This window comes from Anser brachyrhynchus (genome assembly GCF_964034855.1).
Source record: "Anser brachyrhynchus genome assembly, chromosome: 6".
NCBI lineage: Eukaryota > Metazoa > Chordata > Aves > Anseriformes > Anatidae > Anser > Anser brachyrhynchus.
The window spans coordinates 36,446,210-37,508,770 of record NC_137700.1 but is presented as its reverse complement, the minus strand read 5'-3'; the positions used below and the strand labels follow the sequence as shown (position 1 = coordinate 37,508,770).

The following is a 1,062,561-nucleotide window of genomic DNA, read 5'->3' as shown; positions in this document are numbered from 1 at the left end:
ATAATATATTATATGTTTAATATAATTATAATATATATAATATAACATATATTATATATTATTTTATAATATTAATTTTATGGTTCCATCTATCACGCTCCTGTTTATAAATATGGCAGTTTCCTTACACATTTGGAAGACGTAGATACATACTCCTGGCCTGAGTCGGGTAGTATTAAGGGCCTGGTATGGACTATTCCAATTTCATGCAGGTGCCCAGACCATGGAAAAAAAATCCTATTTGAGGAAGGGGAATCTCAGTTTGACTAAAATATGCATTCTGAATCCGAAAACTTGCTCTTAGCACAACTACTGAAACTGCATGATCTCTTAAAACCTCTCAACAAAATTGGGCCATATGGTATTTTTCAGTGACAAACTGTTTTGTAGGAAGGGTCCCAATTCTAATTATTTATTCAGACAAAAGCTGTTGTCCTCACTCCTTCAAAACAATCTGAATGGTTTTCAGAATACTTCTTTCCTCCAAAATGTTGTGGAAAAGGTCTGTGCTACCTTTAGGTTTTAAAAGCTGCTTTGTAAAATTCAAGCTAAAAAAGAGATCTCTATAATACTGTACCCTCTATTTTCCATACTGCCCTTTGTGGACAGAAAAACACATTTAGTGAAGACTTAACAATAGTAAATAACTGCCTATTGATAGGGATGTTACGCTGTGATTTCATCTTTTTTTTTTTTTTAAAGATGACATATAAAAGAGCACCTATGGTTATGTTTCTATCCCTTCCACATTCCTTCCCACTGATGCTTCTGGGAGATTATCTGCCTTTAATACTGGAATTTTGAAATGCTTCAAGGCACACGTTTGCATATGTATGCCAGGACTCAGTGCACAGCCAGAATAATAAAAACATATATGTGAAATGCATGTCAATAATTCTTGTGGGTTTGTCTTTTCAAAGCTTATTGAAAGAAAATAACAGAAGGACAGTGAACTAGAATAAATAGAAAAAGATGTTGCTTCCTTGAAATAAGTATACTTTTTGCTATTTTGAGAATTAAATCACAATATTTAATGCCTTCAGCAGATCAGCTCTTTGAATACAAAAGTGGTACCTATAGTTGAGTCTGCAAAGGCTATAGAAGAGAGCAAATAACACACGGGGTTTTCATATGTTTTCACATATGTTTTGGCTTGTCCTTCTTCATTTGTACAAAAATCATAAATGTGCTTCTGTTGATGGCATTTTTAACCCTCGTCTCTCATTGCTAAAATAAGGAAACATAGCCTAAATATCAGTTCAGAAGCAATCATTGTTGTTTGTGAATACTTTTAGATCTTCCAGCATGGGGGGGGGGGAGAAAAAAAAGTTATTTAATCAAAGGACTTAATGATGAAGAGTCTGATGTGCATGCATTTGTATTTGTAATCTTTATTTTTCCAAAAAATTCAGTAAAGCCGTCCTGAGTAGGTGATGTAAGAGTTGGGCATGGAGGGCTGCAAAGCACAGCAGGCAGTCCAGGCCAGGGAACCATTGGCAGTACTTGTGGGAAGCCCTGTGAGATGGCTGTCCTGCCTGGCTTTCCCTGGCCTATTTTATTTATTTTTATTTTTTTAGACCAACTGCACCCGATTCCACCACCCTTTCTGCATCAGTTTGTTCTTGGTGTCTTGTTTCTTTTCTCATATTCTGCATTTCTGGTGTTGTTAGACCCCTTTCTGCTGGGCAGACGTTCCTTAATGCATGCGAGGGTTAGATCCATTGCCAATAAACGTATCATGTTGCTCTTGCCCGTAGTGAATATTCCGCACCACCCTTCCCATTTGTCACGGTATTCTGAATTTTCTTTCCTCCAAAACACTTTCTTCCCCTTCTCCATCCCCTCCTCAAGACTATACGCTGAGCTGCACACATTTCATTAGCACGCTTGCTATTCTACCTTCCAAGATGTTAATAAAAACACTGAATAGGATTGCACCTGGCTCATGTTCCCATGCGATCCCTTTTGTGAAGCCCTGGAGAGTCAGTCATTGGAAACTATTCACCGAGAGCAAGTTTTTTGATCAGCTGTGCACTGTAATAATAGCAAGTACTGTAGGCCACATGGAAGATCATGATCATAATTAGCTCAGATCGAAGGACAACCTAGCCTGTTTGCAACAGATGGAAGAAAATAGGTATGGGATGATTCTTTCCCCAGTATGCTCCTCTATTTTTGAACAATTCGGCTTTAGGAAATAGTTTACTTATGAGAATGTGATATAAGGAAGCATTAAAATCCAGTGTTGATGTCAAAATCCTTTATCAAAGTTCAGGTACGACACATTTACTGCAGCAGATTCATCCATCTGGCCAGCTGGTGTATCAGGGAAGGAAGTTACAATAACGTGACATGCTTTGTTTGTGACAAACCAAGGCTTACTGGTGTTTTGTATTTGCCTGTTTGTCTTCCAAGTATCTGCACTTTAATTGTTAAACAATCTGTCCTAGTACCTCTCTCAAACCTCAATCTGTACGGTGTAAAATTCTACCAAGCAGTAAAGGCAAACGCTAAGTCTAGCCTGTCGTATTTCTCTGGGAACTTCCCAGTTCCTCCATGAATTCTTTAAGACAGACTCCAGCAATTCAGAAATATCTTTGATGAGTGCCTGCAAATCTGTAAGCTGAAAATGATGAGCCCCTATTAGCATGAGCATACCTAAATATTTAGTCAGTTCTGTCTGTATTGTGGCCAATATTCCGTACTCATTGAAGTTAGTTAATTACGCATCAAGGCGCTTTCCTGGGGAGCACTGTGGGAAATAAGGGATAGCAAAGTGTCAGTGTGCTCAGTATCAGCCTCTGCCTCCTCTCCTAGTTCATAATGGATCTTCTGAAGAGTGATAGAGAATTATGAGCACGGCCAAGAACCTCACTGAGTTGGCTCGTGCAATTAAACCAAGTACAAAATGGTTCTTCAGACGCATTAGTAAAAGGGAGCACAAAAGTAAGAAGTAAGGAACCACAGAATCGCAGAAATGAAATGGAGATTACCAGCAATCTAGGAATGATTGAAATAGCAAATGAATGCATTGTCTCACTTTTCAGTGGGGATAATGTAGTGCCTAAGAATAATAAAAAGATACTTAAAGGGAATGAAGACAGAGTAATGGAAGTTCCCATACGTGAGCTAGCAGCTAAACGTAGCCTGCTTACTAGGATGAAATGGAGAGGGTTAAAGAATGACGATTTAAGGGCACGGAAAGTATCAGCAAATGCAAATGCTGATTTGCAGGGATCTAAATGTATCTGTTCAATTCAGGGCTAGTTCCATACAGATAAAGAATAATAAAGATATTCCTTGTATTCAGAAAAGGGAAAAAGGTGGTCAAATAAAAGGCAGACCTGGTAGTTTGACCTCAACACCGAGCAAGGTCTTAGAATAGATTTTGAAGGAAAAAATTATCAAGGACCTGGCAGTAAATGGGAAGTGGGAAAAGCTACAACATGGTTTTATCAAGGGCAGATCATGTCAAACTAACTTAATATCTTTCTTTGATAAGATAATTGTCCCAGAAAAGAGTAATGGAGTGAACCTAATCTACCTCGATCAAAACAAGGCATTATATTGTTCCTACTGGGCAGTTATTTAAGGTGGAGAAGATGGGCATTACTGCAAAAATTGTAAGGTGGATGAGGCACTGAGAGTTACATTAAAAGAGGATTACGTTAAAATGGAAATACGGAAATGAAATGAGGTTGGTAGTAGAATTCCTTTTGGACTGGTCTTAGGACTGATTTAAATAATATTTTTGAGCTTGGTCAAACTAGAATGGGTCTGGCATTAACAGATCTAATGAAGTTGGAATATGGCTAGCAGAAAAAAACAAATGACTTTAGGGACTGACAGAATGGAAACCCAGTAGCACAGAAAGCACTGTTAGGGGACTAATATGTTCTTTTGGTAAAAGCTGGTGACTTGATAACTGCTGGCAACCGTAGAGAGAAGGGGTTTGCTGCATGAGTCAGTTGTATGGTGACCAGTAGCCACGGTTATATCATGGTTGTGAAGCAGTTTTAGGTTACATTAAGCGAAGGATTTTTAGTGAAGACAATAAGGCGTTAACATTGCTTTACAAGGCACTGGTAAGACAACTCTCAGATTATTGTTTGCAGTTGTCATGACCCACATTAATTCACAGCAGGTGCAGAGTGGGATGGTTAGGGGAAAGGAGTACCTATTTTCTCAGCTGAGATGAAAATAGCTTATCTGGCAAAACAAAGCTTGAAAGGGCATATGGTTATATCTTTATGAGTACGTGTGGGGGTAGATGTGATGCGAGAAGACTTTTATGTTGAAGGATAGCACCATTTCAAGATCAGATACATACAACCAATTATGAATAAATGGGAAATTTAGAAGAAGGATCTTGGCAATCTGTGTGAAGCTCTGGAACTGTTTTCCAGACAAGGTCACAGAGGCAGGAACTGAACTACTTCAGGATGGAAATTTATAAATTAATGAAAGGATGTGTGTGACACAGTGAGCCGATGATGAGTCAGAATTCAAAGTTTGTGATATAAAGCTTTGGATACTTACTGGCATTGCCAGAGAGGTTTAAAGGGGAACTTGTTTGTGTACGTCTCTGACGCAGTCCATAAACAGAAATATTTTTAATTAGACCATGTGCTAGGGCTTCTGCTATTCTGCATACACCAGGACTTTGATGTTTTTTCTTGGTGCGTGGTATAGAAGAAGGGAACCGCCCTTTCTTAAATGGTAAGAGATTGGCAGCAGGTAAAAATGGGGCTATTGGTTAGGATGTCAGAGGTTAATTGGATTTAACTTGCTTACATGCTCAGGGTTAAGATGATCACCTGAGTGGGACCAGGAGGTAATTTTTATCTGAGTCATATTGGCTAGGGTTACTTTCCTCATCAACTGTCTGGAATGGGGTATAAAATTTTGATTTGCAGAATTCTGAATTGTGTCTGGTCCAGAAATCCTATGACTTTAGCAACTTCTACTGGCCTTTTCTGACTCACTTTTTTATTTTCCTCAGTGTTTTTCAGTCCCTTATTCTCCTGAAGTATGAAGGGATGTAATTATTATATGGGACATCATTTCAGGATGCTGCAAGACTTGATTTAATGCTTGCTTTTTCAGATTTTCCAAGAGATTCTTCCAAATAAGAAAATCTTACTTTTTTTTTTTTTTTTTTTTAAGTGGCATGGTGCTAAATGAGAGGCAGGCAGGGACACTTCATATGTATTGGTAAGGTTTGAAAAGAAACGGCTGATTGTTTTTGTGGTTCAGAATTTCCTGCAACTTTACATCAGAAGGCACCCTTTAATGGATGATTCTGGCTCAAGTAATTTTAAAAAAATATTTAGATGATACCATATTTTGTTAACCAGGATTCTCAGGGCTTTCAGGGCTTTCTAGCTTAGGTTTTCTACCAAATCATTTACAAACGCCTTATCCAACCGCTAAATGATTCAGGTTCTTCAGCCTTTATAAAATCCATTTTAAGGTAATTATACATGCGGTTTTTCCTCCTGTTCTGGTTTCTTGACTACTAGCTAAAAACAAATAATTAAGAAGTGGAAGTGATAGTGCTTTGTCTCATTAAATGTATGAAGAATCTGTGGCAACTAGGCTCCTAAGTCACCTGTTATTAAATGGATACAATTAGATGGGATGTAAATGTACTGCACTTAATGTATATTCCTAAAGATCATTTTTTACATAGATATGGATGCCTTGACTAGAGGCCACAAGGAACAACGTGTTAAAGATCCCGTAGGTAATTCACTGTGTGTTACTGGTATCTGTGCTTGTAGCAGCCATACTGACATTTTTCTTGCCACTAGTGAGAAAAAATACACGGTTTATCTCTGTACTGTTTCTTGAATTCCGAATAATTGTACTCTGAAATTGGGCAGTTTATTTCTCATAGCCTGTACAGTGGTATCGATGCATCAGTTCTGTGATGTGGCTTATCTTCTTCAATCCAGGAAGCTGGAGTTCAAAGGTCTTTCTTAATGCACGGATTACTAAGTGTCAGTGTAATCTACTGCTACTCAGTCTGTCCCTCTCCTTACATTTCTTGTCAGAGAAATAAAATAGCAGATTCATAAGTCAGGTCAGATCTACTCTGTATCTCTTTTCTTGAGTCCTATCTTGACACTCTCAGATAAATTATCTTTCAGTGAAGAGATGACCTGAATCATATATAGAAAATGAATGTCTCTAAACCTGCCAGCCCTCCACAAATCCTCAAGTTGCATTTCCTTTGAACTGCCTTCTCTGCTAGGGATGCTAGCTGCAAAAACACTGAATTAGTTTCTCTTTATTCTTCATATCATTGTCTCTGTGGAGTCCAGCGCTACAAGCCGTGGAAACTTTTAAGAAGTAGTTGGCAGTTGCATGACATATGTAACTTTCTAAATCCAAACCCCACGTAAGTGGAGAATGGTTACTCCCACGCTTCTCAGTCCCTTTTGGCTACCATCTGGAACAGCAATAAAATAAACCTAACTTTTTCTTATCGTCTTAGGTACATAAGTCCAGCTGAAAATAGCTTTTTTCTAATAAATTGTGTGATTAAATTTAAGCTGAAAAGTTTCTGCTGAGACATGTTAAGTTTACTTGTTTTAAGTCTTGGTTGGAACAACAGAAATATTAAGGCTGATCCTGTCAGATTTTTTTCACTTTAGCATTTTACATAGCGTAATACTCTTCTCCCTGCCTTTTATCGTTATCTAAGTTACTGTTATCTGACATTTATTTTACTTTTGTGCCACAATAAAACCTCAATCAGGATTTGGGAAGCTTTTAGGTTGCTGATGAGAGGGGGGAAAAAAAAATCCTTCTGCTAAACATACTCCAACGTCTGTTGGCAGAAAGTTAGTTACTTTCTTGCTTCTTGCCCTCTTATGTGCTCTACATGTGTTCCATATCGCCCAAGTAGCTAAATGTCTAGTCTTCTCCTTTCAAGGTCCCTCCTGGAAACCAGAACAGGGCTGAATTTACATAACCTCTGGTCTATTCAATCAGATTTGAGGATGTTAGGCATTTCTCCAGAATTTCTGGATATCTAGTGGTTTTGGCAGAGCCTCATCTAAGTTTCCAGGGATCTGGACAGCTAGAATAAATGGTCCCTGCACGGGAATAAATTGACATTGTGGTGTGTGCATGGTGAGCCCAGTGTCAGATTTATTCCATAAGAGCTATTTTTGCACAGCATAGGCATAGATACTCTTGTCTTGCAAGTCTTACACAGAAATGTGGTAACTCTGCCTTGGTAAAGTGGTTTGCAATACAATGCCTAGTTACTTCTCATCTTAAAATCCTAAAGATTTTTTTTTTTTTTCTGGGGAACCTGACTTTTCTCTAATCATTACAGAAATGAAAACATTCTTGAGTGGCTTTACAGTACAGTAAACTCAACCAAATGCTTTATTTTAGAAACAGTATTATGTTGTAGTGGAAGCTGTCTTCCAAGGTATTGATTGCATGGGACTCTTAATCCCAGGGTAGTGGGTTTGGACCCAGCTTTGGGCACATGAATTTGGAGGAGGCTGTCCAGGGAAGCAGCTGAGTCACCATCCCTGGAGGTATTTAAAGGACTTGTAATCGTGGTGTTTAGGGACATAGTTTAGTGGCAAGTTAGCACTTGGCAGTGCTAGGTTAACGGTTGGACTTGATGATCTTCTTTTACATACTTCAGTCAATATTCATCAGCTGTTACATTCTGCATAAAGTCGAAATTTAGCAGAAAGAGCATTTGCTCTTTCATGGAAATCTTGCAGGAAGAGCCCTTGTGGTTATCCCTCTGGGACGACAAAAAAAAAATAAAAAAAAGGCAATATTTTCCTATAAGGATTAATATTATTTTATGCCATGGGCTGAAAGATGATTGAGAAATTAAAAAAATATTTTATTTTTATTTTTTTGTAAGTCCTGAATCTCAAAGTAAAATGAATATCGACTGGGCAGTCAAAACATTTTCAACTTTCCTTCAATATAGTCTCCACGATGAAGTGAGCTATTTCAGATGGCTGAAAAAGTATTGCTTAATGCCTGTAAGCACTGTCAGAAATCAATAACTTTGAAATCTGCGCAATTTGTATACACTAAGTTTGGCACATCACTTTAATTCAGTCTGTTTACAATAGAATAAAAGTGGTTTGAGCAGTTGTCAAAAGGACAGAAATATGTCAAATAATATTCTTCTATATTGTAGAAATAGTTAATATCACAAATATCAAAATTATAACGATTTTTTATTGAAGTCTGCAAAAAGTGCAAATTCAAAGCATCATAGGGAATAGCATTATTTTGGTGGTTACACACAACCTGTGGATAGTGACTACAGTTGCACTAAAATAGTTTTTCCTATTTAAAATATTTTGAGATCATAAAACATACCATTAATGAAGAAGAAGAAAAAAACAGCAAGATTTTTCAAATATTTTAGGTGGGCAAACAATTGGCACAGAAGTCAATAACATGAGCTCTTAATATTAAGAGCAGCAATGTAGGAGAGTTCCATGCTGTGTTTTGAGAAGAAAAAAGTACGCTGAATTTAGTGTCGTATTTTCCAGCAGACAAAGGCAGGTCTGTTGAAATTCTTTTTTCAATCTACACAAGTGCCTGCATCTTGAAGACGAAATTTATTCTCTTTTGTTATGTATGTTCAACTCTAGGGTTTGATTATCTATGGAGTCTATTTCTTGATAATGGAATTCTTCTAAGCATTTTCAACAAGTAAAATTTGAAGAAGTGTCCAAAGGTGAGAATTAAATTAAAATATAACAGTATTCCACCTGAATGTGAATTACAATGCTTAACCAGTTAGGCTCAAGATTTTAACACATTCCACCAAAAAATGCAACGTATGCATTTTCAAATAAAACTGAGGTGATGCAGTGACATACATGCACTGGGATCAACACCTTTCTTCTTGGTACTCCTCACGGTGTTTTCCAGGTCTTCAAACACTACTGTGGTAGAGCTAACTTTTTGGCAAGCTAACAATTTAGTGTGCCATTGCTTGCCTTTTTTTTTCTTTTTTTTCCTCTGACACTTAGGATGAGGACTTTCTCTCTCAAAATGGTTTCACAAAACTATTGGATTTTAATGTTAGAGTAATTCCCACAGTTCTAACCAAAACTGTAGCTTCCTTTCTAATCCTCTGAACAGCATCAAAGGAGTGTGTGTTTCAAACCATTTACAACATATATAGATAGGCAAGACCAAAATGGATAACAAATGGTATTACCTAGTTTACAAAGGCATAATCTGAGCCTTAATGGTCCAAATACAAGGATATATCCTAGGGATATGCACAATTTTTTCTTCATGAAGATGGTATGGTTTAGGCCAGGGCAGACTGAATGTATACATGAATTGCCATGCAGTAAATTAAACGATGTGAGCTATTGTTCTGTGCATTAACAGGCACTCTGTCACAGAGACCAAAAACATCCAGTTTTAGGATCATGATTCTCTCTGCTTCCCCCTTCCTGGCTGACAGGAGCAGTGGCTGTCAGTAAGCTGGAGGAGCAGAGCGTTAAGCAAGGTGGTCATGAGCTCAGCACCTGGCATCCCTGAAGGTCCTCTGCAGTCAGGTTTTTCTGAAAGTCCAGTTGTGCTGCCACCCTGCCGTTTGAACTCGTGCTCCTGTTTATTTTTTTCTTGCCTCCTTTTTCTGATGAAGAAGGATAAAGAACTCAAACATGCCGCACAGGGCTTTCACAAAGTCCTACTGTGCATCCATCAGGTTGCTATGACTAGCTCCAGTTTGATCTTACACAGATTACAATGTAATCATGTTCAAAAATCATGGTATTAATCATAATTGCTTTGATTTTTTTTGTAATTCTGGGAACATCGTGATTACATTTCATTCTGGCAAGAAGCCATTACTGTACATATTTAAAAGTTTGCGTTGTTTTGTTATAAATAATGATCTACTGGATAATTAACAAAGTCACAGACTTGGATGGGTCACACTGCCTTCCTGCAAGTAATTTTTTACAGCTTCAAATTTATAGTAAATGTTTATATTTTATCTTAACATTTTGTCTGATTACCCTATGGTTCTTTCTTCTGCTTTCTTATACTAATAACTCAGAAATTCCTATGAAAAATGACCGCATCAGAAACTTCCTTCTCTTCCTTACTTAGAAATGCAGCTTTCTAGCCTTTCTGCCATTTATAAAATAAACCGTACAGCTCAGTTGTGTATATATATAGCCATTGCTGCGTTCAGAAGAATGCCCTTTAGAAAATGTTTTCAGGTATTGTTTGTAAGAAGCAAACAACCAGACATTAGACAGTCTTGTATGCTGGATGCTCTTCCCGTTTAGGATCAGGACATTGTCCTTACAAGTGCTTTACAGAAGAGAAGAACCAACGTAGTCTTGATCGCACTCTTCCCTTTAGTGGACCAATATTTATTCACCAGTGTACAGCAAAACCTGAGCTAACATAATTTAAATGAAAATCAAAGCAAGTTGTGCTTTGTATAAAGTATGTGTGTATTTGTGTATTTAACCTGTTTTTTTTTTTTTTAAAGAAACTTCTTATTACTGCTTTCTGTTGTTATCCCAAGTGTTCGAAGGGTGTTCCAGGTCAATCAAAAAGATGCCCACGTGCTTTCCTTGGCCTGGCTGCTGCATCCAGCCCATCTAGAGGGAGAAGCCTCTCCAGTGGAGGGCAAGGGAGGCATGATGGTGTAAGCAAGGACCAACAAGGGTTCCTAGGAGAGCTCAGCAAAGGCCAGCTGAGGGCTCCTATGAGAGCTGAGGCTCTTTCTGAGTGCCTGAATCTGTTCAGGCAAGCCTTGGAGGTGCCAGCGAAACAAAGACCTAAGGCACTCTAGGAGACTCTGAGTTAACTTCAGGTCAGGAAACCACCTGGAGAAGGACTCTTGTGGCAACCGTACAGTAGTGGGGGAAGGCTTTCTTTTCAAACCGTGTGTTTAGTCTGGTCCACCCAGCTGAAATGGGTTTTCTCTGCTAAAACAGAAGCCTCAGTCTGATCTGTTACTTTCTGGTCAAGTGAAATATATTCTTGAGATTAGAAGGCAGGGCAGTAGTGTGTCTGCTTAAAGCAAAGAGCAAACCAACCTTCGCATCCCCCCCAGTGAGGGGGTGGGATGGGGTGAGAAGCGGTATGGGGTGAGAAGTCATGTATCCTTTATATTTGGTTACTTTTATAGCCAAGTCAGGGTATGGTTTATTTAGGAATAAATATGCAGGATGCATCTACATGTAAACAATTAGAATAAGGATTGAGTTTAGACAGCATCCAGGAAGTTTGAATAGTGCACCTTCATAATTTAAAAGAAGATATTGTTGCTTTTCAACTCAATTATGTCTGTTAGTAAAGCTGCAGGATCGATGCATCATAAAAGCTTTTTTTTTTTTTTTTTAAATTATTTACTGGTGTTATCAGCAAGTGACTATATCCACCTAGAGACCGTACTGTAGATTTATCTGTGCATCACATGATTACATGATTAAACCAGCCAAATTTCTTTAACAGCTAGAGCTGGGGTTGATATAATGAATACTTGCAGAAAAAAATCAGTTATGACTCCAACTTTCAGACTGGCCTTTCAGATTAGCCTGATGTGTTTACTTCCTTGGTGTACAGTGCTCTGTGGGTATTCTGCTGTCATCAGAATTTCACAGAAGTAGTGGCAAAAGAGCCAAGAAACAGGATTATCTGGTATTTTAATAGAACAAACAGGTCTTGATTTTCAACAGTGTGTTTCCAGCTGATCATCAATTGGATTACAGGGGAATTATCTCATTTGCCAGTCATAAGGTTCTTCCCGAACTATAAAATTACAAATAAAAATACAAGGATCCATTGTCGCTGACTCAAGGAATATTTAGTCTTTTCATCCCATATTTATTAAATAATTTTTACGACTCAACATCTAAGTTCAAATTGTTCTGTCTGCAATTATTTTTACTGAAGCATTTGCAGAGCTGCTCAGGCAATTGTTATAAAACAAAAAGCAGCCAAGCTCCCCCCAGTATCACTGTACCTTTAGTAGAGACACTGCCATATGCAGTTGATGGCAAATATCTAAGAATAGTTAGCTTTGCTTTTTCTATAGGACAAATCCTCAAGGCATTTACAACACTAGTTTCTTCCACTTCCATTTTTTTTTTCTTAATCTCCTTTCACCTCAAATATAAATCTCTTGAGACTTTTTGTACCCTAAATTTCTCACCTCAGAGGAAGACAGAGAAAACAGAGATTGCAGGAATTAACACTGACAGAGTCGCTAACCTTTTCAGAAACTTCCAATAAATTTACAATTTCAGTGATATTCACCGTCAGGAGAACAGTTGATTTTACTCATCAGGGCTAGTCTAGCAAATGTACAAGAAATACAGTTTTGAAAATCTAAGATGATAATTTTGCCTTTGGTCACCGAAGTCTAAAATGACTTTAACCTCCGTGCATCATTTTTGACTTCCCTACACAGGGCATGAGTCAGGGCAGATTTCATCCTACCATTTAGAATAAGATATGTACAGTAAGCGAAAGCAAAATCTTCCTCTAGGATTTAATATTCTTTGCTCTGTAAATGTGTGCGTATCCAGTGTAGCATGAACAGTGAAAGCTGAATGCTCATCACTAGCTAGAGCTGTGCACATCTGAAAAGAGAACTTTACCACTTTTTGCACACTATTTTGTACGTGGACATTTTATTACTTTCAATTAAGTATAGGGTGTTGGAAATGAAACCTACACGTAAGTGAAGCAGTACGCAGATGGAAGATGCCAACATTCTCATTTTTACGGGGCTTTTCTCAGGTGCTGTTCATTTGATCTCAATGTTCTGAGATACAAATGCTTTCCACCAATATATTTTTGAATATGCCTGGAATGATATATTTGTACAGCAATGGACTTAATTAGAACGAATCGTTTTTCTAGAACTTTAGTTTTTCTCCAGAGACTATGAGGTTCACTAATGCAAATATATTTTACATAACATAAGGTAGGGTTTCCTGTCCCGTGGTTCGGAACTGCATGGTTTCCACAACACCACATGGCTGGTAATCGCAGAAGTTTAAGAAGACAAAAGGAAGGTTGCCACCAGTATATGCATGCTAACAAACTACATGTTGATGCTGTTTGAATCACAGTAGCTGCCAGTGCCCATGGGATGCTAAAGGCTGAAGCTGCTGGCATACGGGTTAGAAGCTGAAGTTTGAAGTGATGCTACACTAGCAGCTGAATTGCATTGCTTTAGACTTTATAGGCACATGAATTACTAACACTTAACATATAATATTTTGTGTTTTCATCTTTTATATTTCTGCCTCACTTCTTTACATCAAGTTCCTTTGCTGACTGCTGTATTCTTTCGTGCTATGGAATTTAGCACATTGCTGTAGAGGCATGAATCACCTTCCCCACTTCAGCATGAATTGCCTCTACGAACAGCTAGGGGGCTGTATTATTCCACTTTTACAGCAATAAGACATAAATCGAGGGCTACAACTATCATCAGTCCGCCCTAACAACTTTTTCCTATCAGTTCAAGCAAACATCAATGCCTATACCCATATATCAGTATTTAAAGTTTAATGAAATCAATTGTATGTGGTATGGAGCTCCACAAGTGCCTGGCAACAGTTTTGTTCATATTTTCAACTTTCAAGGGTAAATGAATTTGGCTAGGTGTACGTTTTGTTCTCTTTCTTAACTGCAAGCTCTCTGTAGTGTTTTAGTACTTATACATCTGTTCTACTGAAGTCAAAAACAAGTTACATATTAGATATGATTTTGCTCAGGATTTTTTTTTTCTGGGTGGTCTGACACTACACAAATACAACCTCTGATGAGGACAGGGAAGCAAGAGATTAGGAAAACTTTCTGGCCAAGAACAGCTGTGTGAATTCATTACCAGTTCAGATTAAAGATGTTTTTTTGTTGGCGGTGTTTTTTCTTTTTTTCTTTTTCTTTTTCTTTTTCTTTTTCTTTTTCTTTTCGTTGCAACTGGGAACTTTATTTTCTTATACTTTTGCATGAATTAGGTCACTCAGTAATTTGGATTGCGCTTCCACATGGTTTTTATTTGATTACTGTGTGAATGCTCATTGTTTACTTTGCTTTTGTTTTATGTTTTTCCTGATACTTGCTGAAAGCTGTAAACCCAAATAAATGACAAGTTCAGTAAAAACTCAATCTTGCTTTTGTGCTGCAAAAGCCCATTCAAGGCTTCATAAGCCCCTCAAAATTGATTTTTGGAGCACTGTTATTTAATCTGTCCTTTAGAAAACTTTAATGCCTTGAGCAAATCCTTTTTGCCTTATTCCCACCATTAGGTGCTTTGACTTTATGGTAAGCAGATATATGTAAGACAAAAAGAAGATGCAGTGCAGATTCTTCCCCCAGTCCCTAGTAATTCTCTAACTTTTCCATCCTCCCTTTCTCATTATGAAATAAAACCTCCTGTGTAAACACTACCTCTTGTGCTCTCATGGCACACAGCCTTATTCCCATCAGTCGCTTGCTCTCCCCCACCTGCTATATCTGACTCATTAATTCAGCTTCAGCTTTGCTTCACCTTTTCCTTCCCCAAAGAATTACATGTAAAGTTTATGGCACTGTTCTTATTTCAAAATACTGCGTCTCCACATACCTGCTGGGCCCACAGATAATACTGTGCAACTTTCCTCTGGCTCAATGGCTCCAACTTCAATATTTTCTTGCAGGGTTGTCTTTACAAGGAGGTCTATGGCAGAGGTGGCAGAGGGAATTAGCTGGCTAGCTGTGGTCCAGTCAATGTATTAATTCGACCTTTTTGTCAGCTTGCCATTACATTGTCATCTGAACTGCAGCCAGCCAGAACAACCTAACGTAGTGCTCCAGCGCCGCAGCTTTTGCACACAGGACTAGCTGCAAAACAACATCAACTAGCATTTGAGTCAGCTTTTCTTCCGTGTGACACCCTTCTGAGAGTTTGCTGTCAACCTTTAATTTACATGCAAATGAGGAGGCAGAAGGAAATCCAGTATGATTGAATACAGAAAAAACAGTATTCTGACTTCACACTTCTTGTATGACTGGCCTAAAGTACCATATGGCCCTGACTAGAGATGGGGTTTGATGCTGTTCCTGTATTCAGTGCATTTAGGTGCAGCCTGTAAGTGGCAAGAAGCTTCAATCTGCCCATAGTTCTTGACTTTGGAAATACAAACAAAAAATCAAAAAACAACAACTACAACCAAAAAAAAAAAACACAGGCTTTTTTTTTTCCCCACAGAATCTCTAACAGCAAATAACCCTTCCTTCCTCATTACTATGCCTTTTCTTTATTAAAAGTTTTCAATTAATGAACACCAGCTAATGTAGGTAACTACAGAGAACCAAGAGTCTAAAATTATGTAAGACCTGAAGAAATAGCAGTTATTGCCGGCAGTAAGTAGCTCAGGAAGTTAGTTCTGTCTTCCACATTATTTATATTGTAATGGCATTTAAACAATAATTCAGCAGTGATTATGTTGTCATCTGTCTTGTAATGAAATGTTTGTCCCTACCAGCTGTACCTTATATTTGTTATGTTATATTCATTGTTCTGGAACTTCTTAGTAAAAATCAACCAATAGAATAGAAAACTAGCTTAAATATCTTTACAATGTTCACATTACATTTTTTTTTTAATACTTTTACTGAAGAGCCTCATGGCTTGGGTGGTTGTCGCATACAAATGGTAAGGTGGACCACGGTTTGACCAAAATCAACAGCAAAGCACCCATGGACTTAATTTTACCCCAGAGGAGGTAAAAGGCAAGTGGAAAAGATCATGAAAAGAGCATAGGGATTATGACTCCTGCCACAGAGTGGGTTAGGCGGTTTCAATGAAAAAGTGGCAGATATGTCAGCTGATGATTTTTCTCAAGATGAGGAAAGGGATCTTTCTCATAAATAACTTACTTCATTGTTTGTTCTTCTTGCTATCTTAAATGTAGAAATAGTGGGTGGCCATACCGCAGGCTTCAGCTCCCTGGTGAGTCAGTTGTCTTGCTTGCCTGTAGGGGATAATTGTTTGAAGTAAAATAAATAAAAGCTCCAGATAAAACTAGTGCTATCAATTCACATTATTGTTGACATCCTCCACTGAGGATAAACAAAGTCTAGCTAGTTACTGAATTTACAGATTGGGCTGGGTACTACTGCCATAACCTGTCTGGAATTAGGTCAGTGAAGTCACCACCGAAGCAGGAGTGACTTCTGGCAGTGGGTGAGGTGGGCAGTGGAGCTCCAGCGTTCTGCAGCGGGAGGCACTCCAGCTTGGGGTATTTTCAGGCTGGGACCTTTGTAAATTCTTAAAAACCCTGAAAATGGTTTGTAGCTATGATTTGCAGGAGAGTATACATAAGATATATGTATACAATGGCACTTGGAATTTGCTGCGTACCTCAAGTGTTGATGGGACAGGAGTCCAACACACGAGTGATCAGTTCGGTTCAGCTACCCAAAACCACAGTGATCCTCTACGAAGAGAGCTAAGTACTTGTGTTGTCTCACTGCTGCCAGGGTCTCAGTATTAGTTTAGGCATAAACGGAAAGGATGGCATCTGGAGACTAATGAATACTGGACATAAGTTGACAAAAACTATAACAAATTCCATCTCCAAAAGAAAAATAAAATAGTAATTTATGCTGTGGTACAATTGTTCTCATGATATGCAATAAGCTTTCTCATGCCTCTAGTCCTGATTAAAAAAAAAAAAAAAGGCAGTGGTTGGACATTGAGCAACTGTATGTAGCATGGACTTTCTCCTTGGATTTTGTTTTTAGAACACAGTTGTGTTTTAAAACTTTTTTGGATTAAGAAATTTTAACCTTTTTTAACTTTGAATGCTAGTTTTTCAGAGATGAACCAAAGACTGGCAAGAGGAGTGTTTAGTGACAATCTTCAGCATTTTGGATGCATGCTTTTCCAGATGTCTTGTTATTTCTGAACTGCCAGTAACATTTTTATTTTTAACACTTTTAAAACATGATTTCAATTTCACTGTAATAGTAAACACCCCACAAAAGCTGTGTTTTATAACAGCAAAAGTCACTATTAATGCAGGGCTGTGCAGTGTGTTGGTTTTATATACCAAATAATACTGCGTGTATGTGTGTGCTTACATATGTATGTATTCAGAACATTAATGCATGAATGGTTTCACAAATAGTGGTCTGGATTTCAGTCTTACTTTTGCTTGCCTTGCTCTGGTATGAATGTTGTAGCTATTCCTGACTTACACCTCAAAATTATAGGTGAATTAACCTACCTGTTTATTAGACATACAAATAGCTTCTATAGCAAGCTGTACCAAATAATTTGTGTAACTTTGCGTGCCGTAAAGATGTTAAAATTGCCAGTGAAGAAGTAATCATCTCTGTACCTCACTTCAATTTATACAGAAGTGTTTGGAAGGCCAGCTTGTTGCATTGCTTGTATAGCAGCTACTTCAAAAGCTGAGACTGACTTCTATCAACAGTGCCATCACCAATTTAGCACTTTCTAGTTATCTTTGAACACTCCAAAATCTGGCCATTGTCTCTCTTTCTCTTTGACGATGATATCCTTGTACATGCAGCAGATAACAAGATTTTTTTTCACCACAGATAGCATATGTCCCCTCATACTAAACAACCAAAACACAGGGAGTTGTGACTTGGTCAGTTGCAACCTGAGATCAGGACTGTGACTTCTTGGGGAGAATCAGTACTCTGGACAGGTTCATCTGTCTGTTTTCAGGGAAATACAGCTCCGCCTGTTAAGAGAAAGTGGCAGGAGCGGAAAACCAGAAAAAAAGAGCTTCCACCCAGCAAGGTTCTGCGACTGGTGTATTTTCTGTATACCCCAGCATATGCTAGGCTTTTAAGTAAGTGTTTCTGAAGTACCTGACAACAGTCTAGCTCCATCTGCCACTCAGTTTTCTCTGTAAAAGTGGCCAGCCTGATCATCTCCCTTCTCAGAAGGAGCAGCAGATACCTTCGGGCAACATTTGTTGCGAGGAGAAGCGCATTCCCCAAGTCAAACGGGCCAAACAGCTTGTTCGCAAAATTGCCAAGTACAGCGCATACTGATCCTTTTCAAAGAGAAAACATTTGGCTGCAGCCAAAACCTAAGAACACCTGAATCGAATTTTCCGCGTCTGAAAACGAGGAGGTCTGGAAACCGGCGCTATTTTCGGCTAACTGCCTTCTGCTGGGTTTCGGGGCAGCCCTACACGGTAGCAGCTGTGGGGAAGCCACCACAGGCACAGCCTCGCCGCGAGGGCCACTTGCCGCGAGCGGGGGACGTGAGGGGGCGCTGCCGATGTCCTCCGCGGGGTGCCCCGGGGCCGGGCTGAGGGGACAAGGAGCGGCGGCCACCTCGGGGCCGGCAGGGGGAGGCCGCCGCCGCCGGGCCCCTGTGGAGGCGTGGGTAGGAGGGAAGCCGGGTCTGCCTCCTGAGGTGCGGGCACGGCACCCGCTGCCCTGCCCCTAACTCGCTCGGCTCCGCGGCGGCTTCCCCTCAGAAACCCTCCCGGGTCGCCCCCTGCCCGCCCGCCCGTCACGGCTTCCCCGGCCAAAGTTTCTCGGCGGCGGCGCCGCACCTGCCCCTGCCAAAGCCCCAGCCCCGGCGGCGGGGGCGAGGGGTGGCACCGCCGGCAGGCGAATAAATAAAGTTGCGGGTTTGGGGAGGGGACGAGCACCCTGGGGAGTCTTCGTCGGGGCTGTCAGCGGCTCGCCCCGGGTCTCGTTCTTCCCCCCCCCCCCGCCCCGTGCACGCCCGGTCCCTCCCCGGGAAGAGGCGCTGCCCACCCGAGGAGGCGCCCGGCGCCGGTGCCCCGCTGCCGCTGCTCACTCGCACACAGCCACAGCCGGGCGTGCACTTCTCGGCGCTCCCGCTAAGTCAGCCCTGGTGTTTTCAGGTTGCTCAGACCTGAAACCTAAGGGGGTGGAAAAAAAAAAAGGCAAAAAGCTCAGCCGCTCAGCCTTTGCGTCGCTGTTCCCGCCGCCGGGGGTGGGAGCGGTGAAGAGGAGAGAGGTGGTTTTCTATTTTTTATTATTATTTTTTTTTAACCTCCCTCGATTTCAATGGATGTGAACTTGGAGTCTTTGGACCTCGGAGGTTTTGGAATATCTACACGCTGATCCTTTTTGTTGTGGCACAGCAGCTCATTTGGGGAAACCATCCGAAGACGGCAAGATGTTTCTCGCTCTCCTGTACTTCGCTTTGCCCTTAGTGGGTAAGTTGCCGGGGTCTGATTTCTCTGTACATCGCTTCATAAAGCAAGGCATAGGGTTTATGGGATCGGATGCCTGATGATTGCCAGCTTATTGCTTAGGCAGAACAGTGAAGTTTCCAGTAGTTTTTTATGGCTGTGCCGCACATCACTTAGCCCAGTCTACGTTTCGAGCCTCAGAAGGTTATACGCTTAGGTACTTGCCTGCGTAGCCTCCTGTTAAATTGGGCTCTCGCAAGTTACGGGAAAACTTTTCATCTTAATAAGATAAGGCTGCTTAGGGGGTGAGGAGGGTGACCTGAGCCGGCTGAAGGATTACATTTTCACCTGGAGCTGGCAACCTGCCCGACTGCGAGGGGTATGCAGCCCCGGCTGGTTCCCTCTCCACAGGAGGTGTTTGCCTTTCCGCCCCTGTGTCTGAGGGAGTGTGACGGGGGCACAGCGGAGAGGAGAGAGTTAATGTAATTTGCTTTGTTCTCCCGCAGAAGCATCATACGTGGAGAGAAATGGAGGGGGGGATCATAAATCCCACTTTTAAGATACGCGTAGAATAAGCAGAACTGTGTACAGCCTTTAAAAAGTGACTGACGCAAAAAAAAAGGAGGCTAATATCAATCAGCGGGGATACTTATCTCTCCAAGCGGGTTGTTCGTGGATGTAATTGAAATTACAGCAAAGCTGTTGTGGAAAGTGAGGCTGAGTGTTTAACCCCTCAGTTAAGCACGGGAGCGGGAATGTTATTTGTTTCGCCAAAGTGGATCCAAGGAATAACGAACGCTTGTGCTGTCAGGCACGTTAACCCCTGTGGGTTTCCATTCCTTTCTGCGTTCTCTTGTAAACCAACCGGCAGGGTCAAAACCTCCACTTCCCCTGTGTTCCCACTAAAATGGATCTGCCTAAGACTGTGAAAGCCCCAGGTGGTTTCTGAAACCACCCTGAGGTTTGCAAGGTGCCGCCTGCGGCGAGGAGGTGCCTTGTGCTTCCCGGATGCCTGCTCGGGAGCCCTGGTTAGATCGGCCACATCCCTCAAAGAGAGTTTGTTGGTTTGTGTCTCCTCTTTCTAGATGTACTTCTGTCCGCAGAAGTGAGCGGGCTGCCTGGAGCGGACCGCCTGGACTGCGTGAAAGCCAGCGATCAATGTCTCAAGGAGCAGAGCTGTAGTACTAAATACAGGACACTGAGGCAGTGTGTAGCTGGCAAAGAGAGCAACTTCAGCCGGGCGACAGGCCTGGAGGCAAAGGACGAATGCAAAAGCGCCATGGAGGCTCTCAAGCAGAAATCTCTCTACAACTGCCGCTGTAAGAGGGGCATGAAGAAGGAGAAAAACTGCCTGCGCATTTACTGGAGCATGTACCAGAGCTTACAGGGTACGTTGCAAAACACAGAAACATTACACTCCCCCTAATGCAGTGTGATTTCGCAGCCCCTCACGTCAGCTAGCTGCTGCCACTGAGACTAAACTGAGGTTCTGACCTCGTAATTCATATTGTGCTCTTCAGCTGCAAACTGAGGACCTTTCATCCGACTCAAGAACAGCTGCTGCTCCGTCTCCTGTTGTTGGGAAATCCACAATGAGGGTTTCCTCCAGGGGACCCAGCTGACCTTTCTAAACCAGAGTCAAACGATAAGGGCATTAGCAAGTGCAAAAGCTACAAAAACAGTCATTTGGAGACATTTTTCTAATAATTCAAGTCCTTAATTAGGACTCACCTAACAAGATCACAGGACACTGAAACTGATTTCTTAGCTCTTTGCTGACAGTTAAATGTAATATGAAGAGGAGCATTGTTTTAAGGAAAAGTTTTTATTTCCATTATTCACTAGCAATATTCCCTGGGCAAGCAGAGGCAGAAAAAAGATCTGTGCTTCCTAGACCAGGTAGAAGTGCCACTTAAAAGGGATATGACAGTGATTGACTTGCAACTTCTGTTCTCATTGATGCCATTGGCAAACTTTCCATAGTCTGTTGAGAACAGTCAGGTCCTTGGGAGAGATCTGTCATTTTTTTTGGCCCTGCTTTTCCCTGGCCCTGGAGTTGAAGATGCAGTCTTCCATTTCCATGTGGTCCCCATTAAACTTTTTTTCTGTAGCTACTTTTGCATTCTTCCGTGGAAGTCATCCCTTTCTGTTCATTTATCCAGGCATCAACTGGAACATTTTAATGAGTCAATATCTATTTGTGTTCTGACTTTCATAATAAATTGCACTACTCTTGGGCATTTTCTGCATCGTAACTAAGTTTCCCTTCCAACAGCATCTTGTTAGGAATGTTTTATTCCAAAGATGTTAGTTTTTTGGCTGTCACCTGGGTTGCTCCTCTAAATAAGAGCTCTACTGCTAATGTGGGTGAAAACATCCCTGCTATAGCTTCTGTCCTGTTTTCCATGTTGAGATGGGACAGTCTGGGTGATGTCAGACTGTTACTGCAAATTATGACCTTATCCATGGAGGAAGTAGAGAAAAGAAGTAGTGACAGGGATAAACAACTTGCTTCTTCCAGGTGTTTACAGAGAAATAGCCACACAAGCGGATTAAAGCAGAGTACCTTTTCCAGTTATAGAGTAACTTTATTTTGAAAGTAGAAGTAAACACAAAATCTTAGCCTGAATTCTTGTATAAAAAAATTCAAAATATTTTTTGCCTTTAGGAAATGACTTGCTTGAAGATTCCCCCTATGAACCAGTTAACAGCAGACTATCAGACATATTCAGGCTAGCACCAATTGTATCAGGTAAGCAGACTTAAAATTCTTTAGCCGAAACATGCTTTTAATCTGCTGCTTTATAGTTGAATTATGGAACTTTAGTAGCTTGTGGAGCACAACCCTCTTAAGTGGAATGTTAATGACTTTTTGGGTTTAGAAGTTAATGATATAGTTGCACTGAGCAAGATACTAATTGTTTTTTAAATAATAAGTAAAACTGAAGGAGTTCTTGGCAGGATGGCAATTTGTATTCTTCTTGAGTCATTCTCGACAATAAATGCTAAATTTTCCTGTAGGTGGCAATCTGATTCCCCATGTTCCTAATTTCCTTTTTGGGAATGTGGTCAGTGCAAGTTACCTCTCATTGACATTCAAGAAGAATGGAAGATAATCTTTCAAATGTTTCTGTAAGGGAATGCTTCATAGTTTCACACAGGTTTTTTAATTATTAATTTCAAAATTAAGGCTTGTCATATTTTCTGGAACTGCTGTCTGTTTAAGGAGCCAGTTTATAACTTTTTTCTTTTTCCAGTTTGTCTCTTAATTTTTGCTGTTATTTTGTGCCTATCTTTCAGAACTTATTTGTAGTAATTAGAATATGTCGCTCAATAATTAAATTACACTGTTTTTATCAGATTAAGTTACACTCATTTTGGATCATATTGAAACAATGAATTTTTGGCATTGACAGGGTTTACAGGTCGGAATTCATATTCTTTTTCATAGTTTCAGGAAGTCTTATGAGGATGCAGTATATACTCAGGACTTCTGTTTGTTTAGTTTCATAAAACAAATAAAACAATGTGCAGAGCATAGTGTGTATCTGATCGTGTTAAAGCTGTAGTTAACTGACGTGCTACAGATAAGCATTAGTAGATTTCTCTTCAAAAGAAGGGAGAAAAAAAATGCCAGAGAGAGTGGCTTGACCAGTTTTGAGCAGTACTTACACTTGTTAGGACCTTAAGTCTCATTAAAAGCCAGGGGGATGTAGGTTGTTAAGCATTTAATGGTACAGATTTTCAAAGGCATATAGACACATAAAATGTAGATAACTGCCCATTGGGATTTTCAGAAGGGCTAAGTGATTTAAATAGGTGTTAGATGCCCAGACAATTTAAAAAATTCGAAGTGCTTAATGCATCTTTAGGTATCTTAATGCCTTTGAAAATCAGACCTTCAGTCACTTTTCAAAATGTGGCTTCAGATACAAATCACATGCATCCTTTGAAAGGATAATCTGAGTTTGGTGAGCAAGTCTGTTGCAGAAATAGAGAGCAAAGATTAATTTCTGAAGAATCTTAATTTATTTTTTTATTGCTTAAAAACAACAACAAACAACTGAATACAAAATCAATGTAGAGAAGTTCCAGGCTGTTTTCTTAAAGTTTATGGTCAGCCTGCCAAGGGTTAAATTCTAACCTACCTTTGCAGTGTTTCTCTGTGGAAATACCCTATGTACACTCTGACTTTCCATTATACTTCAGATTGCACATTTACTTACAAATTATCTTAGAAATGCAATAAGTTTTTCTACCTGTTTAGTGCGATGATAGAACATGATGTATTTGCCAACAAGTGATGTCCTTCCTACCACTGCCACTTGGAACGCTGGTGGACTAGTTAGGACACATTCACTGTTAGTGGTGCACCACAAATTCCTGTTCGCTTTGATGGAAGTTTCAGTCTTAAAAGGATTGGAGGCGTAGATTCACACGGAACAGCAAACAGATGTTTTAATAAAGAGGAAGAGCATCAGTATTTGGAAGTATTGCAATCTTAAAGAGAAATATTAGCAAAAGTTACTTTACTTATCATCGTGGTTACTACTGCATGTAACATTCGTTAAAGCTGCCACGTCTTCAAGTTTTTCAGGGCACTGCCCATACCCCAAACAGCAGAACTTTCTAAGATTTTTATGTCTTGATTTTTTAAAAAACAAACAAAACTAGAAAAAGTGTACAAGCAGTGTTGGCAGTAGTGTCATAACAGCTGATCTGCTAATACAATAATTTATCCTTACAGATGTTGCTGCTGTGTTCACTCTCATGGAAGTTACCTGTGTGCAATTAAAAGCAGCTATTAACCCATGCCTCTCATTTAGGTTACTTTATGGTACTGTATGACTTGGTATATATCAAGCCTACTGCTTGATACTACAGCACCTTCTGCTGTTTTTTTTTTTTTTTAATTATTATTACTTTTTTGAAACAGTGTAGGAAATCACAGTAATCGTCTTCCTGTGGTACGTGGGGCCAGGGGGAGACGTTTGGCTCACACGAGTATTTTGTGATTTATATAAGTCTTTTGGAGCATACCTAAGTCTAAGAAATGGAGGACAGTTTTAAAAAGAGGTTAAAGTTGGCCTAATTCTGTGCTGCAAGATGTTCAAAATTGCATCCTTTACTTAAACAGAACACCACATTCTTATTCATTCAAGCATCGGTATGTTGACTTAAAACAAAATTCATGAATATATTGCTAAACCTGATACTAATTTGTAGTTTCTCTCCATTTCCCATTAACATAATATGAACAAATGATGTGGTTGCACTATTAAAATGAAGCTTTGTGTTTTGTTTTTAATTGGCCTGCGTTGCACTGGCACTAGTGGTTTAATTAATCTAGAACTATAAAGACAAGGTAAGTGTTCCATATAAAATTTAAAGCAATGTCCAACAACATAGAAAATAAAAATCTAAACCCACAAAATTATTTATCATAGTGCTAGTTGTTAAGCACAGGGTATCGTATATCTAGATACTATAACAAGCATGAATTTTGTATTTGACTCTACTATATTTGCAGGACAAGTGTAATGTAAAAAAGATGACTAAAATAGGAATGTGATTTCAGTGTTTGATTTACTTGTGAAAATGTGTTCTGTGTATTCAGGAGCTTGACCTTTCTTCCTTTCTGTCTGCGCTTTAAGTTTAGAATTCAGCTCCTCCTAAGAAGTTAGTCCTGACATCTCACATTGCCAAATCCAGGGCTGTGACTCTTCCCAGTACAGAGCGGTCTTATTTTTTGGTTTGCTGTATATGTGTCTGATTTTTCTTTAGAAACACTATGTCTGATGTGGCGCTTCTGCTTCAAGGCTGTGAATGCCATGCTAGTAGGCAGCCCTTGGAATTACTGAAGACCTGTGTGTGTGTTTCAGAGAGTAGCAGATTTGGGTTACTTACTGTGATATAAAGCTTAAACAACCATTTTTGCTTAAACCTTAACAGCTTCTGAGAGGTGAAAACATTTTAAGGCTATTGACTTACATCACAACTACTGTGAATGCAAAATCTGTTGATTTGTTTTTAAGAGTTGAGTTTCACACCAAAGTAAGCATAGACGCTTGAATTAGTTTGTCACTTGTTAAAGCTATCTACAGCTTTTTACTACTTGGGGAACAGTTTGCCTCTTGAATTTGTATTTTATTTGACCATCATGACTGAAAGATATCTTACTATTTTGATATCAACTGATACAGTGTAGTGGTCATCTCTGTGGCATATAGTAAGGAAATACCTTGCATTAAAACTCTAGCTTCATGTTATCTGTAGAAATACTTACAAAACAAATGTTTCTGAAATGTCTCATTTATTTCAAAACTGAGAGTCACTAAAGCCAAATAAAAAGCCTTAAGCAATGGCTGTGAAGTGGTGTGAACCAAATACATAATCTTAAAAAGAACTGAATATTTAGATCAACATATTTAGGATGACGTATGTCTATGGATTCATTTTTAAGTTACCTAGTTAATCACAGGTTTATTATCCATTTTTTCAGCTTTGTGTATCATTTCTTCTTTATTTTACATTTGCTATATTAAAAATGATCTTAAATAACGTGCAACAACAATCTGAGTTTCTTAGACATGGAAGTTTTGCTGGTGATCTGTGGTTGGTTACATGCTTAGTGTAGTAAATTGTTTTTGCAAAGTGCGTGTTGTGTCAGCAACAAATGAGAGAGAAAGTGGCTCCTATGACTGTATTTCAAAAAGGATATTTTCCCGATTCTGCTTTTCTCATAAGAGGCTGTTTGCTCTTCAAAGACTTTGGGAATCTCTTCTTGCAGATAGTGTTTGGGAGCTTAAATTTAAAAAAAAAAGGGTATACTTTATACTTACTATGGTAAATTTGTTAATTAAAAGGAGAGTTCAGTAGACAGCACAGCACATAGGGCTTCTTACTGGTGTGTGTAATTCCTCATTGGAGCAATGTGAGGAGCATAGCAGATGAAGGTGGCAGGTTTGACTGCCGTACTGAGTAAGCTAGAAGTATGAATGCAAACAATAATTGTCAGTAAGGTGGCCTTTTATTGCATTTAAAATTTGAGACCATAAAAAAGTCAGCAGTGATGGAATTTTCAGAAGGATGTGTGTGCTGGTGGTGTTTAAATTAGACAGTTTCACGTACGCTCTTTCTGTGGGATATTTAAGGATTTTGTGGAGATGGAGATGGGTCTCCCTGTAGGATCTCTGTGTGGTTCAGAAGAAAGGAGTGGGTTAGTAGCTTTCCCCCTTCTTCTGAGCTATTGGAAGTCTTGTAGGCACCCTGTATCATTGGAGTTCACCAGTGAGAAAGCAGGTGCTGGGAAAGAATGAACTTCAGTATGCAAAACACTTCTTCAGGTCCTCCCCATTGCTTTATCCTTCCCAGGCTGGGGTGTAGGCATCACAGAGGGTGGGCTGCAAGCGTTTCCTTTGGAAAAGTTGCTATGAGCAAAGGCAGGGGAGGAAGACCAGGGTATTTCAAAATGGATTTGCAGGATCCAGAGAAACGGAGCTTCCTTGTCCATGTGCTTAAAGCTCTTCAGGATTCTTTGTGCCCATCCTTTCTCTTTCTGCTACTTCTGTAAAGCGCAGGGTACACAATGAGAAAACACCGTGTCATAGTGTGTTAATATTGTCCAGGCTTTCCTAATCCTGAAATTCTTTTAGTCAAGAGTGGACTATGTTTCCCCATCCATTTTCGCAATTCTTGTCCTAACATAAGAGCTGTGCTCTACTAAGTAAAAGTAACCTGCTACTACTTAGTAAATTACTTTTCTTTTATAGAATCCACATATAAATAATAATAATAATAATACATCTATGTTACAGTCTCTGTCCTAGTGAAAAGCTTTTTCTTTTTGGAGTTTGTGGCATGTGAATTAGTGGCTTCTGCAATGAATAAATACTGTATGACATCCCCAATTCCTGCAGCCTGAGGCTTCTAATCCCGAGTCTGTTCCTAAATCTATGCGTATTTCAAATACTATGTATTTTTCTAATTTAACGTGTTCTTTAGACGTTGTAAGAATATTTGCAGTGCCACGTTTCTACAAAGGCAATTTAATTTGCAAACTACTAAATATGTTGTTTCTCTTGATTGTTTGCAATACTCTTATTAGCTCTTCTGTTTTATATTTTTGCATTTTTTAATTTCAGGAAAAAAAAGGAGATATTTCATGTTACTTACCTTGCTCATTCACCCAATTTCATAAACAATAAACCAGATCCTATTAAGTTAATAGGAGTCTTGCAATCTGATTCTGTTCCCACTGAAGTAAGCATAACACATCAAAATCTTTTTATTTGATTACAATGTATTCTGTTTCCTGTTGTAATTTTTTGGCTTAGTTCTGGTTTTCTGACGTGCGGTTGAGGCTTTTGAAACAGAAAAGTAAAAATGTACTGTTAATTTTGCCTACACTAGACTCTCTGATGCATAGCTATATTCTCCTTTCTCAGATACTGTGTATTAATCAGAATAATAGTTTTTGGACCAAGATTTAATATTATTGTTACAATTGTAAATCTGGAGTAACGCTCCAGTGAGAATTTGTGTCCCTTTGCATGTTTCAAGAAAAAAACAAACAAACCCGGGCATCTATTTTAGCTGCATTTAACAAAATGAAAATAGTTTGACAAAAATAAATCTAATAGGAGCATGTACAATGTTTATGTTCTTTGACATTTCTGTCTGCAGATTTTCTTTGCAGAGACAACTAGGCAGGCTTCCAGTCAGATAACAAGTTATCAAGGCTGAATAGATACTAGTTGCTGATTTCCACTTCTGCCATTTCCATAATCAGATTGGACTTCACACAAAAGAGTGTCACTTTGGTGACTGTTGGCTTGCAGGAGCTCTTTGAATTTCCTGTTTTCTGCATTTCTTGAAGCTAGATCTGATTATGAGAGGGGAATTAAGTACCTTGCTGAAGTAACTGATTGACTATCTTATAAAGGCAGTGCATACACACTTTAACTTCAGCAGGAACATGAACAAGCCTCGAAACACCAAGTAAGAATATATAAATATTCACGGTTAGTCTGTATTTCTTGCCTTGGTGAGATAATAGGAACCTTTTTTCTAATATCTTTGAAGATTTGTTAGAAGAAAATTTCTATCCTCTTTAGCATGGCACCCTTCTGAGCAAATGCAGAGTTTCTGCTTTTCCCAGTAGTCTGGGCAGGGCTTGTCAACCCATTTCAACACGGGAATGGGATGAAATCCATTCCATGGAAGGAGGAAGCATCTGGTGATACAACACAGAGTATTTCTGCATGAATATTCAACGTCTCCTTGAATGCTAGGAGCAAGAAAGAATATGTAGGAGACTTGAAGGAAACTCCAAGGAGAGCGGTGTTCTCCTGAAGCCTCAAAGGAAAGTGATGCAAGATAGCTGGTTGAGTAAGCATGGTCTGGATTCTGCTTTTAGCATACAGTATGTACAGCAAAGCACAGCTTTGTCTCAAGTAGCCTCTTTGGAGAGCAGAATTGCCATCCCCTTTGTATGTTTGCAGGAAAGCCTCACTTATAGCGTGGTAAACCGGGTATCAAATGAACAAACGTGTATGTGCTTTTGAGCAGCAAATTGTATATCCTTCTGTTTAGGAAGACCATGGTTGTGTAAGTAAGGAAGACTTATGGTTTGTGTAAGTACCACACTACTTCTTAGGAAGTAGGAGCAAAGGTGGACAGGTATCTGCCGATATCCCAGAGATATTGGTGGAATTACTTGGAGAGATGGGGTGCTTATCGCTGAGGAGGGAAGCAGGGTCTGGTCACCCATGTGGAAGAGAGGCATCCATTTCAAGGAGCTGGCTAACAGGAGCAGTCGTGGGCTTCGGGGGGACAGAACAACTCACCACGAAGTTTACATTTTTGTCAGGTATCTGCAAATTGGTGTGTTGCAGGGATAAGCAGTTGGACGGAGCAGTCTCATTCACAGTTGAAGGCATGACATGGTGAGAGCAAGAGAAAAAGCCCGTGTTTCCTCTGATGTAGGTCTGTGGCAGCATAGGGATGCTGCAGTGGTGCAGGTACCAGGAGGACTGGTGCAGCAGGGACGGTGAGGCATCTGTCTATGGCAGTCTTCCTCAGGGGGCTTGTCGGTAAGCTGCATCCCCTCGTGAAATGCAGAGAACAGTGCCAAAAAGAGCAGCATCCTGCAGCTCGCCGTCTCTTGATGGCACAGCAAGGTGCAGCTCCTGGCAGGTGATTTGCAGTCTGGCTCTTAACATTTTAAAATATTTTAGAACTTTACTTTTATAGCCCTATTTGTGTTTGATTCTCAAGGATAACTTTGGCAGCAATGGAAAAGCCAGTGGTATCTGTCAGGAGTTGACAGTATGTTAAAAACGCTGAGAGTAAAATGCCTGTATATGATGAAAAGAAATAAGAATTTCTGAGTTGCAAGGCAGAACTTATTTGTGATAAGCATCATACATTTCTTATTTTAAGCTGTACATTGTATTATTTTAACCTTGGAAAGGAATGTGTTTACAGCTTTGATTTTAGAAGTGTGATGATGATTTTTGTTGATGAAACTAATTCTGTAATTATTTTATATTAATGTTTTGGTTTTATTTTGACATGATTGCATTTCTGTTGGGTGAAACTAATGCAACAGTGCTATCGATGTAGTTAGGGCATTAACACAATTAAGTTATTTTCTGGATAGTTCTTTAGTTACTGTGATGCTTTGACAACTATTTTTGTGTCAGGCTATTGTCCTGTGCAATCTGCACTCAGCTGAAAATTTAACATGAGAGATGCATGACACAGTGTAATGGCATAGAGATAGCTCTTCCTGCATAGAAATTCACAGAAATGATGGGTTGTAAAGAGAGTTGAAGATCTCAAACAATTTGAGTAGGAACCCATAAATAAAGATGAATTTCTGCATTCACTGGTTATATGATTTTATCACTGTCTGGTGTCCATAAAATACATGTTCCCATTAAAGTTTTGTCATGCAGCTGATGAGGTTCAAAAGTGTTAAAAGCTTCCACTTTCCACCTTTTAAATTCCGCACCCTAAATTCAGTATTAAAACTCACTTCAGCAAAACCGGTTCCTTCCTTTCCCTTTTTTTATGACAGGCTCCTCCACGCTCTCCTGCCTGATGGCTTCTCCTTGTGGCCCTTCTCTGCCCCTACCCCGCTCTCCCCTTCTCCGTGCTCCGGCGCCTGCCTGTCCTCCACTGTCCCGTGCCTCCGCTGATGCGTCGCCTCCTCTCCTCCTTGAGAGCTGCCCTATAACTCTGCTTTTTTCCAGCGTTCTCCAAACTGTTCTCACCCTCCATATAAAGAGTTTGAAATGTGGTCTAATAAAAGAAATTGTTCCTGAGTAATGGAGCTAATAAAGCCCCGTTTCCTATAAATTCGAGTCCTCAATCTCCTCTCTGCCCCCTGTTCTCTACACAGACAGAGCTCCTATTTTCTGTCTCTGTGCCGTGCTCTCTCCACAGCTACTCCCTCATCACTTGTCCTTAATTCTGCCCCACGTCACTGGTCTCTGTGGGGCAGCACATGTTGCAGCTGGCTGGATGTTAGGCACGTGCTGAAAGACTGTAAGCACGTGTGGGTTGGCACCTTCTTCTTCTCAGAGCCAGAGAGATACCTGCTTTTTCCTCAGCAGGCAGGTCCACTTGGGTCCATCTTCCCAACCCAAACCCGCAGTTTTTCATCAAATTTGTAAGAATTTCCTGTTCTCTGTCAAACGTGGCCAAGTATGTCCTGTGGGTTAAAAGGTTGCTGAGAGCTTCAGGGGTGTGGAGATGGGAGAGGAGACTGATACTTAACTTACCTACGTTTCCTTGAAAAACTAGGATTAAAAAAAAAAAGGTACAATTCCTGTCATATCACAGAGCATTAGACTGTGACATATCCCATCTTATTCTAGTCTCATAAAACATCTACTGTGTTGTGCAAGTGATATAAATAAACATGCAATGGACTTGGAACGCACAGGCAATTAAGTATAGTCAATGGCTGACAGTTGTACCGGATAATTGAGCATCTCAGGATTCTTAAAATGGAAAATAATTCATGCATTTAGGTTAGTTGGCATGAAGATTACTTACTCAGATTCAGAAATAAAACAAGAAAGTAAGATCGTGTCCAAAAGCTGTTATGTGTGAACACATACATCACATTTAATTATTTGAGTAATGCTATATCATATTTACAAATGACATTGCATTTCTTGGAGTCATCTTCTTTTCCAGATGGAATATGGTCATAAAGAAAATCAAGAAAGATGATATCTTTTGGTGGTAGTTTCAAGGAATTATGTCCAAATACCCAGACTTCCCCAGGCTTGCCACTTGCAAATAGAGTGGAATCTATTCTGCACAGCAGTGACTTTGCATTAATGAACGCTTAAGCAGCAGATTAAAATGTCTGTTTAAAAAATAGGTTAGGATTATATAATAGCACAAGTCTGGGATACTAATAGCAGCGAAGATAATTTTATTGAGCAGATTAAGCGCAATTAGTTCTCTACTGCAGAATGTCTAAATACAATACCGAATCAAAACCCAGCCCCTGCAGCTTTACTTGCTTTCCTTCACACCTACAGGATCTGTACCTGACGGCAAAGTAAATTATCATTTTTATTGTTGTTCATTTTGTATTGCCATGGGAATGTATTTCATGTTATCCATTAGGACCCAGGCAAACAAGTCTTTTCTCCACACGCACCATCATGAAACGAGACATGATTGAAGACAGCAAGGTGTCTGCACGACTTGAAATGCTTTTATAAATTGATAAATTTTCTTGTCAGATTTCTTTAAAGGATTGCATGGATAACACCTGCTATAGCCTTATATGAAAAGTTACGAGAATTACAGTTTTATCATAAACCCATAGTTATTTCCCTCATAAGCTATTTGCTTAATTTTAGTCTCCTAAATAGTGAGACAAAAACTTGCAGGGGTTGATAACACTTATGACCTGATGAAGTAAACTGCTTTGATCCTTTGAGAGGTCAAACTGTGTGTGTGCTTCTAAGCAAACATTCCCCAAGGCTACTGATGCGTGAGATGTCTCTTCCCATTGCCAAATGTCCCACCTTCACAACAGAAAATTAAAGGAGACTTGTAAAGAAATGTGGTGTGTTAGTGTATTTGATCTTGTGTATAAATTGGTGCGAGATTTGTTGAATGCAGGGTGTTGTTTTCTTTTTTGCACTGCATAGGGATATCTAGACGGCTCTTGTGGTTTGAGTAGAAAGTGAATGCATTAATATTACCGCATTAATGTTTAGGGAGAAAGGCATACAATGTTTTTTTTTTTTTTTTTTCCATTCAATACATAGAGAGTAATTTGACTTGAAGCTTCATTTAGCTCTTTGATACATTTCTGCTGTATAGCTAAATATATCTTATCTTCATGCCCTTGACCTTTCCCTAAGAGCTGTGGGAAGATTAAAGTGCGTACATGAGAATAAATTTAGAATTAACCTATTTTAAGAAAAATTCTACTGTATGCCTCATTTATTCATGAAATGGTATTGTTTTTGTCCCTACAACATGCCCAGTCTGGCAGAGCTGAGTAAAACAACCCTCTGCTGGAGCAGGGCTCTGGGACTCCTAGAAATGAGAAGGTAGGTAGGTCATTTTTCACTCCCCACTCAATCCTTGTCCTCCTTGCGGAAGCTGCCAACAAAGGTGCCAATTACAGTGATGATTTCTGTAGCTCAGGTATCTGGCCTGTAACATGCCCCCTTCCCCCAGTCTCGCTCCGTGTAGTTCACCATGTGAATGCAGTATAAATACTTTTGGTCATTACCCTCTTGCACTGCGTTTGAACTAGCGACTAAAAGGTGAGCTTGTCAATATATTAAGGACATCATTAATGGCATAACCACAGCCATAAACAGTGAATAATGGTGACAGCTTAGCTTTATTTATTTCGTATTACAAAATGTGTTGGTATCTCCGGGCATCTTTTAAGCTGTATGGATACTTCTGAAAACAGACTTAGTGACATCCACTGTGAGCAGCTGCTCTGTAGTGTTCTTAATTATCTACTTTAAATTATTCACTTTAGACAGAGAATGGTTGAACTTGTGAAGCTGTCATCTTTAGGGCTTAGGTATGGCATTACTGTGCAGTAATTATACAGTCTGAGGCTAGCTTTCACCTATGCTAATTGCAGGTAAGCTTACAAATTCCTCAGATTATTAAAATGAGAGTCAGCTCCTTCCTGCTGCATTCAGTCAAGTTTTTAAATGTTGCAAACTTTTGGTTCTGCTTTAAAGAGAAAAGGTCAACGTAAAAATCTTACAAATATCAATACTTTGCATAGCTAAGAAAATGAGCAGTGTTCTTCCTTTGTGCCTTACAAAATTGTATTTGTAGCACTGCAACTGTATGTAGAGCTTTTTCCTCATTATTTTAAATTACTGTTGTGATTTAAATATCTATGTAATCCTACACAGACATAGTAAAACCAAAACCGTGTCTAAAAGATAATCAGTAAGTGGCTATACCTATGATACTAACAGGAGGCAAAAGAAATCGATTTCATAAATAGCAGTGTTTTCTCTAAAGTTGCTGTCTGTAGGATGTTCAGAAAAAATCACAAATTCCTGTCATGCAGGCAGTATGCCATATCTGGTCTAGACTGCGAGGAGAAACGTAATGTACAAGCTACAGAAGGAACTATTTTGTCCCCCAAAGAATAAAATAGAGCAAACAGTTAGCTCCCCGTGAGCAGTAATATGCGCTAATTGAAGGGCTCAGGACTGCTCTGTAAAAATCAGTGTTCAAGCTTGTAGAATATGTAAAGTGACTAGTTTCTGGCTTTAGCCAGAATGAGAGGTATAATAAATGATTATGGACCTGGACTGGGTTGAAAAGAGCTACTTCCCGCTGCAGCTATCAGAACGGGAGACATGTAAAGTGCTTGTAACAGATAGCTGCTGTATCTCCATAGCAGGCTGTACTTCTGTGGCAAAGAGAGTCACTGATAGATTAGGGTGACAATTCATAATGTTCCTGAGAGTGAGTGCTACGTGTTGAACAAGATCAGAGGCTCAAGGAGCATGTCTTGGAGAATTAAGGTTTATTACTTAGCCGTCTGTGTAGTTTTCAGAATTTAAAAGGATTTACAATATTTGAAATACGTTTAAACTCAGAAAATACTGGTATTTAAGAGTAATGCTTTACAAATCATATTTTCCTCAGATCTTAGTTGTGTGCAGTGTCTGATTTGGGGTATTAACTTTTTGTTGTGTGACATGGTAGAGTAGCAGAGAAGTACTGTAAAATTCCAGAAATTCCTGTGCCTATTTGGAATGATTTCTTAGATTTCAGAACAGGAAAGCTAGAAAGATTTTTTTGAATGTCTTAACTTCTCAGATGTTTATTATTTTGGACTATTTATTTTTTAAAGAGTGGCAAAAGTCTTAAAACACATCTCTAAATCCACCTGCAGCTGTTCAGCAGCAGGGTTTTGGCCAGCTTCCAGGACTAGTGTATAACGGATATTAGGGAAGAGGAGAAGGTTTCTTTGAGGTATTTTTACCACTGGGGGACTCCTGCTGTTCACATTTCTTCCGTACCGTTTGGAGCAGCTCGCGTTTGGTTTCCACGATGGAGTTCAAGCGCAGGGCGGAGGGGCTGCCGGGGCTGCAAGAGGTGCAGCCAGCGTAGGAGTCCTAGAGGGTCGTGATAATTTTTGTTGGCAAATGTGGCATTTACCTAGTTCCCGTTATAACACGCAGATGTTAAACTAGGTTGGTTCTCTTCACATCTGGTGCTAGCATGAGAAACTGCACGGTTTGTAGATGTGCCTGAGTTCATTCTTTTGACAGTTTTATCCTTAGCATTTTTAAGACTTGAGCGAGGAGGTGCTGGCAGGACTTTAGCTTTTTTCATATTAAATGTAAAGGCTGAGCTAATGTGTATTTGGCAAACACAAGCACTTTGAGGTCAGGACACTTAGGATGTAGCTTTTTCTCTTTTATACAATTCATTTTTGTCACAGCCTTGAAATTATATTCAAACATTCCTTTTCCAGTATATGATATAAATTAATGTTTTACCAGTATCTAAAATCACCTTTGCTGATGCACTTAAAGTCTGACTAATACATATATTAAAGGAAGAGTTAAGGTACAAATGCATCTCTAATTACGGGCCTGTCTGACTGAAAAGTTTCTTTTCATAAATCATGCAAGAACAGGAAGGCTAGGAGCCTTGCTCGTTCTTGTAAACTTCCAGAACTTACCCCCAAAATAGCTCTTTTCCATTGGAAAAAAAATATGTTTATCCTAATTTCCTGACTGTATTTTAGATGGGTCATTCTGTGACAGTGTATTTTTCTTCCAGGTAGGAGTTTTCAAAACCTTTACAGGTGGTATTAGCAGACCACCGACTTTTGCCATAGTGCTTTTTAGGAAGGACCGAAGAGAAGAGATGTGTTTGTATCTGTAATACAGCTGAACAGCAGCTGGCAGCTTGTGAAGACCCAAACCTTCCTGCCTGTAATGTGGCGGTAATGGTAATGGTGTCCTTATACCACAGGATATTTAGGTCAGCGTGTTTTTAAAGACATATAGAAGAGGGAAGGCCAAATATTTTCGAGGCGGTATTTGTTGCGGTTGGATTGCAAGCTCCGTCACAGTTCATTTCGTTGCGCTATTTCTTCTGTCCGTAGTTGTAGCATCACAGCCAAGTGAGTTCAAAGGTGTTAGTTAGTTGGAAACAGAAGTCCCTACCCTCACATCTAGCTTTCAGAGCCTATTTAATTTATTAGAGCTAACAAAATGAATCACACTTTAGATTGTCAATCATGCCACTGTTTTATTTCATAAAACAAACAAAGAAGAACCAAGTTGCGTTTGCTTCATGAGGAAGTTTGTCTTTTGTTGTTTAGAGAATGTATCCTGTGATGACTGTCATACGGCATTAATTTTTATGCTGTACTTAGAATTTCAATACCTGAATTTCTGGCAGTTTCTTTTCTTCATTGGTGACAAGTAAATGTTGAGTATTCACTTGAATTTCTTTTTTTTTAAAGTAACACCTGAAGTGAGGCAGGCTAATACAAGGCAAGAAGGTAACAATGTGTACCTTAGTAAAACTAAAAAAATTCTCAAACCGCTAATTAGAGGGCTGCAGGTAGTGTAAGAGGTATATTTAAACAGAAAATCCTCTGGCCATTGTCGCTCTACTTTCACGTGTATTGAACAGCCATTCCTTCAAGTACCAAAACTGGGCAGTTGGCAGCATCCTCCTGGAGGAGGACATAAATTCCTGTATTTGATGCTGGAGAGAAAGAAATGACAGGTTTGCTTTTTAATGTGGTATAATTCCGTAAACTCTGGTGCTATGTTATATCCTAATATGATAAATGTTGATGTGTAATGAGGCATAAATGTTTTTCTAATTGTTACTCTTTTCGCTAGTTGTGAATTGGCCACTAATGGGAAACTTAGGGACCTTTTACAGAGGAGTTCAGGTAGATGGAGAGCAGTCACGCTGCAGCAGCCATTTGCCAAGCCCGATGGCAGTTCTTAGGGACATGTGACAGAGCAAGAGAAGTGATGTTTGCATATTTTAAATGTAGTATTTCATCATGTCACATAGTTCTGTGGAGAACATATGTTGCACTAACTATGATAGTATTCCAGTTACTTCTTTTAGTTTCAGATTTATTTATTTTTTTTAAAGGAGGGTTAGATCAAATTCTGTAAAAGTTTGCTGCTTATTTTTGCATTCTTATATGGTGGCAAAATGTGTCTTGTATTATTTTGTCTGTTCATCTGGCAATTTTAATTTTATTTTTTAATCTGGATAACCCATATTAATAACGTTAAATTATGAGAAATGTTTATTGTAGGCTATGTTTCATAATTAACCAAAAACTAGTGTTTTCTCTTGCTTTCAGTCATAGGACAGCCATTTATGTTCTATTATTAGGGTCTCTTTACTGTAGGCCTCAGTTACCATTAAGTCTCTAGTTGTTTTCCATCAGCGTTAGATCAAGATCAGCTTCACTGGACCTGATTTGTAGTCCTTCCTTAGGCAAAATTTTTGTTTAGTTCAAGCAATGCTTTCCCAGTTGAGCTACTGTCAACAATGCTTTGTCTTTGTGTATTGTAGATTGCAAGTGTACCTTTAATTGCATCTTTTGGAACTCCATATGTGTGTGTGCCTACTTTATTCACACAGCTATATTCACACTGATGTTACCTTCCCTCTAAGTTATTTCTAAGCTCTATGACATTTAAAGAATATTTTTCATGTTTTTAGTCTGATTCTAAATTTCATTTTTGATTGTAAGTTAAAAGCTTTTCAGTGTTATGCCGCAAAAAGCTCATGGGCTTCCATGCAGTAGTCTGATGCCTCTGATAGATGATCCTAGAGGTACCTATTCCAGAAAACAGTACATGTTCTTGATAGTTATTCTTGTATTACAACTTCTGCTTCTGTGCTTTGAGCAATCTGGTAGGGAACCTATATCAACCTGAGCCTGGGAAATGCCTTCCAAGCGGAAGAGAATTTCAATGTGGATGGCTCTTGATATTAAAGACCTGTAATTCTTTACAGTGCATAGGATGTTCCATACTCCCTCTTATATTGATAAAAGTTAATTTGATATTAATATGTGTGTTACTGTTCAGTAATTCCTGACCTTCTATCTCATTCTGCTGAAGGTTCTGAAAGGCTCTTTTAATGACAAGGTGGGCTTTCATGGAGCGCTTTGATGTCCTGTTTGTGATGCTCATTGTGCATCCTGTATGTATTCGAAGGGCTGCTCTGATCATCACCTGACTCTTAAAATCGGTATTCATTTCAGGAGAGCAAGCAAGCTTTAAACAGTTACGGTGTGAAAGCTGCATGCCCTGATATATCAGGAAAGATACTACTGAGACTCTGTATGAATTCATTCACAAAACTGATATCTGCATTGCGCAGAACAGAATCAGCAGCCTTATGTTTTTCTCCTAAACTTCATACTACAGATGGGGAGAATTATTTCTGTGGAACACTGAGTTTATAGCTCAGCAGTCAGATAGCAGCTGTATTTTCCTCCGTTACCAGATCCTCAGCAACATCTTGTCCTGTTTGTAAAGCCATCTAGTTTATGAAAGTTAAAAGGCTCCCAAACAGAGCAAGCCGCTCGAATTTGTGCATTACACAGCTGCTAGATCCAGAGCTGATGCACAGGGAGAGCAGTATACTCAACTTCATTTAATTGATGATGTTGGCACTTTTCATGCCATGGCTCTGAAAGGACTGAAGCTTAGCAGTCACCCTTGCCTGGCTTTGTGCTGGCATGCACCCAAAGAAAAATAAGTTAGCTCTCCTATGGCTGCTTCAGTTCTTCAAGATGCTTTAGTCAGTAGAAGTTAACTGCTAAGAAGAGATTTGAATCACGAGGAAAATGAGAGAGAGTGACTGCTGCATCTCTGTGTATGGAAGCACTGAATGTTAGAGGTCATACATGCAGCCATGGCACAGACCTGTGGGGTCCTGAGGTCAGACAGATGAGGTGCTTGCCTACTGCAAGGTATTGTACTGCAGCCCTATTCACCACAGTATTGCAAAAAGCCACAGATATTTATCAGACAATTGTTATTTTTGACATGATAAAGCAAATTTAAGTATATTTGTCACAAATATACTTCTTAAGTACCTGAGATTTTCAGTACACAAAATAAATACAATTTAAAATATACTTCTCTCTGATACTGGTCATGGTTGTCGTTATAAAACTTGCCTTCATTGTTTAAAAACAGTTGGATAAAACTTTGATCATTTTTCAACGTTTCATTTAAATTACGAAGTTCAATAAGCTTTCTTTGCCCAGCTTATCTGTAGCATATATATGCTTTATAAATACCCAGTGCACCAGCATTTAAAAGGCCGTGTGTTATCTGAGAAAACTCATGTAGAGAATCAACAGCTCTACCATAGGAATCAGTCAGCATAGTACTGCAAACAAGGGACCTTTTGTACCTCTACAAATGCAGAGCAGCATGAATTTTACAACTGCTGAGTGTACTCCAAAGTTAATTACCATTTAGATTCTAAATAAAATAATTCTCTTTAAAAAATTGTGTGGAAAAAAAATTTAGTGGCATATACCATCCTATTTATTATTTATTCAAGTATAACTGAAATTGTAATAAGAAGTCAGATTGGAATCAAGGCTGTGTGGAAAAGTACATCTTTTCAGTGGGGCTAATTAGCTTGAATAGAAGAAAGTGCTAATGCAGCTATCTGGAACCTGAGTTAGTTTTTACTTTGCTCTGTAAGACATTCTCTGATGCCAAAGTCTTAGTTTTAATAAAGGGGTTGAGATCAATAAGATTATGCCACTAAGAGATTTAATTGAAAAGAAGAAGCAGTGATGCTTAGGAGTTGTTTAAAGCACTGCTGTGTATGTTAAAGTGTATACTGTAGTGTATACCCTGTAAACAGCAGTGTGCAGTGCATATATACTGCAGGAATTACTCTCTAGTTTGGGGGATGTGATTCCAAATTCAAATTTTGCTCAAATTTTCATTGAGAAAGAAGCCATGCCACAGATGGGGGAAGTATTCTTCATGAAGCCCAGTGGACTGGTTGTGGTGAGGAGGTGCTGTGAGTGTTTTCCCCCATGGTTCACAGCCCATCCGGCGATGCTGCACCACCTGCTAACTCTCGTTCTGCAGTGCTCAGCACCTCCAGGGTCTTCAGTTATGTTCAGGTTTGGTTGAGGTCAAACTTTCCAAACATAAGAACAGAAGTGTACCTTCCGTGAGATTTCTGGCAATTGCATGTCCTTCTTTTGTTGACTTTTAATTGATACATTTTGGCCAATATGATCGTGCTTTCAAATATTTTGAATTGCTTCAAAGGCAGTTTGCTTTCCTGTTAAGTTAAATAAAGCTCGTCAATGCTGTGCTTGATTTTTATTACCCTGTATAATTGCTACTACAGACTGTATCAGATTTCTAGTACTCTCCCATTCTTCTTTCAAAGTACCAGATCTTCTCAGTTGGTCTCTGTTGACTCACTTCCTGAGCTGTGTCTTTGTTTTTAACCAAACAACTGTAGAAATACTTCTTACTCCTTTTTACTTTCTCATAGCTACTTTTGGAGAAGTCCCCTGTTTCTCAAACACTTGACAGGCTTGTTGTGTAGTTGAGTACATTGTATTACATCTTGCCATGTAAAGCTATCAAATGTGACTGACAGGGACAAACTGAGCACTTTATAGTCTCTAGGGCAGTGACACTGGAATGCAGATTGCTTTCAGGAATAAAGGATTGTTTTTAAAGGTTTATAAAATGGCAGTATTTAATACTTTTGAATAGATCTAACAAAAATTTTCCATGTTGTCAAGTTAGAGAAACCAGTGTCTGCATTATTTTAGAGAGCACTTTACCGTAAAAAGTCTTGCTTCGACATAGACTGGAAAACAGATGGGTCAATGAAAAAGCACATGGATAATTTGCTTTCCTTTTGTTTTGTTTCACTCTTTGTTTTCCTTCTGTTTTATTTCCAATGCCAACACATTTTGGTGTTTCTTTGTGTTTGGAGGTTTATGAGTATTCTTTTGCAATGCCCAAGGGTCTTGACTGAATATATTATGAATTTAATGTCATTATTACTGTGACCAATAATTCCTTCAGTGTCCAAAATTTTGGGAAGATAGTACAGTCTAGGATTAACACCTAAACACCTACAACATCTAAACACCTACAAACAGAAAACAAAGAGGTGAGGAAGCCCCAGGTATGGGCACCTTTGGGGATGAAAAGGTTTCTCGGTCTTCAGGTTTACTTGCTGCTGTGTTTGCTATTTTCTTGCTCAGGAAAAACTATGTTAGTGTACAGGAGAAAACAAAACTCGCCTCATTAAACATTTTTGGGTTATCTTCTTCCCACAATGTTACTGAAGCCAGCTGCATCTTGTGGTATCACTGGCCAGAGAATTAATTTATTGCCATTCCACAGAGAAAAGCTGAAATTTAAATTAGGTTCTGCTAACCTTCCTAAAATTCCCATGAATTTGTATTTCTGGAGGCTGTGGTGTCATGCCCAAACTAAGATACTTCCCTTCTGTCCTTTGAACTCCCTTACCTTCATTTTGTACAGAGGTCTTCATTTCCAGGCCTGTTGCTGTGTAGTTAGACTGTATCACCTGCATCCTGATAAAAATGCTTGGGAATTGGTGATGTGTAAATTGCTTCTTCCATTTAGTGCTTAATAAAGAAGCTTTTTCTGAGGGAAAGATGAGATATAAATGTAAAATCTTTACACCGGGAGAGTACCTTTTACACCAGTAAAACTTGCTGGATCATAACTAGGGCTGAAGCATGCCAGCAAGAATTTGATACTAGGAACTGAGTTGGCATCTAAACTTTTTTATTGCATTTCAGATCTAGAGAATCTGATTATACAATATTTCAGTGCCAGTTTACCATAGCAATGATTCTTGGCTTTCTTCCATCTTTGTTTTCAAAATAGTATGGAAGTTGAAATAAAAGCTAAATAGGAGCTAGACAGTATGTGCAATTAGTATGAATCAACATCCTATCTGAATTCAGACCTTATTTGCTGTAAATGTTATATAGGATCTCTGAACAACCTCACGAGTTCTCCATAGGGCATATATAGATGTGTGTTAATTATCAGCTGATTTGTAAATACAGCTGAGAGAGCATTTCTGAAAAAGTCAGAAAAAATCAGTTAAGTTTAGCAACATGAATCCATTGTTGACTTGGGACATATCAATTGTACTGGAGAAATATTTTCCTCTGGCCTCTAGATTTTGTAGAAAAAACAGAATATCCATTTCATAGAGCAGGGTGCTTAGAATAAGGTCCTCATATTACAAATGCATATTTATATCTGTTTGGGCTTTTGCATGTCTTTTTATTTCCATAGGGGATATCTCACTGTAGGTTGTATTATTTAATGAAACACTCATGGTTTCTTTTTCAGCAACATAAATTAGACGTAGGAGTGTTTGTTTTGGGGGAGATCTTATTCACAATGCACGTCTCTCTTTGTGGACAAGTTGCACAATACGCCATGCTGGTGAGCTGCATCTGTTCTACTAGTGAATTTTGTACTGGTTTGCAAGGAGTGTTTGACCACTCTGGATAGCTGCATTTACAGAAGCTCTTTTCATGACGGAAACGAAAAACTGCTGCCTTTCTGTCTGATGTGCAGCTGCCTCACATCTTTGTTGGGTATTTCTTTGATGTAATTTCAACAATGATCAAATTTGTTGGTGACACAAAACCAGATGGGCAGTGAATGCTCTTGTGGCCAGGCCAAAATGCGGTGACCTTGAGAGATTAGAGTGGCCGAGGCCATGGGGGAGCAACGGGAGATTAGCTGCTTAATAAATATAAAGTTCTGTAAGGCAGGGGCGAAGAAAGGCTGGATATGGGAGGACCTTACCACATTTGTCACATTAAAGGAAACTCATTTTCCTGATTGTTCTGTCCTAACATGTCTTTTTACGAAAGCAAACATTTCAGACTTCACAATCCTAAAATAGCACAGATGGAGCAAGAAAAAGCTCAGGGAACTAATCCACAAAATGAAAACTTTTGAGGATACAGCTGTAATATAAGTAATTTACATTTCAACTCTCAAAGAAGTGACCTTGCCAAAGTACTTTGAAGAAAAAAAAAAAAAAAGTAATCTATATGGATTTGCTAGACTCAGATAAGTCATCACTAACAGCTAGAGGGAGGGAGTTTAATATATTTTTATATCCCAGAGATTTTAATAATACAGCCTAAATATTTGTACTTGAATTCATTATGCCTGAATTAAATGTATCGTAATTAAAAAGTAATTGAATTTAAGAAATTCTAAATGGATATAAATTGTAGTATTTGCATACTTCTACTAATAACACATCCTGTTCTGAATTTAGCTTTTAGTTTATGAACAGAAAAAAGACCACTGCACTTCAGTGTATGCCTTTAAAAACCTTGCTACTAAATTTAATATGATCCATAATAATGAAAGCCTTCCATAAAATGTGTAAATGTATTACTAGTGCAAAGCTGTTTTTATTATTTTATTTATATCTATATAATGTCTTAACAAATCAAAGGTGTAAAGCATTGTAGTGAAAAGCAGTTCATTCAAATAAAAGCAAGTGTATGTGGGTTTTTCTGGGGTGATATCTTTTCTGCATGATTCTTTGAGAGCAGAGCTAGTATTTACAGCTCTTGTGGTAGATAATCATACTTAAAAGATTTGAAGAAAGAAAGGATAAAACTGTGGCATTCTGGCCTTCTACTTTGCAAAATATTGAAAATAGGAAGTGATCTTGGGCTGATACTCTGAAACTTGTGAATTGCAAGGGATGCTGGCAAAACATCTAGAAAATGAGCCCTGACAACACTGGCCTGAGATGGTGGAAAACACCTTCCATTGTACATACTACTTGGAAACAGAATAAATATCAAAACAAAGAAAATGGTAAGTAAAGGATTGTTCTTAATCTTAAAATAATGGAGGTGTTCAAAAATAGAAAGAACAGCAAATCTTTTTTGCAACCTGTATTAAAAAACATGATAATTCAGTGGAGCAAATACAGAACAATGCTGTCATAATTGGTTTCCATAAGGCAGAAAAAAAGAAGCCTCAAAGGCCTTGAGAAAGAAATTGCAGTTTTTTGTCCAGAACTTTCAGTGTTATCAGGAAACTCAGATGTCTTCCTCAGAGGAAGAATATTTAGGAAACATTGACAATCACAGATACTTATTTGCAAACTGGCAGCCAAATAAATACAAATTAGTCTGATTAGTCTGATTTTTGACTAGATGTATATAAAAAGGTCCCTAAGTCTTCTCTTTTTTTTTTTTTCTTCAGATATTCTACAGTAGCAAGAATCACTAGTTGACTTTAGAGTGAGACTTTTAACTTGTCCTAACTTTGCTATTCACTCATTGTGTCCTTCTTAAGAACTCATACAGTCCCAATATTCTCAGTAATAATGTGTGGATATAGCAGTCTTGCAGAGTTTACTATGAGGACATCACAATATAGGCAAAGTGTGTGGTCACTGCTTTTCTGTGGCAGTAGTTACGTCACAGGGTGAAGTGGAGCACTGATTTTTTTTCTTTTAAACAGATCCACATTGAGGCATCCTACTTCATCTTGTCTTCATTCATATCTATTTTGTATAAAGAGAATGGCATACTGGAATTTCTGTGTTTTCTCCCAAATAAAATATGAAAAGAAATATAAATAAGTAACATTTTGCTTGTGCACAAAGGCAGATCCTGAGTGGTATTGTGAAATGTATTTAGTCCTTCTCTGAAGGGTAGAGGAAAACACTCCAGGACGCAGTGGAAAGAAGAGATTTTTCTCCCATGATGCAAGCAGCAGTGAAGCTGGGATGCAGTTTGTAATGCCCTTTGTGTATAGGAACAGCTCTTTAACATGTTCTGTGCAGCATGCTGTATTAAATATACAGAGCTTCTCAATCCTTCCCATTCCCCCTCTGCACCTACAAGGAGATATTTGTATCACACATACCCCTTCCTGTCTATCTGTAAACAACCGCCACAAGCAACTGCGGGTTGCAAAGTGAGCAGGGTGCAGGCAGTGGTGTGTAACAGTGCAAGTCCCTTTGCTTCAGAGCGTATCTGTCTGAACTGGCCATCTCCACAGCTGAACTCCTTGTTTTGCTGCTTTTCAGACTAGCAGCAAAATTCCCCCTATTTTACTTATTAACAGGAGGAACAACAGTCAGGAATTGGATCAGAAGGTTGATAAAACATAATCTTCACTTTTTGTGAGTTAATGCTAAGTATTGTAAGCACCCATGGCCTTACATGAAAGAAATTATTTCTTCTTGTTCACAGTCCCTATCTCTCATCTAAATTACATCACTACCAATGAATTCCATTTAATGCAACTAATTTCTGGCAGGAACCCCATAAAGTCACAGTGTAAATGATGTGTAACAGGGTGATCTTTCATCTGTTGTATCTTGTTGCATTCTTTCCTTCTGTATCTTATTTTTGAAAAATAACTGGAAAAGTACTTGTCTTTTGGGGTTCATGATTTTATTTTATTTTGTTTATAAATGTGTGCTGTTCTGTAATCTTTCTTCAGAATGTTCTTGTGGGTGGAAAACGAGCTGAACATACTTATTAAGAAAAGATGAAGAAGCTTTATCAGTTGCCTAAAATGTTTATAATGTCTCGATATTCTATCCTGTCTTCTTAATTAGTTTTATGAACTACACCAATTTGCCCACTGAGGCTGTCTGGATATTAGAAAGTATTCAAGTGTAAAATAAGCATTAGGCTGATGCTCCTATGCTATTATTTTAGAAATACCTATGTTTACTCTAAGAAAATTGGTTTGTTTGAGCTTTTTTATCTTGAGTTACAGATTTTATATCCCTGCACTCTATTCTATGATTTACTGTCAGGTTAAGTGGATTAATTAAATTAGTAACCTAATGAGCGTAGTTTAGTTTGAAAAATAGATGCTTATGCTGTTTGTTACCTTTGTTGATGATTTTCCATATTGCAATCAAATTGCTACCAAGTTTTGGGAACCTTTTGAAATACATTTAACACGTGTAATGTTTAACTTTGTACATTCAAGCAATGTGTTCCTCTTTTTCCTCAGATCATGCAGAGAAGTAATACAAGCATTCATTGTGGTACAGCCTTTAAACATGAGAAAGGGTCCCATTCATGCAAAATCAGGTTTTGGCCTTTCTGCAGTGACAATCAATATAGCGATGGGATTCTCCTTTTGTTGCATGCTGTTAGCATTGGAAATTCACCCAGAGATAAAGCTTAGTGCTTGCTTACTTGGCAAATGTGATTAAACTCTGACAGATAAAAGGAGAATGGGAGTAATTGTATGACAGAGGAAACAAGGCAGGGTATGAGCTACACAGATCCCGCGGAAGAGCATGTGGAACTGGACTTTTGTGAAAGCTCAAAACAGGCTGCTTCTTGAGCTGATTGAGTTGCCAGAGGAAGGCTTAGTCTGGGTGTACGTCATCCTGGAGGAAGAGGAAGGTGTTCCTCTGTCCGACTTACATGCCCTTGTTTACAGGGTGGTAGGCTGATCTTTGCATAGTTGTGGAGGAAGGTAGTGTTTCAGAATGGATGATGGAGATGCTCTCTGCTCAAGGAAATCCCATCGTTCATCTGAACGGTTTACCAGATATAGAAATGAACTGGTTGTGCATTATGCTCCCATCCAGCATGACACTTTATCCATGCTGCTCCAGCTTCTTGTATCTAGTAGCTTAGGACAGAGAGCTTTGTATCCAAATGTGCATCTACCCAGCCTACTCGAATCTTGGTGATGAATCTTTCTCTTTGACCAGACTGTTTGAGGTCATGTGGATTTTCTTTTCTGTGTGGCACTGTGAGGATACATGTCTGGGACAAAGAACATCAGATGCAGGGTTTTTTAATATTACAGTGTAGCAGAGGAAGTGTAATTCATTCAGAGTTGCAGCTGGTCTCTAGATTGCAAGATAGCTTGTTCCCAAATGTAGATGACCTCTGAGATTTTTATGGTAAATCTCAGTTTTGTAAAATAAAGCAGTTCAAAATGTTTGGGTGTTTTCTAAGTTACCCTTTATGCTTATGTGTATGGGAATGAATAGAGATTGGGTGGGAGTGGAGATTAATTACAGAAATAGAGGATGGGAAGATGTGAGGGTGAAATTTCTCGCAGAAGAGGGAAATGGTTAGAATCTTATAATCCTTGAAAAGGGGAGAGAAGTAATATGAATAACCCATATAGATTTCAGCAGACGAAACGTATCTGGGATGGAAAAGGGAATTAAAAAACAACAACAAAAAAACACCAATAAAACCTGCACTAACAAAAAACCACAACTGTTTTGTTTTATTTTTACAAATCTTGTGGCTATGTTTTCTACAGCTGTCTGTGGTTCATTGGACATGTGTAAAGAAAGAATTACTGGAACAACCTCTGTGCCATTGTCAGTGACTTTGGGAAAGAGTCCAGGAATGGATATTCTGTCTTTAGAAGACCCATGTCCCTGAGCCTAGGATTCATTTTACATATAGAGTGACCTATGGTTACTTGCTGCCAAGACCATCAAATTTCACATTCTCAAAAGCATTATTCAACTTGCAAAAATGTTCTGCTCATGCTTTATACTGTCCTTTTTGTTTTGAGACCAGTAGCTTTATTGATATAGTGATGGATCTTTGGACAAATTAATCCTAACTGATTTATTGTTTCTATTGATATTAATATTGCATGAGAACAAAGGACAAAATTTTATGGATTGAAGTTATTTCAGTGCCCACTTCAAGGACTACAGGGAGAGAAAGATGTGTTCTGTATTGTTCTTGCATCGGCCTCCTTTTTCTTTTTTCTTTTTTTTTAATTTGATCACAATCAACCTTTTAAGAGGTTGTTGTAAGTAAGAGGATATTGTTGTAAAAGCAGAGATGTGCTTTTGTAGCATGGAGTGGTGATTGTTCTCACAGTCACCTTTTTAAAGGTGATTTTTTTGCTTTTTGAGGGATGCTCCCTGGCAGCTATGATGCCCAGCATACCTCCTGTCTCCCCTCTGACAGAGCGCTTGTTAAGCCAGCTGCCCAGGTTACCTATTTGCCTACCTCCCTGCTAGCTGCTTGTAAAATGTACAGCATAAAGTGCATTCTTCACCCTTGGAGGTTTCAAAACCTGTCTGGATAAGCCCTGGGCAACTCGGTCTGATGCCACAGCTGACCCTGCTTTTAGTAATACTTTGTATAGAGACCTCCTGAGAGCCCTTCCAACCTGAATTATTCTATGATTTTATGAACGAACAATCAACACCATTTGAGGATACGTGTATATTACGTTTGTTAAATAAGGCAAAACTGAGTTCTTTCCTAAATGATATCTGGATGTAATATACAATTCTCATTATGCAGTAATATGCCATTACTCTGTGTATGAATAGCAGATTGTAATAGAAGGCCAATTCTTTGGGGGTAAAAGTCGTTGAAAGTTTTGCCATCCACAAAGAGGAGGTTCAGAATCCTCATTCAGAATTCATGAGTCATATTCTCTATTGCCTTCTGCTTTATGGAGTCACTATCTCTGTGCACAAAGGGTAGAAAACATGTTATCAAATCAGATTTGGCCTGAATGTTTTTCACTGTGCTTTCCAAGGACATTGCGGATAAGAGGCGCAGAGAAGGATGATTCATGTTTCTCCTCTTCTCTCTGATTTGCTTTGTTTCGGAGACCCTTCAAAGAAGGGTATATGTTATGGTGGGAAGAGCCAATCCACCAAGCAAGTGGTGCAGACCTCAGCATCTGCCTGATGCTATTGCAGCTCCGTGGCATCCATTTCTGACATCCTTTTAAGATTCATAAATGAGATACCTAACTCAGGAATGGATAGCTATAGGCATGATGATGTTTTTCTAAAGATTTGAAAGCTGGTGTGTTAATTAAATTAATTAAATAGTGAATACACTTTTCATTTTTGTGGTCATCAAAACGCAGTCTCTAGTAGTCTTTATTTACACAGTTGTCTGTCTGTCTCTTGAACATCAGGAGGTATTAATGATTACCGGGGGCATATGGTATGGGAAAGAAGATGCTTACTGTCTGTAAGCTATCTATTATTTATTTCCAGAGGCTATATTATCTTTTTTTTTCCTTTTTTTTTTTTTTTTTTACTACAGAGACTTTCTGTGTGATACTTATAACCCAACATGCTGTAAGTTGCATTAGAGGTTATATTTAGTTGAGGTTGAACAAACAAAACTGAAAAGGGGATGCAGCCTTTTTTTTTTAACGAAGTATCTGTTGTGGGAATGCATATCTATTGGGAACCTTTCTAATTGGCTTGAGGCATCTAGACAGCTTTAGTTATAATATATTTTATAAATCAGAAATAACCACAACCAAGAGTAAAGACTGAATTTCTCATGTTACCACAGTATCTGTTTATAATGTGAAATAATCTTTCTGTGCGCAAAACACGAGACAGACTTAACCATTTAGGATGATAAAATCTAAGTGCTTTATTTGCAAACACCATTGAAGTGCAAAGAATAAATTTAGGTTTATTACTAAATAGCTTGCTATACGTTGTGAAATTTGCCATTCTATTGATAGGATTTGCCAGTCAGTAACAATGATATGCTGTTAAGCATAATATTATGAAATTTTCTCATAATCAGAAACTGAGTAACATTTTTAAAGACTGGAGCGGTTATTGTTATATGGTTATTTCCTCACATTATTATATGAGAAGAGTTTTCTTATTGGGAGGAGCTACTAACATTATGAACATTAAAGTACTAAAAATGTTTTGAAATTTTTACTCTCTGCAAGGCAATACTTTAAGAGTTTCTACATGAAGGCCTAGAAATTCTTTGTTCATATTATTGTTCTGTTTTTAGATATAAGGCCGTTAGAGTTGCTGGGCATGATGTATGGTTTGTTGCTCTAACTATTCTAATTCGGTCTTTGCATTAGAGTGTTGAAAAAAAGACCAAATAAAATTGGTGTTAGGTTCAGCAAGTGTAATTGAAAGCTTATCTGAATGACATGTTGCATAGTAGTATGCTGGATGTTTGGCAGCATCATACAAAATCCAAACTTCGTGTATGGCAGATTAATCCTGAGCTTCTGAGAGAAGAAGAATTCAAAAAGCAAAGGAAGAGTGGAGATGTAGCTTGCCACTGAATGAAAGGGTCGTAGCCAGTTTCCTGAATACTGCCATGTTTGTACATGCATCTTCACATTCATCAAACTATGTCAGAGAGAACAAATAGTATTTTAAGAAGTTTTTGATGCTGAGACACGGATAACTTTTTAGATGATTTGTGGTTGTTTGAAACTGGTTCATTTTTATCAAATACTTAGGAAATACTTTCCCCAAATACCTAGCAGTCTTTTTTTAAAATATTCAATAAATATACTTGCTACTTTCATTTCTATCCATCTTATTTCTCTGGTTGATAAGTATCTGGAAAGACTGGATGCAGAATGGATTTAGAATGGATTTAGAAAGGATTCCATTCAATTGAAATGTCCAGAGTTCTCAGAGAAAGTAAAATTCTTGTGAAATGACAGAAGAACTTTTAGATAGGATGAAACCTCCAAAGAAGTGACAGGTTGGGCAGGTCTGAACCACGAGAAACACCAGTGGCAGCACGCTGCACATGTGGGCAGCGGGGTCTGTGGGTGGCATTCTGGTGCTGAGTGTTGCAGGGTGCTGTACCTACAGCCTCGTCTCACTTCCAGAGGGGTAACAAGGGTGCTTTTCTTCATGTCAGCAGTATTTGACATCTCCCTCACATCATTTAGTGCAAATTGAACAGAAGGAAGTCCTGTTCAGAGTTTTACTTGGGCTCGTAAGATATTTGCCCAGGCTCTACTGCTCCACCTTCACCGGAGCGTTCCAGCGCCATTAGGCCTGCAGCATGGCGGTCGCAGTTTTCCTCGGCTGCAAGTGGAAGCAACAAAACTTTAACATGTAAAAGATGACTGTAGCCTACAGAACAACAACAGCAGTGCTCCTTTTGCCTGGAAGTGCTGAGCATATGCCACTTTCAACTGCAGTATCTGCCTCACTCTTACCTGAGAGACAAGGCAGTGACTAAGCCTCGGGTACCTCCGGCCGCTGAAGTCGGAGGCCTCTCTGGGCCGGTGCCTGGTTTTCTGCTTTAACGGTGGTGTGAGAAGGAGCCCAAGTACAGAGGGGAGCTCCTGGTGCCAGTAAGAAAGCTTCTGTTAGACAACATTGTCAGAAGGCTACAGAAGGCCACCTAAACATACGTGCAAACAAGTTTTTGTTAATGACCTTTTGTGCAATTGCCATCAGGCTGACAAGGCTGTCCGTACGGGATTGCGCTTTCCCAGAATCTGAGCGCTACATGAAACTTCTCTTATCCCTGACCCTCTGCTTGTCTGATCCTCTTTCCTCCAGACCTGTACAGAAGGGTTCAAAAGAGCCAACCCACTAGGGTGTCTATACTTACCTTAAAACCTGTCTTCAGAGTATCATGAGGATACCCTTTGCTTACACTACTTCAAGAGACTCTTGCTCGAAAAAACAGTTGTATTGTGAAGTACCAGCAGGAAATGTGCTTTTGTTGGATTTCTTTTTTTTTTTGCACACCTATGTAGCCCAACCAGTGCATGTTACAAAAATATAGTAAAAAAATATGTTGATATGCAGATATAGCAGATATATTTTTCAGCCTATGAGAAAGACTTAGCAGATACGGAACGTGAGATTCCAGGGAATCTCCTGATCTAACAGCAGATGTGAAATAGCACTGCTTCAGTTACCTGTGTTTTGTAGGTTAAGGAAGGATTAGTAATGCTGTTAGTGATTCTTGCAGTCAACACTTGTGCATCTTAGGCAAAGGAATGTTTTTTTGGGCAGGTTGCCTGTCTGTGGTGACTAAGGCAGTTAGTAGCCTTGTATTTAAACTATGGACAGATAAATGCTGGAACAGTATTGTGGTTTGGCAGTATAGTGGCTTAGAGTAGAAAGGATTGGGAGCAGGTAACCTTTGATAAAACATTCTAAAAAGTTTCCCCTGAGTAATCGATATGTATTTATTGCCTTAATTTTGTCTCAAGTTTTATTTGGCATGTCTCCAAAAGTTCAGCTCGTCTCATTTTTTAGATCTCCTTTATTTCCCAAATGTCTGTCTGATTTATATTGAACAGTTTTTGGGAAGAAAAAAAAAATCCCAAGTCCGCATGCCACAAATGAAAAATTTAAGACAAAAGATTTTAGTGAAGGAGGTAGGAAGGGAAGCAGGGTTTTATTAATATGGCAAGGGGAAAAAAAATTGAATTTATAAACCATTTCAAACTTAGCAGGGTAGGAATACGTTTATTAATTTACTGTCAAGTTGTTACTTGAAGTGTTATATCAGCGTTGGGACCAAGGAGGAATCGACATGCTGTTGGCATCGCCGTCGCACCGTGGAGAGAGAACTCGGGGCAGTACAAGGGAGCCGCAGAGGGGAGGAAGGAAGCTGCCCTGGTTGAGAGCTCGTGCATCGTGCTCCCCGCTGGAGGAAGGGACTGAAGCGTGACTCTCCCGAGGCAGCGTATCTTGCATGGCTGCCAAATCTACTGCTTTTGGCAGCAGTCTAACGCTTTTATGAGTCATCTATCATCCTACCATTTTTTTTCCAGTTTTTCTATCACCAGTGTGAAACAACAGATTTCCCCCTCCTCCCTTTCGATTCCTGCCCTTGCTGTCTGTTTCCAGACTGCCGTATGAGCAACATGCTTGTGCTCATCGGTTTCTGCCCAGTGACAGGGAGCGGGTCTCTTTGTCACCCTTCCGAAGTGCTGTACAGGCTCCATTCAGCTCAGCCTCTGCCCCGACCTCTCTCCGAGGAGAGCAGCTGGCAGGCTCAGGTGCTGGAGCACGTGATGGATGTAGGATGACCTGTGCTCGTGTAAAACGCAGTCCACTCCGTAGGCATGTATTACCCATTCATCAAGGAAGGGGCCATGCCAAAGGCAGACCGGCGCCTGGACCTCACATTGGCTGTGGTTCGGATTTTGAATATTAGGTTGGAGCACAGCTACTCTATGTCCTTTACTCAGGTCGCAGGCTAAAGCCACCATCTAGCCTTTAATCATTACGGGGAGTTGCCAGCATTCCTCTGATTGTATGGGAAACTTTTGTTTTGACACACATACTGTATTCTTGTAAAACATCAAGATACAAGTGCAGTATTCATTTCAGCAAACAGGAGAATTGAATTCTCTCTTCATTAGCAGTGCGTGAAACAGTGTCTGCTGGTTGGTTCAGGGCTTTGATTTTTATTCTAAACCCAGATGGAAATATTTGCATAAGTCCTACAGTAGTCCTTTGTGGGGGCTTTTTAGTTCTCCTCACCCCAGTTAATATTGCAAACTTAAGAAATCCTCTAAAATTAATCTTTTTCATTACGCCCGTTACTGGGTATTACAAATATGACAGAAAGATCTAGAAGCCACAGCTAGTGCAGCTTTCCAAGGGGCTGTGAAGCTGCAGTGATTATTTGTGTGTTGTGCGCGTGTGCTTATCTCTTTTGGCTGGTAAGACCTTCCATGTTTCCCCATTTTTATTTCCCCTCTACACACACTCCTTCCCAGCTGCTGTAACCAGCGCAGCGTTCGCCCTCTGGCCAGTCTGGAATAAGCTGTTTGTGAGGCTGCTGGTAATGCCTCTCCGGCCGCCACTAGGCAGGACGCACGCAGAGACACTTGGCATCTGTGCTGCGGCTCGCTATCAGGCAGCCTGGTGCCACCTGGTACCCTCTGGTCCAGAGCTCGCTGCTGTACTTGAGCCTGAGTGCCCTGCAAAGAAACCCTTGGTGGTCCAAATCCGTCCCCAGAGCAGCTTCTGCTGCCTTGTCCTATAAAGGGTACGTGTGGCTGTTTTATGCTTTGCACTGCTGGAGGAGCAGGATGTTGAATAATATTTGTTGTCTCATTGAAATTCTGCTTACAGCTGTAGCTACAGCTCTTAGCCTGCGCCGAGAAAATCTATGATTTCTTGGGTTCTCTTTCTGCATCCTGGCAGATCCCTGAGTTCCTCCATCAGGGCCACCGTTCTTGCATTTGTCTGGTCTCCTAGGGCTCAGCACGCTGGAGAGGTCTGCACGAGCTTAGTGCCCCATGCAAGGGGTAGGAGCACTTACTGAGACAAGGCCTGTTGGATCAGCAGGAGCTTTTCTACTCAATATGCTTTATTTTATTGGTGTTTATTTTACTTGCAAAACAAAAGTGAATTCCCTTTTCTCTGTTGTCTGTTTTTACCCTACCAATGCTTTTCTTTCCATTTTTATGTTAAGTGGTATGGTGCCTGTGCAGTATTTATTTTTAATTGTGTGTTAGCATGTGTTTTACTGTTGAAAACAAATAATAGCCCAGTGTCTTACCAGCTTAGAAATTCTACCATCCACGCTGTCACAGAGATCCTTTCATGAACCATATCCTTCTCCAACTCCCTGTGACTGGTTTTTAAATGTTGCAGCCAGCAGACCGTAAGTTTTAGAGTTACATTTGTTAGAGATGCCATTTTGCATTCACTGAGAAAGTACGGTTGCGTTTTGACACCATTTCCTGTTGCCCTGTCTCCTGCTTTGGACCAGCGTGGAATAAATGCAGAGATGCATTTTGTGAAGGGTAATCATTGGTATATAATAATCTAAATTACGAGGCTGCTTGTCTCTGTACATGCGTGTACGTGTGTTTTATAAGCAAAGCCGGTGTTCATCTGGAGGTGCTCTGTACGTTACGACAGCCCAGCAATCAGCATAAAATCAGGCAAGGACGAGATGAGCACTGTCTATGCAGTAGTCAGAGGATTTGAGTTCATTTCCAGTTGCCACACATGTAGCTGTTTTTAATATCTTTCAGTGACAGCTTTTATAACGTTAGAGGTCAGAGTGAAATTGTTATCTGTTTTATCCTTCTAAAAGCATATAGATATAACATCCCTTGGACCAAATCCAATCTCTGTTTCCCTTGGAGTGCAAGTGTTGAAAGCATGAAAAACATCCCAACTGCAGTGATTAGATGTATGGGATAGGTGGAAGCAGCAGAGAGCTGTTAACTTCTGTGGTAGCTGTTTTCACAGGGGTGTGTTGTGGATTTTGAGAAGGGTGGCAGTAGCAGTTAGGGAGCCTCCAAGCATACAAATTACTGGCCAGTGCCCCAGCACAACATCTACATAGCAGGCATAGATATGTCATAACTCCACAGCTGTTCCACCTCCTGTGACATTACATATGGTGAGGGAAGCCTATCCAGCCTCTGCATTGAGTTTCCTTCCTCAGGGGAGTGTCATTGGGTTCTCTCACCCAGCAGTTTTTTTTTTTTTTTAATATATATATATATATATATATATAAATTGCCCATAATAACAATGTCCTGATGTCACATTTGCTAATTCTCCAACCTGGGACCAGAGGCTGAATGACAGTCATTGTTGTCCTTTCTTTTTGTACCTCCCTGACCTCACAATCCTTCTTTTGCCCATTACAGACCTTTCCTTCATATATTTCCTTCTTTCTCAGTCTGCCTTTTAAACTAAAAAAATAGCTACCCAAACTAACTCAGAAGTTGTATATGATAACATTTTTTCTTTTTCTTTTTTTTTTTTTTTTGGTATTATTAGAATTATTTGAATCAGTTACGCAGCTGAGAAAGCACACCTCTGTGTGGAAGGAGGTGATGATATCCATGCCAAGTAGTTAACAGGCACGCAGACTGATAGAAACAATTCTTTTGAAGGCCCAAGAGGATATTCTCACTTGAATTTGTTTGATGCTCAATTGAAAAAGGGAGATTTCTCCACTTCTCTTTAAATAAGCTTTTTACCTGCAATGTCATGGCTGCATGTCACCCACTACAGCTAGATTTGTCTAACTTCATGTCAAGTCAGGATTTCTTTGTATAAACCTAATTTTAGAGTTTTCTTTTCTACGTAAAATGTATGGGTTGTTTTTTTCCCTTTGATTTAATTTGTCAGTATCATGTAGCATTTATGCCTCCATCCCTCTATCCATCTTAAGTCAGTTTGTGGATAGTGGCAGAGATTTGATGTTCTTTTTTTTCTTTTTTTTTTTTTCTTCTTTTCTTGGCTTTTTCATGGAACTAAAAAAGGGTGACAGTCACTGGAATGATAGGAGAGGCCAAATTTAGGACCAACATCACTTTGCGTAAGAGTAAACAAAATGCCACTGAAGAAACAGCTAGTTCTGGTATGCTGCTTTGGAATTTGATTACAAACTAGCTATAGATGGAAATACTTGACATAAATATGAATATGTATTTTCATATTTATGCTTGCAAAAAGTTTATGTGTAAGGTCCTAGTAACAGCATAAATACTAAACTTCCTGGGAAAAAGGCATTATTTTCAAACTGCAGTACTTCTACCAAGCTTCCAAGTGCTGTCCTCTGTTTTCTGTAAGTTTGAAAACTCAAGATTTTAATCACTAACCAGTGGTGCAAAACCAATATCAGCTGCTCCTGTTTCGTACAGGGAAAGTTATAGAATGTGGTACTGCACAGCCAGAAACTCCCTTGTGAGCAGATCCGGATTAATCAGAAGGCACGAAGAAGTATTGCTGAAGGCCTTAGGCTAAGATTAAGGTCTCTTTAATCCTGTGAGAAGTCATGGGTGGAGGAAGAATTGCAGGGTCAGGGCTAAACTAGTTACGTGTTTGGTCAGAGGAGATTCCCCTACTGGTGTCCACCAATCTGAAACCACAAAAAAGCTTTTATCAAAACAAAAACAACAAACAAACAATATACAAACACACACACACACACAGAGAGTACCGCGTCCAGTCCTGGGCCCTGCGGTACCAGAGAGACCCGGACATGCTGGAGAGGGTTGGAGGGCGACCAGTGTGGTCGAGCAACTCTCTGAGAGTTGGGGCTGCTCAGCCTGGAGAAGAGGAGGCTCAGGGGGCATCTTACCAATGGAAAGGAGGGTGCAAAAAAGACAGAGTCTGCTCCTTTCAATGACAAAAAGACAGAGTCTGCTCCTTTCAGTGGTGCCCAGTGCCAGGACAAGGGGCAATGTGCACAAACTGGAACACAGCCAGTCTGATTCTGTGATCTGAACCCGAGTCCAGCATCTGACAGTCATTTTTGTCCTCTCCCTTTGTGTATGTTTATGATATATACAAGTATAATTTAGTTTAAGGATTAGAAACTAATTTATGTTTAAAGTAGCAGCGTAAATAATTTTCCTGTTGACTTTATATGAGTGGCACTCGACCCTTATCCAGTTGTGACAAGGATAAATCAAGCTAATATAAAGTAATCCTTTATTTATACCAAATGACACTTCTTACTTTTTTACTGTTTACCGTAGATGAGTCTCTGACAGAAAGTTTCCGAGCAATCCTTTAAAACGGGGAGCTAGTGGCAGAGCTATGGATTCTCTGTGGATTTAGACATTCACAGTTGGATTGGCTTCTTTTTTTTTCCTCCCTGAAAAGTAATAACTTCTGGAGAAAAAGGCAAGTAGTTTATTTAAAAAAAAAAAAAAAAAAGGCAAAACCACATGCTTTGAGTCCCCAGTAGGTGATGACGGTCTAATGTGAAAGTGTTGTATATGTTGTGGATAAGTAAACAAATGGGTTATTAAAATGTTTCAAAAAGACATGCTTTTACTTTAGGATTGGTCCAGAAAGATAAAAAAAAAAAAAAAAAAAGGTGTAAAATGTACATGTTTTGAAGGGATGTGTGCAAAAACTCTTACCCATTGATTGCAGGGTAGAATCACTTAAAATCCAGTTTCACCTGAAGATACTTGCTAATCCTGAAAAAAAGAAACCACAAATGCTGATGTTTTCTTGAATCACTTAACAATTCCAAAACACAGATCAGAATTCTAATTTCTCGGTTTTAGTAACAGATAATGTAGAGATAAAAACTATGTAGAATATGAATATTAATTTGTTAACCATATTACAAAACCCTTCTGCCCATTTAGCCCTGCATTTTTGAAGCAATATTCTGGGAAGTAGCTGATTGAATCCCATTAATTTAAATGAGAGTCAAATGACAGTCTGTATGGACCTCTTTGAAAATGTGAAGTTTAGTTCTTTATTCCTGTTTCTTTCAATCCATTGTAGAAGACTTTCATGTATTTAGTGGACTTTCAAAGGCAGACATATATAGTGCAGTTAAAATACTACAATTTAGTACTTGCACCACCTAAGTTGTCATTTCCTGCAGAGCAAAAGAGTATAGTTAAAACATGTTGTTTTATTTGATGTTGCAAGATATAAGGCTTCTAGTCGCTCGCAGTGTAACTGGTGAAAACTTTATTGCCTGTTGTCAAAAAAATCATTTTAATTTAATTTTTGAAACTTGAATCGAAATCTTAGATCATACTTTCTTTATAATTACACACACTTATTGGAGCAGCATATGGTGAAAATATATAGGACTTTGCTGTGTAAAAGAATAGAATACAAATGCTAGGCTTTTACGTTGATTGCACCTGTATGGGGGCTTTATAAGCTTACAATTTGAATCAGTTATAGACACAGACTCAACATAGTTCTAACATAGCTAGTACTGCAAGCCTCTTTTTTTTTTTTTTTTTTTTGCTGACTAAATGATAGGCAAAGCAATTTTCAACAAATGTCTCCCAGGTCTCCCAGTAGGCTGTCATCATGGAAGCCTTGTAATGTTGCATTTTAACCTTAGCACTGGCAGCTATCCAGAAATTATTTCGTTTATGCCAAACCGTTCTGCACAAGGCACTTGCCCTTTTACTGTATGGGAAGAGAATAAACTTAACTTTCCCTTCATCTTTCCATTGTTTTATCAGATCATTTTCACCTGTGTTCTTAAATGCTTATGAGCAAAAATGAACTAGCGATAGATCAACTTGTTTGCGTGGTGATCGTGGTCTCATTATGGAAGGATAAAATTGAAAACTCCCAGGAACTCAGGTGCCTGATTGCCACTTGTGCCTTTCAGAATATTTAGCATCAGAATTCGATCTTAACAAGAATAATTTCTGCTTCATTACATTCAAGCTGTTTGCTCTTTATTAGTTTGGTTTGATTTAAAACACTTGTGTACCCCCTAGAGCAGGGACTCAGGTAGTAATGTCTCTGCCTTCTGTAAAACCTTTCCCATTTATTGTTTTATATATATCTATATATCCATTCATCTTTAGTGCAGGCTAAGAGATGCTAAGAGCTTTTTTTTTTTTTTTTAGCTGAAAGATAAACGATCCCTTAAATTAAGCATAAATCTAGATTATATTCAGGATCAAGTCATGAATAAGCTGGTGGTCAGGTTTGGTAGGTGTAAGGCCTCATAGATCTCTGTGCCCTAGTTCTAAAGACTTGCACTCGTAAAAAGCCAGCAAACAAAATGTGCAACTGAAGGTGTATGTTTTAGCTAATCTCTACTGTGACATACAATTGTTCCATGTAACTAGATGGAAGATAACTATTGGATTAACTTCATAAAATTTCCCCATGTGGTCTGCATTTCTTCATCGGTAGACACTGTGCAATAGCTCAGAGATGAACAGATATTTGCATAACACCCATACATATCAAATCTATGCTGATGGATTTGTTGACAGTACTTCACATGAATTTTCATATAATGAAAATGTACTTTTGAGTTATTCCACAACTCAGAGACTCATAGTTTCCAAACTCTTTGCAGCACTTCTTGCTCTGTCCTGTGCAAGGTAGTCTGAAGTGCAACACCTCACAAGTAAGGGCTTAAGGGAAGACTGTGCTGGTTTGTAGTTTTATCACTCCCTTTGTCACAAGGAGCTCGTGTCTTTCGATTCTTGCAGATCCTCTTTGAGACAGTATTCAGGGAAAAGATCTTACCTACAAATAATGCTTTATGTTAGAAATTGATCCACTCCTTGAAATTATTGAGTCATATCACATTGGCTCAGGCAGCCTGTGTTTTTGTCTCCTTCAGCTACTGAATTCTTATTCGTTTTCTTTCTTTCTTTCTTTCTTTCTGGCCATTCTCTCTCTCTATGAGAGGCACTTTCAGTCATGCATTAAATGGTTACTGGTTAGCCAGTGTTTTTCCACAATTTGACTATTAACCAACAGAAAAACCCACAATTTATTATTATATTCGTTTAAAGTATAGGTCAAAGATGTTCCAGAAGAACCAGCTACTATTTGCTTAAGTATATAAATATGGATGAGGAAACCTAATTTTAGGCATCCTGCTTTAGACGTCTTGACCCTTGTGGTTTCTTTGGTTTTATATCTCCTTCAGCTTCCAGTGCTCAGAGACTTAGCTACACATAATTTATCCTCTGTAAAGTCAAATATTTCCACTGAGTGTGTTTACTTAGTAAAGCTACTCGGGGCAATTGGTCCAGTGTTTTTTGTGGTTGTGGTAGTGGAAATATCAAATTGCCTCAGGAACGAGGGTATTCAATAAGAGTCAATACACTGCCCTCTATTACCCGAATCTTTAAAGCAATACAGGTAATGAAAATAAAAAAAAACACCACCAGAGCTTAAAAAACACACAACCCATGCACACCTGTGATATTTCAATGGCTGAGACTTGATGCTATCTAATAACTCACAGAAAAATTCCTTCATGTAGCTGAAGTGTGAGAACACAGAAATTGAGAACAGGATTCACAGGTACCCAAATTCTCTGAAGATGACCTTCTGAGATATGGTAAGCAGAAAAGTCAAACCATTTTTAGTAAAAACAAAAAGGAAACGAGACTTCTAGATTTAGACTTCTTTATTTACGAGACTTTTCAAACGTTTTGTCGTTAGAGAATTTGCCTTTCGGTCTATTTCTTTCACATCAGAGTGTGGTTGGTTCCTGTGGATGATTGCTACCGCCTGAAGAGTATAATTCACCAAATACGGTTGGGGAAGAAAGGCAAAGTTTTGCTAATAAGACTCTCAGATAGACTATTAACTTAAAACTTCCAGGAGATGTTATTAGTTGCAGGGAGAAGGGTCAGGTCTCTTTGTGGATATATCTTCTGTTGGCTTTCAGCCTAACAGCTTTAAGGGACATTAGCTTGGAACTGAGCAATATAAGCAGAAGCAAGTCTGTTGCTGCTGCCTGGTGGGAGCTCACAGATGCTTGTAATAAAAATTGTTAAAAATTGTTTCATTAGTTTGCAAAAAGCAGATTTCTTGGAATACTGTACCTTAATTTGCCAGGAATATTTAATTTCTTTTGTGTTCCGTATGTGACAAATGTAAGCAGAAGTTTGCTCCACAATTAATTATGAAGATGATCTATAGGACTTAAAATGAACACTCAGCATTTTTTCATTTGCATGCTGAAAACAAAAGATAATTGGGTAGAAAACAATATGGCATTTAATAAAGCTGTTCCTTTAAGTGGAACATTTTTCCAAAAGATAAAGAGATATCAACCTTCCAGAATTACATAATATCATAGACATATAAGTAAAACTAATCAGATATGCCACGTGCCCTCATTTTGTAAGTGCAATAGCTCATTTAGCTGTTAGCAAAACCTTGTTTAGTGATGCATCAATAATTAGAAACTGTCACTGTCTGTATATGAATAACACTTTCTTTCTCTCTTGCTATTTTCCTCTTTGGAAAAAAAAAATCACATATCACATTTCATCTGTCCCAGAGTACAAACATAGTTGGACACTTCAAGATGTCTATATACAATTTTTTAAATATCACAAATTTAAGTGTAGAATCTTTATGCTTATAATTACAAATGTGTTTTTATACAGTAGGCATATAGGAAGGGTTGCCGTTGAGGTAACATATCTGCAAAGCTGCCTGCTCTATGTAGGTTCAATTAATATACTCTGTATATTATGTACTCAATTAATATACTTAGCTGTCATGTAGTTAAAACTATGTATTTTAGAACTTAAAAATATGGGTCTTGTTTCCTAATTTTAAAGGAGCATTTGCACGTACACCTGCTTAGAAGGTCAGTGACAATCCATTTACCAGTGATTTTTAGCAGACGGGTTTCTCTGAGCTCATAGCTATTTATCTATTAGAGGGACTGGGCACCACGAAGGGCACAGTGAGCTAAACTGCTGGAAATCATTAAACCACTGTGAGCACGGGCTGCAAACAAGATGGACAATCTTGTTGTGTGATAGTGTTTCAGTATCCTTTTCTTTGCAGATCAAGGGTGTCTTTGCTAGCCTACCCCGTCACAGATAACTGTTTACGAGGACACAGTTCCTCTGTTCTCCAAGGCATGTATTTTATGTGCAGCATCACTTTGTGGATAGCCTTCCTCACTGCTTCTGTTGTTGCCTTTCAACTGACCAACAAAGAAGGGGCAATATTTCTGTATCTATAGATGTGTAATGTCCCCAAACCTAGTAGTGTAATTTGGGGTCAGGCATATTGCATGAAACTCCTTTTAATTCACTTCTGGAAGCTGATCCTGTTCCTTTTAAAAGTTGTCACATACAGAAAAGAATCTCAGCTACACTTTAAAGTGGACATCTTTAAATCTACGCTCCATTAAACTTTCTAGCAGCTCTGTGACAGCAAAACAGGTTTTAGTGACCTCCCCATGGACTCCAATTTGAGCAGGTGAGTTTCCTTTTTTGTTCAAAGACAGATGTAAGTGGATAGTTCTGAACAGTTGTTCATCCATTTTTAATGCTCAGCTGGGCTGTTATCATTCACTGGTGGGGTACTTACTCATCTGTATAAAAGCAGTGGGAGAAGAGTAAGATTTAGCCTCATTTACATTATGTGGGTGACTGTGAGCTGTCCTCTCCCACTAAAAAGGATGGTGGTGCAACGATCTGCTTACCCAAAGTCTAGACGAGATCAAAACCCGAGTGACAGTTAGATAACTCAGGTAAATGGAGATAAAACCTTTGCTCTTGGGAGGCACGTAAAAGCTAGAGGACCCTACGTGCTGGAGAGAGAGCAATCCAGAGCTGGTTTGGGAAGTGTACATCCATTCAGATTTACAAACAATAACCCTTAAAAGCATTTCCTGAGACTAGTTTTTCAGTCTGTCTTACCGGATCTACTCCTCTGTGAGCCAGGTTATTTATACCCATATAAAGGCCACGTTTTGTTACTGCAGTGTACCAAACTGTACTGGGATAACTCCGAAGGTTATTTGGAAGCTCACAGCTAGTACTCAGTGCAACTGTTCGTTCATGTTACTTGATGGTAGTACGTTCAGAAAGTGTATTGCACAATTTCTCCAGGGGAAGCATTGTTTGCCTGTTCTCTTGTGTGCTACTCAGGTTCCTCCTGCAAATTTAGAAAGCCCTCCATGAGAAACAGCTAGCTTCATACAGCGCTGCACAAGTGTAGTTCACCTAGGAAATGGTATTTTTCAGCTAGTGTTTAGCTGTAAATATCTGGGGACTGTAAAATCTTAGCTTGTGCTAAAGTAATGCTAAAAGTTTTGGTTTTAATATGTAAACTTTCCATTTCTTTTTAATGGAACTCTAAAATAATGAAATAACTGTGTAGGACTTGAGGAATTCCCTGTGCAATTTTCTCACCTGCTCCAAATTCCTACTTTCTCCATGCTGGTGGGATTTCAAAACTTGATTCAAAGACCAGCTGCCTGAATGTATAGGAAATGTATTAAAGGTGCATGATGTCATGAACTTACGTACATACATATATAGAGAAATATATGAATAATTGGATGACTGAGAAAATATGGACATAGCCTCTTTGTCTCTTGGTTCCACAGCACACTGGGCCAAGACATTCACTCCCACATGTGGGCTCTGGAGGGGAAATTTCCGTCTGCTGTATGTATAAATATGAGAATGGATTTTTTTTTTTTTTTTTTAAAGCAGTGCTATTCGTTATTCACGGTCTGTAAATATTTATGGGCTGTAAGAAAATACACCTGCTACTTATTGCTCCATGTGAAACAAAAGAACAAGAAAGAAAACACTGTCAAACAAAGGAGATGCTGAAACATATTTTATCAATTACTGATAAGCATTAGAAGTTAAAATTAATTTTTTTTCTGAGACAAGATTAAAACCAGCTAATGGTGAAGTTAAACCATGCTATTGAAGAACCTGGCTCAAAAATCTCTATTTAATAGAAGTCATAAAGGATGATTACAGCATTCTCATAAATGGATGACGGTTGAGTAGACTGGAAAAGTAAACTCAGTATGTTTTCAGAAATGACAGCTTTTAAGGGTAGTCTATATAGGCAAACCAGCTTGAGGAATCCCTTTTATTACGAGACTTAAGGGGATTTTATGATCAGGCTCATCTGAATTGGCATGTGACCATGCAGAGCTTCCCGTCTTAATCTGAGAGACCCCTGGGTTTAGATGGGCTGTGTCCACATTGCATTCAGTGTGCAGACGTTTTAATCAAGTTTGGATTTGGGTGCCAGGTGGCCTCAGTGCAGACTGCAAAAATACATCTGGGAACTTGGAAAAAAACTCTTTGAGTGCTAAACTTGAACTGTCTGGCTACATGGTTCTCAGTAACAAAAGTAGCTGTTTGAGGCATTCAGGAGGAAGTGTGCTTATTTTTATTAATCAGATGCCTACGCTAAGAATTCATAGTGTTTAGTAGGGTGAGGCTGGTTAGCTAGAATTAAACTATAATGTTACAGTAAGATATCTTCTCAGATAAAAGTCTTGTAAAAGAAACCTTTCTCCCCAGAAGTTAGCATGAGAGACCTATGAGAGAGAGCAGAGAAACAGCTGCTCGCTGTCTCTACGGGACACACATTCATGCTGCGGTGCCATTTTGTCGGAGTTGCCATCTCCAGTAAATGTGTACAGTCCTGCTTATATTTTATGAATAACAGAAGGCAATACCGCGTGTGTTTGTATCTCTTCTGATAGGAACATGAATGATTGCAGTGCTGCAAAATGTATGGTGTAGTAAAGGAGCAACGGTATGCTGTGATTATCGCTTTCCATTGCTAGAAGCACTTTATAATGGATTTTAAAACTTGCTTGAATTGTTCTTGTCTCAGTTTCTAGATGCTTTCAGTGGCATCTAATAGCTTTCTGGCAGTGCAGTGCTACTGATCTGGCAAGCTCCAGTCCAGATCCAGACCATATGCAAACTTTAACGGGCATTGCCTCTGTTACAACCATGTGACGATGCCCGTACAACTTCCCCGTGCAGAATCCTGTATTTCTGACCTGTGACATGGGGAGAAGCTCACGCACATAACTCAGAGCCTTGAAGACAGCTTCAAGTTTTTATTAGCAGGCCTGGTAAAGCTGGAGCTGGCTCATTGCTTCCTGCTGATTAGACTGTGGTAAGGTCTGATCAGACCTTGGTAAAAATTAGTGAATGCTGGTAAAATTAGCTTGTGGGCCTTGAAAAATATTAATTGAGTAGTCTTCTGATAGTACATTGTAATTCAGCTTAAAGAGCTTAATCAGAATCTATTACACGCTGCTAAAGTGGCTCAGTAATGGAGGGCTGATTCATAACCACCATAATCACTTCATTGCACTTTTAGTTTGGATCTGTTTTTCTTCTTGTTTTATTGCTCAATAGAGTCTCCATAACTAGAAAAACCTTTGAATTAAATGTTTATAACAATAAAATTTGGGGTTTTGACTATGAAATAATGAATCAAGGGGCAGTACGCTTCCTTAAGTTTTATCACTTATCTTACATTTGTGGTGGAAATAGGCTTTCTGACCAGTGTATTGACATTTATATTTAAATATTTTTATCATCATGGAAAATCCTGGGGTTGGATTTTTTGGGGGAAGTGTCTTTAATTTTGAGAATGTTTTGCTTACTGGACTGCTCTAAAAATATTGGCTTCCAGTATTGCCTGAGCTGATCAGAAGTTTGAAAACAGTGCTGGATTTGTAAAGTAGGTTATAATCATACTCATTGTGCTCCTTTCCAGAAAGTTTTTTTTTGCCCCAAATAAGGTGTGACAATAGTCAGAAGTATAGCTAGAGACCCCTCTGGTGTCCCCTGGGGAGCTGCTGGGCTCAGTTATTCTTCTCACTCCTTTGCTGGATGTCACTTTCCCCTCTGCTGAGCTTCTGTAAGAGGTCACGGGATTATTCTGAACCTTCTTCTGTGGATCTTGCTTTCAATTACTGCTGCAGGGTGATTTCATATAAAAGACACATAATCCATTATAATGTCTCTTCTGTAGGGGTCATGTCAAATGCCTTGTGGGTGGCAGACTGTGAAGTTGCTGTAGCTTTTTGCTGGAATTACTGTATATCCATGCTCAAATAGTTTACCTGAAAGGTGGTGGTGATATGATACTGGAGTTGGCCCGTTCCTGTAGCCTTTGTTCAGGTGTCGCATCCTCAACTGTGTGCTCAGCAGCGGTGTCCAAATGTGCAGACAAAAGACGCAATCTTCAGGGGGCTCAGCTGATGACCATCAGCCTTGTTCCTTAAGGAAGGCATTGCTGTGTCATCAGCAGACCTCCAGACACGACACTGACTTACCAGCTGGTACCTCTGTCTCAGTTTGTCCGTCTGCTCAATAGGAATAAAATCACTTCAGCTTTCCTTCAGGTCAAACTTTTGTGCAACCTTTTATAAATTACTTGGAATATATGTATATGAGTTACTGTGTTATTACATTAGGCTGGAATGGATTAGTTTAATTAATTAATCTTGATTTAAATCATGGCTTAAAAGTAGTCTCTATTTGCATAACTGATTTAAATCTTGCTTTGTATTTTACTGTCTCATGCATTCTCTAAAGATTGATTTTCAGTTGTTAGTAAGCATTGATTTACAATGAAATTCACAGTGACTTAGACTGATTATTTCTGTTTTCCATGTCCTACAAAACTTGTGTGAGGAAATTTCTTGCACTTCACACTATTCAAGGATTGATAAAAACAAAACAAGTTTTCTCGATCTTTCAGTTCCACGCCATCTCTTTGAGTGAACTAACAGAATAAAATGAAACAAAACCTGTACTCCCTGGGTGTGCTTATGCAATAAGTTGCCCTGAGTGAACTTTTTTTTTTTTAAATTCAAACAATAAGAATGTACTGCTTACACACATGTGATTCAACTTATTTCAACATAATAGTAATAAATGCACTTGCTTTTAAGGAATATTTAAGTGATATGCTTTCAGCATAGTTAATAATAAATTGAAATTTAGCTTTAGATAGGTGTATTTTAAGGGAAATTTTATTAAATTGCAACAACTTCCACCAGTTTTAATATTAGCCTATAATTTTCTTTTTTAAGTAATTGACTGTTCTCCTGCTATGGAGCTACTTTTTACTTTTTTAAAATTTATTTATTTATTTAATCGTTTTTATGTTTTTCCCTAGCAAAGGCTATTCATTCAGTCTACTTGGTACCATTACTTCAAAAATATGTTTATTATGGTAACTAAGGCACTATTATTTACGTATTGTGAAGGAAGTACAGAAGTTTGTGAGATACCACTGTCTTTCAGATATATGAGGAGTGCAAAACCATTTTACTTTTTTAATTTTTGAAGATATCACTCTTATAGAATCATTTGCTTGTATTAGTTTCAAAAAAAAAAAAAGGACTTGAGGCAGGAGCAGCAAAAGCATTTTGGACAGAAATGAGAAGTAGTTCAATTATGATGCTTACTTCCTTTTTAAAGATAAAGGCAAGGTTATGTTGCACTGGTAACTACAGGTGAAAGGGAGCAGAGAATTTTAAGAAGAGAGATACCTGAATAAGCATGAGAGGGAGTTGTGTTTTGGAAGGAAAGAAACAAAGACATACTGTACGTTCAGCATTGTGGTGGCATGCATGGCAGAAAAACAATGAACAAGCAGTAAGTCAATTTGTAGGAAGCAGAAAGGAGCAGAAGAGGAGAAGGGAGTTGTAGAAAAAAATAATTAAGTGTGGAGATGTACAAGACTTCGGAAGTAAGAATCAGGAACTTGTACTTGATACTGAAAGTAATGGGTAACTAGTGATACTGTACAGGCAAGAAAAATAATTATTTTAGTAGCTATATTTTACATTTATTAGAGCATAGGGAAGAAGACCTTAAACAGGACTTTGCTGTAACTGGTACAAGTAAAGCTCAAGTCTTGGACAAAGATTTTAGTGTAAGGATTGGAGGGGACATGGTGGATATTGGAGATATCATAGAAAAGTACTGATAGGATTTGATGACAATTTGAACAGGCAAAGTGATGGAGAAAAGAGTTGAATGGGCCATGAAATTTGAAATCTAGAGAATTGAGACAGATAGTGGTATTGTCAACAGTAATGGCAAGGAGGTGAGAATTGGAAGAAATGATAAGAAGTTCAATTTTCAAGAGGCTGACTTTGACATCAAAATTGTGTGTTTGAGAAGCAGGCAGAGAAGTGAGACAGCCTGCAACGTAGGGGAAATGAGAGACGCAAGTGAAGATCGGTGATCCATCAGTGTTGAAATGGTGCTGGCAGCTGAGGGCAGGTGAGAAAGTCGGGAGGAGGAGTGCCTGAGGTTTGCACTGGAGAGCAGTGACAGCAAAAGGAGGAAAAAGGAAACACTGACCTGTCAAGTCTTGGAGAGGACAACCATGTCAAGAAGCAGGAGCAAATACTGCTTGTTACATAGATGCACCACAAATCAAATACACAAATAAAAACTTTATCCAACTTGAAATTTGAAAGGGGGTTGTAAATGGAAAATTCAGAAGAGTATGCTTATGGAGCCCGAAGACCAACCAGCCAGCTAAACAAACAAGCAAAAAAAAGCTTATAGGCTGAAGAGGCAACATCAAGCAAGTATTTTATTAGTAGAAGACCTTCCCCGTTACACATGTAATAAAAATATTGGTTTCTAATGTTCAGAAGCCATTTGTATTAATTATGGGAAGCCCAGATCCTGTCATCCCATTCTTGCTACTTAGAAGTGCCCTTTGGTTACGGTATAGTTAAGTATCCTTACCAATGTGTAGGACTCATTTCTTGGGTCTAATTTGGCTCAGATTATCACAACTGGTCTAGCAGAAAAAGACATTGGTTTCAACATGTAGATAAAGAACTTCTGAATTTTCCTTTCATGATTCAACCACTTTGTAACTAGACTTCTTATGTTTAAATTTCAGACTATCTTTTTATTTTAAAAGTGATTTCACTTCTATAGATTCTTCATTAGGCTGCTTCAGCATTATCTATCACTTTTTCCATGGGTAAGGTCGCCTAAATTACTATATTTTAAAAAACTCTGGCTATGGTTTCAAAGTCTTAAAACCTTTTCTTTTTCTGATAGTTGTTTGTATGGGAGTGAGCAGTGCAGGTGCACTGTGACACTGGCCTGAGTTTCGGCACTGTGCTGGGCATCGCTAATGACACTTCCGTGCCTGTCCTGGGTGTAAAGTTCCTCCTTGAGATCCTTCCTCTGGCAGCACAGGCAAGAAATCCTGTGTTTTTTATAAATTGTAAACAGTCACCGGCTCTTTGTATGTATGGGAATAATTTGATTAGAGGCCTTTGAGAGAACCGTACATGTACTATCTTTAATTTATTGAGCAAGTACATCTGAAAGAGCATTTAGATGATAAGTTCCCCCTGTGTCTTAGATACCTTATGGCAGGACTCTTGAACACATCCAATAAATCCATAATTCCTTCTGAGACACTAAACATTATTTTTAGTTTAAATACTGGGAAAGAAATCATTTTAAAAGCTTATTAAAATGTTATATTAATATTTTTCAAATATAATTTATATTATCACTGGTGCATAACCTTTCAGATGAATAATTCACAGCAGCAAGTAGTCACTTTTGATAATCTATGGTGGTGTATTATGTTGGTTCTGCTGTGAGATTAACACTTATGGCCTAAGGAATAAAACCGGAGAATCTAATCCATTTGTTTGCCTATTCACAGTGACAGATATTTTCTTAAATTAAAACCTATTAGTCTGAATTCGGAATCTTAAAATTGAATCTGTTTTGGCTCATTTTATACTCCTATAAAACAGGATTATGATACATAACATATTACAGGCACAGAAGTAGGCAGACTATTGATTTTCAGCACAGTGTTCCTATTACAGACACTGAAGAATGTTTCTAACAAAAAATTATAGGATATTAAGCAGATAAATGGTTTCAAAAAGCTATTGGAAGATGCAGGAAATAGGATAGACCTTGTCTGTTAATAATTGCGCATTATAATTTTTCTGAAAAGCAGCTGAATTTGAAATGGGCTTTCATCACATTACGATGGCACATCTGAAATAAAGGTAAGAAAAAATGTAAATGCTATGTTAGTAAAGTGAATTAGGCCAGAGGCACATCCTATTACAATAGTACATATTTAACTCTAAGCAGTGATGTAGTAGAACTTAAGCTTTACCAGGGAAAACAGTGGAACATAAGCAAACAATACAGGTAATGTCTGTTTAACCACTTCTATTGCTGGTTAATTACATTTTAACTTACGTAACAGAAATGTTAGTGCTGTGCGTTATTGTCTTCGCTGGTTGCTTTTTGGCTGGAAGCAATGAGTGGCCCGCTGGTATTATCTCCTGGCAGCTATGTGCAGCCCTGCACAAACTGTCCAGTGTTTAAGGAACACGCACATGCTGCTGTGTGGTGGGGCAGGAAGGGAGTAGAGCACTGGACAGAAAGGTAATTTTAGGAAACACACCTCAGCTGTAAGGGAGAGGCTTAGGGAAAGCATTCTATCCACTTAGGTTTTAGGGAAGCTGCCTCATGAGTTAAACCCCTTGTTATAACACTTCCTCTGCATCCCAAGTTGTGGGCAAGGAACACAGCCCAAACATGAATGATGATCTGATTGATAAAGTAGCAAGGTGGTTGTAAAGAGAGGCCATACTTACCATACTGTGCGGTACGGTAAATAGCCATTAGAGCAATTGCTTTAAACACTTCTAGTGACAGCAGTTAAGACAATTGGCAAGTCAGAGAAAAATACCAGATGATGTAGTTAGTGGGGCTGCATCTGCCAAAATTGAGTGTGAATTTGGTCATAAATGAGCCTTTTCAGGCAGTCTGGGGGAAAAAAAAACAACAAACCTTTAGGATACGGTCCCAGTGTGCCAGTGACTTTTAAGCAAATTGTGAAAAATCACTTCTCTATTAAAACCCCTTACTTTGAAAGCCATAAAGTAGTTTGGGGTTCAGTCATGGCAAAAATGTTGTGGCATGCCTTTTGGGCATCTTAGTGTGGAAACTGCGGTACTTGATAGAAGGTGTGGTGCTTACATTCTGCAGCATAGAAATTGCATGTCAGTGTAGGTTTGACCGGAGCAGGTGGCCAAGTCTTACAAGACCTGTAGTTCAGCAAAAGATCTTACTGTTAATTTATCTCTTCCCGTGACAGAGATGGTTTGAACAGCTTTACAAACAGCCTGTTACAGTAGGCTCCCACTTTCACTGGATGATCAGGGAGCAATCTCTGAAAGTTGGTTTGAGTAGTAAGTAGTGCAGCTATTACGTGACCCTGGGTAAAATGCCAAGATTGTACTTAAGGATTAGAGTCTGCTAATATTAATAAATCATTCAAAATACAGGGGGTTGCTGTTGTTTTTTTCTGTATCAAGTAACTGCTGTGATTTAATTACAGTAAAGTTTTTCATAAAAGAGAAAAAATTATTCTATAAGTTATTACTTTAATAAACAATGAAAAAGTAATTAAATAACTTGAATCTGTTTTCTGAACCAGAATTGGCATTAAACATATACTTGAAAATTGCTAGCAGAAGAGATGAAGCAGATACCTTCGCAAGTTTTGCATTAAGAACAGAAGCTAAAGTATTTTTTAAACTGAATCAGAAGGTTAATTAGAATTACCATTGGGTCTTGTCATTGTCCTGCCTCTGCACACCTCCCTTCCCCCAGCCTGCTGATATGATTTCGGAGTATTGTCCCCGAATGAATGCTAAAAGACAAAGCCTCCCAAAGAAAAAAAAAAAAAGTAAAAAATAGGTATTATTTGTGAGTCTAGTCTAATATGCCTAAATCAGAAGTAAATGTATAATTAACCTTTTTTCATGATAAATTAACATTAATTTTCTTAGGATTAGTGGAAAATAGCACAATATAGGGCAGGTTTAGCATTCACAGTAACCGTCACATGGGACCTTTAACACTCTTACAGGATTAGTGCAGTCAGTGATTCATCCTGTTACCATGCACACAGAAATAGTGTGCAGCTTCTGACCATCAAAGAGGCTTTCCTAATTATCAGCTTTTACAAGTGAGCATAGAAAGATTAGAATATAAATATGAGGAAGATGGCTTCAGAGTTCTTGAGGGAGCAAGATAAAATGCACTCTTTCCCCAGCGAGTAGCTGGATTTTGAATGAAATTTCGCAGTATTGTTTGAGAACCCATCATTAGGAAGATAATTAATGAAAAGGCCTGTTGTTAGGCCTAAGCGAGTGTGGTGTCTGTATGTCTGTCCCTCCCTTTTTCTTTTACAAGGGCATTTCTTCCTTGTCTTATTAATCTGAGCATTCTTTATGCAAGGAAAAAGATGAATAATTTTTGAAGAGTGGGAAAGAACAGTTGAACTTGAAAAGCACTGGTTGGAAGTGGATGCTTTGATGGTGCTCAGAAACAGGGCAGCTCTGTTTAGGTACTGAAGTACAGACTCAGTGCTTAATTTCAGGAATCCAAGAACACAGCAGAATTCTTTTGCTGAAACACTTCTGAGCCAAAATAGGAACCGAAAATACAGATGTTTTACAAGCATTGTTCTGGTGACTCATGCTAGTCACTCCATACTGTGATTCGCCTTTCTCTGAAGCCTGGCACAGAAAACTGTGGTTCAGAAGTTATCCACACACCATCTGAGCTGTGGCTCTTGTCTGTGTGTCTCTGACTTGTGACACAGTGAGGTAATTCAGTGTAGTGTAGCCCACAGTGATGGGTGTAATTTGCCCTGCTCGGTGCTGTTAACCCCGACCATGCACGCAGCCAGAGGTAACGTGCTGAAACGTCACTTAACGCATGCAGCTCGATTGTGGATCTCCGTTCACAGACAAGAGAAATTTTTCAAGCAACTCATTCCATGTTCTTTTTATCTTTATGCTTTCATGTAGATGCAACGTATAGTACATATATACACTGACTGTATAGTACATAATACAGTGGCTCTGACCGGCTCAGCTGAGCCTCCTTTGTGCCTGCTGTGTTAAACGTGAGCCCATGGAGGAGGGAATGTGGAACTGCATCACCTGAGCAATACGCTGGGAAAGCAAAGCGTACTTTCGGCTACTGTGCCCTTAATATATGGAGTATATCCTTTTCTAACCTCGTGAGCTCTGATTCATAACTCAGAAAGAAAAACTAGTGGGGATGATGGCTTCTCTCTGAATGTCAGAGGCTGCATGTTGTTTGGGCCATTAAACCACATCGACCACCATTCATCTACATTCTCCTGAGCACATTCCCTTTTGCACCCAGAGATTTGCCTGTGTAGATATCAAGAATTTAACAGATTAGCCTGGGTATCCTGTATGTCCTAGAAGCTACTGTGTAGGCTGCCATATGTCCGTAGACCTCAGACATCTGGCACTCCATCTGGAGCTGGTGTGTCCATGAAACTTCGTATACTCACGCACAGCAAACAGTGGGAGGCGTTGGGTTCCCTCCCTCCACACGTGCTGCACACTTGACTTGGGCACGGAAACATCCTGAGCTGTTGAACTGGTTTGTTGCACGTGGACAGGAGTGTCTGCAGTCCGTTTTTCTTCGTGCTTTCTTCGTTCCCTAAACACTGTCCTTTTGTGCAGGATAGACTGGGTGAATTTATGCGAATTAAGTTTAAATGTTTATATCTATTTGTGAGCTTGGGCTTTTTGAGGCTGTGCATTTGAGTATGTAAGGCTGGATTCTCATCTTGCAAACAGAGTGTAAATTCAGAGCACCTTTTGGATCTCAGTGCAGTTTTTCCAGGTTTACATCTTAGCACCAGAGATCAGAATGGGAACTGCTCAGTGGGACTTCTTTGTTTTCTTTTCTTTTTTCTGTTCTTTTTTTTCCCCTATCCTGAATACTCATGTTTACCAGGGAAACTAAGAAGACCGAACTTCTGTAGTGTGTGTTGAAAACAAGCCTTTTTGTGCTTAATGTGTATTGGAGGAATTGTTCAAGAACAATTTATCCATAGACTGTCACTGCAGTGCTTTCAAGGACAGTTTCATCCTCAGTAATCCACTGTTGTAAGTGCCAGTTGCACAAAGGCATATTTAACTTGTGCACTCAGTTTGCTTTGTAGTCAGATTTTGCATTCATGAACTGAAAAAAAAATGCTTATTATTTGAAACAGTTCCCTTCCTTTTATGTAAATTCCTCATCTTCTCTTACAATCCCATACCTCTATTACATGTCAAACAAGAATCCGATCATAGGGCAAAGATGTCTGTATGTGAAATAGAAATTGAATGTAGGTTGGGGCAGCTGGGTTCAATTGTCTTTCAGATTGCAAATTACATGGAAACCAAAAAGTATTCAGCATGTATGTTCTGGTAGAGGAAAGCGATAGAATTGCATCTTTCTAGACAGAATTCTGAATTCTGTATAGGGTAAAACCTACATATAAACATGAATCCTAATAATTTGAAGCCGTTTCATATGAAACTTCAATGCTTGCATGAGGTTATATATGCAGTTACCTGGAAACCAAGAGGCACGTGTACACATAAAGTTCAATACTTTGTGTATGGATGCATAGGGCAAAGGTCCTCATTTTCATCTTGTAGTGTCAGGGAGATGGTAGCTTTGTGTTGTAATTAAATCTTGATCAAGAAGAAATGACTGTGCTCCCATCTGAAAACTCACTGTGCAGCTAAATGCTTCTCTTTGCATAGAAACTGTTTGTAATTAATAATCCCTTTGATAGATTATTAGTGCCAGACTGGATTGGCATCTGCACTTTGGACACGATGTACCTGATTGTACTAACAACTTATAACAACGTGTATCAACTACTGTAATTATCATATTGCCACTGTTTTCTGCAGATGTAAAGATACATAATTCAAGCTGACAAGCCCAAAGATTTTATTGGAATGACCTGTGATACCCTAACTTCTCATTAATATACAGCCAAATGCACAATATCAATTAACTATAAGATACAACCTCGGGGCTTCTTAACATTACTAGCAGTTAAAAATTAATAATGCAACAGAAGTTCTTACTATTTTATTTTCCTACCATGTTGAAATGAAGAACTTTGCAATGTAAAAGCTTTTTTAGAAATGTGTGTTTTAAAATAGTCAGTTCTTTTTTGTGTTTTCGATTTTTACATTAGTATGGAGTAGGAGTAAATAGCATTTAAAATGAAGCCATTGTTTATTCACAAATCAAATAAGCTACCGACAGCTGCCCTAGTGGCTTCCTCATTCACTTAAATTAATGCCTAAGGCCTTGGGGTGAATAGTCTTCTGGGGAGAATGTGGGCATTTATTTTCGATTTCCATTCAATGTTGGGTCTTTTAATGCCAAATCCTATTTAATGTGCACATGTTATGTTGAACTGTGTGCAAATTTATTCTATGGACCACTTGACAGAATTCGTACTATTAAAGTCAGATGCAATTTGTACTTAAAAATAAGGCCTTTACTTCAGTTTTGAACAACAGCATACGGTTCCGTCTTTATTTTAGTTTAAGATCTACCCAGCACTGAGAGTAAGTCCTGCACAATGGTAGGTACTTTTTAACTAAGCTTGAGGTTTTGATCTTTTGGATTTGGTCCAGGCCCTGTCCTTTTAATCAGGATTTTCCTGTGCCCTCAAGTGTTGAGGCAGGAGGCAGTGCTGTGATGGATACAGTTCAAGAACTGAGGGGGAGGGTGGTTCAAGTATCCTCCTTCCTTTTTTTTTTTTCCCCCTAGTTGGGAACTGCTTAAATGTATTTGGACACTTGCATTATGTCAGGTTTGATAATTTAATTAGGCCCTATGCCCATGAAAAGACTTAGACCCTGTGACAAAGGGGAGAGGAGAGGAAGTAAGAGTGATAATGAGCCTGTAACCTTGTGGTTAGCCTTCTGTTGGGAGGTGGAGTATGGAGCTCCAGTTCTGCTCCGAGGATTGCTTATGCATTTAACAAAAATAATTGAATTGGATTATTGTCACTATCTCATTTTCTGTCCTGGCCATATGTTAAAATGGCTGCAGTTTTTGCATCATCCAGTTTATTAAGCAAGTTCAAATAAATTCTGGTAGGCTTTAAGCTCCTTAGGTCTGAGAGGGAGGGAGGAACATTTCCAGTGAGGATCTTGAGGGACCTGGTTATCAGCTAAACAGAAAGCTGCTCTGCCCGTTTACAGTGAGGTTATGGACAAGTGCAGGGGTTGAATTCAGAATACAGCTGGGTAACGAGAGAGTGGCAGTAGGGGGCATGAGCAAAGGTCCAAGGTCTAACCTCAAATGTGGACACTTCAGGGTTTAGAATAAAGTGCTTACAGACATGTGTCTCTCGTGTAGCAGCTGAGCAGGGGCCTGGAGCTTCACAGTTTTGGATTAAGTGCTTAGCTTTCAGCTAAGAGCCAGCACAGATATGTTTGAAACATTTCTCTGAAGCTGGTTCTAGATGGCTACCAGCAGACAGCCGCATTCACAGCTGAGAAGGAAAATCAAAGGCCAAAGTCTGACTTTCTGGCAACTCCCCACAGACATGTAATTTTCCTTCTTTCCACTTGCAACTTTCACCAGCTTTCATTTCAGAACTCATTCTAAAGCCTAGGTTTCACAGAAGTTTGTAGCTGGTCAATATGTGATAAATTGCACTCTTACTGCTTCTCTTTTGCGTCTTTCTGCTTTCTTCTGTCTGTGCAAATTCTCAAAGTTGGGTAGCTACACCTGGAATGGAAGGCCAATAGTCCTTGTGCTGTTTCTCTCCCTCCCATTTCTACCTTTTATCCAGTCCTTCTGGTATGTGTTCAGGTCATATCTCCTCTTCTATTGAAGAGTCATTACTCCTTTTTTTTTTCTTTCTTTCTTTTTTTTTTTTTCCCCCTGGATTTGGAAAGGAGTGGTCTCAGCCACTGCAGCACTCTTCTGGCTCCAATTTTGCTTCCTTAAAAAAGTGAACTCAATGCTAACCCATGCTCCAGTTCCCACATTTCCCAGTTCACAGCAGCATGGAAATGACATGACTTTTGAAAGCTTTGCAGAAACCCTGCATAGTTCTTAATGGCATCCGCATTATGACAGGAGTGTTGTCAATTTTATTTTTTTGCCATGTTAGAAAAGCTGTAAACAGGAGCTGTGAGGTGGAGGCTGTGTCGTTGTGTCGGTTATTTTTTAGTTCGGGGTTTTGATTTGTGTCAAACACCTCCACCCCAGCAGCTTCAACAGGACAAATCTGCATTTGTTTTATGTGAAGTTCACTTTTGAGGGTTATCTTTGTAACCAGAAGGGCTGGGAAATAGCGGCCGAGTTTGTCAAGCTTGCATACGTGAAAGTAGGCATTTCGGTTCCTATCTAGGTACTCAGGTCAGAGTGGTTCAAGGAGTTGCCACATCTCCCCAGCTGCCAGCAACTCAGAATGAGCTAGGTTTGTTGAATGTCTCCAGAAATGTCATTGCTTTGATTGAGAAGCGTAACATGAGGTAACTCGGTATACCATTTTGCTCTTAATGTGCTTTTTATTTTAGTAAAAGCTTACATCCTGAAAGAATTAGTGATTGCAATTCCTCTCTTGCCAAAGAAAGCTTTCAGCTCAGCCTGTAGTTACACATTTGTCTTACTTGCTGGAATATCAGATATCTTTGTTTGTTTTTTTAATAATTTAACTGTGTCTGGAGAAATGCTAAAAAGTGTGCAATGTACAGTAAAATTCTGTACCTGTAAGAAAGGGGAGGTAAAATCAGTATGTTTGAAAAACTTTTTAAATTTTTGTTTTGGAAATCATATTTACATATTGAACATTCTGAATATCTGTAAAAAAAATCAGCTTTTAATCTTTTTAGATCCTTTGTCTTTTAAGCAGTGCTTCCCATATCGTATGAATACTTTTTTAAACAACTCAAATTATTTGTTCTCTTCATTGTCGTCTGTTTCTGTATTCAGTCAGCAAACATTTACATGTGCCATTTACTACTTTCTCTGTTACTGCATTCCGAAAAACTTCAAAAACTTTATTATTCTAAATTAACGTATGTCATACATGAATTTAACACACACATGTCCCCTCCTACCCCTGGTTTATTACTGAAAATTATTCTGTCAGGAATGCAGAATTCTGGAACATGGGATGTAGAAAGACACTGCTACTCCAACAGAATTAATTATTTATGATCTTACGTTTCCAGCAAGAACCTTTGTGGCCCTTGCTGAGGGTGTGTACCACTGGAGGTAAACCCTTGGTGTTTCGTAGTTGAGCTGCAAACCGGTAGGCATTTGTCTGTGCAGGGGCCCTTGCATCAAATTGTTCTGATCGAAACTGCAGTCCTCTGGCGGCTAAAGTTGATCTTTCTATGCTTCTCTGGAGGACAGAGCTGCTTCCCGCAAGTGCACCAGCTAGAAATATTTGCCAATTTAGATTAAATAATAGAAGTATTTTTCAACCTTTTATAGAACAGCAAGAAAACAGAAAATACAAGTTGATGACACATCAGTGCTTTTACCGATAAAATCTGTGGAATTCTTCTTCTTGACTTGTATGAAAATTGGCTTCAACTCCAGGGCCTCCATCAAACGAAGTATCTACACACTTGGTTACTGCTTCAGCCCATAAAGTTGCACTCTTGAGAGGCTGCATACGGTGGCTCAGGACATAAGCAAAGAAAATTGGTTGTAGCTATGAATTTCTAATAACAAGAATCTCTTATTGCATTGGAAAAGGTGTGTTCAAGACATGAGATGACTAGCTTCTGTTGGAGTTGTATGCCGTGTTGGGACAGTAGTATATCTGGCCAGTATAGTCCTCGTATGGCACTCACACCAGACTTGAGTATGCCTAAATCATTTCAGATAAATTCCCCAAGGGGAATTACCCAAATTCACTTGTCTTTGGAAGTGCATTGCTTGTTCTCTGGGTTAGAGAGGGAGAGAATCCGTCTGTAGTCTGCCTTTCTCTATCAAGGTGGCCTCTGTGGCCGTGGAGGGGATGCACTACTTCTCATGTGCTTCTTTGCCTGGGGCTTCTCATGATACAGCTCCTCATCGGTTCATTTTAGCATGCTGAAGTTTGAAGTCTCAGAATGGCCTAGACTACAAAAGCAATAAAAGAATTTCATAAGCTCTTATTCCAACTACCCTCTCATATGTATGCGCAAGTGATAATTTCCATAGTTGCTATTGCCTGGGATATTGATTTTCTTATTTTAAAATACCTTTTTTGGTGGGGATACATATCTGTTTTCCCTTCATTGGTCTTTTATGCACCTGCTTAAACCCAACACCAACAAGCCGTAGGCTTGATACACAAAACACAGATCCTTTGTGCATTCTTAATTAACCTGTCTATATGGTTTGAACCGAATAAACAAAAATTCTTGCATATATTTCCATTAACTGGCCTTTTGTATTCTCACAGATCTAAGTAAAATCTTTCAGGGAGAAGACTCAATTAGCATTTCGATCTCTGTTTCGCTTGAACAGTTCAGCCATGTTTTAAGAATGTAGTCTTTTGTCTGCAGATAAACACAGAATCAGAAATCCAACCTAATGCATCAACTGAATTAAAAAAAATGGACAGATTACCCATACCCATCACATGGGTATGGGTTTGTAGGTCCTCGGGTTCAGGGGAGAAATTCCAGGTTAGAATAACACACCAAAGCAAGATGGGAGCACATGTTAAACATCCCTTATATAGCACTGGGGGGAATAGTTCATTCCAGTGTGTGCACATTTATCTGACTATCCTCTTTCTGAGGATGCTTTTCTAAAAGAAGGAAGAAGTCTATAAGCAGATGAAAGCCCACAGGTGTTCTCCTTGGAAACACCTATGTGTCAGGTAAAAGTTGACTTGTATAGATCCACGCAGTGATAGATAGAAATGATAGTATGAGTTTTTATAAATACAAACTATTTTGCTACTGTTTGAATCAGTGCTCTCTGAGATACCGTGGTTATATTCTTCCAGTAGAGTGTAACACCTCATTTACCGAAGCATAAATGTTGTTTTATAACAGCAATCAGTGTCATTCATTCCAGTTTTCTGTGTACAGATGTAAACAGACCAATTCATTTTGGTTTTTAATTTGTCTTATGTTTTCTCTGCAGTGTTGTAATTTAAAAACAATAATTAAGCAAAGATGTTGCACGGTATTATTCTAACAGGCTGAAGGAAATAGCTTTAATTCCCAAGTTCCATATCCAAACAAATAGTGATTAATATGGTGGCAATAGAATGAACACCAGTTGTTTTTTTCCTACAAAAAAAGTGAATCCAGCAGCATTCCTTGACTGAAGTTAGCCTTTGTGTCTACAAATAAACATCCCACATCTACTTCAGATGTAGGCAAAATGCAGTTGACTAATCCTGCAGGCAGTTTATAAACATATTTTGATAGGTGTGTCCTTCTAAATCTTATATCAAGTCAAATGCGTGTCACACAGCATGACCTAACATAGCTCAAAGCAAACTAGCACATGCAGAATTCACATATGCATTTGCCGGCGAAATGCAGTGTCTTTGTTTGTACCTTGTCTGCCGCTCTCTATCTTTTCATCTTTACCATAATGCTAAAGATGTTTACACTAGCAGTCCAAAACACTTCACCGATGCTGTTCATAATCAAAGTGCTTTTGACCTTTCCAGAAACTACTGAGGTTCACTTTTTTTGTTGGTTTTAGGGGCTTCTAAATTCAACATGAGGTAAACGTATGCACGGATGAATATGGGATGAATCTTGAGCCCCTTTACTAATTCAAAGTTCTCACTAATCTTTGTTTGGAGTTATGCTTTTTCTTGAGTAAACTGAGTGCTGCATTTTGTTAGACCTCAGAAAACAAAGACTTTCTTGTCTATGTGAAGTATTTTTCAAAAACCACATCAGTAAATTTCCTACTGTTTTCCTTTGCTGCTCTTTCAGCAACCCGCTTGGCTGGAGTGTGGTTATCATGATGAGAATCTTTAAAAGAAATACTTTGACCTTTTTTTTTTTTTTTGGCCCAGGAGAGGCTATTGTTGTACTAATAGCTCTAGAGCTGTGCCTGAGACTTTCAGACTCTTTGGCTGGTGGCTTTGCTTTTGTGAGCATCCCTTTTTGGCATGGAGGACATCCATGTGTTCATCCCGTTGGGGTTACTGATTCTTGTGGCTATCAATATCCAACACGCAGCTGTAAAACCTGCAGCCACTCTGCCATGTAAACAGCATTGCACAGTGATTTCAGAACACTTCAATTTATAACCTTACTTTGAAAACCAAATCCCTTAATGATATTTAAATGCGGATTCCAGATGTGACAGTAAAATATACTCACCCCTTGGGAAATTAGCTGTGGCTTCTTTCTTTATTCAGTACTAAATGCCCTCTGCCATTTTTCACGCTCTCCCTTCCATTGTCTCTCAACCTCTCTGTGTACTGCTCCACATTACAGCAGAGACTGCCGTGTTTTGATACTTATATTCTCATGAGGTAATGGAAGAAGGGCATTATCAGCTTACTTACTGTTGCAGCTGAACAATGTAAAGTCTCACTGCAATTAATCCTAGTTACAAAATGTTACTATACAGCAGCAGGTTGAGTTTCACATTCCGGTGTACACGTAGTTTGTGTATATGTGTGTCTCTGTGTGTTCATGCATTTATGCACAATAAGAACACAACCTGGTAAATGTCCTTTTGGTAAAAATGTGCGTTTTTTTGACCAGCAAAGTTTCTTTTTCTCTTTTCATTCCAAGTTAAGGAATGAAAAGCTGAAAAGTCTTAAAAATAGATGGCAGCTGTGTAACCATGAGTTTTAATCACGGAAATGTCTTATGTCATGTCTCGGCTACAAAGTGCTTTACCTTAGTTTTCAGAGTAGGTTTGTTTGAAAGACTGTGCTGGTGAGTAGCACACTATGCCAAGCTGGAATATTGAATAACATGCTACAGGAGTTTTTAATAATATTTCCACAGAAGATTACTGACAAATAAGAATAGATTAACTTCTTATGAATTGCTGCAGGATGCAAATATACTGAAATAGTTTTCCTAGGTGCTAATAAATTTGAGTATCTTTATGCTTTTGAGAGGCTATTTCATCAGTACTCCTCTAGCAGACGTCCTTGCATTTGTAGAAAACATCACAAGGCTCAAGATTTCAGTACTCTTTCTTTCTGGTATTTGTAGGTATTGCTACACATCCCAGTACTGGTCTTCTTAGAAGGCATTCAATTCCCTATGTCTCTAGACAGCTGGGTGCTGGAGCTGATACTTAGAGGGCTGAAGAGCAAACTGTCAGGCCTGCTGTCAGGCCTTTAGTCAGCACATTGCCATCTAGAGGTGCTGCATTTTGGCTTCGTAAAACTTTGCCTATAGATATACTTGTCCTCACTCTTTCTTCGAGTTCCCTCACTGCAATGCACTATGAGAGGAAGTCATCTCCTTGGAAGCCTGTTCTATTCACACAGCTTTCCTCTGTTTCTTCAGAAGCAGCCTGGGATTACGTGCCACTGAGATGACTTCTGTGCAATGCAGCACAAAGCTGAAACTCATTGATCTCTGTGTTCTTCAGTGTCCTTTAATCTTTTTTAATCTATACTTCATGGAAACAAATTTTAATAATGAAATGCATCACTTTGTTTATCAAATTTAGGTAGACAGTGACCTAGTCCTCTACTAACATTTGTAGTATGCTTAGGATTCAATTTAGACAAATTTGTGTTACCTGCTTAGTCAATTAAGATCCTATACCAGAAGAATTAATCATTCATAGTGGCGTACTTGTTATTGACATATGCCTTTCTGCTTTCAGAGAGAACATATTAAAATATTACCTAATTAAAAATAGTATGCATGAGAATATCATAAATCTATGCGTGGCTAAATGCCTAGTGGTCCGTACTGCTTGGAAATATTCTAAATGCATGATGGGTTAAAGGCAGTATGTATTTTGTAAACTATACATTGGCCATTGATCCTTATCCCATTTAGAATTATAACTCTTAAAACAAATGAGTCTTAAAGTAGACTTTGTTCTGCAATATAATATTGTGTATTGGTTTATGGTTTATGGATCGTTGCTTTACTACTGACAAGTGAAGTGGTCAATGTTTTCAAGTTTGTTTCCTGAAAATCTGCCATGGCCATTTCAAGAAGAAAAGACTTATCTGGTGTAAGAACTCATTTCAACTGTTCACATTTGAACAAAATTAATGTTGGCTTCCTCTGTAAATGTTACTGGAAAGTCTGTCAGACTGGGGACGTTGCTTTGACTGATGAATCACTAACTGGATGAAAATATAAATTTCGAATTGACTTGGGACATCATTCAAGACTGCTTGGGATTTCTTCTCTAAAATGCATGAAAAAGATTCCTTAACAATGCATAAAGTTACTTTAAAAGCTTAATTAGAATTTGGATTTTGGGACCCATAAAAGAATCATTCTTTAACACTGCTTGGCACTGTGCCTAGGTCCATTTATTTTCAGTGCTAACTGAAACCTTAGGGTGTATCAAAATGTAGTATGGAAAGATGGTGTTATGATTAAGAAATTACTGGAGGACCTGAGATTCCTGCTCAAGATATCTCTAAAATCGTTTGTTAATATTACAAATTTCACATGTGGTCTGACCACGTCATAAATATTTTTTCTGTGCCTAGACTCCATAGCTATAAATTGGAGTTACAATGTTATTTCTCTGAAATATTAGGAGGGTAAATGATAAATCCATTAATATTTTTGTGGTGTTCTTCTGGTAGTAGACAGAAACATGTAATGATTAAAAAAAGAATAACTCAAACGTCAAATTTAAAAAGCTATGTTTAGATCTGTTGATTTGAACTATGTCTCGCCTGATTCGAGTCGAATAGAAACCAGATTTTGCTAAAACACAATCAAATCTCATTTTCAACTTTCTGGATTTCATCAGTTTTTTTTTTTTTTTTTTTTTTTTTTTAGTAACAGGAGAGTAAAGAGATTATTCAATTTTACTTTAAAACAACTGTAGATAGCAGGACAAAACAATGCCAGGGAAGATCTCAAAACCCCATGACCTCATGGTGAAACCTGAGTGCATTTGGGAGATGCCTGGAGTGGGTGTAGAAAAGGCGCGCAGCATGCAAAGCAACCACTCCCTGCAGCAGCCTTCCAAGTGTGGGATAGCACGCAGGTAGTTCGTATACCAACATGACCTGAAATGATGTTAACCAACACATTTCTTTCACACGTTGACTTGAGATGACTGGAGCTGGCCATGGATTTCCAAGTTCTGCTTTTTGTGCTCCTCTGTTTGCTAATGACAAAGTCTCCCCCCTCTCTCTCTCTCTCTCTCTCTCTCTCTCTCCCCGCCCCCCCCCCAAAGAGAACATTTGCCATAGGTGTATAAGAGCTGATGCCTTCTTTCTCCATCCATCATTGTCTTCTGGGGCATCTGCTATGCCCCTGGTGGATCCATGCTTCGCCTGTGTTTGTATTAATGCTCTCTGTCAACCTCAGTAGTAGGGAAAATCTCATTCCTTTGCATCCAGTTAATTTTTCTAAACTCTTTGAGTAGAAACATGAAATTACTAATTTTTGGCAGCCTAGTTATTTCTTTGTTTCTGTAAGCTTTGTGCATCCTTTAGATCTCCTCTGTATCTTTTACCACATCACATTCAAGCTCTCCGTCTCTACCTTTAAGCCTCAAGTGCTCTCACTTTCCCCTACGTACATATTCTGCCCAAAACGCCTCTCCTCATGTTATCACATCCTTCCGTTTTGCTTTTCATCTTGTTCTTTTATATTGTGCTTTTCCCAAGCTGCCTCTTCTGCCTCCAAAATCTTCATTTTCATCCTCTAAACTCTTGTGCCTTGTCTTGCTTGTCATCTTTTGTTTGTATCTTCAAGGCACAGAACTTACCCAACTGTGTGGTTAGTAAAAAATGTATGTTTAGAAGGAGGGACTTGTGTGTATAATTATATTAATAAAAAGAAGTTATTTTTTCTTAGTAGATTCACAAGTTTTTTTTCTTTTCTAATCAATCCAGATGTTGTATAATCGAACAAAGCTTTACCTCTCGTGCTTGTTAATTTCTGAGTTAAAATTGGTTGGAGACAAGAATAATGGTAAGAGATTTTAAAGAAAAACATAAGATATTCCAAGAAAAATATTTGATAAATTCTTAGCAAAATGAAGAAAATCATTCAAATCCATAACATAATTTTAACTCACCCTAACGACCTGTAATTTCCTTCTTCTGAAATGTGGCCCCATTACATTAATCAAATTGACATTGTCATGATATATTATCCTCATTAAAAGGGTGATTCTTTTATTCTAGTTAGTTTACAATTCAGTATCCGTGCAATATATCTAGTGACAGTGCTGTACAGAAAATTAGAATTTTTTTTAATTATTATTTTTTCCCCCTTTGGCTGAGCCAAAAAGCTTTTGTTAGGATTTGGCATTAATATCTTACCATATTGTTTCAATGGCTAAATGGAGGAATTTTTGAATGACATAGATAACAGTGCATACTACAATAAATTTAAAATCTTTTGAATAATACTAGATCATGCACCAATTAGCTTCATTGACTGCTGCTTGCTTTCAGCTATTGTGCTGGAAACTGATTTGAATAAACATTTCTCTCTTTCTTTATGTGGGCCAGATTCATAAACCAAAGTTGATCTTTATAGCCATTTGTTTTTACCGACTCAATAAAGCTTGATAGATCTGTCCCAGTCAGTAATTCAAGTATGCATCCAGCGTGATTACTGTGCCACGTGATACCTGTGCCATCTTACATTCAGGCAGCCAAGCTTAAAAATTTTCACAGGGCACTAGATGAATTGTTATTGAATCGGGAAATTTAACTCTTTCATCGCTTTAAAAGCAGCAAATTTGTCCATTTGTTACTGTATTTCTGTAACTGAAAACATGACTTAATATATTATTGAAAATTAGCAAAGATTAGGGCAGCTGTTTAGAATCAAAGTTTCTGGTGATGTTCTTGTCCAGGTTTATTTTCTATTAAAAGAAAAGAAAACACAACATAACATTTGGATATAGAAAATACCTGTGTTCAGCCTCTTGTGATTTATGCATTTGTTAGGAATTTAAGAATAGAAAAACTGCTGCAGTATATCAGAATTGATGTCCATCTATCCTTGTCTAACAGCAGCCAATAGCAGCTGCTTCTCAGGAGATTTTTGTACTTATTTCCTCTCCATTAAGCTTCACTGTAGCAAGATAGGTGTGTATGCAGGATGATATCAATTAATCTGCTGTTGGTGTGGGTGGGAGGCAAGACGGGAACCAGTAATTAAGAGCTAAATCTTGAATTCTGCTTAAAAACTCAATATGTGTGTTTGAATAGCGGCTCCTCCATGGGTGTGAGAATAGACTTCTTCCCAACTTTATTAGATTTCTATTATGTATTATTTATGGAGAGAAAGAATATATGCCATACTTATTTCTTCTTTGTGATGCTTAAAGAGCAATAGTTTAGATTTACTGTTCTGAGTTGGTCTGTCTTGAAGACAGGAGAAGGCTATGAAGAATGAGACAGAATTTGACATCTTTAAGTGAAGTAACAAAATTTAGTCTGTATTTTTATGACGCTAATTGCAAGCAAAGAATATAGTCTATTGTACACTGCAATTACATTGAGCATGTTACCCTCAATATTCATGGGAATTCAGGGGAAACTCCTGGAAGTGGGAGTTTCCAGTAAGTGTACACCATCAATCCATGCTGACACTCAAGTGTTGACAGTGATTCCTTCAAAAGATACCACCTTCTGTTGCTCTTTGTAAAAGTGATGGAGATAATCCATGTATGAATCATGTTTCTTGCATTAATGTTCAAGAGCCACTTAGGAATGAGGTACTATTCTGCTAGGCAGCACACAAACACAGAATACCGGATAAACCCTATCCCGATGAACTCACATAGTAAATCACCAGGCTAGACAGAGAGGCAAAGCATGCAAGTAGTGAAGAGTGTGATAACTGCAAACACTATTTTAGTTCTATGATTGATTTATTTCGTTTCATTAAACTGCATGTTAGTGAAGACTTGTTTTTCTCTCTTAAATGTCCACTATAAATATGTTTAATCAAGGAAAGGGAAGTAGAATGAGAAGACAAGTGTGCCTGACGTTGATAGAAATCCTGTTTGGAGAAATTGTTCAGGAACAGTTCATCCATGTAAAAATATGATCCTTGAAAGATTGCCAAGGTCATTGAGGCCTGTGGTGATCTGATGAATAAATGCTGGTCACGCCTGGAGGCAGCTTTAGCTTCTGAACCCAATTCTTAAAAAATGTAAAACAGTTCTAGAGAAAAGAATGTTTGTCATTAGCTTGTCAAGGCCATTTCCTCCTTGTTTTCTTGGTGCCCTTTTCAACAACCATATTCCCCTTAATGTACCTGTCAGCTGTCCTAAATACGTACAAACACCAGAAGCGCTGGTACTGATTTGCATTCTGCCGTTCGGGAGGTAGCACAGCTGCCTCGTGCGATGTGAAGATGCGCTTACATAGCTCCTTTTAATGGCAGGTCAGCAGCAGTCTTTTTCACCAGTCCACTGTGGTTGGTATGCCAGTACTAAGGGCTACTCCCAGTAGATTTCAGCGCTGTGGCCTCCTTAATGATCTATCACATCCTGATGTCTGAATGAAAATAGATGGTAGTTCAGGATATTCATATTCTCGTGTAGAAACAGACCAAAGTCTTTAATGAGAACAGCACGAGGTTATTAGAAAGATTAATCCTTTCATTGCTGGTCCTCCACCATCCCTGCTGATTTGCCATCAACCATTAGCATTATGCAAGTCCCTGAAATATTTGGTGCAACTTGGATGCATCTGCTTCTCTCCCAGACAGCAGCAAACAGTTCACAAGGAACAATTTGTTCACCACAACTTCTGGAAAACTGTGCTGCTCTTATTTGGAGCAAATGTGTCTTCATTCTGTACTATACCTTGATGTTTGAATTTGCACATGATTTAACATCCCTTCAGCATTCATATTTTCTTTGATCCCCTTGCTTATTAAAAAATGCAAATCTAAATTGTATCTTATTAATGTGCTTCTTTGTGTTAAAGCTGTGGGGGGTTAAAATCCCAGCTTTGTTAACGTATTTGGATTCTTAATGTGCAAAGTGCGAAGAGAGCTAGACTTTCTGCGGGCCATATTTTCTAATCAACTGTTATGAAAAAGATTTTTATGGTGCTTCTACTTCTCACTCTCATGGAATTTACAGAAATAAAAAGAGTAATGACTTCATTGTTATACAAAAATATTTTCAACCATGGATAGAGTTCCTTATTAGTTTGCTGCAATTTCTCAAAAATGACAACGAGGAATCTTGGATGAAAATTCAGAAAAAAATAAATTTTAAATATATGAAAGCCTCTTGGATCATTGATTTCTAGTAGATAGTAATTTTTTGTCATGGACCCAGGATCTGGATTTTGTCATAGTAAACAGCGGTCACTCATTTGTCCAGTTAAATATAGTAGCTTTTAGGTACTGAGTACCTCCTTTCGCTATGTATAAAAAAAAAAAGGGAGAGGGAGACAAAGAAAAAGAAAATGCTTTAAAATTACTGATACATTTAAAGCCATTAAACTGCTCCTTATATTTCCTTTTTTTGCACAACTTGACCTATCTCTTTGCCCTAGTAAAAGCTTTCTCTGCATGCTTAATGGCTTTTTTTTTTTTTTTTTAGTGTTACTGCTTGTTTTCTGAATTGCCTCTTACACATCTGCTTAGCTTGTTCGGGACTTGGGTGGGTCATTGTGACTTAGAATTATTCATTATATAAAAATATTATAGCAATTGTGATTATAGCAAAATATAAAGCACCTGTGAGATTGGCTAAAAGAAAGTAGGAAAATGTTAAACTTCTTTTGATATAGTGCCATGTTGCATCTTCACAACTTACATTGCAGCATTTCATCTGTAGCAACCTCTACATATGAGTCGAGCTTTTAGAGCAACAGTCTAATCAATAATGAGAATTACAGAATTATTTGGATGACAAAAACTAGCAAAGTTGATTATTTAATTAAAAAAAAAGGCAAAAATCACCTTAGAATTATACTTAGGAAACAAATAAAATAAGGAAATTTTATGAAAGTTATGTTTCTGTTGAAGCAGCCAATCCCTATCTCTTTTCTGCAGTAGCTGCAACTTTAGAACATGCAAACCCCCGGTAGATTGTGGATTGTAATGTATTTTGCTTACTTTACTTTACCCTTCTTCCTCTTACTGCTTCAGGAGCCTGTGAGATCAGGGTGGCATGGATGAAATCATGATGTGGAGTAGATACCCTGTTATTGAGCTTATTCCTAGCTTTTACAAACTCTGAGGAGGTGGGAACTCTGAAGAATCATTCTAATGTAGTAGCTCTATTCCAAGACTTTAATTTGCATTTGAAAGAATTACCTATTATTAAAGGACAAAATGCTTCATCCAGGACAATATCTCCATTGTGTATAGGAAGATTTTCCATAGACAGTTGAGATGCTGATTAGCTACTCTAGTTCAGTTGGTTTTGACACACTTTCCTGAACAAGTAGAAGAAGAGACATTATTTGTAAGGCTCAATAAATCAGTTGGTTTTGTTGAGAACTGGTGGTGTGAAAAAGTTTCTTGCTGGACTAATTGCAAAGCACACAAATCCTTGGCTTGCTGGATCCGCAGCCGCGTAGCACTGTAGGTCATGACCATCTTTGCTGTACTACCTGTAGATCAGATACTGTCATCACTGTGGGCAGTGAGTAATTTTACTTGGTCTGTCTTGTTTCCCGTTGCTAAGACTCCTTTTGGATTTGCTGTGTTTCTTCAGCAGTATCACGTTCCCTGTAGCTGTAGCTTGTGTCACTCTTGTCCCAGCTCAAGTAGGTTGGCTGTATGCTGACCAGAGGAGAGGTTAAGACAGATTCGAGCATCCTGCTCAGGAAAATACAAAGAGAGAGAGAATCAATTTCATGCATTTGAGATTCAAGAGGTCCTTATTTTATTCCTTCTGGAGGTTCAGTACAAGTTTAAGAGGGTGATGGGGTAGCTGATGGTGGGTAGGTAGTCCTAATCTGGTGACTTTGTGGTCTCTTCTGAATAAGGACAGTTTGATCACAGCTTGGGACTTCGAAGCTCTCTAGATGAGTGCATGTTGGAAGGTCCCATTTTTGCCATAGGTGGCTTTAGTTAATTTGCATGGAAAGGCTATCTACTTGTGTGTTCAATCACACCTGAAACAGGATGGTAATAAAATTTTGGCCAAATTTCCTCCATTTCAGAGTTTGTTTCCAGAAATTTATCAGAATGTGTCTACTTTTCTTCACCACTCTGGTTACACAAAGTCACCAGAAGTTTCTCTTAGCTTCTCAGTTGAGGTGGAAGTTTGTTTCGTTCTCCAGAGTAGCAGAAAACAACCAAAGACTGCCCATGCCTTAGGCCTCTCCTCCTGTGACTATTTATTCCTTGATGATCTGTATGCATTGGAGGTGAAAAGAGAGATTGCTAATTTTAATAAATACTATTCTCTACTGATTAAAGATTGTCTTAAAAGTATTCAACACAACTTGGCAAGCAATTTAGGGGCACAGTTTTAAGATGCTTGGCCTGTAACATACAATGTGTTACCACATGACATGTCACAGAAAAAATGTTAAAGACTTACGTTTCCTTTTTGTTTTCAAGTTCAACTGTTTCTTAATTAGAAAGAAAGAAAAACACACAAGAAATATTAGTGTTTTTCTTTCTTCTGATGGCCTGAAAATGCTCCAAATGCTTGATAAAATTCACTTTAGAGTACTTGAACAAGCTGAAGCTGTCACTAAACCATTAATAATTAAATTTGAGAACTCAGAGAAGAAAAAGAATGTCCCAGTGGACTGGGGAAAAACTAACATAGTACCTATCTTATTAAATAAACAAACAAATGGATAAATAAATATATATATATATACACACCGTCAATAAAATAAACCTAGTAAAAGGGATGGCTCAGGGAATTATAATCCAGTTCCCAAAGTCAGTGTGTGGAAAGATGATAGAACAGAGTATTAAAAAAAATTGATTTAAAAGCATCCAGGGGATGTAAGGTGATAAGGAGGGTCAGTGTGGATTCATTAAGAACAAATGTCAAAGCAGTCTAATATCCTCTGTGACAGGGTAATTGTCAATTGGTCTGAATTGTAGTATGTGATGTTTAGGTTAGATATTAAGGAAAAGAAGTCTAGCTTTAAGAATAACTAGGCACTGGACGTAATACCCTGGGGCTGTAGCATCCCTCCACTGGGATACAGAGACAAATATTTTGCAAAAGACGGGCTCTGTTTGGCTTGCCACAGGAGGATGAACTCGATAGCTGTTACAGTCTCTTCCAGCCATGAATTCCTCTGATCTTGTTAAGATTTCGTACCACAATACAGGTTTGAACTGCTTAGTAAAATATTTGACAAAGGGGTTTTCCTAAATTTGTTGCATTAGTATTAGCAGGAAGAGGGCACAACACTTTTTTCTGGCATTTCATCTGGAACTTAAAATGCTAATTTTTTGCTCATGCATTTACATACACAGTATGTATGTACAGTATACTTTATACTCTCAAATAGAGAACTTTCATCAGCAAACTGCTTTTCATGTTCAATTATATATTTTTGTAGTGACTCCCCACATGTAGGCCAGAGTGTTATTTTCAAATATCTCTTTAAATCAGCAGACTTCTGTGTCCTTATGGAGCCTGTTGGGTGACAGTGAGATGAGTACGAGTGTGAGAGCTCTGGCTATATGGATCAGATTACGAGATCATTTACTGGTTTAATCCATTTTAACCAGATTACAAAAAAAAATAAAAAATAAAAATAAAACACACCTCTGTCGTACATTACATACATTTCATTTTGTCTAGCATTGGCGCAGAGGGCCCCAAAATACAAAGCTACTGTGTCTCAGATTCCCACAGGTGGGAGTTTTGCTTTTGAATTTTTTATTTATGCAATAGCATAAAAGCACGAACTTTATCCATTGTATGCAGCTAAAATATAAAAACAAGTTTTGCTTTAATCTTGACTGTTACAGTTATCTCATTCCTTTTGCAAAAATACTGAGTAGATGCACCCCATTTGGCTTAAAACAACAGATCTATATCTAGTTAATTTGTGGATAAATATGGGTTTCTGCTATTGATGTTTCTTGATCCACACAAAGTGGTTATATTAATACTGAAACATTATTAATCAATAGGCAGCTCTTTAAAAATACATCACTAAGACTAGCCAATTACCTTTAAGTATATATCAAAGGCGACAGAGCAATCAGACTTACACTCAAGGACCATTAGAGAGTTCCAAACATTTTAATTATAAATATATTTTTTTTTCTGCAGTGAAACTTACAAAGCAAATTTGTATTTCTTATTCTGGCCTCAAAAAATTGAAAACAAAACTCATTCTTCAATTTTTCAATTTCTTTTTATTCAGGAAAGTACAAAAATATGCTTAATTTCATTTTAGGATCCTGAATTAAAACTAAATAAACTGTGTGTTGTCTAATACTATTTTTAAGATAGTCTGCTCTGTAAGATCACAAAAGTAAGTTGTAAGGACAGATCATGTCATTGGAGTGTATAGCTCTGTTTGGTTTTATAACACTAATTAACTCTATTGACTTTCAGTGAAATTCCATTATTTCCCTCTCTACCAGAGGAAAATCTGACCAAAGCCTATAATCTGCCTGTAAATTCTCAGAAATATGTTCTGTACTCAAAGAATACAGGCTGCAATTTTGGTATTTTTTATACTTTGTTTAAATATCTATTTGAAATATAAAACCTATTGTGACCATTTGTGGAGTTACTACTGATGCTTCTGCTTTAGAAGGAAATGTATTGGTTGAAGTAGAGTATTGCATTATATTTTGCAATCAGATGCGAAAATATATTTTCCTTTGAGAGTACCATACCATTCTTCATATAAATTTCTTTATTTAAGTAGACTATTTCCCCTCTGGCTCATGTCCCTCGACAATTATCCAGCATAAGCAATCTACAGAGAATAGTGTGAGGTGTAGCTGATTGTCATTCAATGCAAGTGAAATCTTAAGGTGAACATTAGTCACTCTTTTAGACATGTTAGCTTGAAGTGGAAGCAGTCAATTACAGAGTAGAGGTTTTATGGCTACATTATTACCATCATACTATTAGGTTTTCGGCAGTAGCATTCTGTTTGATCGATCTGTGCCAAGACATTGATGGATAGTTTTGTTCTTCTAATGTCAAATCTGTGGGACTTTTGTACCGTATTTATTTATTGGTGCACTGTGGTACTGTGGGTATTTCTCCTTTCTCTGTCATTTTAGCTTTAGCAGCTAATCATGATTCATTTTATTTGACATTTTGTTGTTGATTTCAATAACATTCTTAATTTTTTTTTCTTCATGTTCTTGAATTACAGAGGAAACTATAGCATCGTGTTAGATATACACTTACTTGGATGTGTGAAAGCATCAGAATTATATGAAGGCCTTAGAGTGCAAGAGTTGCAGCTGATGGAGAAATGCACATTCTGCACCTCATGTGCTTGCTCGTATCCGATATGTAGCGAATTTGGAGATTCTGGTCTCTTCAATAATTTTGCATTTTGTGCTTTTTCTGGGGGTTGGGGCATTTTCTTCTCAGACCACACAAAAATTTTAGAATATCACTTTGTTTCATGATGCAGCTTTAGCTAACATCACAGGCTTTAATTTGGGTACTATTTGTTTAATCAAATATATGCATTTTTAACTATATTCAAAAGCAAAAATACTGGTATTGACACTAATCTATAGGTATATGAGCAAACTATTTGTTGTGGTTGTTTTTCATGGGGATGAAGATGTGTGTAAATGCACTTGGAAACAAAGAACATACCTGCATAGGATGCTGTTATTCTCTCAACAGGACTGAGAAAAAAATCTTCCTCAGCCTGTTTATGAGAGAGACAGTTTCTCAGTACTTGAACCATCTGCCAGCATTTTCCTCAGTAGTATTGATTTCATTGGTCAAGGAAAAAAGAGTACAAAAAACGGGGAACTGAAATTCGCTGAAGTTTTCTGCTCAGTCTGGGTGAGCATCAATGTTTGCAGAGAGAAATTAACAATACCACGGCTCCGTAGACAGAGCTCACCCATCCTGCACCCCTGGCTTCAGTGACACTCAGAAGGTCAGAGCAACTGTCATAAACCAGAGCCGTGCTTATGTAAGGAGGTTCAGGGAGTTGTAGTCTCTGTTACCACGTTGTGTATTGACCAATGTGCTGTGGTATATACCATAAGAATGACTCTACTGCTGTACAAATATTGTACATTGTACAATTGCTGTCTCAGCAACGTTGTACTGGTTGCACCCACAGTGAAAGGAATGTAATTAATATTGTTAATACAGGTGAATTAGGATTTCGCAACCATCCATTTAAATCAATACAGCACAAGTATCCCAGCATTAGCGTGCACATGTCTATACGTGTGTGTATGAAATGACTCTGAATAAAATAGACTATTTAAATGTAAATGATGTTGTCATTTGACTTAGACTAAGTCCTGACCAGTTCAGAGGACATTCATTTTACTTTAGTGCTTGAACATTGAATTAATTTTTGTACAGCACTATTTTTCTCTTTCAGTTATTTTTTTACTCCTTTGTACATTAGCATTCACACGCTTGTAAACATGTACACTAAATAAAAGCCCATGCATTCACGTGTATTTTAGAGTTAAGAATGGAGCCAAGGAGAGTGTAAGCTGATGCCCAGTTCCTGATAGCACTTAATCAAATGCTTAAGTTGATTTAAATGGGTCTAAAGGACAGGCTAAATTGGGGGATAAAACCTGGATCCAGAGTTTATTGAATCTTCATCAAGAGTTTATTGAAGCAAATGGACATTGAAGCACTGTGTTCAGTGGGCTTTGGACCAGACACTAAGCAATAGACAACTGAGGCATGGGGGCAGTGCCTAAAGAAAGAGGCACGAGTGCTATGAAGTTAAAGTTAAAATAAGTTAATTTCCTGCTTTCCTTTTTTTTTTCTTTTTTTTTTTTTTCCGGGAAGAACTAAGTTTTTACATATGAAAAAAGGAAAAAAAAAAAGAAAAGAGAAATTATAAATTTGTAATAGATTATAAAGGCAAATCAGAGTAGCTTAGCTGGAGAATTCAGCAGAGAATGGGGGGAAAAGCGGAACAACTGAAGGCAAAACAGAAGGGAGCTGGGTGTCACACACCGTATGTGGCATAAATGGAAGGGCAAGGGATCTAGAGTAGACAGAAGGGAACGCTGTGGTCTAATTTATTAAATAACATAGTGATTTCCAGTTAATAAACCCCCGGTTGCATGTAGGTAAGTGACATACATCATGCACAGCTGCCTTACCTTCACTTCGTACTGGTTTATCTTCTGCACACACAGTAGGACAGTGACCATCATTAACATTATTAAATCTGTAAGGCAGTGTCATTTAAGTTACTTATTTCCAAAGTATCCTATTTCCTCTGTTCCATTAAGTGCACCTGCCTCAATGCACACTTCTCCTTGATCATTGGCTTTTGAAGTCCCAGCAATGAGTCTTAAGACAAAGTGAGCAGCAGCACAGTGACTGCAGCTTACGTAAGCTTCCTGAAGCTGATCCACAGCAAACCCATGAATTGGCAAGGGTTACCTGGGTTGCTCTCTTCCCATTGTGGTGCGTTTATTTGTATTCAAGAGGATTGCATCGGGACCAACCGAGAGAAAAGAAGAGCAGCTGGTGGTGGATTAACGGGATGAGGTTGTTATTGTTTGGTAGATCGGACAGATAACTGCCCCAAATGGTTTCCAGTAGCAGCAGGGAAAGGGGGGTGATTCAGTGCCCCCACAGCTGCTGTGACTCTTGCTTTTTGCTGACTCTATTGCTCTCTCTGCTGCCATGATGGCAACCTTTGTCCCACCCCTACTGCTGCTGTCACTAATTGAGCATCTGCCCTGTTTCTGTTACTGCTGCTTTCACTGTGATTTTAGTCTCGTATTTTACTTGTGCTAAGGTACTTTGGTCATGACCACAGAGACATATATGTCTACCTGACAGAAGTTGCGGGAGAGTTTTAGAGAAGGCAGAGCTTTTCTCTTGTTATGCATGCCAAAGAGAATGTCTTTTCCCCACTCTCTGCTTTCAAATGTTTTCTGATTTAGCCCATCAGCTGCTGTTGTCAGATTCGTTTCACAATCACTTCCCCTGTCCTCTGTCCTCTCTTGATTTTCCTTCTGAAAGAATAATACTGTAGAATAAGCAGGATAATTTTTCTACTAGGGTTTTATGTACTTTGAGTCTTTTTTTTTCAGGTAATAGCCACCAGGAGCAAGCTGCTGTTGTAGATAAGCTAATATATACTCCTGCAGTAGACAGTGAGTGCATGTAAACCATCCCTACCTATGCTGGTATTGCCTGAGGCTGGAGTAAGTTACGCTTCAGCAACTCTTGAATTAACAGGTTTTGTCTGTCTGTAGCTATCTCCTGAGTACAACTAGTATGGTAGCTCTTTGTGAATGGATTTGTTGGTAGTCTCCGTTTTATACCAAATCTAAGAATAAAACAGTAAGTTTAGTTACCTAGATAACATGATTTTTGAAGAAAGATTGAATAGATTGAGGAGGAATAGCTTAGGAGTGAAGTGATGGGAGAGTGACAGTCTTCAAGAAGTTAAAAAGCTAATGCTAAGAGGGTAGAAGTAAAATTAAGAAAGAAACTGGTATTGTGTTTCAGAAAGTGATAGCTAGATTAGATATCAGGAAAAAAAATAAAGGAAGGTACCAGATAGCTATCTAGAGTGGCTGTGGAGTTACTGAAAAACAGGTTGGATCACAGATTAGGCAAACGGTTGAGGTGGGAAAAGACCTTTTGAGGTCATCCCGACCCGGCTCAAAGGAGGGCCAATTTCCACCCACCATGTAGTTTTTGTATTCAAATTATATTTTTCCAATTTAGCTTTAAGGATAATATGGGAGATGGTATCGAAAGACGTGTCAATATAAATAGACATGTCACTCTCCCTCTGTCCACTGAACCAGTCATCTAAGTGTTGAAGGCACTCAGACCTGGTTTGACTTCGGTAAATCCGTGCTGACTGGTCTAAATCGCCTTCCCGTCCTTCATGCACATGGATACGGTTTCAAGGAGGGCTTGCTCCATAGTCATCCCTACAGCTGAAGTTAGGCTGACCCACCTATTATTCCATGTATCCACCTGTTTGCCTTTCTCAAAAGTATTCATGGCATTTGCTTTACTCCAGTCATCAGGGAGTTCTCGTGATTGCCAAGACCTTATGAGCAGGACGTCAGCCTCACAGTGACATTGACCAGATCCCTCAGCACTTGTGCATTATCACCTCAGGTCCTATGGACTTGGTTATATCTAAAACAGCATCAGTATTTGTACATTTTTTGTACATTTATAGTTCTAACTGAAGGTTTTCTCAGTCCTTTTCCTGTTGTGCCAGACAATATTCACATTCCCATCTCTGACCCCTTTCCCTTTGGATTACCTACTACTCTTTCTTTTGATGTTGAGATAGTGTGGTTTTGTATGTGATTTGTGTTCACTTCCCATATTTTAACAGCTTTATTGTTTAATGAAGAAAGCAGAAGTCGAATATACAGCTTTATTGACAAAGCAGTTCTTAGCATGTAGTTGGAACACTAAAAAATGTGTTGGAAAATTTAAAAATACTAAACCTCAAAATAGCCCCTATATTTACACTTTATAGCAAATTTTATGGGTGAAACTGAAATAGGACAAGTTACAGGAAAGTAATGATCAGGAACTTAGTATTTTATATGGTCAAAAAATATATAGTTATTTTATTGAAATGATATGTCTAAAATTTCCTGTTGCTAATCTGAAATCCAGTTTTAAAGTTTTTTTTTTCTTTTTTTCTGAAAAATGTTTGAAAGTTTGGCTTGGACCTTTGTGAAGGTTCATTTCCTTTTAGGATCTTTCCCCCTTCCATCAGACTTACTTTCCAATCACGTTGAGTTCAGGTATCTTAGAATCAGCCTTAAGCTAGACAAAAACATTTGGATTTTTTTCTTATACTTACTAATAAATGCGCATGTAGCTTTCTTCTGAAATGGAACACAAAGCCAAATAGTATTGAAATATTTTATGTACATATACACGAGTATATAAATGTGTCTGCATGCACATACATATGAAAGATCTAGGCTGTCTTTATGTAAGAATATACTGTGCTCGCAGTGTATATAATTGTAGAAGAACTCTGATTTGGTGCAGTGGTGTAAAGAAGGCAAAATCTGATGGTGACTTTATCTTCAACAACAGGAAGCAAGTGTGGTTGGAAAAAATATTATATTTGGGGCCAAAAACCTTTCCTCATCTGAAATGTGCGGTTATTTCAGGTTTTGATGTCATAGCTAAGAGCATATCTGGCCCCTTCTTTTCTGTAACTGGCATTACTTCAAGAATAAAGCAGTTGTTAGTGAGCAGAGAGAAGACTTTGGAATTTCCTGCGCTCCTGCTGTGTAGATTCAAATGCTAAGTTTAAATAATGGATGAACCTAAGATTATTATAATTGATCATTGTATGATTTATATGGAGTAATTATAACTAGGTTGAGAAAGAATTTTCAAAAGCTAGTTTCCTGGTAGCCAGAGCCATTAAATAACAGTGTGCTGCCAAAACAAAAATTAGGTGGGAACGTAGCCACAAAGTTCAGAATGTCTGTCCTCTGTCTGATTTATAGCTACCCTTATGATGACAGTATCATTGGTATTTTCTTATTAGGAACAGTAAGAGCTGTTTGAATTGTTTTTCTTATCTTTCTAACAGAATTTAGCATTGTTTTAAGCTTAGTCAAGCGTAATAACTGGAAAACTGCAAAAATCTAATGTATAACAAAACTAAAAGGTGCAAGAGGTTGAAAAGGTTAATTAAAAGTGTAATGATGGCATTTACTCAGACAGTCCAATTAATCACTTTATTCCAGTGGTCATGTGATACAGAAACCATTGCTACAGATAACTGATTTCTAGTCTGTGCATACATGGTCTGCGTTCATTAATGTCTGTATTTTTCTATAAAAGGATTTTTAACTTCTGATTTTAAGCTACTTTCTGAAGATATTTTAAAATAGCAGCTAATGTTTAACCCTGTATCCTGGTATAATACTCTCCATCTACTCTCGCAAATAACAGGAGGGGAGCATTGCCCCCTTGGTACTTGTAGTTTTACAGCCCCAGGGGAGGTTTGCTTACAGCTTAATGGGGTTTTAGGTATAGAAGAAATAAAGCACTAGAAATACATCATTATGTAATGTGATCTCTCTGAAACAGTGTATATGACCAACAAAGTGAATTCTCAAGTGTCAACAAGCACATTTAAATGTAATTTTTACCATGTCAACTGGAAAAAGGCAAAAAGAACCTTGAAGGATCAATTACAAGGGTCATAACCTTGTATTATCTGATTTGCTATAATATTCACACAAGCTTTATTGGAATGGAACATAAATTTGAAAAATAGTGAGATTAGAAAGGATTGCAGTGCTAGAGCAAAGAGCTAGAAGCTTTCTCCTGGCTTATTTTGCTGGGGCAGCACTTTAGAGGGAGCCCATTATAAGGAGGAGAATAGTAGTTATGTTAACACAGTAATTAATCAAGTCTGAGGAAAAGAGGAAACAAGTTGTGAATTCAATTCTGCAGTAATAAAAAGAAATGCTGAAAGTTACCCTGTAAATTGGCATGACTTTGGTAAACAGTCCCTCACTGTGTCTTGAGAACTTGCATGCAGTAAATCACTTCTCATGGCAACCGTGTAGGTTTGAATATTTTCACAGTTTTATTCTGTATTTCCATGTGTGCTAGTTCCTTCCCAATTCTGTTGACTTACTGTTTGGCTAATAATAAAATACTGCACAGTATAACATGAGAGCATATGCAGTAACAGTTCCATTGTGAATATTTCAAGGGGAAATTAATTAGAAGAACTCAGCTGAAACCGTGGTGATAGCCTTCCCCATCACAAAACCAGCCTCTGACTTAATACAGAGCATGAATTGTATATGGAATGACTGGAGATCTCTCCTCCAGAAAAGAAATATATTCTGTATATGGTTCCAGTCATGCATAATCCATCCCTAATGCTAGTGCAGTGTAGGTACATTAAAATGACCTTTACACCATACAACTCTTTAGGGTAGAACTGAAATCCTTGGTGCAGTAATGTGAGAATCAGTGAGTGGATCAGTTTACAACAGTAGGATTTTTCTTTGTTTAGCAGCCTCTGATTTTATTCATACATTTCTGCTTTCTGTGTGAGATACTTTGGACGCAAGTGAAAGTGTCATTAAAGTGCCAAACTCTTGCAACTTAGATTATTGAAAATTCAGAATAACTCCAGTGAATAAAATTGATTTAACTCTGCTGGCATGAATATAAAGCAAAGCTGACATCCTCAGTACCACATGGACAACTAGGAATCCTGGCTTAACCTTTCATTAAATTTGTAGTAGAAATGAAAGGTGATCAGGATATTTGTGTGAGTGAAGACAGAAAGAATTTAAGCAGCAGACCACAATATTATTGACAATGGGGAGTAGGGTTTCCTCTCCCTGCTCTCATGGAACAAAAATTTAAATCAGTTCATTACAGGTTTACAGGACTCTCCTCTTTCATAATCTGTAGGTTGGAGTAGATGTACCTCCACTTCATCCACCATGGAGTTACCTTTCCCCATTCCTTCCCAGAGAAGACTGAAAGTACCAAAGGAAATACTAAGACATTGTTTCTCCCCTGTTTCATCAGCATGTATCCAGCATAGTGGTTTTCTCTTGCAGTTTTATCCGCAATGTCTGCTAAATGCACCAGCAAATGGTCAACTAAAGGTAGCAGGACCTAACTCTAAATGGAGACAGGAATCTTGCCAAGCATGAGAGCCCAGATCCAGTGGCGAAGTGGGACAGTGCAAAACACAGCACACGGGGCGTGTGGCCCTCTTATAATTAAACATAGAGGAACAGACCAAGTGATGGATTTACACGCATAAAAGTCAGGAGCTCCTGCTTCTGAGCAGATCTAAAATCCAGGTGAGATGCGCAAAATCCTTAAAAAGTTCAGAGGAAATTCTGTATTAAAAAAAAACAACAACAACAAAAAAACAACACACCACCACCACAACAAAACTCCTGCACAATATATGTCTAGATCGACAATAGGAAATACAGGAACTGCCATTTGTTGGAAGTCCTTGGATTTGCAGCTTCAGGCACCAGGTGCATCTGTCTACACAGCAGTCAGTGTCTGCTCCTGCGAACAGAGAGCCTCTCTGGAAGAAGTGAGCAGGCCTGAGCCTTCTGTTAGAGGGCGCCTAGCAGAAGAAATTACGGTGCTTTATTCGTTGAGGTAATGATCAGAACAGTCTTTGAGGAATCAGGAGGTCTGTGCTCTTCTCTACAGGTTTTCACAAAGCCTTGGAGAGTACCCTATGGGCTAGGCAGCAGGTTGGTCTGGAAAGAAGAGGAGGAATTGTGCTATAGAAAGGATCACATTGTTTTATAAGGGATTACACAAAGAAAATACAAGTGGGGTCATGCCTCTGCAGACTTGCAATTAAGGCAGTCATCTTCAGGGAGGGAGTCCTGGTTTCCAGTCACTGCTTTTGTAAGAGAAATAACTCTGTTTCCTGGGCCTGGGCCAGAACCCAGCAATATGCCTCTCAGGGAGAGCTCTCATTCTTGGGCTGAAGCATCACACGCTCTCTGGTGTTTTGCAATATGCTCTGTTTCCTGTGCTCCTTCCTGAGAACACCCAACAGTGAGGTGGTTTGAGATCACTTCTGGGAAACAAGAAGAGTGGTTCTGAATAAGGAAGATGTCGAGGAAGGCGAAGTCTCCCAGATCCTGGCTGATGACCAATGGGCAATCTTAAAAACAAAGGCCAGGGTGTTTTGAAGAAAGACTTCAGGCACAGCTGAAGTTTATATGAAGTTTATTTGAATGCATTCAGATACAGATGACAGTATTGGCCATGTTTTCCACATTTTTTTAGTCTTCTGTTCTTAAAAAGCACAAGTACCCTGGTGAATCCCGTAGCAGCACTTTTGTTAGAGTTGGGTTGTGGTCCTCCTCCTTATCCCGCTCAGGTTTTTGTTCCTATATCGGCAACATTCTGCACCTGCTTTGGAGTAGGCCCATACCCATACAGTCACCTCTATTGCTTTGCAATTTTGCCTTCCATCAAGTTAACATTTACTTCTCTCTTTAGAGCACTCTGTGCATTAAATACCCCAAAAAGCCTACTAATACTGATTACTTGCAAATAGTAATTGTAATTTGTTGTGGTTTAACCCGGCCGGCAGCTAAACACCACACAGCCGTTCGCTCACCCTCCCCCCTCCCTCTCTGGGATGGGGGAGAGAAACAGGAAAGTGAAGCCTGTGAGTTGAGATAAAGACAGTTTATTAAGACAGGAAAATAATAATAACAATAATAATAATAATGATGATAATAGTATAGCTAATAGTAATGTGTACAAAACAAGTGATGCACAATGCAGTTGCTCACCACCCGCTGACCGATGCCCAGCCTATCCCCGAGCAGCCGGCCCCCCACCCCGGCCAGCCACCCCTATATATTGTTTAGCATGACGCCAGATGGTATGGAATACCCCTTTGGCCAGTTTGGGTCAGCTGTCCTGGGTCTGTCCCCTCCCAGCTCCTGCTGCACCCCCAGCCTGCTCGCTGGCAGGACAGAGCGAGAAGCCGAAAAGTCCTTGGCCTGGTGTAAACACTGCTCTGCAACAATTAAAACATCAGCATGTTATCAGCGCTCTTCTCATCCTAATCCAAAACATAGCACCCTACCAGCTACTAGGAGGAAAATTAACTCTGTCCTAACTGGAACCAGGACATAATTTTAATGGCAACCTCAGTAAATTGCTTTTTATGTACTGTAAGAAAATTGAAAACTGTGTCCATTTTGCTTTTTAATATGAAAGTTACAGAACAAGTAATAGTCCTTCCACTGCTTCCATGTAATGGGAGCAGGAATAAGCTCCCAGTATCCTCTGAGAATCCCTTCGTGTGCACCATGGAGTTAACAGGAGTTGAGGAGACAGCCAAAGGCTCAGTAGAAATGCAGAAATGAAATAGAAATGGAAATGCAAGAAAGATGAAAGATGAAGGTGAAGTGACTGTGAAAGCGAGTGAATCATAAGGAAGATCAGACAGGGCAGTGGAAGCCCTATTAAAACTTCAGAAATATCTCTGGTTAAAAGACTTTGGCTGGCTTCTTTCTGCTGTTTTATCCAAGCCTCAATGGGGGCTTGAGTCCAGAACTGCTGCAGCTGTACAAACGATGGGCATGGGTGGGGGGTTTCAGGAGATGAGAAATAATAAGGTCGTTGCAGCTTATACTGTAGTACAAGGCCCATCAGTAAGATGTATCAGGAAAACACCTCGCCTTGTAGGCAAGTGTTACAGTCCCAGCAGAAGAGCTGGGAGCTGGTGATCCTTATCGTGGTAAGTTAGTATCTCTCAGCCAGTTGTTGCTGCCCCAGAGTTTCTGGGCTGGTTGTGCAGCAAACTGCCAGGTAGGAGGAGGTTTTTAGGCATCGTCACTCTATCCTGTTGTGCCATGACTGCCTGGCACTGCAGCAGGCTGGTGCCCATAGCCACAAAGCAGCTCGCAGCAGCCGGTGACTTCCGAGAAGAGGCTGCACCCCAGCGCCTGCAGGCCTGCTCTGCTGGGCCCCCGGGGGCAGGGGGGCCCCCGTGCCTCGCACACAGGCACAAGGCATCGCTTACCGATGGACTGCAAGTGGCTTACCTGGGAGGCTGCAGTGATTTGGCAGGAGCTGAGAGCTGTGTGGTCTGGCACGGTTTCCGCCGTGGGCCCAAGGCAAAACAACTTGTGAGAGAGGGAGCTCTGGGTGGGGAAATGGTGGTGGGCAGGGATTGTCGCTTGTCCTAGGCTGCTGGTCTGACTGCCCCCCGTCCATACCCAAGTGCCCCAAGAGAGGGGGAACTGGGAAAAGATCTTACACAGACCTTTCCTGAGGGATGCTGTCAGGAAAAGTAGCTCTGGATTAGATCCATTTGCTCTTAACATAGTCAGTACCTAGTAAGAGCCAAACTTCTGCCTGTCTTAATAATTTAAGCTTTGCAGAACAGAAGCTGGGTGAAGTTCTGACCTTATGTATTACTGCTGCGTAAGTAATCCTCAGAAATATTTTCAGTGTTGTTAACTGTTTGTAGATACCACAGGACATAGGAATAATTACTTCGTACTTTTGCAATAAAAACAAAGCAGAAAGTGTGTTCTGGATTGTAAATTTTGCATTAAAACATGATTTAAAAGCTTGGGGGAAGCTGGCACTAATGAGAAGTTCAGACAGTCTCATTTAATTCAAGTGCAGTAGATGCAGATCTCCTATGTGCTCTATGTTAGTCTTGGTTACAAAAGGTAGAAATAATTTCTGTAATGTGATGATAAATAAGACAGAAACAATAGCTGGAGACTTACGGATCAAAATAGAAAAGGCAAGTGGCAAGTTACAGCCAGGGGTACTTAAAAACAAGCAAGCAAGCAAGCAACAACAACAAAACAAACAAACAAAAACAACAACAGAAAAATCAAACAACGACAACAGCAACAACAAAAAAACAAATAAATGGTCCATGTTCAGAGTTCACATGTGAAGGAACACAAGCATTCGTTAGATAAAAGTTGTGTGAAAGATATGATAACTTTCAGTGCTGTTTTTAATTGTGTCAACATTTACCATAACTGTGTATCCTTACTGGAAAACATATATGTGATTGTTAGCAAGGAGGTGCTTTATTACATCTTTTTTTTTTTTTTAAAGAATGCTTTATAATAAAGTAAGCTGATGTCTGTCTGCATTGTTATACCCCATTTAGAGCTCTTCCACAGAATCTGGTTTTAAAGAGTGGAATTCAGCAGTTGACTCGCAGGCACAAATAACCATGTAATTACTCTGCAATCACATAGTAATTAGCATGTACTATTCATATATTGCATAATTATATGCCCTACAGATTACATAGTAATTATATTTGTACCAAACATATAATTCTATATACTGTATCAGAGGAAAATAACTTGGAGAGTTCATAGTTAAGATTATAGATATATGTTAATATAATGCAGCATTTTATATAAAAGTGTTACAACCTTATGAGAGGTTTGTATTTTCGATATCATCTCTTCTGCATCTGGTTTAGCGTGAACTGACAAGCAATGGTTGGCTGTTAATTTACAGGCAAATGTTGCATGATTATAATTTTGTAGCATGTGGAGATAAGCAGAAATTTGCAGTTTGTTGTGCAGGAAGCTGGGCTGGGGAAGGATTCAGAGTGTGGGTATTAAATACATAAATGCTAAATATATTAATGTAGTTACAACGTATCACTAGAGTGAAAAACAAATGTAATGCATTTTACTTATCCACTGGATTGTTTCTGAACATCTGAGATGCATGGGGTAGTAGCAGGTAATACATTTGTGTAATGCTAAGTGTGTGCTAGCATGCAAGGCACAGGCAGTTCAAGCAAATGCTGTAAGTCAGTGTGCTATGGCAGCCAAACTGCATCAAATGTCCCTGCCGTGAAAAAAAATAGAGAAAGGGTTGGTTGGCATCCTGATCAGGGAACGAGGGACAAAGTGGTAGGAGAATGGAGAGGAATGGCACTGAGTTATACAAAGGTCTTGGACTGAGTTTCTGGGAAAAGGTGGAAAATCTAGAAAATAAGCTTTTTTAAGAGGTGCTTAGAGCTTTAGGTCTTGTTGGAGATGTGTTACCTTTGGCTGTCCCTCCTAAGTGGTTGCTGCAATGTTTTCAATATTTGCAGAGTATCTTTTGTTCAGCTTGCGAATTCTGTAGCAGTGGGAAATTAATGTATTGTCTTGGATCTGTGATGTTGGCATTCCCATTATCCAAAGCAACTTTATAATTGTTCTTAATTGAATTTTGTACTCTGATGCCAGTTGCCATCATTTTCAAGCAAAGCATATGTTGGATTTTAATATCTGGATAATGTATTGCAAAATTAAATGTGTAATTATAGTCTTAACTTTCATCTGAGCTTATTTTTTTTCCTATAGCTTCTCATAATGTGTGCATATGCATGCGTGTGTGTAAGGGAGTGAGATACTCCTGGTTTTTCTTTCATGGTGACTTGTTAATTCTATGTCATGCTTGTAAACTTCATAAAACTTTCAGGGTTCAGGTGGTATCTATAGGTCTTATGAAAGTACCTCAGTCTGATCCTGGAGCGCACAGACCTTGCGGGTGGCATCAGAGCCCTCTCAATCGTGCGGCTGCACCTGTTTGCCTTTCTGTCTCTGTGGGCTGTTTTAGACCTCAAAAACTATAGTAACAGGCACGTACGTGGCTTTTACATTCCGCAGAGTACACAAATTACATTTAAATGTTGTTTCTTGGTGTAGACACTGAATGTCATTCTTACTGTTGAAGGAAAATAAAAAAAATATGACGGAGCTTTCCAAAACCAGAGTTAGGAGCCCATGTTCTAACTGTGTTCTTGTGCAGTGGGCCAAATGTATCCCTTCCAATTTACCAGTGATTTTAATAGCATTTAAGTGTGGCCAAGTCTTTCCCAATTTTCATCCTGCATGTCAGCAGCAAAGAAGATGAAGTACAGCCTGCCTGGTGTAGTCGTCATTTATTTGCCAGCGCTTTGATCATAACGCATGCCTGTGCTCTTGTTCACTTGTTAAGTCATTACCGTAAGAAACATAAGGACTGGTTACGGTTTCTGGCACTGAAAGTTTTGTATGTAACAAGCATATTATCAGGATCTCATTAACAGAATGAAATAAACACAAACGTCAAAACACAATATAAATGTGACACGTTTCTTACTGCTGTTGTGTTGTTTTTTCTAGTGGAGCCAGTACTTTCAAAGGGGAACAATTGCTTGGATGCAGCAAAAGCTTGTAACCTAAATGATACCTGCAAGAGGTTCAGATCTGCTTACATAACCCCCTGCACCAGCAGCACGTCTAATGAAATCTGTAACAAGCGGAAGTGTCATAAGGCCCTCCGGCTATTTTTTGACAAAGTTCCCCCAAAGCACAGCTACGGGATGCTCTTCTGCTCCTGTCGAGACGTAGCCTGTACAGAGAGGAGACGGCAGACTATTGTTCCTGTGTGTTCATATGAGGACAGGGAGAAACCAAACTGCCTGAATTTACAAGAATCCTGCAAGAAGAATTACATCTGCAGGTAAGATAGCACACGGCAGGGGAATGATTAATGAGGTTCCAGAGAGAACTTTTTGGTACTGCTGGATTTGCCAAGACTGGGGTCAGAATATCCACCAGGGAATAGGATGAGTCAGGGAAAGCAGCAAAAGCCTCTGACATCCCTAACAGAATAACAAAAGCCTGCATCTGGTTACAGTGTGTGCCTTCTCCAGAACTGTTCACAGCTACTCCCTCGCATTAAGGAAGAATTTTTAAATCCCAGGCTTAATTTTTGCACATTTCTGTTGGAATAATTTTCATTAGATGTCTCTATGAAATGATGTCTCAAAGTGGTTTTATGTCCCACTAGTGACCAGGTGAAAACAGAATTATTCTTTATATTGGGGTTTGTTGTCGTTGCAATATAGCAAGTGAGCACTAACAACAGTGGATGCAAGCCACGTGGTGGACTTTATATATAGTCACAATAAACAGACTACTTGCAGACTTCAGCTTCACGGAAAGAAAAGGAGTCCACATTTGTGGACTGGATCCCACGGTCTTGTTAGAGCTGTTTTAGGTTGGGAATTGTTTTATCTCCCCTCCCCTGACAAAAGTGGTGGGCTGACACAACTGGAGGGTCATAGATTCAGTGACCTGATTCCCAGTCTCTTCCCTCTGTGTGTTCAGCACAGCCAGGCACTACGGGGCGCTGCTTCACGTGACAAACTGTGTCCTTCTGCTTTTATTAAGTTCTCTGCAGGTTGTCACACGATGCTTATTCGGTGCCATACAGGACTTCCTCTGCCCGTAGGAAATGCTTTATTCCTACTTAGCATCGTGTATGTTTATATAAGAATGCTGTTGTGCTAATGTCATCTTTATGAAGTTAAGCCCAAGAACTCATGCGCATTTTGAACATGTAAATTCCCTGTAGATTAACAAAATCTGTGAATTGCAAGTAAGGAAATAAACACTATTGTAAAATGTCAAGGATACTGAAGATATGTATATATATGTCTCGATAAGTAAGTACATATGCCTGGTAAAATACTTTGAAGTCCAGCTATGAGATCTCCACTGGTGATGTTGAATTTGTAGCCGTAGCACCTCACACATACCCGAGGTGTTGCCAGCTGAGGAGGCAGCAGTGCTTTGCCCTCCGTGGCTGGGGGAAGTCAGGAGCCACTTTCCTGCTGCCACAAACTAGAGCAGCTTTAAATAAGGGCAGAGTTTTCATTGCAGTTCAGTGAGTTACGTTCAGCACCTTCAAGGCTGCTGCAGTCTGTGAAAGCTGGATACTGGTTCTGGAGGCAGAACCACCTGTTTTCCATTTCCACGTTGTGGTGTTAGTCTTTTTGCTTGTATATACTGTCTTACCTAGATTGTCTTCCTTAGCACAGGCCCTGCTAAGTTGCAGCATCTTCAGTGTGCTTTCTGCCAAAATCCCAGTATGTTACAGTGCCAGGGAAGTGGGGGAGAGGATTTTATAGGTAAACTTCTTCCTTTTATCCAGGCTGTAGTGCTCAGGAATTGCTTAGTTAAATTAATGCCATTACTTCTCTTATGACTGTGTTTTCCTTTGGTCAGCTTTGATCTAATGTTGTCCCAGCAGCTAAGTTTTTAATGGCATTTTGTTTAATCTGACCTCATAGGCCTGGTGTTCTGCTTTCTCCGTTCCAGCACTGCAGAACAGAGCTTGGGAATATGGCTGCTCCTGTAGCCCAAGGTTGCAGCCAACACTAGGGTGAAAATGAATTTCTTTACAGGTTCTTCCCCTGACTTCTTTTCTTTAAAACTCCAAATTAAAACGTTTGGACCCTTTCATGTCTTGGTGAGTCCTGGCTGTCAGGAGCAGGGCAGTGCTGGTGAGAAGGAACGGGCAGGCAGATGTCTGTGGGGTCGAGGCATGGTCAGCAAAGTGCAGTGCTTGGTCCTGCACCTCGGGGCGCAGCAAATGTCACGGGTTGCTGATGGCTGTCCCATGTCAATGCTAATGCCTCCTGGGCTGTCTAAACCACTAGTGTGGTTAGTACCTTCCCCCTCTCCTGTCCCAGGGGGGAGAAAAGAGCAGCAGAGCTATTCCAGTCTATCCATAATGTGGTGAAAGGCATTTTGTCTCTGAATTGTTGTGCACTTAGAGGGAGATGGTGTGGCTTGTTCCCTGTGATCTGCAGGAAAACAGGGACTTGGGCAAGGGAAGAAAGAAGGGGAAGAAGAGATCACATCTCCTCCCTGCTATTAAAAATATTGGCATTGATAAATATCAGTCTATGTGGTAATTCCAGGCATGTTTAGAGTAATTAAAAGCAGTAGTCACGAGACATGTAGTTCTAACTCTGAAAACTTCTATTTCATTTTGAAATCAGAACAAGTATCTAAATGAGAGAAAAAATTGAGACTATGTTCTAACTTCTGTGAAACTGTCATTTAGAAACTATTATTTGCATGCCCGTTACATCCATTGGAGTTTCTTCGTAATGCCAGGCAAAACAAGGGGGACAAGTTCTAAGGGTTTCTTAGGGTTTTTAAAGGATTTCTGAAAGCAAATGTTTTCCAAATGCTGCTCGCTTAGAAATGCAAGATTTGAATCTGCCCCTACTCCATATAAAATATCACTTGGGCCTATGCCCAAGTAGGTATTTAAACATTCAGTTTTGGATGCTCTTTGAAAGCTTTGTTTTAGATGCACGTATCACTGAATCTGTTTTTCAAACAGAATTAAGAGCAGAGAAGCAATTCAGCCAAATGGCAGATGCCCCTAACTGAGATGGCAGGACACTTTGATTTTTTTTTCTTTTTTATTCATTCATCGATCAGTAATAAAGTCTTGATTGAGGGAAAAAGGGACCAGAAATGTCAGGAAATGCAAGTAAACTCTGACTTACATAAACAGTCCTGGTTTTTCAACTTCATCAGAATATTGAATGGTTCATGGTTCATTTTCATTTTCATTTTTCTGCTGCCTCTCCTTGTATCCCAGTCCATATGCCACTCTGAAACTGATTGGAGGCTCTCAGGCATGCCTGTCAATTCTAAGTAAAAAGAAAGAAAAGAAAAAAAAAAAAGAAAAAAAAGAAGCCATTAGAATTCTTTTTCATTATGAACATAAACAAAACTTCTAAGGCAGATCATTGTACTGTCAAAAACTTTCACCAGTTGTCCTGGAATATCTCAAACCTCTGAGGAAACTCCTCTTCTGATTACTTCAGCCACAAATTAAACCTCACAAAATTGACTGGCATGCTTTAGAAATATCATTCTGCTCTAAAAAGGCAGGACAGTGTGCTTCATTTTTGTCAGTATCATGTTTGACAGTATTTCAAAATACTGTTTTCACTGAGTAATGAAAGTGTGAGACATTAGTTTGGTCTTTTTAATAATTGGTGTTTTGAATTTGCATACTACTGTTTTCTGGATATGTTCATCAGGCACTGAGCAGAATGATAATGATGCAGACAGATTACTTATTAACGGAACAGAAAAATAGAACAGTATCAATACAGCCATGTGCTGTAAAGATCTGAAAAGAAAGATAGAATTTCTTTTTTTTTTTAAAGACTTTTTAGATTATTTTTTTCTTAAATAAGAATCTAGTAATTGAATGCAAGTTTCTTGTCCTCCACAATTGCTGTACTCAAAATGGCGAAATAGCAAGAAGGTAGTTCAAACACAAGATATATTTGGCACTCTATAGTCAGAGATCCAAATCTTTATAAATGTGCTTTCATTGGCATTCATTGGCATGTTCTTACCCCTCGTACAATCCTTTGGGGATACTGCTGTCAATCGTTTCTGGTCACTTGTTTAGTCTTAATTTTGGTGCAAGAACACATTCAACTCCGTGTGAAAGATATTCAGTTCTGTGTGAAAGCATGTACAGTTATAAGGACCTTGCACGAAGATATGCAAACATTTTTACCAGTGCGTAAAATAGCTCATTCACAGCAAGAGCTAGAACAAAAGCTCAGCTGCTTGCTGTGTTTCCTGCAAACACAAGAAACTTGCCAGGAAATTAATTTTCCTTCTCTATATTCTGTTGAAATTTCTTATGATGATTTCCTGTGAAAAGGGAGCCACTGTATCTGTGCATGTTTACCGTAAGCCGTGTGCAGGTCTGCGAGCGCTTCATGCCAGCACCTGTTTGTGCGAGTGGCTTCTCTGCACGGGACCTGTGGGCTGCTCCTGTAGCAGGCACGTTACGGGCTGCAGACTGCACGCCTTCGTGGGCAAGGTTTGTCAGAGGAGGGGGTGGCTAAAGACTGTAAGCAAGTTTGTGATGTTGTAAGTGTGCAGCCAGCCGTCTGTGTCCCACCACAGGAGAGGGGGAGCCCAGCCTCTTGTGCTAGGAGGGAGGCTTCAGCTGCAGCGTTAGCAAGTACCAGGGAGGAGGGCACTCAAGGGATGTGTGGGGGAGAGAGAAGAGATGGAGGAGAAACAGGGCTTTTTCCTCAATTCTTCTATTCCTTAGGCTTCTCTTTCATTTTTCCAGCTTTCTCCCTTGCTTTATCCTCACGCCTCTTCTTGCTTAGTCCCCTTTCATCTCCTCTTCCCAGATCTCCCAGTCATTACCCGACTCTCACTGCCTCTCTGCCACGTTTGAATCCTCTCCGTTACAGCCGCTTACAGCCCCTCCTCACCGCTCTCCTGCGCGTGGCTTTTTTCCTCCCTCAATATCTTGCCACAGTCCAGTGATCATCTGTAATTCAGAAAATGAGAGGGAAAACATAGATGCCTGCTCCCTCCCGGAGCCTGTAGCTTATACCAGTTACAGTTCAGTGGCCAGCTGCTGAGCTGCACTGCGTGGTCTCTGCCTGGCTCTAGGTGGCTGCCCACTGGGTGTTGTCACGAAGGACACAGTGGCAGGGTACAGTTCTGTGCAACAGAGCTGGATTTGCGTCCCTCCGGGGTATTTATATCAGTTGGGCGCTTGAAGCTGTCTGGCAGCTCCTTGAGATTGCTGTTGTGCTGTGGGTATGCAAAACCAGGACAGCGACGTAGTTTTCATAATGCTCTTAAGGACATTAGAACAGGGATGCTCTTGATTTCGAGAGACGTGCAGGCTGTGTCTATATTTTGTGTTTGGAGGCAGAGTCAGGGAGTGGGCGAGAAACTTCGTGTGCTGCCTGACTCACCCTGCACTGGATGCAGGATGTCTGCAGGGTAACCGGGGTAGCCTGGGCTCGGGCTACCTGCAGGGACTCTCTGCTCTCTGCTCCTGGCCTTGGGGCTTGGCTAGGGGAGGCCAAGCCCCCCTGCCTGGACCACAGGGCCAGCGAGGGAGGAAAAAGTGGAAAACCTGTCTTTTAATAAATGAATTGATAGTGAGGAATGATCACAGTTCAAAAAATTCAGATGGTGGGGTCTGGAGAGAGGTGGGACAAGCTGGTGTGCTTGGAGCATGATGGTGTAGTGAAGTTTGGGGTGTCAGGGGAATTGCTAGCCTGGAAAAGAAAAAAAAATGCAGACTCTGCAAAATAAGCAAAAACCTTTCAAGTCAAGGAAAAATAAAGTAGAAAATGCTGCAATATCAAATTACTTGCTTCCTTTTGAGTCCTTTATGTGATTCATTACATTGATGTCTTTTGTTAGCAGAGTAAAACATAGTATTACTCTCCCCTCCCCCAACACATTTAAAATTTCTCTCCTCTGAACAAAACTCAGAAGGAATCAAGCAGTTCCTCTTTAAAACATATCCATAAACCCCTAAGGAATCTAAAAATCAGAACAACCAGCAAACCAAGTGCTTTGTCCCTGTTAAAGTGTAGATCTCGTTCTGGAGTGCCAAGATCTGCTTGGCCAGTCCTCATTTATACTCTCTCTGTTCTGCTTAAGAGGGTCTTGAAGATTAAAAGCGTGCTGGATGATTGACATTTTGTTGAGCAGTGAAAGAAGCAAAGACGCGAAGCAAGGATATAGTAATTAGAAAAACGGCTCAGCTGTATTCCTGCACCAAACTTTCACATCACTTTGTGCTTTAACAGTGAGGAGATCCTCAAGCACAGGGGTTTTTATGCTCTAAGAAGCAGTAACCAGACAGTATCTTCACAATGAGGTCCTTTGGCAGGCAAGCTTGAAACTCTCCTAGCAGCATTTCTGCAGCCAGCTAGTGCCTCCACTCATTCTTGAAACCCAGGAATGTAACCATGAAAAGGTAGTGTAATTCTTTTATGCCCATTGTCTGTAAAACAGAAGCTAAGTGTTGTCAGAGCTCTTTGGTTCAGCTGTTTTAATGTTTTGCATGGTGTAGATTTGGCAGTATCCTCATATTGCTGAAGTCCTGCTATTCCTTCCCAAGTAATTTTTAAGGATAAGAGCTAACTGTGGTGTTGAATATCCATTATTACCTTTCTGCAGAGTTGCAAAAGTGAAAGAAGGAATAAAATATTTATGATTGTTAGAAAAATCATAAAATAAAATTGGATGCAAATTATTAGACTTTTATGGACCATATTTAGATACCTGATCTTCCATGTCAGTCCCTTGTTAGCCAAAACAATGCAGCGAGTTAAAGTACTCACAGCCACTAGTAAACTTCAGCTCTGAGAACGTGGGGGTATTATCATCGTCCAGACATGGTCCTTCCTCTCTGTGCATCATTGTATCTGAAAAAGCTTGTTCTCTAGGTGAGAAAGGAAAATTGCCTGTATAATACTATAAAAAAAAAAAAAAAAAAAAAAAGAATACAGATTAGAAACATGAGCCAGAAAGGGGGTTACAGCAGTGGGAATTCAACCCATTTTGTTTGTTCCTTTATCACACAGGACAGCTGAAATTACATTTGTTAATGAAACAGTTTCACACATGTTTAGTCAAAATTTTTGAAAGCTAGGAAAGTTAGATTTGACATTAATCTTTAATAGAATCTAAATTTGGAACTACTCATGTTCTTACGGTTAAGCAAGCTCTTAATTGCTTTGCTGGATGGGGTTCCAGTAAGACTACTGCTACCACTGATTTGTTGAATTGTTAATTGAGAGATTTTTTGTAGAGAGCAGAAGTTCAGCATCCACTGGTTTGCACAAGTAGTTTCCACTCACTAATCTGTTAAATCTGTTGAAGAGAACATTTTTGATCCCTTTTAATATACACTCAGTCACATTTGGGTAATCTGTTTTTTCTGAGGCAAAAGAGATATATATCACACAACAGCATTTTCTTGCATAAATCAAAATGTTTCCCCATCTACCTCAAACCGCATATATACTAAAGGCAAGAAACCACTATATGTTCTATGTGTATAACAGAGATATTGTATCGAGTCCATTCCCAGTGTACTTCCTCTGAGATCAGTGACTTCAGTGGATTTATTCCAGGGATGAATTTGGCTATTCCTGTTCTGTGTAGGTAAATCTTCAGGCAGTGCTAATTAAAAGAATGTCAACCAATTTTGCCATTCCATTATGCTGGACTTTGTAAAGGTTATTTATATCATTCTACATCAGGCCCTAGTGAGAGAATATTTCTGGTGGCAGTTCATCCATTAAAATAGCTGCAAGATAATGTAAGCACTAGAACTAAAAATAAAACTTTGTTTCTCAACAGAACAAGTGACAGCCACATGCATATTTTCAAATTTTAGCATTTTAATGTTTACTGAATAGAAATTGCATTGCTTTCATTGTGTTTTAAGCACTACCATGCTACTGATGGAGTAACTACTGTTAAGTGGAAAGCCACGTGTAAATGTACCAATATCTGAAAAGACTTCTCAGCACAGAAGGTAGTTGTTTCCTACGCTTTGATTATCTCCTGGCTTTAAAGCAAGTGGCACAGGGAAAGTTTTCTGATATGTGTTTACTGTTGAATATAGATTTTCTGTGTGAGATGAATGTGACCCTTGCCAAAGATTATTAATAGATGCCCTTACATTCACATATTTGTGCTTACAGTATGTTTGTTCAAGCACATGCTATAAACCATTAAAATAAGCTTTTATATTATAAAGTCTGTATGAGTTAGACATCTGTTAAATTAAATCTTGACTGTATTATTTGAATATTTAGTTAATTTTCTTTTGCTCCAATTCAAGCACAAACTACAGTGGTTGTCCTGTCAGTTACGATGCTCCCTTTTCTAATTAGGCCTTGTGAAATGCTGGAGATATGTCTCAGCAACTGGTCATCATGCAGCACTGCAAAGAATTCTTCAAAATGGACAGTGTCTTTCAGATGAACTTCTGTAATCAGCTGGATGTATCACAGGCTGTCAGCTCTCTTAGCTGCTGTGGCCATGTTCAGTTTTTTTGACATTGGAGATTAAAAAAAGAAACAACAAACCTCCTAGACCGTATATGTCATCCTTAACTGGTAAAAGTGATTTTTTTTTCCAATCCTATTCTGTAAATCAGTGCTTTTCTTACTAGCATGGGATATCCGTGTATCTTCTAAAACCAAGTAAAACATGTTGAATAAGATCAATGCTATCCTGGTTTGCTAGTGCCAGAACTTGGGGACTTTCTGTTTGATGGGGATGTTTTGTGCATGACACAAAAAGTTTCCCAACAAAAGAGACTCTAATCTGCTTTTATCTACTGTTGTTCTGACTTGAAATTTGTTGTCTCACTCCTGAAGTCAGAACAGCTTTTAGCATAGCTTAAGGATGAGTTTGAGCTACGTTGGCTGCAGGCCCTGAACAATCAAGTGCAAGGATGCACTGGGCACCCTTTCTTTCCTTTAGTCAGGAAAGACTGGGAGTGAATACAGAGCTATTCTGTTCAGGGATGCCACTGCAGGGACGTTGGAATGCAGAAAGAATCCCTACATAACCTTAGGAAACCTGATGATCCAGTGCATCATATTTTTGCCAACGGGAACTTTTCTAGTAAACAGAGAATCTAGATGCTTGTATAGATGCTTGCTTTAGATTATTTTCCATCTCCAGACTCCAATTTTGTTTCATGCTTGAGCCAGCAATATTTTGTTATAGTTTATTCAAGTGGTTACAGAGAATGTTATTGTCATAGATGTCTTTCTCAGGTACTCGGAACCACATCCTTTCAGCGTGCACTCATGATATGGTTGTTAATAAACACCTGAGCATCCAGTGGCACACTCAAGGACTTGCTGTGGCACTAATTTCTTTGGCTTGCTCTTTGAGCGTGACAATGATTTTCTTAGGTTTCCAGTCTGTAATTCAGATACTCCTGTCTGCCCAGCTAATGAAGTGAGAACAACTCTATCCCTAATGGACTAGTTCTTTCCTGAGTAACATGCTATCAAGAGACACTCTGGGGCTTGGACATCTTTAAACATGACAGTCATTTATATTTAGAAGCTTAAAATTAAACAGCGTAAAGGAAATGAAATAAAATGAAAATATACAATCTCTTGGTACTCTGAAAGTAGCTAGTGGATTTGTTCATGTTATTGGAGAGCTTTGTTACAGATAGACTAAATAGAAATCTTACCAGCATTCCCTGATAGAAATCATGGATTGACAGTTCAGCCTATCAGTTTGTAGAAGATGCGCAGAGAAGTGTTTTCTTTGCAGTTGAGAAGACAGAAACACATTATGCATGCTTAAAGTCAATGCAAGGAAACAGAGCCCCACAAAACATATTTAATATAGGTTTGATTTCCTGTGGAATGCTTTCCAGATGTTCTCTCAAACAGGCCTCTAAAATATGGTCTGAGGTAATTTTTTTTTTGCAAGCAGAAAGAGAAAATTCTGTTTTGTGTCACTGCATCAGAAAATCACTGTTCTAATTCTTTATTGCATTACCTTGTGCTCAGGATTTGCACCGTATTTTTCAAAATTGGTTTTACTACACAAAAGGTCAGTGGTATAAAAATATTTATACTCCCCAATTGCAAATAAATCATACTTATTTAGGACCACATTTGAGCTTAGCAGTTTTCCTGAAATCCAAAGGAGACCTAATACATTAGAATAAAATTACTCTAACACATGACCTTGAGTTACTTAGAGGCTTTAACTAACACTGGTAAACTATGAGATTAGTGTTTTGGTAAGGTCTTGTGATTTGCTGTAGCAGACGTTGTATAAAAAGATCTAACAGGTCCCTTGCAGATAACCTGAGCAATGGGAAAGGATAAGATTAAAGGCAAATGGTATGTGACTTACTTTATTATGCGTTGTGTAAGATACAGTAACAGAAACCAGGCGTAGAGTATGTTTATTTTAGGGCATTTTTTAATCAGAAAAAAATGAGTTAGTAGAAAAATAGAAAGAATACATTTCTATTGTTTATTTTAAAATATAAATATGCATAGGTGGAAGTGTTCTTAATTTTACGTGACTGACTTTCTAGTAGTTAGCTCTCCGCTAACTGGGATATTAAATGCCCTGTAAGCAGAAAGCCTGGGTAACGCAGGTGGCATCAGGCAAGGTGGGGAGCACGGCGCAGTCAGCCAGCAATGCAGAAGCCTGCTGGGGCGACGCACGGGTGCTCATCTGGAGCAGGAAGCCTTGGTGGGCTGCCGTGGTGCCCGGAGCCAGCACTCGTGAAGCCGAGAGGCCTCGGGATGAATCCTGTGTGGTCTCTGCTCTTTGTTTCTGTAGCCAGTTACTCCACAACCCGGATAGGCAGCCTGTATGTAATTGAGGAGTGTCTGTATTTTACTTCCAGATAAACAACACAATTTTTAAAGATAAATCAAATCTGGAATCAAATATTGGCGTGGGCTTAGGCTACAAGTCATTTAAAATAACGAAACAGAAGCAAAAACAGATAAAACCCAGCTTCTTCCAGCTAGTAGCTGATGTTTGGGATCAAAGATCCCACAATGGTTTCTGCAATGGTTTTACAAAAGATTTGGATCGGCTCACATGAGAGAAACAGCTTTTGGTATTCAGGTCTTGGGAGCCAAATAGTCTGCTGTTTAATCTTCACATTTTTTTACCCCTCAAAAAGAAGTAAAAATGCTCAAAAATGCCTTTTTTACTTCAGAAAGGGTGTGAATGCTGAGGTGTGTGTCAGGGCTCAGCGAGGGCCAGGGGCTCTGTGGGGGCCCCTGGGATGAGCAGGCCAGGAGCTCGCAGGCCGGGCTTGTTCCATAGCCACAGCCAGGGGCAGCCCCGGGCGTCGGGCACCATTTTGGGGACAGGGACTGGCCAAGGACCAGTGGCCCTGCTCAGTGTGGCCCTCAGGCAGGGCAGGGCTATAGGGGGTTGGAGGGCAGCACCCTACAGCATTACTGGGGCAGGGACTGAAGGCCCGGGAGGGCTGAAGGGGGCCATGGGCAGGTGGGGGAGCCCCGGGGGTGGGCAGGGGCGTTAGGGCCCTCAGGGCCCTGACACGGTCACTGTTTGAGGAGGATGACAGCCAAATTAAAACCAACATGTTTCTGTTGAGAGAAATTTAAGTTCCTGTTCAATAAATATATGTAAAAATGCCCATTTAAAGAAATAATCAAAAATGGCGAAAATTCATAGTTGCTCACAGGTTCTCAGTAGTGTGTGTCCATAACTAAGGAGATATGACATGTACTACTATTGCACATTTCTAGTGCCTTTAATGAAAAACAGTCTTCAAAGATGGGTTGACTCTAAATTACTAGGTGCAGGGAGGATCATTTCTCTAGTGATGGAGACGCTTTGAGTTTTTTTTCGGCTCACTGGTTGATAGAGTTTCTTATGTAGTCTTTGCCTTGTTTTCTCGCTGCCCACTCACTACGTGTTTATGAAATAAAGAGAAAATGAAAAGCTCCTCCACCAAAGAACCTGCTAGTTTGGACACATATCAAGCCCTCTTGCCCGTATTGCATCCCAGCAGACAAACATAGCACCACCCCAGCTATACAGGAGCTATTTGTAGCTATGGAGCAAGATGCTGCATTTGACCCCCACAAAAGAGGAACAAGTATTTTGGCTTTTTTTTTTTCCCCCTATAATGGTGTCATTTATCACACTGACACATATTCATTGACTTAGTCTGAAATTTCTCAGTGTCAGATTTATATTTCTTTTCTCTTTTGAATATTGATGCAACACTTCCCTTACGTGACTGCACTGCATCTGCCAAATGGTGTCTAGACGCTAGAGCAGCTTTAACTAATTAGTGTAGTCACTCCAGTCACTCAGCTTTGGCATTTACGAACCCTTTATGGTACTGTTGTTGAGCCATAAATAGATGCCTAAACACAAGCAGCAATGTAAAGAGAGGCGGTAGTGAGCATGTTCAGACTTCACCCAACATCATGGAGGTGAACAGAGGACAGCAGCCCTAGCTGCCCATGTTCATAACCAGGGTAAGAAGTTGTAACCACTCACTTGGGCATGGCAGTGTACATGAATGCAATCAGCAGAAAATTCAGATTTAGTGTTCTTCTCAGGCTGAAGATCACCACTGCAAAGGGAAACCTAAGAGAGATTTCTCTCTAGTGCCCCTGCCTACAAGCAGTTGAAGATTCATAGAGCCAGAAGAACAGAAGTAAGGGAAATCAACACCTGATAGCCCAGCAATAGGGGGTGACTTTTGGAAAGGTACATCTGGTTCATAAAGCTGATTTCCAGTAGGCCATGGTTTACAGTGCATCCAAACTGAAAATGCAGCTGTAGAAATTATCTGCAACTTCATTGTTTAGACTGTACTTTCAGATATTGCATCCTGCATTTCTGTGCAGCCAGTGCTGAAGTTGAGTTGGCCAACTTTAAAGAGGGAGAATGGGTAAATAACAAAGATAACTTCAGAGCATTAAACAACTTCTACAAAACCTTGAAAATAAATTTAGTGAAAACCTAATCAATGTTGCCTATGCAACAAGCTGTGCTAATATAAAATTAAATTGTCTCAAAAATTATGAGGAGATTAAACACAATACTGCTATTAACAAACCTTATTTGTAAGCAAAATTTGAGTTTTGATTTACCCTGCTGAGTATTTGAAGAACTAGTATCATAAGGTAAACAAATTTATCTTTGTTTTCTTTGTATTCTTAACTTTTACAAATTATTTTACTGGTGCTAACACAAAGCATTAGAGAGCAGTAGGTTCGACTATTTTTTTCTCGTATTCACAGAAAGACTGTTTGTTTTTTGATCAGGTTTTCTTTGAATTTGCCAGTAGGATTATTCTTATTTTTTCAGTTACTGCTATACGAAATATTTAAAGTAAGCTTTCCAGAAGATCTACAGTGTACTTTGAGAAGATTTTCATTTTAGCTAAGCTAAAACTCATTTAATTTTATTTTTGTGTTTGTTCGTTTGTTTCTCTACAAAGAGAAGATTTTTTTTCTTCCTAGGAAGAAGATTTCTGGGTCGTGCTCTTCAGTTGTATTTATTTATTTATTTATTTATTTATATTTTTATTTATTTTATTTATTTTTTAATGCAAGGGAAAGAATCATTAATGCTGTTGAACACAAAGGATTTGTGATTCTTACATGGAGAAAGAAATTAATAGTTCCTGCTATGTGTTATGCACAATATAAAAACTACTTGGTTTTGTATCCAGCCACCTAGTAAATAGGTACACGTATGTACATTGCACATGTAAAACCATGGGCACGCATGGTGCAAGCACTGTTTGTCCTCTAGATACCAGACTGCTCAGCTGGGGGTTAGACACTTACCCACAAGTTTCTAACCTCAAGTTGTTTCCTGCTGAAGAAGCACAAAGTTGGTACAATATGCATTTTCTTTAAATAGACTGCTATCATCTGATTACTTATCAAGCATGCCTTTTACCCAAACTCATCTTAATAATCATGTACAATAACTTAGTATAAATGATACTGTTTCTAATTAGGCTAATTTGTCTCTCTGTAGATAAGCAGCAGTACCACTGTTTTGGTATTGCTGATGAGGACACTTTTGTTGGTGTCACTCTACTGGAAACTCAGGGGCTAGATCATCAGTGAGCGGGTCTTCACTGAGCATGGTGGAGTTATTTTATGGCGGGTGGACACTTGTCTCTGTTTTTATTTGCTGGTCTTAACTTTATATCTGGTGGAAGTTTATCCACATGAATGACAGCTCAGGAGGGAGTAAGAACTTTGGTAGTATGAAGTTTGGATGCCTCAGAGAAGAGGTGTGTGACTATGTCCAGTAATGCTTGGACCAGAGCCATCTGAACTATATTTGGCTTATAAAAAATTAAACGTGCAACTTTGTCAGATTATTACCTTATACAACCACAAAAAAATCTTCAGAAATTAACACAGAAATCAGTGTGTACGCAAAGGGATCAGCAGAGCAATTTTAGCTTCCTTCAGTGTTTACTACAACAAATAAATTATTCAAGCAGACAGGGTAGTAACTGGTTGGTTTTATTCCATAGTTATCAGTACTTACATTCAGAGAAAAGGAGTATATATTTCTGGACCAATGCACATAATAATCTAAGGGAGAACTGTACAATTAAGAACGATGAAATGATTGCTATTAGTAGGATTTATAGAAACCTTAGAAACTGTAAATGATCTTTGTTCCCAGTTCCCCAGAAAGCTGGATCTTTGGATTATTGTCTTAATTATTGACAGAGAGGGAGTCACCACAGTGACATAGGGTTTCTTTGCCGAAATTCTCTTCGTGGTGCTATTTAACTCTTCCCATCCCTTGTAATCTGTCTTCTCAGCTTGTGCCCTGGTAGGTACACCAGTAAAATGGAGATTCTGTGGAAGTCTAGAACATATACACATAGAACATATAGGGCATCTTGAAGGATATGCAGAGAGCTTGACTCTCTCAAGCTGTTAAAGGTACAAATGTCCATCACAAGGTTAAATGGTTAAATAAGTGAAGGGAGGGAGTGAAAACCTGACAGTTGACTGTGGTTTGAAGGCAACCATGGATTTGCTGGTGATGGTATAGTTATGGATGGAATTAAAAAGAGGCCATGAGAATAGCTCAGATAAATTCAGGTGTGGTTTGCATACAATCTATTTATGGGATGCTTTTTCAAACTAAGCCTGTGAACCTTTTGAAGTTTGCCCATCACTATTTTCATGCCAATTAATGATGTTCCCATTCTGAGATAGGAAAAACAATAAAGCAAACAAAGATAATTAGTCTCTGGAGCATGCCAACAAATAAAATCTGTGCAAATCACTTGTTTCTGCTAACTTTTGTGGTTTTGCTGCAAAACTAAAAAAGAGCATTTCTGTTGCAAATCTACATAATGCTAGAGCAGAGATGGAAATACATATATGACAGCATCCTGATTTTGAAAGGGCTTTGCAAAGATTAAACATCTTATTCTGAAAAACCACTCTGAGTTGTTATAAGCAAGAGAACACTTCCATTCCTTTTTCACGGAGGAAAAGGGAAGCAGGGAGGTTAAACCATTTGCTCATGGAGTCAAAGGTCTAAATGACACTTCATAAATAAACAAAAGTCACTGCTCCAAGAGGCTTACAAGTCCAATTGAAAACACAATCACAGCCGAGGAGAGAAGGTTAAGATGGGCAGGAGATAGACTGCAGGATGTGGACCTTGACTCAGCTCAGTGAAGCCTCTCAAATTTTACAGACCTGGATGGGAGCATTACATGGCCTTTAAAGTGCAATTCAACAGAACAGCTTCTAGCTGCTAGGAACTCTCTTCTTGGTTTCCAAAGTCATAATAATCTGTTAATTGAGATAGAGCTTTAGCCCTAGTCTTGAAGCACTTTCCATAGGTGAGCAGTGCTCTCCCCCTCTTGGAAATGAGGTAACTGAGGTAAGCAGAGATAAAAAATCAGTAGCAGAAGTGGATGCAGAGCACACATTCACTACTTCTGAGCTCAATACTGTAAGCTTTGGATAAATGCACATTTTACAAGAACAGATAGATTCTCAGTACCATTGCTCCAGGGGAGTGTGTAGATCATGCCATCTGGATCTGCCCAGTTCAGCCAGTTGGCTCTGCAGGCAAGTGCAGAGCAGGGGTAAGCCCATTCCCTGGGAATTCAGGGCAGAACTAAAGCAGGTCCTGCCTCAAGTCATGGAGTAAGAGGGCTCAGGGAGCAAAAACATAGAGTTTTGTGTAATGAGTAAACTAGCAGAAACTGTGTTCTGTTCCTATAGAATAACAGATTCCAGAGTTCAGATCCAGGCAAAATGACCACTCATGATAAAATGTCTCTTTGTCTTTTTTTTTTTGGCATGAAAATGCAGAGCATTTCTTTTAGCAAAGGGCGTGCATGACCCTGTCATTTTCTCCCTTTTTGCTGTTTTCTTACACTTTTTTGTTCTGGTTTCAGAAATGGAATATGGAAAGAGACCCTCATCAATTGAAATGTGTCCAATGTATACTGAAGTTAAAAATACTAAGTGCTGTTGAAAAATAAAAAGACTGTAAAAGGTAAGAATGCCTGCAGGCTTGATTTTTAAAGATATGCCTTTTTTTCATGTTGCAGATCTCGCCTTGCAGATTTTTTCACAAACTGCCAGCCTGAGTCACGGTCTGTTAGTAGCTGTCTGAAGGAGAACTACGCTGACTGCCTCCTTGCTTACTCGGGGCTTATTGGTAAGAATGCAGGGAGGGGTTGGGGCTTGCTTGATCTAAAAAAAAAAACAACACCCAAACAATATTTTGAAGACCCTCATGAAATAAAAACAGTGGAATACTGTACTGTATGATCCTAGGCAAAATTCTCAGCTAAGCGTCTTGGCCTTCTTTTACTTTACAGAGATTCCTGAGGTAAATTTTTACATTGCAAGGAAATTAAGGACAGGATAAAGAGAGAAATGCGTTTGAATTTGAAATAAACGTATATAAATTAGGCTTACAAAGTAAAACTTATTAAGGTGGTTGACTTTTGGACAGGACCATGAAGTAAGAAGCTAAAAAGAACAGATAAAGCTGCAACTTGGTTGGTTTTGCAGCTGTCATCACAAGGTGGGGTAAAATATTTCTAGGTGTTTAGGGAAAGTTTGGACATTTGAGGAATGAGCTGATAGACCAACCCAGCCTTGTTTCACTTGCAGCTGCTGTTCTTGCCACGATCACCTTCTGTCCACTCTAAGTTTTCTTAGGTGCCTGTCAATGGATTGGAACCGAGACCAAATTTATCATCTGAACTCCTCTCCCTCCCCAACATAATTCATTTTGCTTGCTGTAACCTTCCTGACTGTCAACAGGCACAAGGGTGACTATATGCAAGTCAGATTCCATACACCCTCCACAGTATTTGATTCCTGAAAGAGAGAGGTTATCTCAGGAAGGTGAACTTGTAGAAATACCATGGCTGGGCAATAAACAATAAGTGAATGTCAGAACTCTGAAACAACAGGTTTTAAAAGTGCACCAGATAAGATGTTCTTAAGCTTACAGCCTGCACCTGCTGCAATGCAGTAATAGCCCCTTCTGTTGGGTGCGAAGGTCCCAGCTGAGTCCCTGAAGCAGATTCTGCTGTTAAATAAATGTCTTTTGAAATAATATCTGAAATAAAATATTTCCAACTTAGTCTTTATATATATATATATATAAAATGACTGAAAGACATATTTGCTGGCTTGTTGTTACCATTCTTAATACTGTAGCATCTAACAAGTGAGGTAAGTCCATGGAGTACCAACTGTTTAAAAAAGACATGATAATTTTGGAGGACATGGTTCTGTATCTTAAGTGATAACGACAGTATGCAAAGGCTATAACATATGAGCGGTTATGACAGAATGTCATTTGACTCTAAAAGAAAGAATTGAACAGCCTTGAAATCTGATCTAGTCAATGAGATTAAGAAGTCTAGCTGCTGGCAAAGAGTAACTTTACTAATAGATACTTCTGGGTGAGAGCTGCCAAGAAGTTCTTGCTGGACCTAGTGAATCTTGCTGACAGTTTTGTTGGATCCGTTTTTCAGTTTAAGCTCAAAGATGACGCAGTTCACATAGTAAGGTTTTTTTTTGTGTTACTGTGGATGACCATGCTGCAAAACACTGTCAGACATCGGAAATGTGGAATGAGTCCCTAAGCAGCTGAAATCAAAAGGAGATCTGATTTTCAAAGGGAAAAAATAAACATTTTTCTTCTTTCCTGTCAGCCTCTAGATACATGCAAAAAGATGGGAACTGATTAGTGTTACAGAAGTTTTTACTTCTTGGAAGTCATTCCAAGAAACAAAAATTACCAAAACAAAGCTTTCATCTGCTGAAGCAGTAAATTCCTGCTTCTGATATCAAGCTGATATAAAACTGGAGTAAATTATATGAAGACCATCACATTTGTAAGAGGCTATCTGAGATCAAAATCAGAAGTACAATGTTTCTACTGTCTACTTAATATATACAAAATGCAGGAAGAATAGATAGAGAGGCTCTGGGTAAGAAGCTGTTAGAGATTCATTCATTCATCAGAGCTCCAGGATGTCCAGGTGTTTTAATTAAGATAAGATATCATTCATTCATATGTAGATATATATTTAATTTAGACATTTCATTAAATGTAGCAAAAATTGTGCCTCCACATAGTTTGTTCAGGAAAGCGAGGATTCTTTGTGGAAGATACAGTGGATGTGATTCTGTTTGCAACAGGGTGTTATGTATATAATTATAAAGCTATGTATATCTTACAGAATGTGGAAGACCTTAGTGAATCACCTTAGGCTCCTTGTTATGGTGATAAATTAATACTTTTAAAGAATTACAGCATGTAAAGAAAAAAAAAAGATAAAAAATGATTAAATGTAAAATAAGACTAGTGATCACCATGCTTGAGATTCAGTGCTTTGCTTACAGCCTAGTTTAAGCCATCTGGACCTGTCTGTACTCCCACAGCAGTTTGGTATGGCTGCAACTGCTGACTTCAAGATCTGGTTAAGCATTCATTTTCTGACACATTTTCACCTGTTTTCAGTAAAATCCATCTAATTTCCCCAGAATTCCCCGGAATTCCATGGGAGTTTGTATGAATAAACTGCTTTTTGCAGAACTTGATGCTTGCTTCTGGATCCAGTACCCAGTCTTTAGACTTTGGTAATGCCAAATGGTTTGTACTGTAATCCTCATTTGCTAAGATACTTTCTGCCTCCAAAATGCAAACAGACTTCCTGTTCTTCTAACATTCTTGTTACTTAAATGTTGTTGCTTGCTGCATTTGATGGCCTTCACTGGGCTTGGGCAAATTCCTGTTGTTGGCTTTCATTTACTGTGTCACACATGGGTCAAAACAACTTCAGTCACACACCCTTCTCCTGGACCCACCGTAAATCTCCTGATTCTTAACTGACCCTAATTTGAGCAGCATCTTGGTTGTGCTCAGGTCAATTCTGCTTTTCCCTAGAATATGGAGACCTGACTGCCTACAACTGAGACTGACACACAACTGTTTGATACAGAGAACACGCAAAACTGAGCATGTCCTATTTTACTGCCAACCACCGTGGTTTCTCTGATCTGTTAGTGTCCTTGAGCAGAATTTCCAAGATGCAAGCTAGAGGAGGGAGGAGGAGGGGAAGGCACACACACTGCAGGGAGAAAAAGGAAATACACCCCAGGAAACGAAGCATATAATCCGCTTGGGTTCACATCTGCCCCCAGGTTTAAATGACAGACTGATTTTCTACTAGCTGCTCTTTCAGCCACTCTATTTTTGCTGGATGTACAGTTTGTGTGCTGCATATACACACTCCATGTCCTGGCGTTCCAGTATTCGTCAACCTTAATCATAGTTTGGTATCTCTTACACTTTTAGCCCCTGTCTTGACCCATTCTAATTACCTTATTACCTTTTTGTAGCCTTTCCTCAGTGACCTTTTAAACTTCCTCAGTACCGTTCTGTTTTCTCAACCCTTCACTAAGTGTTTGCTACTTATCCTTTTTTTAACGCTGTTTTTTTTCCATTTGTGAAGTGGTCTTGCTTTGTGTTCTCTCTCACTTCTTTTTAGATCATATCACAGGGTTGAAATAGCGCACTAAACCATCAAACAAATAATGGGTAGATATTTTCACTTGTTTTAGTTTAATTTAACATCATTCCTGTTCTTATTTATCTACTATCAAGTTTTCATTTTAATGGCACAAATGATATTTGCCTATTTTACTAAATTCTCCACCTCCATTTAAAAAGTTTTGAACTGTGCTACTATTTACTCATGTGCAAATCTCATGTAGAATTTGAGCGATTATTATCACAGCTATCTCTTAGAAGTTGGAAGTAGATGAAGACGTAGAATTTCATTCTAATTTAAAACCATCCCCAAACAAGACAACAGATGCTTTTTCTGACTTTGGCAGTTGCACTGCATTCATTTTCACATACATTACTGCCTTTCTCAGGCCAGCCCTTAATGTCTGTTTTCCTTGGTCTCCCACATCTCCCATATGAAGTATTTTGCATGTTGATTTGTTTAATTCCCAGTGCTGCCTGGTGACTGAAAGGCTATTTCATATCATTCTGTGATTTGTGTTATTTCTAATGTTACCTTTTTTTAGCCCTATTTATTTGATAGCCCTTTCCTGTATGGTATTACAGACTCTTGGCCCTGGACCTGTGGACCAAATTTTCTCTGCTAATGTACACTTTGGGTCTCTAATATTTATCCTTCATTTATTACGTCTTCTTAATGACTACTTTGATGTCATTTGAGGAGTTTTGAGGGGCTATGATCACATATCCTCATGATACAAAGCCTGTCCTAGACCTGTAGATTGCCAAGTGAGGGACTTGTTTCTTGAAACTGCTTTACTCAGTAAAAGTATCTAACAGCAGCCCCTCTTAATTAATTTTCTTCTGTTTGGTGAGACATACAATAAAGATTCAGACTTCTCAATCCTTAGGAGAATTTGAGATCTCTGGCCTACTGTGTTGATGCCTTCAGTGTGACTACTGATTTGAATAAGTGTTGATCTTACAACAGTTAACCTTATCCAGATGAGTGGTGAATAGTTCCTGTATAACTTCTAGGACACAGAACACATTCTTTGGTTTCATTCGATTATTGCTAGCCTTCAGCTGACATATAAATGTGAGAATATTTACCTAAGAATTGTAAGAGAGTTGGAATGAGCCTGTGGTTTAAGTTGTTGACAGTGTTCAGGAAACAATCACTGTACTAAAAGAGCAGTGATGCAGCAAAATTAATAGTAATTTATTACCTGCTAAGAATCAGTTGTGTCTTTTCCTGCATGCTGGTTGTGTTTTTGCTTTGTCCTTCACCATAACCCACTCTGTTGGCAGGGCCCTCAGGAGCACCGTAGGGATGGATAGCACTCCTCCAGGATGTACCAGCACTCTTTGCAGCATGACCAACATTCTCCTTGCTCATGCAGTTCAGAACTGTTTTTCCAGGCTGGCTGCAGACTTGGGGAGGAAGCTCCAGTTATTTGCAGAAAATGAAAGAAAATGCAAGTGAGGAAGAAAATAGGATTTTTAGAGTGCAACTCTAAGGACTCAGTTCCACACGTTTGATTTGGCAGCAGAGGCCTTTTAAGAGGTTTCCCACTTATCTCACCCCATCCCTCCCTGTGCTATAGTTTTTCACCTGTCAGTTCTGCTGATGGAGCTCTCTGTGGTCTTGCAGTGTAAACCTTTTGAAACAAGGGAATGGGTCTTTACTGTGGGAGCCATTTTACAATACCTGAAGTGGTTTCATTCAAACAACCACAGGTGTAAAATGTTGCACAGGACTGGTGGGCAAAGGGAGCCAGGAACTCTAGAAGTAGAAACTCTACCATGGGTCTGCACTCTGAATGTATAACTTACCAAGTGTTGTTTGTTTTCTTCTTCGTATGGGAATAATACTTCAGTGCAGAGGTTGCTCACAGTACAGTGCTTTACTGTTTTTTTAATAGGCACAGTGATGACACCAAACTATATAGACTCAAGTAGTCTCAGCGTTGCCCCATGGTGTGACTGCAGCAACAGCGGTAATGATAGAGATGAATGCCAGAAATTTCTGAATTTCTTCCAGGACAACACATGCCTTAGTGAGTATGGAATTAACAGATGTATAAAAGAGTTTTAGCATGTTTCATGGAATTTATTTATTGTTTAAGTGTGTTGTGATGCATCAAGTCAATCTCTTTGCACACTGTAAGCATGGTTCTGGTGTAGGTGTAAGAACTAGAATTGAACAAACTCAAGCAAATAAATATTCCTGATACTGTAGTTTATGGCCAAGGTTGCAAACACAGGATGTTGTTGGAAAAAAAATTCAAATTAAAGAAGTGTATCATACAGAAATATGTTTACATCACAGATCATGTTTGGACCCTAGCACTCAGGGAGCATCTGTACCAAAAAATTGCAACACCTGAGGGCCTTGTGTATAATTTAAGAACTTCATATTAAAAAAGACATGTATTTTATGAAGGATTTGTTGTAGGTAAGTATAAATTGGATTGTGTTTGCAGTTTATGGCCAAGCTTCAGGTTTCTTAGGCTACTTGATCTCAAATGCCTGGTTTTAACACAAGGCTGGATGGTACCCGTTTTCAAGATTTTGTTAAATTATTGATTTCTTTTCAGTTAAGCTTACTCCCAAATTAGGGACTATTATAAATTTCAGAATGGCTCAGTGGAGTCAATTTTGGCAGGTTCTCTTTTCAAATTTCCTGTCTGCCTGCAGCAGCATAATTGGATGATGTGGAGTGTGCACCAGAGTTTTAATTTCAGATAAATGAGGAGACCAAAAGAACTTGGCTTCCATAGCCTAGCAGAACAGAAGTTGAAAGCATACATGATTGTCCTCTGAAATTGCATTAGGGGGGCAAGTACAAGGAGGGAAAAGAATTAGTTAACATAAAGGGTAGTGTTGACACAGAATCAAAGAGAGGTATTTGCCATACATATTTAGGTTTGGAATTGAAAATTTTTTAACCATCAGGCTTAAGTTAAAAGAACAGCTTTTCAGCAGGAGGGGAAAAAGTTCTTCCTGGTTTTACAAGGCATTTTTCATCAGGTTATGAAAAGAAGCATGCATTGTTGCTTTTTGCAAAAAATAACAAATGAATATGATGATCCAGACAGTTCCATCCACTCCTATATTCTTGCATTACTGCTAGTGAGGGTCTGTATTTTAGAATAGGGTCTGAAAATCTCCACTTGTAGCTCCTCAACAGGCAGCACATTTGTGAAGACATGGGGAGCTTTGCATACAAAAAAGTGAGTTATTTGTGTTCCTATCTGTTAAACTATTTATTAAGCTTCGGAAGAATTAAAGTTACTCAAGACCACTTATGAAAAAAAATAATTCTGGCTGTGATTGTGTGAAAGTCAACAATACAGCCCGAGACCAACTTCAAACCTAATGGTGCTGCAATTTATATAAGTATACTGTAATACATCAGATGTTAATTTGTGAATATTAATCACTACAATGTTACAGGTTCTTTTTAAAATGCATAGGTACAGATATCCTATGTCCCTTTTTTGCTACCAGTACAAAAATGATAATGAAGACAAATCAAAGACATTAGAGTCTACTGTGAGACAAATTATAGTCATCCCAGCTGTTAGGGAGCTCTTTTTTTCATGAAGAAATTAAAGGTGTTTCTGGGTTAATAAAATGTTTTTTACCCTCATAGAAAAGTGGAAAAGTTCATATATTTTTTTTAATTTTTAATGTCATGATATATAAATAGCATTTCACTGCCTGGAACGATGGCATAGAATGCTGGAATTTCTGTGATCCTTCTTGCAATAGTGGAAACAAATTAACAGGAGTTACTGTTAATTTAGGAAATCATTCAGACACTTACGAATACTTTCTATGTGGAAAATATTGCTTTATATACTGCCTTACTCAGGTAAAGCCAGGAAAAATATAATTCCACTCTGCCTACTTTGTCTTTATCAACCAAACTGATTGTGATGCCCGCTATAAATTCTTCTCTGCGTGTGCTGGAGTTCTGAGAACTAATATTAGAATAAAATGCATCTTTCTCGGATGAGAATTAAATGTAAATTATTTTATAAAGGAAGGAATACCACTGAGAAGAAGTATTAATAGCTTCCATATATTAGTCCCCAGTGAAGTTGTTTGATTTCTTATACAAAGAATTTGAAATAAGAAATCCCTAAATCCATGTTGAATCCCCAAAGACCTGATTAAAAACTGTTTTTTTATTTGTTTACAAAAAAAAACCAACCAATTTACTCTTTCCATAAACACACTCTTTAATCCCATGAAACCGTGATAAGCTTTTTAACTTTTATATCCTGAAGTTTTAGTTTAAGCATGTTTCCCTCACCTAATTATGCAGATTTTGATTGAAAACTGTAAGGAAAACTGAAAGGAAAAGATTGTCTTAGTTAAACCATTTTGTCGTTATGGGCATATTAGTTTTAATACAACAAGCTGTAGAAATAAATCGGTATTTTGCCCGCTCTCTGTTCTTAGTTTGCTATGTAACATCACCTGCCTCAGAAAGGACACGACATTGAAACTGATTTTTAAATCTTGAAAGTAAGTTTTTGAGGCTTTTGGTTGGTAACAAATATGATTACAGTAAGACCTAGGGCTTCTGTCAAGAATGACCAGGAATGTTACAAAGAATAGGCTGCATCAGATAATTATGCGGCCCCAGCCTCTAAGTTCATGTTTCTGATATGTTCAAAATTAAGACACGTTTTTCAAAATAAAAATGGAGCTTCTATAAATACAGTTTTGATGGAATAATAAAAATAATAATAATAAAAAATAAATAATTTCTGCTTTCTGCCATTTGTTTAGAAGTAGAAAATTGCCTGTAATTTCTTTTTACAGAAAATGCAATTCAAGCCTTTGGCAATGGTACTGATGTGAATGTGTGGCAGCCAATCTTACCAGTACAGACCACCACAGCCACAACTACAACAGCTTCCAGACTTAAAAACACAGGTTCAGAGACCACCAACAATGAAATACCCGCCCACAATGATTCACCAGCATGTGCAAACCTGCAGGTAAGAAAGTCTTGTAATTTTTGCGGTACATAAAAGAAAGGTGTTCATGGATATGTATGCAGAGTAGTTTCCTGCTCCATGAATAAATACCTGCCTAATTTAGAGTATGTGTTTACTAGTTACAAGCCAGATACACTGTAAAATATCAGACACTTTTATTTTAAATAAGAAGCATGCATATTTCAGAATGGCCTTCATTGCCTCTCTCAGAGAAACAAAGCACAATATTTAATTTATCACAGGTTTGGATATGAACGTGGTACTGTCCAAACCCTGCCAGCATGTGTCAGATTAAATTAGTCTCCTGAGTAAACCAAATTTAAGGGGAACTTTGAATGTTAGCTAGCATGGGATGCTATGGGTTTTTTTTTGTTGTTTTTTTGGCTGAGTAGGTCTGGATAGTAGAGAATATGGGGTGCTACATGGTGAGGAAGCTGGATAAACATGCAAGCTATTTTGGATCAGGTGCCTTCCTGAACTGAGCTCAAAGCTGTGATATGATTTTGGCCAATGGCTGCAGCCATTTCCTGTAGTGCTTCAATCAGCCTGTTTGTGGTGTGTCATTGATTCTGGATTTTAAAGAGGTTCATCGCCTGCTGAAGGCAGTATATGCAGCCCTTAGAAAGCATTAAGAATTTTGGCAGGAGAGAACTGCAAAATCTAGACAGGAAAGATCATGAAGTAACAGGCAATGTTGATTAACATTCTTCCAAGGCATTACTGAGTCGCAAAGTATATGAGGTTAATTGTAGATGGTGTTGAGTTTAGGACCTTCTGTTTTAATTCGATTTTTCATATCTGTACATTCATTATTAGTTAAGCTTTATAAGTTACTGACGAGAGAAAGATAGTTGTAGGCACTCTATTTCCATATGCAGTAGTCATTTGACCAAATGAAATATGCTAAAAAGAAATGTAATCTTTTAAGCCTGGAACTTGGAGTATCTTGCATCTGAAGCAAGAACCTGATGGAATATTATTAATTCACTTCATGTTGTATTAAAAAGTTTTACGGCAGAGATCACATTTTCCTTCAGTATTTGTACAGTCATACACTTTACACATAGAATAAGGCCTCCAGATGCTCCTAAAGTACACAACTACTAAACCGAAGAAGTAGCAAGGGATCACAAATCCCATTGGTTTCAGTTTGATTTGCAAATGTTCCTCAAACCTGAATAGATGTTCTGTTGTTCTGAAAACAAATGAAGTTCTTCCCCCTGTCCTCCCTACCTTATGCCAGTTACTCTGGCATTTTGAGGTCATGTCGCACTCGGATTTATCAGCCCTGGTTTGAAGGTGTGCTGTGACTTCAAGTACACCCCAGATATACTTGACGCAAGAAGTAAAGCTCTCCAGGGAAAACAGCTTCATTTAAATAAATTATCTGCTGTTTTGTAAAACTACAGATATGCTGGCATTAAAAGGTCACTGAAGTTACATGAATCACACACTCTTTTTTTCTTGTGAAATACAACATTCTGGTGCTAGCTATTTTCTTGTGTCAGAATTGAACCATGAAGAACAAAGCTTTTACATTTCAGTGGATTTTTCAATAGTAACTTGCGAATAGAGCCAAAACAAGCCCACACTTTTTTAAAGAAACCTATGTTTATTGGACAGTGTGGTGCCACTTTGCATGTGAGACTTAAACCTCAGTTCAAATTTTACAAAAGAACTGGAGGCATTCATACTGCACTTGGAGAAGCATATTCATTCCAAGGCTCTCCTCCCATGAAAAATATGTCTTTGTAGTATTTTCAAAACATGAACTAGTGCTACCAAAAGCAATCTGAAAGGCTTTGTTATACACTTAGCATTTGAGCTGAAAATTTCAAAAAGGCAATCTAGCTTAAATATTGTGAAAAGTAGAATTAAAAAACATTAGCCTTAGTTCAAAAAGACAGTGACAGAGAGGGAATGGGGAGGTGATCATTGAGATGCTACAAGGATGCATATCCTAGTTAGTGGATTTAGAAATGCAGTAAAGGAAGAAAGAGCAGGAAGTGATTGATTAATACAGATTGCTATAGAAATAAATACAGTAAGGGAGGAAAGAGCAGGAAGTGATTGATTAGTATAAATTGCCATAGAAATGAACAAATACTAACCTCCTGAGGTTGTAAAATACAGGACATTAACCCAATCTGCCAAGAGTGTCACCAGCGGAGCAATTTTTGTTACATTTTTTTCTGACTTGTTCACAATAGTTGTATGAAAAGCAGGAATACAATAATGGTTTTGTCATTCTGCCATGTACTCCAGCACACAAGCCTACTTGGGAATTTGGAATTGTTATGAGTGCCTAAAGAAAATACGCGATTTGTTTATCTGAACTCAGTATTTATTTTGAATGCCTGTTGAAGGTTTGGATTTTAAAATAATTTTTGCTTTAGTGATGCTACTTAGAAATGGTTCTTCATTTCACATTAGCATTGCTACAGTTCTAATTGATGTAGAGAAATGTTGATTTTTGTTGTATGCTTATTTAATGTTTAAATATGAATGGATTTTTGTACTACACTATTTTTTCTGTCCCTAAATTAAATTGGCACTCCATCTGTGCCAAGAAGATGCTTACCTTCATCAGGAGTCCTATAAACTCTCCCATAAACCTGGCTCCTAAGTTTGCTAAACACAAAGAATAAATAGTGGTTAGCTCTATATAAATGTAAATTCAAATATTTTGAGGTGCTTGAAGTCTAGCAAAGAATCCTCAGCACCATGTTAAAAAATAGTGTGAACAAAAAGGGAAAAGGTGAATGCCAACAGTGTGGTCCTTATACATCCACATTTTATTAAGCAATTGTCATTCCTATCTTTTTTTTTCCGATAGCTGCACTCCAACTTTTTCTACTTAACTGTCACATTTGTTTGTCTTTCATTCTCGGTTGTAACTGGTGTTTAGAACGTCAGTCAAAAAACGGTTATGGCTTTCAGTCTCACACTCTACCATCACTGCTTGAGCCATCATCTTGGATTATGTGAAAAGGACAAAAGAATGACTTTGGAAGTGTAGTCACTCCATGTATTCCTCAAGAAAAATGCTGCTTCTGCATTTAAGGAAGATGCATGGAAAAGAAAAATAATAATAAACTTCAAATGATAGATTAGATTAGATTAGATTAGCATCATCAGAAATAAATAAAAAAGTAAGACTTTCATACTGGGCTTGCTATAATATTTTAGAAGACATTTTGCACATGACTAAAAAAGAAAGGAATCAAGATGGTTATGGATGTTTCATTCTATTTTTGTGCATTGACATCTGTCAACTCCTTAGCCAAAGCTATATACTTTGTTTCCTCATGTTTATTATAAATGTCTTGATCTAGGTAACCTTAGCTCAGCATTTAGAGGGAATGTAAGGTTTTCGTGCTTTTGATGACGTGCGAGCAGTACACACATATAACTGAGATATGTGGCCCTTCAGACTGAAGGCAAATATTTTTCTGTTGAGTGCAGTATGTGAATGTCTTTGTACTCTCAGCAGCAGAATTCCTACCTCAAATTTATGAGATAGTATTTTAAAAGCTCAAATATTCTGTGGGGAACAAGGAAGAAAAGAGAAATGCAGATACTTAAGTATGTAGATTCTTTGTATTTGCTGTATGATTTGGGAGTATTTAGAGCAGTGTGGATCATATCGCAGGCTGTTCTTCCACAATTTCCATAATTCCACATAAAGCTGTTACTTTAAGAAGAATGTGTTATGGCAAGCCTTAGGACAAAAACAGGAGACAGAGCTCACAGTTCTCTGAGACTAGAACTTTAGCATGACTGAGACTGGAAATTGTGCTTTTAGCTTGTAGGTCTAAGCATTGCACATCTTCACCCCTCTGTCTGCTAATCCAGTGTTTGAAATACTGTCTGTAATTATCTAATGTAGCTTCCTGTGTGTCAAATATAATTATTATTATAAAGCATTGTGTAGGTGTTAAGAGAGGGTTAAAAGCTTCATTGTAGTGCTCTGAGGATCAAGACACAGCAGGTGTGGAGCTTCAGGACTGGTAATTGGGTGGTGGGTGAGCATAAACAGGGAACACAGGCAGCATGTAGGTGTTTTGTTGATGAGGGAATAGTACCACTGCTGAGACTGTACTCTGGAATAAAGACAAAGTGAACTTTATTTATCCCCAGTGAACTACTATCATCTAGTCCATATGGCTGGCACCCTCTCTTCCCCAGTCCCTCCATACAATCTGTGATCTTTCTGTTCCTTTTTCATTTTGTGAAAAACAAGCACTGTCCTTTCAAATGCCCTGCCTACCTTTCCCTTGGGAGACATTGTACTTGGACCTCTTCCTCCAGACATCACAATTACACAGAAAGTTCCAGTCTGGAGCAAAAGATGGACAAGAATATAAAACTCCCATTGCTGTGCCAGAACAAATTGGAAAAAAAAATAGAATATTGACTAAATGTTTCATATGAAAAGATTTAAATTTGCCTCCTGTATTTCCAGGATTAGCTGACATAATGGGGTCAGCCTGCTTGTTTGAGTGATTTACAGAACACCTATTGGCAGGTTTTCCTCTGAAAAAGCAACATCTTTAATTTGCTTTGGTCATAATTCTGTTGTACCTAAAGGAGTCTTGTGTGCTTTACGTGTTCAGATTAAAATCTGGCAGCTACGGATAATTCAAAGTTTCATCTTTAATTTTATCCTTCTAATTTGGATATCACTAAACAAAATCCTGTTTTACCAAAACAGATACTGTTTTGTCCGTTGATATTGATTTCAGCAAAGTTAATCCTGATTTGCTTCAGCAGCGTGGTAGACGGGGGTCCTCAAAAATGTACTCTGAGAAGTATGCAGTTCCCTGAGACTGTTTTCACTTACTCCATGGTTGTTGCGCCTTTTGGACAGGACTGCGAAGGTCAGGTCACTGCAGGAGAGGGTCAGGTCTCATTTTTCAGGCGTGTGGTAGTCTGGGTGTTCATTGGTGTGGAAGCAGTCGGCAGTCCTCCTGCATTGCTGTACAAACAGCGTACCTCAATGGCAGAAGGCTGCTTTGCAATTAACATGTACATACGTACGTGCTAATGGTCTGATTGTGTAGACTGCTCCCACTTGGAGCAAGGCTGCACTTACGTTCTTCAATGTCTTTGCCAAATAATTTCAGGACCACACAAGATGGATCATTTTCAAGCGTGTTGAAATCCTGCTGAAGTTCAAGATCTGATTAATATAGCTGATTAGTTTCTAAGTACAGAGAATCTTTTGCCTCTCCTTTGAACATCAGAGGAGCAGTTTGAGGATGTAGCCAAGTATCATACCCTATAGGCTCAGATGTATCCTATTAGTGTCAGTGTTGCTCTCAGGCATCAGCCATCAGTCGTCAGTAGAAAATTGTTCTCATTTACCAGCCTCGGTTGAGCTTCGTAGTTGAACATAGGTCCCCCTTGCAGGATCTGTCACAATTTTTGGAGTAAAATGTAGGCTAAAACTCTCCAGTGATAGAGAGTAATCGGCACAGATCTGTTACCATCATGAGCACTACTCAGATGTACATCATCTGAAGCTAACATTCATTCTCTTTGGCATATAGAGCTCTTTTTAAGACTCTGCCTTATATTTAGTCATTAGTCCTCAATGAAACATTTGTAATGTTGGAAGTTGGGTGTAATAAATTTCTGTTACTGAAGGATAGCAATAGCAAATTTATTTCTTTTATATATTAGAATTACAGTTTAAATTATTTTTGATTAATATGCTTTTCATTATACTGAAATATCAGGCATGTATACTGCTGGAGAGCATAGTACTTTACAATTATTTCATCAATGCTAAAATATTTTACAGTTCATTTTAAAAAAGTTTTAATAGTCTGAGCATCTTTAGTGTATTATAATAATACAGCCCTTTATAGCAGACTGTAAAACTCCAGACTACAGTTTTAGGAGTCGTGCAATTTTGTTTTATAGTTTAATAATTGTTCAATTGAAAATGAATATGAGGTTACTAAAAAACAATTTAATGACTTGCAAAAATACAATTTTATCAAAATGTACTCTACACCTTTACAGAAATTGAAATTTCTATGGACAGATTATAGTTTTTATGCTCGGAAAGAATTTTGCAAATTGTTGCTACTAAAAGCAGATGTAGCATATGCAGTGTTCCCCTAAGCCACAGTTGTTCCTACATTTCACCTCAGTATCTTCTTATAGGAATACCCACAAAAATTCAAAGTGCTAGAATAAACCAGAACAAGAATATTGGTTCACGTCAGATAAGCCAAATCAAGTTATTCATAGCCCATGTTATTACTTTATATGGTTATTCATCATATTAAAGGTATTCCTAACATCAGCCAGTTTTAGTTCTCAATCAAATATCTAGTCCATCATACATTTCCCTTCTATAACAGATAGCTCACTGTAGCCTGCTAAAAAACAGCCATAAAATAGAGCACAGTATTGTAATTTAATTTTAAAGCATAACTACTACTAGTAAAAATTCTAGGGCATTGCATTGTGATGGTAGATGTTTAATCATATTGTCTTTGGAAGTATAGTTCATAATATATTGTGCATTTATGGAACTTGACAGAGTTTTGTTTAAGACATATTGTTTGCAGTTAGCAAGTATTAGGTTTTGTCCATGACTCTGCTTCCATTCGTACACGTGCAAGTGAAAGTAACTCTGGATATGCCAGCAGGCTAATCCTGTTGCAAAGCAATTGCAGGCAAAAATGATCATGCCACCATGTTTCTAATGGAGTGGAGAACAAGAAAATAATTCTTGAAGTCTTTAGAACTTTTTTATTTTTACAGCAGTAGTTTGTGGAAGTCCTGCTGACAGACCAGAATCCCATCAAACTATAGATATTCTGCAGGCTTGTAATGAAAAGATACTCCTGACCTTGAAGCCCTAATTGCAGTTGACTTCAGTTAAGCCAAGCTATCACCTCATAGACTTCATTTATTCTCCAGTGCTCCAGAAACAATAAATATTTTACTGCTATAAACTGTGTTAATGTACTATGTTATCCTCAAAAAGTATATACAGAGATAATGAGAAAAACCAAAGTAGAAGACTGGTTCTACCTCAGATAATCAATACAGTTGTGGACATAGAGATGTTTCTTTCTAAAGTATTCACACAGTTTGATAGTTGCCAGAATGAATCAAGTTTTAACAAGTAAAATCTTAATCAATTCTGCTATTTTTGAAAAAAAAAAAAAAGTTACTTGCTAGGCAAGCAGAGGGATTTGCTCAAGATGCTGCCAATTTCATGAGTCTTCTATAATTGAAATGTGTTTTTTAAACTCCTTATTGAAGGACGTATTGATGTTTTTGACTTATAGTGTGGTGGTTTAAGACTAGATGACAGCATGGAGGCTAAATAATTTGGGATGCCAAAGCACTTTAACCACAGATGCATGCAATATTATGAATCACATGCCTCCCCCATCTTGTGGGGGATATGGTGCAGTGGAGATGAGAAATCAGGGCAGAGGCCAGCATAGCAATCGTGTGCACAACCTCTTCCTCCCGTGGGGGAGAAGGCTTATGCCTGGAGAGGGACCATGACATGTTGTATGCAGTCCTGGTGCAGGGTTGTGAGGTTTTCTTACGCTCCTTCACTGCTCCCTGAGATCCCCAGAGGTTGGAGAGATGGTTCTAGATCCTGGAGCAGGGTTGTGGGTCTGCCCTCCATGGAGTCTTTCCCAAATTCTTTGCTCTCTGATATTTTTGAGAGTCCTTATGTATGTGACTGGGTAGAGAATACCTCATGAATAACTACTCCATTCACATTGAACTATTGTTCTTTATTTGCTGTCGCCAGCATTGGCTTCTTGCAATCTGCTTGTTGTGGACACTTCTGGATACTTTTGCACTTCTTAATGATCCACAGGTTGCTTGAATAGTTTAGCTATCTACCTCCTAGTGTACACAACAACTATTCTGTTGTTTGGGGTGAGTGGTCAATTGTATTTCATCTACTGCTATAGCAAAGTGTTAAGTAAATGTTTACAGGCTTTTGCTCATAGCTCTGTCTGTTTTATTTTCAGTCCAAAATAATTTTAAAGAACATAAGAATGGGGTAGTATGCAGAAGCCCCTGACCTATTATGGTGGGTCCTGAACAGTTACCAGGCAAATGGAGTTCTCCACAGGACAACACAGACCTCAAGAGCTTTATGCATGTGTTTAATTATCTATTACTTGGTAATTTGTGCTGTTCAAATTGTCTTGTTGCTGGTTTTAGCTGTGTCATTATTGAGAATATCATAGAGTTAAAACATTCTAGGAAGATGTATGAATTTGAGTATAGAAAAATGACCTGATGTTACCCAGTGGATGAAGGTGGGTTTGAAGACATTTAACATAATCTCTCCTTTTATGCCAGAATTAAATCATATAGTGTTGCTTTATGCTTAAATATTGCTTTAAGCATACTTCCAGCATCTTGCAGACCATGCCATTTGAGAAAGTGGATGCGGCAGCTTTGTTCATCTGCTTAGTCTCATGGCAACGTTACTTTCCCTGACACAGACCTGTAACCTTTCTTCTAGAGCTCTAAACGTCCTTGTAGTAGCATCAAAGAAAATCACACTGCTTTTAGAGAGAGAGATTCCCTTAAACTCATACAAGGAAAGCAGCTCTAAACATGAAGATCCTTTTTAAACACCTTCCTGTGCTTATGGAAACCCTCCTTATTTCAGAAAATAGAAAATCCCCTCTCAAGAAACAATAATCAAGACTAAGCCTGCCTATTTATGTGATTTTAGTTGCTAGCCCATTAGTCTCAATTTACAGGCATACCTACTCCATCTCAGAAACCTCGCTTCTAGTTAACCGTTAGTCTTTGTTAGTCTTTATACAATCCTTTTCCTATCTGTCCTTTCCTCTTCCTTTTTTTCCTTTTTTTTTTTTTTTTTTTTGTCCTTTCTTTATGCAGACCCACTTTGAATCTTTGGGTACTCAGCTGACTCATAGACTCATTCTGGTATGAAATTTATCACTATAAATTTTTCTTTATTCCCTGTGTCTGACATAATAAATAAATAAAGATTCAGGGAAAAACAAGAAAGGCTGCAGAAGACCAAGCAGAAGGGATGTTGAGGCCATACAGCGTAGGGGGAGTGCTGTTGCTGGCTTTGCTGCCTTGGAAGCTACTGTGGGGAAAGGGGAAGGGGCAAGTGTGTGAGGCCATGTGGGGATGCAAGAAGAGGTTGGAGGGGGTCTGTGTTTTGGTTTAGGAAAAAGTCAGAAGCAATCCTGGTTCCTTATCCGTGATCAAAGACAGTACTTTGCCTCCCTCTACCAGTAGCAAACCCAAGTATATGAAGAATGTTTATGCATATAAAGTTATTTAGTTTGAGTCTATAGAGGCAATCGCATAACCTAATAGAATTCTGGTTTTGTTTACACGTATAAAAGTGGAACAACTCCACAGTTGTGTACAATGCAATTATCCTTAAGGTTATGTTGTAATTATTAGTTACTTGTAGGTACATATGTCAATCTTTGATCTTTATATGTAAACCATAAACTACTGTTCTTAAAAAAAAAACCAAACACACAAATATACCAAGGCTCACAGTTATCATGCAGCAGATCTGAACAAAAACATATCAGCAATAATAAAGATTATTTTTTAGGAATACTTTCATCCTCGTAACCAACAACAAATGAAATATAGAATAGCCGAACTGAAACTAGAATGTAAGTAATCATTCTAAATATTACACTGGTGACAAAGCAGCATAGCTGTAAAAAGAGCATACTGTTGAAAAACTGTAGTTTGGAACCCTTTCCGTAGCGTACCTAAATCTTTCAAGTGGTCAGACCAAGTTTGTACGACAGGAAATGAAATACATCCTTTTAACCAAATTGGCTAACATATACTCTTAATAAAAATATTAATGATAACAGAACATCTGAACATAAATATATTTTTATTCTGCTTTTAACCTGTCTGCTCATTTTACTTATAGTCTTCACTGTAGATTTGTAATCAGATACGGGAAATAAATCACATCTTTTATCTCCTGCTTACTTTGTATCCCTGTGACTTCTAATCAGCTGTCTCACCTGAATAATAGATCTCTAAGTTACCCTTAAGCCATCTACTCTACAATGTTTTTCAACTTGCTATTGAGTTCCAGAACAGAAGATGCTGTCACCCATTTCAGTTCCTTGTCTTCAAAATCAATGGGAGTTCAAAATGTTTATTTCAGCCTTTACTTTGGAGAATGAGAGCCTAGCTGTTTCACACCAAATTGTAGTTCTAATCAGTGGAGTTGGCCTAATAATCCCACCTCAGGTTAAGTCCTCCGTTGTGCTTAGCTCTTTCTGTGAGCCAATTTCTGTGATCTTTTAAACAGACTAGATGTTGTGCATAATGCAGGATATTTTTTCACAGGTTTGCTCAGCATGTATCCTGACGAATTATAGGATTATCCTCCCTCATGTCTTTCTTAAAACAGAATTAGGTATTCAGGGCAGTAATTTACTAAATACTGTATTACACAGTACTACTTTTTTTTTCCAGATTGACATTTTCAGAAGCCTCAAGTTGCCTCTAATTCAAGGCCAGATATGCATTACCACATGCACATAGACATTTGAATGTACTGAATTCATGCTCAGATTTGAAATACGTGCAGTCAGATTTGTTATGTGCATGGCAGGCAAGATGTGTACCAGCTTGGACCTAAATAGCTACCTGCAGCTGTAGTAATCTGATTCATGCAGTGATTTGGGTAAGTGGGTGTATAAACTAAGCATGCACGGGTGAATACAAAGCAGTTACAAGTATGAAAACTTGTTCCTAAATCTATGTCTGCACAAATCCTATGTATGCATGTGTAGAAGTTGTTTAATCAGAACTTTTCTGATCAACAGTGTTCATTTAGTATTTTTTTTTTACAATGGCTTGCTCTCTTCTAGAAAAGGTAGTGAATCAAGAGTTGCAGGTCTCTTAAGTTAAATTCTTGAAGAGTATTGGAAATAAATGTTCAATGTCAGTGTGCCATTTTCCACCCTTCAGTTGCATATGCGCTGTACTTACCCACTTCTGAGGGCAAATTTAGGGATTTGTTCCTGCAGGGAACTTCCTGTATTCAATTTCAGAAGTCTAATGTGAATTCAGAAGTTGTTCGTTTATCGTATTTTGAACTCCATTAGTTAGGCATATTCTTGCAACTATGTGCAGAATCATGCTGTCATCAAGAGTCAGCCTAACCCCTATTACTTCTAATTAAGATTTCCTGATTATTCTTAAGCATTCAGTCATGGTTATTTGCAGATGAGAAATCCCGATTGTTATAAGCACAACTGAAAAGGTTTAGATAAAAACCACACACAGTTTATACCCAGTTTATGAGCTTAATGAGGATACTTATGAACCATTAATTAAGCAGAGGCTTTTCACCTTCAGGCTGATGACTGAGATACAGTGTTGTATTTAGAAGCAGTACGGACAACTCTGGTAAGTGCCCTTAGTGGGAGAGCCCTGTTCTTTGGAAGCTGAGCATCACATGGATAGCCCTTGAAATACAGGTTATGCTGACTCATGCCAGTGTAACAGGAGACTGGACTCTGGTGTTTCATGAACATTTAAAGAGAGCAACTGGCAAAGTTGCAACTCCAAATAATCTCTGAGCCAGTGAGACGCATCTGCTCGTATGCGCTGCAATCCACATTCATCGTCTGCTGCCCTTTGTTACTACAAAGCCTGTTTTACTGCAATTATGTTCATCCATGCACAGCATATCAGAAATGCTATGTCCTATTCTGTCAGTGAGTGTGAACAGCATAGTGATACCCCAGATCCCTTTTTGATGCTGTTCTCAAATACTAGAGAGGCTAATTCCATCCTGGCCACTAAACATGGCATCTTTTCAATATTTTAACTCAGTTGTCGCTGGGACAGCTCAATACACAGTATAAGTCCAGGTGTGCATATGTGGTCTTCATTATGCGTACATTAATGTACAGTGACAGAGTCTGCATTATACTCATCCCTCATCTCAGTAATGCTCTTGGTTCTGACCTTCCGCACACTGATATTTTATTACTCCTAGAGGCAGGAGTAATACAAGAAGCCATAGTGTTGCTGAAGTCAACACACATCCAGATGTATTTTTTTTAAATGTTATCTCTAGGGAAGCTTGATGACAGTTTATTGATACTGAATCTTGCTAGTAAGACAAAACTGATGCATGCAAGTATTAGGTGTATGAATAGGTAGATCACAAAAAACCACCAGTCACTTGGTGCTGTTTTCTCAGTCCAGAACTGTTAATAATACCATTGAAAATTCGTGGAAATACTCGCTGCCAAACATCATCTGTCAAGATTCTTTACAGATAGCACTCTCAAGATGTTTTTCTAGGTGAAACCTTCTAATGTCTCCCCTGAGTCCCACTAAAGCATGTTGAAATGTGGTAGCATAGGGCACCTTTATGATTTTCCTTTGTAGGGTTTTCAGTGGAAGTAGAAAAATCTGTGGATATGGGAGTACTGTCCCTTTTTAACGGAGCAGCTTATCTCACAGAAAGGGAAATGAGGGGCATGGGGGAACATCCTGAGTACTTCACAATGTTATAAACCAACATCCCATTAATTCTTTAGCCTCTTTGATGGAGTGTGCCGCATGAGGTGCAAATCAGTGGCACTTTTGTGCATTGGACCTGTCCTCTTAAGAGAAGTGCTCCAGAACCACCTTGTCATTTCAAAAATACTACATAATAGTTGTCAGTATTGACCGGAGCTAGATTAAACTAGCTTCCTGGAAATATAAGGCTATATATCCCATTAATAATCTCCTGAACTATCCAGCCTGCCACAACGTAATACTTCAAAAAGTAGGCAAGCTACTCAAAATAAATCTTCAAAAGCTTCTTCCTGTTTACTGTGGAAACCTTGCAAAATATACCCAAAATGATACCACTGATCTCCATTACGTGCATTATTAGTATTCCTCTATTTATATTTTCTGGCTTATTAAATGTAAATATAAATGCAAGCCTTCTGTTCCTCTGTGAATAATTTGTTGTGTTGAAACAAAACAGGATCATATCCTGTGAATACAGTTTTGCATAATCTGATAATTATTTACATAATCTGGTTATTATAGGCTCAGAATTGTTTTAATGTGGCTATAATTGTTAAACATCTGAAATTCTCTATACTTTTTGTGTCTATGAAATCATTTCATTTATGGAAAAATGTTTCTTAGTACTTCACTAAGCTCAGATTTGAGGCCGTACTTGCAGAAGATGTTAGGAAGTTTACTTTGTGCTTTCACTTGCTGCTGCCTGGCCGCTGGAAGATTTCCTGTTGGCACTGTGGGATCAGGCCAGTAAAGAATAAGGCATCTTTCTAATAAGGTCATGGTTCTGTTGGCTTAGAGAAGAGTTTCTCTGCTTATTTGAATAGCTTCATTAACTACAGTGCAACTGTTGTGTGTGAGAACATTGTGTAAATAATGGGTATGAGGAAGGCCACTATCATATAATCCATTAAAGTATTGCATGCTATGGTGTAGTCCATTAAGGGGAAATAAGGTTAGGATTTCATTCCAAATAGTTAGAGGGAAGGTTTGATTTTTCTCTCCTCCACTCAAATGGAGGAAGAACGAAGTGTATATAGAGAGGTAGAATGCTACATCACAGTCTCTTGCAAGTATTGAGTTTTAACATCCATACTGCAAGGGCCTTTTGATAAAGTTTAGGAAGTTGACAGGAAACACCAAGGTCTAGCTTAGCTAACGGATATCTGGTGTTAAGACCAACTGGATTTTTTTCTTCAGTCATCACATAAATCTGGTGAAACTTAATCTTATTACAGAAAATAAAATGCCAATGATGTTATGATGTTATACAATGATGTTATACAATGATGTTGTATGATGTTATTTCACTTTTAGAAATTAGAATGATACCAGAATTTCTTAATCAGGAATACTTACCAGAGAATTTGAATACCTTTGTTCAAAAGTAGAGAGAAAGGTATAATTTATAATGAAAATAAGAACAGATTGTTTTATACACAGCTAGCACCTATGCTTAAAGTTGTCTTACAGTTCACATTAAAAAAAAATCCTGTGTATAGGGACTTTGAACTTTGCCAAAACGTAAACTATTGGGGTGAAATTTTCCTTGCTATGTGTGTGTCTCTTGCTAAATTCTTGTGGAATAGGTGTCTATCAAAAACACAGTATGCTGCAGCCTGTTTTTGTGGTAGTCTCACATTGGTAAACCTGATTGCATTCCTTGAAAATCATCTTTCTGATATTTTTATTCTGAAAGGTATTTTCAGTGTTAAAAGCAATGTGGCTACCGAGGGAAGTACTGCAGCAAGTTCACTAGGATTTCAGCCCTGCGAGTTCTGAGGATTCATCTGTGCACCTGCAGAACTCAGCTACAGGATTAGAAGAAGAGGGAGAAAATGCTTTAAATTTTTATTTTAGTGGCACTTCTGAAGAGCAAATAGTGCCAAAAATGCAAAATTCACCAATTAATCCAAATCACAGCTGTTCAAGATTGAATTACTTTTTTTAAAGAAAAAAACAATCTCTAAATCATGTAATGATTAAATGGCACTCAGTAACAGGCATAACCATGTAGCTGCGGATGTAAGGGAACAAGTATAGTGGGACTGAAATGTGAAAATAAAACTGAGGAGGGGAAGGCATAGTTATGTCATGGGCACCTCAGCTAACTGGCTAATTTTTCTGTCTTTCTGTGCAAGGTTACTTCAGTACCTGCAGCCTTTGCTTTCCCTCCCTGTAATTGCAGCAAATAGCTTGTTATCTGAAGTGTTTTCTAAACCCTTTTAAAGCTGACCACTCCGTTTTCTTTGTGCTGTGTTTTCTCTGCACTCAAAACACACACACACATATGGTTAATGAAGACAAAAATCTTGAGCATTCTTAGTCACTTAACCAAAAGCAGATGTTCATGGTTATGCTCTTCTTCCCTTGCCTTTAAAATTCATGAGTGAACACAGTGCTCAAGAAACCAGCAATAATATCAGTTGCTTCAGGTTGGCATAGCACGAAAGGACGCTCCCTGCAATGCTCAGCGCTCAAGGCCTCGTGCCGGCTGGTGTTCAAGCAAGCTTGCCTGATCTTTCCTTCCAGCTGCAGATGGACGGCACCCCCGGTCCTGCTGCTGGAGCACGGTGGCAACGCGTGACCTTCTTCTCTTCGTCCCTTCCACCTCCTGACAGCCTGGGGCTGGATGTCTCACGAGGCTGGGCAGTGCGGCACTGCTAGCACTTCTCCACTGAGCCCTCTGTCCCTTTGGGCTTCCCAGGCTCCTGATCTTTCCTTAGCAGAGTCCTGGCTGGGCACCATCCCGTCACCTGCTCAAGTGGGAATATGCCTGTGAGCAGTGCTTGCTACCATCCTGCCCAGCGCAGAGGAGCCCGGTGCAGCCGCCCTCCTGCCTGCCGCAGCATACGCAGATATAGGAAAGGCAGCGCGGCGGCTGCATTAGCATGGTGCCTCTTTCAAGGCTCATTAGCACGGTGCAGGTCTGCGCTGTTCTGGCTGAGCTGCTTTCAGTCCCATCGTAGCCATGGCTGACAGCTGCTCAGGAGTGTTTACAGCACACTCCAGTGCACCACGTAGCCTGGTCTAATAGGGGAGGTAGGCACTTCACCTGCTGCCAAACAGAACAACTTTGTTTGCATATTTGGACACGCAAGGGCACACACTCCAGCCTGGGGAAGCGATGTGGGATCTGTACTTCTTCAGCGGCTTACCTTTGTTCAAAATTAAAAGCTGAGGATGTCTTTTAACTGGGATTGTAATGACTTTATGTTCATGTTTCTGTTCTTTAGATGCTGTTCGGTGCGCAACAGCCAGATGCTACCTCTAACAGCTACGTATGGCACTGGGTTGATAGTTGTGGTAAATCACTAGGGAAGTGGGTTTTAATAATGAAATCCCAAACAACTCATTTTTGGATTACATGGCTGTTCGGTTTTTTAAATAGAGGAAAAAACAAAGAAAACCTAGGCAGCCTAAGCCATTGAGATATTAACCTAACGGAACTTATTCCATCTATGCTTTTTAGTATTCTATTTTCTCCTCTGCCCTTCTTAATGCAAAAATATTTGCTTGAGGCAAATCCATAAAAATATCATATTAGGAGAATTGCATAATATCTCCTAAAAATAGGAAGCAGGAATCTAGGACTACAGAAATCCATTTTACTCAGAGAAATGAATGACTGAACACGAAAACAAGATTGTAACAAGTTACTGTACTGCCATGAAAGGTAAGTCAGGCAGTTCAGTTGACTTGGCTGGGTGTCATATTTTGTACTGTGCTCACTGGGAGACTAATTGCTTGAAATAAATATTTGAAGATCTCGGTGTCTGGTCCTTGTAAGCTGTTTGATCAGTTTGGTATTTCTGATAGGATCTGTTTTTTATAAAACCTTAAAAATTGCTGCTAGGCAGTTTTTATGCTATGTTGTCCTAGCCATAAATGTGCAGTGAGGTATGGGGTTTAGGTAGACCTCATCTGTATTAACATAACAGATCTGGGAATGGTCAAGCAGTAGTTCATACTATACAGGTCATCTTTCCTCCTTTCCCAACTTGTTTCTGCTCCTTTTGGGAGGCTTACTTCTACCCCTCTTGCCTCAGTCAAATTTTCTCAGCATTTTAAGATTGAAGAAGTTGTACAGAGGAGGTTTTCCTCTACTTGCACTGGACATTATCAGCTCTTAGGACTGTTTCTCAGATTCGTAAAGCACTCAAAATCAGCAAGAGCAGCTGAGGGATAAGTGGAGATTTTAAATGCAATGAGTGTTGCCTTAAGAAAACCAGAGATCTCTGAAGGTGAGCTGGGTAGCTCTGTCACTGTGCCATGTTGCCCATTAAGCAGCTGTCTGTGGGCTGGGGTCAGGCCTGGCCCCTGATGTCTGAATGCTCGAGCTGGCAGAGCAGTGGGTGGCTGATGGCATCGAGCAGTGCTCAGGGCTGCTGGCATCCCGCTGCCTGGACCAGCTGTGGCAGAGCTGCAGGGGGAAACCCTGAGAAAGCAAACCCTCGAAGGAGAACAGGGACAAGTTGTGTATTTGTAAGGACAGGTGCAAAACTGTGGGGATGGGAGATTAGTGTTGGAGATGGTGGGATCTGAACAGAGTGGCTGATAAACTGTTCATTGCACTGCTTTGCAGCCTATAAAGCTCTGTATGTGTGGTTCCCCCATGCATGTTTGTGCACGAGGGGAAAGTGGGTTTGTTTTATTTCATGTCTCCCAGCTGAAAAACTTGTGATTTTGTTCTTACAGTGCTGGGTATTAACGTACCTTTGGAGACTAGTGCCAGCAGTGTCTTGGTAATGCTTACTTTGAAAAGATTTTATTCACTGTACAAAGTGGGATGACAGAAATGTGGTGCTTTTATGCAGAATGACCGCGGATAATTTTATACCCCAAGCTTGCATCTTTAGGGCTGGTTCACAAAAGAAAAAGAAAGAATAACACGCAGAAAAAAGGATCTGACTTCTTTGTTGTAGGATTGTGCAAAGCTGATTGTTTCTAAAGCTTAAATATGTTTGCACCCTGGCTGTTTGGGATGGTCTTTAGAATTATTCTATGCTGAATTGGATCCTTATTTTAGTGGCCTACATCTCTGACCTGCACTTTGCTTACTCTTGTAAGTCTTCCTTGTTGAAAGTAATTTACACTGCAGTGTGGCATAGTACAGCTGTGCTAACAAGAAAATACTGTTGACAGTTGTGATAGATGCATCTACCACTTAGTAAGCACAGAAGAGTTAAACCGATTGCATTTTTACAGTCTGTATGTTTCTCTGCTTACTGTTTGTGTTCTGCTGCTTGAAAAACAGCTTAGTTGCATAGTAAATCTCTCTAATCAACACAAGAAGGGAACAAAAAGAACATGCACCCTCATTTGTTAGAGCTGCTTCAGAAGGGTGGACATTTGAAGGATGTATTCTGGGAAATTTGTCCCTCTTCTTCAGAAAGCCTCGTTAATATGAGCATAACTAACCAGGCATCTCAGGAGAGGACAGAGGCACATTCATTAAAATTATGTGAAAAAACAACCCATATAACAGATATCTATCATAATGATACTTCTGTTGTCTCTCACTGCAGTGTCTAGGCAATAAGTTCCATAAAGCACAGAAGGTCCAAAGTGTGTAGCTGACAGCAAGGGACTATGTTTTGAGCTCAGATGCTCACTCTGTGCCTCTTTGCATTCAGCTCTAATGCATTCAGTTCCCTTTACATGCTTCTCCTTCTCTCCCCTCCCTCCGAATTAAAGCTCACCTTCATTAGGAGAAGTCCCCAGTCAGACCTTCTGCTTGCTGTAACATAGACATGCATGCTATAGTGGATATATAAAAATACTGCTGGATGACAAGCCATAAATAATGTGCCTACTGACTCCTGATGAGATACTGCCACAATGTTTAACGCATTTATTAACCATATAGTGCTGTGATTTGTAGAAACTGGATTCATAATTGCAATATATCATTTAGGGGCATAAATCTAGGACTATAGTGTCTTCAAAGAATGGAGATAGAGGGATTTTTGGGGGTGGGAAGAAGAGAGTTACTAGGTTTGGGAGATCTTACAATGGTTTTAGGTGCAGGGCAAGAGAAGACTAGGTTAGGGTGTGGTGAGTCTGAGCAAGGAAATACAAATGAACTCATTTAGGAGGCATTGGGATTAGAGGGTTACATGTAGGCCCACAGATTCCGTTTTAAGTAAATCCGTAATGGAGGCTGGAGAAGAAATCTCTCTGTAAGTAGTATTTCTTTCTCCTTTGAGAAAACCAGTTACCCTCCCGGTCCCAATTCCCCCTTCTTTCTAGGAAAGAGAGAAGTAGAATTTTGCTTCTAGGCATGAGGGTGTTTTCTTTTCTGGACATGCAGCCAGTTTCTTTACCAACTTTTGACTAAGCCCAACACCTTACTTTGAATATTAAAAGCTAAAAGTTGTGAAGGCCAAAACAAGGCTTGTGTGACTAATGTACATTGTACTGCAGAGCTCATCACGAGGTGCGTGAATATGATTCTCTCTAAATATCATCTGTTGCTTGTGCTACCACAGAGATAAGATTCTCTGTAAAAGCAGATGTTCATTTCTGCTGAATATAAAAGCTTAAGTGAGTGCAAGATTGTTGGCAGTATGGGGGCAGATTTGTCGGAGTAGCCCACATTACTGAATTATAGTTCCCTGCAAAGCCAGGATGAGTGTCAGCCCATCCTGCATAACTTCATTTTACAGTTCGAGGTATGTCACAGCTGAATATGTCATTAGCAAGTGCTATTTTACCTTAGTGGAAGAGATCTCATACCACTTTCCATATGTTTAACCAGTTACTCTAAGCTGCTTTTCTTTCACAGTTTTTTTTTTTAAATATATATATTTTATTTTTACCAGCTCAACTCTGTCTTCTGTTTAATGATGAAATTCCCGTAGATTTTCTTGTCAGCAAATAAGAGCTTTATAAAAAAATAAAAATAAATGTAAGATTGAATACAGACTTATTTGTCACTTGTGTGTGCTGTTTTGCTCCTGTGGAATTAGGTGTTTCCAGCACATTTCAAGATACCCTCTTGCCTGCATGTTAGGCACACAGGGGGCCTGAGATGGGGGTTTGGCGGTGAATCTTTACAATCTTGCATAATGAACAGCTCTCATTTCCCAAATTTGTTGATGGCATAGATACTCCCTGTGAGAATAGTTTGCAGCTGTACACGATGGGCACACATTTCTATTGTTTAATTTTTTAGGATAATGGAAGATGTTGTAGAGTAAATATCCAGTGGCTGAGAATATCCTTCATAATTCAAATGCATGTCTACCCATTTGGGTGTATTTCCACCAAGGCAATCAGCATAACATCCAACTCCTGATTTTTTACCTCAGAACAGGCATTCTCTCACCATAGAACAAATACAGCAGCTCTGCTACATGTAGAGCCCTTTGTAGAGAGGCAGGAAGAATTTTCCCCTTAGGTTGTAATTACAGGACATATGCTTTCTATAGCACTCTTCAACACGTAGGGTTTTCTTTCCATTACTTGTGATTTAGTGATGCACTGTTATATTACAGTAGTGCAGCCTATGCCAGCATTTCCATTATAACCCGTTTTTACAGGTTTATAACTCAACAGTAAAAGTGTACTCTTCCAATTTGAAACTTGGCATATAATGTCTCATCTCATCCTCAAAGTGATATTTTTTCTTTTCCTCTGCCTTTCCCCCCCAAAAAAGGCTACATTTTTGCTGTATTTTTAAATGGAAGATATTGTTCTTTCTGTTTTGATAGGAGAAAAGCCTGCCTGACTATTAAAATTACTTCTCAATTCTAAGGGAGAACTTTGTAATAGAAATTGCTAGTGAATAAGTGTTGTTGATATTAGAATAACTATACTAAGTACATGCTTGGATACAGAGAAGTACAACCTTCCAAACTAAAGCTATGGAATATTGATCAAAGTGATTGAAAAGCTTTTTTTTCTTCTTCTTTTTTTATGTTGATTTTGCTTCTAGCTGCTGATTTTACCCTTAAAATGGTGTCCTCAATAGTAAATATGTTTTAGCTTCTGTACTTTATCAAGCAGAATGAAGCAAAGGAAGACTTTACTGCATATAGAGAAAATAAAGATGGATTATCTCCTTTGTTGTTTGAGGAACACAGTACTGAAGGAACAAAAACTCTTTAACTTTGGTGCTGGGACCAACTAGCAAGGGTACACTTGTAGTTAGCACAGTGTTGCAAATCCAGAACAGGCCTATATAGCAAAGAACAATGTTTCCAACAGAGATATGCTTTTGTGGAGAAGGAAATTTACCAGTAAAGGACCAAGTAGGAAATAGGCAGCTTTTATAGTCCTTATAGTTTATACAGTTAAGATCTGAACATCTACTCATGCCTCCTTTGAATTTGAATTGCATTTCAATGCAGTGTGTGTTTAGAATATAAGAAAATCAGGACGGAAGTCCAGTTTCTTCTTCTTTGCCCATCTTCTTGGGCCAGTCAGTTAAGAGCTGAAATCTACCCACTTGCCATTAAAGGAAGTTTCCTAATCCGTGTGGAAACCACCACCACTGCAAACACAGCAGGAAGGCTTCACTGTGTTGCTGCTTCTTGCAGTAAGTTTACTTCAAGGCATTTCTTTTTCCATTTAGATAGTTAAATTTATGCTTACCATAACCACTTTAATGGTAGTAATTAGAAGAAAGGGAATGTAAGAGAGAGATTTCATGGAGGGTTTTTATTAATTAATTGAGCTATTATTTTATCATATATTTTAAAACTGCCAACATATATACAATATGCGTTCTTTCTATAGCTAAGCTGTCTCATTTAAATCCCAGCTGTTTTCAATTGTCTCTAATATATCTATTTATAAACAAAAAAGTATCATGAAAATGTTCTTCTTAATGAGAAGTTCAGTTCCTCCATTTGGATTCTAAATTCAGTAATTAGGTTGAAGAATAGTTTGTTTCCAATAGGCAGCATCAATGGCTCTCAGATACAAAATAAAATGGCCATACGTGGAACTGAAGTTTTGTAAGGTATAAAATCGAATGCTTAGCACTTCCTTGCATCATCTTTAATTCAAACCAGCTCTGACAAAACCAGTAGGATGCTGAAGTGTAAAATGCATGCAACACAGTGAGATTCAGATCTTCATTTTGTGCAGGGAATAAATTGGTAATCCCATGAAAACTTCCAGGTGGAAGTGTCAGATGTGCCCAGTGCAGTCAGTAGTTTTGGTGTGTAAATCCAAATCTGTGTGTGTGTAAATCCTGTGTGTGTGTGTGTAAATCTTTGGTGTGTAAATCCTTCTGTTACAAGATTTGATTGTACGTTTAACACTGGAAGGTCCTGTAAAAGAGTGCTGTTTATGTTTCTAGAATACAAAGAAAAAAATGATATTGAGATTACTGGAGTACTTACATCAACCACAGCACCATTTAGTAACAACATCTTCGGCACCATGGGGATTAGTATTACTATTATAGAAAAGTAGAAAACTACCGGCCCAGTCGTGTTCACTCGAGCAATGGAAATATTAAGCACCTTGTGTTGCTAGACAGAGTGTACACTATTGCTTTCATTTTGTGTGATGCTGCCACCTCAGATGTTTCTTACTTCAGTCAGTGTGGAGAGCACACAGCGAATGGATGCTCATTGTAAGACGTGGATGAAGATAAATCAAATTCATTTGGGGGGCTTTGATCATCAACAATTTTCATGCATTTAATAATATTCCATGTATAATTGTGAGCATAATGTAAACAAACAGCTCAATTTAACTTACAGGTATATACATAAAAGACATTAAATGTTCTGTTTATAGCTTTCTCTGCAGCAGCCATACAATATATTAAAACTATGCTCATGTTTTGGCAATAGCATGTGGAGAAATTACATACGTTCTCAAGGATGAAATACTCCTGTGTTATGTATTTTCCTAAAACTTAGAAATATAGTAGATTTTTTGTTATTACACAGCGGTATTATGGTGCTTTTTAACTGTCATATTTAATTTCTTCTCCTGAACATCCAGCATCATTTTTAAGGGGCCACAGAACATAACATGTTCTTTGCAGCTGGTGGCACTCAGCATTGTAATTACTGAGTACCCTTAGCTGACTGTTTTAAAGTTTTGTTGTAAATTCAAATCAGAATGTGAATGTCATTGGAAAACATGAAGTTACATTTTTAAAATGTATTCGCTAATCATGTGCAAATCACTGTCAAAATCATAGGAGTATGACAACCCCTGTGAATTTATCGAATTGTTTTGTGCTGCTGTATGTGTAAACGTACAGGGAATAAATTCTGCATTTGTTCATAGGCACAGAAGAAGCGGAAATCCAATGAATCTGTAGATACAGAGCTCTGTCTTAATGAGGTAAGAGTGCAGATCATGTATGTTTCATAGCCACAGGTGTGTCCCCTAATATAAAATTCTCAACGACTTCCAAGATTATAATGGGCTTACCCCACACTAAATTCTTGTTAGCATAGTTATGTTTGGATACTGTAAAGTATTAAAGATTGATCTTGCTCAGAAATCCAGAACTGGGCTCAAAGTGGCTTCTACTGACTTTGTATTTTAATAGCTGTACACGTTTAGGCAAATCCCATGGTAATTAATATTGTACCTATCATGTATAATTAGTTAATAATCTGTAGGAAACAAGATGATAAGGCTTTTAACAAATACAGAGAAACACACTGGACATCATTCTATGGCTAACAAAAATGAACAATTTCGGGCCTGAACTGATGTTCTCATCAGAAGACATGATGCTCAGAAGACAGACTGGTAGCCCCAAGAGACAAATAACCTTCCAGTGCTGTTTGACTACTCTGAGCCTGACCTCCAAGGCTCCATTTCAGACCTGAACATTACTTCGGTTTCGATGTCTGTCGGTCCATATCCTTTGTACTGAGTCTCTCAGGAAGCTTAATAATTAGTGAAGTACATAAATTAATTTTTACAATGTGAAAGACCAACTGTACAGCAAGGCCAATTGTAGTAGTATAAGCCACCAAATGGATGTGACCATATCTTTTAGGTTCTCCTTTGCTGATCCAAGTTTTACAGTGTTTCGAGACAATGGCAGTTCTGTAGCCCAGTTCTAATTCTTTAGGTTCTGTTAAGAATTTCCTGTAGATACTAGAATAAAGTTTAATGACGTGTGAAGAACCAAGACTATGTTAACAACATGCAGGAAAGTTAATGGATGCGTTGGCATCTCATGCTGGCTAAAGACCTTTCACAAGAAGGCCCGTGTAACTGTAGCTTGCTATCAGACTTGCTGGTCCACCTTAACCCACATCCTGTGACAGTTTCCAAAACACAGATGCTAAGGGTTGAGTATAAGATGAGAGAAAGCATATTGTGATAATTCCCGCAGTGCCTCCTAGTACATCCAACAGTTTGTAGCTCAAGGACTTCCAGCCAGCGAGAATCCTATCAGATGATAGCAAAGGGAGGGGGAATGGCATGGAGATCTCTCCAGGAGTTGTTCCCTGGCTTTGTAATTACTAGTTTCTGTGGGAACTGATGCTCTATAATCATTCTTGGTATCTGCACTTCTGCATAGTTCTAGCTTGTACCTTGGCTGATTGGCTCTCCAGGATGGGGGAGGCTTGACCCCTCTGAGGAAGCTACATCCCTGAATGTTTTCAAACTCCGAGTAGGCAGGGTATGAGCAACTTTACTTTGAGTAGATTGGATTTAATGACCTTACTCAGAGGTGCCTTCCAGTCTAAATTGTTCCGATTCTGTGATTATACATGCATTTTATTTTTACTTTTTTAACTGACAATGATAAGCAATGAAAAATATTCTTTACACTTCCTACTTAAATAGTTCACTCTAATCTGGCAATCTATACTTGCCTATGCCTACTGCTTTATTATTGGTACCAAAGGATACAATAAATAATAAATAATAATCATAAAAATAAAAATAATAAATAATTAATAATAATAAATAAATAATGCCGCAAAGAGGGGAAGAGAGATTAAGAAAGAAAAAATTTAATAGGCTTGAAACCTCAATCTTTTCTGATCCCATGGATTAGATTTTATCTGTTGCCCTCCAGGAGTAACTTGTTATTGAAGTTGTTCTGTTGACTTTGCAGAACTTGCAGTTTCACTGGGGGTCCTGCGTTTGTGGGTATTTTTATTATTATTTTTTAAAATAAACTGGCATGATAAACACAGATGGCTAAAACAAATAGCCATGTTTAACAAGGGCAAGTTTTACACATGGAACCACTGTTAGAGATTTTTTTACTACGTTATTCCTTTTTTTTTTTTTTTTTTTTGAGTCATGCTATGCTGGTGCTATACATTAATGATATTTTTATCCTTTAACTTTAAAATGTTGTCATTTCACTTCTGTTTTTATGCTTTTTAAATATTTCAATTTGTGACTGTGATATATAGGTAACTGTGGAGGGTGGCACATGAACAAACATGATGAATTTCATGATATAGATTTGAATATTTTGCAATGAAAATGTGTAATGGTGACCAAGGAAAGTGTTGTGTCTTGCAGAATGCTATTGGGAAAGACAACACAGCAGGAGTCTCCACCAGTCACATATCTTCGGAGAATTCATTTGCTCTTCCTACAAGCTTCTACGCAAGCACACCTCTCATTCTGATGACAATTGCACTCTCACTCTGTTTGTTCCTAAGCTCATCAGTCGTCTTGTAGCTGCATTACAAAAGGACGTGTAAAAAAAAAAAAAATCTGTTTCCTGTCCTCTGTTGTTTATCTGGAATTCCAGGTCTGGGGGCTAAGCTGAGGCACTCCTGCTAGAACAGTTTCAGTCAGCTGGAATTTTTTTTTCTCTCTAAAAAAGCTTCTTGTGATATTTAGAGGCTTTGTGAAATACTTGGTGCAGTGCTACATTCCAAACCCAAAAGGCTTTTGGGCATGCAGTGTTTTAAAGAGACAGTGTGTAAATTTGCCTGTAAAGCGACCTGGTTGGATTATTTTAATAATTACATTAATTCTAGCCTTTACCCGAGAAGGATGGCAGTTTTCTTAAGATCCTATTTATCTCATTGAATAGTTTTGGTTTTCAAATTGATTAAACTTCAGACTATCAAGGATGCCAGGCTTTTGTCTAACGGTGAATGTTCTCTCAGAGAGTGGACTTTATGAAACTTCCTCATTTGATAAATTGCTACTGATGTTAAACTCTTTCAGTGTATTAGCATTTTCCTCTTTAAATGTTTATGTACTGTAAGTGATTCTGCGTTCCCTGCTGAGAAGCCATTATAATTCGCATACAGGTATAATGTATGTCTTTCAGTTAAATTCTCATAAAAATAGAGTGTGGCATAGAACTTTCTAACAGTACATTTATCTTTTAATTATAATCATCTAGCCTTAACAAGGGTGAAGATTCTTTAAATTAACAAGAAGCAGCCATTGTGAAAGCTTCATAAACATATATTTCTTTAAATTCATGGATGAGCAGTAGAAACAAGTTTTGCTACAGGAGTTCAGCTATACAGTTGCTGGTCTTCTCTGCTTCCGTTGTGATACTATAGTCCAGTTATTATATTTTTCTTAATAAAAAAGATACACAATTTATTTGCTCTACTAAAACAGCACTATCTGTTTATACATAGCTGATAGCGTCAGCTCAGAAAGTTACAGGAACTTCATGCCTTACTTCTCTTATCACAACATTGTAGAGGGAAAAGATGTAGTGGTACGATAACTGAGTTTTATTTCTGAGACGGCTAAAACCAACACGGAAGGATGGTTGATCCAATTACAAGGCAGCATCATGCACACTCACCCATGTGACAGGCTTTTCTCATCATAGTAGTTCTTACTGCAGCCCATGGGATTGCAGGCATGATGTACTGTTTGCAAGACCTGTTCCTTAAACATTGTAGTGGTTTGGATGCCAGTATTGCCAGTATGCAAGATTTGAGCACTTTGGTTTTCATTCAGTGACGCTGACAGCCTCTGCTGGCTCATGATGGTTTTTCTGTGGTGTCTAGAAGGGATTCGTTAAAGCTTTAAGTGTCATCAAATAGGCAACGTTTCTCCTTAGGGCTGTCCTTATACCTTACTGTGATGGCTTGGTGACTGTTACAAGCAGTTATGTCTAAATGATCAACAGTAATCAGTTTTTGTTTTTCCTGGAAGTAGGAGATAACGTGACCAAGCAAAGAGTTCATCATGTTGAATTTTCATATTTACATTGAGACTCACACAATTGTGCACAGGCCTGCTTTGAAATGTCTGGATCAGTTATTTGCAATACAACTATAAGGTACAAATTACTGTTTTATAAACTGCAATGAAGTTTGAGAGTGTGCAAAGTACACATCTTACTAAGAGATTATTAAACCTATTGACAAGTTCATTTTTTGAGCTTCTTCTTAGCTAATAATAAACACTCAAATTCTAAAATTCACTTATGTACTCTTGATTATGGTCACATAATATAGGTTTCAAAGCACTGTGTATGTGATAGAATTCTAGGATGCCATGTGCCACTGAACATAACAAATTAGACAATATTACTTTTTAATTCTGTGCTGATAAGAAACTGCAAATTACTTTCAAAGGCATCAGAGCTGCTTTTGAAGAATATATAGCATATCATTACCAGCAAAGCCCATGTGGTTCCTGTTGCTCTTCTTGTGGAAGCTAATCAAATTATTGAAAACTAGTGACAACAGAAAAAAGATTATGAGATTCATGATTTAAAAAAAATAAATCAAATTCTTTTATGTCAAAAGGAACTGATAGTATAACCTATTGAAATGGTAATGAGCATAGTGTTATAATTCAAAAGTCTGACATTATCCAATTAAAAATATTTTCAAAACAAATTCATAAACATTACAATTATTAAATCCGTCTTTGATCAACAAAGCTTTCTTTAAAATATCATTTGTATTCAGCACATTAAACATTTTAAGCAGTATCAGGAATTTTAATAACCTCCCAGTATAGTGCATACCTTTTTGAAGATTTTATACATTTGGTTTGATTACAATATCTCTGTTACATTTAATACAAATTATTAGAGCTTTGACACTGTGTGATCCAGAATAAAAGCTGTTGATCACTTATACTGTAAACAACAACCTAATTAGCTTCTGATTACAAAAGAAATTGCTAGTTATCTGATTCAACGAGGGTTACCTTTCTTTGGAAATGCAATTATGGATATAGTAGAGGAAGAAATGGCATTTTATACAGCTAGCCATGTTACCACAAACAACACGGAGCACTCAAGCTTTCTTTCCTGTATAAATTAAAAGCATACTGAATTCTTAATTAAAAAAATAAATTGCTTATTAAACAGGCAAGAGGGAAAAAACCCTAAGAGTCTGACACTTAATGAGGTTTTACAGGCATCACCATGCAAATATTGGAAGATTTTTAGAAATTAGATGTGGCGTGGGTGATGTCAATTTAGCATGGTGACCTTGTCAGTGCAGTCATTTGCTACAGAACTGACGCATGCAAATTGTTTCACTTTTTCCCTTTCTGACCACTAAAATGCCATGTGTTGAGTGTTCAGCCAACGAACTAAGACTGGCTATTATATAGTATTTTAACACATTAATTTTATCAATGTACCAATAACATAGGATCTGTCCAAATACAGGATGTACATACAGATGACCTACTGTTTAAATGGTAAATTTAACCAATTCAGTTATGTTTAAATTAAATCATGGACTACCATAAACATTTACAAATCATCTTTTTCATCGAACGTAATAGAACAGACGTTGTCATTAGTATTATTAGTAGTGTGTATACACTGCCATGTTAAATAACCTGATTATTGTGTCTTATGTTCCTCCTTAAAAGTAGCACACAGAAAGATTAAATTCATTCTGAACTGAAATACATGGCTAATGTTCCAAAGTATTTAACATAGGTATTAATTCCACAAACTAGTTCAATGAAAGAGGCAACGAAGATGGGCCTTTCGGTGAAAATTATAATAATTAAGGCTTTCCTGTGCCCCTCCAAGGGGACCAGTGCAGACAGTGACGTCCACCACTGTGCAGTGGTCCTGCACCCGTGTCTGTGCGGTGGTTTGGTCAGGAACAAGGAGCACAGACCTTGTTTCACTGACTTCTCGCTCAGATCCTGTCTGTCTGTAGGGGAATGGGGAGGGAGGTGTTGAGCGCTCTGCAGGGGCCATGCATCCATCTCCACTGGGGCACTGCCACTTCCCATTGAACTCTTTCATTCCTACTGTGTCATTAGGAAGAATTAGGAGGAACAGGAATTCTTAATCATTTCAAAGCATTTGTAGACTCTGTCTGGAGACCTATTTCCAGATCATTTTCTTTTAATGAAGTTATATCCCAGTAAGACCCAAACTTTTGAAAATGAGGCTGTTCTGAGGAATGCTGCAGTTTGTCGGTAGATTGAAAACATGAAAATATACAGTACTTGCTAAGCCTATGTAATTAGGCTGGAAATGAAAAAAACAGAGAAGGAATCACCTTGAAATCTCAATCTGATCTTAATTTGTGTTTGTTGGCTTAATCACGATGATATTTCCATGGAAGAGAGATGGTGAGAAACCAGTGAAGAAGACCAAAACTCAGAAGAGCTCCCTGAAGGGACATAAATTGTGTGTGTCAAGTGCCATGAGTATCTCATACTTAGCACTGGGATTTGTTGAAATAGAAGAGCTGGATTCTGTTAGGACAAGAAACTCCATCAGAGCAAGCAGTAAAAAATGGACGAATGAGCAGATATTTGTACAGCAATTATAACTTTCTTTCATAAAATGCAATTGTTTGTCTTCAACAACGATGTGGATCTACCTCATTGAAAAATACACATTCACTGACAGGACTTCTGCATTAAATCTGTTCTGGATAAGTTCATCTGAGCTAAAGGGGCTCCCAAGGTTGTTTTATACCCATAAGGTTATTCAGGTTCTACCTGATGTCCATGACATCAAATAGAAGTATAGTTGATTCTGATGAACTTGGCAGAGAAATTAATCCAGTGACTCGTTAAATATTTCTCATCTTTAAATATTTGCTTATTCTTACCAGCTCCATTCTTCCTATGACATTTCAATTAATGGCTATTTCAGCTTCTCCTTTCACTTTGGAAGGTCATTTTCTCCATATTCTACAGTTATCCACTTTCTCATAAAAGAAAAGATTTTTTCCCTCAGTGGTTTTGTTTGTTTGTTTTTTAATTACAGCCTCCTGTTCTGAGAAAAAAAACCAACTGTGGTCAGGAATATGTCTCTGCTGAACCACCAACACCTTTTCGGGGGGAGGGAATTGCAAGTTCCTATTTTATCTGTTTAGCACTAGTTTGACTAGTACAAGCTAAAACATGAAGTTTCTATTCCCCAGATGGAATTTGAAATTTAGTTTGATACTGAATAAGGATTAAAAAGTTTTAAACTTTCACAATCTCTCAGAAATATTTAAATATTTTTAATGTATTTTCCACTTGGAATTTCAGTCAAATAGTGTCACTAAATAGTATTTTTTTCAAAAGTAAGAAGTTTCCTTGTGAAATTTAGATGTGTCCATTTGAAGGTAAAAAAATCAGGGAGGGTGATGAATTCCCATTTTTTAATTCAATATTTTCTCCACTTTCATATACCTTTGTTTCATGTTTTCTTCATCTGGGTATGTTTGCCTTCAGGGGATGGTTATACTTAATAGGTATGTTAGATGCGGTCAGGTCAATAATCAGAAGCTAAATCCCGTAGCTCCTACTCAGAAGCTCAGTCTCTTTTAGCATTCATAAAAGACGGAGCAAGAAATTCAAGATGTAGCCTGCAGATTATCTGAAATTTAAAAGAGCACAGACTCAAACAATTTCTCCATAGCATTTCTTATCGATATACACTGTGGTGTTATAATTTGGTGCCATCTAGACTAATCACTGAAGTTCTCTGAACACATTTGACCAGAGCAGCTGCAGTTTCTGCTGTTATACCTTTGCCAATAGCTGAGCTTTGTCATGTAAAGAGGCAGTTGCTGCCTGGATTACAGCAGCCAAACCTGATCTCACTTCAGCAAGGGTTAGTTCCCCTAACCCCATTTTCCCCTGCTCTTAGCAATTCCAACACACTCTAATTCTTTTGCACTACTTTTTAATCTCTCAGAAGGATAATTTCCTAGAAGTTGTATATGTAAGAGCAATTTTCGTCAAAATTCTCCTGTTAAAATACTACAATTGACTTTGTTCCTTGTGGACTTCTATCCTACAAAGCATTAACTAGCCCTTTATCAGCACCTTCAGTCTTATGAAACTAAGCAGCAGTTTGGGGGAATTGCCTTCCAGTAAATGAAGACATGCTTGTTTTTGGGCTTCCTCAAGCCACTCATTCCAAGAATTGATGGTATGAGTAAACAAACATGCATCGTGTTACATGGTGTCGTGGCAGTATGCTGCTCCCCATACTGGCTGGCTCGTGTCAAGCAGTTCACCAGTGTTGGCACCAAGATGCAAAGTTCCTCATGGCTCCTTCTGCTGGACATTGCTTTGACAGTAGGAGAGGACATTCAGTGTCCTGCTGTTGTAAGTGCAAAAACATCATACCTTATATTGATGTATTACTGTGTGAAATACATCCCCGGCCCCATTCCCCCTCCTAAATCCATTCGCTCAGTCTGCTGGGAAGCACCAAAGAGCTGGAAATGGTTGGCTGATGCCCACAGCTCTCAGTATCAGTCTCAGTGACCTAAGGCCATCTCAGGTCAGTGGTTATCTCTGTCCATTTCCTACTGCCTGTTTTGTGGCCAGTCGCATAAACGCAGTGCCACAGTAGGCACTAACTGGCAGCAGCATTCTGGCTGGCTGCAGATGCTCTCGCAGTACAGGAGCAGGTATGGTGGCACTACCTGGTCTGTACTGCACCTGGTCTTTGTGGCTTCTTCATCTAGGCAGTGTGAAGTTCACTTAGACCCCGCCTAATAAATCTTAGAGCTACAAGCACGCCACACCAGGTTCACTAGCTCCAGCTCTTTAGCTAGCTGGTCCACATAGAGTAAGAAGTTGATTTTGACCACTGCATTTGTCTTTAGGTAGGAAGCTTAAAAGGTACAAAAGCTGAACCTCAAAGATTTACTGGACCACGGGGAGACATAAACTCCTTCCAGCACAGAAGCCAGCAAATCTGCTGAAACTATGGCATAATTTTCAAAATAAAATTAAACATCATGGTCCTCTCCTAAGAATGCTTATGGAAAAGGATATACATGAAATAAGGTAACATTTGTCAAAAACAGGAGAAAGTCTGAAGATGTAGAAATTACTGGAACCACTGTTCATTTTAGGAGATACTGCAGGGAACACACTGCTAAGAAATAGAAATATATGTCCTGGTGGGTAGAAGGCAGGTAGAGAAATCATAGTTTGTGGTTTTTTTTGACATTGTGATTTGGCCCATGGAAACTATTCCCCTTTTAAGAGGTGAAGTAATTCTCACGGGAGTATGCTACCCGAAACACAGCTGATGGGAGCACAGCATCGCCTTCCCACACCTCAAGCAGGGTCACTGGTAATGACTGTGTGCTTTGGGGTGGGACAGGCACGTTAACCCTTAGGTGAAGTTGATTTGAGAAGGCTGTTTGTAAAGATTGATAGAGGTTGAACAGAGCCCTGCGGTGGATTGCGTCTGGCAGTTGGGAGTGCACAACCCAGGCTGAGCTGAGTTTATCAAGAAAATAGGAGTAACAATTGAAGGAAAATATGGTCTTGAATTTTACATTGCATCCTCTCTGGGAAGGTCACAGCAGAAGTGAGGGATAAAACCAACCTCTTAACACTTACCGATACCTTTCACTGTTTCTGGGTAAGAAAACATAAATAAGTCCTAAAGGTAGGCAGTGGAAGAAATCACTTCAAAGCCCTGCAACACAGGAGATTTAACTGGTGGCAATTATTAATCTCCATCTTCTCCCCTCCCCCAGAGTTATTGCCACTGAGTTTGCTTAACAGGGTTTGTATGATGTTTTGTGTGGCATTACTTAGTGCTGAAATGGTTAGCTGTGATTAATGCTGTTCATGCTGGGAAGGTGTATGTTTCTTTCACTTGAGGATATGTCTAAGTTTGCATTTCTTTTGTGTAAAGTGCATGTTGACAAGAGCTGCAGCGAAGAGGAAATAGCACGGGAAGGTTCAGGTATAAGTAATTTAGGTTAATAAAGGGATTAATTGTGGGTAGGCAGAAAGGATGCAGGTAGGGGAGGTAGGGGAAACTGGTACCGTTTGGACCCAGGAAGACTGGCATTCACTGTGAACTGAGGATATCCAATGTTAGCATTTTTTGTTTATTTGTTTTTTCATTTTTTTTCCTTTCTTTTTCCCAAATTATCTGCCTAGAACATGCTTCCATTTTCCGGAGGAAATTCTTACACAAATAGTTACCTTCTTGTGTAAATTCTATGTTGTCTTACGGATTTCTGTACATCTCACTGCAGGTTATGATGTGTCAGGTCTTCAGTCATAATGGCTGGTAATTTGTTGTAAAAAAAATAAAAACACTGTTCACTTGTTCCTGTTGACTTAGACGTTGCTCTAAGGACATTGCTTTTTGGACTGTTCACACTTCAGAAGTCAAGTCATGATGTTTGGCATTTTCTGTTAGCATAATTCTCCTGCATTACTGTTGTACATATCCAGAAAACAATCCCTCTCAATAAACATTATTCTCTTTTTTATTAAAAAGCATGTTTTTGTGAGAAAAAATTCCTGGTTGTTTGTTCTGTTTTGAATTATACAAAAGAAAGGAAGCTTGACTGGCAAGAAAAAAAAGGAAAAAAAAAAAAAAAAGAAAACAAGCTTATTAAAGGTTGAGCTCATTGTTCCCTGTTGTTTTACAGTCCACTATGATCTAAGAAAATAAGAAATAAAGCTTTTCCCTTTAAGTATCTGTGCATTTGCTTGCTCCCTAGTCTTTTTGTGCTAGTGAATGTGGCCTGCAAAATGACAATGAGCAGGGAATATCAGATGGAAATGATGGGGAGACGGGCACGAGAGTGGCCAGCTGGCCCTATTCATACTTGCTCTCTCTCTGGCACGCAAGCACGCCTCCACGCCCACCCCAGCCCTTCTGCCCTGTCAGGCCAGAAGCAAAGGGCTGGTTCCTGTTGTCACACATGGGAGCAAAAGGGCTGCGAGGGCTTCGAAGACAAAAGAGTCTGGGAGGGGGGTGTTTTAGGGAATGCAGAGCGTGCTGAGGGGGGAGGCAAGGCTCAAAGGCTGAAAATGCTTTCCTAGCTCGCACAGCAGGTTGCTGTCCTGCATGTTCACCATCACGTTTGGGCAGCTCTGGACAAGAGCTGCGTGGGGTGATGCAAGCCGGGCAGATGTTAGCTGTCCTGGCACTGCTTGCAGCTCAGGTGGTCGTGGCATTAGGCTTTCCCTCTTTCTCTACGCTGTCACTCACTCTGTGAAGGAAGAGAACAAGGAGGGAGGGGCAGAAGTGAAGTTTCCCTCTGGGAGGTACAGCTCCGAGATGCGCTCGCTGAGCAGCAGCCTCCCCGGGGACAGCTGACCCCAGCTGGATTCGCCACCACCAAGCAGCATCTGGTGCATGACCAGATGGGTTCCTTTGTGTACGCGGTCTGTGGGTTTGATTTCTAGGTTTTGGTTGGCTGATTTATTTTTATTTTAAGTGTTACTACTCACAAACAGCCTCCCTTTGATAATTTCCCTGTGGGTTTAGGTAAGTTAATGCCACGGGCCTGCCTAGACGGTGTACAAACAGAAGGCAGTGTGCCACACTGCCCATCTTCCATGTGTATATATTACGCTGTCATTAAATAACGATGGCATCAGGCTGTTGGTGTGACAGAGGGGACCAGTGTCCTCAAATGAAATTGGCATTCCCTCCTCACTGGCGTGGATGATATGTGTTAAACAAGCAGTGCCCATCACACCCAGCAGTTTGGCTGACTTTTGGTAGGGATGTTTGTAACGTCACTCTGTCGTCTAGTGATGGCCAGGTAAGTAGCATTATATTATTTTACTGGCATTTATAGAATCAGTTCAGTTAAATCGGCTGAGTTACACAGAGCATTTTGAATGACCCCCCTGGTAAGCAGCTGAATAAAGCGGGTTGACATCATCAAAGCGAGTGTGTGATAGACACAAAGAGAGGGGAAAACAGCCAGCTTGCCATTAGCTTTCCTAGAGGTGCAGTTCCAGTGTACCATTAAACCAGTGGATGGTCTCAGCTGGCTAGGACGTATTTTAAAAGGTGGTCTTAACCATTTATCCTTGAGCCATCACTTTCCAAGGGTGCTCCTGCAGCTCTCCAAACCACTCTACCTAAGCAATCGGCCAGCCCTGACACTTGTGCAGCTTCTGTGTGTTGGCAACAAAACCTGTCTGGGTTATTGTCTGTCTCATGCTGGATTCTGTTTTACATTCAGAGGCAGGAGTATCATTTCCCGAAACAATTTTTGGTAACAATAAAACCCAATTATTTTGGTGATATGCATGTCTTTTTTGGACTTGAATACAGATTACACCCCCTGATTCTGCATCACCAAATTTTTTAACTGTATTAATTATAGAAAACTGCACAGCAACAGCCAGGAACAAGCCAAAATAGGAACCGGGAAACACTGCTTCAATGTAATTCTGCAGAAGGTTTTATTTTTTTTCTTGTTGTTTTCTTACTTGGTTTTTCAAAAGTGATGCTAGAGAATATGTTGCTCTGAGGTAGGAAGCATAGTTCACACAGTCTTTAATAAAAAAACCCACAACACACACACACAAAACCACGCAAAACAATGTTTTGTAGCATCAAAAAATAAAGACTGGTAGTCAATTGTTTTGGAAGGACCTGGCATTCAAGCTTCTGAATTACTATCGTGTATATGTTCAGAAACATAGGGCAACATCCCACAAACACTGTCAGTGGGGTTGGCTAAACAGACGGTATTTACCTCTGGGTTTGCAAGCATGCCTCATACCTCCTGATTTCAAAGGAGACATTAATGAAAACATCTTTAAGAGAGGCAGTTGGCTGTGTCACAAAGTACCCCCCCACACACAGAGATACACAAGCATAAAAATAAAGCTATGTTCACCAAATAACTGCTAGCTTCCTTCTGAACTGGAAAGGCCTTAAATGCAGTATTAACCCTGCTGACCAGTGATATTTGTCTGTTTGTCAGAGGTCAGAATCCAGTGGCTAAAAATACAGTTTAGCTTGTATTTGTCTGCAAAACAATATTTGTCAATACCGTAGTGCTGAGCTTTCAGCAGATCAATGGCTGTACATAGCTCACTACCCGAGGGCTTTATTATTAATACAAGTGTAGGTAGGCTAAGTATTGAGTGACATTATTAGAAAGGCATTGTCCTTCCCTAGGTGACTTTGATTTATGTTAAATGAACTTAAAGCCCTCTAACGCTTAGCCAGGCATCTGCTTGAACTTGAGAGAAACTTTATTTCCTGCTCTCCCCATCATGGGAATTGTACCTGCAATAATCTAAGGAAGATTATTAAAAAATAGTTTTGGAGTGCTAGCAATTTGGGTTAGCATTTAGAAAATGTTTATCTTCTTGACAAAAGGCTAAATTATCTCCCTTCAACCTCAGCAGTGGGATGGGATTAGACCAATTTGTGAGAGGCTCCAGAACCTTTTTCCTCCTTAAATTTAGTACATGGCACTGTAGAATAATTGACTTAGCATGGTGACTCTGGTTTAAAGAAGCATCTGATATCACAAAAAGAATGAAGTACATGTAAATAAATATTTGTTGCTGAAGCAGGAGGCTTCTCCACTTACAACCTGGCGCATGTGTTGCCTCGGACATTGTGCACAGATGTCGTACTGCCACGTGGGTTTGACCAGAGGTTGCTCGCAAGGCTCCTCAAATGCCACCGCTTGCTACAGCCCCCGTGGGCACCAGAAGCAGCCAGATGTTAGGCTGAGGAAGATGCTTTCCAGGCATGCAGCTGGCCACAGAAGCAGTTGTCCTATTGGGTTTGGTGGTGCCCAAGTATCTGACATCTGATTAGGGAGCTGGCTGTACTGTGTTGGGCTCTTGAATAATATTTTAGCCTGATCTCATAAAAGGAAACCTGTATTAAAAAAAAAAAAAAAAAAAAAAGAGATAACTAGCTGCATATAATGGCCCTTGTTGCTAGCACAGTAAGTATTGCTGTGAGATTTCCTTCTGAAGAGAGTGTATACATGCATATTTAGATTAAATATCTTTTACTAGTTTTGATAATAAATGAGACAATCTTGTGTTTACTTGAAATGTAGTAGTGAGAGTATTAAAAATGCCACTCAGTATAGAATATTTTTCTGCTGAGGAACATAAAATTTGCGTAGTCAGGGGGTTTCTTGTGTGATTACAGAACATGTACACTTGAAAACAACTTTCAACACCCAGTGACATTAATTTCACTTGACTTCATGTCTTAAGGTCAAAAACATTAATCAGCACTTCTATCATTAGCTCAGTTTCCTTTTCTATTAAGTGATTATGATCACTTACTATTAATGAGTCGTGAAGTTTTAATAAATTTTTGCTAGTGTGAAATTGCTAAACAGTAATTATGGCATATCCTGTATGGATGGTTTGTTCCACAATGTACATTTTGCTTAATGTTGGTCAAAAACATCTACAAAAAAAAACAACTGAAAATAATTAACTAGTTATGGCTGAGGATGTGGAATGGCCTTTTTCACCGCATTTATAGTCAATAAAAAGACAAAGCAGGTCTTTTTTTTTTTTTTTTTTGTCATTGCTGGAATTACTGTATTTCTGGACCTTGTGACTTTCGTCGTTCTTTATATGAAATGGCACTACCAAGGCTGCTTACAAAAGAGGAGATGAAAGAAAATATCACATCTTTTAAGAGCTATTGTTTTTACTTGTGTTATAAGTCTACCGCTCTGGCATTGAAACAACAAGGTTAAAAAGCAAAAGCCAGACCTTTTCAGCTAATACAGAAGAGAAATAACACAGCAAGTCCCATTGCCAAAAAGTAATGTCTGAATACTGGCTTGGCTTTCCTGTAGCTTGCCATTACTCAGAGGCACATCTAAACAACCAATGCCAGATGCTCATTTGGAGCTTGGATGAGGTTTTTATTGGTTAGCTGACTTTTTTAAACACTCGTCAACCAGGAGCTGGGCTATCAGTGGCTGACTGACTGGAAGGTAGGTCTGAACACTGAATATATCAGGAGGGTATACTAAAGAAAACAAACGAGGTTGCAGAGATAACAGTTTCTCAGCTAACTGCCCCCCATTCCCAATTTCCTGGTTTACTGACATCCGGGAAATTTGTTGAGAAGACAACTACGTCTGATAAAGCCACTACAGATGTACTGCCTTTTGCACCGATGCCTAATTTCCTGGACCACCCAAATGGAGGAATAAAGTCAACAGAGCAACACTAACTTCACTGAACACTATTTCAGTAATATTCCTCCCATCTCACAGTAATTGAGTCCTTAAAAAATGTAAGATAAATTCTTTTCAGAGTTAGTTGCTATACTGGTTCCCCCATGAGTGGAATGGAAGTTGTCTGCCCTTTTTTGAAACCTCTCCGGAGTAGTACTGCCCATTTTCAATAAATCTCATCAAAGTGGTGCTGAAAAATTGGGGATGGTTCTGAGAACAGCCGTAAGCGTGATTCTAAGTCTCCGTGAAAAGCATGACTAATAGGCAATGTCTAACAGTGCAATCTCACTCCCAAAATGTTGTGTATTGTCTTGAACTCTGGTTGTAAGTACTTAACAAGGAAGAGAAATTAAAAAAGAAATAGAAAGTTTTCTATCTGATAAACAAAGCTTTAACAAGGCTGGATGGATAGGCATTAAATCTAGACCAATTCAAAATAGAAAAGTGTCACAGTTTTAGCAGAGAAGGGAAGTAAACATAAGAAGAAGTAAAAAAAAGATTTGTACTGTGTTCTATGCCATTGAACACAATCTTTAAATCCAGACAAGGTGTTTTTCCCAGAGAAAACCTGTGTTCAAAGAAGAATGCAGGAAAGTCCTACAGCTTGCACAGTGCCAGAGGATGGCCTTTTGGTCTCTAACGGATAAACCCATTTCTCTAATATATCTTTCCGTAGCGTTCAGAGTTGCCAGTTAGAGATGTCAGCACAGTCTTTGCACTGACTTTGAAGATTCTTTGTATTCTCAAATGGAAGAATGAGACACTACTCTTGTTAGTTCAGCCATGGAGCAGTCACAGCTGATCTCAGCTAAGTGCACATGTGTATGTGGGAAGGTTAGCATTATGTGGCTGTGCAAAATGTCTCACACTGGCTGACTTGTGTGCTGGAGACGGATAATACCAGCATGGTGCACTCAGAGATACTGCTACAAGTATTCTGTCATACCACCCTAGAATCGAGTGGCATGATTCACAGCTGCATTTCAATTCAAATCTAAAGTTCGTCTATCAGAAACTGAACAATGCTATGGTCTTTGCTTTCCATTAACGAAATGGCAAACGCCCTGGCTCAGTAGAAAAGAATGTCTAGAATAGCACAGGGTTGAATAGACGTAAAAAATAAACTAACCAGCTTCTAATGTCTTCAGCAAAAGCTGTGGCACCATAAATAGCCATTCAGTCCAGAGTACTCTGTTGCACCACACTGCTGGGACAAGGTCATAACTTTATGGGTAGCTGAGTGACCATCTGTCCTTGCAGACGTTAGAGTACCATGTCCTTGGAGAGTTATAAAGCACTATCCTTCCTTACTGGAGGAGCTGTATCACTCACCGGCAGCGACTGGGATCCCTGCCTGTGTGACTTGTACTAATCTAAGGAAGATTATTAAAACATTAATTCACATCTCTTGTCTTCATCTTCCTGGCTTGATTCTCACAATGTTCATTACTAGGTAATGTGCAGTTATATCATCTAAGTTTTATAACTCTCTGAGGATACTTTGGGTCAAAAATGAGCTTGAGATTCCAGGGCACAAGAGAAATATAATTTTTATTTGAAGAAACAACAAAGTGTAGGGAGAATTATGACCAGCAAAAGTCATCATAGCCAAGTATCTACTGAAAGCAATTTTACTTTAATTGCACCTGAAATTGACAGTTTCTTAATATGTAGAAAGGCCAGTAATTGCTTTGTGGGGATTTGCAAGGAGAAACTGAACAGTGCCTTGGATACACGCACTGTATAGGATTACTAGGAAAGCCCAGCCACGCATAGAGGGACATCCAGTTAATTTAAACATGTGGTAATTCCTATAATCAAATTTGTTGTATAAAGATTAAACCATCTAAAGAATGAGGGGGTGATTGGATCATCAGCACCTTTCCTTTGTTTATTAAGGGCACCACCACTTCTCAGTAATCGTGACTGGTGCTATTACAACAGAGTGTGTTCCTTGCTCAGTGGGTGAAGCTCATGATAAAAGTCATGTTTGTATAGCCATGCTCTGAAAATGCCTACCCCCTACTATCTAGGGAAAATGCAGGCTCAATTCAGTTCTCAGGATTGGCAGAGGATGAGTAGGGGGTTCAAAACACTAAAATTGGGCTTGGAAACTTAAAGCATTAATGGTGAGGGAGGTCTAGGCACACATGCCTTTGAAAGAAGTAGCACAAACACCTCTCTGAGGCAGTGGACAGATGACAGGACTGCTTTTCATCCATATGTAAAAGGAGATCATAAATATGATAGTTCTTTAATGGAAAGAAGTCACTGGCCATATGGTCATGTCTAGCTAGGGGTTAGATTGCTTGACCAAGCAAGTGATGCTAAGGCAAAGTCAGAGCTTGTTTAAAAACTCATTCCTCACTTTTGACGAGGGTTTGTGTTGCCAAACCCACTGTTTCCTCTCTGTACGCCAGCTTCTGTCTATTCTTTTTGTGGGCTTGTACTCAACTACTGGATGGCAGACTATCTAAGTTTAAAATAACAGTATATATGCTGTAAATTCACTTTTTAAAATAGATTTCAAGTAGATGATATTCCCTATGCTTGTTCGGAGAAAAAGCTCTTTATTTTAATCTCCTTCAGTTTTGAAACACTTTCAGTCCATTAGAGCAACATAAATACAAGACAGAAAACAATAACAGGCTACAAATCAATATGTTTGCACAGCCAGACCTAAATAAATATGATCCAATTGCTGACTTGAAAAACAGAATAGTCCAAAGGTTCCAGAGCAAAATGCCAGTGATGAAATAACTTTCAGCTGTGTGCAAGAAACCCTGACCCTCTTAGCAGGTGGCATACTCAGTACAGTGTGTTAGGAAGGTGTTTGTCAACAAGGAAGGCTGATTTTCTGTTAATGGAAGAGTTAAAATTTACCCTGGTGTGAAGTGGGCATGGCTCGGTGTTTTTGTGGCGAGTAAGCTGATACAGTGGGCTGTTAAAAGGCATGAGACATGTTCACTTCAAATATTCACCAGTGATTTCTCATGAAGCAAGCATTAGGCTTAGCAGGAACTTTATAAATAATACACAATAAAACCATAGTCTTCAGCCTGGAAATTGGTACTAAGCATACAGTCATAAATATACACACTATAATCACGTGCGACCAGTATGGCTGCAAGGGAATCTCAGAAAGCCCATAGGAAGTGACAAACCAGAAAGAATGACAATCTCTATTCATTTTGCCTCGTACATCTTTCTTACATGTTTCTGCTCTGCAGCTGATTTTGTAATAGACAGCAGAGGATGCTTCAGAAGATTATGCTTCAAACACCTGGGAAAGAAAACCAAGAAAAAAAGAGTGTTTTGTTCTATTTCAAATTATAAGCAATAAAGTCCATTGGACTGAAGCCCCAAGTAGCGATTTAAAGTTCAAGTCATTTTATATCATGATTTTCCTTTCTTGCTTAGAGTTAACATTTCCTGCTCCTACCACAAATTAACATTTTATTGCATCAGTAATGGGCACAAGTGTAGGAAGGGATACGCACATGAAATAGGGGCAAAAGGCAAAGCAGGCATGAGAGGAATAGCTGCTCAGCGCTTCTGGGCAAGCAGGTACAGCCTGCTCTTATATATGCTGTTCAAATTCATGTTTGCGCCTTCTTCTGTACAATAACAATATTCTGCTCAAGAGCAGGTATTTCACAATAACAGTTTATAGAGCCCTTAGTCAAAGTATGTAAGTACTCATCATAATAATTGTTGTATTTGGAATAAGTGACTTATGTATGAAACAGAGAATTTTTTATTATCTCATTGGAGCCCTGTTTCTCTTAGAAAGGGAGGACTAAAAAGCCTGTTCCATCAGATTCAGGGTTCAGGGCCCAAAGACAGTGAGCTGGCGCATCATCTCTCTCCCTGGTGCAGTTGCCCCTACTCAATTTTTGCTGTGGATAAAAATAAAATACAGTAAAACAAATGGGTTCCCGAGGGCGAAAGTGCTGGACTGCCCCATGCATATTTATGCACATAACCTTTACATTTGATAGGTTCTAACACCACCATTTCCTCCACAAAATATAAAGATTTCTTCCAGGATACCCCCTCAAAAGTGAACTTAGTGATTCAGTTATTTTCAGCAAAATAATGAAAAGGACTTATAGCTTTTAAATCTAAATGGTACTTACAATATTCATAAGATCTCATTAGTGTTAAGGCACAACTCTACCTTTGTATGCTTATCCAGCTGTCTTGAGAGGCAGGAAAAATGCTGTTAAATCAATTTTATGGATGATGAAATAAATGCACAAACAGTCTAAATAGGGATTAGATTGAAGTTAGAGCCAGTCCATCAGAAAGTGATGAACATCTACTCTCTGCACTGCCTAATCCCAAAGATGACTGAATTCAGTCAATGCCTTCATTCTGAACCCCAGGGCTTGTCAGACACATTTGCATGCTCAGAGTCTCCGTGGATGGAGCAGAAAGGCTCCTGTCTCTCACACGAAGTGCTATCACACCTCAGGGTTACGCAGAAAACCACCTCAATTTACCCCAGGTTCTCACTGGGGCAGAAAGAATTACTACACCCCCTGACAGAGTCGCTGCCCAGCTTTCCTGCAGGCCCCTCAAGGTACTGGCAGGCCGCTGTAAGGCCTCCCCGAAGCCTTCTCTTCTCCAGGCTGAACAACCCCAACTCCCTCAGCCTGTCTGCATGGGAGAGGTGCTACAGCCCTCTGAGGCCTTGCGGCTCTCCTCTGGACTTGCTGCAATATGTCCATGTCTTTCTTGTGGTGGGGGCCCCAGAGCTGAACACAGAGCTCCAGATTCGGTCCCATGAGAGCAGAAGAGAAGGGGACAATCCCCTCCTTTGCCCTGCTGGCCACGCTGCTTTTGGTGCAGCCCAGGGTACGGCTGGCTTTCTGGGCTGCAAGCACACATTGCTGGCTCGTGTTGAGCTTCTCATCAACCAACACACCCAGGTCCTTCTCCTTAGCGCTGATCTCAATCCATTCTCTGCCCAGCCTGTGTTTGTGCTTGGGATTACCCCAGCCCATATGCAGGACCTTGCACTTGGCCTTGTTGAACTTCATTGTTTAACTCTCAGAGAAGTGTGCAGGCATTCTGGAGCATGATCCAGTGAATGCGGTGAATAGGTACTACACTTTCTTCCAAGCTTTTTACACCACAGACTTTCCTAGGGTAGTCTTGCCCTTTAAGTACAGTAGATGAATCATCATTTGAAAATCTTTGTACTCACATATATTTTGTCAAGACCTCATCTGATACCATTGCTGCTTCAAGAAGTCCTTCTGTGTTTAACAGTGCAGTTCAGATCTGTGTAGGGTAGCAATATGCCAGTTAGCTTGATGGGGACTGTACTGGATGCTCTGTAACTAACATGTATGGTAGCCCAAAACAGTCATAACTAATGCAAATGCTACACTTTGTTGTACAAATATTTTCTTAGTGACTACCAGACTCTTGAGATGCACCAAGGCTTTGGCTGTATGTCCATGATTTTTCCTTCATGGAGAAATTGCCCTCGTTCAAATGACCATTGTGACCACACTGGGGCAATCCCCACTGTAAGCAAGAGGGGATGCAGTCTTTCCTAGTGGAGCTCATCTTGATTTCAGTAAAGCAGAGGTGTGGCACCATGCCCAAACCATCCGCATCATTCACAGAAAACAACATATTACATTTCTGGGAAGTTCTCGATATAGTGGGAGGCTGCCCTTTTGTTCACAGGTCATGAATTTACTATCCCACTCTGCAACACAGAAGGTTATTAGAACAATTATTTCCCTTCTGTTCATTTAATGAAACCACTCATCAGGAATAGTTAATTAAAAATCCATCCTTTGAACTCTCAATTTGGAAAAAGAAAAGAATTCCAAGTAGTTTAGCTCTCTCAGGAAATGAGGCGAGATGAAAGGAGTACAGGCATGTTATGGAAATGCATTGATAAAGGACCTGTGGGACAAATGAAGTCATCAGTCCAAAGAGAGAAGAATCAGTGAGCAAATTCCAGAGAGCAGATGATTTTGGCTCAGGTTTGAGCCATCTTAAATGCTTCTAATCTTCAGAGAATAGACATTCAAAGCTAGCTGAAAGCCAGATCTTCTCCTAGGCTCCTGGTGTCATTAGCCACTTCTGAGAATCCAGGCTTGTTCTGCTTTCTTTGCCTTCTTACCTCTGCCTTTTCCTTTTCTTGGGCTTTGATTCTGTCATTTTAAGGCTGCAGCTTCCACCTGTGAGAATGCAACTGGGAGTTATGAACATCATTTCTCAGAAAGCTCACCAATTTTTCTCCACTAGAAAGACATGAATATACTCATTTTCAAATGGAATCTGGAAGTGATGCTATTCACGATAGTCAAATCAGGCCTAGAAACCCAACCTTAATGATATGACAACTGTCAGAAAATTCTTTCTACCCTCACTAATGGAAGTAAATAGACAAACAGTCATAAAACTATATAATTTGTAAGAGATGAAATGCTTTCTTAAACTTTGCAACTAAGAAAGAGAAAAATAATGCAAACAGAAGCAGAAACAGAAGGTTGCTAATGGGCTTATCTCTACAATTTCTGTTGGGAAGATTAAATTTAGCAATATTCTCCTTGTGAAATTGCTTCCTCTCTCTGCCAGTAATTTTCATAGCATGTATCCCCAGGTATGGCTTTTTTCTGATTAAAAAAGTGCTTGCTGACTTTGGCCAATCTGTTGATCAATAGATGCAGCCTCAATAGCTCTCAGTCGTCACCTTCTTGTCCTGAGTGGAAACTGAGGGTCCATCATTCAGCCATTCATTCAGAGTCAAGTCAGCCCCAAATTGCAACTGATTTACCTATGAATACAGAACAAACAGACCCAAAAAGATGTGACCTTCATCTATCAAAACATCTACCATCTGGAGACGATAAATGTGTGATCCTTCCTAGCACAAGCTTCAGCACAAGCATGCAAATTGAAGTCAATCTTGCTAACTTGGTCCTAACAAGGTTCAACAATGTTTATTAAGATCACTGTTAAAATTACTGGTTACAAGCCTTACAAGCTGGAAACTGAGCCATGATATCCATTCATTTGCCAAATATATATATATATAAATAAATAATGAGAGGAAAAAAAAACTTTTAAGAAAAGTTAGCTGATATGCTGATATAATAATCTGTTCCCTTTCTATTTGACTCCCCTATTTATGATTTCTCAGGTCTGTGTACAACTCCTCCCTTCGCTGTAGTGTGTTACATGTGCCCAGACGTCTTGTGTTTCCCAGCAGTGCCTCCAACTCCTGGACACCGTAATATGAACAGTTGAATTCGGTAACACAGATGTACTCCCCAGGAACACTGTGCCATGGATTGCCTTAGGAATTTGTTCTGCACTCAGCTTTGTAGTAAAACACATACGCTCATGCACATGCGGCTCAGAAGATGACACCAGGCTGCATGCGGCGAGACCTGGGTCATCGCGCTGCATCCCGGTTCAGCAGCACACCCAGCCTCACAAGTCCCCGCTCCCCAGCTGCTCGCCCTGCGCCTCCCCTCCTGACCCCGCCTGATGTGCCTCGCTTGTGTCATCACGGGTGTTTGTGGAGCTGAACCGTAACCTGGATTCCTGAAAGGAACGGCCTGAAAATAGCTGTTAATAATAAACAGTTGTATCAACACAGCTGAGGGGTGATGAACTGCATGGCAGTAGGGGGGAGCTGGCTGGGGGGAATGCATCTTAGACCAGCTCCTTTGTCGCTGAAACCCACATCTCCCCAGTTGCCCCTCTCAGTTGTAGCAGGGGTTCTAATGAAGTAACCTTGGCAGGATGTTAAGATATCAATATCCCGTCGATATTAAGAACCTGGTTTGGGGGCCAATGAAACCTTTTGTGGCTGTTGCTGCTGTGATTTTAAATAGCACACCACTTTCTGTCACACTTTCTCGTAGTACCTTTAAGGACAAGAGGGAATTCAATGCCAGATCAGCCTGTGATCTCTTCGGTCCAGTGCCTTGTTGTAAATACTGGCCAGCACGACATTTCTAAAGAGAGTGCCTACAGCTCACAGCTGCCATTATAAATGAACCTGTTGCCTAGGAAGTATCTTACTGGCCTCAGTGGCCTGAAGGTGGCTGAAGACTAGCACTAACACCTGTCTTTACAGAAGGGCTCATACCTGGTTTACTATTTAAGAGTATGGATTTTAAGTGATACACAGAATATAAATTGTCAACAATCAGTAAAGCTGAGGTCAGATAAACTGCGATGTTTCAGCTAATTTCAGATTTTGAAGCTAAGGCGCAGTTTTAAATATTTGCAATCCCATCATTATGCTTTGAGAGCTGCGACTGATATTAGCATCGACATCTAACACCGAGGCTTAAAGAGCTGACAGTCCAAACAGACTAGAAATACACTTATCCTTATTTTACAGATAGATAGAGATCTAAGACAGAGAGAAATGAGGGACCTACCACAGGTCATACAAAGAGTCAATAGCAGGAATTGAGCAAAGATTGTCTGAATCATGCCCAGTGTGCTAAAATTTTGACCTTTCTACCAAGGCATTTACACATCCATAGGAAAGAGTTATATAGCTGGCTGAGGGAAAGGAGTGTACAGACAATTAATTACGTTTTTACCTGCCCTTTCTTTCTTTGTCCCCAGCTACTTCCTGGCCCCACAGCCTGAAACATGAATTCTTGACGAATTTTCTTCATTCAGGGAATCTGTACATAGAAGATAAATAGAAGCTGGAGGAAAAATGCCGAGATGATAGAGTAGGTAGAGAAGCTTTTATATGCTACCAATGTATTTCAATAGACTCCTCATCTCAGCTCTGTGCAGCTACTCCAAAGAGAGAAGCTTGAATACTTGTATTTTTCCCTCTAGGTAACAACTGCAGACGGTAGGTGCTGAAGAGAGTACCCCAGCACTTTAAAGAAAGACTGATAAAGAAAGAGCTGTGTTAAAAGGAGAAGAAAACCTCTCTGTTTTGTTTCTTGCCCCGAGAACTCCCAGATATTCCTCAGTAGGTGCAGAAGAGCTCAGGAGGCATTAGCATCAGTAACTGTAATGGCAGAGGGGAGCAGTGAGGAGTTTCTAAAGTGCTTATGGGATTTAGGAGCATAACTCCCACTGACAGGCATTACATTCCTTAGGTATGTCTGAAATGCCACGCTGCAATTAACACCTGGAACAGCAGATTTTGTGCATTATCCTTCATAACTGCAGGTGATGTTGGATTAGATTGAACTTTTTATTACACTAAGATGTTTTACTTGTGCTGGGAACAAAGTTCTGCTCTCGGTTCTGCTGTGCACTTCAGCGTCACAGCCTCCCATTTCTAGGAACCCTCGGGCATGGCACGGCTGTGCCTCGACCTGCACCCTCTCCAGAAACTCCCCCTTCCTTCATATTCTCTTTCCCTGGTGACACCTTCTCTCCAGTGTGTCTGCAAAAGACAACAAACTACATAACAACATATTTAGCCCTCAGTGCCAGATGTGCTGAACTGTGCAGGATGCAGCTCTCTGGTTTACATTTTTGTGTGAAAAAAATCAGCACTAGTTTTAGCTTGTACAATCTCTTTGTGCTCTGCTGTGCACTCACTTGCATGGATGGGAAACAAAAGATATTTAAAGGCAATCACAAATGCTGCTAACTTGTATAGCTTGTTAAAATGTTTACATCTGACACAAAAACATACATGCATGTTCACACGATATTATATATGCTTCTCATATAAGGCACATTTGTGAAAAAAAAAAAAAAGAAAAGAAACTTACTGTAACAGAAGAGTGGCTGCTTCACCCATAGAGACATGGCTTTCTCCTGCCAGCAGTCATCTGCACACTTGGGAAAGCTCTGAACAGCTACAATTCAGATCCTGACCCTGCTAATACTGCTGATCCCATGCCCCGATGTGCTCCATTGGCCTGTGAAAGGCAGACATGGCTTTTCATGACTGTTGTCAACCTGTGCTTCAGAGAGGTGGCTCATACATTTCCCTAGACCCAGCCAGAAGGCAACAGAGAGGACGTAGCCAAAGGAGCTTCGCAGGGATTGTGCCACCCATGAGGACATCGGAAGCTGGTTGTGTTTGCAGCCATGCACCAGAAGCCACTGATGATCTGTGGACACTATTGGTTTACATGGAAGAAAGGTACTATTTCGTAACACTGTAAAGAGAGGAGTGAACCTGCACTGCCCCTCGAGCCCGTATCTGCTGAGGCACAAGAACTATCTCAGACCTTCACTATAGAGCTACGAGTTCCAGAAACAGATTTTGCATGGCAATATGGACAGTGGCTACAGCAGTGGAGTGAGAAAACCATTTTCATTTCTCTTTAGGACCTCAATTGGCACTGCTAAGCACAAGTATAAACGACCTAAGCCCATAAACACTGTGAGCTTTGAATTAAAGATGGCAACATCTGTGTGGGAACAGTAAGTAGAAGAATCATTTAATCCTGAGGAAACTTCTAGGTAGAAAAAAGAAGTGGAAAGATGCTGTGTGTGAATGTATGTGTGTATTTCTGAGAAACAGCATACTCTTCCTAGTGATAAACTTTAAAATATGATTTACTCTGTGTAGGCAGCAGTCTCAGACATCAAAGCTTCAGACTCAGTGCAGTGTCAAAAAACCATGAAGCTTTAAGACTCGACCAAGCATCAACACCAAGCTGAGGCAGAAGCTTTTACTCTTGAGACCGCTGACTGAACGGATTAGATTTACTGAAAAAAAAAAAAAAAAAAAAAAAAAGGAAAAAAGTCTCTAAAACTCTAAAACTGCTGGTAGAAAAATAAATGACTGAATGTGCGTTTGCTCAAGTACGTCTTTATTTATCCTGCTGCACTCCACACATCAGTATTTAAACTACATATTAAATGGAGACTAAAACCGGCTGTACATGCACTAGTCAATGAACTAATGATAACAAATGTAACCAGTGCAGGAGACAAAGGTTTGCTTTTAATCAGAGGTGAAACAAAGACCAAGGTACCAATGAATCGAAGCATTTTCTCATGCTGCAGAGTGAGTTGGCCTAAAGCCATACACCCAGGTACAACTATTTCTTTCGTGCGTGCATTTTTACAGAACTGCTGATGAGCCATGCACAGCCATTAAATCAGATGTGTGACCAGGACTGAGTCCAGCTGCCAGGCACAGAGAGAAGGGGTTCTGTGGTAGGCACTAGTAACTCAGAGCAGACTACAGACTGCTTTGTCTCCTCTGGCCGTGTAGTGGTGCCAGGCCTAAAACTACTGTGGTGCCAAAAAGGCAGGGCCTCCTTGTGCTGAGCTCTGAATGTGTTTGGAAAAAGCTCTTTCCACAAGAGGCATGCAGATCAAAACAGCAATACAGAAACAAAAACAAACAACAGACAAACAAAACCACCTAAGTGTTACAATTTCTCTTTTATATATGAATAAAAAAACATTGCACAGCTCCTCCAAAAGTGGTGTAAGGCCTCGCCATTCATCCAGAAGAGTTACATGCCTCAGTGCCTCTCTGAAACCATGCCAGTTACCCACCCAACTCATTTTGTACAGTCCGTGAAAGAGATGGGAAATGACTACAAAGCCCTCTTGTAGGTGTTGCAGTCATGGATGTTCCTCTCCTTAAAGCCTCACAGTTTCACCCCAGATTTTTCCACCGAGTGAACACTAGAGGAAAACATGCTTGGAGAACCTCTGTTCAAAGCTTTGAACTTGTAACACCCTCTCTTCCTATTGCTCCTGCTGAAAAAGGAAGGGCAATCAGTTTTATTTGGGTTGCACACACTTACCTATATGAGCAGGTGACTGAATTGCTGCTGGGGGGGACGTTGCCTCACTTTCAACAGGGTACACAGATTTACAGAGAGCCTGCAGAAGCTGGTGGGCTGCAGAAATGATGGTTGGCATTAGTGCTGCTTGCACTGCTTATCTACAGGCCTGTTTTGAGAGGGTTTCATTCTTTGAGTTAGAATTTGCCTCCCAGTACAGGAAAATACTGCCTCCTTTCCATCAGGATTTTGCAGACTGATTAAGGGACACTGGTTACTCTTTCCCACAGTTTCTTGTCCTCTCCATGTACACATTAGACAGCAGTCTCTCTCCATGTACCTTCATGGCAAACTTGTACATTTCAGAGCCTGTCACCTAGTGCAAATCAGTTAAAAAAAAAAAATCCACCACCAACAAAATAACATTGATTTCCTACCATACAAAAGAGAACTGAATCTTTTCCTGTTGGTATGTTAGTCCTGCTGCTGACACAGAACAAGATAGAAGGGAAAACAAAGAGTAAGATAAACGATTGAAATGAATATCCCAGATAGGAGTCTGGCAGCCTGCAAAACTCCATCTCTTCTGCCACTTATTAACACTAAGACCGTTTAAGAGGTGCTGCATTGTTATTTCTGTAGCACGGCAGCAAACCAAGCTTAGTGACATGGAACGAGTTGTCAATAGACCTACAGATCTGCAGGAGGACTTTAATTGGGTAAGAACATGTGTCAGGAGGGGGTGGAGGCTGAGATCTTTTTATTAGCAAAAGATGTTACTAGGCATGGTAGCTTTTGAGAAGGAAAAACTTTTATTCCTTTGTCTCTTCTATCACAAAAATCTACTAAACCACAAACCATTCAGCTTTGGAATGAAAGAGTGCCTTTTGTGTCATTTATATTACCCTACTGTGCTCTTATTATTAACAGTTTTATGCTTAAGAACAGCTCATGGAAAAACATGCTCTTAAGAGCTTGAAAACACTCCCTGCAAAGCTTTCATCCTTTGCTCACACGCCAGAACCCCAATCAACAAGTGAATTTTGTATTCATGCTCCCCCTGCCACCCACCCAGTCACTTTGGTGAAATATTGATTCTTCCTTGGATTCAAAAAAAAAAAAAGAAAAGGCTATTGAAAAAACAGCTTGAGACTTTGCCCTGGGAAAGGCCATCCAAGGCCCTTCAGGTGTCTGGAGAGCAGGAAGGCTGGGGGTGAGAGGCAGGAATCCTGTTGCCCTTATGAAGGAATGGTGAATCTGAGTGGCAGTCGGGAAAAACCTGTCGGGACATGCAGAGGGGCCTCACTGCACTGTCGTTGTGAAGGCAGGGGAAATAAGGGAATCCTAAGTCTCTGTCAGGAGAAAAAGGAACATGCTTGAACATGTGTGCTATTTGGGTTCACAGATCCTGTACAGCTGAAGGATTATAAGTTACACCGAGCTCTAGAAAAGAGACTAGAGCAAACATATTTTGGCCTTCAGGCCACCATCCTGCTACATTCTGTAACAGCTCTTTCTTCTTTGCCTTTCTTTCTTACTTCCTTTTTTTTTTTTTTTTTTTTTTTTTTTTTCCTGAGTCAAATTATTTTTGTCAGTAGAAAGGGCTGGCTTATCTGATCATCATGGGATAGAACAAATTTGGGAGATCTATCCTCCCCCTGCCAAAAGAGGGGGAGAAGTGCCAGGATTGGCAACTGACAATGCTCACTGCCTATTTAAGATTCAGTCAACAACAGTGTGAAGTTTTCAACTGCCATCCCACAAAGTACTCATGAGGACTTCTGTTTGGGTTCAATACAGTAGTGCAGCTAAGTGCCAACTCGGTTTGCAGGGCAGCTTTGGTGCATGCCAGCAAGGTAACTTCTAGAGGCAGCTAAGCCTAAAGCTCCTGTCCAGGCATTTACAACGTATGTGCCAACCACTGATGGGGATGTGATGGTCTGCACTAATGACTGGTCCTTTGCTGAGTGTTTAACGATGTGCCTGGTGGGAAAGTCCAATCTAGGGGGCCAGTCTACACCCAGAGTAAACCCTTCACTCACTGTATAGGTGTAGAGGCCTCCTCAGCCCACCCGGCTCTACCTGAGTCTGCTTGATAGATCCTTTCGCTCATCTGCCCTAAGGATGCTGAATTATTATTGTTCCTAGGGCCAGCAAGTCGTCTGTGGCAGAAGGGAAGGCTGAAAAAGGGCCAGAGGACTATCTAATTTCCATGTTTTTTTTTTGTTTGGTTTTGTTTTGTTTTGTTTTTGGACTACAGGCAGGGAAGCCAGGTGCTTCCACCTGAAATGCTGGGGAGCAGTGGATCCTGCTATGGCCTCCTTGGAGACGTTGTGGGGGTCTCTAGTCTGTCAGGAATTAATGCAAGAATCTTACAGCAAGATGAGCTAAGACAACTGCAAGAAAAACATGCAGTGGGCAAAGGATCGTTGTTTCGAGGATCTTTCTTTTGATACTGTCCATCTCTCACAGAGAGTTTCATAGTAAATGAGTCTTAATTTCCCAGATGTACAGTTATTTCCCCTGAGTGTGTCTTCTCAGAGACTCAGATAATACAAGCTCCCATGTATCTCTGGGTAACGTTTTGCCCTTTTTAGAAAGGACTTTGGACACGCAGCTCTGAAGTTAAAATTGCATGCAACTGATCAATGTTCATGTTTAAATATAATCAAATAAGACATTTCTCCTCTGATTAATTTCAAGTGCATGGTCAAAGGTGGTACAGATAATATCAAATTCACATTGCAAGGCAAAAAGAGGCAGCACAACGTCTCTGTACTCTTCAGCTGTTGGGTTTGATGAGAGGGTAAGGGTTGTTCCACTCTAGGCAGGGAGGAGCACAGCTCACGTACATAAAAAAACAGGGTGGTATTCTTCATGGTTCACCAATAGGGGACAGCCTTTCGCATATTTGTCAGATGAACATATTCTCGGATGGCATTTCCCAGAGGGAATAAAGTGTCTCAAGTTGTTTTTCAAGCTCCTGTGCACTGTCTGAACAGATAGTTATGAAATTGCATTGCTAATGCTTACAGAGGAGAGGCTTTCTATTATATGCTACAGTGAAAACATTCAAGTCATAGCTACACGTACTCACTGTCTCCGAAGGTACAGAACAGCTTGCTCTGTCCTAAGCAGAATGCCATGCTGTTAAATGATGGGGCAGCAACCAGAGAATATTTCGTGTGATGGAGGAGGTGAATTACACTGTGAAAGCACATGCCAGCTCACCTTAGCCGAACTGGTTATGGTGCACTCTACTTACAGCACATCAGTGATACATCTGCTTGCCTCTCCTAGAAATTTCCAGATCTCCACCTCAGTCTCTCTTTCAGCCCTTTCTTTCTGTATCCCTCTTTCTTACCCCCAGCCACCCCCTGGCCTTTTGCCAAGGATTGTAAATCTGTACCCAGAGAAACAGAGAAATGTTAGTCTTGCCAAAAACAGCCCCCCTCCTCTGCCCCTGCTGTACCCCCTCTTTCATCCTACTGGCATTTATGAAAGGAGAAAAAGGCCTTAAGGTGGTTCTGTTAAAACAAGTACTTGTATACATGAGTTTAACAGCTTTAATCTGTCCCAAACCAAGAAACTAATAGGGTCACAAATGCATACTATTTGTTAGATCAAGATACTCAGAGGACAACCTCTCCTTCTCTCTTCTTCCTCTACTCCTCTAGCCATGTAGATATGTCCAAAGTTAGTGTTTGTCATTCCTGAGTGATGTGACTCTTTCATTACAGCCATCAGTTTCCATGTCTAAGGTCACAATTAGTTCTGTCTGGGAGCCACTTACAGGCTCGAGGTGAATTTAAAAGGACAAGTTTTACTACTGTAGTTTAGTATGTATCTCTGTGACACCTATATGTCAGTGGCAGGTGTTGCTTTGACTGATTAGGCAGCCTCCAAGTACAATGATTAAATGTGAATATCGTGGGATATTTATCCAGCCTTAATCTCCCCCTCTCAATCCTCAAGACATTATCTGTAGAGAGTTGCTAATGCAGAAAATGTTGCTGCTACCATCCAGATAGCAGTCAGCTATCCCATGTAAAATGTGATGGATATACTTTCTAACAATGGGGTGGGAGGTGGGCAGAAGGCAGGGTTGCTGAAGAACAGGTTTAAAACTCCATGCATCAGAGTTGTCAGCTAACTGCGTATCAGATTTACTAACAAGCCTTTCTGGGGCAAAGATTTCTAATTTATCACTGTCTTACACTGGAGGGAATGCTTAAAATATACATGGACTGGGCTATTTTAGGTAAGACCTGCAAATTAATCTCCATCTTGTTGCATTCCCTGGACCTTTACAGTGAAAACACCTGTGATGACTGTAGTTTACAAAAGGCTGTCTATTTCAGGTCTGAAAATGGTAAATAGTATACCACCTATTGCAAGGGGAAAAAAAGCACGTCAGGTAATATACTGCTCCTGTATGTCAAATCCACCTTCATTTCATAATGAAAAATACCCTGTATTTTGAATAATATGTATCCATATCAAGCCAGGCAGTCTGCTTAGGTCTTGTTTGTTTGGTTGCTTTTTTCTAATATAGTTCAGCATCTGCTGATCCCTTTCTCATACAGGCCAAAATGTTTTCAGGTCTCTGTTTGCATAAAGACTTCTTAAAGCAGGGCCAAAATTATTACCCAGAAAATTCCCTCTGCCCAGAAGTTTTGCCCAGCCTATGGAGAGCTGGTCTCAGGGCTCTCCATCACTGATGGAGAGGCCAAGCCTAGGGCTGGCCGATGTGCACCCATGGTTTTGCCCACACTTGCTTCCTTGCAGCCCCCCAAACACATTCACCAGGAATATGTACCTATTCTGCACTGATGTAAGAGCAGAAAATTTGGCCCCAAAACTCCGTGAAGTTTTCCTTGGCCTCTTCCTCTGAGAGTATGAGATGAGAATCAGGCTTTAAGTACTGCAACAGTGTCAAGTCTCCTGTTCCTGCTCACTGCATTTCATCAGCAGGGCTCGGTGTTTGATCTGTTGTTGAGTGATTGAAGGCGGAAACACTGTGGTCACCCTCGTGTTATTTAATGCTGGTTTTCCTCAGTTTAGCAATTAGCACAGTCACTGAGCTGTTTTACAGGAGGTGTTACTATGCTGAGTTGTTCTACAGCTGCACAGGATCAAAGAGCCACAAAGGGAGCCCAGTGCATATATCTGCCACATGTTCCTTTAACTCGGCGTTGGTTGATGTTAATAGTTCTGAATGTGGCCATTAACTCTCTGTCTCTCTAAGATTTTTTATTTCTTGCAGCATGTCTGAGAGCTTTGTTCCAGACTAGCAAGCCATGACAGCAAGCCAGGGAAGATGAGACTGATGGAATATAGCCAGGGCAATGGCACTGTCCTGCCGAAGTATTTTACCCAAGAAATAAAAGGTCTCTGTCTCTTACTGTTTCAGGCACCCATTATCATTTGTGTACTAATGAGCACTTAAAGATGCGTTATTTGTTTTCAGAAATACAACTACATAGCTGGTGAGCCTTAAAACCTATAGTTTTATAGGTGCATCCTAGGGAATGGACCCAATAGGGAGAAAAAAAGTCAAAACTGAAACTGAGTCAGTTGAGAAAAGCAACACAACCCTCCCCCGTCCTCCCAAAAATATTATAGCTATACTTTTTCCCATATTTTCTCAAGTTCAAAGCTTCCTCCTGTAATAAAGGTTTTGCATCAATAGCTCTGTATCAAATTGCTGTAAACTTTCAAAGCCAACAATGATAAATATGACAACCCAATAGCTTTGGTGAAAGAGCTTTCCAGACCTTTATGAGCAGGTGCTGCTGCTTGTCTTGCTACTGTTAGCAGTTTTATCACACTCTCTTGCAACTAGGGCTTCAAAACATAGTGCCCTGGATAGCCTATGGAAAAAGGCAGGTGGGAAGCTGAATGCAGTGGTGAAGGTAGAGGAAGAGGAAAGGAAATCAGTGTCTACAGCTACAAAAAGGACAAGAAAAGTGGGAGAGGGATGGTTTGATAACACCAGCATATAGGGATGATAAAGAGGATCTGAGGATGGCACAAAATTCTCCCAGCAAAGAGGGAGAGTACAGTTTAGAAATTTTAGGGCTAATCCTGTTCTCTTTATTCTGATGAAACACCTTATTTTTTGTTTCAATAAAATGATCCTTTCTCCCATTCTTTGCTGTTGTTGCATACCACTGTTTCTCCTGCAGCTCATGTCAACAGTGAGACTCATCCCTTCCTTGAGGATAACTTGTCACAGGATACTGATCCTATCATTTTTCCTAACTGTAAGGACAGATGTCTGCTCTAACTGGCAGATCTAAAAATGAATGATTTTCTCTCTGCTGAGATAGGTATACTCCCTAGACAAATCTGAGCATGATCAACAGATATCTTCCTTGGAAGATTGACACAGAACCTGAAAAATGGTGCACAGGTCGCTTGGCAAGAACATCTCTGTGAAGCAGTGACATAAAACAGTAAACAAATGATCTATACAACTTGCCTTTTCCATCATTTTATCCTGTGCTCTATACCTTTATCAAGGCAATCATAAGATGAAGGCTTGAGACAAAGTAAAACCATGGTGTATTGCCAAATAGCTTCTAATAGTATTTTTGGCTTCTCAGTTGTTCATTATTCCTTAGGAGGAACTTTGCTCCTTGGCAAATGGAAGATGTTGAGCATTACTTCTGTGCTGTGTAAGGAATTAACACTTCTGTTCTTAATATATTCTTGCCTCCACAGTACCAAGCCAGCTTAGGGAAAGGCGCTTCGTATTAAGCAGAAACACCGGAGGAACACAAAAAGCAGGCCAAATCCTGCTGTGCTGCCTGTGAGCCAGGGGAGCCCACAGCCTGCCCTGCTCCTGCTCCTGGAGAGAAGTAATGAGCTGCGGTAGGAACCAGCCCTGGGGCTCCTCCATGGTCACCGTCTTCCACTGCAGAGAAGGTGGCCAGTGTGTTACAAGGGAAATGTTGCTGCAGGTGTTCAAGCTCTAACACCTCATTCTAGTCTGGAACAGAACTTCCCCCTCCCACTGCTAAACAAAGAAAGGAGAGGTAATTAATGAAATCTAAGAAATGAGATGTGCCAGAGACTCCACAGAGTCCATGCGAGACTATGACAATGGACAGAATTATAAACCCTAAAACCAAAGATGTAGGTAGAAAAGAAAATAATAATCAGTTAATGGAATAATGATCTACTATGACTAAAAAAATTCATACTGTCTAGTTATTCATTGCCCATTTTCCTTTATTTCCAGCCTTCTAATTACTTGTCAGATGGACTACCCACTGTACAAGCAGCTAGATTTACGCAGCTAGATTTCCTGTGAAAATGAATTTGAATCTGGTATAGTATTTGCTTAATTTCTTGTCTGTGTTATGCTAGCCCCACTTCCATTCTAAATAACTGTGCAGGAGGCCTAGCACTCAAGTCCTACTGAAATTGAGTTTAACACTGGATACCAAAGACTATTTAAATACTTCTGTTGTTCCTCTGCCACTTGAAGCAAGAGCTAACATGAGCCTTTTCTGGTTTTAAATCATTTTAAATTTGGCATGTTAATGAGACACTTAACAGATGAGGCATGGGATGTGGTACTTACTGACACTGTGTGAATATAGCTGTAAGTAAACACTGCTCTGCTTAGCACCGAGACTTCCTGAAAACCTCATCTAGCCGGTGAAGTCCTCTGTCATAAATTTGGATGGCCATGAATGATACACCAGAGGAGCCCTCAGCTCTGTCGAGGCGATCTCCTCCTCCTCAGGCTCTGGAGAGCTCTGGAGAGGGGCACAGCCACCGTGGTGGCTCCCAAGGGGCTGCGTGCCCACATCGCTCACCTGTCGGAGCACTGTCACAGCCGGCTCTGGTGCTCCTGCTGGGCATTCCCACCAGAAGACTTCAGATGGAGCACCCTCAGGAACCCACTTACCTACAGGCCTCTTACCTCAGTGGCCGATGAGAGGGAAGTCACACACTCAAGACACATGAAGCAAGGAAGAGTGTGTGACAGGAGAGGTATTTGGTGTGAAGCAACCCCACGACAGCTTTTGAAATGACGTGCTTTCTAACAGGCTGTGTATACCCTGACATGACCTAATGACTAAATTAGATCAGCTGATTCAAAGATTTGAGGGTGTGATACTGTTACAGTTTAGGTGACATTTCCTGAATTTCAGATCCTTGTAATTTTGTGAGCAGAAACCATGGGTACTATCTTTGGCAAAGCTGCATTATGGAGAAGCAATGGAGAGGAGTGATGCAGCAATCCCACAGCAACATGCACACTTAAAATAGTTTCATCAAAGTGTTGGAGCACTACCAAAACTCAGACTTAAAAACCTTTCTCTTGTATTTTGTTTGCTCATCATTTCCTCTCACCGTTCCCTATTTCAGTTCAGATTGTAAACACTTCCAAACATAAACTATGACTTTATTTGTTTCTAACACTCACTGGGTGCCTGGCACTAATGATCACCACAGCTATTAACAACTCAGATCCTGAGTTCTGGCTGTACTTAAAAGAACCTCATATATCTCAAAGTACAGAAATTCATAGCTGGGGTTTTCAAAATAATAATTAATATGTACCCCACTGCTAACCCCCAGCTCCCCATCCCTGTTCCATTCACGTTTTGTAAGGTGTGTTTATTTTTTCTGATCATTTACTTTTCTTTAGTAGTGTAGGAAGGCTGCAGCAATACACTAAGGACCTATTCCACATGGAAGAGCCGCTGTAGTTGTACCAATTACTTGCACACCACAGAGCTTTCCTTTTGTAATTGACTTTATACATTCATGTCTTCAATGCTAAGTGCGCAGCTTCATCACCGCACTAATCTTTGTTCTGTTCAGAAAGCAAGTGCAATAATTTCTTGATCTGGGCCTGGGAGGTTTATTTATGCAGGCATAACAAGCACTATATCTAATGACATTTATATAATTGGTGGTCCATGCAGGGAGTGCATCAGAGTCACTGGAACCCTGCTTGGTGGCTTAGGTCTCACTTGCATATGGACTGATTTGCAGGGCTCACTAACTTAGCCAGTTTCCTACAGCTATCCTGTCCTCTGTGGCTGGAAAGCCTCAGCAATTGCCCCATTACCTACCTCTAATTCTATTCTGTTGAACAAGGTCTGAACTGTGAAAGAAAGCTTGCTGAGCCTACTCTTTTCCCGACTGTGAATGCAGAGTACATGGCACCTACTTCTCTTTGGGCTACAAATTTTCTGGCCATAAAGAAAATTAGAGTGGGCAGAAGTCTACTACAAGATTTAAAGTAAGTCACTGATAAAACAAACCTGTTTGCAACGGAAATGTGAGATTTAAAGTACATCACTTACAGATAAAATAAGCCTGTTTGTAATAGAGATAAAAGCTATTTATATTGCTGCGGTGCTGGGTAGTCATATTTTTTCAGTCAATAATAAAGTCACCAAAAAATGCATTTTCTGTTGTCCAGAAACTATTTGTGAATTCAGGTCAAATTTCCTAATGGTTACAACTGAGGAAAAAAAAATCGAGCCAGGACTCTCAGAAGAGATAATAGATGGTTCTGCTACCTTCTACTCAACAGTTTAATGCAGACCCACTCAATTAGTTTTTACTGAGGTCCACTTCTTCCCAGCAGAAAGTCATATGCCATCTCCCGCCCTGCCAGGGTTTGCATGTTGTCTTTTCAGCCAAGATGGACCACTACAGCTGTTCCCATATTTCCCTGCCTTCCCACCTGCCAAACATTACAGAGTGGTGAACAGCAAGAAATCTGGGGCTTCTTGCTTGGATTGCATATCTGGAAATACAGTGCAGTGGAAGGGAAACATGCATAGGATCTGACTCAGATCTGTCCTAGCATTGTCTTGCTTCAAGGGTTCATACATTGCTCCTCGGATGTGAGGTAGTTTCTCCTCTGACATTGTCAAAGTATATGTTAATTGGAGGCAGACCTGCAAGGCAGTCCCACAACTGAAAATCCAAACCATCACACTGTGGTTCACATGCTCTCCCTTTCTTCCTTGCTCTTTCTAGGAGTGCTGAAGTGTTTCACACAAGTGGGACTGGTTGAGTGCATAGCATGCAGCAGATACTTCCCCTGGGAGGTGGGGAGGTAGTTTCTACATCCATCAGGCAGGGATAGAAGGTAAATCTGGATCTCCAGCTTGTGGTGAATATCTCTAACCAGTGACCTAGTCAATGAGAGGAGGAGGATGGTACCTCCATCCTTACCTTTGTTAATTAGCTACATCTGCTTTCTGTAATCAGTATTTTAAAATGACAGATTTTGGTTCATATTGTGTAGAACTAAATAATTACTGCACCTTATACATTTTAATGATTTCTCACATCAGAGTAGTACTTTACACTGATTCAGTATTTCTGTTTTGATTTCTCCAGCCTGAAACCACCCTGTTTTGCACTCATTTTGGTTTTTCACTGCACTTCTAGTTGTACAGGGCTGGATGCATTGCAGAGATGCTTTTAATAGAAATTTTCACACTTCAAGTGTCTAAATTTTGGAAGTTTTTCTTATACATTAGCCTTACCTCTGAATTTCCTGTCTCTACTGGTATCTGGAAGCTTTAAAAACACATATAAAAATTGAAGAATGGTTTTTAAAACAAATTTGACAGGAGGAACAACACAACCTAGAGGGAATACTAGTACTAGTTGCAGGGATAGCCAGGAGTTGTGAAAGTCTATATTACTTCAGCTTCTCAGTCTTCATGAGCTATCTGGGACTCCCCTCACCTGCCCTCCGGTTCTGTAACTAATGTGTCTGCTTGTAAATATTAGGATCTGCTGGAAAGGTAATATCTCAAGCAGAGTTTGAAATAACAATAAAAAAAATATCTAACTAAATCCACAGGCCTACATTGACCAAAATCGTGAGTAGTTTTGCTCTCTCCTTTTAGGTGCAATTTTCCAAAGAGTCTGTTTGCTTGACACATTTCACCCAGCTTTAATGAAATGCCTGAAAAAGGGAGAAACTGAGAATGGAGAAAAGCAAGATCTCAAGGATGCCTAACTTAGGCTTTGAAGGTTCAAATGTTATCATTGTCGGAATATTAACCCCTCAACATAAACGACATTTCCAGAGAGCCCAAGTGTCCATGGTGTGTCTGATGCTGGGCTGAATGCCAGCCACACAACTAACTCCTTTGTGTCCACTAGCCTGAAGGAAGCTGTGAATGAGGAATGCACTGGGCAAAACACTGACCTCAATGAAGTCAGAGGGAAAGGTCTCTTTTTTTTCCAAAGGGGAAAGGGCAGGTTGCGGGAGTTCACCTAGGATATTGTATTGCCCATGGTTGTGAGATGGGAGGCCCCTTCCTTCAAGACAAATGTGCAATGGTTGAAATTGAGCTGGCAGAACCTGCCTGAGGAACAAACTCACCTTTTATTAAAACAAAAGAAAACTTGCCAGAGCTGCTAGGCTCAACACATCTTGATTAAAGCCATTGGGGAATTTACAAATCAAGGAAAGGGCAGACCATGGAAAAAAATAAGAAGTGCTAGATCAGTTAAAAGTAGCTAGAGAAAATCCCGAGGCTCTGCAGCTGGTCATTACTGATGCAAGAGATAGGCTGCCTGGTGGCGAAGGCATATAATGGGAGAAGAGCAACACATTAATCTCCAGAGTTCAGCATAGGGCTGACTAATCACGTACAGCACTGGCAGCTGCAGACCACAGACCACCTTCCAGAGCAGGGGCACCGGTGTAGATCCCCACGTGTCACCAACACTAGAGGTGTAACCATGTCTGCATGCTGTAAGCAATGCAGCTTACTACTAAAGTTTCACGCCAAGGCGTTGTGAAAGGTAACTCAGGGCTGTGTCCACACCAGGTGCAGTATTGGTTGGACAGTACTTGCTGTGTAAGAGAGGAGGAACTGAGGCCACCAGGGCCACGTACGTCCGTGTCTTTCCTGAAGACAGAGTTACTCAGTCTCTGCAGATGCATTTCCAGGCCTGGGCCCCTCTCCCAGACAGGACATGAGCTGAACTCCACGTAACCTGCCTCCTAGTCACATCCAAGTGACTCTGTCCCTGCGCTAGAAAGTAATAGTTTGTATTTGCCAGCGTAGAAATACAAAAGAATGGCAACAAATCGTTTCTGCCCTGCTGTCTCAGAATTTCGCACAGCATTTTCTCCCTCATCCACCTTTCCTCTGTCTTCCATGAGAAGTGTCAGAAGACGTCAGATTCCAATGTCTAAATTAAATGTAGTAATCTGATCAGGATGAAATGCCAAATGAGTCACCTCCTTCCGCATCATTCTCTCTGCCACCTGCCCTTTGCTCTGCTTCTTGGCTTTCATAGTTTGCTGCTCAGCACAGCATCCAAGATAATACAAAATAGGCCTGACAAAAAGGGGGCTAATGGATTAAAACTTCGTGAGAGGTTTCAGGTGGATGTCTTCACAGTATAAGCAGATGTAAGTGATGACATTTGTAGGGCATCTGCCCTATAGTCTGCCTTTTTAATGAGAAGAGTAAAGTGAAGTTTATAGAATAATTCTGAATTTTTCCCCTTCTCTCTTCTAAATGGCATATCAGTGAGACACTGACAGCGCTCTCACCATTAAACCTGACAGAGAAATATATGTTCCCTGATTCCAGAAGGCTGCAATAATGTAAAAAGCAGTATGAATCTGAACTAGATGACCAGGTGGGGGCCTGAACACAGAACACTGTAGGATCAATAGCTTTTAATAAACTCGCAGAATTTGGCACCAGTTGTTGTCACTGAACATCAAAAAAGAAATTAGTTTAAAGAAGAGATCTGGATTAAAGGAAAAAAGAAAAAGAAAAAGAAAAAGAAAAAGAAAAAGAAAAAGAAAAAGAAAAAGAAAAAGAAAAAGAAAAAGAAAAAGAAAAAGAAAAAGAAAAAGAAAAAGAAAAAGAAAAAGAAAAAGAAAAAGAAAAAGAAAAAGAAAAAGAAAAAGAAAAAGAAAAAGAAAAAGAAAAAGAAACAAGATGAGAACAACATCACCATTTTTCTGCATCTTCCTTGACTGTCCAGAGGTATGTGAACCACCATCACATGAATCAAGATATTTTAGCTAATCTTTGCTTTTCCCCCCTCTCTAAGGCCAGGGCTAAGTTTCTCTACAGGCAAGAGAGCATTTCGTAACCACTCATCTGTGTTGTAAGCTAAAGCACAGGTCAGATCTCCTAAGAGTGCTGTGCCTTGAGCAGGAGCCACTCAGACCACACAGCTGCTGCTTTGGTGCTAACTGGAAACCAGAAGGGAAACCTCAGAAATCTGCAACCTATGGCTTCTTCTCATCAGTGAGCAAACACAAACAATTCTGCACTAAAATTTAAGAAAACTACACAAAAATACTTCCCCCACCCCCCCTTCTTTTTCTCTTTGTTTTTACACTGTATTAAGTTCAGTGTAACTCACTGCTTAGACTTGCTGAAGAACAACACCTTAGAAAGACACCACTCCAAAGCCCTCCTAGAAAGCGATGAGTTATTTTATGTTTTTAAAGGTTCCTCTTCTAAATCATGTTTCAAAAATAAAACAACATAGAAATAACCCCAAGTCTTCCCACCCTAAGTACTGGGCTTTATTGCTTCATACTCCTGTTCCCTCTGCAGCTGCTCATTCCCAGGTGCCATGGCCAGCACTTCCCAAGCTAATCAGATTTTATCAGTAATAACTATTTCTTGCTATCAAAGCTAAGAAAAAAGAAGCAGAACAAGAGAAAGACTAGACAGTAGAAAAGCTGGATAAAAGAAAAGACTGATCCAGTGGAAAAAAAAAAAAAAAAGGGCCTTACTAAGGAAGATGAGCTTTTCACAATGCACACAGTAATTTACCTTCCCTTTATTCTTTGTCCCAACCCTAAATCTGGCTGGCTTCCTAAGGGTTAAGCCATCTTTTGTAGCAGGAAGGTAAAACTGCCCTCAATGTCTTCAGAAATCTGCTTGCCTATTAGTAATTCCCTAGTGACAATGTAAAGAAAATCAAACACCAGACTTCACATCCTGAGCAAGCCTGGTTATGCATATTTAATAAAAGGAAACATACTATAAGATAAAAATGGGTGTCCATGGAAACTGCATATCTAGCTTTAAAATATATATGTATATTTTACATATGACTTTCTTCCACATACACTCTCCCTCTTCCAATTTTGGTGTTATGTATTGACTGTCAGAAATTTTTGCTGCCTGGCTGTTATTTTCGCATCCCCGAGATGATCTCAGCATTGTTCAGCTCTGAGATCTGTCATGTACTGTACACAGCTTAGGCACTGAACTCACTGCACACAGGCTTTTCTGCACTAGGCAAACATGGGCTGCAACAAAGCACTGAACAGAATGGCTTGCCCCTAGGATTTAGAACTCTTCGGTATTATTATATTATTTATTTATTTATTTTGGTTAGGGGTTAGATGAGGGGAAAACAAAACAAAACAAAAAGGCAGGGATAAGCCAGGAGCAGTTTGTGCTCTGCAAGGAGGGGGGGAGCTGTGCTACGAGCTCTCACTGCTCCTTGTCCTCGTGCTCTGCCTGCACAGGGGAGAGAAATATGGGCATACCTGTCCCCATGGGGAAGTGGGGATCCTCCATCAGCGATTTGTGGAGGCTGGCTTCAGCCCATGGTGCCATAACAGTTCAGAGCTACAACAAGCAGCTGTCCTAGGGCCTTTTATGGGGTAGGTCTGCAGTTCTGAAAGCTGGGGTTCAACCTTAGGACAGAGACGAGAGCAATGGGGGAGATGAACAAACACTGAATCATCTTGTGGCTCCCTCAGCTCCAGCCACCAGAGCAGTGCCCAGCATCAAGAAATGCTCAATAAGCCTCTTTGTTTGCAGCACCAGCTGCTAGGCGCTGTGAAACGAGTTGCAGTAAGCAGTGGTTTGCAACTCTAAGAGAAGCAAATGCAAAGACAGACAGCAAACCAGCCCTGTTACAATAAGCACATGATGCACAATGAATTTGTACAATGAATTTTTTATCAAAATGAAAGTAATAGTTGGCTTTCTCAAATTTTTACCCTTAGCAAACAGGCAAATGTGCCAACTCAACCAGCTGGCTCTAGTACAGCTCTGAGAAGATGGTGAGAAGTACAACTCTGGGCCATACCGAGAGACTGCAAGGCACCACCAGTGGCAATAGCATAGAGCAAGGGTCACCATGGAAAACCTTGACCTCCTCTGATCTGTATAACTCCTCCACTGTATAAATTGCCACTGTATAAATGTGCCAACTCTGAGGATCAGCACCTTACCAAAAGAAAGTCTGTGGCATGAACGTGAGCTATCTCCTTATTAGTATTGTTTCCAATAGAATCACCATTTTCTCCTCTTCAGCAACGGGGCAATGAAATTCAGTGCCCACTGCATTTTTTTTTTTATTATTATTATTTTTTTTAACAGCAGTGAAGAATTTTCACAGTGAAATCAGACATTTAAATGAAGAGCAGCAATTTCCCACCTCACCCCGCACAACACCGACATCCAACCTTTATCCGTTTCCTCCTCCTCCCCCTTGTCTCTGCACACATTCATTCTGTAACCACTGCCTTTCATTTAACTTGCTCTTTGGGAAAGACTTCCTGAAGGTTTTAGTTGCCCAATTACGAGACAAACATAACCACACACAGCTGAGCTAATGCAAATAGATTCTCTGCTCCTTCATCCAGCACGCTTGCTTCAGGCTTTGCTATGCATTCATAAGCAAATTCTGTTTCCTCCCTTCTTTCCTCCTGTGTTCATCTTAAAATAGAGTGAAGCTTTTATCCTGTTTTCTTGTTATCAGATCAGGCACGCACAAGTTCATTCCACTGTTTGAATCTCCTCACATTCCTAAAACCAGGCACCTGCAAAGTCTACACTGAAGGCCTACCCCGTGCACAGAGTCATGCCAGAACAGACCTACGAGCCCATGCCTCAAGATCAAGGCTACCTGGCATTGTCCACATTGTCCCGTTGTCGTGCTCCCATTTCTGCAGTTTGGATCTCTGCCTTCCCAAACTCTTGTTCAACAGCACTCTGAGAGTTTTGGACTCTGGCCTGTATGCCGCAGGCTTGTCCTATGGCCTTGCCCCAGATTTTGCACAGCCTGATGGTTACCAACAGCATACTAAGTAGTGAGAAAATCCACAGAGTACAGGAAAGCTGGTGATGTGGGCTGGCACAACAATAGGCAGGCCCTGGAGGTGCAGCAGGTTCAAACCAGCCAGATCTGTGTGCCAGGAAATATACAGCACCTTTATGGGAAGGCCTTCGGTAAGGACAGTGTTTCTGGCCACAGAGCTAATATGTGTCAGCAGAGGAAAGATCATGGCAGCATTTCTGACGAGAGTTAGCAGACTTCCTCTCCTGGCTCTTCTGTGTCAGCTGCAGGTGGTCCCATGCCTCTTCTAAACATTAGTAGCCATCGTGCTGACCTTTACCAGGCCCATGGACTTGATGAGTCCTGGCAACGTATGGGAAACAGGCCATCAAAGGCTTCTTAGATGCTTGTAAAACATATGCTCAAGCAAACATTGATAGGTAAGGAGGAGGGATGGCAGGAGGAAGAGAAGAGCAGTATTAGGTGGTCAGCAGCAAGACTACAATGAAACATGAAGCTGCTGGGAACACCAAATTTCAGACTGTGGGATGGTCAGGACACTTAATCCTGTTTATTATTCCATTTGCTCTTATCTATCTACCTATCTATCTGTCTATTTTAATTATTATTTTTGGTCAGTTTTGTTCCAGCAGCAAACTCTTTCTATGTGACTTGCCAAATATATACAAAACACATTTTTTCCTGTCAGGGTAAGAAATGGGTTAAGCAAGCTTAGAAGTGGGTTTGTTCTCCAACTAGCATCTGTATGCCCTAATAAAGTCAGATAACTGTATTACTGGGGTAGCTTGAAAACAGACAAAATCTGCTTTCTGTTTTTCTAAATCCACAGCTAAATGATTTTTGAGGGGGATGTTTTTATGGGAGATAAAAGACCAAAATCAATGATAGGACTGTCTGAAGACTGAAGTTTCATTTTATCTCCACAAAAAATCAGGACTCAGCTATTCCAGTCGCTTTCTATTAAGTTTTGGTTCAAAAATGTCACTTGTGCTCACAGCAGCACTGAAAATATTATTTATCTGAATCCAGCTGTAACACAGAGATTCTCTTGGATCCATTTGTTTATCAAATTAGATAAGCATACATCAGTAACACTGTTTATAACAAGAAAGTACTTGTAGGTGATACGAAACCCAAACTGTGACATGTGACAAAAATTAGTAACTGTAATAAATGGTTATGAGAACAGCAGGAGGTCTAAAGATAACACATATATGTGCTCAGATATAAATCTGTGGTTTAGAGAATTTAGGGGAAAAGTGCCTGTGACAGTTCAGAGAGGAAAATTACCATCTCTTCCAAACGCTTTACAAGAAATGCAACAGTTTAATCCTCTAAATTGTCTAACCGTGGTGATGGGTCTGCATCACATTCAGGTCTAAATAAGAGCTCTAGGAAGAGGCTAGAGAGAGCAACGCAAAATGGAAGTTAAAGATTTCACAGTGTAAAAGGATGCATGTGATATTGTTTTACTTTCCTGATTTTGCACTACCTGGGACATCTTTTCTGGGAATACCAGCTTTTACAAAATTCCAGTGAACACAGGTTCTTGGCCCAGGTAGCTGGGCAGGCAGTTGGCAATGGTTCCTCAGTTCCAGATCTATCGGGCCACTAGACTGAAAAAAGAGCTAACAAGGGTTAGGCAACATGGTTGTCTACAGTAATGGGGTGACTAGAACTGATGGCCCATGGTATGCTAATCCTCAGGTCCTAATTCTTCAATCAGTTTTTGCAGCTGGCTCTGTGTAGACTTCTGCGAGAGGAATTAGGATTAACTATTTCTTTCTAGACTCTATATTAGATCTTTAAACACAGATCTAGCTGCAAAATGCAACTAAGTAGAAATGAACCCCTGCTCATTTTCTCTTTGCAGACAACTTCTTTTATAAAAAGCTTAGTCTCCAATTCAGCTAAGCCTTTAATTGTGTGCTTAACTTTAAGTATGTGCTTAATGTCAATGGGACATATGGGTAAGTACAAAACTGTGCGTTTTGTTGGACAGAATAAGTTACCTCAAACATTGAAATGCTTTGCTGAACTGAGGCCCTGGCAAATAGAACAAGAAAAAACATGTAATGGTTTATTGAAAAGAAATAGTTTCCCAGTATCAGTTGGTAAAACTAGTATTATTTTTTTTTCTCCTCATAGGTATATCAATAACTAATTTCTGTTCATCCTAGAAGGAAAGATTTCTTTGAATCTTAATTGAAAAGTGGGAACTTAAACTAAATAACTGAACCCTTTGCTATTGGGTGTCTTTGATCAGAATGTCAAAGATATTTGAATTATTATTTCTATTACATCAGTACTCAAGACCTTGCCATTAATATATATATACATATCCTCTCATCTTCACTGCATTTCTACCTTACTGTAGGAATTCAGCCAGAAAAATGATGAGGTGAGTATTGTGTATAAATAACAATGCTATAAAATCAACATATGCACTCACTAGGATGTCAGGGCTGTTGAGATGGTACCCTGCTGAGATCCTTGCCCCTAGTTTATATATGTTCTTGTTACCTAGCAGTGTTAAGGATGGTTCTAAGGCGAGAGGAGAGGTATGAAACGACAAACGCTCTCATTGCTTCTCCCATTCTTGAATCCAGGAAAATTATTTTCCATGAATTTCTCTACTTTAACACTCCCCCCCCCCCCCCCCCCCCCCAGCCTACTTTAGTCATTGCACTTACCATTTGCTCTGAAAGAGACAGTGCCCTGAATCAACTGCGGTGAGCAGTTTTTGGAAAGCTGTACTTGGTGGACAAAAGCAGCCTGCCTTTTGGCAGCTCTCTTTCCTTTTCTGTACCTGAGCTCATCCTGTTGCAGAATGAGGTGTTACTCCGTAAAAAAGAATAAATGGTACAGGCAGGCAGAGTTTTTCTTTTTCTCTCTAGCCTTATCCAAATGTAACATTGTCCTGTATTGCATCATGTTCAGCCTCTACTTGTCCTCTAAATCTTGCCAGAATCTACATTTTTGCCTCTTCAGCTGCAATTAATGACCACACCTATTCATCCTTCTGACAAGTCTGTTCTCATTACTTCTTCATCCTTTGACCCTTCCTGGTGTCATTATCATGCTAATATCTTCTACCTTGCGTGTCTTCAGCAATGGGAGCAGTTCTTTCGCATGACTTACTACAGAGCATTACCAGAGAGAGTCAAACATTTTCTAATGTCTCACTAATGTTTTTGTTCATTTCTTTCACATGACAAACCACAGAAATATAGAGTGGCTAAACCAATGTTTCCAAAAATGTCACATCAAAATTCTTGTGTCTAATGCCTATGGTTTTATGCCACAATCTTTGCTGCATTTCAGTGTTAAAAAAAGGGGAAGGTTGTTGGCAACTTAAGAAGTGCAATAAACAAGAGGTATCATAAGCAATATGCCAATAATTATCCTATTACTGCATTCAATTCCTAGTTCCCTATCTTCCCAGTTTGTTTCTTTCCCTTGGCATTTTTGGACAGCTGAGACAGTTAACAGAAACTCATGTCACTGTTTTTGTGGTTTCCCTTTCAAATTGTGATGCATAATATTTGGGTTGCAGCTATCACTGGAGGTTTTTTATTTCTTTTAAACACTTCTCTTGGAGATTTAAAATGAATCAAACACATATTCCTATAGGTCTTTCATTTTGTAAACATTCTCATCTTCAAACAAAAATCTGCATTCTGGGTCATATTTGGAGATTTGTAATGTCTCTTTAATGGATTGTAAAACCAAAGGGATTGTTACGATAATCTATTTTAAATTAACTTCCATTTAAACAATAGTACATTTTTCAAAAAGATAATCGGTGTGGGAAAATGCATTCTGATCCTCAGTAAATTGTTCTGGTAATCAATTACCCTCAGTTTTAAAACATTACATGCCTTATTCTAAGTCCATATTTATTTAGCTCCAGCTTCTATGCACTGGATACTGTTACACTTCTTAGGGATGTATTCGCATTTCTTCAGAATCATAAAACAGCTATTTCATGTAGACACTGAAGACTGGTATCAATTCACCTATTAACCTACTCTTCGATTAACTAGGTAGATTACTTTTCTTAAATTGCATGTTATTGGACTTTTTTTCCATAGGCTCCAAATCATTCTTTTGTTCCTTTCTGAACCTTTGCTATTTTTCAGATATTTTCTTAATGGGTGAAAATACGATCTGGACAGAGAATGCTAGCAATTATCTCGGTCATATCATGAACTCATCTCCCTCCTGCTTGACATTCACTGCTTACCCATTCAAAGCTAATGTTTTTCTCTTAGCCATTATATTGAACTGGGAGCTCATATTCAGACACTACCTATCACAAACTCTAAATCTTCATCAGAATCATTGTATTTCATGGGTACTTTTTTGCTATTCTGTATGTGCGATTTGAACTCTTTGTTCCCAGGCAGATGACTTTGCATTTGGCTGTATTAAAGTGCATATTGTTCAGATGAGCTCACCTTATGGAATGATGCAAATCTAGAATATAGAAATGATCTGTCCTGTCATTATTTACCACTCCACTAATTTTTATGTCATCTGCAATATTTACCAGCAGAGATTTCATATTTTCTTCCAGATCATTGCTAAAGATGAACTAGCATTAGGCCAAGAACAGATTAGTTCAAATGCCTCCATAGGATTCAGATTTTGAAGCACAGTACTTTTTGAAATCAATTTAATACATCTTTCAGTCAAAGTATACAGGGGTTTGAAGTAAGCTCTCCATATACTATAAAACAGTAGGGAAAGGTTAAGCTATTTTAAAAGATAAAAAATCTAGCTGACCAGGCAAGAGATTGAAAGCTATTGTTACCATCTAATAACATTTGAGGCTATTGAGTCATAAAACTTAAACATTAGCATAGAAATAAATGCAAAACCACGTGCAACAGAAAAAACAACAACAACAACAACAAAAAAACAACAACTCATGCATTAGAAATAATGCAAGACAGCTTTCTCCTTCAAATGTATTAATCTGAGTAGCTGTTGTGGTTTTCAGCTAGACTAGAGTTAAATTTTATTTATTTTTTTTTTCATAGAGGCTCACATGATGCTGTGTTTGAGATTTTTGATGAAAATAGTGGTGGTAACACACCGATGTTTACTTGTTGCAGAGCAGTGCTTGCACCGAGGCAAGGGTTTTCCAGCTCCTCGTGCTGCCCTGCCAGTGAGGAGGCTGGGGGTGCCCAAGGAGCTGTGAGGGGACACAGCCAGGAGAAGCTGGCCCAGGCTGGCTGAAGGGATGTCCCATACCTTATGGCATTACACTCAGCAATAACAGTTGGGGTAAAGAAGGAGGAAGCAGGGGACATTTGGAGTGATGGTGTTTGTCTTCCCAAGAAACTATAACGTGTGATAAGCCCTGCTTTCCTGGAAGTGGCTGAACATTTGCCTACCAATGGGATACAGCAAATGAATTCCTCATTTTGCCTTGCTTGGGTCTGGGTGCACAGCTTACATTTTATGAAGTAAACTGTCTTTATCTCAACCCATGAGTTCTCGCACTTCTACCTTTCTGATTCTCTCCCCCATCCCACCAGAGGAGAGTGAGTGAGCAGCTGTGTGGTGCTGAGCTGCCTGCCAGGTTAAGCCACAGCAGTTGTTTTACAGTGAACGAGACATAATATTCAGAAAAACAACTTTTAGTATCCTAGGTGGATAGAGAGAGGCATCTGCTTACTTTGCCCCCAAAATACAACCAAGACTTGGAGGGCACGTGGATGCGCAGAGGCAGGGCTATATATGCATTTCTCATCCCAGGAATGGCCCAATATATATGGCAGCATTACAATAACCTAATTCTGTCCTTTCTTTTTCTTAGTCAGCACAGTACACTGTGGCGTACACAGTTATCTCACATGAGCCTGCATCTTGCAAGTTATGCAGGGTTTTGGCAGAGCTGTCACTTCCCTTATAATACAATGCACTTTGGGCTTGAATTCATTATTAAAGAAATAAAATTTGTCTAGGATTAGTCAGTCCAAATGCAACACTTTATGTTTAATTTTTAGTGATTTATCCGGGTCATATATCATTATTTGATATACAACAAAACTGCACATTTATCTAATCTTGTAGTAGGAAGGATCCAATTATTATAGCAATATGGGAGTAACTGTAATAAACTGGAAATTTTGTTTCCTCTGACTAGGATGTGACTATTTAGGAATATTATTCTTATCAGTTGGAAAGAAAAAAGGCAAAGATTTCAAAAGGATTTCAAAACTGCTTGCCAAGAAAGTCTTCTGTTTCCACTCCTCTAGCCTTCCAACTCCAGTCTCCCCTTATTATTTAGGAAGGTCAAATACTAAAGATTCCTGCTGCCTTCCATTCTCTGCAGTTTAAATGGACAAATATTTTTCTCACTTTTTGGCTGGGAAGTAGCTTAGATTAGTCAAAGAGGTGTGGTTAAATCTTGCTGGTTACTCTGATGTGTATGTCATAATCCAGACAAATAAATATGCTATCCTATTATTGTTAAATCAGAGTTAAATCCAAAACTTGTTTTTTGTCTTAGTCATCTGCATTGATGTAGGGCTCTGCAATAATGTATATTAAACAGAGGTTGAAGGTTTATGTCTTTGTACCTTACACCTGTGGGTTTTTTTTTTTTTTTTATCATGTATAACAACATTTGAAACGTGACTTCAGTCTCCTGGTGTTAAATATTACAAAATTTCTTATTGCCAACAGCACAATGTAGGTATTTAAGTATTCTTCAACTTTACAAGCTTTACTATATTAAATATTTTTACTTAAGGTATAATATATGTTTTAACACTCTAGTATGTGCAAACTATTTTATAGCCCTGAACTTCATGGAATTAATAGGGGTTTAAAGGTAATAAGGCCCATCTGTTTTATAAAGGGGATGAGCTACCTTGACATGATGATAGTTTGCGGGTACCAGGGTTTCCAGGTGCCAATAGAATTAGACAGATGGGGTGGAACTGGTAAGAAAGCTGAGTTAAATCACATGAATTAGGTTTTCTAAAAGTGGAAATATGAAATCACCCTTTCGTTATACTTGCATCTGACAAAATACATTATCATATGTTTTTGCTTGAACACTGTAAAGATCATTCAAAACAGATACAATTGCAAATCAGGAAAGATCGCACTTACGTGGAGCCCTGACAATGTGATCTCATCAAGCTAGAACTTGAAATTGCAAGCGTCACTTCAGATGAGATCAGAGAATGCTTCCTGTCCCAATGATGTGACATTATCAGGTTTGAGACTACAGCAAAGGCACATGCACAATTTTGTGAACTAACAAGGGAGATTGAGAACACACTGGTTGGCAGGATATTTTAGATCCTTAGATTGCCTTGAGCTGGGCATAATTACAGCTCCTTTTTTTTTTTTTTTTTTTCCCCCACATGGGAGAGCCATCTCTAAGACTAAAAGAGCAGGGTACTCACTGAAGAAAAAAATGTTGATCTTTTAATTAACAGGTTCAAGCATCAGTGTATGAACAGCTTTTGAGTGGGGAAAAAAGCCATATTCTATAAGAAACTCTTAAACAGCTGTGCTTCCATTTGTACAGAAATCATTTAACATATAGATTTCTGCTCTTTCAGTGGTGGCATATATATGCTTGCTTAGAGAAAACTATAGAAAATTGAGAATTTACTACCATTACATTGCATGAAACTCATCCTTACATTAGGTCATTAGGAATTTTTCAGCAGTTTTTTCCTGTCAATTTGGACTCCTGAACTACAAAGTAAACACAATGCTTCTCAGTCCTAAAGAAAGGGCAAGGGGCATAAAGCCAATTAGATTTTGAAGCGCACAGCACTTCTCAAGGAACCAGTTCAGAACTAGAAGTTAGGTACATGTCCAAAACAGAACTCATGCATTAAAAGCAGTACTTAGGAAGATGCTGGTGGTCACGTGAGAACTTGCAATATGAGAATGTTTTTCCTAACACTAAAAACCTTAAAGTCATGAAATACTTCTTCTGATCTGGAAATTCCTTAGCACCTACAATTTGCCTTTAATTGAACAGGTGCTTATACAAGAATACCTAATTTTTTTACTTAGATGTCCTTCATGGCTTTAGCTGTCTCAGTTGGCTGAGGACCTCTGGAAACCAAGGTTTGCGAGCACACCCTCGCTGTTGAAACCATGGGAGTAGAAAGTGCACATCGGTAGTTTTTGCACAATGAAAGACACAAAGGCTATTGCAGTAAAGCAGCTGGGGGAGGCAGAACTGTGAAATGCTTTTGCCTCAATGCTATAAATAAACGTACTTAGGAGTATAATATTATTTTATCAAACATACACATGCTCTACTCAGAAACCATGTTGTTTCATGTAGCATGGGGCTGCAGTATTTGAAATACTAATTCCATGCACAGAAGAATGCAGGTCGCTTTGCCCAACATATGCATGTAGCGTGATACCAAAATAATTAAAAAAAAAAATAACATTTAAACAGAGAGCACTCTATCCCCAAAGAATAGTATTCCACACCCCTCCCCAATGACTCCCCAGTGCCAAGAAAGAACACAAAAATTGCCAGCTTTCTACACAATGTTTGACAAAACATGAAATTATAGCAGTGCATAACTAAGAACCTGTGGTGAATGATTTGTAGGAGCATAGCTCTTCGAGTTCCTTGTTTTTGCACAAATGTTCGCATCAGCTAGAGGAAAAATATACCACATGTTCTTCATCTTAACAAACTTCCTTGCATTGATTAACGCACTGTTTTATGAGACCTGAAAGAACAAAGTTAAATGAACAAGAAGTGAAAACTTATGATGGATGTGTCCCTCACAGCATTTAGATCTTTTCCACTTGATTAAAAATTCCTAGTTCCTCTTCACTGAATTGTTTAGTTTTTTAGCAGTCTCTGTCCTGATTAAAACAAATTAGCATCAAAGATCCCCAGTTGAATGAGGAATCATTAATTGAGAAACATGCAATGCTCCTTAATTACCTTAGAACAGTCAGAGAACAAATAATCTTAGGTTTCAAAGGGGTTTGCATGCACTGTGTACCGTGGGCTTATTTTTCGTGTCTGTTGGAATAAAAGTAGACTTGCCTATACCGTTGAGGGATATCAGTACAAGCTTCAGTAAACACATTGTAGATTGTTTATCTACAGTGAAAAAAAATAAAAAAGCAATAGCTGACTAGAAGAGAGAGATGTTTCAGTTTATTATGTTGATCATAGCTTTCAATTTGCTTAGCATATGCCAACATTGACTGCGAAAGAATGAAAGCTGCTCTTTATTGATATGAATTTAAATATTTCTGAGTACAACACTTCAGCTTTAGAAGCACCTAACAAAATGTCAGCTACCTAGGAACAGAGAGTAACTGTGCAGCTTAAAATAGCAGACAAAAAGGCAGCAAACTTTTACAAAACCTGGCTCAAAAGGAAACCAAGGAGTATTTACTGTTCCTTGGTGGTATGCTCTTTGTTGCACAGTTCTTCCAACAGTTGGGTTTTTTAGGCTATGACTCAGATTCCACAGATCAGCACAGTTACTGCTAGCCTTCAGAGAAGAAGGAATAACTGACTTTTTTAATGGCACAATATGCTTAACTAATATGAATATCTTAACATTTGCTTTGCTTCACCAGCTCATAGAAGAAATCCTGCAGAAAAAAAAATGGCACTCAATAGCACCAAGTGTATTCCTGGAGTAGGTTTGTTGTATTTATATTGTTTTGTCACTAAGGCTAATCCAGCAAGTGTTGCTAACTTAGACACCAGACAGCAAAATTAAATGCTATTCAGAACTACCTGAGCTCCTTGGGAAAGAGCTGACTTGTACCAGTGCCAGTATCCTGTGCTCTCTCACTAGGCTAGTTAGCTCTCCAGAGAAGTAAGCTATTAGCAGCGATGCAGCACAGTGCTGATGCAGCTATGCCCTTCTGGTACCCAGATGTAACACACCTAGAGTTAGGCAGAGGGCTCTGCAACACACTACATTATCCTATGTAGGTGTATCCTTTCAATCTTTACATACAAAAACCCTGATGCAACGTTATAAAGCGCATGCAGTGCTCATAAGATGATCCCAATGATTATGAAGAACACCATTGTAATATTTATTTAAAGTCTTTCCACATCACAGGAAAATTTTGGGCTTGCTCCCAGTTCCTATAAACCTGTGCCATTCCTCTGTTGCCAATGAAGTTTTGCTGACATATCTCAAAAAGCTGATCCATTAAAGGATTTGACCTAAATCTTACGTTCTGGCCTTAGTACTCTGGCATCTGAAGGACAAGAGTGGCTTATCCAGCCCCTTATGCCAAATTTACTTTGTTTGATCCTTTTCCAGTTCATAGCCATGAATTTCTATCCCAAACTGGAAGCATGAAGATCTCATGAGGGCTCATTCTTCTCCTAGATAACTAAAGATGGCCTCACTGTGCAGGGAGGAATTACTAACTTGATGAACTACAAAACCTCAGCAGGGATGCTGGCTTTCTATCCCCATGGCTACCTCATTCCTCAGAGGCCGGGAGGGAATGGGAGAGGTGTGGCAGAAGTGGTCTGCCACCATATCACTCCATGAAACACCACAGCTGTGCCATGTTTCTTCTTAAAGCAGCAAACTGCCTGTTGTGAGCAGTGTCATTCTGTGTTTGGAGATAACTCGCCAGGTTGAACACCCACTGTTTGGACTGTTGTGAAACACTTTCTGAATCGGGGTTAGCTGCTGAACTGCCCAGCCCCAAAAAGCCTGGGGCAACTGTGCCACACAGAGAGCTGTCACACACGATACCTGACACAGCTGAGCATGGTTTTCAGGTTCGCGTATTGAACATAGATGTCTGAATTATGTCCAAGTCCCATATGGTTATTTATGTCAAAATCCAGAGATAGACTACTCAGCTAGAACAGCAACAAGGTGTATAAGAGAGAGCTTCTTTTCTTAGGCAGAAACAATTCTGTTAGGGACCCAGCTTGCAAAAGGTGTAAAACTAACTTAAGTTAGAGTCTGATATTCTTTAGGAAATAATCTACATTTCTGCATATTCACTGTAATGGCGCCAACAATAGCAACATCTCTCTTCCTTTACTTGATCCACTTGTAAAGAAAAATCCTCTTTAAGTTAGAGACTATATAGAAAAGCCAACAGAGCTCCAAAGTACTCCTTCTGGGCTGGTAATTTTTAAAACAAAGGCAGTTTGTTGTAACAGATCCTTGAGCAAAGACAGGGTAAATCACAAATTCTCAATGTTTCAATTTTGAGCTACCATTGAGACATACAATTTTAAAGGCACCTTTCAAAAAATGAATTTATAAAATCACTAAGCAATAGCATAAAGTCTACTATTACTAGCATCAGTGGCTTAGTGGTAAAGAGACCATAAAGCTGTATGATTTCCATTTGACGATACAGGGAGTGGCACAGTGGAAGGTAAACCATAAAGTGGAGTCTAGTTAAAAACAGATGAGAACATCTATACAGCTATCTGATTAATTTACTTAAAATATTTCGTTTTCTTAAAAGATGTACTTCCCCCTGCCTTCCCCCCAACTACAAATATTGCACAAAACAACCCCGCAGATCTACTGTACTATAGAAATGTAGCAATGGTTTAGCACACCTGCTCACGTTAAGGGGTTCCTGGATCTTGATCTGTGTCAGATTAAGTTATTGATGCTTGCATTTGAAGGCTTTTTCTTCTCAAAAGAGCTCAGAAGATTGGGAAACACTTGAATAAGCATTGGAAAAAGATAAAATGGCAGATGTCTAAGGAAAGGATGGAATCTGAGGACATGGAATGTTTTGAGGACATACAGTCCAAAATAATCCAAAATGCAATGTGGGGGAATGGGAACAATCAAAGAGTCAATTTGAACATATGCTACAAATAAAATTACAGTCTGAGAGGTTCAGGAATCAATGAGTAGCAGGAAAGGACAGGTTTGAAGCTTTTGAAGATATCTATATAAAGTGAACAGGTGATGCTGATACTAAGTGTAAGATGATGGAGATGCAGTAAGAGAACTGCTGAAGAAATTAAAAGCACTAATTCCAAGAACAGAGACAGAAGTAGTTGGAAAGGAATCAGGATCAGCATGTGGCAAGGACTGCATGTCTTCAGAACCTGGATTGGATTCACAATGAGATTGTATCAAAAGAAGATGCCAACAGAATAAGCCAAAGACAGATTTGAAAGGCATGGTGGAAAGGATGGAGCAGAGAAGGAATATTAATGGCTGGGATCACTGATAGGAAAATCTGAATTTAGAGGAAAGGGAATAAATTTCTTGAAAACCTGCTGAACAATGAAAATCTTTTATTTTCAACAAGTTAGAAGTTAGAGGGATGGATCTGAGTTTTTTGTGGAGGTCAGTTCTGAAGAGATTCAAGAATTGCTTTGGGAATTGCTCTATGCCATGTGTTTCCATGGTTGCCATTAAGGTATTAAAAACAGGAGGAGGTAAATATAGTCCAAGACTGTGCAGAGTAATTTTGTTGGTTTCATAGATCTGAAAACGTTTCAGAGCAGTGGAATGTGACTTTCATAAATAGAATGTAAAACCTGTTGTGGTGTCTTTCTTAAATTCTATAAAGCTCTCTCAGAAGACTTTTTTTTTTTTTTTAATTTAATAAAGAAGGAACAGTTCAGCAACACCAATGGGGATTCTGGAAGAGGGTTCTACCAGATGTTAAATATTTTCATGAGATATTTGATAAGACTGTAAGACTATGATCAGAATGAATACACATAGCTAAAAGATTTTTAAGAAATCTAATATATCATAGCCTTTCAGCTACACCGGAAGGATTTATAACATCATACAACATTTTTAGAAATGCACATTCACTATTTCCAATGAGGAAGATGGAGCATGAAGCGAGTGTAAAATCTCTGGCCCATTTATTATAAATGAGGGATTAAAGCATGGAAATGCATTATGACCAGTGTTCTTCAGCATGGTTAAAATGGTACAACAATCGCTAACCTTTTCACACTATAATGAACATCAAAATAGTGAAGCACCTTTGAGAGCTTATGTCCTGGGCAACTGTGAATGAATCAGGAGGTGTTGTACAAAGACTACATACTTAAAGGAGAAAAATGGAGAAGAGTAAGGTAAAAATCAGTCATCTGGGAAAGCTGAATAACCAAAGATATCAGTAAGCCGAGTAGTTTAGTAAATAATGTGAATTTACCAACAATTTACCAACAAAGGGAAAGTGACCTCAACAGTATGAACAGCCAGCAAATGTTTTTGTTTTTTTGTTTTCCTCCACATTAATTATGCTTCAAGTTTGGGTGTAGAAAATTGTAACATCTAGCACTATTAAATAAAGCTGATACTAAATAACTTAATAACAAAAATACACTCAGTGCTCATAGTGCCTGTTATTTTTAGAGCACTAAAGAGCACCGAGTACTCTCTAAACATTAATTAATTAATCTTCAATATTCCCATGTCATTATTAAGGTTAATTTTATCATTCCCAAGTATTTAGTTAGGAAACCTGAAGCAGGAAAAATGATTTTCTAAATTCCAACGTTCTATTTAGCAGCAGAAACAAAGTCATCTACATTAATATGTTTAAAAAGATTTTTATACCTGACCATTTGTCTTTTTGTACTCTGGGGAGGAGAGAAGAGAGGACTTACAGAAATAATAACAGATTTCCTTTCTGAGAGAAGGCATTATGATGCAGACAATTTGGGTAGAGCTCTGTCAAAAAAACATCCACAGTAATAATCCTAAGCATTATTTTTTGTAACTATGGTTATTTTTTTTCAAGTATATTTTATAACTGAATATATTTAAAGAGTTTTAAGTCATCACATGGGAAAAATAATTTGTTCTTCATGTTAACCACTAAAAATAGTGCAATAATAATGATTTTTGGCAAATACTGACCTGTAAAGTAACATTTAACAAGAGACTCAGATCTTCAGTAGAATAAGATGGTCAAGATACCTTCTAGAGGTATGCTTGAAGAGTTCCATGTTATTTTTTTCTTGCTTCTTGTCTAACGAAAACTCTGTTAGAAAAAAGCATTTGCTAAAACTGCACAACAGCTAAGCAATGTTTTGGTGATAAAGTCCCCAAAACAGAAAGGTAAACAGTTATTGTTAAATAAGTAACAATTTTCTCAAACTCTAAATTCGTATAAGCTTACTGTAATATTAACTCTGGCTTTAACTTATCATTGAAAAGCTGTTATAGAAAAATATACTGAAAAATAAAGACATAAAAGGATAGAAGGCATGTGCCACGCTCAGTCTTGGACTCCCTGAAAATACTGACAGCAAATTGATAACCCTGTGAAATAGCATTACCTATGGAGTACTTTAAACCGAATTCTGTATCATCTTTCATAAGGATAAACACATTTGAGGCTTCATTTCTGCAGAAATGACCACTAACATACACACAAACAGTCACTGATTCAGTTAAAGTCTTCAGACCATTTGATACAATATGTGAGAATATGAGGAAACCAAGAACAAGAAAATGTTCTGATTTAGATCAGCTGTGAAACCGATTGTGTAACTCCATACAGAAATGCTTCCTGTGTGTTTTAAAGACTTTTTTTCTCCATCTTTGTTCATCATTTCCAACCTTGCTTTCTTATTTTAGAATAAGAAAGTTTTGAATATTTCAGAAGTGGTGCAAAGAATTCTTTTTACCTAAACATGACTGAGCTTCAACTAGCATGACTGAAGAAATATTGGCAAATTAAAGCCTAGGGTAATAATAGTCCCCTTTTGACTTCACAGTGAATTTCAAGGGGCCACTAGAATTTCAAATAAATACACAAATGCTGATTTTCAACATCAGAAATATCTGTAGCTATGTGGCTACATATGTAATATAGAAATATAAGTATGGATTTTGAAAGTGAAATAACATTAAATACAGAGAACATGAAACAAGATATGTCTCCAATTTATTCAAGCCCAGGTTCTGCAAGGCTGCTTTTGAGAGCTTTGTTGTTCTTAGTGTTTAACAAGCAAGCACAGCTGAAGCCAATATGGGAAGTTGTGGGTACCTGCAAGACAATGGGAATTTTGCTATTGTTGTCAGAGGAACTATATTTATTAGAAGCATGTAAATTATCCCTAAGTAGTTCATACTTTACTTTAGAAACTACCTGACATGAGAATCAGTAAATTACAGCTTTTTATATAACTCTGCACTTTAAACACTGAAAAATTAATTTATTGATTTTTTTTCAGCAATGTCAAGAATTCCAGATAGGACAACATTGCATTAAAAAAGAGAGGGATTGTTAATTACCTTTAACAGACACTTTTCCTTTATTGTCAAGAAACCTTTTGAAAGATTTTTTTTTTTTAATGGTAATATAATTAGATACATAATGATTTTATAATTAAATTTATACTATGAAAGTTATTATGTATGAAGACTGAATGCCAGTTAAAGCGATCTCAAACTAAAATTCTTACCATCAGAATTCCATCTCTCTGCATTAGATTACTTAGAAAACAATTATTGCTGCAGATTTTACTCATAGCAAATGCAAAATCTCAATGTGAATTTGTCCAAAAGTGTCTAGCTTGGGAAGATGGGAGGGGACTTTATAGAGAGCAGTCAGCTATGAAAATTTTTAAATCAGATTAATCTCAATATTCCCAATTAATGGTATCTTCATGCATTAACATATCTAGAAGTTAGCTTTTTAGATATAACTTTAATAGGGGTACCATACAAATAACCGTTTATTTATTTATTTATTTTCTGTATAGGTACATTAACATTCCATTACATTTCAAAGGAATGTAATGAGAAGCAAGTATTCTAGTGTGTTATTTATATGTGCACAAATTTTATTTAAGTAGTTTCAGGACTTTTTATAAATATACATGTACATAGAAGAAATGAAAGACTTATGAGCCCATGCTACCATGGACAGTCTATTTTGAAGAGTAATTTTGAACAGTCATAGCTGCTGAATTTCCCTCAGCAGAATCAATGGGCTGAGGGGGTTGGGGTTGAATCCTGACAGTCAAAACTTCACTATGGGCTTACTTTCCAGAACAGCATTTAGTCATTTATTTTTTGTCCAACGTAAATCACACTAGGGTTAAAACAGGCCATTCAACATTTTCTGACTCTAAGAAAGAGTTCAAATGTTAATCTTGGAAAGCAGGGTTTAGCAAAATTGGCTTTCTCATGAAGCAGTCATAATATGACAGTTGATAAAACATCTCATCTGATGTACAGAGGTCATTCTTAAAAAGCTAGGACTTGCCAACAACTGACAGAAAGTTGCTACCAGACATATCATACTATTTTTATACCTTTAAAATAGAAAGTGGTAACAGTTACTCTGAAGCTTTGGTTTGAAGTCTGTTGGCAATCTTCTGGTATTTAGGTTTGGCCGTTATATAACTATTTCTCTCTATTTTATTATTGTATGCCTTTACTAATTTGCATGCAATTAGGGACCCTGGGAGAAGAAAGATACATTAAGAAAAAACATTCTCAGAGTGAATGAAAATGCTGAATGATCCCATAACAAACATGCTTTTCTTATACAATAAAATAACATTTTTTACTGTTAACATAATAATAAAATGTCTGATATTTGCCCATCTCCAATGCTGCAATAAAATATTTTAATCCCTTTTAAACTCTTATCTGCTTTTCAAGTAATTGTAAAACTCCAGTTGAGATACAGAAAAGTAATCCTTTGTGAGTACAGTCAGAACTGCTCTACAAGAATACATGGTCTTTCTGTGCACAGGGTTTCCAGTACACTCAAAAAACACACACTGTATATTTCTTATGTGAAATGTTTAGGTTGAGGATAATACAGAGCTTGGAAAATATTCCAGACAAGTGGTTCTTTCCTTTTCTTAAATGTATGTATCCTATAAACCAGTTCCACTGGCTTATATTCATTTGAACAGATCAACTTGAAAACCGACAGAAAGGGTTGTTTACAAAAGACCATTTTTTTCACTCTATCAAGTAGCACTGATTGAAAGTTCCCAATAGGAGCTTTAAGAAGGAGTTTTTGAAATTTTAAGATATAAGAGATTGAAGTCAGAATAGGCAATAAAAGTCACAAGATTGTGATGTCATTATTTTAGGATAATAATCTTATTTTAAGATATGAAAATACTGAAGCAATCATGCCAGCATAAGAAATAATTATATCATAATTCATAAGTGCATAATTTATCAAAACAATAGAGCAGTCATGGTTAGATGCAACCTAATATTTCTGTATAAGATATAACTACACACTGTACAATCGTTCCTTTTTATAGTTATTTTTACACTTAGTCCTCACCCAAATTAATTAAGCTGAGTACTTCAAGGTATGAATGGCATTACAAAATAAACACAACTCACAACAGGGCTTTATTACTGCTACTGCACCACCGTGGCATGCAAGTAACTATGTAGTCAACTATAAACAGTAAAATGTCATCATTTTCCTGAAATAAAAAGAACATGAAAAATACAGATATAGTAGTAAACATCAATTATCTTTTTATATCTTTCATATTTACCAAAAGTCTATCATTACATGAGGAATTTATACCTCTGTATCAGTCTCCTGTACTAGCATGGTGGCAAATTTGTAGCTGAGAAACTACACTTTCAACAAACTCATACAAAACTACTTTTTTCATATTATACTGCTGTCAACGTGTAATGCATAAATTAGAACATGACACGTCTGCTACCTACCCCTAGCATACTCTTACTTTTTTGTATATTTGTGAATTTTGAGCAAATAAAAAGCCTGAGGGCCATTAAAGCTGTTTGCTAGGTTATATGTGGTGGTGACAAAGCCCCCAAAAGGCTAATGTCCAGTGAAAAGGAAACTCTTTTGTCTGCTTGTTGTTGCTGAGTACTGATTGTGTGAGGATCCATACCGGATGTTGAATTTCAGAACCACCGTTGGAAGCAACTTGAATTTATAAATACATATTTAATTTTTGGTATGCAGGGTAATTGCTTTGAAAGCGAGGCTGAGATGAAATTCTGCAGCTGGGAGATCAACACCATCAGAAAACCATATTGTGCTGTTAAACAAGGGTCAAAGTGCTGACTGGGATTCATTTCTTTTGTTTGAAGGTCAGAATAATTTATAGATACTAGAAACTTTCAGTTTTGAAATGGGAGCAGGTATATTACTGTAGAGTAACAGCAAGTTAGACTTGCAATCTTGGAGACTCTCTTGGAAAAAATGCCAAACTTGATCACAAAAGAAACTTTCTCGTGCTCAATCAATTTTGCTAATGAATTGCCTGGCATGGAAGTCTCACATGAGCTGTTTGTAAAATATCTCAATCAGAATTCTGGAAAGGGTATTAGGAACAGAAAAATGAAAGCCCACCCATCACTCTGTAGCAACACAGATTACATTTCTGAACCTTTTGCAAGTTAAAAAAAAAAAAATCTGAAATATATATGTATATTTTAATATAATTTTCCTTTAAATATTACTTGTGGTATTCTCAGGTTCTACCTATGCTAAATTCAAAAGTTGCCTACCTATTTTGGGCAATGGTAAAAAAACACCGAAATCCAGATGATCCTCTGTAGTTCCTGCTTACTGGAAAGACATCTTAATTCTGATTACAAGGAAAGAACTGTACAATTCTCATTGTTACATTAAGCTATACAAAAATGTCCTTTAGTTTCCTGGAATTCGCTTAATTTTCAATTATACAATTTCCTTCTACATTACAAAACAATGTACAGTTTTTCCTAGTTCTGCTCAAGGATTTTCCCTGCTCTGATATGTTCAGGATTAAGAATGCTAGGTATTTATTTAATCTTTTGTTGATATCAGAATCCACTCTTTTCATTAAAGCTCATCAAATATACCTACCATAAGTTTGTTCTGCTTTGGGGTATAGTAGGCTGTGTGACTAACAGAGCACAGTACCTCATATGTTCATTCATAGATTTGCCTCCATAAAAACTGAGGCTGTAGTATAGCTTTCAATGGAAGCCATTTAAAAAGAAAACATTACAGAATATACAATTGAAGTTTTTGAATCTCAGACACAAGTTCCTTGACGTGTTGAAAGATGATGTTTTCGATTTCTGACTCCTGAACTCTTATCTTTACAGTCCGCAGGCTTCTGTTGTGAAATGTCTATCAGTGCACTTGCAATTGCAAGACCTGTAAGATAAATAAAGGGAAAATAGAATTTAATGCCCAGCTTTCCTGAGAAGACTTCCATAACAGTATGGTGGTACCTTTCATGCAGTTTTTATACTTTCACAGAAGAGATCAGCTTTAATTTAGAGGTAGATAACCAAGTTCTCTCTTTCTGAAATGCTACCTGCTAACAATGAAGAAAGAGAAAGAAAAAAGTGCAGTTAGGAGACCAGACTGGGAATCAGGAGAGTCATGTTCTGTGTAAGTCTCCTATGGATTTGTTGCGTGATCTTAGCTTCACCTCTCTCTTTATCACCATTTTCTTGGTTCTGTGGACCAGAAGCACTCTGACATGGATTTTCTCTTATTAAATGTTTATGCACTGCATTTAGAAATGGATGAAGCTAGCAAATCAGAAAGTAAGAGCAAAATGTAGACCACAGTTAGGACAAAACTGTACCCTTGAATATTACCCTTTTCAATATATGTGCCTTCCTGTCCCGATAGGTTATTATTTACCATGAATAAAAAGATATGAAAATATATTTCCAGAATGCATGGGCTTGTGAACAGACAGTGAAATATGATGATGTTGACCTGTATTAATTCTAAATGTGGTCAACTCACACAAACTCTTCCAAACTGTGGTTAAATTGTCGATATTTCACAACCTGTTATAAACTTAACACAACATTACAAAGGGCATAGACAGGCATGCCTAGGAAATGAGTAGTTTAAGAATTTACTATTCCATTTTATTGTTACTGAAATGTTTAATCAATGGTAGTTCTATTTTATTTTTTATTTTTTTAATTCACACAGGTGATATTTCAATGAAATGGATTAGGACTATTCACATCATTCATGTGTTATACTCCACCACGGCCACAATAAAACTGTAATAGTTATATTTGCAAAAGTACATTTAAATATACACATAATATAGGCCAATATTGTGCTGGTTCTCCATACTCCCCTGTATATCATAGTCTCTCAAGTATCCTGAAGAATTAATGCTACTGCAAATGGTAACACTATGTTCTTTACTTCACAAAAATGTTGCAACAATTAACTAATGTGCATACAGCTTTTTGAAAATTCATAGCACTATAGTGTAAAATGCTAAGTACAATTATCATTGCTGCATTTCAGGATATGTAAGAGCCAAGATTAATTAAGTCTTTTTTCTCACATACGCATACATTTCTTGGCATGAGCCAGTGATGCTTTAAATTGGACTTTGATAGACGAAATTTTTGAAATCTTCAAGGCACCTTAAAAATATCAGCTGTATCTGGTAATAGAAAATTCAAAGATAAAATCAAAACAATGCTTGCTTACACATGATCCTGGTTTTAACAACTAGGCTTAGAGAGTATGCTAAATGGAATGAATATTATTAGGAAAACAGACTTTCCATTTTTTTATAAGATAATTTAAAATATGCTTGGATGCATGATGCTAGCCTCACTCTACATAACAATTAACAAAAAGGAAGAACTATTTTCTTCAAATCTAATGCTGCATACTGGGATACGCTGGCATGCTGTTAGAGTTCCATTAAAATCAGGTCACTCTAGAAGATCATTTTTCAAAACGTCACACAAATCATCTGATGAAATTCATTTATTATGTTCTCTAAGCCCTGCATAGTTCCTTGTTATCAAAGCAATACAATTAACTGGGAGAACAATTCATTATTTCAGACTGGCGGTCTAAAGGAATTTCATTTACCAAGTCAAGCTGATGCACAGACACTGCAAGCAAGCAGAATTTGCATCAAAATATAACAGAAAAATTAATAAAAATGCTGTGGTTTAAATATTCATTAAAAGAAAAACAACACACTTTCCCTTTATTTTACAGGTTTTGTATCTAAACAACAAATGTGAATACTTTTATAGTCATTAAGTTGGAATTGTAAAACCTGTTATATGTGTTGCCCCTGTTCATAAATTATTCCATTTACCTTCCTTCCCTGACCACTGCTATATAAACATCCTACCTACCAAACTGGTATTTTCTGAACCAGTATATGGTTTCTGCTTGCTTCGGACTCTTAAGTAAGGTGGCAGAAAGGAACAGTGGAATAAGTAAACATGACACAAGCAGAATCAGTGGGTCACCTCAAATAGTCTAATTTCTCAAAATTCAATCCTACCTACAGAACCAGTCCTATTTTTGAGTTTAGTTTGTTTTTCTACTAAATGTTATAGAAATAACCTGACCTAGTTCTGCGAAGCTAAAACAATCTGTAGCTTGTTTTATGTATATATATGGAAAGATCATTAAGAAGTGAGCCCAGTCAAATACATAAGTGGAAAGTTTATTTTTGTAAGACATAATTGCATCCACAATGAGAAAAATACCAGAGAAAGCAATACGAACTTGGTTGTCTTTAGCAGAACTATTGTCTTTCCTAATGGAAGTTAAATGGTAATAGTTCATTCTCAGGAAGTAAGTGTCTAATCATAAAATTACTGGTGTGTGAATTTTTTATATTTTTTATACAATTATGCAAAACAATTAATAAGTACAGGAATAAAATACAGCACATCAAATGAGATTGCCTTCAAAAGCATGTTCCCGATTTATATACAAACAGCACTTTAATTCTGCATTTGAACAAAAGCGTCGGAAAAAGTCATTCATTTTGTGATGCTCTCCTCCCAGTCTCTGTAAAAACAGGCAGTACTATATATTTTAATTTTCCAGCAAAACAGCTTCATTAGGCGTGAAAGGTTAATTGCAGGTTTAAGTGCAGTTCAGGGAACAGTGCACGGGTCTGTAGTGAATAGCACAGTCTGCTACAGGAAGGCTGAGTGCTATAAACTGTTTGCCCCGCTGAAATGTTTTACTACCTCATTTACTAACTGTCTTCTTTTACTGCTTGTATTTGTAGTTCTTCTAAACCTTTAATAGCTACAGTTTTATTTCACTGTAATCAGATTTAAATGGAAATACCCATGCTGGGATGTTTAAACGCTTTTCCTCTGATTGTATACAGCTACATTGGTACTGATGTAAGGCTACGCTATCTCTCAAAGCAGAAAAAACCCTAACATTGAAAAAGTTAGTCTTACATGCTGGCTTGCATATTTAAAACCTTTTTCTCCTCCTCTATTGTTCATTTTAATGAGAAGTACATTGAGTTCTTCCTGTTACTTTGTTAAAAGTAAGGGAACAAAGAATGACCCCAGATTCATAGTTTGGCAGGTAATTGGAAATGTTTTTTTTTTTTTTTTTCCAATTTAAATATGTATTATTTGGAGATAACAATTGGATAGATGTCTTCACTTGATTAAATTCTACACATTTTCATTGCCACACACAATCAGAAAATTCAGAATGCTGAAGGCAGTAAAATAACTACAGCTCATGTAGATCAATTAGAATTGTTTGATATTTTAACCAATATTATTGTCATTTCTTAAGGTGACCTTAAGCAATGAAAATAAAATGACAGCTACCATACAGAGAGACTTAAAGCATAAAAAAAAAAAAAAAAAAACTGGGTAAACTGTATACCATTACTTTAATAGCTTTATTCTTCAGCACACAGCACTATTTGCATCACGTCTTTTTGTTGATTCTTTGGAGATCTGTTCCAGTACATGCTCAACTAATAGTGGACTTAGTATTTTTATTCCAAAGATATGTTATTTGAACACTTTTCATATTATAAGGTGCAATGTCTATGAATATCCATACAAATGGATCTAAACAGTTTGAAGACATATTGAGAAAGTCATGAGAATTACAGTCTCTAGTGTCTGAGGAAGATGACCATCACATACAGTGAAGACAAGTTCATGATTATATCAATAAAATTAGAATTTTTATGAGGTCTGTAATTTATCATTATTTCAAGTCTATAAAGACCTTTTTTATACATACCCAACACATATATTGAATGTTTATAAATGACACATTTATATACAAAAATACTTCATTAAAAATGCAGTCTTTTATTATCTACTTCTTAATTTGATCACCATAACATTTGTGGATGCAATCCAGGACAGCGTGCATTTATTCTTTATAGGAAACATATACAGTAGCTATATTGGTTATAATGGCAGAGGAATAGAACTTTCAAAAAGATCATTACTGGGCAAGTGTTTCTGAATATCCACTGAAACAATTCTCTCACATTCTATACAACATTGCACTAGGTGTATTCTTATTCAGTTTAGTTGTTAAAATTTTCAGGATTGTCTGGTACTTCCTATACTTTTCCTGTTTTCTCATTAACCAAACTTTTTTCAAATGGACCAACTTGTGATTAGTTTTCATGACTAAAAAGAACAGACTGTTCTTTGTGCTACATACTCATATGCCTGTGCTGTAGAGCAAGTCATGTGGGGAGATAGAAGGCACATCAGGTGGAACCAAGAGAAGAATTCTGGATTCAAAGGAGTGATACACAAAACCTTCTCCTAACCACATACAGATCTGATACTCAAATAACTACTTTCTATAAGAAAAATTGAACCATCTGAAATTCAACATTGTGCATGGCCGGAGGTACCATGGAGCTGTATCTCAAGATAGAGCTAAGTTCATTTTAATATCATAAAATGGTCCAATCCTGCATGTATATCTGAGGGTCCTGATCTAGCAGGTGTGCCTAGACAATATCCAGAAATCACAGGCTACAGGCTTAGTCATGGAGAACAGCCATCTTAAGCAACTGCGAAGAAGAGTAAGTATCTGCGTAACCTTTCATGTTAAATTTATTTATTTATTTATTTATTTATTTATTTATTTATTTTTAAAGGACAAGCTGACAGCACTGACAGCACCTCAAAATCACAATCTTGTTATGGGCCTCTCTTCCTGTTTGGTGCATGGATATGTATTTTAAGTTGACACTACTCTTACTATGAGAAAGATATATTTAAAAAAACTAAACTAACTAGGAAATTACTTTGGGCAAGTAACCTCATCATTTCTTTTTCAGTGACAGTTTTTGCTAGATGGGAAGACAGCCAGGAGACCAGGAGGTATGGTTTTCTTTTCTTATGCATATAACTTAATTAAATAAGTAAAATATGAGACAGAGCTTAAACCATAACAATAATAAACTAAATAATGATAGTGTGGAATTAAATAGCCACACACTAGAAGAGAGGAGATGTCATGCTCTTTTGCATTATACCCTTGGTATTTAGCAATAACAGCTATCTGTGAGGGGCTAGGAAACTCGTATTCCCAGAATAGACTTATAAATTGCTTGCTGTCAGTTTGTGGGAAATGCAGACTATACAATAAAGGATCTTTTATGAAATGTTCAGCCTTTCCCAATTTTTCTCATTTTGAAAAGGAAATGGCCCTACATATTTGTGTGAAATATTTGTGTTCTGAGGGGCTGCTAGTGATTTTTTGTGTACGGTCAGGCAGTTTTCCCTTCCCTTTCAGTGTGAGATATTTCTAGTTTAGTTTGTAATGCAGGTCTGTGCAATGTCTGGTGCCTTTAAACTATCCAGCCAGCGGCTGAGACAGCATGCGCTGTTTGGTCTCTGGCTACAGGCAGATGGGGATTGGCAATGTGACTAAGGTGCGTGCTACCTTCCCAAGGACAGCCGGAAGGTCAGAGTACATGTATGCTAGGCTAATCTGCACCAATTTTCATGGCTATCCAAGCTCTTTGGGGTAGGTCTTGTCTGTTCAGCACGACAAGCAAATACGGTAGTGACAAAGGGAATGTAGTGAGATGTTGGAGGCACCATGGAGGTAGGTTGGGACTGGTGCAATCTCATGTTGGTTAGCTTAAAGCTGTTTTTTCTCTCCTGCTTTTCTGAACTCAAGGAGCTTAATATTATAATTAATATAATAAAATTTAATATATTAATTAAATTAATATAATTAATTTAATGCAATAACACGAGATTATTGAAATTTGCTGGACTGCATCATCAGAACTGTGCACCTGTCTCAGGGAAAGCAGTGCAGAAGGAAGCAGAAATATGCTAAAAAAGTGGGAAAGAAAGATCGGGATCACGGCTGAACCGAGCTGGGAGGTGAACTCTCATTTGGAACTGCCTAAGAGATAGTAAGTCATGAAGGGTCTTGAAGATGAATAATGATATTTGAAGCAATAGGAAAAGGAAGTCCATGGAGCTACTAAAAATTATTTTTGTGATAAACCAACTAGTCAAGAAAATGATCTGAAATAAATGTGGTTAAGATAGCATTTGCTGAATGTGGCAGTAATTCAGAAGTAAGGTGCAGAGATCCTGAACAAGGGCTTTTGTTTTGCAGATGCAGAGGGAAGATAGTGTTTTAGAGAGGCTGCAGCAGCAGCAGAATTCAGCAAGGCTATCATACAGCCTGGTTGTGGGGAAGCAAAGGAACCATAGTTGGCAAGAACACTTGGGCAAGACCAGAGGGACAGCAAGGGTAATGGTGCCATTAACAGACTCAAGGGAAAATAGTGGAATAAGAACTGAATAAAAAAAAATAAAAAAATCTTGTGGCAAAGAAAAAAAAATTACATAAAATAGGTTTGTAAATGAAGCTTAGGGTAACATAACCTGTTGTTGATGCGTAATGCAAATTCAGTTGTATAGAACAGGGACTTTCACTGAAGTCAAATACATGCATTTTTTACAAAGGAAACAGGAAATGGAACACCAATACTTTTTTTTTCTTTTTTTTTTTTTTGACATTTCTGATACATTACTTTGCCACAAACTATCCTTAAATTTGAAAAGGAAAGCCCACCTTAAGCTGTGACAGTTAAAGCTTGTCACAGATTTATCAGTGATATTCAGAATACGACTGACTCCAAAGACTGGGGGAAAAAAAAAATGTAGTTGACTGCTGAGTCTGAAAATAAAATGTTTGTCTCAAAACCTCTTATTGACTCACTGTAGATATTAAAATATGCTTGGGGAATGGTTAAATTTAGACCAGTTGAGTAATAGCTCCTAAAGCTGAAATACTTATCAGTACTAAATTTCAATTAATAAAGCAGGCATCAAATATAGTCAGTAAGTATATTCTTCCCACAGAATAGCAGAGCTAAGCGAATTAAAGTTGCTTAACGTTTTTCTCTAAGGTGTTTTACCTTGGCACTAGTTACAGACAAATAATCTGTTGCTAGACCATTATTTTAATCCCTTTATAATTTTTGGACCTTTGACCACAAATGACGATTACAGAAATCTGTGAATGCTCTTAACTATTCCATTGCTTTTCTCAACACAGCTCATTTTATACAAAATGATGGAAAATTTTCTTTGTAAATAATCTTTTTACATTAAGAAATAAGGAACAATTGATGCATAAATAATTTTGCATGTAATCAGTCTTTTTCTGCTTTGCATTTCTAGAATATAAGTTGGAATCTCAAACAGGCATGTCAGTAGCAAAACATGATTAAATTTTAGGGGTAAAAAACAAATTTTATAGGATATGTAATATTTTCAGAAAGCTATCAATTAAATACATGAATGGAAAATCACCTGTTACAGAAATTGTTATTTTAAGTTACTAGGAAAATAAGGGGGGTTGTTTTTTAACTGATGATTAAAAACAGCTAAAAAGAATAATCTGCTTAGAACATGTGCAAACTTCCTGCCAATTAACTCCTTAATACACTGCCACTGCATGTTACACATCATGCATTAAAATGCACGTAATTACACCATTTTCCATAACAGACAGTAATATTTGAAACATTCAGGTTTTTTTTCACAAAAAACTATTAAATTTTCAGTTTGATAACATCTTTCCATTGAATCGTTTATCCATATGTTATGAAAAACATCTCTATTCTTGTGATGTTGTGCACCAGTTTAATTTGTTTTCAAGAAAATCACTATAAACTAATTTGCTACTCTGCAAGAATTTGGTGAGATGCATTAATCATGCCAGAATCTAATTTGGTCTTGTAAACCCATTGCTGTAGAAGAGAAAAAGATATACTTAAAGTACCAAAGAAGCAATATTTTCACTCACTTTTAGCTATACCTGGGTAAATACAAATGAAATTCTAATTGGTTTTGTTTAGAAGTTAGTATCACAGGTGGGGTTAGTTTATGAACCTCACTATAGCAATAAGACACATTCGGATTGCAAAAGCCTCCTCCAGACCAGTACACCCAAGTTTACTCATGCAGCATTATTTTACTTTGTCTCTACCTTCAGTCATCTCCTTTGAGTGGGATCCTGCATGGCAATCAGAGAAAGGTAAAGGTAAGAAAACTAAAAATTTGTGAGCTTCAGTTACATTTTTAAAGCTTTTTAAACCAAATCCATTCATGCAAGTTGGACAGTTTAACCACTGTGATGAAAGCTAAAGCCTTACTAAACATCCTGAATAGGATGAACACCTGTGAGACAAAGATTTACCATTTGTATCACAGGGTGCACTAGACAATACAGTGCTGAACTATCATTTCATGCAATTAAGTAATCAGAAAACCTGCATATATGTGAGTATCTGAGAAAAAGAGAGAAGTTTTAGGCATGACTGAACAATCAGGGAATAGTTAAATGGAGACAAGGCAGAGAGATTCAGTGGGGTTTGCTTCCCTCCAGAGACGCTTTACTTGCAGAAGGTGATTTAAAGCAGATCTCTTCATGTCTGTAGAGGAAATCTGGGGTGATTAACCTTGCCAGGTGTAATTCAGTTTTTGTGAATACCTCCCTAATGTTTGATCTGGGTGATAACAAATATTTTTAGATTTGCAGCTTTACTACTCTTACACTCTATTTCTCTCACTGCCATTCCTCAGCTATGCAGTTTATTGCTCTGATATCAGACCTCTCCTCTCCTCAAGACAAAACACACAACCGTAAAGACAATAGGTTCAAGGGCCCAACAGGGGCCAATTCTACTCCCACCGGAGATAACGCAATACTATTTACATTATCATTTACTTTTAAGGAAGAAGATCAGAGCTGTAAACCTCAAAGATGCTGTGTGTTGCTGTTTCTCATTCTGGCACCTTTATTTTGCAGATGCTGTTTTATTTTCCACTGTCAAAAAAATTATTTAAACCAGAAAGTGATGAATACGTTCATACAAACAAATGATTACAGTTCACCAGAAATTCAAAAGGACTCTCAAAAGATTAATCAGAAGTAGGTATGCTATCTGCAGTGCTTTTCCCATAATGAATTCTCACTTATAATTTTTGCTTTCCAAGGCTGACAAAGTACTGGACTTGTTTTCCATTGCCAACATCCTGCTGCAATATATCATTGCTCTAACCACTGTTTGGCTTGTAATTTGGTTTTGGCCAAATAACAATGCCAGTTTTTCAGTATTCTGCTGATTTCCACAACTAGACATTCAGTACATCCCCAGCTCCATAGCCAGCAGTCACTGTGACAAAACAAACGATCTTGGGAGCGTAACATAGAATTAAGTCAACAGGACTGAAAGTGTGCCCAGAATTTTGAAACATATTTTGAAATATTACTAACATGACAACATCCCCAGCATCTCTAACACAAGGTTGCTTGTAAGTTTGGTACCTATTAATGCCCAAGAATAAAGAAGCTTCAGAAGTAAGCAGAAAATCTTGGTAAAATCTGAAAAAAAGCTCGGCCAATAAAATGCAAATAAATAAATAAATAAATCATAGAAATGGCCCTATCAGATTCCTGCACAGTGCTGAAAGAGAATAATGAATAATTCTGAAGGGGGCTCTAGTATATGCAGGCAGGCTATATGGCTACTGATTTATTCTTCCTGAATCTTCTACAGTATACTGAATACACTATATTATAACTTTAGCAAGCAAAATGACACACTTAGACCTGGTTACTATCAAAATGTATGGAAAAAAATATTCCATTTCAAACAGTCTGTTTGTAATTTATTAAATACCATTGGCTCTAAACAGTCAATATAGATAAATATCAGTAAAATGATAGTAGCAGAGCACAGTTTCTGTTTGCATGACACATGCAGATAGAGTAAATGCCTGAAACTGTGAGATACTAATACTATGATTGTGCATCACTGAAAATACATTATGTTCCCTAGGCATCCTTCCTAGCTGGGAGAGGAAAAAAAAAACCAAAACCAAAAACAAAAAACAGAAAACTGGCAGGAAATAGTGACAGTTACCTAGCTCTATGTGTACTCACACTCCAACAGCTGACAAGTAGCACTCATTTTCTAATTTACCAATCCCATTTTAAAATTTGAAATACATATACCATATTATGGTACAAATATTACAAAATGATAAGTTTTGTCATTTGAAAAATTCCTGCACACCACCATTTTATCCAACAAACAAGGTAAAGTCTCTCACTCCTTTTTTATTGAACAAGACTTTTGCAAATAGATGGATTTGAAAATAAAAGCTAGAAATCGGGTGAAAGATAACAATCCAGAAGTTCTCATAAAGCCAATTTCCTAGCAAAGTCAGCTCCCAGAAGATGTCAGTATAAATAAAACAGGTACTGAAGAGTTTCTACAGCTGCCCTTCCTCATCACTAACCATGGGACTAAGAAGTGGCAGAAATGAAACCAGAGAGAAGATGATGCAGCAAGGGCGACTTTCTGGTTAGGCCTTTCCAATGCCAGAATCATTCTTTGTGACAACAGGCAAGATTTAGAGCAATTCTGTGCATTGTTCTTCATGTTATTTTCATCTAAAAGTGAAGCACTGTATGAAGTGCCATGCTAGCTTTATATTTCCAGGACGTGATTAAGAGATATTTTTCATTTGTGTATTTTCAAAAAGTTTTTAGTCTGTGATGAAGGAGAAATAAACCTTCAGCAGGACATTAGAATTCCCTCACTTCATTTTATCTAAATCTCCCATCTGTTTTTTAAAAGCAGAAATTATGTTGTCTTCTACTTTCTATTGAACTGCAGACCTTTTCCCCCTCTATTTTTTCCCATATGCTTTTTGATCACATGTGGAAAACTTGGCTTCATCTCTCATTTCCTGATCTTCTATATTTCAATTATACTTTAATGGCTGTATATACGGTGATGATGACACAAGAGTGTGTTGTGAATGAAATCTGTTTTGTACTATCCCAGCTTCTGAGAAGTGCTACAATTTGAGTTGCTTTCTTCTGTAGCCTCTAAAGTGCCTTCTATAATATAATAATGCAATAAACCCTGAATCTGCTCTTCCCTTTGCAATGCAATCCAGCATTCTGTTTCCCATAATACTGCTACATTACGATTTGCAACTATAAATAATTATCCTAAGTTATAAAGATAAAATATAAAACTTTAAAGCAATGCCATTAGACACCATACACTTGAGACTCTGAAGCAACTATAAGCAAACAATAATTTTCATAAAGAATAGAAAAGACGGTGATAATGAAAAGCTTGTTTCCTGCTTAGGGCTAGTTCCAAAAGCTTGCCACAAGCTTAGGTGCAAAGAATTGAAATGGTAGGTAGCACACCACACCTTGTTTCTATCTTTAAAGGTAAGGGGAAAAAGGGTTGTGAGAATAGGATTTGGCAATGTGTGAGATTTTATAATGCTAATTATCCTTCAAACAGGTCAGAGATGAGAGGGACTTCTTGAAATTTCTACAAGGTTGGTGTTCAGATGCATGAGCATTTGAGTTGGATTTGTCTGTTCTGTCTTGTCTGGACAAGCATTCAATATAAGAACAATGGAATATATAGGATTCCTGGCTTTTCTCTACACTATTTTTCATTGCCTTCCCTCCAAACAGCTCTTCATCTCTTCATTTTCTATTCCTTTGCTTCTTGTTTCATTAGTTGTGAGTCACCCCACTATTTTAACTGCCTTTACAAAGTACTTATTTTTCTCTACCTAGACTTTGAATAATCAGGAATTCTCTTTGTGAATCTGATAGTTACTCAGATTTTTCTAATTCCCTTCCACATACTTTCATCTCTCTGGATTGTAATAGCACAAGGAGGTAGTGGTATGGCAGGTTTTAAAAGCTGCTTGCATCTCAACAATCATTTATATTATTTGTCCTTCTGACTTCTCATTTTAGTGAGAAATTCTTTTCCAAGAGAAATCTACTATTTACAAAGAGAGATAAAAATAACTGTTCATATTTGAACTATGATCTAAATATTTCTTTAGGAGTGATGGAGAAGATTGTGAATAATCTAAATACAGCCAGCCTTATTTCATTATTTCAGCCCTATAGATGCTTTAAAAACAATATTTTCTTTCAAGAATTTAAAAACTGTGTGCTAACTAGTGCACATTTTTCTGCAACTTTTCATCTTTGATGTGTTCAACTACTTTCTCTGTTCATGCTGCAAAAGGGATGGAAATATTTAAATAAATATATATATATATATGTATTTTTCCCCACCGGAATGGCTTCAATTATACAGCTATCATTTGTGCCAGTGAGAGACATCCATGAAGCTGCTGAAGGTCTGCAGGTGCTGAGGAAGTGTGGTTTCAGACCTCACCATATACAACAAGATAGATTTCAAGGGGAGGCTAGGAGGCTCTTACAGGAAGACAGACTTTGGGTTGAGGCACATTGCTGCTATGCTCAGCTGAAGGTGCATACGCTCAGGAATTTAGACAACTGGGCACTCCATCTGGGATGAAGTCAGGATGCAGTCTTTGCATTTTCACCTGGCATACCAGCAGTTGCATCTGGTCCAGACATGAATTCTTTGGTGCAATAAATGTGTAACCATATATGAACCTATATAGAGACCTAAGGCTTGGTAGGAGAAATGTGGCCCCCAAAATTGAAGCCCTGACTTGAACAAAGTTGACTTTTCAGATTTCTTTGAAATAATAGCTCTTTCAAGTTCTATTTTAGAGTTTTCATTTAAAAAAACATTTTCTACTGTCTTTTCTTTAGTGGTTCAGAAATGAAGACAAGAGAAGTGTCCAGAAAAGAAAAATAGCATTAAAATACTGAGCTTATCATCTTCAAAGTGCTACACACAAATTAACTAATACATGCTAATAAACTGATATGCTTATTTGCCTAGGCTTAGTGCAATGACTGTGTTTCCTAATGCCATCATTCAATGAGAGGTGGTTTGGTATCACACCGAAGTCAGGATAGGTCTTTTAAAGATATAAAGTACTTTTATTTATTGCAAATTTGTGCAATCCCCCTGAAAATAATTCATTTACATTTAGAGTACTGAAACTACTTGCAAAAGGCAACAACGTTTGGAGAAACATTCTGAAATCAATATATGTTTTGAGTTACTGAAAGACTTTAAGAATAGGGAAAAACAGATTGTATTTGGCTATGTGAGATGAGGATGAAGCTTCAGATATTTCACCTGGGATGACTAATGTGTTCTGTGTAAATTTTATAGGAATTGACCTCACACAGCATCTACTCAGGCACAAATAGCACAGAAAGTCCATTGAAAAAAGGTTTGTCCCCTCTGTGGGGTTGTCCCTTCCCTTGTCCTTTGGGGAAAAAGGTAACACACTAAACACTGTGTCTGTGGGCTGCCCAGAGGACCACACTCATGGTCAGTTGTATGTCATGTGTAATTCTGTAGGTTAGATTAGGTAGGCGTTTGTACATCGCACCTTGTAATGAGGTCCCAAGCAACAGTGAGGCCTCTGAAAGCCTCAAGAATATTAATAATAATAATAGAAATAATAATAAATAGAAATGACACTGGTAGCATCAGAGGTATTTGTGAAGTTTTGGAATGACCACAAGAAAGCTGGCATAATATTACTGGTACAACGTTTACTGAAACAGCTTGGAAAAAACAATTTGGGAAAAAAACACGATATGAATATAATGAATGAGCCTTTATTCCAGATATGAAAGTATTTCTGATACTGACAAAAGAAGTTACAATATTTATCATTCTAGGATCGCAGGGGACAAAACAACAATATTAAATCATGAGAGGTTTTATTTCTGAATTGGCATTGTTTTCTTTCCCTTGTGATACCAGAATGATAAATGCTTTGCATTGTGTAGAAAAGAAAAAGTTTGATACTGGCTGTGAATTCTATATATTCATGCTACAATTTTTGAGAGGTTTGATGAAATCCTAATAAATACCAGTGTTTACATTAAAGGTGCTAGTAAGCATTTTTGTGTTGTTTTTTTCCCCCCTCATCTGCAGTTTATTTGAGAGTTCCCTTCCTGATATTATATTTTCTACAGCAGATGAAACAAGATTCAGTTATCAGAGTTCTTAGGATAACTGGTGGGAATATTGCAGAAGCACAATGTGATCAAAGTGGATGGAAAAGCAGTCCCCAAATGACTAAGGGCAAAACTGCATCAGTCCCAGAACTGCAGAAAGAACTGATGTGTATGAGACATATTAAACACTTGCATTTGAATTTTTAATTTTGAAAATAAATGTCACAGCATTTTCATGAAGAATCTGTTTGTCCTGAATGAGACTCATCTGCTGCTCCTTGCTACAGATTGTATCTTTTACTTTTTGTCTATCTTTAGCTCCTGCTGAACACTCTGGCGGTTCCAACCTCCGATAGGAAGTTATGTTTTTTTGTTTGTTTGTTTTTTAATATTTTTCTTACATATTATGTATTTAAAAGCTAACACAATGCATTCTGGTGATAGCACAAGAGTTAACGTGCTTTGTTGCTAATATTTTCAAATGCAAGTAATATCTTCTGTTTGCACAGTTCCAAATGAATATGGTGCATCACTGTGCCATCTAGTGTGACTCAGCTTTGAGAGCCTCAGGGCTTGGCTCTGCCTTTAGTGCCCCAAGTCCACTTGAGCTGAGTTTTTGAGCCAGTAAATACTGCATGTGTAAATAAATATATAAATAGTAATCTGATTTCCAAAGATACATGTGTATGACCACAAGAAAGGATTATTTTATACTGGTGCAATTCTATGCATGCTCTGGGTGCCAGGGAAAAATTCCTAGAACAGAGGCAATTTTATCACACAGATTTCAGTTACTAGGTAAGATACAGTTAAAAATAATATTCAAAATTATATAAGATTTATTTTTTGCATGTTACATATAACAGCATGCATGGATAGAATGGCTCTTTAACATAGCCAGATGTGTTTTGATTTTCTTTTTCTGTGCAATTACTATTACTGTTTCTGAGACATCTTCTTGCAACCTCTGTCAACCCCAGTAAGGGATAAGGTCCCACTGTTTTGGGTGTAATACATGAGCTGCACCAAAAAGTTTACAATCTAAACAACCTTCCACTGTGCTTAAATTTATATGCTCAAAGAAACGTGCTCAGACCTCCTTAACCCATGGGCTGACTATGAAAATTTAGCTAGGTTTTTCCCTTAGGCAATAACTTACTAGGCCATAAAAGTTCTGCAAATCACTATCAACTCTCAGTTACACCGTATAGTTTGGAGGCCTCAGATTATGTTTCTGACATCCTGTTACACAGCTGCTATTGAGCAGACCTTTGTGAAGAGCTATACTAATGAGATACAAGAAAGAACACAATCTACCTCACTCATGGCTATCTACATTAGCCTTGCATTTCTAACACGAGTAAAAAATATTATTTTACATTTAAAATTGTCGATATAAATACTGCATAGCTCTAAGGAGCAATCAGATCTCATTAATCAAAGGTTTGTTGTTGTTGTTGTTGTTTTTTCAGATAAATGGACTAAATTATTGTGAAAACTAATAAATGCATAAGTTGCAGAATCCAATGACTTGTATAGTCAATTTTAATATCAGCATGAGTTATTTTAAAAATAGTTTATGCTTAGAGTTGAGCATAGAATACCTACATAAAAACTATTTGTAGTTTTGACCAGTTACAACATTAGCACAAAAATTCTGAGAAACTGTCCGTAACCACACAAGCTTTGTGTAGAAAATCACACATACAGAAGTTACAATGAAAAGTCAAGAAGTTTCCAGATTTTGATAGATTTCTGGCTGGATGTGTCAAAAGATAAGCCTTGACACTGGCAGGCAGTCTCCCTTGAAAATTTAGTTTCCGTATACAGAGATCTTCAGGTAAACCAATTTCTACTTTCACCTCTGCCTCCAAACACTGGTCTCAAAGGACTTCATTTCAGCCAAGGCCTGTCAAAACCCCCAAATGCTTCTCATTACTGAATTCCTTCTCTATGTTCTCTGTCAGCTGTGTTAAAATAATAAATTCACAACTGATTGATTTTTGAAAAGGGATAGTGCCCCTTCTATTCACCCACTGATTTGATTATTTCAACATGTAAAATTGGGGGCATATTTAAAATTGTTGAAGTCCTTGCTTGCCATGCCATTTATGGGGCTTAAAGTAGCCGCAGGTTCAAAAGGTATAATCAAATCATTTTCAGTAGGGTGTCTGTGAGATTTTCAGGGTGTGCTCCATTCAGTGCATATCCTTTTCAATCATTAATATTACTGGTAATTCACTTGCAGGTATGCAGCACAGATGAGTTGTCCTGGTGTTTTTAATTAATGCTATAAAATAATAAAATTATATACTGTATTCTGATGTATCTGGGAGGAAATTGGAGCATCTCTAAAATTCTTAGAGAAGTGATTCTATACAGCTTTTGTCAGCATCGAGGGAGAAAAATCCCCTCCCCCCCCCCCCCCCAAAAAAAAATAAATCATACTGCTGGATTAATAAGGCAACAACGGTTATATTACAAGTAGAAAAGGCTCTTTTAAAATTGTATGTGTAGATGGAGCTTAGTTTAGATGAAACAGTTACAAGAACACCTTAATGGAGGACAAGAAAGCAATTAACAATGAAAAGTCACTGATGCAAAAGATAGTCATACAGATTAAAATCTTATTGAAACAAATGCTTCTTCATTTGATCATAATGAATTGAGCTGAAAGATCTGCAAAATCAGTTCACTGAACATGTAAGAAAAAACAATAATTTGTTACTCAATTATAGTACAAAGCTTTCTGACCAACACATTGCTCTACAGCACTCGGTAAATAGAAATAAGAATCTTGGGGAAACTGAATTGCACAATAAGAGAATTAGACACAGTATTATTTGAAATTGCAAAGAAGTAATTGTGAAAATATATACAGATATATCAATGTGTACAGTGCTTTAAAAACACTGGAAGAATATGCTTTATCCCAAATGGGCATAGCAGGAAGGATAAAGTATTAGGATAGATGAAGCTAATAGTTCAGGGAAGAAAGGCACAATGGTGTGAGCATAGGGCAAGCTGGGAATATTCTAAAACAAGAGAAATTGCAGAGATGGGAAGTGTGAAAGAGAGAGAGACCATTAAGAAATAAAGATTGCGAGAGGCACATTACGTATGTGGGAACAGACTGTTAAATTAGAGAGATCAGGTCAAGATAGATTGGGTCTTTGTAATGGGGACAAAGGTCTCAAACTCATCCCCTTGGCCTTTAGGCACCTAGCTGATATCTGAGCCTGGAAGGTACCACATCAAATTTGAAAAATAAGTGGAGGGAGGCATGTCCAAAGAGGAATCAAGATTGAAAGTGGGCTAAATTGTCCTTTGTCAAGAGCTTTACGAAAGAAACACGAGTGATTAAATTAGTAACATATCTAAAATAGTGTGCACAGATTATGTGAAACTGCTATATAAGAGGTTAAAGCAGGAAACATTAAAAGACATAAATATCTGCAAAAATAGCTGTCACCAGGAAATGCTATTAAACAAAGTATTTATGATGTATCCTTAGCAGTTCCCACGTTCTTCTGTATTGTCATTTATGATACAATTATGGTAAAATGTAGGGATGGCAGAAGTAGACACAACAGAACAGTCAACAGTGGTGAAGATGGCATTCACAGAAAAAAAAAACAACACTGTTTTTTAAATGAGGCATATTTAATTTTTAATTTTTATTTTTTCTTGTTGATGCTTTGCCCCTACAGCCAAATATCAAGTTACTTGTCTAGAAGCCATAATGTGGGACATTCTCTGAAAGAAAGCAGTGGCTTCAGAAAGGTTTTCCAAGCCAGTGGTCAGGTAAAGGGAAATCATTTGATTACATTTTGGAAGTTCTAAGGAAGGAAAGATCGTGTGATAAAAAGACTCCTTTACTCTTCCAGCAAAAAAGATTTATCATCCAGGTGTTGTGCCCAAATTCAGGAAAGCTAAATGAGGTGAAACTAACGAAACTTTGATAAACACATTATCAGAGTAGGTAAGCCAAATCATTCACATCTTAAACTCTGGAAATATGGAATCAAACAGAAACACTGAAAGGCCAAGAGACTTGGAAGAAGATCACCAGCAGAAGAACCATGGCAGTAAAGGACTGGGAAAAAATATACATAGATGGGAACAATTACAAGAAAGTCAAAGTGCCTGGCTAAAAGTCAATAATATATATAATTATTCCAAACATATTTCACTAATAATTTGCTAATGATTTTTTCTGTCAACATCACAAACTGAAGAAGTCTGAAAATATATTTCAATAATTTCAGGATGAAACAAATTATCTGAAAATATGGATTTCTACACTGCCTAGTAAATAAATTATCTCTAGCAAATGAAAGCAAAAACATGAAATAGGCCTCTAGAGGAGAAAAACAAAATTGAAATCATCAAGCTATCTATATGTTTGGGTTTGTCAGTCTATAAAATATCAACATAAATCCCATCTGAAATTAAGCTGTAAACATCTAATATTATCAGATCACGATCTACTTGCACTTCACTCACCAAAACTTTGAAGAAACTCAGTTGTGTGTTCATGCTGCATGTACATTTTCTAATATTCCTACTGATGTGCTACAAGCTTGATGTTATTAGGCCTGATGAACCTTGTTCCTTAATCGGAACAAACCCGAAGGGTAAAATTTAAGTATAAAGAACAGACAAGTCAAAAGGAAGCAGAAATATATTGCCTACAGAAAGGTCTTGCTACGTTTTGGGCACTATGTATAGAACCTTATGTGAATCAAACGATATAAAAAAATCAGTTGTAATTCCTATTTAAGAGGGAAAAAAACAGGAGGTAAGGGTGGGGGAGGTGGGGAGAAATTGAACTGCAGCCATTCAGAGATACCTTATCCAGTGATCTTCTGCCAAAAAAAAACCCTGTACTCAATGCCAGAAGTGTACAAACAGGAACCAGACAGTGAATATATAGTAATATATAGTAGAAATTTGGGATTCTTGCTGTCACAATTAAATTGGTTTAGACATTTTCTGCATTACAAATGTCCTTTAATTACATTTTGAAATTTTTCAGTCAATGGTTGCACAAGGTATTCTCTTTGTTATTCTCCTGTCCTCAGCATAAAAGGATCAGCAGACTTTGGTGCATGGTCCTCCACTGTCTAGACCGGTCTCTAATAGATTGTCCCTTGCCCTCCCTTGAAGGCACATGATAGAGTGAACCTCAATACTGCACTCAGAGCCATTAGCAGATGAACTCCATTTCCTCCTCTTAAAAAGGAATCTTTGAGGGGAATTGCTTTGCAAGAATAACAACTTCCTGTCAAATCAAAAAGGGGAAGGTAAGTGGGCAGAGACTATAGTGGAGTCTCTACTCTGCTCTCGTGAGACCCCTCCTGGAGTACTGCATTCAGCGCTGGGTCCACCAACATAACAAGGACATGGAACTGTTGGAGGCCACACTGGGTGGGGCTTTGGGCATCCTGATCTAGTGGGAGGTATCCCTGCCTATGGTGGGGGGTGGAACTAGAACACGATGGTCTTTAAGGTCCCTTCTGACCCAAACCATGCTATGATTCTATGATTCCAGCACTGAAAGATTTTCCTATGTTAGACTTTATTCCTCTCGATTTAAGAAATATTCCCAGTGGAAACATCCAACTTTTTCACAGGTGTCAGGACCTTACAGAGACCCATCCTGTCAACAGGGGAAGTGTCTGGCCTTTTGTGGAAGCATCTAACAACATTTCTAGTAGATCCATGACTTATACATTTTTTTAACCTTTCCTCCAGTTGTCTTCCACAAAGATATTTGTGGAAAGATGTGATTTGCACACAGCTTTCAGGACACTGAACGTTAGAATTGTAGAATGACCCTCAAGTATAGCAGGCGTTCACTTCAAACCAATTTTCCGTCAGCCTTGATGGGATTGTGCACACAAAAGCTTTCTTCTTTGCAAATCTCTTTCACAAACCAAGGCTAATACCTTGGCCAGTGTCTAGACCAGAGATACACAACAAGGAATAAAGGTTTTTATAAATTCTGACAGAAGGGAAACCAGTATTATAAACATACCCATAACAAGGAATTCACTACTACTGCAGCATATAAAATACTATTGTGTTAACCAGTAAGCAATTGTAAGGTATATATCAGGAGCTGGAAATTCTTTTTCCAACTCTCTGGGAATATACGGTTATACAATATCTTTGAAGCAGGAAAATATTGTGAGCATATCCATATGTTTTTAACCTTAAACAGAGTTATCTACCACAGTATATTCTCCTGTGCTTTGGTACCAGTATGGGAAGGTTTATTTTAGACTTTTAATCTGATCATGCATACCCCTAATTGTTTAAACTATAATTATAGAAGTTAAATTGTTTTGCCTGTTATGAAAAATGAGACAAAACCAGAAATTAAATGCATGTAAAATAATAGAACTATTTCAATGGCACTAATTGCAAAACAATTTTAAAAAGCAGCTTTTGATGAAATAATTGTTTTAATTACACAGTATACTTCCGTTTACCAACTATAAACACTTCAGCTTTTAGCACTAAGATAATTTCATGTGTAATGTTTCGCCCATTTTATTTCAAAATGTAAATAAACTAGAAGTATAAATCACTGCATAATGACTTTGGAACAAAAGAGGAGGAAAAGCGGTGATCTCTGTACGTGTAATAGTATACTACCACAGTATATTGCTAACAGAGATATCTAAATGCAAACAGAACTTCATCTGTTGCCTAGAAGAAACCTTAATACTGGGGCAGTGATAACAAGAGCAAACTTTTAGTTGTTCAGAAATGTCGTCTGCCTGCTGAGGGCTCTGAGGTCCCCCCTGTTGTAGAGCAACTGAACTGATGTGGTCTTCTAGCAGGGAATTATCTAAGCAGAAGTCCTCACAAAGGATAATGTTCCCATGACTGCCTGCCTTAAACTCACAGATTCATAGATGGCTCATTTCCAAACCAAAATGAGATGCTGCTTGTCTGCACACTGTGGCGGAGCATAAATTTGCCATGGTACATTGTCCACTGTCTCAAGAAAGAATAAGTGCAATAATTCTTATCTACACGGCAGCAACTTTTCAGTGGGACGGTCTGAAAGTTTCCTTTTGGGGTTAGACACTTAATAAAAGGTGTTAAAACTCAAATACTGTAGCAGGGAAAATTTCTTCAATAGAATGACTTTTAAAGGTAATTTTAATGATATCCCCAGCCAAATATCTCATACCTGGTATTGTGTTTACTGTTAAGTAGACACAGTCATAGCAAATGTCTGATGACATTTGGTAGGAAGAGGAGGGAAAAAGGAGATATTTTTGATAAGGCATGAATGTAAAAAGGAGACATTAGAGAGACATTGCACGTGTAGAAATGCTCTGGCAGAATTGCAAACATTTTTACAGTTATAAAGAACTCAAATCTCTTCTCCGTTTAAAAATATGCCTGTAAACAACTACTTCATATAATTCTGTGAAACAGCTGCAGTAACAACCTCTTGTATTCCCACTGCTTGCGAAGGCTCAACAAACACCAGTGAGTAGGTTCCTCCTTCACTAAAAATCACACTATTACATTTATGAAATTACAGAATGATCGTTCCTTCACAAGACAAAGAAAAATCTTTCTGTGCTCTGACTGCTGAATTGGTTACTGTAAATAGAGCAAAAATAGAGGAATTGCTTGGCAGGATTTTAAGTAGTCTCTTATCTCTAGACCACATTCTCACTTGTACTGCACCTTAGTACATGCACAATACTTTCTTGTTGGCCTTGTAATCCACCAATCAAACTATTTGAAGGACGCCAAGAACTGATGTATCTGTTTAAACTTTACCGGCTGGTAATTGCATTTCAATTTTTTTTTTTCTAGCTGAAAAAATTATCTCAATGAGCTTTTTTTTTTTTTTTTTTTTGTGAGGAATGTTATTTTAAACAGAACTAATGATTAATTCATATTTTCAGCTCACAGAATTTCCACACTGCCCTTGAAATTTGTTCCAGTATGAGGGGGGGGAAAAAAAGTGTCTACAACACATTTAATTACAAAAGCTAATGTTTAAGCCTTCAGAAAAGATATGGGTCATATCCTCAGCTAGTATTAATGGATGGTCTCTACTACAGGCAATGGGTTAATCCCAAGTTTGCTAGCTGGGGTTCTGGTTCTCTTGACCTATCTAGCAAACCACTGAGTCCTAATTAGTGTTACTTGTACTATCCAGGTATTTGATTTTTTTATATATATGAGCTTATTTCTGAAATTTTCAGAACAAACTATGATAAGAAGAGATACCACATGTCCAAGAAGAGGTGGAAGGGAGTTAGTCTTTTACCTGTTTTCTTTTAGGGTTATCATTTCACAGAATTCCTGCTCTTCAGCTGGAGAATTATTTTGTTTGTTTGTTTATTTCAGTTTTTAACTTTTTTTTTCTATCATTTGTCAAGTATCAGAAGTCAGCTGAAGGTTTTGTTTTGTTTTCTTTTCTTTAAGCATCAAGGGAAAGTGCTGACATTCTCATATTGTAATAGAAAACCAGTAGTAACAGTTACAGCATGATGTCATCTTAAAAAACAAAAACAAACAAACAAAAGAACCTCTCTACCAACACACTTCTAAACAAAGAGATTTCCTTCTATCTTGTGGCAGGCAAATAAATGAAAATAGATTCACAGTCCTTTTGGACAGCTGCATTTTTCACAGCTATGTCATTTACTGAGAGCTTGCGCTAAGGTCTGTTTCTTGAGCTGACCTGCACTCCTGTCTGCTCCTTTTCCTGCCTTTTTTTCACATTCACTCATTTCCCTTTCCACTGGATATTGAGTCTACAGGGGACTTAAAGTACAGGATTAGGAGTTAGGAGACTATTCATATTTCCAGATCTGCTATACATTCACTGTGTCTCAAGGAGAGACTGTGATTTAGATTTTAACCTGGATTCCTTGAGGTAAGTAATAAATCTCTGTTTTTGCATGGAAATACAGGCAACTTTTCTGTAACCAAGCAACTTCCATGGCTGCCTGAATGTGAAGTCACTGAAAGCAACAGGTGGCAAAATAAGCCTCACCTGAAGTCATTTATCTTCAGGCATCTTTGCAAGAGTACTATTCACTTTCCCAATTTCCAAAATAATGACATTACCTCTTTTATTTAATTTAAGGAATGCATTGTGTTTTAATTCATAGACTTAATATGGAGATGCTAGATAAAAGATGTTAAAGAAAGTGAACCAAGTTTTTTTTTGTTTTTGGTTTAATTAACAATTCACCTTTAAGTCTTGTTACCTCCCACTTCAATTGCAATTACTGCAGTGATTAGAAACATGAAATTGAATCTTTCTGAGGAGCTTCTACCTACTCTGTGTGCATGTCTCCGTCGATGATATGCATGCAAAATACCTTGCTATTTTATTTCTTGGAACTATAACTCTTTAGTTACTTAGTATACTCTATATTCCAAACAAGGTAAGATACCTCTTTCCCAGTTCCTTTTCTGCAATATATTATGGAACACTAGTCAAAACTGTACAACATAAACATTTGAAAAAAATAGTCATAAGGTTGACATAATCTCTTTGCATAGACAAAAGCTTCTGATCATTATGGGGCACATTTTCATCACTAACAAAAGTTTATTGGCTATATCTTTAAAACTGACAGTGTCTTTCAGGATCTATCAAATGTATCATAACACAAGCTATCAAACTGAATAAAATATAAAGTGCATACTTCTTAGAGACATCACTTCCAAGCAAGTAAACTTTTATCTTATTTTTGAAAAAAAATGTCAAACCACTTGGAGCAGCACTTTTAAAAATATGATTTATCAAAAAGGCTTATTTTACAGGCTATGAGAACTCCATAAAAGTCCTTGAAAACATCAGGGCTACCACAACATTTAACAGAGAAAGTCATAAAACAGGTGAAGGATGGGAGCAGGTAAGACAGAATCATGGCCCCTGTGCTCAGTCAAATGTGTCTGCAATTGGTAAACAGCTCTGAGAATTACGTATGCTACAGCTGATGAAACACTCTTGCAAGTTCCCAATTCACATTCAACAGATCAGATGTTTGTAGTGTAATAGATTCTGCCACAGTAAGGTGCCAGCAGTGATCCTGGGCACAGAAGAGTGCTCTCAGTGTGCAGACAGGTGAGGACCTCAGGGCTGGAATGAAGAGGCTGATAGGAGAACAGTCTGGCAATGCAAAAACATAGGGAGGGCTCTCTTAAGTAAAGTCTCTTCATTATATAGGAGTCATAGCATATGATATTGCTAATTATTTACATGGCTATCAATATATGACATCGTTCTTACACTATCTCAAACATTAGAGATTCTCAAGTTGATTTCCAATTAAAAGTAGTAGTTGCTACTAAGCCTGACCATCCTTTTGGCTTTATAATATTCAGGTTAACTAATATAAACTATTCTACCCTGGGCGCTGCGCAGGCTCTCCTTAAATTCTTCCCTTACTTTCTGGGCGAAGAGATGGCTGCTAACTGCATTTGACAGTCTGAAATGAAAGACAATCCAGCTCAGTTTCAAAGGTTGTTTTTATGCTCATGCAGCTTCAGCAGCCGGACTGAGGTGAGTAGACTGTGATCATCTAAACTGCTGCTAGACCTCAGAGGAGCAGGGCCACCTGAAGAGTGAGATTTAAAAGACTATTTTATTTTGAGCACATGTAATAGAATAGGACAAAATGTCCACTCCAAGTGCTTTGTTCTTTAGGTTGACTATCAAGGAAACTTAGATTAGATTAGATTAGATTAGATTAGATTAGAAACCTAACTTCTGGAAGAATGTATGTGAGAGCTCCTGGTTACTTTGATATAGAACTGGTTAAGAACAGCTGTGAGAGCAGCCTTCTACAGACAGCATTAAAGACAGTTCTTGCTTCAGGCAATTCACAAATTAAGCTAGACTAAAATCCCATTTCAGCTATAACACTATTTTAAAAGATACTTTTTGGGTTCATATTATACATCTTAATGGGAGAAGGGTGCCATATGGAGGGATTTCATTTTGTTAAGAGATATTCAGTGCTCTTATTTTCCCTATAAACCATGTACAACAATTGAAAGCAAACATAAAGATTATCATATATTTTTGCAAGCAATTGCCATTTTAAATACAGAGAACTCTATTAATATAGCAATGGGATATAGGAACATGAAAGTGAGAGATGTCAGAGTAAAGGCTCCTTTATCTCAGCTAATGCCATCTAGCTGTATGCAGTTATCTTGCACTTATTGGTTTGCATATATGGATCATGGCTCTTTAAAATGCCATGTATTATTTTCCAAAGCTCATTTGTAAACAGAAATTGTAATTTACCAAATACCTCTGGCATATAAAATAATAGCTAACACAACCATATGACAAAATTGCTGTCAAGTTGTTTACCAACTGTCCAGCATGATCAAACGTGCTCTTGTGATTATTTTCCCACTTTTTTTGGTGAGGAAAAAAAAAAAAAAAAGAATTCCAGTTTATTGTTCCAATAGTCTTTGAATTCTGGAGTACAGAAATATTTGTAACCTCCTTGGCCAAAGGGTTTCATAGTTTCAAAAGTGAATCTCATCAAACTGTCCAGGGCCAAGTGGTGTTATGATGATGGTGAAATCCTTCAATGAGAATGAGAAGAAGGACCATTCTTTGGAGGATGGCTCCACATTTAGGACAAAGTAGAGCAGAGGCATGCAGCTTTAGCTCACTCCTATCTAGCCAGAATGCTGCTGCTGGGGGAAAAAAAAAAAAAAAGTACTTATTTTTGAAATTTTAGTGATATTGCCACTGTCTGTGTGCCTTCTACTGGTTTCCTGGTTTTGTGCTCTAAAAAATGTGGTGTCTGGCTTTACTTCCAAAGCCCTTCTCCATCAAGCTGCCTCAAACTTAGAAGGAGTTCCCTCTAGTTATTTGCAGAGCTGACTTAATTATCTCTTTCAAATCCCATCTTTGATATGTTGCTTATAGAAAACTCATAGCTGGCCTGCTGCTCTCCTTTGAACACTGACTTTTTGGCTGACCAGTACTGTCACATTGCTTCCTTATGCTCCCCCGTCTGTCTAGCCCCATCTGTTGTCTCTTGTTTCATACTTAAATTATAAGCTCTATGGCAGAGGAAGTGCCTTTCTGTACTGAGTTCATTTAGTGCCTAAAACAGTGCAGGCTTAACCCATCGTTAGGGCTTCTCAGCACTAAAATAATACAAACAAACAAGCCTTCTCCCAAATAACCCAGCTGGAGTGACACTGCCTCACAGACACCACAACATGGAGGAATCAAATTCCACCAAAACTAAATTACACAGCAATACTGGGCCATTTGGTCATCGCTGATAAACGGCCTTCATGTTCCTCTTGCTTCTCCATCTAGCTCACAACTGTAGTTTTTAGCTAAATAGTGTAACCTAAGAGCAAGACTTGTCAAGTTATTGTTTTATGCTTTTTAGGTATTGGGATCAGCTTCCTGTGTTTTGGCTTTTCTGAAGTAAGCAACCTCAGATTCTCCACATTTCTACTTTATCAGAAAAATCAGGAGTTAGAAACCAAATCCTTTGAAGCTAACCTTGATGTAAGGAGATGTTCACTCAGTTTCAGTGACTCAAAACATTGCTGCTTTCTGGTGTGTGTTACCATGCCTTGGGCCATACCTCATCCACAGAAGAGATGGAAGAACAGCAGTGCTCTTCAGCTGCAAAGTGTGGAGCTTTTAACTCAAGCTAACTCCCGTGGCAGTTTTAAACTATACTCTTTTTCCCGTCCTTCTAGGTCTTGGCTGTAATTTTGTCCTCTCAGCTGCTTAACTCACTAGCTCATGCTTTGTTTTCTATCCACTCCTAGCCAGGCTGGACTCCAAGCCTAGCCCCTGAGGTCCTTCTGCCTAGCTCCTCACAACGGTACATGAAATATGCATTGTCATCAACTCAGATCTCTACAGAGCGTGGGGGGAACATTAAGAAGCCACTGTGAGCAGATCTCAGAAGAGCAGAGACACAAAACCCCACATGTGCGTCTCTGGATAATGCAAATGATGATTTCCATAACATCTCCCAAACTCCATGGATGCAGAATCCGGGTCCATTGGGACTTACTGACACGACTGGGGGAGTTCACAACACTTGCAGTTATCCTTACAAGTCGCCTAGAGGTTCTGGCAAGGGATGAGGCATGATTATAAACTTATTCCCATCTTCAAGGCTGCCTGTATACAAATGAGCAGAATTTGGGACAGGATTTCTCTTGTGATTCTTAAAGTGCTGATTAGTTTAATTAACTTTTTCATGAAAGTAAAATAGGGAATAAATTCTAGTTCTATTCCTGTGAGATCCGATTATTAATGGGTCTCACTAACCTAGATTTCTTCAAGCACCTCTGTTTCATATTGTCAGTATTCTGCCAATTTGATTACACAGAATAGGTGGCAGCATGACGACTGCTAATTAGATCTGAACTCTCAACTTATTACCAGTCTACTTTTTTTTTAGGTTTCATATTAGCAGATCAATACAAGTAAACAATGGGTGTACAGCTGGGTTTACCTCTAATATTGAAATCACTCTTGCTTGTACATGACTTCTTTAAAATCTTGTAGTTTGAAGAATTGATATGATAGAAGAGAATATAAGGATACCCAAAAGTTCTGCCCTAAAAGGTGGTTTTACTATGAATAAATTTTATCCCTCCAGTGATCAGAAATATCCTTGAGCTCAGAATATTTGATGATGTCATAACAAGCCATGGCATTACTTGCATGCAGGCATCAAAGCTAAATTATTCTTTAATCCTCAGGGATTTGGGACCTCACACAAGAGGGTCCAGAGATACTCAGCACCAACAGACTGTAATAGGAACTGAGGATGCTCAGGAGCCTGCACTACTTTGACCAAAAAGAAAACCACAACTGTGCAGTGCATGCTGAAATAACCATGGCATAAGTACTTGGGAATTTCTCTTTACTAACCAAAGTGCAGATTACATATTAATTGTATTTAAGCATTCTAAGCACAATTATCACGTAACCCACAGAAGTGTGTAATTTCTATGCAGGTTGTATTTGGCAAGAAAGCTACTATGAATCTACTATGTTATTCTGTGTTGCCACACGTATGTGGGCAATGCAAATCAAGCTACTGACAAAACAAACAAACCTGAAATAAAATTCAATATTTTAAGATTTACTGTTCCCACAGGTTCTCATTCCAAGAACGTCAAAATAGTTTAAAGCATGGGAAAGAGTAGATTATGAAGGTCATACAGGCACATTTTATATATGACATTCAGAACACTTAAGGAAGGTAAATCCGGTACTCTGGCTTCTTATCGGTTGTTTCTGAATCAAAAAAAAAAAAAAAAAAAAAAAGAAAAGAGCTATAATAATATGTCCAGGTGGCAAAAATTCTGTTTTAACAGCTGTAGCTACTGCTCAAAACTCAAAGGCAGCATCTTAACAGATTAACAGTTCTCCATAATACTGTTTTTGTAACATGCAATTTGTTCCCAATGATAATTAAGTATTTAGAGACACACATAATTAGAGAGAAATAACTGAAAGATTTTTCATTTGCTGAGAAATCTACTGTCAGGAAAGGAGATCCACTATGGGAGTAATGGGATTCTGGCACTAGAATTAGTGTCAGAAGGATATGACAAAACATGGTTTAAACAATCTAGATGGTAAAATAACACCATACCAACACAGACCTACACATAGTTCATTTATACATCATATTTTTTCTCCAAATGAAACAATTCTGTTCCTAACATCTATTTCATAAATGTGGATACTGAGAGGAATACACAAAATGTAGTAAAAGATGAACTAGATTTTTTTTTTCTTCTGTGAAATTGATTTTTCTAGTCTAATTGGGGTAATAGATAAAATATTCAAGGGACCATTGGTTCACAAAGACATTTGTTTCTTCTTATTTTCATGTATCTACTGCAGGGCTTTATTTTTGTTTGCCTTTGCTGCTGCATTGCCTGTCACTGAAGTACATCTTTAACTGTATATCATTTTTCCCCCGGATTTTATTTACCATGTCACTCACCAGCTAGCTTCATATAAGTACACCTCAAGCTACTGGAAAAGAGCATTCTCCACATTCACTACTAATATCATTCCATAGATTGAGTGCTTTACGAGAGATGCTGCTATCATCCAAAGACAAATCATCTCTATGACATATTCAGTCTGCTTTTACCCAGGGCTTAAAATCATACATCTACAACACTAAAATGTTTAAGCTGTCTCTACAGTATCCTTCTTCTGAGAAATTGATAGTTCTTTTTGTTCTACAATAAAAATACTCATTTCCTCAATTACAGGTGCATGTGCGCATGTACGCACTCTTCCTACTACCCCCAGTAAGTATGTGTGTGTCCTAGAGCATCCACGCTCACAGGAATACCCTACAACATATGTCAGCGGTATCAAGCACACAAACAGCACACAAACAGCTGTTTGTGCAAACATGATTTTGACCTTTCTTATGTCCACCCTACGCAATGGATGTTGCAGTTGTTCTGCAGAACCGTGGAACAATATTGTGTTATTGAAGGCTGTATCACAGCATACCACCGCAGGAAACAGAATCGTGATTGCACAGCCAAATCTGGGAAACCGTTACTTTCAGGAATTTGGCTTTCCATCCTCAATGATCCCCTTTAAAAAACAACTTTTAAATCATTTTTTTTTCTGGCTTTTGGTGTTTGTTTGTTTTAAAGGAAAAAGTTTAAAAGTTTGCTAGTTTAACTGCAATACTCTCCCCAAAGCTCCAGCACTCACTGCTGGACCTATCACCTGCCCCACACAACTCTTCAGCTTTACGTTCAGGACCAAAGGCATTCCTTGTCAACAGTAACCCCATGGGTGAAAATTATCTTTTCTGTGACCCTCCAGATGGGGCAAAATGACACAGCTCCGTGGCAGGTCTAGAGAGGGGAGAACCTTGACTGTGCCTGCTCCTTCCTCCCCCCTGCTCCAGCAGCTCCAATACTTCACAGCACAGCCTGTGCTGCTACAGCTGCTCTGGCAGCAGTGTGAACCTGAATCTTTAAAATTGTTTGAGTTCAGTTATTATTTCGGCCTGCTGCCAATTTTTCCTGTGAAATGCAGCTAACAGACAGAAAACTGTGGTGTTTTGCAGTTTATGATTCCACTAAACTGGACTGCATTAAGGGAACAAAGAAATGGCACTTTTTTAGTTCAGTTTTTGCTTTGTATTTCTTTTTTTTCGTAACCAAATTTAAAAGTCTGCTGGAAACAACAGAAGTGTTAGAATTGCCTTGAAAGTAATAATATTTTTCTGCAAAAGTCTTACATTCCAATGTGCTGGGAAACTTAGCAGCTAGCCCTAAGTTCCTCTCGATAAATATTTCATATATAACCACACAAGCACTTCGCAAACAAGTTTATAAACATGATAAAACGGGCATCCATGTGAACAACAGTTGCACATAAACGTTAGTTACTTCAAATAACTAGCTGCAGATAAATACAACCTTACGTATAGTTACTAATGCTCTATATTCACTGAAGTCCCTAACAGCATTAGAAAACAAACTCCTGCTTAGGATCTAAGGAATCAGAATTAAATGAATACAGGCATAAATAAATACAAGCAGTCAGTTAAGCCTGTTATTTGCACTATTTGAAGCAATTCAAACAGCTAGTTCAGAGCAGCAAAGTTCAAAGAACTACTGAGGTACCTCTTTCCACTTATTTGGAGTCAATATTTAATGATGCACCACAGTGATACATCATTGAATGACATTAAGGTAGGATTTCTGTGGAGAGATAATATTGACCAATTGATAAAGTCAGAAAACCACCCTGACTTTTTTAAACAAGAACTCTTCTTCAGATTTGAGCCTTCTGAAGAGAGGGTTCTCAAGTGTTATGATTCAGAATAATGAAATTTTATCATATTTTTTAATCTGTGAACATGTACATGCACACACTTAAAAAATACATTAAATCTTTTAAAGTCTCAACATTTCTAACATAGGGCAGGTTATCTGTCATTTTTAGCAAAATGCATAGAAGGAACAGCACTATGCTATGGAAATAATTTCTAAAGCATTTGCTTAACAAGACTTAAAACTTTGTAACTCGTATGTTATTCTTCTCATGTAAAAAGAAAAAAAAAAAAGTCCTTTAACTTACAGAGCCATACTTTCTATCCTCTCGTCCAGAAAATGCATACGCAGGTACATGTACAAGAAAATTGAATATGTGGAAAGAATAGCTAACTTACTAATACCAAATAATATTGTAAGATTCTTCTCTTTTCCATGAAAATGATAAAAATAACCAGTTCAACAAACAAAACCATAGTGAATTAATTTTCCTCTGTGTATGTGGATGCTTACTTGTAGCAACATTTACCTCCTCTGGAAGTAATCATTTTCCTGTCATTTCTGAGAAATATGTCATAACTTACTCAATCACTTGAATGTTACTTTCCATAATCATACCTTGAATTGCCCTAAAAGTCTGGGAGAAGTCAGAATATTTAGTGCTGTGATGTCAACACACCACTCTATATGCAGACAATGAATAATTAAAGTTGCTCATGAAAGAGCAGTATGTATTGTTAAGCTTGACTTCATATCCTATTTCTGCTTCTGGTTTTGTTCATAAGGAGAACACATTATCCTGAAAGATATTTTGTAAGTGCAGGACAGTATCAGAAGTCCCTTCCCAACTACTTTTTTTTTTTTTTCTCCCTCAATAAAATGATCACACTCAATTTGAAAAATAAATGTTACTACTTTTTATCTTATTACTACACCCATGTGCAACATCACAGTTAAAGAAGCCGTCTACTGTAACGAAGTTGAGTCCGCGTTGGCATTTCAGCTTACAAATGGGGTATTTAATTTTACAGCCTTGTCTAACAATGCCATCTCATTTAGTCAGGAAGAGATCCAGGAAATTGAACTGTAGTATATCTGTCTTTGTAGACTCAGTGTATATAAGATTGGATGCTTTTTTTCTTTTCAACTAATAGAAAATAAGATTGGTTTCAACTGTATCTAGAATGAAACCAACTAGAAGTAGACCTGCAACTTCAATCAGGTTCACTTTTTTCCATTTCAACCTTACCAGTCTGGGACAGGCAAAATGGTATTACAGCAACTCAGAGTTTACAAGAAAGACATATAACTATGGAGACAAAATCAGCCAACTCTGTAATTTGTGACTGTTCAGGTCATAAAATGTGCATATTTCATAGCCTTGCATTCAAAACAAAGAATATGTTAGTTTCCAGATGCAATAATGAGTAGTCTGCTGCTATTTCTTTAAACAGAGATCTATTCCTCTACATAATTTGTTTGGCCTGAAACGCTGAAAATGTTTTGAACAAAAAGAACATTTCCTTTTCAAGAACTGACAGAACAGCTTTCCAATTATAGAGTAGTAGATTTGTGGTACAAGTGGCATCCAAAAGCAAAGAAGATCAGAATGCATTTCAAGAAGCATTGCCAATGAGGCACCTTCCCCCACCTTTTTAAGGCTGTTTCACTCTCTAATGTATGATTTCTTGAGAAATCAATATTCCATTCTCTTCTCTTATGCTTTGGAGAATGCTTAGAGCTACTGATTTGAAGGTGGGGCTTTTAAAGAAAGCAGCACAGGTACTGTGCAAAATGGATGCAGATAAAGCATGGAACAAACACTAAGAATAAACATGCCAGTTAATTTGAACATTTACATAAACTGTCCTGTGAAGATCCTTAGGACATTTATTTATTGATCTATATATTTTTAATTCAAAAAGCTAAAAAACTTAATTGTTTCAGTAGAACTGGTATCACTACATACAACTCCTCATACAGAAAAAAGATCTGGAGAAGTATCTATAGATATAAAGGTGGGCAAAGCAGCATACCTTACTACTGAGAAAGATAATTATTTTTCTCATTGTATGACATTTTAGCACATACGTCTGTCCAGACAGGTTTCCCTGTTCAACCAGAAATAAATATTTTTATTAGAATTCATCTTTTAAAACATAAATATTTATTTTATTAACAGTGTGCATGCCAAGCTTTCATTTGTGCTATCTTTGTACTATTGGTGAATGTGCAAATAAATACATTTTTTCTCCAGTGATAATTGTGTTCCTTCCCTGAGTCAATTATAAGAGACATGGTTGAAGGGAGATCAACTTCTACCAGAACACTTGAAATAGGTGAAAAAAATATTAAATTATACCCATAAAACATCTTTAGAAGATAAGCTTAGGAACTAATTTCATAATATTCAGTAATATTCAGGTGGCTAAATGTTTTTCACTCAGTGGAAGCACTGATTTGATGAGAGCGCTTCTTTTTTTCCTTTAGAAAGGCTCACATTAGCATAATTCAGGACTGAAAACTCGAATGTTGTAAAATTGTTGTGTTTTAACCCTGGTATGCTGCACAAAATACATATTTTGTTCTACAAATATATTCTTTTACTTGTAGCTGGGAGTTTCTGTCTTTAACAGATTGCTAGTTCACTCTGTTGCACTGTGGTTCTTCAGTTGCACCTATATATATCTCTAGAAAAAGATGCATTTGGTACATTTGAGGATATAAAAACATAGAATCTGTAGAATACGATGATACAGAATTTTTTGCGTAGCATTTGTTGCCATCACAATATCTGAATCTGTGCAGGGCTTGCTGATTCATGAGAAATTTATTTCTGCTGCTAAGATCAGTAGATATGGGGGAGGCAGAAGTGTTGTTTGAAACCCAAGAAAGGGATTTCTGGGGAAATTGCTTTCAAGGTACAATCTAAAGTTTGTGATTGCATAATACGTTTTCATAATCTTGTAAATTCACAAGTGAGTATTCAAGCAGTTTAGTTTAAAGAGTGTCTCCTTTTACAAGTGCCCTGTTTACATTTTGCAAAGTAGGTGCCATAAGTGTTCTTCCTGGATTAATACAGATATCTGAAGACTGATAGGACAGATTACAACTTTTTAAGTGTTTGCAAGATTTATGGGTGTGAAGAGCTAGACAACTGCTTCCAGGAGTGTTCTGTACATGACAGTTTACGGGCTGAAATAGTTTATGTTGATTGATCCTTCTAGAAATTTGTTGTCTTTGCATAAGTTACCAGTTTGATGGATGAATGGCAGCTATAGGCTTTGCATAGAAATTAGACAGGGACTCCAGATTAAGTTTGTTAGCATTTCCCTGTTTATACATTTTGTAAAGGATCTAATAAGTGATCAGAGAATGGGGAATGGGTGTTCAGCATTCCTTGCATCTGTTGAGTAAGAATTTGACAGTGTAATTGCTCCAATAAGAATAAGGGTGCTGGGTCTTCCTTGAGCTTTGCACAGTATATAAAGTAGGTTTCAAGAGCTGTTGTCTGATGTAAACTTCTCTTTGATAGTTGGGCCATACTGTCCGAGTGGGATAGGTTGTGACTGCAGTCATATTTGTTGATTATTACATAGTTCATATACTGGTTCAGTGCAGGGATTTGTCTGCTTTGGGATATAAAATCCAGTATGCCTTGCATTTTTCACAGGGACAGGAAGAATTTTTCACAGCAGGAAAGAAGTGCAAAGTAGCTTCCCTAAGCATAGAAAAATTATTTGTGCTAAAGTTGGCAAAAACAAATTCTAAATCTAATGCAAAACTGAGTCTTAAATAAGTAAATATTTATACTTGACACGGTTTCTGATTGTTCATTTGACTATCTGGAATATTTCATGCATTTTCCATTGAATAAAAAAAATCAATTATTTTAAGATAAGAAGATGCAGGAGAATGGGGCTTTCTCAAAATCTCTTTTCATGTCAGTACTTTTGATCAATGGCAAAAAATCAGAGAAAGTCTCACTGAAGCATAACATCAGGAAAATATCATTTGAATAGAGCTCTAGTCTACTAATAACTGGTAAAAAACCATTACGGAATTTCTTAGCACTATATTGATGGAATAGATTATCAGATTACACAGCTATATCTAAGTGTTAGGAGACAATATTTGTTCCGCAGTTAAGAATTACCCCAAAAATTTACAAATTCTCTTGTGAATGAATTACACATCCTTGTAAGCAAAATACAGATCATAGATCCTAAATTGCCATGCAATTCTTTTGCTGGGAACTAAGTCATACTTGCTTCCTAAGACAAATTTCTCTCCATTCAATGCAGTTTTCATTGCACCTTGCTACAAAGTGCCATAACCCTGCAGGAATAAATAACTGAACCCTGCTGGCTGACTGCACCAGACATGAATCATTGACTCCACTGTGTATGGAAAGAGATGGGCATGTTTGTGGGTAGAAGGAATTAAAGCTTGGGGCCAAAATCTCTGCAGGAAATCCTAAAAATAGCCAAACCTAGGAAGAAGCGTGGAGTAAGCTTCTCTGTTTTTAACGTCAAGTCACTTAGTAAAATTGAGATTTGGGAAACAGACAATCTCAATCAACCAGAGCTTTAATTTTCCTATTACTCTATAGACCCTGCATATTGCCCAAGTTCAGAATTACAGCACCACACATCACGTACCTCTTTGTTCAGGTACACCTTTCATCAAGTCACTTCAGTTATATCAGCCATAAGTGTAAAGAATATGGATGTTGGGTATGTGAAAAGGGTGCACTGAAGAGGAGGCTGAAAGATAAGCTGCTGTCCTTGCAAAACAGCTATTCAATGCTGAGTATCATTTTATGAAGATTCCCTTTTAAAATACTCTATTCCCCCACCAGTCCTCTGTATTTTACACTCCTGTTTCATCTGTCTTTGCATAGGCACAGTACAGAAGACTAATACAAAGCAATCAGGTCTAGAAAACATGACCTTGACCAGCTTTGAGGAACTAGTATTATTTTGATACAGAGAAAGGTGATTGAGGGGAAACATAAAAATATAAAAGGCTGCAGAGAAGAGGAAGGAAGGAAATAATATTTTCTCCATGCTTATTTTGGGCATGATAAGAAGCAATGGACTTAAACTGTAGCAGAGGAAATTTAGGTTAACTGTTAGGAACAAATTTCTAACAGCACAGCAATGTACATGAAAAAAAATATACAGTCAAGAAGCAGAAATTCCATTTTTGTACGTTTTTATGTACAGGTTAGACAAACATCTGCCAAGAATTGTTTACATGCAGCTGATGCTGCCTTGAAGAGGGGAGATTGGACTAAATGATCTCTAAAAGTCCTTTCCAGCCTTATTTTTTTTATGATTCTGTAATCAACATTGAAAGGAGCTTGGCATCACTCCTACTGAAAATAATGGGAGTTTGCAGAGTGTTCTGTAATGGCATTCCAGATTTCCTCTGGTACAAAGCAAGGTGGAACTGTGTGTGTCTTTGTGGTGGGAAGTGGGACCTCAAGCTCCAGCAGCTGCAAGAAGAAAGGGTGGTCATTTGTAGAAAGCTGCATTTGTCACACTCATCTTGAATTATCTTGCATCATCAAGCTCTTTACAAAAGCAGAAAAAAATTGATGCCATTTTCACACCATTCTTCAGATTCTGCTCTGAATTGAAGTTGATGGGTAGCTGATAATGTTTCTTAGGTGAAAAACTGATTTTAATGTACTGTTTCCACAAAAATTAGAACTTTCTCTGTTCTAAATATTTTTCTGAGAAACTACTAATAAATCATCAGAAAAATGTAATTAAAGGATAAATTTTAATTTCAATCTACAAGAACCCATAGAGCTAAATATAACTCTTTACCTATGCTAGTCTAAAACAAGCTTCTGATGAAGCTCAGGATGTGGCTCACTCTATGCTGCCATCCATGGTTTGCAGTTTTCTAAACAAAAGAAAAAAATATCCTCTCCATATATAAATGCAAATAGAACTTATTCAAAGGATATTTTTTTCAATAGTTGGTATTCAGAATTTAATAATTTCAGTCTCCAGAAATTGTAAATAAAGTTCCATCTGACTTTCCCATTTATACTTGGATCATTTGCACTTTATGGCAGATCTTCCTTTGCTGCTTCCCCAGGAAAAGATGCAGACTCTTCTTGAATGTAATGTGTTATGCTCTAATAGTTTGTAGTGTAACTTTTTATGCTTTTTATGCATTGATACATTTTCAGGTAATCAAAATCTCTCTACAAAAACCTTCTTTGTGTACTCACAGCTGTAATATGCAATCTAAAATTCTTTATCTATTTTCCCTGATGATAACTAATCAGTATTTCTCTATTGTGGACAAAGATTCCTGCATGAGTATATTTGACAAGAGTCATTTATCTACAGGAAGAATAATGGATTCATATGCACTTCCCTGAAGAAAAACAAATAAACATACAAAAAAAACAGTAACAACAAAAAAAGAGTATCTTTTATACTGAGACACTGATCTGAAAATTCATCAAGAAATACTGAAGAAGCATTCTTAATTCCATCATTGACTCAGACTTTCCTGCTTAGGCAATGCAAGAATCTAAAAATTAATGGATGACATTAAGTGCTAAAACATACTATGAATGATTATTTATAAGTTTTTCTATTACACTTACAACAATAAATCTGAGAACTTCTCAGATATTAATTAATTTGCTCCCACCACAACATCTTCACAATTTAGCATTCCCATTTTACAAGCATAGAGAAGCATCATCCACCCACAAACACATAGGTAAACAGTAATACAGCAAGGACTAAAGCCTGCTTTGCATGCAAGCTCCAGTAGATGCAAGTCCCAACAAGTCTTTTCTCCCTTTTTTGAGGTTATTAACTACAATCAGCCATTTAAAACTTCCATGCTTATCTCTAGACAGTAACTGAAGAGCAAATTCTGTTGAACCCACTGTTGTATGAATTTGAACTTGAGCTGTAAGACACAGAGGCAGACAGCTGCAAATACATGGGAAGGGAAAGAAATAAAGGGAAAGACAGCCTGAAGAAGCTATGCATGTGGATAAGTGCACTGAATGATGCTAACAGGGACAAACTTGAAGCCTTGAACTGCAGTAATGGGTATCATGTTGGTATTTCACTCTCAGAGGGCGAGTATAAGGAGGTGACCATTTGATCACCAATTTTTCCAATTCAGAATCAAAGCACACTGCTCTACTGGATTTTCCCTTTATTGAGGTAACAGATATTTTAACTCCCACTTACAGTCAGATGCAAGAGAAGATACTCAAGACCGCGTATCACTGAATCGTAAATTACAATAAATATATGTAAAAATAGCAGAAATTAAGCACAGAATGGGTGAAAAGGGTAGATACATTGTCATCCTAAACTCTCCATAATTGTGTCACGTTGAGTCACTCTCAACCCTAAATATAGTTTGCCATTGTAATTTCCTTTGCAATCTTTCATTTACACCCTAACATGTTTTGAGTGCTTAAGACAACTTTATTGAAATGAAAGACTTAAAGTGACAAGACTGGTCTTTTTCTGCTACTGTTCAGATTCATGCTTCACATTTAGCAATTTGGAAATTTCACTTAATATTAGCATTTTTGAGATCTAAATTTCAGAAAGATTAGGTTTATAAAAAGGGATTCTTTTAAAAGTGGTTCATATACAGGTGCTAGTTGAAAAGTGTCTCCCTTTTGGATAAACTATTTCACCTGTAATTTTTCTACATTAATTATCTTTCAGTCACTTCCTAGATCATCTTCTCCAGTATGAACAATACATGCATTTTGGTGTGTGATTTATGTGTCAAGCACAATAATATTTACATAAACACTAAGTTCATTATTATTTTTCCTTATTTTTATTTTTCACATGTTTAACTGATCCTTGGATTTTTTATTTTTTTTTGGAAAATCAATTTATTAAACATTGTCTTTTTTTTTTTTTCATTGTATGTACCTACTAATTCTGTATTCCTAAACATATCCCTTTTGGTGTTACCAAAGACCTTTGTTTTTGCTCCATTTTGTAAGGAAGATCTGAAAAATCACCATACAACACATTATATATATATATATAAATATATAAATATATATATATATTTTAACCAGGGTAACTGCAGGCAGGAATAGCCCTGATATCAGAGAAGCCCATTTAGTGCAGGAGCTACAGGATACATAGTGGTGCACTCCACAGAAATATTTGAGCAGCTCTGTTGTCAGGTATGGTGCACCAGAATATATGAGTTCTGAGAGCACTGCTAGGCTCAGACTTATTCCAAAATTCAGCATTTTGTGGCGTTTACATTGTTGACATTGCTTCATGTTCTGCAAAGACCTAGCCATTTGAATGCACTGCTTAAATGCCTGTATATCTAGGCGCAGTGCTATACCTAGATAGTAAAAGGATAATGTAGAGAGATGCAGAAGTCAGCTCCAGTCTCGTACAGAAAATACTGGTCTGGATCTACTATGTTCAGCAGGATGTGAGCTGACACACAGACATCTCTGAACTATACCCCCTTTAGCCTTCAGTTCAAGAATTATGAAGCCGAACTATCCAGGGTACACAAATAAGAGAAGTTGAGATGTCACAGTAAGGGAAGATGTCCTAACAGGCAACTTCTCTTCCATAGCTACTGTGAGCTCCTTAACACCAACCTTCAGATCTCTGTGGTGGTTTGAGTTAACATCTTTGCTAGATCCAAACAAGCTCTTTCAGAAGGACATTTCTAGTGATTTCATAGTCAAGGAACTGTTAATTCACAACCAGAAAGGATGCCGTACAAACTCACTCTTAGTACAAGACAGAAAGTATCCTGTTAAGATGTATTTTCTCAAGTTTGCCATTCAATTTTCTTAACAGTAAGTTTTGAGCTTTAAACCCTATGCCTTTTCCTTTGTACTTACAATATAGTAATTGAATATATATAGAGTACAGAGCGTAGTTCTTCTTCCATCCTTCATCTTAAAAGTGTTTTACTTAATGATAGTTATATTAATTTATTTGTGTCCATAGGCTTCAAACCTAGCTTCCTACAATAGTTGCACAATATTGATTGAAGGAATCAAATGATTCTGGAAATTGAGCAGCTCCAAACTTTTAAGAGCTACTTTTAAGCGAGAACTGTCCCTATCATGCTTTTAAACTGCTAACAGCAGAAAGCCCTGACATCCTTCTGTCAACATTTTCCTGAACCACAAATTGCTCATGCATTAGAAATTCACTTGAAATGGCATAAAAAGGCTGTGAAGTAAATGTATTCCTGAAGTCTGGGTCTGCAAGCCAGTGTAATTTCAGAAAACACCATACAGGCTGAAAAGACAGCCGATGCAAGGACTGAATTTAACTATAGATGATAACTCAATTTATTTTCTCTGTAGTCTAGTAACTCAATAAGTCTTTAATGGTTTCATAAATAAACAGATGGATGCCATCAAATGCCACAGAATGATAAATCTGATTGGTCTCTATATAATTTTGGATGGCTTTATACCAGAAATAGACAGTAGAAGCATCTTAGCCTAAGAGAGTGATAAAATAAATGTGGGAAGATAGATTATAAGCAATTGCATTGTCCCAGTGATGAATGAAACTTTCCATGATGGTATGGACTAAGAATCAGGACAGGTCTCAATGTAACTATTTCTAGTGGTGGATTTGAACAGATTTGTCTTCTGTTGATAAAAAGGTGCTTCTTTTCAAGGAATTCAAAGTTAGAGGAAGGAGAAATAGGTGATGGGACCCCTGCTGAAAGATTTAAATCATATATTACTTTAGCCTTGAAAGGTTTATGGTTCTAATTTAACTGTAAGCCATCTGCTTCACCTACTATATGTTGACTGAACATAACATAATATAAAAGTAGGCCACCAATTTCCAGTAAGAAGGACACTTATCATCTAATCTGTCACTTAAACAGGGATTTCTTCACATTACCTAATTTTGCAACTCAACTAGACATCTGTTGGATCCTCAAAGTTTAACACTACAAAATTAAAATAAACTGCTTGTGTTTTTTTGGCAGGACCATGGCCAAATAAGATCCTCGGTTAAGGTGAAGCTGCACATTCATATGTGCTAAATGCAGACAAGACAGGTCCTATTACTGCATATTTCCTATGTCAGAAGCAGTGGGTCTTTATATCAAGAGTGTTCTAACACTAGTGTTAGAAAAAACACTGCTGAATAGCATCATCTGATTACTAAATCACAGAATCATAAACGTTTGTTTGTGTGAAATAAATCATACTAGCTAAAGTTTTGTGTTTGTTTGTTTGTTTTTAGGATTTCTATTAAGAATGACAAATACTATACAACCTACAATCTTTTTCAGCAGTGTAAAGCTTAGTTTTGCAGAGTACCTAGGAGTCTGCCTAGAGGACAGTCAAACTGAACATCTAACTTCTTCCTGTGTATGAATTACTTTTATTTTTTACATCCTACCAATTTCACTCTATGTAAATCCTGCTAATCCCATGGCCTTCCTCATCACTGAACATGCACGAATCTCACTGGAAAAATATGCTAAAATGTATACCTTTTATCTAAATAAAATGTGCAAGAACTTTGCACTTTGTACTTTGATGGCCAGACATCATAAAAATAATCAATCTGTCTGACTATTCAGTGTCTAAAGGCAGATTAGCATTTCTGTTTTTAATGAGTATGAATGATTAAGCTGTTTTCCATTTCTCTCCCTTTTGGACTTGGGATCAGACTCATTAGACACCACTGAGCCTATGCTAACACTATGTATAGCACTCACCTAGTCATAAGGCACGCTGCTCATTTTACAAATAGGTTTTAAAAGAGATACCATGCACCCAGAAGAAAAAACATCACATCCAATAATACAGGATCACATCCAATATAGGATTTCACAGCCTAAAAAAAGAAAATAGGACCAAGCTCTGTAAACTACCAGTTTGTTTAGAAGTGATCGTGGTAATGCAATTCAAGCAGCAAGAAAAAGAAGGGCCAAAATATTAAGGAACAGCAGTTCCCCACCTTTCCACATGGAGCCCATTGTAGAATCCTAAGGCTTCCCCTGCCATATGACAATGTAGGGAGTACAAGGGAATGGGCTATTTCCATAAATCTCACCCAGACTCTCCAAGGGAAAAAGCACTGCTAGAAATCTGTCCCTTTTTACATCAAGAGAAAAGCAGATAGTTCTGGTTGAACTGCAATACATTCATCAGGAAAAACCCTTGACTCTTCCATGACTTCCAATGAATACATTATCAATATGCTACATAGAAGCCAATGAACTTCTAAAGGAATGAGGCTAGGCACAGTTTCTGAATGCAGAAACCCTATGAAAACAGATAAAAAGGATCAAACTACTTTACTTTAGAGGTAAAGAAATGTAAAAGTGAAATAAGAATTGCCAAAAATCAAGCTGAGTTACACCTTACAAATGGTTTATTAAAATAAATACCTAAAGGTTTTCACTGTGTAAATAAAACAAAAGAGAGAGAGGAAAATAAAAGGAAGAATCACTACGTAGCAAGACTGAGATGGAGATCAAGTTTTTTCTAGATATTGTCCCAGAACTGAGTGCATTATTTGATGGTTTTCAAGGAGTAAGACAATGTTTATCAAAGAAGATACAATAAGAGTGATAATGGAATGAGGGTAGGGAAATTGAAACAACACAAGCTTTATGCACTGACATTAGAGTAATCAGAACATTAGTTCTGTACGAATGGAAGAAGATAAAGGCTGGTAACAGGGATTTTTAGTAATCTGTCATGACAAACGCAGGGTATTTAAACTGAGAAAAGTAAATGGTATTTATTTCATACTAAAAATTGTCTAGATTCAAAAAGGAAAAAAATATTCAGTTTGTTACTCATCAGATTCAGGTACATGATACTGGCAAAAAAGAATAATTAAAGTCAGGTAAATGAAAAAGGGAGGGATCAAAATGCAACAACATTTCATCAAAGATTGTGCCAGAACAATCTGATAGCTTTCTACAGTATGTTAACTGATTTTCTAGATAACAACATGCAGAAGATTATTCTATCTAGATTTTTGAAAGGTATTTTATGCTGTGGGATATTATCAATGGACACAAAAATGATAGATAGTACAGGGATTATGGAGAGCAGACAAGTGCACGAAGGAGAGAAAATAGAGTAGTTACAAAGAAGGAGGCTGGTGAAGGTATAGCATGGCAACAAGAATCAATCTTCTGACCAGTCTTGTTTAATATTTTCATTAAAAATCTTGGCATAAAAGTAGGAACATGCTGCTGAAATTCAATCATGACAAACATTGATATGTTATCATCAATACAGAGAAGGAATAGAATATAAAACAGAGAGAGATGCATGACCTCAAGAATTCAAGCAATATAAATGCATTCATATTCAACTGTGCTAAATTCAAACTTGTATTTTGGAACAAGCAGAAACTTATACAGTAGAAGCTTGTTGTTTGAAGAAGAGAAGGGCAGGGATGTAAGAAGTTGGCTACAGAATGACCAAGTTGGAAAAGGGTACAGTTGTTTAAAAAAAAAAAAAAAAAAGAAGTAAATGTTAAATGGGATACAGCCAGGAAATATAAGTGCCATTGGGCAAGGCCAGATGGGACTTCACATGGCACTCTGAGTACAACCTGGCCATGCAAAGTGAAAACAAAACAAAACAAAAAACAAAAAAAACTAAAGCTGAAACTGGAACAGTGCTACAAAGGTGTTCAGATGATTGAATAACATGTTTAAAGTAGAACTTATTTGCCTTAGCCAGGCAAAATGAAGGTGGAAAAGATATATGTTGTCTGTGTTAAAATACTGTGGGTGATAGATATCAGGTTGAAAACAGGAATTTGAGATAAAGGATCTCTTCCATCATCACCTCCGGATACATTTAAGTTGGAAATTAGAAGTACTGTAACACTACTGTTGTGATCAATAGACTGGTCTTCCAATATGAGTGGTGAGAAGAGAAAACAATAACCTTGTAGAACCGATAAAAGAGATTATGTGACATAGACCCGGCAACGGGCAAGGTCTGTATTACTGGGTACTTTCTGACTTTTAGCCCTATAGATGTTCAATGTCCTGAGTGTTTTAGCTGATGGTCAGCTGGCAGGTATGCTTGAAGGATGATGATTCTTTGACAGCTACAAGTTTAGGACCATGAGCATCCACTATTGTCTCTGTAGTCTTCATAATGAGCGAGGAGGGGAACCTGGCAAATTGCCATCTGGATGCAACCTGAAAATGGCTCATCCATCACCACGAACAATTGAGGAGATGTACATGACTGGACTTATATTTCAGTGTTCAGAACTTCATCAAACATTAAAAGTGCAAAAAACCCCAAGAGGGGAAAAAAATGCATTTCTAATACTCTGGAGGAACAGTGACCGTTTTGGTTTGAACAATGAATAGCTAGTTGTCAAAGTGTTCATGGTATTTAACAGTTTTTATTAATATGTCTCATTTTATTGAGTTCTTCTAGGCCAGGGAATCCAGTGATAAAGTTGTAAAACAATCATCTCAACCTCCTCTGTTCTCCCCGCTCCTGCTTCTCCCCCCCATTTCATAGCTGTATAGTATGCAGCTTTTATTGGCCAATCAATAAGTAACATTTGCCAAGATTTGTGGAAGACACATTGCTAACATTATGCAGCATGTTCTTCCTTTTAAATTGTTTACATCCTTTTTTTCAAGTAAATTTTACAGAAATAAAAAGGAATCAAGGTCCTATGGCTAGAATGATGTAAAAAGTAATTTATAACAGGTCCACCTAAAATTATTAACAATAAGACCAGACAAAATCAATACCTACTTCATTCTTCATCACTTACAAAGCTTACTATGCTAAGAACCTCAATGCTTTTTAGGTGAAGACTTTACCCTGCAGGTTGCAAAAATAACTGCTTTGGGTGGGAATTGCTTTGGGGCTGGGGTGGGAAGCTGGGTGGTTGGCCACTGGGTCTTATTATCTATTTTGTTTTTGCTATTGCCATAAATATTTTTTAAGTAATCATCAGCACCATCTGCCACTTACCACTGTGTTCTTTTCACAGTATCAATACTACAAACACAGTATGCTCCCTCATTTGATGCAGTGCAGAAGAACAGAATTAAGCAGAAAAGTAATGCCAAAATAGGCCTTACTATTTAAAAGAAAGCAACTCCATCAGTAAAATGGTCTTCAGAATAGATGATTTCAGTCTCCACTAAGTCTTAAAGAGCTGTTTTGCCAAGGATCTTCAGTTAACAAAAAGAATTCTAGAATTTACTTATTTTGAGATCATACCATTTGACAAACTGATTTGTCTATAAATTGAAGTTACTGCTTAGTATGTCAATTAGAGTTTTAGTTGTAGTCATTAATCTCTTACAAAGACTATTTTGATTTTCTCACGCATTTTAACTCTTTCTGTTTTTTGAGCATTTCACTGGCAGCATATTGTTAGCTGAGAGACTTCTTCAATGCAATTGAATTTCCAAAATTTATTTCTGTACTAAATGTTTTAGTCATGCCTTACATTAGATAGAGAGAGAGAGAGAAATTAAACTCAATCTCCAGTCTAGACAGTAAAGGTAATTTTTTTAACACAATCCTGTTCCATATCAAGACATTCAAATGCATGCACCTCTGCAAGCTGAGCTATGTAAACTGACACTGATTCACTCCTTGGAGGCATCATTCCTATAATGCAGATGTATAATATTTTCTGGAGACAGGTTTCTACTTTTGTTTTTTTCTTCCCAGGAGTGGTGAAGAAAAGAGAAAAAAACTTTTTATATAAGCTCTGCATTCCTTTTCTAGGTTAAACTCTTCTTCCCATAGCCCGGTTGAAGACTTCTCTTTTGTCTGTAGTTACTAGTCCATATCTGCCTTCAAAATGCTGTGTGCAGTATTTGTGGTGGTTTTACCTTGCTGCACAGCTGAACTCCACCACGACCGCTATCTCACTCCCCCTCCTTAGAAAAAGAGGGGAAGAAGAAAATATGCTGGAAAAAAAAAAATCAACTCACGGGTTGAGATAAGGATAATTTAATTAAAGGGAAAAGGAAGAGGGGAAACAAACAAACAAGCAAAGGCTGCATGGAAGCACAAAGGGAGAGAAAATAAATTACTCTCTATTTTCCATCAATGAGTGATGGTCAGCCATGTCCTAGGAAGCAGAGCCTCAACACATGTAGCAGTTTTTTGGGAGGATGGATGTTCTCATGATGAGAGCACACCCTCTCCTTCTCCTTCCCCACCCAGTACACTGCTCTCAGTAGTTATGTGCTGGGTCTGCCTGGGCTGGAGTTAGCTTTCCCTGCAGCAGCCTCTCCAGTGCTGTGCTCTGCACTTGTAGCTATCACACCAATGTTTTGTCTATTGCTAAGCAGTGCTGGCACAGCACCAAGACTCTCTCCACCTGTTCCCCCACCCCAAGCCAATAGGCTTGGGGGTGGACAAGAAGTGGGGAGAGGACATCACCAGGGCAGCTGACCTAAAGTGACCAAGGGATATTCCATATCATATGATGCCACACATAGGGAAAACAAACAAAAACAAACAAACAAAAAGCTGGGAAAGGGGAAGGAGAAAGAGGTCTCTCATGAAGACATCTGTCCTCCCAAACAACCGCTATGTGTATTGAGGCCCTGCTTTCCAAGACGTGGCCAAACACCACTCATTGATGGGAAGTAGAGAATAATTGTTTTTTCTCTCTTTGCTTCTGTGTGACCTTTCCCTTTAATTAAATTATTATATCTAAACCCATGAGCCTTTTTCTTTCCCATCATACTTTCTTCCTCCCCCTCTTTCTCTCTGAAGAGGGGGAGTGAAAGCGGTTGTGGTAGAGTTCAGCTGTCCATCAGGGTGAAACCTCCAGAAGTTAATGCCATGTTTTATATAGCATGAAATATATAACCAGCATAAGCACTGTTCTAAAAGAGACACCTTGCCAACACTACTTGCCCTGTCTACTAGCTACCTGACACCACAGCATACATACATCTGTTGAACACCAGTCTGAACAGAATCCACACAAAGGACAAAGATTAATGATCTGGTCTTCTGCTCTAAACAATAGCAAGCCTCAAGACTTTTATTTATTATTTTTTTAAATAAAATTTAACTTTTTCAGAGTATAAGAAAATGTCTGCAAAGAGGCGAAATACTGTATCAGAACATGCATGTCTCAGAAGACAAAGGATTAAAGCAAGCAAATGAAGCTCTGACATTCACCCTGCTCTCTTCAGCCTTATTGCTGCGGTGAGGCAGGAGGTTTTCAGTAGGCCCACAGATATACTTCATAATGCAGAATCAGATTCATACACCTTTTCTCTATTCCTTGTCTTTTCCCTCTGAGTATATAAAAAAAATCTAGACCCTCAACATGCACACACAAACCCTTAATATTTACTCCATAGATTACACTGTACAATTCCACTTATATATTAACTTTTTCATTATTTGTTCTTGTATTTTTTCCTTAAATATTCTTTGGATAGCCTTCAACATGAGAAAAAGCCATAACAGATTCAACGTATTGATACATAAGACATTCTGTTGTTTTCATCTTCTTCTGCATTGTCTTATTTACAGTATATTTCCACCAATGCCTTTAACATTTTTCTACAATAAATTTTTTATTCCTCCTTGTAACCCATGTGACTTTAAATTGGGTTATTTTGCAAATAAAAAGGGATTTAGCAGGGTATGTGTTTTAGCAAGTAGAAATTCATGGGACTTGCTCACCCTTGTCTACAACTGCCATTTCACTGCACACTGAGATAGGTACATATACATACACGTTCCACATATGGGAATGGGTATTCTTCTCCTTAGCATTTAGAAAACACTAGCCTATAGTTTTGTTTCAAAGGTTCAGAAAAATTGAGCAATGTCATTAAATATAATATTTATCTCATATTTTAAATAATGTGCCTCATATATTAAATTTTGTATTTTAATCAGAGAAAATTAGAAACAGTATTAAGAAAGCCTTGTTACTGAAACCCCCATCCAGAGCTAATTGTCTTGTAGAACACTTAATGAGTCGTTATTCATTAAGATGGTGAGTACAGGGAAGGCAGATGGCATGGTAATTTTATTGATTCTGTGATCCTACTGTAGCTTGCTGATTAAGTAGGATTGAATGCCAGTTAGTGTGGACAGAATTATATGAAGTTCTGTTTTGATTCACAGATATCAGAGAGTAACTTTCAGATAGCACTGTTGGAGAGGCCTATTGAACAGGAAAACTTGCTATCATCATTTATATTTGTAACGATAGAATATTGTATGCAGTCTTCTATGATGCACATTGTACAAGCAGTGAAAAAAATCTTTCCTCTGAAATTGCTCTATTAATGACTATAATTTACTTAGTTCTTGATTTAAATTTGCAGGTTTTATTTTTCATGTATTACGTTAGATTTATCTCATTTAGTCATACAAAAGTTAGATGTCCTCTGTGGTTTAATAGAAAGAGAGAAACATACATACACATACACCTTCAGAGACCATTCAACTCACTGTCTTAACAGAAAAATACCTTTACTGGGTGCTCTACCACTTCTACCTGCTAGGGACATTTTGCCGTGTGAAAGTAATGTATCAACATGTAAATAATTCACAAAGTGCATCCCTTGCTTCTGTATTATTTTGACGTGTTCTAGTTTTCTTTTTTCTCCTTGTGCTTTAGAATATTTACTGTCCTTCAAGAATGATGAAAACATTCATCATGGATTTTTATAAACTTTTTCTACAACACCTTGATACCTCAAAGTATGGGATTTAGCTGTCTTTAATAATAATGATGACATGACCACAGTTCTTTTAGCACAATTTATCACACTACCAGGCTATTCTTTCTCTATTGCCCAATGTATCACTAGAGTTGTATTAAGACCTTCAAGGAGTTATTCTTGGTCTTGCCACTGCTGCTAATCCATCAGCACATTTTTCTATTAAGTAATTTTCACATTAAGTAATTTATATATTATCTTCTTGTTCCTCCTATATTTTTGTCTAGCTTTTGTTCAATACTCTTTGAGATGTATAATTTAGTTCTTTCTAGAGATCTGGTTGCAGCTGCTGTCGTTATTAGATCTCTCTTGATATTAAGAAATGTTTAAGCTATTTAAAGCATGGGGTCAGACACTACAGCAAGAACAGATGATCTTTAGCTTCCAGTCTATCATAGAACCTGCAGGACATGTGCATTGTATATTGTAATCTTCCCACAAGTGGTTGATTTTTCTGCTATACACACACACAGATGCATGCATATTACTATACACATAGATTGTATAAAGAATCCATATTTTCATGAACCTCTGAATTTTGATCATATCTGATTGCTCAGGTGCAATGTCACTAATGAGACAACTGAAGAATGAGAAAATTATGTTCTGTTTGTCTAGCCATGACTGAGAAATTTAGTTTTATCACTGTTAACACTCCTTAATGTTTTTCATTGATTGTTCTAATTTATAATTTTATTCTAATTTCTGCTTTAATCCAAGCAAAATTTCATTTGAAACCACTTCTTACTCTGGATAAATATAATTAAATTACTAGTATCCTCTCCAAAACGTACACCTACCAGAATATATAAGGCCTTCTGTACCACACCTAACGTCATACAATGGAAACATTTATTGACTTTCCAGATTTTCAGGATGTTTAACTGTACAATTTGTTCCATCTTTGAAAAATGTGACTTAGAATGAATACTGTTTCTTTTTTGCAGTAAACTCATTTTTTATTAATATTTCACCTGAGTCTATATGACCAATCTCTATAAGACCTATCTTGAACCACATACTAATCTTAACTATTTTAATTGCGTCAACCTGGTACTGATTTGTATCCTCATAGCATTAACACTTAGAATTAAACAACACAGAAGTCTTCCTCTGTAAAGTTCTGAGCATTTTGTGCAGGATGTAGAGAACACTCATATCTCCACTGGGACATATGGTCTCTCCTAGAGAAGTTTTTGCCTTGCATAGCCTTTGGCCAAAGCCCACCATCTGTAGTTTCAAGTTTTCTTCCAGCTGCTGATAAAGGTGAAGTACAGAACATATGCTGCAGAAACAGTAACCTTTATATTGGATTTTTTTTTTTTTTTTTTTAACATTCAGTGAGACATTTTTCAGAAAAATATTTAATGTAAACCTTGGAAACAAACAAAATTCACTTTCGAGCAAACTAGGAAGTTAAAAATGTATGGGTACAACTTTAATAACTTCAGAAGAGTGTAGCCTAGTTATTTGTGGAAAACATTAACATTCCTGATTTTGAAGAAAATGTAATGCAGAACAATACAGGCATTCTCTCTTTATATTTCAGACACACGCATATAAGAAATGAAACACAGTCTCACACTGTGAACTGAGAATCAGTATCGTTGACATATCATTCAAATAAATATGTTTGACACACTGTCAGTTTTATCCTAGAATGATCCCAATAAGCTTGAAAATTATTATATGCAAGTAATAGAAGCATCTAAAATTACTTGGAAAGACATAATTACAGAACATGCTACTTCCACCCACCTAAGTATCATTGTTTTAACCTAGCTTAGGTCATAAGGGAAACAAACTGCATAGCAAACATATGTCTGCTGCACAAAACTTCCACATCATTTCAAATAACTTGGCACAGTTCACAGCATCTGCTCCCAGGAAGCCCAGGAAAGAAGCAGCAGGTAGTGCTGCAGGACAGGAATGAAGTGAATTAGTAGAGCTACAGGTATGCCAACAAACTTGCATAATAGCTTCTGCCTAGACTACGCATGGTTACATACAGTGAAAACAGTCCATCAGTACCAAAATTCATTACACTTAAGAAAAATGATTATAGCAATATAACCTAATGGTTGAATCGGCATGGTTGCATACCTCAAACATTCCTATTTGCTTTTGACCCTGAACGAAGCAGAAGTTGCAGAAGGGATTAGAAAACATTAGGTGTTTCTAAATATTAAATGTCTGACAAAGACCATAATAAGCAATGGAGGAATAGGATTGAAAATATATGCTGCAAAGCTGATAGAAGACCAAGTAATAAAATAGAGGACATAATGCACTTTAAGAAGAGGTATATTCTTTCACGTGTTGAGAAACTTTGAAAATGACACATCTGTTGCATTGCTGAACCCAACTAATGTTTGAAAAGCCTACTCCCTCCATGTCTCATGTGCAGCGAAGAACAGCAATTACTTTAAAAAAACTGTAAATAGTAAATAGAAACTGATTATGATATAACTAGTTAAGCACATTTTGCTACAGAAGAGCACATCATATGTCAGTTTGAAAACAACAGAAAAAGGCATATTAAGCTCCAGTTCAACAATTACTTTTAATTTCCTTTCATAATGTTTTTCCTTGTTGTAAGATTATAAACACCTTTGTTTCTTTTTCATTTCCTTAAAACATGAACAGGGAATATTTTAAACATCCTTCCTCCTTCATTGCTGCCTTCAGAGCACTTACATTTATATACTTCTACCAGGAAACGCATTTGTCAAAGTATCAGTAACACTTTCATTTTCATAGCACTTCCAGAAACGATATTCCGAGCCATAAATGACATTTTTAAGAACAAAATCCTCATCTCAGGACTCAGGGAAACACAAACAACAATTAACAAACAAACAAATAATGGATAGTCATCTGGCCCAAAGGAGAAGAGAGAACACTCAGCTGAGCTTACCTCCAACAAAAGTCACCAAAGTCTGCCCTCATCATCATTACTCAATACTTTTTATCTCTTTAATAGATTTTTGAAGGTTAAAACAATAACTAACTTTTTGGCTCTTAATAATAAAAGTTAGTCCTAAAGCATATTTTCTAGCTTATGAGTATTTTGGGCCCATATCATGCATCTTATTGTTCATTACAAAGGTGTTCATTTTGGCAAACAGTCCAGCGAACTCTGAAATAGTAAACTGCTCATCTGCGCAGTGCCAGATCATTGTCTAAATTTTCTTATCATGACCATTTTGTATCATATCATTATAGGCAGTATTTAAAGGATTTAAAAAAAAATGAATTTATGTGTCTGTTGTTTAGGAGTTATTTTATAAGAATGGCTGTAATGATTCTTTACAACAATCTAGCATAGATGAGATAAGGTAGGTTACCATGAGATGTATTTCCAGGTAATGCAAATGCTGCTTTAAAATGAGCTGGGATCATTTCCAATGTGAACACCTTCCTAATGAAGCAGGTATATTCAATCAAAAATCCCAGGTTTCATCCAACAGGCATTCTGGGAAATGTTAACATTTTAATTGATCCTGGTCAGCACAGCATTGGGAATAATTTCTCTTGGTGCAAAGGAACTTAACTAGAAGTTAGTGCACTAAACACTAACTTGAAGCAAGAATAAGCATTGGTATTCCCTTTATAGCACCATTTACAGCAGCTGAACTGAAATTGTAGAAGTGGCTGCACATGAAAGTGTTTTGTCCTGCGAAAAATTGGTACACAAACATGTTATTTCAGGAAGTGCTGAAGTATGTCATTGCACATCAGCCTTGTTCGATCATTGGGCTTTTTATGTGCTATACCACATCAAATTCCAGATGAAAATTCCTCATTAAACATTGACCTGCATTAAACGCCTTGACTGTGTAGCCCCTTGCATTCATAGACTGTGCCATTATTTTGCATCTGCTCAGTTGTCCAAGACTTCATTGCATGAGGACAGAGATAATGCTCACCATCACGAGCCTTACCTGACTGACCCGGGGGTGGGACTCCTGAAGATCCTCTTGGCAGACATAAAAATACCGTGAGGACAGCTGCTTTGTTTCCTGAACATGGCTCGATAGCAATTGGTTTAGGAGCACCCTGTAAAAGGAAGGCACTTTTGTAAAGGTTTATAGGGATTTTAGTTATATTTTTTACTTGTACTTCTTTTTTTTAAGGTTCATTGTAATAGCATGAAGATTTTTTTTCCCCAATTAGCTCTTTGCATTTAAGCAGATTGTCCTACTCATGTTCATTGACTTAAAAATGGGCTTTAACAGCCCACACTGCAGATCTAATCAAACAGAAAAAATAAAATGATCATAAAGACAACAAAATTATTATTCTAATTTTATAGCTCACTAAATCTAGCGATTTCAACTTCTTAGTCTTAGAAAATCACAACATATTTTCGGTATACACAATGGTATCTAAGAGTACTAGGATTTCCCATATTCTAAGAATCAGAAGTGCCAGCCTAAAGGAACCAGCTGTTACCTAGCCTTCCTGATGTCAAAACGGGGAAACGAGTAGATAGATGAGAGAGATTAAGATCCCTCTTAAGTTTCCCAGACCAGTAAGTCTGCCTTCTATGTGTCTGTCTCAGTAAGCAAGTGATTTCTGTGAGGCAGGTTCTTTCTGAATGTTCTGCACACACAGAAAACAGGTGCAATGTTACTTTATTTAAATAAACTTACAAACTCCCTTCAAATGTTGCCTGCATGATTATCATCTTACTTTGTCTCATATAAGACAGTATATAACAGTGCTTTTGCTGGTAGGAGGTATGTGCTGTTACGAAGCATCTCTCTCTTATTGGCTATATAGATCTTTTAATTTGCAGTTAGCTGTCAGCTGAATGGTTGCTGCCATGTTGGTCTCAAGTTACCAAGACTGAGGATACTAGGAGCTAGAAGGAAGCAGAGCAACCTACAAAGCAATAGAATAAGTTTCTAATATGACAATTTACAGTGTTTTCATATTTACACGTTTCCATATTTTGTGCTTGCTATGAGACAGGCATTTCACTTTTAAGAGCTTAAATGTTTAGTCAACCCCTAAAGATATTTCTGAAAACATTAGGTCAAAATCAGCATAAGCATTTCTCTCTTTTTCTTGTTTGTAAATTTTTAGAATGTCTGTCATGTTCCAAGGCAAAATACCAGTTTGATGTTTTCATTCAAAATTCAAAGCCATAAAACTTTCCATTTACATGCAAAATGCAAAGTATATATAAAATGTCAACTGATTCAAATATATGAAGAAGAATGATAGTTTAGCTAAGTAAAATACAGTGAAATACTAGATATAAAGAAAACAAAGGCGCTTCCATCATGTGAAGCAATTATCATTTTCTATTTTTCTACATCCAAGTAACCAACATTTATTACTGCTCAGTGGAGATAAGGAAATAGAGAACACTGCAATAAATTGAGCAATAGATAAATATACTTAATTTTACTACCTGGTCATATTTGAAAGTCATGATTGTAGATTCATTTAAGGCGATTGCATTAAAATAACTTGGGTGAGAAGTGTCATCTAATTTAAAATTGCCAAGACACAGTGATTGACAACCTATATTCACTAAAACCTTACCAAATGATGACACTATAAATGTAAAACCCCAGAAGTTTCAGCTAACAACAATCACTTTTAAAAAACAGCATAAGAAACGTTTATTAAACTGAATAAACTAAATCTGAGTCATTTAATTTAATTTTCTGTAACTCAGTGGCCTAATGTTGGCCAAAGCAACAGAAGAGGAGAATAGATTCTGTGTTTTTCTTAAGCTGGTGTGTATCCACCAATGACTTCCATCAATCTATGATCAGCAAAACACCTAGACAGGCACTGCTGTGTGATATGACTCTATACCAAAAGAAATGCAGAAAGGGGGGTGAAAAGAGCCATACTAAAATTAAAAGCATTGATTGCACACACATAAAAGCAGTATCAGTGGATTACGGGAAAATAAATGGTGTGGGAAATTTTTCTTATTAAGGTTTCTTTGACTTACATATGCTGAAGGGCAATGTAAAAAAAAAAAAATTCTTCTGATCACAGCATTTAATATAGAAAACGGTCTTGAGGGGATCATTCAGACTAGCAGCTAGTTTGTGCCCTGGGCAGTTTAAATCTAATCAGACAAGCATAGGCATAGGGTAATATAATACAACATACCAGTCCTGACAGCAGTCCGATCTGGTGTAAACCTCTCTGATAACTTCTACTATTCTGTGCTTTCATTCACTCCTATCTATTGCACTTTCAGTTGTCAAAATAGATGGCTTCCCAACTGCCCCAACAGGCAGCACCTGCACCTCCCCAAGACCTTAGGCCTTGTTTAACACGTGCCGCTAACTCCAGCGCTTCTTCCTAGTTCCCTCTTTCCAACCATCTAGACAGGGATGGAGCCCCAGGCCAGTTAAACTCAGCTCACTGTCACCCTGTGCTTCCTACTTCACCTTGTAGTGGCTCTGAATCCTGAAAGAGCATTTGCTATTAAAAGAATTAGTATTAGTAGTGCAAGTAATGGAGCATTTAAGTCATCTCCCCTGATTTGTCACCAAAGCAAATAGAATATAACATGATTCCTTTCTATTTATGCCTGTCAGTGTTCAGGAGGCATTTGGATAATGCCCTCAATGACATGCTTTAACTTCAGGTTTGCCCTGAAGTGGTCAGACAGTTGGACTATATACATCATCTTTGAAGGTCCCTTCCAACTGAACTATTCTGTTCATCCCATTTAAAAAGACAGACAAAATGAAATCTTCATTTTAAATTGTAATTTGAAATACAGTATACACCGACATAGCACTGAAAGGAACAAATTTATTGTTATGTCTTTTAATTTGATGAAAAAATGTTGAATTATACGTCAAATTGATATTTTATACTGCTGTGCAATATATAACTTTCATTAACACATCGTCATTTTCTGTTTGAAGTTTATACTAATACTTTTCTAAACCCAATTGGAGGAAACTTTCTGATAAATATTTTTACAGAGGACCTCATCCAAAAATCACATAGAGTAGGAATTTTCTATTTGTGCTTAAAAATTGGGATTCTTTATGGAACATTATGACTGAAAAAGGAGATGTATAATCTTACCTCACATCATTTAGATTTGCTAGCAAAACGCCAGAGAAGCATAGAGCAAATGATAATAATTTAGATTCTCCGAGGTTTGTCAGTTGTTTAAAGATAAATATATAACCATGAATCAAAGTTATTTCCTAGTGACATAACATGTTCTCTGAAATGTACCATTTATCATGCATTTTCCACATTTTTTTTTTTTGGAAGAGATAAGGCACATGTTTGTTTGCCCAAAGCACTTAGCTACTGTGATTTACTTACTAGAATTATCTTCTTTTTTTTCCCCTGCACAAAAAAAGTGCTTTTGCCAAAAAGCACAAATGACAATCACGGAGTTAATAAAACTTTATCAGTAGAATGCAGAATAAACAAATACTTGTCTTATTAAACAACACTTTGCTTTTATATCCCCTTTCTTACACACAACTGACAGGTGGGAAGGTGAAAAGGAAGGGGAAGTAAACAAGAAAAGGACAGAAGGATCAAAGAGTATATATTATTATAATTATTGCTAGTGACAAGAAAAGACTTAAGTTAGCGAATATAGACAATAAAAAAGGGGAGAAAATAAGGAATAAAACTGAGAGTAAATAATAATAAAATTTAAATTTCTACTTAGTTATTTAGTCAGAGAACTAAGTGTCAGAAGAATTCTGCCCAGGGTTCACCATTTTTATCAGAGAAAAAATTATCCACTCTTCAGATTTGTTTCAGAAAATCTAGCTAAAGTCCAGCAGCCTGGGTGAGGTTGTGAGGAATTAACAAATTAACAAGCCTTGGGAAGACTCTGCTTACTCCTGATCTGTTTCTAAAAGAAAGAAATTTTAGCCTCCCCCCCCCCCCGCCCAAAGCACAGATAACAGCGCTACTGTTACTGGCATAAAAACAGCCATACCTGTATTAAAATAGTCATTAAGTTATCACATCTGCTTTGTAATGACAAGAAAGTAATAAAACAGGTTTATTTTTAATTTAAGTATTGGAAACCCCATCAAACCTTGCATTGTGTTATCTGGCGGTTTTGTAATAACGTAAATGAACAGTTTTAAGCACACAGCCCAAGAAAAAAATGGGAAATGTATTCTGCCATTCTTAGCTGGCAGAATGGGCAACAGAAGGCAGCAGCATGAAGGGGTGAGAGGAGCAGGAGAAGGTAACAGTGACCAAGGAGATGTTCATGGATTAACTATAAGAGTTTAGAACGTCTTTGGATACAATGCAATAACACTTTAATTCTCATCTAGCTATCGAAGAAAATATTTTTTAAACTATGAATATGGGAAAGGGAAAAATGTAAAGGGTTGTAGATCTATCTGTACTCCAAGAAGTGGTTTCTTACAGAAGTGCTATAGAAATTCAGATTTTCAGTGTATATATATATATATATATATACACACACACACAGACTGAAAATCTGAATTTTTATATATATATAAATATATATATATTTCTGTTTAGCATTCTAAGTTAGGTGCATCCAATTTTTAAGAGTGTGTTATTATACCATAAGACAAATCACGTAAAACTAAATGGCTCCAATCTCATGCCAAAAAAGCAATTAGAAAATTGAATCAAGGAATTAAGGATTAATGTGAGCATGTTACACCTGTCAGCAGTAATAAGTATTTTGACAAGAGCAGAATAAAGTTTGACAATGTGCACAAATACAGATCCGATATATAAATCAAGTATTAAAATATAAACAACTATGCATTAATCACTCCAATGTTTCCTAACTAAAATGGTTTTAGAACTACTTGCAAGAATTCGCTATAAATGAAATTTCATCTCTTCTTTTTAAAAAAGAGATTGGCTTACTCTTTTTTAGTAATAAATGATGGTGATTTAAACTTAGTTTTTAATCATATTATTAATGCAGAATTAGTCAGGTGAGTTCCACATAAACTAAGCTTGATGGCTTGGCAAATAAGCAATCTTGTTATGACAGGATTAATACCAGACTTTGACTGTAAAAAAAAAACTTTTCTGGACCTCAATGTGCAAGACTTCAGAGGGGAGAAAAAACAGGAAACAAAAGACTATGTCTTCTGAAGAGGTTAGGAACATAGAAAAGGAGGAAAAGTGCACATTCAGTTACATTACAAGTATGCACATCTTCCTTTTCTCTTACCTTCAGGTTCTTTTCCTGAATTCTTTGGTTATTTTCTGGCTTTCTTGATTTATTTGTGATAAGAAAGTCTCAAATTCAGAAAAGAACTTTAATACTTAAGTTGGATTTTGACCAAATTTAGGTACCTACATGCAAAATCAAGAGCCTTAAAACCCTGTAAATATCTTAGTTTCACTATTAACATTTTCCCAATAGTGGAAACTCTCCTTCACCTGCCCAGGCACACCCTCATCTCTCTTACACCTACTCAGGATATACTGGCATTCCTGCAGCTCTCCTAGATGTGGAGCTTGAGCTGGGAAGCTGTTTGGTAAAACACATTTATCAAATGAGGCTTCACAATACTTTCATTTACAACATTTACAACAGTACAACCCTTTCATTTAAAACAGAGTTGAAGGCAGAGGTAGTCTGTTCTTCACAGAAGAACATGTTCTTCATGTTCTCCTGGTTTTCCTGTTCTGCATTTAGTAAATGTTTGTTTGAGGTAAATTACTCCAGGCTATAAAGATAGAGAGCAAAATTCTGTGATCGCTCTGACTGTTTTCAGTGGAGTAAAGGTAGACTTCTGAGCAGTGCAGAAGAGGAAAAGAAAATTGATCCTCTCAAGTTCATGGAATTGCATTGATGTAATTTGTCTGAGGCTTTTTTAGCCATTTTGTTGGAGAAACTCCGAATGTCGCTAGCACAGCTATCCTGCCAACAGGAGGTGACGGGCAACTCTCATCAGCAGCCAACCCCCATCCTGTCCCCACCTGACTTTCCCAATGTTTATTCGCCAAGAGAAGCAAAACCAATGGTACTGGAGAGTATCATTGATGACAAAGAAACGAGGAGATGGTATCTGCTCCTTCCAGCAGCACCTTACTGCTTTAACAGCTCCTGCTGCTGCCCTGAGGCACCTGGCACACCTGAAACAAGGCAATGCTTCAGATAGACTGTAATCTGTACTTCTGTTTTCTTTGACTATCAGTGTTACACTGCATTGCTATTCTAAATGTTGGATATGCATGAACTAACAGTCATTAAAATGAGTATGAGCTCAGCCACCCAAAAGTTTTGACAATTTTCCCCACAGATTTATGTAAGGAGTAATCATAGAATCACAGAATAGTTTGGGTTGAAAGGGACCTCTACAGACAGTCTAGTTCCCACCCCCTTGCTATGGGCAGGGACACCTCCCACCAGACCAGGTTTCTCAAAGCCCCATCCAGCCTGGCCTTGAACACGTACAGGGATGGGGCAGCCACAGCTTCTCTGGGCAGCTTGTTCCGGTGTCCTCATAGTGAAGAACTGTTTCCTAATATCTAATCTAAATCTACCCTCTTTTTGTTTAAAACCGTTACCTCTTGTCCTATCGCTACACTTAATAAGCCTTAATGACTACAACAGGAAAAAAAAGTGCTTTCACCAAGCCTTGTTTATGTTCCAGCAGATAGACCTTTCAGGAAATTCTGCAACAGAATCAATCAGCAAAGCCACAAAAAATGTTCCCAACTCTGGCCGACATAGGAAGTGCCAGTTCTTCATATGACCCTAGGGTTCTACTGAAAATATAAGCATTCACTAAAGATTTTCACTTCATCCATCCCACAGAGTTCCTTTCACAATTAGCGAGTGGAAAGCTTTAACTCAGCTTAACCTGCAAGAATGGCCCAGAGCCTAAGAGTTGTCAACCCTTTGTGGTTCTGCACTGCACTGTCTTTTGCTTGAGGATCTCTTAATGATTTATAACTCTAGTTAATGAGGTCTCACCAAGGTGAGGTGCATATCCACTTTACCTAGAGCAGTAAAAGCTGAAAAGCATGGATTTGACCATCTTAAAATTCTTCCACCTATACTGGAGAACACTTGAGGCAACCGCCTTGTTCCTGCAAGTCACTCAGCCAGCACTGATTTCCTGGGAGGAGTCTACCAGCTCTCCTTGACCTTCAGGAGGAGCTAGTTTCCTCTGAAAATTTCTATAGCAGCTGATGGAACTAAGACCAACAAGCTAATGTAAAGGAACGAGACCAATATTGTTACACTAACATTTCTTACAGATTTTTTTTTTTACAGTGAATTATCTTTTCAAACCAATTTTGCACCATTCTTTTAGCATATATAAATCTCAGTTAATTTCCTCATTTCAAAATAGCCATGGAAATCTTAAATATATTGGTATATTACTTTCCACAAGAAAAACAGTGGGAATTAGAAATAAAAAGAACCACAGTATGATTTACCAAGCTGTGATTATGGCAGCAGTGATCAAAACGCATTGTTATCCTTCAGCTTATTGTTTTACCTCTCTGTCGTAACTATACCAATATGTACTAATGGGCTGCATTCTTTTTGCAGTCTTCTGATTAGAATGGTTGTCAGTTATCAAAGGTTATGTACTGATGTTGAATTTATGTATCAATTTGAAAGTGTTTTTACCCAGAAGAGCTGTATTTCTATTATATGAACCATATTTATTTGCAAAAAAAATGTGTATATTTATTTGCAACAAAGTTATTCTGTCTCAGTTCACCTAATAAGAGACTTCATTTCAAAAGCTAATGCTGTTTAAGATAGCACTTCATTAGCAAGAGAATTATGAATTAAGACTAAGCTACAAGGATCACCTGCATTTCAATGGGGTTTCCAGAAAGAACTCCAAGCCAGGTTTCCTATTAAAGCTTGCATCCATTTACCTAGAGGTGTTTTTGTTTTTTTTTCCCTGAATTGTGACACTAATGTGAACCATCCAGCAATTTTCTTGACTTTCACAACTGGTTGAATGGAATGCAAAACACAAGTTAAAACAAAACATCAGATGGCTGTAAGGCATGTTGTGTTTCATTTCCTTTCTGTGTTCATGTATACAGTTTTCTATCTTTTCATACTGTTAAATAAACTTGGGTTTACTTTACTGTTATATCTTGCCCACTCATAAGAGCAATTTCAGGTTAATCTGCAAAATATTGGACGTAACTTCCAGCAGAAGGTGTGCGTAGCAATTGTACTGGATTACTGCCAGAGGAATCCCCAAGAGCCTCCAGAACATTCTCCTATTAAGCTGTCTGAGTCTGATTAAAGGTTGGCAATGCTAGTGTCCAGTTTGTGAAAAGAAATTTATCTTGGCAGCAGCTAGCTAGATCCTGTTCGGAAAATCATCTGAGACCCTATGTCTGTGGCATATACCAAGCATCATGTATCCTCAGATACTTTCCTGTAAACTCTTCTTCCTACTGCCATTTCAAATTCTGAAAGTCAAAGTGGTGCTGTGCAGTGAAGTGGTGCTAATGGGCATTTGTTTCCCAGATGGGTATATCTGTTGGATCTCCAAGGATTAGAAACAAGAAGTGGAAAATTTCATTATTCCTTCACAATTCAGCCTTAAAGGCTCGTGTCTATGAAAACTTACATTTTTACTGCTGACAAATCACTGACAGCCCATCACTGTTAGTACTTTGGCTGATCAATTAAAACCAGATTGTTGCTGCTGTGTATCCCGGTGAGTTGCTTTACCACTGATTGCCTGCGAGAAGACATGGTCCCTCCGTAACCACTACTGCCTTTTCAGGGTGAGGAAGATGAAGTATTAGGTGCAGTTTAAATTCTGCCTGACTTGCAGGCTAACAAGGGTGGCTGTGGTGGCTGGCATCAGGGGAATTCTGAGCTCAGGACAAGCACAGTGCAGGTTAGTTTCTTTGGGAGCAAAAGCAAACGGAGTCAGCTGCAGATTCCTAAAATGTACATTAGGCAGAAAAACTTGGGCTGTCCTTTACTTGGGGCAGATCATAAAATTTCAGTCTGTCGTTGCTACAATGATTCTAGGAGAGAACTGAAAAGTTCTGACTAGAAGGTGCCTGCGCAGCATCCTAGAATCATTAAAAATATGGTTTAATTATTAATTAGGAGATCTATACCAGACTTGAGAGGTTACAAAAGGCAAGTATCCTCAAATTATTGTGCTGTATTTTGCATTTCTTGCAAAGAAAATATAGTACACCATATGGCATCTGTAATATACCCTTAGTGAACTTTTTTTTCCACAATGTCTTTTAAGGTTCTTTTGTAACCTCCTGGCCACATGCAGGATGCTTAGTGAATGATAAATTAAAACATTTATACCTGGAATCATAATAATAATAAGAATAAGAACTAAATCAAGACACATTGTGAAAGCTAGCTGTCAGCAGAATGGATTAAAGTGCAAACTTGGCAATATTCTTAATGCAAGAAAAAAATGCTAATAGCACCAGAATAACAAATGACTTTCTATCATGACACCTTACACAGATCACAGCCTACAGAACATAGGGAAGACATGAACTGAATGCCTCAAAGCATGACACAGCATTTGTTTTGATTGTCCTATAAAATGTGCTCTTTTTAAATGCCAAAACATCATTCTGAAACAAATTACCCCACTGTTTAAGATTTGTAAGCACACAGAAGTTTTTGTGACACATAACCATGTGTTGGATGTTGTGGATCAGATCATAGCTGCTCCAGTAGCAGAAAAAACAATCAGACTTTTCTACCCCAAGGAAAAATTACATGATGGGAGCAAAAGGGAATGTAGTTTTGCTCTATCATATAGTAGTAGCAGCATGTGTTGAAATGCTGTTTCATTTAATGAACACATTTTAACATTCATCTCCAGAGGTGGAAAGGGAGAGGGCAGCTTGGCAGGATCATGATAGCACAGTCAGACCTGTGTAAAGGTGTTGCAAGATGTGTCTCTCACTTTCCTCTCTTGAGGACCTCCTACTCTGGCCCATTCACCAATCTGAAAGCATAACTGGGTACAGTTTTACACTTGAATCTTAAAAATCAATTAAAATTTCAAATATCTATGAGATAATTCTCAGCTGTCTAAATCAGTACAACACACAAATAGTAGCAGAACTATGTTGATTTATAGCAACTACAAATCTGACACTATTTTATTATTTTCTTAATAGTTTCTTTGAAAAATCCGGCAAATGAACTCAAACTCAGGTATTATCACTTAATGATATTTTCCAAGATGGCTTCCCATCAAGATTGTTAACACCTACACTGGTCACAAACATATTAGAAACTCCACTGAAAAGGAACAGGAAAGAAAACTTTTCCTTAAAGAATCTATTCTGACAAATAATTAGACACATGAGAATTGGTGTTTGGTGAAGCTGTTGCATTAAAACAAACAGGATTATTCGCATGAATGAAACTGCTTATGCACATTACTCATATTGGCTTAACATGATAACATGGAATAATTTTTTTTTTAAAAAGAGGTAGTTTTTAAAAATAATAAATAAATAAAAATATTCCTTTAAAATATTACAAGATCTACATCATTTTTACTAAGACAGCAAAGATTTACTGCATAAAGGATTTGCTGAAGTTGGATTTCCTGAATGTCACTTACTTGACTTATGTAGAAAGTGTCAATTTTATTTATTTATTTATTTGTAGAAAATACCATATTCCAAAGTATGCTTAGGCCCTTGAGCACTGCTAACTGAAAACGAGTAGCTTGATTATGTTTCCATAGTCCTGATCTGCTTGTACTTCTTCTCCATTTGTGTTTCCTATGACACAGCAGGGAACTTCTCATTACTTTATATTTTTATTATTTTCTTCAGTAGGTTTCTATAGAGTCACCACCACCAAAAACAGTTGAATTCTATAGACTCCATTCTTAATGCATGAAAGTACAGAAAAACTTGTTATTTTGTTTAAGGTAATGTTGTAGCCTGAAAGTTTACATTGTAAAGCCCACAAGTTCCCAGAAATGGTACGCAAATTTTTTTCAAAAGACATATCTTTTTCCCAGTAATTTGACCATCTTTTTTAAAGTTTCCTTGAAAATTCACAGATTTTTTTTTTTTTTTAACTTTTCACTGGAGTTTGATTCAAATCCTTGCATTCCATGAATATTTGTACTTCATCTCATATATATATATATTTATATTTAGTTCTAACCAAATGGTTTATTTTACCCTAGTTTTGTACATAGGTTTTAACCTCCTGCCAAGAGTAAAACAGAGGAATGCTCGTCCTGTACTTCTGTCAACAGAATGGAACAAATTTACTTTTTGCTATATGTAAGCTCTGATTTAGTTTAGCAGTGACTACTATTAGTCTAGTCATGCATTTCATCATTATTTCTAATTCCTCTTCCCTTTTCCCTCCCCTTCACAACACTTTCCCCAGTCTTATGGTGCTCTTTCCATGAAAATAAATGCCCCATATCAAATGTCACTGGCTAATACAATAAGCAGAAGGCGCAGGATCTTATTTACTTAAACAACAGCTGAGATTTGAGATCAGTCATCAAGCAGATGTTATTTCTGAAGTTGAAAGTGTTCACGATTATTGTTACTATAGAAACCAACCTTTGTAAAATATTCCAAACAAACACTTCTTTATTAGCTAGCAATGTGACTACAGTGCTCTGCATTACACTGCATCCCACGGTAAGTTATCAACTGCACGTATTTTCTTTCTGGTTATTTGCTTTCAGTAGTGACTACAAGACAGAATTTCTATAGGTCTTACAAGATACTGTATCACAATACCAGTCATCCATAAAATGACACACACTGTACTCATTCAATGCTAAACTCCAGCCTGTTTCATTTCCCCTTTCCTGTGGGCAGCCACTCAAATCAGTGCTTCCCTGTTTAGCAGCAGTGAAAAACAGGAACCCACTGCTAATTCCTGTGGTTAGATCAGCAGCACAAAACCAGCAGCGGTTGCTAAATGCCAGCCCCAGCCTCTTTAGCAATTAAACCCTTCTTCGTAGACTTTGTGAAGCCTGTGCGTCACTCAGAAAGCATCTTTCAGTGGCTAGTTATGGTATCATAACCAGCAGTTTTAGACTTGATGACTTATTTGTTAATCATACTAGAAGAGTGAAAATCTGAAAATCTGAAGATCTTGGATCCAGCATAGCCAGGGGGACTCCAGCAGTGCTGGATCCCTCACCCCATCCCCAAGGACAGGGATGGTCACAAGCATCACTGCCAGGTGACTTAGAAATGTCACAGCCTGTGCCCATGGCAAGGGGTAGGTAAAGTCCCATTAGACCAACCTGTATTGAAGCCACCTCTCTCCTGCTACAATTAAATACCTATGATCTACTACCCATAGGCAGATAACAAGGCAAACTTCCAATAGATGTTTATCAGGTCGAAGCTGGCTTGTTGTTATACCACGTGGAAAGGAAAACTGTAGTTAAGGCTACCCAAGCAAATTAGAAGAAATTCTATTACAGAATATATGCATCATATTGATATTAGGAAATAGTCCTCTGAGGTGTTGCTGTTTCACAGAAATCCTTAGAAAGGATAAAATACTATTAATATTAATGTTTCAAAGGACAGAGATATTCAACTGGTATCAACTTCTGTTTATTATATTTTTTAATATTCTGATTATTATAATTTAAATTCCAAAGCTGTTTTGATTTTGAACCTATTGTCATGTGCTCATAACTTTCTTCAACTTTCTACACTGTGTTTAGGTTCAAATAGGACAATTTTGCTCAGTCTTTCAGAAACTTCTCAGCTACCTTTGAGATGTGGGACAATTAACATTTTCTTCTAATACCAGTTCTATACAAGGCTTATAATTTAATTTAAAACTTGGCCCTGACTCAGGTAACATCAAGGATTCCTGCTTTTCATTACTGCAAAACAAAACTGTTTTAAAATGCAGTGATACAATCAGAAGACAATTAGATTTCCATAAAAATATACAGAAGTATGGAAATACGTGTGCCACTGGCAATCTATTTTAACACACAATACTGCTGCAGTGAGGGAAGTATTAAGCACAACTAAGAAGTCAGTTAAAAAAGTTTAATTGAGATGTGCTGTCTGCACCTGTATGATGAAGATAATAAAAAAAATCCATAACTCATTTTAGGTGTGAGGAAGGTGTGGCAAAGGATGTTTTGGAAACAGATCACAAAGAAGGAGTAGTGCAGGCATGTTTTATGAAGACAGAGTTACAATTTAGAAGTCATCGTGTGGGACTGAATGCAAAGAATGCAAGTAAGGGTTGGCAAGTGCCCCAATCAACATCCAATAAGGAAAGTGCTGTAGTTACAGGTAGGTTGAAGTTTCAGAGAACATACAAGCTATATTTTAAATACTATCTTTTAAGTTATCTTTAAATACACTGAGAACATCTTAACTGATTCTATATGTCTGTGATGTAGTTTATGCTTTCTCCATGGAGGAAAAGCTACCAGGCTTTTAGCTACATAGGATTACCATGGGCAAAGAAAGTCAGGCCCTCTAGACAGGGGTGCTCAAGAGATTACAGTAGCTAGCAACACATTTGACTGACTCTTTCTTCTCAGTTTAAATAAGCAAGTTGCCATTTACAGCCATAGTGATTTAGGGCAACCTTGTGTATGAGCCTAGAGCAAGCCAAACCCATCCCCTTCATGTGTACAAACTCAGGTTTTCTAATTTTTTTTTTTCTTTTTCCTATCTTTCTTTTTTTCCTCACTGTGTTCCATGTGGAGAGGACATACAATGTGAAAAAAAAAGTAAATAAAATAATTGCATTTACACATGTATGCAGACATACTACACACACAAATGCATGCCATTATTTCCAGATGTGCTATCAGAAATCTCTGGAATGCTATGTTGAAGCAAAAAAAAAAAAGCTCAATAAAATTTTATCAAAAACATTAAAAATGAAATCCTCTTGAAAATCTCTTCAGACAAAGCAATGTCTCATAATTCCCCAAATATCTACTGAAATGAGTTGCAATAAGAGGTTCTAGAGCCATCAATATCTTTAAGGATTTCATAGATGTCTTTTAGTTTCTCTTAGATAATAAATTGACAGAATGGTTTCTACTATTTCCAGTTCCCTTGTCTCTGATTGTTCTGCTGTGACATTTCTGGATGACTTCCAGTTCTGACTGTTGTAAAGTCCTTGTTTTTGCAGAATCACCTAGTGTTGAAATTTGCAATTCCAAACACTATCTTTTTTTGTCTGTTTATCAGCTAGCACTCTTTGCTCAAGTAATCTTTGCCCTTCACATTCCAATTGGTTTTGTCCTTGTTCAAACTTCTATGAATTTACCACAAGTAATGTAACTTGAAATGTAGATGAATAGTTTTCTTCATTTAAGAAAAAAATTACCTTTGTGTAACCTTCAGTTATGGGAAGTATCTGAACATATACTTAATGACAAACTTAATTTGGGTATTAACATTTCATCTATTTGATCTTTATATTACTGAATTTTAGCTTTACATTTTCATTATATATTTAAAACATTTTTTCATGTCCATATTAAATGCCTCTTTGTATGGCTGTAATTTTCCTCCAGTTTGTCTGGTTTTGGTCATTAGAGAGTTTCCTAATTTTCAGCGAACTGCTGAGCAAGCTGAAGATGTTAATTGGATATATGACTATTTTTTTCTTGTAGGAGTTTCTTATTAATGACTGCTCCTGTAGATGATATACATTTTAATCAATTTGCATCTGTCCTTTTAAAAGATTCAGTTAGGTCCCTAATTAACCATCTGTAAACAAACCGTTGTTCGGTGGTGGTTCAGCCATTTATTGTGAGCTAGCAAAGGCTAGCAAGGGCCTTCTGCTACCACTCTGCCCTGCTGTAAATATTTGACTTCTCTCAATATTCAGAAAGTAATTGGAAAAAGACAAGTGACTCACAATCCAGACTGTAGATCACTGGATTCTCTCTAATTGAGTCAATGACATTGCTATTATGAGAAAACATCAAAAATTGCAGGTGTCTGTTGCTCCCATGAAGTGTCTGGTTCTTCAGCAGTTCTAAGTCATGTATTCATTCCATAGCTATAAGTGACAATAATGAAGATCATACATTCCTATGATGAAAGTAACAGTAAAACAGTCTTTATAAATAAAATTACTTCCTTAGATGAACCTTTTTTTTTTTTTTCCTTTTACAAATAAAGGCACATAATATTGTTTCCAAAGCTGTTCTCTACCTAATTGTGTACTCTAGCACTTTCTATACCCTGCAGTGACCCCAGGAGTTTCTGAACAGCTTCAAGCAGGGTAACAAACTTCCTTAATATATCTTGTCTCTCAACACCTCCTGTAGAGCGCGTTCATTTGTGCATGCTCATTGGAGTGTGCCAATGCAATGAGGGTTATCTTTTTTTTTATTATAACACGTGCAGCACTGTATATTTAATGCACTGTATATTTACCTATATATCCCATTCCCAGTATGCTGTTATGGCCCAAATACACTCACAAAGACTTGATGCAAAATCTCTAACTCTTTTCTTATGGGCTACTCACACCCATGACAAAGATACAGAGACTAAGTTATTATCCGTACTTAAAAGCAATTTCTAGCACAAAAGGAAACCATCTTCTCTGTTCTTACAAGCGGATAACTTACTGATGTGTGTCAGTAGGCATTACTCATTTTTACCACACAGGAGCAGATCAAGGGTGCCCCTCAATCATGCAGGAGGGATTATGGCTACTCTGAGGCAACTCCACTTCTACCATCATACCTTTTTTTTTTTTTCCTTTACCTTTACGTATTTTGTTCAGAACCTTAATATAAGTATTGAAAGTTACAGGTGCTACCTCCATTCCTGTTAATTCAGAACAAAGATTTTTTGTGATGATCGTGAATACTGGACCATCTGCACAAAATATGTATGTGGAACAGACTGCTTTTACATAGCATGTCATGTGAGCAGAAAACATAACAGAATCCATGTAACTTGGCATACATTAGAGGATTCACATTTTTATTTAGTGATATTTTGGTGACAATATTTTATGCTTCCACCAAAATTTCAGCAAGGGATCATTGTGACTCTTATAGTTCAAGCACTTTATTTGGTCTTTAATTCTCTAATTGTTAGAACTGTTTTCTGGACAGCACTTGTATGTAATTAGATCCCTACTACATAGTCGTTAGGGGCTGAGAAGGATCATTAGGAGTTGAAAAGAAAATAAAGAAATGAAATGAACTTGTTAATCACCAAGGTTAAAAAAAGAAAAGCTACAAAAGGGGAAAGCAGAGCCATAAATCAGAAATCTACCCTGAGGACTTTCATCCTCCTTATTCTGCAGTTCTACTTTTCTCTGAGTCAGTGATCTCCCTCAAAATCCAGTTTTGTTATAGCACATCCATTTCACATCGATTGCAACAGATTGTATAACATTTTCTCTTTGCAATTTTCCAGATTCTTTTGAAAGAAATGCATCCAATCATTTAAATACTTGTTACCAGGATTCTTACATATGCCACATACCTCCTTCTTTCCTTTCAATTACCATGTACATCCAACAGATTTATGTTCTGCTATATAATGCCATTATACCATGTTATATCATATATAATCCATTGCACATTTCCATTCACCTGTTCCACACTTAAAAGAAAAAAAAATCAACACTCTTTGGAGACCTAGTCTGACTGCAAATATAGAAATGTGCCAAGACAGTTTCATGTTCTTAAGACCTGGAATTCATCTAAAAGCTATAATATATATGCTTGGTATTTTATTAGCATCAGTGCAAACTTTTGGGCCTGCTATCTCATGATTTTAGGAACTATAATATAAAGGTTTGGATAATCTAAACTTCAAGATTCATGGCGGCTTTTCACTGAGATACACAACATCTGCTTCAGAACATCAAGTTTAGACTGATACAAATGAAGGAATTTGGCTTCATAATATAAAAGTACAAGAACTTAACCCATAGCAGAGTTTTTAATATTTTTTCTTCTCCTGTGAAACATGTGGCATATGCATAATGTATGGCAACGTGATCCACAGAGCTTTTATCGATGGTTGTTTGGTGTGATCTATACAACTCACATATTGCTCATTTATGAGTAATGCAGTCCTCCCAAACTCTTGCTCACAGACATATAAAAGATGAAAACATTCAATGAATATCACTTCAGGAAGGCCACATTATTCTTGAATGTCAGGGCTTATGCAAGTGACGCTGAAGAAGGCATAATACTGACATTACCAATTACACACTAAATACATTATGCATTTTAGAAAAAGAAGTAATTTAGAAAACATGAAAATCTTCCTCTCATACCAGTTTTTGTATACTTCAGATCTAAAACCAATCCCTTAGCTTTCATCAATTTAATGGCAAGGTCCTGAAAAATAGAAAACTGGACTGTAAAATTTTCAGAGTTTATAATTCCATCTTTCAAGGACTGTTTTTACTACCTGATTTGCATTTAAGAAAAAAAAAGACTTTTATAGCATATATTTCTAGCCCCCTCCCTTCCCCCCCCCAAGCATCGGGTAAATCTCAGAGAAGCTGTGGATGCTCCATCCATGGAGGCCAGGCTGGATGGGGCTTTAAACAACCTGGGCTGGTGGGAGGTGTCCCTGCCTATGACAGGCAGGTTGGAACTGGATGGTCTATAAGGTCACTTCCAATCCAAACCATTCTATGACCCTATGAATCTCCATCACCATCAGTTACTGCTACATTTAACGATTAGGACATAAAATTGCAATGCTCATTTGTTTATTTATTTCAAGAATTAAGGCTAAAGGATGATATAAAAATATCATTAGAGTTGGTCACTGCACTTTTTTTCCTTAAAAAAAAAACACAACAAAAACTAAAAATTCCGAATATCCCAAATATTAAAAAGCTTTATAACGCTATCTCCAAAAGCAGTATTTTCTTGTTTTAATGGAATGTAATTGAAGTATAGGAATCTAATTATATATTCAACAGTTAAGTATTTTCTTTATTATTTTAAATTATTATCAGTAATAAATCAAATAAACAAGTGTTTTCAGTATATTAAATACCAAATAAAATTTTTAAATGTTGATTCATAAAGTCTATAAGGTATCTATAGATCTAAGTTTCTCATAGGATATGGTTTGTAAATCTTTAGGGTCTATATTTTAGTATTGATTATGAATAATTTAAAATCAAAGAGTTGGCAGCTATCTCTCTAAAAACTGCAGCCATGCAATTTGTATTTGGTCATAGTGGTCAGGTCTGAGACCGAGAAAACAGAATGAACTGATGCAGCTAATTACTGCATAATTCCAGTTTCCCAAATTGAAACAAATGATTGAACTTTATCTACCACACTGCACAGAAGACTACTCAACCACTTGATATTTTACCAGCATGGCAGCCTACAAGAAAACTGTGACTTGCCTTCATTTATCTGGTACAATCTTGCCTTCATTTATCACGTATGATTCACACATTATTTTCCTCAGAAATTCAGAAAGTAACTTTCTGTCCTGTATTATGAAAATGATATTCCTAGGTCTGAGACAACTCAAAATAAACAAATAAATGGCATTTCAAACACTTCCTCCACAGCCCCAACCAGGAAATATGATTTTCACAGGAGCGCAAAGGAAGACAAATGCCTGATTAATGTTAGTTTAATAGAAAAATAGCCACATGATAAAAACTAAATCAAACAGCATAATAGCAAAGTTGTTCACAAAAGGAATAAAAGTCAATAGCAAACACATAATGTGCTTTTAGATTGATTCAAAATATTTTCAGTTCTATAAACTTTAGACAACACCTCAGGGGTTCATTTTTCAATCTTCACCTAGTTTACTGATTAATGATATGAACAAGCCCTTGATGAAGCATTTTCCAGGTTTGAGACATGCCTATTACACTGTTTTGGGCAACTCTTCAGAAAGATTTGAAGGCATGAAAGTGCATGACGGTATTCTTTTAGGTAAGTCTGGTTTAATATTACAAAATGCTGAAAGCGATTTCTCATTGCATGTAGACTTTCTTCCTCTATATTCAGTCTCCCGTTGGTACCTATTGCAGTAAAAATCAGGCAGCTTGTCTTCCAATCAGTTAATTTTCATGTGCAAGGATACAACCACAAACGTACTGCAGCTAGTAAAATAGGAATTACAAAAAAATTTCCTAATAAAAAGTTCTTTGCCTTAAGAATGGATTAAGAGAGAAGATAGAGGCAAGGCCAAATGATTACATGACTGTGAGAATATGGGGAACAGTGCCTGCTTTGCTTGTTTAAAAGCAAGGAATTGAATTTGTCTCCCCCACAGCCTAGGTACCTGCCATACCACCTTATGACAGTCAGACATTAACTGTTGATGAATATTTAATTCATTCATTCCAAGTGGGATAGAGCATAGACAAGATACTAGTTTACAGCATGCTAACTGAAGCGCTTACATAGGGAATTGGAAGACTACTACTGCTAAAAGGATGAGATGATCTACCATGGTTCCCTGATGCCTCAGACCTCATCAGAATTTAGATGTGTAAGCTTGCCCATTTCTATGCTGCTTTACTTGGAAGGAACATCAACTCACTGAGTTTCTCCCATCTGGGCCACAAGCCATTCTGAAGCATCTCATCCCCATCTAAATCTCACCCAGGTATCTGATTTGTTAAAAATGTACTTTATGCTAAAAATGGATGCATTATGCCTTTTGCATAGCTATCTTTGAGCTAATGTATGAATCTAAGATGTGAAAATCCTGGATCTGATTTCCCATAAAGTGGGGGCACTCAAACACAACCTCACCAATTTTCAAGAGGTTGTTTTTCCACAGAGGTATAGGATAGTTAGAGAGGAAGCCTGGCTTTTTACTCTAGTGGCAGAACACATGGACAGACGCTATTATCAAGAACGCTTGCAAGATTTAGATTGGGCAGCAAAAGATGCGGGAACAGAACCCTTATCTGAATGCTTAAACACTAGGATACAAATTAGCGCCTTTTTCCTGTTTGTTTTGGATACTTACATTATTATAGTTATTTAACAGCACATCTTCAAGCTCTAATTTTTATAAGGAAGTCATGATTTTTAATGACTTCAAATTAACTTTTCTTGCCAACTGCCACAGGTAGTCAATTTTGGCCCCTCATTCAGCTGTACATACAGGTGCATATCAAATCCACAAGTGATTAGCCAATAGTAAATTTGGCCCAAAAATAATTGAGAGGGTTCTCTTCTACTAGTCTTGATTAGATGCAGAACAGGGGAAAAAATAAAAACACCACCACCACCAATAACAACAAAAAAACACCCTAAAGTTACCTTTTGATACTAAGCAAAACTGGATGCAAACTGACACCTTCATTATACTGCACCCATGACAAAGACTGAAAGGAAGAAATGCTGCTATTCATCCAATGCCTATCTTCAGCATGAATTTAAGATAATACTTTCATACCATTCACAAATATATGCTAGCTATTACAACATCATTTGTTTCAGTCACTAATTACTAATACTTAAATACAAAGTAATAGTTCAACAACTCCATTGACAGCGTGATAAATTACAAGAAACCAAATGAGTAAAGGGTACTATACTTGCCATCACACAATGAAGGCGATTGTGAAAATAACAGAAATCTTTAATTAACTCAGGAAATTAAAAGGTGACTTTAATAAAGGAGCTTAATAACAAGACATCCCAATGAACTCACTAGCACATGTTAAACAAGAACAAGAAATAATTTCAGGTACGCAAATGAGTAGATGCTTATACACAGGCTAAATTATACAAAAGACAAATGTTTTAAACTGGTACCCACATAAATGATAAATTTAAGACTAAACACAGGCACTGATCATAGATGTCTAACAAGTAATAACTGAAAAAGCAGGACTGATTCCTTTAGAAGCACACATTAAATAAGTTTAACTACACTGAGACTCATTCTGCAGCTTGTGCCATATCTGTGTTTGAGGTGTTCACACACACACCATAGTTACTACAGCAGTGTTCTTAATTGATAATAATTGAAAACAAGGTATTTAAATTTTAAAAAAGAGTCCCTATAATGGATTATGTGACTTAACTACAGAACCCCTTTATAAATAAATTATACCCTCCTGAAACTGGAGCATTTAAAATAGAGATTTAGAGTATAACTATACTGACTAAAATGGACAAAATGACAAGTAAGTGATTCATTAAATAAGATATTTTTTTTTTAATCCTTCTTTCTTCCTTGTCCCTGTGGAGTATGTTTAGAAAGGTTCAGTTTTATGTTTTATTGACTTTAAACAAGCTTATAAAGTAAAAAATTAAAATTAAAGGTAAGTAAATACACTTATTAGTCATTTTAAGAAACCCAAAGTTTTGTAGGGTAGTTTTAGATGTGTATATTAAAGACTCTCAGTTCTTCGGAGAATAATTCTTTAAGCAATGTTAACAAACTTAACAGTTAAAGAGTCAGGATTTCAGTGATTGAAATAACCACAGGTTGCAGCAATTTGTGCTTGCATGGCAGATTTTTTTTCAGTTGCAAACAAAAGTAACTTTTCAAAGTCTAGGCCATCCCTTAAGAACTTGTTCACAGGCAGAGCATTCCAGCTGCTGCTTTCAGTGACAAAATACAAATTCAGTGGAAGCAATGGAGATTACACTGGAAAAAATTGACTTATATTTGAAATGTCTCAATATCTTATTGAAATATGGACTTGATAGTAATAAACTGCCAAGTGGAATTTAGAATTAGAATGTTATTTTAATGAACTTTAAGAAATATGTTTGTTTTTCCTATAAAATGTGTTGGATGAGTTATGGAATTAAATTTACTCAGTTTATAGACCATGTTTGTTAACTCATTGAAATTAATTTGGCAATGTAGAGTGGTACCCCATCTATTCTCAGCAGCCATGCCTCCCCACCATCCCCCTCCCCAAGTTTATTCATTTCCTAAAGGAAATTGCAAGTTAATAGAAAAAGCAGCACTGTAACTGCCTCACATCCTATAGTTATTAATTAAGCAAAGTCTGGTTCAGTAACTCTGGATACTAAAAATACACAGTTAAACAAAGCCCAGTGCCTCTCAAAATGAAGTTTCAACTTCAACAGTCATTCTACAAAACTTATGCATTAAAATCCATAACCTTCTATCAAGGAGTTTCTCACAAAATCTATGAGTAAAAAAATAATAGCTCTTGACCATTTCTTTTGAAGGACTTCTGTATGAAACATAATACAGAAACATCAAAATAAGTTATGCTACTGTCATGTAGAAGCTGCTCGCTACATAATTCTCCTCTATTCCTATATGCAGATTATTACCCTACAATTAATAAAACAAGATGGTGCAGGTGAAGGTTTCATTGATAATGTATAATATTTAGTTGATAATATATAATAGTAAAGCTTACAATGCTCTAATGTAAGAAACTTTTAAACGTTCCTGATATGTGTAGATATTACAGGATAACTTATAGTTGCAGTTGGCATTGAATGTTAAGTGAGTAGGTAGCATGCTGTGAAAAATGCACATAAACTCAGGTTATAACAAGTCCATTCCTTTACAGTGAACTTTTTCCAAAAAAAATGAACAGGCTATCATTACAGTGATTTTTGGAATTGAAGACAATAAAAGGTTCAACAAATACATCAAATATCTTTTAAATTCTGAATGGAATTAAAGGCATTAAAAACTAACTGCAAGTTTAAAAGTTGGAAAGAACTGATTGTATAAATGCAAGATGAAGTAGGATATACTGACAAATTTCATCTGTGAACATGCATGTTGCAGAGAATACTTGAAAGATATCCTACATAGAAACTGAGTCCCTGCTTCCTTCAAACAGTGTAATCGATAGTAGCACGTAAGTGAAAAGCTATGGGAAGGAAAGAAATGCCCCCAGTAACCAAGATTTTATGACAGATTAAAGGAAACTGCTTATTATAGATGGATTGGCATTCACTTCTGATTAGATAGTAAATATTTAGTTTTACTGACATAGTTGTTTGGTTTTTTTAATACTCCAAACAAAATATTTGTCACGTGAGTTTGCCGTGTTTGTACAAAGTGAAGCAGATAGTGACATTTACTGTCTCCTGTCTTCAGAGGCTGAAGTGTGCCTTCTGCACTTACACCTCAAAAAGGGAAAAGGAGAGGTGCTTACAGAGAAAGGAGAAAATTCCTCACGGGGAAAAAAAAAAAACACAAAATCACCTGCAAGCAAGTTTAATGCAGATGCCAGACAAACCCCTACGTTTACCCCTGAAGTCATAGAAGCTGCCCAGGTGGCACAAACACTTCTGTTCCAAAAAAGCTGCCAGCTTGGGCTGCTGGTCTTCAGCTAGAGGTTGGTTGTTTTTTTGTTTGTTTGTTTGTTTTGTTTTTATTTAACCCTCAAGCAAACAGAACCCTGTCTCTAACCTTGTCTCTAGCTATTAGGACCTCTATCTGCCAATTTCTGTAATACCAAAGAGCCTGCGCTTCAGCAGGCTGACGCCTGTAGAAGCTGGGCCCACGCTGCCAACCTTATAAGCAGGAACATACACGGGACTGAACCGTGCTGCGCTTTTAAAGCAAGAAAAAAAGAGGAGTGAAAGATCACTTATAACAAAGCACAGAAGTCATATAATGGCTAGCATCACAATTTGCTTAACTATTAGCTTAAATAGAAAAAAAAAATCTGAGCCATTAAATATGAAAGTAAAGTAAAAAGTAGTAGAGTGTTATTAGCAAGTTTTCTCAGAGAGGTTTTTAAAACCTCTTCCATGAACTTGGTGACACCTGATTTGTGTTTAGGGAAAGCAATGAGGAATGAATGGCTGCTTTTCAGATTTGATGTTTTAAACCTTCTTGTAGTGGAAGGTTTATTTCACTTCTTTCCTTCCCCTCAGATGCAAACAAAACTCTTCCATATCAGCAAATCTTCACAAAAATTCTATGGTTGCATATGGAAGACCACACAGCAATTGTGAGGCCTTTTGGGTTGCTTTCTTTTATAGAGCATCACTTATAATGAGCAAAGAATATAAAAAATACCACAGACAGTATGGAAGTAAGGCCATTAGCCCAAATTAATTTCAATTTTTTTGTCCCTTACAGACGCATTTGCTTTACTGCACCTGAGCCCCAGTTCTCTTCTTCCCTGCCAAAGCTACTCAGGGCCTGAGATCCTTAGGATACTTTTGAAAATCTTTTTAATTAAAGTGCTGAAATTTTAGTACAAAGGCTAAAAGATAGCCCTGTCTTCAATTTGTGCTGTGACACATCGTGTGCGGATGGCACTGTCCTTTGCTGTAAAAATTACTGTAAATGATTTCATAAAAAAAAAAAAAAAGACACAGAATATTGGTTTTAGAGCACAGTACCCTCTACTCCAGTCCCTTTAGAATTCCAGGTGCAACAACTGCTCAGCTCCTGGGCTGGGAATTGGTGTTATCTTCTCATCTCTGCACCACAGCACACTGTCGTGCTGGGTTTCCCAGTGCAAGTGTTAGTGCAGCCATATCCAGAGAGCTGGGCTGCTGAAATCATGTGCCTTTTAAAGAGTAGGATACCCTGCCTGACCCATTTAATGGGTTGTTCAAGCAGTTCTAGGGGACACAAGCAAAGCGGTACAAGTAAAGGGTGCAGTTGATAGGGCCTCATCCAGAGGGATGAAAATATTATAAGCCATTACTATCGCCAAGCAACTGAAAACATCGAACTATGTATTCCTAGCTAGCATGTCTCCTTGCTTCCAAGGGTAATTTATCCCAAATTAACCGTTTATGTTAGTTATATTAGTCAAACAAACTAATTGCTTGAAGATTGCCATTTCTTTTTCACACTGAAAATGGGCTTTTTTGGGTGACAAAACGAGTTTTTTGTTTGTTTGTTTTCCAGAAATATCTCAGTTAAATAAAATACATGGCTTTTCTGGGAAAACTTTATTTTCCTAGAGAATATGAGATTAACAGGTTGGTGAGTGAAGTTTTATGTAAGCAGTATATATTTCTCCACCTCTCTTGACTCCGTTTTCTCTGGAAAACGATGCCTGGTTGCAGAAAAACTGACCATTATTTTTGTCCCAGTGATTTTTTATTTTTATTTCTTAGTTCTTCCCTTGATCCATAAATAAATAAATCAAGTTTATCAATGAAGAAAACCAGGACTCTGAAACAACTCTGCCTACCTACTCACAGAAAGGCATAAAGCAATCCATATCCATAGCTCCATAGTTCTGCTGTGTTCACTCCCCTTTATGCAGTTAGAAGCAGGTTCCTAGGTACTGCTGTTTTGGCAGAGATTGCACAATGCAGGCATTTAAGTTGGGGGGAAAAAAATTAAGCGGAGCCTGCCATACTAATCTTCAGTTATGAGTGAAATAATACCTGAACGTTTTTATTGACCTGGCAAATGCTAGAACAGAAGATGTAGAAACTGAAAGATACCACATTCCATGAGATTGTTAAAATCATAAATTTTTCCACAATGCCACTTCACTGAAGTTTGGTTATTATAAGATATTTTAAGAAACCAAGTTTCCCTGTTTTTAAGTTCTCTGAAACACTCTAAAAGTTTAATTTCTGTCCTTCCCATTAAATGTTCAGAATCTTTTTTACATGATTCATAGAAGAAATACATAGTTCTTCCTTCTCTGATAAGATGAAAAATCTTTAAATATTTTTCACATTTTTTTTTTTAAACATTTTGAAGGAGGGGAAAAATAAGGCAGACCAAACAGATAGACCAGATTGATAAGTATAAATTAATGACAATGATGAGAAGTTCTTGCTCTCAGACCATTCTATTTATACTATCTAAATACTATATGTACGTATATATTGCTATGGGGTATATTTCTGCTTGGACTTCCTAGATCATCAAAAAGGAAGTATAAAACTGATACTCAACGTCAAAAGCAGATTTTTTTTTCCTAAACTTTCTGAGACTTGCCCAGTTTCTCCAGTGCCCAGAGACTTTGACAACAAATATCCTAGCTGGGCTGCATAATACAACCATTTTTGCCAAGAGAATGTGGTGCAGCTTGGCAGTGGGAAATCTGTAATCATGAGTCAACAGAAACAAACAAATATCTTTTCAATCTGTGTCTAAATCTGTGGGTTTCTCTCTTTCACTAGAGCCAAACCTAAGAAAACAAGCAGATGTAGAAGGTAAAGCACATACCTGCGGACAGGTAAACCTGCCTCTGGAGGGACAGATGTTCATGAAGGATATTCAGTTACTATAGTAATTGCAACAAAGATCCAGCTAGTGAAGGTGCTCCGAAAGAATGAAGGAAAAAGGATTATCAGTCTCATAGGAAGAGCACAAGGCAAAATTACTCTGGGAGAGCTACAAGGTATGACAGGAAAAGTTCTTGGTAGGAGCTACTCTCACTGATAAGGACAGATTTATCACAGTAGTGGTTAACAAGGAAGAAGTTTGGACATTAAGCTACCATGTTTCCTGTAAGAAGCAATGTAGTCTGTAGAATAATGCAAACAATAGGTGCCAAGGAGATAAATCCAGCTGAGCAGTCTGCTTTTTCAACCAGTAGAAAAAGAGGGTAAAATCAAAAACACTGAGACCTTTAACTTGCTAATTACATCCACAATATGCAGATCCCTCTGAATAATACAGAGTGTACTAAGAGGTACGCTTCCTTTTAGTAATTCTGATAACAATCTACAGATAAAAATCAGTTTTAGAGTGAAAGTGTAACAAATAGCAAGTAGGACAGAGGGGAGGCTCGCATCAGGGTCAGGCTATGGATGAGGGCCATAGCTCTGAGCTGGCCATTCTTGGATACTTAAAGAATTCAATGCAAAAAGAGAAGAGAAAGACGGAGCAATAAATTCATTCATATAGAACTGAAAAAAAAAATACTTAAATAGTTGTTGATGCACTTGCATTACTGACTCTTGCCATATTAAAAGACTAACTAAACAGAGAAGGAGAAGATAGTTTTAAAATGTTGCATTCTTGCAAGGTCACTTCTAAAAAATATGACTATAGTTCAGGTAAGATTGCAGTCATTTTTTGGCTAGTATTTTCACGTTTTCTTATTTAATGACAATGCTCAGACCACTATCTTATAACTCTATCCTTCAGAGAAAATGATGCATCTAAAAATATTAACATAAATTTCACTGTAAGAGGATTAAAAGCAAAGTAGTTCTATCCAAATTAATTTAGCTAAGTACACTAGATAAATAAATCAGCACCCTTCAACTCTCAGAAAGCACTTCAAGCAATTTCAAGTCATTAAAAATACTTTTAGTTCCAACATTTTGGCTCCTAGAACAGTCTTAATGGTTATATGACAGTATGTTCTACTACTGCCTGTATGGCTTTTATTACATGCCCTGATCTATTTGATGATCATGGCAGCTTTTTAGAGAACTACAAAGAAAAGCTGAAATAATGAATTATTTTTCAGACAAGTATAATAAAAGTGTTAATCAAAAATACCATAAATGTCAGAAGCTCTCATAAATCCTACATTTTATATATTCCTCTCACTAAACATTCAGCCAATGGGAGAACAAATACTAAAAGAGCAAAGAGAGAGCAAGCCAAGAAAGAGAACAAAAGCACTCTACATGCATTTACACATTTTCACCAATTTATTTATCTGAACTCATTTACTGATTTATGAACTAACATTATTCTCCTATGACTTAATTTCTGACAGCTTATAAACATCTCATATAAAGGAATATGATTATGTTTGATTTCTGGTTAGATTATAATGTATGCCCATGTGACAAGATACAGTCAATTATTTCCCCCTTATGCTACTATTATGAAATATCAGTGAGTTTTAATACACTTCTGGAAGAAGAAGAATCACTTTGCTACCCATTTCCCTGTGACTTTAATGTGAATGATCCTGCGACAACAAATAGAAAATGCTTCAGAGTACAACTTGAAACACATACATCCCATTTATAATCATCCTTTTCTGTTTTTCTTTTTTCTGTGACATTTATCAAGACTAAATGTGATTTGACCCTCTTTCCATCAACTTTTAAATCCTTGAAAAAATCATCATTGATAAGGAGAGTAACATGTACATGTAACATTGTACATTTTTTAGCAGGAATTCATTTTGCATTTTTATGAGGTTCCAAGAATATTATGTTGGAAGGTGAAATTATAGAGCTGTCATTTATGTCTGTTGGATCCTGTTCTGATGTTAGTATGATGCTATAAAGTTTCAGGAAATCTTTGTGAGGTTTCCATAGAGCTGTGCAGATTCTTTGTTCCACCTAGAGTGCAAATACCTGCTAATTTGCCTCACTTTCTACCTGAAAGCACAGAGTTAAAAAATAAATAAATAATAATAAAAATCCTACGGCTTCTATATGCAAAAAGCACAGGCAAAAAAGATGGAGCTTTATAACAGAAAACAGAGAGAGACTTCCAGATCTCAGTAGCAGTGGTGGAGTCAGGTAGCCATTTTCAGTCATTATATATTTTGCTCTACCATCATCAATATGCACACACAAGTAGTTCTAGCAATATCCAGAAAAAAATAGTTACCAGTTGACATGAGCAAGCATTTGTTATTCTTTTACAGCATATGCACTTTTTCATTCCTCATGCAAGCACAGACTGCATATACCTATATACATACACCTGTTTATACAGATAAATATATATATTTCCTCTTTACAAAGATGCTGAAGAATTACTTAATAACCTTCATACCCAGGATAGGGTCCATTTAAAATGTACATTTCTTTGTGGGAAAAGGAAGATCTATACAAAAGGTTCCAGAAACTTCTGGAACCAATGGGACCCTTGTGAAAGCACTGGTTTAATATGAGAACATCAGTAAAGATGCATAGAAAGTCCCTGTAACAATGTATGACATTGTAACAATGAATGCTTCTCTATAGTTCTCTGTTTAATGGCAAAATTGTCACCATGTTTGATGTTTCATCAAAATCCAACCCTGCTTGTATTTACAAACGTGCAGATTTCTTAATTTCAACCAACAATTTATTCATTCCCATGCATGTTTCCCACTATTAGTGCAATCACCCAAATAAAGTTTACAGGTAAACTTTGCAAGAATACAGAAAAATAATATTAGAAATGTTTTCTTTTTTTTTTTTTTAATCAGTTTAGGTTTTATCTTTAAATACAGGTGACAATTTTTAGTTAGTCATTTAAAAGACAATAACATCTACTTTAGAAAAAAAAATAAAACATAACATCATCTTTACTTTTACTTTTTCCATATTTCATTGAAGCACAAGAGTATGAGAATTCAGCAAATACTGACATTTGAATATTGCCTTACTTTCTTAAGGAAGTCCATGTTCTTTACCTGAATAGTTGCATCCAGGCTTTATTAAGATTTGATTGATTTAGAGTGACAGGATATACATGTCATGAGAAATTCATACATGTAGGGGTAATTTCTAGCAAAAATTTGTGCAAATTCACTGCAATCTTGAGTATGATTTTTTTCTCAATATTTGTCCACCTGCATGCTTTTCTGAACAAATACGACTAAACAGAAAATCAGTTGGGCTTGATAGATCAAAACTTGGGCTCCTGTTAATTGAGAGATGAAATGTTGTGCTTTTGGTGGCCACAACCAGTGTTAACAGGAACTTCTCAATTCAAGCTTCACCTCCTGTATCTACTTTTATAACAGCTCCAATGAGATACAGACCTTTTAAAGCTTAGATTTATTTCACTTTATTCCAATTAATCTGATCACTATCCAGACATACACATCTGTTAACACAAAACAAAAAGAAGTTCCTATAGTCATCCGCAGAACAGGCCACAACTGTGTCTAAACATAGCATGCTGTCAGAGATTTAAAATGTCAGAGAAAGATGGTGAATCAGATTAAATGAGGGACATGAGTTAGGAAAAGGAGACTGATGAACGCTGAAGAGTTACTGAATTCTGCTCAGATTGCCATATACTGCCCATCATTTAAATTTGAATAATACAATACAAATAGAGAAGGGACAAGTTCACACATATTGATTGCAGCACTAGCCTGAAGAACAAAACACACACTTAAGCCCATAAATCATTAGCAAGATGCAATATTGACTGAATTACTAGCTATCAAAATTCAGTTTCCACTTTCAGTGAAATAAACAAATGAAGTGTTTTTTTTTGTCAGTGTCAAACTTGAAGGAAGAGCACACACAGAACTGTGTTACAATATTACTTGTAATTCTATACAAACTTTTCTGAAAGAGTGTAGAAAGTTCATACAAATTTCACTGATCTTAGAAGAAAAATAAAAAGAAAGCAATGTCACAGGGTTGTTACTATTTATTGTAAATCTCCTCTTCCTAAAGCAGAGAGACTCCACACTCTTAAATCTCAGCTGATTCAATCAACCTCAAGAAATTTTGGAAAAAAATCTCTGCTCTGCCTCTTAATTGTTCTGCAACCCTAGTCAAGTAACTTTACCTCGTTGTATTTCTGTTTCCTTGCTTACTTCTGTTCAACTATAAAGGAAACATCTCTGTGTAAGGACTCTTCCTACCAAATGATGGCACTGTGTGTAGCCCAGTGGGAATTTTAATTTCACTGGTGACTAATAGGTGTGTGGATAACCTAAATAAGACATGGAATTAGGCACAAAGATATGGAAAAACAACAAGAGGAAAAAGAGTGATAAATTAATCTGGTTTTAAAAATCAAATAACAGAATTTAGACAGGGCTGTCAGTATTGCTGATTAAAAATGCTTTGCCGAAAGCCTTAAATATTATTTGATTATTCTTATAAGCAGGCATGCCCGTTCTTAATGAGCACCTCCTTCCAAGATGACACAGCATAACTTTAATAGCAAGACATTAGCCACACCAGTGTAAGTCCCAGATGGAGGTCCAGTGGCAGATTTCTGCTGGTAGGTAGAGATCAGCAATCTCTGAAATCTGAGCTCAATATTAAAGACTTGGGGGTTGAATCTTTCTTTTTGAGTGAGAAAATAAGCTCTGTTTCAGAAACAGGAAAAAGCCTTTAATTTATAATAGCCCTAAACCTCATCAGAATTTACTCAAACTGACTGCCCTTGGACAATAAAAACTTCACTGTCATTTAGGAAAGTTTTATCTCAAATTCCTATTATTTTCATAAACCCAGATTCCCAGCAAAAATAGAGTTACAGTATTCTGTCTCAGACCTCTTGCAACTTAATAAATTTATAAGGTCTATTTTGCCAAGCAGCAATGTTTCTATCTCACCCCTTATTTTCACTCTGTCTTTAAATCTGGCAGAGAACAGGCTGCTGTGAAGAGACTGCCATGAGATCATGCAAAATGCACCAGTGAAGCTTAATGTGGGCAATGACAGAGGCACAGGAAATAACTAATTTCTCATTTTGTGCCTCTTCCTCTCTTTCCTGTCAAAATTCTAATTATAAAAAAAAAAATGCATTTTACTGACATTGTGTCAAGTAGTCATAACTGTTACCCAATATAAGTGTTTGACTCTGGCTCCCAAATAATAATGTTAACGAGATAACACAGAACAGAGGGAGTGTGGGCTGCCAAGCCTGTGAAGCAAGCTACAGCACAATTTCTAATGCAAAAGATTTCCTCCTGGACACAACCACATTTGATTTGAAGATTTCTTAGCAGCTTCATTTTCAGGCCATATTATCCAAGACGCTGCTTACATCATCAACGTTTTGCACAAACATGCTTTCTGCCAATGAAATCCTCTCTGTGCCTACGACCCTAAAACTCAGTCTCATGACAGAAATACGCAGAGAGACACAAATGGATAAAAAACGGAGGACCACTGAGGCCAGCGCCAAGCTGAATAGGACCTCTGAAAGTAATTTCACAGTGTGGAAAAAAAAAAAGTTTGGAAAATGGTGGAAATTATACCCATATGGGCAGGCCACTTGCTATGTTCTTTTAATACTGCGATTTGTTTCAGACTCCAAAATTTCAACCATAATTTTCAACCTACATTATTCACCCATCTCAAACAGCAGTGCTTATGTTATTTGTCTTGGGAAGTTATTCTACCAATTATTCTACCATATTGCACCATCATATCCACACATACCTTTCACCTTCAAGGAAGTGATTTACCCTTTTAACATCACTGGATCTACACCTACTTTCATCTTCTGTTCTTTCACTGAGGAAAGAAAGTAGAACTTACTGGACAAAACTAAGATCTCATCAGACCTCATTTTCTAAAAAAGAAAAAAACACCAAAAACTGTAGCAACTGCACACTCAGCTGGACTCAGTAATTCTGTCTCTAACAGCACGTGGAAGTCCCTTGACTCCTAGAATTTTGTACAGACATCAGGGAGTAGATTAAGGGACACAATCCTGGTGGTCAAGCACCAAAGAGAATAGAATCAGCTACTTGCCATCCCTTTGAGTTGGTCTATATGTGCAGGGTCAAAAGAACAAATTACAAGTTGCACAGTATTTGCATTTCTTAATGAACTGCTAGAGGCAACTGGGACATTGTAATGAAGACAACCTAAAGAAAACATAATTAAAAAACGTTTTTGTTTGTATTTTTTAAAACTGCAGTTAACCCCAGAGACACACAACGCATGCCTATTCAGAAAACACTTTTTCAATGACCTTTTCATCTTCAAAGAGATGTACTATATGTCAGTCAATTCTCCCTGCTGACTTTTTTTTTTTTCTTTCCAATTAGGTTGATATATTAATAAATACATCTTAAGATGTTCTAAATCTTCTTCTTCCTTTTGGTATCTGCTCCATTTCTATGTTCAGTAACCACAAGAAATTTGTGACTGCCCTCCCCAGGGATCCTTCTACCAAACTTTTCATTATGTAGGCAGGAGCCACACCTCTGCAGTTAAGGTAAAATTCAGCATTAAAAGCAGAAATTACATTTATTTTTTCCTTTTTTTTTTTTTCACATGAATAACAAATCAAATAATTACATGACTTATATTACAGTGGTGACATATCACAGTGCTTTTCCGTGTAGTATAGGTGAAATTTCACTGCATTGTTTAGGTAGAAATCTGAAGATTAGTTTATGAATTAAAATAAATTACAGTTGGGTCCTTTAAAACACACACACAAAAACAAAACAAAACAAAAAGAAAATCTAAGCTAAATAAAACAAATCCATCAAAAAATCCATCAAAAAATCTGTTTAATTTAAACTAATTTTGCACTTATTTCATTTTTGAATAGTTTTCTCTTTGAAAGTAACTGTGATTTCCACACACATGCTTTTACAGCTCATTTTTTTTCTTCTGTGTTGCCAATTAATAATGTTCTGTTTTAGAATTTCCATGAGGAACCACTCTGAACAAAGTACTTGTCATCTCTCACTGTTCTCCCTGGAAATGAAACAAGATGCTGCCTACAAGTGGCCACTTAGAGAAAGACTACCATCTCGTACAGTTCTCAGTGACATTTTTTGTCCATCTCCTTGAAGCACAGGAAACCACTGGCTAAGGGCAATGCAAGGAAAAATTGGAAGTGATGGCCTTTCTAAAGGAGGGCAATTTCTCATAAGCTTTTCAGACAAGCAAGATTTTTACATTTTAGCCTTTTCTGACATATTTCTGACTCCTCTGTTTAGGACCCACATGACTGCTGAGCACGGGAATCATTCGTGATTTGCCTATAAGGAACTTGACAATAGAAGGAATTAAATTGCAGGATCATGCAGGGCATCACTGGTGAACAAGGGGATAGCATATTGGAAAGATGCTGTAAGGCACTAAGGAAATAAATCACTATTTTACAGGTAGATATAATTTTTGTTTTCCAGTAAGAATGTAATACACAAAATAAAAAATAAAAAGCATTTTCCTTTGACTGAAGTTATTAACAATAATTCTCTATCAGCTTTTATTTTTAGCAAAGATGACCTCAGAGAACCTTAATCTTTTCTCTAAAGCTGTATACTGTAAGCCAAGACAATTGAACCCTTTTAGTAGGAACGCTGGGTGCTCTGAGAGGAACTCTCAAGTACTATTATCTCTGATACCATCAAACACACTATAATTTGTGCTGTGTATAGCAGTTTTGAAATGTGTCATGGAGATGGAGTGATTCATACTTTTTATTTTTCTTGACAATAGATGTTAATATTTTCTGGTATTTAGAGTGTCAGCTTTTTGACAACTTGCATTACATTTTAGGTTTGGCTTTTTGTTGTTGTTGTTGTTATCTGAAAACTAAATTGTATGACTTGGTACAAAATGAAGCCTATCACTTGACTACCACTTCTATCCCTTCTTTTCTTCCTATGGATACTTTTACAAAATAAATAACTTGTGAGGAGGCAATGAAGTCTGGGGGCTGGGTAGAGGAGGCGAAAATAAAATGGGGAAAAGTTAGGACCATAAAAACATCCAGATGCCAATGTGAACAAAGAACTTTGAAAATGATGTTCTCTGGAAAACATGAATTTGTGGTCATTAAAAACACCTCACTTCTTGTTTTCAGAGATTCACATCTATGAAAATTTAACCATGCAAGTACTACATACTTGTGAGTTAAAATATAAAAACATCTTCCTTTGACATCACACTTCAGAATATTCAAAAATTAATGCTGCAACCATAGAAAACAACTAGAAATGTATTTACTTAAAGTGTCCTTGTAGCTAGAAGACACGGGGGTGTCCATAAGTACAACAGCTTGATGACAGCCTTGTATCTGAGGATAGCGGGCTCTGTAGTACCTGAAGATTTTATTAATCACCTCCACTAACGAAAAATCTGAGGAATAATATGCTGCAGCTGAAAGGACTATAATGGTACAGAAGACGCCATTCATAACAAAACATAAGACAGCAAAATTAATTCTGTAGTTTGGCCAATTTACAAAAAAAAAAAAAAAATCCCCAGAATTGCCAAAGGGAGTTGTTCTGGCTAACATACGTAGGGTCTGATGTTACAGTGGGTTTGTAATCCAGCACTGAAGATGATGCTGTGAATATATCCTGTAACATGCTTCATTCATTGGGGAGTTCTACACAGGGAAAATCTTGTCAATAAACATGTTGTTGGGGCACAGATATGTGGTGAAGGCAGCTGGAGGGAGGGGAAAAGGAGAATGAAGAAGATAGTTGAGCATTTTAAAGGGTCTCAAAACCCTCTGAAATCAGTTGGGAAAATTAAGTACCTACAAAGGCTGCAGAGGATGGTCCACTGCACCTAATTTAGACATCTTTCTTTCTCTAGTGACTAAGGAGTAACAGCAGGAAACAAGCTTAATGTATATAACTGAAGTCTAGGAGACAGCCTTTTTTGAGCAGTGTTACCACTAGTGTAGGCTTGGCTCTCAGCTGTCATCTTACAAGAAGCATGTCCCACACACCAGACCTGGGAACATTCTCCACCCAACTGCCAGGCTACGGAATGGAAACAAATGGGGATGTCAACAAATGGGAATGTCAAGGGTCCAAAAGCAGTGCAGGCAAGATTCATCCCAATTCAGCTAAAGCTAGGAATTTGCACCATGGAAAGGTTGGACCTGGCGCTTAGGGACATGGTTTAGTGGGTGATATTGGTAGTAACGTGACGGCTGGACCAGATGATCTTGAAGGTCTCTTCCAACCTTAATGATTCTATGCTCCAGGGACCTTTTGGATAGGTTACACCACCACTGACAACTACAGTGGCCCAGTGAAGGGAATATACCATACCTGTACATAGGTTGTATCATAACATGATAATTATGTCCCTCTCCTAAAATTGATTTAGAATTTAACTCTGTGTAAACATTTTAACTATTAAAAAACCACATTCCTCCTGAAGCTGCCCATAGTTCTGACCTATGAAGCTAAAAGTTGTGCAATTTTTTGTTAGCCTCCTGCCTGCAGAAAAGTGCCCATCTGCCTCAACAGGCATCTCTGAGACTGTGCAGACGCAGGATTACCTATAAGAAACTGAACTGTAGCATGCGTCATACACATTCTCTGATGCTAGCAGCACAAGGTAGAGTTACTTTACACTCCATTAATATTTTTCTCTTAGCATCACTTCTGCGGCTAAAGTTTAATCTGTTTTCTACAACAACCACTACTATTTGTGATATTATGGTACCCATATCTGTCTCATTCTGCATAAAAAAGGACAAAAAGCCCTCATTCAATAATTCTTGCATCACGTTCAGCTGCTTGCTCTTGAGGCAGCTCTTCTTTTAGAAAGATCAGCAGTTTTGATCAAAGACTTCCACTAATGGAAAATCTATCATATTCCCTGAATGATGCATTCCAATAATAAAATACTTTGGCTTTTTAAAACGTGTATCATCTTTCCTGATCAAACTCTGACTTTCAGCCTCAGGATCTTGTTATGTTTTGTCTCCATGATAAATGAATCCCCAAAACCAAGCACCTAATCTGTGTGCAGTATATATGTCACCCTCTATGCTCTTCTTTGACAAAGAAAACAGAAGTTAAAAGAAAGCCCCCATGTGATTTGTCTCACTGATTCTAAACAAAAGTTTGTCTTGCCTCAAATAAAAAATTGAATTCTTTCACCTCCAAATCCATGGCAGAAGAGTTTTCAGTCAGGCACAGAGGTTCATATTCAAAGGCAAAGGAAGAGCCCTTACCCCACTCCACCCACGAAAAATAAATAAATAATAATAATAGAAGAGGACTACTGAAGTTGTTTCCCATGTCCTTTCTACATTAAGATATACTGTGAGATGATTGAAGTAAAGAACTTCTAAGCACATGAACAAGGTTTTACACAGTTTTAAAACTAGGAATTACCCCTCTAGTGTCTTTATAATTGAAATATATATATTCACAGTGCTTTTAATTAAGCAGTTAGCATATTAGGTATGGTGAATTTCTATCAAAGTTAGAGGAAGCCATACCAGTGACCAAGGAGATGAATATAAACAGCATTTTTCCAGCTGACAAACAATGAAAATTTACCAACACAGCAGTGCTACTGATGGTTAACATGAGGGGGAAAAAATTGGGTAAGAGGAATTCCTGGAAAACAACAAAAAGCAAACATATTGTGGCCTAATCTTGACTGTTATTTGCCTTTTAGAAGCAGCAACAGACTTTTGATAGGTCATGGCAGCTCTAGCACCAGAACCAAGCCCTAAGATGGATCAAAAACATACCCAACAAGTGGGTTGTTTTATACCTTATCGAGAACGGACACATGGAAACATGGCTCTGTAACAACAGATACTGCCCTGCTAACCCAAAAGAGATGTAGCCCCATCTTTACCGAGGGCTGCACAATCACACAGAAACATTATCCGACATGGGAGAAACATGTAAAATTAGCAATGATGATCAATTTTAATGGTGGCAAAGGGAGAGGGTGAAAATTAAGTCAAATTGTTATTCCAAGTTAACCCATGGCTGACTTGACCTGTTTTGGGGTGTGACTACTGTAGAAATATATTGCTTTTGTGAAGCCAACCCTGTCTCTTGGCTTTTTGTCTCCTTTTAGAACAATACCCTAAGCTTCTGCCATAAACACTATTCAATATCAAAGCATTGATAAAGGGTTCCTTTATTAGGGAAATAACAAAACAGCATCAGTACATCAAAGTTCAGTAGTAAACAATAGAGTTTAACTGTCCAGTGTCTAGTTATCTGGTTTTAGTCATACCTTTATGTATATACAGATTCCAATAGGCTCGATGCAAGCAATGTTAATAACTTGCACACAAACATGCATATGCATCTCAGTATGAACTATTTTATATTAATCAGCCCAGTACAGAAACCTTGCAGTAAACAAAACTTCCAATTGTCATGCACAATATTTATGACCTGTTAAGGTCAGAGAAGAGAGAAGATAGACAGGTAGGTGCCAGAAGAGAATACAAGCAAGCAAAATCACTGATTGAAGAAAGGTTAACGTCTCCCGGTTCTTCAGGACAAAAGCTAAGGTTTAAGAGACAGTATCTGTACTACTATTTAGAAAAGTCTACGTCTCGACTGAAAACACCTTCTAGAACTGCTTGTAAAGCTAGACATGGGTTGGCTGGGCATGAAGATGTAGCTGTTAAAGAAAAACTTTCTCAACAAGTTGCAGAGAACGTTTGGAAGAAGTAGACAATATGTCCACATCTGATAAGGACAGACTTACCTATGCTACCTTCCTGGAGGATACTTTTTTGTTTGTTTGTATTGAATAGTTGCTACTATTCACGTCTGTCCTTGAGCAGAGATACCACAGATGTCTAAATTCTACATACCTACTATGCAAGCCCAGTTGGCACAAAAGGTACTGTAGCATGTGAGCTGATGTGCAAGCAGAAGAATTATAGAATTTTTCCTACTTCTAAGCCAGTGAAAGTCATTAAGCCTCTTTTTGTGGGGACTGATGCAGGGAGAGACAGAGCCCTTTAAACTTTGGTATGGCAATTCTCTTACGTAGTCTCTGGGTTTTGGTTATTTTGTCTGTTCATTTGTTTTTGACACATTCTAAATTAAGGAAAAATCCCTCAGTTAACTAACATATCAGGTATCATGCCAGTATACAAACATGCTTTGATGGTCACCTTAGCAAATACTATTATATAAAATCTGTGGTTCAAATCATATTCTAAAAATCTAAACAAAAACTGTCCAGCAGACCTGCATTTAATAATAAAGTGAAAATAAGGACACTTCAAAAAGTGAAATAGTCAAATGTATAATCAAATTTCAAGTATATTGAATATTTAGTAAGGAAACTTACAAAGTCACTAGATGTCTCCATATCGACTTAACATAGTTCAATATGTTAGAGTAAGATATCCGTTCGAATGCCCAGGTAGTCAAGGCTGACCACATTGTGAATGTCAGTTCATTGACTCACTGAATTCTTGACATTTTAAACTTGGGTAAGTCACTAAAGAAAAACAAGAGTATTATCTAACTACCTGTTCAGCTGCAGATACAAGCACAGTATGATATTCTGGTGAACCAAGTGTAGTGTGAATTTTCTGCATATTAGCTACACGTGATGCACATCAATTGCAGAATGCCAGTTTTAATGCAGAACCTAGCAATTAAAATTTGTTAGTGTAGTTTGCAACTAGAAAGCAGAAAAAAATAAAAAATTGACCCTTTTGGGGAGTTATAGGAGAACAGGAAGGGGTGCAAGGATGTGACATTCCACAGTAATGAGGCAGGCTGGCTGCTTGCCAGTGTCAGCCACTGTAAGTGCACCCTGCAAGAATTCAGCTGCAAATCTTTGTTTCCTTTATCTTTCATATCTCTGCAAATATCAAGGCAAAGACTTTGTCTTTCAGCTGGAGTTCTTTCATCCAAGAATGTTCTTCATCCAAGGCCAAAGGTTCACCATATCCTAAAAGGCCTTTGGATCTGCATGTTCAGTCATCTTCATCCAAATGTATTTCTTTGGGAGCACTATTCGGTCCTTGTGGTCGATCCTAAAAGAACACCGATAAAAACTATCTTCATTCCTTCAAATACAATCTTCAATGGCTTTATCTTTAGGACCACTGTACAAGAGCATTATGTCAAAGGTGTAAAATGGTAAATGATTTAAGAGAGATTTCAATTAAAACCACAGCACATTTAACCACTTCTACAGTTTTGAGGCTTGGTCTTTTATTTTAGATAAGGCTTCCAAGAAAAAACAGGTTTTCTGGAAGGCCACACAAATTAATACAATCATTTCACTGCACTGACAGCACAGTTTAAAATAATAATAAATAAATAAAAAAGCTAGTGGTTTTTTAAAGTGCTAAAAATTATGTAAGACCCTATGCATATACTACAGTACTATAAAATATTTTGAATATAAAACTCAAGAATATGAGAAGATTCCTGTATCCAGTCAAATTGCCTTACTGGACAAGGTACAGCCAGAGTTTCCCCTGTGAGGAAGTAAGACATGTATAGTGCTCAGGAACGTTATAGAACAATTTATAACAAGAAGTAAAAACATGCAATTGCAGTTTGTGATTACCTAAAAAAGCGCAAGTTAATCTTGGTTTCAAAACCAATCCTACACTCCCTTCTGTCCATCAGTATTCTACATCTAGTTTGCTTAAATTTTCCTTCATCTGATATTTCTTTAAATAAAGTCTTGCAAACATTTCTCTGCTCATTTCACACACACCAATCTTCCCTGAGCTACGTATTCACCCATTCCTTTCTTCCATTTGCCCAAATATCTTATTTTCCCTTGCTCTTCAGATCCCACCTCGCTCTAATAGCATAACAAAGCAAAACTGTAGGGAAGCTGATCTTCAGCATTGCTTAAAAAGAAAAACACACACTGCAAAACCTTCTCTGCAAAGAGTGCTGCCAGTTATCCTTATTTCATTACAACACTTGAAATATTTTTATTACTACTAAAACTGCAGCTTCTGAAGGAAATATGTAAAAAAAAAAAAAACTCTCAAAGAAAGTTTCAAGGTCTGATGGCTACATGAAAAAGCATGAAACATAATCCTGTCTCAGTTTAGTGAATCACAGATGAGAAAGGGTATAATTCAACCCTAATATTTTAAAGTATCATGATTTTTAAGCTAAAAATGGAACTATTAGCATTCTGACTCAAAGCTTTTCAGGGACAGACAAACCTGATCTGAATGGAAGAGCAGGCTGCACAACAGCTGAACTATACTGAGTTAACAATATCAACTAGATGGTCAGAAGATTACAAAAAAAAAAAAAAAAAACCTCAAGCAGTCACGTGAATGCCACAAAAGTGTCACTCATTCTAAAGTTGTAAAGCCAGACAAAGCTTTCTTGGTAATTTCTATTCAATTTGGGGTAGAAATGACCAGAAGTGACAAGTGTTTAGTACTTTGCAGATTTCAGGTCAGTAGCAAATGGAGAAAAAGCTCAATTTTCCTCATCGGTTTGAGATATTTGTTCCTCTCAAAAGTAATTTCTTGATCTTAAATTAGAAGTTGTTTCCCCTGTAATGGGAAAAGGACAGGTCAGATAAAGGATACTAATGAGGATTACTTTCTCCTAAGACAGAATGTAATCAATACCTTCCTTAATTGGTCTGAAAGAGATATGATAGGGAAAGAAGAGGTTTTCACTTTAACTCTACTCAGCCTCCACAAAACGTTTAATTTCTGTTTCATATTTTCTAGAATTAATATAGTTAAATCATCTTCTTGATATTCCTATTATTGGCCTATTTAGTCTCACTTTAAGAGTAGAAAGGATTAAAGTGATTAGAAAGTGTCATTTGTTTTCCAGTATAAATGATGCCACCCTGTCCCTCCCCCCCCCAAGCTACATTTACATAACTGGGTTAATTACTTAGAGAAAATATTTTTCTATCATTTCTGTGTTGAGGTGAAGTTAAAGGCACTTAAGAGGGCAGAAATCAAATCCTCTGTAACATTAACTTTTTGTAATATGCTAACATATGTAGCTCTAACAAGCTTCTTATTGACTCTCTCTTCTGCCTTCGAGGCCTGACCAGAGCAGATCTGACTTTAAGTCTTATCAGATTTAGATGGGATTTGGTTTGTAAAAACCTCTACGCTTCAAAGTTTATTAATTCTTTGAAGTGTACTCCATTCTACAGCTTTTTTTTTTTTTGGGGGGGGGGGGGGGGGGGGGGGTTGAAAGCTAGATTTCCGTGCACTACAGTCAAACAATTTTAGCTGAAACAGGAGAGTGACATAAGGTGCCACGTACCTTCTTGTAAAAGCAAACAATTTTTATTTTACACTTGTCTTGATGTTAAAACAAGTTTAAGGTGGATTTCCTACAGGCTGCAGACAGAAAGCAAAATGAGAGTGCACTCTTAGGTCATTTTTTCCCCTCAAAAATTTCAGGCCTATCAGATTTTCGACCTAGCATATTATCCAATTAAGGATCATTTTCTGGATGCTCAGGCCTTCCCAAGTTTATGAATAAACAGATCTAAGCTATTGCATTCTGTCCTGGCATCTGACAGAAAGCAGACCTTAGCTTTCCCTTGCTGTCTCCTCCTGAAAAATTAAATACAAGAAAAAAGAAAAATAGAGTTGTACCAAGAGTGAGCCTGGTGCTGGTTCAATGTTTCCCCTGCAGTGGTGAAAACAAACTGAAATACCATGACGTGCTTGGAAGCATTCACAATTTTCTCAGTGTTCAGTTCTCAGCACTAAAGCTAGCTATGGGTCAAGTCAATGCTAAGACAAATCTAAGCTTTACAGCTGTTGAAATACTTAAGCCATAACAGATTTTAAAGTGATGTCATAGCAATGCAGTTATTGCTTGCCTGCCACAGGATCTGCTGATGACAGTTGAAGTTCTTATTCATCAAGGGGCCCAAATAATTGAAACAATCCATCTGCTCTGTGCACTCTTTCTGCCTCTACTGCGATTACTTACGGCCTTGTGATATTAGCCAGTGATGTCATACTTAATCAAGCAGTTGGTGGCGTTTGATCTCCAGAGAGCCACACTGCGCTCCTGTGATGGTGCACAGGTAACTAAAATAATCCACCTGCTCCAAGCTTTCCTCTTGCAAAACCCAATGGGACGTGATATTTAGCAGTGACTGTCACAACTGATCAAGCAATTGCCAGACTTGTGCATATTTCCTGAAAGCTGCTCCTGTTTTTCATCATGAATTCCAGATAATTGAAATAATTGTCCTGCTCTAGGGCCCTGCTTTGACTCCAGCATTTTCTGCAATGGGACATTTGCCTACTGTCATATTTATTTAAGAGCTGCAGTAGGAAGAGGCTTTGATTATTTTTTCACAAGATGTCATAATACCACAAAGGAAAGTGACATTATTCACATGGTTTGTATGACTGAACTTCCAGACACTGCTCTCTCTACTCACACCATGACTCACAAGCAGATGAGCTATGCTGCATCAGTCTCTCTGATGGAAAGATGCAGGGAGAGTAACAAGGGAAAACATGCAAGTTTTGCAGCCAGGATGATAGTGGGAATCCTATTACTGCTCCCACAAAACGAGTACCAAGTAATTTAAACACTACAGTGCTCTCTTGGTTAAAGGGACTTCCAGTACACTTTGTTTCCTTAGCTTAAGAGCCTAGAACTATTTTACAGCAGACCTGGTACCCTGTCTCAGACTTTTCACTGCTTACAGCTAAAGTACAGACTTGCCTGTTGATTGATAAAGATTTTAGAATAGTCCAATTAAGCATACCAGCCATAAAAAGCTTTTGTGTGTTAATCTGCTATTGTGGAAATAGGAGCATAGATCTCACCTGTTGTCAGGTTATATTGCTCAGTTTTATTTGAGAAGTACAAAATACCACACTCACCCACTAGATTACATCCCCCTCCTGAATTTACTGTCTTCATCTCAAAGATGGATGTTAAGTCGTGTTCATTACTTTGCTTAGCATCTGAGCAGGTCACAGACTGGCAGTGACTGTGAGTCTAGTTCTAGGGTATCAGCAATGAACTTGCAACTATCAGTCAGCACCTTCAAGCACTTTCATTAAGATCTAATTTTTCTGCAGTAGAGTTTTTTTGTTTGTTTGTTTGTTTTTGTTTTTTTTTAGGGCTTGGATGTTGAGCCCTGCACAAAGCCCAGGATATGGAATAACATTTTTATTTCATAAGATCTCTGCTAAGATAGCATCCACCTCTAATAATGTCCAGCTTTTCTGAAGTCCAAGCTTTTCTTCACACGCAGTTTTTTGTTTTGTTTTTTTCTTTTCAGCTCCTTATCTTCATGCAGGTAACACCAAAAGGACTTAGGAGAAGTGCTGATTTTAAAGGGGGAAGGCTGCCAAATCTTATACAGGTACACAGTTAAGGATGATATCAATGACATTAGAGTTACAGTTATCTACTCTTTATTGAAAAGATTTGGATGAAAATGAAACCAACTTATATTCAAGAAGATCCGTTAAGAACACGACAGTTTACAAGTAAACTGCATGATGAAAGGAATACATTTTCCTTATCCTACATCAAAAATGGTTTGAGAAAAGTTCTTCAGAATAATAAAAAAAAAACAAAACACAGCCTCTCTACTAATGTGTCTTGATTAGAAAGATTTGATGTGTATTAGTGTAAAGACATATGGAATTAAGCCTTGACACCCAGAAGAGATTTATGTTTGTAAAAAAAAAAAAAAGCTTCTACATACATACAGGGACAGCTGGGTACTGAAGGCCTCTCATCTTGCATAGGGAGCTCCTAGGATTTGATCTGCTTTCCTCCCCATGTCCTGACCTTCAGTGGTTATTTCTAACCTTCGGGTCCTAGTGGCACTGTATCATTGGCAGCCCAACAATCCCCCCACCCCATCTGTGAAGTATATTTTAATTATAAGAATGATCTAGCCTGGCAGTAAAGTTTATATCTCAGTTTTACATGGGAAAACTTACATAGGAAGATTTGTTTCACTTCTCATGACTGTTTGTTAGTGAAGGCCTACCTGAAGAAAAAAAAGATGACAGAGGACACTTGTTTGTATGTGTGCATACAATGGAGGGAAGGAGGGCCAAGGAGAAATATTTGCCTTTTGATGAAATAGATTAAAAAAACAAAAATGTACAAGTGATGACTGAATGTTGAAAAATTCAGACAAGTGACTTGATTTAAAGATAATTGCCCTTATTAATAAAGAAAAACATCACCGCAGCATTTTGTCAGCAGTGAGATGTAATTATGCATCATTAATTATATGGGCATGTCAACAAGAGGTCAGACAACACAACAGAAATGAGAAAGTAGTCCTATAGCCTGACAATGTTTTAGTTAAAGAATACTACATGTTTATACAGCAATCTTGGTGGGAGGAAATTAATCTTCATTTAAAACAGCTGAAAATCTGGGGTCCAATTCTGATTCCTGATTTAAAACCAAGAAAAAACGTTAAATAAAACAAAGTGATGGGAATAGGGGAGGTATTGCAGACTAAGTAGCCACACACATTGTCAACCTGTCCAGACAAGTCTGCTCATGAACACAACACCAGAGACAGTTTCACTTACTAGGGGGTCAATAACAGCTTGACAGGAGTGAGTGGTACAATTCAAAGCAGATCTAGATTTCCTTATCACGCACATGCTTAAAACAATCTACCATTTTTTTTTATTATTTTTTTTTTAAGTGACTAGGAGAAGCAATCAAATCTGTTTGGTCTCTGTGGTGGAGTTGTCACTTGCAATACTATGCCTTATTGCAAATAAAGCTGTGCATTATCTGTAGGTCATTATCTGAACCACAACTAAGAAGGACAAAAAAAGGAAACTTAACCTTTATTAGCAGTAGAATAGTATATTTCCTTAAGTCACTTTTAGCCAGATTATTCCCTGTACCCTGAATTGCTTGTGAACAATAAATGGAAGCAAGTTTTGCAGCTTTGCAGATGTTTTAAATACCCTAGTAAGGTCACAATAAGTTATGTGATATCAATTCTGCATGCAGTACATAGTGCTTTATCCAATCCTTTCAATTTTTGTTAATTGATTAGAAATATACATACAATATCAAAGGCCAAAAGCTTCTGAAATAAAAAGCACCCAGTGTTCTAATGCTTGTCCCTAATGGAGTTACCATGCATCTTTGCCAGCGTAAGAATCTTGAAAAGATTCTGGTAATGCTGCTTCCTTCCCCAAAGGAAGGGCAAGACTTGGAAATAAATAGAGATACAGAAAGTTGTGCCAAGAACATTTCAGGGATGCACCTTTTCATCGGAGAGCTGGAATTGTGTTAGGTGATCTACTGGAAGGGAATACCATGTTCTAAGTTGCCAACATTTGTTTCTTCAAAGTTAGGGCTACTCTTTCCAAAAGTGAGAGTTTGTTACTGATGTGTTATTTCCTTGGGAGGGGAGGGGGGGCAGCAGAGGGGGCAATGACTTCAAAAAAAAAAAATCATTCCCATCTCCTAATGTTCAGATACGTTTCTGTTCCCTGGCAAGAAAAAACAAGATTCAGTTCAAGATTGTAGTGATTAGCATGATGACAATGGAAGTGCACTGGGAAAATCATTTTCCTTTCCAGCTCACTAGAGAAATCTTGTTTTCAGCAGCTCCATTTCACACACAAACCTCCCTTGAGATACTAAATTCAAGGCCTGAAACTGTCTCCTTTCCTCATGTTATTTTATCTTTTCACATAATTACAGGGAAATTGCTAATGGTCACACTGAACACTTCGATTAGATTTATCAATAGGGCAAATCAAATATTCACAGTAAGTTACGTCATGCAAGACACATTTCAATACAGAACTATACTGCTAGAGTTGATAATTTAAAGACAAGCGTTTAATTGCATAAAAACTGGGAGGGAGAGTGCAGTGGGGTAAGTGAGACTGCCTTTGAAAAAAACAGTGGGATAAACAATGATAAGAATATCACTTTGAATGTTTTTCTGATTCTAAGCCAGGAGAAGTAAACTCCTAATTCCCAGATTTTAGCTTGGTGCAAAAGGTAAGCAGTAGTGACCTTTAAAACTAGGTTGGCCTCTACTCCAGTTTGCATTTTCTGTCTTTTTTTTAAACCACTGTTTTTGTCCAACTGTATGGCTCTTCTAATGGCCAATACATCATTCTTTTCAAGTCAAAGCTGCTAGAGAACTTAGATACTATTCACCTATTCACTGTATCCAGGCTTCTGCTTCGGCAGCAAATGCGACTTCTAGACAATGGTTACCTTGAGTAGCTATAGCATCATTAACTTGTCTCAAATGCCCCATTTTTGAAGATTGTTCTTGTTAGGAACAATTTTGGAGGAGTACAGAAGAGATGAAAAGGGCTGAGTGTTTTAGATTAGACTATTATAGTAAAATTGAGCACCCCAATCAAATTCTCTGGTACCTAAACTGATTTATTGTATCCTAGCTCTTCTGTGTTAAAAGAGGTCTGACAATAAGTATGCATACACATCAGCAGTTTTGTAGTGGTGTTAAGCCTCCCCCATCCCCTTAGGTGAGACTGCAATTTAGACTACAGTTTACTAGAAAAAAAAAAAAAAAAGTATCTCTATCTCAATATTACATAACTATATTGATGAAATGTCCAACATCTCTCATGCTGAATCTGGTCATTAGTAGAGGAGGTTTACTTTGAGATAATACTGGATTGTTTTTGAGGTAGGCTAGTAACAGAGAAAGAGATGCTTGTGAGATTTTCTCAGACAGTACAATTATCATACCAAGGTATACAGCCAGGTATATTGTAAGTGCACGTTCAGGTATATAGCCAGAACCACAGCCTTCTCTCCAGCTTTCTTCTTGTAGAAGTAGCAGAAGTAAAAGACATTTGGATGACTTCAGTGTACCTTACACCACCTTGAAACAATCACTCAAAATAAGAATCATCTTATTTGTTTAGTAAAATGCTTGTACTGTATTCACTTATTTAGTAACCAACTAAAGGCTGCCCACACTCCTAATAACTTATCTCTACCAGGATTTCAAAAATATTAATTTATTAACAACTATTAAAAGAAACAAAGGCAATCAGACTAGTAACGTAATATTATAAAGGGACCTAAAAGAACAAAATATTGTTTCCACCTGGAAGAGTGAGGAAGATAGCGATGGAGGAAAACATTTCATTCTTTTAGAAAATGTCTATTGCTGGTATGTACATAGCAGTACAGGTATCCTATCACAGCACGATCTGGGAGTAACCCCACAAATGGGTTGGCTTTGCTTATATCCTTCAAGATTTTGTCTCAAACTATTTGAAAAAAAGCTCAATTAACCCTTTTAGCATCTTTACAAAGCAATAACTACCATTTCTTGATAAACTAATATATTAATGGAATTCTAATTTATCCTCATTCTATTAAAACTGTCACTTGGCAAACAAGCTCCCAGACACAGAATAACTGGCAGCTTTTATTCTATCAAACTAAGCTAAAAAATAAAGACGTGCATGTTTTTCAAAGGAAAAAAAAATATATAATCTAAATTTGCATTTCAAGACATTTGCCTAAGCATATGAGTTGGTGAATACATTCATCAGTATTATCAGATTACTTTGCATTTTGTATATTCTACTATTTGTATAAATACTGGTAACGTGGGAACTAGAGGTGATCATGGCAATTCTCCTAATTTGTAAGAGGAATGGTGTACTTATACGAGGAAAATAGGGTACTGAGCCAGGACTTAAGTATTTATCAAGGCAAAAGTGCATTTAATAGAAATTATGATTTGAATATTTTGCAATTAAATTTATGTCAACATAAAAATCAAAACAGTGTAGGTTCTGTTACTGCAATGAGAAACAGACAAGAAGATCCTTGGACTCAATGGAAGTCCTCTTGACTACAAGGGTACTCAAAGCAACGAGTCTTGGCATCCTCTGCAGATTTGCTAGAGTAAGTAGAGTCTACGTACGTAAAGCATTTGTCCAGAATAAACTGGCAGGAGGGATATACCCATTTGCAACTTCAAAGTTAAAAATGTTTTTTTAATTTGAAGGAAGATTTTATCACATTTATTATTTTTATTAGATAGATTTATTATATTTATTAGATAGATTTGAAAGACAATGATTTGATAGTAATATTCATCACAGCATTTTTGATGACTAGTACCTCAAGTTTCCAGAAGGATCTAGATCTTTTCACATACACCTATGCAGTCTTCAAGAGGGAATGCAAGACAACCTTTTCTGAAATACTGCACAATGGAGTATAACGGAGTATAATGGAGTATAACAATAACGGAGTTAGGATTTGTTGTGTATTTTGCAAATTAGCATATGTAATTTTCAATTTTGCTAGTAATTCAAAAAGCTTTAACACTTATTTAATTAGTCTAAGCTTGGTAATTCAGCCAATGAAAACTAAAGTGGTTAAGTTGCATTAATCAAAAACAATGTTAACAGTTAATTTTCTGAATGATAGAGCAACATAAAAACAAACTCAAGTAAAACTATGATTAATTAATTGATTAGCTGGTTCTTGTTGAGAAATTATGTTCAATAAGAGTCTGCCAATACAAATTGCTATCAATTGCCACTTTATGAAGTACCAAAAATAATGGGTTCAGGTGCATATTAGAACTAGTTGTCATGAATGCCAATTTACGGGAGAAAAATAGATTGTTTATCACCTAATTTAATTTCAAACAGTTAACTTACTTGTAATAACTCATTTTAGCACTGAACATTCAATAACTTGACTGTTGTTAAAAGCACCAGCTAATAAGTTTGCAAATTTAAATTCTTCTGTAAATAATTTAAGCAGCCTGTAACTCAGTTTAGCTATTGACTAGTTAGAGAATACTTCGCAACTGTATTTAGCACCCAGACACCCCCATTCCTCCCACCAGCAGCATGTTTAATTGCAAACGGTTCCCTACTGCTCCAGCATTAGGCTTGACTCTGTAAGCTTTCAAGAACATGGAGAAAGATGCAATGTTGCTTCTGGCCAGCTCAGCCGGGGAAGGGGGGGCGTGTCTCCTAGGTCACACATGCTAGCAATTAGACCACACTTGGAGGCATTTAATATACTTTCAGCACATCTGGGCAGTGCTGGTGTCCAGATGCTGAATAAGAAAATGCTTGCTGGTTTGTAAGCAGAGTGAAAAGAGGCCAAGTTATGCTGTTTGGGGGCTGTGGGCCTTAGTTCATCCTTTACTATCCTTCATATTTTTAGTCTTTTTAGTTCATTTGATGGCAATTGTGAACCAGGAATATTCTCATCCAGGGAATTTACGGTGATCACGACTTCAGTTAGCAGTCCCTGCATATAGATACACAGTTACATTATAGCAATAAATTAAGATTGTGATTATTTAATAGTTTATTAATCTGCTTAAAGCTTTACATCTACAAACCACATATAACACTTGTAGACAGACTGGTAAGTCCTTGCAATACCCTGAAGTTCCTGAAAACTCAAAATACTGTTGGCTTGTTAAAAAAAAAAAAAAAAAAAACATTGCAAACAAGGCTTTGAATCCAATTGTGCTCCCGCATACTCACAATAGGTGCCCGTGAAACTTCACCAAGTTGGACTCTTATCTGTCAGATATGACAGTGCACGAAGCTTACTGACAGTTTCACTAAGTTACTGGAACTACCTTGTGCTAGCACACTGTACATTCATTAGCTGACACAGATCACTTCATATTTCAGAATAACTGTCGCATTAACATTCTCCCATAATCTTTGCCTTCAAGAAAGATCAGCCATGGTTGCAAACAAGCAACAATAAGCTAAAAAGTTTCAAAAAGGCTTTTCAACTTTCCTGTAATAACATGAATTGATTTAATAAAGAAAAAAGTTCAACAGCAAAGCCTTTGAAATGCCACCTCAAAAACAGGTCAGATTCCTACTTCCTAGGTTCTCTTTTACAGCATGAAAAGCTGTCTTTTGCCTCATGACTCCCCTCCTCATGGGAACTCCCATGGATCATTTCTGTTAGCAAAAAGAAATCCATTTACTAAGCCTATCCTCGAGCTAACAGACTGAGCTTCCATTGGGAAAATGCTGCAGGCTGAACACAGCTATTGACCAACCTAGTTTAAAAATATAACAGTACATAACCAGCACAACACTAGCCTTGCTATTTATCAGACAGTCTACAAAGATCTTGAATAAGTAAGGAAACATTTTAGCTTTAGCTTCAAGTGAGGCTAACAGAGCGCTTGAATTAAAAACAACAACAACAAAAACTTGTTTTCAAGTCTGGTACGTCTCTTCATGAATAAATGTAAATGCAGTTTGAGATTCATTTGCTCTTACTGTTCCAGGAGCAGTTTAGGATGACAAACCTCAGAAAGTCATTGTCATCATCCCCTCCCACCCCCCCAAGAAGATCTCCAGAGGAGGTAGAGTGAGGACAAATTACAGATTTCCATTTAGGAATCAGAGTAGGTATAACTTTGCACTTGAACATTGCGAAAGCATGACTTAAATATATAAAAATTCAACTAAAAATCCTTCCAAATAGACAGTTATTTTTACCATGTTCAAGGACCCTTCGGTAATAACAGAAATAACCCTCTGCCTGGAGGATTACTTTTGAAGCAGACTGTTATGGTGTTTTACTGTATTGATCCAAAGTTATACTGACAAATGAAAAGACAATCAGAGATGGGAACTTCTTAATCTAGAATCATAGATTTCATAGCTCTAGTTTCATTACCAAAACTAACAACACACATACCTATGCCAACAGGCTTTTCCCAACCCTGTCAGCACATATTTAATACCTGGAAAGCAGTGGGAAAATATGGCATTTTACTTTTTCCCCTTTTAGGGGGCATGGAAGGAAAGAATTCTCAGTCAAAAGTTTATATATTTACAGTAAATGTGCTAGAAGGTTCAAGAATTACATTCTCTGAATCAGAATAACAGTGAAGTGGACTTCAAAAAGCACTTTTTTCCCCTTGAGCATCTCATTGCAAATTTGGCCAAAAAAAAAAATGCTGCAGTTCTAAAGAGAAATTGCTTGAAAAAGCTTTTTCATAAAGAAATGTGGCCATAATTCATAGTTTGAAGTCTGTATCACATCTTAAACCCTTACTAAAATATACAAGAATCTGGAATTAAATTGGAACAGAAAAGGTAGTAGTCAAGCTAGCAAGGCATTACCACACACCTGAAAAAAGTGAGTTGATCTTTCCATTTAACACCAGGATTGACTGATCCATGTAACAGTCTACATTAAATTAAAATAGAGGCAGCTTATAATTAATTGAATTTGAAGTATCATCTAGTATTTCTATTGGCATCCTACAAGTGGTATTTGATTCCATATGATCCATTACTTCAATCATTACACGGTAATAAAGCCTTTTAATAAAGTTTTCAGATGATAAATAAAATTGATCTGTCAGAAATTGTTATTTACCATTGATAAACACTATGTAGTAAGACAGCTGTAAGGAAGACACACATATCATAAAACAGCTGAATGCAAGGTACTACCTAGACACAGGATGTTATTCATCCTAGGGGGAACTGGGAAACTAACTGAATCTCAGTAACAAGATTAGTACAAGGTCCCAGTATGATGTTATTCAGAAAAATAAATACTGAGTACAAACAGAAAAGTGAAAAAAGATTAATGCAGTATTGCTTTTGTATAACATTTGTAAGATTCCGTTCATTTTTGTGCAGATCCTCAACAAAAATGAGGCATTAACAAAATGATACTGGTTTAAGACCAACTTTCAGAGCTCATCCTTCAACTCCAGTCCTACTTTCCAAACAAGGAAGACAAAAAGTGCAGAATCATATCACATTCAGAAGAGAGCTACAGAACAATTTGTAGTCTAGGAAACATATTTTGCAGCGTGAAGAACTCAATTAGCTTTATCGAATACCTTTTAAAATGCTATTAAATCAAGATCTACAAGTACCAATAAAAAGTAAGACTTTGAGACCACTTTAATAGACAAAGGCAAAACAAATTTAAGTAGCTCTTAAATTTATCACAAGTTGTTGCATTATTTAAAATAGATCCATAAATTTTTTTTTTTTTTGAAAAGTATTAACCATTCAAAGAATGCAGATACAGACTGACAGGATCAACTGTGACCAAAATGAGGACATGTAGAATCTAGATGTCTATTCCGAAGATACTGGTCCACCAAAATCCTCTCTGCATTATTTTAATGGCACTTAAGTCCCTGTCTGTCTTACTGCAGGAACACCAGAGTAAACATGCCTCTGTTCACATTTTCTATAGAAAAAGTAAAAATTCAGGATTAAGTAGGCCAGAATGAATTTGTAACCTATCGTCAAGATATTACAAGAGAGATAAAGTTTGATTCTACCTCAAAAGGCAATACATGAACACCACACTACAACAGTTCTATTGTATTAAAGGCTTGGATATCACACAGTGCAGAGATTAGAAAAGCCATACCAATACCTTCTTTCTCCCAGAACAGCAGCCTAGATCCTGGGTCAGGTTTCCCCCTAGTCTGTGGAGCTCATGAACTCATTTCTCTACATTGTCACAACCATGGCAATAAGTGACATGACCAGTTCAATAGTCTTATGTCCAGTTCAGAGATTATTCTTTGACTGTGTTGGCTGATGGCATGTAACACCCATCTCTTATATTTACAGTGACTGTGAGGCATTGAGCTACTTTACAAAGAACAGAAGCAGCAGAACCCCCTGTTTTTGATAGCAGTAGCATGAGCATTTAGCTCCAGGAGATCATTTTTAATTGTGAATTTTTATTTGACACAAGCTTCCCCCAGCCTGTTTTGGGAACTTTTGAAGAGGTGTCCCTTCATAACATTCCCTGTTGGCTCTGCTCCACACATGGCTCTTGATTCAAAACAAAATCAGGCATCTAAAAGCCTGAGTACTACAGCAACAGATTATGACACCAAAATCTCTTGGGAGAAGTTTATCCCAACACTTCATTCAGTATTTTTAAATCGACATTGTATTTCTGGATGAGCACTAGTTAAGCCTTGCATTTGTAGGAATAGCTGTAGTAATAATTGGGTTATATTTTATGGCTTCTGTTATGCTGAAAGCCACATCTAGATTGAAGATAGAAAGGGCCAATATAAATACTATCATTTACAAGTAAGACACAGATAGGAAACAAGAAAACCTGGGCTTGCTTCCAATTTTTCCCTCCTTGGTTTTCCTGTGTGCAAAGTGGGATGAATATCTAGTGGTATATAGAAACATTTTTATACCTAAACATGAAAATAAACATTGTTTACTAGTAGACTGCTTCAAATAGCTACAAGGCTACTGAAATATTGAATTACTACAATATTTGCTTTCCCTGACAGGTTCCTCATCTACATTGTATAGAATTTACTACTTTAAATAATTTAAGACTGTAAGTCAGCAGAAGGACATTCACACCTCAGGAAGCCTGACTCTACACTCCACAAATACCACTTAGATTATGACAATGACTGTTAGATAATACTGAAGAACCTCACTTCATTAATTGTGACACTCTAAGATACATTGGAGTGTTGCCAGCATTTTAAAAACATTTTAAACCTCACCATTAGTACATTAATAACTCAACATCATGTTATAGGAAAGGAAATGAAGTACAACATCAGCAGTGTTGATTTTCTCTGCACATGCAAACAGCAACAGGACACTTCAGTGTTCATTCAGTAGGAATATTTGCTCCACTACAAAGAACAGATTTTATTCTTTTGACACCACTCCTTTTAAATTTGATCTGTGCTCACAAGTATGTTACATATAGATTTGCACTATTTTCTGAATCAGTCACATGTATAAACACCTAAAGACTCCATTACAAGTTTAAAGTATATATCTTGGAATATGGTACCTATTTAAATATGTTTATGAAGAAAACACTAAACTTTCACAAATCGATTTTTATAAAGGAATTTTTAATCTTAAGAGACGTTATAGATTATCCTTTGCAGACAGACTTGAAATGATAATTAAAAAAAAAAAAGTTATTTGGTTTTCTACTCAGAATCAGTAACAGCCTTATTAAGAATGCAGGTTATTTTCATCATTCTGAAATCCCTTATTGGCATTCTTGACCCTTTACTCTATGCAGGGCAGGTGGAGGGGTGAGCAGGGAATTCCTATCATATAAGTGGTAAATAGTCACATGTAAAAACAAAAAAAGAAAATGACAGGGATGACACTATCTATTTTCAGGAAGATGCTATTGAATATAGCCAGGTATGCATTAATTCTGTGTGTGTTTTTTTTTGTTTGTTTTAAAACTTGAGTTTCTATAAGAACAGAGTTCCATTTTCTCATCAGAATTCCAACAGGGTAGTAGTAAAGTTATCATAAGACAAAGCCTATAGTGCGTCTTAATAACACTGTGGAAAGCATCATGAGCAAGTTTGTGTCACTGTCTTAAGCTGGTGGCCCTTTGTAGCAGAAGCCTGCATTGTTACTACACCTAACTTGTGTGCATGTTTCCAGCCCTAACCACAGCTACTCAACAGCCTTGTTACCACCAGAACACCACCCCCCCCAGAATACACTGTGGTGTTGGCTCACCTGCATCACGTGCATTTTGAGATCATACAGGAATGCTCTACATAAAAGGGGGTATATTTGTATTCCCCTCTTCCGCTGCTTTGCAGTAATTTTATAAATGTTACTTACTGCAATGGACAGGGTTTGGCTTACTTAGGTCACAGCTTTTACATATTCTATTACTTTTTCCTCACACAACTTTCCCCTTTATTTACAGCTGGTAAATGGAATCAATTGTACTTACCAGCTACTCAACTGATTCAATGGTTTTACAGATTGGAACAAAAATATATTACGGTATTAATCAGTTATTTGCTATTGAACCTCAGATTACCATTATCTTGAAGTGGAAAAACCTGTATGTCCACCCAATGTAGGAAGCCTCATTCCTACCATAGTTTGTTTCCAAGGTCACCATATCATAGGGTCAGTAATATAAACTAGCACCAAAGAATTTTTAGATACTTGAAAACAATTATTATATTTATAGACTTAAAAAAAAAAAAAAAAAAAAAGCTGTTATTTGAATCACTGCAGAAGTGACCAGAGGTGAACTGAACATCTATTCTGTAATTAGGACAGGCAGAAGAAGATACAAGAAGAACGTACAGGTTTTCTTCAATTTCCATCAGAATCCCTCTACTCTTTATCAAAGTAAATACTAATGCTGACTGCTCACTAATGGCATCAATTTCTAAGGGTTTCTTCTGCCTTTATCAAACTTGCTTTATAAGCATCATTTTTAATACATATTCCATGATAAAACAGCTTATACAGGAGCATAACTGAGAGTTCATTTGACCCAACATCTCTGGTAATAGGCACTGTATATAAGACAAACTTCCTTATCTATTACACACTATCTTTTGCTTGAAATATGGCTAATTACTGTCATTTGTTAGAGATAAAACAGTTGAGTATCCTTCCTTGTGCCACATTGATTTCAAGTTGCTTATGACTGCACAAAATTGGTGACACTGAATTTCTGAATACAAGTTTGAGAAGATTCAGTCCGTACCTCAGATATTAACACATCGCCTTCACAGAAGCCTCCAGATCAGAAAAAGGGCACAAATGCTATAATTTAATACATTCACGATCTCATTCATTGAGAGTTAAAACATCTATAAAAGTAGATCAGTAGACTACATCAATAGCATCAGACCATATATAGCAAACAGGACAATTTCTTTATTTGTAGCTTAAATAATTACTTTCAGTTTCATGATTTGTATACACTGATAAAGATTCATTTTCAAATACAACCCATTCTCCACTTTCTCTCTCTCTCTCTCTGTATATATATATTTCACTATAGCAGCTCTATAGCCTATAATTCAAAGTAGTTCCCTAGATACATCTACAATAATCACAAGTAATTGTTTATAAGTTCAACCACAGCGCAACTGACTATAAAATTGGTCCTGCCAAATTTTATGAACACACTGAACTGTAGCTGCCTATTTATTTTTAGGTCAGATAGACTACTTTTGGAAAGACAGATAAGCGCATAAGTTTGTTTGGAAGATTAGGACCCACATTACATTATTCACAGCAACAGGCTAATACAGAGGACTGATTGTCATTAACTTATCTGTTAGAAAAGCTGAAAAAAGGAGAAGAGAGGCTAGTTACATGAAGACATGTAAAGCAATTGCTAAGACTTGTCAAAAGATGGATTAGAAGAATACTACTAAACCAAGGCTCATACTGTCACTTATGTAAAAGAAGTTAAGAGTAGTCTTTAAACACACTAACACTTTTGTTCATATAACAGTGTTGTAATTTACTTAAGAGAAAGCTATTTGGGATAACTCACTGACTGAGTACCTGAGAGTACTCAATGCTGTTATCGCTGGTTGACAATCAGAGCCAGTAATAAGATATAAACAGCTGAATAGGATAAACTGTAAGTATCAATTAAACATATTAACCTAAAAATGCATGGTCTAGACACTTAGCACTAAGATGTGTTACTAAATCACTGAAAGAAAGTTATGCCTTTATGATGTGGCAAGGATTTTTTAATTAGTCAGGTAAACACACTTATTTCAACAAAGAGGTACTATATATTTCAGTGAAATTGTAATATGATTAAGAGCAGCCAGCCTATTGCTAGATGAAGAAGAAGAAGAAAATAGTTGCTCAGTAGAAGAGTTACATCTGCCCAAACTACCTGGCAGGTTTAAAAGGCGAGACTAGCAAGAAAGTACTAACACAAACAAAAGAAGATTTTTAACAGTGGATTCTCTTAAAGGGCAGCTGATACACACAAATAAGAAACTCTGACGTGTTACCAAGAAAAAAACTAAACACCAAGCAAACAGAATCACACTAGAAGAGACAACCTTCTCTCTCAAGTAATGCATACTTGAAACCCATTTTTTCTTCTGTTTTTACTTCTTTAAGCAATTAAAATAGCATTTGCTATGTCAACTTGCATGACATGGATAATAACTTCACCTTTATTTTGCTGAAGCACCTTGCATTAAACAAGAAAGAAGAGAGACTTTTCTTCCCACAACTCACCAGCTTTCCTGGCTGCTTTTGGTGGCCAGCCATGGTTCTTCATACTTTCTTTGAATGACATCTCTCAGTATGATTACAGACTTTTCACACAAGGTGGCAAATTTGCTATTTATTTGGATTTTTTTTTTTTTTAATTTATTTTACAGGTGCTGTTTCTAATTGGTAACTGATCAAAGCTGAGCACATGTAAAGGCCTATAAGTAGTTTCTTCATCAACTCTTTCTGGTTTGTTACCCTGCAAACTGTGTGTAGTTTACCACAAAACCTCTAAAAAACAAAAACAAAAACCAAACAAACAACAACAAAAAAAAGAACTCATCTCACCATATATGAACCACAAACTCATAACTGTGTTTTATAACTGCATGTACACTGCCTGTATTTAAACACATTATTTAACACATTCTTCACTATGTATTGTATACAAAGGCACATGTTGCAACTACTAAAATGTAAGGGCCAGGAAAAAATTATGGACTTTACAGACTGGCATAATAAGAAAAAAAAAGGCAAAAAAACATGCCTCATCAAGAAGTATCAGCAGAAAAACAGACATCGACCACTGTTACATGCTGTTACTGAGGGAAGTGCCTTTACAGCAGTTTTTTGATTACATTAACCTCGAAGCTGCTCTAGTTTATTCAAGACTTTATATCCAATGTTTTTTCCATGAAAAAAAAAAAAAGTCTGAAAACCTGAGCAACATAGATTATTTTATATTTTTTTTTGCTAATGGTATCCATCTGGTTTAGTTAGTAGGAAGTATATATAGCTTCAGCATAACCTCAGCAATACGTACAAAGGCATATAGAGACATTGTTCCAGCAGTTAGGAAAGTGAAAGCTCAGCTGAAATTGAAAACTACAAAGGAGTCTGAATGGAAACAGGAAGGACTTCTGTAAGTGTGTCAGAAACAAGAGCAAAGGATGCATGAGGAAAAAGTAGGCCTGCTGCTTAGTGGGCCAGGAAACCTAGTAACTCAGGACACAGTAACAGCTGTAGTATTCCACACCTTCTTTGCATTGGTCTTTACTGATAAGGACTTCTCTCCGGTCTCCCAAATCCATAATCCTACAGCCAGAGTCTGAGGGGGTGTAGTATTACTCATAGTATGCACAGTAGACCGCTTAAACAAATTGGATGTAGTCAAGTGCACAGGATCAGACAGGATGCTGTGGGAGCTGGCCAATGTCACTGAGAAAATACAATCATCTTAGGTCATGGTAATCAGGGAGGTTCCTGTAAAAAGGCAAATTTTACACACATCTGGGGAAATTTGGGCTGGTCAGCTGAACTAGCTTCCCACCGTCCCTGGGAAGACTATAGCAGAAATCCTCTCTGAAACCATGTCCAAGCACATGAAAGACAAAAAGCTGATCAGGAACAGCCAGAATGGATTTTCAAAGGGCAAATTTGGCCACAGAAACCTGTTTGCTTTTGGTAATACGACTGGCTTAGTGGAAGACTGAAGTGGATGGTTCCAAACTTGACTTCAGCATGGCTTTCAAAGCAGTCTTCCACAATTTTCCTTTGTAAACAAACCTGTGAGATATAGGTGGCCTAGGAGTTAGAAGGAAAGGCTGACAGGATTTCTTCATTCTTAAGAGATGGCTAAGGCAGGATCTAATTGCTGATTCCAACCACGCCTTTTCTCCAAGGCACACAGGGATAAGGAAATAGGCAGCAGAAACAGGCCGCAAGAAGGGAGATTCTGATGAGAAATTAGGAAACGGTTTTGCACAAGGAGGTTAGCCAAGCATTTGAATGAGGGCTAGAGAGATTTTGGAATCATAATCCTTAGAGATACTCAACACACCATGGGCCAGGGCCCTGAACAAGCTGATTAAAGGTGGTTTGACCTTGTCTGGGGATTGACTGACCCACAGCCAGTTTGACTGGTAGTTGAGAGGTCTCTTACAACCTAAATTAGCCTATGATTTTCCAACCTGTATTAGTCTATGATACTATTGTGAATGATGAATGCTGTTTTCTACAGATTAGGTTTATTGTCTAATTAAAATTCAATAATGAAAAATAATGAATTTCAGCCTAACATGAACTTTTCTAACAGGGATCAGTTCTTTGGTCCTATTAACATAAATTCCCCAAACCAGCTGGATAGAAAATGAGGTTTCCAGTGCTGTGAATACTCAGGTAAAAAATAGTTGTACTCATCTGTCACAAGTGTTCACCGTGTTACTATCTTAGTGATCATAATGCTGAAACAGAACGGTACTTGGAGAAAATCTGCACAGCGATGAAGAAAAGCTGGTTGGAGTTAAAATCAGGAAAGGTATAGGTGAGTGTGGGAAAGCATTTTGAAGACCCTACAATTACACAGAAGGTGTACCAAACAATGATTAGCATTATACGCTGTTTGAAGAGCTTTTGGCTTTCTCATTCATTCCAGCTCTCATTAAGTATCATTTCCGTATAATGCTTTTTGCTTTTCCCAATTGATTTGAAGTCATTACCCCACATTTTGGAAGATAATGAGTTGTTTGTTTTCTTTCCACTTCTCAGGGAGACTTCAGCTCTTTGATATACATGGACATTTTAAGCCCTTTGAAAAACTACCTGAAACAGAGTAATAGAGTATACCTCAGTAACAAAGGCTATTGCAGAGATTGCTGTAAAAATGACAGCCCTAAGCCTTACTTTCTGTGTTGGCTTTCTAAAAAATGTAAGTTCAAAGTTTCAGACCTCATCCTCAAAATGCTCAGTGGCTAAGATGGCACATCTAAATCACTGCCTCAAGGTCTGTGATCAAGCCAATAGTTGGCCGTTTTGCTTGTCTTGCCCAATGGAACTTTTGGGAACAAAACTAATGCCAAGTATCACAGGAAATATACCTTCCTTAGGATTAGGTTAATAATGTGAGTGAAATTTTACTAAGTCTGCAGACTTTCAAAAATTTCCTTATCATATATCACAAATCCTAGACAGATTTCTCTGACTTTGCCTTTTCTAACATAAACATATGGCAAAATGTATACACTTAATAAGCATGATGTTACACACTCCTTTTCTTGGAGATAGGATGAGGGAGCAAATGTGACAGACATTAGCAACTAATGATGTTCCATTTACTGCCAGAAAGCAATCAGATAATATGGCAATAAGCATGTACAAGCACCTACATAGAACACCAATTTAGAATACAAATGAAAACTCCTACTTATAGTCTAACACAGTGAAGATCACATTTTATTGTCTTTATCATTAAAGGTCAAAATGGATCAATGTATTATAAACAGAATGAATGAATCTACATATACAGAGGACACAGACAGACTGGAACATAAATACAACACAAGTGCCAGCCAAGCCTTGGTGCTAAAAGCTTCAAAAACCTCTTGGTATTATATTTTAATAAATGAAATGCTAGTCTTTGGAATGAGAACTAGCAATAGTTTAGCCATTGGGAAGAAGATATAAACCCTATGATTTGTAGTTATTATTTAGTATTTTATATTTTTGCTCTTAAATTTTAATTATATTTGTTAACAGATAGGACTCATTTGATTCTTGTACTCTTGCAAACATCACAACTACATTTCATCTGCCATGTATAAGTGCCAAAAATCAATGAACATTTCCTACACTAAATGCACAGGTTTTATGCCATTTATTGTTGTGAATATCAATGGCTATATACAGTGCATATAAAAGTTGTACCACTTTGTCAAGGCTTTGAAAATTATGATTTGGGTTGCATGCAACACATTACTTAATGAAGAGGTCACATTAGGGGAGATCTAGAAGCAGTTTTGTGCAATTTTATGGATATATGTGTTGCTTCCAAGGCAGCCTGCATCTTCACGTATAGCTATACATTAACTATTGCTTTCCTTTAGGGTCCTATATTGTTCATATGCCTCTTCCAGTCCTTCTCTTAGTTCTTTCTCACCTTGAGCTGTTACACCTTCTTTCAATTAAAAGTAAAAGAAAGTCACAAATAGGACAGACACTTGGCTTAGAGAAGCTTATTTAAAATCTTCTTTAGCTATTTATTTTGCAAACGACTGGCAAACTGGTTATAAACTGTTGCTAGGTTGCAGTGACACTGGAGCTTTGCACTCCAAGGGATATTGTCCACAGCAATTTCCTACTAGGAGTGAAATAGATGCTGTAACTATTTTGGAGAAAAATAAAATTAAATATTCAGATTAATATTCAGGTAGAACTTTTTTTTTTTTTTTTTCCAGGTAGAACTTCTACCGGGAATACCAGGAATTTATAAAAATAGAAGTTTTTCAAACTTTACTATTTATACTTCTGCAAATATTCTGCATTTGACTATACACACAAATCCACTATTCCTCAATAAGTATATCAAAGTATACAATTTCACTAGTCTATTTTTTAAATATGCTGTATTGGATACACATTGTGCTGGATATGGATCTTATGCAACTCTACCATTCCCGAATTTAGTGAATGATGGGAGAATGTAGCTCGAATAATAATCCATGATTAAGCACTGAAGATACATAGGAGTTTGCAACAGTAGGTTTTGGATATTTTTTATGGATTTTCAATGTATTATGCTTGACTGGATCTGTTTAAAACAATATTCTAATATATTTTATTTCTTTTAATATGATTTTCTTTTTGCATGAAGAATATTCACAACAACAACAACAACAAACGAGAAAAAAAAAAAAAAAGGAATATGCACTTTATGGCATCCACAAGTCCAGAGGAAATTGAACTCACTGGTTATCATTGCCAAAGTCATGTCAGCTCCTCTTCCTATATGTAATGAGGATCACAAAGACTGTCTTACACTTATGTGTTTTGTGTTGCAAAACACAAATGTTTTTTGTGAGTCTCTGAATAATGCTTTTCTTTTTTTACAAATAAACTAATATTTAAGTGTGTTCAACATTTGATTCCTTCTGTTTCCTACAATCCAAAAAAATCTCAATATAAAATACATTGCTGGTCTACCTTTCCAGAAGCCCAGTGCCTTTTCTTTTAATAACCATTAAGGTGTCTGCAGAACAGAATAATTCTATTTATTAACTCCAATTGGTTCAATATTTATACAACTTTTTCAAAGGCCTAAACAGTGGAAAAAAGAAGCTGACAGCAATTGTCTATTTTAAACTTTCAGTTTCTTACCAAAAGCTGGATAATAAAGATAAGAAAAAGGTCATCTCACCAAGGATATAGGATGAGGAATAGCACTGGAAAAGTAAAAGTTCTAAGTTAAATAAAATTCCAATAACGTGAATATGTACCAAAGATGAAAATAAAAGGAAATTTTCATACATATCTGTTAAAAACTTTACTTCTTCACGCTAATGAACAATAATGTTTTACAATCTTTGTTATAGGAAGCTCTAATAGGTTTGTAAAATACGCTATTTTTATAACTGGAAGCAATAACATATCACAAATACTGCTTACTCTTTAAAGGAGCTCCTGTTATAGAGATAGCTCTGATTCAAATTTATTGATATTCCAAATTTCACTGCAGTCTAACTGCCTTTGAAACTTCTACATTACTACAGAATCTACTACACTTCAGTATACCATTCATAAACCTTTGATTTCCAACAGAAGTTTTACAAGGAAACAACTCCTTCAGAACCTTTAAAGAATCATACCATTGTGCCCTAAATCCTGATTGAGGTTATTCATTTTTCAAATTCTAAGAACATTATGATATTTTATGTAATAAGAAATGTTGAGATTATTACTAAAACTAACATTATAGGCAATGTTTCTACCTCTGCTTTGTTAAAGCCAATGAATGGAATTCATGTCTTGTGACATACATCCTCAGCCTCCTCATGGACTTTCTGAAATTGTGGGTTCCTCTCACCAAAGTGATCTAGTCTGCTTGTAACTACTACAATACTTTTCTAAACAATCAGTGTAAAAAAGGAAGATGCTTCTCAAAACATGCGGAGGGCAAAAATAATGTCTAAACTGCAGGCTTCTACTGAGAAGTTAGGGAACAAGAAGAAATGCTGTGCAGCATGCTACATTAAATTTCCCCCACTCTGATGATAGGCAGATTAGAGTAGGACTTGCATTTGCCTTTTTTCCAATAGCACAGATGAAGAGTGATCCAGACAATGAGAGAGCTGAACTTCAATCTCTACTAAATCCAGAAGGGTGTCATGGTCTACCTGTACAGGAACGTGCTCTGTCCTTTTTCTTGAAACTTCCCTGTGTAACTGGAAATTCAAGAGCCCAAAGCAAGCAGGCAAATGAAAGTTAGACACCACAGTTAGACACTTCTGTTGTTTCAGTATGCATTGTTGCTAGCTGGATGAACTGAAACTTGATTACAGAGCTAGGAAACAGCATTCAGGTAGACCCTACAAGGTAAAGCTAAGGACTACTAGCTGCCAAGTATCAGCCACCACATTACAGTGGCCAGTTACACCTGGAAGCATGGGAAATAGCTAATGAAAGACAATAGCTTCTGTATCTATTTATTCCTCTTCTCCTTTCCTTTTAAAGAAAGTTTAAAGAAAAGATGATAAATAACTTTTAATCTAAAACCAAAAGAAATACTCAGAAAACATGTATAACTAAAAAGAGCATCCTGTCAGAGAACGGTATGTACAAACCAGGTGAAAGGCCCAGTCAAAGAAACCAAGAAAAAATTCATTCTGTGTGCTCTTTAGTTATCCTGAGAGTATAGTTACTTCCATGCTTTGGTGTATTCTGTTTAAACATTTCTGGAAAAATTACATTGTCATGGACTTGCTATCCAAAGCCAAGATTCCCATAAGCAAACTTTGTTAAAAGATAATCCTAGAGCTACGAACATATATATTTTATTTTGCATTCACTGAATTTTGTATCTATCTACTTTATGAAACAAGATTTTATTTAATAATGTTAATGAACATACGACACGTACAGTGTCATTTTTCATAACATTTACAGATACATCTAAACACTTCTGCTTGAAAACAATCAGAATATGTATTTTGATACTTTCAATTTGCATCTATGCATAACATAATACACCAATTTAACAATTTCTATTCACAGCATGCCAATATCGCTGAAACACCTACATTTAGCTAGTCAGCCAAAAATCCAGCTAATTGTTCCAATTGAGCATAAAATTTGTTGGCAATTTTGTTCAACACAAATCATATATTTCTATCCAAGTAATTTCTATAGTCATTTGATTGTGCAGTACATGTGCAAAATAAATTTTGTGAAGTGGAAAGATACATTTTTATCAAAGAAAAATTAACAAAACCAGGTTTTCTGAACTTGATTGACAGGTCCTAGAGCACACAGGCTGCTAAGCAGACATTTTACTTTCTTGCTAGCATGAAATATTAGGAGACTAACTTGGAAGTATACAAATCTCCTATGCATCATTTTTAACGCATACTTACAATGTCTGTTCACCCATTTGGGTAAATTGATTCGACAGAAATAAGCAAACAAACAAGAGAATTCAGGAACTAAAAATGTGTTTTCTGTGAGTTTAGAGACTGCATGCATTCCAGAACCAATCTAGATTTTCCTTTTAAAAAATCATTTAAGGTAAGGATTCAAGACATCAACAAGTTTTGAGGTGTTGGTGTACATTTTAACAATTAACATAAAATAATTGTGGTCAGTATTAAAAAATGACTCAGCTTATTCCAGACAGCATTTCTCAGATTATTAGATTCCACATATGCCAAAGGAGGGAACTATTTCTTATAAATCTTAAAATTTGTTAACTTGACTCCAGGCAAGGAATTGGACATCCATATACTTAATATTGAATAGAGATAGTAGGCACAACACAAAAAAAATATAGCGGTGACCAGTATGCGCATGCAACTAGATTAGGTGTTTGTTCTGAATCACAGACTCAGAACGTTCACACATTGCTAGACACAAATTTAAGCAGAAGCAACCAAAGCTGTATGCAAATATAAAGATACTTGATCAGGCAGAGCTACACTGTTATATATGACCACTGAATTACACAATAAATAGCGTGAAATGTAAAATTTTATTTCATGAAAAACATCATTCTGGGAGGGAGGAATTATTGCAGGGACAAAACAATTCTGCTTTCAGGTAAGTGCTTTTCTCTAATGAAAGAACTACAGAATGTGATTTTTGCATTTGATATAGCATGCCTCATACATTCTATCACAGAAGGATACCCAATGAGAATCAATGCTTTGCAAAGGAGAAAAGAAAGATTTGAAAGTAGATTCAAAATAAAGTGACTCAGCAGTTTAGGAGGGAAAAAAATAAAAAGAGAAAAAAAGAGAGAAACAGGACTGAAGCAATGGGCATAGAAGAATGCAGTGAGCCATTAAGGTCAAAATGTAGCATAAGGTAATGGAGTTCTTGAGACACTGTACCGCAAATTTAGCCTAATCCTTGAGTAATACAAAAAAAAAAAATGGGAAATGTGATCCAATACAGATTCTTTTTTTCAGTGTCAGATGTATCATCTGACTACATTTCTCTGAGATCTAGTAGTTTAGGATGTATGGATCTTGAAAGGCTATAAAAATGTTAATGCACTGGTTAAGATAAGAAATAATTATATCATGAATATAAACTTCAAGGAGAAAAGTAAAGCTATTCCAGAACGAATTGGAGATTACATTAGGCAAACCGACAGTCATAGAGAGACTGGGGGTCAGAGATGACTTAACAGTTTCTGATCTTCCAAGAAAGCTGAGGTTGTGCATCAATGAAGATAAGAACAACAGTGAAAAGAAGGGTCAGAAACATTCAGTACCAGAAAACTAATAGTGCAATGAAGGTAATTAAGATTTTCAAACAACATAAATGGTGAATTTTCAGAGTATGCAGAAGGAAGAGCTAGTTGGCAATCAGAATCATAATGTAGGCAGAGCTGAAAGGAGAGAAGCTATTAGGTACATGGTTCCTGAGAAATGTTTGTCCAACCTGTTCTAAAAAACTTTCAGTAAAAGAAATTCCATCACCTCCCCAGGCAATTGCTTCCAGTGATTCAGTTTTATTATGAGAAGTTTTTCCTGATATCAGTCCTAAGACTTTTCTACTACAATTTAAGTCCATTACACCTTTGCTGCCTACAGTGCACACAAAGAAAAAATTATTGCCCTCCTGATTGCTACTAACCTTTTGCATATTTGAAGGTTATTATTTTGACTCCTTTCAATAGTCTGCTCCAATTTCCTTGACTCTTCCTTGTAGTCATATTTTCTAAATCTCTGATTGCTCACATTGTTCGCAACCAGATTCTCTCTCCTCTGGTCCTCTTTGAGTTACAGTGCTACAAACTGGACACAGTACTTAGCCAAGGTCTTTCCAATGCCAAGCAGAGCTTGGCTTACAGACATACCATGAAAATGAGAAATGGAAAAAAAAGAAAAGAATTAAAGAGAATGAGAGCTCTAAAATCATGCATATCCAAAGCCTTCTAAATTACAAAAGAAACAATACACCCTTAGTTTCTGAATGGCATTAATAAGTAACAGGATAGACGTCTCTAAACTGTTTCTGCTCCACTGAGTCCACCTATGGTTTTCCCAGGCCCTAGAAACATTCAGAACAATCTGCAATTTGTTCTACATGATTTCAGCTGAACTATTTCATGAGCTGCATCTATACCTGACACTGCACCTTCCTCAGCACTAATCATAAAGACAGAAAAAGACAGAGAGATTAGCCAGCAAAACCATCTTTCCCCATCCAGGAGAATGTCTACTCTTCCCACAAGATAGCGCGGGATAATGTCTAGTTATCCCACCATAACAACAAAGAATAACCAGATCTGGTCATATTTTAAACAAAATTAATAATATTTTATATAATTAATCTGTTCTTTAAAGTTCTTGGAGTTCAGCTCCCTAATCAGTTTGCATAAGCCACACTTACAACTTTGTAAATTATATAGCATGACTTTTTAAGTAAGCAAAAAGTGCAAGTATAGTTGATAGCACCTCTTGCTAAATATTTATTGCATTTATGGTCACTGAAAACAAGATGACCACTCTAGGGAAAATTTCATTGCCTTCAATAAATTATTACTCTCTTGCAATATCAGTTAATTTATCCTCTTTTACTGACACTAAAATTAGGAACTGAGAATACTAGGGGGCAATTCGATGACCTGTAACATAGAATTGGGAAGAGTCTGTTCCTTGATTTTAAGCATTATGTCATCAAAATAATGCAAGTGTAATGCTAAGAAAGCATACAACCTTTTTTTGTTTGTTTGTTTTGTACAAAATAGTGAAGTATGCTTAGGTTGCAGTTTCAGAAATTACTCATTGAATTTTCAAATTAAACAAGAAAATGAATGGAAATTAACTGGAATTATTTAAAAAGCAAGCTAAAAAGTCCTGAGACTATATTGGCAAGGGAAAAGAGCAACACAGCTTATTAGTATAAACTTCAGCTACCTAAACCCCCCACACCTCTGGTACAGGATTTTAGTGTGTTTTAATAAGTCATTCTGATTTCCAATAGCCATTCTTGGCATAAGGTTAGCTACTGCTGTTGGTGCATAAATTCCAATTCTTTTACTCAAATAAATGAGAAATAATTGAATATTGTTCCATTATACTTATCAGCAGTGTCTGAAATTCAAGACGTATTTAATGTACCATAAATATTTCTTGCTACTTACTAGAGAAACAAGGACAGATTTTATGTGAATTTTAAAATTCTTTAGATCATCTTACCTTGTCAGAAGTAGAGAACAATCTAACATCTGTGACAATTCTACAAGAGATGCAGTAACTCGATGGAAAAATGATTGTAAGGATTACTGCATGCTTTTCTGCGGAAATAATTATTAAAGAACATCAATTTGAAAAAAGAAATCCCAGTCAGACTCTATAGATATCAAATGCATGATCAGCATAAAGGCAAATCTGCATTTGGTTCTTAAGCAGACAATAATACATCTGTCTTTACTCCAGCAGATGTGGCACAGTAGATGCTGCTGTTCAGAGACTTAGCATGACCTTACATTAGAATTTACAATAGTGCCCACCTTATCTCACACACATAAAGAAAGAATCTGTCCCTATTTCAAAAAAATGCATGTGCTATGAACGAGCTGAAAAGCACCCAGAAGCTGGGCAAAACAGGACAGGAAAAAAAAATATCTTTCCTCTTAACATGCAGGTAAGTAAAATGACTGTCAGCAGAACAGTGGAAGTGAATCTTCAAAAGTGATTTGTATTTGGGGAAAAAATATTACCTTATAGGAGGCATAGTCTATGAAGAAAGAACCAAAACGCAGCATGTCCAGAAAAAAAGAAATGAAATAAATAATAATAAAACTTCATAATACTGAGGGCGTTGCATGACAAGAAGTATCACGTCTATTGATCTACAATGTTTTTTAAATTTTTATGAATCTTGTACTGAAAAAAATATGGTGGTCTCACAAAATACCACAGTATTATCAGACTCCGGACAGGGAGCTTTTGATGCTTTCTTTCTCTGCTCCTTAACAGCCTGCACTACATAAAACTGCGAGTAGTGGGACCTCAGGAATTCCTTCTTCTCTTTAACCTGACCCTGGATACCAGCTACTTCCCTGTACTCCCCCTTTGCCAGTTCTCCTATTGGGACCTGGAGGCTCACTGCCCACCTGACTTCCCTACCTCTCCTCTACTGGCATAACTGTAGGGAAATGGCATTATAATGGAAGCAAATTATGATGCAGACTGGGGTTGGCATAGGTATTTTTTTCTCCAAAATAGGGCACAAGATTAGTATCTTAATTATCAAGCTACAAGGACAGTAGATATTGCCTCATACATTTAGAATTAGGATAGTACTGTGCTGTCAATATTATTAGCAGGATGGCGGCTGACGTGTAGGGATGGCTGACCAATAGGGAAGGAGGGCAAGGGAAAAACAAAGTTTGACTTTTCCTGTATTAAGTTTAAGCTGACAATAATGTATTTAAGAGCTGATATATAGCCAACATGCCAGAACGGATGACAAGATGAGACTTGGTAATGTCATGTTGTGAAATCAGTTCCACAGAAGGGACGCCTGAAGAGGTAAAGATGGATGATTAATATGATTTAAATCGGGAAGAGCAAAGGCTATTGCCAGTGCCTGGAAACTACTCAGACAGCAGGAAACTGGAGGAATATGATGCAGATGATTTTTTTTTAATTATTTTTTATTTTCTTTTTTAGGATACTGTCATTTTGTTGGCGAAACATTAAGACAGACAGACTGGCTGGTAAAGACACCTCAAAATAACAAAATTTCAGCATTCTTCTGTAGTTCTCAAGATTTTAATTTGCTGTAAATTGTGGCTAATGTAAAACAGACCCAAATATTATCAGTTGTAGTGTAAGTATCTAAAGTAGGCAATCATTATAAATACAGTATCCATATTCTTACTTTTTAAAATACAGCTTCGAAACACTGGACAAAAAGTACCTCACTACTGCAAAATCAAATTTTATAGTAAAAAATTTCTTCCAGGTATTTAAAAATAAATGTAAATAATAAAAAAAAACTAATCAAAATGACCATGTAGATAGTCATATGAGCATTGATATGCATGAGACCATCCATATAAATTTAGAACACCAGCTGTACAAAACCACCACCACATAAGTCAGATGACATTAATGAACAGCAGTCCTACTATGCAGTTGAAAGGGAGATGCAGTAATGTATGCAACAGTTCGATGACATTGCACTGTGTTCAAAGGGCACATGGATCAATACAATGTGATTGGAAGCACAGTGTCAATAAAAAGCATATCAATAACATCTAAAGTATCAGTGAGTAGCACACAACAATGAAATTATGAGGTTAGGGGTCACAATGCCCCACCATCACAAACTGGAACCCCTAATATGCCAGAGAAAGATCTCCTCAATGCTGGTGGAACATTTGGAAGGGAGTTACTGCATCTTGCTCATTTTTTTACCAAAAGAACTCTAATTTTAAATGATCACAATGGGCATCAGATATCGCAGTATTATTAAAACAATTTTATGATTCTACTTTAATAAAACAAAGTTATAGCTACTTCACTTTATCCTTTGTTTAAGCACTGTATCCTAGAATTGTGTGATCCAAATTCCCTTCTGCCCAAAAAAAAAGAGTTATGACTGAACAGAATTGCAATTAAAACTTCTCGCGTCCTTCTTTTGCAAATTCAGGGAAGACCTGGAACAGAAGCTCAATATAGCACTTTCTTATAGAATATACATAAAAGGACAATCAATATCCTGAATCACATTCATTTAATCCTCAGCAAAATGTTTTGTTTTGATATAGAACAGTATATCTTAATTCAGAGGAAACTCTGAATGGTCTCCATTCTGTGCATAACTATATATTAATTAGTAAAAGAAAAAAAAAACACGCACGCACACACACAAAAACCCTATGGTTACTGAATACTAAGCAATTACTAGAAAATGCTTAGTCTAGGAAGAAAAAGCTAATAAAAACTGTAAAATATAATTAAAATATTTTAGCATCTACCTCTTTTAGTGCTAAATAAAAGACACTAGAGAAGAAAATGTGGCAATTAACTTGTGATGTTTACTTCTAAAGTTTAATTAAATAATCAGTATGTACAGAATTAGAGTTTGGACGCCTCAGCTCCCACTCATTGCCTCCCTCTGAAAAGACAACAGAGAAAATGTTCTCAGATGTCAGCACAGAAGCAATGAAAACACATTCCAAAAAGTTAACTTTTAACTACAGTGTACTTTGTCCTCAGTGTGGAAGGCTGGAGAGGTCTTGTGTTCCACAATAAAAGGAGACAGAAATATGGTGAAGGGGTGGGTGTCTGTGTGTGTCCTAGTAATTTGGTCTGAAAATAACAAAGCATCTCCAAAAAGATATGGCATTTTTATGCACCACCTATTCCATGTATTTAAACTATGTCAGCAAGAACAATTGTGATTGCTTCCTATACAGTAGCAGGACAGAGAGCCTCAATTTGATAAGTACTCAAGAGCTGATTCTTTTTCTTCCTGCTAGGAATCTGTTTTTCACATTGCTCACTTCTCCATAAACCTTAGAGATTTGATAGTGTATTTAATCTTCCATTGAAAGAGGCTATTGAGAAAAGTAAGAGAAGCTTTGAATTTAAGAGGAATTGGCAGCAATGAAAAGTACAATCTTGAAAGATTTCAGAGCTATCACACCTCATTCTCAGGTCCCATCATAAATAAGATAAAGTAATAATTGTAAACACAATATTATAAATAAAAGAAAAGGAATAGAGGATTACAATCTACCAAAACCCCAACCTAGATTAGATATTCATTATTATCCACGTATTGTAATTCTCCTATTTTCAGGTGAAACTTCCAGAATCTATTTCATGCATTATTACACTATTCCAGTATTACATTGTCTTGCATATTATTATTTCTTTTTCAATGGCCTGCAATTACAATAAAAGAATGCAGTAATGTAGCCATTATCTACAAACGAAAATATGCAGTATAGTCTGTATTCTTTAAACCTGTACATATAAAACAACATGGAAATGCTACTCACAGTTGCTTTATTTATTTATTTGTTTGTTTGCTGTAATATCTGCTAATTAAGATAGATGTTAACTAGGGGGCACTCTGTACTCGAAGGACTGAGCATGAGGTTTGCTTTCTCCTGTGTCTTGCATTCCTTCAGCTCATATCCATCAGGAAAGGAGTGCCAGGTGAGCTGACTGTCACTCCAGACGAGGCTAATAGATTCTCCAGTGGCTTTTGTTACAGCTCATGTCATGCTATTAAAAATATGCACCTTGAAAATGGCATAACATATGTAGCTGAGACTTGTCAGCTCCAGGTAATCAGACTGCTTGGTTTCAGAAGCAGATGCAGATGAGACTAACAATATAAATATGCAAATCACAATGGTCCCTTGTCAGCACCACTGTTCCTACCTCTAATGGCCCTCGTAGAAAGTCTGTTTGCTCAGCTCCTACTTCCAGTGCTACATCGACAGAAGCAAAGGGGCGGCTGGCCATCTGCTGTCGCTCCCGCATAAGTTGCTGATGGGGAAAAAATGATGTTTTAACAAAACATTAAAAAGTGCACCAGATATTAGGCTGCCCTACTAACCTCCCATTACAATGTTAGAATGCAAATAGCATGCAAATAGTCACATTTTTAATATTAAAGGGAGAAATTTACACTAAAAGATCATCTTCTATATTTACTTGAGGAGTGAGCCTGGAGAGCTTAGGTTGTCTACAAACAGTCTTTCAGCTTGAACTCTGATGAAGTCTCCAAATGAACACTCCCCTAACTGGCTATTCATTCAAAATAACTTTGCTATTTGTGCTAGTTGGAAACAGATATGGGAAATGTTTGGTAAAAATAGCTGATGTCTAATTCCACTGATAAAGCATGCAGCAGAACACCTGCCAAGAACAAGCCCACTTGGCCTTCAAATTTTCATACTTCACTACTAAGCCAGATGGAGTTAATAGTGTCAGGACTCATAATTTTATGGAGCATCTTTCCTGCAGTTACTTAAAAATGAAGAATAATGTGTCAGTACTGGGAAGCCTGCATCAGTATATTTGAATATGATCAGTTATGCTCACAGAGCTTGTACTATCCCTTCCAATCATACCAGTGTGCACAGAAGTCCCAAGCAAAACCACAAAGCTAACTCATATTTCTTCTTCAATCTGTAATTATAATGCTTATTAAACCATGATGAATAAAAATGATGACCAGCACTAGATATTACAGATCTTACTTCACTGGTTCAGTGCAACTAATAAAAGCATTATTAAATATTTAAAGTGAATGAGTCGTGCAATTAAAGTCGTGTGCTCCTTCAACTGAACAGGATGTCACGGCATCTTGAAAAGACAAAACACTTACAAAAATGTGTTATTAGAAAAGATCTAAGTTTCATTTTCTTCGTGGTTTTCTCCCTATTACTTCTCTGGAAAGCATAAAACATTAGAAACTAGCATTTGAATGTAAATGACGCTTGCACTGTGACGTACTGTTCATAAAAGCCTTTGAAATAATAAAAGGAATACAAACAAATACTTGCCGGCAGCTTACTAATAAACACTCTTGATTTAAGGCCTGTTACAAAGCAACAAGCTCAACTTTGTAATACCTTGTGCATTTTTTCCTTGACTTGCATTTTAAGATTGTCTTCAGAAATCTAAAGTAGTATTCGCACCATTAAAATCAAAACTGTATTCTCCTAACTCATACCTAGTACATTCTCAAGGCCTGTTTTTGTTTTTTCAAAAAACATGCATTGTATTTGTCAGTGAGCACTCACACAAATGGGCCCTCAGCATATCGTATCAAGGGGATAACTGGTGTCTGTGATATGTCTGTGGACTTTATAGTCAATAAATAAATAAAATAAAATAGTCAATAAATAAATAAAAGCTTAATTTGAATATATAGATAGTTAAAAATAGGTTTTCAACCCTTCATTTAAAAATGAAACTAGTGGTTTCTGATGTACATGAGTACTGATTTGCATCAATACAATATTCATAGATTTACAGCCAGAAATAACTGCTATGGCTCTCAACTCTTACCAACAACTTGATAAACACCACAAAAATTTAAAGTATAAAAACACTGAGTCCCTACATGCTAAAATGACTGTATCTAACTCATTTTCTTCCTAAAACAAACAAAAAAAAATAAAGAAAACAATGTTATTAGAGTAGTCCTGCCATATGGAACTCATTACAGTATTTTAATTGCATTGAGCTATTGGCAAATGCTTACATTTTAATAGGAAACCAAACATTGTTTTAAACAAATAGAATTGCTTGGGGAAAGTAGTTAAACGAGCAGAATAACCTATGCTCCAAATGCACAAATGATTATTTAAAAGATTTAGTCAATACAGATTACCAAGGAATGAGTATTTGATATGCTCACAGTTTTTTAAGGGTAGAAGTTTTCTTCACCTCTGCTTCTAGCCATGCATTCAGTAAAACTTTTTCATTCATAAGGCAGTTGCTGTAATTTTGATACTCTGTCATTTACGAATAGTACTACAAAGATTAGTACTATGAAGACTCTTAATTAGCTCTGTAAACAAGAATGAACATTTTAAAAGGTTCAGCAACCCATGAAGTGCTGCTGAGCTGGCAGCTGAGCATTTCACATCAAAAAAAAAAAAAAAAAATTGCTCTATTCAAAATACTACTTCTTTCTGTTCAGCATTTTAAAGCTTGCTGTAAGGTGCAGCAGAGGAAAAATAAGTGGGAATGAGGAAAAAAGCAGTAAGATATTATGATGCTTAAAATCAGTTTTGCAGACAGTGAAGGTCACTAACTCCCACCATTTGCAATTGTTCATGCATCAAGACTATGAAAAAGGCAAAATTCCAGTCATAGAAAATGTTGTGAGCTAGGTTATTGCCTCACAGGCGGCATTCAGGTGTGACACGCTGTGCTCCAGCCACATGCTGGTTGCACATAGTTCATTCAGGTATGTGGAAAACCCCATAATTCACCTAATAGGTCAGGAAACAGAGAAACTCTCCAAGAATTTATCCAAACATGGGTATTATAAGAAGAGGGAAGAGACTCTTCCTGAACTTTTTTGCAACAGTCAAAGAAATGAAAAAACACATAGATTGCATCACAGATCAGGTAGAATAAACATAGGAAAGCAGGAATGGAACTACACTGGTTTTGCCATATATACATATTTAAAAAAAAAAATAAAATTACTGCATTTTAAAACCATACCAAAAAATAAAAATCCCAACATACTTCTTCAGTAATAGGGGGATACTTCCCTTGGAGACAAAAAATAGATGGGGATTACTACAATATTTAAATATTGTATCACAAATTTAATTTATAATATTCAGAATTAAGCATATGCCTAAACATTCACTTAGACTTACGGGAACTTCAAAACCTAAATCTCTCAGCACAGGACTGAGAAACTCAATGGCCTCTATCTGGCTGACCAGACAACTAATTTCAAGCTGTACCATAACTTAAAATCTCTTTAAGCTCAAGAATATTGATGAGATTTGTTTTTTAGGTGTCTCTGTGTTTTGTTTTGTTTTTTCCCCCAATAATTTCAAAGTACTAAGTTTTTAATTAATTTTATTTTTATGTAATAGTGTTTTTCTGAAGTATAAAATTGTGTTTGTCATCAATGAAGAACAATAATATGCTACGGTAGTATAAATTATTTCACCCATTTCTCACTCAAAACCTATATAGTTCAAGAACACTTCTTATGAAACAACCATTTTTGGCATAATCATTTCCTTGTCATGGAAACATACATTTCACCAGACTTTCCACGGATATGTAGACATCTTTATCACTAGTTATTTTATTTTTTAGTTTTGCTTTGCTAGTCAAATAAGAAGAACAGAACAGAACAGAATGACCAGTTTCCCTATTTAGAAGTACATAACAGAGAAATATCTGGGTATTGCAATTAAATTTTACTGTTGATCAGAAAAAAAAAAATCTCTTGGGGGACACTTCTCCGATAAATGCAGTTTGGAGGGAATTAAAATGTTCCATAGGATCTTGTGCAATAAGAAAATGTATCTGTTGAAAAGTCTTTATTAAGTACAAATGTTATTTTTTTCTTTTTTTGTTGTTGTTTTGTTTGATAACATTCAGACTTACATTCAAAACATTTTGATGCCAATAATGTATTCATGTATAATAAAACACAATGCAAAGCACATATTGCAATGATTTAACATTATCAGAATACACTTCAGTAATCCCAGGCTTACATTTTTCAAGGCTTTTGTATTTTAGGTAGTGTTAACATTTTGCTTCTCTTTCCTATTTAGAAGATTGCTTCATTCTTTTCTCTCTCTCTCTCTCTCTCTCTCTTTCTTTCTAGGAATAGGATACTGTTCTTTTGACAAGCACTGCTTTTTTCTATGCTCCTCTAAAAACCCTAATTGAAAAAGCATGAGATGTGAGGAACTAGGACAGGTGTACTTTTCCTTTGTTGGACAGTAACAGACAATCTTGAGAGACTGATAGGTTAGGATAGCTAAAAAGGATGAAACCACTTTAGTGCCTTAGAAGGATGAATAGAGAAGTCTTCTCAAAGATCCTTCTGACGGGGGCTGGCACCTTAGTTTAGTCTATTAGTTAGCAAGGTCTATGTTAAAGAGTGCACCATAAAGCATGCACAGACCAGTGTGTATGTCAAAGTTCATGGGACAGCTTGACAGCTAGGGTGGCCAAGCACTTCTGAAATGTTAAGGAGACTTCTGACAGCCAGACCAAGAAAGCCTTCCTTTTGGCTGTTTAGAGGCAGGCAGTCTCAGTACCTGACTTCAGAAATAAGGAAGGATACGGCAGTTGAAAGGGTGACAATTATTTTAGCAACAACATAATTCTGCCTAGGTTTTCTTCCTTCACATCTTAGATTTTATTTATCCCCCCCAACAAGATTACTACCAACATTATATCTGACTCTGCCCCAAGATAAGTATTCAAAACCTTGAAGAGCAGTGATTCTGCGCTCTCTCTCGGCAACTTTTTAGTCACACAGTTTTTCCAAATGCCAAATCTGAAATTCCCATTCTGCTTATTCATCACCCATCTCTGACTTGTCTGCTGTTACAGCTTGGTCTCCTCCTCTCCTGTTTCTGTGCTGTCAAATGCTGATGTGAATAACACCAAAAGGCTAAAACAAAAGCATTAACAATGCCCTGTGTTAGATGACATTTCAAGAAAAAGTGTTTGGAATGAGGAAAAAAATGTCAAAACATCAATAACAGTTGCATTGACTAATTTATGACCACGCTGCATTTGACAAACTTCAGGGGTAAAAACAAATATATATGTAATTATATATAAGTGGACAGTCCTGCAAAAATTGACATTTTCTATAAGCCATATAATTTAGTCATTCATACATATTCTTGATTTTTATTTATTTTTTTTATTGCCATACCTAATCAATAGAAGTAACTTAAGTGGTTTTGAGTGGATACAGATCTGACTGGACCACACACATATTAGTTAGAAACAGAATTTATTTCCCTTTGAAAATCCTAAATTCTCATTTTCAAACTGAATTGTACATAATTCAATGTAGCTCTCATTATTTGCTTTAATTTGCACAAAGATTGTCTTCTCTGTAACTTTTCTCATTGTAACTATCGGTGTTACAAATCTCTTCAAATTAAATGAGCTATTTACATAGCTGGAAAGGAGAGGAATTTCTCATTTATGTGTTGAATAACCTACTTGGTTAATTTCCAAATCAGATGATTTCATGGGAATGGTGTATCTATGTTGTCACTTCTGAAGTGAACTAAGCTCACTGTTCCATTATTGCAGGAGATACGGTGACTTTGAGAAGCCGGACAAAAGGCACCACAGGGAAGTAAGCACCAGGAATTTTCATGCTTATGACAGTAGTCTTACAATCCAGATTCACTCATTCTCTCCATCATGAACTTCCTAAATAACCCTGGTAAATTGCCTTCCCTGTGCCTCATTTCCCAGTCTGTTAAGTGGGAAGGGCTCTGACATGAGTGCATTCAGGTAGGCAATGAGATATTACAATGATCGCTACAGGATAAAGTGCTATTTGCACTGCAAAACAGACTCTATAGAAAGTTCCTAAGATATCAGAAGCTATTCCATGCCACTTTCTTTTAAAATTGCCTGAAGAAAAAGCACTTTCAGGTGTGTGCAAATTCTGTCATGGGAAAAAAAATGAGAGGAGTTATACTTTTTGTCCTAGCTTTGCACTGAATAAAATGAAGGGTTATTTAAACTAGACATAGTCCAGCAAACAACAGCTAAGACATACTTAAAATACAGTGTACACATCCCAAAAAATAACAGTTCCAAAAGGTCAAGTTTTTATGTATCCCTTTTGGAAACCAAATACCAGTCGTCTGTAATTTCCCTTGAACAAATCAAAAATGAGAAAAAAAGATGAGCCCTGAAAAGGTCATTTTGTTGCTAGATCCAAGGAACAGACATTTTATGTATTTCACATTAGTAAGCAAAGAGCAAAATGTGAATCTGATGTGACTTCAGGTTTAGGAATAGAATAGAATAGAATAGTTCTGGAACAGAATTCCCATCTCCAAACGACTGAGTATAAAAAGCTGGGTATTACAGTGGAAATGACACACTGGTTTATGCTTATTTGCAGACAATTTATGACAGAAAGCTCGTGTTACAATGAAGTTCTGATCAATCCTTCAGATATTTTCCCTAAGGATTAATTTTGCATAGGAAGATTTTTTCTGCTGTGAAGAATCAATAATAAGCTCAAAATTCAATTCTATACCACAATTCGCTACTTTCAAATTTAAGAAGTGCTATACAAGACCTAATCCTATTATCTCATTTAGATCACTAGGAATTCATGTTGTGCATTTCCATAGCTCTGTAACAATAATCACTCTAAACGTTCCTCAAGACTTAAGTCTTTTTGTAGGCCTTGCTAACCCCAGAACCGCACTCTTTTTCTTAATCAAGTGGGTTTAGAAAATCCTTTCAGCAAACTGTTATTTTGCTGTTAGCTAGAAGATCCATTTTCAATTAACATAAAGTTTCTAAAAATACTTATTCTGCAAACTAATTCTGTGTACAAAGAAAAAAGAGAACCAGAGCCACTAATTATATATGTTAAAAAGTTTCCACATAAGACATTCCACTGTATTTGCCCAAGGACAGTTATTTATAAATGAATATATTAAAATATGTGTTAAAATTAATTATTTCAGAATATGAAAGTGAGATTTGAGTATCATATTATGCAAACTACTCTTTGGAACTCTTTCATTTACAATGTGTCACATAAATGTTTTTCAAAATGTCTTCTAAAGAATTATTAACTCCGATAGTGTAGTACTTATGTATAAAGTGCCATGTTTATAAGTGGAATAGACACAGTATTAAACTACTCTACATTAAAAAAAAAAAAAATCAGTGCATCCTATCCACATTATTAAGCTACTGTTTTTAAAACGAGATATCATGAATGTTACCCATTATTATCACAACAGTTAAAAACTGTTTTAGTTACTTACCTTAGATAACAGAAGTCAAACTCAGAATTCCCAGTTCTCAAAAAAAATTTTAGTCTGTCCTATAGCAGCAATTAAGATTGCTTTAAAGATAGTAAACACAGTCTAATAAAAGAAACTGGGTGTAAGTTGTACCACATAAGATCACTGTTCATCTCTGTGCATTAGTTCTACACAAAGGCAGGTTGCAGTGTGATTATGATCTTTCTGGCAGATACACAAGTTTCTAAGAAAGGCCCCAGTGATGGAGGTTCCCCCGTCACTCCAGAACTCTGGAGTGCCTGACAGCCCCCAGGTCAGAAAAGTCTTTTCTAAAATCTAAATTAAATCTCCATGCTGACATTTAAGCTAAGTGCTTCTTGTCCTGTCTATATCTGAGGAAAAAAAATTTACTTTTTTCTCCTCTACAGGAGCTCTTTATAAATTTGAAGTTTCCCTTCAGCCTTCTCAACTTCAAACAAACGTGGGTGTACAAGTATTATTTCACCATGCTTGCTCCCAGCTTCAGTGCTCCCCTCTGCACTCTCCAACTGCATGACACACTCATTAGATTGTGGAGCCCCAAACCTTACACAGCAGAATAGACGGGTCACTTCTCCAGCCTTACAGATCTTTTTGTTGATAGCATTATGCCAGTATCTTTGCAAAGAATTATATTTCACTTCTGATCCATAATTCTACCTCATTTTCTGAATATTCTTACCAAGCTTGTTGCCCATTTGCCCCTACCACTTTTTTCTGCAGATGCTTATATCTTCCTCAGAGCAGAATCTTGTATTTGCCAACTACAGAATTGTGGAATTGTAACTTTCCAGACAATTATTTCAGATTCTCTCATCTTCTTCTGTACAGATTGCAATTCTGTCCTGCAAGACAGAATGTTTTGCAGACTCTCTTACTTCAACTACATATGTAATATGTACAGCTACATACGCAATAGCCATGGTCCATTACTTAAACACCAGAATCTGATCACAGCACAACCCCCCTTGATACATCTTTCCCTTTTCACACTGGAAAACTTACAACTAACTAGCCTAAGAACACAGTTTACATCATAACCCAAATGTCAATAATTTTGGCCTGATCATGTTTCTTCAGGTTGTTTATGAGAGTTATGTGAAACATTGTCAAAAGCCTAGTAGAAGTAATGCTATATTGAGTCTCACTTGCCCTGTCTAAAGTATCAGAGAAAACCCTTACAGGCTCAGATCAGATCAGCACATCAGCCAATTCCCTAAATGTTCTAGAATAAATTTCACAAAATCATTAAGTTTGGAAAAGACCTCCAAGATCATCTGGTCCAACTGTCCCCCTACCACCGATATTACCCACTAAAGCATGTCCCTAAGTACCACGTTTAACCTTTCCTTAAACACCCCCAGGAACAGTGACTCCATCACCTCCCTGGGCAACCCATTCCAATGCATTCCAAGTCTGGAAAGGGACAGCCAAGAAGGCTAGAAAGGGACAACTATAATTTATATTTTACCGAGGACATTACCATTAAGAAATGTAAACTGGTGATGTACTGTGACTGACTGATGCCTTTAAATGCTTCCCAACTTCAGTTCTTAAAGTACTAAATAAAATAACCATTGATTTCAGTGCCTTACAAAGGAGACCAAAAAGAGGTGGATTTACCAGTAGCCCTGCCTGTGTCAGGATCAAAATGACCTGATGTAAATGGATCCACAGTGAAAGGAGCTGTACAGCCTTGCCATTGCAAGCTGAGTAGGCATGCCACACTAGCCTGTGCTACTCTGATAATTCTTACAAAATCTGGGCTTGCGTTACTTCCTATTGCAGTAGGCACCAGGTTAATGGCCTCCCTCTTAATTAAAAAAATGAGACTCATCCTGCCAATGATAGCCTTTTTATTGCAACTGTCCCATCCAAGAATAGCTCTAAATCCAAAATTTTTAACACCAACAAAATCACAATTCATTCGTAAAAGCATACTTTTAAGTTACGTACAGGACCAGGAAATCTGGTTGCTCTGATCATACAGAAAATCATCACAAGAAATCGCGTCCATCTGGCATTTTCAGAGAGAAGGCTTTTAGCTAAGCAATGTAAAACTAGGATACTGATCTGAAATTTAGGTACTTATCCAAAAAAATATTCCAAAGTTCACAGATTTGCTCACCATACCTAGTACTTTCAGGTCAGCAAGAATTTGGCACACGCTGCTAGTGGGAATGGCATGTGGCCATAGCCAACTCATTTTGTGCAGGGGAGTGAACGGCTTTGAAACAGATGCAGTTCTGCTATCTGATCAGAGTAATAATGTGAATTAAAGCAACTCTCCTTCATTCATGCTGTTTTTTTCATTTGAGTCAACAGATTTAGCAGATGTGAGATGTTGCACCTTTTAATGGTGGTTTCTCAAAAGTACTTGAGCAATTAGTTGATCATAAAGCTTTCCACTTTGGCTACAGAACTAAGAGAGCAAGACAACTAACCATCTCTTACATTTGAAAGAAACCAAGAAATCAAGACGGTTTACTCTGAGTTCAACTATCTGGAACAGGAAAGTATCAGTAACTGGAAATGGCTGAGATAAGGAAGCCTGAAGTTTGCAATACCTTAATGGAGAATTATTTTAAGAGGTGAACTGTGACCTAGTAAGCTACAGCTATTGAAGGGACTAGAACCTGTCTAACCTCCTAAAATATTTAAACATCAGAATTTCAGAAATTTGGGCTTTCAAGTACTAAATAACCTAATTCTACAGTCTAAAATCCAGTTCTGGAATAAGATGCGCAACACTAATTGCAAGAAACCATCCTGGCGTCATCTGTAGCACCAAACGTCAAGTTGTTATTCTCATTATTTTCATAGTTATGTTGTGCACACTGCAGGTGCAAAAACAGAAATCAGACTTTCTGGTAGCATTCCTAGAAGGGGTTCCACCAATCTGTGCGTGTACATACTCTATGGATTAGAAAAAATACTGTAAAGGAGTTCACCTCTCTGGTGCCACACAGACTTTCAATGTAAAAGTGACAGAGAATGTAAATCAAAGTGCTCTGGCATTTTGAGCTCCAGTCAGACTGTTTCAAGAGAGAGAAGTGAGACGATTTAGAGTTCATCAATTATATCACATCAAATTAGCCTCCATCACTAGCTTGGCTCGACAGCTTTCATCTATTCTAATTTACAACAGAGAGGACAGCCAAGTACAGGACTGTGGCAATGACACTGTCAAAGGGAAGCGCAGCAGTTCTTTGCAAGAATGATATGCATTTCCAGCAGCAGCTTCAGCTGGGTCAAAATCTCCAGCCCCGTTTAGTTTCCTTCATTTGGTTTGATCTGATAACCCTCATCCTGACTTAAAGAAGCAATGTGCTAAACATCTTTTTGGCAGTCCTGCAGTCACCACCTTTCCACAGGCACTGTTCTGTATCCCTCAACATTACAAACTGATTTACCTTTGTAGTTAAATCCTTAAAATTGATGAGGCACTACTGGATTGCCACTGTAACTGTATGTGGTAAGTACATAGGTTAGCTATTTTAAAGGAAAATCACTATCAGTAAATTGTTAGAATTTGCCTCCCAACTGACAGACTTTAAATTTGAATTTGCCATGGTTATTTGAAGACACTGACAGTGCAGTAACTTAAATCACAGCAAAACATAGAAAAGCATTGCAGAACCTTACACAGATATCACTTTCCAAAATATTTTAATATTAAGAATTCATTTCTATAGATGTCATAAGCACTGTGCATCATTTAAATTGCAGTCTAGAGGCTCAGATGGATTGACATAGAAAACAGGCCTTTTGCTGGCCCTCTGCATAGTGGAGAAGTCACATAAGAAGGATGAAATGCCATCTTTACTGTTTCTACCACAATAAATACTAAGAAAGAATCCAAAAGAACAAAAAGACTGTTTTCTGCGTAGCATCCAGTTTCCCTCATCTCCTAATTTATTTTTATTTTTTAACACAGACAGATGAAAATAGGCATTTAAAAATTCCCAAACTGCAATGATTGTATCAGAACAAGCAGACTTCCAAAACTGCATTTCCATCCTCTTCTATCACAGCTTCTGCATTATGTGCATCTCTCTTGTACCTGCTTTCTTCTAATACGATTTCTTTCCAAATGAAATATTGCAAGCTTTAGGCAAGTCAAGTTCATCTTTCCCTTTCCCATTCCTGTACTTTCTCCCCAAGCTTGACTTTACTGGGAAAGACTTCAAGCGGTGAACTAAAAATAAGATTTCAATGTAAGTCTTAAAGTTGTTTTAATAATTGTATCAGATTAAAATGCTTACGGAGAATTATCAGAGTTCCTGACTGCTAATTTTTAAAGACTCTTGAGTGATTTCAAGACTGGTAAATACTAAGTAAAAGCTTAGAAACAGTATTGTCTTTTACCTGGAATCTTAATTTGTTCCTTCTTTTAATATGCAATCTTATATAGCCTGTATAAAGAAAAAATGAATATAACAAAACGTACTCCTGACTTTACTCTTGCAAACCTGAAAACAGGACATTTTTATTCTTCCAGAAAATGTACCTTCTGTATGGGAATCTTTTACCTACATTAGAAAGCGTCATAAATTTTTCAAGAACGTCGACTTGTTTTCCATTATTTGTTCCAGCTGGAGACATATTGGTTTTAAATGCCAGGGAACCTGCTATGTGTTAATGGATTTTATACGGGCATCTGCTAAATGTTTTCAAGTTTACACCACCATAATGTATGAGACAGCTGGAATTTCATTAATTGAAATTTATTTACCAAGAAAAAAAAAACAACATCCTTAATTGGAAGACAAAAGAAAACAAAGATATGATCTATGAGTCAAAGGTGCCATACATCTCAGTGATTCTTTTCAATAGACCTGTATTTATCACAGTGCAGGCAAAGCAAGGACTCACCCCAGGGGCTTCTAAAACAAAGCATGACAACTATGATTTGGCTAATTAATTTTCCTAACTCATTTGGAGTTGAGGGAAGTATGCTAGAGTATAATGTTTAAATTTTCCAACATAAGGTGTTTTGGTTTTGTTTCTTACATGGAGCTGTAATAACTTAGTATCTGTTATGGTTGCTTGATTATGAACATGGAAAATGTTATTTTCACTCACATTAAATATTGTTATTTAAGTAGGAGTGTTTTACAAATACATATGAATTCAGGATGACATTCACCTCTGCAGAGATACATTTACATTCGCTCTTGGGTCTAAATGGAGACTAGCAAACTTTCTATCTTTGTATATGTGAAAGGATCACTCACATTAGATTTCATAATTTCAATCTGGCAAATGATAGGTAGCCCTGCAGAGGTCACTCCTACCTGTGAAGCAGAGATCAGACTTTTCTTTGTGAAAGTAAGCTGAGTGATCATGATTATGCATTGTATAAGATCACTGGAGGGGTGTAACCATCGGGAAGGATTCTCTGATCCTTCCCTGCCACACAGACGTAGAGGTGGAGTTACACAAGTCATTAAAGGTACTACAGGAAAATCTTCTGGATAATGTCAAAATTGCAGGCTCCCTGCATTGGTGAAGAACTCTTTCTCCAATGGTGTCCACCACTTGTTAGTGCTCAAAACAAACTATTCAGATTCAGCATTGGGTACATTGCTCATAGGTGAGACTGAATCACATAATACAGATTTTTAGCAGCTTCTCTACCATGAGGAAATCTTGCTTTGGTTGCACAGTAGAACTGTGAGAGAATTGGTTTGGTTGCACAGTAGAACTATTCCTTATGCCACAACTGTAGGAAGAGTGCAGTGTGGGATACTAATCCTGTAAAATCCTTTTTACAGGAAAAGGTAACAGGAAAAGCTTGGAGCAGAGACAGATTCCTTCATTATAGGCAGAGGAAGACTGAACAGCCATACTCAGTGGATTATTAAGATCAGCATTAGTAGATTAAGAATGTACATAGCCACAGGTTACTGTAGTTATATAATGTCCTTTATGTATGGCCCTTTTTGAGGGTCAGTCATAACAGCTGGGTAGGTAGTTCCAAAAAGGTCCTAAAAATAATATTGTTATATTTGGCAATTGACTACTTTTTTTTTTTTTTTTCAAACTTATACATTGTTCATAATGCAAAAAACGATATTATCCCCACAGTTTATTTCATTAACATGCTATGAATACATAGCTGAAATATGTATTATGAAGTATATAAGCACCCCAAAATGGCTGTTTAACTTACACACTTTTGGCAATGTTGTAACACAAAAGGTGGACAAACATAGCATTAGCAAATTTAGTTTCGTGTAGGCATACCCTTGTACCTATAAACCATTCGTGGTAAAACTACAACTTTCTTAGAAAAGATAACCTAATAATACTGGAAAAGTATTTGAATATTTGCCTTGCTTTGTAATTTTTCAGCATGCTGTTTCTCTTCCATTTCAATTTTAATGAATGAATCCTGTGATTTCAACAGTAAAGATTTGCTTGAAGTTATATTTCACTGGCCTTTACGCTAACATGCATACACTCCTGTCCTACAGGCAAACATCATTTTTGAATTTCTCAGTCTTTGATGGAGGGAAATTTTGACCTAAATTTCTGGAGCTTTAAAGACTAAAGATGCCAATGATTTTTAAACACGACTTTTTAAAAGCAAGTGCAGCAAAAGGTGCTCCATGCTCTAACAAAAATAAATAATAATGATGAATATAAATAAATATATTTAAATTATTGCAGATTAATTTATTTTCTTTGAAAGTGAAACCACTCACATCTCATAAATGTAATCTTCCATTTACCATACCAACACTTTGGATACATTCTGACTATACCAACTAAAACAACTTGAGATTATATCTATTTTTCTGTATTATATAAGATGGTACCAGAGTCCTCATGCTTTTTTCTGAGAAAGGCAAAAATGTCTAATAAATACCTTAAAATGTATTCTCAGCTGTAATCTCTCTTTCTATGCTGAAAATAAAATAGGTCTCACTGACCTGCAGAGTACCCAGTATTTCTGAAAATAAGTATATGTATGATCCAGCAGAGATTTAAAAAATACAGTTTGATTTTAAAAAGCTATGGCTTTTTTGATTCCAAAAGCACAGGGTGCATGATTTAATGCTCAACTTGGAAATGAATGATGTTTGTATCTGAATTAGTCTAGGGAAAAAAATAAAAATCATTGGAACTCACTGATGCAGGAGCAGAGCTTCAGATAATGCACTTCAGTTACTTAGTCCTCTCTTCATTTATACTCAATGAGTCAAGGTTTACTGCAGCTAAGAATGTCTTTATTTTTTGTTTGTTTGTTTGTTTTTTAATTCCCTGCATACTACCAGTCACAGATCAGACCCTTCTTAAATAATGTCCTCCCCAGTTTTCAGAAAATGAAACCTGACATATATAATGTGAAATACACTGGTAGTAAGAGTTTGTTTTACTCAGAATGACAAGGCCCAAGATATGCTAAATCAGGATCATATACAATAGAAATATGAAAAGCAGAAACAAGGAAGATGCTCTGTACAAGCTGTAAAAATATATTTATTTTTCTCAGATCTTTAATTCCTATGTCACCAATGTGATAAAAAATATGAGATGGCATTTTGCATTTTATCAATGAAATATAACCGTTCTTTTTAGTGCTCAATTAATGATAAATTATGTTTTTTTCTAATAATTTTTCAGCTGTTTTTTCAAATATTTTTGTTTTCTACCACTTGTTGACAAATGGAGACCTGTATATATTACTTTACAGTTTGATTCACCTTGTCTTGAGTATTAGCATATCAAGATGTTTAATTAGTTACAGGGATTTGCATGAAGGAACATCCTCCAGTATCAGAAGTAAAGAAAACACAGTTAAACCTCACAATAAAATTAAAATTTTGCCTTTACTTTTTCACCTGCTATTTATATTGCGCATCTAAATGTTTTTAGTTTAATTAGAAAATTTAAAACATTCTTCATATTCATTTTAATGTAAAACATACATTAAATATTAGCAATATGTAGGAACACATTCTTATGTTCCTATTATGTTGAGTGACTGATATAGCCACACCAGCACAAGTAGTAATTATACCACTATTTACTGCAACTACAAGTAGGAAAGAATGGAGTATTGGCATTATTTTTTTTTCCCAGAGTATAAAATGGGTTGCTTCAAACACTGATTTAGGTCTAACATGTTTAACGTGATTTTTTTCTCTAAGTCAAAGGCTTACATGGAACGAAGGCAAACATTTTACTACTAAATGCCAACACATATTAAGCTTTCACTGGTGAGTGAACAGGGCATTGTAATGCAGCTGGAAAGTCAACTGAAGAATCATGTTGGCAACAGCCTGCTAGACAAGGGAAGATACCTGTAAGACAGTTTCCTCTTCTGGAAAAAGTGTCTTGCCACTCAGCAATACACAATGAGAGTGGAGATGGAGGAAAGCTACAGCTAAACCGTATAACACGTTTCCATGTGGTGCATGACACTGGGTAGTAAAGTCCAATTTTCCAGACAACTAGTGTGTGATAGGTAGAAATGCGCTCTTTTGGATGGAGGTAATCAATCACGTTTGCTCTACACAGTACTGCACTGTGGTGTCTGAACCTCAGGAAGAGGCTGCGCCTGGATGGAACCCAGGCTTGAAGCTGGACACGGAGGATGAAGAACTAGACTTCATGCTAACAGGAATTACAACTCTCAGAAGGTATTGCACCATTGACCAGAGCCAATGCTCACCTGACCCAAAAAAAAGTAATTCAACATCCCATTTGCTCATTGAAAATTTTCCCTAAAATCTCTCTCTTCCCATACAAAGTTGACGTTTAGATTAGGAAAATTTTTTTTTGGAAAAGGAAAATATTATTCACTGTTTAGCCCCTGTAGCAAACAATAAGAAACATTTAGCACAGTGAACACTGCCATCACACCTAGGATTTTACATGCTCTGTTCATATGTCAAAGTCATTCAGATATGTTTCTAATCCTAACATATATCACAGCATGACATGTGCCATAAAATAAACAATACTGAACTATTTGGAGTGAGACATAGCTAAGAGGAGAGACTACTGAATTTTATCTACGATTTTTTGCTAGTCTTGTACTTCCAAACAATGTTTTGGCCCTTCTTCATACAAACTGCAGATCAGCAGCTGTGATTCAGCTGCACAAGCAGCTCTCATATTTTCGTCTCCTGGGGCACTGCTTCTCCAGAAGCAAACTCATTTCATGTCACCTCAGCTGCCACTGGCAAACTTGCCTCAGTGCAGAAGAATCATGCTGTGATGTGATGAGATCTAGCACTCCCTGAGCACGTCGTTTATTCTTCTGATGAAGCAACAATAGTGGCTGGACTCACAGTTAACTCTATGTGAAAAGGACATCTAATGCCACTTCACCTGGACATAAATTACATTTACCTTTCAAATAGGAAACCTTTATGCAAAATCTTAACGTGTGCCATGCATTCTGTTGCGTCAGCTGCATTTTTCAAAGTACATATATTTGTTTAAAAGAAAAGCCATCAGCAATGGTGCAGTATATATAAACAGCTTGATCCAAAACGTTGGTTTTTAATGCTTACCTACAGCTTCTAATAAAACATCCAATTTTTAGCTTTAACTAGCCAACTTGCATGCCAAGTTGACACAAACACCTCAAACAACTGGTCATTACTTGTGGGCATATCACTCTTTCTGTTAAAAATATACAAAGCTTTGATACAAAAGTTTGCAGGTACTTAAATAAAGGAGACTTAAATATCTGCCTGCTCTTCATACAGGTGTTTTTGGAGTTTTTTTTTTTTTTTACTTGATGCAAAAGACATCTGCGTGCTGTGACTCTGAAACTGCTAGTGCATAATACAGAGCCTGGCTGCTATGTTTCTTAATGCAAAATGACATGGAACATTATTTGTGACATCAGGAAAAGCTGAAAGTATGCCCTGAGGCAAAACATCGTGAATCATAATTATTCAATTATGATGTTTAAGATCACCCACTGTTGTCAGAGCACTGTAAAAACGAGGCGTAATGAAGAAGGTTAGGCCAGGTCTGACATTTCACCCTTGTCTCTGATCATGCTGACTTTGGGGATTTAACTCAGTTCTGTTGTATAGTTCCTTGTGGCTTGTTATTATTTCCATTTTAACATTAAAACAGAAAATATCTGAATATGTTATGGGATTATTTCATTCTACATAGAAAAATCACAACCTATCCAAAAGAAACAAATATATATTTAAAATACTTAGAAATATTTAAGATCAAGGGAGCTAGAGAAATAGAAGAATTAGGCATTTATTATTGCAGAAGCAGGAGAGATACAAGGAGCTGTGCGGGGTGGGGGAGTGGAAAGCTATTTGGGCAGTATTTGGTTGGTTCACCAGTTCTTCCTTCTCTTTAGGAATAGGGACAGAAAGAAGAGCATCCTATGGCTGAACCTACTTGGGAGCTACCTGTTGGACTATGCTAGCAGTGCACTCAGAAAGACAAACAAACCAAAAACCACATGAGATTTAGAAGGCAATATAAAAACAGTTGGACTAGCAAGAAGAGAAAAGCTAAAATTTACTGATCTTCTCCTCTCCTCTCCTACTGTGAGGAAAAAAAAAAAAAAAGGAAGAAGAAGAAACTCATAATAATCTTTTTCTCCTTGTGGACAGTGCTCATATAACAAATAAATACACTGCAAATATACAGACAAGTTCTAGAATGAGAAGCTTTTCCCAGGACCCACACGTGGGGCTTACCACAGCACTAAATATTGCTCAGTGCTTACAGACACACAGACACATGGAGGAAAAACTCTCCAAAGAAAATAACATTTTATATAATTTATTCTTCTTAGCTGTGGGGCAAAAATTATGTGGATTTTAATAGAATGCTGAGAGAAATTAAAACTACAATAAATATTGTAGTACAGGTAGAAATCTCTTATTAAAATAGCACATAAAAAGTGAAGCCAAAAAGGGTGTAAAGCAATCTAGCTGAAGAACAAAGATTTCAGGTATTAATTTATTACTACAGGTATGAGCCAGCAGCTAGCACAAGCACAGAACTCTTCCTATGCAAATACACAAGGCAAGCTAGTCCTTTTTTCCCTGGATGTGTTCAACAGAAGACAAACATAATATCACGGGACGAATAAAAAAATCTACTCACCAGTTTTTAAACTCTAGTGTTTTTTAAAAAAATACAATAATTTATAATCTAGCACTTACTTATGATGCAGAGAAGCCAACTGGAATGTGTTCTTAAACGTGGCATGATACTTGCCTCTGACATTATCCCGTGAAACATTTATTTGGGGTCTGTGGCTTTTGATAACAGCTCAGCATACTGCTGCTGTTCTCCAATTTATTCTTCAAGTTTTTGATCTGCCTGCTGATTATCTCAGAGCCAGTGGTTCAGAATCCTATTTTTTCCATTCTGCATCCTACCATCAGCAAACTCCTTATAGGAGATCATCCACTGGGATGATCCCACTTTCTAACAGTATCCTACAGATTTTTAGCAAGCCCAAAGCTACTGCAGTAACAAAACAAATGAAGGCTGTTATGTCAGAATTCTCTGCTTCCAGGGATGGAGAAGTGTCCTTGTTTTTTATATGCAAGCAAGAAATAAGAATCTTCTAATTTCCACCAATTCTCCTGCTCACAGAAGTAAAAACAGTGAATGTATGCTTATCAAAGACTGCTACATAAAGTAGTGCTAGGCAAAAGTGATACAATCAAATTGAATGCTTCTTTATTTTGGAATGTGTTACGCCAATTTTTTTCCTTTTCAAACCCTGACTTGGAGAAAAAAGATTATCTGCCTTCACTTTGGGAATGTGGATAAACTCTGCCATGAGGAAGGTGCAAGCAATGGCTCCCACATTAAGGAGGAGTAAGCTGAAGAGAAGGTGGAAATGCTAGCATTCGATTCACATCTTCCTGTTGTGTAAACAACTTAAATGGCAGTAACTTGGGCAGTGTGTCCCTGTACTGTACATTTTGTGAGGCAATCAGCGTTTATACAGAAAGATTTGCAGACTCTCTTGAGTAGTTTGTGTAAAACAGAGAAATTCGGAAGAAAACAGAACAATAAAGGACAAATAACAATCCACAAAGGCCTTCCTCATTCAAACCTTTGTAAATAAAAAAAACAGTCACGTAAATATGTGTAAAACTAGCATAAAAAAAAAAGCATCAGAGCCTCTTTATTTTGAAAAGCTAGAGTACCAATACTCTAGACACCAGAAAAAGAAGCAAGTGAGGACTCCAATAACAGGTCAATACTTTTTATTCTGTGGCCAGCCAAATGACTAAATTTTTTGTTGATCTTCACTGTATATTATCATTTGTTCTCTTTCATTAGCTTTGAACAGCTATAGCAGAATGGGAGACAATGTGTAAAGGCAAATTTCAAGAAAGAGAAATGCAATACTTCCAATAAAATGAAAATAACTATCATTTCACCTAGCTCTTCTGTTAATGAGGCAAAGCCCCTTGTCATGGATGTTGACTGCATATAATCTACTTACTTTAAAGTTGAATTTAATTGTATTATTATTTTTATATATAGTATATTGCTCAAAAGCCATGAGCCAGGGCTTCTCTGTATTAACTGCTGTGAAAACAAGGGAAAAAGGGGGTCTACAGGCCAAAGCATTTATATTATAATTTGTTAATTTTCAATGAAGAGTGAAATATAGTCTGAATGAGGCGTTCGGGCATTCAAAAACAGAATGCAGCTCCTATTACAATTCTGCATTCAGAGAACACAATTACCAGATACACTGAACATTGCTATAAACTGTCAGTAAAGAGGAGAAAATCCTCTTTAGGTATAAACGCATGAAACACTACTACCATCAATGCAACCATGTCTATTTACAAGAGAATTTCGATCCACTGTCAAAAAAAGAAAAGGTAGAAGCAGGAAAAAAATACACCCAAACAAACAAAACAGACACATACAAAGAACAGACTGTAAACTACCAATATCCATAAAAAGAATGCTTTTTCCTATAACTGCAAAACTATCCTTACTTCAAAATAAAATAGAAGTAGTAATGATAATTATGGCTCGATTGGTAACTTCTGGACCCACAGTCACACTGGAAGTTCTGGGTTAGTAAAACTGAAACCTAGTGGTGCTTACTGTACTTTTCCTTTTCTGCAGTGAACATCGAAAACATTAAGAAAAGCCTGTTCAGAATTAAGAAATTAAAAGATTTTTGTTCTATGTGAAACTAAGGAAACACAAGTGAAGGTACTTAATAGCATAAACTAATAAGATACATTCTCCACATAGAGCATATGCACATGTATGTAGAAAGATTTGGAACAACTGGAAATGCCTTAAGGTGCAAATCAGAACACTACTTAAGAGTAGAAATACTGACTCCTGCCCCCTCTCCCTCCCTAGATCTTTGTCCATAAAAGACATCTCTAAATTCAAAACACATTTATCTATATATCAGTAATATCCTCAGTTACTAAGCAAATATTCAGGTAAAATACTTTGCCACAGGCTGCCTGTCATGACATTCTACATGTATATTATTTCTTGAAAACACTGATAACATAAAGTAGATTCATTTTACATTAAAACTTAGCATTGGATAGTTCCCATAAAACAATTACAACTCTTGTAAGCTAAAGAAATACTCATCACTATTTAATTTGAATACTAGACTTGAAGTCTCTTAGAAGTCAATAATCAGATTCCTAAATGAGTAACTGTCTCAGGAAAGGAATCACAACCAGTACACAAACCTTGAAACTAGCGAGACTATAAACATTTTAAAATCTGATAAAATATTTTTGAAACAGACTCTGAGTTTAAAAAGTAACTCCATTGTTAAATGAAAATATTGTGGACATGTTTCTGCTTCCTCATGGTGAATGGCAATATTTATGTAAGCTTATATATTGCCCAGCTGAGCCGTAAGAGGTAATCAGTTTCTTATGTGGTCAATATTCCCATTAAGTAATTTGCACTGTGCAAAATAGGAATACACTGTATTATTTTCAATAATCAAAAAATTAATAGAAATTTTAAAAACTAGGAAAGACAGAATTCAATTTAGAACAAAAAATATGATTATTGTAATAATACAGAAACCATTCCTTCAGCATGTGCATAGAAGTTTTAAAATTCATCTTTAAAATTACTTTAAGATCTAATAATTATATGTAAGTGAAAAAGAACGTGTGCTATGATAATGCCACCATTGGGTGATATCATCTGAGTCTATTATTCAGCAGAGCAGAGAAATACTAAGAAATAATTGGTGCAAAACCTCTCATTTTAATTGCTCTGCACAGACCTGGAAAACAAGTTTGATGCCTCTAATATCAAGGAACATATCCAATTCTGAAAATGAAGCAAAATGGATCAGGCTGGTCATAAAGAAATTATAAGCACTGAGCCAGGATATGCCAAACCACCTTCAAAACAAAAGGGAACAATTTTACTTTACAAAATGGCAACAAAAGGAACAACTCACATAGGCTTGTTCAGTATCAAAAGGATTTTTTGACTCCAGGAACTGGATATAGGAGAATTGTTCAAAGCTGGAATAAGTCAGGACAGCCATGAGATCTGGGAGAAGCCACTGGTGGTGAGGAATACCACAAGAAATAGGAGAATTTTTATCTTAACAGAAAATGATAAGTATTCTGGCTTCTTCTAAACCATGGGAATGACTTTGGATAGCTAAATGCATTTCTATACATCTTTCCCAGTTCTTTGCCATATTTTCCTCCATTTCCAATCAAATGTCCACCTTATATAACTGGCTACAGCCAAAAGATGCAAAGTCTATATACATATATACAGACTTTTCTTAAAAACATCTTGCGAACTTTACAAGATACATTTTAAGTGTCTACTTAGTCCAGGCCATGGACAAATCTTTTCTCTTCAGCTGTACTTTCTGGAGATAACATTACTCCCCGCTTCTCCCAGGATCAGACTGATTTAAAAATACGCCACAACCTCACTTCAAAGTGCTCAGGTCTGAAGTTCTTTATATTAGTTCTATCAAACTTCTCATAAAAAGTCTAGTCTGGGAAAAAAAGTACTTGGCCAATTTTCAGAAGCTTAGTACCTCTGGGGTAATAAAAAGATATTTAAGTCAATCAGCTTTATAATGGAGAACTAGCATCAATGAGAACTTTCAAGAGTGACTCTTGTCTCTTCATTATAAATATCAGATCTGTCTAGAGACATAATTTTATTTCATTATATGCTGTTTGCCATGTCAGAATAAAAGTGCTAGCTGCAAAATAGTAAATCTGGGCCTGAGTGATTAATAAATGTTCTTCACTGTATGAAAAGTATTGCTGCAATTGTTTTTTAATCTCAGAGTGCATGTTGTGTGAAAGCTTGTTTTGTGTGTCTAGAACCACTTATACAAAATGCATTTCAACTACCAAAGTTGATCATAAAGCAAAAGAAGAAAAAATAAAAAGATACATTATGTAGACAACCTTGAGGTTTCTTTTTCTTAATACAAAAGGCACCGGTGTTTCTTTACTCATTCATTGGATTCTTCAGCATGGCAAAAAGTTGATTTAAGAAACTTCATTTTAAACTGGTAACCACTTTACATTTTAAATGAAAGAACAGGTATTTTTTAAGCCTACTGGATAAAAATATTACTTTTATTGCCTTGGAAAAATAAAGGGAAAAGTGGATCCTGCCAGGATGAATAAATTACACTGGCGTGGAAAAAAAAAAAAAAAAAAAAAAAAGGACAGAACAATACAACTGACAGCAGATTAACATCTGGGGTTAACTGCCAAAAACAATGCAATGCTTATTAGTACCCGACTGAAAAGCTCAATCTTTGTCCTGGGCCACATTATTCATTTGCTTAAGCCAAACAGGCTCTTCATCAGCTTCTGTCTTGCCTTATGTTCTCATTTCCCTGGAAATGTATGGTAATGAAGGTCCTTCTAACAGATGTTCCTTTAGACTCATTAACTTCTGAATCTTCTTGTTCATTTTATCCACCAAAAGTTAGTTTATTAGAACAAACAATTGCGGGAAGATAGACCATCACAAAGAGCTATAGATCATGATATTTAACTCCAGATATTGACACTGAGTGAATGCATGCAGATGCCAATAATTACGAAGTATGATACTTAGAGATTGTCTTAAGTGATCAGGGAGTTCCCCGTGTCTCAAGAGACAAAGATGCCCAGTGTTACTTCAGGCAAAACAGCATAAATGATTGCTTAGCACAGATTCACATAGCAACTGTCCTGGTTACTGACAATAACTAAAGACACAAAGCACTTTGATCCTACTTGCCTGAGGGAGAGTTATTTAGTGAGCTAAAATAACGCTATAGGACTATATAAATAGTACTATCACAACCAACTTCGAGGAAAAGATTAAAGTCTTGATGATTTCATGAAAAATGCATTAAATAACGCCCTAAGAAGAAAGAAATAACTGTGCACAGGATCTACATTATGATACACAGAACATGACAAATGGCAGACTTTATTTATTATAGATAAGATTAGTTTAATGTATCCCTTCACCTCTGTTGAAGAACAATTAATTTTGATTTCGCTGTTGAATTACGATATGAAAATCTGATCATGAGGGACGGCATGCTTCATTTTAAAAATAACATCCCTGTAAAGGTATGCCACTATTCTTCATTAGCATGTACAGACTCTAAACAGTTTGGGGTCAATAAAAATCCTGATAGTTTTTTTTATATTTTAATATAGTATATGAGTTTTAAGGAAATGTAAAATGTCTTCCCTCACATAAAGACTCTTAAAATGACATTTGTACTCCTATTAAATCTCAGATTAACGAAAATTTATATGATTTTATGTGAAGACTGACAGCAATATGAAGCCAGTATCCAACAAAAAAAAAAAAAAGGTAATTTTCTTATACAAAGCTATGTAGTATATTTCTAAAAGTCATTACTTATAAAGAGAGTACTGAATTTAAAAATGCAACATGCCAACAGGCAAAATGCAGCTGCAGATTCGTAACTTGCTTCAGCTCTTTTCTATTTAAAACCAACACTAGTCTCCATTTAAAGACACTAGTTTTAAAAGCATGTACTAACGACAATTCTTGGGACTGCTTAATCTGAGACACTGATTAGACAGAAAGAACCACTGTCAGGACATATAGACCAGAGATAATCTCCGGTGAAACTTTAGCATGGACTTCTGAATTGACTGTCACTGAGGTTTTACTTGGAAATAAGAAATGAAAGTAAAAAAAAAACAGCAGAACAAAAAAAAAAAACTTTTGACATATATTTCTACTAACCTCTCTTTCTACCATGTGCTTTGATTTTGTTTCCCATCTGGAATATCCTCCAGCTGCATGTACCTACTGACACACCAAGAAAACCCAGCCAGAAAACCCAGGTACAGTATGCACTCCCACACACCAGGGGGGCAGCAGACTATTATATTTCTTTCAGAAACAAATAGAAGTCTGTTGAAAGCAAAACCAATTTTATACATATTTGACAATCATGAGTAAAGGTGAAAAATATTATGTACGCAAATGCTTGTGATGTCATATAATTATTTCTGTATGCTTTTGTCTTACTAAACAATCAGTTTATGGTTCCACTCATACATTTACATGAGCTAAGCATTCTTAGCCTGAATAAGGCTGTATTATCTCCAGTTGCTAAGAATCACATGCAGTAGCATTTCTGACGTGAATGAAGTCAAAGGAGATTGTGGGCCAGTTTCTTTCTTTTGAAATATACACACTGATTGTACAAAAATCCAAAATATTTTACTGCCTCAGTTCATCATCTGATAACTGGTAAGATCATCTGGTAGAGTTAAGACAAGCAAAACAAATGAGTATTGTGTCCTGGGGCCAGCTCATATGCTCTCAAGAGATCAAGCTCATGGAAGTACAAAAATGTTATGCCTGCCAGTGACACAGTTCTATGCAAACAGTGCCAGGAAGAAAGACTGAAATAAACCATTCTATCGCCACTCCTGGAAGATATTTGACAATTGCATTCACTACGCAAATGTGTATTTTGTTTTCAAACATAAGAATGACTTATTCCTAAGTATTTTGTCCCACCTTCCTTTAACTTAAAATGTAAGAAGAATTCGCATTTCTTAGTCAAGAACAAAATCTTCACTTGTTAAAAAACACACAAAATCGAACAGACCTCACTTTAAGGCCATTCTCAAAATATTCAATTCATTTTTCTTAAGTTAACATATAGTAACTACTTATAGTTATTTTTCCTGGAATAACTGCAAACAATGCTTTGCCTTTCTTTAGAAGTTGAAGGGTGTGTGAACAAGAAGCCAGAAAATCAAATTCTCTATATTATGTAGAAGTATGAGAATTAGTTAAGCTTATACATAACAAAAGTATTCACCAGTGCTATGTATACACTTGCTATAACTATGCCCTGATTTTCAAAGATGTACTGCTGCTACGGTTACAGTCTGAAACTTCCATTCACTTCAACGTGCAGTTTGGACATTCTACATTTTGCAATACTGAACACTCATGTCCAGTATCCTACCCACATTTCACATCATGGTTGCAAAATAACTTGCAAAGACAAAGATCTTTTCTATTTTATTATTTCATTCTATTTTATTTTATTTTCCAGTTTCAAGAAACATAACTGGCTATCTTTACAGGTGAATACTCACACCCACACCGTATCTATAACCATACACAATACCATAAGCACACACAATACCTCATGGTACATGAGGAAAAAGCAGAAAAATGAAGTTGTATGAAGAAATGAAGTAAATGTGTTCAAACATAATCACACTGAAAGACTACTAATTTAATCAAAATAATTGGGTTTTATGATCCAATGACTACAGAAGATGTTTTTCTTTGCAGCGTTTATGGACAATTGTTACAAACTGAGGACTGATTAGCAACCTAAACTTTTGGGAATTATTTTTGTGAATAAAAGCAATGGAAACATACTAGGTGGACTGTGATTCTGAATATAAAAAGTCGACAAACTTAAACACCGCTAGTGAGGCACTGTGTTGTAAGTGATAGCACATTGCTAATGGTAGCACTTTCAAGACCTGGCTACAAGCCCCAACTTCACTTCCTAAACACTGGGCACTTTGCAGACACAGAACAAAAAAATAGTCCTGTCTTAAGGAGCTTGCAATAGATGCATAAATCAAAGATAACAGGGAATACTGCATGGTCAGAAGTAGGTCAGTCATGGTGGACCAATGTATGAATGGACAGTTTGGCTGTGTTACCTCAATTAAGAGTCAGTTAGGTAAAGTGGAGCTGAAAAAACACATTTAAAGCAAAACAACAATTTGACTGAGGAGTTGTTTAGAAGGAACTCCTATGTTTTCTCATGGTAGGGTAACTGTAGAGATTATAAAAATCTGTATTACATGTATATCCTGTTTTTTGCTAGAATATATGCCCCTGTCTTATTCAAGCACATAATAGAAATTTAAACCAGCCAGACGAACTATCATGCAGCATGGTACACAAGATGGAGAAGGAAAACGGCTCTCTGCATTTTTTCACTTTAGAATCATCTTTTTATGCTGTGTTTTTCATAGGGCCAATGTGTGTGTTAAATTTCATTTTCATGGATAAACGTGTAATACAAGCCATCAGGCTGTTAGCTTCACTGCCTTAAAAAAAAAAAAGAAAAAAAAACAGAACATACTTCACTGATGGGTGGAAAAAAATATAAGACTTCATTAAGAATCAGGCTGTGAAAAAATGACATAAATCTCCTTTTGTACAAATTGTGTTTTGTAGTGGTAGGTATTGTGTTTGGATAAATTCCATAACGTTTGCCCTTCTGCATACTTTCTTTTCCTAGTTACATAATGTTCAAATAAAATTACATATTCTAGCTTCTAAAACAAGATGCCAGAGATTTTGTCAACTAGTTCATTAAGCTGGAAACCTTGCAGAAAAGTTTCTCTAATGCATGATTTAAATGGGAGTCATTTTAATGACAAAAGCAACCTTACATATCAGATCAGATATTTTAATGATTGCTATGCCAAAGGAGAAATGATTTCAAGTTTAAGTCATTCTATTTATTAGATAAATGATTTGTATCGTATTGAAGGAAACAAACAAAAACAAAACAACAACAAAAAATACTTTTACAGCAATTCATGTTTCTTAATGTTTAAAAACTGGAAGATAATCAGTTGTGGTAGTAATAGGTTTACAATCTGCCTAGTACTTCTTTTTGGTTAGCTCTAATGACAGCTGAACTTTGATCCCCACATGTCATGGGGGCTTTACAGATAGCCTTTAAAAGACACAGCAACTCTCAGATTAGCTGTATAAGGATTCTAGGCACCTAACTTCAGCAAATTAGGATTGTATTGTTAGAAGTAGGTGAAGTCTGTGAAGTCATGTGCCTAATTTAGGCATAAGCCAAGGCAGTATGATGGTACTCTGAGATAACTGTGGTCAGTACTAAAGATTCTAAGAATAAAACAGACAAAAAGCAGTAATTAAAACAAATATAGACTAAACGTATTTCAGGAAGTATACTATCTCATAATATGCCATAACAGCAAGTAGCACATTATGTGATGTGCTATATATGCGGTGCTACCAAGACATTTTATCAAACAATATTGTTACATTTACAAGACAATTTACATGACTAAACATTAAAAGAAACGTTAAAAATCACACATACTTCAAAATCAAGTGTAATAATTATATGAAGTAAATCTTTTGTAAATTTTTAGTTGGCTGAAACTAATTGTTGACTAATTTAAAGGGAAATGTTAATGACATGGTTCAAGCAAGGTGGCTGAACAGAAAGAATAGTACAGAAAATTAGGTTACTTAAAATGAAAGATTTTAATATACAAGTATACACGAAGAAAATTCCATTAGCTCCCAAGACAGCATTTGTGATGTACTTTGCTGCCTGACCTGATAAATCTGTGCTGTGTCAGTTTTCACTCAACAGTTAATATTTGACTACACTAAATTAAATTTCATGGTGATAATGCGCTCACCAATCTTCTCACCATTATTTTGCATATCTTAAAGCTGAATCTTTTATCACAGTGAGAGCAAACAATTATTTTTCTATGCTTCCACCTCTATTTTGTTTACACTCTTTATAGTGCCTATCCTTTCCAACATACAGTGTGGACTGAAGCAAAAACAGATCTTCCCCTTCTCTGACAAATTCTATGAGCTGAAAACTCTATGACCCTACAACAAAATAAACGCACTGCTGAATATCTACTTCAAATATTTCTTCATATATATACATACTTTAAACCAAGAAGGTAGGAGTTAGGTGGTAGCTGTTAAAATAAACAGGTCGGCTACCACGTTGTCACTTTGCTATTTGCCACATATATGCATGATACATTGGTGTAAACTGAGGCTTAGAGGTACTGTGATTAAAGTGGTTATCTTTCATCAGTAAAGAACTTGAATTCCTCTATGCACGTTTAAGTTATATGCACTTCTAGCCTGAAACTTAATGTTCTGTGTTTAATATCTTCTTTGACCTGTCTTGAACTGGGATCTGCACATAAAAACAATAAAATAAAATAAAATAAAACAAAACAAAACTATGTCATTTTTTACTCATGGCAATCAGCTATCAGCAGCTGGCAGATCATGGAAACTAATAGTACTACAAGACACTAACTGGAGAAAATATATATATATCTCAAAATAATATATATATAAAATAAAATATATATAAAATAAAATATATATTTTATATATATATATATATCTCAACGTAATACCACCTGGTAATTTGCTCTCATTGCTGTCATGGTAAAATAACCTGAATCATTTGGCCATAACTGTATGAACACATTTGACCCTGGTGCTACTGAAGCATATATAGAGATATTCTGTTAATTCAAACAGAATAAGCTCTGAAGAAAAAAAGGGTGTGATTTCCAGCTGGGAAATATTTATTCTCTCTAACTTTAGAAAATACCTACAAGTGATAAAACACATTACCTGTACAGTTTTTGGATGCTCTATACTTTCTGAGCAGTGTTGACTAGAACTGCAGAATGTAAATCTGGATGCCTCCCAGCTATTCTGCTGCCAGGATAAAGCAAAAAATTACATAAATCTTATTTTTTAAAAGATTGTTGCAGTAAAATATGGGATAAATACAATGCTTCAGGAGAAAACAAAATTCAAAAAAAATCCACAACCATCACTTCAGTTACAAACTTTTTTCCTCAGGGGATACACACAAAATACTTAAGAAAGTACAGCCTTTTATTTTTATTTAAAAAGTGAGAGGAAAGAACTAACTTCATCTTCAAGAGAGGTGAGATAGATTATGATTAATGTCTTAAAATACCGTTGTTCTTCCACTGAGAACGTTCACTTGCCAAAACAAAGATGTTTATTGCCCAGATCCAGGCAGTTGGATCAGCAGTGTACACAGATCTGTGTAGGCAACAGAACATAAATCATGGAAGACTTGAGAAGCCACTGCAGCTCCTATGACTCTACAAAAAATCACTGGAAAGCCAAGGGGCTGCCCAAAGACTCCATGTCAGACAACATCCTTCACCTGCAGAAGAGGCAGAAGGGAGTGCTCTGCCCTTGCAGCCACATTTGAGTACGCTGTCCCTTAGTGAGAACAACAAATACATTCACCGCAATAATCTAAAATAGAACTTGGATCATTGTAGCAAATTACAAATCCCACTGTAGCCTGCCTAACCAGATGCACCTTAAAACATTCTTGTCCACCAAGCCTACTGGATGACAGTGAATAAACTGAACCTCTGGTCAAACTCCTTGAAATCAGCATGAATCTACAGTTCCAAGTAAGCAGTGTCTTCTTGTAGTCAGAGCATTAGCCAGCTCATTGTCATCCAAATCCAATTTCACAGATACTCTGTGAAGGCAGAGACAATGGAGACCTTCCACTGATAAAGCTTAATGAAATAAATCACAGAGCCCCAGGTCGTCATCATGCTGATGACAATGAACTCTACACTATGTGCTCCCTTTTCTGGTGACATCATATTTTGTGTATGATAGGTTCCATTTGAGCCTTGCAAAAAATCAATCTTCGGAATGGAAAAAATCCTTCAAAAGTTCTCTCTTAAGTCTCAAAGAGAAAATAAGGATGCCTATTTAAAGAAAATAATGTAACTCAGTATGGAGCATGGCCAGATAATCAGCAAGAATAAATATTACAGTTATGACTAGTGGATGGGTCACTGCTTCAGAACAGCAAGATCCAGATTCGTGACCCTCTTCTTCCAAGGACATTGGATATACAGTAATAGAGTATTAAAAAAATAAAATAAAAAAAATAAAAAACACATTGCACCTTGGATTGCAGGGCTTAGTTACTCAGGGCTCAGGCCTTAAGTTAACGCAAGTCACTAATGAAACAATGAACCAATCAGAGGGGAAAAATACTGCCCTTCTTTTGCAAATCACTTATTAGTCAATACAGAATTTGCTTTTTCTTTTGTCCCAGCATAACTTTTGCATCACGATCAGCTTGAAATTCACTATACCCAGGCATCAATATATATATATATATTTCTCCATTTTTTCAAGACTATAACCCTGTTTTGCAACATAGCTGCTGCCTCCTCCAGCCTTCTTTGACAGTTCCCTGAAGACAATATACTCCATAACTATTGCTTCTCCCATATCTCCAATATCTCTAGCTACAGGACATGAATGTTTTAATATAAACAAGAGCCCAACAGGAGAGGAAGTCAGTGCCTAAACGTCTTTGAGGACTTTAGTCTTTCCATATCTCAGTCTTCCATCTATAAGCTATGTATACCAATACTTTGCCAAAGGTTTTGGAGGTTCCATCCATTTAATATTACCAAGTTTTCACATAACACTGTAATGGAAATGCGTTCCAAAAGTACACAGACTTCATAGACAAGCAATATAAACAGGAATATATAAAATGGCTGGCAGATAAGTTGCTAAATCAGACCTTATACTCAAACAAATATGAACAATGTTATTTTCAAAACTGAATCAAAGAATCAACCAAATGTCAGAACATTAGACAATGCTTGGCCTTTATAATTTTACTATACTCCATAATCCCCCATATTTTTTCAAAAAGCAGACATTCACAGGTGAAATTAATTCCTGAAAAAAAAAAAAAAAAAAAGCACAGGCACCCATTTACTTCTTCCTCATGTTCTTGAGAAGAAGCCCTTGAAGAGAAACGTGCTTTCCCACTCTCTCATAAACTCACTGGGTGGGTAATAAAAGAGACAAAAGCAGCATGAATAAATGTGAAAGCAAACTAAACAGCCTGCACATTCAGAGGTGAGCAGGTAAAATTACGTTAAATCTTCAGAAAATGGATGATGAGGATAGCTCACAACCAAATGCCATGTATTTCACTGCCAGTGATGGGAGATGGAAAATTTTGCAGAAGACCTTATATTAATGATAAAATTCTGCTTTATAAAGAGAATGTCTGTGGGTGCAACTTCTAAAGCATAATGTAAAAGATTCATATAAGAATCATAAGGTCTAATTATCAATTTACTCATTCATGAATTAATCTATTTACGTGATATGTTAGAGTGAAAAGTATGTATCTTTAACTGTTTATTTACAATATTTAGAGAAAATTTATGAATATTTATCTAAAGTAATTATTCCTCAAAAGTGTTAACAAATATAAGTAGCATAGAAAGTCCACATAATTCATTTTCAAATCAAGTAACAAAACTCTCTTTTTTATTCATTGCAAATTGTAGTATTCCTCATCTTTGTTTAAATAGAAAACTTCTGTTATTCATTTTTAAAGGAATAATTTTCAGAAGTATCAATACTTAATGCATGCTGCCAAACCATTGAAAGAATAGAAGTACATAGTATATCCCTGATACTGAAAAGAAGGAAAGATTTGGAAAATTAATTTAGATTTGCTTTAATATTTCTTTATTTTGTCAGCCAGATCTCAGGTTAACTGTAGTAGTTAATGTCATACTCACACTCGTGGCCATCAGCTTGTACCTTAGCTACCACAGCCATCGTACCAGCCTTGAAAATGCAGTCCTGGACCACTTAACATCAATGCACAGTATTTCTGCAGAGATTGTTATCTTGTCATCATTTTGTTAGTATCATCCCTTGCTAAATATCCTTTCACTGGCTTTCCTGTTTGTTCATATCAAATACCTGTTACTTTAATTTCAAAATCCCTTGCAATTTATTCTCCCCTATCTAGCATTTCTCATATTCTGTCATTATGGTTCCTGAATCATTAATGCTGCCTTCTGAAATTAGAAGTCCGTTTGTACTTTCTTCTACACTGTCCTGTAGGCTACCCAAAAACTTAGGCCACTGTCAGCTTTCCAATCAGTTCTGACACTACGTCTCAGAAAACTGGGCAAAACTGAGCCACTGCTATACTGAGATAAATCAGCCACACGGGCTTCCACGTTCCACACTCTCATCTGATAGACCACCTTTCATTGCATTTTGACCTGCTCTTTTTTTGAATTAGCTTTCCAAATGAGGTGTAAAGCTCTGTCAGACAGAAATCAATTCAATGCTTCAGGTGCATATTTAAAGGAAACAAACCCTGTGAGTGTTGACCATAAGTGATCTCTCAGGAATCACAGATATTGAGATTTCAGTGACTCGGGAAAATATCAGACTTTAATTCATTTAGTATTTTATATTTGTTGGTGTAATTCAAGAACTGGCACAAAAAGTATGAGGGTCCAGTATGCCACAGTAAGTCAAAATGAAATCAGACTAGATTGTTTACTCAGAGATTGTTTAGACACCCCCCACCCCCTCCCCCAAATAGGACAACTTTATTTTAGTATGATTTCTGTACCTTAGCTCTGATAAATTTATAATGTGACACGAGGGATAATAAATGATTTTATACAGCAGTAGTAGAAGAGACTAAAAGCAAGCTGAAACACTTCTAAAATCAAGCATTATTTTGTAATACCTGCAGTTGTACTAGAGGGCAGGACTTCCAGACCACTAAGAGACTTTCATTAAAATGTCTTGCAGCCAGCAAGTTCCCACTTGACAGATCCTGCCCTTTAATAAAATCAAGTTATTCCTCTTTAAACATCATTGGCATTTTATAGGCTGTTAAAAGGAACAGATCGCAGTATGTTTATATTGCTCTGTGTCTCCCTGATTGTGTCTCATTCTGATAACCACCTGTCTGACTAAGCTTTGATTGGGTATGTATCTTCTGCAAATAATTCAATAGGAAACAAACATGTTACTGTTGTATTAAAACCAGAATGGGTATTGGGACTGAAGATTATTGGTCAGTGCAGGAATTTTGCAGGCATCTGGTCTGTAGTTCACATTGCATGCAGTGAATTATATCTCAGTAATTGAGAATGATGAATGATTTGACCCTCTTAAATATATAATGAGGGAAAAAACAGCACAGTGAGAGACAAGATTTAGGCAATTTTAGCCTCCAGGAAAAAAAGCAGTTGTAACCCAACACCACCTACAAATCTCAGTGGGTGTTTTCGTTGGATAGTGTGTCGTACCTTGGGCAATACATCTTGCATTATGGGCAAAAAGGAACACTAATATTTATCTTCTACACCATCAAAACCCATATGTAATCTAAAGAAGTTAGAGGTTTTTGCACAATAAGGTTAAAAAAAAATATAACCTTTGATTTGGGGATTTTGTTTTCTCTGCACAGGTATTTTATAAATCACTCTAACATGCAGGAGTATTAAAATAACTGTTACACAAGACAGCTAAATTACTCTTATACAATTTAATGTCACATTGGCAAGATAATACCTCTTTCTGTACATACCTCTGTAGTACTGTGGTGACATTACCAAACTATAAAGTTAACAGCAGATCCAGAACTCAAAAAGCATGATAATTAGTAATTTCATGCTGGCATTTCACACTGGGATGTCCTGCTGTGGTTAGAGACTGGCCAGGACCAGCTTTCCATTCATATAGATAAGGAAGACAGAGGTCGGTTCACTTCTGGCATTATTTGTCTCTTCTCCCAGCTGGCCATCCTCCTGCCCACTGCACTGTGTGGAAACATCAAAATGCAGCACCTCTTGTCAGACTTTGGAAAAGATGCTGTCCCCAGAGCAGCAGAATTAAATACACTGATGGCAAGGCAGCTATACAGCTTGGGGCTTTGGGTTTGATTTATTATTTTGCAGCACTAGATAGAAAGAGGAGCATATTTGTTCATATACTGTCCCTAAAATCTGTGTTAGGAAGTATTAGGCCACATTGCTGGGGGAATTTGGTTTGTGTTGTGGAGGAAAGTAGAAGGCAGAGAAATGATGAATAGATAAAAAGAAAAAAGCTAAACAGTGAAGAGTTTAAAAAATGACTAAGGAGATAAGGGAAAACCACTCTGCTATTCTTGCTTACTTTTCTTATTCAGACAACCAGTTGCTAAAAGCAGTTTCTGGTCACCAATAGAAAAGGTCATTAAATAAATTCATTGCTCTCTTTTGTCTGTGGTTCAGAAACATGCTTGCTTAATGTTGTAGAAGATGAGCACGTGAATAGTATGCATTTCTGTTCTGGCACAAGGACTGGATTTAAATATGAATGGGGAGATCTCCTGCAGCTGACAGAAGTGCTCACTCATTCCACCACTGCGGCAGAGATGTTACCTCCAACTCCAGGGTCCCATTTTCAGAGCAGCAATCCAGATAATGCATATTTATAATGTTTTTAAAGCCGAATGAGTTAACAAATCACAAAGACCTTGAATTACACAGGAAGTAGCAAAATCCAATTGGGTTGAGCCTTAATTTGATACATCTGTATTGTGTGATGGGCTCCATTGTATGGACTCCATCCTGCTCCATGGCAGATAGAGAGTATATTAAAAGCCCTATATTTGTGCTCTGAAAGACAGCAGCTGCTTCCCATCTTCCATAACATCTGAAGAGAGTTTTACATTCAGAGTACTCACAAGCCAAGAACACACGTGTCTAATACAGGCTGATGGAGAGAGTATTTCTCCTAGTACCCAGACTATGGGCTGCTCAGGAAAGCTACATGTGGCAAACAAAAGAGGAGTTGCCAAAGAAATAAGTAGAGCTGTTAAACATGTACTGCAATAAAATGAGAAAACCCTTTTTTTTTTTTTTTAACCAACATTTCAAAATGCTGTGATAGATCTGTAAAACTTTATACAGCACATCCACGTTTTCAACACTGGGAGCTGCTCTCCACAACAGATTTTTTTTTCCCCCCCCCTAGCGTTTTCTATAGTGCTAACAAAATCAAGATAGAAGAAAAACAGAGGAAAGTAATCTTATATAAGGCTAGTCTTATTATCCATTGTTATTGTAAGCTTTTTCTTATTATTTCTAATCTGTAGTTGATTTTTTTTGTAGTACTTTTTACCTGTCTCTTGCAGTACACAGCTATCAGACAAAAATACATCTCACTTTTCACTTTCTAGATGGGACTTTTTATTTATTCTTCTGTGTTTTAAGCTTCATATCAATAACTTTTTTGTTCATGCATTAACCAATTGCTTACACAAACATCTCAGTTCTTTCTTCCCAACTACTCCTGACACACTGTAAAATATATTCAACATCTCAGGGCTGAAAACTCATCTCCATTTCACAAAACCACCACTTTCAGGGATTTTTTAGAACATGCCTGCTTATGTGTTGCTATATACAACCTGGCACCAAGGAACTGTCAAAGACTAAGTGGCCTATTTATTTACTAGCATAATACAGATGATGATTAAAACAAAAAAGTCATTTTTTTGTATATGCTGTCTTTACATTCCTGTTACCAAATCTGGTATCTCCCATTGCTGAGCTTAGTCAGCTCTCAGAGACCAGCAATCCTGAGATACTACTTACCAAAGCTGGCCACAGAATATCCAAATAATGTGAATATTACAAAGTTTCTTATCATATTATTTTGCCTATTGGAAAGATACCATATTATAAACACAAAAGTAATATTGTTTAGACATGAGAAAAGTAAGTCAGATGTTAACAAACAAAACCCAAAACAAAACCAACCACCTGGTAATTTACCCATTTCTGCATTTTACCCAGAAGGTTTTGTAATTCATAAATGAATGAAAAGCTACCAGAGTTCTTTTTTCTAAAGGCTTTTATGTTAATTGAGTTTGCTCTAAACATTTTCATATATCACATCAAGTATTCGATGAAGTGCCAAAGCACTTTGTTAACAAACTTATTTCCCAGATGTGGCTAAAGCAGGGACAGAAGGCTTGAATGTTCTAACATACCTAACAATTCAATTACAGTTATCTTATGGTGCCATCACATATTTTTCTTCAACAATCAAACAACCTCAGCTGGAAACTCCAAGCAATAACATAAATAAAGGACCATCTGGCAAGAATAATTAAGGAAGGCTGGAAATAAAACATTAATTAGTGCAGTAGTTCAAACGACCTTCAAAGGCCTTATTATGAAATTATATCCAAAACAGATAATCATTTATTTCATGTTACTGTTATATTTAACTAAGCATGAATAAATAATAATATCATTTTAGGATGCTATTACATTGTTATTGACTCAAACTGCATTTGAAATTGTCTTATTTTTCTATAACAATAAAATTAGAATGGAAAACAACCTACATCAGTTTAGAATGGCAGCCATGTTTTTCCCCTGTTTCACATCAGTGAGCCAGATGAATCAAGCTTGCCTCAAAATTTACATACTAGAAAGGAATAGAATGGTTTGCCAGGACGATATGCATGCAACTAATTGCTTTTAAATCATTTACATTTGTTTTCTCCATTCTGGAAGAAAAAGAATGGAAATCTAGAATTACTTGCTTCTTGATCTATGAAATGAAATGCCAAATATTAATATTTATTAAAATCTCTTCTATATAGAAATATACATTGCCATCACAAACTCATGGAAGATATCTTCTTATATCTTTCAACATCTTTGCTACTTTACTGATGATCTTAAGTTAGTTGCAACTAAAAGAAATCAACAGATTTCAACATAACTTGAAGAGACAGGTAATGGTAATCTCAAATACCTTTATTATCCCAAAATCAACACAATGGGAAAAAGATTATTTGAAATGCAATATAACCAGGTTGTTTAAAGGAAAACAAACAAACAAACAAACAAACAAAAACCAAACCAACCAGCTCAGTACTTCTTGTATTTCTGTACCATTTCCAAATTGCATTTAAAATGTATGTATAAATTATTAACAACGTTACATATGTATATTTTCTGGGTTTGTTCTTTTAGTTGATCATTATTGGGAAAATATTCCACAGCAAAGGATTTTAAAAAGGAAGATAATTAAAATACATTAATTATTTTATTTTATTTTAATACAAAATTTGTCAACCAGCCAGTAAGAGTAGAGCTTTCCATTATTTGGTGGAGTCACCTTCTCCTTATCCCCAGTCTACAGGATGTCAAACAACTGAATGAATTATCTTGGACCATAGCCAATAGCATGTCCTTTAGTTACGAGCCAGACAATGACAAAGCTCCTGAAAGTCTCAGACATCATCTGGGTAAGCAGGCACAGGGGATGAAATCTTCCTTAGGGAATCTGTAGACCAGATCCACTTTATGAAGATCCTTTACTAACAAAAGGACTACAGGAGCCCTCAATGCCACCGAATGCCAAGGGGAGCCAGATGAAATGTTGCTGATATATTATTGTTTCCACTATTGACTTTTGCCTAACACAACATGTTCACTGCACCAAATGGGGCAAACAGCGCAAATGCAATTCTGATGGTGATACTGAAATAATGAATTTCAGTTTTGCTCTTTTATCTTTCTAAAAGTCAGTAACTTACCCCTGGAAACTTTACTAGGATCACAGATACATTGCTGATATAAGGTAATGTTGCTTTTTACACTGAGAAATTAACATGGGATAAGCTAGTATGTGAGTTCAGCACTGCACCCACTGTTAAGGATATAAATTACTACTAGAGCCTGCTGTTATTCTTTCATTAAAATGACAAAATTATTGCAACACACAGGCCCACAAAGTGAAAAAAAAATTACAGAGAAATAGCTGGCCCTTTGTTACCTGCCAAACTATGGGAGTGGGGCATAAGAGACACTGTGCAGCACTGGTGAGGCTGAACTTTGAATATTTTGCTCACTTTTGGGCCCCTTAGCACAAGAAGGACTTTGAGTTGCTCAAGGATGTGCAGAGAAAAGCAACGAAGCTGGTGAAGGGACTTGAAAACAAGGGTTATGAGGAGCAACTTAGGGAATTGGGGCTATTTAGCCTGGAGAAAAGGAGGCTGAGGGGAGACCTTACTGCTCTCTACAACAACAGGAAGAGTGGGTGTCAGTCTGTTTTCTTAGGTGACAGGTGGTAGGACATGAGGACAAGTCTCAAGTTGCTCCAGGGGAGGTTTACACTGGACATCAGGAAGAATTTATTCACAGAGAGTGTGGTCAAGCATTGGAACAGGCTGCCTGGGGAAGTGGTGGATTCGTGATTCCTGGAGGTATTTAAGAGACGTGTGGATGTGGCACTAAGGGACACAGTTTTGAGATGGGACTTGGTAGGTCAGGTTGATTGTTGGACTTAATCTTGAAGGTCTTTTCCAACCTAAACAATTCTATTATTCTATGAATCTAAACTAACAAAAGCTGATGAGTAACAGATGCTGAAAGGAAGTAGAATACAGACAATATCCATCCACAGCAAAAAGTGCTGAAAGGAAGGAAGAAAGCTCAGATATTTGGGAAAACAGGAGAAAGAAGGACCTAAAATATGTGAAGGTTATAGGAAGGAAGTTCTTACAATTACCTGAGGGAGGGAGGGAAGAAATTACTAAGGAACAAAAGGAAGGTGAAAAGACATAGGGCAGACTGTAATAACTCAAAGATATAAAGGAGGTGTGAACTCAACACCATCATGAACTACAAATCAACTGCAGACTTGTCAGCTGGGATCAAACTTGTGATGAGACAAGGCATACAGATCCAGAAAGTGGAGCAATGATTTCTCTGACAGAAACCCTACTTAGTTAACATAGAGATCTCCAAAGACTTCTGTGATCACCTTCCTGTGCTAGCCGCAGAAGTGCCTCTCTAGTTCTAGTTAGGATGCTAACACTGTGACTCTGCACACAGATAGGGGAAAGCAGATGGTGTGACAGTCTGTGCAATGAGCTGAATGAGTCTGACTTTCAAGATCAAGCAAAGGATAGTGAATGGGCAAGAGACTACTGCTCTGTTTTTCCTAGTTCCTGGCCCTACTTTTTTAGGTAGATGGTCGCACTGTTTTACTGTGGGAGAGTAGAAAGACAGTTAGGTGTATCATATTCAGGCTTATGAAAGAAAAGTATGGTGTGTTTTTTTTTCCATCAAAAAGCTGAAGTTATATTAAAAATTACACAGGATGGGCCAACATAACCATAAATATTTGGTCATTATTTTCATTGTCTTTAGTTCTCGTGTCTCCGAAGCACTGTTCTGCAATAGTCAACTTCTAAAGCACTGTGAGGGAGCCCAGGCAGTCATATCCTCTAATGCCATCAGCTGAGAGTACTATAACAATCCAAGCTTGTTCCCCCAGTTGTCCCCGAGAATTCTACAAATGATGTATGTACTCAAGTGCACTGGATACAAATATGCTGATAATGGAATGAACATAGCCATATCCCATCAGTATCACACCGCATCTGAGGGAGACTGGAAACCCATCAGATATTGTACGTGCTCCTAACTGTTACATCCTGCTTCCCAGGAAAGAAGAAAAAATCAAAAATTAACTGTAAGATGGTAGCAACAGACTATTATAAAGGCACCAGGGTGTGATTGTACCAGTGTTGACAATATGATTCTGATGAAGTGGTGATGACGCATTCATTGTAAATTTTACTAGGTTTTACAAAATATGTAGTAGTTTTTGTATGAAATATTTTTGTGAGAAGATGAAAAAGCCTTTTCTGATTTCCAGTCAGTCTTTTTGGAAGGTGTTTTGGTACTTCTCTGGCCCTTCTAGTGAAACAGGTACAGAGACCCCCCTTCTCAGAAGACAAAGGGTAAATTGTGAAAGGCAATGCAGATTCCTCTTGAAGCTTCTTACTTTCTCAGAGACATTTTTCAAGGGCAGAAAGAGAGTATATATTATTTTCTTAGAACCTATAGCTTAACAAACCAGTACAGATTACTCTAAGATAAGGACTTACAGAGTGAAAGGTTGCTTTTCAGATGTGTCTGGCCTAAACAAAATAAACAGCTTGAGTATCCATCATTAGCAGGCATAATAGCTCTGCAGGAGATGCAGATTGAACCTTGAAGAGCTATGCTCTTCAATTAAAGCTAAGAAAATGCAGGGAAATCAAATAGAGAAGAAAATATTCCCTTAGGGAAGTTCTGTATGAAAAACTATGAAAACAATTTTCACTAATAACAGTTTATATCGTCTGACTCATAGAAGAAAGGGTAATGTCAGAACAACACCTTTTGTCACTCTTACTAAGAAGACACTGAGAGAGAACCATAAGATTTCACTGAAAGAGAATTCTTAAGATTAATTCTAAAGAAGACATCATTTGGTTAAATCTTAAAAAGACAAGCAAAACATATACAAACAAAAGCACAACTCTCTGTGAGCAAAATCAAACAAAACTCTTTTGAAATATGATAATCATATGGGGCAGAATCAGATGGGGCATCATATGGGGCAGATAATCATCATGAGGGCAGAATTATGACCTAACTTGACAGCAAACAGGAAATATATTGGAGCAAGTAAGGTTCTATAGCAAAAGCTTTCAATCACTGGCTCATCATGAGTCTACACCATTCCTAGAAGGGTCACACTCCTCACGCTCTGGGAAAACTGCACATCTAGCTCTTCAATGAATGACAAAATATATCATCAATACTGGAAACCATTTTGCATCACACTATTGAAATTAAATAAACCCAACAGGAAACAATGGGCTTCTAAACCAGCCACACAGCAGCAAATACTGCACATAACTAGACAATTTAAAATATCTTGTCAATATAATTGTAGTGGTTATGCAATGTAAATCAAAAGGATTTCAGATAGACCATTTTTAATCTGGAAAATAAACATCAAGCAGAAATACAAAGCCAATTTTCATCTTTGGTTTGATCAAAAAGATGAAGTATAACTTCTTGGGAGTATATTAGAAATATGTCCATTTACGCTACAGTTTCTATCCCTGCAGTTGTCTCTGTATAAAGAATGCAGTATAGGCTACCAATGATGCCAATAAAATTAAAACATACGTTAATTCATTTTTCTTAAGCAAAAAGATGATAGTTTGTCAAAATGCTAACATAAGCATTCCACAGCATTCACTCCATTCTGTTAGAAGAATGTGAACTAGTAAAGCAAAGCTTGATGACTGGACCTAAAATATGATATGGCTACAGATTCATTAGTGTAGGGACAGTAACTCCATTAGGCTTAAGAGTAGTCAATTAAATAGATTTTCTACATACTATTTGCTTACTAACCATTGGTCAATTAAAGTCATTGTTCCAAGATGATTTTTAGGAGCTATAGAAGAATGATTTTAACTTCTAGGACAGTGGAAGTCAATCTAAATCCAAACACTTGTATCTCTAAGCCTTTGAACCATCCTATTAATAGGTCACTGCTTAATATGGTTGATCGAGTACAAGTACTATTATAGGAACTAATGAACTGCTTTTTGTGTTGCATGAAATGGAAAAATCTCTCTAGGTGAAATCATTCAGAGAACAGCAATGATCATTTGCCAAAGCTAATAAAAGTTGATGGCAATTATGGCATACCACGCATCAAAAATGTGAATTTGTTAAATATGTTTTAATAGATGAATTGTTTCAATAAAAAGTACAAAGTGGTTTTATGTATAACTTTTTCCTTACAAAACAACTATTATGCATTTTTCACACTTTCGTCTAACGTCTACATTTCAAATGTCATTACCAGTGACCTAGTGACAGGAATACTCTAAAGCTGGCATTTGTCAGAGCTGACAGTACATTGGAAATAAAAGAAGCAGTGTTCTTCTCCCATCTCTGCCCAGATTTAACCTGTGAAACACAGGGTGTTATTTAACAATCTCAGCCTTATTTTCTCCAGCTGTTAAATGGGAACAATACTGCTCAATTTTTGTGTAGTACTTTGAGTTATTTTGGATGAAAAGTGAGGCATATAAAATTCTTAGTTTTCTTAACAACCATAGCTGTATGATCTTATAGCTTGCTTGGAAAAAGAAAACAGCCTCTTTTGTATAACAGATATATAGGCATAGATACAGATATATGCACTATATTGTTGTTACAAATTATACATTTGTAATATGTTATATAATATATAATATTATATCATACAACATGAAATGTTTTATGTCTATTTTTGACCCAAATGTTGTTAAAGAGAACAGACAGAGCAATAAAGTAGTGGCATTCTAAATGTTAACCTTTACATCCAGAAAAAGCTGCACCATAGTTATACAGAAAGACATATAAAATTAAACCAAATGTCAGCACTTAGCTGTTTCTATTGTTAATGGGCTTTTTGTGAATACTGTAATAGAAAAAGTTTCAATTTGAGTCCTTAGACAAAAATAGTATTCGAATTTTGCCCCATCTCTATTATCTCTTTCCTACCACTGCTTCTGTCACAGTTCTTCAACACTCATCAATGTTATTTTTTAAAGCATTTTTCTCCTTTCCTTCTTAGCCCTGCAGAAAAAAAAGAGATCCAAAATGAAACTAAAAGGTACTGTGAATTTTCCCTCTATTTGTTAAATAATATTACAAATACTGATTTTTGAATTTCTGCAAGTAAAAAATAAAGACAAAAAATGTAAATATTTTCATGTTTCTTTGATTCTGAGAGACTGGTATCGTAACAAATCTCTTAAATGACAAATATTTCGATGCTCGTAAAAATTTTAATATTGTAAAGCAGGACCTCTGTATCTCTTCTCCAGTAATAAATCAAATGGAGGTATCAGTGAAGCAACTCTCAGGATAACCCCATGCTGATCCCAAAATATGTTTTCAAAATACTGTAACTGAAATGACTGTACTCCACAATAACAAAAGCTATATAATTGTCTACTACCCTACCCTAATACTTATTGCTTATGGTGTCACACAATTCCCAGTCCTTCTATGCTTCTTTACCCTGGAAAGTCAGTGAGATAAAAATGGAGATTCTTTCATTCATATCCCAAAGGTCTTAAAATATCATAAAATAAAAATGTAATTTTTGTGGAACCAAATAAATAAGGAAGAATTGTTCATATTGTAAAATAATACAGTTCTACATTCTAGTCGTACAAAAAATATCTTATTTATTGATTTATTTTAATTTGAAAGTGTAATTTATCCACGAATGCTAGAAAAATGTTCAAGAGAAATTAAATATGCAGAACACAGCCAGAACATACTGAGGAATTTAAAAAATTAACTCAAGGGCAGATGCGTAAACCAAATATCATCCAAAAACAAACAGCTTGGGCCAGGTCCCTGTTAACTGTAAGTGTTCTAATTACTGAGACAGCTGATGTTTCAAATGAATGTAAGCCACTTTGGCTAGGATACAATTCCTAAATGTTTTGTGATTTTGTTATGCCTTTTTACATTTACAACAAACAGTGAACAATGAGGAAAACTCTAAGAGAAGTAATGTAAAGCCTTCCTCTTGCAAAAAACATAGCATAAGCCTTGTCATAGTGTAGCTGGAGCATTATGTCCAGTTTTGGACCAAAGGCAAGGTTACCCTCACTTGCATCCCACCTATTTTTTTTTTTTTCCTCTGAAAGATTTGTATTTTCTGGCCAAATTTTCCATAATGAGGAACCATAACAGCTACACTACTTTCAACAGGTAGCAAACGTGGCCTAATTTAGAGGATCAGTTGAGATTTCATGTTGTCCTTCATAGAGACACACTGCAGCACCAACTGGTTTTGCTTGCAGCAGGCACACACCCACTTTGTGCCTGGTGTTTTTACAAAAGGTGCAGGATCCTTCTTCTGGTCAGAAACATTATTGTTCTCCATTTCCATATTCATCAGTAAAATGTTCCTCACCCACAGACACTGTATGAACAAATGCTGAGACAATCACCATGAACACAGTGAGAAGTAACTATTCACAGCAATTTCCACTCATATCTCATACTGTGGACACCGAAGAAATTCATTCTTCTGCCACATGCAGGCAGTCATTACATAATTCACTTATGAATTAATATGTAGTAATGTGAATATTGGTCACAAAAGGATATAGAGTCATGCAGTGAGCAGCTGGCATAACAACTACGCATACATAAGTCTTGTACATGGCCACTAGCTTTGCCTTTTGCCAGCAAGACCAGAGTGAAGGTAACCATAGATTTCAACAGCAGCAAGAGGGAAAGAGAGAGAAATCACTTTCAGGGCTAGCATGTCAAGATGCTGTGATCACACTGTAGAATGTGATTTGTCAGTTCACTAACTTGACTGGCATCCATTCTTGAAGAAGTTACAACTTTCTGAGATCTCAAAATATCTTGTTTTAAGCCCTCTTCTATTTATGAGTCCTAAAGGCAGGTTCATACTTAAACTTCTTAAAAATGCCTTTAAAAAGTACTTTTACGACACTAGATTACTCTATATGGGGCTGAAAAAAAAAGAAAGAAATGACTATTCAGCAAGAGAAAATAGTAGTAGGCACACTACCAGAAAGCCCATTGCAGGATTTGTAAATGTGCAATTTGGCATGGTTATTCCTTCTGGCTAAAAGATCTAATGGACTCCCTCACATTAAGAAAGGTACATGGACACCGTGGCACCTCTGAAATAATTCTGTAATAACAGAAATCCGTGAGCCCATAAACCCCCCTAAGATCTCAAATTCACTCTTCATTCTTCACATCACCCACTTTGCCAAACATTTTTAAGAGTGGAGTAGTAGCTATACGCTTGTCTACCTCCTCCTGCTGGTTTTAAACCACTTATTCTACACTAACACTTGGTGTTGATCACTTTCAAACATCAAACAAATGTGGATTTGGTATTCTTAAGTGACTATGAGTCTATATATATGAGAACAGAATTTTGATGCAGGTTTCTTACATTATCTGTCTGTATCAGAATTTGAGGCAGTCTTTTCTCATAACACATTATCCGTAAATGTTCCATAAGCCAGAAAGACACAAATTTTCATTTATTTTCTAGGAAGATTAACAAACCGTGAAGGCTAATATGTGTGGTTCATTAACATGATGGGAGTAATCACTGTATTCAAAGGTAATCTGTAAATCTGCAAATCAAAACTTTAGTCAGTTCCAGTACTTTTAGTAAGTTACTTTTACAAATAAAAGTAAAGATAAAACTAAATATAGTAAAATGTAAAAACTTTCAACCATTTTCATGTATTATATATAAAACCATGATCTTATATGTTCTGAGCTTTAGTTAACAGTCTCCAGCTATTTTTCCTGAACTTTGTCTCTCTCACATATGCTCGCTCAATTCTTCTCATCACAAAGAAGTAGTTTTATACTACTTAAAATTTCACCAAACTTTAACTGTTAAGGTTAAAATTTGCAACAATTAGCACTTTGGTCAAAGTGATTTTTTTCAAGATTTCATACAATTCAAATAAAAATGTACAATTTTTTCTAAGAATTGAAAATTTACATTTTCCCCCACGTTAAGAACAATTAGACTTTTTTTTTTTTTTGTCTTTCTGTATTCACAGAGGATCTTGTATTCTAATACATTGGATGGAAATAAACTTGGAATTTGGCAAGTGGGATATTAATATTATGACCTTTGCCTTTTTCGTGAGAAAAAAATCAAAATCTATGATCAGATAATAAAAGACTATTTTAACACAAATATAAGAAGGACATGAATTATGCAGGAACTTGAGCAACCTACATTCAGGACTTCCTGACTTTGAAATAGTGTTCTTTGAAATTGTCAAGGTCTTTTAACATATGGGTCTGCATTAAACTTCTGCTTTTCATCACCTGTGCTTAGTAAAACATTGGTAGAGAGTGTCATGATTCTTTCAGGTCATGAAATTCCTTTCTCTCAGACACAATTTCATAAAACAAACCAGTGGCTATTTCATTTGCCTGTTACAATTAGTAATTTCTATTCTCCTTCACCTCACTTTCTCCTTCTAGATACGTGTGCCAAGAGACTCTCAAATCTCTACACTGGGAATAATACATAATCTTAAAGAAATCTTAAGACATATCCCAGTTGACTTTACTGTAAAATTCTATTACTAACAGATTTTGATTTTCCTTGACTTATATTAACACTACATGTCACAGGCAGAGTGAAATTTACACTTCTGGAATGCACAATACTTGGAGAAAATCAAGACCTGGGTAGCATACAGTGTTTCCCTCTGATAAGATCAGTTGCAAGCACCTTCCAGAGCCCTGGCAGTATTTTAAAGCATCTCTAGTAATGGCTGCCAAGAAAAATACAAAGAGAGCACTCTTGCAGAGTAAATTCAATGCTCCATACAACTCACTATCCCAGCACATGAAGAATATTTTGCCCTCCCTCAGCCACAGACAGAATCAACACTAACAGGTAGGGTAACACAGAGAATGTGTGAAAACACTAAAAAGTTGAAAAGTGAAAAAAAAATCTGTCCATTAAATTATTTTTTTTTTTTAGTACTCAAGTGGTACTTCAGTTGAAGTTCATTATATATTTTATGCTTGCTTCCCTTCACCATCCAGTGAAGGACTAACTGCCACATAAATACTTCATGGTGAACTACTTTTCAGCTATTCTTTCTCACAACCATCTAACAGTTTGCTCCTAACGCGGTCTGAATTATATTGAGAGAAATTCACAGTCTTACATATATTTCATATGTGAAAATGTTTAGGAAAATGCTGTTTCATTTCCACTTACATGATCTAGCTTTATTATATTGCGTGGCTATTTGAAACAAACAAAAAAAAACTTTAAAAAACAATTTTGATTTTATTCCCATGGGGCGTTCAAGATTATTTTACGTTAAATGGAATGGTCAGGTATTCCACTGTCATAAATGAGGGAAAAGCAAATGACAAAATTTAGGATGAGGGATTTTAAGTCTCAGAATGTGTACTTTGAGACAATCTGCATGTATAATTCAGCTTTGTAGTTGGAAGTGATGAAGCAAATCATCAAATAATGTAATAGTTAATAAAAATTGCATAATAAATCTAAAGCTTAGGACTTTCACTCCCCAGTAAGCCATGCTCAACCTATAAGCTGTTTCACCAAGTCTTAGCATTTTCTAACCAGTCCTGAGGTGAAGCTAGTCTTAAAACCATACATAGCCCAAATCATGCCTAGAGCTTAAATGAAAAGCACTGCTCTGCCTTTCAAGTCTGTTTTTGTTTAAATTAGCTGCTATTTTTTCTATTAACAGTACCTCACATTAAAACCCAAAGCATATTAAGAAAAAACGTTAGTCTAGTATAAAATTATTTTCAGGTAGTGTAAAATGATCAAGTGATGCCAAGTGATGTTACATCACCCTGACTTCTGAAACCATAATAAAGAGTAACTGAAACTTGGCCTTTTAGGAAGGAAATCTTAATTCAGCTATTGTTAAAGACAATGGCTTCATGGAAGCATATAGCTTTGGAGAAACAGAAACCCACCTGCCAAGAGAAAACTGCTGTATGAGACACTTGGCCAATTACTTTAAATACTGTCCTGACTACAGAAAGCACAAAAGCTCATCTGAAAGTAAGATAAATGAAACATCTTCACTTCTACCTTCCTAAATTGTCTCATTTACATGTAAACAAATGAAAGCAAAGCAAGAATCATAGATTTTAGCTCAGTTACTTTATGATCTTCTCAGATGAAAGAAAACAAACCCCAGCATTTTCACAGACTGAATTTGCATAAATATGATATTTGTAGGATCTCCCTGGATCCCTCCACAGCTGCCAAAGTTCTCATTGTTGTAAGTGAGGTCAGTCAGGGTCATCATCATAATAGAATAGTTTCCCCTCTGTACAGCAACAAGCTGCTCTCAAGGATCATCTTGAGGAGTTACTGAGTTGGATGGAGTAACCAAATAATGAGAAATTGAAGGCTGCAGACACACACTCTTTTCCAGGATATGGCAGCAGCCAACACAGTCAATTGTCACCCTCTTTGTCAAAGATTATAATACCCAGGTCAGATTACAAGATTTAAACACTACATGTTTGCTAGCCCAGGCCATTTGAAATGGGTTAAGTGAGCTCTTGCAATTAATCAAGGACAGTTGAGAGCATGCTAACCTTCAGCAGATGGCAGTGATGAGCAGCTCAATGTTAAAAACAGGATTATAACCTTTTCCACTGCCACTGCTGGACTAGAGAAAACATGCATTTAAATATGAAGCAAAGACCATCATACTTGAATGAAAAATGAATATTGTATCCATTCTTGATCTGGACATCCAGTCACATCAGCTATTGTGTATTCATGAGCTACGGTCACAAATGCACCCTAAACGTTTCTCTGTTAACATTTTCCATGTGTATCTACACTGTCAACTGGCAATTCAAATAATCCATGAATTCTTGTATGTTTTATAAATCAAGCACATAATGTAAGTACCTGGGAGAACTTTGAAATGTTGGTATAAGTAAACAACATTTATTTTGCTTCCTTCAAGAAAGACATGAAATATAAGCTTTGAAGCATACAGCGTTGAGTGTAGAACACTGTAATTAAGAACTATGTATTAGAAACAAAATTATTTTTGTGATCTCTTATTAGTTCTTTCTTGTGTTACTCAGTTTATATTAGTCTTCTTATTTAACAACTCAATCTCATGGACAATTAAACAATACTCACAGAGGTATACAAATGTTCAACCCAATCAGTTCCACCTTATTAAACTCTTCTTTCACTGTTTTCGTGCATCCTGAATTACACAGTCAATGTAGTCTCATCAATATTGCTACACTTCTGAACAATTTGAAAAATAAAATCTCAAACTTGATAGATTTTGTTATAAGATTCACTCTTTTAGATTTGCTCTTTTAAATGCAAACAAAAGTTGTGGTTTGTTGCTTTTGTTGTTGTTGTTGCTTGTTTGTTTGTTTGTTTTAACAAGAGCTCTTCCCTTATTTCATTTCTTTTGTGATTTAAAAATTGCAGCACGAGAGACCTTGAAATCACTGCTGTCACTTCAGATGCTATCAGAGTTTATGGTAAGATGCTAACTCGCAGACTTCCCAGCATCAGTTGCAAAGACAAAGTTATCTGCTCTACTTTATGGAGACACTAATCTTGTTTTCCATATTCCTACTGAAGACTGGTGACATTCACTATCTTCCCAACCAGCATGGCATGACACATAAATTAGTTTGAAAACCATGTCATGACAGCTCAACAGTAGCATAAACACTGACGCTTTCCAAAGGTAACAGCAGACAGACTAGAAAAGACAACTTTTGCTTTCTTTCAGGGAAGCAGTAATATCTTTTTGTTAGTGTCAGTTGTAAGGCAGACATAGTCACTTTCTTATTATATATTTATTTACATATTATATATATATATTATATAATATATTATATATATTATTTATATATTTATATATTTTATACTACATTTCCTTTCTGAATTACGAATCTCAGAATAAACTACATATACATCTGAGAATGCTATTTTAAGTGAATCATACCTTTGGCCATCAAATAAATGCATTAACAAACAAAACAAAACAAAACAAAAAAACAACAACCAATAAGCTTCAAAGCTATTTTCTCTTTTTATTATGAATTAAGGATTTGTTTGTTTATATTAAAATAAAAACTATACCTGATTTTCTCATGTTCTTTATGTTAGGGACAATCACCTGAATTTCCAGAATAGGAACTACCCAGCGAAGTGTTGAATTAATTTCTTTATAAGTTATCCTACGCTCCTCCCATTTTGTACATGAAATGAGCGATCTGAAATTTGTCAGAGGAAAGGGATAACTCTCATATTTTGTGATAACTGCATACATCAGTGACAGGTCATGCCTCTTTGCAGTAGAGACCTTTAAGTGATACTAAATGAAACTATTATATACATACCATATTTCAAGTGACTGCCAACATTAATGCATTGTTTCAGTAATAACCATGAATCTACTGTGACATATTTGGGCTATTTCTCTGTGCAGTTATAATAAACTTTTGTCCAAGATCATTTAAGTACGTAGCACCCATTATCCTTGTTGTGTGACCTAGAAGGGTCCTTGACAATCAAAATTCTGACATAGAAGTTCACAGTTCAAATCTGCCTTTCAAACTGTCCCTTGAGACTACTTGTACTGATCCCAAGTCTTTTTTGACAGCTGTGTTGAGGTCTCCTGATTATAAATTCCTATCTTCTAATCTTTTCACTGGAAAGGGCAGCTGCAAGTAATGGCAAGTTAATTGCAGCATATGACACAGATTCTAATAAATACTTTAAAAGATTTGCAATGTATGCTTAAAAAAACAATTCGGTGGCAGTAATTTCAGTGTAAATCTCCAAATGCTCAAGAGGTCTAAGTTGCTTCTAAACACTACAGAAGGAGAAAAAATTAAAGTACATTTTATGGCATATAGGTCTCAATAACTGTCATTGCATGGCGGGGTTTTATGTTACACCAGTGAAAATGAAATTGTTACACATATAACCTGGCAGGAAACACATACTTCAGTCACTGAAAGATCAACTCAAACTAATGACAATCTTCTACTATTATTTTCTGATATTTTCCTTAGCCATATGACTGAAGAAGTTTGTCAATGTTTAAAAGAGACTGTGTTATAAGGTGGTACAATAAGGCAGAACAACAGAAAAATACTTCTCTGTATTGACTATAAACATAATGAAAGACTATTTTATTAGGCATGAAATGGGGATACAAACTAATTGTAGTTATTTGGCACCTGTAATTATCACAAGTAATCGCATGACAACTGTAATACAGGCCTGTCAGCAGTTGTCCTACCTTGTGATGAGACGCATCAGATCTCACAAACTAAGAAAATGCAATAATAGATTGGTGTGTGCATAAAAGCAGAATGATGTATGTTTCCAGAGAAGGTGACATTCTAATGCATACATAAGGATCAAACCAATGGCCCACCAAGGAGCTGTTATGATGATCCAAGCTGACTTGATCCGTAACATACTTTAAAGAATTGCCCCAGTAGTTTATGCATCGACCATACACATTTATATAGTGATAGAGAAGCCCTCAAACCTTCCAGGAGTTATATTTGTCTGTATCATTTACTGCTATATTAAAGAACTCTTGTTTAAAAGTGGTAGTTTTCTCCCTCATGTGGAAATAAACTCTGTTCAGATCACCTCTTAACCTTCATTCTGCTGACAACATTGAGATCGTCAATTTCTGTACAAGCATTTTATCAAATCTCAGACAAATTCTTGTCTCTCTTCTGTTTATCCCTTTACAATTATTTAACCAGAGATATTTCAGACAAACATTTAGGGAAAGGTGAAAACATGGTAAATATACTAACAGATTATAATGAAAGGAATTTCTAAGCTCATATATGCTATTGGCATATTCTGTAAATGATCAAGAGCTTTGCTGTAAGACATCAGCTTTCAGGTCTAACATTACACACCCTCACTTCATACCCGTATAGCTCTTTAGGGGTTTCTGGTTTAATGTCAAATAGCAAAATATGTAACAGACATCAGGTTGCTTTTCAGTAAGCAAGACAAATATTGAGGATAAGGACAAAGTTTTAAGGGCTCAAATCAATTTAGTTCTTCAGCAAAATATATGCCTTAAACTAATAAGAGTGCTCTGTAGCACTGTTCTAAATTATTCAGAAACTTCTGATGTCAACATCAGTTGATGCGTAGGCAGATTAACCTACATTACAACCAAGAGAAATAATACATCAGATCAGTAAATCTTACTACCTTCTCAGGCCTCAATAGACATCCATGCTTCCTTCTGTGACACACGCGAGAAATATATGCTATTTTTGTTCCCTCAGATCTGTGAAGGCATGTTGGAAGCCAAAGTCCTAATCTCCTACACATCACTGCACTGGAGGTTAGAGAGTGATATGAGGAGACAAAACCTGCAGCAAGTAAGAGCACATTTTCTAGTACTTGTCCCATGTAAGTGCCCAGAAAACAATGTGACCAAGCAAGCTACTGACTTTATGAGTCTTGGGTAGATTCTTTAAACTGACATATACACAAGATTATACATCAAGCTTCAGTCTGGCCCCAATTCTCCTCCACTTTTATACTCAGTACAGTTTAAAAATAATAATAATAAATAAACAAACAAACAAAAAGCAATAAAAGACATCTTCCTCTAAAATGTTGCAAGACAAAGGGCAGGTGATTTACAAAGACATTGGAAGAGTCACAACTCCCACTGCTCCCAAGTTCCACACTTGGAAGCAAGAAGGATGCACATTACTAGAAAATCCTCTCAGATGATCCCTTCCACCTGAGCCACAGCAGCACCATGGTGTCTGTACTGTACTAGTTCATTTAGTTTACTAGTTTACTAGTTCTGGATTTAGAGAAATGCTACCCAAGTGCTTGGAGAATACTGCTGCTGCTGTGTTATGATTCACATCCCACTGAGACGATTTTTTCATATCTTGTCAAAGAGGTATACTCAGAAAATACACTGCTTATTGTGAGTTAAAGATACTTTTTTTCATAACAATTTTCTCTTAGATTTTCAAAACTACTTTTTATCTGAAACTGTTTTGTATAAGGGATTTTTTCTGCTGTATGACTTGAACAGCATTTTTTCTCAAAATAAAAGTTTACTCAACTTTGCAGAGCAGTAGGTCTTTAATAGACACTTTATGTATTTGTATGTACCTATTTAGATTTAAAACAGCAACAACAACTAAAAAGAGACCTCTCTGAGGATCTAAACACCTCAATAAGCCATTAATAATGCAATTAGTCATACCTCCTTTATAGCCCTCTGATTTCAAGGGAACAGTGTAAGAGAAAAAGCGTTTCAGGACAACAGCACTGTAACAGAGCATCTGTAAATTAGCAGGTATTTTTATTAGATAATTAGCAACTGGAAAAGTAGTACGTGCAAATATTCTAATGGAATGACTTGCACTACCATGTGTTTAAATGGCATTCGCAAAATAAGCCAAGAGCACCTGAGCTATTAGAGCCCTAAAATTGCATATTTTTGCAAAACAGAAGAATAAGGCTAATAAGCTAGTTGTATATTATTCTTATATGCTTATATTAATCCCTTAGCTAGCAAGTTTTAATTTTTTTTAAAGGTGCTATAAAAATTACCAGAAAAAGTATTAGCCAGACGTACCCCTTCAGTTATATCTTCAAATACCAGCAGGACTAATCCTCAGGTAAAACAGCAAAAGCTTAATGCTATCGTATGTAATTTCAAAGGATTTGAACAAAGAAATAATTTCAGATGATTGCATCAGTTCATTTTGAAAGAGAAATTCTAGGGAAAAATTATACTTGTTATAAAAGTTTTTTGCATTTCTCATAAATACCCTGGAATATTTACATAAAATTATAGACATATTAAAGAAGATGGACTTGCATTCTGGAACCCAACAATTAATAAGTGAGTTGTTGAACACTACAGACGAGTTCCTTTGTACTGACCTTGAACAAGGAATCATTGTGAAGTATCATCACTGCATTTATACTGTTAGTAGTGTAGGAAGACTATGTCCCTCACACTTCATCATGCATCACTGAACTGTAACAAACTCTGACAGGTATAGAGCATCTCTCTAAATATTATGACACCCTGCTAGTGACAGCTGGAAAAGCAAAGCTGGACACGATCACAGTTCTCACATTTACTGGAAAAGATGAACTGCCATCCATAGCAACCATATTTCAGGAAATATTAACACATTTTAAATATTTTTAAATATCTTATTTCTTGACATTTTAAAATGCAGAAAAGCATCAGTTACAATTGCAGAGGCTTTTACTGTCAGCAATTAGTCTTTGCATTCTATGTATAATATTGTCATAGAAACCACTGCTAAAAGAAAAATGAAAAATCTATAATATTCAATAACCTTGCTCCATTATAAAACAACTCATGACAAAGGTCATTTACTGTAGCAATAATATTTGCATAATTATTGCATGGAAGGAATATATGCAAGCTTGGAATGTCACAAAAGCATTCAAAGAGTAAACTTTCTGCAAATTGAATTTTCTCTTTAGCCATAAGTATTTCTAAAGTAATGGGATTAAATATTCATTTGAAAAATCAAAAAATTACATTCTAGTGCTGCACCTGTTCGAGATGAGAAGTATACAGACTAGGACTGCATCTTCATACCAGCACTAACTTTATCTTACAGTTCCTCTTTAATTATTTTGATGAGTGTGCATTTAATTCAACAAATATAGTACTGTGAATCCAAGTACTTCATTCCAGTATATATGCTTTGAAGTATACAGCTACTTACTCTTCTATACCTTAACAGAAGGACATTTCTGCTTCGGTACACAAAGAAATACCTTAATGTATTGCCAAACTACCACAAAAATCTTACGCATTATAACTTTTCTTAGAGTCAGTCAGGTATGTGCCATACATGTGTATTGAAATCAGAATTCTCTAAAAGCTTCTTCTTTTCTTGCTTGACAGAATATAGATAATTTCCTTCATAAAGATGAATGTTTAATTCTAAGAAGGATTATAAAACTACAACTGTATTCAGGAAACAAGAGCTTAATGTAGCTATGCTATACCATATAAAATACTCCAGGAATAAACTAGCACTCTGGAACAAAACAAATTCTTGAGCACTACAAAATGAGAAATAAGTACCCAAAAGGCTGTTTTTGTGTGTGTGTATGTGTTTAAATTGTGCATGTATGTAGATACAAACATATTATTCAGAAGTAATGGTAATTATGGGTATGATGCTGCTTTAAGTGATCTTTGCACCACTTGGATCAGATTAGTTGTTTAGTGTTATCAATTAATTCAATTATATTATTAAATGTATTGCTTTTAAATATTCTGACAAAATAGATAAATCTGAAGGGGGCTGTGTTTGTCTAAAATCAGTTGTTAAATCTTGCCTACAATGTTTTCTTGTAATTTATAATTATATCATAGTACATATTTTGCCAAAATGTTATATTTGATGCTTCATTCAAGCTTATTTTACCCAGAACTTTCTCAACAACAAAAAAATATTTTGGGATATGTTTCTGTATATTTTGTGAAATGTTTTGAAAAAATTGAATTAAGCTGCTTCAGTTGTTCCTTTGATTATTATGCGTATAAAAGGAGATGCATTTCCACAATGTTCATTTCAATTTTTGGCTCACTCTTTATTCAGAAAAGTTGAAGCTAAATGCTTCAGACTTAAATCTGACTTATAGATCTTGCCAAGAATGGCAAAACAGCTCACCTTTGAAATAAATTGGCTCAGTTTTATTAACTTATATTTTCAGGCAACTCACCGGAATATATTGACAGTACATTTCATACTACTTGGGGTATGTGGTGCTTTCACTTATACCTATTTAAAATGTTGAGCTGGATGCAGGAGAAGAAAAAAAGTGGGACGGTTTATTTGAGATCTCTGTCCAAAAAGGACATCTTGTGGGATGTTTATTAGGAATATTTCCTCTCAGTTTTCTTGAACATCCATTTTATTTTATCTGTTTTTTCCTTCCTTTTCCCGTTTTACACTAAGACTTTTTCCTTTTTGGCAAATTAAATGGGAAAAAAAAATAGTAATCATAAAACAGAGAGACAAATAAATCAAATGTACAGGAGTGCGACAGATGACAAAATCAATACCGAATGAAGTTTTCCCAAGTCCTGTCCTTAAGTTGGTAATGCTAAACTTAAAATTCCTAACGCAGCTTTTAAAAGTGTTCAGGATCCATCAACTTGAACAAAGAGAGAGAGATTTAAGTGAAAAAGAAGCAGAGAGTAATACAGTAAAAGAGAGGAGATGAATAGGAGGAAGCACAAAAAGCGCAGTACAGAGACCACACAAGGCAAGAACAAGGTTCAGTAGATACTACTCAGATCTTTACCTAAACTTGCTCACCATATGTGCTTATTACTGTCACACCTCTGTGCCTTCATCTGTAAAATGATACAATACCTAACTACTGCTGTAAAGTGCTCTGAGCCTTATGGTTTAAAAATTCCTAAAGGAGCATTAATCGCTGAGTCACAAGAGACAATAAAGTGTATACCAGACAGTTAAAATAGCCTGATTTTCAATTGCTTATTTATCTTCTTTAGATGTATTAAACACTAAACGAGGAAGTTACAAACATGTTGACTGAATTCATAATAATACAAGAAACAGCAGTAGAATGTCAACAGACTCCACATGATAAATCTGTGTGCTTGGCTGCTTGGTCTGCGACAATGCTCTTAGTAATTAGAAGACCACATTCTCTTTAAGCAGATGGAACAGAGCTTAATGACACTTGAAACTGCCGTATTAGAGGCATTTTTATGGTGACCACCTCATTTCTTCACTTAGTGCAGTAGAAAATGGAGTTTGACAGAGATGACAGGTGATCTGAGGTTCATTTGAAAGCTGCAGTTAGTATTGTGCATTCTTGGCATTTACTTCTGAGTGCTCCTTCAGACAGCAGGTCTTCACATTTCTTTTGAGGCTTTTCAAAAACCCTACATCTTAATTTAAATTGTTCAGACCAAAAGTATTTAACAGTACTTTTCTGATAATTTCCTTCCTTATTTCAGTTTTCAGCTTTTACACCTGATAAAGATGCAATGCAAATTTTCAAAGTATATTTCCTGCACTTTGGGGTTGTATTTCATTCAAAGCAAGGGAAATAAAAAATAACAAGATTTTTCTTTTGTCTAATTCTCACTTATATCCGTGTTAGAAATATTTGACTCCCACACTTAAAATTCTCATTCCCCTGTATTGAAACTTTCTGAAAGGCAAGTTCTGTATGACATTAAAGCTATGCTTGATACTATCCCTATAGTTAATGGTCTGTTAGATACACTTTTATGTCCCTATTTTAGAGGGTTTATAACTTCAGGACAAAATCCTTTGCAATCTGAAACTAAGCATATAGAATAGCAGCCCTGGAAGAATTTTATGAGGCACATACTCAAACCTTCTATAAAACAAATTTTAAATAAAGACTTTTTGTGTTCATAGCTAAAAGCAAAGATTAAAAAGAATTTTACTGGCATCTATCTATAATAATTTTTTTCACAGTAAAATGATTTTTAAAATAAAAAGTTACACTGCAGAGTAAAAAAGAAACACCATTTTTGCTACAAAGAACTAAGTGTATATTGATCTTTAGTATTACCATTTCATTAAAAGTTACAGCAGTGGTGAAAACTACAAAAGAGAAATACAGTTTATGTCCCAAATAATTTCTAAATTAAAAGAGGCACAGATAGAAAGTTCAAGATTTTTTACTGTAGGTATAATTGTGAATAAATATCTTGGAAGGAAGTGTTGCAGAGCTTTCTACACGAGCTGAACAGAAACAAGTTGGCAAGACAGAGGGGAACATATAAAGAAAGCAGCATTAACAATTTGCTAAACTATAGTAATATGGTTTTGAAGCTGATACCCTGTCATTCCCATTTTCTGTCCTTGGTTAGGTTTGAAGTGAAGTTTTGGTGCACTACGCTCTTTGGAGGAAACCAAACAAGAAACTGCTTCAAGCGTGCACCAAGAATTCCACAATCCCGATGTGATTGTGAGTGTCCTGAGCTATAAATGGTCTTTTGGAAAACTGAACTGCAGACAGGGTGGGAATGTTCAGGAGGAGAAAGCAGACTGAATCTGGTCTGAAAGCTCTTGAACTCCATGCAAAGGATACATAGGAGCCTCAGCTGCTTCCTTGGTATACCCAAGGGTGCTGAATTACCTTCTGAAGTAGCCATAGCCCATAATGCCCAGCCTTATTAATAAAGGTTCATTCTTTAACAGACTATACATTTGCATGCTCCAACCTGTGCATAAAATTTGTATTCTTTGGGAGCACACTGGCTGTTGCACTAAGCTACCTGCCACACCAACCGTGGTGTAGAGGAGCCTTTTGTGCTTGGACTCTGAGCCTCTTCTGCTTTCTCCAAAGTCTGGCTGCCCCTACCCAAGGTAAAAGGCATGGGGCAGCCCTGTGAGCTAGAACCAGGCTGTGGTGAGAGCCACACTAGCCACCTCGCTTGGGGCCTCTGCTCAGCTTGGGCACATGAGTTCTGAAATGTGAAAGCAAATACCTAATGAGAGGTACTTGAAAACAATGGAATTGTTCTTGTTAGTAATGTTATATATATGTATATGTCTGCATGACTGAGACATAAGTACATAGGACAAACTGCAAAACTTTTTTACAATATAAACTGAATTTCTATTTATACAACTATTGTTACATTAACACAGTATTGCTAGTTCTTGCTAAATGAAAAAGTTCATCTTCCCACAGAAATAATAATAATAATAAAAAAACTTAATTTGATCACCACCATTGACTACCACTGAATAAAGCATTTCTCATTATGCTGATGTTACTACATGGATGTAAATGTCTCAAAAGTACTCTAACTTCCTCCAAAATGAAACTTAATGCATTGTTAGATAATAGGTCATTTGACTCAAATGCTTGTAAACTTCTATATCATGCTGGAAAGTATCATTTTTGTAATGTCTGAAATAAGAAATATTTATGAACCATACTGACAATTCGAGTTATGAATGCAAGTGTGCAATTAATAACATATAGTCCAAGCTAAATAATCAGCTAGCTGATGTAACCATAATTATCATCACCCATTCAAAGAGTGTATATTTTAACTGCATGGAATTTAGTGCTCACTAAGCTGATAGAGCAGACACAGTCTGGTATTTTGCACATAAGTTTCAATGGAACACAAGGAAGTTTTTTTTTTTTATGCTTTGTTGCAGTTTGAGGAGTCTAGATTATATTTATCCATATTTTGTTGAAGTCTGAGAATGCTCCAAACCTCTACTAAACTTTTTTTTTTTTCATCGTAGGCACGGAACTACGTCTCAGGAAACAGTAACAGCAGCTATTACTGCTGTTCCTTTGGCTTGGAAGGCGGCAGTCCTCCAATGGCAGGAGAGGAGTTCTCTCAACTCTGCCACTGCCTGTTATCGATTACTCTGTCCACTTACAGCCCTTTATATTGGAGACAACTCATTTCTATTACCTTACAAAACAGAACATTTTGGGTGAACAGTATTCACTTCTGGCAATGCTAGGATGTCAACCTCAATGTCCGGTATAGCAGGTCAAAGTTTTATTCACTTACCCACTAAGAACAAACATTCCTAATTTATGAAATTGTATTTAAGGCACTTGGGTCACAGCACAGCTAGTCCCATTTTGTACTAGTCAGAGTCTTCCTACATGATGCAAGAAAAAAAAATTATCAATGTGTATGCAAAAGGAAAAAAATCAGGTTGTTCAGTTAAATATGAGTTTAGGAATTCCCAGAGATGCTGATTTAGCAACTATTTTTTTGTGCACGTTGTTAATTTTCAGACAAGCAGCACTAAAACTTAGAGTGGCAAACATTTGGAAAGCAGGACTTCTTTGTGTAGCTATAATGGATATCAAAAGCTCTGCTTTGATATCTTTTGGAGACCTGAGCCCCACTTCAGGAAAATGAAATTAATCATGTATCCATTTAGACCTTGGCATAAGCTGTTAATGGTTTAATTATGCTACTGCATAATTAAAGAAGCTTCCCTTCTTTCCCTTTCACCTCATTCTACCCCTCTAGTTTGTTTTTCTTCATGCAACAAAAATTAATTAACCACATCTTTGTTCTTCTCTCACAAAGATTCTTAACATTCTTCCTTGTTCGAAACCATGTAGTTTCTTATGATCAACTGACCATTGCTTTCAAGTATTTTCAATGAAGTATGAAGCACATCTGGAAACTCTATCAAATTATCCACTGCTATACACACACCATAAATCTGAAGGTGTTGGGGCTTTTGGATTCAAATGCCTTTATTTCTTTACCACAAAGTTCCACCAAACAACTGTGTAAATTCCTAGACACAGACAGAAAAGCACCTCTTGCTGGCTGTCCCCAGACAAGTAAATGGAAGCAAGGGAGAAGAAAGACACTCTTAACAGATTTTTTTTTCCAGTACTCTTGTATCCCTTACACCTTCTTCATCACTCTCAAGCCTTCCTCAAGTCCACAGGCCTTCCAACAACCCTATGTGCCCACCCTACAAAGCCCCTCACATAACCCTCAGCTCCACTTTATACCCCTAATACCTCACGGGTTTCCTTCTTCTCCTACCTTTTCTGTGTTCCCTACCACTTTAGCTGGGCAAAAGGCATGTACTGAAGCCTCCTGGTGCCTGGCGTTGAAGTTAGGCTGATGGTTTGGCTAACATGTCCCCCGAACTGGGTGCCTCGTTAGGGTACAGAATAGCTCAATGCTCAGCCTTGGCTTTGTTCTCTTAAATCTGGGCCTCCTTCCTCCAGTTTCCCCAAGATTTGTTAGAAACTGAGCACTTTTGGACTTTCTAAGTAATCAGGTTGTGGTTGGAGACTGGGTTCAGAACTTACTACTGACAGTCAGCAGACAGTGTTTGCACAAGTGCATTTTGTAGGCCACTAAGCTAAAAGGTGATACTAAAAGCTGTTGAATTGCTTTCAAGGAAGGAAAGTGAGCATGGTTATGAATTGTGCTTTTCAATATTGTGGTAACGAAACTAAGTGCCAGATTTCTCTCTTTGTATCGCATTCAGACTGCTCAGCTGAGAAGTGAACTTAGCAGTGGATGGCAAGCTGCTGTAATAGGAGCCTCACACTGTGCAAACACTGTTGTTACTTTTTTGATGTTTTAGTTGTCTATCCAAATAAAATCATCCTGTGTGAATGTGCATGAGGAAGCATATGGTATGTAAATAAGTAGCAGGAGGCTTATGCTAGACAAACTTCTCTCTCCTAACCTTTCTTTCTTACTTTCCACGTTGACCTTAAACACACTTTGAAGCAAAAACTGTTCCTCAACTATGTGCTTAAAAGAAACAGTAAGGTATAGTCCAGTGAGGTCAAGATCTCAATTTTTTAAAGTGATAATTAACACAGATAATACTCCAGCCTCCTCAGCTCCATATATGTTTTCTTAGGATGCAGATGACAGGAATGTGTTTAATCAAATGATGATGAGAGATGAAAGAAGGCATAAGGAACCATGGGACTCTCAAAGGGGCCCTCCTTTTCTATGTCCTCCTGTTTGCTATCACAAAGAGAGAAATTTAGACTTGGGGAATTCTTTCTTGTCTACCCACCTGACTGGCAGCCAGGAAGCTGCACAGGACTGTGAGGTTCTCTCAAATCCTTTCAGTTGGCTGAAGAACAAAGAAAGAACTAAAACAGTTTCACCTCCTCTTTTGTAATTTCTCTTCCCTGTACAAAGATTATAAGTGATCCCAATTCAGCAAAGCACATTCATAACTTTAATTGCATGTTTAAGTTCTAATAAAGCCTGTGGATTGCAGTTACTGAGAAAGACTATTCCTTTCCCGTATATGGCACAAAATATTAGCGTTGAAGCAAACTCAGCTGTGATCTGGCTGAGAGCTCAATGATTCGGGCATAGCTGAGATCTGTCTCCTATACTGTACCTTTGAGGGAATTTATACTATTACCATTTATGTTAGGCAGTAGGGTGGTATTAATTTATGTCAGCTGGAGGTACCTTAAAAGTGATGTCTCACATTTAATATACGATACTGTTGTATGTTCAAAAGCTTTACAGATTTGAGTTTATTTAAATGAAACAATCTTCTACATTATCTCAATGACAAGTCTGAACAGGGTAAGAAGTACTACATTTTGTCACTCCAAGGATGAGGGGTCAACACCAAATCAGTCTCTCGTTGTCCTATTCTTTAAAAATAGATGAAGAATGAATAGAAAAAGATGAGTCAGCGTTGGGATGGAGAGCTGGAGGTATCCTCAGAGAGTCAAGCTTACTGCCACTGGAGCAGTGTCTGGCACCAAACCTACCAATGATTGCCTCACACACCCTAACCTCTCCTTTGGCAGCAGGTACCCTCCCAAGGCTCTGAACAGGCCCAGGAAGCAGCAAGAATTCTGCCATGTACCTAACAGTTAACTCAGATGTAGATCTATGCTAAAGATGTTTAAAGTATTATTTTTTTTTAATCTTTAGCTTTCTGAACCTTCCAAATGGTTATCTTTGGAGACTTTTATTTAAAATGAGGCTTTCTTACTAAAAACATATCATGCCTGTACCAAATGGTGCTACTCACTAGCCCACTAGATTATTATTTTTTTTAAGGAATCTGTTGTTCTTTTCTCAGTGTTCCTCCTTCCTTATAAGCCTAAGGGGACACATACAGAAAAAAGAAAAAAAAAAAAAAAGGAAAGAAGAAAAGAAACAAAAAGCACAAAAATATAGCCCAGTAATACATATAAGCATTTATGAGCACTTGTGATTACTTTAGACTTACTTTAGAAATGAAGACAGGTAAATCACCTATGCAATCCATACAGATTACTTCCAAAGAACAACTGAGGGTACAGCTCATCCAAGTAAAACAGACGTACCTCAGCTATCTTTGAATTAATAACTGTTTTTTTTTTCACAAGACTGCTGGTCAGCAATACGGAAATGATGTGAGCTGAAATAGCTAGCTGCTGTTTAGGTAAATGTTTTGGTAGCTCCCCTTAATGAGCATCACAAGGCAGTGCTCTGCTGTTTGAAAACTTGAATTACCACATCTAACAGCATACCAAAATCACCTTGCTTAGGTTTGAGAAGGAAAAAGGCAGAGATAAGGCTAAAACAACATCCGTCACGAAGGAAAAAATTCACTCCTTTTCTATCTTATTAATAACTTGGAGTGTCAAAACTACAAAAAAATGTTAGGTGATAGCAGATCATATAGCCTCAGAACGAGAATAATAAAAAGTACAACAGCTTAACAAGCTACTGACTAACTCACACTCTTTTTTACATGTAAGGATAACATGCAATGTGGTCTTAGGTAGCCACATGGAATAGTGCTTAATTACACTTTCTACTCCAAGCCACCTGAGAATGCACAAATACGCTTTCCAGCTTCCAAATCCAAGACAGCTCTTCATCCACTAACATGTCTCAATACAAACAATACACTTCAACATAACTGTGTTCTACATTAATTATGTGAATTAGAAGTCTATCACTCAATTGTTAAAATAATTTCATGTATGAGAAACAAGATGAACCAGCTCACAGAAAACTGAATCATAAACATCACCGCTGGAAAAACACCGACTAATCTAACGTTACTACTCAAGCTAGAAAAGATCCTGCTTAGGTTTACATCTTGGTGATTCATTTTGTAGAAGCAAAAATAATTGATTCTGCTCTTTCACAGAAATGCAGTATGTGCAGTGTCATCAGTACATCAACAATTTACATTTGTTTTACTGCACAAAGGAGCTTCGAATCAATTTCAAAGGCTGTACATTTGAAAAGCAGCCAGCTGGTTATTCAGAACTTTGAATGCAATTGCCTTTATGTTACCAAGCAAGCAGATAGACAACTAAACATAAAGGCAATGTTTACAGAAGTTAATTAGGAAATGCTATTGTCTTGCTAAACAAAAATTATTTCCACATAGTTGGACACCGCTCCCCTTAGCAGACCATCTTCACAATTAAATATTTCTTTCATAAAAGTGTCTACAAATTTCTGTACCCTTTTAACATATTTGTTTGTTGAAAATAATCTGGCTTTCAGATGACTATCTAAACATGTCACAACAGGCAACATAAGGCAACAAAATGCTTATTTTCTTCAAATGCTGTAATAAGACATTTGCTCAAGCCTGGCAAAAGATTCAGAGATATGTTTTATTCTGAAAAATATGCTTATGGTACAGTGCAGCTTCATGAAAAGAAAACAACTCGGTCTCAAATCAGTAGACCCATGTCAGCATGGGGCTACACCAAAACTAATAAGATGTGTCTCTTACCACAGCTGTCTCATCTCCAGCTTTCATGATAACTTGTTTACTCCCAGCTCTGAATAAAGTAGAGCATATTTTCAAATTATTTTTTTCCCTCTTGGAAAACCCTAAGTGGGTGAGTATGCTGCCAGGGAGCAAGCAGGTACACAATATGATGGAAAGAAAAACAATCCTGAAGTCTATAAGAGATGGTATCTCTGTTCTTGCTGTTCTTCATTCACTGTAACTGACTCAAGCTTTGACTATCAGGTGCATCAAGCAGCAGCAATGTGTCTGTGGGCTATTCCAGGCTAAGTCTGAATCCCTTAGAGGTTTCTTCATTCGCTTGTATGCACATACACTCTTCAACAAGGCAGTTTGGAGGATCTCAATCAAAACAATATAGAAAAATTTGAAGAAAAGGTATAGGTCTTTAAACCATGTCCTTGCACTTTTCATCTTGGACTTGGTTTGCAGCGTCTCCTATTCTCTGAATTACCCAATCTCCCTCCCATAGTCCAAGGACAAACCACCACCTTCATTCTAGTTAAGACAAAAACAGATTTCTCTGATCACTCTGATCACTTTGTCCCTGACACCACATTTGAAAACCCATTACCTTATCTGGATTTGGGGTTTGGTTGCTTCACTGATCGTTTAGAAGACTGTCATAAATGCAGACTGGATCAACTTCTTCCTAATAAATAACACCGGAGCAAAGTGATAGCAGTACTGCACCGCACTCTAGGATGCTGGTGCTGGCTATAACACGTTTGTCAGAATATGTATAGTCAATATATTTAGGCATTTGGCCTCTTCAGCCTGTCAGAGCAGCTGCAATGAGATGGGATGCTGCATTCACCAGTTTCTAGAGCTGTTTTCAGATGTGTTATCAGGCTGTTATCTAAAAAATCTGTATTTGCAATTTGCTTCTTTTCATGGTTCATGAGCAGTGGAAGATGACAGATAGCACAGAAGACCTCACCATGCAGCTAATAAACCAGTATACTTCTTGACTGTTGAAGATCAAATTGACAGAGAGAATTAAACTGCATATGTTATTAGCTGAGAACTACCTTCTAAGGTAGTTTTTTCTGAGGCATACTTAACATTGACTGTTAAATGTTATTGTGCTCATTTTTCCTTATTTTTTTAATGCTGTTTCCAGTACTCATGTATAACTTTTTAACCTTACTTATTTGCCTCAATACTTTCTCCTGTACAATCTGGCCAGCTTGTTTCTTCCTTTGTTTCTTTCAGGACACAAGATCTAAGTGTTAAAGTTTCAAAAGAGGAACTGTGTCAACAGTAATAAGAAAAGGAGAGCAATGGAACAGGTTTCCAATTGCATTCAAAGGAATAAAATTAAATGTAATCAGATGAAACTAATAAAACAAAATTATATCATATGGTATAAATATTATTAATAACATATCAAGTTATTGCTGTACTATGAACATACAATATAGAAACCATCGCACGTGAACTTTTATAGAAATTGGGGCTACAAAATTTCGTTATTCTTTTATTTTGTTTCTACAGTCCTTGAAATTTTAAATAATATAATGTAATGTATGTGTTATTTTTCTATGAAAAGGGGGGGGGGGGGTAAGGAAATGAGAAATCAGCATAGTTTAGCACACTGTTATATCAGTAGAAAACTGCCCATGTAGGCACTCATACATCCATGCACCCAGGTCTGTATAAGTGGTGTCAAAAAAGGTGTACTTTGTCTTAAAATATATATAAAGCAACTGTCTCAGTGAAGCCTTGCTTAGCTTCTAGATAATAACATTCATATTCCTAACTGTTATTGCTAATTATTCCAATTATAATACTGAGAAATAAGCATATGCAAGCTGGTAAGAACACAAAGAGAAAAAAGAGGGATTCTACTAAAATACTAGTTACCCATATACTTATTCATTTAGAATTATTTTAAATAATCAAGTTATTAAAAATAAATAAATGGAATTTTTCAAGATATGTTAAAAACACAAACTTTCCATCTCCTCTGAGATTATGTGAGATTGCATGTATTAGCCCTGAATTTAAAGGTGACATACAAACTGCAAAAATTGAAAATAAATGTTTTCAGTGGAAGCCATGATACATTGTTAGCTGCAGTAGCACTGATGTATCACTAAAATAAACTTTTTAGCAGCATATTTTAATAATTTAATGTAGTCTTAATCTTCAAAAAATGTTTTCAGGAAAAAAGAACACCAAATTCTGTTTGGATTCCTTAAAAATACATTGATATATATTATAGAATTTTTGATCCATCTAAAATGACAAAAGTATTAATGCTTTTAACAGGTTTTCAGCCAAAGTGCTTCATAAAACATAATGAAATACACTGAGTTTGATCTTAGAAGACAAAGAAATTTCAGAATTGATTTTTTCATACTCCCGGTAATCTAGATATTTTTAATTTTTCACCATCAATAGATTAGCCAACATATGAGTTCAATCTTTAATTCCTTGACAGGAAAAGAATTCTTTGTTGCTTGCATAACTGCTGTAGAAAGAGACTATCCTAATAGCACCACTGAAGTTGTAAGAATATAGCATATACTGAAACAAAGAAAATGCTGTTAAAAATGGATATTTGCCATTCTTTAGCCAGCAGAGTGTTACAAAACTATGACATCATTTTGCATTATACAGAGAGTTACTAGGAGAAAATCATACATTAAAATCAAAGAAACTAAGCACAGAAAACCAAGAATTCAAACTAAGGACAAATAGCAAAAGTCCTCATGAAAACAGGTGAAAACTTCAGAGACCTGGTGTTAGAATAGTGAGATGGGCGGGGGGAAACAGAGTGAAAGCACAGGCCTGATTGAGGCCATGATAAGCTCCGAGTGGCTCTGATGGTACAAGCTTGTTTAACACGAAGAACAGAAGTGCAATTCATACGCCTGAATAAGCCGGCTAATCTTGTTAGGATATGCATTCATGTAAAATTAGTCTCTGCATCTCTGTCTGAAAAAAGCACTTAGACCTTTTAATTTTTATAGCCTATGGCAGTAAACGATTGTAATCATTTAGCAATCAGAGCCTTTGCTATTCAAATCTGTTCTTAAGGCTGCTGCAGTCCCCACTTCCAACCAAACAATGGTCAAACTGAACTCATTCGGTTTGACTCCCTATGTGCTATAGGTCACATTACTGGAATACATTTCTGTGTTAAAGCTTCCTGACAGAGATCTAACACACACACAGTGTCAGCTGCAGTTCTGTCCATTGCATAAGAAAAGCCTGATAAACACTGGCAACGTGGAAAGCCTACTGCCTCGAGTTGCAACGTGATCACATAATTATTGGCCACGTTCTCTTGACCTTTCTATTGCTAGTTCAGGGCCTTTTCTTATGATTATTCAATGATTCTGTTATAAAAGACTTCAGTACAAATTACACATTTTAAATAAAAACATTTATTCAACAGCAGAGTGTGTCACAGCAACTTAAAATAAAATCTATCTGGGGAATCTAAGTGTTTATTACTGCAATAGCTATGCTGCTGGGCTTTTGCAGATTATCTGGCCCATGAGATTTCAGCAATGGGGTCAAAAAAAAGTAAGCAGCTGAGTAAGCAAAATCTTCCTTAAGGTTTTATAGCAACTTAAAAGTAGCCCTAGTGAAACAAACTAAAATCTTGAAAAATTTCATTAAACTGGGTTATTCTGCATACTTGCAGATATGAAATAAATTATACTACTCATTAGAACAGAGAATACTTCCTAACAGGAATCAAACAAATTGCAAACAGAAATCTGTAATACCCCAAGTGTTGTAACAGCTCTTCTGTATCCTCACTGTAGATGCTAAGATGCAGACAATTGGGATAGGCAGGTCAGTATCTCTACTATATTTAAATGAGCACATTAATACAATGTAAATTTCCACCAATGTTTCAGAGACAATTTTCTTAACATATATACAATTTCTGTGTTAAAAAGCAGAGAGTTTGATGGGTGTCTCTGACAGCACCGATCCCAGTGGAAAGACAGGACAATCTCTGTCCACAGATGTCAATGAAAAGATTCCTCAGTGAATCAGGGAAGCCAATATTCCAACACAGTTGAATGATACAATTTGTTTATTGAATAGCTACCGTTTCTTTGTCTGCCCCCCCTGCACTGAACCATGCTTCCTTATCCTTTACCCCACCTTTGTTAACCTGTGCCACTATCTCTCTGTTATCTTAAAGAGAACAGTAACACAAAGTCAGTCTCCCTTAAATCCAAATGAATCCATCCTCAAGAGTTACATTTGGTAGTTGTCTTCAGGCTGCCCTTGAACTTTTGACTCTTTTCTACTGTTTGTTGAGGAAAATTTTAACAAATGTAAAATTGCTGCACTGAGAGAGGAAGAGACAGTAATCTGAGGCTACAAACGTTTAGAAAAATCTGTCTGCATGGCAAATGAAAGTATGATCAATAACAGAGAGAAAGAGAGAGGGAAACACATTATACAAACATATTGAGAAATATTCCAGATGTCAGCAACACGGAGCATCAGACATCAGATAACAACAAATGCAAGAGTACGCGCACACTTTGATGTTCAGCTCTACTTTTGGACTGAAGGTTGTTACTATTCTCTTTTAGCAAATATTTGACAATACAAATTTGAATATTGTGCTTTTTCCGACAGTATTTTGCTTGTGACATAAAAAGCTAGCTAAGTTAGTATTGGACATTTCCTCACAAGAATTTATTCCCAAGGGTAAAGTTGAGCTGAATGTTCCTGAATCCATAGAATCATCACAATAATGTTTTATGGGAGAAAAAAAAATCTATAGACCATATACTGAAAAATAGTTTCATAGAAAATGTAAAGCTGTTAAATCAGATGACTATTTAAAAAGGACAGGTGAAAATCACACAGAAACACTGGACAGTATTTGGATAATAAAATCTGATGAATTTATGTTGCACCTTAAATGTATGCCAGTTTACTCAGCAATTTGATTTAATTCCAGATTCCTTCTGATCTTTCAGAAAGATAAGAGATGTCCCAGATGAATAAGCAGGAGGATGTCCTAGAACCTTGATATATGCAAGGAAATCACAGCAGCAAGTTCAACTATCTGTAGAGGCTTTGATGCTGACAATGCCTTTCAGCAAACAACTATGGAGACCACCAAGGAAATGCAGGCTAAGGCCAATTCACAGCATTTGAAGCTCCAAAGTAAACCAGATTATAATGCCTCCATTATGATGCGATGACATATGGCTTTTAGTATGTACTTCCATTAAAAACAGATTAAGAATCTTTGTTTATACTAATGGAAAGTACCCGAGTTAAAACAGAAATGATTCTATCCCATTCAGTGTCCCCTCTACTTACTCCAAGTGAAAACACTATAAATGCATAAAGTCATTGCAGTGTACGTTGTAAGACTGATTTTAACTCAAAATCTTCCCCCTGCCCACTCCCCCTTCAGGAATATTTATTCTACCGAGTCACAATATACTGTCTAGTTAAGATCCTGCTACTCAGACAGATGATAAAAAGTGTAACACAAAAATGACATTAAAGCAGAACTACTGAAGCCTTGTTTCCTTTAGATTTGTGTATTTTGTCTGCTGACTCCACTTTCTTTCAATCATAAGGATATCAAATTCCCTAGAGTTCTCTTTGTCAGTCTGGTCCTTCCCTCAAATGAGGGAAGCCTCAGATTTTTCTGTAGAACTTACTTATCTTTATGATTTCTCCTTTTTTGTCCAGTATGTGTGACATTGGCCAATGGATTACAAATTTTAGGAGGATACAGAGAGGAAAGATCACATCATCTCTACTTCCTTAGGCATAAAATTCATGAGAACATTCTCTGAAGTCATACATTAGATATTATTCCTTGAAGTAGTCATAGTTCCTCTCATCAGTGATATTCCAGAGTTGGTCATTTAAAGTGACAGGGAACTCCGTGAAGTTTAGACTGGCCCTGACAGCCTGAGCAATGATACCAGCTCACGTCTGCTGAACAGCAAAGGTCTGAACTGACAGACCCTGACCCCTACCGCTACTGTGCTGCAGGAAGCTACAAGACAGCTGGAACAGGCTACCAGCACATAAAAGACTCTCAGTATAAATCAGATGTTTTGTGCAAAAAGACCACTTTTTTGGCTCTGTGAATGGAAATCTCTCTACTAGTATATCTACTACATGCATATACTGCAAAAGATCTATGGAAATCATAGAGTGGAAACCTTTAATTAATTCTAAACACATATAATATTAAAATTTGATATTTAGCACATGAAACACATTCATTCAACAATGTGTGTCCTAATCTCATTGGCATTTGATGCTCAAAAGGAGTAGAATTTCCAGATTTTGTTTTAACCAGAAGAAACACCAGCATGCTCAACTTTCTGCCACCAGCACTCTTCTGCCTGTCTGGATTTATCAAACAATGCAAGCTGGTAGCAATATTCCACATATGTTCACTTTGTGTAATCCTCAAAAAACAAAGGAGCTCAGATTTGTTAACAAAGTGAATGTAATTCCTGCATAGACCATTTGCGGTATTTCTTCTGTCTGGGTAGTAACAGGAAATGCTGGCTTCGCTTCGAGAATTTTGTCTATCTTTAGTAAAATCATAATTAGAGTCTTATTCTTTTTGTATATTTAAAGCATGTTTTTGATCATAAAAACCATAGCAAATAGCAAAAGCAATATTCCCAGCACAAGAATATAGATTCACAGTGATATATTAATCCTCAGCTTTTCTCAGAGACTATAAAATTATATCCAAGGATAAACTGACATACTGTGGACTTAAATCTCTATACTGTGTATGTCTCTAACAACAAGAGGTACTACAAGTTGTTCTGTTTCAAAACACATGAAATGTGTTGTACAGAAAGAAGACAATTACTTCTGTTCATGACACTACTAATAAAAAATAAATTACAGACTTGTTCTGGTGAAATTAAAGTTGGCTAAGTATACACTACGGCCACTAAAAGAACAACAGCAACACAGAGACAGCCACAGCAGCATATGCCAGCTGGGGAGGGATGCAGATGTGAGAATGCACATGTGTGAGTGTGAAAGAATTGGCAAAGCATCTTGGCTGTGAGTGAATATAGCTCAGTTCCCCAAAAATATAACTGCATAGGTTTGCTTTACCTAGCACTGAGAAGAAAAAAGAAATGGTGGCTGCCTCTATAAGAATTCGAGTAACGTATAAAATGTAACTGTCACCATCCTTGAGCAAACAGTGAAAGTGTGTATTTAGCTACGAGCAAATAGAATTTATCAGCAAGTTTTCAACTACAATATATTGGAAAATATGCCCTTTTGTGTAATATATGAAAAGTGAATCACAAGTTTGGAAGGAAAAAATCAAAGCAACCTAATTGGAAATAGCAACCATCATATCCTAACAGATGGCCAGGTGGCAATATAACGCTTTGTTAACTTTGTAATGAGGGCACACAACATTTTTGCCTTTCTAATCACCTGAAAACCACAACCTTATCCCCACAAGCTCCAAACTTAAGAGTTATTTATATATCAGTGCTCATCTGTTGGATAGAACTGTTCTTATTCACACACACTGCTTGTTAAGATACATTTTGTGAAACTTAGATGATGACACTTTGTTCAGCTATAATAAAGGTACAGAGAGTACTGTAAGAGCTAGTGTCCTGCCTAACAATGAATAATGTGATCATTTTCAATGATGTCAATGTTCTGTTTTTATAGTGTTGTTATCACTGTATTGTATGTGAAAGTATGTCTGGTATTGATGAGGTGATGAGGACATTAAAGGTGATGGGGACATCAGTTCAGATAACGGGACAGAATCCAGCTCTCACTGAAGTCACCAGGCCATTATACATTTATTTTAATGAATTTTGGACCAGAAGTATGATACATAATTCTCTGTGTTATGAAAACGTCAAACAAACTTGGTTTCAGTTGTGGGCAATTGATAAGAGGAACTGAGTATACAGACATGGACACTGATTGCAAAGCAAATTCACTGGGAACAGTGGCTGAATATCTTTGCTGCCTTTGATATCTCATTTTAAAGATAAACAGGTCTTCAGTTTTCAGGGATATAAAGCTTTGAAGGTTTCAAGACTGTATTTAAAACTATTCATTTTTTAAAAGACACAACCTAAAATATTATCTGACACAGATTAAGTCTCTTTCCCTGTACTAAAAGAAAAATGTCAGTTAGTGATAAGCATAAAATATTAAGTACCTGAAAAGACAACAACCAAAAAACAAAGAAAACCCTGAAAGTTGTGAAATATGTAACAAATATCCATAGATTTCATTCTAATGGTTAAAATTAGAAGAAACACAGGCCAAAAGTAATACAGAACAGCATGAAATAGTGCTTCAGGTATTAAAATGTTGGCTGCACAAGTAACTTTCATTTGGACTCTTTGAAAGATGCCATGTTATTTAAAAAAATAAAGGGGGGGGGGGGGGGGAGAAGGAGGGCTCCATGGTGCATTGTAGAATCATTCTGAACCTCTGCATGACCAAATAAAAGTTCTCAATCAAAGATACACCCCCCAAAAAAAGTTAAAGCAAGGCCAGTGAGCATTACTGTCTCTTTTCTTTGAATAACCTACAACAAAATAAATTCACTTTATAAAGACTGGTAATCATGTCAAATACATAAAATGGATAGGATGTGTATGGCTATAGTTGTGGATAGACGTAATTTAAGAGGACATCCCAAATTTTATGTATTTTTTAAATTACATTGATAAGCATAATTGTTATTCTACAATGGCAGAATTTGCCACAGAACTTATGTCCTGATACAAAATTGTGTTTTGTATCTCTTCTCCCAAAATTCATTGAAAAATGGTAAAAACACCCACAAAAATAAAAAGAGTATTAATAAAGTTAAAGCAACAAATGGCAACGTTAAAATCTAATATGAACAGGGAGCTGACTCTTTCCTAAGTTATTGCACGTTTATTGGATATAACATGTGGTGGAATGGAATCAACCTTGACAGTAAATTCAGAATACAACCTGGTTTTAGATCTTAATACGCTTTTCAAAAAAAAAAAAAAAGCTTATGGAACAGAGAATGCTCTGAGGGTGAGCGTGTAAAACAATGAACATTGTAGTCCTCTATTTACAATGTCACCTAACGTAGGCAGGCAATATCCACAAGAACCAAACTCTTTCAGTAGTTCTTACCACTGAGGCAGAGGCTGAAACTTTTATGAGCGGTTATGGATATTTTTGCAGTCCCTCAGGACACTCATTTTGTGTTTGTTTTGTGTGTGTGTCTTTTTTTCTTTTTTTTCTTTTTCGGGGTGGGGGGGGGGTGCGAAAGGCTTATTTTGTACTTTTAACAATTGAGAACAATACCCACATCTGTATATACAGACAGACATACAGAGTAAAGCAGTTATGGTGAGAAACTTAAATCACATAACTTTTATGCCACTTTCTGTAATCCAGGGTAATTCCTGCGATCTAACTTCAGGAATATAAATCAAGTTTCAGGCACTTGGCGTCTTAGCAGAAAGAGGAATGCTACTGCAGAAAGCAATGCTAGCCTCCCGCCAGTCTCAGCTGTCCTCTTATATTTGCAAATGTAATCTTTCTATGTGTAGGATAGTCACTGAGACAAATTGGCAGATAAATTTATACATTCAAGTGGCTTAAATTGCAGAAGCAAATAACTAGGCAAAAATACACAGGTAACAAACTATAAATTTATCCCTAACATCAAACAAAATGATGGGAAGACAGCTTTCTGCATATTCTCCTTCACCTCCAAAAGGAGAGTGGATTACACCAAATATGCATTGACTTAAAAGAAATAACCTTAGCTTGCTAGCTGTGTCTAAAATTCATGTAAAGAGACTGCAACTGTTTTTTCTTATTTAAGCCATGTATTAGTTTGCTTTATTAATTCCTGCATTACTTCACATTCTGCTTTATATACCAATAAAGAGGAGACAACTTTTTAAATTAAAAGCATTAATAAAATGCTGCTTGTAGATATTTTTAATTTAAAAAAATGTCAAATGTAAATAACCATCTGGGGATCTGAATAGTTATTCCTTCTATTTCAGACAGCTTCCAGCAAGTGAAAGATTTCTGGAGAATTAAAGGTATAATCCTTTACAGATCCACTGGCCGATACTTTATGATGTTTGCGCTATATTGATATCTGATACCTTTTTAGATAGCTCATGCTTTTAAGTTGTTTGTATCCCTGTTACAAAATAACATAATGGATATTATTGTAAAGTCCCTTCCTACTGGAACCTGTTTGTATTCCCTTTCATGAACACACTTAGAGTAGATACCAATCCATGGCCTGCCAATCTGCACAGCATAAATTATACTTGGAAATACCATTTGTTGTGGCCATGCTCAACACTTAGGTTGATCCCTGTGGCTGAGGAGAGCCCTAAATGTTCATGTACAAATTTAGAGAGGTTAATAGACCTTAGTTTCCCACTTCCCTTCCTGCATTTGCCCTGGGAAGTGGAGCAAGTGCCCTCCTAGCGCAAGATATCAATACTACACTGCAGCATCCTCTCTCCTTTGCTACACCAAGTTGTGCTGTCCCTTCTGTCCTCTTAAGCCTTTTGTATGGTGATTTTCACACTCAAGAGGTAGTTTAATCTGTAATGATTATTATATACCAACAGTGTACTCAGGCAAAAGCAGCGTTTTCTCTAAAGAGCTGTCAATCTAGAAAAATCCTTTTGACAATTGAGTTCAAGTATAACAGCCAAAAGGCAGAGGCCTAACCTTTTAGAAGTGCCAATTTAAACAAAAAACACAACACAGCTGAGATGTGTTTCATAAGAGCATATTCAAGTATCGGCAAAATAGAACCAAAGAAAAATGACAATGAGTAACATAAAGGAGAAACTGGTGTATGTGATGTGAGAGGGAAAGAAAACGGGGGAAATCAAAGGTAACAAGTATATAATCAAAATCAGGAGGACAAAGGAAGAAAGATACGAGTTGAATTACATGCTTATTAAAACTTCTCCCCTTGTTTTCTGTCAGAATAATACTAGAAGAAAATGAATATAACTGGAAAAGTTTGTCACTTACTTGAAGAGGCTTCCCATGAAATAGCTTGCCCATAGCTATTTTTTTCTTCTGGAAACTCTCTGAATAAAGGGCAGACAAAGTGTGCATTTGTATATTTGCATAACAAAACACTAGGTGCAATTCAGTTACAGTTAAACATGAAAGAACTGTTGTTACAGCATGATGATACAAATAAAGCAAGATTTCTAGAGAAAGCTAGTGTTATTTTTGAAGAAAAAAATAAATATATATATATAGAGAGAAAGAGTTGAAAACTTACGCTCTTCCTTTGGTATAAAATCCTAGCAACAACTTGCAGGCTGTCAGCGCCCTGAGGGCACTCAGAGGCCCTACCTCGGCCTGCTGGATGGATTTGGACCATGTTTTAGCCTCGTTTCCATCCTAGTGCCTGTCTGGTCTCCCTGGGTGGCCCCTGGGCCTAGCTCATTGCTGGGGCCACTAACAGACCCCACTTCCAGCACCCAGCCCTGCCGCACCGGGCCCAGCCGCTGGGGGTTGCTGCCGGGTGGGTGAAGGGCCCTGCCCAGGCTGGGGTCACCCCTGGCTCCTGGCTGGCTTTCCTGAGGGGCGCCACCTGTGGCTCCTTGGCAGTCTGTCAGGAGTCAATTGCTCTTCATTTGGTTGTGCCAATGCATTTGTTTTTCAGGAACACTCTTTACCTCAGCCTTCAGAGGAGGCCCAGCCATGCTTAACTTGCCACCAAAGGCATCTCCCATGAAGTACTAAACACTGAGCTTGTATAAGGTACAGACGTAAACGTCACTGACGCAGCACCACAATCACCGCAATAAATGTCCCCAGATACCTCTAGCCTGTTCCATTGTCTAACTGAATAATCACACAAAACTCAGAACAACTGTCCTCAGCCTTTTTTACCTTCAAGGTTGGCGCTTCTCTTTCAGAAGAATGTGAATGTGCCAAGAGCTTGCCTCTGCTCTCCAGCCGTTGTGTATGCTCTGGCAAAGCACATCCCTTTCTTCACACAAAGGTAATAGAATTAAGGGCATACCTTTAAGCATGAACATTAAGGCAGCAACACAGCTTTTTCCTCCTGGGAGAATGACATTAGGTACCGGTATCACAGAAAGAAAATAAATGTGGAATTTGTTTTTCTTAATACTGCTTTTAGTATTTTTGTTCCTGTTAATTACAAAACTACATCAAAACTGAAAGCCACTCCTTAAACAATGACTTTCCACTTTGAATAAAAGTATGATTATAAACTCCCTACGATGCCAGGAACATGTATTTTTTCCTTATCTAACCACTGGGTCCAAATGTATATAGCTACACAGTCTCTTTAGAACCTCATACTAAGTATGCTGGCCTCACACACACATAACAATGACCTGCTGCCAGACACGATTGTACTTGAATTTGCACAAGTTACTTCGGTGTTATCACAACTGGCAGCCATTCAACATCAAAGGCACCTTCACTTAGGATTCAACAAACATTTATCTTGAAGAAGAAACTCTACAAGTACATTAATGAGATGTATTAAATATTCCTAACAGCTAGAATGTGAATGAAACTCTCTAGAAATTCAGAAAATTGTTCATTATTATCAAAAGCACCACTTGACAAACTTTTATGTGAATATGGGGGGCAGTGTCACAGAGTAATTGTTTTGACCCAAAACATTATTCTAATTTAGTTATCATTTGATTCACTGTCTTTCATAAACAATTTTACTGTCTTACCTTCTCCCTTTGTTCCTTTAATTACTAGATTGTTTTAAGAAAGTATGAAGATCAAAAGCTGATTTTATAGCACTTTGAGGTGTGAAAATCCAAGTCACTTGTAAATAAAAGATGATAAAAATACCTTTTTCCCCTGAAAAAAAAAAGTAGAATGTGTTTTTTTTTCCTTTTTAAAATAAGATTAGAGCTTGGGAAAAGGTGCACACTACAAACTGTATGGGATTCTTCAAAGCGATCACAACCACCTGATGGAAAGCACAGCAGAGGTAGGTACAGAACAGCTACAATTTGAAGCCACCACGCGCATTTCACCATATTGCAGCAGTTCGCTATCCTAATCTTCAAAGCCTAGAAGGTTTATACACAATATTGTGGTGGGGCATAACACTATCTAGATTATAGTAACCCACATAATTTTAAAGGGGAATTTTAACACCACTAAATCAATAGGAAATATGTTAACAGCTTATGTGGGATTTCCCTTTGAGCAATTTTATCTATTCAGAACTTTAGTCTATCTCCTCAGACAACTAGAAGAAGCATTAAAGAGCATATTCCTTATTTGTTCATTACTGATTTCTGATTTCACATATTTATATGGCAAACTAGGGAATGATGTACACTTTCTGCTCACCATAATATAGCCTACCTCATCCCATATAGCTAGTTCTTTATTTAGAAGCCTGATTACCTGTAGATTGAAAAATCTTTTTTTTATATCTGATTTTGTTATGACATTAATATGAGGGCACTGATCAATAGATAAAGCTAGCACTTAACATGAACTCTGGGGAAAAAAAACTGCCCTGAGTAAAATAGGGAAAAGTTTCCACATGGGCATCAATGTGTGAACCAAGACAATGTTTTTCATATGAAATGTATAAAATGTAACTGATTTATCACAAGTACCATTGACATATCTTTGATAGACTGCAGTTTCAACCAAGCTTTTCAACTGGTTGGTAGCAGTCCAGTAAATACTGCTTTTGAAATTAGTTGCATCCCAAACTGCTAACAAAGCACAAAGTCCCATTGAGAGACTAAGCCTAGAAGAAGCAGAACTTCTGGTCAGAGAAACATGTTGTAAACACTTACACTACCTTCTCACCTGGAGGATGCTGAGAAAATAGTATGAAAGTGCTGCAGGACAACTGGTAGCCTGAGGCTATCCATATGGTGAGAAAAACAAAGCCGGTATTTTGCTAGATACTGCAGCTCATGGAAAGAAACAAGAATAGGAAAAGAATTAAAATAAATCAGCAATACCTCCCTTGCTCTTGGAGCGAGAAATTCAATGAACTATGAATATCTGTATTAGATATCTGAATATCTGTATGAATACTGCAGGACTGAGCAGTAAATGGGCACTTACAGAGCTTAGCAATTGGGATGCAATGAAAAATTAAAGACTGCTCAAAATGGTAGCATTCTGTAACATCCTGTAAAGTACTTGGATTAGAGAAAGATCTTCCAAAGATGGTGGAAACTTTTGAAATTTATAGCATCAGCCTGACCTGTGTGAGATGCTAGCAAAATAGAGGGATAAAAACTCTTTGTAAGTCTTAGTGATGAATGAGAACTTTATACTGATTGAGAGTAAATTTTTGACTGTAACAACCACTAGAAAAAAACTATTTACTACTGAGATCATAGAATGGTTTGTATTTTGCTAGTAATATAACTAATTCACTTTATTTCTTTATACTATAAATCTATATTTGCATCTTCCATAAAAAGCTTAATCTAAATGAAGCTGCTTAATTCCACTAAAAGTGAGATTTTCAGCCTGTAGATAAGTACTTTTGTCAAAAAAGGTGTTTGGTAATAGCTTCTATGGTATAACATTATTTCTAATTAATAATGGCCTTGTAAGAAATACAAAAAAAATAAAAAATGTATTTTATTCATTTACTATTTGTGTGCATTTCAATTGTTAAAACAATTTAACACAACTTAATAAAGCAATAATTTAGTTTGCATCACACCACACTTGATCCAAATTTTCTACCTAACACATTAACCACTTTTCAGGCACAAACAACATGGAAAAACTAATCATGTATTCAAACACTGATGATGTCCCAAACACTATATTTTATTTCAACAGCATAAATGTCCTAAATTAATGCAATATTCATTTTAATTAGATTTTGTATTTCAAAGCATTTTTGCTCAACTCCTATAATTTTATGTAATTTGTATCAATGATTCATGATACAATTAAAGCCAAAGGTTATACGTAAATTAATAATTATATAAAGGAAGGACATATGCTTAAATTATGTTAGCTTCATGTTATCAAACAGGATGCCATTCTGAAAACAGTGGAAATATATTGTCCATCTGCAAGAGAGATAAATCATCTGCCATAGGATAAAGGAATGCAAGCATAATGGCTCACAAAGATGCTTATTCCTACCTTTGGTAGGAATTCTATACATGTGCTGAGCAGTGCTGTTGTAAAAAATGTGTACATGTATTGTAAAGACTGGTGAAACTGGTTCAGCTGGAGCAAAACCAGAATAATTACAAGATGTATGTGAAAACAAAACAAAAACAAAATCAACCAACCAAACAATAAACCTGCTCAATTTCTGCTCCGTACAGGGTTTTCAATTTTAATCCCAAATAAGCTACTTTGCTTTGCTTGCCACTCGTACACAGATACCAGTAAAATTACATGATGTAAGGGTTGTGAGGTCCAGCTCAATTAGTTCAGCTCAAATCAAAAAACCTAAACAAACAATAGTAAAAGTGATAAAAAAAATTAATACATCACAAGGTGGTTCAATCAGTCACTTGGATGGACATCGTGGATATGAACTTAAGTAGTGTAAAATGTAAGGGGCATGGCTAGTTTTGAGGCTAATTTTCCAGTATTTGAAATTTGGAAAGTATTAACCATGGTATGCAACATCAATAACATCAAAGATTGCATTTATGCATAAGAGATTTATTAGAAATAAAGCTGCCACTTGAAATGGAAAAACAAGTGAACTTGTGGGTAATTTGTCTTTATCATAATTTGAGACAGTTTTGCAATGAAAGTATAAACAACAAATTCATTTACATTTTAAAATAGTCTTTAATGAGGAAGTGCAGGTATTATTACAGCACTTGCCGTCACTTTCAATGTTTCATGGTTGTTCTCTTTCAAGGACCTGTGAGATGATTAGCCATGCTGAGTACCAAAACATAAAATCCAAAAATAGTCCATAAACTTGAGTTTACATGAATGCAACATAGATTGTTTATGAAATTAGATATATGCTTCTGTAATTTCATATCACTGAATAGTAAGCACACTAAGTAAAAATACCACTGCTATGTAAAAAATGCCTTTACCTGACTTCAATATGCAGTGTGATTTTTTTAATCATAAAATTATATTGTTGAAAAAGACCCCATGAGACATGAACCACTCTCCAAAGACATATCTGCCATATAATTCCTGTCCTACTTCCTGTCCTACCTTATTCTTAAAATTTATCAATTACGGAGTCTCCAGAATCTCCAAGACAATCAATTCCAGTGCTACACTACCTTTATCAATGCAACTTTTTCCTTTTTTTTTTTTTTTTTTTTTTTTTTCCATTGTGTCACCTGAATGCTCATTGCTGCAACACAGGCACTTCACTTCTTGTCCTCTCTATGACAGATATGGCAAATGCATCATTCCATTCCCTACCTTCAAGGTTGTTACCACTTCTCTCCATGTTGTTCTTTTACACTGTGCAATTACAGACAGACAGTTGTTATCCTTTGAACTTTTCCAAATACTTTCTAACATGTTTGAAGTGGAACGTCAAAACTGGACTTGGTGGTCAAGTTAAGGCCACAATACTACTCAGGAGATATACTTTTTTTTTTTTTTTTTTTTTTTTTTGCAACTGGGTTGCTGTTGCCTCACATTCAGCTTGTGAACCTTTCTAAGCCACTGATCAGTTCTGAAGAACTGTAGCAAAGTCAGCTTTTTCCTCACAAAGATGATTGCTTCTACCGGGTAAAAAAGCTTGCATCCACTGGTACAGATATTCTCGCTAATTCTTAGATTATTTTGAACTAATCCTGCCTACAGCACTCTTGTGACCTACCTTCTAGCATCTACAAATTTAACAGATATAATCTCTAATTGTTTAACTCAGGTCGTAAATAAAAACACTGACAAGTTCTAGAGCTAGGACAAATCTCTGAGATTAACCTGTAGTTAATGACTTGTTTTACTGACAATGGATATCTAAGTATGCTTTTCTGACCAGTTTTGCACCCACTCCACAGCTATCATGTGATAGCCTTGTAAAATTGTTTATGATGCCCGACTCTACAAACCTGAGATGCTTTCCCCTCCTCTCAAAAGGACCTAGCAAGGCCTACCTTAGATGAAAAACTTTTTTTTCCTTTTTTTTTTTTTAATGTGAGTTTGTTCCTGAAAAAAAAAATCCAGACTTTTAATCTTTTTTTTATTTTTTTTCTTTCCCTTCACCTTTATGGGTGCTTACAAACAGTTCAGGTTTTGTTCAAGGATGTTTCTGGAAATTTACTGTCCATAATTCTCTGGCTTCTATTTTCCTCCCTTTCTACAGAAATGATTTATGCTCATTGTTTTCCACGAACCTACAATATACAGGATGCTCTAACCAGAGGTGAAATTTGAACATTTCACACATGGTTGATTTAGTCATTAACAACATTAACAGTGCAGACTTCCTTTCCATCTGAATAGGAAAGAGGACAAGTTCAGGAATATTGCTAACAGATACCGTTAAGCCAAAATGTGGTGTGTCTGATACTTTTAGGTCACATACCTTGGCAGAGCATTTTTTGTAATGTGCTCCCACTGTATTCTGAAAATATTTTGACTTAACTTTGCAAGGGCATAAATGACTGTGGTAGGTAAAAAGTATAATCAGTATTGTACATCATTACCATACTCAGAAAGCATAAAGCCATAAGAAATGGGTGATTGGTTTTAGTTAAGCTGATTATGAAACATGAGATACTTCATATTTTCATAAAGTATTTTATCATACATTGCAATATGTGATAAATATAACACCTTAAACTAACAGACTGTACTTCACAACATGTTTGTATCTCTGATTAGTAGCAATGTACCCAAACAACAATTAAGAAGTCAGTTCAGTGTCCAGTTCACTTACTTTTCCTGCCTAAATGGACCAATGCCTAAATAAATTGCTTAGGCACAAATAGGATTATTGGAGAATAAAGCAAAACGGTCATGAGAATAGGCTCCCCAAATAATAGCAACAGTGTCTGTAAAGAAAAACATATGAAGAAGACCTGTACAGATGGGGAAACTGATGGCCTAGGCAGTGAAGCAATTTGCACAAGGGCATCTCTAAGACCAGTAAAAAAACCATGAGTCTTCCAAACCCAAAATTCTGAGTGGGATATGCCTCTCTGCCTGCCTCCTCCAAGAGTATTTCTGACTGTGGCTGTACAAATATAAACGACTAAAACTACAGCTATTTAGATATGATAAATCTAATTAACTGCGAGTCAAAATGTATTTGGAGCACAGAAAGCCAAAAAAGTTCAACCCACAGGGTTTATTGTAGTTTCATTTTTGTTAATTACATGTGGTTTAATTGATTGGTAAAGCAGTCTAGAGTAATTTACTGATGTTACAATTTAACTGCCTGTAATACTGCATTCAATCCAATAAATTCCAACCAAAAAATCAAATTGTATTCTGTTTTCCAGAAATAACTTGTGCATAAATTGAACAGCATGGATAAAAATAATGATCCGTTCAAATATTCATATTCCCTATAGAACTTTTGCTACTATACAACTGTCCTAAAATAACATTACATTAATTTTAATTAAATTTTGCATTTCAAAGCATTCTTTCCACACATAGTATGTTTTTGTGTGACTTCTGTCAATACTTGGAAGATGAAAGGAAAGCCAAAGGTTGTATGTTAATTATTATCTGTTGAAATTAAATATAATGAGCTTAGTTTATATGAGGTTACATTAACTCTCAACTATTGTTTGCAAACTGTTGGAGTAATAAAAACTATAGCTCCAGGAAGGATAGACATCATATTATTATAGCCTTGAGAAAGAATAACTACATTTTTGTAGATGGTATTGTACACTCATGGTTTGTCCTAAAGACATTTCTTTTCAGCCTAAGATTCCAGTGTCTGTATTAAGAGGTTGCTAAAGAAATATGGATATATATGTTGATTTTGTCACCACGTACCTACTTTTTTTTCCCCTTCTTCCCAGAGTAAGGAGAGAAGCCTAGAACGTGCCCAGATAGACTGTACAGCCACGGTTTGCTCAGAGCAACGACACCAAGGAATGTTGTATGTATAAATGTCTACAAAAAGCACAGAAGCTACCCATAGAGTTTGTGATAGCAACCATATTGACATTCACAGCCATGATGAGATTCTAATGAGAGATTAAAGCACAGGCACTGAAAAAGTAAGCTGGTGAATTTAACAACAAATTTCCAGTTCCATTGATCATTGCAATCCCTTTGCACTGAAATATATTAAAGCTCAGACCTTAACATGAAGCTATCAACATAGAAGAAACCTTAAAAAAATGTTTTGAAGACACTAAAGAGAGAAATAAGAATTGTGTATATTATCAGTAATAAGTGTAAGAAAGACAAAGGACAATACAGTTATTTTAGAAGGCATGTACTACCCATGCTGACTAAAGTGAAATGCAAATATTTTGGAATAGAGTGAGACATAATATTAATCCCTCTTTACTACTATTCAATTGCACACGTACAGAAATGTATATAAACTCAACTCTGAAAAAAATTACATATTTGATATATTTACAAAGATCAGTTGGAAGTTTGTTTAAGCAGATATACTTTGTGAAAGAACACCAGTAATACTGACATCAGCCGTCTACTACAGACCAGCTAACAAACATTTCAGACATTACGAGAAATCAGAAGTATTGTTACCATGAATTAACATATATATTTTTAGAAAGATTAATATTCAACTGTAAGTAAACAGAACTTTAGGTAAAAAGGAAGTGCAGTGGGAGAGAGATAGGAACTATACATCTCTCATTGGCTTGGACATTGAGTTGCCTCCCTGCTCTTGGAGGAAAAGCAATCCTGACTTCTGTTTCCTTCATGCATCCCATATCATTGGTGAGTCACCTGAGCCAAAGATGCCCAATCAGTGCCACCAAAATAGCTCCCGCTCTGACAAAAGTTGAAGAGGAACTAAAACTGCATTTGCACTTCCCTCGGATTGCCATTACAAACCTTTTCACTCTCCCTTCACAGCAGAGTTCTTCCAAGTTTTGTTTTTGTTGTTTCCTCCTAAATCCACCTATTTCTTACAGGGCTTTGTTTGTGTTTTAATAGGGAGAAAAAATAAGCACGATACTACAAACACAGAGGAAATATAAATGTAAAGAACGGTCTCCCAACTTTGGGCCAACATTCAACACCTGCTCTTTTGTTTTTGTTAGGAGACAATAATGAGTCATCTATTTGGTGCAATCCTCTTTATTTACAAAGAACATATGTACCATCCCATTTCCTTTAACACTGTGGAAACAACTCTAGATGACTTTTCTTCTCAAAAATTCAAACGAAGCTCTCTGGCTTCTTCCCAGGGCCTTACTGCAGACTGCCTTTCTCACTGCCCGCTTCTTTTTGCTGACAGGTAGTTTACTGAAAAGTCTCCTAATGCTCTTATGTTTACAACTAGTCCCATGGAAACCTCTCAGACCATACAGCTTAACAGCTCCTTAGGCTCTGCCAAGTGGCTGGTTGCCTCAGGCAGTCTTTTTCATTTTGTTCAGGTCCCTCTTTCTCTTCAATAATTTTAATTTTTACTTCCTGTTAACTTGAAAGCTTAACCTCATCACTGATAAGATTTAACCAGGTCTGTGACAGATAGCAGGAATTAATATAGTCCATTATAATATATATATAAATATATAGCTATATTTTTCAGATAATGTTATCTCCAGCAGCATTTTATTCTAATCCTTAGAAATTTGAATTTTGATAATAGGCTCTAGTGAATACCTCAACTATTCATTTTAAAGTACTGCTATCATCACTAATAACTATATCCAAACTTTCTTCTATACACGCACCCAGGAATTATACATAATGAAGTTAATTTATTTCGACTATTCCCTCTTGGGATCTTTCAGGCTAACTACACTATGCAAACGTGAAAAGGAACTTTGGTTATTATGTATTAAGAACAACAAGTTTCTTTTCCTGGTCATATCTAGATATAATCAAAACACCTGTATAGTTTATGCTTTGCAGCATTTAGAGTTGTTTCTGTTGTTGAGTCATGTAGCACTTGTGATATCTGGGTCGTTGGTTGTCCAGACTGCATGTGTATTGGAATATACTCGAGCTCTCTTTTGGAGCAAATCTGCTGATTCCCCAAGACCAAAGTGGTAATTTTGCTAGTATAGTTCATTTCCTCCAGTCTATATAACACTCTAACACTATTCCAACAGACCTGTGCCCTCATGTGCCATGCCTTCGAATACAAGGGAAACAGAACATCATAACCATGGAGGGTCCAAACAAAACCAGTCAATTCTCTGCAGTCAGGTCATGGTGAATTCACCCCGAAGACCACAATTCAAAAACAGAATCGACACAAGACACCCACAATTACTTCCTGGGATGGATGTCTTTGGCAGAAGATACATAAACTTCAACAACTGAGATGAGTCCTTCAATCTCAGCCCCTAGTCTTATATGATAGTTGTTCACAGACGCCTCCTAGAACTATATATTTTATTGAGATATCTATGTTAGATCAACTTTGTGTAGCTCACCCCCAAATAAGCCTTTCCAATAGATTAGTGAGTCTGCCACTTGTACCATTTCACATTTTTCTATCTAGCGAATAAACATGATTTGAGCAGAGCTATTATCGGAATTAATCAGGTAATAATCACTTATTTTTATTAAGTGACAGTATTATAATTACAACCTCAATTTTACAAAATTAAAGATTAACTCTCACTAAATAAAGGCAATTTGACTCACTGGATCCTTTATATAGTCAAGTCTCCCACAACTAAATCACAGTGTAAAGATGAACACTACAAAAAATGGGTGGGATGAGCTGTTTTTGTCTCTTTCAGAAGTGATTGCAGAGTGAGTCCTGAGGCAAGAGCTACTGCCAGCTAACTAGGCATATCACTTGAAAGGTTCATTCAGAGAGGAACCTAAATTTTAGGTTGGAAAGAATGCAGAAAAAGTCAACCTAAAATAAATGTCCCAGTTGTCCTCAATAAAACTACAACCTCAGTTGAAATAAGCAGTCATAGCTCTTGATTTCAGAAGAGCTTGAGCAATATAACAAATTGAGATTCTAGTCCTATGAATAGCTCCTTTGACTTCAGAAGGATTACTCACAGTCTATGACTAAGTACATATAGATGTGTAAGATATTTGCTAAGCAGCAGACAAGAAGCTACCAAAAAAGAAAAGTGATCTGTGAGGTTAACTTTGAAACACAAAGTATATAAAACCTGTAGACATCTACATGCATGAATAAAATTACACATCGGGATACTTTAATTATATATAAGAATATTTTCTCATTTTCTTTATAGGACCACCTGTCTTTGGTGGTCCCTTACCCACCTTAAAACATATAGATGAACCAAAGTATTCCTTTTGCTCCTTTGCTTCATGTTCAAGAATACACCGTGTTCTATGTGTATTAATATTCCTAATCTAAACATATTCCACTTCATAAGCAATATTAAATACACCAAAAGCCATTATTGCACTTAATAAAAGGAATACTTTAAAAATGCAAGTGACCTTACAATATAAAGTAAAACAGTTCTAGCTGGAATTCACATATTGTCTACATTCATTAGTACTACTGACATAACTGAACTTTCCTGTTCTTATTAGGGTTACCATAGAAATGAGCATAGAGCTGTTACATGAATTGTTACTGTTATTAAGAAGCAGTCTATTTCAGCTTCATTTGTGTGTTTTTAAGAATCTTTGAATATTCAGGAGAATAAAACTGCCTTGGTATTAAAATTAAGGCTAGAGAGGTCTTTTTTTTTTTTTTAAACAAACATAAGCTTATTCAATAAAATGAAGCAATAAGTTGTGTGGCACCCACACACTGTATAAAGCAAGTATTCTGTATAATTCCATGTTTTTATGCTTGTACATGCTATTCTTTCAGACAGGCAAATGGTGCACAGCTGACTGTATAATGAAATGCTATATATAAATATGAAAATTCTAATAAAGGAATGATATTAACCTTTAAAGTTAGGCAAGCATTTTACACATATAATACCATGCTTTCAAACATTTTTACATAAATGTGCAATCGTGCATTACTTCCTCATTTCTCAAGAGACTTACAGTGTATTACACAAGCAAATAAGATTCCAAGTCTTATTTTTAAGATATATAAGAATTTTCTGTTATGTAATTATAGTAATATGTAAAAAAAGTTTTTCATAAGAAAAAAAATAAGACTGCATTTTAAGTAATTGTCTGATCTAATATACACAAATAGCACACACTGGCCTACAAATGTATTTTGTCTTTGTTGGGGAGGAGGGAAGAGAAGAGGACATCTGTATGTTTATCAGTGATTGCATGCTTCTGGATTAATGACAACAAATCTTTAAAACATCTGGCTGAATGTACAGTTTATGGTCTATCTTAGCAGCAGCTGCTTTACCTTATGAAGGACAAATATTTGCTATAGTACCACAGCTAGAAGATGTGAGGCTTACAAACCCATCTGTATGAGCTCTTAGTGACCTCAGTGTAGTTTTTCTGCGAGCAAAAAGAAAACCTTGATGTGTTGTTAATGAGAAATTGCTTTGGATGCAAATTTCATCTGTAGTGTGGTGCCTTTCAGTCAAAAGTAGTTCAAGGGACAAAACCTTTGAGACATTATGAAAACTGGCAGGCACATGTCAAGCTTTTCTGTATAATGTTCTATAAACAGATTCTCCTGCAACGATTCTCAGTAGAAGACTGAACAAACACTTTAAATGTGAAAGATGCAGAGACAACAAATAACATTATATTCAGTTTTCTTATTTAGTAAATCTGGGCGATATATCTTTTGTGTGTCTGTGTGTGTGTGTTTAAAGAAGGAAAAGAGGGTCAGATTGAAACTTCACAGATGGGCTCCTGGGTATAGAATGCAAGAGGCCTAACAAATCTTTTGGGAAGAAAATGACAGGTCTCACTTTTTCATCCACTGAACTAACAAGGGCAATTTCACAGAGAAAAAAAAAAAAAAAGGTACTGCTAGAAAGATTTGTGAGTCTTTGGAAGAAAAAGAAGGATGAGCAATTAAAACCTAGAATATATATCTTATCTTTTTATGCAATTAGTTTAGACTGTTCTAAAAATACTTTGCTGCTCCTGAACTTGAAATACTTAGGGACTCCTTCAATTTATTTGACAAATATTTCTCACCTTCTGTCTACTTCTATGTGAATTTCCAGGCTTGCCCACAAATGTTATCCTGCTTTGTAAGTAGGAACTTGAGTTTGGTACCCATAAGATTGTTCCCATTTCCTCTGGTTTGTTTCTTAAGAAAGATAGTGCCATAACAAAAGTGCTTGGAAAATCAGTTTATAAAATTTTGTGCTGTTCCTTCCAAGGATCAAGGTCTCTCAGATGAGCAATATTTCACTATCCCACTTCTTAAAAACACTGTCCTTTCTTAAAAACATTTTTAAAATGTCATTGATCCATGGGAGGGATGGGTAGAGGAAGGTGTCAAGGGATGCCAGGCAGGAGGTTGTTCATGTTCTTCTGCAATGTTTCATTGATCTTTTTAGAACCATGAAATAAAAGAATGATACTTCCCATTTTCTTTCAATGCACAAGGTGAATAACTTTGATGGTAGAAGGTGAGATAGAGAGTCTGTCTGTTCTTTCTTACTCTTTCAGAAGGCAGGAACGAAGAACAGAAACTCAGCCAGGAGTTAAAGTATAAATTTAGATGTTCAAAAGATAAAGTACATCTTACGAGGTGGCAATTTAAGCAGGAAAAAGCTGAGAAGCAAAATTTTATTATGAATGAAAAAAACCACAAGTACATGGCTTATGGAAAAATGATCTCAACTAATTAAATGGAAAGAAAAATAGATGTGGGAAAAGGGAAGTTAAATTCAGTGTTAACAGACATCAATTAAAATTCTTTGGAAAACAATTTTAATTTTTTTCATATACATATAGTAATGTCATACATGTAACAGAGACTAAATTCAAATGAACTGCTCACTAAGATTTTGTCAGTACTCTGAGCAGCAGAATGTAAATCTTCACTCAATGGGCAACAAATTAGGAAAGAAATTAGAGATAAAAATTCTAAATTCATAGAAAATTGAGACATTCCCACTACACAATGGGAACAACTTGTTCTTGCTTTGTATTGGACTGATGCCATGCTACATTCAGTTTGGAATCAGTAATGACCAAGTTTACTCAAGCATTAAAGCCAGAGAGCAAAACACAACACGAATTTTCAACTAAACATAGAAGTCTAGCAAAACTTAAAAAGAATATGTATTTGTTTACATCAACTGCGTGATAAAATTCATCACTAAAAGAACTGGATAATAAGATTCTACTTCTCTAGGGGAAAGCAGACTGAGGTGAACAATAAATGGGGAGTTCTTGATGAATAGGTATTAACAGCTATTAACAGCTTTTTCCATATTTGTTTGTGTTTCTTCTATATTTAATGTCTTACTGTAGTTTGTGTCCATGTTGAAGGAAACATCTAAAGAATCAACATTCCTGTCTTTCAAGGACTAAAATAGAAGAAAACTTCATCAGCCTAGAACAGTGGGTTTTAAAAGTAGGTACTTCAGGATTCTTTTCAATAATAGGTAGCCTTCTCCTTGTGTGTTATTCAGACAATTTATTCTCACTTCATTCCACAGCCTTAGAAGAAATCCTACCTACATAAACTTCTGCTGATCTAGATTAAAGGAAAACACTACATGGAAAGTTATCAAAAAATTATTATCTGACATGAACTGCTGCTGATGTGCTATAGTGGATTGAAAATACAGACCGTTTGCTTAAACATTTATGAACATAATGCTACCGATCTGTAGGCACTTTTCCTTATCTCATTTAAAATATGAAGAAATACCTACTCAAATAATTTTAAAATCAAACAAGGAACATTTCTGAATTAGAGAGAACCAAGTTTCTCTGGCTATACTCGAGGAAAAATAAAGATCAGCACTCAAGCATGGGCGTCTGAGAGTTTTAATCCAATTCCAAAGTATTTCTTTCTATTTTGCTCTTCCAAAGAAACTGATTTACACGTATGATGTATTTATTAGTCAGCTTGTATGAATTTTCATAAAGTCTTAGAAATACTTTTTATAATATCAGGAAAATAAAACTTGGAATTTAAAAAAAAAATCCACAAGGATGTGTGTTCTTTACAGGATGATGGCTACAGAATAAATTAAAAATGCAAATTTCCAAACATCTAGAAGAGTAACCATGGAAATAAGAGTAGACTCCCTTAATCTATAAAATCGTATGTTCATATTTATTCTTAAACATGCCAATAACACAACCTGATTATAATGAGAAATTATATCAAAGAATTGCTGCATTCCATTGCAACACATTGTAGCACAGGACTATTAATGAGTTAAGTACTGAGACAAACTCAAATGAAATATTAATAAATTGAATTGAATACTGTAGTTTAAGGTAACTTTCATCTATACAACAACAAATATATGAGCATTTGCCCTTAGACGTAGAACATGCTTTATATTATTAATCTGGGAAAAAAAAATAATAATAATAACTACTATAACCTATGTCTTTCTTTGTAAAACCAGTTTAAAGCTAAGACAGGCATTAGTGCACTATAATTTCAGTGAAGGAAAATGGTAAGTGCTAGTTATCTGGTACTTTTAAACCATATATAAATTCACTGTAGATCTACAGTTTAAAAAAAAAAGTTATTTAAACATTCCTAGTGCCAGTATACTAAGAAACATTTATTCATTAGAGAAAGACTCAGCTTTTATTTATTTATTTATTCAGGTTATACTACTACTAAGCAAGTATTCTTTCCAAAAATTATCAAGATCAGAAGCTTCAAAGGAAAATATCTGTCTAAAAATATCAAATTTTTTTTATGAGAATAAAATTAATTACGACAAGTATATGTTAGCTCAGTCTTGCCATTTCCACGTAGCAATATACATAACTTAAATTTAATCTCATCTAAGTCTAATCATTTTTTAAACAGATAAGAACAAATATTTGGGCCAAATTTTCCAACCCATCTGTAACTATACACACTATAAAATAATATGGTTTATGTATGAATATTCATTGAAGAGGTTTAATTGTGCCATGGTTTTAATGACAAAACTATTGATGTCAATAGAACTAGAATTTTGCTTTCAATTTAAAAAAAAAAAGTATAAAGTCTTTGCAAAGAGAGTTTTCTCCTACTATACATTTCAATAACTTTTGATAATGACACAGCAAAGTAACAGCACCAAATAACCTCCTGGGAAAGTTTGAGATACTACACTACAATCCCGTGTTCAATCAACTTATCAATGCAGCATTTTGAGACTGAGAGTATATTCTGGTATATATAAAAAAAATAATAATAATAATAATAGCTTTCTACAATCTAGTTCTGCAATTTCTGTAATTTAAAGCAATGTTTTCTTCTTCTTCAACATAAAAAGTCCAGGGATGAGGGTGGGGGGAGTCAGTAGAATGTTGAGGGATATTTAAATTGTGTATACAGGGGAGAGTGGGGAAAGTGGAAGTGGGATTCTTCATCAAAGCTCTCAATAAATTCTGGAAGTTATGCTACCACAATAATCTTAAATTATTAATACCTCTCTCCGTCGAGAAGCCCAACAGGTTTGTTTGATTTTCCAAACGACGGCAGCTACCAGCAGTAAGGATAAGAAACAACTGCAATTACAAAAAAAAATATGTATTAAAAAAAAGTAGTTGTAACATAATTGTCTGAAAAAGCTTAAATTCTTAGGGTATCAATGGTAATGAAAATACATTTAAGCATGGAAAAAAAATACAAAAATAGAGGAAAACTGAACTATACCAGGATGAAAAACAACTGTCAACCATCCAGGTTCAAAGTTAAAAAAGGATGCGCGCATATGATACTGCAGTTAACTTCTTGAAGTGCTATTATTGTCTCCATTAGTGTGGGTTAAGCTCCATTACAACATTCAACAACAGTCCACATACACATAACAGTCTCTCGCTGCAAGTTTCAAGGTCACCAGATGGAAAAAGGGTGAAATATAGCAAAAATTGATTAAAAAAAAAATAATAAATTATACTTCTCTCTTGGTATGTAAATTCTGAATAATTTCCTGGGATAAAGGAATTGTAACTAGGCAATGAATATGATTGTTTTGAGGAACCAGGTCTGCAGATGACAATAGGTCTCTTTAATCAAATCGAGTATTTTTATAATTTCTATAGTGAGAACCTCAGGGAAAACATCCTAAGGAACACAACTGCTTTACAGCCCTGAAGATACAACAGACAAAAAAAAAAAAAAAGAAAGAAAATAATTTAAAGATAAAAAAGATTAAACTATTAAACTTCTGCAGTTCACAATGAGAGCATATGCTTTCTCTCTTGCTCCAATAATATTGTATTTGTAACATTTAATCCATAAAGGATTTTCACAGAAAGATCATTGGACTCTCAACCGTTAATGAATTTCTGGATACTGAAAAAAGGCTTCTAAATTTGACACCTAAGGTAAACAGCACATCTTTCAACTGATTTAGATCATCAAAATATGAAAATATCTGGATTTTCAAGCTGTGTGAAGAACTTTCAGTCATGTGAGCATATCTACTGTGTTTCCAATCAATACAAGCATGTAAATGTTTAAATATTCTAGTCATAAATATTTTTTCCAAAAAGCTTCAAAATGTATTTTTTTTTAACTAATATGGAAAATACCAAGAATTCTGTGAAGCAGTACACTTCAATGGAGTACTGTGCATGAGTGCAAAACACAACTATTATCCACGCAGGAACACCAATATTTCCCTACATCATGTTGTAAACAGAATTAAAATTATGACCTCAAAATGCATCTCCAGGAGGAACAGCTCGTGTCATTCAATATTTCTCCATGATATTAAGACTATTAGAAAACAGTTTATGGCAACTGTAGTATAATGTCTCCATTAAGGTAATGGAATGAAAGCACTCAATCATTCCTCGGTCTGCAAGCAACCAAGAATCAGCTGTACCGCTGAGTATTTCACAATAAAGAATACTTTTGCTCCAACTATGTTCAAAACTCAGTTTCCATAACACAAGCTCACCTTGACGGTTAAAGTAATGCAAATCAATACAGCTTTCTATCAACATATTATTCACTTAAAACTCTTTTCACTGCCAGCTTCTAAATTCTTTTTATCAATTTCTTTGAACACCCTTGAGAAAGGATGTCAGAGTAAGGCTAGGTTTGAAAGAGGAAAGTACCATACATATTAAGTGATTTAGACATAAAATGATCAATTATATAATTAAAATTAACAGAGTGTTTTTTTGTGTTTTTGTTTTTATGTAGAAGACTTAATTCTGTCTGTTTAGTTCCAAGAAGGCTGATAGTTCTGAACCTGAAAGGAAAAAATGGTTAAAGGATCTATTTCTAAATGTAAAGTTTGACTTTCCTCTTAAAAGCCAATGTCAACCACCAGCATTTCCTTTAGCAGTTTTTTAATGCACTTTGGGACCTAGGGATTTTTATGGAAAAGGAAGATATATTCTGCCTCTCTCCTTGTAGTACCATCTTAAATATGGTGGTGTGCTTTTATTGGTTCTTGGCACAGATTTTCTAAAAAACAAAGGTAGTTGGAATTTTGTTTGGTTTTGATCAATAGATCAGAACAGTTCAGCATATCTAAAAATCATCCTCTGAACAGGAAATTGTGGAAGAGTTAGCGATCTATAATAAAAAGACGTGAGAGGGCAAGTGCTGGTTCAAGAACCTTAGAGAATTCTGAAGAGAAATTTCAACCTTACTCTTTAATGAAACTCAGTGTAAATCATCTTTCTACATGGGTCTTCACTGGCAGGAACTAATGCAGTAAGAACATTTTAATTTATGCACCATCTTGGTAACACAGTATTTCTTACTAAAAGAGTTCCTCTTAAGAGATTTTACGACAAATTATCTGAGTAGCACACACTATGTTATGACAGAAAGTAACCATCAGAGAACATTCACCATTTTGTTTAATGTATTACTTCAGTTTGTGCACTCTGATTTCACTTCTTTCACTTTCTAAAATTTATCTTTGGCTGTCTGCCCTTCTCTAGTCTTCTTTGAAAGCAATCACAAGTTGACTATGAATTTTTACTTAGTGTCCAGGGAAAAGCAGAACAAAGAAACCCCACTGTCCTGCAGAATAAACTACCTTTGCAGCAACTCTTTTCCATTTTTTTTTTAGACAAATAACTGCTTAAAAATAATCTTTCCCAGGAAAGTTTTCCCTTCCATATACCACACAATCTATCTAGAAACTGCCACAGATGCTTAAAAGCAAGATAACACTGGAGTACTGACGTACTGATATAAATTAGCATGCTGTACAAGGGTAAGCCATCTTAACCATCTCCTCTATACCCCTTTCAAAAATAAATAAGGAAAACATCAGCAACTCTATTTAGGATGATGAACTCAAATCTTGTGGAATTCGAAAAAGATGATGAACTCAAGAGAGCTGGACACAAGAAACTAAGAGATCCTTGCACTTTGCGTCTTTTTCATTGTAGCCAGGAACTGAATCCCTTTCCCAAGAAAATCCTGTCTTTTGCTTTTACTATTTTTTGAACAATTCTCGTAATCTAGGGAAAAAAATAATTAAAAAATAAATAAATAATAATAATAAAAAAAAACTTGAGTGATCTCACTTAAAAGTTCATCCAAATTCCTTCTTTAATCTGTATGTCAATGGAGCTGGGTCACACATCTAAGTTTCCTGTCATCAGTCAAAACATCTTTTGTGTTATGCGCAAAATCAGAAACAAGTGTTTTAAAAACACACATAAAATAATAATAAATAATCTGGAAATTACAGTAGTGATAATGTCCAATGTTTTCACTTGTGTGCCATCTTTTCCTGGCAAGTAAACATGAAGTATTTGACTTTTTCTCTGTTTTCTATACAAATAATCATTTTTTTCTCACTATAAATCAGAAGAAAGACTCAAAATTCGTGTTAATAAGAGAAGACAGATATGGAAAATAAGTTTTGTCAAACTAATCTGTATTTAGGCAGTGGGGAGGTAACAGTCTTGTTTTATGTAGAGCAATAAATAAAAATTAAAGCTGACTACAAAGAATCTCAATATTGAATGACTTGGCAGTTAAATAAGAGAATGAAATTCAGTGACAATGAACTAAAGGCAATGTGCACAACATAAATAAATAAATAATAAAAATAAATAATAATAATTAAAAAAACTCTATCTACAGATACACAACGATAGGTCTAAATTAGCAATTACCATTCAAGAAAATAGTCTTTAAGTCATTGCAGATAGCTCTTTGAATATATCAATTGAATTTTTTGTAGCAGTTAAAACAGCAAATAGGATGCTAGGAGAGATTAGAAAAGGAATAAAGAACAAGGCAGAAAACACTGGGATGTCAGTACATAAATCCGTGGCATGAATTGCTGCTGGGATGCTGAAACTTATAGGGTTAAAACAACCAGGTGAACAGTAATAAGCAGCACTTAGGAGATAAATTTATCACTATTTTGGTGTTGCCAAAACAGATACTATGAGACTTGTTATTGAAATTCTGCCTACAGAACTTCTTCTGTCCATGTTTTTTGAAGGAGGTTGACAATGTGGAAAGAATAGAAACAGTAACCAATCAATCAATAAAATAAAATATTAAGAAAATCTTTTACTGACAGTGCTTTAACAAGCTCAATCATTTCAATTTTTAAAAAGATCAAGAGGTGACTAGTCTACAGCATGTATAAATTTCCATAGGGAGAAAATACTAAGGCTTTCATTCATCTAGCATGGAAATACTTAGTAAGAAACACAGGCTGGAAGAGAACAATTTGAATTAAACTCAGGCATTATTATGATTTATTTTCTGTATTATAATTGTACATAATGTCACATATACTGAAAAAGAATAAATACACGACTTTGCAATGCAGATGGGTTATGAAATGTTGATCCAGAGTACAGATGGAATGAATATGCACTTATGAATGTAAATCTACACAATAAGACAATTATTATGGTAAGACACACTCAAAACTATAGCGGCCCAAGTATTATCAGGATTTTGTAGTGTCTAGATCAAAGAAATGATCAGCAGGAAGGTAATGACATAGCTTCACTCATTCGCCTGTTCAAACCACATGCAACACTGAAAATGCAAGTTTGAAAATGAACAGTCCATCACCATGGCTTACAGGGTGATTGGGAGTTATCATCTGTGTTAAGTAGGAGAAAATAAACAATTAAAGAATGGACAAACTGAAGAGGAAGCCCTGAAGATAAGTAGTTCATGTCTGACACGTAGAGGAAAGGGGCCAAGGAAGGGCTGCAATAGAATAACAAGGTCTAGCAGCACAGTCTAGGCTACACAGCATCTTCCTGGAGAGACTTATTAGAACACAGAAAAGGAAAAAAGCAAGGAATAATTACTGCCTGCACAACCATTTTAGCAACATACATATTAAATGTACAAAGTAAAAGACATCATACTTAGACATATTTAGCCTAGAGGCCTAGCTGAGGACTGAGATGGCAGTGTTTTCTGTAACTGAGAAATATTTTTCTGTGTGATTAGGAGGTAGACCAAAAAAATAAGATTAATCACTAGTACAGACTGTAAAGGGTATTAGTGGATGTGTTGCTGCTTGGTATCTGCAAATTAAAATGAAACCTGTAGATCATTTTTAAACAAACTCAAATCACTGGGATAAATATAGGGGAAAATAATTTACTCACTTTTACAGTGATGTAAAAGGAACTATTTCATTAGTTATATATAAATATTTCAAGAACCAATGTTATAAATGGAAAGTAAACAGAACAAAAGAAAATGTTCTATCCTTCACTATTTCTTTTCTCATTCTCTTTTTATTTCACATGTAAAAGAGAAATAAAAATGTCCAAAAATGTATTAAATAATCCATGAAAAAAAAAGATCTTATTTAAGCCATAATTTGCATAACAGCTGCGTATAAATTTCCATATTGGATAAAAGCAAATATTAAACAAACAAAAAAAAAAAAAACACCACACACACTACCTTAAATCTAATATACTTTTAAATCCATTAAAATTAAAAATTTTGTGGGACTCTATTTTGAGCACCACAATGGTTTAGTGTGGATCTGGAGTGAGCTTTTTACTGACTGTCACCACATGCTATGAGGCATTATATTTTGACTGTGGAACAGTCCTGGAGCTCAAGATGCTTCCAGGCTATACTGGAAGATATAGTCTAGACACAAATGGACTTTACATCCACAGATCTAAACTCAAGCTAGTCCAACGTGAAAAAACAAGACATATATAGTGTCGATGTCGGTCCTCAGCACCAACTGTTTCACTCAACAGATAAGCTCCTATTTGTCCACACTGCTTATTAACAGATATATAAGCACACAACAATTATTTTCATTAGTCTTTTAGGTGTATAGAGGTCTCACTTAGTGCCTATATGTGTACACTTATACTTCTCCTAAGTGTAAGTCCTCCTAAGTATTCTTTTGAAAACAGGAGTTGGACTATCAAGACAGCTGTTGCTTAGTTACTTAGACCTTGCTGTGATGAAACAACAGTTAAATATCCTTACAGATCCACAAGCCTCATGTCCCTTCATCTCACTATCTGTGCCAAGAGCAAAAAAATGTACATTTCACAGTGCAACATTAATTTTAGCAGTGTCCCCCGCACTATGTTTCTCTTTCATATTTTGAAATATGAACCAAAATTAATAGCATTCAGGAAAAAAAAATGAAAATGAAAAAAAGCTTGTTAATGTAGTTTAATACAAGGAAAATGAGTCACCGAAGTCTGTTATTAAATTAATATTGTAGAATTTTCCTAAGAGATCGCATATGCTGTTTTTCTGAAATATTATTTACTGCCTTTTTATTGGCAAATAGAACACATTTTAATTGATATGTTATAAAGCAAGTACAATTCTAAAATAAAAATAATTGAACAATTATTTTTCTAAAACCACGAATTTGAATAGCAATTATTGTCACAGCAGTTGATTTCTCTCATTGTACTTGACAAGAACATTGTGTTTATGATTATGATGTGCCAGGTTCAGCCATCCTTACTTGTGTTAACTAATATACATGAAAAGCTGCTCCAAATTTTTCAACAGGATTATCTAAAGCACAAAGTAGTGTAAACATAGTATTAGGGGTCTGATATATATGAAAGCAGTATAAACTTTTTGATGTTTTTAATGACTAATTATATTCCTCTGAATCACAGAGTTTTACAAGCACTACTACAAGTAGTATTTCAACAAGTAACAATTCTAAATGATTCTGGGAATGAAGTGTTAGAGTTCCAAATTAAAATGTGCATACTGGGAGGGAAAGTAACCTTGGCTGGTGATGGAGGAGGATATTCAGCTTCCCGTCAACAGTAGGGCACAGTATGTGGGCTCATGAAAACAAATCTTGACTATGCGGAGCCAAGACACATCAGACAATAGACCTTCTTTCCTGGTCTAAGAAATATCAGGCTTCCACAGGCAATGAAACATGCTAACTACTAAGCCACCATTACCATTTGAGTGGATTTAGATTTCTCCTCTTATTTTTGCTAGTTGTGAGAGGTACTCTTGAGAAGTAACTAATACCAGCAGTACCATGCACATGCCATTTTCTGCAATTGCTCAGTTAACAGCTGGGCAATCATTCCCTCTTCACCTACGTTCATTTTATTGTTGTACATGCTTAAATATAGCAAGATTTTTTCCTGTTACAGCCTAGATCTATGTCCCATTCTGATTCCGATTTTTACTTCCCTGTTGTTTTAATAAAGCAATAGCTCCTGAGCACCAACCTTTTCTCTGCAGTTTCTCCATAAAATAGAAAAAAAAAAAAAACAAAAAAAAAAAACAAGGGAAATTTAATTCAATGGTGACCCTTCCAATCTTAAAGCCATACAAAGGGTTCAAGCCCTCAGTTTTTGCTTCCTGAACTGGGAAGTGAAAGAAGTGTCTGAATATGAAGCAAATGATCTAAGATAATATTTAAAACTTCAAAAATAACCAAAAATCATTTAAATGTAAATTTGTATTTATTTATTTTTCTCTCAGGTGGAATTCACACAAGTTAAGCAACACCTTTCAAGTTCACTTGAAACTAATTACATAGTTAATTCTTGTTATCCAGATGACAGTGCTTAAAATGCTATTTCTGGATGCAATCCTGAAAACCTATATATTTCCATAAATAAATCTTACCTGAAGCATCTTATGAAAGTCACATTAAGTTGCCCCTAAAATTCTCTTCTTACATGTTCACAACTACCAACCTTATAAAAACAGAATAACAGTTAAAAGGAAACACATACTGCCCTGTCTAATCTGGTCCTCCCAGGCAGAGCCGTATGTCTGCTAAGGATGCATGACAAAGGAGACACATATTATATTTGTTTTACTGTGTCATGGTTGATTACCAGGAACAGCATCTGCATGGTGATGCAGTTCATAAAATTACTGACCAAGGTTTTAAACGAAGGTTTACAAACAATACAAGGGCATAATGCAAATATCTTAGTTCCTCGTTTAAAAAAGACCTGCAAATACAGAGAGTCAGATGAAATCACTGTTCTCTAATGTATGCAAAACTTCTTAAATATGGTGATTGAAAATCTGTGTACCCCTTCTGCAGGTCACACAGCAAAGTAACTGACAGGAGCAGCTCTGCAGGTATAGAACACACTAATATGTAGCTATTTTAATGTGAGAAAAGGATGACAGATTATACAATAGGGATAAGAAGGTAGAGAAACTCAGCTGTTTACTGGTAGAAGCTTTTCTCTTTATTTGAGTGTTCAACATGTATTAAAAAATATATATTATATATATATATTTATTGTACATATATATATTTTTATATATATATATATATATATATATTTATATAAGTAAACCTAAAAGAATGCTTTAAAGATTTTGGATTCCTGCATTTCAATAGAGTGTTCCTTGCAGTCAGCCTACCACCTATCCAATATCATCAGCGCAGACTCCAGCTGTACACCAAGAAAACATCAAACCTCTGTGAGGATTCCCACCTAGTATCAGAGTAGTCCTTTTAATTGAGGAACATAACAGGAAATCATATCTAAAGAATTTCATACTCTTAGGGTAGGAAAATACCACACTTCTGATTCTCTTAGCTTTCTAGCTTTCTGAAGAAAGGTGCCTGGAAAACTCTGAAATACTATAACTTGTCTTGAAGACTACTATCATCTCAGACACAACCTAGTTTTAAAGATATCATGTAACCACATCACTACTTTGTCCTCTACAGGAAGTATGCTCAGACATGAGAAAAAAAAAATAAAAATAAAAAGTAAATAAATAAAATAATGGCAGATAGTGCTTAAATCTCCAAACTTGATGTGCCATTTTGGAATCAATAGTACTCAGATGGGCGTAGAATTTTAAATCCTTTAGCATTATCTCATCCAAGCATCATTTCTTTCAGCCTATGTCCTCTGTATCAGCTGTATTTTAACAAGGAATCAAAGTAAATCCCCTTCAAGAAACCAACTCTTTAACTAGCAGTTTCTGCCCATCAGATGGGATTTCCCAACCCTTTCTTGAGGGCAGTCATTAACCATATGGGTATACGTTTAATCTTCTGAGATCCTAAATTAACCAATTTATTCCAACCCCAACTAGCACTAGCTTTTAGGTGCTTCCTGAACACTGACCTGAGTGTGACCATGAGAAGATACTGGTCTGCTACAGCTGGATTCTGTGGCATGGTTTGTGTCTCTTTTTTTCTTTTTTTCTGGAAATTCTCAGTGACTAGCCAGCCCAGCCAAACAACAAAGAAGAAATAAGTGATCCAAGCTTATTATCACATAATTATGAACTTAACAATTGTTAGACAAGTATAAATGATCCCAATGACATCATTTTCTAAAATGTTCCAGAAGTTTGCACCACAGCCATCTAGACCACTCATGAGTACTGAGTCCACTCAAAAAAGAAAAAAAAAAAAAAAAAAAGGTATATCTGTATTATGGGAGAAGAATGGAATTATAGAACATGGTTGTTTTACGGCTTAGATAAACAGCAATATAAACAACAACAAAAATTAAAGAAATATCTGTGAACTGCCTCTGCTCAAATACTTCTACCCAGATGAATCACCTATATCGAGTGGGGCAGCACAGTATAAGTATTCATGGACTGGTTCACCCAAACACTGACACACAGGACCACAATGCATGCTTGTGCATAAAACAAATTACGAACAAAGGATTAGATGCACAGGCTGAGATGCTCCAGCTACTTTGCATGTGGAGCGTAACTTGTTTTGGAAGTAACAAGGATTTACTGTAGTAAAAGATGCTCACTGCCTTTAGGTGGCCCATTGGCCATAGTAAATATTTTTGATGGGAGCAGTCTTTCTGTTTTGAGACTGGCTTTGGAAGCAGAGATCTGTAGCATTACAGAGGAGCTAAAATAAAGGTGATAGACAAATTAAAGCCGTATCCCTACGCCACAGGGATCTCGGACCAGTCTCCTTAGAAGCACTGGGTGTTGTTGTGGCATAAAACATTTGGACTGCTCTACAGAAGTTAAAAGAAATACATGAAAGAAAGGGAAATGAGCTTTAGAAGCAGCATACTGTCAAGAGCATACTGTGAAAAAGCTGTAGAGAAGTGCATTTAAAAAGACTACTGAAAATGTAACCAAAATTATTTTGAGGAGGAGGAGGAAGAACATAATTAAATAATACACTAAAACTTCAATATTGCTATTAATAAAGCTTTGCAATTTAAGTACAGAATGCATAACTGACACCAGGGAGCTTAAATTATCAATATCTACTGCTTTTTATAGAACTTATATTTTAGTTAAAGTAAGCAGCATCAATGAAATAACACTATAATAAATATTAATTAATTAGTAAGAACAGCTACCACATTGTTCTTTCAATTGCTTATTAATTCGTACTGAATGCAGAAAAGCAACTTAATCCCTCATCTTCCAGACATAAACTCCTATAATGGTTTGAAATCATTCCCTGACAACTGCCCCAACAAAGAACAGTTTTATTGGTTTTTGCTTTATTGGTCTTTGCTGTGCAATGAAACATCAAAATCCTGGGATTTTGGAAGGAGGAAAGAAATGTGTCCATACAGGGAATACATTTACGAAAAATTAAGTTTGTTGTTGTTGTTTTGTGTGTGTGTGGTTTTGTTTTTTTTTCCCCCTCCAGTAGTGTATATATGCTTGAATGTTATAGAGAATGTAGGTTTTTATAACCTACAACCTGGAGTTGGACTCAATGATCCTTTGGGGTCCTTTCCAAATCAGGATATTCTATGATTATTAAATATAGTTAACGTTATATAATGTATAAATGCACACATGCATATATATTGTATATATAGTATATTTTACTACATACATAAATAATTTATATACACACAAACACACACACAAAGCTGTCTTTTCATATTAAATATACCAGGAGCCATAACAGAAGCTACTACTGTAAAGTATGAATGGATGCTCAGTTATGCAAATGGCCTGTATATACAACTTAAAAAGGAAAATTGCTATAGTATACATCAGGATACTGTCTGGAAGACTGACATCCAAATTTCATTCTGCCAATACAATATCAAACAGAATTGAACCATTCAAAAGGAATCTATAATATATTACACAATAAAACTCTGGATGTGAACTTTACCTCTCAGCAGTTCTTCCTTTCACCTCTTTGAAGGAGCAAATAAAGAAGATTTACAATCAAAGAGGTTTAATCTAACATAAGCTGAAATTAATCTCCATAGAATAAATAGAACATCACACCCATAAAGTGTGATTATGTTTCTTTTACTCATGGAAAAGACTTTCATATTTCAAATAATTTTATGGTTTTGCCCTTCATGGGTGAAATACTCTATATTTCTCCCAACAAGTGTTGTTGTATATATATACATATATATATATATATAAAAAGATAAAAAGGAAAAAAAAACGAAACACACTATTTCCATGAAATTTCCAGACACATTATGATATACAGAATTTAATATTTTCTGCAGTAACTTTCAAAAAGAATTAGAAATTAAATATATTGTTTCTATTTGAAAATAGATGTGCTTTCACTTCAGCTTTTTGCAATGATTCTGCTGATTTATAATAATTATTTAAAATTTTACGTTAAGCAAGGAAAACTCTCCTTCATTAAAATTATGGCATATTAGTGAATTTGGGGAAAAAGATCTGCCAACAAAAGCCTCATTTCAGCAGCCTGCCAAATCAAAAGATTCACATTATTGCAACAGCTTTTTTTTTTTTTTTTTTTTTTTTTTTTGATTTCCCCTCATTCTTTTTGCTCTCTGTGCTGTTTTTTCAGTTTGGTTTGGTTTTTATACTTTGACAACAAATTGCACAAATATAAAATACATTTAGAGAGCCACCAAGCCATATCTATTTGATGACAGCACTGTTTAGAGTACTAGACTCAAATATAATCAAAAAGTTTATTACTTTGTTTAAGGACTTTTCCCTTCATTATATACCATTTCCAATACCTTTTCCAAAGAGGAAAGGTATATATTCGAAGCTGTAAGTGTTAAGAAGTCATAACTCTCCCTATTAAAAGCCCCATTAAAAGAAGTTCTCCTGAAGACAGAGTAAGGATGCTTAGATTTCTAGACCAAAGAACCATCATTATTGTTCTGTAATTGTACTATATAAAAAAATACAAAAATGCTGATGCCCCTGAACATATTTACAATTTTGACTGAAATTATTCAAGACGTGTAAGAAAAGGGATATAATTTTGAAACTGTAGAATGTTTTCCTAAAATATCATAAAAAATATTAAAAGCACACAGGAAGACAATTATTATACAGAACATAATTAAGCCACACGTACAGACTAAAATCCAATGTTAGCATATAAATAGATAACTTAACTACTTCTTAATGTAAATCTAATGTTCTTCTAATGGTTTAGGGAAGCTTTTGGAGTCCACAGCACAATTTCCATAATCTTGTATCTTATTGACAAAATGTAACACAGCCCCATAAATAAATAAATAAGCCATATAGATAAAAAACAAAATTTTCCATACCAAATGCTTTGTTTGCTATGGGGAAATTTTACTGTAGTATTTTTTTTTATTACTCCATTTAAAAGCTGATTGCATAAATTCCTTTCGAATTCAGATGTCTCCTTTAAAAAATAATTATATTTAATATTTTAACATTTAATGGTTATTAAATGCACACTATGACATTCAGTCTACCACTCTCTTTCCTCTCTTTCTGGTTTATTAGATTTGAACACAAGGACCCTCAATATTTCTTTACTTCCATAAGCAGATAGCTCATTTCTTTGATGTCACTCATTTCACAGCGTGCCATACCAACTGCGTCTGCTAAGACAGACTGGCAGAGTGCTTGAGAAAGCACCTTATAATTTGCTGTAGTGGACAATAACATTATTGCCTAAACTCTACTCCCTTTTTCTTTAATTATTTTTCTTCATCAGCTTTCACCCCACTTCATTATGTACATCTGGAAACAAACTACTGAAGTTGACTTCACAACTGATTACATGTACTGTCATAAAAAGACAGAACTACTTCTCTTTTGAATTAAAATGACAAAAGCAAAATTTCAAGTCCATTTATCAGAGATTAAAACCTGTTCTAAATCCTTGTTTAAAGTGTAGTGGATGGAGTTTCATAAATGTGACTAGGATTAAGCACTCTAAAAGACAAATAGCTGGGAGTTCCAACATTGCTTTAGTCTGAGAAAACAATTGACTAACCAGATTTGACAAAATACAATATAAAACGTTACAGAACTGTCTCAGAGTAAGAGAGCCTGCATAGAACTGAATCTTCAAAAAATAAAATATTTAAAAAAACATTAATACTTTCTGCAGAAATATTAGGAAATACCTTATAGATGCCACCTTCAGAGACCTCTGGTGTGAACACTACTATGTAATGGCTGCTTTGATTCCGATGAGATTTTGCAAAAACTGAAGAAATGACAAAATGCTTTTTGGAGTACATTTTTTGGTTGTTGTTTTTCTTTTTCTTTTTTTTTTTTTAGAAAAAAAAATAAATCTTTCAAATCCTGTTACTGTCACCCAAAGATTATTTGCATGCTGATATGGTTTTGCAACTACATTCAAGCATCACACTGCTGGGGAAAAAAAATGAATATATCTTATGGGATATGGAGCTTTATATATGAAGCATCCCATCTAATAATTTTGTACGTCTATGTATAACTGCTCCATTGTACATAATGATTCTTTTATACCCTTCATCAAACTTAATTCAGCTGTGATCAGCACTTACTCTCTCATGCAGCCACAAGAAAAAATACAACCCACAAGAGGTAGAATTTCAAATCTATTCTTGATTATGCAACTTCCATCGGCGGCTAAGCAGCCACAGAACTTTTTTCAAGATAGTATGAACTGGGCTAAATGTAGGATTAAACACTTCACCAGGCACAATGAACAGCTCTCCCATACTACATTTGACACGTAGGTGAATTCAGATATGGAAAATTTTAAATGCACATATTTGAAGGAAGGAAAAAATCAAATCTGCTATATATCAAGCAAGTGCATAGACCACCTCCAGATTTCAAGCTGAGCAAATATTTTGTACTTTGAGGAACACGGTTTGTCGAAATCAAAATATTGCAGGCTCTAGTGCACTCAAATGCACTTCCAAATGACTCAAAAGGATGAACAAAGAAAGAAGAAAAACAAGAATAAAATAATGGAAAACAGTTCTATTCACCGGGGAATTAAATGACTCATTTGTTGTTTTGAAGAGCCACCAGTCCAGTGGTACTGGGGAATCTCCTTTGCCTGCAGGCTAATAACAAGTGGCCACCTTCTCAGGAAATATAAATATATCAAATAACCTTGTGATGGCAAAGCTTCCTGGTGATTTGTAGTACAGAAGACACAAAGCTACATTCCACAGTTCAAAAACAAATATTTTCAACAATAACAAAACCTGAAATTGTCCACTGCAGCATAGACATGCTTGTCCCAGTAGAAGTTAAACAACTCTTTACTTCAAAGTCAGGTGAAAATTGTTTAATGCATCACTAAGTAAAAATCAATTTTATTCTAGCCCCAAATCTAAAATCCATTTTTGCTATGATAACTTGATTTTCATGTTACCAGAAGATATTTCAATTTTGATTTAAAAGACTTCTGCATTTCTGCATTTCCTGAGAATCTAGCCATGGCAAACATGATCTGATCCTTACAGACTGTGTCCATTTTATGGCAATCTCACCAAACTAAGCATGCTAAAATCCAGCATTAATTTATCATCCTTGCTTTTAACAAAACCAAACCAAAACACAAAACCACACAGATTCACCAAAGGATGCTAGTAAAGAAAAGGAATTCACCTGTTGCAAATTTACACCAAGAATGGCCCGTTCGGGTACTGAAGCTCTCAGGAGACCTGACACAACCAGCTGAAGTGCAGCCATCCACTCTCATTGCATGAAACCTAACTGAAGCGACTGCTTTGAGTTCTTGGCACCCACAGTCATACAGATGGGGGAGATAAATCTGTTTCTTCAGTATCTCCTCTTGTAACTCATACTAGTCCTTGTCATAATCTAAATGCCCATTCCTTCCTCCTGCAATAAACACAGGCCATATTTTGAATATTGCTTTTTTTCCTCACTTGTAGCACACAGAAAGGTTTGTCAACAAGAGTGTACCCCGTGATCCTAAGTGGCCAGAGCTTTCATAGAATGTCTTAATAGCAAGCAAGAAAAATTTGCTTCCATATTTCCTAATATCACTCCACCCATTACAAATTGGAAATTCTGTAATCTACAGTAGTAAGGAGAAGTGTTATGAATGTAATGAAAGCATACCATTCCAGCCAGTGATAAAATCCACCAGTTGGCAGCTCCATCTGAAAAGCTGAACCACAGACAAAGGAAGGAATCATTCTGAGAGCACAGAGAAGATCTATGCTCAGAGAAAAGCCTGCTAAGTTAATGGCTGGTATTTTGTATTTGAAACACACCTTACAAAAATAGGTATGACTGTAGCAGTTGTGTATCATTGCCTAACACAACAATACATATAGCTAAATTTTGTTATCCGTTTCAAATTCTTGCTCACAGGATTATGAGAAAAAAAATGCATTTCTTACAGAAGTTCTGCTTCAGATTCTTGATACAAAGTTTCCAAGAAATGCGTGAGTACTGTTATAAATTCTTCACCATAATTGTATTCAGAAGCAGCTTTAGAACTCAGGAGTATGTTAGTTCTCAATTCAGGATTTACTGAGACAAATACTATAAAATAAAATTAATAAATATTGATCATTGAAAATGTTATACGCAATAAAATATGATCTAAAGAAAAAAATATGTTTTCAGAAATTAAAGACACTCAATATACTACAGGAAAATGACTAAAATGTTCCCTAACTAAAACAATACTTTCATGTAAGATTTGCTGACACTGAAAACTCCTTCTTAAATTATAGCTTATAAAAGGTCAGGCTTTAGCTTATTGCATGTTTACTGGTGAGGGCAACATCAGAATAAACTGTCTGTAATAGTGAGGACTGGATTTCTTTAGTATAAGCAGAAAGATCATTCACATTTGCTGCGTGTGAAATTTTTCTAATGAGATCTTTACTGCTTCAAAGCAGGTGGAAAAAAACTCACACACTTCTCAACTGGTATGACAGCTAGAAGTCTTCAAGGCATAAGCTAAAAAAAAAAAAAAAAGAAAGAGGAACACAAAACAGATGCCACAGTCTCAATAAGACTGTTGGGAATCTGTTGCTACCCTTAGATATCTGATTGCATTTCTGATTTCAAAGAAAAGGTCACTACACCAGTAGGTACAACAAAACAACGCAGTATAAAAAAGAAGACATTAAATAGTGTTCCTCCCCACCCATCCACCCAGCCAAACATCATGGCCTGGGGCACCACAGTTCCCATAATATATTCTGCTTATTTCTTCAAGAGAACTTGAATTTCTATCATTTTCCTGTTCTAGGCTGTAAAATAGTAGATCGTGCATTAGTTACGCATCTAACCATAGCTTTTTTGTTTTCTTATGTTTAGTCTAAAACAAATTCCTTACAGAATAATACTTTTCAAATTGTTGATACATCTTGAAAATTCTAAAGATGCTTTTTATTCTCATGTTTCTGGATGAAGCAGTAAAATGCATACTTCATCTTTTACTCTGGAACACGCACACCATAAAGGAACAGTTTTAAGCTTTACATATGAATGATTCTTAAAAAGAACAGTGATTGTCAAACAAACCTATTTCCTGGTTTGGCTGGGCAGCCAGGGTGAGAAGGGCTATAGCCTGTGCTCAGAAGGGTGGAAAACATAATACTAGATGGGAGAAGGTCCTAGACAAATGCACTTTTTTCAAGGCTGGTTGAAACATGTTTTGACATCAAGCACATTAAACCTGTGTTTATACACAATTGTTTGTTCTTTCAATAATCCTGGCAAACATGATGTAGGTATTACTATTACCAACGTAATTTGCCGGTGTTTTAACACACTGCATTCATATCCAGTTCATATATGTATATATGTTTAAAAAAAAAAAGGAAGAAAAAAGAAAAAATACTCAAATAGTTTTGCTGGGTTGCAAACTGTTGAAGCAAAATTTTCAGATGAAACCTTGACTACTATAAACCACTTTGGAGAGCTCATATTAATAGTTTCCTTGGGTATAACTAACTCTGTCCACTAGTGTGGGGGAAAAAAAAAAAAAGTTATTGCTACATTTTCCTATTAGAAATAATTCTGCAGCCCGTTAAGACTACTGATCCTGTGGAAATAACATCCAATTTAAAATCTACTGAAAGTTGTAATGGTGTCTACACTAGAAATTTTTCCTTCTAAATTTTTCAGGGTCTGGTTCTCTTTAAAGAACACAGGAAATATGTTCCATAAATCTACTACAATTGCAAATACACACTGCATTTATTAGTCCACTGACAAACAACCTGACAGTTTCCTCTTTGGATCATTTACAGTGACTGACCAGTTTCTACCTCAGATGTTGGTGAGGATGCTACATGTGCAGTAGTTACTACTTGGGAGTGCTGCTGTGACGTTATGTTATGTCTTAATTCCATGATAAGAATACAAATGGCGATCTAACACCTATAGCTCTGTGCTCAACACACACACACACAAAGAGACAAAGAAACAAAACACCAACAAAAACCCACAGATAGTACAAGCTTTTGTCTTGGAGACAGCCAGTTAGCCAAGCTGTAGGCCCAGACTAATTTTCTGAGCAGAGTTAATTGACTGGGACTGCAGTGCAATTAACTTATTTTATGCCAGTATGCCTTCAGTTCATTCAGACTAACTCAACCTCCTTCCCTTACCTTCCAAAACCTGCTTTGTGTATTGTGACTCTACTATGTGCTTTTCTTTTTGTTTCTACTTTTTTCTTATAAACACAGGATGAGATCTCCTAAGCTCCTAGATATCCTGCCTACATCTACAAGCACCAGAACACTCCTCTGCATCCCAGGCTTTGTGGCTGGATCTGAAGACACCTAAAGCCACACCTAATCACACAGAAATGAACCCAAAGAAAGCCTTTCCCCCAGTTACCTACTTTTTGATAACCCAGGAGCAACAGCACTGACATGGTGATAAAAATAAGGCAGAAGAGCACACAAATCAGTCTCCCGTCTCTTAGATGAACAATCATGAGGCTGCTGCCTGTCCAGACCAGTCAGCCTGATTTTTTTCATACATAAACACACACACAAATGATTTTGTTTATACCATAATACAGAATTTAGCCCAAAGTCATTCAAGAGAAGCTCTTAAAAGCACAGTACCATTCTTAAAGCACACTTTTTGTTACTAATCCAGTTTGCTTATACTTTTGAATGACACTCCTGGTTAAACAGGTTGCCAAGTGATATTCAGTTTTGGGAAAATCTAAATGCCACAAGAAAACCTAAACATGTTTCTAAATGATGTTTCAACATTTTTCATTCATTTTTTGAGGGGTATCATACAACCTTACATCAAGATGTTAAAATGTATTTTGATAAACATTCCATTTCTTATCATAACCATAAAGCCCAAGAATCAAACCTTAGCTTGACATATGTGGGTATTTGGAATGTGGCTTGCCATTATTAATTGCAAACTTTTTTGGTCCTTGCTGGGATTGCTGCAATGAACTACCCATATAGCATTTCCTGCTTCTTAAAAAAAAAAAAAAACTGTAAGAATTTCTGCAACTGGATATTAATGCTATGCTGCAGATGGCTGCAAGCCCATCTTCTTGAAATAAATGCCAGCTGAAAGCCTTTCTAATTACACTGGGGGCTGCGTCAAAGGCAGTGGTACCAGAGCTGCCAGCTAGGACACCCCTTCTTTCAGTAAGGGGTATTGGATGGGCCTTTGTTTCCTTAGCGTCCAGCATAGGCAAAGCAAGATCTTTCATCAGGAGCATGGTGAGTTTGCATTCGCTCAGAATAAACCATATCAGATAGACCATCATACCAGGAAAGCTACCGCAATATATCTATACAGAAGACATTACCATCATACAGCCTATAGTTTACCATTTCTAAGCCAGCATTATGACACAGAGAAGAAATAAACTGCTCTTAGTCATCTGCCTCTGCTATTTGTCACAGGCCTGTTCTATCACACTTGGACAGATTTTGCTTTCTTCAATAGGAGTTTGTCTTAAAGTTCACATGAGCACCATCATTTTCTGGATGTTGCTTTGGATTTTTGTTTCCCAGAAACAAAACAAAACACTTCTAGACTGACCGTTAGGCAACCAGCATGTTACTGGTCTGTTTTTGGTGAAAAAGGAGAAATGGGAGGTATTACATCAGTCACTTAAGTGCCCATTAGCCAACATACTGGATGCAGAATACTTCAGGGTCTGCTCATTTCTGCCCCTTTATAGGTGACAGCAATTCATAAAAGTTGGCCTGTTCACAGCATTGTGTGTCTGATTCCTCAAATAACATTCCTCAAAGCATGGTGATTAAAGCAGAGAGAAAAGCTATACTGTGAACTTGTGAAATAAATGCATGGCATTTCTCAAAATACACAAAGTCTGATGAACACAGTTGTCTGTCAGTGTTTGCATTTTACATACACTTCATGGCTATTGAGGGATATAGTCATAGCATGATTTCAAAGCACTGTAACTAATCCATGTATATTAAAGTCTGTGACATTTTATAAGACAGCTGAACTTTTAAGAAGTCTTTCAAGGGAGTTTTGTTGAGATCCTAGAATAGTTGTCCATTTGCAGAGGATACCAATTCCTGCGTTGCTGCCACGGTTAAATCTCCTCCATCATTTACTGCCTTTCACAATTCACCTCTAATCCATGAAAGTGAGTGATTTGGGGGCCTTTATTAAAAAATAACTTTAATAAGACATTGAACAGAGACCGCATTTCTAATAATTTGGTAAAACAGTTTAAAAAAATGCATGCACACAAAATACTTCAGTAAATCATAAAAATTACATCAGTAAAGCTGTCTTCTCTTAATCAGTGTAATAAGAAATACTGCATAAAGATCAGCCAGATGCATAAGTGTGAAGACTGTACCGCTGATATATGAACGATGCCAACAGCTGCCTTTACTTGCAGTGCAACAGCCTTGATCCTCCACAGTGCAAATTACCAAACACAGTTTAAAGACTTCCTTTCAGACATTTCTTAAGATTAAGGAGCTGGGCAACATACTTTTTTGATGATATAGAATCAGCATGATTTCAGTCAAAAAAGAGAAAAAGCAATTTACCTGAAGAAGGTGACAAAGAACTGCACCAGATCCATGATAGTATTGTGCTGTGAGAAGGCAATCTGCAAATAAAATAGAAGTAAATTACAACATTTTCAGAGCCAACTGTTCTTTTTAGGCTGGGGCTTTATGGTTTCACGGATGATCAGCTTCAAGTGTAATTTCAGTCTAGTGTGCACACACCTGCATTCACCATAAAGTGAGGAGCATAACTAACTCCCATGTCTTTGTATCAACATACAAACAATGAAATATAGTCTTTCTACTGAATTAAATTTAATAGAAATATCCATGTAAAACTTGCTTGGTATAAAAAGTGAAAGCAACGTGCTAAATATTAATAAGTCATATGGATATAAATCTTCTTTATAGTCAACTATGTTTTAACTATCACCATTTTCCATTTTAATTACAACACAAACATGGTTTTGGAAATGACAAAAACCATTTTGTGCTTAAAATTAATACATTTAAAATATTTTAATTGCATAATTTTAAAAGAATGTTAATTTTAAAAGAAAAACAGATAAATTCTGGTGCATAATAAACTATTTCAAAGCAAATTACTTTAAAGACAAAGTAATAAATGTTCCTTCAGGCTACATTTCTACAACCTCACTAGAACATGCATTAGTTCAACTCTTTACTGTAATTTTTCATGAAGATTTAATAATTATCTCTAAGACAGCATACACACAGACACACACTCACACTTACATGGAATAGAGCCCATAATTGTTATTATAATTACTTTTCACTAATGTTAAGGACTGCACTTAATACTCAAGTTATAACTGCAAATACGTCTAAGTCCCTGAGTTGTTCATTGTTTCATAAAGTGTAACTATTAAACTAATGCTATGCAGAATTTCCTACTTTGAATTGCACAAAGTGTTTATCTAACTCTATTTTAGAGATCTTCATGCAGTTAAGATCTGATCACGGCTAGCAATTATTCCAAATTAGTTTGACTCCCTTTCACAGTCAGTTTGTGAACTTTTGAAATTATAACTCATGATACTCAAGAAGTATTTTATTTTTTTTTTAGCACAAAGCTATAATAATGTAAACTTTAGTATTATAATGGCATTACTTGGTCTTGTGTCAGCCAAACAGCTAACCATAGGCAAGATAACTTAAACCCTAAGGAAGGAACAACATGCAAACTGGAATACCAGAAATAAGCATGGGGGCACCATCATGCAAACACATCTCTTAAACATAATTTCTGCTTTCTCTTTACTAGCAATGTACTGCTGCAAGTAATTCTGGCCTTGGAGCCAGTGCAAAGACAAGAAGCTGACAACCATGTGGGATCAAAGCAGGAGAGAAAAAAATGGTCGGACTTGCTATTCCAGTCTAATCTACAAGTGTTTTTACTCTTGTTCGATAGAAGTAGAAATTTAATGTTCTCAGAAACTTTAACTTAGGTTAGTGTCATGATGAATACTTGTCATGATGAATACTGCTTTAAAATGGAGAGATTAGGGAATTGACAAAGTTGAATAGAAATTACAAAATTGGGCAAAATTGGCAAAGTATTTGTTAATGCCAACATAACCTTTATTTTCCATAGAAAAGACAAAACCTGAGCAAGGACATGAAGATTCATTTGGCCCAATATAAAAGTGTATCCCAAGGAGAAACAATTATTTAAGAATATTTGGTAACAGCTTGCTATATCAAATCTGTACTTTAAGTGTACGCTAGAATCCCTTCAAATAATATTTAGCTTTCAAGTTAACTGCTGGCTTTTCCAGAACATTTTCTGTAAGTACCATATTTCAGGAAATGAACTAATACCAAGAGAAAAAAGCATGCCAGTTTCAACAGAGTTCATATTTTGTGACACTATTAAAAAGCTATTTTCTGAATGAGCAATTATATTTTGCATTACTGCAATTATTTTCATTTGAGGTGTCAGCATCCACTGAAAGACGCTGTTACACCAGAAACAACTACTGTCAAGGAAAAGTCCTGCAATGGAAAACTGCAATCCGATCGGTTTCATATCAGGACAGTTTTACATTTTTTTTTTTTCTAAGAGACTGTACTGCAATCATTTCTCTTTTTCAACACACAGCAAATATGAAACAAGCATACTTACAACATTTCAATGGTTTTATATGCATACTAATGATTAAATATGATTTGCATATCCCTAAACTCAAGGTGGGATATATATTTTTTTTTTTTTTTTTTTACAAAATACACACACAATAAGAATGATTTTACACATTCCACCTACTATTAGTCTAATAATCTACTTAAACTGTAGCAACTGTAATGTTTTTTTGCTCGAGTTCTTGTTTACAAACCCACATGAGAAATTCTATCTGTAAAACTTACTTGTTTGGTTGTACAGGACAGAGTTTAGAACAACAAACAAACAAAATCCAGTAAAATATAAAGTTCCATTCCAGAAGTAATTTCAAATTTTATCAAACATTATCTTTGAATGATGGTAAGCTCGTGTTTAAAAGATGAACTACAGCATTTTCTGAAGAAACAGTACCATGCATCTTAGACTAATTTCAACACATAATATTAACCAAAAAATTGATACATATTTTAATTACAAGTAGATCATGAAGGAGCAAAGAATGTCATGAATCTAAGCCTGACACAAAGAACCATAACATAATTACAAAGATTTATTTCCATAGAATTTTCAGCTATATACAAATGTTATTGTCTTTTTTTTCTTGTGCCTACATAGACAAAGGATGAGACAAGGAAAATTATTTCAATCCCAGTTTTTAACTGTGGAGTTAAAGATATTGGAGATGAATATCTCTTTTTTTCATTGGCAATTTGCAACACATCACAGTTAAATAGCCCTCAATTTCACCAAAATATCTAATAAGCCTATAGATGCCGTAAATATTGTCTCTATCTTCTAAATGAAGATCAAGAAGAGTATCAACTCCATAATTTCCTATGGAATACTATTACCAAGTGCCATGTAGTAAGTAATTACGTAAACCAAAGGACCTCTGTGAATTAACACACAAAATTTCCAGCATAAAACTAGTTTCCTTGAAGAAAGAAAAACAATAATACCTCTCCTTTACTGAGCCTAATACTGAAAAAAAAGGAAATATGACAACTTGGAGTACTATGATACATTATTTGCAATATAATTTCAAGTGTAGATGCTAATTCTTTCATTCACCAGCATTAGATTTCTAAAAGAAAATTACAAAATTATTTCTAAGCCCTTTAATGCTTTTATCTCAGCAAATTCATTATACATGATAACCTAATAGTCGGTTGCTAGTAGCTTTCTAAGCAGCAAATTACAAAACTTTAGGCCAGCTACAAATCAGATGGCTTTGGTTGTGTTCAGGAGTCATGTAAAGTCCAATTTCAACACCCAGTTCATGAAAAATGGAAGTTCCCTGAGCCTTCTGATTAAAAAAAATTAAAAAGTGACAGAGCTCCATCAAGAATTAAATGTCCAATAATTACCATGGACAATGTGCAATGGAGAAAAAATGAATTTTTGCTGGGTAGTTTGGAATATTCTAATAGCAGTGAAGCTCCAGCTATGAGGATCTATGTTAATAAGACAGAGCCATAGGCGTCAATATATTTTTCACAAGATAAAAATGAGTCAAGAGCATGCAAGCTCCTTTGGTTGCCCGGTACAGATGACCTGAAAGCAAAATAAAGTTTGGGAAGACTGCTCAGTTTAATTAAATATTAGAGCATATAAAACATAGTTTTCTTGGGTGGAGTAGAAGTGATAAGTAAGAGAGGATGATGAGTTTATAAGGTAGGAAAGTCATAAGGGAAAAAAATGAGATAGACAGTTTATAACCTGAGAAACATGAAAAGATAAACATATGCAAGGAAATTATAATATGCCTAAAACTGATACTTATAAAGCCAATGCTTTTTGTATCCTAGTCTCAAGGTTCGTCTTGTGAAGGAGTTGTGAGGTTCAGTACTGAGAGGTAAGAACTGCAGCAGCTGTTTTATGAAAAATGCTCTATAATTAAACTCTGAGCAATTGCTTTCAACTTGGATTTGGCTTTGAAGTCTGATGCTTCTGTATCAGACACGAAGGACTTGTGTGTCTGAAAGTTTGTCTAACTTTTCCAGTTATCCAGCTGGCTTAATAAAAGATGCAAACTTTTATCTCCAAACCTCATCTTGCCATTTTAACTTTAGAAATATTGTTATAAGATACACTTTTTCTATCAGTATTTCTCCCTGGATTTTTTACTGGATGAATATTCCAGAGAGCACTGCAAGGATGCATCACAAACAATATTATCTATGTTATTTCTTAATTTTTATAAAGTTTTGGTTACATGCAAAATGTAGGAAATACACTTTACGCTGAATAAATGACAGTTACTGATCAGTGAATACGCTGAATTTACACTTTTGGACACAGAGATTTTTCTGATCTTCAAAAGTTAATATCTGAAGGAATACATTTTTTCCCCCCTGCTCTAGGTAATTCATGTCAAATTCACCTTTTCCATTATTACCTGCCATACAGCAGTAGTACTCCTACAGAACAATAGGTCAAGATCTGTTCCACCAGAAAAAATCAGACAATTTTGAAACTCTAACTTGGGGACATCTTTCGTATGGAAACAGTAAGTCTTGCCTTGGAATTCTGTGTCTCAGTTTGAATAAGAAGCTAAAGAAATCAATTCTAAAGAAATCAATCAAGCAAAAGGACAAAGAAATGGAAAATCAAGCACAACAAGAGCACACTAAATAAAATGTAACATTTGCAGTAAACATGAACCTAATCCACGAAATGGTTCATATATTCAAATAATGTGCACAAAAAGCAATTTTAATCAATTCCCCATTTCATAAAATTATCCACTAATGTAAATTTTATCTGCTCAGGCTCTCAGACAATTACCAAATACTTCCACTAATACAATTATTTCATCTTACACTGTTAATAAATTAAGAATGAACAAATAAGAGATACTAAAATAAATACGGGGTAAAATTTGGTAGATGGTCAAATTATTAAACCTGGAACCATAATACAACAAGGTCAGACATAACCCAAACTAAACTGCCTGGACTGTGTTGATAATGCATACTTAAACCCCACAGAATTATTACTTCCTTCAGTATCATCAAAACTGTAATTGAATTTCTTCTTGGATAAAACTATTACACACTCCCACACTGATACTGTGTATGTTTTGAAGCAGAAGAAATGGATATTGATTGAACATGAAGATTAACTCATTTTGTTGTCCATCCCTTTTTACATTTTCTTGAGGAACTCTTTTTGACTGAGGCAACTCTAGACAATAAACATAAAAGTTGAGGAAAATATTTGTGTAGGTTAGCACATTTTTGTACATAACGTTTTATCAGGAAAGATGGAAAAGATCAAATACTGTCATAAATTGGGAACAGGTTGTGGAAAATTTTTGATATGTCATAGGCTTTTACATTTACTATTTGTTGTATGAGCTTTATGTATAAAATGTGCAGAAACATGACTACAGAGACCAAAAATAGACTATTTTTAAAGACATCCTCTACTACATAATAAGTGGATGAAAAAAACCTCTGTGGATATCTTGGATATCAGTAAATATATTACTGAAATGCGTGATTTCTGAATAATCAGTAATCACATAAGAAAAGATCAGTTACTGGGATCGTTTGCTAAATATAACTACAACTGGGAGGCTAGTAGGAAGCTAGAGAGAGAAAGGAAGGGTAATGGTTGCTCTTTCACATTGGGCTTTGAATATGAAGAGTGACCTGCACCAGTGAAAAGCAGATGGTAGGAAACACTGTCCTTTTTTTCCTGTCTTTTTCCCAAAAGGCCAAGCACAAAATGTTTTATCTTTTACTTCAGTAAAAATAAATAAATAAATAAATAAAAATAAAGAAAATCCAAGAAAAAGGACTGCTACCAATTTTTTTTGCTACCAATGAATCCAAGTTATTTCTAATTTAAAGAAACAAAACACTTTCACGTGGAGGAAAAAGATGCCACATTTTCATTCTACATACTGACTTTCCCAAAAATAGAAAATGAAATTTGAAAGAATATTTCTGTGAATTTTGACATGTGAAAATTAAAAGTCTAGTCAAAATTGATCAGCTAGTTTAAAAGAGTCAGCAGAGATTGGAAGGCATTTCATAGACAAGTGACTCTGAAGTAGATGTAGGACTAATACGTGGGATAAATTAACCTGTGGAGCTGCCCTTTCTCTCTGCTGACAACATAGGGAGTCTATGTTTAGTTTAGACATATACCCAGTGTCAAACTTTGAATTAAGTAATGTTAGGTGAGATAAATTTATCCTATATTTTCTAAATACTGATTAGCTATTTCTGCAAAATAACATAATGCTAAAATAGAAAAAAATAATATCCCTTCTTGCTGGAATGAAGTGACCAGAGAAGTAATACGGAGCTAAGTGCATTCTGTCAGAATCCTACTGCTTTCTGCTGTGCTGATGCCAGAGAAGAATTTAGACCAATTTTGACAGTCCTCCCAGTTGATGAGAATTAGTGATAGTAAAACTTTCATATTGATAACTTAGAGAATGAAAGATAACTTCAAGAAAATCAGACTCAGAATCACAGCCTTCGCATCAAAATTTGATAAACAGCTTCTAGAGATTAGTTCTGCATGCTGAAGTCCTGTCTCTTGTGACGGCATACATTAGATTATCCAGATACCCACCCCTTTCTTTCTCAAATAATGTAATAATTACAGGATATTATTTCCACTATTCAGAATGATGAGAGGCTGAAAGATAATCTACGTTTGTATTCAAGGGAGACAAACGACATCCTTAAAGTAGGTTTTTACAGCTGATTTTTTTCCTACATTGCACTTTGCCTATTAAAATCAATATGCAGCCACTGCTATTTTACTGCTATATTTAATTCCGTGCATATGTACACATGCATACCAAAAATGCATACCACACAGAGAAATCCTCAGTTAATAACTTTGAAGTAGTAAAGGAGAAAAACTGGGGTAGAGGGACCGTTACCTAATTTACAGTGTAATTTGGTATGTAAAATAACTTCACAATGATTAATACAGACATTATTAAGAAATTAAAATATTGAGTATTAAAGTCAATGAGAGATTGAAAGAGAATTAAGAGGCAAGGTAGAAACAACATGTTTAAAAATTAAATTAAAAAGTAATTGACGCCTATAGTACCTACAGTACCAGAAAGTTATTTTGGACATAAATCTTTGCAAGACTGAGTTTTTCACAAACTGACTGTGAAACAGCAAAGTTTCTAGACAACTTCTTCAGAAACCCTGTATTTTTAGAAGTCTGTACTAGATTAATTGGACAGGCAGGAAAATTAAATATACAAGTTGAAGGAATGGAGTCAGGGAATCTTTCAGGCAGAGTTGAATGAACCCAATAATAGTTTTGAAAATGCTACAAGCTAAATTCTAATGCAAAGAGAAGCACTGCATGATGATATGGTTTTAGTCATCAAATTAAAGGAAAATCCATTCCTGTTGCTTGCTAGAATCTGATTTCTCTCTCTTCAGCTTTCTTGTTACGACTTCTTGACATCTTGTTATGACTTAAATAAGTTAAAGAGTCTCCTTCTATGACAGTTTGGCCTGTTAGAGAATGTGCTTTCCAATGTTAGCATAACCACTATTGCAGGTAAAGAGAATGAGAAACTACCTAGGTGCAGTAATACCTTCATTCTCATCTGGTGTAGCATGACTGATGGATTTCCAAAACGTAAGGAACTCTTACCCATAATAGAGAATCACATTCAAACAACTAGCAGACTGCTATCACTCTAGAATAAGTCAAAACTGTAAATTATATTTATTCAAAAAACAAACATAGGAAATCTCCAAGTTTATATATGGTTGATGATTCTAGACAAACCAGTTGCCCATACAGATTAATTTCACTTTTCCAAGTGCTCCACATTTTTGAGAAAAAATGGTTCAATAAAAAATATTCCATTAATAAATAGTAACATGATTTTCATTTAACACAGCAAAAGTAAAGCATTATCTTTCCTCTTCTCAGAAGAGACTACAAAAGATAGCTCCTCAAATGCAAAAAACCCATATGATGTTTTTATCAATGTCAAAATTGAATTAGTGGTGCAAGCTTAAATCTGCTGGTGCCAGCACACTACTATCATGCTACTCTGTCAAATGGTGACTAGGAATAGAGTTGATGAAGCAATTTGGAATTCTTTCCGGGTTCTTATATGCAATAACATACCTACCAACCAACACTAAACAGATAATTTTTAAGTCATGGTTCTGTAATTACTGATGCTACAGAAAGGCTATTGGAAAGTTTATAGAATGCACATAAATGATTAAAGAAAAAAAAAAAAAGCTTCCTGAGTGCTGAAGTCAGAATCACAGAGTCAAAATTACTGTGGCAGGGTATATTTAGCTTTACAATTCTGTCTGATGAATCAGAGAACACCTCACTAAGGTGAATACGTCACTTCCCAGCAGTTATCGTATAGTGCAGAGAGAGGTTCAGAGCTCTTTCTCATATGAAGAGTTAAAAACATGTCTGAAATTCAAGAAATACAATGCTCTAGTATACACCAGTCAGCACTTCAAGATCTCAGCTCTTGAATTGCTGACTGGTCAGACAGGGTGCAGCAGGCACAGCTAGAAAAGCCATTAAACCATGGCATCTTAACTGGGCAAACTAGAGCAAAAGTTTCTGTTAGGGCAGCTAAAGCAAACATTTGTCAAGCCTGACTGGCACTTGGCCACTTCCCCTCCACGCCAGCCCAAAGCCACCTATTCACTGACCCTTAATGCAGAGAATCCTGCAACATCACGTGCACTTAGCACTGTTCCACCATAGAGCACATGCGGACGCAGAATGCCATAAGAAGAAAAGTCTGGCACTTTGCTTAGTTTGCACAATCCACAGAAGTTAACTCTGAACGAAAATTGGGTACCTTTTAAAAATGGAAATGCTTACAGACTGGGCAGAGGCAACCTGTGGAAAATGCATACAAATTAAAGGGGAAACATTCCGTGTAACATGGCATGCTTAGGTTTTCATTCCTCTGTCTATTACAATGTGCTTGAAATATGATTATGCTGACTCCCTGACTTCTTACAGCCTACAGGAGAAAATAAGCCGTTTGAAGATAAGGCTGCAGACATTTTAACCCTTATAAATCCATATGTCCTGCTCTTCTGATCTAAGCAAGGGGTATTGGATGTTGTGGAAGGATACACAAGTGCCAAAATGTTATAGTGAATTAAACTTGTGGACAGTTAATAACTTTGTATTTGCCTCTACTAAAATTGTATACTGTTCAAACAAGTTTAATTTACAAAGCTATCCAGAAGACTTAGCATAAATGACCTTTTATTATTTATCAATATGTAATTTGCTTACTGTTGTAGACTATTAAACAAAAATAAAATCCAAAAGGAATCAGATCAAATTAGAAAACAAGAGCTTTTCAGGGGCATGGAGCACTTAAGAGTGGTCATAGAGCAACTGATTCTGCCTTTTCATCTTCAATGACTGGATTTTATTTTTACTGTTACTCTCTATAAAAGTCTAAGCAGCGGTACTGCACCACAAGAAATGTAAAGAGTAAATGAGATTCAAGTTGAAATGGCTGAAGGAATTCATAGTGAACAGGTATTATTTTCTATTTTTAAAGAGGTTAATAGCAGTCTTATTTCTACAAAGTGTCACTTTAAACCTACAATAGAAATATATCTTATTTTATATAAACTAGTTGATAGTGCAAGTTCCAGCTCACCAAAAAGTGGACCCTGATTTCATACTAAAAAATAAAAATCTTATTCATATGCAACAAGATACATCTACATTATACCATTAATCTGACAAGCACAAAAGCAATATAATGGAAAACAGTGTATTGCTCAAATGACCAGTGTTTAGATTTCAGTCCTTCAGGCAACAAATACAAAAGTGTAGTTACTTATTACAGAAACTAGAAAAATAATTTTTGACAGGTATTTCGTATGAACTAAGAAATACGCGATTTCAGAACTGATTATTTATTCCTCCATTTTCTTAAGTAACTCAATTTTCATTAGACATGGATTAGAGGGCTTACTTAAAAAAAAAAAGTCAAGCAAATATTAGTATTGCAGTATCTGGGAACTGAAATATCAACTGAAGGAAACTGTTTATTTCTTGAAAAGACTGATTTTAAAAACAACTGTTTGTATATACAGCATTCCATGGGGATCTGTTAACACACAGAAAATGTATCCCTAAAGAAACGAAGAATTCTTATATTCTGAAGTTTATAAACATGAAAAATGTCCTATTTTCTTTTCTGCATGGAAGACATTTTTCACCTTTCCTAAAAATAAATAAATATATATATACATATCTACATGGAGCCATTTGAATAACTATAAAACTTAGTATGATTGCTATGCCATTTACAGTTCATGCCTATGTGTATTTGTAGAAATACATATAACAGGGAAAATGTGCTCCTAAAAATTATAACATATTTTTTAAAATCTATGCCCTTCTCTGCTTAGATACTGAGTACAGCTGGTTTTGGCAGACAATCTTCTAGTTAACACACTGGTTGGTTTCCGGCCTAACAAAAAATGATAATAAAAAATTACAGGGCTACATAAGCTGGCTTTTTACATTTATGCACTGTTTTGTTCATTTTAAAAATCAAATACTTAGTTAGAAAAGGCAAAACATGCACTGAAATTTTCATAAAGATCATGTCATTCAAAATAACATATGTAACACTCATTGGTGAGATGCCAAGAAAAGGGCAAAGCATTTTCTTAAACATGAAGGGAGTAATTTCCCAAAGTTTATTGTTATAAATGAAGAGCATGCTATAAAGCTGCTGGAACTATGGAGTACAAATTTTTTATTTGCAATAGCACTTTTCTTGATTACTCTGGATTAGCATATTTATGAGGTTACTCAGCCTTAGGTTTTAACCCACAAATCAAAGGTTTATATCAGCATGGGTAATGGATTACATAGAAGTCTACAGCCTACGATATCCCAAAGGTATCTCTCTTTCAGAAGATGTATGTATATAATACACCTTTGTAGAAATTATATTTTCTGATCTTTTGCATGGTGCTTGGTGATTCCTCCCTCTAAAATGTAAAACAACTGAAAAGAAGCATTCCCATTCAGCAGAGATGTTCATTGATGAATCTTCTTGTTCCCCTCTTCACATATTGATAAGGCCATGAAAGAGGCTTTCATTCCTTGAGTGCTACAACAAGAGTAGAAGTCATTGTGACATCTGATACAATTAAACTTCTGAAAAGAGAAGGGAAACTGTATTCCATTGATAATTTTGTTCATCTCATAAACGGCGCTAACATAGAATAAACCTGGAAGATTCCACCTGGAGGTGAAGGCTGACTACAGTAACACTGATGATGGTAAATACCTACTGACTTCCTTTTGACTTCAGAAGAGACAGAATTTCAGCACAGTATGATAAGAAAATGAAATGCTCTGCGTCTCATGAATGACTATAACTGGACAAAAGATGTCAGGAAGGTGGCTCACTCAGGTGAAATGAATTTTCATTGTGAAATGACGATAAATGAAGACAGAAAACCTCATCAAACTGTACAAGAAAAATGTCCATCAGCTTTATCACTGTTTCAGTTTCGTAGTGAAGATCTACATCTATAGTCAGAAAAACTGAGGTACACAAAGAAGGGTCTGAGAGTCAATTACATTTGTGCATATAAGAGCGAAGATAAAAGAGGACAGATACTAACCTATATAAGTTAGAATATCAAACCTACAAAGATATGATAAAAAAATAAAACTGATTAAGCTTTCTGGTTTGTATGTATATTCCAAGGAAACAGAAGTATTTCATTGTTGTTGTTCTTTCATGTGAGAGATACTGTCTACTTATTTATACAAGGACAAGACTATTCTAATAAACCTGCTGCTGAAATAACAACTGTTCTTACTAAAGGAAAAATTTGAATGGCTCCAAATAAAGTGGAAGTGGTTAACTGACCTAAAAAATCCTCACCCTACTAGGAAAGAAAATATGTAACACATAAGGAAGAAAATGAGTTTAATGTTCTCCCTTGAAGAGGTGATCAAAATCCAGAAAGTGACAACTGAGACTTTTACAAGATAAAATGAAAATTAAATGATGAGGATTAACAGAACACATTGAGATCCAATTTTGTTATGTTAATTTTACTCTCTTTCATTTAATTTTTATCCCTCATTTGAAACTCATATTATATTGCAAGCTGTAATAAATTTGAAAAAAAAAAAAAAAGCAGAGACAACTGACAGCGTAGATTTTACTCAACTTTCTAATATATTCTGTAGAGTCAGGCTGGTATACCACTGATGTATCATATATCATATCCTTGACTGATATGCTGTCAGATCCAGCACAGTGTTTGGAAAAGATGCAGAGAATTTTAGAATGCTAGTAAGCAGGAACCTTTAATGTCATGTTTTTTTAAAGAACTTGCAGTAATTAGCTGGAGAAAGGTAGATGAGTAACTAGCTTTCAAGCAGATTCAGAAAGATGTAAAGCACAAGAAGAACAGGACCTGCTAAACTGAAACAGTTTTTGCAAGAAGCCATGCTGTAAGATGAGCTGCCACCCATCTAACATTTTAGTAATGATAACAATAAACCATGCTGTTATGTACTGGCAATGGTCATTTCTGTGAAACCATGAGGTTTGCAACGAAAGCTCCATAACTGAAAAGTCAGAATGAGTGTGTAATGAATGAGACATATGTCAGCTAGAACTGTGATTTTGAAGGCTCCCTGCACAATTCAGAATGGACTGTTCCCGCCTCATGGACAAACTGCAAGGCACTTCATTCACACTCCCTTAAACTCATAAGGGCCTCAGTCATTTAGCAGAAGAAAAAAATAAGTCAAGGTTGGTAACACAGAGTACTTTTCATTCTCACTTTTAAAAATATTTTCAAGTATATTTTCCAGAAGTTGTAATCGTGTAATTAGGCATGTGCAAATGAACATCAACTACTCAGTTGTTGAACAGCTTTAACAAAAAAAAAAAAAGTGTTTTTCTGTTAGAGTACCTTATGCTTTTAGAGAGCAAAGGATAATACTTCTCAAGGGCCCTACATAATTACTATAATGTCCTGAACTCTGTTGAGACATAGATGGTGTCTTTTCCTTTCTTATATTGAATACTTATACCAACTTAAGGAAGAAACATTAAGATCTGCTTTTGAAGACACAGCTATCTAGATTCTTTTTATTTCTCTAGAAGAAATGGCAACTGTAGAGAAGAATTTGATCCCACAGTAATGAATAACATCTTCTGAACAAAACAAGTATATGAGTCAGGGCAAAGATCCTGCATGGAAAACATTCAGGGAGATAATGAATTCAGTTTCTGTTGCACAGATGCATACTTTGGAATTCTGAAACACCTCATTTGCTGCCCCAGATCTGTATGGCAGGGGAGTTAGGCAATGAGTAAGAAACCTACTTGGAAGAGTAAGTCAATTGAAGTTTGTGTATCTTGCAGCCTATATGCATGCTTCAGTAAAATCATTTCTATCTTTTAACTATGGAATTGTTTCAAAAATACAATACAGAAAATACAGCAATTTCTAAGACATCCTTTACTGATTTTTTTTTCCCTAAGGATCAAAGCTACAGGATGTAGCTTTGCCTGCCCTGCGTGAACAGCTTTGGACACACAGACTGATTTTAATCACACTGCTTAGGAGGCTAAGGGTCTTAAAAATTCAGTGCCTACAAGACTTATAACAAGAGTACAAGAGCGATGGCCTTAAATGTACAGAAGGTAAGACAACTACACAAGTGTGTGCATTATTAGACATCACAAAAGCAAACAGAAAAAATATTTATAAAGCACCAATTATTCACATTAATTTCAGACAGAGGATCAGGACAGAATATCAGGTTTAGGTACCAGGCTTCTGCAGAAAACTAGGAAATTTGAGGTTTCTGCTTGCTCTCATTAGTTTTGACAAGGTTATTATTGGCTGAGCTGGCCCCAAAATATATAAAACACTTTTGGTTACTACAGTTTTTATAGGGAAGGATTACTTTTCTAAAATGAGAAAACATGGGAAAAGTTCTTGCTTAAAAACAGAAAAATAACAACAAAAAAAAAAACTTGCTTTAACCCTGAAATATTTTATTGGAAAGCTTTAGAAATAGAAAAAGCAATTTTCATCAAAAATTTGCTATAAAATCACTATAGCTGATAAGCTCCAATTACTGAATAAGCTTGAGCAGGCTTATGTGAGAGCATAATGAGTAGGCTTATGTGAGAGCAGAGTATGGAGGAACAAATATTAACAATGCCATTCCCAAAGAGCCGAGTACTTTAAAACACAATCCTGACTATTTGGCTTCAAGCGGAGCAAGGTGCTGAAAAATCAAGTTGAGAAATTAAAATCATAATGTTTACTCCCTGCAGGACGAACTTTCTCAAGTACGGTTTTTACAGGTATCTTTCTTGCCAGCAGCCACACGTAATAGATATCCTCAGAGCATTCCAGGAAGGATTTTCAGTACCTTTTCTGGGACAAGAATACTGCAGAAGCAGTCTCTAAGATATCTTCAACTAAATGCATTGACTACACTCAAGACAAGGTATTGTGTTTTGTTTTTTATTTCTCCCAATGGTTACAGAAATTCCCAAAAACACTCCATTGTATCGCACACTTTTTCCAAATGAGAATTTACGTTTTTCAATGAGAAATGAGCACATTTATAGAAAATACTCTTTTAAAAATATATTTATTATTTCTGAGACGTAATATTTAATTGCTTTCTACATGCAAGTTTGTTTCAAAATTATTTTATGCATTTATAGAGGGTTTAATGCTGATTTATGTTGTTTACTGGAATCTTGATTTACCTTGTTGGGAAACAGTTTGATGAGAATAAATAATGTGACCATATTCAAATGTTAGAGGAGATTTTCACAGATGAGATGTTCTATACATTTTTTCATTAAAAAATGAAACAACATTTCTTTTTTCAGTAAAAATACATTCTTAATAATATAGTTTTCTAAATTGTAAGACAAAGTGTTTCATATTCCAAATGACTCTTTAAATAAGAACCTAAATCAGATCAAATTGAAATACTGGAAATATCATTTAAACACAAGAAAATTTTTACTGCAAGGGTGATAGTGGACTAGAACAGGTTGGGCTTGATTTTTCATCCTTGGAAATATTCAAAATCTGAGTGGACACAGCCCTGGGTAACCTGCTCTAGTGACTCTGGTTGGAGGGGTCAGACAATCTCCAGCTGGTCCCTTCCAACCTCAATCAGTCTGCAATTCTGTGATTACTCAAGATTACTTCCCTTCTCACATTGTTAATTGTTAGTTGTTAGTTGTAGGTTGTTAGTACGGACTATTAGGCTAGTGTGTCAGTAACAGGAGACAAGACAGAAAAAAGATTTCCAAGAGAATTAATCTTCTCTCCATTCTTCCAAAGCTGACAAGTGCAGAGACGACCACATTAAAAGTGTTAATTTAAAGCAACAAATACTATCTAATCCATACCAAATTTACTCATTTCCCATGTATTTTACCAAAGACAACTATGCTTTTTAGCGATTTCAAAGCAGTTTCATAAAATAAGAGAAGTCTCACGAATGTCTATTGATGTCTCAGACAAAGAAAAAAAAATCTCTTTGATAGAAACAGATTGACCACTCCATGTTTATTATATCAAGTTCCTGGAAAAAATGCTCTGATTCTGCTATGACAACAAACACTTAACACTATGTTGTAAAACTATGATGATTATATAAAATATATTTACTGCAACATGTTATTGCAGAAGCACCAATGTAATGCTTAGTTTATAAAAATCAATTCTATGCTTGTTCATTATTGGGCTGAAGTACTCCATTGTAAAACAACATCTGCTTAATGACTGTCTTTGTAAAATACTATTCATTTAATTTTAACCTACCTGAAGAGTTAAAACTGTTTTTTTGCTAGTAGACAGACGAGCTGAAAGGATTATCACATTTTATGACAATTAATTGAGCTCTTTTGGTCCTTTTTTCTTTTCCTTTATTAGGGACTTATTAGACTGCCAGTCATTTGCAACATCTGTAAAAACTGCATGCAGAAATTGAATGTTGATTATGTTCTTTACATGAATTTTGTGAACATAATGACAGGTCTAAAGGGTTACGAATCTGGTGAAGGGCCTGGAACATAAGTCCTATGAGGAGCAGCTGAGGGAACTGGGGTTGTTTAGTCTGGAGAAGAGGAGGCTCAGGGGAGACCTTATTGCTCTCTACAGCTACCTGAAAGGAAGGTGTGGGGAGCTGGGGGTCAGCCTCTTCTCATAGCTAACTACTGATAGGACCAGAGGGAATGGCCTCAAGCTGTGCCAGGGGAGGCTTAGGTTAGAAATTAGGAGATTTCTTCGCATAAAGGGTAGTCAGGCAGTGGAATGGGTTACCCAAGGAGATGATGATCACTGAGGATGTTCGGAAAAAGGTTGGACCTGGCGCTTAGGGACATGATTTAGTGGGATGATATTGGTAGTAGGGTGACGGTTGGACCAGATGATCTTGAAGATCTCTTCCAGCCTTAATGATTCTATGCATGGAAAAAAAAACAGAATATTTAAACTTACAGGACATAGAAAAATATGACTGTGGAGAACTAACAGGGTGATCAGGTCTCATGTCCCGTAGTGACTAAAATCATCCTATCATGATGGTTAGTTTACTAAGGTCTACGGAACACTCAAGACTCATGCTCAGACACAAGCTGTATTTGCCAGTATTCAAAATAAAATCTTATATAGAAATAAAAAATAAAATTAAATTAATAAAAAAACAGCAATTAAAAAAAAAAGATAAAAAGGAATCTTATATATATCCTTGGACACATTCAAAATTCATCTGGACTTCATCCTGGGTAACCTATTCTAGACGACACTTTGACACTTCTTGAGCATGGAGTTGCACAAGATGACCTCCAGGGGTCCCATATAACTTAAAACATCCTGTGATTCTGAGATACCAATAAAAATAAGAGGCAAGAAATTAAATTTCTGTGGTAGGTCTACTTTCTATCTCCTGATTCATAGTATGCAAAACAATGTAAGATGTTAAAATTCTTTGCACTTAATTTAGAAACTCAATAGCCGCAAAATTAAATACAAAATGCTAATGTAAAATAATATAGATTGATATATGTTATGTGCATATAAACATGGGTTGTTTGAAATGGCCCACATATCAATAACTACAACTGGATGTGCCAGAAAATCTATTAATAAGGCTATGGACAGCATAAACTTTCATAAAGGTACTACATTTGAATACAAAAAAAGGGTTGAAGTTAAAATGCTTTGCAGTTCCCAACCATGAAACTTTAAGCCATCTGACTGCACAGCTAATCCCTGGTGCTTTCGAGTTCTTAAATTCAATCAAACTTAAAATTTTAATACAGAAAAGGGGAAAAAAATCCCTTCACGTTTACATTTGTACTGTACCTGACTTAGCTAGAATGCATCTTTCCTAAAAGCAGGAGTCTTAGTTTCTTCATTACTGGTATTTGAAATTGTCTGGTGTCAGTTCAAAGATTGGATAAAAAATAGGACAGAGAATGGACCAAATAAAGTAATAAGAAAGGATGACTACAGAAAAAAGAAGAGAGAATCCCGCTTTCCATTGAGGGTCTTCAAATGTATATTCTACTTTCCATAAGGAATATTTATGATTAAATTAAAATCAAAGGGAAATCTGTATATGGTGTATCAGCATACTACAAATATAAGTATCTTCACACCAGACTTAGATTTTTTTTTTCTGAAAAACAAAAGTCTCTTTTTGTTTTCCTGAAAAGCTTTTATATTGAATTGTCTATAAGGCAAATCATCTAGAACCATGTTTTATTGCTAAGAATTAACACTAGAAATAAGAACCTCTAAGCAATGCAATTTACTTGTGGTGCAATGATCACCGTCCACCACATTGATCAATTTCTTCTACTGCGTTGTATTTCCACTTCTCTCTCTCTCCATCATATCATGATATGATATATATATGATATATATATCATAGACATATATATCTCATATATATATATACACGATATATATCATAGAATCATAGAATGGCTTGGGTTGGAAGGGACCTTAAAGACCACCCAGTTTTCTGGTATTCTGATTTTTAAAATATCCATTGACCTCCAATTTCCAAAAAAAAAAAATAATCTAATATACAATAATAAGCCTTAGGCAGTAAAGTTTTAAAACTTTAATTTTTAAGTGATACATGTATGTATTAAGATTAAAGTATTAGCACTGAATCTTTCCATATCTTTTCATTCAAAATTATATAAAATAAAAATGGTTGCTCTGATTTAAACTTTTGTTCTTTGCTCATTTATTTTGCAATAATTTATTAACTTTTTCTTTATAGTATTACAAAAACACAATGCCAATGATGAACATATCTCAATAGTGAATCATCTATATCATAAAATTCCTGATGCCTTCTCCTTACAAAAGAAAGAATTTATGCTTATTTTTCCTTTGCTTCTTATCTACTAAAATTCTATCTATCAATTTTAGTCACTTGTCAAGGTCTCCAAATATTTATTGTGCTATACTTTAAGAGCCTGACAAGAATCAAAGACACCAGAACTCAAGTGCAATTTCAGGTCAACTCCTCCTTTATTGAACATTGATATGTTTTGATCTGTTTCCTTGACTAAGTCATTATACCAATATTCCATTTGACACATCTGTTAAAGATGTTGTTTTTGGAATGTAAAAAAATTCTGACTAATCTGAAAAGAAAGCTACAGCTCTCAAATCAAACCAAAATCTTAATCATTTTCTGTAATGCTTGCAACACAATTTATCGTAACTGTGATTATTTGAAACTCCAAACTCCACCCCCCCCCCACCCCCACCCCCCCGGAAATTTCAAAAACAAATATTTAAGCAACAATTGATCTGTTTCTTGGGGAAAGCTAATTTCAAATGGATAACCAAATGATCTTAAATATTATTCAAAAGGTTTGTAATAAAGTGGCACAATGTACTGCTAAAATACACCAACAAAAAGAAGCCTAAACAAAAAAACCCTAATGTGTAATCTAATGAAATAAGTGATATTACCAATTTCTTAATATTTTACCACCCTATTAACATAAGCATTCATGAACATTTCATTATATGTCGTATTATAAATTGTATCTTGAATTTGTAAAACCTAATAATCTGTTGGGGATGGTAACCAATTACTGTTAATCTGTGTGTCTTTATATAAATCTCCAAATTCCATTTTATTCAGTACAGTAGAAGGAACAAACTCTATTCTTAGTAGGGATCAAGGATAAAATGTGAAAAACTGAACTGAAATGGTTCAAAGCAACTGAAAATAAGGACTAGTACACTTACTCTACACTTTCAAGTGGAGAAAAAATAAGTTCTGAATCCCCTGATAAGAGAAAGAAAAACAAACAAAGATGTAGGGAGTGGTGGTGACTTGAAGATGATGAGAGTGAAATGCTATGGAAAGTATATCAGCTGGCAGCTGCAGAAGATGAGAGTCATCAGACCTGATTCTGTACAAAGGAAGGAGAAGCTATGATGCTAAAAGAGCTTATTAAAAATTTTCTAGCACTGAGTAAGCCAGGTGTTTAGGGTCAGTGATACGAGTGTTTATTCACCTACAGACCTCAATACTTGTAGTTCATCCATAGTCAAGACTGGTGTACCAAAGAAGAGAAACTCTCTCAGAGACATTTACTTCTGGGGATTTACTTGCCATTAAAAAGCTTATTGTCTGGGGGAGTAGGTCTTCCACAACATTGGAATTGCAATTCCAGATGTACTATCAGAGGCAAAGCCTGAGTCAAAAAATGAGGATGCAGTTGGTAAGCAGAACACTTAGAAACTTAGGCTAGAGTTAAAAACATGAGTTCCAGAACAGTCAGAAACTGACTCTTTGAAGCTGAGGTATGCATAATCTCCAGAGCATCCACAGCTTTAACAGATTGGCAGAATCTGAAACTGCATCAGACTGGCCAAGATAAGACCTTTCATCCTCTGCTTGAGAGTAAAAGCCATACTGGGTGGGTCAAGAAACATCTCACACCTCAGTACAATGTTTTTGGGTAATATATATATATTTCAATTAAATGTCTAAAGGAGAAGTCCACCGTTTTATACAGAATAAATATAACAGCTACAGAAGTGTTACAATATTTAACTTGTTGCAAGAGAAATTACACTTTTATTTTTTGAAGTCTGTTTAAATGCTGCACTTACATGTCATATAATAGAGCTTGGTTTGAAATATAAGTATCCATAAAAAGGTGATATGATAATACCTTGTGCTAATGGTGTCATTATCAAGCTATAAAATGATGCCATTATTTTGCCCAACTGTGTGGCTTCATGCCCAAGGCCGTTGTTCCAGCTGGAAAAAACAACTCACAGTAATATGACACATTATGAAATTTCCCTAAATACGTAAGAGATTTCATAAATGGAGTGCATTTATGTAAGCCATGCTTATACGTAATAAAAGTCTCCTGGTGTATATCTGAGTGAGAAATCATATCTAACCACCCCTTCCTAAGCGTCCAAAAACTTGAAATATTTCATTGATATGATATAGACTGCATCCTCAAATCCTGATTATTAAAATAATTTCTAACACCTTCTGCAAGTAAGCCAACTGTCAGAAATTAGGGAATTAGGGTGATAAAATGTAAATAGGTGAAGCTAAAAAAAAAAACCTTAAAACTCAAAAGCCTGTCTTTAATGCATATAAAACCAGCAGTTATAAATACAGCTAAATACGACATCCGCAACATTTCTCCTACAATTTGAATCTTGTCTGTTTCACGTAAACAAGCTACAACACATCTCTTACTCTGATCATTCCTGAGAGTCAATGAGTCCCAACTTTGTCTTGTAATTTCTAGAAAAGACCAGCTGAAATACCTTAACATATTCATTATTAACATCTGGTCAGTTATTAGCTTTGCACTTCAAGCAGGATCATTAGCAAAAGCACATTCCTCATCATGCCCACAAACTGAAACTGCAAAGGCAAGAATAATTCTTGGCATCATTCTCACATAAGAAGCAAATCTAAATTATGACATCAGTTGCAGATTGACTTAATAGTAAATTACCAAATCCAATTTACTGAAGACCTAGTAATTTAGTTTCAATCTAATTTAATTCAATTTTAGCTCTGATATATAAATGTTGATTAGCAGTCTATTGCATAAGAACATAAAGTATTTAAGTTTCTTAAGTTACTGCTGCTTAAGCTACGGTAGATCTGTTCATTTTCTGATCTTTCAAAGACTGAATTGAAAGGTATCAGAAACCATACAAACGTGACTAAAATTAAACCTGAAATCCATGCCAATTAATTCAGCATCATATTTTTCTACCATGCTGAAAAAGATTTGCAAGGAAACTGAGCTACAAATGTCCTCCATTCCTTGATATAATAGGCTACACTAACATAGGTTTATACCTGTGAAAGTTAAAGCTACAACTACAGCTCTTTAAAAATGCATTCTACTAGTGTTTGAAATCTAGATTGATTGAATCTAGTTGATTGAAATCAACTAGAAATCTAGTTGAAATCTAGATTTTAATAATGTGGCCATGAAATACACTTTCAAACTTAACCAAAATACATAACTTAATATAATTTATTTTACTTCTTCATCAAAAGAAAATTTTAAAGGAACAAAAGAATTATTCAAATGATGAGAAAATAGGGGAAATTTTTGGAAAAAAAATAGATCAGTGGTCCAAAGTTGCAAGCCAATTCTTGTAACCTACCTTCTTGAAAGATTAGCTTGCAAAAGCTTTTTCAAAACATTTTTCTAAATTTATCTTATCATCAGCACTATTCAGAATCAGCTAACATGGAAAAATTTTCAGAAGCCCACCTTTAGCTAGAAAATGGCTAAAGAGTTAACTGAACATTTAGTAATGATCAATTGTAGTCATAAAAGAATGAAATGGAGAGGGAAAAACTATTCTTCTGTTGATGAATATCATAGCTCCATGAAATCAACAGCAAAAATTTTCCCTTGTTCCCCTGGCAGTAACATCCACTAGTACTCTATTCGTGCATGGCTATTACAATGATGTTTTCTACCTTTATAGTCTGAAGGCCTTATCATATAAGGCCCAAACAACTTACATTCCTTTCTGCTTCTTAGAATGCAAAGAAATAATGAAAGAAAAAAAAAAAAAAAAGAATCTCACAACTGTTACCTTCAGCAGCAAATAAAATGGAAAACTAAGATTTTAGAGACCTTTAATCATGTTAGGAAATCAAAATGACCTTCTGGATCACAGTCCTTTGCCAAATCTCATCACAAATTTTGCATACACAGGGTTGCAATATATACTAAAAACACTTTCACTGTCTACTTCTTAGTTTACTCCCCACTGACTTCTGAATGAGAAAATTTTTATAAGATTATTTTACAATCATTAAGATGCACAACCCAGAGTTTTCATATTTAATCTGCTCGAATACACCAACACAACACGATGTGCGTCTTAGATGCCAGCCACAGCAACTGTAATCTCACTGAATATACATAATTTTAACATCATGGTGTATAACCATTTTGCTAATTTTTATTAATGACAGCTTTCTATTGGTTATTTACAAGATGCAACTTCTAGTTTATTCAGAATTTAAGTTTTTATTTGTGACTGATTTTTGTTGCTGACTGGTCAACTTTCTCAAGATGGTTTGAAGAAAATGGACAGGAAACACTTAGCTGAGACTATTCAGAGTTAGACAACAAAGATTTTTAGGAGAGAACTTCTCAGATGCTTGTCACTAAAACAACCCCTTTGGGAGCCTCATGATCAGACAGGCTCCCCAGGCTTGCTGCTTGCCAGAGGGGCTTCCTGGTAATCCATGGACAGTGAAAGAGCCTGTTGTTCCTGCCAGATCTGTGATACAAACCCTCTCTCTGGACAGTGCTTGAACTTTGAGATCTTCAGGGAGTTATTTACAGTGACCTTAAAGAGTTCTGTGATCTTTTGCTTTTGAGATCTTCTAATACTACCACATGAAAGCACAATGAAAAGACACTTCGAAGAGCAATACTGATATGTGCCAAATCGTTAGTTTTTTTCTCCCCATATTACATTTAGTGGTCTTCAGGGCAGGTGAATGACAGTAAAAACTAAGCTATGAAAAGCTAAACCTAGCCCATTTTCACATAACGTAAAAGTTTGTTACAAATCAGAAAAAAATCCACTGGTTACTCTGAATTATTATTTACATAGCTCTGCTCACAATAAAGCAACAAAGGAAACTAAAATTTTCCTCAAATTATGTTTTTTACTAAGTGTACCATAATTAACAGCCTAAACAGATTTTAATTCAATCTCAGGATTAGTAGGATTGTATCAATATACAGTTCTGGCTTTGAAATTACTCTGACATGTTTACGGAAATGTTGGTTCAGAAAAAAAAAAAAAAAGAATTACGACAAGAAACACACATTTTATATATTTTACATACATATAAAGAAAAGCAAGTGGCATCAGGAAAATGTACCCACCAGGCCACATTCAGCCTTACATATCTGTATCTCCCTTTCAGTTTCTCTTCTCAATTTAGTTTCTTCTTATGTCAATCACCTATTTCCCTGCTGACATACATTACTTTGAGTACAACAGACCAGACAAGGGAAAGGTATTAAATAAAATTGAGTGAATACTGTTCAACAAGTTTATATGAATATTGATGCAGTACTTGTGAAAAATCAGTTTCAGGCTTGTAGTTAAAATCTATTTTGTGACTAAATAAAATCTGTTTCTGTGAAAGAAGGATCAGTAAATTCCTAATGTGGAAAACCAATGCTACTTTGCAGCAAATTGTTATGGCTGTGAGTGTAAAAATGAGGAAAAATAGCTTTAAACCTGAAAGTAAGTTTTAATGTCACATGAACCTAATTTTTCTGGCAGTGATGTCTTAGACAAGGTCAGAATAAAAGCATCTTCTGCAAGTGTCTCAAAATGTCCTAGAAAGTTCATAATTCATACAGCTTAGTTTTTCCTAACTGAACAAATACTTCCTATCTTTTTTTCCTGAGAGAATAAAAGGACCAATAATTCCTTATACCATTTTTTCTATTAACTACACTGACTCCTTCATAAAAGATAATATATCTTGCTTAGCTGATCACAAAGCAAAACTAAGGAGTTCATACATAAAGCAATTTGTGAACAATCCACATGCAATAATCAGGCTATTCAACACAGCCCCAACCACGAGAAGAATTTGTTTTCATTGACACATGAATACTGAGTTAATAATAGGGTGTTGAAAAGAAGGTACCTTAGAGACATGAAAAAACTACCCTACACTAACAAAAGACCACTGACTAATTCTAGAGCTAAATTTTCCAACAACAACAACAAAAGAGCTTAATACATACAAAAATGTTTCTAAAGCTGTATTAAAAGGTTTGTATTGCATGCTTCATAAATAAAAGTGCTTCTATACAAACTTAAAGATGATGATTAAAATACCTATTCAAAAGTTAAGGGGAAGAAACTGAAAAACCAAAGGAATCCAATGACATTTCAACAGAAGCCCAAAGAGAAGAGACTGCCAAGCAGCTATTGATAGTGATGTACTGCTACAACCATGAACAGTGACACTGCTGATGTGACACAGCCTCCACCCAGGACAGCAGCTGGTGAAAACCATTTTCGATTGCTGGCATGGAAGAAATCTGAGAATGAGGTAATGAGTAATTTCCTTTTGTTCTCTGTTTATGCAGCTCAGCAGAATGAGGTTTTGATTCAGGACTGGCACTACACTACAATTATTCTTATTAATCCTACAATACTACTAAAGGTCCATGTTTATTCCCCATAGCTTTTGTGAAAGGTGAATATTTTAAAGAAAATGGATAGAAAGCAGGTGAGACTATTGATACAGTGGGAACAGGAAAAGGCTTATCTGTCAGCATGAAAATGATAAAGACAGATGTGATGTTAGGGTTCAGACCACACGCACCGAAAAAAAGGAAAAAAAATGCTAGCGTGCACGCAAACACTACTTGATTTCTTCAGAAGAGTTTAACATGTAAGATTAGAAAAAGTGGATATGTAATAGATACATACAAGCAGTATAATGAAGCTAAAACCTGACCGATTATAAATATTGTGTTTGTAGAGACAACAGATGATTCAAAGGAAAACAAAATCTAAAAAGCGTATTTTTAAACTAAACATCTACCAACTTTTATTCTCCCACAAGATTAGAGACCTTCACTTTGGAGGACTAAATAATGATGAACAACAACAACAAAAAAAACCAACTCTTTTGTTCTTTCTGTTTCTGAATAATGGAATGTTTCACTGAGGGAAATAACGTGCACAGAAATCTGGGACCATATTATAACAGAAATCTGAATTTAACAAAGAATTAGAAGGGGTTAAACTTTTTTTTTTTTTTTGGCTACTATGAGGTACCAATAGATCAGTCTTTCCACTTTGCAGGATGGAACTCATTGGAAAAAGTGCCTTTACAGGTGAAATATATAAAACAAAAATAAAGGAACAGCTCTAACTAGACTTAAAATTCTAAATTACACTTAATTAAGCTGTTGCTACCCACCCATAATCATATCATAACATTATAATGTTCTTAACATTATATGTTCATAACATTATATGTTCTTGATCTCAAAGAGTTTTGAAAGTGTCCAGTGAAGGTACTTCATAGTGTATTTTATAGGAGTTTCAAATTATCTGTCTTAGGAGAAAGAAGGATGAAACACAGCAACCATTTGCACTGTCAGGCAGCAAAACTGCCACATACATGAAAAACAGAGACAAGGAAGCTTTGTTTGAAAGGCACATTTTGAAAGGCTCTTTATAGCTCATGATGCATTTTCTTTGAAGCTGCAGTTTTATTAACCTCAAACACATAATTCCATCTTTATACAGTTTAATAGTTTAAATGAGATTTATTTCTAATATATGTCAATAGTTTTTTGAAATCACAACACTCCTCATCGTACTTGGTGATTGAACTCCTTCAGGCTGAACTCTTAAAACCAGGGAGATAATTAAAAATGTATCATACACTGTTTGACTGAGTAATATTTGATAGATTGATTTAGTCTTCTCCTTTACTCACTTGAAAAATGAAATCAGGGTCGGTCTTTTTAAATAAGAGATGATCACCTTCATGAGAAAGACATAAGAAACACCTCTAGTGCATCTTCTGGAACAGAATAATTCGGCATACACACAAGCATGATGAAGATCTAAGGAATGCTTTGGCTCACGGGAAATAACTCATTAACTAGCAGCTCCTCAATCACAGCTAGAGCTCTTCTCTATTATTATTTACTATAATCTTACTATAATCCTCTGAATATTTTATACTGTTTAGCTCAAAGTGTGCCCTTAACTAATAAAACACACAGAACTGAAGTAAAACCATATAGAACATTTATCTGATTTTCCCACAGTGACCAAGAGCTAAGCTTCAGTATTACATGAACAAAAATGAGAAAAAAGAACTCCGAGGAACCAATGTAGCTTATAAAAATAAATGGCAAATTCACCTTTTACATGAGTAATGAAAACTACATTAACGTAATAGAGTCATGTCCTAATATCCTAGTAGCAATTCTGTAACTTTTCGAGTATGATTTATTTTATTTCATGGGTAGAAGGGTAAATAAAAGTTACGCTTATCTGATTACTAAGCACTTGCTGAGCATCTTCTCAGACTTCTGGAACCTTTACTGAAAAGAAACAGTTTAACTAAGTTTCCATATATCCTGATGGACACAGTTATCTGTGGTCAGGAGTTAATCAAAAATTATCTCTTGCCGCAGTGGGATATTTGGCAGCTGACTCTCCAGAATGTTTGGTGCCTTATAAAAGCACAAGGGCAGTACAACTGTTAAAAAATAAAATGGACATTGTTCCAGGAAATCTTCTAAAGGTCATGTGAATGTTCTACACAGTTTAGGATGGAAGGTATAAAAAGACATTTTTAGTGCAATTCCTAAATTAATTACAATCATGATTGATGTCAATTATGAACCAAATGACACATTTAAATTGTCTGACAATCATGCTCAGAAACTTCCCAGCTATGGCATAATGATGTGCTTTTCTTTATGTACTAGTGAGAACTGCAGACTTTCTTGAGAGGCAGTGGGGCTAGACTGGATAATCTTTAAAGATCCTTTCCAACCCAAACCACTCGATGATTCTATGATGTACTTGATTAAAGAATCACTTTAGAAACTTCAGTTAACCTGCTTAGTAAAAAAAAGGTGTTCACCTGTGTCTGTAGGTCAACTACCCCTTACAAAACAATATTAATAATTCACCTTATGAGGTCAAGAAAAAAAATCTCTAACAATTTTTTCAGGTTAAAAAAAACGTTGTTGAAAGCTCATAACACTCAGTTACAGTCTACCAGTAGTAGCACCTTGGATACGAAAATTTATTTTACCTACATGATGAAGCCAGAAACAGAAATAAGAGAAAACACTGATTAATTCTTAAAATATTTCACAGAACTAAGACTGTAATTATATCATTAATCAAAAAAAAAAGTCTTTAACCATTTCTGAATGCTATTTTTTGCATACTTTTTTTTTTCTATTCCTAAACCAAAACATATTCAAAAAATAAAAATAAAATTCAGAACAGAAGGCTATAGCAATATAGCAGTTTATCCATCCCCTGAGCAGCAGGGCAAAATAGTCAACTCAATTAAAGAGTATGCACTAGACCAATTGTATTATCACTCCTTGTGAGCGAAGGGCTCTAAGTGTCAATGAACTGGCAGTGAAAGAAGGTAATGGTCAATTGGTAACGGACCGATTTCATTACACATTCATAAAAACTTGCAAAGCTGAAAAATGGATGAAATCAATCCTTCTTTTTTAAAGCCCAGCAACTGTTTTCTAGTAATAACTGCTTAGATATGTCAAAGTTCTTTTTTTTTTTTTTTAAATTGTGAATTAGTGGTCCTTAACTTCAGAGACAATTATAAACACTTTTCCTCCACATCACTGCTTTCACTCCACAGTTCCTAAGAACAACTAGTAGGGTACCTCCTGATGGTTTCATTCTTTTATTTAGGTGACACCAATGGAGTCATTTCACTTTTGTTGTTATAATATTCACATCAAAAAGGAAAAATAAAAACAAAACAAACAAACAAAAAAACTACCTTGGAATACTAAAAAAAAGAAAAAAAAGAAACGAAAACGTTATCTCAGAAAACATCCTGAAAGCACAGAAAGTACAGCAGATGGTACATATCTGCTTCCTTAAAGAATCAAACCTATCTGGATAGATGGTTGTGAGAGTTCTTTTTTAAAACTAATTACAGAGATTTCAAAAAAACACTTGTGCCACCATGTCTTCTAGCATGTCTAGCAAACATCTCTTAGTGATATTTAGTCCTATTTCTTCTTCTAGCCTTCTTTCTCCATCTCCTTCACTCCTCTTCATTCAGACATCTCTAGCTGCCTAACTGCACTATCACCCCTTAAATCTTTCCTTCACAAGATTAACAAATGAAATCATTTCAGTTTTTCAAGTCATTTTTCTCAGAGCTCTTTGCAATTTTTACTATCTTCTAAACTCTACGGTTGAAATCAGAAAGAGCTGAGTACAGCAAAAGTACTGTTTATACGTATCCCTTAAAACATTAGGTTTATGTCTTTGTATGCATCTTCATTTTGTTCCATTTGTATCATGAGTAGTTTTTTGAACAATATTAGCTCAAGAAGTGTCAGTTTAGCAATAGAATTTTAGAAGTACAACATTATGTAACGATCATTTAAATAACAACTTGCTTTATGTATATTGTAAGTTTTAAAAGCCTTTAAAATTATTAATATTATATATCATTAATAAAAAAATAATTTATTTCTCTACAACTCCAGAAGGCTATTGCATTGATATACCATTTACCAACAAGTTTCTTCTGATGGAAAACACAGTTAAACTTAGCACACCTGCTATTATATTGTCAGTAAAGTTAATTATCATTACTGTATCTTGTATATTTGTCAATCTAAATCGAAAATACCAAAATAAAAATCCTTCCTCCATAATTTGCTTGATTTCACCGTACTTATTGAGGCTAAGCAAAGTTAACAATTAAATGTCATGAAAATCAGTATTCAAAATTACAAGAAAGAGCTCAAGCAGTAGGGTATTCCCCAAAAATAAAAATTCAGACATAAAGCAATTCATCAATATTGAGTACAGCCCCAGTAATGTAGTATTCATGCTAATGGAGAGAGTGTGTAAGCGGATGTGAACAAAAACCAATGGTTTAATATCATAGAATCATGTAGAATCACTGTGAATGACAAACTATCTGAAATCATCTCATAGATCAAACTGTATTTAATAATCGGATTAAGCATCTGTAAATTCAGGAGTAAATTCACATAGGTACTAGTATCATAGAAACTCTACATATTGCAGTTACACACACTGATTTTCAGTGATTGTCTAAACAGATTAAATTCTATCATACTAGAATATCAGTCAAAAGTGTCACTTCAAATAAGATCAGTTCCATGTCAAATTATTTATCTTTTTAAAAATTGAAAGTCCCTTTTTACATTTGGCTACTACAACAGCCATAATCACCAAAGAAACTTTCTCAAGTTCTTCCACCACCTAGCACAAAAATAATAATAATAAAAAAAAAACAACCACCAACAAAGAACTTGGCATCTTAATGGAGTAACAGAAATTGTAAAGATTGCACTGGTACTGTGCAGTGCAATTTAATCTTCTAACTGCAAAACAATGTCTTGACAGACTAATAACTATACCACACTGTCACTCTATTTAAAGATTGATTCAAACTCAAGGTGAAGAACCATTAGGTTGGCTGGGGGGGGAACAGAAAATGAATCTTATAAAAGGCAAAAAAATAAAGCTTGCTTAGCCAGGCAAATCAAAGGCTAGTAGGGAATATGACTGTTGTGTATAAATACTCTAAAGGTCATAAAAACCAGGAAGAATGAAGAACTACTGAAGTCATAGAAAATGGGTGCACAATAACAAATATGTATAAACTGAATGGGTACATTTGTGTTGGAAATAAAGGAGCTTTATGAAAATACACTAAGTTCAAATAGTAAAAAGAAAAAAAAAATGTTTAAAAACAAATGGATGAATTTATGAAAACTTGTTTGCCTGTATCAGGCAACGTGACCGTGATGATGGAAAAGATTCCTGCCAGCCCTAAGCCCATGTTACTAAGATGTCAGAAGACCACTAATAGTACCTTGATGTACCATGTATATTTGCAAGACTTGGAGCCCAGCACTTAAAACTTGTAGCCCTTCACTTTTTATAAATCACGATACACATCAGCAGTTAGCAAACAAATAAAGATATTAAAAAAAAAAAAAAGACTAATAATGGAATCAAACTTTGGATAGAATAATGATTCGTATGCATGAAAACCAAACGCTGAAAAGTAACTGCTTACAGCCTGTATACACTTACTTTAAATACATAATTTGCAAAATCAGGTCACAATAATTAACACAGAAGATGAACATAGAATCATAGAATATCCCGAATTGGAAGGGACCCATAAAGATCATCAAGTCCAACTCCTGGCACTGCACAGGTCTACCCAAAAGTTTAGACCATGTGACTAAGTGCACAGTCCAATCGCTTCTTAAATTCAGACAGGCTTGATGCAGTGACTACTTCACTGGAGAGCCTGTTCCCCCTCACCTAGCTCACCCATTTTATTCCTCATACTGTGTGCATTTGTGTAGAAGCACTTCAAATGCGCCTCCCTACACGCAGCACCTTGTGTAGCCGACCGAAGGGCCTCACTAGCACACAGCCCCTCTGATTCTAGCACATCTTCCCTTAGCTCATCACCAGCATGCCTGGTTTTATCCCCTTCCCCCATACCATATAAACATGTCCAGTTAATAAGAAGAGCCAAAATAGGACCAAATAAGAAAAAGAACTGTAAAAATAATCAAAAAAAAAAGATTATTTATATTCATGAGTTCAAGTAGCCCTTATTTATACGAACTCTAAATAAAATTTAAAGGAAGAGGATGAAAAGAGATGAGTATCTGTCTTTACAATGAAACAAAGACAAGACCAAAGCACATCAGATTAGTGTAATTTTTCCAGCTCTTCAGGATGTCTCTTCTAGTTAAATAGAAAAGTGAATTGATTACTTTGCAAATAATACAGCTGCAATTGATTTTTTACCACTGCCAGCCTTACCACAGATGAACACAGCTTTGAAAAGGATTTTCAAAACAAATCAAGTTCCATGCTTAATGCCCACAGAATACAAATTAAGTATTATTAGTTTAGTAAAAATCAGTGTAATCACTGTACAAGAAAAAGTATTATCAGCTTACAGTAGTTAATACAGGTATGATGCGAATTAAATAACTTTTCCCCCTTTCTAATGCCTAAAGAGAAAGCTAAGGAAAAATTTGTTCTTACTGATACAAATGTGACTTAAGCACGAGTGCTGTTACTCAGGGCAGAAAACACATCTTTTGTTATATTCCCACTGAAGAGGTGACATAAGCACTTTAAAGAATCCCACTGAATGCCTTCTCTTTGGCATGGATGCAGTGATACAGTTACTCACACTCATGCTAAGGAGTACTGCAAGAACACGCTCCCAATAAGAAAGTGGACTGAAAACTTCCTTTTAAACCATTTTAATACACTCTGCTTACACTTCCTCCCTGGACAACTCCTCACCAGCTCTGCCAAGTGCAACAGTAACAACAGACTCTATATTGTAATGTAAAATTTTTCCATCCTTTTATTTCAGTTTTCCTTTTATTTCAGTTTTCCTTTTATTTCAGTTTAAATGCTGCTTTACACTATTTCCAGTTTTTTATCCTTGCTGCCACAGAAGAAATGTACTTCATCTTTGCTCTTTTCAATCTGTACTGTGTACATACCAGCACTGTTAAATTTTCAATACAGGAACATATACTTAAATAATCATAATTAAGGAGAAGAAAAAAAAAAGTTTAATAGGGACAATGTTTATGCTACACATGCAAGATACCAGTTGAAAAGATTAAACTGAAAAGGCACTTCATATATTATGCTCCGTACACTGGATGTGGCTTGCAACTAGAAGTAATATCAAGTCCCCTCCATGGTAAAAGGTACATATTTCTGTGGCCTTCTTTGGAGAGAAACATCTGATCACATCACTTTCTAGCATTACATACTAATTCAACCCTGCAGGCATAATAAGCAACTTAGAGTCTTGAAAGCAGATACTTATTGGCACAACAACTCCAAAAGGGAAAGATTAAGATCTGATGGGATAAAATTTAACACTACATTTCTCTCAAAAACTACTGTTCACACATTTTGTTTTGACGGTGATAAGAATTAGTGTCTGCAAAAGCTACATCTCCTTCTGTCTTAGGAGAGGACTACCCAGATGCCACCTAAACATTTTTTTTCCCCCCACTTCAGGAACACAGCTGCAAATATGGAACTCAAATGACCAAACAGGTGGATAAATACCTGCTATAGCCTAAATATAGCCTATTTTGCCCTTATATTCTACAAAATTTATTTAAAATAATAATCTCAAGATTTTTAGCCATTTTCATTACTTTTAAATTCTTGGGGTTTAGAGGGGCTTTGAAGGAGAATGCACTGAATTCCTGAGATTGATCTTAATGTATTTTGTAAATTCATTGAACTCACGGTTTACCACATACTAATAAGTCATTAACTTTGAATGTCTTAAGCAGAGAGCAAAGAAGGGATCTTATTGCTGTCTGATGAGCGGGTTGTAGAGACAGGCTCTTCTCAGAGGTGCACAGAAAGAAGATTAGATGCAATGGACAAACTGCAACATAAGAAATGCTAAATTTTAAGGAAAAACATGTCAGTAGCCAAGGATATGAGCACTCTGATCTCATTTTGAAACTGGTCCTGCTTTGAGCAGGTAGTTGGACCAGAAGCCTTCAGAGGTTCTTCCAACATAAAGTGTTTTGTTTCTCAGGCTCAGAAATTTTGTACCCACAGCAAGTAAATTCTGTGCTATATCTCTATTAATCTGATGAAGAAGCCTAATGTGAAACACTTCAGTTAGAGGTAATTAATACAAAAATGTTATCAGTGAAATCAGACATTTCTGTAAAAGTATGTACACAGCAGAGAATTTTTCAGACACTACCACTGGGAATAAAAAAAAAGATAAAAATTACCTTAAATGAAAACAATTCAATGCTTGCAAAAAGATGGTATTAGAAGACAAAGGAGTAATCATGATTCTATATACATACAAACAGCTTTTATTTCACTCATTTGAGAATATCTGACAGCTTGAATGGTTTTTCACTACCTGGACTTCTAGTTAATATGGCAATTTTAACAAGACTGCAATCTGTAACAATGCCAGTCTTGTGTATTTTTCTTGTCACAGTAACGAATAATAAGAAAAGGAAAAGCTAAGAAAGTAAAATGAGAACATCATGAAATGAAAAAAAAAAAAAGGAAGGAAAGTCAGTCAGAAGAAATGTCAGAAGATTCACTTTCCCCCAGTTTTGTGTAAAGTATGGTCACCAACGGGTAACAGAATGAAACGCTTGAGGAACTATAAGGTGCAAGTAGGATAAGTAATAACGGTGTAGGAATAACGTAGTAAAATTTGTAGAACATACTGGTCTAAAAATTATTATTTTTTTTTTTAACTTAAAGAACATACGTGTTTAAAGCAAGTGTTCTGTAATGAGCAGTTCACCCATTTCCACAGGTTACCACAACTTTCCAAAACCTACACAGACCACTTCCTCACTCATTCCAAACAACATACATAGCAATACAAAAACAACTCCTGGATATTTTTCCTGTTTATACATCCAAAGTTTGTAGTAACCCTTCTGACAAAATCACCACTTTAAGAAATGAATAATACAACTTCAACATGACATGTATTCAACTAACTAATGTGAAATGTAATTGCAAATAGAGATTCACATATGTACCAATGTGTTTCTAATGCAAGGCACTGTGAAATTCTTACATCTTCTTTTCCTAGTGTTGCTTAAAGCTTTTGTCAGTAACTGGAATGAAAAGAACTTCATTATTAATAAATTTCTATATGGCGTGTTGAAGGAAGAGCAAAGACAATTGGAAAAGAGGATGAGTGGAAGGTAAAAGCAATAAAATCTGCCTTTGACCCTATAAATGTGGAATAAAAAATGAAGATCTCAATGACACTATTCTGGACTTGGTGACCCTGAAAAACATATGGGGTTATGGTAGACAATTAAATTCCTAAAGCTGTGACAAAAGGACTATGGCAATCCTGCCTGTATAAAAGAAAATGTCAGAAAAAGGCTGGGCTGGAATCACAAGAAGACAGAGCAGGAATGAAGTGCTAAGGTTGCTTTGCTTCCTCTAGAAGCATGGTGTGCCCCATGAGGGAGCTGTTAAAAAGCATCTTTTTTGAGCCCCCTCAAGTAGATCATTACTTCTGTATCTGAAACAGGCAATCATTCTTGAAAAAGCATATCCAGATCTGGCATCCATAATTCCCAAGGGATACTGGAGGGTTCAGAGAAAAACCGGAAGAATGACAGTAAGACTGGAGAAAGACTGAAGAAAAAGTGATGGAGCACGCTGTATTTACAACAGCACAAGCTCTTCTCTCTAGAATAAAACAATATGTCAAGACTAGCACATGGAAAGCTACACTTTCAGTGAAGAATATATTTTTAAACAGTGCAATAATTAAGTCAGAACTATTTAGTAGGAGTCTAGCGCACATCCGATTTCTAGAAATACTGAAGCCAAGACTGATTCATTTTTTGAAATATATGGTCTAATTCAAACAGCAATTAATTTGTGAAAGCCTATGCTTTGGTTTATGTCTCATTTCAGATTATAGGATCATAGCAGCCCCTTCTGGATTTATCATCTATGAGATACAACACCAAGGTAGCAATGAAATCAAATGCTTACATGGAAAAGTAATGACAAGTAACTAATGTACTTATAGCCAGATTTTAAAAAAACAGATGACCTGAAAGCTCTCCACCCTCTTGTTTAAAACAATTACCTGGCTAGCTGTGCCTAACAGTTGTTCATACTACCTCCTGACAGCACAGAATATGTTTGACTAATACAAATCAAGCATTTTTGTTTGTTTATTTCTTCAAAATATAGCTTCTTGACAACAAATAATTCAAGAGATATTATAAAAATGACACCATTAAAACAACTTAAAATCCTTAAAACATTTTAAAATGAAAACTAATCAACATTTCATACTGAAAGCAAACAGAATCCCAGACCTAACATTGTCTTGCTGAGTCTAAAGGAATAAGCATTCATACTATAACCTGAGAAAGAGCACAGCCCCTCCCCAATATCACAGACTGTCCAGAAGATAGATTCTGCTGAACTTTGTGGTAATCTTTGCTTGTTCTTTAGGAATGAGCATTAGTTGATCCACAAGGAAATGTAGAATGGTTCTCATCTGAAAATCCTGGAGTCTCACTAACTAATATTTTACTTTTGTTATTTCGTAATAGGAATTCATATATTGACCATATTGGTACAAAATAAATAAACAGATTTTAAAATGGCAGAGGTCAACATGAAGTACTTCAGCAACAACAACAACAAAATACCTAAGAGGTCCCACATATCAATATGAGAAAATTCCCAGATTTTCTTTTAGTAGCATATGCAAAGATTAACTCCTTGCATGTGTGGCTACAATAACTCCTACACATTAGAATTCCATCAAAAATGCTGATTTACCAAAAGAAATGTTCTTAAGCATAAATATCTGATTAACCTAAGGCAGAATCTTCCTCTTGCAAAGGATGCTGATGGTGCTTTAACTCACTCCTGAGAACGTTCCTCCAGAAAAAATGCCCTAACTTTTGAAGCTTCACACTGCTTGTGGAAAGCTGGGGATTAGTCAGCTCTGCAAACACATTTGTAAGCATGCCTACAATTTCTAGTTAGTTGGCCATAGCCAGCAGAGGAATTAAGCTCTTAAATCCTAAACAAAAGCCCAGAGCTCTTTCCAGTCATTGCTGTCAAGTTTAGCTACAGCTGGAAAGTACTGTTTCTCAAATCACTGGCTCAGAGACAGTTAGCCGTGAGAAACTTTGTTGGTTCAGCACTCAAGAGGTCAGATTTGGAGCCTTCAAGTCATGGGACAAGTGACCATGTGCTGCTTCTGAGGAACAGTCTTATGATGTAGATTTACATTGAATTTTTACGTTGACTTGGCTTGTGTTTTAGGACAGGGGATTCAGTAGGTTGAGGTATCTTGCAGCTGAGTTCAGAGTGGTCTGACCAGCAAAAATTCCTGCAACCTCAGGAAACCCAGAAGCTACTGTAACTAGAAAACCCAACATACCTGACAGTGTCAGGGACACAACCATATTGGTGAGACTCACAAGATTGTCGTCACTACTCAGCAGATGTGGGGTTCCAAAGAAGCCCACTTCACAAACTTCTTACACTGGAATTTCTAAGTTGATTATGGCCACTGAAATGTTATTAAGAAATATTGACAAAATGCAATTTGGTCCTGTTTGGCACAAATCCAAATTTAAACAGAAATATAAGATACAGAAATCCTGCATGTTGTTCACATTTATCTACGAAACCCTGGTTAGAGAGAGAAACTAAGGTTTCTAGAAATGACAGTCATGATAAGTAGGATGAAAATATCTATTCCCTACCATCTTCCTATTTCCATTCTGACTCCCTGTGAGCCAAACATTTACTTTAAAATTACTCTGACTGCATGGGAGCCATTGTGTATGACCTTTATAGGCTTCTGCAGTTCAAAAAAGTATGGATATTTTCTTCATGTGGAATCTTAATCTTTAAGGGTTTTTCTTTTCTGTATTACATATATTAAAAAAAAAAAAAAGTTTCTATACCCTGTGATATGTTTGATCCCTCCCAAAATCTCAAGAAGAACAAATGATTTCTTTTCCTGTAGCTAATCAAAAGTTTTGAACAAATAAAAGCTATCCTTCTTTAAGCAGTATTTTCTATTTCATTTTAAATGTTCTAACTATAATTTACTTAATTAAGCATGATAAGGGAAATGGAAATTACAAAAAAAAAATCTCAATATCTACTTGTTAAAAATCATAGGGAGACAATTTTTATTAGCAAATAGAATATCTATACATCTCTATTGTGTTAAACAGCTACCAGTAGAGGGTTCCTTGGTTTGTCTGGAAAAGAAAACCCTATACAATTGGCACATCAGTTAGAGGAGCTCTTATCTCAGAAATTTAAATTATACACCAATTAAAACTATGCATCATTGAGGACTAATTATCTCTTAATTAGGTGTTTTGCTTCCCCTAAATCATCAGCTAAACTATTAACAGTGCTTCTGCTTTCTGAGAAGTAACAGTTATATCAACTATGTTAAATATTTACAGTTATTCTGGTGAGTCATACTGAACCTGTTCTAAGGTGATTGGAAAAAGAAATGTATCAGGGAAAGTAAGGAAGTTAACATTTACGTTTATTGGAGTGGTCTAGAAGTTGGCACAATATGGTTAGCAAACTCGTTCTGTTGTATTTTAAGAAAATAGAATTAGCAGCTCTATCATTATTTATTAAAGAAATAAAGGTATAATCATCAGGAAACAACTCCTCATTTTAGTAATACGTCAAAACATTCTCAGGATTAGTGGAAAGCATTTTGGAAAAAGCCATATTGGAATTTGGGTACGTTACATTTTTGGAGAATGTTACACAGTCTTGTGATTTATTCTCCATGCACTTGGCCTTGCAACTACAGGGAAATAAATTATAGATATTATAGAGGCACAATTTTCAAAGGCAAGAACCAGTAGGTTTGTGGTACTGTTTCTGATTACCTCAGGAAAGGAAAAAAAAAAAAAAAAAAAGGTAATCATAATTACCATAACATTGCCCATTTGGTTAGTAATTTTTGTCTACTTTATTTAATGCAATAATTACACTTTTAAAATATACCTGTAATAATGCAACTATGACACAGAAATTTTAGTAATGGTCTCTAATGTGTTTAAAAACAAAATGAAGTTTAGTTTTAGAATCTAGTAGTGAAAGGAAATCGCAAGAGACATACCTCTCTCTCCACACCACTGCCCCACTTGACTACAATTTTAATATCATTTTTAATTTCTTCTCTTAATGGAGTCAGTTTTTTTAACCATAAGTCTAGAGTAAATACTCTATTTAATTTGAATTAAGAAAGAATGAAAATATCTTTTCGTATATTTTAATTAGATATAAGAAGCAATCCTACATGAGATAAAAATCTGAATTTCCAGACATTTTTTCTATAAAAAAAGTAAATGTTTCTAGTCTGTCATGCCCAGAAAGGTAATTAGATGACAGAATACTGAAGTGCAAATGTACCATGAGCAGCCATACGATCTGCCACCGAAAACTGTTTCTTTATATTCACATCCTTTTACCCTGTTTCTGCATCTTTTACGACACAACTAAAACAATAATAGCTCCTCATAGTGGAATCCATAATTATTTGTTCTCTTCTCCATTTTATTGGTCTGATAAGCACATATTCCAGGGAAATATTTTGGTGGGAGACAACAATAGAAAAACTTTTTTAAAAAATCTTTTAAATGGCTTTAAATAGGGGCCCTAAATGAGAGTTTCTACTGACATTGACAGCATCCTATAAATACTCTTTCTGCCTTATTGTCAATCCCAAATTTTGTTTGCCTATAAAGCATTAGTATCAGTTGCACTCAAACATGTCAGAAGCTTACATAAACCTACAAGGATCTAACACAAAAGCAGATTAGCTTTTTTCTCTGCTTTTTCCACTGTGAGACTGTCTAGGACTTTATAGACCGACAATATATAAAACCTGACAGAATATTACAAAAATTTACAATAACGTTATCTTCCTTCAAAATCTTCCAAAGCACTACATACTACTAAACCTGTTGTCACCCAAATAACTTCTTTCCTACATTCAGATAAAGAACTTTTATCTAGTCTTGTGGTTCTACACTCTTACTTCTGGCTCTGCAATTTTACATCGCTTCCTTCAGATTGTAAGATGAATATCATGTGGTCCCTAATCTGAGCACATTAAGCTTCTTGCCTTTTTACATCCAACTCTGTTGAGAATGTTCATAAAGATGTTTGTTGGTATTATTAATCCTGATGCTACACAGTGATCAATATCATCATCCTTATAGAAAAATGAAGCTACGTATACATATTTTAGACTATACCTCAGTCATCTAAACTCTTATCCACCCTTTTCTGCATAAAAGATGACTTCTTGTCCTGTTCTCCAATGGAATTTCATGCTCCTTGCAGAGCCATATCTAAATGGTCGTCTGGAGGATTTCCTAGGTGTTTGTTCTCGGTATACTACTTTAAAACCGCATTTTAAGAAGAATCTTATATTTACTGTAAGAAAACATCAAAGTCATTTTGAAAGCTAATGCATCCACTTCATCATGAATACCTGTTTAGTGTTTCAAGAATTATAGTGTCTTCACACACAGCTATAAGCAGCTACTCAGCAACCTCCATGAAAATCATTAATGAACTTAGAAATGGAATTGTTAACCATAAATCACAGAAATTAGATTTAGGTATGCAGACACTGATGGGAGGACGTAACATACATACACAGCCAAATGTAGATACATACACATTTTCCAAACAAAGATTACAGAATCACAAGTTCTGAAAAATTTGGTAACAACTTAAAATACAAAAAGCTCTCATCTTAATTTGTTGACTTTGTAATGAGGGTTGTGCCACTGTTGTAAATTCTGATGGCAGTTCTTGACAGGTTTTTACTTTCTGGAGCTTTTACAACAGTATACGTCACTCACGAATGCTAAAATATTCAAGTGAACTCCAAAACAAAGAAAGATGAAATAAAACCTACACAGTAAATTTTATTACAAGGGTAGACAGGCTTCTTGATTTACATTAAACCTCTTCTTCAGTTGCTACAAACAGGCTATTAACGGGGGAAAGAAAATCAATTCTGAAACAGAAGCCAGTAAACTGAAAAAATGGTGGTTTCCTCTTAAAATAAAAAAAATCCCTTGTAAATTTATATATGAAGTAATTTTGATGATTTGTTGTGCAACATACAAATAAATGTAAATCTTCACCATAATTCATTATTATATTCTTGCATAATACAAGGTACCAAAGATAGTTTTCCTCAGAAACAACAGTGCAGAAAAATAGAACCTAACGATATGCTACTAAACCTTGCAGCAGGCTTGTTTAATTAAGATACTTCTTTCCAACACATTTGGGCATTCTAAACATACATCATGTCTAACTTCATTGTAAAAATAATTATTCTATGCTATGGAAACATGTAAGGGATAAAGTACTCCATGATCAAAAAGGAAGAACAAGCTATTTTTTCCTCTATATGCAAACCTAAACCTGATTTTGCCAGGCAGTTCTTTGCTGTTGATGTTGAACCTTCTAATTTAAGCTCACCCCCTCTCAGCCCTTCCCAAATGAAAACTATGGCACTTATGAATCTTTCATTTACACATTAAAGGGGAAAGGAAATAATGACTAAAAAGACTTATTATCTTCTGCTTTTTATAGAGTTGTGTTTTTTATTTTTTCTTGAATCTTAGTAACTGTGTGAGTTATTCTTAGCCACAGTTGAGCTACTCAAGTTAATAACTGACAGCTGACACACACTGATGGCACAGGTAGGAAGGATATTAAGCAGCTGTAATAGCGATGGCATCCCCTGCACCAAGACAACAGAAACTGCTTTAGAACTGGCAGAAAACGTTGCTGCTCAGGCACAAGGTGAGATCGGTTATAAAGAAGTATAGGTGCATGAAAGCAGCTGATCCAGAAGCAGGAATGCTGTCTTTTGGGACCAAGTACGTCAAGCAGACAGCCAGGACAGCATTTTAAGGGTATTTGCATGTTTTGCACACACACTTGCTACTTTTCCAAATATGGGAGCTCCTGATGAAAAAGAGGAAAAACACGTTACCAGCTTCTTGCCATAAAATTAGTTTCCTGAGACTGAAGAACATACTGTTATTATTAATATTAGCATAGCTGTCAGAAGCCCAAGCTTTATGATTGCTGACTACTTCAGGGATCCGTGACCATTATTAGGGGTGCTGGCTAAGTCTAAGTTACCATTTTAAAATAAATGCTACCGTCTTCAAATTCCATTACCAGTAGAGTTTGAATTACATCTACTCTCAAAATAATATATATATATATATATAAATGAGCAGAAGCAAGTGATGTTTTGGTGGTGGTGTTTTTTTTGTTTGTTTGTTTGTTTTGTTTCTTGTTTGTTTGTTTGTTTTCCCATATACTCTGTTCACAAATCTAGCCAATTTAAGATGACTGCATTTTCTGATGGGGTCCTATTTAACAGAGAGACAAAACATCGGCACACCGTAAGGGTAGGGACTGTAAAAGATGTGTTACTCATAGAACTCAGACTGTCAAACACAGGGAGGATGAATCTGGATGAAAAATTATGTCCTATTACTTGGACTCTTGAACCCTCTTATAACAAAGATATTTTATACAGACATCTTCTGAAAGATGTATAAACTACTGTTGTCCATGAAAGCCTGTAACAGCTAAGCTTACGTGTCATCCATATTTTCCAATCCACTTCTGCATTACAAGAAATGGAGATGTGTGGCGTAGTCTTCCAATAATTCAACAGGAAAATATCCAAAATTTGTGTGCCAGTATAGAACGACTACTGACTTCTGAGAAAAAAATGGTGGCTGTCCATGTTGCACCTGATAACAGCTCTATTTGTGGAAACAGCTCTTAGCTGAAGATGTCCTATATCACCATTTTTCCAATGATCACTTATGCAGCTTTGCCATATTTCTGCTTCTCCTTTGATGTCAAGGACAAAAAGATCTTATAGCTAAATAAAATGCTTTTAGCATCAGGAAATTTAAATGCATTTTCCCAAGTGTTGCAGAGAAACAGTGTTATTGAGAAAGCACCCAGCTGTGTCCCTCCAGCCATTATGGATGGAAGAGAGGGGCACTGAGTAATGGGAACATAGAGCATAATTTTACAAAGAAAATACTTCTTTAAAGAGAGCAGAACTTCATGCATAGTTTCTACATAGTTTCAATGACTCATAAGTAATTCTCTGTCACCTAGTGCTGAAGAGCTTGGATTCTGAGGTCATTAGGCTTACCAGTGACAAAACTAAAATGGGTCACTGGGTAGTTGCTGATTGAGAGTTATCTCAGACCAACACATCTTCAGGAAGTTGCTGCATGGACACAACCTTCACATATCCTTTTTTTCAGAGTCAGAAAATCACATTTCAAAAGAGGATATTTTGTGTTAGGATCACCAGGGATTTATTAAAGTTTAGAAAAAGAGTCAAAAATTGCTGAATAGATAACACATAATAAAAGTACTTTAGGAAGTAACTGTAAGCCCCTGATCCAAACAAATAACTACATGCTGGGATGCACAGTTTTCTTTCTTGTACATGTAAAAATATTGAAGAGAACTGAATGCAAAAATGGACATAGTATAGGTGACTTGGACAGGAATACAGTTCCTTCTGCTATAGAAAATGCAATAGTAAGTGGAGTAATTTTAGCACCCAAAGCCAAACCTTCACAGTGAAAGACATAAAATAATCTTAACTCCAGTGCCAACATAGCAGTCATAAAAGAAGAGTGGTGAAATTCATATGAGCACAGTTTGAAATATCAATTACAAGGGAAGCAAGGTCATGATTTCTGCTTCCTTAAGAACTCATTCTTTACATAATCTATTCTTTACAAATCACAAGGAATAGTGTAGATACAGGGGACTGGTACTCAGATTGTATATGAATCATGTTAGATGTGCTGAAGAGAGTGTTTAGCCCTCTGCTAAAGTACTCTGTAAAGGCATATGTTATCTTACTTATTCATACGAACAAAATACCTCTCATGAAAGCTGCAATAATTTCCTTAACTCTTACAGGATTAAATGAAAACTTTAGTGGTGAATTGATATAAAATATCACTATGCTTTTAACCAACATGTTATGACCAAAGCAGCACAACTGCAGTCATCGAAAGAACTGCAGCACAAACAGTTCAGAGTCTAGACCAATTGTGCACAGGCCAGCATCCTGTGATATCCAAACCCCTTCACTGGAACACAGGACTAGCTGTCTAATCACCACAGAAACATAAAGGTGGCTAATTCAGGAACATTAATTTTCAAATGGTCTAGAAGTTCTTCAGAGACCACCTAGAATAGTTCCCTATTCCTAACCAGAACTCTAATCCATCATCATTATCTCGAACCTCCCAAAGAGCCCTGTCACATCATAAAAGTAACATCATTTATGTAAGGATTATCATCCTCTAAATGGATGTTCTCTGATATGGTAATAGACTGATTGCAACCACCTTTGCATATAGTGAATGTGAAATCTACTCACAGATGTAGATGTAAAAGGTCATTGGTATGAGAATTGTGAGGCGATGCAGTACTAGTCTTAGAAATTAGAACCTCTGGATAGGAACAACCCATTACTTCCTTCTCTTAATCTTAAATCCTAAGATCCTAAGGCCAATAGATTTTAAAAAAAAAAAATCTATTATATACAGAATCATAAACTTTACATAGAAAACTAAATTAGTGTTCTCTGAAAAGTTCCCTACTCCATTTATCTTTTGAAAACCTTATCTGTTTACAGTGCACCAAATAATAAATTAATGGGGGTAACATGAACTTCACTTATTTCCTTGTAGAAGAACAAATCACAGCATGAAAACGTTGAAGGATAAATAATAATCTTGTCAATTTAGGAAGGCAAATGCAGAGGATAATATTACAATCCTGAAACATTGTTTCTGTAGCTGAAGCTTAGCATTCTTTTTCCTCCGCATAAAATTGAAGTGAACTCATTTCTAGGTGGAAGAAGTTTTTAAAGAGAAATTAACAGGACAGAAGATGAATGTAATACTCAAGCACCATCACCTGAGACCAATGAATTTCCATATGCCTCAAAAATAAATATATATAAAAAAGAAAAAAACCTGAGGTTTTGAAGTTCTACAAATTTGAAGTTCTACAAATTTATCTTTGGACACCTTGTAACATATTTACAGCTAACTTTCACATCTGATTGTGAAAAGCCTAGCTATAGCCAAAACCTGGTCATCCACATTAAAAACACCTGATTGATGCAGGGGACTCAGTCTTTACGAATGCAGTGATAGTAATGGTAATTAAATGGTAATTAAAAATATTGCTAGAACTTCTGGCAAAAAATACATCACTGTATCGATTTTTTTTAGTCTGCCACACATTCCAGAAAATACTAAAAAAAAATGATTTCAATAAAGTCAAAGAATAAAAATTCCAACCACATACACCTAATATTAACTCTGAAGTTTGTAATGTTGCAGTGCAATGCAGACATTAAACCTTTTAAGATAGTCAGAGGCTAAGAAAGTTAATGATTACAAATAAATATCTAGGTACGTATATACATAGATACTTGTATGTCATCACATCACATGATGACATACAAGTTTCTGTGTACAAACATTTGTATTTTTTTATGTACACATTGAAAGGCATAAGACATATCACAAATTTACATGTATGTTCAATAATGTTAACTTCAGACTTAAAACTGACAGTCTAAAGTCTATCTCATTTGAGAAAGGAAGAAGAAAGCCTCTCAACCTCCAAAAGTACAAACATCATAATGTAACTCCTCTACAAAGAAAACACTATGTAATATTATGTAAATAATACTATTTGTACAATTTCTTTACAAGTGAAATTTGACTTCAATGCAGAGCTGTCTACATCTCCATAAGCACAAAACAATTGTACTAACCTGTATTTTGATTGGCCATGAAAAATTACTGACATAGACATAGAAAGTGATGTTTGGGTTGCTCCGAAAGTTAAATTTTTCGCAAGAAAAGCTGTCTCTGTATTCCTTAATATTAGCCTTAGAAACAACAGGAATCTCTTCTCCAGATATTGTTCCTGCTAAAAAAAAACAACAACAACATGCATATATATATATGTTATATATATATGTATGTGTATATATATATATACACACACACGACAAACATTAGTCATCATAAAAAGGGTGAAAGTAAACTGGCACAGGAAACATTCTTGAATTGCTTTTAGTGTCTGCATTATACAACTTTAATCACACTTTATTACAGTTTACATGGTACAACAGCTATGTTTCATATATGTAAAGAGAATTTATGAAAACTTACTCTGGTTTCAAATAATCATGAATGAAACATAAAATTGATAGAATTTACATGAACTTTAGAATAAAGTTATTATGGTCAGCTAAACAGCTAATATAGTGTATTCTAGTAATTTATATTCCATTTCAATAAAAACTCATAGGTTCCTGTTGACTAAATTAAAATAAAGGAATAAATAAAATTTGCAAACTGTGATATGTTAAGATATAGAATACAATACAGAAATAAAATACAGAATAAAATACAGAAATACATCTATGAAGAAATTTATGAGTTGATGCAAGACTCTGAACCTTCTTTAAATAGGTTTTTATTTTTTACTTTAGTACAATTTCATTGAAGCATCATGCTTCTCCTTGGATGTATTTTCAGAAAGTCAATAGAACCAATTCGAGAAACTGTCTAAATAAAGCTTTTCTTCCTTCCTATTAAAACAAAAAGGAGTAATGGGGCTGAAAGTTGGAGAAAAATAGATAAGCAGCTCCTTTTATCAGCATACACAGACGAACTTTATTGTTTGATATCAATGTTAAGGTTAATAATTAAATTTTTAGCTTGAACACTGAAACAAAGAAATTAAAATCTCAGTCTCTACAGTAGTTAAGGAAGCAATTTATCTTAATTAAAATCACAGCATTTCATAACACTGTCATTTAAAAAAATTAAATAGACTACAAGCTTTTCCTACCAAAGTCATTTTAATTGAATAGGAGAGAAAGTTAACATATTAATGAAGCTTTGTTCAAATTGCAAATTATCATCTGAGTTTTAAATAATATAATTAATAATGGCATAATGATAATGGAAAAAGAATATATTTTGTAAAGTTTTATTATCAAAATTAGCAACAGAGACAATTGGGTTAAAACAGCATAAGGGATCATGAAATCATACGGGAAAAAGACATCATACCAAAATTCACCCTTACCTGTAGAGCCAATAGACCATGTAATATTGAGGTTGAAGTTGTTTGATGCATTAATTGATATATCCAAATTTTTATTTGACTGGGTACAAAAAACAAGATACGTTGAAGTTAACAAAATATATCAGAATGTATTTGAATATAGATCCAGTGCACAGAAACAAATACAGGCTTCCAATCATCTACCATTTTTCAGTTAAAATAGACACACTAATATACAGTCTTCCAAGACAAAGGCAATTGTCTCTTTTGCTTTGATAAGGATAGGTCACAAGTAAGAATATTCACCAGTTATCTTTTCAGATTGCGAACCACATAGTGAAATAATTGTCTTTGCAAAATTAAAGAAAAAAATGCATGGCATAAAATACATTTTGATTACAATTCATAAACGATCTTTTTCATCTGCTAATAAACATTCCTTAACTGAAGGGTATGCTTCTTTAATTCATCTCAGAAAGATATTAGAACTTGTCATTCATGGCAACAATAATAAAATAAACCAGCTGATAAACTTTTGCAGTTGATCTGTGCTCGTCGATCTAGCATTTAGAAATTTTTCTCACCAAATGCACACGAATATTTTCAGTTTCCAAAAAGATTTGAAATATTTCTAATATCTTATAGGCACTTGACAGACTTTTCATTATGATAAAATATAATGGAAATCTCAGTCATGACTCTTCAAAGCTTGTCTAAAGTTAATCATATTTTCTTACCTGCTCTGGATTTGCTATGAAGTTTATGGCAGTGTGATGGCGATCATCCTCTTGTAATAAGCTGAAGGTAAACTGGTAATCAATCAAAAGGCTGTCTGTGGGCAAAACAGAATGCAGAAATAAAATAGATTCAAGTGTGCATATATTAATAAAACGTTATGCAAGCACTTAGAAATTCACTGTTCACTTTTATTTTAAAAAGCACAGGGTAATCTAAAAGTCAGAAGTATTCATATGACATTTGTACTACAAATTTTTCCTTCAAACTATTAAAGAAACAGAGGCAAGAAAACTGCCATGCTGTTTCTATCTGTTCCATTTCTGCACTCAACATCAACAGTACCCCTCAATGGCCACCTCAAGTTGGCTTAAGTACAGAAGGGAGAAAGGACCCAAGCCATGCTTAACCCTTCCTGAAATGACAATAAAATGATTGCAAACAGTTGGAAGACAGAGATTTTGAGCCAGCCCACGGTGTTCCTGAAGACGGAGGAATTAAATTACGTCTTAGCTGGGTTATAGCTCTAGAAACAACTGTAAAGGAACTTTCTGGAGATGTGGGCTGCATTTGTCAGGGTGAATCAGGTTTCCAGCACCTCCGTAATGCAAGAAAAAGACCCCAGCAACAGGGATTACTATCGCTGAAATTCATAGAGGGGTCATGGAGAGTCCCAGAATACATTGTTCAGGGCAATCAGACAGTCAAGAATCACCAGAGCTCTCAGAGAGTTATTATATAAATATATTATATTTATTATATAAATTGTACTGCAGTTTAATAATCCTTGTGCAACAGGAAGCAGAGGTGGGTAGGGTGGATCTTGAATGCTCTGTTAAAGGGCCAGATATCTTCAGATCTAAGAGAACTCTTTGACCAATATGGCCCTGCAAAGATCAAAAGATTCCAGCTTTTCCTCTATTACGGCAAATAAGGAGGTGCCTTATAAGTGTAAATTTACATGATTCAGATTAGTATTTTCTATGTGTGAAAATATGATTAGACCAAAATTATCTTAGACACTAAATCCTAGTGAATAATTCTGATGCCCTATTTTAACCCTCTCCTGATAAGATTGTACTAGCCACCAACACTACACTAGCAGAGCATTACAAATAATAATAAAAAAGTGATCATAAAAACAAAATCAGTAAATACAAAGAGTGACATTTTAAGTCAAAAGCAGAATAAAGCAGTGTCAGCCTTTTGTTGGACTCAATAGCGTGCTTACTGCTGACAATCACCTTTTCTGCTGCAACACATCATCTGAAAACATACACTCTTGTATCCCATGGGAAGTCTGACACAGAAGGAGGAAAAAAACTTACTGATCAATGAAGTGTGAATACAGTCCAATGTATTGTCCTAATAATTGAAGAAAATACTATTTTTTTCAGAGTATGGAAAGAAAATAAGAGAACTACATGAAAGGAATTACAGTCACCACATTTCAATTAATCAAATAAAAATAAATTAATTTTATTATCAAACAAATGCCTTAGACAATGAGTTTTGATTAGGTATTTGAAAGCTTTTGAAGGTGAAAGATGAATATATATTATTTTTTAAATAATCATTTATTGATACTACTCTACACTTCTATGAGTATGCAAATAAAATTAAGAAAGCTTCAGTGACTTTATTAGTGACAATGTAACATATCTCTGTAGTAAGATTATTATTATTATGCCTATTACACAGTAACAGGACAACAAAAGATAGGAAGTAGAGACTGATCCCTATTAAAGGGATTAATAAATCCTTTCATAATCACAACTAGTAAGGCCAAAGGCCTGCAATAATTTGTAAATATGTTAAAATCTGACTTGGTTAACCTGGGGATCCATGAAATACAAATAACTGCTTTAGCACAGATCTTTGCAAATTGTTGTAAATATATTGTGGACTAGTACCACAGCACGCACTTCCACAGAAATTCTGGCTACTACAAAGGCTACATGTAAGTAGGCCTTCAGGACATGGTACGGTTGATTTCTCACAATATAGAGCAAATTTTTAAATGCCATGGTTTTCCTCTAAGCCTAGGTTGTGCCCTCTCAGAGATGCAGAATGTCAGCCAAAAACCAACAGTGATATATGTTTAAGACATCATAAGACAAAACCAAGATTAGAAACATGACTCCTGTCACCCAACCATTAAAAAAAAAAGAAGCACTTAAGTTTAAAAACTTAAAAGTTATTTAATCTCAAAAAAAAAAAATCCTTTTTTTTTTTTTCCTGTTTTTAAACAAATTAACTAACTAAAAGCAACAACAACAAAACACGCCCCTCTGTTTCACATGCTAAAAGCCAAGGAGTTAGGAACACATTTTTCAAAAACTGCAGGGAAGGCTCTTCCAATGATAAAAGATGTTAAACTAGAGAGATCGCCATAACTTTACCATCTGTAACCTCCCCCCCCCCCCCCTTTTTTTTAGTCACTAAACAATTGAAATAATAAATCATGAAAAACAGAGTTGGTTATGCATAGCATCTTTTACACTCAAGATGTCCCAAAAAATTTTATGGAGCTATTGATTAGCAATCACTCCATTACTAGTATCAAAGACAGTTATATATCCCATGCAGTAGCCGTTATCTCCTTTGTACTACACAGACAACATCACCTGTGATTCTCAAAAAGAGTTCTAAGAGTAGATACACAGACCTTACTCTGTGATCCTTCAAAGGTGCCATAGCACCTTTCACTTACGGCAAGCCAGCCTTATAAAGTGGGAAGAGATTTCCACTATTCAGAAAGAGCACATTTCTGAGTACTAATGAATACAAATTATGAAGTTTTTATTTCACAGAGACCTGCAACAAAGAGGGCAACAAATCATCAGACCTATCTTGGCCACAAAGTGGATGCTTGCGAAGTAGAACTATGTATCTCTTCACAGATGATTCAAATTCAGGGAAGACACCTGGAATGTACAAGACTTGACCATGACAAAGAGCACTGCCTAATGCAGTTGCATGACTCAAGAGTGAAAATGAAAGAGATGATACTACGAAAACACTCCTTTATATCTTTCTGAGGGCTGCAAAAGTATGTTGAAGAAGTTTCTTTTTCCTCACAGCTTGGAGAAAGGTTTATTTTCATAGTGAGGATTCTTCTGGTTAGCCAAAACTTTGAGCAAGATTTGCCCGGATCTATTCCTTCAATCAAACATCCCACATACCTGTATGGCTCTAAAGCTAGATTTTATTAGAGTAGAAATTGGAAGAACTAATTTAAGAGGAAATTCAAAGTGAGAGTAGAAATTAAAAGGGACTGTAAAGAAGTCACTCCTCTACCTATTGCATCTGCATCTTATTCTAATTCCTCCCTCTCCTCTAGGTTTCACCTTCTCCAGACAACGGGCAGAACAAACAACTTTCCTTTGCACTGCCAAGCCCCATCCTGAACATAAAACCTAATAAATAATCTATGTTAATGCTGTGTAAATGCACATAAACTAAGCAGTTACTCAGTACATCACACCACATTTCCCAATTCATAGTGCCATTCAGTCTAGACAGCTTATCTTGTAAATATATACAAAATTTAAAGTGAAATTTAATTGTATAAGTATGACTTGTTCTGAATAGTTAAATGTACAAACAACTAAATGGATAATAGCCGTTTATAACACACTTAAATAGTTATGTAAAGTACATTCAGTACATACTGTTGACATATAGTTCCATGTATTTAATGTCAGGAATTTAGAGAAGCCTGAGATTTTACTCCATATATTTTTCTTTCTCCTGTAAACTTTGATCAAGCCGACCATGAGTATTTTTACCCTTTAGACAAACACGAGACATTTCATAAGTGTTTCTGTTTATAAAGACACACTCACATATAACAGATTGCTTCAATCAGGAAATAAATCTATCACAGCTATACAGAAATTAAGAAATCTCACTGCATTTACATTGCAGCACAGGATGAAAACAAAAGCACAATACAAATAGTAAACACAATCACCTGCTATATAAGCAACACCTGATAAAAGCAATATTATAATTTTCATCTGGCTGATCTATATAAACAACAAGGTTCCAAGTCTTTTCAAAATCTGATGAGCACTGAAACTAAAATAAACAAATGCAACCAACATTTCTGTAAGAGATAGAATTCAAAATATTATCAATGAGCATTAAATTTCAGAACTTAAACATACAAGTTAATAGAATGATTTCAGTGAATTATAAAAGAAAATGCTTGACTCTCCAGAAGTACAACTGATACACTAATTTGTTTTGATGGTGGTTTCATTTTTCCGTAAGAAAAAATGGAGTTACATTTATTAGTTTTTCTTAAGATATCTTTATTTTCACATATCTTTTTACATATGGATTTACACTTGATGATTTAAACAGAAATTAATTTTTAAAAATCTAGACAATGAATCCCACCTTTGTTCAAAACACATTTCCTCAATCTAGATTTAATTCTCAGCATGTTTTTAATTCACAAAGTGTTAATTAGCTATAATGATTTTCTAAAGACAGCAGGTAGTTAACTATGTTGACCACTGCATAGATTCTCCTCAGAACTATGGAAAAATGTTAACAACATTACAGAATGACTGTTGCATTCTTTTATTTTTAAAAAGGGAACAAAAAGAATTTACCTGAAATATATCAACTTTCTAACAGTTATCTGTTTTTCTAAACAGCTCCAGTCTTTTGGAAATACTATACAGTAGACTGTTTCATTTTAGTTTTAGATTGTTTCAGTACAATGTTAATATCCAACTTCTCTTTTTCTTTTTTTTTGCCATCAATATCCTTCATGCTTACATCTTCACACACAATATTTTTGAAGTAAAAATAAATAAAAATAATTGGTTTTTTTTGAATGTATGTTCAGAGTTTCCCCACACCAATGGGTGAGAGAAAGTCACTGAGACATTATCACATAAAAGAAGTAATCCCACCACTTCGAGCTGTGAAATGATTGTAAAATGCCTAGCATGTTTGGTCTGCAGTCCAGACCTTCACCTCAAATCTGATACAAGATACAGGTGACTCAAGTGCCAGGCAGAAAGAATTTAAACAGCCACATACTAGGGTATCACCCGTAACTCCCCCTGAACTTCAGTGTCTAAATGTTTAGGAAATATTCCTGACAGAAAAGTTCTTGAGGACCTAGAAATCTCCTACACAAACACATCGAGCCCACATCCCACCACCACATGCTGTATTTTGAATCTAAAATCTTGAGTCAAAGCTTCTCAAGCAGCCAGCCCAGTACTCAGCTATGAAGCTCAGCTTCTGCAGAGTTCAGCCACTACGGTGCTGCAGCACAACCTCCTCTTCAGAGATCTCACCATGTTGCACACTCCCTTCTTGTTGGTAGTATTAAAACCAGCTCTTCCCATTTTTGCTTAGCAAGTTGTGTGTCACTGTCATCTTAGTGTAGGCAAGGGAGGAGCAGCAGCAGGACTCAAATCTCTAGGGAAAAAGGATTCAGTTTGCACACCCATGGAAAGAGGCAAGAGGAAGTCAAATGACGCAGGCACTCAGCAGGCAGAGGGGAGTCTTACAGTCTAATTTCTGTTCCCAAGCCCACTCCTTCATTCTGTATTAAAAAATCCTTGAATAGATGAAGATTGAATTATAAAATAGAAAAAGAATGTTGGGAGATAAGACCACAATACAATCCTGACATCAACGGTCAAATATAACAAGGACTTATGGTTATTGAGCCTTTTCCTACCTCTATTTTGAAGTTTCCAAAGCCATTTACTGCTTTCACAGTCAAAAGAAATTATTAAAATCACGTCAAAATGTCAGTAATGAGCACATGTGAGAAGACAACAATAATTAGGCAAAGTCACTCAATTAAATGAGAAAATAAAATTTTAAAGCAATAGTATAATCCTAATATTGCTGTTAATTTTCAAGACAATGTTCTCTTTCCAAAAGCCATAACTTCCAACATGGCTAATATGGCTTAATATGGGAGTTTTATGCTCACATCCAACAGGGAATGGGCCTATTCTGATACTCGAGCTTTTATGTTAAAAGAAAACTGTGTTTTCTAAAATGCCAGATTGTTTCCAAAAGAACAAAGGCTGGACAGAAACATTTAGATATTTTAGTGAAGTTTTACTTCACTGTTTCTGAGTGCCGCTAAAACCCTCTAAGAATATATAATTATGATATTATTTGAGAAAATGGATATGTGTAATGTAACTTAGTGATAAAGTTATGTACCAAAAGGTATGCTAAAGAGGAATATCAAGACTGTAAAATGAACCACTACAATCAAGGTTGCCTGTAAATTATTTTTGGGTGAGCGCTCACTTAATGGGCAGCTATTCAGCACTTTGTTCTATGCTCAGTACTCAGTGCTGGGCCCATGCCTCATTTACTACACACTACACAAACCCTCTTCTAAAGACCGAATTAATTTTTAATGTGGCTTTCTATAGTATTCATCACTATCATTTTCTGAGTTCTTCAGAAAAGTTAATGAATTTGTTATAACATTACTGTGAGATGAGCAGGCACTATTAGTCCCATTTTATAGGGCAGGAAATGAAACAAAAGAGACCAAGGACAAAAATATCTATTAATTGTGAGTTGCCAATCCAAAACACTTAGAAGTTTAATTTTTCATAATATTTCAAATTATATAACACTACATATGATCATTCTTATTTTGCAGCTCCTTCCATCACTCACTGTGATTCTTTCAACTTTTGCAACATAATAGGAAAGGAACATACACATTCATCTACATGATCACTGATTTCTACCTCACAAACAGTTCCACTCTGTGTATTGTGGAGGGGAAGAGTATATAGCCATGATATTAAAAATTGTATAATACTGCCCTACTAAAAAAGCAAATCAAAAATAATCATGCTAATGACCTTTATTCTTCTACTTTACTGGCATCCACTGCCTATGTAGCACATTTCAGTACGGGAATTTTATTAAGTAACTTTAAGAATCAGGCTGGAGTAAATTCTAGGAAATTGCTTTTCTTTTTGAGTTGCTTCTCCCTTTCCCCAGGTCCTTCCAATAAAGCACCCCAGTTCACTTCTGCCAGCAGGGAGGAAAGAATGAACCTGAGTTCCCAGCAAGGGAGCAAAATATATACAACTCAACACAATCATGGGTCTTGTAACTTTTTATTTTCAGTATTTTGACCCCCAAAATTAAAGTTTTGGGAAAGTTCTAAGTCAAAAGTACTGCAGTGCATAACATACAGCCATAGAGTGTGCTACCAGACCCACACATAACAAAGCCTAATGCCTTTCAATGCAACTGTCTGATTCATTCCATTGTCCTTATCTGTCACTCTCTGCCTCATTTTCACTGTTATATTAAAATGTTGATGTCCAACATTGCTTCTCCATTGTGACAAAAAGTCATGTTCTATAAATGTTGAAGATCATTTGATTTTCACCTGATCAATGACTGATTTTCCATACTTTTTCCTGATAACTTATAATCACAATTAAAGCGTGCTGAAAAGCATGCTAAGGGACACCAAAAGCTGCCAGAGCAACCTTACTTCAGAGGGAATCCCTATAGCCAACTTGAAATTATGGTGGATAGATAGTCACTGAATTTGTAGTAAGAGATGATACACCTGTAAGAGTGGTAGCCACGAAACATAAAATCAAAATGTTTACTAGCAAAGGATGGGTAACAAAAATATGTGAAACCTCTTAATTCACTAAATAAATGTCTGGCCTACTCACAACTATGTACATATTAATAAAAACTTTTAAGATCACACTTAAGAAACTATATTTCAACCATTCATTCCCGCCAGTAACATTATTTCAATATCTTCTTTAAAGTAAAAGGCAAACAGGCAATTACATGCCTGAGTTGGTACATTTTCATGATAATTTTGCATGACCAAATTACACTAATATTATGAAAAGAAACCCCATAAAATACTACTGTTCTATTTTTTATTTCTTGAAATCACCTTTAATGTTAGAGTTTGAACACTCCCCCAACCCACCATGACTGCAACATCACAGTCATTCTACCCACATTTTTCTATTTAGGGAACTCTCTATTCATGGTGATTCTAGAAGTTATACTCTAACCTCTTCATTGTACAAACTGTTTGCCTCTCTCCTGCTCTTCCAAAGTGACTGCTCTCTATTTTCACTGAGAGTTTGTTGAGAACGGTTCTATTTATATTCATCTTTGTCAGCAAAAATGTTGCTTTGGAAACCAAGTTCCATTATCAAATGCTATAAATCAAGTTCATTTGTGACCAAAATAAGTTCCACTTGTATTACATCAAAGTTAGGGGGTTACCACCAGACCTATTTTCAGTCAGGATAATTGTTTTGAACTTTCAGAGCAGCTGTCTGATTCATTCCATCATCTGCATTGAACAGTCATCCACTGCCTCATTTTCATTGTTATATTAAAATATGTTGGTGTCCAACATTGCTTGTCCATTGTGACAAAACAAAAAGTCATTTACTGTGAAGTCTTTACTATGAAATAGCAAAATTTGCATTTTTTGCTATACATAATGAGAGTGGAATGAGTTTTATAAACCTCTAGCAATTACTATTTATATGCCTCTTTCCATGTAGAGAGGTTGTGTGACAATGAATTTCACAGAAGTTCAAAGTTTTAAAAAACATACAGCAACAACAAATCTGTGTTTCTTTTTAAAAAGATGAACTAGGCTAAAAAGCCCACAAAAAGACATAGGAACTACTGTCATAACCAGCAAATTGGGTAACTAAATATTATTTTAAACACAAATTGTTTCTCCTACAATATTTTTTTTTTTGGAAAGGCATAGTAAGCTGTCAATTTTGATCCTAACAGAGGGCCAGATACAGAAAAATCTGATCTGTGTTAAAATTTTACTCAATTAAATGTTGTTAATAGTCTAGGCTCACTCTACCTTAACTAAAACTTTCTGAAGACAATGGATGTTTTTCTAAGACAGATATTCTCAACAAGGAGGATGAGTAATCCTTGATTCTCTACTGACTATAGAAAGACCTAGAAGGCTAATTAAGTCTGGACATAGGTTTTAAAATGTAATTGTTGTAGGAGTAATTACATAGGTATGTAAATGTTATGGTAAGCAAGGAAAGACTTGTTATTGAAATCTAAAAGCTGAGGAACGGTTATAATTACCTTGGTTTCTTTAAGCATAGAGTTTAAAATGATCCATTTTTTTTTAAACCCCAGACCACAGCTAAATCTCAATTTTTTCACACATCTTTCACCGAAGTCTTAACTGAAAAGATTACAACAATTGATAGACGTTCTAGAGACAGCTGCAGACCCTTTAAAAGTTCTACACAGCACCATGGTCAACAAACAGAGTTTGGAAAGCAATGAACTAGAGAACTATGAACAAAGTATTAGAAAAATAAGTAACAACAAAGAAGAGTAAGTGTATCAATTGACAGTTCTTTACAAAACAGTTTTAGAGAAAAGTTCTAGATTTCTCTAATTATGGCGTATTTTAAAGCCCATGCCACAGGTATTATGTCTAGTCAAAAATGTAAGTATTATTACTTGATAGTAAGGACTGCTCTGTAAATGATCTTCTGTTTTGTCACAATGGGCAATCTTTTTTATATCTTAATTCTTGCAATATTCTTGAAGTGTTATAAAAATAGGAGAGAGCAAAGTACAAAAAGAACACCAAGAAAATATATCTCACATAAAAAGGGAAGACATTCCAACTTATTTCTATCTTAAATTTTCTTTGTGATCTAGATGCTTTGGATGCTTTAAAACATTTCCATTAATGTTCTAATTAACATGAAAAATTACTTTGCAAAATATTAGCATCAATGATCTCTAACTTGAGTCTAATTTTTCTTTAGATACATAGTTCACACATATTGAAAAGGTCTCTGATTTGCTCTTCTGACAACTGAAATGGAACATCTATGAAAATACAAAATTAAATTATTTTTTAAGTTTATTTTTTATTGCCAAAGAAGGATGTTTCTTGTCAAGGTTATTTTAAGCCTTGCTCTTATTATGTTCAGTGTATTATATAATCCCTATAAACAAGGTACTTTGTTTCCTTTTAGAAATAAAGGTATTTTTATTTTTAAAATGAATCAATGCCCATAAAACTACTTCAGGCATGTCAAATATGCAAAAAAATACTTAAAGAACTGCGCATGCTTTTGTAAATCTACATGCCCAAGTTTTCATACAACTTCAGTACATATTTTCATACAATCACTTTTACTTGGATTATTAGCATAGTTTCTATCCTGGCTCTTCAATAATTCAATGCAGACCTCAGCAATTAAAAAGTAACCTCTGGTTGATCAGGCATTACAAGGAGACAGAACATGTACTTTGCAAAATGGCTATAAATATACACAGATAAGTAGGTACTCCTTTAATATCTCAACATTTTCAAATTTTTTTCTCCATTTTTCTCATTATCTAGCTGAACTTTGCTTAAGAAGCCTTAAATCTACAGTCTCAAATGTCAGAACGTACTCCACATTGCTCAACTCTACATGATTTGTACAAAACACACAATGTAAATTGAAAGTTGAGATGTTTCAACTTTGCTGATATTCTTTGCTGTTTCTCAAACAATTTTAACGTGTTAGTTCCGAAGACTAAAATCCCTTACAGTAAATGAATCCAGACCACTTTCTGCAAAATTGTAGTTTATACTGAACAGAAATGCATGTTGTATACCTCAATGTCCAGTCTCCTGTATTTTAATGTCATGAATTGCAGGAAGTATTTGTATTGTAAAAAATGCTATGCTAAAGCACCATATTTGCACAACGGACAGCAGAATACTTTTGCATTAGAACTTTGAAAAGAAGATGCAAGATAACACCTTTTCATTTAAAATAAGATCAGGTATACTTAAAGTAAAATCTGCTGATTTAAATAATAAAATTCTTACTGTTTTTGGCTCATGCAAGGAATTGAGTGCCGATTCAGCAAAAAACATTGATGGAATATTAAAATTTCAATCGTTTATAAATGAGATTACATAGCTGCAATCATCTAGTCTGCACAGCTTTTAAATAGGAAGAAATACCTCAACTCTTGTTAGAGAGTACAGGCTAACAAGAAGAAATAAATCCAGATTCTTTTCCTCGCTCCCCATGAGTTTAGCTTGTAGGGTTGACAATTAAGTACAAAAAATAATAAAATGTTTGCTTAAGCTAACTAAATGGAAATGATAGAAGGAGGGAAAATGGACCCTGAAATGCTGTTTTTTCTGAACCCCAAAGCAGTGACCTAGTCTTCAGAGGAGATTTATTCTTTGCCTCAGAGAGGGAACCTTGGCCACTGTGGCAGGACTCACCAACTCCTTTCTGAAATAACTTCCAATACTTAATTTCCACCTCAAACAACTGTCTGACATTAAAAGTAATACTGTATTTTCTTAGCGCTATTTTTTTCTGTAAAACAGAAACTGGCTACAGCTGTGTTTTCATTAATTTAGGACACTTTTGGCCACGGAACAAAAGTATTGCTAATCAAAATGAACCAATGGAATAAAACTCTTCTCATTTATTGTTTTGTCAGATGAGTAGCTCCTACAGAACAATTTCCTTTTTTTTTTTTTTTCTTCAAAGATATCAGATACTGACTTTTTAACACAGGTCTTCTAGGAACTGGATTACCATGCAAAAATGAACATCAAACTACAATGAATACTATGACAGACTGTTTGCTCTTGCTATTTGAAAACCACTGATCATGCATATCACTTACATGATCCTATCATGCGGAGCAATCCATTACAACGAACATGAGCGAAGTAACAGTTGCATGATGAAATTTTACAACATCTTCCTCATCGGAATTTATTTTTTTCTTTCCATTATTTAGTCTACTGTTCATTTTAATAATGACCTCTCTTCATCTTATCTTTCATTAGCCGTTCCTAAAGCCTAATTCCTAAAGTTCTAACACTTCAAAATCTGTCTAGCCTTATTTTCATAAAACTATATATAAGTGGTATTCATTTCTACTCAAGACTAGCATTCTGAAATCGTCACTTCATTGACAAAGAATAAAAAAGTGTGATTTTTGCCCTTTTAAGATTTTTCTGCTCACATTTTTCACAGCTTGTTGTTTCTCCAAAATTATTCTAATGGCCGTGACACTCCCTTAAGGGGGTAACACAGTAGAGCATATTCATTTACTCATAAAAGTAAATATAAAAGGACAAATCAAATATATATACATATTACTTTTCTACCAGTGTATCTTCATACTCCCTGACAGAGACATTTTTCAAATTTCCCTTAACGTCTTGTTTGCTATTGTTTCTATTTTGCTAATGTGTATTGCTGCACTTTGACCTCATGCAGTTTGCTCTTCCATTTTATATCAGCATTACCATTTATATCAAGTGACTAGTAAATTACACTTTATTGTCAATGGGTTATATTTCCAGGATGTATTTTGAAACAATATTTACAATTCAAGCTGAGAAAAAGTGACAAACTAATAATAAGGTCTCACAGATTACTTTACAATATTCTGAAATTGAGCTGAGTTAGCCAAAGTCAAACTTGACGATATCCATATTTTAACATAATATAAATTTTCTTAAAGTTGATAAAATCCAAGGTTTTACTGTTTTCTTGAAGCAGAAGTGACCCTCTATTTACATGATCAGAGCTTTTCACCCATATACCCTTTAAGGACTTCACACTACTAATTCCAAAGCAGAAAATATTACTAAATATTCTCTTGATTTTTACAAACGTGTGCTAAGATTAGGTGGTTCAAGACTCAAGATATCTGAATAACATACCTAGTGATAAGAAGACAGTTGCATTAGGTGCTCAGCCTGTTATAATGAAAGACACTAAGCTATCCTTAACAGTTCATATCTGCCAGTGGTGAAAAATACTCAGCTGGCGTAGACAAGTTACCACATCTTTCAAAGAACTCCCAAAGGAACTAACAGAAATTCTGCTACAAACCATAAACCCCTTTCCCGTTGAAGTTAGGTTTTGTTTTTGTTTTTCTTCCTATTTCGATTGCTTCAAGATTTTACTACAGATCTTACCTCAAAGTCCCTCTGATCAAGAATTCTCTTTTCCCTGGGAAGTCAGCACTGGAAGCAATTCAACTGCAAACCCATCACAAAGGTAAAAGAGCTGGTTTTCCCTTCACTGACAGAAGGTAAACTAAAGGAACACTGATGGATCCTTTCCTATTCCATTTGCTTCCTACAACTTCAGGCTTGGGTACCTGAGGGGCTTCCCAGGTGTTTGAGCAGTGGCAGTCCCCATCTTTGTGGACATCTTAGGAAAAACAAATACAAACACAGCACACTGTAAGGATTCAAAAATAGCCATCCCTGTGAATCCCAGGTCAATACAGAGACTATGTAGAACATTGTGTATATGCAGATCTTTGCATCAGTTTCCTTCTGATTCAAAAAACCGTTTCATTCGTGGGCTAGAGTCTCCTACAATGAAAAGTATTTCTTCTGAATGAGTTCTCCAAGCCAGTCTCCCTCACAGATGTCCTGCCAAGTTTTTCAAAATTTAGATTTTTATAAATAATAATGTTTCACATTATTACATATTAATTAATTGCAATAGTACTTATTATATTTAAAATATAATAATATTAAAATATTATAGTACCCATGGAACAGACAATTAGGTGATAAAGTCTAATTTGGAATTTTATTTGCATACCTTTCTGTTTATCTATTATTCTCTTCTGCTTAGGACTTAGAAAGATAGCTCGTCCAGGGTAGTGGCCATCTTTATTTGACTAAAGGTAGTCTAAACAAACAGTGTTTCAAAACAAATAGTCACTACAGTAAAATGATCTACTTTATCAAACGTCACATAAATAGTACATGCAAGGAGATGCCAGCTAGTAAATGCACTGATGCATTAAAGCTATCAAAGAAAGAAAATAATCCTTATTTTAAAAATATAGTGTGATTTCTGAAACAGATAAACAAAGAAAATCCCCCATATATATATATTTATATATTTAACATATATATATATAAATGAAGGATTCATCTATTCACAGTAAAGTCTGCAGATGACTGGCAACAAAACTGTTTCTTTAGCCTGACCAAAAAAACTACAAGCCAACCTAGAATTTGGCAAATGAGTATGCAGAGCCTGGGGTGAGATCATGATACTTTATTAGGAGCTTAAGAATCTTGGTGTGGTTATTGTTTTAATTCCCTGGAAGGAAACAATTTGTGTGGTTATTCTAGCTCAGGGCAAAGACTATCTGTTGTGTTGCTCTTTATATGTTCTCAGTCAGTAGGTTTGTTGAGAGTAATCTTTTCTCAAATTACCTAGAAACATCTGAGTTGAAGTAAAACGTTCCACAAGAATCTTGAAACACTAAGATTTCTTTTTAAATAGAACTTATTAAAGACAATGATAGGCATTATTGGTACTGTATTTATAAATAATAAAAATTGGCTCATTCTGTATCAAAGTCAATCAGTGCTAGGTATAATCAGTGGAACTAGTTATTTTAAGTCAAGCATGACAGCTTTACAATTGCAATATGTAGCTAGTTTAAATTAATGCTGTCCTAAAAGGAAACGTGAATTCTACAAATCAGTAGTGAAGAATCTAACTGCTGGTAGATATCAATTCAACTAAAACATACACATTTTCAGTAGCTAAAATTTATTGTTTCTGCCCTTCAAGTTTCAACATAATTTTTAAATACCTGGAAAATCTCTGTTAACAGTTTTAATAAAAGTGCTACTTGCTATTTATCTTCTAAAATACTCTCCTTGGAATGTTCTTGAGTTTAATCATTTTCTGTGTATAGCAAGTCTGCCATCTAGTGCTTTATGGCCACCTCTAGAAGATATTTTATTTCAGGCTTTTTTTTTTAATTATTTTTTAATAAAGGATATCATGCTCTAAGTTCGTGAATGCATATACATGCATGTGCATATACACACACACTGCTTAAAAATCACATTTTGTCTTGCTGACAGGTTGCATTACATGTTTCAACAGCTACTCAGGTCTATTTGTATCTGTAGTGTACAGCCATCTTATAATTGTGCTCACTGACTGTGAGAGCTACTCACAGACTAAGAGCAACCAGAGCTAAGTGTCATTCCAGATCTACCACCCACCTACCCCTAGAACAATTCTCTTCAGATGCTGCTTATGTCTGTGCTGTCAATCAACTCTTCTATGAAGATGACGACCTAGTTTTCGACCCCTTCATTGTGCCAGATTATGGCAAAGCAGGTTGATCACATAGAAAATTTGGTATAGCATTTAAAAAGGTTTCTTTCAACAGTTTTGTTCCCTCACCTCCTTTTTTTTAAATTACATTACAAATACCATAATTTTGTAACTGCTACTGAAAATTGTCCTATATTAGAACTTTGACTATAAAGTCAGAAAAAAAAATAAAGAAAAATAAGCAGATTCAAATAGTAATGACTGGGTCTGAAATGTATTTTGACAACATAAACAAGGATGTGTTATATTACCCTTTTGGCTTGAGACATTATCGAACTGAAGTTTCTAAAAAGTAATTAGAGGTAAAATGCTGCAATAAATTACTTACTTTTAAAATCTATTCTCTATATCAAAGCATCTTTCTAGTTAGCACTATCACAAAAAAAAAAGTCAGGAAAAATATAAACACCTCTAAAGGAATACCAGCGCTTTTACTCCAAAGTCCAGATATCAAAAAGTAATTAAGGCTTGTCTTCATTTTTTATCAAGTGACATGAATTTTAAATGAATGGACGTTTTGGATATGAGAAGACATATAAGGGATATAAGAAACAAGAGTTTGTTTTTGTTTTAGGTACCCCTCACTTTGTGTAACAATGTCACTTAAAAGATTCAAAATTAAAATTCTATTTCATAAAAGAGTAGGAATAATGGTAAGGACCAGCACCTTTCTTTATTTTGCCCTTTTTGAAGCCCTGAGGTATCAGCAGTAATGGGGCTACTGCAGCTCCAGGACTGCAACAGAATCCTTACAAGGTTCTACAGCCAGAAGCAAAATTCCCTTCTTCCTCCTCAGCTCCCTACACAGATACCAGATTTTATCTTAAGAGCTTTCTCTGAATACACACTTCATGCTTCCTCACCAATTTCAGATATGAAAGTATCATTCCTCATCTTGGTAAGTTGCTGGTATACTGAGAGAATTGCATATTGCTATCCTTTCTGTATGTACCTCAAGGAAGCAAGCAATAGTGTTATAAACTATAATTATTTTATTGCTGAGAGCATGGAATTGCACAGTAAAGCCTTAAACCTATTATTTAGATTGCTCCCCCAAAAATTGTTACAAAATATTTAGTAGCTCACATACAATCATATTTTTCCTGCAGTGTACTTTAAGTAAAATAACATTAAAATAAAATAGTAATAATTAAATTTAAAATATCCAAAGATTTTTTAAAAATATATAAGTATTGTTTTCTCGCTAGTTATTATGTTGGATTTTTTAGTGATGACCATGTGAGAACTCTGCAATGTTTTCTCTGGCTTTCTATTTACTCCCTTCACTTCCACTAGGCTGACAAGGAAAGCTCGGTGGTGCCAAGGCTCTGCAGTAGAACTGAGCCTTAAGGCTCCTGCAGATGGGCCTACCACCTTCCTTTTTTATATGCTGCAACCCAGAACATTTGCAATGGTGGCTGCTGATTTACTGTGTGAAGGCTTCCACAAATGGCATTTCATAAAACACAGAGCTGAGAGGAAGATTAGAAAGAGTTGTGGAGGAAAACACAAAGAAGCTAGGTAAACAGTTGAAATTTGTACATTCTTTCAGACTCTTTTATGGATAGATATTAATGCTTGCTCTTTTTCCAAAGGCTTTAAATCCAACAAATCTCCAAAGACAAATATTCTGGTGAAGATGGGGGGGGGGGGGAGGGGGGGGGGATCAATAAATAGGTTTTAATTTTACATAAATCCGTGAATTATTTGGCCCACTGCTTTTTTAAATTTTCTTCATAAGTGACCCATCCCCTCCTGACCTATATTCATTACTGGATTCTCTTTCTCAAAGGTCATGTTCTAATCTCTAACGAAGCTAAAAACTGCTCTGTAGTGCAGTAAACACTATGATATTACTCTGGATACATAATGCACCTCTGAATGCAAAATGCAAGTTGCTTTTTCTTTGAGTTTACAGTCATAGAATCACAAAATATCTGCCTAGCCCAAGGATGAAACAACAGATTCATCAAAATTGTTAAGTTACTGTTATTTTACTGAAAGGCAACGACACTGTTGGATATTGCTGAATGTATGAGTTTCATGCTCTATGAAGTGTCCTGCCCTGTAACTCACCACTGCTGCCTGTTTCAAAAGAGCAATCCATCTGCAGAAGTGGAGGAGCTACTAGTTCCCACTTTTCATTGCTGATGGTAGTAGCCAGAAGTTATTAAATGAACTAAACATGTTTTAAAGGGTAAAAGGGAAAAATAACAAAGATAGCTGTGTACGTTTTTCAACTACTTTTTCTTGGCTGGCTACTCAAATGGTCTTAGCTAGGAATTGTCAATGGCATACGCAACTCTTGGGAGCTCAGCTCAGCACTGCCTGAACCACAGAAAATGCTTCTGCTCACATTCTTCCTGGGGAGAACTTTATGGACAAATGGACAAAAGGAAGAGAGGAATTGCTTCTGCACACCTAGTGGTAAGTGACTCATCTGGAAATTCTGACAACCAAGCCGGTGAATAATGCAATTTACACTCTCAGTACTGATTTGTTGTAAGCTTTAATGCCTGCGCACAGAGTAGTATCAGAAACAGTTGTAGTTTTTTACTTCAAATGTAGCATTGGAACTGTGACACTCCAACTAATGTACATATAACAGAAATTTTGGAAAGTTTTCAGCCATAGCAATGTGGTTTTCTAAAAGAGGTTTATGCAGGAGAGTATAATATCCTTTCAAAACTAGTGATTGTTAGCAAGCCTATAATCCACCGTCTACATAACATATCATGAATTATGTAGTTAAACTCTCATTTTCTCTGGAGCACTGGTTTAATTATTTATCCATTTATGATTTAACGCATTGTGCCTGAATACAACCCAGGTCAAAATCACAAAAGTGGCATTCATCCCAGGAATTCTTCACAATCGGTCTAAAACCATCTGGTTCTGCTGCATGTTTCTTTGCACCCAGGAGCACTGGTTCTGACAGCAGCATATTTCTAATGCTGACATGCGAAGAACTAATCCACCAATTTGGATGCACACTTTGCTATCTAGGTGTCACTGTTATACATCACAATGGCTCAGATACCAAAGAACAACAACAACAAATACATATCCATCATGACAAAATCTTATATTTATGGTTTGTGTACATGCATAAGTCAGCTGAACAACCATCTCTGGCCTCCACTCAAAATTCATTTATATGGATTGAATCAGCTTGTGATCATGCACAGAAAGATTGGCTTCTAATAAAAAGGCCTGGAGATACAGAGCCTCCCTCCTAGAAACACAGAGGCACAATCCAGAAGCATACCTGTTCTCAACCTACAAGAATATTCACAAAGGAAAACAGAACTGTGATTTTTAAATTCATGAAACTCTTTCTTTTGTACTTATATTCTCCTTTTTATTATTTATAAGGAATCTTTGATCAGGTTTTCTCGGATATTTCTAAACAACGGCATACCAAACATTCCTGGCCCAGGAAATCCTTCCTCTTATGAGCTTCCTGAGCGGCAAATTGCAGGATGTAAAGAGGGAGGGATACATCACTGTATGGTTGCCCGTTTGCTATACTCTTCCCGAGACATTTGTATTCAGCCATTACTGACAACGTGGTAATAGAATAGATAGTCCATCATATAGCTGCTCATACATTCTCTTATACATTCAGTACTTTTCTAATTCTTGTATCTATGGGTGAGGTTTGTTCTCATCCTCATACTCTGAGAAATTTGTTTTCTCTGTTGTGCTTTTTCAGTCATGCAAAGAAGTCATGAAGAATGAAATTAATTTTATTAGAAGCAATGGACTGCAATTTTCTCACAATCTGGATAATATAGCATTGAAGGCTCTGCCTATTATGAATGTGCTACTCTACTTTTATTAAGTTTTGATAATTCAAACGAAGTAGGAAAACTACTTATGGCCAGTGTTGCCAAGTTTCAAAATGCCATATTAGAATGAAATCTGATGTTTAATAAGCTGATCCTGTCACCCATAGGATTTGGTGACATTGCTGCTCTGTTTAGCTTTTTGTTATAGTATTTGTATTTAGACTAAGCCTCTACAGTGCTTCAACACGCTATCTAAATCTCATTTCTTTCATAACTCTTGTTCTTTTTGATAATGCTGGGTCTGTCTGTAAATTTTCCTGTTCTCATTAGTGCTCAGATAACTTCTACAATCTCAGCATTATCTGTGCACAGCAGTAATATTTTGCTTGCTCTCCTACATCATTATTAGAAGGAACAAATAAGAAAGGAATTAAAACAATCTGTGCTATCCCACTGGCTAACTATTAAGTTCAGACTTTACTAAGTTAAACAACCTACTGGTGTTAATACTAGATCAATACCAGTTGCATTCCCCTTCCTAGGCTTGAAAACAGTGATGACAGGCAAGAGGGAAGACAGGACTAGGCAAGAGACAGGCAAAGTAGGCAGAGAGCAAAAGATGGAGACAGCTCAATTACCTACAGGGCAGAAGGTATTCACAATATCACAAGTTGCAGAAAGTTTCTCTAAGGGAACAAGTGTTCTCAATCCTGCTGTTAAGAGAAATTGAGGTCATCCCATAACATACAAAAGTTAGCCATACACTCAGGACTGAATTCTAAGGTTTGAACTTGGAAAAACATTCCAATTCAGGATAGCATTTGCACAAGTCAGTAAAGTAAAATTTAAGCACATAAAACATAGCCACTTTGAAGACTGCTAAACTCAAGCATGTGACTAAAAACTTTCCTGAAGATCCCAACCACTACAGCAAATTCTTAGCTGTATTCCTATTTCAGTACCATTCACTGATCTTGACACTAAATGGTAGAAACAAATTTGCCTACAAGTTTTGTTTCTCATAAACTTATGCTGCTGATACACTATTTTCTGTTCATTTGTTTTTCTTCAGTATTTTCCTTCCTCCTGAGCAACAAGTATTCCTATAATGTAGAAAATAAGAATATTCTTCACTTCAAGGAGAAGAAAAAGGGCAGTGGAGGTATTTAAATAGAAAGTTCCTACAGAGTAGTGAAATAAGCTTAGAAAAATATTATCCAAATGTGTATCTTCTACAAAAGCAAAACATTTCCTTACACAAATTACAGTCCATGGTAAAGTCATACCTTAAAATACTTCTACATATAAGAAATCAAAGCATCACTTTATGACACATATATATTTAACACATAATTTAGCAGGTAATGTATGGTGCCAATAAGCAATTGTCACTGAAATCTTAGGTCAGTCAGTTATCCATAAATTAAAAAATTATTTCCCATTATGATGCATTAACCACTACATGTAAGAAACAGAATTCTATTATTTTAAATTCGTTCAGGCTCCTTCTTACCTCCAGATAAAATAACCCTGAAAATAGTTTATACATTAAATTTTAAATAACTGAAAGTATTAGAAGATTTATCATTCCAGAACAACAGGATCTTAAAAATATTTTGAAATCTGACAGAAGAAAAATAATGGTAGTAAGCTAAAGGTGAAAGGCTATCTTGAATATAGTACAATTTGTCTCCAATATGATTTATAGACCCAACCTGCAACATGATAGCAAAAATAAGGTTTTTCTTGGAGGTGCCTGAGGTCTACAAATCTCATTACTGTCATTTCTTTTCCATCTCTTAAATTTAATAGCATTTATTTTTAAAAGACTAAACAAATGTTGATGCACATATCTAAAATAGTCTCTATAGCACTCTCTTCATTCTACAAACTTCTCATGTACTTATTACCCATCTTTGAATTTATACCATTTATAAAACAAATATCTAATCCCATAAATACTGAAGTTTCTGTTTTGAAGTAATAAAAATGTATTATGGAGACAAACAACAAGTGGACTTACTTTATTATTATTATTACTATTAACAGCATCTTCAGAACAGTTTTAGGAGTATTTTCAATCACGTCTACTTTACGTAAACTGTCAATAATGAAGGCACTACGTTGGAAATAAAATATTTAAAAATGAACTTCCATTTGGAAGTGTTACACTTTAACTTGTCTGTGATTAAAATAGCAAAAATTTTAAATAACTGACAAGAGGAACACTTAAGGCCTAGGGATATGCCAACATCTGTAATGATGTATACTTCAATTTTGTTCTGTAAAACATATCTGGTAGATGCAAACCATTTAAGGTAGATAGAAGTAGTAGTAAAGAAAAAAAATCAATTATTAGGCAAATGATGCCTTAGAAAGATTCTAAAACAAAACTTTCTAAAGGGATGCTACACATATATTCAGAGATACATCTTTATGCAAATTTAGGTTGGAGGTAGAGATGGTGTTAAGAAATAATAGATAAATTGATCCAGTCATCTAACATTCAGCAGGTATGTGCAAAAGTCACAGGAGATAAAAACAGTGTTCTCCAGCAACACACATTTTTTTAATGATGATTAAAATTCTTATTTAACATTGATATTGGCACAGCAAAATTGGCACAGCTCTCGAAGGGATTTCTGCACATGGGTAATAAGCATTCCCATCCCTTCAGGTCTTTCATTAAGACTATCAGAAATGTAATGCTTCAGAAGTTAATTTGCCTGAGGCATCTCTTCTACAACTAAAAGAACATGGAGACAACACACATGCTCTACCGTTTTATGATACTCTGGAGAGCAGCTGTGCGTCATGTCCCTAGGAGGCATACCAGCTAAGCCATTCACATTGTCCCCAGGAAATGCTCTGCTTTGCCTATTTGCATTCCCCCATCACAAATTCTGTCTTTTAAACAATGACACAATTATATGTTCATTTTGTTCACATACAGAAATATAATGCTTGTTCACTGCCTCTAACCTAGGAGTAAGGATTCAACTTTCTGTAGACTTTAATTTGCTTTCTCTTGGACAAAGTAATAACCAGAAAAGCCCAGTGGGACGTTTTACTTTTCAAACTATCAACATGCCCTAACTTCAAAAAATCCCAAGTAAAATATTTAGTTTTTCAGAGGTAATGAAATTGTCACACAATGTGTAAACAGCATTTAAGCACTAAACATTAAAAATATAAGTACTCACAGTAACATGTTCCCCTAAGCGGATTTCCAAGATACCTATTTTCAGAGTCACAGCTGCAGGGGGGAAAAGACAAAACCAAACATTCCCATTAAACACAGCATAGTTTTAACACAAATGCAGCTAAAATATTTATTCCAAATATCTTGACTTTGATTACTAGCAGTGCAAGCACAGGGAAATAAAGGTATTTGATATAGTTCTTAATCAGGGTGTGCTACTATCTGGAAGCACCTCTCTCTCCTTTCAAAAGAAACCCGGAGTGACGGCTCTTGAATAAAGCACTGCAGTCATGCTTAAAATGGATGCCTACTGCAGGACTCACCTCAGGTGGTATGTCTCCACTAATGAATAAAGGGGAGCCAGGCAGGGAGGCTGAGCACGGGATCTCTAATTATCTGTGCTGCCTCAGGGATTGCTCACCCCCTGGCTGGTTTTGATCCCTCCACTGGCTTTCTCCAAGATAGCTGAGTCAGGGGGATCATTCACTTCAGAAACCGTTCCCAAATACATCTCCCTCTAACATACACAGTCCTGAAACTCCACCAGAGCAGGCTTTGCACCTGACACCTTCCACACATGCTCATGCTATTCCTTCAAAATACCCATAAGCATTAAATAATGACTACATTTTCACAGAATTACAGAGAACCTAGACATGCTCCAAAGCTATGCAGACAGCTCTAGATAGGCTAGTCCTAAGCTACTTGGCTGTAACTAGTCCATGACAACTGTTTCTGAGGCCAGAAATTGAAGCTGGGTATTTAGCACCATAAGCACAGAGGTGTCTCAGCTACTCAGCTTCTCTGAATTTCAGAGGCAGTTACTTCTTGTCATTGACCAGGACAGGGCATCAGGTGAAATTTAGGCTGAATACAGCGTACTGTATTCAGATTGGTGCTGCTGCAAAACATATACATAAAAAAAAATGGAAAAATATCTTTCTTATAAATAAAGATACATGGTTGTATTCAGAGACACAGAATATCCTACAGAATATCATAGTGATCAAATTAAGTTACATAACATTTCACTAAAAACACCACATATGTTAATACAAAATGATTACCCTGCTCTTGGCTTTCTTGGTTATTTCACAGAAGTCTCCAGCAAGATTATAATTTTCTATTAAATATACAGGATGGTTCATAAAACAAAGAGAAAACTTATCACTGCCTATTAAATTCCATAGAAATATTTTCCCACAGGAAATCTGGCTCAGTTAATACCTTGGAGTACTTTTTCATTACTTTGCTCTCTTAGAGAAACTGAAATTGCAAGGATATTTTTGTTGGTTTTTTTGTTATATTATTTGTGAGTAATATTAAAAAACTTTCTCACTTAGATGTCATATCAGCTAACCAGTTGCAAACTGTAGAATAATATTTTCCTTCCTGTTGCTCTCTTCAATAGTTTTCTAACTGGTGTTTGTTACCGTATTCACTGTTATTTAAAAACAGGTCGAGAACCTCCCTGAATTTTTGTTACAATATCATAATGAAAATAATCAACAGATCAACAGTAGTACTAAAACAAAACCAAAACAGAACACACACACACAAAAAAAAAAAATTTACCTATATTCTGGACTCTGCCCTTGCCCATTCCTATTCTCATGTTGGTGAGAGAGAGAGACCTCTTTGCAGAGTAAGCTACACCGAAATTCACCACCATTACTTTGGCATAGAAAAAAAACCTTTTCCCTAAACTCCAAGAAACCAAAAAGGCATATGCTTTAATTTTAGGACAAAACTTATGGTCTTGTCCACAAGAAACCTACAGTCCTTTCCAGAGTATTTGGAAAGTGGGACTGATGCAGAAATCTCTCTTGCATGTACTTACAAAGGAGATGATAGAACTATCTCAAGTAATAGCATGGGGTCTGCCTGATGAACTTTTTCCAAAGATTACAAAATACTAAATTCTTTAAACAGACTAGACTCATATATATTTGTCTGAAAGTGCCATTAGGTTGGCAATTTCGAAAGAAATAATTAAGGGAAAAAGATCTTTTTTAATGAAGATTTTAAAAGAATATATTTTTCTTTCATTGTATGCATGATTTTTTCCATTTTACCTATTACACAAAAAAGACAGTATATCATGTAACAAATTATAGAGATTATTGTAACAGGAAGTTTTTATTTATTTTTTTTACCCCTCCAAATTGCTTCAAAGGCAGAAGTAGAATATTATAAGACAAGCAGTATTCAGAATATATATTGCTGTTGGTTTTTTTTTTTTTTAAACACCAGAATACCAAAAAAAATCACATAAACAACTGTGTATTCAGAGTCTGAAAAAAAGGGAAAAAAGATCTTAGCTTGCTACTTGCTGATCATATCACTACGTAATGTATTACATGGAAGAACAGTGTCCGACCACCTGTAGCAATATACCATCGAGGGACATTAACAACTTTCCATCATGGGCCAGAAAACAAACTCTGCTATGAACGCTTGCTGGCCACAACACTCACTTGTGCTAACTTGTCCCAGGATCTGAAAGAAGCTTAATTTGTTCCCAGAATGGGACTTTTCTTTCCTTTTTTCCTTCTTTTTCTTGAAAATGTCTATAGAAAAGAAAGCTATTTCCATACAGCTTCCCTTCACCACTCAGCTACCTTTCTAATCAGACGACAAGCCCAAGGATTTCCAGCATCACGCACATATCTTTCTATTTACATTACAGAAAAAAAAAAAAAAAACCAACCACCAGAGAATACATAAAATCCATGAAAATCAACCACAGGTTTCACTACTCAAACAAACACACAAAAGAATGCTTAATACGAGAATTGTTAGGTATGTAACATTTTTGCAATATAAGCATATTCATAAATATTCAAACACCAATAATTATTACTTTCCTGTCAATTTTGGTAGCGACCTTCAAGAATCTTGAGGGCAATATTGAAAATAATTTTACATCTAGCCATGATGATATGATAAAATAGGCATAATAAAAAAATGAATTACACCACAGTGAAGTATTTTGATATATTTTCATATACATTGTACTTTCTGTATTGGGTATGTTGCAAAATTCGCTGTACTTAAGGAGTTAGTGATCTTAGGCAAGCCATGCCTGGTCAACTGTCTTGTGGAGCCTGCACATAAGCATGAGCAAGTGCACACAGTATGGGAGGGAGAAGGAACCTCTCTGTGGGCAGGACCTGTTCAGCATGCCAAGGAAAATGCATCCAGAGATCATCCAGTGCTGCCTGAACCTGGAGTTCTCAGTATCTGAAGGGATTTAAATTTACTATTTGTATTCCCCCTCTTTTTCTATCTTATTAAAACATCTACTTTGTTATGCTATTTGTTGTCTCTCCTTTCTTATTGAAATACAGAGGAAAAAAAAAAAAAACTTGCATCACCTCTCTTACACTCTCCCTCTGTCCCCTGGTGCAAAACACTTTCATAATGTATATTAGCAGTAGCATGAGGCAGAGTTCTTACTAATTAAGGACGTCAACTTTAATACAAAATAGAACTATTCAAAAGATACTACGAAAACATTTAGTTTTCACTACAGTAAAAAGATGAAACTAATAGGTTTAGGAATACATCTAAAACCATACATGTGAGTATATGTAGTAGGTTCTGACTAAATTTAGCTTTGTCTTTAAATCCTACCCTGCTTCATTAAGCACATGCATTGCTCTGCATTAGTCACTAATTAAGGTTCCAATTACAACATTTTCTATTTGCTGATTTTTTTCTTTATAAGCTTCCCTCATTGTAGAAATTTTTGTACATTTTCCAAAAGACAGTTACAGATTTGACCATATCTGAAGCGTAATATATGCCTCATATCTGTGCATTGGGAGTTATGCTGGCTGTTTTATGTGCCATAGGGCTATGGTCATTTGCTTTAAGTGGTAATAATGAATGAGCAGTTCCACTCCGGCACACCTCCAGAGACACAGCTCCCATTTACAAGGACAAATGGAGGAATGCTCCTACCAGGTTAGATACAAGTTCTATGGTTTATTCCAGTATGAAGGTATTCATCGAGCTCACTGACCTTCTCATGGCCTGCTATAAACAGTTATCCTCCAACCTCTCCCTCAATTATCCTTTCAAAACTAAACCACTTTCTTCTCCACTCCCAGTACTTCCTGGGAGTTCGAAACAGAAATCAGCATTAAATTGGTAATGTATAGGCAAAGTTAACTGTTTATGCATTTGTCCAGAACTTTTTGACATTCTTTTCAAATACCATAAATGTCTCCAAGAGCACGTGTACATTAAGACTCACATATTTTAATTTATGTTAACGGATGAAAGGCCTTTTTTGTAAGAGTACATTTACAAATGATCCTGTGTTCGAGCTTCATAATGTATATGATTTTGCACACTATCTCAACATCTTTTTAATTTAAGAAAGCTAAAGAAATGGCAAATATATAAGGTCTACTTTTATTGTGCTTACTGGTATCTCCCTTATTCAAGTACTTTCCATTACTTTATGTAAATAAACGTAACACCAACCTAGATGTGATCTAGACTAAAGATGTGATCATCTGGAGACCTTCTTATAACAATTCACCTAACCTTTGATCATGGAAGGCAGGATTTTCTGCAGTTCTGCTGCCTCAACTAATTGCTAAGCCTTTTCTTTCAATTAAAAGTGAAGCAAAAAAGAAAAGGGGAACGGAAGGAGTAACATGAGTACTGCAGACTCTAACCGCATTTGTTTGTAATGCCAAACTGTCAGGGAAGACAAAAACGTGTCAGATGGGTGTACTAGATTTGCTGGATCCTGTTTTGGCCTAGATATAGGCAACTCTACTATGACAACCCATAACTCATATTGTGTCCCTCTGACTGAGATTTGTGATAGGCAAAAATTGACACAGTATTCTACAGAATCCAGGGAAGAACCATCATATTTCTGACCTTCAGATAGTCATAGACAGGTCTCGGACTGATTTTTCCTGGGTTCTCAGCACTACAACTGGAACAAGTTGCTGAAAAATAAAGACCAAAGGTCCTAGCAAGCTCTTCCAGGGCCCTGACTAGTGGCCCCATATTTTAGAGGAGTTATAATGTCCTCTAGGACTAGTGTTCGTCATCTGCTGTAGTGTTCTGCCATGTTCTAGCTTTTATTTCTCATTCTGCCTCCTGTCTAGCCAGTCGTCTTGTTCCTGCTGTCGTCCTCCATGCAGAATTCCTGCTTCTGATGTACCTGTCCCAGCTCCTGATGGTGAGAACAATCTGTTTTCATTCTACATTCCCAACACCACAGTGGTATGACACCATGATTTTTTTTTTTTAATATTGAAATACTATTCAACATAATTTGGTTACTCGACACACCTTGCAACCAAAAGTTCAGCACTGTTTGTAAAACTAAACTTAGATTACTCTAACCACACACTTTGACATACGGCATCATAGCCAGACTATGAAGCATTACGACATACTACTACATATTACTGCACTTAAATCACATACTTAAAGCCACTAGCTGTAATTGACTGTACTTCATAGCACTTTGGGAGAAATGCCATAGAAACTAGCTATTTTCAGTTCAGGATTGGTGAGCCCTGAATTAAAGCACCAACAATGGCCTTGGGATATTAATGGTCTTGGGATATTAAGCAGTCCAGAACAGTGAGCGAGTGATACCTGCAGTCCTGACTCACATTTTTACAAGAGAACAAAATTCCCAGGTCTTGAGCTAGGCCTGCTTGGTTTCAATAGCTTTTATACAAAACTACCAAGGAATTGCCACATCTTCCAACAATGAAACTTCCTAGGTCTGCAATGGTTAGACACTTGATCAGTGAATGTGAGTGATCCAACAGCCAGCAGAACTTTGCTACACCAGAAAACCACCTGTTTCATGTATTGGAAGTTCAAATACATTTAAAAGATTCAGAAGCAGCATTATTCTTCCACTAAAGTGCTAAGATTCAAATATAATAATTGAATTTTGATGATATATTTACTGAAAAATGTATTGTATGTCAAATTAATGTGCTTTGTCATTTGCAAGTGCGTATAATGATGTCTTGAAACAATGTTTTTTCTATAGATTAATTTGTCTCTTCTTCATATAATTCATGAAAAAAGGCCTAGGCCAGTAATATATATATTTAATCTAGGCTGATCTCACCAGGAGAAAAAAAAATATATATATATATAAAAATATATATATATATAAATATATAAAATATATATAAATATATATAAATATATAAAAATATATATATATTCTAGCTTCATAAGCAGATTTTCCACTTCCAAATTTCCCTCATTGTATTCAAATCCATTTTCTCCAGAAGATCAAAAATAAATAGTGTTACAAGGTTTTTGTATATTCCTTGAAGTAATGATATTTCAATCATAAAAGGCATTGCGCTACAGGAGAAAACCAACTTTAAAACAGGTGAAAAACTTATCACATAATTAACTAATTATATGTAATTAACATAATTAAATGATTTTTTTATGAGATCAAATATGATTTTCTAACAAACTTAAGATTATATTTACATCTCTTCCCCTGTACAGGAATTATGTGAACTACAGTCATCATTTGGAACTACCTGGACACAAAAATAAAATAAAATAAAAGTATATATTTTAGTGAACCTTTATGAATTAGAAACAAAATGGATTTCATGAGGCCAGTGATTTGTTACTACTTACTCTGAACCAGAAAACCTTGTGTCCACGGCCTTATCCTATGCTACTGGCACTCTTTGCAAATGTCCATGTTTCTGGCAGCGATGCACACAAACTTTTATGGATGTAAAAGGGTGAATTTGGAAGAGCAGACCTCCCTCCTATCAGAAACTGTTCTTTCAAAGTAGAGAACAAGAAATTTGGACATTTCTTCTTTTGCATTTTAAAAGAGTTAAGAGAAAATTCTCATCCTAAAGATAAAGTTGAATAACTAAAATCTAATCCAATATCTACACTTTTAGGTGAACATGATTGGAAAACTTTAACTGAATAAAGTATACTATAAGTATACTATATATGTATACTTTATATATTTATATACTTTAATATACTTTATACTAAAGTATATAACAAAGATTTTCTTAAAAAAAATCTATTTTTTCAAGAATAAGCCTTTACAATGGTCTTGATTCACTTGTATATGAGGAACTATGCATAGGAACCAGTTGTTTGATTACATAAAAATGGTGACACACAACATGGAGAAGACTGAGGTACTGAACACCTTCCTCATTCAGCAAATTGCTTTCAAGATTTTGGGGAAGTATCTAGAGTAGAACTTGGTAAGTATCTGCAGTCATGAACTGTAGATCTAATACTTCTTTTGGGGTGGTATGGGCGTGTATGTGTGTTGGGAAGCAGAATGGGGAGAGGCTGAAATGCCTGTCATAGAAAATTTCCTTCTGGCAGGCCCTTCAATCACATTGTCTCTGGAGCCCAGAGAGAAGCACAGCTCAGCTTCTCTGATTGTCAGTCACATTCCAGGTTGCAAGCATCCCGAAAATTTGCTAGCACATGACTTTATAGGGAAACATTGTCCCTAAAGTAAACAGGGGTGTCTCAGCTTTAAGTATTGGCTAGAATTTGTAAGATGCACTAAAATATATACTCCTTGAACTAGACATGCTTGAAAAATGATACAGCAAAGAAAAAGACTGTAATTAATTACAAAACTAAGAAATCTAAGATACAGAAATGTCAGAGACTAGACCTGTTCTCAGCATACTTTTTCTAGTTTAAAATGGTCTTCTGGTATATGACAATATTTTACACATTTCAGTATTTTTATATTACATCACAACAATAACGATTTATTACAGAAAAACCTTATTACATTTACTATCTAAAGATAGTCTACCTTTCTTCATAGCTGCAAAAAGTCAAATATTAATAATAGCAATGACAAATTCAGAATTTAAATAGTTTTTTTCTAAAACACCTCTCACCAATGTACATTTGAATAATTACAAAAGGGACACAAAGCTAAGAAAAAAGAAAAAAACACAATAAAAACAAGAGATTTTTGAAACAAGACGTGAGAAAAGACTCTTGCAAGGTTTTGCATCTTCAGATGTCAGCAAACTTGAACTATTAAAACTATGCAATTCTATAGAATTACCTATTAAAACTACTCTCCCCTGCAATGACTAATCTCAGAGAATATGCTTGCAACTACTCAATGGGTGAAAGTCTTTTGACTTCCCATAGCTTTTTGATACCATGGCTTTCAGTCTGTCCCAAACCCACTTTGCACTACAGGAATCTAAATTCCCTTTTATTTGAAGAAACATACATAGGAAAAGACTGTTTGATTACATAGAAATGGTCACACAGGACAAAGAAAATGCTGAGGTACTGAATGCCTTCTTCATTCAGAAGATTGCTTTAAAGATTTTTGGTTTATTTTGGGGAATGAAAACACTATTTATGTACGTGATGATGCTGCACGTACACTATAATTTCTAGAAGACATCTAGAGATGCAAGTTACTTTCTCTCTTCCCACTTCAAATTTTATAAGGTAATTTTGAACATTTTCTTGTCGTGTAAGTCTATGATTTATCTCAATATGGCAATTAATACTTTTCAAAAACTGCCTAAGACAATAATGATGATTCAGAAGCAAAGAGCACTGCCAATTTCAAGTAGAGAGTGGCTGCTCATGCATGCCCAAATGTTTTTTATATAAGGAGTTATTTCAATGGTCCTTGTGTGCCCCATCCAACTTGGAATATTCTATGATTCTATACTATATCAAATTTTAGAAAATGGTTATGTTATCCAAGTTATTTCTCTACCTGTAACAACAATTTACACAATGTTAATGGCTTCTTATAGTATGAATGTGAAGAATAAATGTTACAGAAATTTACGTGTATTACACAGCGCAGCTAGGAAGCTATCATTCTTCCTGTTAGGAGGCCAAAACTCAGTTTGTTACATGATGTTTCCAAATCATACTTTCAATGTTCTAGGTGGCTATGGAGTTTCTGACTTGTTATTCCGTAAGTATGTTCATAATTAATCATACTTATCATATTTGTTTCCTCCTTGTACCTTCTCCTTGAACAAAATCAAATGATGAGACATCAGAAACACTGTGAGTGATCCGCAGCAGGATGATCATTTAAAACTAAGTATGGAGATATGGCAGTTTCCAAACTCCTAGCTCCTTCCTGTTCTTCTGGCCTTTAAAACCACATATTGTTGTCCTTTGGACTATTTCAATATCTATAAGTCTACCCCATATGTTGTTCTGACAATTTCTTTTCCTGCCTAGTGTTAATCTTCCTGTCACTTTTTCTTTACTCTCCCACTCAATACGTGGGAAAGTCCATGAAATTCATGTCTTATGCCTACTATTGTTCTGCCATAACCACATCTCTTTTCCTTTCAAGTCCTTTGTAATATCTAAGATATCAACCCCATCTACCCTGCACCATCTTTTATTTGACTTTATTAAAAAAAAGATACCAATCCAAAAGATACAGAAATATCTATTAAGAATAGAACACACAGAAGTGTATGGGTGGTTGGAGAAAGTATGAAGATCAATACACATGTTCGCTTTCCTCTGGTCCCCTTCCTATGAATAGCCCTGATCTCCATTAGCCCATTATAGTCCAGAATCTTGTAAATTTCCTGGAGCAGAGATGACACTGATGCTCCTTTATGAAGTGCCAAATAAGCGGAAATAAATGTTATTGTCTATGTTGCAACAAAAACAGTATGTCTTCCAATACTTCCAGTCTTGTCTGGCTCTACTAAAAATGCTATCTTCCCTTTAAGAAGAGAAGTTAAAATAAATAGCTGTAAAAATGAAAGAAAAGTTGACTAAAAATCATATTATAGCTTCATGGCAGGTTACTGCAAAGTATTTTATAACAGGAATCCTTGTCTGTCAGTCTTGAACATAGTTCAAACTCTGTTTATGTTGCTTTTGATGGGCAGGCTGCAGAGAACTACCATGAACAACAATGCTTTCTCCTGTACAAGTACAGTGAAGAACAACGTCTTTGAATCTGTAAGTAATCCAAATGACTTTCCAAATGGCAATTCACGTAATAAAGCACTTTTCAAAACAATTGGGCACAAAATCTCACCCTAAACAATGACAGAATGAGAAGGAAAGAAAAGTGTTAGCTACAACAAGAGATCTGGTGACTAACTTGCAATGGATGAGAAAATTCTTGCACCCCAGCTGGGAGTAAGTGAGAAGATAAAAAGACTTCTCAAAGAGCAATTTTATCATCCTAGACTGCATCTCAAAGATTCGGTCCCTCTACAAAGAGGCTATAGGACAGCAGCTGTGGTTGGATTTACAACTAATAAGTCATCTCCCATGTTTTGCAAACATCACACTAGATGCTTAAGAAAAATGATTATTCTATGGCTAGAATTACCTGAGATGTGTATATTTCAGTAGGAACAATCAGGTACTTTATAGAAAATAAGGTGCTTTCTTTACTTCCTGTTTGTCACAAATTTCCTGTCCAAATATTTTTATAATTAATATGCTTCAAAGTATTCCAAAACTTTGTACCTTTCTAACAGCTGATGAAAAATAAAGTCTGCCTACCTAAACTGCCATAATACAGTCCTAAGCAAATAACCTGGACAGCTGAAACATGTTACTTCCATAGGGCCATGCTAAACAAAACACTTTCACAGCTGAAAAATTTGATAGCTGTTTATGATTTATTATGTTCTAACTAAATACCTTAGTAAAATTACCACTCTTACGATCTAAGATTAACTAGTTATAAAACCAACCACTTGTCTCTGTGTGATATGAAATTAAAAAAAAAAGGGGGGGGGGCGGGGAAGGAAAACTGCTGTAACAAAATGCTTTAGTGCATCCCTGGAACTGATGAATGTGGTAGATTAAAGGGGGGAAAAAAATCAGGATTACAGAGTACTGAAATTTACTGAAACGGGGACCTTTTTTTGACGTCAGAGGCAAATAAAGACAACCCAGGAGGCATCCAAAAATCCTGTTTGGTAATCCAAACATACAGTAGAGCTGGGATATTACTGATGCAGAGATTGTGTGGGAACAGTTAAGGCCTAATCCCTTCACAAATCTCTATTTCACCAGCCTTGAGCATTTCTATTTTCTATCCATCATTTTCTGACTGTCTGTTGGGTTTGCTTCTTAACTCAAGCCTGCATAGGATAATAGGCTACAATTACATTAACCGCCTTTCATCTCAGTTTGAATTAAATTTGTTCTGCATGCCAGCACGAAAATTCGTCCCAAGTCATTTTGCTAAAGTCAAAGAATAATAAACTGCCTCAGTCCAATAATATGGCCAATGGTTTTAATATTATAAAATATTTAGATTTTTTTTCCCTGAGAGATAAGATCAAAATCAGTACCTAGGAGAAAAAGTTTCAGTTACAATATTTGCCAGAAATATATAAACATATAGGTATATATATTCTCCTGTTTTCAGATCATGTTTCCAGTTTATGCAAAAGTAATCATAGAATCATTAAGGTTGGAAAAGACCTCTCAGATTATCTAGTCTAACCTTTAATGTTATAATTTGCAATATTACACACAAGTCAGAAATGCAAAATATTTGAACATCACTTGAAACAATTCTGATGACTGAAATGGTCTATCATGTCAGAGAAACAAAGTACTTATCACATTTTCCATAAATAGAAGAGATAAATAATCTGATAGAGCAGTGGAGAAATGTAACTCTGAGGAGGATGCTGTTTTGGTAAGATCAGACTGGAAAAATTCCAGAGAATACACTCTATGATTATTTAATGTTTGCAGAGCATTCTAATGTATTATAGAAAACACTTCAATGTTGGATCAAATTTTAAAATTCTCAAGTCACCATCATAAGACAAGCTTAAAAAGGCATCTTCTGTACTACAATTTTAATCCTTCCATCTTCTTTCTCTCACTCTCCCCCCATCCCCTCCTGGATATTTTTGAAGGAAATGTAAACGAAAACACTGTTATTACAGAATTTTACTTCAAAAGCGGCCTTGGAGAAGAGTCCTAAAGAACAAATCATTTTGAAAATAGCAGAATATTTTATAAGCCATCTTGGATTCACTGATTGAAATAATCTTCTGATGAAGAGTATACTATCAAGAAGAACAAACACACACAGAAGACAAAATGTCAAATTCACATAAAATATTCATAAGAAATATACAGAAAAAATGTAATGAAATATTTTATTTTAAAAACAGAAAGTGCTGTTGTACCCAATCTCCATGGTTTCTGTGACATTTTGAAAAAGTATTTTCCTCCAAACAGGAAACTTTTGTCCACTCAAGTTGATAAATAAGTGGTATGGTCCATTAAAAAAAAAATGTTCTACAGACATAGTAGAAGGAAATTTAGATAATAAGGCTTGGATTCTGGAAAGAAGAAGTGTAATTTTGTATTACATTATGGAATTTTCGTGACTTCTAGCTACGACCGGGATTTACAGAAAAGACTCGTGTAATATGTTGCTTGGTAGGTTTTATGACCGCACGTTAATAGAACGTATTAGACTAATAGTTGGGTGGTACCATTCAATGCTTTTTTTTAATCTGTTTCTAGGCCTGCATTCATTTGGAATAATTTAATTTGAACCTCTAACACCTTTTTTTTTTTTTTTAGCATATAAACCAACATTAGTCACTCTTTCTTTCAGTCATTTTTCCCCAGTAAAAGACCTACTCCTTGCCAAATTCTCACTGTAATTTAAGGTCAGTTTTTAAATGATATCTGTGTTGCAGAAGATTTCAGATGATACAAAAATAGTAATGACAAGAGAGATCCCTAGGTTACAGAAATTAAGTGTCAAAGGTAAAAGCTGAGGACAGGTGTAGATTATATACTGAATCAGACCTTTCAATTAAGAGAATCAACACCCTGTTGCACAATAGCTAAGAAAGTCTCAGAATGACCCACAATGTTAGCATAAATTTAACTGCAAAGAAATACTTGGAGTAGATGATGAAAAACAGGCAGATAGAGCTGAGAGAGAAAATTTTAATCAAAGCTACCAAAGGGTAAATGTTAAACCATTTCTTACTTCATTTAGTTAACTGTTGTACAAAAAAGGAACTATTTTTCAAAAAAGCAAGAACAAAAAGCAACAAGCTGATGGTACAGCAGAGGTTACATGGAAGTCAAAAACAAAAAGACAGCAGCACTAAGAAAAAATTTAATGAAATGTTATCATTTTTCTACCCTAAAAGAAGGGTTGGAAAATGCACTTGATTTTATAAATGTCATGGTGATTTAAATACAACAGAAAAAATTGAAAAAAATCCTTAAGTTAATAATAAATGCATTTTCTAAAAATAAAATAAGAAACAATGATTATCTCCCCAAAGAATGGATTCATACAATTCCCACTTCTGTATCTCAGAATTATTTGATTTTTGCACTGATGTCACTGATCAGTCATCATTTGTCACCTTCAGCTTTACCTTACCTCAGGAAAATTTGTTTACCTATTCCAGAAAACAACAAATAATGATAAAAAGAAGGGAAATGAATGAATAAGCAAATACCAAGAGAGGCTGGGAGGAACTTTGTGAACCACTTGTGTGAAAATGTTGCTGCCATTCTGCATGTGACGATTTCCAGTCAGTGTCCCAAGACCAGGAGACAGCACACGGAAACCACGTGGTCTCTGATGCACACCAAATCAGGGAAACACTCCCTCTTAAACTTAAGTAAAAAGGCCTTATTCTGTTAAATATTTATCTGAATCATAACTCGAATCTGTGATTAAACTAAAACTATACATAAGAAAGGATAAAATGACCTAAACAAGAACAGGATTAGAAAGTCATTTTGAAGCATCTGTTAAGAAGTAATTGCTGCCATCATCTCCTTCTGGATCTCATAAGAAATCACTCCCAAGCCAAATTTTTTTTTAGGATAAACCTTCTTTATGAAATCTGATTTATTAAATCTCTTTCAGCATCTCTAACTGTTCGTTTACCCTGTAATTCTTGTCATTTTGTGAGCAGCCCAACTTTTCTTCTGGGACAGTGAGCCTCTTCAGACATGTCTGGTAATCCCACTGCTCTCTATTTGGCCTCCTGCTTTAATTTAGTATTACCCAATTTATCCTAACTCTGTTTAACAGTGAATGTGGAAGGTCAGATTTTCATGTGATTATAAATTTGCTTTGATTTTAAAACAGACTCGTGTTACTATCTAAAATGGCTTTTCCAGGTGAAGTATTTACTTCCAGGTGAAGTATTTACTTCGACTTTCAGTACTTTGTTCTTTTTTTAAATTGCTGAAAAAATTCCTTTTCTCTTAATATAAAAATAATAGATGGAGCTGGAGAGCTAAAGCTGTAAGTCAATCCTTCTGAAGTGATAATCTAATAAACCACTCAGGCTTCACTGTTGAAGTTTAGGATATCATCAGGGCTCTTGGATTGCTTTATGCCTTTTTAATCAAGCTCCCCAGCCCCATTATCTAGTAAGCTTGATAAAGAACACCACTTCCCCCCCGCCCCCCAACTCAGCCACCAAATAGTACTGAGCTCAAAGCATGCAAAGGTTATGCAGCTTAATTTAAATTTTACACTTTCTAAAGTTGACTCTTCAGTACAAAAGATGAAAAGAGTAAGTGAACATGTCTATTATTAAGATATTATTATCTTTCAGCTGCTGAAAGATAGGATTGGTCCTATGGTATTGGTTGTTGCTCTGTCATTTATTGTTTCCAAAAAAATACTTGGAGAACTTGATTTTGGTGTCAAACTTTGATAGTTATATTATAAAAGATAAAATATTACAGATACTTTTTGGTATTACTATTTATTTTAAGGCAAAGATAAAAGCATGTGTGCTTACAACATGGTCGACTTGAATTCAATATCTCAGCTAGTCTATCTACAGACTTTTAAACAGGACTGAAACAAATATTCTTCTTAAACAGACAAATCTGCAGCAATAAAGAACAACATAGCTAACTGCATCAGATTTCACTAATCAGCTACAGAAGAGGACTTCAATCCCTTTCAATTCTGAAACAACATGGTTTTAACAGTCCCTCATTTTTTCCTTATGTTAATTTTCCAGTGAGTTAAATTACAATTCAAATATCTACTGTTTTCTAAGCTACTCTTTAAAATGTTGCATGCTGTACTCATCTTCATAACAGAAAAAAAAGATCACGTTATTTCAGTTAGCCCATCGTTAATGCATTAAAGCTTTTCAAGCCCTGCCTGCAACTTGGGCCACAGGGAAGCATGAGAATACAGGCTCTTCTGCAGCAACTGCATATGTACAATTGAGGTGGAAAACAGATGTAATACGTAAGAAAGCCTGCAGAGACTTATAGGTGTCTGCACATGCAACTATAAACAAATCTAAGTTTGTTGCAACTGGAAGGCTACCCAAATTGAGGACTCTTTAGCACGATTTAGCACTGTGCAATTGATGTGCTTAGTCTATACAAATATCAGTAGATTCATGGGGAAAAAAAAAAAAAGAAATGAAAATAAAAAGTAATACATTTCTCACACCTGTGTCTTAATACCAAAATATATTTCTTAGTTCTATCTATGCATAATTTTAATCCCTTACGTGAAAATTTGTTTTTAACACACTCAACAACTACTGAAGCAATTTAAAACTAATAACTGGCAACAAATTGAAGAAAAATGTTCTAACTTCACCACCAGAAAATAACTATTGCAGCTAAATTTTCATCTATATGTAAAGATATACAATTGAGTAAAAGGGAGAACAGAAAACAAAAACAGCAGTAGGAAGATAAGTATTATTTCTTTTAGAGACCAATAGAGAAGAAAAGCAATCTTTCCATCACCAGGAGATGTGTCACCATCACCCATCTGATCTAGCCTTTCTTTATTGCTGTATGAAAACCAGTTTTGCTTCCTCTTTCTTGGTAAATAAAACCAATAAATATCAGAAGCCAAAGCTGATAGATATACTTATCAATAAAGTTTTCATGACAATATAGCTTCATATCTTTTACTTATTTGTAAGATTTTGAGAATAGATTCAAAAATAAAAATAGGACATTGTATTTTGGGCAAGTTAAGTGCTAAACAATCCATATCAACCATCATTAAGAAGCACTATCTTAATTTCAAACTTAGCTATATGCTGCTGATAGCTTATAGAGAGCTGAGCTATCACACTGGTATTTTCTTTTCCCAGTGCTACTTATATACTTTTACTAGCTTAATGATGAATTGATTAGAGTTTATTTCAACTCTAACAACTCTGGTATCAACTACTAATTACCATATTAATGGCTTATCAGATGTAAATTATAAGCCCAGAACTATAATGCAGAATGGATAATTTATTCAAGGGTTAATATTTGAGAGTACTGAAAAAGTTTTCAAGAGCTGCAAAAAGTCACAAGGACTGTAGATCTATTAAGAAGAAAGTAAGATTCACAGAACCAAGTTTGTTTAATTCACATACAGTTCATTAAAAAAATAAAACGTTTTGATTATTATATAGATTAAACTTGGACACTGAAAATAAGGGAAACATGGGTGGGTGTGTTCAGGACATGTCTGCCTTAGAATACTCTTTTCTCTTGAAATATTAGCTTTTATGCAGATCACTTTTTGTTACAAAAAAATAAACTACTTGCTTGTGCTCACTGTTCAGCAACGATATATTCTCCTTCCTACTTTAAACATTTCTATATTCTACAAATTAATCCAATGCAAATTATGCTTGAACTATGTATAGAAATAAATCCACTGTGATATATTGACTTGGATACTACAAGCCCTGAAAACAGACACACAAAGGTAGTTCCTTTACTCAGTCCTGATCAAAGTTATGTAATCAATTTTCAGGATTACCTTCAGCATTGGTAACGCAACAGTTTTAAAGCTACCAAATGCATACTCTGGCGTTTAAAAAAAAAAAAAAAGTTTTCAACAGAAAACACCACAACAGCAAATAATAAAATCAGTTTCAAATCATCCAACCCAAAATTCTTTTAAAACAGAAAGATATTCACATTCTGTTAAAAAATACTATTTTCATTGTAAATGTTCATTGAATATATTCTCTGCACAGCATAAAAACAAAAATCAGGAACATGCATAAGGCACATTCTCTTAGTACAGAAATACTTGTTGTGATGGTTAAATTCCAACTCACTTCCCACTGGGTATGTATTTTAAATTATCCATATACTGAAGTAGTAAGGGAAATAATTATTTTGACAGGCAATATTCTAACTTTATTTTATTTTTAAAATGTGATGATAGTTCAACAGACAACTTTACTGAAGTAATTTCTACATATACTTCCTAATGGATTTATTTACAAAGCTATTCCATAGTTAAAACTAAGAACATTTTAATAAAGTTCAAACTCAGACGAAAGTATTTAATCTCAGACAGACAATTAACAATATACAGATGTACTAAGCGCTAACCAGTCAAAAAATTGCTTACTTATGTTATTTAAAAGTATTTTTCTTTAAAGTCAAAAAGAAAAAGCATTTCCAGTCATTTTAAAAGCAGAAATGCTATCCATGTCATCAAACCACATCATCAGAACCAACACTCAACATATCTGAGGCCTACGACCGTTTTTATTTTGCTCTTTACTGCAACTTCAGTTACAGAGTATTTAAATTCTAATGCTATATAATGAAATACTTCTTACAATTTAATACTGTACCCTCTTTAACCTTCAGCTATCAAAATCTTATTTTTGTTGTTAATCATCTAATGAAAATGGATCACTTCTCCTTTCTCTTTAAAAAATTACTGTAAAGTCTTCCTAGCTCCCCAGTACAGCACTATCATGAATGATTCAGCGCAGGGAATTTCATGAAGTTTTTTTTACCAGAACATTTGTAAGCACTGCCACCACAAAACGTTAAGTATTCATTTTATCCTTGGTAGAAACTACGGGAGAAAAGTGAAGCTGTACAAAAATCACAGGCAGTTAACGCATTTCCAGATGTAGCAAAGTCACCTATTAGCATCTGCCACTTAACATCTCACGTTGGTGTGGTTTGCAAGTAAGCAGCTGCACTGTGCTGGGGCAAGGAGCTGCTGGGCCATCCAAATCCCTGTGGCAGACAGCAAGGCAACTTCAGCAAGACATCTTGGGACCGAGCTGCATGTCAAGCATGTCTCGCAATGGAGAAGTGGGATTCTTGGGAAATCCAGGGAGGGGGAAGGTTTCTTGGAAGTGCACATCTTTCACTCCCTTTAGGTGAGCTGTATGTGTTTATTACTCTCTGCTATGTTAATATTTTGGTATATGGCTTGTAGAGGCTGAAGGACGCTCTGCCTTGTCTCCTGATTATCTTGTTGGCATAACTGTCACCGTCCATTATCATTATGATCTTTTTTTCAGTCATAGTTCTGACAATTTTGATTGATTAATCTTGCCCTAAATAGCAAGCTAATTAATAAAAGAGCCTCCCTTGTTTACTAAACACTTGAAAGATGATGGCTTTACACAGCCAAATCTGTATTATTTTAAAATACAGATTTGATTAAAGCAATAACAATATTGCTACAAGCCACTCTTTTGTCTTATCCTCTTCTTGCCTCTCCCTAAAACTCAACAAATGCCTTTCTCTCAGATGCTGGTAAGGACCAACGGCAAGGATGGGAGCATGTGAGGAAACACACTGATTCTCTGTCTCTTCTCCGTCACAAAGGGCTGATAATGATGCAAAAAAATTTTGACCAACCATTTTTAAGGCTGATCTGTATCTCACAGACAAGATTTCCTTAGCAAGAACACGATATTAAAATCATTCTGGTATCACCGATTTTTCAAATACATATGTGTATCAAATCTGACTTAAGTGCTTCATGGAGTCAAAAATAATCAGATACATCAAATTCTTTGTTCTAGATAAGCAGCCCATAAAAAACGCTACTAGTAACATTTATTTTCCACCTTGAAAAAGCTTTGCCCTCCATAAAGTTTACTAGGAGTGTTTACTCTTAAATCTTTGGAAAAAAACTCTTCTTAATTCTTAATTCTTATTCAGTAATATCTCTTTGCTCCATTCTGCTCCATAGTTAATTGTCCAAAGTTGACTTTGGTAGCAGTATTCAGCAATAATAACAATGTGGATAATATAAAATAACATACATTGAATTTAATCAGTTACTATTTACCAGTATATATAAAAAATTTCAAAGACAGATCCCCTCAAATATCTGTTTTTGTCAGCGTCAATTCAGTAGAAGGATTTTTCCTGATGACAGCAGGATGAGTAGCCAGAAAAGTCATCAATTACTTCATTTTCCATCTATAAAGTGATCCCTAAGTTTATAACCAAAGCAGTAGAAAGGCACAAACAACTCTATGGCAAATCTGTATCACTGTTTCTCTCCTGTCTTTCCTGCACCAAATACGTTTAAAATCTGAGGTTAAAAGTGTGGTTTTGTGTTAAGAAGAGGATGAAACATTGCCATCTGAGATTTAGGATTTTTAACTCTTAAAATCTACAGTAGTTAACTTACAGTAGTTAACTTAAAGGGTGTAAAGAAAGATTTAACAGACTTCAGAAAGAGACAACTACATAGGTAGAACACTGCAACTTCACTGTCTTCTTAAGAAGGACACAATGGAACAAAAAGAGCATCAAAACTGGATAGATCAGAGCCCAAATCCACAGAGACATGTGCAGTAAAGCTTTTTATCTCACCACCTAATTGTTAGATTCCCAGGGTATAGAGTGGAAATCCCAAAAACAGAATGAGTGCCACAGCTACCCATAGAACAAACAGGTAGCAGTCAGGTGCCCACGGACAACAAGGCTGTAGAGTTTCTTAGTGGTCTGTAAAATTGCCGAGGTGTGTTTCTGACAACTGGGAGTTACAGATTCAGAATATTTACTGGACTTCAGCCAGCACACAGTTTCTCTGGACAGAAATGGCTGGGTCGGAATACTCACCAAGCAGGTGTGAAACATTCAAAACATCAGGTAGAGCAGCTGTTATTGTCTGAAAAACAGCTAGAATCTGACAGCAGGTATAGTGAATACTGAAGATGTAAAATGGTTAGGTACCCGGTGTTTGACTACACTGAGGCACTGATGTTCATTAATACAGAGCAGCAAAATGTAGTTTGCTAAAGTATTTCACATATTATCCTATACAAGACAATTTATGATCTGCAAGATTTGTTAAGGCTGCTGTGAACAACAGAGTTATAGTCCAACCACAGCACCATGAAAAGAATGGAATAATTTCATTAGTGGCTGGCAGAGTTAGTGGCCATGATAATCAAATGGGATCTATTCATTTATGACTTATGGGAATCCCAAAATTGTATTTGGGCAGAAATAATAGACTAAAGGGACGTTTGGTTCATTCAGATTAGGAAAGAGAACTGATTGGGAGAAATGCATGTTGGAAAAAAAGCTGGTCTGCACTACCAGCAACCTCCCACAAGTTTCTTCTGGAATTCTAACAGAGATTTATGTCAGCCATTTTACAAGAAACGTTCGTCTCCTTTTACATCCTCTCATAGAAGCAGTGCCAAGAGATGGCATAACTGCATGCATCTTTCCCACTGGGTTAGGTGCTTCGTAATAATTGTATATATTGATTTTGGTTTAAATTACTTTTCATAAGCCTTAGCCTTGCTAGCTCTTAACTGAAGTTCTAGTCGTGGACCCAGAGAAGCACAACTGCTTTCATTGCACAACCTAAAGGATTCAGTGCAGCACAGCCCCAGCATCACTTTCAACGGTTGGGGGGGTGGGGGTGGGGGGTGGAGTTAGCAACTCCTTTTGGCTCTTTCTTAGACCAAGACAAAGTGTTGTGCTGTGCAGATATGTGCCAGTCTGCTTTAACATTTGCCCCATGCAGCATGTAAAGGCAACTCAAGCCATGCAGCCATTCCCCCCTCTTTTAGGCATCATGGCAATATCCTCAGCATCTACCAATCACTTTCTAAAAACAAAAACAGAAGCTAGGCCACAAATTCACTGTATACCAGGTATCATAGATACCGTCTTAGGTATCTATCTTTCTAACAGTTAGGGAACTGTTTCTTTCTCCAGTATAACAGTAAACATTATCATCCTACCCACTCCTAAATTCATCCCAAACCAGACCCAAATGATACATAACTAATTAAAGGCAGAATAATTGTCCTTAATTTGTGTTTAGCTTTAAATCCTTACAGTTCTATTTCAGACCTAAAGAGCTTGTAAGCTTGTCTATTCTTGTCAGCTGTGCTACTCTAACAAAAATAATAGGTAGAAGCTTTGCCTTGCCTACATCCTTAGACAATCAGAACTGTAGCAATGCTTGACACTAAAAATTACTAGTACTACTTATAAAGAAGGTTTGTTTTATACCAGATGCATCCTGAACAACAGAACTGAATCTAGGTCTCTCACTGGCATGTCGTCTCTGAAAGACTTGGGCAGCCTCCCCTCTTCCCCATTTCACTGATACATTCTGCACAAAGCAAATCAGACTCTTTAAATGACAGTCACTGAGTGGTATGGTCATGGCACAGGACGAACAATTATTTATTATTTATCTTAGAAAACAAAGTGTTTTGATTGACTTACATTGAAAGAAAATCCATCAGCAGATATTTTTCAAATGGGAAACCAAAAAAGATATTAGTTAACGCTATATCCGGCATGCAGACTAACATAAACTGGTTGGGCACAAGAAACATGCACTGCCTGCATTCCTTTTTTACAGCCAAGAATGCCTAGAAAGTTGTAAAGAAAGTCTGTTTTGTTCTTCAGTTTGTATTTTTCAGAGGTAGACTTAAGAGGAAATAATTAATATTTTAAAAAATATATATATCTTTGAGAACAACCAAAACCTAGCAGTGAGTAGATTCTGCTGTGGCAAGCTTGCTAAAACAAAAGCCATACATATATATGTAGGTTTTATACAGAATGTATGTATATATGTGTAACACTCAGTTACTTCTTAAAGAGCCAGCTTAAAAGCCAAGAGCAAAATGACTTTATCCCCATGAATGAAGAATTCTCTCTCCCCCAAACCATTCCCATTTTTCCAGACAATTAATACTGAAGTCAGAAAGATAAAAAGCATATTTCACCAGAATGGAACACCTAAGCAAATCACACGTACCATTTTTAATTCAGCAAGATGTCTTGTGCCAAAAGCTAACATAACTAGTTTTATATTGCATATCGATATTGCAGTGTTCTCTGGATTTAACACATTCACAACTGACCCACAATAAAGAACCAACCTACAAAGCTCTTGGCTAAGTGTCCGCAGCTGCTCCCTTAACCACCAGCTCCTCTTTGTTTCTTCACTAAGATTATTGCTTACTAGGAATAATACAGGACATTCAAATTCCAGTTCTTCTCCAGTTTTACAGCTAGACAAATTTCCAGATATATTGTAATGTTTGCAATGTAACAATTCTTAACGAAAAGTGTTGTTTCATATCTACAGGGCCCACAACTCAAAGGTCCCAGAGAGCTTCCTGAACTTTACACATCGTGCACTGACTCTGCTGAAGAACAGGATGTGAACCTACTGCAGTGAGAAAGATCAATAAAAAAGCTGATAGTGACATACAGTACTGCCAAAACCCATTAAAAATACTGCACAAAGCCCCTTCCAAAGCACAAGCTTTATTTTCCTTCAAATTTTAGATTAAATACTATCTCAAATATTTCTAGTTCCTGGTATTTGCCTTGTGAGTTTTTAAGACATTAGAGTACATCTGGGTCGTGTTCTGAAGCTTTGATACTAGAAATATTGTTTAAATGAAAGCTACGATTTAAATAAAAATGATTTGATGCCAGAAACATAATTAAAAAAAAAAAAAAAAACGAAAAGAGCATCTCAAGTCCTTAATAGATCTGGCAGTAGTTACTACATGTAGAGCAGAAAATTAGTATGTTTTAAACATATTTAATGTTGAAGTGGGAGTTTTATTTTATTGTTCTCCTTAGAAGCCTAATAATCTAGCTGTTCAAGAACTAGCTGAGGGCTTCTCCTCACAGAAGCAAGATAAAATTTTCAGTGTTAGATAAGAACAGAGGCTGTCACTAAACTCACCAGGATCTACATGCCAGATTTTGCTGGAATTCTTCTTGAAACATAATAGCTAATGGAGTAATACACATAAGTATGGAAAGGACAGTAAGTTTTCCATTATGTGGAAAACTCAAAGCCTGGACTCAGCAGGAACAAGGAGAAAACAACCTCATGCCAAACACCATCCTATATGTAAAAGTAACAGAGCAATATGATCAAATGGCAAAAGATCCAACATCCTAAGAACTGCCAGAGTGGAAAGTACTTAACAAAAGAGTTTGATTCCTTCCCCAGAATTATGGCAATGGCTGTAATTGTGAAACACAATGCAATAAATGTTACAGTAAAGACTGAAGAATTTGAAAAATTCACTAAGCTTCAAAAAAAAATTCACTGAAATTTCACTACGGTGAAAAATTTCCACCAAGCATTTGTAACATTAGATTTTCATAAGCTCATAATTTGACTATATTTACACAGGTTTACAAGGGATAACAAAAGCTACAGATATCTACAGCTGAAAGCTGTCTCTGAGGGAGAGCCCAGACATACTGAAACTTCTCAAAAGAGTGATGCAACTACTCTATTCACTCTGCAATTTTTCTATTTTTCTTACAGTAGAAGTCCTCTCATGTAATGGCAAAATTTTAACTTTGAAATTTTCCTATAGCATATTCCTTCCATAGGCCCACTCCTGAAAACTTCTCTCTGTATATAAACCTGCATAGGAATACACTCAAACTTCTGGAAACTTTGAAGCCTCTGTAGACCAAGTTCAATGAGAGTGTGAACAGACCAAATCAAATATTACTGACAATTAAGTAAATATAATATTTACATACTTACTCTAAAGTAATAGTTTGCACTTTAAAATATGTTTAAAGACAATATTATTTTCCGCTTGTTATTAATGTGCATTCATTATTAAAATTAAGAAAAATTTTCCTTCATATCTTTTTATGTTGGTTTATAATCTAGTTACATTAAATAATCAAAGCATTCAAGTTAGGTTATCTTGACTGGTAGAACACTACAGTTTTTCATCAACTGAAATTACCTACTTAAAGGAAATATAAATATTTATATTTTGAAAAAAAATTGTATCACATGTCATTAAAGAGACATTGTAAAACAGAATTTAAGTGTATCCTATGAAATGCTTTAGACCAATAATTTTGATTTAAAATGCACTGTGCTTTGTGGTATGCAACAGCACAATTCAGAGATTAAGACAACTTTGAAATGGGTAAAATATATACATATATATGTGTGTATATATATATATGTATATATATATATATGAGAGCCTTCAAGAAGACAAGCAACATTAAGACTGTTTTTAAGTTGAGAGTTGAGGGGAAAAATACTAATAAATAATAATAAAAAAAAAAAAAGCAGTCAGTGAGAGCAGACAGTTTGCCAGTCCCAAGACAAGAAACTACTTGTTTTCTCTACAGATTACTGCAGCTCTCACTTGGAGAAAAGCACGTGTTGGGGGTCTCCTTGATTTCCTAAAACCTCTGCCCCTAAGGCATGGTGTGTACTGCACATGGGTGCAGCTATAAAAGCACAAGAGGGAGGGAGGAAGAGACAAAGGGAGGGAAAGAGGGAGATAACATACAGCCCTGCAGCTAAGACTTTCTAATCAATAGGGTTCTTGACAGGAATATAAATCTAACTTTCACACCGAACAGCTAGAGTTTCAAATTTTCACAGAAATCCTTATTTTAGAAATCACAAGGTTATAGGTTTGCTGCTGAGATTGCACAACAGCCTATCTAATGAGTGGCAAAAAAGCATTTTATACAGAGCTATGGAGAACAGTATTCACACTTCACTTGAATCAATTTCTAGATTATTTATGCAGAATATAATAAAGTAATAAATATGAGTAAAGCACTGAGCAGACTTAAAATCATCCTTACCTTCCAGATAAAACCAGTGTATGTACTCTGACAATATAATATGGGACTTTCAAAACAGGTGTTGAATGTAAGGATAATTTTCACAGAGAAAATAGTTTTGTATTTTTTAGATATAATATGAATTTGATTACGTTCACATTCTTCATATGATGTTTACAAATTATACAGCAGTATAGGACCAGATCAGGAGTGACCTATTTATGTTCCTCATCTTTTGATATTCTAAGGGCAATAATTCAAAAATAACATTTGACTGAAACTTTCAGATATGAATAGTTTCCCACTTTCTCAAACCAAGTATAAGAGTAAAATAACAAATCCTTAGCGTATTGTTTGATGATATGTACTAAAAATCTAAATTTTTGGTTACCAGCTTTCCTCGGGGAAATCCAGTGGTCTTAACAGTTAGTCTATAGTACTGAAACATTATCCTAGGTAGTGTTGTAATATATTCATAGTGACTATAACAAAAGCTGGTCTCTTTCTACATGTGCTGTCATAAAGTATACAGTCTTCACAGTCTTTTTAGTTTGTTTTTGTATTTTTTCTGACTTTTTTAAAGAATAGCAGTAGGAAAGGACTTAAGCCAAGAAATTCAATTTTTATGCTAATATTTGTCTATGAACCGAACAGATGTGAAGCTCACCAACTGAAATTTGATCACAGCCAATACCAATTTGAAAATAGCTTCATTACAGAGTTTATTTGTCCAAAAGAAAATATTTGGAGTTCCAAAGCTTCAGTACCACAGCTTGCCCTGGATAAGCATTTGATCTATGTAAGAAACTAGGAAGAAGAATGTATTACGTGAGACAAAATTGGAGAATCTCAGTCTGAAATTGCAGTTTAAAGTTTACTCTGGAAAAGTCAAAATTCAAAACTCTTCTCCATGTTGTGGAATTGCTGTAACTCTTGACCAAGACAGGAAAATCCACCACCAGAACCACCTCCTCTCTTGTTTAATAAATGTAATATAAGAATATTTTATGACAAACTCAGGACAGTACACCAATACATCTGAGCAATGCAACCAAGTGTATGCAACTTTTTTCTAAAAGTTTCCAGTCAGACCAGAGAAGCTGATGATGAGACAGAAGACAGACACAAGACAAAGAGACCTACAATAAGTGCTTTAGGCTTAATGGTAATAACGATTATTATGAGCAAAGAAACTCCTTCCTGTTGTTTGAGTTTTATGATGAATACAGGAGTAGATTTTTATTTTTTTTTCCATTCCTTGTATACAGGCAAAATGGCAAAAACATTCCCATGCTGCACACTGGTAATCATTAACATCTAGAACTGATTGAGTGTTTGGACACAAAAAGAGAAAAAAATGTAACTTATCAGTGAAGATTTAACTCAGAGTTTCAAGAAAATGCAACTCTTCAGCTTTTGTCTTCGTTTCCTTTCTCATCCTGAGTCTCCAATTAGCTAGACACAAAGTCCCAGAAGTATGACCTAAAGAGTATACCTGTCAGCACAGCTCGTTCTTGTGAATAAACACATAGCCTCTGCATCGGGTATTTTTGTTCCTTGACTCTACTCTACTATCAAGCAAGGTGTTAAGGCTAGAATGCAAGCCAGTTAATTAAGTGTATCAAGGATGAATCTGCAAATCCAGTGAAAGTGTCTCATATGCCTCATGTCAGTTAGAATACACCCTTCTCCCTGCTGGAGAGGAATTAGCTTTATTAGCCTTTTTCCCTAGTTCCAACCAAAATTGCTAGGACAATTTGGGGGACAGATACTGTTTAAAATAACTGTAATCCTAAAAGGTTTATAACTTTAAGGTACAAAAATCATAGTTATTGGATGTACAGGACAGAATGAACTGAAAGAAACAAAAATACAAGGCTATTCATAGTTAACATTAGGGAGTTGTTAACAAGTTACTTCACTTCAGTTATTCCTTGTTCTTATTCCTCCTATTTTTTATGCTTAAAGTTATTCTTCAGCTTGCAAACTCCTCGTCTAAACAAAGACAATATGCTATCTCAGTATTAAAAAAAAATAATAAATTGTACTTTCTATGACAAGTCTATACAATCCCATGTTCTGTATTTAATGATGTGGAAAATTTTCTAAAATACTGTCTACCTAAACATGTTTCCGAAATGCTAAAAATCTAATTATTGTAGATCCTGATGAAGATATGTGACAAACATATTGAATATAATTACCTATTTTGCAGACATTTTTAACTTAGAATCCACCAAGTGTATTAAAAAAAAAAAAAGACAACAGGTAGTCCTGCAGCTACTTCTTTTTACAATATTTTTTTTTAATCTGTAGCATATGCAAAATGTTTCTGATATTTCTGATGTCACTCTTTAAGAAAACACTAAATAATATTGAACTTCCCTAAGAAATGCAGGAAACACTAGATTAATCACTAAAACATTGTCAGATAAATCACAAAATCCAGAACCAAAAACAAAAGGAAAAAAAAAAGAAAAAAACACTATACACTAGGAATGATTTACAATAATTTCAGGCTACATTCAATTGTACTCACAGTTGACACTGGTCTCCTTTGATTCCTTTAGTTGTGCAGAAACATTTTCCTGTTTGCATGTGACAAATATTTGCATGTCCACTGCACGTGCAAGCTACAAAAACAAATGAGAAAAGTAAGATTTATCCACGTATATTACACTTTATAACCAAAGGATTTTTCATGGATATTAATGCTGTATCCTAAGACATTTCCTACAAGCAGTATTTTTAAAAAATATTATTACTTCAATTGCAATCTTCTTTGAAGAACACTGTACTAGCACATCAATTTGTTTATTTTCTGTAAAGAACTCTGCATGTGTCAATAGGTGCTCTCCACCTCAGATTATTGACAATATAAACCACAGCAGTTTAAGAAGAGCCATTACAGTCTACAATTTCAACATGCCTTAGTATGCAGCATAGAAAATTATTAATACATCTTGTCTATATGGGATGAAATCCTGACCAATGGCAAAAGCAATGTCAAGACTGCATTAGTTTCAAATGTCTAACTACAGAAAGTATCATTACAGATGCTTTCTAAAATGTCTAATGTATCTGGAACTCTTAATTTTGGCAAGAGAGAAGAAAAAGAATGCTTTGAAACCATTTGAACAAAGGCTGAGTTAATACTATACCAATACACATCGTATGTTAACTATAGTTAATACGATAACTATGGGTCCACAATAAGAATATTCTAGAATTTAAAGAAATAAAATAAAATCCTGAAACTTGGAAGGGAACTGGAGGGGATCGACATCATTACTCCACTCTACTGTCATTCTTTCTAAACTCAGTGGCTAAAGTAAATCTCTCCACCGTGGTCTCTCCACTGCCACTCTTGTTGCCTGATGGATTCCCATCTCAAGTCTTTTTTTTCTCTCTCTCTTTTTTTTCTTTTCTTTCCCATGTTTATAGGAATGACTACTTTGTTTAGGCAGTCGTCCCTCTTTTCTACCCATGCATACAAAACTTAATAATCTCCCTCTGGTAAATATGTCATTAAATCCCCACCTCATACTGGAATAATGATCTGCTGTTAATCACACTATAGTTAAAGTCTTTCTTTAATACAAAGCAATTCTGAACCTACATTGATGATCATATTACGCTTTCATTGAAGTTTTCGTTACAACTAAGATAAAAGATTTAATACATGGGCTCCTGCTTGGGAGTAGATATAATACTAAGTAGTGACCTGTATATATAACAGAAGTTTATTTTCCACTTATTAATCTTAATATTGAAATCTAGTTTTTAATTTCTATCATAGGAATTGAGTTTTACTGTTCCTTTTCTACTTATAAAGGATAATACACAATGAATACTTCTGTGGCAGTGTCCCATACTACACACATTATCATCTCTCTACCCCAACCTAAAAATAAAAAGGAAAAAAAAGGCAAGTCAGACTAGAACCACAATAATGCATAAAGTATCACTGACAAAATTCTTCAATGCCAGGAATTGTATGATTTGTTCAGCCTTCCAAACTCGTTAAATAGCCAGCTGTAGCTAAAGGACGAGTTCTTATTAAAGAGGTACTAGAGATTTAAACTGTCTAGGGCTTCCCTTTTGAGAAGCATTCTGGAGCTGCTTTTCCGCCTCAGTCATAATTGTGGTCACCAAGTAAAACAGGACCCAGACGAATATAGGAAGAACTCAGAGTCCTGGGTGAAGGTGATATTTGCAGAGTCCTTGGTGAAGGTGATATTTGCAGTTACTACTATTCACGGTATGGATGCATGACATGCAGTAAGCCATCCATCCACAAAAATTACATGAGTTTTAAAACACTTCTTACAGCCTGCATATGAGACGTATAAAATTATCTGAACCCATCTCACTTCTTCTTCACAGGTAAGTATACTCAAAGTATAATCTCGACCCTTCAAAACAGATGTTCATTGAAGTTTTACTCCTCTTTAATTAGTTATGTTTTCCTAAATCCATTCATGTCTTCCTCTCTACATTTTCATGGAATGACTATTTAGACACTTTCAGCCTGTTCTCAAAAGTTAATTTTAATTGCGTAAAATCTTTGCTACACTATCAATGAAAAGCAAATATATTCCTAACAGATCATTCTACTTATGGTTATTTGCTATTAATAGTGAAGCACCATTACAAGACAGCATAAAAACTAAGGTAGCTAAAAGGCTGCATTTCAGAAAATATTCCAAAAGCTGTCAATATGTTGACAAATACAGAAGCTATTGCCAACCAACGTTAATTATTACTCTTACAGCTACTTCTAACTTTATATGAAGTACATCACAAATGTGGAAGTGGAACTTCCTTTACTAGAGTAGCTTTTATTTAGCAACAGTATTTAAACACTCAATTATAAAATCATTTGGATACTATGCATCTTTATTATCATGAAAAAAATCATAAAAGGAAGTATACATTGCAAAAGTACTAGACGTAGCCATATGAGACTTTCTGAAAGAACGAAATAATTCCCTTCTACATGACGTCCTGCCCAGTGCACAAAATTACTGATAAAGCAAACTTTTCAGTACCACTTATCCCCACGGACATCTAAATCAAACCAGCATCTATATAGTGCACTTTAGTGTACTATGTGCCTGCTCACACAGGAGTCCAACAGATACACTGCTCTCCAATCAGCGAGATTTCCCTTTCCATTTTAAAGTGCATCATGCTTTGGTCACTGCATTCTGTCCCTACCTCTAGAGTATCCTGGATTTATACTTGAGAACCATTAAAGATAAATAACTGATAGAACCTATTTTCCCACGGAGTCGTGTCTAAATTTTGATTTCTGTGTATTAATAATATATACAAATAAAGGGTATGTTCATAAAGGATACTTTCATAGCTCAGTCTCTCTCCCCAAGAACACTGACACAGCTGCTCCACATAACCTACATTCTCATGACACATATATGAAGCATATATGGTGCTAATATTAGCATGAATAGAAAAGGAGAAGAAAGGAGGAGTAAGAAGACTCAGAACCTTGTGTTCTGGATTCCTTGTCAATGAAAAGCTTAGTTCTGATTAGCTCAGCAGCTAATTTTCTTCTATTACAAGATGAACAGCAATTACTCTTATTGATAGAGTTCCTAGTAATTTAACTGTTCCCTGGACAATACCTTGAAAAAGGCCATCATGAGCTAATCACTTTTACATTATTTTTAAAATGTCATCTGGACAACTTCTGTTTAATGCATAATTTAATTTATCTCAGGCTTGGAAGTCTTATTGAAAAGTGGATTCCTACTGATCTGTGGACCTCCATGTGAGAAATAATTTAGAGAACAAAATGCATATAAGCTTTACCTGCTGTTACTGAAGTAAATGTGAATACATGCTATCAAGCAAATGCAACAGTACAAGCAGCACAATATTACACAATATTCAGTGGAAAAAAAAATTTAGATGTCGTTATCTTTGTGCAACACTGCAGGTTTTTTCCACTGGCCGACTTTCAAATAATACAAAAGAAATTATGAACTCGGAATATGAACCATGCCTACTAATTAGTAAACTGCAACCTAAAGCAACATTTGATTTCAAAGTAAAGCAATCCTGAAGTCAAAAGCTATAGAATCTAAAATGATAGTGCTGGTACACATAAACATGTTGGGTCATTAAGTAAATCCTTGCCCGTAATTCCACGTTTATACTGAAAACATCCAGGCAAGAATGCGTTCCTGTTATTGTTTTATCAAGAAAGGATGTTTGAAATTTAGCTCAACCAGGCACCTCCTACCTCAAGAAGATTTTTCATCGCGTACTGTATAGATACCTGTGTATAGGTTAGGTGAGACAAAAGTTTACAATATACACATATATGCATGCTTTTTTTAAGAAAAGTCCAGACCACAAAGCCAAGCAATGCAGCTCATAGCTGTACCGAGTCTGAGATCAGTGAAAATACATGTGGAACTCAAAGCCTGCTGCTTCTTTTTTTTTTTTAACCCCTCTGTTTAACCATTCTTAGTGAACACATTTCTCTTCTGATAGGACTGTAACTCTATAGTCAAAACTGTAGCTACAGCAATATCTTTCACAGCCTAATGCTAGGAGAAAAATGCCAAACCCTGGAATCAGTTTTAAAGCACATGAAGCAAGCATTCTCAGCTAGTAGAAGTCAGCACAAGAAATGAAATTTACATGGTCTGTTTTTATGTGGTCCCACCTCCCTCAATGCCCATGCATTTGTTTTCAAGGAATGAGGCTTAAATTCCAGCAGCAGCAGCTGCAGCTGAAGCTTGCATCAAGTCGCTTTTTTTCTGCTAAAAAGGACAGTTACCTTTAATATTGATTTAAAGAAATACTTAACAGGATTCTTCTTTGTAAGAACTCCCTAAAGCTAAAGAAAAAGGAAATACGAGTTAAAATGAAAGCTTTACTTAAAACTTTACACTACAAATATTTCCCTCTTTTTTTTCATTTATATTTAATAAAAGGTTTAAGAGTCTGAGTAGAATTGCACAGTGGGGTAAGCAGAGATTTCTGACTGAAAATCCTAGGCTCCCACTACTTAATGTTAAGTGGTGGGAGGATCACATTATTGCTTTTGATTTTCTGGGTCTGTCTGCCACATCAATTAACATATCTGAGACACTGTCAAGGAAAATTTCCGATTTTTGTGCCTTAGAGTTCTACAACAATTGTATTTCTTACAGATGCTCAGCTAGGCACAGTGTGAATCTGCCTTGCCACATCTCTCAAGTGACATTCAGTTGGTACATTCTCTATCATGATTATGCTTTAAATAATATCCAATTCTTAACAAGAAATATTTCATTTGGGACACTGACTTAAAATTAGAGCACAAAGCACACCTAGACAAACAGATCTGCTGGGTTAGTAGAAATTATGTAGAAACAGAAATGATCTTTATGCTTCTAGACAGGGATCCAAAAGGAAGAAGAAAACCTCCCAAAACCTTTTCCACTGCAAATCGTGGCTAATGGATCATACAAAGGGAAACTCCTAGACTACTCTCATCTTAAAAGCAATTGAGTCCAAGTGACTTGTTCTGAGAATGATTTTTTTTTTTGCTTCCTAACCAAGACAAACAGAAAAAGGTTTTTCAAACCATCAGCTGTGCTCTGAGTCTAGTCTTGCTGAAGCCAATGGAAACATGTCTACTGGGAGTCAAAGTGAGGCACATGCTGAAGCATTTGAAAACTCATACTGCAATCTCTAAAACATGTTTGGGGGAGTGGAAACAAATAGAAAGATAACATCACTTATTCCAGAGCAGGGAAAGGCATTCTAAGCCTGAAATTTTTTTCTTTATTAAAAGAAAATAAAATATAGGGAGGCAATTTTTGGTCCTAGCCTCAAAAAATAGGAAATAAAAAAAAGAAGAAAAGCAAACCATCAACACAGAAAACTGTTCGTTGTGTCATTGCCATTATAACTTTTGATGTGTTCCACTAGGCAAACCATGGAACAAGATGCTACAGAAGATACAGATCTATCTGCAGGGTACACCAGACTCTACTGCTGTATGTACATATTCCAGCATTCACAGCAGCACCATACTCGAACACTTTCAGGAAGTCATAATGATCTTAATTCTCTCTCAAATCTCTCCTGAGAGTAATCAGTGCAGAGAATAGCTTGAAATCCTGCTTCAACTTTACAGCAAGTTTAATATAAGGTAATATTCTAATGGTGTTAACTGTTGTTCAAATTCCCTATTTCTTTCCCTATTCAAGTGGTCATATTCAGTATTCAGAATCCAGAAATGAGTATCTGAGAAGCAAATGGTTAAAATGGAAATATACAGAATTTTCTTCTCATTTAAAATAAAAGTAAAAATCTATATACCAATACACCAATATTATTTTAAATAATAACAGCGAGTTAAGACTGGGTAATATATTTTAAGTAAAATAATTAATCACACCTCTAGCATACAACAGGGATTGATAGCATATCATGTCTTTCTTCTCTCATGGGAGAGAAGTACATCTGTCATTCTCTATTTCATTATTCACACAGTGCTAAGAGGTTTTAATTATAAGGTTAAGCTTGAGACTCAAAATAAATGTCAGCTTCTGCTGGATTTTAGAACGATCTATTAGGCAAGATTAGCATTAACCTTAAACCTTCCAAAATAAATTATAATCCACAAAACTCAGAAAAACTTGTTACTGGTGCTTATGTTCCCCCCAAAAAAGCATCAAAATTAGAATGGTCACTATTCTAATACTTCATATATGAAAAAAAAATTGAGGAACAGAATATGGACACATCATTAATTCAAAATATAATGTTCTATTCTGATGGAGATTTCATTTATGTTGCAAATTCCTCCCCAAATGTGTGTACATTCTTTAAATCAACTTTGAAAATTTACATGAATTATATCATATGGTATTTTTTGTTGTTGTTGTTTTGTTTGTGTTTTTTTTTAATTTATTTATATAAGCTAAGGAATTCTTCTTGAAAGTATGACTCTAAATTTTAGATGCAGTATTTTGGAGCCACTGAGTTATTCACCTCTATCACAACTAAGAAACATGAATACAGGAAATAGAAACATGATTCAAAGCACTCAAAATTATATAAACTGCCTCCGGGGTGAGTTTTAAGAACGAGTTCTCATCAACTTTATGTTCAAGGTATTGATATACCTTAGAAATTCAGTCCTCTGTAGGTGCTGGAAATGATCCCCGACACTGGCAAGATTTAACATCCCATTAACACCACCCTTGTCAACTATTTTACTGTAGCTATAGGGTGGACTTTTGTAACAAATCTCCCAATCATCCCCCTGCTATAATGGTTTGGTCTGTTTCATAGAGTGGCTCTGGAGTCCATGAATATAATTTCATAGGAATGAAACAAAACCAGAAGATGGCAACAGGGCCACAAAGGCAATGAAGGGGCTGAGGCATCTTTCTTATTAGGAGAGCTGAGAGAGCTGGGATTCAGCCTGGAGAAGACAAGGCTCAGGGGGAGCCTAGAGAAGGCTCCAGTTGACCCTCCTTGAGCAGAGGTGTTAGATGCTTTTCCACAAATGTTACACTCTACAGATGAGTACAAGTGTTGTAAGGCTGTTGCAACAGCGCAACTGTGCACTACTGTACATGCATGTTGCTCCTTAGGACAGAAACAGTGAAATGGGCTCAACTTCAGGACTTTTTCCACATTACTGCTAGCATCTGATGGATCTTTATTTACTCCACCATTAAACACCTTGGTGTAGAACTTCTATAACTCAAAAAATATGAAATTTTCTTTAAAATAAGTACGTATCAAATGATGCAGCTATTATTATGAATCAAGGTCTGAGTAAAAAAAAAAACCTGCAACTCCTTTCCAACTGAGATTTATATTACACATATATGATTTTCTTTAAGCAATTATTTTAAATACTTAGCTGCCATTGCTAACATTTGAAGAAATCATTAAATATTAAAAAGATACAAAACCTATGAATATGCTTAAAATATACAAATTTAACCTATTTTTGTCATCTTATTTTTAAATATTAACACAAGTCACATTAGAGCTTTAAAACCAGCAACAACAACTAAAAACCACCCCAGCAATTTCCATTCCAGTTTTAGGCAAACAGCAGTTCACACTGCTGTTCTGTACAATACGGTGATTCTAATTAAACAGAAAGACTCTATGATAACAATATAATCCAGTAGAGTAAATCCATGCTGTAAAATCACAACCCTATAGAATTTATTAAATAATAAATCCACGGCAAAATTGATTCTGAGTTGCTAGGTCAGCATATAAATGTTCTTGCTGATGCTGACAACTAAAGAATACCCATCACCATTTCCATGAAGTACGCATTTTAGACAATTGAATTTAAAAACATTTTTATTGCTTAGCCCCCATCTCTAACATAAAGCTGCAAGAGTGAGTTCTCTCTGAAACAGAGCTCACTACTAATGGCACTTTAACTTAATATGTTTGTTTACTTCAAAGATTATTAAACCAGTAGATACACATGGATAAATTCCTCTAAGACACCTTGCTGATTTTGTTGTTGTTGTTGTTGTTATTATTTTTTAAAGGAAAGCTATGATAATACTATTAAATATTCAGGTGTACTATTTTGTTAATTTTGCTAATGTGCAAGGCATAAGATGTATCAAAAAAGGATGTCCGGGCTTTCTCATGCAGCAAGACTAAGTATGAAATTGCAAGTTTAAACATATTAGATACAACATTGTCATGCTCAGTTTCACTGTAAATGTTCACTTATGTAATCCATTAGTCTACTCATATGAGAACTGCCCTTCTGAGCCAGTTTGTGTTTGTTTTTACATTACTAGCATAACAAAACTGCCCAGTCATCTATTTTTTTCTAGAAGTGTTTATTCAACTAGAAGCCCCTGATACCCTGTTAGCATTCAATAATTACTTTATAAGAAATACATCCATCCAATCTTTAAGACAAACACTATAAAAGCAAACAGATGTGCTCAGCAATGCTTATGCAATCTTACTAATTGAGTAGCATTAAAATAAAGCTAAAGAACTTCAGTGAAGTACTGAGCAATAAAAGTGTTGAAAGAAAGCTGGTATTAGAAAGTAATGGTAAACACTCCAAAAGGTACACACAGGTCAAATGCAACTATCATTTCATAGTGGCATGATTAACCTTCAAGATAAGCCAGTCATATTAGACTAATTAGCTCATATAATTAATTTTAGTCTAATTTTTTATGGCTTATCTCGAGTTTTCTCTCTCATTGGTCTTACAGTATTTTATTTTTTATAGTCCAGTAACGGCACACAAGAAACAAAAACCTTATCTATGTATATTCATGCAATACTATGCTATAATTGTTATATACTTGCCAGAAGGAAAAGATAGAAGAAATAGACGTAGCTTTAAGAATTATATAGTTAGGATATGCACAAATTCTGCAACCACGAACGTCACATATATAGCACACACGCATCACCACCTAAAGCCAGATATTCCCAATATTCATAAAAAATTGATCATTGTTTTTCGATATCAATACTGCATAAAAAATTGTTCTGGAAAAGGCAAATATTCTCAATCACCCACGCAGCCATTTTAGTAACATTAGCTGCTCCTCACAATATGGTAATTTTTTCAATATGCACCAAATCTGTTTTCTCAGTTGCAGTGCATCCTATCCTATGCTCTTCTTTGATGGGCACATACCAATGGGATATCTTTGAAAGGAGAACCCATCAGATACAGGAATGCTCATGTTCCCATTCAAAATGAGCAATTCACCCAAACCCAAATGTGATTTTAACTTCTTTTCTGCTATTTTACAGTCACTGCAAAACACAGCCAGTTTCACCTGAGCATGACCACCTGACCATGACCTAAGCCTACCAAGATCATCTGATTACTAGTAAGATGATTATTCTTTTTGCTGAAAAAAAAAAATGCAGTGTCATGCAGTTAAACAATTAAAAAGCACAAGGGAAATTTCCTTAGCTTTTTGAACTGATACATACATTCTAGAAGCAGCATATTTATAAATAAAATAAAAATTAAAATAAAGGATACTGTGCTAAACACTATCTGAGAAACAAGAAACAGGATGATTTTCTGTTCCAGAAACATATATGGTTATAACATATTATGGTTACACCAACACAGTCTTATAGAAAGCTTCTCCATGTAAAGGTTTGCATTTATTCTTAATCCATTTTTACATTTGAGCAACATAGCTCTGCAATATCTGTATTTCTTCCATTTAAAGCATGTATCCTGAAAATTGAACTGTTTTTTTTTTTTTATTTTTAATTTTTGTAATAAATACCTCTCAAGCAATCGTACTAAATCTGTCTTTAGTCATCAGCAACTAATATTATAAAGACAGGTTGGAAAACCATAACTTGTTTTATTCAAGTAGGTAATGAAAACAGAACCCAGAAGATTAATATTGAAAGACGAGAACTTTTTTTCCCATTATAAACTGAACAGAATCTTAAGAAATTAATAAGAATTTTGCTGTACCTGACTCTTTCATGCCAATACCAAATAAATATATTATTGGGATGAGAGTACAGATTTTTTATAGCGTGTTCTTGGGATCATCCAGGAATAATATCCATGGACAGTATTTCCTACTGAAGTCCATACTATAATCTTTCCATGAGAACTCAAAGTACAGTATCAGCAATTTTATTTTCTCCATGTTGATCTGTGAAGAATATGAACTTTTACACTTTGAATAAGTAAACTCAAAAATTCTACATGAAAACATTATTAAACATACTTTATTTGGAGAAGCTTAACATGTCCTATATATCACTTTCCTTTTCATTCTTGCCACTTACTCATTTCATTTTTAAATAAAATATATGTTGTTATAAATAGTTTTCACATTGAATTTTACAGTGGATTCAGCTGTGAGTTTTGTTAGTTCAGGCCAAAAATTAAACTCTGTATCTCATGTGTAATACCAGTTCTTCAAGCAGGCAAACATTTAGAGAGATGTTTCTTTCAAACACCTGTAAGATTAAAAATGTTATTCCTTAAATTACTTTTGTTTTCTTGTTTGTGAAGAGTCTTTTCACAAGAAAACAAAAGATAAAGCCAGAATTGCTGAAAAATAAGAAATTTCAGATGTGGCAGACAAATTTTATTTAGCAAAAGCTAAAACACCAGAGCTTTATTTGATTTTGATGTTGTTGTTGTTGTTTTGTTAAGGAAAAACACAAACTTTTTTAAAGGAAAAACACAAACTGATCAGTTTGGATGCCTTCATTGTTGCATGTCCTCTCTGAGATGTGTTTAAGCAGACTTTTTCAGACATGAAAGGCAAAGTATATTTTATTTTCAAATTTTCTTGAAAAAGACAGCTGCCTCTCTCTTGCCAATTTTGAAAATTTGATGAAAGGAAGTTTTTGGCTAAAAGACTGCTATTTGTTCCCTCTATCTAAAGAGAGTACATAACTTCCCAAATTATAACAGAAAAAAAAAATCAAAGATTATTGTAAGGCAGTATGAAAAGCAAAACAATTTAAACCACTCAGTAACTATTCATAGTGGCTTTAAATGTCAAAAAATTATTCCAATCCAAAGAGAAAAACAACTAAAATCAACAACTGGTGATTGCAACTATTTGTGTGTATTTGGTCATTCAGGATAAAAGCCCAAGGAAGAGAAATGTCTTGCACAATTTATCAGACAAAAACGGCACAAAATGTAAAGAAGTCAGCAAATCATTTCTCTGTATTAGCCATTAGGAGGTACAAAACACTACTGATTTTTAATGCATTCAACTGTGGGTGAAGTTTTTTCCTCACTTAAATAACTAATGTGGTCTTCCATTGTAATGTATTGCATTTACCACTCAGAAAATGAAGGCAGAATCAACTGCAATCAAACAGAAATGCCATTTCAAAAGTTTTTTTGTTTTGTTTTTTTTAAGAGAATCCTCATTCTAACAGTTGGAAAATTATTTGTGTGATGCCTGAAAAACTATTTTCTCAACAGCCTGTAGGAGGTTTCCAAGAGTCTTACGGATAGGGATGACCATTTCAGAGCAAAATGACAATTTCTTTACTCTTCTTTCATGTTGCTGGTGGCGTGTTCACACGTAAGGATTCAAATCAGTAACTCTGTGGCTTTCTGTTACACCAGGAGTGTCTGTCATACCTCTGACTGATGTACAATCTCTGATCTAATTTTAACTGATAGGCATATAACCAGATAAATAAATAAATAAATAAGAAAATAAATTATTTTATGCTGTAAAATTGCAGGATGGAAAATACCATGCTGCATGTCACCTGTCAGGCTCACCAACTGTCAAGGGACATATTTGAAGGATTTTCCTGCAGAAGGATTACAAAGAGATGCTGGAAATTCCAACTGACTGCAAATCAGTTAGATCTGCAGTCTCTGCATTTAGAACTATGAGAATAAAACAGAAGCTGTGAGTGGTTACGGTAACAAGAGAGAGCATAACCTTCTCAGCACCTAGAAAAATCTAGAATGGTAGACTGAGAAGTGACAAACAAAATGCCTGCTTTTTCTTATTTCTTTATTTCTATTACATTTGGGACAAGACTCTGGGTGTAGTCAAATGTTTATTTGAGTATAAAGTAAAGGCAATTCAGAAAATGTCATCTTAAACTTAGAACTGTCAACGCTTAATCAGACGCTAGCATCTTTTTAGCCTACACATAGTACCTATGTGAACTGTTGAAATTTCTTTCAACACAAGGTAAACATGTCTTCTTAAATGACACACATTTATTTTATCCTGAAATACACAAAAGAAGCAGGACCTAACAAACAAAATCATTACATTTCTGGACAGCTGAAAATTGCCTAGCTCCACTGTGAACATCTTCTGGAAGCCAATGACTTTACACTTTTCACATACTGAAACACAGCTAAGAGAGCACATACAGTATACAACTCATGAATACTCCTTATCCCTGAAAAAAAATTTATACCATGTAAAACTGAAAAATACAAAAATAAGAATGCACAGCAACTCATTCATCAATCCTAGAAAAGAGGCTACCCAATAGCACACAGGACTTTATCACCAATGAAAGTAATACGATTTCATCAATGAAAGCAATAGAATTACTGCCAATATTGAGATATTAAGATATGGGTGATGCTTAGCTGCTGGCCAGGGTCAACCCACTACACTGTCAGCTAGCAGTTCTGTGCAAGCACACACTTTTCCAACAGCAATCATAAGCTGTTCCTAAAACCGCAACACTCCATTGAACACACATATCCTGATCTAGTAAGAAAAATCAAATTTAAAGAGTTGTGCATTAGCTAAAAACAAACAAACAAAAAGTGGGATTTTAGTGTTTGATAGAAGGTTTAGAGAGAGAAGGCATTTTCCTTGAAGCGTAACTCCAAGCCCTTAAACCTAGGATTATTTTGAGCATAAGTAGGTTATAGAATACAAATGTATTCTATAAAAAGCTTCCTATTTTTAGCTGAAATTTTGCTTTTAATTTACCATTATGCTAGAAATCATACTTTATAATACAGTTCTAAACTACAACAAAGCAAAAAGAAAATGATAAGTATATGCAATGACTAACAGCATTTTGAAAAGTTTGCCTAGCACATTTGCTGCACAGCCAAAGAAAACTGGAAAATAAATTTGTTAAAGGGGTTTATTTCTCTATTTCTCAACTAACTTTTTGTTACGGCAATCTGATTTTCTTCTGCTTTAGTAGTGCAGGACTTATTTGGGATATTTTTTGATTGGAGTTAATTCAATTTAAATTCATAGATAAAACAAAGTACGGGCATCTTATTCACTCAGCATTCAGACTGTCTTGAATAATACTGATCAATAAACAGTATTCACTACAGGAACAAAACACATTTTCAAATCACCTTTTGGGGAAAATGCCTTTAAAAAAATAAAAAGTACTTATTCTAACTCTCTCTCTACAAAAAGCAAAATATTGAGCTTCTTTTGAATGCTTTATTATGCTATGATCTATTTTTATTATCTTTCATAGGTATTAAGCCTTTTACCTACTACTAAAAGCAAATTACAGCGGTTAAGTTAATACTGTGTTTATTCCATAATAGGATATTGTGTAAAATAGGTAATTGGCATCGTGTTATCTCCACTCAAAACTTCTAAAAAAAATAGAATTAAAACCACCACTACAGTAAAATGGTATTTCTTGACAGCCCTCTTTTTTGTCCAAACCTTCATTTATTTTGCCTAAATCAGACAAACAAGAACATGATTTCTGTTGGAATTTAGCAGCATGTGTGAGCTTTTCTTTTTCTGAATAATTTTAATTTCCAGCTTATCACAGGTTTTTTTTTTTTCTGTGAACTTGTGACCCACTGCTTCTTAGAAATCAAGGTACAAAACAAACAGTGGAACTGGGTTTTTTTTAAAACTTGGTCCATATTCCAGGGCTGAACTCAGTCTGGCTCACTACATTATAAATCATACTATACTCTTTTATCACTGATTCCCAATATTTGTACATTTTTTATATAAAGTGACTTAATTTACATAGGCATCTGAATCATAAGCCTCCAATCAACTGAATATTTGTTATTTATATGAATAACCACAAAGAGCCTACACTCAAAGATGTTATTAATTTTTGATTACACAGACCCAGTCACTATGAAAAGAAGACTTCAAGAGCATATTTTACCCAATACAAAGTTTCTTCTACAATTTGAACCATCTAATGCCAAAAGCCATGATCTTTAAAGCATCATTGAATTCCATAAATGTAGTTGTCTATACACTAGACATTAAAATGGTAAAATAGAAAAGAAAAAAAATGGTATAAAAATTCTGTATTCCAGGTTGCCATGCCACTAGTTCCAAACACATCAAAATCTCCCAGCAAAATATGTTCCCTTCTAATTTTACTTCAGGAAGATTCAGAGGAAAATGCTGTTTTTGTGGCTAGTCAATGATATTGTGTTCATTTATGCTTTCTATATTTGTTTTTACTATACATAAAAGTTAAGAGCATTTTGTCCTCATTCTTAGTCCTGTCTTACATATGACTCAAGTTCCCTGAATGTAAGAGTTTGGACCAGAAGTTTTTTGAAAACAGGATTCCACGGTAGAAGATAAAAGACCACTTTTACAGCTTTCTTCAAGAGTAGTAGAATTCACAAGCTTGTCTCTTTTTTGATATTAAGTTAAACAATGAATATCCCTTCCACGGTTCTAATAAAAACTAATAGACCAAACTCTACATACTCATGGATTTTTCTTCCCTGCCCCCCAGTAGTTTTACAACGGTGCAGGTGCTGACCTTTATGGACAACACTGGACAAAAGTATCTAAACTCTAGGCATTGTGGCACAGGCAGAGTCACTACAGAACAGGAACAAACATTTTGAAGAGAAGATAACAACGAATCGTATGCTACTTCTGTATGGTATTTATTTTCCTCTCGGGCCTGTGCTATATTCTAGATATGTTCGTGAACTCAAACACCTACTGCTAAAATTTGCTACCAATATCACAACCAGCTGAAAAGCATCGTTGACATCAGTGATAGAAGACAGCTTAAACTCTATCACAAACTACAAGGCCCCTACTCATACTGACTGGACTTGTGCAGCCGAACACATCACACCTTCCTCATTTTGAAAATTTAGATACAAGAGAGAAACCACTGTAAAAATTGACGTGTTTTTTTTTTTTGTTTGGTTGGTTTGGTTTGTTTTTTTTAGGTCCCTTAGCAATAATCTACAAGCCATCTATAACAAAACTCCAGCTTGATTTTAATTTACCTGACTACGATAAGCACTTTTATGTGATTGCCAGGCTCAGTGGGAGGAAACATTGATGATTGTTTGAGAGCCAGAACTGAGATGTTCTATTCAAAATTCATACCTTCTTCATATAGTCATTTTGTATAGAAATTCATTTTCTTATATTAATTTGAACTAGAAACATCTGTCTTTTGTTTCTAAATAATACCTGATATATGAGCAAAACAGTAGGTCATTGCTCTTTGAATTAACAGCTAAGAACAGCAGCTTTTGTGTTATTAAAACCAGCTACAAGTTAAATGAAAAAAACATGCTTCCAGACGTTGCCATTTTGTGGTCACAGCAGAAGTAAAGGTTAACACAAATAAAAATAAAAAAGGATATGTGCATACTAGTTAAACTAGCTCTATTTTAATAATTTTATTCCAACTACAGGCATCTAATTTTGTAGAGATTGTATGAAATGATCGATTGATTCTCTTTCTTTAAAATGTACTTTCATTGAGTTTGTGTATCTTTGGTTATCTCAGTTTATAATAATTCCTACATATTTTCATCAAAATGCCAGTCTATATAACGGTTTTGTTGAGAACCACTGTTAACAGATGTGGGGAGCGATACCAGTGACGGATACCAGAGGCTGAGAAAGTTTCAAGGGCATATTACAGAATGAGATTTGTTGTAAGGCATCAGGCTTGCAGCTTTGGGAGTGGAATTCACTCCTGAGTTTGACCCCTAAATCCCCCAAAGGGCACACAGTTTAGCCTGCTCTGACTACTGAAGGTTCAGTCTGTGCTGACTAAGGATGTATAGTTCTGAATCCCCTGATTCTCAGGACAGAAATGACCCTGCGCCTTTCATTTGCAGTTCTTGCATGGACTGTCATGAAGACAATGCAAGTGTTACAAAGGCTGCTATTGCTGAACGGGGTGCTATTGCTGTTAGACAGTGCCAAAGGAAAAGCAATCTGCAAATCTGGCCATCTTTCACAGTTAGGTAGAACCTAAAAACCAAGGGGATCATTTTCAATTAGGTGCCATGAGTTTAACATCTTTCTCATGTCTCCCTTTCATAGACACGGGAAGTCATGATATCTGCCATTCCTTGGACTCTTCCCTCAAAATAAATAAACAAATAAAACTCAGATGTCAGTTACTCAGCAGAATAATCATATTCATTGAGCAGCAGGATTTGAACACCATGGATTTCCCTTCTGTTACTGAAGATAAAACTTAGGTATCAACAAGTAATGGATAAGATTTATTTTTACTTCTTTTAACCAACAGAAATAAAAGTAAGCAGAAATTATATCTAGACAACAATTTTACTGCCTAGGTCAAGTTCATTTACCTCCAGGTGCCTTAAAGCTAGGAACTGAGTCTAAAATCTTAGTCTGTTAATGATGCCTTTGTCTTTTTTTTTTTTTTTTAACCTCCTGAGATATATGAAAGTGATATGCCTAACGCATAGATGCCTAAGTTTATGTGGAAGAAATCCAGGGAGCGGTATCCATAGGTTTATATGCATACACACATATATATAATCATAGCTAAACATGAGCATAAATATACGTGGAAAGCACTGACTTGCACAATGTGCAAGAGAAGCAGACAACATACAAGGAGCTCTCTCAGATACATGCTTCAGAACAGCAGAAAAGCTCAGGTTTCTTCTGCCTTTCACACTCCAGGTACTGGAGGAACACAAAAGGCACCCAGACCTCTCACCTGCCTCCAGCAGATACTACTGACTTGATGCACACCCAGTGCACGTTCACCAGAAGCGTGTTTACTTTTACTAATAATCTGAAGATCTGGTTAAATAAATATATAAATAAATGTTTCCTGGAAATAATTAAGTTCAAATTTTTCAAACAATGATTACAAATCAAATGCGGGTGGAAGCTGTTTCCTTTGATGTTAAAAATGTCACACTGTATGACAGAAGAGAAGGAGTCAATCCTGCAATGCTACAGACTTGCTTTAAAAACTTCACTCATACAGAGTATCTGACAGGGGGCTTTTACAAAACTTTTTTTTAACATTTTAAACTCCATGATTTTTAAGGCTGATCAGAGAGAGCAGTGGGAGTTAAAACACAATGTTCCCAATGTGCTGGTACTCACAGCTTTACTCCTAATTCAAAAGCAACAGCAACAGTAGTGCAATTATGGGAAAACTGAACATTGTTTGGGATGTTATCACTTTATGAAAAAATGGCAATACAGCAAAGAGCTTAAGTTATCTTATTATTAAATGTATTATATATTCACAGTGTGTGTCATATGTTACTATAAAGAATTCTCTCCTGGCATCTCATACATTTAAAGAATAATTTGAAAAATACCTTGCATAAAGAGAATGACAAGATGATAAGCAGCTAGAGTATTTTTTTTTTAACATTGTCAACTAAGTAGATGATTAATAAGTTTGAAAATAATGCTAAAAATTTTTGCCAAGACAACACAAATTTGTTCCAAGCAATCTCCCATACCATTGTCTCCTGTTACTTTATGCTGCAGTTGGTAGTACGCATCTTGCTCTATTTTTTTCTAAAATTTATATAAAACTGTTATATTCTATATCTCGGAAATGTGCAACAGAACCAGAGCCTGAAGAAAATACATCACTGAGACAAATCACTAAAAGCAAGACAGCATCTGTTCCCATCTACATTTAGAGATGTTTTATTTTCAAAATCCATCAATATTTAACAATTAATTTTGTATTGCTGAATTTTAATATTCATGCTTCCAAAATTGTACCTCAAATGGGACATGAGGAGAATTTTTAAAAAAATGTTCTAGACTTCCTAGAAATATAAACAAAAAGGGTTTAAGAGAGAACTGGAATAATTGAGGGGAAAAATGTTTTTCAAGGACTTAAAGATTTCTTATGCATCTCCTCCTCACTCCTTTAAGACCATCAGAAATGCAAGGAGTAACAAAGACTATTCCACCCTATAAAATAATAGCAAGCTTTTCTTGAAAACCTTCTAAATCTATAGTTTAGATAGTCAAAGTAGGGAAGGCCAATTTTACCTGTAAGTACAACAGCAGAATTTACTGAATACATAAGTATTTTTTGTCAGACCACCAGGAAGAAAAATATTTTGACACATACAACAAGTATGTTGTGAAAGTTTCTTAGTTTTTCTCCCAGCATACACCACTTCATCTTTGAACTACAGACAAGGAGTACAACCTCCTCTCAGCCTCAACTGCTCCCCAATTCATAACCAAGTCACACCCTTGTAACTGTAGCAGCTTATTATATGAAGAATATTATAATATCACAATGTTCTTTAAGAGTTATAGTCATTATCTTGTCATTCCTTTTAAAAGTTTTCAATCTGGATCCTCAAAGAAATATCTCAGTAGCTCTGAGGGAAAAATGCACCACATGCTCAGGAAGTCTGTCTCAACCCTTCTTTGTGGAAGGATGAGGCTTAGAAAAGAAATGTTGGAAAGGTCCAACCAGAAACTTAGCAGGCAGCAGCAGTGAAAAGTGGCAGAATAAGAGAGTGTGAAGAGACGATTGGTTCCAAAATCCTCAAATTCAAGTAAAACTGATTTGACCGCTCCCTATGGATCATTGATATTTTTCTGCAGAAAACCCAGGCTTGCAATTTAGGCACCACTATCACAGAGACAAAAGTCATGGTACTGAAGAACATCTAAGTTCATAATGACAGCATTCATCAAAATGGTTTAAAGATTTAAACAGTTTTATGGGCTCTATACTTCAAAATATAATGCTCATAAATAATACCAATGACTCAAAATACCAAAGACTCAAAATAATTATCATCTTTATTTTTAAAGCTTTCTTTAGTCTAAGTAGCTCCTGTTAAAATCTTGTCTACCAATAAAAATATGAACTCTTACCTAGGGCTGAAAAAACAAGTTGTAAAATTTATGATTTTACTGGTCTTATAAATTGATTTTAGCCATTATTGCACTACACATAATTCAGTAAAGGTGATGGAATGCTTATTTGGTTAGATAGCTAATGTATCCCTGAAGAATAAAAACTATAGTAATAAGTCATTTTACCATAAAGGTACTATAGACAGCAAAAGAACATTTTGTCAACTTCAGGAAATAAGAGAACTATTAAGAATTATTTAAAGCTTCATAAAGCACCAGCAAAATGTGCAACTGCCAATAGGGATAGACATTAATCTTTCCATACCCTTGAACACACTTTTAACATACTGTGCTCGAGTTTACCAGATGTGCAGCTTCATGCATTGACTACTGCATGTTAAAGTGCTGAGGAACAAGCGAACCCTTTAAATGAATATATATTCCTTAAGAAGTAAAGGTCCAGTTAAATAAACGTCAGTATCAGAGAAGAAAAAGTCACAGGAGAAAATTGTCTAGCTACCTACTAGATTAAATCTCAACTACCTTATTAGGTTTTCATATTAAAAATATTCCCACACCCCCATTTAGCTATTAGTGAAGGAGTTACTGTCAACTTTAAAATCAACCATGCAAGTAAAAAAGCAGCCCGACAGCAATATACAAAAATCATCTCAATTATTGGATTTCTTTCTTTCACTTCAAGGAGAATCCTCCAATGTTGTGATTTTAAAACCAAATAGATTTAAAAGGTTAGAGTAACATACAATCCCCAGTATAACAGGCTGTTTAAACTGTGCATGAATAAGACTTGCTGGTCTCTTGAATTCATTACTTTCCCACTAACGTCACACATTGATTCAAATGAATGCTATCAGGCGTTACTGTAGATAACGATTTTCACTTATACATTCCTATTTTTATGAGGGCTGTTTACATGCAAAGAAATGATACCCCTCTGAAGTACCATAATTTAAGGTGTTGCCCACATGACAGTTTCTTGTTCCTCTTTTGCCTAACTAGGAGAGCATCTTTAAATTACTGTCGTGTTTGTAGAGCATGCAAATCGAACAACAACTGCAAAATGATGACCCTGAATGCAAAGTTTCTCTTAAAAATATAAAACTGGATTTAAAATTATTAATTTATCTGATCAACATATCTGGTATCAAACCAACATTTAGCCTTTAAAGAAAAGTGAATTCCACATTACATAAATCATTTTTTCAATATTTTTTTTTTCTGCTGCCAGCAGAACAACTTACCTGTACATTGTCCTCCATTAGTGGGATCCCCATAATATCCTGGCATGCATGTTTCACATTGTTTTCCTGTTGTTAAGTTTTTACATTGATCACAAACATTACTGTTGATGCAGGTGCTGTGGCCATTACACTGGCAAGCTAGAATATAACATTTAAAAAATCATTACTAAATTGCTCTTTGGAATAAAATCATTCTTATATTATTACAAAATTGCAGAAGAATGTAATTCTGAGGAGTTTAAACCTGACTGATCACTAGCATATACATATTTGTAGTTTAACACAGAATGTCTTCAAAACAGCATTGTGACAAGACAAATTCACAGAAGACCGCAGAAGTTGATAATGTGGTGACGTGTGAGCTTAAGGGTTGTGAGAAAGTCCATTGTGGGTGACTGAATCCACCCAACGTGCCTTTAAAATGCTGCCTAACCACTTAAGAAATCTGTTAAGAGGCAGTAAGCCACTAACTGAGACCAAATGAAAACCCCCATATGTACACACAATCTTTTGTGAAGCACCTGAAATATTAATGCAAAGAAGAAAATTAGAAAATCACAACTTGCACATGAACGTATCGACTGAGGAGAGGGGACAAAAAAAATCAACCAAGGATCATTCTATTTGTAACAGTTCTGATCCCCTCATTAGCTTTGGCACAATAAGAGGCTTTTAAGACATCAGAAGTACATCAAACATTTGCAGTCTCTAGACAGTCTAGACAGTAGATTGACTTTGGTGAAAGTAGAAGAAACTGGACTCCCATTGACATAGTTTATGTTTGACCCTAAAAACATAATTAAGCTTTCTGTCAAAAGTGATTTTCTGGAAATCACTGATCTTGTAACATCACATCTCTCTTGCTCCAGTGGTCCACAAACTCTCAGAAAGCACTGATCACACCGATCACTACTGCAGCAAACCCCGATGTGACCTCTGTCAGAACCATTGATCCCGCTGCCAGGCCTTGGCTGAAGGACCAGGAGTTTTTCCAAGACAATCTCTCTATATTGCAGGACCTCAGAGCTCACAGTGCTCAGCAGATTAGCAATCTGTCAATTACAGCAGTTTGTCAAGTGTCAGATTATGTCAAACCTGTCAATCCCTACTGGTGAAGGGTGTGTAAGACTCCACAGGGGGCAGGTATCTCAGTATGATCATTCTGTTGACTCTTTTTTGTAATTTGGATTTTTAATCTGAAAGTCACAACGACTGGCGCCTTGGCTAGAAATAAAAGTGGTTCTCACTGCATGACTTAAGTTTTTGGAGTTGGTTTAGAATTTAGCAACTTAATATATTTACATTCCCTGTCAGGCTTGGCTCAGAAACTGTTAAAACTAAGTTTATAATCTCTTCTTATGTATCTATGGCTATAAGACCGTGTAGTCTAAAATCCAACATTTCTGGTCTACTGGAAAATAAGTTAGGTTTTGCTGCTTTTGAGGGGGTGGGTGTTTGTTTTGTTGTTGTTGTTTGCTTTTTTTTTATTCTTTTGGCTAAGTCTCTTTAAAAATTACAATTTTTCTTGTTCTTTCTTGTTCCTAAGAATGCTTGCTTTTTAGACAATTTTCTGGTGTTTTCCTCTAGGCACAGTTTATACACCCTTACTGCCTTTCTCAAAAAAAGCTATAAGAAAATGCCATGAACAGCTCCATTTTGCATGAGTTCTGTTTGTATGTCATGTACATTACGTGACTTTGATCACAATTTAAAATAAAATAAATAGAACATTTGTTTGTCATTACTGTTGTTTTGTGCTTGGTTTGGGGGGGATTTTTGTTTGTTTTTTGTTTGTTCATTTTGGTTGGTTGGTTTGTTTTCCAAATCAAATCTATACTATTTTGTGGAATCTGAACTTGATGAAAGTAATATCATTTAGATAAGAGGATCCCATTACTGGTGCAACTGCAGCAGGCTTAGAGTAACTTTGACTTGAACCCTTTAAACTATGAACTTGTTGACTTGAACCTTCTGCAATATATTTAAGAACATAAATTTTAAAAATGGGATATTAGCATACTTTTTCACGTGAGGATGAACACCAGGTTTTTTTGTTTGCTTGTTTTTCCCTCTTTTGCACAAAGTGATCTATTGCCTTCAAATGATATATGCATAATGACAGAGTCTATCAGATGTCTGGAGCAACCATTTACCTATTATCACATCAAAAGTGAGTGATGCGATCAGAAAGAAAATCCAGTGCATCATATCATTACACACTACCTAAATTCTGCAGTAAGTGGAACAACTCACTTATACGCAACAGGTCCTGAAGATGACCAGCAGGGCTGCACATAGAAGTGAAAGTTGACTGCAAAATCCCTATTTTACCTAGTGAACAGATATTCTTTATTTATTTATTCTGCATAAAATCAGTGTAATTAGAGTAAAGGAAGATTGCCTAATTAAGAAAGTATCGTAGCGTCAGGATAACGTTCAGTTCTGATGTTCTTTAAGTAGTGAGACATTGATTTGTAATTCTATTTTTTCTATTTTATTTCTATTCTTTCTAATGATTATCCTTGTATGTCTTCATTTTTGTGTTAAAGGATAAATAAAAGTATTAATCACATTTTTGATTGTGAATTCTATTTTACTGCAAGTCATAATATTAAGAGCTATCACATATGAGCAGGAAAGCCATACATTTTGTTAAGGCACAAGAAAATGAAGTAGATTTTAAATGAAACTGAAAATGTATACAGCATACATTATATATACCAGGACCAATGCAATTTATAATTTACATGATACACCATTTTAAAACAACACTATATTTCTGCTGTCTTTCCTGTATCTTATTATCAAGGAAAGCGAAAAGTCAGATGAATTGCACAACTTGACAACTTTCTGCGATGCAGACAAGATGGCAATCACACTGAGGGCACAGTATTGAAAACGTAAAATAATAAAATGAGATGCTGTAAAATGACTGTTTAAATAAAACTACAGGGTTAAATTTTAAACACACATTTTTCACTTAGGTGATTTTAACATACATCAATGACAGCAAGAGGGTAAATTTTTTCATGCATACAGATGTGACTTAGCTGAATCTTCAGTGCGGTTCCCTTAAGATAAGCAATTTCATGTCCAATTTGTTTATGATCTCTGTGTTGAAATGGTTGGTGATGCTGACAACCATTGATAATTATAGTTTAAAAATACTTACTAATAGGAAAATACATTTAAAAAAAAAATCTCTGCATCACAATCTGGAACTGGTGTAAAGATACTTCAACTAGCAAACTAACAAGAACCAGTTTACAATACTGAGACTGCTTTTCAGAGGAGAACCTTAGTCATTAAAGACAAACTTGGACAAGCTCACATCGTTCTTAAGCTTCTATTCTCATGAAAGAAGTCCCAATGCTATTCATTTTCCTTTACTTTTCTAAAAAAAAAGGTAATCATATCAAAAGAAATGCTATGACAGCTGCTTTGAGGACTATTGATTTCAAAATGACCAGTTAAAAAAAAAACAAACACTTCTGAATACCAGTTTTAAACACAAATACAGTTGCCCTGAGGCACTATGAAGAGCATGGAGATTAACTATTTATATAGGACATTTATATATGTCCTTACTTTCCCCTCACATATAAATATATATTATTTATATATAAACATGTATATACATCATTTATATAAAAACATGAATGGTTTAGCCAATTGCTCATCAATGTAGCAGAATTATTTTCAAAGCAAATGTTATAACCTATTTATTTTTATTTTCCAAACTACAAAATGTTCAGTAATTTTATACAGATTTAGTATCGATTCTATTATATTTCAGGTACATCAACTGAATGTTTCCAGATTGCTGGGCTAAGAAGAATAAATTATGTTAGTATGATCTATTACAGTTAATGTTGTAAAAAAATGGAAACAAACGCTTAGGAACAAAACCTACAGCCTATATCAAAATGAAATTTCACATCAGCTGGAAATTTTAATTCTATGCCTTTGGAAAGATTTGCCTCTTACAAACTCATACAAGTAATAGTTGGGTTTTTTTGTGTGTGTTTTAGTGTGTGTGTTTTGTTGTTGCGTTACTTTTGTTTTTTATACTGAAGTGGAACTTCTATGCATCCTTGGCTATGAATATGAATAGAGAATTTTGAATAGAGAATTTTATCCATGAAGAATAAATGTTAAACAAAGTGATTAAGTCTTCTAACTCAAACATTTTAGACATGCGATATTTATATCCATTACCATTTCACTAGTGGTAAACAGTATGCATTTCAGTGAAAGCCAAACAATACACTTACTATTGACATACCTATATTGTAACCAAGACAAATTACTTCAGTTTCCAGACAACATAATATCATTCTATTGTTTCCAGAAATTTACTACAGGCTTCTTTATTCCAGTAACAATATTAGATGGTTTAGTTTTCTTGTTTGTTTTAATTTAGACCTCAACAGTGCTACCTTGGCTTTAGACTTCATGTCATTTTAAAACTTTAAAAATTTCTACCCTCCACTATTTCAAACAAACAGGTTACAAAAACAAAACCTAAAGATTCTACTTCCTAAATAATATACAAATACACACACATATTTAAAACTATACACACATGCACATACATGTGTACAGAACATTCTAATGAAAAAGATAAAGTACCCAGAGGAGCAAACACAGCTGCATGTACCCATAAAAAGTTTTGATCCTAAAAAAGCTCCAGCTTCCATATTTACCAGCAGTAGGAATGCTTGCTGGAAAAATAACACTTCAGCAAAATTACATGATTTATTCTAAAAATAAAAACACAAAATTAAAATAAAAATAAATCAAGATGTCTTTAAAACTGTAATATTTATTGTAAATTACCACTGGAGGTCTGTCCAACTCCACAGTGTGCTGGACATTTGCTCCCACTTCTGCACTGATGCAGCTACCCTGCCTTCAGGATCTGGATGTTTCCATACAGGAGGCACAGCTTCCACCATCTTAAAGCACCTGATGTCTTGCTTACTTTTCCAATCAGCTCAAAAATTAAAATGTTATAACGTATGTCTGCTTTTGTAGTCTTAACATACTATTTACGTCTAAGGAGTAAACTAATCTGGAAGCACAGCTCAGACACTTGGCAGCCCCGCAATGCTCTCTCACAGCCATATGAGCCTTGGTGTGAGCAGCTGGGATGCAGGAAGCTCCTGCTCCTGGCCATCAGCAGTTGCCTATAGGTAATTTCTCTGCAACTGCACCCTTTGATGGATACAAAAGATAGAAGAACAAAAAACTGAAGGAAATATAGCTGGATTTCAAAATGTGTAAGGACAAAATGGGTGAGAACTTATTTACAAATAAATGGCAATTTTGATTAAACTATTTGTATTAAATTTCACACACGAATGTGCACAAAACTGAGCACATTTGTGTTCACTAGATAGAGACAGAAAAGAAACTTTAGGAAATATTTTGGAAAAACATCTATCCCATGCAAATATTATCTGTATTCCTCAAAATTAAGACATTACTTTGATGTGTCTAAACAGAGAAACTTTTATTTCATATCATAAGCTCAGGAATGCTACAACCAAAAAATAATTTTAAAAATGGAAGATAAAACATATCAGCAGACTTTACCTGGACACTGGATAAAAGACCACTCATAGTTTTTCTCTTTTGGGCAAAGACTAGCATCGAGTGCCATTTCATTAGAATGCATGCTAACAGGCTTCATCGGTCCTCTTGATGATCCTTCCAAACATTGCCCTTTTCCAGTGTTACTGGGATCATTGCACCATCCACAGCCAGGCTGTTCCAAGCACTGCCCACAGGTCCTCAGTCCAGAGCAGTTTTGAGCTTTATTAGATGGAATACAATATTAATGCAAGTTTTTTGTTTGTTCGTTTTATGTTTAGCTCTTAAAAAAAAAGGCTAGATTTATACAACAATTAGAAAGAAGAAATAACTTTGCATCACTATATCGTGCTACAAATTCAAAAGTTTTAGTAACATTTCTAAGACTATCTCCATGTTTCCTTTAAAAGATCACAAAATACACTACAGGTGATTACTACACCATGAACCACCAAAAAACATTTCAGGTAAACAAAGACAATGAAACAGAAGAGCAATATTACACATCTTCATCTAACTTCAAATCCCATGTTAAATATCTATTTTGTGTTTATATTATTTATACATATTTTATGGAATGCATATTACTAATTTTACTCATGTAAACTGTTCTTCCAACAGGAACACTCCAAAATTCAAGAAAAGGTCAACAATGCAAAAAAGAGAAAAAATGTGGTAATTCAAATTCAAACCAAAATTTGGGCACTAAGTTTTAGGATGATATCTGTTTATTCATCTACAAACATGACTTGGTCTTATCATCTTGAACTTTTGACATAAGCTTGCACAGTAAATGTTTTAAAAAAGGATTGAAATTACAAATCATAATTCAAGATATAGTTCAAACATAATGGTATTAAGAATCTTGTCTTTTACAGTAAATCAGTTGTTTGTTTTTGCATACTAAAATCAAATCTCTAATTATTTTATACTGTACCTTTTAATAAAATAATTACATTTCTCATAAAAATGGTCATCCTCATATTTGAGCAAATCTGTTTAGAACCAAATAAAATTCATATTTTGAAGTTACTGGCATTTCTTATTAATAACAAATTACCAATGTAGTATCTTCAAGAGCGTTGTTAGAGTTAAAAAGGTTAAGCTTTTTATACTACACTCATGTTTAAAAAAACTTCAGCAAGATCCAGAAATAATCTAAGATTATATATAAAGTATTTTAAAGTGTTTTTGTTGTTGTCGTTGGACACTCAAATGGATGCTACACTGTCATAAGTTAAACCTTTAAAATATCTGATGTAATGAACTAGGTAAAGCATGACGACTCAATTATTTGTAATTGTTTTCTTCCCATTAAAAACTCAATTCTTATGCTACTGTTAGGAAAAGGGTAAAGCTAGTTCGGGTCTTGGAGACATTTTTACTTTTTAAAACAGATTTCACTTGTCCTCCTGATGATCCTTCCTAATAATGCTGTGGAGGCATTTTAACTTTTTAAAATTCTTCAAACTAAAAACTCTTAACAATGAAAAAAATACCATATGCAATGACAATTGCCACAGAATCCATAGAAACTTTGAAAATCCATAGGAGAAAGTATAAGAAATATACTTAAGAAAAATAAGAGTGGGAAAGTTTCAGGTGAATTTCTCTGAAAAAAAAATAAATAAAAAGGAAAGAAATTCAGGACTAACAAATAAGTAAGCTGAGGTCTACAGAAGGCTAGCTCTCATCACCAGGAAAAAGTAAAACTGTCAAAATAATCTCTTAATACGACCTTGAGTCCACAAAATAATTACTTCTTATAAGAAATAAATCTGGTGAGTAATCTCTTATCAGCTGATTTTAAATCAAATTAAATGGATTTTCAGGATTTCCAAAATGACTGATGTTGAAATGATGGGGTTCTGCTAGTACATACACGATTGCATAGCTCCAGTTTAGAATTTAAATTGTAAAAATTATCAAGTAACTTTTACTCCAAATAATGATAGAACTATAAGAACAAGCACCAGACTTAACATTTTTTTTTAAAAAACTGTTCAAGGGTTGGTTCAAAGAAAGGTGCAATCTGAACGTGAAAACAATCACGAACAGAAGAGAAGAATAAAATCTTACAAAAGAAAAGACAATGAACAGAAGCACTTTCTGTGTCTGCATACATATATAGTTGAATTCCATTCTTCAAGTAGAAACACTGCCCCTTGACAAGGGAACCGCCTTCATTACCTCAGCAGCATTAAGGATAAAGCTACCTAATTTTCACATGATCTAGATTGAAACAGTGTCTGAATCATGTTTCATTTGTACAGTCATTTTCTTGTTTAATGCAAACTCTTCAAAGCTTTAAATTCGGGGGGGGGGGGGGGGGGGGGGGGGGACAGCCTATTGACACTGAATCTTGTTTTTCTTTAATTTGTGGAGTAGAAAACATACTCTGATACAAAACTCCCTTTCATAAAGATGAGCCGGCATACAACAAATCCCATTTGGCTTATTTAATATAAAATCTTACAGACTTGACAAAAAACAACAATTAAATTAAAAACATTTTTTTTTTGTATTCCCCAAACAAAGAGAATCTGCCTGATGTACAAATACCACACAAGCACAGAAACAGAATTACAAGTTCACACTGATGTAATATATGCCATTTTAAAAAGCTAAGCATCACTCACATGGCATTCTGTCAATTTTAACTCCAAATTTTCAATCATCTTATCTTCTGCCACAACTCACTATCAATTTTTTAAGTTGTAAAATTAAGTCCTTTTAGGACAGGAAAAAAGCTTAGTGGACTGTTTAAAGAGTGAAACCTTTATATAATTACGGTATTATTATTTCAAATATACATGGGACAAGAGAATAAGTTTCTGTTATTTATTTTTCAATCAAACAATTGCTGATGACTAGCTTTAGAGGACAAAACCCTATTTCTTGTCCACGCTGAACCGGGACACTAGAAGCTGGATTAATATCTGAATTTTACATTTTACATTTTAGCATGAAATTTTACCAGAACAGGTCAACATTGTACTGGCTATATTTTATGATTACTGCGAATGAAAGAGGAGTCTCAGTTAAGTTAGAAATACAGGCTCTGCAGGTTTCACTATCCTTGGATGATTTCAAATGAAAGAAAAAATTCCCTGTTTTATTTTCCTTTTAAACCAATCATCTATCCTAAGAGTAGAATGTATCAATGGATCCCAGACATGGATCCACGGATTACAGACATGGCAGGACCTTATTTTACTTAATTTCGCCTCTTGGACTTAGGCGAAATAAAAGACCTTTTGTCTTTGTATCCATAATATATTAGATGAAATCATAATCAAATTATGACCCTGAAGCACGTTGCTTCTTCTTGTCCAGCATCATCAACTCTGCCACAATATAACCAAATATAAAATGTTCCAGAGACTATGATATCAAAAGACTCTCATGGAAAGAGAAAGGATGTCAGAAACCACTAGTAAGACTCTCAAAAAAGAGCAATAATGAGACTTTGATGGTCAGCTTCAGGAATCCTATATCTTAAGTTGAAGTCCCACTGGATTAGAGTCCTTTACAGGTGGAAAATATTTTAACCAAGTCTTTAAGGATGGCAATTTGTGAAAATTGTAAGAACTGGTCTTCTGTAGGATGATGTCTGAGGAATTTTTCTAAATAGACCATGACTGAGACGAGAATCTAAAGCATCAGGTAGCTTGCTCAAGTATCTGTGAATTATGGCACTGATACATGCTGGAACTGCATGGAGCTGAATTTAACAAGGTCCAGCCAGTTCAGACTTCAGAAAAAAATTGCATTAGCTGAATAGTACACCGAAAGGCATGTTGAATAGGTTTCTTTTTCTCCTAGAGGCATTGGATAGATTTCTGATGAAATGTGTTTCCAAAAGGGACATTTGGGGAATACATTTGCTGCATAACAAAGAAAGGAAACATTTGTCTTTTATTTCCAAAGGATGAAATGAGCACATCTCAATCTTGTACATTAATACAATCTGACCCAGTCTGATCACATGCGACAAAAGTTTTCTGCGCCTCGTTTTATCTGCTGAATAGCCTACTATTCTTTCTACTTCCATGGAAAGGGCAAACAGTTTGCAAGAGTTTATAAACTAATTGCAAATTAGAAGAATTTACAGAGGACCTAGACCATTTGTTTTACCTATGTGTTACAGTATTCTCAAGACTATTACTATCGTTATTACATTGTTTTATCTTTGCATTGTAGGAAAATTGACTTCATTGACTCTGCTAACAAAACGTACAGCAGAATCTTAAAAACACTAAACTCAGTTCATCTCCCTAGATGTAATATCTAAGGTCTACACATTATGTCTCCAATTTTACCAGTATTTCGTTCTAACTCATGGCCATCATTTCATACACCAAAGCTAGTCATAGAAACAAATCACAGTATTTTTATCTAAAAATAATAAACACTTGTTAACTGTCTCATTTAAATATGTCACAGACCATATACCTATAGTCCCTATAATATAGGACTAAATACCTTTCATCATAAAATAATCACCAATATTTCACCTGTATCTAGAAAAATACTTGCACAGTGCTGACAGCTGATATTAGTAGCTCTATTCATCTGAAATTGTTTTTAATCTTTAGTGAATGTGCTAAATCATATAGGTGTTCTTCTGAGTGGACAAAAATTAAATCATTATATTTAATAGGTCAAATGTTCAGTAAGGTACTTACGGGAGCATGTGGCAGTTTGCCATTCTAGACATTGTCCATAGGGGAAGGAGATTATATAGGCGTTTGAATCAACGCATCGTTTAGTACTGCTGCACCACATACATTCCATACCATTACTCGTACAGTTGGAACATGTTGTTCTCAGGGAGCATGGCTTTTTGCATGGTCTTGCATTCTGGTTGGGACTAACTGAAAGACAATCACAAAAAAAAAAAATGTAATTTTGAACATAAATTCAATTTGTGTTTGGTGTTTTTTTGTTTTGTTTGTGGTTTTATTGTTATTATTATGTTTCATTAGAAATATCCTTTTTCAAATGAAAGATGACTTTGATTTTTAAATAGCCATAAAAAGTTTGGTCCAAACTTGTGGTGAATTATTTAAATACAATAAACATTTATAGAAATTAAGTAATCCTCAGTATAAATCATACACTGGCTCTAAAATAATTCATTTTAAAAGGATCACAGCAATCTTATCTATATACCAAGATCATAAATTTAATTTTTATTGCCTGCTAAGGTCAGTTTAGTTACTTGCACATATATGATGTAAAATACATATCAAACTTTTATAACAATTACAGTAATCTATAGATTTCTGGGTCTATTGTTCTTGTTAGTACTACTTACTTATGACTTATTTGTCTCCTAAAATTTTGCACTATAGTGTACATATGAAAGTCACTAGAATGCAAAGAGAAAGAAACAAAAGGAACATTATTCAATGCACATCTTTTGTTGTTTTTTTTTTTTTTTGGTGGTGGTGGTTTTTTGTTGTTGTTGTTGTTTGTTTTTTGTTGTTTTTGTTTTTTTTAGGCGGAGACCACATTTTCACTAGGTTAGTAGTGTATGTTAACTCAAGCAGTTGAAACCAAAAGAATTTGCATACTCTGCTCATTTTCTTTGATTTCAAGGTGAGTTCTCAACTCATTCACCGTCTTTTTTTTTAGCACTCCCAATCACTAAACCTGGTTTTGGCCTACTTATGCATGCATTCAAGCTGTGATTTGTTCTTAATTATAAATAAAATAATAATTTAAAATGGACAAGAAAAAATCTATCAAAAATCAGCCAAACTACAAAAGTATTCTCATAAGGTTGAAGTACTTAGACTTCTACTGTCTCTGAAATACCTCAAGAACAAAAACAATAATTAAAAAAAAACAGATACCATTCACAGATGCACATAATGTTCATGTAACTGGAAAACACCGCATCTTAAAAACATCACTTGTGTTCCACCTAGTGTATCTTTTATATTTTGAGGTCTCTTGAATTATGAATCTTTTATTATCCTGAGAAACATCTGGTAAATAATCATTAACTCAAAACTAACACTGTGAAAAAAAAATTAATTAATAGGAAATAGAGGTGGCATTAACAACATGTTTACTTTGCAATTACATTACTATTTGGAGTTATTCGTAAGAAAATAAAAGATTGTTAAGATCACTCTTTGGTTATGCAAGTAAAGCATAAGAACTCTGACTATTTCACAGCTAAAATATCAGATTGATAGATTGTGTTATCAACATACAATGGAGCTATTTTCCAGACAATGAAAAAAAACAAATGTTAATAGGAAACATAAAGTGCTTCATGTGCTTAACCACATAGCTATGAAGAGAAACATGGGACAATTAGAGCACGAAAATGTTAATTTGAAGTATAACATGGTTGTTCAGGGTCTAACAGCATGGGTTGATTAGATAGGAGTCATACTTCTTGTTAGCAAATGAAGAATAGCAGATATGAGAAGAATATATTTTAAGAAACCCTGAGAAAGCAAGGTTAAAAAATATCAATATCTATCTTTAAAAAAAAAAAGGTTGGATGCAATTTGTGTTGCTATCTGGACAGTAAGCAACTCCTATAACTCTAGCAGCACACTTTAGCATCCTAAAAGCTATAGAACCTAAAAGTACCCATAGCAAGCACATATGCAATATGCAATAGATATTGAAAGTGCCAGAATCCAGCTTCTAACCAAATAGAATATTTAGGCTCCTCTGCAGGACTGCTCATGTCCTTGAGTGACTGCAACTCTAGTTGCCTTTGTTGGTTACCTATTTCTACACTGGGGGATCCGAAGAAGGGGAACGTGCTGAGAAAGCTTCCCAGCTTTCCAAGCACTTTGGGTAGACACTAGCGGGCCATCTTACTGACGGACATCAGTCATCCCCTTTTCCAGTTTCTCAAAGTATCAAGAACTGACAAGTGAGTAGCTGCCGCTGTATCCTTTAGAAACAAAGAAACCTAAAAGATGGAACCTAGCATTTTGTGTTTGTTTTTTTTTTTTTTTTCAGTCTTTTAGATCATTGAAATGTTTAATGATGTTCAGGGAGATTCAGAAAGAAAAGTTGTTTTAGCAGCATCAGCTTTGTTGAACATCACCCCAGACTCTTCACGCTACAGTTACTGTTGTCACTAACTACTACTGATTTAATGCCACCTTATAAGACTTTTGGTGTCATGCAGGTGTCAAGCCATGTAAGCTAATCTGCAAATAAATATTTGCAAATTAGGAATATTAATCATTATTTAGAGGTGCACATTTTTTAAAAAATATAAACTAAAATCTTGTTTTGTAATTACTTAAATCCAAATTGCCCAATAATCCCTTTTAGCCAAGTGAAAATCCAGACAGCTTGCTAATCATGACAGTAACGGTAACTGAGTACAAGAGATTGCTTACCGACAGGTTTTTCACAGACAAGACCATCTGCCATTGCAGTGCATGGATTCGCTTTCAGACCTGCCACCTCTGCTCTTTCTAGATATGCACAGAAGCCAGAGTCATTTGGCTCTCCAGGAAGCCATTGCAGAGTTGTATTTGTAAAAGGAGACATGTCATCCCATCCCCAGTAGGAGATGTTGATCTTGCGTAAGCCTACCCAAGGTGAAATTTTCTATGAAGCAGAATGAAACAAATGTGAGATAATTAGTTAAACACTGATTAATACTGTTTGATAAAGAGTTAGAAACCTGGTTGAATGCTCATAATGAAACTGTATTCTTTTCCAGTGGCTACTATACTGATTACTAATTGCTAGGCCAATATGGATAATAAAACACACAGAAGTTAGGAGCACTTCACAGAAATCAAAGTTCACGGGAAAAAAATAATAAATATAAATATTCTATTCTTTAAAGTCTGTGCTGCTGATACTGGTCAGCATCCACCAGCAGTTCAGAGTCAGATGAAAGTGGTACATCCACAGTTTCAATGCCAGTAAATACACAATATACCTTTAGTATTGATTTCTCTGCTACCAACAACATTACTACAATAACATTGTAATTACTACAATGCTACAATAAGCATCAATTCTCAAAAAATAATTATGATGGATCAGTAACATCAGATCACGCTAATTCTACTCACTTTTATCATTTCATATGATTTATTCAATTACCTACAGAAAAACAGATTTTGAGGAGCAAAGGCTTTTATCTGCTCCAGGATAAATCTACATATATCTCTCGCTCCGATCCCTGAAAAATCTCAGGATACTGAAGGCACACTTTTCTTCACGTAATCTCTGTTCATAGGCAGCATTCATTAACCCCAGTTTAACCGTAGGGAAGAGAGTTATAGAGAGACCAGGGCTGTGACAGGTATGTGGTGGTAAGTGAATACCACCTGAATACCACAGAGACAAACAACACAAGCATCTATGCCAGACAAAGGACAGATGTTGTCAGCACCAAAGAAGATGTGTTGTGAATTACATTCCAGCTCATTTAATTTACAGGCCAAAGTAGGCAAAACACCACAATATACCTAAATGTAACCTGCCTTGGTTCAAGATCTGTGTGTCATTTCACAAGTGAATCAGGAGTCACTGCCATCATCTCTCAGATCCTTCAGCCTTGATCTCACATCCTTCTTTGGCCTCTCAATTTTAATCTTTCAGGGCTCTTAAATTTATACCCGATCAGAGCATTCTTCACCTCTTTCCTCTGCCTCATTAGCAGCAACTGAAAACACGAAGGGTCATTATTGTTTCTTCAGAAATACCACTGTAATTACTTTCAAAAAAAAAAATGTCAGTAGGAATATGATCAGTATTCCTCACCTTCCTAAAAATACATACTGTCCTCTCCCTCTTCTGTCATATTGGTTGGGAGCATGATCAAACAAACCACTGCAGCATCCAACAGACTTACACATGCAAGAACAGACTTAAATAAATGACTAAGAAATGTTCTAATCCATAAGGAGTGATGCACTCTTGGAGACTCTCAAAGAGCATTAAGAACATCCAGAAAAAGTTCCACCTCCTGCTCTCATGTCTCACTTCTCTATTGGCTTCACAACTTCATTGCTACCCCAGGTGACCAACTTTTAAGGTGTCTGAGAGAGCTCCTAGGTTCTAGGTACTAGAAAGAACACGATGCAGGCAGTGAAAGTAGTATTTGGGCATCCAGAAAGTGACAGAAGAGACATCTGTTTTATTTGTTATTGCCTACATTGCTGTAGATGTACATGGTCCACATGCACTAGAAAACCTTAAATATCTATGCATGTCTCTAGACATCCCACTGTAGAATGCACCCAGGCTTATACAGAATATGTCAAGGGCTTACTCAGTAGGCAGGATATACTGCTGTCAAATAGCCCTGAAACAACCCTGAATGCCCACTTTGGGGCTGAGAAATTCTAGCCAAGAGAATGTTCAACATATTGCTGACAATTTTGATTGCACTGCCAAATAATTTGGCCCCAGCACCAGTATAAAGGAAACAGAAATCATAGTCCAGTTATGGTGAAAAGCATGTCAAGCCAAGAATGAAAACTGACAGGGCAGCAGTGACATTTGGAGGGAAATTTTTCTATTTGAGTAGAAGTGTCTCAGAAACCCTTAAATGACGACCAAGTCACAGGGAGGATCAGGAAAGCCAGAACAGCCTTAGAAGATAAAAGCAGCACCCCTGAAATGAAATACTTCAAATAAAAGTAATGATCAGCTTGTCATCGTACAGCTGTCATCATCATTCTTAACACCAGCAGTATCTGGACAACATACAGCCATTGTGTCAGGTATCTCAAATTCCATATGTACCATCTTTGGCTCTTTGCTCGTATAACACATCTAAATACAGACCTGATCACTGATTAAGATGGTATCAAACATACACCGTTGAACCTTGCAGGCTCACTATGTGGCTTTGGGCATATAGTTAGGATGCCAAAAAACAGATTATCCAAAGCATTCTTTAATGTCTGATTAAAATATGGTAAATAGCTGAGAAGTAGGCCACCAAAATGCTCCAAGGACATGCTTAAAGGAAATATTGCATTATGTGACATTAATTCTGTGATGTGGTAGACTACAGTTGAAGACTGCTGGTGATAGCAGAGTTTACATACTGATAACACCAAGGCTTATCGGCAAAAAATGACTGCTGCTGTGCTGCACAAAAGCCAACAGGGAAAAGCAAAAAGTGAATAGAAAATTCAGGAATTTCCATGTGTCACCTGCAGCCATCATCAATGTGCTGTGACAGACTAATTTCTCCTTAAAGAAAGCATATATCTAGTCCTTATCTGTCAAAGGGATGAAAGGTTCAGTCACACTAGTTCAGAGTTCCTGAAGTACTTGAAACAACTGGGGGACTTCAAAAGGTACAGAATGCAAATGCCAATTCAGTTTCTTCTTCCAGACTTAAGAAATAATAAGAATTACACATCCTTAACTTGAACTCTGCGATTATTTCAAGTAATGAAAAATGGATGTAGGGAACCAAATCCTTTACTTTGAATATCTTGCCAAAGATCTTCTAAGAGGAACAGAAGGGAGGGAAATCAGACTAAATGTTCACTGTGATACAGCTTGCTGATACAAGGTTATACTTTCCAAGCCTCTCAAAATATACTGTTATAAAACCAGGTTGTTAGGGGGAAAAAAAAAAAAGCCACCAGTACAAATCCATTCTTCACTTCAGAAAATGAGTTGCTGACATGAAATCAATTCCAAATGTGTCTTGATTTTCCTCCTAAAGAATACTAGCTTCTTCAGTGGAAAAATCAGATGAGCTTCACTCCACATGTAAGTGGGAAGAAAATTACTCCTCAGAGTTCTGAAGACATTCTTTCTTCCTCAAGGCCTTGAAGCATGTATACTTTCAAGACGTCCAGAAAACACAACCAGGAAACCCACTGCTTGCTGTATTTGTGACTTGGTAAGCTGCTTTGATTCAGAATTGAAGCGGAGCCTGCAACTGAGCAGAATTCATTTCTTTTCTATTTGAAGAAGCAGGAAAAGCTCCAACACATATGTCAACATGTACACACGTGAACACATACACATGCAAGACCTCTTCAATCAACTATGACGTGACCTACTTTAGGAAATGGTTCTTATTCAAGACATTTTTGTCCCGCCACAAAAACGCCCCTGGGGTAATCCTTCTGCCCAGCTTCTTACTACAGATGCAGACAATGGGTGAGTGGAAAATACCTCACCTTTTTCTAAACGACTTGACTGTGTCTATCTCACTTTTCAATTACAAAATCTAATGCACGTCACAGTTGCCAATCCACTGTGGACAGAAGTGAATGGAAGCTCCAAAAGCATATCATTTCCCTTTAGAATTTCCCTTAAATACCAAATGTGTGGTCACGGTGTGTTGCACTGGTAAGAATGTCACAACATCATCTGGAGACCTCCACTGTCTGAGCTCAGCAAGACCCATTTCAGCTCTTGCCTCCTAGCAGAATTCATTTAATTTCAACAAAGCTGATATATTTTTCTAGAAGTTGTATTAGAGATTCCTCTTCCTTCATTCTTCAGAGACAGTGAAGGAAGGGAGTGCTTGCTTTCTCCAAATAAGGTGTAAGAATCCCTTAAAGCAAAGTACACTCTGCAGTGCTCTAGCTTTCAAGAAAAGAATGGACAATCTAGTCCAATTTAGAAGTGTATCTGCCTTCAGTCATTTAGAAGCCAAACAAATGGCACTGAAGCTCTGTTTTACTGCTAGTACTGAGACACTTGGTAAAAACCATGGTCATTCTGCCCTCTCTTCTTTTGATTAACAAAGCACTAATGGGCATGCAGGATGGAAGTATGTATTGCTGTTCATAAAGATTTCTGTCTCGCAGAGGTAGTGCAAAAGAGATGTCCTTTCAGATGTCATATACACATATGCACAAGCATTCAAAAAAAGACTACTGAATTTTCAGGGATATAGTGGCTACAAAAAGGTCAGGAGGAAATTTTATTGCTCATGTTCTATCGATATTCAGCTCTAGCACTCTTCTCAGAATATGGAACAATGAGACAGGCAATACCTACTACTTTTTTAGCATATAGAACCTAAAATGTTTTCAGTTGAAATTATTTTCTACCCAGTAGAAGTTAATTGTCATGTTTGCTTTAATAATGTATTTTAAAATCAACCAAAAGATAATACCTTAGTAATTCAAAAAAAAAAAAAAAAAAAGAAAGCATTTAAAATAAATGTTTTACATTTTCATACATTAGCTATCAAAATACTTATCTGAGGTCCTCAATTCCTTAATACTTGAGCCTTATTGCTTGCTACTACTGCTATTAATAAGTAATGGAAAAGCTGTTTTGCACAGGCAACAAACAGCCTAACCATTTGCTCTGACTCATAACCTTAATTTTGAGATTCACAGATGTATCCAAGGAATGATCTTCCATTTATGTCTCTAAAATTTTTAGTTTTAAAAGACCATTACTTCCTTAAGCAATGATTTGTCAGTACTTTGGACATCAGCATTATAGTTTTTTGTTCTCTTGTTGGAAAATCATAAAGAGCTAAAACTGCATTTGATCTACATCATGATACATCCACAAAAAAAATCACCAAAACAAATAGTTTTGTGACTATATAAAACAGATAGTTACTCTTTATAGGTTTTCAAAAATTATTCCAATTACATTGGAGATTTTTTATGTGAAATGAAGAAGTTCATTTAAAAAAGAATACTTAGCAATGCTTCATTGTAGAATTAATAAAATAAATAAATAAAAATCAGGTTCCAGAATATATCTATGAAAACCCTGGTTATACATTACAAACAATTCATATTAAAACCACCTCAGCAACAACCAAGCTTTCCCACATGGCATTACAGCATTCTATGTTAGTTCTCAGAGAAGATATAAAGGAAGAAAGGAGTGGATGAAAAATATCAAGAAATTATCGGTGTATAATTTAGTAAAAAAAATTACAGTGAAACAAAGGCAATGCAATATACGGAAGATGATCAACTCTGACTTGGAAAAGCTTGTAATAGGTCTTACTAACCTTGCACTGGGGTATGCAATCAAATATATCTCAAGTACTTGAAAGTTTTATTCCATAGCTTTATCCCACTACATAATCTAAAACTTCAAACCATTCTCTAGAAACTATTCTCCCTTCATCTATTTCTTTCTAGGGCAGCTTTTAAAACTTACAACCAGTCTTAACAAACCATACAATTAGGCTTGAAATACTAGTCAAGAATTATCTATTTTATAGAACTTTGTATGCTTTTATATCTTTTACATCATTGGTAAGAACCTTCCAAAACACCTTTTAAGTGAGAAATCAACCTTTGCTCTAAGTTGGAAAAGATTTAGGAATTACTAAACTCAGTGGAAAATTTTTTTTCACTTTATTTTCATCCAACAGGAGCAAAATTGCAATCATACAATACATACCTATAGGATGTCTCGCGTCACCTTGTACTAAAGTCCTATTTAGTTGAATATCAGGCAAGTTTTTAGCCATCATGGGAATTTATTAAGTACTGATCACCACTAACTTCAAAAATGTGCTTTTTTCTTTTTCTTACCCATTGCATTTTAATTTTCTTCTACAGTAGTAATTATGGAACTACATTAGAAAGGAAAATCATGTAACACTAACTACAGAGATGATGCTTCATGTTAATTCTACTGTTTACTCAAAATTAAAGTCAGACTAAGTTGGTTTGAGATCTACTGTGAATACGATCATTTATAATCACGACACATTTCAGGCATTACTGCTGCCTCAGCACAAACTGAATGAGGGTTGAATAATCTGTAAACGACTGAAGTTAGCAAATCTACCTTTACTGAATAGCCAACTACTACTGAGGCTTATAATTCTCCTCTGTTTCATAATCATGGAAATTGCTGAGGAACAATACATTTCTTACCATATATATATATATATATGTATCTCCAAGTTTATCCATACCTTTATTTAAGGTTCTTTCATTTTAGATATGAAGTTGTCCTATAAGTGCTCAGTACGCTTCTGACTTATTTTCCAATGTGTGTGTCATTAGACCTTATTACAAAACTTAAAGTTTTCAACACTTAAACTCCCTGATCCCTAGGAAAATCATTGCCCTGAAATAAAAACATGTAACTAAACCTTGAAAATACTGTTGCTCCTTAGTGCTCACATTCCCACACATTTTGAGAAGGGCTTGAAGTTCTTTTTCTTCTTTTCTGCATCATTCTCAATGAAAAACTGCTTATTGAGAATAAGAGCTATATGAAGAGAAACCATCCATTTCAGTTACTACCTCATTGACGTGTTTCTATTATTTGAGTATGTGTTGATTCTAACCATGCTAGATACCTGCACATATGTTTTTTTGTAAATATTTACCCGGTGAATGAGACATTAAAGAAGAGAAAGGTACAAATGATTAAATCTATTTATAATTAGTAGTAGAAGTCAGGTATTAGGCCATAAGAACATTTAATTCTCCCACTCTTATCATATTTTGTTGTTGAGAAGATGGTTAAAAAAAAATAAATCTGACAAACTGAAAAAAGCCTACAACTTTCTGAATTTCAATCTACAGAGATTAAAGCTAGTATTCAAAGAGAAATCCTTGATTTTTCCTCTTTATAGGGGTAATTTTTTTTTTTTTTTTTTGGAAATTCAAGTTCTATTTTCAGGCATCCAAAGCGAGTTGTGCTCCCCATTTCATGAAAGCAGCAAGCCAGCTCATCCAGAATGAGCTAATGGACAGTCAGTGTAACAACTCCAATACAGAAGTAAAGTGCTGGGAGAATTTATTACACCTCCACAAACCCAATAGTAAAGTGGAACTGCTAAGAACTGTAGTAAAGTCCTCCTATTTCAGAAGGAGGAAAAAAAAAAAAGTAGATGTCAGCTTCACTACAAGCAAACCTTCAATAAAACCATAAAAACATGCAGCCCTCTGAGAATACTTTGAGCTAACAAAGAATAAGGCTACCACGCAAAGCTCACTAATTAGCTCCAACCTACACTGAAGTCTGATTTATAAAGGACGCCTAGCCCTGTAAACAGCAAACTAAAGGAAAAGTTGCAAACAGCTTATATAATGTCATGCTTTGTTTAAACCTGTTCTCATTTTTGTTTATGCTTACTACAACAAAACCAAACGCTCTCAGAATTTATTGCACTATAGCAAGAACTGTTTTTATTTGGATTTATATTCCACAGTTGTAGGCAAACTCCCAAGGGAACTAATTGCACTTTTAAATGAGTAGACTCATTTAAAACATATATATTTGGATATTAGAAGGAACAATTAATTAATCTTAAACTGCTGTTCTTATCTACTTTACACAAAAACTCAAATCTTCCCTTTCATAAAATTTTGCTTAGTAGGTCAATAAAGTACCATAAAAGAAAAATATCAAGCATTATTTTGTTTTAGTACAGGAATCTTCAGTCTGTCTATTGTGTTTACTTTGATATTCTCTCAATGAATTCCATTTATTTCCAATGAAAACAATTCAGATTAGACATTCAATTGTTGGTCATTGTTTTAGAATATAATTCCAAACTCAACAGTGTTTTGACTTCACACTACAAAGGTCGTCATATTGTTGCTTTCTTTAGTATCGAATTAACTTTATCCTTATTCTTTAAAAGGAAGCAATTATTGATTCCCAATTTAGTACTAGAATTAAGAGAAAATATTGATACACAATAAGATCTTGACAGGAGGTAGAGCCAATGGCAACCTCCTCCCTCTGAATCTTTCTAAACATCAGTGTTTTTTATTATTCTAAATCTAAGGGAGAAATGTTACTAAATTTGTCCCACAACGCAAACTTTTTATTAGAAAACAGTCTACAAAGCCCCATGCTGTTTCTATGAAAAATAAAGAATTTTTAAGTCCTTCCAGGCTGTAGTATTTATTAATAATATTTTAACAGTTTTTAAAATACACAGAAGCTGCCAAAGTTTTTCTTCTTTTCTCGATACAAGAATATCAAATAAAGTAAAGATAAAAATAGGTCCATATTCTTACTTCCAAATGTCACTCTGACTCATTCACTAATCCTGAAAGCTTTTGTTCCACACAGGAGAAAGATTTTAAAGCCTCTGATATTAACCTTACTAGTCAAACTCCACCATAGATACTTCAGATTAAGGTATGGTGCTCACCTCACAGCTGCTCTGACTACATTTGTGAACTCCACACCACCATCTGTTACAGAAACAAGCCATCTAAAATGAAATCTTACACCTTAAATCATCATGATTGCAGTTTGAGAGGAAAAGGCAGACAAAAGAAAATCAAGCAAAATTTCAGAGAGCTCTGTCAAACCTGATAACACATTTAGGCTGTCTTGCACAGAATAAATCCAACTGGACAGATACAGCTGAAAGTATACATATTTTTCCTTTAAATGTAACTGAAAAACAGCATAAATCATGGTAGCATTTCATTAAAGATCCTGATAACTAAACGATTGCTTAACCCAAGACATACCTCTGAAGTGAATATATTTGTCTACAATTGCATAAACTCTATGTGAGGTATCTTGAAATTTATATCACCACATTGGCTCAGGACATACTTAAATAAAGATACACGCAGCAGGATGTCACCTTGCAGAAGTTCTAAGCTCTGAAACATTAAAAAAAAAAAACTAGCTTCCAAAAGCACTAAAAAAAAAACCTACATCTCAAGGCATTAGCTCAGTCAGGTAATATCAATCATATCAATAGTTTAGCACACTGTTAGATTTGAGGGCCTGCTATGCAGTATTTTAGTAGGAATCTTGGGGGGAGAGGGGGAGGAAGAATGACATGACAAGTAGCTAGACAAATCACTGCCATTTGTGATTTTGTCATTTTGATTTCAATTACATTTTTAACATTATGTAACATCCAAGAGTGGACAGAGAGAATGCGTTTCAAGGTTGCGGTATGTACAATGTCAGGAGAGATCTTCTGGCACAAAAGAATTACTTCTCTCTCTCCTTTATTAGCAAGTAACAAAAAATACCTGTGTTTCTAGGAAAAATAAAATGCTCTGTCCAGGTCCTACATTTATTGAAGGAAGCTTAAGTATATCTTTATATATCATAGTATATCATATGTATATATCATAGTATATCATCAGTTGTGTCTCCTTCTCAAAATGGAATACTGAAAAAGATAATATAGAATATTTTGATTCATAGCATGTCTAAACTCTTGCATTCAGATTTAATATAATACAGAGGCAATCTTTGACTGCCATTTCCTCTGTAGGTTTCTCAATTCATTTGCAATGTAACAGTTTTTCAAATCACAGACTAGCTTGATGTAAGTTGTATTATTATTCATAATTACCTTTAATATTCCCCTGATTGTAAAATACTAAGCTACTTTAAAAATAGTCTTGCTATGCAATCAAGGAAACGTTTTATGTTCTAGAAACCAAAACATATATTTTTAAAAACGTCCTTTGCTGATATGAACTGATTTGTTTGCATTGCATCTTATTCTAAGACATCCTGTCCATTTGATAACTTTAGGATATACATGGAGCTAGTTTAGATGCATGTATCAATGATGTAGGTGGGTTTAAATAACACAGCGATCAGCATCTGAACATTTAATTACTAAAAAAAAATTGCACCTGATCACCCATGGGCAGATAATTAATCTTCAACTTCCCCTCTGTTCAACAATTAAGAGATTGATATGGATCATATTCCTCACAAATATCCTGATAACAGATTCCTGTATTTGCCAAAGGCATGTACACATTTTTAACCACCTTCTTCCCCCACTGTTATCATAGAAAGATAATTAGCTCTTTATTCATTCCGTTGCTGCTGTGCAGGGCATTCCCACATGCTACATGTACTAGCACAGCTCATCAGTGCCCCTCTGATCCCATATACCAGACACATACGGAGCTAGAGGTTTCCAGAGCCGGGAGCTATATACCTTTAGTACCTTCCTGTCCTCAGCTGTTTGCAGCCCGTGTCAAATGAAAGGGCAAGGAAACATGCACCCTTCACGTGACATGACATTATCAGGGGCTTTGATGTTTTCACTGATACTGTGGCTGTGTCCATGATTGCACTCTTTTATACTGTCTGAACTGTATACTATGTCTAAACTATGAACTGTCTTTTCATAGGCTGCTCCTGACTGCATTTCCAGAACAACAGTGTGTGAACAGGTGCTGTAATCTGAACATCTGAAGGTGTCAAGCCTGAAAAGTCAAAATAAACCAGAATCTTGAATTATCAGAGCAATTGCCTAAACAGCTGATGTAGTTGATCACTGACACTGCAGACTCCCAGAACAACGAAACAGTTAATGAAAAAGCTGCCATATTCCAAGCTACCTGTAAGCAAACAGATGAGGACAGTCCCCCCAGCATTCCTCAACAGAGCACGTTACAGCATTGTAATTCCAAGGCAACTAAGGCCCAGACAGGGAAAACAGATGTATTTTGTCTTGTATTGATTTAAGCAGTTCGAATGGGGGAAAACGCCCCTATGAGGTACCATGAATTTCTACATAAGGGATAAGATCTATTAATTACAGAAGTTGATATCATTCAAAGCAATTTATTTGGTGTTCATCATCCACCAAAAGTATTTGCTTTATCCACAGGCTTTCAGCTAATGTACATCTACTTTTAACAGAAATGAAATGGAGCTACTTTATACATATATACTGACATAGACGCACACAAGATGTATGCACATATGTATGTGTACATATGCGCACATGCATACACACATATACTATGTATATGTACATACATGCCTGTAGATGTACATTCGGTAGAACAGTGAATAATGTTAAATAAACAAAGAAAGCCATACTGGAGCTGGGAGAACATTTAAATTAAAAAAAAAACTGTCTGGGACTCCCACAGGCTTTAAGAAGTTTTATTCAAACCCCATTCCACTCCTATCTTCTCATTAGACATCGCAGTCAGAAGTAGCATCCCACTGTCAGTCACTTCAGAGGTAGCAGACATAACACAATTCTGCCTTGAATATAGAATAGTCAGAGAATCACAGGGTAGTTTGGGTTGGAAAAGACCTTATAGATTGTCTAATTCCAATTCCCCTGCATGGAAGCTGCATGGAAGCAGCACCAAAAGCCTTAAGTTCTCTGTGGGGCCAAAGAAAATGCCCTTCACAGCATGCTGCATGCTCCCACAGAGCACTTCTTGACCATAGACTGCCATCATTGCAAACTGCCATCATTGCAATGTGATGAGATTTAAAAACACGAAACACATTTAGATTATTGGAAGAAACTTTGCTGTGCCTGCTGTGTTGTTTGTTTGTTTTTAATACCTTTCCTAGATGTGGTAGGGAGAAACATCTGTTTCAATGGCAATACAACATGAAGTTACAATTTCCTGAAGACAGGGCTCACCACTAGCTTCCAGAGATTTTTCATCTGCAACTTTAATAATGATCTTTTCAGGCAGGTGAGTTTATCCTACTTCTCTTTTTTAAAATTTAGTACTATAATAGTAACGTCCACATATGAATACAACTTAAAAGAAGGAAATGCATTTCATATACAGTAAGAATAACTGCAGGGGCAATTAAAAGCAATAGTTTCTTGTAGGGGCTGACGGAATCCTCACATAGCTACAACTTCAAAGAGTGTTCTGCATGAAAACAAAGTTTTACAGTTTTACTTATACTGATATGAAAGCCAGGATTTTTTTCTGTGTTACAGTGAAAATTATTTTGTCTTGTTTTGATTGCTGCTGTCACAATGTGTTGAAAAGGGCTAGGATTTCCCAAATCACTGCTCCAGCCATTCTCTCAAGTCATCTCTTGAAAGCCATTTTTACACAGCAACCTGAAACCGTTAAACCAAGTAAGGATAAACATTTGTGAACTGCTGTGCCATTAGGCTTAAACATGAGTTTACTTTAATATCCTACACATCACTGATATCAGTCTTCAGCAATCTTCAAGCCCTTATGATGGCACACACTTTCCTCTGTCTCCGTGGACAAATCCTTAAAACAGATTCCTCAGAGCAAATTTAATTCACACGAACATCAATTACAGTTACTCAAGTTACCTGAAGCGTATACTTCTGTATCTCATCCAGAACAAATTCCACTTCTTTTGAGGTTGTCAATGAGGCAAGATTCCCACTTAAATTGTAGCAATACAGTTTGGCATTGTCATAGCTTTCACGACTAGAATTTATGCGGAGGCAGGCATCTCCAATATGACTCCATCCTTCCCCACACAGATGAGCTGGTTTAAAAAGTATATGGTTAAAACTGATTTGAAAAAACTTTATGAAAATCTAAGAAAGTATGAATTCTATCTTGTTGAAATAGCAGTTCAAAATATAACCCAATACTCAGTTTCCATTTTCAGGTCACACAGAAAAAAAAGAAAATCTAAAACATCGAGTAATACAATATTTAATGTTTTAATTACAGCAATAGTGTAGTTTTATGAAAATAAACTTTTAAGAATGTATTGAAATATTTATAATGTATATACTAACTTTCAGCATAATATTATTATGCTATTCCTCTGTATTCAGATTTGAACACAACTACACATTAAAAACTACATTATGTTTATAATTAATAGCACTGCAACAATCAGTTTACTTTTTTTAATCTAAATTTGAAAAATCTGAAAACAATTATCCTAGAATTGAGCGATCAAAAATGTAACCTATCTTGCTTTATCCTAAACATAAACGCAGTCAGAATAATAGGAAATTCGGATAACAACTTAGGAAGTATTTCCTCTTCAACATATTTCAGAATTACTCAAATGCACAGAACTACCAAAATATGAGTAAATAATTCAGAACAACTTTTATAGTTAATCTTCATACAGAGCTCACAAATGCAGTTTAAAACTGCATATAATAAATTGATCAAAGTTAGTTAAAGAGTAATTTCTGAGAAAAAATGGTGTTCATTAACTTCAGCTGGACATAAAGATCAAATGGAAAGGTTTCGGTATCTATCTGCATATATGTAGTTATGAATATGAATTACCGAATAAATATTATTCAGAATGTTAACATTCACCTTGTGAGAATATCTTATATTACCGTTTTAATATTCACTGCTTCCAACATTACCAACATTAGACAATCAAGAAACTAGATCTTAGGCCATACCTGCACAGCAAAATTGAAGTATAATTGAAGTATAATTTATATGGTAGAGCTCCAGCCAGCAGAAACAACAGTGCCAGTGGATATGTAACAGTACAGGACTCAGTATGGCAATTCAGCTCTGCACTCAGCCATCCCCACAGGCTAGAGCTTGTCTCAAGCTTATGCAGAGGTACCTGCCATTATTCATTCACTAGCATTATTTCTCCTAACAAGATTAAAGGTAGCAGAGATATACCAATCAGTACGATGCAATTACACATGTTCACCTTGTACAGGTGCACTCAGGAGGGGAGAAACAGTATGAGTTAAACAAATCTAGCCCTACCCATTGACCAAATACCCTTTGGAAGTAACGGAGAAGATTTACCCAGTTTCGACCACTATGAAAAGCAGCATCCCTGCTCCCCAGCCCTTACCAGGTAAGGCCTGGCACTCCTGCTGCCGCTGATCCCACTGGCAGTTCAGGTGTAGCGAGCAGCTTTTGCAGCTAGTCAGTTTATTGCAGATCTGTTCATTTCTCACGTGACATTTGGTGTAGTTTTTAACTGACTACAAAAACGAAACAGACACAACAACATATTATATGTCAAACTGTCAACAAACCAAAAGTCAAAACTGAAATACACAGCAGGTGGATTCCTCCCAGAAAATCACAGCCATCTAAAGGCTAGGTCTAATTTCAGCCCTTTGCTGAGGTTCACTTGTCAGTTGGTGGAGAGCAAGAAAGACATCTCTAGAGCACAAATCACCCCAGCTGTCCTACATAACTGACTGCATGGGTCAAACAGCACTTTGAAAATGCCACTTCTCTGTATAGAGAACAAGAAGAGCTTAAATACCTCAAATAAAACTCAGTTTCTTAGATAGTTCAGGGATACTTTCTCACTAAATTATTTCATGCTCAAGTTATTTGCAGGTTAAGCAAGCAAAACAATCAGAGAGATTGTAAAAAATGGAGCAAGATGCACATGTAAAATAACTGCACCTCAGTGACTGAAGACAGAACATACTCTACATTATCTTATCAAGCAAAACAAATTAAAATAGGAGCTACAGGTGATCACAGGAAACAATTTCAGGATTTGTCAAAAACTTATTTTACAGTTTGAATTGCAAATCTGTATGTAGCATAGCTAGTAAATAAAATTTACAGGATGTACAGGAAACCATTTTGCCAAGCGGTGTAATTCATCAGAATTTGCGTATTTGCATAATTCATCAGAAACAAAGAACCATTATGTTGGAATAGCTTATTTTGGTAAAAGTCACAGCTAAACAACCCATCAAACAACCCAACTAAAGTAACATCAAAATGTATTCTAAAGACTTCAGAACAAGCTCAGGCTTTCAGGTACCCAGAGGTTTTACGTAAATTCACTCGTCTGTCAAATGCCAATTCACACTTATAAGAAGTTACATATATATCTTATGCAGTAGGAATACATTTTGACAATTTAATTACAATTTTTTTTTCAGATTTCAGTTAACTAGATGTGTCCCTCCCTTGTGATAAATCCAAACAACAGCAAAAGAATACTTTAAAAGTATTTTTTGTCCTTAACAGCAAGAGATTCATTCATGCTTATTATCAAAAATGTATTGTGCTTGGATGGCATATATATGGTTCACATTACAATTTTCTTTGCTTTCTTTTCTAATAGTCTGAAAAAAAAGATAAAGGGGCAATAAGAGAGTAAGTTACACACCTCCTGGTATTGGAATGATGACAATAGGACAACAACCTACCACAGCCAGGAGTAAAAATAAATAAAATAAAAACGTTAAAAGGTGGGCTTTTCTTGGCTTTGTTTTTAATTCCTAAAATAAAACAACTGGTAACACAAATTTTCAATCTTACAGAGGATCAGCTTCATTACTGAAGAACACTGCTGTGTAAGGACTTGTTTGGTGCCTTTATTGGATGAGACGCCCATCAGTGAACATTTTTCTGATCTGTAAGAAAGGCTACTGTGAAGCAAAGAGAAGAAATAGAGAAAATGTTCTAGGAGCAGGCATCTGCACCACATTAAGAAAACAAAGCCAAAGGTAATTCTGCAAAGTAACAGAGGGTCTATCTAGATCCATAAATGCATACAGACAGTAAGGCACACAAAACCTCTGGTACAAACCCACATGTAGTTTCACTCAGTCAGTGATGCATATTCACAAAACTGCCTGAGCGATGCTTTAAAATGAACTTCAAAGCACAAGTAAGCACCTTCTGCTCATTTACAATTCCTCAACTAACATTCACTTTTAATACATCATGGCGTTGTCAAAATCCTTGAGCATTCAGATTACTTTTGAAATATATATATTCTTTAGTAACATTATATATAAACAGATTACAATTTTCCAGCTAAACCAAGATATCTGTTCTATTACTTTCTAATCATGAAGCTTGTTGCGTGCTGGTTATTTAATGTTTAAAATAAAATTCAAAGTACTAGTGACTACTCTGTAATAATGTTCTCTGTTGTATTCCCTTATTCCCAGCACTTATTTCCCTTAAATCCAATTTAAACATTGCTTGTCTGAAAATCTCATTAGTTCAATGTAGATGTGAATCCAATAGGTAATTCATATTAACACAATATTAAGGCCATAACTTAAGCTACCAAAACCAATGAAATTCAGAAATATGACAGCCCATCTGTTACTGAAGTTCTATATTGCTGCAGGATATTTATAATGTTTACACTCCAAAGTATTGGGAAATTTTTATATGTAAGTTTCCCATTTACATCTGATTTACTTAGATTTTTCAGCACTGATCTTGATATGGTTGTATATAGACAGACTTTGAACTGCTCTGTTTTTGTGCATATCCACTTAGGTAGATACTTCTGCATATCTACTAAGGTAGTTTACCTTAGAATTTCAGAAATTACTATTAAATGATGTAGCTCTCTTTTCTCCTCCTGGATTTTTCAGGATAACAATATAATCTTGTGTAGTTTGCCTAGCCTAATTATAAATTACCAAATAGATTTGCTACTACTTCTCTGAATCTACTGCCATATTTTAGTACTGGGTGCTCCTGTCTTAAATTTACCTTTTTCCTCTATTCATAATTTCTTCTACCACTTCATACAATATTACCCCCTTGGCTGTTCTTTAAATTCCTCACATGTAGGTAGATCGCTGTGATTATTATTATTATTTTTGGTACTAGTGTAGCTTCTAAGAACTCCCACCTTGAAAGAGGATGTCATCCTTCTGGAAGCTGTGCAAACATTGCAAAAAGAAAATGATTCTTGCCTTGAAGTTTTTGTGTAAAAACAGTTAACAATGCAGGATTACACTTCTCTTTGAAGCATCCTATACTACCCTCCATCCCTCAACAAGATGCTCTCTATCACCTCTTCTATGGGTTCCAAAACATTTATTTTACATTGCCACACTCAGATACAAAATACTTTGAAATAACATAACAATTTGGTCTGTATTTAGGCTACTTACATCTACTGAGGTTTCATTATATTGAATATGTGGAGAATGACAAATGAGAAATTCAGAGACTGCTACTGGAGATACAGGTGCAAGTTGGCCACAGTTACAGAAGGAACACATCCCCCTGGTAGCCACAAGCAAAAATGCCATGCAGACTGGATGCAGGAGTACCTCAGCTATGCTTCTTCCTGTCACCTTCTCCCCAAACACGGAAAGCACAAGCACTTCACCTGAAAAGATACATCTCCGACTACTCTGACCAGAAGTGTTACATATATGTGCTTCTGCCTGGTGTTCTTCATCCCAATTATTTTCGTTTTCAAATTAGTCGGCCTCCCTTATGTATGCTGTTTGTTACAGTAAAACAGTAGGTATTTTAATAAGTTTAACTATGTAAGCTTGCAGAATAAGAGATGAAATTTTATACAGAAAGTCTTTCTTTTCAAATTTTTCCAGGGACTTGTATGGTTTTGAAAGGAAAGCATTTACTTTCAACCAACAGTGAAAACAATTTTTCACGTTAAGACTGGCATTAAATTACTGCTGCATTTCAATCCTTCAAAAATATTTTCTCTAAGTAATATGGGAATAAGTTACTTTAATTGCAAACTTTTAGTGTGGGCTGTTAAAATTCCTATAAACTGAAGGATTATAGACAACACAGTAGAAAAACAGTGCAGCATATTGCTACAGCTACTATCTGCAGTGACTGCTTCAATTTTCACTGTAGAGAAGTCTAACAAAAGCAAGGACAGAAGGAAGACATTTCTTGTTAATTCCTTAAGCCTACCTTTCAGGACTTCGTTTATATCTGAAATGAAGTTTGGTGTGGAGACAGGAAAGGGAAAGAGTTATGTTGAGGATATAAAGAAGCAAAACTAATTTGTTTTGATACGGAACTAGTGAAGCATTTCCCATTGTTTCCCAAAGAACGGGGTGAGAGAGGAGATGAAGTGGGTTGAAGAAAATGTTTTAAAAAAAAAAAAGGGGGAGACAGAGAAGGGAAAACCATGCCTACAAAATTCTTTGACAATTTAAAAATGAAAAATAAATCAACATATTGTCTGGTAATATCCTACATGTATACTTTAATTTTTTCAAGATTTTTAGCATATAAGCCTAGCAGCACTTGAGCTGATCTCAAGTGAAAGTGTCATGGTACTTACCTAAACCCAGCTCACCCTCCTCTTTCACAAGCACATAGCTTAAAGAAGACTGGCAAGCAGGAGGGATTCTAGCACTTTCAAGGCTTGAATGCATTCACTGTTTTTGAGTATGCCTACAGGTGTGTGAAAAGTACATCTGCAAAAATAAACCAGCTTTATGGCCACACTGACTTGTCATATTACTGCCCTTACAAATGATTACTCTCTTAATACGTTAAGGGTCTCCACCACTTTATCATCCATTATTTTGCTTCATTTCTGAAGAGTAAAAATAATTAAAAAAAAAATTACTCTAAAATTCAGGCCATCTCCTCTCCTTCTCAGTAAAGGAAGCTTTGTCTTTTGTTGCAGCTGGCCAACACTTTTCAGTCTCTGTCCATTTTATTTGTCACAAGTTACAAAAAGATTTTGTTTTCATGGGATAGCTCCTCCCTGAGGAGCAGAGCAATTGTTTGCTTACTCTTCCATGGTAGTACTTCAGGTAAAATGACACCATATGAAGATACAGCCACTCAAAAAGAAATAATCTTTCCACCAAAAACCTGGTTTTTGTTTTTAAAGATTTGAAAGTAAAATTGTAAAATTAACAGGATTTTTTTTTAGAATATTTCCATTATAGAATATGAATACAATCAGTTTTCTGAACATAATCAGTGAGTATCACTGCTACAGTATGCAAGATGAAGTTTTTCATATGCAGAGGTGTAAAGTGAATATAGCTTCATAAAAAATTAATCATATCTACATCATCATCTTCCTCTACCAAAAAACAGGCAAAACACATCAGAATCACTAAGGACCAGGAAGACACTTAGGATATCAGACAGTACAAGCGAAAATTGTCGAAATGCAAGATCAATGCAATGACCAGTGAACTACTGGTAAAAGTCAATCCAATCTACCCAAAAATCAGATAACCACAAAAAATCACAAGCAGGACACACATTGTTTGTTTGTTTGTTTTTGAAGGAAACAGAATGAAGATGTAAAACAGAGAAGATAAAGAAAAAAGCAATGACAGAAAGCTATTTCCTATAATTTTAGAAAAGGGTGGCATGCTGTGCTTCAAGGAAAAACAGGAATGCAATCCTATTAGGTTTCACAAGTAATATTCACATAATATTCCTGTTTAAAAATCCATTGTTGCACTAGATGCAAGTGTCCATGGAACAGCTTGCAAGAGGAGGTTATACAGAGATCAGTATGACATATTTCATGAAGTCTGTACTCTGAGTATGTAGTATTAATGAGATTGTAACTCACTTCAGCCCCTGTAGCAAACCAGTATCTGTACTTGCACATTTTTGAACCAAGGGAGAGTAAGTGATCTTGCCATTTTTAGCATTCATCAGTAACAAAGATAAAAATGAAATACTATTTTTTATTTTGCATACAAGCATTACGTATGACTACAGAATAAATTCAGAGCATTATGTAAAACCACTGTAATCAGTCTGGGAAATTTCAATGGCTCAATTTCTCAAGACAACCTTCAAATTTTTATTATAACAGAAACAATATCTAATAGACACATTTAGTGGTTAAAAAAAAAAGTGACAAGGCACTATAGTTAGCATTCTGTTCAATCTACTCACTAGCCAAAGACAAATTTCAGTACCATCTTGAACCTTTCCACATATTTTAAGTCAACTGTTTCCCACTTGGGTAAGACTGAATAAGCCTTCATCCCTCAACATTTTCATAAGGTACAATGGGTCAATTAAGATCATAGTATGCACAAGCATTCCTTGTAGCTGGGTGTTTAGTGGGGAATAAAAAAAAAGAATCCAGCTTGCTAGTGCTGAAACAAGCCAGGCCTCCAGAACAATGTGGCATTGAAAGCATCTGCTTACAATTTCACTAGATATGAGTATTATGCTATACTTTGATGATCCACACAGTAGTGCCTGCACAGTAGTGGAATAGAGCATCCTGTTAATGCGCTGACTCACATCAGATGGTGAGCATAGGCAGGTACATGTGTATCATCAGTGCATTAGTACTACTTATGAAGTCCATCTGCCCAAACAGCAGAGTTATTTCAGGGAAATTTCCCTATTTTATAGCCCTTCCCATCAGCAGAACAGTCACTGCTTTGCAAACATCCATGACCATCAGGCCAATGCCAAACTGATTGCCAACATATCTTCAGTATGCTGGCCAGTTTCAGTGGAGAGAAAACAATGGATTCTGAAACATTATTGTCTATCTCATACTGGATGTTCTAAGATCTAAGCAATAAATCAAGGACTCTGCACAGCTGCAAAAAGAGAGTTTCTCCTTGTGGTATTCCTGAGTCCTCAGCTTGTTACCCCACAGTACCATCACAGTACTGTCAAAACATTTTCATATTGTGGGCCTAGTCCAGAAGTTGCAGTCTATGAAAATGGTTAATCAGCCTGATCTGTGCCATTCCTCCACATGGTGCCATTCTGTTGATGCTATTTTGGTAGGTTTATGTGGATAGCTGCAAAATTCCGCCTCCATAGCCTCCCAGCCAATACACCAATTTTGAAATTTCTTCTCAGAAATCGTTTGGATGAATTTTCACTATCCCATTCTTTACTATCCCAACTCCACTCACAGCCTTTTCTATCCACTTTAAACCCTGGATAAAAGGTAAGAAATGATATAGAGAGGACTGGTGCATCAGTTGCTAATTAAGCTGACAACCTTGGTTATGAACAGTTATCAAAGAAGGATATTGAACTGAGAAACCTGTTCTAAAACAGCCAGTGCTCCACATTTCTCAGGGATGAAGACAGTCTGCTCCTTAGCAACTATTCCTTGCTTAAGAGTTGAAAGCCATGGCTTGAAAATTGGCACTTAACACATTATGCTGTGTTAGGAAAGGAAGAGCCCTTGTAGATTACAAAGGAAACTAACCATCAGAGCCTGGAATATGAAATCACGCTGGCAGACAGTTATAATATGGCTGCTGATGAATTTACTTCTGCATTGCTTTTATTAGCAGTGACTGTCTACAAACGCCAGTGACTGGAGCTGGCTCTACTCACTCTGAATGGGCAAGCTTTGTGTCAGAGTCAATCCAACTCACACCTTAATTTGTCTGTGTGGAGAAAAAGATTTATTTGCATCATATTCAAATTAGAGAGCAAGCCACTTTTCCTAATGGAAGCACATAAAGAAAGGATTTTGAACTCCAGTACAGGTGGTGTCTGGAACTAGCAGAAAAATATAGGAAACAGATTTTATCAAGCTAAAAAAAAATATTACAAGCTTCTCAAAAATCAAACGAACAAGCAGGAGATGCAGCAGATGGTGGAGAACAAAGTATAAAGCATGGTTGTAAGCAACTTTAAAAAAATATATATATAAAGTTCTTTAAATCTGTAGGTATATGTTCCTTATGTTTACACAGATCAGAACAATCTTACCAAATCATCACAAACTGCTTGGTCTCATGTTGACAAAGGCTCATACTCCTTTAATAAAATGATAAGCAACTTTATGACAAATAAAAACATTTGTGTGATGATCAGTGATCTGAACATCAGAACTAGAAAGACTGACCTGGTTTTGTTTGATAGGAAAAAAATAAAAAAAACTGCCACACTTCATCTGATTCCAGACTTTCTGCCTGCATACTGTATGCAGCTCATAATAACTCAGGAACATTCCAAATGTCATTAATTAGGAGATAATAGTATTTGTCTTGAGAGATATACAGAGGGCTAACACTACCATAATTTTTTTTTTTCCTGGAATGGATGTCTTTGCTGTAGTCCAACTCTGCCCTCTGCAAGATTTTCACTGCAAAAGCCAGGCAAATGTGATTATGTTCAAAATAAGGTACTATTAATCTACTATTCCACTTTCATTTGGTGTAACAGGCCTCTTGTTTAGCTAGGAAAAAACTACAACATTAATAACATGATCATAGACTTGCAGAGACTCACCATGCTACAGTTACTGTTTGCTGAAATGCACTTCTTGTCGTCACACCATTGGCACCCGTTTGTATTGGCAGTACAGCTTGCACAGTCTGCATATCGGTAACATCTGTCATCTGCAACAACTGTAATACAAATGAAAGTCACAAAGAAACATCACGCTGAAGGAGAATAGTACCACATTTTAAACACTCGCTTAGAGTATCTTCTGTTATATCCTTTATTTGAACTGTAGCTATTAATTATTACTCTTTTAAAAATTCCTCCAGTAACAACCACATTTGAAGGTTCATAAGTCTCAGATAAACTGGAGGAATAGTTACTGATTTGTAGCATGTAAGCACTTTTAGGACAGTGTATAAATTCAGTTTGTCAGAAAGTTTCTTAAACTATTGATTGTTCACTGCTTTAATACAGAAGGAAGTTTTTCTTCAGATGTGGATTTCCGATAAAAATATAGATCACTATGCAAGAAGGCAATGGTAAAAGTTGTAAATAAAATATCTAAGATGGCTATTAGGAACTCACAAATATTTAAGTCTTCCTAAATTAATTTATAAACCTAATAAAGGTTGGAAATTTAGAGAGTTCTACCCTTTCTGTAGAAAAAAAAATCTTGGAGGAAAAGGTTCATGGTAAATACTTAACACTTAAGACTTGGACTGAAATGTATGTTATTTACAAGAGTTTGAAACACAGAAATGCTTACTTCTGTTAAAAGGAAGTTAAAAATTGCGAAATCACTGCGACCCAGCCAGGAGAAGTCCTACCACCTCCTACACTGATTACTGTCTTTAACACTTCTACAGTTATGCAGAGGTCTTGGGATCATACAAGTTTAAAAGATTCCTTTGCCAGGGAAGGCTTGTTGTACAAGAATTGATCTTTTACAAACCAACTAACGTTTCTGCTTATCTTTTAATATCATCAATTTCTCACATGATGCTCTCAGGTAACACTTGAGCCAAGTGGTGTAAAAGAATATAAAGAAAAGTTGGCTTTTGGCAGAACATTACCACCTGAAACTGCAAGGATTCAAGGATTTGACAGCATCAAAGCAGCGATGTCCATTTAGCAAGGATTTTGACAGGTCCACATAGTTTCTTCAGAACTGCAATTCTCAATACCTTGTCTCTTGTATGTATCTTCCATTTTGGAAACTGGGCTAACCTTTTTTATTTTGTTCAGCCTGACTTCATTTTATTTCCTTAAATCAGCCTTTTTTTTTTTTTTTTTTTTAGGAAAATAACATCCGCTTTCATCTGTATTATTTCTGAATTAATAGTCTTAAGATTCATCTTTTCATAAGGAGCTGAAACTTTCCAGATTCAAGATCTCCTAATATTATGAAACAGTACAAAAGCAGTTCATCAGGAAACTACCCAGATAAACTTTTTGTTATATAACGCACCCTTTTTCAAAGTTTGCAAATTTATATCTTGTTCAGAAATAAATAAAAGCTAACAGAAAAAAAAAAGTCTTGAAGCACTAAAAGCAGAGCTAATAATTTGTTAACAAGCACTGAAAGTAGACTGGCAGTTGACTAATATGGCAGTTTGTACATTTAGGGCACAGCCAAAGTTTGGTTGGTTGATGATTTTGTACTATGCTGCAAGGAAAGATGTGAAGATAAATTTTATGTAGCACTGATACATATTCTGTTCATGTAAGCTAAGGATGACACTTTCACAAGGAAGTTATTTATGATGTGGCAAAACCTTAGGAATAAGGTGCTACAGTTATTCGTAATGCTCAATTACTGTTTCAAATAATATGGCTATCACAACCTCACAGCCAAACAGAAATTCACCAGGCAAACTTTGACATAGCATAGCAAAGGGCTTCTTTGTCTTAAGTTTGTTTCCAGCTGTATCCATGCTATTTTATGCTACAGAAATATTCCTACTGATATGTAATCTACTTGAAACAGCGATGTCTTCCCTCCTGTTACTGGTATATAGAGACAGAACTATGCAATATGCCTGTAATGCTAGGTATCACCTGCAGGGGCCAGCTATGCTCTGACCGCTGAATTCTTGGAATTAGAACAAAATGAGGACTTTTATTTATGTGTATATGTGTGTGTGTATGTATGTCCATTCCAGGAATATATCCATTCAAGGTAGAGAAAGAGGAAAACTGATTTGAGACATTACCTCAAAGCCCAAGCTTCAAGTGCTTCGAAAACAATAAGCCAAATTCAATCTAATGTAATTTTATGTAAATTCTTCTCTTTGAACCTTCTTATGTTTTGTATTCCTTATGACCTTATGCTTGTGCTTTTCTGCACCTACTTGAAGAATGTTTATTAAAAATCCCCAAATAACCAAGAGTGTAATGACTGTAGAACTTATTCCCCAGATCTCTTGCATTGGGTATTCTTGGAGAAGAAACATCTAAACAGTCTAGCCCCTATTTCCACCAATTTTTTTTTCCTGTTTTTATTTCGTCACACCACCCCAACCCCATCTCCTACACTGCATTGCAAATTTGACACTTTAAGACTAGAAATCACTTACCTGTTTTCTTAGGACATTTTGCTCGAAGTATGTTGTTGGCATTTCCAGATTCCCAGGATTCACAATGTTTCTTGTTCCACAGACACCTTATCCCTGGACGAGCATTCTTACACAGCTCTTCATCTCTGAATGCTTCACAGTTCGGAGGCTTGTATACGAGGATGTCATTCAAAAGAACACTTGAAAAGCCTCCAAATATGTACATTGACCTATTAGGAAAAAGCAAGTAAATATAACTTACAGCAGCTATAAATAAATTTTCTTGTTTTCTTTAGCTGTCCTGATAGGTAATAAAAAATAACACATTATCATAAAAAACATTCTTCAGTTCTCTCTAATCAAGACTCTGTCAATGGTTCCATTATGAAGATCGATAAGTTTTTCTTTGTAATTCTCCACAGAAGTTTAGATTAACAAAAAAATTGCTCAATGTTAGCTGTGCTGTATGTATTAGACAGTGACACATACCAAACGTCTGGAAAGAAGAAAGAATGGCTATAGAGGAAACAGTACTCATTTTTGGAGTTAGATAATAAGAGAACAGTGGGCAGAAATGGGCTGCAAGAAGTACGAACATTTTTTCTTCAACATTTCCAAGACTGCAAGTAATAATCAGGAGATGGATATTTGGTTTTCTTAGTGGATGTTTGGTATTTTCTTGACGGATATTTGGTATTCTTTGGTACCATTTCCAGCACAGTAACTGCTGACATCAAAGCCAGAATAAACTTGAGACCTTACTCCTTTCCTTCCCTTTAACATTAAGAAAGAACTTGCATATCTGTTGTATACTCTTAAAATAGAATAAATCATTTAGTTACCAATAACAGAAACCTTTGGAGAGTATCTCATATTGCATTATTTTCTATCTACATAAAACCCGTCTAGAAACATTAAGTTCTAGAAAAGAAACACAAGCATTTTCACTTGAATCTTATTCACTCAAAAACCAAATTTTTCAAAGTATCAGACATAGCTTAGATGTTTTAAAACACAGATCAAAATGTGAAAAACCACCAGATGCTAAAATCTCTCATTCCAAACATTTTCTCTTAATGGTGTAATCTGCTGATTAACTTCAAGTGCTATGCACAGAATTGCAACTTGGTATTATTTTTGTTAAAATCTGTTAAACTCTTATTTGAATTATTATTTATGACCATTATTTCTGACCTAGATATTATTCCTGCATAGAGGACCCATAAATTGCCTTAAATATATACTTAAATCCTAGACTTATACGGATGCTGAATAACTTAGAATGATCCATAGCACACATTATGGGACAGTCATCTGTAGTATTGCAACTGTCAGACATTAAGTCATTTAGCAACCAGAGAAAATTTAAAAAAAAAAAAGCAAACCTGACTAGTTTTCTACAACTTTGCCATCACAAAGGAGACATTTGTCCTACAATTTTATCTTTGTAGGTTGGAGCTGGGGAAGCTGAGAGGCACTAAATCCAGCAAACTCCAGATCCATCTCCTGTTTCTATGCAATGATTTATTGAGCAATTCTACTCATAGCAAATGACATGAAAGCATGGAATAAACTTTATATAGTCTGATGGTTGCAGGCTTCTCCTTTTCCTGGAAGTGGTTGATGATGATTACTATCAGCATCTTCAAAATCTGGCTTTTCCCCCAGTAAGTAAATTTCAGTTACATGTTTTTGACTTTATGATTATAGAAGAACAAGGACTCATAGTATGCTCAAAAGAGAAAAATATTTCTCCCATTACACCTAAGTGACAATCATAGTTGGTACTGAATTTCAAATTCACTGTACTTCATAATATTGGGAAACACCTCAGTACACTAAAAAGTTCATATAAAATGCCACTGAACAGGTTCCATAACATGCCGAATTGCTAATTAGCACTACTGATTACTTAAGACATGTAAAGCCACTGCTAAGCACTATTTTTCATGTTAATAAATTATACTAGTTATATGTCATTGAGCCATACTTCACATGGAGATAATTGCGGACAGTTTTTCATTCCCAATGATGGTCAGGAAAATTTAAAATATGCTTCATTTACCCATTACTGACAACAGCAGTATGACCAAATCTGTTGACATCTCGGTGCAGATTAGGTTTTGGTAAAATCTTCCATTCGTCACAAGCTGAAAGTTGAAATGAAAGCATATGGTATTACACAAAATAATCTCAACATTTTCAGAAAAAATACACAAAATTGATTTTTTCAGACACTTTACTGTATTTTAAGCATTAACTAACTTTATTCCCTATGTAGCTGAGTTTAACTGCTTTGATCTGGGAAAGGAGGCTATCTTCTTCCAAAGTTCTTACGTGCTTCTATTAGCTATCAGTCCCACCGACTCTGAAGTACAATTTCTGATTCTGATATGTTTAAAACCATTTCATAGTATTAGCTTCTGTTTTATTTTGTTGTTTATAACTAAGCTTTCTGCAAAATCAGCCAGACTTTTTTTTTTTTTTTTTTTCTCCTTAGGTAAACACTAAGCTGCTGTTTTCTACTCCAAGAAACATGCATGCCCTACAGGAATCAACAGGCAGACAAGCTCCCGGGCATACAGTAAGATTGTGTGGAGTACCTCAGGAAACCTCAGACTTTCCAGATTGTTAGTGCATTATCACACAGGTTGATTTTTACTTAGTATTTCTGAATTACTGTATATGATTCTAATGACAACCATATCTAAATAAGGTATACTGTACACTCATCAGCATTTATTTTTTGTTTGTTTAGAATGGAATAATTTACACAAGATATAAATCCAACTGAAAAGGTATATCAGAGACCACGTAGTTCAAGGAAGTCTGCTTACGGTTAAAATAATACTAATTAAAAAGAAATCTTATCACCTCTTCTCTATCACCCTCAGCTTGAAACAACAAGATATTAGGAAATCTAAGAGGGACAACTTGCAAGTAAGGTCAGTGTTATACAGAACCTAGGTCATAGGTCACTCTGGCTAGACTGATCCCATTCTCATAGCCACTGTCAGAACAGTTCACCTCTTGCTAGAGCTGCTGTTCTGGCACTTCTAAAGCAGAAAACCATTCTGCTCTTTGTCTGTTTAGCGTCCTGTTACAATACCATGCTGAAACAGGTTGGTGGATTTGGCACATGACAGAAGGCACGAGAGCATAGCTACAGGCAAAACTGCAGTATTAAGCAGCTCAATTGACTTCAGCTTCCACAGAATCACAGCCTGAGCCCATGAAAGTCAGAGCGAGACTGTGGCTGCAATAGATAAATCAATTACATCTTTTTATAAATTGGAAACAGAAACTAAAAGCACATCATTACCAGAGTAATACAGATGGTCCAAACAGCAATAATTTCAACAAGAGATGGTGGACTCTGAATTTAATAGTTTGAAGAAAAAAAGCATGGAAAGTTGTGTTCACTGTCTTATAGGACCGATAGCTGCCACAACTGCCAGAATCCCTCCCCTTTCTCAACTTCTACCTTCTGTCACTGCTGATATTATCATAATATGATGATATTGTAAATACACTTCAGCTCTCATAACTTCCTTTTGATTTGCTCTACTGAAATAAAACAGTGAAAGTACATATATGACAGAGAGATGGTTTTGAGCCGTTTGCACAGAAGAGATCACAGTACTAGGGGTATTAGAGCACCAATTAACTGTCTATAATAATAAGTTTCAGAAGAAGATGGGAAAATATATAAATATAAAAGTTAAATATAAATATAAAAGATATATATTATATAAATATAAAAGTTGTGTATTCATATCTCAGCCTAACACTGGCATTTGATGCCTCTATAGAGTTTCTTGCTGCTATAAGTCATTGTGTGTTAACAGAAGCAGCATGTTTGAGCTCATATGTCAACAATGGTAAAGGAAACATTAAAAAAATACTAAATTTTCATCTGATCTAGGAAAAGCACTGCACATCATTTTTGTATGTGTACAAACATACACAAATATAGAATGTTTCCCGCACTTAGAAAGTTATTTAAGAAAAAAGACGGATTTAACACTGAAAGAAAACCATAAAACCATAATAAAGGCTGGTTTTTCAGATAAGAAATCCTTGAGGGCTGGAAATATAATAACTCCTAGCTTACTGATGGTATTTGTCAAACTGGCAGGTCTTTTCAACAGAGCACAAGAGGAAAGGGGGTGGGAAGCATGTTACAAATAGCCTTCTCTCTTATCTCCTCCTAGCCTTCTCAGTGACTACTGAAGACTGAACAGAGCATTGTACAAGAAAAGTCCATTTGTTGAGCTTTAAATTCCTAATCAGAATTTCTCTGTGCAGGTTGGTTGATGTGAAATACAGATAGTTAACGAACTGGTGTTTCGTTGTTCTTTTTTTTGTTGTTGTTGTGGTTTTTTTTTTTATATAAAATCAAACAGGATTCATCCATGCCTGTTATCTTCAAGCTTCTGAAGATTTCAGAGTATCTAAATCTCCAGACTTAGTGTACAGTGCCAAGAAGAAAGTGACAAATAGCAAACACAGTGTTATTTCCAACATTATTTATCGATATTACAGCCTTCTCTGTGTAGTATTTGTTGCATTAAATCTAATAAGGATGGTAAGTTCTAAGGAATAAACAATAAAATAACCTTCCTCTGCAAAATATCATGTACTCTTACAGTACTATGCAGCTAGTGAGTGGGAGATAAATTCTGTTTACCATTTTGTCTGCGTGTAACGAAGTATAACATATGGCACATAGAAACTTATACTGCTTTTAACAGTAACAGATATTAAGTAGACAAAGGGATGATAGTTTTTATTCCATATTGGTGAGCAGCATGTGTAGTCAGTGAAAAGTACAAGGAGGAATACAAAGACTTTCCTTCCTGTTGGTAAGGCTTCAACTTCAAGAACACATTCTACACGTAAAGGAAAAAGATGTGTACTCCTCCTTCGCGTAGATTAAACAGTTGCAAGAGGATACAGAAATGGCACTGAGACTGGATTCACCATTCAACCAAATTGCGTATATGATAAAAGATAAAAACACCAGAGACTTGCACCACGTTTGAGGCAACCCAGATGATGGTAGCAGAGAGAAAACCTCAGATGAATTTTGCCCTGGAGAACACGCTGCAGGGTACACTCTCCAAAGTGAGAAGCCTCAACACCTACACTTCTTCCAATCACCTACATCTATTTCATGCCTGAATTAAGTTAATAAAGTGCTTTTGAATGTTGTACACGTTCAGCACCTAACTGTCCACAATTCAAATTCTGATTTACAAAAATCTGAAAACAGCACATCTATAAGCTATTTTTAGAGGTGACTACTCACCTTTTTCATCATCTGATTTCTTGTATGTACTATGGACACCTTTTACTAAATTATTGTTAATGAACAAAAAAGTCTATGAGAATGACCCTGAAAAACCTGACAACTCACTCCCAAAACTACAAAATTTTGTAAGCAATAGAGAAGAGCAAAGAACCAAAATATACCCTTTGCAGAAAACATTATAGAAACTCAGGAAAAAAAAAATAATATAGGCACTGAACACAAGAGAAGATGATTTGCATCTCATCTTCATGTTCCTCCCCTACCCAATGCTGCAATCAAGACTGAGCAGCAGCACCATGCCCACTCAGAGCTGGAATCTGACGAGATACTCACACTGTTTCTAATAAAGAACTGAAAGGGCTCATACTTCCAAAATATGATAAAAGAAAAAAAAAAGACTTATTTTATGTAATTTTATAGCAGTTAGAGTAATGACCCGAGATGCAGGAAAAACAGGTTCATTTCCTACCCAATGGGATTTAAACCTACAGCTTTTATCTCCAAAGAAACTGCTCTAACCCGTCAAGCTAGGTTACTCGTCACTACTCCAAGTTAATGCTGTTCCACTGAACAGGAGAGAAAAAAAAGAAAAAAATTGTCAGAAATAGGCATTGCTCTAGCCTAGCAGCTGGGACAGTCCCTGAAAAAGGGACAGACAGTGTTCTATACTTTATTTCCGGAATTATATCTGTATTTCTGAACTGGCAGGCAGGTTTAGTAATAACCTTACCTGTAGCTCCAAATGTAGTAAAAGGTTTATAAAACTGCACACTATACATTTACTTTACCAAATAGTTTCTCAATTTTTATGTATTTAAATAATTTGAAATGCTAGTCCATTGACTCTGCTCAATCCTATGTAACTCAGCAGTGCAGCCTTATGACATGTAGAATCCCATGTCAGATTGGGTGTTCTTTTTATGTATTGCTAAGAACCACTCAGTTTAGTAGATTTATATTGGGCCACCACTAAGCATTACAAGAAAACCTATTTTTAATATGGGAAACAATATATAATGCATCTTGACAACTTGATATCAAATTAAGTGAATAAAACATCTAAGATCCTTGCCAACAATTTTAATTTCAGTGTACAAGTATTTGTTAAATATTCCATACACTACCCACATTTTTAATTTTAATTCTTTTGCAACTATTTGAAAATACATCATTACATTATAAATGGGATGAAAATTCTGGGCTAAACTTTGACTCCCAAAATCTATCTAGTATTATTTTAACTATTTTCTATTTCCAAATTTAATGAAAAGGTTTTCTTTTTTCCTTTTTTTTTTTTTTTTTTTTACCATTGGGTATTTATTAACAATCTGCAAAATATTTTTTTCTTTCCACCAAAGCCAAAGAACTTACTAATTACAAAAATAGAATAATTTCATCAGATTAATCAAATTCATGCTGCTGTATTGTAGCCACTATTAGCCTCAGGGACATTACAACATTATACTCCAGAAAACACAGGACTTGTCTTCAAAGTAGAACGCATTGGCCATGCTTCTGTCTTTTCCTTCCTTTTTATTCCTAATAAAAACGGCAGCAAGAATTCCTTCCTCTTTTTGCAAGTGAACATCATTTTTAAATGACACAAGAGCTGAAATACAGCAATAGCCAGGAAATTGGTCTTATCAATGCTATAAAGTATTCAAACAACTTCATAAATGAGCACAAACTGTACAGAAGGTATATGTATGGGAGAAGGACATTTCTTCCTTGTGTTCAGATTTCAAGGGTCACATCAGGATAACATTTGGTAACCACCCATTTAACCTGCTGTTTAACTAACAAATCTATTTAGAAGAACAAAGGAACAGACAGAGAGGTAAGTGGTGCTTATCTGTTTAGAAACATTTAAGCATCCAGGTTTGGGGAATGAAGAAGCATAATGAAGCAAGATTATCACATGTGTTGGCAGTACATCTTTCTTCTGTCGTCAAATAATTCTTTCTTGCTGACAATTTTTTCTCTCATTACAGTTACATGAACTTTGGTAGGAAGGTCAGGAAAACTCTGGTAAAAGCAGAAGCATTAGTTTTAGCAAGTAAAGGCACAGTACTTCTGCCTGGTTCTTTTTTGGGGGGAAGGAAGGAAATCCAGACAACTAACCACAACTAAACAAACATCTAAATCACTATGAAAGTTAGGGAGAAGCAGAAAACTCATTTTCCAATTCACTCACACTGAACAATGTTTTTTTTATTATTATTATTCAGATAATAAACTCCTTACTCTCAGCAAACCAGACAGGCAAACACTTTTGAAACAGTGTGAACTGAATTTTAACTATAGATCTAACATGCACAACAGAGTCTACATGGTCTACATGTATAAGAGTGACTCCAAAGCAATATTAACAAAAAAAAAGGTTCCACTATTAAAAGCAGAAATTAGCGCATTATATTATTATGGCTTTGCTTTTCTAATTGTACAGTGATACAGAAGTAATTGCTGCTATGGACTGCACCAGAACTACATTTATGACTTCAGTACTCAGCAACACATAAAACAATCTATGACAGACACCGTTTTTACATTTTCTTTGTGGTAGCTTATTGATAATCCATTTGTAATTTTGGAAGAAGGGACAACAGTCCAAATATATATTTTTGCATGGAGGAGAAAAAAATCTTATTAGTCATTTAAGTTCACTAGTTTTGTGGATGACAAAGACAAGAGTTAAAAGCAATTTATTTTACAAGCATGTTATGAATAAACAATTCATTTTATTACAAAAATAAAAATGATATGTTTGATTTCAGGTGACACTAAAGTTAATCAATTCTGAATATTTTTTTCCAACAGGTAAAAGGAAGAAGCTTTATATTTTAGAAACAACATTGTTTTTCACAAACTATTGAATTCATGTTATTTACTCAATAATAAACTATTAGCAGAAAACCAGAATGTAATAAGGCCTAAAAAAGAAGCCTTGCAGAGTACATTGTCTTAAGTGTATTCACTCACTGCCCTCTCCCCTAGACACAAGCAATCGTGCAATACAGCTACCACTAGGAGAGGGCATGCGAGCAACTGCCACGTTCCAGTGATTTGGGATTGGGTTTGTTTTGGAATTTTTGTTGTTGGTTTGGTTTGGTTTTTAATTTTTTTTTTTTTTGAAATTCTCTGTCAGTCATTCTGCCCAAATTTCTAGAGAATCCAGATATGATACTAACTGGCATACATGAAACAAAACAAAAAAAAGACCAAATACTTCATACACAGAAACTACAAGAAGTGCCTTAGGCATATAGAAATATCTTTATTAACATTACGATTTGGCCAGGAACTAAAATGAATACCGTTACTTTTCAAAGCACTTTTTTTTTTTTTAATAATATTAATCTCAGTGGTTAGAATCAGTTTAAAATTTTGGTTCTATATGTACAATTAATCAGTTAAAAAAAATCTGCAAACTTTGCAACTAAAACCTCATAAAATACAGTCTAAATGACTTCCTAAACTCTGGTAAGAATAGAAACACAAAAGATTTAAGCTTGGGAGGATGAGATGGTGAGGATAGCTCCTAGATCCACAGTTTTACAGGGAGGGTGGAAGAGCAAATGCTCTTGTTAATCCCCAGCTAATCCCTCAAATATTTAACCTAAAAGTTTAGAGTACAGCTTGGGAATTTTTCGTCTGCAGTTGAGCTGAAAACAAGTTCTTCAATATACACATGTGCATATATATACACACGTTTTACACAAAGATTTTTTTTTTTATTTTAAAAAGTCTTTCAACAGCTTCCCCTGGTTGAAAATTGAGCACTCCTTCAGACTATTAAACCCACATGGACACATCTTTCCAAATACCCATCCCCACCACTTACATATTGCTTATAAGAGTAATTTTGGCCAACTGCCCCATGTTCCACATTTTTGAGGAAAAAAATGTTATTTCAACTGTTATATTAATTTTGAAAATAAAAATACATTTAGAGAGACAGTATCTTTCCAGTAATGCTAATATCATACAAAAATATCAGATTTATTGGATGCATTCATCAACACCGTAACATCAATTATGGTGCAGCACAAGGATGTCAAACACATGATGGGCACTTTAAATCTTCACACCAGATTCACTGACTCAGAATGAAAGTGAAGAAATAGAGCACCTCTCTCTTCAGGCCAAGCCCGTTACAGAGAACAGAGCAAAGTCATATTCTTGCTGCAAACCAGACACAATCTCGGCCCAAAACTGGTTGGTATAGCCTAGAAGATGGAACATCACTCAATATTCACAGTGTATCTTCAGGTATTTCTTGGGACAATACCAGAGAGTTCTGTTACTTTCTCTTGCAGGTACTTCTGTGATTACTAGAATAACAGAAGACTGCTAACAGCAAGAAGAATCCATAATCATTTTCAGCTCATTTAGATTACACTGAAACCCATTTAGTAGCTGATCCAAATATGCTATTTTTACTCAAATTCATGCAAATATATGCAAAAGCATGTCCCCAAATTTTCCTAACTTAAGTAGTAGTCCTTGGTCATGAAGAACAAGACACCTTCACAAAGTGGTTTCATCCCATGTATAAATGTTTAACAAATTAAGAACTGCATTGTATGAACTTCTTTTCATTTCAGTCCAGTTATCGAGATACGTAATTACTATACTAACTTCTGCCAAACAATTATAATCTGAAACAAGAGTTGGTCTAGAACATTACACAGTATACAGATCCCAATGGTTCTCTCTCTGACTGAAGTATATCTTATTCTTTACACTTTTTACATAATTAAATTAATAAACGATTCAGAAAACTTCAGGACACTAGCCAGGTAGGCAAACCACACAGGCAAAGTGGTGAATTTGAGGCCATCAGTAGTTGATTCATGTGATTTTGTTCTTGAACACACACACACAGACACATACACAAAGAGAGACTGAGCTAAATAATCGACAACCTTCATACTATGAAGAAAGCATAAGCAAGGCAACAGCAATATTGACATGTGTCACACTTCCTCTCTAGTTCTATTACGTGTTTAAATGAACTTATCTGTGTGGGGTTTAGGCATTGTGAAGAACTTTAAGTCAGCAGTAATTGCCTGCTTTCTATCTATCATGTCTCAGTCTCCTAAAAGATACACAATCCTTATGTTTGTATAGTGCTAAGGAATTGGGAGAACTGGGGATATAGTTCCTAACATAGTTTCTCAACTACATAGCAAAGATAGAAGAACAAGAAAACCAAATTACTTTGAAAGATAAACACCTATTAATAGCAAAGCAACAGTTCAGGCTGATTTTCAGACACGCATCTCAACTTAATTGTCATTTTATGTATGACAACACACAAACTCCTTCGTGTACGTAACTCCTTGATTTCAAAACAGTTGTCACAGAGCACAGATTTTCACAAGTACTACATAGATATTTTATGCCATATACAACTAATAAAGTTCCTTTTTTAACAAAGAAAATTGCTACAAGTATACGTCAAAATGCTGTAACGGAAGAATTGAATAAACATCCTAGTTTCAACACCAAAAGTTATATCCGTAATAAGCAGAATCTTGCAAGTTGATATCCTTCAACTTCCAGCTCTTTTTTATGTATTGAACAGTAGATACAGAAAAGCTGTAAGAAACATCAGCTAAAAAGAGCAGGCCAACAAAAGCCTCCAAGACAGCCCTGTCACCACTGGCATGGTTCCTCTTTCAGCATCATGCAGGCAATAACAACACAGTCAGGAGAAAAAGCTCACCAATATGAGGATAATTTCAGGATCTTTATGGAGCTGCCAAAGCAACTTGGTGGCAAAGCCCAGAGTTAAGACATCAAAAGAAAACAAAAGCATACCAAAGGCCACACTTCTAAAGCCCATTTTATGCTGCAGACTTCTCATCATACAGTTTTTTTGCTGTTATTTAAGTAAATACATGAAGCAATGTTACGAAAATAAGGGCAGCTTGATTTTTATAGCATCTCCAAATTTGTGTCCTTAGTTAACAAATATATTCAGATGCAGTAAGCGTTTAAAATCACCGAATTCAACTCTTTCTTGGCTCATGACATGTAAGTTTAGCTGTCTAAGCTTACGCATGTAAACTAAGTTCAGTACCTAGAGAACAATGGCTGGCTCCAGAGGAGATGGAAAAAATCATTCTGTCCCAAGCTAGGTGAAACGAATTGTTCTCTGGAGATGCTTATCTCCCTCCACTGACTTCAGCAGGAGTCTAGATTACCAATTGTTATTAGAAACCAGCCTTTTAGGCAGCTAAACTTAACTGAGATGAATGTCTCCAAATAGTTATTTCACATTAATATGAAAAACAGTAAGCATTTTCATGGATAATAAAAAGCTGAAGCAAACTATCCATAAAACTATGTCACATATAATAAGAGATATAATCAAAAGTATTCCATAGCCCAACTTGAACATAAATAGTATAGGCTATATCTCTAGGATTCAGCTGGTTCCCAGACGGCACCCATTTTTTACAAGATGCAGCACAACACTCCATCATTTGCAAGGTATCTAGGAAACGTGATACTGATAACATAGTATATTTTGTCTTCCAAGCTTTGTTCAAAAGCTCATGATACATGTAAAATTCTGAAATATACTCATTCTACATTTATCTAATTCTTAATAAAATAAATATTCACTATTTTCTGTAAATGTCTGTATCTAACGTGTACCATGAGTCTGTGTGTTTAATTTGGCCAAATGAATAATACAGAAGATTAAGCTTGTATCAAATCAATCTTCATGGATTTATAATATTTTTTTTTTAAGAGTAATTACTACATCTGTTTCTTTTGTACTTCACCAGCTTGATAATGCATGGAAAATGAGACTTGTAAGAAAACAAAAATACCATATTAAATATTGTAATCAACTAGAAAAACAGATATATCATTGAACCTTAAGAAGAGTGTACTACATTTTCATGATGTAGAATGAAAATGCCCTGCTGTGTGAAAGTCCAAAACACACACTTATTCAGATCCTTGGACTCATACTCTCAAGACCACTTTAAATACATAAACGTATAGCAATAAGTAATATTATCCTTTAAAATGAAGGGGGGAAGCTCTGTTTCCATTCAAAAATAAAACCAGATGTAAACTGAAATTGAGGCAAAAATCAATAGCTCACACCACCAGATACCTACAAGAAACTATGGAGTATGCAATACAGGGATACAGTCAAAAAAAATGAGCTGTACTGAAAAGGCTTTATGCGCTTGCTTAGTGAACCATCAGGAAGTAGCACATATGTTCCACGTGATAAATTTACCAATTATTTTCTTATGCACCATAAGAAATAACATTCTTATGAACACATGCAGAACGGTTGATAGATACACAAACCCATAAAGAGGCATCAACTACTCCTATAAAAAGGATCATGTCTCACCCTTTGTTACAACTATAGCCAGGCAATAAACAATTGCCAAAAGGAGATGCCATCGCTACCCACGTTATTCTCAACAGGACCATGCACAAGTATTTCCCAAGCTGCTCTAACATTTCCCAATTTTTAGTTCCCTGGGTGAAATTTACTTCAACTTTTGAAGCTTCAGTCAGTGGGAACGAAGCCTGTATTCTAACATTTGTACTGTATACTCGTAGCTTTGGTAGTTCAGAAAACCAAATGTCTTGCATCTCAAAACTAAGAAATCACAAGTAGCTTAGCCACTTTCATTGCACTGTTGTCCATGGAAACAAAGCTCATCCTTAACATAACAGTGCAAAAGCATCCTATAGTTCTATTATCACCCTGATTCACTTAATGTAGTTATCCCATTAGTCTGTACTGGGGAGTTGCCCCCATAACTCCACTCCCACTCAGCAAGACTGCTCATTCTAGATTGTGGGTGAGGTATTGTTCCAACTGAAACAGACATTTATCAAGCCACTCATCCTGATCAAATAATGCTTTTTCAGTCTCAAAGGTAGGAAGCTTAATTAATATTCTCATCTGAAATGTATGGGGATGGAAGCTGGTGAGAGCAACTTGTCAGAGGAAGATATCCAGAAAAATCCACGCATCTCCACTATCATCCCCAACGTGTCTCCCTATCTCTCATTTTCAATCATGGCACTCCAATATAAGCACTAAGCAACATGTTTTCCAAACTCCCCTCAATTCCAAACCTTTTAAGGAACTTCTCAAATGTTACTTGGGTGAAAACATGTTCTTAATGTTCCATCATTGTCCTTCATTAGTACTCCGTAGGTATTAGGTATGAAGAATAAACCAACACTTGATATTTATAAGCACTAGACTGTCCTTTCAACACATTTCAAAAACAGTGAAATGCATTAACTTCCACAACTTATTTAATAATATCTGTAATTCATAAGAGAACATGATTTTTTTTTTTAATGTGCTTAATTTTAGCTAGTACACTTTGTCCCACAAATCAAAACCTTAAGACTTTTATGAAACAAAATGGTCTGGCTTTAATTTTACAGTATAATTTTTAAATAACTTTGAGGTGTTTGTGATCAAGACATTAAAAGAGCATGCTAGCTGGACTTGAGAAAACAATGCTATGTTGTTTAAAATTCAAATGACCAAAAACAGAGTACAAATACATACCTACGTCATATGCAAGAAAGTCAGCAGAAAAGCACTTCGCACCATTACTCAGGGAAGTATCATTATGAGTATTCCCACCAAAAATGAGCATAGCTCCATTGATTAAGACAGCTGAATGAAGATACCTTGCAAAACCACTCTCTTTCAAAATAGTCCTGCAAAGTATAAGAAAAAAGTAATATATATTAACATGCAAAAAACTATATATTCACACATACACCAAGAAAGTTTATAGATGGAAACATTCATGGATGGAAAAAATATATAATACAATGGAAATTAAAGCTATATTCAGTAAATATGATAAAATACATTCATTGTTTTTAATATTATTAATTCATTTATAATATATTTAGTATTCCTTTGAAAAAGAATTGCATTTAAAATCAGTGACAACCTCACTATAGTTTTCTTCGCATGTCTTTTGCTTTACCCTGTTTCTATAGCTCCTACCTTCTAATTTACATTAATTGCTATATACTAGGCTCTGTATTGATTGTCCAGCCCTGCAACTGTTTACAAATACTTGTCTTAGTGACTAAAGGCCTAAAGAGTTTGTACACTGTCTTGGAGGAAGACAAGGATTCTGCTCTCCATAGGGGCTATATTAGCAATCCCCACAGTTATTTCAGCTACTCAGTTTTCTACTTTAATCGTGCTGTCCCAGTCCTGGTTCCCCCATACAGATCTTTTCTATAGATTCCTTTCCATTTTTGCATATTGTTTGCTCCTACTGATATCAGTCACATTTTCCCCAAGATTCAACAGAAGTGTAATATGGATCGAGTTCGTTAATTCGAACACAATTTTCACTATTTGTAATAAAAGCATCACTGATGAGAGCAACCTTCAGAACTCTCCAACACATAACAACCTTATGCAAATCATGCATCTCAGCACACTTTACACTGAATTCCTAATTTATGCACATATGCGTGTATTTGCAAACATTAGTTCTGGTTAACTATATTAATGCCAAGTGTTGCATTTAGCTGCATGATGTTATAATGGCAATAGAAATACCCAGAAGTAAGTAGGTGCTTCCACAGTTTCAAGCCATTATCTAAGCTCAACACAACACTGCTCCCCATTACCAACTGCAACATTATGCAAATAATGCAAAGCCATGCAGGTATTACAAGCACTGTAATTCTTCATGATGTATTAGAAACAATGTTCACACTAGGAAACAACACACTGCCCCCCCCCCCATCTTAAGAAAAAAAGCTTACGTTTAATTAATATGGAGAAATGAAAACCCATGCACCACTGAATAAAACAAGCAACCAGACTTGACTGCCAAGACCATAGAACAACCTATGAACCTCAGCCACATCAGACAGAGGAGAGAAATAGAGACAGTGAGCACAAACAAATGCATGCATGAAAACAACAAAAAAAAAAGGGCATATGTGCATTTGAAATCAGTTGCGATACTATCTCTGCCTTGTGCACTGCCCCACCAGTGATGCATTCAGGCTCAGCTGCCTCAGCGAACATTTTGAATACTGACTATAAGCTCACTGATACAGGAAGCAAAGATTTCGTTCCTATGTAATAGTGTCTTTGTCCCATCCCCTCAACCAGTTTTCAGTCCCATAGTAGGACTTTCAGTGAAGGAATATTCATGGAACAAATACAACTTAAACTCTTTACGAGCTGTGCAGAATGCCACATTAGTGTAAGTATAGAAGCATTCATCATAAGTTATTAAAGTAATAATGAATAATAATATTCAAATAACTTATTTTATTGTTGAATAGACTTTCAAAGGATACAATATCGCTTTGATCCATGAATATAGTAAGAGTGTTAAAATTCTAGCGATTTAAAAATATATAAAAGTAACCAAAAAAATTTAATGCTTCCAGCTACCATGAACTAGTGGCATTCAAAATAGCCTCAGTGAAATCAAACCCACATATTTCTAACAGGCTGATCTGGGAGCAAGTCTTGTGTGCTTTAAGTTAAGTCATTAGCGCTCAAGGCAAACACTCAATTGCAAGACTACAATGTTCTAAGTAAGAGATCTTGATCTCAAGTCATCTTTAAGGTAAGAAATAAAAAAAAAAAAACTTAAGGTCAGCTTGCATATATAACACATATGGAGCATTCGCAAGTTAAAAGAAATTGATGGACAAGGAACTGAGAAAAATAAAAATGCCAGAAAATGAATCACTAGGTTCCCTATTCAGTCAAAGAATTTTTTCTCTTTTCCTTCAGATAATTTTGTGAAAAATAACTTTCCGTAGTTCTTGGAGTTCTCTACTTATTTACGTAACTTGTACATGAATGTGCATCAGCCGTACACTCATATCATGTGGTAGCAGCACATGTACTGTTTCTGCATAGTGGTTATGTCTGAATAGGACAATCTTTTCTTAATTTATATGCATATATTTAGAATATATGCAAAGCTTCCTCCCTACCGTTGCTTTGGTGTGTAGCTCCATTAATCCACTGGCTCAAAGCCTAATCCCTTGCTACAATTCTTTCATTTTGTTGCAGAGAACGTACTGTTCTGCAACATGCAAAGGACACGGAGGCTCCTACGTGACTTTTACTAGAAGCTTCCTTTATGCTTATGGGTTTTTATAGAGTGAGAAATAACTTAGTTTCCCCTATTACAAATCTGACTTACCATGTTCTAGTATTAACTTCATATTTGTAAAGATCATCGACCAATCCGTATTTATTACCAGGTAATGCTTTGTATCCACCATGGACATAAACAGATTTTGTCAGTTCATCATAGACGCTAGTATGGCCATATCCACCTTGTACAATTGCTCCTTTCGTTTCTGGTACAAGCCAAGAATTTGACCCTGGAAAAAATGTACAAAAGACATCGGTTTCAGGCTTACTATTACTAGAACACCACACTGGACATTCTAAGTATGCAGGATAATTTTCAGTCTAATTCTAAAACCAGCAATAACTAGTGACCCATTTTAAGTAATTTTACACCAACGTATCAAATATTTGCAATTGGATACTATTATTAGACTGCTATAAGCTATCCTTAATTAAATCACAAACACATGGTTGTTACAGGTACCAGGCAGCATCTCATACTCCCCCCAAATGCTCAGTTCAGCACACACACACACACACAAAAAAGAGATCAAATTTTTTGGAAAATATGAAACAAAAAGTTAAGATTCATTATCTTTTAACCATAATTTAGTCCCACCAGAGATGGCCCATGAGAATTAAGCACTCCAGCTGTATGAGGAACACCTGTACTCAGTTGTGAGGAAACCAGGTGGAGAAGCCTGGCAGTAATTGAACTGCTGTGATTTGTGAGCTCACAGAAACATTTAAAAGAAGTTAGCTGTAAGTGTACATGGATACAGACACTTTGCTGGGGAATTGTAAAACGACTAAGCCGAAATCAGTCTCTAACTACTGTTTATTAGTTATTTAACTGCAAATACTCACCTGCTGGAAACTCACAAAAGGATTTGATAGTAGCTTTTTAAACTGGCATTTAAGTCTACCTTTTACGTAACATCATTAATAATTGCAGAGACAACAAATAAAACCATTCACAAAAGCTGTTACAAGTGAAGACTAAAACACAATAGGAAAATATTTTGCTATAGCATTGAAAAAGGTAGAGAGATTGAATAACTTCTTGTTGCCTATGGCCCTGAAATCTTCTTCCCCCCACCACCTTGCCAGACGATGTTAGGAGCCACACAAAGAGCAAGCCAGGAGATAGGTATTCTTAAAGTAGCCAGCCTATTCAAAAGACCGTATGATAAAGAGGAAGCCAATTCTACACATGTAAAATGGAAAAAATAATTTGCTTACAGCCTCTTGAAGATTATGCCAGAAGAATACAAAATGTGGACAAGGACTTCCCAAATGGCATAGTCTTTTCCCAATTCTTAGCCTAAATTGGCTGCCTTTATAAAGTTACTTATCCAAGTGTAGCACACAACACCGTACATCCTGCTTCATTTAAATTCCTGTTTAAATTCCTTTTCAATTTTTATCTGATATTATGTAGGCAGTTTAAGATTACCTCTTTATCCTAAGTCTTCTGTTCAGTGAAAAGACTTGCAACTTTCCAGTTATTACAGTTGCTATACTACTTTCATTAAACAGTTTCCTGGCACTGCTTCTATAAGCAAGTTACATTTTTTCAGTAACAAAATAAAATTCTATGAAATGCAAGAGAGCACTTTTATTCCTAAATGCTTATATCAAATTATAAAGTATGGATTGAACTGGAAGATATGTGCTGATTTTTTCATGTATGTATAAATGAACATATTTGTGTAATACATTAGTTATACCTGATACCATACATTTACATTATTAATATGTACTGCAATGTAACTTCTATTTTATTCTAATCTCCATTTTGGATGTTATCAAGCTATTAAGAACTGCAATTCTGAACACAAATCAACAAATTTAAGCCAATAACACTGTATTTTACATACGTATTACCTTGTCAACAAGTAGGGTTACTTGAAACAATTTACATACGGAGGTTGGTGAGGAGTCAACCTGCTGATATACCTTCCTATCACCAATTCCATCCTTATTTTTTGATTTAAATACCAGTCCAAAAGATCAGCATATATGCTTTTCAGGGAAAAAAACTACTACTACACACTGTCAACATCATCATCAGTTTATTTACATAAAATAGTTTGCATTCACATCTGACTGGTTCACATAACACCTAGAACATTTTCACAGTAAAAATTGCATATTGAATACTCTCCGTGACTTGCACAGAAACATGAATAGCTGTTTCTTCCTGTATATTTAAAAAAAATGTTATGGATAACTAAGTTTGAGAAAGGTCCAGTGGCATCCTTCTGTCAAAAGGAGTATTACAGTTTCTGCTTCTTTCTAAAATTTAGTTGAACTGTCTGAACTTTCACTTTGAAAACTGCAAAGCAGATATGCAGGTTTGATCTCTTTTGTGCTTCTTCAGCATCTTGAATACTGAACCATTCAGTACAGAAAATAGTTTCTTAAACAATTCTGGCTGAATTTAAAGACATTGCTACGCAGCATACGATCTGATCTTTTTTTTTTTTTAAACTACTCATCAACATGGATCTTCACTTTTTTTTTTTAAACACAAACATCCAATCATCAAATGCATTTTCATAACCCTCCTCATACTCAAAACTCAAACACATCCCACTCTTTTGAACATTGGGTCAGTGGAAATGCTTGGTTGACCAAACTGATCATGCAAAATTCTGCAACCTCAACAGCCTGAAAATCCTCATTAGCCTAGAACTAGCAAGATTACTACTCCGATTCAATTTATACTTTAAATACAAAAGAAGCTGGTGTGTGTGTGTTAATTTCCCAGATATCAATTTTGTGCATCTAATGGACAGTGCAAAACTTATAATTTTTCAAAATCACATAAAAAGTAATTCCAGTAATAAGGGCTTCTAAATTTGATTTTTGATTTGAATCTTTATAATAAACATGACATTTCTCCATCAACATCTGGGGAATTTTCAAGAGATCTACCACACAGTTTCTCTTTCAATGCTCAGAGAAGTCATTACAATAACTTCAGATATTTAAATCTGTCAGACATTAAACAGATAGATATGGCTATGTGCTGAAAAAAGTGGCCAGAATATTGCAAAAAGAATTAAACTTTTATGTCGAGTTTTGTACAACCATTTCCAGGAATCTTATGAAGCAAAAGAATAAAGAATTTTCACGTACTATAGCTGGACATATGACTCCATTCCAAAATTTTGATGAACACAGTGAATGAAACTGGAGATCTAGAAGCAAGCACTTTAAACAAATCTGGCTACATATGAATAAAAACCAACAAAATTTAGTGCTGACAGTAGGAGGCGTAGTGCTGAAAGCAGAAGGAGGAGAGAGGAAGGAGAGAGGAAATGGGGGCCTTAACCTGGCCTCAGTAACATGCCAAGGTTTAGAACAAAGTTTTTGTTGTTGTTCTTTTTCCAAAAAAAAAAAAAAAGAAAAAATAAATGTTAAAAATAATGGCAAACTGGACAATCTAAATGTACCAAACCGGTTACATCATATTTAAAAAACAATTACCTACAAAAGAAAGCATAGGTGGTTTCAATAACTGGACTTCAGTAATGTCCTTATACAGCGCCACAACAATTAGTAACTAAGCCATTATAACAGAAGGTGACTTGGGCACCAGGGAAGAAGCAATGCACAACGTTCAGAGGTGCTGGAATTACTAACCAACCTTCTAAAGGATCAGAATTAGTGCATTTTACAGCACTCACAAATTTAAAATATGGTAATTGAAAAAAAAAATTAGACATCAATTCAAAAAAGCAGCAGAATGACATTCAGAATGAATTGATGATCTTGGCTATCAGAAAAGGAAAAAAAAAGATCAAAATTCAACAATACATTGAAGATATTGAGCACTGGAATTAATAACAGGAGCTTCTATGAAACTGAAGCTCATCAGTTGATGATGACAGAGAAGAATGGGTAGGTGCACTGCTTCATCAGAGAAAGTCTATGAGCCATTAATGGCTTTCTAAAGGTAGCAGTACAAATGTCACTTTACCACATACCAAGTGAGGTGTTCCCAATAAAGCAAGACTAAGGTTACTTAGCCAGGCATTGGTGAAATCGCACTTAGAATATCCCACAGGCTTTTCTAATCATCCACGTTCAAGAAAGGTGAACTCCTTGTGCAAAGGCTGCAGAGATGAACTATTAGAATGAGAGAGGAATAGATGATATTGCCTTAATTAGGCTAGCAAAAACGAGGATTGGTATCCATAAATATTATTCAAAGGGCATTCCAGGAAGAGAGATGAGCTGCTTACATTAAGCAATATATCATCCAGAAAACAAACGAACGTAAACCAGCCATTGATAAAAGCTTGGCTATGATTTAGATGATATGCAGTGTCTAAAATTTTAAGCCCTGAAATAATTTTCCAGTAATGTTGTGAACAAAACCCAAACTGTTTAAGATTAATCCTCATCTATTTTATAGGGAGTTATAAAAAGTGGTGTTTACATTAAAAAGCACTGGTTTTGATGGCCAAGGTGATACGTTCCAGCCTTTTACTCAGAGCAAATTAATCACACCCAAAGATGTAACACCATTCCATCAAAGAATGCAAATCCAGAGAACTTCAAAACAAAAACTAATTCTTTCTTAATGCTTTCCTTTTTTTTTCTAGTTATTTTTTCATATAAGACTAGTTAGAGTGTTCACATTCAAAAAAAAAAAGCAAATTTGAGCAATAATCATTTTATCATTTAAAAACAAATAACTGAAATAGTATTTGAGGATAACTAAAGGTGCTTCTAAACAGATGTTTAGAAGAAGTTATTTGCAGTAGTATATCTAGCAGAAGTCAAAGCAAAGGTAGATACATTGGCCTGACTCATCCTTAACACATTAAAACCGTTGAACAGATTAAGTAAAAAGCACAAGATTTCCAAGAAGCTATTCAGTGTCCCATCTTCATTTAATTACAGTGACAATAAACTATAAAATTTTTCCTTGCAATTAAGCAGTTCATGCTAACTTACTAAAAATAGGAAGTACACATTACATCATAGGGCCATTTCTTTTAACTTCAAAGAAATATTTTTAAATCAAAAGCAACCTAAAACCTACTTCTAAAGTCATAAAAAAAATAGCCTAAAAACTGGAGCGATATGTTGCTGATCCAAACAAATTTCTATCTTCTAAAGAATAAAATAAAAATCACAGTAGGTTATTCGGAGGTTTCATAATGTATAAGGAGCTTTTATAAACTGTAGTTAAAACAAAACACCATTGAGATTCACCTTGAGACTCACACTGTAATTCTCAGAAGGTTTATGAGGTATTGCTAACCTAAAGAGAAATAAATTTCCCTAGGGAGTAACCCAGAAAAGCTTTATGGTTCAAGTTCGTAAAATCAGTCACATAATTCCCATACTGAGATTTATGGTTTCCTCAAAAGTCCCAACTCCAGTCACAGCAAAAAAGGACAACAGGAAGCTCCTTTGTTACTGCAATAACCATCATACCCTTAGAGTAGTAATTAATTCCTGTGCATTCACATGGTTAAAGTCTAGCTGCAAACCATGTCTGATTTTTACAAGACTTAGTTGACTTGGATAGAAATTACTTTCTTTACTAACATGACACACATGAGAAAAATTTTGAGACTATGCATGCATACAATTTACATGCCTTGTTAATAGAACCGCATACCTATGGGAAAAGCTAAAAAAGTTCTGTGTGTTTCTTGACTCAAAGCCTGTGGAAATCAGGGTCACAGTAACTAAAGAAGGCTTTAGCAACACAATTCCATATATTAAGATTATGAAAGTTCATTAACAAGACTGGATCACTAGCAGTTTCATTTCCTATGAATCAAAGAGAAAATTTTGCACAATGCCTCCTTTCAGTAGGCAACTGGTAAAAGCTTTAAAAATACTCTTCATTAAAATTAAAAGCCATGGCTAATAGCATTTAGAAAGAATAAAACAGTACATTTTGAAATGTTAATGCAACGTATTTTTGAAAGGAAAACAAAAAGGGACTAATTTTTCTTTCTATAATATCAGAAGAGCTTTATTCTAAGAAGTTTTCTTTCCAATTCAGGTGGGTTCACAGCAGTACTTATATCATTTCCCATACCTTTTACATTTGGATTCTGAGCTGCTGAATTCCCTAGAAACTTGTCATTCGTAGTCCAAACCGCTATCTGGAATTTCACAGTTAAAAATGATCCTACAACTGCACAGTTGTGGATAAATGCTGCAGCTGACAGAATTCAGGAAAGTTTACCACAAAATTCATTTGTGGGTTTTAGGACAAGGGAGACAATGAGGTAAAATGAAACTGCAATAATTTGGCTTGGTTTTTTGTGTGTGTGTGTATTTTGTGTTGTTTTAAATATATGCGTTTTTGCAGTCTGTTTTACTAATCCTCCACCAACAGAGCTATTTTAAAACTTATTCAACAAGTTGTATATTTCAACCATAAGGACAGCAATAAAATATCCCAGACAGAGAAACTTTTACATTGCAAAGTGAATCACATATTCCTCAACCTTCTTATTTTCCTTCCATTATTAAACTATCTACAATAAGTAAGAACAATATTGGTATTTCTTCTACACACTAAATAATAAACATATGGAGAAGCAAATTATCCAAAGTTCAAGTATGCACTAAACTGAATGAGCATGCAGAAAACTAGAAATTGTTCTTTGTTGTTGTTCTTCCTTAACAAGTCTTCAAGAAAAGGCCTCCTCTCTGATAGTTTAAAAACAAACTACAACAACAAAACAACAACAACAAAATCCTTTCAAAACTTTTTTCAAAAAAGCTGGCCTTTGATACTTAATAAACCTTAAAATACTGTTGTGTAACATCATTGTTAAGATGAGAGATTTTTAGTAGGTTCATGGAGCTTAACCAAATTTTTCTACAGGGAAAAAACACATTATTGTGCTTTTCCTTTTATTCCCATTCTCTTTCTTCAATATCACTACAAACTTTCAACGCTACCATCAAAGTTAATTCTAGGAAACATAAGAACCCTCTAAGTTTTGAAGGTACTTCCCCATCCCATAAATCTGCTCGAACAGGGTCTGCACAGGTGTACACACACATACAAATGCAAGCAAGTAAATAGAAACTACTTGAAAGGCATTTTTTATGCCTTAATATAAAAATATTACTTTGAAATTTTGTATGTTTGCATGCCGTTATTGCTTAAATAACTGTAAGAGCCTCGGATCAATTCTACAGAAAACAAGGACTGAAAAAAGACATCATTATTTGATTTACTGAGTATATAAATATTCCTAAAGATGCATTAAGAAGGTTTATTTTCAAGATCATGCTATTAAAAGTATATCTTAGAAGTATCACGTATAAGATAAAATGTCTTGGTCTATTTAATTCTAACATTTTTAGATCACCCATAAGAAAAGCTTGCTATGGTGCAAGGGGAATTCCAGACAGACATGATGGTTATTTACAAATATTGGTCTTAATTTTCTTTTATTTCTTCTAGTCGCAACAAGTATACACTTCAGAGAAAAGCCTACACATAAGGATAAACTATGTTATTATGTTTTGAAAATACACGTGAATATATTACAGCAACATTAATCTAAGAATCTTCAAATTTAGTTAATTCTTTCAGTAACTACTCTTCATTGTATTCTGTTTTGCCCTTGGGTTTTCACTCCATTCACCCTTTTTTACTCAACTATGTAGTAAAAACATTAAGCATATTGGTAAATAGAGTAAGTTCCATCAGAACATTAACAACTATTTGGAATTTTTTGTTTCAGCCTTTACCCCCTTTAGAGTACCACAGCCATGTACAGAATAACAAATCGCCAAAGCTATTATACTCCAAAGACGTACGAATACTGCTGGCTAACAATAAATCTGATCTACATAGTTAGAAAAAATATGAGATTTTATTCATATTGCCAAATATATATTTTCCTTTGTGAAAAGGGGAAGCGTACTTAAGCTAAAAAATATTTGAAAGTGACTTACTGATGTAGTATTCTTGCACAATGCTTGTATAACCATATATGGCAGAATACCCAAAAATGATAATCATAACCACATCTCTGCTGTCCAGCTCTACTATGTGTGCTGAATGACCTTCCACAGCATACTGTTGGCCATGTACAAGTACTGCAGGAGTTCTGATACTCCACGTTTGACTGTGTATGTTGAAAATCCACAGCTCATCAGTGACGTTGCCATTATTTGTTTCAATTTTGCCTCCATACATGTAGATGTCCTCCTGTAAAAATTGGGAGAGAGCAGTTAATGGATTATAGTAAGGTAACATCTGAACTGCATACTTCTGTGCTGCCTAATACTTCATAACTGAACAATCTGATTTAAATCTTCACATTTAGCTGATACTACATTAAACAGCTCAATATCAGACACTAGTCCCAGACAACAATATTTAAGCTAAATCAACAGTGATAAGGAGAACGTTTCACTGAAGAATAAACCCAGCCATGAAAATGACACCAAAATGAATCTCAGCTGGATTACTTCAAGCAGAAAAGCTTTAATTACATGACTCTAATTCATACTGCAGCTATTAAAAAATAAAAAATAAACAAACAGAAGGGTTTATACTGTTTTCTTAAGGAATAGCTCACAGAACTAAAATGTGATTTACCATACACTCAATCTATGGGAATTTAATTTGGCATATACACAAGGGAGAACATTTTATCTTAATAACAACATAAATTAAGTCCTCAGAAACTTCACAATCATTCACAAATGAGCCCAAAGAAAAGGGACCATGTCTGTACAGCACCCCCTTGGGCACATTTGCTAAAAATCATATCCCAATGGGAGAGTTAGTTGAGTACTAAAGGGATGCAAAACAGCATGGTCTTCATGAACCACATATCAAAACAGATGGCATTGCTGTTTGAGATAAATGAGTGATTTACTTAAAAATTGACTTGAAACCGATTCTACTATATCTCTAATTTCATCTAGAGTAGCAAATCAAGGCATATAAGTCACAGAATGAATTTCAGTTTGTTGGCTTCACTGACTGGCTCACTGTTGAAGGACAGTTTATCCCAGGTAGAAAAATACTGCCTCTGGTTCTGAGAATGACGGTTAGTCTTTGCTAGGACATGGCAAGTCCACATGCCGTCTGCATCTAATCTATGTGGTGTTTGGGCAGTTGTCTCTTGCATACTGCAGTATAACAAATACTCAGGTTTAACTCAAATTCAATCTTACTTGCTTAAGAAAAACAAACAAAAAAAAAAATCAAAACTGCAGGCACAGTTAACTACTGGGCCACAGGAAAAAAAAAAAAAAAACACATAAGAAGCTTGAATGAACCATGGGGAAAATTCAGTCTTATTTTAAAAGGAGCTGAAGGGATCTAAGTAGAAATGTAAACTGAGCATTACCGTCTTCATACACTTCAAGAAAGATGAACTCAAACTGACAGAAAAGTAAAAAATAAATGATCAGTAGATTAACATTCTATTTAGACTGGTAAAACACAGGCTTGAGGTGGTTAGGATGTTGTCTGTATACCTAGTGGATAGTAAACAACATAGAATCAATCAACAGATGAAAAACTTCCCCACTCCTGAGAGAGATTAGTCAGTTAACAAACAATTAAACTGCCTGACCTGTCTTTAAGAGCACACTTAAAATTTCTGCAATTTTTAACTATTCTTTCATTTGCTGTAGGTAAACATTTCTTGATTTGGAAGTTAAAATTGCTCCTACACAACGATACTCTGCATTAGAGATTAGTCAGGACTTGGCTTTGAACAAAAGACATTTACATCCTCCAGTATGACTTTACCTTAGGATTAGGTATATATATCTGAAATCATTTTTTTCCCTATGAGATAAAACAATATTTCAAAGAACTTGGGTAAAGACCCAGGAAACCTGTGAGGAGGCACTGACTGCACACACATCCAAAAGAATTGTTTTTGTGGGATGTAAACACTGGAGGAATCTACAGATGTCAAAGAAGCAAGACAGACTAAGTTAAAAATTCAGAAAAAAATATTAAATAGAATTTCTGAGATACATGTTTATACGTATATGTATAATTTAACTTATTTCCAAAGCAAGAGAAGAAAATATTCCTCTTAGATTTTTCTGGGACTTCTTCCATTTCTTCCACTTACTGTTGCTCTTACAAGCTCCTCATGAAGAGATTCCCTAAAAAGCCTAGCGGAAAGGAAGATACAATATGAAAACCTGACAGCAAATTTCTCAAGAATCAAATCAGCTGACATGATCCTAGATTTAAGTTCCTTGAGAAATAAACTGGCAGGTGCTTACAAAAATAAAAGTGAAAAAAATTGAAAATTGTTGTCCAGATCCCAGTATTTCCATTTAATTTTCTTGAATGTGCCAGTCACAGGAAGAGCTGAGATCAGAGATTCACCTTTTCCCCTTTAAAATTTATTTCTGAGAATAATCAAAAAACTTTGTCCTGCTATCATTATTTTTACTGCTGACACACAAAATCATAATAAGAGATACTTTTAATAAGTGCGTTGTTACACCTATGCCACTATCAAAAATCTCGATGCTCTAAAAGAACAAATCCCAAAAAACCTGCCAAGACTTTTTTCACAATACCACAGTAACAATGTTTATACCATAATAGTTATTGCTATCATGGGTAAGGAATGAAGACTTGCTTTGAACGCTGTTCTGGCAATACCTGTCTGCTAGGCTATATTTTAGCTCATCCTACTATTTCTTAAGAAGTCTTCTTCTAGATCTTTGTCCTGTAACACAGAGCCTTACTTTGAAAGATGCTCTCAAATATCAGTTACTATTAATTAGAAAGATGGAGTAGAGTATGTCAAGAAAAATCTAACACTCAAATTTCATGAAGGAAGGCAACATCCACAGGAACTGCTCCCCATAAGTCTTATGAATGTTTTTGGACAACCACAGTAACCAAAATAGATGGCAAACAAAAGTATTTATATCATTTTAGACTCCTGACAGCCTCAGTTTTCTTGAATAGCAGGGTGTTTTCTAGAAGAAGTGTGCTACAGCACAACTATTGGTCCAAAAGTCTTCTACTGATGAGTTGACCCAATATTCCATGATACATGATGCAGAATCTTTTTTCTTCTTCTTCCCTGGGCCACACACCATTCACCATCCAACTCCCTTTTATTTTATTTTTTTCTTTAAACACAGATTAGCTGTAACTGGATAACCAATCCACCAACTTTTTCATCAGAACCAAATACAAATACACATTAAGAGCATTAAAAGTTGCTTTAAATAGATATCTTACTGAGGGTAAGTGATAAGAAGAATTCCTGGTAAAGATGAAAATAAACTCCAGTGGACGATTGTTCTGAAGTGGGAAGTGTAAGAAAAGGTAAGCAAAATCAGGATGCAATTTCTGTTTCAGTGAAGCTTAAGTTTTATCTGTAGACTTCTAAAACATCAACTTCTTGACGTGTTCTGACCCTACACGAATGAGTAACGTCAAGGCAGCTGCAAATTTCTAGAGCATGATAGAAACATTAACACACAGAACATAACCACCCCTTTCCTTTCTGAGGCAAAACACTTAGTGTCTCAACATTTGACTCATTTCCTGCTGGGATACTCATCATGAAATACATCAATGGTAAAGAGTGAACCTGCTTCCTAATTGGTTCTTCAGCTGGACAAACTGGACCAACACTAGGTAGAATTTACAGTTCATAACAAGTCACATAAGAAAAATGACTATTTATCAACCTCACTTTTTCTGTGCAAGATTAGGTATCCAGGTAGCAGGGTGCTACAACTGAATTATCCAGAAATAAGATTTCTCAAATCTTCAATTTTTGATTATCTCAAAAATACATCTGACATCAGCAATGACCAATGTCCATAATTACAGTATCAAGATACATTTTGTACAGTAGCTTTTACAGTACTTTCCTAATTCCATCGTGTTTATAGAGAAATAACATGTCAACGTTAACTGGGTTTTTGGTCTTTGACACAGGCTTCAAGCTTCAGGCCAACCTGCCCTGCCTTACGTACATGTTTTGAGGAGGTACATGCTCTATTACATTCAGGAATACTGCTTTCCTCCTGTATCTCTAAGGGACATCTAAAATCACTGTTGAGTGCTGAATAAAAAGCATCATGCATTTAGGTATGATGAAGGACCAAGAAAGCAACGTGGTAACAGAAGTAACAGATCTGATTGAGCTTGTTTCTTAGTTCTTAAAATTTACAGGCAGGAGGGTGGGGGGTATTATAGGGGATTTGTGGGCTAGTAAAACATGAATAGCATAAGCAAATATTATTCTTAAAATTAACCTAGATAGCTCAGAGCTCATTCATTATACTGCCAAATAGAACTAAGGTAAATCAGCATCTCTAGCATAATCAACTAATTTCTCTTTCTTTTCTTTTTTTTTAATACAGACAACAGATTACAGCAGAAAGAAGCAGCTAATTAGGTAGTTGCAAGTGAAATATAACAGTATTTAAAAAAAGATTTCTGAGATTGAGCAAAGACAACAAAAAAAAAAAAGGTGACCTGAAGAGCCACACGAACTTCAAAATGATTAGTCAGACAGCTGACAAAGTCCTCCTCACAGTTCTACTTAAATGATTCCAAGTTCAGATAAAAGAACACTCCTGTGAGGAGCAATCTTTATAAATGACACAGCAGATCCTGTACACGAGACTATTCACAGAGTTATAGAGAAAAAGACAAGAAGGTCATGACAACTGCTTTATCGACCGCAAAAACAGATTTAACTAAGCTTTGCTCAGGGCTATTTCTAGGATTACAGAGTTCCTGGAGCTTCTAATAATAATAAAAAAAAAAAAAAAAACCTAAAAAACACTTCACAAGTTAGCAATGATCAACTGAACATGAACCAAAAACTACAGAAGAACTACAGAATTAAACATGTTACATGCATATTTATAACGGACAAAAGCAATAGTCAGGTATTAAACTAGGCACGCAAGGGTGGACATATTCTGGAAAGTCTAGGAAGATATTACACAAAGGAAACGAAGTGCGAATGGTCCTCAACAGCCTAAAGACAGTAAAAGAAAATAAGGAGTTCCCTTATAAACCAAGTATAAACCTAGGTATGCACTAAAGGCGAAGCTTTCTGACAGGCACAGTACAGATACAGATTTTCAAGAGCGCTAGGACAAAAATGTTGCTCACCTTTGAGCACACCAATGAAGATCACTAAATGTTTGTTCATAATAAGATGGCATACTGAGGTGAACAAAAACAAGTAATGGTTTAAAAACAATGCATCCTCATGAAATTAGTGAGGAAAAGTGACAATCTGGACACGTGTTGCAAATGAAAGATGTTAAAAACTGCACTCCACAGCCTGGAGGAGCAAAAGGGCCAAGAGGCAGACTGTCCACGACAGAACACAAAACAGCAGGCAGTAAGCATCAGGAAGACGCAAGGTCTCCAACACATTTTTATTTTGGGGTTCTGTCTTAGCAATGTCTTAAATCGCAGAGTGAAGAGTGCAGGGAAGTATTTAGTCTAAATACTAACCTTGGTCATTTCAGATATATTACTTTACACTACTAAATTTACCAAACTTACAGAAACCTCTGTAAGAGGTAAGATGAGCAAGTAGGCAGCTCGCTCATTCATGACATAGGAAGAAACCTACCTACCACAACAGCTGGTTTCTTGGCAACTGTTCACATAAAAGCAAACGGAACAGCCAACACTATCGCTTGTTTGTTTCAAGGGAATAAAAAAAACTTTCCAATAGATTTCACCAGTTTTACAAATCAGATTTTTTTTTCCTGTATGACAAACAATACAAAAATAATCAATTAAATGATCACAAACAATATCCAAACTATTTTTTTTCATTTAAGAATTACAAAAACAAAACAAAACAAAACACACTTTGGAAAGTCAATTACTTTGTGTGACCTAAACAGATGGTATAGGAAAAAATTACAGACTTCTGGTAAACAAATAGCAATCAGCCTAGCAGTCTGAGCTATATAATTTAAAAGGCAAAATTCTTTTACAAGCCTGAAAAAGAATAAAAACTTTCAATGTGCGTTTATCCTTAGGATTATTCTAATGAAGGAAGACAGGTATTTACATGAAAGCACTAATTTCTGTAAATGAATAAAGGCCCCAAATCCAAATATAAATCCTCTGCTTTTAAGAGTATAAATAAATCAATAATAAATTAACTATAACCATGGATACTTGCACACTCAAAGTTTCATAAGAACAAAGAAATGTACAGAATTTCCATAAAATAGGCAAATGAATTATTGTTTTTGATAGAGTTAAAAGGATAAAAAATTGCAAAAATGACCAGCAATCTGGTATATTAACTAAAAATTCTTGCATGAGTCTCCTTGTCAAAACTAGAAGTCTATAGCACCTTAGACATTTGGCACTATTAATATGGAAGTTTTCATAGGCACTTGCATGACACAGTAATATAAATTTTATTTCAGAAAAAAATAATTTTTATTGAACAAAGTAAGCTGTATTTCTCAGGTTTATTAAAATACAGGAACTTAGCTCCTTGACAATAAATATTTACGAGGAGTAGTTCAAATAATACTACTAAAAGAAACAGATCCTTCTTAAGAAAAAGATGTTGTTGACATCCACGGGGTTCAAATATTGATTATATCTCCCTGTAGTCAACAAGCTTCAATAACTTTTGTCAGGACACATTATCAGGCAACCTGATATTTCACTTCAGTGTTTGCAATCTATTAGAAACTTTTCAGCTTTTTGCATATGAAATTGATTCTCATTTTTAAAATACTTCCACACTGCTGCTGGATCTAGTTAAAGGTATTAATTCAGAGAACGATTCAATTAAGTCCGTTAATTTAATGATAATATCAGTTAATTGAATTATATAAGTATTTATATATCCTATATACCTTAAACTAGTGACATTTTCCTGGACCACTGCTGTATTCAAAACACAAGACAGTGAAATAAAGCAGCATGTTTTTGGAAAAGGCAAAACTTGAAATATACTTGTTTGTCTGAACATTCCTACATGTACAGAAAACCAGGCCAAAAAAAAAAAAAAGCATGCAAATAAAACTACATGAACCAAGCTCTAAAACTAAGGTATAAGCCAAAATTTTAGTACAGAGAAGTCAGTCTGATCTTTTGCAGAATATTTAGATAAAATATATTGAAAACGATTAAGTAACAGACTGTATAGAAAAGCATTTATTAGACCTCTACTTTAAGATCTACTAAACATAAAAGGCAACCATGCTTAGACTTCAACTTTCAAACCACTTAGAATATAATGTTGAAAAAAGGAATGAAAAATATTGCAGTTTTACATAAAGAAAACAATCTCTTCATAAGTAAGGTCCACTTAATTTCAGAGGAACTCTGAATAGGCTCTTATCTAGACTACATACTAGAAGCATGCAATGGCACATCTTACCCAGTTCTCAAGGACTTCCGAGGTCCGCAAATTGGAATTAGAAAGCAAACTGTGCATAAGATGTAATTGAAAGTCATAAAATAATAAGAGTATGCAACTTGGTGGTACGACTGGCTAATAAGTATTAACAGAAGAGTTAGAAAAGACTCTTACATTCCTAGAGCTGCTGTTTCAAATTATACTACAATAGCCTACACAAGTAGGCATATAAAAGTACAACAATAAACTAATAGACAACAGAGTGTCTCACTCACGTTAAGGCAGAAAAAGTTTCACTCTTGTTTTGCTTAGGCTAATAAAAATACCAGAAAAGTATATATACACTCAACATCAATACCAATTAATTTAGAAAAGGAATCAAAACAATTACCCTTTTTTAATAAAGCTTTAAAATTAGAAGTAACATTCACAGACCTCAACTGAGTCAAATTAAGTTTGTCTACATATAAAATGGCTCATATACTGGGAAACATCTTTACAATTACTACTACATCAGCCTGCCTGTTTGCTTCATTCCTATTTCCAGTCTCAAAGGAATCTAATTTCAATGCCCAGTCATCCTTCCACTGCCACAGGACTACTAGCAACAGTTTAATTATGAGGTCAAATTCTGTGATGTGGCCAGAAGTTCACAGCACTGACCATATACCCACTCTTTATGCAACTCCCGTTGTACTTTATTCCAGGGATCTAGCATTTTTCAATTTACCACCTAACATCCTATCTAGTCGCAGTTTAGAAGAGCTGTATGTACTACTTAAAAACCTCACAAGCCGTTTCCTCCAGTCTCTCCATAATCATTTTTCTTTTATGATTTATTTCAAAGTACGTTGACATTTTTCAAGTATCAAGATGCCTGGAACTATATATGATCTTTGAGATATGGGAGAACCAATCGCTAACAGAGATAGGTAACGCCTTTCCAATAACCAGTCTGAAGGGGCACTGAAGGCAACACTAACAGTTTAGCTGGTCTAAAAGCAAGAACACTTTTATACTCTCTCCACTATAAATGCATAAAAAGTCTTAGTCACTTGTTATAACTATACATCAGTGGGAGTCTTCTGATCTCTTTTCTTCAGAGTAAAGAAGTACAGTACTTCAATTTTAACTAAAGAAGCTTTCTGAGGGAAATGGGCACAGTAACTTATTTCATTCTCCACAGAGTCAATTATATAGCTTCAATTTACCTTGCACCACAATCAGGCAATACTAGCTCTGTGCTCTCACTCTGGTCTAGCACAAGGCTTTGAAATCTCAGGAGCTCAAGTCAAAAACTTAATCTAATTTCTTTGTGGATATTTTTTTTTTCCCCTCTCATCTAAACAGAAAATGTTACACAATGACTAGTACACAGCTCAAAACACAGCTCAAAACTGCCATCTCTAGGTATTATATAATGTCCAACTGCTCTTCATGCTAAATTATTCTTCTGCTTTTCAAGAGACTGAATATGTGAGAGGAAAAATAAAAAAAATTACCTCAACAAGTTAATTTAAGAACTTACTGTAAAAAGGATGTGCATTTTCACTTCAAATTTCTTCAACTTATATGATCAGCTCCTTCGGCCCATGCAGCTTTTGATATTTGATATAAGTGCTAGCAGAACCAATGTATTAGTAGTTAATTATTTGACACTAGTGGTGTTTGTGTTCGTTATTAGTGGATTTTAATTACTAATGAACATGTGCCTTTGACAACAACAATGCTTCTTAACTATACACTTGTTTGGTACTTCATTACTATTAACGAGTAGCATTTCCTCACTGAAAGGAAGATCTCTGAATCACAAGGCTATTTACATGGACAGACAGCAATAGTAAAAGGGGTAACAGCTTTAAAATGAAACTGGGGAGACTTAGATTAGATGTTAGGCAGAAATTCTCTTCTCAGAGGGTGGCAAGGCACTGGAACAGGCTGTCCAGAAATACTGCAGATGCCCCATCCTTGGAAGTGTTCAAGGCCAGGCTAGATAGGGCTTTGAGCAACCTGGTCTGGTGGGAGGTGTCCCTGCCCATTGCAGGGAGACGGGAACTGGATGGTCTTTATGGTCTGTTCCAACCCAACTCATTCTATGATATTTGCCGGTTATCCTTCAGTCTGGAACATCTCAAGAAAATATTAGCATTGTCAAATAAGAAAAGGCTAAATGATATTTTAAGCCTTCATTCTGAACTGCTAAATGATACATTACTTGAACATTTCCCAACTAAAATGGAAGAATTCCACAAGAACAGTTATAACCAAAGATAGCAGTCAGAATTAACCTTTCAGAGAACAGATAATACATTAGTAATGAATCATAGAACTGCAGAGAAAAGTAATTTTTGAGTCAATGTTGGGGCACACATAGAAGAATCTAGTCATATTACTGCTGTAAAACAGCTTTACGATACTAACCATGGTATGTACAGATTCAACATCTCTGGAAGAGCAACACAAGTCAGCAGAGGGTGCAAAAAAAAAAACCCACACCTGCAATTCTCTTTAACTTCTAAAGGAACGCTATGTAAAAGGAAGACTGTTCATAAAAAGAAACTGAAAGGATAAAATATTTAATGACAATATGATGACATTTTAAGGGCAGCTGCACAGATCCCATGAATGCTTTTTATTTAATTTTAAAATAAAATTAAAAAATGTATATGCACAGTTTCCCACTAGAAACACCAAAATAAATCAAGCTTACAAGAGGATAAAGGAGAACTGTTAGAAGTCAGAAAAAGTACTTCAAAATCTGCTTCAAATCCAGGAGATTAAAATGTGGAGACATATAAGGCAAGCCAAGAAACAGCTTGATGAGTTGCCTGCAAAATTATATATAAAGTACTACCATACCGTTTTTCAAATGCATTAGAAGTACAGCCAACTAGATGATTTGTGGTGCCAACAGACAGTACAGAGTATTCTGAGAAGATACAGCCTTAGCAATAAAATTTTTGTATTTGAAGTCTTCACAGTAGACTTTACAGGTACTTCCATAGCAGAAATTGCAAAATAACAAAAATAACAAAAGCTCAAACTAAAGGATAAAAAAGACAAAACAATCAGCAACAGGTCATCAGGATTCAGGATTCTGAAGGAATTTAAGAATGAAACAGCTGACCACTGTCTCATGTGTGTAATTCCCTCCTTAAACATGTGTCAATACCAAGAGACTTAGGAACAGCAGACAGAAAGGACAGAATTAGTGAACACATGAAGAAGTAAGATAGATTGAAGAAATTTCAAACAGCTTTTGAAAACAGAAGTTACATCCTACAAATGACTGAATTTTCCTGAAGGGGAAAAAAAAAAAAAGTCTGGTCTGGTTGATACAGTTGGAATTTGTAAAAGATGCTTGATATTGTTCCTTATGCCTTAAAGAAACCAAGCTGCTCTTGGAAAGGAAAAACAGATAACTCAAGGGTAAATAACTCAATGAAGCTTGGGAAAAATGATCACTTTTTACAGTGAGGACAGGTCATCAGTGGTGTACCACAGAGAACAACTGTTTGTTCAGTCTGGCATAAGAACAAGAAAGCAAAGCGAAGGCAAAGAAATGCAGAAAAATCTCATAATACTGAACATGCAATACAAGGACAAATAGACGGACATACAAAAGTTCACGTAGATAATCATCAAGAGCTGCATAAAAAAACAATTTTAAGTCTGTACACATAGTGGTAAGGTTTTAGTTGACTGGAATGAGATCATGATATTGTAATTGATAGTTCTGTGAAAATACCAGTACAAATCCAATAGCTGATTTTCAAAATGCTAAAATATTGTTAAGAATTATGAAGGAAAAAAGTAAGACTGCTAAGTCTATGACATCATCAAAATCTGAGGTACCACAAAGACTGTGATTCCCCATATCTCAGAAAGGATGTAACAGAACTAGAAAAAAAGATAGATAGCAATGACGTCATTGTCTCTAACATATGGAATAGCTTCCCTCTAGATTGTTAAAGAGGCAAGAAACTTTCAGCATGAAAAAGAAAGGAGATGTATATGTCAGTATATGTCAGACTTACAGAAAATCATGAATGGTACCCAGAACACAAATATGAAACAGCATAAAGAACTTAAAAATATCAAAATTAAATGAGCAAGTAGCAGTATCCCAAAAGGTGGTATTTCTCCATTTCTCCACACAACACCCCAGAATTCTTACGCACAGAATGATATCAATGATAAAAAAAAAAAAAAAAAAGGAAAAAGGCCTGAAAGTGTGAAAAAAAATGACAAAGTTCTAGTCTTTTCATAGAAATGATACTCTTAGTATATGTAACACTAATCACAGAAAATCCTATTTGCAGACTAGGAAAACGTTCTGAAGAAGCTTCTATATGTTCTTGCCATTTTTCCTGACATTCTTCTCCAGGCATTCACTGCTATCCGTTATTTGAACATGTTACCAGGTCAGATGAACGTTCTGGTCTGGCTTAGTACACTATTTTTTTTGTTCTTCCCTACTGAAGTAGTCTGAGGCAAATAACTGAAAGTTTGGGATTAAAGAAATCTGTATTTCTCCACCACGTTTAACATGTTTGCCATTGTCTGTACAAGGCTAAATTATGCACTACTTTCACTGGTCCTTAATATTTTGCATCCTTGGTCCTTTTATTTTTGGTCCCTTATATTTTTGATATATTAATAACACTAGCCAAAAATGAATTGATTAACAAAACACCTGTTTTTTTTTTAATGTTCAGTCTTGTCTATATTCTATCAATAAAAATAATTTATTTACTAAGTGAAATAAGCCTTTAAAAGTTGTTTTAATAAAGCAGCATACAGACTGTAAGATATTAGTAGAAGCAAAACTACTGGCAGTCCACGTTTATTTGAATTTACAGTAAAATGATACTCTACAACTAAAGTTTATTTGTGGTTGGGTTTTGCTTGTTTGTTTGGTTTTGGTGGCTTTTGTTTGTTTTAAATACTGCTCTGGTTCTGTACTAAGTGTAATAAAACAAAAATGTATTTCTTGGTGTCACAGCCCTTATGGCACTAACAGGGCCACATGGCCCTGAATAGCATCACCTGGGGCTCAGCCAAGGACCCACTGTCCCTGACTGCTTGACTGGATGGACCTGAACCTGGTCTTGTCTCCTGCATGGTCCCCTCAGACACAGGTTTCCAGACCTGTCTCTGGCCATGACTCCTGTTGCTCTCAAGTAGACTCCCTGAATGGTCTCTGGACCTGGGTCATCACTTGCCATCCCAGAGGCTGTCAAAGGACCCTGCCACTAGCACCCAGCCCTGTGTGCTGGGTTCCTGTGGGATGGTGCCCACTCAGCCTTGGCTCCCAGCTTGCTCTCCCTTACACCACAACAAATGCAATTAAAAAAAAAAAAAAAGCTATAGATTTAAGTACTAAAGACGATGCTAATACGAAGTGTTTAAGGACTAAACATTGAATTATCCTCAAAAATCCACAAATCATTTTAAGATTGCTAACACCACACACAAAGAAATTAATTAAATTGAAGGCTAAAGAGTCCAAACCTGATACAAAGCAAGAGTGTGTCCATATCTCTGGAGGGGCCCTTTGGATACAGGTACTACGTTCCATATACTGCTTTCCAAATTGTAGCTAGAAGAGAAATAAAAAAGTAAATGTTTTCTACCTGCATATAGGGCCTTTTGTATGTTTGAACTAAATTTCTATTTGAACTAAACTTCTGTTTGGCAAAGTGTGCACACTTGATCTGTCACTGTTTATCTGATGTGGTAATCTGTTATAGCAGCAGTAACAAAGTCGTTTTTAATTATTATACCAATGTACTAACTCACAATAACATACTAAACGTTCGCTGAGGAAAATCATGAACATCTCTTTCAGAGACCTATCAACAGTTTCAGAAAATGGGACCATAATAAAAAATCACTTGACTTACAAGTTATGAAACTAGGTTACTAAGCTCAATTATCAGCAACACACACACACACTAAACTGCCTACGCCACAACCTTTTGCATTACTTCGAAGACTTGGTAGTGAGCAACCTCTCACATCTATGGTTGATTTTAATTTCCATTAACTTCTAATTAACTATTAAAGCACAATGCAATGGAGGAGAGGTTAAAAAAAAAGCAGGCAGAAAAGGAAAAAAGACCAAAAGATAATGGGATTTCTTTTGGATAATTACAAAAGTTGAAAAAGAAAACAGAAGATAGACAAAAACAGGAGAAATAGACATGTTAATAAACAAGTTATTTATAACATGTTAATTATAAGAAAGCTGTAAGCAGAAAATAAGAGTTAATAAATAATCTTTAAAAAAAAAAGCATAAACCTTTCAAATTAAGTAGCAGGATAGATGTAGCTGTGTTGATATTTGTTTTCCCTAAGCCATATCAGAGGGGATATCATAAAGGAGAAATCACTTACTTCAACACCATTTGGAATGAACTGTAGTTAAAAGTGTATCCACCAATCACCCACATAAATTTTCCATGTAGAACTGCCTTATGGGAAGCCCGGCCCACAGAAGGGCTGAATGGCTTTACATTTGGTAAAATCCAGTAAGACTCCGTGGAAGGGACATTCAAAGAACAATCTGGACCTGTTTTGTAAACAAATGTGCAATTTGTACAATCTGTTAGACAGAGATGTTAAAGCCAATAAAGCAGAAATGGGGAAGGCTTAATTACAGATGTCAGGATTGCTCATTCTGATAAAATACAGTATACACTTTTATGTTTAACAGATGCTCAATGAAAAATTGGCAACAAGAGACATCAGTCAAATTGGAAGTGCTAGATTAGCTTAAATAATGATACATTTCGGCATTCTTCTCAGAAAACATACTGTATGAGTCACAAATTGAAAGAAAGGCATAACATGTTTTTAGATGCAACGTAGGTCTAAAAGGTGTAGCACAGTATAAACAATATGCTACCTCCAGAGAAAAACTGTACTGCATTTTAACTAACCAAAATAAGTTTATATTAAAGCAAATAGCATTACAGTAGATTACATTACAATATCTGTTATACTATACAAAGTTTCAGGAATACAAATTTGGCCTTTGCCAATGCCATTTCGCATTGCCTTTCAAGAGGACAATACACACTAAATTGATTTATAGACAGACTGATTTGAGTATTTAAATTTTATAAAACCCTAATAATCAATCTATAAAGCTACAAAAGCCTATAACCATATATTATTTTGGAATATAATTTAGCCAATTATTTTTGCTAAATGAAGAAAAATCATCAAAATGTGTCATTTTTAAAGTTTAATTATTTTAAAAATCATATATACAGCAAATATTTTCCATTTGTTGTCTAATAAGCTGTGATCTCTTGGCCATTGGTTTATACTGTAGATACTTGTTATTTAAAACCTCAATATATTTACAACTCTGCTAAAAAAAAAAAAAAGAACAGCATGTGAACTATTTGCCTCGTCAGTGACTCTACAGCTTTACTGCCTGGCTTTATTTCTAGCTGGGAAAACACTGAATTTTTAGGACACCAATGTGTTCTACCTTGAGCATTATCAATCACGGAACTGAAATTTTTATCATCAGTGATGGCAGACATATTGTATGACAGCTAACTGACTTCAGTAATTTGACGCTGATACTGTAAGCAATGTTATGTCCCTCTCGGCCTGCCTAGCTGGAATAAATCCTTCACTTCACATTACTAAAAATCAAAGCAGTTGAAGTCACATTGGGCATAACCTTCTTAAAGAACTCTGTGGTAGCATGCTAAAAAATAAGCAAGCAAATAAACAACAACGAAGAAACAAATGAAAACCTAGTTTTGATCCTAAGAAACATAAATAGTCAAAACTGAAGGATGTATAGAGGTGTACAGAGTTAAAGCGACAATGTATGAACTGTTTCTTGAGAGAAAAAAACTACAGGAATAACAGAAGCCAAAAAAGTCACCAATGTTAAATGAAGGAGATGTAAAAACCAGGAACAAAAGAACTGCAAGGGAGAGAAATTAAGAAGCTAAAAGGAACAACAAAGAATTAGATTCTTACTGGGGACATACAGGTAGCAGAGGACACCACCTGCTCAGAAAAACCTGGATACACGTAAAAGGAAGCTGGCACAGCTAAACAGCAGTGTACGGCAGGTTACCAGGACAATATTCAAAAAGATTAAACCATGATCATATGTCCTGGTTTCAGTTAGGACAGAGTTAATTTTCCTCCTAGTAGCTGGTAGGGTGCTATGTTTTGGATTAGGATGAGGAGAGCGCTGATAACATGCTGATGTTTTAATTGTTGCAGAGCAGTGTTTACACCAAGCCAAGGACTTTTCGGCTTCTCGCTCTGTCCTGCCAGCGAGCAGGCTGGGGGTGCAGCAGGAGCTGGGAGGGGACAGACCCAGGACAGCTGACCCAAACTGGCCAAAGGGGTATTCCATACCATCTGACCTCACGCTAAACAATATATAGGGGTGGCTGGCCGGGGTGGGGGGCCGGCTGCTCGGGGATAGGCTGGGCATCGGTCAGCGGGTGGTGAGCAATTGCATTGTGCATCACTTGTTTCATACACATTATTATTAGCTATACTATTATCATTATCATTATTATTATTATTTTCCTGTCTTAATAAACTGTCTTTATCTCAACTCACAGGCTTTACTTTCCCATTTCTCTCTCCCATCCCAGAGAGGGAGGGGGGAGGGTGAGTGAACGGCTGTGTGGTGTTTAGCTGCCAGCCAGATTAAACCACAACACAAATGAACAAAAAGAAAGGATAACAAAATATAGCATATTGACTGTAAAAACTACAGTTAGGTAGGTTTAGTTTTATTCAGAGTTGTGTTTGCTTTGGTTTTTTTGTTCCTTTTAAGGACCTAGCTAAAATAACATCCCTGAAACATGAGAGAGCAGCACGTGACTTTTTTTTTTTTAAAGGTACCAGGGAGGATCTGGAAAATTACAGGCCTACTACGCTCATGTCCCTACCATACAAATCAACATAAGCTAAAAGAATGGTCAGAAGTAGTCAATAGACAGATAATTGTAAACTACACGTAAAAATCAGTACAGCTTTTGCAAAGAGAAGGCCTGTCTTTCTAACCTGTTAAAAGTTTTTTGAAGATACCAAGATGGAGTGATCCATTTGATACACTGACATGGATTTTCACAAGGCTTTTAACAAAATTCCTCAAATAATTCTAAGGAAATTTGACTGTTTGTAGAAAGAGAATGAAGGTCTTTGCATAGCTAAATAACTGGCTGTAAGCTAAAACTAGAATACCGGAGTAAAGGAACACATCTAAAGGGACAGAGGTCACCAGTGGAGTTCCACGAGGATTTCTGCTTGTACCTCTGCTACACAATGTACACATTAATGATCTCAAAAGTAAAGTAGTGAAGAAAGCTTGCTGATGATGATGATTTATGAAGGGTAGAAAACATACAAACAGCCTTTGATGAACCACAGAAGTAGTTCTTACGTGACTAAGCAAAACAATTAGACATGAAATTCAATATAGATTGGATATATTCGATATAGATAAAACTATGTAAGCTATGTTCTAGCTCAACTAAACAGATGAGACCCTCAGCTAACCATCACTATTCAGTAGCAAAGTTGCAGGTTAAGAAACTGCCACAATAATGAAAATACCACAATACTCAGCAATGGTCAATAAAACAAATCATAGGGTAGGAACAGAGGACACCGTTACCCCAATGTATAAATCAGTGGTTCACCCACACTTAGAAATCTGTGAGCCCTTCTCAACAATAAAAGATATATTAGAGCTGGAGACTGTTTTTACAGTAAAGAACTATGATATTTAAAGGAATCAAATTGCTTCTGTAATTGGAACAACCAAGTTGGCTGGTTCTTTCTGTCTGGAAAAAAAATATAATGGAAGCAAATGCTAAAGGTCTATAAAATAAGTGACAGAGGGTGGATGTGAATAATTTACAGTCCCTTCAAATGTAAGGAGAGAGGATCCATCAAATGCAGCATGAAGAAGCAACATTCAAAACAAACAGGAGGAGGTAGTTCTTCATGCAAAAATCATCAGACCTTCTTGCCAAGGAACTCTGACAAAGAATGCTCTGAATGCAAAGGTTTACACAGAGTCAAGGAAAAGCTGGACAAACGTTTAGAAGAGAACCAGTGAAGTTTACTAAAACTAAATAAGCACATGACATCAAGTCCATAATTTTAAAACATTATCCTTATTGAAAAAAAAGATCAAGTTTTTCCAGTGTATATTATCATTTTGGGGCAACTTGTTACAATTACTCCTTATACACAACAACCAGGTAGATCAGCTGTACCTAATCATTTGTCAACTTTTCCTGGTACTTTATAGAAAAACGATGTTGACTTGTATCCAGATTATCTTTTGTTGCTTAAATGATGGAGACCCTCGATTCCCATTGCTCATTATACCTTCTGCCCAGGAAAGATTAATGGTATTTGAATGAGGTCTAATGAAGGTAGGAATAATTCAGTATATTATTCCTTAAACATTAATATAGATACTGTAGTAAAATTGTAACCTCAGCAATATTCTGATTTGGTAAATCACACCAGGAAACACTTAATTTGAATCTAAAAGTGCTCAAAAATAAACAGCTGATTAATTATTCTTTGATCAGGGAACAGTTTATAATTATGAAATCTGTGCCGCCAGTAAAATGAAAAGATATTTATGTTTTCAACAAAAGATAACATTCTTGCACAAAAATGTAGTGGTCAACAGTGTCCCCTAGTGGCAAACCACAAATGAAACACAAACTACTTGCCTGCCAATTGATTTAAGATTTTCTTTTCTGGAGACAAAGCAGCACAGAAATTCACACAGGAAATCCAAAATATTATTCCTGCCTACACTACGCTGAGATAAAAACGACTGTATTAAAATGAGGACAAACAAAAACTTTTTATACAACACTAACAATGCAAAAATCTTAATACTGATAACCAGATCAGTGATTCAGAGAGTATCATAGATAACTTGCTTGCAACCTCAGTACTTCGTTGTTGGTAGGTCTACAACGAATGACAGGAAGAGTGAGATGGAGAGGAGAAACACCACATTCCCAGGTCTGGCATAGAAGAGGGACACATTCTGAGGACACGTACCTGAACTCAGGAGCTTGAAAACATTAAATCCTCCACTGTTTTCTTCAAAGAATATAATACCCTGTGCATGACGCACGTGATTATCAAAGTGACATAAGTTGGCATTGCCACCAGAAGAGCCACCCTTGGCCTCCTTACTCCCTATCTCACATCACCGCTGGCACCAATTTTCACGTGGCTGCACTGAATCAGGTGAGGGAACACATCCAGGTTGAAACTAGCTTTGCTTTTCGACCAGATGAACCTTTAATCTGGGTGCATTCCCTTACCTGTTTCACTTTGCACGCATACACGTGGTTGTACCAACACAAGTAAGACTGACCAGCCAGGACTGCCTCTTCAGTAGAGCTGTAAAACATTCATACATACTGAAATAACTCCATCAATCTGTATAAAAATGGAATATATAGTTGAGGAGGGGAGAAAAAAAAAAAAGCAATAGAATAATACTGACTTCTATTGAAATATCATTTAAAGAAAAAATGCTTTTGTGTGGCTAGTGCCTTATAAAGGCAAGGTAAACTGTAGGATTTTGGAATATAATTTACAGATCTTCATACTTAAATATATATACCATGAAACATCACCATTATTTCAGCACAAATACATTTTCACTTCAGGAACATCACATCCACTAAATATACGTCTTTTGTGGAACAGGCAGCACTACAGCTGCAGAATACAGATAAAAAACACTTTACTATTTTCTATGCAAATACTATTTTTCTCCATTTATTTAAAATTGGATTTCTTTCTTGACCACTCAATCCAAAGGAAAAAAAAAAAAGGTTTAAACAAGAAACAACTTTATAAAACTGAATTGGAAGTCAATTACGTTATCCTCAAAAGGTAGAAAAAAATTCAATAGGTTTAAAAAAAAGAGATTTACCCACACAACACAAGAGAAGGAATTTAATTTCTATTTATTGAGGAGTTTCATGAACTGCCAAAGTAACAATCTGTTCCAGTAGTTCAAGTCATAAGATCAATTTCCACCTAATGAGAAAACATCATCTATGGTCTTCAACGTTAATCTCCTCCTTCGCGATCACAGGAAAAAAAAAAAGTATTGATCTCTTGAATATAAATGTTATGGTCCTTCTTTCATACAATCTAATCAAAGCATTCAAATCGAGTATTTATTATTCTGTTATTTATTCTGTATTTGATGTATGAGCATTTGAGTTGAGAATTATTACTGTAAGGTAATTTTTCAACCATTACAAACATAAACCAAATATTGCTATTTGCAAGTATCCCATAAAAGCTTCATATTATAATGAATTTGAGATTATGAAAAATATGAGACTTGATAATCCTTGTGATTTCCTTCCAACTCAAAATACTCTGATTCAAAAGATTTTTTAGGTTTTTTTTTTTTTTTTTTTTAGAAAAGTGAACATATCTGAATATTACTTTCACTAACAACTCTTAATATTGGAAGTTTTTTCAAGCAGTAAATCATCTTTCTTACAGGAAAGCAATGAGGTGGTCACTACATAAACAAAAATAAAAATAAATATTTTAAATAATATAAATAAAAACCTGCTATACAGCATTGTTCAAAAAAACACAGAAGGACAGAAGAATTCGGGACTGGTCTTTGGTGACAAACTCCAACAATGCCAATCCACTATCAATGAATGGTGCAAGGAGTGGGGTTGCTGATCCAGGCAATGAACCAAGACAAGAAGCAGTCAGACTGCCAAATGAGCTGCCCTCGTTACCTGCTGGGATGTTCTCCCACAGAAACTAGTGCCAGAGAAGCAGAGGAGAAGCAATCTTTCAGCAAATTTTTGGGCTTTGCCCTATGGATCAGAAAAGCTGAAGAACAGTATTCACAGTGACCACAGGTCTGTGAACAGATGAGAGAAGGTAACTGGGCAAAAAAATAATCGCACATCCCACCAGAAATGCTGGGTTGTCTGTCCTAGACAGGCCTACAGTGGATGCCCTTTAATGCTGTGTCTGAAACCACGCAATCAGATCTGGCCACCTAGCTGGCCACAAGGCCAGGGGCATGCAGAGCCTCACAGCACTGTGCCTCTGACCTGTGCCCACCCAGCTCCCTGCAGCAGACAGCTGCGATTTGGGAGCCGCGACAGAGCCCAGCCCGCCAGGTACCCCCCCCCCCCCGTTAGGCTAAGGTATCTGTGCCCAAACTAGCAAGGAATAATAGATATACAGCAAAAACCCAACCAGCAGCTGAGCATTTCATTTCGGCAGGCAGTTGACAAAATCTGAAGTGCCAGAATCAAAACCCGACACAGCTGCACTGAGCAGGGGAAGGAGAATAACCGAGGAATGCTGTCTGTGGATACTGCAAGGAAAGCCTTCCTAGTCTGCCATAACTGAGCACAACAGCACTCCTCGGTAGACTGTGCATATGAGATTTTTTCAGCTGAATAATAAACAAAAAAGTTTTGCTGCTTAGCATCCAAAAGAAGAAGGGCCTATAACACAGCTGCCCCATTCGATCTGTAGTTTTTGAGGCTCCAGATGCTGCCAGAGGGCTACCAAGCTCTAATATTTCTGCTAACAACTTTTAGAAATCTTCACGGCTCTAGCAATTAAAAGCCTGCTGCTGATTTTCAAACTAAATGTATTGACAACCTGTTTACCCATTTTTTCCCCCTCTGTCAGTGATAGCATTTGACTGAAAAAGCTGGCTTCTCTTTTAATAATGTACAGCCCATTAATGTTTACAAACAGCAATCTTATTCCCTCCCAGACTTTTTACTAATTTAAACAAACTCTATCTTCCATTGCCCTGATCATCCTAATGGTTCTCCTCTGTGCAATTTGCATTCATAAAAGTGTAATAATAAAAATGAAGTATAGTACTAATATTTTCCTAGGATTAAATATAGATTATGGCTGAACATCCTACTAGTACACTTGACACTTTATAGAGTATATAAAATTAAGTATATGAATTCGTTCATATTCTAATTGATAGACAGGCAAGTTTTCTTCCATGTCACCTTCCCCACTTTAATCCCAGCTGCTAAAACACATTCTTAGTATTCCTAGTCCCTAAATGTATGAATTTAGGATTTATACTGAAGTGATTGCACCCCACACATTACTCCAACATCCCCCCACCCCACCTTATCTTTTTTTTTTAAGGGATATTCTGGTCCACCTTCATATTAAAAACTACTCCTGCCCTCATATTAAGGGATTCCATTAGCAGTCTTATAACCAGATTATAAAAATTATGTAACAAGATCAGTCTTTAAGTACTCACATCTTTCCCTCTTAAGTTTCTTGTTTAGCACTCCCACTGACGTTTCCCAGTTAACAAGCTCTGCTGCTGTTATTGTTCCCTCATGTATACCAGTTTCAGTGATTTCCTACCATCAAACGCTGAGGTTCAGGTAAAATTTACTGCTTTTTCTCACAAATTATTTTAGTATGAACTATATTGATAAATTCACATCTCAGCTATTTCACAATTCAGTCACATTATATGGTTAATCATTCATTTCCTCAAATTATGGTCTCGAAACTGACACACTGACATCAACCTAACAACTTTTGAGCTGCCTTTGAAATTCAGACAAGCTCCTTGAAGTTAAAGAATGCTTCCATAAACAAGGTCTGGGAGGACGTGACACCTTCAGACTAATTAATATTTTCAGCATTTCCACAGATAGCCCATTTAACAGTGCTAAAAAATATGGGACTGTCTGCATTCCTTCCAGTCATTCTGAATTGTCAATGACATTATAGAAATCAACTGTTCTGGCATCTCCTCTGCTCATTTACAGTCTGAGACAATCCAAGACAGTGTTACCAGTATCACAAATAAATTGCTGGCTATATACTCAGACTGAGTAACATCTTTCTGAAAATTATCTTTTCAACTTCTTAAAAATTTTGCCTCCATCAAGTATCCATTTCTTTCTTATCTGTGCCTAGCAAAGAGAATAGATCAATAGTTTTAAGATACCTCTTTGCCCAAGATACGCCCAAGGTCTGTACCAGCAGGCATCAGCACATTCTACTTCAATTTACCAAGCCAGATTAACCAGCAGTGTAATGACAGAGTGCTCATAAAAGGAAGCAGTATTCATGAAAAACTCCAGCCTCCTTCATGTTCCCAGGTTAATATTTTAAATTGACCAGATTTCAAGGAAGTATTAAATTATTTTTCTTCTATATATTTCTGAGACCAACTACAAATACTACAAAAACAAGCATACCTTTTGTTCAGAATAACAATGCTATTAATTATTTGCTTTCTAAGCCTAAAACCTTTTGTTGTCACGGCATCATTTAAATTTGTGTGACTAGTGCCTAACTGTGAATATTTACAACTACAACACCCAACTTCCACAAAATGCACTGCATATAATGAAGAAAAGACCTTGACTTCTACTCAAAACGATTACTCTGCTCCAAAGATGACCCTGTTCTCTTTTCTCAGTGTACTTAACTGTTCTTCACTGATGTTCCTCCCACAGTATCCACAAGATGTCACTATTGTAAAAAAGAACCCCCATATATGGTATAATAGGAAATACCTTTTCATTTTTTGAATGAGGATTTTATTTATTGTACGTATCACTCAATGCAGTTGAATGAAATATTTTTCCTATAAGAGGGCTAAACACACTCTAATCAACAACATATGAAACAAGAAGAAACAACATTCTCTTCAGGAACATAGAAATCAAGACACTGCTTTAGCTAATTAATTTGAACTACCAAAAATAAGAAAAACTTTGGCAGACTGCAAGAGCAGTAAGATAGGTAAAAACATTTACGGTTCCAATATTGCAAATAACCTGTGTAGAAGATACTGACACTTTAGAAACTAGCATTTAGGTGTAACGTATGCATGTGTATGTATAAATGCCTATATATTAATAGCATATGGAAGTGCTCTCCCAGAGGCCATCAAGAAAGTTTGGTAACTCTTTTTTATAATAAAGGAAAATCTATTATAAACTAGTTAACCTGGAATACAATTTAAAAAAATGAATTGAAAAATGTGGGTTTCATGAAAACATGAGGAAAAAAATCAATTTGTCTATATTTCTACTTGCTGTAGGAAAGACTAGGAAGCTAGTATGTACAGAAATTCTAGACGAAAAGAAGGTATTACACATGAAAGTCAGAATATTGCATGGAGTCAATGCACAAGTAAAAGGGTGCTATTCCTACTGCAAATTCTATACACAATTTCCTTTTACAGATATATCTTTCAGGATTGGTTTTTTTTTTATGCACTACAGTCATGAGAGATTCTGGAGGACTCAGTAGCACTTCTGTCACTGGGTTGGTTCTATTCAATGGCTGTATTGCTAACTCACTTCCTTCAGTGGATTTCTGTGGGTGCATTGGCTGTCTTTTAATGAACAACTCCATCAATTATTAACGATAGAAATTTATTCAATCTCATGCTGTCTTTTGGGTGTGGCAGCTAATAGGAGTAAAACAACACTTTCAACATGTAAAAAGAAACAGCGATGAAAAAAAAGCAGAGCATGTAAAGAATGGGAAGACGGCATACCAGCTAAGTAACCTGTAGGTACTTTAATACTTCTTTTAAGAGCAGAAGGGCAATTTCAGTACACAGCAGGTTAATGCAATTGAGACTTCTAATAGGAATAGTAAATGATACAAACATCTTGTATAACTATTATAAGTGAATTAAACATTTAAGAGCTTAAATACATGACCTTTAATAAGAAAGGATTATGTATGGTAGGGCTACGGGGAGTAAAACTACGGCATACGTTCTTACAGTGCATCCATCATTCAGTACTTATCCACAGTCACACTCGTAACAAGATAGCTTACCTTGTCTTCTTGAGAAACTATATAAATAAAATACAATTAAAAACCAGACACTGAATATGTATTTTATGAAGCATTAATGAAATACTGTGATCTGAAATTAAGAAAGGTGGGGAAGAGAATCAAATATATACAGAAATTGAAAAATTAAGCAAACAGAAAATTAGGCAATGAAGGATCTTAGTCTTCAGTATGCTCACAATTTTACTGCCATTATTTTTTCAAACTTATGATCCAAAAAGATCAATGTCCACTACAAGAAAGGTTTGATCCGATACTTCTGCACTACCTCCAAATAAAAAATACCAGGTAAAGCTGTCAGCCCTTTCTTTTGTTAAGAAGGACAGCTCTAGGTCAACATGACAATTTACCTCAGTATTTTTTCCATTCATGCTTATTCTTTAAAGATGTTAACTTGCATGCTAGATAGGATGCATTACACGCAATTCTTTTTTAAAGATGAACTTGTCTGTAAATAACAAAACCTTACCTTGCCAGCTATCATTGCATACACACAGCTTCTCTCCTGTCAAATCACAGTACCCATGATCTGGACTGCCACAGTTGGCTTTACAATACGGAATATCACAGGCTTCTCCTTTCCAATACTTGTCACACTCACAGTATACCCGGCTTGGAACGGACATACTGGTTGTACACTTTCCATGTTCTGAGCAGTTATTAGGACAAGAATTAATTCTGCAAAAAATATGTACAATAAGCGAAACAACAAGGCAAGAGTTGATGAGAATGATTCTTATCCGACACTGTTCCAATAGTATTTGTTAGATAAAACATGTTTTTTCTGAAAATTTTCTAAGTACTGATACAACACAACTTTAATAATTTTACAGGCAAGTGAACTGAAAAAGAGTTCATCCAAGCTTACATACAGAGTCCACAAGGCAGTTCATATCTCAAACATCTTGTACATTAACATGTATTAACACTAAGCAGGACAGACCCTGCCGGGACAGATCAGTATCTAACTTCCTCCAAGTTCCAGTATAAGCACTCCTCAGTCTGTCCCTTCAAAAACTCCTTTCCAGGAACATTCACACTGCAAGAGACTGCAAGCAGTAACCCTCACAAATATCACTTAGAGGAACATCTTGGAATCCCTATTGCATAAACAGCACTTTTCCATAAGCAGACTCTTAACGGGCTTACAAGTTAGCTTTGAAGGGTGAATAGGCACCCAACTGGCAACTGCTGAGAGCAAAACCCTTTATAGAAGTGGTCACAATGTTGCTTGCATTTTAGTACAGTTCAGCTCTGCTGCTGCAGGGAGTTAATGATGAGTCAGAGCAAGAGGATCTCTGTAGTAGAATTGAGTCTCAAACTCTCCATCATAGACATACACTTAGTGGGTTTTCCTGACTGGCTTTGGTCCATGCTATAAAGCAAGATAATGTGTCTAACATCCAAGGAAAAAAATAATAAAGGAAAAACTGATTGAGGAAAAAGTACAAGATGGTTAATATCCTGAAATTACGTAAAGGAAGCACCTCATCCTTAGTGACAGAACCACCTTAAGCTTGCCTTGTTAACTCCAGAGTCAAAGATGCAAGAATGGGAAAGATTAGGCTCGAAGAAATTGGTGACGGCTTGGGGATTTAGCATTTCTGTGATACACCCAACCAAACACTGAGATCACAGGCAATTGGACTCTGCTAAACTATGCTAGCTGGTTCCAGAAGTGTAGGCAACTCCTTGGAGACAAGAGGAATGAAGGACATTGATGTATGTGGGTCCAAGAGATTCCACAAACAGAGTATGCATCTCAGGCAGCAAGTGCCTCATGAAATCCAAAAAGGATCTGAAATCTCCTTTGATGACTCACAGGGAAGGGTTAGGTTGAAACTCAGAATAAACTGTTGCTACAAATCCCTGGCGATGTTAACACAGGCTCCTCCCTGTAAATGGGAGAGCTGGACACCATCTGCAACATTCCTTGCTCTTACTGAAGGAAGAAAGAACTGAGAAAGGTAGGAATTGTTCAAGGTGGGCCTTTAACCAAAAAGAAAATACCACTTCTGAATTGCAAGCATCCTGAGGGCATTTGCCTAGTTTACACATGGCATTAACACTCTAATGGCATTAAGAGCTGCATAACACAGCTGGGAGGAACCTCTCCTGTTGACTTCACAGGGACAGCATTCTGTGGGAAGGTGAATAGTTAAATATTTCCAGTAATGAAGATAGGGACAGTTTAAAAGTAAAAGCATCCCCTCCCCAACAGGCTCCTTTAAGGACACAAAGGGAAGGATAAAAACTGGATGGGCAGAGTTGGAAGTAGGTCACCTGACTCCAAGAACACAAAGTTCTGGAACACATTGTTCAGGAATAACTGTTTGCAGCTGGCATGGCATTTCAGTCACAGATGCTGCACTCCTGTCTTCCCCCAAATAAAAGAACACGAATAGCCTGCCAAGATGAAGTCAAAAAGCTGACTAGGGTACCAAACTAAGGAAGAAAGAGGGTAACAGAAGCAGAGTAAAACAGATCAGAATGACAAACAAAATTTAATGGTGCCATAACAAGCATTCACAGCTTGGTATTTCTTTCAGCACAAAGAGAGTTACTGTTGGCTCATTAAAAAAAAAAAAAAAAAAACTTGAAAAGTATTCATTGCAACAATAGAAACAAAAGAACAGCACATAAAATTTCATAAGTTATATATCCCCCTGTACAGGTAATGGAATTAAAAACTGGAAGATTTTTCACTTATTTTACGTCTTACAAAGTAATAATGCAATAACATAAGCATGCACCATATTACCAAGCCATAAAGAATGCCAAGCACATACACTCATTTCTTAAGAATGCCATGTCATACTGCCATTTACTCTCAAAACAAACACAAAAGTGCAATAAAAGCTTCAGGGATAACTGAAAAAAATATCTAATTACATTAGGAAGTCTGCCAGGTGACTTCATTTTACTGATGTCAACTGAAAAATATTGAAAATACCCAGTCTTCTAGACTGCCATTTCTAATACCACATGTCTACAGAGGTTTCCCAAACTTCTATTATCTGGTAAAAGGCTGCCAAATGGCTGCAAATTATAGAAACAATCTTCCCATAGAAAACTTAAAGACCCTTTACTTAAAGAAGAACAAAGCTATGGTCAGAAAAGTAAATAGGAATTTTAAATGAATAAAGAATCTGACACAAGAATTTATGTACTGCCACATTTGAAGTGCAGTGCTGACAATCATATCCCATAAGACAGTATTTCAGAATCTGAAGGGATTCAAAGGAACAGTATCTGCAATCACAGGAAAACTATCACAAAAGCAACAAGACCAAGCAATCCTCTCTTGAACCAAGCAGCCAGTGTAATGATGCACCACATCATGTGGCACAAGCGTGTTCTAAATAAGACAAATTAAACACAGCTGGTACATATAAGGAAGAGGCACAGGTCTGTTGGATGCATCTTTAGGGCTGCTGACAGTCAAAAGCAGACTGCAGGAAAGCAAGCTTAGTTGTACCAGATTAGACTTCATCAAGGAAAAATAAACAGTCCAGTTACGAATTATGATGGTACAAGGTAGAACAAAATAGATGATAGAAGGGGAAAGGAAGTACCCTAAAGGTAGAAAAGGAATGAAATAAAACCCTTGTAGGTTGGCACAGAAATAAAAGGAAGACTTTGGTGAAGGTGTCAAAATCCACAAAAGCACATTCTGCAAGAAAAAAAAAAGATCAAACAACAGATGACTCTAGTTAAAGAGAAGGGAATCAATGTGACAGCTGATATAATCTCCCTTCTATTCCATATGACAACTTTGTGTGTTGGATAAATACTGGAAGGGGAACACTTTCTAGTTCCATATGGCATGGGACAAATATACTCTTAGAGTGTCCATGTAGCTGCACTCAGAGAACAATATGATTCTCTGTGTTGGTTTTTGTTTTAACTAGTGTCTTAAGAGACTCATTACAACCTCTAGCACCTTAGTTTTAGAAACATATCACAAAGCACAACTCTTATGCAGTTAATAAAATCAGTAGATAAATACTTGCCATGGGTTTGTCATTTTCCTAAAAGGAATGCTAGGTTAATTATCAAAGTAAGTACTTTTTTAAGAAATACTTACGAATAGAAAATGTTAAATCCTGTTAGATTATAAGCAGCATCACTAAAAAAGTGTAGCAGTGCATAGCCAGATGTAGTAACAACTTCAGGAACAGTTTCGTTTCCACGCACTTCAGGGACTATTAAACCACTGGAAAATAAAAAAAAATAGAGTAATGTTTTTTAAATCAGTCTTTGGGATAAAAAAGTTAGGTATTCCAGTTGTTAATTATACAGACAACGTAACTCATAAATCCAGTAGGGTTTTGTTGGTGGTGGTTTTTTTTTTTGTTTGTTTTGTTTTTAAATCATGTACAAAACTTGTCCAGGCCTCTGAAATTTAGTGCAGGGTTTTCCAGGGAAACAAAACAAAGAGCTTCCCCCACACACACTAATGTAAAATTTCACATCAGATTATTCTGAGGGTGTATGTACAGTCAGTGTAATTTTTTAAAACATTAATTTTGAAAAAAGTCCTTCAGACAGATGCTTAAATCTTACTGACTTCCAGCATGAACTCTACTTCCAGATAGTATTTGCACCTTTAGAAGGTTATCTTATTGAAAACACTTCAAACCTGGAAAATACAACTAATTAATTTCCATGAAAAAGTTATTTAAAATAAAAAAAAAAAAAAAATACTTTTTAGAACTTCCGAAGAACGTTCTTTTTCAGTAAAGACTGGTAAAGACTGACACAGGAAAAAGAAGCAATACATTAACAAAGGAGGTCACCTGCATAAAACAGTGCCACGTTGTGAGTATAAATTACAAGTTAGAGAAATCCTATGGAAAACATTAACAATCAATAAACTGGGGAAAAAAAAAAAGAAAAAAAAAAGAAATTTGAAGAATATGGGAAGAGGAACTTTCCTTCCATTCACGCTACAAGTCGGGCTCCTGAACGACGCATTTAACAAACACAACTCTGCAATTTTGGGGAGGGGGGAGAGGAGGGCAGGGAAATGCAAGCAGTCACATAACACGCATTGAGAAGTGGGAGGGAAGATGTAGATTGCTATAGTTGGGCAGGGAAGAGAGATGAGATGAGCTTTGTTGCAGAAACCATTATCATCTATGCACTTAGTATCTCTTAAAGCTTGGCAGCGTAATCAATATTTCATAACATAAAATGAAATACAATTTCTGCCCCACTGGGGGGGAGTGTACAATAAGGGACAGAAATTGCATTTCATTGCTAAAAGAAATAGTATTTCAAAGGATAAAACTTTAACTGATTTCTAAGGATTAGGATCCTTTGCCTTCATTTCAACTGCCCAAGCATTGAATATGGAATATTAGTCTTCATTACCTTCCATCAAACTCTAATGAACTATAGCCCACTTGCCTAGAATATCCTTTCTGGAATGCTTCCCAAAATATTAGTGGAAGGGTAGGAACAAACCAACTGAAACATTCCACTGAAGTCCAAGAACGGAGGAAACAAGTTGACATTCATACAGTCTGCTTTTTGTCTCTTAGACACATAGGAAATGTTGTGCCTGGATCTAATACTTTACCTTAACTGTTTATCATCATTTGAAAGGCAAATAACTGGTTTATAACAAATAACAGTATCAGTTAAGTTCACTGTTTACTGTTGTTGGTTTTATGTTTATTTCTAAACTACAAACTACTTGCTACAAAGAATTACAAGGATTCTAGATAACATTAATTTGAATACAGGTTCAGTTGAGTTACAATTCTTAGCAGCTAACAAAAATATAACAAAAAGCAAAGAAATCCTATCCTTTCAGTTGACAGCAAATTCCAGGACTTTTAAGAAGTTGGTAATTTCACCTACAACTCAGGCGATGTTGCCCAATTTAGCAATCTAAAGAAGCACTAAAAAAAAAAAAAAAGAAAAAAAGTACTTAAAGTAGCCTTCATATCAAATTCCCTTCGCACATAAATTTAGAAGTCATTTAGTAGCTATTCTTTATAATTTACAAATAATGCAATACAGCCTAACAAATTACAATTCTCCTTTAAAGATACTGACACTAGTGGCCAGCGCCACATTTCATGCACATTAAAATGTCGGAGTCACTATTGGAAGTCTGCTGGTAAGTACATTTCTGATTGTATATCTATGAGTATTAACACTTAATGCTGACATTGCATGGATTACAAACCATGTAAGGAATTTATGCTATGATCCCCAAACCAAAGCATTTGGAAATTTATACAGCAGTTTTTGCAGGTATAACTTTTCATTCATGTCCCCGGGATATTAATAGGAAAAAAAAAAAGAAAAAAAAACTATCTAAGAAATTAAAGCCTCTGATATTACTTTTCCCCTGAAACTAACAATGTCTATATGATTATTTGGATCAAAAAGCTAATAAATACACTCACCTAAATACAGCTATTAAAGGTGCATATATTGAATCTCCATCATATACATACATATGGTCCCAACTACATTCTGTGGCAAAGTGATTAAACCTCAATCTCAGTATTGCATTAGGACTGGAAAAGAAAAAAAAAGAACAACAACATTGGCATAAACAATTATTTACAGAAGTACTGAACTCATAAAATACAGAACTTACAACAAAACTGATCATGCGAGCACGACTTTATTAAAACAGAGTACTAACAAAACACTTGAGTTAAAGAACAAAATTTAGGGCAAGCAAACATTTCATTTTTATCTTAGAATACTCTTATAATAACATCTGCAGACCAAGTCTAATAATCTCTGAAGTTAACAGGATACTTAAGTTCATGAGGCTTTTAACCAGTGTTCAGAACCTGTAATTTAAAGCCATTAAAATATCTCATTTTATTATATTACTTTTATTTTACAATGTCTGGACTATCAGGTTTAAAGAATCTTCAAGAGAAAATTCCCTATAAACCCTCATTTCAGTATTGTATCAGTGACTGAAAGTAAAAATTTTAATACACAAATTTAAAATTAATATTAATGATGAAAGGCAAGAGGGTAGATTTGGTGGTTTGTTTGTTTTTCACATTTTACCCAATTTCAAGGCTTATATTACTAGTTAAGTATGAAAATATTTCTAAATACATTTCAAAATGCGTATTCTCATGCTTGTTACTGTTTCAAGGCACAACTCTGTGGCACCCCTTTGGGGAGTTTGACATCACCCTGTCTTACAGGAACTTAAAATGAAAAGAAAAAATCAAAAATCAAAATCAAGAAGAACACTCTCTTCCAATAAAACTGTCTTTACAACTAAATCTTTAGTGTCAGCTGCAAGTGGATACTCCAGAAATTATAGGATACAGTGCAGCACCTCCTCTGTTTTCTAGAATTAGCAGTTTCCCATCACACCTGGGGGTCAGTTTTCACCAGGTTTTGGGAGATATCTAGATGGAGACTGTAAATGTTCTGCCTTCCTACTGACAGCCTCAAGTGCAGTTCACCACTGGAAAACTTTTTGAGAGAGAACAAGCAAGAGAGAGCGCTTTGAGAGAACGAAAGTGAGAGCTTTGGTTTTGTCCATTTTTTAAGAAAGATCATTTTATACATATGTGAGTTTCTCACGCACTGACATTTTGCACTACGTTACTGGGTTGCATTACTGTCCCACACACAGTGCAGCATATTGTTTCCTCCACCTAATCACTCTCCCATCTCCTGCAATGAGGAGGAACAGAGCTAAGATCAACTTCAAAGCAGTGTTTGTATACAGTCCTGAGGCACACTTCCACTTCAGTGTATTGCAGTTCAGAGCAGATATTCCCCTACTAGTTTGGGTAAAAAGAGAAGTCTAATGAGATGTGTAATGAGATAACGACAATATGGATATATAAAGAACAGGAGTAATTTTCTTTTGCAGCCTTAGTGGAACTCAGAGCTAGATGGATTCTTCAGCAAAATTCTGATCAATAGCCTGGGGGAAAAAAGTCCCATCGAAATTTAACAAAGTTGTGCACTTAGCAGTTAGTCATACCACTGCGTGTCTCCTTACATGCATGTCTGTGTTTCTATGCTGCATAAACTGGAAAATTTACAACATACACATGAAATATCTAAGCTGTATAAACTATGGACAAAATATGATTTTAAAACAAAGTACGTAAGGAAAACTGGAATACAAATGAAAATAGTTTATGGAAACTAACCTCCGAGCAAGATACAACCAAAAAATTAGTAGACTGGAAGCATTCTATACTTGAAGCCATTCCTGATTTATCACTGGAGAGTAAGATAATGAGTTAAATCACAGGATCCTGTAACCACTTCTGGGACTTGCATTACGGTACTCAAACAGGCAGCAAATTTATCATCGGATTTTGAGAGCCTGCAGCACTGGCCAAATTCCAATATCACTGTAACTTTTGCCAGCAATTAGAATGGCAATGTAATTTGGCCAGGTCTAAGCAACCCTGAAAATCCCTTTTTTTTTTTTTAATCTTTATAACATTAAGCTAAAAAAAAAAAAAAAAAAAAACCACTGTTTATATTGTATCCAGATGCAATTTAAACTCGAATTCTTTAGATCTTTAAAATACACAATACCAAACTGTCAGAAAATTTAATCTTTGAAAATGAATACTTACTATCCTTCAATTAACCATGTACATTTAGTTTTATATTTATAATTTATTGGTCCATCTGTTAAATATCCAGAAGGTTCTGTTAACCTAGAAGAGAAAAAAAAAAAAAACAATGCTGTAATATAGCAGAGACATTTCTTAAGCAAGTAAAACAGACATCATCAACATGCTAACAGATTCTTTCTGGATGGAAAGAAAATTGTGGGCAGAGGAAAGCATTAAATCTATTTTTATATTTGTCACTATTTTTTATTTTTGCTTATAGAAAGTAGAATTCTAATTATTCTGTATCATTGTTTTCTTCCCCTAATCATCAATCACGGGACTTTTTTTTTTTCTTGACCAGTAACACAGATATTACATATAATCTAGGTTATCCTACAGTTGAAGTGGATCCGTGCAAATGTAAAGGTATTTTTGTGATGTTTTGTTTAATTTTTCTTTTTAAAGCAGTACTTTGTGTCTGTGTGCTTTTTTGCACACTATGAGCAGCTGTACAATGTCAGACCAAAACATTAACGTAGCCCAGCATTCTGCCTCCAACAGTGGTCTACAGCAGACATGTAGGAGAGCTTCAATACCTCCGGGGACTGCCCACAGCATCACACCACCTGCGGTGTCTTGCAGCCCGGGGACATTCTCAAGCAGATACTGTGCCTTCATACTGGTTTGGCGTTAATGCTTCTCCTAGGAATGTGCCCATGTAAACTCTTGAAAACATCTGGAATGTAGAACTTCTAACATGTGGAACAGTCTAACATGTGGAATTAATTCTTGTGGGATCTCAATTGTTTTTACCCGAGCCTACCTTCTGACAATTTCATTTGATGTCCTTAGTCTGGTGTTCAGAGAGATGGTGAACCACAGTACGCTGTTGACATGCTCTATCCCACCCAAAACAGTGAATTGCATTGCCTCTCTCCCTTCTTTCTGCTGTCCTGAGAAGTCCTTGTTCAGTTAGCTGCTTCTTGTACGGAGTAACTAACTTTGACCATCCCTACTCCCTTTATTTAATAAATCTTTCTATTCTCCTATATGCTTTCTGAGGATCAACACAAAGATCAGCATATTGTGTTCAAGATGCAAGGGAACCATAAATCTGTACAGTGGCAAAATAATGATTTCTGCTTCTTTTCTATTCCAACCCTAACATTTTATTTGCTCTTTCAGCAACTACTGTGCTGACATTTTTAAACACAACTAGCTGTTGTAACTCTGAGTGATAACAGAGTTCAAGGTTCATTGCTATGTGTGTAGAACTTTGATCCCCCTCCCTACACACACCCTTTTCACATACATTACCTCACATTAATCTACACAGAGTGCTAAAATAGCAGATGAAATTCAATAATCTATTACCATAAAAGCCTTCTGAAATAGCTTAGTATTTTTGGCACACTGTAACTTCACTATTTGCCCCATTTTCTGCATTCGTCTTGATTATGTTCTAAAGTTCAGGCCTTAGCACACCTCTGGTAACCTTACATCTCTGGGAAAACTGACCATCCGACTCTTTAAAACATTACAACGATGACCAATGATGCAAACACATACTCGGAAACACTCACTTCTTTCACTGCAGTGTGGAAGGATAACGACGAAGAAGAGGTATCACTGAATAACAGCAAATAAACTGATCTATTTCTTTACAAAATGACAGGACTTAAGTTGCTTAGAGGCAATGTTAATCAAACTGACCAAGTGACAGCCAATTTTTCGAAACCAGGAATCCAGCTGAAAAGGAATTCAGTATCTGCTATCTTACTATCTTTGAAGCTCTATACATAAAGTTTAAAAATATTCCCTTTCACACCTAGAGAAAATTACTTATTTACATCTGAATTCACCCATATCAAACACTAACTGCATACTTATTAACAGAGGGCTATCATTCCAAGCACAAAACCCTAAATACATTGAAAGAAATAACAACAAGGGAGCAAGAAAGAGGAACTTACAAGACAGGACATGTGAACTTTCAGGTTTTTGAACGAGCTCCTTTACCTGTCCTGGAAAACCAAGCTCCACTTGGCTAGGCACGCTGTGAGCCATTCTGTTCTAGCCCCTGGTGGTTTTCAGTGAAAACCTTTTTTCCCCACTACACTTCCTTTTGATGGGATAAAAATCCCTTAAAATGGGATAAGGCTCTGTACTATGGGGAGCTGTCCAAATAAGTGTACTTTGAAACATTTTCAAGGCATAAAAGCGGTATCAGTAAGATATTTTATGTTTCTGAACAAAAAGAAGCAGACAAACAGCTAGCTGTTTGTGAACAGGCTGGGGGAAAAAAGAAAAAAAAACCAACTAAATATACTTCAGTCAATTGCCAGACAAGAGAAAGTTTCCCTAGTAAAACCTAATGCACTGAGCTCGTCTGAGTGCCACCGTTCAATGCTCCCAAAAAGCGATGGTTCCTGGCAAGTGCTGTACAAATGCTGGGCAGGGGATAAGCAAAGCAACGCATGAGGAGGCAGGGCTGGTAACCTGGACAATGGAGAACACAGACAACAAGTCATAGGTTGATACTAAGTCACGCGTCACATATTTTGAAATCAAGCTACTGTTGTTGATGCTTAGCCCTTAGTAGAACCTAATTACAGGATGAGATCCTATGCTTGAGTGTGTGCATGCATTTTTGTGGGAAAAAAGGCAGTACCGCATAAAGTGCCAATCAAAATAATTTTAGTGCTGTCATATGGTTTAGATACAGATGGTCTCTCCTTACACAGAGAGCCACAAAACATTTGCTTTACTGCAGTAAAGTAGTATAAAATAGTATGCTTTCACAGGCATGACTGTTGGCTTCCTGGTAGCTCTACAATGTAAGGGAGGTGACAAAGAATTGTTTTTATTAGATCAGTCCTTTGGCACTAGCAAAGCACAAACCATTTCCCTTTTCACCTGGGCTGATACTTTTTGATAAATAGTTTTTCAGAGGAGTAGATAACCTTTGAAGCAGCTATTGCACTGTGCAAAAAATAAAGAATAAATAAGAGCATGACATTGTTTTGTAGTAATGGCCGTGGAAATCAGTGAGCTAAAGATGCTGTTCTATTTACTATAAAGTAATTCTCCTCTGTCTTGCCCTTTCTTTAAGTTTCCTGAGATATACCAACAACTTTTCGGTATCATTTTTCTTTCCAAGTGTTACCAATTCCCAAATCCTGTAAACAGTACATGGGTAAGCAGAGTTACTTTCACACAACCTTTTACCAAATTGAGGACAATATTCCGTATCACCAAGCTCAGCAGCAGCAACCTGCACAAGACGCGTGGCACCACAGGTTGTTTCATCCAGTGGACAGAAGCATGCCAGCAACTCGAGGGCTAGAGGCTGAAGTCAACACAGGGCACTCAAAAGCAACGCAAAGGGAAATCTGTATTCCCCTGGAACATTAGCACTGCTACAATGCAATGGTAAATATAATTGCGTTACAATTCACATCGGTAACATTTATATTTACCACTGCAGTGATCTTAAATCAAGACCAATGCAGTTCAAGAAAAGGAAAAAGAAAAGTATGTTCTACTTCATTCAGAAATTATTAGAGTAAAATGAAGGAGAATGAGATGAAGGGGAAGGAGGAGATGAAATCTACGGCCTGCAATACATAAGATGTCAGAATAGATTATTAAAATGGCCCTTTCTGACTGTAATATTTATAGATGTGTGAAAAATGCAATCATGTCATCTCCTGTAATCTTATTGCAAAAGAATGATATTGTCAGCTTTTCCAGAAAGGAGCGCTGATTTAAACCTGGGAAGTCATCAGGTATTTCCTGCCAGCAGAGGAACGGTGCTTCAGAGAGAAAGAAGAAACAAAAAGCAATAAAAAGTCAAAGAGGGCAACACTAGAGATCCACTTACGGGCCTGCAGCAGCTCAATTTAGTGACAACGCCCTGCCCTGAAACACCGCGTTTCAAAGTGCCTGGCACTTGGAGACCTACAAAGCTGCTGGTAGGTGGACAGACAGAGGTCCGAGCTGTAACCCAGGCTTACCGGGGGAGAAGCCATAAGGCGTATTCATAATGCTACAAATACTCACTTAAATAAAAGGAGTTATAGAATGGTTCATTTATCTCTACATTAATCAGTCACATTTCTATTGATAGTTTCATGGAATGCTGGACTATTTTGTAACTCCTACTTTAGATATACCTGAATATCACAGACAGAGCATACAGATTTTGCGATACCAAGCATACAGATTCAGCTCAATATCAATATTGGTCTACCAGCCAAAGACTATTCTCTTTATTGCTGTTCCATTTCTTTTCTCCATCTTTTTATGAAAAATGGTTTTATTTAAAACAGAAAAACAATAACTGCACTTCAAAGTTGTAAGATCAGATCCTCCATAAACACAAGGGCAGCATTTTCAGCTTGGGATCTTGTGTCCAGCCTTTACACAGTTTAAAAAAAAAAAATCTTCAAGAGATCAACATTTAATTAAGAAAGAAGGGAAGTTTTGAACCACCATACAGGACAAGACAGAATCAGCGCTCACTATGTTACCAGAAGGAAATAAAGAGATCAAGAGGCCATTTCTCAGCCATGACAGGAAGCAGCAACTACTTTGTGGACAGTAAATGGAGGCACCACAAGGGACACACGTGTAACTTTGGAAAGCCTGAACTGAACCCTTAGCAGCTAAGGCATACAAACCACTGCTACATGGGAGACACAGCCCCAGGTGCCTGCAGGAGCCACTCACACTTAAGGCAATAAAAGGATTTTTCCCCCCCAGAAACTTGTAAAGTATACAAATTAAAAAAAAAAAAACAGCCTTACTTTCCAGGCAAAAAGTATTGATTAGTACCTGACGAAGATCCTAAGAACTTGCATTTGATTTTCCTGCATTTCTACGTCTCTTGTAGAACCTTGCTGACAGCTAATTTTTTCATAATGGATATTAAAACAGAAGACACTGAATATACCAGAGCTCTACTTTTCCTTCAGTGACTAATCAAGAAGAATAAATATTTAACACATTAAGATAGCATTTGTGTATGCCAGTCACACTCCTCTACTTGTTACACACTGCTCTGCATTAATAGAGAAATGTATATTTAGAAGCAGTAAGAACATTCACAACTTGTCACATACTAACTAATTAAAAAAATGTTCTTAAGTAGGTTCAACTTCACTCATTGACAAAAGTAACAGTTCTTTTTTCATAAAACATCCCTACTACTTAATTCAAGTTTTCAGTTCCCCCTTCTAATTTATTTTAAGGAAAAACAAGCTCCAAAACAATTTAAGAAACACAAAAGTAAAATGAAAGTGACACATCAGCCTTTTTTCCCCATACAGAATATTCAGTATTTCAAGGACAATTTTTTATTTTTTTATTAAAGATTGCAGTGATATATCACCTTCGAGCAGTGAAGAACATACACTTCAGCAGGTGTTTTCTTTCCTCATTTACTGTGGCTGAAAATGGCTGCTAGTCCATATTCCACTTTTGTAGCGATTCCAAGAACTACTGAAAGACTACTGCATTAAAAAGCAGACAGTGCTCTCAAATTACAAACATACCAGGCATCTTACTCAGGTAATGTATTTTCACTTACATAACGCAAATAAATAAAGTGAATCTCTTCCCTCTGCTGCATAATATCCTGTATATATATAATATATGCATATATATGTATATAATATATATTATATACATATATAATATTATATATAATATATAATTATATAATATAATATGAGCTGTAGGCAGCTCATTTACAACAGGGCATCACAGCGTGTGACCATAAGCCATTACAAGGGATCTATAAAGGGGCTAGAAATGGGCACAGTCCTGTGAAGATCTGGAAGACACATGAAGTGGGGAAAATGAAGACAACATAGGAATGTTAAATATAAATTAAAATGACTATAGAAATACCATCTGAGGCCACCTGAGACTTTTCTTCTACTCCCTTAGGTGGTCCGTGACTTTTTCCCCCCAAACCCTTGCACTGACATGTTTTAACATGCCCTATCCCAAGGCAGGACCAAGCACGCTGAAACCTTTCTCGCTAGTTATTTGTCTAATCTGTTCTTAATAATTCCAGTGACAGGAGTCTGCAATCTTCTTAGGTGATCTATTTTAGTACTGACTTATCCTTATTGTTAGAAAGTTTTTCTGAACGTTCAGCTTATTTTTCTCTTGATTCTACTTAAACAGACTACTTCCTGCCCTGCTCAGAGGGAAGAGAGCTAATCCCTTCCTTTCTGCTCACCTTTTACAAACATCTACCCCAAGCTTCTCTTCTCTGACTCAAGCAAGTTATTCCAGCATTCCTCACGTATCACATTTGCAAGACTTCCCTCCTCCAGAACTTCTCCAATATATCCGCATCACAAAATACCAGCTGCTGCTCCAGCCATATCCTGGCAAGCACAGCAACCAGAGAATTCTTTCTTTCCTGCACTTAATGCTGCAGCTTGTCCTCGGTGTAAATAGCCCAAGAACTGCCTTTCTGCATGCCAGTGTGTATGCAACCTGCAATTCCCTGTGACCGCTTACCTTCCTCCAGAGGAAGCTCTAGCTCATCTTTCTGGGGTTAATTATGCTTACCAAAGCGTAGAAATTTGATTCCAATTCAGTCAGCGCTATTTTTTTCAGACACTATTATGCGGGATCAATGCAGCTTGCATGATCAGGACCTCGTTGCGTGGAAAGTTTCATCCATAATCATTTTCTCAATGGGAAAAATCTATTTTTGACTCTCTTGTATAAGCATTCACTTGAAAGTTTGTCACTTTGGACACACAACACACTGCCACAAGCCATGAGAAATCCTACTTGAAAAAAAAATAATAAAAAAATAAATGGACTCCAGAAGATGAAAATCCATTTGCATATGTTTAACATGAAGTTCTTAAAAACGCCTCCGTTTTCCATCACAGCTATTTTTCTATTACTCAGCTTAGTCACAGGTTTTGAATTCTCATTCATAGTGACTTTGGAAGCAGTGGCACAAAGGCAGTGCCAACAAGATGAGAAGTCGAGGCCCCGCACAGGGAAGGTGCCCACAGCACGGCCAGCCTCTCAGCCACCTCGCATGGGGGATAAAACTGGGCAGCCCCCAAACACCAACGGTGTGAATCAGAGGAGCAAGCACACAAAGCCATGAGGTCGAGGAAAACCCTACTATTAAATCCGAGGAAAACACTGACACACGTACAGAAAAAGCTTTCTACTTTTTAAGCATGCAGAGCGATTTCCCTGTTAGCTTCCGGTGACAACATATGCCGAAGTGCTTTACTTCAAGTTGCTCTGACAAAACGAATTCCAGAGTTGTGGATGAACAGAGGCCAAGAGATGAGGTGAAAAATTGGCACAGCATCGCTCTGACTGCACAAGTGATTGGACTATTTTCATTTAACAACCTGATTTATAATTGGAGCAGATAAAAAATACTGAGACCTTAGTTTCACTGTACAGGTCTTGAGAAAGTCAGAATAACTTCTGTCTTCAGAGTACATAGATATATTCTCTAAAATACATGAGAATAAGCCACAGCTATCTAATAGACAAACCAAATGCTGATTGCCGTGTATTTAAGCAAAGAAACATCATTTTCTCCACTGATACCAAGTATTTGTTTATTTTTATAACTACATATATGAACCCAGATTTTGGAGCAATGGAACCTCTCCAAGAATAGCAGCAATTTCTTGAGAGGGCTCAAACCTAAAAAATAAATTGAGAAGGACAGCAAAGCCTAACAGAATCTGGTCTGCCAAGACACTAATACAGTATGAAGGAGAGTAGCAGAGTGCAGCCAGCATGATAAACAGTTTAGGAGGCTGACTGCTGGGAGAGACAGTAAGGAAAAATAGACCAGAGCTCAGAAATCTCTCGTTAAATGCATTATTGCCCTTCAGTGGATTGTTAGCCTTTTGTTTTGTTTTTTTAAATAGTGAAATTCATATTGTGCAATGAGAAGAAAATCCCATGCAGATTTCTAACAAATTACCTGGATTATCTTCAGGAAAAATTCCTCCCCACCTCTATCTCTTGTTGTGCTGCTGTTCCTCCTCTAATGAATATATAGATATCCATAGATATTTTTCTTATTTTAGTAAGACTTCAAAGGACCTGATTCTGTATCCACAAGATGAACAAGAATATTCTTAGAGATAACAGCCTGATTGCAGAACACAGGTACCCAAATACAGGTATTTTACTGAAATATGGCTCACCATTTTCTGGAGGTTTAACCCTAAATCAGATAGAAAATAAAAATCTCTCTGGGGAATTAAAACAACCTAACCACTACCTTCTAGAAAAAATCCAGACTACTAAATACTGTTTTATGCAGATGGATTTATATTAATGGAAAGATTCTATAAAACTGAATGTGGTTGAGTCAAACTACAGAGTTGAAGAGTGAACTGCATGCTTTTACAGCAGTGCTACACCAATTAACAGCTTGAATCTTGCCAATATTTTCCAGGTGGCCCTGGTCCTCTTCATCCCAATTCTGAAATCAAATTCTTTTAAATGACTTTTAAAATATACTGCAAATAGCACAATATCCTCCACTGACCTGGAAAAAAACTGGAAAAACTTCAAGAAATGTAGTTTCATCTCTCCTGTCTTGAATAATACACATATTCTGCATCTATTTTAATATCATAGTCGGACAAAATCACATGAGACAGACAACGTCTAACAGCAATGCCCAGACTAGTTCACAGATGTCATGCAAAACTCTGGCTATAAAAATACACCTGCCACTATGCTGAAAATTAAGAATTGATGGAACATCAAATTGGCATTCGATATAAAACTAAGGCATCATCTATTTCTCTGTATTGCAGCTTATTTAATTATAGCAAATGCTACAGAGTTCAAGAAATCAAAAAGCTGTAAAAATAAATAAATAAATAAAAATCCTGCTTGAGTAAGAGGCAGACAATCTACCCGATTCACAGAATGACTTGTAGTTTCACATCATTTTAACATATTTTCTCAGGGGGGAGGAAAAAAAAAAAAAAGGAGGTTTGAAGTATTTGAAATTGTGACTACTCAGCCTCAGTTCAGTGTAATATTAACAGCAGCCCCAAAGTATTCTCATGTGTACCCAAATCGCTACTGTTCTAAGCAAGTACTACCAAAGAATCTGCAGAAAGCAAGATGAACTCCTCATTGCTCTAATATTTTACATTGCCCATTCTAAGCAGGAGTTATTTTAATAGCAAAACATTACCAAGAGAAGAAAGAAATAAATTATCAGTGAAAAAAACAAGTTGCCAGACCAACATGGCAATTGCTTACTTTTATCCAACTACCGCAATATTTTTATCATTTCATTTAGTAAAGGTGTGTACCCAAGTAGCTCTTGAATATTCCAGTTTGTAAGATTACCCAGAAGTAACGTATTATCTTTCATTAACCCTAGTGTTTTAAAAATGTCAGTGTTACAGTAGTTTAGGTTTCTTTAATTAGTAGGGCCATTTCTTTCACCTTTATTTCCTACAAAGCAGACTTCCATTTCTAAAAGGGGCAAAGTTAAGTATATTAACAAAATAACAGAAATACCTTTGACAATGTCTTTAATTTCATCACTCCTACCTAAAAAATAGATATCAGTCCTAAGCAGTGTCCACATTAAAATAAGACTGTCTACAGGTTTTGATTTAATAGCAAGATTAGAAATATGAAAAGATAGTTACCTGTTATTTTTATTTACCATGGAATGCAGAGAAGCCCACAAACATTCCTATATATTTGTATGTACTTCATAAAGATATATACACACATGCATAAACTGAGCCATACAAAAGTGTTGTAAGAAATACTCAGCTTTCTCTGTCATTGAACTTCATAAAATACCTTAAGTTGTGTGACACAAAACAAAGCATACAGACAATGCATATTGACATACTTGGCAAAAAGGAAAGGCGCTGCTCCAGTTTTTCACTGTACATCACTATCAATCCCATTTTCCTTTGTGACCTAGTTCAGGGTTTTAACTTAAGCTTCCTGAGGTAACAACCAAATGCTCTAAATCCAGCATGTCACCTACTCCCAAATTTCTCATTTTCTCTATGAGACAAGTTTCTAATAAACACCTGTTCTCAACAGGAAGCAGCTGCCTTCTCCTTTCAGTCATTTAGGCCAATTAACGCCAACCCATCCAATCGTGTATTTGTCAAGAACAGGGTGCACCTGGCAGGAGAATACCTCTACTAGGCTGCAAGCCCCAGCTCCCACTAGCTGCATTACTGCACACTGCTTTTGGGATCATTTCACAATTAAACTTTGATTTCCCCCTCTCTGAGAGTGTAACGAATAAAAATCTAGAAGAAAAAAAGACAAATGAATAGAAGTTGGTTTTCAACTTTTTCTTTTTACACGAACACCAGCCATGCCTCCCCTCTTCCACCTCCCATCAGCACACAGTCTTCTTCACAAGAGGCTCCCAGTCCCCGAACAAAACCTCAGGCAGTGCAGCTGCTAAGACAACTCTTTTGTTGCTATCGTATTTTTGCCACATTCTACCTGATTGGTTCCCAAATTCCCACACAGCTGATACCCAGATCTTGAACCGTTAAGAGCCAAAAGCCTCTTTCAGAAAAAACAGCCCGTACTCGTTAAGAGGGAGGGACTGCTCCCCACAGGTTGGATGCAAGCTGGGCACTGAACGAGCACATCTCTGTGGCAAGGACATCTGTGTGCTGTGCAGTCCTACCCATAAAAAATGTATGTAAACACTAGAGAAGCTAATTTATCATAAGTATGGATTCTAACTCACGATGGTTTTCCTTCCGCTTTGTCCTTTAATGCACAAAGGTCCATCAAAAAATAAAGTCAGGTCAGACATAACTGTTCTCCTCACAGGTCTGGCTAAAAGGAGCTCCAGAGCTGGTGTCTGAAATAGCCTGCCAGCTTCCAACCTACACCTTCTGAAATTAAAGTCCTAGTCATTGTTGCATAGATTCAGAGTAACTTTGTTTGGGCTTTGGGAAAAGGGATTGTTTTCACTTTTACTGTCTGCAGAAACACAGAAGAATACAGAACAAAAAATAATTGTGCTATTTAAAAGAGAAATAGCATCATTTCACTTTTCCCTCTTCTTTTTTTTTTCTTCCCCTTCAATGAAGCACAAAACAGTGGAATATTGCTAATATACACCACAAAACTATCTGGAATCTCTGAAAGGTAGTCTCTGAACTTTCCAAATCTTACAGCAAGCGACACACCCAGGGAAATGAACAGGTTCTATCCTACAACCTGATCCATGTCTGTGTACCCCTGTCATTGTAATGGGGAAAAAAATCTACTGGGACCGCATGTTGTCCTACACAGAGTCTGATCCTGGTTTAGGGCTTAAACGAGGTACTATATTAGCACAATGACAAAAAAAAATCTCTAAAGTTCTTTAGTATAACACCCCATAGGTTTATTCACCACAGGATCATTGAATCAGAAAATTCTCTTTTAGAATTTCTTTCTGCCAAGCAGATAAACTACAACAGAAAATTTGGTCTCTTCAAATCCTGTCTTGAAAAGGAAATTGCCAATTCACTGAACAAAAATATTAGAAAAACATCCTGCTGGGATTTCCAAACCCTTTGTGCCCTAGCTTAGGACGGCAGCGATCAGTACAGCTCAGAAGACATACCTGGAGCTAGGCGAGAGGACGTAAGGGGATTTGTCATGCACCAACACAGCCGCGGCTGCCCAGCCTCCCACAAAAGCAGAACACAGGTAGGAGAATGCTGCCTGGAATGACCCGCTTGCCTTTCAGTAGAGTACAAGAGGCAGGACACCTCCCCTGTGGGACCAGAGCTCTGCTGAGCCTGTTCACATCACCCTTATGAAACGGAAAAGACACGGAGCAGGCACAGCACCTGGGGACACAGCCAGTCTGCCTTGTCTTACCAGTGAGAGGCGATGGCAAGTCTATCGCACACGAGCAGCAGTTCTTCCATTACGCCTGGATAACAGGCTGCACCCGCTCCCCTCTCTGAGGCTGACGATCTCACTTTGCTACGAGAAGCTCTCAGAGCTGCTGCTGATTTTTCCTCACGCAGTTCAAACACAAAGCAGAACAGATTACAAACAAGTGCCCACTCTTCATGGTGACAGGATAAATAGGAACTATGCCTTTCCACAGAGAGGTACGTCTGCTGTGCAGCATAGTGCCCAAAAAACACCAGGAACCAACAAAGCCATGCACTGAAGTCCAAAGCCAGCAAATTAGGCTGCTGAGAGCAAGCAGCGGAAAAGGAACAAGAAAGCAAGCGATCACTCTGAAATAGGGTCAGGAGAGGAAAAAAAAAGAAAAAAAAAAGGAAAAAAAAAAAAGCAGTGACCCTAAGGCTTAGAGAAGAAGCCATGGTTCAGGTAGTGAAATGCACTAGAGCTGAGAATGGCTTCAGTGCAGCTGAAATTAGGGTGAACGAGAGGCATGGGTTGGCTCTGCCCCATCCATGATTCCATGCATTGCACACCAAAGGAGAGGCACCAGCAGCAATCCCACCACAGCTCGTGCTGATGGAGAAGCTTCCCCAGCTCTCAGCAAGCTATGTCCTGGCCTCTGTAGAATGAAACAGAATCATTCAGAAGAGAGACTTCCGATATTTAATGCACCAACATACAAACATGCCATCAGCTCAGCCTGTCAGCATTTAACTATTTAAGCTGTCATTTAGTGGTTTTGTGTAATGCATCAGAACAAATCTAAACTGCCCTGGTCACCGCACACACAAGTCATCTCTAACAGTAAAGCACAGAGCAAGTTTCCTGGCACTGATGGAGTTTCAACAAAAGAGGCATTTGAAAGACGCATCAAACAGCAACAATTGCTTCAAATCAAACTGCAACATACAGCAAATTCAGACAGAAATGCGCTGGTTTGTGTAAAGAGACAGCTATCTGGAAGGGAAGTTCTTAGCTGAAAAAAGATTATTAGTGTAGCAAGGATGACAACTGAAACCAATCACGTTTAAATAGAATCAACTTCCCTGCCCATGCGACCTTAACCTGCTCCCCTGGATGTTTCTTGAGTAACTTTCCAGTCCTCCATTCCTCAGGCTTGTGCTGATGTACACAGCAACCTCTACATCATCCACAGTTGGATTCTAACAATTTATTTTTTATTAGGAGGTGAGTAAAATTATTTTTTAGATGTTGTTTTGATCTTTTTTTTTTCCCAGAAAGTTTAGCTACATGCAGAATTAAGTGAGCAGATATGGTAAGCTAACAAAAACAATTATCCTTCTAATTTTCAGGAAAAAATAAAAACAAAAAATAAAATGGTCTTATTTAACAAAAGAAAACTCAAATATTCTTTGAAAGGAAAGGTTCTGTGAAATCAACGTGATCTGAAAGCAATATTCATCCAGAATTTCAAAAATGATCTAGAATCCAGATCAAAAGAAACCTCTCACAATTAAAAATAATAATAATAAGAATGCTTTTATTTGCCCCTCAGTTTGGGGGCTAAAATTTGCTGTTTATGCTGGCATTTCAAATAACTCAAGACTCATAAGTTGCAATTGATCAGCTAATACAGATGCAAAATTGATTCCGTGTTTATCAATCCAAAAATAATTTCTCTTTTAGAGAAAATCATTCCAAGGATAAATTCACACAAACTTAGTACATTAATAACAACGAGTCAAATCACAGAAAATTCAACTTTCCTTAAGCTTTCAGCTGACCTTAAACTTTCCAAAACGTTCGCAATCTCTAACACAGCACAGTCTTCTTTCACCATATGACTCAGTTTCCAAGCCAAGTTCTTACCAAAACGTTGCTTTGGTAATCAAAGCAGGTGGAAGTGGAGCTACGGACATAACACCATTCAGTGCTGTTCCAGGATTAAATGCTGCATCCCCTCATAGCCCAGCTGAGCCTTGATTTCTGACACAAGGTTCTTGGTATTGGTACTCTTTGGTTAGTTCTTATCTAAGCATAAGGGTCTGTCCAGCAATGAGTAAAAATAACATAAGAGATGTGAGCTGTTCTTGAACAAAAAGGACAAAAAGAAAACAAAATAAATTGTCCTGTACAAAGTACATCAAATCTTTTTTCTGCATACATTTCTAAACATGCGCCTCAGTCACCATGAGCCTTTTTTCACTGATTACTCACCAGAAGGTGCACTTAAATCATTCAGCTGAGCTTCAGTCATTCGTGACCGCAACTCTCCAAGGCCAGCGCCGTGCACAGCGCTGCTAGGCCATGAAACTGGAACATGTTACTGCTAAAGCAAAACTCAACCTGGCTCTTCAGTAAGGAAGCTGAAGTGTTATCTGCTTAGAGAGAGCCAGAGGGCTTGTCGACTCATCCTCAAAACAAGCTTTTATTGTGTTTTGTTGTATTGGAGTTTTGAGTTCTATGGATGCATATTCTTAGTTAATACAAAAACAGGTAAATAAAGCCACAGAAAATTCCAAGGAGAGGAAAATCACTCCAAGACTACATATTTTAAGGCATTTCAAAATATACAATTAAGAAGCTGATGTTTTATTCATCGCTTTAAGAAACAAAAGTTTAACACTTGGGCTTTAAAAATATAGCTACTTTAATAAGCAACATTTCAAGGGAAGAAATCAAAGAAAAGTGTTCATCAAAATGTGGTAGTTCAGGAAGTTTCAGTGACTCCACAAATTAAGGCCAATAAAGTAGATTGAGTAAATAAATGATTGTTCGTGGGTTTGGTTTTGTTTAAAAACAAACAACAAAAAAAAAGCCACCTACATACTTGTGTAGAGTTTCCTTTTGCTCTGCATTTTCTCAACGTTGCCCACTGCTCCCAACACCCACACCTTCATTCTGCTCCCCTGGCCCAGGAGCCGGACAGGTCCCAGCCTGCACACAGCTCTCCCAGCAGCAGAGGCCGACGAAAGCACCACTTCAAGAGGTCACTTGGCTGCACCTCCCTACGCCTTCCAGCCCCAAACACAGCAGATGCCCCTTTCCCTCGCTCCTCCGTCAAAGAGGGAGGCCAGCCGCAGGCTGGGTGGGCTGCAGGTGGGCCCCCTTGATGCCAGGCTACGTTCTTGCCTTGTTTTCTACCCCCAGATAAGTAGCTTAATAAAACAGCTGCCTCTAAGCACCAAGTCTAAAAATGATCTCTATACACAAGACCGAGACGGCTTCTTCAGCCTGGATTGTGGGAATTGCCAGCCTAATGTCAGCTTTTGCATTTAGTTGGAAAATAAGTTAAATCTTTGCTTATAAAGTCACTGGGAATACAAGTTTTTAATCCCTTTACATTTTAAAATGCTTTTTCTTGAATCAGCCTGAGGATCCAAGTGTTCTGATTCACAGAAATTCTTAGGCTGCAAATCCATTTACTGAGGATAAGATTATACAGCACATGTATATCATTTTACATATGATACTTTCAGGAAATTTAAACTGACAAGGCTGCTTTAAAAAGCTTTCAGTTGGTGAGTGAGCCTTACGGAAGTATTTACTGGTTCTTCTTGAATTTAGATACATACCCCACATCATTGTGAAAACTGAAGAGACCTAGAAATTTGACTAACAATGGACCTAGTCCTTCTCTCAGTTATTTTGGTATAAAGCTACAGGAGTTCCTAGTTGTTACAAAGGAGATGCGAATATTGTATTTTTGTTTTGATCATATACTAGTGACACAAAAAAGAATTCATAGCAGAATGTACACAGCTTCACATAATAAAATCCCACGTTAGAATTGTATTTAGTCAAGTCACCATACTTAATTGCTTTTTAAAATAAGCATAAATAAAAAACTCAAACTTCTCTAAACAAAAATCTGTTCAGAGTTGGAAAGAGTGGAAACCAGTTAGCTGAGTTCAGGAATAGCAGTTTAATTCATGCGATTCATTCATCTACATCAGCGTTCAAATTCAAACCAAGAACACACTTTTGAGGTGAATCTTACCCTCCTTTTCTCACCACATACACCTTAGCTCCAGAGCAATCCTGCAACACAAACTGGGTTTCTTTTGGACAAACCTAAACCACAAAACACACTTCAACCACTGAAACAGCCATTCCTGAGCACGTTACATCTGGCGTGGGTTTGCAGGCATACAGCCTTGGCTTCTAAAGGCAAGGCTAGCAAAGCTCGTCTTCAGAAACTTGTTGAAAGGCTCTTAGTGCTTTTGAGCTACAGTTCCGATTACTCTTCTTATTACACATGAGAAACTCTGCACATGCCAAATGATGGAAGAGGGATTCTTTAGGTTTAGGCGGTAACTGAGAAAACCGAAGGATGTTAGGCCAATGTCTTGTAATTAAGTACGTGGCTAAATTGCAAATAAAGATATTTAAGACAAAACATACCGATCTTCAGAAGTAGATTTAAGCCACTGAGTAGCCAATATATAATGGAGGGAAAAACATGTTGATAAGTAAGAATTCATAGGATGTAAACATGTATTATTGATTGAATAGACCAGTATTTTCCCATATTCTTCAATTTATCCAGCTTTTTTTTTTTTTATATGCTACCCACAGCCATATGGATCTGTGCTATTTACCTGTAGGAGTCTGGATTTCCTCAGCACCAAACTGCAGCTTATTCCGCATAAAAGATACGTGCATTTCCTCTATATACTAGATAAGGCAACATCCCAAATGAGGTTAATAACATCTGCCTGCTTCAAAATCAGAAAGAGCCCCCTTTGGTAATGCATTTAATATGTTGGCACAAGTGACTGTTGGGATTTATGAATAAGTCATAAGGAAGCTCTGAATCACCACCTGCTATCCATTAGAACTTGGGGTGGCTACACACGTTAGGTCACAGGTTACCTTGCACAAATGCCTGCATAAAAAGAGCACAAGTTTTAAACAGCCCCTGGTGATGGATAAAAGCAGAACACAGAGCCACGTCTCTTATGAATAAACTTGAATTGGGTCCTCTTCCACGCAGTGATCTTAAAAGTTTTTACATGACTTCTAAGTCTGCTGCTTCTGTATCTTAGAGTTTTGGAAAGATTTTTAGATGCTCAGCACTGATATGAACATCCTAAAGCATTGCAACAACTCAGCTGTCAGACACGATTCAACAGAGAACAAAAAGAAAGGGAAAAAAAAAAGAAATCAATCATGATGGTGAATTCAGAGAAATCTTCAGAGATCATTCAGAACTGAAATAAGAACGGTGGACTACAACACTCACAATCCTGAAAAGTCAGACTAATAAAGGATGGATGGCATAATTTAGCTCATCATCAAGAAGTCCCAGCTGTAGATCTGCAAAAGTTCCAAGCACCATTTTTTTTTCTCATTTTGAAAAGAGAGAACTTTGCCAAAAAAAAAAAAAAAGTTATTTATGACCAGTCAGTGAGTGTCAATTTTAAGATTCCAGAAAACCAGATAACCTCGACTGGAGAAACTGATAAATCTGATTTGTTGGAGTCAGGTACTAACTCAAGTCTCCAGATCAAAAAGAAGAACGAGCAGCTCGCAACACAGAGCAGTCTGTATCCCTAAAATGCACACGAGTGTGAATACTTGATAGAAATGAAGGAAGAGCAGATTTTTCCTTCTCCTTTTTCTGTGAATTTGTCTGAACCAGTCAGTTCTCTGGTCTAAAAGATGTGAAATTACTTAATTTAAACACAAAATAGCCAGACAGAATAACTACCTCTGGAGTATGGTTAAAAGACAAATTTGGAAAAGATGTCAAATCAAGGATTTTACAAACAGTTGCCTAACAAAAGGTATGGCCCATTTGTAAAACTCCATGAAAAGAACAGACAATGCCTTAATATGCATTTGCTATAGTAACACCTATGTTTGAAGTATGCAACTGTCACAGATGAGTGAAACAGTAGAAAGATTGGAGAAAGCTTACCATAAATCTATGCTGATTTTAGCAAAGGCTCACTGGCCATCTGTTAACTCCGGAATCCCGACCCTTGGTCTTTTTCCAGTCCCCATGAGTTAATGCTTCTGAAGCCTCCCATTTGCATTACAGGTTTCCCCAGTAACAAACATTGATGACTAAAGTATAAGATGATGGTCCATTTCTTCATGGTAAAGTCAGCAAGATGCAAACATCTGTACTGTCCCAATGGCGGAAGTCATTTACAGCTATTCCCACTAAATCCTGTACTGAATGCACTGAAACAGCAGATCGGTTGAGTTGGCTGTGTTGTTTGGTTTTGTTTGTTTGTTCATTTGTTTTTAGGGCACAAAATTAAATTCCCATTAGACAAAACAGAGATGCCAACAAGGCGTCCTTTACCCACCACCACAACATGGCTGAAGTCATGTTTGGATCTGGCTTGCTATTAACAAAACTGCACTTGCATTTCCAACTACCACCACTTCCTTAGCAGATTTATTTTTCAGGAAAGCAACTCAAAGAATGTAACAGACATGGAACCACACAATCACATTAAGTAACATAAAACAGTTCTTATGCTGGGCCCTAGCACTCCATAGACTATCTCGTTGTACAAACAGATGCTTCTGAAATGATGTCTCAGGGCAATGCTTTCACAGAAGCTTGAAAAACATATTTCAGATGGAGATTTATACCATGAAAAAAGCCACTTAGGGAAAAAAAAAAAAAAAGTGGCTAGTTATAAAACAAGGCTACAAAGCTCTTCAGTTATGACCTGTTTGGGGCTGTTCTTACACTCAGAATATGTCACAGATCACAACTAGGCTGCAAGGTTTGCAGGAGCTGTTAATTCCAAGTTAAGGTGGCAATATTCAATAAGACTAGTGTACATTCTCTAAATGTCACTGGAATTGTAAGTGGGGATTAATGCAGGGGAAAATAACGTCATATAATCAGGCAAATAGGCCCCCCAAATATCCAGAAAGAGAAGTCCCTCTGCTTATTAAAGGAAGCAGGTCAGCCTAGCTCTCTCATCTCAGAACAGACATTCCTGCTAATATTTCATGAAACTGATCATAAAGGTTACTTTATCAAGTCAGAGATTTGAGGAGAATAAACTGAAGTTTTCAGATAGCCCTCTATTCAGAAAGATGTCAAGGCTCAGTTTCAGTTTCCCAGTGGACGCTCAGCATTGCACTGACTTCCCAGTTCTCCATATTGCTCAGGTATTTTCCACTTTAAAACACATCTTAGGACTCATCATGGCATTGCTAGTAAGCCAAACCCACAAAAGTCATCATCCACAAAGCTGCACTGCTCTCATTGCCACACAGTGTATTCCATCTCACAAATGAGTTTTAAAAAAAAAAATCTTTGTATCGGGCTTATCTGCTATTTCTGCCAATTTTTTCTTGTTAGATGTTTCCGTTCCCTTTAAAATTCCTTTAAGCCACTGATCTTAGTGTCACAGTTAATGAGCATGTAAAACTCATCAACAGCAAATTTCAAAAATGCTCCAAAGCTGATTTATTTTCTTCTTAGAATCTCTACCCATGCTTGTTTCTGTAGTAATAAGCTGTAAAATTTTGCTTTTGATATGAAATGGAGATTGAAATATAAACCAACAGAGACACATAAAGAAGTGATAAGTTAGTTTGTATTTCAGATATATACTGACATAAAATCTTCCATTTTCTTTGGATTACAGAGCAGACTGGCTTTTTTTATTACTATCATTATCTTAAATGATTTGTGAATAAACACGAAAGAACCTTACTTGAAAAACTGTATAATTTACTATCTAAGAGCAAAGTATGGGCAGATTAGTCAACTGTTTTTTCCACATATTTTGGGGAAGCTAATGTTAATGAAAATTGAGTTATTTGTAAACAGGATCGTTGGACTCAAATGCCTACACTTTAATACCTCTCCCTGTACAAACATTAGTGTTCCTCAGGCCAGGATTCAGAAAAAAATCATATAATTCATTATAAACCTCTCTTCCACAACAGAAATCCAGTAAAAATACTTATTTTGACAACATATCAACCAGATACACATCTATTACCTCTGATTTAGTGTAAGTACTTAACGATAGAGCCATTACTGGAGCATATAATGGCACCAAAGCTTTTCATATTGGGCAAATTGCATAATTACTTTTTAAGTACCAAGTGTAACTAATTAGCACTTTTTAAGCCAGCATGCATCATCCTTAATTCTTAGATATTTCCATTTAAATTTTCCATCAGTGACTACTTTTCATGTGTGTGGAAAAAGAATAGAGAAGATGAAAGAATGTTATATATGTGCATAATGTACCAGTAACAATTTGAGTATCCATATGGATATAATAGATTAAAAACAGAGCAGCTGTACATACTCACTAACACTCCAGCTGGTTAGTCAAATACACTGATTAAATTGTTACCTTTAATAACTAGATATGCACAAAAATCATTCAATTTCCCAAACTACTTTGCAAAATACAATCCTTGGGATCATAAATCTTTTATATATAGATATTATTTCTTTGCTAGTGACAGTTAGAACTTGCTCTCTCAGTGACAGCTAGTATTTGTTCACTTCATAGCATCCGATGAAGAATTTCATTTCATTGACCTAATTAATAATTAAGGTAACTGACTTAAACAGGGTAGCACCATGAATGTGTGTACTTCTGGTAGTATTCAGCATAAATAATTTTTCATTTTAATTAATTAAAATTCATGGAGCAATGGAACTGACTCTGATGCTACTTACCTTATCGCTAACAGGAAAAATTGCCTTGTGAGGCGGAAGTTCAAGCTAGAATTACAATACTGCCCGAATTCCAAGTGAGGCTAAAATCATCATATCTAAGGCAAGAACTCTAAGCAAGACTTTGAATTCCATCTTAAAAGGTAAACTGAGATGCTATGATTATAATCACAGAAATTAAAGATACCACAAAACAAAATGAATGTTTATCACGCAAAAGCTCAGGAAATAAGTATATGGAATTGGAGAATATCACAACTTAAGTAGTAACAAAATTCAAATAACTGATTGTCCTACCAGACCAGAGATAAGAATCTACACCAGAACACTGGGAAACAAAAGATCCAAGACATTAACTTGCAAGTTATGCAGTAGGCACTCTATTAAATATATTAAATATATTAAATTATACCATTTGTCATATTCTAGCAAGTATTGCACCTAAATTTAATGCAAAATGGGAAGGAATTTCCCAGAATTAATAGAAGCTATTACTCTAGCTTCTCATTATTCCATATTCATAGTTTAATCTAAAAATATGAATGTGAGGAGAAAGTAGAATAAAATGCAACATGAATTTATTAACATCACACACTTCATCTTCGATAAAACAACTTTAACAAAAATGACTACCATTATATCAAGACGCCAATAAGCTGTACAATTAGTTAAACCTGGAGACCAAATTAATACAAAAACCACAATGCAAGTAAGGAGATGGATAAAAATGGGATCAACAGATCAGCCATAAGCAAAAAACTCAGCCTGTATGGGGAATTACATAGGACCGTACAGGCAGTCAAAAACTGATCTTAAAAAGAGACTTACCAATAACAGCACAGGCATGCTAGTGAAATTTATTGATGACATGAACTTGTTCATACTGTTAGAAATAAATACATCCTATGCAAAGAACTAGGTGATACTGATTCTTGAATAACTGAGAGGAGATGAAATTTAGCAATAGTCAGTAAAATCACGTACTTGGAAGTGACGGGAATAGTTTCAACTAGCCCACTGGAGAAGAAAGAAGAGAATTAAAACAGCTGCAGAATGACTACATGCCACCAATGGTATACAGCCAGAAAAGAGAGAAATGATCCTACAACATGGGATTTCCAAAAGAGATCAGGCAGTTAATAATATTAAGGCACAGGAAACACAATGGGAAAGATTAAATTGGAACATGAGCAGAGAACACTATTTGAGTAACCAGAAGAAATAAGAGCCTGGTAAGAAGACACTTGTTTATCCTAGTGTAATGAAGTCCAAGGAAAAAATATGACATTCAGTGCATACGAAGAGGACAAAAGGAAAAGCAAATGGAGAGAGAGCAGCTCTTTTGGCTAAAAGACTATATGCACACAAAATGAGGCATGCATCAAGTAGATAGTAAGAACAAACTTAGACTAATGGTCTACATTCAGAAAGTCAAAGTGAGTTTCAAGAAGAACATCTGAACATGTTTATGGGTTATTTAGTTACCAAATGCTACCATTTCACTCCACAGAGTTTAAGTACGGCAGATGAAAAAGAGTTTACTGAAGTTTATTTTATTTAAATCATACATTCAAAGTCTATATCAAAGCAATATCTGCTCAAATCTCATTTTTTCTGCAGGGTTTGGTGGAGTTTTGTTTGTTCGTTTTTAAGTACATAACAACTAACAACGGGGAATTGTGTTTGCCACTTACAGGTATCAAAGTCTTCATTTTAGTTCAGTGACTAAAAAGCCAGAAATAAATATAATGCTCTCACACAGCTGTTAGGTCCCTGCAAACAACTGATGCCTTTGCCCCTAGAAGAGGGAACATGGAGCAGAGCAGAAATCCTGCCATGGGGGTGGGAGGAACGAAACAGAATGAACGCTCGGCAGAGATGCCAACAGCCAGAAATGTCAGCCACCAGCCAGTAACACCAGGCTGGAATCTGGGGGGACAGAAAGAAGGGAGCAGCTTGTAACCTGAAATGGAACATCAATGATATTCAAGCCCACACAGTAACTTCAAACTCCTCATCTTGCTGTCCAGTCCTGAGGACAACAATTCATAACAGCTACCTCTTCTGCCTCCCAGCAACTCTCCAATTGCTCTCCGAACAGGACACGCTCGGCTGCACGAAGCTGGCTGTCACATCTGTCCCGACAGGTGAATCTACCTGCCCAACTCTCCTGAAACCTTGGGCAACCTGGGAACACAGCTCAAACGCAGTGGCAGTGATGTTATTTTCGAGTAAGAGCACACAGGGAGATGAAGGTCATCCTCCTCCTCCCCGCTTACACTCCGCAGCACAGGGATTCCTGTGGTGGCCCTGCTAAGCAAAGGCACTCACGTAGCTGCTGCCAGCCAAAGGGCCAGCGGCACTGCAACCTGCCTGCCAGGCTCCAGAAAATCCTGTTCTCAAGTATATTTATATGTGCACACAAAGATATGCAAAATACACTCGCACATATATAGAAATCTAACAGTTGCAGAATTATTTTGCTTTTATATGCAAGCCTTCACCTTTAAAATCACACAAATCCCAGCTGCTCTACAGACAAGTCTTTTTAATTAATCCCAGTTTGCCCACCTTCTTAATTAATCCCAATTTACCAGAATGTTGAGAAGGCAGACAAGTCATTAGAAAGCTAAAGCACTTTAAAGGAAAAAAAAAAAAATAGATTCAAAGACTTCAGAAACTAGGCATCATGGTAAAGTTTCATATTGAAATAAAAACTCACAAGTTGAAGCAAAAGCATCTGGCAATTCTAAATGCTTACATTTAAATAACAGATGACAACTATCAATTAACATATGAACAGGACTGAATAATTTTCATTTATCCCACAAACAATAAAATATTAATTGCTAGTTTTGACTCCTAATGTCAGGCCCAATAGCATGCTAGGAAAGCTGTACCACAATAGAGGTAATAAAGAAACCTCAACATTTATGTTCACTCAAAGTTGACATTTCTAATATTTAATTTTCATTCTCAATGTCGATCACGTTTTTTGGTAACTTATAACTCCCTGCTGCCCTGCTCCCTCCCTCCTATGTCTAAGCTACCTACTTATTCCCTGCTTTGACATAATAACTTTTCAGCAGTTTCAGGCAACTGCAACACATTCATCTAGAAAAGAAAAAAAAAACAGAAATTGAACATAACAGAACCTTGATGATAACCAGAGAATTATCCATAAAAAAAAAAAAACACAGAAATCCTCCTTTTTTCTTCTACTAACAAATATTTTGCTGAATAATTTGTCATTAACTTTATCTCAAACTTACTATGATAGTTCAGTCATTACTTAAAACATAATATTTTGATGAAATTACCATGCACTGCTGATGAAAAACCCCAAAAAAGTCTGTTCTAGAAGACCTCTATAAACTGTGTGCACCTAAATAGCAGAAGGAAAAGAAAAAGCTTTAAAATGCTGCACATTTTGGCATGGAAGTTGGTTTATACAAATTCCAGTTCATGCAACAGTAGATGAATACCTTCTATGCAGAAGATATGAGAGTTCCACAGAAAGTTCTAAAATTCTGGGCAATGAAGACAACTGGCACCCAAGTTTTCCAGAAGAGTATATAAAAAGCTTATATTATTTATACATCTATTTATCTCTCTACCTATCTATCTATCTCACACATAGAAATATGCTATTTAGAGAGGCATAGCAACCAATAAATTTAGGAAAATGCTAAGATTGAATTTGATTATTTCTACAGCAATGTGTTGTTATCGAATGTAAGCGCCTCTGATTTATTTTTCAAGATGACCACCCGTCATATTTTCTTTAGTCTTAGTTGTTCCATAAAGCTTCACGAATATAATAGGCACTTGTAGCAAGAAAGACCAGAAAGTAACAAACTTTTGACAGCTTATGGAAAGTTGAAGGACATGGAACTTAAACTTATCCAAGAGAACTACAGCCCAGATAATATAATATTTTAACCTCAATGACATATTTCCTCTACCAACAGCAAAGGACATCAGAACCCACATGGAGGACAAATATGACAAGTTAAAGACCTAGAAATACCAACAGCTTCAGCAAGTTTTGCAGACTGTTTCCTTGCAAAATTACAATTGCATTAGAACTTGACCTGGAAATTTAATACACTTGATAGTACATTCAGTACATTCCCCATCGTTCTCCAGGAAAATCCGGCCTTCCTTGCCATGTTTCATACTTGTCAGTGTGCATCCAAAGGAGCATGCTCCAGCATCACTCACAGAGAGGCACAAGACTTGCAGCTTCAAAAAGAAAATGACATATATTTTATTGTAAAGCCAGTAAGAAAGTCGTTAAAGCACTCTTCATTAGAAATGAAATCATTATAAATGATGAGGGATGATCCCCAAGTACTTCTTTCAAAGATTTCCAAAATCAATTTGATTAACATTTTACTTTATTTCCTCCACAATTCCACACTACTCCAGGCCCCACCTTGAAAATTTCGATTATAATATATTACTAACCAGCAGTCTGTAGTAGTTTGTGTAGATCCCCAAACAAACAGGAAAAGCTATGTGGAAAGCTACTTGAAAATAAGAATTGTCTCAGGAGGAAAAAAAAAAAAAAAAAAAAAAGAAAAAAACAAGAAGATATTTAGCATATATTCACAAGAAGAATTAATAGAAGAGAAATTAAAAAAAAAATTGCCTCAGTTTGAGGAAGCAACATAAATGGATATAGAATCAAGTATTCATATTTCATACCAGCCATAAAATAATAATAAGAAGAAAGATTTCAAATCTCCCTGCCTCCCAGCATATAACCCTGCACCAAATGATAATATTCATCTTCAGTGTTTTTCCTTCTGTGCTTTTTAGCATAAATTCTAAAGAATCCAAGATAATGGTCAGGTGCTGTGGTCTGCTTGTTGTTTTGTTTTTCAAGGGTAGGATTCTAATTTCTCTTCTGCATCTACACAGAGTAATGCTCCCAGAGAGCTTATCATAGCAACTGTTCTTATTTTCCTAAAGAAGCTACTGACAAGCATAAACTAAAAATATTTTAAGAGAGGATAGAGAATGCTAGTTGAACAGAAGATAGAATTTCCCTTTCTTCACATACATAAATCACAGACAGTGTTCCTTTGGACATCTCACATTCAAGAAAAATATTTGGAACCACAAACCAAAAAGCAAAGATTTTAATTACTAACTTCCTTTCTGTGCGCAACATCAATGTGATTAAATCACATCTAAGAGGACTGTTTATAAAATAAACGTATTCTCAGCATGGGAAACACCTTAATAGCTTGGTTCTAAAACTACCAGGAAGATAAATACAGACCTCAACAGTCCTTTAGATGAAAGGAAGATTTCACTGCCTTGCCTCTTATTTATATTATTTTAAAATCCTTCTAGAAAGGATTGACTGTATCCAGCCATGCAAACTTGAAAAGCATATTGCACAGAGTATCACAGACAGACTGTCAACGTCAGCCTTCCCTACTATTATCCTGACATTCTTTTATTGTGAAATTCACCTTTTCTTCATTTTGCTGTAGTATACCTATTGTGCTTGCTGCCTTTTATTTAATAACTCAATATTCTATAATGTAACAAAGTGATGCATTAGTACAAGAGTACACATTTTATGTACACAAAATAATTGTAGGACAGCACACATTTCAACACCTGCAAATGAAAGATGCATTGTTGTCATATACAAAATAAAAAATAATAAATTTTAAGAGTCTGAACCTCAATTCCATTACACGAGCTTCCTTAAATTTACCTTCAAATTAAGTGACAAATAAACCCCAAAGAGATTAATTACACCATCATACGAGTATAGCAACTGAGAATCAGGCCAGCAATCTAACTGCAAGTGCAATATGAACAGTCATATTATTCCTTGTTATATCACAGTTATTAAGCCATAAGCTGTGTTTAAATTGTAGTCCTACAGCTACACCCAGGAATGCCTTCTGATGGCGTATACCTTCATGAAAGATGGTCAGACCCCAAAACCAAGAAACCTGTCCCATCCTGAATGATGCCCCAAATCCTATTTGTGGACACGTTCACATTTCACCTTTTTCCTACAACACTCCTATACTTCACATGGAGTGACCTCTTTAGAGAAAGTTTCTCTCACATTCACCCGTCTGAAGCAAATACTTCAGTAAGTAGATGGCACCTTGGAACTGGGTTCATTAAACATGAAATTTCTAGAAAGCTGCTTTCTGAAGAAGTCTCTCTTCCTCAGCACCCCCCCTCATCATGCTCATACTGACCAGAGCATGCAATCTTTTCTCATACACAAACTTACTAGCCGCAGTTCCATGATTCACGTCAGAGCCATGGTTTGCAGGCTCCCAGGCATCTCCACCCAAATTTTTACACAGAATTTTCCATTTCCATTTTCCACTTTCCTACGGAAGCAATGACAAGACCTTTAGGACAAGGAGGTTTTTGTAACTACAAGGCACATGTATCCTTCCAAGAGAAATGCAATAAGCAAAAAACAGACAACCAACAATGATGATCAGCTGTTCTTAAGAACAACCTCTCACAATCAGAAAATAAAGCCATCTGGTCATTGAAGCAACTGTACATCTCACTATTTATGTATACTTCATAAATACACAATATATTGAAGATGAACTTGCATAGCATGGTATCTTATAGATTGACAAACCCCCCAAATACTTCTGGTCCATTGAAAACAAGCAAACAAAAATAATCTGAGAAATTAAAAGATTCAAATACATACTGAGAAAGTCCAGTGCAATTAAGAACAGGGAGGTGGAAAAAAAAAGTTGCTTTTTCCTCATTAATTTGTACATTTTTTTAAACATAGGATAGTCAAGAATTTTCTTCATAAAATAGTGTTCTTTTATTTAAAGAAGTATGCCTTCAAGTAGCACCAACCAGACTAAGTGATATGATACACTGATGTCTAAGCCTGCAACAGCCTAACTGTGAGAACAACAGAGAATATTTCTTTCACTCAAGATGTTGCACCGCCATGCTCATACTTGCCAAGCTTCGCATATGTTAGATTTGTCATTCTCCCAGTCTTGAGCACAGTAATTTACCTCCATACCCAGTGAATTGCACAAAGACAAGAATGAAATGTGTAGATTGGAAAGTTACAACAGAAGTCAGAATATCACTCATTGCACCATGCTTCCTTCTTCATAGAAAAACAGACTAAATTTTAAATTGTATTTAAAGATAAGGAATATGATTAATTTGGCCCTGCATCTGCTTTGGTCTTCATTAGTAGATGGAAATTAAAACAGTTAAATTTATCAGGATGATAAAAAAAATAAGGTGACTGTGAACAACGAATGATGTATGAGAGAACTGCATTAGACTCTCTACAAGAAGGAACCATCCTTAGGAGGCAAGAGCTTTAACTACAATTAAAAATAAAGGTGTTTCTCTCCCCCACCCCCCCCCCCTTTTTTTTTTAATCCTTACTGTGTGTGACCTTAAAATTATCAAAAACAGGGAAAAAAAAAATCAGTAAAACACTGCAAGCCTCCATCATTCTGAAGCAATCTAATGTACACCGGTTCTGCTTTCAAAGCCCAACTGCTACTTTACAATGCAGCCAATCAACACCAGAAAGCCTCAGTCTAACTTCAAAGGAATATTCTGCTTCCTTTCAGCTGCCCATCACGGCAGAGATTTTATGTTCCTGAACAGACTTCTGAACATGTACAAACCCCAAAAGCAGTAAGTGCACCTTAATGATGCAGATAAAACTGAAAATAAACTCAGCAATTATCCTGGTAATGAACGGCTTTGTGAACTGTTACATTAACACATTAAACTGTGGCTTGCTTGTCCCTCCACACACACAGACACAAAAAAATAATTTAAAAGAAAAAAAATAGAGGACAGACCAACCAGAAATTCAGCCCAGATTTGATATCCTGGTTCATCTGACTGAAGAACACCTTTCAAGGTCAATTCTCTCACTTATTTTCACCAACCTCTAGGCCACACCAGCATTTATCCTGGCACCAACAGAGGCCCGGGCCCAGGCACTGAAAGGCATCGGGTATCCTTTTGGAACAGTCAGTCAAAAAATACTGTTAACAAAACTTCTCGGCTGTGGATCTATACCTGAATGAGAAGCTTCACATCATCTCCTACATCTGACAACGTTCAACAGTAAAGGCCTCCAAGAAAACAAAGCACTCCACGTTGCGTACCTGCAGCAAAGTACTGTGCTATTAGAAAACAATTCAGTTTTCCTAGAATGAGGACTGGGAAACGATTACAAAAAAAAAAACTTGTATAAACTCCCAAGCTTTCATTTCAGTTCTGTCACTTGTTCATCAGGTAACCTCATACAATTACACAACCTGAGGTTTCCCATGTGTCAAACAGCTGGAAAAAAAAATGCCTTCTCCTCAAGGCCCTTCTGGTGACCAGCTACTTAGTGCTTCATTCAAGATGCAAAGAAAGACAGAGATGTGTTGGGTCTAAGTACTTCATTGAATGCACGTAGGGCTTGAGTTCCCCACCCCACTCCCTGAGAAATACACTACTATAAGCAATTCGGAAATGAAGCTCTAGAAAAACTGTATCATACTAGCTCACAGATCATTCCTGCAGAGCGCTACACGATTGAAAATACCAATAAAAACAAAGTTCTAAATATAGATGTTCTAGATTTAATACTTGTATCAGCATAAGGTTTTAGAAAACATCTGCAAAAACATTTCTAACACAGCTGTCTTAATATTACATCTGCGCACACAAGTGCAAATTTGTTTTTTCAAAACCAGCAGTCTGTTCCTGTATTTTCATTTTTCAGGAGCACCTTCCAGCTCCTGTCCAGTGTCTTAAGTTATCCTCTGGATGAGCCTCAGTTGACTTTGGAAGCCAACACAACAGATTTACTGATACGAGAGAACTACAGATGCATGCAGCTTAATTCACTTAGAGCAACTCTGACTCCTCCTATGAAATCGAGTTCATTCCCCTCTTTCCCTACACTGCTTTGGTATATCTTGCATATTCCATATGTACATTTGATTATCAAGTATATTCTCCAAGTTGTGCTTGCAAATAAACATAAATCATTAATGGGAGTTACTCTTCATTTCCTTAGACTTTCTTCTTTTCTCCCTCTCTGAGAAGTACATTCTCTCACATACACTGTATAGACTCAGGAAAGAACAGTTAAACATGTAATTTACCCTACAGTTGAATTATTCAGCATTTCAGTTTTCGTAGTAAAGCTGGAATTATCAAATCTTCCTTCATATAAAAAGTCAGAGTGTATCGAAGTTCTCCCAGGTTTTGAAAGAAGAGATACGTAGCAAGAAAATGAAGCTGAATGAGTTTAACTCACCACTGCTATCCATTACAAGCAGGAGCATACTTTCAACTACCACATGGCTAGCAGGATATTTTTTCTAGTTAATTTCTCCCTCTCACCGAGTGAGTTAAAAACAACATCGATGATGCATGTTTGTCTTCTTGTTCCACAGTACCTTCGTTTTACTTACACCTTGAATAGAAAGTTTCCCTGAAGCTCGCTAGAGTAATCCAAAATTTTACAAGCCCCAGCTCTCCTGCCAGGCTTTTGACCAAGATCGCTGCTGCTCACATTTCACTGCAGCACCTGGTCCCTTTGTGATACTTCTGATTGTTCTTCAGTCCAGTCTCCTGCATCCCAGGAGTTCCATGACAACGTTATCCACTTCATCACTGAAGGCAAATTATTAGCCTTCAAAGTAAAAGGGAGCAAGCTGAAAATTCAACAACGCGAGAACAAACAAACGTCTATACATAAAAGTACGTCTGCAATAAAAATCTACATTTAATTAAAGACTGTGGATCCAGACTCGTGATCCTGGAATAGCGTAATGCAAACATCCTGCAAACTGGAAATGCATGGTTCTTTGATGCTGATACAGGAATTTAACGTCTAATAGATGTCATTTTATGCATACAAGCCGAGCAGTAACTTCAAAATAGCTGTTAAGTAGTACTGCATATGATTGTATTTCACAATATTTTGCTATTAGCTTTTAATTCGAGGTTGGGAGTTAAGGCTTTTGGGCTGTTACCAACTTCAGTAAAATAATTCCAGTGATTCAGACAAGGTACAAACTGTTTTTCCAAGGATTGTCTTGAATAAGAAAAGACTTTACTCTTTAAGTATTCTGCAACAACACATGCTGCTTCCAAGTTAGGTTTAGGTCCATCTGACCTAATGAGAATGCTATTTTACACATATTTCAGATACGCAGCACCACTTGGACAGCAGCACTCCATGCCATAGTACATATCACACTCTAGGAAGAAATGCATTCTCAATTCTCTCAAGTAGTACCTAGCTCATTAGGTGGCCCCATCATTGCAGTCATGGATCGCCTCATGTATTTAATCTTACAGGGAGCGTTATTTCCTTTTTATAGATGAGACAATGAAGCACAGAAATTACGGACTAAATCCCTAGGAAAATTTCAACACTGAGTGTCATTTTAGGTGTCTGCATCCAAGCCTTAAGTAATTCAGTACTTGTTCAGTTGCCAGGTAATCCTAGAATACCCTGGCTTCACAATTCCCTACCCAAATCATGATTTTCTGGCACATGCTGCTTAAAATTTGGAAATACTCTACAGTCAGCTTGCTTATAAACATTATTAAGGTCACCAAACTAGATATTTTGCCATCACACAAGGGTAGCAGCAGGTTACCATCCATAACTACACAAACTAAAACACCAGTTTGAACTGATCCTGGAATCCACTTCTTCCAGACGAGTGACACAAGCTCTACGTTCTGGGAGAGATTTTATAACACATTTACCTTCTGCAAAATGCTGTTGCTTTAACAAATAGATTAAGATGTTTACCCTAGAATATTCTAAAATGCTAGTGGCTAAATTACTTTCCAGAGGTTCTAAAAGCTTGAGGTTTTTCTGCCTGCAGGAATCTTGGGAGCCAAAGGTGGTTCTCACAACTGGTGAAGGGACGCGGAGCTACAGCCAGCGCTGGGCTCAGGTCTGATGCCTCTTGTGGCACCACAACCACCCAGGGCTCCGACATCAGCACAGCCCTGATGTTCCCTCAGCAGGCTTTTAATAATATATAGGGCAGCTGAAAGCGCTAGGTGGAAAATTCCCACAGCTCACCCTCCTCACATGAAAAGGTGCACTCAGGTAACAGCTCACTGCTGTCCCTTTACGACTGGTAGCTGCTACAGCTCACTGGAGTGCCCAGGCTTTCAGCTATCACCATGTTTCGCTCCTCCTTACGTAAACTTCACAGCATGCTTTCCAAGACCAGACTGTGCAGCTCCTTAGAATCTCCACGGACACTGGCAGAGAGATGTTCTTCAATACTGCATGAGTTTTCCAATGCATTTTTTTCTATTGTCTACAGAGCAGTGTTTTAAACAAAACTTTTTTCACCCGCACTTCAGTTCATGCATGGAAGAATATCCCAAGGTATTCCTGTAGCATCTCATTACCTCTTCTGCCCACATTTTGATACACAGAAATTAATTTCTAGTGCAGTGTGACAGACTGGCATCTCACAAACTACTCATACTCTTTTTAAAAAAGATGATATGAACTGCAGTAATGTGCCATCCAAAACTATATCCATTGTGTCTTTTTGGTCGGAGGAAGTAAGAGGTGCACAGCATGAGACTATGCATTTGCCAAATGAAATTAAAAATATTAAATGCTATAACTTGTACAGGTATTTACATAGTATTTGCAGACAACCTTTGTGTCCGTGCAATGCAGCTGAGCTTTTCACACATCCCTAGCAATGGCAAGCAGGCTCTGGGGCTGGTAGGATCATCAGCCCCTTTCCCACCATCACTGGGCCAAGCACTGAACTGCTCAGCCTGCAGACGAACCAGGCTCCAGCATCCACAAGCCCCTTGGTATCTTGGTAAATCCAAATCTGTGGACGGTCGCAGGCTTGCACACAGGGATGGACTTGGCACATCGGCAGTTTCCTATTGCTTAGGGGAGGAGCGGTGTTTTTAAGAGACTGTAGCTCCATCCCCAGCACAACACACACGTGCAGCCCCACAGTCAAGCATCACACAGAATAGGTAGGGTGGGTTTCCTGGATTTAGGGGGATTATGCATTTGGGTTTGCCGGTTATAGAAAATGGAGAGAAATATCAAGCAGTGGAAGAGTTTTGAGAGGTCTGTAATGGGCTTTCAATCACTGGAAGTGTTTTCAGACATAATCAGATGCTTTTCTAAAGCATATGTTCTGCTCAAACAGGAACTAAGTCAGAGTTACTCTATAGCCTACATAAAGCAAGCTGCCAGAGCAGGTAATCAGAGTGCTTGTTTCTGGTGTTGTCTGTGAAAACCCACAGAAAACATTAAAATATATGAAGTACTGAACAACAACAAAAAACACACCCTAATAGAAAACTTTTTTTTTCCTCCAGAAGGATATTTCCTTCAAAAAAAAACACCTCTCAGTGCAGATGGTTTAGCTTCTAAGAGAAGTTCAGTACACTTGTATGGCGTATGCTTCCACTTTCTAAAACATGATTTGAATAAAAATGCATTCCTTACAAATTCAAAATCTCCTTATCACATGAACTATCAATGTATTTAAAAATTTTAATACATGCAGAGAATAATTGACAGTGGAAGAAATATTTGGCAGAGCATCATGACTAAAATAAAAATTTAAACAAAACAGCGACCGTATTTTACAAAGATAAAATCATAATACTCCCAATAGTTTAATTACATAGACATTCACACGTTGGCTTATAAAAAGGCATTTCAAAGGTATTAATTCGTACACACAATTCACTGATTTCAGTAAGACTAATTATGCGCATGTCTCGAATTAGATACAGGTCATGCTAACGACCAAGGCAGTTTTGCAGCTGATAGGCTGACTCAGGATTTCACCACATATAATAGAAGTTGTGCCAGTTTAATGGGGACACTGTCCAATATAAAATTAAGGTAAAAGAAATCTGTACCATTTCTAAAAGGGACAGTTTCCTTTTCCCATCGTGCTGCCTCCCTTGGGCAGTGGGGAGAGGTGTTCCTGCTGGTACTTTTCAACTCTCAGCAGGAAGACTGATGCTTACAAAAGAAGCAGAAAGATTCAGCCAAGGAGAAGCGGGAAGGATGAAGGATGAAGCTGCAGCTAAATGTAAAATGGTAGCTTTTTAATACAGTTCATTTCTTAAACAACTTTATTATTTCTGCTTACAATCTGCAATTTAAGGACACTGCTTGTACAAGTTCTGCAGACAGCAGAATTCAGACTTTTAGATTAAAACAAGGGCTTCACCTGGAATAAGAAAATTTGACACCCTTTTCACATTCAAGTTGTGAAGGTTCTTGTACATGGAAATTGTTTTGTCTTTGAAGAAACTGGAATCTTGTATAGGAGCTCTAGAAATTAAGGAGAATATGCAGGAGGTAATTTAGAAGTGCAGTAAGAACCTTGCCTCCGGAGGTTCACTAATCGAATCAATCAATATGCTCGGTCTTCCTTCGTAACAACTAGATACCTAGGACTGGGCAAAGAAGATTAAAGGGGATGTTCTCAAAGGTGCTCACCTACCTGGCACAGTCTGCATCATTACATATGACAGCAGATACTTGTGCATTATCAAATGAACAAAGACAGTCTTGGCCTTCTGTTCCAGTGCCAATCACCATGAAAACTGTAACTGACCAACAAGTTCAAAGGTAGGGGCAGATGCACTGAATAGTATTAAAAGCTTCATTTCTTTTGTAAGTCAATATAAATAAATAAAACTATCAGAATAAACATTCTGTTGAGCAAAGAAGAAATGTACATAAGGTCACAGAATGCACTTACAGGTAAGCAGAATTGAATCTAATTAAATCAGATTTATGGAACAAAACACCTCTACATTAAGTTCACACTGTCAATAGGAACAGGACACAGGATGCTGGCCTTCAGCTGCACATCATCCCAGAGACCGCACACTTTATAGCAGTGAACATACACACTCTTTCGTACAGCCACCCAAACAGGAGAGACAAACTCAATGTCATACATATAAAGTTTAGTTAAGGCTGAAATTAGAAAATTACATCAACAAGTACAGTGGTTCTCCTATCTTCTAACAACCACCAGGATCAATACTGTACCTGGAACTTCAACAGCATGGCTTCAGTCATGATGAGCCTTACTCATACATCTGTCCACATCCTGTGGCAATAAGCTCTACAGTTTCATTATGGATTGTAGGAAGAAAGAAGAGCTTCCATTGTTAATTTAAGTTTACCACCTAGGTCTGGCATTGTGAAAAGTAAATAAATAAATAAATAAATAAATAAAAATAACAAACTGAAAATATTCCATTTTGCTTCCTCCTGTGATTTTACATACGTAATTGCAAAGTATCTCTAGTAAAGAGAAAAACCATTTTTTTTTCCCATGGCTTTAAAAGCTCCTGAAATACAATTGCAAATACAGACTGCCCAGAACAGCATTACCAAGGCAGAATACTGTTCTGTTTCCATCCTACATCTACTCCTGAAACAACTGTTTGCCTTTTAGTGATACTGTCTCACTCCAACACAAAAAAAAAAAAATAAAAAAATAAAAAAAGAGAGAGTATTAAAAATGTCAAACAAACAGAACAAAACACACACAAGAAACAGTTCAAAGAGCTTTTCTAATATTGCAGCATCAGAGAAAAGTGTTATGGTCTTATCCACAATGAACAGGCATCCCCAGTGAACAAACACAGCAAAAACAAACCCCTGACTACCTGGTTTTCCAACAAAAGAATTCCCATGAAACCTCACAGCCAGAACTGCACTCTCAGCCACTCCAGAGCCCACCGAGTAAGAGAAAAGCCTAGGAATACATTAGGAAGTGCAAAGTTGTATTATCCTTATTGCCCAATGCCCATAGATGCAATGCTGTGTTAACCCAGCTTCCTCCTTCCCAATTGCTGTCTCCTTTTGCAAAACATGCACTGAACTACAAGAAAGTCATTTTAAGGGATCAGTAGGAAAAGAGAGAAAGGAAGGAGCACTGCTCCTAACACAGACCCTGAAACATCTCAAGAAAGGGATTAACAGGAAGAACTTTCTACCTCTGCATGGAAGCACAAGGGACAAACTGGCCAATAACTGGCAAGGCAGTATGGTACAGAGTTAAAAAATGCATTTTCATTTCTTTGGGAAAATAACAAAAATATATATATATACAAAAGATCAGGGTTATTTTTCCCCAAAACTGATGATCTTCTATTCCTCCTGCTGTTAAGATGCAGTTTGGCACGACGTTGTTCTTTAACCAGCCATCTACTGTTCTCTGAGCAGAAGAAACTGTTGCATTACCCTGCTGCCAGACTTTTGCCTACGACAATGTCACCACATGCCCATGAGGCAGTGCAGAGGAAGCATGCAGGAACATCAAAGCCCTGCTAATTACAGGAGGCAACTAGGAACATGCTCAGATTTTTCACTAATTTATGACCAGGGCTCAACATGCAAAGGTCATCTTCCTACTTTTGTTAAGATAAATCACTTGAGCTCAGCCTAGTACTTACATACATTCCCGTACCTGTAGCAAAAGCCTATCCCTCAGCAAAAGATAATCAAGGCCAAGTTTTCAGCAAACGTTTCAGCTGCAGATACAGCTTACTAGAAGAGAGGGAGCTGTCTGTACAATAGAAGTATTTTCCTTACCATCCCTCCAAGTAGCAGCTGCAGTCATTTAGTTTCTCCCAATTTCACTGTAGCAAGGTCAGAAAGCCATGTGCTGCACATAAAATTATAACTTAATAAAACTTAATTAGATAGGCTAGAGCTTATTTGGTCTGAAATGGTATGGAACACTTGAACGTGTAGCTGCTAGACACCAATTCCTACCTCATCAGAGGGCTTCCTGACCTGGCTTCAGGCCCAAACTCTCCATTTTCTCTCAGCTGTTCTCCAGGTCACTCTGGCCATAACACACCTGGGCTGCCTGCTAATCAATAACACTTGAGACTCCTGGAACCGAGGCACAGCTGAGTTTCTGGGGTTTTGCCACATCTACGTGTGACGTTCAACAAGTCTGAGAAACAGTCTTCAAACAAAGCAGAGCGAGACTAAAGCCTTAGTACATCACCACTGCCCACTAGCAAAGCAGAATCTCTCACTCAGGCATCCAAAAAAATTGGACCTCGCTCAGGAAGGTGGTGGAGGGAAAACAGCAACACAAAGATCAGAAAGTGACTATGATCTGAAGTCTGGATTGACTGCAATATGGAAAGCCATTAGCATCTGCAACATCAGAGCTGCAGCTGCCAAGTATTACAGAGCATGGTAATTCTGTTCTGGTGGATCTGACAACTGCTGGCAATTTCATTTCAGAAGAAAGCAGCTACCAAACATTGGCTTGGGATTAACATACTTGGGTCTTTTGTTTGTTTGTTCGCTTTAGGGTTTGTTTATTTGTTTTAATTAAATGGGCACAATACTGGAAATATTTATACAGTGGAACTGTTAGCAACCTACCTGCAGGTTTGGGGTTTTGTTGTGGTTTTTTTTTGGTGGTGGTGGTGTTTTTTTCATGCATGAACCTAGCAGTCACTTCCAATATTCCTTAGAACATGATCAGATCCAAAGAGAGAAGTGTTTTCCAATCCAGGCCTTGAAGTGCCATTTATTTATTTATTTATACTTTATTTATATATTTATAATTCAAAGAATTATACCATATACCATACGTACACCATAAGTATATGTATATATATATATTACATATACTATATATTATACCATATACCATATGTATACTGTAAGTATACCATAGAAAGGATTTTTGCTTTCATAATGATGTAGGAAAAATTCAAGTAATATTATGACTACAGTATTTGGGGACAGCCATGTTTAGTCACAAGAACTTCTAAAGAATATTACTGCTTTTAAAAAAATGTAAATGCAGTACAGTGAAAATGACCAGGTGAAAACAAAACTCAACGTTGTGTTTTTATGCTTGTGTTTTTCTTAACATCTTGAAAACAGAGCTGTTTGAGGCTCCTTGCTATAAAAACAGACCCTGCTCCCCTTTGGCTTTCTTGTCTTTTGCCTGTCTCCAGTAAGCAAGCAAACAGAATTCCTTTCTCTTGCTTTTTATATTTAAATTTCCCTTTTAATTTTGGTGCAAAAGAAAAATAATGTCAGAACACAAAGAAAAAAGTGTTTTAAACAAAAGGAAATAAGGCAGCATTACATTCAGACAGCCCTTTTGACCAGAGAGTAACTGACCACCGAGCAGAGACGATGCCCAGCCCCTCCTGAGGTGTGAATGCGACACAGCGAGAACACCACCACTAGTCTGATTATATCTACAAGTTATCACAAACTTCACAATATAAGGAATAAATGCAAGAGTTGATACATAAAAGTAACAAAATAGTGCTGGAAAGTCTTTTCACTCATTTTTCCTCCATCCACCCTTCTTTCATCCATTTGCAAAGTATTCTACTTAGTAGCTCTACAGAGGAAATGCAAGGTTACTGTAGTATTGTCAATTACTTTTGACACCTGCTTACTAAGATTGATCAATTATTTCTGATGTCTCTCTACTATGCTGTTATTTCTCAGTCTAGAAAAGAAATAAAAGGAAAAGCAAAAATGCTACATATCTGTCACAAAAGAATTAATGGTCCCAAGCTGCCCCTAGGTAGAGTATTTCTCTTATGGTAATGTTCCTCATGTTTGCTAATGCAAGTCACTCATTCCCAGAAGAGGAAAAATAACCACATTTGATTTATATGAAGAAGAATAAAGACCCACTTATTTTGCTATGTTTAAGCTTGCCCTTAAAAATTTTTTTTCCTCAATTGATCTAGTGTCAGAAAACAGGCTTTACTCTGTCCAGTTTAGGTCACTAAAAATTCATCTTTAATTTTGCGTAATATAGGCACACCCAGGAACTTCAAACTGCTGAAAGTATGAAATAATATAAATATTTAGAATACACAATGTTCTATTAACATTGGTATGCATCATACCTACAATACATAATGCTTAACGTAGCTATAATAGCCAAACCTACTTTTCAATCTTTCTATTATTCTGAAGCACTCTTCATAATAATTCTTCCTGCAAGAAGCAACTGCTCCGAGGTGATGCACATCGTACATGATTGGTGAAGTAAGAGTCCTACAGCTGCAAAAATCCAGCCATGGCTACTTGAGCATAAAGCAGATACGCACCCTTCACAGACAAAGGGAAACAATATACGAAAGTTCCATGATAATAAGTTAGGCTACCAATAACTACAGTAGTCAGAAAGCTCTCCAATTGTCTGGCCATAAGGCAGACTAACATTCATTTTCCAACTCTTCCGTAAACACGGAGACTTGGCTCATCAACCATTCGACACCCTTCTGAATTTTCAAGATTCAAAACACAGCCACTCTGAGTTGCTGCTGGCATCGCGGCAAACATTAACATATTTCATACCATCCCCAGCTCACAGGGCTTGGAAAGCATTAGAACTCAGAATGCTTATTTTTCATGGCAGAGTATATTTTGCTTATAAGATTAAAGATGAGCTATCAAAGATACTGGTATTGAAAGTGTCCTCAGCAAAAAAACAGGCTTCCAATGTGACAGCAAAAGCTCTCTTCTCTGACAAAAATCTGAATGCAAGCATCACTGGCATTTCTAAAAATAATCATGAAAGAATACAGAAGAGTTGAAAAATCTATTCTGATTTCTCCAAAACTCCTAAAGGCACACCAATTAACCCTGCATTAGCTGAGCGCAGAAGAGGTGCCCCTTCAACACTCCGGCAGAACTTCCTCTAGGTGGGGATGGATTATTAACTTTCCACCAGAAGTGAGCTAAGAAAATGCAACCACCATGCCTCCTCCGCTCGTTAAGTTCACTCAAAAATACAAACAATGTAAAGAAACATAAACGTTTTAACAAGTAACCAAGGATATACCTTTAATGGCTTGCTAAAGGCTCCAGGAACCATTCGGAGCATACACTAACAAAAAGCTTTGAAATTTAAGAGATGAAAATTTGCTTCAGCCCTTGCAGTGTTAGGGTCTGTCGTGCTTGGTGTCGAGATAAAGGCTACCAGTAATCTCTTTACAGCACGGAAATGCTCTGCTAGCCTGCCTGCTGCTGCCCAGCACACACAAAGAAGAATCACCTGGGCCTCCCTCCCCACGCAATCCCCACGGCATTCGCCCGCTGTGCCAGGGCACAGGCCAGCCCGTGCCATCAATACTTGCAGGTAGCTGATGACCAACTTTAAAAGATTATCGCCAAGTTCATATGCAGATAGGATATATATAATTGTCTTCTATTTCCTTTATGACTCAGTTACAGTCTCCCTGACGGAGAAACCCACCAAATAGTATCAGTGAACTGCTTCTCTCTGCAGCATGTGCGTTGTTTCAGCTAACATGTCTGCATGCCAGCTACTCCTCAACTTCCCAAGCTAACATGATACTTGATTTACCTTGCCTTTATTTAGCAATGAGTGATTAAATACACAGATTAAACACTTAAAAGACACGGGAGTTATATAGCTTGATTTTAGTCCTCAGAAACACGTTTTAAAATAGGCAACTGTAACCTGTTAAAGTACTTTTCAAAGACAGAATTTGAATTCTGTAAGATACAGCCTCACCAATATACTGTTTTAGCTAAATATTAGGACAGTTTCCAGCTGTAGACATCAATATACTTAATAAACGGAGTTCCTGCTTTTCCTGCTTTTAAGTGGTGTTTTGCAAGGGAATGAAATGAGATGTCCTGTCCAAGGTTATATAGCGAAATAACAGCGAACTGTTAGCTGCAACAGCATTTTTCACTGCCAGTCTTTACCCTGATACCAAAGGGGGCGGGGGGAAGTGACAGCCCTATAAATTAAGTCTTCTCTTCAACTACATAGGGAAAAGCAAGTGTCAGTGTACGGTTTTGTCTCGCTGATCAATGACTCGGTATCACATCCACTTTTAAGAATGAGAGGGTAGCTCCAGCATCACTAACCACTCACTCCTTGGCAAAGATGTTTTACATTCATACCACCACCTCTCCTGCAAACCTCATCACTTGTGATGTACATTTCAGTAACAGTTACATTTATGTCACCCTGAATGTGCCCAAACTTAGGTAAAACACGTGCGAGAAAAGGGAACAAGACTAAAATGAGCAAACGACTGTCACTTTCCAGAAGGATAAAAGTCATTCACATCCACCAGTAATTTTTGCTCGCTGGGCAGCCTCATGAAGTACCCATGTCATTTCCATGACACTTCCAGAAGGGACAGCAGCGACACAGCTCCAGGCCGATTTCTCCTCGTGTCGGTTCCCCCGGCACAGAGCAGCCTATTTCCAGCCGCACACCGCCGGGTACAGTTTTCCACCCGAGGACTGCGTCCTGTATCCTTCGAGGGAGGGAGCGTGAGGTGGAGGGGCCTATTTCATCCCTAACTTCTGTCACACGCTTCCACCGGGCAGAAACAAAATCAGAGCAGACACACGGGGGGTGGGAATAACAACGGGAAAACACAGGCAGGTGAAATCAGCAAGAAAAGAGCTAGCGCTGGTCTTGAGGGGAGGGAAAGAGACCGGTAATACGCAGAGACTTACTTGAACCTGCCCTGGCAGTGTTGGCACTGGTCTCCCACCCAGCCCTGGTCGCAGACGCAGGTGGAGTTGACACAATGACCCGAGAAGCAGGAGATCTTGTCGCAGGACTTGGACTGGGACACCTGGGCGTAGAGGGCCAGGTACAAGAAGGCATAGAAGAGCAGCCAGCTGTTCACATCCAGGAGCGAGGTGAAGCAGCAGCAGCAGGCGGAGGGGAAAGGGCTCCCGGCTCCGGGGGGCGCGGGGGCAGCCCCCGCTCTCCTCAGGGCGCCGCCCGGCTCCATCCTCGCCGCGGGGGCCATGGACCGAGGCGCGGAGGACTGGCAGCAGGGGCAGCGCCGCGTCAGGAGCTTCCCCTGAGGAAGAAACGATCCGGGCAGGGAGATTCAAACCCCCCGCTTCCTCCTGGCCTTCCTCTCCTCCCTCCTCCCGACCCCGGCGCCGTCTCCTCCGGCCCCTTCTGCGCTGTCTCCTCACTCCCGCGGGGAAGCCCGGCAGCCCTCAGCCATCCGCCCCTTCTCCTCTTCGTCCTCCTCACGGCTCATCGCTGCCGTCTTCTTCCATGGAGGAGGAGAGCTGCCTCTTGACCTTGGGCTTTCTCCTCGCCAGACGCGTCTCCCCCCTCTCTCCCACAGACACACACACACACCACCCTCCACCATATAGCCCCGGCCTCCCCCTTCTCCTTTGTAGCCCCGCCGCCCGCGGCACACACGCAGGCAGCGGCGAGGAGGAGCGCGGGGAGGCGGGGGCCGCCGCCGTCCTCCCGCCACTCAGCGAGGGCGGCCGGGCCCCGGGGCCGCTCCGGCAGCCCCGCACCGGGGGGAGGCGGCTGGGGAAGGATCAGGGGGCTCTGAGACCCCCCCCCCCCCCCCCCGTTGTTACCCCCGCGGGGATGAAAGGCGGGAGGCTGTGAGGGGATGAGGAGAGTTAGCGGCCCCGCCGCGTCCCGGCTGACAGCTTCCAAGCAGCCATTTTTAAAGGCTAATAGTAATCTCCGCTCGGAGCCGCAAGCTCGGGCTAAACCCCCCGCTTCTCGGGCTGCTCGGAGCTGGACATCGCCGACGAGCCCTCAGAGGCGGCGGGAGGGGGCTCGGGGGGGTCTGGCGGTGGTGGTTTGAGGGGGACGGCGCCCACCGCCGGCTCAGCGCGGAGCCGGGGCAGCGGCACCCCGACAGCTCCAGCCACAGCCACCTGCGCCTGAAACCTCGGAACCCTCTCCCACACACGCTGGAAAAAAGACAAACCGGGGGGGTTGTGTGAAATGGCACAGCGACGGCTTGCCCCCCTCACTCCCCCCTTTTCATCTGCGCTCCCCCTCACAAAGGCGGCAGCCGCCGGGACCTCGGAGGCCCCCGGCCCCCTTCCAGCTTTGCTCCCGTTTGGGTTTTGTGGTGGGACCGTGGGTCCCTTAGGAAGGGGAGCCCCCAGATCGGGGCTTCTCCCCACTGCCACCTGACCCCCCCCGGCCGGCACAGAGCCCCGGGGGCACGCCCCGGCCCCTTGCCTCGGTACTGGCCCCCAGCCCTGCAAAGTTCACGGGCAGTTTTCTTCAAAATCGTCAGGGTCAGCGCTAGGAGAGATGTCACGGCTTGTTCAGGAGTCCTTGCCTTCCTACAAGTCACTCCATCTTCTCATTCCACAGTTCAAGAGGTTGCCTTCCACTTACAGCGCATGACCAGGAACAAAAGTTCCCACCTTTATAACCAGAGCAGCACAGAAGTAATAATCGCAATAAAGTTGCCCTTTTTTTCCAGCAAGATGTGCCTTACATAGCTCGTTTTTTTCAACTCTGCTATAACATGTTTCTATAATCAGAAAACAATAATGAGCCTCGCTGTCTAGCAATAAAGAAGACATTAGCAATCAAAACCTCTGAAACTTTCTCATAACACTGAAATTGAGAATTTATGACGTTATGTCTCTATTCCAAGAAGATAATGGAAAGGTATTTAATTTCATCTCCTGCTACTGTTTCAAAACTGGCAGGTCTGCAGTGACCTGTGTTGGACCTGTCTCCAGATCAACCCTTCCCCAGATTCTGCAGCTCTCACCCTTGGAGTGAGAGGAACTGTTTGGTTGGCTGTGGTTTAGCCCGACAGACTGGCCTGTTTTTCCAAGTATACCATTCAATCCTCACCGGAATTTCCAATAAAAATCAATGTACATCAGTACTACAGTAAGGAGCACAACAAAACCCATCAGTATCTATTTGTACTTAGTGTGACGTAAGAGTCCAACCAAAGTCTCTACAGAGAAACAATCTTTGCCTCATGCAGTTTACAATCTTAATTAAGGGAACACCTGAAAATGCTTGTGGGGAAAGCAGAGGTGAAAAGAGATTCATCCAGTTTCATTCTGAAGGCTGTCAGGAAGACCACAGCCGCTCCCAGTCCAGGAGTCTGTACATTGTCTTCCTAACAGAGCTGAGATAGATCATTTCATTGTTCTGGATCAGACACATTTCTTAGCTATTAAGCATCTCTTTGTGTGTGTTTTGTAATGAATTGTTGAGTTCATGCAATGAGAGGAAATGGAAATTGTGTTGCTGCTTTATATTTTATGAAAAAATGCTGAGACTGAAGCCTTTGCTGAACAGTCTGCTAATTGTGCAATATTACATGTGATTAAGGCTGCTGAACAACTGTCCTCTGTTAAATAACATTATGAGACCAGAAACACAGTTAATACAAGATTCTAGTCCAAGATACAATGTCAGTTCGAGACTACTCTTTAATGTCAGAAACACTTTCAACAATTTTTTCCTGCTTAACATGGCAGGAAGATACATTCCTCCTCCACTTTCTCAATTCCTTTATACCAACCAAAAAAGTTCTAAAGCATGCACCATCTTTTTCTCAGCCTGAATAAAGATTTTGCTTCAGATCTACAGAAGTCAGCCAAGTTTGTAAAAATCAACATTCAAAGCAAAGCTAGGCTCTCAACAATCCTTAACCACGCAAAAGGTCTATTCAAAAGCACAACGATCAGTGTGCATTTGTCCATTAAATGCCAAATTTCTTCTTTAGTTATAAACACAAAAAAACTAAAATGAAAATACAAAGGAAATGCAAACCTATATTGGGCATGGTTGTTCCATGAATTTAGAACAAAAGCACAAACAGGCCATCAGAAACGGACTAGGATGGTTATAAGAGGTGCAGAGAATAGTATGACAGTACTCTTACTGCTTGAACAATCCTATCTAAAAGCCTAAACACAATTATAAAGGTTTCTAGATTTAGAACAGCAAGGGGTAAACCTTGTATAGATATCTCCTGGCTAAAAAGTAACAAGCTATGAAAATGAAGAAATGCAAACCTTTTGGCTGTTGTACGTCATATCGATGCATTAGACATTTCATAACCTTGGGAAATGAATGATGTACAAACGCCAATATTGCTTCTCTTCTGTCCTCATTTGATAGGAATTTTTTTTTACATCAGATGAAGTTAACAGATCTGGCTGAGAGAAGTCAGATCTGTCAATCCTTTCATCGTTACATGCATATCTGTAAGTTCCGCTTTTCTTGGAAGTGTAACATTTTACACCCTTCATCCCTCCAGTTCTTGACATGGAAAACATTTACACTTCTGAAGGGCTAACGTACTAAAAATCTTTCACAGAATTAACAACTTAAAAGCATCTGAATAACTCTTCAAAAGTTTTAAGTCACTGGATAAAAACAGATAGTGAGAACACAGAATGGAGTAAGAATGCAGAAGGGATATCAAACAAAACCTTTCAAGAACATTTCCGTCATATTGTTAGCTATTACCATCAAAACCTAAGTACTAATATTCAAAAATACTGATACATCTGTGTTCATCAGCAAAACGGCTTTAAGTGTACTTAAAGATCTATATGGTTGCTGTTGTGAGGAATGGTGGCATGGATAAAGGGAAAAAGCCCTCAGAGACAGACGTCTTCATTTTTTTCAGTATTTCTACAGGACCCTGAAGACAAGAACACAGCAGAATCCATTCGCCTTCTCTACACACACACACACACACACACACCCTTCTCTGTTCAGCTTCCTCTGTCCTATAGGCTGATACCAATCAAGCCTTGCTGCAGATAATATCTTTCAAAAAGGATGCTTAGTCCTATTTAGGGTATATCGTGCAGATGTGTTTTTGCAGTGATGCTGAGAACTATACAACTGGCTGAATAGAAGAGGGAGAAAAAATACTACCTTTGTGGTTGACCTCTTTGCAGGGATATTAGGAGAAAAAAAAATGTTTTCCATGCCCTTTTCCTTGGGACAGACATTATCAGACTCAATAAGTAAAAGGGGCCAAGCTCTGCACTGCTTCCAGGGGTATTTAGATCTGAGCCAGCCTTGTGACATATTGGTAAAATTAGCATGTAGGTTGCTGTAGCAGAGGTAATAACGCCAGAATGAAGTTTCAAGAGCTGTTCTAGCTCAACATACTGGGGCACCATACAGGCTTTATGGTATGCAGCGTACAGGCTTCTTAATGAACCTTACAAGTAGAGCTGGGGTACAGACTTTCCCTTTTCTTTCCAAATACACACATAACACCTTGGGTGAAGGACAATATTAGACTTTTTTTTGCTGTTTTCCTAAATCCCATGCTAATTTTTCATTGAGTGATACTGAGGCACCTGAGCCACTTTAAGCCTTTCTGACACTATGAAAACCATCAGTCTATTCCTTGAAGTAAAAGAAATTTATCCCTACTCAGCAGATTCTAGTGCTAAGAGAATAATGCACATTACAATTTTCTGTTCTTACTTGTCTTAATCAATAAGCCAGATCTTGGGAGGCATATTTTTAAGCTTACAAAAGTGGTAAGTCTTCCCTTCTCTACTCTTTTTTAATTTAGAAAGAAATAAAATTCACAGAAGACTCATTGGAACCCTTCTAATATGAAACCTTCATAGAAAATCTCAACTTTCTTATCATCCATGATTGTATTTTGCTACAGCAGTGAGTCAGGTTTATTACCATCATTTTCAATAAGCATTGGCAAGCAAACTGCAAAACAACAAAACCAGCAAAAGCTGTAGAAAGCTTACCAGACTCAGAAAGAACTTACAAACAAATGAGGAAAATAATGTTTATGTTGTTTTATCAAAAATATCTGGAGAAAAGCAAATTAGGGTCAGTTCTATATTTTCATCCATGTGCATAAGTTAATGTGTAAAATCTATTTTACAAAAAAAAAGTCAGACTTTTACTGAAATAGTCGTTCCTTAGCATAATTTTATCATTGGGAAAAAATGGAATTACATTTTTTAAACAGTGATGTTAAAACTGCAGATTTGCATCAAGAGTAAAATCCACTTTGTCTTCTGCTTTGTGTAAAGATGAAAGAAACTTCAGAAAATAAAGAGAAGCCAGGCAAAACCTAAATTCTATCAGCAATGACAAAAAGTGAGCTTCTATACATTTTTAATTCAGAGGGGGAAGAAAAAAAAAGCATGGAATGAGTTTTGAAGTTTCAGACTTTAAGAAAATTAATGTAAATACATTGATTAGTTCAGCAGCTGAATCAGTCAGAGGGGAGCAATTACACCTGAAGCCATCAGTGTCCTGTGACAAGTATGTATGGGAAAGTCAAACGCTCATTTGACCTGTTCATGAGATATAATACTGGTTGATACTCTCCTGCCGATTTCATAAGTTCTCAAGGAGAACCAGCGAGTTACAGACAAGGCTTTAAGGTTATACAAAATCTCAAGCTAATGTGAAATAGAAACATCTATAAAAGGCAGTTGGTAGCCAGGTTCAGTCTTAGCGATCATTTCAAGCCGTGCTCTTTGTGACTGATAAGCATCTTTCATGCTTTCACATTTTTAGGATTAAGTCTCACAGAAACTAGATTTGAATACCTTTTTTTTTCCAGCAATGAAGCCATGAGAATACTTTTATTCTGAATATTTCTTCAATTATCTCTCAAGTGAATACCCATCCTTCAATCAGCTCAGCGAAACTGCTTTATAAGTTACACTTCATAAGCAAAATTAATTTGCTGGCTCACCCAAGGCAACTTTATTATTGTGTTCCAGACTTTATGCACAGTTTGGTCGCAAAGCTATGTGTACCTACCCAGTGTTAAGAGACTAGATCTAAAATGTGTTAATATAAAGGTTTTGAGAGTAGGAAGAATAAAATGTTAAGAAATTGGCATTTCATGACAGTATAATACAATTCTTCTCCATCGACATTGATCTTGACTCTTACTACAATTCTTTAATTTTTTTTTTTGGTTTGGTTTGGTTATTTTTTAAGAAAAAGATTTAAATGTCTGCTTTACACTTTCCACTGAGAGATGTGTATCTGCACTCCACACTGAAACCTTGATGCATCCTGCAATATATTCCAAATTATCTGGAATATATTACAAGTTATCTGGAAAACACTTGTATTTTCCATTGCAAGTGTCCTTTCTTCTGAGAATTTTTCTATATCTGTTCTGTTGCATTTCATTTTCACTGCTATTCCTTCTGGAGTTTCTCACAATCCTGCTTAATCTTGACTAAGCTAGAGCATTTTTCTTTGTCAGCAAAGCTGCATCTCACAATTCAACCTTTCTAACACATCATTAGTAGGTATACTGAATTTATCCAATACCCTTAATGATCCCAAAGGGACACCGCTATTAGAATTTTTCTAGCTGAGAAAGCATTTACTTTGAGTTATTTTCTCTCATTCCTTTCTAAATCAGGAAATTATCTTTAGGATTCGTGCCACTGCTACCTTTATTTCTTTATTTGTTCCCTTTATTCGTAAGTTTCAGCAAAATGCTGAAAAATGTGTTTGATCGTTAATGAAAATCCATTGCCTTTACTGGGATTTACACTCCTCCTTCAGAATTTAGCAGAGTTTTCCATGTTTTTCTGGATAAGGCTAGTTTGCTGAATGATGTTGGAAAAAGCCTTACTCAAACATTCTGAAAATCAAAACAAACCATATGATCCAATTTTCTCTTATCCACTATTTTTTATTTGCAAGACTTAGGAAGACTACATTTACTATTATTAATGGCTTTCCAGATTTTCTTCATCACATTATTCTTTACCCAAGAGCTTCATACTTACTACACTGATTTCTTCCAAGACTGCTAAAGCATGACTTCTCAGCCCATATTTTCAGGCTGACAAATTCCATCTCTCTGAAAAAAACTCACAAAATGTTGGGTAACTGTTAAATCAACCCTACAATAAGTATTCTGATTAATAAACTTTTCATCTTCATATTTATATCACAGTTCAGCTCCTCTGGATTGATATTGCCTAACCTTAGTGATTCCATTTCAATATTAATTCACATTGTTTCATTACTTTTTCTTATTTTTAAAAATATCTAAAACCAGCTACTGCAGTGACCACTAGAATGCTTAATTTTTCTTTTTTTTTTTGTTTCGTTTGTTTGAACACTGTAAAGAAATCATTTGTTTTTGCTAAAAGATTTATTTCCTTTTCAGGTACTACTTTTGGAGCCTAGTGAATTTTCCTGTTGGTTCTCTTTTAAGTAGCTAAAAATATGTACACTTCTCTGTGTACTCAGCTAACACTTGAGTATCTGGGTGATTAAACTTGGGAAAGCGATACTTCCAAAAAAAGGAAAAACAAGTGCATCAAGTAGGCTGCAACAAGGAAAATGAACCAGTGATTGTAGTAGGCATAATGGAATAAAATGGTGCTCATTTTTTGCCCTTTAATTTACATAAAATTGGGAAAAATGAAAGGCTATGCATGCATTGATCCTCGCCTTGTCTTCTACAGAGATGTCAGAAAAGAACTGAGTAGATTAAACTTTTCCCTAAGTATTAGTGTCGAAACAGGCATTATATGCCAGGAATCTAAATGGCATATTGCATTAATTCAGTGAAATTATTTTCAATAATTTGGAAGAATAATTCTCATGTATAAATATAATATTTTGACAAGCACAGAAGCAGTTATTTAATTAGCTTAATACATTAATTTTCCTGAAGATATGAGGTAATACCTTCTACGCCTGCAGCTTGAAATAATGGTAGACCATGCCCGGGGTGACATCTGGCTGCACAGTTTGAGGGTGGACACGCATCACAAGAGGAAAGGGAGAACACGAAGTGACCCATCAAACATCTGAAATACAGAACCACAGATACAGCAGTCTGAGGGGTAACTACCTAGACATTATGGTCTTGACACATTAGTGTAACCAAAGTGATGTTACAGCAATGGGGCTGGATAAACAGCAATGAACATCAACGCAGAAACCTAGAAGAACAGACAGGAAAAGTCAGGTGTTGTGGCTTCTAAAGGGTGTGTTTCCTTCTGAAGTCTAGGGAAAAGCGATAGGAAGGTTTGTTGAATACCAGTTAAAATATGCAAGAGAATAAGAATAAAATTGTCTTAATTATGGGTATAAACCAAAGATTTTCTGATCAGGAAGCATTTTTACTATAACAACTACTGGAGACGTCCAAAGGGCAGAAACTACAAATACCTAAAATGGCAGGACCCAATGGTTAGATGGGAGTATAGCCAACTGGGATCTGCTGGAAAAAGCAGTAAGGCAGGACATATACTCAATCCTTTGAACACACTAGCTACTGTATTTTCCTTTCACAAAGTGGAGGAAATTACACAGAAATTAGCTATTTTAGATTTAATTCAAATTCTTTCAGAGGAAATGGTTGAGAATCTTAAAGTGGAAGTTAATTGAAGTGAAAGAGATCATAAAAATGATAAGTCTTCCACTCTTCGTTTAAATTGCAAATAACAAAATAAGGGTAATGGACTTCAAATAGCTCAGGGAAATGCAAGTATCTGAGAAGAGATAAGGAAAAAAGAAATACACAAGATAAGGGCACAACAGCAAATTATCCTAACAGGGAGGAAAGATTAGAAGTACAGCAAAAATTAACATGATTGCATCAAGAACTCTTTAAACGATCTGAAAATCTAAAAGAAAATCATAAAAAGCAGAAATAAGGACACATATATGATGATGAGTATAATGAAATAGCACAAACAGGCCAGAATAAAATAAAAATAAAATGCTGAAGCACAGAACAAGTCACAAGTTCCATGATAATATTCACATTCATTTCAAATGGGACAGATCTGTGCTTGAAATACTAATAACTTCTATAGTGGTACACGTCAGAAAACTACTGTTTTCCACAAGGATTATGACACATCACAACAGCTTGTCCCTTGGTTTTGATCCTTTTTTGCTCTCCAATTTCTCCATCTCTTACTGATGATTTTCTTACTTAAGTCCCCAAAAAAATGATTTCACAAGCTCAAAGCAAAGACAGTGGAGTTTCGTTGTCATAGGTGCTCATCCCAGCCCCATTGACGTCAACTGTCCACTGTCATTACAAGGTAAGGCACGCATATGGCCTGCTGAAATTAATTCCATGTATCGGTTTACTTCTGTCAAAGCTGTACATGGCCACGCTAAATATTAAAAAGAAGTCCAAAACAAGATTACAAAATACAATTTTTAATTACATCTTATGGAGCACTTTTGTGGTTTCATCATTGCCAAGAAAAGTTGTTAATGTCCATCAGTATCACGATGGAGAACCACAAAGTTATAGGTAACAGACTGGATTGGTTATACCACTACTTACAAATAATTTTGTTGTGCCATGAAGATGAATATCTTCAGGCTAAAAGAAAGTCTGAGAATAGGAAGGATCAAAAAAAATATCATTGAAACACTGTGGAAGCACTCTTATTTCACAAGACTTTTTTACACAGCTGTATAATTAAATTTACTGTGTTTTGTGCTTCTGTATTTTCTCTCATTCCTTCATTTTTCCAGACTATGAGAAGACTGTTGTGTCATTTACCAGAAAATAAAGTGAGAAAAAACATAATTTGGACCAAAACATTTTCCATCTGTTCAAATAATTCAAATGTCTAATTACACTGCCAAAAATAATTTGTAATAAACTTTGTTTGAGCTACTATAACATAAGACAAGTTATGAAGTTTTAACTTAAGTTTCAGTCTGACTCACTTCCTTCACTGTTTTTGTCAGCTTAAATACTTTTTATCTATAATTCCCAAATTTGGCCTGTCTTCATTTATCTTCTTTGTTCTTTGGTGGTTTTTGTTTGTTTGGTTGGTTTTGATGTTGTTCTTGTGTTAAGGGCAGTTGGAAGTTACCCTAGACTAAAAGAAATTCTACAAATTACTCCTCACTTTTACATGAGGAGAATTTCAGTGTACCCACCCTAAAAGAAAATGTCACATAGTAAAACAGAGCTTATAAAACTCTTCTGATGATAATTAATGACACTTTTTATATTTGAAAGAGGAGTTTTTCTTGCATACTGTTAAGCTGTTGTTTAACAGTCCAGTCTACCTTTATTTTTAAATAAAAGTATAGATGGATTTTAAAATAAAATTTTCTCAGCATTTCACCTACTGCTTTCATTTTGCTGTATCTGGATTACTTTGAAACCAAACCAAACTGAAACAGAAAATAAGTTGCATTCTTTTTTTAATTATTTAATTCTGTTGTTAGTATTCATGGTTCTATCAACGCAGCATAGTACGGAGATCTCATGTAAAGAATATGACCAGCATTAACACCTTACAAAATTATACTGTGTTACCTACATCACCCATCATTCTGCAGTAGTCTGACGTGGTCCTAATACCTTATGGTTTGGTGGTTTGTCTCAACATGAACACACGTGCACACACACATGCTCAAACATTATTAGCACACTTCTTACGTTCTGTAACTGTAGCAGCCTTTAAAAAAAAAAAACTCACATCCCCTCACCTATGTAGACACCTCATTCTAGAAGCTGCCTATACAAAGATCCTGGTGATACTTCCCCAGCTGAGAGGGACAATCTCCAGTAAGGCACCATAAATGCCTTGAATAAAAAGTCCGTTTGATGTCCAAGGTTGCATATGAATACAAATACAAAACGAATGACAATTTTATAAATAGCAGACAATATGGATGTTTCCTGCGAGGGCAAAAACGGATGCCCACATCTCTCTGAAGAATGTCAGAAAATTATACAAGCAGAATGACAGCTTGTCATTTGCAGGGTAGGGTTAGACTGTGCTTTCAGCATATTTTTGTTGTCTACAATTAAAAAGAATAAACTTCTCAGGTACTGTAGTCTGGGACTTGAGGCAAAAAGGCCATAAGTGTCAACATGTATTTAAGAAACTACTATCTCTTATTTGTGTCTTTCTTGATAACCCATTTGGTGATCACCCTCCTCTTTCTTGATCACCCTCCTCAGTTTTCATATATTTGAGTCATAAAATGTAATTACATGTTGCTAGGTAGCAAGGGAATACGTCTGGGGAAAAAAAAAAAAAGTAAAATAAGTGTGTAAAAAAACAATTATGGAGGGGAGCAAATATGTGAACAGATTATATTACTTTGAGCGCTGGGCAAAAATAGAGCCCTCACTCCCCAAACCTCCCCAAATGTGCTGTTTGTGCAGATTGGATCCTTTTTTTGCTGGATGACTCTCTGGCCTTACTTTTGAACCTTCTGGCATGATGTCTGTGGAGAAGTACAACATTACGGCTTCATCCAAGGCCTGTCTTTCATGTGCCTGTGTCAGAGGACTTCTGAAATGTGAAGGAAGACCAGAATGGTGCTAAAATTAAGGGACAAAGAAAGAGGGACTGCAGAAGAGTCTGTCATGCTCTCTATTATGGTTGCTGACTTTCACGTATGCAGAGAAATACACACGTAATTCAGACGGCTTGTCAAGGGAAATATGATTGAATTATCTCTATAGCCCAGCTGAAAGGTGAAATGATGAGCAACCTGGAATTAAATTAAAAACCTAAACCCATTAAAGTATTCAGATTTCCCAGTCCAAGATAAAAGTGAAAACCTTTGAAATTAAGCAGTCTTCCTACCCTTATCTCAAGCTGAAGACGCTGCTGCTTTGGATAACACAAAGGAAGCCAGGCTGGATTATTGCTCATTTGAACACTGGTTTTCAAATGCACCACATTTTCCTCAAGAAATGAACGTTATTCATTTCAGCTTATGCTGGATATCAAAGTAGCTGTAGAAAAGGACACAAAATAAATTACCAGGCATCCTTTGATCCCAACACACTGCTCTGCTTCCCCACTCCAGAGAACAATCAGAAGGGACCAAATCTCTTCCTTATTCTCAGCACAGTGCTGCATATCCTGAGTCTTTCAAAGCTCATTCCTTTTCTGAAGAATGTCTTTATTCATAAGTCAATAAATTTGAAATTCTGCATAAGATTTCCTCAAATGCAGGTTTTCTCACATGATCTCTCCCTTGCCTTCAGCACCATTCCTCTTAAAATATAATTCCCAAGACCCACCTTGTCTGGCTGAAAGAGATGAACACATCTCTCTCTTTGAGCAATCAAACTCTGTTCATCCATCCCATCACAATGAAGTATGTTGCTGTACAGAAGTATTCCATTCTTATATGCAATATAAACAAGAAAATAAAAATGATTTTCTGTTTAAACTGGTTTTTATGTTGGGGCAGTTACACTTTTGCTGCATCTGAAATGAATCCTTGCCTGCTTTCATAAGGGCAACGTCACACTGAATCACAGCCTGATGACTTTAAAAGCTGGAAAACCATGTGATACACCATATTATCTCACAAAGTCATATTCCACATAGAGTTAAAAGGGATCAAAATTGAACTCCTTAAATACAACAATAAAAAGCCCTTCACGTATTACAAAGTGAGACCAGTTCTCCTCTATTTTTTTGTTCATGTAATGCACTCACATCACTTTCATTATGCCTGTTTGCTCTCCAAGTGTACAAACACTTCAGGGCAGGCATTCTTGCTTTGAAATTTGCATGGCACCAGAATAATGAAGCCCCAGTCCTAACAAGGGTCAGTGGAAACAACAGGAGCAGAAATATTTACTGCTGTTACTACTGTTATATTATTGGAAAAAAAAATGGCATTTTTCAGTTGCATTTTGAATACGTTGAAAATCAAATGCAAGCTGTTTCATAGCCCCTGGTCCCTTCTGTCCCCATAATGGAACCAACTCCATCCTGGAGTGACCAAGGAGCAATAGCAAACTTCTCTGACATGAGCTGTATCAAGGGACATAAAATCATCAGAAGGAAGCTAAGGGAAGAAATAATTAATATCAAGCTTTTACATTCAGACTTTTCCAATAATATTTGTAAATCACTTAGAAAATCTTCAGTGGAGGAAAGTTATTAAAGTGCCTTAGTTTTACTCCTCAAGCACTTGCCTATATGCCAGATAGCGATTTAGATATCAATGGAGATTCCCCCAATAAACAGTTTTTAAAATTAAACATAAAGCCTTTGTAATGGTATTACTCTTTCCATCATCAAAATATTATGCTGGTGTAGTTAAATTTTCCCATAGCCTTAGGTTTTGGTTCTCCAGAATTAAGTATTCCATTTCAAATCCACATATGGTATTTCAGTGATTTACACCTCATCTAATTTTGCTAGACGTCAGAAGCCCTTTTAATGAGTGCTTGGAGGGTTTCATTCCATTATAGTTCCAGAGAAGCTGATGCTGCATTTTCTTTCAAATTCAAAAATTTAGTTGGCTGACATCCAGCTTGCAATCAAATAATAATGAATTTTTAAAACTACTCCTTCCAAGCAGAATCTCAAGAATGAAATTTAAAAATACAAGAAATGTGCCAGATTTATACAAGTCTTCAGAGCAATTGTCCAAAAGACAAAGTGCATTGCTGTAATTTCTCTAAAATAGAACCAGTAACCTTTGGGATATTTCTTTCATCTAATCAACTGAAAATATTAACAATTTCACATGTTCAGTGTTCCTGCTATATTAAAAAAAAAAAAAAACAGCTAAATGTGAACATAGTCTGAAAAAGCATCTATTTAAAGCCTGCTGTACTGCTCACTCTCTACTGCATTGGACAGGATGGAAGTGCAGAGGCAGAGTAGCAAGCATAGTCAAGAAATAACTGAAGATAAGCAGGATTGGTTTCTCAGAAATGATGGCAGAGGTGAAACACTACACAAGGCATCAAGAGGCTGAAATTCTTGTCTTCATTCCATTGCTGATTTTCTATATGTCTAGTTACAGTATTTCCCTTACCTTTAATTTCCAAACCTTGAACAGCCTTTGTAATGCACCCTATCTTCCATCCATCTTCTCCCTCTGGTGCCTACCTATTCTCACAAAAGAAAAGGTGCATCTCTGTACAGCTGTAAACAAAGGGAAAAATAAAAACAACCCATGAATGTTTTCACAGACTATTTGGAGAACAGTGAACAGAGAATTTCTCAGTTAGGTTATGCCAGTTTTGAATGAGTTCACCTTTCCCCACCTTTTATTTGATTGCTCGCAAGAATTGCTTCAATTTTATAAAGATGACTTTCATAAGCTAAAATACCATTTATCATCCTCGTGAAAAGTATATGACCATATGGCATATATCTCATGTATACTATTGATTAAGTGTCTCACTAGCAAGTTATGTTGTCAAGACCTGCTGAGGTTGCCAGGTGCTTATCTTGTGAAGATTTTTGTAAACACATTTACCACCCACAGGTAAAAAAAAAAGTTATTTATTTACTTGCTTAATACCATATAGTTCCAAACATCATCTGATCTATTAGCTAAATATTTATAAATAAAATAATAAAACAGTAGACTCTAGCAACAGCAACAGTTTAACTAACACTCCACTCTCCTGCATATAACCAAAATACTGCCATCCTATGCAAGATGCTTTCCTGTCCATTCTGGGAGTAAAAGGACACTGATGTCCCCTTGATGTCCCCTTAGTTCTTTACATATGTCCTCAGGATATGTGACAGTTGAACATTTATACAGGAATTATTTTCATTTACGGAAGGGTAGGATTATGTCTTTGGATGCAGTGATCCTCTTTCAGTTCCTTTTATTACCATAGAAATATAAAGCTGGAAGGGAGGTCATCTAGCCCTTGCCTTCTCTTTTTTTTTAATCTAAAAGGATCCTAGTTCATAAAATCTTTCTTCAGAGTTCATGTTTTCTAGACCTCTGACTGGTCTCAACCGTTTCTTACATCTCTGCTCCAAAAGCCACATTCACAGTTGTTCCATTTTACTGGAAGAGAATTGCTTCTAAGGCAAAATAAAGTTTATAATTTAACTTTCCTTTTACATGTGTGTGTGTGTGTGTGTGTGTGTGTGTATTTGACCAACAGTGGTAAATCCAACTATAGTACAGATTTTTTCTAGTTCCAGTTTTAAGCATGTTCCCTTTTAACTTGTATGCATAATTCACTAGTACATAGTTGTGTAACACACTTTAGCATTCATAAACACTACTTCATTTTGCGAATCACGTTAAATTACATTTTTTCATGATTGTAATGTGCATTCCTTCACTGTGGACTGGAATTACCTTGACATAAAGCATTTTGCAAATGATTTTTCTGTGTTACCACTTGCACTAAAGATGAAGAAATAGAGTAATATAATTTTTACCACTGGATAACTGAGATAAATCTTTTCTTATGACTTGTTTAAGAGAGCAATGCACTAAATCAGTACATTTCTATTATTTTCATAAAATTAATATGGTAATCAGTCCTGGAATCATCATAACATCCTAAAACATAGGCACAAATTAGGACATCATGACTGACTGTGATCATTTCTATGCAAACGCTTTTCAGTTCTTCCTGTTGTTTGCATTATTTTCTTTATATAATGTTACCTTGAAATGTATTTGAAAGCACACCTCTTAAAAGGTACTCAATATCTAATGATTCTGTAGACTTCTTGGTTTAGTGAGCATTGAACTCTCCAGTCCTGCAAATGAAAGGTTGGTCTTGGTGTCAACTACATCACTACATAAGTACACAGGATATACTAAATGGTAGTAAAAATCTCAACAGAACTCCTTATTACTTACTGTTCTCTGCATCACCCCTCAGCTGAATGCATTGTTCCTTTATTGTAGGTCTCCTGGACAAATTCTGAAATACAAATTATACAACTACATGTTCTAGTGCCCATTTGGAACTGACTCAGGTGACCAGAGAATATCACAAAATACTCTAGAAAAGTTATTGCAAATCCAGATTAAGGCATTTTCTAACTCTCTTCCTTTGCCAGAGACCCAGTTCTCCTGAAGCATATATGACCTCTTCTAGAAAGGGATGCATTACATAGAGCAACAAAGCAACAAAGTACAAGCACAGACATTGAGAATCCCTCAAGCTGCATCACAGCAGGATAGGACTGTAGTAGCGGGCTTTTCCAAGTTTTTTTCAAAAGCTAAATGACATTCTGGAAGCATAAGTACTACAACTAGGGTTCTGTCTCCCAAAAGGACAGCGCAGCAACTCATTCTTCTAATTTTCATCCTGGGATCTCAGTGCCTTAGCACATCAGCCTGGTGACTGCACATGGAGCTAATGTCTGTCTCAGATTCAGCACTGATTTTAGCAGTTACTATCTAGTAGGCCACTGAATTTAGGATTCACTTTAGTTTTTCCTGGACATTAATCAAAAGAAAACAAAACAAAACATAACTGGAACAAGTAAGTGAAGCACCTAGGTTTAACAAGACTTTGGGGACAAATGCCACTTACTTCTAGAAACAGTTCTTCCACAGAGCAGCACATATTCAAGACAATGCAGAAGTTCACGCCGCTACCTGATGCTCTTCCCATTCTCTTGTTTGCTGCAGGAATTCTGGCTCTAAAGCTTTAAAAGATTTTCAGCTTCATTTTTAATCAAAATAGCAGAAAAAAGAATCCATCATCAGTGTGGAAAGTTTATCTTCTTCTTCAAAGTCACCTTTTAGCCTGGAAAAAAAAAAAAAAAAGTCATTGAGCTACTTCATCTCCCTAAATTAGATTACAATGAAAAATGTGTAGCAAGCCCAATGGTAGTGATTATTTTATTACACATTATAAAAATGCCAAAGGTTTTGTGTTGTATGGGGAGAAAATCACAATTTTTTCTAATGAAAAAAGCATCTCAGAAGAACCCCTGTAATGAAATTACTCTTGCAAGTCTGAATAATTCTGCTGTTTGTACAGCAGGTTTTCAACAATGGGAGGTCTGTTCATTTTCTTAGATTAAAAGGTGTGAACTTGTTATGAACTTCTTTCTAATAGAGAAGGAAAAAATACTAAGGTGGGATATTAAAAATCCAACCTACTGGTTTAACAATGAAAATTGAATCTTCTCAAGACAGCTTTTCCTCTTCTAGACTCATTTTCTTCTGTTTCTGCCAGTGATCTTCTGTCTTCTTGAATCAGGATTCTGGTATCTAACAAGCCAGTATATTAGGTAGGGGCATTGAACATGGGTACCTGCTTTCGTTGGGTTTGGAACCAGAAATCTGACACTGAGCTTTAATGAATAGCATAAAGTATCCACTTTCAGTGCAATTTACAGGAAATTCTTTTTAACAAAGTACCAGTTGAGTTGGGCTTGTCCTTTCTAACCACTGGAGAATAAATGTTCAGCACAAGGCCTTCTGCAACAACAAGCATCGAGCCCATTTATCCCTTCATGATTCTCTGAACCTGTATTCTCGCATCTGCTGTGTCAGCAGTTTTGGAAGCAGTAGCGTGGAACAAAGCCTGGCTTGATCATGCAGCTCAGAACTACGCTACAAGGAGAGGGGGGAAAAAGAAAAAGGAAAGAAAAAAGAAAGTGTAATTCAGAAGATGGTTGAACTATCTTCAGTAAAAGAAGTGCTACAACCCTTCAGAAACCTAAAGACTGCCTGTCGTGACACATCGCCTTTTTTTGTACAGATCCTATATTCTTGCTTTAGCACTGGACAAACTCCTTTCAGATACAAAAACAGTCACACATTTTCTAAGTTACTGGGAAATAACCCAAGAGAGATTATAAACAATGTAATCTGAGAAGTTGGCTTGATGCCTCTGAAAAGGCTTTGATAGTGGCTCTTGGCTCACGCCAACATTTTGAAAACAGTTACACATATTTTACTGGTAGCAATGTTTTTCCATGGTTCTGCAATCCCAGCATGGGAACATAAAAGTAACTGTCTCTTTCAAGGCATAAAACAGAAAGGAGCAACCAGAAACTGCACAGAAGAGGGGAGGAGGAAGAACTGCAGTCTCAACCTCTGAGCATGATCAGAGATAGAGACCTGCACTCAGAGGTTTCAGTATCTTCTCCGGCACTGCATTTTTCTTGAACAGGGTAGGGCAAGAAATCCCTGTTCTGAACAGCTGTGAAGTTACCTGTTTAAATTAACTGTAAATTAAAGAGCTCAGGAGGCTGGAGCTCTGTAAAGGAATGTGCACACAATATGGGAGTCTGATAAATGAAGACTGATCTGGGTCTGGGAGCAAAGTGGTGTTTCCTAGATTTTAGACCCAAGAATTCCCTTAACAATTCATGTGATTAAGGCTCAAATTTAGGGGAAAGAAGATGAAATCTGAATGAAATCTGAATCTGGCCCATAAGCAGATACTTGCTACTTAGTATGCAAAGAACTTAGCAATTTGTTTAACTTGTGTCCAATTAAGATGAAATAAAATTCATAATATGTTTAAATACTTTCTCTAAATTGGACCTTTACAACCTTTTCTGGAAACTGATAAGGAATATCTACAACAGTTGAGACTTACTGTAGCATTTTTCTGTATTTCAGTACAGTCACACAGTTACAAGGATCTCAAAACACACTCTTTGTCTACTTTTAAAAATTAATGCTCCCTCTGGGAGCTTTGCTAATAGTCAGAAGTTAATTGGTTTACAATGTTTTTTTCTCCAATCAAGACCATTTCTAGCAACTTACTGGACTTCAGTAGTAACAAACCATTCACCCCAGCAGTGAGAGCGATTGCCCAAAGCAGAGCTAGGGAAGGTTTCCCTCCAACAGAGTCCAAATCGTGGAGTTTGTTTGTGCTTCTACTGCACATCACCCTTATGTATAAGAAAAACTGAAGTAAATCAATATTTTCACTTACTTAGATTTCTGAATTCAACTACTGATTCACTTTCCTTGTTCTTGTCAGATGCAGTCTGTTCAGAGAAAAAATATAGTTGACTTAATTCTGGTCCACGTGAAGGAGACATTTTTAAGAAGCTGGATAAAAACAACAAACCAGGTCTTTTTTTTCCCTCTCCCCTTGCCCCGTAGATAAGCAGTTCTTTTTAGAATAGCCTGTCCTGGGTTTTACATAGCAAAATGCTTGAAAAATCTGACCTACAGCTCACCACGGTAACTACAAATTTTTTATTGACTTCTGTGGCCTTTGGATCAGAGTCTGCGTTAAACTGTGGCTTTGTGTTTTAAGACAAATAAGAAAACAGAATTTAAAGGGACACGTTGTTTCAGACAGACTTGTTCAATTCCTTAGCAACAATTTAAGAAGTCACAAGGGAAATGAGTTTTTATGGTCTCATCATTTCTTTGATGTAAAAGTGCACACTCCATCTTTCTGGCATTTTGTTCAACAGCCTAGCACAAGAAAAAAAGAGCCCCACTGTGCATAAAGAGAATAAAATATGTTCAAGAAGAAACAGGAAAAGAGATTCAGGTTAATGTGAAGGTCAACCTCTTTCTGTGTTTCAAATCTGCACTTTGCTGAGATCTTAAGGAGAAGTAAAAAAAAAAAAAAAAGAAGAAAAAAACAGCTTTAATCTTCTGTGCTGTCATCCTTCAGCTGGAGAACTAAAATCCAAACAGAAATGTTTTGGCTGATGTCAGAGTTGTGAATTGCTGGTAAATTTTTAAATTATCTGTCCCGGAAATACTGGACATGACATGACACGCACTGCACTTTATATTAATAAATTAAATAAAATTGCCTCATTAAGGGTATCAGCTATCTCCGCAGAAATCCACAATCCCCAGACCACCTTCCCTTTCTCCTTCCCTCGTCCTACACAGTGGGAGGCGTGGGGCAGGTTCGACCCCCATCGCCCCCACAGATCTGGGCTGGAGAAGCCAGCCCACCTCCCGGCCGCCTTCCACTGCCCCTCTGGACCAAATCCCAGGAACCAGACGTGGTCTGGTGTGGTCCCCCAGCCGACAGACTTCAGAGCCCTCCTCCCCCCCAGCGTGTGCTGGCTGCTTTCCTCTGGCCAGAGGCTGAAGGTAGGGGGACCTGCAAACCCCTGGGTTGACTTTTTTTTGGTTTGTTGGGTTTGTTTGTTTGTTTTCTTTTTTTTTGCTTGGTTTCTCTTTTTTCTTTTTTTCCACTTTTTAAAACAAGAAAACGAAACCGAGTATAAGAAGATACTATTGAGAGAGAGCATGACCTGACAGGACTGCTGTAGAAATACTTCATCAGCTACTTTGAGATTTAACTCAAAATGTTTTTTTAATGCCAATATTTTATTCATCCCCACAATTACCTCTTCTTTGCAGGAGAACTGCTAGACAATTACAGTGCCTGCTATTTATAACCTATCAAAGGTAAAAGTCACTTCTCTCAATCACGTAGAGCTGGTTTGTTTCACCACTAGTGGTAGAAAGAGCGAGAATTATCTCTTCTGCCTAGCTGTATTCTTTTCCACCTTAAAAAAGAATTAATATATAAAAAAAAAGGAGAGACTGATTAAATAAAAAAAAACCCACCCACATCTATCTTCCAAGTATCGTACTATGTGGGTTGTATTACATTAGACAAAAAAAAAAAAAGCAGGCAAAATTCTGTGTGTGCAGCTACACAAGGATGAGGAAAAAGGTTTTCACATAGACATAAGAATTACCCCTTTCCTGAAAACTCTGAACTTGGAAATGATAATTGCAAGTATAGGAAAAAAAAAAAAATGAGTAAATGTTACCTGCAATACTATTTAATAGCTAAATGCTAATAAATGTAATAAATCATAGGAAGCTGCTTGGCAGTTTCTCAGAGACATGACAATAAAAAATAGTATTCCATGATTTCTTTCTGCTCTGTGCCCACACAGAGTTATTTTTCCGTTTCTATTCTTGTATAATCATCTCGAAGAGAGCTATTTCAAAAATTCAGAGCCTCCAATTTTGATCTTGCATCTTTCTTTCCTGCAATATTACCTTCTGCTATACTTCCCCAAAAGAAAAAATTGTCTATTTTTTCATTTTTTACTGGGGTGGGGGAAGGATAGTCCACAATTAACAAATTTTCTGCAAGTAAAAGCACAACCTAAGGCATCCCCAGGAAGGAGACAGCCCGAGTTCATACGATGCTTCTGTTTTCCAACACATGGGAACAGCTGCACGATGGAGTAGAAACAACTTTAAATGGACCTGGGAAGGTGGTGAGAACAACTGTGGCTGCTTCAACTCCGTAACCGCCACCCCAAACATCCCATCGTAGTTCAGTGAAAAAGATGACAGTGAGAATCACTACCTGCATGCTGAATGCTAAATGAATGGGAATGACAAAATACAGCCATACTGTTTTATGAAATCCTTACTACAGGAACAGTGGCTGATAGATTCTTTTGCCTTGTGTTCAGGCAAAAGAACCTAGAGAATTTGTCTTAAACTGATCCAGATGTAAAACATCTTTCATTTTGCATGCCTAAAGCCAACTGTGTACTTTGTGTGAGTACACAGCTCAGTGCTGTGTTACATTGGTCTTGAGCACCTTTGGAGTTTCATTCTGTTCGCTTTGATTTTCTCTGTTCAAAATGGTGGTGGTTTAACTGGGACTTCACCAGTTCAGGTATTAGATGGGAAGATGCTCCCTGTTTGGCACCATCCTAGCAGAAAGATTAGGTAAATGCACCACCAGCTGCAGTGATTTTTAGAAGAAGGAATGAGTAAAGTCACAGGTTGAGATAAAGAGCAGCATGAGATTACAGCATCGGAAAGAAATCTGTTTGGAATAGAAAACAAGGAATAAATATTTTTCTCTCCACCGTGAATAAACTTTACATTTCAATCTTCTGGTTTAGTGCCTTTAGCTATCATTTGAGGCTTCTTGTTCTGCTGAATATTTTTGCATCAGAATTCTGCAGCCTAATGTCTTTTCAGTATCAATTTAAAGTTTTCCTTCAGCCTCTCATCCTTTAGTAACAAGCGTAGACACAAACATACCTGTTCAGCCTCTCCTTCCTCAGTAGCTGAACTGCAATTTATACTTTTGTTTATTCAATTACCTGCCCCTCCAGCATATTTAAATGATGTAGCTGACTGGATTCATTGTGAAGAATGTTGAAACTATTTCTAAGCGGAATGTTTACTCAGTGATTAGAGAAAAGCTTTCTAATATTTGTGTACAAAATGTTCTCATGTGAAGGTGGCACATTTAAGCTTTGAAGAGATTATAATCATGTATCATATCCCTCTAGTTAAAAAATTCATGGGTGCTCTACAAAAAGATCAGGAACTAGTATTTCTCTGTAGCTTTGTTACTTTAATTAAATGCATCGTGTGAGGGTGTGCAGGGGGTATGAAGAATACGGCCTTTATAACGCAGGCAGTACCCTGCAAATCGTAGACGCCTGAACTGATGTGAATAATGGACTTGTAAGTGGCTGCAGGATCTGCTGCCTCATCCCGGGAATTGCACCGCTATTGATTTCCTGCCCACGAACCCGTCTCCCATGCCCTTCAACCCACCTCCACAGCGCCTGCACTCATGAAGTATTTCCAATTGAGAGCACCTAAAGAGCAGACTGAAACTGCAAAGCTCCACTAATATGCAAACATCTGCTGACTGTTCTGTATATTTATTTTTTTTCCCCTAAAGAAAAATGCTTTTTAGGATAGCTGTTTTCCACGTTCTCACTCTCTTCTGCCTTTGGACATTGCAGGGAAGGTAGAGATTCATTAGGCATCCTGACAGGTTCTTGCTCTACCACAGACAGAATGTTTCATGGACCTTTTTTTGCATCGATTTCTGGCCAAGTTTTGTAGAAGGTCATTGCAAACTACCCCTTTGCTATTACATCACTACAAATTGTGCTGGTTTTGGCTTTGAGACCCACTTGAGAAAGGCAGTAGCATGCCAAATGTTGGGAAAAGTGTGTTTATACAGAGATTAGGCTTATCAACAGCACAGGGAGTGCCAGAATTCCTTCTTTATAAAAATAAAGAAGATATCCTGAAAGTGAATGACTACAGTCAACAATGCAAAAGCAGCAACCATTGAAAAGAATTCCTGAAATGTCCCGTTTATAGTACATGGAATAGTATAGGCATTGTTTCTGCCAAGCAGGTAATTAGTATCTTATCTAGGTATTTAGATACTTGGTAAGAAGAGAAATTGTCAGTAGCCTATATACATATACTGTAATTCCACAGTGCTTGAATAATGTTGATTAAAGCTAGAGATGCAACTGACAGAGGAGGAAGAAAACCCTCATCTTAAAAGTGAAAATGATACAAAACTAAAGAATGATATTATTCAAATAGTAATGCTGCTGCGTATCACCCTTTTTAGAATTCTGTACAAAACATCTACCAGATTATTTAGGAAGACATATCTTGTCTTAGGTATATTTATTATGGGAAAAACAAATTAAACAGCTGTCAATCCCCTGAATTACTGTCAAACAAACTGCACTATAAATGAGGACGATGTGATTGCCAAACCAGTTACAGTAAGATAGTCTTTAAAATATAGTATAAAAGAAAAAAAAAAAAAAAACATTTGCTATTATAAGAGCAATAGATCATGAGAAGTGAGGAAATATTGACTACCATAAACACTTACCTTTCTCCAGTCTTTTTGCTTTTTCTGTCACCCCCCTTTTCCCTAATAGCTGAAGAAAAAGGGAACTACCTTATCCTTACCATTTGCTCCTGTAGCAGGAATCTTGTCCACATTAAGCTCTGTGGTGAAGAGTTAGTTGCATCTATTACAACATTAAATAGTGTCGTTGATCTGCCTGCACACTGGTTATCCTTGACAGGTGGCTCTCAGCAATCTGCATGCCTTGTCTCCCTTTTAAGTTCTTCCCTTTCTGGTAGCATACTGGCCAAATTCTCTCTCATGAGTGTGCACGGGATGCCTGGAGAGATAAAGGACATGGAAGGGAGGGAAGAGATGAGAATCTCTGGCCTTGATAAAATCATAGAATCACGGAATGGTTTGGGTTGGAAGGGACCTTAAAGACCACCCAGTTCCCATCCCCCTGCCATGGGCAGGAACACCTTCCACCAGACCAGGTTGCTCAAAGCCCCATCCAGCCTGGCCTTGAACACTTCCAGAGATGAGGCATCCACAGCTTCTCTGGGAAGCCTGTGCCAGTGCCTCGTAGTAAAGATTTTCTTCCTAATATCTAATCTAAATCTACCCTTTTTTTAGTTTAAAACCTTTACTCCTTGTCCTATCACTGCACTCCCTGAAAAAAAGTCCCTCCCCGGCTTTTCTGTAGGCCCTCTTTAGGTACTGGCAGGCCACTGTAAGGTGTCCCCAGAGCCTTCTCTGCTCGAGGCTGAACAACCCCAGCTCCCTCAGCCTGTCTTCACAGGAGAGGTGCTCCAGCCCTTTGATCATCTGTCTTCATGGCCCTCCTCTGGACTTGCTGTAATACGGCCATGTCCTTCTTGTGCTGGGGTCCCCAGAGCTGAACGCAGGGCTCCAGGTGGGGTCTCAGTAGAACAGAGCAGAGAGGGACAATCACCTCCTCAACCTGCTGGCCATGCTGTTTTTGATGAAGCCCAGGACACAGTTGATTTTCTGGGCTGCAAGCACACATCGCTGGCTCATGTTGAGCTTCTCATCAAGCAACAACCCCAAGTCCTTCTCCTCAGGGCTGCTCTCTATCAATTCTCTGCCCACCCTGTATTTGTGCTTGGGATTGTCCTGGCCCAGATGCAGGACTTTGCATTTGTTGAATCTCATGAGGTTCGCACAGGCCCAGCTCTCAAGCTTTTCCAGGTTCCTCTGGATGGCATCCCTTCCCTCCAGCATGTCAACTGCACCACATAGCTTGGTGCCATTGGCAGACTTGCTGAGGGTGCACTCGATCCCACTGTCCATATCACCAACAAAGATGTTAAACAGTGCCAGTCCCAGTGGTGACCCCTGAGGAACACCACTAGTTACTGATCTCCACTTGGACATAAAGCTGTTGGCCACAATTCTTTGAGTGCAACCATCCAGCTAATTCCTTACCCACTGAGTGGTCCATGCATTAAATTCATGTCTCTCCAATTTCAGGACAAAGATATTATGGGTGACAGTGTCAAATTCTTTGCATAAGTCTAGGTAGATGATGTCTGTTGCTCTTCCCCTGTCCACCAATGCTGTAACCCCATCGCAGAAGGCCACCAGATTTGTCAGGCACGATCTGCTCTTTGTAAAGCCATGCTGGCTATCACCAATCTCCTTTTTATTTTCCATGTGCCTTAGCATAATTTCCAGGAGGATCTGCTCCATGATCTTGCCAGATACAGATCTGAGACTGACTGGCCTGTCATTCCCTTTTTCCCTTTTTAAAAAATGGGGGTTATGTTTTCTTACTTACAGTTAGTGGGAACTTCACCAGATTGCCATGACTTCTCAACTATGCTGGACAGTGGCTTAGCCACAGATGGACATCTGCCAGTTCCCCCAGGGCCTGTGGATGTATCTCATCAGGGCCCATGGACTTGTGCACCTTTAGGTTCCGTAGCTGGTCTCAAACCTGATCTTCTCCTAGTTCTGATCCTTGCAATGCTAAGCAGAAACTTGGAGAGCAAGAACAGGGGATGAGCACGGACACGGACTGATGTTCTGATTCAGGACCCAAAAAGAAAGCAGCACTGAAAGCAGGATCAGAACTAATCTGTCCATTCACAGCCTGGTCTATTCGACCTTTCTGTTGAATTGTCTTTATTCCTATACTCACACAGGGTCTGGGTTCTTGAGTGTCATTGTTTCCCCCTGCCTTGATCCTTGGTTTTTTTTTTTTTTTTTTAAGATACTATTCAGCTTGAATACTGTAACAGTAATGCTGTCTTTAAACCGGTAATGTAATTGGACAAAATGCTACACCCTTTCATTCGTGCTTAACCTTTAAAGGACACATTTATTTAAAAACATCCAGCAGTGCCCTCCCTTTTTCTATCTGGCTGAATGCACCTGTAAGACTCCCCATATTTATTATGAGCATAATTGTGCAGTAATTAAACATATAATAATGTTATTATTTTTAAATAGATATATATTTTTTTAATCTGCAAATGCAATGTTGATTTGTAGAAAATGTCATGATTTCTTTTAGGGTTTTTATGTCCAATGTGCATGTTACAGTTTTCTCAGTTTCCTCCTTACTATTTATACAAAAGAAGATGCAGTTTAACCCAGTTTTCTCCCAGAAGAAACGGGAGGGATCCAAGGTGGCCCGTGAAACAAGAGCCTTAGATTTGTTGAGCAAGGAGACTGAGATGCATTTCTGCACAGGCAGACTTAGAGTCATGCGGTTCTGGGAAGGGACATCTTGACAGAAAATCAAGTCAGGGAAAGAAATGAATTTTGAAGCTGACTAGACGAAAAGACTGGAAAATTCAACTTACATTGATGCCATGGCTGCAGAGGCTTCAGTATCGTATTATCGGCTGTAAAGTAATTCATGAGGTTCTGAAGCAAAATGACATTGCTGGGACTAAAGAAAAACCTGTTTTACTTGTGGTTATCTTAGGCCTTTATATCCTCTCTATCAAACATGATACCCTGAAATTTGGTCTGAAAGGCCAGCCATTCAGAGGCAGTGGGTACTTTCTTTCTCCTGCAACACAGAGACTGACTAGTGTTTCTAAACTCTTTGCAATTTGCTGGCGTCACTGCTGTACATCAGCACTTTAAATATTCAATATTTAAAGTAAATAGAGGACTGCAATGCTGCCAGCCTGATAAATATCAGAGGATTAAATTTGCTTAGAAAACTAAAGTAGTTGCAAATTAATTTAGTATATTTAATGTGCATTTGGGAGAAGGAAAACCCCTTCATTTTAATACTGAAGCGTAATTTTTGTGTGCATACTGTTCTACTCTGTTCCTAACTATATAACAGGCAAATAATGCTGTTTCTTTGGGCAGATGGGTACATTACTAAAAATGACAAGCCCATTAGATCAACAAGGACTATACAATTATCATGGGGAAATAAAGCCAATAAATCTATCTGGTATAAATTATAGGCCTATGAAGTCATACATAATGAAATAAATATTTCATTTTTCTAAAATCCAAAATCTTCCTTTAGAAACAGGAATATTAAAAATTAATTTCCATTTCTTATGTCGGGTGCAGTGTGTTTGAGTGGTTTCAGCATGGACATGCACTACCAGGCGCTTCTTGATCCTATTTCTGGTTCTGACATTGATTCACACCATGGTCTGAGCCAAACCATTGCACCTCTTTCTACTCCTCTGCCCATCTGTAAAGCTGAGATAATGCTCACCTGCTCCACAGAACCATTAGGAGAATTAAGAAACATCTGCTCTGTATCTTGAAGACATGAAATGCTCTAAAAATGCAAATGAGCATTTTTCAAGAGATGGATAAAACCTTCCAGGGTTTGGAGATTTTCACTTTGTCACCAAATTTCTTAGTACCTGGCAGGATTGATTTCTACTTCACTAATTCAGTCAGCTCCCTCGTTCTATAAGATTTATTATTTCACTCTCCTTAGCTAAGTCTGCCACCATTAACAGAGATCTGTTTACTGTAAGTCACCTCTTCCCTAAAAATAATTGGCAGCACATTCCTTGTGGAGACACAGCAGAGGGATCATCCTCTGCAAAAGACTCAACCTCTGCTAATGCAGGTCCTGCACTAAGAGCAAAGATTCAGACATTGTCTGCTTCATAATTATGGAGAAAAGGTGGAGGAAAAGGGGCTATCTAGGGATATAAGATTAAAAAATGGAAGCACAAGCAAAGAGAAGATGAAAGATTTAATAGTTAGAACTTTTGTTTTCATCAAGTATTTTGTAAACTGTGCGGAATAGTGCAGGCAACTCCATAAATAAAATTGCAATACTTGTATTTCACAACAAAAGTAAAACTGTTTTCCTTTTTTATCTGTCATATTGAATGCTATACTAGTACAGCCATATTGTATTTACCCATTCTATGCAACATATTTCCAAAATTATTATTATTCTTTGTCTTCCTGCCTACAAATTTTGTCATACATATGTCTCACTTCAGTATTTATTTAATTTTCTGAAGTAAAATATGAACTTGGTGATACTATTTATTTATTTATTTATTTCAGCTAAAAGAAGGGTATAGCTTCATTGATACATTCTCAAGTAAATTCTATTTGTACACTAAAAGTCCAGTGAAATATTTTTAGATGTGTAGGAATGGGCTTTGTATTTCTAAAGCAGACACTAATTTAAAAAAATAATAATTATAATCCACACAGCTTAACAAACAAGAAGTAACACTTTCTAATCGACAAGGGAGAAAGATGAGACTCACCATCCATTTATGTCAGAGGTGGTTTAGAGCTCATTTTATGTGTTCTGCTATGCCTGAGTGGTATTAATAATGATCTTTGCATGATTAATTCAAAAGCCTATTCTGAAAAGATAGCCAGCAAGATTTTAATTGCCTTTATTATGGAATTCACTTTGGCCCTGTAGTCTTTAGTAGACTGTAAAATGGGGACTGTTCCACATAACTGTTCTCTACCACCTATCTGTCTCCCTTATACACATTCACAGATTACAAGGGCAGAAAGAATCACTCTCATCGTACCTCCGCCTTCAGACTGATCTTTTGGATACCCTTGGTGGTGAATTCCATTTAACCCAGATCAAGCTTTGGTTGAGCTAAGTTCCTCCTCCTAGGAAGTCAATGGTCTTGGTTTAAAGATTTCAAGTATCCATCCTGCTTTTGGCCAGTTACCTCTCTATTTTTTGGCCAGTTGCCTATCTATTTTTTTTTGCCAGTTATCTGTCTGAGTAGAAAAATAGTTCTTATTTTTACACACAGAGTAGTCTGGCTGATGTTATTATGCTTTTGTGGGAGACAGAAAGAAGCTGCATGTCACCAGAAATGACAGAATAAGTATTTGTAGGCTGATCATATCACTTTTTTATTTTCTTTCTAAAAAGAGTGAACTAATTAAATCTCTAAATACCTGGTAGATTTTCCAAATCTCAAATCAGTTTTGCAGCCCTGCAGTGAACCTTCTCCATTATGTCAACTTACTTTCTAAAAAGCAAAAAAAAACTATTTTTAAATGCCTTGAATGATTTCACTGTGGTCTCGGGTAGAAGATGAACGCTTCTAGAAAATAATTTGTCACTGCTGTTTCTGTAGATACCTAAATCCGCGCTCACAGGAGAAAGATCAAATGACAATACCTGAAATAATCAGTTTACCACACAGACACCGAGCGACTTCCCTTCCACGTACGTCACAGCACGCAAGGCAAACCATTGAAAGCACCCAGGCTAAGCAGCTAACAGCCGTAACCACGACAACTGTCCTGAAGCTACACGGGCCAGAAAAAGATCTCCAAAACAGCCATGTGTGCTGCAGCACTATCTGTTCTTTCTGAGGCAATTCAAAGCATTTCACAAGCAATATTCACGTACCTGGACCGCTTTCAGCGGGCGTACCGACGTCGCGGTGTGGATTTGGATGGAGGGCCATGCTGCCGGAGCTCAGCATCAAACCCTGCTCGGCACTGTCTGCAGAACGAGGTCCCGGGGTGGCTGGAACTCAGCAGCATCTGCAAAGCATGGGGACAACCCACCTGAGCACCACAGTGGGGGCTGTAAAACTTAGGGGCAAGGACACCGAGCGCTACAACCGTGTTTTGATTCTATACATCAGACATCTTGTATGCTAGTGTACATAGCCACACCTCAATAGCTTTTGATATTTTACTCATCCACACTGCCAGTATAGTGCTCTAAATATGGCATCATTTCTAAAATACCTAAGTTCTGCAGTTAACCCTATGAACAGGTACACAATCATAAGGTATGGTGTGTTTTTTAAATCACACAGTGAACAATAATTTCTGAGTTCTTTGGGTTTTTTTTGTTTGTTTGTTTTTTCCATTTAAATTTAAACAAAGGAAACACAAAAACAAGAACAGGAATCTATTTCCTGTTAAGGAAAAAAAAAAGTACATTCATGCCCCAGAACAAATGTCTTTGGCTGTGTCAAAGCCCAGAGAAGCTGGAGTTCATGTGGCAGTCATTCCCAAATGCACCATGAATGCTACCCACAAAATATGCTTTAGATAAATTTTGCAATTTCCTTTTGCTACGTTCTTGGGGAGTTTTTTATTTCTGCCTTGGGCACAGATCTTAACACAAAGGACTGGATAATGCAGCTCCAATTCATGTCAGAGCACCTATGCCATGAAAAATCTCAGTGCCTTCAATGAGATATTGGTATATGTAAGGATTACTAATATGAGCAAGAGTTGATGACTAACATGAGCATCTGCTTCAAAAATACCACTGCTAGAGCTGAGATATTATTATAGACAGTCTATTGTACTTGCAAAAGACAAGTAAAGAGTTCTTGGTTGAGAATACATGTCAGAAAAAATGACATGTTTTCATCACTTCCAGCCGTAGTTAAAAAAACTCTGAATACATTAACCAGCTGAAGGAAAAATACTTTCAGCTTTTGTATCGCAGTGGGAATCTGTAAATGCAAGTTACAGTGTAACAGACAATTAGCATGAATTCAACCGTTCATCATATCTAAAAAGTTAATAATTTTTTTAAAAATGTACACAGAAAAATGTATTTTCCGTGAGTTCCCAATGCCTCACTTTTGGGGATCCAAGTGAGTGGAAAGCGTTTAGGGTGGGCAGGACTGGCTGAGTAATTGCAGCTGAGCAGTTATTTAATACAAAGCTTTAGGTGGTTATTTCAACCCAAGCACATGTTCCTATATCCCACTTCAAAATGATCCGCATCCTTTTGATGAAAATCTGGTCACTAATTTAGCATGCCACCTGCATGAGATCCTGGGCTTTGCTTTCAGTAACTCTCATCAGCAGTGGGCATCTCTTCTGTTTTTTTTCTTTGATCAGACTTGCTGTTTCCTTTATCCAGAAGACTTCAGCCATGCTCCAGGGACTGAATTCCAAGCATTTGTAGGGACGGCTGTGTTATCTCTAGGAAGGCATGGCACCACTTCTGAAACGGGCTGCTTATGTTGGCACCAGCAAGCATCTGAGCATACTTGTTTTGGCTGAAGTTTTCTTTTTGTAATCTGATACTGACTTGGAATCATCTTTTTATGAAAATGATTGTGCCCATGCAGATGGACAGCACTGGTCCTTCTCACTTTGTGATTCTGCATTTCTTAAGCTAGCCTGGACTTCCTTCCTGAATTCAGACCAACAGCACGAGACTGTCGTGCTCTTTGATAGGAATACACTACTGGTTCACGGATGAGAGGATGGGGTCCAGTCCTACAGTCTTTAGTCAAATTACTTGCAAAGGAAATTGTGCTACGTTTAAGAATAGAGTGCAAAAATAACACATTAGTTGCAAATAACTTTCAAAGAAAAAAAAAAAGAAAAGAAAGCAATAAAGGAAAATGACTTTTTGATTACATGCAGGACGCAAAGAAGCAGGAAAAAGGATAAAAGTTGCTAGGAGAGCTGTGACCACAGAGACAAAAGGTACGTGCACCACTCAGGCTTCTCTCAGTCACATCTACAGGCAGGAGCATTACTGAAATGGCTAAAAGGAAGCACCAAGGGGTTTCATACTACAAAAAGTCTGAAAACATAAGTATGCCTATCATCTTTACCATAAAAGAAAAAAATAAGTTTTCAAATATATATAGATTTCTCAAATACCTATTTAAAGAGAGAAAATAAATTAAAACTCTTACATACAGGAGTTTTGCCGGTTCCATTTAAAATCTGTCTTTTAAAATGGGGAACCAGATCCCTGAAAACATTTCTGTACTAATGCAGACTGTTACCTGGTCCATCCATGGTAGCACAATACTCTGCCGAGCTTTTCCTTCCTGTCACAAATCTAATTTTTCTCATGCATTTAGAGCAGCACCAATTTCACTACAGCAAGAAGAAAGAGAGTGTTAATGTAAATACGGGACTGTGAATTGTGAGACCTGGCTATTGTTCTCTGCTCCTCTGGTGTGCCAGCAGAACAGCACTTTCTACTCTGTATCAATAGATTGCACTCCTTAGTATCTCTGAAATTGTCAGAGAATTTCATACCAAAAGAAATGAAGTGTTAAGCAAAGAATCAGTATTAATTGTCATCAATTTTTTTAAGCACATTCTATCACTGTATTTGGTTAGATCTTTTTTTTTTCTCCTTGTTTAAATTGTTGTACGTAGACCCGTTATTATTTCCTCCATAAGCCAGCCTTTTCTCCCATCTATTACTTGATCCCTGCAAGTCCCTTAAAAAGAGACAAAATTTAGGATGAAATCTGTAATGGCCAAATTAATGGGCACTTCCTGGTTTCCTCAGATGTCAGTGTCTGAAGGCAGGAGCTCTTTTGCCAGCTCTAGTTTTGTGAAAAGATATACGTTCATATGCATAGATACATATATAGCCAAGAACGCTCTGGGGGCTGTTTCCAAAAAATAAATAATAAATTTGAAAGTCAACAGTGGCGTGAAAGTTATTATTATATATCATTTGAACAGTGTAATAAGTGTTCACGGCAGACAAAGGAATATGTGCTTTCCCAGAAAGTACATGTTATAAGGCTGTTTAATTAATCTGATGGCTTAGTAGGTGCCATTAAGCACCTCTTTAAGTTAATTTTAGTCTCAGCAGGCATGTGGATAAATAGGAAGTGATTTTACACCTTCTTCCAGACAAAGCAGCATTTTATTAGACGAGACGGGATTGGGCATTTTCAGTCCTTGCATTTATCTGACTGCACTATGAGGTGACAAATCCTCTCTCTGTTTCAAGCCTTACAAAAGCATTAAACCCCCTGGTAAAAAGCCCCAATAGATAACAATTTAAGCATACACTGCTCTTTTACTCACTCACTAGGAAATGTGAAAATTTGAGGTCAAACTTGAAGCTAAACAGCAATGTCAACTTCTGGAATGGAATTACCCTTGTGACCGTGCTGCTGTTCTTAGCCCCAACCAGATCAGCTCACCCTCATTTAAGCCCACTGCATGCACAAGAGGACAGAAGACAAACTAAGGGTTCATCCAAACATTGTGTTCCCAGTGAAGAGCACTATCACAGCTAGTTGTCTCCAGTGGCAACTGCCTACGTATGAAACATGCATCTATGATAATAAAAGATGCATCTATGGTAATACTTCTGCAGATATGCCCTCAGCATTTTCTAAGCAAGCTTGAGGTACTCCTGCTATCACAAAGTTAAAACCATATATTTTACTAAATGCTACAGGCTTTTCCTTTTTAAGCATTCTTCGAGTATTACGCAGAAACTAGAAGAGCACTTACCTTCCATACTGACCCCTTTCGAGTGAGGACACCTATTGTATACGACCTTGCACCAATAGCTGAGACAATTAAACAAACACATTAAAAGGCACAGAAATTGATTTTGACAGAAGTAATATACTGCATTGAAAGTGCAAAGGAAACGCTCTGGTATGACTGCATTACCTTACTTTATATGCGAACTGACAAACATATTTCCAGGGCTTCAAATTTATGCGCTAGAGTTCAGATACTTAAAAGTTTAAACATTTAAATCCGGATTTACTTGTTATCCTAAGCAGCCTCCTGCAGGTTTACAGCCCTAAGTTCTTCAGATTTGTCTAATTCAAGGCTGTCTTTGCATGACACGTTGGAGCAGCTGTTAACCAACATGCTTGTTCCCGAGTTGTCGCCAACAACCTCAGGCTGTTCTGAAATCAAGCGTCTATCTGGTAAAGTGTGGCCACAGACATGGACAGTGCTCAACCTGAGCAACCCTCCATAACCTGTAGTCCCCAAACCTCAGTTGCACTAAGGCTTCTTGGTTTGCAAGATAAAACATTCATTGACAAATAGGTTCTGTATCACCTCCAACTCAGCATTCATCTGAGTCATCATCTGCTCTCATCCCCAGCACCAGAAGGAACTGAAGAAGGAAAAAAAAATTAAGAGGAATTCATTTTTTATACAATCATAATCTCAGAATTGAAATACAGCAGTATTTCAAGCCACCTTATTACATCAGAGGCAATAAATTGAACCAGTTTAGCATGGAATTTACTATAGGACACAATGAAGTAGTAGGAATTTGTTGATAGCCATCAAAATAAAAAGATGGCAGAGATGAGAGAACAACCTAATATGCATTATTAACATTATCTACAGTCCATGACAGGCTTAGTTCCACTGAATAGTTTCTCTGCTTGCTTCTTATCAGGCATTTTTGTGGTATTTAAATGTTGAAACTACAAAGAATTTGTATTCCTTTCCCCACTGCAATGGGAGAGCTCAATACAGAAGATATCGGTGTTTGAAGTCCCAATACGCTCTCAGAAGGGTGTACCTGCTGTGACAGGATGCTGTTTCCTGATTCTGAGAGAAGGCTGGTTGTCAGTTCCATTTCCACAAATTCCTTACTCATTTTTATTATAAATAGTGCACACTGAAAAACAGAGCATAGTCCAAAGAGGCAGTTAGAGCAAAACAGGATTTTCTTGCTCAGGATCAGTCCCAAGGTGTGTGAATCTGAGGGGGGGCTACTTCATGCACTTGGCGGTGTACATGCTTGTATCCATACACTTCGTCACGTCTCATGACAACACACAGGGGAAGCAGGGAGGGTGTCTCGCTCCATCCTAAAAGAGCCTCTTTCTAAACACAACAAAATCTTATTTTTCATATCCTGAAGCTACGGTTGTCTGCAAGCCCATGCAATCAATACAGCAGCCAGAGATATTAAGGCGCCCCTTTCAATGTAGGTTCTTTCTTCAGACTCTTGAGCACTATTAAAAGAAACACTGAACTTACACCTGAACGTGTCACTCTTCTTAGATCTATTTTCATCCTGCATGAAGGTTGCGCTGGTTAACAGCAGGGTTTCTGGGGCTAGATCATTTGTACTGGAGCGAAATGGCAGCTGAGGAAACAAAAAAATAAATGCAGGAAGTTAGAAATAGTTTTAGCATCATTTTAAGCTTCTTGCATTGGCACTTCTAGGGAAAAAAAAAAAAAAGTCAAAGTTTTCCTTCTTTCTCCTTTTTCTGTAGGGCAGCTGACAGTTTGTGACAGGACCTTAACTCTGTAAATACCACAATACCAAAATTTGGCATCTGCCTCCTCCCACACATACCTTTGCTTTTGAAAATTGCTTGAAATCCAAAGGCTGAAAGCTAATGGAAACCTGGGACTGAAAGGGCTCTTTTGGACCCCTGAGCCTAAGATGGCTGCACTTGCAAGAGAAATGCCATAATCTTCCCATTGTAAATTCATCATTAGCCATTTCAACATCTGTTGGGTCATTTGCTCTCGCTACTCCCGTTACAAAACCACTTGCAAACCTGTTTTTTAATCATTAAGAAAAATCTAATCTCCAACCTAAACATTCTCAGGGCAAGGGGATATTTACCTGCTCTCAAGCCAACGTTATTATCTGTTCTACCTCAATTACTTTTTTCATATTCTGGCATTTACTCCTCTCCCGTACAATCTCTTTGTAATTATCGATATTAATTTTCTCTCAGACTTCAGTAAGATACACAATCCTGGCTCTTGGGGTTTTATTTTCTGGATCCATTTTTTTTTTCTGGATCCAAAGATAGATATCTATGTCAAGAATTTTTGTGGTGGAACCAGTTACATCTCTTCAACCTAAGATCTTCTTGGTCAGTTTGCTGAAGGGAAACATTATCTGGATGTTTCCTCGTGGTCCCCAAAATCAACAGAATTGGAGAAAAGCAATAATCCACTGCTCCACCCCCTGCATGTCCTGAGACAGTAATGTTAAGTAAATATTCCCACAATTTACGGAAAAAAAAAAAATGTCCACGAAAACTAGCTTTAACCCTAAAGGAAACCCAAACCTTTAGGGAGCTACTTTAAAAATACTAATGGAGAAAATAAGGAATTATAATGAATATATGTTAAACATCTCCTGACTTAGAGCACTTGTGGTGCTATCGAGCTCACCACAGCAGTGATAAGTTTGGGAGCAGTGAGCACAAAGACTCATCATCAGATAAAAAGCTGAAAACAGAGTCACATTCTTTGCTTGTCAGTGAAGCACTAATACTGAGAGGGTGTGGGAAGCCAATTTACATACAAAATTGGGAGTCACACAGCTAATGTACTCAGATTTGTCTCTCAGGCTACATTTCACTGATTGAGGGGTCTTTTCCTGTAGCCACACACTTAGAAAAAGTGGGTGATTGTGTTCCTCAGCCACTCGCTGTTTTTCCATACCACTCGAGCATTATTCTGAGTTCTGCTGAAACTTCTAATGTATTCTAATGAAAATTGGCCAGCCCATCTTCTCATCATTTCAAAACCTTTAGAAATACTATTTAGAAAGCACACAATTGGAAAGCTACGCTGAATAATATATAAAGAACACATTTCTTTGAATTTCACAGCCTTTTGATGGCAAAAATTTGACAGACTGAAGGATGTTATTCTGCCATGTAGCACGCTAGATGAAGAGCCCTGTAAAGTTTTCTTTCTTTCAAGCACATCCACCTCATGGAATTGGATATCTGGGAGTGCCATTATGTTATACTTATATATATATATATATATACACACATATATATGTACACACATAAATACAGTTGTTTGGTTTTATTTTTCCCCATAAATCCTACCCTACCCTGTAGCAATGGGATTTCCTAGGCACTGCCCAGAAGGCACGGGGCAGCCTTCCCTGCAGACAAGACACAGGACATGCTCATGGCCAAGGTTTTTGATCCTCCCTGCTTCTGAGAAGGACTCAAGCACCATGAGTGATTGCACAGGGACAGGGAGGGTTTGTCCCAGAGCAACACCTGCACTGGATTAATAACTTTGCTTTCTTGTCAGTCCCATCGGCCTTCCTCCCCTCCTCTCTCAGCAATGAGGCACAGAGACCAGTTTAGGATGAGCACATAGTACCATATATTTAATTCCACAATTTCAGGAAATTCCTCAACAGTGCTCTCTGTTAATAGGTGTATCATTACCTGTGTTTTATTCCCACTGTAAAAATTAGTCATAATATACCATCTGTTTTCCCCCTTATTCAGCAGTTAGTACATAGTACTATGTGTAAGAGCATCAGTGGGTCCTTTCAGGGTGCAGATATATTCATAGTGATCGTTTTGACTTATTCACTTGTAGAAAAATAGAATTCTCCCCTTTCAAGGATGATTGTTATAGTGTGCTTCTTCTGAGAAAGTAGAATTATTATGTTAACCCCTGCAGCAGTCTTAATGCACATTGCATACGAGGTATTTAATGTGCACAGCTGGTGTGACCATTTAAAAAAATTAGGGAGAAAATAGCTTCTTGGTTTTCAATTTCCTCCCCAAAAGGAAAAAAAAAAAGGCACATTTTGTTCTGCTCTAATTAGTATGTGTGCCAGTACATGACTTCCAAAGCAGGCAGATGCTCTGAATGAAGTGTAATGTAGATTTTCATTAATCTTCTTTGGCACAAGACTTTTCTTCTGTTATGTGTATGCAGGAAGTAATGACTAGAGAAGATGAGCAATCACAGGCAGTTCTAACCAACTTAAGCTTGCTTTTGTAAAGGGGAAGATAGGGTCACAGAAGAGTATGGTTACCTCAGTGTACAACATCTCTCTGTTTCTGTTTTTTCAGTATAATGAAGGTTTGGGGATAATTCCTTTCTAATAATAACGCAAAAAAGATACGGCACCTCTAAAGAAATTAAGTATCAATATACTGAATAATGCATGTATTTCAAACAGCTACATGGCTGATTCAAAAGAAAACCACAGACACGTTTTCCTTACAGTAGGCAGAGAATTAAAAATTGTACTTCCTGAAACTGTATTGATTTCTGGTACAAAGGTAATAGAGGGGTTTCCCATCTTGCTAAAACTATCAATTAAAGCCTATCAATAAGTGGTTTTAGAATAAATTTGGAATTACTTTCATGGTTTTCTCACCTCATTTTAGAGACATTCTTGATTGTTTTAAATATGGCTTTAAAAAAAAAAAAAAAAAGAGTCTGCTTGGGGCAAAGACTGTGGATATTTCTTCTTATTAAGTAGCCTAGCTAGGTTATTCTACCAGTGAGTCAGATCCCATCTTTGATGCAAGTCCATGTGCTACAGAAAGAACTGAAGATGCTGCAGGCTCATTTGCCAACAGCAGAAAGTGCTGCTCTCTTGTTAAGAAAGGATTGACACAGGGAGTGAAAGTCAAATATAAACTACTCTTCAGAGATACTCTCTTAATTATGAAGACATAATGGATGATGTGAGTTTTTCCAATGTTGTTTCCTTGCATTCAGTACAATTTAATACAAAAATAAAATAAAATAAAAATAAAAATAAAAATAAAATAAAAAATCTGGTCCTTTTAGGGATCATTGCTATTATTACCTTTTGCTTTACTGCGGTCCCTTTCATGTCTTTTCTTCTTCTCCCAAGAGACAATTGCTGATTCCCTCTGCACTCCTTCTGTTCATTTGTGAGCTATGCCTCTTACACTTTCCTATGCTTATAAAAAAAGAGGTAGCAGATTACTGGTCCATACATTACAACTGAGAATTAACTCCTGAATGAGAGTAATGGGACAGGGAAATTCATACTTCCTCAGAGAGGCTGGCTTGGGCAAACACTCCTGCTCAGCTACTTGATTTCCACTTTCAGAAGAATATTTCTTCTAAGTATGAGGCCTAAAATGCAGCTTCTTCCACAAAGTCTCAACTTTGCCCTCAGTAAGAGGCAGACTCGTAAACATATTTTGCGGGTTAGCTCCAGGCTAAAGATGGGATGTTTGATGTCTATGTATAAGAAAGTTAAATAAAATAAATATATCTTCCTGCAATAACAAAGTCATTAATTACAAAAAAAAAAAAAAAACAAAAAATAGATTTCTATTTACAGTATAAGTGAAATCATGAAATTAAGAAGATTACAGAGTAATATGCAGTACAGAACATTGCTTTCAGGAAGAGCACAAGCCAAGAAAACCAATTGAAAAAGGTGTGCCATCATATAAGATAATATATACAAGACACAAAAATAAGTTCTAACATTTGAACGGAAAGAGATATTACTTTCTGACCTCTTTAAGAACAGATAAGCCCGTTAAGCAACAGTGCAGAGGTTTTCATGTGCCCTAACCAAGCATTAAAAAAAGAAAAATTGGATTTAATCTACTCTGTGTATTACCTATTCCAAAAGCCATGCAGAATAAAACAAGATTATTATTTTTTTCATAAAACAGCATGCATCTTAAATGGGGAATATTCTAGGAAACAGAAATGAAAACTAGGTATTATGGGTATTATGGTGGTGGGACCAGACTAGATGTTAGGTTCCCTGGAAATTGCACAGTTCAGAGATTTTACAGTGTACCTTCCATTTTCACTTTGCAGAGTAGAATCATTGCAACTTAGTTTTCAGGCATTAGATAATAAGCACAAGTACCTTGCTAAAGTCAGAGGGTCCCATTCTGTTCTTAGGCTTCACGCTTCTGCACAGGAACAACCCACCTATGGCAAAAAAAAAAAAATTGTCAGAGCAGCTCATGAACACTTTTGTCTAAATGTGCATTTCTTAACTATAAAAAACAGTGGAGAGATTCAGTTTTTGTTGTTTTTGTTTGTTTGCTTCTACATGAAATTGTAGAGACTGGGGATTAACAAGCTGATATAGGGAAGAAAGCGGGCAAGCTGGCAGGCCTGGTATCTCATCTATTTCTATTTCCATTGCTCTAAAATCTTAAAAAGATGCTACCTCTCTCCATCAGTTTTGGTTGTACCCTTAAGAGAACAGAGCTCCACCAGCAGTGCGACTGCAGGAGGTGAAATATCACTTACTGCCCAGGCTGTGCAAACATGCTAGAACCTCTTGTGCTGAACATTTCGGTGTGCTGGACTCTTCCTCTAATTTACCATGACCTTTGTCATGATACCCGTCTACTTTAAGAATTTAAATCCTTGGTTTGATTTAAAAAAAAAAATAATAAAGTATTCACAAGTTAAAACAAAGCTATCATTTCTCTTGTTCATTCAAACAGTAAAAATTATCACATTGCACCTTGAGCTCTTTTGCAGCTGTGTTATTGTATTAATTACTGTAAATCTGGCCTTGTTTGCAACAGGACACCATGGCAGAGCAGATGACGGTTTTGATCTCTGCCCTTAAATGTTTTGTTAAGGGGCTCCTATGGCTTTCTTTATATTTTTTTCCCAGTATGCATCATTATGTTAATCTATCAGTGGTTCATTTTCAGGCATGTATCTACATCTATTCACCTATGCATATAAATCTGCCAGTTCCACGAACACAAAGTTAACATTACATTTAGACCCATAAATCAACAAGAACTCACCTGACTCTATCCAAATGAACTGACTACTCAAGCTCAGACAATTTATGTAATAGTTGAAGACAAAAAAAGAACCCTCCACAGAAAGAGCTCATGACTTTCCTGTAAGCCCTTTCACTGGCATCAGTAAATCTACTCAAAAAAACATGGTGAGACCCATTTCATAATTCAGGTATTGGAAAAACACTGGCTAACGGCAGTAGATCCATGAATGTGCACTTTAGCTTTAAAGCTATTTATAGAAACTATTGATTCAATAGATTATGCTGAAACAGAATACACTGAGGCTGGATTTCCTGTATATGTATCTTACCACACCAAGCATGATCTAAGAAATTAATGAAAGCAACAACAAATGATTTGGTTAAGTTAGACCTTTGAGCCTTCTATGCTGCTATATTTCATAAACAAATATGAAAGTGGATGGACACAAGCTACCATACATCGAAGAGGAAGAAGTTATAAAGGAATATTCTTGCTCTTAAGGCTGACACAGTGCAGAGTATTTCTCTAGCTCAGATAAACAACAATTCTTCAGCTGCAAAGAAAAAAAAATATATATATATATCTCCATCCTACAAATAACCTTTGTTTCATAAAAAGTAATTTATAAGAAACCTTACTGAGTCATGAGAGAGTTCTACATGAGTTAAAAGCTAAGGGAAGCTAAACCAAGAGAGAAGGAGGGAGGTGGGCAGGCAGGAAGCAAGAGATACTTGAAAGCAGACCAGCACTTGGACAGCCTCCCTCTTGCAGGAATATTTTGAATGATTCCAGTTGTCATTACCTTAAGGAAGTTTTCACTTTGATAACATAAATATTAAATGTTTTAAGGATGAAAGTGGCAAAGGATCTGGCTTGAGTTGTTTTTTTTTTCCTTCCACACAAAAGCAGCAGTCATTAAATAGACTGCTCACGGGCTACAAATAGATAAGTAAACCTGCCACGCCGTGACCTTAGAAATGACTAACTGCGGATTTCATTCATGTAACGCCAAACTGAGCTGTTACAACAGCAGCTTTGACCTTTTGTGACTTCAAATATTTTGGCTATGAAGCCTCTTTAGGGTGCTTCACATAAAAATGTTGTTAATGTACCAAGAAAAAGATCCACTAAGCAAACAATTACAATTAACCAACCAAACATACGAAAGCATGACCTAGACATGCCATATATGCATTTATCTGTATTTAAAATTCCATTAGGGAAAATTCTTTTAAAGGTTCGACACTAGCTTCAATTTTAATGTGGTATTTAGGCTATGCAACAACGCTCTGCAAATAGTGGAACAACATAATATGTTATAAGGGGAATAACATCAATAAGGGGAACAACATCAGAACAACGCACAGTTCAGTTCTAATAAATCTCCCCTGAAGAGCTCAGTATTTCAGTATCTCGGGCCTTTTTGGAGATGAGTGTGAGATTTAGCACTTGTATGTGATCTGAATATTATTTTCCACCAGAAAGCTGAGGAAAGAATTGAGGTATTTCAAAATGAAGCAGGGACAGAACCTAAAATAAACAGACGAAAGAGCTCTCTGGAGGAGGAGAATCCCATGCACCCCATTCACTGAGCTTCTCTCACCGCCTCATGCAACCTCAGCCCCTTTCTTCGGGGCTAAGCTGATATCACAGCTCTGCTGTGAGACGAGAGTTACTGAGGAGAGCTGTTCCCATAAAAAATAAAGCAGAGTGCAGAAAGCAGAGTGCAGCAAAACAAATGAAGCTCCCAGCATCACGATTCAGGGTAGGGCAAGTGGGTGGAAGAAGCTTGGAAGGGAATCCTGGTCCCATGGAGGGGAAGTGCAGACAGGACAGGGAAAGTGCCTTAAACAGAACTCGGGCAGGATCAGCTACCACAGGCTAAACCCACCTTCCCTGAAGAACAGCACCACCTCAAAAGCTGATTCTGTTGCCCTTAGTGGCTGAGGGGACTGCGGGGCAGAAGTTAGCCCAGCCAAGATGAGAGGTGTTCCCCAGAGCATCCCAGGCACCGGTGAGGTGGGAAGTGGGGACTGGAGCTGGGGTCGGAACAGTCCAAGAAGAGTTAAAAAGGATTCCCGGGGCTGCCCATCACCACCTGAGTTTCATTTCCCTTGAGACAAGCCAAGGCAAATTTGTGCCTGGCAGAAGAAGGGTCGTAACTCAAACACAGCAACAGCGGAGATAAGAAAGCTCTCCCACCAGAAATCTGAGCACAGGAGTTAAAGAAACAGAGGAGTACGAAATCATACACATCTCACAGATTTGCAGCCTTGCTCCTGGAGCCAGACCAACCGGTAGGAACCCACCAACTGCAACAGCATCATGATTTTGCAAACACTAAAAATGAACAGAAATTTGTGCTGTGAAGGTGTAAAGAAAATGCAAAATGACATTTTTTTATAACTCGGAGGTAATAAAGTTACCGTTCAAGCACACAGAATGATAATTTATCAAAGCCCTGGCCCCAGCTGGAGAATTCATGACTTCTGGAATACAAACAGTAAAACCCTTAATGAGACAAGCACCGCAGATAAAAATGCTGCTTCAAAAATACCCTAAGCATCCACAGTTACCCACTTAGTTATCTGGCAGGAATGTGAGCACATTTCCCCATTCAGCTCTACAGAGGAAAAATAAATATTTAACGTTATGTAAACTCAGTCACTGACTGATCATTAAACATTACCCGAAAGAAACAGGAATATCTTATAATAAACTCACCCATATTTTTTCTGTCCTTCTCCACATCTTTGTGAAGATTTAAGAGCAAAAGTCAGATTTAAATTAAGAGCTGCACGTTTTCACAAAATAGCTTTGTGTGTTTATTGGCTACACCAGAGTATTGCAAATAACTATGCCTAAAATATAGTTTATGTGTGAGGAAAATGCACGTGATGCTGAACATCCCTACATTTCCTGCAGGGTTTATTTGGGAGCTAGGGAAAAACATTCTTTGCTTCTCTCTGAAGTGCAGCTTTGCTTCTCAGAGGGAAAGGACCATTTCACTTTTACCACCCTTGCCCTACACCTAAGCAAGGAGACACCATGAAGCAGTGGTAGGTCATGAAATGTGGGGTCAGGTCACGCACTGCTGGGCAGCTCTGCCTTTGCCCATCCAACAACCACTGCATACAACTGGGTCACTAAAAATGGGTGGCTGCCCTGCCCCTTCCCCACCAGCTGTCAGCATGGCAGCCTTTGGTGAGTTCACAGCAATGACAAGCTGCTCTATTTCTCATTAAATGTCCCCACAGCTTTTCAAATTGTTGATCTGTGTCAGCTCTGCTCCTCAGGAAGGCAGTCGGTGTATCATTAGTGGCTGGCTGCTGCAGAAAAACAGGACTGGAACACCCCTTCAGCATGTACACCACTTAAAGTGCTGAAGTATTCAGGACACCAGCTTCTCACTTCAAGAATAAAAAACATTCCAGGTGAAACAACAGGAAGCACAAAGAAATGATACCAGAAGGTCACCACATACCCCCGGAATCGGCTCCTACAGCCACGGGCTGCACTCGCTGAGCCCCACCACTCACCTCCAGAGCCTTCCTCCCGCCAACTTTGCAGGACTAGGCTTGCATGCATGCTCTCTGCCAGCAGATCCTGTCATACTGAAATCAAAAGGAACAAAACTGTGTGGAGGTGAAATTAAAATAGAGGTTGTTCTAGTCCTACTTCAGTATGGTAAGTCAGAGCGACCATCCGCTTCTCTGAACCGGCCGTGCCACTGCTCCTCTCATTGCAACAGCTAGCGTAACCTCCTCACAACCCCAGAGGAATTTGCTACTTAAGGCGTTTTTTGTTTCATGCATAGCATCCAGAGCTTTTGATTAATCATATGGTGATTAATTAGCTGCACTCTTTATGGTCTGATTTCAGCAATCAGCTCCCCAGAGCAGCACGTTCCCAGGTTCTGACGGTGGCCAGTTACCTGTCAGTAGATGCAGGTGTGGCATCTTCCCGTGTACTTTCCTCAGAGGGTTGGATTATGGCCTTCCAGCGCTTCCACAAAAGCCGTAGAAGTTAGCCTGTTAACACATCAACACTCTGCAGTCAGCACCACGCAAAAAGACATGTTTTAAACATGTATTAAAATTTACATTTACTTTCCACAAATGTTATTGAATCAAGAGGTTGAACCAACAACGTTTGTTACCAGATAATAAATATGCGTGGCTTACCTGGCCAGGCAATGCATTTTGAAAGCAAAGCTGCCTTATATACAAACATTTATTTTAGTTAATAATTTAGAACATACACCTTTCTCCTATACAAAGCTCATATTTTATAGCAGGGACTTGTTTGAGCGAAGACAATAACAAATACGCATAACTAAGATGTACTAAGGCAGAGAAGGTGGTACCGTGTTGAGGTAGGGAGCCTATTCCAGCGCAATGGGAACTCTGTTTTACAGGTTTCTGAAATTTGTTCTAACCCTAAATATTCTTTCTTTCTGACCAGCATGCATTTAAATATGCACAAATACATTTCTATACTCTTACCTGGTTTGGAGGCTTAGGGGGTGGGAAAGCACAGCATCTCTTCACGCGTTAGTTCCTAGTCATGAGTTACAGTTTTTGTGAATTAGCTGTTGGAAGTAGCTCCAGAGGGAAGCAACTGTTCTTTCCTTAGTATTTAAAAACAAAACCATAGAACCTAAAATGGAGGTTAGCAAGGATATTCCTATTAAAGCTATTCCTATTAAAGCGAGGCAATTCCTATATATTGCCTAGCTGAAATTTTATAGAATCAATGCTTTTTATTACTTTCATGCTATTTTCCTGATTTAGGATTGCAGAACTAGAGACCCTGTATCTTCCGTAAGTTTTAGGGGGGGTTATTTTACTTGTATGTACAGCATCCAGGACTCTTACACAGAGACGCTTCCTCAATCTATGCCTGTTCACTTGGTGCCGTTTCCTGAAGATTTGATGTAGTATTTGAGAGGAGACATTGCCAGGGTAATTTTAGAAGTTTCCCTGGTAACCGCTGCTGACATCTCTAACTCAAAATTTAAGACTACAGCTCTCTGTATCACCCTTAAACGGCAAACTGCCTTCTATCAGTTGGGCTAAGGAACCTCACAAATGAGAATTCAGCTTCCTGGGCTGCTCAGAGAGTTAAGGTGCCTGCCCACAGAAATTTCTTTCTCTTAAAGAAAGCTCCCCCCACCATCCCCCATCTGCAAGAAGGGAACAGGTAGAGACAAAACTCTCGGGAAGCGGTTCAAAGAAAGAAAAGTGAGACTGGAAAGTGGTAGGTGCTGGAGAGACTGCAGCTAAGAGACACAAGGAAAGGAGAGAAGCTTTCAGAAGCTACAGCATTTAGAAGGCAACAGGAACCCCTGGAAAAAGTAAGTTGGCAAGAAAGAAACCAAGAAGAGGTCAGGGGACAACAGTATTTCTAGCTCTGTTTTAAATCTTTAATTGCTCTTTCAGTATGTTTTTGGGAGAATGCTCATCTCTCTCTCCATGTCTGGAAGGAAAAAAAAGTGAAGAGAGGGTCACCATGAGGTGGTATTAGTGGTCCCCTACGTCTCCCAACGCTTTATCTCTGGTCAATCCTGTCTGCAAAAAGCACGAATAGTTCAATCCTTCCTGTTGATGACTCAGGTCTAAACTAGACAGAAAAATCTATCTCCTTTATTCAAGCAACATCACAGCCCAGTAGTGCATCACAGACACCCAGCAATCCTTCTCAGCTAAAACAGAGTTCAGCATTTCCCACTCACAAACCCTTCCCACTGGTTCCTCCCGTCTTCCCTGTGCCCTCCACCATGTCCCTGCTAGCTGGTTGCCTTCTTGTTTGTTCTTACAGACAAGGCCACATCTGTCTGTTGCCCACGACTCTGTGAGTACTGTCCTCAAGAAACAGCCCTCCCATACCCATCTAAATCCTGCAGTCCCTTTCCATGACCTTCCTGCTGTGAGCTTTTCCCACTCCTATTTACCCCAAAGGCTCACCCTATTCTGATGCCCAACTACCGCCCAGTGGTGCTGGGACACCGTGAGCTCTGTGGAGCAGGGACCTCGCTCTTGGTCTGAGCTCACTCAGCACCAAGTGCTTTGGGATCCTGGTGCACAGCAGGCTCTCACCCACACAGCGATCACAGGTAATGTGAGACAGAAAGTGAAGAATGGATACTGAGACAGTAATAAAGAACCAGGGGAGAAAAAAAATCACTTTTGAAATGTTGCCTTGTCTTCATTTTCTTATTTTCCCACATATATGATTGCACCCTCCAAGACATCTCTGAGAATGGATTTTCCTCTCCAACATACATTATTACTACTTTTACTTTAACTCTTCAAGGACTGCAGTGCTGTGCATCAGCACACAGTGCTTAAGGCACGATCAGGTGTCGGGACATTTCCTAGGCACTGCGACCAGTGCAACTCCACCGCCTTCCTCCCATCTTTTGGCCCTTTGGGAGTCGAGTTCCAGCTTCCTCAACACAGATTCTCATTCTCTCTCTCTCTCCCTCCCCCTTTGTGCAATGCCTTTTGTGCAATGCCTATCATAACTGAAGCTCTGTTTTTCTTTTTGAAGGCTACCAGAAAGGGAAAAGAAAAAAAAGGCAATAAATATTAACAACAATATAGCTAAGGACAGCATAATTTAAGAAAAGGCTGGAGAATACCTGCCAATTACCTCTATTGAACAGCAAAATCCATGGATTGTGGTGCTCATTAAGGTGAAAAGACACAGGCAAAGGGAAATCCAGCTGTTACGGCCCTTACAGCAACAACAACAAAAAAAACATAGTGCCAAGGAATGCCAGAGGGGAAAAACAACTGTGCATGGAAACCACAGAGCAGGGAGAAGGGGAGAGCTAGAGAGCTGTGAGCCGTTATAAACAGAAAGTGCTGAGTTAGGGAAAAAATACTGCTACAAGAGAGGTCGTGAGGAAACGTGCTCCGGGCTGGGGCCCTCCTGCAGACTTCGCAGCAGCAAGGGTGAGTGAGAATCCCTCACAGCACAGGTGAGCTGTAACTATTGCAGGGGAACAGGTAGGAAAGGGATTGTGATGGTCAATGGTTGGGATTTTCAGAAGTACTCAGAAAGCTTTTACCCTCGATGACTTGAAGTCCTCCATTGTCTTTACATCCCGGGTTACTGACAGCTTCACCCACACAGGAGGAACACAGGGGTGATTAGGTTTTCTTGGTGTACCTGCGCTCACCAACTCTCCTGAGAAGCAGCCGATGTCTTCACAGACAAACATTCCCCCTCTAAAATTTCCAAGCCATGTACCATAGCATCAACCCTTCAGCACTCCTTCAGAATCTTTAACACATTTTTTCTTAGATGACTCGAAGGGAAAATGTGCTTTCCACTATTATTACATTACTGTGCCTTCCTTCCATCAGCTCCTTTATTTTCTAACTGCTTTAACATGTTTGAGAACAAGCAGTGCATAGGAGTGCAACTCACACTTTAACAGACATTCATAAATTTAGATCTGAATTGCACTGCTGGTGCCATGCTGTGCAGCTGCTGTGAGGAAACGAGGCCAGGATAAGGTAGAAAAGGCAGAAAAGAAGAGCCTTTCTCTAACAGCACTGTCAGGTGCAATTGACAGGTCAGCATCTCCGCTTTCTGAGCATCTACGACGGAACAAGAAAAAAACCCTCAGCCTAGATATGTTCCAATATCAGTGTAAAAAAAAAATAAAAACAAATGAATGTTCTCTACCAGAAAATCTCATCCCATCATGTGAGCAGCATGTGGTATAACTGGGATGGAGCACAGGAGACTTACCCCAGTGACTGGTGTCACTGCAGAGTTGTGCTGTGCAGCTCCAAGAGACCTTCCCTGTAAATAACACAACCTCTTACTCTTCCTCCTCGCCCATCGGCACAATTCACTGCCTGCTAATCACAAGCTTTTCCTTACACTACAGATAAACGTAGAGTCATGCAGCATAAGCAGGCCAGCTCTCAGTGCTTACGAGCCATGCAAGCAGCTCGGCACAACACGAGGATACGAGCAGCAGCTAGGATTGCAGGCACGGGGTTTGAGGGCCCCTGAAGGCTCTTCCCCTGTTTCTGCAGCTGCAGGTTTCAGCCCATGCACCTGACAGCAGCGTGCACAGAGGCAAGAAGGTTTTCTCCTCCCTGCCTGGCGTCCAGCTCACCTTCCAGTAGGGGCAGCAGGCTGGGTACACACACGAGCAGAGCATGGAGCATCCCCGCCGTGCCCCCCGCACAGCTCGGCATCGTCACGCCTCGCAGTCTGGCCTTGCTTCCAGCTTGCACGGTGAACACGATGCCTGAACTTTTCCATCCCGCAACCTACTCCTTATCCCACATCCACCAGCAGCTACACCACGGAATCCACAAGCAAAAACCCCTTAATGTCATGGTGTACTGAGAAACCCAAAATCAAAGTGGGGCTTTACTGTGCACATGAGGAAGGAGTTTTTGCCTTGAATCACTACAGACTAAAGGGGAGGGCACAGAAACAGGCTGCTGAGATGGGGTTACACAGGGCAGTACATCACTGCCGAGCCTTATTACTAGGACCCTCCACTGCCCATCTGCCAGCCACCTCCTAACGCATTTCTTCCCAGGGAAAATCTGCTGACGCCGTACCACCTCACTGGGTGACATCCTTACTTAGCATTTGCAAACTCTGTTCATATTCCCAAGGAAGAGGTGTGATACACGTCACATTACAGAAGAACAGCTATTATGTCTGTACTCCTTCAAGACGACAGGCAAGGAGGAATTGCTCATGGAATAATTTCTTCACAAGTTCCTTCTTTAAAGGAAATAATACAAGACAGACTTAAGTTTCATCTGCACTTGGACCACAGAAATATTAAAGGATATTTAGCCGAAACATTTTAAAGAATGCCAGAGCCCTTCCATTTAAGCTTTACCTCTAATGAAAACAAGACAGAGGGCAGGGTTCACTGCATCAGAAGAATTCTTGTTAAAGTGCAAAATCCTTCTCAGAAATGGAGCTTCAGAAAGCAATGTGCTTTGAAATAACATCCTCAATTATGCTTTACAGTTCTAAGTTAAACAGGATTGCAGATAACATGTACTTCCAACCAGCAAAGCCTAAGGATAGGCTGATTTAAAGTAACTCCAACCACTAACCTGCAGAGATCCGACTGCTGCTGGAAAGACTTCCCTGGGGGCACTGGACTTTCTTTTTGAACTCATTTTGAACTAACACCAACAGGATAAATTTCCTGCATTCCTTCCTTATAACTACATATAAACACATGGGAGACAATTATAAGTTAAATTCAGTTTTTTTTTTTTTTTAAGCACACAATGCTGAACTATAAACTAGTCAGAAATATCTTAAACTACTTGTAAACAAGCAAACAAAAGTCTCTTCTCCTGTCCTAAGAAAACAGCATACATTTCCAATTAGCATGTGTATGTGAATCCTAAATTACATTGCAAGTAACGTTTCAGCTTGGTGACAAGAGCCAGAAGCCAAGTGGCTTGCTGCAAATCTCGGCTCAACAAAGTGAGCTGTCAAGCTTAGTTTCTGTTGGACCTCACACCCTTAAACATCACCCTAGAATTTATTTCCTGTCCTTGTGATATACCTATTTTGTTGTTGTTTTGGTTGGTTGGCTTATTTTATTTAAACTTGGAAACATGCAGAAGTAAAACTTACTGACTGCTGTGGATACTGCCATTGTCTGTGAAGGAACACTACTGTTCCATGTCAATGCTGTTCCACACCCACATGCCCAAATCTATTCTAAGTGAACTAAATGCCTCAACAATTGCTTTAAAGCGAAGCTTGACACCCTTGTGACCAGGAGTCAACAGTCCTGAGGCTAGAGTTTGCTTCTTAAATTAAAGCATAATAATATCTTCATTTCCATGGCTCGCCCTTTATGACACGTACCTGGGCAAACAGACGAGAAAGAAGATGAGCTGCAGAGCATTAAGTAATACTCAGAAGAGCCCGTATATGATGCATGCTTATGACACTGACAGTTCTTCAATTAAACATCACAGTTTTGACCCGGAGAACTTGTGAGAGCTTGCAGTTTCTCATTTCATTCTGACTTCAGCCTGCAACAGATTGCACAGATGTGCAAGTTTGATCAACCAAAGCCAGATAACTTCTAATATGATAGATTTTTAAAGCAAAAAAATAAATCTTCCCCTCTCCTCACACATTTTTTTTTTGTGTGTACCCTTATGCCTAGCACATCTTGTGCCCTTTGATAAGATGCATCCTTCCCGCAGAGTTAATTTTGATCACCTACGCTCAGCCAGCTGCGTGGCAGCTTTCAAGCTTTGCTCCATCAGCCTGTAACCTTGACAGACCTGCCAACACACTGACCATCCCGGCGTGACAGAAACATGAAACTCGAATTAAGCACTTGTGACTCAACAGGACCCCGGTTGGGAACAACGCCTTCGCTGGTAGTAGAGCCACAGATCAGCAGTTCGCGGAGCCAAATGACCAGAGTATTCAGCAGCACGCCTACAAATCCTCCTCTCTCAACCCACATTAACCCACGCTTTGGAAAAGCTCCCTGCTAACCCTGGGAGGTTACCGACGGGTTTATTTCTCCAAGCAAAGGTTTCAAAAGACAAATATTTTTTTCCTCTTTCAAATCATTCTTTGATATTCACTTTCTTGTGAAGGCTTTCCATATTCATCAAAATAACGAAAACAGCTGCGCTTGGTTTGAGCTCCCTTATTTACCTTTCAGATCATCAGGTCTGATGCTTCTGCTGCAGTCGGTACAGAGCACACATTTTGGAGGCAAGAACCGAGTCTCTGCAGTCATGCACCACGACACACATTTTAGGTTCAGTAACTCCTCTCTCAGTTGATCAGAGGCCGATAGATTGACTCGCATAGAAATAGTATTATAATGTATTTAAAACAGATTCTAACACAGAGAAATCAGGCTAATTCGAAGAGGTACTCTCCCTGGGTCAAGTAAATCTCCAGCATGGAAGAGGAAGCACGCTGTTTGGCTTATGTATAATTAAAGAGTTACTGGCTTGACCTTATTTTAAAGTGAACACCGGAAAAACATTTTCCTCTCTGAAGAATGAAACACACTACCTTGAAAGCTGAAGATTTCATTCCCCCAGTCACCCTCTTCCTTAAAACAGCCACGGCATCCTCAGCAATTACTCCATGTGCCATCACAGGGAGCCCTGAGGGTACTCCCAGTCCCTCTTCTTGGTGCTGAGGTCTTGGTAAGCGCACTGCAAGAAGTGCAAGAGTAAACTTGAGTTTCAACTTTGCTGGTTACCTATCGCATTTTATCTACACATTTATAAATACTTAGCCAGAAACTAAGCAAATGATCATGTAAATAAATGTACCAATTGAGCTTCCTAAAACGTGCAACTGGACTTGACCTGGTACCAATAAAACCACTTTCCTGGCATTTCTGTAACATTTTTGAGAAAGAACACAGCTAAGTACTATAAAAACTCCTCAGAAAGCCAAAGCACTTTTTTTCCAGCCTTGTACCACACCAGTGTTTTCAGACACTAGCCATTTTTCTTGATTTACCAAGAACTCCCAGTTGTTTCTCCCACTCAACAATTAGCTGCTTGCTCCTGGCCAATTTTTTCCTTCCTCAGGACTGCAGTCAGCAGCATCCCTAGGCTGCGAGTTTGCTTCGTAGCCTTGGGCCAGTTATGAAAGCAGCAGATTGTTGCAGGGAGAGATAAATGATACCAAGGAGCAGAAGGGCTCGGGGAAGGCTTTCCAAATTCGAAGAAAAATAAGCATGCACACATGCTCCAGAAGCGACGAGAGAAGGGCTGTGCATTTCCTACACGGGGCGATGAGGAAGGCACGCCGGGAGACAGGCAGCCCTGGAATGCCCTCTCCCTGGGCCAGCTTCATCTTACGTGGGAACATCCACAAAGCAGAGAGTCTGTGCCTGTAACAAAACAGATGCTGTCATGCATTCCCTCTTATATTTTTCCAAAGCAAACAAGCTCAGAAAACCAGAAGGGAGAGCCAGAGGAGCTCTCTGAACCACATCTTGTGTGGATACCAGTCATGGAAAACTGCGGAAATTTCAAGAAGTGATGGAAGGGCTCAAAATACAGGCCTTGCAATCCGAGAGCAGAACTGATAGAGTGAGCTCCTTCAGCAAAGGAGAGGTTTTCTTTTGCCACAGAAAAATGGTGGGAGTTTTCCTCCTGTGATCCAATGGCAGGACACTCCTCCAAAAGGCGCACCTCCTCGGAAAGGCCGCCTGGGTTGGGGTCTCCTGGATCAGATGGCACATGCATGGGAAAGGCTGTTCTGCTGCCCTGCTGTCTTCCTCTGCGGTCATAAAACGTGCCCCGTCTCCAGGTGCATTTCACCTCCTCAAAACATATGAAAGTGCTGCCTCCCCTGTGCTGTGATGGTTTATTTTGGGTGATTTCTGTACAATTTTTGGATGACCAACCTGGACTCAATAATAGGAAGTGGGGGAGAGCGGGGACGAGTACTCTGTATTTCCCCTGATATAAAGGAATGGCTACAGACCAGCCAGGCTGTATGAACGTGCTCTTCTTTCCAGTAATGACCAACATCTGCAACATAGCAGAAAACTGACAAAATTGATGCAGGGACACTGTACAGTTCAACAGAAGTTGCATGTTCCTAGCTCTAAAAACAAATCCCCAACACTCAACGAATACGTTTACCCATTCTGCACAGATTTTAATAGCACTCTCTAGAGAAATAATACATTTCCTAGATAAACACAATTTTACAAGATAACACTAATTCTATTCTGACATTTTTTTGCGTTTTTAAGTAGAAAATAGAACTGCTACATATTCATTAGACACAGAACAACTCTAAGTGATGTGCAACACCATTTACTCTTTTTTTCCCCCTATAAAAACTATTTTCCAATCCATCAGTTTGCATTACTCAATAAAAAAAACAAAACAAACTGAATAGGTGAAAATGAAATACATAAGGCCTTAATTCAGTGAGTAATAATTTACATAATTTACTACAACAAGGCAGGAGTCCTCTTACCGAGGTCAAGAGAAATAAAGCCATGGTTTAAGTTAGCTATTTTCCTTATATACCTTGCTGCCATTTTCCACTGACTCTCGCCTGGGGGGAGTACTACTGGAACATCGCTGTCCCGTAGACCACTCCCTTTGCTGGTGGTTAGCTGAGCAACACCATGAGATGTTTGGTCTTCTGCTTGGGTAGCCTCTGGTAAAGGTGCAGAACGCTGTGCTAGGAACTCATGGCTAGTACACACAAAATTCAAGTCAGCAGTCACTCTGTGTATGAGCAGCAGCAGCAGCTTGGTGAAACGAATCACCAAGGAATGCCCTTTGTCAAATTAGAGTTTAAAACTAAGAAGAAACTGTACACGAAGCAACACAGCACAGCAGCAGCTAGGTTTAATGAATTCCGGATAGCATTCTACTGAAAGAGCAATCTGCATAGCAAAGATTACAGAGCATTAATCCTATTTTCTATGTAAATTTAGTGTTTGTACACAATGTTCCATTTACGCCGTGAATGCATATTACGTACCTGCAGAACACGAAATGATTTTGTTGACCCCTAGGAAAGCTAGCGGAAGCAAGTGACTTGATGTTGATATACCACTCACGGAAGAATCAGCTATGCTAAGGATTTATTGCAATTCAAAATAAACCAAACAAAAATAGTGAAATGTTACTGCCTTTTGAAGGGCGTCGTAGGAGACTATCTTTTCAACTACTGAAATGAAAATAAAGGTTTTTTTCTCACATCAGGATACAGTAACAGCCTCTATTATGCATTTCTACATAAAAGCTTCTTAAGCCTCAAAATGATTTATTTAAGCTAATTATTTTATGTGCTTAAAGAAACAGAAAAGCTAGTAAAAATTGCATCCTTTCTCTTTACCTTTCCTGCTTTACAATACTTAATGTATTTCCTTACATTATTACCTAAAATGAGCTCATTGGTTTCAAAATGTACCAACTGAAACGTGTATTTACCTCCTGCCATTCCTCTTCTAGACCCCCCCCCCCTTTTTGAACTACAAAACCATGTTCTGAAGCCACTAAAAGTAGTCTGACATCTGTGAAATGATGTATTTTGTTTTTAATGCATGCACTCAGCTGCAGATCCGACTTCGAAGTACTTAATTCTGAAATATCAGAAATAATCCTATGCCCACAGAAAAAGCACTGAAGTATGCAGGATTGTGTCTTACGAAAAGGGCAGTGCTAGGAATGGGTCAGATAAACCTCATTCTTTTCAGTTCTACTCTGTTACCAGTTTTCTTGTCCCCCCAGAAGCTACTTCTTGCTGCACATTTTCCCAATGCTCTCTTGTACCTGGAAAAGAATTCAAAAGAGTTTTATGGTGAACTGTCTCGAACAGCAGGCGAGTTAATGGCATGCAAAGCAGAAAGGCCAAGCACAGAGCTGTAGCCTAAAATGAATAAATCTGGTAAGAGGAAGGCTATTTTGTAGGCTGGAGAGACATTTGTGTGTTTATACTACAAATTCTATTGCCTCCTTTCTTCTCCCACTCACATTCAGTTACCAGCTTCTGGGACGAACCACGTATGCCCTTCTACAGCCCAGAGTGTGAGCACAGCATTGTTTCACTATCTACAACACACACGTGATATGGAAAAGTTAGGGAGAGGCAGCTCCTTTGACATGACCCCACTTCTTGGAGTGAGAGGTGAAGAGGGAGCAGGATTCAAGTCCAAGACATTCACACCCATAACAAAATCCTCAGGGGTTTCTCTTGCATCCACGTTAACAGTTGCTCTGAACTACTGCAGCATCTCTAACATTTCTTCAAAAAGAGAACTGGAAGAAAATAAGGCTTGCTTAGTGCAACACAGTCCTGTGTTTTCACTAAACATTTCTGATCTGAAAGCACCCGCCCCCACTTACCATCTTCTTGCTGTGCCCGCTGGACACCTGTATGAGCCTAGAAGCTCTCAGAGACAGCAAGCAAAGATGTGCGGTCTCATCACACAGCGTGGAGACATGAGCATTCAGATAACCCTGCTTGTCTGACATGCTCTTAAGTACTGGTGATTTACTTAATCAAGTCTCACAAAGAGGCGAATTAAACCCCTGGCTATTAGAAACAATGACTGGTTTTTAATAGGGGCAGCAACTTCGCCTACAGGCTGGCTGAACCCATTCACTGCCTACACGGCTTCCCTCTGGCTGCATGTTGTCACACACTCACACGTCCACGTGCACGCTCGCTGTGTTTCTCTAAGGGCTTTTTAATAAAATGAATGCTGTTGCCAAGCGATTCCTTGGCTCTGCCAAGCAAACCAAGAATGACCCCAGCCATTAAGTTCTTAGAGCCATTCATGCTCAGAATAGCAACTTGATCATTTATTACACTGAAAATATAAAATCATAAGGTATCCCAAAATTTTGGGAGTTATTCCAAGTTGTTTGACTTGATTTTCTTCTAATAAACATACAAATCAAAAGCAGAACTGCAGGGTAAGATGCTAAATGCTTAGTTATTGATCAAGGCACTCCTAGAATATTTTGCTAATGGCTCAAGCTTGATGAATATAAAAAAAAAAGAACCTATTGATTTTACTTTAAAACATTTCAAAAGTGCTAAACATGCTGGCAGCAGAAACACATTACGAGATGCACAGAAAAACTACCGTTTAAAGAAGGAAGAAGGAGACCCAGCCAGGCAGAGGCATTATAAAGCGATAAGTTAGGAAGCCCTTGTCAATCTCATTGACCTAGCCCCAGCACTGGCAGCAGCACCAGGGCCAGAGGAAGGCAGCCTGCTGCTATGGGCTAGAGATCACGAGTGCAAATTCAGGATGAACAATGTTCAAGTCAGAAAGCAGGACATGGTTTTCTAATAGGACTTCCCCCATGAACAATGCTCATTAAAATGACACAAATCTTTACGTCCGTGTCACTGACATATTTTAAGTGGTCACAGAGACACGTGCGTTTTATGGCCAGAAGAGCATACAATTCCTATTAACTACCCTTTGTATCTAAACCACTCTCAGCTGGGCACTCGGTACTAACTTTTCTACTGGCCTCAGAAAAATTGCATGTGCACGTTTCCTCTCACTCCAGATAGCCCCTAATTTTGAGATATGAACGTCAGTAATCAAGATCCATGATTTACTTCTGAAAAAAACTTAAGTATTTCTGTGAATAAATCACAATTCTGAAGTCTGTTATCTCAGACACATGCATATTAGGAAGAAAAAAGAAGTTAAACTGAGAGATTATTTCCCTAGGTTCCCATGGGAACACAACACTTACTTCCAGATCTGGAAAGTTTCAAGACACTGGGTTATACACTCATTAAAACACACCAAAGAAAAGGTGTACCTTTTCTTTGGTACTCTTGTGTTTTTCAGTGGCTTCCTGGTTACTACTTACTGGGACTAATGACTTAAAGGGAAGAGAGCCATTAAAGCACAGGGTTTCCTAGGAAAGAGTACATACATGAGGTAGAGCACGTAGCAAAGACACTAGGAAGAAGCTGGCTTCTGTCTGAATTTTTAAAAAGATAGCTCAACTGGTCAGGGCTCCCACTTACCTGTGGTCACAAACCAGGCTCTTATTGCATCATTTGTTCACGGCTTTATGCACTCGTTACCTTCTAAGAACAGCTCTCTGATGTCTGCCATCATTTTTTACGCTATCCAGCCATTTACAGCTGCAACCAAGCATACTTCATACTCAACTTCTAAGTGAAATAGCTTCTGAAGTGCTGTACAACTTATCTGGAGAGAAGGTGTTCATTAATTTGAGATGCAGTTCATTAAAGAAAAAAAAGGTTGAGGTACAGCTGGTGAAATTCTCTCGCTTTTCCTACAGAGGAATAAAAGCAGTGAGGGAAATTTTATTTGTAGACTGAAAGTACCATCAATTTTTAATAACACTGTTTACACACCTCATGCAGATTCCTGAACATGTACAACCATGTTCCTTTTCTCTCTATGCTTTCCATACATGTTAGGACTTGCAGCCTAAATCAGGAGGTCTTATACGGAACAGCAAGAAAGCCATGGTGAGCATTAAACAAACTGCTGAGATCTGAAATGTGCTGGACACTTACAGCACTGTATACAAATGTATCCTGTTAGTACAAAGATTTCTCAATTGCACTAATTTTTAAAGAAACAAATCCCTGTAGATGGAAGAAGTAGACTAATAGGATAATATCTACTGGCTATTTGTAAAAGTTCAGAAGGATAAATACAGAAAACGAGAAGTTATTCAATCTAGAAGACCACAGGGATATGGACAATAAGAGAAGGTGTGTTTCAATCAAAGACTTGGATCATCCAACATAATAAGTACATGGGAAAATAAAGTTTTCTGCTTTACTTCATTTCTTTAGAAAATAATCTTTCTTCTCTGTTCCTATCCAAAGTACCAAAAAGTACTCCTAAAAGAAACTAAAATCTCCCACTGTTCTCTTACAACACTTTTCTTCCATCTCCTAAATCACAATTTCTCAAAACAGTTACTTCATCCAGTCTGCATTTCCCTTAAGTTTTTGTAAGAATATATATAAAAGAAGAAAATCGTCTGTTTGCTGAACAATAAAATACAAACTCTATCCTCCCACAAAAAAAGAGGGGGAGGGCTTCATTAATCTTGCATATACTTCAGTTTCTTATTTTATAAAAAACAAATAAAAAATACAGCCGTCTGGAAAGGCATCCTGCAGTAAGAAACTTCGGGATATTTATTTCTTTTCTGAAGCTGAAAGCAAAGTTGGAACTTGATCATTTCACATAATATCAGCACACAGAGCAAGCTGCTTTATGTAAGGTGCAGATAAAGACACAAAATGCAGGGTGTGGAGATTCTAACTGGGAACAAAATGCAACTTCTTTCCAACAATAGATGTAATTAGCTAGCAAGATAACTTACCATGAAAAGGAGCAAGGCAATTAACACGGAGTCATTAAATCAAATTTTCATGTCTTTGTAAAAGATACACCCAACAAGATCTAACCACAGCCTGTTGGCTTCACAGCATTGAGTCACTCAGAGTAAGAGAATCGAGTCTCTGTACTCCAGAACTACAAACTGGAGGCGTAGGAGTGGTACAAAGCCACAGCAGCCCACCTGTCCAGCAGCAGCGTAGAACAGCAGCCAGTCCATTCCTCTTTGATGGCATTCCAGTGACACTTTCGAATGCAGGGCTTTCTCTCAGATATTACTCACATCTTTAAACTATTCCTCTTGTTCCACGTTATGACAAGAGGGAAGTAGACTGCTACTAACTTGTTGACTGGGGACACATATGGTAGTCCTCCTAGTCCATTACACAGAGGGAAACCACTAGGGTGCTTTTTAGCACTCTCAAACACCACTGTCTTTTACCCATTTTGGAAACCTCAAGGGAAGCAGTGGTGAGAAATAATCAGTGCAATCAGATTCTGTTGAACAAATGAACTGCGGAACAGGCCCTCACTGCCCCACAGAGCTAAAATGGTTTCAACAAAGATGGTTGGGGTGGTGGGTCCCACTGTTGCCCACCCAGCTTCTGGTCTGCAGCAAACCAGTCAGACCCCAGAAGCACTGCAGCACCTGATCCACAGGAGACAGCTCAAGCAATACAAGCAACACACAGTAGAAGTAAATTCCACAAGCCCGACGAGGACATAACAGGTAGCTACACTTTAAATGATAGACCGTCACCAATTAGGACATCATACCAGAACAGGATATACACACCTGTAATGAGGACCACATCTTTCATAGCACTAGTTACCAGTTACTTTTATGGACTCTTTAAACTTGTAAACTACTTACTCTGCTATATCAGACCTAACCTAAAACATCCGCATCTAGGTTTAATGCATGCTGGGTAACATTTGACTGAAAGAACAATCAGCATAGCAGAAACTGCAGGAAGTGGGCATTTCCTGAAATGGATTTCAAGAAAACAAATTGTCACTCCACATTCTTCTACCCTTTAAGCTATCAAAGTCTTATCACCATGGTATTTCAGCATTCGATTAGCAGCTGTAAAGGAGGAAAAAAGAAAAAGATTTTTCTTTGGACCACATTTAGCAAATCCTAAGGACATATATTTTTTTTATTGAGGAATTATTAACAACTGCTATATTACACCCCATAGGTTCTTTAAAAGTTTATGAAGACTTGACATCAGTGACAGACCAATTTACAGCATGTTACAAGGGAAATAAACAGATCAGAAAACAGCAAGCACTGGATATTTTCAGTGAACGTTCTAGCCCCAGGAAACAAAAGAACCATTTTTCTTGCACTGCAGTTTGTCCCAATACAGACCTGTAAATTTACACAAAAGGCAAGACAATCCCAATCCAATCTTAAAATGTCTCAATCATTCAGTCTTTTTCCTTGACCTAACTTATCACTTATCTTCACAGCTCACAGCAGTTTCTCCAGGATGCTCTGTCTTAAATTTTTTATGAGATGGTTCTCCTGGGAGAAGTGACATGCAATGCTCTAAAGATCGCGCAATTTCATCAATTGTCCATTTGTCTTCATGAAGTGCATGCTCCTCTAGCGTAAATGGCCCGTGTTTGGTTCGGGTCAGCTCTTGCATGCTGGCACAGGTAGAGAGTTCTATAGTACAGGAGAAAAGAGACTTTAGAAGAAGTGCATGGTCAAATTTAACTATTTGCAACTCGCTTAAAAAGTACTTTTATATGTAGCCTTCTACATTATTCTGCTTAGTTTGAAAAGGCAGTTCATGAAGATTCAACACTCATTTACATCTTCTTAAGTCTGAGACAAGGAATTCCTTTGATTTCAACAGATCTCCACTGCAGTAAGAGTTCAAAATCTGACAGAAAGTTGTCAGGAGGTTTTCCAGATTTAAATCAGAATGATGAGAGAGAAATAATGACATAAAATAAAAGCAGAACATTCTTTATTCAAGTGACTTAGAAGACCATGTGCTATTTTCCATGTTTTGGAAAAGCATTTGTCCGTGCTTTTCAACATTTTTATCCTGTGCCACTCATTAGGATAATACAAAATAAGGAAAAATTCAAAATATAAACAAATGCTATAATGGGTTAAATACAAGTAGGACAGAATTACATAATGAGCGGTTACAAAAGACAACCCCTTTTGTTTGTCAGCAACTGGAACTGACTTGAAAGTGCACAGGTGTACTAAAATATTCTTGCCCATACTTGCAGATGCAGGAGGATTTTTACTGCATTTCATACTCTGAAAAAGGGCCAGCTGGGTAGAGACTTTATCTCAGTTTGTCTTTAAAGGACTGAACACAACCCAGTATGCTCAGAAGACTGCAATAGGAGAATCTCTGACTTGCCTAAGTACAAATAACAACACTGAAATTCATAGAGCTCTCCCACATCACTTGGTTTCTTGATCTGCAAATGTATCACTTAAAAAAAATGAAATGGACTATCTGTTCTCCATCATGCAGTTTGATAGATATACGGCACAAGACAAATAACCCTGTGGGAAAGCAACACCATTCACAGTAAAAGGAAAAGAGAAAGAAAACACTAGAAAAATCATCACAAATGAAGAAGTCTTTCCAGGAGATAGGGTTTATTATGTGCATGGTAATGTTCTGTGCAATCTGTTTTCAAAATGTGATGAATAACGTTTAAAAAGACAGTATCCTTCTTCTTCTCACCCTTAATCTGACTTAGCTTTAGCATATGGAGGAGAGAAAAAAAAATTCCCACCTTGCCTTGCATTTTCTTGCTCAGTGCTATTCCTTGCTCCATTTTTAGCCCCCAGCCCCCAGGGTCCTCCAGCAATTATTTAGCCCTTATTCCCTCATGCTCCCAAGGAAAATACCCTAGTATATAAAAGCAAGTGATAGCAGTACCAATCTGCTAAATAGCACATAAGTCTGGTGGCCGGAGATATAAAAAATGGCAAGATTTTTCTATAAACAGACACTTTCATTCCTTACACCATCACTTTTTTTTTTCATGCCTACCTTTGCCAATGTCACTGACCAGGCTCCTGACATAAAAGCCACCGCCGCATTCAACATCTGGAATGTTAATAATGACATGGTAAACTGCCAGTACAATGTGAAATCTACTTTACATGGAGACCATGCTCCCAAACAAATGTAAAAATGCACTAAGCAAACAACCCAGTGATAAAATATTTATAGGATGCAACATCAATTATTCATCCTGTAACATATGTGCGGGTGAGATTGCTAAACCAAGACAGGAGGGAAGGCAAATACAATGGCAACCGAACTAACTCACTAGAAATTAAGTACTTGCTGTGGTACGTTAAAAAATGCTTCAGTTTTATTCATTTTAAAGGTTTCAGATGGTTGTTTTGTATTCCTAATGATGAAACCAAATTATTTCAAGAATAGCCTAAACTGACTATCAATGTTTTTTTTAAGATACTGCACATGAGCAGCTCCAATAAAAGCTGCTGACATTTTAAAATTCACCTTTAACTTTCCCTGCTCTCAACCCTTCCCTTCCCCCTCTGCCAGTGATCAGCTGCTTGTCACCCAGACATAAAGTAAGGCCCGAAGTACCAGAGCACCGAGTTCTGTGGTTCATACCTGCTCATCATATAACATCCGGCCCATCAGAGGGCTACAGGTCAACCAGGTAGTTCCTCAATGCAAAAGATTATCCAACCCTCACCTGCATCAAATATTTACAACAGTATCTTTGGTTCATTTATTAAGGTGCTTCTTAATGTACTACCTACACTTTTTTATGTATGACAGAAGGGTAAGATCCTGTCTCTGCAACCTAGAAAGAGGTCTGACAGTAACTGATGGTGGCCCTTGATGAACTGAGATGCCAGCAGTCTGGGCACTGGGGCAAAGGAATGAGTCAGGTGAAGTAAGGAGACCTGAGAAAGGAGTAGTGAGCTGGAGGCTGCGAAATCATGGACAGATGCAAGTAATCTCCTGGCCAGCCTCTCAGAATTTTCCCTCACAGAAAAGATTACATATAATCAGCTTAACTTAAACCCAAAATATGGTGCTTTTACTGCAAAGTGAAAGTCTGTGCACACAGGCTCACACTAAAATAAGTAGCTGAGGGAAATGAAACCCATTTCAATATCTTAGTCTCATTCTGAGTGTAAATAAGCACTAACAAACAAACTTGGAGCATCACTCTATACAATAATCTTTGGCCTTTACCCAGTGTGAACAGTGGTGGCTGGAACTGTTGGAGAGAGAGGCTGTATACTCTTACTGGCCGAGCTGGCTTTGCTTCAACTGCTTCTCCTCTCTTCACCAGAGTTGATAGCCTTTCTCCGTCCTTCTTCAAAGCAGAATAGCTGATCAGATAGAGCACGAAAATGTGTTACACTGTTGTAACAGAACAAGCTTCCCATCCTCCAGATTCTGTTAATATTGTACAACAGCATACATTTTACCCTTCTAATCCTCTCCAAATGTTCACATACAAAAAAATAAAACCTAGCAAGTGCTTCTGAAATCTCCCGGACACAGAATAATCTCCTTCACCAGTAGCTATGTAAACTGGAAAACAAGAGGCGGTCCTCAATTTACCTCTTGCTGCACGGATTTAAAAGTGTTTCATCACTTAATTTGTAGTTTATGAAAACTAAGGGTTTCTACAAAGGGTACAATACCTGCAGCAGCCTTTAACATTCTGCCCCTCAGAAGGCTGCAGGACACGCTCTGTTTCAGTACTGTGGTGGGGTGAGCACTGGGCATAGCTTGGGCAATGCCTGTAATTCTGCCTTGCACCTTTACTCTACTGAGACCAGGGTCTTCCCTGAACAGCAGCTGCCAAGCTACAGAGCCTTGTTCCAGGGTGTTTAGGACCACTGTGGAATTTAACAGAAAATAAATAAAGAATTCAGTGATAACATGAAACTTCATCAAAGTTCCAACTCTGGCCCTGAAAAAAAGACTACTATAGAAAAATCAAGAAAGATCTTGCTCAAATTACCGGAGGGCAATTTGAAAAGGTCACACAAGCAGAACACCTACTGAATGGCTGACCTTACAGGGCTCACAGCGGAACCACAGTAACCGATCCATTGCAAATGCAAAGGAAAGCATGTTAGCTTAAATCACCAGAAAAGCCATCTGTCACAAGCTAAGCACTTGCATATTGCCAGTTACCATGGCTCACCTGACTGGAAGAAATTTGTTAAGCTACGGAAGCTTAAATCACTAACAATTTATTCGTACTCTAAGTTTCCAGAAAACTAATTTGCAGGCATTAAAGGAACTTCCGTGCTGATGTCATTAAGCCTCCCCCTGCCCCATAAATAAAATTAAAGTCTTGAGGCTTTCCCTTTTAATTGTAAGACAGGACAGAACAATCCAAGCCCTGCAAAAGCTGCTTAAGACTGCTACTCTATATTTACCAACAGAACAGGCTCCAGGTCACCATTTGTGCTTGATATTCAAATCAGCATGACCTGCAGTTCCAAATGTTAAACTCCTAGGTCTGCCTTGCTTCTACCCTCTTGCCACAACGCGTTTTTTTTTTTTTTTTTTTTATTTCTGACAGAACTGACTCCTGTTGGCAAGTCCTGACAGCTGAACACCGCTCCTGAGAGTTCTGAATGCTGTGGAACTTACAGCGGAGGAACCTGCATTATGTCCCCTGTGAACTTCTGCAGCACATTTTCAAGATCTGTTTTTGTTACCTGGTCTGTAGAAAGAAAACAAGTATGTTAGCATCGGTTATTCACATGGCACCAATGGAACTGATCACGTTCTGCAAACAGATACAAAGAAGTGGTCCCTCTTGTCTGAATTTAGATTGGATGAAAAATGCCAAAGATAAAAAACAGAATGTAGGTAGGAGTGTGAATTATCACAAGAATGGAACAAACAGTCCAAGGTGATTAAGACAGTCTGGACGCTTTCAGAAGGGCACAAGTCCCTACACACACAGTTCTGCTTTGCAACTTTTCCTCCCTCAGGACTACGAATTCATTTTTCTTGGAAACCAGGCAAAACTACAAAACTTGTCCTATTCTAATCTGTGTTAAAGGACTAAGAAGAATAAAATGCTCATCTAACATTGACAACTACTCTTAAAAGTACATAACTGTACTCATGGGAAAATTCCAGCAGGTTACTAGTGAAAAAACTCTGCAATTTTTATTTTTTTTCCCAGTGAAGAAAGACTGTATCTGGAAAAACATACTAAATTCCTCCACCACACATCTAACCTGCAGATGCTCACAAAGGTATGGTTACACACTAAGTAAGGCAATTTTACTGAAGAAATCCTATAAAAGAAAGTAACTGCTTCACGAAATCTACTCTCTTGAGTACACCTACGTACCCCTCCCACTTTTGTTAGAAGGCTGTAACTGAAGTAGCTGGTTGCACTGGTCCTTCGAAATACTATTCGATAGGTATGACATTCATAAGTAATTTGTTTAGAGTACAAAAGATCTGTAGCCTTCAGTAACTGTCTAGTCATGTGCCTCCTAAGTTATATTCTAGTGGTAGACTTGGCAGTGCTAGGCTAATGGATAGGCTCGATGATCTTGGAGGTCTTTTCCAACCCAAGTGATTCTGTAATTCTATGATATTAGAGGCACATCAAGTCAACAGCATCCTTGAGCATAAATAAAATTAAATTATTTATTGCCCCTTCATTATGTTTTGGAGAAGACCTGTGCTTTCAGCCTTTACAAAACAGCTGTACTTCATGCTGTAAGTAAAAAGGAAGAGTTTTCTTTCCACTGCAACTTCTGAAGATGGCAATATGGCATCTCGTTTTGGCCAAGCACATTTTGCAGCCTTAGGAGCACATGCTGCCCACAAGAGTTATTAACTGCAAGGTTGCAAGGCACACGGGTCAGTCAGGGATACTGAGAGAGAACAATGTACAGCAGAACATGGGGAACGAATGACAAAATTGTTTGCACAGTAAGTCTGGATCATCTTCTGAAGAGGTTCTTACATGATTGTTTAAATCCGATAGCATTGCTGTAGTTTAGCAGTGCATCACATCAAGATTACACAGAAAAGTTAGCTTGACTCAACTCCATGCCTGTGATCCTGTCTGCCTTCTTGCAAAACCCAGGCTGTTTCAGGGTAGAATTTAGTATTTAATATCTAAGGAAAAAAAAAAATCCCCATGTGAGGAATGATGCATTAAGCCATTAACAAAGCTGTGCAGCGTGTTATCAAAGTAAATATTTATAGATGAGTTTGCTAAGATACAGAATAAATCATATTTGTCTTCTGTGATGCATCATAGCACAATCTGGTCAGTATTAAATTCTGAAAATCTCAAAACATGCTTTTTTTTTTTTCTTTTTTTTTCCTTCCAGCATGCACTGCCTTTGTGTTAATGGGCTGTACTGGATTCTTGCTCTTTCCTACAGCAAGCTGGTGCAGCTTTCGCCCAGCTCTCTGATGAAGAAGAATGCCCCATTAATCCAGTCCCAAACAAACACTTTCACTACGTCTAAATTGTATATTTGTCCCAGGCACCAGGCTGGACTCGTGTTTCCGCAGAGCACACAGCCCTTCGCTGCCGTTCAGCTCCCCCTGTCGCTGCACCCACCGTGCAGGACTGCGGCCCTGCCCAGCAGAACCATCTCCCTTCTGGCCCCCTGCCCACAGGTCTCCCTCCCCTGGCTGTGGGCTCGGGTTTAGTAGGTTAACAGCCTGTCTTGGCAGCGAGTTCAGAGCAGCATTTGCACGCAGCATTGCTCCATGAAGCAGGGAATATGAACAGGTTCATAAAGGCCACACAGTTTCAACTGCTCCAGAACGTTCTCTCCCCATTCTCCACTCCCTGAGAGTAAGCGGCAGAGAGGTTTCTGCAGGACTTATTTGTCACAGATCCCAGTCACCCTTGCTACCAAGAACTAGCCCACTCTCTTCAGTAACCTAATTGCAAAAGCTAGGTTTTGCTAGAAGCTGGGCTTAAACTGCATCTCTCTGCCCTTTCAGGGACAGACTGCTGCCCTGTTTCACAATGATTCCAGTCTGGGCTGTCTAGGTTTGGCCCAAGGGATAACCGCATCCAAACCGCAGGAGTAAAGACAGCCCTAGCTTCGAACAAGATGACTGGAGCTGCTCTGTGTGCATGCTATTTGAAATACCTTTATTTCACACTGTTTTCTAAATTTCTTCGTAAGCCCTTAGACTGACAGTGGGTTCTGTGATGTCTGCACAGGCCATGCTTCTTCCAGTGCGACCGCTCCCTACAATTCTACCAGCATCCCAAAGCACCCAAGACTTCTTGTCTTGAAGGCTTCTAAAAGCATTTAGAATAACGTTTTCATCAGAATAATGTTTTCAGCTTCTAACATGAACATTTTCAACACTCCTACTTCCGAACACTGATAACTGCTGACCCATTTTCCTGCTGTAATCATAAAGGAAGGTAAATGAGTTACCAAACCAAAAGGCGCCAGCTGTGCCACAACTTCAAAAAGCCTCCACTGAAGGGTGATCTTGCCCTGTGCTTGCCAACAAGTGATACCAGAACAGAACACAAGATCACAATAATTAACTGTGACAGTCCAAGGGAACTACAGCAAGTGGCCTCAGCTCAGTCTGGCAGCAAGTGTCTGCAAACAGACAAGCAGAACGCTGAAAGGACTACATTTATTTATTTATTTATAAATTATTCAGGTAGCTCTATTAAACACATTTTAGCAGAATCAGCAGAAACCTGTAGAAAACCCTGAGAAATTCTGTTCTCCATGTCTGGATGCAGTCTCTGAGCAGCTGGGAGGAAGCGGGTTTCAGAATGCACATTCCTGTGCGTAGTTGCAGAAGGGCTGCAAGTGTTAATGTTCTTAGAAAGCTTCAGAGGAACATTAAATCCTCGGTGCTTCCAAAGTCAGCATCCAATAGCCTGGGAGCCGTACGAAGCCCTAAGTAAACCTCATGTGGAAATGCAAGTTCTTTCTCTGCTAAGAAAGAAATAAAAACTCTCGGAGGTTCAGGAGGGGTTAAACCCAAGCAGTTCTCTTCAACACATCCTTTGGTTGTGAGCAAGGGTAATTCACAACAGTTTGCTTTCCGAAGTACTGTCCAGAGACACCTTGAGGACTAAAACTTAACACTTTCTTACAGCAGGCAACTTTGTTCAGGCACTTTACTCTTGGGGTCCAGTGGAGTCATTCGGAGGAGTTTTAAACATCTTGCAGGCTGCTTTACTGCCCTCTCCCTGCATTAAGTCCCAGCCCCGGATTCTGCTGGTACTGCAGGATTTGTATTCCCTAGCAGATGCTCACCATCTCCCAGGATCCCTCTAGGTGTCAAGGAAAGCTGAAATTCGTTTCAAATACCTGCTGTGTATGTTCCTGGAGTAGCAATTAAGATTAGGAATCGGTATGCCACCCAGAAAGCCAAGCTGCTTTGGAAAAGGCACTGGTTAAGAATAGAAATACCTGCTTTATGGAAGATGAGGTAGGAAGAAAATACAAAATACGTAGGTAGCATGCAGAAAGAGAAGGAGTACATATTCTCTATTCCTTCTTTATGAAGAATTCAACTCTGATTTGCAGACATATTGAAAGTAACTAAGGCCAATTTGACAAGAAACCCTTTCAGCAGTCAGCTTCAGCAAAAGGAAGCTTTGTCCCCTACCCAGTACTACACTGCCCCAGCAACGCCAATACTTCCCTTCATGAAACTGCATGATGAGATGGATCATGGGATTGATCTCAGTTTTAAAAGGATAAGCACCTCAAAAAAGTGGTTATTTTTAACCCAAATCAGTTCCCCAAGCTTACTTGCCATACAGTATAACAAAAACCTAAACCACCCTAACAGAGGAGGTGGTGCAGAGGTAGGAAACTACTGTCGCCAACGCTGTCAGTGGAAGAAATGCTCATGAAAACACTGTGAATTCTGTCTGCCATAAGCAATACACAATTAAAAAGCAAGACTAAAGTTTCATGAAACTTATTTTTTAAATCAACTATGGGAATTTCATCTATTTGAAATGAACACTCAGTGCAGCCACAGCATTCCACATTGACAGGTATACAAAGACTAGGGAAGCGTCCACCAGCATCACCAAATGTTGGCTATTACCTCAAATACCACGCAGATGCTTAGTCCTTTAGAAGCTTAGAGAGAAACTTAGAGCTAGATCCCGAGGCAGAAGCAAATGATTCAACATCTCTGACTAGCACTGCCTAGTAAATAACACAATTTAGAATGATCTATCGGGTTAAAGGTGGACAAGAAACTCATACTTGCCTACCTCAAGCAAAAAGAAAGACTACAAAAGAAAGGAGGCTGGGGGTGAGGAGTGGAATCCAGGCTACCTTTTCATCATGCTATTAAAAAAAAAAAAGATAATTTACTTCATGTGCTTATAACTAGGTACCACAAACAGTGTGGGACCGATACGAGTTGCTAAGCAACCAGTTACCTATTGCTTTTTTTTTCCCCAAGGTTGTGAAAGAACTAATGGTAAATGCATTTGGTGTGTCGCTGTTTAGTCCCGCTCTGTTTCTAAGACAGCCCAGGTAGTGTGAAATGTCCACTCCAACACAGTTGCAGTCAGGATTAAGCAGAAGCCTGAAACCCTTATACTATGCTCTGTGGTTCAGAACATTGCCTTTATTAGGACAGAAACTGCAAGCAAGAGCAAGATTTAGTAGGTGAATATATGCAGAGGGTAGTTTATGCCATCCCCATTTTTACACCGAGCAGTCTGTAGTTAACCAGACATCCTGGAGGGAAGATCTAAGTGCTTTATTCTTCCACTGGCCTTGAAGGGTGTTACTAAAAGAGCATTCGTGAGACTACACACTGTAAGATGAAAATTTTACTGGACACAGCATGCCATTTGTCAGCCTGTTAAAGATTTAAGACGACACAGTCCTGCCCAATTCTATTTTCACCCCCCTTAACTAGTGTCTGCTTTGTTTTTTTTCCTCAACAGAAATGAACACTTGCACTGGGCAGAATTGCATGAAGCTGGACTGAATTATTTCATCTTCAACTTCAGTGCTCGTATAATCTTAGTTTGATTTCACATTTAAATTTAATTCACAGAGTCTCAAACATCTTTTCCACTTTTCTCTGACAGAGGCCATTTATGCCTTCAAATAACATCAAGCATATTGATTCATTTATGATTACCATAAGGTTTTTCTTCAGTTATTTTTCCTGTAGCATCCAACGTATCAGTAGCTTTGCCCAGTAGTCCAATGGCAGTGTACTTCTGGGAACAAAAAGAGAGAGATTAGTGAGTCAGGTCTTCCAGGTTTCCTTGTCTTCCTTTTTTTGTGAATTGGTTTTGGTTTTTAAATGACTTCAAAACAACAAGGACTCCAAATAAGACCAGGAAGAACACTAACTGTGAGTAAGCCGAAGTAACAACGATAAGACAGGGAACTCAAAAGAAATTAAATCCTGCATTACATGGGCCTATGACTTTTAGAAACCCAAGGAAGAAGAAAGTAATCTGATTTTTCCTATAAATACATCAATACCATAAAGAAAATAGTGTTAAAAATCAAAGTCCCTGTGGGGTGTCATAAGTCACTGTTTAAGCAAGGCACACAGAGTACCTCTCATGCAGTTTTCCTGTTTCTTTACAATCTTAAAAACAAACAAACAAACCAAACCAAACCAACACAAAGAACTTGACTTGTGAAAGCAAAACACCCACTTCCAAAGCAAAGCATTACAACAGTTCAGCCGTGAAATGCAGTGACACACAATAGCCTACAGCTAGAGGAGCTGTGAACATCTGGAACTGGTGCAGACATTGTGACTAGCACACGGAGTGCAAGGCCACTGAGTGACATCTCCGCTTGTCATGGGATCGCAGGATATTTCCCTTTCAGGGTTTTTCCTTAAACAGTTATTGTCAAAAGAACTCTCCAGACTGTGCGTTTGTAGCTTGCAAGAAGGAATTAACCTGTTCCCAGGCCAGTGGCTCTTGTCTGTACTGTGTTTCACCTGTGTCCTCCATTTCCACACTTTCACCCCACGTACTGCCAGGCTGTAGGAATAAGGCAGAACCTGCCGAAGCTGACAGAAAGCTTCCCATGAACCAGCTGCCCATGAGACTCACTCCGTACAACGAGTTTGGGTCAAGTTTGGAGATCTTTTCATACCTGAAGGTCTGTGCTTTGAACTACTGCCTATCCCCCTTCCTTACATTTCACTAAGCCCTATACCAAGCATTTCGATAGCCTAGAAGAGAACAATCAAGGCGTTCCACAAGCCTAACTCCCTGGTAAGGCTTCGATTAACTTCTTCCCAACTGAGTTAATAAAAATTTGAATCAGGTCCTGAAAAGATGCACCTTCCAGAAGCTGGTTGACCAAACTCTACTGGAATGCATCCAAGCACACATCAGCATTAACATTTTACTCTTCGATGCAATTCATCCTTTTTCATATGCTCGGAAAGAATAAACAAGCTCAAGTAATAACAGTGTAGGAATATAAATCACGTCTACAGAAAGGGACTACTAAGACCTGTCTTGATTTTGTTCTGTGTGACAACCTGCCACTTGAATGCATTTCTTCAAGCAACTGCCATGAAATGGGAACAGCAGAAATAGTTGGACAAAAGGCAGCGGAGTGCAAACTTCAATATAAAAATAGCCGTAGCCTTAATGTGGTAAGCAAACTTTTTTTTTTTTTCTGCAGTAATATGCTGCAAAATTAGGCATTAAAATTTTTTATTTTTATTTTTATTAAAGTTTACTTTCTTCTGGGAAACATGGAAAAGGAAAGGAAGGAATGGATGAAGGCTGCTCCACAATAAATATTTATATCAACTTCGCAGTACATCATCTGCTTTTAGGACCATAAAAGTGCTTGCTCTCAGAGACATTTAATGATCTAGTTCTTAACTTTTAATAGCACAGTTAGAAAGAGACACTATTCAGCAGTTATTTCTAGAGGTTAATAAAAAACGTGAGTAGATCTTAATTCTAGCAAGATGAATGATCCTAGCAGTTCAGTAAAACTTGAAATCTGAAAACTTCAAATCCCTCCACATCAGACTCTTCTAAATGGAAGTACTGATACGTCTTCAGTTTGAATGCAGTTCTTCCTCTTAATTCTGTTTTTGGCTATGCTGCTTCAGGCTGTCTGTTCTAATGACAAGCTTTATTTGACCTCCCTGCAAGGGAGAGAGAATATCATGTGTTCATATGTAAACACAAACTGTAGGAACTACACAATCCAGAGCTCAACACTTGACTTGCCCTTTAGTTTCTGCAAAAAGAACATAAAGCCATCTTTAAAAAGCCATCCCAAAAGAAAATCCTTAAAAATTGGTTACAAATTGCCATTCCTTAGAGAAACCTTTAAAGAGGCACAAAAGCAGACTCAAGACAGAAACGCAATAATCCACCAAGAAGGCTATAACAGGGCAGCAAGAATTACAGTTGGTTTACAGATCAGTCTCTGAAGTGCCCTTGGATATCTACAATTATACATCATAATTCCTACTAGGCACTTTGTAGGGTTTACTTCCCCTTTTTAGTGTCCAGGACCCAGAGCTTGTAGAAGATGAGAGTCTCAATTTAATCTGTTGTTCCTCTTATTTTGTGTCAAAATTCAGCATTAACTCCCCTTAGCCTCTACCTCACACTGCCCTGGGAAGCGCCCAACGGATTGTGAGTCATTTAGTAAGTGTTTGGTGACCTGCCCTCACCTGTGTCGGCAATCATTTCTTTCTTCCAGTTTTATAAAACATATCTGGCAACATTCTTCCTGTACTTAAAGTACAAATCACTGCAGAACACGGACAGCGACAGCTCACAACCACACTGATTGCAACCCACACAGCCAGCAACAACAGGAAAGCACGGTAGTAGGTATCTCAGGAAAAGCCCAACAGATCCAGACCATGACAGGAACATCCCAGTATGAGCAGTTCGTCAGAGAATGGTCTGCCAATTGACAGCCCTAACATCTCTGCCCCCTGCTTATATCAAGTGACCGAGACCCAAATCATTTAAAAACTGAAACCAGCACCTCAGCTTCCCTATGGGATCCTACGATGTGCAGGATGTAGGATGTGTAGGATCCTCCAAGTGTAGCACGTTGAAAGATGAAGCACTCCCAGCCACAACTTGCATGCACTGCAGCACTGTGCATTAATTTCAACTTCTGATGAGGTTCTGAATGGCCCCAAAGCAGCCTCCCAATTACCAGAACAACATAACCCTGAGGGGATGCAGACCTTCACACAACATTCAGGCGTTAGGGGACGGTTACATCTCTCTGCTGCCTAGAAAACATTTTTCTTGATGTTATGACAACTGCAACAAGAGGCAGCAAAGCAATCAGAAGCCCTCAAGTATAAGCAACTCTTTCATTCACACTAGTGAGGATATGACCTCAAGGTGCTTTAGGTTGACAAACCACTGCACTCCAACCATGAGGAAACTGTCCTGCAGCCTCAGGGATACGCATGGTGGGTGCAGCCCCAACAAGACCAGAAAGAAGTGCTCGGGTAGCCGTACGGCTGCTACCACACCTGTGACCAGGAAGACATGGCATAAAAGCCAGTACCAGAGAAAAACGGGACCACAGGAAACCTTAAGAAACAAATTACAAACCCTCCCGTAAAGCTGAAAGATCATGGGAGGAGAGATTTTGTTTTAGTCACAACCACAGGCACAATCAAAATTCTCACTGTCAATAAACATGATGCTCACAATCATGTTTTAGGAAGAGAAAAAGCTATCATTTGGCTTTTTGATTTCAAATCCAATTTAAGAGAAATCCTGATACTAGCTGGGAGGAGAACGAAACTGTAAACATAAGAAGAGAAATTACAGGACTTTATCAGTGCGCATATTTAACTGTGGGAGGAGAAAAGGAGGAGGAGGAGGAGCAGGAGGAGGAATCCTCTCCTGTTTGAGGGTTCGTGCAGCCAGCAGGCTGTTAGCTGCACAGCCTGCCCAGAGGCTGAAGCCCCTGGGCTGCCTGCCAGGCACGTCTGCCCCACTTATCAGTGCAAGTGCCAGACAGACCATGGAACGGAACTTCCCCATTTTAATTGTTAATATATCAAAGGGTGGTGTGTTTTTTTTTTTGTTGTTGTTTGTTTGTTTGGAAAGAAGCCAGATAGCTGAAATCTTAAATTATAAGATGTTTAAAAGCTTTTTTCAAACACGGAAAAGCAACGCTTTGGAGGAGCTAGACAGCAGCACACGTAATTATGAAATAAGGTCACTAGTAGCTGTCAGGAAGATTTTAAGATGGCTCCCATTGCAAGAACTTCTCAGCAAAGCAAGCTCCCTGGAAGAGGCAGTTCATAAGAGTTCACCCAAGGATGACCCATTTTCTAATCACAGCAGCAACCGAACGGAGAAGTGTAAAAGGAAAGTAAAGATTGCAGCTCCTGTGCAGGAGGCTGAAAGCCAGGGAAGAGAAGCCACAGCTGATAGAAAGTCAATTTATGCAAACTGATGCCTGCATGGGGCTGACGAGTTTGAGAGAACACGCACAAAAAATCAACAAAAATAAATAAATAATAATGAAAAAAAAGTGATTTGGGAACCTGAAAGAAATCGGAGGGAACACCCAGCAGGCCAACATGGATTGGAATTCCTGCTCCCATGCCTAATCCATGCAATCTACACTCTTGGTGCAAGCAGTTACATTTTTGTAAACTTAGGCCAAAGAAGCCTTCGGCTCTCAGTTTTACACTGACATTCAGTTTGTATGCAATGATTTCTAAAGCACGACTAGGATGCTCCGGATTTACGAGTTACATAACTCGTGTTTGCTGTTTGTGTAACGTTAGCAGTGACCAATGGCCTCCCGCATGCTAATCATCCACCGAAACAGACGAGTACATGAGGTAGACAAATAAGCTGGAAAAAAACCAAGAAGGTTGCCATAGTTTCAATTATTTTCCGAAACAAAGCACTCTCACTATGTAGATTCTAATATATTAAAAACAAAGAGCCCTAATCTCTTAAAAGCAGGTTGCACGGGGGGAAAATTAAGACTGCAGGATTAGGGAGGAGCTCCATATTTTGTGATAGAGCAAGTTCAAAATTAACGAACACCAAACATGTCCTCTTAACACACACAAAAAAAACTTCCCTCTCCCATTCATTTTTCTCCTAAAAGAAAAAGCTGACTTTGTGCTAAGCCTGCACTAAATTTTATTTACTGCTGGATGCTGTAATTGTACTGTCATTGCTGAAGAACTATCTGATCTTTACTCTCGGACTAACAGGATTTTCTGACCTCTTATGTCAGCTTATTTAAGAAGTTCAAGCGCACAGGGTGACTGGACTTTCAATGTGAAGGACTTGAAGCACCTGTAGTAGGGGAGCCCACAAAAGGTACCTTACCTGCAGTTCAGAGAAGCCACAAGGTAGTAACTAAAGGTAGCACCAAGTGCTGGTGTTAGAGGGAGGGAAGGAGAGGGAGGAAAACCAAACCAATAATAATTAAAAATAATACTAATAATCCTAACAGTAACAGGAACACTAGGTCACCCTAATAGCACCGTGGCCCTGTGTCACTCATAAACGCAACACAGACTCACAATATCCAAGGGGGGATGCAGGCTGATGTGCAAAAGCAGCTGCTGGTAAACCACAGTCTATTTAGTCAAACCTTTCTGACACTTGCTGCCTGTGGAACCTACCACACAGCAAAATAACTCAAGTTGGCTCTTAAATGTTGTCTTCAGCACCTGTTTTTGTTGTTGTTTTGTTTTGTTTTTTAAACACCTGTTTCCTCATTCTGCCATCTAGCACCTAAACCACAGATCAGACAAAATAAACCAAGCCAACCTCCATCTCCTAGCCAAGAAACAGTTTTAAGAAAATTCATAATTCTTTGCCCAGAGATAAGACAGTCCCTCCAGGGGGTGGTAAGACTTTAGACACAGAGCATCTTAAGCTTAGCAGTGTCTTTGGATTCACTTAAAGGCTTTCAATTTTATCTTAGTTCTAAAATGCAGAGTTAAGAGCATCTCCACGTTCCTAGAAGAAGCACTACAGAAAACAATGCAGAATGGCTAGTTTAACCCTGTTAACATCTTTTCTTTTTTCCCCCCTATGATTTTGACTAGGGAAAAAAAAAAAAAAAAAGGAAAGAAACGAAACTTGCCATCCTGCAGCCTTGGTTTGGGTTTTCATTTTTGTTTGTTTGCTTTGTTTGGTTTGTTTTTCTTTGAACGAGTGAATGAATGCAAGACCTGTACATGTAGCACAGACACACACAATTATAGAAAGGTCAAGAGAAAAGAGGGCCACACTGACCTTGTGAGAGAAAGCACATTCCAGAATGCTCTTGAAATATTCTGCGTTTTTGGAGTAAAGAGCTTCCAGAGCACAATAGGTGCAGTCTACTCAATATTTCCAACAGTTAAAAAAAAAAAGTGTGAATATTAATAGAGCATGAAGCTGAGCTATTAATAGATTAGGCCTCTGGGGTTAACATAAAAGAGACTTGAGCAATACACAGCATGTTAAGCCAGCTTATTAATGGTACTGCAGCAGGAAAGCTTCTATATATACTATCTAACAGCTTCTTCTTCTACAACTGTGTTTTGGGGATACCGGGTAGGTAAGGAAAGAACAGATATTCAGATCAGCCTCTTTTTATGATTTTTTTTAGGGTAAAAAACAGGTTACAAATGTACTGTGTTTTGGAATAACGGGTCACTGAAGATGACACCAGTGTGCATACATGGAAGGGGCACATTAAGACCACATTTATCCAGCTAACACTTCAGCCCTTCCTGATTTCTGCATCCTACACTGTGCATGCTTAACGTTCTCTCAGTGCACAGACACCACTTCAAGTTTTGCTAGCACCTTCTACACAATCTCAAAACACATCAAAACCAACAGAATTCATGCGGCTCCTAGCCTTCCTTTTTTGTAAGCATTTTCCTTGTAACAAAGTAAGGAGGAAGACCATACTTTCATAAACTGACATTGATCTCCAGTTAGTATCTTGAGACATTCAGGGAACAAGAAATTCATTATCAGTAACGTACAGTGATACGCACAGATCAGAAACCCACACCAAATGTACGTAACCAATGATGGTTGCTGAGCTCTGGTACGAGAAAGCAGAGCAGAGCTCTGAGCTTGTGGTCTCTGCTCTGGTACGAGGGCACCGTATGACAACAGAACACTCTGGTTCTGCAAGAATTCTCAGGTGTCAGTAGTGGTTAAAACAAAAGGCAAACAGTATCACAGCGGTACTTGGATATAGCTGTCATGCACTACAGACGTAAGTAGGACAAGTTTTAGCAACAGAGATAACGTCTTGCACCTAAGACTTCCTTATCTGTTTGCACAACTCTGTAACAAATACCATGTAACAGAAATGGCAAGACTTCTCGGTCCTGTATGTGTATTTCAGGAATGTAATATACTTTACTGAACACACCAAAATGGTAACTAAATGGATAAAATTAAGCAACCACTACATGTCAGGATGAATCACCTAGCCCATCTACAAGGGCTGAAACACATCCATCTGCCTGTGGGTTAACATCACTCATAAAACAATCACTCCATCTCTGATCTGCCAGTCCTGTTCCTCAAGGGAAACCTATAAAACACCTTTCAAAACAAGCCTGGGAACTAAAATTCATAACTCCACTGGGCTCAGAAAAAAAAAAAACATGAGCTCAATAGAGATATTGGATTTATGGCACAGTATAACGTTACCTCACACTAACCCCCTCACATTCCACAATGAATAATATACCAGGCTCTCTCCTTCCCCTAGGAGATAACCTTATCTCCTTCTTTCCTCTCCTACCTTCCTTGTAAGGAAACAGTAATTTCTTTGGGCTTGAACAGAGGCAAAGCAATGACATTTTATGTAGCTACAATCCATTTTGCTTAAGTGAGCGGGTCACATACAGCACTCTTTTTTGTTGCTTCTCCCATCTCAAAACCAACAGAAATTCCGTCAGACCCTTGCTTAATGTGGACGGCATACCACAAACAAAGAGGTGGGAGAACGAAAGGGCACGAACCACGGAGTGAAAAATGAGAAGGTGTTGCAGATGAAAAATTTCCTAGGGAAAGTGCTAAAGAGCAAACTATCCAGTTTTACTTGGATTCCTCACAACAAATATAGATAGCTGGATGTGACAGCAGTGCAATTCGGAGGCAGAACGCCAGCTAAAACTACAGTGTGTTGGTTTTACCCAGCTGAACTCTACCACAACAGCTCTCTCACTCCCCTTCCTCAAAGGGAAAGGGAGAGAAAATATGATGGAAAGGGCTCAAGGGTTGAGATAAGGACAGGGAGATCATTCACCAATTATCGTCACAGGCAAAACAGACTCAGAGTTGGGAGATTAGTAAAATTTATTGCCTATTACTAACAAGCTAGAGAAGTGAGAAACAAAAGGAAAGAAACCAAAACCACCTTTCCGCCTCTCCCACCTCCTTCCCTTGAGCAATGCAGGGGAACAGGGAACGTGGCTGCGGTCAGTCCCTGACACTTTGTCTCCGCTGCTCCTTCGTGGTCCCTCTCTGCCCCTGCTCCACGTGGGGTCCCTCCCTCGGGATGCCGTCCCTCCTGAACTGAGCCTGTGGGGGCTGCCCACAGGCAGCAGTTCCTGAAGAGAACTGCTCCCACATGGCTCCGTACCACCGGGTCCATGCCCCAGGAGCAAACTGCTCCAGCACGGGTCCCCCACGGGTGGGCGGCAGCTCCCCCCAGCCCCCCTGCTCCTGCGTGGGCTCCTCTCCACGGGCTGCAGCTCCGGCCCGGGGCCTGCTCCTGCGGGGGCTCTCCATGGGCCGCAGCCTCCTCCAGGCCACATCCACCTGCTCCAGCGGGGGCTCCTCCACGGGCTGCAGCGTGGAGATCTGCTCCGTGTGGGACCCATGGGTGCAGGGGGACAGCCTGCTCCACCAGGGGCCTCTCCCCAGGCCGCAGGGGAACTGCTGCTGCTTGCCTGGAGCACCTCCTGCCCTCCTGCTGCACTGACCTGGGGGGCCCCAGGGCTGCTTCTCACTCCTCACTCTCCCAGCATCTGTTGTGCATCTTTTTTTTTTTTTCCCTTTCTTAAATCTGCTCTCACAGAGGCGCAAACAACATCGCTTATTGGCTCGGCTCTGTGGTGGGTCCCTTTGGAGCTGGCTGAAACTGTCCCTTATCTAACATGGGGCAGCTACAGGGCTCTGCTCACAGAGGCCACCCCTGCGGCCCCCCACTACCAAAGCCTTGCCACATAAACCCGATACACACAGGTGAACAGAAGCAAGACAGGATCTGAAGACTCATCATGCAAGCAACAGCAATCCCCCTAGCCTTCTTGACTGGAAGCCTGGCTCATAAAGTAGTGAACAAGAATGTTCACATGGGATACCTCACATGGGATAGAAGTTGTTTTCTTAATCCATTTTATTAAAGGAGGCAATAAAACATAGCCCATCTGTATGGAATAGTCCTGGGGTCTTACCTACCTGCTGCCTGCCTGGCCAGAACCATTGGTGTACCATGGTCACAACCACTAACTACTTTTTCTTTCAGAAGTGATCTAAAAGATACCTACTTCACTAAACTCTAAACAGATCTGAAGTGACATTTAATTTAGAACCCATGGCTTCTGTTTTAGACCTGAGAAAGTACTTGCAGGTTCAAATGCCTAGCTTTCCTTACTGCACCAATAAATCTAATAAAATACAAAAAAAAAAATACTACCATTACTCACAAGCTCACCCTTCCAAAAGAATGTTAAAAATACCAGAATATGAAAAAGAAAACAGAACACATACCCCTATGTACTGTATGAATAAATAGTTTTGACTTTACCAGTTCCAAAAGAAAGCATGATGAAGCAAAGAGCTCAGCTGGTGATACTGCGGAGAAATCTTTTAATATTAAAAATAAGAGCGCACACAACCAAGAGCATCCCTCAAAAGGAAAGTCAGATCAATTTTCTTGCACTCATAATTCAAGTATATGAACTGGAGCACAAACTGCTTTAGAAATACATTTTAAAAGAAAATAAAAGGCTCTTTAAAAAAAAAAGGATTTCATAAGATGTAGCACTCAAACCATCACGGTATGCATATTAATGCGCAAACACACAAATGTTAGCAGAAGAATAGAGTTCTCAGAGATCCTGTGTTCTTATAAATCTCAGGAAAATAGGTAGATAGAGGAAACAAATCTACTCCAGCTTCCACTAAGAAAAAGGCCCCAGAGGGAGCCCCACTGTATTACTGGATACCAACGAGTCCACATGGGGCTTTGGTGTCTAACGAGCTGTAAACAAATGAAGTCACAAGAAAAGGCTTCATTAGTTCTGCTCCTTATAGAACTACTAGATGTTCTTTTTAATGCATTATTAATTCATTGAACTCATTGCCTTAAGATGGAAGTTAAGGACTAAATTCAAAAAGAAAAAAAAAAAAGAATTCAGAGAAAGCTAGCAATCTTTATGTTTGAGAAGTTAGGGGATACAAATTAAAGCTTAATCTTTTAGGACAGTAAGATAATCACAGGAGGTAAAGCAACAGCTTCCTTTATGGACATTTTGTTCCGCAGCATCTGGTCCCAACCTTCTAGAGGAACAATCCTGCAATATATGAATTCTAAACCAAGTATCACACTGCAAGAAGCAACTTACATGTCTCCGAAATTCCCAGAAGCAATGTGGAAACAATTCTTCCATAGGACAGAAGTGTGAATGCCAAGTTTTGAGACCTGATCGCTGGGCTTATTTCCCATCCAGGATTCACAAAAACTCCAGATAGTCCAATTATAATAAATCTAAGTTGCCACATATCAGGTAACTGATGTATCTTTGTTCTGCCCATAATCTTTTTTTCTCTTTCTAGTGCTTGCAATGACTTGGATTTTGTGTTTTACTCCACCCAGTGATTTTTATTTTATTTTTTATTTTGGATAGTGTTTCATTCTGGAGAAGCCAGAACTTCTGAGATTACATTTTCTGTTTTAAATAGCTCCTGCCCAAGCTTGTGCAAACATTGCAGTGTACTCGAGCAATTCCCTTCATATCACTGAGTTGTTGAGGCTTCAGATTATAAACAGACCATGACATGAAGCCGCATCCCCAGATACAAACAAAACACATATGCTTTCTGCTCATCAGGAAGCAATGATTTCAATCGCAGTTAGATGGATAGCCAAGTCCTGGCCTCATTCACACTTGTAGGAGTCAAATAAAACTCTTAGGGTGAGATGTTACCCCACTGAAAAATATGCAAATTAAGCACGGAATTGAAGTATAAAAGTTGAAATTATCCTGTTCTATCCTAACTAAAAATAAATGCTGCATGTGTTGGAAGACATCTCCTCCCAATGGAAAGCATTAGAATAATGAAGAATTTCATTACTTCATGCTATTTCCCCCCCCCCCCCCCCACCTCTGATGAGTCTGTTCCTACATTACAGCACATTCTAGGAGATGAGAGGTTTTAAAATAGCATTACCATTTGGGAAAATGTACTAGTAACTAGCATTCTCTAACCTCTTCACCCTCCCCAGAAAGTCATTTCTATTACTGTGTTTGAGAGAGACAAGTCACCCACCAGACTGAGCACTTGAAAAACAGTTTACCATAATAATAAAAATTGGTCCACCCCAATTCTATACACTTTACCAGTGAAACAAGAAATAGTAGAATGAGAAACTATCGTTATTTTGCAAACAATAAAACAATTTATCTCAAAACAACGCAGTGTGAAAACTCCAAGCAAGACTAAGTTCAAGCACATAAGATGGAAAAGCGACTCTCCTATGGAACATGTATTAAATGCTCAGTATTTACATTCCAGATCCAAGAGGATTCAGCTTCTCCCCCTCACTTGGAACATTTGAAACAAAATAAAGCAAACAAACAAAACCTAAGCCAGCTTGGACATATTTTTATTTCTGGATAAATACTAAGAATTCGATGAGATCTGGAACACTAAGTAGGTATTGCCCTTGGCTACACGTTTTTATTTGTTTTGAGTTACTACATAAGGAGGTCAAACCGACAGAACACCAGTGGATAAAAGATTTACAGAGGAAGAGTAACACTCCTTGTATAATATGTACAAGTTGCAAATTGAGTGATAATGTTCATAGCTGCCACACAGAGTCAGGAAAGTTTCACACAATGTTTGGGAGAAAAAAAAAAAAATCAGAAATAGTCCAATCTCTGGCAGAGCCACCATATGGAGTTTACTGCAGTAACATACGTTTTGGCCACTCAGCATAGCTCTGCTGCCAACAATGATAGACTGAACTATTTCTTTACAAGATACATTCCTATAAAGAAACAGTAAATCCTAACCAGAGAAGCTCAGCCAGTTCAGCTGAATCTTTATAGTAATAAACAAAATAAAAGAAAAACATCACACCCTTCAGCATACACTTTAGCATCCACAATGGTAAAAAGATCAGAGCATAAAATTGTAATACATGGCACGGGATGCAAAAAAAAAAAAAAAAAACTCGAAAGGTATTTAGACAGTCATGTATTTATCTGTATCGTCTCTCACTACATTATGAGCCTTTACTGTAAGCACGGTCAAAGCCAAAAAGGCAGGTATCTGCAGCAAATCCTTCAACTTCCTTAAGCTTCCTTTCCTGAGTTACTGCGTGCCTAATTTATCAAAGCATAAACAGAAAATAAGAAAGCAGAGGCAGACAAGCTCCAAACGAAGGCTTGTGACTGTCAGGCCATCTGGCACAGATGCTAGCTGCCTCGCTCCCTCTGCCATATCAGAGCATCCAAACAGCTCCTGTGGAAGAGCAGATCTGCTGTAAGGATGCAGCTTTACTTGCCTCATTAAATCATGCACCTGCAGCCCATCCAATCTAAGGCCAGGTGAGAGCTGATGGATCTGGCTGGGGCAGCTTTCTGGACTGCCCCCCCTGCCCGTTTCTCCTCTGTGTTCCCTTGCCTTGTCCTGCAGCAGCAGCTCTAAGCCTTCTTGAGCTCCCTGGGTACAACATTCAGATAGATAACCCTACTGGCTGCAGGACAGCAAAGTCACCAAGGAGCTCTTCTGCCAGAACAGGAGGAACTGCCTCATCCACCACAGCTGTTTCCTCTGAGCATCAGCTTAAGAGATTCTTGGATTGCTTTAGGTGTTTTGAAATCAAGACTTTTTCCACACATTTAGCTACAAAGACATAACTGATTTATCTCAAAGCTTTAGTTTAACTTAAATGTTCTTTAAAGGGAGATGTCATGTGGTAAAAGGTTAGAACTTCCATGCTGAAATGCTTTAAATAAAAATCATTTCCTAATGAGGGTTGGAAACTCACTTCTACAACTGGAGGGCTGTGCTTTCCTCTTCCCAGATGTTACGGCAGCTGTGCCAGAGGGCAGGAGGATACAAAAACTTTGGTGAAACTCCTCAGCAGGACAGATATTTAAAATATTACATGAATCCATATGAAGATATGCAAAGTAATGCTGCTTCAATAGGAAAGCGCAAGGTTTAAGTGCTTCTGGGCACTGCTGAACTGGTAATTAAACAGCCAACTAAACAAGAGCCTTCAAACTTTATCAAGTGTTTAACAACAGGAGGGTAGAGAAGCTGCTAAGGAAGCAGCATTCAGTATTGTAGTGTGCTTCTTCCTGGATGCTTTTGGGTTTTGGCCTCATTAGCAGGTGAGCACTGGTCAGATTGCGTAGGAAACTACAGAGGTGGCTTTAGTTAAATCACTATTTTTTTTTGCCTGAAATTGCAAAGATTAAAATTGTACTTAATTTTTTTCTATTCAAATGTCTGTTCTAATCCCAGACTAATTTTAATTCAGTTTTGCTTAGTCAATGAGAGAAATGTAATGTCTAGGACATCAGAGATAGAAATCTGTGATTTGTAAGAAATACAACGTCTGAAGTGTTGAGAACATACATAGTGGATTTTTCACCTAACTCCTTACACTTCAACTGTAAATCCAGCTCCAGCTGCTTACTGTATGTTTTAAAACATAAAAGACTGAAATCTGGTCTTATACATCAATACAAGCCCATTTCAGTCAGTTGAGAGACGGACAGAGTACACAGGAAGTTTTGTACCAGTCTCTCCAGCTACAGCTTTTTATCCTGCTTGTATTCTCTTCTGTCAAAGTATTTTCCTTTGAGCTGAACTGAGGATTATCAATCAAATTTTACCTCAATTTATCACTTCAACACCTATAAACAGCTTAAGTGATCAGACCAGAAGAGAATGGGAAAAAAGAATAAAATGCATTTAGAAAGGCTATCAATTTGCTGAGCCCCTCTCTATTGACTTTCCCTGAGTACAAGATGAAATCTGGTAGGCTTAATTGATTTCTGCATCTTTCATTCTTACCTAAACTTCTCATTTAAAAATAACGGCTAAAACCACGGGATTTTACTTGCAAAGAAAGAATCAACACTGGTAGGTTATTCCTGGAGTATGTGCACCTCTTTGTTTAAGTAACACCTCCACTCTGGAGTGCACTCACCAAAAACGTAGTGCAACTAATCAAAAGCAGCAATGAACAAGATTTCTGCCTGTCGAGGCTCCAGTTTGGACTAATTCATGCAGCCAGAGGGCTTTTGTTACCTTTAGCTCTTTACATGTGCCTGTCCACGTGTTTGTAAATCACCTGTCTGAAATAGACAGAATTTGGAGTGAAAGCTACCATCACACCCACAAAACATACTTAATTCCAAAGGGTGCCTCCTAAGGTCTTGTTGCATTTAAGAAGGGAGAAAAGAAACAAAGACCACCTTTTACTGCAAGGTGACCAACAGGTATGTTATCTACACACAAGGAAATCAAACAAAAACTGAACCATCAGCCACAATTACATTCCAAAAGCATCCCTTACAGTGCCATCTTCATTACAGGTTTTCAAATTTTTCTCTTTGTTGAAAACACTGAAGTACTATAGAAGTCTTCTTGTAAAATAGGAATTTGTTTTCCTAAAGAATGCTGATAAAGACCAAAGACAAACAAAGGTTTTTAAATGACCAGTCTAGATGTAAGAGCCTCAATATCAAACTTCTTTTCAAATGCAAAAAGGAACAGAAGTACATATTTACTATAAATGTAATGGACATTTCAGATATTTGTATGTTGGTGCAGCTCTTCAAGGGAAGAAAAGACAAGCAAAACCCACTAATACACGACATTAAGTATTCCTTACCTTGGAACCAGCCAACATAGTTTTCAGCAGTTTTGTTCCCTTTCCAATGCCAACCACTGCAAAGACAGAAAGAGAAGTGCCACTTCAGAACTAGCTCTGCAATTCCCTTATTCAACACCAGTCACTTCTAAATATTATGCTAGTCAGAAATACTGCCTTTCGTGCTCTGTTAGCATATAAGGAGAGCCAATGCTTATGAGAAAATCTCTCTATGATGTTCAAACAACATGGGACTAGTGAAAGAAAAAAAAACAAACATCTAAAGCAGAAGAGAAATAAGTTTCACCTAATTCTTAAAATGCTTTAATTCAGCTCCTATATTTCTCTATCTTTTAATCGCCAAAGAAACAGACAGTGCAATTAACCCCGTCTCTGGTTTGATGAAGGCTATGGCTCACTAATAATGAATCTGGCCTTCACTCTAAGTAAATAGGCCTTTTAAAGGTTGATGGTGGCTAAGAGAAATACAGGCAAGATAGCGTAATGAAATAGTTTATCAGGGTCACAGCAAGCAAGTAAAATAAACAAAAGGTCTCACTGTCTCTGTCAAAAATCTTCTATAATCAAACCCTCCTGTTACTGTGTATGTACAAACCGTCGTCTTCTCTTAAATCAGTACCACGCAAAGTAACAATCAGTCAGCTTTTCATAAAAGAAGCAGACAGGAAAAAGAAATATTTTACATTTTGCTTTAAAGCTTTTTACAACATGGTGCTTTCCTTGGATAAGCTTTTCTATTGATTTTCTCCACATACAGCAATCCAAAGAAACAAAAGACAACAGAAGGAGGATAGAAAACAATGAAGAGTCAGATACGCTGTCACCGCACATTTGTGAGAGCATTGCCATGCTATTTATTGTAATTCATTGCAAAATTCACCGCGAGGTCACATCAAAAAAAGACAGTCAGTGCTGATGAGAAACTACGAAATTATTCTGAAATTGTTCTACTGTTGAAATAATACAAGGTCACCTTCACCTTTCTTGAAATTTAAAATGAAAATATTGCCCATGTACTGATGCAATACGTAACAGCTATGTCCTTGATTTTAATAAAACTACAGGAGTTAAGGGAACTTGCAAGAAATCAGCTTTGTGTTAACCAGAAAACAAAAGCATCTAGCCAGCTAATGAATTTCTTAAAAGAAACAAAAACCACATTTGTGCTCTAATACTTCTCACTCTGAGACTCTTAAGAATTCTTATTCCCAGTAACTTATCCTCTTGATTCTCAGGGCTTTTTACACAGTCACATATGCCCTTGTGCATGTGCTTTTGTGTGCCTTCAGTTCAGCGTGTTCCTGTCATACTCACCAGACTGAGCTGCAACAAGGCTGAGAAAAGGAGATAAGCACACAGATAAAACTTTGTAACCACGCACTTCTCTTACAACTTGATGACATCACTGACAGTTCAATGCAACTGCTGAGCTGAAATTTTCTTCAAAGTGTCAAGAGATTCAATAGAGTAGTTTTAGAGACATCCAATGCTTTTGTGAATAAGAGAGTAACAATTTTCCTTGTTAATCATCAACTAATGTAGCATGTGTGCTATTGAAAAAGAAAAACTAAACTTGCCAGACTACACAAGACATACCAAGGTTTAACTGAATTTCACACTCGCATTTTGCCACCTTCCAAACCACTTCTTAAACGCCTGTTACTAACTGGATTAAATAATGCTGACTTCAGTTTCAGAAGTATCACCACTGCTCACTTACCTCTGCCTTTTTATGAACGGCTTAGACTGGGAGTCCTGTGTCCTCGGAAACCCTACAATTTTACTCTCAGATCTTCCTCACATAAGGTTGAACGTATCTCCATAACATATGCTCTTTCTCAAAGATGTAATGAGTTCTCCTAAAATTTTACCACTAGCTTTTAATTTTGTGGCTTTTTCTTCTTTTCTTCCTCTGTGGAACTACAGCTCATTATTGGCATAGAGAAACAAGAAAAATATGAACAATTGCTATTATACAGCAAGAAGCACTAAACGAGAGCCACAGCCCTACACTGATATTAAAACAAGATACTCTAAAAACTTAAGAGTTCCTTGCTTCTTCTATCTAATATATGAGACCTCACTGAAATACAAGCTGAGTCCCAGCTCTCATCATCTTCCAAATGCAACAGAAGCCACAGATGGGGACAGAAAAGATTTCACCTCCCAGAGACTGCAGTCGCTCCAGACTCCTATCAGCGCAGGGCCATCGTTTGCCACTTGGTCCCTAAGTCACCTTTCATTAATAGCATAAATGACTGAGCTCTGCCTCCAAGGCCCTTCCTCATCTACACTTGCTGGGAGTAGGAAAAGAAATACAAAAGTGTGTCTTCTGATGAAAGGCACTGCCCAGGTGGTTGCAGTACACTTTGCACACCAAGCAGTGCTCTGTATCAGCCACTTCACATAAACAAAGTTACAGATATTCAGCACATACAGTTTGTGAAACAGCAGTAAAGATGGAGAGCGGACAGTTAGAGGTTTCAGAAAATACTTTATTATGCTCCCATACACCAGGGAAGAAAGCTTCCTGCCCTTCCACCCCACATCAAAAAGCAGCACACATTTTCTGAATAACTTGTTTCTATTGTGTCTCCAAATCATCTTACCTGAACCCCCAGGAAATCTCAACACATTCCCTTCCCCATTCCTCACAAGTCTTGTCCTTTCCAGTTTAACTTCCACTGATTTTTCTCTGTGTGTTTTGTATGGCACTGGAAGGAAACATCCTGTGCCTTTTTGGATCAATCCATAGCACATTAAGGTGATGAACTTCTCTGTCTTTACCAAGCACATCAAGCCCAAGTACTTTTTGTCATGCCACATGAGCTGGCTTTGGAGACTGCTGGATATCACAGAACACTAGGAGAAGCAATTAAGGACGAGTGATTTTTCTTTTCCTCTGGATCAATGCTGTTGATGTCCCACAATGAGCAGTAATACGCTCAATGGGAACATCTCTGCAAAAGGAAAACCTTGGCTTCAGTGAGACACACAGTGTTCTCCGGTGAGTGGCCACAGAGCACAGGAAATCGGAACTGGAAGAGCTAGTACTTAACTCCTAGCCCAAGAAGGTTCCATTTTAAAATGCTCGAGGTGACAGAGAACAACAATTACCAGCATATACAGGCCTCTACTAGCAACAACCTCTGCAAACAACGTTCCTTTGAAGCACAGCTCTCCCTGAGAGCCATTACATCGAAGCTCAATGGGTTTATTTCGTGTATACTCATAGTTGCACTGTTGATTTTCAATACCCAAGTATCGCTGTTATTTCTTCTAGCCAAGGTGAGCTACAAAACTATGATTAAAGCAAGCTGTAGTTTTCCACATTACCTATCAACAAAACCACTGGTGACAGTATATGATACGGGATTAATCCAGCCCAATTATCATACCCCCGGCCAAGTTTTCAACAGCAACTGATATATCCTGTTCTTTAATAAAACAAAGGAATTCAATAAATAAATCACTATCAAAATTAAAAGGAAAAAATCTCCTTGATGACTCTTCTTTAATAAGCAAGATAGGACAGCAAGTGAAAACTATTTCTGTGCTAAGCCTCAAAAAAACAGCACTTGAATTGCTGTTACTCATCTATCCTTTGACAAGTATACAAGCCCAAAAGGCTCTCTCCAAATCCCAGAAATGCATTATTTTAAGAACAAATAGTTTAGAAAATTATGATGACTATAAATCCCCAGCTTAACTAAAAAAAAAAAAGCCATAAATTTCTGAGGTTATTTAGAAAATACAGAATGTTGTGCAATGAATTGATGTAATAGCCCATGAGTTATATCAGGGATTTGGAAAAAAAATAACCTTTTGTTCAGGAACATATTATATGCATGTACAAGTATATGAAGGGGAAATTTAACCTGGATCACTCTTTTCCAGTAACTCGTCCTTCCCCCAAAGCCACAAGGTTTGCCACGTGTATCCCAAATTGTTCTTCCACCTCTGATTTCACGTAGGTGTGAAAATATTTCCCGAGGTCATTGTATGACTGTATGTATACTTTTCATTACCCAGAACTCCTGTCGCTGCACTGTCCAAAGTTCCACCATGTCCAATTTTCAAGACCTGACTTTTTCTTTTGTTACCATTCGTTTGCACACCAGCTTCTGAAAATAGAAATGGAAAGGAGGCATTACAGGACAACTTTCAGGCATTACAGTACAAATAGAATATATTTCCAGATTGCCGAAGGAGAAAAAAAATAAACTATGAAATTGTAGTGCAGAAACTACTGTACTGATTAAGACCAATGATTCATTTAGATCTATTCCCAACCCAAAACAACTTTCAAGATATTATCACTTATATTTTAATCAACTCTTTTGTACTGTTATAAACAAAAGTTCAGACAACACTACTAGAAAACCAGACAGTTTACCTGTGAAATCACGTATCATACACAAATTTTATGCTAAATAATCTGAACAGTTTTTGCTGAATTTACTTCCACGCAATGGGCCATGTTTAGAATAGAACAGAATAGTTCAGAATAGTTCCCTGCTGTTGGAAGGGACCTACAGCAACCCGCTGCCTGACCACTTCAGGGCTAACCAAAAGTTAAAGAGCTACCCAAATGTCTCCTGAACACTGGCAGGCACAGGGCATCAAGCCCCTCTCTGGGAAGCCTGCTGTGGTGTTTGCCCTCACGTTGAGCCTGCTGCCAGCCAGCACCCCCAGATCCCTTTCTGCTGAGCTTTCTTATTTATTTTTATGTTTATTTGCATGTAGGCAGCCCCATGGAAATTATACAATGAACTGAACTTCCTCGCTGCTGCTTTCATGCTGTCAGAGCATCCCAACCCACCGTACTTCTCATGTAGCTGATGACTCCAGCAACTGTGCAGAGACCAATGCTCCTTACTTATTAGTACCAAGTATGATTAATGTTCTAAGCCCCCTTACTTATTTCCAAAGTTTTACCAGGACGCTGTATTATCTCTCCATTACACCTTTCACGTCAGGCCATCAGTCGTGATCTGGCCGAGCCTCACCCACACAAGAGCTGCAGTCTGTGCCTCCTCACTATGGAGCAAATCAGCCTCAGTGGGCGACCACCAGTCCTAAACTTTGTTCTCACCAAGTGAGCACAAGCCAGTTCTCCAATACAGGCCTATATTAGATGAACAAGTACCCCCAGTCCATTATGAAGGAAATCCGTGCCACAGCCCTTTACATCTTTTCAATAACCAAACTTTTGTTTTCCCCTGGTAAGGGACAGCCAAGATTCCATTTGTATTCAGGAAAAAAGTTCCTGCAAACCATGCCCTGAACTTCCAACTTCCTTGAAGCACTTTTCGGTTTTCACTCGGTTAAAATTTAGCTATTCTAGCAGCAAGAGGCAGCGGGTGTGGAGCTGAGCATCCCTCCTGCTGTCCCCGGGTCCGGGCCCCACGGCTGTGGGGCAGCAGCATGGGGACAAACCCCACAGCCTCCCCGTGCCGTGCCTCGGGCCGAGCCCCCCCAAACTACCCCTCCTTGGGGTTTTCTGGCCCGATGGGGGACGCGGCCCCAGCCAAACCCCGTCCCCACGGGGCCTCCCCCCTCGGCTACCAGGCCCGGCGCCTACCTGCCAGCAGCTTCTCCTTCAGGAGGTTGAGCACGGCGGCCGAGGTGGGCCCCTTGGGCTTGTAGACGGCGAAGAGCCCGCTCAGGGAGAAGAGCTTCTGGGCCGCCCTGCCCGCCACGCCGCCGCCCGCCTCCCTGGCGGCCATGCTCCGAGCACGGCCCCGCCGCCCGCCCGGCCTCCGCCCCGCCGGCCCCCGCCCGGGAGCCGCTGGGAAACGTAGTTCGGCCGGGCTCCGGCTCGTCCTTCCCAGTGGGAACTGGGGAGAAGGACGGGGGTCCTGTGGTGGTGGGGTGGGGGGAATGGTGGTCAGCGGGTGTGAGGTGCAAGGGTGTAAACGTGAGGGGTTGGAGCCCCGCGGTGTGCTCAGCGAGGGCACAGGGCGCGGTGAATGCCGTGTGACTGGATCCCTCAGCTGCTCAGCGGGGTTGTTCTCTGCTGGAAGCCTTTCGGTCAAAAAACTAGTTAGGAGTCCTGTCATAAAATACGCCGTAGCGCGACCAGAAATGAGGGCGTACTGGGAAAATAAAGGAAAGTCTCCAACTGGTATCCCCAAACCAGGTCACAGTGGGAGGTGGCAGGTAGCAGGGCTGCCCGGCTGTGTGAGCCGTGCTTACAGCTGGGCATATGCGCAAGAATTTGTGGGATTACGGCCCAAGTTTTAGATAAAGCTATCAGACTTCCCTAACAGCTGGAGGTAGTCAATTAGAACATAAACGTATCGCGTTTTAATGAAGGCGGTGAGACCCCTGCAGTTCTGCCTTTGGCACTGAGAAGAAAATCTTACAGCACTATCAAACCGGCTCAAAGGCGGGATTTGAACCATCTCAGTGCTAGGTGCTTGATTTCTGGAATATCACATTTATGGACGATAGCTGCTAATCTCAAGTACATAAGTTACCTTTTGTGGTTGCATGCACTTCACCCTGTCCTACAGCATGGGCAGAAAGACACATGGCTTTCTGATAAATGGGTTTGGAGAGCTGCTGTCCCTCCCCCTCACCCGTCACAACGTTAGTCATTGTACCTTCCCCGCACAACTTAAAAGAATTACATTCTGCTGACTACTTGCTCAGTCCATTAATCTTCCTGCCTTCACGTGTGTCATATAAGAAAGTATTGCTAAGGCAGGCTTCTCTTGGCTCTCTCCCTTCTCCTGTTAAATCACAAGGGAAGTACAGCGCGTGGGTTTTCCTCTTCAGGCCTGACTTGTACAGACTCATTTCTCTGACAACACTCCCAAGGCATTAAAGCAAGCTATACATGAGCAAGGTACCAGGAACTTGGATGTTTCATTCATTCATTTCATTTACTCATTCATAAGCGACTGCAGATGAACCTATGAAGAGACACTGAGGAAATAAACACATGTTTAGCTAAGGGCTAAATGTGTTCCCAATACTCCCCAGAGCTTGAGAAGCACATATTCCTGCTGTCTCTGCACAGAGCAGGACCAAGGCCCACGTGTGCTTAAGCACTTTTTCGGCTTTCACTGGGGCCAGGGTCTCCCTCAGTGACTGCTCACACCTCCTACAGCAGCTACCTGGGTGCCCAGTGCTTGAGATGCAAGCTACGAACACTGCTTCCAGGAGATGAGTACCCGCTTCCTGCCACTAGCAGTGCTGAGCAGCCTCCCTGACACACTTCTTGCACATATTACTGAAGGGGTCTGGTTACAAAGAGGAGTACTAGCTCCTCTCTCCAGGACAATCGTGTGCAGAAGGGTTTAGTAGTACACATGTGTTCACTAATGGTGAAATCCAAACCATTCCTTCTTAATAAAAGTAGGGTGCCTACATCAGCTCTCTGGAACTACCAGGCAAGGTTTTAATTATGTGCCTTATTTGCTTAGATCTCATTTACATAGCTGTAATCTGGCTGTGGAAATATTTGCTGTCATCTTAAACTGTGAGGGTGAATTCCCTGTTGAGCGGTACGTGTGGCCATCATTGCAGGATGTACAAGAGAGGCATCAGAGTCCTTCAGAAGACAAAATGGGAAAAAAAAAAAAAAAAAAAAAACTTGGGTAAAAGGTCAGCAGGAAAATTGCTGCTGACTTATGTGAAGTTAAAATTTAAGCAGTATGTTAAACCATGTATTGTAAACCATGATGGTGTTTCTTTTGCAGATATGGCTTAGTCAGGCTAACCATTTGAAAACCATTTGTGAAATATTCTCACAAATGCCCTGCTAAAAAGCTCTTAAACACAGATTGCTCTGAAAGCAAGCTCCAGCAAAACTATTTAAACAGCACTGTTTAAATAGAAATACATTTAAATTTAAATACTCCAGAAATGGAGTAGCAAGCTTCCAAGCAAGGAGATTGCTGCCCAAGGACCAAAATGCAAACTTGTCACAGTCACGCCCAGCACTATCACTAGGTCAGCAGGCTATTCTGAAAACACTGCAAAGGGGTGGAAGTATGTAACACAAAAATGAGAGCTCCACTGTTGGTACAAAGATGTCCCTAAGGCAAAGCAAACCTCATCTTTCCCATACTGCAGCAGTGGATGGGGCCTGTGCTACACCTCCGTGTACTGCCTTTTAAAGGACTGACCTAAGCTGAGAATTGTCTAAAATGATTTGTCTACTGTAATTACCACAGATGAAGGGCTTGAGCTGAAGGTCAGTGTCTCACCCTGGTACTGTTTCCACAAATTACAAAAAGCCCCCTTTTTTTTTATTTTTTTTTTTATTTGAGGAGACGGGTTTCAACTGACTAAAGAAACTACCCCCTACCCTCATTTTTAGGACTGAGCAGCAAGTTCTTGTTGGTCTCCCAGACTTCTGCATCAGCAATTAAAACCCAACTCTTTGTTACTGCAGCAGATGGAGTCTTTGAAGGCTTAGAAAGAAGAGGTTTGCTTTGACTTCAGTGGGCATTGGATAAGGGCCCAAAACAAGAAATGTGAAAGACTATTAATGACTGTCAGTATTTTAGTTAGCTAGAAGTATGAGTACATAAATCACACATGGCTCGCTTCATGGGGCAAGGTTATTCAGCATTCGAAATGGTGGGAATGATGTACCAAACTGTTCGTCTCAAGGGCATTATTTCAGATTTGCCTCGTGTTGCTAGTGATTAAAAGTCATTACCATCTGCTCAGTAGCCTATTTGAAATGAGATGTTTATCTCCAACGATTCCTAGCCAAGCCAGGATCCACAACAACCAAAAGCATGATTAGAGTTACTGATTTTATTAGCAACTTTAATAAAGGGACTCAGTAAAAGGTTGAAAGGATGTTGTTGCTTTATGCATGAAGCATGGTAGGTCGGGTAGGGACAGGCCAAATGCTCCATGCAGGTCACTGGAACTGCACAAAGTGATGCCTCGAGGATCTGGTGATTATGCTTTATAGAGAAGAAATAATGTGGAAGATAATAGTAGCTCTAGTATGTGCAAACAGCAGATGAGTGCCGTTGCAGAAGAGGAGGAATCCTTTACTTGTTTGTGCAGAACAGAGATGCAACACTTCCTTCTCCAGGAAGATGCTTACTTCCTTGTCTGCTTTTAGATGAGCTTTTTCTGAAGCAATGCTTACACACCAGAATGCAGAAGAAAATGATGCTAGATGTCAGCTTTTAAAGTAGATTCATCAGCAGAAGGCCATTTCTGTATCTGTGTTCAGCAAATCACTTTATGATTCCAGCTTTATTGTCTGCATCCAAATCAGAGCAGATAATTGCAAGGAGGTCAGTCATGGCTCATGTTCTTCCTGTGAAAACAGAGTTGCAGCTGTCTGAAAGTTTAGGTCCTAGTCATGTGAACTGTTCCCTTTGTCAGCTAGGGGAGTTTTGTCCGTAATAGCAACTGTTAAAGCCTGAAGTACATCTAATATTTTTCCTCTAACTGTTCCATCTGGTTGGATAATAAGGCGCTGATAAATAACTCTTCAACTTGTTAGTTCTTTCAGTCCCATTCCGATGGGCACACAGCACGTACTTGATTGTGTGTGAGTGGGTCTTTACAATAAAAGTAGGTTCTTCAGCATCTTGTTGAACTGCAGCAGTTTTGAAAAAAAAATATCAATTATTGCATGCAAGGGAAAGATAAAACTACCCATGACATATACTAGCACTAGGTTTGGCAATTTTTGTTAGTCATTGTTCCCATGATGGTTCCTAAACTGCAAGTATTTCATGAACAGATTTTTCTATTTTGTTCAGAACAAGATCGGTAGTCTAGGTTTACACCAATTAAAATTTTACATCTATGTTTCTGTTTATTTTTAAGAATATTTTCTTTCCATCTTTATTCTGACTTCTCTGATATTAGAGGGATTATTTTCAGTTGAGAATGGTTTAGGTAAGAGCAGGTTTTGGTTAGCTGATTTACTGCAGATTTGTAGTGCCAAACTGAGTTGGACTGAACAGAATCGCAGAATCATTTAGGTTGGAAAAGACCTCCAAGATCATCAGGTCCAACTGTTAACATAGCATTGCCGAGTCTGCCACCAGACCATGTCCCTAAGCACCACATCTACACGTCTTTTGAAGACCTCCAGGAATGGTGACTCAGCTGCTTCCCTGGGCAGCCTGTTCCAATACTTCACAACCCATTCAGTGAAGAATTTCTTCCTAATATCCAACCTAAACCTCTCCTTGCACAACTTGTCCTATCACTTGTTGCTTGGGATAAGAGACTGACCCCCATGCCGCTACAACCTCCTTTGAGGTAGTTGTAGAGCAGGATAAAGTCTCCCCTCAGCCTCCTTTTCTCCAGGCTAAACAACCCCAGTTCCCTCAACTGCTTCTCATAAGACTTGTGTTCCAGACCCTTCCCCAGCTTCATTACCCTAAATGAACACAGCATGATTCAGATGTTTTTAGTTATTCCTTCTTAACGTGAAATGCACCCCTGGCAGTTAACTAAAGAAGAGACCAGCAATTCTTCCTGACCACATATTGGTCATAAATCACCCATAGAGCTATGCAGTAATATGATATAGATACGATTTAAATTGTTCCTTAAAGAGCCTGTTGCATTTAGTAGGTGAGGACATACCTGTTAAGGAGTGGGAAGTCACTTTTAATCTCTGGTACATGTCCAGGTGTAATGACAGAGCATGGTCTGGAATCAGAAGACTCAGTGATGATGAGGGGAAAAAAATATATATTTTGTAGATCTTTGGGTTGTTTTGTTTTTTTTTTTTTGAATAAAAGCCTTAGTAGGATTCTCAGTTCTTGTTTAAATTTGCACAGTTGCTTGTTAGAGTTGCTGTCAAAGAACTAATTTTCCAAGAATCTGCATCCTAATTAGGAATGACGAAGGACTCACCAGATGTTCATACGGAAGAATGCAGCACATGAGGGATTGTTTATGCAGACCATTCAAGTCCACACTGCCCCCCTGTAAATTTAGAACATAAGGTTAAAAAGATTTAGACACTGACATCTGAGAAGCTGCCACTGCTACATTAAATTCAGCAATATGAGTTGAATTAAAGTGTGTTTTCTAGACAAAACATTCAATCTTGATTTGAAGATAGAAGGAGACAGAAAAAAATTAGATTTATGCCTTCACCAGTAGTTCAAATTTGTGCTTGTTTTCTCACCTGGCTTTGTACAATTTTCATGTCCAGATAAATGAGATAATAATCAGCCCTTTGGTGGCCCATTCTCACCCTGTGAGCACACATACAGACTGATTCGTGGTTTGTGACGGATGTGCAGTACCTGAGCTCCCACACCTCAGATGACCGTCTTTCCTCACCTCTTTTGATAGAGGGAACAGTCTGTATCTCCAGAAGAAGAAAAAGAAAAAAAAAAAGAAGGAAAAAAAAAAAGACACTCTACATCTAGCATTAAACTCACATCAAAGTTAAATAAATATTGTGTAATTTCTTCACATAAGCAAGCTGAAGCCTTGATCTAGGGGGGTATTCTCTCCCAAAACAGTGCTACCGTTCAGATTTGTTGTGCCTGGGCTGCAGCAGTGGCACAGCCATCTTCTCTGCACGAGCAACTGGGTCGGTCCAGGTCCCCAGCCCTCGACTAGCAGCAGATGCTTATGGAAAGAGCAAGAATGAATACTGCAAGGAGTTCCCTTCACCTCTTATGTACCTCACCAGCCCAAGCAAATGCCTCTGATAAGAAGGTCAAAGCTGTGGGTTTGCTATGCATTGTCCCAGGAGTGAATTTGGAGGCCAGAGGTGTCCGCTGTATGCCCTGGCAGGGGGAGCCAGTGGCCATTCTGGCACATTTTGCCTGGAAGATGTCCTGCTGGCATGAGAACTACCACAGCACACCTCCTCCGTCCCCTTTTATTGGCAGGCTCTCACCCTGGAAAAGCACAAGTAACCACGGATTAGTTCCAATTAATTCAGAAGTGCAAACAAACAAAAGTAGCCATTGTCCACGGGTGAGGGCTGCCAACTGCATTGCTAATGAGAGCTCCAGAATCAATAATCGAGCAGCTCCAGGCAGAGAAGTGTAGTTCTAATGCACGTTATAATACTGTTAACAGAAATTTTTCCATTTACCATAAATTATTCAACTTTTAATTGCTTAGGCTGTAGAGTCTGTAAAGATGCTAATTGCCACCTGTAAGATTAAATTGATAATGTCTGCTTTTTATTTTCATAAAGACAGTCTTAAAATGGCAGAGAGAAAAAAGACTTTGATTTGTCGGGTACCCTGTTAAAAATAAAGAGATTCTAAAGATGGTGAACACTCTGCTTTTGATTCTGGCTAGCAATCATTAAAATGACACTGCATATTTACTATGTTGCTGTGAATAAATAAATATTTTGACATAGCTGGATCAATATTATTCTACTCTATCCAGATTATCCTATCTCATGTCGTGATCACGGACTATGAACAACCCTAAGGTCAGAATATATTTTTGCCTGTCACAATGAAAGTCCTAAATTATTATTATTTTTTTTAATAAGAAAGGAAAATGGAGTTGAGTATTGTCAATTTTCTGACAGGTTTCTTATAGATTTTCATAATATTTTTTATCATTCTTTCTTTATCTGGCCAGGTTTGTATGGATATTCTCTAGACAGATGGACAAATTGACTTTAAGTTTGCTTTTTATAGTAATCACACCAGGGAAAAGATAATGAGAAGTTTATTCAGAAATATTTTTGCTAGTAAAAAAGGATTCCATTTGCTGCACCTATAAATCCAATACCACCTAGAAAGCCCACCTGGATTATTTTTTTTTAATGGATTTCCTTTAATTTGAGCCTTTCTTTAAAATGTTTGATGAGGAAAGAACCATGCTTTTCATAGTATCCTGATTCACCTTCCACTTCTGAAAGGAACATTGCATCCAATCTCCACTGTTAAAACTGAAATAAACTAAAACAGAGAATGTTTTCCTCTGCTAGACATTGAAAGCCTCCTTCCTGGAAAGCTGAAAAAAAGGCCAAAATATTTTTTTTTCTCTTAGCTCAGGAGCTCACTTTGAAGCAGTACTCACTTACACAGCTGAAGAACTTGATCCCAGGAGTGCTATCTGCTGAAGTCAGTGAGAGGAAAAGGATGCTCGAAACCATGCCCTAATTGCTAACTTGGCTTGAAGGTACCTTCTGTGTCCTACTAAGACGCCATCCCTACAGTTTACGGTAATCATCTCGTGTTGTCACAAGGTCATGGTGAGCGGTGATGGCCAAGACTAGCAGCGTGCAAGTGTAGCGTTGACACGAGCACTAAGTGGATGGTACCAGAGCAATGATATTTTGGCAAGAGATCATCTACAAGAGGTGACCAGGGATGTGCAGAAGGAGATGTACTTGAGTTACTGCTTCAGTAAAGATACTCTGCTCGAGTACCCTGTTGGTTTAAGTCCTTGAGTTCATAGGAAGGTCATTAAGTTACTTGTTTCTGGAGTATATTTATTACTTTTAAATCCAGTGCAGTCTATTTAGTCTTTCTTGGAGCTTCTTTGTGAAACATTAATGAGAAGCTCACACACACAGTCATAGAATTTGTCTGATTACTCCATTCATATTTAATAAGCTTGCTGCTTACACTTCAGAGCAACAACAGAAATTAGATAATGCAATACTTTAGTGCTGGAGTGACCCTAAATTTGGCTCTAAATTATTCATTATACTGGCTGAGGGCAAGACAGCTGTCGTAACCTTAAATTTATCTAAATCCTACATTGCCTAATTGGTGCCTCTTTGTTGTTATTCCCACTTAAAAAAATAACTAATTTTTATTGAAACCGAAAACATCCAGTTTTAATCTGTTGCCGATTTATCATCAGTCTCTGCAGAAGTACTGCAGTCAGCTAAAAGCAAAGATAATTTAGTTGGACTTCAGCTGTATATACAACACGTGAGCCCTGCAATCAAGTGAGACTGGGAAGATCTGTTTTGTTAAAGGGGTGATTGTATTTTCTAGCTAAGACAGTATTTTTTAAAGCTGTCAATTAGATGAGAACACAGATATTAACCAGATGTTCTCCCACATTTTTAGGTTTTTATGGTTTCATTTTATAAACTATATGTCTCTTTCTCATGGGTCTCGTCCAGAAACACACTACCAATGTAGTATTTTTTAGGGTTTTAAAGAAAATAAACTCTGTAAGGTTAAAGGTGTAATACAAATGTAGGTATAGTCCAGCCATCAAGTAGAATCTAAAATCATACCTTAAGTGTAGGTGGGCTCATAATCTGTTTACCAGGTGAGAAATCATACCTTCATACCTCTCATACCTGTCATACCTCTAGGGTTGTCACTGGGAATGGCCTGTTCTTAAAAGTGTTATCTGAAAAGAAGCACAGATTTCATCGAAACATCCGAGGGAAAAATAAATGGCAAAGATGAATTGGGGTGTAACCGCCCTGCGGATGAGCAGGAGGAAGCCAGAGGCAGCGCAGCTGCCCCTGCGTTTTCATCGCCTGCATCGCCTGGACAGCCCCAGGCCGGGAGAGTGACGGCACCGACAGCACCGACTTGACCAAACGACCTGCTCTGAAAGGCCAGAGGGAGGGAATAGCATATAAAATGCTGCCACGTTACTCCTAAAATACAGTAACTGCCCATCAGAGGTTTGGAGCCTCTTGGTACTCATTGCCTTTCAGGTGCCATGCACGGTAGTGCGTCGCTATCAGTGTGTGTTGTTAACGAATAAAGTAACATGTTTAAGAGTCGAAGGCATTTTATCGTACCTCGAGTGCTGACTGGAACGCTCACCGAGACAGATTGCATATCCTGACAGCGGTCCAAGGGGGAAAAAACAACTTTGGGAAGGCAACACAATCTAAATTTTGTAGAGTTGAGCCAACAAACAGATGGCAGGAACTAAACGTCCTTAAAAAAAATAATCCCGTGGCCGTGGCTGTCCTGGCATCAGCCTGAAACCCTGCCAAACTGAGAGCCCCGGTGAATGAGCTGCAAGGAGCTCACAGTCATCTCTGTCCAAAAGAGCTTAAGGGGGAAGAGCTGGGAAGAACTGCTGCAGATGACGGCAACTCCAGAAGTTAACACGGGAACCTGCCCGCTCAGTGAGGTGGGAGGGAGGGACGCTGAAAGAAAGCAGCGATTTCTTAGTCAGATTAGTAAGTTATTTTTCAGCAGTGGCAAACCAGCTCCTGTAGCTGCTCCACAGCAGGCAGCTCCAGCTCCTGAAGATTTGCCTGGCGTGCAGGGAAGAAGGCAGGTGCCTATGGAGCTGAGATCCGTCTCGCCCAGGGCACGGCAGAGGAAGGTCTCTGGACCAGCAGCCTCGCCGGTCGCCCCTCAGCAGCCCCATCCCCACAGCAGCCCCGGCCACCCAGTCAAGTCCCCCCACAGCACCGGGTAAGGGCTCCCCTTGCAAATAGATCCCACTGAATAACTCCAAAGTTTCCCTCTGCATTTTGGAGAGCAGGAAATACCAGCCGGGGAAGGGGTGAAGCCTAGAATAGCAACTTATATTGAACAAGACCTGCAAAACTTTTTTCCTCATTATTTTAAATAGGGCTTAATGTCTCAGACAACTAAAAGAAAATCTGTTTTCCCCTTCAGAAGCATTCTGTGCTCTTAATTCATCCAGATTTAGCTTCAAAGTCCAGCTCTTTTAATGCTGAACACTGTGCTTTCTGTGAGAATTAAGAGTTCTGCTTGAATCCTTCACCGGGTGACGCTGGCAGCAATGCAGTACACTTGCATTGAGAACAGACAGAAGCCCCCCAGAAGCCCTTCCCTCAACAGGTAGAGTTGGCAAGATCTGATCGCTCCTGATTCACATTTCCATCTGTCTTCCCATTGAAGGGTGAGGGCGAAATGCCTGGGGGAAGGCTGGCCACACAGCTGGTACTGGTTTTCCCTGCATCGTTGCCATCCAAAGTGAAGGAGACAGGCAGGAGGGGCTGCAAACACTCACGAAATGCTGAGCTGATTAAACTTGCTTTGATCCTCACAGTAATTCTGCATCCAGGATGCTGTGGCACATCACTGCATTGCACACATCACCGAGCTGGAGCTGTTCCTGGGGGAAGGCTTTTCTCCCCAAAGCCTGCAAGAGGATTCTTTATTCCACGGTTAAAAGGGAGTGACTGAAGCAAACTGTCAGGGGAGCGAGCAGGCTGCGGGGTCTTTTTCTTTCTGCCGGGGCCTGCCTGCACGGCCAGCCCAGCACAGGCAGCATAGAGGACACTTAGAGCCACTTCCCTGCTTGCTGGGTTTGATTGCCGTGTGCTGCTTGCCTGCAGATCCAAGCCTTCGCCATTCTCTTTACCCTTCCCAGAAGTGCACTTAGCGATAAATGGAAGGTTCGAATTCAGACATTCACTCTGGGGAAAAAATGGGTTGCAATAAATAATGGTCACAGGTTAAGTCATCCAGGTATTGTGTGTTCCCATTAACGGGCATCAGAGAAAAAATATGCTGTAATGCTTGCATATGACTTTTTTTTTTTTCCAAGAACATCCATTTTAAATTACATCTCATGAGAGATTTCAGCTATTTTCTTTGCGTTCAAACACAGCTTCCCTCTATATCTCTGACTGAAGCAGAGAGCTGAATGCAAGCTGCAGAGAAATCTGTTAGAAGATGCCCGCAGGTATACGTGGCACAAAGACACAGGAACTTTATCTTATTTTCTGGCTGCTCTGAACTGATTGTGGGGATTAATGATTTATCTCTCTTTAAAGAACTCCTTGGAGCTACATAGTCTCAAATCAGATAAAGTATACACCATTCCCCAACCAGGCACCTGCCAATTTAGGTTTATCCTTTAATCTGGGCACATCTAGTTTTACAAAGATTTGACTTAAAGGAAAGTTTCCTGAGAGACATCATCAGTGCTCATCAGTTTTCCAAAACCCATGTGATGTTTCTTCTGAGACCCCCCCCTAGCCTGGAAATTTTTGAGATGAGAGGAAAAGAGCAGAGATTTACTGCGCTGCTGGGAACAAGCCGGTACCACACCTCTGCGATGGGGGAGTCCCCTGAGCGGTGCAGAGGGCTTGAGCTGGCTTCTGACACAAGGAAAAAGTTTGCTTTGGAGAATATCACAGCCATATTTCATCCTGCTGCCAGCACCAATGGAGGCTGCCAGCAGGCACAGAGAAAGCAAGCAGCTCCTTCCTCCGCCTAGCATCTGTTTAAGTTTGCTGCAAACTTACATATCCATGCAAAAAGGGAGTAAGAGATTGCTCAGAATCAGAAGTACATGACACTGGTCTATAGACAAATCTTGAAGAAGTCAATACGGATGTTTCTGGAAGTACACCAGAGACAATGTGGCTCAGTGACATTAAAGCTGATTATTGACTCCCTTGTAATGAAGTCAATGGGAGTCATCTTGGTGAAAGCGTGTTTCGACTAGATACTTGTCTGATTCATGTCCTCATTTATGTGAGTCTGAAGTGGGATTTGTTCTTTGCGGGGAAAAAAAAAAAAGATTCATTCATATATACAATAAAAGGGAATTCACACGCACTCAGGAGAAGTCTGCCAAATGCAAGGCAGCTCCAGAGAAAAATGGCATTGTAAACCACCTCATAGCTTAAAAGAAAATAAGCTGGGCGTACAACAAGGTGGGAACCATCTGCTTGGCTTCAGTGGGAATTTCCCCTGAGTATTCACTGCAGGGGTGGATAGATCATGAAACAGAGGATTATTTTTCCTCCTTTAGTAATTAAATTTACTGGGTTTCTGCAGAACAGTTCCTGGCACAGAGTAAGACATGTATATGCAGTACCTTATCATTGTAAGGCCACATAATTACAGTGATAAACAAGCCCATTTCGTTAAGCAGAGTCTGACATTTTGTCTGATTGACAGACCTTCATTTGCTACAGACCATAAGTCCATTTTATGCAGTCATGTCAGATTTCCCACTCAGCCACTAGTCCATGCACCAAAATGCCTTTCCTTTCCCTTGGCATCCAAGATAAATACCCGTTTGATGTAGTACCAGATTTCTCTAGCGAGCTAAAATTTGAAGGGGGCACCATATTTGCTTCATTCTTCTTCATGACATTCAGACTAAACAGCTGGCCTTCCCACAGGTCTTCTGCGAGGCTGGGCGCAGAGAACATGAATCAACAAGGCAAAGGTCTCTATGACCTTGTGATAAATTGGCATTGTCCTTTGTCTAGGTGCTTTTGGACCCGCACCATAAATTCTTGATCAGGATGTAAATCCAGATCTACTCCCAGTTTGCTTCTCCTGTGATATCTGGAATTAATACAGCAGGTAGTGGTGCAGTTCCAGTGCAATTGCGGTTAAATATTGCTGTCAATCTAAGTGCCTTTAATTAAGAAATATTTACAGAGCAATTGGATGTTCTGAGAACTGCAATATAGTGACTTTGAATTCTTCAAGACTTCTTTTTCTTTCTTTCTAATCTGAAGATTTTCTTTTGCATTTCAGCTTCTTCTGCACTTGTAATTTAAAACTGTGTCACATCCTCACAGCTGACCTGTGGTGTTCTGTGGTTTTATCCCTACAGTTTCAAATACTACATGTTGGATTTACTTTTATTTTCTACGTGAAATGAAACCAACCTCAAGAGTTGCACAACGTCAGAAGGAACACTTTCTCCTAGTTAAATTTTCCTGAATCTTGTTGAATATGCTAACCTCATTTTTTCCAATTCCCTTGCTAAGTGGAAAAGGCCAGAAGAAAGTACAATAATTGCTTGCTATTGTCTTTACTATTAATTAAAAATTCATAAATAACATGTACAAACAAAGATGAATAATTCATCTCCGAACAGTGGGTCTGACAAGGAAAATCCATATTCTGAATATATTTTCTCCAGATGCATCAGGCAATGAAACCAGCTCCCACAAAGGAGTTTAACACTATCGTGTTTGTGTATCTTGAATATAAACATGGCCAGGTGAGTTTACAGAGAGAGACAGAGAAAAAAAATAGAAGAGAATTAAGGAGAGATGTATAGAATAGGCATTTAGTAGATATAGGTTAGGGAGCCGTGCAGGCCGGGGGAGCGGTGTTCGGTGCCAGGCCGGCTCGCAGGCGCTGGTCAGTCAGTGACACCGGGCTCCTGAGGGGCAGGCGGAGGCCGTGCAGCTGGCTGGGTCTGGGCGCCAGTGGTGGCCGCCCTGTCTGCCAGACAGCTGGAGGTTTCCTTATCTCTGAAGCCTTACGCTAAATATGCTACCGAGTTCTAAAACGCCTCACACTCCCTCAGGGAAGTGTCTGAACCTCCCAGCTGTGACAGCATTTGTGCTTCCAGGCACACGGTGGGGATTTTTTTTTGTCTCTGGGCTGCGATGCACAGAGGTTGTCTGAGCTCCCAAGGGCACAAGAGGAGCCCAGGGGCCCTCAGACACACCCAGAACTTGTGGTTTTGCTCCATTTCCTTTTCTCATGTGGAAAACAGATGATACATGACGTTATGCCGGACAGCCATCATAGAAAGCTTTGGGTTGGAAGGGACCTTAAAGACCATCTAATTCTACCCCCCTGCCATAGTCAGGGACACCACCCACCAGACCAGGTTGCCCAGGGCCTTGTCCAACCTGGCCTTGATCACCTCCAGGGTTGGGGCATCCACAGCTGCTCTGGGCAGCCTGTGCCCGTGCCAGAAGATGTTCTTACCTCAGCAGAGCTGGATCCCCAAGCTGTCAGCCCCGCAGTGCAACGCGGCTGTGCCGCGGTGCCACAGACCACACAAGATGGACTCCGGGCAGGAGCTGGGCCTGCTCGGGGGATGGAGGAGCTGGGGCCGTGGGGAGGAACCTCCTGAACTGGCACAGCTGAGATCCCTGGGGTACTGAATCCGTGCTTTGGATCAGGAGGGTAGGGTATGAGAGATTCTCCTACAACGCATATTTTGAGATAAATGCCAGTTGCAGTGAAGCATCCACTATGAACCAGTCTGTTAGAGAAGGGGCATGCTGCTGTTGTGCCAGTTACCGCTACAAAGCACCATTGGTCCACGAAGCCTCGCAGGACGTGGCTCACAGGAACCACTTCGGCAGGGTAATAGAGGTGCTATATGTTGCCCCTGACTGAAAAGCTGCAAAACTGCCCGGCAATGAACAGGTTTCGCAGCCTTTGACTGACGATGAACTGGCCTTGTGAGTTTAATTAGCCGGTGAGGAGGCAGAGGTACCAGAACTGTTCTCAGTTTGGTTCAGTGCAGAGTAAATAATCGCTCTCCAACTTCCCTCGCCCCTGAAATTTATTCCTTGCTTGGATCTGACCGCATCTGCGAGTCAGGGAGGCAGACACTGGGAGCGAGGAGGAGGCTTTTGCAACCTGACCCTCAGGATGAGTAGCTGCAGCTAAGGCTTTTGTACTGACCCATTTTTCTAAAATATTTATGCCTGATCAGCCGCTGCTGTTTACTTCAGGCTCTGCCCTCTTGGCCCACCCGGAGCTGCCTTATCGGCCAGCCTCTGCTATTTACAAAGCACAAAAAAAAAATGCTGCAAATCTGAAATTCAAGAAAACCCTTCCTTTTTGCCATGTGCTGAAGTTTCCACTAAGGGAGCCATGAAGAATTAATGGTGCAGGCAGACAGGGCTATAAGTGGAGACCAGCATATGCCCCAGCAGCCTCACATGAGCATGAAAGGCCGGGTGCCCCTCACCTCAGCAGCCACAACTGTTGTCAAATGTAGGTGCGGATGGCTTTTCAGGGCCCCTTGTCATCTTTGGGTGGTGTGGTCAGTTGTTTCATACATACTGGGTGCTTTCCCCTTGCCTGTTTGCAGAAGGGGCAGCCTCTGCCACAGAAACACATTGAAAAGCCTCCGAGCAGGCAGCAGAAAGCTGGCTGGCACTCCCCATATAGATTTCTTTCTTTCTTCTTCCTGTATATTTGCTTTTAATGGATCAGAAGCACGGCATGCTCCTTTGCATCATTTTCAGTGAGGAAGGAGCTAAACTCCTGCTCCGTGCTCTCCCCTCTGACCTCCCTCATTACTGTAGGAAGGGCAAAGAAAGTCGATGTGGAAAAGACCCGCTGGATCCTGAGATCCATCAGGCTGCTGGAGGAAGGGTATGGCCTCTCTGAGGTGACAGATGGAGCTGAGGTCAGCAAATTTGTCCTTTTAAACAAATTTGCAAGAAAAGGTGCTTTTGCTGTGAGACTTTGGGGTTGCTTTGGTCAGTTCTGCTTTTTCACTGTGTCTAGATCCAGGCTGCCTGGAGGTAACCATGGGTTTGCCAGTGATTTCAGTGTCATGGGAATTTGATCTTGAAATACACTGAGTTCACAGGCCATATAAACTACAATATTTTGCACGTCTGCTCTCAATCCAGAGAGCCAGAGGGCTGAAGGTACATTTCCTCACTGCAAACAGCAAGAAATAGATCTTGACTTAAAGGAGAGCCACCTTCACTGACCGTTGTGCCGTTCCTCAGAGAGGGCATGGAAGGGGAATCATGGCCACCCACACTTTATTGACTTTATTCCTTTCTTAACTAACAGACGAACTTCTGAAAATGTGCGCAGTAGACATTTTCTGAGATATGAGAGCCAGCTCTAAATTACGATACTCAAATCACCAATTCAGAGCCCTCAGAAATATATATATTTTTCCATTTCTTCCACTATAATTTCCGGGCTGGGGCTTCTAGCCATTAATAGCATCTACATCATTACGGTGCCGTGACACTCCAGCAGCACCCTCATCCATTTCAGTCATTGATCCACTAATGTGTGCCGGATGAAAGAGGAAAAGGTCCAGCTCATTCATCCTCCCCTCCCTCCTCCTCCTCCTCTTACCAGGTGGCAGCCACTCACCCTGTGCTTTAAATCCCTATCGGATTTCAGATGCTCGGTGTTAATTGCTTTGGACTGACCCCAGACAGCGAAACTAAAATTAAAGTAACGGGGCCATAGAAGTGGGTGAAATGCTACAGGAGTGAATGGCTCTGCAGCTGCTTCCCTTGGCCACAGTCTGCTGGCAGCAAGGAAATAACAAGTCAGAGCTGGGGCTGCAAAGCACACTCAACAGCATTGGATCCTTCCTGGAACATGAAGCCGAACCAAGAGAAAGGCTACAGAAATTAGGCAATAAGGACATCAAAGGTGCAGCAACACGCTGCTGCAGGGATGGCACCTGAAGTAGCATCAACTGCACAAGTAATGCTGCAATTCCTGCTGCACGTGAGACAAAAAAAAAAAATCCTCCCTGCGGCCATCTACAGTAAATCCATACTGCAGCTCTGTGTTTGAGTGATGGTGTGAGCTACAAACATAGCTGAAAGATACACTGCTTATGCTTATAGCTTGTCGGGGGGTTCTAATACAGCAATTTGATTTTTTATTTATTTATCCACGTAACCTACCGGCAGATTCCCCCTTTCTCTTTGTACTCATTACTTGATACATCTGTTCTTTTGTTCTGTTTTTCTTTATCTTTATATTGCTCATTTTGGGGATCAAAGGATAATGGAAATAAAAATCCTGTTAGTTTTCAAAGGTCCCCACAGCAGCAGGTAATTGGTTTCCAATCAAGCCCAGCCTGTCTTTCATCTCCAAAGGCCTTGCAAAGAACATTTTGCTAAGACACAAGCATATGTGTTCAGCAGCACTGCCAGGAGATCTAATTTTGAAAGTCTGCAATTACCTGTGCAGTGGCACTTACAGAGATGAGAAGCGCTGATAACAACGCTTTGTTTTTCTGCCATCTTGCATTAATGAGCCGTAACTGCACCCTTCTGCAGGGGCTTTCGGCAGCACTGCTCCCACGCTGGAGTAGCAGCGGTGGTGGCACACGGCCAGGGGCAGGCTCCAGCTTCCCCCTGCTGCCCGGGCCAGGGCCTGACCATGCGGCCATCCTCCTTTCCCCTCCTTCTTGGTGAAGCCAAGGGAGATGTGCCACCCGTTCCCACCCTGCTTCATGCTTCCACCTCCCTGCAGCAGCATGTGAGCTTGAGTTGGCCACCTGAACTTCCTGGGCTGCGTCACAATGACCCCTGGAATATCCTTGTGTATATACATTTACCTTTCAGCAAGGGGAAAACACGATGCCAAGCAGCTACAGACAGGAACTTTTAAAAACCAGCTTTGCCACCAGAAGAACTGAAACTCCTCCTGCTCCACCCACAGCTAACCACACTAAGACATACTAATGGATTTTGTTCGTGTATTGAGCAGAACAATTCTGTGCCATCTAGAGAGGCAGGAGGCACCCAGGTATGTACTTATGTATGCACACCAAAATCTGGGGCTGACTCTGTTTCTTTAAATAAACAGTATTCATTCATTTCACTTAAAATAGGACTCCTGTCAAGCTTCTACCCTACAGCAACTACCAATTGCACTGTCAAAATCACTCTCTGTGGTTCTGAATAGGTTCCTTAATGAAAGAGCAACATTAGCTCTTTAGAACATTTTGTCCCTGAAGGATGCAGCAGCAACAGCCGCTAAATGATTTCTGGCTCAGAGATGCTTATAAATGGTAGGAAACATAATGGTTTAAAACATGAGTATCAGCTCCCTGGAAATGCTTCATAACAGTGAATCAGGAAACCAAGAGAAAAATGGATGGTTAAGAATGGTACCCACTGATGAATGCTGTTTCCCACACGCACGCTGACCCCCCTTGAGAATAATTACTGTGTGGGTATGTTGTCACTGAAACAACGAAATAACCAGAGAATGAAATTATTCGGGACTCAATCCAAAGAAAAATACTTGCTGGTAAAATGAAATTTTAATGTCCACTGGTTGCTGGATTAAATAATGATGAGCATCCGAATGAAATTCTCTGTTTCTATTTTTGCAATCTGTTCATGCTGACTGTCAGGGTGGTCATTTTTTATCCTGGTTAAACCTGGAGGCAGTCGCAGAGTAGGATTTGACTTCAGCAGAGATGTTTGGATTCAAAACAAAGAAAAGGAGCTTTTGTTAGACGCTGCATGGTCAGAGGCAGGACTCAGGTGTTCTCCTTTTTCTTTAATGGGCATGATGTGGCTGAACTCAGCTGAAGTCTCCAAACGGGGACTTTGGCACCATTTAAACATCGCAGAAGATTTACCAGCAGGCTTGTGCACATCCCCAGTCTCAGTTCCAGACTGACTTCAGATCAAATGTCACTCTTCTTATGCAGGAAAAACCCGCGAGGACCCTTTCCACAGCATGGTGTGCATCAGGGTCAAGAACAGTAATAAAAGAGATGACATTTGTCATGGGCAGGCAGGAGTCTCTGTCCCTGCTTTGTCAGAATCTTTCCCCTGGCCGCAAGAGAATGGAATTTTTCTGCTGTGTTTGATCCTGTTACTTGTTTTTTATTTCTTTTCTTTTTCTTTTCTTTCCCTTTTTTTTCTTTGTAGTTCTGAAGTGTATTTTTTACTGTTACAACCCCAAATTTTTTTATGGCCAAAGAGGAAACACACCTGATATGATATATAAAGCCAAGAATTTACTTCAAGTAGAATTGAAATCTTTGAAGTCTGTTCCAAGAGCCACTATCAGTCCAGACCTGATTATTGCAGAAAGAATTTTGTCTAGGCACAAGAAAAAAAATCAGTGATTTCTGTATTTCAGGTCATAGTTATAATACAGCCATACAGACCACGGGGTCTCCAGTGCTGAGCCCGCTCCCCACCTCTTCCCTGCGGGTTCTCCTCTACCCTCATGCTCCCGAGGCCTCAGCCATCCAACCAGCCCCGTATTTCTCCACACCCTGTCACAATGCAACAGTGCAGAGCTACACGTGGTAGTACCGCTATGACAAGCCAAGGAAAACACGGCCAGCTGGTGAGAAGACCAGTTGGTGTTGCAGCTAACCCAAATTAAAACAAGGCCGCAGGCAGGTCGGGAGGAGCTCAGAGAGGCCTCAGCCCCGAGGCCTTGCAAACCGAGCACAAAGCCCGTGGCCTGTTACCACAGTGGCAATGCCGTGTTACAGGGCCTCAGGGCCGCTCTGCTGTGCTGCTACTACATCTCTTGTTTGCTTCCCATCCAGCTGTGACCCTGCTCCTGCCCAGCCTCACGGCCTGAGGAAGGTAGCTGTAGGCCCAGGGATCAGTCCGGCATCAGGAGGCCTCTGTTCACCTGGCTTAATGAAGAACAACTCCATATCAAATACCATATGGGGGATCGGTGCCTCCTTGGCTGTGCTTATAAAATTTCAGGGAGCCCCTGGAATAAATGGTACTGAAGTAATATGAAGCTATAAACAGGGATCTTTAGCTGCTGTAGTAGGTGAGTTACAAAGTTAGACTGACCTTGGCTCATGACAGTGCGAGTTTTCTTCATCTGATTTCAGTTTCAGCCTGGAGATCTTCACATGGCATCTGGGTCAGCTTGCTCTGTAAATCCTTACTTACTTCTGATAATTGTTGGTGTAACTGCTAAGCACACAAAGCTTCTGTGGAAAACCGAATCCAGAGTAAGAAGTCAAGCCCTCCTCTGCCAAACAGTTTAATACAGGAAGAGCTGAAAAGACGAATTACACCTATGCAGCTTGTACTTATAAAAGTTAAATGAAGTCTGGATTGCACATTCGTGGCATTCGTGGCATATGTAATTCCTCTGTGACAGCTTCCTCTACTAACAGTCTGACTCATCTAGCTGTCATATGGGGTAAAAACCATGTGCCACTCAAAAACACCAACCCAACAAAGTAGCTCAGGTATTCAACACCACCACAGTGTGTGCATGGACATCAAACTGATTAACAATAACTAAGGCAGAACAAACCACAGTGATCTAGGAGTAAAAAATAATCCAAGCGCTCAGGTACTATGAAAAATTCACTTAAATGGTACCAATCACTGCAATTATTAGCATCACATTATTTGCAGTTCCCATCCCTTTGCTTCTGTCTGAAATAAAATTAAATAAGTAAATATTAGTTTACTGGATAAGCATCAACATTGAAGTGTAGCTGTTCGGAGAACAGTGAATCACTGTCAGCTGTACCATAATCCCAAATGATTGGAAGCAACGAACTTCTATTTTCCACCTCAGAAGTGAAAGACAAACTTTTGTGTTACAGCTTTCCCCTTAGAGCTTTCCGTTCCTCAGAGCTCACTGTGCCAGAGCTTCACTCGAGAGACTGAGAGAGTGTGCTCCAAGCTGCAGGACTGGCTGACTGGTAGCACAGATCACATATAATCGCATCAAGGCATGTGTTTTCTCATTATTCTCTATGGTTGATATTTAGAAACAAAAAGGCAACCTTATTTTAGAAATTTAGCAATTAGAATTATATTAGTAGATCAAATTGACATTTGGAATTAATTATAAAAGGAAAAAAAATAGGGGTTATGCTCTCTCTTGATCTTGTAGAATGTAAAAATAGGGTTTGATAAATCTGGTTTCCTGCACATTTCCCATCTTAGAAACATCAAGGCTTATTGTGATTTGTTGGTTGATATTAACCCAACTCCTTATTTAATGATCCAAGCTGAGATCATGGCTCCAGAGAAGCAGACATAATACATAGCATGAAAGTGCATGCTAAAGCTAATACAATTTTGTTGCACGTTTCACCCCGTGTTGGTACTACTCCTCCTAAATTTGAGTGAAAAGTCAGAGCAGAGGAACAGCCAAATTCCAGGCTGGTAATGGGAGGTCTTGTTTACCAAGACCAAGGCTGGCTGCATTCTGGCAAATGGCAATGAGAGGGTAACACTTCAATTACCATCGGCTTAAATTAGCATCTTACACGATGCAGACAAGTTTTTGCCTATGTAAGCAAGGCCAGGTGGTTTGGGGGACTGAATTTTGATCCCACATTATTCAGGCTTTTGTTCCTTAGGAATTTGTGTTAAATAGGTTTGTCTGAACAAAGAAGCACCACCAAAGCAGTAACATGTTTAGCAACCAGAATAAAACATGCTTCTCTTCTCCCTGGTTTATGCTTTACTCCTTTGGTGAAGCCAATACCAAGCTATTATGATTACCGTGTTCCACGAATGCTCAGTGTTAGCCAGGACGTCAGTTCTCGATGAAAAACAGCCAGAAGGACGCAGAAGTGCTGGGCCCTGCCTGGGACCCTCACAAGGCTGCAGGTACAGGACCCCAGCTCCAGTTCGTGGCGTGTACAGGCATGCTCCTTAAATCAACAGAGGGAACCTCCTTACACATCTTTCCTTTAAACACGACCAAGCTATCCAGTTTTCTTCAAGCGTCATTAAGAAACTCCTGAGCCCAGTTTTTTCTTCTCTGCTAATTTGCCTTCCTATTTTTCTCTAGAAAATTTTAACGCATTATCAGAAATGCCTAAATCAGCTTGCTGAGCAGAGAGAGAAGACTGCATCATTTCTACCGAATGCCAAATTCCAGCCGATTTCAACATTTGGGTTTTCACCGACCCGCCCAGCCACACTCACTATGCAGCTAGGACTTTCCTAAGGGATCCTGCAGCTGGAGCTGCACGGACAGAGGCAGCGCTGCTTTTGTCTGCTATGTCCTTAACACGCCGTGCCCGCTGGGCTGAACAAACTGCTGACTGCAGAACTCCCAAGGTGAAGGACAAGAAGGAAAATATTCCCAGGGATCTGAAAGGATGGAATTAACAAGGCAAGAGAGTGTGAGTCTTGGGAGGCAGGAGAGGCAATAGGAAGATTTCTGTCCTTTACAGGAAGCTTAAAGGAAAATTGTCTGGAGAGATGCACAGTGTCAAAGACTTGCTGCTAATAATAAAAATAGAAATCTCCAAAAATGTTAGGAAATAAAAATTCATAACCGAGAAAATAAACCCAAATTAAGAAACACAAACTTGACAGGTGCTTCCTGTGGATGCGGAGATGAGGGAGGTACAAGTGGCTTTCTCGAGTAAAGGATAATGAAGATCCAGAGAACAGGTAATTTGTTTCTTCTCTCGGAGGTGCCCCAGCATGGGGGGCTCCTGGCCCAGCTCATCAAGCTGTGCCCCCCGCCGCTCGTAATGGGTGCGGCTTCTGCAAAGAGGTTTTTATGTAAGCGAGTCTCATTTTGGAAGGCTGAAAATTGCTTTTCTCAGATTGCAGCAACTTTCCTCATTTGCAGGAGACTTTCAAGTGGATCAGTCCATTTCACCGCTTTCTAGTGGAACAAATACAAATCACGTAGGAGCCGTTAATTAGCTGGGAGTCTGAGGAGGTAAATGGGATACACGCTCAGTTCATCTCCTCTCTGATACAGCCTGGCTTCCTGTTACAACACGCAATGTTTTGTCCAGTCTGGTTTTAAAACGTGTCGGGTAACAGGCTCCTTCCACGTCTAGCCTGGCAGCGTTCAGTCAGGAAGCTCTCATCGATCAGGGGTATCAGTTTTCCTCCATGACATTACCTCATTAATTACGTGCTGATAAATCAGGTTCAGTATTTCCTTCAGTCTTAATGTGTAAGGCTTTCAAATCTTTTTATTGTGAGGAAGTGTCCCACTAAGCCTGAGCCATAATTTCACTATGCAAAAAGCAGTTACCCCCGTTGCCCTTAGCTCCTAAATAAATTGCTGCACTTCACTATCTTTTGCCGTTTTCCCCAGAACTTCCTGTAGTCTTGTTATCTGTCATTACTCAGCACAATGACTCACATTTTCATCCAAAATGTCTCCATTTCGTATGGAGACATCAGAAAATACAGAAATCTCTCTCCAAGCTGGGGTAGGGGATACTGTACACATAATGCAAATGTCTCATTTTTGCTGCCCCTAAGGCAACACATTTGGGGGTTTATAGTTGCCATCTAGGGCTCTCTATGGAGGGTACCCCCCCCCCCCAACACCAGTTATTTCAGAGAATACATAGAATAAACCAAGGTCCTTTTTGGAAAATGAAGGTGATTAAGAATACATTACGCTTTTCTTCATGCTCCTACTGCCTAACACTGCAGTGGGGCTCCTCCCTTGCGGGTGCTTCAATAGTTTTCAGTATGTAGAATATTTTATCAGAGTGGCAAAGCCGTACAAACCCCTGCTGAATTACGATGCTGGAGAGCAGAAAGGCAAGAGGAGCAAGATGTACCTGCTTCATCAAAGTAGCAAAACACCGACAAAGTTGTCAGTGCCACAGTGCTATCCTAGCAGACTCCAGACCACCAGCAGCACTTATAGTAATGTACAGGAATTTAATGAAATGTTGTTCAGAATATATGCACCATCTTAGCAAGGTCGATTTAAGTAGCACTTCCACTTGGTGAAATACTAAATTTTAAGATGCATTGCATCTTTTTATCTTTATCGATCTGACTCCAAAAGCAAAACCAGCAACCAGTCTGAACTTGTAAAATTCAACTTTTCATACTTTCTTGCTTTTCTGGCATTCCCAAGAAGCTTAAGTCACCTGAAAACTTTAATCCACCACACGCTTCACTTGATTCCTAAATTGCTCTTCAATCCTCTTGCTCATCCTTGAGACAGAACATCAGCTGATCAAGGATGCACCAAGAACATATGGGTTTAGGCCAAAAGGGCTCATACAAGTTGTGACAGATTCACTTCTCCGAGCATTAATACCCTTTAATCCAATTGGATCACATACCAAACCAGCAAAATCCTGCAGGCTTTGACTGCACCAGCTCTGGTAATATTTAAAGGTTAACAAATTCGGTAGATCCTGTGCTACTTGTATCTGCACTGAGAGCTTTGACTGAGAGTTTGTAAAATGAGCTAACGAATATGAAGGATAAACCACACGCCCATAGCAGTGTTTTTTTGTGTTTTTTTTCTTGCAGTAGGATGTGGAGCCCCCAAACTTGCATCAGAATGCAAGTGCCGTAAGATTACCACGCTTCAATAATAAAGTGATTTCAAGGATATCGAAAGTAAGCGAAAAATACAAGAAGATATAAAATGTGCAATTTTGATTCAAATTCCTCACTGCTTGAGGAGCCAAAGTGTCCCTAAATCTCTAAATGCCTCATGCAGGCACAGCAAGTAAATGATTTGGGGTGGGAGATGACAATCTCTGAGACCCAGGAGGATGGAGGAAAGATGCTGAGAGCTATAAAAAAGCTGTCAAGTGTATCATCTTGCTGTTGCTCTCTCCTTGTTCAAGATGCAAGAGCACTTGCAGCTGTTAAATATTGAGAAGGAAAAACAGCTTAACATCCAAGTGTAGCCCTCAAAGGGAATCTTACAGAGCAGTAAGATTTTTTAAAAGATTATGAAAACTTGAAGGACACCAAAACTAGATGAGATAGTAAGAAAAGATATCCAACAAATACGATTTAAAAATATATAAAAACATGTAACAAAGCTTTCCTCAAAGGGCCTGAAGGAAGAAGAGATGCTCACTCACGTACATGACATTTGTACCCAATTCAATAAACTGCTGTTGTGACTGAGGCACTCTGCTCTCAAATGCAATAGAAAACCAAGGTCTTGACCAGCTGCAGTCTTGAAAGATATTAGGGCTCTCAGGAAGAGCAGACATTAATCTGTGTTCAGGATGACTGTATCCTGGCCATTTCCCTTTGCTTCCATTTTTCATGGGAAAGAGTACACTGATTCACTCTGAGCCCTGCACAGTACAGCACAGTGCAGGAAATAGGTTTATTCCAGAAGATGCTGCAGTGACAAACAAAATAAACTTTAAAAAAAAAAAAAGATTTCAAGATCAAAGGCACGATATAAAATATGACACTATGAAGACTCAGTATTTTCTGTCTTGAGGTCATCTAACAAAATCCGTTATGTATTCTGTAATAATAGAAGGAGTGGCTTCATTGAAATTCATTTATTTGGAGAATATCCCTTTTAATCCTGCATGCATTTTTTAGCACAAAAAGTTGGATTTTCTTGCAACCTCCTTTGTAAAACTTAATATTGTATGTCTGCTAATGTGGCTGTTTCAGCATTCCTCACCGGAAATCCCACACCTGTGAAACTTCAGCAACACTATCAGTAAGTGACCTACACAAAGTTTAATAGAAAAATTTTACTGAATATCCTCTGTTTAATGTAAACAAGGCAGGAGGCAAAACAAGGAACGTTTATTTTACATAGTTACACTATTTTACAGGGCACAGAAACTACTGAGAATCACGGTTTGAAAACCCTGTAGGATATGCCATATCGGATATGGATTTTTCATGTAGCACTAAATCTGCTACATAATCCTTAGATTTTACCTAGCACTTCGGTTTAGTACTGAGACAGTAAGTAATAATAAAATGTCACCTGTGGAGTCACACAGCAGGTTAAGGTAGAAATTACCATGCATTTACAAAGCCATTCCATGATTACTTGTGCCCTGTAAAATCACGTGCAACGATCTTTACACTAATCATAGTGTAAGCAAGCTCGGAATTCTGGTTCTCATATATATATATATCTATGTATATATATACATAGGTGATATACAACCAGACTCAAGCTGTGTCAAATCACAGCTTTTATATTGCACAGACAAATACATAGTAAGAACATTACACAGACAAGATCTGAATACCAGGAATATTACAGTCATATGAGAAGACAACTAAGGACAAACTTGTTCTACGGGAGCTTAGCACATGGCTTATTACAAAATTTGCTATATCAGAGTCTAAATCAAATACATACTTTAAATGGAAAAAACATAAAAATGTGTCTATTTACACACGTGCATCAAGGGTTAAAAAGTAGTTTGCATCTGCTTTTTGAAATCAAAAATTATTCTAGTATTCCTCTCAAGCATTTCAATCTAATACTAGTGGCCATATTTTCAAAGGTGATAAGCACTTGCACTTTCCACAGACATGTGGAGGATCTCCATATGTTGTGAACTTCAGGCCATACATTTTCTCAGGTGTCCATCTCTGGGTAATAAATATACAAACACAGAGACACAAGATGGGCACCTCAATGGCATGCATAGATTGGGAAGGTGAAAACATGGACCTGAACTAACTTCTAACCTAAGAAGAAGGTTCTTCTTTAAAAAAAAGTGCATGAAAAGTATCACAAAACAAAATTAAATGAGTTCCATCTCTTAAGGAAGATTAAATCACTTTTACAAAATAAAGGTCATTGTCATCGTGTATGGTAATCAAGGGTTTGTAGGCGGCACTCACAAAATCAGTTCAGGCTAATGCAACTTTAAGCATTGCTTCACTTCTTACCAAGACGGATCCGTGTCTTACAAATTTATCAGCTGAGTAAGATTTAGTTTGCAAGAACATCTCCAATGTTGCCGAAGACTGAACAATTTTATCCTGAATTTAAGAGTACTCACAGTTATATCTACTTTTTTTTTTTTTTTTCTTCCCCATGTACAAGAGTTAAGGAATTGTGTTTGCAGCTTGGTAAACTGTTTTGCATTAAAATGCCACAGACATTGCAGCAGTCCTTCCAGAAACTGACTGATACAATTCCTTACAACGTAATAAGCTCAGGTATCAGTAAAAACAACAATACCAGAGGTGATGTTAATGGTTTCATTTAAGATCAGGCATCTCCCGCATGGCTTTACAAATCATTATATAGCTTGGAAAGCTCTTGCAAGTTTTGCTTAACATTTCTCTCCCTTTCATTCATAGCAGTATTATTACTTCCAGTTTCCACTGAAATTAGGACATCAGAAGTATCCTGGAACATACACTCAAAAAAATAAATAACGAAATATAAATTTTAAAGAAAAAGTAATTAAGCTCAAGAAAAAACAACAAAGACAAATTGAATGAAACATCAGCATTTGTGCTCAACAGCTTAACTCTATCCATGCAAAAGACTGTGATTTAGGAAAATTATTGAAATTAACCTTACGTTTAACTGTTTCACTGAATTGTGACCTTAATTATAGCAAACGTATGTATTAAACATCACTGCACAGACATATGTTCTAAATTATATGTCAAGTATGTTACATTAATGAAGCTTCTAATATGGACTGACTGCAATACATATTACTAAAATTATTTGCTACTTTCAAGGTATATTTCTAAAGAACAAAAATGAGAAAAGTGTCATTTTTAAACTTTATCCTACTATGCTACTTTGATCTGAAAACACTTCAGGGCTAAATTCAGGGGGAAAAAAGGAAGATTGGGAAGTAAAATACATTTGCTTTTTTTTGCCAGATAAATCCAAGAAACTGTACAGACGCCTCCCAGTATAAGGAGCCACTGGATCTGGTTTTACCTGCCAAAATATTTCCCCAGTTCCAGAACTGCTCTGTTAGCCTTCCTCCCCAGCTGAACCTGCACAGGAAGCCTTTACAGCAGGACCACCTTCACTGTTGTGACAAGAATAAATTTAGCCCGTTAACTGTGACACTTCTAATTAGCCTGCTAACTTAAATGACCTCTCAACACCCAGATTCCGTAAACATATTAAAAAAAATGATCTCAAAGGCATGGATTCAGAGCAGAATCTGATTCTAGGTACAGTCACGCAAATCCAGGACAATTCCAGTGACTGAGTAAATGAGTCCATATTTGCATATAAGCAATCACATCCAAAACGGGCATTAGCTGTGCAAAAAGGACACTAGCAAAGACAAAGAAAGACAATGTAAACACAAGGAACTAACCTCTACCTTGCCTGCCTATACTGTTAGGTTTGTAGAAGGGGAAAGAGGTACTATGCACCTGTGCGGTGTGCAGGACAGGTCTCTCACGCAAATCACTGCGTGTGGCTTGAAGGTTAAAGCACAGCCTCCTGGCCCTGTTAGTGCAGGGGTGGCAGCGAGCTGCAAGCCCTGTCTGAAGGGCTCGCTGCCATCACTGTAGAGAAACAGCAGCAAAGTCCAAGCAATGAGAACGACTGCCCTGGCTGACAGCATTCACACTGACAGACTCACTGAGATACCCTTCTGTATCCCAGCACCATGCAAAGCAGGTGTACATTTTGGTCCTGCATAACGTAGCAACACTCAGGCAATCTTCTGCTGGGCACCGCTGCTAGGGTTAGATAAACAATAAACACGTTTCTAAAAATGACAGAACATTTATGCTGCCAATTTTCAAGGCACAAAAGATTCTTAAATAAATTCAAGCTAAATGTCAATTTAGAAATTAAAAAAGAAATTAAAAATACTGTTTCAGCAACAATTACTAATGACCTATAATTCATTTCCCTGTAAAGGTGAAATGCCAAGCAACTGGAGTTCACATGCAAAAAACTGAAGTAAATCTAGTTACACAGATGACCTGAAGAGCAATCACTTGGAAAGACAGAGACAAATGTGCAATAAACATGTACATTTCAGATATACTTGTTATGGACATGCTCCTGAATCAGGGTTAATTCACTAGTATTGGTTTTATACTAATATACCTCCTGAAGTAATCCACTGGGGAATCAAGCTCAGAGTTGTTTTTAAGAGTCACAAAATTAAAAAAAAAAAAATCCCTCATGAATATATTTCACTGTATACGAATTAGTGGATTTTTTGAACCTCTCTTAATTTCTAATAATATTCATTTCAACTATAGTTGTGATTTCCTTTCACATGAGAAGAAAGGAATTAGGACATAAAAATGTTATAAAAATTAATTTGCTACTTAAAAGTAATATGGTCACAAAAAGCGAACTGGCGCACGTGAGCTCCAAAACATGAAAGACCTAGCTCCCTGAACATCGTTGTAATAACAGAACAATAACCAAGGTCTGATGTCTGTGGTTCTCCATGCAGCTTCTGCAGATCCTTGCACAGTGGCTAGAAATGCTATGTATTGGTTTCTCCCAAAATGCCTTTAATCACATTCTAGGTCCATCTGAATCCATCTACCTCACAACGTGGCGAATCCAACAACTGGTGAAAGTAACCCGTCTTCCAGTCCTGCCAAATGTCAACAGACGCTTTGCCAGGAGGTGTCACCTCTTCTAGCTGGGTGTTGTCGGTAGTCCTTCTGGCTAAAACAGGCCGGGTGATTTTACAGCCTGGCCACTCGTCAAGGCTGCTTATGGTGTAGATGAGGCATGATACTTCACAAATGCAATTGCTGCCAGCTCTTTGCAGAATTCTTCCAGCACAATCACACCCTCTAGTAACGTCATGTGGTCAATGCTGAGAGAAAATTAAAATAAAAATCAGCAGAGAATCAGGACCGGCATGCACAAAAACCACCAGTGAGCTTTAGAGAATATGCAATGTATTTACTCACATGGGCCCTTCCGGCTCCAAGCCCAGCAGGCGTTTTCTGACCAGCAGAAGTTTGGGAGTGAAGTCTGGGATGCGCTGGATTCTAACCATGAGGTCCCCAACAACCTGCAAAGCACAGCGCCATCAGCACACACAGTCACACCCTTGCAGAGCGGCTGGCAGCAAGGACAGATGACAGCCTTCAGTGCCTGCGACACAGAGCCACTTCAGAATCGTCACAGGCTCACAAAACAAAATGCGGAACTGCTGCTCTGTGCCAAAAAAGGGTGAGTGGTCATAAGCACTAAGGATATGAACAGGGCCAAGGGTGTGAGTGAAGAAAGCAAAGAGATAGAAGAGGACAGGAGCTCTGAAGCCTTCCTAGCTATTGCCATAGATTATATTACTCATTTATTTTAATTACACCAGTGATTAATTCGTCTTAGTAAATGTTGACGCAGGCAATTGACCAGTAAATTCACGGGTTTAGGGAAAGCACAAAGGGAGAGAGTGAAGATTATATTTGAAATGGGGAGGGCTGCTGGGAAAAAGGGAGCTAAGCCCTCTGTTAGCATTGGGTAAGCACCATTAATAGGCTCCTGACCAGCTTAATAACAGCTGGTGCGTGGGGTAGCCGAGGGATCTCTGACTGAGACGACTGCGCTGTGACAGGCATCCAGCCAGCACTTGTAGGATGAAGGTCTGGCAGGAAGAGATGAAATCAGAGAGGGAAAGGAAAGGGACTTCCAATAAATCTAGCACTTCATTGCTGACCGGAATCCAGAGAAGGGTCACAGGCTGGACTGTAAAAAACAGCTTTCATCAGAAAAAAAAAAAAAGAAAAAAGAGGATGAGCAGAGATATTCACTCAGGCACAGGTATTCAGAGTGTCCTTTGCTGGAGTGTAAATTAAAGCCCTCTCTTTCCCATCCAGGTGCAAACGTGTACTTTTTCTGTTCTTACTGCATTACCTGATGTTGCCTGCAAGTGACAACAATGTCACCTAGTCCTAAAGCAACATCAGTGCCAGAAGGGATATTTTACATCTGCGCTATGAAACTAAACAAACAAACAATTTTGAAGACATGCAGAATCAGAATAAATGCTGGAGAACATATTTTCCAATATTTTTGGTAGAAAATCAGTAATTCTGATTTTTAAATCCAGAGCTAAGTATCTGTTTTCAATAGGAAGCCATTTGCCAACTTAAACTACCCAGCTTTAAATATTCATTACGAAGTTACTAAATATATCACTGCTATATAGCCATATGTAAATATTAACCGTGTGTTTACTCACCCTGACAATAACAGAGAAGAGAGACCTGCAGCCAGAGGCTAGGTTTACATAAGGATCCAAAAGGTATTCGTGTATATGAGGATGGGGAAACAAGGAGAGTTTGGACAACACTGACGTAACTTGTAAATTTACATCATAGGGCTGCAAAAAACAAACAAAAAAGGAAAATGTAGTGCTTTGTTATTTTCACATTGAGTTCTTTTTATCCAGCAAGTGTTTATTCAACTACTACAACCTCACATACAGGGTTATAAATATGTACAGACAAAAAGCTAGATTAGAAGACAGGCCCCAAACCTGCCCCACAGCAGGATTAAAAAGAATATGACAGTTATGTATCAGATATCATTATCGATGTAACTGCTACAACCACAGGGCACTTCTGCACACTTCCTGTTTACTGTAGGATAAGAAGTCCTCTTCCTATAAAACCGTTCTTCAGCTCACTAGCTAAACAAATAGCATAGAATCAGCCTACATCAAACATCTGCCTCGATGAAACATCTTCTTGCTTCTCCTGGATAACCGCAAACTATATGAGCTTAGGAAATTGACAGTGATAAATCCCTGTTTAAAGCTAATAATGTATTTCTCTTCTTTTATTTTTTTCCTGGAAAGAACCACTGCAGAAGGCCAGGTCATCCTGTGGCAGCATGCTACTGGAGATGAGGCAATCCTGGGCTGGGAACGCGGCATGAAATTCCGAGCTTCTTCTGCACCGCCTTTCCCCAAATCAACCACATGGAAGAGGCAACACTGTCAGACGCTGCAAGATGCTGATCAGCCATAAGGGCTTTCTAGGAAAAAAAGAGTACCTAGCTTAAAGGTTTTTACCAGCCCAGGAAGAAACTCATTTCCATAAAAGAAAGTGCTTTCATCACAGCTTCTTCATGTTCCAAGAACTCCTTTTTTTTTTGTCTTCAATTTTCTCGTTGCAGGGAAAACAATCTGATGTTTTAATGTAGGCCAAAATTTCCAAACTAGTGGAATTTCCTTCCATTTATTGAGTGTTGGAACAGACAATGATGGCAAGAGTTGGACAGACATTCCCTTGGTACATGCCGATGCCAGTCTGAAAATATTACCAATGCACAGATGGTTTCACTCAACCTGCCTGATTCTACCTGAAATGGATTACCGGGCCCTCATTCAATCCCTTTGCCTGCCAGAAGCATGTTGGCAGCAACATCTTCATGGCATAATCACATCTAGGAGACGATGTGTGCTCATGGGCTCAAATTATCCCCTTGATGCTCTCAAGTTAGCATCCCACTGAAGAATCAGGGAACAGATTCTTCCCTTTTCCAGAGCAAGATTTGGAAGACTTCAGCTTCAGATTTAGATATATTTAGGTGTGCCTACATATCTAAGCTCTCCTTAGCCTACTCAACAGAGATTTGACACTTGATACAATTGCTTATAAACACCTCATGCCGCCTCAGATGCTCCCAAGTATCCTGATAGTCTCTTGACAGTTCCACAGAGGGTGGATCCTGCAAGATCTGTGTGTAACTGCCAGCTTGTGGGAATGTCTCGGGCATCACAAAAACAGCAACAGTTACCTCAGTTCAGGCAACTGAGTCGACCCGACAGTCATTACAGTCAAGGAAGCTGAGATGGTGATTCATTAGGTTTAAAAGACACCTACTGGTTTCTCAGTCTAACAGCTCCTGAGACTACAGGGGCTGTTCTGACAAAATTTCCACTGACTAGATGTGGACACCCAACTAACATTTAGGTATCGTAATCCTGAGTTTGTTACTAGTCACCGTAGCATGCCAGAGGGAGTTGTCTTACAGTTCTCGTGAAGGGAAGGCACTTATTTCTCCCAGTCAGCAGCAGTTATTTCTGTACTTGATATGTTCTAGCGAGAGATTCATCCCAATCTTCTAACAAATGAATGAAGCTTTCAGATTCTGGGCCAGAGATGTTATAGGTGACAGGGATTACTACCTTTTGAGTTAGTGTGGAAAAGAAAAGTTACTGTGCAGACAGAGACACAAATTCCCCCCATAAATCTATTCCACTGTCTGTCTAACTGAACCGCTGGAGAAGGTCTTTAGAGTTGTGTGAGTCAGTCAATTCATTAGGAGGTTTTGAAGCCATGAGATTTATCTGGTGTTCGCAAGAAGAGAAGGAAACAAAGTAGTAACATGTGCTGCATCGTTCAGACAGACTGCTGTTGTGATTTGAACTCATTGAGAGCATTAAGGAAAGCTGAGCTTTTATTTATGTCCATATGTTCTCTAGTTAGAGAAAACCAGCAAAATTTGGAGTTTAGAAAGTTCTTAGGAAACAGTTACTTCCACAGACATTTAGTGGGTAATATTAACAGCAGGAAGGAGGTACTGTCTAGTAATTAAGGTACTAGATTTGAACAGCCCTGAAACAAGTTACTTTACTTCTGTGCCTCAGCTATCTTCTGTCAGAAACTAGGTGAATGACACTGACCAGCCCTGTAAAGTCTTCTGATATCCACTAATGAAAACTGATAAATACAAAAGAACTACCTAAGACAAAGCAAAAAGGACATCGAACACAATCCGTAAGTAGTACTGTATCCCTACTACAGGCTTTTCCGAATTTTTTACTTTATCTGGACATCAGCATATATTGTGTCAAATTTGCCTTTGGTCAGACCCAGGTTTTTCTGTGCATTTGACCATGAATGTTTGCGTGTTTCACCATGTTGTTTGTATGTTTCACCATGAATAACCCCTACCAATTTCTGTTTTAAATTATTTTTTAATTTTTTTTAAGGCAGGCTTTTGGTACAATATAGTATGAATTTACCCCTGCTGTTTGATTCAGGCAGTTCATTTTAGTTCTGGAGTCAAGTATTTTTGACACCACAGATTGTAACACCTTGCTTGACTAACTCAAATGTGTGTCATGCCGACCGGTAGTATGTCAATATGGGCACTGTGCTGCCATGCCAGATGCTATTTTTGCTGTAATCATATGTATCTGATACTTAGGTGTTTCTCGGGGGATGTAATTTGGTTTCTTTACTTTTTATAATTTATGTGTCATTGCTCAGACAAGGTTTTCATATCCACAAGGATTGTTTTTCCTAAAAAAGGAAAACCAGGTTTCCTTACAACTCCAATCTATAACCATTTAAACTAGGGAAGAGCACAGTACATGTTTACTGGAACCAAAACACTGAGAATACACAATACAGCAGTATTTGGCTTTCTTTTCCAAATTCTGAATTATAAAAGTCAGTAATCTCAAACATCCTTCTCCTCTAAACACTCACAGAGCTGACCTAGAAACAACTTCTGGCTTCCTGTCATGTTGCCTGTGCATTTATGTGTCCAAATGACTCTGGTCCTGTTTACGAGCAGGAAATCTGGCAGTACCACAGTTAACTAGTCATTCTGCAGATAGCTGCACATGCAAAACCAAACAGAATTGTGCAAACTTCTGAAAAACTGGCACTGCTGCATCTATAGCAACTCCAGCTGGTGTTACAGGGAGTGTAATCTAGACTTTCAGCACTCATTTTTACCAAGAAGGAAAGGCATCTTCCTCATCAAAAACAGCAATGTCAACTTGACTAACTTAAGTCCAGAATTTAGAAAGGACAAAGAAACAAGAAATTTTTGTACAGGGTGACCTCCTTTTCATCTCGCTGAGCCTTCATGTTGCTTCTCCTCAGAAAGACGAGGCCATGTGGACAGGCTAGATACAGAAAGAAACACAGAGCAGGAAAATTCACTTTCTTTTAACTCCTTTATACTAATCTGGGTCTGACATGTCCTTTTCAGGATAAGGAGCCTGTCAGATCATATCTCACTTGTTTGCCCTTGGCAGCTATACTTTCATTACTTGAATATAACGAAACAGGAAAAAAGAAAAACACCTTTACATTGCAGATGGAAAAGGATACCTTCTAGAACTTTTCTCTGCAATGTAGTTTTTTTCTAACTGTTGAAAAAACATGGGGAGAATGTTACCAGCGATACAGTAAGTTCTTCTCATCTCACAATGGTGTAAACTGTGTTCTGAACAAGACTCCAGAATGAAATTCAGAGAAGTGTGACAGAAAGGAGATGTAACACATTTTATTTACTGAAAAATGTACATGCTTTCTAGGTGTAAATACTAGAAAATGCAAACAGAACCAGTGATGCTAGTCGCAAAGAGTACTTAAGGATACTATCTTACACTCATCCTTTACCACAAAGATATTCTAGTATTAGTCATCAATTTAAATGACATTTCAGTCACAACACTGGTCAAGAAAACATTCTGTACGCAGAAAGATGGCTAACAAATATAACATGCTTAATGTACAAGAAGTTTTTGTTCTGTTTTTAGTGAGAGAATACTGATCGCTATAACATCCTGCAATCTACAGAGACCTGCAACAAGGACATGGGATTTTACACAATAATATGATGCTGTAACAGACATCTGAATGATGGGAATCCACAAGACCTGATGGACATTAGCCACTTAGTAGTGATGAAAGCATCAGAAATTGAATTTATAGCTTGCTTTTTCTTACCTGATCAAGAATCCTGCCCATTCTTTCAAAGAGGACTTTCAAAAAGTGTCCTTCAAAAAATGATGCTTCTAAATTGCACTTTTCCAAAGACCTGGGAGATCCAGGCCACTCCCACCGTAAGCAGATGACACAATAATCACGGAACTAGAAAAAAGTAGAGAGGAAAACATATTCAAACCTCCATGGAAATCATTTCATTTCCTTTTAATAGTGTCTAGGCCTTAAAACCATAATCTGTAGCTACATGAGAAATCTAAGCCCCAAAAGAACAGCCATTCTGAAATAAACATAACCAGTTTCTATACAGGCACTTCATTTTCTTCTCGATGTTCATGATACTTAGGTGGTTTTAGAAACACAACACATGGAGAACTGAGCTACCCAAAATTGGCAGACACCAAAACACAAAGCAAAGCTAACAATACACATCTCGATCTAGGTTCTTCTAAAGCAGAAGTTACATTCCTATACATTACTCTTGTCAGTAAGTTACCACACTGTCACTGCCTCATGGGCAGCTTATCCCAACATCCAACCCATATTGCTCCCATATTCCCCAGGGAGGGAAGGCACGTGTATGAGCAGGTGATAGAAACAAAATGAACTTCAGGGCTTTCTCTTCCCTCTCTCTGTTTCCTATCATCCACAGCAGTCTTTCTTAATACCCCATCAGCTTCTGCCTCCGATGTGCTGCAGGCTGCCTGGTGTCTCACTTTCAAGGAATTGTACCTTGAAGGGAGCACCAATAATACACATAAAAATAAGGAATGCAGGAATAAACAGTAGCAAAAGTGAGACAAAACAGACTCGGGAATCATTCAGTGCATGCAGCTTACCTACTGGTACAAGCTTCCAGGAATAGAAATAGGGAAGCAGAACAGCTATTTGGTTGTAATAACAGCAATAGGCAGTGCTATTCTTAGGGGGGAAATATTTTAAGAGTAGCCATATCATTGTCAGGAAGTGACAGAAACCAATTCTCTTCTCTAATAACTCCCAGAATACTCTTTTTCCCAAGGCATGAAAGAAATACAAAGATGATATGTACTTTCTAGCATCCAAGAATAGAACATGGGGGAATTTTACGTCAACCTTTGTTTTCTTATTCACTATTTTCTATTCCTTTTCTTTTCAGGAGACTGTAGATAAAACAATACAATAAATACAGAAATCCAAGCTTCTCACCCTAAATTGCTGCTGTCATAACTCAGAGATCATGGAATTTTTGAAGTACGTACTAAATGTAGCTCTCTCGGTTACTTCTTTGCATAATTTTTTCTATAATAGAAGACTCACAGGGCTTCAATAAGAAAGCCGCAAATAAATAGTGATTGTCCTCTGACCAAGGAGACTTTAGATTACATGTGTAAAAACAAAAGCTGCATTTATTTCAAAATAGTAAATCATAAAGGTTTCCCTTCCTACCAGAACCCTCTACTTCAAACCTGAACGCCTTAGGCTGTGCATTCCCTGTGATGAGCCTTTATTTTTGAAGTCCCAGATTGCATAACTCCTATGCAGCATTTTAATTTCCCTTTAGTCCTTTCAAACAGCTTGGCAGGCAATTCTCCAAGAGAATGCAGATAAATGCAAAAGCAAATTAAGAACCTATCAGCAGTTCAGATTTCCTCTCAGTGTATTTGTTATATGAATATTAATGCATTTAATGTCATCCATTATTCCCACTAGAGTAATACAAGGTGGATTCATCATCAAAAAAATCTCCAAAGCTAAGTTTTCATTAGAAAATAAAAATTGAATTTTCCCATCTTCCATTACTAGAAGATGCATATATTAGGACTATTTATAGAAGCATTTGTATATCCGCATAATCACTGCAAATTCTCGAGGAATAACGAAGACTTCGCTGACTTACTTGTCTGTGGGCATCTCTGAGGTAAGTATCATAACCTGTACCCTCCACGTGGTATGACGACTTGGCTTCATCAGGTACAAGACAGAGAAAACTACAGAGATAAAAGTGTGTTAATGAATACCCATAATCCACAGAGCACCAGATCAATACTTTTGCATTATCTGCAATAGCGTTCACAATACTGAATCGTATGTGCATTCTAACTATTGTTTGTAAAAAGACTTACACTTCAGAACTGTTCTATCTAGCACTAGAGGTGAAAACCTCAGTGGAAGGCTAGCACTTTCTGAAAATGAGCAGACAGAATGGAGATGAAAAGGAATAGTCATAAGCAGTCCAAGCGTTTGCTAAAGGTCAGGCTCCATCTTACAAGAGCACATGGAAAATTCACTGGGGAATAAATGAGTCCAAAGAGAATTACAGTCAAAATTCTTCTTAACCTACTGCACAGGCAGTTTTATTTCCCAGTTTGTTGTGGTAATAAATATCTAATATCTAGTTCAGGAATATTTGCATATAAATGCCGTTGCCAGGTATGTAGTGCATACACTTTATGTGCTTATTACTTCACCAATACCTGGCCTAAGTAACAGCAGAGAATTCTGAAGCTTATTAGAGAGGAAATTTCATTAAAAATTATTTTAAAAGACAAAATTTCTGGACAGCAAAATAAAACTGCTTTTGGACCCTTTTCCCAAAGTTTAGCTTTCTCCACACTGAACTCCTGAAGGCTCCTGTAAGATTTGTATGCAGAAATATGTAGTAGCTGAGTTTTCATATGGAGCTCATCTTATCTGAAAAAATAAATCTGCAAAACACTGCAAATCCTGAAAACATTTCTATTCAATGATGGATATTACATAGGGTGAATTTAGGAGATTGTTCTTTTTATCTTTCCTCCAAACCATGTCCACGGTAAACTACATATAGAAGTACTGGGGAAAGAAGGCAAGAAGCCACTCCAGTCTGTGCTGACTGTCCTTGGGCTATTTGCTGCCTTTGGCTAAAACCTTTGATTAATTCTGGATAAGCAAATAGGGCAGCACTGAAATACCAGTGGCGCTTTGCTAAAGTGTATTAACAGGGCAAACAGCATTTGTCCTAATATTAGTTGCTAATAGAATTACCTTCACTAAGATGCTTAGAGAAGAACCTGTCCTCTTCATGATATCCTATTTGCAGTATGTCTAGCATGCACAAAGGTAGGTTGCAGGTGACAGAGATGCCTCTTGGTTTTCAAGGAACAGAAGGTTATCTCTGGTTTGGCAATTATTTCCTTCTATGTAAGTGTTCAGGGAACTTTGGGAAGGTGGAGGTTTTTTTACCTCTTTTGGAGAAAAGAAAGCTTTATACTAATGAGGCATTCATTCGGAATTGTGAGTATTTGGCTGGACTGTTAGCTGTAAAGTTTATCTAGTCTTTTGGTCTATGATGAATTATTTTTACTTATCTTTCTCTAATCTTTCAGGAGTAGCTTTCTGATAAAATGCCACATCATTTTCTTCTGTGGACCCATTTTACCAGCTGGCACAGAATAACATCCATTACAGAGTACATTTGGTTTGCAACAGTGTGCACAGACACCCACACATTCAGAGATTTCTTTAAGTGTTTATTTCAACTTACCTATTTACAATTTTATGAACTTCAGTCTTCCCGTCATTTTTTGGATGATCTGGACTGACAGGTGGAGAAGCACTGAGCCACTCTTGAGCTGACAATGTGTTATCTGGAGACAGATCAGTAAATAGCGGATCTTCCTCCAGGTCTCTGTGAGATTATATTAGACAAAGTCATTCACAGAACGTTATGCAAGGCAGGAAACTGGATCAAAAGGCATCCTTTCTGTTTTTCTTCTCTGAACAACTAAGATGTTTTTCAGAACGCTACCATATGCACAGCTTTTTACCAAATTAATAAGCAGAAATGCCAACCTCTACACATAACCAGCAAAATTTCTCTTCTTTTAAAGAAAAATCATAACCTGCTGATCTGAAGAACACAGCAGACATTTTTGACTGGTACAAAATCACTGCATTACATCACATAAATGCTTCAGACACATTTTTCACAAGAGATATACTCTGGGAAATCACCAGGTTATTTTAGATGACTCAGGCACCTTAATTTAGATAATTTCTAAAATAGCTGGTGTGATTAGTCCTTACCCCTCTCCATCAGTATATATATATATAAAAAAAAAGTTACAATAGTTACATAGGGTATTTCAAAGAATTTTATGTGAAGTGTCCCAGAAAAGTTTTTCCACCAAAAAATGATTCTAGAACATAAATGTAAACAAGACACCTAAGTGACTGACTTCAGGAACAACCTCATTGAATACAGTACAAATGTGCATGGGTTTAAGCTAGGTCGACATGTAAGTACAATGCTAAATGACAATCTTTGAGTGCCCAGTGTTCAGAAAAGAGGCTTTTGAGAATTTTAGCTTTTCTGTTACTGATCCAACAATTGGTAATGTAATAATTTGTGCATCACTTTAGATATGCTTATTATGGATACAGCTTAATACGCAGAGCACTCAGTGTGCTCTCTATGCTCACTTTTCCTTCAATTACTAAAACACCCTGATTTTAAAAATAAATATCCAAGTTAGCTGCTGTGAAAATTTTCCTTAAAAAAGAAACTTACATTGCTCCTGCAATCTGTCCATTCTCTACCACATCTTTATCTTCTTGACACAGTGGCTTATATTCTATATAATTTCTTTCTTCTAAATTTCTCAGAACCAAATTATAAAGAATATGCTCATTGGGTTTTTGCAAAAGGTGCTCAAACATTCGTAGAGTCATTATGCTGATCTGCAAAACAAAAAGCAAAAATTACATGAACAATGTACCATTGCCTTATGCTGCTTATCTTATATCTGAGTTTGCATATCTTAGGACATTGCAATTACTTGTTTACATTATGGAAGGAATCAAAAATCCCAAGAAAAATTAGTAAATTATTATACTGAATTATTATGTGGTATAAGAACAGACAGAGTCCACAAATATCCGAAAACTAATATGTGCATGTATTTTTTCCTATAAAACAAAAACTCTCCTAAAATCTGCCAAAATAACGATGCAAAGAACATCCAAAGAACTTACAACTTAGCTTTCTGTGTATTACAATCAATTCCATGCTGGAGGATAGATATCAGTGTGCAGGTGAGACACAGAACAGGACTTAAAGACAGTAACAAATATCCAGAATAAAACGAAGTAATATGGGGATATTGAGGCTAGAACTACAGACTAAGATTTCTACATGGAGATATGCAGGCTTTTACAATGAGACTGACTTTAAGCAATAAAGAGACAGTTTTTAGAGACAGCTTTAGAGTGCTTCATTTTGCAAAAGCTAGATAACCAATTTTGAAAAAGCGAGCAGGTGAGCATACTGAAAAAAAATGAGTATGTGAAGGCATAGGTCAGTATTTCAAACAAGCTTGGGTTAGGTGTTTGTTGTTGTTGTTGTTGTTTTTTAAAGTAGAGGGTGGAGAATGGAAAAATGAAACAAGCAGGTCCTGAGGGAGGATTTTACTGAAGTCAATTATTCTAACAAGGTTTGCTGTGTGTAAAGTACTTAAAGTTATTACATCACCTTTTCATTGTCATTGTGTATATTCTCTGACCACATGTAATTTATATAAAAAATAGGGGTTTTTACTATACTTTATGCAATAACATGAGAGAATTGACACAATGTGGAAAATAACAGTGATGCAACATATAACAAACCACAAATTAAAATGCAATTACAGAAACTGCTTTTGCCCAATCTTACAGATAAGCAAGCCCAAACAGATATGTATATAGGGCAAGCAAATTTAGCAAAGAATCTTTATTAATTGCTGCAATGAGCTAGCTAGAAAAAGCAGACTGACTTTCACTTTCCAAAGGGAGTTTGTAGAGCTGGCAGTCAGAACTGTTTTCCTTGGCAAAAAGCAGTGAGCTGACAAAAATATGAAAAAACTTCATGACGACATCTCTACAGGTTCTATGCAAGCCAAAACTGGCCAGCAGACGTTATTACGTGATTAGCACTTCTCACCTCATCAGAAATGTGATCACAGTGTTCAATTAACCTGTGTCGCAATGGATGTCTGTTGATGTCTGTCAAAGTTTCTGGCTCTCTGTGTTCTCCTAGTACAAAATAAACTACTTCCTGCAGCAGGACATCCGAAGTTACTTGACGAACAATGCGATGCAATAGCGCAGTTGATGTGAGGATTCCAATCTCTGAGCTGAACAGTAAAATTAAGGTCAGATATGTATACTGGATTTGAAAAGAAAACTCAGCTTGATTCAGACTTTGCTCTGCTGTGTTTTGTAGGATGCTACTCACGTTTGCATCAGCTGGGGTTCCATAACATCAACGAAAAATCGTTCCCGCACAGCTTTTGCCATAGCAACAGCAGCAGTCTGAAATGAAAATACAGGATGGTATGCCTCAAACTCAAAAGCTAAGAAACAACTAGAAGTCTTTATTTGCTGAATATATTTGTATCATCTGTAAACATTTCAAACCTTTTGTGCTTCTTTGATGAGTTGATCACAGTAGTCAAACCATGAAAGAAATGAAATCAACGCTCTTTTCCCTGGAAAAGCAGATGCGTCTTCTTTGTGGCTATAGGAATCCAAACTAGAGAATGCAGGGAAAAATACTTATTTAGTCTATGAGTACTTGAAGAACATTGGGCTCTATTCTTATTGAACTTAACAGCATAATTCATGATCTACTAACAACAAAGTGAACATTAAAACAACATTAAAACAGTTCTTCTGCTTGTCTCTACCAATCTGGAAGTGCTATCATTACATAGAAAGGTTTTCAATGGCATGTTAAAGGATATATGGTATGTCCAGCAGAAGAACTCTGAGGGGAAATACTGAGGTTAAGTATTTCTTAAGTCAGAAGGGAATACCAATCACCTAGTCTGTTCTGCCAGGAAACACAGGCCACAGAAACTGCATCCGCAACTCCTGTAGTCAGAGACCATAAAATGAAGGCAATGATCTCTGCTCTGTAAGCAACCTCAATCAAGTCGACCAAAACTACACGGTATATACCTGAACAAGATGGTATCTTTCAGAAGAAAAACATGCATCTCTATGGCTCTACAGCATAACAAGCGCACTGTGTTCTTTGGTAAAGCAGTCCAAAAATTATTCATTCCACTATTCTGCTGCCATTTTTTTCTTCTAACTTCAAACTCCATCCACCAGAAGCTAAAATATTCTTTTGCAAATAGCTTTGTTTTGTGTGTGTACTAACAGATCAAGATCAATTCATAAGAAAAAAGGGCAGAGTGGGAAGGAGCACTTAAATGTATTGAGAATATGACAAACAAGCAGTTAGGATAACAGGCACGTATCTCTTGCTTCTTGCTGTTACACAGTAACTCTTTCCTTCTTCTTTTTTACTGCAAAAATTTTGCAACAGCATGCTGTCAAATACACTCTTCCTGCCCTCTGCAGCACCTTATGGGGCTTACTGTGTACAGTGAAAAGTTTGTGAGTATGCTTCTTAAATCCTTGACATCTGAACAGGAAAATAATTTGTACCTGATGCTACAGCTACAACACCATAAATTGCTAATGTAATTCAGCGGAAAACCCCACCCCCTGAGGAATGTCTGCAACAGACCAGCAGTCAAACCTGGCCCTATGGCAGAAATAATAAGTACATTGTACGTCTGAAGTCTGACCACTATACTGCAGACGGTATCTAAACTCTGCCCTTGAGACGAGCATGGGGATGTAAATATTTCTGTACATCTCATCTAACTACAGAAAATGAGTGTCAGGAAGGGATGTAAAGTCACCACAGATACTAAATACAAAGATAAAATTCTTACCCCCAGTTAATTGCCTCCACTGTTTCAATGTCTAAGGGATCCAGTGACTGAGGCAGGGCTTTGTAGAGGGTGGCCAGCCTGTCTGTCAACAGTTCACACAAACAAGTGCTTTGAGTCAGGCACTTGGCAGCTGCTGGTTCTGGCAAACTCACCAAAAGCATGAGCCCTTCACAGGCCTTCACGGCTATCCGGCCGTCCTGGCAGAAAGACGTGGAAGAATTAATCAGAGGGTGAACGAAGCTCACTTGAAATTAAGAAGCAAACATCTCCCAGACAATAACTATCCACTTCCCCACAGTGAATGAATACATTTCTTTTTGTTTCTTTTTCAGTCATTGAGATTTATTTCTAGTGAATTTGGATGGTACAAAATAACCTCACTTGAATCCAGGTCAAATACTAAGAACACAACTGCAACCTTCAGGTTGACAGAGCTAGTGCTGTAGGTCAGAGTAAGACCAAGACATTAGACAATACGAACTATGATTTAACAATAATGAGCTACACAGACAGATATGGGACCTTGGGATCTTGAGCAATGTGGTCTGGTGGGAGGTGTCCCTGCCCACGGCAGGAGGCTGGAACTGGATGATCTTTAAAGGTCCTTTCCAACTCAAACCCTTCTATGCTTCCATGATACATTTTTCTGCTCTCAACCCTGCTGTACCAATTACAGACCCCCCTCTAAGTTTTCAGAAAGAATCCTTCTAAGGATGAATTCCAGGATGGAACTGGCTACAGCAGCTTTTTTAAAAAGAAATCAACCCTCTAAACATAGTGCCTTTGCAAGAAGAGTGGGTATGGTAGCTCAAAATAATCAAAAATAGTTTGTTGTTTGTTTGTTTTTTAAAAAAAAAATCCTCATGATATATTTAACTTGATGATTATCCTATGTAGCAGTTTTTTGAGCAATTTGTACAGGATGCTGCTCAAAACTGGCATTACCATCAACAAACTTAATAATCATTTTCTAAAATATTTTTATTTTAGAATGAATCTAAATTTGCAAAGTGAATTTGACAAAACCCTTTGACAAAAACCACCCACAAAAATCTTTGGTTTACTTTTTATATCTAAAGTACAGGCTGTAAAGACATGTATGTTCACTCTCTCTGCCTAACCCACACTGCATCCAAACTATTCCTTCATTTTATCACATCGAACAAAACATAACAAAGCAAAAAAGCAATCAATCAATCAAAAAAAAAAAACTACACTCACCGGACTTTTAGTGAGATTTAGCAGAGAATTCACTAAATTATAGTCTTGATTTGGACAAACAGTGGAGGACTCGGGTGATGATGCGACATTGAGTTCATCCAGACTGAAAGACAGATCATCTGCCTGTTGAGGGAGGTCATCTTCCTTCTCCATTTGCTCTGCTCCAGCAGCACCAGGTATTTCTTCAGGCTGAATGGGCTGTCCTGTGTCTGCTGCCAAAGACTCTTGGCCTTTTAGCATGTCTTCTGTGATTACGTTTGTTGACTCTTTGGAAGCCATTGCTTTTAACTTATTCTGCAAAGCATTTTGTTGCAATTATAAAGCTGAAATTGCTGTTCATTCTAAAGCACAAATCTACTAAAAGGAAATTTTACATCAGCATTTGAAGTAGTTCTCTACAAGGCTAGACACAGTAACCATGTAGAACGTAATGGGTTGCAAGAATACGTGAGTTTTTAAATCCAGCACATTTTTTAATTTGCTTAAACTTGTTTTAAGGCCCATAAGGTTGAATCCTATATGGTTTCAAGATTGAAACCTATATGGTTTCAAGGATTCCTGCCTTTTAGGAGATAGAATCTTTTTCTCTCCACCAATGAAGGCACACATTCATTTGATTTGCCCGCTATTTGAAGTTTTTCATTTACCTTACGAGGGCACCTTTTGACCTTAGCACACACTATAAAATGTCCCTTTCTAGGTCAAGACCTCAAATTCATTTAATGTCTGAAATACTATTTCCAGTTAGAGTCGTACAATGGAACTCACTCTAAACTTCTTGAGAGTTTATCTTCAGTGAGATAGGTTAAAAAAAAATACACACAACTTTTATGATAGTAGAATACCCTTGAGTTGAAGAAAAAGTTCAATAGATTCAATGGACAGAAGATACTATAAGTTAGCACTGGTACTATAACAGATCATAGAGTACCTTCTCAGATGCTACAAAGCATTTCTACTTATGAAAGAAAGCAACCCATCTCTTTCTATAAATTCATCTCCAGCACTTAAAGAGGCATTTAAATCTGTGCTCGGAGGGACCGGGAAGAAACTCAGACAGTGGCAAAAACTGTGTGTTCTTCCGGCATAAGCACAGGTGAATAATATTTTAGTAGAACCATAAATTAGAATTCAGCACAGGACAGTCTTTCAAGTCAGTAGCAAGATTATTAATCTAAACGGTTTCTCTCCACTATAATAATGGCAAAATTATTACAAATGTATCTTAAGCATTAACAATTTAAAAGATTAACCATATTAATGACATTAATGGTGTTTAGTGCATACAAACCAGCAGGGACAGGCAGCAAACAACAGAACTGTCGTGAATGTTTGCTTGCTTGGTGTGCATTCTATGTGGGGAATTTGTTCTGAATGATACCATACACATATAACTAAGTCCCTGGAGAGGCAACCCAGAGGTAAAAGCAGCATACTGCATGCCATAACGAAAGTAGGATTTTTGACTACAGTAGAAAAATAACTCTAGATCTTCTAAACTCCTCCTGACATCCTTATAAGTTATCAATACATGGGAATAACTGGATCGGAACTATGACCCTTGCACAGAAAGCAGAACAGGAGCCCGGAACTGCATTTCCAACCCTGGGTTACACGCTGCTGCTGGCACTACTCAAGTAGCCTCAAGCAGGGCTGTTACAGAGAAAAGCTACTTTTTTTCCAAAGATTTGATAATGTTTTGTAGAATATTTACTTTTTCTTACCTATTATCTCATGCCTAGACTCTTTTATCACTTGAAAGGCTGTAGTTTACTCTTTATAGCTAAGATGAGACTTATTGATAAGACCTAACATACACAGAAGTATAAATGCCCCTGGAAATTTGTCCATAGCTCGTTATTTTAACATAGGCAGGTAACACAAAGCGGTCTGTACATCCAACAACACACAAGCAGAGCTTATGGATGTATTTAAGCTTCCTGTTGTCTAATCATGCAATTGTGCAGCTTAGCTGCTCACCTGCCTCCTGTAAAGGTGCAAAACAGGATCCTGAATGACCTAATAGGAAAGGTTACATAAAATATACATTCAGTGTTTTCTAGATAAAGAACTCCTCAAAGTGAACTCAGTATCAGCAAAGAACAGACAATATAAAAATACAGTTTTGTATTTGCGTAAGATGCAATTATTGGAGTTTCAAAATCTGTGGTGGGTAGTAAATACCATGTTGTTTTTCTAGTTCAGAGAGATTTAAAAAGAATTCTGTGAAAAATCAAGTAATATCATAGCTAATACAAATGCCTATGTTGAAAAATATAAACCTGACAATTTGTATGAATGAAAGAAGTCCACAGTGAAACTATTTTTCATTTTATAAAATGAATGTACAACTTTTTAATAGATACTATATTAGAACTTGTTTAAAGTCTCAAGAGCAGAAATTTGAACACAGAGATGCAAGTATCTCTTTGCATGGAACAGTCAGTTGCAAGTTAACACCTCTCATGAGATGAGATAGGCCAACTAAGGTGGAAACGAGTAAGGAAATAGCATAAAATAATGATTAAGACAGAGGTGATAAACATTCCTATACACGTTCTTTCTCTCTACACAAGAACGAGGAAAACTCAGTTTAAAGAATGGAATACAGTAAAGCCAAAATAAAATTAGCATATGGATTTTAAAGGCTTTATAAGAAGAACGCAGTTCTGATTTCCCAACAGAAATAACTTTCCCAAGAGATAGTTATGATGCCAGATAGTCTTATCAGTTAAGTAATATAGGTGAAAGATTATATTAAAATATAAACAGCTTTCTAATAACAAAATATTTGATATGGAATCATAAAAAGGAATTCCTGTGTTTGTAGATACTCATTCTTTTAAGTTCATGAAATACTGTGGAAGCTCATCAGGAAAATTCAAAGAAGGATGCAAAACATACTGACAGACAAGCAGACTGCTTTGGAGAGATGTATCTGCATTTCAGTTTAAAAGTGTTAGAGATTTAAGAGTTAAATGCCATACAAAATACTGTAACTTTCCCCTTTCATGAATTTGAAGGTCAGAAACAGTATCAAGTCACAATAGCACCTCTAAGAGGCATGGATGTGAACAACCAGAATGTTCTGTTCTAACAGAGCACTATTCTGCACCCCAAATATCAGTTTACCTGGCAGGAACTATCAGAAGTTGTAAAGATATCTGCCTTAGGCTACAACGTTTAGAACACCATTGTGAAGGAAACAGGATTGACAAGGAATGCCCTTCAGCTTGCCTGAACTTTATAGCCAGCATTTTGTGAAACTGGAGATCTCTTTGAAATTTGGAATCATCTCATTTTCCATGATTGATTTCTAATATTGTAAACTTGCTGTATTGAAAAAGAACACTAACTAATGTCTTACAAAATACTTGTACTTCTTGTGACAGGGATTCTCAAGGTTGACTTTATTATTTGAGTACAGGAGTTATTCAGAGGGTCTTATTTATTCTTTTCATCTCTGCAATGTACACAAACTACATTAAAAATTATCCTGGCTTGGACTTCTACTACATTCTGCACATAATATATCTAGTAGCCTGCTTCTGAATACCTCTAATATTTAAACACAAACTCCTCGATCCTTATGTCGCTTGTATTACTTGTACAACCACAGTGGATACAACGGCAATCAGGGCAGTGTTTAATTAAGGTAAAAATAAACTCAGGATGGATTCTTTACTGACTGACTTCTAAGTGAGGTATTCATATACTCAGTGGAAAAGAACATATCTTTGCTGTTTATCAGTCTCTACTGTTACAGATTTACAAGGTTTGGGGAAACATTGTAAAATATTCCTGAAGTACAGTGTATCTACATATTTTCAGCTATGTGTCACACACTTAATAGATATTGTGCCATGATAGGAAACACTGAAGTGGGTACAGGAAGAATTTCTAAATGGACTTTTATAAATTAAACTTTTATATGTTCCTTCTAAATGGGAAGAGAAAGTCAGCCTAGAAATTCTTTGTACTCCCACTCTGGTTTCATCAATGCCACATGTAAGTTCCAAGAAGGGAGTAAAGATATTTGGCTTTCTTACAGATAGAAAATAATGCCATATTGTAGATTGTGAGTTGGCACTGCAGCTAGACCATATGCGCCACCACCAAATAAGGGCCCGAGCCCACAGAACACTTAGCATTTTGCAAGGTTTCATTGCCCCATGCAATCTGTCCCTTAGTCTTCATCGGGCTGAAGGCAAAATAACAAGGAAGCCCAACGCCTCACTCACACAATGTTCTACTTTACAATCCCTACTATTTCCCTGGGCTGAAAAAAAATGATTTTCCAACTTGGAGAGTGCCCTCTAAAGGTTCAAAGGGTAAGTACCTCAAGAAGGTGTATTCGTGGGCCCTGAATGAAAAGTAAGTAAAATTTATCAGATGTATCAAGTCTCTAGAAGTAAAAGACTATTAATATTGCAGGAAAAAAATCACATAGTGAATGAAAACTAAGCTATGAAGCACAATGTCCTATCTCCAGTTCTCTATTAGATTTTGTCTGTGACATGGTGCTTTAAAAATACAAATGGAAAAAAACCACAGGTTTGATTTACTCACCTCAAGGAAAAAGTTGACCAGGTATGGATCCTGTTTCAGCTTTGCACATACTATACAGAGAAACTGAATTTCTTCATTTTCTGTTGGTGTTGCCAGAACTTCACCACACAGCCTGATTAATTTCTGTCACATACAGCAAAATGCACAATTAAGGCAGGAAGAAAGTTATAGCTTTATCTACAAAAGGTGGATTGAAAGGTGACAGCTCAAGTATCTAATTGGCAATACACTAAAACCAATCCTTTTCTTAAACTGACTCAAAAATAGAAAAATTAAAGATACCGTTAGCTGCAGCAGAGTAAGAAAAACTTGTCATACAAAAACATAGCTCGCTTAAAAAATTGAACAGTACCTGCACTGGCCTATGCACATTTATGTGGGGAAGAAGAGGTTGTTGTATTCTTCCAAGCAGTTTTGTATAAAAAGCCAAAACTTGCTGTTTCATTCCTGGAGGACACTGAAACAAAAACAGATGAACACTAATGAAAATGTAACAAATGTGGAGAGAAACATAGAAACAAACTTGTCATTCAAAATGGCTAAGATTAAACAGAAATAATTTATCCAAAACTATTTTTAAAATTGCATCATCTGTTAACACATTACTTTTATTAACAGAGATCAACAAAAAATGTTGCATTTCATTATCCATTTTCTTTTTCAAATTATCCATACTTTCAATTAACTGCTTTATACAGATTTCCACCATCTTTCCAGTAAATATTCCCTAATATAGAGGGAAATTAACTCTGAAAGAATTGGCTACACGTCAGCTGCCTTGTAGGATACCATACCACAAAATGCAGCAAATCAGTGTGAATTCTGTACGTTCAAATATAAGACAATCATAGAAATATCTACAGAAAATATCATCAGAAATATCTACAAAAGTCTTTTTGTTTTTTAAATTAATGTGCCATTAGCCTTAGGCAGATAAAGTGTTTACAAAAGCACAGACGTTCCAGGACAAGAGAAAGCTGTTGTTTTCCCTGAGATTCAGCAGAATACAAATTGCAAATGCCTACGGAACATCCAGGCCCATGTTCTACTGTCTCTCATGCATACATCACATGAAAATACTTTCCCATCTCCATGAGATCTAAAGGCATGTGGTCCCGTACGTACCTCTGCTTCTGGCTAAATCCCCCTAACCCTGATGTGTCCTAACACGTTAAAATATAAGAAAAGCTGTTACTCACAGGTCAATTTTAACCCATATTATTTCCCAGATCCATTTCACTGCACACCTTTAACGGTTATACTAACAGAAATATGTGAATGGAGCATGGGTGGCAACAGCCAGGAATCACAACTGCCTAACTTGCCTCTCCTGCCAAGGTAATTACCCTCAGATTATTAATCCCTAATTATCACCCCGTTGTCAAGCGAACCGCTACAAAGAATGACAAAATTTGAACCATCAGGGTACAACAACAATAACGTAATAAGTGTAAGTGACTGCTGCAAAGGGATATTACTTTTTTTTTTGCAACAGATCTTTGAAACATCTTGCAAGCGCTAAACTGTGTGTGTGCTTCAGATGTATCAACGCACAAGTGGCAAAGTATAAAGACAGGCTGTACAAGAATTGCTTGTACAGGCATATTTGCCTGAGTGCAAAATGACTTCTCTCAACTCTTAGAAACATGCTACTAATTACTTGCTTCACATATGTCTCCATTTCATCTTGGTTTCTTGACAAGAACAAAAATGAGACGTATTTCTGAACAAATAAGTATTTTCAACACATCTGTATTAGGTATCCTTGACTGATTATCGGTGGTACAGTAACAGTAACTGCAGAGCTCTGGTCCTTTCAGAGCAAGTAACATCCTAGGCTCAGACAACTAGTACCCTACATTGTCTACGTGTCAAATCAAGCACATTAAAAACTCATGACAACATGTAAAAGGTTCACTGAGAATGAAACCATGGAGAGCTGCATTTATCCTTAGAACAGGGCACACCATACTTTTCTAACTGCACCTGCACCACGATACAAAAAGCTCTAGAATTAGGGCTTCCAAGTTAACTCACATCATGATCCATCCAATCCCAAATATTTCAGTTGATAAGTCTGCCAAGAAAGGTATCAATGAGAATGCACAAAGACCATGAAGTTAATTTCACATGCCACAAAGCAGATGTGAGAAGAACCAGACAACACTGCCATGGGCTGGATTCATATTAAAGTCTCAGATGTAAAAACTGTCTGGGAATCAGCTTAAGTCAATGCTTTCTAGCATGGAGTCTTTATGAGCAGTAACTCCTCACATTCAGAAAAACAGAACAAAATTTGTATTCAATACAGCACTTTTCACCCAAGAATCTCCCAACACTTACTAAGCAGCGAGAGGGATAATACTGTCTTGTGGATGCCATAAAACTTTTAGACTGAACAGAAGTTCTTCCTACTTCCAGCCTCACAGTCAGTACCAAAGTGCTGAGTAACAAATCTCAGTGTTCTACCTTACTCAGCATCTCACTGGTTGTCTCTCTTTGATCACAATTATTTAAGATTATTATTTATGATATGTTGGTAAGATAAGCAAACAGCTATTGCTTTGTCCCTCGGTGTCCCACACTAACATCTACTTCCCTATTACAATTAGGAGTCCATCCAAAAGATAATCTGCTCTGCAGAGTACGTACATCAGCTTTTCCTAGTGTGTAGAGTGTCTCCAGAATCTTGTGATGTAGCAAATACTCCATACACGGCCCTGTTTCACCTGATTCCCTCTCATTTTCTTCTTGCACTAGAATATCCAACATCTGCTCCAGATGAGAAGGAATGTTGGTATCAGTCACAGGAGCTTTGTCATCTAAATAGAAGAGATATGCAATTAAGAATGACTAAAATATTGTCCTTAGTTAAGCCCAGTTCTAAATTTAAAATTTAAACACAAGACCACTCATTTAAAGAATATTACACACAGAAGTCACAAAATAGCTATTGGGAAGCTATCAGACAGTTGATATATGCATATATATACATATATAATCTGAAAGATAGAAATATGTATCTTTAAAATATATGCGAATGCATAGTGGCCCAAATTTTGAAAAGACAGTAGAGGTTTTGGATGTTCAGATTTAAGACACTTTCCCTAACTAGCCAAAATTGCAGAGTCCTGAAAAGCAAGTCAGAAAGGAAAACTCTTGCAGCCAGAAACCAAATTTAATGACAGAAACGTTCAAGCCTCAAGCTTTCAGTTAGCATCCACCCTGTCTCAGTAAGTTCCTCTTTGCCTCGTATTCTGGAATCTATAACCAGCCTCCAAGATCAAATCAATTCACAGCTGATCAGTTCCTTTATCAAACTAGACAAGTAAAATGGCTTTTCTAACAATGACAACAACAAAGCAAACTCAGACTCTATGCCGTTTATGAGATTTTAGATTTGGCTTTTATACATTCTGCATTAACATAGCATTCTTTCAATTTTTTTGAATGAAAGGGTTAAACATTGATCTATGACTGAAGTCATGAAACTGTTTCGGATTTATGTCACTGTCAGTGGGAGCTGGCATTAACATGTTGTACAGCATGTCTGCACATGTAAAGATTTTGCTTTTAAAAAAAAAAATCTCTTCAGCTAAATTCTCGAACAAATATCCCTCTAGGGAAATGGCTACTACTTTTTACGTAATACTCTAAAAATAGCTGTCACTTGCATGCAAATGGCAACAAGGAAAACTGTCATATCAGAGTGATTTTAGTCTCTACCACAACCTCTAATTATCCTGGAGCATTTTTCTGGAATTTCTTAGGCATAATTCTGCTTAAACTGAAGAGGACAGAAATCTATCCACTGAGTGAAAACTTATTTTTTTTATACAACTTTTGAAAGTCTGGGGGAAAGTCTAGGTCAGATTTTATTCTGTACCACATAATCACAGGTATCAGTTTTCCACTACCACCCTGTCATTTCCACCTTAGGAAACATCACATAGTGTTCCCGAAGATGAGTAGAACGAGGGGTCAAGTTTCAGCTTTTAGAGTAAATATTGATATAAACAAGATCATCAGTCCCAGACAGAAAGACAGATTTAATAGCTACTCTAACAAAAATGCAGAACTAATATGCTTATGGAAAGCATGGTAATGTTCACTTTTAAAACTATTAAACTAGAACCAAAAATTGAAAATATATGTGCTGCGTAACTGCTGTAGGAAACCAGGAAAAAGGTTAAGAACAACTATAGCCAAAATTTCATCAGAATACGTATTTTTTTTTACTATTTTCCACCTATTTTCTATAGGTATCTATTCTGATGAAATATATTTCTATTATTTTATACCTATTTTACTTTGGTGAAAGATTTTGTTAAAATCTTGGAAGGAAAAAGAAAATCCTTCATGCAAAACAATAAAAAAGTTAACAGCAGGTACCACATTTCTGTAGCTGTCTGTTTACATCAAACAGAATACATCAAGACAGAAATTGGATCAGACAGGAAAAGGGGCACTTCTCCACATGGCAGTCAGGAAACAAGACCTTCCTTCTATTTTTGTTCATGACACAATTTTGGGGATGAATGTACACTTTTTTTTTTTTAATTATTACTCATGTTAGTACTTCGGTAAAAAACATGACTCATTTTAGTATTTCTTCATCTTCACTTTTTAACAAAACTGAACCCGGGAATTCTAGATTTCACAACCAAGAGACCAAAACAGCATTTCTTTCTTTTACCTGACGTCTCTATGTAGTAATGGGTGATTGCCTTCCAGTGGTAAACAAAATCTTCTTGTAATGGAAGGGAGGGTGCAAGCTATGGGGGAAAGAAAAAGAAAAAAAAAAAGGTTAGGAATAAATAAACTTATTTCCTCAGAGATTAAAGTGAATTTTGGGAATAAACTGCCAGTAGACCAATGCTACAATTTTTATGCTGTGCTTTTACTTTTAACAAGGACTCCTCCATACACTATTTGTGGAAGGAGCCCCATGCCATACTGATAGATGAGAACATCACCAGCAATCTCAGTGATGTCTTTATGACCAGACAATCTACTTGACACAACAAAAGCTCATATAGCAAAGCAAAACAAGAAACGTGGGTTTGAATTGTTTAGATATCAGATATCACAGTTTTGTCCTTTAGGAAAAAATCGCATTCTTTTACATCCGCTTTTGACGACATCTATCCCTTTCCATAAGCTGTTTTCCTCCCTCTGCTCCCTTAAAAATACTGATTAGCTGCTTCCTATTTGCCACAACCTCTAAAAAATCTTTTTTTTTTTTCCCGCATCAGACCGACCCCTAGAGTTTGACGGGTTACTCTTTCTTTTAGCAAATACATTTATTTCATTTCTGAAATGCAAAGTTCCTTTTTTTTTTTTTTTTTCTGAAGGCATTTGGGATTGCCAGTTGAGTGTGTCTGGCATGCAGGAATAAATAACACGCTGCAAGAACGAAACGCGGCCTCCCTCGTGCTCGGTCAACTACCAGCACTGCTCCTTCCTTGCCAACTGTGAGGGCTTGGTGGCCAGCCTCTGGGGCCCATTACACCACAGGCACAAACAACCTTTACTCCACAGGCAATGTGTGGAGGACGAGAGGACCACAACCACTTCACCACTCAGCTCTCCAAAGAGCCTTATAAAAGTTGAGGCAAATACTGCATTTGTGATCATGACATAAAATGTTCAGAGTTGGTAAAATCAGGAATCTTACAGTGAAAACTGACACAACCCCACAGAGCACATTAGGAGCTGTTGTTACTGACGCCTAATCCTACGTTCGATGCTTCTCTGGATGAATCAAGTCCCCACGTCATTCTTTTATACACAATCCTGCAATAAAAGATTATCACTTGACATGACAACAGCAATGAGATCTCAGGGCATCTCCACTCCAGAAGCTACAGATAGTGCATTTAAGATTAATAACCCCGAACTCCTCTCATGTCTCCTCTTAGGGCCTAAAAACTGCTAAGTTAGCTCAGGTCCTGGACAAACAGAAGCACAGGGCTGTACACTCTTCACTGTGTAGGGTTGGTCTCTTTGAAAAAGCCTTTTAAGTTTGCTACGACAGTCTTTTCTTTTCCTTGAATTTAATGGCATTTAAACTTACGTTGGTAAAGACGTGAAGCTGAGTCTATGAACAGCATTGCCACGTGTTGATAAAGAAGGGACATGCTAATTGTTACTGACCCTTTGCACACAGGACTTTGAAATTCAAGACTTCAAAAAAGTAATGGTGCTTGGTACCTATCTACACCTGTACCTTGTGTTGAAACGTGTCCTCACAAATGGCAACTAGGCAATCAAATTTACATTGCTTATCCCTTCCCTGATAGTCTGCGGCCTGATTAAGCCTTCTGTACTTCCATGGCTGGGCACTGAGAGCAGCACTTTAGCACACCAGCTAGCTTGAGGACACCTCACAGTGCACAAAAGTAGTTAGTTTCACTGTGAAGTCTACTAGGTTATTGAAATTCAGCAGAGTGACTGAACAAACTGAAGCCTGAGTGCAAGGTATTTTGTCTCATGCTCCATACGTCACGCTTGCTGTGTAGCTGTGTATTTCAGGCAATGGAATGATTGTTTTGTATAATAAAACTATACTGAAAACTCAGCTCAGGCTGACGAATGGCACAGAGACCACTTTTGAGGAATATCAGGCTTTTCAGCCCATGCTATTATCAAAGTAACACACAATAGATAACATTAAAAATTTATCCTTGACTGATGTGATTTTCCTCTCCACTTCTTCCAGCCTCATCTATTTCGAGATGAACGTAGTGCCTCTGAGCAATGCCAGGAACAGGATTTCACTTCTCAACACTGTCAATAATTTATCCACAGAGAGAGCTGTGGATATGGACATCCTCCCTCCCAACAGACGCCTCAAGGGACTGCTCTCAGAGATGAACAGGTAATTCAGGGACAGGTTAATTGAAATATCTGGTGATTTCACAGAGTCTTGTCAGATCAAGGTGTGTGTGCACAGACTGCATGTGCAGCACCAGCCAATGGAGGGACCCCCATTGCACACGTATGTATTTTCTGCTAACGAGTCTCCATTCTGATCAGCCAGGGAGGGGAACAGGATCAGGTCATTTGCACTGTGTTTGCACAAGTCTTGCATCATTGTCTGTCTGTGTGGCCAACCATGTATACGTGCATTGTGTACATCTTTATGCATACCTCTTGGGAATATAAAAATCAACCTTGCTGCCAACTGGACCTAGGGATACAGAGCTATGCAGGCTATCCTTGCCTGCACTGGGCTACCTGACTCAGTAACCCCTAACAATAAAAAAAAATGTATTTATTTACTTGTTTGGTTAAAGTATTTAACCCTCCTACCCACAAATTGGTCCTCCCACTGAGGATGGACCTAGTATAAACATGCTTTTTACAGCACAGCTGTTCCAGGGAACATTTAAGAGAGATGTAACTCCAGCAGTGCTACATATTATTCTGAGGTAAGTGTTTTACTGGAAAAAGAAAAAAGAAAAAAAAGGAAAAAGGAAAAAGGAAAAAGGAAAAAGGAAAAAAAGAAAAAAGAACTCTCATCTCAGTTACTCAGATACAAAACAGAGGTAAAGACAAAAACTAAGATTTCAACTATACATAGACAAAGCCCAACACTGGAAAGCACTGGAAAACTGTAAGCTCCCTAACACTTGGTTGACATGCTTTAACCTTACTAAGTCAGGTAATTCCAGTACGAAGTTGTCGTTTCTGCTCTAGGAGGAATTATTCGCTACCAGCTGAGATGGAATATGATACAGTTGCTAATCTGAGTAATCATTCTTTCCTAAAAGTATGCATATTTGTATGCAAGTTTCTGACGCAAAACAAAATTGATTATGAAGGCCTTTGATTACTGCTATTTCTCTAATTTTAAAGAATTACTTTAAAAGTGCAGTTACTTATTGCAGTTATATTAGTTCACTTTGATGTAGATGCTTATGTCCTTACTAATTATGAGCTCTCGATTCCACTCCTAATCTCAATTTAAAGTCCTCCTCCTCTGTGGAAAAAACTTCTTAAAGATTGCAGTGTGGGTGTTGGTATATGAAAATCGCCCAAACTCACTGAACGCTACTGAAAAGCAGCCCATTAGAGCAGGCACCGATTAGCTGTTCCATCTGGTCCCCAGCTCCAGCAGTCCAGCTTCCTGGGAGCGAGTGAATGAGTGTTCTCATTTACCAGCTAAACTTAGCACACGCTGCCCTATCGTTCTGGTGACAATACATTAGTAAAGATCAAACCCCACTCCTTCCAGAGAAAGTGCTGTTCTCAGAAGAACTATAGATCTTTGACCAGAGCTTCAGTCTTTCAGTTACAAAATCTGTCCAAAGCACAATTCCAGGTAGCTTTCAAAACTATACGGAATTAGTGTCTAGGCAGGAAAAAAAACAATAAAGTCAAGAACAATGAAACCTATAAATATTCAGTTTTAATAGCAACTTCTTTGTGCATTTACAAATCATTGCCGTATTTTTCACATATGCTTTTCAAAAGTGTAATTCAATATTGAAAGGGTGGGAACAAGAGAAGTTGGTGATATCCCTCAGTACCTTTTGGACAAGTCCACACAGTAAAGCAAACAGCGTATAAACGAGTAACAGCTTCTGGCTGGTCAGATGGGAGGGTAAAGGGAAAGCGGAAGCTGGGTCAAAGAGAAGCAAAGGGGAAGTGCGTACAAGTGCACACACACTCCCCTGACTGAAACACGGAAAAGTACAGCAGTCACTCGATGTTTTTCTTCAATCTCACTAGCCTGAATGTTTGCCCTGAGGGAAAATCCAAAAAAAAAGGCTAACGCTGGAAGGTTTACTTTATTTTCTCAGTTGATGAAAGCACAGAGTTTATAATGGCCACTGCTTTCAAGTACAAAATTAAGACCGCACATGCCTGCAAGTGCATTAAATTTTGTCATTATAATTTGTTACCAGTAGCACAATGTTAAAACAATCAGTAATGTGAGCTCATTACATCAAATAAAGTGGGTTCAAGAAGAATGAAGAAGAATAAATCTTGTTCTGAGTAGTTGTGCAGCTAATGGTTTTGGAGTAATCTGTAGCAAGTGACCAACAGAGTGAAACAAACAATGTTGTTTGACAGAAAGATGCAAAATTCAAAACAACCCAAATCATAATTTTCCTGCTCAAGATACAGAGCTCAAACACATCCTTTCAAGTTCACTGTTAAGACAAAACATCTCATGAAGGACCAAATCCAATCCAACACAAACAAAAGTCCTTTGAAAACCGAGTGACCCCTTTACAGACAAGCTGTTTGCTCTACGGAAACAAAAGTGAAGAACAAGAGATAAGAGGGGGAAAAAAAAAAAGAAGCCTAACTTGCAGCTTTATTATTGTACACTGTATTTTGTACCTCACTGAGAATTTAAAACTCCTGGAATACTCTGGGGATAGAAGCGTACCAATAAACAGCAAAAAGAAAACATCTTGGCGAGAAGGCATACAGAAACTGTCACAGATTCATTAACAGTAACCCCGCTAAGTAACAACACTTCTATTCTGCCCTGAAGAAAGGCAGCAGAACAAAGACCTCAGTCCCCTCCACTGTTCTCACCAACCCACCTAACCCAATTTATTGCCAGGACAATACCACGATGGTGCTTACTCATCCAGATGCTGCACAGAAGTCCAAAAAAAAGCAAAAATACCTAAGTGTCAGGACTGAGATGTGATAAAAGGTGGCAACAATTAGGATTCAGCTGTAATGACAAACAGGAATACAGAGCTACCCCACACTTGGACAATTCGGGGAGAAAAGACTGAAAGTTTTGAGATAAAAAAGCCTTAATAAAAAGCAACTGCTCCCTGAGTTATGCCTCATCACAGTCCTGTCACAAAGGTAGTCGATTAAAGAGCAGTACACTCACAACAAGCGAGAAGTTAATGCTCGATGCACATTACACTGCCAACCTTCGGAATGCCTTGTCATAGTTTGGAGAGATAGCACACTCAGGGTAAGATAACAACTATTACCTAATAAAAAGCAATTCTCGCTATTTAAATACGCGTCTAACGTCTGTAGGCCTCTGGACCCTGAGTGAGGCAGGAGAGGAGCAGTGAGTGATATGCAGGAGAAATCACAGGGGAAAAGGGCTACCTGAACAACTCTGACTTCAAGTGCTCGTACCAATGAAAGCTGAACCCCGGCACTTCTTCAAGCGTATTTAAGCATCCAACTCGGCTGAAAACTGTTCAGCCACAGCTGAACTCTTCCAGGAGGCAAGCACCCAAAACCTTTGAGAATTTACATTTTAGTTAACAGCTTTGTGGCCAATACTCAGAGTTGAAGCAGAGTCAGCCCCAAAACTGGTTAAAGGTTCTGTTTCTTTGCTCTGTGTTTGAATTGCTGGATCAAACTTCCTACGTAAAGCAAAAAAGCGTTCTTACTGTCTTCTTGCTTTTGTGATCCCATCTTTCATTCCTAACACGTGGTGCTCGATATTTGTCACAACCCTGCAAACACAACTTAGCACGGTATCTATTATCAGGAGGTCCACCACAGCAGAAGGATCCAATTCTAAAAGGGACAACACCATTGAGCAATGACACATAGAAAGTTGCTTCACGAGGCCATTCACAAAGTGATGTTAACCAGCCTGTGTGTTTTTTTTCCATAAACTAAAAAAGGTAGTCTAGTCCCTACTATTTTTCCATTCAGCTTCCTGATTTTTCCTAGTATTGTATGGATCTTATATAAATGCAGTTCTCTTTGTTTCTTTTGGTGCACCATCAATGATGTAAAGATTCTTCTAGGAATAACTTTTACAAGTTGAATCATTAAGCCTAAAAGAATAACTCTTCCTCCACTCTAGCCTCACTTAGTCATCCTTTCCTATTCAAAAAGTGGCACAGTTCACTATAACAAGATTTAGTTAGTTAGGCAGCCACAAATTTCTGTATGTCTTCCAATGAAAGCACTATCTGCTGAAGGTGACTGTATGTGATCATACAGAGTTTTCAAATAAGTACTTCCATCTTTACGTTTCTTTCCAGTTGCCCTCTGCCACCAACAGAGCAAACTAGGATGGAGACCCCATTAGTCAGTGCAATTAATACATGCTTAATTTTAACACCTGAACAGTCCTGCCGCAGACTGTAGAACTACGGGCACACATAAAGCTAGGCAGATGCTTAAGTATTTGCGGCACTGAGGAACACATTAATGCACAAAGGTGCGCCCCACATGAGACAAGATTTGCCACGGAGGCTCTTCTTTTTCCAGCCGTTCTGAATTTCCCTTCAGCACTTTCTGTGTCTGCTCCAGCAGTATTTCACCTCCAGCTTTTGACACCTAACCAAAGACGCATCTCTTCAAACTCAGCCTTGAAGACGTCTTGGCCCGCTGCGAAAGCCGGTGCTGAACGCCGAAGATGTTACTAGCAGGCCCCCAGCCCAGTAAATACCAAGTAAAATAAATGCTGTAAGCAGTAAACCAGCCCTCGGGAGCAGGCAGCCAAACGCGGCCTACCGCAACGGCAGCCCCACAAAGGGGCCCTGCTGCTTCCTTCTCCCCAGCCCAGCCGTGGGCACAGATGTTTTGGGCTCCACGACGAGGTTTAACCAAGCGCACAGCACCACGGGGCACCTCACCTTGCTTTCCCGTCCCACCCAATTAAAAAAGGCACCGGCAACGAAAAGGCGCTTTTCGGAAGGGACTACGCCGCACAAAAGCACCGGAGCTGGTTCACAGGCCACGACAACAACAACAGAACCCCGAGAAGTTTCCTGAATTTTCCTCCTTTTATTCTGCTTCGTTGAAAACACAATTACAAGCAAGGGCCTCCCTGGCTATCACCGGGAGCGGGACGCAAGGGCCCGGCAGGACGGACCCCGCTGCCAGCCCTGGCTGCCCCCCGCCCCCCCCGGGAACCCTCCGGGAGCCCCCCGGGGCTCCGAGCCGGGAGCAGGGACCGGCCCTGCCCTGCCCTGCCCGGGCAGCTCGGCCCCGGCTTCCCTGCCCCGCGGCGGGGGCGAGCCGGGAGCGGCGGGGCCACGGCGGGGAAGGAGGGAGCCGGGCCGGGCTGAGCCGGGCCGGGCTGAACCGAGCCGAGCCGGGCCGAGCCGGGCCCCCCCGCCCCGCCCGTCCCCGTGGCGGCCCGGCCGGCCGCTAGGCCCCGCTCGGATCCCCGGCGTTGCGTGGCAGGGCCCGCCGGCGGCCTTACCGCCTCCACGGCGTGCTGCAGGATGGAGGTGAACTTGGAGAACATCCTGTCCCGCGACTGCAGCAGCCGCTGCCGGGACGCCCGCGAGAGCTCCTCGATCCGCCGCCGCCGCTCCAGGGTGAGGGCTGCATGCGGGGGCCCGGCCGCGGGGACGGGGCCAGGCTCTGCCTTGCTCGCTCGGCGGCCGACACCGTGGCACTGACACCGCCGGGCTGCCGGGGCTCCGGGTGCCCGCCCCGCCGCCGCCTGCAGGGGCCGCCACCCGCTCCGCCGCCCTCCCTGCCCGCGGGGAGCCGCGCTCCGTGGGCCCCGGGCGCTGGCCCCGGGGGTAGGGAGCCCCCGCGGGGTGCGGGCAGGTCTCCCTTCTCGTCCCCCCGTAGGTGGCCCCACGCGGTTTTTGGTGTTTTCAGGGCCAGTTGGGGTCTGGTACCGCTCAGACCCCAGGGAAGCGGTGAAATGCCCCCACGCTGCAGCACAGAGTCAGTGGGGTCTGGCTGCTGCAGGGAGAGAGGCTGGGTTGGGCTGGTGGCGTGGTCCTGGCCAACTGGGGTGCTTGTAGAGCTGCTGTGAAAGGGCTTGGGGCACCGTGTATCTTACCTGTTTCACTGCTGCTTTTTTTTTTTTTTCCCCAGAATAGTGATGGTACGCATCCTCCTCCCTTTGAACAAGACCAAGGGAGCATTACTTCGCTTCCAAGCCCAATACTTCAGAGAAAAAAGACCACCCTTCCCACTTTCCCTTGCTGCAGGAAAAGCAGAGGTAAGGTAGGCAGGCAGAGGTTACACGAGCAGCGGGTGGGCAGTGTGATGGTTTGGGAACAGCTAGAGCTCACAGGATAGTGTCTGGGCACTGGCCAAGTGGAAGTAGGGGAAAAGGACTGGTTTGGTACTGGGGGAGCAGAATGAAATGTTGGGAAGGTGACGTGGCTGGCACCTGTCGTTCCAAATGGGGAAAAACTTTCCCATTAATTTCTGGAGACTAACAAACACCAATTTTCATATGTTAGGAGTAAGTAAAGAGAGATGAATCAAAAGACGACACAAAACTACTATGTAGGTGCTGTATTTTGTATTGTGTCATTTGTGAAGTTTGTCTATGACCGATTTTGTGATGAAGTTTTGCTAATGATTCTGCTGTACTAATTGTTGTTACTACTTTGCAGGCCCGGAGAGATGCAGTCCAAGCACTGTATAAATACTATTTGTACGTGAACACCTTTGCTGAAGTGGCTAAGGACCAGAGCTAGCTATTTCCTTCTCAAAATCTATATATATCGCATAACATAATTTTAGAAGGTAATTATGTTTTTTAAACAATTTTGCTTATTGTGGGTTTGTCAAGTTATATTCTGTAGATACTCTTAGGAAATATAAGCTCTTAGGAAATATAAGTTTTCTATGTGAGCAGTCGTATGATGAAATGTCTGTCCTATCTCTGTGTTTAGGTAATTAGCAACTAGATGTGTGTTGCATTAGGAAGGTTTTTATACTGTACGATATAAGATAAAAAGTTTTCTTAGATTTTTTTAAGAATACTGTAGGAGGCAAACCTAGATGCATTTAAGTGGTATTTGCTATGGTTTTGCAATACACACTGATTATGCCTGATATTTATTATTATTAATTTTATTATATGTATGTATTAGCATTTTAATACTGTAAGTACGGTTCAGAGGATACATCCACCCTGCTTATGTGGTTTATATTGCAGGATTAAGCTCTGCTTTCATTAAAGAAAATAAATGATGAGTTGTAGGTTTGAATGCAAATATGTTGTCAGAAAGTGGACTGAGTAGTGGTATAGCTTTTCTCCCATATATGTGGGGATGCTTTTCTCCCATATATGTGGGGATGTTTACCATGTCACTGGTGGCCCTCCCATTCTCTCATTATAGATTCCCTATTTGGAGCCTGCATAGTTTGTGAAGAAAATGTGGATTTAAGGCACTTATGCTTGATTAAGGTGTCTAAGAGAACATGGTAATTTCAAATGCTCTTTGCAACCCATTTGTTTTTGCAAAAATGTTTTTTGGGTGTCTCTGGGAAGCAAAATGAATGAAGAAACAGTAAAGTATCACGAAGATATAAAAACTGACAGTTTTATAACTGGGAGTATTACTAAGTGTAGTTCACAGTTTATGAAATCACAAGTCACCTCTTCACAGATGGTGAGACAATGGTTTTTTAATGCTTAAGGGCCTCTTATTATTCTAAGAATGCCAGATGTACATAAAAACAGGGTTGGGTTTTTTGTTTGTTTTGTTTTAAACAAGACATTTCAGTGTGCTTGGCATTCAGTTTTTGGTTGTAAAGGTGACTTCTTATTAGGACTCCTCAATATGAAATGCCTTGCGGTAAGGAAAACAAAGAAAACACCACAATTGCATGATTATCCCAAGGCCTATTAAACATAAATTGAATCACTGCAAATAACCCTGCGTTTACTTTACTAATATATTGAGCTTGAATTTGTAGTGCAGAATCCAGTCAATGGTGCATATATATGTTGCAAATTGTAAATATGGTGTTGTTTTTTTTATGCTTTTCTAAAGAAGTCTCAAAATTGTTAGGTATATGGAGGTATTTCTCACTGCTGGGAATATTATACAAATACTCACAGACCAGTATTTCTATGCAAATCACTGGAGAACTAATGGCAAAATGAGTTCGCCAATATCAGTGCAAAAGAACTCCGCTGGGGTTACATTCTGTTTGGATACTTCTTGTTCTCTGGAAGTGATTCAATTGGAGATGAGTCAGTTATGGACAGGCTACCAGTGCCATGTTGTATACAACAACCTCACTTGCTTATGCCTGATGCTCTTTCCACTGAAATAAACACAAATATTACTGTTTTAATACTCATTAAGTGTAGAGCTCTGCTGTTGTTTTTTGTTTGTTTTTAAAGTAGGATTTTATTTGTGGGTGCTGCATGCAATACGTTAGTGTTTTGCTTGAATGTCAGTTAATACGCTTCTTGAAAGTGAGGCTATTTTAATTGATGAAGCTTTTGGGAACTAACTTCTCCCTCTTGCAAATTAATGAAATTGTCAAGATTAAATCAATTTAAGTGGAGTGAGACAGCGAGATAATGTGCTAGCCTTTCTATCTGGAAATCTCTGTGCTCTTTAGATTGATGGCATCAGGCAGTCTCTAATGGATATATTTGTCTACATTACAAAAGTACTTCCTGCAGTCTGGACTTTTGCGTCAGAGAGTTTCAGGATTTGGAAGGTACAGCTTTGCAGCCAAAAATGAAAACATGCTGGTAGAGCTATGCAGAATATGTTTGCATTCTATTGTGTTTATAATAACCAGAGTGACATCTATGTTTTCAGGGACTGCTTGCATGAAATAAAGAATGAAAAGGTAGAGGCTTGATATGATCTCTGCTTCTGGGGAAGGTGAAAGAGAAATTTGAATTATCTCTGTACCCTTCTCATTTCAGGCTTTATGGTAGAAAGCAAGCAATTTTTGTGTTGGATACCAAATAGCATGCACAGGGATTGAAGTCCAAACCATGTTTCTTCCAAGTTTAATCAGTTTAGTATATGTTGTATCGTACACGCTCCTATTAGCTGTCATTTTCCATCATGAATTTTCTGGTTGTTGGTGCTTCAAGATGCATGTAACATCTCCCTCCTTGCTGCTTTGCTAATAGCACCATGTAATCAGCTCATGCACTATTTCTTCAAATCCCATTTCAGATGTTCCCTGGCCTGCACACCCTGTTGCAGTTCTGCACATCTATTTCTTCTGTAGAGGCATCCACTTGTCTTCTGATGGGCTACAAACCTCCTAGTCGTTAGTCTATTGTCTAATCACTTACCAGTCACATCTGCGAGTCTCTTTACGCCATCCCTCATTGCAGCTGTTGAAGACAGGATACTGGGCTGGATGGACAAATATGCATGCCCAGTAGGGTATTTCTTATGCTTGTGCCTCCGTTACACTGTTTATACAACACAGCTCTAGCTTGCATAACGGGTTATAAAGGAGACCACAAGGAGGTCAGAAGTACACACTACTGATGAAATGAGACATGAATTTTCCAAACACATCATGTTTTCCTCCAATAAGTTTCTATTCCACTGCAAGCCTCCTTATAATCTGAGTTTTCCCCTATAAGTAAATATATGAACGTTCTGCCATATGGTGTCTGCAAGCATTAGCATGTAATAAATTACTGAAACCAGATAAAATGCTCTCAAATGTGATCAGTTAGAGTTTAGCCAATTTCACTGAATTCTGCAGGTTAACAGGACCAGGAGTTTACTTGTTCATATGGTACTGGAAGCTGGAGCAGAGGGATTAAAAATAAATTTCCAGATTTGTGGTATATTACAACTGTAATGACTGCAACAGTCTGAATGTGATAGAAATAAAAGTGGAATTTGCCCCAAAATATTGGAAAAAAAAAAGAACTGAGCAGCCCAGCTGTGATACATTGGCTGTCTCAATCATTTGTCTGTGTACTTGCAGAAAGGAAAGTCTAGACACTAGAATCCGCATGTACTTCAGGGGACAATTGAGGTGCTTAGTCCTGGCTCGGCTAAGAGGTTTCTTAGTAGTTTTTAGATCAGCTCTGACTGCATGTGTTTGTTTTCTAATGCATAATAAGATTTCATTGTTACTTATATTTTTGGATTTAGGGTTATAATCTGTTAATCCCTAAAATTTTATCAAGATAATCTGTTTGATCATATGCAAAAGCTCATCTAGATAGTAAATAAGAGCTATGCAAAATAGTTCAGGCACACTACTATGCATATTCAGAAACTTTCAACAGATCTCTCTTTTACATTAGTCTACAATTAAGAGTTAAGCTTTTGTTGGAATATCAGTTCAGATATCTTTGTCCTGAGGCATAACTGAAATCTTCCATGGAGTTTGATATTAAATATTGGCATTGTAAAATGTCTTAATTTTGAAGCAACTGTCTAACATTTATTATGTGAGGCACTCAGTAGTGGCTTCATGATTAGTTTTAAATCATTATTGATAGAACAATTATCTAGAAAGACCCAATTATTTGTGTCACAAAGCTCTCTAGTGTTTGCTATCCATGGAGAAAATCCCTGGACATTTGTCATTTACCTATTTTGTTACAGCCAGGGAAATGACCAGTAACTCCCGTGGGTTTATTTCATGACTTGATAGGAAGCTGTGTCCAGTAGAAGAGGGCAGGAGTGACCTGGTTTCATCTGTTTTGCACGTTTCTGTCAGAAACACAGCAACAAGGTTTAGAGAGAATCTTCGTATCTTGTTTTGAGATAAAATATCCCTGTGTACCCTCTGTAGAATGAATTAATACACCAACCAGTAACGTTATTTCTGGGCTTAGCTGCTGTATGTTTACTTGGATTTTAGCAGTTCATTTGTCCAGTTTGGTTCTCAAATGATGTTTGAAGCTACAGGACTAGTCTGAGTTTACTCAGACATTGGTTTATCCCTGCAGCCATCACATCCCACATGATCTTTGCATTTCTCCATCAACTAAACCCCAATGAATTTAGGGAGAGGCTTGTGTTAAAAGACAGGCCCTTTTTGGGAACCCCAGCTGAATTCTTGCAAGGTTCCTGAATAACTCCGAAGAGTGACCATGTACATCACCATTGCATTATTTTATTTGTTGGTGAGAGTAGATGGATTCATCTGAACACTTCCAGTTAGAATTTCATGCTCAGAAGCTGTACTCTGTGCCAAACTACATTTCCAGAGTAAGCACGTTCAGCTCGATCCTTTGTAATTCTTTCTGAGTCATTAGCCCTGTAGGAATGAGCATCTGCACTTGGATGAGGCCTTTAAGGAACTGAGCTGGAGGCACTACTGACAACGAGCAAAGAAAATGAAGTCTGTAGTAGACCTAAGGTCATTCAGAAATGTTTCGGTTGCTCATCCATGTTCTTTTGCCTCGGGCTCTTTGGATTAGTTTGACATTCAGTCCTCGTGTTGTGAAATGCTGAAGTAAGCAGACCTGTGTCTGTAATATGCCTAATATAAAGGAACCCGCTCCTGATTAGATCCTTGAGCACTGCCAGAGCGCTTGATTCCTGCCTGGCAGCTCTTGTGTCAAGAGAAGCATTTCCAACCATTTCGTTTCTCAGGTTCCGTGTTCAGAAGCTGTTATCTCCAGTTGCTGGGTCTCCTGGAAATTTGCAGGTGGTGTCAAACTGAGCTGATATCCATACCTGGGGTGCTCGACTGCTGCCGTCAGACCAGCGCAGTCTGCATTTCCTTCTGCCTCTCCAGCAGTAACGGCCAGCAACAAGAAGCCAGTCCCTGTTATATTCACCACCGCATGTACAGCGCACGTGGAAATTCTCTGTTCAGCTGTAAAAACCTTGTCACAACATCAATCCATTTCCACGAGCCGTTTCAGAGCAATTCGTCCCGCTGCCGGATCACTGCCTGCAGAGGGCAGCCTGCCCCAGTATTTCACTCCAGCGACGTGCTCAGGTGGAGAATTCCATCACCTGCTGGCGTCTCTGTCCGTCAGCATCACTGTCCGTGGAAAAAACGAATGAGAGCTGTGGAGGATCACCGTCAGCCTGAAACCCAAACGGATTCAAAAGTGGCGAGCACCCCCCACACGCTTGACTAAATTAAACTGTGTTTGTTTGTTTAAAAGCATGCTGAAAGAATACGGTAACATCGGAAAATTCAGCTAGGCCTGAGACTGTATCTCACGTCAACCAGATGCGTTTATTGGTACATGTCAATGGGTAGGAGAAAGAAAATATCCAGGATACGCTCACCAGGGTGTACTGGCTGGTACTAACAGCAGAAAAGTGTTTTTATTTTATTCCAAATTTCTTCAGGAAGATTGTGAGATTTGTTCAAGGTACCGTTAAGATGAGCGAGACGGTGCCTTTCGCTGGTTTTGTCGTGTGTTCTCTCCCAAGCGTGTCCCAAGTCCCTGTGAAACAGCCGTCACAATTTCAGTGACGCTTTGTCACAGAGCATGTGCCTACACACAGGTGTGTGCTTTAGCTGTAGGACTGATCAGTGCCAGGTTTGAGACTAGGGGTTGCTATCTTGATATAGAGTGACAAGGGACAAGGCTTTCAGTTCCTGAAAAAGAGTCAGTACTTTGTGGCTCTCGAATCAAATTGTGTCCAACAGCTGATAAAGGAATGATCTTGATGTGCGCTGAAGGGAGTCCTGTCTGCTTCTATACTCCTCAGCCAGAGGGCCCTGCTACGTAGTGGTCAGAGTAGAAAGTAAGGATAAAGAAAATAGCATTTTAGGAATTAAGAGAGCATCAGCAATGTCTGAATTCCAGGAGTACACGAAGAAACCCGTGTATCTTATGATCAGTTGTCACGTTACTCACTGATGTACTTTCACATTGATTTAGAGAATGAATTTATTTGCATCCAGACTTTCTATCCCACATAAACAGGGCTGTTCACAGCAGAATGTATACAATTCTCAGAGTTTGGCTTATTGTCATTACAATTATCAGTGAATTTTTGCTGCTGATTCCTAAAATTTTATGTGGAGTGCCGAGAAATTTTGATTCTAGTTTATTCATAATATTCTTTGCTATTCTTGCTATGTTACTCATCTTCGCTAATGTGAACTTTGGCCAAGGAAATATCTGTCCCAGTTTACATTGATAGCATAATGTAAAAGATACTCTATGTAAAAATGCTTACACATTTAATCAGCTCTGATTGCATAATCTAATTCTGTTTGGCCACAGCAAATTCTTTAGGATAAAGGGCAAAGTAGGGCACACATTGAGATAACACCCTTGCTTGACACACATCTAAAAACTCTCATTTATAATTAACAACGAAGGCAGTTTATGTAATTGTCTCTGTATCTCCTGAAGGCATACACTGAATACAAAATCAGAAGAAAAATGATTTAGGAGTCAAGATCACAGCTGTTATTCGTGGTTCATACCTCATACGTGAGTCTGTGAGAACCTGATGAAACCTGAGTAAGTTTTCGACTCCGAGCTCTTTGTTGGGATCTTTCCAATAAGGATGCACACATAGATGATACTGAAATTCTTCTGCAGTAAATCCTAGTCAACGTTTAGCTGATCTTTCCAAACCTGATCCTCAGAAATGAATTTCTCCTTCTGGCCCATGTGCCCTAAGTTCCTCCAGGGTACTTAGCCATTTTGGTGCAAGGGCAATATAGATTAACTAGTAATGGGCTTATTTGGAGGCTTTTTCTTAGCTGCCAAGATCTCCAATGCTCTAGGTTAGATCAGTAAAAATGATTAATGTTTTCACAATTCAAATGTATAAATCCAGCCTTCGCTGACTTAGCTGGACGACATCATTCTTTTAAGAGTTTTCAGTTTGTCTAAACCCTGTTTACTTAATGGATAGAAAAATAGAATCTTTTATGTATTCACACAGGTGAATATATTCACAAGTGACAGCAAGGTATGTTGTACAGAGAATACAGCCCAGTATTTAGAGGGCTTTTCTGTAAAGATGCAGATTCTGTTCTTTACTCTGACAATTTTCTCTGTGACCTTAAACAACATACTTAGCTCTTCAAGGGCATTTAAGCATCTGAATATACCAATAGGAGATTTGAAAACACCTGGCTGCTAAAATTGGTTGGTGAAGTACTTTGAAAAAATCTCTACAAAATCCCTAAGTGCCTGTTTGCATCTCTCAAAGCCCAAATACCTTTAAAAAACATTGACATTAGTGTGTGTGTGTGTTTGTTTGTTTTTCTGTCTAATTTGAGTTAGAAGCTTAAGCTGTCTGTATAGTCAATACGAAAATGTAGGAGGTAGGATCCTGCTTCTCAGCTGACTAATTCAGAAACCTCAGGTAGGTGCCTGAAATAAAACTATGTCAATCACTGCTCCTAATGGACTTCTTAAGTAGTCAGGAAATGGCTCAGTCAACTGAACAGCTCAACAGCTTGCTGCTGCTCAAAAAGACCATCTCTTTTCTCTCTAATGCTCACCTGTTTTTCCTCACCTCTTGCTGCACTCGCCTTCTGTAAGCTCCAGTGTTTATCTGAGCCTTAGGTTTTTGTTTTTGTCTATCTTTCTGTTTCCTTTTCCAGTCAGAAAACTCACCAGCACAAGAAAGTGAGCAATTCCTTGCTGATTAATGAGCTAAAGTGGTTTGCTGGGGGGTGAGACCAGTGAGGGGAGCAGGAGCACATGGGTTGGGGTGAGTAGGAAAAAGGTAGTGCACAGGAGAGTACATGACCATCTCTTACAGAAGCAGCAGCAGCAAACTCTTGGATTGGCTTGTCCATCTTGTCGGGCTCAGTAGCTCTTGTTTGAAGTCTCCCCTCCTCTCTGTACCGCCCTTTCCCACCCTCTCCTTTCTCTTCAGCTCCCTTCCACATTCCCTAAATATTGGCAGGACAGGAGACAGCCGTTGCAGAAGCTGATTCAGCTGCACACATGCAGATTGCCTGGCTGGTACTTGTGGCTGATGAAGACATGGCTTCCAGAACTGATAACTGTTGAGTTCCCACTGCAGCTTTCCTTCATTTTAATTTCTCTTCTTTAGTCCTAGTTACTACAAAACTTGCGAGGTTTTTGAACTATTTCTGAGTTCTACCTTTTAGTCAACTTTAATTGAAATTTTCTATATCCAAATCTTGAAGTTCTTGAAGCGAATTTGCTGGACAGACAGAAAAATCAAACTCTGTCATCCTCAATTCCTTAGGAAACCCAACTAAAGGGCTAATTTTAATAAATGGGTTCTGTATCTGATCCATTTTAACTTTCTCTGATCAACATGTCTGTTGAACTGCTCAGCCTTAGAGGTGTTGCACAGTAAGTGGAATAAATTCTTTGTGTTCTATAGAAAGCCAAGGTACAAATGCCTTTCTCCTTTTACTTCCTAGCAGCATAAAGAAAGGAAATTCTTCATTAAAAAGCTAATTTCTGCATGTTCCTGGACCTCTTTTTTTAAAGCCATCTATTACGTATCACGCAGGAGAACCCTTGTTAATGCTAGTCAGAAACTCATTGAAGGAAGTGCATAGGAAATGACTCAATTAAAAACACAAAATGCTGTTATATTACATGAGGAAAACCTTGGCTCTTTTGGTACAAGAAGGAAAACCTGAGTTGGTTCCAAGTGGAAAACATTACTCATTTCAGAAAAGAAGACGGGGAAGGGAACTTTTTTGAGTGGATGTTAGCTGAGCAACTACAGGAGGTGGGAAAGAGACGAACCTGCGATTTATTTCATTGCTGCTGCAGGACTCAGAAACAAGGGGCGAGAAGACAGAACGACCTAAGGAGTATGGACTGAAGTGCGGGAGACAGCGGGCAAACAGAGGTGCATATGACTACAAGCCATTGCTGGCTGAGCGCGATATGGGAGGAAGAGCCGTGCCGGCGCATTGTCTGCGCGTACAGCACCTGGTGAGAAGGCACGTGTGTGCTCGCCGTTGTGCTGCTGCTGCCCTGCTCCCTTACACACACACGTAGGTGTACACACACGTGTACGTACACATACACAGCCGCTGCCTGTCTGGCGCTGGGCTGAGCAGCACAAGGGCGCTGCCAGGCAGCCACCAGCCGGCCGCACCTCGGTGCTGCGGTGGGGACCGCCGCCGGGCCCCCGCCGACAGGGATGCGAGCACCGCCGCCTCTCCTGGATAACCGCCTGTATTTATTTCACGGGAAAACCGTGGGGGCTTGCTGCTGGCAGGCAGCTGCGCTGCGTGTGGCACAGCAGAGCGGAGGAGCGTGACTCAGCCCCGCTGCCACCGCCGTGCTGGCGGCTCCAGCACCCCGCGTCCCGCCTGCCGCCCGTGCCGACCCCGAGCAAAGCCGCCTCTCGCGGTTCAATCCGGCCGCACCGCTGCGGTCCCCGTGGCCCGCCCTTCCCCGCAGACTCCCGGTGCGCTGAGGGAGGGGGGGGGGCGTTCGCCGTGTCGGGGAGCTCCCGGCCCCGCCGGGGGGGGGGGCGCCCGCTGCCCCTCCGGGCCCGCAGCGCTGCGCCCGCCCCGCTCCGCCCCGCAGCCGCCGCCCTGCCCCCGGCAGCCCGATCCCAGGCGATCCGACTCGATCCAATCCGATCCAAGGCGAGCCGAGCCCAGCCGCACAGGCGCAGGCAGCGCGGAGAGAGCCGCGGCCCCGCCCGGCTCGGCCCGGCCCGGCCCGGCCCGGCCCGGCCATGTCCGCCCGAGGTGGGTCTGCGGGGGGCGAGGGGGGACCGGGGGGCTTGGGGCGGGGGGCCGCCGCGGAGCCGTGCGGCGAAGGGGCTCGGGGAGGGGGCGCTGGGTGCCGGGGTGGGGGGCCCGAGGCTGCCGAGCCCCCCTGCGGGCGCTGGGCTGGGCGGCTGGCTGCGGGGCTGCAGGTGCGGGGCGCGGGGCGCAGCCCTCGGGGCACTCCGTGCCCGCGGAGGAACCGGAGGCGTAAAGTTAAACGTGTTCTGAACGCTGTCATAACAAAGCTGAAATACCGGTAAGCATCTCTCTCTTTTTTTTTTTAAATTTTTTTTTTCCCCCTTAAAATTATCTGCACGGTAATAACCAGTAAAACCACTCCCCGGTTGTCTCTGAAATGAAAAAAATACTTTGGGAAAATTATATATGGCGTGTGAACAAGCCCCTGAATGCAGGGATACGCCCTGTTTGTGCATCCCCTTATTTCTCTGCATCTTCACGTACTACACACCGCCCGGAGTGCACCAGCGCTTTCCTTTGCCTGGATTCGTCCCGCTGTCCGAATGAGCCTCGCGCACATGGACGGCAGCGTGCGACTGCTGAAGGGTTGTCAGCACTCTGTGCCTGGCACCATGTTCCTACAGCGTCGCACCCATCCCAGGTATAAATAATAAATGGTGGTAGGTCAGCGTAATTCCTCGTGGCACTGTGGAGCTCTTGCTGTAGGAAGCACTGGTCTGCATCAATCTCCGAAGAATCCATTTCTGGAAGAGCGCTAATTGTGTTAGCATCGGTGCTGTGCTAAGGCTGCATTAGTACCTGGGGGGAAAGCCCTGGTCTCAGCAAAGCTTTATGACGTGCATTAGATTTGCTGTCTTCACAGGGCTACCTGGAGTTGAGGAAGCGATGGAAATACCTTGCAATTTCAGCTCTGCAGATGTTTTGCTCCACCAAACCTGAAACATACTGAATGGGAAGCCAGGGAACATTTCCACTGGCCCTATTCCCATTTTCACCCCCCACCATTCCTCTTTCATATTTCATCGACATGGCGTGGATGTTTGATGCCTGCTTGGTTCTGCTGGAGAGCTGCCTGGAGATGAAGGGGGAATTCTTTCTCAGCCTTTCCCATGCCATCCATTTTTTTCAGAGTAATTAATTGGAGGGACAGGGACCTCACAGGAGTTTAGAGACGCAGCAAATAAGATTCATAAAAGAGATTAAGATATTAATTTCTATCAATATCTGCTTTTCAATTTTAGCAGATGGACTTAGATGGAAAATAAGCATGTCTGTAGGAGTAAATAGTAGAGTTGTTTGGTGCTGACCAAAGGCTATTTGTGTATAAGGCAGTACAGAACATTTTTATTGTCAACTGTTCTAAACGCTACTACTGATAAAATGTTATGTATGAACTTACTTTTAGACACTTAACGTGGTATGACGGATCTTAATGAGGTTACTTCTGAGCATGTAGCTCAGATAAGAAATATGTCTTTATGGGATCAGGGCTTTGTTTGAGTGTTGGATCAGGACCCTTTGCTTCATGCTGGCAGATTACCTCATGCATAAGGAGTCTCATTAAAACCTCGGTATCGTTAGGGTCTGCATGTTCAGCGAATGTCGATTGTTAATATTTTATGTAGTGTTAGCTGTCCAAAAGGTGATCATTATTATTCTGAATGCATCAGATTTGGAGCTTGCTGTTTGTACACCAGGCATACCAAGAACAGCAGAAGAGTTAAACATTTACCTGTGCCATTTTTATTACTAAACTGCAGAAGATACTCAAGGCATAGTAAAACACATCACAATATCATCAGTGTTCAATTTGTGCAGCTCTCTTTATTCATCCCTTTTGCTCCAGGAGGCAGCATGGTCTAGTGAACTGACTGCAAGAGATGACGGAAGAAACTCCTGAAATCCATCAGGACCTCTGTATTTTGAACCATCCCTTTGAACTCTTCTGCTCTAGTTCCTTATTATTTAAGCAGAAGTACCATATAGCCAATGACATGATGGTAGATTGTAAATCAATACATAAAGTCTAGCAAATAAACCAAAATAATGTAATTTTTCTGTAGATGGAACACTGAGTGAAGAGTTTTATACTTCCCTACTTGTACAATGGAAATAATGGGAGATAATTTTTTCAGAGGGGTTGCTGTGAGGACTAATGGCTGATCTGTGCTTGAAGATGAATTTTCTGAAATTCTCCTTTATTTTCTACCAGCTCTTACAGACTCTTACAGCTCTTATGTTGTTGATGTCCTTTGCAATGTCCCTCACCTCTCCTTGTTACCAAAGCATGAGGTCTCTAACCTTCCTTTGCAGCTTGCCTCATAGTACAGCTCTAGCTGATGTTCTGACCAAATGCCAGATGAAGTAGCATAGATGAGTATTTCCATAAGTGTGAACGAATAATCATTTTGGAAATCTGGTGATTGAACTGGGAGCTAAACTAAAGTAAACTTTGAAAATCCTTTTCCACGTCCCTGTCAAGTTGGAGCGCTTCCCAGGGCACTCTCATGACCTGTTCTGCAGCCTGTTGGGATCACTGCCGTTGACGTCAGTCATGCTTTCTATTGTGCAGTTTGCAAAGGTCTTCATATTATACTTTCAGCTGTTGTTAAGTAGCCGCTATTAGGGTTCATACATGACTGAATTTGGGTGTTGGAGTAAGCCTTATAGGTTGTTGCTTACCTAAGGGCTTGTTTGTAAAGAGCTGTAAATTCGCCGGATGAAAGACATTTTTCTAAAGCCAAGTATAACCGTGACCTACTTGTGCATGTTATCTCAAACTGCTTAAAAACTGTCAAAACTACTTGTTATCATGAAGGTCTAAGTTAATGGAAAATGGCTATTTTTAACTTTAGTAATCTGCAGTTACATTGAAGCAAGCAGGCACAAATGGTAGTTTTTCATATGGATAAATAAGGTCTTTGATTTTTTTTTTTCTAAATATTGAAAGAATTAGCACGAGGTATATTTAGTCTAGCGGGCAACTTCAGGCAAAATGAAGGCGCATAAAGTAGGCTTATCAATAGTGGTGTCTTTTCTGCCTTTTTTGTGCCATAACAATAATCACTAAGTTTTGACAGAAGCCAGAGTTAAAGAAATATTATTGCTGTCTAATATTAACAGGTTGTTCTGTGCCGCTCTGATACTGTAAGTGTGGGAGTTGTAGAGCAAGTACTTCCATTTTTTAGCCTACTCAACAGTCAGCGTAGTAGGGTTGTTTGGAATTTATTTCATACTACAATCTTTGTCTTTTCAGAATTGATTTTGCAACAAATGTAGATCAAACAGACAGATCCATCAGCAACACTGGTGTTAGGGAGGTTTTGTCCTTGTTTTACAGGTGAGGCAACTGAGGTGATGTTTTTCTTTGCACTGAGTCTCAGATCCAGGGTCAGGAGGAGAATTCTGGTCTGCAGGTCCTGTTCTCAGACTACTAGTTTGTACTTACACCAGTTGGCAATAGATTTCGATGGGAAGAGGACAAACTTCACCTCGTTATGTTTTGCTCTGGTAACTTCTTTCCTCATACACGCTGTGCAGATCACTTGGTTGATGTCTCACAGGTTTGTCAGTGAGAAATTGACGTAATAAATATTGAGCTCCTGTATATTCCACTAGTACCTTTTATTTTTCTTTCCCTAATCTTCTAATTCTCCTCAAACAGCTGTAGCCATGGCTGCTGTTGCTGGCAGTGGTGGTTTTGATCGAGGTCCATGCCGACAGGGTTAAAAACTAGCTGCTGTGAGCTGCAGCTCGGCCATTTATTGTGGTCTGTGATGAGCACAGCAATATTGCTCCATCTAAAGGCACCGGCCTTTTAAGGGGTGGCAATGTTGTCTGCCGTGCCCTTGCTGAAATATATTGCTCTGTTTTAATGCTTGTTGTCAGCGGCATTCCTTTCAGGCACATGCCGACCTTCCTGGCCGCTGTTTGCGACCTGCTGGCTGCGTGTCCTCCTGAGAGGCCTGGACAGCGAGGGCGGTGCAAACTGGCTGAGCGTTTCCTTAATTTCACAAATAGTGAAGTTTAGCGTGTTGAGCGGTTAATTATAGTAGCAGTGGACACTCCCAGTCATAGTGATTTCCAGCATGTTCCTCGGTGCGATGCTGCACAGCCTGCAGGAGCTCTCTTGGCGGGGCTGGGCACGCTGCGGTGGTGCCTGAGGCAGGGCCGCGCGTGGAGCCCTGCCCGCACGGTGCGTTCCTGCCTGCCAGGCCTGGGCTCTGCAGGGCGCCAGCCTGCAGCCGAGGCTGTTTCTCCCCCCCAGCTTTCATCCTGAATTCCTTGTGTACCCATTTCATACCGTTATTTAATCCTATCCACACCTTCTGCTTATTTCTTCCAAATTTGTGTAACGACTTAGCTGGGGTTTTTCTCTCTAGGTACTCATTTTGGGGCTTGAACCTCAATGTAGGGGCTTAAAGAGGTCCGGATCAGCACCTGGAATGTCACTGTAAGCTGTACTTGTCTGTGGATGAGAATCTCTATCTGCAGCCTAATCTTTAGACCTGGTAGAAGTTTTGTTTTGGTGGGGAAGAAGAGTGTTTTAATGAGGTATCTGTCTGAAAGGACAGGATTTCTTTCGAGCTGGTCCTTTTTAAGCTTCACCTCTTCTTCCCATCTTTCTTTTCCCATCAACAAAGATTAGCCTGGGCTGTTTAACTTCTGAGATTAATGAAAATTAGTCCTGAATACATGGAAAAAGTTGCATAGACTAATGGCAACAACAAAAGGAAACTGGGACAATGAGGTAGAATCTATTTTAGATGCACAGCTTTGAAAGGAATTGCACACAAGGAAAATGAACATCAGCTTATGGATGGAAAAGCCAGCAAAATTGCTTTTAGTGAAGAACAGCGGAACCTCATGTGCTTTGCAGTTTCTGAAAATAATCTTTTGGAGATTTTTTTTCCCTTCTTTTTAGTATAATGGGTTTGAATTGAATATTTTGAATTATTTTTAACCTAACCTGTAAGTAATTGGAAATGAAACCATATGTGGTTAGTTCATGTGCTTGATGTAGTATTTCTTAGTGCTGCAGTATAAAGGTGGAAACAGAATACAAAGCAGACCTTGGTCTGTAAGTTCTGAGACCAGCAAGTAGCCCCTAATTTTTTTCATTGCATATTGTTTAGGCTATGATGTCTTTATAAGTAAGTGGTCTCAGTTACAACCCCAAAAAAACTCTTAGGCACTATACAGTAATAGCAGAAAAATACTTCGGAAACTCTTCTTTTAAATCCTCAGCCCTTATTGTTGCATGTTTTCAGAAAGGATTTCATTTTTAGAAAATCCAACCCCAGTCACAGTCTCAATCCTGTAAACATTACTGAGCATTGCATTCAGTGTGTTTACCAGCCCCATACGTAACGTAAGGAAATCCTTAATTTGTAAACAAGGCTGGACCAGATGGGCTTTAGTAAGGTACGCCCATGGTGGAGGAGCCTTAGGTTCTCCTTTCCCCATTTGTAAGCTAGAATTAGTGCTTCGGTGAGTCAGTTTGTTTCATGTGAGTCACAAACCATGGCCACATCCAGTGCAGAGCCTGCTGTTTCTGCGCCCACGTCGGAGTTGGGCTCACACTCGGAGCGGTGCTGATCGCCTGCCTGCACCCAGGCTCTGCAGCCTGTGCCGATTCCTGTGCTGTTGGTTGTGGTGGTTGTGGTCGTGGCTATGCTGTAATTATGTGGCCTTGGAGTTTCTGCCTCATGGCTAGAAAAGCTCGTGTGTGCTTCACATCTGAAGAAGATGAACATGTTCACGTAAGCTCTGTATTTTAAAGCGCAAAGAGGATCTGTGTCACGGTAAAAAAGGCTGTCCAAAAAGGTATGATACGCCAGCGTGTGTTGTGGCCCTGGGATGCTCTCTGCCTTCAAAGAGGAGGCGCTGGGGCTTTGCTGCCGCGCTGCTGGTGTCACTGGGAGGTACTGGGGAGACACGGGCTCTGCACAGCTGTGGCTGGGAGGTGCTGCGGAGGGAAGCATGGAACAGGAACGTCCAGGAGACAGCATGCTCAAAGGTGGGGCAAAGGGTACTTTTTTCTCCCCGTGGAATATCTGCAGTTTCAACGTAAGGGGGTTGGAAGAAAACCAGACCAGGCTGGTCAGCAAGTTGTGAGGTTCTGCCTCCCTGAAGCCCTAGGGCCAGTGCTTAGCTCTTTTAGGAGTATGCTGAGAAATGGTGCTCTTCATTGACCATGTCAATGGCTTTTTCTAGATAGAGCTCTTTTTCTATTTCACACACACAGACATTTTCTTGGTAACTTATCGGTGTCATGCTTAGAAGTGACCCTTCTGGAAATACGCCTGAGAAGTGAGTGGCCTTATCACATTGCACATTTGGAGGATAACATAAGTTTTGGTTGACTGCTTCCTTACTAACAAAGATACTTTATGCTGCTTGTGGAACTGCACAAACAGGTCATGTATTGTCATATTTTATTCTGAAGTGCCAAGCTGAAACAATTTCTGTAACATTTTATTGTTTTTAATACTTGTCATTCCCTTTGCTATATCTGGGACCCTAACTTAGTCATTTTTAATGTGCTCTCATTTTAACTACAGTTTCCTCCAGTGTAAATCTTGTGTGAGTAAGGACTGGGGGATTTCACTCAATGAAAGGATTCTGCTCTAATTATTGTTATTATAGAGCTGATTTTGTTTCTATTGCACCGGGCTTGTATGAGGCATCTTTGATCAACAGAGCAGTCAGCAAAACCCCTTTTCAAATTACAGTTTCCTTTTAACTAGTGATAAAAGGTTTCAGTTTGTTTTTGGCATTAGAAACTTTGGGAGAAGACCAGGTTAGATAAGAGCTGAAACTTAGATAACAGTAAAGGATCGTAGTTAAGATAGTGTAACACAGCCCTGAGAGGGGTGTTCCAGCTAACCAGAGCCTGCACATGCGGTAGATGAAAAGTCCTGGCTCTCTCCGCTGTCCTAGGTTTGTGGTTTTGTGAGTCAGCATTTGTGGGAGAGCAGGCTCCAACAGATGCTATGTAAGGTGCATGAACTTCATAGAATTAGGGTGTAAAAGAAGAGATGGATTTGGGATTTGTTGTTTTTCTGAAGATGCAGGAATGTAGGTGGGCCTGTGGTCAGTAGGCAAGGTGGAAATTAATGTTTTTCTCAGAATGAAAACAGAAGGAAGGAAAACCTTTTTCTTTTTTTTTTGAGTGAAAGCACATCTGAGTGACAAATAGTGACCTTAGCACAAATCTAAACACCACCAATGTCACCTTTAAAATTAGATTTAGTTTCAAAAGGAATTGTGATGAGTACTACCCATGAAGTAATATTTTATGCCTATTTATGAAAGTTGTAATGAAAGTATACTAATTTTTTTGCCAAGGACTTTCTTTATTCCAGTGCTATGGGTGTGTGCATGCATGAGCAGGCTGTGCCAAGGTGTGGGTGAGTGTCTGTGCTCCACAGCAGGAAACCTGCGCATGTCTTGAGGGGTTTAAAATGAGCAGAGCTGTAAAACTGATTGGCTTTCGCTGGAGTTGTGCCCAGTTTTGTTTTTTAATCTTAGTCTCACCTGTGCTTGTAAATATTCTCTTCCTACGAATGCAGACACTCAGGACAGGATTTAATGTTTCTACAGCCTTTGCTACTGTTGTATGGTTTTCTCTTGTCATAGTAAAAAAAAAGATAAGCAGACAATTCATTTATAAACCTGTGGAATAAAACTCACTGCAAGAACACAGTGTTGTTATATAATAATGTGGTTATCCAGAACTGTTTATTCTGCTTCATGAGCTGGAGATAATCCCAAAATGCTGGACTTTGATCTCAGGAAGAATAATAAAACTTTGATCATCCTTGAATTGACAGCTGCTATAAAAAGCCTATGTCTTATTTCTCTTTTAGTAACACTGGCTAAATCCAGAGCAACTGATAAAAGAATTTGATGATTGAGGCTTAGGGATTCTTTCTGACTTGACCTGAAGTGATCTCTGTCCAAAAATGTCTATAAATATTTTTTCTATTTTCTGTTGACAGATGTTTTGATATTTGAGATGAATGGCAAAAATGTTTTGTGTACTTAGATGTGCCGTGCACATTTGCTGGAGTCTAGTGTTTCAGAGAGGCAGGCTCTGGTTAACTCTCTATGTTTATGCAAAATACAAGATTGATTTATAATAAAATTCTGGTGCTGTGATTGAGATGCTGTTATCTTGCTTTCTGTATTTCTGAGAATATCATTTAAAATTTAAAAAGGATAAATGGCTAATATCTATGAACATATTTTAATTACTGCAGTGGTACCGTATTTCTTTATGTGCTTGAAACGTGGTAAATATTTTCCTACACAAATTCGTAGTCCACTTGTGACGTCCTTCTTTCAGAGTTGCAGCTGGACAGTGGCATTTTTTTCTAGATTTAGTGTTTTAAAACTTATAGGAGAATGTGGAAAAAAAATCTAACTTTTTATTCATCATAAACTGAGTTTCTTGAATATTGCAGAATTGTATGGGTCAGCAGAGCTCACAGACTTGGAAGTTTTCTTTGGTACTTCAGAAGTTCTCCCTGTGTGGGGTTCCTGTAGTGGTTTGTGTGGGGTTTCGAGAGTAAAGTGCCATAAAAGGGTCAGGGGTTGTTCCTCCTTCCATCTGGCTCGTGCTGTGCTTTGTGTTTTGCTCCTTTTGCCATGCATTGAGGTTCAGCAGTGAAGTAGGGCAAGATCTGAGAATCATTACACTTGGAAAAGACCTCCTAGATCACCTAGTCCAATCATCCCCCAACCACTGATATCACCCACTAAACAATGACCCTAAAGATGCAGCCTTTCTCTTGTTTTTTGGGTTTTCCTCCTGCATGGCTCACTGCTTGGTGCAGAGCTTAAGTTTTCTTTAGTAACACCGGTCTTGTGTTTTGGGCACTACATCCTCATAATTTAAATGTGTTCTAAAACTAGGTTTGCTAGATTTTGAGACTTTTCACAATAGCACTTTCCCCCTCTTTCTCTTGTTCTCTGGTGCCAGCTTCAGCAGATAGTGGAAGTTGTCATTTTTCCTTTCTGCAAGGCAAACAGGCCAAGCAGACCGGTGCAGTAAGATGCACTTTATTCTGTGTACATAATTGCCACTCTGTATTTATCAGAAGCAAAGAGACTATGTGCCTCCGGGGGGGATTGAGAATTCTACCATCTTGCTATTTATGATGCTCAGGAGGTATTTTTAGTGCAGGTCCTTGGCTGTGATGCCAAAGGGAATGGCTGGCTGGCTGGTGCAGGCGGGATCTGCAGGCGGGCAGCTGAAACTAGCAAGTGCTGGGGGGCACTGCGGGGAGTGGGAGCCCCAACACAGCACCCTTGGGTGGGCTGGTGTGTGCCAGCGTGCTCGTGTGTGGGCCAGTGTGTTTTGGGCCTGTGCAGCGACACCCACTGAGGAAGCTGTAACCTCCTGTGCTCACTGCAGCCACTTGGAAGAGGGGAGGGGATCCATTCGTGCCCCCATCCATGCGATTCCTATTGCTGAATGACTGTCAGAGTTTTGTGGAGTGGTTTTACAGCACGTTTAGTTTCCACACCTGAACCCTCCCACCAAAAGCAGAGGTCCAGCAGCGTCCGCTAATGCGGGCTATGACTCAGTTTTCTCTGGAAGGCAAGGTCCAGCCTGAGCCCTGCTCTGCCCTGTTAAATGAGCTGCCTGCGCTTTTCTTCCACAGGCTGAGAAGTCCTGAGGGCAGTGGGTGAAGGAGGTGGCGAGTGAGAGCTGGAGAGGGCGGAAGGGGAGTGGAAGGCACCTGGGAATGGTGAGCAAGAGAAATATGTAAAGTGGAACAAGGCGGGAGAGCGTGTGTGGAAATGCTCCTTCGAGCTGGGAGAGGCCCAGCTGGCACAGCCCAGAACGGGCCTTGAGTATAAGAACGAGGTGGGAGCAGAGAACATTTGGAGAGTTACTGATAGCTCTCTGGTGGAAGGAGTCGTAAGTGCCCTGATGCCAGGAAGCTTATTTTTCTTGCTTTGGTTTTTGGACACCCCAGGCAGCATAGCAGCCAGCCTAGGCGAGCGCCTTCTGCAGTGACTCTCCTCAGAACTGCTGACAATATTTCTGTGATTTTTCAGGAGGGAGCAGTAGGAGTACTGGTTTGTAATTGTCTGAGGAAAAATTCACAGCTGCCTGAAACCTCTGAGCGCTTCGCTCTGCCGACTCCTGTTTTTAAGCAGTCAACCCGCGGAAGCGAGGCCTCTCCTGCCGTCCCGCACAGGAGTAGGGCCTGGAGGGGGGCTGCGTGCAAGCAGGTGGCTTCTGAGGGGAAGCATCAAAACCCAAGTTTGGTGCCGTGTTTGTGTTTGCATATCAAAGAGCTGATCTTCTGCGAGGCTGAACAGCCCCAGCGCCAGTGCGTATCCCTCCTGCTGAGGTACACCATCCGTGGTGCTGCTTAAAAGTAGAATCTGCTGGTTTCCTTGAATAAATAGTTAATTCCTTGCTACCCATGTTTTCTTTGCACTGCAAGTTGAAGTTTCAAACAGATTTATTAAGCGATTTCCTAGGGCAGTTAGGAAACACCATCTGTTGTCACGTGTAAAGTGACTGGAAAGCTTGATGCCAGCAGAGGTCCTGTCTTAACTCCCTGTTAAATCTCCCATTGACTGGTAGGTCACCCAGGACGTCTTTGTGACTTGTGGCGTGTCTAAAGAGCCCATAGATGCAGCCAGAACTGGGCAAAGCTGTTCTTATAAACACAACAAGCAGTTTTCTATTTGTAAAAGGAAATGGGGATGACAGAAGGTACGATTGGAAGAGAAACTGAAGTCCACAGGAAGTGCTGCTTTTGCCTAAACACGAGTAATGCTATTAACAGTTCCCAGCTTAATAGTTTTTGTCAAAATATATTTTCCTTCCTTCCAGCAGGACAGCTCAGTTTACTTAGTGTATTGTACTTTTTTGATTTCCAGTAATAAATGTTACATCAATAGCATGGCCAATCAGCCACATGAGAGCTGGTGTCTGAGATTATTCCAAGTTCTAGGACAGAAAGTGATGCCTTGACACAAGGATGGGAGATGGTTGGTCCATTCAAAGTGTGTGCTAGCGTGTCTGCTCACAATTTCTATCAAGTGCGTAGTTCTTAGTAAAGCGTTCATTGATGTTTTCCACAGCCCGTAAACAGCCCAGAAACAACATGCATCGTGGACTGAAATAGTTCTTGGCTTCTAGAATCTATTGAGTTTCATTTTCTGCCTCCCCGTTTGATTTCTGCAATGCAAGATAACCCAATTGGAAAACTTGAATTCAGCTTTTACTCTCTCCAGCATTAGTTGCTAATAATATTTATGGTTTCCATAAGCATGTTACTCTTGATTCTCAACGTTTGTACTCCCATGATGAAGTACGAGGACATTTCAGTTATTTTCCTGTTTCATAAGTGTTGAAAATGTCAGACGATACTGTTGGTAACGCTTGAGCACAGTATTCTGCAGTATCGGAAGGTGAAACAGATACAGCAATTTGATCTTTCCTTTCCTAAGCGCTTCAAAAATAATTAGCATGCCTTTTATTTCTGATCTATTTCTTGCTTGAATGACTGTTTAGAAACTGCAGTGCTTATTTTATGCACTGCACTTTGAATATATTGACAAAAAGTCTTTCTTCAGAGCTCTTTGAAGACGAGCTATATACTCTATTGTGTTCTGCAAATCTGGAATTACTGTGGAGGCTGGCAGAGTAATTCCAGATTTGTGCTAGTCAGAGAAATGAATTGGTCAGATTTTTTTCAGTAACATTTGACACAGTGGAAGACATTAAGCAGGGGAATGCTTTAGGGACAGTTCATCCTGCTGTAAGTGAGGAGGGGGCACATAGGTTTTTCGAGTCCCTTTCACCGTTAGTATTTTAGAACTTCTAGGGTTCTATGCTATGGGATGAAAGTGTTTATCCAGCTGTATTTGGTCTGAACTTGTATTTTGGAGACTTTCTTGAAAGGGTTTTTTGTATGCTCATTAGTGTACGAGAACAGCGCAGAGAGCCCCAACAATATGTTTTTTTATAGAAGTTTAATTGATAATGAGGATAGAGTTACACTTTGGAGTGTAAAAATGAATGTTAATTGTATACAGTTGATTTTTAGTAAGTATTCCCCTGATCAGAAGGTGCAAAAGTAGGCATTGTGATCTTTGGAGAACCATCCATCCTCATAGCTACAAGAATCTAGGTAAAAATCTGTATTTCATCCACAATTCGCTTTATCTGATCTAGGACACGCTAGATCAGATGTTATTCTAGAAGAAAGGTGTGAAAATTACTTTTAGCTGTTCCTGAAGCATTATGACTGATGTCAGATGTAGGTTAGTGCAGGGAAGAGAAGTTGTGTAAAGTGATCCTACTCTTAAGGAGCCCCAGTTCTGTATGTTAATCAAGATATTTCTGTCCCTTCCTTCTTCTCTTCCTCTCTTCTTCTGGTCTAAACCCTGCTCCGAACTGAGTAGCTTTTCTTTTGCCATCCCAGCAGCCATGTTGGTAAATTGCTGGAAACATCAACTCTACAAATGGCACGTGCATTTATGGTCATGTTTTTATTCAGTTTCTGTGGGGTTGATCAGCTACTGCCAATCGTGATTTTTGGCTTAGCTGAACCATAGGCAAGTACACTTTTTTTTTTTTTTTTTGCCTAGCCCATAGTTTGCTTTCTAGTTATGCTTCAATCTTCTCTAAAGAATCTGCAGTATCTGGGTGTTGTTATTTACTTTTAATACCTCTTTGGAATAGCTTGTGTGCCAATAGTGGTGTCGAGGATTTACTCCTAATCCAGAGCATGGTGGCTTTCTGTCTTGGAGGACATAAACACTGTCAGCAGGATGAAGAGAGCTGTGAGGTTGTTCAGTAGCTAGGGGCAGAGATATGTTGCATGTTTTCATTACCTTTGCATCTTTTCATTACCTTACATGAGGTAGATATCTTGTAAAAGTGACCTGCAAAAGCAAAGTCAGTATGTTGCATTATGTTTTCTGATGCTGAATTCACATTCCCTCTTTGATTTCTTCTTTATTTTTTTTTAAGCGGAGATGTGGCAGTGGCTGTTTCTTAATTTATTTGACATTTGGCCATCTGGAGCTGAGCTGAGCTCTAGTCACACACGTTAGCTGTGTTAAGTGGAGCAATGCAGGATCTAGGGGCCAGTGTAAGCACAGTGGAATGAGCGAAGTTCCAACAGGGTTGGACTGGGCCTTTCAGGGGTCATTTGTCGAGCAGATCACTGAGAAATTTCATCTTGTTTTCTCAGCTCTGACGGAACTTGGTGTAAAGATGCTTGGGATAAATTGATGGACAAATAAATGGAAAACAGGAGGATCATTTCCACTACTTTGTTTCTGAGTTAAAACAACTAATAAGCAGTTCTTTCTGGGTAGTGCTCTGCAGGGCACCTGGGACCTGCTAATGGCCCAGAGCTAGTGCTTACAGAGCCTATTATATATATATAAATGTGTATATATATATATATATATATACACGTTTATACTGCATATAGGGTGTATCTCATTCCCTAGATATCTCCCTGAGCCTTGTGTTGCAGTAGCTCTCTGCCCAAGCTTTTCCAGAAGGGGTGGCTCTGAATGCAGGAGAGAGTGAATACAGCCTTACAAAGTGCTTGGGTGATTTACTGCTGGTTTTGTACTGACTTGAATTGTGTGCTGGGTACACGGGCTGGTATTGTATTCAGTGGACAAGCTCCCTTATACAACAGTATTTCTACTTCCTTGAAAATGATGCTGTCAACAGCCTTCTGGGCAAAGGGCTTTGACAGCAATTCCACAAACAGCATTGGTGAGCATTTCCTCTTTCCATAATTGTGATGTCCAGCTTCCTTCTGGGTCATGCTAACAGCCCATAACTATTTTTTGTACCTCCACAAGCAAGTGAGGGCTTACGTCTCCGGTTTACTGACCTTGAAGACGCTTGAAGTTATGAACCTGAATCCCTCGATACCAATTCTGTGTTTCCAGCAGATCTCCATGTGGAGCACAATATTTATTTATTTCATGACACTTGCCCCCTACTTACCAGTTGGCCTTGTGAGTGCTTTGCTAGGACCAGAGATTGTCACGGCTTCTTTAACACAGATATTTAGGGTAGGTAAGGGTGGCTATGTCTGCTCTCATTTAGAAGAATAACGGCCTTATTCTGCTATAATTTCTCCAAGTTTAGTGTGTAGCTTCAGATGCTGCCTTTATTTTGTCAACAGGCACTCTGTGTAACACCTACTGACTTCCTCTCCCCTTGGACTTTGGTTTCCCTGCTGAAGACAGCTGCTCACAATCAGCTGTGTTTGTCCATTTTACAAAGCTTCGAGGATTAATGATTTTAATGCACAGTGCAGTAGGGAGACTTTGTTAGATTGATGCTCCCTCGTTTGGTGACCAAGCTCTTTAATACTTAAAGCGATTGCCCACGGTGGTTTTCTGCCTTTCCTGATGTCCAGAAGAGCAGTTCTGGACGTGGCACAAGTGCTCCAGTTGCTGTGCAGATGAGCTGAGGCTGAGCCAGCTGCCGTGCCGCGGGGTGAGGAGCTGCAGCACAACTTCCCTGAGAAGCTTTGGGATCTGCAAAATCACCCCACCTCGATTTACAGCATTTTCAGATTTGGTAGCGGAGTACTGGCAAGATGTGCAAATTATGGAAGATGAAGCATCGCTTAGCCCACATAAAGAATCACACAGTGAGAAAACACGCTTACACTGGTGCTAGTGTGAGAGAAGCGCATTGTAAAGTATCCAGTAGCAGGCGTTTCCTGAGAGTTGCATGCACCTTCTTAAATTTTACGTCTGGAAGTCAGTCTGGGTGATTACAGATGCCTTCAAATCAGTGAATAGTGGAATGAAAATAATTAGAGACAGCAGTCACGGAACACATTTTGAGCTTGGCTTCTCACCGTTATGGCTATCGGTTGCCACCTGTGAGTTAGTTTTTTTCTTTGAGTACAAACATTGGCAGTGGTGGGCAGAGCTGCCTGCTGGGGACATGGGACAAATGAGGGGGCACGAGGCATTAGTTCGTGGTCCTCACTCAGACTGGAGTTTGGGGCAAAGTGGCCTATGTCCCTAGATTTTGGGGGGTTGTTTCAGAAGGATTCATCACTGGGTTCTGTTCTCTTCCCAAGTGAGCCTGGAGATGTGACTTCCCGACCAAGGCTGCGGTTTAACACAGCCGGGGCTTTATGGCAAGCTGTTGCCGTTAGTGTGTTTAACAAGCCTAGGGACACTGCAATTAGGAAGTTCTGTGCCTGTGAGCGTTACCACTGATGTTATTCAGGGCTGGCCCCAGCTCTGCGATGCTCCACTGCTGAGTGCAGACCAACTCAGTGCTGCGGCTTCTCTCCCGCTGTGATTTCATGCACTGGGTGTCAGCAGTTAGCATGATCCGTGCTGCCAGGTGCAGGTCGTGATATAGGAGAGGATATATAAGATGAAGCTGTTATATCCAAGGGGGCTAGAGAGCACATATGATAGCATAACTTAGTAATGCTATGTTGTTCCTTCCCTGTCATCTAGTCCAGCATGCTGAGCGTGTCTCCCGTTACCTAATCCACAGTGGTGCTGTCTCATTTGTGCCAGAAGAACGTTAATGATATTTGGAATAGGCTTAAGTAGGATTTAAGTGTCATGCAGATGTGGGCTAATCCTTCACATGGGGTAGTAGTCAGCCCTTATGCAAACCCGTAGTTAGCCTTTTTGCTCAAATGTGGCACAAAAATTAACAGTTTTGAATTACAAATACGAGTTCTTTTAAATCTACTGGGTAGTCAGCAGAGTGTCACAGTATCTCTAACAAGCACACTGTCCTGGAAAGGTGAAACAGACATTTACCACGGCATTTCACGGTGGAAATTTATTTCTAGTTAAGTGTCGTGAGATCTTAGGGAAAAAGAGAGAAGTTTTATTTCTTCGAACAGAGTAAGTTATAAGATAAAATCAAGTTTTCCAGCTTTACTGCTTTAAAAGAAAGCACCATTAGGAACATCTGTGTAAATGTATTTTTTGCTTTTTCCCACCCAGTCATAAATTGACGGACCAGACAATCAACTTGGAGGAAGAAAAGTACGGGATAGTTTACAACCAGAGGCTTGTACTGAGGCTACATTAGGGAACAAAGTAGAGCGGGTTTAAAGCTGTGTTTGGACGACCTTCAAATCCCATCTGCGGAATTCTTTTTAGCTTCAAGTTTCAAATGTCAGCTGCAAGTAGATCATTGCACCAGAAGCACTTAAGCAATAAAAGATCAAGGATGTCCTCCTCTCTTTGCATTTGTTTTAGAGAGAGAGCCGTGTTGCCTCATTAGGAACGGCTGCCTGTGGGTAGGCTGATGGCTTGGGAGGAATCAGGAAACCTTGTGCAAAGGGCTGATGCATTAATCAAGGGTGAGAATGGCAATGTCTCCACTAGGCGAAACAAAAACATTAAAAAATCCACTCTGATAACATATTGCTCCAGTCCGGTGTTTGGGTTCTCTGCCACGAGGCACAAAAATCCTCGTGCACGACACATGGTTAAGAGCTGTGAAGAGTTTGGGAGTGTGGATGTTGGGAGAAGAAAACCAAAATGATACTAGGGTATAGTTAAGTATATTTAGCCAGCACTGGGATCTCTGGCCTCCTTGAACTACAGAATGTATAACAAATCCAAAAAGATGGCTGAAGGGAGAAATCTCTCCCCCCACGCACTGTTTTGGTTGTGGACTTCCCTCTCGTGCTTCCATTGCTTACATGAGAGAACCAGAAACATGGAAAAAGGGGAAGTAGATGTAAGCACTGTTATTGTAGAAGCAAAACCTGAGGCCAGGGGTTTCTGGACGATCCCTGAGTCCAGTAAGACTATACAGAGCCTTAGCTGCCTCCAAGAGGCACTTGGCAGAACTGAGAGAACAAGGAGAATTCGGAGGGCTAACAAGGCTGCTCTGCCGTGCTGTGAGAGCGTCGGGAGCTTTAATTGTTACCGCCAATGTCATCAAGCCTGATTCCCACTGGAAGTTCCTCTCTGTTAATTATGGTCCTGAGGATGATAACTTGGCAAACGCAGCTGCAGCATTGCTGGTGTATCAGTTAATTAATCATCTGGGCCGGATTGGAGGGAAGATGTTTCTTTACTCCCATTATAAACAGCTGTAGAGAGATGCAAAGGTTTTGAAGACAGAAAGTCCGTTCTCAACTTGTACAGTGTGAGGGCTGTGGGGTCCTGATACTGCTGTGCAGTTTTCATGTGTTCATGTTTTTGAAGGCACGGTGGTGCATTTTTCACACTTAGAAGTCTACAAAAGCAGTTAATTTGTGGCTACTCAGTACAGCTCTAAAAAAAAAAATCTTTATGACAGAATTGAATAATAACTTTTTATAGTTTCACAGGTGAAGGAAAGAGATCATATTAAGACTAAATTAAAGATACCCAGAGTGGTTTTCTTAGACAGATGTAGAGTAAGCATTTCTGAGATGGCTTTGGGAATAGTTTGCTCTGGTGATGCTGATTTCACTGTAGGGTTTTCAGGTTTTTTTTAGTGCTGCTTGAAACGCTGCAAACACCTGAAGTATATAGCTTATAGGATTCCAGAGCAAAACTTCAGCTGTAGGAACATGGCCTTTTAAGTGACCTCTGCCAGTTCATCTGACCTTCTCTTTATCTGTTCCTGTTAATTGTAAGGAATATTGAATGTGATTTATTGTCCGAAGTGCAAGCTGTAGCACCTGAATGTTATTTCAGCTAAACTTTGGAGCTAGTGAGATGAAATGTACTTACATTGCTGAACTGGGTCACTGTCTTTCATTCTGAAATTTGATTCCGAACCTGCTCAGGAGCAGAGGTAATGCTTTTCTAAAACCATTATTTTGTTGTTAAGGCAGACAAAAGCCTCAAGCTGCTTTCTGTAATGTACCTCACAGATCCTCAGGTTGGCTTTTTCAAAGGCAAAAGTAACTTACAGAAATGTCAGCAGAGGTGAGAAGTCATTATTTTAGAGCTAGTCAATTAAACTAACTGCAATGAAAACATGTTCTTTGTATGTGATGACAGAAAACAGTGATAAACGTGGTGATGTGTTCATACTGGTAAAGATATCCTACAATCTGTAATTATGTTCTTCCTAGCTTATTAATTAACTGATTTCTGCGGCATTTTTATGGGGAAGGGAGGGCTGTGTTCATGAGTAGGGCATTGCAGAATTTGGTTTGTGTCCAGTGATTTTCAGGACAGGCTTGTGGCTAAAACAATGATCTACATTGTCTGTCCTTAGGAGACTGAGACTGACTCGTGATATTACCAGGAAAAACCTCCTTGCTGTGCTTTTCGCTTGGCATATTCCCCAAGGTGTACTTCATCATGCTACAGGTGACCTGCCTTTGTGGCAGCAAATTAGAACTGAAAATGATCACAGGGTGCTGAGGTACCTGCTAGCAGAGCCCTGGTATCTGCTGTTACAAACACCAGCAAGATTTGTAGGAGGTTTGTATTAACTTCAGGCTTCCAAAAAGATTCCGTGGACAGCTGGTGTTGTATTTTGGAAGCCCTTTAAAATCCAGAGCTAACATGGGAATAATCTTTTTTTGCAGCTGTATTGTTTTAGACGTGCCTTTCCTTGGAAACAGTAAGTGTAATTTCAGTGTTTTAAGACGAACATAATCAAGGTCAAGATATTAAAAATAAATACTGATTTCCAAACCATTGTCTCTCCCTTGACGCTAATCAGATCAGATCTGTGAAGGCTGTGGTTTCCTCAGTGCCATCTAGTTTTGTTGTTGTTTGCATCTAATTTAGGTCACACGCAGTGAAATTGTTCTCTGACTGAAGTAAACCTGCCTGCTCTTGGCTGCAGTTTAGAGGGTCATAGGGATTTTGTCTGTGATATGTGAGAGCGCTTCCCCAGCAGATGAAGAGGCCGAAGATGCACAGTGTGCAGTTGCTGCACAGATTTGCTTTCTTTGGGGTGCTCAGGGCACCTCGGGGGCCTGCGGCTGGGATGCTCTGTGCTGGTCCTTTGCCAAAGCCTGTTTGGAGACATTGGTCATGGCTAAAAGCGTTGCTGCTGGTTTTGTCTTTATTCCTGCAGTTGTTTTTATTTTCCTGTTCATTTCTTCCTTTTGCTTTCCTTTCCTTCTCTCCTTTCTCCTCTCTCCTCTCTTCTTTTTCCTTTACATTTTTTGTCCTTTTTCCTCTTTTCCTTCTTACCTTCTTTCTCTTTTTGTTTCTTTCTCTTTTTGTTTCTTTCTCTTTTTGTTTCTTTCTCTTTTTGTTTCTTTCTCTTTTTGTTTCTTTCTCTTTTTGTTTCTTTCTCTTTTTGTTTCTTTCTCTTTTTGTTTCTTTGTTTCCCTGCTCGTATTAAACATTGACCGTATAATCTTTTCCTTTTACTCCCGAGCCTTCTGTCTTAAAGTGTTTGTTTTCCCATTTTACTGCAGGCTGTTTTATGGTGTGGTGTGTTCCCCTGCATTAAAAATGAAGTCTGAAAATGTCAGCTGTTGAATGGACAAATATCTCTACTCATGAAATTAAAAATTAATGTTTTTCTTTTAAAGATTTTTTTTTTGTATCAGAAATATACTTAAGAAAAGTTTGCCTTGTGCATTTAAGAATTCATTTAAAAAAAAAAAAAAGAAAAAAAAAGAAGGTGCTGAGGAACAAGACCACTTTGCCAGTGTCACAAGGTTTTATTTTTGAGGAAGAGCAAACTTTTGGGGGAACATGATCTAAGTCTGTTATAAGTATTTTTTTTTCCTTGTTTTTAAAACTGTAGAGATTTTCTTGAATACTGGTTGTACTGAGTTTACCTTTCTAAGGGAAGCATTTCATGTGGGGCCTGCTCTTTTTCCTTGCGGAAACTGACACTAATAAACAAGGTAGCATTTACCCTGTCTGGCCAGAACAGTTGCTAAAGAATAAAAAGTAGCATTTGTCTCAAAACATGTGAGACAAGGTGATAAATTACCCATTATATGTACTTTTTTATGCTGACTGTAGAGATGACTTTCATGATTTGGCATGGAGGAGATGCTTATCTTTTGGGCAGCTATGGGTAGGTTAGGTGAATCCTGCTCTAAAAATGCTTTGTATTACTGGAATTAGATTAACATTGGGAAGCCCAGCAAGGCTGGGGTAGGCGATGGGCATTGTGCCGAGTTGCGTTTACACTTCGTGAAAGACCAGTGCCTGAGGACTTTCTAATCTAAATGGACAGCAGAAACAGAGAAACAGTTTGTATCCTGAATTTATTTATTTATTAATAAAGAAAGCTATTTAGAGCTATTTTAAATGATTTTGACTCTGCTAAATTGCTGTAAAGGAGCTAAATTGGCATGCAAATTGCAGAGGCCATCAAAGAAGCACAAATAAGCACAGTTCATCAAATGGATTAACCATGACATGTATATATAGGTGCATGTAAGATGTTGATAAGTGAGTGACAGACCCTGAATCAAGTTAATAAAATTCACTTTGCATGGCAGAGTCATGGATTCTTTCCTCTAGATGAAGGGAGACGTGTCGTTTTTCAGGGAGCGCTTTTAACCAGAGGTACACGCCGACACTTTGCTGTTTGGGGAGAATGGTGAAACAGACGTCGATATCCATCCGACACCTTTTTAACTTTGTTCATTACAGTCTGGTACATAGAGAATCCATGTAAAATCTCTCTGCGGCCCGCAGGGCCCGCAACGGGGTGTTGGGTCGGATGAGAGAAAACCCGGGCTGAGGGCCCGGAGGAGGCCGGGGAAACCGGCGGCGCCTGACGACGGCTGAGGCGGCGCGGCGGGGCCCCCTGGCGGCGGGAGGCGGGACGCTGTGGGGCCGCCGCTGTGGGGCCGCCGCTGTGGGGCCGCCGCTGTGGGGCCGCCGCTGTGGGGCCGCCGCTGTGGGGCCGCCCCGGGGCCGGGTCAGGGTGCCCTGTATCGCACAGCTTGTTGTTCTGCCCCTGTACTCTGCTCCATAACCCCCTGCCGTTTTCCCCCCTTCTCCGGCTGCACTCAGCATTCCCTCTGTAGCAGTGGGTTAAATGCTGTCGCCGAACCATGTGTCCTCACCTAAAAGTCATCCTGTAAAAAGGGGTTGGAACACAGCGTGGTTTTGATGAACTTTCATCAAAAAGATTGTGCATTGAGATCAGAAAGCAGGATTTAGAATCATTGGGATCACCGTTTTGTTTCTTAACCACAGCTATGATATTTGTTCATGCATATTCTCACAATATTCCCTCTGATTTAACAGATTATGAACCTTTTTACAGGATTTGGACTTATGAAGCTAAATAGTTGTAGTCCTATAGCCGTATTTCCACTGAATTTAATCACCTTGCTTTCATGCTGTTGTGTGTAATCAGCCTGCCCCTTGGGGCCAACGAACACCTTTGCTGGTGGTTTGTTTGTAGGTACTGGTTTGATCGCCATTAGCCATCCCAGAACTCCTGAGAGAGAAAGCTTTGCTTTCCTAGCTATAAAATGGGTTTTAATGAGAGACAGGTGAAATGACTTTTAGCCACTGTTACACGTTCTTGTGTCCAAAGGAACTTGCTTCTTGAAAGCTTCCTTGCTTCTGAAGTCTTTTGTAGTCACCTCAGTAGCACTCTTAACAGTGGCTTAGCCCTGGAGCAGGTAAGCTTTGGTCGTCTTTTTTGGGCTTCAGATATCACAGAGCTGTAATTGCACTGTGTGGCCTCCCTGGAGCACCTTCATTCTTCCAGGTGATGGCTCTGGAATTACAGGTTTCACCCACAGAAGAGTGAGTTCTTCAGGAACAGGCTGATTTAATTTCACAGCGTAGTAGGTATGTGAAACTTAAGGCTCTGCAGGTCTTTGCATAAGGCCTTACAAGTTCAGTTTGGTCACAGAGGAGTCCGCATCCCAGATATTTTTGCAAGAGGCACTCTCTTCACTTAATCTCCCAACTCCTTTAATCACTTTTCATTTCCCTTGGCAAGAGGGTCAGTGTCCAGTCATTTTCTACACTATCTATGTTTCTTCCCGGTGAGCTCTGAAGTGTCAGGAGCGACCAGTCTGCCTGTCCAGGCTAGGCTGGTATCCTTAGCCTTTTCCTCAGTGGTGAAATTGCACATGCTTCCAGGGGAGAGAGTAAGGAAATTGCAGTGAACCTGAAATGAAACACCAACATACTTTTCTGTCCACACCAACCACCCTCAAGGCAGCCATACAGAAGTGTGTGTGAGGGACCTCTGCTTTCTCTGTCTCATAAGTGTTTTTTATTAAAAGTATCCATCATACTGAACTGCAGTGTTTCTGTGTTTCCCCATCATTGGGGAGGATGTAGATCTTGGTAAGTGGAGTACGTATATTACACTAGTAGGAGGTGAAAATCTGTGTATTTTTTAGTATGGTGAATTATGTTAGCTTTGGCACATTCTGTTATACTATAAACTTACTGAGTCTTGGGTATAGGAAATGAAAGTCAAACAGCTGCCTTTCTTCTGCCCTTGCGAAGCCTGGCTGTTTATTAGCAGGGCAGCTTTGCAGCCTTTTTCCACCCTGAGTCACCATGGCCTGCGGTTTGTCAGCCACTCATACCCTGCGTGAGGGGTCCCAGAGCAGCAGCTAGGCTGTGCAGGTGGCTTATGCCTCCGTTCCCTTCCACTGACTGAACATCCCTCTCCTTCACCGCTTGAGTTGGGCTTTCATGTGCAGAAACGGATTGAGATACCAGGTAATGTCACGCTGAAACAAACAGGTGGGGCAGGAATCAAGGTACCTGCATCTCTGTCGCTCTAATGGTGTTATTTTTTCCTTGTTATTTCCTTTTTCCTGTTCCTGTTCTTTGGAGTAATAAAAGCTGCTGGTCGCCAAGCAGAAGAGAAAAATTCTCAGAATTTTAATGATGTAGAACAGTTAAGATTTTGTCTGGCTCTATGTGCGTCCTGCCTCTACTGCCTGTGGCAGAGAATAGTGTGAGAGGGACTGTTAAAATCATTTATGGTGCTTTTTCTGTTGTTAGAGTAAGCTGGTGGCCTGCTGGCATCCTTTCTGCTTCTGCACCCTCAGCTCTGCGTTACAGGAGAGAAGTAAGCAGTATCCTGTTGGATCCCTCATTTAGTCCAAACCCTCCGGACAGTCTCTCTTCCCCCTGTCTTGCTGCCATTGAACAGGAACTTGTTCTTTCATTCCTCTCAGCAGTGCAGGCTGGAAATCTCCAACCATTTTGTTCTGTTTTCCTGCCAATGCGCAACCGCAGTGGCAGTAAGGGAGCAGGTCCCTCTCTGTTTTGGGTAGGGGAACTTAAACTGCAAGACGGTTTCACAGCAATCTGTTACATAATACTGCGCAAAGCGAAAAGTAATTAATGTGGAGGTGGAAAAGATACCCTTACTACTCAGTGCAAAGCCGGCTTGTCTTTCCGACAGAGATAGTTACCTCCTACCTCTTCATTTCCATGAGAGGCTCTCTCAGAATCCTAAAGATGAGAGAAAATAATTGGAAAATTGTCTTTAATCTCTCACAGAATCTGGCAATATAATCAAAAGGTTGAGGCAATGTTGTTCTGTCTTCTCAGCTGCTTAATATTTGGAAACGGTGAGCAAAGAAACAAGCAAGTGGAAAACGACCCCATGTCCCCTCCCCAGGACTGCAGAATTCTACGTTTTTCATCAGACCAACCAGATTCTCATTTTGTGCCACACTGGTGAAAAAACGAAGTAACCTTCTGAAAGAAATGAATTTTCCCTGCACATCTGAAATCACAGTGTTGTGGTGTGTGGAACTTGGGAGCCCTTTGGACTGCCTACCTCCAGTTACTGGAGAGTTACTGCTATTATTGCAGAATGTAACGAGATGAAACTCCCCTGAAGATACTCCCTGCCCAGAAATTGATGGGACTGCTCATTTTGCTCTGTTACACCCTTTTTTAAATGGCTTTTCATAAAGATTTGTTTTGCAGCAGTTTCAAGTTATATGAGGGTATGATAACAAGAACAGTCTGGCTAAACCTCCTAGCTGATGCTCATCTGACTTAGACAATGCATAATCATAGATAAAAATACCCTGAGCTTGGTTACATCCTAAAAATACTCTTCAAAATTCTTAGCAGCTGTTACTAGAAATAGTTTACTATTGGCTAGGAGGTACAGCAGAAGCTGAAAAAACAAAGACTAAATGTATATTTTTTTCTCTCAAATATTCATCTTGACTTAAATACTCCACGTTCAGATTAAAATCTTTCAAGCACTTGCTCTTCTTAGGCTGCTTATAAGGACAGAAGTGGGCAATTGGATTATTTTCTTAGGCTCCTTTCTTCGTACCTTTTCTGTTTTATATCAGTAGCTGAAATTATAAATGTTATAGGAAAGGTAGATAAGGACCATGTATTTTCTTTTAGCAAAAATATCAGGGCACTCAGTGAAACACAAATGATTGCAAACCTATAGGGGGAAAATGAGTTTTTGGCTAGGCTTTGAAACTTACGGCAACAGGCTTTTATTGAAATCACGAAATTAATGAAATGAAGAAAGAAATTGAGCCACTGAAACTAATCTATCAAAATGCCTATGCCTAGTTGTACTGAAATTAGGAAATACTGGTGCTGAAGTCCTGGGTTTAAGATGAAGGAGTTATACTTAACCACCATCGTAAGAGCGTTGTAGGACTGAAGAAAGTAAGGGAAAGAGCAATAGCTGTATTTGGTTATGCATTTATTTTCTCTCAGTCAAGAACATGCGATAGCATTCGATTTTTAGTTGCCCAGGTGGTGACCAGCCTGGGCATGGCACCTGTGCTTCTGGGACTGTCCAAGCCTGAGCTGCTTTTCTGAAATAAATCCCCTGAGCTGCCATTGTTCAGGCCAGTGCTTTTCTGTAGAGTGCCAGCCCAGCTTGTACTCTTCAATAGTCTTTGCATTAGCTTTCTTCGGGGGACCCTGAAAACTGCCTGCATCACAAGCAATGTAGTCACAGGAGTGTGTTTATTTGCAGAAACATTTTCTGTGTCCTTTCAAAAATCCAAAGAATTGTCACTAGAGTATTAATGTCAGTGCGGTAATTTTTTTGTTTGAAAAAGTCTGTACATCCTTTGATTTTCTTTTTTAAGTTTGAGGTTTCGCTTTTCATTGTCAGAACTAACTTTAAAATCCACAAAAGCTATAGATCATGTATTTAGATATTTACTGTTTTTGAAATAATTTGTTATCGTTTCCCCCAAGACCAAATTACTGCATATGTTTTCCAAGTGTCACCCTTGCACAAATGTTGCCTTATGAAACCTTTTAAAATGTGCTGTGTACTTCACACGCGTGTGTTCTGAACGTGAACCCAGTTCACTGGTAAACTTTCCATAATCCTCTCCATTGTCAACCCCCTACAGTCACTGAAGTAGACTGTGTTGTGTGGAAGTCTTGGCAGAAAGTGCCTTTTGTATGCAGTGAAAGCAGCCGATGGCAGGCGTGCTAATCACCTTACCTCTGGGGTCTTCTGAAGCCACAGCAGCATTAATCGTGTTACCAGCTGCAGGCTGCGCTCTGACCTTCTGCCTGTGGAAAAGATGCTTCTGTTTGCAGACCCAGACATGGTGTGGACACGAGTGTGACGTACTTTGCGTCATGATCTGAGTGCTTGAATCTTGTTGCTGTGTGCTGCTCAGTGGCTGCTGCACAGCACCCTACAGGCAGCTGCGTTTGCCCACTGGTTCTTGTTTGTGCAGGAGCTGTAGGAGTGATGGCACTGCGCGGAAACGGGATGCACAGGATCTTAGAGCTTATCAGCTGAAGGCTTGGATGCTGCATGGCACTTGCTGACACTCTGAAGTGCATCTTTTTAGTTGGTAAATTCCTCAGGCCCCTCCTACGTCTCTGTTTTTCAGTGACTAAGGGAAGGTGGGCTCCAAGCCACGTCAGACCTTCAACTTGGATGTCCTAGGTTGGCAAGCCCTCTTTGGATAGTTGCTAGTACACTGAAACAGATGCTGTGGGAAGACTGGAAGTATAGTTATTTTCCTGCATTAGTACTGCTCCTGATTCCAGAACTAATCTGGAAAGCACAGAAGACAAGACCCTTTTTCTTTTTTTAAATTAAAAAAAAAATAATTGAAAGCTAATGGAACCATTCATGTTTTTCATCCTTTCTCTGAAACGTTCCTTATCCCTAGAAGTTTTTCTCTAAATTATTCTGTGTCTTTTTATAGAAGAAAAATACACTTCAGAAAATAAATTCTATTGGTCTTTGTGTTGTGTGCTGCCTGAACAGCAGGTACTTCAATGAAAATCAGCATCTCAATGCCTTCAATCAGTTCCGTAGCATTTAAGAGTTTCCACGTAGGGACTGTAAACTTCTGCAGGTCGTCAAGTGCAAACCAACTGTGAGCTTAGAAAAAGAAAATACAAAGTGTATTTCAGTGGGATATATGTTCTTCTAGAGGATAAATGTTGATGGAATTTTATTGTGTGAAGCTTAGTGGTTTTTTTTCCTTTTAGTTGCCCATCTGTGCACATGAAATAGCTTGCATCCTGTGTCAGACAATTGATGTTGCTACAGCTGAAATGAACAGTCCTGGAAATGTACACTTACCTCTGATTTTGGAAGTAATTTTTATGAATCTTAGGGGTCTAGAATTACAGTCTATTCAGACGCTGCTAGCAAAATATTTGGGTCATTGTTCAAATAATTAGGTAAGTTTGTAATGCTCTCTGGGATTAATTTGACTGAAAAAAGTATAAACATTGCATTTTCTGTTTGTGTCTATTTTCATTGCGCTTTATTTCTGACTTCGCAGCAGAGCAGAAGCCTCATGAGAGCTGGTACCGTAGAGGACACCTTGCTACAAGTAGCTGCAGTATCAAACTGGATGTCCTGAACAGTTGTTATCTAAACTATATTACATTAGATAATCAGTAATGTCTTATCTGTTCCTATTTTTAAGGTATTGAGGTTCTGTTGTGTTGTTTTTTTTTTTTCATACTATTGTTTTATTTTGTATTCAAATGAGAATGAGATTTTTCTTGATTTTCACAGCTGAATAGAATAGAATTCTGAATAGAATTTCCTTTACCATTTATAAAAGGGGTTTGGTGAAAGGCAGATTGTACAGTAGCTGCCTGCTTAGCTGACAGGTGAGAGATTTATTAGGGGGCTGTATTATGTTTGTTGATTTATTTATTATTAAAAATCCCTGGTATCACTTATGTTCTCTTCTATATTTTTGGCTTCTGAGTAACCAAAGTCATAAATGGAACAGGTGTAAACTTTCCTGGTCTCTTTACAGCGTAGACTCTATACCTGTAGGAAACTTATGACAAAATAAATATATAAATAAATCTCTTTTAATATTCTCCCAGTATTTTTTGACTGTAACTGCAATAATTTTATCCATTATATAAACTCAGAAGCCTAAGAGCTGTTAAAATTGTGGACTTCGTAATTGTCTTTTTGTTTTGATAGCTGTACAGTGTTACTGCAGTGTAAAAGCCAAACAGAGCAGTCAGTAATGTTAATATACAGTTAAATTTTTAAAAGTCACAGGAGAAGCCAAGGGAAAACCTTACAATTCATATCAGAGAAGCAGGCAAATAGGTGGGGTCAGTTAAGGAACTGAAAAACCGGAAAGACTTACGAATATTCCCCGGCCCCTTGGCTGTCTGGTTAAATTAGGCAGATACCACTTACATGGCTTTGTGTCTGTAACGCCTAATGTTATTTTATCTTGTCTCGAAAATTCACCTGATGGGTGAAGATGTATAGGTTTAATGCCAGATTTATGGGACTTCTCTCTCTGACGTTAGGATTCCCTTGCTATAGCCCCATGTTCCCAGAATGCCTGTAACAGGGAGCAGGATTAGGCAGCTGTCAGCATCGCTTCCCGTCATTTCAGAACAACTGACTTGCCATTGTGGATGACTCTGACTTCTCCCTCTCATTTTAAAAATTTAAATAATTGGTAGCTTTTAATCAAAAGACTTGCTTTAATCCATTGCTAGTGAAGCAGAGAGCTGCTCTCAAGTGTCTAGCGCTAATGTACGTATAATAATGTAGCACGGGGTCTAGAGAATATTTATGAGCGGCTGTGTATTTTCTCTGAAGATTCTAAGCTATTTTGCAGGATTTAGATTTTAATATTGAAAGCTGCTTTGAACAAATTTGGGTACTCCGGTTGCTGGATGCTGCAGTGACAATGCTATATGAAGTTGTTAAGGGAGTAGGGAAGAAAGCATTTTACAATGAAAAAGCTGTAATACTAAAGAGTTTAAGTGACTACGGCAAATATATTTCTGCTCATATGTGTGTTTTTTGACTTGAATTTTGACTTAACTGAAATGGAGTGGTGGAGGTGGATCTTCTCTGTCCCCTAAAAATAAATAAATAACCTTAGAAAAACACTTGGCTATTTTTTTTGGATACTTACTAATTTTGTGTACCATAGTTTTTAGGTGCCTATTTCAGCTACTTAGAATTTTATTTTTGAGAGGTGGCATGCAGATAGCTTTAATCAGGCAAAGCAAGAGATTCTGTGTGAAGAACTTGCCCGCGAATTTTGTTTTCCGGTTCTGTTGACATCCTTGTCTTGACCCTTTACTGCATTACATCGCCTGTTATAAACAGTATCAGGGACGGCCCCAGCAATATGAATATGGTGTTATATTTGGCCTGCTCTCCAGGAAGGGTTCTCATGCAGTCCTATATAAACAGAAAGATGATCAGTTAAACTAAATTGCTATAAAAAGCATGGACTATGTTTCTGGAACTGTCAACCTTTTTTCTTTTTCTTTTTTTTTTTTCTGAATAAACACTTACTATTCAGCTGAAACTGTCTCTCAGAAACATCCTAAGATGAATCTGTACCTGTGGGCAGGGTTGCTTATTAGCTTTGCCTGAAGACTTGCTGAATAAGGTAGAAGGAAGAACATCACATATGTTTTCCTTATGCAGATACACCTGACGCAGTTTCTGTTTTTGCCCATGAAGGTGTAAGTACAAATGTCAGCAACGCTTGGAATAGTTTTTAGAACTTGAGACTTATTAGCAAGTTACTGATGCAACAGAGTAGAGAAAATAACATCTACCATTTCTCTTGAGGCCTCATCATGACAAATAATTTCCAAAGGCTTGCTTCTTTCCTTCCTTGTTTAATCTTTTCAAGAGCAGAAAATTACCATAGAGCACTAGAGTACCAAAGGCAGTCAGTCTGTCTGGGAGCAGTACTTTTAACAAGTGTTTGTCTGCCCATTGACAAGGCTGGAAATACAATAGTATAATAAACAGACGCGTGATGGGGAAGGAAGACATAAAATTCACTCCACTCCACAGGACACGTTACTTGGGCTTTTTGTTTCTAACTTTCACCAAGAAACTGCTGTGAGTGAGGAACGTGGCAGATGTTTGGCCTAGTAATGATATCGATGTTGGGTATTTTGGGGGTAAATTATACTTCAAAAATCTTAAAGATGTTTGTCTTCTGTTCTCTGTGGATCTCTGCTATCATGCCTCTCATTGCCACACAGCTTCTTAGGCAATTTTTGTAATTTAAAGTAGTGTCAGGCTTGACTCATCCTCGAGTGAGCTTGGGCAAAGGAGACAGGGGATGGCTGCCTGCACTTGGGCAGGGCTGCAGTCCTCTGCCTGTGTCGGGGCCGAGATGGCATTGCGGCACAGCGGTGGGCTCCCTGGGAAGGTGCTGCTGGATACCTTGTGAAATCTGACTGCGCTGAGGTTCCTGAAACCATATCAGCAAGAAACAAAAACGAATTTCAGATCCAGTTCAACTGAGGTAGTTATAATTTGTTTCCCTAATCCGTGTATAACTGCTTGATGTATTTTTAGATGCATCACTGAATAGCTCTCTTTAAAGATATGATAGGTTCCAGTTATTTGATTATAGTACTTTTCACTTCTTGTCTCAGTGTGGCATGAAATTGTTGCAGTCCACATAAGAGACAGCTTCTAGTCTTAAGCATTATAGTTTGATTATACAGCTAATGCCCACTCCAGTTAGTCTCCTGATGTTTTGGTAAAGTCATCCCCCACAAGGGTCTCTTCCTTGAGTATATCTTCATTAAGCTATGTACTTGAATGCATGCAGGCAGAATACTCAGCTAAGTAACAGGTTACCTTTGCTCTTACCTCTTTCCATCTCTGTTTTTCCTCCCTGGTCTATCTTCAAGTGTGTTTTGTCTTAAAGGGAGTAGGGCAACCGGTGTGTGTCTGAGAATTCAGATTTGACCATTTTTCATTCTATGCAAAATAAAGGCAGTGAAACAAAGACCATCGAGCAGTTCAGTAGCAAAGAGAAAAACTTGTTCATGGTTGAAAGTAATCCTACCAGTTTCAATACCAGGAAATTCTCAGCCGTAAGACAGTCTGCAGTGCTCTGGGTGTATAGATTTACCCTGAAACAGTACTCCTGCTACTGTGCTTGGCATCAGTTTGCAAATCTGATTCTCTGAATTTGAAACTCCTACCGCTTACTGCAGTGGGACTTCTGCTTGTCAGGGCTTTGTGTCAGCCTACTTCATAGTCCAGTAAGGGCTGTAAAGTTCTCTGGATTCTCTGGGACAAGTGGAGCTACCTATGTAATCCAGAGCACGGTGTGGATGGCTGGCACACATTCTGTAATGCGGCATGAAGTTCGGTCTGTTCCTACTCCCTCTTCTGGGTGAGGGTTACATAAGAACTTGCAGGACACCTACAATTTAAAGAAGCCAAAGCACTCTTCAGGATTTACAGTTTTTTTCCAGTCTCACTTCTAGACCTACGACAAGTATAAACAACCTTTGTTTTCTAGTACACATTCATTTTAACCCATGAGAGAGAAGTGGTGTGTCCAAGATTCTTCAGAAAGTCTGTGGTGAAGGTAAGACTTAACCTCTGGCATCTTGGGTGCCACTGCACCCCTAACTGCAGGCTGTTAGTTACCCTTCTTCATGCTCCTTCGTGTTTCACTCGTTCCCCTCAGAGCTATGTACTGATAGTACAGACACTTCCACAATGCGGCGTAGTGAAATAATGCTAGGGAGAGACAATCACCATCACCCTGTCATGCCTAAATACGCGTGCACTCAGGCGTGCACGCGCACTTGCGAACTCATAGTCATTTAAATAGGTGACAGCATAAGGACAAATTCTCCTGCGTTTATACCATTTCAAGTTCCCTTGACAGTACAACTCAGTCTCTGGAGCTGCAAAGGTTTGCACTCATCTGAATTTCAAAGTAGCTGGTGAAGCCTTCAGTTACGTGTAACCGCTGTGCTGGTTTTCTCTAGGAAGTCGGTATCACGCTAGTCTGATCGGTGGAATGCTGCTCGACTTCTCCAGCGCTCGCTGCTTTGCAGATATGTAGGGCATAAATACAGATTAACTCTTACCCTGCGCCAGCTTGGCACGTACAAGAAAGCTGCTCTCCCAGTTAGCTACAGGCAAAAAGCTTGTCTGGCTAATGCTGTGCTTTTAGAAACGCTGCACGAGAGTAGAAGGTGACTTAAAAGTTGTGATCCTTGGGAAGATGTGGTATTAGAGAAAGCAGGGAATGCTGCCCGCAGCTTTTTGTGGAAAATATGGGGAAGATGCTTTGGCAAGCAGAGGGAGTTTCTTCTCAGCTTGTGTTGCCTCCCATCTGCCTGCTTGACTTTGTTCCTCTCGGCAAGTGTAACTTCCTTGCATTGTCGGCTGCTGCAAGGGTGTTGTTTGAAGGAAATGGGTCATAAAAACTTTGTTAAAGGCTTAGTGGGAAATGGTAAGAGCAGTAAATCTATCGGAACAGGTTATTCCTGTCCCCAAATGAGGCAGCAGCCAACCCTGGTTGTAAGGAAAGTCTCTGTGTTCGGTGACTGCTGCCTGATCCTTCAGCCTACGTCCAGCTCGGAAGACTTCTGTAAAATTCAGGCGGTTTTGGTTCCTTTGCTGTTCCTTCTGTGGTCTCTGCGTAAAGTCTGCGCTTGAGGAGAAGCCGAGGGCTGTCAAGTACAGCTCAAGTGACAGCTGGCATCATCCGCGGCGTTCAGCTGCCGTCGCCTTTGGAGCGGAGCCTGACAGGGGCGTCGCGTGCTGTTCCTGCGGCCTGTGACGGGGCGGCAGGGACCTGTCACTGCTGCCACCCCCCGCTGGTTGTCCCTCACTGACCTTCAGCGGGAACCCAGCCTGTTGTTGAGGGGACTCAAGGTGGGGGAAAGGCTGTCTGACCTGTTACTGGGGTTGCTCTTCCAGAGTACACGAGGCTTTTTCTGCCAGGTATTCAAGGGAAATACTAAAAAATCCCCCTGCGTTGGTTACTTGGGTGTCAGAAACAAAAGAGTCCCAGCCTTGTGGAAGAGCACCTCGAGTTACAGCTGTCTCACCCTGCCGTCGCCGGGAAGATGATGCAGGGCTGTTTGTTTCTGTTTGCTCTCCAGCCTTCTGTGACAGCTGACACAGTCCGATGGAGGGGCATAGGAACGATTCATCCAAATTAAACAAGGATGTGAATCCAGAGTAGAAGGTGCTCTGATTGATCTTAATTTATTCTTGTAATGAGCTAACTGAAATTAAGGTCACTCTTAGTTATGAACAAGAGTGTCCACAAAAGGCTTTAAAGTGCTTTATGTAATTCATTTCAAAAGTTAATTTGAATTAATTTTCTGAAATGTCTGCAGGCAGAAAACCCATTATAGCCCATGTTTGAAGACTGCAAGCACTCAAAAGTAAATCTGCCTGTGCCATAACAAGTCATTATAACAGAGCGACACGGCGGTGTCCCAGTGGGCTGCAGGCAGCCCTGTGTCACACCACATCGCCACGTCCCCTGGGCCCAGGTCTCTCCTCCGTGCACAGCCGTGGCCTCAAGCCCGCACCAGGGACTAAGGGCTCCTGCTGAACATGATGCCTTTTACCTACCTCCTACTCCCGGTGCAGCAATTTACATTTGCTTTCCCCTGGCTCTGACGTACGGCACCTTCACCCACAGCTGAGCAAGTCAGTCTTTAGACACATTTTCCAGAGTTTCATCCAGAATTTCTGCCGGGGTTCAGCTGCTGGGAGCGAGGAACGGCAGGCTCCCCAGGGAACACAGCTCCTGGTCTGGCTCCGTGCCCTGAAGGCTTCCTGAGTGCCACGTCCCGCCAGTTAGCCCCAGCCTGCGACTTTGGTGGCTGCTGTTCTCACTGGTGACTCAGAGAAGCTCGTTTTGAAAAAGCTGAATCCCATTTCTGCATTCAGGAGGGTTGGGAGAACGGAGGAAAGACTGGGGACTGCTCTGAGCTGTGAATTACAGCTGGATGGCACCGGTGCTGTGCCTGTGCCACTCTGCCACGTGGAAAAATTGTGCTTGAGAGTGTTCTGATGGCTTTCCTCTGCCGCTCAGGAAAGTATGTCTGAACTACTCCTGGTTCAGGTCCTCTCTTATGCTACTGTATTAAAGGATTGTGCTGCTCACAGGCACTAATTCAGCAGCCCAGGAGATCCCTTTCATACTCAGAGCTGCTCAGAAAAGGCTTCCACTCTTATGGGGTAATTCTAAGGGAAATTTAGAGGGTTTGTTTGTTTGTTTGTTTGTTTTTGTCATCCAGCCCCTCAGATGCCAAGTGCATTGCCTTCCCAAGAGCTGCAGCCCCTTGCTACAGAATTGGTTGTTTCCACGGTAGTGCTGCTGTGGGATATGGCAGTAATGAGACGCTGCGCTGGGATCACAACTGAAGAGCTGGTCCCCACTGTGACAGACGCTACCCAGTCAGAAAATACTCTGCTACCTTAAAGCCTTGCTTGTGAAGCTGTAGCTACGCTGGGCTAAAGACAGGCAGCGAGCTGTGTGTGGAAATCATCCAGGAGCTGAAGTCAGCGCAGACTGTGGCTGCCCGCTAATGAAGTTGTTTTTGTTGCTGCAGTACAGGCTGGGTGCTGGCAGGCTGTCAGCAGCTGCTGCCTGCCAGCCGTGCTCCGTCCGGGCTGCTGGATGCCTCCCTGCCTCCCAGCATGCTCCCAGCGCCTGTGTAGGTGATGCTCTTGCTATTCTGGGGACGGCCAAACCTTATCTCACATGTTTTGAGGGTGGAGGCGTTGGCCCTCGCTTCTGGAATAAATACTGTCATCTCGGAGCACAGGGATGTATTTCTGGCCCTCTGGTGGGGCAACCAAGGACATAACCTGGTTGTCACTTGGGCTGGCAACAATGTCAGCTTGTTTGTCCAGCCTTGCTTCGGAGGCTGTGAGCTTGCAGAGCCCTTACCTCTCCGGTGTGTAATGGGGCTTACACAGGGAAAGAAGTTTACGTGGGAATTCCTTTAAGGAAAGATTTGGAGCCATCTTCCCCAAGAATAGTTTTTCTTCCTGAAATAGAAATTTGTTTTTCCTGAGCTGCAAACAAGAGTTGTCACTACAGGCAGGTCTGGAACACGTATTTCAACAACTTTTAAATAAGCATTTGTATTATTTAGTGCTAGCAGCGACCAGTTTGTCACCTCTCCAAGGCACTGGAGCCATTGAAGTATTTCCAAGGTATTTCTAACCCATCTCCTGTCAGATTGCCTTATGATAGCTTTACTCACAATGTGCATTGAAATTTATGAGAATTCCTTTAGATTTTGGTGTGTTTGTGTTTTGTTGGAAAGGAGTGAAGTTGAGTAGGAAGCAGCGCCTTTAGAGAAGCCAGGATTTTTCATCTGCTTTAGCTATACTATAAGCTAGCAGGTTTTTTGTATTTCTTAAACAGCTTCCAGAAGATAGAAAAGCTCTTAGGTTTTTCTCTGTTTTTAATGTGGTTTTATGCAGAAGGAATGCTATTGGCGTAGAAGAGCAGAGTTTTTAGTTTCTGACCGTGTGAGTAATATGCATATCAGGACATAGGTGTCATTATGTATTCCCAGGATTAGCTCTTTTTCTTCTCCTTTTTTTTTTTTTTTTTTTTTTTTCTCATGTGGTTATAATTGAAGAACAATAGGAATGGCTGTGACGGCCCAGCTCATTTGTTTAGTTTGGAAGGTGCTTTGTACACTTGGATTTGCTGAAACTGACTTTTGGAAAATGGGACTCTTGTTCCAGAGGTCCTGAAATGACAGCTTTGCAAATTGATTGGTGATAATAGTGAAAGGGTATGACCAAGTGACCAAGTCTGCTGAGACAGGTGACTCGGAGGTGAGGGAAGGATTGGTACGGTCAGGCCAGCTGGAGATTTTAGAAGACAGTTGTTAGAAGTACTCTGGTGCCTCTGGGAATAGGGTATAGGTGGCATGGAGATGAGACGAATCAAGTCTAAAATCTTTTGACAGAAACTGATTTGTCTTGAATTTGAAGTCTAAGACTCAATACAGCATTTAAGGGTTTTTAAAAATTGATGGGTAACACCATGCTTTATTATTATTTTAGTATTTTAGATTGATGATAAAAGAACGATCAGTGTGAATTTAATCTAGAGATCACCGGTAGAATTTTCTTGGCATGGCAAAAGTATGAGATGAATCCAAAATGAATCTTGAAGTACACAAGGAATTTAAGCCTAGCAATGAGACAGAATTTAAGACTAAAAATAGCATTTAGTCTGTAGCTGGAAATAGTTCTGAGCTGGAAAAATTAGTGACACAACAATAAAGCTATCTGGAAACTGAGCTTCCAAGAATATGTGATCCATGGAAAGGTGTCTACGCAAAATGGACGAACGCTCACAGAGAGTGGAACAAAGGATTTGTGTTTCCAGTGTAGGTGTCTGTAAGGTATGCGCTATCCAGCCTTACAAATCTGTGATCAGAGACATACTCCGGGTGGAATTTGTTTTGAACCGCCTTCTTTGGCAACGCGGTTGACCTTGAGCAAGGCTTTTCATACCCTTTAGCGTACATAAACAGCCTGCTAAAAGGCCAAACAATTTGTTGGCTTTTTTTTTTTTTCTAAACTCTTAATTTGTCATGGAACAAATGTGAAACTCATGATAGAAATTAGTAGAATAAGTGTGTAGGTGTCATCAGTGTGCATAGACTGCTGACTAAGTGTTCAGTCAAATGCCAGCTAAATCTCACTGGCTTGTGTTAATTTTTGTCCATTAAATTGTTCCATGCGTTCTCAGATGCTGAAGGGTGTGGAATTATTTTCTGGTTGATCTGAGATGGATGGGTAACTATGACAGCTCGTTCTTTAAATAGAAGAAACAGACCACATCTTAGCTGCTTTCTGTTCTTTGCAGGAGGGCAGGTTAATTAATAACAAGAGAATGAGGTGTTAAAACGCCTTGCTAGTTTCCCTTCTGTGACTGTAATAGGAAGAAAACGGACAGAAGAGAAAGCTGTTGCTAGTAATAGAAGGGAAAGGGAGGAATTCTCAAGTAGTGACCAAAGTACGGTCTGTTTCCGTATGGGATGTGTGCATATGGACATCTTGGTCTTCTAAAATGGCACCACAGCTCTTCGCAGTGCTAACTGCTGGGTTTCGCTCGGGCTGATCACCCTTGAACGCGTTCTGTCCAGGTTTTGGTGTGTAGCAGTGGTGCAGCTTTGCACTGAGTGTGCTTGCTGTTCTTCAAGCCGACACAACATCTGCTAGAGCATATTTGCCGTCAGACTGGGGGTCGTGGACTGACTGCGTGGGCTAGGTTTTTGAACTGGCTAGACCATTTAGGCTGAAGGAGTGTCTAGCAGCCTGTCCCAAGCAATGTACCTCGGGGTTTGATACTGGAGTTACTGCTGTTCAACATCTTCCTCAGTGACCCAAATGGAGGGCCAGAATGCCCCTTATAGGGAGTTCACGGGTGGCACTGGACTGGGAGAGCAGCCAGTAGCTGGAGGGAGAGCAGGGCTGCCACGCAGAGGCACGTGAGCCACCTGCAGGGATGGGCCAGCAGAGAACTTGGGGTGTTCTGCAAGGACAAATGGAGTCTGGCACGTCGGATGGAAGAACCAGGCAGGCTGGGAGCATCCGGCGAGCAGAGAAGGACTAGCGGGACCTGATGGACAGGTAAAATGAGAGTCAGCACTGTGCCCAGACAAGCTTGCTTATGACACCAAGAGCTCATTCTGCAGTGGAATAAAATTTACAAGATTTTCAAGAATGTAGCTTTCAGATCAAGGGAAGTGATGGCTCCCCTCTGTGCAGCGCTGAGAGCTTCCTCTGGAATAGTATCACAGTACCCAGTTTTACACACACACACCCCTGGTTGTAGAGGTGCCAGCCACAAGATAGAAGCTGACCCTGTAGGAGTTCCAGAATTCACTCAACCAGCGATCTCCTTCTCCATCCCCCCTGCATTCATTGCTCTTGCTTGAAAGGGCTCTTCCTTTTAAACCCTGTCCTGATGGCGAATGACCTGCTGAATGTTGGTCAGTAGGAGTTTCTTGTTTTTTGGTCTCTTGTCCCACATATTAGTCCTGGCCAGAATTTGCTTACTCTAGCAGAAAATTTTGGGCAGAAAGAAGAAAGGACTTGCACCTTGCAAGGTGAGCTCCCTGTGTGTTGCTTGTAGTGCATGGGGTGCTGAGTAATAGCAGCAGCAATGCTGAGCTACCGGTTAGGTGTGGCAGGTAGCACTGAGCCTGGTTCTTGTCTTCTGCCCTTGTACCACAGATAATAAATAAATAATAGAACCGCTGATTCTGCGAGGCAGCCCCAATGCATTTTAAATAACTAGGAGCAAATGTCATTGCCCTACTTCTAAATAAAACTCGCAGGTATAAAAACATGGGTATGTGAGTTAAAAGAAGAATAAATCTCCCTCTCTTTTGACCTAACCATTTCTGTAAATTTTAATCCTGTATTTTTCTATTTAACATTTTTTTTTTTTTTACTGCTCATTTGTTAGATAAACAGAGTGCATGTAATCCTGAGGTCTGTTTTGCTACCACTTTCAGTTTTCCCTGCTTAACATAACAAAAAAACAACAACAAAACCTTATTTATTCAGATTCACTAGTGCTTGACATCCTGAAATTCGCTGTGTGGCTATTGACTAGACAGGTGTTGAAGTTAAAAACAAACAAACAAACAAAAGCCCCTCTTACTTAGGTTTCTGTATTACCTTGCTTTAATCACTGTGATAAGAAAGAAAATTTTCTTGGTCTGAAGTCACATCTCATACATAGTATTGTCAGTGGTAATAAAATTTTAATGAAAGAATTTTTAATATAATCCAGTAGGCTGTGATAAAAATTGCCTTGAAGCAAAAAAGAGCTATAAGGCATCATTTGAATTCTCCCAGTATTTTTCCCTATCAACTGTGCTTTATACTTACAGCACACAAAGTGCTGTAAAAGCCATTAACTGCTTCAGATGTTCCCTTTCTAGCAAATTTTTGAGCCTTGGTCTTCAGATATTGGTGATTTATTTAAAAAACAGTTACCAAAAAGAGAGAGAGCTGATTTTTTGGTTGTACTACATTGTTCATTTGTTGTCATTTTGAATAGTCCTATGGGTGTATCAGTACTTCCACACAAAAACAGAACTGAAAAGCTGTCTTGTGGGGTCCTGCCTGGAGTGGTGTAACGCCTAGCTTCTCGCTCTGGCTTTGCCCCTGATCTGTGGCGTGCAAAGTTAGACCAAGGCATTCCTTTCTCTTTATGTCTTAATTTGCCCCCCTGTCTCGTGGTTATCCCACCTGATCAGGTTTTAATTGGTGCAGGAATGTTGCTACGTCCTATGGTGTCTCAGCGGTACTGAAGTACGAATGGCTGCGCTTCTCATTAACTCCCAAAACAATGCTCTGGTTATTCTGAAAATGTAGAGCATGTCAGCTGAACTGAAGGCTCATTTGAGCAAAGTCTTAATGACAGAACTTAACCATTGTTGGTTTTTATCTCAGAGTAAAGAATTCTTTTGACCTGATCTGAGCCAGCAGAGCAGCTTACTGCAAAAGCGTCTGATGGGGGGTCTTTTTCACAGACTAATGTAAAACATGACAGATGAAATATGGACAAATTTGTAAACTTGAATATTTATTTTTGAGAAATTACTGATTAAGGTGGAAGAGATTATGGCTCATACACAAGGAAAACACAGGTGTCTGCTAACCAACTGTACTGATGACAAATTTGGGAGGCATATTCAGTGCCAAGTAGGGATTAGAATGTTGTACAGAGGAGTTGAGGGCAAATCATAAAAACAGGTTAAAATTAAGTTTTAGTAAGTAATATATATTTGTGTAGTTGGGGACTAAGGACTTTTGCTGCTCGGTAGGAATTAACCAGTGGGGGAATGACTGTCAAGGAGAATGCTCACCCCTTGTTTGATGGCAGGCTGACGGTGGGTGGGTAAATCCCAACTTCTCTAGACGGGTGTGTGTTGGTAGAGCCTAACAGAACAGATGCTGAGAGAACACGTACCTGTCAGGGCACACGTCCAGGAGTACGTGGCACTAGTGAAGGAAGAGCAGCTGTTTTAACTAATGGATGAAGCTGTCACAGGAAAAAAGTTCATAAACATCCCGTTAACAAATTTAGTATAGGAGCCAGAAGGAACTGAATCCTGACACCTGGCTTCCAGTGGGACTTGCAGACATTCATTTTTTAGGTTGGAACTTGGTCAGGTTAGGTAAGGAGTTGTGTGATGTTATAGCCTGTAATTGCTGACGGCTGAACTTGATACACTGGAAAGTTGCATCCATTCCTTCCATCCCCGTATCATATTTTGCCGCTCAGTGCCATGCCCAAATTTCTTATAAAAAACAAGACAGTAAAGTCTTCACTTTAGAGACTGCATATTCTTTACATTCTTGTAGGAGATGTAATAGCACAGAGACTGGTAAATTAAACTTGCATTGTAAAGACTCACACCAGGTGATGTGGGAAGCCTGATGCCGAGGATGGGTGTGCGCTCAGGGTCCTGTGGTGCTGAGTCTGGTTCACTTCCTTACATCATGCCTCAGACTGAGGAGTCTCTGAGCTGACAGTCAGCCTTGGAGTATTGTATTAAAACTCCTGACACAGATAAAGCCACGTGTGTTCGGGTTGAAGGAGAACATCAGCACAACTGACGCCTGCCTGTCACTTTTTTGCTTTTGGCAATCTCATTTTGTATCTTTACAGCTGTTACTCATTACGAATTAATCCTTGAACCAGGCTTTTCATTTAGGTCTTAGCTGACTTTGAGGGTTGAGTTTTCCTTGCGAAAACTGAGGATGTAAGTGTTCTTGTCACTGACAGAGTGGAAATATTTTTATTTTCCTTGAGAGTTGCTCAGCAAGCAGATCACAATTGCAAAAAAGTTGCATCAAAATTCAAAAAAAAAAAAAAAAAGGTTATTTGTATGCAAAAACCAGAGCAAGAGCAACCATTACTAGCTGAGGATCTCACCCAAAGTTATTTATTGTGAAGATTTGGTAAATGCCAGCCTCTGGTGGGAATAAAAGTCACTCCTGCTAACACACTTTCCTTCTGAAAGAAAAAGCATTTACTTAACGAACAAGATGCCAATAAAAACAGAATCATAGAAAAGTTAATTAATGAGATGATTTTAATAGGTCCTCTTTTGTTTCTTGGCAACAGAAAGCATATGACAGTCAAGTGTTTGCCAAACGTTTTATCTTCATGCTATCCATTTGTGATCCATTGCTTGGCGCCTGCGTTAAGAGCCAAGTCAGGGGAACGCAATCAGTATCAGCAAGTTCCCAAGCTACAACTCGGGGTGGAAAAGCACAGAGGGAGGTTGCACATTCGTGTAGCTCAGCAAATGCTTAGCATAAAAAAAAAAAAAAAAAGACAAAATTGTTCGGTAAATCTTTATTTAAAGTTTAAGGGGAAACTGCCATTTTAGTCTGAGAAGCTATTTAAAGCTCAATGTATCACAACTGATATACTTGCATTTCTTACAAGCATACACTGAAATCCCAATAGTGCTGACTCAGCATCCATCCTTCCTGTGTGCGTATGTTGGGGAGCATGCAATTTAGAATCAGAGAATCAATTTACTCCCTCTTCTTGCCTTCTAGTAATGACTGTAAGTATGAGGACGCCTGGGCTCTTTCATCAGGGCTGTCACTAGCTCAGCGTGTGAACTCAGAAAGTGACTTGTTGTCTATACGGGTGGAAATTTTAAAACACTGTGCTTAAAATTAGACACCTAAATATAAACAGCTTGTATTCATGCAGGTGTAAGGGTTTGTTGGAAAAAAATTGGCTTCTATGCTTGTTTACCTGTACAACCAAGTGGTGCTGGAAGAGGATAAAAAATTCTAAAATCTATGGGCAGGGAAAGCATGTAGAAAATGATTCTTCAATTTATTTATTTATTTCCCCCCAAAGATAAGACTTTTCACCTCAACCTCATTGAATTAGCGAGTGATAGGCTTAAAAGCTAAAAGAGCTATTTGGGAAGTGCTTCTTCATTCCTTGCTGGAGTGCAAGATGGAGCTCACTACTTCGGGGTGCAGAGCAGTGAAAATGAGGAGGGAGGTGTTCCGGGAGGAATTAGAAGAATTTAGAGAGAATGGGTGCCTTGGTAGCTGGCAAACACTGCTCTGGAGGCAGTCTCCAGCTAAACCACCTCTTGCTGCAACGTGAGAGAGAATCTAGAGCGCTCTCTCAGTGTTTGCCCTGGTTCGTATGGTTTTTCCCTTAAGCAGTAGCTCTTGATTGCTAGCAGAAGCATTGCAGGTTTTATATCTTCATTTATGCCTTACCTAATTAGAATACTGTACAAGTTAATTAATGTTTTTAAAACCTTGAGATCATCAAATGGAATGGATATGCAAGAATTTCAAGTGATGTCTGAAGGGGGAAGGCAGGTCTTTATCTAACTACAGGGGCTCGGTGTTGTGCCGTTGGCCCAAAACCTCCCTCATAAGGCACGTATCTGCGGGCTGCTGCGCTGGGCTCTGGGGCTGTCTGGGTGCTAGGAGTTCTGCCTTAATACAGGACTGCTTTTAAAACCATGTGACATTTTGTAAAGTGCCCTGGGATGCAGCAGGATGAAAGGTGCGTAAATACATGTAAAACGTTATAATTAGGATGCAATTAGCAATGCACAGGGAAGGAGTGTTTGCCTGGCTACGCTTTGTATGTCTATAAAGTTTCATTATTCTGGAGCGCAGAGTGCATGGCATAACGCCTGTTCCAAGCAGTTACACTTGAAAATAATTGCTACGCACAAGCATTAAGGAAGTTATTGTAAATTAGTTTCTGCTGGGAGACAGAGACATTGCTGGTGATGCAAAAATTTCACTGGATGGAGAAAAAAATCTGGAATAGTCACCACTGGAAGCAGTAAATGAGAAGGAGAGTAACTAGCGATCAGGAGCCTCAGCCTAGACTGGGAGGTGAGGGAAGTTGTTTGCTGAAGTAACGAGGGAGAGTCTGCTGGTGATTTCCATCCTGTGATCTGCTGGTTCTGCTGCTGGCCCTTACGAACCAGCTCTGGTGAAAGGCTGCGTCATCGCAGGAGCGGTGTGCGTGCATATTCTGTTATGTGGGGCTGGGAGTGAGAAGAAACAAGGAGAAAAGCTATGAAGGAACAGGGTAAGTTAATTTCCTTATGATAAGAGCACACTCGTCCTTTAAAGTCTCAGTCCCGTCCCTGTTCCTGCTCCCCCTCCTCCCTTTTTTTCTTTCTTTTTTAATAATTTTCTCCAAACAGGAGGTTGAATGCCTAGGGTTGGGATTCCTGATACAGACTCACAAAGTTGAGCATAGAGTTTTGTGGTCCTGGGCAGATTTCTTAAGTGTTTTCTTAACCTGTAGCTGGGAAATAATATCTCAACAAGGCTAAGATCTTCCAGGGAGCAGGCTGAGCTATTATGGTCTAATGTTGTCTAGGAAGGAATGCTTTGGAAACTTGAAGGAGAGGCTGAGATGCCTGGTGTGTCTCCCAGCAGACACAACAGGAATTTGCTGCTTCGTGAATCTGTGGCTGTCTGAAGGGGCCGATAACGTCCTCGATTAGTGCGTTCCCTGATAGTTGGCAGTTTGTGGCTCTGGGAGCTTCTGTTTGTATTACATGAAGTCCGGAGCAGGGGAAAAATGGTATTAAATGTAAATGAAAGCCCCACAAACACGCTCTTCAGTTTAAGAGCCATCAGATTGTTGGTCTGTGTGGTGGCGTCACTGAGGACGTTGTCGCCTCTCTGTGCTGCTGGCACCAGTGTCAGTTCTGCAAGGCCCTCGCACCACGGGGCTGGTTATGCTCAGACAATGCAGGAATTACAACAGGCCTGAGAACTGTATAGGTTGAAGTAAGCTAAATCCAGTGAGATTGCTGTAGATCTAATAGCTAACAAGTCTCTGCTGAGCTTTAATAGCCAACAAAAACATCTCTCTGATGAGCATAACAGACTGCAGTATTTCAGAGTCTTGTCACTTGGCGAGATTTGAATGTTGTTTTTTTTTTTTTTTTCATGGGAACAACATACAGTGTTTATGGCAGCACACCCGTGGATTTCAAATCCCCCAGGGTTTTTGGAGGCTAGATCCTCAGCATATGAGAAGTGAACAGAGATTGCTGAGATGAGACTGGGGACTGGTAAAGTGCATGAGAATTGATCACTTCCCACTAAATTACCAGGAATGGTCAGTTAATTTAACATAGATGAAAGTGAACGTACAATCAACCTGTGTTATAGAGGGGTGTGTATGTACATACACAGCCACACAGAAGAGTTAATATATGGCTCCAGCATAGTGTCCAGTACTATGGCTACTAATAATACAGAGCTGGTGTGAGCACGGTGAGTTGTGCAATATGTAGATGTCTATTGCATCATTCTCAACTTCTCCTTTCATCTCTTCACCTGAGCAAAAAAGATCAAGATGTGGTTAGCTGCCGAAGTCACAGCGGCCTGCTCCAGGAACTTGCCTCTTAACAAGGCCGGAGACCCAGAGCGTGCCTCTTTGCAATTGTGTCTGAGACGTACGCACTGCGCAGTTGTATCTAGGAGCAGAGTCAACAAAAATAAGTGCTAATGGTCCACGCTTCCTGGGAATGCAGTGCTCTAATTCTTTTTGTCTGTAGAACAGGCCTAATTGTATTTGCCTACCACATAAGAGTGTCAGTGAAGGTAATTAAAGCGCAGAGTGCCTTGATTATTAGAAAGGAGGATGGGGGTGGAGAGAAAGCAGTATTTCTGTTGAGCTAATCGTTTTCTGTCAGGCACGTTGAAGTCCAAGCAGAGTGAACGCCCTGTCCTGCACTACACTGAATTTGGCAGCAAATGAAAAGCGTAAAGGTGAAGGAGGAGAACGGCAGCCTGCGACTAAAGGAAGGGAGGCCGGGTTCCGGGCCTGCATTTACAGCTGTCTGAGCGTCTGGATGAGTGTATATTTTTAACGAGCTGGCTGAGAAGATGACGGTTCAGTGTGGGGAAAATGAAGTCAAGAGTTCAGGAAATTCAGGATTTACTGTTTGAAGCAGGGAATTAAAAGTAGTTGGCCAAAATTTGGATGTAGGAGTTCTTACCCAGGAACCCAGCAGGTCTTGTATGTTTCTGACATCTTTACATAGAAGTTCAGACAAGAGAAAATGTGGGGTATTTGCCTTTTTTGGGGGGGTTATTTAAACTGAAATTTTAGGGGGAAAATGGGATTCCTTCTATTCTTTCAGGGAATAGAACTCAAAGGTACTAAGCAGTCGTTGGGGCCCAGGGGAAAGAAGAAAGTGAGAGAAGAGAGTGTGCAGTTCAGGTGGCACAGGTGGAAACTTCAGGTATTGAAGCACTTAAGGAAGACAGCTTTAGGCTTTGGTGGATGGGTCTAAAGGACATGGAGAGAAACTTGGAAAGCAGACAAATGGAAAGGAACTGAAAGCGCTTCTGGGAATCTTGTTGCCAAGAGGATGTTACATGGAGGTAGTGCAGACCTGGTGGGTATTGAGGATGTTAAACACAAATCTGTCAGAAATGAAGATTAATTAATTCAGCTGCTCGTGGAACAGTTTGTCTCTTGTGCAACTGCGTAGAAGGAAATGCCTGGAAGTTTACACTTGTAGTCAGCCTAATTGCTTCTGTCCGGGTTGGATGTTCTGGGAACCTGAGGAAGATGCATGGGACTTCAGCTTTCCCTGCTCTAAGTGATAAAACTGTTTCTTTGATCCCTGGCTTACACAGGCTCTTATTCTTTTGTTTAGGTGCAATATATCCAAAAAAAGAAGAGCAGTGGAGTGGAGGTGAAGCACAGAGTAAAATAGAAGTAAAGCAGTTGTAGGACAAAATGAAGTCTGCTCGCAGTCAACCTTTGAGGCAGGTTAGGAAAAAGAAAGTTGTCAGTGATATCAGCGGCTTTGAGGTGCTTGATACATTGGAACACACCGCTGTTTGAAGGGCAATATACCACGGTCCTGATGATGAGTGGAATATCTAGAGGAAAATACTCACTCTTCCTTTAAACTGGGAACATAGACACACCTATTTTGCTAGGGCCACTCCCTTTAGTACTGCTAACCCAGGAAATATTGGGAGTAAAGCCATAAAGTGAGCCACCACTGAAGGATCTCTGCCGTTTCTCTGGCTTTACATCTCTGCTCTGGAAGGCTGTAGCTTTTGAGGTCCAGAAACGTTACTGCTTGAGAACACGAATGGAACTAGAAATACATCCGAGCTCTGCAAACGGCAAAGGTTTGTCCTGGGCTATAGCTCTACCGAACAATTACATAGGTTAAAACATGCACAGGACATTGGTTGTTGGGTTTACAGAGGGAAAACGGGCTGAGGAAGTTCTGTTGGACTGAAATTTGCATGTTTGTTAGTAGAGCAATTTCTTTAGTTTCTTTTTTACTGATTAAGCGGTTAAACCCTTTCCCAGTTTGATGTATTTTATGTAACAAAGTCCATGGACTTTGCTACATGGCTGAGCAGTGAGTGTGTGCATCCATGTGCTTCTCATCTGAAGTGAATTTTGCAATGTGAGGAGTGGAGCACAACCGGGTGGAATTAAACAGCCTTGTTGTCCAGCTCTGACTCTGTGTGTTTGTGGAAAGCTCTTCCCTGCTCTGTTTCGTGGTTCTTCTGTTTTGTAGGTGAAGATGATGACAGCATGCTATTGCTGTGGGGTAAGTTCTGTATAAAGAGGTTTTAGTGCTCTTTTGTGATGGAAGGTGGCATAAAAGTTCCAAGTATTGTTAATTAATGCTTTGAATGAAAAGCTGATAACTTGATCTGCGCTGTTGAGAGCAGCTTTCTTTGGAATTTGTCCTGAGGAAACATTGCTGTACAATCTGTGACTTACTGACTAAGCGCACCTACGAGTTCTTGGCTGTCCCGCAACTGTCTGTCACTCCTGTTTGCTTTTGCACAGAAGGCAGGCAGCAGGATGTTGGGCAGCTGCTGCTGGCAAGCTCTGCTTTTTCCTTGTTAAAAGGTGCTGCGGGTATGACTGAGCAGTGCTGACTGCCGACGTGTAGCAGCCTGCAAGGAGGCACTGGGAGATGAACCTCGAAGCACTTTGCTTCCAAACACCAAAAGACCATTCACCACAGTTTTGGTGGTAAGGTACAAGCAAGCGATACAACATGACTGATGCACGTGCAAGCGGCCTGCAAGTCTTAATTCATTTATCAAACATTTCTCTTTTTTTATAACAGAATCTTAGAAAAACATGAGGGAAGACACATGCTTATAAAAAGACTTAGCTTTCTTAGTAGCTCAAGCGTGGGTAGTTGCTTATTCTCTTACACTTGGACAGATAAACAAACCTCCCAGGACCCCATTTGACTTCAGGGGTTACAGCTGGCAAAAGTAAAATCATATTTTCTCTTTGCATTGTCTAATCCAATATTTGTCATCTAAAAATAATGTCTCACACAGACATCATCTATCTTTATGGAGCTTAAAAAATGTACAGGTATGCATATTAGAGAACTCTGTATATCTCTTTATGAAAAGTATCACTTTACCTTAAAAAAAAAATAGCCCAAATTCTACTTTTTTATAACAGCAACAACAACAAAATATTCCATTGCTAATTATTCTTTTTTTTGTAGGCCAAACACTTCACCTAATGTGGAACTAGATAGAACAGTTCTATTTCTGTTGCATCTCTCAGTGTGTGGTGAATGACGTGTGGAAAATTACTTTTTTCCCCTCCTTATTTCTTTACTATTTTATTTTTAAATTCTGTTTTGGCTGATTGCAAGAACATAAATTAATCTGCACAGAAGTGCAAGGTTAAAATCAGCTATTTCTGTGTTGCTGTGATGTGGGAAACTGTCATATCATTACATGAACGTGCTGATGAAAAGAGCATCTGTCCAAATCTGGTGGGGATTCATTCTAGTGAGGTTAGACTGAATATCTGCTTCTGCACTTCCTGAACAGATGTACAGAGAGTAGGGGAAGTCTTGCTTATATCTCTGCCTGCTTTGGCTGGTGCAGACGATCTCTTGTGTGGATTTGGAAATCTGTTCTCACTGTTGAGGTCCTAGTAGATAAACTTCTGACTGCCGCACTGATAAAGTGCAGGAGGGAAGAATTGATGGCTTCTCCTTCATACTCGAGGTATTTGTACTTTCTCTTCCCTAGCATTAGGAGGAATTTGGGAGTCTAGCCCTTTTGAGATCTTATACACAGAGAGACAGTTTTTGAGATATGTGTTTGTCATTTCAGTAAAATGAGTAATGAAGACACTTTTGTTTTACCCCTGTTTTTAATCAGTTTCATGTGCTAGCTTTCCCATTCTAGAAAACTGACCCACCAGTTCTTTGTCAGATGTCTTCTGAGTTGCAAGGCCTGACCTTATTCTGATGGTAATCCAGCAAGCAGCTGGAGAACTGAAATTTTCGACTTCTTCATAATCAATTAATTGAATCTAGGAAAAGTACTGGGAATGTTTAGATTCCAAAGAAAGCATAAATGTGGAGGAAAAAAAAAACACATTAACAATATAAAAGAAAACCACTATAAAATAATGGTTTATCTTGTAATTCATTCATAGTTAAAAAGGAAATAACTGGAAGCTGCCAACTAGTTTCAGTCAAAAAACGTATGTTATAAACATATGTTTATAGCATAAGGTCTGTACTGCTAAATCCTGTGGTGGTCAGCACCTGCTTTAACTGATTCATCTGAAAATATTGATCAGTGCTGCTAGAAGTACTTCATCAATCAGTTTTCATTAGCACAGCCTGGCAGGTTGGCTGGCATGCCTGCTTTCTTTAGTTGTTGTTGATGTTTTCTTGTTATTCTCAGCTGCAGAACTATTTCTAAAAGATACCAGGGCAAAACTCCTACCAAATAATTGAATACGTAGAGTTTAAATACCAGAAGGAACGATGAAGTTGAACTTGAAGAGCTGGTATGTGGAAAAGGGATTTTTTTGTCATAGATCTGTGTCAGTGTTAAGTCTGTGCCTTAAACAAGTTTCAGAGTGATAATATCAACATAAATTAATCTGTGTGATATACTAAGGGAGTGTCTACACTTAAAACAAAAAAAAACCACCCACCAAAGCAAACCGAAAAACCCTAATATGCCCTTGTAATAATTGGTTGAACTCTGCATGAACTGAAGAATTGGACCTCCCATCGTGGAGTAACTGTCTAGATGCAGCGTTTAACGTAGTGTACGTACCAGGAAGGACAGAGAAACTGTGATGATGACTAAGAATGCAGCAACAGGTTGTTCCCAAAGATGGGAAGGGCCATCTTGACTTTAAATTGTGTTTTAGTTAAAGTTTATTTTAAAAACAAAAAAAAAACACAAACATTTGATAAAATTTCACCTGCTGGAACAGCAGCTTTTTTTCTAGTAGCCCAAGACATACGTGACCTTGACTGGCAAAAGCAAATACCCTCAATAGATGGCTTATGGTCAAGGAATGGCAGGATAAGTCAAGAACTTACTGCTGAAGAAATACTGCTCTAAATCATTGTTGTGAATATAGTACGGTAAATATCAATCAATTTATCAACATCGTGATCTCAGATTCTTTGTAGCTGTTCCAGTTGACTCATTCACAATTCCTGTAGTTTATACTACCACTAGTATGGTTTTCCCGATATTGTAAGACCTTCTTTCCTATCTCCTATTCCAAAATTTTAGGCTGGCTAGATGTCAAATGCCCTGCACTTCCACTGCAGGATCAAGACTCCTGATGCAGTACTATCTTTGAATAACTGTCGTAGCGTTTAATGGGCAGAGCTGCACCACATTGTACGTGGCAGGGAAATACAACAAGATAAGGCCTGTTCTGTGCTGAGTGGCACTGGTAAAGCACAAACAAGCTGTATCTGTCTTCACGTCAAGGACATGTTTCTCCATTTTCGTGTCCTGTCGGCTTTGGAAGTGTAGTATGTTTCTGTGGCTGTTGCGTTTTCTGTTGGTGCCAGGTTACAAACCTTATTCAAGTAAAGGTTCCCCTTAAATGTCAAGAAAACAAAACAAAACAAAAAAGACAATTTGAGGCCATGGGATACCCAGGAGGACCAAAACCTCAGTTTGCTAAATATGAGTGGTTACATTTTATGTTACGCATCATTTCATGTCACGAATGAATTGAACTAAATCCCAAGTCTTTTGTCGGCCCCACCAGTGTTTTGTCTGTGCTGGTGCAGAACACGGTCCCTGCGAGAAGCAAGCGGCTGGCAGAGCATCGTTTTGCTTAACTGACATGTCTCAGGTTTTAACGGGGCTCTTGATCACTTGTGCGTGTGTGCACAGCCGATTCGTCAACCACACGATAGTGCTGACCATGAGAGGAAGGGTTCAGCGGTGCTGTGGGATTTATTTAATTACAAAGCAAAGATTAGCCAACACAGCATATATAAAGCTGCTTTTAGCAGGAATGTTGGCAGTGGATGAACTGATCTGATGTCATTTCTGGCATCCTCCAGCAGTGCCATACTTTCCACTGTATTGAAAGGTAGCCTCCTATTCTTAGTTTTGTTTTTGACAGACGTTACCAAAAATTTTACCAGCTTCTGTTAGGTACCTAAATTAGGCCTTCTAGCAGGAAGATGGAGCCTCTTCTAGCGCTTCGCTGGAGCTGAGGGCAGGAGGACTGCAAGTTACCCTGCAGTTAGGCTCCGAGAACAGCTGTGGTGCTGGGGAGCCCGAGGGTTTGATGCACCAACAGAAATGCTTCATGCTTTGTGCCATCACGTGTGCTGGTTCTGCATCTGCAATGGAAGATCCACCATTGGGAGAGAAAGGGAAATTTTCAGCTAAGATATTCAGGAGGTTCTACAGTGACCTAGAGGACTTTTTCTTCTAATATAATTTCTCTGTTCAGCATTTGAGTGAAGTTGCTGTGTATATTCCTGTAATCGTGTGACTTGTCAGAAGAGACAGTGCAATAAGATCCAGTTTATTTTAGTACATAACAAGAGGAGTGCTGCTTTCTTTGATGTCATGCTTATAGCACATCACACTTTAAAAAGGTACAAGAAATAAATACGAGGACTGAAAGAAAACCAAGCTTTCAACTTTGATCTCTTCCCTTCCCAATTTATTTCTGTCTCAGGTAGTATGAGGTCTCCGTTGTGAAGAGAGTGTTACAGAGTTTCTCCTCTCAGCTGGAAGAAATTATCAAAGTTCAAGAAAGGCAAAGTGAAGAAAAAATGTCTGATTAACGGAATTCCATTTTTCTTGCATATCTTGGCTCATTTGATGCTACCTTTGTGGTTGTCTGAAAAAGCAAAATGAATATGAAACACAATGGGGTGCTATTTTAATGAACCATCTCTAGCTCTTGGGGCCTCTAGCTAATATAATAAAGCTTTTTTTTTTTTTTTTTGATAGTGGTTCTTTACAGGCTGCTACAGGCTGAAGTGTTACAAAGTAATGACCACAAGTAAGTAGAAGAAAATCAAAAAATTTTAATGTTTTTTCCACACTGCTTATTTGCATCTCTAGTATCTGTTTATATAAAACATACCTAACACTGTTGAGGACTAGGAAAAAAATAATTCCTATTAAATATCTGAAGGTGTGCCAGCTTCTGCCAGGACGATCCTTTTTGCTAATTATTCCCTAGAGTGGCTTAGGCGTCTCTTTAACTTAAAGCATACTGCATGGCCCCAGGAAAGCCAAGGGATTATTTATAAGGTTGCAGATAGGCAAGCACTTGAATTGTGTTGCTGAGTCAGTTGTTCAATTATACAGAGTCTTGAGGGTGCAGTAGTTCTTATATTTGTATTTCGTATAGCTCTGACCATATCCTGCCTACAAAATGGCATCAGTTGTCAGCAATTACAGCTGTTGTTTTCTTCCACCTTTAAGTAAAAAGGATAGCTTTTGCTATAAGAATATATGTTGAACTGTTCTTGGCATTATAGATCAATAGATTAGTTTTAATTGTGCTGCCAGGAAATATAATGCTGAGCCACCTCATCTCGAAATAATACAATAGACTGATCCATTAATGCACACACTGACATTTTATGTCTGAAAATAGTCAAGGATGTAGATTTTTTTATTTTTTTTTTCCCCGTGACTAGTCTGAAATGCACATTTGAATTGATAAAGTAAGGTAAATAGCCTTTGGTTGAACAATGCTTTTTGTCTTAACCCTATTATCAGTGCACTCCTCTAGCAAGCAGAGTGCCAGTGATTTTGTATCACAGATTGGGAAATTTAGTTGCCTGCTTCTGCTTTAGATTTGAACCTAGGAGGAGATACCATTTTTGTAATGAAAATGGTAACCTCCACAAGCACTAGCTTTCTGCAGAAGATGGAAAAATCATTTGACAAACCATTTAGTGGATTTTTAAAGTGTTTTAAGTGGTAAATTGGTGAATTACAAGGAAAGTTTTGGTTTGTTTTGTTTTACCTAGAACTGCAATGTAGAAAGATTAGGTATTTTGCTTTAAATTAGTGAATTAGGAAGTTTTACAAAGAGATTTCTTTCTTACTTTTAGATAAGCTTAGAGATGCTTTTTAGGAACAAATTATGTTCATTTATTTGCAGTATTCTTAATGAAAATGGGTCATCCAATATAGAAATCAGGTAGTTAAGAAACTGATTTAAACTATTCTTTCATTTCCAGTGGACGTATGTCCAGTCCCTGACAGTGACCGATACCTGATGCTTGAAAGGGATGTTTCAAAGCTGCCATAGGTAGTAGACAGTGCTTTGCTAACTGATGTTATTTTTGCCCCTAACATCATGTAAATATTTCATATGGTGATTGATTTTTTGTGTGTGTACTATTTCAGCCCAGCTAATTGCACAATAGAGAATGGCTGTTGTCGCTCTCCTTTGTTGTCCAAGAGAGTGATTGGATTTAATCTCAAGCATATTGTTTTGATATTTTTGTGTGTGTTATCTTAACATGCATTGCTTCACTGGTGGATAAACTTGGTGGACTCTGGAGTTTAGGGAAGTGAGTCAGATTCAGTTTCTGAATGTACAGCAAAGGGGAAAGCTTTCCCAAGAGCTTGTTATGCTGCCTGTCCAGCTTTACAATGCACTGCAAAGCTGGTCTTTTGTTATTTAAGGCTCATGTGCCATGAAAGTTATCATACGTAGTTGATAACAGGAAGCTGAGCACAATGCTTTAATTCAGTTGAAAGATTTTGCAAATGTCATCAGTTGGGAAAGGAAATTGTCACCATGTGGTCTTAGTTAAGTCCGAGGCAGAACTGTAGTAGTGTTTTCTTTTATATTTTTTTCTTGCTTGCAAATTGTACAGAAGAAATACAGGGCAAAGCAACATTTTATATATGTTTTGCAATGAACACCAAAAAAAAAAAAAATCAGTAAATTCAATTCCTTTCTTATTTCTGAGTTAGACAAAATAGTTTGTGCATGCAAGTCTTGCTGTTACTACATAGACCTGTGATCCAGTTTGCAGTGCGCCACCTTGGAAATAAATCCTCAGATGGGCTTTCAGAAAGTCCATGTTTGGTGCAGTGGAAGATGGTACAACCACAGCTTCATCCTATTCAGTCTTTAGACTCGCTTCTATCCATTGACGTAGACGTTCATAGACTTCATAACAGTTCTTTGGTACTGTATTTTGCATGCGTGTGTGCTGCAAAAACAGGTGTTTTGGATAAAACTTGGCAAATTATTTTGTTAAATGTCAGTTATAATAATGGTGAAGATCAAATCCTGATTTAGCAGCTCAGTAAGCCTGTATGGGAGACTAGGGCTTAACTGGGTTGTTCAGTTGAGTTGTAATACAAATCATTTTATCTTTGATGTCACTTTAACCTGAGAGAGCTCTTTTCAGTCAGCCACTCTGCTCTTTTTGCCAGTATGGAGCTGCCCTGTGTCTCTGTGATCTTTGTGTTCCTTCTGTTGTAGATGGTGGCGTAGCTTATCTGACCTTTTCAGTTGAAACCAAGGAATTAACTTGGTAGGGACCTATGGACTATAAAAGTTGTATCTATACGGATTCTTCATAGCCTGTACCACAATGAAAAATAGCAATGCTCCTCAGTTCTTTATGCTTTTATAGACAGGAAATTGGTGAAGTAATATTGAGTAACTAGGCTTTTTGATCTGTTGTAAAATTTGCATCCAGATATGCTAGCACAGATCTCTTTTTAAAGTGTCTTGTTAAGTAAAGTAGTAGCAGTGCTTAATATGGACATCAGCGGTCATTATATGATCTAGATATGATCTAAATATGTTTTCATGAGTGGGTGTGATCTTAGTGCGGAGGCTATAACAGAGAGGAGACAAGTGTGGGGTGCAAGGAGCAGAGTTGTTGGAGGCCCAACTGTTCTTCGCTTGTGATCATCCTCTGAGACCAGAGGGGATAGCAAAAGTCATTCTGCAAATATTTAGCTCAGTCACTAGCATTAATCGGGTGATCTGTAGTATATGTTTTCATGCTCTTCTAGTTAGTCTGATTTCACTGTGCTGTGGTCTCTGAAGAGCAAAGCAGAGACAGGTGTGTGAGGCCTGCCGCTGCAGTGGGCCCGGAGGAGGACTGCTGAGTCAGTTCGGTTTGATTTTCTTCCCAGGTTTTGACCCTTTGCTTTATTGTTGAGTTGAACCCGCTTCCCCATACTTGCTGGTGGAAACAACAAGGATGGTGAGCTTGTTCTGTGGTACTTTACAATTTTTTGGTTTCTCATTTGCTTGCTCATGTTAGGTAAGCGAAGGTAGCGGTGAGGTGAGACTGGCTTCGTGCTTTGGCGGCTGATCTGGCAAAGTGCCCTGCTGCTCCTGGCTGCAGTGCCTTAGTTCTTTTGCAATACACGGTGCTAGAAGGTGCCAGAAAATAAGGTGGTGTTAGTACCTGGGCTCTTTTTACTGTTTTTAGTCCCCAGAAAATATATAGCATTGAGGAGGGGATGCGTGACACGAGAAATGCCCTTACAACAGTGTTCATGTCTGCTTGCTGGAGTGTGTCAGTACTGGGGGTAATTCTGTTTCTGGGTCTGAGCTGGGGGATGTTTTATGTGTCTTACTGACCAGAACGCGATCCCAATAATATTTTCCATTGTGCAGCAAGAGCATGGATTTTGTTGCAATTTAAAATAATGGCTGTAAACTATTGGACTATAATAACCTGAGATACTTTTTAAGGACATGATTACTTCAAAAGCCACAAAGTAGCTCTGCGCTGCTGGTTTTTAGAGCTCAGCAAATTTTATATAGGGCCTGAATTATTAATGGAGATAAACTGGAAGAGGAAGCTCTGTAGTCTTATCAGTCTCAAGCAAGCAGTAGTTGTTTGACTTTGTCGAGAAAGGCAGCTCCTTCGGAAGCAATGAGTGAACAGGTCCTCGGTGAGGAGTCCTACAGCGAGAATGGCTTGTGTCAGTATGCCCAGAAGATGACTGCCTGTTTTGGCCATTTAGGTAAAGAAACTAAAGATATGCATGTGGATTTTTTGCTCTCCATTATATCGATGAACTCTTTCATCAAGCTTGCAGTAAATAGCTGAGTGTTTTGTACGTCACCCTGCGGTCTTCAGTAAGTAAATGGTGTGTGTCAGAAGTGAAAAGCTGCGTGCATGGAGTCATTGTACAGTAATTAGTAAGCTTTTGATTCCCTATTTGTGGGAACTTGAATTTTAGAATGACTTTTTTTTGCTCTCTCTTGCTGTTTTAGTGTTTTGTTTTGTTTTTTTTTTGTTTTGTTTTGTTTTTAAATTGCTTGGGTAATTATATTTCTTGGTATAAATGGATGTAGTCCTTGATCATTTTTCATCTATGTGAAGGCTTTTTTCTTTCTTTTTTTTTCTCTCTCTTTTTTTTTTCTTTTTTTTTTTTCTTTTCTCAGTCTGTATGAGAATTCTGATGTCGGAGAAGATAATTCTGTTGTCTTGGTCAGATGCATGAAACAATAGTTGGGGCTATCTACCTATATGATAATGTGTTACACTCCAAAGTGGCATGAGGAGGGAAAAGGAAAATTTGGTTTTGTTTTCTGTGTTGTTTTTTGTTGTTTGTTTTTTGTTTTTCCTTTGGAGGTAGGTTTTGCTGAATTTAGGATGATTGACTATTTTTTTCAAAAATGAGAATAACATCACACTGAAATGTGTGTGCAGGAAGTTGAAGTCTGTTGACAGAAGCAATTAAAGCTGTTGTCTACTTTTTGCTATTATTCAGCAAAATAACATAGCAGGTGCCTGCTATTCTGTTCTGTGATTTATTTATTGATTGCAGTCAAATTTTGTTGTTACTTCTGTTTGAGTAGCGTTAGTAGAGTAATCTATTCCTGGTTGTACATGAGACATACATAGTTATTTATTTATATAATCTGGGACTGCTTGTTCGAGAAATTCAGACCGGATTGAATAGGAAATGGCCTTGAGATGGATGGAAATGCTATAATTAAAATATTTATGTAGTAGTGAGATCAGACATTTAAAGTAACTAGTTTGCCTAACTTCTGTCTCGTATTCAGTCCCTGGTGAAATCTGTCAGCCTGAAAAGCGACTGCACCTGCGGCTGTGCTCTGTAAAGCCCGCGAAGACTCGAGCCCCCAGTGCTGAACGCTCAGAGGAGGCACAGCTTCAGATTGGCAGTGGTTTAAAAACATTTTGATACTTGGCAGGTGCTGAGGAAATTTCCTCAGTGCTGTTTCTGGGTTGGGTTCCTGAGAACTGGCTTCAAGAAACATACGGACGGGGTTGTGCCCTTGTGCTTCCTGCCTCTTTTGTTTCTCTTCAGCAAGGGTATTAGAAATCAATCTCCTCCATCTAATCGAGTGCTTAACCATTCCAGTGGTAGGAGATTGGCACTGTCTTTTTGATTCTGGCTGAAGCTAAGCCTGTTACCAATAAGGCTGGGTTACGGGGTGGTGTAGGAGGTTTTCTCAGACCTGGGGCATGGGGACCTGACCCGCTGAGCCAGCTCTCAGAAAGCCACTCTGATGCTTCTTAGGCTTGTTTTGCTCATTTCTACTTGTTGTCCCCTTATATTATGTATTAACAGGGTGGAGGCTCTTAAAGGTATACCCTGTGCTTAAAAAACACTGACAAAAAATCATATTGCTTTGCATTAGCAGCAGCAGCTACTGTATGGTCTTCGAGATTTGCAGTCATCAGACACAGACACCAATAGCCAGGGCTGGAAAGGGGCATCGTTGGAGTAGCCCCTCGGAGAAAGGTAACCTCAATTTGCGAAAACTAAGAAGCTGAATGTTTCTATGGTGACACACTAAGGTCACAAAATGCTTGCTGAACTGTACTCATGGCCTTTCCGCTAATCCTGTGAGTCTCAGTGTCAGAAGGAGCCCAGGTTGTGATTCCCCGTTCAAACTAGCACTGGAGCCTCCTACAGCAGGCGCAGGCTGACTGCTTCTAGGGTGGAGATGCTGCAGAAAAAGGACACTGGTCTCTCTGCCTTTCAAGCTGACCCTGGAGTTGCTCTGCCCGCAGAAGCCATGCTACCAAGTGCAGGAGCAGATCCCTGCGTGGGTAACAGAGGGTTCAGCCTCTTGTGCCTTCGTCCTGCCCCTGCCCCTGTGTCCCCTGCTTGCAGCTCTTCTGTGGTCATGTAAGAGGTAAATGTGTAGGGACCAATCTCAAGTGGTTAAAGGAGTCCGAGGAGGCTTTGTATAGCTTTTATGTCATGTGAGAAAAGACTGCAGTTTCTTCTGATCACCACTACACAGCAGATTGTACCAGTATGTTGTGCATTAGCAGGTGTAACGCCTGTGTAGGGACATACAGCTGGGAAGCTGGGGAGCTCACTGCAGAGCTCACCTTTCTGCCTTCGGAGGATTGGCTTGGGCAGCTGATTTGATGTCAGGGTGTTGTGTGCTCTACCTGAAGGGCAGAGCCCACCTGGAAGTGTTGGTCAGGTTGGGTAATTGTCACCACTGTTGTCAGGTTTCTGTGGCCTGTCAACATCTTTCTCAGGTTATTCAGCAATAACTGGTACCTGAGCTGAGAGGTGCACATGTTAGAGAGCGCCCAGCCGTCTCCTCTGAGTCATCCCGCTGCGTGAGCACCGAGCGGCGATCCACCTTCAGCTCGAGCGATGGAAGCTGTTGTTATTTCGGGAGATCTGCCTCTTCCCCTGGCTGGCCGTGGTGTGCAGGCCAGTCAATTGTGAAATCTGGGAGAGACTGAAAAACAGCTGACGAGCTTCGTTTCCTGGGGGTAATACTTGAAAATAGTTTGCTGCGATCTCTGATCTGATAGGAGATGCTGTAAGACAGAACTCTAATTGCTGTATTTATTGAGCCCCGTCCTCCTCAAAGACACATTAGCATGACCCCATAAAAAGGAGTGCAGCGGCGTTGATTTGTACTGGCTCTGTCCATGGTTGGTTATAAAACCCCGGGGAATGGCTGCTTAAAGGGAGCCGTGATTTCAGGCTTGTTTTCAAGATAACATAGAAGTCCTGCTATGTAAAAATGAAAAGCAAACGACCTCACAGGAAAGGAAAACTGTAATAATAGATGATCAAAGGCTGGGTTTGTGAGATGGCGTGTTCTCTTTAAAACAGTAAATAAAGCGGTCTTCTCTTCCAAGCCTGTCCCAATCAGATAGTACTCGAACTCTGTTTGGGTTTTGAGGGAAGAGTTAAATGACAATTTCTCACCGTGCTCAATAAGCTTATTATTTTGATGTTTTTATTTCACCTTGTAATTTAGCAAAAGCCATACTAGAAGCAGTGTGTTAATTGCGCCAGGCCATTTTGCAGCTATATACAGCTTCTGAGTGGTAAGGTCTACCTGTAATTCCCCGTTTCAGACTATGAATGCTGTTTCAGTTCTTTTTTTCTATTTTGCTTTGGGATTTCCTGTGACTTTCCAGTGCCCAGTTGATGATTAACTCTGCCTTTACCCAGGGAGAAATATTCATTAGATGATTAGATTAGCAAGTCACTGGAATTGGATTAATGTAAATACTTCTCGTAAGCGAAGCAGGAGGAGTTGGCACCGTGTCTGCAAAGCTTCTCCTGTCAGCCATACAGGAAAGTGGAGAGGAAGAGAGCCCCAGCGAACCAGTCTTCAGTAGTTAGGGGAAAGCTTAAGTGCTTTTGTTTGTAATAGGCAGTGAAAGCTGCAGAAAGGATTTCTCCAAGGAAATCTACTTACACAGTAAAGTTAGCCAGCCTTTGTGTATTCCTCAAGGAGGAGGACAAGCATGCTTTACTCAAACCTTTTCTCCATGGCACACATACAGGCCTGGCAAGGAACAGGGGCTTGGTAGATTAAATGCACAGATGTGCATTTGTAGCTTACGATGATGATTCCTCCATAATAAGATTTCTAACAGAGCAATTTTGTTTTGTTTTGTTTTCAAACTAATCCTCTTACATACCTCAGATAAATTCTTTCTCTTGTCCTGAATATTAATCTGATTTTCAAATACTCTTTATGGTTTTGCTGCAGCTTTTTGCATTCCCTGGAATGAGTTGCAACTGATTGCAATAGTTTTAGATGGCAGTCACCTGATCAAGCATACTGTCATAATCTCTCGACGATAATCACTAAAAATATATCTTCCTTAATCTCCTTTGCTGGATAAGAGAAAAAGAGAAGGATCGGTAAGGACAGTAGTAGACAGAGTACACGCACTACAGGTTGCTTTCCGTAGCTCCATCCTCATAGAAATGCCGTCTTTCCCCATCTTAAACAGCTTTGGGAAGCTGTGTGGATCAAGTAACAGTAAAGAATTGGTGCTGGAAAAGGTGAAATTCAGAAATTCAGTCAAAAGGATGTCCATTATTGAGGATGGGGATATTGCAGAGGTCTTGTATCTCATTCCGAAGCAGAGCATACTGAAGCAACTGCCCTACTTGAATCCAGATGACTACTACTTATGTGAGCGGTTGTTTGACGGTCCTGAGGATCTGGGTAAGTGAGGGCTGGCATCAGATCATGGGTTTTTTGTTCACCGTATAGACTGAATTGCTTTACAGCTAGCTTATTATTTTGTGTAACAGCAAGATGCTTTATGACAGCAGGTATGCTCAGGTGTGCAGAATTATTTTTAGTGACTGACAGGAGGGAACAAGAATTAAAAACAAAAAAAAAAAAAACCAAACCCAAACCTAGAATCTGAATAGTCAAAAGATGAATATAGGTGCATCTCTCTCTGTGATCATTTTGGGAAAAAGAAAGCTTTAATCTGCAGAAGTACTCAAGCTATAAAAATACCTTGCAAAACCACAGCATCCTGTGGTGGTGTGTTCCACTGTTTTCCTAAGGGTTTTATGGAACTATATTTGTTTTTGTTTTAAAACCTATTGCCAAGTAGTTTAATTTGGAGCTGCCTAATTTTTGAATTGGAAGAGATTATTAAAAGTCTTTCCCTGTTCACCTTGTCACTTGTGAATTTTAGACCTCTGTTGTATCTCTTATCCAGGTACCTATTTTCCAGGATAAACACTCATAGTTTATTTAGATGCTCTTTGTGCAGGAGCGTATCCATGCATTTTATTATCCTTCTCCCCCTTTATTCTTCTAGTTCTACTATAACCCTTGAAAACATGGGGAATAGAACTGCACACAGTATTCAAGATGCAGCATAATGTGGATGTATGTGCGGAGTCATAAATATGCTGTCTGTTCCTCCCAGCAGTCCTTAATTTTTATGTATTTATTTATTTATTTGCATTGATATTGAACACTGGTTTATTCCTCGATGGAGCTATTCGTTGTGGGGCAGTGTGAGGGGGCATTATGTTTTGAATTCATGAGCTTAACTCATTTGTTCCAGTCCATCAAGAATTAAAAAATAAAAATTTTCTGTAAATGCCAATCTATGAAACTGGCTATGAAATTGTTAATCTGAAGTTTGCAGATAAATACAAAATTTCTCTTCTAGGACTTGCGTTATGGACCCTGGTTTTGATACCCCAAACTTCTTACATGCTTGAATTCTGCCTGTCCTTAGCAGATCGAGAGAACTACTACATACTTGTCACTCTGCTTAGATCCTAAAAATATTAATATTGAGTGACTATATATGGTAGGCGGGTATTTTTCCAATATTTGCTTTCAGGTTTGATATTTCATCAGTGCCAGGTAATTTTCTATTCTGTGCAAGTAGTTTTTTAGCTAGTTAGCTCTGTACTCAATGAACTTCGCAGTGTAACAGTAACACTGCAAAAAATGTATGTTCTTTTGTGTAGTTACTGCTTCTGAGCGACCAATTCTGTTAAAACTAAAATTTTAATTAAGATAATGCTAGAACATGAGGTAAATATGTAATATGGCTGTGACCCTGAAAAAGCAGGTGTCATTCTGCCTTGCCACCCCTACATTTCCCTCTGGTGTTCTAGAGAGAGCTTTGACGGATATTTTCTGCATTTGTATAAAGCACAATTTAAAGCAGAAAACTGAATGAACAATGACTGGCTATATGATCAATCCATGTGGGATTCCAAAGAAATGCTTTGCATTTGTAGCAGACTGGCAGCCACCGTTTTGCAATTTTCTTCTGATTCACGTGGGACTTGAATCTCTCTAGAAATTTGCATTTATGCAGTTCTTCACTCAGTTATCAGCAATCGCAAAGCATTATTAAGCACTAATAATAAGCAGTTCCTTAATAATTATTAAGCAAATGATTAGCATTATTTTATCATCCTACAATTTGGGTGCTGGTATTCAATAGGATGGGTGTTATGGCCCTGCTTTCCAGCTGGGTGGATAACGCTAGCTGAAAAGCTGCAAGGTGCCTGGTGTCTCAGCTCTGCTTAAATTGCAGTACTGTAACTGGAGCCAGAATCCCAGCTCTTTAGAAGAAAAGTAGTGAAATGGTTACTGAAAAAGGCCTGGTGGTAAAAACTGTATGTGACTTTAAGACAGAAAATGCATGCATCCATCCCTTAGGCCATGTGCCTCCTTGGGGATTACGGTGCCTCAAGTACTACAAGATTTATCAGCTTATGTACGCTCCTGAAAGACAGGTTGCTGTCTGTATTTGGCTTTACAAACAGAGATTAGAAATTACCCCATCCAAGGCATTTGGAGACTCATCTCACGTTTTGCTTGCTGCTCCTAAGTGGAATTATAGCCTTCTGGAAAGGCCCTGTTCTTAGGTTTTTGGAGGGCCAGGAATCTTCTCAACAAGTGCAGAGCTATTTAGTGTCCAGGAAGTGGGTCTTTGGAGTCTCAGGGATTTAACCTGTGCCATGCTTTTACTTAGCGCTCAGCATGAAACTCCATTGGTTTCATAAGGGGAAGGTTGGAGCATCTCATCTCAGGTTAGAGAGTGGTGTGATGTAGACAGTTAACTGTATTCTAAAAATGGAAGATTTTTTTTTTAGAAGAAAAAGAAAAAGACTTCAAAAGACATTTTGAATCACTGCAAGGTGACTGCAGGATGGGGGTTCTTGGCTTCATTTGGCTCGCAAAGCCTGCTGAGCAGCCTTCACTCCCGATTCCAGGGAAGGTGGTAAGGGACGGCTTCCCACGGGAGGAATTGCCAGCCGGGTGGTTTGCTGTCACCAAACCTGTGTTAGCCCAGCCTGTTTAAGCACATGGCTAGGTGTCTCTGGAGGCCAGACTCCCATACAAAGGAGGCTGTGGAAAAATGTCTGATATTAAGGACTAGCAAAAGTTGAAAGCTCGTTGCAAAAGAGAAGAGGAATCTGAAAGAGAAAATTGGCTCGGAGCTGTGTGATGTTCCTTCTTGCCTGAGATGCTGTCATCTGTCACATGGATGTGATTCCCTGTGCAGCCCTCCTCTCTTCCTCCAACCTGAGTGCTGTTTGATGCGGCGGTGGCGTACACCTGAGGGAAAGGAGATATATACCACGTTATCTAACCGACCTCCTGCGTGAGTTCAGTACCTGTTTATGTAACAGTCTTAATTCAAAGCAGTGCTTGTGAGAACGGCTGCTTGAGTTGGATAAGTTAGATGGAAGGGAAGACAGAAGGAATTTGAGAGGATGAAAAGGGCGTGGGGGAAGTCCAGAGCGCATGAAGACAGCTCAGGGGTGAGCCAGGGAGCTGGTTGGATGGATGAAGGAAAATTTATACAGCATGAGATCCTGTGAAAAATGAGGGTGTGGGGAAAATGTCTGTTTGTAATGTGCTGATGGTGCTCATAGGAGCTCCCCACAGTGTGCGTACTTAATATGACCTATGGCCATAGGGTTTTAATGGTGCTGGATGAGTTTGTAAAGTGTCCAAAGCTAAGCAATGTTGAGAGTGGCAAGCGGTGATTAGAGAGAAGAATCCAGGTTCTGTTGGCATTGTAGCCAGTACTCTTTCTTTAGATGCTGAGATGTGCTGTACGGACTGGCTGTGTGCTTCAGATAAGGTGGTGCTGCTATTTCATAGCTTTTCAAATAGATTCCTTCAAGTGAACGATCTCTCCTGGTCTCACTCCCCGTTTATAAAAGCTCCCTGGTTTATAAAGCTGGTTTACATGATGGAATATAGAGCATGCCTTCAAAGTTTCTGTGGTAATCTAAGTTTATGAGCATTGTGTCATTCTCCTGCAGAATGTCTGAATTCCGAATGGTCCCCGTAAGTCAGCTAGGTGGTTTGAAGTCGTGCAGTTGATCTTCAGTGAATACAAGTCTAAGGTGTTGGACTTGTGTAGGTAAGATATGGAAAATAACTAACGCTACTACAGAAAAGCATATGGAGGACAACTATATTTATCACAATATAAATATAAATCAACTAAATGATACTACTGCAAAAAAAAATCTATTATTCTGGGATGTGTTAGCAGGAGATGTGTACAGCAAGGGAGATAATTGCTCTCTGCTCTGCTACAGAAGAGGCCACTGCTGGATACTGCCTCTGTTTGAACATCTTATTTTGGGAAAGATACTGATAAACTGGAGGAAAACTAGTAGAAGGCAGTGAGAATAATAAATTTAGGTAAGAAGACTTATGAGGAAAGATTAATAGAATTAGGTTGGCTCAATCTAGAAGAGTGGAGATAAGTGAGGGATTTAGTCAATCTTCATGTATGGAAAGGGTTGTCAAATGGAGATGTTCTGCATTGTACTGAGAAGCACAGAATGAGATTAGCTGCATTTGCAGCAGAGAAGACCTACTTTGCATAACTGTATAACTAACTTTCTAGGTGCAAGGGCAGAGAAGTGGAGGAACAATTTGCCAAAGCATGTTGTGCAAACGTTTTGCAGATTTTTATGAGTGTCACAAAGGATCAAGGTGCTTGAGCCTACCTAGCACATGGCTATGTAATCTCTTGAGTCTCTTCTGAGTCTCTGTTTCTGTGATTACAGATCACTGTCAGTTAAGGACCTGGCTGAATGCACTGATATATTGTTTTTTTTTCTCTTTGTTTTTAAGAACCATATGGTCCTAATGTCTTGATTCAATTCAGGTTTGTGGGAAGCTGTGTTTCTTCCTTCTTGAATTCCTATTCTTCTGGGGATAGCTTTGCAGTGTTATGGTGGAGATTCATAGGCATATTGCAGTGTGCTTCATGGACCAAGCATGTCATCAAGGTTGGGCTCTCATCCTGGGAGCACCCTCTCTCTTCCAGGTGTTTTTCAGCACCTCTTGAAATTGGCTGTAAACCCCTTGTGCTACCAGTGCACAGCTGGGGGTAGGCATGAAGGATCAGGTGTGCCTGGTGAAGCTCAGCCAAGCGCAGCTAAGCTGCTGTCCCCTTGGCACCTGCACTTGCAGAGTCATTCTAACAATTGCCATCACTGAGTGAGAATCTTGCTTTTGTGCTTGCTGCACAGTGCCTGATGTTAAATAGCAAGGGCTTGTGCACAGCTCTCACAGATGAAAGTACTGTCTTGGTCACTCCTGTTACAGACGCTGCTTGCTACTCTGCCCTTTGCCACAGTGACAGCGTTATTGGCTTTTAATCCTGCAATGGTTGCAGGTGTTGAAGATATGGTTGGTTAGTTCATCAGCTTTACCAGCATGGGGTTGCTTTTCATTGCTCACCTGCTAAACACAGGCAGATGTTCTCACCTGTGGCACTACGAGAGTCACAGCGAGGGGCAGCAGCAGGCTAAGTTTACCTGATGCAGTTGTTTCAGTATTTATCCTACTAGGGATAAATTTGCTTGTGAAAATACCGGAGTACTGGTTTCATGTTGGAGTAAGAAATATAGATGAAACTCCCTGTGACAGGCCCTAGAAGTCTTTGGTTATGTAAATGTGCACAGTTAGCTTCATTAAAAGAAGGAAAAAAAAAAGGAAAAAGGTAATTAATTAGAACCAGTTCTTTGTCCTCTGCCTGTATGCTGTATCTACTCCTATTTAATTGCTGTGCCATTTTTATTTAAAGTATTTGAACATATAATGTCTTCTTAACCCTTGGTTTCCAGTTTCAGCTTTCCATTTGCTGTGGGCCAAGTCACTGCAAGTGTTCAAGATCAATCCAAGCTAATTTGCTTAGTGGTACATTGGTGGTTTAGCATGAACCTGCATTAATGCAACATGGTTTAGAGCAACTGCATTCACCTCTGTAGGGCTCGCTGCTCTCTGCCTAAATTCTTCATTATCTGTTATCTGATAAATAACAACAAAATCGTAGTTCCTACTGTTACTAGATACTAGCAAGAAAAATCAGCTAAGTCAGCTTTGAGTAGAAAGAAATAATGAAAAATTTATTAGCATAAAGATTATTGAGAGGAATTTAAGCAAGGATCTTCTTTATGCTGATGGGTGCAGGCAGCTGTGGCAGGGAGGAGCATGTTGTGGCCACACATCCCCCACTGTTTACAGGGAGCCCTGCTTTTGTTCTGTATCTGATCAAAACTTCCTCTCCCATGTCCGTCCTTTGCAGTTGTGTAATCTCGTTATTTTAATCAAACAGCTGAGAGAGAAGTGCAGTCCCCTTCCTGGGCAGGCCAGGAGCGGGATGGCTGCTGAGGCCTACCTGAGGTGGCTGAGCTGCCCGCTGCCCTGCTCCGAGGGGCTCGGGGCTGCCACAGCCTCTTGCTGGTGACCCAGGCCGGCTCTGCCGGTGGGTGCAATGCTGGTGGCACTGGGATGGGGAAGAGAGGTGTAGGAAGTGCTGTTTTCTTCTCCTCTGAGAGGCATGCCTTGGGTCTGAGCTCCTTTTCCAAAAGGAAGGGCTGAAGGGCAGAGAGAGGGGAATCAGAGATGGCTGCCTTCGCTCCCTCAGATTTTGACATTGGGGCACGGAGGGAGTAGAAGAGGAGAGAGAAGCTTGGTGTGGGGCCTCGTCCACTCCGTATGTCCGTGGTTGAGGAGAGGATGAATGCCACCTGCTGTTGGCTCCTTCTCCTCCGTTACGCGCAGAGGTGGGGGCATCACTGAGCAGGCTGTTGTACACCAGGACCTTGGAAGTGTCTTTTAGTTTGGGACAATGACAAATGTTTGATAGACCTCTGTGGGCTTTTTTCAGTGAAAGGGGAGATAGGTAATGGAACAAGAAGGGCAGGAAGGGAACAGCAGGAGCATTCTCCACCCCAGGGTTTTCCATGGATGAGGGCCCTGCCATACTGGGCATGTTGCTCATATGTAGTAAAGGTGTTGTTAGTCTCAAATGTGTTCACAATCCTAGATGCAGACAAGGTGAAGCTGAGAGGGAAATAAGAAGATAATGTTAGAATGGGAGCTTGTGATTACAGGTTTTGCATCATCCTGCTTTCAATTTTGTTTTCAATTATTTTCCTCTAGGGAGCGAGTCTTTATGGTGGAGTACCACAGAAGCGCTGCAATACCAGGGCATGTTTGTCACTGGCTTGCTACCACGTGTGAATTAGATGGTGAAACTCTTTGCAGTTTTCAGTGTAAATCATAGAAATTGCCAAAATATAAAAAACAATTAGTTTATCAGTATTCATCAGTACTTCAGAGATTAAATGCTGTTTGTATATTTTTAAGATGGCAAGTTCTCCTTTAAAATATCACAGTATCACAGATTTCTAGGTTGGAAGAGACCTCAAGATCATCGAGTCCAACCTCCGACCTAACAGTAAGTACTCCACTAAACCATATCGCTAAGCTCTACATCTAAACGTCTTTTAAAGACCTCCAGGGATGGTGACTCCACCACCTCCCTGGGCAGCCCGTTCCAATGCTTAATAACCCTTTCGGTAAAGAAGTACTTCCTAACATCCAACCTAAAACTCCCCTGTCGCAACTTTCGCCCATTCCCCCTCGTCCTGTCACCAGGCACGTAGGAGAACAGACCAACCCCCACCTCTTTACAGCCTCCTTTAAGGTAACTGTAGAGAGCGATAAGGTCGCCCCTGAGCCTCCTCTTCTCCAGGCTGAACAAGCCCTGCTCCCTCAGCCGCTCCTCGTAAGACTTGTTCTCCAGACCCCTCACCAGCTCGGTCGCCCTTCTCTGGACTCGCTCGAGCACGTCCATGTCCTTCCTGTAGCGAGGGGCCCAAAACTGAACACAGTACTCGAGGTGCGGCCTCACCAGAGCCGAGTACAGGGGCACAATCACTTCCCTAGACCTGCTGGCCACACTGCTTCTTATACAGGCCAGGATGCTGTGACAATATGTGACTTTCCTTTGGAGTGGAGGCAATGAGCCATCCAGTTTGATGTAAACTAACAGCGAGCAAACCTTACAGAGCAACAGCAGCAAAATAGCTTTTGTAGTTCTGTTTAAAAATTCCAGTCGGAGCAAGTATTGGAATCAGTTTTGCCTACTCTATTTTGAATATCAGTTTGATCTGTGTCTCCTAAATACTGTTGAAATGGCAACAAATAATTTGAAGGCAAGTTTCAAATCTGTAAGTTTCTACATATTGAAGCAAGTGACTTCCCTTGCTAGGAGATAAAATGGAGATCCACTAATGGAAAAGTTCCAGAAGCTGGAGGGAGGTGATGAAAGATCTGTTCATTGTAAAAAGTTTGTTTGAATATATTAATATTACACTTTGTAGCCAAGTTGCATCTATTCAGATACCATATTTTTATCTTTTCTTTGAGGGCCTCTGTGGTTCTTTTGAAAGGACTCAGGACTGGGAAATAACTGTTGAGAGTGAAGTATATTTGCAGGACAGATCAGATGCCTTTTTTAGAGTCCTATTTATAGTTTATGTGAAATCAGAACAGAAGAAATTTGTCATCTGGCACAGTAAAAAACAATTAGTACAGTTGAAGTGTAAGGGTGGTGTATATCCAGTGTCCATGACGAGTTGCCTCATCCTCAGGGACTGTGGACTCGCACTGCCGTCTGCGTTGCTGTGTTGTATTGTTGAGGCATGTGCTAAAGGTTAATGCTCAGTGAGATGCTCTGTCACATCTCTCGCGACTGAAAAACAAAGAACTTGCTGCTTTGCTCTGCAAGTTAACCGATTGGTGGGAAGCTGCTTCGATCTGTTGTTTCACGGGCCTCTTGTGGAGAAATTCTTTGGACTAGAGAGTCTTTACTGCCTTCCTGCTGATTTCACTGAGCCCCAAACTCCCAAGACAAGCTGTAGAGGTTATTCTGCGAAGTTAATCCAATTCTGAAGTGGATTATCAATATCAAATCTCCTTAACCTTAGGCATGTACAGTAAAACATGACACTTGCATATACTCTTCCCTGTCAGGGATTCCTGCCTTTGTGCAAGTTATTTGCAGTGTTCGCCAGTAATCGTCAGATGGTTACTGACAGCATGTGCTAATTTTTATCTGCAGCACTACTGGTTGTGATTGTGAATTGGCTGGGCTAATTCAGTTTGTAGCAGGTGAATTGCAGTGATTTTGTAAGGTAAGCTTCTAATAAAAATACCGAGATTAAACCACTGTCACTAGGCATTTTTACGTACTGTATCTCAGTTCAGTGTCAAATGTGTGCATAGAGGATAAGTTCACACAGGTGTTCATAAAGTATGATCTTTCTAAGGATTAACAGTAACATAAGTAGTTTGGAAGCTGCTTGTTATATCAATAATGTAATTGCTGTTCAGAGGTAAATGTTTGTACATACCTACAGTGAGAAGATTACCCAACAGTGAGCTTTGTATATTTTTGGAGCCACTGCAAAGAAGTATAATGTAACCGTCTTTCCTTATCTGTTTCTAAAGATAAGATGATCTGGAGGTTTCAGGTGCTTTTTACATAAGCTTGCGCGTTAGAGGTTTCTGAATGTTTAGAGCGAAGATGAGCATCCCCGTTTCCTTGTTTTGTTTCGCAGTGAATTAAGCATAACCATTTTACTGTTTTATCTGTATTTTTTGTAGGCTGCTATTACCACTATGCAGAATAACAACCTGCTAAGAAAATCTAGCTTGGAAGTACCTCGTAAAATCAAATTTTGTTTTAAGAAATCCAGACCACTTAATAGATCAAAATCTGTCAATGTTTCATTCCTGAGGAATCTGTCTTTTAAGAATATGAAATGTTTCTATTTAAAAAGCAGTAAGCCCTCACATCCTAGCAGATCAGAATAAACTACTCTATGTATTTTGCTGAATCAGATGATGCATTTGGTAAATTTTAATTTCATTTTCTGCAAAAGAATGATTGCATGTTATTGTAAAGAGCAGTAATACAGGGTGCTTGTATTCAAAGTAGCACGACATAGGTGCTGCAAATAGGACCCAAGGCCATCGGGCATTATCTGCCTGCGGATCAGTCTGATAAGAGTAAGGCTACTGTGATTATTCTAGGTTGTAGGGTTGTGGGACTGCAATATGTCCTTAGAAAGCACATTCCTCTCTAGTGGGTGCTCCCCTTGACTGTGCAAAGCTTGTGTTAGGGAGCCCAGAGGGGCTCGGGGGGAGGTCAGTCTGTGGGGCCTTCAGAGCTCTTCAGCGTCCTGCTGAGGAGATGGGTGAGGAGAGGCTGGCAGCCTACGGCCGTTGCACAAGCTGCTGTATGAACTCGTGGACGTAAAGCTGTGTGGGGAGTATGGAAAGGCTACAGAATGAATAACTGCCATGAAGAGACTTCTGCAACTCACCTGCCGGCTTCAGAAGATGGGCTGGTTGGCTGAGGGTACTGTAAGAACCTGGAGAGGTAAAAGAGCAAGGCGTGCAAGAGCAGTCAAACACCTGGGAGCGAACACCCAGCTATTCAGACCTATGTGTGGGGGACAGCTTTTCCAGGTACAGGCTGAGTTCTGCCCAGCGGCGTCTGAAAAAACTGAGATCATCAGCTTTGCATGAGTCAGTTGTCTGCCTTCTTTTGTGCTCTGGTCCTTAATAACCATCACTGCTTGTGCCGTTTTCAAAGGATGGAAAATGTGTCAGTTGTCCAAGTGTCTGAGGACAACACATCAGAGGAATAGACTGCTGGACTGGGGTATGTTGAAGAGGAAAAGAAGCCAGGAAAATACTTAACTGTATGACTGGAGAACGCTGAAACTGGAAACCGTGTGCTTCAGCATCAGGGCACTGGGACCACTGCAGAGCTGCAACAAATCCCTTGTTGACATCATTAGTTTTTCTTTTGAACAGGCATGGTTAAGTCAGGATAACAACTAGAGCAGGCCTCCTGTTCCTTAAGAGCGTGAGGGAGGGGGATTTCCTTCTCGGAGAAATGAGCGTTTTGCAAAATTCCCTGAACAACACTTTACAGAAGTGGTGACTCTTAAAATTGACTGAGGTTGTGCAGCAGTTAAGCTGTGGAAGCTTGGGGCAGGCTTTCTTGTCAAAACTGTTTGTGCCAGGCTTTTTGCTGGAAGCAAAAGGACATTAAGTAGAGGATATTTTCCTGGATGTTATTTATTAGTACAACTTCTCCACTTTCCCTTTGTGTTTTCTAGCAGGCAGTTTCCATCACTGTTGGATGAACAAGAGATTTCAGTCAGTCTTGAAGGAGTTTTATATAAACTATGCACTGATACTCACAATCCGTGGTCTCATCTGTGAAGAATGAGAGCAAGATAAAAATCTGAAAGCCAACTTTTAAAATGAGAATAACAAATCTTAAGTCATAGCTAAACTGCTTAGTATCTTAACATGGATTTGTCAACATTATCGCCGTACAAGAAAAAGCAAACCAAGCTGGTTAACCCTTTCCCTTCGTGGAGTGGTCTCAGTATGACTCCCATGCCTTTTGCTGACTGCACAGGGTATTTTTCACCGTGAAGTAACAGTAACATAATTACTGTGTAGTTATAGTGTGCTCTTTGTGAATCTTACATCCTGGCTGTGTTCAAGGGTGACTCTCTATTAAAGTTGTACAGTGCAAAAGGTTATGTAAAGGATTTTTTTTCTTTCTTTTAGAATATGCACCCCCTAAATAGCAATATGTACCAAGGTTTTGTTTCTAGACTTGCTAACTATTTGTCTTTTCTCCCAGTTTAGCATATGTGAGTAGATTCTGAATTGTACAACAAGGTAAATTTTTTGTCTTCAGGCTTGAAACAATGAGATTAAAACAAAAAATCACCCCAGTTTAAAAAGATTTTATTTACAATACCAACAGCTGATCTCTATATCTTCTTATGCTGGAGTAAATTACATTTGACTCCTAAAATCCCCAGCCTAATATACTGCAGTCTGTATTTTCAAATTTATTTCTGTGTGCATGCTGCAGTCTAACCCTGCAGCTTTCGATGGCTGAGCGATGCGAGGAAAAGCTTCTATTCAGCCACGGGCGAGATGAGATATGGCAGTGCTAATCTCTAGCATATGTGAAAAACGGAGGTAATGAACTCAGAGAACAGAAAGTTCAGATACCAGCAGTCAGCTTCTGTGTCAGCAGCTGCTGGAACAAAACAGATGAATGATAACCATCGCACGCCTTTGGAGGGTGTCAGAAGGAAAGAGTTAACGGTACCCATGCGTGCAGAGCACGGGCTGCTCGCACATCGGATCCAACAGTTATGAATGAAGGTCAGCTGTGCCCCTTGCAGGCTGCTGGCCCCGAACTGTTTACAAAATACGGCTTGGGAAAGAACACAGGCAGGCTGAGTTACAACCTGAGCGTCTCCAGGGTGTCAGAAGCGTGACACAGCGTGCTGCGCCCCGGGTCGGTGGGGCTGGGGCTGAGCTGCTATTAATAGCAGCACACTGAGTCAGAGAAGCAAGAATGTCAGACTGCCTGGGCTGCGCTGCTCTTACACATCAGGCTGCTAACAATAGAAAGCCAGCCAGGTTTGCTAGAGAATATTTTTTTCCCATGCACGTGCCTGAATCTCTGTCAGTCTCTCTTCCTAATTTATATAGTTATTTATTAAAGAATGTCATTGAATAAGAGATATTTTGGGTGAAGTGGACTGGTTTATTTCATTTCTTTCTGTTCTTCTGGGTGGCATTTATGCAAAACACTGAGAATTTATTTACTGAAAATATTTTTAATGATGGATGTATGCTCTGATTTTCCAGCATGCATCAGCCATCTGGTGCTCTGTCTGGCTGATGCCTACAGTTTGTTTCTTTATATTAATTTTTCCCTCCCTACATATAGTGGCGTTGAGAAGGGATTCCCTTGTGGAGGTGTGAGTTCCAGTTCCCAAAATATAGAGGTGCCTCTGGCTCTGGGCTGAACACAGAGCTTGCTTTAGGCTGCTGTGTGAGTGTAACAGCACCTCCGCCGTGTTACCGAGCGCAGGTACGGCACTGAGCTGAGGCCGACGAAGCTGCAGCCCAGTGAATCTGCCCAGACTCTAGCCCAGAATAGCTTTGTGTTCAGTCCAGCTCTCTTTTGCTGAGGTCACCTCCGTCCTTGGCAAGTCAGTTCATTTTCCTTTGTCAGTTTCTCCACCTCTGAAACACAGATACTAAAATTTAGCGACCAATGAAAGGCATGATGGGGTAGGTTTGTATTGGCAAAATCACTGGTAGCTGGCTACAATGAGGAATAAAGTTATTTATAAACAAGGAAAAAGTGGCCTATAAATACAGGAGTATTGCTACTTGATACTGGCAGCATATATATGTATCCAAAATACCACATGTTAAGTGATTTTAATGAGCATTCAGGCTTTTGAATAATCATATTTCTAAGCTTTTTTCCATTACTGGGAATAAAGTTGTGCTTTTGAAAGTCAGGCTTTGATTTGTACCTGACTCTGAGGTGTTATCTTTTAAAAGAAAACAGAAATATTCTGAATCTTGCTGTAAGGCAGTGAGACCTGGCAATATTATTAAGGGCTTGTTTGTTTTCTGTTTGTTTTTTAACATCAGCCTACTGTCCAGTCCTTCTCAGGCGGCGTTTAGTGCCTGGAAAACCCCAGACTGGAAGGTCGGTTTGCTGTCCAGATTCACCAGTGGAGTCAGAGGCATGTTGGAGGGTGCCATTCACCCGAGCAGTGCTGCTGTATCGGTATGCGGCTCTCTTCCTGCTCGGCTCCCTGGCTGCCTGTGGCCAGCATCTCTGACGGAGCTGTGTAAGAGGGATGGAGCTCCCAGCCCTCGGTGTCTCAGCGTGCACTGCCTACCCGACTCACGCCGTGGATGCCGTCTGGGGCACTCCCTGGCTGTGCTTCTAAACCCGAGATGCCCACTGAGCGGCTGCAGATCTGATTTTTATTATTTTTATTGTTATTTCAGGTAGTGAGTGGAGTCAGTATTCCAAGTTTGCAGAGCTCATATATGCTGCTCTGTTCTGTACTGCGGTCAGAGGACACTGAGAGGCTGTGTCTTAGCGTGTTTTATGGTCTGGTAGTTGATGTTTGGTAACGGTTTTAAAGCAAAACCAGGGGTGGATAAAGAGTGCTCAGCAGAGAAAAGCCACTGTGCTGCAGCCTGCCTCAGCATCTGTATGTGTTCATCTTGTATTTCCCCATCTCATCCTGGCTCAGTTTGAGTAAATAAAAAAAGGAATTCATAAATATCCAGTGTCGTGTGCGTTTGAACAGTTCTCCTCCTTTCTCCCACATCTCACTCGCAGTCTTTTGCCAGTCATTCGGGAGCAGACTGCGTTGCCAGCTCTGTTCTGCGAGGGCAGAGGAATGCAAGGTGGTGTCAGTGGCTGGGAGCCGGGGCCGGGGAATTCGGCGTTTGTTACACAGCAGCAGCTGTAGCTGGGTGCTTCGGCACAAGGGGCAGAGTCTGCACACAGGGTACGAGCTGGAGGAAGAGACCACAGTGCGAAAGAGGCACAAGAAGAAAAGAGACACGACGAGCAATAGGACCGTATCAGATTTTGTGGGAGATCTGGCTGAGGAAGATAACTGTCTGGAATAAGCTGCCTTTTTTTTTTTTAATTATTTTTATTTAATCCACTTCAGCCAAACACTGCTGGAAAAGAGATTGTGTTTAAATTCCTTCAGCTAATTCTTGCTGCTTCCACTACGAAGAAAATTTGTTTGCCATGGTGAAAGAAAAAGGTAATTATGTTTATTGATAGACTGGAACTGAAAAGACCTAATTACCTGAGGTTTAAACCTTCACATTTAAAATTAAGTGTGTCTTCATTGACAGCTGCTTTTTGCCTTTCTGTAGATGCGATGTGTCAAAAGCTGCAGTGGATTGTTTTGATGATTTGTACCTGTTTTAGTAAGGGCAGAATCTTAAACACGCCTAACATAAGGTGTTTGCACAGCTGAGTTCCTTCTGAGTGTGCATGTATCTGTTGTTTCCATGTGATTTAATTCAAGTTTGCTGGTTTTATTTTATTTTATTTTTTTTTTGATCTGTGTTAGCTTCAGTTCAGGGAGCTTTGACCACCAAAGCAGTAGCTTACTTCTTAAGATAAACACATTCAGCAAGCCTGGACTTGACAAGGTCACGTTTTTCCTTTCAATGAAGTGGCTTATATGGGAGTTTTGTATAATGTTTGAATTTTGCAGCAGTAAATGAGATGCATTTCAATTGCCTATAAGTAACATGTTAAGCCTCCTACCAGAGCATTAACTAGTCAAAGAATTCAGGAATGGTTGTGGAGTCTTTCTTCACAGTAGTAGCAGTCTGCATCGTTTATTGCATTATAAAGATGCAAACTACATCCGAATTGTATTTGAGCAGTGGGATGGATGTGGTTTTGGAGCATTACATTACCACAGACACAGACTTTAGTCCCTGTTTTTTGAAGAGGGAGGATCTGTTCTCTTTACTTTCCTGAGGGCTCTGTAAAAGCTAATGTAGGATAAATTCAAATCAGGTAAGCAGAAATAAAAAGCAGTCGTGTTGAGTGAGTGTGAATAGTTTTTCAACTCTGAACACCCACACAGTGATTTAATGCTATAAATGACACAAATTGAGTGAATTTACTCTCATTGGGTTTTACATTGGAGCGAGCAGGACAAACTCTCAATAGTCTGCTGCAGTGTATCTGATATTTACAGAGAGTTGTGGCCATAAACTGTCTCCTGATAACTTTGGTTGATGAAATGTGCTGGTCCAGCATAAATAGTACGGGATATTTAGGCAATTTGAGATCCATTACTTAAGATTTACAGGATTGTTTTTAAAATGTTGTGGCTGTGAACTGTTGACCTGCTGCCAGTATCAGTAAGCCATACCAGGGATGGTTTAAGAAGCAGTTTCATCCCAAATCCTTGCAGCTGTAAGTTTCAGGGATTCTGTATCATTTGCATCAGCTATGCCTCCCATCTTTTCAGAAAAGTATATTGTCATTCAGCTTATCATAATTGTCACTTGTTTTCTAAGATGCATTTTGAAATTAGGCTGTTAATTTTCTTGAAATGCACATTAAATACGTGTAGCAGTTTTAGCAGTGCAGTTTTCATCCTTTGCTACGTTTCTGCTCCCCACCCAGCTGATGTGCAGTTAGTTAGACTCCCCATGCTGCGTGGGGCTGTACCTTAGGGGTAGTCTGTAAATTCAGTTTACAGCATGAAAGTTGTCACTTACCTGTAAGGATGTTAAAACAAGCCCATCATTTTCATTAAAAAACAAACAAACAAAAAAGCGAGGGAGACAATACGCTAGAATAATGGGAAAAGTTGACAATAAACAGTTGAAAATAGGAAAAGGACTTGTATTTAAATTGCTTCCTTTTCCCCTCCCCACCAAGCGTGATGAATTATTTACAATAGCTATTAATATTGATGTTGGATATAAAATTTGGCTTCTGTTCACACAGATCTTAGACAAAAGAGCTAAATGCTGCCTTTAATTTTGTGATACCATTACTAATATTTCATACATCATGGCTGCAGAATGAGAAAAGATAATACTGTTCAGTATTTTTTTTCTTTCATGTTTTCTGCCTTACTCTTGTCAAATAATTTCTCCAACAAAAGTTTGTTGGCCGCCTTTTTGTTTTGTTTATTTTCTGTGTTCTCTCCTCGCACTTTATTTTGCTTTCCCCAGAATTTCAGGCTTTGTTTCAGGCCTGTGTAGGACAGCTGGTCCCCTCCCTCCCAGCCACTGCCGGAATTGTTTTTAACAAGCTGAAAATGCCTTCAGCCTGGTGCCAGTTGGTAAACATGTTAACTAAGCGCAGGAGAGGCTGGTTTCCACTAGAAAAACTGTGATTCCAATTCACCGAAGTGCAAAATGGTTAGTAACAGTTTTTAGCAAATTAGCATGCTTCATTATGTTCAGATTGTGGAGTGATTTCAGTGTCTGCCTGGTCAATTCACGTACAAACAAAATAAAATCCCGAGGCCAGGGTGTTCTCTGCTGACACCAAATGGCTCTTCCTAAATTGTGTTTGACTGATACCACAGTTTTGTGTCTCTCATCGTGTACCTGTCTCTTTCCAATTACAAGCTCTTATTATCTAGTTACTCAGATAAAATTATTGTCACAGCGTTGTGTGTAAAGACGACTTGCTGTCTATAAATCCTGCAGCAGAGAGTTTACATATGTGTTTCTTGTTATTAGCTGTCTTCTGCAAAGCCCATACTAACATATCTGCATTCTCAGTTTTTCTATGTTGAGGTTGTTGTCTGAGTTTCGAGCCTGCAAGCCACGTTGCTGGTTAACCTACGTTGTTAGAGCTTCATTTTTTACCTCCGTTAGTTCACCACAGCTGAGGATTTAGCCCTGGTTCTTGATTCCTGACCAACTGCTGACGGCCTGGCATTCACCTGCCAGTCTGTGTGGTGGGAATCGGCCCTTTGTCCGGTGAGTCGGACTGGGTTGTACATGGCCAAACCCCTGGAAGTGGAGTAGTATCTATTTGTGCCAGACTCCTCTATGCTTGGAAGGATAGGAGGAGAAAAGAGGAAAGGCTGAAAACTTTTAGGGTTGGGTAAGCAGGTGCAGATGCTTCATGATTTCTGTTCTTCGCACACTGTTTCTCTTGCAGGTTTGGTGCTGGCACCTACTGGGTGCCAGGCTGCAGTAAGCCCCATCGTGTTTCCCTGTTCTCACAGATGCCTCTGTGGATATTCGATTGGTAATGGCTTTCCCAGTAAACAAGACAGACAACATAGTTCAGCAAAATGTTAGCTTTTCCTGGATAATTTGGCTTCTGGTCTAGTTAAGCCTTGCAGAGAGATTTAGTTCTGTGCTGTTTTGTCATACTGTTGATAAAGCGTGATGCTGATACCCCTTAAGGTTATGACCAAGAGGACGTTTTTGTGCTTGCAGTGGCTCCAGTCTTGCCTTCTCTTCCATTCGCCTATTCCCAAAAGCCATGAGTCTCCAAAGCAGCTTTTCTTCTGCCCTTTTCCCTTGGAGTAAATTGGACTGCTTTAGCTGGGGCTGTACTCAAAGAGCATACAAAATGTTACCTGCATGTTAATGTCAAGGTGTTTTTGGTGTGGAACGCTCTCACCAGGGCTCTGCTTATTTGCAGTCTCAACATTTATTGCCAGTGTGAAGGAAGAAAACCTTGAACAGTGGGGTCTGGGTTCTGACACTCTCTCTGTGTCGTGGATGTTAATGATAAACAGTCTTGATATAACTCACGGCTTGGGAACTTTTATCCCCAGGTGACCTGGGAAAGTCTCCAGGTTTGTTGCTGTTGAATCACTTGACAAAATTATGCATTCACACTTCGCTGGGGGAGAATTGGGGAGTTTCCTTGTCTCTTTGCTTTGGTTGACTTTGTTAACTTTGCTTGTGCCTGACAGTTTGCTTTTGGAGCTGGGCATTTGGGGTTTTGTTTTGATGAAGTCAATGTGCTGACTTTTGTACAAGCCACAAAAAAGGCATTTTATAAATATGTGTGGTATTAGGTATTAAAAAAAGATACTTGTGTGGCTAAGGTACTAAACTACAGAACGGTTCTGTGTTAGACTCTTAAGGTGACCCTGGGGAAGTAACTTGATCTCCCGCTTTGTTAGGTGATCTGTAAAATAAGGATAAGAACATTCCTCTTGTCTGCCTTGATTATTTGTATTAGGGGCCTTTGGAGCAGAGAGTTTTTTTTGCTTTTCACAGCTATCACAAAGAAATATTAGTCTTGGATTTTAACTACTACCACTTGAAACAAAAATCCAATGGTATGTGAAATATCTTATAAACATCTTACTGCTTTTTAAGACAAAATGGTTGTAAAAGAATTATGTTTTTCTTGGCAAACTTACGGTGTTTCTTTTTCTCTACTTTCTCTTTCCAAATTTATTTCTAATACTTGATTTCAAGTTGCAGCTCTGGTGTGCAGCACTGGTACTGAGAGAAACAAAAATAACCAAAGAGATGCCGGTTCAGGCACTGCGTGTTTGCTGCAGTTTTTGCATATTTTTTAATAGCACTTAGTTCACACCGGGGCACGAATATTCAAGTCCCGAGTCAGGCCATGCAGTCGCACCAGGCCCCATGGCTGCAGCGCCATTCCATACATTCCTCACGGCCCAGCTGCCTGCAGCAGGCAGTCCCTGAAGATCCAGTGGCAGCTATTTCGTACTGAGAAGTGGGAGAACTTTTGCCGTTGATGCTGGTGGAGGGGAGGGCTTCGTGGCTTTAGTCATTAACTCTGAGGCCACAGAGTTCGTGGTTCAGGTAGCGGTGGAGGCAGTTAAACCATTGCTCCTTCAAGAGGAGATAAAGGGAGAGCCAAAGGCCCACAAATCGGTTTTGAGTTGGGGAGTTTCGATCGGTTTAATTTGTTGCTAATTAACAAACTTCTAATTACCGATTCTGCTATTGAAAAATAAGAGCAAACAAACCCACGTGTAGACAAACACACCTTGGCTTCTCTCCTTCCCCCTTCCAGGCCCCCTGTCCCCAGGCCCCACGCGGTGCCTTTGGCTAGGTGAGGGAGCCCCAGGGCCAGGTGAGCTCTTGGCCTTTGGGTGCCCCTTTGGTCGTACCCTGGCACTCCGCCGGGGCTCCACCACAGCCCGTGGGCCTTTCTGAGTCAAGCCTCCCCCGAGTGTCCTCGTGTGGTAGGAAAGAACTTGTAGGTTGGGATAGGATGGTAATTGGGCCTGCCACCATAGGAGAATCGGTCCTTTTTGTGATAAATGAGTGCGTAGTGGGGGAAAACACCAAGTTCCTCTAATCAAAATGTGCTGTGTCCTTTGGGTGGGACAAACCGGAGAACAGGATTTTGTTGTTTCTGGGGGCAATCCATAACTAATTTAAAAAGGATTATTTGTAACAAACATGGATTTCCACCTAGAGAACAGTCGGTATCCCCAAAAGGGTGATTAATCCTTGCCTTCGCTGAGCCTGGATAGCTTTCAGGCTCACTGGGGATCTGGCTGAGAAGAACACTTAGGCTTTGTCTTAAGCTTATTCTGTTCAGCAAAGTATCTCTGTGAGTCTAATTGAATCTCTGGGATTTAAAGCTAAGTAAGTGCTTCGGTGTTGTCTCAAAGTTGGACGCCATTTGCAGCAAAGTCATATATTTCATTAATGGCAATGATTTTTGTGGTGTAAGTTAGCTGCACTGTTGTGTAGGAGGTGACAGTGAGAGAAATAATGCTAGCTTTCATATGGGCTAATCATAAAGTACTATACACCCAGAAATGATATATGCCTTGTATAGCACAGGGACATATGTTATTTGCTGTTTCAAATTATATATTGACAGGAAAACAGAAGCTGGAAAGCAGAGGAATCTTCTCAAAGCTGCAAAGTGAGGAGCAAGCGCTAGCATAAGGGTCGAACAAAGTAATGCCTGTTCAGAAGTGAAAATGTTGCTGAATTTCTGCAGTACAAGAGCCTAATAGGCATGGTTCTGTAAACAGCGTCACCAGGGTAGCTCGCTAATTCATTCCCTAATTCCCAGCTCTGTTAGCACCAGGTTGATGTCACAGATGTTAATATAATCTACATGGCAGAATTGTGGAACTTGGTGTTAGTTTAGGATCTTAAAATAATGCCGCATTAAAGGAGTAATTCAAGTAGAAACGCAGCCTTGCAGAACAATGAGGGTAATCTTTTATTACTGCTACATCAAACAAGAGTCACTAAATGACCAGTTTATTCAAAGTGTGTGTTTGTTTTTCTCTGAAGACACCTTGAAGCAGCATTGATGGATTTCAGAGCCTGCTTTCTACCCACCACCTCAGGTGCTAACCAGAGGAACGATGGCTGAGCACAGGTCTCTGCAAAGGGCCTCGTAGGAAACCCATGGTGGAAAGATTGCTGGTGGTAACTGAGGGACACTTTACTACAGATTTTGTTTTGAAAGGTCTTTGTGACAGCCCTATTTCTGTGCAGGCTTTTCCCCATTTTTCATTCAAACATCAGACTGCGGTAACGGTAGGTCTCTATGCAGGGGTCCCCTAAAATCTGTAAGTAGATTGCATTAAGCTAGCTCAGAGGCCTGTTTGATGTTTGAGTGCTGTCACAGGTAAGCGCTGTTCATCAGTAAGATGGAATTTCCCTGCTGTTTGGAAAATGCCATTGCTTTTTCTGCTAACTTCAGCAATTTGCTTTGTGCAGCCTTGAGGATCCTCGAGGACTTGCAGTGAATGATTTGACACTTCTATTTATTAATTGTTTTGAGTAAAATTTTGGTGCAGACATCAAATGATGTATATGAGATAGTTGCTCAGAGTACTCTGAGGAGCCCTTGAATTTCTAATTACCCCATCCTATGCTAGAGGAAGAAAAAAAAAAGACATTTTTGGGATGGCTCGATCTTTTTGTGTACAATGTGTTCAAGGCATATACAGAACAAAATTATTTAACCACTTTCCAGGCCAATACAGTTGCTGTGTTATGAACTTGCAGATGTTAGATGTGAGAAACATATGCTTACCATGATCCTCCAACCCTTTGGTAAGGAGATTTGAAGGGTGAATTGATTATCTTCAAGTTCTGTCCTTTAGTAAGTTGGTTGTATGAGCAAATGCAGAGAACTTTTGCTGAAGTGAGGAAGATAAAAAATAAAGGTATTCTCAGAACATTAGATTAGGCAGTCTGGGTTCACTATCTCTTTATCATGCAATTTGTATCATGATCTATTTTTGTGAAAAATTAGTCTATACTGATACAGAAATATGGCTGACTAAAATCACTTAATGCTTCTGCCCTTTGCTTTGCTAACTACCTATCCACTAACCCATCTGTTAACAGTCGTGTTGAATAATGTAATTTTCAATTCAAAGACTGGCTTAGCTTAGTCAACATTTGTTTCAACATCGTGTTTCACAGCAAGTCTTAGCTTGCTGCATTCTTCATTGTAAGATTAGTGCCTTTTCATTACTGAAAATGGGTTTAAAACTGCCTGCTGCTTTTTCTTGTTTGAGCTTAAAACAGCACTTGATCATAAATAACAAGCTGTTCATTAACTACTCTGGGAAAGGATTATTTTTTCTTAAACATGGGTTGTCATGTATGCTATAATGTAACAAATACAAGCAGAATAATTTTGTCAAGTCTTTTTGTTTCTGCAGTATAGACCATGCTACAAAACCTGCTCTGTGTTCACTGTTGCAAACTTGAGGCAAGTGACCAAGGCAAACACCTGTGGACAGAGGAGGTGAAATATGTTGTTGCCCAGCAAATGAAGGCAGTACTACAGCTGGCTTAGACAATGTCACACAGGCTCCGATGCTTTCGTATAGAGAACAGTATCAGTGATACTTTCACAGTTTTTGTATGTATGCATGTGTGGGGCATGAACTTGCCATTTTTTGTTTGTAAGTAGCAGTGGACTGTTCTCTCTTTGAGTCCAAGTTGCAGTTGTTTATGTTCTAGGACATTACTGGCATTTGTCTGTAAATCTTCTATTTCATTCTTTGGGTGGCATCAGCTCTACCTATGCAATTTGCATACTTATGAATATTTAGGGAAGTACCTAAATACCAACTTTCTTATTTTAAAATGGTATGTTTTGTCTTTTTAAAAAATGGTTTCTGGTAAGAAAATTTTCACATGCTATTTTCATGTAAATTACGAGTTTGATATTTTTACTTAGAATGTTTTCTCAACTGTTGTTCTTGTGAACTCCCCCAGCCTCTCATCCTAGTTAACTAGTTCCAGTCATTAATGCCGTTATAACTTAGTTTGGCTTTTAAAGAATCTCTCAGGATAGCAATGCAACCTATTTCTAGGCTGGACAAGTGCTGTGATTTGGTGTCTTACTTTCTGCATAGTGTGTTGTGAAAAAGCTTCAGTTGTTACCTGCCAAGCTGAGGGGTGCAGGGGGTGAAGGGTCAGTCATCTGTTCGTTACTGTGTTGTAGTCAGGCCCGCCCCGCGGCTGGCCATGAGATGCTATTTTGAGGATAGATACCTTTGGTGTATTTTGTTCTAGCTGATAAACTGTGGCTGAGGAAGCAAATGTTATGGTGATAACTCAACAGGATACAGAGGTAAGCTGTCGGTTTTTCTTAGGTCTTCTCTGTTTTCAGTAGCAGGCTAATTGGAATAGGAAAATAATACTTCTGTGGAAAATGCCAGAAAGCATCTAAAAATATGGCAAATAGGAGTTTAAGATTTTTTTCCCCCTTTAAAGGTAGCTTCTCTGGTTATATGTAGACTGTTAGAAAAGCTTTAAGACAAATTTCCAGGAAGAGAGTTTTAAAATGTGATTCTCTAGGTACAATTTGAATGGCAACAGTGTAAGCAAGCTGCAGTCTAGGATTTTGCCTTAGGCTTTTTCCTGTGTGTGTGGGCACGCAGCTCGCTGCTGTCTCTGCAGGGAGTGCCTCCTGCCAGGGTGTCCCGCAGTTCCCCACGATCCCTGTCCCGTGCCTGCAGCTAGCGACTGCAGTGCCTCCTCTGTCTGCTCCTGGCAGCTCTGGGGTTGCTTTCAGTCTTGGTCAGTATTTGGTCACCTCAGCTGATGGGGTTCTCAGGCTTAAGATTCAAGACCAGGATCTGCAGAGGAGCAAAACGATACTGTCTTTGTCACCCTTGTTTTTAACAGGTATTTCAGTAGCTCCTCAAGGCTCCTCTGTGCTGGCCTCCTGTCTTCACTACGAGAGCACAGGGAGTAGGTGATATGGCAGGCCTGCCTCTAAAACGTGCTCCTGTGGTGCCTTTCCTCCCAGAGCAGCTTTTGCCACAGTTAGCATTTCTGAGCTTCCTGTCTGTGTTAGGCCACTCGTAAGATATGAAGGGCAGAGCTGTGAAATCCTGAAGGTCCCCTCACCTGCGCTGCTCTGGGTGCAGGATGTTCTCAGTGCTGTGCAAAAACTCTCCAGAGGCTGCGGAGCCAGAAGTCATAAAAATTGTATATCCTAGCAGGAAGTGAAAAGTCCCAGCTGCTACAACACGGTCAGAATGACTGAGCGTAACTCAGCATTTAGCTGCGAAGGTAGGCATGCAAATGTGAAAACTAAAAAATTCACCTTTTAGACAACACTAGCCCATACCCTCCTCGTGTTTAAATTTAGACGAAGCTGCTTTTTGCTTCAATTAAGAGCAGAAGCGAAGCCAGCATATTTTGCTGTAACCTCGGCTTTGCAGCATGCTCATAGCAAGGCGTTTCCCAGAAGCTTCTTTCTGACTTCCAATAAAAAGCCGAAGTATTTTGTGGCTTGCAGCAGAGCCGTGGAGTCTTGCCAGCAGGATCTGCAGCTCAGAGTCACTTAGCTCGTCTGGTTTCCCAACAGCTCTGTGCTCAGGTCAAGCTCAGGGAGAGAATCATCAGAAAGGGAGGATGCAGTATTTATTTGTCTTGTTTTCTTTAATTCAACAATTGTTACTCTTCAGGTAATACCTGTAATTTCTATTTCAGAAGGACTTGGTGCTGAGGTTCTTCTTCTGGCTGAGGCAGCAAGATGTTTAATTGCTATTAAACCTTTGCTCAATGATCTGCTCTACATAAAGCAGCACTGACATGGCAGATTTAAACTTTGCACAGCAAATCAATTCCCTAATTTTGTTCAGAAAGTACTTCAGGCTTGTCACGAACATGGGGTTGTTAGTGGTCTCTTCTGTCTCCTTTTTTAATTGTTGCTTTTTCTTTGGAAATCTGGGATTATTTGGAGATGTTTTGGTAAAACACAGAAATTAGCACTCTCAAGCTGGTGGAGTTGCTTTGAATTTACATCAATATAGTGAAGTTGCTAAATGTAATGAAATCAGCATGGCATGATTCACAAGGGATGACACAAATTATGCTGATAAGTCTATGGAGTGAGATTAGCACAAAGCAAGATTAGTGACAGAAAATTCCTCAGAAAACTGAGGTTTTGTTGTTTTTCTGTTTCTTTCCTTAAGGAAGAAATAAAGTAATCCGGACTTCCCAGATGTCCATACTTGTTACTCTGGGTAAATGGAATGTTTAATAGGCCATTGATCTGTCTTATTGGAAACCCAAGTGAGCTGAAGAAAGCATTAATTATCCATTAATTATTCATTTAAGCTGGTCTTGTAAGCAAAAGTGGAAGTCTCAGCCTAGCTTGTCTTGAAAAGTTGTGTACCTCTCTGCCCAGAGATTTCTTTTTCATTAATAAAGATAAAAATAAAAAGTCCAGGCAGGGCACAGCTGCATCGCAAGTAAAAACTGCTAAAAAGCAACTTGAAACTTTGGGAAAGTTTTATTGATGATCTCTTGTAATTAGGCTGTGCAAAATTAGAAAGAGTGATACAGCTTAGAAATCTATAGGTATTGTAGCTTTCGGAGTTATTCCTGAAAGTTATTCCTTCCTGCTGAAGGAATAAAAATAAAATAAAATATTCAAAGAAATGCTCACGCCCATTTGCCCTGTATGCCTGCTTCCAGCATCCCTGGGGTTTGTTCAGGTATGGACGTTGCGCTAGTTCAGCTAGAGCCAGTTTTAAAAATAAAAATTAAAACAAAAATATGTTAGTAGCCTGGGTATTTTTGTACTTTTGACAGAAAAACATATGTTTAAAATGATGCCTTCTATTAGTAAGCATCTGCACCTTCCTGATGTGAGATAGACAAGTTCAGTGTTTAATCTTGCACTAACGGATCCCTGGGCTATGTTATGCTGGTTGGGCCAAAGAGACAGACAATTGCATCTTGAATTCATCTGACGTGGCCTGTAGGTAGGCAAGTACCAGTGCACACCAGTATGCTAGAGCTGGTAAATACCTGACTTACATTTCCACACCCATGCAGAAAGTATTCAGCTTATGATACAAAGACAACTGTGAGCCCCTGTACTGAGCCAAGAATGTGTTGCTCTGGGAGCATTTCTCCTTCAAAATTATTAGTTTATGTTCTTTTAAATTGGAAAGAAATCCATTTTAGAGTAACCTGAGAAAACTGCATAGTGTGCTAAAACAGATCGTGCAGGTTTGCTCCTAGCTACTGTAAATGGAAAGAAAATAATTGTTTCCTTCTAAATAAATCTTATTTTTATCTGTTTTTACATAAGTATTCACTAAGGTAGTTAAGACTTCTGAGCAGCAGACTGTGACCTGCTTCAGATTTGGATGGTCTGGCCCGCCACCATAATCCAAGCTGAAGAATCCTGAGCTCCCAGCACCTCTCTTAATTTCTGGCTCTGAGTTTTCAGACCCAAAGCAGCTCACAATTTATATGGCCAGTAAGCTGGTTGGACTTCAGTCAGGAACACTTAAAATAAATTGCTTTTAAAGGTGTTAGTCCTTCTTTAACTCCCTGTTCTGATGCCTGTCTCGCTCATAGGCACTGATGCCTACAAAGGGTCAACTCTGCCTTCTGTGTGTTGCATATGTCCAGAGAAAAAAGCTTGCAAGCAATTCCTTGCAAGAGAACAAGTCAATTACTCAAATCTTGACCTACATTTCCAATTTGAGGCCAGTAAGACAAGCAACGTAATTAGCTTCATTAAAGAGATCGGTCTGGAAATAGCAACTAACAGCATTTGTATTCATTAAAGGGCTGTAAAGGCAGAACTTGAAGTTGCATCGTTGGACCAGTCTTGAAAACATTTACTTATTCCCAATAAAGAGCAAAAACTTGTCTTTCAGATCAATACCAGAAGGTTTGAGTGCTGACATGCAGGGTGTGCTAGGGTGTCCTCCACACGAGTTTGTGAGCAGAACACTGCAGGTACGGATTTCATTCGGCACTGTGCGAGTCCTAGATAACATGTGCCCAAATCCTCAGTTCAGTTCCTCCTTTGAGCAACTTTAAAAAATCTGCTCTGATACCTTTTCTTCAGTTGGCTCCAGGCCCACCTTGGGCTGTCTGGATCAGAAAGGGAATTTTCCTCATAATAATTTCCTTTGCTAGCCCCCTGCTTGTCTCTCTCTGTTTTTTGGTGTTTTTTTTTTTTCCTTCTTATTGCATAAACTGTGTGTTTCCTTGGTTACAAGTTAATCGTCAATAGTCTTGTTTGGAAGAATAATAACTTCTGTTCCAGAAATAGTTTTGTATTGCAGCCTATTAAATGAGGTTCACTCAAGGCAAGGCATTTACTGGGATCTTATTTAGATGGAACTGCTAATTAAAACATTGGTCGGCATTGCCAACTGCGCTCTGATTCTGGATTGAATTGAGGGAAATAATTGAAGTGAGGCTACCAGAAGAGGAGGTATTCACAACTTGGTATTTGAGTAGAAGAATTCAGCCATTTGCTTTGAAGGCTTTTAGGGGATTGGGGGGAAAACAAAACAGCAGCTGCCATGTTAGTTTGGCTGAATTTACAGCAGAAATTATTGCTTGAAATATGTTTTCTTCTCTATTCTGCATGCTGTTACTCCCCTTAAGTCATTTTTTTATTATTAATCTTGTACTCACTATATCTCACACAGTTATAGCAACATATTTCTTTACAAAGGCATTTATAAAGGACAGTAATGTAGAAGAACTTCATGAAGTGATGGGTTTCTTTTGTAGCAATTCATTGAGAAAGGAGAGGAAAGTGGTACAGCAAGTATGAACAAGGTATGTGTTCTGTTGCTGTGTAGGCACTAACCTGGAAAAAAAGCATTATCCTGCTTGGGGAGATGTCAGGAGCTGGTCAGGAAAGGAAAAGAGAGCTCCAGAAAATGCTGAGCTAAAATAATCAATATGATTGCCAGCGACAGTGAAGATGATATGGGTATATCAGCAGTCAGTCCAAGAAAAGCAGGGCAGGAATGGCAGGGAGAGAGAGACGGGGTGAAGAGATGCACATTATCTCGACAATGTTCTGATAAGTATCAGTGATAAGTATCAGTACTTTGGGAGCAGCATTAGGACAGCTGCTAAAATGGGATTTAGGAGGGGGATTTGAGGGAACATAGTTTTGTTTGGGAACATTCTGGATAACACTTTCCACTTCACACAGTCCAACTGAGACACATTTTTTGTTCTACCTTACACCCGCGCATTGCTATTGGAGCCCAGGCTGACACAAGGCACATCTGAAGAGAAAGTTAAACATTGCTTTACAGAAGCCAAATGTGGAGCAATAAAACTTTTATTACCATAATGAAATATACAACAAAGCTTACACAAACCTTTCCTGTTCCTGCCCAAGCTTTGCTAAGGGCTGTGGGATTGCTGATCATTTCCCAGAACCTGGAATTTTGTCACCCTGACTACATTGCATATGCTTTGTGCATTTCTGTCTACTCATATTATCTCTAATTTGCATGAGATAGTTGTTTCTGCAAGAAACAAATAAACTTGGCTTCTATTCTCTACAGATATGCTTTCCCGGTATGTACTAAAACAAAGTCGAGATAGTTGTAGTTTTATTATAGCCATTTGCATGCAAAGTCAAGCTACCTCATTCATCTTTTTTATTCCAAAACATGACTTGGAACTGCTTTCCCTTCATTCTTTTTCTTGGATTGTATTCTGTATTTTTGTATTAAAATAGTCCAGTTCTTTTTGCCTTGTGTGTTTGTTGAATGAATTACATGCATTCGTGTTCTTGGAAAGAAAAGCTTATGGACTCTGAAACATTTTGTGGTGTCAAAACTGTGGAGGGAATTTTTCCTCATCTTCACGTGTCTATGGCAGCCTCAGTGGAAAGAGATAGTAGATATGGGTGGCTCTAACTACTGTTTTATGAAAAGACTATATATTTTTTAAATGGTTGTGACTTTTTTGATGAGTGTGAAATGTGATTGGATAAACTTGTGATGAGAAGTGACTGGGAATACAGTTTTATGTATAGCAGAAATTCTTTAGGTTTAAATCATATTTGTTTGCTTTACAGTGGCCCATCCTCAAGAGCCTCACCACCCATCGGAAAAGCCAGTCATCCACTGCCATAAATGTGGAGAGCCATGTAAAGGTGAAGTACTCCGTGTTCAGGCCAGACACTTTCACATCAAATGCTTCACCTGCAAAGGTAAGACCTTGATGTTCACCTGTTAGAAATGAGTCAATTTATGAAAATGTACCTTGAAGCAGTTATGAGAGGTAAAGCTTCCTGTGATCTGCAGGATATTCCTCTTGCTCAATGCGTCAAGGGTTTGTGGGTGGGGAAGGTAAAGAATGGATAGTAAAAGGGCTGAATCACCCACATACAAGCAGCAAGATGATCAACACTACACAGAACAAATTCAATGTGCAAACATTTAGAGTGTAATTGGAAAGAAAGATTATATTGGATATTTGATTCATGAGGGGGGAGGTGATAAACTTACCACTACTAGGAGACTCAGAATGTTCTCACATTTGATTTTGGCCCCCCACTGATTCTGTCTCCCCTTTTTTTTTTTTTCCTGGTCTCTCAGTACTGCTAGGCCTCTACTTCTTTTTCCAGCCTCCACTTTTTTTTTTTTCTTGTGGCCTTGATTTCCATTTTGGTCTCCTACTACCTCTATGGCTCCCACTAACTCTCATTCAGTCTATGCCTTATTAGTTGGGTTTGCCAGCGAGTGTTGTCTTTTTTGTCTTTGCCTCTTTCACTTAGAGGAGGAAAAGGGGCGTGTGGAGGAGGTAGCTCCAAGTTCCGTTCTGAAGCTTTTACCTGAGCTTCAGAGCTTGTTTGTTGTTGACCTCTCATATTTAAGTGAATACATTTTTTTTTGTTTAAACTGTGTAGTAATTTACTCGTATTGCATATTGTCTGACCATATGGGTCATACGAGTGGGACACAGCTGCTGAAGTAAGCATTTTTCTTTTTAGTCTAATGGGCTCTTAATTTAACGTGACTGTGCCTCTAAAGGAGGTAGAGTTAGATACTCTCACTTTAGACAGTTTGCTGTTAGCCAGAGGAAAAAAAACAAGTAATGAGAGCAGAATGCATCAACTGCATCTACAGGCGGTTTAGTTGTCTTTCTGCTTTATGCATAGCAATATTTGCTCTTGAGATTTCAGCTCATACATTTACAGTGTGAAAGCCTTGAACAAGCTTGTATGACTGAACAGATAGACACCTGCTGAAAATGTTTAGTTTTTACTTCTAGACTTATTCCGATATTATTCCAATAGTCTAGTGAAGATGAGGAAAAAACGCATTTCCTCATAAAGCTGTCACAGTAGTTGTACTGTAGCAGGGTTTCGGTGCGACCATTTTTAGTCTGCTGTATATGGGATTCCTTTTCGTTGTTGCTGTTAAGCGGGTTTGATATGATCATAATCCTGCTTCCTAGGTAGTGTCAGAGGCACGTAGGCACGCTGTGTCTGCTCGCCGTGTGTGCCAGCGGTGGGTGCTGCACTGTGGGAAACAGGGGCTTAAACCTCCGTGCTGTGCTGGCCAGCCCAGGACGTGCTCCATGTCCCGTAACGTGATCGGGTGGTTCTCATGCCCAGTAGTCTGGTGCCGTGTCCATCTCTGGAATCAGTCCCGGTAAAAAGAGACAGTAAAACTGCTCCCTGACAAAGGAGGCAAGGAAAACCTCTACCAATCAGTGTGTTTACATGCCCCCAAGATAAGGGGTAGCTAGCAGTTATTCCGTGCCCACTGAGAACCTAACGCATACCGCCACTTTGTCGTATCTGCCCAGCAAGGCTGGCTGGTTCTATTTGTAGCTCCGCATAAGAGCTGATAAAAGAACAGAGCTGAAAATGGTGCGCCCTGTGCCCCAGAAGGCGAGCTCCTCAGGACTCCTGATAGGCAAGGAATCTCAGGCAGCCAGCAGCTGACTTGGAGCTGGAGTTAACAAGGGAATGATGGACAGGGGACGGTGAGAGACGTTTAGGAGTGTAACTCCAGCAGCACTACGCAGAGCAGTTGCATTTTGCAGTGTTATAACAAAGTCACTCACCTTGCTAAGGAACTACCATTCTGTGTTACAAATAGAGGTTTAATTGGATTCTGTTTTGCCTCGTGCGTTAATCTCTAATTGTAATAAACAGGTTTTAGTTTATATATTAGCAAGAGTACACGGCTCTGTAACCAAAGTGTTAATGGTTACCTGGCAATGGAAGCAGCAGGTGGAAAGGAGGGAGGCTGAGATGTGAAGGTTGGAGGGAGAGGAGACTGTGCTTGAGATCTCATTTTTTTACTTCTTGTCTTTAATAACAAGAATGAATTCGTGGCATATAAAGAAGTAAAAAAAATATTTTTGTAAACTTCCATGCACATGAATAACTTATTTGGAAAACTAAGACTATACACTGCAACGTCTGTTACTTATGTAAATGTGCATGGGATCAGAGCATAAATTACGTTGTGCACTAGCAGAGATTTTAATACCAGTTTAAGTTGTGATCTGATAGGAATTGATTTTTATTTTTTTTGTCATTGGCAGTAGATGACAGCTCATTTTACCCTATTGCAAATACTAGGAGAGGAAACTTTGAGGCTAGCAAAATTGCTATAATGAGACTTAATAATAAGCCTGTGATTCATCTTTTGGGTTAGAGGGAAATGCTGGTTTCAATACAGCCAAAACAACAAAATCAGCTTTAAGCTTTGCTAGTTACAAATAAAAGTTTACAATGCTTGATTTTTGGCTCATGTAGAGAGACAGGCTGCGTTCCCTTACCAAGGTAATGTAATATTAGGGGCATTTCAGATAGTGGGCAGTGTCCCTATTCTTGATGTTGAATATAAATTGGAAAACAAAGCTTACATGTAGTAGAGTCTGAACAAAGAAAAAAACAAAAAACCAACCACCTCATAAATGAGTAATCCTGCTGTGTGTATATGGGTAGCGTCCTCAAGTTTGCTAGTCCTTACTAAATGTCATAAATGTCCGCCATTTGACTGGGCTGTGCCAGGTGGAAATGTTTCACTGTGTTTGAACATTCTACATGCAATAGCAGTGTCAGATATCAAATAGCAATTACCAGCTAGTACTCCTGCTAATTACGAGACAAAGCCAAGTCTTGGCATTCAGGAAGCATTCCACAAGCCCAGGTCTCCCATGGAGAAGCAACTTGTAGCTTCTGTTAAAACATTGCTAGAAATTAGTGTAAGATGCTTTCTTAATTACAGAACAAATATGCTAACTCTCTTCTTTTGAGTTGGATGTTTTTGAGGGTTGTTTAGGAAAGCCTACATAAATATGCACTTCCAGCATCCTTTATGGCATGTTCAGGTTCCAGGCACACGTCTGTTTTGTCTATGGGATGACTTTTACAAGGCTCTGTCATCTGTAGTTCAAAGAGCTTAACGGGGGAGGGCTCCTAAGTTTAGATTTTGGGATGCTCTGTAATCTTTGACTTTGAACTGGATATTCCTCCCTTGAAGGACAGGGAAGCAGTTAGGGTCACGTAAGCAGACACTGTATCAACAGGCTGGAATGTAGTTTAAATCATTAGTTCTTTGACCTTTGATCTGTCATCAGATTCCTTCGGTGGAGGAAGGAGGAGGAGGCTGCAATGTGACTGCGGGGCAGTTGGAGCTATTAATAGGTCAGTGTCAGTGCATGGCAAGTCTAAACATGAGGATCCTCTTGTAGCTGATAGCCAGTGCAGAGATATCTGCATTTCCACAAATACTGCTCAAACACTGAGCAGTGGACCAGGTAAGGTGGCTGGTGGATACAAAGTGTTCCTTCCTGAGCATCAAGAAATGGCACAAGGTCCCTCGAAGCTATGAATCACTGAACCAGAGATGCCATCATATAAGAACTCTGCAGACACTGTGGTTCTGCCTGCCTGCTTGTGAACTCCTCTCCTCAGCTTACTTACAGAAACAGCCTTCAACGTCATTAAGTCTGAGTTTTTGTATTTTCATTTATTTTTTTCTAAAACCTGAGTGCCTCAGCTTTCATTTAAACACAAGGGTATTTCTGGTCATAAAAATAGAAAGCACTGGGAAATATGAACTGGAAATGCTTTTGCAGCAGTATACAAAGAGAACAGAAAGTTTATAACATCCTGGTTTGGATGGTCATGACTTTTGGGACCTGACTCATTATCTCAAACAGCTGCAGCAACCCTGCATCATTTATCCACGGTAGGAAGTCCCATGGAAGGGGGCAAGGAATGCTGATGTCAGTTTGGTTGGGCCTGAGGTCCCTTTCGGAGACCAAACGTTTGACAGGAGATGAAACTAATTGCACTTTTTGGCTGATGTTTATGAAAGCTGACAGATGCCATGTCAGATTTTAATAAGCGACTGGATCCCTTTGAAGACAGGAGGCCAGCAGGATGCTTTACAGGTGCTTGGTGAGTAGCACACAGCATCCTTAAGAGCATAGGGAAAGTCACTTGGGTTGGTGGTCAACGTATCCTTTGCGGAATCGTAGAATATCCTGAGTTGGAAGGGTCCCACAAGGGTTACCGAGTTCATTTGCCTGGCTTCTTCATAAGTTCAGGGGTTTTGTTATGTTCTTACATCCTTGTTTTGCTCATTGTTTTAGAAATCTCTCATCCAAGTAGGTAGAGCCAGGCAATCTAAGGCTAAACTTTGACATTTTTCCACTGACTGCATTTTCTTCAAGGTTCATTTCCCACAGACCCATACATGACTTTGATCTCCACCTAGTGCTTAGTCTAATGTGAAAGGTGTTTTAAATGGCTGAATGATTCTTGCCATTGTTTCCATCCTGGTGCACAAAATAGTGATATCTTACTTGGAAAGCTGTCACGTTGTCACGTATGTGGTGGTCGTTTACTTGCCGTTGAGCTTGGTTGCTAGCTATTGCCTGTTAGAGTGCCAGAAAGACTGAAATACATGCACGTCAGGCTCAGGCAGGAAGGTTTCTCCTGTGCAGGACTGGTGCTTGTATCTTCAGTGTTAAGCAGAAAACCTAAGAGTGCTGACTGAGTAACACTTAAGGCAGTGCCACGGCTTTGATTGGGAAGTCGATTAAATTAAAACTCTGAGCTCATCCGAAACTCAGTCATCGCTAGTGGTTTTTGCTCAATGAATGCTTGCATTAAATGCTTAGATGTTTCAAGGTATCCCACTGGGAAATATTTGTGTCATAAAGACAGTTGGCACTAAGTAGTCATGCAGGCAGGATGCTCAAAACAGAGTGTCAAGGGTTTTCAAGGAAACAGGTGAAAGGCCTGGCTGGAGGCTGGAGGGAATGCTTGTCATGGGGATCCCAGACCTAGTTAGGGGACGAGGGGAGAAATGCATTTCCCTCTTTTGCTCAGGAAGTGTTTTAGCTGCTCAACCTTTCTTCCAGCCAAGGTGGTGAATAGCTAATGAAGCAGTTCACCTGTATTTGTTATATATAGGTAAAGCTCTTCTGACTTACCAGCATTGTTTCTAAAATCAATCTGCTGAAATGAGAAGATTCCAGAACCACTGGGAGCACTGGCCACGGTTCCGAATAGTTCTCAAAACGTGTTTGTCATCAGCCTATGGCAAAGAAAATATACAGCGGCAGGAGTGTGACAAAAAGTTATCATTGTCTCCTTTACAGCTTTTGCAAAATGCTGTGTGCAGGTTCTTAATAGCGCCTGGGAATCTTTCTGTAATGGTAGTGCCTAAACATGGCTTCTGAGATTTACCAATCTCATCTTGTCTTCTGTTGATATGTACTTTGACGTATATTTATTCCTTAAATGACTCATGGAACTGAAGGGTATGCCATCAAGAACAGTGCTGATAAGAGGAATGAAACAAAGGTAGAGAAATACTTCATTCATTTGACATGTGGAAACTTGAAACTATAACAAGAACATGAACCTTGTTTTTATCAAGATAGGATTTTTTTAAGCTCTTAGGCAAAAAAAAAAAAAGGAAAAAAAACCCACCTCCTACCCTGAAACAGATTTTTGTGTATTTGTTTAGATGTAAATGATAAACATAACCTGATACACTGTCAAATTCATTTATGCCTTTAAACACGAAATCCATTATGTCTTAAGAAACAGAGATTATATGAATCTTTACCTGCTTGAGAACAGTACCATTGTTCTATGAAGTTTAGAAGTGCAAGAAAGAAAAAACAGGACAGGAAATTGAATTTGCACCCTATTTAATGCATGATGACAAAGCAGATCATTAGACTTTTCTTAATGAATAGCATTCATTTCTGCAAAGTGAGCTCATGGAGTCTGCTCGTGTGGTTTTGTTTCTTCAGTTTTTAAACAATTTTCACTTAAAATCTATGTGGAGTTATTTTACAAAGGGCCTGCTTTTTTCAACTGTCTCTGACCATAACTATGGAAATCCTCCATAATGCTCAGTAGGATCAAATTGTGCTTCTGTTCACTTCGAACAACTCTGATCTTCTCATTTTCATCATCTCTGTTAAAGCTTGGAAGTGATTCAGCTTAGGAATGATCCTGCTCCTTGGAGATCACAGGCAATTGGATTGCTCTTGAGCAGCTATGTTTTGTCTTAATAGCCTGGGCTTGCACTTGCAGCTCTGAGGCTTTGAGAGCTGACGGCAGCACTGAGGCAGTCTCCAGTCCTGTGCTCCAAAGATGTAAAGGAGCGGCTCCATTATAGTTGAAGAAAGAAAGAAGAGTCTGTGCAGCGTGCAGCAGAAGGGATGAGGAATTCTCCTCATTCCATTCACGAGAAAGGCAGGATCATATGTTTGGAATATGAGAGCCTTTGATATACAGATTCTGAAACAAAGTCTGGTGTTTTCCAGGAGCTGTTGAAGATAAGTTGTTGATGCTGATTTATTTTTTTTGTCTCTGTTCTTGTGATATCTCAGGGAATAGAAATGCTCCCCTGTGTCTTCTGTTTCAGAAGGGAGGTTCTGGCCATGTGAAAAGGAATTCCTTCCATCATATCGAGCAGAAAGGGTCTTGGGGAAATGTTTTTCTCAGGGAGAACTGTTGGGCTGGTAGAATATTTCCATGTGGTGGATGCTTACAGAATACCTCTTGCTTTTCACCTTCTCAAGCAGGATTTAATAATCATTACTGGCTTCACTAATTAATTCTCTTGAAGTGTTTCTTTTTCCCATCAGCACAGGAAAAAAACAAAGGAAAATACTTTGATGTTTCCTATTAACTGTCATCACTGTGGATTTATTTTTTTGTTGTTTTATGACATGATACTTGTATCACAGTTATTGCCTACATCACACCACTGGGATTTATTGTACATGTATATTGAACTCAGTGGGTTTCACTTCATTGCCTCTGCTGTTTGTGGCATGAACAGTGCTGGGCAGATTGTGTTCATTTAAAAGAAAATCTATCACAATCAGTTCATCTTTTCTGTGGTATTTCTACAGTGGTTATAAATATGTGCGCTAATACAATATTTTTAAGCTTGAGGGGATTTGTGGTCAGAATCATTACTTCTGCACAGTTGCGAGAAGAAAAATGCTGTTTAAGTCCCTTCTTTGTATACAAAGTTGTACACCAAGTGTGGATTCTGTCATGTTTATCTGTTCTGATTCAATCTCTGACTCCAAGTGAAAGCAGCCTGTTAGAACCAACCAACGGATGTTAACAGTCTGGGTGACCCTTGTTTGGTCCATGTAGCTTAAAGCTGATTAGTGACAGGAACACATGTGCTAAATTGCCTGCGAAAATCCGTCGTAATGTGGGGTTGCCAGAACTTGTCTTTAATTCTTGCAGATTGGTGTGTGCTTTCTGCTGTGAAGAAGCCAAAGATGATGAATCTGCTGGTGGTTCACATAATAAACAGTTCTCCTTGTGTCTGCATTCATGACTTGCCAGTAAGAGAGAATTTAACTCGCTCTCAGTGACTGGCAAAAAGAATAAGAGAGTGACTGGAATGGTGATTTCATAAGGAAAAGGGTAATCGGGGGAACATCGATTTTTTTAGAACAGTCATCACTGCCTTTGTAACACTCTCCAAATAATTTTATCCCGTTTTCATCCTTTTCTTCCCCCAAGCAAAAGGGATGAAGCTTAATAATTGTGAGAGTATGAACCCTTTGATTCAAAGTTTGTAGAGGTTTCTGCAAACAATGATGCATCTGCCACAGCCCTTTGTATGATGCAGTGAAGATGGATTGTCAGAAGAAGCTAGAACAGAGGTTGCACGGAAAGTTACTTCATCATCCTACCTTATTATACCAGCCATGATGACTAAGTGAGTTTTTCAGAAAGTGACTCAGTGGTAGAACTGGGAACCACAGTGAAGAGCCAGAAAGTTAAATATAAGGCTTCTGAGACAGTAGTGTATGGACTGCCTTCAGCTTGAGGCCAAAATATATGTAGACTTGGGCTTTAAGGCTACAAGCTAAAATGCAAACTAAAGGAGGTTAGGAAGAAACTTGCATGTAGATACATGAGCACTCCATAACTCCTCATGATATTTAGCACCTTCTGAAGCATCCAGTATAGAGCATTCCATACCAATACTCCAGTCCATGCAACATAACCACAGGATCTAGCAGTCTGAATACTGAAGTAATCCCTAACAACTTCTAGGCATTAAAGTAGAGCAAACCTGTTGTAAATACGCTTATGCTTTGCTTCTGGATGTCCAGTGGAAAGTGTCTTGGTAGCCCCTAAATCAAGGTAAGTCTAAGGTCTTACCTTACCTGTGGTGTTGAGATCACATTATTTTCTGCCAAATTGGATATCAGTAGAAAAAAATGGAAGAATTACAAAGTTTTTTTTCTGGAGGTGGACCTGAAAACTAGTTTGGAACATTTTTTGCAGCATTATAATAGAGCCTTAACTGTAGTTCTTTGTAGTTCTCCTCAGTCACTGATAATTGAGTTTTAGCTGCTTGTGGGTTTAATGCCGTTGTGAAATGTCATTTGTTTGCATGTAAATATTAACACTGGTCTATGCAGAAATGGGAAACTGGAGGAATGCTAGTACTGATGCTCTTTCAATTCTAGCTTGCATTCTACCATGTGATCTTTATTAGTATTCTATTAATTGCCGTTACAATAACATTTCAAAATGCCTGGGTGCTGCCATATTATGTACTTTTAAGAAGTCATCTAGCAGCTCATATTTATGCTTTCCCACAGAGGTCTATAAAGAGGACTTTTAAAAAACCCACATGAAGTAAGCAGTCCGGTATTTTCGGTGCTACTTTGGGATTTTAGATTCAGGTTCAAGTCCTTGGTTCAGCCCAAGTTAAAGCAAAATTGTAGAATTCAGTCTCCTATCTCTCGTGTCACTTTTCCTTCATAGGAGTTGGCTGTTTGGGGATGGATTGCTTTCTGCCTCTAAAGTTGACCAAAAATGCCAGCGTAGCACTATGAATATTTTCTTAAAGCAAAACAGGTTCCTGGTGAATAAGCATTTAATAGTGAAAAACTGCCAAGTCACAGAAATCCTCGACTGGTCTCTCACCCTTTAATGAATACACTTATGTTTCCCAGTAAAGTAGTACATGACTAACATTTTATGTAGCTACAATTCCACATTCAAATGTAGTGTTATTTATCTAACCCATGAAGTACAGGGAATACAGTGTGTAAAAGACCAACGCACAACCAAAGCAGATTAGCCACCAAAGGTAATAACAGTTCTTGGGAAATTACTTTGTCCAAAATACAGATGGTTAATACTCTTTATTCCCATTTGCCATATTCAAGATCCGCTATTCTGTCATATGGTTTGGCTGCACGTGTCATAAATTATAGATAGTGGAGATGTGGCTAGATTTTTAATGCTTGACTGTCTCTACTGCAGCCTTCTCCCAGTATTTATGTGTAAATAAATGCTGACAGTTTACCCTGAACATTTCAAATATACTTTTTAAAGCAATGCAAAAAGTATTGATGCAATGAAGGTGGGACAGCTCAGCGTTATCTGGGGAATGGAGGAGTTAATCAAAACCACACAACGTTCCTGAAATATTCATTGGTTCAAAAAGAAGCAGCAGCATGAAAGCTTCTTAAAATAAAGCACATGCTTGAGGGGAAAAATGTGTGATAGTATATAAAATAGTAAAATCTGTTGTATTTATGAAATCATATCTTCTGCTCATCTCCTGTCCCTGAAGCGAAAGCAGGATTGCGTTGGTACAAACTATATTTTCCTTGGACAAGTGAATTAGAGACCTGTGGACAGGTTCCAGGGCTGAACAGCCCTGGAATAGTTTCAGCTGGGAAACTAGATGACAAGTTCGGTTCGGCTCTGTTGGCTGTACCGTGGCTTTGCAGGCCAGGCCACAGAGTGGGTAGTATCACCCTGTTCGTGAGTTGGGGTCAGAAAGGTTGTCTGATTCCCAGACAAAAAGAAGATAATGGAGTCTTACCTTCTTCCTGAGTCTCTTCCACATGCCGTTACAAGAAAGAATTGTACCCAACTGCTTTAGTGGCCTAAAATCAGTGAGTGCCTCTGGGGAAATCCCCACTAGTCCAGGAATTTGTCTGGAATTTTAGCCTGGAATTTTTCTGTCAAATGGATTCTTTTTTTTCATGACCATCTAATTTATCTTGATTTCTACGGTGCTGTACTCAATGAGGAACTAAGCACCTGACTGCACCCGTTACTTCTTTGCTGTGTAGTTGTGGTCTTTCATGTTGTTGCTGTCAGAATCAATATTATTATGATCTTTTCTCTAAAATGTTAGGTTAATCTGAAAGACTCATCCACCACCATTAATCAAACCTGTGGATTAGGGAGGCTGTCTACATAGCACGAAAAAAACTGTTCTCCAAGCTAGCTCCAAACAAATAGGTTCATTCACAGATTACAGTGTGGCCCCGCACAGAGATTTTGGCAGGGCAAGTGAGATAGCGGTGTGCTGACCCTGAACGAAGATGTAAGACAGCCTTGCCTTTCAGCGAGGAGCACAAATCCAGCTGCAGCCTGATACCGCCACAGTAAAACTGTCTCCATCTGCAAAGCCTGCTTGGAGTTGTTGACGCAGTGCAGGCCTTTCCAGGGAAATAGGTGATTTGCTTGATGTTAGGCAGAGGCTTAACCTCTTCTTTCCTGTGTTAGAAGAGTTCCTGCAAGCGCTTCAGGTGGTTGAAGGCAAACTCCCACAAGGTCCAGTGGTGTGCCGAAGATGTGCTGAAGTGAGCAGGTTCCTCACACACGTATTGTCGGGAAAACACAAAGTCAGGAGCATCCTGTTCCTAGTGAATCTGTAATTTGGTGATAACCAGGAGTAAATACAATGCAAAACCTATCTTAGAAGGTAGGCCTTGCTTAGCAATTTCCCCTAAGAATGTGTCCACATCTACCACTCGTCTGACAATTAAAAAAAGTATTTCAGCTGCCTCCAGTGTCTTTCCTAGGCTAAAAAACATGCATCCCCTGTAATTCAGTAGGGTTGGTTTGAGGATTTTGCTTCCCCCAGTCAGCGGCAGTTGTTTAAGATTCAGCTGCTCAGAGAATGAGCTTTTCAGTTTAAGTGATAATCTCAGAACAAGATCGGAAAGGCAAACACAATGCAACAGGCAATTAGTGGGGGACATGAGCCCCGAGTTTGTGTTATGAGACTTTTTGCTTTTTAATGTAGTATGTGTTCCGTATAATCCAGTATTTAAAGAAACAGCAACAGAAAAAGTTCTTAGTGACTGGAAAATATAAAAGCAGATACTTGAGAGATGGTATCTTTCACTATGTCATATTTTATGTTTCATAACACACCAGTCAATCCTAAGTTCCATTTTTCTGTACTGCTCTGCTAACATGATTAACTGGATGATGCAAGGTAACCAAGGTCTTAGTGAGGACCAGGTGCGTGGAAGTTGTGACTGTATGCATTTTTCCAAAGAAACTCTTTATTACAAAGTCTCGTGTAGCCAGAGAATGCCAGTCATTTTCTGGGAAGTCAAGGCATGCAGTGACAGTAGGAAAAGTCAAGAATCTGATAGGAGGAAGCAAGACCACCAGGGTCCTCTCATTTGTAGGCATCATCGACTGTTGCTAACATCCCTTGTAGGTATATTTTTCCAATCTGTATGTGTGTTTGTTTTTTCTTCCAGTGTGTGGCTGTGACCTGGCACAAGGAGGCTTTTTCATTAAGAATGGGGAATACCTTTGTACTTTGGATTACCAGCGCATGTATGGTACCCGCTGCAATGGCTGTGGGGAGTTCGTTGAAGGAGAAGTGGTGACAGCTCTGGGGAAAACCTACCATCCAACCTGCTTTGCCTGTACTGTTTGCAAGTAAGTCATCCCTTTCAACTGGTGTGGCCTGAACCCAGTACAGGAAAAACAGGGAGAAAGGCATCACCATGAGACAGAAGTCTCAAGATGTTCTTCTCTTTAGATAAAGTATGTTGTATAACATTTTGAAACCAAAATACAAGGCAAGTCTAACCTCTGCTCTGCTTGCATCTGTGGATTGGATTTCTTCCAGTGCCTGGCTTTGCCAAGGCCACATTGCAGAAACTCTTTGGCCTAAGTTTCTGTAAAATATTAATTGCACTGGCGGAAGGCAGCAAACTTGAGGCATGGCGAACAGAACAAAATTTCTGGTGTAACCTTTGCTAAAATAGGTTTTTCTTTTTAACTCTCCAGGCGTCCATTTCCACCAGGTGATCGAGTTACCTTTAATGGAAGGGATTGTCTCTGTCAGTTGTGTGCTCAGCCAATGTCCTCAAGCCCCAAAGAATTGTCTGCCTCCAGCAGTAAGTATTCCATCTTCTTTCTAAATCCTTTCACTTTCTGAGCTCATCAGCATTTGATTGAAACTGTCTCAATTCAATCTTCTTGATTTAATTTTTCCTTCTCCTTTTAGAAGTGTAGACTCTCTCTGGGAGCCATCCTTTTTTTTTCTTTCCTTTTTTTTTTTTTTAAAGTGTCTGGTACTACAGGTTGGAAGAGACATTTACACTTAGTCATTTCCGTATGAACAAATGACTTTTACCCAGAAATTGGATATTTTGAAGGGCTCATTTTCTTTTATAGACACTGTAAAAGTGTCCTCTTGATGCAATCAGAGGTTTCAGAGTTCATAGATTCCAGTTTTTCCATGTATAGTTGCACAAGCTGAAGTATTCAGAAGAGGACAATGTTAGAGGAAATTAATTTTCTTCCACTCTTTAACACTTCAATTCAATTAAATTATCCTTTAAAGTGGGGTATCACCAGGTTTATGCCTCTGGTAGATTGATACTGCAATGGATTTGTGATCAGAAACCGTTTTCAGGAACAGTTCTTAAGAAACCATTATTTTAAAAAAAAAAAAAAAAAACAAAGAGAGAAATCAAGTTAAGAGTAAAGAGAGAATGAAGAAAGTTTCAGAACGAAATTAACTTGGTTTGCTGTTGAGTTTTAGTACTTCTAAGAGAATTTGTAAATTACTGATTCGCAGTAAGTATTCAGCTCTGCCTGTGGTAGTTTATTCATTAAATCTTTTGGAATTTCTGATTCTTTCTCTGACTCCTGGATTGCATTTAGTCCACTAATCTGTAATGATTTACCCCGTATAGTTTTATAATTCAAAATGACTGCAGGTTTTTTTGTGATACTGGGTAGTTTACCAGCAGTCTTGGTTTTATCAAGGGAGGCTTTCTGTATTTTGTACTGGTACTTGGCTTCGAGATCCTGGGATTATAAAGGGCAATGTAAAGGAATATTTGGATAACATTTGTACTCAGCAGATGAGTGAAGAGAATCTCAGGTTGTCTGATATGACTGAGAGCATAATCAGGCATTAGAAAAATGGAAAAATAAAGGCATATTTGGGTATCATGCCCTCCTGTCTGTTAAGCCATAATATTCCACTCTAACTGTGGTTTTGGAGCTGAAAAAGCCCAGGCCTAATTGGTTAAGGAAGAATTAAGGAAACTCTAAAAAGATTTAGAAGAATTATAAACCAACATAAAGTTGTATGTGGTATTTCAGGCACCCAGAGAATCATTCTGAGATAAAGGAATCATGTGGAAATCATACTTGTTTGAATTTTTGATATCTAGGAGTGATAACCAGCAAGGACTTGGAGGACCTAGCGATGTGGACAGCACTGCCATTCTTTTTCTTGGTGATAGCATCGATTCCTGAACTAGTGGTGTTCAGTGAGAGAAGTATCTGGATCACACTAGACCTGGTTCTCAAAAAGCGGTGTGCTTGTCCAGCACTGTGGCCCCTTCCCCACAACGAGACTCCAGGTGCCAAAATGCTACCTAGCAAACAATAGGCTAGAGTTGTATCACTGATGGCAAGTGGCAGAGCTGGGGAGTCACTTCTCGATAGCCATAGTCTCTGCTAGAATTGCTGCTTGGGTTCCAAACTGAAACCATGGGTAACAAGGACTGTAATACATAATTTTGACTGTCACTTGTACTGAGATTTTGTTTTTTAAATCAAAACTGGGTCCTGCTGGGCAAACTTACCAGTGCACATAACAAGAGAGCTCCTGCTCTTAACAATTTAGTGTGCACTAGGTAGAGATCTGCAAGTACCTGCCACTGTGTATCTGCTTCTTTTGTGGACAGATAGTTGTAGAAGATAGTTGTGGGAGATACAGCGTAGAGGTTCTGGTCATTTTAGAGCAAAACTCTCCAAAACCGACAAATGAAAGCATGTGCTCGTAAGTTCAGACAACTTCAATTAAAAGAATACTAATGAAGCATCCTCTTAATAGAGTGTGTTCAGAGATATGCCAGCTGCTGCTTTAGCTTCGCACAAAAGTTGACTTAGATACTGAGACGCCTTTCTTGCTGGCACTGAAGAGTAAATTTTAATTAGTGTAAGCTGTTCCAGATTGCTTCCACTTCTCTCCTGCTGGCTGAATAAGACACATCAATCTTTTCTAATACTTCACCCTTCTTTGAAAAGATTTTTTTTTTAAACATAAGTTCTTCTAGAAAAGAATCTCATTCATACTGTGCATCTATTTTCCATCCTATATTGTGTTCAGTTTCGCCTGATTACTTTCAAGTAGATTACTGGAGGCAGTTTTCCTTAAAACAAAGAAAGTTGGAGGTGTGGAAATTCAATAGACTGAAAGTGTATCAGGTTTGGTTGGTTTACGTAATGTGAAAAAGGAAGCTTTGTATCCACTGGAATGTCTGCATTAATGTTGACACACAGTTTTCTGATGTCTGTTATTTCACATAAATGAAAGGCTTGTTGATAGCTTTTCTTGGATGCTTTCAAGGAGAATCAAATGCCTCTAAATACAGGGGTTAAGATCTTGAATATCATGAACCTGAATATTATTACACTCTTATAGTGCCCACCCATGACAATCAGAAGGAAAAATACTGAAAAATTAATTTTCCTTTTTTCTTTAAGAGTAGTTGAGTCCATGGTACTTCTTTACTGTGTTTATATTAATATATTTCTTTTGTTCCACGTATATTACCTGGAATAATTATAGCTTTTTTTCTTGAAGAACATTTCAGTGACTCCTTTTTATTCCATTTTGCTAAGACAGTCTTTTTAAGTATACAGATGCTAAAATTCGTAATTTAGTCATCTGTATTCCTTAGACATTGCTGGATGAACAGAGTTCATTAGCTTTGGGATTTTCCTTGAAGTCAGCAGGAAATTTAAGGCCAAATACCTGTATATAGCCTTGCAGACAAATGAAATGGTTGGTGGTCTTTTTTCCTTCTGGTTTTATTTCATATGACAGCATGACAGATGAGACATGCTCTATAAAGCAAAGTGATGAGGATTGGTGCAGAGCAGCACAGGTGCAAGGGGCAAGTGCCTGGTATTTAAAAATCAAATCAGAGAGGAGAGATGATGCTGAACTGGGTTGTGAAAGACTAGAAGTGTAATGTTGATGGCTTGGATGGTTCACGGTTTTCAAGCTTCTGCCAAAGTCATAAAGTTATTTTGTTTGGGTCTTAGTAGATGAGTAATGTAAGTAGTGTATCCGGTCAATTAGTATTTGTGTTTTAAGCAGCGTCCAAGTTGTTACACAGTATCATGATTGCCTGGTTTGTACTGTCTTAAGCTCTTTCTATTTTCCTTTGAATTCTAGCTACTTGCTTACACACCTGTGTTTGTTATGGTTCATGTAGTTCGACATGTAGAGAAGCAGTTGTGCAGGCATCTGTTATCTGTAATTACAGAGGAGGCTACAGCTTGTCTGTGGTCTATTTGGTGGTGATGGGTGCTCTGCTTCCTCTTCTCCCCCCACCCCCCCCTTACAGTACGGGAGATGTTAATTAACAGAATGAATCTCTGGTCCATATATGACAGCCTCAAGTCAGACTCCCTCAGCATTTTCAATCACATATTCAATGGACTGTTTTGAAGACCACCTTTAAAATTCTGCAAAAATGTGTGTTTTTCTAATTTCATGCTGTAATTTAGAGTAAAAAAAAAAAAAAAGAGCCAAAGCCAATTTCAAACTTCATGTACATCGTTTATTATTACTTATTATTTATGCAGAGGCAAGTAGATTCGCAGAATTACCAGGCTTACCCTCTTTAATGCTTCTCCATTGGGCATTTTATCACTGAATTCTCACTAGGGTGGTTGGTGAATGAGTTGATGTGGGCATTTCCAAATACAAATTCCTAGTTTATTGAGACCTTGATTTTTATTTTTAATCTTTTAGAAAGTAGTTAAAAGAATACCTGAGAGCAGAGCAGCCACAGAGACATCCCTGTGCTCGGGGCAGGCAGGGGAGGTAGTGCCAGCAGTCTGCGTTGGCACAACTTGAATCAGCAGTCTACTGGCTCCGTGCTCATCTCTGAAATTCAGACGAGGCTACTACGTGGCTTTGAGCACAGCTTAAGAGATTGCCCTTTTCCTTGAACAGAGATTTTCCCCTTAGGCATTACACTTCAGAATTTCCATGATAAAGCACATCACTAATAAGAATATTACATTGCTTCCTTGCCCTTTCTGAGTTGGCTCCTTGTCTGGGTACTGGTAAGGAAGTTTTAGTTATCGCTGATTATCTTTTTGCTGAAAGGCTGGATCATTTTAGTGATGTATATTAACTGATTAAGAAATTGTATTTCAAATGAGAAGTAGGCTCTAGATGGGTAGGAGAAAACCTCCTTATCCACAAAAGACTGAAGCGGTACCATCACCTAGCAAGAGTTTTCATTTGGAAAAATGTATCGTCTTACAAAATGATGGAGTTTCATAGTTTGCTTTTCTTCAGTGAAATAGATACTTGTGCCCTATACATGCTCAGGTATGCAGTGATACTTCTTGGAAAGAAGCACAGGGAAGATACCTTGACACCCCTTTCTTTGGAGCAGTCTCTGTTGTGAGCTAAGAGCATTGCAGTACAGAGACAACGTTGGACCAGAGTTTCCAAAATGGCCAGTCGTACGGTGCATGAATAATCTTCGGTGCAGCTGTTCCCTGACCAGCCAGCTTCCACGTGGAGCTTTCACAATGCTGTTTTGTATGTTTGTCCTTGCCCGCTTTGAACATTTTGTTCTGGTTCAAAGAATGACCCAGGACTCTCTGGGACAAATGCTTTCATGCCTATCTGTACAGAGCCTAACAGAGCCGCATCCTGGCTCACAACTGGGGCTCTTAGCTCTATTGTGATATAAATAATAAGCTTAATGCTTAATGAACTTGTGGGAGAAAGATATCTTTGTTAATGATTCAATAGCCTTATCTCTTCAAATAAGACACAGTAAAGCTCCCAGTAAATATCTGAAACTTCCAGCAAGGCTTGTGGCAAAGCTGAAGTAGGGCAGAGCTGGGATACTTGATCTGTTGAAGAAAAAGGTGATCAGGAATAAATAGGAATCATCTTTTGTCTCACTGCCCAAAAAGCGTGGGGAAAGAGCTTGTTTTAGAAACAATAAAGCATCAGAACGGAGAAGCACGTTTGCTTTGCACTCTTCCTTTAAAGACTCTCTAATTTTTAATGTGCATTTATACTCAGGACATAACTCTCCCTTCATTAGAGGCAGAGGCAGGTCACTGCTGCCAGTATTCAGAAATATGCCTTAGCAGATTTATAGGCATCCCAAACTTCGCTGTTAGAAGTTAGCTGCGTAAATAAAATGGACGTAAAATTTCTTTTAATCGTGGTTGTTGTGAAAGGTCTGCACCTAGCCTTTGTAACTGTTTATCCACATTTGACTGAGTTTTCATTATTTTGTTCTTTAGCCTTCTTTCCCAAGCAGTCAGAATACTCCTTCAAGTCTGCAGGGAGGCTGCAAAATCTGAAGGGGAAGACTTGGCTGGCTATTTGGAAGCAAGCTCTCTGCAATGATTTTGGGCTTAAAAGGGTATTAAGCAACATCCAACACATGATTTTTGAGCTCATTCTTAGGAAATATCTTACAATTCCACACTGTGTGTCAAAGCTGCATAATATATGGAGGGGTTGTCCAAATGCTTAGCGCAGATGTAGATAGGCCTTAGTGGAGGACGCCCAGCCCAGTTTTGTCTCAAGGGATGCACGCTCCCAGTACCCATACACATCAGTCAGAGGGAGCACTGGGGAACGATTCAGTTCCCCAATGTAATTCAATAATTTCTGTTTCCAAAATGCATTTTAAAATGGATTTTTAAAAATCTTGTATATAGTTTTGATCCTTAAGGAATTAATATTTTGTGTGTATGCCGTAGCACGCAGAATTCTCATTTCATAATTCTTCGCTTATCTGCTGAAGATAGAGAAGCACACACATATCTCTGTGGCATTTAAGCCTGCACACCCGTGTACTGGAGGGGGATATTTGGGACTTAACAGAAGGGGCCCACGCAGTCATGTAACTTTTTCTTTTGATTTATCATAGAATCAAAACACTACAGACATCATTGTGGATTGATTTCAAACACCGTGATTTAAATCACTGATTTTAATCATAGCTTAACTAAGAACCCAGGAAGCCTTGATTAAAATAATTGATTGGAACCTTGTTTTACATTTATACTTTTAATTATTTTCCTAAAGAAAAGGCTAACTGCTAAGCATGAGGATACTCCACATGTGTACATATTTACTTAAACTAGTATAGTTCTGTATAAATTAGTCAAATTCTTTGACATCTGTATTTTTACATAATGACTATTTTTGCTCATGACTTACATCTAGATCCATTTGCATGGAAATTGAAATTAAATTACAAGGCATAAAAATAGCATTATGGATTTTTTTTTTTAATTCAGAAACTACCTGAAATCTGCTGGACACACAGAATGTACATATGTTAAAATTTATTTTAATTTTGTATCTCCTGATTTGTCAAGGGTCTGTAGCTTAGTTATAAAACTATTTACTTTGTATAACTATGTCCATACGGGTTTTTAAAGTGACAGACCTTATCATACCTGATTTTGTTTATAGATATGAAAAGGAGAGCAAGTTTCCTCCATATTTTCAAATCCTGTTCGGATTTTTTAACCTTGATTTAAAGTGTAAGAGTTGGATTTTTAATAACATCCTTGATTTTTAAATATCAGTATTAAATTTCCCCTATCTTAATTTAAATTGGTTTTTAATAATCTTGCAGGTCTACTGACTTTTTAATACATTGAGAATACTATGGGTCTAAAATTTCCCCTATCCTGCCCTTTTTAAGGATAAAATAAGCAAATCAACATTCATGAAAGGGTACAAAAAAGTGATGCAAACCTCAAGTACAGTTCCTATCTGGCAAAAGCCATTGGGTTATGGCAGAAGAATACTCAGTTCTTCCCTTGTTAAATTCTTCCAGTGACTCTAAGAACCAATTTCTATGATTACTCCAAGAAGGTTTATTCTTTTGAAGAGGTTTGCAATTTTTGAGACGTTTTCATCATTTGAATTGTTTTCTTAGATTAATTTTAGTTGTCACTTATGTTTTGTACCAGTGGCTAAATTGCATGAGAAGCCTCCATTTGCTCATCTACTTCTTATTTTATGAGGATTGGTATTTTCACTGCTGCTTTATAAATCAACTTTGTTCCTTCCCTGGAGGTGTATAAAGCATTGTTAGAAGGTAACTTCTGGGTGACAAGAAACAGAGCAGCAACTGTATTGAGAATGTAGTGGTGGCAGGGCAGTAAGTTTCTGACTTAGCAGTTTTCCATCAGGAAATGTTGGTTCACAAATGTAACGTTTTTTTCAGGAAGGTGTTTTCAGTCCATTTTGCCTATTTCTTTTGTATTCTTTTGTGTTGCGTGTAAATTGGGCAAGAACAGTTGTGAATGGACTATATGAATGTACTAACCATTAAGTATCTGCTACTATTTGTGTAAGTGTAACCCCATCTTAAATTTGGAATTAAAAAATTTCCATCTCCAAGTCTTTACTACTAATCAAAAGACAATTCCAAAGAGAGTTCTGGGAGAAGTGCGAGGAATTGCTCAGTAAATGGGTGTTTCACTGGGAGGCATCACTAATTTGGAAAACACAACTATAGGAGGAAATCCCCAGACACGAGTATTTGGGAATTGGCATGTTCAGAGAGGCTACCAGGTAATAAGTCAGGAATCAGAGGTCACTTTCTGTTGTTATTTAGAGCTCAGTTTGCCATGGGTTACCAGGACATAAAAACCTTCCTAAAAGTTTCCATACTGGAGATTGTACCGTTTTAATTGTTTTCCAAGAGTAACAGTGGAAAATTACCCAAAATAGTCTTCAAATGAAGAGACACAGCATGTACTGTCCATGAGCTGGGCTTTAAGCATTGAAGCTTATTTGCAAACTGAGCAACTCCCTTGGTATACTGTGAGTTAGAGCTGTGAATTTAAATTCAGCTGGAATTATCTGAGTCCGGAATGTGTGGTAAAGGAAATAACAGGTTAGACTAGCTTCAGATCACAGAATCGTCTAGGTTGGAAGAGACCTCCAAGATCATCTAGTCCAACCTCTGCCCTAACACTAACAAGTCCTCCACTAAACCATATCACTAAGGGCTACATCTAAACATCTTTTAAAGACCTCCAGGGATGGCGACTCAACCACCTCCCTGGGCAGATAGCCACTGCTGATATGTATCAGGCTTTGGTTTATCCTCAGGGTAGTTTTACAACTGGGACACTGGGGCTGCTAAGTGTAAAAAAACAAACAAACAAAAAAAACCTGTTACCTTTCTTTTATAGGACAGTTAGAAACTCCTCTCTAAGATAGGTGGAGGAAGAAAGAGACAGACGTCCTACAAGCTATTTCCATCACACTTTGGTTTTCCATTCAGACATGTAGGAAAGATTGGGTTGAAAAGGTGGCTGATGTTGAGGCTGATGTCATGGAGAAAGGCCGACTTGGTGGTATGTTGCTTGCAGGGACACTTTTCAGGAGTAAGAGGGTAAAAGGCCAATTGGTTTGGCCTCTGTTGAGAAGGAGGTGTAGCAAGATAAGGAAGGAAGGAAGGGAAATAGTTTCCTGTTCTTGTGTAGAAAATTAACACAAATGCTCACATCAGTAAAGAGGAGAGGAAGAAAAACTCTCATAATATAACAATGTCATATTAACAGACTAAAGTTGGGGACAAGCTTTCATCCTTCTAAATTACATTAAATTACATCAAATGGTGGAAGTGCTGTTTCCAGTAATTATATATCAAGATAATCACACAGTGATCTTCATACAAGTGGGTTTAGTTTGTATTTCCATGTATATTAGTCAAATTCTTAAACAGACAAGTCAACGTTAGGCACTCGTAGGTGGTTAACAGGGACTCGTACTGCAAGCAAATAATGCCATTCTATGCCATTGTGATTTCTTTCCATAGTTAATCAACTAAAGCATTTTATTTTCTTTAAATATTTATTTTGAAAATATCATTTTTTCCAGCTTGCCATTTATAATAAATGGTCAAACTATGTTCCACTTCCCATGGGAAACTTAGTTCCCTTCATTGTGCAAGCCCAGCCTCTCATTGTTAGATTATTCAGGAGTACAAGGATGTTGGAGTGGGTTTGTTTTGCCTTTAGCAAAAGGGCAATAACACACTTTGTCCGTCTTTACATTGGCAAAGAGGAAGGGTCTGGCAACAGATTTCATTGCAAAATTGAGTAACATATGTGGATCTCAATTCTGGATGAAAGATTTCCAGTATTGTATGGCCTTCTCTGACTTCAGAACTCATCACTGCCATAACAATCAAACGATTGAGGCTTAAGCTTTGAAAGCATTTAATATACTGTAAACAGACAAAGTGAGTTTGTATTTTTAGCTTTCACAGAAATATCTTGATGAGCTAGAAAAGTCTGTGTGATATCATTGAAAGTTTTAAATTTAAAACAGGGCTTTAAAAAGCATTGCCTGATCTTTGTGGTTAAAGGGTAACAGAGAAACTTCTCTGATCTTCCCAACTCTATGAGAAAGGATAACTTGCTCAATCTCCCGATTGCCACAGAGGAATTACTGGGATACAAGTGCTTTTTTAAAGATGGCTAAGAATTATTTACAGTTAGAGATTTCTTTACTTTGACTCCAGTGAAAATACTTGCCTCTTTTTTTTTTTTCCTCCCCACTTCCAAGCCGCTGTCCATTGTAGCTTGCTCCATTGGTCCAATTGTGTTTGATGGTATATTTCTGTGCATGTTGAATGAAAGCTTGTTTTCAAATAAATATCTCTATATAGAGATAAATAGATACTAGATTCCCTGTTTTACCTGTTGCAGGTTTGAACGCTGCTAGTGCCGTCTCCATACAACTGATGTGTTGTACTCTATGGGAACCGTAACAAAGAGTCTCACTCCTGTAATTTGTAGAAGTTCAGCAGCTTCAGGCTTTATCTAGACGCATGCTACCAATGGCTGTCAGGATTGACGAGAACTTTGTGGTGGCTTAATTATGCATCACTAAGCCAGGCTGCTGTTATCTCTGTTCAGCCCCCTGCACGGAACAAAGTTGGCTTGCTCACGTCAACTCATCCTGCACGTGATTTTGCACAAAGGTGTTCATTAGCACGAAAGCAGATAGAGATGACTTCCCTCTCATATGTTCTATGCAGCGAGTGGAGAACGTGAGAGAAAGGTAGAATTTCTAGTAATTTTTTCAAAGCAATCCACATGGGAGGGGGCAAGGCGCTACGCAGCGTTGTTAGGGTTAATGCAGCTGTGTCAGCTCCGAGCCCCCCGCCTGTGCAGGGATCCAGCAGGGGGGAGCTCCCTGCTATTGGCTGAGAGCAGGGGAGGGAGGCAAAGGAAGAAAATCCACCGCTTAATTTAGGCAGTGACGAATGGGTTGCTGTGCAGGATTTTTCACTCCTGGATGGCTGGGGTGATGCAGATGCTAAAAAGGGAAATGCGTTTTCTCATTGCATCTTCACAAGCAAGATGCCATGGAAGGCAGCTCACCCTGGCCTGCATCTTCTAATGAGGCAGATTAAGGTGACTGGGGGGTGGAGGTCTTCATCATGCACAATATTGCAGTGTCATGCTGCTTCCCGTTGCCCTGTCCCCCCAGTTTTCCATGCTTTTGGGCTGGCTGACTCCACATTCAACTACACACCTCTTGTCCTTCTTGTCATTTGCTTTTGTATTCGGACACATCAACTATGACAGCCTTCTGAGCGATTTTTTTTCCAGAGCTGTAACTTAAATATGTTAGGATGCATCTTCAGATTGAGCAGGCCTAGTCAGAGAACAGGAAAACCACAACAGGTTATGTTAACCATCTCTGGCAGAGAACCGTGCAAGGAGCTCTTGCTTGGCTAAAAACAATGCTGTCAGCTACTGCTGAGAGAGGGCGAATTCACTTCTTCTGTACCATGTCTGAGCAAGTAGACATCGCCTGTGGAGGCTACAAGGTGGGGAATTGCAGCTGTTGGTGTCATAGGCAGCCACAACGCACATCAGCATGTGTGTTACTTCACATTTCTTAGAATTAGTGCTGTGGACTGTCTCACGTCTTCCTTCCTCTCAAATGTAATTCCACATATTGTTTTTTGTGGTAGGCTTTTCGTTACGTTGTAAGTGTGTATAGGAGCTGTATTGCTCACTCATGCATTCACACTGCACTTCTCCTCTGCGTTATGCTGGCCCAGCTGAACGTGTGGCTGTGCAATGGATGGGAGTGGGGGGGAATGTGGGTTATCTGACAAAACGAGAGCACGAGAGAGCTCAAGGTCAAAGGGGTGCCATCTGTTTGACCCAGGTGTGAAGCCAGAGGGAGAACTGCTGTGGGAACCATTACACAAAATCTGGGGGGAGGGTTTTCAGATTTTTGAGTACAAGTTTGGCCTGGCACATGATTGTGAACCACTAGTCTTATCTCACTGCCCTTTTCTTTGCAGCATGAACTGGTTATGGCTTAGGCTGATGCAGCCTGTGCTTAGTGTGATACTGAGATCTGGCCCGCATATGTTGTGTGCTGATGACATTCAGCCAAAGGCTTTAATATGCCTCATACAGGCCTGCGGTCATAAATGGCTTTTATTTGTAGAATTTGGATGAATAAATGGTCTTTTCTTAGCCTAGCCCAGCCTTATTTACTCTCTATTTTAGGAAATAATGATAATTGCTAGCTTCTCATGCATATACCCAACTGTTTTGCTAGAATTAAAATCAGGTTTAGTTAAAAGCCATCTCAGCCTAATAAGACAGTACTTGGGCTGTTAGCTTGCTTTGATATTAGACGTTCAGTATGCCTGTGACTGGAAATAACGATATCCATTTACACTTTAAGGAACCCAGAAAGAATGAGTGAATGTCATATTTGCTATAGGATAATAAATGTATGTCCAGCACCACCATCTTTGACTTACAGGAAGCAAGTAAACAGGTGGGCATACTTCATGGATCTCTATTTCTTCCATGTAACTGCTTTTTGCACCAGGAAAGCCAAAGATTGTGGACTGGGTGGGCCCTTTGCAGAAGGCAGTTCTGTTCTGACTTGGCTTCAGAAATTCAGTAGAAGTGAAGCAAAGTGCTTTAAAAAATCTCTTTCTTGGTTCCGTATCTGCAAAATTTCAGCTTCACAAAACTTGCCTGGATAAAGCTGCCAAAAGCATGGAAAATAAAGCAGATTTTTGGAGGGATTATTGTAACAGGGAATGTGTCATGGTTTGGCAGGACCGCAGGTCAGGAATGTGGAAGCTGGCACAGCAGGGAGAAGCAGGAGTGCTAGGAAGCTGAGAAATGCGTGCTGATTAAAGCTGCAGCTCAGCATCCACTGGGATGGGAGGAAAGATTCCGTTTGTTCTCACAGTTGGTAGATGTATTGCATGGTTTCAAGTTGGAAGGAACCTTAAGAGATAATGTAGTATCCTCTCCAAACCAAAGGGAAGATCAATGTACCAATGGCATCCTGACAGATGTTCACTTTTCTCCCCCTTAGTCCCATTTTGTAAACTCCAGAGCCTATCTCAGTGATCTGTTCCAGCCCTTGCTGTCATTGTGGAGTGGCATGAGGCCTCGAAATGGCACAGAAGAGCAGAGGGATCCATTACGTGCTGTCAGTACTTGTCATTTCATAATTTCAATTTGTAACTTTTGTCCTTTAGAGCAAAGCCCTGGGATTAGGACATCTCAGGGTTGCTTTTCAAGTCCAAGCTGCATCATTGGTCTGTGACTTGCATTTTGTTACAAGATACCGTGGTGCTTGGGCCTCTTCTCTTAAGGGATTGGAGGGCATGAAGAATGCTGATAGAGAGGCCTGCTGCAAATAGTGACCTGGTTAGCAGGAATGCACAGCCTCTATTTGGGGCTGGCCTTGCCCATTATCCAGCAAACAAAAGTCAGGCCCTTGGGTGTCAAAAGGAGACACTCCTCTTATTGTCGGTTGTTATAATAAACCTGGACTTGCCCTTTTGCAGGGTGTGGTGTTACCTGGGCTGTAAAACTCTGAAGAGATGGCGGTGTCCGGGCTGTACCTGTTCAGTCAGCTGGAACTGGTCTTGTTCTGAGGCCGCTTGTTGATGTTTCAGGCATGTGGAGAGGATGTTACATTCATGAAAGGAACACCAAGTTTGGGGATAATAAAATACAGAAAAACCTTTGTTCTGTTTTGTCTCTGGCTTCCAAGCATGTCCCAGATGATGGGCATTCCCTTTCTGCCTCGCCGCTCCGCCAGGCCTTCCTTTCCCTCAGTCACAGAAGCTCCAGCACAGTGCTGGTGGTTCCCTGCTGTGACCCACATCGGTCTCGTCAAATCTCCCTATGCACTGAACTGCCCCTTGTCAAGAAATCTCTTGAGTATCTTATATGTGAATGGAGAGGAATGGGAGCTCAGAGCTGAGCCCAAGATTTCTGATGTGACGTGAGATGTTGTGGCATCCTCTGGGACAGAGGGCATTCGGTGGCTCTGGGCTTCAGGTTTGCTGTCTGCCTTCAAATTGTCTTTCTGAATCACAGCAAAAATTGAGCGTTGGCTACAGGGTAGTACCAAAATCCCCGAGTGAGAGTGCTTGTTGTGCCTATTAGAGCCCAGGAGAGCTGCTGTTTTCCACACCTGCAGGTGGAACACAATATGCCCCGTCATATAGCATTTAGTGCTGTCACACTGCTGTCACCCTTGCCTCAGGCTCTTGCTAAAAATGTTCTCTCCTCTCTTCCTGGGCTGGGATGTGCCACCACCCGTGGCTGGGTGCACGTCGTGGGGTTTGCTGCCACCCAATGGGAGACTGCAGCATCCTGGTGGCACTCGCCCAGGCCTCCTTCCGTAGCTTCACTTTGGCACTCCAGATCTTGCAAAGAGCAAAATGAGAAAAATACTGATTCCTTTGGAAGGCTGGTACTTTTCTGGATGATGGTTCATTGCTGCTTCCCAACAAAATCTCAAGTTTGTACAAAGCTTACCTGGCAATCTTTGAATCACAAAGTGTGAAAAATAGGATAGAGAGTTCTGTCCTCTGCTGAATATGTCTGTAATAAAGAAGACTCTATCTTCATCGGGGGATCTGTAAGTCTCTGAGGAAAGGAAGACATGTCTTTGCATAGCTGTGTAACTTTCCCCTTTGGTTACCACGTATAGAGATTGGTGTATGGTTAATGAGCATCAGTGAACCAGGTGACTGACAACAAATGCATTCGTTTGTTTATTTGCAGATTGTGCTGGCTGTGGAAGAGACATAAAGAATGGACAAGCATTACTAGCTCTGGATAAGCAGTGGCACCTGGGATGCTTTAAGTGTAAGGCCTGTGGCAAGGTCCTAACTGGGGAATACATCAGCAAGTAAGTAGCCTCTGCAACTCTCCTGCACTCTTGGCATGAGTTCTTGTTGCCGGAAGGGAAGAGCTTGCAGCAAAGTTCACCTTTTGACATCCAGTTTCTATCACCTCTCAGTATACATCAAAATTCTTTCCTGTCAGTGAGAGCTGAGCTGGGGAAGGGAAGTAAGCTGGGAAGAGCAACTGAAATGTGATGTTTAATGATAGTAGTCCCTACTTAATACCAGTACAGAAGGGGATATATCTCAATGCTCCCACAAGGGGTTGAGTGAATTCCTGTGTTTTCTGTGTTAGCCAGATACAGCTTTTTGCCGTTTTGTTTTCCAACATTGATATTGAGGGAAAAAAAAATAGGAACCTGTCCATCGTTTGCTTTTGCTACAGAATAGACTAAATGTGATGTGATTGACCTGTCAGTGTTTCTCAACTCCAAATAAGAAACTAATGAAGAGAATATTGAATGTAAGGAGGGGCAGAGGAAGAGAACGGGAAAAAGTGTTGTAATGATAAAACAGAGGGAATGAAGATACAGTCTTTGTTCTCCTCTTCAAGTATATAATGAGGAGAAAATGTAGGGAAATAAAGTATGTTTCACAAACCCATCAGTAAGTATAGTGGGATGTATAATATTATAAGTCAACAAAATGAAATAAATTCTGTAATTTCTTAAAAGAAGGTCAATGCTAACGCCTGAGAAATAGTATTAAGCTCTGATTGGTGCTTCCATTTGTACTATGTATTCATTGTTCATACCAAAACCATCCATGGCCTTACACTTAGAAGCAACTGGTTATGCTCTTCACAGACTACGAAGATTTCTTTGTTGAATGATCTCCACTCATCACCATGGACAGAGTTCCACTAATTTCTCTAGAATTGTACCACCTGTAGTTTTAGAGTCTGTTCTTAAGAATGAGGTTTGCTTCAGTGTTTCGAGGTTGGATACCTTTCCTTTTTGGAAATTTAAAGAAATAATTCTAGAATTATGAGAATATGATTTTTTTTCTTCTACTGCAAAATACGTCTCTTGAATTCTCTCCCATTTGCCTATTGCTGTTTATTGGTGTTCCTGAGTGAAAACAAGGGAAGAATGTAAGTCATGCTGTAACCTGTTTATTAAAAGGTGGTTTATATCTTGTGGATTTTCTTTTTCAGAGATGGTGCTCCTTATTGTGAAAAGGACTATCAGGTTCTTTTTGGAGTCAAGTGTGAAGCATGTCACCAGTTCATTACTGGGAAAGTCCTAGAGGTATGTCCTTTGTAAGATGGAGTTTAAGAATTGGGCCACATCCCATTATGTTCTCATGAAACCGCAAAAGATAAAAAAAATTCTCATGGGAAAGTTTTACTGCTGATTTTAGAGCAAAGGTGCTAATTTTCAGAAATATTTTCAAATGTTTTACCTTTGGAGTAATCAGGGAAAGTATGTGATAGAGAATTAATTACACTAGTTTCTATGGATTTGTGATTTCTATGTTTCTTTTTTAGTGGTGATGTGCAAAGTCTGTTGCATTTCTTATTCTGTGTCAGATTTGATATATTTATAGAGGTAATTTGAGTATTGGAATCATAACCTTTGACAACTGTGAGTATTCTGAGATATATAGTCATGAAGGGGGGTTGTGTACCTGAGATTTTTCTTCTCAAATAAGGCCAGATGATATGAATGATGCTGACAAGGCGAGGGAGAAATGTACTGGAAATAATATGTTAGAAATGAGAAGGCACAAACAGAAAATGTCTGAACAGTCTATTTTGTTGACTTTTAGTTGGAATCCTTTGTCTTCTCTTTGCATCTGGCCAAATCATTTTACAGTTGCATATCTTTTGTTGTCAGTACTGTCTTCCACGGCTGTGACTAGTCCCGTGAGCTGGGATCCTTGAATTATGCATGGATCCCTCTGTGTCATCACAGAACTGTTCAGTGGTTAAAAATGCAGACGACCTTCTTTGTCATGTTATCATTGAAATATGAGGAGCAAACCTGTTACCTCCCTTCCATATAGGATTCTATGTTCAATGGAAAGAACCTGACCTTTGAGCTTAGGCCTAGAGCGGGGCTGCTTGGCTTGGCTCCAGATTTAGTTATGCTTAATACTCAACCTTCCTGGGGAAAAAAGGAATTATTGGAGGAAAATAATATATATATAAAGGAAAATCCCATTTATATAATAAAGAAAGTGGAAGAAATGGGAAAGCCAGGAAGAACTTCAGTTACAGGTGTATTTTTTGGAGAGGAACCAGATGTACTATTTTAGTGAGTCCAAGAAATAAACCTGAAAGTATTACCAAAATAAAAACAGATGAAATTTGCTAGTTAAATGTGTATTACAAGTTCTCTTCTTTGTGTTCCATCTACTACCGGTATAGGGCTGTGTCTGCCCTCCTCTGAGAAGTTTCAGATTTGATGTAAAGTGGAAACAGCTTGAGTTTCTAGCTCTGGAGGTCTCTAGTTCAGTATTCGAATATTAGCCAGGACAGTAGCCACCAAATGAGACTCAGAAAGCATGTAGACACCTGGTGTACCTGTCACTGCTTCTACTGAGAGGAAATACACTTTTTCAGTTAGCTGTGATCTTAGTCTGACTCCTTTGCAGTGTGTTTCTAATTCTTTTGGAGAGCCACAAAGATAACTAGTGAGAACAGTCTGACTTTTCCCTTGAGTTAGAAAGGCTGTGTCTCTGTCTTTTGTCTAGAGGTCTACTACCATATGCTTATCTGTTCACATCTACTGATGAGTTTTTCAGTTTAGTACTCTCTATTGGAGAGTACTCAGCATAGCTGGAATGGGAAGCACTGCAGGAGAGAAGTAATTGGATTTGTGAGACGGGGAAGCATAAAATATTCTAAAATGACTTTAGATGCTATTTCTGCTGTTACTCTTTTACACAGCACATGATAGGTGCTCAAACCTGTGCAATCGGTTGCTGAAAGCAATGTGATCTATTCAGAGGCATGGAGATGAAAATAATAAAAGAGGAGGTTCTTTGAGTCTGCAGAGAGCTGGGAAGAAATGAGCTATTTCTGTTCGGAGCCTTCTGTGTAGTGGATGCGAATATAGAAAGGTTGCATTCCTGTTGCTCTTTCTAGTATCAATGAGAAAGAAAATTAGGTTTCTGAGAGGATCTAGAGCTATATCCTTTCAGAGCTGAATCAGCTGAGGCCAGGGGAAGATGAGTTCAACTGAACTAGGTTTCAGCTCTCCATCACAACCTAAGCTAAAGTTCAGTTTATCAGAGTCTTTGTGTCCCAGACAGAACCTTGTTGCAGTCATTTTGGCCTCAAGGTTGGTTTCTTGCCTTGTAGTTCTTTCTCTTCTTATGGGTATTTATTATCAGAAGAAGAAACAACATATTGCTGAAATAAAAGTAATGGAGCAGGAGTCCAACCTCATGTAAGAGTCAAAGTCAGAGAAAATAGATAAAGATTCTTCATGTGACCTAGCCCCAGCAGGATCCGAATATGCTCATGAAATAGAAACAGACCTTTTGAATGATATTATGGAAATATTAAGCCTGTGAAATTGTAGGTAAAACTAGAATTTTTGCTTGCATATTCATGGATCTCATTGATTATCAGAGGCACAACCCATAATAATACAGTAGAGGGCAGCAATAGTTCTCGATATCTAACCAAGACCAAAAAATAAAGCGTGTAGAAATTGAATTACTTGTAACACAGCTCTTTCCTGATTTGTTTTAAATGGCATTTGAAGCTCACTGCTATGTGACAGGTGTAGAGTGGACAAGTCCTTAGAGACTTTCACCAAAAAACAAAGTATTTTGTGGTCAGGGAGACTCAGACATTGCTTTGACTGATTTACAGTACATCTTAGTAGCCTGGATAGTCCATGAATAGAGTTCTTCACATATCAGCTGGGAATGCAGATGCAGAAGAGACATACAAGCGTTTTCTGTCATTGGGTGGCACTTGAAAAGATGCTTAGAAGATACAGCTAATATTCAATAATAGGAGGAGTTTATTAGAACCATGGGCTAGTTTCTTGTCTCCTCCTAGAAATCTTGTACGCTGTCAGAGATGCACAGTTCTAAAGGAGCAGTACTAATGTCTCTAAATTAGACTAAAGGCACTAATAAGTGGCAACATAAGATGAGAAAATCATGTGTCAGCACGAGTCCCCTTTGAGAAGAAAAGGTAGTTTAAAGGATGGGGTCAGAGCATGACATAAATCCTCTGGTAACAAAGGAGATGAGAGATTGGAAGTAGCCAGAGGGTCACGGAAGATAATTCACAGAACAGGATTCTACAGTTCATGGAGGGCTGCGGATGCTTTTGAGGCAGGACAAGTAAAAATCTCATTAGCCTGTACAGGAAATCACCCACAACCTTTCAGTACACCTGAAGTTTTAATTTAGATGAAGCTCGGGATTCTCACAGACAGATTACTGTTTTCCCTCCTTGTTTTCTTAAGCAGTGTTTCTTTGGCAAAGTTGGGCATTTTTGTCAATTAATATCATGGGCATTGTCTCTTGTCCTGCTGCCTCTCTTGGGAATGAAACCACATTACCGGCGTGAAGTAGTACAGTTGTAGGAGGTGGAGATTATGGCATCACTGTGCAGCTCAAGTGCTACTTGGCTTTGTATTTTGCTTTTATTAATAAGAAATATTAATCTGATCCATGTGTTTCATTTAATATGTCAATAAAATATTTGTTATGTCAGGACCGCTATATATTATTTCATAATATTCATCCAAAGCAATGATGTGAAGATATTACAGGGGAAGTATGTGGCACATTGTATGCAAACACTTCCCTCTAATGGATCAGAAGCAATCAACAGAATGCTGTTGTTGTAGGGCTGCTTTATTTTCTGCTCATTCTTATTACTTTACTAGATGGAAAGTATAGAAAAGCAGGAAAACTGAAGAGAAATGAAAGCATGAATCTGAGCTTTGTTTGTGGAGGCAGGTGATACCTGTTTTTCCAGAAAGAGTTTAATTTTTTTTAAAGAAAATTTAAGATGCTTTGCAACATCTCAGACTTTCAGCTCCTGCTCATTTTTATCCCTCATCGTTGCTTTGCACCTCTGAAAAATCAGGCTTTAGTCTTCTACATTGAAAAGTCAGCAAGAGAGACAACCACTGCTGAAGCTAACGTTGGCCCAAGAGTCCTCATCTCAGAAGGCAGCTGTGCTATGCCCTGTAGGCACATTCAGCAAACTTTGTCAGAAAAGCCAAGGTTTGAGCTCAAACGTTTTAAGGTTCAAGCCTTAAGAAAATAGAACTTCTCCAGCATTCTGTAGAGATGATTTATTTGCTCAGTTTTGAAATGCATTACTGAAAAAGACAGCATATATTTTGCTAATATCCACATCTCATGGAAGAATCTCCTTTTTTTCTATACCATAGATCTGACAACTTTGAATAGCCATAAAAATACATAAGAAAAAAATACCATGTGCATTTAAGTCAGCTCAGGTATTTCTCATGTTATTTTGCCCATAGCTTTCTGTGATAAATAGTCACAGATGATAGATAAGTCTGCACGCCAGCACAATGAATGTGATAAGTATCTAACATGAAATAGATACTGCAACTTTCTTGAGCATGCAGGATACTTTAATACTTGAGTATTTGATGATACTGTTGTCAAGACAACAGAGATCAGTGTTCTTCCTTGGGTTTCTCCAGGAGAAAGGAAGCTTTATTTATGGCAAATTACTCATTTCCTCTTAACTCCAGTGAAAAACTTCTCAGGCAATAATGCCATAATGAGAGTAAGGACTGTCACATAGACTTTCGACTAAGTTGTCTTCATAGCTTCAAGGCTTGCCTATAGTCCATCTGGTCTTAATCCTACAGATCTCTCTGTAGACATGTGTAACTCCACAAATCCGAGTAAACTTCAGCACATATTTCGCTATTTGAAAGATGCTGGCTTAAATCATTTTTGCCTCATGTGTTTATCATGCACAGTATAATTATTCCTGTAGGGCTTGATTCAAAATATGTTAAAGCACTGAGAAGCTTTCCATTGACTTCAGAGAATGGTGGATCGTGCCTATACCCATGCGTTTTATCTGTGCTTATCTAAAGTGTTTTACAAAACTCCTTAGTATTCTTTTAGTTCTGCAGAAAGAAGATACCAAGGCAGAAACGGGCAAATAACATGCATGAAATCAGACAGAAAGCCTGAGAATAAAAATCAGGTGTTGAGATTTTCACTTTTATTTTCAATTACTGATATGACTAGGATTTGATCTCATGATCTGGAGATCAAGATATATATATCTAGTATATCTACCGTCAAATCCCTCAACCATCTGGCTACTCTACCCATTTAATTTTTTTTTTTTTTAATGCTACTTGCTTACTATTCATTAGTAAATAAAAAGCCATTGTGTGATTTCTCCTGGCTGTGCATAGCTTGAGTTCCTGTTCTGGTGGGCTCCTGGCTGCCCTGTTTGTTTCCTGAGCACTGCTGAAACTCGCATGCCACCTTGTAAGCAGTGGCATAAAGCCATTTTAACAGATGGACCCGGAAAGAGAAATGCCAGGAAACCAGAAGCCTTCTTTGACTTCAGCCTGCAAGGTCAAGTTCTAAACGGTTTTGATATAGTAATTTATGCTGAGCTTCCCCTTATTTTAAAGAGAGTGAGTATACTTAAGAGGTTGTATTTCATATGGAGGAAACTTAATACTTCTAGATACTGTACTTTAATGTGCCAGAATTTTAAGATGTTTTATCTGTGCTGCACCTGATTCAGATACCAATTCTCTCCTTCACACCTTGACTTCAGAAATTAGAAATAAATAATAATAATAATTAGAGAGAGAGACAAAGTTGCCATGGTTGTATAAGGAAACTGTATATGTATTTAAAAGGCAAAGAATGTGAGCCTGTGTGGCCTGTAAGTTTATTCAAGTGTTGATTTCAGGGCTAGATTGAGAAGCTCACATGAAATCCTCACCCTTCTCTGCAGTACAGGGCGTAGTTTAGGTACTGCAGGGTATTCATGCACCTGGTCCTGTGTTCTTACGCCAGTACATCTTCTAGATGAAAGAATCTCTTAGATTCGTGTAGAGAATCTCTTAAAACAAACACAAATATACTTTACTTCTGTTCAGAACTGTTAAATGAAAGGCAAACGTATTCTTCTGCTGAATGAAATATATTTCACAGGGCTGTTTTCATAGTGATTATCCTGGAAGTATCACAAAATGTGTCGCTTACCAGATTCAGATGATGCAGCCTGTACCAGTAGTAAAGGTCGAGGTGATTTAAAATGTTTAGCACTTTTATAAAGGAAGTAGTTTAAACAAAGGCTGATGATGTGATGTATGCAAAAGGGTTTGGTTTTGGTGGTGTGTTAAGGAAAATTGCTGAAGGACGTATTACCACTCTGTTTTCATATCACCACACTGGTCTGGACATTTTATAGGCTTGGGAGAGAACTCAGCTGCTCTCAACCAGCGTCTCCCAGCCAGCGCTGTCATCCTCACACAGCAGAAAAATGCAGCAGCAGAAGGCTACATAACACATGAGAAGCAGTAGCGTTTAGTGCACGCCTTGTCAGTTCTGTGATTTGCTTTGTGTTTAATTTTACTGCTGTTCTAATAAATCAGAAAACACGAACGTGTTGCCTAACCAACAAGGTAAGTGGTAAAAAAACAGCAGAAGCACGTTGCTGCGATGGTTTGCCTTGTGTTTGCCCTCACAGCGAGACAGGTACATACAGCAGACCGCAGGGCTTGTTTCGGTTGTGGTATATACCTGTGAAGAGATCAAATAGGGTTGTTTTACAGGGCACACGGTGCGTTCATCAAAGGCTAACAGGATGTGTGTGAGGCATGGCCTCACCCGCAGAGTGCTGGCAGTACGCAGGATGTATGTGCCTGTGAGAGAAGCGGCCCCTGTGCTCTTCCTGCACTCGCCTGAATCAGAGCAGAATGCAAGCTGGGCGTAACTAAGTGCTTCTGACAAAACAAGACTAACACCCAGGAGGCCGTGTAAATTCTTCAGAAGCCGTGCAAGTAAAATTTAATAACTTCCAGAGCCGGAGAGTGCTGGTTTCGTACTCGGTGGACACCTGTCCCTGAGGGAAAAAATGTTCACCATCGAGCGGTGACACACAAGTGATGGATGAGAAGTGGCCCTGCCCCTGCCTGGGCCAGGATCTTCCCCGTTTCCTTCTCTCAGAGCGAGCTGGTCGAGTCAGTGCCCGCGTGTGTTCAGCGTGCAGGCTTGGCGGGCGGGAGAGCGAGAGCAGAAGACGATGAGGAGGAGGAGAAGGAGGAGGAGGAGGAGGAGGGAGGCTGAGGGCTGGGTGCACTCAGGGGCGCCTTGCTCGTGGTCCGTAAGGAGGTGGAGGGAGTCTGCCCACCGGCCGAGCAGGGATGGAGTTAGACTGAGGAATTCTTACCAGAAGGTAAATGTCTTCCTGTGAAACCAGATCTGAACTAGAAGGGGAGTAGTTTTCTTTTTGGGGAGGGGATACAGCTTTGTGATGTGACTGAATAGCTTGTCAGTAATATCAGAATAGGATGTTTGTACTATTAATACTGTGCTCCAGCAGGATTTTTTAAAGGGGTATGTGTAATCCCGTGTTTTAGTTGGAGAGTGTAGCTAACATTTTTAAACTGCCAGGAACAGATGAGAACAGGACAGAGCTTGGCTGTTCCTGATTGCAGCTGATTGCAGATGCACGGAGGAACAATACACTGCTTTATCTCAAATACTTCTTAATATAGTATGTTAGAACTTGTGATCACTTCTGGAGAATCGGTGCATAGCAATAAGGTTAGAACTTTTTTTCCAGTTTCCCTGCCTTTGAGCTCAGAAACCTGTGTTAATGTCAAACGTTGGGTTTTGTATTGTTTTTAATGTGGGGTTTGTTTGTGTAGAAATGGGGAAATGAAAAGTATAATAACTCAGGGATATTAGTAAATGTTTTAGCCAGCTTGTCTATGTAGCTGAGTAGCAGCACAGACTTAATTCAAACTACCCTTCCCTGATAAAAATATGCATGTGTAATTGCACAGAACACAACACCATGCACAGGGTCAAAAATCTAGAATTAATATACTTCCAGAGAAAAATAATCCAATAAAATATAATAATAAATTAAAAAAAAAAAAAAAGACCTTCATGTAAAAATCTTTCTAACAGGGTTTTGGTGACTTTGCTTTTTTAAATTCAAAAGATTGAACTTGGCAAGAGGGATATCTGTATCTAGAAGAGGCTTGACATATAGTAAAAGCAATTAGCTGGAGTTGACAGAGCCCTAACACAAGTTCAGTTGCTATGGCAGCATCATCACAAGGCATTAACTTCTCGGCAGTGGTTTTGAAACCATCCCTTAGTCAATTTGAACATCAATAGAAAAGGGAGGAATGTTAAGAAGATGGTGAATAAGGAGAGCAAGTTGTAACAAGTAATTTGAAAAAATAACCAATTAAAGCTTCCTTATTGCCACAAAGGGACCTGTGAAGTCTTGCAGGTGCTTATAAAATAATGGCTTATCTATATAAATTGCTTTCTTGTGTACAGTCTTGCTGATGAGGATTTATGTTTCCTAGCACAGCATCTATAGCTTTTTCCTGTTTGTTTTAATTAAATATTCTGTAGAGTGTTTCTTGCACTAAGTATTAGTGATAAACTTTAGCAGGCTGCTAAAAATACTTTAGAATGACATTTTAGTAGAGGCATTTATATTAGTAAAAAGATTACTGCCACCAAGAGCTGCCTAATAGTATATAACTATTGGACGTACTCCAGTAGCACACAACAGGTACTTAAAACAAGTAGTTTTTTCCTGTAACAGAGGTGCACGTAACATACCTTTTTTTTTTTTTTCCCAGTGGAATGGTAAATTACCTGGGCTACTTTATTTTTCTTGTTATGTACCTGTGTTAAGAACTCTATTGCGTGGTTGTCACTGTAGAACATGTTTTTTTTTCTTGGCACAGACTGTTTTAGGGAAAACATAATATTGGATTTTTATTTTATAGTTACTCGTTTCTTCTGTTGGAATTCATCTTTTCAACTTTTGCATATATATTTATATTTATTTTTGCATCTTTTAAATGTTTGCACCACAATCAGCCACAAAAGAGGTATAAAATTACTGAGGATCCCTGCACCAAAGTACTACACTGAAACCACTGTCATGGTCTCGCTTTCAATTGGGATGTAGCGCTAGGGGAATGTGAGGTAATCTGTGACATCATGACATTATTTCAGCCAGTTTAATTTTTGATTTTCCTGGACTGAGATCACAATGAAAATGGATTAAGTGGTGAAATATTTTTTTGTAAGATTGTGATCTTTCATTTTTAGGTTCTGTAAGTGGAGGGTTTGCTCCTAACTTGTAGAAGGGCAGGGTGGGACTTACACCTGTCCCCAGTAAAAAGTAATTGTTGGGAAGAATGCAGCAGAAACCAGTTTGAAACTTGAGAAGTGGAGAAGAGCTTGTTGAGGCAAGTCTATAGGTGTCACACATTTGTAATAGGCTCCAACCAGGTATTGTGCTTAATATTCTCTATGTGAGGACTCAGTCTTCTCTTCTGTCTGCTTTGTCAGGGTGCTTTCCCTGACAAAGTTTGGAACCTAGGAACTTTGAAGTCCACACAATTAACACCCAAGTGTCTCTTTACTTATCTGGGTGCTTTAAAGATGAAGAAATATGATTACCTGAGTATTTTGCAGGTAATTAAATGTTTAAAATGACCACCTGGAGCATAAAGTAGGTAGGTTTTAATTGCATACTCATGCTACATTAGAAGGTCATACACCTGTAATTGTTCTTTAGATAGATACCTGGTTTGTATGACATTTATTACAAGCTATTTTCTTTGTAAGAGGGAAACAGAGCACACAGCAAGAGGTGCACCTGTGCATCACCAGCAACGCAGATATGCTGGCATTCAAACTGTCTGTGAAACTGGCTTGGGGTGTTCCATAGTTCACAAAGGTCTCTGAAATGAGCACCATGAATCACTTGAGTATGAGTTAGTGTGTTAAGAATTTGACTTGTACATGTAGGACTTGGAGAGAGATTTGTTATGCATACAGATGGATGTTTTGCTTTGAATTCTGTGAAGTAGTTGCATCTTGGCTGGAAAATGTTGTTTTCCTAGGAATGAGAAGAGTAAGAACTGAGGCAGTAAAACTTCAAGCAGATTTCTCAGCAGCACCCTTGAACTACTGTGCTGTTGAGGCAACAGTCATAGAGATGCTGTATTCAAGTGAAACTTTGATGGCAGCAAATGATGTTAGGTATCCCTTTCTACTATATGTCCATTTATCTCTTTCCTGTTCATCACCAGAGTAACATGTTCTATCATGGTTATTTTGTTGGAGTCATTTTCCTGCGGTAGCTAGAAACCTTGATTTTATACGGAACTGAAGAAAACAAGGTAGCGAGTAAAATGGCTGTGTCTTGGCTCTGAGAAACATACTCTGATGTGATGTTCATGCCAGCTAGGATTCAAAAGTGTGCTTGCATAGTTTTGCATCTGTAATTAGAAATCATCTGTATGAGAAGACTGACAAACAAAATGGACCTCTGCCAAAAATAAAAGGCTCTGATTCTAAGTTATTCTGTTTGAAAAAAGAGACGACTATTTCTCTGCATTAACTTATTCACATGGTTAATTTGATGTCATTTTGGCCAGAATTGTAAAGCAAGGATTCCTCAGAAATGCCTTGCTGTAGTCAAATTCAGTCTCATAATTATGTATCAGTGACTCTGGAGTTAAGAGTGATGTGTTTGGGAAGAAAAATATTTGAAGAATATCTGTCCCTTCGCTAGATGGTCACCTGTTGCTTATTGTGACCTCTTACTGGAAGAATTTTCTAAAGGTAGTAGGTAGCATTGCAGATAATCAAGAATAAAATACTTTTTATACTTTTTAAAGCGTTATAGGACCAGAGTAGCTGGAACAGTGACTACTAGGATGAGTTTGCTACAAGAGCAGACACTAGTCACCAAAAGGAAAAAAATACTCTACTCAATTCACTCCTGGCATGTTTTCCTATTAGAATAACGTGGGGATCTACCAGATACAAATGAGCATATATTGAGTGCTTTATTTCTGCTTTGTTTCTTATTGGCTACCTTTGTTTTATGTCCTCTTGTTATTTTCTGCTGAGGTACTGTGTGATCTCATGCTTAATCTCTTTTCCCGCTCCTTTGGCCTTCCCAACTCTTCTTTCTCTGTTGTTCTTGGGACACTCCCTCTGAACTGAATGCAGACATTGGAGTGGAGACCAGGCGTTGCTAAATCGCATGCCAGAGGTTGCACGGTTCCACAAACAGCCTTCTGACAGAAAACTGGAAAGTCAATTTTATATTAATTAGGTAGGAAATCAGCTATGGTTATTTGAATCTGGTGGTGTGCTACTCAGAGGCGCTGCCGGACTGGGAGTCTGAGAATTTGAGTTCTCTGCTTGGATCTGCTGCAAGAATTAATTTTGATCCAAGGTGAGTTGCTTAATGCCCCAAACTCTCACATCCTTCATCGATAGGCAGGTGCTAGCCTGCTCAGCAGGCTAGCAGGAGTTTTGCTGAGCCCTGCACTGAGCTGTCTCAGCTGTACCCATTCTGCAGAGCCCCTGGTGCTGGTGCCGTGCTGGAGCAGCCATGGCAGTAGCAGCTCCGGTGCTGATGCGGCACAGCTCGCCCCGATCTGCTCCTGGCGTTGTGCTTGGACTGTCTCCCTGAGCCGCAAACCGCATCAACAAAAACTCACTTCCAGCAGCAAAGCTCCTGCTATACCAGGAATTTTGCTGCTTTGCCAAGACAGCTCGAGGAGTAGATTTTTCAGGCTCTGACTCTAATTATTCTGTTGGTTTGCTCCTGTGCTCCCTGGGAGCAGTTTAGAATCACAGAATGGTTTGGGTTGGAAGGGACCTTAAAGACCAGCTAATTCCAATGCCCTGCCACAGGCAGGGACACCTCCCTCCAGACCAGCCCTGGCCTTGATGCATGTTTAAATACTTCTGTCTGTATAAAGCCCATTGAAATGGATTTTAAGGTTAGAGGAATTGCTAAAAGCATCTTGCTTGGCCTTCTCTTTTCAAAATCATAGAGCTTTTCCCTAAAAATAATGGTAATAATGGTAAAATAATAAAAATAAAAGCTTATCCTTTGGGAAATTATCCTGTCTTGTCATGAAGGCTGCAGAATGATCGTAAAGTCACAGATTTTCCCTCTTGCTGTTTAAGTTACCTCTACTGTAGAAACCTCATTTTGAGGTTAAATTTGTCTAACTGCAGCTCGTTGATGTCACAGTTGTTTTTGTTTGGTTTTTTTTTTGGTGGGATTGAAAAGCTTATTCTCTTTCCTATTATTATCTCTTCTTTGCTTTTAATTAGTTTTCCATTGTGCTCCACTCATCTTTGAAGCCTCTCTCTCTCAGTAATGATTTGGCTCCGAGTCCTTCAGTTTCGCATCTTAAGGCTCACGTTGGTTTGGTGGCTCTCCGCTGAACTACTCTGCAAATCCACGTGTCCGCTTGTCAGTATTATAACAGTGATGCTGCAGTATATAGTCAGAAGCAAAACCTTCCTTCTGCTATCCCTTTATGTTCTTTGCACACACCAAATGATCGGAAGAACCAGCCCTTTGAGGTACTCTGTGAGCTCTTTCCAGGAGGTTACTAATGATGATCTCCAAGTGCCCCCCTCAGTGGCTGTGGCCTACAACATGGCGCTCAGTCTCCCAGGGCCCTGCTTGCTTGATTTGCGGCCATTCTGTATTAGGCTATTAAAACGTACTTGTTGGATTTTAGGTAGCTTGAACAAGCATTGTTTTGAGTCATCAGCAAATTTACAAGGAAAGGCTTTTATATTTGTTTTTAGATTTGTTTTTATTATATTGTTTGGGCCAGTAGCAGAGGTACCTCATGCTGTGGGCAGAAGGAAGTCATCTCTGAGGTGTTTGTCTCCCCCCTGCTAACACATCCATCTGTCAGACAACTGCCTAGCTATAGTGTTTTTTTTAAGACTCTTGAGTACAAATTATTCAAGTCTTTTAATTTGTAAAAGTAGACTCATGGCAAACACTTAAAAAAACAGTATCAAACAACAAACAGCATCAAACATTACCTTTTACATTGCCTTTTTAATTATCTTAATTTTTATGCTTTTTCTATATAAAAGAGTACAGAGCATGGTAATTTTCTTATTTGTCTTTTACAGTACACAATTTAGGACATTCAGTAGGCTGTCTTTGAAATTCAAGGATTTATCTTTTCATGGTTACTTTAAGATCTAGGTATATGTTCCTTTAAAATTCCATGTGTGAACATGCAGTGTTGTTCTTTATTTCTGTCTGTCTACACAATTAAATCATGATCGGAATGGAATTGCTAATTTTTAGAATTGCAAATAACCTGTTTACATTAGGATCAAGTCTAGTATTTGTTACCAGGTGTCAGGTGCAGTGCCTTCTGACCTATGAAATATCCGTCAGATGCAGGTTTTCTGTTTGTTTCAGGGGGAGGTTGGTTTTTGTTTGTTTGTTTTTATTTTTTAAGATGTGAAGGAGCTTTGTTACTGACATTTCTAGCTAAATTTCAGCAGGTTGAAGTCAGTTGTGGTTCTGCTGACTGAGAAAGTAGTTTCTAATTAAGTATACTAGTAATATCTGTTACAAAGACAGTGAATTCACAGATTTGTATTGACTCTCAATGAATCAACGTGAGAACTGCTCTTTATGAACCTGGACTTTTCCCTGATTTTTGGCCTTTTATTTCTGAACAGAAAACATGCATCTTAGATTACATTCCTCAGCCATAGTGACACTAGTCATTATCTTAACTCCTGCATCTCTGATGTGAATGACCCTTATAAATTTAGTATCCTTCTAGATCCTAGATCCAATCAGTCCAAATAATAATGGGAGAAGACTTATAAATTGCACAGAGTAGTGACATGCCTGAGACTAGGTAGAATACCATCAATTTACATACCTATGTGCTACAAGTACAAGACAGAACATAGTGTAAATGTTGCATGCATTCAACAGTTAGTCTTACTTTGCAGGACATACATACACCTTAATACGATCTACTACATGTATTTTTTCTGAATTTTCTCTGATTAACTATGTGGTCAGTCACTGGGATTAGATTTCTTTGTGCATAAATGTAACCCAGCATCCTAATAGAGATGACGTTAGAAATCCTGGCAGTCAGCAATAAAGGTGGGTCTGCTATTGCTTTGCCTCTCTGTACAGACCAGAATACTCTGGTCACTGGTCAAGAATAGTCTGGTCAACTGGCCACTTGGGGCTTCTGTGGGTACATGTCTTAGCTGAGTGGAATTATCTTTGAAGTAACAACCTCCTGCTGTTAACTGTGTGGAGAATGTAAGTTCTTAGCAGTGGTATGGTGTGTAACAATAGGTGCATTTGCTCTGTGAAGACAGGATGAATGGCTGCCATAAAGAACCCGTAGTTTAGCATGTTTCGCCTCTGTGTGCAACTTGCTCACCACTGGGTGTTGCAGGAAACAGTGCAGTCACAAGTGGCTGCCAGGGCCTTACTGCACGGTAAGTCTGGTTGATGTTCAGCTCCCAGGAGGGCTGATTCTTCATGCTAGCAGACCAATTGCAACAATGGAGATTTAGCCTGAAGCATTATTCACATCTTTTCTGTAAGGAAAAATGATATTCTAAGCAGCTAATAATTGCATTGCTATTAGCAGCCACTAATGAGTATAATAATACTGTATGCTGATGGAATTAACAGTAATAAGTTACAAAAGTTTGATATAGTCCATCTGTTAAGGAATGTAATAGCATGACACTGGTAGTCACTGCTGGGATGCTGGGAAATATGTTGTATAAAACTCAGAAAGCAGGCATGAAAGAACAGTGCAAGTGTTCCTAGCAGCTGCAGTCTGGCCTTGCCCGAGACAACACAGCAGTCAATGGAAGGCTCTGCGGTTCTTCCACATCCCTTGCATGCAGGTTGTCATTCAGATTTAGAGTCACGGGCTCACGCTCCATTTCCCACTTTCCCCCTCACGTGCTTCTTGCAGCCTGGGAACTGCCAGTGTGAGCTCTGCTTCCCGCTGCTCCGGCTGCGCAGGGCAGGGCTCTGCTGGGAGCTGCTCCTCTCCAGAGGGGGTGGTGACATTAGTACTCCAAACAACGTCAGGAGGTCCTCGTTTTAAAGATGCACATCAAACAAGGATTTATCAAGCTAGAGTGTTTACAGAATTTAAATTGTATTACATTGTCCTTCCTTTGGTAATAACAGAGAAAGTTACGGGAGATTCGGACGTCCTTTGGAAGCAGAGGAGCTGCACTTTTATTGTTGTATCTGTTGTAGTGACTTGCTGAACAGATAAGAGCCTGGGAAAAGTGAGTGGACAGTTTAGGCCAGGATGTTATTAAAAGCAAATTTTGGTCTTCATAGTGTTTGTGCTGTTCCACCCGCCTGTGAGATCACAGAAGCCTGCAGAGAAGGAAACAATGGCATTTGATATTATCCTGAACATCAAACAGGGTGAAAGATTCTGTGACCTCTGCGAGTAATTAAAATAAAGCTTCCCTGGAAAAGGGTAGGCTACTGCTACAGTTCCTGTTTTACAATTCATGACATTCCTTAAGGGGTTTAAAGATGAGTCTGAGTTATTCTTTGTGCTGCTCCGTAGTCCTTAAGAGAGCTGAGAAATCAGGTCAACCTTCTTAGAGTCGTGGTAGAAGTAAATATTTGATTAGATGTGTCAATCACAGAGCTGTGATAGCTCTTCATTAAAAAAAAAAAAAAAAAACTTTAAAGTACTCTTAAAACTACATAGCTTTTTTTTGCATTTAAGTTGCATTAGAAAAATGAAGCTTTCTACGTGTTTAATAGCTGTTTGTCAGGTGATTGCTAGGATGTCTTTGAATGGAGAGTGAGTGCAGCTGTGCAAGTGTAACGCAGCAAAAATGCACTTAATTGTGTCTTTTGGCCAACAGAAAATGTCTGTTGGTAATTAGTTCTTCCTCCACCAGACCCACTGGCATGTGAGCACTCCTGGTGGGATTCTTGTTATTGTCCTTTCTGGCTCTTGTTCACCGTTGTGCTGGAAAGAACAGGACTGAAGGCATGAGTAATAGGAAATCTTAAACTCTCACGTTCACCAAAGAGGAAAACATTTATTTAATCAGACTGGAGCTCTACAAGCACTGAGAAAATAAAAGTTGGTCTTGTGGGAGCTGGGGGTACAGCATGAGGGAAGAGATGGACTCCAAGAGTGCGGTACTTGGCCTTTGAAGTACTGTGGTCCTGGGATTAGGGCTGGGTGTGCTCAAAGCAGGGACTGAGACTGGCTTCTGGGGCACGTTACATCGGCTTGCGTGCAGCTGTATTTGTATCTTCTGGGTTGGAGTCATTTGTGTTTAAATTTTTTTGTGCAACCCACGATTGCCTTCCCTGACACCTATGAGAAACGGTACAGTTTTGGCTTTAAGTCCCCAAAGACTGAATAGCTGTTTTTTTGAACAAGAAGTGATTTGTTGCTGTCAGCAGGGTGCAAGGTGCCAGCTGAGAAGTTTTTGAGTAGCAAACCAACTGCAAGAGGTTTTTGGACATGAAGTGAACTTGGGAAGGGGTAAGGAGAGCGAGGCATAGTGGGAAGGCAAGTGCCTTTAACCCTCTTACACTTCAGCTGAAGAATCTTCAGGGCAAATGTGTACTGAGTAATGGTGCCTGGTACTGCCAGCAGGGCTGGACTGTAAGCCTTACAGCCCCCAGTACAGCAGCATGTGGTTACAGGAGACTTCACGCTGACTGTGCTGAATGTGGTTTAGTAGCCTGAGAGCTAGTAAAAATCAAAAAAAAATAAAAAAATCTGAAAAGCATGAATATTTCATTCCCTGTAGATCCTGAAGTTTTTCCTAATATGTTGTAATGACTGATTTTTAGCAACCAGCTTTCTCAGATGATGATGGCGAGTCAGGCTTAGCAAGATTAGCCCTGGGTTAGCTGAAATGCAGATTGGTTCCCAGTGGATACCCGCTGAAGAGTCATAGAAACACTACTGAGGTAGAAAATGGATGAAACTGGTTTTGAAGCATTCAGCAACATCTGCAGCTGCTGCGATACAAAACTCCAGCAAAACCTAGCCAGTGCAGGATGGGTTAGTGCTTCCACTTAGCAAGCTTCTGTTAGCAGGGGCGTGGTGTTCCTTCATCACTGCTCGCACTGGGCTAACATCTGGCCAGTTGTTACAGCCTTGGGGAGAGATCTGATAAACATTTCGGCTGTTTTAAAGAGATGTGTATATCATATAAATTACTTTGACAGTAGCATATTGGAGGTTTTTCTGGGGGATGGGAAGCTTCAGAGTGGCCACAGGTTTACACACAATATTGTGATGAATCCTGGATTTGTTTCTCCTGTAAATAACCTGACTTTTTCAAATGTGTAGGCTGCTTATAGAAGTCATAATCAACTGACAGATGTACCAGGTGTCCTTAAGAAGAGCTTTGTGATGAGGAGAAAAACAAATGGCATGTCTGTCAGATGATCACGGCAAGTGAAAGACTCGCCAGTATTAGCACCAGGTAGACCAGATACAGATCCTTTTAGGACAAAGGATGAATGGAGCTAGTAGAAATTACTGACCCAAGTTGTTGTGAATTAACTGCAAAATAAGGAACACAAAAATCAGACGCCTGGGCTACTGCCAGAATAACTACCCAACAACCAAAGAATTTAGCAGTTTTGCTTGCGACAGTGCAATGCAACATTTGATTAATACATTGGGGTTTTATGTCATTGTGTTCCTAAAACACACACACATCAAAGCTTGGAAGAACAGAAGCTGAAACTGTTTGGATGTGAATGCCTGATTTCTATTGTCCACACAGCATGGTGCTTTCACGTTATAGATATTTCTGCTGGATCCATTAAAACTCCATTGCCGTAGTTTACTATTGGTGTTCTTGGTAGGGAATTCTTTCTTTATAAAGCCTGATTAATCTGACAGTATCGATGTACAGACTTTTTGGCAGTTAACTGAAATTACAAAAGCTTTTGACCAGTGTTGTTTCAGTCTTTTGTGTCTGGGAATTTGGATAACATCTCATGAGACATGGCCCCATCTCAGATGGGATATGTCAGGGGTTAATTAATAATAATATAACAGGACCTGTACTCCTCCCAGTTCAGACTATACAGCTTCTTAGTTACCCTACTGAATACGTTTTGAGAAGCTATGAATTTATTTCAGAAAAATCCGTGTGTCTACTGAAAATCTGAGCTCTCTTATGCAGCAGAGAGATGCTGTAGCTGGATGAGACAGGCGAGCCCAGAAAAGATTCCTGTTCTATGAGTTCATATATATTTTTGTAATCATTGTCTTCCTGTTTGGAGAAGATGCTTTCCGGCAGTGATTCAGTCTTGTTAGGAATTTTTTATATCTCATTAACTGGAAGCAGTTTCCAGGACGTGGGCTTGGCATCATCTTTAAATGAAATATGCCTGAAATCGCTTGTGACAAGCAGCTCTGTGGGCCCTCACTCTGCTGAAGAATTTGAGGAGTGCTCAAAAGTGGGGATTATTTTTTACCAAACACAGATAAAATTCCTGTTCCTTTGTATGTACAATATCGATTGTGCACGGCAGAAAGTGCAGAGAAGGATGTCAGCTTCTGCTGGTGAGTGCTGAGCTGTCTGAGTTGGAGATCTACCTTGGAAACCCATTCAATATTCACAGCCCTGTGCTGCAGACCGGTGTTATGCATATAATATTCCAGTTGATAGGGAATATTTTGTGAAAAAGCATTTGAAGTTAACATGTTAGGAAATCAGATACATTTTTAAAGCCTTTTAAAATCCATTAATTGTCACTATTCAAGTGTTTGGGTTTTTGTTTGTTTGTTTTAGGATTCATCATTTATTTATTTTATTTTTTTTCAAAAAGCCTGGTGTGGGCTTTGCATGCTTAATTTCTCCCAAGGAGAAATCACAATCGTATCAGTGCCTTGATTTTTCCTGTCCTTAAAGGCCTGAAACCTGATCAGCCTAGTCTTTTATGAATATTACTGTATTGAAGAGATGTGTACTTAAGTGACTCAGTGGATTTGGGTAACAGGATCTAGAGCATTTAGAATCTTTAGGTCGATAGTTCAGACAGCTCAAGCTGCCTGCACCCAAGTAGCTTCTGAAGTCAGGCATTTGTGATTTAGGTTAATGGTCCCAGGAGCTGCTCATATCAGCAGTGTTGGGAAGGCAGCCAAGGAATGAAATGGCAGGTTGAAAACTGTCATTCATTGTCTAAACTCATCCATAACAATGGAGCAATTGAGAACATACGTGCTGTCTGCAAAAGGAGGAGGCAGCAGGTTTGCACAAATGTCTAGCTGCAGTGTAACATTCATTGCTTTGGACTGGTAAGTGAGATTCAAAAAGCTGTTGGGCAAAATCACGGAGAATAGAGAGACTGGGATATAGCCTTTCACCAGGAAGTCTTTAAATCACTGAGTACTTGAATGGGGACGTGTGAAGAGGAAAGGCCGTTCTATCTTGTCTTGTTCTTGTAGCCTTCTACCCCACGTAGTCACTGCTGGCTTCTGTTGAGGACAGGATATTGGACCTTTGGATTGAACCAGAACGGCAGGTCTTACGTCCCCATAGCTACTGTCACATCATCAGAGCAGTGTTATAACAGGTGAACTAGAGGAAAAATGACTGTGGTCTGTTAGCAGGTGGAGTGCTTACAGAGCAGCGTAATTGTGAGCAATGTTTACAGTGCATTGATCCCTCATTTCTCTTTCTTTTTTAGGCAGGTGACAAGCATTATCATCCAAGCTGTGCACGATGCAGCAGGTGCAACCAAATGTTCACGGAAGGAGAAGAAATGTATCTGCAAGGTAAGGACGTCTCTGTTCCAAAACCAGAAAATCAGACTTGTTAATTTTTCTGTCACAGACCTCAGCACTTTATAAGCTATCCCTGTGCAATACAGACAAGGGGGACTGTAGCCATCCTTTCTTCTTTACAGTGCCCTCAAACATTTTACTTAACTCTTTCACTTTAGTAAGTGGTCATGATGGTGGCTTTGCAGTGACTCTACACCTGAGTTGAGCCAGATTGTGTTTTCAAAAGCTGTGTAGCAAGGGTAAAATTTATTAGGCTGCCTCTGAATTTGGCTTCTCACAGATAGCTTAGTGCATAGACTGGTGGATGAGATATCAGACAAGGTGAGAGGGTTTCATGTCATTTTCCCCTGAATTGTGCTGATCAGTTTCTCTGCTGTTCTGGACCACTCTCCAAACTAAAACGCAATGGAAAAACTTCCAGACACTGCAGTAAGCTTGCTTTGAATCACGTAGATCTCATCCCCCATGCGCATCATTAGATTGTCTCCTCTGCTTCCTAATTATATTTGCTTGCCTTGCCTATTTCCCGTTCATCTGGTCACATATCTCTTTGAGTTCCATTTATATTTATTTGTTGTCTTTCTGAAGTCACTCCTTTCCCATATATTCATTTTCATCTCCTTTTTATTATTAGCAGTCTTGCACTCACTTCCAGGTGTGAAGCACTTTTTTTTTTTTTTTTCTTTCCCCAGAATCTTTTCACGTAAAAAAGAATGTGCTTCTTTCTCTGATTGAAAAATACCCTGGAACTGAATTCTGTTTACTTTCCCACAAAGTAGCACATTAGGTATTAAGCTACAATTATTTTTTCTGACTGCTATAATATTAATGTTGGTAGCAAGACATCGAATATGCATTTGTATATCTAGAAATCTAAGTGAAAAGGCAACTACAGATCGTGATTTCGTATATTGTATTTGTTAGAAAACTCGCTTGATGCACCTGAAAGGACTGTGAAAGCATAGGAAAGAAATGATGAAAGTGTGATGGCAGCTATCTCCTGAAAAACTGGAGACAGATTCCTTCTGGAGGAATTCCAAAACTAGATAACATTGTTAAGGAATTCCTTTGAAGCTAACTTGTGTTATTTTATAGTTTGTCCTCCCTTGCAGTCCATTTTTCTCATCTCACTGGCCTTGTAAGGCGTCATCTTATTCCAGCTGTGCACAGAATTAGATACACAGTTGTGTAGCGGCACTTCATTGCCAGAGCAAGGAGAGGCTGAAAGAGGGCTGGGTAGGAACTACTGCTTTCTGATGGCAAACTGGAAAGACTAATTTGAAAGCAGCAGTTTCAGCATCTGACAAATAGTGATGTTAGTTTCTTCACATGATAGTATGATAAAGGCCAGGCAGAGTTCAAGGTGAGCAGATTAATTCAGAAATTATTTTAATAGCAGCGAGAGATAAACTGATGCAGTTTGCACCAGTCCAGCACAGAATGGAAGTTCACGTGCAGGCTGTGGTGTAAACTTGCGCAGATCCCAGAAAGGCAGGAGGTACTTAAACAAGGCTAGATTGTGTCCTGGAAAAGTTTAGGTGATATGAGACAGGAAGAGATACCTGGCTCCTTGACCTGCCATCATTCTCTTCTTAGCTGCACATACTTCTGTATCTCCTGTCCCATGAAGGTGAATTGATGTTCCTCACGCTCACTGTGCTTCAGTGGAGGAGCAGCAGCCCAGGTTGCATTGCTTTATTGTAGAAATCTGTTTTCTGACCAAGTAATGTTATTGCTGAATGTGCTCCAGACTGTCCTGACAAAGCTTTCCTTGCTGAATTCAGCATGCTTTTAAGCGTAGGTGATCTGAAAGCCTTTCCTCTGCAGAGCTCTCAGCTGAAATGGATATCCTGACTCCATCCAAATTGTTCCCCCTCGGGTGCAGAATAACAGCCTTCCAAGCATTTCTCTGAAATAAAAACCAGCCAGAACCAAAATCACGTTATCGATGAAATATATGAAAATAGGAAGCTTCCTTCTCATTTCTAGTTGTTCTCTCTACTGGACATAAAAACTGTGTTGGTACCACTTTGTGTAATTAGAGGAGCCTGGTAGGTTTCTGTTAGTCACTTGCAATAGAAATGTGCAAAAGCAAACCTGCAAAAGGAAAACACAAAACCAAACCCACCATTCTGGGGCTTTCTGTGTTAAGGATGGCTTAAGTAGCGCTAGCAGAAGCACTCTGACTTCACCCTGCTCCCTCACAGGAAAATAACAAGGAAGTAGCATCAGAAACTCTCTTTCCCATGGACTTCCTTAGTAGTATTTTATTATAGGGCTCATCCCAGAGGGCTGTTGCTGAGCTAGGATGTTGCTTAGCATTCAGAGGGCTGCTGCTCTTGATTCTCACACAGGCTTTCAGCCTTATTCACTGTGTAACTGAGCTTCTGCTTTTTAGAGCACTGTAGTCTGAATCAGAGGTACACGCAAAGCAAAAAGCTGAATAAATGAATGTGTTGGCTGATGTCTGCCAAGTGAGCAAACTTACATTAAGAGTGGGATTAGCCACAATTTGCTGAACTGTTTCTGTTAGGAAAAGGAAGGGCAATGCAACTTGAGAATTTACACAGTTCCAAACATTTCAAAATAGTGTGACACAGCTGGGTGAATAAAATCTACAAGTTATAGTTCAGGATCATGAAAAAATATTTGCATTTTACTTCTTGTGCCTGCTCTATCTGATTTGGGTTACACAATTTCATATTTTTAAAACTTTTTACCATTTTTGTGAAAGAAAGCTCACAACTGGTAACTAAGTTCCACCATGAAAATTATATCCAAACTTTCTTGCGTTTCTTGTTCCCCTTCAGCAGCTCCAGCATTCTCCTGGGGTGTTCCTAAAATTGGACTAGTTTGTGGTAAATGCTGCCTGAAAATGCAGTGATAGCTTTTTCTTTGATGATGGGAATGGTTTAACAGAAAAACTGAGGTACAGAGGAGCAGAGAACATTTTTCTTAGGGTCACGCAGGAAGCTTGTAACTGAATTTGCAAATTCTGAAACCTTCTGAGTCTTAACTCATCAGCCTTATAGCATGAACTCCCTTCCTCCTGAGGGCTGGGATCTGCCTGATCTCCTCAGCAAATGCACAGGCCATGCTTCTCTGCTGATCTTGCTGGCGCTGTGGGGTCCTGGCTCGGAAGCTGCTGTTTGTTTACAGAGAAGGCTCTCGGTACGCTTCTCCCTGTTATCTGATCCTTCCCGCCTGCCAAATGCAGTTTCTTCTTCCTTGTCTTAGACTCAAAGCCAAACGTCTCAGGCCCTGATCCAGAATCACAGCGTTCCCTGCAGTCTTCTGGTGATGATTATGCTGTGTGCTGCTGGGAAGTGAAATCATTCCTGTTGCTCTTCACTTCTGTACTGAGGCATGTAAGGGCTTGTTAGAATAAAGTGTCCAGGGCCCCTGACCCGTACCTCTCAGTGGCTCTGAGGGTGGGGTGTCCTCTGGCTGCACTTGGGCTAATATTCACCAGCAGGAGACCTGGACGGCCCTTTGTTTGGTTTCTTTGTGGACGGAGTGAAGGTGAAGCTCCCTCCTGCAGACAGACAAGGCTCAGTATTGGCTTTGCAGTGGCTGGAACGAAGTTTGAATTTGACTGCAGCTGCAGTCAGTGTTACAAATCAGCATTAGCTTCTGCTCCATTTCAGTTTGGCTAAAACCTGCCAGCAGCTTCCCAGCAGTGACCACAGTTCATGCTCTGTTCCTGAGCACTGAAGTGGAATGGAAGTCCCCCTTGCCCTGGGCACTGCTCAGCCCGTGGGCACAGATGGATATTTACATTTTCACAATGTAAGAGAAAATCCCATGTTTTGGAACACAAACGGTGGAGACCTTGAATTTTTTTAAAGGATGTGAGGCTGGAACGTGCCGTGCGGAAATGCCAGTACAACACATGCCACTGACCTCACAGAGCAAGGAGCAGAAGCGATGTGTGTGCCAGTGACGAGTACGGTACACTTGGATCTCAAGAGAGGCTCCTTCACGTACTGCTTCATGCCAAATGTCATGCTGGCTTCTCCAGCTTGGTGCAGCGGGCACGATACAGCACTGACTGCTGTGTTGTGAATTTTTTCTGATTTTGCTCCATATAAGCTTTTCCTGTTGCATTTTGCATAGTTGTAGGGAAGAGGTGATATTTCTCAATATTTCGCAATAACTGAGCACGGCACCTACTGCTCGAGGAAGTCATCAGACTTTGCTGGTATTGGTGGGCTTATAACCAGAGCTTCCTTTTTATGCGTGGTGGGGTACATAAGGGAAGAACAGATCAGGTCGCCATGGCCCTTGCCCTCCATCCTCACCAGAAGAACCCGTAGTCTTTCAGTTCCTCCAGCTGGTGCTGGCTGCCTTTCTTGCTGCTTACGGCTGTTTGACTTAATTAAGAACGTGTGCTAAGTGCTTTGACAGCTTCCACAAGGGGCTGCTGTAGGTGGGCTGTGGGTTTGGTTTGTTTGTTTCACTTGTGTTCCTCTTTCACAGTCAGATACAGTGAAGGGGTTCTCTTTTCACGACTAAGTTTTCATGACCAGAAATCATCTGTTTTAATCTGAATAAGGATTTTTCTCCTTTTTACACCTCCCAAAGGTTCCACTGTCTGGCATCCCGACTGTAAGCAATCCACTAAGACCGAAGAGAAGCTAAGGGTAAGCTGAACTTGTGGCAATGACTCACTGGATATTTTGCACACCCAGTAACTGGACATTGTATTTGAAAGAGTTGATTGTCCATGTTTGTTTAGTGCATAGCTGTCACCACACTGGCAGAATAACTATGACAGCACTTCAGAGGTACTGGTGTGATTTTTAGGCTCACCATCTTCACGTATCTGTTTCAGTGTACTGATCTGAAGGTAGCATCATTTACTGACATACAGAGGTGGCATTGTCTTTAAGATATTTAATCTTATATCTCAATTATTTTTTTTGGGGGGGGGGGATTTTTAAGAGGAAAATGTGAACAGAGCAAGTGCTACAAGGTATCTTAGTATTTTTGCAAATCTGTATAACTTCTCAATAGTTATCCCATTCTGTGCAGTTATTTACAGCATGTAGCTCAGATGGACTCTTCATCCAAATAAAACCCAGACTAAAGGGATCCTAATTTGAATGTCAAGAAGAGTTGCAGTTATCCTTGGGGTCACTTCAGCATATCCCTACAAGGTTTCTGGATTAAATCTTTGATGGGAATAACATCGCACTGATAAACATTATAGCCTGGATTTTTGCATGCAATTTTAATGTTAAGCCTGTATTCACTAATTTGCCTTCTGGACAATTTACTCTCTTTGATGTCTCAGTAGTTTCTTTGAACTTTGTTAATTTTTCTGAATATGAATATTAGAGACTTCATGTGAATAAAATGGCTAGAAGGTCTGTCAGCCAAGGAAAATGAGAGGCACTGGCATGAAGGTTATCCTGTGGGCTTTGTTCTACGTGTGGGTTGTTCACAGGAAACCCAGGCCTTCAGAATTTATTTAGGTGCACTGTTCTGCAAATTTACTATGAACGTAGGTAGCATACTGATAACTGTTTCTTGATCAGAGTTCACATTAGTGTGGGCTGTACTGATAATACAGAAGTAGAACTGGCCATAAGTGACCAGGTATTAAAAATGCCTGTGAAACTTTCTTCATAAAATTCTCTGGATTTTGTACCCGGTCCTGTCAGCTGCAAAGAGGTGGGTGTGATGCAGGCTTGGAAACTTAGGAAGTCAGTAAGCCCCCTGGCTGTTCTCAGAAGTCTGTCTCCTGGCCTTTGGTTTCCAGCATGCAGCATTATGTCACTTGCATAAATATTGTTCTCAGTGACCCTCTTATCATAATGTAAACCAGCTGTAACTTTACCACGTTACCTCCAGAATAGGCGTGGGGCTATTGCATCACCCAAGGAGCAGACAGATTGTTTATGCCAGCGCTCAGTAATTAGAAGGTAAAGAGAGATCTCCAAAGAATTAGATTGCTCCCTTATTAATGTTAACTAATTACCACAGTACTTTTTATGCTGCTCTGGATTTTCTTCCTCATTTAACAATTTGAATGTAAGACAAGGCTTTGGCCCTGCTTAAGTGTCAGAATGCTTACGCCTAGCAGTGAATGGCTGGGGTACAATACCTCCCTTTCACTTGGACCCAAAAGCCTTATCAAAGCATTCCTGACTACAGTGCTGCCCTTATGAACCTTCTCCAAGCTGACCTTATAACTCAGTTGGTTTATTTCCATTCCCCATGGAAATTGTAAAGTCCTCTTCAGGTATCTTCTCCATTTTTCCATTATACATTTAAGCATGTGAATCTTCTTCCTCTTCAGCTGATTTTAATTGAAGTGAATGAAGTAAATAAATTCACCCACCTGCAAGACTTTGCATAAGTGAGTTCTTTCAGGAAATTTAAGACAAATGAAGTGAGAGAATGCTTATTAGGGGAACATGAGAAATGTTATGGCAAAGCTATCCAAGGCCACCTTATTCCTGGAGATCTTCCATGCAGAGGTTTCAAATGTCTTTAAAGGGTATCAGGAAATGCAATATATTGAAGATAGCTGGAGAGAGAGAGAGGATTTTTAGCTTCAGCTTTACATCGCAGATAGTCTGTATGTATTCTGCAAATATCAGACGCTTATTTTAAAATCAGTTTGAGTTCACTTGATCACTTGAGTTCATTTAGATGACTTTGCCAAATGTTTCATTCGGCAGGCTCAAATGAAGGCAGTAGCAAAAAGGTAGGTACAGAAACATATTAAACAACTGGCAGAACTATGTGCTATTTGAACGTGTCACCACTAAATTATGAACTGTGGTTTGATTCGCTGTCAGTTTCTTGGTTGCATAGGTTTCAACCTGATATGAGAATCAGAATCTGGTTTGTGAGTTGTCAAATATGAGATAAAACCACTTTCAGGGTCAGGCCTAGATATACTAGTGGTTCTGCAAGAAGTCAGTGACATGGCCTCTCTGCTCTGCTGAGTTTCCTTTCCCAGTAGAGCAGAACAAAACAAAATGCCCTTTTATCATGGAAGTCACTTCCGAAGTTTCCAGCAAGTTCTGTTTTCCAGCAGAAACTGATTTGTGATATAAACTAATCAACACTTTAGCTGGTTAGTATTTCAGAGGGAGTTCATAAAAATGGTTAAGGTCTTCCTCCTGGATTTTTTGTAGAGGATTATAAAGACAAAACAAGCAAGTAAAGCAGTCGTGTGTATATAACAAGAATATACATTGTTTAGTTTTTGTTGGTGGTGTTTATTTTGTTTTTAACAACTGTCTGGTGGTTTGTGATTCTACAGGGACCAATAAGTAACATAAATCTTATGGGCTGGGGAAACTATTTTCCTTTTCACTCTTCTTTTTCCCTTTTCTGTTTCATGACAGCATTCCTCATCTGAGTTCTTTTATCCAAAGAGTCTGGTTCTGCGCAGACCACGCTCTGCAGAGGTTTGCTGCTGTGTTTTCAGTGTTGATAACAATCTTCTTTACTGAGAAGATTCTTGGTTATTGTCATTTGCTGTGCTTGCTACTACTTCTGCCACATAGCTTTCCTGCTGTCACTTGCCACCCTGGGTACTGATTCTGTATTTTGCATCATGTAGTCCAGTGTTTGTTAATTCTCACATGTTCATTTCTTTTAATGAAATGCTTAATTTATTTTTTTAGATTAATTTGAGCTTTTGGGGGTTGCAGTATTTTTCTTCCAGTGCCATAGAAAGTTTTTCTTCTGAAGGAAAAAATTAGAGTGCAAATATGAAGCAAATGAAAATGGTAAAAAAAAGTGTCTGACTTTGAAGGGAAGAAGTCAGGTTTCCATGAACAATGGTTTATGTTTTTTAGAGAGAAAAATGCTATCAGTTATATCATTTTTGTTTTTATAATTATTGACCAAATACAGATGAAAACTTCAGTTGAGAAAATATTTACAAAATGCTGGGTTTGGGCATGTCCTGGGCACCGTCCCAGAGCATTTGGCCTCTCCGTAGTCAGCAGCACATCCATGTTGGCGTTAGGAGGTTGTCCCTTCTTGATTGTTTTTCTTTCAGACTTCCTTGACTTTCAGACTTCCTTGCGTTTGGTGTGCACCTGAGACCACCACCTATTTCCATTTCTTCTCATTCAGAGCATTGCTTCTTTGTTGGTTGTATCTGCTGTCTGGTTATACAGCTTTCACCCAATAATGAAGTAAAATTGTGCTGATAAGGACTTAGTACAGGCTAGCACTAGGCAGATGGGCTGATAGACTCCGTGTCACTGGACTTTCACTGTCTCTCCTCACTCTGCCTTCACATCTCTCATTGCATAGTTGTATCATCAGCCAGGGCAGGGTATTTGTGTTAGATGCAGTCTGCAGAGCAGCGTTACGTGGCTGAATACAGCGCTGTGATTCAATAGCGGTCACTGCCAGCCCTGTGCCATTTGTCCTGCACAGGACTTCACACAGTTCACTTGGATGTTGCAATGCATTAACCCCTCTTGAACGTTGCTCTCTCTTATCTACAGAATATATATCAAGAAAATAAAGCTACAAAGTTATGTTATCACGGCTCCTAAGGAGGGCATTGTCTCTGCGCTTTTAGGCTTTATGGAATCTGATATTGGAGACTAAAGAAAGCAATCTGGGGGACTGTTCTGCTCATCTTTTAGGCCAGTGTAGTGGCTTCTTGCAGTCAGTTTAGCATGCGGGAATCTGAGTTTCCAATGTTGAAATCCAGGAGCCTTAGGATTGAAAAATGAATCCTATCCAATGTATTAGAAAAATATGCAAGGAAAAATATGAACGGCCCATGCCAAGATCAAGGTATGTTCTCTTTCTTGCTTTGTAGACTGTATAAGATACAAGTAGCTTAGGGTCAGATGATATCCTCTTGTGTAAATTTAGTCAGTATTTAATGCTGCTTAGATTTACAGGCTGATTATACAAAGTGTAATTCAAGGCAGATTTTGGCTTTAAGTGTTCTTCTGCAGAGTAGACACAAAGATGCTATCACTGCTGTTGCTGTAAAGATGGGCCAAAGGCTTTAGTCTACATTGAAATTACAGTTTAAACTTTACTAGAGCATGCTTGATGCAAACGCCTTTTGCACATAGTAAGCCAGAGCATGCATGTTTTGTAAATATTATCTGCAGCTTTTTCCAGACCATGGCGGTTCAGTCTTGTTAATGCTTCTTGTTTCTCTGAAGTATGCACCTGTTGATGAAGGTGCATACTTCAAAGATCCTGTAGGTCCCTGGATCTTGACTTCAGAGTCCTGAGACTTTGTGACTGAGCCGAGTACCAAACAGCTAGTGAGAAATGGGTCACAAAATCTTAGCCAGAAACAGAAATACCTGACAGTCTCTTAGATCTATGAACAAACTTTGGTACTGTAGTTAGAAGACGTTTTGAGCCTTGGATGAACTTGCTGCCAATGAGTTCCATTTTGTATGTGTGTTTTATTACTAATATGGTGGCAGATTACAGGCAAGACAGGAGAAGGTGTATACCTACTGCAGCTCTTCATCACATGATAAACCTGCTGAAAACTGTTTGGATGGTGTACATAATTTGGAGAAGACAATCCTTGGTGTGCGATTCAAACAGGACTTTACTCCGAGCACTTTAAATGCCACTGATGCAGTGATCACACATCAGGCATCAACACCACCATCTACGACCAGCCCAACAAAAGTGCTGAGCTGCCAAACTTGAGTACTGGAGCTTCCATTGAAATCAGTGGGAGTTAGAAGTTAGGCATTTCGCTAGGAGTTAGATGCCAAAGGCAGTGCAAGAAAGAAAGGAAAAGAATATAAGGGAACATAAAAGGTATAAAGGAACATAAAAGAAATATAAACCTTGTGCAGTAATTGCTTATCGTTTGCCATGAGTGGCTGTCTGTGGACTGAGACACATGTTTACTGGGGTTAATTGTTTGCTAAATGTAAGAAGGAACCCAGCAAATTGAAATAACTAGCTTGTAGGGGATAATGTCTTAAGTTAAAAGATGACTGTAGTGTTTTTAAAACCATACTTGCTACCTATCACACACACACACAAAAAAAGTTCTTTTAAGAATTTTTGAGGAAGTAAGCCAAATCTTGTGAATTCTATAAGAAATTGACCATTGAATTCAGTATGTTCTGAATTTCATTCATTCAAAGTATTCATTTTTTTTCTGCTTTCCACTCAGGTTACTTTTGGTGAAGACTGCAGTTGCATGAGTAGTCTTGTAAAAGATCTTACATATGGTAGCAGTGTGCCTTCAATGACTGAACTGAAAATTCCTTCTCCTTTCTGGCCTTTTTGTCTAGAAAGGGAAGAAAAAATTCTTGTAACCTATTAATATGTGTCTGTGTGACTTTGAACTAAACCTTTTCGCTAGCTTTGTCCTGGTACACATATATTGTAGATTTTTAAGGAAGTGAAATACTGAAGTACTCCGTGCATTTGAAGGTAACACACTTGTAAGAAGGGCACAGTTCAACTGGCAGACAGGCACAATGAATGCTGTAGCACTGAAGTGCGTTATTGGTCTTGTACACTGCCACTGAAAATTACTGAAATCCATGGGAAACCTGTCTCCAATGAGCCCTGGTTCCAAGACCTAAAAATCTTCTGTCCTCTGTAAAGCCTTGCAGTTGCTGAAGCAGGTACTTCCAGTAGCAAGTATTGTACTGGGACTGCCAAATTCTTTGCTATTGCAAAGTTGTGGCTGCTGAGTAGAATAAATTACACCCTAATCTTCTTTTTAGCTTATTTATAAATACGCTTCACTTACAGTAGCTTCTGAGGTTTAGAGAACTTGCTTAAACTGTGCTGCTAAATGTTATTAAGTGAAAACATATTCATTTTTCTGCAGCTATTATCACCGCCTTGCATAATGAACTCTATCAAAAAACTAAGGCAGGTACTGTAAACAACGCTGACGATGCCTTTGTTAAACAATAGTGCATCTGTTTGGCCAGATGTTCTTGGGATCAGTTTTGATCTGGTTGCCTGCACTTAGTTATTGTAGAGCATGCTTTTGAACATCTGTACTTCAAAAAGCCACAGCCACCACATTACAGCAGTATCTGGATGATGTGAATGGCTCTAGTGTGGATGTTTTTCTTAAAAGAAGTTATGTATTTAGATGATGTGCCATGCATGATGACATGACAAGCTGAGGTAAATGCAGATGAACATGTTAAGCTTTGTAATCTAATAATAAAATAACAAGTTAATTAATTTGGGGCATATGCATGGGTGGTATGATAACTGAGCATTAAAATTCACAATGAACCTAACAGGATGAGCATCAAGAGCATGACAGTTGGTGTTACCTCTGCCAGTCTGCAAATGAAGTTGGTAAAGAACTTTTGCATTGAGGACAAATGCATGAAATGAAGATCAAAAACATAAAATTAAGATGTCTGTGATAAAGTGGGAAATACGGAGAAGTCTTACAGATATTTCAGCTACTTTGTGATTTGCTTGTTTCCCTTAGCTACTTTAATGATATGTATGAACTATTGTTTGTTTTTTTCATATGCATTCATAAACTTCCTGTATGTGGTACGGACATCGCATGTTAATATATTTACCAGTGTTACATCCATTTGGATGGAGGAGGAAAGGAAAAAGAAACAACTTTCCTACAGTCAAAAAATGTGGAGAACAACCATGCCACAAGAAAAAAATAGTTGTAGTTCTTAAAGATTTGATTTAAATTTCTCTGAAAAAAGTGACAGTATGAAAAGCTCTATTTGAATCCCTAAAGAACAAGCACGGTCATGCAAAGAATATTCCAGATCCATTTGCAGAAGTAAGCCAGCTTAACTTTGTTGCTGGGAGTATAGAACAAGTGTCACAGGTCTGTTGTGATGGAATGAAATACCTCTAGAGGAATGCATTCATATTAAAGAAGTCTCTCATTTTCTTATCTGTATGTGTTGAAGAGATGCTCATGTGATATCTCCAGTGAAGGTCAGGGTTTGCCGCCGTTCCAGTTTTAACCTGTGTTCTTATCCAGCTCTTCTCTAGGATGGGATTTAGACCAGTTACATCAGTAGAGAATTCATCAGCCAATGTGTCTCTTGCCACCTGTTTAAGTAGTAAAGTCACAATGGTGCTTCAGAGACAGGGTTTCTCGACTGATAATGAAAACATAATGTACAATGTAATAAAAGCCATGCCCAGCCACAGATTTTCAGTCAGGAGTTATTATAGGCCTCTTGGTTGCTATAGTTGTCTAATAGCCTAAAACTTTGCAAAACTAACAGTTTATATCAAGGGATCTTCAATGTAGGTTTGTTAAGGCAAAGAGCAGAAATGTTCTTAAATGCAGAGCAGTCGTATTTAGGGGAAGGTGCAAATCTGTGAAGGATTCCAGACCATATGGGAAACGGCAGAGTCTACAGAGAATAGCCATCTGCGATGGAAACAGTCAGTGTAATTCAAAACAAGTAGGGCAAAGTGAGGCAGCAAGAATGAAAGTAGATGCAGAAGTCCTCTTCCGTGCACTGTCTTCAAGGGTATGTTGTAAAATCAGTCAAGATACAGGGCTGGGAGCTGATGGAGGAAGCGCAGAGTAGCAGGTCTGCTTGCATTCAGATGCTCAGCAGATAACCCACGTGTGCTCAGGTAGGGTGGCATCCTGCCTGGGGAACGTGGAACTTCATCAGACGCTCCAGGTTAAACTGCTGTACGCAGGAACTGTTACAGAAAATAGAAAAGTGGTTTTAGAGAGCGTCATATCTGGCTTGTGGCCGTGTTAATGGGATAGTAATGAGGAACTTGGAGCAGAAGCACGGAGGGGAAATGAAGAACAGGTGCTACGACTTGCCAGTCCATCTGGCAACTGCTCCTGTACTCCTGAACTAAGAGCACTTAAAAGAATTGTTAGCAGGGCATTGCTGAAACTGTCTTCTTAGGCTATCTGACTGTATTCAATAAACTCGCTGAAGTGATAAGCACAAGGGAATTTTTCTTCGCTGAAGAAGATTTTAGCGGTTACACTAAGAGGTGAGACTGAGAGTTGAAGCAAGGGCTGAAAAATTCTGATTTCCTGAAGAGATTACAAAGAACCAGAGGGAAAAGCAACCCAGAAGGCGTGCCAGTTCAGAAGAAGTCGTAACTGGCTCTCATGCTTGTTTTCCTGCAAGAGGGAAAATTAATCAGACAAAACTCATAAAGCATGTCTGCCAAAAGTGAAAGGTAACAGAGACGCCCCTAACAGTACCTCAAGTGCTTAATGGTGTTCCCTGTGTTGTAATGAAAACAGTGGTTTTCCATAGCAACTGCAGCAGCACGTTACATGTGTCTTCACTCAGTGGCGTGAAATGGCAAAATGCAAAGGGGATGAAGTGTTTCTCAGCAATAGCCAGCTTAAGTCTTGTAACGTTTCCATCAAACAAGTGTGTGGGGGGGACTGTTTTGTTTTGTTTTTCCTTTGATTTCATCGTGGAAGGAGCTAAAGGACAGCTGAGAAATTTCTGTGCTCCCTTTTGGGATGTAGGAATTTGCAGCTACAGAGGGAAAAAGAAAGGAACATACAAAGGTCCAGCTGAGAAGGCATTCTCAGACGTACTCCTGAGGGGATTGGTGACCATGTCATTCCATAGCCACATCTGCTCTCTATTTGATCTGGATCTTCACGTTTTTTGGTGGAATGTGTTCAAAGCCCTTTATTTCTTTGACCCTCCCTGCATATGGTGATTTCATTTCCACAGAGGGAGTCAGAGGAATCCTGCTGTATGATCCTCAGCTAGTCTTCAGCATTTTTGTAAGGATGGTTCCAGTAGCTTTCCTGGCTATGAAATTAAAGGTAGAAAGAGTCTGAGAGTGTTTCAGGGATGAGAAATGTCCAGTAGCCTTGCTCACGCCAAATATTTCCTAAGAAAAATCAGTGAACCAAGCTGTTTAGTCTTGTTTCTCACCAGTATGTGACTGGAAGGTCCCTTAGTGCATCGTCACAAACAGAGGAGAGGTAAGGACTGCTTAAGGCGGCTTAATTTTTGGTGACTTTGAAACAACCCACTGCACTGTTCTCAGAGTCATCTGCTGATGCATTACTTTATGATAGGAGTTAGTTCTTCACAGTCAATTAGGGAACAAAAATGGCTTCTCAAGTGGAAGTGGGATCTTTGATTACCTTTGTCTGTTGCATGCTATATTTGAGTTATTGCCCCAATAGCCTTGAGTGACTTTTGATCAAATAAGTGGTTTTCAAATTTGTCAGGTTTTCAGGATCCCCACATCTCAGTGCCAAGTTATTTTTTCTCCTCTCACAAAACTTTTGCTAGGGGATCAGTGTCCGTTGAGTACTGATGTAGTGTTAGATAATCCTCTGAATGTGCGGCAGCACTCACTCTGTAGGGGTGCAGCTGTTCTCCTGAATTTCAGTTTGCAGGACATTGGCACTAAACATCAGTTTTGCAGTGTGGAGAATCATGAAATTTCAACCAACAGTTTAGCTTTTAGGTTGCATCTAAGTTGTGCTGCAGATGCAGGGAACAGCTCCAAGCCAAAGATTTCTGGTCTTTCTGCTGAGAAGGGCCAAATTCAATTCCATATTCATAATGGAAATCCAGTGACTGAACACCTGGAAAGCAATGACGTGTGTGCTGTGCTCCTCTCAACAATTTTGGCTGCTGAGCCAATGGCTGCTGATAATCTCTAGCTGTTTGTGAACTAACATTTTGATAAAGTGACCAGCAGGACTGTCCTGAACTGTATGTTATATGGCTACTTGCAGTGTCTCTGGCAGGTGTCGTTTTGTTTTGTTCATCATTGTTGTCAGTCTTTTACACCATACGATTTAGAAAACCTCATTCCTCCCTCACAACACTCCTTCCCCTGAAAAAAAAAAAAAAAAAAGCCCGCACCTGCCTCATAAGATTGTGAAATATGCCAGAATGCTTGCATTTGTCTTGACTTTTTTTTTTTTCCAAAATGCGGTTAATTTCAAGATGTGTGCAGATTTCTTCACTTAAAACCAAAGATACCAATGTTAATTGCTTCAGGTGGCTCTGAAAAGTTCCTGTTTGTTTTTCAGCCTACGAGAACATCATCAGAAAGTATTTATTCCAGACCAGGTTCCAGTATACCTGGCTCACCAGGCCACACTATCTATGTAAGTATTTCTTCTGATGAATGAGCTGCTTGAATGTGAAATACTTCGTGCTGAAATAAAACATTTCTATACTGATGCTAATGCCTTCATTTCAGTGGTTAAATTGTTAAAATTCTCAGCACCATTACAGGGGTAGTTTTTATCACCACAGAATTTCAAGGGCAGGGCAGGCTTTTTCCAGGCCACATAAAGATTTAGTAAATCTCCTGAAGCCACTTGGTGATGTGAAGATGGACAGAAGGCAGACAGGTCAGCTGCCTGACCAGATCTTAGAAATTGCAGTTGGAAATACATTCACAGAAAGTTTGCCCCAACATTTCAAAGAGTTATTTTTTTTTCTCCTCTTCTAACACCACTTTTAGTATTTACCACTATACTTCAGTATTGTCAGTGCCCCTTTTTTCTTGGCAGAGGAGTTTCCAGGGTCAGAAGAAGTCATCTACTAAGTTCAGTTCTAAGGAGGCAGAGTATGAAATCAGCTGTACTTGGATGAATAACAAAACAGCTCAACCTTCTCAGACTTGCTGTATTTCAATGCATATAACCTACACTTCCAAGAACTTGCATGCGTTTAAGAGTCCATATAGCCTTTGTCCTCATATAAAACGTGCTCCAGACAACCTGCACAGTATCCAAGGGAGAAGTGGAATATAATAACGAAGAAGAAAATGACAGGAAAGCAAGTTAGTGAGAGAGAGTCCATTATGAGGGGTCAAAGACAAAGCTTATGTTCGGAAGAAGCAGCAGATACAGGGCAGACTTTCTTTTCTGTTACCTGCACTTAATGCTGAATCACTCATTTTGTAGATAACCTTAAGATTATATAGGTGAAAATGTAAGGCATACAGATTTGTTACATGTATTATAACGCAGAAAAATTACCAAAATTACAGATCTCAAGTCCTGAGTTTGAGATAAGTGCTAGTTCTTCAGTGCATTTCAACAACAACCTAAAAAACAGCTAATATGTCTAAAGTGTTCACACTGCAGCTGTCAAACCACAGAGCATGGCCTGGAGAACTGCCATCATCCTTCTGGTAATATCACCTGCATAAGCTGTAGCTTCACCTGTTGCTGAACAACTGAGTCTATAGGGCAACATCTGGGGTCTGTGAAAGTATCTATGGTAATTTACACTGGATTTAAAATGTCCAGACATATTTGCAGCTCTTTAACAGACTGCGGTAAAAACATTACACAATCCATTAAAAAGTGGATTTCCTAACTATTTCAAGCCTTGTTTCTCAATCAGAAGTATTTTGTATTGTATTTAATTTATGGCGTTATTTAAGAACCACCAAGACTAGTGGTTGTTAGAAGGGCTCAGGAAGGTAAATTCACTTAAATATAAAGACATTATGTGCTAGTACTAAGGCAGAACAGAACTGAATGAGAGTAGAAACAGATCAGCCTTGTTTTCTTGTGCAGCCTCCTATAAATAACTAAAATACCTAGTAGAAAAGGTGAAAAGCAAATTGAATATTCCCTATTAGCTTTAAAAATCAAGTTTACTTCTGTAAAGTAGTTAAGAATGTATGCTGATTTTTTTAACAAGTTTTCTTTTAATTAAGAGAAAATATTAGCTACCTAAACAATATGTAAGACCTCTTTCCAGCTCCCTCTGATGGCCACAACTGTCTTTTTATAACCGATTTCCTGCTCCCAGTTTCAAACTAGTTAAGAACATCTCGCAGTTTTAGTGAGAAAATAGTCAATGTTAGTACTACTTGGTATCCTGTTAGTAAGCAATAAATGCTTTAGTTAGAAGTTTGCGCATAGGTTAAGTGATGAGTGCAATATAATAATTTCAGCTGGGAGTTTGATGCCTAGTCCCGACAACTAGTCCTGCTTGCCATTTTATTTCCTTGTAATGAGTTGTATTTCCTCTCGTGTGCAGATTTATAGGTTGGCGTTCTGTCTGTGGTCTCCTGCATGGAATCCTCTCACAGTCTCTGTGATCTGCAATCTAAATTGATATTATCGCACATTTTGCAGATGGGAAAATAAGAGCGGAGGTGAAATGACTTGCCTTAGGCCACAAAATGAGTCATTTGTGGAGCTGTAGTTTCCAGCTCGGTACTGTTGATAAGCAACTTTTGTGTGACATCTGTATATGCAATGTTCTTTCTTTCCTAAGCTCAGAAAACACTGTGTGCTTTTAGAGGGAGGCCCACTTGGAGAAGAAACAGAAGCAGCCACTTTGTGTGTAGAGTGCCAAAAAGGGTTTTCCATGGCAACAGTGTGATAACAAATACACAAAATCATAAATTGTGTAAAATAGAAATTACTAGTGCATTTGTGTAAGTTAATTTATGTTCTGTCTTTGACCTTCAGGCAAAAGTAGACAATGAGATCCTTGATTACAAGGATTTAGCAGCCATTCCCAAAGTCAAGGCCATTTATGACATTGAACGTCCAGACCTAATTACTTATGAGCCATTCTACACTTCCGCCTACGAGGACAGACAGGAGAGACAGAGTCTTGGAGAGGTAATGAACCGACAAGCAACCCATTCTGCTATAAGCTTTACTCAAAGCCTGCTACGCTTCTATCCTCTTTTGAAATAATTTCTAATTGACACTCTTTAGAATTGTTGCTGCTGCTGTTCAAAGTGCTTTTTGTGTTTGATCTGGGCTTAATGGGGACAGTCGTGACGATGTGTTACGTGGGGAAGCTGCACAGTTAAACACACAGGTCCACTTCTTGCCTGCATTAACACCAGCTGCTGGCAGAGGAACGGGGAGCAGGTTGCAGGCCATTTGTGTGTGTCTCTGCTGATAATTCGCATGCATATTCTAGCCTTTGGGTGCAGCAAAATCCAGACCACGAGGCAAAAGCCAGCTTGGTGTTGTGCTCTGTACCAGGCACGTTGCTGTAGAGCACCAATGCTCACAACAGAATATGAGGAGTACCATAATGTTCTGTGGCAGTAACAGGATTAAGAGCTGCAGAATGCTTTCTCTCTTGCACACCAAAGGGAAATACATTTCCAGAGCACTTTGCCAGACATACATATGGGATTAAATTTGAAATAGGTCAGGATGAAATGCTCTTCCACCTGGAAAAGCAGGTTAGTTGCAGTATGGAAATAGCTGCCTCACATTGTAAACTCCCGACATTTAGTAGATTCTTTTATCCTGCAACAAGAGAAACAATCGTCTCATTTATTTTCTTAAATTTGTATTTAAAGATATCTTTCAGGTTGTAGGGTCCCTCAGTTTTCTCAGGTGAACTTCTATAGCTGCAACCACTATTAACACGGTTCAAATGCAGATCATGAAGCAGGTTTTGTCAGGTATTACCAGTTGACTGTAAATCTAATTTCCAGAATGCAAATCTAATGGGTGTGGAAATAGACTTCTTTGCTATCTCGGTGACTTTAGCTGACAGTAACTGAATTAAGTATGAAGATATGCTGAGGAAAAAGGAAGTACAGTAGAGCATTCAGGCACAGATGGTTTGAAGTGACTAAGATAATCTCTCTTAGCAAAGCATTCTTCTCAGCAATAGATTGGTTTTCTCTGCTTTTGTACTTTGTTCATTGATATTTCATAGGACTAATCTTAAATTGTGAGCTATATTATAAGTTAACTTGAGGAGATTCAGGAGACTGTTTGGCTCAGGAATACAACAGGTGATTAACAGGTCAGAATATTACAGAACTTCTGCTCTCAAATTCAGGCTGGCAGCGAATCCAGCTGACGTATGATTCATAACTCCTGTGAGATGTATTGGTGATCTCTGAGCAGTTCCAACAGATCTGAGCCATTCCACAGAACCATCTACAGACACAAATCTCTTGTTAGTCACAAAGGAAGAACTGATTTCACCCAGTTTTGTTAATCCTTAAGGGGATGCTGCTCACTGATAAAGGCATATGTTGGAAACTGTCTGCCCTTATGCTTGTTCCGGGAATAGGCAAAAGCCTTTGGGGTTTTCTTACCCTGTATTATCACCAGCATTAAATCCAATTAATTTCTGGTGACTACAGAAATTTGTTCTTGAAACAAAATGGTTCTCACCATCTTTTCAAGAGATCTGGGTTTTCTACTCAATGCTACTGGTGACTACTGTGACCTTGGGCAATTCACCTCGCCTCTCTGTCCCTGTTTCTCCTCCCTTCCCTTTCCCTAATGAAAGCACAAGCCCATCAGGGGTGGAGTGATCTCTTACTTTGTGTTTGTGTTGTTGTATATGAGTGACACTTAATCTTCGAATATCAGTTGCTATCATCTTTAAAAAGCAAAGGAGGTGACATGTTCAGTCGTGGCAGGGATTTACAGACTTTAAGCAATTTAGCCTGCATTCTTTTTCTAAAGTGTTTGTATGTGGTGGGATTAAATAAAATGTGAGCCTGACTTTAAGCCTGCACCCTAGAAATGCCCTTTACATAAATTAAAAAATATATATAAAAAAATCAAACTCAGGTAAGAAAGATGTGCATGTGTACAAGGCAGGTGTGTAAGAGCAACCAAAATTAATCCAGTAGTGGAAACAAACCTTAAATTACAGGGAATAAACTACAAGAAAATTGTATACTTCAGCTACAGAAAGTGCGAAGACAGCACGAGACATTTTTCTTTATTGAAATAAAAGGGAAATGCATTGAAAAGTTTCTCACCAATAATTTGTGGTGTTCGGTTAAATCCCAATCTTGTTTTTCTATAAATCTGTGATGAGAAACACTTTCCCACAGCACCATCTAGCGGGAGCTGGACATTTTAGTTAAAGATACTGGATGCTTGAGTTACAGATCCACCAGCAGCAAGAAGGTCGTGAAGAGGTGGTTTAGCTTCTCACACAAAACAGATGAGAAATGAGCCTTCTGGTGCTCTGTGGCTGTTTGAAGATGTGTTTGCTTGAAATCAGTACATTTTTTTTTTTTTTTTTTTTTTGCTATTGAGGCTGACCCTTAATGCAGTGATAAAATTTCTAGAAAGTCGAAGTTGCTCAGGTTCTTCAGGCCTTTAACTTCTGCCCCGTTAGCAGCAACCTGGTTAGCACAGGAATCAAGTCTTTCATCAGCTCCGACTTTTGCTGCATACATATTGAGAGAAGCAACATTACCCTGTGCGTTCTCTACTTTTAGTATTCTGTCAGTTGAGAGCAATAGCTGTCTGTAGCAGCTTTCAGTAAATAAACTGCTGTAAAATGTGAAAACTGCTTTTTCCTAATGTGATAGGTGCTTCAAAATGGAGCAGGCATCATACCTGGTAGTTCATTCAAAAGGCAATTAAAATGAGATCAGTACAAAGTGCTGGAAGTTGCATTGTAAAATTACACCTGTAAATGTGGCCAAAATGTTGCATGCCAAAATTTCCCAGATGATTTCCCAGAATTTCCAAGAATGATCTGCATGACTGCAGGCATCAGAGCAGCCCCTTAGATCTCAAAGTGACAGAAGACTGAGCCTGCCGTGGGGAGTAGAAATTTTGCTGTAAATTTTTTTTTTTTTGCTGTAATTTTGTTCCCTACAGCTCTACCAAAGTTTGTTGTTGTTGTTTTTAATATCTGGAGACGTCACTTTGTGTTTCCACTGGCTTACTATTCTGGAACTTTGTCTTCACAGTCTACTGCAGAGCGTATTTTGAACTGACTAGTGTAAAGATTTGTGCAACAGAACAGATTTTAAAAGACTTCATAAGCTCTGAAGAAGCATGACTCAGAATTTGAGATACAGCAGTTCACCTATGCGTGATGAAACAATGAGTTGGCTGCAGAGGGTGGTTCCATTTCCCAAAAAGCAATGAGATGATGTCAGTTAGTGATGGAGTGGAAATACCTGAAATGTTGGTCATGGAATCAGCAAGTCGCTTTCTGGGTTGCCTTCCCAGTCTTAGATTCCTGTGACAACCATTTACGTTGCCTGAGCAAGTAGGCAACCTCAACAGATTATGGAAATTTGTTTATTTACAGTAATCACCAGTGTTACCAGCTCTGTGAGAGTTAATGGTCTCACACTGCAAAATGTAGAGGTGAATTTCTGGTTATTACCAGAAACTGAGCATACATTTTATACTAACTATTGTTGTGCATTATTGTAAAAGTTAAACCAGAATCAGCAGTTTTGGTGCTGAGACATTATCTTAACAGCTATGTCGTCCTGTAACAACTGCGGTCATATTTAAGAGCATAATCTCTTGCCGTGTTTGCTATGGCAATTAAGTAATATGGAAATTTAATGCATAAAAGAATAAATATTTTAAATCCTGATCTTCCAGCTTCAAATTGTCTTGTGATAAAAGACACATAACTGGTAATCATACATAGCCTTTATTCTTGTTTGTACCACCAGTTTATGCATGATCTTATGCTTCATTTCTAAAGGCACGTCTTGCCTCAGTTTCCCTATCTCTGTAATAGAAACGCTTCATAACTATTGCGCGTATTTCTTACCGCTGGCTTTTGCATACTTCTTTCAATATACATGCTGAAATTCCTGTCTGTTCTCCTTGCATAACTATGGATGAATACAAAGCTAACATAGAGAGAGATCATATCAATGTTGGTGACAACTACGTGCTGCTTTGCATTGGCTGTGAAACGTAAGGCCTTGAGGAAAAGGAGATTTTTGCCAGAGTATGTGTGTTGGAGGAACAGCATGCTTCATCCTGGAAGTCATTCTCTACTTCTGGCGCCATGCAAAGCTTTGAGTTAAGATTATTTACTTTTGATTTCCACTTTAAAGATTTCTTCATAACAGGCATGCTTATTAAATTAATAACCCTTTCTGATTCTGATCTCTACAGATATGCTTTAACTACCACAATGATTAGATGGTTGAGAGATGTTGTTGCATGATATTTGACTGAATTAATCACGCTTATAAAGATTCTCCCAGAGACTTTAATTGCTTCAATGATTTATGGACCAATTCCTGAGCAATGTGGAAAAAGCAAGTTACGGTGTTACAATGGCCTGTTATGTCTTCATTGCCATTTTATATGTCTGGGTTGCCATTTTCTAGCCCAAAACATGCCGTGATGATTCTATAACCTTACTTTTTTTTTTTTTGTATCTTTGCAGTCTCCAAGGACATTATCACCTACCCCTTCTGCAGAAGTAAGTTTGGTGGAACATAATCTTACTATGATTACAATAGCTCACTTCAGCAAATGCAGGTGTTGATTTTGTTACCCATCTGATCTCTTTTTGCTATGTAGAAATGTTTTCTGAATATTGAAATTTAAGGAAAATTAACTCTAAAAAGAAAACATTAAGCTTTCATTGACAGATTGTATGAGAAATGAAGCTCGTGCCGCTACCCAATTATTGTCTATAAAGCAGAGCCACTTGTCCAGCAGAGGTCACTTCTTGTACATTGATTCTTCTGGTTGCCACAGGCAGGATCTCCGGAGACGGATGACTGACATGAGCTAAAACGCTGCTCTAAGCATTTAAATAAGAAGACATGGTTGCTACTAAAACATTTGTAGTTTTGCCTCGAAGAAAACATAACTGTGGTTTGGTTTTCCCTGGGGACTGTTTTGAACATTATGATAACATTAAATATTTGTAGAGTTATTTGTCAGGTTCCTATAGATGCCATTGCATAAGCATTTTCATTTTGGGGGTGTAGCGTGTTTGTTTGCAACATAAAAGTCACGGTGATTGCTACATGCTTAAAAAAATAAAAATAAAAATAAGGTGACTATAAAATTTGTAATTCTTTGTGCATTCAAATTGCTCTCATCCATTTTGTCCTGTTTTGCTTTGCTTTGCATGTGTTTTCTTGTTTTGTTGGCTCTGGGTTTATTTTGGTTTGTTCTGTTTTGGTTTGTTTTCCAGGAAACTGAGAAAACTGAGTTTTGCTGTGCAAGAAGGTGTCATGTTTTCAGATGGTTGGGTGGGGGCGTCAGATCTAATTTGGGTACTAAAAACCCTGTTTGTAGCTAGTTGAGACACATGGTAAATTAAGCCACAGAGCTCTGAGCTGCCTCTTTTGAACTCTTGCTGGTCTCCACCTTAGCTAATTGAAGGCTGGCTCATGTATCTTGTGCCATGTGCTGCAGCACAGGCATCCTCTGAACAGGCAACTTCCCTTATTGAATCACAGGAACATGGGGAAATCTAGGATTACATAAGATTTAATAGAAATTACGCTGAATGACAGGTGCAGTTAGAACCTTCCAAGACTGAACTCTGACACTGACTATAAAAATGGATCAGTCTTTGAACAGATCATTAACAAACAATAACAATGAAATGGGTTGAAAGCTTAGGGAATATTGTTGTTTCAGTAGCTTCTGTTGATATCTGCAGATCCACAAACGTTGAGCATTGCTAAAAGAAATGTGTAATGCACGTTTATATTTACTAGTGAATTCTTTTTAATTGCTTCTATTCTGCAGGGTTATCAAGATGTTCGGGATCGCATGATTCACAGGTCTACTAGTCAGGGCTCCATTAATTCTCCAGTGTACAGTCGTCACAGCTACACACCCACCATGTCACGTTCCCCTCAGCATTTCCACAGACCTGGTAAGGGCAACTGCCTTAGAAGCATGTATAAAAGTAGTGTTTCTTTACTATGTCACCGAGTGGCAAAGATAAGCATTTGTTTCTCTTAGCAGTCATTTGAAAAATTGTTTCCTATTTTAATATCTTCTCCTCTACCTGTGTTTTTTGTTCATGATTGATGCAGTCTTTTGCCGTAGATTGATGAGTGTCATCATGAATACTGATCTTCTGGTTTTATTTCTGATTAATTATTTTCTAAATGTATGTATGTTTGTGGAAGTGATCAACAATTTACAGCAATGAAACACAACCTTCGTTCAGGAATTTGGGAAAAGTATCACATCTTAGAAACAAAAGTTATGGCTTGACTATAGAGAAGTCACAGATGTAGGATTCCTCCCTCCTAAAAAATATTTATATAAAATAAATAACCCAGCATATTCTGAATTGTTAGTCACTTTTTAAACATACTCATGCTTTGCAAGATAGTTTTGGGTTTTTTTAATTGAAGCCATAGACATTTTCTAGGGGACATATAAAAAAATACAATTTTTTTTTATTGATTTAGCAGTGATGCACAAGTTCTGTGTATAATACAGAGAATGTACAGTCATTCAGGTTCTAAGTGCATTCAAATTACTAGTTGTGTATAGGAAAGCAATACTTGAAAATTAAGCGTTCATCCATGCCCAAATTGCATAAAAATGTATCTGTAAATGCAATTCATTGAATACTTTTCAAGATTGATTTATTCTTTATGGTAATGAATTAAATCTTTGTGCCCCTTTTTTAAAATAAGTGATACAATCGTGCAGTTCCATCCTCCTTGGTGATTGCAGACGAACACTTAGCATGCCAAAGGCCCATCCACAATAGCAGCTGCAATTTTAAAATTAAAGATTAATTGTAGAGCCACCACTGTGGAACTTGAGTGCTGGAGCCATTTCCTAGTAAGGGTGGGCTGAAAGCAGCTAATTGTGTCTGTCAGTGAATGCCTTATTTAATGGGCCCAAGGGAGGTGGGACAGAAGCAAATTGTGTCTGATAGTTAGTGCTGACAACATGACTGTGTTTTAAGATGACATTATAACTAAAACTGAGAGACTTATAAAGCATGAAAAAGCTGCAAACTTCTGTCTCTTGTTTCTGGCAATTTCAAGGGGATTTTTCCATTTGTATCGGTTGTATCAGGGGCATGAACAAATCCAAGACTTATTCCAGAACTTACTGTGATTGATTTTTTTTGTCTGTGTTCAGTCAAGGATGTTCCTCAGAAGTAGGCTCTGCTTGTGTAATTCTTTGATGGGCGGATGGGCTCAAGCAAGAATTTGGGTCCAAATGTAAAATCTTCAAAAGTTCGCAGCCCGAGGGATTTTCCGAGAAGATATTTGTTCAAGCTTATCTCTGTTCAGATGATCTCATCTTTGGCTAACCTGTTTTTTTTTCTCATATGACACAGACATAAATCTGTAGAATTCATCATTTTGATCTTTGCTACCCTGCTTTGGGGTGATTGTTAATTTATAATTTTCCTCCAGTATTATTCATATTGAATAATAGCATGTGTATATTTAACATTCTTTTCTTAATATCACTTCTTGTAACCATGTTATTTGCAAGAATAACTTCTCTCTGAATAAATGCAGTGGCCCCAAGTAACTCCTCTTTGGCTTCCAGCTAGCCCTTGAGAGAGAAGCGAAGCACTGTGTTGACGTTGTCAGCATCAGGTTCTTCAAAATTTGAGTGCTACAAGTTTTGAAAAAGTTTGCAGCCTTTTCCTACCGTGATGCCCTAGCTGACGTTGGTAGAGTTTTTGGAATGCCTTAAAACAATAGAGGGCAGCTTGCATGCCTCTTGACTGACATGGGGTTGATCAGGCACTTTTCAAAACAGCTGCTTTCTTAACTAATTGAGCGTCAATGTTTGTGATGTTTGCATGATGGCAGCAGGCTATTTTCTGGTAACAAGGCATAGATAAGAATCTCATTAAGCAAGTAAATATTACGCTGAATTAGTAATGCAGTTCAAATCTGAGCCTCTCTTCATCTACTTGCTGTAACTTTGTCTAATGTTTATGAACCCTTTGGTACGTCTTTTAACCTTTTTTTTTTTTCCTTCCTCCTTTTCAGAATCCTAATTGTTTAATGCCTTTTTTTTCTTCCTTTGAAGCCTCCTTCCCTGCCTTTCTCTTATTATTTTTCTTTGTTTTCATTTTGTTCTGCCCCCCGATTCCCTGCTGCCGCAGAGCTGCTCCCTACTGGTGTGCAGCGGTTGTCATACCTGCGCACTAGCAGTCGCAGCTCCGCTCACCATGACTCCCGCCCCAACTCCCCCTTCCGACACCACTTCATCCCCCATGTCAAAGGTAAGGAGCCAGGCCTCTCCAAGGAGTACCCTCCGGGCTGGAGATTTATTAGCATTCTGTCAAAGCTAATAAGGTGCATCTTCGTAAGGTTATCATTGGCTGCGTAGCTGAGCATGCCTCGAAATGTGCCGTTACACTTAAAACACTGGTAGAATAGACATAATGTCCTTTCTTAGAGGAAATATGTCATTTCTAAGGGCCCTAGTTGACAAGTCATCAAGCAATTTCCCTGTTAGAAATACAGAGGGAAGCATTATCATCTACTGCTTAGAGCCTATACGTGCCTAACTTAGCCTCTTCCTAAAGTAATATATAACAACCCTTACAGCAACTAGCATGTCAAATTATTTCCACATTCTTAAAACACACATTTAAAAATTTACTACAAATACTGCCTGAATAAGACCAAGGTGACCCAAAAAATATGAGAAAAAAAAAAACAACAACACAGATTATATCAAGATCAATGGCAATAAGGAAAAGAATCATTATTAATCCTATTGGCAATAACTAGTGCCCAACAAAATAAAATCTCTAGGCCTCTCCTCAACTAGTGAGAATCAGCAAACTCTGCTGAAGTCAGTAGAGTTGCAAGGATTTACGCTACCTGAGGATTTGGTCATTTCTCATTTTTTAACCTGTAATTTTTTGTTATTTGATTTGAGGGCGGAGTTTTTTCTATGTCTCCCTTCAAAGAGCTCATTCAGCTCAACAAGCTTTTAGTTTCTTGCTTTCTCTGGATGTGGTTTTACTTTTATTCCTACTGGAGCATTCTCTGGCTGGGCTGTTTCTTTATGTTGGGGGAGACAGTCATAGCTTATATCACCTACGAAAGCTCAAGAAGAGGCAATTGAGTATGTTGAGCACAAACTCTATTCTGGCACCATGGATTAATGCAGATAATCAGAAATTGGAGTTAAAAATGGTTGCAAGGCAGTTGTTGCCATGCATTTTCAATAAATGCTAATAGATCTCAATGCTATCTCTCTTGAAACATTCAGATCACCATTACTAATTTTAGTTTTGCTTTTCCTTAGATGATTTTTGTTAATATGCACTTCAACTTTCCTATTATATCACTATAAAAACAAGAAAACACACCTCACTTCAAACTTAAAAGATTGGGACCCTTAAAAATAGATACACAGCTCATTTCAGCATGCAGTTAATCCATAACCCTTGCAATTTCAACATTTTTTTTTGCTGTTAACCCAAATTACTACCTGCACTCTTTCAAGTGGCATTTTCATTCTTTTTCTGTTGAGAAAATAGATTCTTCAGAAGATAAATCAGAAGAACTATTGAAAAACCGTGCCTGTTGTTTTCATGTTTCAAAGATATTCATGTGTAGATTAGTCCTGTATCTCAGCTATTGGTACAAAAGGCCAATTGGAATTGTAAGTGCTGTAGACAAAGGGGTGAGTATGGTTCTTATGAAGTAGATGCACATAGAACATTGTAAGAATCTACCATTTTCTGAAAATTTTACATAAAGGTCTTAGGCCTGTACAGGGTTCACGTGTGGTAACTAAGCAAGGCTCCCAAAGCTGTGGTTCATATCACTGTGACATGTGCACCATCTGGGGATGTGGTGCATTTGGGAGGGGGCAAGCAGCAGGTACTCACATATTGTAATTCACATGGCTCAGTTGGAAGAGTAATCTCTTAATTGTCAGTCGAGGAAAAGAAGCACCTTCTTAAGGTGACCTACAGCACTTCAGTGTGGTTCACAGGTTAACGTGGTGGGACTGTCCCCGTGGTTTTCATTTCCTTTTGGTTTTCTTCTCTGTGGAGGAAGGAGGCCACTCAGTAAAACAAAAAGTGCGCTCTTGGGCTTCAGTTCACCACTGCAAGCTGAGCTCCGCCAGAGCATTGAGTCAAACTCAAACTTCTATAAAGCATACATAGATAAAGTAACTTGGGATGTTTTTATTAATGATCTGAAATAAAACATGTAGTAAAACTGCAGGCAGAGCTTCCTGATGACATGCAGACTGTGAAAATAGCAGCCAATAAAGAACACGAGCAAGAGCTTTTTCAGTGAGCAGTGCAGCCAAATGTAAGCCGTGCTTCTGAGTGATGTCCATCCATACACGCTGGAAAAAGTAGTAACTATGAAGAGAACTTGGCTGTTCTGGTGGATATTAGGATGGGTAGGACAGAAGAAAGAGATGCTCCAGCTAAAAGAGTTACGTAGGGATGTTTTAAGACCTACAGGGAACTGGTAGATTCACAGTCCCAGCAGGATGAGTGACATAAGAAAAGCTCCAGAAGTTTCAGAGAAGGATCATCAATTTATTGCAGATCTCATAGTGAGAAAGTTAATGCTATTAATTTATTAGCACTATCAGATGGAACAATTTGATAGCGATTTGTACCTGTGTAATAGAAATGTGTGGTAATACTACTTTCTCCAATATAACAGGTAAAGATACAATAAAGTCCTATGGTACACTGAAATTAGGCAAAAATCATTATTTCTCTCATTTGTTTTAGTTGAAGATAAGTAGGCATTGGAATATCTTTGTCTACAAAACACTGAAAAATACAAAAAATCAACAGGCCTGAAGACCTTCATAATTTTTCCAACATGTTAAGTGATCAGTGGAGCTCTCACAAAACCCAAACATTAGATGAACAAATGTTTGTCGTGTTCCTGAAGTCAGAGCAAGCTCTGGCTTGTCCTTTGAACAGGTTATGATGGAAGATAGTTTGTAATCAGATGCACTCAGAAAACCCACGTGGTGTATATATGTGTATATGTACTATATGCATACAAGATTATAGGGAGAGATAATGTTTCTGCTAAATAAGTCCTGTGCCTGTCACAACATGTAGGAGAACATGTTTTCATAGGAGGAGACAGTATAGCTTGTTCTGAATATAATTAGGGGATTTGGTGTGGCAATTTTTTTTTTAATCATTCCGGTAGTGTTGAGTGAAGTCCAGTTGCACTATACTGTGTGTCCTCTTCATTACTCCATGTTCATATAAAGCTATTGTTACCCACTGGTGGGTTGAGCTGGGTTTCCCACATGGTTCTGCATTTGTTCTCCTTGTATACCAAGTGTCCACATACCCCCTTTTTTTTTTTACATCCATCTAGCAGAAAAGGGAGATTGGTCTGGTACCGGCTGCACCTAAAGCAACTGCCTGATAATCTTGTCTGTAGCGGTTTGCCTTGGATATCATAACCGTCAATTGTCAGAGTTTAAAGAACTGCCTTATTTTACCCTTGAGAGTAACATCTTTTTCTACTAGGGAGTCAGACCCTTGTGAATACATCTGAGATGAGAACTGGAGCACTGTCTGGAGTTAATTAGATGGGATAGATATGTTTACAATGATTTAACGAATAAGTATCATATATCTTTGTACTTGGCCTTTTTCAAAGTCACTTGTACTTTGAGCAGGAAGGTAAAATTGGTGTAAATTTGTATGAAAGATTTCATAAAGCTGTAGTGTTTTGGTTTGTGTTGATTTTCTTAGGAGTCAGAGAATACAGGTCATGTCAAAACTGCTATAGTAAAGGGGCGTAATTTCCAATCAACATAATGATAATGAAATTGACAGTTGCCACATACACCTGTGTTATTTTGTATCATCAAGCCAAAAAAAGTTGACATTTAGACCAGTTTGTGTGTTTACCTATAGCATAATGCTTAAACCAGCGTAATACTCAAGCCTTGCAGACAAGGCCAGATTTTAAGGCCTTTAACAAGTGAGGGGGCTAAATATGCCTAAGGCAATCTTAGTTAGAGTTTGTTGATGTAATTTACATGTTGAACAGGCTGGGAGAGGGTATAATATACATCAACTCAGACTTCATTTAAGCTCATTTGGTCTCTCCATTGAATTTGGGCTTGTCTCAATAAAGTACTGTCTTCGCTATGAAAGAATCAAAACAAGTCCGTGAATGAAAGAAACCCTGACCCTACTGAAATCAGAGACAAAACTTTCATTGAGACCCAGGATTTCATCTTACATGCCTAGAATTTTTCAGAGGCATTCAAGAAGATTGCAAAGCCCCCATAAGATTTCTGTCTGAAAAGAGCACCAAGTTAAGGGGGGAGGTTTCCTCTACTCCCAGACCTTCCCATAATGAATCTACAGGCCTCCATAGTGAATCTGGGCCTTGTTTTTCACAGGTTCCTCCTTTCCTGCCCCAAGACGGGTCTCTGAAATGAAATACTCAGTGCATGTGATAAATTTCCAGGGTTTTGTGGATGTAGCTGAAAATTCTGCTCTGGAAAACAGTTATGCTTTGGCTGCTTCACGACTTTCAGATTTGTTGGGAAACATGTGCTACACATCTGGATAAGCTGATGAATGGCAGCTTGATGACACATGAAAAGGACTTAGGACTTAGGTTCTGTTGAGGTGGTTTCTTGTCTGTTCAGAAGTAAAGCAACTAAATTGCAGGTTGGCAGAAAGCTCAGTGTTGGTTGCTTACTGACTTATCTTAGCCTGATTCTGTGAATTTAGCTTGTGAATCACACGGTGGGCCCAGTGACTGATTTCTGTGTTAAACTGACTCCAGTATTACTTCACATCCCCCATCTACACATGCACACATTAAAGTTCATGCCAGGGGAGCAGGAGCTAGTTTTTCTCATGGCGTTGGCAAACTGGTGTGCTCTCATTGCTTCGTGGAGTCAAAAGCAGTTACAGTTTATTCTGAGATACGAAGACAGGCTTTTGGGTGCAGGCACAGCAAGGCACCCCAGTGCAGTGGGCTCAGCCCCTACTTTTACGTAAAGCTGCTGGCAGGCTGGCCTCAGGGCACTGGGAGGCACGTAGAGGCAGGTTAGCTCTGCTCTCCGGTCTGCGTATGCGCACTCTAAAGACAAAGATACTGAAGATACACAGACTTCTTCCAATTTACATAGTCTGTCACCAAAGAAAACTCAGTTTCTGAAGCAGTATTGTCCAGAGCATTGATTGCTCATTTCCTTCCAAGAAGCACCCCCTGAGCCATTTTACATTTTAGGTAGTTGAGGTTAGTTAAGATTTCTTAATAGCCTTGGGTTCCCTGTCTGAGGACTCTGTTCTTGAAAATTTCTGTACAGTTAGCCTCTAAAGGATTTTCTGGAAGAGCTGCTGAGGTGTTTTTTTGTTGGCTTTTTTTTTTTTCCCCCATTTCATCATAAGCATGTTTCTGTGCTGCATCATTTTCAGTTGAACACCAGTTTTCTTTGAACTTGGAGCTGTTTTTACCACTCAGCACCAAACCCAGCAGGACGCTTCATATGCTTGAAGTCATAAGAAAAATGTCCTTATACTGAAAAACTGACCAAAGCATGGCTAGTCATTTTTGTTCACTTCAAATCCCTTTTATGCATTTTCTGTGATCTCCTACACGCATTAAGATCAGTGCTAGGGTCAGGGACCCAGAACTGCCAGCCTTTCCTAGACCCTCAGGCACTATCTAGAGTTCAGCAGATGCCTACCAAGCCTGTGTTATTTTTGTAGAAATCAATTTAGACTCCAACAGTGCCATTTTCCTACTAAAACATAAAAATTGCCAAGCAACTCTAAGATGAAGTTCCTAAGGTTTTCTCTTCCTAAGACCCATTGTAGATGGAACCTTAAAACTGCTCAGGACATAAGCCTATACAGCTCTTCTGGGCAGAGTTGAAAATCATTTATTTCTATTTACTGAAAAATGGGTATATGGATGAGAAGTCTTACAGCAATTCCACATTGTTTTTGCAGATTTGTTGCAGTAAAATAAAAATTTTAGAAAAAGATTGGTTTTTTTAGAAACAAAACATTTTAGTTTTTGATGTTTTTTAGTTTTAATTTCTGAGAAGGCATTGGAGAATGTTGTGTTTAACCTGTAGTGATTTTTAACAATGACAAGCAAACGGAAATAATTATGTTCTTAGTTCTCTGCAAACGCAGGTTCCTAAGCATGAGCTTTAACACAAAATTCTGCTTTCATAAATTGTGGGTGATTTTATAGCTGCATCTGAAGCATTTAAGCCTTGTTATGAAAGTGGGCTCACCAGGGATGATCTAATGAGAGTCTAAATAGATGTACCATTCCCTCCTGCAGGGGTTGGAGTTAATGAGACTATGATCCTAGAAACTGTAAAGGAGAGTCATTTATCAGTACTAGTAGAAGTCATTAGGAAGAGACAGACCACACAGAAACCCCGGGAAATACCAGGCAGCAGAGACATCTGCAAAGCAACATGTGCAGGAGGATATCATGCTAATTGCGTGCCTTCTGCTGTGTGCATGATACAACATCGCCAGTTTTCTCTAAACAAGTTATCTGTGTACCAGCTAGGAGATTAGCCAGCATACGTTATGGATGTGAGCTATTTGGGTCTAGGTGAGACACGGCTGTGTCTCACAGAGACATAACTCTGTGTTAAGAGTATTTTTTCCATTTCTGGTGCCCTTTAGGATGGTAAATGACCACTCAGATAAAAGAGAAATGATGCAAAAGAAAACTCCCCACCCCAATGTATAAATAAGAAGTGTGCTGAGCCTGAGGTTTTGGGTAGTCTAATGGAGCATAGGAAACCTGCAGCTGAAAGAAGGCCTGCATTTTTTTTTTTTTGGTGTTTCATAGCTTTCCTGTACTTGTCTACTATTTTATTTTGGTGGTGGTGGTTTGTTTAGTTTTTTTTTCTTGCTTTATTAATCAGCTTTGCTAGGTTTTTTAATCCCTGGTGCATACCTGAAAAAATGAAGGGGTTTGATGCTCCCCTACCTTTTACCTTAGTGGTCACCCACACCCATATAAACTGAGCACTCAGGTGGACAGTTTTTGCTTGTATGAGTTTGTGTTACTGTGAAGAAAGGCACAAAGTAAAAGGCAGCAATGTTCTTTTATGGAAAACACACAGCTGTGTGTTGGGAAATCTGTCTTGGTGCTTGGGGATCAAACTATGTTTCAGCAGCAGCCCTCACATTGACTGGGGAGCTTTCAGGGCTGATGGGTTGTTAGGAAGCAAAGAAATAGTCCTAGTAAGAATAACCATACAAATGGAACTTAAGTTTTAAGACAGTAGATTCAGATTTGCTAAATAAGCAGTCATGAAGTATTGTCACTGGAGCCAGATATGTCATTGACAGAGACAATGGGGTGGCACCATTGATTAAGGTGCAGCCACCTGATGGGCTGCATTGCTTTACAAATTATTTTGCCATATCAAAAACTTCCTATCGGAGGAATAAACCAATGAAAGAGTGTGTAAGGAACAGGTATGCATTTCAATGTTGGCCAAGTGACCTAACAGCTATTTTCCATCTCTAGCTTCTCTGCGCTTCTGGTTTAGGGAACTGTAGTAACTGCCAGCATCTGCTTTTACCTGCTTGGGAGTTGGTTTCATTTGGGGTTTGCGTATCAACTACTATGCTCTGTGCCTGCGACTTTTATCTCCAAATGTCAATTGCCGTATTAAACCATTGCCAAGTAACCTTCCATTCTTCTTTTCCACATTGCCCATCTAATCACCAGCTGCCAGCACACAGCTCCTGCCTGCATGCCGTCAGAATGAGTGTGAGCTGCTAAAACCTCAACTCCAGCCTGAACACAAATCTTTGTCTCTGCAGGAAAATGAGGAAAAAAAAAAGTCACCAGGGCTACCAGACCTTGTTATTGTTTGTGTTTATATTTTTGGTTCAAACTTCTTTTCTCCCTGGAGGTTTTGATTCCACCAATTTTGTTTGGGTTTGATTGGGCTTGCTTTTTAAATTTATTTTATTTTATTTTGTTTGTTGCTCTCCCTCTTCTTATTTTGTTTTCTCCATTCTTTCATTGGAGGCAATGAGCCGTCCAGCGGTCGGAACTCCCCTGTCCCCTATCGGCCAGACAGCCGCCCTCTCACTCCAACTTACGCTCAGGCCCCTAAACATTTCCATGTTCCAGGTAGGAGCTGGCACTGTATGTGTCTCGGTGTCCTGTCACAGTGTAGAATGTAGCCTTTGTAACTCCTGTCTTGTCTCCATTGTTTCACGCTGTTTGCCATGGGGTGCACACGCAGGGTTTGGGACTGCCTGCTCCTGGGCTTGCTGGGTGGAGTAGTGCCTTCAGAAAAGGGGGGTTTCTGGCGATTTTTCTCTGTTCTGTTGGTCAGGTGTTTCACTGTTAGAATACCATGTATGAGGTCTACTAATGGCCCGTGAGCTGGATATAAGCTATGCAGGGCTTGATTTTTCTCTCAGTTGCACCAGCATAATTCTGCTGACTTTGGGGAAGTTGGTTGTGATTCCCAGTGACCAGTGAGCCATTGCGTCTATAGTCATGGTTGGGACTTATTTCAGTCTTGAACCAAACAGTTTATTGTTCCCTTTTATTTTATTTTTTATTTTTTTTTATTTTAACCAATTGAGGATATTTCACTTGTTTTGTGCAGTGGCATGGTGTCCTCACAGAGCCCTGCAGATTTGCAAGGACATGCGTGCATCAGGATGCCCTCTCTATAAAGGGCAATATCTATTTAGAAGTGAGCTGCAGCCTCTGAGATCACTTGTCTTGCTTTTTGGTGGGATGAGGGTGTATGTCCCTAGGGTTGTGGACACACATTATCTGACCGTATCAGTGCTAGCTGAAAGCCTTATATCCAGTTATTCTTCAGGTCCCCTTCAGTCTAGTGTCCCTTTTCACTGCAGAGGTTACTGCTCTGCCTCCCGTCCTCAGACCAGGCAGATAAACCACTGACGTGAGCTTCCCTTTCAGGCAGTATGACCTGGCTTGGCCCAGGAGGGCTGTTTTAACCACCTAAGCTAACCTGGCTGCTTTTACTTGTGCAGGTTAAAGTGCCCTTGCATGACTTACCCAGCCGAGTAAACACCCCAGTGCGGTGGGAGAGCTGTCCTGCTCAGCTGGCACACGGCAGCCCCCCAGGAGCCGTGTTTGCAGCCCCCTTATGGCTTTTTGGGTCAGGCGTGCACAAAAGTACTGCGTGACTGCCCTTTAATAGCTATACTCATTTGCTGTTCAAGTAGCCCTAACAGATCACGAACACGAATGAAATACCTCAGTGTCTTTGTGTGCAAGGAATTGGCCTATTTAGTCAAGGAGGTAGGGTTCCGTAGAGTAAGTTTTACCTTAATTTTCATAGATTTCTGCTTGGTTTTCCTTAATGCCAGAGGTTGTCTCCTGTAGCACTTTAATGGGATCTGAGTATTTGTAGCACTTTAATGGGATCTTGTATTTGTAATACATGAAGTGTTGGTTTGAGGTGGGTGGGTACTTTAGAACAATGTAGCTTCTGTCTTGGATCACTGTTTGTAAAAATATCTTATCTTTTAGACATGCTGTAGATTTACTCCATTAGGGTTCCGGGAAGTGACTTTTTCCTGATTTACATTGCAATATGCAATGTGGTAGTCCTTAAATAAATATATATATATATATTAAAGTCTATCCTAGTGGTTTGAGGATTAGCAATATATCCCTTAGCACTGACTCAGTGAAGTCTAGCTGTTGACTGTTCAAAACAGTGTGTGAGGCAGCTATTTTGTTCTCTGGGTTTTAAAGTGAATTGTAGGCTCGCTGCATTATCCTCTTCTCAGTCCAACCAGTCAGCTGGAGAGAAAATTGAGCTGTTATGGCTGAAGCACAATTTTCCACAAGAAGTTATTTGGGGTAGTTTCCCCCAAATAGCTTGTATCTTCACCATGGAAATCTCTTGCTTGTTTGCATTTCCTAATGTCTGTGACACTGATAATCTCCTGGATATTTGAAGTGAATTGTTCATGATTTGGATGCATCCACATGTTACAGAATCAGCTCCAAAGGACTTCATACCACATGTCTTTGACTTGTCACTTGTTCTTATGTTTTCTTTTCTTCAGATAATCTGATTCTGTGTAATACTGGCTTTTTCTTGTGCTACATCCTTGATTTGGTCTGTCTGCTGTTTTAGTGTTGGGGTTAACTTCAACTATAACTGAAGTAGTTCTCATATTAACATTTTTCTCTTTCTCAATTTCACAGATCAAGGTGTCAACATTTACAGAAAACCTCCAATCTACAAACAACATGGTAAATGATCTTTCTCTTTTTGTTTCAGAGCTGGATTGTCAATTGAAATGCATGCAGAATAGTGAGAAGTATTCAGCGTTTATGCTGCAAGCATCAAAAATCAGTAGTCCAAGCTTGAAACAGCTTTTATTGCATGTCCTGCTGAGTGATTATGTTTTAACGCATGTTGTTTCATTTGGATCATACGGCTTAAATCTTGGCCACATTGATATTAATGGCAAAATTGCCATTAACTGGGATTTTGCTGTCTTTATAGCGTTGTGATGCCTTTCTGTATTTTACTTCTTTAAGTTTATATTTTCAGAATACGGGTTTTGATGGTGGAAAAATGGATTAACAACAGTCTGTTTTCTGACAGGAACTTCATGGATTATGTTTATTTTAAACAGACAAAGTACAATTTATTTCAACAGCAGTGATGGGGATGTTACTATCAGACTGGAACTCCAAATGTACTGTGGCTTCAAACAGGAATCTTTAAATACTGAAAACAATATAGGTGACTTATCATTGACAGGGCTCATTTGATTCTCAAGCCCTAGGAAACTGCTCTGGTAGTACAGTGTATTTGCTGTTCCAGTGTTTGGATTCTGAGTTGGACAACAGCATTAGTACTCTTATCTTTTCAGAGTAGATTTTTTTTAGCAAGTCTGAAATAACAATGATGGCAGAAGCCAACTGCCTTGGTCTTCTGTAATACTCCAGAGCAAGGGACCTTGAATGTGTTCTCTATTCCCTTTTGCTGTGAACAGAAAACTTTAAATAGGACATTTCTATGTGATGTGATGAAAGACAGATGACTCTACTCTTTAAAGACTCTGCAACCCTTTGCAGACCCCTTAACCAATGAAACTTATTTGAGTTAAGTAGCAAATTAGCAGTACTACAGGGTTCAGATGAACAGTTGGCTGAGAGCTGTTGAGCTGAGATGATTAAGAAAGCCCAGGAAATCCATTCTGTAGGCAGGAATGAGCATTGCAAATAGCACAGCTGAAGTTTTACATCAGGTTTCTTTCCTCTTTCTTTTTTAAGTTTTCAAACCATGTGATCATTTTAGAAGTCTTAACATTACTTTTGTTTATTTTTATGGTTTTAATGTATCTCCTCATCTCCCATTAACATGTGAATGTTTAACCACTGACATCACCAAATCTAATACGTAAGTACTGTTTGAAGTCATGCTTTTGTAAACTCTGACCAGATTTCTCCATACCTGTAATTATGCTTAGTTTTCCAATCATAAAATTCTCAGAATTCCCAATGATACCTAATACTGATTTTCCTGAACTACTCTGAGTGTGTTGGATTAGTAACAAAGTGCTTCATTTCTATAACAGATATCTTTCCCTTTAAAAAGAAAAAGGGGAAAAAAAAATCCAGAATCTTTCCTTCTGATATAATAGCTTCATATAAGAGAAGGGTGATTTGGACTAACAGTTCGTGGATAAGAGGTAGTTAAGGTTGTTTTAAATGCAAACTAAATTCTATTGAATTTATATATATGTATATATATAAAGTGTGTGTATATGTATATGCATACATATATATATATACACATTTAATGTCAAGAAGTGAAATCCATAATGCACATCCTCACATGCTTTTAAGAGACTTTGGCTTAGGCTGGAATCTTAAATGCATGTGCCACTGCTAAGGTATGTTAATGGTGAGGTTCATTTCATTGCAAGTGCCTTTCCCTGCCAAGTTGATCTAAATGGAGTTTAGTAGTTAATAAATAAATTTGCATCTCTTTTTTACTGCTACTGCATGCTAATAAGCAAGTACATGCAGGAGAAGAGATAGAGTGGTTAAATAAACATATTTGTTTCAGATTTTTTTAACGTTTGTTTTGCAGTTTGTCACGGAAACATAGGAAATAATTAGCATCAGTACAGTTAAAATTAATGTTGTCTTTCTGAACTATTTGTTTTCTTACCCTAGAGGGAAGACAAACCAGTGCATAAATCTGGTTTCATCTTCATTATTAATCAGCTGTCTTTAGGAGATATTGGCAAATACTGTTGGCTTAAATTTTCTCACTCTTGCCTATCATTCTAACGCTCTGCAACCCTATTAAAACCCCAAGCTGACTTGGGGTTATTTTGGGGGTAGGGATGTGGGATGAGAAGGTTTGATTTGAATCTGTTGGCAAGAGGAAATCATTACGTTGCTTCAAATTACAATTGGAAAGGCAAAACTTGAAAATGTTTAGTTTTGAAAATGGCCTTCTTGTAAAGTGTAAAATTTTGCCGAAATATGGAAGACCTATATATTGATAAAGATTACTACATAGCTAAGTTCCCTGATTGCCATCTAGATGCAGCTGCTTTGGCAGCACAGAGCAAGTCCTCCGAGGATATCATCAAGTCCTCCAAGTTCCCAGCAGCTCACGCACCAGCACCCAACGAGATACCAAAGATTGAGACGGACCACTGGCCAGGTCCTCCCTCCCTTGCAGCCATAGGTATGCCAAAGAAATGATGTAAGTGATGTAGACTAAAAGGTACTGATAAGCAAACTAGGTGTAAAAACAGGTAGGGAGGGTTGTTTCCACTCCAGGTGTTCTCCACAAAGTGCAGTTCTTCTGGTGAGACCTCCAGGTGTCTGGGTATTTATAACTGTTGAATAGGAGTGAGTAGAGGAGGTCTTGCAAAAGGACATTTGGATTGATCACATGGATACTAACTGTAGACAACTGATGTGAATTCCCATATAGTAACGTAATAACAGTATTATGCATCACACAAGCCTGACTTCTTTCAGTTATTGTCTATTTAAGCTTTTAGTCCTAAGCTAATGGCGAATATTCCACACAAAGTGTCATCGCTTCCAACCACATGACTGTTTTCATGCAAGTACTGCAGTGAAGCAATTAATAGACTAAAACAGTCCTATTTTTTCCAGATTTACTGTTTCTATAGACTGTGTATTTTTCTTCTTTGTTGTCGCATTGCAGGCACCTTATTTACTTTTATTTAAATCATGCACATGATCATTTTTAAACTTTTTTTTAATGTATTTTTTCTTTTGATTTTGTTGACCCTCATGTAACACAGTACAAAAGTTATCTAGCCTGGCTGATTTATGAAGTCAAGTCAGAAACAGTGAAGGTCTTGCCTATTTCATAACCTCCTTTCTGAAAAGGAGAGTATGGTTATTCTCACAATGGGATTTTCGTGGAAGTGCTGTGAGAGGTGTCATAACGTGAGAGGTGTCATAACGTGGGAGAGCTCGATGACCAGTCAAAGGGGCTGCGTATGCAGTGGCAATTGCTTGAAAATGTCCTTTTTGTAGGATTGTAACTTTACAACATTACAGTCACAGTTAGCACAGTCACAGTGCTAACATCTACATTGAACCTCTCCTGATGGTGCTTGTCATAACTACACCATTATTAAGCTGTGTGTCAGAGGGGGAGGCTTTGTTGGAAATTTTGGCTCTCAGTTCACTCTCCTAGCTGTGGATGATAACTTTAATATTATTTTCCCAGTAAAACTGCTTTGTACGTTGACTCTAAGGTGATTTTGTTACATCTGAGAAATTAACATGATTGTTTATACAGATAAAAATGTGCTCATGGATGTATTTTATTCAGAGATAAAAAGACATTAAGCACTGAAAAACAAACTCGCAAGCCCTAGTTTTTTAGGCTTGTTACCTGATTTTCTGAGTGTGGTATTTTAGTTACAGAGCTAGACTGAGCTCAGCAGTCAAGAAATAAGTCATGCAGCTATTGTACTGAAGTCTTGCAAAAGCCTGAGACACCAAACGAAATAATAAATAATTTGAATACAAAGATATAATTTCTTGATAACTTTTTGTCTCCATGTTAGCATCAATTTAATAGTGCTGTACAAAACATTTCATTCATGTAAACCTTCAGAGACTTTAGTAGCAAAATTGAGTCTTCATTCAAATAAAACACTGAGTTTGTATTGGTGAATAGCTGTATGAGGAAATAGCCTGTGCAGAATAAAATACAATTGGCTAAATGCATGCAGCAGTGTCATACTCTGTGTATTTATTGAAGTGTCCTAGCGTCCAAACTGGAAATTAGACCATTTCTTATGAATATTCAAGACGATAAAGATTAACCAATAAAAATCAAGAAACTAAAATGCAGAAAACCTGTGTAGAAGTGGTTTATTAAATCTAAATTCATTTTAGCTTTATCCAAAGGATTAATTAATTTATTTTATACTAGAAATTATGGGATACTCATTCCAAATATGAGAGTCTATTCAGGAGATTTATGAAGTTTAATTTTCCACTTGAAATGTTATGTGAAATTCACTTTTCTGAGTCTAGATAATTATAAATGCAAATCAGACATTGTTTTTTTAGCCGCTGGTACACTTGCAGGTACACTAAACCCCATGTTTCCAGAACTAGCAATCTGAGCTCCTTTTCCCTATTACTTTAATTCTTCAGTTTTTTATTCAGGACCGTTGCTTGGCTGGGAGCCCATGTGCAGTTCAACTTCTTGTTAATTTTATAAGAAGCTGTTAGCCATAGGGCAGGCTATCTGAGTGAGTTTTGTTAAGGGTAAATTTTGAATAACTTGAGTCTGCAGGAAAACATTGCTTTGTTTATTCAGTAAATCAAACTGATGAATACATTGAACTAGCACTGAAATTTCAAGCTGCAGTAGAATGGATACACAAAGCTCTCTGTACTGTGGTTTTATGGAAGCAGGAGCTGACATGAGACGCAGGTCAAGTGGAAGAGAGGAAGACGACGAGGAGCTACAGAGACGCCGGCAACTGCAGGAGGAGCAGCTCATGAAGGTTATTATAACCTTGTCTTCATACTGTTTCTGAACACCATACAAAAACTGCTCCTTTTCTTTCTGTAAGCAATTTTTGATACCTCAACTAGCTTTATTTTATTCATGTATTTTTTTAATTGCCATTTTTAGCTTAACTCTGGTCTTGGACAATTGATACTGAAAGAAGAGATGGAAAAGGAGAGGTCATCCCTTTCTGCCAGTCGTTATGATTCTCCAGGTAATTCATGTAGGCATTGAAGCTACCAATGAATAGTGAATAATGAACACCATAAAGGCACATATTCAGTGGTTTCCCAGAAGAGAGACCACTGGGAGACTGCCTGATATGTGGTATTCTCCCATGAAAAGAGTGGCGGGTGAGGGCAGTAGTCATAGTTGGGTATTTGCGGGATTGTTTGTGTTGTTGTTGTTGTGTTATGTTCTTTTGATCATTTTTTTTTAAACTAGAAGAAATGCGAGGCTGAGAATTCTGAGGCCATTTTGGGGAGAGAAATTTCCTAAAATAGATAAAGAACGAGCTTCAGTAACTGTTACCTCACACACATACTGGTAACTGGATTATTAAATTACAATAACACATTTTGCTTAAATTGGTGGTTGCAATCACCCTTTAGTTTCTCCTCTCAGGGACAGAAGGTCAGCAACATTTACTAATGGAGCTGCATATTCTAAACACAGGTGGTATTTCAGTAGTGGCTGACATTTTGATTGGGTGTATTGTGTTGCAGAGAAAAAAAAAAATCAGCTTTTGGCCTTTTTGCACACTTTGATATACATTAGTGGCTACCGCAGAGCTCCAGAGATTAGCTTTTGGGGTTTTATTTCACCCTTCATCCACAGGTTGTTGTAGCACAGCAGCTAGACTTCAAGCCAAGATGGGACAAAATGACTGCTGCCAAGCAAACTAAGATTTCTTCATGTTCCCTATTGTATAAGTGCATTGCCTCTATTTATGGTTTAGGAGAGAGAGTCTGTGGCTCTCCCTCAATACTTGTAATGTTTACAGGTCCAGAGTCTACCTGGTCACTTCAGAGCTTATGATTTTTTTATTAATGATAGCACAGGTTAGAGAACTACTTTATTGGAGATGAGTTCATCTCTCTTCACAGTGATAATCAATGCAGTCAACATTTGCCTTTTGTGGAGTCGATGGTACCTCTCCCAAAGCTGCTTATTGCTGGCAACAAGAATGCTTCAAGTTCCATGCCCCTGTCCTTCTGTGACAAAAATATTTAAAAAAATCAAAATCATTTTTATATGAAGAATCTTGTCTGAAAGGGCTGCATTAACTAAAGAAACTATTAAAGATACATGACAATATTTCATCTATCTAAAGTCTAAAAATTTGTTTTACTCTCTTGTCTAATCCTTGAGCATTAATTTCAGCTCAGTGGAGACCACTTTGATTTTGAGCCTGGCACCATGACATGATAATGCTACGTCTAACTTGCAGAACATATGGAAGTTTGTGATGAGTCTGGTGCTGAGATGTTACTCTCTTAAAGTCAGTATATCTCAGTTGGTTATGTGTACATTCAGTGTTTCTGTTTTTTTTCTGCTAGTTGATTTCTCAGATGTCCTTGGTTTTGAGTTTTCGTGGAATTTTCCCAGTAAAATGTTTTTTTTTTCCTTCCTCCTTCGACAGCCCATGCTTCAGCCTCCAAAACCTCTTCTCTTCCTGGCTATGGAAAAAATGGACTTCACAGGGTAAGGAGATGGTGATTCTGAGAAGCAAAAGGTGGCTTTAATCATCTATGGTATTTATTTCCCTATTAAATGTAGTGGATTTTCAGTTTGATCAAGCTTTCCTATAAGAACATCTGAATTAAAACCTAATTTCCCTCCCCGCAAACTTCAGTGTTAAAAATGCAAGAAAGTAATGCAAGAAAGCTTATAAAGGTTGAGGAAAGATAAGCTTTAAACAATTTGTTACTCCCCATATAGCACCACACTGGTGAGGTCACAAACTGTGAATTTATGTGCATGTCCCTCTTTTCCTGTTACAGCCGGTGTCTACAGATTTTGGTCAGTACAACAGTTATGGGGATGTGAGTGGTGGTGTTAGAGGTAAGACTGAGGGGCCTTTTTACATGCCTCTTCCTTACAGGGAGTGTATTATGATCTTTGATCATTTCTGCTATTTTATTTTAAGGTTGTGGATGTGGTAGCATTGTATTTGCTGAGTACATTTCTCCGGTAAACTTGACAGTTAATGTGTACTTGCAGAATTTGAGTTAAAAGGTTTGGGTTTATTTTGCTAAATCTACTATGTAGATCTGACCCCTGTTTATGCCAAGTGACTGCTTTAGCACTGGTATACATGGAAAGCAGGTAATCTGTAATAGGAATTTGTACTGAGTTTTGCTACCATGTTCTCTTCTGAAAATTGCCATCCACTGCACAGAGTGTGCCGCAGTGAAGTAAGAAGGATAATAGCTTCTAATCCCAGTTGCTGCTCGTAATTTTCATTGTGACTTTAAGATAGATGTGATATCAGTCCTTGCCTAATAGATTTTCAATTAATATTTATGAAAGTTATGGAACTTTATGAGACTTAATGTTTTGAAACAGTTTGAGCTTGGGGGTGAGAACCTGATTATGGTTCTGTGTGTCTCAATATTTCCAAAGTGACTTGATTTTACTGACTGAGGATCCCACTTGAAATGAAGCAGTCTGCGGTGTCTGGAGTGTTTTACTCTTCACAAATTAAGACTAAAAGTAGGGAGGTTTGCTGAATCAGGTGGGATTTTGAAAAGATCAGGCAGATCACAAGACACTAGGATTATCTGGTAAATTGTGACTGATTCCTCCTCTTCCACACTCTACAGCCGATGAAATTTCTCTTTTGCTTTTCAGATTTCCAGGTAGAGTATGGATTTTCATCAATCAACTGACAACGGAATTAAAAGCATCTACTTTCTTGTTGAAGTCTGAATTTCTGCTACAGGAAAGGGGTTCTTAAGACATTAGCTTTGATTTACCTGCATGTTTAAGCATAATCACCAATGTAGACTCTTATCAATAAAAAACAGGCACAACCTCAGGTTCCTCCTTGTACCTCCCCAGAACTGGGTTAAGAAGGCTCAGACCAGTTCTGTGACTTGTTCTGTTAAACCCATTGTCTGTTGAAATACAAGTTATCTGCTGTAGCTCTCTTTGGATGGCTAAGGGCAAATTTATTTCCAGCCTCTCTAATACCAGCCCCAGAGACAGGTAGAAATTCTCCTCTGGAGGCAATTTTCTTCCATACCAGGAGCCTTGAAATCCTTATTTTTGCCCTGAAATTTGCTCTCCAGACAAGATGGCTGATCAATAGCTTTCTACAGTGCTGCTGTCACAGATGAGCTAGTAAGATATGTACTTGCAAGAACCAGCCCTTTTACCCCAAATCCTATCTGCAGGATTTTTTCCAGAATAGTTTGTCTGGCTGGCTCCTCAGCACAATCACAATATGAAGTGACAATTTAAGAAGGGATTTAATTGTTTGGATATATTTTTTTACTACTGTATCAAAACCATGATGATTGGAAAGAAAACAAGATTATGGGAAGAGAAGGGAGTTCTTTGTGTATTATGCTCAAAATGTAATTTTATTAGGAACAGTACCTGTGTCAAAATAGCACCCTTTTACCAGAACCCTATCCCCACTTGTGTTCATAGTCAAAATTTTCCATTGTAGAGACAAAAAAATACCTTGGCTGATACAGTAAATGACAGAAAGGACAGTCCAGAAGCGTAAGAGTGCTTATGTATGCTGTTGGGTGGGATCTAAATTAATGCTCCTGTGTATTTGTTCCAAAGAACCTTAACTGATCATTGGGGCTGGGAAAGACTTACCACTCTTTCAGAGACCCCAGGTCCACCCGGGCTGTGGTGTATTTAGTCTCAGTGGGCAGCTATCGCCAGCCTTAGTGACAGAAAATGTGGTGGCAGAGGGGGTGGAAGGATGCCTCAGAAGAGTGAGAAAAGAGCAATGTCCTGTATGGTAAGAGTCAGCATTAAGGTGCGAAGGAAGTCTCAGTGCAAATTCACCTTTGTTTTCACCGCTGCTTGAGTGCCTTTACCCTCTGTGTGTGTAACCTACGTGTCTGATGTATACCTGTATCTGATGCAGTCCCTTCCAGATGGTCATGTCCCTGGAATGAGAATGGACAGAGGAGTATCTATGCCTAACATGTTGGAGCCAAAGGCAAGTGCAGATGTTATTCACTTTTCTTCAAGGCAATGAAGATTTGACTGTGAAATGCAGATAAAATACAGGAAATGTCTTAGTCCCCTTGTTTTTCTTTGCCTCACCTCAGTCCCTTCTCCTTATGTGCTAAACCTTTCCCTTTGTTCTGGACTTTGCCTGTTTTAGGTGTTAGTACTCAGGCTGAGGGCAGCCAAAGTGCCCTTTCTGGGTAAAGGAGGCTTCTCCAGAGACAAAATGAAGATACTGAAAGTGCTCAAAAGCTAGTTCTCTGTCAAGCTTTCAGTAGCCAAAATAGTAGACCAAACTTGACTGCAAAGTCGCAGATCTGTTAAGTTTGAAAAGTGACACAATACTGTGGCTCACAACACGTGGTTGAGGCTGCCTTGATTCAATAAAAGACATGGATCTCAGTTTTGAATTGGAAGCTAGGTATCTATGTATCTTTTGGGATCTATCTTCAGCTGTCAGCACCATTAGCCTGACACCTTAAATAGTGTTGAATTCCCTATATAAAAAAATATTAGGAGATTTGCTGGGAAAAAGAGGCAATATCAGCTGAATGTGAGTTAAGTTATAAATTAAAGTGCTTTTGCTGCTATGTTTAGAGATGTCTGAATCAAAAATGAACATAAACAATGGAGAGGCTTCAACCAGGCCTGTGTTTTAAGTCTTGAAACTGCCTCTGTTGCTGGTGAACCTTCTGAAAAATCATGATTTTGCCAAAGTTACAAGGATTAGCATTTATGCAGTTAAGTGAGGAACTCTTTTTGCAAACCAGATTACTACTTGTGCTTCCAAGTGACCTCTAGACAAATTGTACAAGGCAATAACTTTAGCTTTATAAGCTGAGACTCTAGTGCAATGTACATTAACGAGTGTTTTTATATATTATATAAATAAGACCCTGGGGACATCCCTGACTTCTGAGATACTGCTTTTTATTCCAAATAATTTCTCTTTCAGTGCAATAGCAATTCTTACAGCCACCACTTCTCTTGATGCACCCAGTTATTTGGAAAGTTGTTTTGGGTAACAAATTCTGTCATATTACTAGCGATAAAATTTGTGGGAATTTTCGTGAGATAACAGGTCACTTTCTGTTGACGTTTGAAAAGGTTATGCCAGACCTGGAGCTAATTGACAGCAATTCTGTTCATGTCAATGATCCAACACTAATTGAAGCTTGATCGGGTGAAAAAAAGCCAACTCAAAGTCAACATGAAACTCCTGGGAAGTAAAAATCAGTAAACTTTAGAAAGACCAAATCTTATCAAGTGATTCATTGGAAAGGACAGAATTTGTGCATCCTGACACCCTGGATTGAAACATACCTTGTTGTGAATTCCTAAATATAAAATGTACTTATGACCTTAGACCTTGACTTAAACTCTGTTTGTTTAAACATTATAAAGAGTTAAGTTTTAGTTTCCTTTCATGCTGTATCTGGTAATCATTTCCAGTATCAAACGTAAGCAATGTAATTCAAAGTATAGTCTCATTGTACATTTGTGACAATGTCAGAATCTCCTAAGAATCATATCTTACAATTGGTATGTAAGCACACATTACTTAAATTATTATTACTTACAATAAACTCAGTGGTGTGTTCATCAATGCCTGAATCTTATTTATTATATTTCTGCAAAGTTCATTGGGATAATTGTTTACAACGGAATGAACTTAATTGCTTAGTACTGCACAAAAGCTGATTTGGTTGAATTTCTTCTGTTAAAATAATTGAATTAGTGGTGTTTGATGATAGCACAGCTGCTTCTCCTAAGAGAGTTTTGGTGGTTTCACTCAGGGAGCAAGTATCTGAATCAGTAGAACAAGACCAGCAGTAAAAATAGCAGTAAAAGCCAATTCCTACTGAAGTCTGTGGAAGAACTTCACTGGTTTCAGTGGGGATTGGATGAGGACCTCATTGGGAATGCTGTTATCCTACATTACAGCAATATGCAATGAGAAGGGCTATAGGGAGGCTCTGTCAGGCAAAACATGAGCTCTCCAATGTCATTCTAAATGTATGTGGAAGTGTACATGAAAGACTGAAATGAGATGATTCCAGAAACTGATTTTAAGGCACAGGGTTTTCTGAAATCCTTTCTAAGGAATGTAGTTTCTGTTGGGTCAGACTGATTTGGGACCCACTGACAGTAAATATTTTTACTTCAAATAAAGAACCTATACATGTAAAAGAAAAAATGAATAATTTATGCATTCAGGAATTACTGGGCAGCAACTGATTTGTGTGAGTTCTGGATATTCTTTGCAATGCAAAGGGAAATCAGGAGAAATGTAACGGGAGATGTGCTGGACACACTCTTCTGAAGGAGATGAAGGTGTGCAAGATAAGTATGTCTACAAAAGCATCTCCTTTAATCCATGCATGTGTGGCACAGCCAGCAACCACAGAAGGCAGTTGTTCATTTCTCTAACTATCCAAATAGGCAAAGAAAATCGTGATGAATTTTGTTGATTGCAGTGGCCCCCACTAATGAATGTCTTGCTTATTCAGAGTTGCTGCTTTTTCAGATGCTCTCTCATGTGGTTCATCTTTTAAAAGTCCTCTGTCTGTTTCCTTAGAGCTGTCCACACTTTGGCAACCATCAGCCAGACCAAGGAGTGCCAAATATACTTACCTTAATAAACTCTAAAAATTATACATTGCTAGGTGAGAAAGTATATTGACTAGAGAGGACTCTGTGTTACCAAAGCCAACTGATGCACCATAAAAATTATTGGTGTGGACAAGGACAGATTGCCTCTGAAGTATGAGGCAGTTTGGTATTAAGTTCTTGCTCTATCCAGACTGGCCTTTCATGCATCTTTAAAAATGAAATGCTGCAATTTCCGTTGAAAAAGAAAACAAATGTTTGTGTGGTTATGAAAATGAGACACGTTGTGTTCTTTCTGTTTTCGAATGTAAATACATCTCTTTTTCCCATTTTTATACATTGTTAACAGATTTTTCCATATGAAATGCTCATGGTGACCAACAGAGGGCGAAATAAAATACTAAAAGATGTAGACAGAACCAGGCTGGAGGTAAGAGAAGCAAGTTCCTAAACGCGCTTTCCTGCTCAAGTTGGTTGTTGTTGCACACTTGAAAGCTCTAACATTGATGTGTGGGTCCTTGTTAGACTGGAAAGATTTCTCAGCACTAAGCAGGGAAGAAGGAGTCAGACAGGGAGGAAGCAACAGCTTCTCTGCAAATGGTGCCAGGCAAGGAGTCCCGCATCTCTGACCAGCAATGCCTGTGTCTCCTTGTTCCTGGACAGAGCTGTTCACAACCACCTTATTTTTTAAAGCAATTATTTTCATACTTGCAAATTGGTAAAAAGGCCAACATTGGTTAAGCATTTTGTAGTCATAGAACCCATGCTGGAATGGAGCAATGCTTTGTGCAGGCTTGGATCACTTTCTAGCTAAGAGTCAGTACCAGCCGTCCTTGGGGATCCAAAGTCTGACTTGCTTCGATTCATCAGTAAGTCCTGTGAGTTAGACTGGCCGATATGCAAAAATGCGAGGATTTAAATCTCTACTAACAAATAGAAGTGGTCAACCAATTTGTGGGTTAGTAAGACTTAAGTAGTTCAGTGGAATTCCTTGCCTAACGATGTTTAAGTAACTTGTAGTTAATTAATCTCGTGGAGGTGAGTGAAAGCGGCCACAAAAATTCAGGTATGTGCCTGTTTATGTACATTTTTAGACAAGTAGATAATGGGATCACTAATCAAAATGCAAGGTGGCGTTACATTAGCACTGCAGGGAGGGACTTTCCCTGTCCAATGCACTCTAGAGCAGTGGAACAAGAGATGTAACTAATGCACAGGACAACACCAAAGTGTGTTTCATTTGCTGCAGAGAAATGTGGTGGACAGTTAGGCTGGCTTCTTGCTTTTCAAAACTTGCAGTAAAGCGTGTCTAACCTGCAGCCCTTCTGCAAAGCTCTCCTGAAACCCAGTGTCTGTTTAAACTTCAGTGTGTGGGTGGGGATGACTGCCTAAAGCCCACAACAAGGGCATGCAAGAGCTTTTTTCTGTTCTAAGATCTACTTGTCGCTACTTGGTGGATGACTGCAGATAAAATGTGTTTCTGTCTTTCTTATTCAGCAACTGAAATAATTGTCCTGATCTCCTTTTTAGACTTCTCAGAGGTAATAAATGGCAAAATTTTATTGGTGCGTTGAGAATGCAGGTTCATAAGGACTTGGATATTGCCAAGGGATTGTTAGTTCATCAAACTTCAATCACTAGATGCTGCAGTGGCTCTTAGAGTGACATGAAATCCTTAAGGCACTCCTGTCTCCTATTGCATCTCTTTGGCTTTGACTGACTGACCATTGCCTGTTCTCTCCTTTTTTTTTTTTTTTTTTTTTTTTTTAAAGCGTCACTTAGCACCTGAAGTTTTTCAAGAAATATTTGGCATGACGATACAGGAGTTTGACAAGTTACCTCTCTGGAGACGCAACGACATGAAGAAAAAAGCAAAACTCTTTTAATCTCCCTTTAAAGAAACCAACTTAAAAATGGTACATAGGATATTGTATCATACAGTCCAAACTATTTGGCAGCAACTACCTACCCACCAAAAAAAGGAAAATCGCATAGAGGCACCTCTGCACACAGCAGTTGAACAAGACGAACACTTGCCCTCCTGGAACATAGGGAAGGAAATATCTGAGCTCAGAAACAACAAAGATGATTTTCAGAGGTGTCGACCTTTTACATGATATCATACAAGATAGGAAACTGTTCTTCTCCCTCAGTGATACTCCCTTTACTTCTCTCCATAACATGATGGACTTTATTGCTAGAGCCAGGAAGTGCCCTTAGGATGCCTTGTAGACTAAAGTAGTTGTAACCACTCCAAGAACTGGAAAAGAAATATATATATATATATAAATATATATATATGTAAGTGTGTTTGCGTGTGTGCGCACATGTATTTATATCTATCCATCTGTGTGTATGTATGTGTATATATGTGTATATATATGGAGAGAAAGATAGATAGATACTCTGTAGTGAAGGAGAAGCCCTTTGTAACACACCCATATGGTCACGTTGTCTTTCACACAACTGTTTCTTAGTTGGCAGTCTTTTGAAATGGCATCTTTGTGTGACACAGTCTGCAAAGGTGGGCGCTCTGCTCGTTTGCAGTGCATCCCAGTTGAATTCTTGGAAAGCGGACTCCATGTACCTGTATATATTTGCTAGGATATATAGAAAGTGAATTGCTGTGTCTGTTGCCAGTCTTCCCTCTTCCACACTTTCTGCTTGAATTAATAAGGCTGGAGCTTAACCAGTCAAATAATTTAAGATCACTTAAGTAATGGGAATGATGGAGAAGAGTCAGTTTTCTTGTAATTTAGTCCAGGAGATGAGTGGATGGGGGTGGGAGTGATAGAGTGAGAAAATGCTTTTTTAAGTGTGCCCTGGTTCACACCCAGAGATTTCGGGACAGACTCCCTGCTGGTCATTACTAGTACAGCTCCTCAGATTGCTGTGGAGCTGTAGGATTTTACATCAGCAGGGAAGACGGTTCTCTGCAAGCCAACACACAGTTTCATCCCTCTTGGGGGAGGAATGTTTATGAACTAAAAGGTACCACCAAGGTGGTACCATGCTCTGCCAATAGAGGCTTTTTGATTAAATTGCAGTTGCTGTTGTCAATATGGCACAGTGCATGGGGCCAAGCACTTTCTTTTTAGTTAATGTAGTTTTTCACTTGTGCTTGGAAAAGAGGGCACAGGCTCTTTTTTTTTTCTTTTTTTTTTCTTTTTTTCCTCTTGAAGCTTCAGAGCTCCAGCCTTGGTTATATTTATTTCCCTTTGTGCCTGACTTGGTTTGTGGAGACAGAGAAATCATGCAAGATGGTTTCTGAGCTGCATTGAACTCCTCTTGCTTTCAGTCTTCTTCCACTATGCTGCAGCTTGAAAAAAAAAAAAACAAAACTGCCTATATATACCTTAACTGCTTCTGGGCAGGTCCTTAAAGAGATGGACACAAGCACCAAAGTAATTGAATACATCCATTGTGGCTGCAAGGTCAGCTTTTTTTCTTCCTCGGTGCTTAACTGCCAATGCATACTGCACTAATGAGCCCGTCTCCTGGTATCGGAGAGGGACGTTCAGGTTCTGTGTCTGTCAAAGAATATCAAGGTTTCATTTTTAATGCAGAAACTTTTGGCACTGGAGACATCAGAACCTTTGTATTTTCTGTTACGAGACATTGGTGTTAAAAGTCTGGAAGTCAGGAAGGGGAAACAGTCCCACGTAGCTGTGAGATTTGATATCACTGTGCTGAGTTCTGTGTCTCGCCGTGCGGCATTTCACCATGAAACGCGTGGGACAGCCCAAACCCTGCCTCTTCTGTGCTGGTTTAGGAAGTCCTGTTACAGCAGATCACCGTGGTTCCTTTGATCCAACCCGAGCTGAAGATTCAGTGTTTGAGAGGCAGATGCAAAGGGTCAGCACCTGCTCCATGCTCTAGGGCTAAGGGAAGGGTGAGCCCAAGGGACAAGCTGGAGAACGTGCTCCTGTGCAGAGCTGCCTCACAGTCCCTGCTGAACCCAAGCCCTCAGAGAACACCGTGACACGCGGTTAGCTGCGAGGTAGCTCTCTGGACCTCACTGAGATTGCAGCAAGGCTCAGTTCAACATGTTTTACTTCATTTTTCAGAACAAGCATCTGAAATGGCTTTAGAAGAACGCTGGGAAGCAAGTGGGAATGCCAGGGGCACTGGCAGGTTGAGATGCATTTCTGAGTGGCAGCTGAAACCGCAGCCAGGCAATGAAAGGACAGCAGTGTCTCACAGTCACACGTTTCATGAACACTAGTCTCAGAAATTCAGCGTATGTTACCTGCGAAGGTGTGGCTTAACTCCGAGATGAACATTTGGGTTTTAATCATTTAAAGTATTAAATTCTCCAAATTTTGTCAGCCCACATTGGTGATGCCATGATGCTGCTGCTCAAACGCAGTAGGCATTACGGGTCTCTTAGCCCAAGTCACCTTGACAATAAACCTTTTTGGTGTGAAGTCTGCTCTCAGGGATGTGAGCTGCCAGTCTGCATTTTTCTGTTCCCATCTTTAAACTACTATTGAACTGCTCACAAGGTATGTAAATATGCTACCCGGTCAGTTCAGAGATGGTTAAGCTGGGTTGTCTTGTCTTCTATTCTCTCTTCTCCCTCCTCTCAAAAAAAAACAACCAAGCAAAGACAGTTCCTCAGCCTTTGAGAAATGACAAGACAATTTGTGTCTGCCTCATCAACGGAGAATTTAAAGCTGCAATTGCAGCTTGGGAAGGAATGAGGAGAAGCCAGCTCAGATGCAGCAGACGCAATTAATCTTTAACTGGATTTTTGGGCTGGTGCCGGTGTGGAGCATAGTCAGTAAGTTCAGAGCTCTCTACACTGAACTTACTACTGCTTTATTTCTGATTGAGGACATGAAGGATTAATTCCTCTTAATATCCCACCCATCCAGAAGCAGAACCACCCCAAGATCCCTTGGCCCCAAAGAGCAGGCTGCAGCCGGCCATGGGATGGGTGGGTGGTTTCTGCAGTGGGCTGTTAGCAATTGTCACTGCAATATTTTCTTTCATCTGGTCTTCCCACCTCATAAAAATGGAAAGGCAGCTCCAGGGAGAGTTTTCTGTGTAAGCAGTGAATCATTTTCCTAGTATCGATCCAGTAGCGTATTGTTTGTTGGGCAGCTCTGTGCTGTTGGGCAGTTCTTTGTAATTCCCCTCTCAATAGTCCCATGTGGCCGATAAATTTGAATATTGTAATGTAACAGAGAGTCAAAGCTTTGTAATAAGACTCTAAATTATTCAGTAAATACTTAAGCATGTCTAAGAATATTCCTTAAGTACATGCTCAAGTTCCTCTGCCTCGTGCAAAGCATTTGAGCTTCTGATGAAGTCCCATCAAACTCAGTGCTGTCAACAACGTCACTGCCAAGAGGACTGAAACCTGATTGCTTTTGTCTCATTTTTCCCCTTTCTGCTTTAAGAATGAAGTAAGAACAAAGACCTGTCAAAACAGGCACGTGGGGTGGAATTGCAAAACCATACAGGTGTGCAGAACGGGATCATAGACACGTGCAGGTTGTCAAAAACACATGTACATGTAGCACACGCTTCCCTTACGGAGTTGAGATGCTCTGTGAGTAGTTAGCCTGGAATTTCCAAACGCTACATTGTGTTGAAAAGAGCAGTAGTTATGAAGGATGTCACTTGCATATGTGCTCGTATCTGCAGGGCTCCTGGGTACCTGCTTCTGAGATCCAGCAAGTGTGCAAAATACAAGGTAACCGTCCCACTTTGTGGAAGTGCCAGGCTGGCCACGTGTGGTATCATTTAAAAGGCGTTTTCAGGCTTATGTGAACATTTGCAGTGCCCATTCCTGGCAGTGCTTAGATGGAAGAGAAAGACCTTGTGCAGCAGTCTTCATATTAATGGGGAATCCAGAGATTTGACCTGCTGGGTTTTGTGGTTTCTCCAGATCCCGGTCTGATAATTTCCATTGAGAACAAGAGAGCTGTTCTGCAGTACAGTGGGAACAGCTGCCTGTAACCTGGATGCCCTCGCCTTCACTTGGCGTAAGCTCCAGCCTGCTGACAGTCAGAAGTGGAAATAAGTGTGTTGAAATAAATATGTTTTTCATCTTCCCTGAAGGTAGTAAAATGAAGCCAACTTGAAAAATAGATTTGGAAATTACTAAACTGTCCACTCTTTCTCAGTGAAGTGATTGATCTGTTGTGGCCTCAGTTTGGAAGCTGAGTGTAGCATCTCAACTCTGCCAGTGTCCTATCCCAAACTTGACAAACTTTCTGTACAGCTGGAAGAGTAAGTTCTTGTGAAGCTTGCTCTCAGAATTTCATGCTTTTTTTATTATTATTGTTTGTTACCATTTCATGCTGGTGTCATTTAACACAGGTTTTAGTGGCGTGAGTCTCAGAAACATACTCTTTTTTTTTCAGTTTGATTGGTAGCCTTTCATTCAGTATGGTTTGTGCACATAGCTGCAGTGTGCTGTGAAAGGTTAGACTAGAAAAACAGTAAGTTTCTTACAGCTGCATTTGGGACGAGGTAGCTTGGTGGCTCTGGTAATGCTTTTACTTCTGTCAAGACGGGGTCATCTGGTCTTACCAAACTGAATGGTCCCAGGTCTCTGTGGGGCCAGCACTGCAGTGCTCACTGCCCTTCCCCTGTCACAATGTGGAAATCCTTTCTCAGCCACACAGTTCAGACACCCTGCTTTTCGGGGAAGGTCACTAGGGGTCTCTTCTGTGAGTGTTACTCTGAAGTTAGACACATTTTGAAGTGAAGTCCCTTTCTGTAAGTCATTGCTGCTGCTGGGGTGTTTCTGCTATGTCAGGTAATGTCAACGGATGGAGAAGTGTTAAGTTCTGGGAAGGAGGACAGCTGGCATAGGCTTGCTTTCTACAGGGTTTGCCAGCGTGATATTTAGCAATTTTAGAAGAAAATGCATGCCAGCTTGTGCTACTTCTTTCAGACTTTGGGGAAATCAAGTTTGGAGCACCTGTAGATTATGAGTGTCTATGCCGAAGTTAATGTTCTGAAGCTATTACAACAAGTGATGGAAAAAGTGGATCCCCAGAACAGTAAGAATATAAGAACATCCTCCAAACTCAGCGTGGAGTGACTTACCTTGGCTGTTCCTGACTTAGCAGCAGTTAGGAGATCCTGGCCCGTTTGGGCCATAGCCTTGTAGATACAGACTAAATGGAAATCAGCCTTTCTCCCACTCCACATTTCATTGCTTTTCTTCTGAATTTATCTGTAGAGGAGGACGTCAGCATCCTGGAAATTACCTGTGGTGCTAAAAAAGTCGATGATAATGATGATGAACAAAGCATGTACAGGAAGCAATAAAATCAACTGATCTGTTGTGAAATGCCAATCCATTTTCCATAGCAAAGACACTTGGGGCTTGATCCCGCAGCCCCCTTTCACATTCAGGGCACGGCCCAGGCCTTTGCCAAACATTGTGGCCCTGCCCACACATCTTCTGGAGTCCATATTCTTCAGGGTAGACATATGGAGGAAGTGATCCCGACAATATGTGGTATGTTTTTACCCCATTGCTCTGTAATTAAGAGCTGGAGAGAGTGACTGACCACTGTGATGGCAGAACTTTATCTTCTAGTGTAGGAACACCCTCATCGCTGCGGGTTGCAGGACTGCTCTGGCTGGTGAGTGTTGCTGCCTGTTTTCTCCCACACACCTATTTAGTGCTTAATAAAGTGCAGGACAAAAAAATCCATCACTAAAAAAAAAGATACTGAATTTTTAGTCAGACAATTGTGCTGGCAGGAGCTGTGTGATGCTGGCATTTGGCATGGAGGGAGTGAGTGTTATTAATTTTAATGTGAGCATCAGTGCAGGAAGTGGGAATGTAATTGGCCATTAATGTTGTTTGCCTGTATGCAAAATAAATTATCTGTTGCCCAAAGAGCTTTTAACAGGGAAATAGATTTCTGCTAATGATTTCCTAAAAAATGCTTGTCCGTATGAAGAGGTAATACTTCCACGTGTGCTGTGGTCTTTCTTTTGAGGTAAAAAGAGATGACTGAAGGCAAGCAGTTATCTGCTTGGCCAGAAATCACTATAGTTAATACGGGTGTTGCTCCTAGGACTTGCAAAGCTGAGGCCACGGGACCTTGCTCCTAGGCATTAGGAGATGAGGTGTTAAAGGCTTGCAGAAGCAGCTGCGCGAATCCCAGCGGTGCCTTACCAGGCTGAGTCTGGCTCCCTTGGGCGCTGACAGGTCCCACTGGACACCCTGCAGAAAGCACTACCCCCAGATGCAAAACCACTGACACCAGTGGGGCCTCTCACTGCCATCCACACGCTTGGGAGCGGGTTCTTTCTCATCTGGCAGGACCAGGAAAGCGTCTGACTGCTGTGCACGCCCGCAGCAGCCAGCTCTGTGTGTCCCTGCTGGATCCGTCTTGTCCCAGCAGTGCCACCTGGTCGTTGCTGACAGCTCTTCCTGCGAGGGGGCCTTACAGCTGGGGACATTTTTTTAAGCTTTGGAAACTGAAACTAGTTTTTCAAAGGTATATTTTCCTTTAAGTCGGTAGATTTTGGCAATAGGATTTTTATTGTTTTATTTTTCTTTTCTCCTCCCTCCACACATTACAAACCAGCGTTTCGGGGAGGTGTCCCTGTGTTTCCCATTCATCTGTGAGACAGCTCTTAAGTCTCTCTGTAAAAGTGAATCAATGTCTTGTCTGTACAGTAAGTCTGCTTGTATGCATAATGAAAAGTTGAGCTGGGTTGCTGTTCTGTACAATTAGTGTTTCCACTGTCATACTGCAAACAGCACATACTGCACTCCTGTGCCACTGTAATCTGCATCACTGTTATACTCAAGTCAATGAATAAAGTTTGGAGCTTTATTCTTAATTGCTGGATTCATGTAGCCTCATTTATTTGTTTCGTTGCTTTTTTTCACCTTGCAGACTTGTATCAAAGTCTTCTTACAGAACAAGATGCGCAGAGAGAGGCGAGACATCATTGACCAGACCAAGACAGATGAAAAAATGGCGTGGCTTCAGTAAAATTCTCACAAGACTTGAGAAATGACAAGAAGTTTCCTGTCAGTAAAATATCTACTTATACAAACCGCATAGGAGTCTTAATTTTGTGCGGTTAGTTTGTGGTTTAAAAGGACCCAAGATATCAACAGGGTCAGATAGGTCATCCTGCTGCATTGCCTTCATGATCTAAATAATTTCCTTTCTCTGTCCTTGTGAGTTCAGCTAAAATTTTCATCCCTGACAGGGTATTTCTGCGTCTTAGTATTTTAAGTTGAGTGTTTGCCCAACTACCTGGAGTTTAACTCTCCCCAGCCTTGGTCTGGGTGCAGAAGATGGGGAAGATGCCGTTCCAGGAGACAGGGCTTCATGTGTGTGCTGAACGCCCAGGTCTGCAGCAGACCACAGCAGCAGCAGGGCAGAACACACCGCATCTCAGAAGGACCTGTAGCGATTCCCATCATTGCCTAAGAAGAGAGAAATGTCCAGAGACTTGGCGTGTAGGTAGCCCCTGGAAAGGGTGCTATGCGTGCACTGCGCTGTAAATAGATGGCCTCCTGAACATCACTGAATTAATTCGAGCCTCCTGCAGTTGCACTGGAGCCTGGCTTTGGGGCTTAACGTTAAAGGGGAGGGGGGGTATGTTGTGGTGTTACTCTTTGAAGTGAAACCACTGGAGATCAATCCTAAAAGAAGTTCAGAGGGGGTGTGAAAGAATTGTGCTTCAGGCCATTGATCATCTGAGCCGCAGCTCTCTGTTCAAGGGCAGAAATGGTACAGCACGTGTCACAGAATCACAGAATGGCTTGGGTTGGAAGGGGCCTTAAAGATCATCTATCTCCAACCCCTGCCATGGGCAGCGGCACCTCCCACCAGACAAGGTTGCTCAAAACCCCATCAGCCTAGTCTTGAACACTTCCAGGGATGGGGCATCCACAGCTTCTCTGGGCAGCCTGTGCCAGGCCTCACCACCCTCTGAGTGAAGAATTTCATCCTGCACAGCATCCTTGAGCCTACAGAAAGCCCCTGCAGCATCAGGATTTGTGCCCTGCAGGTAAAACGTTCCCCGTCTTCTCTTCTGTACCTGACAACCAGGAGATGTTTCCCTCACTGCTCGGCAGGGCAGGACCCCATTCCCTGCCTGCCACCCTGCAGCCCCAGGCACCTAGAAAAGAAAGAAAGTCCTCCTTTTGAATGTCTCATTTAGTTATGAAAAGTCCACTTCCCAGGTCTCAGCTCCCTCCTTGTAGCAACAGAGCAAGAGTTACCGTCTGGTGCTAGCCCCAGAATGCCTCCAGCCAGCATGGTCTGGAGGTCCTGAGCAGCAGCTCCCAGGGGGGCCTTGGACCCAGCAGGGTGAGGGAGCAGTTGCTGTGTTTCAATCTGCCTCAGTCCACAGTGGTTGGGAATTTCATCTCCATGAACGTCTCCTGTGCACAGAGCAAGTACGCAAGGCTCTGGTCCAGTCACCAGCTCCACAGAGTGACAGTGGCAGCCACCCTAATTGCATTTTTTAATTTCTTTCCAGTTAAATGTACAAGCCCAGTGAAATCTAAGTCCCAGGTTTCTCTTTTTCTTTTTGTTTTTTCATTTTTAATTGTTAGACCGTTTTTCCCTGTTCCCTCCTCCCCACAAATAATGTGAGGTTTATGACCCCTGAGTAATGGCTGAGGAATGCGCTGCATCCTACAGCCATCGCGAGGCATCTGGCAATGGGAATCTTCACAGCATGTCAGAAATACACAGATAAAGCCACTGTAAATAGCTCAGATCAAAACAAGTCAAATGTCAGTGCTAATTTGCTGTCAAGTATATAGTCCAAGACCACTTCCTCCTGCAAAAAGAGAAACCCAGTTCCCAAGTGTGGCTTGCTCTGCTGTCCCAAGAAGCTCGCTCCCCACCAAAAATCTCTCTCACTCTGAATGAACAAGAGCATTTTTTCCCCTTGCTTTTTTATTCTCTAGCTTTTGTGCTGTCCGCTGCTGAGTCTGAGGCTGGGAAATGAAACTTCAATCTGGCCTGCCATTTTTCTATTGTAAGAAAGGACTCTTGGGAGAGATATTTACTGTTTTCTATGGCTCAGTGAGAGGGCGAGAGAGGGAAGTTGTTCCAGGAGTTCCCATTACAAAGCATTTTTTCACATAGGCTCACTTGTATTTTTAAGGACTTGGAGATTAAAGAGCCGGCAGCCCTGGAACAGGAAGCTTGCTGTACGTCCAAAGGTCAGGTGGGTCTCAGACAGCCACTGCTTCCAGTTCTCTTTTGTATACACACTGCAGATTAAAATGTACGTCCCGGACTGGACGTAGCCATGGTAGTGATGGGGGCCCGTGGGTTGGGGGAAAGGAAGAACGAGGCAGCAGGAAAGCAGCACAGAGCCATCCCTCCTCGGGCTGCGGTTTCATAAGACGAAGGACTGGGCTGCTCAGCCAGCTCAAGGTATTCCCACGGCCTCACAGCTCCTTCCTGCC

At 38.1% G+C, this 1,062,561-nt stretch overlaps 5 protein-coding genes and 4 long non-coding RNA genes across 54 annotated transcripts; 4 read left to right on the top strand and 5 right to left on the bottom strand.

The window, feature by feature from the left end:
- The first annotated feature begins 17,474 nt into the window (after positions 1 to 17,474).
- GFRA1 (GDNF family receptor alpha 1) lies at positions 17,475 to 165,108 on the top strand. Of its 5 annotated transcripts, none has more exons than XM_080597630.1 (10): positions 17,475 to 18,442; positions 19,149 to 19,220; positions 20,282 to 20,584; positions 21,865 to 21,948; positions 106,633 to 106,972; positions 123,233 to 123,342; positions 128,607 to 128,741; positions 131,521 to 131,699; positions 154,527 to 154,583; positions 156,747 to 165,108. In XM_080597630.1, the coding sequence occupies exons 2-10, from the start codon at positions 19,181 to 19,183 to the stop codon at positions 156,906 to 156,908; spliced, it is 1,410 nt and encodes a 469-aa protein (XP_080453756.1). In that variant the 5' UTR covers positions 17,475 to 18,442; positions 19,149 to 19,180; the 3' UTR covers positions 156,909 to 165,108. The 5 variants fall into 5 exon arrangements, with proteins under 5 accessions (XP_080453756.1, XP_080453757.1, XP_080453755.1 ...); XM_080597631.1 differs by having other exon boundaries at positions 17,478 to 18,442; positions 19,146 to 19,220; XM_080597629.1 differs by lacking the exon at positions 17,475 to 18,442 and adding an exon at positions 18,449 to 19,018.
- A 110-nt stretch (positions 165,109 to 165,218) lies between these two features.
- Positions 165,219 to 183,633, bottom strand: LOC308197345. The gene is made up of 3 exons (XR_013952833.1): positions 176,334 to 183,633; positions 174,825 to 175,818; positions 165,219 to 172,895 (listed from the first exon to the last, which is right to left on the bottom strand). It is a non-coding gene; the product is annotated as an uncharacterized lncRNA (long non-coding RNA).
- Positions 183,634 to 213,074: 29,441 nt separating this feature from the next.
- ATRNL1 (attractin like 1) lies at positions 213,075 to 732,311 on the bottom strand. 27 transcript variants are annotated; one of them, XM_080597609.1, is made up of 35 exons: positions 731,902 to 732,311; positions 730,223 to 730,440; positions 725,454 to 725,508; positions 723,087 to 723,302; positions 722,405 to 722,468; positions 720,596 to 720,705; positions 714,494 to 714,615; positions 665,378 to 665,461; positions 663,200 to 663,313; positions 660,865 to 660,993; positions 657,247 to 657,455; positions 646,257 to 646,431; positions 645,372 to 645,459; positions 632,437 to 632,692; positions 624,548 to 624,731; positions 621,907 to 622,061; positions 610,083 to 610,167; positions 608,039 to 608,247; positions 605,526 to 605,644; positions 597,403 to 597,535; positions 595,913 to 596,094; positions 583,302 to 583,515; positions 580,605 to 580,793; positions 575,920 to 576,138; positions 570,322 to 570,459; positions 549,994 to 550,087; positions 522,556 to 522,608; positions 500,349 to 500,443; positions 499,633 to 499,711; positions 498,305 to 498,462; positions 453,349 to 453,410; positions 433,116 to 433,194; positions 341,367 to 341,474; positions 269,148 to 269,262; positions 240,427 to 240,772 (listed from the first exon to the last, which is right to left on the bottom strand). In XM_080597609.1, exons 7-35 carry the CDS (start codon positions 714,541 to 714,543, stop codon positions 240,591 to 240,593), a joined length of 3,957 nt encoding a protein of 1,318 aa, XP_080453735.1. In that variant the 5' UTR covers positions 714,544 to 714,615; positions 720,596 to 720,705; positions 722,405 to 722,468; positions 723,087 to 723,302; positions 725,454 to 725,508; positions 730,223 to 730,440; positions 731,902 to 732,311; the 3' UTR covers positions 240,427 to 240,590. The 27 variants fall into 27 exon arrangements, 26 of the variants coding, with proteins under 26 accessions (XP_080453729.1, XP_080453735.1, XP_080453734.1 ...); XM_080597608.1 differs by lacking the exon at positions 725,454 to 725,508 and having other exon boundaries at positions 731,902 to 732,072; XM_080597606.1 differs by lacking the exons at positions 714,494 to 714,615; positions 720,596 to 720,705; positions 722,405 to 722,468; ... (2 more) ...; positions 730,223 to 730,440; positions 731,902 to 732,311 and adding exons at positions 689,264 to 689,329; positions 690,084 to 692,151.
- Positions 240,408 to 244,950, top strand: LOC308197344. Its single transcript, XR_013952832.1, has 3 exons — positions 240,408 to 240,515; positions 241,028 to 241,165; positions 243,033 to 244,950. It is a non-coding gene; the product is annotated as an uncharacterized lncRNA (long non-coding RNA).
- Positions 732,312 to 765,868: 33,557 nt separating the features above from the next.
- Positions 765,869 to 796,638, bottom strand: TRUB1 (TruB pseudouridine synthase family member 1). Its single transcript, XM_080597635.1, has 8 exons — positions 796,460 to 796,638; positions 794,904 to 794,999; positions 790,876 to 790,931; positions 775,892 to 775,973; positions 770,390 to 770,462; positions 768,968 to 769,107; positions 767,777 to 767,833; positions 765,869 to 766,413 (listed from the first exon to the last, which is right to left on the bottom strand). Exons 1-8 carry the CDS (start codon positions 796,602 to 796,604, stop codon positions 766,199 to 766,201), a joined length of 864 nt encoding a protein of 287 aa, XP_080453761.1. The 5' UTR covers positions 796,605 to 796,638; the 3' UTR covers positions 765,869 to 766,198.
- Positions 796,639 to 799,638: 3,000 nt separating this feature from the next.
- LOC308197567 lies at positions 799,639 to 807,047 on the bottom strand. Its single transcript, XR_013953091.1, has 2 exons — positions 801,736 to 807,047; positions 799,639 to 800,458 (listed from the first exon to the last, which is right to left on the bottom strand). It is a non-coding gene; the product is annotated as an uncharacterized lncRNA (long non-coding RNA).
- A 14,229-nt stretch (positions 807,048 to 821,276) lies between these two features.
- On the bottom strand, positions 821,277 to 857,590 carry FHIP2A (FHF complex subunit HOOK interacting protein 2A). Its single transcript, XM_080598266.1, has 17 exons — positions 857,345 to 857,590; positions 849,878 to 849,956; positions 847,834 to 848,003; positions 845,534 to 845,638; positions 845,182 to 845,304; positions 840,613 to 840,906; positions 839,392 to 839,588; positions 838,061 to 838,175; positions 837,879 to 837,955; positions 837,585 to 837,777; positions 836,175 to 836,344; positions 835,149 to 835,292; positions 833,523 to 833,613; positions 831,647 to 831,790; positions 827,131 to 827,271; positions 825,854 to 825,957; positions 821,277 to 825,756 (listed from the first exon to the last, which is right to left on the bottom strand). The coding sequence occupies exons 1-17, from the start codon at positions 857,387 to 857,389 to the stop codon at positions 825,651 to 825,653; spliced, it is 2,298 nt and encodes a 765-aa protein (XP_080454392.1). The 5' UTR covers positions 857,390 to 857,590; the 3' UTR covers positions 821,277 to 825,650.
- LOC308197566 lies at positions 857,333 to 867,183 on the top strand. 6 transcript variants are annotated; one of them, XR_013953086.1, is made up of 5 exons: positions 857,333 to 857,462; positions 857,977 to 858,103; positions 858,507 to 859,323; positions 860,476 to 860,577; positions 863,451 to 867,183. It is a non-coding gene; the product is annotated as an uncharacterized lncRNA (long non-coding RNA). The 6 variants fall into 6 exon arrangements; XR_013953088.1 differs by lacking the exon at positions 863,451 to 867,183 and adding an exon at positions 861,051 to 863,433; XR_013953085.1 differs by lacking the exon at positions 860,476 to 860,577 and having other exon boundaries at positions 858,507 to 858,639.
- Positions 867,184 to 867,677: 494 nt separating this feature from the next.
- ABLIM1 (actin binding LIM protein 1) lies at positions 867,678 to 1,059,959 on the top strand. 11 transcript variants are annotated; one of them, XR_013953082.1, is made up of 23 exons: positions 941,271 to 941,758; positions 955,801 to 955,935; positions 967,785 to 967,968; positions 968,323 to 968,432; positions 982,666 to 982,792; positions 983,944 to 984,037; positions 1,003,534 to 1,003,621; positions 1,008,215 to 1,008,273; positions 1,010,995 to 1,011,057; positions 1,018,626 to 1,018,703; positions 1,021,038 to 1,021,193; positions 1,025,731 to 1,025,766; positions 1,027,056 to 1,027,185; positions 1,037,309 to 1,037,413; positions 1,039,487 to 1,039,534; positions 1,041,852 to 1,041,998; positions 1,044,230 to 1,044,321; positions 1,044,453 to 1,044,540; positions 1,045,969 to 1,046,030; positions 1,046,330 to 1,046,390; positions 1,048,438 to 1,048,512; positions 1,051,483 to 1,051,563; positions 1,052,906 to 1,059,959. XR_013953082.1 is itself a non-coding variant. In XM_080598267.1 (23 exons), the coding sequence occupies exons 2-23, from the start codon at positions 967,862 to 967,864 to the stop codon at positions 1,053,017 to 1,053,019; spliced, it is 1,929 nt and encodes a 642-aa protein (XP_080454393.1). In that variant the 5' UTR covers positions 955,801 to 955,935; positions 967,785 to 967,861; the 3' UTR covers positions 1,053,020 to 1,059,959. The 11 variants fall into 11 exon arrangements, 3 of the variants coding, with proteins under 3 accessions (XP_080454394.1, XP_080454395.1, XP_080454393.1); XM_080598267.1 differs by lacking the exon at positions 941,271 to 941,758 and adding an exon at positions 1,047,180 to 1,047,187; XR_013953077.1 differs by lacking the exons at positions 941,271 to 941,758; positions 1,010,995 to 1,011,057 and adding an exon at positions 867,678 to 868,485.
- Positions 1,059,960 to 1,062,561: the final 2,602 nt, after the last annotated feature.

What these genes read in the sequence shown, in the direction of transcription:
- GFRA1 (XM_080597630.1), top strand. Translation starts at nt 19,181, where the DNA reads ATGTTTCTCGCTCTCCTGTACTTCGCTTTGCCCTTAGTGG. An exon ending in CTTCGCTTTGCCCTTAGTGG is followed by an intron (nt 19,221 to 20,281) that starts GTAAGTTGCCGG and finishes TCCTCTTTCTAG; the next exon opens with ATGTACTTCTGTCCGCAGAA. An exon ending in TGCTTACTCGGGGCTTATTG is followed by an intron (nt 123,343 to 128,606) that starts GTAAGAATGCAG and finishes TTTTTTTAATAG; the next exon opens with GCACAGTGATGACACCAAAC.
- FHIP2A (XM_080598266.1), bottom strand. Translation starts at nt 857,389, where the DNA reads ATGTTCTCCAAGTTCACCTCCATCCTGCAGCACGCCGTGGAGGCG. An exon ending in ACACACTAGGAAAAGCTGAT is followed by an intron (nt 845,639 to 847,833) that starts GTACGTACTCTG and finishes TTTTTGTTTCAG; the next exon opens with TGTCCTCCAGGAATGAAACA. An exon ending in GTGGAGGCAATTAACTGGGG is followed by an intron (nt 838,176 to 839,391) that starts GTAAGAATTTTA and finishes TGCATTCTCTAG; the next exon opens with TTTGGATTCCTATAGCCACA.
- ABLIM1 (XM_080598268.1), top strand. Translation starts at nt 913,828, where the DNA reads ATGGAACTAGAAATACATCCGAGCTCTGCAAACGGCAAAG. An exon ending in TTTGCCTGTACTGTTTGCAA is followed by an intron (nt 967,969 to 968,322) that starts GTAAGTCATCCC and finishes TTAACTCTCCAG; the next exon opens with GCGTCCATTTCCACCAGGTG. An exon ending in ACTGGGGAATACATCAGCAA is followed by an intron (nt 982,793 to 983,943) that starts GTAAGTAGCCTC and finishes TTTCTTTTTCAG; the next exon opens with AGATGGTGCTCCTTATTGTG.
- TRUB1 (XM_080597635.1), bottom strand. Translation starts at nt 796,604, where the DNA reads ATGGCCGCCAGGGAGGCGGGCGGCGGCGTGGCGGGCAGGGCGGCCCAG. An exon ending in GAAGGAGAAGCTGCTGGCAG is followed by an intron (nt 795,000 to 796,459) that starts GTAGGCGCCGGG and finishes TTCTATTTTCAG; the next exon opens with AAGCTGGTGTGCAAACGAAT. An exon ending in CTATGTTGGCTGGTTCCAAG is followed by an intron (nt 775,974 to 790,875) that starts GTAAGGAATACT and finishes TTTTGTTCCCAG; the next exon opens with AAGTACACTGCCATTGGACT.
- ATRNL1 (XM_080597584.1), bottom strand. Translation starts at nt 706,814, where the DNA reads ATGGCCCCCGCGGCGAGGATGGAGCCGGGCGGCGCCCTGAGGAGAGCG. An exon ending in CTTTCTTGCATATGACGTAG is followed by an intron (nt 610,168 to 621,906) that starts GTATGTATTTGT and finishes TTCAACTTTCAG; the next exon opens with CTTGTGACGAATGGAAGATT. An exon ending in GCTTAGGGGAACATGTTACT is followed by an intron (nt 500,444 to 522,555) that starts GTGAGTACTTAT and finishes TTTTGCCCACAG; the next exon opens with ACAGCCTTTTGATTGATTAC.